Consider the following 1,150,820-nt stretch of genomic DNA (forward strand, 5'->3'; position numbering starts at 1 on the left):
TAATGCATTGTTCCGAAAGGAACTCCTTGGCAGCAAAGCAATGAGGACTTTAGTAAGAATTAGTAAAAGGGCAGAACCTTTTTTCTTCCAGGAAACCAGTTAATGGCAGGACTCTGACTTTAACTGTGGGACTATCTACCTATCTACAAATTAGAAATAAATAATAATTGCCAAGGAACGTATCAACAAGTATATTTGAATTAAAATTTTAAGTTAGATGTTTTTTTCCTGACAAAAGGCAAGGCTGATCCGACTGATTTATTTGAACCTGGGAACCACCTTTGCCAGGGGGGTTTTATGTGAGTGGAAATGTTCTCAAACTGAATGAGTTTCTAAGGTTATGACAAAATATATGTAAAGCACATATGCAATATGCCAGAAATTATAACGTGCAACTATTAAACTTACTAAAAAGTTTTAGACGGTGTGATGGATTGTATTTTTATTTCCAATTGTTTGCTGCCCCATTCTTATAAAAGGGATATACGTGGGTCAGGCTCTGCCCTATGACCTGCTCTGGCCCATGGAACGTGAGCAGAAATGACGTATGCCATAGCTGCACGGCGGCTTTAAAAGTCACCACATGGTTCTACCAGAGCTCTTTTTTTCCCTCTGCCACAAGCATGTCATGTTCCAAACAGCAGGCGCTGCTCCAGCCTGGGTCCTGGAAGGAGAAGACATATGGAACAGATCCATAAACAACCTGCAGCCAACATAGCAGGTAAGCCAGAAATAAGACCTTGTTACAATAAGCCAATAAGATTTGGGTACATTTGTTGTAGCCTCATAGCCTAATAAAAGCTGACTAAATAGAGCTAGCATATGACCCAGCAATCCCACTCCTGGGCATATAGCCAGAGAAAAACATAATTCTAAAAGGTACATGCACCCCTATGTTCGTCGCAGCACTACTTACGATAGCCAAGACATGGAAGCAACCTAAGTGTCCGTCGACATGAATGAATAAAGAAGATGTGGCACATATATACAATGGAATATGACTCAGCCATTAAAAAAGAATGAAATAACACCATTTACAGGAACATGGATGGACCTAGAGATTATCATACTAAGTGAAGTATGTCAGACAGAGAAAGACAAATATCATATAATATCACTTATATATGGAATCTAAAAAATTATACAAATGAATTTATTTACAAAATGGAAACAGACTCACAGACTTAGAGAACAGACTTGTGGCTACCAAAGGGGAAAGGTGGGAGGGGTATAAATTAGGAGGATGGGATTAACATATGCACACTACCATATATAAAATATATATATATATAGAAAATAGATAATCAGCAAGGACCCACTGTATAGCACAGAGAACTCTACTCAGTATTCTGTGATAACCTATATCAGAAAAGAGTCTGAAAAAGAATAGATATATGTATATGTATAACTGAATCACTCTGCTGTACACCTGAAACTAACACATTGTGAATCAACTATACTTCAATTATAAAATAAAAATTTTAAAACATAAAATAAAAAAGGAAGCTGACTAATTATAGATAACAACTCAAAAACATCTGACGGGAAGGGCAAATAACTTTTCAAAATTTATTTATGGAGTATGAGAGTGAAAAGGTTGCCAACCTCCAGTTTAGATCAATGTTCATTTCCCATTAAGTAAACCACTTTTACACATTTTGTGCGACTGTGGCATACATCACTTCTGCTCCAGGTTTATGTTAGATGTGAGCACTGGAAATAAAGAAATGAAGAACACATATTCCCCAATCTTAAAGAAATTAGAGTCTAATACTGCAGAGATATACAAGTAAGGTACCCACTGCCTGATGAGCATGACCACAGATATGGGTCCAGAAAACAGAAATATCACAGAGAAAGGAATGATTCAATTTTTCTAAGATAGAAGACACTGCAGTCAGATACAAATGCATATATAAATTCCTAGAAATGTAAAAGGAGGTGGTATGTTTTTCAGAAGTAGAAACATCTGGCATTGCTGGAGCCCACTTTTCAGAAGCAGTAGAGGGAGCTACAGTCTGCGGCAGACAGACCCTAGATCCCCACCTCCTATTGTTCACACCCTTGTATAATCCTCTCCCTTTGGAAATGGAAAGGTCCTATGACTTACTTCTAACCAATAAAATATGGCAAAAGTGACGGTATTGATTCTAGTCCATTACATAAGACTCCTGGAAAACTTGCCCTGGAGTTTTTCCTTCCCTTGTCAGCTGTGAGAAAGCAAGTGCTCTCTAAATAAGTGGAAGCTCCCATGTCAAGAAACTGTAGGATGTTCCTAATAGCCAAAGGAGACTTCACTCCTGCCACCGTAAGGAAATAAGTCCCGCTAAAAATCAGAGTGAATTTAGAAGTGAATTCTTCCCCATTTGAGCCTCTGATGAGACCACAGCTATAGCTGATAGCCTGATTGCAATTTGGTTGAGGCTCTGAAGCAGAGAACCGAGCTCAGTCAGGCCCAGGCTCCCATATAATAAATATGAGTTGTTTCAAGTTGCTAAGTTCATGGTAACGTGTTACACGTCAGTAGAAAATTAAAACACAGTAAAAGTGTGGGGAGGCACTCTTCAAGGAGTCTAGATTTTATTACATGGTTAGTGAGGAGCCAAGATGATGGCTCAAGGGAGGGAAATGATACAAAAGTAAGTTTTAGGATTGTCACTCTGACAACAGCGATGGAGAAGGACTTCAAGGGACAAGGTTAGAAGCCTCTCATCTTCCACAAAGCCAGGCATACAAATGAGTATGTGACCACAGACCAAGAAATATCAAGAAACGGGTATTTATTGAGCATCTACGGGATGCTGTGTCAGTGAAAAGAATTGTAGGAAGAGTCACAGAGCATGGTCCCCACACTTCAAGATTCTTATGTCAAACAAGGGAACAGGATAGATGTGCAAACAAGGATTTGTTTGCTTTGTTTCATTTTGTCTTCTTAACTGACATTAATCAGTAAGTAGATAGTACTCGAGAGGAGGGATGGATCAAAGTTTCTTCCCACAGGAGTGGTCAGGGAGGGTTCCTGTGAGGGGTGATTCTGAGGTCCATCTTGAAGGATGAGTAGGATTTGGATGAGCCAGGTAGTGTTTCATGGCCAGCAGACAATTTCCTGGTGAGAGAAAATACAAATTGGTTTGGAGAGAAAGCCTGGAACTGGGACTTTTGGAAAGGATTTTAGAGGGAAAGACTGAAGTGAGAGATTAGTCTTTCCCCTTCTTATTTGTTTACAGTGCTGACTATATTTTGTAATTTGTTGAAGGGCCACCCAGGAAGGCTTCATGGAGGAGGTGAGATGTGAACTGGTTCTGAAGGATGGCAGGGCTTAGATGAGCACCTAGAAGTAGAGAGAACCCTCCAGTGAGGAGCAGGGTGTGGCAGTGTAGTGGGGATTCAAGGAACATAAAAAAGACCCATCTGTTTGAGAGAAGGGAAGGAGAATAGAAAGAAATACAGAGAGAGAAGGTTGAGAAAGTTGGTTGGTGTCACATTTTTACCTCAAAAGCTTTAAGATCAATCAATATCCTTTTGAGCTTATACATTCTTAACCCTTCCACGATCATGTTACTCCCTATTCATCACCTTTTAAAACTATTAATAGTTTTCTATTATCACTGGGATAAAGTCAATACTCCCTCCCATGACCTACAAGGCACTGCCCCTTCTGGCCTCTGCCTACCTCTCTGGCCTCAACTCATACCCTCAAGGCCCCTAGCACCTGGCCTCATTTCCTCAGAACACCCAGCTTCTTCTGTCCTCAGGTCATTTACACAGCCAGGGTCAGCAGCCAGGAGGAGGAGGCAGCCATGTTCTAGGCAGTATTTCCCTGGACTCTCCTCACCTCTGTTTGGAGTCCTTCTTTGTCCTAAGTGCTCATGGCACAAGCTTGCTTCGCAGCACTTATCATGCATGTCATTACAACCCTGGTTAAGGAGTGGTTGAGTGTCTGTGGGTCTAGCTAGACTCTAGGAATCTAGTCTGTGTTGTCCACCACCATATTCCCAGGCTGTGTTGTGTCTGGCACAGAGCTGGCACACAATAAATATTGACCCAATGAGTGGGTGGATCCATGGGTCCACCCTTGGCTGGAGTGTAACCCAACATAGATGACAGGAACCAAAGCTTGAAAGCGATGCTTCCACCACTCATGCTCACCCGCCTGGGACAGAAGCACCACTGGACACAAACCACTAACTGGCAGTGAGTAAAATACGTCTACAGCCATCCCTCAAAACACGGAAATAAGAAAGGAAAAAGAAATGAGGTCTGGCTTGGCATCACTGCGTGCCATATCTCCATGGCTGCATAATGCTTCTATTGGCAAATGTTCACCACAAACTTACGGGTTGTTTTTTTTTTAAATCACCCCTCAATAGATAAGAAACCAAGAGATTATGATACACCTCGGGTCACATGGCAAATTGACAGTGGAACTACAGGTTCAAACTCAAAACCACGAGATAGTCAACATATTCAATGAACAGGCATTGTTCAAATGTGAGCTCTTTGGTTTCATCTGGTGATTTCATTCCAATCGTATGTAGACTGAGAGAAACCCCAGTCTGGCAGAGGACTTAATATTCAGAATGTAAGAGGATTTAGGACTTTCTGGGGTTGATGCCAAACTCCGTGCTGAGGACAGACAGTGAGTTAAGAGGAAATGAATGCCTGAGAAGGGTGACCTTTTAGAGAGAGGTTAAGGGGGATAGGAGAGAGTTGATAGGACTCAGGCTGGGATGCTGAGGGTCCCAGGAGGCACCTGTGCAGGGCGTGGGTCAATGTTTGGTGCTTTTAGAAACTCAGAAGGGTGGTTTAAACATGGGGCCACTAGTCTGGGTCTGCATCCTGGCTCTTCCTGTCTTAGTGACCTCAGAAAAGTGACTTAATCTATCTAGTTAACTAGTACCTATCTTATGGGCTTGTTACAAAAATTAAATGGGAAAATTCTTATCAAGCCAGGGTGGCAAAGTTGAGCCACCCTGAGCCTACTGGCTGTTTTTGTAAATAAAGTTTTATTGGAATACAATGACACTCATTTGCTGACACATTGTCTGTGGCTGTTTTCACACTGCAGTGGCAGAGTTAAGTAACCACAGCAGAGAACGTATGGCCTGCAAAGCTGGAAATGTTTGCTGTATGGTCCTTTATAGGAAGAGTTGCTGACGCTCGATGTGAAGCATCTATTACATGTTTAGTGTAATAATTTAGTACTAACTATGTACGCATTTAAATATCTATTACACAGCCTGGCACAAAGTAAGTGCTCAACAATCATTGGCTTTTATTTTGGAGCCCCCTCCTGTCAGATGAAGGCCCAGAGAGAGGGTAAGTTTCCCAGGGCTGCTGAGCTAGCTTGTATTAAAGAAACAGGGTGTAAGAAAGAGAATTAGGTGCCAAACAGGGCAATCAGGAAACTTGCCCCCAGAGGAATGTGTACCCAGGACACAGGAAGTTCAATTCAAGGAATCTGTAGGTCAAATCCAGTGTCTTATGAGTTGAGCTGACTATAGAACCAAAATTGATTAATCGAGAATGAAAAGCTAAGGAGAGTAAGTTTCCTCATGTGTTTTTCCTTATTAAAAAAAATCCAGGAAGACCGGTCTAGAGAGAAAAGCTATTGTAAAGGATGCCTTTGACTCCTGAGTGATGGTTGTGACAATTTACCGAAAAGTGATGAGAACCTGCTAGCAAATCTTCATCTTAACTAAGGTTGGGGGCTGGCTGGTCATTGCAGTCCACAATTTCCCTTTCAGGAAAGTAGACAGAAAAACTTTCCATTTAATTGTGTGTTGTAACCCAGCAAATACAATCCAGAAGGTAAATAATGAAAATAGGCACTTTCGGGTCAATGATGTCTTTGTACAATCAAATAATCATTTGGGTGCATCTGAGGAGAGGTAGTTATTGTATATCAGAAGCCTTTGAGCAAGCACACAGTTTTAACATGAGGCAGCAAAACGGGAGGCAAAAATAAGCTTGTTACTAACGTTTATATTGCTTTTTTTTTTTTTTTTTTGCTTACTCATTAACACACAGATGGCAAATACTGGTACTGTAAAAACTGATCGTATGTGCTTCCATTCCTCTATCCATGGCAGACATTACTAATTGATCTTGGCACATTTTCCCACTGATTTCAGACTGCTTCAGAATTTACTTCAATGCCATGCTCTATGAATCTACCAGGTGGCATGCAAGATGAAATAAAATTGCCCTCCCCAGATGCATGGCACATGGTAGGGGCTTATTAAATTTTTCTTGAATGATTAATTAATTAATTAATTAATGGATGAATAGGTAGATGATTCAATAATGGATCTTTCTAAATGCTGCTAACTGCTGTTTGTTCATATCATTGATCACAAGAGAAACCAATAAGGGGTTGGAGCAGATTGTGGGTTTTGACTGGAGAAAAACAACTCCGGCGCATCCTTGGAGTCTTGAACTAATGGTGACAACTACATTTCTAAAGAATTGAACCTGGGAGGAAATGGCTCTGGAACCAACGTGTTACAATTATCCAGAAGTAAGGCTCACTACAGTGAAGCCTCATTCATTTGTTCATTCAATAAATCTTAATTTCCTTAGTCAGGACCCCAGCAGAATACAGATAATGGTAGAAACAGATAAACTCAAAAGGAGTCATTTTCTGAGTTTAATGAAGAGACTATTACAAGGGATAGTACAGGATCCTGGGAGTAGAAGGAGGGAGGTTTTACCAGCCCTGGGGTGGACAGGGGCTGTGGCTGCAGCCCAGAGACTCAGCCGGCTCGATGCTGATACTCCCTGGTGCTCTCATTGGCTTCCAAAGGGAAGCTGGAGGGCCAGGGAGCCTGTGTCAACCAGGGTTCTCCAGAGAAACAGAATCAATAGGATATATACAGACATGCATGAGATTGATGATAGGCATTGGCTCATGTGGTTATGGAGGCTGAGAAGTTCCACAGTCTGCTATCTGCCAGCTATAGAACAAGGAAAGTCAGTGGTCTAAGAGAACTGGGGGCCACAGTGTAAATCCTGGAGTCCAAAGGCCCAAGAACCAGGATCTCTGATATCTGAAGGCAGGAAGAGGTGGACATACCAGCTCAACAAGAGAGAAAGAGAATTCACTCTTCCTTGGCCTTTTTGTTACAGTTGGGCCCCCAATGAATTGGATGCCCACCCACGTTACTCGGTCTATCAAATCGAATGCTAATCTCTTCTAGAAACACGGTCAGAAACACCCCCGAGAAACAATACTTTACCAGCTCTCTAGGGATCCCTTGACCCAGTCAAGCTGGAGCATAAACTTAACCATCACAGAGCCCATGGACACGGTTCATGGGCATCAGCCCCGGGGCACAGAGTGAGGTGAGCAAAGGCACAGAGTGCATCTGGGGGGCAAACAGAGACACCCAGCTCGAAACCAGCAGCAGCGTTGGCGAGACCTTGCTCTGGAGGCTGCGGACTCAATAGAGAACAAGGCAGACAAGGTCCTGGCTGAAGGTGACAGTCCAATGGTGGGAAGAGAAGCACTGAACTAATGAATAGGTGAAAATAACATGATTTCACATATTTTAGAAAACCCAGAGCTGGTGGTATTTTACCAATATTGCTTTGGCTACTTTTTCCTAAATTAAAAGCAGATAAGGCAAATGCCAACAGAGACCATTCTGCCTGATTGGCTGTCCATTCTTGAAAAAGAAACGAGGCACGATTTTCCTTTTTTGTCTTTTGATCGCATGCTCCCTTCTCAAAGTCATTCACTCTTCGATAGTTTGAGAAAACAGATTTTTGGTTTTGGAATGGGTGCCTTCTTTAATCCTGGTTTCTGCAATCTTGGTAAATCAGGGAGAAAGATATGTCCAGTGGGCAACACAAGAATGTTTTATTTGTGTAAGGAAAAGAAAATAGAGATTTTTTTTCCGAGTTGCAGGAATCAAGTCTTGACCATACTTTGGTGTTTCACATCCATTCATCTCTTTATTTCCAATCTGTTCTGGATTCTATCCAAAGACAACTATGACATTTCTCTTCACCGATACTATTTTAGAGCTTAATACCCTACAGGATCTTTCTTAAATATTGTCAAAGGAGACAGGATTTGGCCAAGGGTTTTGATGGTTTTCTTGGGGGCATCTGAGGGAGGGGTTGGCAAGTGGGAAAGGGGAGAGTTTCTTTTTTTATTCAAATGTGTTGTTTTGTTTTGTTTTTTACCAAGATACCAAGTCCCGATCCCCAAATCAACAAGCCATGCCCAAAGTTATGACAGTAGAGAAGGGCTGGCTGAACTTTCAAAAAACTTGCAAACAAATTCACAGTCCGATGGGTTCACAGTCTTCCGCAATCACAAATCCTACAGCGAATTCCAGAACAATGAAAAAAGAGAGAAGAGACATAAAGACCCCCAAACCAGCTGAGCCAGTATTTAAAGGCTTTTTAATTTAACGGAACTATTTTTTATGGTATCCAGGATATGTTTCTGGCTTTTCAAGCTGTCACATGATCTCTTGTCCAGATGTGCGGGTGTATCTCTGGGACGGGACCGGCCACAAGCTGCAGTGCTTCCCTTCGGCTTGTAGCTTGTTCCTGTAACTCAGCCTAGTCCTGTCAGCTCCAGAAGCCCCGCATTAATCTGTGGTAGAGCAACAGTCACACAGGAGGGGATAAAGTTAACCAAAACACTCGCATGAATCTGGAAAAGCAGAGAGGCAGTGGGTGGGGCTGGAGGGGAAGGAGCGCCAACTCAGAAGAGGTTTATTTGTCGGCTCCACACAACGCTGAAAGTGAAACCTCCAAGTGTGCGGTGGTCTGAAAACTTCCCTTTTTTTCACCTACTGGGAATAGCTTTTACCCGAGGACAAGCCTTCCTGGAGCCTTCCCCAGGAAATTAGCAAATGCCTCTGTTTGGAACGTCAGGTGGCAGGAACCCACAGCAAGGCCAGCAGTGCCTCAAGAACCACAGAGAACAGGGCTTCTCCTTCAAAGAAATTTCTGGAAGCCCAGGCCTTCACCGCAGAGCAGGCGGGAATGGGCAGCCAGGGGGCAGCCGCCTGCCTGGAGCGTCTTTGCCGGTGACCTCTGTGGGGACTAACCCGTCAGGCTGCTTGGAGAGCTTCTGGCAATCAGTTAAATTGGTTAAGCCTTGGTTTCTTCGCGTATGAAGTGGGGTTATTAATAGAACCTGCCTTGAAGGGTATTTTCAGGATTTGATGGAATCGCTGTGAAAGCGCTTAGCACAGCTCCTGTCACAGATGAGGGTTTTGATTCATTCTTGAGTTCAAAAATATTGGTATGCCATCTGTGCTAGAGGCTTGGGGACATCTGTGAACAAAACAAAGATCCTGGCCCCGAGGAACTTACTTTTGGAGGGAAAGGGGGTAAACATCATAAGTAGGCAAACAAATGTGTGTGCAAAGGTGGTAACACGTGCTACAGCAAAGGGAAAAGAAAGCCCGGTAAAGGGGATTGGGTGATAAGGGCAGGCCCTATGAAGAAGGCGAGTTTAAAATTCATTCAAGGGACTTCCCTGGTGGTGCAGTGGTTAAGAATCTGCCTGCCAATGCAGGGCACATGGGTTCAATCCCTTGTCCGGGAAGATCCCACATGCCGTGGAGCAAATAAACCCGTAAGCCACAACTACTGAGCCCACGTGCCTAGAGCCCATGATCCGCAACAAGAGAAGCCACCACAATGAGAAGGCCGCGTACCGCAAGGAAGAGTAGCCCCCGCTTGACGCAACTAGAGAAAGCCCGCGTGCAGCAACGAAGACCCAAGGCAGCCAGAAATAAATAAATGGTCCTTTAAAAAAAATATAAATAAAATTCATTCAATAAAAGAAATGTGATTTACAATCTTATCTTAATTCATAAAGGATGTCTATCAACCCCTTAATTCACAAGGGACATCTATCAATTCCAATGAATTCCTAGCCCTAACAGTTGAGAACAAGGGACTTCCTCCAAATGAATGTGAGCAACCGGAGAGTGTGCGGGTGTCTCAGAGACCCCCCAGCATTTAAGATCCGGCTCCCCAGCCTGCTGGGCCTGTTACCCCAGACCCGGCCTGCGACTGCCCCAGGAGTTGGAGCCATAAGATGTGTCTGGGCCAGTTTGCCTGTGGGTTTTCTCCCCACTGTAAAGCAAGTGAAGCCCAAGGTCCCCTTTATGATTCTCCACTAAAGGGGCAGGAAAGGTAAGAGCCTGATATCCATTAAGGGGGTCTTTATAGTCTTTTCTGCCTTAACTCGCACTCTTACAGTGCCACAGCACAGATGCCAGAAGGGAATTCTCTGCCGGGCTCTCCCCCAACCTATTCCATTTTCAGGACACTTTTCCCTCTTCCTTGGAGTGTCAATCCTTCCAAAGCCTCTGTGCTCTACTCGGTTTGACTTCAGCTCCAGTGGTGAGAGGGAAGATTTATTTCCACAACTTTCTGTGCAGAGTGTTTCACAGAAGATGTATTGTTCCGAGTGAGATTTTCACCGGGGCAGTGGAAGAGGCGAGAAATCTCCCCCCCGAAATACTGTCACATTTCTTCAAAATCATTGACTCTGAAAAAGAAAGAAAAACCTATAATCATTTCAGTTAGGTAGTATGCAGATATCTATATTGTATGTTTAAAAATATGTGGGAGTCTGACATAACCCACATATACACACACTAAATCACATAATCTCTGGGTCAGTAGGGTACGACTAGCAGAAGCCCTTCTCTCGCCGTAATGCGTTCTGAATTACGTCTGCATGAGGTATAACATGGGTTACAGCCAAGGAGAAACATCTACCCCTCTGCAATCTGGCCAGTCTGCTGAAATTCTGCAGGTGGCACTCAACAAAGGTAGGATCTTAATTCACAGGCTGAATTATGATAACTAATTTCAAAACACTTTCATTTAAGGTGAGTTTAAAGGCAAAGAAGTTAATAAAATTACTCTTAATGAGTTTTCACGGTGGTTTTCACCTCTGGGTACACGTTAGAATCACCGGGATCTTGGTGTTTTTAATCCATACCTGTAGAGAATCTGTTGACAGCAAATTCCAGTGTTCACTCTGCTAGGTTTGTTTTTGCAACAGAAAGAAATATTCTGCTTATAATAATGAAAACTTGCAGCAAGAAGGCTCATGTATAATTTCCCTCCAACAATGTTTAAAATATAAATCACTTCCCTCTCCACCCCATAGTCATACCCTGATTTTCACTGGCCTTTGCAAAAGGCCTTTTGACTCTTCTTGTTGCAGTCGTGGGGAGTAGTTGAAAGAAATCGTGGTTTAGGAACCCAGAAACATGGTCTTCCCCTCCTTTGACATCAACTAGCTGTATGATTTTAGGTGAGGCCTTTGTGCCCTCAGCTTGCTCCTCAATAAAATGGGCAGGTTGTACTAGGCGATCTTGAAAATCCCTTCATTTAGAAAGAAAGCATGGAAATTATGGAAGGAGTCAAAGAGATGGGAGTTTGAATCCAGCTCGGTCCCTTCCTAGATCTTGGACTTGTCTCTGTTTCAGAACAGCCATTGGTAAACACGTCCTGGGAAAATGAATCGAGATGGCATGCATGAAGCCTCTTTGCAAAAGACACAATTAACTATTCATTTCCATTCCATTTAGTTCCCTTCCTCCCCTCAGGCTCCTTCCTGAGTTGACAGAAGACTCAAGTAAAATACAAGAAGCGGTTAAGAAACCCACCCAAAGGATGAAGGAATTTCTACTTTGGCACATTTTTTTTTGTCCAGTAAATTACTCTTTTCTCTCCAGGTAGCCCAAAGGAGGCAGGGAGTTGCTCATGCTGTCAGTAGGCCTTCAACATTCAATGTGCTTCCTAGAGTTGATGACCCCCTTGGGGACCCTGATGGTGGGCACTGGGGGCCACGGGAGAGATGGTTTGGAGGCAAGCCCTGGATGGAAACCTCCAAATCACATTCCACAGTCACCCACTGGTTATTCCAGTGTTAAATGAGCCCGACTGGTCTCAGCTACTGCCTTTCATTGCATCAGGGTCAGGCCCTCTGAGTAGCATCTTTGGGTAGATCTGATGCTTCCATCTTTTCATGGGAGGGAAGAGACCATTCAAAGAGGGCAGAAAGGAAAGCAGACATTTTCTTGCCATCTCTGAAAGCGGTATTCCTTCCAATAGCCCGGGTATCCCAGGAATTTGCCCAGCCCTCTATGCAAAGGGCTTTCTACCCTAAAAGGAACGATCCTTCCGATGAGTCCAGCATGGCAAAGCCCGTGGTAGATAAAGCAAGCATAACTCCTTGCCATCTTGAGCCATCGTAACTATAGAATATAAGCTTGGTGTGTCGATGGTGTTTTGAGCCTGGCAGTTGGAAAAACATCTACATCGGACTTGTTCCCTGAATGAATATGATCGGAGGTGTTGGGGTGGATGGGAGAAGAGAAAAATGAACCGGAGCTGTGTGAAATTCATCAGTTTCAGTTCACAGGGCTTTGAGTTAACTTCTTTCAGTTTCCATTCATGCAGGTTTCCCTCCTTTGGAGAGAAACTTTGACTTTCAGGTTGAAAGAAGCTAAACGGAGCTGAAACCACATTATTTGATGTACTTTCAGGTTGAGTCTAGGAGAAGAAAGAGGTGGAAAGGTTGCCCCAGCCTCCTTCCAATTTCTCCTACAAAAACCTGTTACTGGTTCACCTCCACAGTTCTGTGATTCCTGGTCAGCTGTCCTCCCAGCTAGATTCGAGTTGAATTAGGAACCCAAATTCCCATTTATTTAGCTTCTCCTGGAGGCCCAATGCCCGAGCCCAAGCCCACCCCAGAGGGAGCAGAGTCGGTCTGTGAGGGAGGGGCAAGACCTATCCTGAAAGACCCACCTGTCCCCAAATGTCACTCTGTTGACCTTTCTGGAACCCCCCTTGGGGCCTGGGAGGGTGATCAGCAGAGAATCGGGGTTGGAACCTCACCTCCACAATTTACTATCTGTATGACCTTGGCGTGGTGGGGGAGGGGAAAGTTGTTAATCCCCAAACTCTTTTATTTTTTTAAATTAATTAATTTATTTATTTTGGGCTGTGTTGGGTCTTCGTTTCTGTGTGAGGGCTTTCTCTAGTTGTGGCAAGCGGGGGCCACTCTTCATCGCGGTGCGCGGGCCTCTCACTATCGCGGCCTCTCTTGTTGTGGAGCACAGGCTCCAGACACGCAGGCTCAGTAGTTGTGGCTCAGGGGCCTAGTTGCTCCACGGCATGTGGGATCTTCCCAGACCAGGGCTCGAACCCGTGTCCCCTGCATTAGCAGGCAGATTGTCAACCACTGCGCCATCAGGGAAGCCCAATCGCCAAACTCTTGAAGCAAATGTTGATGATTTCTTTAAATTCCTAACATTCGTCTGACTACCTCAAAATCACATTGTTGCTCCAAGTTTGGTTCAGTTATTCAACATGTTTAGTGAGGACTCCTTCATCTATCTCCAATCCAGTACCCTTAAAATGCTAAGTGCTTTGGGGAGAAGTCAGTAATGGAGTAGTTAAGAAACATATGGGAGAATGGGAAACTCTTAGACAACAGAGAGGAAAGAAGATGGGCAGAGTACTCTGAGCGCGGGGAACCCAGGAGGAAGCAGGAGGTTTATGAAGTAGGGCTAGAGGGCGCTGAAGCTAACGCCACTTATTCCACAGTTTGGCCCCAGAGAGGAGTTGCACTCATACAAAGGCACTCAGTTCCTCCGAAAACCAAGCAGACCCTCAGTGGAGACTGTGACCGCAGGAGAGCCTCTCGTGGGTCTGACTGAGGCCATCTTTCTTTCCAAATTACATCCTGTCCCCTCTGAGGGTCCCGCTGAGGAGATGGGTCACAGGGCAGCCAACACCCCTGCCCCACATTCCATGGCATTTCCAAATAGAAAGAAGGAGGGAAGGAGGGAGGGAGAGAGAGAAAAAGAGAGAGATTATCCTCCACGTAGGGGAAATCACTGCTCCCAAGGTTGCTTTGATTTCCAGAAATTAATTAATGTGCATCTTGACAAAATTCCTGCTGCACGTGGAACCACTGTAGACAGGGATCACTTACTGGAATGAGAAAGCAAGATCGGGTACAGAATAAGAGAAGGAACTCTGATGAACACAGGCCCCAGTCAGTAAGAATGGGGTTTGCTCAATGTTTCCGGTAACTAGAAGGTCTACATTACATGGTTAGAAGAGCCTCAAGGAGATTCTATCGGGGATGGTTTTCTCTCTAGAAGAAAAGCAGCTCAAATGTTCAAGGTCTGACCTGGGCTCAGTACTGAGTCAAGCTCATCCTTGACGATGTTAGTTACAGGAGCTGACTCCACAAGCCACCCAGGATACTCAGCTCCTCGTGGGTATGTCTGAGACCCTTGCAAAGTCAACCCAAGGGCCAACGACTGAAGCATACACACCCACTTTGGGAAGTGGGGAGCCCCCACCCTGTGCAACGGCCTGTTGGACGGTGACTCAGAGAGGCAATGGTTTGGGGGTATGGAGGTAGTTTTAATGAAAATCCTTGAGGCATGAATCCAAAATTCTTAGCTTGAACCCAAAGACTCCCTGTTACCAAAGCAAAGGTTGCTGAACAGCGTTTCCCCAGAGTCCAAAAACTCCCTGTGGCATTGATCACTGACAGTCCCCCAATACCTATTCTGTCTTTCCTCTGCAGTCCTTAGATGCGTGACTTTTTGTGGGGCACCTGGCTGCCAGATTAAAGACTGCATTTCCCAGCCTTCCTTGCAGTTGTGTGATTGGGTACCTCAGTCCTGGCCAATGAAGTTAAAGTGGTGTGTGCAACTTGCTGGGAGTGGTTTTAAAAGCAAAGTCACGCCCTTTGTCCCCATCTCTCTCCCCAGCCTTTTTCCGTCCCACTGGCTGGAATGTGGCTATCGTGGTTAGAGCCCCAGCAGCAAACTGGGACCATGACATATTCTAGAGAAGCCAGGTATCACGGAGTATTCAGATTAAAGATGCCTGGATCCCTGTTGCCACGGAGTCCAGGGGTGCTCTGGACTGCCTGCCTCTAAGCTTATTGAATGTAAGGTGTAAAGAAACTTCTACTCGGTTTACACTGTTGCCCACACCCACACTTAATCATGACTGATGCATTCCCTTAACAGGCTGCGTGTTTTCTCACTTCACTTCCTCTTCCAGTTATTCCAAAATTTCCCCTTCTAATCATTTCAATTATTCAGTTAACAAAGTTAAAGTAATCAGAGCTAGCCTTTGTAGAGTGTTTATTATATGCCAGGCACTCTTCTAAGTGCTTTATAGGAATTAATTTATTTGTCACCACAACCTGTGAAGCAGATCCTGCTTCTTTTTTTTTTTTTTTTTTTTTTTCTGTTCAAGGATATTTATCATGAGAATGTTTGCAATGGCAAAAACATAGGAAATAAACTATACCGATGGGGGACTGATTGACTAATTGAGTGTGTGTGTGTGTGTGTGTGTAAGGGTTATGCAGCTCTCTCTCTATTGATATGGGACAATCTCCCAGATGTGTAGCTAGTGAAAAAGGCAAGCTATCCAAGTGTGCTTTTACCAATCAGGAAACTGAGGCATAACTTGATGTTACATTTCTTACGGATGGTTTGATACTTGAATGCAAATTATCTAACTTCAGCTCTGAAAAGTAAGAGAAAGGGATGGATTGGGCCGTGTCTTCAGCTACCAGCTGAGGCTCACCGCGGTGGGGGGAATCTATCCACTGAGCAGAAAGTTGGATCAGATGATTTCCAAGATGCATTCTGGTTCTAAAAGTTCCGTAATTGCATGACGAGGAGACATTGTAAGATCCTTAGGCCACCAGTGAAGATTCACTGATGTGTACCACACCTCTCTTCTTGAGAGAGAGAGAGTGAACTGGAACCTTTTAGATATATTTTCAATGCCTTTGTTACAGGATGATTCTAGATTCATCAGAAACTCAGGCAGAACTTGCATTTTCCCAAGTTTCTGATGAATCAAGCCTCATCTCCATCCAGTCATGTTTCATTCAGTCAAGAACAAACCAACAGAATCCTTTCCATGTTCAAGTCACTATGCTACCTGATGAGAGAGACATAAAATAAAATAAAATAACAAGAACGTGACACTGTCCATGCCCCCAAGCCCTGTGAACTCTTAGCATGAAAGAGTCTGAGGCTTGAATTCAGAAGAACTTGGCTTATTTCCTGGACCTTAAGAAAGTCACTTTTCCTCTTTGAGTATCAATTTCCTCATATTTGAGTTAGGACTGATATGACTTGGATGAAAGATTTGGCATGAAATTAAGTAGCATGATTATACCACGCTGTAGATCAAAAAGCACCAAAACCATGCATAGGGCTTCCCTGGTGGCGCAGTGGTTGAGAGTCTGCCTGCCGATGCAGGGGACACGGGTTTGTGCCCCGGTCCGGGAAGATCCCACATGCCGCGGAGCGGCTGGGCCCGTGAGCCATGGCCGCTGAGCCTGCGTGTCCGGAGCCTGTGCTCCGCAACGGGAGAGGCCACAACGGTGAGAGGCCTGCGTACATCAAAAACAAACAAACAAACAACAACAAAAAAAAACATGTATAATTCTTAACTGCTCTTTATAATCTTCATAAACCTCTTTCACACACATTTCTATCATTTATTCCTTATCACAATCCAGCAGGATGTGTCATGTGAATAATGTCACCCCATTTTACAAAGGAGGAAACTGAGACCCAGGAACATGAATTAACTTGGCCAAGTTCGCAGTCATTCCGTAAAAGAGTCAGGCCTTAGAGCAGACACCTTCAAGCTGAAATCCTGACTGTGCCGTCTCCAGATGGTGAAGCCACAGACAGGACACTTAGCAATTTTAACATGAACTCTGGAGCCAGGCTCCCTAGGTGTGAATCCCAGATCTGCCACTGCATCCTGTGTAACTCTAGAAAAGTGGCTTAACCTCTCTGTGCCTTGGCTTCCTCGTCTGTAAAATGGAGACGGAATAAGGTTAGAAGTGTGATGGAGGTTTAAAGATTCTCTACAATATTTTGTTCACGTACTGAAAGTTTTACTTTCAAATCTCTCCACTGTCTTTCTAAAGGACAGTCCCGTTCTTAGTTTGAAGGAGCTTTCAAGTCTGCTCTTCCTTCAGTTCATGAGGGTCTGGTGTCCACACCTGTTGCAACGGCCCAAAACCTCGAAGGAAAAGGACATCATAAGAGGTACATTGATTCCTCGGCTGGGGGCCAGAACCCCAGGCTGCGAGCTCACCCCGTGCAGAGAATTTACACCTCTGAACAGGGAAGAGTAGACTCTGCTGAGCAACAGAGGAAAAGCAGGAAGGAGGGATCAAATCCTAACTGTCCAGGCTTGACTCTCACCATGTAAACACTCCCTGGCTGCACACGGACACCCACGGCCACACTGGCGTATACATTTACACTGGGACCAAGCAGATGAATTGGCTCAATTCACTAAGACTCTTGTTTAATTTGGAGGCTTGAGCGTCCAACTGCCAAGTGAAATGCCTGTCTTAGAAAGCGCCTGTGTATTTTAAAGGAACATTGAATGCATTTTAACCAGAGATTTCCGCTGTGTGTTTATTTCCAATAGTAGAAGTGCCAAAGGGTGGTAAGTTTGTTGCCTCTCGTCTGTGGTTTTTGGGACAAGATGACTGGCCCGCCTGAGGACATTGAATGATGGGCTACAAGGAGTGAACTGGAAATCGGTGGGGTTCCTCTGTGCTCCATTGTTCAGCAACCAGGGAGAGGAAGGGGCTAGTTTCAGTCCGAAGTCTAGGGTGCTCGCTGATGCTATATTTCATCCAAGCCATCAATGTAATGTTTGAATATTGCTTTGCAGTTAGAATTTTTTCACATGCATTCTGTATGTCCCTGGGCATCAGAAAGGCTACTGGTCTGGTTACATCCTGGGGCATCTCAGGTTATGCACACAGCCTGATGCTAGCAAGAGCCGTCACCCTACTGAAACTGAGGCCACGTCCTGTGTATGTGGTCTTAGATGACTTAACCTCTCTCTGTATCTCTTTCCTCATGTCCCTACATGTGAGGTTGTGAGGATTAAATGAGTTAATGCATGTAAAGCATTTAGCATCCAACCCATAGTGAACGCTCAGTAGGTATTTGTGACAATGTTCCTAAGGATGGTCATGATGATAAGGGTGGAGGTGATGATGGTCACGACAGCAAGGATGCTTCTCTCTCCTTTTTTGGTAAAATAACAATAATAATAGATTCCAGTCACTTGAGGTCTATTGTGAGCCAGGAAACCACCCTGATGGGCGCTTTATAGACATTGTGTCTAATCTTTAACAACCCCTATGTTCTAGCTGGGAAAATGGAGGATCAGACTGGTTAAGTAACTGGCTAACGTCACAGCCCCAGTAAAAGGCAGAGGGTTTGGATCCGTGGATACCTCCCTACCACAGTGCACATTTCTGCTGCATCTCGTGGACACTTCAGTCCTCTTAAATGCTTTCCAGAAAAGGAGGTGTGTAATATAAATAAATGAACTTACAAACAGATCTTTTGAAAGCTGAGTTCTTGACGGTTTCCCCTTCCTCTCTACATTTTGTTTCACTTCTGTCTTGACTTTTCTACCTCCTGACAGCTTCTGTTCCCAAGTTTCCTGTTCATAATACCCCTCGTGAAGAAAGTGTTTTGTGAAACAAGAGTTTTTCCCGAGGCCCCAGGTTATGGCAATACCAGTTTGGAAACCCTGGGTTAAGCGGACAATGTATCGATTGGAAATGACATAGTTGCCTGACTCGTTTCAGTGGGCCTGTGGGGACTGAGCACCCGGCATGTGCCGGCCACAGTCCTATGTGTAGCAACAAAGCCCCTGCTTCCACCGACCTGCATTCTAGAGGATGATACCTACAGCTCCCATACACACAAAAAAATCATCTTATCCTCTGTGTTTCACTAAAGCTGCATTCTCTGCAGGGAAAGCCATGCATTTCAAAGCATTCATGTCTTCCGCCCATTCTGGAGTCAAGCAGAATCCAACCCCAGCTGGGAGAGACAAGGAGTTGGGGACACTGAGATTCAAGTCTTGGTGCTACTTTCTTCATCTGTGACCTCAAGCAAGGATTAGCCCCTCTGACCTTCAGGTTAGTCCTTTGCAAGGGAGGTGACACCCAGTCCCTCGGTAATAATGCTTTGCTTTTGCCCCATACATTTAACCATCACATTTTGCATCAGCATTTCCTTTCATTGTGCCAAGCCCGGCCCCCCAGGTTATGGGAGACATCAGCTCCCTGGATCTCTGTGGAGCGCCATGAACTAGCAGCCACCACTGCACGATGACCATTCAGGGGCTCCACCCCCTTGTGCGGATCGGGACCGAGGATTCCGAGTGAGAAACACAGGCAGCAGCAGATGCAACGGCTGAGCTGAGAATGAGGGGTGGCCAAGGCCTTGAGAGGAGACTGGTCCATCCTAGACAACACAGCATGTGCCCCCCAGACCCTCTTGCCAGCCCACAGTTGCTGCCTAGATTGTTGATGGAAATAAATTAAGTGAAAGCCATTTAAGCGAAGTGGTGTTTGTGCGTGGTTTCTCTTAGTCAATATCCTGTACCTAGGTCCTTGTTTTGACGTTTGGGTGTAGCTCCTCAGAATGAAACCTTGACCCTCCAAAACCACTGAAGTTCTGCCTGTGGTCAGGCTGCTTCCTCACTCAGTCCTGCACCCAGATGCAGCAGATTAACCTAGTCTTTGAGATTAACCTAACCGACACCGAAGGGCCCTGAATTCAAGTCCCACCTTTTCACTCATGAGCTGTGTGACTTTGGGAAAGTTACCTGACTTGTCTGTGCCTTGGTTTCCAAATCTCTAAAATAGGGATAATAATATTGGGGGTTGTTTTAAAGATCCAATTAAATAATGGATGTAAAGAACTCAGGACAGCAAGCACTTAGAAACTGGTGAAAGACCAAAAAAATGCATAATAGTGAATTCTTATCAGGTAGAGTCGGGAGGAAGAAGGGAGGGGGCTCAGGAGAAATAGCTGTGCCCAGCATACCTTAAGCATAAGGGCAAAAAGGCATGGTAATCTAACCTTGTTTCTGAAAAAGAATGGTTATGTATATGCATTGCACGGTGGGAGGCGGCATTTTCTTCCTAGTGGGGAAGCAGGCAGGCCCGGACCCCAGAGCCCCACAAAACAGTGGCATCTAGCCTATCTTTTTAAAAGCCTGAGGGGTTTCATGTCCCAGCGCAGGCCAGAGGGACACAGAAGTAGTTTTGCATATATATATGTATATCTGATTCACTTTGCCGTACACCTGAAACTAACACAGCATTGTAAATCAACTAGGCTCCAATAAAAATTTCAAAAAAAAAATCTAACCTTGTTTCAAGTACCCACCAAGAGCTTGACATCTTCCAGACATCTTGGGATAGATATACATTTCCTGATTTTACAGAGAGATGAACCACCATGGCTCAGACACACTAAGATGCTGCTGTCACACGGGTGGCTAGTGAGTGAGGAAGGGGACCCCTTGGGGTTATTCATCACTGTATCCGCCGTCCCATTACCCGGCACCTTGTTGCTCTGCCTGCTTCGCCTGGCAGCAGGTCCCTCCCAGATGACCCGTGTCTTACAGGCAAGAGATGAGATGATGCCCGAGACTTGGCCATGGCAACTGAGGAAGAGGGAAGTTATTAAAAACCCTACTTACCAGACAACTTCTGTGTCCCTCTGGCCTGCTCTGGAATGTAAAACCCCTCAGGCTTTTAAACTGACAGGCCAGATGCCAGCAGTTTTCTGAGGCTCTGAGGTCTGGGCCTGCCTGCTTCCCCACTAGGAAGAAAGCATTGCCACCCGCTGTGCAATTGTCCACAGAGCTTCCGTCTCGGGCATACGGGCCCCCTCCATCACCCACCAGCAGGAAGGATGCTCCTGTCTCCTACCTCTGACTCATCTCCCACAGTCATCTCAACTCCCATCTGATAACATTCATACTGGGACACTTTTTTGCACGTGGGATTTCCTCCTTCCCCCTTAAATCTCAGGGATTAAGACTGCTGGCCCCAGACCGACACCTCTTCTTGGCCAAAGCTGGCTCCAGGGCTTCCCTGGCGGCGCAGTGGTTGAGAGTCCGCCTGCCGATGCAGGGGACACGGGATTCGTACCCCGGTCTGGGAAGATCGCACTTGCCGTGGAGCGGCTGCGCCCGTGAGCCATGGCCGCTGAGCCTGCGCGTCCGGAGCCTGTGCTCCGAAACGGGAGGGGCCACAGCAGTGAGAGGCCCACATACTGCAAAAACAAAACAAAACAAAACAAAAAAAAAACGAAAACAAAGCTGATTCCACCCCTGAACATTGCTCTCCTCTTCACCACATGCCTCCCCTTTCCTCACCTCTCTGGCCAAGCCCCACCCTGGAGCACTTCCTGAGGGTGGGGCCTAGGTTGGAAGTTGCCTAGCCCAAGCCAAGGCCACGTGGTTCCAGGGCAACTGAGACAACAGCACAGTGGACGACAGTAGAAGGCAACGAGGGAAGATGCACAGATGGGACGGAGCATCCGCAGAAAGGACAGGTGGTCTGGAGAAGGTTTCGTGATGGAGGGGCAAATAGACAGGTAGGATATGGACAGGCCCAGCTGGGTGTGGAGGAGATGCCTGACTGAGAACCCTGGTGCACTGTGCGTGAGGAGATAAACTGGCATAGCCACCGTGGAAAACAGTATGGAGGTTCCTACAAAATTAAAAATAGAGCTACCATATGATCTAGCAATTCCACTTCTGGGTATTTATCAGAGGAAAATGAAAACTCTAACTCAAAAAGATATCTGCACCCTCATGTTCATTGCAGCAATACTGCAATAGCCAAGACATGGAAGCAACCTAAGTGTTCATCAACGGGTGAATAAAAAAATGTGAGATAGATATATATATATGAATATTACTCCACCATAAATAAGAAGGAAATATTGCCACTTGTGACAACATGGATGGAACTTAAGGGCATTATGCTAACTGAAATAACAGACAGAGAAAGACAAATTCCATATATTCTCACTTACATGTGGAATCTGAAAAAACAAAACAAAAAACCAACCCCAAGCTCCTAGGTACAGAGGACAGATAGATTGGTGGTTGCCTGAGGTAGCGAGTGGGGTGAGCAAATGGGTGAAGGGGGTCAAAAGGTACAAACGGTCAGTTGTAAAATAAATGTCCTGGGGGTGTAACGTACAGCATGTGACTGTAGTTAATAATACTGTAGTGCATATCTGAAAGTTACCAAGAGAGCAGATCTAAAAGTTCTCATGACAAGTAAAAAAAATTGTAACTATGTATAGTGCTAGGTGTTAACTAGACTAATTGTGGAGGTCACTTTGCAATATATACAAATACCGAATCATTATGTTATATACCTGAAACTAATATAATAGTATATGTTAATTACCTCTCAATTTTTTTAAAAAAGGAGATGGCCTGCTGAGAAATACTGAACCAACTGTTACATCTGGAAAGGGACCCGTGGGATATTACACCAGCCTGATAATGATGAGACAGAGACCGCAAAGGTGTGACAGCTCCCCAGCCCACCTGGAATCTTGGAAAACACGTAGGTTTTGAGGTCAAATAGTCATGAGTTCTAATCCTGCCTTTGCCCTTCTGACCTATGGCAACTGGAGAAAGTCGCTCAACCTCCAAAGCCTCAGTTTCCTTATCTGCAAAATGGGACTGTCAGTATCTATCTCAAGAGAGTTGATGAGAGGATTAGTGGCTCGATGTGCATTAATCACGGAGCTCTGAGCCTGGCCATATCCTGAGCTACATAAATGATTCTCTACTGTCTTTGGGATCAAGGGCAAACCCCTCACTCCATGCTTATGAACTCTCATACAAACATATCCACTATTGTAATTTAATTTTATATTCAGAAATTGATGTTTTTTATTGTCATAATACACACCACAAGATACAAAGTTCAACAAAACCTTAGCCAGTAGGGATGCAAATTGAAAAAAGGCCCAGATCTGTCCGCAGCAGGAGTCAGGGTTCAGTCAGCATAAAATTGTCATGCTCTCAGTAGAGGGCAAGGGTCTTTAAGATTGAAAATCTTGGACTTGGGGGTCTCCTTAGGGTCCCTCTGGCTACAAGAGTCTAAGTCTGACTTGGGGAAGGCGGGGAGGAGCAAAAGAGAGAATCTTATCCTCCGAGCCTGCATGGGATCGGGGATTGAGGTATGAGTGTCGCACGCAGGACTTGTCTTCCTTGTCGTCCCTGCAGTGGGGTGTAGGAGTGGGGGCCATAGTAGGTTTAGAAACGGAATGCTTTCTGTGAGCCCCTTTACAACAGATGACAAATGCTGGAGTCCAATGACCATCAGTATTCCAGAACTCTCCAGAGTCTTCCTGGAAGTTCTCAAGCCATTAGCCAAGCACTCTCTCAACATTTAGAAGGAAAAAAAAAAAAAATTGGCATCTTTTGCCTCCAGAGTACATGCTATAAAACTCTGTACCCATCTTCTACGTACCTTCCGTCTCCCCTCCCACTTGAGCCAAGCACTCAGAGGATTCTGGGTGGCTTCTGCATCCCTCACACCAAGTTCTAGCTTTCTGGAGAACCAGGGACCAGCCACTACCAATTCCACTGCTTGGACTGCACAGGGGCATCCTAGGCTTGGTTAGGATATGATGTAAATTGTAAAGATTGAGAAGCAGCCAGACCCCAGCCTGTCCTTCCCCTGCCCAGAGGATCCATCTCCTGTCACATCTGCTTAATCAGATGGACCGCAGATCCATTTGTGCAAAAGTAGGTTAAGGTCAGAGCCAAGACAGCTGCAGAAAGAAGCAAATTGCTTGTGGATCCCCACCTGGGCTATCAGCTCACTCTGGTCCTGGAAATGACTAGACCATGGCTGGGCCTCCGTGTTGATCAGCTGGCCTCCAGTGAAATTAGGTCCCAAGGAAATCTGAGCTTCCATCTCCTTGGAGCTGTGTTGACTCTGGGTGCACCTGTCTTATTCACGTTTGTGCCTTGAGAGAACCATGTGGGAATGAAGAAGAGATGCCCCAGGAGGAGCCACGCTTACAAGGCCAAGTGTGGGAATACTGGATAGCCCAAGCAGGTCATACCCTTGAGCCACGGATGCATCCTCCCTTCACCTGCAACTCCAGCCAGCTGTCTTCATAATACCTGTGTGTAGACAACAAACAAGCCAGGTGAGAGTGTGGGTAGCTCAGGGAAACTCGTCGCCACGACCATAGAAGAACCCAAGCAGCCCTGGGGGTAGAGATAGGCTAGCATCGTCTTTAAGTGTGGAAAGGATGACTCTTCTCAGCAGCTCCATCACTGTGAGTAGCAAACACCTTCTCTACCCACTCAAGTGCTGGCCAGGATGATGATCGTTCAGCGTTGGAGAAACTGTATCAGTGAGGGTCCTGATCCCAGACCTGAAAGCAACATAGAGATTTCCCTGAGTATAAGGCTCTCCTCCCCAGGGCCTTTCTCCTCTGGTCCTGAGCTCTGGAGGCGGCAGCCCTGCAGCAGCTCCTGTGATGGCACCGATTAGAAGAGCCTCCTACCTCTGGGCTGGTCGGGGCCCAGGTTTCCACCCATCATGTCATTGCACTGACCGCCTTGCGGAAGTGGATGCTCTCAGAATCAGCTGGCTAAGGTTGGATGATCTAGGTGGAGAAAGCTTTCCTTTTCAAGTCTGGTTGAATTATATTTTTATACCATTTCTGCTATAACTATTATGATCGCACTTACAGTGCAACATAGACAAAGATCCGTGTCGACCACAAACCAGAACCTCATAGAAGACAATGTAGTGACACCCCCCACTACATGATATCTACTTAAAGGACCCCCTGAGGGCTCCTCACCCCCAAAACCTCTCTCCAGCTGGCTTGTCATCATCCAAGGAATTGCCATCTTTACCGTTTCATACCTTTGGGTTAAGGCAGTGATCCCTGTCAAAGTATAAAAATTCCTGGGGGGATAACACACTGAGAATTGGTCTCCAGCATCTTAGAATCCATTCATCATGCTTTCGTCACCCTCACCCAGACCATCGCAGCAGCCCCCTTGCCAGCTGCCCTGGTCTGCTTTTTCCTCCCTCCCACTCACCTTCTCCTCTTCTGCCAGCGATTACTTTTAAAAAACTCAGTCCTTGTTGCATTCCTGCCTAACAACTTCCCCTTCTCCTGTAGAATCCAACTCAAACTCCTTAGGGTTCAAGGTCTCTCATTTTTTAGTCCCTGCATGGAGATGAAGACTCTTCACTTCCGTCACCCACACCCTGAGCATTTGTTTCCCGAACAAACAAGCCTCTTTCACATCTCTCTTCCCCAGGGTGTTCCATTTGCCCTTCCTCTTCCCGTCCTCCTGAGTTGAGATGCACCTGAAATTGTATCCCTACTGGGCTCGGTTTCCACATCCCGCCCCATGCTTCCATGCACTCTCTGTCCTGCCTTTCTCTTCACCCAAAGATTCTTTTTGGATCCCTCTAGAAAGACACTCATCCCAGGGCCCCATGATTATATTTAGGTCTATTGAATATAATATAAAGAATAGATTATATTATATTCTTTCATAAACATATATATATATATATATACACACAATAGGTAGGATAATATTTCTTCCCTCTTTCTACTCTGAGTTCTTTGTGGACAAGGACTTTGTCTCATTCATCTGTTTGCCGCAGATCCCAGCACCGGCTACACAGCCACAGCCAGTTTTCAACAAATACGTGTTCTCTGACACCCGTGACAGTCAGCTAGGAGATTTTTTTTTTTTTTTTTTGCGGTACGTGGGCCTCTCACTGTTGTGGCCTCTCCCGTTGCGGAGCACAGGCTCCGGACGCGCAGGCTCAGCGGCCATGGCTCACGGGCCCAGCCGTTCCACAGCATGTGGGATCTTTCCGGACCGAGGCACGAACCTGCGTCCCCTGCATCGGCAGGCGGACTCTCAACCACTGCGCCACCAGGGAAGCCCAGCTAGGAGACTTTGATATGGAAAAAAGGAGTGATGGGGCAGAATGGGGTAAAAGCAGTAACATACTTTGGTCGGAATACAGCAAGCAGTCACTTGAAGCCTGGATCCAGGAGAAAAATCATAAAAGGTAAGAACTGAGGACCGGCATCATCTTCCAAGTCCAGGTCAGCACAACCTTAGCAAAGACTGCTAGCCACTTACAACTTCTAAAACCTCTCTACCAGAGTTGATGTCATTTTATCTTTTTTTTTTTTTTTTTGGCTTCGTTGGGTCTTCGTTGCTGCGCGCGGGCCTTCTCTAGTTGCCGCGAGCTGAGGCTACTCTAAGTTGTGGTGCACGGGCTTCTCATTGCGGTGGCTTCTCTTGTTGCAGAGCACAGGCTCTAGGCGCACTGGCTTCAGTAGTTGTGGCCTGTGGGCTTCAGTAGTTGTGGCTCACAGGCTCAGTAGTTGCGGCACACGGGCTTAGTTGCTCCACGGCATGTGGGATCTTCCGGGACCAGGGCTGGAACCCTGCAGGGGCCCAGGGCCTGTCCCCTGCATTGGCAGGCGGATTCTTAACCACTGTGCCACCAGGGAAACCCCGTCATTTTATCTTGACTCCCAAATTTAAATTTCCAAATATACGTGTGTTATTTTTCTGTCATCAGTTTCTAATTTAATGGCATTATAGTCAGAAAACGTGGTCTGTGTTTTCCTGGTTTTTTGGAAACTTAGTAACCTTGATTGCATAATATACGGCGAATTTCTATAAACATTTACACAGGAAAGACTATGTAAGCCCCAAGTGTGGGGCATAGGGCTCCCTGTATGTCCACCAAATCGATCTGGTTCTGTGAGCTGTTCAAACCCTCGACAGCTGTACTAACTCATGGTCTGCTTAGTCTAAAGTCCATTGTGTTTAACGTCTGCCCCTGTGATGGTGAGATTCACAGCCTCTCCTCCTAATTCACTCTTTCTCGACAAACATTATCTGCTCTCACTTGCCTCAAAGAGTTGTCAGCTCCAGGGAAGAGAGGGTTTGTGAACTACAAAGCACCCCATGCAGGTTAATTATTACTGCTGAAAATTTTCGCAACACCTCTCACCATCTTGAGAAGAATAAAAGCCTTTTTTAAAAATTTATTTATTTATTTTGGCTGCATTGGGTCTTCGTTGCTGCACATGAGCTTTCTCTAGTTGCAACGAGCAGGGGCTATTCTTTGTTGCGGTGCGAGGGCCTCTCGTCGCAGTGGCTTCCATTGTTGCGGAGCACGGGCTCTAGGAGAGCAGGCTTCAGTAGTTGTGGCTCACGGGCTCCAGAGAACAGGCTCAGTAGTTGTGGCGCACGAGCTTAGTTGCTCCGTGGCATGTGAGCTCTTCCCAGACCAGGGCTCGAACCCGTGTCCCCTGCATTGGCAGGCGGACTCCCAACCACCGCACCACCAGGGAAGTCCCCTAAAAGGCTTTTTAATAGTTCTTTTAGGCCTTCTTCCCATCTTCCTCATCATTGCTTCCATGGCTGAACACCTACTGTGTGTGGGCTCTGCTCACTTCATTCTTGGGTTTCCCCTCCGATGCCCGTGAGGAGGTGTCATTAGTCTCAGAGGGAAGAGCCTTGCCCAGATCCCAAGTTCATAAAGCAGCAGAGTCTGGAGCACAGCCCAGGTTGGCCTGCCTCCAAAACCTATGCTTTTATTATGTTTTGTTTCATTGCTTAAATTGTTTTTCTAATGATGAAATATTTCATATGTATACAGAATCATATACATAACACTGTATAGAAGTATAAAGAATAATCCCTACCACGCAGCCTTAAGCATAGTACATTCTAGATGCTTTTGAATCCACCTGTGTGCCCACCCCATTCTCATTCCCTCCACCCTTTTCTCTGGGGTATCCACTCTCCTTAATTTTATGGGTATTTTTTTCACCTTGCTTTTTTCCCAGTAGTTTTACTATATGTGTATATATTATACATAGATGTGTGTAATAATATATTATTGAGTTGTGCATAACTCTGAACTTCAGTTAAGTGGGTTCATACTACACATATTCTTCTGCAACTTGCGAGATTCATCTTTATTAATTTGACTAGAGGGATATATTCATTTTCACTTCTATATAATTCCACTGTATGAATGTATATCACCGTTTATTTATTTCTCTTACTACTGGTGGATATATAGTTTGTTTCTACTTTTTGCTTAACAATGGTGCTGTAAATATGCTTATCTCTTGGTGTACCTATGCAAAAGTTTCCCTAGAGTGTAAATACTAGGAGTGTGTCTTAGCTTGGGCTGCCATAAGAAAATACCAGAGACTGGGTGGCTTAAACAGCAAAAATTTATTTCTCGCAGTTCTGGAGGCTAAAAGTCCAAAATATAGGTGTCAGCATGGTCATTATCTGGTGAGAATTCTCTTCCTGCTTGTCGACAGCCACCTTCTCACTGTGTCTTCACATGGCAGAAAGAGACAGTAAGCTCTCTTATAAGGACACTAACCCCATCATGAGGACCCCACCCTCATGGCCTCACCTAGACCTAACTATGTCTCAAAGGCCCCATCTCCAAATACCATTCCACTGGGGGGTTAAGGCTTCAACATGTGAATTGAGGAGGGGAGCACAATTTGGTCCAAAGCAGAGTGGAATTCCTGGGTCATAGGTTACACCTATCTTCAAACTTACTAGATACTGCCAAACTGTTGTCTAAAGAAGTCAATTCAAACTCCATGCTCCTGACCTGCTTCCTAACTCAGCCACCTGCCTCCTTCAGTATGCCTCCCATTAACATTCTTCACCCAGATTCAAAATGTTCTCTCTCCAAGAGCTTAAGAATCTTTTATGTGTCATGATCTGTTTCTCTTCCCTGCCCCCTTGCCCGGCCACCCTACCTTGTTTGTCTCCTCCCACCATCACTTCTCCCCACCTTCCTGGTGATGACACTGGCTGACACACACCCACACCCTACCTGTGCTCCAGGAATCCAGTGTGTTTCCAGGGGCAGAGTAGAAACTAACAGTCCTTTCTCAAAGGCATGTGGAGAGATGGTGCCCCAGCCCCCCTACGGTTAACCACCGTGAACAAGCCAAGCAGTGACAGAGTCAGTGGGCGCTGAACATCTTAGAGGTGGAAGAGGTCCAAGCAATCATCGTCTACTCCCCCTTTAACACAGGAGGAAATGAACACCCAGAGGGGAAAGTGTTTTGCCCAAGGTCACCAAGCCAGTGAGGGGCCACTGGGCTGGAACAATAAGTCCTGTGTTGTGAGCAGAAGTCACCATCCCGGCAGTTTGTAGGGACAGGGGTGACATTATTCTAATTCTGGTTTTTGGATACAAACAGCAAGTCTCATCATAGTCTAAAGAAGAAAACTGAGGTTGTCCCCAGTGAATCACCTGTTTGGGGAACTGATTTTTGAGGGCTAATTTTACGTCCAACCAAAGCAGACAATAATCAATACATTATAGCAAGCGGTTTGTTTATAGCATAGGACAATGAATACCTTGTTCATACCATCATTCATTCAAAAAGTATTTCTTGAACAGCTGCTATGTGCCGTATCCTAGGCACTATACCAGGAGAGCGGGGGAGGGAGGGGAGACAGGCGAAAATCCCTGCCTTCTTGGAGCTTACTTTCTAGTGGGTGATAACAGACAATAACAAACAAAAAAACACAAAAAACGAACAAGCACATAAATATCAGTGTGTAGGTAGGTGTCTGTGTGCGTCAAGTGGTAGCGACCACTATGAAGAACAGCAAAGCCAGGTAAGAGAGAGACAGAAAACAAGGGCCAGCAGGGGGCGCTGTTTGTAATAAGGTCTGTGGGAGGGTAGAAGGAAATGAAGTCAGAAAGATGGCAGGACCAGATGATCATTAGGGTTTATCTCTATTCATTGCTCTATAATAAATTGCTGTAGGCAAACTTTGTGGCTTCAAATATTTCAAATGTATCATCCTGCAGTTCTGGAGGTCAGAGTAGGACATGGGTCTCACTGGGGCTGAAATCAAGGTGTCAGTGGGGCTGGGTTCCTTCCTGGAGGCTCCAGGGGAGAAACCCTTGCCTCCTCTTTGCTAGCTTCCAGACGCTGACGTCGCTCCCTGCCTCCTGGCCCCCTTGTCTCTACCTTCAAAGGCAGCAGCAGGGTGTCAGGTCCTTCTCACCTGAAATTCCTCTGACCATCTTTGCATACCCACAAGTCCACCTCTCTGATCTCAGCCTGGCAGGGTTCTTCACTTTTAGGGACTTGTGGGATTAGGGTTGAACCCACTCAGATCGCCCAGGGTACCTTCCCCATGTTAAGGCCCATCCTCTTAATCACATCTGCAGCATCCCTTTCACCACGTGAGGCAACACACAGGCTCCAGGCATCAGGCCATGGACATTTGGGGACCATTAGTCTGCCAACCACCAAAACCACTGGAGGATTTTGGTAGTAGAGTGACCTGATTTCTAAACGGCTGCTTGGCAAGGAACAGACCACGGGAAGCAAAGGTCGGGGACGGGGGGCGGGCGGCAAGGGGACCAGCTAGCAAGCTGCTGCAAGTACCCAGGACAGGGGAGGTGGAGGGGAAAGAGGACGTGGATAGGAGCCATGGAAGTTTCAAGAGGCCTTCTTTCTGTGGGTATATTTTAAAGGTAGAGGCAATAGGATTGCCTGACCCACTGGACGTGGAGGGTGGCAGGAAGAGAAGAGTTGTGTGATTCAAGGATTTTGTTCAGAGAATGGAGTTGCCTGTCATCGGAGGGAAAGACGCTGAAAGAAACAAGGGGTGGGGAGGGATGAAATCAGGTAATACTTCCACCCACCAGAGTTAAGCTAATGCTTCTGCTCTGGCCCCCAGCTTTCAGGATTTTATATTTCAGTTGGGAAATCAAGACACACAAGATAACACACCTGATGACTTCTGATACATCAGAACTTACACTTACAAGTGAACACCACTATCCCCAAAGCTGTCATCTCGGGAAGCCATATACATTTATTCCAAGGCTACTGCCCAAACAGCCACGCAGCCAAAGCATCGTTGGAACTTCTTTCTAGGAACTGGATTGATGTACGGGCTGTAAAGAACGTCAGGCTTGTCATTTCTCCCTCAGAAGTTCAGTTGGAACATTGACTTTATTCACCGGACCTGACTCAACCTCCAAAGAATTAAAACCATTTTCCCAGGATGATAATTGGCCACCGCGGAGGACAGTCACATCTCTAGCTGTGGCCATGTCACTGGAAAAGTCGGCTACCATCTCCAGGGAGGACGAATTTCCTTCTACAGACCAGTACCCCATCCAGTGGAGGTGAGAGCCACCTCCCTCCAGAAGCTCCGGTTATGATGCCATTCATATTGGGCAGAGGTCGTCTTCTTAACAGCCCAGCCCTCATCCGGGTGTATAGATTTGGGTATAATATGGTTTAAAATTGTGCAATTTGGTGATAGTGGATCATTCATACATTTCAGAGAGACATTTTTTCTCTGGTTTCAATGCCAGGCATATTCATGTTTCTCATAAGCTACTGGATTGTCCAGATTGTATTGTCCGAGTGAAGATGTAACTGGTCATATTTCTTCCTTCATTCCACAGACTAGAACATTTTCTGTTTGCCCATTTGTAAAATATGGAAGCTTACTTTCTAGTGGGTGCTAACAGACAAGAACAAAGAAACAAAAAAACACAAAAAAACCAACAAACACAGTGTGCAGGTGTCTGTGTGTGTCAGGTGTATCTTCTTAGGGTAGTTTTGAGGAGGAAATCAGACATTCCATATAAAGCACTTCACGTGATGCCTAAGAAACTCCTGAGAAATTGTATTAACCTCAGTCCACGTGCAAGATCCCGTTTACCAGATCACTGCTCACATTCTACTTTTCCCTGGAAGAACTTACTCCTTTCAGGCTCCAACTGACTGTGTCGCTCGCTTCTGATTCTTGCCTGGTTTTCCCAACATTCCCTTCGAGTACCTTAGCTGTCCAGTGGGTTGTAAGGATCAAGCAGGAGAGCAGGGGTCTTCTTTTCCTCCCTTCACTACCCTTCCCCTTTCTCCTCCGACTGCCAGGCCATCCCAAAGACAGGCGGCGGCCCTGCCAAACCAGTGTCCTATAAATTATCAGCCCTGCCTGCTGCCTTCATGATGGACACGATACAGAGGTAAACTACTGCCTGGACTTCACCTGCAGAGAACAACGAAGACTTCATAGGCTACAGGTAGGAAACTTGGTCTTTGCTGGTACCTGGATGCCCAGAGAGAGAGGTGAGATCTACCTAAGAAAAAACTTTGGGTCTCCATCCCTTTCATTTAAGCCAACACCCACGATTTCCACTAACCTGAGAAATAATTACGTGGCGATGCCAGGTTCATGCGTTCGTGGCGTGCGTGGTTCATACTTCAAATCTGATTCACTAGTGGCCCCGTTGTTTGGAATTTTAGTCCAGTGGGGGAGATAGTTTTGTACAGAATATCCTTTAGAGGCACCCCAAAATGAGAGTGAATGATGCCTCATTTTCCCTGTTTGTCCATGAGTTAGAGTGGCCCTAAGGGCAGCGTGAGGCCCTCTCTACCCCTCCTGCCCTATTTCTCCTCCTCCCCTGTCCCTACCAGGCCCTTTAAGAGGAGTCATGACCCGTGGTTGATGAGATCACTGTCCGCATTAGATGAGAAAATGGATTTTTAAAAACCCCGCTCTGCTCCTGGCACATAATAGGCCCTTTATTAATGTCAGGGTAATTGTCTCTCCCATTCCCCATGTTTGCCCACCAAAACCATGAAGTTCAGACCCCGAAAGACAATCTTCAGAGGCTCTGAACTGGCTGTGAAGATCCCCAGCCTCCAGAACCTTCCCCAGCCCATTTATAACATCACAGTCTCACTACAGCTGCTGATGGACCAGCCATGTCCATCTTTCTTTCTGAGTCTCCAGGACTTTATAGAAACTTCCAACCACTTGATTTGACAAATGACTTTCTGAGTGGAAGGGGGTTATACATTTAATACATATCATAAGAGACATCAGAGCTATGCTCAGGAGATCAAATAGTTTCTTCAGCTAAGAATGTAAGCATGATCCCCATTAATATCTTTCCAACAAAGGCCCTGAGCTCCCCAGCCCCGTTCCTCTATGATCTCAGTTTATTAATGTTGCTGTCCCCTCCCCCTGGTTAAGCGGCCCTCACCGCAGACTCTCATTCCAGTCTGATGTACACCCTCCATAGAACACACCTCCTTGGCAAGCATTTCACGTGAAAAAAAAAAGTCCTTCATCATCAAACAACTGAACACCATCTCCTGGGAAATAAAATCTGAAAAGTTAAGAAGGGAAAAAGAGAGGGCTATGATTATTTTAATCTTATTCCAAATGCTCAAGTACGCTCCCAAACAAAACCCAAATTAAACGTGAGCCTTATTCGAAGGGATGATGACCATGCAAGTGTCTGAAACAAGGTTTGGCAAATAGTAGGTGCTCAGTTAATGTTTATCTAGAAATAAATAAGAGCATCTGTACAAGCTGTCCCATGGACCACGCTCTGTCAAGCCCCAGCCTGAACAGACAAGACGGGTTACTGTTACTGCAGTCCCCACCTGGACCCAGGGTGCTGTGATTCCTCAAAAGCACCTTCATGCTTACTAGCTGCTTTGATTAATGCAGCGTATCGAAGCTCGCACCTGGCCTTGAGAGAAGGGGGCCTCTCCCAGGTCCCTCAAAGACAGGATTAATGCAGACACCCCACCCTGACACACACAAACACTGGGAAAATCTGGTTCTCGCAAGATTTTGGAAGCATCTAAAGATTTTGGAATCTCTGTCAGCACTACAGAAATTGCTGAGATCGGAGCTCTGATTCCTTCTCAAAACTAGAGTGAACAAAAACCTCTTTACCACCAACATCAACACCAAAAGTATGTCAGAAGAGTACCGACATTGTAGGAGGGACACTTTGGCCCCTTTGGTCAAAAGGGCCAATGTACCAGCCAGAAAATTTCCCTTTCACTTAGCCACTTCAACCCTGAAACCAATGTCCAAGTCATGTTGTTCCCTGGGCCTCAGTTTATTGCATCCATAAAATGGGAACAAAGAGGTTTGCATTATCTCCCTGCTGGCATTCTTGGGAGAATAAAATTAGACAGCCTGAGAAAGCTTTTTTTCAAGAATGGAAACTTACACATATAAATTGGCAGCCACCAGTGAAGGACAGATGACGTGGGTACCAAAGAGAGCCAGCGGGAGTTCCTTGCCAATATGGTACTCGGTAACAGGAGTAAGGATGCTCAGATCATCACGGGTTGTGCTCTTCCTTTGAGGGCTCTGTCCTATCACCCAGGTTCAGGTCATTGGCAGTCCTGGATGTGAATCCCAGAGCTGTCATCTACCAGCTAAAAAACTTCATAACCTGAGCTGGCCCCTTGGCCTCCCGGGCCCTTCACCTCCTTCCATACAAGGTGGACTGATATCTCCTCCCTCACAGAGAACAGCCAGATGTAAGGATCCAATGAGGGAACGGAGGCCAGCGCACAGAGGTGCTGCACAGATGTCAGCTCATCCTGTGAGTTTGTCCTTCAAAGAAACCATTCTGCTCTCAGAGACCCTCAGAAGGGAGGAGGAGCTTCCCTACAGCTGCCTGTGGAAATCTGTCTCAAGTTCTGCCTCGTTGCTCTGGGTCTCCTCCCCCCACCCTCTCTGTGGTACTTCCACAAGCCTTGGAGGGTCACATACTGGGAAGCAAATGGCCCTTCGCCTCACGCTCTGTCCCCTGCTGGTAGAGGTGGTGGCTGGAGGGGAGGGAAGATGGCCTGAGGTGGTCGCTGGTGGCAGCTCTGGACCAAAGGCTCTAGCATCTCCTGCAGCCCCCAAGCAGTGCCCTAAACAGAAGGGGGAATTGGAAGAAATCCTCCTGCACGGTGTGCCCATCTGTGTTTCACCACCCTCCCCCCAACAAGGCCTCCAGATCCTCCTGTCAAAGCCGCCTTAGACTCGGAACTCTGGGACCCAGATGGGATTCAGAGAGCATCCTGTCTGGATTCTAACCTGGGTCACTGAGCCCCTTAAACCTCCTGGCAGGCAGTAATGGGGGTACTAGAGACACTCTATTTTAAAAAGCTGTTCATAGAACATACATGTGCCCCATGTGAGACTGGACGGGCTAATTATGTCTCTGTCTTTCTTGGATGGAATTGCATCAATTCAATATGATCATTCTGGTTAGCTGGTGCTGATAAAATTTCTAATAAGTATATAATTTTTAAATGCAGCAATGGCTACTTAATGAATGCTGTTTGTAGCACTGACGAACTTTTCTTTTCTAAACAAGGAGTCTAAGGGGGAAAAATGATGAAAAGGCTCCTTAGTGGCAAAAGGGGCAAAACCCACCAACCTGTCCCATTTTACAGGTGAGGAAATAGAGTCGCAGGAGTTAGGCCTCTCCCAAACCCGAGCAGCTTCTCTGAAGTAGAAGCAAGATTCCATATCACGACCCCAGAGTTTTGCTTCCAGTGCTGTTTGTTCGAGCTGCTTCGTCCCATCCTGGGCCCTGTCCTCTCCACACATACCTGATAATTACCAGGTTACACCGAACAAGGAAACTATACCTTGTTAGCCAAATGATGGCTACATGTCAACAGGCCCTTCTAAAACTACGTTGTCCATTAGGTAAATACATGCGGATAGTTAATTAATTAAAATTAAACTTTACAATTCAGTTTCTCATTCATACTAGCCACATTTCAAGTGCTAGGTAGTCACTTGTGTCTGGTGGCTACCATACTGGACCGTGCAGATATAGACCATTTCTATCATTGCAGGAATTTCTACTGGGGAACGCTGGTCTAGAAGCAGTGACTTTGACAGGAAAGAGTCCAGACCCTGTGAGTGAGCAGGGCTTGGAGGTACTTCACACGTCACCCAGGCTCTGCATGGACTCCGAGTCTGTGGGTCCCCAAGGACCTGGAGACTTTGAGAGAGAAACAGCCTAAAGGACCACCTCCCTCCTAGACTGGTGCTGTGGTTTCTACGACCAGAGCCTCTCTCGAGATTCAGCCACAAGTCACTTTGTCACGAAGAAGCACTAACATGGGCATCAGAAAGGGGGTTTCATCTCCAGGGCTGCCTTTTAAAACTTTTTATTTATTTATTTATTTATTTGCAGTACGCGGGCCTCTCACTGTCGTGGCCTCTCCGGTCGCAGAGCACAGGCTCCAGACGCGCAGGCTCAGCGGCCATGGCTCACGGGCCCACCCGCTCCGCGGCATGTGGGATCCTCCCGGACCAGGGCACGAACCCGTGTCCCCTGCATCGGCAGGCGGACTCTCAACCACTGCGCCACCAGGGAAGCCCCCCAGGGCTGCCTTTTACTAGCTGTGTGTCTTCAGCAAATAACTCCTCTTCTCTGGCCCTCAATCCCCCACTAGGGAAGCCATTCTGTCTTCTGAAGCCCGAAAATTCGTTGCTACCCCATCCTCAATTCATTCATCTCTCGTGGGTCTGTGTCTTATCTTTCTTGGGTGTGTGTGCATTTAGAGAAATGTTCATCTTGATCAAGGGCATGGTGGAGAGGGCAGGGGAGGTTGCCTTGGCCAACATCAGAATATGTTTTAATGTAGAGAAAAACCTCTGAAGAGACTAAGGCAGCAGAGGGCCTTTGGGCTACTGTTTTCCATGCAAGAATCCAGTAGATGGGGCTGCTGCATAGAGGCGACGTCCTGACAGGCTTTGCCTTAAGCTTGTCATAGTGAGTGCCCGAGCTCAGAGGGCAGGAAATGTGTCTTTTTTGTCCTTGCAGGACCCCAAATCTCTCCATATACTCAGACTTAATGAGTCACTGCTAGAAGCCTCAGTACAGGTCCAGGAAAGCCCCTCGTGCCCTTTGTGTGCCTTTAGCCCTGATGAATTTTCCCTTTCCCCTTCCAAATTGTAAAACTGAAGCTATTTTCTCCGGTGCCTTATTTAGCAGCTGTCGAAAGTTGGAACCTGACAAAGATCAACAACTTTTTACCAGCTCAAAATTCACTCCTGTCCCAGGTGGGTTTTTCCCCTGCTCTGCCTTCCCTCTCCTTCCCCAGTGAAAACTTTCAAAGTCCACCGAGGTTGCCTGAGACCCTGGGCGCGTGCCTCTTTGGAAACAGAATGCTTTTAAGGAAATAAAAGTGCATCCCCGCCATTCACTTTTTCCTAACAGCCTCATTTTCCTTCCCAAGTTGACGATGGAACTAAATCCTCCTCCCCAGATGAAGGTTGATTGGCAGCCTCGGTCCACAGTCTCTCACCATCTTCTGAGAACAAGACTCACCCAGCCTCAGCACCACAACTGACAGCAAATAGTTCGTCGGAATTTCCAACTCCTATGATTTCTCCCTTCAGCTCTTCAGAAGTAAAGATGAGAGTAAACTATGTCAGGAAGGCCCCGGGCTGTGCGTGCCCACCGTGGGAGTTTTGGGGGACAGAAGGGTGCACATCCTTTGCAACTTCACGGTGAGACTTCCACAGAAGGGCTCTTTTGCTTGTAAATGGCTCATTTAAGGCTTAAGGCTCAAGGGCGTACCTGGGTCCAGCCTCACTAGCATCACCAGGCCCCAGGCTTTTCAGCACTGGGAGGTGAGGGGGGAGGGCAGCAGAGGACGGCGACCATCTGGCAGGCACCCCTTCTGTTGAAACCAGAGGGACCTGTCCTGGTGAGTGAAGTTGTGTATGGCAGCTCGGCTGCTGTCTTAAAGCGATGGATGAGAACAGGTGCTGTAGGTGGAGGGAGATTTCATTCCCTGAGGTTGGTCTCCAAGCTGAATAGACAAAGGAGCAAGAAATGGGGAAAATTCTCAAGCAAAATAAGGAGTATTTGCTGGTCCATCTGAGTGAGGATTCTCAAAATATTTTCCAAAGCTCCAAGCTGCTTGGGGACTGCGGCCACAGTATAGAGATAATTGCCCCATGTTCATTAGGAGAGCCTGTGTGTGTAAAGGGAAGAAATATTCAAGCTTTGCTGAATATTAGGGAGGGGCCAAATGTTGGTTCAAATCCCAGCCCCATGAGCTTCTGCTTGGATAACTTTAGATAAGTCACCTGGACTCTCTGAATCTTCATTTTCTCATCTTTTATAGATTGATTATTGCCAACAGTCAATGAAATAATCTGTGTAAGGGCACTCAGCACGGTGCCTGGCATGTAGTAAGCGCTCAGATGTTAGCTACTATCTTACTTTGCAAATAAAATAATACCACAACGCCCTTCTAAGTAGAAATAGAGATGTATGAGAAAATTCTCTCTTCCCACAGGCTACGGGAATTTCTTTAGGATTAGCATACTAACACTTGTGGAATTTAAGACTGACACCCAAAGAAAAGTCACGGGGGCGTTTGATACGTGCTCCCTAAAATTTGCTTCCCGTTCTACTTAACAGCCCTTACGAGTTTGGAGTTCTACCGATGACGCCACGTGGTCATTATAAACGGCAGCATAGTCACCAAAAAACAACTATTTCTCAGATCCAGTAAAACCCTGTGAAAACACCACGCCCTTGAACTCTAAATCAAAACCAGACACCGAGAGATTGGGTCCGTCCTTGTTCCAGCCCTGACTATAATAAAATGACCCTACGTTCATGCTATGGAATATTTTGGACCCCACTTAGAAGATCATAGTGGAGTATGGGATCTGTGTGGCGTGTGTGCCGACAGTCCTGAGGTGGGCAGACACTGCCCTGATGGTGTTAAACGGTATGCGCCTCGTTCCCATTCTTGTTTCTCAGTCAAGGTCAAGTAGATGTTCTTGGAGCAGTTCAGGGGCAGCACAATTCCTGAGGGTTCTAACCCCAGCCCAGTTCTAACTCCTGCAAATGAGAGTCACATTATCGTGGGATTAGAACCTTGAGTTTGCACAAATAGTGAAAAGGGAAGGAAGAAAGAGCGTGGTTTCCGAGTTTGAAGACCTCAAGATTTTCCAACAAGAAATTCGCTATGACACGTGTCCCGAGCGATCAATAGCACGTTGCCACTCACAACTGAAAAGCGCGCTGGTTTATTCGTTCATCTCACAAACTTTTATTAAGCACCTGCTCTGTGCCACGCCCTGTGCCAGACCCTGGAGAATCAAGAATGAATTAGGCACAGGCTCAGCCTTCAAAGACCTCACAAGGGTACAGGGGAGGCCGACCATGCAGGGTGACAGGTGCTGTGCAGGGTGACAGGCACCGTGCAGGGTAAGCACAGGGCACTGTGGAGCCCACAGGAGGGAGAGACTGTTAGTTGTAAGCAACTCTGCCTTGAGCCAGGAGGCCAAGGTCCTGAGATGGGAGAGCCAGCACGCAGGGGAGGCCTCCTGGGGACATGGAGCAGGAGACAGGCTCAGGTAAGAGCACCTGAGGCCAGCAAAGGCAAGAAGGATCAAGTGCAAAGGCTCTGAGGTGGGAGCCTGTGATGGGCATCGCAGCCTGTACGGAGGTGGGGGGACGCTAATTCCAAAGCCCACGTTCCTCTCCCACACTCACGATGTCTCTGATAGTTACGCTTATATTCCAAATGCACAGTCAAAGCACAATTAGCACTGAATCTGAAAAAAACGTAATGTAGTTGCTTATTCTGGAATCAGAAAAGACCTTCAGGTTTCCTAGGAAGTTTATGACGCTACCCCTCAAACACTGAAATGAAGGCCACGTGCGAGGTTTCAAAGCTCTCTAACGAAGCACATGCCTCAGCGTTCTTTGATAATAATATCTGACCTCTCTCCTTGAAAATCAGGAAACATTTCTTCACGTGGCCTCTTGTCACATTGTAAGCCAATTGGCTATTAGTCAGGAATAGAGCGTAATATCATTCATTGAATCTGATTTTTTAAAAACCTCATAGAGTGATAGAATGAATAAAATGCCCCAGGCACTGCACTTAACCCCCTCCCTAAGTCAGCAACTCTGAGTGTGAACGCTGGATCTAAGCTGGTTGAGCCAGGCTACGTGCAGTTCCAAAGCCAGCTGAGCCCCGCACGTAGGTAGGATTTGAGAGGCACCGAGAAACCTACCCTCAGTGGCAGAATTCCAATAAGTTATTCATATTTTGAGTGAAGGTAGTGGGAATTGGGGGTTTTGTTTGTTTGTTTTTCTTTTTTTATATATAAAGCAGTAGAAACCTTCCTTCATGGGAAGTCTTGCAGAGCGCCCCCTATAAAGTCATAATAGCAGATTCTTAAATAGTATTTACCACGTGCCAGATGTTTTCACTTATTTAGTCCAACAACAACACTGTAAGACGGATACAGTGTACTGTTACTGTCAAGATTTCCCAGATGACAAAACTGAGGCACAGAGAGGTTAAATGAGCTGCCCAACATCACGCAGCCAGTAGGTGGTGAAGCTGGGGTTCGAATCAGGGTGGTCTGTCTCCAGAGCCCACCCAATACTGACCCCACTGGCTGGTCCCAAAGCAGAAGGCAGCATGGCCCCGGTCGGATCCCACGTGGAGGGCAGGGTTTCCAGGCTCCATGGGGATGGGGTCACCCTCAGGCACATCCACGGAAGAATTCCATGAAACACAACTTTAAAGCCATTGGATTGAGGTGTTATCTACCAAGGGTCACTTTACGATAACACCTTCTTCTTGGAAGGAGTGACATGTCAGTGCATTAGTATGAAACCGTTTTCAAAAACCTGGTTCTAAGTCCAGGGAAGTAGTGATGGGGACATCCCAGCCTCAGGGCAGGGATGCTGGCAAGGGCAGAGCTGGGTCCAGGGAGGGCTGGACTCCAGAGTCTGACTCGTAGGAGGAGAGGGTGATGCGAGAAATGGCGCCTGCAAGACCCCAGGATGCCTGCCTGGCGGGCGAGCGGGAGATCAGGCTAAGAGCAAGGTGCCTGTGAGGCCCACTGGGAAGGGCCTTAGGGCAGGCAGGCTTCTGGTAGCTGAGCACAAAAAGGGGGGGGTAACTCCTGGCAGAAGCATAGCGTGACTAGCGTTGTAGGGGGCGGGTGAGAAGAACAGTCTGACGTGAGAGTGTCAGGGCTCCCCGTGTGGTGACACTCAGAGTTTTTCAGTTTCTATATTGATGAAAAATTTTGCAACTTTCAAAATTGCAGAACAAATAGAACCATGACTCATACTTCACAATTTGCCTGGCAAATTTACTGTAGCATCATGATCCTGACCATTGCATGTTTTTCAGGGGTGATGAGACATCAGGATAGAATATTTGGCACAAGTACGTGACTGTGGGGATGGTGGGACTCACATAGCCCCCACCTCATGTCTTATGTTCAAGATTAGAAACCAGTCATTTATATGGGTTATGAGTCCCAGCGGACCTGGGGGTACAAGTTTTGATGTATCCACGGGTGTCTTTTTGGTCCGCTTTTTAATCAGCTCTGAGCCACATTTTCATCCTCTGTAACTTCATGAGATTAGTTACTTTGGGCCCACCATGAAAAGTATTAAAAGTTTGAACGGATTTGAAATTTGAATGTTTAAATGGTAGGAGTTTGAGTAGAAACTTTCAGGATAATGTAATTTAAGAGCTGATGATATGCACAATTAAATCTTGACACTTTAAAGGAACAATTAAAAAACCAGATTTCTGCCCTTTGGTTTCTAACTGAGGAATCAAGTCAGACTATAGTCTCTTGTGGAAGAAATAGACATGGGGGGGCCACGTCTTGTCACTGTTAGATAGCACCTAGCATCATGTCAGCAACAGAAGACATAATCGATAATTCGCTGAATGAATGATAAATACATATATGCAAACACTCAAATATACAGTCTCTACAAGTTGAAATACAGGCCCCAATCTTACTATACTTAGGGACCATTTTTCTATTTACGATTTTTCTGGTATTTGTTCCTTTTTAAATGTGTTCATTAATCCTAGAAATGAGTTTATACAGAAAGAGAAACTATTTTATATCTTGAATTTGTTCAACACCTTTCACTCAGATCTCATTGACATTGTCCATATTTTCAATTTTCAGAGCACCAATGGGCTGTCCAGGCCCAGGGTAAAGGTCATGGTCTCCAATATCTCACACCATCACGTTTTTCACTCTCTCTCTCTCAGGGGCTTTTGTGAAATAGAAACTATTGTATTAACTAAGAGACTAGTTCTCCTTAGAAGATGATTCATTTGAATAGTCTGAAACTAGTATTTGGTGAATTGCCTACCTCTACAGGCGTTGGGACAGACCCTGAATCTTTATTTCATTTAATCCTCCCACGTGTAATTTTGCCCATTTTTAGGAGATGAGAAATTGGGGTCAGAGAGATTTATCCAAGCCACAAAGATAGGAAGGGGCAGAATTGGGATTCCAAGTCAGGCTGAGTCCAATGCCCATTATCTTTATTTCAAGGACAAACAGCATTTGTTCAAATGGAGGTGGTTGGAAATGAACACCTTAACAGGGCTAGGGGCCAAACCAGGGATTAACCAGGAGGGCTTTGAGGCCAGTGGGTCGGGCTGATATTTGGGGAGACCTTCCTGTTGCACCTCAATTCTCACTGTGTAGCAACTTGGCCAGCTGGATGCTGCAGGGGCCTCCTAACCAGCCAGGAGCCCACTCTGGTCCCCCTCTAGGCCACCTTCCACGCTCAGCCAAAGTGATTGAATGTCAATCAGAGGAGGTCACTGCCCTGTTGAAAGCCCTTTAGCACCACCCATTGCACTCAGAACAAAGACCCCAATCCCCACATGTCAGAGGTCCCATCTGAGCGGCCCCACCCACCTCTTTGGCCTCATCCCCCCCTTCTGCCCATGCTCTCTGCTCTCCAGGCACCGGGCATTCACTTCCTCCTTCCTGCCGCAGGGCCTTTGCACGTGCATCCCCCTCCCTGAGAGCCCCATCCCACCTTGCTCTCCACCAGGCCACCTTCCTCCCCCTTTTCCTGTCTCAGCGTAAATGTCCCTTCTTCGGAGAAGCCACTCTTGATGATGCTCAGCTTCGGCCCCCTGCAGCGCATCCCAGGGCACCTCGCCCTGATCTCTAATTTATCACTGTTAGAGTGAGACAGTTACCTGCGTGATCGTGTATTGAATGTCATCTCACACCCCGCCCAGAGGGAGATTTGGCTTAAGTGACACCCGAGAGGCAGGAAGCCATCAGTCTTGTTCATCACTCTATCCCCAGCCTCTGCTTCAGCACCTGACATACAGGAGATGCTCAAAACATGCTTTTTCCACCCAGGAGGCAGTTCATCACAAAATCGGGCACTTGCCCCTCTAGCTTCAGGCCCAGGAACCCCCAGTCATACTTACTATCTGATTTCCTTGAGTTTTATCGGAACCAGTGTGTGAGGAGTCAGGGGAACCAGCGTGTAGCACCCATGTCACAGGAGACCGTTTACCACTCGGTGATCCTCTCTCGCTGCCACGTTTTAATAAGCATAATAGCGACAGCAGCCAGCATTCGTTAAGTGCTACGTTCTCAGCAGTGTGTTACGAGATTTTCATTCAGCTGGAAGTCCACAAGGCATGATCCCGTTTCACTTACGTCACATCCTGGCCTGGCTCCGTTCACCTTCCAGGGGCTCCGTCTCACAGGAAAAGCCCCCATTCGAGGCCTGGCCTGTGAGGCTCAGAGGCTGGGCTCCTCTCTGACCTCATCCCTGTGACTCTCCGCCCCCTCACTCAGCTCCAGCCACACCGGCCTCCTTGCAGCGTCTAGAACACTCCTGGCAGGGAAACCCCCGGGGCCTGTGCACCTGCTCTTCCACCACCACCACCACCACCACCACCCCCCCAGAGAGCCACGGCTCTGGCATCTGCTTTATATGTCTCCTTCTCTCCCAGCCTCCCCTGACCACGATCCTGCACTCCCTTGGCCCCTTCGTCGCTACATTTCCTCCATCAGGTACCACCATCTAACATACTGTTATGTTAGATGTTATATTAGTTACTATATATCTGTTTATGTATTATGTCTCTCCCCCCCCTTGGAAGGGACGCACCATGTGGGGAGGGCGGTGCCTGCTTGGTTCGCGGCTGTGCCCTCCTGCCTGCCACAGACCAGGAGCTCAGCAAACGGTGACTCCACCAGTGAAGCACCTCCTTTCCTCCCAATGCTCATCCCGAGGGATGCACATGCCACCCCAGCACCTTCCTGGCCACCTGTCTCTGCCGAGGCTGACGCTGCCCCTGCACCCTCTAGAGGAAGAGACCGGGAAACTCAGCCTCCAGAGATTTGGGGTGCACCACGGCCCCCAAAGTCTGATCTGAGACAGGCGCCCTGTTTCAACTTCCCATTTCTTCAGTGAATCCAGAAGATGAGTTTCCTTCCCCATCAGTCGTGCATTTGTCCATTGTTTTAACCCAAGCCATCACTTACTCAGATGGAGGAGGCCCCACCCTTGGGGGACTCAAAGTTAAGACGCCGCCTCCCAACAGCCATGTGAGCTACATTCTGTTGAACGTGTTTTCCTTCTCATTTATTTTTCTAATCTCAGATATAGGTTTTTGTTACCTTTCAAAATATGGGGCATTTAAGAAAAGCAGTCTTTTCAAAAAGTGCTCATGGCCAGAACTGACTGCACTTCTTTCATACCTCCTGGTCCCAACCTCCAGGGGTGAAAGGGCTGCAGCTTGGTCCCACATAGGAAAGCACATTTTTTTTAACCAGGGGAGGGTTGTGTTTCTGCACATAGGACAGGGTCTGAGCCCCGGGACAGCAGAGAACTTGATCATTTTTCATCTCAGACACCACATCTCTGAATTCTTTCCCCGACCCATGACTGCTCAGCATTGCTATTAGTAGCTCCAAATATTTCGCTCGTGTTTAAGGCCTTGTAGTTTTCACACAATAAATACCCCAAACAGTCTCCCCACTTCCTGCCTCCATTCCTTCCACTGGTTTCACAGCTCTGTCCTTTGCAAAGTTGTCCCCTGTACTTAGGATGACCCGTTTCTTCTGCTCTATCAAACCACCCTGCTCTCAAATCGCTCCCTCCCTTTAAATCCCTCTTCACTCTTTTTTATTTATTTATTTTTTTTTTGCGGTACGCGGGCCTCTCACTGTTGTGGCCTCTCCCATTGTGGAGCACAGGCTCCAGACGCGCAGGCTCAGCGGTCATGGTTCACGGGCCCAGCCGCTCTGCTGCATGTGGGATCCTCCCGGACCGGGGCACGAACCCACGTCCCCTGCATCGGCAGGCAGACTCTCAACCACTGCGCCACCAGGGAAGCCCAAAAATCCCTCTTCACTCTTGAGTGAAACCTTCTACTGTGGTCTCACAAGGAGGGCCCCTCCCTCCTGCCACCCGTCCCCGACCATCTGGAGAGGAAGGAGTAATGGTAGAACTGAAATAATATGTCAGTTTCAGCTCACCTGAGCCAGGCACACTTTCACCAAGTGTTTCAGATCTTGGCTCCTAGGGCAGATAGGGATCCAAAAGAGCAAACGCTGAGGACTTTATGTCCCCAACACCACAGCCTAGAGCGTCAGAGTCAGTACCTGCTTTGGAATGGACAGGGTATGGACTTGTCCACACCCTCCGATTAGAGGAATTAGCAGGGCATCGTGCACCCATTAATTCATCTATGTCATCCTTCAGTTATGTAGCAAATAGTGATTGAGAGGTTTAGTTATTTGATTGCTGAAGGTTTTACAATCTAACTTTCAAGGATGCCCTGTTACACTGCAAATCTTCTCACAAGAAATTATGTCTTACTGAATGCAATTGAATTTGATAAAATTCAATTCCTTCATTTGACCCTCCATGGTATTTTTCGATGTAGTAAAAGGGCACCGGGCTAGGACTAAGGAGAACTGGAGAGGAATTCCATCTATCCTACTTAACCGTGGGAAAGTCACATGACCTCTCCCAGCCTCAATCTCCCTTATCCATAAAATGGGTACGATACCAACTGCCCTGCCTACATTACAGGAGTTGCTGTATCTTATTCATCTCAGTGTCCTTGGCCATCAATACAAAGCCTGATCTATAACGACCTTTCCAAAAACATAGATGACACTGAAAAGATGGTAGTTACATTGAGAAAGTAATAACGAAGACCTTTTTGTTGAGTCAAGCATGATACACACAAAAGCCTCAGCTCTAGTTAACAAAATTCGCTGCATCCTTCCAGACCTAATTCAAATGCAATTTTATCCACAAAGTGGCCCATCCCCGCAACCCCAAGACAGAAAAGAGTCAAGGAGGTTGTGTGGCATCTGGGACACTGGGCCATACCTAGGAGGTACCACCCCCTGGAATGGAGCTCTTGAGAGCTGCCATGAGGAGAGACCCAGTGCAGGTTGTGGAGTCTGGAAACGCAGGTCCTGACCAGGAGGAGGGATGAGCGAAGGACCCAGAGCAGAAAAGGACTCTGAGCTATGAGAGCAGGGATGGATCAGATGGAACACCTGAGAACAAAGTTGGGGGTTTCGTGGAGTCAGTAGAGATGGTCTCAAGGGGGAAATGGATAAGGACAGACTCACACTCTGTGTGTCTGGAATGTTCTCTGAATCAGGCTGGATGGAGACCAACTCTCCCTCTGCACTTTCTCAAATCCCATAGCACTTTGCCCTTCTTGGGGCACTGCCCACACTGCCTGTCTTTGTGGTTCTTTGAACATGTGCATCCCTCCCCTAGTATCAACTCTTTGAAGGCAAGTCCAAGCTTTACTCATCTTTGTACCCCTTTCTCAGTCCACACCCAAAGCCTAGCCCAGTGTCTTGCCTATAACCACTCTAATAAATATTTGTCTGATGGATTATGAAAACATTACCGTCTTTGGTTTCCAATAGGATCAAATAAAACATGGTCCAAGATACTACAGAACCTTATAAACTAGTTCACTCATCTAGTTTTATCATTTGCATTTTGCATTTTCTCCCTTATCCTTTAGCATTTTACAGCACACAGGGTTCTCCAAGAAAATCACTCATTGCTCACCGGGCTGTGTGTTTCATACCAAATAACATAAGCATGGCTACCATTTATTGAGCCTTGTGGCAAAATGGCTAGCTGTTGGCCAGAAGCACTTGGCACCCCTTAGAGAGCGCGGAGTTATTGCTCAGAGGGGCTGCTAAGCTGGGACTACATTTCTCAGCTCTCCTTGTACCCAGGTAAGGCCATAGGACTGGTTCTCATCAATGTAACCTGATGAAAGTGGATGCATCTCACCTGTAAGGATTTTAAGGAACAGTAGGGCTTCTCCACTGTCTCTTTCTCCTTTGCCAGCTGAAGTCACAGGACTTGGAGTGTCTAGGAGGTGGGAGAGTCACAGGATGGAAGCCTGGATCCCTGAGTCACCACGTGGAGGAAGGCCTCCTGCTTCCCTGTTGAGTCTATTACAGGGGCAAGAAATAAACTTTAATTATATGAAACCACTGGAATTTGGCACTTAACTGTTACAACAGCTAGCACTATCTTAATTATTTCACTAAACCCTTGTAATGGCCCTGCATGGTAGGTACTCTCACCAACCCTCTTTGTATTTTTTGAATCAGTGAACTAAGACACGGAGGGGCTAAGTTACTTAGACAGGGTATCAGAGCTAATAAGTGCTAGACCTGGAACTTGACCAAGATTTGCCTGTTTCCAAATGCTGTGTTTTTCCCCACTACCTTGTCCTGTCTCCCATCCATCAATGACCTTGGACTCTGTCTTTGACATCATTTTTAAATTAGGGGTTTCTGGGCTTCCCTGGTGGCGCAGTGGTTAAGAATCCACCTGCCAACGCAGGGGACACGGGTCTGACCCCTTGTCCAGGAAGATCCCACATGCCGCAGAGCAACTAAGCCCATGCGCCACAACTACTGAGCCTGCACTCTAGAGCCCGCAAGCCACAACTACTGAAGCCCGCGTGCCTAGAGCCCGTGCTCCGCAACAAGAGAAGCCGCAATGAGAAGCCCGCGCACCGCAAAGAAGAGTAACCTCTGCTTGACGCAACTAGAGAAAGCCTGTGCGCAGCAACGAAGACCCAGCGCAGCCAAAAATAAATAAATAAATAAATATATATATATATATATATATATATATATATATATATATATATATATGGGGTTTCTGACCTACACTCTTAAAAAGAAGTTTAGATATATGTCTCCCCTTTCCTTCACAGAACTCCTTCCATCACCTGGAAGAATTATGAATGCCAAGCCCTGGAGTGTTCTACAAAGAACTTAATTTCTTCCTCACCTGTTCTGACACAATTTCTTTTTTTTTTACTACTGGAATTGAATTATTTCTCTAAGGAAATATTTAAACTTAATACTGCTTGGCTTCTGTATTTTTCACCAGGTATGAAGGGTAAGAAGAGAATTCATTATGGGTTTTGAGTGGGAGACAGGAAAGAGAATGGGGAAAAAAGAGAAATCATACGGATTCATCAAATCCCCCCTGGTCCTTGCTTGCTTCAGTAAAAAGCTCTCCAAACCTTTGTACTGGTTCTCAGGCACTTTGTTGATACAATATGCCACCCACGGTTTTGTCTGTATTAGTTCTGTATCTTTTTCACCTTCTGACTGAGGCATTTAAAAAGTTCAGATGACTTATCCAGAATCATATAGTATCAAGGGACAGAACTGAAAAGCAAATTATATCAGCATGAAAAGGAATAGAAAGAAAGGTCAGTATAAACTCATCTGCAAAAAGGAGCTTTTAAAATGACAGGAGTTTCTTTCTTTCTTTTCTTTCTTTTCTTCCTTCCTTCCTTCCTTCTTTTCTTTCTTTCTTTCCTTTTCTTTCTTTCTTTCTTTCTTTCCTTCTTTCTTTCTATCACCCTTTACATATAAAATTACAGCTACACAACTTAGAAAGAAACAAAAAGGAATAGGCAATCCAGATTTTTTTTCAGTGGATGAGTGTTTTGCTTTCTAATTATTTCATCTCCTCATTTTATATCAAGTCGTGTGTTGTCATCATTTCCTTGGCCCTTAATTTGCTACTCCTAATCTTCTGTGGGTTGGGAAACTAAAAGTCAGATACATAGATAGATACATACATACATGGATAGATAAAAGAAATTGTGATATAACTCAATAGAACTTTGGAACTTTCTACAAAAATGGAAATTTCTCTGTGCACTATCAACTTACCACTATTGAGCCCTTGAAGTATGGGTAGTTCAGCTAAGGAATTGAATTTTACATTTTATCTAACTGTAATTAATTTCAATTAAATTTAAATAGCCATGTGTGCCTAGGGGCTACTGTCCTGGACAACACAGGTCTTGAACAAGGTGCTAAATAAGAGTCAATAAAGACTCGTCTGAAGCTCAAGGGACACATATTTTGAAAACTCAGCAGCATTATTTTTGTTTTAATTTACTTCTGCCCTGATATGAGTGAATAATGAAGCCAGTGGAAAGACCCTCCGGCAAACCCGGGCATGGGAGGGGAGCTGGGCAATGATCTGGCTCAAGAAGGACAGTTCAGCCTTCGTGATCATGGAAGGAGGACAAGGGTGCTGAAGGTGACAAGCAGGGAAGCTCAGTCAGGGCTGCGCCTGAGGCCAGGGGAGCCTGGAGAGCAAAGCTGCTCTTTTCAAGGAGCCCTTCCATCCTGGTCACTCAGGGCAGGGAACAGGGCAGACAGAACCTCCCGAGACACCCAGGACCAGCTCAGGGAGTCCCCTCGAGCACAGCACACACGTGGCACCAGCCTGGATAATGAAAGCATGTGGATGTGGGGTTTGGGCTTTCGTTTAATCCCCAGACTTGCTCACAGTTTTTTTCCAACACGAGGCTTCAAGCGACCAGAATTGTCATCAACACTCTTCTCTATCCCTACCCTAACAGTCAAGGATCATTCTAATGTCGTTGGGAAGGTTCAGGGTCTCTGACCTGACTACCTACCGGGTCTTCCTGAGCGGCTGTGTCCTGTAGGGGATACTTGGTGGCTTTCTGAGAAGCATGGAGCAGCCCTGCTTTCTGAAGGGGGTCCATCCATCCTTTGCAGCTTTGTCCCAGGTATTCCCTGGAGCTACAACAACCTCAGCAAGTTAGACCTCAAGGATCCCACACCAAATTCAAGGTCTATTGTGTTCAGAAATGGCATCTGTCCATCTCTGTGCAGGAAGAGAGAGCCTCAGTTCTGAACACTGACACACACATACATCTTTCCCGGCCAAGGATAACAGTGCTTGTCTGCGACCTGCAGGTACATGCCACTGACTAGCTCGCCCACCTACTCCCTCATGAAAGGGACAGCTTTGGCCTCAACCTCCCATACTTAGGCACCAGGTCCTATTTCAGCAACAAATCTGTACAGTTCTTTTCTTTTTGAAATAAAGATATGCATAGATATAGAGTCATGTGTCTATTTAATAGAATATAAAAGCAATAACTGATCATTGAAGAAAATGTAAAAGAAAATAAGCAAAACATTCCAAAGACCCCCATCCAAAGGCAACCTCAGTTACCATTTGTTTGTCTTGGTTTTTGTTCCATCATGAGCTTTTCTTGTAATCATACAGATTTAGCAAACATCACTTGTAATATCTGCAGAGCATCCCGTTAAGAAGAGCTACTATATCCGCTTACTCATTCCCCTCTTGAAAGACATTTTTTTCTAGCATCGCCCATTTCTAAATTATGATAGCAAATGACTCTGTGTGCAAAGGTTTGCCCCAGACACACACCAGTTTTGGGCAACTCTCCTTAGGATGGAATCATAGAAGAGGAATTTCTGAGTCCAGGGTCTGGAAGACGGGGAGCCAAGGTCCAGGGTGGACCAGAGCCAAGTTTATGAACCAATAATCTTGACCTTCTTGGCATTCCAGCTCCCAAACACAAGACCTACTGCTACAGGATTATCTGGGCATTTATTTAAAACCCAGGCTCCTGACAGTTGCTAGGTGATTGCTTGATAATCACTGCTTCTGATCGACCGGAACTCCAGGCAGGAACACATTTTGGAGAAGGTCTTCCTGAGCTTTCTGTTTATCTGTTGCTATTAAAACTGCAGACAACAGGGACTTCCCTGGCGGTCCAGTGGTTAAGACTCCTCACTTCCACTGCAGGGGGCACGGGTTCGGTCCCTGGTCGGAGAACTAAGATCGCATATGCCGCATGGCAAGGCCAAAAAAAAAAAAAAAAAAGAGAAAGAAAACTGCAGACAATAGGCCTATTCTTAACCCTTGCCTCTTGGCAGGGGGAAAGACTCATAACAGCAATCAGTTCATTTCCTAGTTCCTTTTTTGAAGTATTCACTTAAATTTTTTTTTAAATCGTCCCACATAAAGATGTGGAAATTGAGATCCCACTGATTAAAAGTCCTGCCTTTACCTTACATGACCTTTGAAAGTTAGCCCTTCCCCATGCGGCCTTTTATTCCTTTTATTCAGTATTTCCCTTGCTGAGCCCGTCTACAAGTCCCACTGCCAGCACTCTGGAGTCTTGTTACTGGAAGACACGGAGAGGGTCTCATCAGTTTTAATCATGAACCTCAAGGAGGTAACTGGAATTTTAGTCACAGAACATTACACATCCACCAAAGGAAAAGTGTTTGGGAATCGCTGATGGGATCCTCCAAGGAGGAAAAGTGAACCTGGCTCAAACCCAAGATGTGCAAAGAACACTTAAAACTCTTCCATATCCCTGAACCCAAGCCTGCTCCTTCGGTGTTCTTTTATTAGGAACGATGAATTCACGTAAAACAAAACTGAGAAATAAAGACAGAGACAGAAACCAAGTCAAAAGCAGAGACCAATTTTGGAGCACGCAGGACTTCAGGATGAGCTGGGTGTGGTCCCAGAGGCTGCCACCCAGTGGAGTTCGAGGGAAGCATCTTGCCTGCCGCATCCTAGCCCCGCGTCAAAACGGCTTTCTCAGAGGAGGCGCTGAAAAGGTGTCCGGGTATTAATTTGTCTGTTGCGAGAGGTTTTAGTGCAGCTGTAAATCACTGCAAATCACAAACAGGGGCTCCACGGAGGTGTCCCTGCGCGACTTGTGCTTGGTGAGGCCTGAAAAGAAGAAACTTCCGACCATCGCGGGAGGGGCCGGGCGACAGACTACAGGCCAGTGTTAACCACCTGATGTGGTTAAAAGGCAATGGCCCTGGTCCCACAAAATCACCCCGCAAAAGTGAACCTGGCAGGTGTAGTGTTTCGGTAGTCGAGAGATTTTTAAGGAAGCGTTTCTCAAAAGTTAAGATGTGTTGAGACTCAGAGGCTGTGGTTCAAGGTTAAAAGGTCCGGGTCAGGGGAGGACCATATTCAGTTTTCTGGGAGAGGCTTCCTTTTAATATTAGACAAGCAATCAGCTAAATCCAGAGAGAGAAGTTGAGAGGCTGGCCATTGAGATGGGGACCTGGCCGGGTCACGGGCGTCACTTTAAAGTAAAACAGTTCCCTAGAGTTTGAAGTTGCTTCACACGAGTCTTCAATGATACTCAGGCCGGTGCATGGCCTGGTACGATGAACCCACCCCAGGGTCCCTTCTCTAGCGTTCGCCGATGAAGAGAACGGAGGTCGAGGCGGAACAGCAGGATGCAAGCGCTTGTGATAAAGCTGATTTTCTAACTATTATTAAGATGCCCCTTCTCTTTAGAGTGGGCAAGAAAGGCTGGAAATCCCAGGTCCAATCGTCAATGATCCCGAGGGTGGTCCAGGAGTCTGTGATGTTAACCAGCCCCCTTCCCCATCCCATGATTCTGATATCCGTGGTTGAGGACCTGTTGTGACCAGGACTCCCCAGACAGAGCACCAAGCGTGACTCCACTCGTGGCCCCAACATAACACTTTCAGAGGCGAGCAACCCTCAGATAAGCTCCGTGCTCCTAGGGTGAAAAGGCCATGGTTTCTCGGCCCTTCTTTTGGAATGAATCACAGAAGGAGGACTTTGCATTTATTCTTTGCGCACAAGCCAATGACTCAACTCTGGCAGGAGCATTCTTGTAAGATGGCCTTTGGGGGCCCCATAAGCAAAAGAGATAGTCAAGTGAACTAATTCAGCTAGCTGATCGGGGCCACACCTCCCCCTCAGGGTGAACCTTATCAATCGTATTATCATTCCCAAATACTTACCCTCCCCTCCTCATTCCATCAGAGCTGCAAACAAGTAACGTGACATACCATTGTAAAGCAATTATACTCCAATAAAAAAAAAAAAATTTTTACGTAGTGAAATTTTTAGTATTTAAAAAAATTTTGCTCTGTTTTGTTTCATACTAAGGAAGGCTTAATATGAAGAATAATAAAAAAATTTACTCTAAAAAAAAAAAGAAAGAAGTGTTTATTGTTTTAAACCATTGAGCTGTTGGGGGTGCTTTTTACTGCAGCAAAAGCTGCTTGACACACACAGCTCTGCTCCTTGTTAGACACAGGAATGTAGGATTTTCTTTCACCCAACATACTTCTTTTAGACACCTACTCTGTGCAAGGCATTATTCAAGGATAAATGTACAAACCTTACAAATATAGCATCTGACCACTCCCTGCCATTCAGCGTTAGCCCCTTCTGCTACAGAAACAAATTATGTCATTCCTACTCAGAGCCCTTCAGTGGTTCTCCGGTCAATTTAAAATTAAAACCCAAGTCCTTTATGATGGCCTGGAGGGCCCCACAAGGTCTGGCTCTTGTCTCCTCCGTGACCTCATTTTCTACCACCCCTCCATCAACCACTTCTGCTGCCACCCTGGCTTCCTTGCTGTTCCTGAAACATGCCAAATGTGCCCCTGCCTCAGGGCCTTTGCACTTGCTGTTCTTTCTCACTTGACTCTTGTTCCCCAAGATATCACAGGGCTCACTCCCTCCCCTCCTTTAAGTCTTTGCACAAGTGTCACCTCTTCACTGAAGCCTGCTTTGACCACCCATTTGAATTGAACCTTCCTCCTTTGCTCTCCAGTACCCCTTCCCTGCCATAACTCACTCCTTCGAACAATCCTGAAGGTCTCCAAGACACATTCAAACTATTTTCATGATAATACAAAGGTGCTATTTGCCCTTTTCCCTGTGTTGACATTTGCACCGATGGTACAAAGGCAGTGGGGGTAAAACTGCTGGCACCTTGGTGTGAATTGGGTTAGGCACACCGAACTGTACCTTTGGTCACTGTGTCCTTCACTGCCACACTCACAATAGAAAAGGTGCTAGTTTCACCTAAGAATGTCCCTGAGGAAACGGTGTAGATTATTAATTCTATTAACAATTGGTATTTGCTGCCAAAGATAAAATACTGGCTTTCAAGCAAAAATTAAAATTTTTGGAAGACTTGTATCTGTCACTTCCCAAAACTTAAAGACTTTTCTGATGAGTTTGAAGATGACATGCATAAATGTGATTTTGGTATTGGATCATGAAAGGTATGAACATTAGGAAGAATCTGCATAAGTTGGTGAACCCATTCTTTGCAAATGATCAATTCGTAAGGTGTGGATAAAAGACCCATTCAAAGTCCAAGGTAGACCAACAGATTTTAATGAAATAGAGTATTGATATGGTTTCAGATTCGACATTGCAACCAACATTTAAGAGACTACTACTTGTTGAGTTCTGGTGTAGTATCAGAGAAGAATATCCACAATTAAAAGGCTCTTCAAGGGCTTCCCTGGTGGCGCAGTGGTTGAGAGTCCGCCTGCCGATGCAGGGGACGTGGGTTCGTGCCCCGGTCTGGGAAGATGCCACATGCCGGCTGGGCCCATGAGCCATGGCTGCTGAGCCTGCGCGTCCGGAGCCTGTGCTCCGCAACGGGAGAGGCCACAAGAGTGAGAGGTCCGCGTACCGCAAAAAACAACAACAACAAAAAAGGCTATTCAAATACTCCTCCTTTTTCTAACTACCTATCTGTGTGAGGTCAGATTTTTCTCCGTCTACTTCAGCCAAAGCAACACATCAGCACAGACTGAATGCAGAAGCAGAGATGAGAATCCAGCCGTCTCCCACTTCAATCAGAAAATAGAGATCTGGGACTTCCCTGTTGGTCCAGTGGTTAAGACTTCGCCTTCCATTGCAGGGGGTATGGGTTCAACCCCTGGTCGGGGAGCTAAGATCCCGCATGCCTTGGGGCCAAAAAACCGAAGCATAAAACAGAAGAAATATTGTAACAAATTCAATAAAGACTTAAAGAAAAAGAATGGTCGGCATCAAAAAAATCTTAAAAAAAAAAAAAGAGAGATCTGCCAAAATGTCAAACATGCCACTCTTCCTCTAAATTTCCGTTTTCTAAAAAATAGCAATTTTTCACTAGATATATGTTATTTATCCTCAAATGTCATGAGCATATTGTCACCTTTAAATTTTCATATGTGAATATTTTTGGTTGCTCAGTTTTGGTTTCTAGTATTGTAAATTTCAACAGCGCTAACCTACATAGAGAAAAAGTTCTTTGAGATCCTCAATAATTTCTAAGGATAGATGGGGGTTTTGAGACCAGAAAGTTTGAGAACTGCTGCTATATATAACTTCTTAGTTATTTTTTGTCTTCCTCTTTTATAATGGAAACTACACTAAAGCAGGGGCTGTTTTCTGTCTTGTTCACTGTCCCCAGAGGTTAGAAAAGTGCCTGGTATTAGTAGGCAGTCGGTGAAGATCTGTTGAATGAATGAATGAATGAATGCCCCCCAGCCATCCCTCCACTCCTATGAACACGGCTGTGGCTCAGTCCACAAGGCCTAGCTGAGGCTCCGTACACACCCATCTGCTCTAAGATGTTTTCCAACTGCCGCCCTCTCCAGACAAAACCATTCTCGCCCCACTGAACCATTCTGAACTCCCACTCCACCGACCTGTCTCACTCATCCTGATCCCAAGGCCACCCCTTGCCTTGTCTGTGTGCATCCACTTATCGTCCCACCAGCCTGCAAGATCCCAGAGTATCGTGTCATGATCCCCTATGTCTTCCTCAGCTTGAAGCCCAGAGCCTAGCACTGAAGAAATGCTGTTGAAGTGAAGAGATGCTTTTTAAATGATATACCACATGAGCATCCTTTCACATGAATCAGCACATGTGTACAAACATGCAGAAGATTCAGCAGCCAATCAAAACCTTTCTCCAGTACTGCCTGGATCCCCCACATCTCTGTACCTATAGCTCAACCCTTGACTCTCCTGAAGGTTCTCTGGCTGACCCTCACTGGCCCATGCACCAGAGCCAATATCCAGCCTTCTGCCTTGTGGCCGCAGGTCCAGGCATTGTTCCCTTGCAAGAGTCCTTGGCTTGGTGATAACAGTAGCATTTCTTGAGCATCTACTATGTATCACTCATAGATATACATAATCCCCCCAGACCTTCCAACAACCTAATTAGGAAGAACCAAAAGGAACTAAGGGCCGTGTCTAATTAATTTGTTGCATCCCCAGCCCCCGGCACAGTGCCTGGTACACAGTATGTGCTCAACCAGTATTTAGAGAATAAATGGATTAATGAATGAGTCCCACCCCATTTTACAGATGAGCAAACTGAGCCTCCTCAAGGGTAGGCATCCCATCCATCATGTGATCCTCTCTCCAAATATTCAGGGCTGCCAATGGTATACACCTGGCTTTACCCCCACAAGCCTCTCTACCCAGTTGGACAAACCCAGTCTTCAGGTCACAGACCCTCCTGGTCCTAGCTCATCCCAATGTTCATTCAGGAGCAATCTCTCACTGGCAGCCACCTGAGACAAGGCACCTCAGGCCTCCCAACCCTGCCATCCTTGGCCGAACAAGCAGGTGTGTTTTCAAGGTGCATTAAACCTCTTGCATGAAATCTCTTGATCTCAGCTTGGTCCAGACCAGGGACTAATACCACCAGGACCAGCTTGCAATGCAGAGAGCAGCAAGCCGACCACTTTCAACGAGAATGAGGCTGAGAGCCCTTCTTTCAGCAACTCCTCAGCTTCCGCTGCTGGGGGAAGAAAAGCGAAGAAGGAGGTCGGGGAAAGGCAGGCTGACCTACACACTCAAAACGCACCCAGCCTCCCCACTGTGGCTACCGTTTTTTGCTGGAAGGTAATAGACACGTGACCTGGCCAAGCCTAGGGTGGCTTGCTTTCTGAGAGCTTCTAAGAGCTGCACTTGACCAGACGAAACAGAGCTGGGAAGGAGCTAGGAAGTCCAAGGTTGGCCTCCCTCCCCCGTGCCCAGGTCCCCTGGGGAGCTGGCCATTACCATCCTCTGCTCAGTTATTGCCACTTACAGCACAGGGAGCACGTGTGCCATTGTGAAAGCTGACTGTGCATCAGTGAAGGAGTTCCAGGGTCCCAGGAGGGATTGGAAGGCCAAGTGATACACTTGGGCTTCCCTGGTGGCGCAGTGGTTAAGAATCCACCTGTCAATGCAGGGGACACGGGTTCAAGCCCTGGTCCAGGAAGATCCCACATGCCGTGGGGCAACTAAGCCTGTGCCCCACAACTACTGAGCCTGCGCTCTAGAGCCCACAAGCCACAACTACTGAGCCTGCGTGCCACAACTACTGAAGCCCACGCGCCTAGAGCCTGTGCTCTGCAACAAGAGAAGCCACAACAATGAGAAGCCCGCACACCGCAACGAAGAGTAGCCCCCGCTCGCCGCAACTAGAGAAAGCCCGTGCGCAGCAACGAAGACCCGACACAGCCAAAAATAAATTAATTAATTAATTAAGTTTTTAAAAAAGTGATACATTTTAAAAGTAGAAAATTTGACTAATACGTAAAAGCACTAAGAAAACTAAAATCACCTGTAACCCCACCCACAACCTAGCTTGTGAACATTTTTTACAAATCCTCCAGTTTCTTCTTCTACGTGTATCTTTATTTTGTAACATATTGACCTCATAACGTTCAGACTGTTTTGTAAACGGGTTTTCCACCAAGCACTGTATGGTAAACATTTTCTTCATCACAGTAAATAAGATTTTGCTATCTTAAAAGCCTACAGAGTAGTCCATCATCATCTGGAATTTACTGAGACATTAATTTTTTTTAACTCTGCCCTCTCATTGAACATTTTCACTTTTCTAAACAGTGTGCTGAAGATCTTAAACCTTCAATTATTTCCTTAGGAGGGTGACTAGAAATGGAATTATTGGGTCAAAAGGTGCACACATCTTTACATTTTTAAAACAGACATATTGGGCTTCCCTGGTGGTGCAGTGGTTGAGAGTCCGCCTGCTGATGCAGGGGACACGGGTTCGTTCCCTGGTCCGGGAAGATCCCACATGCCGCGGAGCGGCTGGGCCCGTGAGCCATGGCCGCTGGGCCTGCGCATCTGGAGCCTGTGCTCCGCAACGGGAGAGGCCGCAACAGTGAGAGGCCCACATGCCGTAAAAAAAAAAAAAAAAAAACAGACATATTGAGGTATAACTGACATACAGTAAGTTGCACGTATTTAAAGTTCTGTCATTTTTGACATAGGTCCACACCCATGAAACCATTGCCGTAATCAAGGTAATGAACGTGTCCATCACCCTCGTAAGTTTCTCTGTGCCCCTTTGTCATCTCTTCCTCTCTCCACTCTCCCCCTCCCCAGCACCACTGTTCTGTTTTCTGTCACTGCAGAGTAGTTAGCATTTTCTAGCGATTTATGCAAATGCATCAGACAGTATGGACATTTTTTCCCTCTCCCTTCTTTAATTCACTCACATTGTTGCACATATCAATAGCTCCTTCCTTTTTATTGCTGAGTAGTATTCCACACACGCTTTTAACATTCTTGATACATACCACCAGATGGTCTGTGGGGATCTTCTTGAGGCCCTCCATCATAACAGTACAGTGATTTGGAGCTGATCACCCCTGAAAAGCTAGCACTGAAATGCCACTTGTCCCAAGGACACCATTCTGCCTCCTGAACTGCCTGGCCTCCAACCTGAATTACCAGAAACAAATAAAAAAGGCCAAGAAAACATGCAGGAGCAGAAGGGCTGGGGAGGGCAGCTGTGGGTTTTGGGGGTCCTGATGGTTCACACCTCAGCCCTCCAAGCCCAGAAGGGACTGGTTTCCTGGATACTGCACTGCTGGCAGGAACCTGCACTAAATCAGCCTCTGATTGCTGGCAGTAATGGGCATTCATGAGCAGGGCTCTGGGACAATACAGACCACGCCAACAAGTGCTGGGGGCTGCATCTGCTCTCCCTGTAACCATGCATGAACATTCTATTGATACACACAAATCTAACTATAAAATCGCAAAAAAGCAAACAGCAAACAAACACGGTATTTGCTTTGCTACTAGACTGTGAAACCGCTGGAGGGTAGAATCTATGGCTGACTCATCTTTCTCCACAGCCGCTCACTCTGGTAAATTCTCAATACACTTTCTCAAACGCTGTGGCCTACATGTTCTTTGAAATAGCTCAGCTCCTGCCCGGCACCACAGAGACAGAAATCAGATGACCGCAGGGCAGACCAGCTGGGGGCTGCTACATTCGGGAAGGCTGTGTCCTTGAGTAGCTGTGATGGTTAATTTCATGGGTCACACATCAACGTGTTCATAATAAAAGCAAGAGGGATGCTCATGACAATTTCAGTTTTCATTTCTGTAACTGATCACGTGGTCATAGCTACTGCTTATAATTACCTTCTCCCACTACCCGCTCTGTACTCCCTTTGCCATCTGCAAGCACCTCAGCTGGTTGTGATTCTTTACCTGGTGGGATGACCCAAGCCTTCATTCCTGAAGGGTCTGAGTCATTAGTAGTCCTGCCTGGATTGGGTTCTTGTAGTTTTCCATGGACCTTAATCACAGGACATGGAAATACTAAGAGACTAATTTCATGGGCATGGAATAATCCAGGGCACGGAATACTAAGCCCTAAGGAATCTCCTATATTTCAGACACACTCTTCCTTACCTTCACGATGGAGGAGCAGTCCTATTTCCCCTTGGGAGTCAGGTTCAATCACCCCAACCAACACTATAACTCACTATAACTCTGTACCTGTTGATTCAGAGGAAGGAGGAAGCCAGAGTGGCTGGGTGGCTGTCTTAACTTCCATTTCAGTGGAATCATTATTGTGTCTCCCACTGGAAGCCTTCCTCCTTCTGGAACTAAGACCTCTAAGCCAGCAGAGCATAAAATCACAGGAATGGACAGCAAAAACTTTGATGGTGGGTCACTAGGAGTGTAGCCTTCTCCCCACTCCCCTCCCACAAACTTCTCTGCTTCCTTCAACATACAGCCCCATGTATTCTTTTTAAAGCCACTTTTGACCTCTCCAGCTGGAGTCAGTCACTACCTCTGTCCCCCCTGTTTTCCATTTTATTGAAATTATTTGTTTATTCATTCGAGGAGTTTATTGGGAGTCTCCCATGTGCCAAGCACCCTGGTCCTTCCCCACATGGAGTCCAGAGTCTAGGGAAGCCAAAGACACTGAAGACAACTTATCTGACCATGTGTTAGGAGCAATGATGGAAATGTACCAGGGGTACCACGGGCCCACTGAGGAAAGGTGTCTATCGTGGGGGGGGGGGCAGGGAAATAACAAAGGCTTTCTGGAGGAGCTGGGCCCTAAAATAAGGCTTAAAGAATGACTAGGAGTTATCCTCTTCAGTAGCTCATAATAGCAGTTATCCTGCGTGACAAAGGAGGCTGGGGGCAGGGAGCAAAGGCAGAGAGGTGGTGGGGTGGGGGATGGGTGCAAAAGGAAGGGTCAAGCCCTTACCCAGGGCTTCCCTGGTGGCGCAGTGGTTGAGAGTCCGCCTGCCGATGCAGGGGACGCGGGTTCGTGCCCCGGTCCGGGAAGATCCCACATGCCGAGGAGCGGCTGGGCCCGTGAACCATGGCCGCTGAGCCTGCGCGTCCAGAGCCTGTGCTCCGCAACGGGAGAGGCCACAACAGTGAGAGGCCCGCGTACCGCAAAAAAAACAAAACAAAACAAAAAAACACCCACCGGGAAGACCAGAGGCCAATGCAAAGGGCTGAACGGTCAGTCTGGTGGTCGGGAGCATCTACTAAGGGACAAAGCTGGGGAGGCGGGTACCAGCCAGGGCGCCAAGGACTTTGTACTCCATGGTAAGTGGGCCGAAGGGAGCCATCTGAAAGCTTGGCTAAGTGACTTAGATGCATATTTTAGGCAAATCGCTCATACATCAGGGTGGCAAAGCGATGAAGGCGGATGAGACCAAATCAGACAGACTGGCTACGAGGAAATGGCAATCATCAATGAAAGAGGTATCAAGGACCTAAACTAGGGGAGCCTTGGATGGGATGCGGAAGTAGAGATGAGTATGATGAATGTTTCGAAGGTAAAATGGATAAGACTCCATGTTTGATGGCAGTGTGGAGGCAAAGAAGAGGGAGACTCTCAGGTTTCTAAAGTGGCTCGAGTGTGGATGGTCTGTCGCCTTCAACCAGGACAGATCTGTACCTTATTCGCCTCTCCAACCTCAGAGGCCATTAGAATGTCTGAGACATAGCCAGTGCTTAAAATTATTTCCGAATGAATGAATGCATCAGTCAAGAATAGGGCCATAGTCTTACCTCAGTGTCCAACTCCAAGGGGACATCTACACAGAGTGCAAAGTGAATAGTGCCCTGGAATTGGACGGCTGGAGGCCCTGCCCGGAGACCCTTGGCTTGAGGATGGTCCCCTGTCACAATAGCCTGAGCTTCACAGGGGAAAGTGCCAAATGAGGACTCGCTACAGCAAGGAATGGGAGAAGCCAGATAACCATAAGTAGAGGTGACTTAGATCCTTGTCACTTTCAAGCTATTGACAGCTTATCAGGTCTATGTGAGCAGAATCCCAGGAGCTTGACCTAGAGAGAGAGGAAAGGATTTGGAGAATTTAGTCAGTGAAAGGGACTGAACGTGGACAGGATCCATGTTTACAAAGTCAAGAGGTGGTTCCCCCCTCTTCTTAGTATAAAGAGGTTATTGGAGGTCAACTAAATGGAAACTCTAGTTCCTGTAAAAGGGACCACATAAAATTGTTGAGAGGAGGAAAAATCAAAGACTACAATAGATTTTTTAAAGTGTTCAGTTGATGATGCCTGATAGAGTTACCGGAAGTTATTGGGTACTTGTACAGGATGGGAGAGTTGAGTGTTTTTACCCTCCATCCCTTCCCTTTTTGTCTTGGTTGAGGACTCCTCCATGGGCCTTATGGATTCCCACTGGGAGCCTTCTTAGCCAAGTGTCCTTGAGCAAGCTTTCCATCCCTCCTTCTTCAGATTCCTCCTGGTAGAACAGTCCCAGTAATACCAACCTTGGAGGACTTCTGTAGCGTCGAGTAAGATCCTACACATGGTATGTACTCACTAAATGTCAGAGTTTATTCTTAGAGGCAGAATCCCAGCATTAACTTAGAACAGATCCACCTTTCTGAGTTTTCCCGCAAAAAAGCATGACCATGTTTTGTGAGAATCCAATGAGATAATGGAGCGCTTTGTATCCTGGGAAGAATTTTCTAAAGAATAAAATGGTGACTGTTGAGTGGGAATGAGGAAGGAAATTCAGGCCCCCAATCCTCCTGGAGACAGTGAGGATTTTCACTCAGAGAGTGCAAAGTTTTGTCTTTCATTCAAGACCTGTGATTCAGATCAGGATCTGCACACTGGGTTCCTTGAGGGCTGGGCTTGGAATCTCCCTCCAGGACCACCCAGGAGTCCGAGCAGCCACAGGACGCCTGCAGCTTGTTGACTTAAGAATATGAACCATTGGAATGTACTACACCTGTCTGGACTGGCTACCTAGACTTTTAGTCCTTCAAGGTGTTTAATTTAATCTGCAGAGCTCTATACAGGGGACCCTCATTGCCTCTGAGGTTACTGCTTGCTTTTGTAACATCAGGCTTGGAAGTTATAAAATTGCAGAGTGCGGGAAAAATACCAAGCCCCTTACATTGTTTTCACCACCTACCAAATCTATGGTCCTGAGCAGATCATTTCACTTCTCTAAGCCTCAGTTTCCTGGCCTATAATATGGGACTTCGAATACCTGTTTATCTCGCAAGGTTAGGAGGATCAAGAAAATATTTTGTGCAGTATAAACAATTATATAAAATAAATATATGAAAATTTTCTGTTCATTTCTGCTCTATTAGTTAGGTTAGGGGACACTACGCTCCAAGAATACAACAAAGAGTCATTTCTTGTTTAGTTAAATTTAAATGTGGATTGGGTGGCTCTGGAGGGCAACTTTCCTCCACGCAGTGATTCAGGGATCCAGGCTGCCTCCATCTTGAGATGCTAACACCTCAACATCTGGCTTCCTGTATTGTGGAAGAGGAAGAGATGGATGGTGACCCATCCAGGATGTTATCAAAGGTCATGCTTGGGGTGGTTGTACATCACTTCTGCCCACAGCCTATTGTCAGAAACCAATCATGTGGCCCCAATGTAACTGGAAGCGAGAGTGAGAAATTTAGGGGAACCCATGAACTAATTGGTGAGTACCACTATCTCTGCTACTTCTGCACTAATGACAATGAATGCACATGTTAAGAAAAAGGCAGGACAAAATACAAAGATCTTAGAATCAGGCAAGCCTGGATCCAAATCTAAGCTTTGTTGCTCACTAGCTGTACGAGCTAGTTTGCTCAACTTTTCAGAACCTCAGTTTCCTTACCAGCAAAGTGATTCAGATATATACATATATATTCTTTTTCAGATTCTTTTACACTATATGTTATTACAAGATATTGAATATAGTTCCCTGTGCTATACAGTATGTCCTTGTTGTGATATGTCTTTAGAATGTACTTTCACTCATTTGTTCTAAGCACTTTCTTCAAATGAGGACAAAGTGGGTACTAGAGTGTGCTACTGAGAATTACAGATTCAATATCTTGTGTCATGTGTAGGTAATAACCTACAATGGAAAATAATCTGATATATATGTATATATACACATATATACACACATATATATACCTATGTACAAAACTGAATCATTTTGCTGTACACCTGAAAGTAACCCAATATTGTAAATCAACTATACTTCAATTTTTTAAAAAATTATAGTAAGCTACAAGTAAGAGAAGCCTGAGAAACAGGAACATAAATAACTTAGAAGTCTCATTTTTCCTCATGTAACTAGAAGTCCACAAAGAAGGCTTTCCCAGCATTAGTCCTGTGGCCATACTCTCAGAGACCCAGGCCCTTTCTGTCTTCTCCCTCAGCCATTCTTATATTGTGCTGTCACCTCAGCATCACATTCTCACTCCAGGCAGGAAGAAGGAGTAGGACAAAGGGGGTTCCCACCACCCCTTCAAGGAGTGCCACTCAATGTTTCATCTGTGTCTCATTGGCCAAAGGAGTGTCACATGACAACTGCTCTCTGCGGGGAAGCTGAGAAATGTAGGTTTTTAGCTAGGCACGTGGTTCTGATAGTAAGGAAGAAAGGAGGAATGGCTATTGGATAGACACCTAGCAGTGTAGACCAGATGGTGTCTGTGACCAGCTGATTGACACAAGGGATAAAGGAGTGATAAAAAGTCTAAATCCTCACATCCATCATCTACATCCATAGTAATGCTGCTGCTACTGACCAGGGTCCTTGGACTCCTTAATCAATAGAAATTGATAAGAGGCCAGATGAGGAATTCAGGGAAGGTTTTTATTTTGTTTTGTTTATAAATTTGTAAATTTATTTGTTTGTCTGTTTGTTTTTGGCTGTGTTGGGCCTCCATTGCTGCGCACGGGCTTTCTCTAGTTGCAGCAAGTGGGGGCTACTTTTGGTTGTGGTGTGCGGGCTTCTCTTGCTGCAGAGCATGGGCCCTAGGCATACAGGCTTCAGTAACTGTGGCACGTGGGCTCAGTAGTTGTGGCTTGTGGGCTCTAGAGCACGGGCTCAGTAGTTGTGGCACACAGGCTTAGTTGCTCTGCGGCATGTGGGATCTTCCCAGACCAGGGCTCGAACCCGTTTCCCCTGCATTGGCAGGTGGATTCTTAACCACTGCGCCACCAGGGAAGCCCCAGGCAAGGTTTTACTGGGGCTTGTGCTGCAGCACAAGGGAGTAAAAACAAGTAGCAAGTACCCTTGCTCGCTACCTTGGTGCGGGGGGAGCTGTTCCCTTAAATGAGGTGAGGGTAGGGGTGGATCAGTGGGTCGGGCCAGAGGGGTAGCTGAGGTGATCTGCCCACCCCTTTGGTGGTGCTGTGTGCAGGGACAATGCTCAGTACCCTACTTCTGCTCCAGGCACCTCAGAAGTGACAGCTGGGTTTTGGACTTTTTGTATCTTATTGTTCAAAATTTGCCCCACTTGCACATGCCTGCATTAATTTTTAGTCCTTTATCTGTATTCTGTTGCTTGAGGAGATGTTTATCTAGGTTCAAGCACTGCAGTAAAGAGTCCCAGGTCCCAGCCTGTCTCACTGCCTTGCCTTCACTTACCCTCAGTGACACGCAAGAATAAACATCTAAATATAATAAATATTGCTCATCAGCTGGGGGTCATCAGCTGGGGGTCAGCTAAGAGGCTCTGCTAATCTAGGCTGGGCTAACTCATGTGTCTGGGAGTGACTGTTGGCTGATCTAGACTGGCCTCAGCTGGGACAACTGGGATGATCTGACTCTGCTCCTCAGTGTCTCCTCCTCCAACAGGTTAGCTTGAGCATGTTTCCATGGCAATGAGAGGCACAAGAGAGCAAGAGGAAACATGCAAGGCCTCTTGGGATCCAGGTTTGGAGCCAAGGCACATCACTTCCACTTTATCCTGTTGGCCAAAACAAGTTCATGACAAAGCCCAGATGTAGCCTTGGAGGTCAATGCAAAGTTATATGGCAAAGGCATGGCTACAGGAAGGATGAAGAATTAGGATCATTTTGACAGTCTTCCCCATCCCCCTCCATGGGCCATGGGCCCTCAGACCTAGGGGTTAAAAGTGGAACTAAGTGGCTAAAAAGTATTCTCTAGGCAGTAGTGTTCATCACATTCACACTCATCCACAGGTCTGCTCATAGAAAAGTACATCCAAGCAGCACAATCACTTTATTTCCTAGAGCTCATTTGGGGAGTTAAATGTTTTTCCAGGAAGTAGAGAGAGAATGTCAGAATTTATGAGGGGTGGAAGAGCCAGGACGACAAAAGCGGCATCAGGGTGAGAAGGGGAAATACAAATCCTTTAGCTGCAGAAATGGCCCTTCACCTAAACTTGGAACTGATGGAAAACTAAAGCTGTTTCAGAGCTGCCTTTCTGCACAGAGCAGCTATTGTGCAGTGGGTGGTACAGATTTAGCTAACCCTACAAAATCCATTTCCCTGGACACATCCTGCGAGGTTTCTGTGGCCCCTGGTGGTAAAACACCAACATGGAGCTCATTCGTCAAAGAGCGCTGTCGTTTGGCTCCATTGCTCCTAGGGGCACACACTGGAGGAGAGAACTTCTCCTCGGAAGCCTTGGGCTTGTCTGCTCATGACCTTGTAAGTCTCAGCAAGGAGAGAGAAAAACATGGGAGAAATGAAACTGGCCAAAGGAAACGGCCAATTGTACAGACACGGTGCTTTCAGGAGAACGTGACAAGGACCTTCTTTACCCCCAGGGAGGAGGACAAGAATGTAGTCAGCGTAAGGCTTGCACTAGGATGAAGCGGACTGGGTTGCAAGAGGCCTGAGTTCTACTTTAGATAAGTGAGTACCCCTCTCTGGGTCTCAGTTTCCCCAAACAAGCAGATGAAGCAAGGCGGGACTGAGGTCCCTTCTAGCCCTTGGAGTCTGTGTTTGGGGAAAACCTGGAGGCCATCACTTCAAGGGATGTGTACGGTACCACGCACGTGTCCTCCCCAGAGGGGAGAAGATGGTAGGTAAGCTGGACATTGGCATGACTGGAGAAGAGTAAGAGGTCCCAGCCCAGGAGAGCAGACCCCTTACAGTAAGACCTCAGGAGGGCAGAAGGGGCTGTGTGGTGTGTCCCCCAGGTGGGGACATCAAAGAGAGGGGGCGGTTCGGAAAACAAACTTTGCTTTAGAACTCCAGAGGAACCGAGACGGAATTCTCTCTGCATACGTACGTGTGGGCAGCATTCACAGCAGACAGCCTCAGCTCCCAGATCCAAAAGGGTGACCACATCCTACAGGGATAGCCAGATGGCGTTTCTGAACCAGATGTACAGTTCTAAGGGGAGAGCAGATTATTATATTTAGTAATTCAATGTCGGGGCTCAGAGCCCTTGAATGAATTAGATCTAAACATCCAGTCATTGACCAAACATGACCTGATCACCCACTATGTGCCAGTGACACATGGGGCATCTTGTTCCCTTTCTGCCTCCATGCCACGGATGATAAACGCCGTCACCTCTCAGCCACAGGTGGAGACCCCGGCCAGGGAGACACCATGGAGCTGCAGATCAGTCTTGACCGGAAACACAACAGGACGGCCTCTGTTTCCCCAGCCTCCCTTCTAGACCGAATTTCCTGCCCTGAAATGCTGCCGACAGCCAGGCCAAGGAGCCAAAAAAAAAAAAAAAAAAAAAAACGCTTTTAAAATTAACATACTAGGATATGGAGCTGGTGGGAGGAGGGGATGAAAAGAAGGCTCTTGGAAGAACTCCAGCTATTTTATTCCAACTTTTTCATTCCAGTTTGGAGATCTGGGACACATTGATTCACAACTTTATAGTTCTTATTCAGCATTGATTTATGGGTTGACCAATCTGGGCCTAATCTGTTGGAGAAGGATTGGTTTTTCGGTCCAATAATGTTATATTTATGAGCCCATGAAGTGCACCGGGGCTGCAGCCCAGCCTGGAGTCAATAGAACAGAACTTCTAAGATCTCAGAGAGGGGTGTTCACAGACCATTTTCTGCTCCCAGATCATGCTTAAAGCTCCCCTGTACATTAAAGGCTTCTGGTGTCATCTCATATTTGAACTCCAAACTGCCTGCCCGTAAATCTGTAATGACCGGGAACGGCTCCGACAGTTGGGAACGTTCCTGGTTCCGTTTGCCTGTCACTCTCCTCCCCCGCGCCAACCCCGCCCCCCAGGTCTCTCTCTGATTGTGGAAGTTACTAGCCCGAGCCTGGAGCTGCAGACACCGCTGGGTGCTGGCTGGAGACCTCGCAGCTGCGCGGGCCAGGGCAGGATTTGAATGCGCGCCCGGCCGAGGCCATGCAGAGTTCAACGGGTTATCGTGTGCTTCCGGTTCGACTTGTGGTTATTCTGCTTCAGTAACTATAAAGAAATGAGTGGCCTGGAGAGACAGGAACTCGTGGAGAAGCCTGCCTGCCGTGGTGAAGAGGAAATACAGCTATTCAGAGAGCATGCATTTCTGTGTTCCTCTTTGATGGGAAAGACATTTTTTCCTTGTCACCCTCTGGGCAGTTTTCTGTTCTCAGCCACCACCCGTGGGTCATTCCCAGCCTGGTCATTCTGAGGATGGCTCCGGCAGCAACCCCACAGTGGGTACCAGTAGTCAAAGTCCATGGGCAGCCTTGACCCCCTAATTCACCGTTGGAAGTCTCCAGACAAGGAGGTCATTGCATGGTTTGCCCTTAGAAGAGAAAAATCTAGCAACAGCAAGACACCACTCAGAGAAGGCACCAGCCTCTGAGGGATGAAGAGAGAAGCTGCAAATTCTAAATTTCAGAGTCCAAGCCCTATGAAGATGACCAGATCGACCTATAAAGGGAGTTTTTAGCATCCTGGGAAGATGGTGTACCATCCCTGGATGAGCAGTTAAATGGATTGCCCAGACCAGGAATCAGCAAACTTTTTTTTCTGCACACAGTCAGATAGTAAATATTCTTGGCTTTGTCAGTCACATACGGTCTCTGTCACATATTCTTCTTCTTTTTGCAGGATTTGAAAATGTAAAAATCATTCTCAGTTCCCAAGCTAAACAAGAACAGGTTATGGGCCAGGGTTGCCTGACCCCTGGTTTAGAAAACTAAAAAATGTTGTTTTCATTTAAAAATGCTAACGCGGGGCTTCCCTGGTAGCGCAGTGGTTGAGAGTCCGCCTGCCGATGCAGGGGACGCGGATTCGTGCCCCGGTCCGGGAAGATCCCACATGCCGCAGAGTGGCTGGGTCTGTGAGCCATGGCCGCTGAGCCTGTGCGTCCGGAGCCTGTGCTCCGCAACGGGAGAGGCCACAACAGTGAGAGGCCCGCGTACCGCAAAAAAAAAAAAAAAAAAAAAAAAAAAGCTAATGCATCCTCCGTGTGTGTACACGTGTGTGCTGAGTGTAGGTGTGCCCACTCTGTGCTGGAGGAGGTGGACTGACAGCTCATCCAGCAAATGGAAAGGTTCACTCTGGGGAGCCCGGAAGATTGGCAGTTGAAAGAATATAGGACTCACGAGACATCTGTTCTGCCTGCCACCCCTGAGCAAGTCACTCGACCTTTGTGATGCTTCCTGTACCATCTGCACAGTGACAGGCCAGGTGCCGTCTGAGCTCCCTCCCAAGTGCGACAGTCCATTTGGCCATCTCAAATGCTTCTGGGAACCAAGTGGGATGCAAGAGAAAGGAATGGATAAAATCTGTTAGATCCGTTCACTCCAGCACAAAGCCCAGCTAACTTTGAGGTGACTTAAGGAGACCATCCCCCATCGGAACACCCCGCTTTGGGAGCAGAGCCCCCTGGCACGAGCCCTACCCGGGGAGACCCTGAAGAAATGCTCTGTCCGGGAGTGCCAGCCTTCCCTGCCATGCTCACCACGGAAAAGAGCCACGCGGCCCGCGCACCACGCCAAGAATCCAGGCTGCTGAATGAGCCATGCCATTGTGGGCAGACACCGAGGCTCCCAGAAAACAAGCAAAGGCGAGGCCTGGAAGCTGCAGCGGAGGCAGGTCGTCATGACCTTCCCTCCCGGGCCAGCACCAGACTGGCCGGCCAACAGGTCTTCATCTCCATCCAGGCGGCCCGGGCGGCCCTCGGGATGCAGGAGGTGGCACCCACGGCTGCCAGACTGGATGCCCGGGGACTGCTCCCTCCGTCAACATTTCTGAGCACCAGCTCCGTGCCTCAATGCTGCCAGGCCCCGTGGGGATGGAGAAAACGGGGGAAAATGCCTGCTCCAGAAGAGATGGCTGGGCCAGAGTCAGTGCCCTCCGGAGAGCACGAGGGCAAGAGACACAACCCTTGGCGCATTTTGGAAGAAGCAGCTGGAGCAGAGAGCCTTGGGTGATGTCCCTGGTGGCCCCTCATCAGAGGCTTTGCACGGTCGTTTTACGGAAATGGTTTGAGCTGCCGGTACCCCCCAGCCAGCCTCATCCATGAAAGCCAAGGTTAGAGTCAGCCTGTTTGCTGCCTGCTGGGGCCCTCGCTCTATAGGAGGCTTAACAAATGCCCCCTGGGACTTGGGATTCTGGTGCAGGTGCCACAGTGACCTGCAGAAATCCTTGCATTTTTCTGGCTCTCTACACAGCGTTGGTTGTTGGAAGCCAGGTGGCCCGAGGGGGTAAGGAATGAAGGGAAAAAAATACAGTTACGGCCAAGTCCCCTTGTATGCGTAACATGGCTAATGACATCGACCTTAAAGGACCCGAAGGTTATCAGTATTTCAGAGCCACCGAGGGGGCACAACCCTCCTGGCCTGTCCTCATCCACTCTTTCCTGTGCCTTGTCTCATCCTCCAGTATCTCCTCTGCCTCTCCAGGCCCAGTACGCATGACATCATTGGTACTGTGGCCCGGAGGGTGGGCGGTCCCCTGTTTATTGTTCCGGTTTGCTGACATTTTCTGATTCTTCAGGGACCTGTTACTTCCAGAGAGCAATTCTGCTGTCACCCTGGGGAAGAATCATCAGCCAAAGACAGTTCAACAGTCCTGGGTCCTTGACCTACTTCTGAAAAGAGAACGTCCAGTTTAAGAGGCAGCCCCAGGTGGCGGCACAGCCAGGGCCTTGGAGACAGACAGATCAGGCTCTGTCGGTTACCAGCTATGCGGCCATGAGCAAGTCACATGACCCCCTTTCGCCTCAGTTTCCTGATCAATGAAATGGGCCTTATAGGCGCTAGCTCCCAACTTTGCTTACAGGGATGCTGTGAGAGTTAAACCCAGTCCTGTACATAGCACACAGCACAGGGCCCGACACCTCATAGAGGCCCGATCAGTGTTAGCGCGGACATCCTTTAGATAAAGGAAGATGGCCAAGGGCAAGTCCAGGGTTGGCTTCCTGCTCCCAGAGCGGCAGCACACACCAGTTAGCCTACGATTGTCCAGAGCCTAACAGCCCACCAGGAAGGCTCAGAAACCCAGCCCGTGTGCACCTGGCAGCGAGGCCATCCCCTGGGGACAGTATCTCATTGCCACACTCTGGACTGTTGAGTGGCATCAGATGAGACAGCCAGGGTGCCTTCTGTGAGGCCTTGGCTGGGCCCATAGGGTCAAGCAAGCGCTCAGCTGCTGGCACAGGCACTGCCCACGTGGTCTCCCTGGTACCTGCTCTCAGGTGCTCCCATGGCCGATCCGTTCCGCTCGCGGATGGAGAGCTGCTGTCTACAGATGCACCACTACTTTGACGCGAGTTCCTGCTGGGACTGTCACCTGCTTATTTGTTGTCAGCTGCATTCCTGCTCTTCTTTGCTTTGTCCTGTGTCATAAGGGCTGAAGCCCCACAAACTGCACCTCCCAGACTCCCTCCAATGAGCCCCCAGCTAGGTTCTGGGAAGAGAAGGCGCTGACAGGGAAGGCGGGAGGCGGGGAGAAGCAACTCTCTCCCTTCCTCCCCCGTGGCCCCCGGTGGCGGGTGTCAGGCAGTAGCGACAGCACTAGTGACAGCCGAGGATGACGGTGGCAGGGGCTGCAGCCTGGCAGGGTCGCTCCTGGGTTCCTGCTGAAGCAGCTCAGCTCTACCGCCGGGACCTTGGCATCACACTGGTCCTGAGTCCCCTTGGCATCTCCAGCCCAGGGCTGGTAGCGCTTTCCTGCAGTCACTCCTCTTGGGGTACCCACCTTCCCCTCCACACTCCTCCAGCCTTCCAACACCCTTGCTCCCAGTTCCTGAATGAGTCCCCTCCGTGTGCAGAACCCAGATGGCCTCTGTTTCCTGACCAGACCCAGACTAACTCACTGTTCAAGTGACCATCCAAGATTCACATCTTCAGGGTGGTAGCACACCTCTGTCTGGCCCCCCACGCGCCGACTTTAAAGTTCAACCTTCAGAAGGCAGACTTGTTTCCTTTTCCCCCTTTTTCCAGTGTCCTGGATGGAACCAGCCCAAGGTCCCCATGTTCCTCCTGCCGTCCACTCATTTCCCCTTTTGGAACCTTGATGAAGACACAGCAACAGCCTAAAGCAAGAAGTAAGTCAGAAAGAGAAAGACAAATACCGGATGCGAACACATATATATGGAATTTAAGAAAAAAAAATGTCATGAAGAACCTAGGGGTAAGACAGAAATAAAGACACAGACCTACTAGAGAACGGACTTGAGGATATGGGGAGGGGGAAGGGTTAGCTGTGACAGGGCGAGAGAGAGGCATGGACATATATACACTACCAAACGTAAGGTAGATAGCTAGTGGGAAGCAGCCGCATAGCACAGGGAGATCAGCTCGATGCTTTGTGACCACCTGGAGGGGTGGGATAGGGAGGGTGGGAGGGAGGGAGACGCAAGAGGGAAGAGATATGGGAACCTATGTATATGTATAACTGATTCACTTTGTTATAAAGCAGAAACTAACACACCATTGTAAAGCAATTATACTCCAATAAAGATGTTAAATAATAATAACATCTAAAAAAAGAAAAAGAAGTAGGAACGTATGCCTTTGACTCCACAATTACACCTCCAGGAATTTACATGAACAACATAGTCACAGAAGAGACAAAACATGTATCCCCAGACACGGTCATTACAGGACTGCTTACGATTGTGAAAAATCTGGAAGCACAAATAGAAAATGGGCTAAGTAAATCTTGCTTCGTATATAACGTCTACTTTTTTAAATAGAAAGATTTTCATCATCTATTATCAAGTTAACAAACAAAACAGGCTACAGAGCAGCAGACACACTGTCCATCTGTAGAATTGGACACACATGTATGTGTTTCTATTGAAACACAGATGTTTCATATAGTAGTTGCCAGAATACTGACAGCGGTTATCTCTTGGGGGTGGAATTTGGGGTGAGTTTTATATTCTTCTTTGTTCTCCTCTGTGTTGTCTGAATTGTTACAACAATTGACAGGTCCCTTTTACAAAACACTTTGTTTTTTAAAAGGCAGTGTGCTGGGAAGACAGCAGTGAACAAAACAGACAAAAATTTCTTCCCTCACGGGAAGCTGACATTCTAAGAACAAAAAATAAAGTAAGACATATATCTGGGTAAGGTGGATATTGGTGCGAGGCAAAAAAGGAGAAAAAGAAATGTATCTAGGGAGAGGAGGTTGATGGTTAGGGAGCGGATTACAACTCTTAAAAGGATAGTGATGCTTGAGCCAAGACCTGAAGGAGGTGAGGGAGCAAGCCATGTGATATATCTGGGAAAGAGTGGTCCAGGCTGAAGAAATAGGCAGTGCAAAGGCCCTGAGGTAGGAGTGTGCCTGGTACACGGGAGAAGCAGCAAGGAGGCGTGGGTGACCAGAGTGCAGGAGAGTCATAAGAGATGAGGTCAGGCAGGTAACAGGAGACCAGATTATGTAAAACTTTGGCTTTTACTCTGAGTGAGATGAAAGCCACTGAGAGTCTTGTGCAGAAGAATAATCTAGTCAGAAATATTTTTAAAAGACCACCCTGGCTGCTCTGTGAGAATGGAGAGGGAGCAGGGAGCCCATTTAGGAGCCAATTGCAATAACTCAGGTGAGAAAGGATAGAGTGGTTTGGACCAGGTAATAACAATGGAGGTGGTGAGAAGTGGCTGGATCATGGAACTCTCTAGAAGGTAGAACCAATGTGATGTGCTTTTGGATTGGATATAGGCATGAGAGACAGGGAAGAGCTAAGAATTACTTCAAAGTTAGAGTGAAAGAGTCCTTAAATCACTGCCCCACCGAGTGGACAATCCCTTCTGCTGAAGCACCCATCCAGTCTCTGCTTGGTGCCCTCCTAAAACAGGCCCCTCACTACCTCACACAGTTGAGTCCGGTAACTGCTGGTAAATCCTTCCTTGGCTGAAGCCTGCGATCCTCCGCCATAGGTCTTATGCTTGCCTTCAGCTTGCCACCTTGAACCATCGTGTGCTTGTCTCATGATATGCCCACCCGAACGACACCCTACGCCTTGGGAAAAACAGGTATCAGGACAGGTACCGGAGGGAAGTTTCAATCGAGAATCTACAAAACTAGGGAATTCCCTGGTGGTCCAGTGGTTAGGACTCCACCCTTTCACTGCCAAGGGCCTTGTTTCAATCCCTGGTTGGGGAATTAAGATCGTTCAAGCCACGCGGCAAAAAAAAAAAAAAAAAAAAAAAAATCTACAAAACTAGATTTCCTTTTTTGTGTCCAGCACCTTCCAACTGATATTTTGTTTGAACTCAATTCCATCCCACCCCAGAAACTGTCAAATTTACCCTGGCTGTACCTTCTGCAAGATGAAGGCCATCCTGACCTTCTAACCTCCTTCAGCCTCAGCTTCAAAAACCCTAAAGCAGGCCCAGTCTCTGAGGCCCCACTCACCCAGGACGGGAGCTCAGACTTTCCTCTGGTCTGCCCAGATGGAATCAGTGTTATGTCGGTTCCTTCCTCTGATAGCCTCGATCTCAATCTCATACATAGAAGTATAAATATATAAATATATATGGGGATTCTGATCAAATGATTCAGTCCCTATATCTAAATTTAGGATTCATATGCCAGCCCCTCTTGTTTCCTGAAAGATTCAGTTTTTTGTTGCTGTTTTTAATCTCACACAAAAGAAGTCAGTTAAAATTAAAACAGAAGACTGTTCAAATGAGTAAAAACCAGAAGCTGATGCCCTCAGGTGTGGCACTGGCATTCCAGTTTAGCTGTTTCTTCCGCTAAAGAGCAGAACAAAGCCTGGTCCCTTTGGGCCATAGATTCTCTTCCTGAAAAAGCAAAGGGGTTAGTCCCTCAGAGCCGGAAGGCAACTCAGATCTGAGTGTGTGATTCTCACTCCACCTGGCGCCTCCTGACTTAGGACCCAGGAGAGAGGAAGTAAAAATGCCCGCTGACCATAAAAAGGCATTTGGACTGCACTTCCGGGAGTGCAAAGCCGCCATCGCGTCCATGTCTGATAGGCAGATGCCATCATTCCCGTTTGACACAGATCAGGAGACCGAGGCTCAGAGGGATTAAATAACTCTGCCAAAGACAAACCTCAAGGAGCCTGGCCTCCTGTGACTGCCATTCTCACCACTCCCTGCTGCTTCAAACTGTTTACATGCTGGGATTAATAATCCCTCTCCTTGTGGGACACTGAGCTGGGAACCCCTGGAGGGCAGGGCCTTTATTCTATTCATCTTTGTGTCCCCCAGGGCATCAGCATTGTAGGTATCCAATAAATGCTTGCTGGAATTGCTTTGAACTCCACTGAAGCTTTTTTAGAAGTGGGTGGTTAGACTTAATACACCCTGGCTTTAAAAAGAAAAGTCCCCCACACAGCTGCTTTGAAAGTTTAAAGGTTGAGGAAGCCAGGTCTCTGCAGGGGCAAAGGCAAACAGCAGTTTCTGGGGAACAGTGGCAACGCAACCAGCAGGAATCCCAGAGCAGACGACCCCTACTCACTACTGCGCAGAATGTGTCTTGGGCAAGTGGCATCAGCATCCCCTGGCGCTGATTTGAAATGCAGAGTCCCAGGCCCACCCCGGAGCCGCCGAAGCAGAACCTGCATCATAAGCTCTCCGTGCCAAAGTCTGAGAAGCTCTGGGGGGGTGGCAGAAACTGCAGAAACCAGGCAGCTCACCAGCTGTGCGCCCTGCAAATGCTCGGGGTGGGGTTTTACTCTGTGCAATGTGGTTTCCAACGCTTGGTTTGTTTCTGGAAAAAGAGCAGTAGGTTTGCTTCTGGCAAATGAGCACACTTGATTAAAATTCTAATTCAATCAGGAAGGCGAGAGAAGGGCCCTCTTCCTTATGGGAAGTCAGATCCTGGAGGCCATAGGTTCCTCCAGATTTCTGAAATTCCATCTAGGTCTCCACCAGGGGACACTGGCAAAGTCTGGAGACGTGTTTGTCACAACTGGGAAGGATGGTGTTACCGGCATCTAGGAGGAAAGGCCAGGGGTGCTGGCTTCCACCTCATTGGCCAGTGAATCGGTTTCTGCTCCAATCCAGAGAAAAAGGGTGGATTTACCAAATTTAGGGAGGTCTGGGAGCTTTCGAAAAGAACCATGCCAACCTTCAAAAGCTTATCTTTCACAAGCACGAGAAAAGTTGAAATAAGACTCAAGGAGTAAAGGAAGGCTGGGATAGGTAACTGAGAACAGAAAGAGCAGGGGAAGGAAGAAATGTGGCACCGAAAGGCCAACACCCAGAAAGTACATATAAAAATCTTGTTTATTACACAAAATACTTTCTTATTCGTAAGAAAGACTTAAATACTCCCCTTCTCCAAATACATCAGGTTTTTCTCACTTCTCTGTTTTCCAAACCTCTTGAAATGTGGTTATAATGGGAAAAAATAAACTTCTTTTCCCAAAACTATTTTTTAAAGAAATGTGTAAAAGTCACCAGAGATCAGATACCACATCAACAACTCAAGAAAGGAACACCGGAGCTGCCCTTGAACGACTGATTTTGTAACATGCTTCACACTTGCCTTCCCTCCTCCACAGGACTCAGAAGTCACCAATGTAGGTCGGGAAAGGATGGTTCCCTGAGCATCTTGCCCAGGGTCCCACCGCAATCTTCGGGCACTTGTCCTGCCAGGAGCTCAAGGCCTTCTCCAAAACAAGAGAAGGACACCTGAAGGGCCAGGGGAGCTCCCAGGAGTGGGGCAGGCGGGAGAGAGCTGAGCACGAGCCTGGCACGGCAGAGAGTGTGAAAAGCACCATCATTTCAGATTGAAATGCGAGGGGAGGTCCATTCCTTCCCATAAGTAGGTTGAGCAGAGCAATTCCGTCCTCTGCTGGGTTTGCCAGGCTCAGGGGTGACACAGGCAGGGATGCCTGGTGCATTCAGGATCCCTTTACTGCGCGGCTCGGATACACAGTCCGGGGGCAGCTCCATCAGTTGCCATCCCGGGCATCCGGCTGCGGCTGCGGCTGCGGCCCCAGGGACGAGGCCAGTTTCGTGAGGGCCCTCGCTATGACGTCCAGGTGGCCATTCATCGTCCGCAACTCCACCAGGATGTCCCCGACGCTGGCTTCCAAGGTCGCGGCGGCGGCGGCGGCGGCGGGCCGGGCGCAGGGCGGCGGGGAAGCGCCCGGGTCCTCCGCGCCCTCCTCCCTGCCTGCTGCGCCCGGGCGCGGGGCGCAGGTAGCCGGCCGATCACGCTCATCCCCGCGGACGCCGGGAGGGGTGGTCGAGGGGCAGCCGGGCAGCCAGTCGACGAGGCGCGGAGCTCCCTCCGGGGAGGAGGCGACCACCGAGTAGAGGCCGGCGCGCCGGGGGGCGCCCGAGCCCGAGGCGGGAGGCGCAGGGGCGGCGGGGAGCGGCGGCAGCAGCGGGGGCAGCACCGAGGGCCCCGGGGAGAACGCCTGGGGCTCGCAGGACGACGAGGGAGAAGGAAGCGCGGTGGTGGAGGGGCCTGGGTCCTCGGAGGAGAGGAACAAGGTGGTCGAAGACTGGGAGTCCAAGGTGCTGGGCTCTGAATCTGTCAAGGAGGAAACGAGAAAGGGTCACTCGGGCATTTATTGAGCGCCAGTTGTATGTCCGGCTCCATGCTAGGTATAAAGGAACTGAGTTAGAAGGTGGAAACTTATTTCCTACCCCTAGATCCGATAAGGAAGAGCGGGTCTCAGGAGCACGGGAATCCCTAGGCAGGGGAGACCATGGAGTCCAGCAAGGCATCCTGGTGGGTAAGGCTCTCTCCTGAGGTCTAGAGAGGGGCACTGCTGGGAAGACAGCGAGGGAGTTCCAGGCAGGGGCGGAAGTTCCAGCCTGTTCGCAAGCAGTCTTGCCAAGGACAGTAGGTCAAGGCTGTGAAAGGAGGACCCCTCCACCCCCCTCAGAAGCAGAAGTGTGTTAAGCAGAGGGCTCCCTCCACTGTCCCAGCAAAGCCAAGCTCTCAGGAGGAAGTTGAAAGAGTTTGGGGCCAGGAGCCAGATCTCAGCGCTCTGCCAGAAAAGGCCATGGAACCTCGGGCCAGACCCTTCCCCCCTTGAGGACTTGGTTTCCTATCCCAGTGACCCCTGGGTCCCAACCAGGACTGATCAACCTGCCTTCAAAAGTCTTCAGCTTGGGGCTTCCCTGGTGGCGCAGTGGTTGAGAGTCCGCCTGCCGATGCAGGGGACGCGGGTTCGTGCCCCGGTCCGGGAAGATCTCACATGCCGCGGAGCGGCTGGGCCCGTGAGCCATGGCCGCTGGGCCTGCGCGTCCAGAGCCTGTGCTCCACAGCGGGAGAGGCCACAACAGTGAGAGGCCCGCGTACCGCAAAAAAAAAAAAAGTCTTCAGCTTGAAGCACGGGTCTAAGTTCACAGGGGGCTGCACTCAAAGACTCTATAAGCCTCCTGCTGTGAGTTCTCCCCTAATCCCCTGAGTCCCCACGTAGAAAGTGGGCAGCAGCTCTTTGCAACTGGGTATGGCAGCAAGGTTTACCAACCTCAGATCAAAGGATTCACCTCAATGCCAATGACCTCAGCTGTTTCGGCCGCCCTGTTCCCGCCTTTGGGTAGATGGCTCGTGCTCACCCTGGAAGCGGTTCTGAGTCTTACTGGAGCCCAGTCTCCGAAGGTTGGCTCCCAGTTCCAGCTGGAGTGTCTACTCTTGGCTCTCCTCACTGGCAGTTTGGGTGCCCACCTTTGTGCCCTGCCCTTGAGGGGTTCCAAGCCTTTCAAAGGCAGAGCTTGCTCTATTACCTCGGCCTGTTATCTTGGGGAGGTGTGGGTGGGAGAATGACATGATGACAGAGCCGCTGAGTAAACACGTTCCCCGTTGCCTGTGAACATGTGTGCTCTCGCTGCCCCTCATGGGTGAGCTGTTCCGTCATTTGGGAGTTGAGTCTTGCGGAGACTCAGAGCAATCATCTGGCGAGAGTTTGTTCCCTCATCCTGACTTCAACTCAACCACATTCTCACGGTACTCACAGGTCCCAGATGTTCCAATGTCCGGTCGGTATGGTTGTGAATTTGGTCTGATGGGAGCAGAGAAGCAATGGCTCCTTGGGGACCGCAGTTGAGGAGAGCCACCCGTATGCCCGAAAACTCCTCTGATGGAGATCGCATGGGCACTTTCTGCTATTGGCTTTCACAGAACTGCCTCTCTTCCACCAGAACTTAAGTTCCTCCGGTTTCTGTGAGGCTCTTCTTTTGTTAACCACGCATCTCTGACACTCTGGGCACATCACCCTCGTGAGTTGAAAAGAATCAAAGAGAAATCCTACAAACTGTTGGCTCTGCTTTTGCTTGAGCACGATGTTAATAAGCTTCACACACAGCAGACAAGAGGCTGTTATATATAATCGAATAGAAGTCTAACAAGGAAAATGAGATAGAGGCAGGTACCCAAAATGTTCTAGCGCAGTGAATTTCCATGTGCAGTCCATTCCCCTGGGACATTGTTAAAGGGCAGGTTGTGATTTGGCAGGTCAGGACTGGGGCCAGAGACTCGGCATTTCTAGCCAGCTCCCAGGTCATGTGGGTGCTGCTGGTCTGGGGACCACACCTTGCAGAGCAAAGGTGTAGACCAAATATACAAGGTTGGCAATAAAGCTTAGGGTTCACAATCATAGAAACTAGAGTAACCAGGGGTAGAGGAGCGACCTAGAAGCCTCATATGATCATGAAGATAGTAATAGTAATGATTTGATGACCTCGCCTAGCCATCAGAGGAATAAGAGAGGTGGCCTATTCTACTGTTAGTTTGATGGTTTTCCAGCAAAGCCTTGAACGAGTGAGCACTGGCTTAGGGAGGAGTGAAGGGTTCTTAAAGAGGAAAGCCCTTCACTGCTGTTTAAGCTAAAACTTCAAAGATTTCTGCAGTGACCATGCATGAACATGCCTTGCCTTGTCACTGACCTTTAGCAGAAAGTGACTGCTTCTTTCCATGCCTGTAAGTCAAGGTCTTCTGAGTACTTTCTGTTCAATCCTATTGCTGAGTCAGGCTGAATCATTGCTCGGCTGGTAACTATGTACTTTGAACGGCTGACCTTTTCTATCTTTTTTACACCCACTTGGCATTCCCTATCACCACCACTTAAACCCACCTGCCTGGGCCTAGGCTTTCCCTGGGGGACGCCTGTGGAAGAGGTGAAGTGTGCAGCTGGCTACAGGAACCTGCAATTCGTTTGCAAATAAACCCTTCAGATCATCCCCTAAAACCTGCCCCTCTTGCTACCTTCCCCTTCTCAGTAAGTGACCTTCCCTTTGTTTAGCCAAACACCCAGGACAAACCCTTGACCCATCTCTTTCCCTTACTCCCCACATCCAATCTGCCAGCAGTGGTTATAGCCTCTGCCTTCAAAGTATATCCAGCATCTGATCAATTCTCACTGGCTCAGGCAGTGGTCCAGCTACTGGTGGCTGAGCTGAGACCAGAAAACGGGGCTCCTGAGTTCCAGGCCAGTGCTTCCTCTGCCACACCCAAAAGCTTACTGGATTTGAATGAATCATTTAGAACTCTCCCCTGGCTCTATTGTGTCTCCCCAGCCCTCCTGGCCACCCTCCACCATTTGCCCAGGAAAATTGTTTGCTGAGTCATAGCCTCTTTTTTATATAAGATAATTTATTACATTACATTTACATTTATTCATTAAGTCATTCAATAAATATTTATTGAGCACCTACAATATGCCCAGCAGAATGCTCCACAGTGTACAGAGCCAGACCTAAATCCTGACCTCACTGTGGAGACAGAAATTAATCAAATAATCGCATAAACAAATGTGTAATTGCAACAGTGCTATAAGCATCTAAAAGAAAAGGGAAGGTTTGACCTAATCAAGGCAGATTCCCTGAGGAAATGCTGTTGGAGTGGAGTAAGGATGAGTAGTTAAGTAGGAAGAGGGGAGAATGTTGATGCATAAGCAAGGGCCTGAGGCAGAAGGGAGTGCTGCAAATATGTGGGACTTCCAGAGAAAGCCAGTTTGCTGGGAGTGGAGAGAGCCAGGGGAAGGAAGTGTGAGGTGAGATGAAGCTCAAAAAGGAGAGCAGGGGCCAGGAGATGGAGTGTGTGATAAACACTGCCAGTATTGCTCAATATCCATTTTCTCCCTCTTTTTCAGCTGGTCCATGACCACTTAGAATAAAGATTACATTTTCTAACCTCTCTTCCAACTAGCTCTAGGCTTGTCACTAAATTCTGGGCAGAAAAATGTCAGTAGAAGTGCTATGTACAATTCTTTGTTCCTGTGCCTGGGTTTTGGTTGCGATGGCAGGTGCTCAAGCAGCCTATTTGGACCATGAGGTAGAAACCACATGCTAAGGATTATAGAGCAGAGAACTGAGTCCCTGTGAATTTTGAAGAACTACTATACAAATTCTAGCTGGCTCAACTGTAGCCTTTTTGTATGAGAAAATCAAATCTTATCTATTCAAACTCCTGTTAAATTGGGTTTTCTGTCACTCACAGCCAAACCAAATCCTGATAAACATGGCTTTGCTAAATTTATTAAGGGGTTTTGTCATTATTCTATGAACGATGGAAAGCTTTGAAAAAGTTTTAAACATAAGTGTGTGTGTCTGTATGTGTGTGTGTGTGTGTGTGTGTGTGTGTGTGTGTGTGATATGATCAGTTTTGTATTTTGAAAAGTTCACCTGGCTGCATTGGGCAAGAAGTGGACAGAATAGAAGCCAGGGACACAAGTTAGGAGGTTGCCATTGCAGGTGAGAAATTACAAAATGACAGTGGCTTTTGCTAGGGTGGTAGCTAGAGATGCAGAGAAGTAGACAGCTTCTAGAGACAGCTGGGACCCAGAAACATTAGGATTCACTATCAGCAGGGATGCAGGAGGTGGGGGAAAAGGCATCAGAGAAATGGGTGCACTCCTGGCTGCTGCTTCAGTGCAAGGTTCCAGAAATTCTGGCCGCAGAAGGGGAACTTTCCCTTTCTTATGCTCTGGAGTCTGGGTGGCCCCTTCCCAGCCCACACCCAGCCATGCAGCATAGCTCAGCTCTGACACACCTCAGCAGAGGCAGCCCGTGGGAACATTTTCCCAGGAGCCTGGAGGGAGGAGAAACAGGGTAGCTTTGGGCAGGGAACCAGAGAAGCAGAAGTCTGTGGGAAAAGGATGAAACCTGTCTGGGGGAGAAGCATCATCTCTCAGCAGTGCAGCCAGGCCCTGGCCTTTGATGGTTCAGACGTGGCTGGGCCACTGCCTGCTTCTTTCAGAACCCCCGGCACACAAAAGGGAGGGTGAGTGTCGGATGAACTAAATCCAATAATATTCACTCCTTTTATTTTCCAGAAACGTCATGAGACACACAGGGCAATCTTCTGGTTTTAAGACCTGGTGAGTCACGCCTACAAATACCTCTGACTCAATGTGATCCCAAGCCCTCACCAGGCATCTCCCAGGAACGTGGCTCAGCAGGAGAGCCGGAGCAGAACAGCCTGGCAGGGGAGAGAAGGGCTGGTGTCTCTGGAAGGGGTGAAAAGGGCCGGCTGCAGTACAGACCATGGGATTCCTGACTTGACACTGACTGCTCCCAGTAACAGCCAACATTGACCGAGTGCTATCCCCAAGCCACATGCTAAATTCTCTCTTCTAATCTTCATGGAAGACCATGGTGTGGATTCTGTTTGTAATCCCATTTTCTTGTGTAGGAAACTGAGGCTCTGTTATGTTAAGTACCCTGCTCACTGTCACAGAGCCATGATATGAATCCAGGCAGCTAATGCCAAAGGCTATCGTGTGTGAAGGAGGGCACATGCTTTACGGAGTTTGCAGGGATGAGACAAGGGCTGAGAAGGAGAGCTAACATTTGTGGAGGGTCTGCTACACTCTAGGCTGATGATTTGTCACCCTGACTGCATATTAAAATCACTTGGGGAACTTTATAAACACTACTGTTGCCCCAGCCAATTAAATCACTGTCTCTGGGGAGGGTGCCCGGGCATCTTATATTTCAAAAGCACCCATTTTATAAGATAACACTGATACACAGCTAGGGTTATTCGACAAAAGCAACTTTCATACGTTTTCTTATTTAATCCCAACAGTGGCCTTCTTCCCATTTTCAAACGGAGAAACTGAGGCTCACAGAATTTGGATAGCTTAGACAAAGCCCACAGCCACCGAGACCTGATCGGTACCTGGCTGACCCCCATGCCATTCATGGCGATTCCATTCTCTCTCATATCTGGGCCTCCTCCATTCTGAAAGCGTGTGAACTTTCTTAATGTAAATTTCTTTTGCAATTTGCATCTTTTTTGTTCAAGGGTGAGTACTGTTCAGGCCAGCTGTTGGAGAGTAGCAGTGCAGTCTATAGCTACTGAGTAGAATGGGCTGGCCCAGGGGCCTCTGAAACCATGGCTACGGCTTCATCCAGGCTCTGCTACAGCCAATGGACCAGGACATCTGAAGAGATGCCCAGTAGCCCTGGCCAGGATGTGCCTGCGGACTCTCCCAGAACATCGCCCATTCACTGGAGTCCCTGCCTCTGAGGAGCCACTCTCTGAAGATCAGAAGGCCCAGCCCTGGGGAAATCCTTAGTCTCTGTTTCCAGAAGCATTAGTGACTTCCCAAGGATGACATGGGAAAAGTCATCACCCTTTTACTTCCGTGTGAATTAGCCGAGCCTCTAATTTCCTAGTGGCTGAGGGCTGCGCTAATGAGAAGGGGTGTTCATCATCAATCAACTTAGTAAAAAAGCAGCTGGGAAGGCAGAAGGGCAGCCAGAGACTGATTTGAGCAGCCAAAAGATTCTCCGGCACAAAGAGTACTTTTTTTTTTTTTTTTTGCTGTACGCGGGCCTCTCACTGCTGTGGCCTCTCCCGCGGCGGAGCACAGGCTCCGGACGCGCAGGCCCAGCGGCCACCGCTGACGGGCCCAGCCATTCCGCGGCACGTGGGATCCTCCCGGACCGGGGCACGAACCCGCGTCCCCTGCATCGGCAGGCGGACTCTCAACCACTCCGCCACCAGGGAAGCCCAAAGAGTACTTTTTAAAGAGGGGAGAGAAAGAAGTGACAGCAGGGGTCTATCCACCCATGCTCATGGCAGGATTATTCACATTGGCCAAAAGGTGGAGGCAGCACATGTGGCCATGGATGGTTGGATGAACAAAATGTGATATTGATATAATGGAACATTACGCAACCTCAAAAAGGAAGGAAATTGTGATACTTGCTACATGGATAATGCTTCACAGTATGCTAAGTGAGGCAAGCCGGTCACAAAAGCAGATACACAGAATATTATATGATTTCTCTTGGGGGAGGTTCCTGGGGCAGTCAGAGTCATAGAGGCAGAGAGGAGCATGGGGGTTGCCAGGGCTGAGGGGAGGGCGAGCGGAAAGGTAGTGTTTACTGTGCAGACTTCCAGCTGGGGAAGATGAGGACATTCCAGGAGACGGATGATGGTGAGGGTTACCCAATAATGGGAAGGTACTTAATGCCACAGAACTGTACACTTAAAACCGGGTAAAATAGTGAATGTACACTGTATATATTTTACCACAATAAAAAAAAAAACAGCTGGGGGAGGTGTGAAGGTAATTCGCAATTTTATCCATACACTTGAAGGAAGGTCTATGTACGAACTTTCTGGGATGGTTTGTAAAACAGGAATAAGAAAAACTGATAAAATAAATTACTGTTGAGAACATTATAGGTCAGATGTAAACACCCCGAAGACTCCCCTAAGAATGAGGACCCTTTACCCAGATCTGGACCTAAACATTACTGCATCATTAAAGACTGTTCCATTTGCAGTCAGCAGGGTGAAAAGTTCTAAAATAGTTTTGCTGAGACTGTGGACATAGGTTAGAAGAAAGGAAAGTCTGGAGTCTGACACTTTTAGATCCACTTTTAGACTCATTCTACTTTTGGAAGCAAAGTGATATCAACCCTCCAAGCATTTTGCAGCCAAGCTGCTGGCTCCTCAGGGTCCCCCTTTCTCACTAGCACCACCGGCCACCGAGAAAAAGTGGGGATTGTTTCAGTTCAAGAGCCTCAGGTCCTCAGCCTGGCCCCTAGCTGCCCCACCCCTTCCTCGTTCACCCTGCCCCAACTATTTCTTGAAGGTATCAGACTCATTTCGACCTCAGGGCCTTTGCACTTGCTGCTCTGCCTGGCATGCTTCCCCCCTCGAACATCCCCATGGCTCCGTCTGTTACCGCCTTCAGCCTTTGCTCAAGGTCACCTTCTCCAGCGGTCTTTTCTGGACACCCTAGTTGAAAGGACTACCCTCATTCCCCCACATCAGTTTTCTGTACCCCTCGTCCTGCCCAAAAGATGCTGTCACTGTCCCACTCATACCCTGGGGCTTATTCCAGGTGGAGGGAGTTATATGAGGCTTGGGAATTGTGGCCTGAAAGACAATTTGAAAGAGCTGAAGCGTAGGGTGCCCAGGGCTGGGAGACTTGCATGAAATGACTCACTAGGTAACAAGGACAGAGAGCTGAGCGGCTGGTCTGCTAAGGTAAGGAATTTGAGCTTGAGCAGGCAGAGGGGAGCCACTGAAGGATGGTAGGCAGGAGAGCGATAGATTTGATTTGCATTTTTAAGCGATTACTCTGGCAGCCGGCCTTGTGGAGGCTGAACACAGGGGGTGAGGCTGGAGGCAGGAAGACCAAATGTAAAAGGAACCTCTTGGCTGTTCAAGGAGCTCAAATGATATTACACCAGAAAGAGACACAAGCGTGAAGTCCAGCCAACCAGTATTAGAAGCAAATTTTTTTTTCTAGGAATGGATTGAATTTCAGCAAAAAGAGACTTTCCTGCCACCCTTTATGGACAATACAGTGAGGGCTGCCTTCTGCCCTGGTTCAAGTTGTCCACCCTGGGCCTTTCATGCATCAATATTCAATAAAAGCGAGCGTGGGTTTTATGGGATTGTTTGTTAAGCGCAGAGCCAAGCTTTTCTACTCAGACAGAACGGCTCTGCCAACGTCTAAATTGGCCGTTTTTTGCATATAGGGTGTGAGGGCTATCTCTCTGTGTCTTTACGAGCACACCCACTTGGAAGGAGACATATGTGACTATATATAATATCTTTATGTGATTTTTTGAAGAGATGTTTATACAACCTGTATATTCCTTGGCATGAATATGTTTGTAGCATGCAGAAAGGGAGAGACAGAATGCAAAAGCGATTCCCACACCATAACCGACTTTGGCTCACGAAGAAAAATGCAAAATAGATTATGTTCCCTAGCAATGCCTCCAGGGTTGAAAGATTTCCAAATCCACCCATTTAATCCTTCCTCCTGGAAGGGCACTCACCTTTGAACTTTATTTTTTAAAACTATCATTTAAAAAAATAACAATCGCACAGCCCAGACCAGGCCCTACTGCAATCCAGGCTCCCCGCCCCTATCCCATACCCCAACAAGAGAGCTAAGCAAAGGGGCCATCTTGCTTGCAAAAACAACAAACAAAAAAAAACCCCGCGGGCTGCTTGATGAATTTGATGGAAAGAGCCAGGCTGTAAAAGACGGCATTTTGGCTTTAACAAGGCCAGGAGCCCGGAGCGAGCGCCGCCAGCTGGGTAGTCTGAACCAACCCAAGAATATTAGAACCTGGGGTCACCCGGAGCTGGGACGCCACCAGGAATGCGGGCAGGAGAGACGGTCTGGCGGGGCGGCGTTGGGGGGGCGGGCGGCGCTGGGGATCACTGGGGCCCCGCGCTGCCAGCTCCTTGACGCAAGTCAACAGGCGGACGGAGAGGGCAGGACAGCTGTGCGGGAGCAGCGCTGTGCCCGCAGCGCGGGGCTCGCCTGGGCCCTCTTCACACGACCAGGCTCCAGGACCCCTGGGGTAAGGCAGGTGGACACACACGCGTGTCCACTCACCAGCTCAGCAGGTACAGCACCTCAAGGAGGAAGCCTCCTTGGTTTGTTCCGACGCCTCCTTGCCACGCTGTTGACCTACAGGAAGTAAGGAAGCAGTGGAGCGTCCCACCTGCAGAGGAGGGAGGGGCGATGGTCCCATTTCCCAAAGCCATAAGCAGCGAGGTTCTCAACAAGGGTGTTCCCTGAGTCAATGGCAGAGCAGAGGAAAGGGACCCTTCGCTGTCCTCTGGACCTAAGTGGCAATGTCCAGCTCTGGACACGCTTGGTAAACATCTATTAAGCGGATTACCCTGTTTTTCTCAGCATTCCATGCAGCCCTGGGAGCAGAGCCTTGCTCTTAATGTCTGACGCCTCTGGTGTCTGTCACCTATTTCCACAGTTCCCCCACCCCACCCCCTGCACATAGGAGCAAATGACCCCAAGAAATGGCCCTGTGAGTTCTCTCACTGCCCCATCCGGACACTTTTAATACTTGATCCTTTCTCTTGAGAATTCCCTGGAGATTAGATCACCCAGCCGTGTCACTGTGTCTCTCTTTAGGAAAGCTTTTCTAATTTAGGTCCGAGCTTTCCCTTTCCTTCATTCCATGCCATCCCTCCTAATGATAACCCCTTGTGCCAGGCTCAATTACACACAAAGCTCAAATGAGCAGCCCCAACTCTAAACTTGGCCCTGTCCATTAGAAGGGGAGGTCTTGGGCATCTTACTCTACCCAGAAAGAAAGATGCTGTTCCCCAAGGGGAAACAAAGCCAAGGATGGGGGGATGGAATCTCCTGCAAAAGTCAAGAATGAAGAAACAGGGAATTCCCTGGTGGCGCAGTGGTTAAGAATCCACCTGCCAATGCAGGGGACGTGGGTTCGAGCCCTGGTCCGGGAAGATCCCACATAATGCGAAGCAACTAAGCCTGTGCGCCACAACTATGGAGCCTGTGTTCTAGACCCCGTGAGCCACAACTACTGAGCCCGCGTGCCGCAACTACTGAAGCCCACATGCCTAGAGCCCGTGCTCCGCAACAAGAGAAGCCACCACAATGAGAAACCTGCACACCGCAGTGAAGAGTAACCCCCGCTCACTGCAACTAGAGAAAGCCCATGCGCAGCAACGAAAACCCAATGCAGCCATAAATAAATAAATAAATAAATACATTTCTTTTTTTAAAAAAAGAAGAAACAGACCAGCTCTGCCCCCCCCCAGGGCACTGGGGCTGAAGGCTGATGCTGCATCTTCAGCCAGGCCTGTTAGGACCCTGCCCTGCCCCAGGCATGCAAGAGCAACAGTAGTGCTTTGATTTTTCCCTTTCTAAAAACGTCCTCCAGCCTGACCCTACCTACGCTTTCACTACAGGGTCAGCAGAGGGTGAAATGAGAGCATTCTCTCGGAATTTCCTGACTTCTGTGAATTTTTCTCAAGATCTGGCCATGAGTCAATGTGAGGCACTGTGACACATGGTGTGCCTTGCAGTGGCTCCCCTCCCTTCTGGAACACCGTGCAAAGCATCTCCCAGCTGAGAAACTGAGGACGAAAATCCATAAGGCCCCCCCCACCTTCCCCCCAACTCTCCTTCCATATTGTCTCCAAATGAGAGGAGATATGGAACCATATTTTATCAGGATATTAATATTCTCTAGAAGTACGGAAAGATCTGTATTGATGCAGTTGACTTCCTTTGCAGAATTAAGCTCTCTTGTATGATGTTTGTTGGTCTTTACGTTTCGGGTATTTAGAGAATGGGGCAGGGGGGCGGATGAGAACAGCCGTGGAGGAGAGAAGAGATTGCTCAGATTAACAAAGTCCTGGCAAGATCCTAGAACATCCCCTGAAAGGTCCAGGTGAACCAGACTAGGTAGGCAGGTGGATTTATCGGCTCAAATTTATTGATGTTGACAACCAATCTGAAATAGCCAAACAAAGTAGATTAATTATAATTTTGTATTATATTATCTGAATTATCTGACTGCCAGGACTGGATATCACTTGCCAGTGGAGACCAGCTACAGCCAGTATCTGCTAGTGATGGTTTATAATTCCCCCCCAGAGTTTGGGGGGGAAGTGCTCAGATCAATGACATCTTTCAAAAGATGCTGGAATTAAAATGAAGGGAATACTACACAGCCATTAAAAAGAATGAAATTTTGCCATCTGCAGCAACATGGATGGAGTTGGAGCGTATTATGCTGAGTGAAATAAGTCTGACAGAGAAAGACAAATACTCTGTGATATCACTTCTATGTGGAATCTAAACAATAATACAAATGAGTGTATGTGCAAAATAGAAACAGACTCACAGATATAGTGAACAAACTAGTGGTTATCAAAAGGGAAAGAAAAGGGGGAAGGACAAATTAGGATTAGGGGAATAAGGGATAACAAACTACTATGGATAAGGCAGATAAACAAGGATATATTGTATATCACAGGAAATTACAGCTGTTATCTTGTAATAACTTTTTTTTTTGCGGTACGCGGGTCTCTCACTGTTGTGGCCTCTCCCGTTGCAGAGGCTCCGGACACGCAGGCTCAGCGGCCATGACTCACGGGCCCAGCCACTCCGCGGCACATGGGGTCTTCCCAGACCGGGGCACGAACCCGCGTCCCCTGCATCGGCAGGCGGACTCCCAACCACTGCGCCACCAGGGAAGCCCCTGTAATAACTTTTAATGGAGTATAATCTATGAAAATACTGAATGACTATGCTGTACACCTGAAACTAATGTAATATTGTAAATCAACTACACTTCAATTAATTAATATGAATGGAGTGTTAAAATGAGATTGCTAAATGTTTGTGGAGCCTGGCCTCACTCGGGGTTCTTGGGAATGTGTGTGGAAGCATTTTGCAAACTGTCATATGCTACGCAAACAGCAAGGAATCACCATCCTTAGGGTGTATTAAGACCCCACCTTGGGACCAAAGAAGATTAAGCCTTTTATAAATAGAGCAGAGAATTTCTAACCGTCCTAGTAGGGCCAAGTGCCTCTCTTTCAAATGCAGAAAACGAAGGGCAGACCCTAGGGGAGTTACGCAGACATTGAGGAAAATGAGGCACCTTGTACCCCCTCTGCCTACGTAGCCCCTTTCCCTCCTTAGACCCCCAGGAAGAGCATCCTCGGTTGTAGAAAGTCGAACTTGGGAAGGAAAATCCCAGTTTGAAGCAAAAGCTCTCAGAGCTCCTACACCTCCTGCTATTCTGAGGTAAATGGAAGATAAATATTTTCTGGGGCTCTTTCAACCAAGGTGAAGAAGGTAACTTTCCTCTCCCTGCCCCCCGTTTCTTCTCGTTCCCCCAAACCTCCTCCCTTCTCTTCCTGTCTTCTCACCACCATCCAAAAAGACAACTCTTCGGTTTTCTTCTCGTTCTGGAAAAAACTGTTTTTCTGAATTGCCGTCTTTTCACTGACTAGTGAAGGCAAAACCAGAGAATTAAATGAGGCCATTGGGTAAGAAGGAATCAAATCTTAGTGAACTATGATTTCTAAATTTAAAAAAAAATTTATTATATATTGTAGATTTTTTATAGATTTAAATTATTTTTATTATAACTATATATGTATATATTTATAATTTATTTTTTAAACTAATAGAACCTTTCCTTTTCCTAGCCAACCATCTACCATCTTTTTTGTAGTTTGCTGGCTGAGATGCGGCCCTGGGGTGGGCACTGGGGGAGCCGGGATTTCTCTGAGCCCGGGGCCAGCCTCTCTTACTGGCAGGCCCTGGAAACCTTTTCCTTCCAGCTCTGCCCCATCATGCTGTGGTTCCCCTCTATACAAAATGAGCAAAACAACACTCTTACCTCCCAAGGGCAGGAGATGAGGTGGAATCCTTGCAAATCTGTCAAGTGTTTTAAGGTCCTTGGATTAAAGAATTTACTTAAGAGAAGAAAATACGATTCCAGAGTGGAATTCCACTCGGTGGTCATGTGCTCTGTCCCTCCCGCCACCCAATCTGCCCCCACCCCCGTGTCTTACTTGACTTGGAACAAGGACCGTGAGCTATGAGGGGTTCAGAACGCCTTTAAGTCATCTCTTGGCCTCTGCTCTTCTTTACCTTTTAATAAATTCTAGTTCTACTCCCGCTTTTCTTCTTCACGCAGCCAAAACCTTCTCTCTCCTAATGTGGGTTATCAGACGAAGAGCCAGCTGGTTGGAGACGGGCCCCCTCCCATCTTGCTCTTTCCTCTTTGTCTCTCATCCCTGCCTCTCCTTTGCCTGTGCTTCCCTTCGCACCCCCTGTTTTGTTTTGTTTTGTTTTGTTTGCGCCATACAGGGGCCTCTCACTGTTGTGGCCCCTCCCGTTGCAGAGCACAGGCTCCGGATGCGCAGGCTCAGCGGCCATGGCTCACGGGCCCAGCCGCTCCGCGGCATGTGGGATCTTCCCGGACACGGGCACGAACCCATGTCCCCCGCATCGGCAGGCGGACTCTCGACCACTGCGCCACCAGGGAAGCCCCCGCACCCCCTGTTTTTCACATGCCAGACGTTTCGATAAATTGAAACAAATGTGACTCTGAATTCTTGGCTGTAAAATTTGCTTCGTCCTCCTGGACCGGCACCCTCTGAAATGGAGCCTGGTGCCTCCTGGGGAGTGTGGGCCACTGGGCGGTGATGGAGCAGGGCCCGGCTGTCCCCAAGGAGGCTCTTCCCTACTCAGGGCTTCCCGACGTCAGCATCCCACGTGGAATGTGGGAAAACACCCAGGCAGCTGCTAGGGCGGCCGTGAGACAGCGGCCAAGAATGCCCCCGGCCCTGGCCGCAGCTGTGTCCTCAACAGGTGCTGGCGGGCCGCCGGGCATGCCTGCATGTGTCACCCCCTCTTCTGGACACACAGAAACATCCCGGATCAGGGCCACCGACATGACCTCTCTCCATTCACCCCGCCAGTCCTGAGGCCACAGAGATTCGGGCACAAGACAGTCCCAGGTGACAAAAAGCAGCCCGAGTCACCTTTCCTCTGCTCCACCCTCGCCCTCAGCGTGAGTCCCACTGGACAAATGAGAGCAGCTCCTCCCATGAGAGGCACCTTCCCGGCCTCACTGCAGGGAAGGAGGTGTTTCCAGAGAAGGGCAAGGCTGACCCTTCACTGGCTGGCTCTGATCACAGCTCCAGAGAGGCTGCCACACCACACTTCCTAAGCTTGGGGACAGGACAGAACCAGGCACCTTCCTCCTGCCCCTGGGTCCCCTCTGTCACCCCTCCTGCCTTTCTCTCCTTCACCTGCCCCAGCTTCTCACCTCCCAGAGCCCACCCTCCTCTCAGGGAGAGTTAGTTACCCCGGTGGGGTGCACGCGCGTGTGTGTGTGTGTGTACATGTCTGTGCGTGCGCACGTGTGTGTGTGCGTGTCTGTGCGCGCGCGTGTGCGTGTCTGTGCACGTGTGTGTGCGTGTCTGTGCACGTGTGTGTGCGTGTGTCTGTGCATGTGTGTGTGTGCGTGTCTGTGCGCGTGTCTGTGCACGTGTGTGTGTGCGTGTCTGTGTGTGTGTGCGTGTCTGTGTGTGTGCGTGTCTGTGCGTGTGTGTGCGTGTCTGTGCGTGTGTGTGTGCATGTCTGTGCGTGTGTGTGTGCGTGTCTGTGCGTGTGTGTGTGTGTTGCTTCCTCAACAAGACAAGAGTGGGGACTGTACCGTTACAGCCATACAGCAGCCCCCACAGTGGCTGTCTTGGGGTTTTTAATTGTTTTTGTTGTTGTTGGAGTAGGGTTGATTTAGAATGTTGTGTTAGTTTCAGGTGTACAGCAAAGTGAATCTGTTATACATACACATGTATCTACTCTCTTTTAGGTTCTTTTGCCATATAGGCCATTACACCAACAGTGTTTCACTCATCCCTATGGAAATAAAAACCAAATCAGAAAAACATCACGTGTTAAATCCCGTGTGTATCTGTATATAAAATCTCCTCTCCCAATCCCGTGTGCTTTGGGAAAAATAGTATTTACTTGTGTCTTCCTTATCTATATTTTACTCTCTCTTTTTTTATTTTTGTGGTACGCGGGCCTCTCACTGTTGTGGCCTCTCCCGTCGCGGAGCACAGGCTCCAGACGCATAGGCCCAGCGGCCATGGCTCACGGGCCCGGCCCCTCTGCGGCATCCTCCCTGACCGGGGCACGAACCTGTGTCCCCTGCATCGGCAGGCGGACTCTCAACCACTGCGCCACCAGGGACGCCCTGCTCTCTTTTATTGTGTTTTACTTTACATTTCCCAAGGCCTGTTAAATGGAGTGCCATGAAAATTCAGCTCCATGACGTAGAAATGCTGGAACATTCGGAGCTGAACAAAGTTAAACAGGACTTTTCGGCATCTTAACACAATGAAGGGCATGGCGATCGTCCACAAGAAAGGTAGAATTCAGGGTTTTCCAAACCTGCTTAACCTCAAAACCCCGTCTTTGGAGGAATATTTCAAGGAACCGGCATCGCTTTGGTCAATGCTTCAGTGGACATCAGCTCCTCTCGTGAATGACGTACAGCACCCAGCAAGCATCGTGCACGGGCCAATGCTCATGAAAGACCAACGCCTCTGCCTTCCTTCAAGCCAGAAGAACAGAAATGCCTCATCTCCCAGAACTTTTGACAATTACAAGAGGAAGAAGCCCTTTGGCAAATGAGGGATTTGCTCCGGCCTTTGTGTTTCAGCCTGGCATCATGAGGGAATAGCCAAAGCTCTTCTTTCCACCAGAGGCCCTCATAAAAAGCCAGAGCCCTCAGCTGTTCATCACCGGCAGTACCAGCATCAGGGCAACAGAAGCACTGCAAAGCCTAGAAAAGTCCAGATCTGGCAGTGAGCCGTGATGACTCTTTCAAATACAACTCTTACCCTGGTGCTGGCCGCCTTCTGGACTTGGTCTAACTGCTTTTGAGGCCCCTGGTTAATCAGCTCTCACCTCCTGGCGCCCCAGAGGCTCTCTTTGGTGGCCCATGTGACAAGGTTCTGGGACTTGTGTCCTTCTTCAGGATGCTTCGAACTGCCCTACAGCCTGGACGTGGATCCCTGAGCCAATTTTGTTTTCTTCAAATCCGGGGGAAGAGAGGAGTGGCCTGCTAGCTTCCTGGGAACGTTGGTGATGTCGGAGGGTCGGGGTAGGGACGGGGGAACTGTCGGGGCCAATCCAAGAGACGGGATCAGGGCATTTGGAGAAGCCAGGCCAGTTCCCACAGGGCACCGACCTGGAAGCTTTGTAAACAGAGCTCACTTGGCCACTGCAGCATCGCTGCTGGCAGAGTGTTTACTCCCATCACTTCCTCCTCATTTCCCCCTGACACTGTCCCTACGAAGAAGGATGGGAATTGGGTGAGAATCAGGCAGACGATATCCTCTGGACAACCATCAGGGTTTCTAAGAATCACGCCAAGCCGCTGCCGGCCAGCTCATGTTTCTTCCTCTTCCCCTCCATGGGCATGAGTACCCAGGGAGGCAGCGAAGAAGCACAGCTCAGGAGCTGCCCGGGCTCTGTGAGACGGCGTGGTCGCTTTGCAGCTTGGAGCCTCGGTGTGTCCATCTGGGACATGGGCACAGTGGTTCCCTCCTGGCTTGTCTCACAGGGGCCTCTGAGATGCACGATGGGGAGAGGGGGTTGAGAGAACTAAAGACCAGCCTCCCCTCCATTTCCCCGAAGCTTTCCATTCCTGCACCTCAGCCTCTGTCCCCCATGAAGAGCAAATAGAGACTCCCTCCCAGCCAACACATGAGGCCGCAGGAGACCAAAGGTCCCACCTCGTTAGATTCCAATCACAGAATTACACGGTGAGAGTCCCCTGCGCTGCCTTACCTGGGACTACAGATCATATCATAGAAAAGACAGCCCCCGCCCCCTTACCCGCTCTAACTATGCCTGTCTCGTCTTCTCTGCCAAGCTCTTTCCTGGGAAGCTATCAGGACCGTGGCTGAGCACGTGTGGCTTTGACCCTGACAAGACTGAACCCAAGGCGACCCTACCTCCATCTTCCTAACTGGTCCGTATGGAGTGAGACGACAGGACCCCAGGGAAGAGAGAACAGAATGGGTTCATTTCTGCTCCTTCCCCACTCCCCCAAGCCAGCCTCCAGATCAGTGCTTCCAGTTACAGACGCTCTGAAGCTGGTTCCCAGAATATAAGTCACATGGAAGACGCCCAAGTAGAGAAGGTGCCTTTCCCCAGACAGAGGAGCCCTCCAGGGCACCCACAAAGAGCTCAGGATAAGCCCTTCCTGTTTCTGTGCTGCACCTCCTTTATCCTCCTGACGGTAACTCACAAAGCCTTCTCAGCCCCGTCTCAGACTGCAGCATCTGTAGGAGTCCCAGCCCTTCACACGCCCTCTCTGTCTGCAGGGACCTGACTGTGGTCATTGTTCTCGGCCTCGTACTTCCCTTCCCTGAAGTCCCAGCAAAACCGCCCGAGCTCAGAGCCTTGGGGTGACACAGGGAAGACACCAAGCTGTAATGTGGGAGGGTGAGGACCCAATAACCAAGACATGAGAGAAGTGGCAGGCGGGGGGGGGGGGGGGGGGGGGCGGGGGGGCGGGGGACACACAGGAAAGGGAAGGAAAGGAGAAAAGACAGGAAGGGGTAGGAGAGAAGGGAAGGGAAGGAAGAAGATAGGAAGGGAAAAGATAGGAAAGGAAAGGAAAGGAAAGGAAAAAAAAAAAAGAAAAAGAAAAAGAGAAAGGGAGGAACACTTCACCACAAAACCTTTAAAAATGAACTCTCTTCCCCAACAGAGGGATGTAACGGGGAGGAAGGCCACGAAAGGGAGCACAGACAAGTAAATATAAATACAGTTATTTTAGGGCTTGGTGGGGAATACATGCTGGTGGTCTCCAGCTTCTTCCCGGTGGGTCGGCACTCATCCCAGGGAGGAAACCTGGGCCATGCCAGCCCTGGCCTTGCGGCCCGACCGGGTGGCCGGCGTGGAACCGCAGGGCGGCCGCAGGGGCGGAGGCTCAGCCGCACCTCAGAAAAGCCGGGGTGTAGGTGTGAACAGCACTGTGATATCTGGCCGAGGAAGGGCTAGTTCTCAAAGCCCCCATTCATGGACCCTACGCGCAGGAGCGGCAAACAGGAAAAAAAATGGTTTCCCAGTCGGCCTCGCAAGGTGGGTTCCTGTTTATTAATCAAAGACCACATCAAGAATGCAGGGTTACAAATGTTCCTTCTCAGGAGCACAGAAGCTGTGGCTGGATGTAAGAAAACTAAAAATCCCAACCGGTGGACAAAAAGCTGCCGCTAGGGGGGCGGGGCCACCGTGTTAGTTTCCGAAGGAAAATTCTACAAAAGGATGGGGGGGCCAGCAGCAGGCGTCCGTTGCTGAGGGCAATGTGCTCTCCATGGGGCTGGAAACAGGCCTCCTGTTGCCGGAAGCTCTTGGGTGGTGGGGTTAGCGGCTGCCCCGCACCCCCTTTCTTCCTGCTAGCCCCCTCTTCTTCCTTCTGAGCTGGTAGCAGTGAGAAACGCCCAAGGGGATTTTTTTTTTTTTTAAGATAATTAGCAATTAGTTCCCTGTGGAAATCGGGGAAAATCGAAAGGAGGCCCTTGGAGGAGGTTCAGAGAAATTCATTCACCAGGCAAGGCTGGGCCAGACCAAGAGGGTCCCCCCCCCCCACCCCCACCCCGAGGGTCCCCATTCCGCCCATCGGAGACCAGGCTGCGCTTCCCACCTACAGCAGGGACCGTGGAAAAGGAATTAAAGAAGCAAACTGCAGATAAGAGCGAGGCTCCCGCTCCCCTTTGAAGCTTAATTAAAGCAAACTGATCAGCCTTACACGGGGCCTGCTGCAGACTTCCCAAATGGCAGCGATAATCGCTAACAGGGAGCAGTGTTATTCCAGAATCGGGGATGCACAGGAAGCGGGTTCAGGCCTCCAGTGCGGGCAGAGAAAAATCTGAACTGTGATAATTAAATACAAATCGCGCCTGGGGGCACACAAACAAACAAAAATCCTTGCTCTCTCCAGATAAGGGGAAAAGGGAGCAGCAGAAGAAATGGACTCGGGGCCATCTACATTTAATCTCATTCTCTGGCAGATCTAAACTGATTTCTGGGTGAGGGGGATCAAACAGACCTGTCAGCAGATCACAAAGCCGCCTCGAATACGTGCAGGGTGTACCCCACCCAGCGCCCAGACCACCGGTACCTTTTATGATTTCTTGACGATGCAAATATTTGGCAGTGCTGAAATCGCCCCAATCAGATCAACCTGGGGCTTCACCTGCAGTTCTGAGGTGCTCTCCAAGAGTTTGCTGGAGCCCAGCCCCACATAACCACGGCTCACCTTATTCTAATATGGCAGGAAACTATGTCCTCCTTCCCATGTCAGCTCACCACCCTCTGCAGGGGAAGGGAAGGTCTCCACTTGGTGTATGTGGTTGTTGCTTTTGCTGTTGACTTGGCCCCTCTTGTTTTCCACACACAGGGCAGCCTAGTGGCCTGAGTCAGAAGACCAAGACTCAGACCTTCCCCTCTAGCCCTTCAGCTGCAGGCCCTCCGCCCTCCTGCCTGCAGAAAGAGGCCAAGGCCAAGTTCAGGCTGGGAAGCCATAGGGGAGAGCAGGCGTTTCTGAGACAGGGCCAAAGTCAAGGTTCAGAAGGGTTCACCTGAAGGGGGGCCCCGAGGATGAGCAGGGGAGGGAAACGAAGCAGGAGCAGCTGCAGCTGTGATGCCTCAAGGTGCCCAGGGAACACCAGGCAGGTAGGTGCTACCATCCATGAGGCTGCTGTTCGCTTCTTCCACAGAATAAGATTTCACCTGTGTTAAGACACTGACACGTCTGCCTCATCATTCTCTTTGAAATTAGAAGTTCTTGGAGCATACAATGCGGGTTTCACTCAATGCCATTTTGGCCTTACTTAGAGAAGGTGGTATAATTTTCCCTCTTCACAGGTGAGAAAACAGGTACAGAGAGGTACAGATTCAGGAGGAATCCAGGCAGCCTTCCTGGCCTATAAGGAGGGGCCCTGAAGATCTTTCAGGAAGCCTGGAGAAATCTGTACTTGCTTGCTAAGCACCTGTCTCCAAAAGCCTCAGTGTCAAGGGTTCCCCGTGAACCTAACCCATGAACTTGATGTATAACTTCCTCCATGCGCCCATAAACTTCAATGCCTCACCAACGTGTGGAGGATGAGGTCCTGGACAGCAGCTGAAGGACCATGCATTCCATCCTTACCCCGCTGAGCCAGGCCTATGAACAGAGCAATTTCTATCAGACCCCAGCCCTAGGTGCCCCTGGATCCCAGAGAGTGGAAACATGAAACTCAGCCCTGTTCCTCAACACACAGAGACACCCCCACCCCCCCACCACCCCCCCACCACCCCACCCCCACCCCCGCCAAAAAGTCTCAGACAAGCCCCGTGGCAAAGCCAACAAAATTCAGTGTTTCTCCCCAGGCCACACCATGCTACAAAGTGACTACCAACCCCCTTCTTTTAGTGATTGCCTTGCTTCTTTCCTCCTGCCTGGGAGATTGGTGAGATAGTAAGTTACTAAACGGGCAGCACTTTGTGTGCCCGCAGTCCGGAGTAGACCTCGATTCCCTGGTCTCTCCCTGCCATCATTCAGTCTGAGCCCAGAGCCTATGATAAGCCCCTCCCCAGGCCTTCCTCCTGCGAAGCCCGTGGCTCTTTGGGGCATGTCCCCCTCGCTGCAGCCAGTTAGTGGACCTGGCTTTATGTGGTGACTTGCATTCTCGGTGGTTCTTATCTGTTGGAAAGAGCAATGCTGGGGGAAGTAACTGAGGCTAAGCCTTGGGTCTGACCATAGCCTCTGCAAACCCAGCTTCCACAGGGATGATACTGATACTCTGCTGAGATATCACCTCAGTATCAACACCTAGTCTTCCAGAGGGAGGTCACAGGCCCCAACCGTGGGGTCAATGGCTCTGTATCTCCTTCCTATTTCTCCTGGAGGCCACTTCTCCAGTTTGGGTCCAGGGTTCTGAGAGGGGAAAAGAGCAGAGGCATACCCTCTGAGCTCTGAAATGTACATGTTGACTTTGTCTTATTGTTGCTATTTTTTTAAATTGAAGTATAGTTGATTTACAATGTTGTGTTAATTTCTACTGTACAGCAAAGTGACTCAGTTATACATATCTATTCTTTTTCATATTCTTTTCCATTATGGCTTATCACAGGATATTGAATAGATTTCCCTGTGCTGTACAGTAGGACCTTGTTATTTATCTTATTGTTGCTATTTTTAATTTTTACATTGAAAATAGTCTTTTTTTTTCCGATTCAAAAATAATAAACAGTGCAAAACATTCAAACTCTAGAAAAACATAAGAAACTAAAACTAACCTGAAATCCACTAGCCTGTTAATCACCACTAACCTTTTGGTAATCCATCTCTTTATATCTCTGTCCGTGAACTTACGTATGCTTTCTATATAAGTGGGAGGTCATACGTACTGGTGTCCTTATATGGTGCACACCCTTTTCTCTTTTATGGTCTTTTTTCTTATCTCCCACCTCCCCGTCTTCAACGCTTCCCTGCAGGGCACCAATGCTGCCTAATATGCCCTCTTCCCACCCTGATCTTCACGCTGCTTTCTCCACACAGCAGTGGAGCATGATAAAAGCCCTGCTCCCGGGAAAGTTCTAGATTTTGACAATGGATCCTGGACAAAGAGACCAAGACAGAAATCCACACTTGCAATTAAGGAATCTCTGATAAGAAGTCAGAAGACCTCTAACCCGTAGGTGCTGGATGTGGTGTTATCATTTTAAAGACTGTTCCTAGGCCATCACTGAGTTCTGCTCAAAATATACCGACAGGAAGGACAAACAGAGCAGCCCCAGATGTCCTCCTCTTCCTCCCAAAACCAAGTTGGGTCGGGTGTGGTGGGAGAGGGCATCCTATGTGGATTTCAGCACACCCTGTAGCCCCTTTAGATGGTACTTCCAGTCCGTTCTGTGTGTATGGCAGGGATCTGGTCAGGATGGTACCAAACCGGGGTGTCACTAGCCTCCTTGGTGGCTCCACTGCCCACGCAGGTCTCCCCACAATTGCAAAGAACTCCTCAACCCTACCAAACAGAATTCCCCTCTGCTCCCACAGAGCAGCTTCTTGCTTTCTCTCATTTCTAATTATTTAAGGTCGTTCACCATCTTGTGTAACATCCTTAGGACATCAGCCATGCTCAATGGCCACTTCCTAATGCGCTGCTTTCCACAGCATGTGGTAAAGATGGATGTCATTTTAATCAACTCTATGTTTTGAAAATGCAGATGTACACTAAAGATGAATTTGATAGTGGCTATTTGTTTAAGAATCCATTTATTGCATAAGACAGGGATATCCTAAATGGGGCTACAAAAATACATGATTTGCACCCAACATTTCAGGAGCATATTTGTTGCATTAAAGAGAGATGGGGGCGGGGGCGGGAGCGTATCTGGGTCCCCGTCTGTCTGTGTGTGTTTCTGCATCCATAAGCTTGGGCCTCTGGTCTCTGGCCTTTTAAATCAGGACCAGGTTGCCTGCCACATACCTCCCTTCTGCCTGTCACTCACCAGAAGCGGCCCCCTGCAGGCTGAAACTCTGCTGTGCAAACAGGTGCGGCAGAGTTCATCCAAAAGAGTTGACCAACCCCCCACCCCCACCCCCCGCAAAAAAAAAAACCCAAAACAATAGCTTTCCACTCGGAGCAGGCAAGCTTTACTTTTTTCAAGTAAGTGTTACTTAACAGAAGGCCTTGTAAAGCTCATAAAACCCTGGAACATCTGGTAAACGGTGTCAATTTTACACATTCTCCAGCACAGGGTACATGACTCCTGTTTCCACTGGCGTAACTCAAGGATACTGGTGCGTCTCCGGGCATCCTGCCCATCCTGATTTTCATGGGATGGTCCCAAGCCAACAGGTCATCTCTCCTTCCACCAGCCCAGCAACAGACAACACAAAACCTCAGAACCTAGATCCAAGAGGCAAGGGACATGGTGGGGGAGTGGAGCCAGCCAAGGACATCACTCCTGCTGTGACAGGCGCACACGGCACACTGGGAGACAGGGGAGGGGGCACAGATAGGGTGCTGCCTGTGAGGGGCAGCATGACTCCTCTGGGTGGCTTTAAAATACATGAGAACCCGCGGTTTTAATATTTAGTCATTTATCCCAGTTGTTAAACATACCACCTTTGGCCTGAGTTGGATGCCAGGGATTGAGGGTTACTCAAAAACATTTAAAATCAATATTTCCAAAGTTGTCTGGAAATGAGGTCACAGTCCCATCAGCAGATGCTATTTGCTATACGTGTTTTTATATTCTGACAAGTGAGAACCCCAAAGGCTCCACCGTGGGATTCTGACTTTGCTATCAGAAGAAGGCTTCTTGCTTCCCTGATGGACTGTGTTCCCACTGTGTGACTTTCAACCCTAGCGATGGCCGTAAGAAAATGTCACAGAGACCATCTAAATTTTGAGTTCCCGAGCACACATCTCAGAAAGCAAGACCTCACCCTTTTGCAAACCCTCACACTCTTGCATGTCCCTTCGGGATGTATTTAACTCTCAGGATTGTCCCAAAACCCAGGGATCAGGCAGTGCATGCACGCAGGAATGAGCCGAGGACACCTGGCTGTAGGAGGACTGACTGTGTGTTCTTCGGCAAGTCCCCCACTTAAGCCTCAATGTCCTCATCTGAGAAATTGCTCTGTATTTCTCACAGGCTTGATGGGAGACTCAAATAACTTAATACACATGACTGTGGTCTGTAAGACATTCCACAAGGGTTACTTACAGTTATACCTGCGTAATTGCTGACCATTTTGTCTTTTCTATAGTCTTCCCTAAAAAACCCAGTTCTGGCTAATGAGTTAACAGAAAGTCTGCTGAAAGATTTCTGGGAAAGAATTGTTGCTGCTGATGAAATACTGAGGTTAGAGAAGAGAGCTCTCTGGTATACCCTCTTCCCTGTGCTTCCTGACTTTGAAAGCAGAGCTGCAGCAGCCATTCTGTCATCATGAGACTAGTGGAGCTGCAGCAGCCATTCTGTCATCATGAGACCACAAGCCCAAGAGTAAAAAGTCCATATGTTGAAGAGGGGAGGGAGGAGGCATAGAAAGGGCTTGGATCCTTGAAGACATCACCAAACCAATGCCAACAAATGCCTGCTTTTGGACTTCTTGTTATGTGAAAAGAAATAAACTCTACTTGTATAAGTCACTGTCAGTTTTCTGTTCCTTGCAGCTGAACACATCAGTCCCTCTGTTAGCCACTTTCATATGACCTTGTATTTTCCTCTGTAGAACTTATCACAGTTATAATCACTTAATATATTATTCAATCCTTAGTATAATTATCTGCTCAATGTCTTTATTCCCATCTACACTTTAAGTTCTGTGAAGGCAGGAACCACCTCTGTCTGGTTCACTGCTGAATCCTCAGATCCTCCCTCACTCTCCAACATATAGTAGTTGCTCCGTAAATATTGGTTGGTTAAGTGCATAGCTCTGGTTCTAAACGGACACTGGTCACTTTGTTTCTTACTCCCAGTAGTGTTTAGGTTCTGGGGATGTGGAGAGGCCACTCCACCATTTTACTTCCAACGCTAACTTGACTCAGATTTTTATGCCACTCAAGCCACCCCTCTTGTGGAAGATAACTCCCAACACCGAGCCCTTAGAGGACCCTCAGTAAATACTTGTTGAACAGAATTTGCAGCCTCCCAGAGTGGTTTTCAATAAACAAATGCATTCTGCCTTCTAAAGTCTATTTGCATCCTTTCTTCAGACGTCTGAGCCTCAACCCCAGCTTTGAGAGCAGGAAAACACAGGAAAATAAGTAATACCCGCCCATACGGTTTCTGGATTTTGCTTCAAGAAGAAGGAAGAACATTTTCTCAGTGAAAAATCTTCCTTTTCTTGCAGCTCCCTGGGCTGTGTTACCACTTCTAGCCTCAGCTGGAACTAGCAACCCAAAAGCAGCCCCAGAAAAGAGAAGGAAAAAGAATTAAATCACACCACCCACAAGGGATCAGGAGTTTACAATATAGTTTCCCCGTGGTTGGCTGCGAACACCGTCTGGAGGGTGGTCTCTCCCTCCATCGCTGGTCCCCGCGTCCTCCCTGTGCGCCAGGGGTATATATTACCTTTCCCTCTGTTAAATGCCAACACACAAACTCCTGGAAATGGTCCATCAGCAATTCCAAGACAGGATCCCCCACATAAGGCAGGAGGATCCTGAGTTCCAGCTTCCTGTCTCCATTCATAATGTACCTTCCAAATGGAGAGAGAGACTGAGTCCTGAGGGGCCATAAAGCATAACAGTCAGGAACCAGGATTCCAGACCTGGGAATTCTGCCACTTCCTGGTTATATAATCCTGGCGTTTTATCCAATCTCCATAAAACTCGCTCTCTGCATTGCTCAGATTGGGAAATAAATGAGATAACCCACGTAGAAGTGCAAGCTTGCCACAGAGTAAGCCTCAAAAACACGTCAGATATTTTTATCCAGGCTCAACCAGACCCACACTCACCTATTAAACCATGCTTCGGGAGTCGTTAAATGGCTTTCAAGCTTTTTCTTCCTGATTGGCCAGTTCCCCCAGCCCTCTCTGGTCCTGCCTATGTTGCCTCTGAGTGCACCCCCCTCTCCTAGCTTCACTCTCCGAACGGGCTACTCCAGCTTGAGAGATGCCTTTTAGAGCCTTCGTGGAGCCTGGAAATGGCTATCTCGGTGAATACCTTAGTCACCCTGAACCTTGCTCCCCAGTTCTCTGCCAGGCAGGTTATCTCCCCTCAGCTTGTTTGCACCCTCTGAACATCAGGGGTAATAATTGCTCCCTTGTAGGATTGGTATAAGGTAGAAAAATGAAATAATATTTGCAAAGTGCCAAGCACATACTGGGCACTTAAATTGTACTTAATATTGCTAGTATTAATAAGAATATCATCATGATCAATATTATTATTCAAGCTAATAATTCAATAATATTATTCAATAATAATATTGATATCATTGATATAATATTGATATCATTCAAACAATATTGATATTCAATGATAGTATTAATATTCAATAATATTATATGTTTATTATTATTATTCATATCATTAACATTATTAATATTGTTATTCAGGATTCAAGTTAGCATACGCATGAGTTAACCGAAACAAACAAACACACACACAAACAAACCAGAAGAAAGGGCAAAAAATGTTTTTCTTTTCTTAAAGCTGAGATGCAACTTGGCAGTCGGCTGGGGTCTGGAAAGGGAGCCGGCCAGCCACCCAGCACGCTGCTGCTTCCTGGGAAGATACTGCTTTAAAGCTGAACCCCCCTGGGCAGGGTCCAGAGATGCCTGGCCCGTAATGGTACCACCACACAAACAAAGAAGGATGTGTGCTTGCAGATACCTGTACAGATATGGATGAAATAAAGTCCCCAGATGGACCCCACCAAGCTTATATTTTAGAAGGATTTCTTTCTCTCTCTATCCCTCCATGTGTGTGTCTGTCTCTCTCTGGCAATATTCTGGACTCCTGAAAATAGAGGTTTATTATGGAAATGCTGACAGACCCTTAAATAGAGCACTGTATTTGCAACACTGTAATTATGCCTCCATTGAAACGCTCCAAAGAAAACATGATTTCCTTGAGCAAATAAATCACGCATGGCTCTAAAGGCCCAGATTTAAATCATTTGGACCATAAAGAACAGTCGTGTTCCATATATAAAGGGAATATAAATAATAATGACTGAAAAAAAAAAGAAAAAACAAACTAGGCCTATACCAGGGAAACGTAGACAAACTTTTAAGGTCTTCATAAAATTGGACCCACGTCTTACTACCATCCGACTGCATAAGTAGGCACCAGATTAGCCTTAGGACAGTGTTGATTTGATTGGCCTAGAAATTGCCCCTGAATAAATAAGAGATCCATATCTTCTCCCATGCACACCCGGCACAGGACTCCCGTTTCTCTCTCTTTGTCACCCTCCCTCTCTCCCCCTCTCTTATCCTGACCACACCCTACCTCACCACCCCCGTCCCAGTCCCACCGCTAACATTTGCTCTGAGACATTCCTCAGTGATATGATCTAAGGTTAGACCCTGCAATTAACCGCCTCAAGGCGATGCAGTAGCTCAGATGTGTCCAGTGACTACAGACAGGCTCTCACTCCCCATGGAAAATGACCTGTGCATTTCTCTGTGCTCTCAACACACATCTCATTGAAGACATGAGGCCACCGATCCTTGAGACCAGCACCTTGACAAGCAGCGTGTGTTTGACATGCAACCTGTGTCTGCAGCCTGGGTAAAATTCGCTCCAGATTTCACAGTCACCATACCAAGCGCTGAAAAAGGGGCCCTTCTGTGACTCTGCAGCAGCTCTCAGCAGTAATCAGAGAAGCCCAACACGGTACTGGAGGACAGGCTTTTTTTTTCTTTTCCAGCCAGATTGTGGTTTGCTTATTTTCAAACAGTTATTGATACTTCCAAATGGCAGTCACTAAATGACAGGTTTCATTTAGATGATTATCAAAAATGAAACTCGTAAAGTTTGAGGCTATAATTCCTTTTCTTAATAGCAAAAGAAAACCTGCGTTATAACTATATAGACCTCATGTGCTTCTCCGTACTTATTTATACCTACAAAAACCAAAAGTGTTCTATGGCTTAGTTTTTTCAACAACATAACTATATCCAGATATTTTTCAGATGTAATTTTCATATTTGGGGGTGAATTCACTCCTACGAGGCCTTTCAGATTACAAATGAGAGATTCAATTATGTTCCTTCTGATTTTCTTATCAAGTTTGTTTTATTATATTCTGAGCCTTTGAAAACTGGGTAACAGAGAGTAGCCTAAAGCTATATACAACCCCTATAAACTCAGGGCCCCTGTGACCCCGGCTTGGTACAGGGCTATATTAAAAGCAATTCAATAGAAAACAAATATACTTGAAAGCAATTTAAATCACTTTTGCTTCTTTTTAGAAAAACTAAATTGGGGATGGTGGGGGGAGACACATGTTTAATATAATAAAACAACTTTAAAACCCTTGTATGGACTAAATTGTGTTCCCCCTAAAAATCATATGTTGAAGCCCTAACCCCCAATGTGACTGTGTCTGGGGATGGGGCCTTTAAAGAGGTAATTAAGGTTAAATGAGGTAATAAGGGTGGGCTCTAATCCGATATGACTGGTGTCCTCATAAGAAGAGGAAGAGACACCAGGATGCATGCACACAAAAAAAGGCCATGTGAGGACACAGCAAGGAGACAGCCACGTGCAAGCCAAGGAGACAGGCCTCAAGAGAAACCAACCCTGCCAACACCTTGATCTTGGATGTCCAGCCTCCAGAATTATGAGAAAGTAAATTTTGGTTGCTTAAGCCACCCAGTCCGTGGCATTTTGTTATGGCAACCGTGGCAAACAAATACAAGGCTCTTTAGATGTCTTTCATGCTTATTCTCTCTCATACCTGTCATTGCTTCCCCACAAAAAAAAAAAATCCACTTACTCCCTCTCTCTCTCTATGGCCCTCAAACTCTCCCAAATGCCCATTTCACACCTGCTTTCACTTCTCCCTTCCTGCTCCCCTCTGGGGCTCAGCTCTCTATTATCAACTAGGTCACCCTGGCTGTCTTAGGCTTAACCCATCTTATCCTGTCCAATATCAAAGATCCCAGAAAATTAAAAGCCTTCCTCCGAGAGATGGATGGGGAGAGAGGCTATGAATATTATCACAATCTGCTGTCCTTGTTACAGACTTTAAGATGATAACATAGGAGCAACTAGGACAAGAAAGAAAGGGATGAAGGTCGAAAGGACAGAAGTGCAAACAGTGCAGCAGCACTGCTTACATGATGTCAAACGTTCAGTAGAAAAGACCAATTATTTCTCACCATTAAAAAAAAAAGAATCCAAATGTTTGACTAATGTGTTTGCCATCCTGACAAACTAGACTGAAAGTTTTGACATCCTAGCCACCTGGTATGAAGGTAGCCTGCTTGAAAAGGGTGTGTTCAAGTCTTATCACCAGGCTGGCTCTCTCCAGGTGGAGGCAGAAATGAAGCCAGCCTCATCTGGCCACCCCTAACAGAAGAAAAATGAGGGAGAAAGAAGGGAGCCGTAAATACGCAATGGAATAAGGACCATTTAAAAAGCACCAACAGAAAGTCTGATTTTTGGTTTGGGATGGACTTGTTTACAATTGACAACCGAAATATTTAGAAATGTCGTGGGGAGAAAAGGTCACCACCAACTCTGACAAATTCTACTGTTAGCAGAGTGCCTGTAAATCTGGATTCAGGCATCTGGGTGCAATTATGACAGCATTTCCAACACACCCTTCACCTTTAAAGCCCTTTCGCCAGCATTAACTAATGAATCCTCCCAACACCCTGGGAGGGGAGGTGTGATTATTTCTGTCTTGGAGAGAGAGGTAAGGTGGCCCAAAGAGGGCTCCACCTTCCCCAGGCCTGAGAGAGAGGTGACGCCTCTGTTGTAGGAGCCACCCAGAGAGGAGGCCACCAGCTTACAGCTGCTGTCCCCAAGGACAGACACAGTTCCTCTCTCTCGGGGTAAGGAAAGCTCATTTCTGCACCCAAATGGGGACCTCTCCTCCAACCATTAGTTTTCAGAGTCTTCTTGCAACACACGCTGGCTTTGTCTAGTGTCAACTCAGTTAAACTGTAACTGGGATTCCCAGAATTCCCTTCCCTCTAAGGCTCCAGATTAGGGTTGGCCACCAAAGAACTTGGAGTGGGATTTGGGGGGTGGAAGGCAAGCAGCCTCCATCACACGGGGAAGGTGGTGTAGAGCACAAGCACCTTGGTGGCCTGCACCTGTTGCCACTGGTCCACCAGCCCACTTTGTGGGAGGAGATCCTACAAGATCACCTCCTTCAGCTTCTCTGAGTCCTGGGCCGGGCATGCATGCAGTTCCATGGAGAGACGGGCACCTGCTTCTGCAGGGCATCCATATGGTTGAGGTTAGAGGTGACGAGTGATGCACACAGGTTCCAGGATGTCTTCACGGGCTTCTTGAAGGTGCGTTCCGGTTTGCCCTTGGCCCTCCCCCACTTCAAATCCAAGCTTCTCTTCCCAACTGTCGACACTAACCTGCAGTGACTTCAGGCCACGCTCAGACAGAGGCAACAGCCTTCCACAGATTTCTTCACCAGCTGCAGATGGGTAAGCTATAATCCTTACAGAAAATCTCTTATTGACCATATCACTCATAGTGATTTGGCTTCCTTGATCAAACCCTAACTGACACAGAGTATTTGACTAATTATGCGATCATAGAACCTCCAAACAAAGCGGGGCCCCCACCAGGGATCTCAACCCCAGGAAGCCTACAAGGCACGTACGATGAGGTACACAGATTGGATGGCTCCATTTGTCTCTTGTAGGTAGTCTGCTTGGCCTCCTCCCCCGGGAACCAGGATCAGAAGACCTGTGAATCGGAATTCTAACCCAAAAGCACATTCCCACTCCCCTCTGCTCCCTCATACTCTCTCCCATCACAGTGACCCCAGCCTGTACTCTTACAGGTCAAGTGTTTACTTAATGAGGTGCTGCCTAAAAGATACTCCACCCATGTACATTTCCAGTGTTAAGGGTGAAGCTAATTTGGGGTGCAGTGGACTCACTAAGAAGTTTACGTATTTTCCAAGAAAGGCCAAATCGGGAAGAAAGAGAGAAAAGGTTCAGTACAATCCTCCCAAGGGGCCACCATTTATCTAAGATGAGTGCAGCCGTATTGCCTCAAATCCACACCATAAGGAGAACTGGGGCGTCTATGGATGAATGCTGGCCACTTGCCTATTTGCCCTCAGATCCAGTCCCCACCACTTCCTTGCTCTCTGTATTCAAAGGGGGAGACCCCAGGAAACTACCAAGGCTACCTCGCCCACTGCTACCTGCTTGGTTTGGCCAAAGGGAAGCACAGGCAAGAGATTAGAGGGTGGACTGGGAAGAGAAGCCAAGTGTTCACTTTCACCCCATCCTATACTTCGGGCCGAGTCTTCCCCATTCGGCACAACTGTTGAGCTTCCCATGGAACCAGATTCCAAGAGATAGCCCAGGCTCTTGAGCTCAGGTAATGCCTCTACTCCTCCAGCCCTAGAAAGGAAGAGTAAGCTGTACTTGCTAATGTTGGGGGTGCCTTACCTTCCAAGCTTGCTCTTGCAATTCTTCTAAAAATCTTTGTAACTAATTTCCCATATTAAATTTCTTCTATGATATTACTCTGCATGAGTTTTGTTTTTTCTTGAGAGACCCAGGCTGATACATTTGCTTTCAACCCTGAGGAATAGAATTTGCCAACGCTGACTTCCTTCCAAGATTTCTAAGCTCCCTGGACTAGTATCATCTTGTAAAGTTATTGTAGATAACAACACACAGAGTGCTGCAGAAGAGGAAAACTGAATGATAACCCTGCACCCAGCCTTTCTGGGTGGGGGTGTGCAGAGTTGACTCAAGTCTCCCATCTAACCCAACGAGAGCAGACATGTACTAGAGGAGTTTCTCAAGGGATGGCCATGGGTTTCTACTCATGGTAAGTAATGGGTTTCCTATACTGTCCTACCTGAAGCTCACAGCTTTCATATAATCACCAGCATATGACCGGCTAGGCCCTGGAGAGTTGTGATGGACAACAATGCGACTGACCTCAAGAAACGTCCAGTCAAGTCGTCAAGCGTGATCATGTGTGTGCTCATTCTAGGATCAGCCCTTACCATTAAAACAGAGGGAAGTCAACTGGCCCCACTGGAAGGAGTCTGTAGTTGTGGCTTAGAATGACCTGCTCCAATCAAGTCAATCAGATCAGTTCATTGTAGACTAAAACCTTTGAAGTCACTTGGGTAGGGCTGCTCATAAACAGAAAGCTAGACTCTTCAAGTTCAACCTCACAGCAATGCCCATCGCTAAGGTCATGCAGATAGAAAGGGCAGCGACATGCACCCCCAGGGAGGAAACCATATTCTTCTTCTCAAAGTTCAGAGCCCAGTCTCTTCTGGGATTGGACATTCCAGCCCCTCCTTTCACTGCCCTGTGTGCTCTGATCATGCATCAGTCTAATCAACTAAACCTTCAAGGCTTGCCTTGTCTTACATGTTCAAAAGAGCTTATCTTCCCTCTTTCTCCTTCCCTAAGCCAGATACTGACCCCGCCACTCTTCAAGTCCCTTAGGATCATGCCTCCATCTCTTCCTTCTCAATCAGCTCTGTGTCTTCCCTCAGCACCTGGTAGGCTCTGACACACTGAAGTCCATTAATGAGTCTTTACTTTTTGAATGAATGATTGCGTGGGTGCACGAATGACTGGTTTGGAGTGGGAAGCAACCACTGATGGATTCCCTAGGAGTTGTCTGCAAAGCACTGGTCTAGAAATCCTGCTTTAACTATGGTAACACTTCCACCCTTGATCATCATTAGAGCTGAACGGCAGAAATAAGACTTACAAGGAGGAATGCGGAGTAACGCTGAAACTCCATCCCTGGGCACAGACCAGGACCAGGGTGTGCAGAGGTGACCAGACCTGCAAAACTGTGACCAGACCTGCAAAACTAGTTTCGTCCTAAAATTCAGCCAATTCTAGAAAATCAAGATGTCTAAGGAAAGGTCTGAAGAATTCATTTTGCAGAGTCCCCCCATGAAGCTGGTTGGGTGTGGATCCAATATTTTAAAATCTTCCACTGGCACTTCCAGTTGTAGAAAATATGGCTCACAACAGACTACAGGCAGATGGCTCCTGTGTTTTCCTTTGCCAAAGTGTCCTGCAAACCCAACACCCACAGACAATGCCCTCTCTCTGCAGAGGATAAGTTAGACCCCAGGGAGGTGTCTGTTAGTAGCTGTAAGACTCTCCCTTTTCCCAGACTTTAAACTTTGGTCTCTAGCTTGTTAAAGATAGAAGGTAGATGCCCGTGGGGCCCAGACTTGTGCGCAGCCTACCAGAAATAATCAGGAAGCCAGAGATGACTCAGCGCCTACTTTAGACCCAGGATGACTTTTCTACCAGCCAGCGCTATTGTTCTGAGGTACCCAACCCTCGGGGTTCCTGACCTTGCTTGCCTTGACCTCCAAGACATGTTTGCCCTGTCCTGCCGTGACAAATCTACTAGTTGGGCCTCAGGCCTGACCTCTGAAGACGTCAAGTTCATCATTCTTGGCCTGCAGACCCCTAGTCTCCATTCGTGATCCATCTCTGCATGTCCGGTCCTGACAGGAGCCACCCACACCTCAAACTGTGAGTACCTCTCCCTCAGGAGACAAACAAAACAAGACAGAAACCAGCAAAAGACCTAGATAAAGATTAGACGGCAGATTTGCAGTGGCTTGGGCGCCATGCAGAATTAACACAGAATGCCTCGTGCCATAGATGAGACCACAGCCCCCAAACAAGGCACCTCCAACCGTCCCCCACTTTGCTGCGACAGGGTGGCAAAGGCCTGCCCTCTCTCTGCCTTCTAGGCAGGAAGTCTTATATGGCTCTTGCATTCCATCCAAAAGACAAAAGAGGGGGTGGATTTCTCTGAACCCTCGCCAGGTCACATTGAGGTGGGTGTTGGGTCTTTTGAAACTGTCAGAATGAGTATGCTTCTGATTATGGGGTTCCCAAGACTCTGAGCCGGTTTTTTTTAAAAGCACATACATTTTCTTTCTGGACCACAGCCACATTGCTCTGGCTATGTTAATCCCCCCAGTAGTCACAGTGCTTCCCAGGACATCCAGGGAGTTGCTTGTTTTAGGGAAATCCTGTTAGATTGAACTCTGTTCAAGAATGTGCCCAGTGTGCTTCAGCCCAGAAGCAAAGTGAATTTTGCCTGGAGAGTTCAAAGCACTTGGGTAATTGGGGGCCGGGCAGGGATGTGCATCTGAGGGGTCAGTTAGCTCAGTCCTGCAGCATTCTGACCTGCCATCTTGGGGATGAACTAGCTACTGGAAGGTTCTCAAGATGACCCAATTAATGAAAGAGCCAGCTAGTACTGATGTGGTGTGGGCAGCTGTCAAGTGGGCCTTACGGCACCTTGTGTTCTAAGACCTTCCTCCCCACCGGGTTCTCTGGGCCCTCTCTGTGCCCGGGAATTCTCAGTGCAATCACTTTGCTGACAGGGGAGTATGTTGCCCTTTCCAAACGTTTACCAAAACTTGCCTGACCTGGGTCCCTACACTGATAATAGGGTACGATCATTAATCCCTGTTAATGTATTTTTAAGGGTAACCTTAAAAATAACTGGAAAAGGACATTTGCTTTATGATGGGAATTTAACCACACCAGTTGTTTGCCTCCTTCATCCCAAGAACTCTCCACTTCTGATTCAAGACCACGTAGAGGTTCACCATGATGGATATGAAGAAGCAAATCAGAGAGGCCGTATGCTATAGTGGGGAGAACAACACCACTAGGAATCAGGGACTTCTGTCTCCCGGCTCTGCCATTAGCAAGTTATGAGATCCTGGGTACTCACTTCATCTCTCTCGTCCCTTATGTACATGAAGTCCAGGAAGGTCCCAGGAATAATGGCAATTTGGTGGTTCAATAAAGTCACACAGCCCCGAGGACTGCCTGTAAGGGGGTGCTCTCTAAATATTTGATGAAGAGATGTGCACCGACCGTAGACTAGCCTGCAGGAGAGTTAAGACCTTATGACCACTTACGTACACTTGTATGTTGATCAGATTCTTTCCCAATATTGGGTTTTCTTTAGTTGAGGGAGGGAGAGGGAGAAAATAAAAGAAAGGGGGAGAGACAGAGAGAAAAGTGAGCTGGAACATAAAACAGGCCATCAAGGAAAGAGAAAGAAAGCAGAAAGGGAGAGCAAAGGTAGCAGCACTGAGGAAGAAATGAGGTTCCTTCATAACTTCATTCAACCCTGCTTCCCTTTCTCATCACCAGTTCAAAGACACCACACGGCACGTGGCCCTGGAATTAATCAAGCTGCGAGACAATGTTCTGAATTTGAACTAGACTCTACCTCTTCTTTTAGAAAAGGTGTTTAACCATGATTACTTTCAAGGAAGAGATTCTGGGAATATTATGTTGTGCTCTTTAGAAAATAAGATTTTATAAAATGTGAACATTGGGAAGTTTTAGACATGATCAGGTTTTACTGACTAAATTGCTGCATTTATAAAAGTTAATAAATTTAATAAAAACACACTACTGATATACACGAGGCTCAAATTTGCCAATAGCCTTTTTTTGTTATTAAAAATCTATCCTCCATCTGTGACACTATGAGTGAATTTTATATGTAATATAACATAACATAAAAATGAATTGTATATATATGAAGTACATAAGCTATCTCTATATGACACAGACAATATTACTTATTAAAATACTGGAGCAGGGCTTCCCTGGTGGCGCAGTGGTTGAGAGTCCTCCTGCCGATTCAGGGGACACGGGTTCGTGCCCTGGTCCGGGAGGATCCCGTGTGCCGCGGAGCCGCTGGGCCCGTGAGCCATGGCCGCTGAGCCTGCGCGTCCGGAGCCTGTGCTCCGCAACAGGAGAGGCCACAACAGTGAGAGGCCCATGTATCGCAAAAAAAGAAAAATTCCGTAGAGTTCTTTTCTGAAGAACTAATTGAATAAAATCCATAGTCCTCACAATGGCTTCAATCTTCTACGTGACCCAGCCCCTTTTCTGACTCATCAGTGGTCATGAAATCAGTGTAATAGACTGAAACAAAATTTTTATGCGATAAATGAGAAAAGAATAGAAAATATCAGTATTTCATAAAACTTGTACTTCCATTTTGTGGAGGTGTTTGTAATGTCACGATCTAAAATAAATTTTTCACTCTGGGTCACTGTTAAAAGGGTTGAAAAGTACTGATTTAGAAGACTTTATTATAGTCCTGATTTGGGGTGATTAAGACCTGAATTGAAGTGGAAGCTACGTGAGAAAGAATAACAAAAACGATAATAACTATTATTATTATTTTATATAATCCTCACAGTAACCCTGCTGGGTAGGGTTGATTGTGTTATTCTGATTTTTCAGAGACAGAATAGTAGAGAGTAAGTCACACAGCAAATAAGTGGAAGAGCCAGATTGGAACACAATTTGTGTTCTTGGTTCCTCTGCTTACTCCAGATCCTACGGTCCTACGACTAGGCTATCTGCTTCTTCTCAAAGGGGACTGAGGGAGGCAGAAAGCTAAGAAAATTTATAGTCAATATGGACACTAAGACTTCAGTCCTGAGTGGCTAAGAGAATGCTTGTACAAATGTCCAAAATGGACACGTCAGCAGAGACGATTGATTTGGGAGGAGAGTGGGATAAGCGTGAATTTAAAGTGATGGAGGGACGTCCAAGTGTCTAAGTTTCAAGTCAAAAGAGAACTTCAAGCCCTTGGGAGAGATCACTGGGATTTGGGTTTGCACATCTCTGGGTCAGAGCCAGCACTTGTCCCCTCTGTGCAAAGGAGCACCTCCTATACCCTAGAAGGGCTGGCCGGCCCTTGTGAACTGTGCACTGGCCTCATCATGGTGCCAGTATCCTACTGACACCTTCAAATTCTGAGGAACCATCACCCTTTCCCTGTGAGCACACCTCCTCACCCCCTCTAAACTGTAGTCCTCCACTCAGAGGTCATAGAACATGCTAGAGTCACTTCCTGTTCTGCAGCTTCAGTCTCTGAGGGCATCTCAGACCTCCTCTAACTCCATCCCCCGTCGCACGGAGAAGCATTCATCAAACCTCTCCCTTGCCTCCATGATCAGCCATCCTGCACAGCTCACCCAGTCTCTCTTGCTGCCATGTGAACTGGTTGCTCTCAGAAGATGTGGGCACCAGACAGGCTGTAGCCTTCTGCAAAAAGCAATGACCCAGGGCAGACATATGTTAAGTTAACTGAAAGTTAACTTCACGCCAAAGGCAAAAATTAAGGCTCACGTATGGACCAGGGGTCAACAACGTGTAACAAACGGAGTTTTAAAAATTCTTGCACCAACATCAGTGTGATGCAAACTCAGCTAGTGGATGACTCCTCAGCCCAAGGGGACCTCAGAGGTAAGGCATAGAACTAATGATTAAGGGGCTCTGCAGTTAGAAAAATAAACTACGACAACAAAATATATAAATGGCTAAGCTGTTCACCTAGGCCATTCCTAACATTTATGGCTAGGCTGTGCGGTCAGCTGAATAACGGTCCTCCTAGAGATATCTATGTCCTAGTTCCCAGGAACTGGGAATGTTACCTTATATGGCGAAATTGCCTTTGCAAATGTTAAAGATTCTTCAGATGAAGAAATTATCCTGACTTACCCAAGTGGGTCCTAAATCTAATCACAAGTGTCCTTATAAAGAGAGAGGTTGAGAGAGATTTGACACATGAAGAGGAGAAGGCAATGTGACCACAGAGCAGAGTTTGGAGAGATGTGGTTAAAGCCAAGGAATGTTGGCAGCTGCCAGCAGCTGAAGAGGCAAGAAACAGGTTCTCTCCTCGAGCCTCCAGAGAGAGTATGGCCCCACTCACACCTTAATTTCAGCCCGGCAATATTGATTACAGACCCCTGGCCTCCAGAACTGTGACAGAATACATTTCTGTTGTTTAAGCCACTAAGTTTGTGATAATTCTTTACAGCAGCCATAGGAAACTAACACAGTCTGGAACACAAAGAGATGTGAAAATGCCTGGTGCAAGAAATGGTACATAAAAGACACTCCATAAAGTTTTGTTTCTTATTTGCAAGTCTTTCTCCATCCCTTCCTTCCTTTGTGTGCTTTCTATGTTCTCATCCTCCTTTTAAAAAATATATCCAGTCTCTAGGGCATAGAAAAAGGAACACAGGCTTTGGAACCTTAGCTCAAATTCCACCACTACTCATTAGCTGAGCTTAGGCTAGTCACGTAACCTTCCTCAGTTCTCACATCTGCAAAATGGGGATAACCCCACTTGCTATGCAGGGTTCTTGTGAAAAGCAAGGGAGATAATACACATCAATCTTTATGCAGTTTGTTTGCATCACGTACCCATTTATTATATCTTGCCGTTTCAACTTTCCATATTTGGGGGGAAAAGAAAATGAGAGAAAGATCATAATAGCAGAAAATAACTATTTACATTGTGTTAGTAATTAAGCCTGGTGTTTTTCTCTATAGTCATTTTCTGCAAAGAGCATATAAGATGAAGGATATGAATCTACTCTTCCTTCTGGGACATCCAACCTCAGGTGATTCTGCTGAGTGCATGTTCTGAGTACAAACCCAACATTTAAAGACATATTTTGCTATGGAACATGGTCCCTGAACACACGTGCACTTCTTCATCTGGTGCCCAGCCCCCCAAAAATAGCAGCATAATCCAACATAGAGGAAAAATCACCGGGATGCCTGACACTCTCCAGTGTGTGCCTTTCTATGGGATTTAAACCAACATTATTAAGCACGCATGGTATATACCTTATGGCTGACTTCAGAACATGGACCCAGGAAAGATGTGATTCCGCTGTACTGACTACTCAGTAACCTCCCACACATATATGCACTTGGCTGGCCGGCCCTCTCCTTCCATCCCCCAACTAAACCACCCCTCACTGAACTCCTATAGGCACCAAAGGCTATTAGCTTTCTGGTCTTCTGGTCACACTGTAATTCTGGAACAATTATCCTGCTTATCTCTTATCTCCATCACATAATTTCAATGCAAAGTTGCAAAGAGGCATAAAGATTCCCCAAAGTTGGGGAAATGTAGAAAGCACTAAAAAGTCATGAAACTCATCAAACACCAAGTTACTGCTCCTTGCCCTCAGCAATTCCCTCAAAGAAGACAGACGTATTTATAGAACATTGGTCTTCCTACGGCATCTCCCACTTCAAACATGATTTCTTTTAATTACAGCAGAACTTATTGCTAAACAACCATGTCTGCATCTGATAGCTTTTTGGGAGGTTATATATAATACAGATAAGGAGCTCTACTGGAGTCATAACATAGCAAAAACCTAGTCACACCACTGAAAAAAGGAAACCTGAAATGTGCCCTACCCGCCTTAAAAGGGGAGTCTCTCAGGGAAGAAAAAAAAGTCTCTGGCTTCTTTAAATATCTCTCTGTATTTAATTTCACTGAAAACCACGCTTCTGGTCCCACAGTGCCGGCAGCCTTCTCATTACCTCCAGCAATTTACATTGCATCTTTTTTTTGAACGCTGAGTTCCCGGACAGAGTGTGGTGCAGCAAATTAGTGAATCATAAAAATTTGAGTCGGAAAAGGCCTCTGGGGTCATAGGGTTATTCTCTGCCAATTCTAGATGGTTCTCTGTGGTTTATTCCTGAGTGCTTTGTTCAAACTGGTTTGAAGTCAACAGTACATCTCACAGGGAGGGGAAAAAAGAACAACAATATATCTCTCGCCTCTCCATTCCTCTAGCCAGCCCAAACCAGGAGAGGGAAGCCTGGGCCCCCAGGAAAGGAGGGATGAATCATGGGATGTGAGGGCTGGAAACAACTTTGGGGGGCATCTCATCCAGCATCAAATTTCACAAATAAGGTTCAGGGAGTTTAATGCACAAGCCCCAAGGATGACATGAGACCCATGACAAGGATAGCACATCAAAGGTACTCAACAAACATTGGTTCCATTTCCTTGATCAGTTCATCTTGTCCCTTGTATTTGAGTTGGTTGTATGCACACATTAGACTGTGGCTTGTGAACTCCTTGTGAGTGGAGCCCCTATTTTATTTATTTCTATATCTCCCAGAGTGCCTAAATCACTGCCTTGCACATAAAGGATGGCTTAGTGAGTGCTGGCCATGTTGCATTAAGTTACTACAGAAATAGTTTTTCTTATACAGATCTCACTAGCTTGCATCCATGTGTGTCCCTGTCCCCATCTTGTAGACCTAGGAACAATGGGTGTACATTATAGGATCAATGTGAGCCGACCTTTCTATGGATGACACCCAAAATGGACTGCACTGTCGTGGGAGGTGTGTCAGGCAAAGAAGGAAACTTGACATAGACATAAAGAGGGGACTCAGGAACCCAATCTAGGTTTAGGGTATTGACCTCCGGGGTGCCATCCCACCTTCAGGCTTTTATGATGTAAAAGAGCTTTATTTCCAACTGCACATAAGGTTTCAACTAGTTGAATCCCTTAAAAGTCAAAGCCCTCTCAAGACAGATCCCTCTAGCCTCTCACCCTTATAAATCAAAGACATCGGCATATGGCTCCAACCGTGGGTATAGGGGGAAGGAGTTGTCCCCAAAGTTTTCTCCCAAATGCACCTCTTGATCTAGCTGAGAGACTTCAAAAGTTATCCTCTGATACACTTTTTAAAACCTCATTTAACAAAGTCGAAAGTGGAATTAGTTCCGTGAGTTGGTTTGGCAGAGAGATGAAATCACATCAAATCCATATTCATTATCGACATCCCATATGTCATCTGTGCAGATGAATGGGGGCTCTCGTGTGGGAGAAAGGGTACTTCAACGGAAACACTCCGGAGCTCACAGACACCTGTCTACAGTCTTCCTGTTTTGCCTCCTTTTCTTTTTTTTTAAGAATTTCTTTATATATATATATATATATATATATATATATATATATATATATATATATATATATATATAAAAGTTAGTTAGTTGTGCGGGGTCTTAGTTGTGGCAGGCAGGGTCCTTACTTGCAGCTTGCAGTCTCCTTAGTTGTGGCATGAGAACTCTTAGTTGCGGCATGCATATGGGATCCAGTTCCCTGACCAGGGATTGAAACTGGGCCCCCTGCATTGGGAGTGTGGAGTCAACCACTGAGCCACCAGGGGAGTCCCTGGACTCCTTTTAATGGATTTATCTCAAATACTGGCCAGCCAGGGAGACTCATCCAGTTCAGCTGAAACTCTCTCATGTTTTAATACTTCTCTTCCCACTCTTAGCACCTAAATAGGCCTTTGAAGACATTTAAACCTTCTTATGTGTTGTTTTTAAAATTAACTTAGTTAAAACTGGGAATGTTATTGTAGAAAAATTAGAAAATGCAGGTAAACAAAAGAAAAACTCTCACCTCTTGGAGAAAATTACTATGAATATCTAGTAGGTAGGCTTTCAAGCCTTCTTTCTCTGTCTTAGTCCTTTAGAGTGATGGGAATGAGGGTACTTAGAGAATAACTTTATTACCAAGGCTCCACTGAGAGTCAGCTGTAACTTCTAGGTCAACCTCACTCTTGGACACTTGGAAAAGCCAACAGTAGGCGTGTGTGGAAAAAACTTACAGAAATGATACAGGCTGTTTCAAACCAAACATCCTCTCCCTCTTGGAAATTATTCAGATTTCCAATCATTATCAATAGAGCTACTCCACATGTAGCTTACTGAACATGTATAATGTGCCAAGCATCCTTCATCTCATTGAGTTGACATCTTCTAGAGCCTTCCCAGGGGCGTGATGGTAAAGTTTTAACAACTGGCAAATTTGGGGGTAGAGCCCTGACTTGTAACATTTGCCATTTTATGTGGTGTAAATACTCCTATGGATTTCAAGTTATGACTCAGAGTTGGAAAGGAGAGCACAGCATCATATAGTGTTTCTGCCACTCAGATGTCATAGCCATAAGAGATGATAGCAAAATAGAGGCACATAATTAGGAAGCGGTGAGTGTTGTGTGCTGTATATTTATTACTTATGTATTTGTTTTTGTTTTTCTTGCGGTACGCGGGCCTCTCACTGTTGTGTCCTCTCCCGCTGCAGAGCACAGGCTCTGGACACGCAGGCTCAGCAGCCATGGCTCACGGACCGTTCCGCGGCATGTGGGATCTTCCCGGACTGGGGCACGAACCCGTGTCCCCTGCATCAGCAGGTGGACTCCCAACCACTGCGCCACCAGGGAAGCCCTTACTTATGTTTTTAATATATTCAATTGAAAGTTTATATAGCTTAATTTTCATTAATGGCTGTGTTTAACAACTGGCTTGCAAAATTCCTGAAAAGTAATAGATTGGTTCTCGTGAGCCTGCACACCGTGGAGCCTTCCTAGGTTTTCTTTCTCTATTTTCCATCCTCAAGATATTCTTCTCCTCCCCCTCCTCTTCTGATCTTGTCTTTCGGCAACAGGAGATATTGGGATGGGAAATGGAAGCTGGACTCCAGAGGGAAGAGCTTTTTCTATGGAACAAAGATTTGAAGAAAGGGAGAGCGTTAAAGCCAGAAACGTTAAGGCAAGTTCAAAAGGCATCTCGTCCACATGGTAGCCACTGGATGCATGTGGCTATTGGGCTTTGAAATGTGCATAGTTTGAATTGAGTTGTGCTATAATTGTAAAATACGCACCGGATTTGGAAGACTGAGTTCAAAACAATATAAAATATCTCGTTGATGATTTCATGTTGATTGTATGTTGGATGACGCTTTGTATCTGTTGAGTTAAATCATGTTATAAAATTGGTTTTACCTGATTCTTTTCACTTTTTAAAAGACATCCACTAGAAAATGTTAAGTTACATCTGTGGCTTGCCTTATCTTTCTATTGGACACCACAGCTCTAGACAGTTACCAGGAATCAAGGATAACCTTTGCTGAAGGTTATTTTGGGTTACTTAGCCCTAAGTTTCACAAGCTGGGGGCATGGTCTCTGAAGTCTGCTGGCTTGGTGAGAAGGCAAACCCCAACCCTAATCTTTAGCATCTTTCAGGAACCCAGGCTGACCCTGACTTATTTAGTGCCAACTCTTAGGGACAGTGTGAGCAAGAAAGAGCACCAATAACACACTGCTATTGTCCTACCACCTGACTTCCTTACCGCACTTCTCTCCCCAAGCCCAGCAACATTCCCCTGGATCTACTGAGAAAGCCCTGAAAACACCTGCCATCAAGTTATAGCCCCCCCCCAGCAGTTATTAAACACCTATCATGTGCTAGCCCTGAGCAGGGGCTATGCCAGAGTGGGGGTCAGGAGTATTAAAAGAAGTAGACCCACAGGTATACGGCCAACGGACTTCTGACATAGGCGCAAAGGCATTTCAGGAGAGAAAGGAAATTCTCTTCAATAAATGTTGCTGGAATACATAGATATTCATAGGCCCCAAAAATGAATCTTGAGCCATACTTCACACACCATACAAAAACTAACTCAAAATGGATCCTAGCCCTAAAGCCTAAAACTATAAAACTTTTGAAGAAAACATGGGGGAAAATATTTATAACCTTGAGTTAGGCAAGGTTAACTGTTGCTGCAGTTAATTCTTTGCTAAGAATCCTAGCAAGTAGACCAGATCGATTCCTTTTAAGATCTGGACCTATATGGCCCCAGTCCAGGGCCAGCCACCAGCAGCCCTCCCACCTCTCTCTAGAACCTTCTCCCCCCTCCCACCTGTACTCCCTCCTGCTAGCTGTTCTGAGCGCCCTGTGGGGAGCAATGTTCTCAGCTACTCCCATCCACGGAGGAATTAGTGCCTCAAAAATGTTTGTGTTGTTTCTCTCAATGGGACCTGCATTTTTACAGATCTGTGGAGCAAAAAGACTCAAAAGGATTCATTTCTAGAGGGGACATTTCAGACTCTATTGGGACTTGTGGGACCTTTCCATCACCTGGGCAATGGGCCACAATCCCCTCTCACCTTCTGCGATCACAAGAGACCCTTACTCTCCAGTTGTGGGAGTTGCTGGCAGAGGGAAGTTGAACTTATCTCTTGCTTCCTTTCAAACTGACCCCTCAGGAAAGAGCAGGTGGAAGGAAAGCCCTGGAGCTTTTGCTGCCTGTTGGGAACCCAGTCATGCTGGCCACCACCTAAGTTCCACCTGAGATGGTGAGTTGTGGGCTGAGAAGTGGGGAACAAACCCAAAGTCCTATTGAGACAGGCTGGGAGCTGGGACCCTTTGCTGCAGCGCCTGCACCTGGACAAATGTCTCCTTAAGCAACAAAATACAAAGAAACTATAAGGGACTAAAAATAACTGCATGCACGCGCAGTTGGGGCAAAGTATGGCCAACAAGACACAAAAACGAACAAACAAAAACCAACTACCACTTCTGAAGAGCTGAGGGCAAAAGCAGGGTGTCAGGAGCAAAAGCAGGGTACTGTGCATGCCCCCCGCACACAACAGCAGCAAAGGGGCTGGCAAACCACCTATGTCACCCTTCCAGCCTTACCCCTGAACACGCCGCTACCCTCACCCCATGTGAGAAGCTAGCTCACCACCCCTGCTGGGGAGCGAGCAGGGAAAACTGTTACTTGTTTTTGCTCCCCACCCTGCTGCAGCATGGGCCCCAATAAAGCCTTGACTGAATTTCTTGTCTGGCCTCTTATCAGTTTCTATTGACTGGGGAAGGCCAAGAACCCTGACAGGTATCACTGTGGAGGACAATTCCCTGCGAGGCTATGCCTGCCAAAGAGTGGCTTGGAATCTACCGGAATGGAATCCTTCTTCCCTCTAGGTAATAATGACGGGACAGGTTAGCTCCTGATGGGGCTAGATGATGAGCCAGGACCTTGACTCAGAAGCCCCTGCATTTTGACATGGCCCAGGTCAGCGCTGCAAGCCAGCCCTCTGGCGTCTGAACCACCCAGGGCTGGCTCAGAGCCCCAACTCAGAGCCCAGTGAGAGACAGAAAACAACAATGTTGTTTCTGGAGTTTTTTAAACTGCTCTTTAATCTTTGGACAACTTAACACAGGATCAGGAAATCTCAGTTGGAGGAACAGTAGAAGTATTCTAGCCTGACTACCTCGCTGACACATAATCGCAGCTCCATCATCCCTGTCTGTCCTCTGCCTGAATGCTCCCAGTGACAGCGTTCTATTTTCAAACAAGCCCTAATTGTTAGAAAGTTCTTCCTTATATGCAGCTGTGAAAAAGAACGAGGAAGTTCTTTTTGTACTGATGTGGAAAAATCTCCAAGATATACTATCAAGTGAAAGGAAAGAAAAAAAAAAAAAACCCAAAAAACTGGTGTTGAACTATGTGTACCACATACTAACTTTGGAATTTTTAAAAATGAGAAAAACGAGAAATGACATTCATATCTGCTTATAGTATGTGAATTAAGAAATTCTGAAACAATATACAAGGAACTTGAAAAATAAAGGTTACTTATGGGGGAATGGGAGAATGAAGCCAAGGATAATGAGAGGAATGAGAGCTAACATGTGTTGTGCAATTTACTGCGAGCCAGGAGCTACCCTAAATGCTTCACATGTATGAACCCATTTAATCTTGTCTACAATCCCGCATCATTATTCCTATTTTTCAGATGAGGATACTGAGGCTCAGAGAGGTTAAGTAACTTGCCTAAGGTCACACAGCTAGTAAGCAGCATGGATGGGATGCAAATCCACACAGCATAGCTTCAGAGATCCAGCTCTAAGGACCCTGCCAAACTGTTCCTTCCAGAATACAAGGGTGAGAAGGAGGCTCTTCCCTGTATCTGTATTTGTTTTTATAATTTTTGTTAGTTTGGTTGTTTGGTTAGTTGGTTAGCTGGTTAACTTTTTTAACCACGTGACTATATTAACCACGTACTAAATAAAATTTTCTCTGGTTGCTACGAGGAAGCAATGTTACAAGCTGGGTGGTGGTGGAGCGTGGTGGGGAGTTGGAAAAGAAAGGAAAAAAGAAAAAAAAGAAATGAAAGTTCTTCCTTGAGCTGAGAAAAGCAAAAATAAAACCCTGAAACTTTTTGCTTTTTTGTCCTGGGTTGGTTCTCTGGGCAACTACCAGCTCCTGCTAAATGGACCCTTTCCCAGAAATGGAAAAGGACATTCTCAGTTCTTTCTGCTGATTCCTGGATGCCTTAGACTTCCATACCCTTCACCATGCTGGTCCGTCTTCCCCAAATACACTCCAGGATATCACTGTCCTCTTAAGGGTGAGGCCCCAAACTGAACCCAGGTCTCCAGCACTGGTCTGGCCAATATGATACTCCCTTGTTTTGAGAACTATATTTCTACTAATGCAGCTTATGTTTACACTTGCTTTTTTGAACTCCTCATGTTTCCATTGCAATTAACTAAAATGTCCAACAACTATTCCCACGTGCTTCTGCTTATTCAACTCTTCTCTGTTCCTGCCTGGCTGAGCTATTTTCCGAGCCCGTGTCTAGGATGTTTAATCTCTTCCCATTAAACCTTTTCTTGTTAGTCTGTTTGACCCATTGGTCCAGCCTGCCTCAGTTGGCTCCTGAAATAGTCAAGATCCTTCCCGGCCAGACAGGTTTCCATGTGGCAGGCAAGGAGACTTAGTCCCAGAGAGGGGACTTGCCTAAGATCTCACAAATTGTTGGTGCCGGTGGGGAGGAATGAATCAAGGGCCTTGACCTCCACTCAGTGCCCTTTCCAGGAAGCCCTGCTGTCACACGCCAGTGTCTTCAGAAGACTCCGTCCTACAGGCATGACATAGGCCGCCTCTGACAAGAACCAGGAAAGAGTGCACCGAGGTAGTCCTGCCCATTGAGTGTTGCAGTTAAGAAGGGAAGGCCGGCATGTGCGTGGCACATGTTCATAGTTGGCTGGTGATTATAGCAGCTTAAAACATCATGTTCTAGATTAGCTGCTTGGGGTTTTCTGAAGCTTGTGCCGAAATCAGAGATGCCGTGGGGATGAGATCTTCCTTATCTGTGAAGTGATGCGATGTGGAGTTATTCAACAAGCGGTCCCCAGAGACCACAGACCAAGGAATCGGTCCAGGAATTCCATTCTCATCTGCCCGCCCGCCTGCCAGATGTGCAGGTTGAAGTGTGTTTCGATGTTCCGCCTGTCTTCTCTCCAAGAGATGGGATCAGACAGCTATTTTGAGGATGAGTCCAGAAAAAGGGGGGGGTGCCTACCTAATCCTTATGCTGGTACAATATCCGATTTGGCAAAGTGGGTGGAAAAAGTGAAAACCGGAAAATTCCCTAAGATAAATGAATCCGTGGTCATAAAGACCCCAGGAGACAGAGAAACCTCAGTTGGGCAGATGCAAGTGCTCCAGGACAGTCACCCATGGGAAAAAGTCAGGAAAGTACAAGTAGCAATGAGTGAAAATGCCTTGGAGATGAGGTGACTCCAATCGGACTCGGAGGCCAGCCCTCTGCATAGGTCATGGAGTGTTTGTCTGAGACGTGAGACACACCTCAATATCTCAAATTAAGTCTCAGATGCCATCAGGAAATTTAGCTTTACTGGATCAGGTGGAACTTACAATGAAACTTACTAACCTAGACCCCAAGATTGTGGTCTCCAGTTCTGACCCTGCCCTACTGGAGGGGCTTTCGAACATTACGTAACCAAGGAGCACCTCCATTTCCCCCCTTTGGTGGTGACTCTTGGGAAGGTAAGAGGCCGAATAAGAGAGATGATTAATAATCCCCACTCTACCTGCCTAACTGATGTCCTGTAAATACAGAGACAATAACGTCAGGAAATTCTTCTGAACTACTTCAAGAATGACAGAGAATAAATAGGAGACTTTGTTACTGCCATTAACCATGAAATTCATAAAACTGCCTATGGGGGTATGTTTTCTGAAATCCCAAAACACAATTTTTTTCTCAAGTATGTAACTGACTTCACAATGTCCAAACACTTAACAAAAAGTCCCTGGGACTCCATCATGGGAAATTAAATCTCTGGAAAAGTAGAAAGGCCTCGAAAATATGCCCTTCTGACCCCAAACCAGGAGCAGGTTAGCGCGAGAAGCTGTCTCAAGTACGTTCAGTTGTGAACTGGGTGCAGCTGGCATCTCTTAACGGATAAAACTGGTTCCAAGAATGAGTCATTCTGATTATACCCTTGGGACATCATTCATAAATATCATCTGTCCCCAAAGACTTCCAAAACACAGGAGTGACGGCAAAACACACACACATATATACGTGTAAGCAAGGTTTCTAACAATCGGGCCATTGTTCAGTACAGAGAAACCAGGCACACCCTTTATCTAAGATAAAAAGAAAATGCAAAAGCAATCAAATGAAATCTGTCTTGCCCAACCTGAAAAACGGCAGTTGGATTAGAACATTGTCTACGATCCATTTTCAGCGAGCCAACTTTCCGGGAGCATTTCAGCGAGCAGAACAACTTTTGGGGGGCCAGCCCTCCCCGCCTAATGAAGAAGCGTTCCCTGCCACCTGTACCCAGGTTCCCTTCCATGACTGTCCTCCCCAAATCGGTCCTATCCTCACTCAAGGAGCCCAACACCTGGTTAACTAAACTTTCTTCTTTCCTATAAAATGTGGTCTCAGAAAAACAGCTCTCTTTTTTCATAGGGAATAAAACTTCAGAAATGTTCATTTCAGCCTTTCGGGCTCCTGTAAGCTCTTGGAGATGGGGCGAGGGAAGGCAAAGGGGATGTGTATACTGTCCTCTCCAGCTCCTCAAGGAAGAGCCTGCGGTTCATCTCCGTGAGGGAGTCTCTCCCACCTCCCCCTTCAATCCTGCACAAACAGAAAGTCGGCAGAGGACTAGCCCTACGCAATGGCCACTTGACCCCGCTGTAGCATCTTACCCAGAACAAAGCACCCCAAGGATGTCTTTCTGCAGAAAGACCTGAGAAGAGTCAGCAGGCCACACAGCATAAGGCCAGGTGTAGAATGTATTCATCCTTGCAGAGCCTGCAACCCTGGGGTAGAGGCTGGGAGGCTTCAGACTGTCTCTACCCCCTTGGTGTCCCCGGTAGGGTTCAGGAGCCTTCTGTGTGGTCCCCATAGAGAGACGCACATAGAACTCTGTCCCCACAGCCTTTCCCTCTACTCCTCTCCCCGCTGCATCTCAGGAGTTGGGAACTAACTGGAGTCCTACCCTCTCGCGCGCAAACCCAAGTGTGGCCATGACCCCTACACCCACATGCTGCTAGAGCACCAATTTTAACATAGAAATGACGCCCCCCCCCCATGCCTACCCTTTTGAGGGCATTAGACAACCAACTTCCCACTGGACACACATTTTCTAATTTGCCCCCACCCACCCACCCAGGAGTTTTCGCCCCAAGTAGAAAGAATTCTAGCATTATTCTGCATATTCAAAACACTCAGGCAAAGAGAGAGGCAGAGAGAGGGAGGGAGAGTCTCACAGGCCACCAGGGCTGGGAGACATCTCCTTAGAATAAGCCAGACGCAGCCGCTAATTTTTTTTAAATTTCTTCGATGGTTATAGATCTATTCATTTTTTAAAATTTATTCTGAGTCAGTTTTGGTAATTTAATAGGAAGTTATCTATTTAAATGTTCAAATTTATGGCATAAAATTATTCAAGATAGCCTTGTATGTATAGTTATGTCCCTTTTTTCGTGGTTTGCTCATGCTTTCTGTTCTTTCTTGCTTAATTTTGCCACAGATTTGTCTTTTCGAAGGACCAGCTTTTGACTTTGTCAATCCCCTCTTGAATCTTTGTTTCTGTTCCTTTAATCCCTGTTCATGCTAGTATTTTTCCCTTCCTTCCACCTCACCTTTACGCTTGCATTTCTCCTAACTTCCTAAGTTGGACACTTAGCTCATTAATGTAAGGATTCTTCTGTTTTCTAGTTGTAATGCCCATTCTCACTCAGGTGGTAATTTGCGTCTTCTCTCCCTTCATTTCTTGGTCCATCTAGCTACATGTTTGTCAATTTTATTGATCTTTTCAGAGAACCAACTTTTTGTTTCATTGAATTTCTTTATTGCTTTTCTGTTTTCTCTTTCATTCATTTCCACTCTATTCTTTATTATATTCTTCCCTCTGTTTGTTTTTTGCTTAGTTTACTCTTAATTTTCTAGTTTCTTAAGGTATAAGCTAAGGTTATTAATTTGAGGTCTTTCCTGTTTTCAAATATAGACACTTAAAGGTATAAATTCCCTCTAGAAACATTTATGTAATGATGGAGTAAGAACCTCTGAAAATCAACTCCTCCATAAAAGCAACAAGAACATTGGCAAAAATGCTACAAGCAATTTTTTTTTTGGAATTCATAACAATCCAAGGAGCATTATGACTTTTAAAATCAACTTTTCCATTTCTGCAAGAAAGGCAATTGGGATTTTGAAAGAGATTGCATTGAATCTGTAGATCAATTGGGGAAATATTACAGACATAACAATATTAAGTTTTCCAGTCCACAAACACAGGATATCTTTCCATTTATTTGAGTCTTCTTTAATTTCCTTCAACAATGTTTTGTAGTTTTCAATAGATAATTCTTGCATTTCCTTGGTTAAATTTATTCCTAAGTACTTTCTTCTTTTTGATTCTATTATAAATGAAATTATCTTCTTGGACTGTTCGTGGCTAGTGTTTAGAAATATAATTCATTTTTACATATTGATATTTTTCCTGCAACCTTGTTGGACTAGTTTATTAGCTCTAGAAGATTTTCTGTGGATTCCTTAGGATTTTTTATATATAAGAGCATGTCATCTGCAAATAGAGTTTTATTTCTTCCTTTCCAACTTGGTTGCCTTTTATTTCTTTTTCTTGCCTAATTGTCCTGGCTAGAACATCCAGTACAACAATGATCAGAAGTGGTGAGAGCAGACATCCGCGTCTTTTTCCTGACTTTAGGGGTAAAGCTTTCAGTCTTTCACCAATATGATTTATTTTAGCTCTGGGTTTTCCATAGATGCCCTTTATCACTGGTGGGAATATAAAATGGTAAAGCTGCTTTGGAATACTGTTTGATGGCTCCTAAAAAATTTAAACATAGATCTACTATATAACCCAACTTCCCAATTTGGTATATACCCAAAATAATGGAAAACACATGTCCACACTAAAAAACCTGTACATGAATTTTCATAGCAGGATTACTCATCACAGCCAAAAGGTGGAAACATCCCAATGTCCATTAAGCGATGAATGGATAAACTAAATGTGGTATATCCATACAATGCATTATTCATTCATAAAAAGGAATAAAATACTGATACAAGCTACAACATGGGTGACTCTTAAAAACATGCAAAGTGAAAAAAGGCAAACACAAAAGATCACCTAGCATATAATTCTATGTATAAGCAATGTTCAAAATAGGCAGTCCATAGAGATAGAAATTGCATTAGTGTTTGCCAGGGAATGGGGCAAGGGAATAAAACCGATTGACTGGTAATGGGTATGGGGTTTCTCTCTGGGATGATGAAATGTTCTGAAATTAGTGGTGAGGGTTGCAAATCTCTCAGAGTTACACTGAAAACCACTGAACTGTATACCTTAAAGGGGCAAATTTTATGGTATATGAAGTTTATCTCAGTAAAGCTGTTATTTAAACAAATTTCCTTCTAAGCACATTAGCTGCTTCATATAAATTTGGATGATGTATTTTGGTTTTCATTCAGTTAAAAATATTTTCTAATTTCCCTTGTGATTCCTCATTTGACCCATGGGTTATCGGGACGTGTGTCATTTAATTTTCAAATATTTGGAGGTTACTCATACTTATTTCTGTTGTTAACTTCTAATGTAACTCCACTGTGTCCAGAAAAATACTTTGTATCATTTAAATGCTTTTAAATGTATCGACAGTTTGCTTTAGGACCTGGCATATAACCTGTCCTGGAGAATGTTCCATGTGTGCTTGAAAAGAATGCATTCTGCTGATGTTGAGTGGAATGTTCTCTAGATCAGGTCAAGTTGGTTGGTAGTGTTGTTCAAGTCTTCTTATACCATTGCCAGTTTTCTGTCTGGTTCCCTATCAATTATTGAGAGTGGGATATTAAAGCCTCCAAATATTTTTGTTGAATTATCTATTTCTCCCTTCAGTTTTGTCAGTTTTTATTCATATATTTGGGACTTTGTGCTTAGGTGTGCATAAGTTTATAACTTTTACATCTTATTGATAAGTTGACCAGTTATCACTATGAAATGTCCCTCCATGTCCCTTAATAACATTTTTTGTCTTACAGTCTATTTTGTTCGACATTATAGCTCTCTTATGTTTACTTTTTGTATGGTATATCTTTTCCCATCCTTTTATTTTCAACCTGTGTCTTTGAATCTAAACTGCATCTCTTTGTAGATAGCACATGGTTGGATCTTGTTTTTTAATCAAATCTGACAAACGGCCTTTTGATTGGAGTGTTTAATTCATTTACCTTTAATGCAATTATTGAAATCTTAGATTTATGTCTGCCATGTTCTTTTTCTTTTCTGTATGTCTCATGCTCTTTTTAATTTATTTGTTCCTCCTTTACTACCTTATTTTGTGTCAAATAGATATTTTCTACTGTGCCATTTTAATTCCTTCACTGGATTTTTAAATTATTTTCTTAGTGGTTAGTCTAGGGATTATAGTTTATATCTTAATTTATCACAGTCCACTTTGGATTAATACTAACTTAATTCAAGTACAATATTGAGTTTACTTCAATACAACTGTTACGTAACTCCTTTTTGCTTTTTTGACGTATATATTACATCTTTCTGTAAGTCCCAAAATACAGTTTTAGAAATTTTGTTTTATGCATTGATCTTTTAAACTTGACATGAGAAGAAAAGAGAAAAATATATAATACAGTCTTTTATATTTACCTATGTAATTGTCTTTTGCAATGGTCTTTATTTCTTCATGTGGATTCAAGTTACTCTTCGATGTCATTTCTTGTAAGGTAGTTCTGCTAGCAATGAACATTCTCAGTATTTGTTTGTCTGGCAAAATGTTTCATCACTGTCACTTCTGAAGGACAGTTTTTTGGATATAGTATTTTTGGTTGATTTTTTTTCTTTCAGTGCTTTGAATACGTCATCCATTGCTTTCTGACTTTCAATGTTTCTAATAGAAATTCAACTTTAATCATGTTGTTCCTGAGTATGTATTGCATTATTTTCTCTTACTACTTTTAAGGTTTCTCTTTGTCTCTATCTTTCAATAGTTGTACTGTGATGTGTCTAGATGTCACTACAGTCTTGGTAGTTCAGGTAACTTCACCTATTTTGGTCTTGATCATACAAGATGCAGATACAAATTGTTTTTATTATGTTCAACACATGGTCCAGGAGCCAAGCAATGTGCTATCATATTTCAAATTTAATCTTCATAGCAATGCTGGCAGGGAGGGAAGCCTAGTCATGCCCATTCTGAAGATGTGGAAGCTGAGGCTTAGGAACATCTCAGTTTTTAAGTGGTAGAGATAGGATCTAAACACTGACTTTAGACTCTACGGCTTAGTGTTGAACACAGTTCAATGTTCTCCTTCAACTGGGATGTCATCCAGCTGAAATAAAGTGGGGAACATGGGACGAGCCTTGAGAAAATTGATAAGAATAATGCAAGATTTAGGAATAGAAAACTTAAATATTGGGGATTAATTGGTCTAGAAAGGAGCTGAAATAACAATATTAAATATCTGAAGTGATATCAAGGTTTACTGGTAAGCACTAGATAATTATTTTCACTGAAGGGGAAAAAGCAAAACAAAACAATAGAAAGTGCATTTCTATTGAATATTTCATCGGGAAACTTTTACTCCTTTCAAGGATTCATGAGATGTTAAAGTTTGTTGCCCGAAAGTTTATGTGATCTCATTCTGCAGTAACTCATTGCTTCTCATGTCTCCTTCATATATAGCTTAGGTAAAGGCAAAAGTGGCTTCCCAAGACTCTTTCAGCCCTGCCTGCATTTCTCAAGTTAGAATGACAGGCTCCCCATCCAAGCCCACCAGCGTCTGAGTTCCATATGCTGCTTACCTCCGGTCCGCCACATCGTTCTCTGGTTCACGTAACTAATTAAAGCAAGACTCCTGTATGAAACACCCCTCCAGGCAGGGCCAAACCTCTCTTGAAGAAATAGGCCACCATACGAGTTCTAATACAGAGATGTATAAAAGCCCCACTTGCTCCAGCTAATTTCTCTGACCGAAAATCCCCTATTTGGTTTAATACTTTGAGGTAAGGAATGTGCACCGCTTGGGCACATCTATTTAAGTAGATGTGCACCTCCAACTGGCTAACCATCTCTTGGAAAGAAGGAGTGATTCTGAGATAATACCAGCTTAGATCAGGAGAAATTCAATTGGTGGACAAAAAAAGAAGATAGAGAGGCTGAGATTTTGCTTTAATGGAGAAATGAGTCAATGGGGGCTGAGAAAGGAAAAACTGATGAGAGAGGAGGGCTAGTTGACATTCAGAAAACCCCACTGTAGACCAGGGATGTGATACTTGTCCTTCACAATGGTCCTGCAGCCCAGCACGGACTCAGATCATGCAACATCTATGCCTTGGGGCCAGGAGTCTGAAGCGAAGACCTAAATGCTGTGCGACTTTGATTGCACCTCAACCAGCCAGCTGGAATCACAAGCATATGTTTTTACATTCACTTTTCTATGAACTTCATTTTGCTAGAGATTTCATTAAAACCCACTTCCAGTCTTGATATGTGCAACATGAAATCCTCCAGATGAATTGGGTCTGTAGATGGTGACAACACTCTCCCCACACTCCATGGATCAAATTGCTCCGTATCCACTTAACTTGGCCGGAATGCAAAGGCAAACGCTGAGCAAATGCTATGAAATCAATAGCTACAGAGTGTTGGTTTCTTGGGGTTTTTTTCCCCCCTAGGCAGACCCCAGAGGAGACTGACACGCAGATTAGACAAATCACTTTTCATAATCCTAAGGACTGCTGCATGACACATCCAGGGTATTAATCAAAGGCTAGGACCGAGTAAAATGTGAATTAAATTTCTTAATGGAGAGAGACGTGAACTTTCTATTCTCAGATCTCTGGCTGTGGACGTCTCTAAGGCAATGAAACATTCAGCTACCCAGTTTATAATATTCTGAGAGATATATCACCAAAGTGACACAACTTATCATGGTTACATTTTCTGTTTAGAGGACTTGGTTTCCGATGTGCCCGAAAGGAGCTCGGGGGCTGCTGGCAGAGAGCTTGAGGGTAGTCCGTGAAACACAAGGTCTTATATATTTGGGGTCATTTAAAGATTCCTTTCACCAGTGTCTGGGGGCCTGTCCTGGGGTCTCAACCAGACTCCAGGTTCTCAATACTTTTTATTTAGTCCATGGAATTGCAAAGAAGTGAAATCTTTTGCTTTCTAAGCCAGCAGAGCGAAGATGAGCCTCAAAGAAATTAGGCTGAAAGCAAATGAGATTTAATACTAAAATTGAAAATAAGCCTGTGCTGTGGCCTTTTTTAAAGGTCAAACTCACGCTACCTAAAGTCCCTGCTAGGACCCTGCTTAAGTTACGGAGAAACAGCAAGAAAAAAAAAGTCAGTCATTGTGTTTGTGAGACAAAGGTTTTTTTCTCAGTCCTCACAAAGATATATTTTGGGATATGTGGCAGTGCAAAGTCCATTCAGGACAACTGTCTGTCTTAGAAGGTGTGGGCACAGCAGCAGACGCACAGGATTCCTCCTCGTCTGGGACTGTCTCCTGCTCCCTGTGGATGGATGGGGCTACAAACACACATGGAAGTTTTATAGGATGCAGTGTTTGTCGTGGACAACTTTCTCCTGGGGGGTTAAAAGCCTTTTATGGGCATTATCTGGCTTATCCCCTGCAATCTCCTGGTAGATGGAGGGGGGAGAGAGGAAGCCAGCCGCATAGATTGGAACACCAATCAGAAATCCACAAAACCTGTTTTAAGAAGTATCAGTGATGGGCTTCCCTGGTGGCGCAGTGGTTGAGAGTCCACCTGCCGATTCAGGGGACGCGGGTTCGTGCCCCGGTCCGGGAAGATGCCACATGCCGCGGAACAGCTGGGCCCGTGAGCCATGGCCGCTGAGCCTGTGCTCCGCAACGGGAGAGGCCACAACAGTGAGAGGCCCGCGTACCGCAAAAAAAAAAAAAGTATCAGTGACTTGCCCAGGAAAAAGCAAGCTGGTGGAAAAAGAAATCAGAGGCATTCAGCTTTCCCAAGGAGACAGGGGCTACAGGATTGCACACCTCACACACACACACACACACACACACACACACACACACACACACAATCTGGGCCTCCCTGGGACTCAAGATTACAGTGTACACCTTGCAGGATTTTTGATGAAGATTCAGGGAGATGACCTAAGTAAAAAAATAAATAAAATAAAAATAACTGATCCATAATAAAAGGCAATTCCCTCCTAAAGCCTTCCCTTTCCCTCCTCACTGCCATATCCCTCTAGAAATGGGCCACAGAAGGGGGCAGAACATATGAGGCAGCCAGATCGGCAGCGGGAGGCGTGAAGCTTCCAACAGTCCCTCAAACAAACTGATTATAGATTCTGTATGCTCTGGGCTATACATTGCCCATATCCATGAAAGCTCATCTCAAATGTATTTTGCATTTTGTCAGACTAAGGGTGCACTGAATCACTGGCTGAACCTTTGGCTTCTTCTGCTTCTTCATGCCCGTCTGCTCCTCTTTGCCTGTGGTGGGTGGAGGTAGATTTCACCCCCTCCTCACCCTCCCCAGCTTGGAGACCCAGGGATTTTATCAGCATATGTGCAGTAAATCTTGAAGATCTATCCCCACTTGAATGCAGTGTGCTGTAGCACACCGGGTTACAAGATGCATAATTAGAACTCGTTCAGCTGACAGATTGATGGGGGTGTAGCAGAGACCAGATGGCAGTAAATTAGGCAGCTAAACACAGCAAACTCTGGCATGACATCGGCACCAAGTTGCATGTCTTTTGCAAAGCTTCTTCAAAGTGTATCTGTTTTAGGAGGTGTTTTCTTTTCAAGGTACCTCAGCATAAATACTTTTATGGGGAGTTTGTCCTCCTGGCTTTTACCATTCCACTGCCCCAACTACTTCAGAATCACCTACTTAATACATCTAATATATCACTATGGCCTATTACTGGATGAACGGTCACATGTATACGTGACAACAGTGACTTCTTAGTTGGACTCAGAAATACTCTCCCTAATGAATTGAAAAAAACACCCTAACAAACTCATGATTTTTGGACAAATGTTCTGATGACCTCATTCTCTGAAAGTCAAATTGGTTAAGAAGAAAGTTAAATTCCAGAGTGTTCTGAGGGATAAATAAATAAACCTGGTGCTACGGGTGTTCTCATTCTAGATAGGACAGCTCGCCAAGATCTCATATAAGACAGACAAATTCATGCCCAAGTACAGGCAGCAGGATCTTCTCCCCCAGGGTCTCCTATCTTTTTAACCTTTTTCCATCTCTGCTTAGATTTCTGCAATTTTGAGAGCATTTTTTGAATCCCGGGCTCCTTTCTGTCTATTAATGAGTTTTCCTCCTTGCCTGTGTCTCTCAACTTTCTCTAAACCAGGGGTCTTCAGGAGATTTTGTGTGTGTGTACCCGCAAAAGAAATTTTTAAAACTAAATTTTTCAGATAACATCTACATTTCATCACCGTACATGTAGTTATAAAGGATGTACCATTTGGCAATTGCTGCTCTCTACTTACTTGTACTTTAACTCTATTCCATCAAACCCTTATTGCAACAGATTCAGGTGATTCCACTTATGGGAAATGTCTACCATAGGACCTAAATGACTAAGCAGTTCTCACTGCCAACCCAATTAGCCAAATCAGACTCACTTTCTCACAGAGAAACTCGAACTTCATTTTTCATTTCAAATAAGTGTGTTAATACGTGTCCCCATGGCTACTAACTCATTTCTGAATTGTCATTCTAATAGACAGACGAGTGGGTAGATACTGATGGCAGATACAGACACACATACATGGAGACTTGCCATGAGTTTGTTATGGGGTAGAATAAAGCTCTGTCCCCTTTCAGTATTTCTCCCCAAAGCTCTCTTTGCTTTGTTCTCCTGGGACTTTTCCTGGGGTGAAAGATCTTCACAAATTATCCCTTCATTTAGAGACCCAGAGGATATTTAGACCCTGGGGCAATGCTCTACAGTGACACTAGGGTGGGTGAGAGGATGCCTTATTTTTGTAACATCATTATAAAGGAATGATGTTCTCAGGCTGTTGAGCTATAGAAAAGATGGGAGTGAAGGATCGCAAAACCCATGCTTTGGGCTTCCCTGGTGGCGCAGTGGTTAAGAATCTGCCTGCCAATGCAGGGGACACGGGTTTGAGCCCTGGTCCGGGAAGATCCCACATGCCGTGGAGCAACTAAGCCTGCGCGCCACAACTACTGAGCCTGCGCTCTAGAGCCTGCAAGCCACAGCTACTGAGCCCGAGTGCCACAACTACTGAAGCCCACGCGCCTAGAGCCTGTGCTCTGCAACAAGAGAAGCCACCCAATGAGAAGCCTGCGCACCGCAACAAAGACCCAACGCAACGCGGCCAAAATTAAAATAAATAAATAAATTTATTAAAAAAAAAAAAAACATGCCTTTAAAGCCGTGTGCATCTGCATAACCCCTGGAGAATCCAGGTACCCCCAGAAGGATGCATACTACACTGAAGATGCTGTTCTTGATCAAGCACACAAGATGGGGGTCATTCGGGGGCCAGTAGCGAGAAGCACCTGCTGCACCACCATCTGCCTCTGTTATTCCATCAGTCACGAGCAAGAGGTGTCCCCTCTTTACTCACTCATTAAGTCATTCAACAAACACCTGCTTTATAAAAAAATAAAAAATAAAAAAAAACACCTGCTTTGTATGAACCACAGTGCTCTGTAGGCTCCCTTGACATTGTGTCCCAGGGATCCTCTTGAATGATCATTGCCAACAAAATCTGGACACTCCCATCAGCCCTCATTTGTGATAACTTCAGATCGTAACAAAACCAGGGTGTGTGTAGAGACAGCCACTGGTTACTTGGGTAGAAAAACCTGCTCTCAGTATTTCCAGACACGAGCCATCTAGAATTCCAGATCCCAAATAAAATAAAATAAAATAAAATAAAAGGGGTGGGAGGGGTGCCTGAGGGAAAAAGTCATATCCTAAACTCATTGTTAAATTGCTAGGAAGTGTGAGTGATGAAAATGGCCAGAAAATATGATCCTTTGGTGAATTGGGATCTCACTCATGTTTAATTGGGTCTCCTGTGAGACATTTAAATCTATGGGCAGCTATCAAGGGTGAGAAGTCTGCTCCAGTGGCCCCCAAATGATTTCACCTTCACTTTCATTTTAGTGGTGAAGGAAAGCCAGGACATTTGCTAAAATATCTGAACTGTGGGTGTGTGTTTTAAGGCCTGTATGCGTGTGGCAGTCGCCATGGAGGAAATTCTGAGTCCCATGATCACTTTCAGCGTGTCGCTTACCAAAAGCCAGGGCAGCCACACTGGAGGTGCACTCACCTTGTACATGCCCTGGATTTCTCAGTTTCCCAAAGCAAGGTTTTTGTAAGAAGTATGGCTTAGAAATGACTATACTCAAAATTTCTTCAAGTGCTTCCAAACCCCCTGCAGGCTGAAATCTAGGTGCTTCCAAATAAACAAAAGTAGTTTGCAAAGCACTCCCTAGCTTCTTCACCCCAAACCCATTCAAAATAAACAATAAACGTTGTTTTGTTTGGTTTTTTTTCCTTTTAAATTCCACCTCATCATCACAGGTTTGGGGACTAGAGACAGGGAGGAAAAGCAGTGGCCCAGAAGAAAGGAGACCGAAGGTTTAGTCTCAGCTCTGTGCAGGGACTAAGCAGGCTCTGGACAGAGGCTGTGAATCTCCACCCCCCACACTTCCTTGCCAAGTGATCTTGGATAAGTTACTTAACTCCTCTCTGCCTTGGTCTCCTTATCTGTAGAGTGAGAAGCTTCTGAGTGGGTTGTCAAGAATTAAAGGAGATACGGCATGGGAGTGCTCAGCCTGGTGCCAGCACGTACCACGAGCTGTCATGTTTGCCATTACTGTTGGTGGCAGCGGGCAAGTCACTTAGTTTCTCTTCTTCTGCCGACGTGGGGAGGAAGAAAAGCATATTTTATGGTTTTACCACAGTAAAGTTTTACTGCAAGGTAAATGGATCAAAAAGCAGTTTCTCCCTCCATTAAATTGCAAATGTCTTGAGGTCTAAGACCAGAATCTTGCTTTTACATTCTACCCCAAGCTCCCCTGCCCCCTCCATTGCCCATCAGTACCTTATACATGGTGGGCATCCATCAATACACGTTCGTGGACTTGAAGAATCTCTAAGTTTAACTTTGCCATAAGGGAGTGAAGGAGTGAGGCTGATTTTGGGGGGGGCTGTTAAAGTGCGTCTGGGAGAGTCTGTGTGTTTATCTGTGATTGAGAGAGGGGTGGGGGAGGGGTGGCCACACATGGGTATAAACATTTCTGTAGTTGCTGAGCCTGCTTTCACTGACCCAAAGACTGAATCCACAGTAACGTAAATCTCCAGCTGGCAGATAGAGATGCTGTTATTAAACTTCTAAAAACAATAATAATAATAAAGAGGCACATTTTAGATCTCAAATGAATCAGATTTTGACATTGACCTTCCAAAGATAAGTCCGTGTTGGGGAGAAAATGAGTTGCATGTTTTCCATCTTTGCCCTTCCTTGCCTTGTTTTATTGAAAAAATACCACCTAGGAGAGAGCTTTTTCACTTCAAAACACAACAAAAATCAACCCCTGCTTCTCCACAGGCCTCCCCCCACCTTCCCTGTGAATAATACCAAGTACAGATGAAGCCCTTTGGGACAAGCCTGGGTATCTAAGACTACCTCAGAAACCTGAGGTTAAAAAACACCTCTAAACAGTGGATGTCCATTTCTATGTCTTCTTATTTTGAAATAAAGGAAAGATAAAACAAAACCAAAACACCCAGTGTTTTACCTGGCATGTGTGTTTGTGATGACTCACTTCAAGAACATCCGGTGAGGGGAGAAAAACCCACCTCACTTTTACCTCTAGAAAATTCCCTTTTCATGGGAATGAAAATCCCGGCTCCCACGCGCTCAGATCTGGGGACGTGGGGACGTGGGTCGGTCTTCCTGCCCTGAAGCTACAAGCCCTAGGGCAAGGCAGTGCTTTCTCTCTAACCAGATCATATTTTTCCAACTGAACGGTTTTATGATGGGGGCTTAAGCAACTTCCTACAGTCCCGTTGTTGCTCTTAATTTCTTCAACTTGGAGTGAAACCCCTACAGGGAAGCTGTAAAGAAAATAAAAGAAAGAAAGGAGGAAGAGAATGTTCCTCTTCTCTTTCCTCCCTAACCGCCCCCCCCCCGCCCCGCATAAACATCCCACCCCATGTCGCAAAATGTATGGCGAGGGTTAAGCCTTGGCAGTATTTTGACACGATGCGCGGTCCCTCACTCCCCCTCTATTCCTTTGAGGTTCATCTTGCAGCCCAGGGCTCTGTTCCACTGCCAACTTGGTGGGAGTGTTTAGTGACTGGAAGGCTGTGGCTTGCTCTCCCCAGAACTTCACACTTCATTTTTCCATATCCCTGGGAGCAGCAGCAAATATTTCACCAGCCTGGTTTGCTGGCTACCAACATAAATCAGACTTAGGCCTCAAAAAAATATCCAGGCCTGTCAAGGCATTAAGCTTTTATTTTCTGACTCCATCCAGTGGTAAATGAGAGCTTGTATTTTCCTTGAAAACTGTAAAGGGATTTTTAAGGATTGTCGCTGGACGGCTGCCAGCTCTGAAAGATACAATACGGAGTGTAACTGGTTAGGAAAGATTTGAAAAAGTCTTAAGTATGAAAAATGGCTTTTCTGAAAGGTTTTTCAATGAAATGAGAAACGGGGCTTAAATTTCATATAGATTTTTTTTTCCTTTTTTTTTTTTTTCTTTTTTTTTTCTGGAAAGACCTGAACTATTCATGAGAAAAGCATTAGGAAGAGACGTGTTCTCAGAGAAACGTGAGTTATATTAGTGAGGCGTGCTCTCTCCCTTGCCCCCATTCTTCCTCTCTTTCTCTGTGTACACAGACACTTGGGCTGCTTTACTAGGTCAGTTCCTGCCATCATTACTGATGATATGACAGCAAGAACAAACAGACTGGACAGTTTTATGTGCTGTGTATTAATTGTTTCATAATTGAGGCCAGCAAACCAAGTCTGCTTTGAAAACGCTGGCTTAAAATTCTAAGCAAGTTTGCAAGGTGCAGACCATGCCTCTGAGATCGCTTCTTCATACCTCCCCTGGGTGAGGAATCCAATCTCACACTCCAAATGTCGAGAGCTCTCTTGCACTGGGAAGAGCACCGGAGTTAAATAGGCAGGCATTTGCACCAAAACACCATGCAGGTCTAGGAGATCTGGGAAAAGGTGCAAGGAACTGGGCTGAGATCAGGAACTTGGGGTAGAAAAACAACCCCGCTTAGATTTTGTGATGTGTCATGTTCCATCGGGGTTCATGTTGAATTTCAGTGGAATAGGATGAAATGAGAATAAACGTAATCTGACCCCGGTTTCGCCCAGGTCATTGTATAGACTTGCCACCTGGGGTAGCAAGGAGGTGAGGGAAGGCAAGGAGGAAATAACTAAGGAAATAGTGAGCCTCTAGGTTGGAGGTTTCCATGTAGCATTTAAAGCAGGATGAGACTGATCAGGAAGGTAACAGGCCGTGTGGACGATGCGATTTGATTTTTGAATCAGGGACCCGGGGATGAGCTGAGTGAGACTGATGGAAACACAGTAGCCATGGACCCAAAGGAGGAAATGGCAGGTGTGTAGCAGAGTGTCATAAGGAGAAGAGTGGCGAAGATATACCCCGGGCTGACTTCGCAGGGACCCACAGCCCATCCTTCCTCCTTGTGCAGTGATTGACGTACACGGCTCCCATCCAACCCCAAGTCATTAGTTGTATTAAATCTTGGGTGTTCCCAAGGTGGGACATTGTTTCCCTGAGTGCTTTGTCTTCTTGAGAGAGTACACAAGAACCTGAAAGCAGACTTTCTGGACCAAAGCACTTTGAGCCATGGTTCAGACCTCAGTGCCATCCCAGAATGAACCCCCTTCTACGTTCCTTCCAGCTGATCTGGCGTCACACCTTCAACCCCTTTGGTGGCACCTGGAGCCAAGCTTCCGGCGGCTGAAGCCTCTGCAGCCACAGCCCTCACCTCCGGCTCCCACTCAGTGGCCTGTGACCACCTTCTGTTAGTTCTTTCGATTTGCTGAGCTCTCACCTGCCTCTAGTATTTTCCCTCTGAAAACTGTGAAAAGTGTGTGAAATTCAGAATGGATTCAGATTTACGGACATGGATGTCCATAAATCAAGTTTTATTGGGACACAGCCGTGTTCATCTGTTCATCTCACATGCCGTCTATGGCTGCTTTCACGGTAGAACAGCGCAGCTGGGTCGTTGTGACAGAGATCGTGTGACCCACTGATATTTACACCTGGCTTTTCACAGATCAAGCTTGCTGCCCTCTGCACCACTTCCCTTCGTCAACCACGCACACCCACGCTGAGTCTGGCCAGCCCCTTCCTCCTCCTTCAGAGCTGCCTGCAGACTAGCCCTCGGGCTGGTGGTTCCCGTGGCGTACACTCTGAACTTAGCCTTGCAGAGCGACTATGTTGTAAGTTGAATTCATTTCTAAATGCTTTGTCATTCAAACTACAAAATGGCAAAACTACTAGATGAAAAATTTAAGAGTCATCCAGTGACCATAAAAACAATACCCTACTTGAAAACTGGAATCACATACCCAAAATGTTCATATTGGTTATCCATAAATAGTGATATTCTGGATGGGTTTAATACACTTTTGACTTATTGGCACTTTCTAAATTTTCATAATAAGCATCTTCTAAATTTTCTCTGTAATGCACATGTTCTAAGTTTTCAAGAACATATATTCTATAATGTTTAAATATGACTTTTTTTTTTTTTTTTTTTTTTGCGGTACGCGGGCCTCTCACCGTTGTGACCTCTCCCGTTGCGGAGCACAGGCCCTGGACGCGCAGGCTCAGCGGCCATGGCTCACGGGCCCAGCCGCTCCGCGGCATGTGGGATCTTCCCGGACCGGGGCACGAACCCGTGTCCCCTGCACCGGCAGGCGGACTCTCAACCACTGCACCACCAGGAAAGCCCTAAATATGACTTTTAATGGGACTTCTACAAAAATATATATTGAGCACCTTTTATATGCAAGGCTCTACGTTAAGTGCCATGGAAATAATCCATGCCCTCAAGGAAGTCTAAAATCTGGTAGTTTACAAAAAATGGACATGCATAATGATGCTGACAATATGCCGACTTTGCCTATTTTGTTTGAGTATTCAAGAGAGCAACTATCATTTGCTGAGGAAATAGGTTTAAGTGTTATGAAACAATGTAAATGTGTCTAGGTCTGTCATCCCCTATTTTATGCCCCCCCCCCACCGCCCGCTGCATCCCGCCCCCCGCCTAGGGGCATCCACTTATTTACCAGAAGTCCTTGAGGATGTCTCTATCCTTTTTTAAAATGGAATGCATGTGTTTTCATTTACATTAAAGATATTCTGCTGTAATATCATCCTTTAATTTTTACATTCTTTAAAAGAGTTATTAAAATTTCCCAAAAAGGTTCTGAGCAGTCTTCTGTTAGGTTGATTCCCAGATTTGTGATGGGTTTAGCTGCTACTGTGAATGGGATCTCCTTTCCTATCATCTTTTCTAGTTGGTTATTGCCGGTGGGCCATGAATCTTGAATATGGGCCACCTTGCTGGGGAAGGGGAAAAGTTAGTAAAACACAGAGGAGCCTCTTACAGATCACCGTGCCACAAACTACGGAGTTGGGTCTGCACCTGAGGTCTGAGAGCCTGGGAGGGGGTGGGGTGGGGCAGGGAGTCGTCTCTATCTGTGTCACCCAGCAGCGAGTCCCATGCTCTTCACAGCTGAGACCCCTGCAGGCCTGCTGCATGCACCTGGCATTTCTTGACACCACAGCACCACCACTCTGACTATCCAACCTCACCACATACACATGCCCACCAAGAAACCCATCCTTCCCTTAAAAAACCCCTGCAGTCTCACTGAGGCTCTAAGCCTGTCCTCTCTGCTATAAATCTGTGGGCAAGAAGCAGCGCCGACAGAGCCCTTTTTCTCTTTACACCCTCCCAGCTGTCCTGGTAGATGGAATGGCCTCTAGTATCCAGCAGACCCCACTGGGTGGAGCTCATTATTCTTAGGGCACCCCTACCGGTTTAATAAGATCTGGAGAACTCTGGAATGATCTGAGCACCCGAGGTTTCTAGTCTTGCCTGATCCCTGTTACCACCACCACTACCTGGGCTGAATCTTTTGTTTTTGTTTTTATTTTTGTTTTTTTTTTTGCGGTACACGGGCCTCTCACCGTTGTGGCCTCTCCCGTTGCGGAGCACAGGCTCTGGACACGCAGGCTCAGCGGCCATGGCTCACGGGCCCAGCTGCTCCGTGGCATGTGGGATCTTCCCGGACTGGGGCACGAACCCGTGTCCCCTGCATCGGCAGGCGGACTCTCAACCACTGCGCCACCAGGGAAGCCCTGGGCTGAATCTTTTCATGGGTATCATAATGTCGTAGTTCTCTCATGGGTTTGCTGAGAACAAGCACCATTTTGGCAGGAGTCACACGAGCTGGACAAACAGATGCTCTTTGTCTACATCCGTGAAAAGTTGGGAAGAAGCTTTTGAAAGGCTTGTCAAAGGGCTCTAGATTATCAGACCATCCTTAGCTAGTATTTATGCAGGAATAAGGAATGTTACTTCTTACTAGGGCCGGGCCCAACTTTTCCCAGTGATTTGCCCTCTAAGTGCAGTTAGTCGTCCCAGTTCTTTCCATAACTGGACCAGCGGCTCTCAATCACCTGGGAGCTTTTAACATGTACCAATACTCAGGCCCTACCCCAGAGAAACTGAATCAGAACTTCCCCATCTGTTGGGCCAGCAGTACCATGTCGGGTCTTTGAGCCCGAGCAGGACACGTTTGTCTGTCTGGAGAGGTGGAAGAGTGGATTGGAGAGCCTGTCCTCTGACCCCGCCTCTCTCTGACCACATCTAAGTTAAAAACCACAAAACCAAGTAAACAGGCAAATGAGGGTGATGCCATGAGTCGAAGGAAGGGGGAGTGGTGGAGTGGGGAGGGTGGATATGGGAGAGAGGCCGTGTTGGATGGACAGAGTCCTCTTCAAGGACAGAATGGACACTTCACGGCGGAAGTGATCTTTGAGGGTCAGGGGAAGGACGTTGCCACCAGTGCCCAGCCTGGAGAGGGCTGAATCTCAGCTAAGTCCAGGCCAACCTCAGGAGTTCCTGCCCCTTCCTCCCTGCAGAACCAGGCCACCCTCTGGCTCCTCCTCTGTGCCCCCTGCCTGGCTCACAATCACGTCATCACCGCCTATGCTTCTGGGTGTTCCACCTGCTTCTGGCTGCCGTGTGAGGGAATTCACTTCCTAAAATGCCACAGCAGCCTCGCAGGCAGGTTAGGGAACAGCCAGCAGGGTTGGCCACGTGCCTCAGGAGGCCATGTCTCCACCAACTAGAAGTACCAGAGACTCATTCCAGGGGCCCTCGGGGTGGGACGGTTTGCTCACCAGAGGTGTTTACTAGAAAGGAGGAAATAGCTCTCCCAGGCCTCCTCTGATACTTTCACCAAAGTTACCAAGAAACAGAAAGAACTCTACTTCCATCTCCGTCTTCCTGCTCCAATGACCTCTCTTTCCCAGCCAGGTCCTCTTTGCTTCCTCTCCGTAATAATAAATACCTTCGACTGCATGCTAGCTAGCACTGGCGGCAGCGCGCTGAGGGATTTCTGCGTGCACTCTTCTGTAACATTCCATGCCTAGATGAAGAAACTGGGGCCCAGGGAAATTAGATGGCTTGCCTCACATCACATGGCCAGTAGCTGGCAGAGGACAATTTGGACTCAGGCCCATCTGAGACCAAAGCCAATGCAACCACCACGCCACGCCGAAAGCTTTGTAGACCAGAAACCGGGGTCATCAGTAAAGTCAGAGCTGGTGCTCAAACAGCCCGACTATCTTCCACCAAACTCACCAGAACTCGGAGCCACCTGGCAGCTCTGGAGGGTAACAGTATAAGCTAGAGTTGAAAGCACCCACAGGCTTTGGAGGCAAACACTTACTTGACTAGTCAAGCTTCAATTTCCTCATCTGTAAACTCCACCCATTTTTCAGACCCCAAAGAGACCACTGCCCGTCAGCCATCCCCTTCTTCTAAGAGGTCATGCACCATGACTGTGGTTTCATTCCCTGGAGTTGCCTCCCAGGCTGAGGGATACGGCCCCATCCCCTTGGCAGGATCAAGCAGGTTTTCAAGTCTCCTTAGAAACACAACTACAAACCGTCTCTAGGTGTGGCCTACTTTTGCACGTGGTTCACCTCACTCACAGGCTATCGGGTCCAACTGCTTCCTTCCTTAGATGGCAATGGGGGCCCCTGGCTGGAGTTCCTCACGTTCCAACCACACATCTGAGATAAATGAGCATCTCATAAAGTGGGAGAGACCAAAGCCCCAGGAAGGACTGTGTGTCTATTGTGGCTCTGATTTCTGTCTCTCATGTTAGAGAAAGGGGAACTCTGGGTAGATAGTGCTGGGTAAACAGTGTTCTTTGGCAAAGCTGTGATGGTGGGTCTTAGAAGTCAGTGAACTAGGGGCCCCGGGGGGTGTGGATTGGGAGAGATAAGAATCATAGTATTTGAGATGTCAACGTTCCCTAAAACTACAGCCCCACGATTCTGCTTCACACACAAGGGGAATGAGGCTGAGAGGTTACTTGACCTGCCCAAGGTCATAGGCATCCCAGTCAGAACACTGCCACATTTCCCTTTGGGCCTCTGAACCCAGTTTGACCCTGGGCCTCATTAAAAATTATTGCCATGTCTTCTTTCTTCAATGGATAATTTAAAATAGAAATAATAAATATAACACCTCGTTGTATATGTGTAGCACCTTTCTTCCAATAAATGGTGTTCTTTCAGCTTGCCCACCCATGCTGCATGGAGCGGAAGTGTTTCCACTGTGGACTCTGACACTGGTTATTGACTGAACCTCGCCTCAAGCCCACACACATACCCCTATCAAAGGTATAGCTCACGGGACAGGGCCCAAGTCCTACAGGGAGCTCTGTGATTCGCTACTTCAGGGTGGTGTTAAAAAAATAAATAAATAAATAAAAAACCCAGCTCTCACACATCATATACCTGAGAGACATATTTAGAAAGCTAAAGTTTTAACTGTTTTTCTTCTATCTAATTCCTTGCTTCTCCATGGAATAACAGGCCCTTTTGTGTTCTTAGTAGTTTTTGCTGTAGCACTTGTAGTAGAATAGTAGTGATTACGATCATTTATTAAATGTAATAGTGATCACCGTCATTTATTAAACTTCGACATTGTAGACTTTTATATCCAGTATCTTATTTAATCTTCACAAAAATCTTAATGATATAGGTATTATGCTGCCTTACGAATGAAACAAACTAAAGCTCACAGAAGTAATTGTCTGATACAGAAAAGTAAAGTCTTCTATTTTTGACAATAGGGTCAGCTAGACTTTCAGGGAATTCCTAAGAGTACGACATAAAATATAAAATCTTTTTTTTTAATGCATGACAGATTTGGCTAGAAAGTGAAGTCATTCTTTGTGTTGCAGAAATGACCAGAAAGCCCAAATCCAACGGAGTCATTAGATGCTGGAGTTAGCATTTCCCACATGTGAGGGACAAATCCTGAAGCCCAAGCTGAGTGAAAGGTCAGAGCAGAGACCAAGAATGCTGAAGCGAACCCTCTCAGTAAGTGCACGGGTGAAACCCTGATCCCACAGAACGGGAAGGTGGAGATCTGTGACCACTTGTCCTCAGCTCTGTGTGGAGCAGAGTAAGAAAAAGAAAAAATCCCCCATCCCTTATTTCTAATTACAGACCTGGACTTTCATGAGTTTGGGGCCTGAATATACACAACCACTGTGGCTGGAAGAAAACGTTGAAATGTTAGTTTAAACTGGTTTCAACTTGGTGATACCCTCAGGCACCTGACAGAAGCAAATTCCAATTTTCTGTGGAAGAAAATACCCTTAAATGGGGCCTCCTACACGTTAAGTTACAAGGAAAAGGACCTTTTCTTTTTTTTTTTTTTTTTTGTCACTAAACACACAAGGAAAAAAGCCACACTGAGAGTCAGCTGGAAAAAGAAACTCTAGAATCAGACCTTCAGAGACCACAGATACTGAAACTAATCAAACACAGAATATAAAATTAGTATGATTAACATGTTCAAAAATATGAAAGGAGATTGAAAGTATAGCAAAGGAAAAAAGAGACTATCCTATCTGGCCAGATTTGATAAAAGATGAGATAGAAATTCTAGAAATGAAAAATGTGATCAATAAAATTAGAATTTTAATGACTGGGCTAAAACAGAAAATAGGTGAGCTAAAATACTGAAGAGATTACACATACTCTAGTAGTAGAGGGAAAAAAAGCAATGGGAAATATGAAAATGTTTAAGAACCTTAGAGAATAGTGCAAGGCTATTCTATAGGAAACAATAAAGAGAATGGGAAAAAGCAATATTAAAAGAGATAACGACTGAGAATTCTCCAGAATTAATGGAAAGGTGCCAGTGCATGGATTAAGAAAGCCCAGAGAATCCCAAGCAGGGTAAATAAAAAGAAATCCGTTCCTACACATATCACAATGAACACAACAACAAAAACAAACAGAAGATCTTAAAGCAATCAGAGAGAAGAAGCAGATAATCTGGAAGAGAATGACAAGCTGACAGCTGAATTCTTAAGAACGGCAGGGAAAATTAGATGCATTAATATCAACCAATTCATATCAGATAACCAACAATTTAGAATTCTAAACAAGGGAAGCTATTTCCCAAAGGTGGGGGGAGGAGCAAAAATTTTCAAAGCATCACAAACTGAAAGAATTTACTACCAGAACATTCTCACTGTAGGAACTTCTAAAGGAAATGCATTTTAGAAAGAAGGAAATCGATCCTAGAGTGTAGGTCTAAAATGCACGCAATTCAGTTAGCAAAGTAAAAGGTTGAAATGTGGCAAAATCTTAATAAACATTGATGGTATAAAACAGCAATAATGTCTAACTTATGGGTTTTTTTAAATTAAGAGAGAATTAAAATTCTGGACAACTGGGTGTAAAATTGGAGGAGAGCAATTAGAATTCAAGGGTTCTTTGCTTCTTTTATCTTCTGGAAAGAGCTTAAATATATTAATTTTCAACTTTATTATGTTAAATAGCCATATTGAAATGTCTAGGATAACCTCTGAAAGAACTGGAATATGGAGAAAAGTGAAACTGGGGGGTGGTGAATGAAACCAATCAATTCAAAACAAGGAAGCAAAGGAGAAAAAAGAAAAAGAAATACAGAAAAAACAGGAAAAATATTACTAGAAAGTGCAACATAAGATGATAGAAATGAATACCAAGAGTTCAATTATTACAAATGATTTCAATGGACTAAACTCTCTAGTTGAAAGACAAAGACTATCAGACTAGAGACTGACCTGGAAGGAGTAGTTGGTACAAGTTGAGGAAGGGCAGAAATAAGTTTGAGAAGGTGATGCAAGCACTACCATGTCACACAGGGATATTAAAGCTTAGCATTTGACTTTGATTTAAAAGGGCTTGCTAGTGTGAAGCATGGGACAGGAGATTGTTTTCCATTATAAGATTTTTTCTATTATTATTTGAATAAATTTTTGTTTAACATTTGCATGAATTATAAGGATAAATATTTTAAAATTAAAAAAGACTAAAAGAAAGAATCTCAAAAGACCAATCCTTTGGTTTGATGATAGAAAGATAGATGATGATGATAGATAGATAGATAGATAGATAGATAGATAGATAGATAGGAGATATTTTCTTTTATACACTTCTGTTTGTATTATTTGAATTTGGGACAGTAAGTGTTATTTTTGTGATTTTAAAAAAAACTCAAAAATAGGCAATGGGGTACTGTAGAATTTTGAGTCAGGGGGACTTGAGAATGGGTTATTATTCGGGGAATAGACTAGAAGATGGATTGAGAGATCGGGAGACAAAAGCTAGAATCAGAGAAATAAGTTGGAACAACTAAAACGATTGTCTGGACGAGTATGATCAATGTGGCATGGAAAGAAAGGAAAAATCTAAAAGGAAAGAAGTGATGGTCTTTGTTGACTGTTCTTGTTTCTGCAGGTCAGGGGTAGTGAGAGCAACTGACTTCTTGAAGATGAAGGAAGAGGCAAAAATTAGTTAATGAATGATGATGACAATGGTTGTTCTAGTCTGCCCCTGCAGGAGTCACTTCTACCCTAAGCCAGCTTCAGACTCTCTATTTGGAGAGCAAACGATTTACTTATTGGACATTCTGGAGTGTTTGCAGTGACCCCCAGTTGTACTGTAAACCCCTCCTTGATATCTTTCCTGGAAATAATTTGGCATAACAGAGGACCAAACACTACTGTAGCCTTCAGAGCCTCCAAAACACAAGCCAATTGGATGAGAATGGGAAAAAAAAAATGCTCATTTGCTATTCTCCTGAAACCTCCCCTAATCCCAGCCCACAACACTGGAGGATCTGGAAGGATCTTGGAATTCCAGATAAATTGTCGAAAAGGAGAGGACACTACCTCAACCATGTCACAGGTCCTGGCATAGGACGGGCAGGTCCGCTCTCCATGCCCTAGACCAGGTTCGTCCTAGAGCCACGTTATCCCGTGGTTGGATAGGAGACGCTAAGCCCCAAAAGGCAAGGAACCAATTACCTGAAAATGGAAGCACATTTATCATCATTTCTGGTGCCTCCAGAATGGTATCCAAACTGGCCATTCCCCAGGCCTTCTAGAACTTCACTTGTGTGACCTGAGAAAGTCACTGAGTGTCTCTGAGCCCGAGTTTCCTCATCTGTAAATAAGGATGGCAGTAACAGACATCTAAAGGTTTGTTATAAGGGTTAAATGGCACAATGATATAGAAATCAGGTGGCAGAGGTTTGGCCAAGGTATTAATTTAACACTTATTTTTTTAGTTAGTGGTTTAAAAAGAGATGATAAAGAGAGCCCTTCTATTTCTGGAGAAGTGCTAGGAGAAACGTAAAGGGAAGAGGAGACAGGAAAACTAAAGGGTAGAATCAATAGGACTGAAATAGCGGGAATGAAAGAAACGGAATCTTCATGAACTCAGAAAATATACGCCTAGGCTATTACGGAAAGTGTGCTATCAGTGATCAAAATAAAGACGTCAGGAGGGGAAGTCTTGTCTCTGCAACGGGATCGTAAGATGTTTGAGGCAAGAAACTGTGATTCTTCACCACAGCATTGAGCACAGGTCAAACATTATTTTAGTTCTAAAAAACTCAAAGTGTCTGTTGAGTAAATAATGAATAAGGGAAAGAGTGAACGAATGAGAGGGGAAAGGGGGTCGAGGGAGGGAAGGAAAGAGCACAGACTATAACACAAGGCAGGTGCCCTCTCCTAGGGTTGGGATAGCAGCTCTCGCATGCCAAGGAGGGTGCCGCCGTGTTATCTATTCCAAAACAAGAAGGGATTCTGAACCTCGAGGCAGTTTGGACATTATTAACCAGAATCCTTTCCGAGAAGCTGACACTGTCCCTGAGCTTCGTTCCCTGCTCCCTCACAGCATGTCCAGAGGTCTGAGCCCTAAGAAACGACCCAAGGGCTAGCGATGCACTCAAAGAAGCGTGGCCATCATGGGCCTCACTGGTCACAGGTACAGAGGCACGAGCTAGGCTGAAGCTTTGGTGCCCTCACTGCTCCAGATCTGGCTCCCACCCCAAAGCCAGTGTCCCCCAGAGGCTGAAGCCCGCCCTGGCTCTCATCACTGGTAAGTAAAGTGGTTTCAGGCAACCTTGTGCACGGAGTCAGGACGTGGAAGGAGTTATTTCTTTTCCCTGCAGAGAGCTGGTTCTTCTGATAAACTACAGTTTGATTTTATTTTATTAATGCCGATCGTGGAGTGTGTTTTCTCATGATTAAGCTTCTTTTCCTCCCGCCTCTTTAGACTTTGGCTATAAATAGGAGCGTCTTTGTTCTGTCTCCTCTGGGCAATAATTGGAAACATAAAGTGGGGGAGACACCCTCGTGTCCTTCCGCATCTCTTGGTTGTTCCTCCACAAGTAGGCAGTCGCGCAAACAAACAGGCTGCTATGTTTGTATTTTCTCTGAAGTCACAGTTTCTTCCACTAAATGTTTACACATTCCAGCATTTCGGGGACTTGAGGACCAAGACTGACGGTATTTTAATATTCGTTTGAACACACGCACTTAATGTGCTTGGTTAATTGGAGTAATTAGTAGTCTTTTCATTCCAAAGCCGTTGCTGAAATTAAATCAGGGTTGTTATTTCTTTTAGCGGACTACCTGAAGAATTTTTATTTTGAAAATGAATCAGGACTGACAGACATGAAGTTCAGCTCTGCAACAGAGGAGGAAGGGACAAGGATTCTAGGGACCTGGGGGTCTTTGGGGAGAGTTCCCAGCCTCATTTAGTCCCTCCAGATTTCCATCTGTCACTAATTACAATGCCCAGGGTGATAATGACTTATCACCCAAACCAGGACACTTCTGTGAATGAAATGGGGTCCCATTACTGATTTCAACAGGACCACAGTCCTAAACGGTCCCAGGCAAACCAGGACTGTGGTCTCCCTACCCCACAAATGCATAGCTCTTTACACAGGACATTCACTATTTGATCTCATCTGCTCCTCCCCACGAGGGAGGGATCATTCCCATCTAACAGATGAAGCAACTGAGGCTGCAAAGTTAATAAGCCACTTGCCCCAGGCCCACCAGGCAGTGGATAGAACCACGCTCAACCACAACTCTTCTTCAGAGCCATATTCTTCACCCACCACCCTGACCCACATTCCTTCTGGAAAGCCAGGAACGGCCACAGGGTCGAGTGGTAGCATGTAAACATCTGTGGCAGAACCGGAAGATGGATGGGAAGGTGGCAGAAGGAAGAGCCGCATTAAGGAGCCGGCAGGAGGTCCCAGCCAGGAAGGCGGGTGGACAGCCAGGCTGGGTTTCTGAAAGAGGCTGACCTTCCTCAGGGGCCACGGAGGTGGCTAGTCTGGTGTTCCGGCCCCAGATGCCACCCCCCAGGCATGGATGCGGCTCAGATGAGCTCCAGGGCTCCTGTGCGGCCAAGGGAGCTCTAATTATAATGGCAATGGCTGTCGTGGCAGAATTTTCCAGGAGATAATTTTTGGCAAACTCCTGGACTGCCAGTGCTGGCCATACACAGCTGGGGGCTGTCGCGGTGTCCTCTGTGACTCATCGGCCAGGCAGCACCGCTTCTCTCACGTCTACCTGTTTCTCTCCACCTCCCATCTCTCCTGCTCCCCTCATCCTTCCCACTTGGTGAAGGCAAACGTCCTCTGCTCAGTTTAAGGAATTCCCTCTGATATCAGCGTTTCTATCTTTACAGTTTGGCGTCCCTGTGAAGTTTCCCTTTGTACATTTCCCCGTTCCTGTATTCCCATCATTCAGGTATCATCACTCAATAACCATTCGACAGCAGTAATGCTTTTCATATGGAAAGAATTGGTTTTTTATTGATGGCAAATGTTGTGATGAACGTTCACGCCCACTTGGAGCCAAAGGAGCTTTTTATTGGATGAACCGCACTAAGATGTGGTTCCAAGAAATGTCTTTGGAGTGTGGACGGAGATGTACTTCGGGGAACAGGTCTTGTGGCTGGGGGCGGGGGAAGGAGGGCAGCCTTTCCGTTTATCAAAATCTCATCAATCAAAATGTATAATAGCAACAGTATTAATAACCCCATAGTTGCAGAGCACTTGGTATTTTTCCAAGCACTTCCCTGGACTATTATCATTTCCATGTTACAAGCTAAGCAACATTGTAACAGGATGGACTGGCCTCACGAGCAAGGAGTTAGCTGATAAGTGGGTCAGCATCCCATGAGAAGGATAATTTTTAGCATGTGTGAAAACCCATCTTTGGGTGTCTCTGAAGATCAGAAGTCCTTCCCAAGCTAAACTCTTCTCAAGGTCCCCTTTGCCCGGTCAAAATATAAAATGATGGCCACCATGTCCAGGCATAGTACTCATCTCAATGCCACCTCTGATGCGGTTAAGCATGCTGACACGTAACCCAGATGCAGTGGGAAACCAAGGTTTATTTAGCAACGTACGCCACTGGCATATGGTGTGGCCAACAGAATGTGAGCGCCATGTACTGACCGTCCCAGACTAGAGCCCTTACCATTGGAACTAACAAGAGAATGGCAAGCATTGGATGATGGAGGTGGTGATGCCAGTGTATCCCACCCACATTAGCCAATTGCCCAGTTTGGACTCCAACCCACCCCTGCATTCCTCAGAAGCTAGCCTTAGCACTGGCCTTGGTAAAACAAGGGAATTAGGGGACTAGATAGGAACTTGGAAGTCATATGGGGCTACCAGCATCACCATTTTATTAATATGGAAACTAAAGCCTCAAGACTGTGGAGGGACTTGCCCTAGTTAGCGAGGCGAGCCAGGGCGGAGCAGTACCAAGAACCCGGGACTCTGATGGAGAATGTGGCTCTCTTCACTCAGCCTCCCACATCGAACCAGAGAATTTCCTAACTCACCCTGCCTGCCTTTTCTTCTTTCTTCTCAACCCGTTGGCTTTCCTTTATTACTGGTCTGCAGCTGGGACTCAGGGACTCGCCAGTCTATCTGAGGTAAGAAGAGGGTATCGTTCTACACATTCGGTTTCCCCGTGCTCCACCGCCCATCCCACACCATGTCCACATCCTTCGTTATAAGGGAGCAAAGCTCCCGGATCAGCAGGTTGAAGTAGAGGCACTTGGAGGCGATATGCACCAGCAGGATGCTGAACTCAACAGGGTGTGCGGTTAGCATCCAGCTGCCATGCCTGGAGGGGTGACCTCGGGGATGTGTCCTGAGATCTGGTCCCAGACACACTAGATCACGCAGGAATGCACTGGGAGGAAAGGTGCTTTTGTTTCTGCACCTGCTTCCATTATTCATGGGTGTCCCTCACCAGGTCGGCAGCCTCGTTGCTTGTGTTACTAATTGGCTCATAACAGAACATCCAGACTCTCTGGGGCTCAGATTTTCTGTCCTTTCAGACCTAACCCTCCCTGGCTCGTGTTTCAAGGGATGTTTTCCTGCCTACCCTTTTGGCTTTCTCTAGTTCTTCGTCTGCTCTTTCTGTTTTGCTTGGCTTATGAAATGTCATATTTCATTCTAAGCCAGGAAGCTGCTCCAATAGCAATTCCATTTCAGTCCCAGAGCATCGAAGAGGGGGCCTAGACCACGATTAGCTTCTCTAGACTCTAAGATCATAGGAAATTCCATCCAGTGCATCCGCGGCTAATTACCCGTGCCATGTGCGGGGCTCTTCATTGATATTTTGCTTGGCAAACAAAGCAACTTATGGGGATTTTCCTCCTCAATGTCCCCTCAGAAATCAACCATCTAATGCTACTAACGCCACCACTGAGTTATGGAGGAAGGCAAGGCCACCAGCTGGAGCAGTGGTGACTAATAAGGCCCTGGCTTCATGGTTGTCATGGTCTCTCTGCTCGGTTCCATCGAGTCCTCTGTGCTCCCAGCATCTGTCAGGCTGGGCCTTCCTCAATCCACCTTTTCCAGTCTGGTTCCTCTCAGGTTCCTGGTTGAGGATAAATTAGGGGTTGCTTCCCTGCACATACACGGCCGTTGCTCTTTACATAGGGGGTATCAAGAATGAAGTACTTATTCTGGGCCAGACACTGTGCTAGGCACCTTGTACACATTATGTGCATTATCTCACGTGATCTGCACCATGATCTTACATGGGAGATGTGAGAACTGAACTCAAAGAGAGTGACGATTACCCAAGGTCCAGGAAAGATTTAAATCATAACTGCCTAATTTCAAAGCCTGTGCACACTCCAATATTCCCCCAGGTTTTTTCAGGGAGATGATTTGTGCACGTGGCCCTTCACCAAGAAGGAGAACTTTGACCGTCAGCCAGCTTTCCTCCTTCACCTTTGTATTTAGCTAATTCTCATCACATTGCTGAAGCTGACAACCAGGGCTCTCCCTTCAGGACCGCAGACCCAGTAACCATTTATGATGGCGATGAGCACACACATTCCAATGAACAGATACAGCTTGAGGCGGGATCTACAAATCGAAAACAGGAAGCCCTCCAACTTCAGCAACGTAGTCCCAAAGCACAAGCCATTCCCAGGGGTAGCCTAGAAGATTCATCTGTGGTTTCTATGTGTGCTCAAACATGATAAGAGGCTCCGGGATCTCCAGAGATGCCCTAAAGGAAAGGTTCCCAGGTACTTTGCAGAGGCAGAAAGAAAAGGTGCGCCGGGCCAGTTCACAGCAGCTGGTGAGAGTCAGCTGTGCCCATCACTTCTCAGTTCTGGTTGTAGTGACGTCACATTGGTAGTTTGAACTTGGCCAAGGAGGGAGTATTTACACCACAGAAATCGGCAAGCTACACACAAGGGCTTTTGCTTTTGTTCTGGCGAGCGAGTGGTGAAACATTTACCAACTTTTGGAAGGACGGGTAGCATAACGAGAAACATCTGAGTAGCCAGTTCACATGGTGGGCTTTGAGGGGCTCCCACAAAGCCCCACCTGCTCAAGACTCATTAGCAGTGTTGTCGCTCCACCAACGAGGGCTATACTCCCCGCCTGGATCGCTTCTCAGGACCGGGGACCGGACCACAGAAGCAAGGGCTCTCCTGGAAGTCCTGGTCACCATGCTTACCTAGGACCCCACTTGTAGGCCAGGCTTTCTCTCCTGCCCTCAGATACAGTGGCCAGCACCCCTTGACCCCATAAGGAAACTGCTAGTTGGAAGCACAGGCATGGCTGGCAAGGACCCAGGAGGACCACGGGTCCATGCTGAGGAGGACAGCATCTAAGTCTGAAGCTTTCTTTTTTCTTTTTTTTTTTTTTTTTTTGGTACACGGGCTTCCCACTGCCGTGGCCTCTCCCGTTACGGAGCACAGGCTCCGGACGCGCAGGCCCAGCGGCCATGGCTCATGGGCCCAGCCGCTCCGCGGCATGTGGGATCTTCCCGGACCGGGGCACGAACCCGTGTCCCCTGCATCGGCAGGCGGACTCTCAACCACTGCGCCACCAGGGAAGCCCTAAGTCTGAAGTTTTCTTACTCTCTAGATTCCTGGTTGTAGGAAGGAGCTACAGGAACAGTTGGGGAAAGGAAGGAAGGACTTTGCAGAGCCAGGAAGCTGGGTTAAAACTGCAGACTCCTGTGTTTGGGATTTGCCTTTTCACCCTCCAAGTTCTGGGAAAGAACTGTTCTAATTTGAGAAAATCCAGGCCAGGTGTGCCCCTCCCCCACTGTACCGTGGAGCCTCCTCTTCCTGACAAGGACCCCAAGTGCCCCTGCACTCAGCTGCACAATTTAGGTGAAGCATCTGAAGGCAAGAGTGGCAGAGGGGAGTCAGAAAGGAGGACGCGAGAGGAAGAGAAGCAGAGGATAGAGGTAAAGCCAGAAGCGGAGGAGAGTCAGAGACAGCACCTTTGCTTTGGAAACCAGAGGAAGGAAGGAGGAGAGGGTGGCGCTAAGAGAGGATGAGGATGAAAGCAAATGCCACCTTCTTACTCGTTTCTACCGTGAGGGCTTTCTCAGTGCAAATCCATTCTGCAGCCAGCAGCTGGATGAACCGTTCTAAAATACTGCTTTCAATAGGTCACTGCCACAAACTTTCAATGGCTCCCTCTGGCCCCAAATCACTAGCTTTGCGCCTAAGGTCTCCCTTATCTGGCCCCAATCTCCCTTCTCAAACACACCTCCCACTGAGCTGTTTACAGAGGACAATTCTAAGTTAGAAGAGAAGCAGAGGCATGGCTGCTAATGCAAGATGAAATCCTTGATTGAACCCGATAATTTTTTTTAAGTAGCTGTAAAGAATATCATTGGGACAATTTGAGAAATTTAATATATTCCTATTTGTGATATAGTAATATATTTCAATAATATATTTTAATATTTAAATACTCATATATAATATGATATATCAACATTTCCTGGGTGGGATCATCGTATTTTGGAATATATGATGAAATACTTAGGTGTAAAGTGTCACGATGTCTGCAACTGACTTTAAAATGGTTGAGAAAAAAAAGAAAAAGGGAGTAAATGTGGTGAAATATTAATTAGTGAACGGGCTAGGTGAAGAGTATTTATTTTAAAAAGTCTTTCAACTTTTCTAAAGATCTGAAAATGTTCAAAATTAAAAGTTGGATTAAAATAACAACACCTAAAGCAGCTCATGCCCTCCATCCACCATCACCACCAGCTTCCCCAGTCATCTCAGAATAAAAGCCAAAGTCCATCACAGCCTATGACTTGTAGTCCATGAACTGGTCCTGGCTCCATCTCCTACCACTTCCCAGCTCTCTGACTACCCCCCAAGCTCATGAGCCTCCCCACTGTTTCTAGAACCAAGCATGGGCATTATAACTAGAGAAACAGACAATAATATATAATCTGATAAAGATCGATTATGTGTGAGTGAAAGAAGAAAAACAAAGCATATGCCTGCCTCAGGGCCTTTGCACTTATAGCTCCTGTTGCTTGCAACAGTTCTCCCAGGGGTTATAGCTTACTCGCTCACTTTATTCAGGTTTCTATTCAAGTATGGCCTCTTCAGAAAGATCATTCCTGGTAACCCTACGTGAAACAAAATCCCTGCCTACTCCATTATTCTCTATCCCCTTTCTTTGTTTTTTGTTTATGCAAAGCACTTAGCACAATTTGATATTATGTTATTTGTTTTATTATAGGGTTCCTGTTTACCTGCCCTTGTTATAATCTGCAGTGTCTAGAAAAGCAGATGGCATGTATTTTATATAAATAAATGAGTGAAAAACTGAACTGCTCTTTATATATTAATTTGATACGTATCATGCCTGGCTACATATTGTTGGTTACCTTGTCCATGTATCTTCCCTCACACCTAGTCTGGAAAGCTACTTTTTTTGTTAATTGATTCTTTTTTATTCACCACTTGTCTAAGTGACAGTAAGCATAATCATTCTCACTATAAGCTGATCTGAAAAGGTAATTTTCTAATTAATAAATATATACCAATGTAAACTGTGTTCTTATAATAAAATAATTATAAAAGCTGCTGACAACTTTGGAAAGAAAACAAAGGTATTTGTTAGTGGCAAGACCTCATGAAAAATCTGATGGTCTAAATAAGAAAAATGGACAAGCACAATTCCCCCTACGAGGACACTGGTAAATTACTTTTTGTGTGTGTGTGTGTGCGGTACACGGGCCTCCCAATGCCGTGGCCTCTCCCGTTGCAGAGCACAGGCTCCGGACGCGCAGGCTCAGCGGCCATGGCTCACGGGCCCAGCCGCTCCGCAGCATGTGGGATCTCCCCGGACCGGGGCACGAACCCGTGTCCCCTGCATCGGCAGGCGGACTCTCAACCACTGCGCCACCAGGGAAGCCTGGTAAATTACTTTTGATTTAATAATTTTGCCTAAGGATCATTTCAGGCATCATATACACAGATTCTCTCTGTGGAAAGTGCACAGTAAGAGAACTTCTGTTGACGGCCTACCTCGACCATTTACTGTTGATAGAAACTTGGCCAAGTTGCTTAACCTCTCTGAACCTTTGTTACATTGCTTGTACAATCATTACCTACCATACTTTGCAGATCTATTGCATTAAATAAGATCAAGTATACGCATGCTACTTGTAAACTTTAAAACACTGTAAAAACATAGTCTATTATTTTATCTCTGAGAAAGATCTGGAGAAAATAAACACGTCGAGCACCATTAAAAATATTAATAAAACTAACAATAGTGTTAGTTATAAAAATGTGAATCTTTCTACACTTATTCTCCAAAGCAGCACTGTCCAGTAGAACTTTCTACAATAATGCAAACATTCTATACCTTCACTATCTAATACAGTAGCTATTAGCCACACGTGGTTACTGAGCACTTGAAATGTGGCTGGCGTGACTGGGGAACTGCACGTCAAATTTTAAACTAACTGTATTAATTTTATTTAGACTTAAACAGTCATGTGGCTGGAGACTCCTGTATCAGACAGCATGGCTCTAAAGCATCATTGCTTCAAATATGTTTTGCAGAAAACTCCTACTTGGCCCTAACCATAAAGGGATTAGGTTTTGCAAGCATCAAGACGCCTGGTGATGGAAATCTTGTGGTTTGGAGTAAAGGAAAAAGTGTGGAATGAAGTGAAGACGGGAAGAGAAGGAAAGGAGAGGATGGTTTCTTTGCCCTGTGTCCTTGCTGATTTTGAAAAAGCAAGCAGAATCTACCCCTTTGGAATTCCAGCATCCCTTCTTATGTGCTGTGTGACCTTAGAAAAGATATTTAACCTCTCTGAGCTTCAGTCTTTTAACTATAAAATAGGAATCATAATGCCTACTTTAGAGGCATAAAGAAGCTTCATAGGAGCAAATGAAACAGATAAATGATACAAAGTGCCTAACACAGTGCCCTGTACAAACCAAACTGTGAGCTCTCAAATTCTCCCTTCACACTGGGAACACAGGAGATGGGGGGCAGCACATCAAGTCTCTTGCCCTGGACCACACGGCTGCTGGGCAGCCTGGCCATGAGTGGGCATCCCTCTAGCTGCATCCAGCCTCAAAGCAGCCCGGCTGGCACACACCCAGCCTCCCACCCTCCCTCCATTCACACCTCCTGAATGCCCTGACCTCACCCAGCACTTTGCTCTGAAGATCTCTGAGGGCTTCAAAGACTCCTCTTTGGATTCATTACAAACGATGTTCCTTCTGGGTATGTGTACACACAGGTTGGGGGAAGGCTAGAGAGTGGGGTCCCATCACCCCTCAAAATGAAGCCACAACTCCTTCTGTTCCCTGCGCTGCCGTTTCCTCCGCTGTCAGTGGAAAAAACGCAAAGTCTGTTTCATCCCGGTGAGGGCCTGGGGGTCCACTGGGACAGTCTCACTCCCTAAAAAGCAGGTGGTGGTGGTGACCCCCCTTTTCACAGGTGTGGCAAATGAATATTTCCAGCAAACTGCTTAAAAACCATACTTTCCTCCGGATTGCCCAAGGTAGTCCCATTTTTAATTATTGCCTCCGTAACCCTTCAAAATAGCCCAGAGTTCAAATGTCCAAGTCTCATCTCATAGATTGCCTTTCTCCCCTAGAAGCAGCACCAAAATCCTTTGTTAGATGGTGGACTTTCAGTGTTCAGAAAACATAATCACCGTAGGTCCGTGACGGTTTAACCCCACGAGTGCCAGTCCTCTGACACTCCTCCCTTGAGAGACAGGGTCCCTTCTCCTTGAATGTGGGTGAGCTTGTGACCGCTTGGACCAATAGATGTGGTGAAAGTGACACCGTGTGATTCTGAGGCTCCGGCATTAAAGGCAGCTCCCCCCAGGACGGCTGGGACACTTGTTCTCAGAGCTCAAGCAAGTACAGGAGAAACCCAGCGACCCTGAGGCACCACACGGGGCAGGCCATGCAGAGGGCCCCCAGGAGGCAGTCCCGGCTCAGACTACCCTTTGTCCAGCCCAATCCAGGCACCTAACACAGGAGTGAAGACGCCCCCAGCCTTTCAAGTCTTCCCAGCTGAGGCCACTTGTTTACAGTGGAGACAAGCCTGTTCCAATTCCTGACCCACAGAATCTGTGAGGGTAATTAAATGTCGTCCTCCTGCACCACTATATTTTGGGGTGATTTATTGTTCAGTAACAGATGACGGGGCCCAAGTATCATGTCTCATAGAATCCAGGAGTCTGGAAAACTGAATTCCACAGACTGAATGGCCTGACTGTCAGGGATAGGGTAGGACGGGGACCTATGCAGCTCCCACTGGGACTTGTTGATTGAAGAAGAGGCAAAGCCGGACCTACGTAAGAGTCGTCTGGAGTAGAATTGGTGGCGGAGGGGAAGCAGGCAGAAGAAGACATTTTCTTTTTTGCTTTAGTATAATTCTGGACTTTTTGATCTGTCAAATAATTTTTTTTTTTTTTTTTTGCGGTACGCGGGCCTCTCACTGCTGCGGCCTCTCCTGCTGCGGAGCACAGGCTCTGGAAGCGCAGGCCCAGCAGACATGGCTCACGGGCCCAGCCGCTCCGCGGCATGTGGGATCTTCCCAGACTGGGGCACAAACCCGCGTCCCCTGCATCGGCAGGCGGACTCTCAACCACTGCGCCACAGGGAAGCCCTCAAATATTTTTTTTAAATAAAGAAATCGATAGCAGAACAAAGACTTACTAATGTGATTTCAGTGGATGGCTTTACTCAAAGATTTTCATGTTGGAATTTGCTGGTGGTGGAGATGGTTTTGTATCTTATGTTTTGCTCTCATTTTCTCTCCTGGTCACCCCGGTGTTTTTCGGGGTCCTATGGAGCACGCTCCTCGAGAACGAAGGCCACAAGTGGCCATTCTGAGTGGCAATGTGTCCTTGCAACTCAAATACTTTGTGTCCTTAGAGGGACTCAAACATCTATGGAACAGAAGGAAGAGCCCTGGGCTGAGAGGAGGAAGTTACCAATATGATGCTTAACCTTGGGCAGCTCGTGTTAACAAGCCCAGGCCTCAGTTTGGTTATTCACAAATTGGACTCAGTGATTTCCAAGGTCCATTTTCTAACATGTTGGAGAGAAAGCAGTTAATACTTATTAAGTGCTTGCCCTGTGGCAAGCACCGTGCTAGGCCCTCTATCTAGATTATTTTATTTACTCCTCAAAAAAAAAAAAAAAAAACAAAAGCCTAAGAACCAGTGTCCCCATTTTGCCTGTGAGGAAACCAAGGCCCAGTGGGATGGAGGTTTCAGCCGCTGGGAGGTGGAGGGATGGAATTCTAGAATCAACAGGGCCACCCTCAGGGGACGCTCCCTCCCCTCGCTGCCCCACAGTGGTTCCCATACCTTGTGCCCAGAGGCTCTTCGGTCAGTTCTAATCCTCCACAGTTAAGAGGGAAGGTTCTAACTACATTCCTTTGCGCTATCATCAGCTACTTCAAGTGGCAAGAAACAATAGACTCCTTCTCTGCTTTCCTGGAAGGGTGGCTCTTGGACCCTTGCTGAGTCTCTGAGTGACAGCCAGGGCAGCCAGTTCCAGCCTGACTGCCCCCCAGGTGGCCTGGGCAAGCCTAGAGGAATCCTGCCACCCAGCTCTTCCCTGCAGAACTGTTAAGTGGCGTGAGCTTCTATCTTCCCCTTAACAAGAGTCCCCCAACCCTAGGTTATCTGGCATATACTCGGTCCATCACAAGACTCAACAAAGCATATAATGACGGTTTTTACAAAATACTGGGGACTTCTCTTTCTCTGACAAACACACACCTTCTCCATTGCCAGGATGTTACTTATCCTTGGGTTTTGCTGAAGAGGGTTCTGACTGTGCAGGATGCCTCATGCCCGAGATCTCTTCTCACACACCTGTTACTGATGTCTGAATCCTGAGATAATCACCAAATGCTGACCAAGGGCCACTGCAGTGGGCACTGAGAGGGGTCATTGAGAACTGTGATATCTGAGGGTGTGGCTGCAGAGTGGCTTTGCCTCTCCTCCCATGAAGATTTGTGGGTCCACTTCCCCTCCCCTTGACTCTGGGCTTGCCTCTGTGACTGCCTTTGACAGACAGAACACACTGGAAGTGGCCTTGCCCATCTCCTCTTCCAAGGTGGACCTTAAAAGATGTGCAGCTTCCACTTCTGTGCCTCTTACAAGGCTGGGCTGTGGAAGAATTCTGACTACCCTGGGACCGCCATGCCGTGAGGAAGCCCAAGGTAGTCCTACAGAACTGCCCGGCTGAGCCCTGTCTGCATTCCTGACCCACGGAATCATGAGCAATAAAACAGCTGTTGTTCTAAAGCACTAAATTACGGTGTAGTTGGTTAAGCAGAAACATAGCTAGCCGAAACAGAGTATAAGAGGATTAGAGCACCAAACTCACAGTACAGATGACATAATCGTGTCTGTCATTGAGCAATTGGGTCGGAATGGTAAGGAAGTCTTCATAGAGGAGGGGGACCTGAAGGTTTGTAGGAGGGGATGGAGTTGGATGAGTGCAAGGACAGGATGTGGGGAGAGGAAATTCTACAAGATCCAACTACTCCACAGGCCTCTGGGAAAATGCCCTGAACACCCACCGGACTCCTCATTTATTTCTACTGCAGCCACCTGACTGCAGAGAGCAAACCCTTAACTCTGGGACATCAGCCTGAGTTTGGCCCAAAGCAGCCCATTACAAGTAGAAGATTTCTCCAGAGTCCTGTTTTATCTCTCCAACTCCCATGAATTCTATATTGCCTTCCATACTTTATTCATCCATATCTTAATATAAAAAATGTTTGAAATGCCTTACCAGTTAGATTATTTAACTTCACCCTACCCTAACCAGTTCAAGGAAAATAGATACTCCAGGAAGAGGGGTCAAAATGAGACATGAGACTGTGTAGCCCCAGAACACACGTGCACCCCGAGGCAGGCGTCATAATCACACATCTTCAGCAGACAAATCTAGCCTCTGGCTTCCCCCCTTCCTGTCTCATTCCCAGCTTTAAACTAGCCCTAGGTTCACAAGGGGCCCAAATCAGGAGACACCCGGAGGACTCCCTCCAGATGTGGATTAAAAATTAAAGTCACTTGATGCTTTAGTTCTTCTATCTCTGATCCACCCTCCAGGTCAGCCACCCGTAGAGTGTTTGGAAAGCAACCTAGGGTGATTCTCAGCCTTTCCAACACACTGGAGTGCTCCCCAAATTTCTTTTTCTTAGACAGTTCACACACACACACACACACACACACACACACACACTCTCTCTCTCTCTCTCTCTCTCTCTCTCTCTCTGTCTCACATCTATAGCCTGTGTAGATACGTTGACACTTGGAAGCAAAAGAGAGGAAAGCTTTTATTATTGTTTGCCATTTGAAAATGATTATCTAGCAGGATGATGTGTATTGAAGGAGACGGCCTACAGTTAGCATCCCGGGGAGAGCTCCCTTCCTAGACCTGGGTGAGCCTGCACTACCTCCCGGCTTCTCGACTGGGGACTACCTGGTGCCAGACTTGGACGCCGACCAACACAAATTAAAGGAATACACTGCCTCCTAGACAGGACGGGGACGCAGGAGAGTGAGAATGCTGAGAATTTTAAAGGGATCATCACCTCAGCAGGAGACCAAAAATCAGTCTCAGAAAGAGCAGCTATCCCAACAGATGGTCACCTCTAGTTCAGAAAGTCTTTGGTTCTGGGTTACCGCGTGATTCCAGATGCTGTCTCCCTTGCACCCCACCACCCCCCATCCCAGCCCAGGGCCTCCACCCCTCCCCACAACAACTACTCTCTCCTCTCAGTCCTTTCTGGAAATACAGCCGTGCCTTATTTAAAATCGTGAAGTCCTCACACTGTTGGTGGGAATGTAAATTGTTATAGCCACTATGGAGAACAGTATGGAGGTTCCCTAAAAGAACTAAAAATAGAGCTACCATATGACCCAGCAATTCCACTGCTGGACATATATCCTGAGAAAACCATAATTCAAAAAGACACATACCCCATTGTTCACTGCAGCACTATTTACAATAGCCAGGACATGGAAGCAACCTAAACGTCCATTGACAGATGAATGGATAAAGAAGATGTGTACCTATATACAACGGAGTATTACTCAGCCATAAAAAGGAATGAAATTGGGTCATTTGGAGAGATGTGGATGGACCTTGAGTCTGTCATACAGAGTGAAATAAGTCAGAAAGAGGAAAACAAATATCGTATATTAACACATATATGCGGAACCTAGAAAAATGGTACAGATGAACCTATTTGCAGGGCAGGAACAGAGACTCAGATATGGAGAGCAGACATGTAGATGCAGTGGGGGAAGGGGAGGGTGGGAGGAATTGGGAGATTAGGATTGACATACATACACTGCCATAGATAGCTAGTGGGAACCTGCTGTGTAGCACAGGGAGCTCAGCTCGGTGCTCTGTGATGATCTAGATGTGTAGGATGCGGGGGTGGGAGGGAGGTCCAAGAGGGAGGGGATATATGTGTACATATAGCTGATTCACTTCGTTGTACAACAGAAACTAACACAACATTGTAAAGGAACTATACTCCAATTAAAAAAAAAATTTTTTTTAAAGGAAAGAAGAAAAGGAAATAAGTAAGGCACGCAGGCAGGAAGGAAGAAAGGATTCCTTTCAAGGATTCCTTTCAAGAATTTCAAGGGGGTCAAGAATTGGACCCCCTTTCCCTGGGTTCTATGTTGTCATTTACCTTCATATTTTCTCTCATTTTGCTAAAGCTCATTCTGCAGTAACTAATGTATGTGTATATTAAATCATCACATTGTACATCTTTAAAAAATCACATTGTACAACCTAAATATGTATAACTTTTATTTGTCAATCATACCTCTATAAAGTTGGAGAAAAAATAAAATCGTGAAGCCCTAAAACGACACTCTGCGGGAAGGCAGTTAACCAACTTGTATTCAAAAATGAATCTAGAGGGACTTCCCTGGTGGCACAGTGGTTAAGAATCCACCTGCCAGTGCAGGGGACACGGGTCCGAGCCCTGGTCCGCGAAGATCCCACACGCCTCGGACCAGCTAGGCCCGTGCGCCGCAACTACTGAGCCTGCGCTCTAGAGTCCGTGAGCCACAACTGCTGAGTCCGCACGCCTAGAGCCCGTGCTCCGCAACAAGAGAAGCCACCGCAAAGAGAAGCCCGCGCACCGCAACGAAGAGTAGCCCCCGCTCGCGGAAACTAGAGAAAGCCCGTGCGCAGCAGCGAAGACCCAACGCAGCCAAAACTAAATAAATAAATTAATTAATTAATTTAATAAGTAAAGAATCTAGAGGTGGGAACAGGGAGTCAGGGCTTAATGGGTGCAAGGTGTCTGTTTGGGAGTGACAGGAATGCAGTGGTCGTACAACGTGGAGAGTGTACTAAACGCTACTGAATTGTTCACTTTAATAAATGGTTAATTTCATGCCATGTGAATTTCACCTCAATTTTTCTTTAAAAAAAAAAGGATCTTCCAAGAAAGAGTAAGTCCTTCTAGAATCCTATTTACCAGCCCACATCTGACTGGGCCTCAGTCCCCTGAGGTGCTCATGGGAGGCTGTGCAGAAGAAGCGGGAGCCACATTATCCGATGGTTTCACGTCCTAGCAGGACAAGAGCTTTGGAGGCTCCCAGGACAGAGAGAAAATGAAATCAGCAAGATACCCCGTAGGCTAAAATTAACTGACCCTATCTATGACCTGGACTTGGCAAGGGACTGCACTTCTCTCTTGTTCCTCCTCTGTGAGCCCAAACGTGTCTTATGAGACTACCAAGAGGGGCCCATAAAAGTGATGATAAACTCAGGCCAAATCGGTGGGGGGGCTATATATTTGGCTCCTATAACTTCATTTCTTTCTCTGCCACCAGCAAGCAGTCTCCAGGAAGTCCCCATGTCAGGCAATGCAGAATTTTTCTTAATCTATGATTTTCATCTTCAACAGCCCTGGCCAGTTCAAAATAAAGAGAAGAGAGGATGCTGGGAGCATGTCCCCTACAAATTTTAAAAAGAAAATGAAAAAGGTCTTGTCCTCCAACAAGTCGATGTGATACTTAGAAAAGAATCCTTTTGGCTGAAGAATATTTTTACTTCGTGTGTCTATATAAGTAGGCTTTTTTTTTTTAATAGAAAGCACATCACTAGTGTCTAAAACCAAACGTGGTTTTGATTGAACCAGACTTACGTTTATATCTGAAGCTCATTGGCTAACAATAGAACTGGCTTTCCCATTTGCCAACATCAATGTTGACCTGTTTTCACCTAAATTTTATAGTTGTCAGAAAAAGAAACTGTGCGCTAGTCAGTGGCATACCCTGGCCTTTCTCAGCCACACTTGCTTGCATTTTTTGCAGCTCCTTTAAATTCCCCTTGTCACAAATACTAACAATAAGGTCAAGTATTTCAGTAAGAAATATTGAATTATTATCCAACTTTGTCAAACAGCCAAGAGCCTACGAAAGCTAACCACGAACTGTAGAAGGGCAGATTAACCTCAGGCCTCCCCACCCTGCCTCCATGGCTCGAGGAAAGATTTTTGGAACCAGGGGGGCACCGGGAGGGTTGGGGGGAATGGGAACTGGATGGCTCACAATCACGTCCCAGCCCCCATCCCTCGGGAGTGTCTTGTTGCTCTCGTTTTCTGCTGCAAAGAGCCAGCTTTGATTTTTCTTGGAGAGGGTTCCAGGCACCCTAACATCTCAGTCATGCCAACACCACGAGGCTGCCCAGCTCTCCTGATCCCCTGGCCGTATCCCTGTCCATCAAGGTTAATTTCTATGACAACATAAACTTCATTGCGTAGCCAATAAACTCAAACCTGATGGAACTTGATGTGGCCAGGACGGAGAATGACGAACGGGCAAAATATCAGGGCTGGAAATAGAACTCGCTTCACCAGCCAGTGGTTTGGGAGGCATAGAGATGGATTTATGTGTGTGTGCATGTGTTTTATTTGCTCTAATAACTGTAATAGATTTCCATTAATCAATAAACTGCCTCTCGCAGAGACAGGAATAAAATGCAAGGTTCCTGATGTAAGCTTCAGGTAGAACCAGGACACTCTTCCTCATTTTCACTCTAGCCCATAGCAGCTAAGAGCACGGATCCCCTATCGCCTCAAGGGATCTGGGCGGGGCAGGGTTCTTGGGCAAGAGAGGGAGACAGAAGAATGAGGATTGGCTTTCAACTGGACGAGGAAGAGATTAGCCTGCAGGAAGGCAGCAGCCCCAGGATGAGATGTCAAAAATTTCATCCCAAGGAAATTTCCTGCTCTTTGAGCAGGGTGTGTGGCTTTGGAAGGAAGGTTTTAGTGGTTCCAAAAAACCTTCCTTGAAATGCAAATACACTGACTCCTCAAAGGTGAGGGTCGGGACACTTTTGTTCTATAAAAGAGGACGTCCACAGCGCAGGGGTAACTGGTGTGGGCTCGGAGAGAGATGCGGCGTCCATGGGAGGTCCTTCAGGGGCATGGCGGGCCTCCAAAAGAGGGGTCCAGAGGACTGGGTAGGGAAGACCCCAAAGTACTGTTTTAAAGTATTATGCAGGGTCAGTCATGAGAATAACTCTCGTGAAGTTCTTTGACTGTGTCTCATCCGGAGCATAAACATATCCCAACCATTTATACTTGTCACGCTACTGAATGCTGAAGGGTCCGACGTGCCAAGTCATCCCTCCCTTTCTCACCAAGACTCCGGTTCACTTGGTAGTAGAGGTTGAACAAGTAATCGGATAAAATATATCGATACTTTGTCCTGAAATTTTGATATTTTGTGCTGTCATCCCTCGACATTTTTATAGTGGTACTTTTGTTAAACATTAAGAATCGCACGTTTTTTTCTTCATGTTGTATATTTTGATAACATAGGTATTTCCTCTGGTTTTTGATTATCTGATATGGAATCTGGTTTCTGAAGTAGGACTCGTCTCCCACAGAGATTCTGATACTGCTTATCCCACCCCCCTCACTCTAACCCCTCTGATAATCCCCCTTGCCCATCCTGTCAGTGGAAGTGTGATTTGGAATGCTACCGAGCGCCACGAGCTGGGGGCAGCCGTCTCACCCTCTTTTTCTTTCTGGAGGGCTGTCCGTGGGATCTCCACGGTGGGGATCCATCTGCTGCCAGGTACTACACTGCAGGGTGGACGTGGGGCTGACACGAGCTCAGCTGCAGACCCAGAATGGCAAGGAAGTACTCAGCCTTCCAGATCCAGCTCAAGTGTCACCTTCCTGCTGTGCCCAGGAGCTGCTGCCTGAATGGGGCTCCTCTACCCTTGGTTCACATCACTGTTGTGGCACTTCTATGCCATGTTGTCACTTACAGCTTTATTTTTCTGTCTCTCTGAGCAGATGGTGAGTTTCCTGAGGGCATGGGGTATGTCTCATCCACTGCCATTTCCATCATTTCTAAGAAGTGTTTTTACATCAGTCTTTACTGAATGAATAAAAATGCAGCCCCTCCCTCAAGGTCAGATGAGAATTGGGGATTGTGAAGCAAACAATGACAGCTATTCTCTCAAGCAAGGGATAGGGTAAAGCTACAAATTCTTCCTCTTCTTAGCCCTCCACCTCCTTCCACCCTGTAAATGGCTTTGCACTTGTGTCTGATAATCAAGGGGCACAATAAGGCTGTGTCTATCATTAAACAGGCATCAGATGATTAATTACGTTCTAAGTTTTGTGTGATAGCACTACACCTAGTACCTGTGTCTTCCATCCTTGCCCCATTAGCACAGTTTTCTTCTTGCTTCTTTAAAATTGAAGAGATCTTTGTTATAGGTAACTCAGATAGTAAGTAGATAAAAGGTAAAATTGAGATGGAAAATCTTTTTTCAAGGTTAGCTGTCATGTACCATTTGTTTAGATGGCTAGGATATCGTGTTAATGAAGTCCAGAGTGTGGCCTTGTCTCTATAGCCAGAGCATGAAACAGCGAATAGAAAGACCTTGGACCACGACAAAGTCATGACATCTACCCTTAGCATTGAGGACAAGGGGCCTAGGGACATCAGCTTGAACCATGTTGCCAACAGATAGATCATCTTTATCCAGGAAGGAATGACACTGATGCTCTTAGACTGAAGTTCTCACTAAGTCAGACCTGGGAGCTTTATCTATGATTTTAATGAAGTCATATATAGCAGGTCTTTTTCAATAAGTTGAGCTGGAGTATGGTATGTTGGAAATTCGTATGTTGGAAATTAATTCACATGAGTATAAGAAATTTTTAACAGAATCAGTATGAGTTTATAAAATATGAAATAGGTTCATAAAAAGTACAAAAGTAAATAAGTGCTTAATGAAAAGACAAGACAGAAGAAGCTACTCTTATAAAGGAAGGAAATGTCTCTTCCAGTGAATGAGTAAGAGAACGGCTTGGAAATAGATTCCAACCCTTCAGGTCCCCTCATCTGTCTATAGGATGATCCTGCGTAAGTGATTTGACCTCTCTGGGGTTTCATTTACTAATCTTCTACAAATTGGCCATTTTTGCCAATTCTGTGAGAAACAATGGACCTCGTTCTCTCTCTTAATGCTAGGCAGACTCTACCTGCCTCTTAAAACTCCCCATAATTTCTCCATTCTAAAAGCCACTCCAAATCTATAGGTAAGAGTTGCTGCATGGAACCTTAGCATACCATCTAGAAGGTAATATATCACTGCCCACATTTAAGGGGAAGGTCAAGAGAGGTTAAGTGGCTTGTTCAAGGTCACACGTTTAGTTGGTAGGGATCTGGAACCCAGATCTTTTTGCCACTAACTGCTTTCCCCCTTTCTTTCTTTTCTTTTTTTTTTTTTTTTTTTTTGAATTAATTAATTTATTTTTTGGCCACAATGCATGACATATGGGCTCTTAGTTCCCTGACCAGGGATTGAACCCGTGCCCCCTGCAGTGGAAGCGCAGAGTCCTAACCACTGGACCGCCAGGGAATTCCCTCTGCTTCCCTCTTTCAATATACGACTCAACCCCTTAATGCAGAGTTGGCTGCATGACTGTGACAACAAGAAAGAGAAAATGGAAGACCAGCTTTCCCCCTTTGATTATATGAAAATCACCCACTTTTTCAACACCAAGCCTCCCATATACTGTGATAGAAATGAAAGGCTTGTATGACTAAATATAGATGCCAAGTATCTCACAAATACTTGAGTGTTTCAGGAAATGAGAAATGGGAAATGAAATTGGCTATAATCAGAAATCAAAACTATCCAAATTCTCTCTAGAAACTAATCACTAACTTTTTAATCTCTGTTTTGGGCAACCTGAAACATTCATGAATTCACTTAAATAAAGAATGGCATGACAGACACCTCTTATTGGGATGGATTAAGTTGAATAGAGACGCTTTCCAAGGTGCTTTGTAATGGTGCTTTTTTAAGCCTTCCACCATACTGCTTTGCCTAGAGTAGGTGTTCAATAAATATTTTCAGAAAGAAGAAAGAAAAGAAGGCAGAGAGAGCGAGAGGGAGAGAGGTCATTTCTGTTCTCTTGGGACTTGGGGAAAACGGGATATTAATTCCATATAAAGTAGACGTAAGGAAATAGTCTATAAAATGCTTTAAAACAGTTGGAGAGAAGCCTACTTGTTCAGTTAAAGAGATTTAAATGATTTAGGGCAGAGAACACTGACGCCCCATTCCCAGGCCCCTGCACAAGTACACAAAGCCGTGCACACACCAGGTATCCCATCTCAGGCCTGGGTCCTCCAGGATCAGCTCTCTCCAGTACACAGTACTGCCTCTTAGTGATGCATTTCAGAAATGGGGGATCTGGGTGCTGCCCCTTTATCAGGTGGTAAGAAGGATCTCAGAGCCACTCCTGGAAACGAAAGAGCTGAAGTTGACAGGAATTTCTTGGCTTGGGCCTTCCTCTTCTAAGATGAGGCCAATGCTGCCAAATTAGGTTCATTAATACCTTCTGCAGTAACAAAATTAACATGAAATTCAACACACCTAAATGGAAAACCTTGGAAGAGATTACAGACTGGGGACTGAGGTTGGGGTAGGGTCAACATTTCTGTTCTGAATGTGCCCGTGTATTTTAAATTTATAGTTTATGTGATGTGATGTCTCTGAGTTCCTACAGGGAAGAACCCATGTTAAACCAATTGCCAAACTTAGCCATGATGTTCGGTAGAAAATTAGTTTATAAAATATGTAGAAAAATATTACTTTCAAAGAGCAACATTTTTTTAAGTGTTAAAAGAATATTTTTTAAAAAGCATTCCACTTCGGGCTCCAGCTCTATTGTGATTCAAACTATTTGGAAACCTTGTTGACTCATTTTAAGAGAATCATCTTAGTTATTATGAGTAACGATAATAGGTCCCATCAATTTTATACTTTCTATGCTGTGGATACTTTGCTAGGCTTCCTCGTATCTCATTAACTCATTTACTTTCTCCATTATACAGATGATAAAGGAGATTGTGTCTAAAGTTTTAGCTTAGGAATATAGTCTCTGGAATCAGGCAGATCTAGGCTTGAGTCTTAATGGCTGCGTAACTTGGGCAAGTCTGAGCCTCAGTTTCTTCATCAGTAAAATGGGGATAAAAACAATACTACCTCCTTCATAGGTTGCTGAGAAGATTGAGATAAGTCATGTGAAACATTAAGTCAAGTGCCAAGGGCATAGTCCAGTGTGCCATGAAAATTAAATGTTGTTAAGTATTATTATTATTTGATCACATCACCAAGTACCAAATACAACTTTTCCCCAAGAGGAAATTAAAACAATGGCCATCAGTGCCATCCCAAGAGGGGAAGGAGGTAAATCATCTTCTGTCCCCATTCCTTTCTCCCCGGGATGTTCATATTAGTGAGATGAGGGCCAAGCAAACTTCAAGGACAGCTACAGAGGACGAAAATACTGAGAAAATAGTTGCTGGGGTGTCCTTTGTGCATTGCAGGGGAGGGAGCGGCCAGCAGGAAAAGGAAGGACCAGGGTTTAGGAGGATGATGGGAAGAAGAAAGGCCATAAGGAGGACTTTGGGGACCTGATTACCGGTACGAGCCTCTCTACCTGCTCCTAACGTCCCTTCCTTCTCTCACTCCTGCAAGCCCCGAGGAGAGACTGTCAGGGAGCACCAGGCACCCCTGCTCTCTGGGAAGCAACTTCTGGGTGGCATGAGCCGGCAGCAGTGTGCAGCCTTGCCCCACAGAGCCCCACAGTGGCTCTGGCATCTCCCCGGGAAACAAGAAAGCAGCGTCTTACATGTGTGGCGTATTCTAAAACAAAATAAGAACTGCGAGATTTGATGGACTCTGACAGGGGGAAGAAGGGAGTGAAAAAGATGGAACAAAGATGCCATTTTAGAATTATTGGCTTGGGTTCAGGATTTCACTATTTTCTATGGCAAGGAGCAAGTAAAAAATTCCCTCCTATTGATGAGTACTTTTTTATAGTCGGTGAAAGCCAAAGGGCTCGGGGCTTCCGACTATTCCCTCCCGGGGCACCTGGGAGCCGGTCCTCTGGATAACTCAGAAAAGAGCTGGATGGACAGCAGGCAGGAGACTCAAAGGCCCCCAGCAAGCAGCATGAAGGAGGCACGGGTGCAGGAGGACAGACTGTGTTTTCAGCTAGGATTCTGTGATCTCCCTGCCAAACGGGGGTTTACAAAGCAAAAACCTCCAGAGAATTCTCATACTTTCTGGCTTATTCTCCTGGTGTTCATCTTAACAGGAATCAGCTGTTTGCCTTCTCACTTCTCCAGCATGTTGCCGAGGAGAATTTAGCATCTGGTCTGGCTATTATTAAAAACAAGAACATCCTGCTCCGTTGGGAGAACAGCACCACTGGCAAGAAAAGGACAGAGATGTTTGCATCCAGGATCCCAAAGATGGGTTTCGGTTCAATATCTGCCCTCGCTCCTACTCACGCCCCCTCCCCACCCAGGCTTTCGTTTAAAAATTTCCCAATGCATCTGTCATTTGCATCGTGGTCTCTTTCTGAAACAGAGAGATGGAGTGTACTTTTTCCTTTCACTGGGAGGCAGGAATCACTGGAGTTGTTCAAACACTGACCCGCTCCTGCTGTGTGATAAAGTTGAACTACCAGAGGAAATTTTTTTTTTTTTTTTTTTTTTACAACTGCGGAAATGAAAAAGTAAACAAGACCGGAGCTGCATCGGTATTCAGGCTCCAGCTTTTTTGTTGTTGTTTTTGTCTTTTGCTTTTTTTAAGCATTGGGCTAGGAGCCTGAAGGAACCGTATAATATGAAAAACCCTGAGAGGTTTTATTAGCCAATAAAAAAAAAAGCTGAGTTCCCATTAACCACTTAACTCCTTGCTAACGTTCCGCCCTTTCTTCCCTCCTGGATCCTTCTCTCCCTCTGACGCCCGTGAAGAATGAAATTTGGTCCATCGGTCTCTCCCCGCATGATCTGAGTTCCCAGTGTGTCCCAGAAGTTGTGGTGGAGAATTACATTCAGTAATTGTCTCTGCATTTCTCATCTGTAAAACCACTAATAAGATCTTGATAAGGAGTCAGATTTTCTATGCCCCCAAATCCACACCCAGAAAGACTCCCTGAGCACACCGCTAAAAGGAGAAAGGTCATTGTGATTTTCAAGATTTCAATACTAAATGACTGTTAGAGAAAAACAGAATCGGTCTAAGACATTGCTGGAATATGTCATGATTCCCACAAAACGCTCCTCTCGTTTCAGGGCAGAAGAATAGAGAGAATAGAGAGAAACTCACAGAGAAACAGAAAGTGAAACTGGCCAGAGTTGTTGCACTGTCAGAGACGGATGCAGTTATAAAAAAAATAAATGACCTAATTTAGGAAGGAAAGGATGTCCAAGGAGATTTAAATCATAAAACCGTTGTATTAAGGCTCCCACGATTACACATGTCATGCGGTTTTGTGTGTTTGCTTTTGCTGTTTTTAAATGAGACATTTGCACATTTATATCAATCCATCATCCGATTGCATTTTGGGAGTTCCTGGTACCCTCAGCTCTCAAAGACCCCCTTCAGCTCTGCCACTGTATCCTGTATCTCCTGACTCCACTGATCTCACTCTATCTTCCTTCCATCCCCGCATCCGGGCTACCCCTGGTACTTTGGGTTCTCCAGTAGAAATGTCCCAAGGCAGAAGGAGTACAGGGTCACATGAGACCTTGTTGCAATTTTGTGTTCTGGTCTCATTTAGTGTTGTGAAGACAAAACTAGTTCTTGAAGGGCTTGTGTGGAAGAACTTTTGCTTGTCCCCATTCCCTCCCCCCTCCCATTTTTTTAGCAGTTTGCTAGATGGTCTTGGTTTCTCTATAAGGATGACAGGTTGGGGGGTGGGGGGCAGGGGTGGGATTCTTTCCATCCTATTGGCTGTGGAGTGGCACAGAAAGACCTGGGACAAAAAGACAGCAATCATGACGTGAGCTACCTTTGCCATGCTAAAACATAAAGCAGGTTTTCCAGAAAGCCCCACTGAGTGGTCAGACATCATTGCAACAAGATAATAAGCAAATGAAATTAAAATAAATTTTAGTAAAAGTTCAGTGGGTTTCCAGAAACTTGATCCTTCTGCTTTCCAACTGGTTGAGCATGTCTGTCCAGGACAGCAGGGCCGGGTGAATCACAAAACGCTTGTGAATAAATGCGTTACAAAAATGAGTAATAACCCTTCTCAGATGTCCATGTCACCGTGCTCCTGACATCTCAGGGAGGCATCCAGTGGCCCCTGTCCCTTCTAAATAACCTATTTGAAGAAGAGTAGGTGCTTGTGGGATGGTGTGATTTTTGCAGAATTTGAGGCAAATAAATACTGTGTCAAGGGGTATCTGTGTGTGTGCTGAGCTTCGTCTTTCCCTGAAGGTTGCTCGGGCACCTCTTCCCATGCCTCCACCCTCCTCCCTCCCCGCCTCCCTCCCTTCAGGTGTGCCTGCACCCATCACATACACACACACACACACACACACACACACACACACACACACAAACACCCCTTAGTATACTGCCCTTTACATCTTCAGTAGATCCTTTGCCAAATTTTGATGAATAACTTTTTAAAAAATTTCATTTCCAAGGCCTCCCGACTGAATGCTGTGAAGCCCCCGGGGGAGCCACAAAGAAGCTGGAGGAGGAGGGAGATGCCCTCGCCTTTGCTCAGAGCTCATAATTTAAATGAGAGCCATCCATGTATTGGTTACTACCTGGCCTTACTTAAGCATCTTCTGCAGACCCAAGGAGAGAGCCCAGGAAGGAAGAGCAGAGGTGGTAGAGCAGGGATTGGAGTAGCCCGGTACCCACAGCGCCAGTGAGCAGCCAGTTGTCACCCACATGTTCTCTGCACCAACACCCGGACAGCTCAGGCATCCTTCGAAGGATCCTTCCCGAGCCCTTCAGACCCGATTCGAGGAGCAGATGCGTGTGTTTGCCTGGGGTCTCACAGGAGAGCTGGCCCCCACTCACCGAAACGGAGGAAGTCAGTTGTCCCCAGAAAAACTTAGAGCCTGTAAGATAGCGGTCTTATCATACCACCCGCCCCTCCCCTCCCCCACCAAAAAAAACCCTGTTTCCTAGGGCAGGTCTCTAAAATGGCGTTAAGTGATTAGGTCAGAGATTGAAACTGGATTGCCCACTGTTAACCTGATCATCTAGGTAGGGTTGTTTGCTCACATCAGACCAGCCGGTACCTGCATTTGTACCCTGGCTCTTGGCTGGGTCAGTGCAACGAACCACCCACTTCCAGAGGGGATGAAAACTCAACACGTGCAGATCTGGGGGCCCTGCCCTCCCTGTGAACAAGGGCTTCCTCTACCTCCTCCCTGGCCTTTTCAGACTGTTCTCAAATCCCATAAATATAAACATGTGGCTCTTCAACCGCATCTGTAGATAATAACTTCAGGGGGCTTCCTGTTTACACGGCAATACCCATTTCCCAGCCAAATAAACTCTGCGACGGAGAGCCGAGGTGTTTATGGGGCCAGTCTCGGCCGGGATCGAGTTAACAGGAAACACCCACTCTCCAAGAAATGTCTGATGATTAAATATTTGTGGGGCAGGGGGCACAAAGGGTCAAAAACACTGGAGAAATTGCTTTCTTCTTCCGCCTGTCGTTTCCAGTGAGAAACAGAAGCAGCCATGATAAATACAGCCCAGCCGGCCAGGCCTAGCAAAGCCCCACAGCCGTGCTGTTCGCTGGCTGCAGGGCCTGGGAAGCGGGGAAGATGGAGGAAGTGCAGACTGGAGAGTCAGGAGCCTCTGTCCCGACACATACAGCCCTCGGGGTGCCATGAGGTGGAGGGACGGGACAGGCGGATGGGCCTCCATCCCTGGGGAGTCCCTCAGTCTCCTATCTGGCCGTCCTGTTTCAATGAGCATCGTATTCTCGCACCAGCTCTGTCCAGAAAGCCTAAGAAGTTAGAGCCTTTAGCCCAGTCGTTCTTAATCGGGGCGATTTTGCCCCCCAGGGAGCACCTGGCAACGTCTGGAGACATTTTTCATTGTCACAACTGGGCGGACGCTACAGGCATGTAGCAGGTAGAAGCCAGGGACGCTGCTGAACACCCTACAATGCACAGGACAGTCCTCCCTGCACACACGCCGAAGAATTATCCAGCCTGAAGTGTCGGTAGCGCCAAGGTCTAGCCCAGTGCCTTTCCATAAACCAAGAAACTGAGACCCCGAGGAGGAGAGTGATTTGCTGCTGCGGGAGAAAGCTGGAGAGGCCGAGAAGGCCACCATGCCCACCTCCCGTGCAGTGCCTTTTAAAGCCACACAGATGTTTAATTTAAAAGGATAAATAAATATACATCCTCAAAGAGTTGCAAACAAGTTCCCTGGCCTAAGTTCACCCAAGTGCTTTTAGGATGTCTCCCAGGCTTAGAAATGAGCTGTTTCCAAGGTCTCTCAGAAAACAGTGCCAAAGGGGTAAGAATGAGCAGATCTAAAAGGCAGCCTCTAACTCCTAGCGTGATGTGGGCCCCCCGCCAGTGACTGCGCTTGTCGGCACCGAGGTTTCCCCGTCCCTCTCTAGAGCTGTGATAAGTCAAGGCATACGGACGGACAGCACGGGACAGAAAGCAAGCAACCGCTCTACCCCAGGCCCTCGACCTTCTCGCAGGGGAGGGACTTACCAAAAATAAACAGCGGCCCAGAAAAAAAAGTTTCCAAACTAGAGTTAGCCTCACTAGTAGTAGAATTTTTCTGAGGCTAGAGCTCTCCAGGCCAAGGTCCGTTTTCACTCATCCTTGCCTTTGGTTGACTTTCTTTTTAAGAACCCAAAAGAGATGTCAGAAGGCAAACAGACTACCCCCTACGGCTGGGCTGCCTGAGCTCTTGTGACTACAGTCAAGGGTTCACTTGTCGGCCCTATTCATGTGCCCAGAGATTAGCAGCGTGGAACCATCGAGGCTGCTGTCTTTCTACCCTGACTCGTCCCCCTGGTTGCAATAAGGGGCTTTACCCAAGGATGGGGTGAGCACTCCTTCCTTCAGACAACAGGCTGATAAGGAAGCCAGCGCACTGCTAGATTCTTCACCCACCCCTCTCTCGGGGTAGGCCAAAACAAGAGCCCAGCGCTTACCAGGACGGTTTTCCTCTCACCAGTAATATAGGATCTCTGCTCTCATCCAGCCCAGGCAAGTCCTACGACCAATAAGTGCCCAGGTGTATGCAGGAGTAGGTGTCAGACTAGAGAAGAAACCGCGGATGAGAAAAGACCCAGTGTACACACATGACAAAACCAAAAAAGCCATTTTATTGAAAATTAAATTCAAACTTCAAATTAATATTACAATCATGGAAAAAATGCCAAATAATTCAATTTACAGTTGCAACATACAATACAAATAGTCCCTTTGAAGTTAAGAGTAAACTCATCCACAATCATGACCTGTGGCACAAAGCAGAATTTGTACAATATGTGCACGGAAAGCAAATCTTGGGCAACAGCGACTGGAAAAAAATAAAAATGAAAAGCTTGTATTTACACAAAATGCTACAAATACTTTTGTTCCACAGAAATCTAAGAATGGTAAAGCATATCCAAAAAAAATGGAATTTTATTCAAAATACCTAAGAAATTACTGTAAGTTATGGTTTTGGCTGATATATTTCAAAGTACTGCATGAAGAAGCAAACAGTTATTTGTAAACATGAAGTAAACAAACATCTAAAAAATTCCCACATAGAAAATATGTTTCAAACGTGTTATCTTTTTAAGAACAACAAATTCAAGGTTTGGAAGAGTCGTCTTTTATTTATTTTATTTATTATGGTTCTTTCGAATGTCATAGGTATAATTCTTGTTTTTGCTAATGCTTTGTGTTTCCATGCGTTCACCTAGACTCTGAGTCAGTCCCTTTCCTGGGAATGGAGGGAACTCTTTCAGCCAGCACATACATCTCTTCCCCTCTGAATCTGCAATGGATGGGCCCCAATGGTGTACAGTTCTCTGCTCACTTTTAAAAGGCCCTGGTGGGGGTAAGACGGCCTGAAGAGCGAACCACAGCTGATCTGTTGAGTCTTTCAGTTCCAACCTGGATGTCATTTCACACACACAAAAAAACTAAAGCTTCGGTACCTGTCCTGGAACTCTGACATAGTTTAGAACAGGTTAAAAAAGTGGCTGTATTGGTCACGCTGTAAACCATGCCTTTTTAATCTGAAGGAAGTAGAGTGCTGGCTAGTTCATGGTTCCACAGTAGCAGTAAGGCTTTGCTTTGGTCTTGAAATCACAAATCATACACGTGACCCAGTGCAAATTAAGGATTTGGTTAAAAAAGAAAAAAAAAAAAAGATAGAAAAATTTAAACCCCCGGGCTAAAAAAGGGCTGAATTTGATCTAAGAAATGTAAATTACCCCATTGGAATGGTTTGAGTGAGGGGAGAAGGAAGAAGTGCTTGAATTTTTCCCAAGAAAAAAAAAAAGAAAACCTTTAAAGTGTTTCTGGGTTGCTGCCTGCAGCCACTATACTAACATTTCAACACAAAAGCATCCCTCAAGTCACTTAGTATGTGTACTGTAAACTTAAAAAAGCCCTTTCAACATTAAAAAGAATGTACAGATATAGTACCTTTTTTATTAAATAGGGTACAGCTGGCACTGGCAGTAACATTTTTCTGTCAATTAATTAAGATTGAAATGTGTAACCAGACACTGGCTTTTTTAAGTGCTACTGAAACAAACACACATATTTTACACTTACAAATAAATGGACAGTGGCTTGCTTCAAGCTACCACACACAAATAATAAATAGTATCAATTACTACTTCCATCTTCAGTAATAGGAAAGTGGCTTATTTATCTAAGCATACTTGGTATACAACCTTTAGAAGGCAAAGTGTTTTGTTTTGGTTGGGCTTGGTTTTCCCCTCGATCTTTATTAGGAGGAGTCAGGGTGAATTCCCAGGCGAGGAGCACAGGTCCAATGGCCCACGAGCCGTCCCAAGATGCTTGGTGCTCTATGAGGTGGGCTGGACGATGACCCGGGAGCAAGGGGCCTCTGGGGCCGGAGGCAAATCTCTAAAGGTTCTGCCTGGGGGCGGGCACAAGCTTTAAATGAAAGGGCCCTGACCTGTGGGGGAGGTGGGTGGGGATCTGCCTGGTGGTGTCGTGAAGTGGTCCTGGCTTGGATCAAGGATCCACACTTGAGAATCTGCCACGTGGCCGCCAGGAGTGGTCAAAGTGCATCCGACAGGAGGGCTTCGGCTCAAATTCATACGCAGTAGTAGACACCAAATTCCACCTAGCTTTGCCTTCCCTTCGCCCCCCCATGGTGAGAAACATGAATATCAGAGGCTGTATTATGGGTCCCCACTGCCTGTATGTTCTCAGATCAGCTGCCTGCTGGAACTTGCCTGCTCCTTCAGAGGACCCTGCTCCCAGAAGACAAGGACTTAACTCTGCTCCTTTAAATGCAAATTCTGTGGGAAGCTGCCGGTGGGCCCGGGGCTAAGGCAGATTTGGGTTCCCCTGACTTACTGTTTGGTAAGGCGTTTTGGGTAACACTCCCTGGAGCAGTTCTGCTTTCCTGTACCGTGTGTGTATCACAACTGATCCTTCAGCCACATGTGTGGCTTTAAGCTGACTACGTCTTCACTGGTGATGTCGAGTTTTGCTTTAACTCTGAAACCACAGAACATTGTTCTGCAGTTCAAGGATTCACTTGTGCTTGTCTTTTTAATATGACAAGAGTCATCATTATTTCAAAGAAATTAGGAAACCACATCACTCCAGCATTTTATGCTGACAATGAGCAACATAAGTGATAAAGGACTAAGGGTTGCTTTTTAAATCTCTGATTATTGCTTTTTAAAAGGCAAAGCTGTGTTAGAGGCAATCAAAGATCGGAAAAGAACTAACATAACATTTCCTTCATACATCACAAAAACAAGCTACATCTAAAATATTTGGAGATGGAAGTATTTTTAAAAATCACATTGTGTCTGGATGAACTGAAATTGCTTAGCAATATTTCAGATATGGCTCTAGCCCACTGAAGGAATTTGTTATTTAATAAAGAGCACTTTTAGAGACCGAAGTCAACATATCAATACACTAAGAAATGTTTCAAGGGTCCAAATGTCATTAAATAATTATAAATATATCTTTAAAGTTATATGACCATTCACGTTAGCAAGTTACCTCAGATTTTACACATATTCATAATTTAAAAAAAAAAAAGAAGACAAATAACACACAGCCAAACGCAAACACTATCTCTACCATTATGGCTATAATAAGGTATTGCCATTTTCAGTTTTGCATAAAAGAAGAAGGGGTTAGGTGGGAAGGGGGCAGTTCGGGATCGGATTTCTTTTTGGTTAAATGGGAAAAGGAAAAAAAAAAGTATAAAAAGGTAAAATAAAATAATCTATCCTGATCGGTACTTTTTGAAGTCACTTTCTTAAAGTAGGAAAAAATTAAAATAAAAACAACTGAACCAAACAGTTCAAATGAGTACTTGCAGAAGGTGTGAAAGCCGAAGTTTGGAACAGTTACTCTGAATGGATGGCAAGGGAACGGAAGCTTTCTTTCTGCCCCTTTTCCCTCCGCGGGCACCTGGACCGGCTGTGTAAGTGGGTCTGCCGAGGGCACTGGTCCACACACAGCGGCACCGTGAGGGTGTGTGGTTTCAAAGCACAGGGGACAAGCGTCTTTGCTTTTCCTCCTGAACTTGGAGTCCACCTCTCTGAACTGGCATCTGAACAGGTTACTGAGGATAACAGACCAAATGACAACAGCAACAAAAGTACCTTTTTTTCCTTTGTTTGCTCGCAAAGGTACATGTTTAAAGAGAGAATGATCTGAAATCTGATTAGGATTGTCTCTCTTGGGCCTCTTGCTTCTCAAGAGCTACCCTCTGAGGGTTGCAAGATCATGACAGAGTGAGTGAATGCCAAGACAAAAAAAAAAAAAAAAAAAAACCTTCTAAAAGATAGGCACTTTGTAGATAGGCTAGTTGATATACATATATACGCACTCTCTATATATGTATATGTTGGTACGTTTGGGATGTGGCTCCCAGAGACCGCTGGGCCACTGCTGAGGAAGTTTCAATAGGGTCGCCAAACAGATTCATCCATTCTGCCACTAGAATTCAAAACGGTGGGGGAACTGCTGTGGCTTCCGTCGGCGTCAACGCCATCGTTCTGGTTAGGCAGGTTTGCGTTTAAGAGCGCGCTGCCGTTGGAGGTGGTGGTGCACGGCGGTAGCATTCTGGAAGGAGACCGGTCTCCCCCGGGCACCATGGGGAACTGATAGGATCCTGATGAGGTGCCGTAGTAGAGATATGGAGTGCTGCTGGTCTGGAAGGGTCCGCTCTGGCTTTGGGAGGAGCCGGGGTAGGGTGGTGGCAGGTAGGTGTGGTAGTGAGTGGTGGCGGACATACCGAGGGACATGCCTGAGGTGACTGGCGGGGTATAAGTAAAGGTGGCTGGATAGTGCATTCGTGGGTTGGAGAAGCGGCTCTCAGTGAGGGATGAAATGCTTGAGAACTGCCTGGGGTCTGAAAAAGGGCCCAGTTCTGAAGCACCTAAAAATTACAACAGAAGATGGGGAGGGGGGAGGGAAACATCTGTAAATAGCAGTTAAAATCACGAAAGAATTTATTTTTTTTTTTACAAGAAAAGAAAGAAAACTTCAGCTTTCCCCCAAAGGAACAGCAAGCCACAAACAGACTTTCAAATGCACCGGTCACTACACAGACTTCTGGGGCTTTTCTGTTTGTTTGTTTTTCACTTTACAGTCTTAGCAGCGTTGAGCCTCAAGTTCTTCACCCCCAGAGAATCCCAAAGGGCTTTAAAAGCCCAAATGTGTGCTAGGTCGTGTGTGTAAACCAACCCAACACTCTGATCAGACAGATTCACTCACCAGACTTTAAGACTGAATCCTCATTGATGTTTTTTCCCCTCTCTTTTTGTTCCTTGTTGTACCTCAGATATTTGAAAGTGACCTTTTTACTAAGTCGGACAACGTTTCTTTTCCTCAACCCAATATAAAGAAATTCCAAAGTGATCCGTTTTGTTTTGGGTACTCTTAGCAGGGCCCCTTGTCAATGAAGGAACGTCAAAAAGATACCCTAGCATGGGCCTATCACTTCAACTCTTAAAATAATGTGAAATCCTGTTTTATTCCTCATCTTGGTAACAGATTTCAAAAAAAAATCTAACTAGATTTCAATGTTTTCTGGAACTATCTTACTTATCTGGGGGTGTATAGGGAGTGTCTGACCCTTAGAAATTCTCCCAAGGGTCATAAACTAGCAGGTTTTGAAAGTGGGTGGGGGGAAGGCTTGGTACCTAGGAATCACTGCATTTCAAGTCTTGATGGGAGGAGTAGGACCTGATTAAGGCCACGTGCCAACAGCAGCTTTGGGGAAAGGCTCGCTGGTAGAGGAGATAAAGCAGGAGGGTACCTCACCATCCACCCTCCGGATCCCTGTACCACATCCTACAGAATTAGCTTCAGGCCAGTTTGAACTGGGAACCTGAAGCAAAGACAGCTTTCCTCTAAAATGTAAAGTCCTTTAACTTCTAAAGCTAACAGGGTGCCTCCTTAATAGGTATTTCTGGCACTTAACTTATGAAACCACAGTTAGAAACTACTTCGTGTGGAAATTAGTTTTCGGAAATGCCAAAAACTTATAGTTGTGATCTTTAAAGACAGAGTTGTGAATTTCTAACACTGACAGAACTGTGACAAGCTGTTTATAATACCAGTGTTCTTAAGATTTTGTTCACACCTAAAATCTTCCAATCCTTTGTATCTCACACATTTGCTTTTCCTACCGCTTTTGTCTGTAAGAGAAAAAGCACTCAGTAATTCTTGAAGGTCTTAGTGAGCAGGTACTTCTTCAGCTTCCATTTTCTTAGCCACGTTCTTGGATACTATAATATTTATTAAACGAATCATCCCAATATTTTTCTTTCAAGGTGCTGATCGAGAGTTGTTCATTTTTTGTTAAAATGCACACTGCCTGTGTTCTTTATAAAATGCTCGGGTCAAGTGCCGTGATGTGCACTGATAGCAAGAAGTGACTACTTCAAAGCAATATATCGTTAACAAGGTGTTTCTCACTCACGGACAGTCCCAATCAGACAGCCCCACCCAGCCCAGCCCAGCAATTGTGAAAAGTCTCACCTGCCTGGCTCTTCTTACTGAGAGTGGAAGGCCAGAGGCAGAAGTCAGAGGTGGCAGTGTCATCATCTGTAAAATGAGGGGATGAGCTCTAAGTTCCCTTCCGGCTCTAACGTTCTATCACCGTGAATCCCAAGACAGGAGGAGAAGCAACGGCCTTGGGGGTGGGGAAGGGGAGGCAGAGAAGGTCCCACCCCTCACAGTACCTTCCCAGAATCCACAGGCCCATAAGCAGAGAGTCAAAAGCTGGTGAGCAGCTTCTAATACCAGAAGCAAACACTTTCAAGATGACAAACCAAAACTAGCACAGTCTGGGCAGTTACTCTCTGCTTTTTATAAATTCTTCCATCCTCCGCTGGCCTCTCCCTAACCCCACCCAAATAGGAAATTCTGACAAGCTCAGGTGTGAAAAGGTACAAGAAGTGATTAGGACAGAATCGCCAACGGGGCCAGATGAGATCTGCCATCTCCCTGCCCTGTGCTTCTGTAGTACCTGAACAATGTGAGCAATTTCAAATGGAAAGACGGCACCCTGACAACACCAGCGTTTTCCCCCCACGGGAGCACAGAGCTCACACAGGTAGGCTCAGCAATGTAAAAAATGCTTCTCGTGGGTATTTATACTTAAAATATACTGTGGCCATAATTAAAATTCCAGGTGGGTTCCCTGATTTTGAGGCAGAAGCCTCATTAAAACCCTTTATGTGGGGACCCTGCCAGTAAACTCCAGTGTGGTTTTGAATTTCTCTCTCCACCTCCCACCCCCAACTTCTCGATTGTACCTGATACATTTGTCTGATGTTTTTATTATCCATCACATGCCAGGATCACTCTACCTTTTTGGCTTCTAAATGCCCGCTAATGCAAATGGACATTCGTCTTTCAAGTAATGAGCTCTGGCTGTGGTTTACAGAAAATAATGCAACAAACTTCCGCTGGCTTTACAGAACTCTGACCAATGACTTCTAGTCATTTGAGACTGTCATGTCTTGAGGATTAACTCCTTCTGGGCAAAGAGAGCTCAGGAGGACTTTAAAGGGATGATACGGTAATTTTTATGTTACAAAAAATAAAATTTTCTAGAACTTAGTTATTTCGTGTTACACTGCAATGTGTTCTGTAGGAAGAAATTTTAACAACTTGCTGCAGTATCATGTGAGAGCTCTTATATAATAATCAATGATGGGGAGATGGAAGGAATTCTAAACTTAAAATGAAAGAACTTAAACCCCTTCCTAACCTTCGATTATTTATAATAATTATTATAGAAGCAAAGGATATAACTAAATTTTCTTTCATTGAATGGGGTGGTACCTGTACTTCTAATCTCCATTCTGTACAAGAACTCAGTTTTTCTTTTAGACCATCTTCTCAGGTTATTTCGACCTTGTGTCCTAAACTATTCATACCCATGTCACCAGCCACATTACGTACAGCTACAAACTATCTATAGACCTGGATATTATATCAACTAAAGGAAAGAAAATATAATATCTACTTACTAAAAGGATCAGGATGAAAGCCTGGAGAGTTCTAAAAGTACTCTCACCCCAGTCTAATTTTAGAAATGTAATGCCGAAGCTCAGTAACGGCCCCAGTGATCTGCCTTGTAGCCTTAGAGCCAGTTTAAAACTCCAGATTACAACCTACCGATTAAATAAAGCCAGCACTGCCAGGAGTTACTTGAAGCCCAAGATAAACATGGTGCATCTTCCTGATAGGCTCGTTTTACCCAGCATGGAGACAAGCGTATGCTGTACAGTAAACATGGACGTGATGTGGAGTAGAGTGCAACACTTGGGTGAATTTTCAGACAAACCAAAAATGACTTCAACAAAAGTTTGCACTTGTGAAGCTTTAAACTATGCCCCCCGGATTCCCTAAGGTACCCATTTATCCTCCTCTGCTAGTCTGGGGTACTCCAGTGAAAAACAAATCCAAACCCCTCATTGACTGTTTAGATGATCCTAATCCAACCCGCTGACAAATAGGGAAGCTAAGCGGAGAAGGGAGCCATGTGCTCTACAAAAATCACAACGCTCCAGAGAGGCAGAACTGCAGCTAGACAAGACCTCTTCGACCTCTAACCGCTCTGCAGTCTTAGTCACCCTTAAGGAATTCGGTGGACACAACCACAGATACATTTGCTGTCTTACGAGCCTATCTGCCGAAATGAACTTGCCTAGAAATATTTAAGTAGGTTCTTCTGGTGCCCATGTGTTGCCCAATGAGAGCTACTGTTCTTGGGACACTATTTAAAAACTCTTTCGGGACTTGTTGATCTAATCTGCTCAACAGTGAGCAACTAATTCAGTTGTTCGTGGCATAATGTGAATGAGACCAAGGTCAAGGGCTTGATTCCCTTAGGACCTGCTGGTTCCCTACAGATGCATTTCATTCCACAACTGCTCGCTGCACCCTTAGCCAGTCAGACAGCTGCAGATTTATGTAGTTATCATAAATAGAGCTGCAAGAACCTTGCTCATTGAAACGGCAGCAGCAGCAGTTTTTCACAACCCAGTGTACCTGGGGAAGAATATATTAATAAAATGCCCGGCAGCTCAAATAAAAATAAAATCAATGTTAAAAGTAAAAATTTCTGGGCTTCCCTGGTGGCGCAGTGGTTGAGAGTCCGCCTGCCGATGCAGGGGACACGGGTTCGTGCCCCTGTCTGGGAAGATCCCACATGCCGCGGAGCGGCTGGGCCCGTGAGCCATGGCCGCTGAGCCTGCGCATCCGGAGCCTGTGCTCCGAAACGGGAGGGGCCACAACAGTGAGAGGCCCGCGTACCGCAAAAAAAAAAAAAAAAAAAAAAGTAAAAATTTCTTGCTCCTATCCGCCAAAGTCTATGGGGAAAAACGAAATGGCCTCCCTTCACCCAACCAGGTCTCTTGGGCCTCCCAAGCAAGTGGAAAGTGTAGGGGAAAGGAGTGAAACCAAGATAAGGGAGAATAAAAGAGAAGCTCTGATCTTTTATTCTTGCAGCCTGCAAGCCTCCACTCAGTGCCTTCCACACCCCGATGGCTAAGGAGAGTTATCTTGGGTCATACTTGACTCTTAACTAGAGTGAGCTGCGGAGGGCAGTGATAGTCTAATCCCTGTTCGTTTTCCCCTTTGGGGCTTAATAACAATGATACTTGATGTTTCTAGGCCTTTACCAAGTACTTTCACATGCATTTTCTTATTCAGTAGACCCTCAAGACGTTATGGTTGGCTGAAAATGGGCCAGGAGAGCTATCAAAAGAATGGAAATAGGAGTTTGAAAAGAATAGCAGACCAGGGTACTTGCCATTCGGGGCTGTCAGCTAGGAAACATCGTACCCATGTATCACCCCCTCTCAGCAGTGGAATTTACACGCCCCAGCCAAGGAGGGCAGGTCGGGGCGGAGAAAAGGACAAGGGGCCTTGAATCCAGGTGGAACACAGATGGGCAAATGCAGAGTCCTCTGCCCTTTTTTAATGCAAGGGCAAAAATATACAGAATGAAAAGCCATCATGCTTCTCGGCAATGAGGCGTTAACTTCAAAGCTTCATCGAGGCCTTCCAAATGGTGGGAGTTGTCGCCACACTAAATCTCAAATAACAACGTCCGGGTACTTTTTATTAACCCCCTCGCAGCATCCTTTCTATTGGAACATATAATACATGAGATCTCCACAGAGCCGCTCTCCTCTAAGAATCTTCTTCCCTTCTACATTTTGGCTGCCACCTTCCCAACTGCTCTATTATATAATTTCCTATTTCACTCCTGTTCGAAATAGCATTTATTTTCCATGTCACTCTTTCGGGCCCTCAGCCACTACTTTACTGAATTATTAGCTGTTTCGTAGCCTGTGCTCTCCAACTACAAAGTAAGCTTTGGATGGTAAAGATGATTTATTTTCCTTTCATATCCCTCAGAACTGTCTATATTATAAGAACTTAAATTTTTTTTAAATATAAGTGTATGAAGGGATGGATAAATCAACAAATAAGTAAATTAGTTGGGGGATCAGGAACTCCGCACAACAGCTGGTACATTTTTGACGCATCAAGCAAATAGATATTATAATAAACATTAAGTAATGCTGACATCAAACCTAAAATGTAACTCAAATACGATTCCATACCTATAAAACCTCCTAAAGCTCTCTTTAAAGGGTGTTCAAAGCTCTCCCCGAGCATTGTTACATCAGTTGACCTCACGTTTCAGACAGGGGCCCGCAAATGGCGATTGCCACTAGTGAACGGATTCCTCTGTTTTGCCACCGTGCTGTCCCCAATATCCTGAGAGCCCGTATCTGTGTGTAAGTCTACACTGGGGAGCCACGGGGAGAAGAGAGGAAGGAGAAAGACAGCCAGGCCAGAAAGGTACAGCCTGCGGGAAGGCGAGTCAGCATGCTCCTCTCCCTCTGGACCCCAAGGTAACTGTTGCCACTAAGGTCACGTGGTTTATTTGGAGTGGGCTGGAAAGCTTGCTTCCTGTCTGAATTTCTAGGTAGTATATAGAGCCAGTATGTCAGCATCATCCAGAATTGTGGATGACCTTTATAGATGAAGAGATGGCACCCTGGAGACACGTGGATCTGCGTGACATCCCGAGATGAAAACGTGGTCCTCCTGTCTCAGGCCCGAGTGTGCTACTCCCTGTCTGCATCCCTGACAGTGCGTGCCAGTGGGGAAACGTAGAGCTTCGGCCTTGAGCTTCCAGAGATCTGCATTCTATGAAAACACACACAGAAGGGGAAAATCTTCCACCTTTTCAGGCCACACAGAGGCAGAGCCTTGAAACCACAGGGTGTCATCCCGACCCAGCACAGGTCACAGCCACCCTTCACCAGGCGTGACTGAGCAGCTCTGCAAAGGGGGTGCGGAAAATAAGGGTGAGGCTATTGGCATAGTCAGAGCCCTCTGTTCTACTCTTCCACGGTCACGTCCCACTACTGCTCGGTACGAGCAGTACGCCTGCTCGGTATGCCTCTTTGGGGCGGGGCATGTACTCAGAACCCTCACTACAGCTTTGCTCATCCCCAGACTCACGGCCACCTCTCTTTTCTCTGCCAGAGCCGGGTACGTAAGCACTGCCTTCAAAGCTCACCACTACACAAGGACTTCCCAGGTATACAAATCCCTATCACCTTTTCTTTACCCTATACATCTGCAACGTTTACAGATGTAAATTTACCACTCCATGCATTTTAAAGTATCATCACTGGTTTTAGAGAAGCATTTTCATTTTCCAGCTAAAGGGAAAGCAAATGAAGAAGAGGAACCGTGTATCCTTCTTTGAGATCCTACCTAGCAGGGGCTTCCCTGGCGGTCCAGTGGTTAAGACTCCTCACTTTTACTGTAGGGGGCACGGGTTCGATCCCTGGTCAGGGAACTAAGACCCCGCACACTGTGCAGCCAAAAAAAAAAAAAAAAAAAAAAAAAGCAGCTCCCCTACCTCGTTCACGGTATGGCACTGAAAAAAGACGCGTACTTCCAAAACATCTACTAAACGATCAGTTACTAGCACAGACCCAAGCAAGCAACATGACAGAAGCAGAAATGCTATGTAAACATTACCTAAAAATCAACTTTGGACTCTACGCAGAACATTACTTTGCATTTTCCACATTGAGGTTTTAAGAGATTTTTTACATCGGTTTTCTTACTTTCCCTGAATTTGTCCCCTCACATTAAAATGATCAAGTATCAATCACTAAATTAGTTTTACTTTTAATTTCATTAGACAATGGGTGGAAAAATATACCCGCCGTGGGAGAAATGTAATGGATCACGTTGATGGAGAAGAAAGCAGCAAAATGAGGATCTGAAATCGATTTTTTGAAGATAATGAGAGGTCAGACCAGCAAGCTCCACGGTTTTGCAAAAGAGAGGAAAAGTGCCTCGACTATCCAGTATAAATATTTATTTTCCGTGTTGTAATGAATTGTACTTTTCCACTGCACCCTCACAAATTCTGAAAGACCAGCTGATCCCAAGGCTAAGAAAGTATGCTATGCTGAAGGAAAGAGAGAGAAAAAGGAAAAATAAAAATAAAAATAAAGCCAAAAACGCACAACCTGGCAATTTTCAGAAACTTCAACCATCCCTTAAACCCACCCAAATTTTGAGGATATGGTTGGAATAATACATTTCCTCTCGGTGAGAAGGAGGGAGGCCATAGATGTGCAGTGCGTGTGTGTGTGTGTGTGTGTGTGTGTGTGTGTGTGTGTGTGTGTCCGTGTGTGCATGGGGAGGGAGGGTAAGAGAGAAGGAAGAAACCAAAGGGTGAAGGGGGGACAGAAACGGAGGAAAAACGAGAGAGATCTTCTTGCTAGGCCTTGATTAAGAACTTTTTAAAGGCTACGAAGGGTGGATAGTCTTTGAAACCAGATCCGCCACAGGAAGGAGGCCAGCACCCAGGACACCGTGTCTTTCAGAAGGGGCCACCCACAGTGCCGCGGTGGTCATATGACTGCTCTGTCACATCCTGAAGCCATTTCCAGCCCATGCACACGTCTGTGCTCCCATTTAGAGAGGATGGGATATATGGGGAACACACATATGGAAACACTTTCAGAGAATCAGTTTCCATGAAATTCATAATGAGCCAAGTGGCTTCAGATGTGGTTGCGTTCCTCCGATTAGCCAGAAAAAAAAAAAAAGAAGGAAGAAAAGGAGGAAAAAGGGACAAATCCACCCTTTCAGACCTTATTTCAGTTTCAGAGAAATTAAAAACCACTAATGACTTATGGCTACCAAAACACAGAGCCACAATTAAGACAGGAGGAACTAGGAAAAAGAGGGACAGAGGTTTAGAAGCAACAGCCTTTCCCTCCTAAAAATAACAGCTTCAATATCAGTAATCTTGTCTTAAATCAGGGGGAGGCTTTCCTGTGACGGTATCTGCCTAGGGTGGCATAATTTTCTGACATCCTGGCAACATGCAGTGCGCATGCGCACGTGTGGGGTGGGACCACGCGGACAGAGGCAGAGGCTAGGAGACCGGCTTTTATTCGATAACATATGTGGCCAATTAAGATTATTTTAAAAATTGCAACTAAATGATAAATTGTTCCTAAGTAAATCTTTCCAAAAAGCCTGAATGCAGAAGGGACAGCCTGGTATTTTCCTGTGGCCTGTGCTAATGGTAACTCAGACTATATTAAAAGCAGAAATTTATGAACTGGTTGAGATGTTATATATTAGACAATCAAGCTCAGCTGATAGGAAGGCATGAAATATAAGAAGGGAACAAATGGGGGAGGGACTTTAAAAAGGGACATTGAACTGATATTAGTAAGTTAAGACGTTATTTTTATATTAAAACCAAAGCAGATACACTATGGAGGAAAATTCACATTAATTTTAAGGTATAACAGGAGACAAGAAAATGCTCTCCAGGCAAGAGGTGGGGTTGTTTTGGGTTACGTCAGCAGATTGGGGGGCGCAGAGTGGGGAAGGAGCCGAGTTCCCTCTGCCCTTTGGGGTGCTCCAGTGGGAAAGTCTTTCAAGCTTGGCACGTCGTTTAGGAATGCCCTGAGGATGCGCTGGGTACCAGCACTGGCCGGTGCTTAACAGACCAGTCTCTGCTCCAAGCACAGGAATCCTCCAAGTGATTTTGTAGTCACAGCATCCCACGGTGTCACAGGTTTTACTACGGGGAAAGAGATTCGAAGGTTCCCACCTGCAGAGGATCTGTACTCCACGGGAGATGTCTACTCACATTAAATCCTCACCCCAGCCCTGGGAGGGAGACAGTTATCACTGACCCCACATTATGGATGACAGACTGAAGCCCCAAGAAGCAAAGTGATTTCCTCAAGGTGACAGACCAGTAAATGGTGGCCTGGGACCTGGCCCCAGACCTAGGGGGCTCAGCTGCCACAGTCCCCTCCACGGTTCAGGGATTCTGTGTCACTTTCATGCGAGTTCTAACACACTGGTGGCCATGCCTACCTGGAGGGCAATGATGGAGAGGGTTCTGATCAATTGTCAGTGACAGGCCTGGGGATGGAGGTGGGGATGGGATGTGGAACGGGGTGGGGTAGGGGGGCTGATTCCTGCCACCTATTTTCCGTGTTCGACTCAGCCCCAGAATTCTCATATGGTCCTTACCGTTGATGTTCTGAGTGATCGTAAGCAAGTCACTTTATTTATTCCCCAGGTTCTCTCATTGGGTAAGACTCTTGTAAGTGAGAACGGGCAAAAGTACACAGCAAATAGTAAACACCTCCGTCTCAAAAGGGTATTCCTTCATACGGTGTTATTTGAATTAGTAGAGCCAGAGATGAAGGGAAATTTAAAAATTGGGTCCAAGCTAGGAAAGACGTGAGCTGAGAATTAGAATCCCGAAACTCCTGATTCACTCCACACACCCAGCTCCAGACCCAACCAAACTCTTCTGTTAAAAAAAAAAAAAAAAAAAAAAAGCCTCTTGCAGTGGGAAAAGGAGGCTAGGAGAGCAAATAATTACCATAGCAACCACATTCCACCATCCCCTAAATGCGCAGACTGTTTTCAGATCCAGCTCGATTCTCCCCTTCTTAAAGTAGGAACAGATAGACTACATCCAGCACCAATGCAATTGCAGACTCTCCCTGTGACTGCCTCTGGCGCAGACCCAGGAAGGCTCCAGGCAGCAGCTGCCTTGGAGGTAGCATCGCTCAAAATGTGACAAGCTCGGGGCACCGTGTTTTTCAAATAAAATTCCCTTCAAAGGGCTTAGCGCCCTGGTGTGGTCCCACAGCCCTGAAGCCATCCTGAACCTTAACGCCTGTGTCTCAAACCAGCCGATGTCCCAAGACCCAGCATGTGAACCAGATGACCAAAGTGCTCTGGTTCAGGCTCGACGTCAGCTCCACAAGCTACAGCTCTCCCGGGCCTGATATGACCCACGTTAATCTGGGATCAAAGCCACAGGCTTCAGCCTCAAGCTGTGTCCTGCCGGGACCTGTCCTTACCCAGTGCCCTCTCTCCCTCTCCAGTCAGACGCAACCACTTACCGGGTCCCTCTGCCCATGCCCTGGGAGGGGTTCCTGTCCCAGGGAGACCATGTAAGAGGCTTCCTGGTCGTGACAGAAGGTAGCCTTAGATCCAAGGTCCACTTGTGTGTGTGTTGTATCTGCTGCCCAGATGGCTTATCAATCCTCGTCTCATCCAACTTGCTGGTTCCTCAAGCTTTCCTACCCGTTCTGTGACTTCAGGTCACGCTTTTTACTCGGGTTTGTGTGTATGTTTCTAGATCTCTCTATTAGGAACACAGCAAACATTTGCTGGAGTAACAATCCTGTCCCAACTTCCCTTTCCAGTTTCGTTTCTCACGCTCCTTCTTTGGGAGCTCTACAATCCGTTCAGACTGGACCCCTGTCCATGTTCTGTCCTGTCCACCTTCCATTTTCCCTCCTTCAGGCGCTGGGTTTACGTTATTCCCCTCAGCCCTCAGTGTCCCCACCTCCACTCTATCTCAATCCCTTGAAATTCTAAGCAGCCTGTAAAATCTACCTCACAATCCCCCTCCGCTTCCAAGAGTATTCTCGTGTTCTTGCTTTGGCCCAGAGTGACCTCTCCTCCCTCTGCACCTCGTTCTTCACTTATATTTCTCTTCTAGGCAGGCGTGCACACGCAGAGGACCTACAATCACCTCACCACTTCTACCAGCCTGTAAATTCCTCGAGAACCACAACTCTGGCCTCCATATCTTCAAACGCACTGTAGCTCCTCTCAGAGTGACATTCGGGAAGTTTTTAAATGTGTGAGAGGAGAAAGAGATGGTGATGCCAGGTTTGACCTAAAGCCTTGCCTCTAACTGCATTCTGCCTGTGCCTTCTGATTTCTGCCTGTCCATCTGCAGCCGACGGCTCTTCCTGACCTACGACCCCTGTGGTTTACTTGCACCGAAAGGGCTCAGGTTAGTCCCAGACCCACAGCACTGCTCTGCCCACCGGTTCTGGGGTGCATCTCTCGTTCTAACCTGTCCCCTGGGTTTGCTCCCTTATACTAAGAGCAAAAATTTGTTCTGGCTTTTTCAGTCCCAAGCAAACTGTCTCGTCCCACGTCGACACTGACTCTCAAAAATAATAGTTCAATTAAAAAATCATGTTGCAAATGTGTATGTTGCTTTTTAGGTTGTCACTGTTTTTACATACATCTGGTTTTACCTTCACAAAAAGCCCAGCTGATGTGGAAGCTCAGTCAAGGAAAGGAGGCACCAACTCAAGGACGCAGCCAATTAGCGGCAGAGCCAGGATGGAATTGTTGCGTTTCCTAATTTGTCCCTTTTCCCCACGCAACTTGTCCCTTTAGCATCTACTACTTTTCATCCTAAGAGAAGTCCTGACAGGGAGAAAGATGGTATTTCTTTAACAACGGGGATGATCTCGATTGAATTTTTTTTTTTTTAAGTGATGACCGGCATGCCTTCTCACATTGAAGGTTTATATCCAGTAATATCAGAAACCAAACTACAACCTTTTATTTAACTGAAAAACGGACTCACTTTGAAAAGAATTTCTTTTTCTTTCTTGCTAGGATTCAGCCTAAAACCATGTACAAGTCTTCATACTGTCCTGAGACAATGCTCCTTATGTAACTTCCGAATCCAAACACAGTGTTGCAGTAACTCGTTCCTCTGACATTCTGAGTTTTTCCACTCAGGCCCTGCACACGGAATTAACTCAAAACTTCTGCAAGAAAAACGTCCCTTTTAGAGTTTGATTTGGCATCCATTTCAAAGAGCTGTTTGTATATTTTAGAATATGGAGAATTTTCCTTTGATTGAAACCTCTCTTTTCACAATGGACAAGAGATGATTTCTCTTCTGAGTGATTTAAACAAAAACAAACACATCTTAGTTACATAGAACCTTGTTCTCAAAGTGGGTTTTTTTTGACACAAATCAAACCCTACAGATTGTAAAGCATTTGGCAAAAGCCTTCAAACCGCCAAAGCCAAAGAGTGAAATTTTCCTTGTTGTAGGAGATAAACAAATACTAAGGCAAATGGAAAAAAAAGAAAAAGAGGACCTCCTTTCACTTTCTACTCTGCTCGATAACATTGCCCTCTCAACACACACACCCACCCCTGCAGAGGGGTTTCATCCTCAATGTTTACTCCTGGTGCTAGAGGAATAACCCTGCCGCAAATGGACAATTTCAACATCTGTTTGTGGCTGCTCCCAGACTCCTTGTACGTCTTTAGGACATGAAGACCGCTGTCTCCCAAGTGTAAACAGACACACCTAATTATGTATTAAGGTGTCTGAGAGGAGCTACTTGTTTCGATGACAAAAAAAAAAAAAAAAAAAAAGAGGGCCTGGTCAGCTCCATATCCTTGAGAGAAACACACAAAAACACAACAAATAGTCCAACAGTAGCTCCTCCAACAGTGGAAGTTCTCTGCCTGCCCGAAACCTGAGCCCGATTTTTCCCCAGCCTGGGCATACTGTCCACTGAGTGCACTCTAGATGTGGCCCAAAACAGCTGATGACCGGCCAGGAGAGATGGTGCTGTCACCGACGTGGAGCAGAGTCTACTCGTTCTATTCATAAGGAGTTAATTTGAGGGTGAAAAGAGGAAAGGGGCCAAGGAGATAATTCAGGGATAGCTTTTTTTTTCCCCTTCAGGTCACAATGGCCATGTGCAGCAATAGCAAAATAATGTCAGCGGTCTATTAGATATGTAGCAGGAGAATAGGATTCTAGAGCCTTGGGCTAGCAGTCGGGGTTGGGGAGGGTTCTAGTCACAGCAGTGTCCCTAATGGGAAGGGTGATCATGGTGGAGCCCCCTCCCACCCCATTCTTTGTCAGTAAAATGATGGAACTTGACTCAATCATCTTTATGGGTTTCCAGCTCTAAAATTCGAATTCAGCTACATATTACAAAACCTTGAGAATTCCAAAAGTACCTTTAAAATTCTATTAGAAGTGCTGTTCCTCTAAAGAAAGGTGCCCATTCATTAAAAAACAGTATTACAGTCTTTTTTTAAATGAAGTATATAAATCCACTGTGCGAAAAATACCAGGTTTCCCTCGATATACAAAATGCCGATTAGAAAATTAAGTTCTTCCACAAAATAAAAAAAGTATAACTGTTAATAACAGTTTGCAAGGAGGCCAAAAGAAAATGGGAACACTATTAGCTTTTCAAGAAAGTTTTTCGTCATTAAATTTAGCAGTAAAGGGGGTTAAAATTTGCTTTAGGCTCACACATTCAATGAGAGATACGATGTGAGCTATTTCTCTTTCTTCTTTGTTCTAGACTTTTCCAGCAAATTGTTTTGATCTGACCTATCTGAAATTAATATAAATATTTATATCCACCTTTCCAACTCTTGCAGGATAGGATATATTGTTATGCATAATTTAAGTAGCTTAAGTTTCCTTGCCCCACACACAAAAATACACACTTTCAGGTTTTAAGATTTCATTAATATGTACATTTTTCATCTCAGAATAAAATTCAGGTTTACAAAAATCAGAAGGTGGATTATTTCCACTGTTGTTTCTGGTAGGAATCTGGTGAATTTTACTTTATTTTGGGTTCTCTGACCTGTAAGCATGAACATTGGCTACTTAGGAAGGATTACTGGTGTTATGTCCCCCAAAGATAGCCTGGAAAGACCAATGTGATAAAAATCCCTCTTAGGATGACACCCAACAGGTTTTGTAGCAAAATCTGGCTCTGATGTGGAGACCCCTATGACAACGCATGGTGGGGAAAGCACACTTGGAGCCCAGAGATGTGGGGTTGAGTCTTTCCCTCCCCCGTCTCCCCATGTGACCTAGAGGTCAAGTCTCTGAATGTCCCCGAACCCAAACTCCTACTGGCAAAACAGGGACTATAATAACATCTATACTCTGATGAGCTGCTGTGAGGTCAAATGAGAATGTCTGTGAAAGTCTTTTCTATATATTTAAAACACTATCTAAATATTATTATCATTATTAATCCTGAGTTTTGCTATGCACTTAATTTTACTATCACCTTTGGATATAGTTGCTATTGTATACTCCTTCCCGTTTTCCTCTGCACCTAATCTGTCATAACACGGTGTTCTTCTGCAGGCCTTACGTAACTTCTGCCATCAGAAAAGCCACTGTTATCGATGACGTGAGCGTCCTGGGTCTTTTCAGTTTCCTCTGGGAGTTGCTGAATTAGAGCAGCAGGAGAGCTCCAGCCTCCCCACCAAGAGGACGATTCCTCCTCCCTGGTGGTGTCTTCAGTTTTTCTTCACACGTTCAGGGGCGCCTGCCCGAATCTCCGCGTCTCCTGGCCGACCCAGCCTTCAGACCAGCATCCTGTCGTGCTGCTGGAGGCCCCTTGTCCTCAAACTGCACTGGGCCATGGTCCTTGTCACACCCAGTGTGATGCCACCGGAATCCACAGTCCCAACCCGCAGGTTGTATCTGTACAAATCTCTTTATTCGTCCCGTTTCCCTCAAGGCTAACTTGCCTATTTATTTGTTCTATTTGTTAGAGCTCACTTGCCACATTTTTCAGTAACTGCAGAGCTTTACCTCACTGTGAATGGCTCCAATCTGCCTTCTACATAATCTCAAGTGGTACTTGCTTATTCGATTTTTACAAACTTTCAGGAAGATTTTTTTCTCCAACTTCCAAGCGGAAGTTCTGTTATTTACCATTTGAAATGTTACCTTTGTATTAAAATGTTAGCAGGAAGACCCTTGGGTGGGGTTCTTTGGTGAAATAGTTTTTCTCTTAATTTAGGCACCAGGGAACACGGCAAAGAGCTGGGCAATGCCACGAAGCCACCTGCAGGGACCCAGGGCGTAAGCTGTGGCTTCTAGCTGACACTTCAAATACTAGCTTGGAAGGTCTGCACAGGGGCTGAAACACAACCACATCGCCAGTTTTCTATTTCCACGGTCCCTAAATAGAGGCCTAGTTATCTACCTCCTTGCCCACTTTTGTAGTGATTTTCAACATAATACTGCAAAGTTATAGCAAAAAAGAACAGGACCAAAGCCTTAAAACTGGAAGGGACCATGAGCCTGATCAAGACCACCCCTCGGGCTTCCCTGGTGGCGCAGTGGTTGGGAGTCCACCTGCCGATGCAGGGGACACGGGTTCGTGCCACGCTCCGGGAAGATCCCACATGCCGCGGAGCGGCTGGGCCCGTGAGCCATGGCCGCTGAGCCTGCGCGTCCGGAGCCTGTGCTCTGCAACGGGAGAGGCCACAACAGTGAGAGGCCCGGGTACCGCAAAAAGAACAACACACACACACACACAAAAAAAGACCACCCCTCGTTTGAGGAAGAAGCAAGTCTGACCATCAGGATTCAGACCTGGCTCCTGGGGAGAAAACAGCCCTCCTTCTCAAGCCTGTTGTCTTTAAGTTTTATTCCTTTTAAAAAGTGCCTATTTTTTTTTCCCCAGTAGCCTGTTATTTGGTGTTTCTCAATCTGGTTTTGCACCCTCCTTACACTGAGTCTTTTGGTTTCAATCTTCCTTGACTGCTCTATTCTAAATGACAAAGCCAGAGAGAAAGGTTAAGAATGAGCTTCCACAGCTAAAGAAATGTCCCACCTGTTATCCGGAATTCCAATCCATCAAGTTTTCAGAGCCCCTGGAATTATTCTACATGTCCCATCCCAGGAGATGCTGATGCCCTTTGAATCGTACCTTATTTTGGGTCCTTTGGGCTTCCAAAACTCAGTATAAATCCATCAACTAAATTTTAAGTGGATCAGGTCACCGAGAAATATGCTCCCCAGACTCTGAGTTTACTGCTCTCCTTTCCTTTAAAACAAGCTAACAAATGGTCGTAACGGTTTTCAGGACACACCTCCCTCTGCACCTTGGCACTGCAGGAAGAAGAGGACGCTGGTATCCATGGAGAGCAGGACTTTTGTTACTTTTCAAACAGGCAATGTCAAAAGTGCTCATATCTTCGTAAGATCTGGAAGCTAATTACTAGAACCACAAATGGAAGGTTTGGGGGTGGGGGGAGGGAAGACTCCCTCTTGAAGGCCCGGTTAAAGGATTTGAGAAGGGAGTGATCACTGACTACAGCAGTGACTCTATACAAGAGTCTCAGCTGTTTGAAGATTCCTCCTTTAACCCTAGTTTGTGCTTCTGAGATTCTGCTTAGAACAAGTCCCTCATCCCTTATCAACTCAAGTTCTTCCCAGTTTAAGCCATGTCCCCATTTCTCAGTCCTCTGGGAGGCAGGTGTCCGGGGTTGTTGACTCCATTCCCAGGGAGCACAAGTACTGGTGTCTCACCCAGCTTTCCTTGTCTCAAATGCAGGAGATGAGCTAGCAAGCCTGATGTAAGGAACCCCCAGCCCCTTGCCCAGGGGTCTCCTCCCGTCAGGGCTGTTGCCACACACGCTTCCCTTGTGATCATCCAATAGCCCCTGCACAGCATTTCACTCCATCTTAAAAGCAGTGTATAGCATATAGTATATAAAGGCCATGAAAGACATAAAAACACAATACCTACATTTTAAGAGGAGGACATACAATGCGGGTCAGTCCTCCTAATTAATCTCATCAGTGCACTTCACTTCACTGCACTGTAGTCGGGGTTTGCACGGTGCCAAGGAAGGGGAGCTACTGGAAATAATCAGATTAATGTGTCAATGAAAACAACCAAACCAAACATTTCAGCTCTCACAATGGATTGCTGGCCTGAATTTTCCAGGTGGGTGGTTCTGTATTCACCTAATAAATCAAGCAATTCCTGAATTACCACTTCACTCTGGGGTGTATGAACAGCGTCTAAACATTAACTACGGTTTTATAAGATGCAGGATTATTCCTTTTAAAGTAAACTAATGACTGGGGTGGAGGGAGAACTACTGAAACATTTTGATGATACAGGGGTATTCGCAAATACCGCCTCCAATCCGCAGTCTCCCCATCCCCATCCCTTCCAGGTAAGCATAAAGCACCGTCCTGTCACCAGCATGACTGCCACAGCCTCCCGGCCACACCCTTGCTTTCTCCCTCATCCTCCTACAAAATTCTCCCCCAAACAGCCAGAGTGACCTTTGAAAGACAGAAATTCATTTTTATCATGACCTTTGCTTAAAATCTGCCAGTGGCTCCTCACTGTAGGCACCTGCAAATCCAAACCTCTCATCCTGACCAGCGAGGCCCTGCACGACCTGGATCCCATCCCTCCGACGGCATCTCACCTTCTACACACTCCAGCCACCGGGCATTCTTCTTGCCCACTGCCTGGGGTGATGGGGCAGAGCTACACCTCCTGGCTATTTGGATCTCAGCTTAAATGCTTCTTCCGCATCACATCACCCTATTTTATTTTTTTCACAGCACATATCCCTAGATAATATTTTCTTATTTTCAACTGCCTACCCTTCCCCAGGAAAAGCTAACATGTATTGAGTGCCAGGCATTCTTCTAAGGGCTTTACATATATTAACTACCTTTGAGTCCTCATAACAACCTTTCAACATTGGCGATATTACTATTACTATTATTAGCCCATTTTACAGATAGAAAAATTGTGGTACGGACAAGCTAAGTAATAACCCCAAGATTACACAGCTAGTGAGTGAAGAGGCCTGTATTTAAACCCAGGGAGTCTGGCTCCAAAGACTGAATGTTTAATCACCACGTCATACGCCATTAGAAAAAGCTTTTATTCATCACCGTATTAATAAAGATTTTTATCATGTGGACGTAAAACACTATGATAGCAACGCATCACTAAAAGGAAATTTGTTATAATTCTAGTCATATTTTCTCTAAATATATCTAATTTCTTTAATATAGAAAGTCTGGTCTCTGATCCCATTTATTCTGTTATTTACAAAATTCACCTTTTGTTTTAATAACCTTTAGCTTACAAGGTTCTCATTTCTCCAGTGAGATAAAGTACACTTCATTATGACCATCCTCTGGTAAAGAGTGTGTAACACAGAAAAGTTGCATAAAGCCACGCAAGGGTGTGTAAAATGTCAATGAAATTAAGTTCCTTGATTTAATTTTATTTATTTATTTATTTTTGCGGTACGAGGGCCTCTCACTGTTGTGGCCTCTCCCGTTGCAGAGCACAGGCTCCGGATGCGCAGGCCCAGCGGCCACGGCTCACGGGCCCAGCCGCTCCGCGGCATGTGGGATCTTCCCATACCGGGGCACGAACCCGTGTCCCCTGCATCGGCAGGCGGACTCTCAACCACTGTGCCACCAGGGAAGCCCAAGTTCCTTAATTTTAAATTAAATCTGGGGTTTCAAAATCTGTCTGCAGACCCTGACACACATGCACATCTATGAGGCTTCACCATGTACAGAAGCTCAGCTGTGGTCAAGTGTCAAGTTCTTTGGCATTAATTAACCTGATCTTAGGTTGCTTCTCATCAGAATCAACTGGAGCACAAGCTTTCCTTGACATCTGTAGTAGTTATTCCTACAAATTTAGTTCATAAATCAAATACTATACTAGCCTTTATTCTTATTATGGGTGGCAGTATCCAGTTTTCTGATGTGCTTTCAGGCCTTAATTTAGAATCACAGACATTCAAAGCTTCACGAGTATCTAGCCCAACTAACTCATTTCACACCTGAGGAAACTAAGACCCATGGAAGTTAAGCGACCTGCTCAAGAACTCAGAGGCACATCCAAAATTAGATGCCAGGTTCCTCAATTCCTAGCCAAGCGCTGTTTCCAACACACGTCCAGGGATGCTATGAGAGTTTAATCACTGTGCCCTATGCCTGGGCCTCAGAAGAAATGTTTTTCTGATAAACCAAGTCAATTCAACACAATTTTATTGAACAACTGTTATTTTATCACTGTTGGGTTCTATTCTCTTCGGGGATGCGTGTCCCAAATTTAAATGCTTCCATCATTTGCTGGATTAAAAAGATTATTTAAGACTTTACTAACCCCTCAAAGAGATACTAATCCAACTATATCAATAATCACATGGAATGCCAATGGTCTAAATGCACCATTAAGACAGAGACTGTTGGAGTGGATCAAAAAAAAAGACCCAATTGTATGTTATCTACAAGAAAGGCACTTTAAATACAAAGGCACACAGAGATGATGTAGAGCAACAGGAAATCCCATTCATTGCTGGTGGGAATGCAAAATGCACAACCACTTTGGGAGACAGCGTGGCCGTTTCTTACAAAACTAAGCAGACATTTACCATGCGATGCGGCAACTGAACTCCTCGGCATTTACCCGAAGGAGTTGAAAACTTACGTCCACGCAAAACCTACACACAGATGTTTATATATTGTGAGGTACTCACAATACCCATGAAGTGGTATGGTGTTATTGAAAGACTCGGAATAGTCATAAATGTACGTTGCAAACTCTAGGGCGACCACTAAAAAAAGGTTAAAGAAGAAGTAGAACTGATATGCTGAGAAAGGAGAGAAAAGAGGATCATATAAAACACTCAATTAAAACCACAAAAGGCAGAAGAGAGTGGAAGGCAAAAATCAGATAAAGAACAAGGCAATAAAAAGAAAAGAGTAACAAATATGGTAGATGTTACTCCAACTGTATCAGTCATCACTTTAAATGTCAATGGTCTAAATGCGCCAATTAAAAGAGAGAGTGGATGGAAAACCGAGACCCAGCTAATGCTTCAAAGGTGTGGTACTCTTGACAAACTATAAACTTCTAAGGTCAGAAAAAATGGAACTTGTTCTATTAACTGCCCAGGGGGTCAAACTCTTTCGTTTTTGGAATCTTTTTTTTTTTTTTTTTTTTTTGCGGTACACGGGCCTCTCACTGTTGTGGCCACTCCCACTGCGGAGCACAGGCTCCGGATGCGCAGGCTCAGCGGCCATGGCTCATGGGCCCAGCCGCTCCGCGGCATGTGGGATCTTCCCGGAGCGGGGCACGAACCCGTGTCCCCTGCATCGGCAGGTGGATGCCCAACCACTGCGCCACCAGGGAAGCCCCTCCTTTTTGGAATCTTTAAGGCCAATTCTCCACCACACCTTTAAGCAATACTGAGAATCACTGTTTTCCCAAGGTGTAGGTTGGGAGCTTACAGGTTTGTTATTTTTGATGATGAGGACCACAACAGTATTATCAGACTTTTTCCTCTTTTCCAAACCTGTTTTTATTTCCTCTGTAGTTGTTATATAGAAAGGGTTCTTCTTAATTACATGTGGATTTATTGTATCCACATCAATGGGTTTATTACTGATTATGAATCACTGCTCTCCTTGGCATAGGGTGGAGTGTTTATAACCATCCTTATACTTGTTATTATTATTCCATTAATGATAACATTATTATTAATTACAACAGGGAGCTGGAATGGTGACCGTTGGGGTTGGAGACAGCTGTAGCCAACGTTTGGATACAGAAACATTGGTCTTATCCTGGTCCCCCATGCTTGGCAGTTTCTAAGCTGGTCACTTAAGGTGAAAGTCTCTCTGGAAAAGATATGACACCTTTCTGAGGAAGAAATCCTTTGAGATATTCAGGGACAATGTTGCCTGAGCAGTATTTTAATTTATAGGATGTTCATAGACTTGACATTCATGAATTTCTTGAGAGTCACATCAAAAAAATAATAATTTAGACAGTTTAGTCAAATGGGATCCTAGATTTACCTCAGACCAAGTGACTTATGTTCCAACCCAATTTAATAATATATGCCTTCCTATTTGTTTTATGAAAATGAACTCTTCGAAATAAAATACTACCCAAAAATGACTTGGAACCATTCAAATTTAAGTGCTGTAATCTACATTTTATCATATAGAATTTAAATTATTCAAAAGCTTTTTACTTGTTTAGTTATATCTTTCTAAGTTCTCCCTTATAATTATTTCTACATATTAACAAATGTAAAAACTAACTTAATATAATCATGCAGTTTCTCTTTCCCTTTTTCAACCAGCACTGATCAAGTAATATTTCCTGAGAAAGCAGTGCTCAATAAAGTAAAAAATAATACTAATAATGTATTTTTCCTGAAAAAAAGTAAGTAGTAGCCTGGTTGATATTTAGGATTATCCCAAATAAGAGACCTGTTAAGAATATTCGCATGTATTTTCATTCTAAATGTAGTGAATAGGTAAATACATGCACATAATGCATGTATATGTTAGAGCACATGTCTAACGGTGTTCCTTCACTTTAAAAGAGACAGTGGAAAATTCTGTAACATCATCATGTGCTAGGACCATATCTGTGTATACAGAATATGAAATTAAGGTAAATGACAATTATCCTTAGTCTCCGATACAGCCCCACTTCTAGATCTATTAGCCAATTCCTAATGGTCAGAGCATAGTGAACCCTGAGGCATGCAGCCCGGACTACTGGGTAGACTTTTCTTCTTCAGGCACGGACTTCCCATGAGCATCTACATGCAGAGCAGAGAGAGAGTAACAGAGGTAGCAAAGGATTAGAAGGCCAGGTCCTTGGCCTAAAGGAAGCTTTCAATCTAGCTGGGAAAAGACAAGGTCTTATATATTCTCGTCATATCTTAAGAAACCACACATGTCGACAAGTGTCATTTTTTTTTCAGCTGAAAACGTAATTGTCGAAGCAATTCAGAGTAAAAATATAATCTGAGCAGAATGGAATTGAATTTTAATTTCCTACAGGAGAAGACTTTACGTTTATGCAGGGGCAAAAGAGATTTCCTTTCACTAAAATCCTGAGCAGTTTTTGCATATCCTGGCATCCACACGGGCTGGTATCTTAATGTAACCGTGTCATATTCCCATCATGTCTTCTGAACGAGACTGAAACCTTCCTGAAGGCAGAGATGCTGTCTTCTGTTTTGCTTTTATTCACTGCCTGCCTAAGCACATTTTAAGTCACATACTACGTATCTGTTGACCCGACTTGAAATGGCTGAAATGAATTGAAGAAAGACACTTGAGGTTGGAAAGAAAGCAAGAGACTACTAATATATTGGGTGACATTAATAAAAATCCAAAGTTCTTGACAGGTAGAAACTATTACCTGAATTAAATAAAATAAAACCTAACAGGAAGAACTATAAATTTCTATACTTGGATCTAAAAAACAAACAAAAAAAAACTGCAGAGGTTAGAAATGGGAGAAGCGCAGCTTGACAGGAAGTGGCAAATATGAGAAAACAGTGTAACATGGCCACCAAAGGACCAAGACCACGTTAGCTGGCACCAGCAGGGGCCAAGAATAAAGAAGCCTGGTTCTCGACGCCAGGCATTAAGAGGGCCACTGAGAAAGTGTAGTTTGCCCAGAGACCACGGACCAGGACGGTGAGGTGATGTGTCACCAAACCCCATCATACGGCAAGAGTTTAAAAAGGGGGGGGAAGAATAGGTGAAAACAGGAAAAATTCAGAAGACTTTGTGAGAAATGACAGTTGTCCAAACCAGATCTCTTGCTTTGTTTTGGAGGAATAATTTTGCTTCACTTTATGGCTTAGTTAATATAATTTCTATCGTTTTCTCAGAAAAGATTTTGACACTTTATTACATGACGGCTATAATTAATGTCAGACTCTAAATTAGAAATCAAAAACTCTATTTGATCATTTGGTTTCAAGCTGGATCTAAAGTATGTTTTGGCATGATTACTAACTGTTAGCAGCAAGTACTGGAAACAGATGCAGTCTTGATATGTGTTCTAAATGTGAAACACATTGCAAAGAGACTGGGAAATAAAAATATACACTGCTCATGCACACTCTTACTGTGCTATTTCCTGTCCTTATCAGTCATAAAAGTTTCTCTTGTTTTGTCCTTTATTTGTTTTCCCAGGTGAATAAAATCTTCGTTCTCCTTTTCCCCTTTCTTCTTTCATTTTTTCCTACATGCCAGTCTTCCTTTTTTTTTTTCTATTGTCTTTTCCACTAATAGTTTTTCCATTAAACATTCACTGAGCACCTACTACGCACCAATATCCTGTGCAAGGATGTGTGAGACACAGTCCTGTCCTTGGAGAAGCCTATCTTCTACGAAAGGGGGAAGGCATATAATGAAATTGTTACTAAAGGAAAATACATACACATTAGAGAGTACAGAGTTATAACAAAGTACAGAGACGAGAAATGGAGGAGAGAGTGATTCACTTGGAGGAAAGTGGTGGTTGGGAAAAGGATGCCTGAAGAAGGATCAGTCGGGCCCTGTCCAGCCAATGCAGAGAAATGGGCTGGCCCGTAAGTATGAGGCAGCACAGCATACTTGAGGAATGCCAGGCATTCTTAGAAGAAAAGGAGCATCCTTTACCTGGAAGAGTTGAGTATTTGTGGAGGCAGCTATCAATCCATAACATAAATGGATCGGTATTTTTTAGCTTGGGTCTGTGCTGTACTTGAATTGATGGGAACGACCACCTAAAGGTAAATGTTTCTATGGGCAAAACCAAAGAAAAAAATTTTAATTAAAATATGGGCCAAGGGGCTTCCCTGGTGGCACAGTGGTGGAGAGTCTGCCTGCCGATGCAGGGGACACGGGTTCGTGCCTCGGTCCGGGAAGATCCCACATGCCGCGGGGTGGCTGGGCCCGTGAGCCATGGCCGCTGAGCTTGCGCGTCCGGAGGCTGTGCTCCGCAACGGGAGAGGCCACAAGGGTGAGAGGCCCGCGTATCGCAAAAAATAATACTAAATAAATTTTAAACATAAAATAAAATAAAATATGGGCCAGGGACTTTCCTGGTGGTCCAGTGGTAAAGAATCCACCTTACAATGCAGGGCACGTAGGTTTGATCCCTGGTCAGGGAACTGAGATCCCACATGCCGCGGGGCAACTAAGCTGCCTCAACTAGAGAGCTCATGCGCCCTGGAGCCCTTGTGCCACAACTAGGGAGAGCAAATACGCATGCCACAACTAGAGAGAAGCCCGCGTGCCACAACGAAGAGCCTGAGCAGCGTGCTGCAACCCGATGCAGCAAAAAATATAAATAAATAAAATGACTAAATATTTTTGTTTTTAAATGGGCCAAAGATAAGGAAAACCATAATCTGGACCATTTGGGGACAGTTGCTGAGACAGAGGACTTGTTCCCCCAGGTAGGAATGCATGAAATGCTTTCTAAAAAGAAATATCACTAAGTCAGTAACAAAAGGAAATGGGGTGGTAGTATTCAGAGGTGCAGGGAGAACAGTCTGGATGTTTTTTAAAATTTAATAACATCCTTACAATGGAATACCATTCAGTAGTAAAAAGAAATGAGCTATCTAGCCATGAAAAGATACAGAGGAATCTTAAATGCACACTGCCAAGTGAAAGAATCCAGTCTGAAAAGGCTACATACTGAAAAGGCCAATTATATGATATTCCGGAAAAGGCAAAAATATAGAGACAGGAAAAAGATCAGTGGTTGCCGGGGGCTGGGGGGCAGTTGGGGAAGGAGATGTAGGTGGAGCACAGGAGATTTTTTTAGGGCAATGAAACTCTTCTCTGTGATTCTGTAACGGTGGCTACATGGCACTATGCATTTGGCAAAATCCACAGGAGCACAGAGTGAACCCTACTGTAAACTATGGACTTTAGTTAATGATAACACATCAATATTGGTTCATCAATTGTACCACACAAATGCAAGATGTTAATAATATGAAAAAGTGGCCAGTGGGGATGGTGTGGGGGAGAGAGATAGGAACTCTGCACCTTATGCTCAATTTTTCTGTAAATCTAAAACTGCTCTAAAAAATAGAGCATTCATTTAAAAACAAATATATATGATAGTATGTTCCTACTCTTTTGAAGTTAATGACGTAACTTAGTTCTTCCACTAGCATTTATCAGGTCAGGCAAGCTTTCTTTACCAAAAGTCCTAAGAACAACAAATCCCTGGACGGACATGATCGTACTCCCTGCAGAACCTCTGAGACACGTAGGTGGGCAATTTTGAGTAATTCACTTACACAGGACCATCGAGGCACAATAAATGAACTGACATACCTGAGAACAGTGCAAAGAGTCTTTAGTGACAGTGAAACTAAAACTCAGGTTTCCTTAGTTCAACTGTCTCCACCCTCTTCTCAGATCACAGCGAACCACAGAAGCCACTGTGTCATTCAAAAATTAACTTTAATACTTTTGGTGAAGTTAGGTTCAAGCTCCCAAGCTTTCTTCTATGAAAAGAAAGGGATTAGAGCAAACCTTTCAATAAAATGTGTCACCATGTCTCTGCCATCCCTGCATAAGCATGATTGCTTTCATTACTGAGGCTCTTCTCCATATGTGGGTGGCTGTACATGTATCAAATAAATAAATCGTCATAGAAACAACTGACAAGAACCACGTATAAAGTCAGAGTCGAACCGTGTACACAGGTTTCATTCTGTGCTTCGGTAGCTCAGTCTAGCTACAAGTAGCAGTAACTAGTCATACAACCAAGTGTAGTCAACTTTGTGAGCTGGGCCAACTATCCCCCACTGATGTCGTAGGAATGGAAACCACTTCTTGCATCCTCAAAAGTTATGCTCAACTGAGGTCCAGGGAGGCCCTGGAAAACTGGGCCTACAGCAGTAAGATAAAAAATATCCTCTGCTCATGTCAGAAAATAGCCCATTTCTAAAGAAAGCAAGATGAATTGCAACTTACGGAATGCAAAAAGAACCCAACCGATCACAGTCAATGTTATAGGGAAGAATATTGAATGTTCAATTGGTAACACAGGGCTTGCCTTTGTTTAGGGTCCATTAAATTTAATAACTTCCCCCTCTGTGGCTTTAAACAGAGAACGTCTTCAAAATAAGAGTGGCTCCTATTAAACTTAATTACTTGCCCATGGCTGCGATGGCAGAGGTGTGTCTACCAAATAGGTGGGTCTTAAGAAAGGAAGGGTTCTACAGTAAAAAGAGTGGATGGTCTAGTGTTTTATTATAGTTGCTTTAACTTTCTGGTTTATTAGTATTAATTGCTGGAGTTTTCCTTTTTACCTCTCTTAAGGCATCACTCCCTCTGTGAGTTGAGTGGCCCTGCTAAAATTAATGTCCACATACACTTGAAACATTACTGAAGCTGCTGGTTCCAAACCCTCAACCAGGGGAGCTGACAGAAACTCAGCTATAAGCGACATTTCAAAAATGAACTACATCAAACACCTCCGGCTTTGAAATGACATGAAACAATCCTCCCGATAGACCTTGAGTGAGCAAATGGAGTTTTTCCACTGCAGTTTCTAGATTTTGTGGTAGTAATAAAATAATTTTTAGGAACTTTGTTTATTAGACTCATCCCTACTCTCTGCTGCCCTTTGGAAATATTATAGTTGAGCGACTAAGAGTCATAAAAATTGAGACATCTTTAATAGTCCTGTACAGTTAAGTGGAATTCGTCGATATTTAAATATCTTGAAAGAAGGAATTCAAGACTATTTGCTTAAACAGGAAAAAAAAAACTTCAAAAAGATTACAGTTCTTAGCTCTGTCTCATGTAAAATGATCCTACAATTGCAGAGAAAAATCATCCACACAACCTGTATTGGCCTCTCCCAGGGTACCTGAGGCAGCCAATGTGTATGACCTTGCATCTCTAATTCATGTATCCTACCACACTAAGAGACCTCCAGAAAGGATCAGAGAGGTCCATGGGCACAATGACCAAGACTGCAGAAAACTGCCTGTACAAACCCCTTCCACCTCGTGTATGCCAAAGAGTGGTACAGACGTAGGTTAATCTAAGATACTTCACTCAGATGGGTGGGGCGAGGAGGAGTTTTTTGCAGTGAATAACCAACCCAAGGTACAGTCTCCGCTAGGAGGCTAACAATAGCTCACACTCTTACCCACCAGTCAAAGAGTAAGACTCAATAAACAGCTGTGCTTCTTTTCCTAAGAGTATAATTACATAAACTACATTTTGAAAGTCAGTAATTATTTATCTACGTACTATTTTTTTTTAATGAGCTCCAGAAAAGTAATTATCATCTTTGTGTTAAGCCCCACAAGTGCTTTGAACATCAAAAATGCCATGGGTGATAATATTACAATGATGAAGCCATGCAACGGTTTGGTTTGTTGTCAAGGTTCCTTGCTTGTCTTGCCACACACCTTGCTCTTTAATAGAATCAGTGAGAAATAACTTTGGCTACCTCTGTGTAGTGAATCTTCTTTTAGGATCATATAAGATGAAATGAGATAATGTATAAAATCTCTGGGGATTGGGGGGTGCCACTTAAATACAGATTATTATGTGATAAGGCCGTACTTTACCACAGTAAGTAGGGTGGGGAGGGGAACCAACCCCTACAGGGCTTCTGCTGCACTAGGTATCTCTAGACTGGTTTCTGCTCGATTTTTATAATTCGGCTGGATATGAACTAAACTCAATACAATAAGGTAGACCCTATTAGTCAACCAGACGACAATAATTTACTGTTCAGCCATAACTTATAACCGCCGCTATTGCTCTTGTTATACTATTGAAGGCTACTCAAGGTTAAGGAAATATTTTCTGAGTCTTTGTACTGCCCCCGTGAACTTCAAGATATCTGGGTTTGTATCTTTCTTTGCGATAAAGTAGAGAATGTTAGTGATGTATCTTTATCATCTTATTTTATTTACTCCTTGCTTCCGTAAAGAATTTGAGGGAGACTACAGGAGCTATGTGGGATAATACCACTGTCATTATCATAATTCATTAAGTTTGAGCATTTGTAGCCGCACTTGAAAAATTACTCAGAAGAAAGGATAACAAAAAAAGAAGTTGTAAAAATGGATTCTCTGAAGGCCTTTAAACAGATTAAATCATGGTCTTTCTTTGCAATGGTCTTTTAGGATGAAATGGAATTTCTTTAGGAATATTTCTTTCTGAAAGATCTTTCTGGTCCCCTTTATTCCTGTAACTCCTTGGAAAAGAACCTTAGCATGCCTAGTTACATCTAAGTGTAATTTAACATCTTCTATTTTCTGACACTATAACTGAATAGTTATATTCTCTTAGCGCTTTATTGAGTTTTTGTGAATGGCTCCCAACTGCTTTTAGCTCTATAAAAATTTATAAGTCTATGGAATAATAATAATAATGACAAACATTTATTGAGTACTTCTATGTGTTAGGCACTGTGTTAAGTGCTTTATGAATGTCATATGAGTATTAACTTGTTTAAGTATCTCATGGTGATTTTTGTTTTAAATATACTCTGTAGCCATCCATTTTAGAAAGCAAATAATCCCTCTAAAAGTTTAGATTTTTACCTACTGATTCATTTAAACCAGGACTTGCCTGCAAATTATATACAGACATACAATTTTTACAAAACAATGTTAGCTTCATAATCTCAGCTACAATCTGTTTAGCACATATCGTGTGTCAGGCCTGCCCTAAGCACTTTACACTAAGCATCTCATTTAATCCTCACGGTAACCCCAAGAGATAAATATTATATCCCTGTTTGACAAATAATAAAACTAAGTTTCTGAGATGTAAGCAACTTGCCTGATATATGTGTGAGTTAGAATTCAAACCTGGGTCTGAACCTCCAACCCTACTGTATAAGTGAGGAATTTTATTCTTTCTCACCCAAGATCATATGAGAATGTTTTGTGTATCCCTTCATAGAGCGAGATGAGAACTGATGTCTCTACACAGAGAAACAGGAACTGTTCTGGAAAGCATCTTAAAAAGTGAACACAGAGCTACTTGGAGATGGAGACAGAGGTTAATATTTTAGCTGTCCGTGTTGCAGAGACATAGCATCCTGGAACTTAGGGATACCTTTAGATATTGAGGGGAATAAGAAGAAGAAAGTACACAACTTGGTACCTGAGAACTTATGAGACAGGCTCCTCTCCAAGAAGTGTCCTAGGACCAGTCCCCAGGGCACTGAAAATGGGGCTCACTCCAGATGATTTGGTCCCCTAGTCCACCAGGCAGCGCCCTGGGCTGCAGACACAGGCCCACACCCAAGAGCAAGGTCAGAAAAAGCAAGGCTCCTCTAGTTCCCTTACAGTCCACTTCTAGTTCTTTCTTCCTGATTCCCTACTGCTGACAAGAAGGATTTTCTGTTCTCTTCGCTTTAATGTTTATACAGAACCTCCCACCCTGGCACCATGTTACTTTGCCAGGAACAACTCATAGAGATGTTTGGGGTGGGAGGAAAAAAAACTGGACTAAACTCAGTCTCAAACTAGTTTAAAGCAGAGGCCCGTTCCCACCATTGGCCTCAGATCAATATACGGCTGGGTAATTAACCAGTTTCTGTCTCCTCTGTGAAATGAGGAAAGCTGTGTTGTGTTCGTTTATGGAAATGTTTCAATTAATTATCAGTACATTGCCTCCAAATAATCTGGCTGCTCCGTATCACACATGTAAGTGATAAAATGCCATCTTCAGTGTTACTTTCAACGGTTTTCCCACTGAATTCACATGCGAATACACCTCAGCGAGAAAATGCTGGAGATAAGTGTCTCTAAGGCTGTGACCACTCCCTGAGGTTTTTTTTTTTTTTTTTCCTCCAGGTACTGCCAGAGGACAAACAGCAAAATCTGTTTCAGCCACAGAGGGTGGGACAGACGGAAGCCCCAGAGGACCCTAAACAGAAACCAAGTTTGCACAAATCTGTCCCGGCAACGTGTCACCTTGGCCCCGTGTAAGACAAAACGGACTCAGTCTAAACTACAGAAGGCATGACCAGAACTAACTCAACACCCACCACCCAACACTATACCTACGATCCCGCGTCAGCCCTGGTTACCCGCCCCCGTACCTTCCTCATCCTTTCCTGTGTCGTTAACTGATGTTTGCCAATGGGAGGGAGTCATTCCAGTCAAGGGAAATGATCGCTAAAATTCTATACTCTGCACACTTCCCCAACAAATACCATGTGATTCATGACAATAAGAACAGCGGTCGGAATGAAAAGTGGTCACGTGGTTTTCCAAAGACTCTTGAGGTTTCCCTCCCCCACCCCTTCTTTCCCTACTCACCCCTATGGGAGTCCGTCTGTGGCAGAAAATGTGAAGGCATTAGGACCAGAGAGCCCTTTCCTGCTATTTGCTTGAGAAACAAAGCCTTCCCTCCTCCCAAGTTGAAAGAAATAAAGGAGTCTGAGCTAGTCACAACCTGCAAGCCTGCTGGCGGCCCGTCAGCTTGCCAGTGGTGCAACTCAGCGGAGTGAGTACCGGCTTCGAGCTTTGCAGAAAATGAGAGAGGGAGAGAAAACAGAGACAGAAACACAAAGACAAAGAAAGAAAGGCATTAACCTGGCCAGGAGTCAAACAGGTGCATGGCGCCCGAACGCTGAGAAGAGTGTCTGACAAATAGAGGATCCAACTGTGTGTGTCTCTGGGGGGCTGCTTCTGTACTGATGGGGGCAGGGCTGCAGTCTGGATGTCAAGGGGTGGATGACAGATTTTTTTTTCTTATTCACAGGACTCATATGGTTGGCCAAGAGCCTTTAACTTTCCTCCACTTGTCAGTCTGACATCTTCGTGGATACTCTCTGGCTCCCTGGGATGAATTCTCCATGAGAGAGAGGGGCAGCCAGGATGTTGATCACACACGCTGCCACCATGAGTCACAGAATTTTGTGGTGCCTTTGGAAGAGGGGGTGTGTGAGCCCCGGGGCTGCCACGTTGACAGCAACAGCAGTGAGCTGTGTGATTCGTGGAGAGGCTGCCTCGGTCTTGAGCTGGCCGCTCAGAGGCCATACGTGGCCTTTTAAGACTCTTACAGCCCCCCTGCACTTGGAGTGACACATGTCCGGCAAGGATCTGAAGTTTGCAGGCGCTCTCTCTCAGAACTGGCTACCTGGGACTCCTGGGATTTAAGAGCCTCTAGAAACGGAGGGCTGTGCCCTCAGGCTGTAATTTGGCTTTCAGGCAGATGTTAGGAACAGAAAGGAACACAAGCAGAGGAAGGCCTGGTACAAGACCCTCAGGAGAAGGCCCCAGTTAGGAGACAGAGCCAACCAAAGGGCATGCAATTCAGTGGGACTGAAACTGGGAGGGCACTGAGTGTCATCTTAGACAAGGATGCCATCTCTGGTGGACTTTCAGTCTCTCGACTTCAGTTTAAGTTCAAGCACTCAGTAGCCCCATAATTCAGAAGACCTGGTTTGCAGCTGTCAGACCCTTGTCCACATGCCTCTGATGGAGAGTTACTGTGAGTGTAGCTGAGACAGCTGGGCTCATCCCGCAGTCCCAACCCCACCCCTGCACCGGAGTGGGTTTTGAGTTCAAGTGTGGTCTTTACCTGAAATGCGCCTGGGCACGTCGGTGATGGCAGGCAGCCCGGTGCCCCGGGTGGAGGACAGCGGGGTGGTGGAGTGAATGGACGGGGGCGTCATCTGGCTCAGGTACGAGGGGTAGGACTGGTCGTAGGACCACGGCGGGGAAGACTGCGTCTGCCTGGGATCTGGGCAAAGAAGAAACATCTTTAGCACACCAGCCGCTGTGGCCTTCGAACACACAACCCCAGACTCAGAAAGGATAAAGCAGGGGAAAATCAGAATATACAAGGACGGTCTATTTCCCACAACTCCACCCTTGCAGGCCCCCTAGGGCACAGAGCTTTCTAGACTTCGCGTCTTTATGAAAGTAACAAAATGGATCGTGTGTAAGGACTATTTGTCTCTCTCACACGTAAATATTTCTATTTGGAAAGCCTGTCATTTAAGAAAACAATCTGCTTTGGTTGTCGTCACAAAGTTGAATTCCATTTTATTTATTTTCTGTATTTCCTGTATGTCTTTTAATATTACTCCAATGAATAGGTATTACTTATCTCTTTTTTAAAAAGTTAGAAAATTTGGGAACGATTTATTTGATTAAAGAGCAGTAGACTGTGCCTTTTACTGCTACACATCCAGCCACTATCTTTCAGCCGTGCTTTTTGGTTTGTAAATGATTCCCTGATTTTAGCATGGTTCGCTTTCTTTCCAGGCATATCGAGGGGGTGCCCTTTCCAGTCTGGGGTTTAGGAGGCTGGGGTAGAGATGAGCACAGAAGGGGCAGCATGTAAGGAGAAGAGGAAAGAGGGGAGCCAGTTATGTTATTCTCATGCTAAAGCTACACCAGAAAATAACCGTTAAGAAAAAACAAAACTTAATTTCAAAGCCAACTAAGAACTGAAAAGCTTCATCACCATCCAGTTTCAATGTTAAGCACATGAGCTTCTGACAGTAAGAAAATGATCCAAAACACAACAGGGAAATGTCTTCAATCCTATTGGAATCTGTTTCAAAGATGTCACATGTTTGGAATGTGGCCTAGTGTTACCTACAGTCACTATAACGATAAAAATAATGGGCTACCAACTGGTTAGAGTGACCTGCTGAGAATTAGCAATATCTTTTGACTTATCTTTATGGAGTTTCTTGGAGGTATAAACAGAATCATAAGCAAATTTCTCTTATCATTTTTTTTTTCTAACTTCACATTTAAAAAATTTTAAACACTCTCATATACCAGGCTGTTCTCAAGACAGCTTTGTATATTAGAATAGCCATGGACTTTGGAATGTGCAGAATTAGGTTCAAGTTCTGAGACTTCTATTTTCTAGCTGTGCGATCTTGGGTTAATTACTCAGTGACTCTGAACCTCAGTTTCCTAATCTGTAAAAGGGGGTGGGGGAGTAATAATATACGAATCACAGGGATGTGGGAATTGCATGAGAAAACTATGTGGAGAGGGCTAGCATGGGAAGCACTCAGTAAGTATTAATTCTTGTCTTTTAGAAAAACTCTTGGTGACACGAGGAGAGTTCCATGGTTAAAACACATCTGAACTGGAGTAAATACATTTGGAATAGGTCTAATTTTAAATTATTCCTATATCACCTATGAGCCTCTGAAAAGGAAAAGCTCAATTTTTAAAAACTATAAATATATTTAAGTCAATTCAGGTTTATTGCTACAAATAAAAGTGCGTGCAACAACACATGGGTTTTCCTGAGATGATGCCTCTTTAAAGCCTCTCAGTTTTTCTGTACAAAGCCATTTAGTTTCAGCTATTTCTTGTTTATTTGCTCCATTCAGAAATATTTTATTTAAAGACTATCTAAATAGGACATACTTTCCTTGAGTCAAAATAATTAAATACATCTGGACATTTATCTAATGTTACTGTATCAACAGATGTATAGGAAAATTTCATCCAACTCAATTTTAAGGAATATTTACCTGAGTTTGCAATTTGAATAAAAGTATAGCACTGTAAATGGTTAACAGAAAATTTTCCTTCGGAAATGTAAAGTATGCTTGATCATTAACGTAATGAACTTTTGTGCTTTAAAATGTTCAAGGCTGACATTGTATAGATCGGCAACATTTCAAATCTGAGTGAGTGGTCCTTGTTATATATCTGATATAGCCATACTTCCTTGCTTTAACCATTAATGTAATTCACTATTCAGATAAACGGTAAATGATCTTCAGATGGAAAAAGATGCATTCCTTACAGCACCAGAAAGCAATCTCACAAAAGTAATAAGGCCTTCTCTCAAGCACTATTTTCAATAGACAAAAAGGACAAGAACCACGTAGCAAAATGAGCAGGGCACACGGGACTCAAATTTGGATTTGAGTTCTAATCTAACATCACCAGATGACTCCCTGAGCAAGCAGTCTAACCTCTATCTCCATCCCTCTACTATAACATGTTGCCAGCAGTATTGGGCTCTCTGCCTGCAAGTGGGGGGAAAATACAAAGAAATCTAAATGGCTCATCTGTAAAATGGGAATCATGACACTTATTAGGGCTCTTGTGAGCATTACATGAACTAGGCCTTCTTTAAGGCCGAGTTCTTCTAAGGCCTAACTTCTAAGTTATCTGACACTCTCGGCACATACTGAGTATATAATAAATAGATATGATTATTGCTATCTGTAAAGTGAGTATAATTATAACTACTATCATTTTTGTTTACAGAACTAGGTGAAATAATACAAGTAAAAGCCTTTTGTAAAGTACTATATGAAAATGATTATTATTCTCTCTAGGAGCTCATATCACGTGGCCAAGGCCCTACTGTGTTTCATGGGGTGTTTCTTAATGTTGCTGAGCTTTAATTTCCTCATCTGTAAAATGGGATACTATCTCAGAGCGTGTCGTAAGGATTAAATAACATACAGCAAGTGGCTAATTATCATTATTCAAAAAAATTAAAAATCTGACTCTAAACTATCCAGGGTGGTTGGGTTGTCTCGTGTTAAGTCTCAAAGATTTCCAAGATCAGACTCAGCACAATTCAGTATAATGCCTGGCTCATAGTAGGTGCTCAATAAATAACCATTGCATGAACCTCCCAGGGTGGCTGGAGTGAATAATAGAATTTTATAATGAAGTAGTAATTAGTCCTTCTCTAACTTCCCCTTAGGCTACAAAAGAACTTGTTATTGGTGACGTTTTAGCTTTGACATAAACTTCCTGACTGCTGGAATATATACTAGAACAGTCTATCAAAGGATAGCTTTCCTTTGAGCGGAGGTCCTTCCTGAAGATATCCAAGATTAGCAAAAAGAACTTCTCACTAGCCCTAAACGAGTGAGAAGATCTCGATCTCTCTCTTTTTTTTTTTTCTTTCTCAGAGGACAGGCTGCAGGCCAGCCAATCTCTCTTCCAAGTTCACTGTCCTAAGATTCTATGATAATGACCTACTTAAGGAGAGAGAGTTACTAAAGAAAAATAAAACACAAGAACTGCCATACAGGGCTTCTTTAAAAAATAATAATAATACTGGTCTCCAAGCACCCCAGGGCTTCTCTAATACCCTGTGAATGAGGCCTCAACAATCCCAGCTCCCCAACGTCTGGCCTGTGTGATACTGGACGAATTACATAACCTATCTAACTTCAAGGTGCCTAATGTGTATAATGGGAATAAATAAGAAGAGCTCCCTCTTAAATTTGTTTTGAAGATTAAATGAGGTAATGTAGGAAAGAGCTTAGCACATGGAAAGAACCCAATAAATGTTCACCACTGTTAAAGCATCTACTTTACTGAGCCTTCATTCTGTATTTATGTTTCCAGCCCATAACCTCTTATTTCTAGCAAAGGGCCATTTTTAGAAAGCTTCCTGTAGTTTTGAAGTCTGCCATTTGGAGACCATATCTGCACCGGTCGCTTTGATACCCTTTACAATCATTTAACCTGAATCGTGTTCCTTCTTAGTCTTAAGCTTCTCCCAGACCAAGAAATCCTAATCTGTTTAGTGTGTTTTCTAATACTGTATGCTTCAACTTTTTTCAAACTTTTAGTGGGGGGAAAAGAAAAAAAAAAAGGCTATAAAATAGCAATAAAACGTCCAATCACTAAGAAAATGTAATCCTATCATAAATATATGATTACATCATATTTGCTTTGTTGTGGACAATTATTAATGCTTACAATAGAGAAAAGTCACCTTAACCTGATCTCATAAACGATTTCTGAACTCAACTTCCTGAAGAAACCTGAGACTTCTGAGATTCACTCTGAACTTGGATGAGTCAGAGCAGGTGACAGGTGTTTTTAGGCACCGCCGGTCAATCCTAAGGTTACTAATAGGGAAGAGTGAGTATAGGGCCTAGCTCTGAGACAAACCTACTAATTAACCATTAACAAACAAGAAACCGTCTTCATCAACCTCAGGCCCCACAGCGCTAGTAGAACATATTCCTTTCCTATACCCCATGCAGAGTTGTACTTAATGTTTCGTCCTTTTGAGTCTGCAGAAACATGGAGGGAAGTACCCTGTCCTTCCACTCCAACATAAACAAGAATATCCTTGATTTTTTGGGTCTCAGAGGCTTGAGGTGTCAATCATTGCCTTGATACTACATCCTGGGTGACCAGAGATTACCTATGAGCACCCACAAGTTTTCAGAAAATAACTGAACTCTATTTCACAGACATTCCCAAAAGACAAGAAAACTGCCGTTGAACTTGAAATCGTCTTAGGGTGCTTTAAAAACGATAATTCATTATTTTCCTATGGCAATCTTCGGAAACAGCAACAATATTACTTTTATTACTATATTCTAGAAATTCAAAGCATTGACAGGAGTCTCTATATAGATATGACAATTTAGAAACAAAACCCTGGGTGTTGGTTTTTTTACGGGCTCATACTCTTTTGTGCTTGGGAAACCTGAAATACTAAACAGCACAGGGGCGTTTTAATAGGACTCCACCCCTATTTCTCCCCAAACTTCTCTCCTTTCACCTAACAAAGGGGAGGGGGGAGTTTAAAGGGAAATCATAATCAAGTATGACCTGTAACATAAACTTGAGAGAGAAGATCAGGTCTTCCCTATACAATGGGCTGCTGTGCTCACAGCAGGATGTGACTAATCACAATGACTCAATGCGAGAGAAGAGGAAGAAGCAGAAGACCTAGGGCAGGGCAGAGCTCCTGGAGGCACTGGGGACGACACCGAGGAGAAAAGTCTTCAGTCTAACTGGGAACCCATGATAGGAACTGCCACCAGGCTTCCGAGGTCAGGCTAGTGACTGGACACCTCAGACCTACAGCTGTACAATTCCACAAGAAACTGTAGACCAAATCTAGCTATTAAGAGCTCAGGTTAAATAAAGAGGAGCCAGTCACTTGACAAAAAGAATCCCTTCAGCATTTGTTCCAATTGAGGCAATGTCTGTTGGACAAATTTTAAAAAGACACCAGAGAGGCACAAACTACTGGGTGTAAGACAGGCTCAAGGATGTTTTGTACCACAAGGGGAATACAGCTAATATTCTGTCATAACTGGAAATGGAAAGTAACCTTTAAATATTGTATAAAAGCTTAAAAAAATTTTTTTAATTAAAAAAAAAAAAAGACACCAGAAGTCCAGGGGCCCACATACACTTTGCACTTTCTCTCCCAACGCACTGAAGTTGAGGGCAAGGTTCTTGTTTAGCTATCCCTTTTTCACCTACAAAGTACCAATCGTCATTACTGCCACCTTAACAGGGCTTTTGGGGTGGGGGGGCAGTTTTTACATGCTATTCTGGTGAGTCAGCAAACCATCCATCTTTATGGTGACGAACAGCTTCTGTACGCCTACATGGCAGTGCAATGGCCTAAGGGATAGATAAGTAACAAAAGACATTTCTTGCCGTGCAAAAGCTTATACATGCAGGTGGGGAAAGTAAGACTAACAGATATAAAACAAGTAACTTAAAAATGTTCAAAGTATGTCCCTGTGTTTTTCAAAAAGCTCTAAAGATAGACATGAACCACAGGACACCAATATCAGTGTGAATTTTGTAAGATCTCCTTCTAGGGTGGGGTTCCTTCAGCTTAGGCTACTTGGAGATTGAGCCATCCGCTTTCCATTCTATAGACCCCAAAACATAGAAGTACAGGAGGCAACGTTCCCAGGAGATGCTCAAAAATTGATGCTACTTGGGGGAGAAGTGGTTCACACGTCTTAAGTGGTCTTTGCATCAGGCAAAAAATGGAGACAACCATTTATCTAAACCGTGGATATGAGGAAAGCAAGCTCTCTCCTTTGAGCTGGACCACAGCTTCTGAAGTTCAATAACGGATATGGGGAAAAGGAAGCAGGGCCATGCATTTCCTAAAATGATTTGTAAAGAGTCATGGGCTCTAAGAGTATCCAGGCTTTCAAATGACTGAGAAGCTAAATTTCATGTCTGCCTACTTGAACTCTGAACACTTGGGGTCATAATAAGAGAGGAATAAAGAGACAGATGGTTAGAAAAAAAGGCACCGTAGGAAAAGGAACTGACTCCAGGAGAACAGGGAGAAGTCTCTTAATGAAGAAGTTTGAGTGGGGAGAGCAGAGTGGGCAGACAGCTTTAGAAAAGCCCAGGGAAAGATACACATGGAAACTCAGTGGTTGCTATTAACGAGCCCCCTTTGGTAAACACTCTGGTTAGACGTCTGTGGGTGTGAATGAAGGGCTGCTTTCCTAAGAACCGCTCGCAACAGGGTACACCTTGGACACGGTGCTGAACTTCACGCAGACACGGGAGGAAACAAGTCAACAGGGGCCAAGCCTGAACCAGCACACAAGCGACTGCTTCCTGTCTGTGCTGCCAGTGGGCTGCTGTGTAATGTGGCAGGACAGGGGCCGGTGATTTCTGCCATGTGCGCCCCAGTGAGCACCTGCTGCATCTGGGGAGCCCAGTCCATTCAGAGAGCATCACATTCCCACCCCTTCTCCTCCACCCATTTCCCCCTCCTCAGCACTCATCTCGGGCTGCGCAAACCTCCAATATTTCATGAGAAAACTGGGGTACTTAAAATGAACTGCACAGACAGTTCTCCTCGTTGAAGATTATGCCTCTCCCTTGAAACCAGGGTCAAAGTCAATCATCTCAATGGAGAGAGGCAGCTTTACAATTTCCTATCCTAGACTATTTCTGTCATATTACTGTCATTCATAAGACAAATATACTCACATTCTTAGCTCCGTGAATTCCCATTTCCAAACATTTACACTAAATGCTAAATCTTAAATCTTATATCTTCTCTAATAACCCTGCTAACTAGACTGGAGTTTTAGAATGAGCTTTCCCACTCACTTCCCGTTCTCCTGACCAAGAGGGAACACCGTTGGAAAACAAACAGGCACTTCCAAGTGCAGGGGGAGCGCTGGATGGGGGGCTCTGGCACTAACTGTGCAGCTGTGCACCAGTAGTTCACCTTCTCTGAGTATCGCTGTCATCAGGTGTAGATGAGAATGGATGGGTTATCTCTAAGATGTTTTCCAGCAATAAAATGCTATGATTCTAACTATTCGGAAAATTGGGCTCCCAACCCTCAGTCCTTTCTGGAGTCGGTAGTTGCAACAGCAAGGACCAAAGCCGCCCTGAGCTGATCTGGGGCGGCTGGGAGAGGAACTGATGGGGGCTGACACTCGCGGTGTGTCCCATCACAGAGCGTTGTGGCCCACGTCGGCAGAGAAGGCACCGAGAGCGGGATTTTGACTCCCCTCCCGTCCCCAGCCAGGCGGTCTCTCCAGCTGACTAAGGTGTCACCAGAATCGCTCGGCAGACCACCAGCCCAGCCGATTCCAGAGCTTAAGGCTGAAATCTGAGAAAAAAGCAGCAACCTGTTCGGATAGAACCGGATGCTACGCAGGGTGCACCAGGCATGATGAGTCATGTGTCAGTACAAACAATGGGAGGACGGGGACTTAGTGAATCCTAGGGGACCATGGTGGGGAAGAGAATGAGAAATGACAGGTACAGCCTGAGACGTCACAGCCCCTAACAAAATGTCAAAAGAAAAACCAGAAGGAAGTTAAGACAAGGTAATGAGAAGTGCCTTTTCTCAGTACCACCAATTTGGGACTGGAAGGAACTCATCACTGTCTTACAGAAAATGAGGGAATTTTCTTATTTTCTTTTTAGTTAGGGCTTCTCGCTGACAGAGCAGAGTCTGCAGAGTTCTTCCTTGTATTAAGGAAAACATGTCTCCCTGGAACTCCACTCACTCCTCATTGTAGCTTCGCTGCCTGGGATTCCTTGTCCACATGACAGTTATTACATTATTTGAAGATAATGCCTTTAAAGCTTACTACACGATAGACAATACTTTTACATTCTCTTACTCCATTTACCTAGAAAAATCTAATAGAAGAAACAAAAGGCTATACCATATGTCACACCTAACCTGGCCTCAGCCTCGGCACATCCGGGACCTCAGTGTAAAGGTAGCAGAGGGAAGGGAACTAGCTACGAACAGGTAGGACCAGAATTTGAGAAATAACTGGGATGTGGTGCTGGCCAGGGGAAGTGACCTTAGTTCAAATCACGGTATTGAAGTGGATGCAGGAAATTCAAGTTCAAATCAGGCTATTAACATCTCGTGGGTGAGATGATAGCAGTCGGGATGTTACAGAAGGTCCCCAGACATGGTGAAGCCTGTTGTCGGATGGATGATGGTATTGTCCATGGTTCCAAGAACTAGCTCCCACTCCTTCGTTCAAAAAATATCTATTGAGTACCTCCTCTGGTACTCTGCTAGGTACTAGAGATATTAATGGTGAATAAAGAGTCTGCCTGCCCTCATAGAGTTTACAGTTTTGTGGGAGATGCTGACATTAATCAACTAATCATATAACTGTGATAAGTGCTAAAAAGGAGATGTCCTTGGCATCATAAGAATGTACAGTGGGGGACTCCAGCCAAGGCTGGGGAAGGCTTCTCTAACGATGAGATGATTAGAGAAGGGCAAGCAGAAGTCCAGTGGATATGTAGGTGGGGTTAAGAGGGCTTTAGGTAAAGCGAACAGCATATATCAAGTTCCTGGGACGGAGGCAGCAGAGCTTTTTTGAAGAGTTGAGAAAGCCAGTGTGGTTGGACGACTGACAAAAGGTTCAAGACAGTGTGAGAAGAGACTGGAAAACAGGTAGGGAGGATCCAGGCTATGCAGAACCTGCTGGGTCACGCGAGAGGTTTTGGTCTTTATCCAAAGTGCAACGGAAGGTCACGGGGGTGTTTTTAAGTATGGGGTGATATCATCAGATTCACATTTTTAAAATCTCCCTCTGACAGCATCATAATAGAAACAGGGCAGAGGTCCAGCCCAGGACACACACAGGGAAGGGTGGGTAGGGAAAACAGCAGCTGAAACAGATGCAAGGGTGGAGTCCAGGAGCTGCACTCAGGGAACCAGGAAGCAGCCTGAGGCACTCAGCTGCCTCTGCACATGGTCCAACCAGGGGGCTGAGGTCCTGAGATGCCTCAGCTGGACCAGATTGGCTCTGGGTGGGCAGGGTGAGCCTGCGATCAAGGGCCTTGGGCCTGCAGCTGTGATCTGGGCAGCCTCCACCTCATACTTTCTGGTTCAGGGGTAAAGCCTGGGCATCTGTACATGCAACAAGCTCCCCAGGTGATGCTAATACACGCCAAAGTTTGAGAACAACAGGCATCATTTTTACTGATGATTGTTAGAAAGGAAAATTACCCAACCCTACTCTGAATTAATCTTCCCTATCAGGAAGAACGACCTTCAAATAGAATGAGCAGAACAAACATGCTTAAGAGGAATTTAAGGCCCAAGAGACGTGAGGAGATACGAGAGAGCAACCCACTGCTTTAAATGAATTCAGGTTCTTGCTCCAAGATGAATTACACCCCACCACATTGCAAGAATGTATGGAGACTGGCAGACAAAGGGCTTCTCTTTGACAGAGCAGGGTCTGCAAAGTTCTTCCTTGTATTAAGGAAAACGTGTCTCCCTGGAACTCCACTCACGCCTCATCGTAGCTTCGCTGCCTGGGATTCCTCATCCACACGACAGTTATTATTTGAAGATAGTGACTTTAAAGTTTACTACATGATAGACAGTACTCTTATCTCTTTCCCCATTTACCTTTCCTGAGAATGGCATTGCCTCGGATAAAAATCTAAATTGCAGCTAGTTTTCTGGAGCCATTGATTGCAGACCACTATAAACACCTGAGTCCCTTTCAAAAGCCTGTGTATAATCAACACTTCACACTTGATGCCCAAAGTGACTATCAGAAAGCAGAATGGGTTCACTAAAAACTTGTTTCCTAGGATTACGAGAGCAATAGGTGAAAAGAAAGTTCCTTTGTCTGCTGTGCATCTTGGCCTCAGCAAGATACACACCTTACCTCTAAAGCGATGTACAGGTAGTTAAAAGGCCCACCAGAAAGTGGCTGTTGATACGGGTCATGGTCAGCTTCGAGAGAGGAACACAGTGGCATATTCAAGGGCATGATAATCCTAGTTACGTCCTGCATCTTCAGCAAAGTCTTTAAGAATGAAAAGCAACCTTCCTAAGCTTCAAGATGAGACAAAATTGGGAGAAACAGTCAACATGTTGGATGAGGAACCAGAGCTATAAAATAACCCTACAAGATGGAAGGAGGAGGTGAAAGTGACACAATGAAGTCGACAAAGAACAAGAATACAGCGCTGCATTTGGTCAACTCCAGGACGGCACGGGGGAAGTCTGCCCCAAGAGCAGAGTTTTTCATGGACTGCAAGCCACAGTGTGATGGGATGACAACAAGTCAGCACAATCTTGAGGTGGATTAACAGAGCATGAGTGGACCCCTCCCCACTGGTCAGCGCTGGAGGGTTGTGTTTTCTCGAGGTAGGGTCAGCCCAGAGCCCTGGAGAAGACAGAACAAGGCATGGGACCTCCATCTGTCACACGAGGAATGGTTAAGGGATGGCCAAGAGCTCCCATCTACCCTCAGCCTTTCCATGAGACACCTACTTCCCAGCTGAACTGAAGCTTGGATTTCCCCATGTTCTTCCTCCTAACCTTTCCGCTTAGCTGTTGCTCACTCTCCAAGGTCACAAGATGAGCCAACTCCTCTTCAGAAGTTCTTCTGTCTTTACCCTAACCTACCAACCTCCAGAACATTCTTTCTTCCACATTGGTAAGTGGCTCAACATCTTCCTCGTTTCCCTGACTTGCACTGAGTCCTGCTGAGTCCTAGAGACACTGTCATTCCCACTGACCATCCACCACTGCAGAGCCCACTTCTGTCCACAAGCTGCAACTACTTCAGGAGACAATCACTGCTGACTGGCTCTTCCCAGCATCTCTGTCCTTACCTGGGTCCCCAGTGATGCTCAAAGTCATTTTCCTTTCCCCCCACTCACCTTGCTGACAGCCCCAAAGGTGTACTGTTCTTCTAATCCTTTCCCCTACACCCTCCCCACCTAAAACCACCTTGTCAAACTTCACCTTCCCGGGACACTGATTTCTAATTTCAGCCCTGAGAGTTCCAGAATCTCCTGGTGCCTAAGTTTTCTCTCTCTTTTTTTTTTTTTTTTTGCGGTACGCGGGCCTCTCACTGTTGTGGCCTCTCCCGTTGCAGAGCACAGGCTCCAGATGCACAGGCTCAGCGGCCATGGCTCACGGGCCCAGCCACTCGGCGGCATGTGGGATCCTCCCGGACCAGGGCACAAACCCGCGTCCCCTGCATCGGCAGGCGGACTCTCAACCACTGCGCCACCAGGGAAGCCCGCCTAAGTTTTCTTATTCGCTAAACAGGGTTCACAATACTGACTCTTCTGTGAAATCTGTCCTCTTACTGACTCTTCTGTGAAATCTGTTACAACCAACTGTTTTTAAACAGTTAAAAAGCAAGTCCTTATCAAAATAAACAAAGCCCTGGAAAGAATCTGATGGTCTTAACTGGGAATAGTGCCATACAATTTTATTCCTGGAATACTTCTGCATATATTAAAATGAAAAAAATGGAATGAAAATACTTTTCAAACTGATAACATCTGTAATATAATGTTGCTGCTATTAATACCACATAGTACAATAAACTCCAGCTCTCTGTTTGAAGGCCTGGGTGCCCATCCACAATTCAGCATCAAAATACACCATTAGAGCATCCACTATATCAAACCGCACGCCTGACTCGCCCCTCTCCCGGGGTAGCCCTGGAGGTTGAATATTTCATTCAAAGTTCGACTCCTATTCTGATCATTCTTCCCAGAATCCATAGCAAGAGGTAAAAAGGGGCAAGAAGGGTCCCTAGGCAACTAGTAAAGACACGCATACATATGTGTACACATATACACACATACATCTACGTAAAGCTCAAACTAAATATAAAACTACAAAGAGAAAGATGATGCTTTGGAAAAGGATGAGAGAACGAAACCCAGACTTCCTCTGGGCAGAGTCCTTAAGTCAGGCTAGAAATGGAAGAGTCTTGGGGAAGGACAAGAAGAGGCATCATGAAGGAGATCGATTCTCCTTATCATGATTCGATATTAACTGAGCACCTTGTATTCCAGACAGGAGAACATTACGAAGACAAGATTTTGGAACTCAAGAAATTGATTTTTCTTGGAACATTACCCGTCTTGTGTTTTTCCAAAAGCATAACAAAGTCAGAACATCTTCAGTTAATAGGGAATTCCAACCGACAGAAGTCCAGAGACCTTTAAGGAGCTCATCTACGAATGATGCCAACAGTTACAGTGACCACACAGCACACTGACAGCCAGCCCTTCACAGGGTCATACTGAGCTTTATCCTTCAAAGCAGCCCAGGCCGGACCTGAACTCCACTCTTCCTTAGTAGATGGCTGCCAGAGCTGAAGAGGTGTGAAATTTGTGCTATTTCTTCATAAGAACTGTAACCAGCAACCTCCTCTGAAGAGCTTTCCCGCTCACACGTGTGCGTGGCAGCAGTAAATTTTCCTGGTTATTCTGCCCAAAAGATCTCAAAGGAAGAAGACAGGACAAGACTCTGCAGTAACTTCAGAAATGAAAACACAGCACCACCCAACTGAAAGAACAGAACTTCCAACCACCTGCCTTGAGTGTGGTGATTTCAGTTCCTTAAGACACGAGATGCCTATAGGTGAGTAGGACCACAGTGATCGTAAAGCAGGGGACCTCATTTGACTCCCACTCCCCACATCCTACAATTCTTCTCATGCTGAAGGCACCCGCAGTCATCCTTCCTGCTCAGTAACAGTCACTGTGCCCCTCGTGGGGTCATCCTCCTCACACTCACAGCCACCGCCACCCACCCTCGCCCGCTTCACCTCCCCACTTGTTTTCACCCGAAAGAATTGCGGGGTCACTCGGCACTTGAATAGGACGGTAGTTTGGGACACGGCTGCTCAGCTGTGCTTTCCTATTTCTAGAAGGCTTTGCTGGTAAATGTCTCCGTGCAAGCACAGCGGCCTGAGGGCTAAAACAGCCAAACACATACACAGCTGAAGCCCAGCTGGCCAGGATCCTCTTATTGCTTAAAGGGGCATGTTTGCCAAGGGGACACAGCAGCAGACTGAAGTTGGGCGGAAACGACTTCGCTTCGGGCGAGGTAACCGCTGATAAGATCATCATCATCCTACATGATGCCTGGCAAGTTGATTTTCAAGATATCCCTAAAGAGGTGACCTTGAATATAGGCTAATAGAGAACTGTCCTTTAATTAGCAAAAGCAATTATATTGCATTTTAAAACTTAATTCAGATACTCCTAATACATCCCTTTTATGAACATTTCGTCTCTGAGGATCCTAAATAATATCTGATGGAGAAAGAAAAAGACATTGGTCCATTAGGACACGTGCCACTCAGACAGTCAGCAACATGGCCGACTCAATGGCCATGAGGCTGGTTGCCCACTAAGAGTCTGGAACTCACAGTCAACTATAGTAGCTCAAGAGGCCTTTAGCAGCTCATTCCTCGAAGAGTCCATTTCCTCCACCTATAAAATATGTACTTTACAGAATTGTTTTAAGGCTTTAACGAGAACTTTATGTAAAACTAGTTTGTAAATGGTAAAGAGCTGCACAAATGAAAGTCTGAAATGGGAGGAAACTGGGCCAAGCGGGACGTACGCTGCAGCCTCCTGAGGGTGCCTGGTGGTTGAGTGCACAGGACCCTCCAGCTACATGAATCTGGCCTTAATTCCTATATTTATGACTCACTGGTGTGTAAGTGGGACCTTGAGCAAGTTACTAGCCTCTCGGACCCTCGGTTTTTACAACAACGCTACCCATCTCATAGAACCGTTGTGAGAAATGCCTGCTACACGATACACAGTCCATAAATGGCAGCTAAGAGTAATCCAATCAAATAGGTACTAGAAAAATATTCAGGGTAGGATAATAATGGGTCACACTTCCTGAAGAAGTCAAACACTGGTTCATTCATTCATCACCAAACCGAAAGTCACCAAGCAGTGGGCACCACAGAAGACAACAGGGACACAGAGGTCAGTAAAACATGGCCCTAGACTTTGAAAGTTCAAACTCTGACGGAGGAGACAGACGTGTACACAAATAATTGTCACCACGTGCAACGGGGGTGGGGGAGCCTTAGACTCAGCTTGGGTGGGCTGGAAGAAGCCCGACAGAGGTGACAACATTTGACCTGAGTTCTGAATGCGACCATCCTTCATTCCCTCTGGGGCTACTGCAGTCACTTCCTAAAGGATGACCCTGTTCCTACCACTGCCCCCTTATGATCCATGCTTCACACAGCAGCCAAAGGAGTTCTTAAAAGCATGTGAATAAGATAATGTCATTCTCTTGCTTCACATCCTTCAATAGCGCCCCACTGTGGTCTGGACAAAACCCACACTCCTTACCAGGGCCTTGAAGACTCTCCTTAATCGAGTCCCTGCCCGCTCCCCTTTTTCACTCCGCTCTACCTATCCTGACCTTTCTGTCCCCCGCACACACCGCATCACTGCTCCCTGAGAGCCTTTGCCTGAGTTTCCCCTTGGCCAGAAATGCTGTTCCTCAGAGATCTTCAAAGCTCTTCAAACTTTCCAACCAAAATTAGCTTCTTCCCTCCCTACACTGCTCTCTCTCCCACTACTCTATTTCATTTCCCCAAAGTTTCTATTATTATCTGAAATTACCTTACACGTATGCTTATTGACCCAATCGCTGACTTTATGTCACTAAAATGTGAGCCCCTGGTGAAGAGTAACTATACTATCTTGTTCTCTTACATTAATGCCTGGCAAAAAATAATCACTCAATAAAATCGCAGAATGCCCACCCCTAAGGTTACATGAATTTCCCAATCCACCAAGGGCCTGAGTCAGCTTTTTTATCCTCTAGATGCGGCTCACCCATCCAGAGAGTACTGAGTTCAAAACAGTGCTTATCTTGAGCAACATCTCCTAACACAGTCTCCCTACTCCACTGCTACCACCATGCTCTGAATCAAAAGAAGTGGACATTTGTGACAAGCTAGGTGTTTCCTAGCACCCAGAGACAGGCAACCGATGTCTGAAATATTAAAAAAAAAAAAAAAAAAAAAAGAGGTGCAGAGGAAGCAACTTCCTCAGGAAGCCATGGGGAGGCCCTGGGCCCTCAGGCAGAACGTCGCCATTAAAGACCTCAACAGAGTGACAGGTCAGACCTGCACTGCAAAGAAGCCAGCCCACCATATGGCCAGGACCTTGAGCCCTAGGAACTGTAAGACACACTAATATGAAACACTAAAGGCTTAGGACTTCTTCACTTTACAATTTCTAATTTCATTTCACTTTTCTGGGAGTTCGACTTGCCTTCTATGCTGGCATGTAGGAGAACTCATAGTGACTATACAACCATGATCACTGTCTACAGTTTGGGGGTAAGAGCTTGAGATATCAAGAGAGCCAAGCCGATCGATGAGAGATAACTGGGCCATTTCTGTTACAAATACCTTTAGCCAAAGGATTACGTGAACTAAGATGCAGGTGTGGCATATTGCAAAGAAGTTACAAAATCCAGTCTCTTAAGGAGAATTGAAATTTAATCATGTGAAAATGTAGACCCTAAACTGAAATGATACCAAATGATTTAACCACGTACGTGTTCTACTGAAATGTGATTTCTGCTGTTATTGTTCATCAGAAGGGAACAAAGGCACCCTGGGGTGGGAAATCAGGAAGAACGGTCAACACGAACCAGGCATGATAGTCCAACCCTTCTTGCGATGATTTCTTCTTATCTAAACTTTCATTCATTCGACAATTTAATGAGACGCTAGCTACCACTGTGCTAGGCACAAAAGAAAATAAACGCCCGGAATAAATCCCTCAGAGAATTTCTAATCTAGAGGGGAGATACAGAAGCCATAAAATAAGGCTACCTCAACTGAAGCTTAGAGGATGGACAGGCAGCCTCCAGATGAAGGTTCCAAGACTTTCATGAAGAAGATAACAGTGACCTTGAAGGATGGGTGGACCTTGTCAACAGCAAGAGACCGCCATAGATAGAACGGTGTAAGTCAGGGGGTACAGAGGGAAGACGTGTACATTATAGCCTTGGGATAGAATGTGGCTGTACAAGGGCTGGGAAAGATAACTCTTCACTTAGACTTTAACTCAAGGACAGAACTTTTCTGCTCTCCCCCATGTTCCCTAAGACCCAATTCTCTACATGTGGTTCACTCTAACTTACACTTATTAAATAAATAAGAAAATGAATCCAGGGAGAAAAAAATGATCTATTCAATTCACTTTGAAGTTGCTGCTGCTACGGATGTTTCTGGGTTGTCCTAATAATCCAGGTCATTGTAGAACTCCGCACATCTTTGGTTATGGGTAGATACTTGTATTGTCTCACTGATGACATGCGGCCAACAGTGGGTAGGGGCAGCATGAATGTGTGTGTAAGTCTGCAAATTTGGAAAGCTCAAGGAAGTTGTAGGGCCCAATACCTTGTGGATACTTTAAAAAATGAGGAGATTCATCTATGAATCAGTTCTACTGATGCCATCATCCCAAAACGCAGAGCTAATACTCTTGTACTATAATTCCAGAAAGTGATATTTTCGTTTTTAAGAATACATCCAGTGAATATTGAAATACTGTTTTTAAATGATCATGATGGAATTGCAGCATGATATGGTATAAGACCAAACATACTGCCTTAGGAGTCAAGAGACCGAATTCTGCTCTGTCACTAACGTGCTGTAAAACTGCAGACAAGGGGCTTCCCTGGTGGCGCAGTGGTTGAGAGTCCGCCTGCCGATGCAGGGGACACGGGTTCGTGCCCCGGTCCGGGAAGATCCCACATGCCGCGGAGCGGCTGGGCCCGTGAGCCATGGCCACTGAGCCTGCGCGTCCGGAGCCTGTGCTCTGCAACGGGAGAGGCCACAACAGTGAGAGGTCCACGTACCGCAAAAAAAAAAAAAAAAACAAAACTGCAGACAAGGAGCTTAACCTCCGTGAGCCTCCTGACGGGGAGGAGGCTGATGCCTGGAGGTGAGCATGGTTGGTGGAGGTGGCCAGGCTTTTGCTCGGCTCACATGCTCATCCGGCAGCAACGTGCCCCGGGCCTCCTTGGAGCCTCCCTCTCTGCACTCCTATGTGGGGTCAGGGGTGCTGCTAAAATGTAGATCCTCTTCACAACGTTTACCTAGCTTTCGGTTAATGATATCTAAGGTAGCTTTGGATTCTAAAATGTCCTCTGGGTCCTATTTTCTGGTGTCATCTTTAGGTTTGAGGACAAAGCCTTGAGAAAAGCTTCTTCTTAAATGAATCTAGCAGCACACAGGTTCCGAAGGCCATTTTAAAGGCTTTAGCCATCAGCAAAATATAATTAGTAAACAGTTAAGGATTAAAATATAGAAATCACACATTTAAAGAACCCAGGGGTTGCCAAATCACAGAACATATATTTTTCTTATATATATCTTATTAGCCATCGTAAGACCCTTACAAATCATATATAAACACTTCTATATATGTATACACATACTTCTACACATATACACACACACACACACACACACACAGAATCTAAGGATTACTATAAAGACAAAAGTACAGCTGTTATGAACCTTAATCAATGATCTAAAATCCATCACTTTAACAAACTACTGTATATAAAATAAATAAGCCATAAGGACGTATTGTATAGCATGGCGAATACAGCCAATATTTTATAATAACTATAAACAGAGTATAATCAATAAAAATTTTGAATCACTACGTTGTACATCTGAAACTAATATAATATTGTAAAAACTATATGTCAATAAAAAAATAAAAAAATTCAGTCCATTACTTTAAATGTAGTAGCACGCCGCACAGCGACAAGCTTCAAATTCACAAGTTGGTGTGAATTTCACCCTGGCATTTTCATCAAGGACCCATGTCTAGTGAACACACTAACCTGACTCCTACATTTCAATAACTGGAGATTTATTTAAACCTAACACATGGCTATTCTTCACAGCGTTCTATGTTTCTTCTCTCATGCAGATATCTGGTTCTCTTCAGTGTTTAGATATTTTATTTTTATAGTTCTACATTATTTAAAAAATACATACTCAGGCATATCCATATATTCAGACTAATACCCATAGACCCACAGAAACCTAAGTAAATATCCAAAAAGACATATACCTAATAAGGGCAGGACAGAAGGAGAGGCAGGTAATTTCGTTTATAAACAATTATGCTTATAAACCGTTAAAGACACTCAAAACCTAACGGCTACAGACAAAAACCTAACCATTAGACAAGATCCAAGTTGAGAGTTTATTGTACATTTTGAGTTATTTTCCTTCCCATCTAGTCGCTCTGCCAACAATAGTAACTAGATGACATGTTGAGTTCCTTGCTGCTCTCAGTACTGTGATCTGCAAATGAAAGACCTATGATGATTAGCACACTCTCTTGTCACCATGGCATAAAAGCAAGCAGACTAGTCCTACAGGAAGATCTGCTTTTGCCCAAGTGGGGCAGGAAAAAAAAAAGGGTTGGGAGTCTTAACGCACCAAATGAATGATTGGTCTGTAATGCGATGCTGATATTAATTTTTAAGAAGAAAGGCAAAGCAAGAAGCACACTGGAATGCATAAAGAGAAATGTCACATGGAGAACGGGAGCTCAATGTGAATCAGAGGGGACTTCTGTCTGCCCGATGGGCCGCTCCTTGGTCTTGCCTTATAACCAGCAATTAAGGCTACCTGTTAGCCCAGGGCAATTTTCCAGCCAACTTAATGAAACAGTTATACATGTAGGAAACATTAGCCCAGATCTGAGATGGTAATGCTAATTTTCCAACAGTGAGGGTGTGATGTTATCCCCTGCACCACCTGGACACAATATAGAAACCGACAACAAACATTCTCCCAGACAGCATGGTATTACCGTCCCACCAGTGTGCAGACTGACATCGCTACAGAGGACAGCATCAGTAGAAACTTCCCCCAAATTTTATCCCAACGTTAGTGGATACTGGTATTTGGTTTTTATTAAAAAGAAAAAAAAAGAAGGCCAGTGTCTTCAAGTGTTGATTTCTTTCATCATAAGCCATTTCCCAGCTCCAGAAGCTTTGAAGTGAACGCGTCTCATCTGTCAGGCAGCCCCTCACCCCCAGCCTGCCGGAGTCTGCGAAAGTGAGACCTATGAGTCTGTCTTACCTGTAATCTGACTCTGTCCTTGTGGATTAAAAGGACTTGGTGCAGAGTTCAGGGAGGGCCGTGGGTTCTGAGGCGGGACACCTACTCTCATACTGGGATGAGGAATGCGCCCTAAATCACTGAGGCGGTCAGAGAACAAACTAGGTTTAGAGTCATCAAGCTTCTGTCTGTGCCCTGGAAACAGCAAATCATAAAATAAAAGCATATTAATTAGCTGAACAATTGACCATGCTAAATAGATACGTGAACATACATACTAGGGGTTTAAGCGAAGGAATCGTCAATACTGATCTTTATAATGATGCGTCTATATAATGCCTCCCATTTCAAAGGGCTTTGTGATAAGCATCGTCCGGTGGCAAGCATCCCTGGTTCTGTTCTAGGAATGGAGAGCAGAGGGGCCCAGAGGGTGACTCGGGGCCAAGTATCAGCGGTGAGGCCCAGACACCAGAGCCCAAGAGGGACTTTCTGGGCGCCCCCTCTGGCCTCTCGGGGAGGCTGGGAAAGGTGACTGTGTCTTGGGCTGTGTTTGCTCATTTCATGAAGGAGGAAACCTCCCCTGAAAGTTGAGAATCTGTGCATGGGACACACAGTGGGCCATACTTGGGGCAGAAACAGAGACAAACACGTCTGTTAAAGGGACACTTCCGTGATGACCATAAGTGACTTTTTCTTTTTTATGTTACCACTGTACCTTATGGAGACTCCTTTCTGAAAAATGAAAACTCAAACCGAGAAACCCCTTTAAGAGGAAAACAGAAATACAGGCAAGGAAACTCAAATCCTCGAGAGGAATGTGGACATTTTGTGATACGCCAAAGCCTGAAAGCGCATAATAAACTATGTTAAATCAGAGAGAGTGCTCTTTTTATTTTAAATCTAGTGCTGTGGTTCTGTAAGAGAAACTGAAAAATACCCTTTGGGTTACCCTGTGAATGTGGAGAATCCACTATTTAAAAAAACAAAAACAAAAACCTCACTTGGTCTCTCTTCTAGTTTATTCAAGTGTAAAATCCACAGAAATTCTAGATATTCAAGAACTATGTAAGTTGAAATATAACCAAGGTACTAAGACTTTTTAAAAATCATCCAATCATTCCTAGCAAAGAGCATGGTATTGCCTTGGTGCAGGTATAACTGGAAAACACCTGAAGCTTGATGTGACGTTAGTTAAGTGTGAAGCCGTAGAGTGGGACTATGGTGAACGAGTACAATAATGCCTACCGCCTAAACAGAAGTAGCTTCCATATTCTGTACCAGTGAAGCCCTGGTACGCTGCCCCAACAGTTTAGTAAAACGTTAAGTAACGGAAGCTGATTCAAAGAAGAGCCGTTTCAGATGATGACTAGAGTAAGAATTTGCAGGAAAAGTTAAGGGCATTAGGAGTAGTATCTATAACAGAAGAAACCCTTGAAGGAGGATTATTAAGAGCCTTCGAGAACGGCAAGGTAGATTCTACAAGTAGCAAGAACACCTCATCTCCCACTTAGTACAGGACAAGAGGAATATATCAGGACAGGGTTAAGCTGAACATTAGAATTTCCCAACTATAAGCTGTCTTCCTAAGACAAATTCCTTATTTTACTTGCCCCCAAATGTATTTTCCTGTCTCCTTTTTCATTGCCTACCCAGCCCAAAGAAAACAGACAGGAAGCCAAGGTTTGGTAATAGGAGTGTAGCTGTCTCCCCAGCCAAACATGTTCCAACTAAGGCCCATTAACTGAAATGCACCCACCACCCTATTTCCTGCCAGCGTAAGTCTGGGGCATGTGCTACAAATGAGGGGCTAAGATTGGGAGAAAAATGATCAGGAAAAACTAGGGAAACTCATTGCTTACTGATAGTCGTTTTCCCCACCATTTAGGACTTTTTAATCCATATTACACATAGATTTTAGAAATCTAAAGGAGTATTCCCTAAATCTATTAGGGATTACCCAACACAGCCCCCAGACCCCAGGAAGTGAGGTGTTCATAGATGAAGTGACCAAGGCCTGCAGAGAGAAAACAACTAGCCCATGGGTCTTAGCTATTGACTAGCTCAGTCTGGACCAGGATGCAGCCCAGGTCCTAGTGGACTCAGCCTTCCATACACCATGTGGCACCATCCATGCTGGACCCCAGCTTCTCCCTTCCTCTCCCAGCTGCTACGAAGGACTGAAAATATTCAGATCGCCAAGGTGAGGCACCTGAGGACTAAGCCCTGGGAGGTGTCAGGCTGGTTTTCAAGGCAGGCAGAAGCAGCAGCAAGGATTCAGTTACAAAGTTAACAGCTCACCCATTACCCTAAACAAACTTCCATCACTATACCTCGCTGTGTCTTACAAGGTTCACAATTAGAGAATCGTACAGTACTTGTCACACTTAGACCCATGGATTCTGTTCCTCATACACATATCAAAAAAAATAAAGGATTGCTGTGGTGTTGATACAGCTGTAAACATTAACAAGAAAGCTTATGGAATTGTCCCTGGAAGTTATTTAATAGGCCATATTTTTGGAATGGCAGATTCCCTGAGGGCTGGGGGAGCGGGGAGGGCTACACGATCTTGCATGGTTCCTTTACATACTGAGGCTTTATGTGGGCCATGGGTCACAAGAAAATTTAATAAGCTTTGCCTCTGCTTTCTACAGCCCTTTCGTTAGGTTTTCATGGAGACCGAATGAGATGTGAACTCAGTACACAAATGCGTGAGGACACGTTTATTTTCTCTGAGTCCGGTGCTTCGGGGCAGTGATAGGAGGTCGTAGGCAAGAATAAAGAACCTGGAGGAGTACGGATGTGTGTGAGAAATTTAAGAGCAGGTGAAATTTGAAAAGCCCCAATCACCTTTTGGAAATGATCTTCGAAGGCAAGCTACCGAGTATCTACACACACCCTAGAGTAATTCGGGGAACATCTATCTGCAGCTGCATCTATAAAAAAAAATACCCATTTTTCTTCCTAGAATGTCTGCCCCTTCACAGCCACCACCACGACCACAACAAAATTCTTGCAGGAGAATGAAGAGCAAAAGCCGATCGGGTTCTTCATCTTTCAACCATAACAAATAACTGCTACCGCTGAACCACATCAGGGTGACACAGGAATGACGGGATGAAAGAAGATGTACTTAAATCCTCAGCACCCAAGCCGTCCCTTCGGAAACTGGGGACTCGGAAGACAAAGGGCACACCGACTTCAATCCAGGGCAGGGTACTCTGCCACGGTACAGGGAGAACCAAACCTCATCCAAAGGGCCAAAGAGTGGATCTTCCAAGCAGGAGGAAGCTATAAAGAATGGAGAACTGCTGTCTCCACGTTCCACAGTCTTGCATATCTAAGACTACGCAAAAGCTCGGTCCTGGATCTCCTTTTCTAGTTGCACTGCCTGCCTTGATCAGTGGCTCTCCCATCCAAGCTGAATAAAAATGTTCTCTACGGAGCTTTGAAAAATATAGATGTCCATCAGCTCAATTAAATCGGGAGCTCTGGAAGAGGGTCCTGGGGAAAGTTATTCTTTAAAAGCTCACGACATAGTCCAACGTGCAGCTGAGGTAGAGAGCCACAGCCCAGGACGATCCCACAACCCCACTCACTCGAGGCCACCGACTCACGTCCATGCCTCCCCGATCGCTAGGGTGAGCCCTGACCTCTGTCCTGAGTTCCAGGTTTGTGTGTCCCTCTGCCTACTTGACTTTGACTCTCCCCTGGGACATCTCAAAGGTATCTTAAATTCAGCATATTTAAGACACAATTCTTGCTTCTTCTCTCCAAGAAACCCCGTTCCTCCCTAAGAGTCCCCCATCTCAGTACCAGTCACTCAGTCCCTTAAGCCAAAAACCTTAACACTTCCCTTGATTTCCCCTTATCCCTCACTCCCCACATTCAATCCATTAACAGATTTTGTCATTTCCATCTTGAAATGGGCCTCTGCCATTGTCTCCCTTAGTGTCCCATTCCAGGACTTTTCCATTTTCCTGAAATGCTCTCCCCGGGATTCTCTGTACAGCCCACTCCTTCTCATCCCTTAGACCTCAGGGTGAACACCACCTCCTATGAGAGGTGCCTACCTACTAGACCCAGAATAGGTGCCCTCCCCTCGAGCACACCCTGTTTATTTCCTTGATGGTTGTAACCACAATCTGTAATTATCGCATGCATTGATTTGTCTCCCCTGCAAGACTATGAGTCCAACAAGAACGACTGCTCTGGCATGTTTACAGCTGTAATTCTCACAACCCAGTTCAGTCCCTGCCGTACAGTAGGTGCTCAATAAATGTTTATACAATAAATGAATGAATGTTCTCCTCTTTTAGATAAATGTCTTGGTTGAGAGAAATTTTTCTGGCCCAGGATATCATATTATAGCACTATCCTTCCCAGAAAAACTATTCCCTTCTTATTTGGCAGTCTTGTGAATCCAGCAGGGAAACCCCTTTTTTAGAGACCAGCCTTTATTGATGTTTCCTAAGAAATTTCCCTGAAGAACGTTCATTTAAGTGAAAGCTTTTTTGCTTGCTTTCTGAAAAAGTTGCATTTGCTCTTACTACAATTCTTAAGCATTGCTTCAAGTCATTTAGAATCATAGAGCTGAAAAGGACAAGAGAAATCATTTTGACTCTCAGTTTTAGAGCAGTGTACTTCTTTAACGGAGAGGACTCTGAGTCCCTGAGAGGGGAAGTGACTTGCCCAAAGTCACACAGTTAGTGGCAGGACGAGAACTCAGGTCTTCTGCCTGCTGGTCTGGGACTCTTTTCCCTCCCATTTGCCAACCAGCTTGTTTTAGATTAAAACAGCACATCATCAGTCATTCAGAAAAAATCACAGTCAAAAGTGAATTTCAAGTGGAAAAAAAAGTAGTTTTCAGAACAAATTTCATTCAAAAAGTTCAGTGTGTTTGGCTGAATATGACTTTTGTTGCCACAAATTCAGGGGCACAAGAAGAAAGTGTGATGGAAGGGTCACAGTATTCACACATCCCTAGAGCAAAGACGCATGAGGAACGGTTAAGTCACCAACCAATAGTCTAATGGTCCCATTCTTCCCCACCCAGCTCTTTCAGTCCAAGGGCAACTCACCCACGGTGAAAGTTGGTAATGTTGCCCTTAGAACTTCTGCTTAAAAAATCACGCTTCTGAAACTGGTCCGTGAAGACTCTGAAACCGTGGTATGTGAACTACAAAAACAAACGTGCCACTCTGATGTAACCCATTTCGCCCGTTTTTATAAAAGTCAATTGAGCACCGCTTCACAACTCTGGAGAGGCGGGTGGGCACCCAGCCAGAACCTCACGCTCTGTGCCCTGTATTCACAGCGTGATGCAGTATGCCAATTAGTGAGCCCTCTTGAAGGATGCCCAAGTGCACTTAACAGAAGAGTACGCCTTTCACAACAGGCAGGGCGTGTCACAGCCCCTTCGCTCTCACGTGGCACAGAAGGGTCATTTTGCTGGTCACTAGGGCATGATGTTTGACAGCTCCTCTCTTTACAGTAGTATTTTTAATCAGTTTTAAACACTCACTTATTTTATTAGGTATTTAGCTACTTGTATCCTGGGTATCAGGAAGATACAATGTTTAAATAAAATAAAGTTAAAAGGCAGACCTGCAATAAAGCATCAATCAGGAATCAGTATGGCGTCCAAATTCAGGTCAGTTAGTCTAGCTAGTATGTGCTGGGCATCTACCATGTGAGTCTCGCTAGGCATTTTAAGGAGGAGCGGGGAGAAAATATGTAAGATAACATCGTTGCCCTCAAGCAGTGCACAGTCTAGTAGGGAAGAAAGGCAAGTTAAGTCTAACTGCAAAGGACTGTGTGAGACAATCACTGAAATGCTACAGTTTGGGGATCAATTGAAAAAATATAAATATGGACTATTTCAAAATATTAAGGAAGAGGTGCTTTTGGTGATTATGTAAGAGTAGTATGCCCTTAGGTTTTAGAACGGGTAACTAGAGGTTAAATGTCCTGGTGTCTGGTATTTGCTCTAAAATATTTCGGCAAAATAACAAATACAGCAAAATGCTATTAATTATAAAACAAGGCGATGGGTACCTGGGGTTTTTATGAAATATAATCTCTTTTAATGTATGTCTGAAATTTTTCACAATAAAAAAAAAACTTTAAAAAGTAATAAAATGCCATTGGAAGAACAGGGGAACAACTGATGCTGACTAACAGGGAAGAGGAAACCCTCACCGATGAGATCATTACGTCCTTGAAGGTGGAAGAGGATGCTGATAAGCAGAGAAGGAAGGAGAAAAGCTAGTTGGAGGACAAATGACAGAACCATGGTAATAGACGTCCTGTGAGACAAGATGGTGCTGAACATATATGTGATATTAACCTAACCAGAGGCAAACCATCTTCGAATCACTTGACACTTCTCATTTGACAACATTAATTCTTTTCAACGATGCAATATATATGGAAATCTGTCTTTTAAGACAGATCTTTTCATCCCCTGACCAATAAAACAACACTTTGGCAGACCCTGAGACTCCTGTGCCATGCCCTCAGGCCTACCTGGAGGAGAGGGGGGTCTGGGAAGACATGAGCTAACTTTGCTGCCAGCAAGTCAAGTGACAGAATGAGATCTGGTCCAATACCCTAGGGCTCAAGCCACAGGGTAGAACCATCTCAGAATGTTGTGACGATGACTTAGAGAGTAAAAAAGAAAACGGAAGAGGACTTGAACTAGAATTACCATTTTTCAGAGTAAATTGGTTATATGCAACAGAGATGCTATTCCACAGCAGTTCTGGGGGGACAAAAATGATGCCTTCAATTCTAATCTCTCTACCCTGAAAGTGGCACATGAAAGAGTGTTTGCAGGGAGGGGTTAGGGAACAGGTTGACTAATTTTAAAGTCATAACTCAATTCCAAATGAAATTACTTGGAATTTTACCTCTGAGGATGAGAGTCACTACATTCCCGCAAAAATGGAAGATGACACAGACTCAAGTGAGTTCTTAGGGAAGCCATGCAGAGTTTGGATCCAAATACTTTATTGAGGCTCTAGGTTAAAAACCTTGATTTTCTGCATTCCTACATACATGTGAAAATGAAAATACTATTGAGAAAAGTGAAACTCTTATCTGTTTACATTCAGATGATTACATCTCACTGGTGGTTTGTGAAAGTCTAAAAATCGAAGACCTGTACCCTTGTCATGCACCCAATGTTTAGATAAGTTCTTCGCCTCTCCCTGACACACCTCCCTCTGCCACTACAAACAGTCCCAGCCAGCTTCTCCTCTAATTTCCCTGTTTCCATTAATATAACTGTTTTCTAGTCCCCCAGGCTCAAAATCCAGCCTAGGTCTTTTCCACCTCCCTTTCCTAGACCCCAGCATCCGGTCAAGCCCATGCCTGTAGTTTCTGCAGGTGTAGCCCATCTACAGGGATGAGCCCCTAGTTTCCATTCCCACTAGGACCACTGCTAACCTCTCACTTGTGGTTAAGATACCAGAGCAGCAGGCTGGCATATATGAAAGGGCACCAACCAGCTGTATGACCACAGGAAGGGTTTAATGGAACTCTCTGAGACCTAGCAAACACGAAGAGTTCGTTTCCATAATTTCTAAAGTCCTTTCAGTCCCTAAATCCTAACATTAACGTTATGTACCTGTGCAAACCCTTTCAGTCGTCTTACAGTGTCTATCAAATTAAACAGAGCCCCCTGAACCCAGTAAACAAGAACCTGGAAAAGACGGTCTCAATGGACCTTATCACACTTTCTTCCAACGGCTCCAACCATACTGCTCCCGGCCTATGCCCCACTCACACTGGACTCCCCACAGTTCTTCAGAGTCCCCGTGCCTTTGCCCAAGCCGCCTCCTCCACTCAGAACTGCCTCTCTCCGCAGCACCTCCATTTGGCCAAATCCCTTCCCAGTCTCAACCTGGTCACCACATTTGTTCTGGTCTTTTCTGTCTCTAGGGCCTCGGTGAGCCCTCTGGTTTCTATCACAGCAAACTGAGAGCAGCTACAACTGCTTTTTGTCCACTACATGTGGTTATACTTAAGTGTAGTAGGCATTCAGTAAGCATTAACTCTCTGTGAATTGATATAAAATATTTATATAAAATTTCAAACCCTAATATCTTAGATTCTCCTGGACTTGACTGTGAACCCCCTGAGGATGGGTGTCACGTCCTACATCTTAACACGTAACTTTGAGCCTAGGTACAGAGAAGGCACACAACAAATACTTGTTAAATTAGTAAATAAGAACATTGTTACATTTAGAATTATCTCTCCTTTTGTCCAGTAAAAGTCGGGGGCGGGGGGGGGGGGAAAAGGCTGGTTATTGGGCAACATTTCCCACAGTAAAATTGATGAGTCTCTAATCTTTGCTGGGAAAGGCTGCTGAGTCATCCTTTTTCCTAAGACTATGCTGTCTGGTTCAGGTCAAAAACTATTTCGGGACTAGAATAATGAAATGGACTAAGAAACTATCTTCATGTTTAAGGAAGGCCTGGAGCCCCTCCGAGCCACTGGAAATTAGCAGCCGTGGAATATGATGTGTGCATGGGGCCCCAGAGCTCACACAGGATGGCCTGTGAGACAAGACAGCCCTAGACCACTGTTAGTGTGTGGCTTCAGACAGAGGACCACAGATCATAAACAAATCCCCTTCCAGGAGATTCTTCTCTGATGGCATTTCAAAAATGAACTAACAGATCTTCCCTCTAAGGGCCTTCTTAATATATAAACCAATTTCTAAAGGAAAAAAAAATGATAATCACTACCACATATCTTCAAGAGCTCTCTTTCGAGCCCTTGAACAGTCAGGCATGTAGAATTCAGAGTTTATCAGGAAAGAAGAGAAGAAGAACAATTTCACCCAAGAGAGGTCTGAAGCCTTCCAAGTCTCTTGGGTAAAAACATAATTATGGGAAGAAAAACATAATCTACTCAAGAGACATAATTACATAGTTAAGCCATAGACTCCATAGAAATATTCTAGGAACTCCAGTTCATAGAAAAAAATGTTAAAAGCTTGAATTTGCTTTCTTTTAATAATAAGAGGCGCCAGTTTAGATCAGTGAGTAAAAAGTTCACTCTTCCAAACTCGTATGGAGTCGTTTTTTAAATATAATTAGATGCATGAGAGAGATCATTGAAGGACAGCCTCTTTCAAAATGTAGGCTTCTAAAGGTTAAAGAATTCAAGATCTTTCGATAAATACACAAATGAAAGAATTGTGAGATATTCATTCGCATGTATATAAATGCAAGTTACTCTATAATTTTTAGATTTTAGGCTGTGGCAGATCCCGACAATCAAAGAATAAGTATCTGGAAGAAAGGACAGTCGCTCACCAGGGAATAACCCCTGAAAAACATATGCTTAGAGTACAATCCTGTTTCTTGAAATAATGGAGTCAAGCAACCTGAAATATCTAAAGAAAGAGAAATTCATGGGAGGTAAGGAGAAAAAAGGATTTTAAAAATGTAAAGTGGTCTTCCCTGGTAGCGCAGTGGTTGAGAGTCCGCCTGCCGATGCAGGGGACACGGGTTCGTGTCCCGGTCCGGGAGGATCCCACGTGCCGTGGAGCGGCTGGGCCCGTGAGCCATGGCCGCTGAGCCTGCGCACCCGGAGCCTGTGCTCCGCAACGGGAGAGGCCACAACAGTGAGAGGCCCGCGTGCCGCAAAAAAAAAAAAAAAGAAAAGAAAGTAAAGAAAGACCAGATGAAAGCGTAATGGAAATATACAGGAGGAGATGTAGTATTTTTGCAGGCGGTGGAAAAAGAACTAAACCGGGAAGCTGGCTGACTTCAACTCAGCCCCTCTCCTCTGCCCTAATGCGTCTCTAATCTACTTTTGCCTCTTTACCTCTAAATTCTCTGGCACCTTCTTTCTAGTTCCAATCCTGCTACCCTTGACTTTGCCTGCCTGTTGTTTCCAAGGGATGCTTCTTTCTCCATCTTTACTCGCATTCAAAATAAGATTATATGAATTCGAATTTTTCAGAGCTGGAAGAGAATGTGGATTTCACCAGACCATGTTTTATTTTAGAAAAGGAACTGATGCCCAGAAAACCCCTGTGACCTGTTTGAAGTCACGGAAGTAGGCAGTGACACTGGACACTAGCCCCTGACCAGCCTCTGTCCTCTTTTTCATATGCCAGGCTGCCATACAAGGAAAGAAGGGGAAAAAAGGCTAAGGAAAAGAGACCTAAAAGGAACACAATAAGAAAAAGCCGAGAAGCTGAATTCAGAGATTTTGTTACATTATACCCAGTCTTACCGACTCCGTTTTATCACAACACATCTTGTTCTACTAATTACAACCCAACATCCACAACTGTCCTGGGCCATCAGAATCCGCATCTCTCCCTTCAGTTTCTGGGAAATGAACAAAAGATCTCTTTCTCTATGTCCACACTTCACTCACAAAACTTAGTAAAACTCGAGTGTGTTAGTTCTGAAAACATTTCCTTTGCCTTCTTTGACTATAATATATTCATACACACCACAGTTCTGTGTTACTGGCCTTTACAGAGACCCCACTGAGAGATGTAAAGATTTTTTTTTCTTAACGGTAACGTTTTAGGCAATGGAAATGGTAGTTTCCATAGTCGAACAAAAAGCATCACTGTTTATTTGCCAATAATCCAGCTAAACATGGATGGCATTATTCTTCAAAGAGTCTAGTGACAGCTAGCCTACAGACTGTCACGCAATTCCTGGATCCTGGCTGAGTTTCCTTAGCATGCGATCTTCTCTGTTTCTCTTTCATTATTACGGTTTGGGGCATGTGCTGTGTGACTGTGTGTGTGTTTCGAGCAAAGAAAGAAAAGCACTACATCGAAGCAATTAAAAAGTGCAAAGGGCTCCTCTCTTGACATTTGCTGCTACAGCCGAGGAACATCATTTTCAATTTTCCCCTTTCTGTAACAGGAAGAAAATGTTAAAAAGTAATAACCAAGGAAAAAGTCAGCCAGCTCCCGCAGCCTGGTCTTGCTGTGCTGAATGGCAGTGAAGATCATAGAAGAAGGAAAAAGAAAAAGACAGGGGAGAAAAAAGAGGGGGAGGGGGAGATTTCTTGCTTAAACTGGACCTAGTCCAGCTGGCAAGAAGAGGTGGTTTTCTTAACGCTTGCAAAACCTGATTACTTTTTTAAAGGAATGAAGAAGAAGGAGAGGTAAACACAGCCATTAAGACAGATTTAAGGTACTTAGTTTTAATCTGGTCTAAGGCCTCTCCAATTGTCTGCCGCTCTGCAATTCTCTGCTCGCTAGACAGGAACAGGGGGTATGTCAGTGTCTTCCGAACGGCCAATGCTGTCAGCTGAGCTCTGTGGTTACCCTCTCAGGTCAGGCATGGAAGGAACAGCGGCTTAAGCAATAATGGATGGATGTCTGTTATGTGCTGTGTCTGTCAGAAGTCTGTTCTACTGCATTAAAGGACTATTGTGTTTATATCTACACAACAGGTCTCAAACAGATTGTTTAAACATGCTTAAACAGGAGATGTCTTTGAAATAACCCCCCTAATAAAAGTCAGATGGGTAAGGAACTGAAAAATGCCATCAACAACATTAAAAAAATAACAACCTCATTTCTCTCTAAACTGCAAGGGTAACATGATATAAACTCCAAAATAAAACAGTTTACAAGTTAAACTCAGAAAAATTCCCTCGTGGATCAGCAGCCCTTTCCAATGGAATAGCGCTTATCCGCCCATCCATACACCCTTCCTAAACGCTGCTGCACGATGTACTATAGGCTTGATAGACAGATAATTGCTTTGTTCAGCCATGTGTAATGAAGGGAGTCTATTGTGTTAATCCCGGTACTCTTATCTTCTGCGAACTCTGAATAAAGAACTGAAAACTCTACCCTCTTCATTCCAAAACAACCAGCGTTTACTCACTTTCAGATCTGCTAAAGTGTTCTTACATTCCACTCTGTCACTAAAGGTGCCAAGTATTTTGAGTAGGATCAAGTTATTGTTATATAAAAGGGAATCTAAAGTAGTGTTAAATAGAGTTAGAAGATAGCAAGTTTTACCTTTTTTTTTTTCAAGGCACAACAGACTAGAAAAGTGCATTCTTGTCAAACCCAAGGAAGTGGGTCGGTGGCCACTTTTTCAGAGCTCATAATCAGCGACCCCTCAATGAAAGAACATGATAGAGATACCAGCTCAATATATATATATATATATATATATATATATTTTTTTTTTTTTTTTTTTTTTTTTTTTTTTGCGGTATGCGGGCCTCTCACTGTTGTGGCCTCTCCCGTTGCAGAGCACAGGCTCTGGACGCGCAGGCTCAACGGCCATGGCTCATGGGCCCAGCCGCTCCACTGCATGTGGGATCTTCCCGGACCGGGGCATGAACCCGTGTCCCTTGCATCGGCAAGTGGACTCTCAACCACTGCGCCACCAGGGAAGCCCAATATTTTTTTAAATATTAAAAAAAAGAACCTTCAGGTGATTAAAATTAAACTTTTTCCAAAAGCAGATATAAAGTTTAAAGATTTTTGTCTGCTGGCTTCGTGCTGAATTATCTAATCAGTAATGACAGTTGAAGATCTTTCTTTTGTCTGCGTAAAATGTATAAAGTATTGGCTTTTCCACATACACGTGTATATGGTTATAAATTTACATTATCTCTATTACATGCATACATATATATGTACAGAGAGCGAGAGCCCAGTGGAAGGGACAGAGATACCACCAATGTCAGTTCCATGTCTCTTTCCAGGTAACTGGGACGTTGTCCTCTTGAGGCCCAACATGCTGTATACTCTACTTACACCAGGACACCACAACCCTTCTGACTACTGAACACACCATCAGCCTAATCAGATGCCTTGGTTTTATTTCAAAATGGCACATGCTCAAGAATCCAGGAAGCCCACTGGAAAAGAAGGAATATGGTCTGCAAAGTGGGGTAACCAATGAAACAACGTCATCGTTTTATTCTTTCCCTTCTGGGTTCTATCACTTTCATGGACCTTAATGGTCACAGAAATGATATCCTTTCTGCTCCAAAGGTAGGCTCTTCCCAAGAATTCACTGGCCTAATGGCTCAACAAGTCCTACTAACAACCCATGAGTTCAACCGTAAAACTCTGTCCAATAGAACTGAGGATTGCCCAACATGTAGTAAGAAAGATAACACGTGACTAACCGTCAGGAGATTTGGGTTCTGCCACTAATAGTAGCTTGTGAACTTCTCGGGTACAGAATTTTCTCATCTGTAAGATAACAAACTACCTAACTTACAATTCTAAGAATCAGTGACGCCATGGATGCCTCACCTGTCACCATGGGCTACACACACACACACACACACACACATACACGCACACACAATTAGTGAACTTAATGGAATAGTTAAAAGACCAAACCACCGTCTGACTAAAAGCAGAATCCCATATCGAAATCTGGGCCTGACTTTACAAGGATCAGAAAATCTGGAGTCTGTTCCTGGCTTTGTCACCAACTTGGTTGTGGAGCTATAGGCAAATAATCTATCATCTCTATGACTCAATTTCCTCCTATGACTCAACTTCCTCATCTATCAAATGAGGATCAAAGTATTTGCATCACAGGGACATCATCAGGATGAAATGTAACAGAGGTGAAAATGTCCTACACGGAGGAAACCACGATGCAAATATAATATTCGTTTCTCAATTAAAATTTCCTAAGCACTTATTACGTACCATGAACTATGCTACACCAGGGGCCCCAGCATATACTTGGGGAGGCATCGTATAAACAAATAATGATAGCAATGTGACAAATAGCATAACTGAGGTCTGAACAGGCAAAGGGGAACCGAAGAATAAATGCTTAACTTCCAAGAGCGGACAGGAAGGGCTCACAGAGGAGATGGCATTTGAGTAAACTTAAAGGATGAGTAGAATTCAGTCAAGCAAATGCAGAAGAAAAAGACATTCCAAACAGAAGGAACAGCAGGTGCAAAGACAGAGAGGTTAAAAAAGCATAGAGGGAACAATTTGGCATGGCTGGGGGTGTGGGAGGGAGGGGGTCGGGTAGGTCAGATGCTGAAAGGCCTTGTCCACAATGTCACAGCATCAGAACTTCACCTTGTAAATAACAGGGGATCACTGAGATATTGTAGGCAAGGGCGTGCCATGGGCTGATTTATAGTTTCAGAGGACCACTTTGCTTAAAGGGGAAAACAGATCTAAAAAGCAGTGCAGTTTGAGGCATGAAACCAGTTAGGGGATTATTTTTATATTATAGACCAAGAGACAAACACTGAGAGTGTGAACTCAGCTACAGCCAGGCTAATGGGTATGCAGGAAAGCATTTCAGACACAGAACAGAGATAAACAGGACAGTAGAACAAGAAGATGTAAGAGGTAAGATGGAGGGCTTCCCTGGTGGCGCAGTGGTTGAGAGTCCGCCTGCCGATGCAGGGGACACGGGTTCGTGCCCCGGTCCGGGAAGATCCCACATGCCGCGGAGCGGCTGGGCCCGTGAGCCGTGTCCGGAGCCTGTGCTCCGCAATGGGAGAGGCCACAACGGTGAGAGGCCCGCGTACCGAAAAAAAAAAAAAAAAAAAAAAGAGGTAAGGTGGAGAGGATGAGTCTCCGGTTTCTGGTTTGGTCAAATAGGTGACTGTGGGGCATTCAAAACTGGTGAAACTAGAGGGGGTTCCTATTTGGGTGGAGAACTTTGGTTAAAGTGAAGGTGGGAGGATCCCAAATATTGTAGGGGACATCAGTTGGAAGTACCTATGGGACATACTCAGGTGGAGATGCCCAGGAAGCAAACCAGAATTAAGAGTCTGAGATTCCAAAGAGGACGGAGATGCATTTTCAGTGGTCACAGGAACGTGAAGCCATCGGTGTAAATGACTCGGTCCCTCGGGGAATGGATATAGAGAATGAGTGGAGGAGAATATCTTAAAAGGAGTCTAAAAAGCACAAACACTTAAGGGGTCGGCAAGCAAGAGGAGCCAGAAGAGACGGAGGGACCAGTGGTGCCGTGGAAACCAAGGAGCAGGCAGCCCTCCTCCTGAAAGGACACAAACCAGGAACCACTGCCCCACTGCTACTTCAGGGGCCCGAGGAAGCCTGAGAGACAGCATCCTCTCCTTCTGCTCCGGGACCAAGGGCACAAAGTTAATTCAGCCACAATGGTAAAAAAGGTAACTCTCCTCCACTCCCTCTGTACCCATTCCGCAAGTGACCTCATCCACATCTATGGCTTCAAATGCATCTCCAGCCTCTCCTGAACTTGAGACTCACATTTCTAGTTGCCTCTGGGCATCTTTTTAATAAGAATACCTTCACCAGTGACTGCAAGTGTGCATGGGGTCTTCTGAGTTCAATCTTGGTCATGTGATTTTAAAGGAATATTTTAAAGCCTCCTAACTGCAAAGCGATCAGCCCTCTTTGGGCCAAGTCACAAGTCAGACTGTGACTCTGTACCTGTCACTGGCGAAGTGTGTTCTGGTCTAAATATTACACCGGGAACCCCTAAACCAGTGTCCAAGAGGAGGGGAAGCGAAAGAAAACATGAGGCAACAGCAAAAATCTCTAAAACTAACCATCTTTCGCAGTATAACTTTGGAAAACAATCCTCCAGAATCCTGTGCGGCAGTATATTTGACCACTTCTTAGCCTGCCATTTGCACTCCAATAAGCTTAAGAGAAATACAGAAACAAAATCAAATAAACGCAATCCCTCTTCTGCACCCTCCCCCTTTCTGCAGTCTCACTCCCAGTGTCAATCAGAAAGTAACCAACCCTGAAGAATGTATATGGGGATGGAAGGAAAGAATCCATCTGCTATGGATGGAGACGTGGCAGGGGTCCAGTGCAAATAGTAGGAGTGATAGCATTTAGAGAACTGCAAACTTAACTAATAAACACATATCAAAGGACTTTGAAAAGAAAGTCTGAGCCACCAAGTTGGCCTGAAGATCTTTAGACCTTTTCCTTTCCCCTCCATGAACGCTGAAGTCCAGAGGTTGCTAAAGTCCAGACCGATTTACAATTTCCCTTGAAAGAACATGATTATCACCTCTACTGATTCTGCAGTGGGCTTTTTTTTTTTCCTGTTAATTCAAAATGAGGTCCTAGGCTGGTCAATAATTTTAGGCACCAGGTCACAGCATAAATTTGTATTCCTTAACGCTAATCTGAAAAGACAAATTTCAGTGTGTGTTTTAAAAGTTAATTCAATTACCTGATCTACTTTGTTCCATGGAATTACCCTCAACTGAGTATCTACAAGGGGCAAAATGCTATCTGAACTTAGCCCTGAATGTCTAGGAGGCCCCAGATGAATAGAGAGGAACGCAGAAGAGAGTTAAAACCGAAAAATACCACCCCAGCCAAAGCACCAGGTCATAACTTCCATCAATGGTCTGCAAAGAGTCAAGATGGAGACGTTTTTGCGTTTTGGGTTTTTAGGGGGTCTTTTTGGCAGGGGGTGGTAGGCGTTAATCATAAAAATAAAAGAGGTTTAGTGTTAGTCTTCTGAAAGTCACCATCTATCTACCTAGAATTTCATATTCAAGAACTTCTGCCAGTAAGTTTAACTGCTGATATTCGAGATCCAGCTCACGGGCCTTCACATCCATAAAACCTTCCCTCCACCCCCCAAACTGAAGTAAAGCTGCCCCTGAACTTCCCTGTCACTTCCACTGCCGCTACCTTATGCCCCTTCTCTTTTCCTATCACTTTCTGTTACACAGGCACAGGCATGAATACCCGTGCTTTCTCCCCTCATCTGAGCTGCCTTCCGGGCAATCTCTACGACTAAGTCATCTCTGCATCCCCACGGCCCTCCTTAAAGTACATATAGGTACCCAACAAGTGTCTGTTGAATAAATAAATGGGCCAGTGACTGACAGAATCTATATGCTAACAACCATTCTCTCTAGTAAAAAACAGTTCTCATTACAAAAACACCGAAGGCAACAGGAACGCCTCGTAACCATACCTATCTTGCCTTCTTTTCCTAGGATAAGAAATGCAAAGTTGGACTTAATATCTATGAAGTGCTCCCTGGGAGGCTGACACTTAAGGAGACACTCTAACTTCCTAGTATTTCCAACAGCCAGACGAAGCTCTACAGATTCTGATCGTATTTCAGGCTTATTAACAGAAATGAACAAATATCAACTTATATTCCCTCTACAGCAAACACTAGACAGGAAGACTATCCCCCCCCAAAAAATATGAAATGCACAGTGATTCATCACAAGGTACACATTGTATTGTGTCCTTAAATACTTAAATACATACACATGTATAATATGAAAATATTGTATCCTTTAATATATTTACCAAACCTAATTCTCCCTCAAATATTCCCTTAGCCATTATACAAACTGTACTCTTATTCACTTTACCCTTCCCTCTAAGATAGCTATATCTAGAGCACGCCAGTACTGTGACAAGTAGTTCAGAGGAAAATTTTACAGCCACTGATGCTGGACAAGGGGAAAACACAGCAATGCAACTGCATCTGCATTAAGGGTTTGGGCAGACAGAATATGATTATCCTGACCTTAAGATGTGCTTTCGGTGTTGACAAATCGCATGTTCCACTGGATCAAGGGCAATATTTCTTTGCTTTTAAGAACAAAATCGCTTGGCCCAGATAATAATTCAAAGTGTGTATACCTGAGATGGCTGGACCACTGCAACTCCACCAGCCCCGTCCCAAGACCTTATACCTGTTGCCCGAGGTGGTATTTGTGAAAAAGGCAAGAGAACGAACATCTGACTTTCGCAACTAAGCAGGAGGCAGAAAACGTTCTCAGACATATGTGACTCCTTTCAAGAACTCCTGACTCAAAATTTTAGAGGGAAGTGGCCCTGTAATAACATCTCTTCTGAGAATAGTGCCATATGGTTTTAACAGAGGTTTATTTCCTGAACCCAAAGAGGGCTGCTGATTCTCAATCCAAGGAAAATAATTATGCAGACAATTTCACTCTATTACTCTCAGTGAAACCCATTCTGTGTGGTCCACACATGCCTGCTGACACCTTCAAAGAGACATTAAGCCATTTTTATGTACCGTACCCTTAATGGGTAGAATGCAAGGGAAATTTCCCTTTAGATTAGCACCTGTCGCCATGCATAAGGGTCCCACACTTTGACTCTCACATGTTAATGCTCTGAGCAGGTCAGGAAAGAGGAGGGAGATGAACACAGCTTGCAAGTAACAACTAATTATCAGTCAGACAGTAGGGCAAACACACACACACACACACACACACACACACACACACACACACACACACACACACACACACTGAGAACCTGAAATACTGCATCTCCCAAAGTCAACAGCACTGCTGTGAAATTACTTCAGACACAATTGGCAGGTAGGAGGGCTGGGGGAGGGCAGCGGGGGGGCGGGGGGGGGTATGGGGGAGGGTACTGGAGAACCACTCCCTTATGTAAATTTTAGCAACATTCAACTGCTAACTTTAAAAAAAAAAAATCAAGAGAATAGGAAAATAAAATCCCTCCAGTGCCAAAGCCGAACAACACAAATGCTGTAAAAATAAAGATTTCAACCAAAGAACACAACCATTAAATAGGCTTTCAAAGAAGACCACCCTTTAAGCCTAAGAATATTCCCTTAAGAGCAGAATACGCTGAGCTGCGCCAGGTTGCCCCTGAATCTGAATTTTATTATAGTGGTTGGCTAGGAAATGAACTAGTTTCTCCCTTTCAGACGATTAAAGATCACCGAGTTTGAACATGAACCCAGGAAAACTATTTTTTATTTTGCTAGCGTACTTGGCACCTTGCAGAAAGTCTCTTTTCCCCACATTAGATCTTTGCCTTCCAATACCTACCCACCTCTCTTTGAATCAGCAGAGAAACAACCAAAAAAAAGAAAAGTAAAATTTCTGGAGATGTCCACAGGAATTTCACAAAATCGAACCAAAATCACAAATATTCCCTGAGAGAGAGAGACAGAGAGACAGACAGCCTTGTAGGGCAAGCAGTGTCCAGGCCCAGGGAGGAGGAACCAGATACAAGCGGTACAGTATTCACTACGAGGCAGGCCAGGACTGTTTTCTTTAGACTGCCTCAAAGTCTTGCCAAGAAACAGACGGATGCTGCTGAAAGAATATCTTCCACAGCTGGGCATCTGGGTTCTGTGACAGACAGCCCTGCTCCTGTGTGTGTGGCCTGTAGAACGTCTCAAAGCTTGGGAGGGAGTTCTTAGCACAACAGGAGAAAACCCAAGGATGTTCTTTTTGGGGGGCGAGGGAATGAAATTCCAACATCATACACATCGGAGTGAAACTCTGCCTCTGTTGCCGACACCCCAGACTTAAATTTTGTTTCTCACTTGCGACCCTGTGTCTGCTGTCTGCTGACTGATCGGGCGAAGAAATCTCTCTGCTCGCTTTCATTTCCAGTAAGACTCTTACATCTCGTTATTGTGCCAGCCGACACTAAGGCATTTTTGTTTGGAACAATCCAGGAGAATGTTTAAATAAAAAACAAACTGGAAATCTTGAAATTTCTTAAAGACAGAAACAACTGGAAACGGCCTAGCCATACCTGAGAACTATGCTGCCAAACAGGTTTTGGTTGAATTTTCTTAAATTAAAAAAACAATGCGACTTACCTTCCTTGATCAGATTTCTCAAAACACTTAGCAGTACCAAAGTTTTACTTTGACAGTATACCGGCTAAAACAGTAAAACAAAAACAGAGCCCTGATAAATTAAAAAAGTCAGCCTCTATTGTGTGTCCTTCAGAGTAAAAAGTCAGAGCTAATAGAGAAAAGGAGGGAAAGCCTGGAAAATTAACTGTTAATAGAAGGTAGCAGCCAGCTTCCAATCTCAATGGAATAATAGGACACCACCTTCTTGCTTATTCCATTCAATTTAAATAGCTTTGAAGATGCCTGGGGTGAGGCATACAGGTATCGCTTGAGTTCCTCAGAGAAAAAAAAAACACATGCACAGAACACAGACCCTGCTTTTTAGAAATTTAAAAATAGAACAATTCTCTGATTTATATCCATAAACATCACCCAAACAGTAGCATTTTGCACGAAAGCCATACAGACTCATAGTCAGGAATTCCTCTGGTCTGGACGTGTAACAAATCTGGTGAAGCCAATGACTGGGAACCACTCTACCCAATTTAAAAGTTGAGGCACTTTTGCTAAAAAGAACGGGAAGACACGCAGTAATCTTCCACCTCCACTCCCAACACCCCAGCGTCGCCCCATCTTAAGACGGCTCCTGGGTTGGTTTTCTGTTTTCCTTGGTTCTAACTGGCGAGACTGAACAGCTATACCGTTTTAATTACCGCAATACCATTATTATGTAAGTTTTTGTTAAATCTCAAATTTGGGGACTTGAATCCACAAAACCTGCAAAAATTTCCCTGGGTGGTGGAGGGAGGAAAGTTAAAATGAATCCGTTTCATTCCTATGGAAACTTTTTGCCTTCCCAGAAGCCACAGTACCTGCCAGAGTCCTGAGCTAACAAACGTAAGAACTACGGACAGTTTGGGGCAGGTCTTCAAAGAGGTGTTTTATGAAAAGGAACAGGCCTGGGAGTGACCCATTTTTAATGCCCTACCTCGGTGTTACAGAAGACACAGTGTCTGAGCCCCAACGGAAGCTCATAGTCACCGAGAGAAGTATTCCAGGTATCAAAGAAGGACAATCTGATCAAAGAGCCATTGTCGACTCAGAAAGAGGCCACGATGCTTGTTCTGAGTATTGGGGTCCACAGTGATCTCGTCCTAGTAATCTGCAGAACTCTGGTCTCTATCACTCCTCTGACGTGTGTCATATACTTCTTTTCTTCGTAATCTCCCCTGGAGAGTATTTCTCAACTTCCCAGCTCTACATGAGGTCCCTGAAGACAGAGCCCATCTGTAGTCTCCATTATATCTCCCAAACTACAAGAAGAGCTGGTTTTTAATTGACTCATGTGGCCAAAGTCTGAGCTTTTTCTAACAAGATGGGGTCTGAACAAGGCTCAAAGGCACATGAGTCAAGAGATGGAAAGAAAATAATGAAAATTGAGGATGTCATTTGGCTGTATCACTTTCTTAGATCACTTTACATGGCCTTCACATTCAAAGACAAATACTTCCTACTTCAAAAAAATGATGTGAACCAAGAGCTGTTAATTTTCTCGTCATCCTCAACAGTAACAATGCCTTTCTTGATGAGCACCTATGGCCTGACTCATTATTTAATACGTGAAAACACAACCATCAGAACTACAATTTGCCAGAGTACTGCAGTTGGATTGACAGAAAAAATAATATCTACTTTTCCAGTGGCAGTGGTGGTGTGCAGTAGCTTAAATGTGGTTTTCATTGTCGAAGGGGTCTGATTTCTTTCATACGGATATTGTTAGGAAGCTGAGGATTGGTGATGGAGTTAAGATGACAGAAAATGAAGCCGTGGCAGGAGAGACTGCACAAATGCTTCATGCGCCTCTAGTTAGAGATGAAAGGTGTGTGTGGAGTGAGCCCTGGGCTCATGTCCTTGGAGAGAGATGCTCGAACATGGAGTATAAAGTGGAAAAGTTGAAAGCACTGAGTTCTTGGAAATCTTGCGTATGCTTTTAGACCCTATGTGTTAGAAGTAGATCTTGAGGGAATTACCCATAGTGGTTTTGAGGTTTCGGAGTAAAGAGGGAAAACAAGGGAAATTGCACAGGCATCCTGACTGACTTCAAAAGTTGATTTTATCTGTACATTTCAGAACTGAATGAAAAAGAAGCACTTTATCCACATTTTCCCTACAATGTTTGAACGCTGGTTTAATTCTGCTCCAAACTCTTGCTCTGGATAAAGAATTGTCTTATCTTTAATAATAATTCCAACAAACACATATCATAAAATATAAATATTTAGACAGACCAAACCTGTAGACACATTGGCTTGTTATATGCTTTTCCGATACCGATTTGTACTATAAGAAATTTGTGACGTGAAGGTAAAATGTAAATATCACTTAAAAAGTAAGTTTTAAATGCTAAAATCAGAACCAATCTTTCCTTTTCTTTTTCTCTACGATATTCTTTACAAACTATCCATTCATTTACCTAATAAACATTAATTGGGTATGTACTATGCATAAGGCCCTTTGCTACAAACACTGAAGAAATAACCTCCCATAATAGGTGGTCTATATCCTCAAGGATCTTATAAGCTGGTAAGTGAGATAATACCTATACATAAGTAACTAACACAAAGCAATATGTTTTAAGAATGGTAGTGTTGCAGTCAAGAATGCCGCAAGATTTTAGATGCCAGGCATTCCTCCTAAAGGAAAGCTTAATGGATTACGTAGCATTTGAGCTAGAGAGGTGGGTGAGGTTTCAAAAGATGGAAATTGAAGAAGCATATTCAAAGCAAAAGGCACAGCATGAAAAGAAACCTGTGACTGGGGAAGGGCAAGGCACATTCAGGGAGCAGTGAGAACAGTTTGGCTACAGCCATGGTTCTCAACACGGAGAGTGCCAGCCCCTGGGGGAGCTTCAGAAATTCGTGGAGGTGGTTTTGATGGTCACATGGCTGAAGATGCACTACTGGATTTTGGTGGGCAGAGGCCAAAGATGCTAGCTGTCCTTCAACGCACGGGATAGTCCTACACAAAGTAGCTTTCCCACAACCCTCAGGACTTTTGGAAAACCCATCAGGCATTCATGTAGGTGGAAAAAAATCTGGTTATAATTACCTGACCCTACAACCTAATTCTACTTAAATATAAACATAAAGGTTTTTTTTTTTCCCTAAAGTTTTAACACACTGGATTTTCTAGGAATAAAACTACCTAAAAGTCAAAGGAAGAGCATACTTTTTGGTTAGGAATTTTACCTAGAGTTGTACAACATTTCAGAAAATCTTCACCAACAGTCACGTCATTCTGGGTGTCTGAGCCCCTAACACACACCTGGATCAATCTCAATTTGTAGCTGTCACATGTGAGATGGTTCTACACACGTTCAAGCAGTTGGTTAGTTCATTATGTTTTCTAGCCTATTCTTCTCCAAGTATTTAGATACTAAAATATATAATTTTGTTTTAAATTAAGTTCCTTGATTTTTCCTTTATACTGCAATCCTGGCATTATGTTGCTCTTTTGGAAATTACTATCTAGATAGATATAGAAAACCTACGATTTCTTTTCAGGATAAGTAAAGGGAGACTATTGAGTTTTTGTTATAAAAAGAGGGCGCTGGCTCTAATACATTTGAGAACTACTGGACTAGAAAGTGTGTAGGAAAGTGATGGGAGATGTAAAGGTAAGACAGGGCCAGGTGATTGTGGCTTTGAGAAGCCTGTAGGTGACTGGGTAACAACTAGAGCCCCACGAGGGTGACACAATAGAAAGCCCTCACGTTGACATGATCAAAGCTGAGCCTTAGGAGGACTGAGCTGCAACTCTGGGTAAAGAGAACTTTAAGAGGAAAGAGTCTGGTGGTGACAACAACAGTTAGTAACCCTGGCTTGTCACTACAGATCTCTATGTTAAAGTAAGGAAGGGATAGTTTTCACAGGGATGTATTATTTAAAGATCATAGGTCAAAAGGATTTAAAAATCAAAGATCAAAAGGATTTTGTGGCATTCGTTTTAGGGATAAGGGAAATGGGGCAACTGAAGATGGTTAGGATGAAAGATAAAGATTTGGAGGGGTGTTCATAAAATCAAGGTGACTGCTCATGTGACACGTGCCTTAAATGAGCAGGCAAGGAAACAGAGAGAGGACAGCCAAGTTCAGAACTCTGGGTGACGTCCACTTGTAGGAGGAGGTGGGCGTTTAAAAGCCATAGCAAAAATAGAAAGAGGAGCAGTCAGACAGGCAGGAGGAAAGCGGAGTACGATCCAGCAGAAGCCAAGGACAGAGGCGGAGGACGTAATCGGCAGGGTTAGTGCGCAGAGAGGTCGAGGCTGGAGACCAGGAGGACGGCTGCCAGCGGCTCAGGCCTTCCTAGCAGCCGTCAGAACAGTCTCAGTCCAGCCCAGGGAGCGGAAGCCTGCCTGCAGGAGGCCAGGGGCCAGTGGGCGTGAGGAAGCGGAGGCGGCAAGTCTCAGTGACTCTTTCAAGAAGTTTGGTGGTTAGAAAGAAGAGAAATCAGATATTAGCTCAAAGGAGGAGGAAAGACAAGGGACGTCTTAGGATGATGAATCTGACCAGATAACAACAAAATGTTGCAGGGACTGGTTTTCAGTTTCTTTATCTGTCAAGTAAATGAACTGAGCTCCAGGGGCCTTTGGTACAACCCTAAGATGCTCTGATGAGTGGCTCGGTACAGATCACATTGGTTAGGAAAGAAAGTATCGTAACGAAAGTCTTGTGTCATGGAAACAGGGTTTATTTCTCCATGAGATTTAAAGAGGGAAAAACAAATGTCCCACTCCTATGAGGCTCCTTCTACAGACTACAAAGCATTATAATACTTGAAGGGCTCACCACGCCCACCATTGAAGAGGTGTCAAAAGCCAGACCGCCTCCTTGCTTGGGGACCTGAGAGCCCACTGCACGACCGTCGCAGCCTGGCAGGAGCTCAGGCCCTGACGTCGGTGCTGGATTCCAATCGTGGCTTTGCAGCCCACTGGGTCTGAGGACTTGGACGTGTTCCTTAACTTCTCCAAGCCCTTTCCTTTTCTTTCACATTTAAAGTGAGATCCTACCAGCATCTAGTCGTAGGGCTGTCATGTATATTATAGAATGTAAGGTATTATTATTGGTATTCTTAACATCTCAAGATTAGAGATGAACTAGGAACTGAGGCATGGAAAGATGAAGTGGCTTTCCTAAGTTGCCACAGATGCAGAACGGAAGGCAAATTTCTAAGCTAGCATCACAGTGACCATACCAGCTAGCCCAGGCTCCTTCTTAATTGACTGAATAGTTTGTACCAGCTCAGATCAACAAAGTATTGACAGTGATCCACAAGGTAGATGTGGTAACAAAATTAGAGTCTTTGAAGAATAAGACTCTTGTGACCAGCGATGTTTACCTCTTTCTGAATGCATCAGGCAAAACCCGCAAATGCTATATAATTAACCATGAGAGATGAATATTTCAAAAGAACGGATTCAAAGCTGTAATGTTTCCATTCCACCGCCATCTTCTGATCTCGGAAGCCCGACCCACCTTACCCACAGGCCAGAGCAGGGTATGGGAGAGAAGGACATCTGGGATCTGGTGACCAGGGGAGCCCAACTGGCTGGCACTAGGCCCACCTGAAGGTGTCCCGGACGTTTGGCTAGTGTGTTCTTCTCAGGACTAAGACCCCCTGGGATCACTACAGGAAACTGCAGTTTTCAGAGTATCTATGGAATGCCCACAAACAGCGGCCTGGCCAAGGCTTATAAATATGCCACAACACAGGTGACCTGGTTTCAGAAACAGGCCCCAAAGCTACTGGGTGAATTACAAGAAACTACAGTAGAGACAAAAGAAAGAGGGTCACACGTAAACTCTAAAACATTTCCCTTGGTTTATAAACATGATTTGCTATAAAAGATAGCAAATCACGTACACTCAAGTATCAGTGAAGCTCTCCTGAGAGTTCCCTTGTGTTTGAAAGCACTGATGCAGCCACATTACAGACAAACGTCCCAGATACACAAGACGCTGCCGTGGTCTCACTGTGCACTGAGAGAGATCGTGCTTCACGCCCAGCAGAGGCCTTGCCCAGACAACTTAAAAATTGTAAATCCAACTGAGACACAGCCAGGTGCCTATAGCTATCGAAACGACAATGTCTGCTGTAACTAATGATAAGAGGATATTCATTCGCGTAAAATGAGCAAAGTGAATGAACAGGTTATGTATATCTGCTCAATCCTATACAGAGTCTAAAGAAGAAAATCCCTCCATTTCCTGTAAGAAAGCAAGTACTGTATAATGCTGTGACACGGGTCTCAGCTGGTTTTTCCAGCTCTGTAAAGAGCAAAGAAAAGGACACAGGAATCTGGTTCGAGGCAGCTCACGCCAACCAAGGACCACTGAAGACGCAGCTTCGGAAGGCTGACACTGCTCAAAATGAAATAAAGGATTTGCATTTCATGTTACATTATTCTCATGTCACCATCTTAGTCCGCTAAAGAGAAAAAAAAACATGCTTATAGTTAGGGTGCTTTCTTGGGTTTAGCCATCACTTAACAGTTCATTTACTCATTCTAAACATTAGAGTTAACTAGTGCCTGATGTACTGAGCCAGGTACCTGGACATTAGGATAAAAAGAGACATGGTCCCTGATAAAGAACCTATAAATGTTTGTTTAGGAGCTCAACTATCTCAGTTGTTGAGACATTTTTCTAATTTTCAACACAATCTACAATGAGTCCAACTCACTGTCTAGTTGGTCTTATCCCACAAATTAATAAAGGTAAAAACATTTCCGTTAATTAATTTATTTCCAGGATACAATAAAGACCTGGATGCAAATATTTCACTGTATTCTTCTAGTTAAAGAAGAAAAACAAATAAACTGAGCTACCCTCTTCTTGCCAGGGAAAGCTAAACTGAAAGAAAAAAAACAAAAAATAAGAGAAGAATTAATGTTTTAATAAAAAGCACTTAGGGCTTCCCTGGTGGCGCAGTGGTTGGGAGTCCGCCTGCCGATGCAGGGGACGCGGGTTCATGCCCCGCTCCGGGAAGATCCCACATGCCGCAGAGCCGCTGGGCCCGTGAGCCATGGCCGCTGAGCCTGCGCTTCCGGAGCCTGTGCTCCACGACGGGAGGGGCCACAACAGTGAGAGGGCCGCGTACCACAAAAAATAAAAATAAAAAGCACTTAAATATATGTGAGCATCACTGTATCAGTTTCTTTGGTTTATGACTATGACACTCATGCTGAAGGAATCCATCAGTTTTAACTCTACTGGCAAGACAAAAGGAAAAAACAATACCCAACATGCACCAAATGAAATAAAGACTAATGTGGGAAAGGTTTTTTTTCTCCCCAGCTAAAAAGGAAATATCTCCATCCTTTCGGAATAATAAGGGAACTTAAAATGCCTTAATGTCAACCCGTTCAGCATATAACCCACCTTATAGTGTTTACTATTTACTTAGTCAATTCACTCAATTTTTAACATGCCTGAGGATGATATAAATGCTTTCTTGTATAGACTTTTCCTCTTGCTTCTGTATGGAAAGATTTTATTTCTATTGGAGAACAATGGAATGCGTTTTATTTCCATTAGAAGGTATCAGAATGTCTCGTTTCCTGTACTCATAAAACCAAAAAGGAAGACAAAGAAGTGACCAGCAACAAAACGATTTGGTAAAGACTCCTCCCCTTTAAAAAGTCGCTGATCAATATTTGGTGGAAAGAGAAACTGGCTGTGACACGCTCCTGTTTCAGCTCAGACACACAGCGGCTGTGGTTCTGAGAGGCTGCCTGCTTCAGTGCCTCATTCACACGGGTCCAGATGGGTTCTGACCTCGGGTTCTGACCAGTGTGTACAAGCATGGGCTCAAGCAAGTAACTTGTCTTTCCTGACATAAGTGCAGAGAGACAATATTACACTATGGCTCATAAAAAGTATGCAAATGGGTGACGCTTTCCGGACATCAGTGTCAAAATTAACTAGTAGTTGATGCCTACTTGCTTACGTTTCCTTCGTTTGAGTTCAAATTCTTTTGCTCCGAAGGGGAAATGTTTACTCTTGTACACATTTTGGTTTCAACCTCTGAAACCATTGCTAGAAATTAATCTGAACCACTGAACATCTGCTGTAAAACCCAAACCCAAATCCATCATTTTAATGACATCGATTACAAGTACACTGTTTATAAAATTCTACTGTGAATAGCTGTGCGTTGTCACCACACAAGCCGATACATTAAAGCCAGAGCCTTAGTCCTGATGAATTGCTCAAAACTATAGTTCACAAATTAGCGGGTGCTCCTGACCTCATGCTGGAAGCTAGTTTTCAGCCAGTAAAGAGTTCTCTTATTCACGTATATGTCCATTCTCACCTAAATCTCCAGGTGCATTGCTATGCGGTCTTCTTCTACATATATGCACAGACCTATCAGCTCACCAATATCAAGGAAGAACAATGACAGAACTGCCACACCCATCCGTTTAACACTGAAGGAGTGACAGCGGATCAGCCCCCACCCCCCATTCCTATTCCCTTGGTAAGGATCAAACCAGCACTTCCCACTGGATTAGAAATAGAAAACAGTTTACTTCACTGATGTAAATAACTCTGCAGTGCCCTTCGTTGAGTCTAAAACCTTTCATGTATTTAAACCGATTTCCTTAAGACAGACTGTCAGAAATGGAATCTTTTTTTCCCCTTTATTCTGAATCAATGTTTCTCTGTATGTTTTCTGAATCTTAGTTAATATCTTCTATTTTTAGTGTTTACTTGTGTGAGTGTCAAATGAATGGTGACGGGGTGGGGGGGCTTGAATTTGATAGTATTCTAGTTGGACAAGCCAACTGTGGTCATGCGTCCTAACCACAGCTGCCCTGGGAACATTTTTAAGGCTAGTAATTAATGTCTACTGACAAATCATGTTTTTTAAAAAACTGCGGCAGCAGATTAACATGGCTAATTCATTTAACAGGTATTACAGATTCATGTAGCAAACTGTATGATAGGCACAGAAGAATATACAGAATCCTGGTAAGATGTAATCCCTCACAAAACAAAAAGACGAAAAGAAAAGGAAACTTCAGCCCATTTTTGTCACAGTTTGGCTTCCTCCCACACATTTCCTGCCATCGAGGGTATGTAGTCCATGCTCAGATGGCACTGGGAAGAGGGCCCAGAGGAGGGCCAAGAACTGCAATGGCACATAGTAGGTGCTCAGTAAATACTTGTTGACTGTATGGAGACACACCTGCCTTCTGCACCGTCCTCTCCACGGTGTTAACACTGACTTCAATGGCACAGAAACTCCCAAACAATAAGGTTCAGTCAACCCTGATTCTCACCACATTTGGGTCGTGGAAGAACCTTTCCAGCTGGCCTCCTTGCCCCCGTATGCTCCTTACCTCCTGTTTCCTCCTTGTTTTTGGTTCCTCCTGCTTCCCCCACCAAATTAAAACATTCCAGTCACAACCCACCGCTGGAGCTCTTCCACAGACGGAGGCCGAATTTGCTGCAGTTCCTGCAATTCCACATGATGTAGAAATCCAAAGCCTTCCACTCCCACCTCTCCTGCTGGCAAACCCACTGAGCCGCCCTCCGGCTGCCCCATCAACTCAGGCTCTTCCGTACGGCCTTCCAGCCCTGCATCCTTCACCCAGGTCTACCATCAGCTGGATTTTCCTCTCCTCCCCTCCATGCATGCTCTGCCCCGCTCTGGCCTTGCTGCTGACTCCCTCTTCACACCGCACGGTCCCTCCCTTCCCTGTGCCTTTAATGAATGTCTTCAATTCACCCAGTAATTCATCTCCACTTTCTTCAGGACTCAGCTTCCTCCAAATGATCACATCTTTCTTTAGAATTTCTACCACACATTAAAGATGCTAAGACTTTGACATTTATGTTGCAGTTTACAACTGACAAACTTACTATACATGATCACCATTAGAGGTGGGTTTCAACATTCCCATTTTTCCATTGACGATGCCAAGGCCCCAAGAGACAGACAGAGCAGTTTGTCAAGGACACTCCCTCCTGAAGGATCGGCCCTGGGGCTCCAGGTGTGTAACAAAGTCCAAATGGTCCTCCTTTTGTGCCACCTCCCCCTGCAGGTCCTCTCCGCTTCCGCAATCCCCTTACAGCGAACACACTCAAAGGCTGTGAACTTTCTAAATTCCTTTCCCACTTCCTGTCGTCCGTTTCCTCTTAAACTTTACCAAACCATCTTCTGAACCTGTCCTTCCACGGACACTTCCTGGCCAAGATCACCGATAGTTTCTGTATGGCCAAACCCAATCAACAGAATCTGACATGGTTGGTGACGTTATTCTGGAACTGAGTCCCTGGCTTTCTGGCCACCACACTCCTTGGGGCCCCAACTAACTCATTGACTGTACCCTCTCAGTTTCCCTCACTGGTCCCTTCTCCCAATTCCAATTTTCAAATGTTGGGAATCACCCCAGGGCTTTGTCCTTGGCCCTCTTCCCTTCTCTATCTAAAAATATTTCGGGACTTCCCTGGTGGCACAGGGGTTAAGGATCCACCTGCCAATACAGGGGACACGGGTTCGAGCCCTGGTCTAGGAAGATCCCACACGCCGCAGAGCAACTAAGAGCCCGTGTGCCACAATTACTGAGCCTGTGCTTGGGAGCCCGTGAGCCACAACTACTGAGCCCGTGTGCTGCAACTACTGAAGCCCACGTGCCTAGAGCCCATGCTCTGCAACAAGACAAGCCACCCCGATGAGAAGCCCGTACACCACAACGAAGAGTAGCCCCCGCTCGCCACAACTAGAGAAAGCCCGCACACAGCAACCCAACGCACCCAACAACAAATAAATAAATAAATACATTAAAAATAAGTAAATAAAAAATAAATAAAAATACTCCTTTCAGTCCCATGGCTCTAAACACCACTCTAGACCTGTTCTATAGCCTGAACTCCAGCCCCACAGTGTAGATCTATTGGGTTGGCCAAAATGTTCATACAATGAACATATATGAACGTATATGGTCTAGCCTTCCAGCACCGGCCTCTGCCCCCGACTCACTCTGCGGCCTCCTCGCCTACCACTTCCCCCTTCACTCTGCTACAGCACACAGGCCTCCTTGCCACTCCTTGAACATGTCAAGGAGCTTAGCCTCAATGCCTTTGCTCTTGACATTCCACTGCCTGGATCCTTCCCCAGATATGTAATTTAATTCAGGTCTCTGCTCAAATGCCACCCCATCAGCAAGGCATGCCTGACCTTCATGAAAGAGCACCCACCTCCCGTCCGTGACCTCTATCCCCTTACCATGATGCCTCCTTTTCCTTTAAACCACTTATCACCACCCTGCATATTTGCATCTTATATATGTATGTGTTCGTTTATGCCTCTTCCAATAGAATGCAAGCTCCATGAGGGAAAGAAACTTGTCTCTTTTGTGAAAGACTATCTCCCTAACACCTAGAAAAGTGTCTGACATATTGTAGGACTCAATAAATACTAGTTGAAGGAATGAACATATGATAACATCACACAAATGAATAAGTATGTATCATCTAATTGTTCAGTAATTGTAAATGCTATCACCTGAACCATATTTTAATTCCTTAAGGGGAGAACCTTGTGCCTTACCTTCCAAATGTGTATGTAGTTGGCATAGTTGTGGGCACGCGGTAGGTGTTCAATAAAGACTGTGGCTGCCTCACCGATTTGAGCAATGCAGAGAAAAGCAGGACCAGAATTTCAAGGATATTCAGCAAGTCGTTATTTTTAGGTAACTCTATGTGTGCAGATTTTTACAAAGAAAATGAACTGATAAGAGTCCCTGCCCTGTGAGAATATGGTTGTATGACACTGAAAATGGAAAATCATAACGTATGTGGAATTTTAAAAAGTGTATAAATAACTAAAAATAGGTCAAACACTTATGGCAAGAGCCCACGCTGAAAGAAATTCAACTAGAAGATAGAATAGGGGTTAAGGCTAAAGGGGGAATATGGGATTTTAACTCAAGAAATCTAGATAAAAATAACTGAAGAATGTTCCATACAAAGAGAGGGGAATTAATCCGGAGAGAGGAAAGAAGAAGGTAGCAGTACAAAGCTACAGGTGCCTGTCAGGTTTTAGGACCAAAGAACACAGCCCCACATCCCTGTGGACAAGTTTGTTCTCAGAGGAAGGAATGTGAGGTTTTGCATCAGTGGCACCACTGACTTGAGAATCAGAATCATTAATAAAAGAGCAGCAGCTCTGGAATTTCAGGGCGCTGGGAGGTTCTGTAATGTTTCCAGATCATGCTTCAAACCAGTCCCTCTGTCCTGCCACAGATCACTCCCAATCAGTTGTATTTACAAAATGAACATGCGAAACTTGACAAGTTCGTTGAGCTAACTACTAGATGATTCCTTTAGCAGTCTGCTATTCACATACTTTTAATAGAATGTTTTATACCCGAGAGGAAAAATAATCAAGAAATTATTTTTGTTGACTTAATTTTCATGGCAAAAAGGATTAGAAACTGAAGAAGAGCATACTGTATTTGCCATTGAACACATTGTTGGCACTGAATAAAGGTATAATCGGTGGAGGTTATCGTAGCTGGTTCCCTAGTAACCCGGTATTTCTTTGTGATTTTTCAAGGTTACAAAAGTGAAATAAGAACTCTAGGTAGTTCCATCGAGAATTTAAGGTGCTTAACAAACACTCTGCATTGCCTCTGAGTTAGCACTGCCTTGTTTTTATTGTTTTTTTTGTTTGTTTTGTTTTGTTTTGTTTTTGGCTGCCCACGGCATGTGGGATCTTAGTTCCCTGACCAGGAATCAAACCCTCACCCCCTGCCTTGGAAGTTCGGAGTCTTAACCACTGGACCTCCAGGGAAGTCCTCGGATTGTTTTTAATTTCCTACCCCAGAACACATCACTGCCTCTGTCATTGGATCAGAGCACCTTTATTCGTCCTGGTCCAGGCCCATAAGCTTCCTTGTCTTATTAACAGGGAAAACGACTTCAGAACGACCTCTGCAACTTTTCCCAGAGCTTTGGACCACGAAGACTGACTGAGCCTCTCATTTTTTCCCCTCAGTCACAGGCCCTCCTCAGCCCAGTCATTATCGTCCTGGCTTATTTCTTCCACCTGGTTCTGTGGGGCAGACTCCCCAACCCAGCCTCCCGACGTAAGAAGTCTGACAGTAGAAGGGCTGGTTTCGTTTTCACAAGCTTTGAATAAAAAATAATAATAATTCAAATGACATTTCCAGGTCGATGAAGTAGCTTAACACAAAGCTTCTGCCAAACAGGACGCTTCTTTCTTTTCCAGACGTCTTCATGAACTGAGCAAGTTTTAGATTTTAGGGATTTCTAAGAAGTTTGAATATACGCTGTATCATCTTTCACGCTTCTAGAACTTCAGAAATAGGTAAAGCCACTGTCTGACGTTGGATCTTCCTTTCACTTGCCCTCCACCAGACACCCTTGCTCCCAAGGAGACAGGCCAACTGGTCTACCCACTGACTCTCCCTATAGCCTTCTGTTGGGAATGATAAACCACTATCTTTCCCTTCTGTTCCTGATAACGTGTGAGCTGCTACACTGAAGAGACCATCTTTTTTCCTATATCTATTTACCTCCATGAATTGATTTAAATTGGTTTTTTTACTTGCATTTGATCCCTACTTACTTTTGAAAAAAAAAAAGCCATATAAAAAGGATTAATTTTTCTAGATAGAATAACCTAAAGTCATTCTGACTGTAGTAATGTTTTCTGCACTTTGCTTTAAATTCTCAGCAGGAAACTTTTCTTGAATTTGTTTTGAGTCATACTAAACTGTTTTTAAACATGTTCAATCAAGATGTGTGACCCTGGGTAAGTCCCTTAACTTCTCAAGCTTCTTCCTCACCTGCAAAACGACATCTTCTCTGCCTGCTTCACAGGGTTATTGAGAAATCAAAAGAGTTAACGTAAACTTTGGAAACTACACAAATATAGCATATGATATCCTAAGTGAAGGCACACAGAACCACTCCGAAAGAGGACGTATGGAGATGGAGCCTGTAAGAGGCTTGAGAAGAGACCCTCAAAGCATGATTATGGCACCCAGCATAGCATATTCTTGGTCATTTAGCATACCAGACATCACGTGAGCACCTATAAAACAGAATAAAGGTGAAAGGAAAAAGAGACAAGAAAAGCAAGGAGGAGAAAGTATAATTAATGTAAGTTATATTCTGAGACAGGCAACTATAGCAGGAACTAAATAATCCCAGGAGCTATAATATTTTTAAAGGAACCAAAATAGGAAATTTTTTTTTTTTTTTGGTGGTACGCGGGCCTCTCACTGCCGTGGCCTCCCCTGTTGCGGAGCACAGGCTCCGGACGCGCAGGCTCAGCGGCCATGGCCCACGGGCCCAGCCGCTCCGCGGCATATGGGATCCTCCCGGACCGGGGCACGAGCCCGTGTCTCCTGCATCGGCAGGCAGACTCTCAACCACTGCGCCACCAGGGAAGCCCAAAATAGGAAATATTTGATGCCAATTTTTATAAGCTAATTTTCACAATGTTTATCTTTACCAAACAGAAGATTTACCATTTTGAGATTAAGAATCGGGATGCAGCCCAATTCCTTCCAATAAGTAAAAAATAAAATCAGCTTAGAAGATATGAGCAAAATTTTGTCAAATAAAATGTGTGAACATATATGCATACCCACAAATATGCATTAGGAAAAATATTAAAAGTAAATACATGAAAATACTAACGGGTTATATTCGGTGCTGAATTTCAAGTGACTTTTACTTTCTTCTTCATATTGTCTGCATTTTCTGAAATTTCACAGCAAATGTTTTCTTATGTAGTAATTAAATTAAAACAAATGTTACTGTGAGTGGATAAATAAGTTGTGGTATATCCAGACAATGGAATTCAGCGTTATAAGAAATGAGCTATCAAGCCATGAAAATGCAGGGAGGAATCTTAAATGCATATTACTAAGTGAAAGAAGCCAATCTGAAAAGGTTACATACTGTATGATTCCAACTATACGACATTATGAAAAAGGCAAAACTATGGAGACGGTGAAAAGATCAGGGATTTTCCAGGGTTTGAAGTGGGGTGGGTAGGGGTGAATAGGCAGAGCACAGATGATTTTTAGGGCAGTGAAACTACTCGGTATGATACTATAATGGTGGACACGTGTCATTACACATTTGTGAAAACCTACAGAACGAACAATACCAAGAGCAATCCCTAATGTAAAATAAGGATTTGGGGTGATAACGATGTGTTAATCAATGTAGGATCATCAATTGTATCGAGTACCACTCTGGCGGGGGGTATTGATGATGGGGGATCTGTGCGTGTGTGGAGCAGGGGGTATACAGGAAATCTCTGTATCTTCCTCTCAATTTTGTTGTGAACCTAAAACTGCTCTAAAAAATTAAACCTTAAAAATAAACATTATTTGAGCTGGGGGTTTTTGAGCACAAGCCAACTGTTCTCCTTGCTTGGCCCTGCAATAAACCTTGCCCTGTTCAAAAAAAAAAAAAAAAATTCTACTTAAAATGTAAGAAGAAACAAGTGGGCAGCACTGAACATCATATATGTTTTTCTTACTATTCCCACAAATGTTGTATTTTCACCAAAACAACATATTTTCCACATAATCTAAACTACCGAAAAATAAAAGTATTATTACTTCTCTACCATGGCAGAGCATTTATCCACGATGACATTAAAGACTAACAGGAAAAAACAAATCCTGTTTAGTAGGTGAGATTATTTGTCTCCTGTGACTAATAACAATTCTAATTTCGCTAAGAAGAAAAGATGGCTACATAAAGTTAAGCAAGGCTCAGAGGAGTCCAAAGTGGTATCACTGGTTGTCACACGAGACTCTTTACCTGGTCCCCCACCTTGCATCCTAGTCCTTCACAGGTCACACTGAACAAAGGACACATCAAACGACTACAAAAATATATGTGAGTCTAAGCTAGCTTTGTCTTAACCCCTGACAGAGATCTCTATAAAGCTTCCCCCTCAAAATACTCACAGATATTCAAAGCCTTTGTTATCAAACAGCAGAAAAGGGGACTTCCCTGGCTATCCAGTGGTTAGGACTCGGTGCTTTCACTGCTGGGGCCTGGGTTCAGTCCCTGGTCAGGGAACTAAGATCCAGTAAGCTGCATGGCTTGGCCAAAAAAAAAAGCAAAGCAGCAGAAAAAGTACGGACCTGAAGTGAGAAAACAGAGTCGACTTTCCTAGTGTGAAGGACTAGGAAATGCAACCCCATGAGGTCTGTTTCCTCATTTGTAAAAAAGAAGTTAATAGACATAAGGCATCCAGCCCAGAGCCTCGTGAACTAATGAACATTAATTTTTGTCCTCCCCAAGCCACCCCCCAGCACAGACACACTTTAAATTGGATGAATTTTGTTACACTCCATTCGGCTTTGGAACCCTTTCTTAGAGTCAAAATGTCCTTGGAAGGCCGTTTTGTAAGGCAGAACCCCGCTCCTGTGGAAGAGAGTGGTGAAGCTCAAAGGTGCCGGGAAGGAAGCGGGTCTGGTGAGGGACAAAGAAGTGAAGAGAATGGAGCGACAGGATAAGCTGAGATAAAGTGGGAGGTGGTGGGACTGAGTTCTCAATGAGGGCACTGAAGGCTGTAAGGAAATGCGGATGTGGCCACAGAGAGGGGACAGCTGACGATAAAGTATGACAAGTAAACCGTAAAGTTCCAAGTTACTAAAATAAAAGCTGGGACCCCGCTCGTTCTCCCTACAAATTAAGCGCTTTACATCCTGATGTGTTCAAAATAATACTGTGCACTACCTTTGGCTCTTTCAAGTTAGATTCTCAGTTATTCCATCAGCACCCAGCATTCAGAGGCTCTGACACAGAGCAGGCTTGCTAGAAATGTTTGCCCAATTAATATAGATACAGGCTGACTTTTCTTCCTAAGGTTATTTTAACCACCAAAGTCATCATGAACAGAAGGGTCGAAGTATCAACATTGGGATTTCACTGCATTGCTACAGGTTCTTTGTAAGTGTGCAGAGGTCTTGGGATTTCAGATCCTAATGTACAAATAAGAATATTTTTTAAAGCAGTTATTTTTAATAATTTACAAACCATGAGTCATCCAATAGTCTGGCTAAATGTGGAAGAGACTAGTATGACTACATTTTCCTGAGGTGAAGACTATCAAAATCCATTCCCAGAACTGGCCAAATAGTACCAGGGATAGAACTAGGAATAGAGCTCAGCTATGTTTCGCCTTCAGAAGCTCTTTGTAGTAGCAAAAGTTTTTTTTTCAGTTGTCTTCCAATAGATTTTTTTTAGTGCAATTTATTCCTATTTTGAAAAGAATGAAAGGAGACATATATAAATGAGCCAGAAATGCCACCTACTCCTTCCAACACAAGGATCTCCCCATTCCCCCATAAAAGCCTATATTTACAGCTGAATTTGGCTCATCCTGTTGAGTGCCCAGCCTAGAGGCACACAACAAAAGTGGTAACAACCAGAGGCATCTATCTAGATCATCAGATTTCCTTCCTCTGGTCAGTGTGTGCCACAAATCTCACGCTGCAAAAGCTGCAACTCATCCTTCACTGTCAGATTTCTTCCAATTCAGTTGCAAATGTTTATTTACTTTTATTTCAGTTCCCCCAACAACAGAGAATGCAGAAGTGGTCGCCTCCACACCACATAAGGGCTTCTCCTGAGGCGATGGTGGAAGGTGGACCCGCAGCAAAGAACAGGTGGCCGGTACCGCTGTATCTCGTCCCGTTCTATTACTAACTTCAATTCCCAAGCCACCACTGGGCCAGTATGTGACAGACAAACTACAGTCAAACCGAATCCTCAGTACAACTCCTAGACAGCCTGGATGCAAGCAAAGGGAAAAGGCACGTGTCCAGCTTGGGTTATTCCAGCTACTTGGCTCTACCAAGGAACACTGGAATCGGAGCTTACAATATAGAGAACCAACATAGAACAGATTAAAAAGGGGCCAAAATATGTTCTGTAAATAATAAAATGGGTATATATCCTACATTTTGGTCCATCTATGTTTTCCTAATTATAGACTCCAAAAACTCCTGTATCCCTGGCCCCAGCAAATTTCCTCGCTATGTCTGATCTGTGCCAGCAATGTCTAAAAATACCCACGGAGACCCCATGCGGGAACCCCCTGAGAGGTGATCAAAGCACAGGACCTTCCGCCAACACGCTATGCAAATCACCCACCTTTGCTCCCTTTGGACCTTTATAAAAACCTTCGTCCTTCGTGATTACGCTTTAGACATTACCACGGCCATGTGCCCAACCTTCTTTGAAGTCCTGACCACTGAAAGCTCTCACTCTGTCTCTATCACAGTTTTCCTAAAGGAAAGGGAGGTTGGTTCACGAGTCTTAAGTCCTCAGGGAAGAAAGGAGCTCAGAGAAGAACAGACAACCGGACAGTTTCTTGTGGACACACCAGCGGGTTTTCTGTTGCTTCAGATAAACCAATGCATGATCAGTTTCACGGCTCATTCCTCGGGGAAACATAGCCAGACTCGGTTCACAGTATTTCAAAAGTATCACAGAAAATAAGGAATAAATTCCCTTCCACTGCCCACCTATGTATAATGAAGAGACTTTTCCCATCACAAAGAAGGATTCAGAAGACGGCTCCTTTCTATAATAGGAGTAAACCACATCTCTTGTCAGTTGTTTTTCCTTCCCACTATCAATCTCTTGGCCTCAAGAGCAGAAAAGAAGGGCCACTGATTCCCTTTAGGTCACCTTTTCCAGTGGAAAAGGCAGCTGTAGGTTTTAAGAATCCTTAGGATGGGGTTTTGAAAATAAATTATCTGAGGGTGAGGGATACCCAAATGTAGAAATCACAAAAATAACTCAATAAAGTCCCAGAGTGCCAAGGCCATTAAGAAAATACCACAGTCAAGGAAGAAAGGAGGCCCGTAAAAGGAAGCAGGTTGTGACTTCTCACCCAACCGCGGGCTGTGGGTGGCTCTCCAATGGTCAGCGATGCCTTGGAAAGGTCAAGTGTAGTGGCTCAAGGGTCTAAATGTGCTTAATGAAGCAAGGAGCCCAAGTTATTTTGGGAGGAAAGAAAAATATGTTTTCTGAGTATTTTTCCTTTCCCCTAGCTTAGCACCACACCCACCTAGCCTTTCCAGTCATGTCACCTGTTTCAAAGTCTGTTTCTTTGGTCTCTTTCATTATTTCTTTTCCTTTAGAGAAAATTATATCCACTTAGTTCAAAACAAAGAACCCATCTGAGAACACTACATATGTGTGTGCTTTGTTTTCTGCAGTGCTTCAAGCAAACCATCTGCTGGCATGCTAATTTATGATTACACAAGTTGCTCAGACAGGTATTTAATCAGTGAACGAGTGGATTAAGGCATAAATTTTAAAATAGAAACTCTGACACTTGGCTTCAGGAGAAAGGTTAACCCAGGAAGCTGGGCTCTTTGCTTCCCTGCGGCTCCAGCTCCATGGTGGAAAGGAACAGTGGATAACGTCAGCCCTTCTCAGATTCGCTCTGCTCAACTTCTCCCCTGCTGTGCCAGCTTTTAAATGCATGAAGGTTTGTTTTCAGAAATAAATCCTGCCTATTTCCCCTCTCCTTCCTTCTCCGTGCCGATACATTCCTTGAGGGTGATTTTTGGATTGCGTCTCTCAAGCTCCAGGTTACATGAACTTTGGTGTCACCTGGAAATGTTTTTAATTTCTCCCAGTATGGAGGGAACAGAGAAAAATGAATCGACTTCCTAAAACTTTACCTTTTGAATAGGGCATACCCAAATCAAATAGACCTGAGTCCTTCTAAGGATAAAACGGTCTCACCCTCACTCGGCCCCACGTTCTTAATAATGCATCTCTTCTGATTATCAATAACAATTTTTTTTGGACCATGTGGCAGATCCGTTTCTCTTGTTCGTCATATTTTTTCTCAATTAAAGATTCTAATGGCCATTGAAGCAAGACAAATTACCCTCATCATTTATGTCTATAAACCTCTGTGACTCTGAGCTTCAGAATTATAATGGGAAACAGAAATCGTGCCTTTGATTTTAAAAGCAGAAAGGTGGCACTGTGTTGCACTTCATAAACACACAGAGAATCGAGAAGACGGAAGAGACTCGAATGAAAAGCCCTCCAGTCAAAACCTCAGCCTTCAGCCACCCGTTCTATTTCAGAATTCTTAGAGTCAAGAAGTTCTTCTTTAAATCTAACCTACATCTATCATGCTTCAGTGAAAACCTACTCTGTCTGTGCCAGAAACAAACAGCTGGTCACCATACCCAGCTTAATAACTCCTCATAATTCTGAAGTCTGTTATTAAGTCATTTCTTAGTCTCCTCTTCTTGAGGCTAAATAATCCCAAGTCTTTCAACTTATCCTTATAGGTTCAATTTTACAATCCTTTAATCATCATCAATGCTCTTTGCTAAACATTCTTAAGTTTTCCACATTGCTCTTATGTTTTGAAACCCAGCTCACCTTTGGAATTGCTTCTCGTTGTCTATAAAAACCCAGGCCTTTAGTGCATTACACACAACCCACAGAATGTACTCGAATAGGAAACCTACTGCTTTGTTTGGGTTCTTTTTGGTACAAACCTACTCCGGCGGCTCCTTCTCTAAGGAAAACATGTTCTTTGGGAACCAGCGTTCTCACTCCTATGCGTTCTTGCCCACCAGAGCTCTTCACGGCCTTTCTCAACCCACGTTCCCCAAACGATCCTGTTATACAATGAGTATCTAGCTAATCTGATCCACTTATTTAAACCAAGTTGTTAACCAAAAAAAGTCTTAAAATATGCTATGCCTTGCAGATAACATCTATGAAGGTCCTGTCCTCAAAGCCTTAACTCAAAGAAGAATCTCCGGCACCTTCTCTGGTGAGAATCACACGAGGGAGGTTGGGGTCAGTCGGGATGGACGTGGAGACCCCTTCTGTGCTGCTCAAACTGCACCACACCAGCCGTGCGTAGAACTGTGGGCAGCTTTGGGGTGTGTGATTCTAGTCAACTCTCTCTGCAACCTTCTCCAACCATATAGGCATCCCCTATGGCCTCTCTTCTATCGAATGAAATATTAGATTCTGACACTGACCGTGCCCTTCTCCTTGAAGCCTCTTCCCCACTCTTCCTAGAGCTGGCTCTGTCTCACCCTCAGGTCTCTGCTCTAATGGAACCTCCTTCCCTTCACACTCTAGAATAGGTTCCCAGCTGTCCCCCAATGCCCCATCCTTCTTTATTACTACATCAGTTCCCCTTACAACACTTGTCACAACTTGCAGTTAGATGCAATTATAGAGAAAGGTTCGTTTGCCCACTTCTTGACTGTCTTGCCCACTGAATGGCTCCTCAAAGGCGGGGTCATGTCTGCTCTGCTTTGTATAACTGGCACTGGCTCACAGCACACACTTAATTTTTGAAGGAATAAATGTCTCCACTGCTGGAAATATTTACATTTTAAAACATATCTAGGGGACGGGTGGGGGGAGAGGGAATGGGATGAAGGCCATCAAAAGGTAGAGACTTCCGGTTATAAGATAAGTAAGTACTAGGGATGTCATATACAACATGAGTGATCTAATTAACACTGCTGTCTATGATATATGAAAGCGGTTAAGAGTAAATCCTAAGAGTTCTCATCACAAGGAAAAAATATTTTTCCTATTTCTTTAATGTTGTACCTATAGGAGATGATGGATGTTGCCTAAACTTCCTGCGGTGATCATTTCATGATGTAGGTAAGCCAAACCATTATGCTGTACACCTTAAACACATTCAGTGCTATGAGTCTGTGATATCTCAATAAAACTGGAAGGGAAAAAACATCTCTAACTGTCTTATAAAGGGCTCTGTCAGCTATTACAAATGGGGTTGGTATTTTGGCGGGTGGTTTTTTTTTTTTTTTGCGGTAGACAGGCCTCTCACTGCTGTGGCCTCTCCCGCTGCAGAGCACAGGCTCCGGACGCGCAGGCTCCGGACGCGCAGGCTCCGGACGCGCAGGCTCCGGACGCGCAGGCTCAGCGGCCATGGCTCACGAGCCCAGCCACTCCGCGGCATGTGGGATCTTCCCGGACCGGGGCACGAACCCGTGTCCCCTGCATCGGCAGGCGGACTCTCAACCACTGCGCCACCAGGGAAGCCCCTGGGGGAGTGGTATTTTTAGCAGTGGGACAGGGTGGTGGGAGGGAGGGAGGGAGGGATCCCACCCAGATCCGTCTGGTTTAATCATTCAGACAGGGCCAGGGCCACGCCCTGCCCTACCCCGCCCCCCATCACAGAGACAGCTGCTGCCTCTTCCAAGGCTTTAACTGGAAACTGGTCGGTCCCATCGTCTTGCTTCTGCTCCTTAAAACAATTAATCTCGTGTCCAGTTATTCTCTCTCCTTTCGGCTTCAACATAGTCACGCCTCTTGTAGCATTCCCATCATCTTGCTGATGCTATGTCCTCATGGCTGAGTCCTTCACAGAAGAGCCGGCATTTAATTTCTATGATAATTTAATGAGTAATGAATATTATTTATTAATATCCAGGATGTATCACTGGAGGTGGAAATCTTCGGAGATGCGATTATGGACCTTTTTAAAATTTTCTTCTTTTGATTAATTTTTATTCTCTAGTTTTTCCACCATGTACTTGTCTGCATTTTCTACTTGAGTGATTTTTTTTAAGGTTAACCAGCTTTATTTCAATGGTATTCAAAGTGAGATTCTACTGAGGGTTAACTTACAAAACTTGTGTTCGTCACACAAAATTCGGTGTTTTCAGCTCTGTTCAACTTTCATCTTAATGAATTCAAGACTCATTCAACAAACATATAGATATTCACACACACACACACACACACACACACACACACACACACACATTTACCTATATATATATATGTCTTCTGTGTGTGAGGCCTTATACCTTCGGACTTGTTTCCTATACAGCAAGGCTACCACATCACCAGGCTTGCCTCTCAGGTAATACTACTTCATAACATCAACCAAGAATACCCTGGGCACGATACCAGGAGCTCCCACAACTTTAATGACGAAGCATCAGGGAGTCCGAGCAGTGAATAACTGAACAGGAAGAGACCTGGGCTCCTTGCCCACCTCCATAAATCATCTGCTGACTTGCAGACCAACATGCAGCAAATGAGTTTTCAAGTGCCCATGCCTCAGTTTACCCACCCATAAAATGCATAATGCATCCCTCAAAGGGATGTAAAGAGAATCAGTGAGGTAACAGTCTAAGCCTTTGGAACTCCTTGGCAGGAAGGCGCTACATAATTACTATTTGGTACTTAAGTTGCCCTTCATGTGTGCCGAGTACTTTATGATCATTCCTTAGGAGTTACTCCCAGATATTCTGAAGTTGTCTTCATGTCTATTTCCACTAAAAGGATGAAGAAATTGAACTGGAGAGAAGTGTAGCGATTTGCTCAGTGTCACTAAGATGGCATTAAGGTCTCAGAAGAGGACTTTCCAGGTCCTCCAATACCCTCAACCACAGCTGAACCCACATCTTCAACACAAACTACCAATACAGATGAAATCCCCGTTAAACTGCTCTAAAATAGCCCTCATGGTACAAAAAAAATTGTAACTTGTTTTTGTAGAATAGAGTGAATGGCAAGGAGGTGAAACAGAAACCAAAGCTCTAGAATTAGTAACCCAGACTTCACAATCAGCCTTTTTTTTTAAACACATCTATATTTCTCCTCACTTCCGGTATAATAGTGTTTCAGCACCTTCATAATCTCTCTGAAGGGCCCATATTTTTCTACGAATAATTTCCAGGACCAACCCTAAGGAGGCATAGAGCCCAGGTTAAATCACCCTGAGTTTTGCCCAGCAAAATACATACTGGCATTTTCACCCAAGTTGTATCTCGTGAAAATTAGTGTCAAGAAGGTAAAGAATGAGAAGATGCACATCACACAGGGTGCATATACAGTCCGAGGAGCCATGAAAAGGTGGAAAGTACCAGCTTGCTTGAGAGTCAGCTGGCCTCTTCCCACCAGCCACTTCCTGCATAACTCCAAGGAGGCGTGCACAGAGCCAACGCTGGAGTCACCCCATCTACTTTGCTTACAGACAGTACTACCCAAGACCATGGCCCTGGTTCTCCTGAACCATGCTCCTCTAGTCCACACATCTGTTTTCTCCCCCTGCTTCATCCAGTGACTCATGGACCTTCTTTCGCTAAATGAAGCATCTTTTGGCTCTGAGTCCTGTACTCTCACTAAAATGACAGAAGACGTGCGGACACAACATCTAAGAAGTGCCGCTCTGGTTGTTCAATGAGCAGCAGCCAGATGACCTCAGAGAGTCAAGTGCAGTGATGGAGTTCTTTACCATAAATTTGGATAGAAAGTTCCAGAGCACCACGGGCCCTGCCGAAGGCAAAACAGTGAAGTTGGGGGTTGAATTTCCTCTCCCTAAATGTCCCTTCCATTGACTCTGTCTGTGGGAACATTCCCTCCCACCACCTCTCCACCCACTGGCTCTGGACTTTTCAGAGCCCCTATTTCCCTTCATCCATCGTTCATGAAAGTATACCTGTCCTGGATTCCATTCCCTTAACTACTACTCCACTAACCTGATCATAATGGCCTGAAAGTCTCAGCCCAGAGAATGGCTAGGAGTGTGGCTCCCAGACTCCCTGTAGGGTGCCTCTCACACCATGTCACGCTGGCAGCCAGCAGCCACAACTGCTAACGTTTTCAGGAAAAAAAAAACGGAGTTTACGACAAACAGGTTCTCGCTGAAGGAGCTACCAAAGGACCTACATCAAGAAAACTGAATCCAGAAGGAAGAACTGAGGTGCAAGAAGGAATGGTGAGCGAATAAATCGATAAACATACAGGTAAATATGAAATAAACAATTTAAATACTGATGATGACTAATTCGGGGAGCATAAAACAGATAAAAATATCAGACGGGGGGCTTCCCTGGTGGCACAGTGGTTGGAAGTCTGCCTGCCGATGCAGGGGACACGGGTTCGTGCCCCGGTCCGGGAAGATCCCACATGCCGCGGAGCAGCTGGGCCCGTGAGCCATGGCCGCTGAGCCTGCGCGTCCGGAGCCTGTGCTACGCAACGGGAGACGCCACAACAGTGAGAGGCCCGCGTACCGCAAAAAAAAAAAAAAAAAAAAAAATCAGACAGGGACTTCCCTGGTGGTCCAGTGGCTAAGACTCCACGCTTCCACTGCAGGGGGCACAGGTTTAATCTTTGGTTGGAGAACTAGGATCCCGCATTTCACGCCGCGTGGCCACAGGGAAAAAGAATCAGACAGCGACATTAGGAGAGACAGAGTCAAACTTACAGTTACCAAAGGGGAAAGGGGGGGATAAATTAGGAGTTTGGGATTAACTAATACACACCACTATATATAAAATAGATTACACAACAAGGACCCACTGTATAGCACAGGGAACTATACTCAATATCTTGCAGTAACCTGTAATGGAAAAGAATCTGAAAAAGAATATATATATATACATAACTGAATCACTTTGCTGTACACCAGAAACACTGTAAATCAACTATACTTCAATTAAAAAGGGAGAAAAATAAAACAAGATCTCTCTGACTCCAAAAAAAAAAAGAGAGAGAGAGAGAGTGACTGCAGTTAAAAGTATGCTAAGGTTCTTCTATTATCCAAGAGGTAGACAGAGATTGTGGTGAGTTTTATTAAGACAGATATACACTTTAGAATAGTAATGATAATTACTAAAAGAAAAGAAAGAAATTGAATGATAATTTGCAAACCAGGAGAGGAAAAAAGCCGGCACATATCTAGAACAAAACTAGATGAGAAATACTCTTATTAAAGGGAAATGTTTGCAAAAGGGGGAAATATGGAAATATAAAAACCCAAACTCACAGCTTGAAATTATAAAATCCTGCACTCTTAGTAATACACCAGACCTGAAAAGCATCAGGAATCCACACTGCAACAGCTGACCTGCAGCAAAATTGCAACACTTGAACTTGGCAATGACTGCCTTCAAGGCTGGCCAAGGCCCTGCCTGCCCACCTGACTCTCTGTTTACTTCTAGTACACAGGACTTGGCTGATAACTCTCCCTTTATCTCCCCAAGACCGCTGCCAATAAAGGATTCAAGATGACTTGTTTTCTATCTTAATACAAATTTAAGTCTGAGTTACCTTTCTCAGAGGTGTCTGGATATAAGCCGTAATCCTGAATTTTAATGAAGTCCTTCTGTCTGCTAGCAAAGAGTCTCACTGCCAGTGCACAGCAGCAGAGAAATTTGGAGGGGAACGGGGAGCCCTTCCTTTGCTACGTAAGTACCACATCCCAAATACAGTCTCCTGCATATGACCTTGAATTAATATTTTCAATTTACGTGCTTTTTTATGCACTCCCTTAATTTCCAAGAGTTTCTCGAAAAACGTGAGCAATTATTTTCCATGCCTGCCTAAATAAAAACTGCTGAGATTTTATGTGAAGACCAAAGATAGGCTTTAGCTGACACCATAAAGTTGGGCTATAACATGCGAGGTAGGGACAAGTATGAATATGAAGAGCAACATATCTTTTTTCTCTGTTATTTTTAAGTATTTCCCATTCTCCTCTGGTCCATCCCTTCCTGAAGCAAATGCTAGAGTACAAACAAAATAGAAGTAAGGTAGTTCTGTGATCTATTGGGAATTCTCTCTCTTGGGAAGGAAAATTCATCTTTTATGAAATAAACAAAGCCAAAAAATTTTGTCCTCTCTCTCAAGTCCCTAACACTGTTTTAAGAATGAATGATTTCTGACTTACAGTGAGATATAAACCGGTGACACACTTGGAACCAGTCTGTGTGTGTTTTGAGAGCATATATCGCTTGAAAACCTGCCATGCTATATTTAGTTACAAGTAAATATATCAACTGGAACTGTGTCTGTGGACAAGGTGTTCTTACTGGGAAAGCCACACTCCTTGTGAACACACGTCCGATACACTGAGACAGCACTTTTGGAACTGGGAAGCCAGGGGAGAGAGTGCAAAGGAGGGACACGAGCATGTTTTAACGGCTGCGACAATTTGCCATGAAAGGATGTGAAGGCCCGGCTCCTTGCTGCAGCATGCCATGTGCTGCTGAATTCAATTACTGCCATGCCGTCTGCGAGCAAAGGAATGTGTAAACAGGCCATATAGCCTTGCATCAGTTCCACAGAATGTTGCACAACCCAAAATGCCTCTCGATGTGTCATTTCCTTCTTGGCCATCTTCCCAGCCCCTGACAGTCAGTCAACAGAAAAAAATAGTACTGAAAGAGATTTAAAAAGGCTCTTCTCAAGAATACATTCCACCAACCACCAGACTTAACCTCCACCAGCGCTTCTGACTCTCCCTCACCACCCTCCTTAAGGAAAGGGGGAAAGGGAACAGTTTTTTAAAACTGTGATTATTCTCTTAAGTCAAAGATGTTCAACAAGACTTCCCTGGTGGCGCAGTGGTTAAGAATCCACCTGCCAATGCAGGGGACATGGGTTCGAGCCCTGGTCCAGGAAGATTCCCACAGGCCGCGGAGCAACTAAGCCCGTGCACTACAACTACTGAGCCTGTGCTCTAGAGCCCACGAGCCACAACTACTGAACCCGCATGCCACAACTACTGAAGCCCGTGCACCTAGAGCCCATGCTCCACAACAAGAGAAGCCACTGCAGCGAGAAGCCCACGCACCCCAGGGAAGAGTGGCCCCGGCTCGATGCAACCAGAGAAAGCCCGCATGCAGCAACAAAGATCCAACACAGCCAAAAATAAATAAATAAATAAATAAATTTATTTTTAAAAAAATGTTCAACGATGTTTTGTATACTAGTGACTAAAGGATGAATATTTATGACCATCAAACTGCTGCTTGTGTTTGCTGACTTGTAAATATCAAACATGACATGTACCCATCATGTCCATTCCTTGGGCACTTCAGAGACAGGGAAGAACCACTGGAAGTCTGCAAGTCAAGAAGTGAAGGGCTTTTTTGCAGCAACATGGATGAACTTGGAGGGCATTATGCAAAATGAAATAAGTCAGACAGAGAAAGACAAATACTGTATGATATCACTTATATGTGGAATCTAAAAAATACAACAAACTAGTGAATAAAACAAAAAAGAAGCCGACTCACAGATATACAAGACAAACTAATGGTTACCAGTGGGAAAAGGGAAGAGGGGAGGGACAATATAGGGGTAGGGGAAAAAGAAAAGGGTTATTATGGGATTATATGAAATCATGTGTGTGAAACTTTTGAAAACTGTAAAGCACTATAGAATTTAAAGAATCTTTCATTAAAAAAAAAAATTGGGGCTTCCCTGGTGGCGCAGTAGTTGAGAGTCCGCCTGCCGATGCAGGGGACACGGGTTCGTGCCCCGGTCCGGGAGGATCCCACATGCCGCGGAGCGGCTGGGCCCGTGAGCCATGGCCGCTGAGCCTGCGCGTCCGGAGCCTGTGCTCCGCAACAGGAGAGGCCCGCGTACCGGAAAAAAAAAAAAAAATTGTTTCCCCGTTAAAAAAGAGTTAAAGGCTTTTCTACTAATACTTTCCACCAAAGACTAAAATTCAGGTCTGTGGCCTCAGGAATATGTTACGAGGCTTAGCAATAGCAAGGGTATCTCAAATTGTCTCCACAGACAGCAAGGATGTGAACGCAAGAACTGTGTCCAGATGTATCAAATAGCTTTAAAACAATTCGGCTGTCCCTCCATCCAACACACTTTACATGCCCCCCATTTTCTTTCACAGGTGACCAAGCTTTATATCAGCATCCACCATGGATAAATAAGGACAGGTCATGGACCAGCCATCATCAAAAGCCTATTCCTTCACCCAACTAGGATGAAGAGTAGCGGAGGATAAAAGCCGGCTGCCGCTGACACCATCTGCAATCAGGCAGAGAAAATGCCAGGCTCGCCATTCTCGCCACCCTTCACGGGACTGGAGGTGATCCAGTCTCAGAACTGGGTGGAACAGCACAGGAGAAAAATGAGACGATTCTGTGCCCAGACCACTGTTTTGATTACATCTGTTACCTTCAGTTTATAAGGTAAAATGTCTGCAACTGGAAGTGCCCAAGAAGATGGAAAAATAAAATGTTCTCTAAAGAATTAAAAATGTGCTGATGAACTGGACACAGGTGAGAAGGAACAAGCAGGGAAAAGAAAACAGTTTGGCTGCAGGACACAAGCCTGACAAGCTGGGTGAAGCAGGGTGCTGACGCAGCTCTAGAAACACACATATACCCTGCACGTCCAGAGAAGCTCTCACTCACCTAAGCGCCAGCCCTACTGAAATCACAAGCGGAGCCAAGCAGAGCACTGCTGCAGCCATTCGCTCCAAGCCTACAGGAAGGGAGCCGGATGTTGGGAAAGAAAAGGTGGGGCTTCCCCCTTCGCCCACCAGGTCAGGACAGGTAGCTGGCCAGCAGTGACCGGGAGTGTCCCAGCAGTAAGGACACAGGTGATGGCTCTGGCCTCTCCCTGAGAGAAACTATTAACTATGATTTACTTCCCTGGGGCACAACACACAAAAGCTATTAGAAACCCATCCATGTGTGTTAGGTATCAGGTTTGCAGGTGTGCTGGCAAGTGAGACTTTTCAGTGCTGGGTGATGTGGAATACAAAGCCTCCAGGCTTGCTTATTGGAAGAGTCATAAGACACTCTGGCTACAGACTTGCCATGTTGCCAAGCAAGGCTAATAACCTCTTTATGTTCAAAGATCTAATGTTCTTCTCAAATAAGAGTATTGATCTGGCTTGGCTTGCTACTGACCTGTTAATACCAAGCACCACAAGGTAACACCCACCCTTAATTCATCTGGTAATTACCAAACTGGTCCAATTCAGAGTGAAGCTACTATCACTGAAACTTGGAGTCACCTTGTAGAACTTTAAATGTCTCCCAGATTAAAAAGTCAAGAGATCGGGCTTCCCCGATGGCGCAGTGGTTGAGAGTCCGCCTGCCGATGCAGGGGACACGGGTTCGTGCCCTGGTCCGGGAGGATCCCACGTGCCGCACAGCGGCTGGGCCTGTGAGCCATGGCCACTGAGCCTGCGCATCCGGAGCCTGTGCTCCGCAGCGGGAGAGGCCACAGCGGTGGGAGGCCCGTGTGCCACAAAAGACAAAAGAAACAAACAAACAAACAAAAACCCCCAAAAAGTCAAGAGATCTTTTCAGGAGATGGTACCTCAAAAAGTTATTTCTCCTGTTGCAACCATGACATTTCCCATCTAAGCACTGATGGAAGTTGGTGATATTGGTGGTCCAGTGAACCACTGCCCCCATCATTAATATCCTTGTGGGGTTACCCACCCCACCTTGAGGCTGGGCTGCACCTGTATGTTGCTTTAACCAACAGAATGTGGAGGAAGTAACTGCATAGTAGTTCTGAGCCTTAAGAAGCCTTACAAAGACCTGAAAGCTCACACTTTTGCACCTGAGGGAGACCTGAGCTGCCATATAGGAAGTCAGACTCTGCTAGAGAAGCCGCATGGAGAGGGCGAGGCCCTGGGACTACAGGAGAGAGAGAAAGGCCCAGCTGTCCCCTTATTCCGCCAGGCCCAACCTTCCAGCCATCCCACCAAGGCACCAGACATAGCAATGAGGCCATCATGCACGTTCCAGCACTAGCCACCATGTTACTGCAGACACAAGAAAGACGCCAAACAAGACCACAGGAAACCCATCCAGATGAACCCCAGTCAACCCATAGAGTCGTGAGAAATAATAAACTGGTTGCTGTTTTAAGCCATTATGGGGACTTCCCTGGCGGTCCAATGGTTAGGACTCCGTGCTTTCATTGCCGAGGGCCCAGGTTCGATCCCTGGTCGGGGAACTAAGACCCCACAGGCGGCACGGTGCAGACAAAAAAAAAAAGTAAGAACCATTATGTTTGGGGATGGTTTGTTATTTAGCAATAGATAACTGACAAAGCAGCAAGAGAATGAAAAGGCTTCTGACGGTGTAAGGTGATTTACTTTTTCCATCCTCTGCACAGCCAATAATACCCTTCCCATCAGTCCTCTTCCCTAACTCAGAACCACTGCAATAGAACATGACACTGCTGAGCAAGACTTCACCTTCCTGGAGACATTCTTTCAATCAGACTGCAGCTGGAACCAAGTGCATACAAGGAACAAAGGATCCTAATAGAAACTGATGCTTAAAAGAGGTATCCAAACGCATTACTGTTGCCGCTGCGCTCCACTGACTTCTGCTGGCGAACATACGGCAGTACCTCTTCAGAGCTAACTTGCCAACAGGAGGTCAAAACGCCTTGCCTAAACACAAGACTTACAAATTTGGGATCTTAAGTATGATGTCATGTCTTAAAATGATAAGCTGGCAAAGAAAATCAATGGCATTTTGTAAAGATGTGCACCTTCTCATGTTTACGCTACTTAAGATGAAGGTTCTAATAAGTCATCGGCTATGTTCCTTTAAAGGGAAGTTTTATAACTGAGATGAATCACAACTGCAAAAGATCAAAGTTAAAAAACATCAATGATGCCATGGGGTACTTTTTAATCTTGTAATGAGTGATGATCATGTGCTCTTATGAAGTTAGTCCAACTGCCAACGCCAGATGTGTATATTAAGAAAAGGAGTTGTTTGTGATGTGACAGCACCAGTTCAGCTGCCAGAGACAGAAAACATAGAAGGATGAAACCTTTCTGATTTTTGAGTGAAAAGCAAGTCTTGGCAGATGTGCTGATAAGCAGGGCCTCCGAGGAGGGGTACTAGTGCCAGAGCATCCTCTCTTGGACTTCGCTGCAAATAAATTGTTTATCATCAGTTCTGTACAGCTGTCCTCAGGCAGCACGAATACCTGCTCAAGCACAATTTATGGCACTTATTAGTGTTATTTACTGATGAGCAGAAATTAGTAAAGCCATCCGCAAGAAAAAAAAATGTTCCCCTAGAGAACAGAATCTAGATGGTATCTATTTCCTGGAAGCGTACGCTAAGCAAAACTACAGCAAACTTCTGACACTGAAATTGATGTAATAACAGCTCATGCTTAATTAGCACTTACTACACGATAGTCACTGGGCTGTGCATTTTACATACATGACATCACTGAACATCTCTGCAGCAACTGACGAGAAAGATACTATTATTCTTCTTCTCACTAACTATTATGATTATTCTCACTTTAACAGAGGAAACTGAAGCAAAGAGAACTTAGGTAACTTGCCTACCACCACACAACTGGTAAACAGCGAAGCTGGGCTTTCAGTCCAGACAGCCTGACACAAGAGCCCACACCCTTAATCACTATGTTATTGCTGAGTAAAGACCCAACCACTTAACGCACAACTTGTCCTTGTTCAAACAGCTCATCTACCAGAAGTAGCCTGTTCAATATATACTATGGTCTTCCAAAGAAGGACTGAAATTCCATTAACAGAAATCAAGAGCACGAAACACTCAACCCCTTCAAATCACTGCAGCAATACACAGGTGTACATTCTTTCGATGACAACCACTACTTAAAGAATTAAAATTTTGTGGGAGAAGATGCTAAAACAATTGCATTCATTGTCTTTTTTTCTCCCCTGAGGAAAGCCTTTTTCTGAAGTCCTTCTCTGTTAACGGTCGAAAAAATAAGCCACTTTGAAGTCTAGAGCAGTGATTGGCAAACCACAACTTGTGTGTCAAATCTCACCCACCACCTGTTTTTGTAAGTAAAGTTTTATTGAAACACAGCCATAACCATCTATGTATTGGTGAAGGCTGCTTTTTTTTTTTTTTTTTCCTGCGGTACGTGGGCCTTTCACTGTTGTGGCCTCTCCCGTTGCAGAGCACAGGCCCCGGATGCACAGGCTCAGCGGCCACGGCTCACGGGTCCAGCCGCTCCGCGGCATGTGGGATCTTCCCGGACCGGGGCACGAACCCGTGTCCCCTGCATCGGCAGGCGGACTCTCAACCACTGCGCCACCAGGGAAGCCCGAAGGCTGCTTTTGAGTTACATTGGCAGAGCTGAATACCTGTGACAGAGATCGTATGGCCCAAAGGGTTGAAATCATTTACTATCTGGCACTTTACAGAAAAAGTTTGCCAACCCATGTTCTAGAGGATTCTCCATTTACCATCACATACACGAAAACCAGTCAAAATCCTATCATACTCACAGTTGAAGGAAGTTGAAAATCCTGGGCATTTTTCACACCTGGGAGTCTCAAAATTAAAGAACAATATTGAGATGAGAGCTATACTTACAAACATTCAGTGCCCAGATGGCCAAGAGCAGGGCAGAAGGAAATAATCCAGTACAGAGAACCCAGGTTGTAGGATTAAAATGTTACTGATGCCAGACCCTTCGTTACATCCAGACACTGAGTTTGACCAGTCACCTTGTGACGTCAGACAAATGACATCACATTTCCACAGATATTTCTGGATCATGAGCAATGTTACTCAGGCTGACCTAGGGTGGTGGTCTGCCACTCGACCTCTGTATCTGCTTCCCCCTCCTACCCTCAGCAGCACCCAGGTCACACAAGTACCAGCCGCCCCCTCCACCCGTGACCCTCATTGCTTTCAGAGCACTTCTCTGCCTTCACAGGGCAGTGAACCTAGCAACTATTAATTCTTCCAACAACCTCTTGGGAATGAGGTAATACTACCCTCGCTTGAAAGAGAAGTGACTTTCCCAGAGCTATTGTTCCTCCCTTTTGTCACCACTTTCAGAATGAGGCAGCACCCACCTTTCCCCGCTTCCTCTCCCAACCATCAACTCTGAGCACCAACCCGTGAACATCTGGACGCACACACGCACACAAACATATACACACACACAATGATGGTTTTTCCAAGAACTGAGAAAAGCAGCTGAGATCAGCAGGAAACATCTTTACAAGACAAGTATTAGTCGTGTTAAATGTTAAAAGACTACCATCCTGCTTTATGCATTACTAAGAGGGATGTCCCTGCCTTTCCAGGAACGCAGGGGCTAATTAGATTAAATGCTAGAAGATGTCTTCCATCCTAAGGCATCGTCCCAGATGGATGGCAGTCCAGAAAAGTCAGACAAAACCCCAAACCAGGCCAGACGGCCCTGCGCTGATCGATTCACCTGCACTGCATTGACCACTAGCCCTGACAACCAGAGACTTGGGGCGACCAGAGACGTGTGTGTGGCCACAGCCTAACGGGACATTCTCAAACTGAGCAGACAGGTCCAGCACTCCCAACGTTGGAAAATCTAGAAGAACGCCGTACACATGAAAGGCGGAGAAAAGAAAAACCTCAAAGACTGGTTTTTGAGGCAGGAAACCTCCCTAGTTCAGGCAAGCAGTCAGCCTTCGTGAGATGAAACAGCGGCCAGAGGAGCGGAAGGCAACACGTGTTCCCGCCGCTCAAGGACAGGCTGCCAGGGGTAGAGGCAAAACTTCACCAGCCCTTTGCTCTCGGTTTTAGGGGAAGAAGAGCTATGCCACTCTCACTGCCCAGGTAGGTGTATTGTTATATAACAAATATTTCTGCCAGCTGTCCCTCCACCACAAACCAAATTAAACTCTCCAAACACAATGGCTAGGCCTCCAATGAATTCACTCATCAAAGGCAGAGTTCTGTATGATGTTTCCACTGGCATAGAATTTTTAATGTTGTATATATCAAATAGTCTTTAATCCTTAAATATATTTAAATACTGCTCTGGTGAGTATGTTCAAATTAGTTATGGGGGCGGGGCAGGGAAGGCAAACCTGTTTTAATTTAGGTTCAGGAGGAAAATGATATTAGCCCAAATGGATCGTGTGCACTGCCTTAAAATGATGCTGGTTCAACCTTCTAGATGTCTCAGGAGACAAATAAATCAAGGTGGATTTAAACCTGGCCTGACTCTGTTAAAGAAACTACCTGTGGCAATTACTAGAACAAGACCAAACAACAGTGTTGTAACAATCAAGCAAGTTATCCTTTGCAAATAAATTCTTTGTAATTAAGCGGTGTGCTCTTTATAAAGGGAACTGAGTGTAAAAAGTTAAAACACATTCTTAGACCATGGGAAACACACGCAAATGCTTTTTGACTAAGCTCAGGATTTTTCAATGTATTGTTTTCTTCCTCAGCTCTCGTGGATCTGTTCTGCCTTGTCTATTGTGCCCAGTGGATGAACAGAATTTTTAGTAAAAAATTACAGCGACGGAAAGTCACAGTTATGTAGGGCTTAGCAATTTTGCGGCAAAGGTGAAAAGTGTAATTTGATTTTCTGCTAACTGTGAAGTTCTCCTAATTGTCCCTCATAAAAAGATATGCAGATAGCAAACTTGGCAAAGAAACTATATGAAAGTAGCACTAACTTATTTGGGATAAATTCCTCGCAGGGTCTCTGTAAACTCTATTCCCATTTCCAGTAGGAAGGCAAGCACTTACTTCTGGGTTCCCGGGGTCCATCCACTGTAACTTTAATAGCTCTGTGGTAGGTGGCGACTTGAGGAGGATTTGTGAAGACAGTTATGGTCAAGGTGAAACTCTTGCCTGCAGATAGAAAAGGGTAAAATCAACAGTGAATATAAAAAGACAGTACTGATGACAAAAATAGCAGTACAGATGTCCAAACTGCATTTAAGCATCGCTGAAGAGGGAACAAAACAACAAGGGTCAGGACTCCTTATTCTAATGAGAAACCCTCTGATGGCCACCTCAGGGAGTTGCCAGGCTCACTGAGTGCTAAGATCATCATCTTCACGGCAGTCCTGTGCAAGGAGGCTCCAATTCCAAACAGCGGTTCAGTAGCGAGAGCCGTAATGAAAACAAAAACTGGACCTCTTGAAGAGGGTTCTCTTTCCCTTCAGTTTTCTCCAACATCAGGAACACATCCAAGCAGAAAATTTTAGAAGTCTTTATTTAGGATTAGGTCATGACCCCGTGAGAGAACAATAGTAAATCACTGTTGATTATGCTATTGACTTCACATGGCTTTAGCATTTCATTTGCTTAACTGCACTACAGTGAGAAGATGAAAGAGGAAGGTTCTTATGGGAATCATTTTAACAGGAGCCAGTGTCTCCCGTCCTGGCCTTAATGTGCCTGTGGTATGATGATTTCATCATTACTGGAACAAAGTTTTTTTCCTCCCTGCCCACCCCTTCCTTAACATACATCCTCACTCAGCAGCAATCTTGAAATGACTCCCTGACAGTGACTTATTTTTGGCTAAATATACATGACACCTCCCAATGTAAATATGAATACTTGCTTTTAGAGGAGGGTGTACTTCATCGAAATATTACATCTGATGTTTCAAATTAATGAACTAAAGGTGATGAACAGAGGTTGGGGGGAAGACGGCGCGGGGTGGGGGGGGTGATGGGGGGGGAGTTTAGGAGCAGATTTGGATGTTTGCTTTCTCCAGAAGAAGATACCAGACTCTGTTACCCAGACTCACTGACAGTTGTAATCAGTTAGATTTGCAACGGTTAGTCATGTCAGATAGTCAAAACTGCAAACTGTTACAAGACAGGAAGAGGTGGGCGTGAAGCAGTGACTCAATAAAACATTCAGCAATCTCAGGCCAGAGCATTCATTTAGCCTGCTCCTGGGACAGATCTTTAAAAAGCTCATTTCGTTTTGCTTTGTTTTTTGGTCAGAGACTGTTTTTCCCTTTACTGAAAGCAGAGGCTATGAAATCAAAACACAAATCTTAAACAATATGTAGCAATGCAAAGTTTAATGCAATCTTTTCAAAGCTTAATATGGAACAGGTTATATACAAGGCTTAATGTGGAACAGGTCTTTGGCTGTCAAGTCTAGTGAATGGGTTTTCTTTTCAACCCAGACCACGTAAGTTCCTAAAAAATGTTTAAGACACATATCATTTGTTACTCTGTATATATAGCTTTAAGTCTCTTTGGCTATACTTTGGCCGAGAAAAAAAAAAAATAGGAAAGAGAGAGATGCAGGGGGAGGGGGTACAGGGAAAATGAATATTGATTAGAAACCTATTAAGTGCCAGTCGCTTCATAGACATTATCTCATTTAATACTACCCAGTAAGGTTTATCACCCCCACTTCACAAATGAGGAAACCGAAGCCCAGAGAGAGTATTGGTAATTTAACCACACAACTAATAAGTGGAAAAAATCAGAACCTGAACCCAGGTCTTCCAGACCCTAAAATTAATGCTCTTCCTTTTAACTTTGTCAGAGAACATTTTTAGAAATTAATAGGTAATTTATTGTGACATGTGTCCCAAATAGCTCTATCAGACCAAGAAGCAAATATAAATCCACTAATGTAGTATGTCAGGCAGAATGATGAAATCATCTATTCTTAAAGTGTCACTGATATATCGTATTTCATTATTATATATTGAATGTTACATGGATTTAAGTAATTTAATTGTCTGGTTGGGGAACAGAGGATTTATTATAAACATTAAGACTAACCAGAAGAATAAGGCAGCCAGGAGTCTAAACTAGTCACAGAAAACTGAAAGTCTACAGAAATGGAGATTAGAACATTGAATAGGAGGCCACTGGATTCAGATCAGGACCTTAAAACAATGGGAAGTTCTGGAGGAGTGAATGGGCTGAACCCCTAGATTGAAAGTTAATTTGCATTAAACCGTAAAAAGATCCCTTCTGGGTTGGATCAACCGTCTGTGAGTCAGGATCGCATTTCTAACAGTGGCTTTGAGGGCAGTGCTTGGAAGACACTTGTCATCTGCGGCACAAATCTTCATAAATCAAGGATGTACGCATCTCAATTGTCCTTAATGACCCTAAATAACCTGCTAGAGACACTGCCCATGAGTTTATATAAACCGGTTCTAACAGTATTGCTGTTTGAGACTTTTACAACGCACTTAGGATATTAAAAGGCATCGATGCTTCTCCCAAATTCAGAGGAACACCTTAGGTAGGAACAAAAGCCAAATATAAAATTCACCCTCCAAGATAAAGCATCTAAATGTTCAAAACAGAACCAGTTTTCTATAAAGACCTCTTTTAAAAAGAGGTGGGTTTGGGGGAAAGGAAACAAGTATTTGAGTCCGACGGCAGTCTCCTAAAATCCAATCCTAAGGATCAAGATGTACTTTAACAACTAAAACAAAAACCAAGGAGGTTCCTTCCACTTCTCATTGCCCCTTCAGAAGGAACATGAACGTAACGTTCAAGAAACTTCCACCCAACTAGGTAATTTGTTCTTCCCCCTATAAACAGTGATACATTTCGTAAGTCAAATGTTTATATGTATATTCATGACTTCCTTAAATTAAAAAAAAAATTCCAAATCCCATTGTTTATTACTTTCCATAATAAGCGATAAAAATGCAGGCTCTTAAGGAGCTAGCGCTCATTAGACAACTAATTGTAGCATCCTTGGCTTCATCTAGGAACTAGTTCTGCAGTGTGTCCTCAAGTCATATATTTTCTGAGATACACATAGGAACTGTCATTGAAAGACAATTCCAACCTAGCCCAAGGGGCTGTCAGAAATTGTCGGGAAAGTTAAGATTATAAGCAGGGATTGTATCCTAAATTGACAAGTACTATGCTCTGTACACTGCAGGTGCTTAGAAGTGCTTGTAAATTAAAAGCAACATGCTTGATGTCAAAAGCGAGGAAACACACCAAGAAAACGTAAGGACCAAAGTCACTTTAAATACTTCTGTTTAAAATATAAAGGAGAAAAAAGGAAAAGACAATTTAAAAATATAAGCCACTCCTCACTTAATGCAAGTTTCACCGATGCTCTACTTTTATTCCAAAGTACTTCATAAAAGTTGTGGTCACTGGATAACCCATAATGCCAGAGTAAATAGTGATGTGACTCCCTTATAAATCAAAAACTGCTTTGCAATTTCTGAGAGTTTATATTTCTACCAGTGAAAAAAATTGTACCATTTGAGGAACTTGGTGTTTTTTTATTTTTTAATGCTACTGAAATAGAAAATTTAAATAGCTGGGGGAAAAATACAATGGTAGCAGCACGTTGACCCACGCTTAAAAACCTGAGAGAAATGTAGAAGTGTGAAAATCAAAGAGGAAGCTGGAAAAAGTCTGTTAGAAAGCAGGTCAGGTACACGGGCAGGTTAAAGGGTTTCCTGCCACTGAAGAACTGACCCATTTTTTTTTCAAAGAGTGGTATCTCTTGTCAGTATTCTCTGTCCTTTTTTCCTCTTCATTTCAGCTTGATATTACTGTTTCCTTTCATATAATGTTAATGTCATGATATAAAAATCTATTATTAGTGATAAATCAATTTTTCTTTCTCTCTCCACCCGCTCCCCCCACCCCCAATCTAAGTCTCGAAGACAAGTCTGGACCAATTTCTCCATCCTGCCTCTGGCAGCAAACTGTAGCATTTCAGATCCTCCACCAAGTCCCGGCTGCTTCAAAGGAAAAATCCTACTTTCTTCAGTTAAGATCATAAGAAATATAGGGGGAGGGGGTCAGCTCTGTTTGGACATAATTACACTTCATCAAAAGAAGCTTTCTTCATCTTCCATGCGTGAAAAGTCTGCAAGCAGTTAAGTCTGTCTTTTTTTTTTAAATATAAAAATTGCTATTTGGGAAACCAGCCAAAACTCAGAAAGCCAATATAGTAAAACAGTGCACACCCTTTGTTTCTCTTTGAAGTTTCTTAAATAAATATGTTGAGGGTTTACAAAGTACACTATCACTTTGCCATAGTTTCTACTCAAATTGATCAGAGAAAAGTTATAGAGCATCTATATAATACAAAAGCAAGAAAAATGAAAACACTAGTTTTTATCTGTAAAATGAAGTATAGCGCCCAGTCTTTTAAATACTAAAATGCATTACTCTAGTTCAAAACAAAGTAATATTACATAAGGAGAAAGATGCAACTCAGAGCATACAGGTACATCATCGTGTTCAAATTTTTCTTGATTCTTACTAGAAAAAAGAAATTTTAATTGTACTGTGGACCTGCACCAGTAACTGAGAAAAAAAAATGAATACACACACATACACACTTCACACCTCATCAGTCAACAGTGAGACAGAATGCGTCTTTTTTTTTCTTTTAATGAAAGTGAACTAAACCTGATGCTGAGATAACCCCTTGAGTTTTGATTCTACCAGAGGTTCTGAGCCTCATTTTATTTCAAACCTTTCAGTAACAGTATCTCATTAGCATGCATCATTTTTTTTTAAGTTAAAAAGTACAACTTCTTGGCCCTGTTCCTAGAAAGTACACTAAAACTACTCATCGGAAACAGCCTTGCCTGAACTTCCCTTATCAAGTTTTTACAATGGTAATAGTTTGACATCTGATCCAAACTAAAGGCCAATTATTGGACATGGTTTAAAAATTGATGCTTCTTATTTCCTAATTCAAACCTGGGTTGAAGTCACCCCATAGGTCTTTATAATTTATTTCACCCCAGTCCTAAAGTGGTCTATTTTCTCTCTTCTCATCGAAATACTTAACATGGAAATATTAGATTCAATCAATAAATAAAGGAACATAATGCTTCTAATGAATGACGATTAAAAGTCTCTCTATAGAATAAGTAAATAAAAGCCAAATACTGGTTTTCTCTGAGACTTTTTTAAGAACATTAACCGCATTTATAAAACAGCTATAAAAACCCTAAAAGGGATTATTTTCTGTTTTATGATCTTTTGATGGATTCCTAATAGTTGAATGGGGGTGTGGATGGTGGAAACTCTTAAATAATGTACGAATATTTAGAGTCCTGATCTTTCATCTACACAGTCATACTAACATAAGTAACACCTTATTCACTTATTCGAATGAAAAGCCTTCTGTAAAAAACCATGATTTTTAAATAGGTTCTTATAGAAGTAAATTAAATCCTACAGAGGAAACATATGTGATAAGTGAAGAACATTATGCTTGCTGTCCTTGCTACAACTTCGAGCAAAACTGATATTATCAGGAAATTGATCCAATGCATTCCCTTTTCTTTGCCCTTTGCCACTGAATGTACTGTTACTTGGCTCCTGTAACTCAGAACTTGAACCTCCAACTGTTCCTCCCTCCACCTTATATGCTCACACCCAGTGAAATTAGGAACTGGTTCTTCTGAAAACACTGTTTGAATTTTCAATATCATAAAACAAATGAAAAAGGCCTGAGTACTCACTAAAACACTCAACCTCATCTGGACGTATTTAAAGAAAACCTTTAGTAATTCTATTCGGTAGAAGGTACTGATTTGAATACAGACAGGCCTACATTTCATCAGAGGATCCTAATGTGTTTATTCCATTATCCATATTAAAAATCAGAGACCTACCTCGTCCACTCCGGCCCACAAATCTCAGATCGTTGAACCTTGCTACTTGGTTTTTCATAACAGCAGAGGCATTTCGGAGCTCAGCAGAATAATTTTCATCATTACCCGCCATGACGGTAACCACAGTCCCATCTGGTACCTCTCCGAGGGCTACCACCTACGTAAAACAGGAAACACAGCAACAATAATGGCACATCAGAAAAGCTTAAAAACTGAGACTATAGTCGCATGGTAAATGATGCATCTTATCAGGACTTAGTGCTCTAGTCCCGTAATGGCAGACAGGAATGAGGCATCCGCATATGCGTTCGGATGCCACTTCAAAGAGACCAGTGTTTCAGGGTCCACCCATTCCAAAGGCAGGCAAAAGTTTCCTTCATTTGTTGTTGGATTCTTCACAGAATGCATGTACATTTTTATTAAATCCCCATGTTAAGTTGTCCATAGGAATTATGCCACAGAAGGAAAGCTGATGGCCCATCTGCAGATTGCATCGTACATAGTAAGGCACCGCCTGTCTGCAGCCTGGAGCGCCCTGAGGTGTGGTCTCATCCAGATCACAGGCCAAAAAAAAAAAAAAAAGGAAGTCTGGTCAGCTTTATGGGAGAAGATATTTAGGGGAAACCTTACAGTTACTGACTACAGGGAAGACTAAATGTAGTGTGGTATCCAGAACTACATTTCATCTCCTTACTTTGAGCTAGATATTCAGCTTTCAATCACACTGCAAAGAACTACGGAATGCCCACTCTGCAGTGGGACCCATGGAATATACAAAGCCATCAAGAAGCCTAAAGTCTAGGTACAGGATAAAGATATATAAGAGGCTGAAAATGACCACCGACAAATGACTGGTATAGACAGAAAATACACCCGTAGCCAAACTTCTGTCTTGTCCCATCTGCCATCTTGGAATGACACGCTTGCCTCCTTAATCTTCAACAATTAACCTGCAGCCGATTAACTTGGGCAAGTCAGGATCCAGAATAATCAGTCTTTCAGTCTAATAAACATTTTCACTGCTGCAAGGCATGGATCACACTCCAGGGTCGGCTAACTTGCAAACTGGTGCCTCTGATTAACATGGAGCCCGGAAGGGAAGGCCGGCGCAGAGTCTTTGCTGTCATATATAAAACACACTATTCTCAATCCATGAATTAAGGCCTTGCTCCTTGATAACATCCTTTCTCTCAACTAACTTCCAGGATCCTATAGTATTCAGATGAGTTCCATCTCTTGCTCGTTCGGCTTCCAGATGCCCATGTGGTGACTAAGCCACAGCTCTGGCTACAGTAGCCCCACTACCCTCCAATGACAATATCCATGTGTGCTTGCCTGTCTGGCAAATATTACCCTCATCCTTCTGCTACTCCCTCTTTTGTCAAGATGTCCACAAGGCAAACCAAAGCATTTAATTCCATGCTCCCAATACAATTTGTACGTAACTCTCATTAAAGCAGATTCTTTACAATGCGATGAAACAGACATTATCACTACGCTTTGGAGCTGCATTTCCCTCACCCTTGAACCCTACCCTAGCACCCCTCCACTATACCCTCTGCTCAAGCCAGGGAAACAACCAAACAAACAAACGTGTCAATATTTTTTTCACCCTTACTGTTCTCTTAGGCTGTTCCATTCCTTCTTTAGCACTTTGTTATTCAGTTTAAAACCTTAAAGCCGTCCTTAAATTACAGAAACCACTTCCTGAGCATCCCACTGGACTCAAATGATCCTCATTTCAAAGTATGTATAGGAATGACCCATCTGCTCCTTGATAGGCTAGCCCAAAGCTATGAGACTCCCTCTTAGGAGCCCAGATTATATTAGACTAGAAATTACACAAGGCAAGGGCCTTCATCTGTCTTGTTCACCACTATACACCCAGCTCCCAAAACAGTGCCTGGCACAGAGTAAGTGTTTGATAAATATTTTTGAAATAAATAAATGAAAGAGCTCCACAAAGAGCACCACTTCCCACTGCCAACAGTCCATGAGAGAACCAGTTAAAGGTTGAGTCAGCATCCCCAGCTAGCAGCAATATGCCCTTGCTCCAAACCAGTTTTCTGACAACTTTTTCCATCCCAGAAGAGAGGGACTCATGCCCACTATCCTTTACCCGGAATATACGGTTACTCTATTCAATCTGAGAAGTCTCCCAGGTCAAGGGTAAATCCCTTGAGAACATGACTTCCTTCCTGCATACTTGACCTAGGGCCTCAAGTGGCTGCTGACCACAGGTAACGCTGTACACCCCTGATAGGGGCAATGTACTTTTCAACTTTTTGAATTCACAAGGCCAAAACTGTGCACATTTGAAAAATACTGAAATACTGAAAAAACTGACTGTCTGCCAGTATTCATCTGAATGTTTGACATTTTTTACGCTCAGCATATTGTGTTTTAACACCTGCTGTGAGGCTTTCTGTGTCAAAGTAAATATGGAACCAGTAAGTGCACTAATGAAGGTAGAAAAGTTGTACTGTTTAGAAGAGAATTAATGCACCAAAAATCAAGAGGCCCCACTTCTCCCCCACCTCTGTTACACATCTGCTATGATCTCAAGTAACTTCATCTCCTGAAACTACCGTTTTCCAATATAAATTGGAAATCGTTTTCTTAAAGTCTGTAAAATGTAGAAGATACTATATAAGTATAGAGTACGATTATAATCATGTACTTTTTGTAAGATGAGCAGGCTAACTTCTGTTCCAAGTCAGCTGTGTGCTAAACACAGGCTTTTACTTATAAGCTTCCTTAAAGGGTTCAATTGAATATGTAATTCTTTACTTCATGTCCTGAGATGTTTTTTGGTGTTGTTGAGAGATACAGGAGGACTGCTGATGGGTTTCACTCCAGGCTGGCTAAACTTCATCTAAAAAAAGTGAAGAAATCTGTCCCAATATAAAGATTTTTAAGAGCTCTGGGACATTATTATTTTACTGCATATTTTTAACATAATGGATTTTTTTTAGTTAGAAGAAAAGGAAAATTGATTCAATATGGGAAAATACAAAAGAAAAGATCCCTAAGCGTGAGATACATAAATCCATTTTTCTTTGCTTAAGCAGTATAATTAAATATTAAATATTGGTATGTTTTATGCATTACATTTAATAACAAAACAAATAGGTCATCACAAAATGTGTGAGTCTTCTATGAGGCTTACAACTTGGCCCGGAAAAAAAAAATTGCTAACTAACAAGATATAGTGACAACTTTTCCTGTTATGGCTGAATTCTATTTTAATGGCTAAATATATTGGTTCTTTCTGCTATTCACTCTACCAAAGCAGATTGCCTAATGTTTTTCTGAGGAAAAAAGGGGGGTAAGAAGTAATGTATGTGACTTTATATCAATCAGAAGTGTAATTATATGTCTGAGGGTTTAAACAAAAAGTAGATCTCTGAAGCTAAAAAGTTTCCCTTGGAGATTCTCGACTGTGTTTATCTAAAAGAAAACCAAAAGAATCAAGAAATTTTTACACATTTCATCTGTACCAAACCCAAGCAATGGAAAACACTTTAAGGGGTAGAGAGTAGTCAAAAATCGCCCTTTAACTAGTTAGGAGTTAGCACGCATTAAAATTTGTTTCCACACTACCCAATACAAAAAGTTGTTCTGCAAAGAATAATTTGTGACGAAAACTTGACAGTTACTTTTCTAGGTGCTTTTAACATATAAAATCTACAAATTCAAGAAACTTCATGGGGAAGAGGGAAGTAATTTTGTGTCCTGACATTTCAGAATAGAGAAAGAAGTTCCTTTATTTAGCACACCTCATTATAACTAGCATTTAAATCACATGATACGGAGCTTGTGCAAAATAAAGTAAAAGAATATTTAACTCTAGAAACGCTATTGAAAATTTTTATGAGACTCCCTACGACTAAATCTGTGAGTTACTCTGAAAGAGGAACAACAGAGAATTAACTCAGGCCCTTAAAATTGTTTTTGTGGTCTTATTATATGGAAATTTAAATTGCCTATGACATTTCCACGTACAGAAGTCTAGTCTTCGCTAATCAATTACTCTTACAGACCAATATCACTGGGCACATTGCACTTGCAGCAAAACTGAAATATAATTATTTTTCAAGATAGAATCTTATCAAATCTTTCTTCGGAATACAAAGAGAGGTAAGGGAGTAATTGCAAAAAGGAAAAGTTTTATTTCTATGATAATTATTTAAAGATAACTTTAACTATCAAAAAGTTTCACAAATATTACAGTTACTTCTTAGAATCTAACTTAGAATTTAGAAAAACCTGGTTGAATTGTAGAGAAAAGAGGAAATACAATATAAAATATCATTTCATAATTTTTAAAATACATGTCAAAGAGAAATTTGACGGAAATTACTTCAATTTAAGCCAGAAACTTATGAGCCATGTATCAAGCTGGTTTAGATCATCTAACAATGGATATTCTGGAATTTTGAAAGGATACAAACAGCAATGCCAATGGGGAGAAAATAATGAACGATATTTTACCATGCCTGTTTTCAAATATAAGTTTTCTAAAATTTCTGAGTGTTTATTTTCCATCTAAAATTATTTGTTTCCATTACCTTACCAGTAAGTTTTATATACTCAATCCTAAAATTTTTAACTTTATTTTTATTGCATTTAAAGGCATAACACAAAAACGTGTCTGTCTTTACATAACTTGAGATCTATTACGATTTACATAATTTTGCACAGCAACTCACAGTAGGTTTAGCAAAGTTTTAACAGGTTTAATAACCTGTTTGTTTAGGTAAAATTACATTCAAAAAGACACAAACATAAAATCTGATCATTAAACATGTAAGGAACTACAACTCATTATGTCAAATAGTTATTAGCTGCATACTTGCTTATGAAGAGAAAAATGGCCAATGACGTTGAAAAATTATTTTCAAATAGGAATTGCTCCATCATTTTGAAACCCTACTTATGACAAATACTGAAAGGTATCATTAAACATGCAGAATTAACTATGAGCAATAGATCATATATCTAAAACTGTGTTTTTTTTCTTTAACATTGCCAGAAAAACATATGATACTGGTAAATAGATAGTCCAGCGTTTGCTAACTTAAAACAGTGCAATAGTCTTACACTACTTTTAGCTTTAAAATATACATCTGGACTTAAATTTTCTGCATAGTGTTTCAGCTTGAAACTATTTAAAGCAGCTGAGTTATGAACCCTGAACACCAGGCTTCAGGGTGGAAATGCTGACAGACCCCTAACTTACAAGGGTGCTACTGGATACAGGGCTAACATGTTCTCTCCACTATTTCTACCTGACCATTAACTAATGAGCTGAATTTGCGTATTGCTTTTTCATCACTACAATTACCTAGGACAGAAAGGGCCTAGGATCTTCTAATAGTATGCCTTAACTATTTTAAGCTTTCAGTGAGATACACCTGAGAGAAAGGTTAAAAATATTTATTTCCATTTCCTTGACACCTGGGAGCACTGAACATTTCAAAACTGCAGAACTTTGTTAAAAATATAACGCTAATAAACAGCTTGGTGTATTTTAAAGTATACAAGTTGTTTTTGCACTTTTACATGTCAGAGTATAAATGAATTAACTACTTTCGTATAATCCTAAAACAAGATCAGATGAACAGCTCTAATACATGACATGTCTTAATACAATACATTGCCAATATCATTCTGAAGTGCTGTTTTAAGTTAACGTATCACAACACAGTCTACTGAATGCATTTCTGATTCTCTACCTTGCCGAGCTCAGTGTCACGGACATAAAATATGAGCTCAATAAATATTATATTGATTCGAATACCAGACTTCTCAACAATTAAGTCCTGTGTTAAATATATTTACCTGTCTGCTATCTACCCAACAACACTATAATTTACTGTGTACATAGCTCTAAATATGACAGCCAAATTGCTGTCACCACTTTTAAAACTGAGACTTCTTCATATTACTTCTTCTTTGCACATGTATTTGATTATGTTGCAAGAGTCTAGAAAGTCTACAGCTCACAGGCTTTTATCTTGAAAGTAAGGTAAAAAGAGGTTGTTTTTACTAACATTCAGATGAAAACAAAAAAATTATTGTCAAAATCTGGATGTTCCAAATACCTACACGTGTTTTCAACAGAGACAAAACTTCTATACTGAGTGGCTCTCAGCTGTCGCCCGCTATTTGAATTTTGTTAAACACAGGTAGTGGGGTGGGAAAACATGAAAGTCAAGTTTTTGGTTAACTCAATTTAACTTTCAATTAATATGAATTAAAACATTCAGTTTAATATGGCTGTGTGTTATCTATGGTCTTGTTTACTGGTTAAAAGTAAACAATCTGTAATTAAAAATAAATATGATGAATGGCAGAGAAAGCAATTTATTTTTAAAATAATTTTAAAAGGGTGGTAGTGAGAAAACCTGAAGATAGCCAGATTATCTGAGAATAGCTTTAACTAAATTGTATTCTATCTTTATGCCAAAAACATCCTTTCTATCCAAAATATTAATGCTCAGAATCAATTCAGCACCATATATGTAAGAGCATAGTTCAAGACAGTTATACCTTAAACATGTTTAGCAGGACAAACGGAATGTAGAACATCAGACATCTAAATGACATCTTTTAAAAATGTAGGCACCTATCCTTAATTTTTTCATACCCTAACTTGTGGCACTTTATATATAAAATATCTATTTATTTGTATTATTTGCTGTTTTCATCCAGTGTTTTTTTTGTTTGTTTGTTTGTGTCTTAAGGGTTTGAGGGGGGGCGTGGAAGCAAATTTCCGCTCTCACATAAGGCCAATTAGAAAATTCTGGGCCCTTGAAGGATGAATTGTAAAAGATATCTCTCATGTGAAAATCCGAATTCTACGATTCGCCTATACTCTGAGTTTTTCATATTTCAAGGAAGAAAAGCTTAACCTACAAAATGGGTGGTTTATAAAAGGAGAAATGGGACGGTTAAAACACACACATTTCTTGAGCCAGCTACAAAATGAAACTTGCCCCAGAATGCAACATCCCCTTTCCATAACAATTCGTTCGATTTCTGTTCTGATACAAGACATAGCGAGATAACCAGCTCTAACTGACCTGGACTCCTCTTTCTTTCCACGCCACCCACGCACGGAATCTGAATTGGTGCGCGTGGGGAGGGGGTGGTCAACAACCGGGAACTGCCAGTGGCCCGTGGGAGTTTGGCCCCAGGGTCCACAAGGGAGGAACTGGCAGGATTCCTCTCTTCCCCCCCTCCCCCCAAGGCCTGGCTAACCCTGCTCTCCACAATCCCAGAACCCAGGGGACCCAGGCCCACCTTCGCGGGTTCAGAGGCTAAACAGGGCCGGAAGCATCTTCCTGGGAGCGCTCTCGTCCCTGTCTGGCTCACCGCCCCCTCCATCCCAGGCGCCTAGTCCAGAGAGGGAGCACGGCCCGGGACCCCATCTCCCCAGCAACCTGGGACGCTCCCGGCCCTGCGGGCTCCGCGAGGGGACGAGGGCTGCCCGAGGGATCCCGATTGCCTTACGGAGAGACTCCGGACCCTACACCCTCAACCTGCGGAGCCGCTGCCCGCGACTCCGGCTGCTGAGACCCGCCCTCAAACTAACGGGCCGGGAGGGCGGAGGAGGCCGCGAGGAGCGCGCAGGGCGCTCTCCAGCCCGGGAGTCACTCCCTCGGCGCCCAGGCCACGGGCCCGAGCCTCCCACGACCTCTCAGAAACGGGAGGGACCTTTGGGGTCTGAGTCCTTAAAAGTAAGAATAAGGCGAATCGCACAATATCACCTCAGTTTTCAAGGCGGGCGAGCCGAAGGCATTTCACAGGTTTCCCTTCTCCCTCCCGGGCGCAGCGAGGCGGGGAGCGGGTCCGGGTGGAAGAGTCGGCCGGAGCCCCCGCCCCCTCCACTGGCCCGCGCCGCCTTGCACTTGAGGGTCCGGCGCCGGGGACTCCCGGACTCCCCCGCCTCCGGGCGCGCGGCGACCCCTGCAGCCCCGCCTTCCTCCCGGTAGCGGGAAGGGGCGCGGGTCTGCAGACGGAGAAAACGCCCCCGTCCTGTCTGCCCCTCACTGGCTCCCTGAGTCCCTAGGTTCGCCCGGGACCCTCTCGGATACTGATAATGCGGCCCACGCGCCGCAGCCAGCAGCCGGCACGCGGCGCCCCGCCCCGGGCGCAAACGCCCGGCGCCGGCACCCCACCAACACCGGCCCCCGAGTCCGGGAGGGGCCGGAGCCGCCGAGGCGCAAGCGGGTCAGAGAAGGGGGCGCCGAGACGGGCGGAGGGCGTTCGGTTGGGAAGGGAAGAGCGCGGAATTCAGGGGAGGGGCGGCGCGGCGGCCCGCGGTGCGGGCCCGGCCGGGATGCCGGGGAAGGGGACGCGGGAGTCTCGGGGGAGAACGCCGGGGATCCTCGCTCCTGGGGAGTGGGGGCGGGGTGGAGCACGTCCCGGCGGCGCCGCCGAGAGTGGGCACCTGGGGGCTCCTGGGGGAGGGGAGACCGCTCAGAGGAGTGGGTCGGGAAGTTGGCCGGAAGGCTCCAGGGGTGATGAACGGATAAAGGGGACAAGGGCTGAAGTGGTGGCTACGGGCACAGGTGGGAGAGGGAAGGATCTGCGCGGGGTCACTAAGCCCCGAGCCCGCTGTGGGATCCGGAGGAAGAGGGCCACACGGGGGTCCCTCGGGTCAGAGCCACCGAGGTAGGAGCCTTGGAGGCCGTCCGAGTCAGGGGCCCGGCCCCTGTGGGCTTGGAAACGCCGGCGGGCAGGTCCAGCGGCGCCCGGCCGGGGGCGGGGAGCAGGGGGCGGCCGCAGCTTCTTACCTTGAAGGCCACGGGCAGGGTCTTGTTGCAACGCCAGTGCGAGGGCAGCACGGAGCACAGGAAGTTGGGGCTGTCGGTGCGGACGAGTTCAGCCGGGTGGTCAGCGATGATCTCCACCATGGTGCGGTTGTCGTGCGGCGGCCGCAACCGGGGCACCGCGGCCGCCGCCGCCGCCGCCGCCGCCGCTGCCGCCGCCGCCGCCTCCTGCTGCTGCTGCTGCTGCTGTTGCTGCTGCTGCTGCTGTTGCTGCTGCTGCTGTTGCTGCTGCTGCTGCTGTTGCGCAGCCACCACCGGGCTCACGTCGCTCATCTTGCCGGGCTGCAGGCTGCTGGAGGGGGGGCTGAAGCGCCGGCTGGTGCTCGGATCTACGGGAATACGCATCACAACAGCCACAAGTTAGCGAAGTGGCCGGGGGAGGGGGAGGAGGGTGGAAATGAGGGGCGAGGAGGAGGAAATTGGGGGGGTGGAGGCGAGACGGGGGAAAGGGGCTGGAGGTGATGGGGCTGAGGAGGTGAGAAATCAAGTTCGATGAAGCCGACTGCCGGGCGGAGTCTGACGGGAGCCAGAGGTGGCGGTGCGGAGCAATCGGGTTGGCGGGTGGGGAGACCCGGGAGGCGCAGATCTTGCCGGAGCCTTTGGAACACCCGGGGTGGCAGCTGCGAACGGGCACCGGGATGTGTTTGGCCCGGGGAGGCGGGAGGCTTCAGTTTGCAGCAGCTTGTAGTGGGGTCCCGTGGGGCACCGCGTCCTGGGTGCGCTGGCGCCCCCTCCCAGTTCGAGTCCGGCGGTGGGGCCGAGTGGGTTCAGCAGTCCAGCCCCGAGGCCAGCATCGCCGCGCGCTGCCCGCCACCGCCGCTCCGCGCCGCGCGCTGCTGCCCAGCTGCAGGCGTCCGCGCCGCCGCCCGCCCGCCCGCGCCGCTGCCGCCGCCGCCGCCTCCTCCGCGGCGGCCGCCGCTCCCCCCGCGCCGGCTGCACACTCAGATTCCTCCCGCGGCGGCTGCCAGCCCGGCTCCCCGGCTCGGCTCCTTCCTTTCCCTTCTCCTCTTCTCGCCCTCTCACCGCCACCTCCTCGCATCCACTCTCTCCTGCTCTTTGCAAAGCACCCCTGACCCTTGTGCTTCGAGGTGCCAGGAGGTAAGTCGCGGGCAGCGGATCTCGGGGCAACGGATCTCGAGCCTGCGAATCGCAGCCGCTGCCGCCGCCCGCCGGCCGCGAGAAGGAGCCCCCGGGGCGCCGCGCGCAGCTTCGGAAGCCGAGAGAGGCGGCCCCGGTCTACGGGGATCTCGCCTGGTCGCGTCCTCTTGCTTCTCGCCTCCTCCCCCCAAGACAAGGAACCCCCTCTTGGTCGGAGGAGGTTGAAGCTGAGACGCCAGAGAGCCGCCGGCTGATCTGACTGTCGTTATTTTTCGTTGTAACTTCAGGAGAGGAGGAAGGAAAATTCTTGAGCGTCTGTGCTGACTTCTCAGCTCTCTTCACCCTTCCCCCACCCTACCCCCCCTCCACCTCTGCCGGAGCGGCTCCCGAGGGAAAAAAAGATTTTGCAGGGTTTGGGTGGGGTTTTTTTGTTTTGTTTTGTTTTTGTTTTAGACTTAAGTGACACAAAAAATTGGGATGGAGGGGACACTTGTCAAAATACTTTTCAGAAACTCAAGTGGGTGGCTGGACACTTTTCTTCTATATTCAGACTTGTCGTTCCTAGAGAACAAGGGTGAGTTTTTTAAGGACTGGAAAACTGTCAGCTTGATGATTAAAGTAAGTTGCAAAAACCCTCGCTGGGGGAAAACCCCAGCAGTTTTCCATGAATCTCAATCTTTTATTGTCTATTTTGCATCTAAAACTAGGTCTAATGTCTTAACTTTCTCCCCCACCACTCCCGGGGAAAAAAAATAAAACTACAAAATAAAATATTCAAAATGCTTCAATGGCTATTTATTTATGTATTTATTTCCCAATGTGGGTTTAAAAAGCGACTTTGGATCCCCAAAAAAGTTGTGGTCCAGAGGATGAAGGAGCGCAGGAAAAAACGGCAGTTTTACCTAAAATGTGGTTTTTGGAGGCTGGGATTTCTAATGATTAGGTTTTTGTGGTTTATATAGACACGACTCTGGCTAAGGCGATCATTACGCTGATGAGAGTCAGAAGCACGTGGGTGTCTCCGACCAGCCTCAAACTCTGAGCCTTCAAAACAAAACAATGTGGGGCGCCCGCAGAAGCCGGGAAATCCGCTTGAGGCTATTGCACCCCTAAGAAGGGGGCACCGGGCCGTTTCCCCTCCTCGTAGTGTACTGCTACGTTCCTTGCTGTCAATCTCCTTTAAACCTCGCAAAGCTTCAAAACTTGTCTGCAAAAAGAATCATCAGTTGCCAAAGTTTCAAAGATTACTAACAGCGTAGCTGACACTAGACAGTAATAAGTGATTTTATAAAAGAAATGAAGTTACAGTGCCTCCTCTTCGGAGTATTCAGGAAGAAACATAGTTGAGTCATCACTCATCGCCCCCCCCCCATCTTACTTAAATCAATCCACGTACCCATTAATCGGCATTTTTATTGCTCAGCGCAAACGCCTCTCTCACCCCGGTAGCGACCTGCCACGACTCTCCCGCTTTTTAAAGCGTCGCTTCCTCTAGCCCAGCGGGCACTTGGGGGTCTGCGCCTTTGAAGGGGCCTGGAGAGCGTGGGGGGCGCGGAAGAGGAGACCTGGTGTCTGTCAAGGTCTCTGGAGCCTATTTCAAGCGCAAGATGAACTTGGAGAGCTGTAGTTGAGTGGCTTGGGGACCAGGATTGCCCTCTAAATAGATGCTCCCTCGACTGAGGGGCCTCCAGCCGTGCGAGCGGAGGTGGGGCGGGGTGGCTCGGCGAGCGCCCTCGCGGGGGTAAGGATGCGGTCCAGGGGACATTGCTCTTTCCTCTTTGGGGCTTTAGTTTTACCTTCCCTTTCCCCATCCACAACTCCACGCGTCCCTCGTCCGGCTTTCCCTTCCCCAGTTTTCTCCCCCACGTTCCCGCCTCTCCCCAGAAATCCCCCCGCAGACGCGAGCCTCCTCGCCGCGCCCCTCCCGCCTCCTCGGCCTTCCCACGACCGCCTGCCACCCTGGATGACTCATTCTGCATCACCCGCTGGGACACCCCCTGCCCAACCTACTCCTCGCCGCGGCCCACTGGCCTCGGAGCCCGGGCGCCCCCGGCATGCGAGGAGGACCCACTTATCCCGACGGACTTGATGCGCAGCGAGGAACGGAGCTGTCTCCTGCGCCTGTGATTTTTAATTATCTTTTCGGTCACAGGGGAGAGCTCTAACCCCGGGCACTGCCGCGCTGCCGGCGCGCGCCAGGGTCGCGTCTTCCCAACCTCACGCGGCCGACCAGCCAAGGGAAGCCAGGCTTACCCTTCCAAAAAAAAAAAAAAGAGAGAGAGAGACCAGACTGCCTGCGTTAGTTTCCTACCTTACACCCCCGCCCCCCCACTTAGTCACATGCACCGGAGCACACACGCCTCACACATCCCCACACTGACACATAAATACACATACACAACTCACACATAAGGCTTTTTTTTTTTTTTTTTGCCTTTTAACGAGACAGTTTTATTACGGGCGCATTGCACCTCAGTCTATCAAAGATCTCTGACTTTTTTTGTTGCGTTTTTGAACGTGTAGGGGCTGCAAAGGAGGAGAGAAGTTACCGGAAGCTGATTATTTCTGTGGTCAAAGGGAGATAAAAATTCAGTAACTACCATAAGTCGGTGTTATGCCGCCTTCTTTGGAGTTGTCCTTCTCCCTGGAAATCCACAGAACCGGGAATTACCAGAAAATGTGTTGCTCAGTAACAGTCAATATTTCAAATATGGGCGACCAGACGGGCTTTTTTGAATAAGAACTTCTAGGGCAGTTGAACTTAAGTAACCATCATGGGGGCTTTTCCTTCCTCTTTCTTTCTCCATTGCTGTTTTGTCCGTTCTTTGTTTTACTTGGTGGATAGCAAAATATGCAGGCCTCAGTGTTTGGGTGCTTTGACTGGGGATTTTAAGGGCTATTTAATCAATGGTGAATTATTTATTTTAATTAATCATATCCGGTAATTCAAATTTATAGCCATCCTTGGACATCCTCCCTCCATTTCACATTTCAGTGGAGCTAATATAAGCAACTCTTGGAAGTTACTAGTCTTGGATTCCTTAAAATATCCTACAGTTATTTATAATGGGGAAATGAAATTTTCCACCGAATACCCTAACAACGTTTCAGGTACCTGGCACAGCGGATTTTCAGTCTCCTTTCAAAAATATCCTCTTGCTGAACATTCACACTTTCAGCTGGAGCTGACTGAGCCTGGAACTGATGATGTCTTGGCTCAGAGTGTTATACTTAAAGGAAGAAAACATTTTTACAGACCCCTAAACTGAACCTCTCCTGGTAATAGTAGGCACAGAGGGAAACTGTGAAATTTTACATGTGTGTATTTTGTGCTATAGTTTGTATGATCTCACTCTTGGGCTTAGATTTTTTTTTTCTACCCTGAAATGTTCAGAACAAATCACCCAAAAGATTTCTCTTCAGAAGCATGCCTCTTTTCTGTTGTATGTTATGACATTAAAACACGCACACGCACACACACGTTTTTCTGAACATGTGCCTATTCCGGAAAGTATAAGCATTAATTTTCCCCTCCATCTCCTTTAACGTTTAATATAACTGTTTAGTAACAACACCTGGAAATTCTGACTTTCCAGACAAAGAAAATGAGATGTGAGACGGTCAAGTTATTTATCGAGTCAAAGAACTGAACTCCCAAAACCAAGACCAGAATCCGTGCTTCTTTCATTCAGGTTTCATCTTCTAACCACTAAATTATTTTATATATACTTTTTTCTTCATGAAAAGTGAAAAAGTCACTGTGAAACTGTAAAACAGATTTCGATGGGCCAGCTAATAAAGTGGGACAACCTTTCAGACGTGCAGTAAAATATAATGGACATATCGATGATTGCTAAAGTTTTGAATGGTTGTATGGGAAAACTTTATAAATAGAACCATCTTTAGAGAGTTTTCCTTTGAACCGTAATTGAGTGGAAGTCACCCAGCCCTTGTAGAAGTAGCACTGCCAGTAGACCAGGTGTTGTCACACTACAGCCCACAGGCCGAATCTCGCCTGATGCCTATTTTTGTATAACCCACAAGTTAAGGATGGTTTTTGCATTTTCAAATAGTTGGGAAAAAATTAAGAGAAGAATAATATTCATGACACATGAATCTGATGTAAATTCAAATGTCAGTGTCCACAAAGTTCTATTGGAACACGGCTTTATTTATTTAATTATGCATTGTCTGTAGCTGCCTTTGCCTAAGACAGCAGAATTGTGTAGTTGTGAAAAGGACTGCATGGTCTGCAAAGCCTAAAATATTTAATATCTGGGTTTTTTCTAAACAGAAAAAGTTTGCCAATCCCTGCCCTGAAGAGAAAATGATGCAGGATTCTGGTGGAATGGATCAGCAGAAAGAAGTAGCTATTTCAGAAGATGGAAGGATGGAGTGTTTATAAGGTCCAAATTGGTTCTTTAAAAGTGAAAATTTTTTCCTTTAACTTATTCTTTTCTGTATAAAATGTTAATCAGTTAGACTAGTATTTTTCACTTAATCATTTTAGATGGACCAAAATGAAAATCAGAGAATGAGAAGTTAGTGCGTTTGCATGAGCTCTTTAAGTACTGTTGTCTTACACATCTCTATATGTCAGCATCTTCCATTATCCTTCACAGTGAGAGCACATTAACTGCATAGATGAGAAAAGAGTAAAGAAACTTCCATGTAGTCTGAACATGAAAAAAAATACGTATGGCTTGCACAGGTTTATTCCATGTGCTCTACAAATGATTACACAAGAAACGTAAATGAGCTTACCAAGAATTTTCTGGTATACAAGATTTTCACAAGTCCTATATATACTTTTAAGATGGTTAGCTTAATAACTTAAGTGATCCCAAAACTTTCTGACGTATTTTTTTCATTTTAATTTTTTATACAGTTCAATACTGTATGATTTGTTGTAAGCTCTCTCAATGTTTCCCTTTGTCAATGGACCTATAATAATTTGCATGGCTGTAACAAAAGATGAATGTTTGTAGTTAGAGGGCTTAGCATCATAAACCTTTCCTTGTTGTTCCAGTTAGCATTCCCATGGACCATTTTCAGGTATTTATAAGAGAGTACAGCACTGTCATAAAAAGGCTGACGCTCGCCATATCATTTCCACATTGATGGAGCACCTGTCTAATTGTACTTCAGGAACAACGCTGACTAGAGTGGCACATGTGTTTGACGGTAATATCAACTTACTACATGACACCGTTTTTACCTCAGGCGACCAATATAATTTCTAAAAATCTCATTTATTACCCAGGAGTCAGAGAAATAAAACTCATCTTCTTAAATCAGCCCTTTGGTATTTTGGTGTTGGTAATTGTCCTATGTGGGTGGCAGTGATCTGCGAGAAGTAGTGCAATATTATATGTAAAAGTTTACAAATGTCTGTGATGAAGCATCTAAGAACACCCTAAAAGGAAGTAATAATTTAACTTCTGTAGTAATTTAACCATTCTTTATTGATGTTCTTGCATTTTACTTTCAAGGCACCAAGGCAGGTTGCTATCCAATTCTAATCCCACTGCCCACGGTTCTACAGTTTCACTCTAGACTTTGGGACGGTGGCCTGAACCATTTGTCTGCTCTCTCCAACTTGCCTTCAGGGTGAGAAACATAAATCATAGTAGTCTTAGTCCAAATAACAAAGTACAAAACCAGCATTTGCTCAGTCTGAGAAATTTGAATTACCAACTAGAAAGGCAGAAAAAATAGAAGAGGGAAAAAAAAACAGAACAGCAGTAATCCAACCTGGTTCTCTTAGCTGCAATCCTAGGGGATGCCAGTTCTGGGTCACCATCCTAAGTGTTTTATTCCTCTGTATTTCATATTCAGAAACTCTTCCTCCAGTGTTTGCCCCCAGGATTTCCTGAACTAGACTTTTCTCAGAGAAAGCACTTTCTTTTTCCCATCTAGCCATAATCGAGTTCTATACACAATGTTTCTTTTATCTTTTTTAACTTCAGATGAATTATCTGATTTATCTTTTTGTCAGGCAAGATCTGTTAATCACACTCCTATAAGTCACAATTTTTCCCCAGATCATTTTTCTTCCCTAGAGGAGCCAGTTATCAACTTATTACCTCTCATGTCCATATTCATCTTTTTACCTGCTCTGTGAAAATGGATCTGGGCCCTTTAAATATTTCTCCTTACCAGCTGGCATTGATATTTTGTCAGTAGGGGGCATTGGAGAAACGTTACAGAGGGAAAAGGGTTTGCTTCCTGGTTCCCTTGTGCTCAACAGGGCAGGTTGCTACAGCCCTTCAAGTGTAGCTTCTCTAGCTCCTAATTTTTGCGGCACACACTCCAGCAGTTTCCCCAGGGCCCAGCTGCTGCAGCAAAGTTGGTTTCTCCAGTGCCAGGCTCCTGCTGTGCACAGCCAGCCGCCACCGGCACCCAGCATTTTCCCCCAGTACCCTCCACCTTTGACTGTTTTATAGCAATGTGTCTCTGGTAAGTCACCTACTTGGGAACAGCTTTCCCTAGCAGCCTAGAGCGCAGATTGCCAGCAAGTTCCACCAGTGCGACTTCTCTACCATCCAGGCAGGGAGTCAAAGCTGTGCTCTCCCAATAAGATCTGTATCTCAGCCCAGGGGGAGGAAAGAAGGGGACTCTTTCTTGGTTGCTCTGTTTCAGTCCTGAGGATAGTGGATGCTCTTATTCTTAGTCTTTAGTGTTCTCTTGACTTCTTTCTAGCCAATTCTTTGTTACTCCAATCCATTTTTATAGGCCACAATTATATTAAACTTTCCTTGTTCAAATTACTGTGTGGTCTGTCTTTCCTCATTGTTCCCAGACTGATATTACAAGGGTTTAAAATTTTCTGGCCCCCATGATGTCCTTGTTCACAGTGTTTTCCATTTGTGGTCACACCTTTTGGGTCATTATAAGATGAGCATTTCCAACATTACATCACATCTATTTGACTTATCTCTACCTGAGAAGTATGATAAATATATACTTAGAAGACATTGGGAATTCCCCTGGCAGTCCAGTGGTTAGGACTCAAGGCGCTTTCATTGCCAGGGCCTGGGTTCGAACCCTGGCTGGGGAACTAAGATCCCACAAGCCGCATGGCACAGCCAAAAAATAAAAAAAGAGGACAGCGAGTAGAGGTAAAAAGGGTCAATATTCTCCCGCCCAGAGTCTCTTGACATCTGTCATGAAATCCCATAGTCCACACTTCAATTAAAATATACATAAATAAAATCACACACAAAAATTCCAGAGCTGCTCCATGCCTAGATCCAATAAAAAGCCAGAATCAGGGAAGGTGGATAGATATCTTGCAGGATCTGGAGAGCAAAATGCTACTGCCCAGGAAAGACAGGGAGCCGGATTAAATGATGCTGCCTTATTGTACTTGAAGTCAGAGACTAGGCGATGCTATGTTTCTACAGTAAAATAAACCAGAGAAACGCTGAATGAAACAAAATAAATAGACTTAGTACTGCCAGTTTTCTCCCAGCTTTTAATATGCTATAGGTATCTTGAATCTCCACGGAAGAAACTAGAATATAGCATTTCCCAAATTTACTTAATTATTTCTTCTGAGCAGATTTAAAGTTCTTTGAAGTATTTTTAGAAAATCCACAGCTAAATCAAAGTGGAAAAAAATTGTTGGAACATTAAAGGGACTATCCTATCTAGAAGGGAATATTGTAATGTAGTGGGGAAATAAAGTTGGCTAAGCTACTTATAGCTAGGTCACGGGGACCTTGGTACCATGATTCCTACCTTTGTACACATTTACAGGAGGGAGAATGTTTAGGCTGCTTCTAGAAGCCTTGATCTTGGTGCTCATCCCACCATCCCAGCCCATTCACCCTTCTTGATCTGAACAGAAGAGTTGAACGGAAGCTTTTCTGGGCAGGGCCAGTAGGAGGGTGAGGCAAAGATCCTGCAAGGGCGGGGTCCCATCCTATCTTATTTTATTTTATTTTTTATTTTTTGGCCACACTACAGGGCATGTGGGATCTTAGTTCCCTGACCAGGGATCGAACCTGTGCCCCCTGCAGTGGGAGCATGGACTCTTAACCACTGGACCGCCAGGGAAGTTCCCATCCTATCTTTATTTAAAGTTTTGATACTTTGCTAATCGTGGATCTTTTGGTATTAAATTTGATTTTTAAGAATACTGCATGAAAATATTATCTTGAATAATGGGTTTCTTGGAACACCCTTAAATTTTGCACTCAAGGCCAGTGCCTCAATTCATTTCATCCTAATCCTGGCCCAGCTCTGTGGGAATGTGGAACTTACAGAGCAATTCCTGACCTCCCTGCTTTGTCACCATCTTTCCTTTTTTTAATATATTACTAAATGTAAATACAAATTGCAATAATTCCATATTCTCCCACAAAAGAACATACCTTATGACTTTCAGTACCTAACTGAGGTTTCAATAGCAGATATAACAGAAGAGTTTGACCTTCAATAATATAATAAATAATATGTAAGGGTAACTCTGTGTATGTGTTTACCTGGTTATCACTCTTTGGCAACAAAAATACAAATCATCTGTTTTTAATTATGCAAGTTTTTGGCCACTTGGTTGTGGGATCTTAGTTCCCCGATCAGGGATTGAACCTGGGGCCTCGGCAGTGAAAGCGTAGAGTTCAACCACTGGACTGATAGGGAATTCCCTATTATGCAATTTAAAAAAGGCAAAAATGTGTCTTCTTTGTAGTTTAACTCTGTTTTAGAAAAATTATCTTCAATTTTATTTAAATTAAATACGTTGCAAACACGATACACTTAGAGCCTGTTACTTTTCATTTCTGTAAGTGTAGTATTGGTGTTAAATTCATTAGATTCTTTTAATAAATTAAATGGATTCCATTATCAAATCTTTATAGGAGTTTCATAAGAGACGATTCCTACTGGTGTCAATGTGGTGGAAATAAACTTTCACCAGAGTGGGGAAAAAAAAGTAAGTTATTTAAAAAAAAAAAAAAGTTACTTGGCCACTGTCCTTTCTTCTGTCAATACAGTTCTTTTTCTGTTAATTCAAATCTTTGCCCAGAGAATATATTTATTTCTCTTTCCTAAGTAAAATCTCTAACTTTCTATAGTTTTTGATGACCAGGTTTGAGGCTTAACTGTGACGTGTTGATTCTTAGGCATTTTGAAAGATGGATTTTTCACATGCCTTAAAGTCAAACTTTTTACTTGACTCTTCCTAGCAAGTCTTAATTAGGATTTTGACTTCAACATTTAGGTCAGACTTATATGTATATGGCTAATGAACAGATCTAAAATCTTATTTGACGCTATTCTCATTATTGTCAAGTAAAAAAGAAACTGATGAAACGTTCCAGATCTTCATCTGATATGCTTAGTTTAAAGCTTATTTTCTCTAAGATTACTGAAAATGTGGGTTGCCTCTAGTAGTTTCATTGAACATAGCTGTTTTTTCCTGTTTTTAACTTGCTTCACTGTTTATCCTTATTGAAGGGTATTATTATGGTGTGCCCATAACTGTAACATGGAAACTAGTTGAGGTGTTACAATTTATTACATGTTGTCATTCAAGATTTAATCATGGCTTCTTTGATGCTAACAGTATTGTTGACACAAAAATAAATATCTTTTTTCAAAGGTATCTGTGATAAAACTTGAACTATGGAAAATATATTAATAAGCCGAGAATTACTAGAAGTATGATACATAGAGCCCTAACGTAGAGTCAGCTTTGCAATTTGAAAGTTTTTCAATTCTCAACTTTGTTTTACAAACTTTTATAAACTCAACAATAAAATTTCCCTCTGGCAAAAATATTTCTATTCAGAACCAAACTTTCTATAGAAGATTTCCTACTGTCAGTGTTAAAAATTTAAAAACTGGGGGAAAATTTGTTGGAAAGTTGCATTGCACTTGTCACTGAAAAAAGGGGAGGGTGGCTTATATCTAAATAAAGTCTAAACAGTCCATCAGCAATTTTTATTACACAAGTATGAAAAGAAAAAGAAATTCGCTTTAATTCATTCACTTCACCCTTGAAATCATTGTATTATGTGAAAATCTTATGTGGCCTTGATAATTTTAATACAAGTTGCTCAACTTTCTTTTCTTCCCTGTCAGAGAGCATGCAATTTGAAGCCACTGAAAGAAAAAAAAAACTTTCAGAAGGTTTATATTGGAGTGGAGTCTTGGTCTCTTCCCTCTGAACTCCCTTCCAGGAGCACAGCAACATGACCACATGTGAACTATAGCTCTTCTCGGCACGTTTTAGAAGAGAGGGTAGAGGTGCAAAATGGGAAGTGTACTGGTACATCTTTTTTTTTTTTTTTTTTTGCGGTACGCGGGCCTCTCACTGTTGTGGCCTCTCCCGATGCGGAGCACAGGCTCCAGACGCGCAGGCCCAGCGGCCGTGGCTCACGGGCCCAGCCGCTCCGCGGCATGTGGGATCTTCCCGGACCGGGGCACGAACCCGTGTCCCCTGCATCGGCAGGCGGACTCTCAACCACTGCGCCACCAGGGGAGCCCCTGGCACATCTTTTTAACTAACTCACCATAAAACCTGGAACAAGGGCTCCAGACCAACATGTCCTATGACCTCACAGAAATTTCCATCTGAAGATTCATTCCATAAACCAGTCAAGGTCAATATGTCCAATATACCTAGCTCATTGTTCCAAGCAGAAAGGGAAACAAGGGACAACATTTATACTGCAAAGGCCCACTGTACACAGTCCTTATTTCCCCCCATCTTTATTAATACTCCTACTGAACACAGGATTGTGAACTCCCTAATGGTAGGGACTATACTTGTTTGGCTCACAAATAATCTGGAACCATACCACAGAAGAAGTCCAGGGAATTCCATTCCCACTATGTTCCACATGTACACAATGTGAATAATGTTCCCTGGAGTGGTGTAACATGGTAGCCCTAGGTAGCCCTGGCAGCTAGCGTAAGGCCTGGCTTATAGTATGTGACCAATAGATATCAGTTGACTGAATGAATGAATGTTCCCTGTTAGGCAGAAACTTGGGTATCAAGATAAACTAAGAAACTTGAGTATTAAGATAAACTAGTCTTCATCATTTTCCACTTCTAGTCTATCACCTAATTCTATTAATGCTACTTCCTGAATATCATTCATATCTGTTTTCTTTCTATCTCCATTACCACTGTGTTAGTTCAAGCCTCTATCATCTTGAATCTCAACTGCAAGAGACTTCCAGCTTACCTCCCTGACACCATTCATGCCTGCCTCAATCCCAAATCATCCTCCATGCTCCCATCAGAGGTCTCTTTTTATAACACAATGTCAACCATGTCATTACATGGCTTGAAACTCTTCAGTGGTTCTATATCATCTGTCTCATGGGCCAGGGGATAAAACACTTCACGATCCGGCCTTCTCACGTTATCATCACAGAGCCACAAGTACAGGGGTTAAAAGGTGAAACCCAAATTTGAAAACAAACATATCTTATGAAAAACCCCAACCTACACATCTCCTACTATCCCTTGCCCCCATGTCAGCCACATTTTCTCTCTCTCTCTTTCATCAATGCTATTGCAATTTGCATTTACTTCCATTATTGCACTCGTCTCCTGAATTCTCTGTTCACGTACATGTCTCTCAAAGAGAGTGTAAATTCCTTGAGGGCAGGGATTGGTTTCATTCATCCTCAGCACTTAGTGTAATGTCTAGAATACAATAAGTGCCTATAAATATTTGTTTAAATGAGTCAATGTATAAATAAACTTACTTAAAATTCTGTTTCGACCTGAATTGTCTGTCCTTTAAAATAGGAACTTTTCGTGTTGTTAAATCCTATAGTTCTGTCCGAAATGATCAAATACTGATGAGGATGTGGACCAATGGGAAGTTTCTTACATTTTATTGAGACTGTGAATTGCGGGGAAAGACTTGGGATCACAGCTTGGTAATATCTAGCAAAGGTGAAGCTGCACATATGCTCTGTGCCTTTGCAGTTCCACACCTAAGTATCTACCCTGGACGGGGAACACATAGAAAATGACGATAGGTTACATGTTTTACTGGAGTAAAGAAATGAGGGGCTTGTGCTTGCGGGCAAGGAAGTGCGGCTTCCACTACTTCAGCCCACCCTGTGTCCTGAGTGCTCAGGGGTCAATACTTTTTGCTGTATCAGTGGTCTTCAAACCCGGTGTAATGTGGTTTGCTGTATTATTTAAGAATACTCACTCTGCTTTAGAAAATCAGAGAAGCAAATGAGGATAAATGAAACTAAATATAGAAGCTAGTCGTTTGTAAGACACATTAGACATAAAGGAAATAGAACGTATGTGTACTTAACGTCAATCGAAAGGGTTAGAAGAACCAAGAGCATCAAATAATCACGACACACTACGTAAATATGAGGCACTCAGTATTCCCAGGGTCTTAAATGGGCATCCCATTGATGACGTCCATTCTGGCCCATGTGTCCTCTGCCCAATAAACTCAATAGCTGCTCGTCAATCTAATGGGTAAGCCACAACTATGACCAGGTGTACCACAAGCAAGTGTGTACTTGCTCTAGGAACCTTCCTTCTGCAGAACACTGTTGCATAAACCTCCATTCTGGTTTGTAACCACACCATCAGGAGAATATTAAAGCATCAGAGAAAGAAATGAAATATACAAACTTTGCATAATTTGGAAATATGCACCCTCTTTGCACCTTATCCTAAGTGTATCAATCTATACCATCTCTATCCTCTTGCTTCTTCCTCTGATTTCAGTTAATTTCAATCAATTGCACGATTCAAGATTCTTAATGTGGTCTGTATGCCTTTAGTTCAGTGACAAATAGCTTGCCTTAGTGTTCTTAGAAGCTACCGTTGATTGCATCAAGATAATTTCCCACATAATGCTGGGTTACATGTACCCCTACAGGACATGAGAACTTTCCAGGAACACAGATTGTTTTAAGAATTAATTTTAAAATCCTCAAAGCCATATATACTTAAAAGTGATCTTCCTGGGAACTTGCCTGTGCTTCTCATTTTCTCTCTTTATATTTCCCTTTTCCCACTTCACAAAAGAAAGGATACCTCCTGGCCACCTTCCCTTCGTATTACGCATTGCCCCACGGCAAATTAAAAATCTCCTGGCTGCCATACAGAACGTCCATTAATCAAGACACCAAAAGCACCATTTCAGTGTACTCCTTAAGAGATGCAGTTCCAAAAGAAGTTTGACTTTCATGTTCAGTAATTATTTATAAAAGAATATAATGCATTTATGTTGTTTTCATCGGTTGTATACTATGGGAACACTAATAATATAATAACTCAAACCAGAAGTATTTTAACAATTAGAAACGTATGGACCTAGGAAGCTAACAATTTCTAATTTACGTACCTGTTAATTTATGTACCTATTTTTGCTGCTGAAAAATAGTCCAGCATTACTGGTTGAAGATTTTAAAGCATAAAAATATATTACATTAAGACACTTTCTGTGCAGGATGTATGATAGAAGTGGGATGAAAGGAAACAATGTAAAACTTTTGATTGACAAGGATCTTGTTTATATATTATTACATAATGGCCTCAAATCACAATGAGATACTGCTTCATATCCACTAGGATGGCTATAACAAAAAAGATGAACAATAAGTGTTGGAGAAGATGTGGAGAGATTAGAACATTAATGGTGGGAGTGTAAAATAGTGTAGCCACTGTGGAAAATAGCTTGGCAGTTTCTTAAAAAGTCAAACATAGGGCTTCCCTGGTGGCGCAGTGGTTGAGAATCTTCCTGCTAATGCAGGGGACACGGGTTCAAGTCCTGGTCTGGGAAGATCCCACATGCCGCGGAGCAACTAGGCCCATGAGCCACAACTACTGAGCCTGCACGTCTGGAGCCTGTGCTCCACAACAAGAGAGGCCGTGATAGTGAGAGGCCCGCGCACCACAAAGAAGAGTGGCCCCCGCTTGCCACAGCTAGAGAAAGCCCTCGCACGGAAACAAAGACCCAACACAGCCAAAAATAAATAAATTAAAAAAAAAAAGTTAAACACAAAATTACCATAAAACACAGCAATTACACTCAAGAGAAAAGAAAATATACATTCACACGAAAACTTGTACACAGGTATTCATAGCAGCATTGGTCATAATAGCCAAAATGTGGAAACTACTTAAACGTCTATTGACTGGTGAATGAATAAATAAATATGGTATATCCATTCAATGGAATATTATTCAGTCATAAAAAGGAATGAAGTACTGATCCATGCTCCAGCATGGATGAACATTGAAAACATTCTGCTAAGTGAAAGAAGCCAGACACAAAAGACCACATATTGTGTGCTTCTGTTTATAAGAAATGTCCAGAATACAGAAAGTACATTAGTGGTTGCCAGGGGCTGGTGGGAAGGAGTAAAGGGAAGCAACTGTTAATGAGTATGACATTTCTTTATAGAGTGATAAAAATATTTTAGAATTAGATAGTAGTGATCATGGCACAACCTTGTAAATATATTTAAAAACTACTGAATTGTGTGCTTCAAAGGGTGAATTTTATATAATGGGAATTATATCTCAATTTTTAATTAAATTAAATTTTTTAAAAAATGAATGATTGAGACTAGAAATATATTGGGGGAAAGGAGCTATAGCACTTCAGCTGGGATATTATTCCAGAAAGAAACCTGTACATATGTGCTCTAGGAGAATATATGAATATTCATAGCAACACTAGAAACATCAACAGTAAAGGATAAACATACAGTGGAATACTTATGCCATAGAACTATCTACAGTGAAAATGAATAGACAACAGCTACCACAGTATCATAGATGAATCTCAGGAAACCAGTATTGAACTAAAACAACACGTTGCTTCAGTATAAAGACATATAGGAGAATGATCATATCCATGCTCTTCATAATAAACAGAAAGGAAACTACCCAACCAACATGCACAGTAGAATGGATAAATTACGATATATTGACACAATGGAATACTATGAGCAAAGAGAATGAATTAAGTTCAATCTACATGTAACAATAAGGATGAATCTCATAAAAATAATATTGAATGGGAAAACCAGAAGTGACAGAGTGCATACTGTATATTTCTCTTTATAAAAAACTCAAAACCAGGCAAAACTAATCTACAAGGTTAAAAGTCAGGATACAGCATACCCCAGGCAGAAAGGAGGGTAGTGACTGGCAGGTGGCCAACAGGGGCTTCTGGGATGCTGATAATGCTGTTTCTCTATCTCAGTGAAGGTTAAATGGGTATATTCACTTGCAGAAATTCATCAAGCAGCACACATATGAGGTGTACACTTTTCTGTAGGTATGTCATGTATCAAATTAAAGTTCAAAAAGAAAACAACAATCACTTGCTAAAGAATTATTAGCTAAATATGATACCATTTATGTGAAATTCAATAACATACAAAATTAAATAATATATTGGAGAAACTAATATTTGGTAAAATTATAAAGATAAGAAAACAATAACCCCCAAATTCAAGCTTGTGTTTACCTCCAAAGTGGATCAGAGACCAGATCAGGGTTTCACAGATATAAGTAATATTTTATCTCATATGCGGGGTGGTAGGTACACAACTTTTCATTGTATTGCTATTCCTTACACTCACCAATATTTTATAAAATCCTCTTGATACTACTCAATATTTAATAAAAGCTATTTTAAAAAACTCTATGGTTCTGAGAGCCAAAGTCTATAACTTAAAGCACATATGCTTCCCAGTTTGGGGTTGGGCTGGAGATTGGTTTGGAAAACCTGTCATTATTTTTCCTATCTTTACATACTGTTAATTATTCTATTGGTTGGTTCAAGATCTTAGGGAAGAAAAAGTTTTTAGTCAAATCCTGTGTGAATCAGTTAACCCAGAAAAATCAACCTATTCATTAATTTCCAAGTATACAATTCAGAAGAATTGTATTCTTAAATTTTGTTTGCAAAAGGATTTTGGGGAGTTGGGAATACTTTTCCCCATAAAACAGTATTATAAATATTGGTCAAATTCCCACCTGGCCCAGGAGAGCCTATTTAACCTGCAGTATAACTAAATATAATACCGAGTCTTATATTCTTCCATTGATTCTGTGGAAAATGAGGTTTAACTTTTGCCTGTGAAGTCAGGATGCTAGAACATACCAGCTACTGCTATAGCCCCAATCTCTCAGCCAGTGACCCTTCTCCTGTAAATATCCAGAGAGAGAGATTTTCATCCTGTGGTCAGCTTCCCTTATCATATGGGTAGGTGAAGAAGAATTCACTGAGGCAGCAGAGAATGTGTCCTACTCTATACAGCTGAGGCATTGTGGGAGACGATGTTGCAAAAATCAAGCATGGTTATATTGTGGACTTCCTTGAAAGCTTCACAGAGTAGCTGAGAACTTATGAGATAGGTAGATGGATGATCTAATAAAAATTAAGCTATCAGTTATTGAATATTTACTGTGTACCATGGATTTTTTCCAAGTAGTGTACATGCACAAACTCATATACTACTCACAACAGCTTTATGAAATATGTAGATAATTCAATATCCTTATCTTCAGATGAAGAAACTGAGAGGCAGAGTAGTATCAGATGACTAAGAAGCAGAGTGATAGTTCACCCGATGTCACACAACTAGTAAATGGTAAAGCCATATGCAAACCCAGGCCATTGATTTGTAGCATCTGCCAATTTCTATCGTGTAAATACTTCCATCACAATTGACCTTAAGCTACCAACATGATGTCACCAACACTGGGTTGGAAAGGGATATGCACAATTGGCTCTAGCAAAATGACATGAGCCAGCTCTAGTGCAAAACTGAACAATGATTTATCAGTGCTTATTGTATACAAGAAGTACCATGCTAAAGCAAAACAATTGTTCAGGCTCCAATTCCTGCCCTTCTGGTAGTGACAGGATGAACGGAGAGACCATATTTACGTTAATGAAATATCGAATAAAACATATATATGTAACTTTATAAGAGGAATGAGAGTTCACATTTAATTGTCAAATAAATGTTATAGTTCAGAAGTGGAAAAAAATAGCAGTGGCCTCTATGGACAAGTAAGGTTTTATGGAGAATTAATGTTATTAAATCATTGCAGAATTTGCGTGGGTGAAGAGGAAAGCATTCTAAACAGGGGTAAGAACATGAACAAAAAGCGCTATTTAAGTGAATTAATGTTTTTTGAAATCAGTTCAATTCATTAAATCAGACTACAAAAGGAAATTGTAGACCCTCTCTCAATGGAAATTTTTTTCAGTGACCTAGATCAGCTTCAACATTGATTTGCCAAGAGGCAGGGGGATGAACCGGATGACATTTTGAAATCTTTTCCAAGTTTTCTAATTCCTATAGCTGTAACTCTTTAGCCTTTCTGATCTTAAAATACGTTAATGAAGAGAGCATTTAAATCTAATCTTTCAAAATGCAATGTTCTGGTTCTGGAATGCTGAGAATCTTCCTCTGGCTAAAATACGAATTTCACATCCTTTTTTTGGTTAAACTGTGAGTAATCAATCAAGTTCGTTTGTTATGTTGGTACCTAGTGTGTAGCTGACAGATATCCTAAGAATTGGAAATTCTATTCAATTGCATGGATATTTTAAAGAATGAATTAATAAATGTCAATTGACAACAACGCTATCAAAAAGAATGAATGAGCGCTTATAGGGAGAGGAGCAGAAACCGGTTTCTACACAGGCTGCTTTTTTTTTGTTTATTTTGTTTTTTTGCGGTGTGCGGGCCCCTCACCGTTGTGGCCTCTCCCGTTGCGGAGCACAGGCTCCGGACGCGCAGGCTCCGGACGCGTAGGCTCAGCGGCCGTGGCTCACGGGCCCAGGCGCTCCGCGGCGGCATGTGGGATCCTCCCGGAGGGGGGCACGAACCCGTGTCCCCTGCATCGGCAGGCGGACTCTCAACCACTGCGCCACCACTGAAGCCCCGCACAGGCTGTTTTTCTAAGCAGGGAGAAGGAGAAACACCACGGAAGGGAACAGAGGAGATGGAGAGGCAGGGATTGAGGATGGAGACCTCAGAGTAAGAGACCATCTCAAGAAGGTGGGTCCTTTGCACTTGCATTTCTTTATGCGTGGAGCACTTTTCTCCAGGATATCTATATAGTTCACTCCCTCATCCTTTGTTTTTTTGTTTGTTTGTTTTTCTTTTGGCCTTGCCAGGCAGCTTGCAGGATCTTCGTTCCCTGACCAGGGATTGAACCTGAGCCCTTGGCAGTGAAAGTACAGAGTCCTAACCTCTGGACCGCCAGGGAATTCCCTCCCTCATCCTTTAAATGTCACCTTCTCTGAGAGGCCTCCCTAGACTGTATATGTTAAACAGCAATTCTGGCCCCACCCCACATCTCACCAGCTGGCTCCCTTATGTCCCTTCCCCTGTGTTGTTTTTATCCCTGTCTCTAATAGTTCACCATTTGGTATACCTGTTTATTTCCTTATAATCTGTCTTCCCTCTTCCGCCAACCCACACATGTATTAGAACGTCAGCTCCATGAGAGAGTCTCTGTTTTTTTTACAGCTGAATCCACAGCATCTGTTACAGTGCCTTAAGACACACAATACGTACCCAATAAATACTCATGTGAATACAAGTAAATGAAGATGGGGTGATCAAATGAGCCAGAGATGTTCTGATTCCTCAAATAGACTACACCTCTAACACTGGTCAGCTAGATTAAACACACCTCTATCGATTATAAGGAAAATCAAAATGATTAAGTATGGAAGAAGACAGCTTGAGCCCGCTGCCAACCGCTGAAGATAAAACAAAAGAAATCCTTCAATCCTATTTTTGTGTTAATGCCACAGATAGTACAATGAACTTGGATCCTTACTCTAAGGTTGTCGTGATTATATCCTTGTAAGTGTTTTATAATCCTAAGAAGAAAAATGTCCTGTGAGTGTGGGTTACTTTTTAAAATCACATAGTTCTGCCAAAATGTTTTGCAGACATTGTGGTAAAGGTACTTTAAGAAAACAATCTACGTTTCTGCCTTTCCAAAAGAACCTCTTAAATAGATACTTAAGTATTGATTTTTAGGTCCAAGATTTTTTGAAACATGCTCTATATAACTGATTATTATCTTTTGGCATTTTATAAGAAGCTTTATAATTCCTAAAATATTCACTAAGAAATATAGAAAATATTAATATGTATTTAACTAACTTGGGTGAAACCGTTTCAGGGCCCTTTGAAATCTTTTGTATTCTTCTTTTTAAATGTTGGTTTCAGATGACTTTCTCTGGGAAGACATCCTGATATAGACTGGTCTTTCATAATTCAGCTTGTGATATATAATTTCTGCAACTCCAAGATCTGTAAGAGGCCATCTGCAAAATTTGCCAGTTGCTGAGGGAACAATTATTTTTAAATTCCCGTTAATACAATCTTCAGCTAAGGAAGTAGGCAAGTTAGAAGAGGATGAGGGATGCTTACACTGTTTTCACTTTAACCAACACCTTGCATTACCTAATTTATTTCTCATAGCGTTTGAAAAGGTTGAATCGGACATTTTTTGATGCTGCAGAAATAACTGCTAGAACCCAAGGCACTAGGACCTAAAGCTAAAAAAGAGAAGTTGGGTATCCCCATTACCACTGTTTGGATTGACACGGATGCGTGAGATTTGTTTGTGCCAAGTGGGCACTGCAGACAGTAACAGTACTAGAACCATCTGGACAGTAGCTCATGGAAGAGGGCTGCCACTAGTCTTAGAAATGGGAAAGGAGAAGGAATGCCACTGGAAGAGGCTGAGCGGCCACATGAGGAAAATGTATTGGCTTTTGAATTCCTGTTGCTCGTTAGCCAGAAAGGCAGGGACCCCCAACAGTCAGTCACATAAACAGGTTCTGCTCTCTTTTCATTATCCAATAGTTCAATTACTGGTTCTAGTTTTTAAAAGCTCACATTATCCAATTTAATTCTTAGGGCAATTCTGTGAGGTAGGCATTTAAAAAAAATCATACCTCTTTTTCAGATTCGAAACTTGGAAATGCACTCAGAGAAGTTATACAGTAAGTCCAAGGTCACACAGTTAGTGAGAGAGCCAGGACTTAAACTTTTTTTAGGCTTTGCCCTCATTTAATGTGTTCAGTATCTCTTTTGGGCAAGGCACCATTAAATGCATTAAAGATTATATAAATATCTAAGATGGTTCTTGCTCTTAAAGAATTCTTAAGGAATTGTTGAGGAGAAGATCTTAAGTAGCTGGGTGAAAAGACAATAAAAGTACGATTAGTAGGAGATAATGCAACAAAGAAAGCTGAACTGCTTTCCATTAGAAATAAACAGAAATTTTGGCAGCGTTTCCCCGCTATAGAGACAATCCAGAATTGGAGAGAGAGAGAGTGGGATGAATGGCTGAATGACTTGGCAAAGAGACAGAAGGGATTTTTTTGGTTTTGTTTTTTCCAAACTTTTATTACGAAAAAATTTTAAACAAACAGCAAAGTTGAAAGAAGTTTTACAGCCAACACCCCATTTTCTTACCCACCTGTATTCTACATTAATATTTTATTACATGTGTTTTATCACACATCTGTACATCTATCATCCCTCTATCTCTCCAGCAATTCATCTTTCTAAAAAAAAAAAAAAAGGATTTCAAAGTAAATCGTGGACATTAGTATAGCTGCAGGCATTTTAAAAACAGGGATGTATTGTATTCCATTTAAAGTTATCTGTGTCGCTGCACTGTAATTCTTCATGTCTCCTTACCTTCAGTAACGCTCACTCTACACAAAGAGGCCTTGTAAGAATGGTATTTTTAGTGTAAGTAGATGTAGAATTTGAGATAAAAGAATATACAAGACAAAGGGGAGAAGCCAAATTTCGTAGAATCAGGAAGTCAGCACTAGAGGTGAACACAAAATTATCAGCTCCCTGTACTGTGGAGGAGTCTTAGGGAGAGCATCCGACTTTGCACAAGGCGGAATTAGGGATCTGAGGCTGTCTTACACAGATCCTTGAAAGGCCAAGCAAATACCAGTTGACAAGTAGATTACCACCTCTTTCTCAGTCACCACTAACTAGAACTAGAGGTGTTCCATCACTGGAGGCAACACCTGTGATTAGAAGGAAGGGGCAAGGCAGAGAGGCAAGAAAACCTTGACTTGAACCCCAAGACCCAGCCACTGCCCTGGGTCTCCCCTGTTTTCCCTACCCACCCCCTACACCTCCTAATTTTTCTTCCTTCCTTTCCTCCTTCCTTCCTTCCTCTCTCCCTGTCTCTCCTTGTCTCTCTCTCTCCTTCCCTCTCTACTTCTCTTACTCCTTCTTTTCTTTCTCTGTAGGGTGAAAGAAAGAGAGAAATAGGGGAAGATAGAAGAAAGAAAAAATTAGGAAGAAGAGAAAGAGAAAAAGAAAAGAAAAGAAAAAAGGAAGTCACTTTGGAATCTGGGCCCTTCTCTCTGCCTCCAAGCTGATCAGGCTCAATTTCTGCTCCTACTTTAGGACATTGATTATCACAGGTAAGACAAAGAGAGGAGGAAACAAACTACTCCTGGTGGGGGGATGAGGTGATGAGCCAGTAGAAAAATGGGAGAGAAGAGGAGGAAAAACTTGTATAAGAGAAATCACTAATTCTTCTAAGCATTATTCCTACCCACATAAACCCAAACTCAGTCCCAGAAAGTCAGTCTTACAGTCACAGGTACCTCAGTGACTTTTTATCCCTAATTAGAAATTTCTTTACAGTTTGCTTTTGTAAACAAAACTTCAAACACCTCTTCTCAAGTCACATGAGAGTCACACAAACACTGGATTAAATTCAAGCTCTTTATTTACTTGTTACGTGCCTGAAGAAAATTATACAACTGCCTTGAGTCTCAATTTCCTTGCACCTAAAATAGGGCCAATAATACCTCCTTTCCTAGGTGGTTGTGAGGATTAGAGATAAAAGGGCATTAAAGTACATGCCACATAGCAAGCCCTCAATAAAAGACAGCTGTTACTGTTACAAGGTGGTAAGCCCTAAATTGGAACTCTAGGTGACAAACTGGTGTTCAGGTTTGAGGAGCTCTTTTGAGGGACTGCCTGATTTCAAAATAAAGAGTTAAGGTGAATTAGAAAAGAAAATGCTTTATATAAACCCAGGGAATGATGACAGACTGTGGTAAAGTAATATTTGCTAATATTTAAGGTTTAGTAATAAAGCTACCATATTGTATCTAGTTGCCAATCTCTTTGAAACTTTGCTGTTCACATGTCACCTTTTGAATATTGAGAGTGTTGTTATGTGTTTTGGTTTCAAAAGAAAGTATACACATATAAGTATATTTTAGGGGAAAACTGAGGGGGAAAAGCAGCTGACCTACCTCTCTGTTAATCAAACCTATAGCTGAAGTCTGGCTGTTCAGACTCTAACAACCGGTTAGAGTAGTAACAGCTAATCTGTATTGAGCACTTATTTTGACCAGGCATTGTGCTAAGAGCTTTACGTGGGTAGCCTCATCTCCTTCTCACGACAACTCTATTCAGCAAGTAGAGTTAATAGGTGACGAGCCTGGGGACTGATATAAGAAACGAAGTCACTTTCCCAAGTGTACACAGAAAGTCGCAACGCCAGGCAATGTGACTCTATAGCTCGCACACTTAACTACTGCATTATACTGGCATGTGTCCAAGAGCCAAGGAGGCAGCGCAGTGGAACCCCTGACAAAGTTCCACGGAGAAAAATAACTTCACACGTTCTGAATTTCCAAACCGAAGTGTAAAGTATTTAATAACCATCCACTGAACCCACAGAGTGTTTTAGGCACAGTGCTGGGCTCAATGTTAGATGCAGGAAATACTAAGATTCCTGCCTTTGAGGACTTCAGCAGGTCAATATTGATATTCTGTTGTTGTTCTTATTTAATGTTACAAGGTTAAAGATAATTAATTGTACTACAATTATATTTATGTATATTTGTAATTCCTGAATAAAAAAATCAAACTGAATCTAAATGGTGTATCTGTAATTCTTTAATTTGGGTTCCTTAGAATATTATGTAACTAGCAAAAGATTTGGATATACATTTCACTAGAGAAGGTATACAAATGGCCAATATGCCTTTCTTGGAATATTAACAAGTATCACAAATCTGGCAGCATTAGTCATTGGGGAGATGCAAATTAAATCTACTATGAGATACAATTTCACACCTACTAGAATGCCCATAATCAGAAAGACAGTAACAAATGGTGGCAAGGATGTGGAGAAATCAGAACCCTCAAACATTGCTGGTAGGAAAATGATAAATGGTGCAGCCACTTTGGAAAATAGTTTGACTATTTCTTAAAAAGTTAAACGTAAGAGTTACCATTAAACGCAGCAAGTCTTATCCTAGGTTTATCCCTATGAGTAGAATTGGGAAATGAAAATATACATCTACACAAAAATGTTGTACTCCAATATGTATAAGTATTATTCATAGCATTATTTGTAACAGCCAAAAAATAGAAATGACTCAAATGGTCATCAACTGGTAGATGGATAAACAAAATACGGTACATCTATTCAATGATTTCTGTTATTCAGCAATAAAAAGGAACGAAATACTGATACATGTTACAAGATGGATGAGCCCTGAAAACATTATGCTAAATGAAAGAAGCCAGACCCCAATGGCCACATATCATACGATTCTATTTTTATGAAATGCCCAGAAAAAGCAAATCTGTAGAGACAGAAAATAAATTAGCTGTTGTCTAGGGCTGGGAAGGATTAACTGTAAATGCACGTAAAGGATTTTACTGGGGTGATGAAATGTTCTAAAACTGGATTACGGTGATAGTTGCACAACTTGGTAAGCTTACTTAAAACTATTGAATTATACAATAAACATAAGTGTATTTTATGATATGCAAATTGTGCCTCAATAAAGCTTATTTTTAAATCCTAGACAAAATAAAATAAAACAAATTTAAAAAAAAAAATCCTAAGCAAGTATGGAACTGAAAATCTCTGGTATTTTAGTTATTAATAGGAACTATTTTTGTTTTATATAATATTTATTTTAACAAATATATTCAATAATATATATAATAATTATATATTATTAAAATATATACATAATTACATAATAGATTACATAATAGAATAGAATATGGGGGTTTTCTGTACTAAAGCTTTATAATTGCCTGTCACTTGATCATGTATATTCAGGTTTAAACTCTATCTCAATTTTAAAGCAATTACTCAATTAAGAAATAATTTCATAAAGCAAATAATCTTTTTATAATTAATATAGTGGTTTAAAAATGTCTTGGATTAAATAGTGCATGACTTTTGAAATGTTTACTTTTACAGGCTATAGTATAAAGTAAAGAACCATAGTAATTGCCTCCTTTTTCATTGAATTTTTGCGACATTTCTTTCTTGTCCAAATGTTTTCTTATATAGTCTTAGTTTACCCTCCAGTAAGCCTATGATTTAGGAAGAATGGATATTACTCCCATTTTACAGTTGAGTAAATATGGGCTCAAGTGGGTTGGGTGACTCAGCGTCCAGGGGAGTTAACAATTATATCTGAGCAAAAAACAGTGTGTCCTTCAATGATTGGTACTAGAGTGACTTCTACTGATAGAAATTAGGATTCTAATATTCACAGATTATTTCTATATATGAAATTAGAGTGGACTTCCAGTCTCCGGTCCGACATATAAAGAGCTTGGAAGTTGTCGTTCTCCCATCCCCACAACAACAGAAAAAACCTGAACATATTGAAAATCAACCATTCTTCTTAGATCTATCAGAGAATTGAGGTTGCAGGGCAAACCACTGCCCCAAACACTGGAGAGACAGATGCCTTTGCTTGCCCTCAAGATAAACTATTTTATCAGAATCTAACTGACCTGAGGGAAAGGAAATATCTAATTCCAGCCCCCTCTAGCCTTATACCTGGAGGAAGAGAAATACCAAATTCCAAACCCCTCTAGCCTTCCTCTCCTACTTAATAGCAGGGAGTTGGGGAGGAAAAGATGAGCTCTCAGGAAAGTCATAGCCCAGGGACACAGGACTCACTGAAAACCTGAAAGGTAATCATAGGCTATGGAACACACCTCCTGTCCCATACTTCACCACCATGTCACTCAGATTCCTGTATAAAAACAAACAATTACAGCTAAAAGAACTGCAAGCCTCAGACCCTACTACAGAAGGACTCTCTCAGGGAGACAAAAATAAGGACATTAGAGGAATTTTAGCCTCTGACACTATGGCTGCAGCAACAGTAAACACAACCTAACTCCTAGCCAGATAAACACAAAACTTCACATTGAATGCCCTCACTTACTTTTACCCAATACATCATGTCCGGCTTTCAACAAAAAATTCCAAGGAGTGCTAAAAGGCTAAAAACTCAAGCTGAAGAGGCAAAGCAAGGATCAGAACCAGACTAAGATATGGCAGAGTTTTGGGAATTATCAGACTGGGAATTTAAAATAACTATGATTAATACGTAAAGGGCTCTAATGGAAAACGTGGACTAAAATGCAAGAGCAGACGGATAATGTAAGCAGGAAGATGGAAATGCTAAGAAAGAATCAAAAAGAAATGCTAGAGGACTTCCCTGGTGGCGCAGTGGTTAAGAATCCGCCTGCCAATGCAGGGGACATGGGTTCAAGCCCTGGTCTGGGAAGATCCCACACGCTGTGGAGCAACTAAGCCTGTGCACAACAACTACTGAGCCTGCGCTCTAGAGCCCACAAGCCACAGCTGCTGAGCCCGTGTGCCACATCTACTGAAGCCCACGTGCCTAGAGCCCGTGAGAGAAGCCACCACAGTGAGAAGCCCGCGCACTGCAACAAAGAGTAGCCCCTGCTTGCCACAACCGGAGAAAAGCCCACGTGCAGCAACGAAGACCCAACGCAGCCAAAAAAAAAGAAAAAAAAAATGCTAGAGATTAAAAAAACACTGTAATCAAAATGAAAAATGCCTTTAATGGGCTCATCAGCAGAAATGATACAGACAAAGAAAGATTTCAGTAAGCTTGAAAATATGTCAATAGAAACTTCCAAAAACAAAAAACAAAAAGAAAAAAAGAGGGAAAAAATCAGGACAGAGTACCCAAGAACTGTGGGACAATGAGAAAAGGTGTAACATAACTGTAATGGGAATACCAGAAAAAGAGGGAAGAGACAAAAGAAATATTTGAATAATGACTGAGCATTTTCCAAAATTAATGACAACACCAATCCATAGACTGGGAATCCCAGAGGACACGAAGAAGAAGAAATACCAAAAAAAATCGACACCTAGGCATGTGGTATTCAAACTGCAGAAAATGAAAGGGAACTTGGAGCATGGATCCAAAGTTTAAAGGGTTTTTTGTTTTGTTTTTTCCAATTAACATGACAACTAGGGCTTCCCTGGTGGTGCAGTGGTTAAGAATCCGCCTGACAATTCAAGGGACACAGGTTCGAGCCCTGGCCCGGGAAGATCCCACATGCCACGGAGCAACTAAGCCCATGCGCCACAACTACTGAGCCTGAGCTCTAGAGCCCACGAGCCACAACTACTGAGCCCACGTGCCACAACTACTGAAGCCCACGTGCCTAGAGCCCGTGCTCCACAACAAGAGAAGCCACTGCAATGAGAAGCCCGCACACCACAACGAAGAGTGGCCCCCACTTGCCGCAACTAGAGAAAGCCCGCGCACAGCAACGAAGACCCAATGCAGCCAAAAATAAATAAATTAATTAATTTATTTTAAAAAAATGACAACTACTTGGTCTCCCTTCTTTTTCTTTTTCTTTTTTTCCCCCTTCTTCTTCTTCTGACTTCCCCCCACCACCTAAAGTCTCCTGTCTGGGGAATATGGTAGAATTTTGTTACAGGGGCTGTGTAACTTAATTATTTCCCTCTTTAATAAGGAAATTATTTAAATATAAAGAACAAAAAATAGAATGTTCTATTAGCTTTGTCTCTCCAAATGAACTGCAGATTTCTCGAAGGCAGGGATTATATACTGCATAATTCTGAATCCCTTAGAGAGTGTAGTGCCATCTATAGTGTTGAAGCAAATGACATCCTGTTGTTTTAACTGGTTGGAAGACACTGTAAAAGCCTAACTACACTGGGACCTGCAGGTTGGGACTGGAGCCTGGTGAAGAGGAAAGCTATTCATCAAGTGAATTAAATAGTTTTGAAGTATTCTTTAAATATTTAAAAAGTAAAACTCATTCTCTCTATGGTCCCATAGTACGTTGTGCCTTTATAAGACCGGCAATGACTTGTTTACAAGTCCATTTAGCCTCTTAGAGTGTAAGCTCCTCTGGGATGGGGTCACATTTTTTTCCTCTTTTAATTGTGAGAGGCACTTAATTCACGTTTGGTAAATAAAAAGTTGAGAGATTACTGATGAGAGGAAAGAGAGTCTAAAGCCATTCTATAGTCATAAAGCTATGCATTTAAAAGAAGTACCTAAATGTTATATTTCAGAGGAATTTGTGTGTGTGTGTGTGTGTGTGTGGCCTCTCCCGTTGCGGAGCACAGGCTCTGGACGCACAGGCTCAGCGGCCATGGCTCACGGGCCCAGCCGCTCCGCGGCATGTGGGATCTTCCCGGACCGGGGCACGAACCCGTGTCCCCTGCATCGGCAGGCGGACTCTCAAACAATGCACCACCAGGGAAGCCCTCAGAGGAATTTTAAAGGAGTTTTTCCCAGAGATGCGATGTGACCCCTTTGCCCCCCGAAGTCAGTCTTCTTAGGGAGCCTGGATTCCACTCAGCCCCTCTTCTTCTACCCAATGACTTTCATATCTCTGTTTCTATTGGCTCCTTCTCTCTTTTTTCCTGATCTAACATCCTTTTCATGGGGGTGGGGGGAGAACTCAACAACAAAAGAACCAAACCTCTTTGCATTTGCACCATTATCCTTTCCACCTCCGATCTTGCTTCCTTCCTTTCTTTAATGGCTAAACCTCTCAAATGCACGATCTTCAAGACATTCACATTTCCAACCCCACCACAGCATCAAGACTAGTTATGTTAAGGTTAAAGGATTTCTAACTGAACTCAGAAGTCATTTCTCAGTTTCTCATCCACTTTAAGTTCCCTGTGCTTCAAAATACTTTCATAAAGTAAATGATCCTTTTATGAAGTGAATAATCACATGCTCGTTTATCTGTTTCCTGGAGTTCAGAAAGGAAGGCAGGTTTCCAGGTTGGGGTGTTGCCAAGGAGGGCTGTCTTAGTCGCTCCCAGTGGAGCTGGCGTTTGGGGTTTGGCTCCCTAGTGCTCACCAGGCAATATTATCCCTGTTTCAGAGCTGACTCACCCTGACTCATAAGAGACCCAGCATAAAAACCGAAATGCTGAGTTATTGATTGGTAATGAGGAAATATAACTGTTGGGTGGAATGAACCATCCTATCAGCCTGGTCATCCTACTTCTTGGAAAGCTTCATGGAAGCCAAAATAGCTAAAGATTGCTGGTCACAACAGAATCAGGATAAGAAGAGTTAGCTACCTAATTTGAATTCTTGAATATTAGGACTCTGATAGCCTGACTCATTTATCATTTCCCACTCGTCTCCACCATACAGGAATGTGTTATGCCAATTTGTTCTAATTCTGCTTTTTCTGTGCTTTGTAACTAACCTCTCTTCTTATTTACATACTATTTTAATCAGGTTATAATTAAGGCTTGTTTTGTTGATCTATATCCCTTACTGCGATCCATTTCTTGTTTATTGTACAAATTGACTTTCAGAGGTTGGTCTTATTGCTAATTAGAAAAATGTCTCACTGTCATCTGCACCTATAGATTGTAAATATGGATTTCCACATATTATGTCATATTTCTTAAAGCAAGGTACACCAGGATAAATCAGCCTGATCACCCACCTGCCTACTGGCTGTAAGATACGTCTTTAAGATCCTTCTAGATTGTGACTGTTGGCTTTTCCATTGTTTAAGGTATTCAAAAGAACATCTCCCCAGATCCTGAAAGCAGTCCTAAGTTAGGTTCCAAATATTTGAGCAAAGGCAACATTGTTGGAACAATGGTAGTAGAAACTGACTATATTTTTGGTATGTAGTATAAAAATCACAGTCACAAACGTGTCCAATTATAGAGAAAATATTGAACTAAGAATGACTGGCTAACTTCAAGTTTCATTAACATTTACTATTCGTTCACTTCTTTTGTAATCTATTAGCTTTTTTTTTTTTTTGCAAGATAAGCAGTTACAAGGGCCAAAGTTTTAAGAAAAATTTATGGGAGAATAACTTAAAATTGAGAAAATTCAATTCATAAACTTTCTCCCCATGAATTGAGAAGTGATCACTATTATTAATTAGAATGGAATGATACTAATGCAGGAGGATAATTTGAGAACTGCTACTATATGGTGAGTTATTGAATACTTTTGATGGAGTAAATAACAATTTTATTATTTCTATTATAAATGTAGAAATCGGATCGGGCCTGCCGATGCAGGGGACATGGGTTCGTGCCCCGGTCCAGGAAGATCCCACATGCCGCGGAGCGGCTGGGCCCATGAGCCATGGCCCGCTGAGCCTGCGCGTCCAGAGCCTGTGCTCCGCAACAGGACAGGCCACAACAGTGAGAGGCCCGCGTACTGCAAAAAAAAAAAAAAAAAAAAAAAAAAAAAAATGTTTTACAGTATTTGCTTGGTAGAACTTAGAAGAAAGGATTCTCTTGGTTCTGATTTTTAATCTTATATGACATCCATTTCCAGAGAGAAACCAGCAGAGTTTTTAAAATCCTTAACAATATTGTTCTGAATAAATATGTTTTACTATGATATGAAAAATGTTACTAAAAAATAACTAGAATATGGTCGAGTAGCCTAGTTTGTGCTTTATTATTTGCTTGCTAGTTGGGGGAAGTCACAAGTTCTGAACAAGTTATTTTCAAACATTAGGGAAACTCAAAATCCTTTGGAGGGCTTGTGAAAGCAGATTGTTGAGCTCTATCTCAGAGTTCCTGATTCTGTAGGTGTAGGGTGGGGCCCAAATTTGTATTTCCAACAAGATGTACCAGATTTTAGGAGCACTGCTCTATATACCCTGGGCTATCTTCCATTTAACAAGCTCTTGTTTATCTTTCTCCCATTCCTCACAGTGGTTTAACCAAACTTTAGCACCTCACACCCATTTTACTCTATCATCCTCACTTTTGCAGCATCCCTACTTTCCGACATTTCAGGAAGAAATTGGGGTCATTGGGTATGAACTGCCTCAAGTTCTTATTCTTTTCTTCCAGTTAGTCCTTTTCCATTTTAAGGTTCATCCCACTTCCTGGACTCTTGATCAAAAACCTTCCCATTTCTTCCAGGATCGAATTCCATCTTTATGTCCTAAAGATTTTGCCATTGGCCCTCCTTTATATCAAGTGTTCAACCTCTTTGCCAGCTTCTTCTCCAAAGCTCGTGGACAAGCTCAAGGCCATAATCTTAAAAAATCTATCCTGTGACCTTGAATATTTCTCTAGATATTCTCTTTCTTCTTCACAGACCAAGTTCTTGGAAAGAATAACACACTTGATTTCTCAACTTCCTTATCTACTCTTCCTTTTTTAAGTTACTACAACCAAGTTTCTAATCCTACCACTTTATGCTGCTTTGGAAAAGGTCACTTTGAACTGGCTAAATCCAATTAACTCTGATTCTTATTTTAGTACCTCTAATTTCTCTTTGAAACTCCTTGCTCTCCTGGTTTCCATGACAACACTGCTTCCTCAGTGTCCTTCATAGGCTCTTCCTCTCCCTCTCCCACTGAACGTGGGCATCTAGAATTCAATCTTTGACTCACTTCTCTTTGTTCTATGCATGCTCTCTTGGCCATTTCATTGTCTCTCTTGGCTTCAGTTGTGCCCACAGATCCTCATGAGAATGTTTTCTGGCCAAAGCTGGGAACAGGGCTAAATGCTACATCCAAGTGACGTGTGTGGAAGGCTGTACGCTACTGGTTCCCAAACCTAAATGTCCATCTACTCTCTTGAACTCCAAACTTTATTCTGGCTTCTCTCACCACCATTCTGTCTGGATAGTCCAGTTGGCTACTGGTTTATAGCCACCTGCAATTTCGTTATGGTCAACTTAAACTTACCAAGACTAACTTGCCTCTCAGTAAGTTGAGAAAACTTGGAATCATCCTGTTTCCTCTTTGCCTTACGTCCATCCTGATATCTTACCAGTTAGTTACTGGTCCTATAAATTCCACTCCCTTAGTATTTCTTCCCTCTGTCATCTTTTATCATTTCCTAGTCCACTGACGTAGCTCAAGCCCGTATCAGCTCTTTCCTGAATTGTTAACTTCTTCCAGTTTTTCACCCTTCCAATATTTCTTGCACATGACTGCCAACTTACTCACAGGCAAATTTAATCATGTCCTTAAAAAAACATATTTCCAAGTTTCCCCATTTTTTATTAGATAAAGTCCAAATTCCATAAAGTAATACACAAGACGTTCTATGATCTGGCCCTTCCCAAGTTTCTGGCTTCCTTTCTTACACCCTGTGATCCCATCATACTGGACAACTTGCAACTCCCTCTAACACACTGTGGCTTTGCTCATGTTACTCCCTCTGCCTAAATAATCCTTCCTCATTTTGTTCCACTATTACTTTTCAAGACTGAGTTTTTGAGTCATTGTCTCAATAGGAATAATACTAATAAAAAACAAGATGCATTCAGTGCATGTTATGTGCCAGACACCTTACATACATTCTCACTTTACACGCAATCCTCACAACAAAACTCTGAAGTTTATAACAGCCTTGTCATAAATTATGCTAATAAGTGGCATGAAAGCCCATATTTTTTGGGTTAATGAAGTTGTTTTAAGTGTATTCTGGAAAGAGAAAATATACCTTATGCTGCATCTATGAAATACTAAAAATAAAGATAAAGTAACTTGGTCAAAATTTTTGGTATAAATCCCTGATCACTAGCAATTGATCTGAGCATTCCTTAGTCGATACAGTTTATTGCATCCAACTTCAGAGTATGAACTAGGAATAGCAGGCTGCATTAGCTATACTGTGGTTTATTTCACTTATGGTACTGATTCATTTTGGGCCCTGTTTCCATGTATCATAGAAAAATAAATGTATATGCATAATATAAAATGGAGGCCGTTATTCAAATAATTCACTGAATTAGATCCAGTTTTACATCTAAGTTTTTCAATGAAAGTACTTTGGGGAATTGAATGTTTCTGTATATTTGTCTCAACTGAATTCTCGACTTTATTTTCAGGTATTGATAGACCACCTGCCAAAAAAAAAAAACAACCCCAAAACAGTTATTCTTTTCTTTTCTTTTCTTTCTTTTTTCTTTGTAAACAAGGGAATGTTTAGCTTTCCTCACCTCTTCTTAAAGCAAAAATAAAATATTCCTTGACCTATGTTAGGTCTAGATGGACCTCTATTATGTGAGCAGGATTAGAAATTAAATTATTATTAAAAGAGTTACAAATACAAACTTTCCTTCATTTCCGTAAGAACTTACTTATGATGGCAAAAACATTAAAGATAATACAAACACTGTACTTAATTACTTATTTATGCCTAAAACTGGATTCTTGATCTCTTACACTTGGATTTTTTTTTTTTTTTTTTGGCCGCGGCCACATAGCATACGGGATCTTAGTTCCCTGACTAGGGATGGAACCTGCGGTCCTTGCATTGGAAGTGCAGAGTCTTAACCACTGGACTGCCAGGGAAGTCTCTGGATTCTTGATCTCTTATACCCACCCAACATACTCCATCCCCAGTCCTTTCCATCTCAGTTCATGGCAAATTCATTTTTCCACTTAGAACCCTTGAGAGTCATCCTTGATTCCTCTCATTCTCTAGAATCTCAAATCCAATCTGTCAGTAAATCACAATGAGTTTCAAACTATATCCAGAATCCATCCACGTCTCATGGAATCTACTGTAACAACCCTAATACAAGCTACCGTCATCTCTTGCCTGGTTACTCTCTGTGCCTGTACAGACTATTTCCAGCCCAGCAGCCAGAGTAATCATTTTAAACCCTTAACCACATCATGTCAATTCTCTGCTAACAGCCTCCTAGTCCCAGGCACACAGACCTTCCACCATCTGGTCTCCTAGTTCTTCTGTGACCTCTTCTATCTTCTTTCTGGGTCACTATTCTTCAGCTAAAATGGCCTCTTGGTCACTCCTGCAACTTACCAGCCCCGTTCCCACTACAGGGCCTTGGCACGGGTTGTTCTCATTGTCTGGAAGGCTCTTTCTTTAGATATCTACAACTACCTTCTTCCTCAAGTCATTATTCAAATGCCACTTCCTCAGTGAGCCCTACCCTGCTTGCCCATTACAAATATCACAGTTCTCCTATTCCTCCTGCTTAATCCCTTCCCTGTTGTATAAAATTTTCCCCCTCTAACACTCATAGCCTTTTAACATATTACACAATTTGGATATTTATTTTATTGTGCAACTCCTCCTTCTAGAATGTGAGTTTGATGATGGCGTGGAGTTTTGTTTTGTTCACTGCTATACCTGCAGCTCCTAGAATAGTGTCAGGCACATGGTAGGCCCATCATAATAATTGTCGAATGAATGAAATAATTAGCACCTATCACTAACACTCAGCAAATAGACCTTATTTTCAAGGGGAGAAATGTAAAAGTTGTTCGTTTCTAGTACAAGAGGTATTATATATTGGATTCTATAGGAAAGGGAGCAACTAAGTTTCCATATGTCTAGAGAGTTCAGGGGCCCCATGAAACCCTGATATTCTATGATTCCCTTCCCATCTAAGTCTAAAACATGATCATTTTCTAGCAGCCAAGCACTAATTTTAAAAGATCCTGGAGTGTTAAACCTGCAATGAGAGATTCCTAAGAGGATGGTTCATGATTATAGCTGCTCAGTGCTGCAATTCTTAGCATTTCTTCTCTCACCACTGTGTTGCTCTTCCTACTTCAAAACATATGAATATAATTGGAAGGTATGGGAAGCCAATTTGATTACACTCTGAACAGTTATGTGATACACCCTCCCTCCAGTGTGTCAATAAATTTGATTAATATATATCTTTTCATGTTGGGCTTTCTTTTGAAATACATAACATCAGTTGATCCAAGTTGGCCTAAAGCAAGAGTCCTGCATAGTCACATAATTTTTGGTAGCATAAATATAAATGCTGAAATTATTCTGTACACCTTTAAGATTCATCTTTTGGTTATTCCTACTTTAAAGGAGCATAGAGTTTTAGGGTTACAGGTTTTACTTCATTTGGTTTGATGACCTCATTTTACAGATATGAGAACTTGAGGATCCATGATATAAAATGACTTGCCCAGGTACCACAGAGCTGAATAATTGTTTTGGTCAGAACTCCTCGTTCTAAAGATAAAACAAGATACCCCGAGATTGCAATTGAAAAAGAGTTCTTACTATTAGGAAATTAACTGAATATAGCAACAATTTCAATATGCAATTCTAAACCATATTCAGTTCTACCTGGTTTATTTCCATGGTGACTATTTAAACATTAGAATAGCAAATATAGCAAAGGGTGAAATAATTGATAAATAGGAAAAGAAAAAGCCTCCACAAGCATCCTAATACATGACAGTCACGGGTCACAAAAGAGTAGGTCACCTGGAGTAAACTGTCTGCATGGCGTCCACAGGAGAAGAAACCACTTTATCACAGAGATGGCGCCATACTAGGCATGGCTTCTGCTATTATTTGGAGGATTAAGCCTTCTTTCATTATCTAATCTAGTCATCCTCTAAGATGCCAAGAGGCATTTTTGCTTAGATATGTACCCTTTCTGTTTTCATTAGTCAGTCTATATGAAGGTTATTATACCAGAGGAATGTAAAAATCTACAGTAACAATGCTTCATTTTCCTTTAATGGCTTTGTTCAAGGGATGAAGACATTTTTGTGGTGTGATGAATTCACTTGGTCTCCTGATGTGTTTTTTCCACATGCCTTGGAAATCACGTGTTTTTCTGAGAGGTGGTAGTCATCAATGTCTTAATTTCAGCACCATTGCTTTAGCTTTGTTACAATGAAGATATCTTAGTAGCATTGATAATTTAGGATCTTTGATATTAATCGAATGGAGAATATTTTTGACCCATTGTGGGCAGGAGTGCTCTCAAACTACAAACAAAATTATGACTAAATCAAATTTTTAAAATAGATTTTAACAGATTCCAAGAGGTAGGAACACTAAGATAACTCATGGGACTGCAAAGCTAAGATCTCCGCCAACAGCAAGTCACAATTTCCTAAGAGTGAAATTTTGAGCTCCCTCTACCAGGGCCTGTTTAACTCAGTTTCCCTTCTCCATGGCACACTTTGATTAACTCCTGCTGTGTGTGATTATATGTAGGTTAGACACCAGTGGCTTGAGAGTAAGGTCTGGGTTCTGTCCCGAAAAACTAGGTCAAATCTGGCCTCCATGTGATGCAGGTAAAAGTCCCATGAAAATATCAGTACGGCAACACTGACTGAACACAATTTTACTTGAAAGGATCTCCTTCCAGTTATATTTCCTTAGACGTACTATTAATATTTTTCTTAATTTTCTTCTATTTCCTTGCTAATGTACCTGAAAGGGCTTTTCAACTATTCAACTATTGTATAAACCAGTCTTCCTTCATAAGAAATTATGACGATTCTCTCTGTTACTTTCTTCCCCTATACACTTTGCCCATCAGTGGATTGAGCCCTAATTTACACATTATGGTGAGCTTTTACAGCCTAAACAAATTTATTCTTTTGGAACTTTATTTGGCAAGTATTTAAGTGGTGGGGAGATTAAAGGAGAGCTAAAAGCAAAATTAACAAGAGACTCAACTACAACCCACAGACGAAATAACCAAATAAGTTGCTATTTTAAACAATGTAAGCGAATAGGAAGGGATTATTTCAGAACACAAATATTCATAGAGGCAAGAAAATAACTGAAGTAATAATGCTTAAAAAAGACTTGATGAGGGTTAGTAGTTGAATCTCTGAAATATAATATTTGACGTCATAGGCATGGACTTAAGCGGGTAATAGTTTTCTTTCCTGAGCAGCTGAAAAGAATGTTAAAAATAGAAATAACAAGACCACGTAAAATAATGAAAGCAACTGAAATCACTGTCTTATGATTGTATTATTTAAAGAAATACATCTGTATCAATCAATTCTGAGAGGACAGGATGTACAGCTCAAAAGTGGGAGTGCAAGATTTTAAAATAAGGAGAAGCAGGCTAAAATTCTAAGGAAAAATAAATATAGAATCATCCATTCAGAAGCCTTGAAATAGCAAATAGTTTTCAATAAAAACGTGGTCATTAAATGCTTGAGCTTGGTAAAATGAATAGGAGGGGAAAATTCGCTGCAGACTATCATCTCCCACTGCCTCTGGAATGACTTTGCGCAGGGGAAGGATGGGGAGCGGTGATGTGCGAGGGCCGGCGTAAGAGGGGGTGTTTCACGGTCCCAGAAAGGGTCGCATATCCATACCCCAGCACCGCGGTCCTTTGGGGGAGGAGGGCCTTTCTGATGTCTCCGTTTCCCCGCATCGTCCGGGTAAGATCCCGGTTCACCCCTACTGCGGACAAGATTTACAGAGGTCAATCTCTGCCCTGAAGCTGAAAACAAACTTCCAGCCTCGGTCACTAAATCCCTCGAAAACCCTAGTCCTCTCAGCTCATTCTTAAGGAGTCCAAGAATGGCCTTCAACACACTCCGATTCTCAGCTCATCCCCACTCATCTCCCAGCAGCCTCCGCTCTAAGGGCCGCCGCGTGGCTCAAGGTCGCCCGCCCCCGGCTCCGCGCAGCCCTCACCGCCCGCAACGCCCGCACCAACGCCGCAAGGCAAGCGGCGACGGGCGCGCTCCGCGACGCCCCGCCCCCAGCGAGAGTGGCGGAAGTGGCTGCCTAGAGAAAAGAGGCCGCGCGCCACCTGGCCAAGCGCGCATGCGCCAGCGTCCGCGTCGGGAGTGGCGGGGGTGTTTGTAGCTCTCCCTCCTCCACCTCCGCCACCCCCGCCCCACAGAGAATCGGGCTCACGCCATCTTGCCCCCCCGTCCGCGCCCAGCCACCCTTTCCCTTTAGACTCTCTCAGCCCCCTACCCCGCCCCTTTCCAAGCGTGTCCCGGGCCGCCGCCGCAGAAACCGCACCATCTCTATCCCCACATTCTCCACGCGGGACGCGCAGCCGGGTCTACAAGTGTTCTTAGAACAGAGGTTGTAGGGGGACCGGGGGAGGCGCGGGGGCGGGCGGGGGAGAGGGCTGGGGGCCGGGAGAGGCGCCGAGCCCTGCGTGTCTGGGCCCCGCCCCCCTGCCCCCGGGAGCTGCCGTCGGGGGTCCCGGTCGTTAGCGCGGGAGGCTGAGGGACACACAGAAGCAGCGTCTCCGGAGGCGCTGGCCCCGCGAGTCGGCCGGGTTCTCCCGCGGCGTGTGGAGTTGGCCTTGACTCCTCCCCGTAGGCGGGTGGGCGTGGGGCCAGGGGAGCTGGGCGGGCGAGCGGGAGCGGGCGTCGCTGGGTGTGTTCAGAAGCACCTTCCGCGTGTCATCTAGGTCGTGTTTTGGGGGGAAGAATTCTTAAACAAGGAAATTGTAGCTTTATGGGCGAGGTGGAAGAAGAGTTAGGTAGCGTTAGTAGAAGTGTAGCGTCCAGGAAAAGGAAAAGATCGACTCCCTTCTCTCTGGGGTGAGCCCACATCTGTGACCCCTGGGGAAATTATTTAGCGTGTCTTTGGCTGGGTGTTCTGGTCTGTAAAATGGGGATAGTAATAACCTAGATCAGAATTGTGAGGATTAAATGAGGTAATACAGGTTAATGCTTATAACAAGCTCCAGGCACTGATCAATTAGCTGTCAATTACCTGTCATTTTTATCTCCCTGTTTAAGGAATTCAGAATGACTGTGACCTGGCTTTCTAAGTGGAAAAATCAAGAAACTGGTGTGGATTTTTATAGGGGCGGTGGAATGTAATATCTGACACTCAGAGGCGATCCTGGAAATGTGTTGTTAACGTACACGTGGATAAACGAGCTTAACTCCGTGAGGCTTTAGAAACTTTAAACTCTTTCGTTCCAGAGAAATGAGGATGTATTTATCTAGGAGGAGAGGACGTAGGGTTTTACTATATGTGAGGACAGAACTTTGGAAACAGAATTAAATTACCTCTGTAAAGATTTACTTGAAGACCAAATTGAGGATGGAACTTGTGGAATTTCTGGTGGATGTTTTAGAGAGGCTGGATTTCACTGAATGTTATAAATAATTTCCTGATAGTTACTACTTTGCAAAAATAAAGTGCACTTCATTGTGTTATTGCAAGTTTCTTATCTCTGGGAATATTCAAGAAAAGATTTAGAGCAGCCTAGGTCTAGAGCAGCCCTGTCCAATGGAACTTTCTATCTTTGTGGAAATATTCTGTAATCTGTGCTGTCCTAATATGGTATCCACTAGACACAAGTGGCTCTTGAGCCTTGAAATGTGGCTAGTAGTGCATTGAGGTATTTAATTTTATTTTAATTAACTTAAATATAAATAGCCGCATGTGGCTAGTGGCTGCCTTATTGGACAGCATAGGTCTAGAATCGAGCCTTTGAGACCTTTTCCAGTTCTTGATTTTGTTGAGTTTTAAGTCAGAGAAGCCAACTCTTAGAACATTTGTTGCTTTAGGGAATTATAATTATATTCAAATAATGCCTTTCATTCACATACTGTAGTTCAAAGCTTGGGTCTGTTAATACTTACTTACAGCTTGAAAATTAAAGCAAAGCATTCTTTTGACTCCTAGGTTGTACGGCTAACGGCAGATTTGTTTGGAGAGTCATAATAATACTAAGTGGAGTTTCCTTTAATCATTGTACTGTTTCGTGACTGTGGGTTTCCACTATCTTTTATCACTTTAGTCAGTTTTCAGTGAAAACCTTTCAACTCTTTTACTCCTGAGTTTTTTCAGTTTGAAAGATGGTGCTTTTTCCTTAACTTTTTGTATAAAAAACAATTTGATAAATTATAGAAAACTGAGCATTGGGCCATTTCAGAAGTAGTTTTGTGGTTATTGGTATTCAAAACTTTTGAAGAGATAAGTCTGAAATTTGGCGATATTTTGCAAGATTGCTTTCTTTGAAATACATAGAGTGGTTTTTTTTCAAGCAAATGTTTATAAAGTTAAGTTTGAAAGAAAAACTAAAAAAAAAAAACCCCTTTGTTTATAGATAACACACCCTTAACTCTGGCCTGATGTTTGTGAAGTGGTACCCTTGGTCTCAAGGCTGATGATAACCCTTGGATCTGGAACAAAAACTTAAAGCTCACGAATTAAGCATATACAAAGAGCAACCCATAACACACAAATCACAATGGGTTGCTCTTATGTATACCTTGCTTTTTCTGGGGCAGTCATGGTTTAGAGTCTGTTTGTCTCAGGATAATTCTTAATAGAACTTCCATTTTCAAAAATGTTCCAGTTGGGTCTACTTAATAATATGGTCACCCTCCTTTCAGGCTTGTTGAAATTTGGAATATATGATTTTAGGAGGATTAAATGTACTGCAACCTGAGAAATGTACTTGCTTTAAAGTAGTGACAACTTTATTGCTTATGTGCTTAAATAACAGACGAGCTATCTGGAATAAGGGCAGCAAGTGACCTGTCCATTTAAGCCACAGGTAATTAAAATTTTCTACTTTTCTCCATATAATTGGATAGAAATCTTGGGCACCTTGATTTTTGGTTCTCTCTTGATTTTTGGTGTAGGAATCTGCAAAGAAAGTTAGGCCATGCCAGTTAAATCAGAACATTGAGTATTCTTGTTGAAAATAATACCCGTTTTACTTTATGGTGAGGTTGAATAGTGAAATTAGTTAGAAATCTACTTATTATATTAAAGACTGGTTTTGCTGATGGCTCACCTAAATAGTAAAGAAAAATAATTCAACTTAATGTTTTATTGTATTAATTGAATTTATACTGTAGTGGATAAAATATTTTATTGAGTCAAACACATTTGGTTTGATTCCTTACTGCTGAGGGTTAAATGAAGTAACCCATGTGATGTGTGTTGGGTGCAGCGAAGCACATAAGAATTATGTACTCAATAAATATTGGCTGCTCTAGCCTTAAGTTTATTGAATAATGGATCTGGAGAGATATTAATGTTCTGAGATGCATTGTGGATAGGTGCAAAGAGCACTTAAAACTAATTTCAGAATCTAGATGTAGCCCTTTTCTGCCCTAATTCTCTCTGTGTGATTTCAATTAAGGTATTTAACTTTTCTGAGTCTCAATTTCCTCATCAGTAAAACAGAATTAGCACCTAACCTTATCCCACCTCCTCCCAGGATCGCTGGAGGCTTCACATGAGAATTACATAAATTGTGTTGTTTTACAGACATTTAACTATTTAATTGATTTCCTCTCAACCTGTCTACCAACTACCACCAGTAAATCTGCAAAAACTGTTTACACATATTTTAATTTGTGAAACAGCATAGAGTGTAATAGACACTGTTACCTAAGATCATTCTCTTTGACAAATAATACTGTATGCCCCAGTAATGGTGCTATATTGATCTGGTTACAGTATATTCCCTGTACAAAACAACACCATACTACTGCTAAGGGAGAACCAACGTTTCCATGGGCACTTGATGTGTTCCAGACTAATGCTCCATCTCATTTATCCAAACGTGTCATTCCCACTTAATAGGTGATACTGATGAGTCTCTTACTTTTCTGGAATGGATCTGTAAGTTTTTCTTGCATTATACTACTGCCTCTGATAGAATCTGACTGATAGTGGATATTGAAGGTTAAATAAGGTTATGAATATTAAAATAACGTGCTAACTGGCTTATAGTATATACTAGTTGCTGAAAAACTGCTGTGTTCATTGAATTCATAGGGCAGTAAATATAAAATATTATATAAATATAAACTATTTAAAAATCTTGAAGTGTACTTTTGCTATTTCAAATGCTATAGCAGTTTTATGACTGAATCCTTTATATTTTACTTTATTCATATTATTTGTTTCTGAATCTTTAAAAGACTATTCCTAATCATAATATTCTTCCCCTGAGAGTATATGTGTTTAATAATAATATTTGTGATATGTTTTCAAGAAGCTATACTTTTGCTTGGATTCCTCATCATCATCGTCATCATCATGAACTGAGTGCGTTCTAGGTACCAGGCACTGTCCTAAGTGCTTTGTATACATTACTTGATGTCACCTATGAGAGGAGTATTTTTAATCTCCTTTTTAAAGATGAGGGAACTGAGGCAGGGAGGTGATGTGACTTGCCCAAGGTCACCTGGTAAGTGTTAGAGCCTGTGTTTGAATTCCAGAGCCCAGCTCTTTACAGCTAAACTGTGAGTCGGCATAGACAGATACTTCACAACAAAGTTCACTATGACAGACACATTGTGGAGGTCTTGTGAGTTAATTATAATCAACTTTTATTTGTGTGTTCCTTGTGGGATAGTAGAAAGAACTCTGGACCAGGAGTCAGGGGACCTCAGTTTTAGTCCCAGCTGTGTCACTAAATAGTGATGTGTCCTTGGGCAGTTCAAGAAACCCCTCTGGACTTCAGTATCCTCACCTGAAAAATGAGGGATTTGGATGAAATTAGTGATTTTCAAACTGTAGTTCTGAACGTCAGATGTCTTTGGTCCCTCCCCCCGCCAATTTCCATAGTTATACTTTGTTATAGTTGTTTATCCGTCTGCCTAAGATTTACTTTTAAGCAAAGAATTCCTGAACTTAACTTTTAAAGTCATCAGTCTCCAAGAAAACTTAATGACAAGTCCCCTGGCTACTATGTGTACAACTTCTCAGTAATTCCATATTATTTTAGTGTGTTAAAACTATGGCACTAAAATGGTAGGTGAATTTTTTTAAAAGTATGTATGTAGATGGACTGAGTATTTCAGGTTACCTGGGATCAAAGCCTGTTTTTTGTGTTAGATCTGTTACCTTCACCCAGTGTTTTTACTCTTACCTTCTTCATGAATAGGGGGGAGATACATGCCTAAGAGGGTGGTTGTGAAATATGTGAGCCAATACAGGTGAAAGACCCCTTATAAACTCTGAAATGCTTATACAAATTCACTTCTTTTTTACATGCTTCCCGTAAATCTCCCACTCCTTTTTAGTCACATGAACTGTGTTTTTAACCACATGAGATCTTTTATTGAATTGTTTATATTTAATATGGACTTCTCATAAGGTTTAATATTTCTAAAATGTGAATCTAGACTGGAAGAGAATCTTGATGTTTAAGAGAGCTCCTTTTTTGACATCCTTGTCAAATACACTTACTTCTTACTATTAGAAGTATAATTGATTCCAAATTTTTGCATATATCTGGAACGTTAACCATTATCACTCAATTATATAATATTTTATGTAAAAACAACAGTGTTTTCAATATTGGAAAAGTAAGCTTGCCATTTTTTCAGGGTTTGGATGTCACGTATTTTAGGATGATCTGATAGGCATGTTGGCAGTGCACTTTAAGAACCATTTTTGCAAAGAATAAGATTTTTTTTGAAACTCAGTGTTTCTTTGAGAGTACTGGATATGAAAGCACATGGAGTAGAAACCTACATTAATATCAGTCTAAAGAAGAAAAATATAATGATAGAACTTTACATGTCTCTGAGCAGTGTGTCACGGCTTCTATGTCTATAGGTTTAAAAAAATAATCGCTCATGTAGACAACTGAGATAAGGAAACTCAGTTTACAATCCGTCTGTCTAGGGAATTTTCATAATTTACAGGTGTTTTGATGTTTTCAATTCACGTATATTTTTTGAGCACACATTATGTTGCAGCCACTGTCTTCTTTAAAACACTCCTCTGAGACAGGTAGAAACTATTCTTGACGGATGGAGAAACTGAACTTGAGAGATTAGTTGATCATTATTACCAGGTTCTACTATGTTGATTAACTTGAATTGGGGCATATATAAATATATTGGAATTATCATTGTGTTATACCAAAACTAGGTGTAGAAGTTTTAAAATTTTGCAGATTTTAATTTGTTTTTTTTTATTTTTTGCATTCTCAGTGATTGAATGATCGTTTGGTATTACTTTTGCACAGCAGGAGAAATTTAGATCATGATGTAACTTGAGTTTTTTTTTTTTTTAAACAACAAAACTAAAATGTAGTGTCTTAATAGTGTTGGCTTAACCATAATCGCTTCCTGCCCTTGGAGTTCTATGAAAATGAAAATGTTCTGGTTATAATAGTTTTCTATTAATTTATATTATGTGGGATGCTCAGATTATGAGTGATTGAAATTGAGACTCTGTAGATGTGCAGAATCAGTACATAGGTCTGCTGAATTAATATTTCTCAGGAGTGAAACAATTTAAAATTTCCACTGTCTTTTAGTAAATGGGTAGACTGATGGATTTCACAATCCAGATTTTTGACACTGTTTTGAGGGTGTTGTAACTAGTTGTAACTAGTAATAACGTTTTCAACTCTGAGGTATTTTAAGCTGAAGATGTTTCATGGTATTTCTTCTTTGGTCATTTAGTCACTAAAAATATGAGCTATAGGGCTTCTCTGGTGGCGCAGTGGTTGAGAGTCCGCCTGCCGATGCAGGGGACACAGGTTCGTGCCCCGGTCTGGGAAGATCCCACATGCCACGGAGCGGCTGGGCCCGTGAGCCATGGCCGCTGAGCCTGCGCGTCCGGAGCCTGTGCTCCGCAACAGGAGAGGCCACAGCAGTGACAGGCCAGCGTACAGCAAAAAAAAAAAAAAAAAAAAAAGAGCTATAAATAGAAATGCAGTAACATGTTCATTACATTTTTGTTTAATTCACATTTGTGATGTATAACTTTACTACAGTTAAAATTTTTTTGTCGTGGTATTTTCTGAGAAAAGGGGTATATCCTTAAATTTCATTATTGTTATTCAACGATGTCAGTTTTTCTACTCTGGAACAGAATTTTACAGGTGTGACATAGTATTGGCTACTGGCTTAATAATCAGGTTTAAATATAAGTATTAATCAGAGATGAACTTATTCCTTGAGTTCACATTTAAACTGTGGCATGTTGAAATAATCTGGGTCTCCATCTGCACATCTGAATTCATTTTGTAAAATATGGCAAACAGCTGCATTTCAATTGAAAGCTAAAACAACTGCAGGACATTAACCCATTGAGAAGATTACAGTAGGTTTTCAGTTCCATGTTAACTGTATTTATTAGAGAAAATTGACTTGAGTGCTTCTGCTTTTAAGCGACATTTTTTTTTTAAATGTCCGGGAGATAGGAAATAAAGCATTGGAATGATAGGACTTTGATGTGTAAAGAAGTTAATGTCTAAAGAAGTTAATTATCTAAAACATGAAACAAAATGTGTGCACAGGAAATAATTATTTTAAAGATTCTAATGCACTGTCAGCTCATGATGTCAAGAAAAATGTTATTCACCTGTTTGATTTAAGAAGTAAATAACTTGACTGAAAGGATGATCGTGGTTATAATAAACGAGGATTGGGATTTTTTCACTCTTACCAATAAACACTCTTGATACGAAACATTTGCAGTAGGGGCACAACCTAAGAAAGCTGGGGTTTTAGTATGCATTTACTTTCTGAAATGTCTCTTCTTCAGAGAGTGTTAAAGCAAGGTGACTGGATTTGCAGAATGAAAGAGGGCAATAACTCCAGCAGTGTCTCAGGATAATCCCAAGAATGGCATGCCTTCAAATCTGACATGAGTCAACTTAAATCATAGACTAAGGGTAATACATAATCTTTGAGTTTAACATCTTCTCCAGGATGTCATATCTCTGTCAGTCTTCTCTTGGGACAAGTGAACCATTTTCTAAGGTCACTGGAAAGCCAAGTTCCTTTTTGAACTTGCTTTCCTGTTTTATTATTCCCCAATCTTGGACTGATGATGCGATTTTTTTTTTTAACCTGAGTTCCAAATGGTGTTGCTTCTTTTCCTCTATTATTTGTAGAAAAAAAGTACTTATTCCAAAAAAGTCTTTGTGAACAAATAGGACAAATTTACGCTTAAAAAGACCGATGGTCTTTCATAGCACTAGCTTCTTTATGTGTTTTAGAACTTTGGTTTTCAGGTTCAGTTTGAGTGAAACTTTCTTCCTTCTCTTTCTCTGCGTTTGCAGTCTCTGTCTAGTGGTTTTCGCCTGGCTCCTAGGGACCTTAGGTTAGACCAGGGCTTATATTGGCAGAGAATTGGTCCTGCCACAGAATGATATTGGGACATTCCAGATCTAGCCACCCAGCTAGTGTGCTGCTTGTCTTAGGTCTCTGTCCTTTTGCCTTCTCAAAAGCTTCATATGTGGCCCATCTCAGGCAGTGGTTTGTAGTAGTTAATTTTTTCAGCTTTCATTCATGGGACCCAGCCTTTGCATCTCAGCCATCAGTGAATGACCCTGGTTCAAGTTTCCTTTATCAATTTTAAGCCTCCATTGCCCACAGAAGTGGTCAGTTTAGAGGATGTATTAAGAAGATAAATTTGATAGCAGTGTGGAGAATGAACTGAGCTGCAAAGAGAGAAGCTATAAATAGAGCTCAACAAGAAAGGGAGGAGGTAAAAACATAAAGTAGAATTTATTTGGCTTCTTACAAATTATAGGGTGCAGGAGAAGGAGTCAAAGATGATGACTGATGTTTTAAGCCAGGCTGACTAGTAGCAGTAGTGATGTCAGTGTGAAAACAGAACTTATTTTATAGGGAAACTAATTAATATTTGTTGAATTATATTGAGGTCTTGTAGTGAAAATATTCAAGTTTCTTAAAGTTTGTGATTATGAAATAGGGATAATCAAATTTGTCACATAAAAGCTTTTAGCAGACCAAGAAAGGGAAAATTCTTGAGTTCTTTCTGTTTATAATAGTTAACATTGTGTACTGACTGTGTGCTAAGAACTATTCTGAATGCTTTGTTTATGTTAGTTCATTTAATCCTCACAACAACCCTAAGAGTGTGCGATTATCATTCCTGTTTTACAGATGAGGAAACTGAGGCACAGAGACGTTAAGGAACTTGCCCCGAGCCCTAGTAAAGTAGTAGAGCTGGGATTCTAACCTAGGCAGTCTGACTTCTGACTCTTAATTACTTTACTGTACTTAAAGTTCTCAGTACTGCTTTACTTTATTATATATTTTAAATCTGTTTAAATATATTTTAAATCTGTTAATTCTTCTTTAATCAGCAAAGTATTTTTTAAAGAAAATCGTAGTATTACAAAATTTATATAAACATGAAATAAAAACTAACATTTATTGAGCACTTACTGTGTCCTTGAGGTAAAAGCGTGAGGCTTTTATCTACTTCTGTTACCTTAATGTTATTTTCACTAATTCTTGTCTGTGGGACTGCCACATGTAATAAATAAAATGGCGTATATTAGGATTAGCATCTAGTTTTCCCATTATGCGCCAGCTTAATTTTATTGGGACAAAAGTCACATTTTATTTTTTATTTTTTTAAAAGTCACATTTTAAATTGATGAGTAATTTAACCATAAGATTATAAAATATCACAGTGCTTACTTCTGATCTACTGATTGGCTTTATTTGTATTATTTGTATTTTAGGCTATGGTTCAAATGGGAATTAGATTATGTTTTGGGTTTCTAATTCTGTATCTTACAGCTGTGCAGCTCTTTCTTTAAATGAAATCTTACTTGGAGCCCCAATATATGAAATAGAAAAATCAGAGTTCTTGTGTTCTGGATGGGACTGGGCCACTGGGAGCTCAATGAAATATTGCTGGGGAATCTTTGGGCTCCATGGAATGGATTTTGAAAACCACTGAACTTTATTAAAATATTTTAATGAGTATTTTTCTTCCAATACTTATTACAAAATATGTAATGAAAAGTTTATCACCCAAGTGAGTAATTTTTTTACATCATATTTGACTAAGCAGTTTTCTACCTTACAATTTCATTTTAATGAAGAACAAGTATGGACAAATCAGATTTACGTAAAACAAATCAGAATTTTAAAAATTTCTATACTTTTTGAAGTAACTTATAATTGCTTCCGTTTTCCATGCATTTACTTATAGCTAGATACATTTTTGTAAGCTGAGTTCTCTTTTTTATTTAGATGAATAACACTGCAGCCAGCCCAATGTCTACTGCCACTTCAAGTAGTGGAAGAAGTACAGGGAAGTCTGTAAGCTTTGCAGCAGAATTGCAGAGTATGATGTAAGTATGGCTCTGTATCTCAGTTATTACTATTTTAAGTTTATTCATGTTGATAAAAGACAATAGAAATAACGAGATTTATAAAACTTAACTTGGAAATTTGTACTTAAGTAAAAATGAAATAGTCTGATAACATTTTAAATAGCCGTATACGGAAGGGACAAATTGGTTAAAAATGCTACAGTGATACTGTATTCAAAAAGTAAGTATTGGTTCATCTTCATAAAAGAATGAATACTCATGCAGACATTTGTGCTCTGATTATTTGCCCAAATCTGTGTTATGGATTGCTTATTGCTATTTTAGTTTTAGATTTAGAAAATTTTGACATTGATTATATTCTTGGATAGTTGGAAATATTTTCACAGAGTTCTCAGTTTTTCTCAAGTGTCAGTCATAATAATTCTGTGAGCCTAATGTAGTTTTCAGTTTTGATAATATTTGAAATCACTGTGTTTCAGAACTTTAGAAAAAACTTAGGACATTTAAAAAACACATTTCTTTAGTTTTTGAGATATTGCATAGTCATTAACATTTCTTTGCTAAAGCTCTTTTCAGCTTGCTTTCTGGCTTCTTTCATTGAGTGAGACTGCATATCTTGATTTGATGAGAGGTAGCATATTTATTAGAAATGTCTGCTGGTGCATATTAGTTTTTCTTTATTATTGGTCCAGGAGACAATTTTCTGCATAAGGGGGACAACACATTAGAGCTCTTCTTTTCCTATGGATACATTATTCATGACATACCCAGCAATTTTAAAAGAATGTTTCTGTTGAAGGTTTAAATGGCTGTATATTGATAGCCTTCATAGTGGATTAACTCCACTTTGTGATGATTATTGTTCAAAGGAAAAATGAGTTTGAGCATGTATCTAATGGTTGCTTGGTAAACATACTTTAAACAGCATCAAAAACGTTCAGGTCACAGGTTCTCAAACTTTGGCCTCAGGATCCCTTTATGCTCTTAATTATTGAAGACTTTAAACAACGTTTGTTTATGTGAATTGTTTCTATTCATATTTATTGCTTAGAGTTTAAAACTGAGAAATAAAAATTATTTACTAATTTATTTGAAAAAATAATAAACCTATGATATGTTAAGTGATATATACCCTATAAAATAATTATATTCTAAAACCAAAAATTGGTAACACATTTTGTTAGCTAAGATGAGACTAATAAAATGTGTCAATTTAGGAGTTGTATGAGGTGAGGCTGTCTGTTAAATTATGGAAAATGTTAAGGGTTTATGCTTGTATACACTTTTGTACGTTTAAATTTTTTAGCTATGGTTTAGTAGCTTTATGTTAAACTTTTATGTTGTACTATGTTGATTATGTTTAAAAATACTAGATATGTTTTAGAATGTTTGTAGTAAAGTGAGGAAATTAATTTTCCTGTAGAGCCAATTCATTGATCTACCTTGTATTTTTAAAAACTTTTAATTTTGAAAATTTCAAACTCGTAAAATTATTGTAATAGTATAATGAACTCCATGCATTCATCATTAGACTAACGCTAATTGTGTTTTGCCAGTCTTTTTTTTTTTTTTAATTTATTTACTTTATTTTATTTTATTTTTGGCTGCGCTGGGTCTTCGTTGCTGCGCGCGGGCTTTCTCAAGTTGCGTCGAGCAGGGACTACTCTTCGTAGCAGTGTGTGGGCTTCTCATTGCGGTGGCTTATCTTGTTGGGAGCACGGGCTCTAGGTGCACAGGCTTCAGTAGTTGTGGTGAGCGGGCTTCAGTAGTTGTGGCCCGTGGGCTCTAGAGCGCAGGCTCAGTAGTTGCGGTGCATGGGCTTAGTTGCTCTGTGGCATGTGGGATCTTCCTGGACCAGGGCTCGAACCTGTGTCCCCTGCATTGGCAGGCAGATTCTTAACCACTGTGCCACCAGGGAAGCCCCTTGCCAGTCTTCTTTAACCTTTCTCTCTGCTCTTCACTTTTTTTTTAATGAAATATTTTAAAGCAAACCCCAGAGATCATCTTTCAAATTTGGTGTTATTTATTAAAATAACGTATTTATTAGTAGGTAAAAAAACATGCTTTATAGCAGAGGTCAGCAAACTGTGGCCATAGACTGGCTGCTTGTTTCTGAAAATAAGATTTTATTGGACCACAGTCACACTCATTATTTATCTGTTATCTATTGCTGCTTTCATGCTACATGGCAGAGTTGAGTTTTTGTGACTGACACCATATTGGCCTGTAAAGCTGAAAATATTTACTATATGGCCCTTTACAGAAAGTTTGATGACCCCTGATCTGTAGAAACAGTTCTCTGTAAGAAGAAAGCTGTATTTCCTTTTGTCATTTATACTTAGGAGAGGTTCTACTTAGCGCATTGGATAGACTGCAGGCCACTTAAGAAAACAGAAAAAAATAAAATAAAAGCTAAATTCAGCACTTTCTTATGAAATACTTTTGCAAACATCTTCCCAACTAATGTGCTTAAGCTAGATTCAGAATGCGAAAGTTATTGTTGGCCACAGCTTTGGAAGAAATGTACATTTTCCTTCTATTTCAGACCTCATAGAGAGGCCACTCCTAATAGTTATACATTCATCATTTATAGTCTGAAGTTATTTTTTCTTCTTATGAATTGCTTCATAGAACAGGAAAACAGGGCCAAGATTAGGGGAGTCCTTTTTTTATTTACCAATATTTTCTATTGGCATGAGGTTTTCAGGCTTTTATGTAAAATTAGAATCAATATGCATTTGATCCTTGCTTATGTGATTTTAAATGAGAAAGTGCAGACTTAAGTCTCTGTTAATTTTGTGTTGTAGGAATTTCATTCTGTGGATCTCTACTTTTTTTCTCCTGCATTTTCACAGTTCTTCTAAGCCTGTTTGTGTGGTATATTGCTGTTTTTTAATCCTCTGGCTACTGTCTTCCCTACTCATTCACCACTGATGAGCTGGTTTTTCTTGGCTCCATGCCCGCTAAATAAGTAACAGTATTGTAGTGTCATTTCCAGGGAATGGCTTCACTGAAAGGCATCTAGTTGTCAAGCACAAATGGAATTGTCAGGATCTGCTATTAAATATAGAACTGGCAGCCGGTTTGTTCTCCTATTAGAGCCTCGATGGGACTGACCACATTTTAAGTTTGGGTGACAAATACTACAACTGCAGCATTCTCTAGGAAACGCTTCTACAAATTTTAAACTAAAGGATTGGTGGTCAGACAGTTGCTGGTGGGTTGCGGATGACAGCATCTTTCCCTTACCTAGTGCGTGTAACTGAGCACGTTTGCTACATGCTCCTTATCATAGCTCTTAGAATAACATGTGCTGGAAGGGTCCAGAGGCCTTTCATTTTTAAGTTATTGAACTCAAGTAGCCTGTAAATTAGAAAGTGAAATCTTTTCAATCTACATTGCAGGTATTTTGACAGACGTCTTAAGAATTTAAATTAATTTAAACTCACTTCAAGGAATCTTCACTGGACTTTCTTTTCCTTATTTTACTCATTTATAAATTTCTTTGCCTCGTTATATTGTACTTTTGCAGATTTATAGGCCTGGTGATAATGTCAGGTTTCACTGCTTGGTAGCATTTAGTAATTCTCATGTGACCAAATGTAAAAAAAAAAAAGGATTTTGTTTGTATGCTACTTATATTTTATAAGAATACTTCCAAATGAAAATTTCATCCTTATTTAAAATCCACAGATTGAAAAAAAAATTTCTAAATCAGAGTTTATTATAAACAATAAAATTCACTCTCTTAGTTGTACTATTCTGCAAGTTTTGCATTTTTTTAAAAAAAAATCAACATTATTAAGCCCTTATATAGCAGGACCTAAATGCCTTCAAGATAGTTTAGCAGTAGAGAATGGTTGTGGAGACTAAAAATTGTCATGTAATAGGATGTGAAAAATTCCATGGTAATACAGAGGAGGGAGTGATGAACTTCTGAGTGTAAGCTTCCTAACTTTAGGTCTGTACTTTTGACTGCTTCCCGAACGTCCGTTAAGTATTCTGTTAGCACCTCAAACTTAGTATATCCATAACTGAACTAATAATTTTCTCAGTAAGATTCACTTCTCTTGGGAGTTTTTGAGATAAATAGCAACAACCATTTATTCATTGCTACACTAGAGTAGGACATAGTTGTATATGTGAAATGGTATCATTTGGCTGTTATTTAACATTATGAAGTTATGTGCTGTGAAAGAATGTATTTCCAGTTCTATCCTTACCTTAATCTGACTTTAAAGGGACCTAATATATAAATGAATCAATTAGTAATAGATGTTTATTAAACTGCCGCAGGGTTCCTTCAAACATTGAGTTTCCCTGGTGCATTTAAGGTTTTCAGGAAACTGGAGGAAAGAAATTCTTCATGGTAAAAAGTGCTAACATTAATATATTATAGTTTCGGAGATGCTTTAATAATGCCATTGATAATAGCGAATGCTCTTATGTGTACCAGGCATTCTCCTGAGTACTTCCACATACCATTTCATTTACTCCCCCCACAGCCCTGTGAGGATACTGTTAGTCCCTTTTATAGATGGGGAAACTGAGACCCAGAGGTTCCTAACACCAAAAATTGCCATTACAGCAAATGGTAAAACCTTGATTTGAACCAGGAAGCCTAACTCCGGAGTCCATGCTCTTGACAAATTACGCTAAACTACATTTCAACCAATAAAACTTATTTTGATTGATAAAACTTAGTTTACAAATGAACTTTTACCAACTTATGTGTGACTAGTGTGGTGTAATGAGGTAATAATGGGAAAGATGAATAATTGTTCAGTTAATTACTGTTATTTGTGATGAAGTCTAATTTTTATAATAAATATTGGATTAAGTTGCTATTTTCATATTATCATAGCATTTATTTCAATTTCCTATTCCTAACCACCAAATCTTTTTAAGCAAGGCCATATCGGTAACCAAGAGAAAGTATGATTTCATAGAAATTGAATACTAATATACTCCTTATTGGATGCTTATATTTGTGATGGTTCATAATTTTGGATATAAACATAGCCATATTGTTGAATATTTTAAATGTCTATCCTACTTTTATATTTTGTCACTATTAAATAATTATCTTAATTCCTGACATTTAAATTACATTAAAATATGTGGATAAACTTACCCTTGTACTTTTTGTGAACTGTATCTATTTGGAATGTTTTAAGATATGCACTGGTTTATAAGTATAATAATAATGAAGATTTCCAAATTGTAAAATTGGTCACAATCTTTCCTGAAAGTGAGAAAATGTGCAAAAGTTAATTGAGAACATAAAAGCACTGTGTCACTGAAGGTTGTTTATACTTTTTTTCCTTTCAGAAATGAAACTAGGTAATGTTTAAGTTGCTAGATCCAACTGAATTAAGTGCTTGCATTGAAAGAATGTATCATTTTATAAATGTGACAAAATATAATTTTGAATTTATATTAAATATCTCTATCAATTGTTTCATGAAAAGAAAATACCTAGGCCTTTTATTTTAGGATATGTAATTACAAGAGGAAAGAACATTTTGTTTAGTCTTAGAAATGAATTCTTGAAATTCAGGGAGAGTCATTTTAATAATTCTGTGTTGAAAATCCTTAGTTATTTGGGGAAAAATAGGTAAAAATTCATGGATTTGTAATTCTAAAATTCTAGTATTGTATAAATGCAAGTTATTACACTGGTCAATGGGAATATCTGTTCTGAACTAGTTTGATGGCAGAACCAGGACCTAACTGATATGTGGTTATTTATTAACTTCACTTATCTTTGATGTTAATATTCATACATTCTTCTGTTTCTGATTGCTTCCCTAGACCCTGCTGAGGGTGTTATGTAGCATATGGTTTTTGTGTAGTATTAACTTTCTTTTTTTCAAAAAAATAAATTTATTTATTTATTTATTTATTTATGTGAAAGAATGTATTCCCAGTTCTATCTATGGCTGCGTTGGGTCTTCGTTGCTCTGCACAGGCTTTCTCTAGTTGTGGTGAATGGGGGCTACTCTTTGCTGCAGTGCGTGGGCTTCTTATTGGGTGGCTTCTCTTGCTGTGGAGCACAGGCTCTAGGCACACGGGCTACAGTAGTTGTGGCACACAGGCTCAGTAGTTGTGGCACACGGGCTTAGTTGCTCTGTAGCATGTGGGATCTTCCCGGACCACGGCTCAAATCCATGTCCCCTGCATTGGCAGGCGGATTCTTAATCACTGCGCCACCAGGGAAGTTCCTAGTATTAACTTTCTAAATCTGAAAACTTCCGAATTGTGAAATACATGTTTCAGATAAGGCATTGTGGACTTGTATCTACCTTATAGGGTTTATATGAAGATGAAGTGAGGTATAGAGTCAAAGCACATAGTATTGTTCCTGGCACATAGTAGACACTGTCCTGTTAGCATTTATCATTGTATTTAAAATAATAATTATAATCATCAACATACTGACTTAGGAAGTTATAAAAATGTTTCAGGTGCAGGGAGAAATGTTTGCAGTTTTATGGGAAGAATTTTTATAATTACAGAGAAAAAATTGATTTGTCTATTACAGCATGCTGCCCGGTAGAACTTTCTATAGTAATGGAAATTTCTATCTCTGTGCTCTTCAGTGTGATAGCCATGAACCACATGTACCTTTTGAATACATTAAATGAGCTAGGTAACTGAGCAACTGAATTTTGCATTTTATTTTAATCAATTTAAATAGCTACATGTAGCAATGGCTACCATATTGGACAACACAGAAGAAATATGGAAAGTACACAGAATACTTCTTTTCTGGTACGCTTACATTTTTATTGAAATTGGGAAAATACATTTTACATGTTACATGATTTTATTCTGTATTTACTCTTAACACTGTCGTCCATTTACTTTTTACTTCTTCCTCTTATTTTGGATTGTCATTGTCTCGCAGTTCTTTAGTGATTGGGGCTGTTAATTTTTGGTTACTTTGGCAGATCAGATTTGATTGGGAGGTTTAAGATTACATTCGTGTTCCATTTTGTAGGCAGTCTGGATAATATTGAAGTGTGTTTCTTAAAAATGTTCTTTTGTGAATTTAATATATTTATACTTAGTCCTTCTGAAAATCCTGTGACTATAGCTCTGGGTATATTGTATTGCACTTGATTATCATGCCAGTTGTGTAACTGAGTATGTACCAGCGTTGTAAGTTTTGGGCACTCGTTTTCATGTAGCTACATTTGCAAAATTTACTGGTAGCTGTAAGTTAGCTACCAGTATGTTATGTAGCATTTTGTCAATTCATTGTTTTTAATATGCTGAGATTTTGAAAACTTATTTTTAAATGTATATAGGTCAAAATTAATCTTTGAAAAAGTTACTCGATAAAAATGGATTCTTCAGTACTGAAAATATATCAGAAAGTGGTTAGTAATTTTGGGTAGGAAATTAAAATTCATTATCTATGATTATGTGCTTTCCTCCTTACAATAAATTCTGTTGAAACAGAATGTAAACTCTTAAAATTAAAAAGGTGTGATTTTATAAAAGAATAGTAGATTCTTAATATAGAGGAATGGATCTTTTTGATCTTGACTCTGTTGAGTCAGGATCCATGGCTGTTTTTAAGTTTACAGAGGCACAGTTCTGATTCTCTCTAGATGTGAGACATGTGCAGTTTTATATTACCTCCAAAGAAATGGGAATTGACTTATTCTGTGGTGTGTTTTAATATGTCATATGAATATGTGTGTGCATATTTTTAGCATATTTAAAATACATCACAAAAGTATATATTGGTATGAGTATGTCACCTTTTGCAATTTTTTCTTTTTTTTTGACATCTCTGCACAGACATTTAAACAATCTCAAGTAAAACACCATATGCCTTTTTAAAAAATACTGTAGTCATTAGGTTTTCTAACTGGCATAACATTTTTTCCCAGGACAGAATAAATAGAGTCACAAACCCCGGTTCTGGGGAAGAGTAGTGAGAAATAATCCTTAACCTGTTATCTTTGAATAACTGTTTTCTTCCTGTTTCTCTGTCTTGAAAGAACCAGGTTATGACCAGTTTTTGAGTGTTACTAACCTTTTGTGGCTTTCTACCTATTCCTAGATTACGTGGGTTGGTAATGTGTATTTAATAGGGATAACAATATACTAGTAATATGTTTCTGCCAGTTGTGGGTTAAACTTTTTGGGCTGGCCTGGCAGTCAATTAATACTTATTTCTACAACAAAAATAACATTCTTTTTGTGTGGAATTACTTCCAAACAGTCGAACTTGGAGTACAACCCATTTCTAAGTCAAATACTGTTTGTATTTTTTAATTTTGCCTCTTCCAACCTAGAATTTGGGATTATCAGCATCCTTTATGTCTCTAATCCTTTAGAAGGATGTGAGCAGAGATAACATTTGTTTTAAGTATACAATAAAACTTCACTTATCTGGAATTTGTAATAAAATATAAATATTTTAAAGGATAAATTAAGGACAGCAATACCACATATAAGTGAGTGATTAAGATAACATGGTACAGTGGAAAGGATTGTAGATTTGGAGCCAGAAGATTTGGTTCACTTTTGTATTGGTGGATTTCATAATGTTAAGAACAAAATACCAGGCTTCCCTGGTGGCACAGTGGTTAAGAATCTGCCTGCCAATGCAGGGGACCTGGGTTCGAGCCCTGGTCTGGGAAGATCCCACATGCTGCGGAGCAACTAAGCACATGCGCCACAAGTACTGAGCCCGTGTGTCACAAGTACTGAAGCCCGCACCTAGAGCCCGTGCTCCACAACGAGAGAAGCCACCACAGTGAGAAGCCTGCGCACTGCAACGAAGAGAAGCCCCTGCTCGCCGCAGCTGGAGAAAGCCCGCGTGCAGCAAAGACCCAATGCAGCTAAAAAAAACACAAAAGAACAAAATACCTGTCCCCTCTAAAAAAAAAAAAAAAAAAAAAAAATCACAAACCATGCAAATTTTATGGGTAGGGGAATTATTATATCAATATTTTTTTCAAAATGAAGTATTTTTTTATATTTTAGAAGCAGTTCATGTTATTTTCTGAAAAGAAATTACAGAAAGATAATAAAGAGCACTTAAAACTCCGCTGAATTAAAGCACTGTTAATGCTTTGCTATTTATCTTTCCACTTCCTTTCTAATGCACATAAAAAATAAATGCCAAGATCCCATATTATAGCTGCTGTTGTGTAACTTGGGTTTTTACTTATTATATAATATCATAGGCCCTTTCCATGTTGATAAATATATGGCATTGTCTTTGTAGCTGCAGTAGTTTGTATTCCATTATGATGTCTTTAAGCAGTCTTGTTAAGTATTGATACATTAGGTTATTTCTGATTTTTCAGTTTTATAGATAAGATTGTAATGAACTTCCTTTACTTACAGGTATAGATCTCTCTTCTCCCTTCCCTTCCCCTTCTCTTTCCTTCCTGCCCTCCTCTCCGCACCCCCCTTTCTCTTCCTCTGTATCTATATCTTTGAGCATGTGACTGGATATTTCATTAGGAATAATTCCTTTAAGTTTCTTTTTTTAAAAAATATTTATTTATTTATTTTATTTTTGGCTGCGTTGGGTCTTAGTCCTGGCACGTGGGATCTTTGTTGCGGCATGTGGGATCCTCCGCAGCTGCTTGCGGGCTTAGTTGCCCCTCTGGATTTTGGATCTTAGTTCCCCGACCAGGGATCGAACCCAAGTCCCCTGCCTGGGAAGGCGGAGTTTTAACCACTGGACCACCAGGGAAGTCCCTCCTTTAAGGTTTTTGGTGACCTTCCATAAAGGCTTTAATGGATTATAATCCTACCAATAGTGTATGTATGCCTTGCTAATATTGAGTAATGTGACATGTATATGATATGTATTATTTATATATAAATAAATTTATATATAATCTTTTAATTCATAGATATTTAAAATATGTATTATCATGAAAGAATTGTTTTAATTTAGTTTTTAATTGGTAGTAATTTAAGAATTGTTATACAGTAAAAAGTTTTCCTATTCCTGTTGCCTGATTTCTTCCCTTTAAGTAACAACTTTTATTCTTCCTTGGGTATTCTTGCTGACTTTCATTATCCACATTATAAGCACATAATGAATATACACTTATTTTTTCCTTTTTACACATGGAGTGCCATTCTGTAGACATTCTTTTATGTTTGGTGTAAAAAAATAATGCACCAGGAGATCTCTGCATAGCAACATGTGAGGGAGGGGGAGGGAAGGAGGAAGGGAGGGAGGATGTATTTAAAGTTTTTCTAGCATTTTTTGGGGGGGTTCACTCTTTTTTTATGTTTTTTAATATTGGTAAAAGTCACATAATATAAAACATACTATTTTAAGCATATTTAACTGTATAGTTCAGTGGCACTAAGTACATCCACATTGTTGTGCAGCACTCACCATCATCCATCTCCCAAATTTTTCACCTTCCTAAACTGAAACTTTGTCCCCTTTAAACACTAGCTCCCCATTCCCCCCACACCCCCCATCCCTGGCCCCTGGCATCTACCAGTGTACTTTCTGACTCTATGAATTTGACTATTCTAAGTACCTTGTATAAGTGAAATCAAACAGTATTTCTCTACACCCAAGAATATGAGTGACTAGTTTTTTAAAGACTTTATCAGGAATAGATATTTTATCAAGTGCCATTTTAGCATCAACTTTTTCTAGCGTTTTGTAGATGAGTTACTGTTTGATGAACTCTGGAGCCTAAATAAAGAAGGGAGACCTTTATTTTTCAAGGAAACTGAGGCAACTTCTAAATGAGTTACTTAAGTCAGAAGAGGTAATAAGGTTCTCACACAGATAAGCAAAAAGAAGAAAATAAAAGCTATCTGTAATCTTTTACCAAGAGATGCTTATATTTTGGCTGTGTGTGCATGTGAATTACTGAAGTCTAAGAGTCTAAAAGCTTTTTTGATAGTAACTTCCTAATTTTTCCTCCAAGAAAGTTGGATTTTTTACATTCCCATCAATAGTTATGAGAGTACCCCCCTCCACCTCTCTCTGACATTTAAACAGTAGAAATATTGTGCTTTTCTCTAACTATTTTACATTACAGCTTTCCTTTGACTAATGAGTTTGAAAATATTTTGGCCATTTATATTTCTTCATTTGTGGGTGTATGTTCATATTCTTAGCACAATTTTACTGAGTTCTTGTTTTTTTCCCATTGTTTATTAAGGGCTTTTAATATATTAAAGGCACTGAGCCTTTATCGATCATATATGGCAGTCTCCCCGCAGTCCCCCATACCCTTCATCATTTGGTTTCCTTAAGGTTTATTTCTTTTTTAATATGTTTGTTTTCATTTTTAACGTAGTTAAATCAGCCTTGTACTTTATTACTTCCACTTTGACAGAAAGTCCTACCCTCAACTTTTGTACAAATCATCATGTACTTCTTATATTTCAGGCTTTTAGTTTCTACAGTTTAATATTTAATCCATTATTTTGTTGTATTGTGCCAGGGAGGGTTCTAAGTTAAAACAATTTTACTTTAAGTTGGTTTGCCAGTGGTCTCACCACCACAAATTATATAAACCTCCCTTTTCTCTCAGAATTGAAATGCTACCTTTATCAGATAATAAATTATTATTTTTGAGTTTTCTGCTTTGTCCACTGAATTGTCTATTCCTTTGCCAGTACTACATTACTTTAGTTATTATAGCTTCTTAATATGTTTTAATATTTGGTATTACAGTTCAGGGTCACCTGCATAACTTTTCTTTTTAAAATATTTCTTGTCTCTTTTCCTATTTTTATTCTTCCAGATGAATTTTAAGGAATCATTTTATCAAGTTCCAAAGCAAATTCTAAGTGCAAATTTTAAGCAGTTTCATTTTCTTTTCTTTTTATGCTTTCTGCTGTATACTCAAATTTCAGACATTGGTCTATGTGATTCATTTTACTTTTAAAGTTGATTAATAAAATAATTTTACTTTTAGAAAGTTTATTTGACAACACTGGATAGAAACTGACTAATGAGTGACTTGGTTAACTAGTGTGTGATTAGAGATGCTGAAGAACTTCTCAGTTTTCTTTAGTATTTGTTTTTCTTGCTTGAATGTAGAATTGTGCTGTGCCTGCAGTATGTAAAAATCAGCCAAACTATCTCCTCAGTTTTTAAATCGTGCAGTTATTGTCTTATTTTTGAATGGAGAGCGTGACTAGTAGCAAAAGACTAGCTTAATTTTTTTATAGGGATGTAAATCTGTATTCTGACTAATAGAATTAAATACAAGGGCATCCATGCCATATATATCATAGAGAATAAACATTCAATATATTTATTTTATAAATACATGAGTTAATCTAAGTGATGAAATGGATCTTATTTTGACCATTTTAATGAAAATATTTCTATAGTAAGTTTATTATAGCACATTTATGACTATGTATAAATGGAATACCAGGTACAGTTTAATCTTTTTTTAACTGAAATTTGATTGTAAATATCAGGTGTTGCAATCTACTTGTACTATAGTGATGCCCTAGGGTACCATAGAGCCATAAAGTGTAGTTTGTTTCTATGATAAATAGTCCTACTTTGCTATGCTCTTTGAATTTATAAATTTTTTTGGTAGAGTTTTATGTTTTCTCTCTCGTTTGCATCTGCTAATTTTGTTGCTGTTCTTGTGCCATGCTCTGGCAGTGTTTCACCTCCCCCACCTTTTGCATGCTGCTTCCAGCCTACTATAGACTAGAAATTAAATTTATTAGATTTGTATCTAAAATAAGAAGTCATATTCTAGGAAAGCCTGATACACTTTCTCTTCTGAGAAAAGTTACTTGATCTTTGGTGCATAAACTTAATATCAATTTTGAGAGTTGAGTTTACTTATTACTTTTGGTTTTTGGCTGTATTTTTAGTAGCTGAAATTGTCAGGTAGCAGGTCAGAGTTTATTTTTAAGTCCTTTGTCTGGGACTGAATCTGTTTTCACAATGAAACCATGTTAAGCATGTTAGGTTTCTGGGTTAGTTCAGTACACACACATTTTTTTTTTTACCCACAAAAAATAGTCTGAAGTAATATTTTCAGCTATGCATAATTATCATTCATACCGTTTTGAAGAAGCAGGCAAGGCCACTGGCTGGGGTTGGCAAGGATGGGAGGTAGGGAAGCTTGAGAGTGGTGAAGGTTTGTAATGGCAACAGTGGAGTTAGGGAGAGAAAGCTAATTAGGAATATGCTTAATGTTACCTAATTTGTCAAGGACTCTGCAAAGCTTATAAAAGGGCTCTAACAGCAAGGTTGTATAATTTTCTATAGCTGTGATCAACTGCTGGGCATAGGACTGGAAAAGAAAGATGATTGGGTTTATTTAGGGATTTGAAGGGCAGATGTAACAGAAGAATATTGAAATTCTAGATGTTTGAGTCTCTGATCACTGAGCCTAGGCTGGTGGGGAGGGATGGAATAGAAAGGTATGAAGGATTTGACCAATTTGTAGATAAATGGGAGAAGGAGAAGGGTTTGGAGGGTTCAGTGAAATATGAAATTAAGTAAAATAGAAGATTAATTAAGAGAACTGGAGGTATAGAAAATACAACAAAATGGAAAACATCAGCTTGGATGTTTCATCTTCCAAGAAGACGTCCTTGGCCTGTCCAGTCTTGTTAATTCCTTTCTGTGTGCCGTGGCACCTTGTAGTATACTCTTATAAAAGTCCTTATTTTACTGTATTCCAGGGATCTATTTACTTGTGTATTTCTGTTCCCCACTGTAAGCTTCATGAGTACAGAGCTTGTTTTAATTTTCCTGTTTTACACTACATGGTACCTGTTAGGTACCTAGTAGGTGTTGAATTTAATAGAATGAATAGGAAGTTGTGTTCAGAATGGGATAGTATAATTTAGGAGGATAATTTCCATGGGAGTTGCTAAAGCTGAAAAGAGGTTAGAACATTTCTATGTCACTCATCACCTATCTATTTTGCTTTCTTTCTTTTTAAAATTTATTTATTTATTTATTTTTGGCTGCATTGGGTCTTCGTTGCTGCGCGCAGGCTTTCTCTGCTTGCGGCGAGCAGGGGCTACTCTTTGTTGCGGTGCGTGGGCTTCTCATCACATTGGCTTCTCTTGTTGTGGAGCACGGGCTCTAGGAGCGCGGGCTGCAGTAGTTGTGGCATACGGGCTCAGTAGTTGTGGCACACGGGCTTAGTTGCTCTGCGGCATGTGGGATCTTCCTGGTCCAGGGCTCAAACCCGTGTCCCCTGCATTGGCAGGCGGATTTTTAACCACTGCGCCACCAGGGAAGTCCTTAACATTCTGTATTTTGAGTGTCTTTGATTTATTTGAAACCTCTACTGCTTCCTTAGAAAATTGTAGCTATATGTCATGGCTGGTTTGTAGAAGGAAGGATGGTCTTGTGCAGTCATACAAATCTGAGTGAGTGCCATTAGTTCTCTTTTTTATATTGCTGGGAATTCTATTTGTAAAATTCAGATAAACATATACATCTCTCAGATTTCTTATGTGGATTGAATCAGATTGTGTAAATCATTTATATAGAAAATAGAAAGGTGTTCATTGTAGATCTCTATATAAATGTCTATACCTTTTAATTAGTTTGACTTTACAGGGTTATAGATAGAATTGAACCTCAGCATATTTTTGTAGGACCACCTATCTGCCTTTATTCAGAAACAGAGGAATCCGGGTAGTATTAGTTACTTTGACTGAATAGAAAATCTGAGAGTCTTTTTATTAACTCCCGAGGAAACTGAAGAACAGTGAGATGAGGTGATTTGCCCTAGAATGTGTTTTGGGTTAGTTTTGGGTTCAAGGGCTATATACCTGGTTTTCTGAATATCAGCCCAGTTACTTTCGCAGAGCCTGTCTGCTATAAATTAGTGTTAATTTGACTATTCCTCACTTGTTCCTCATTTTTTAAACCGCCAGCACTGGCTCAGTTCTTTGTTTTACTTTTACATTTGAGATGACACTACGGTATTGGACCCACTTTAAAGTAACGAATGAAGTATATACTTGAAGTGTTTATGTTAACTTAGAGCATAACTTCTTTATGTGCCTTAATTCCTGTGATTATCTATTATAATCTGCTCTGAAAGTATAAAGACTTCATTCATTTAGACGCTACTGGGATGTCTGAATTTCCTGATTAGAACCTGCCATTCGGTTGACAAAAAGAATTTATCCTTAAATTTTTTGTTGCTTTCATGTTTCATAAGCTTCCTTTAAAAGACACAGTGACCTAATTATGACCACATTTCAGCAGCCAGACATTATTTTTACAAATTATTCTTTGGTTTGAAGTTAGTTTCTTTTTGTTTTTCCCTCTCATTTCAACTCCCAACATTTAGTCTAAAGAGGTGCCACCCAGTGTAGCCAGTATGTGAACTATTTCTCATTGTCTTTTATGAGATAAGTAGCTTGAGCCGGATTGTAAAAGTCCTCTGCTTCCTTCGTTGAGATAGTTTTCCTGTGTTACAAGAGGAATTAAATGATGTGCACAGTGATGCACATTCTGGTGCAAACTCTTTAACTCATTGTGGACTTGTAATAGACAGTCTGAGACTGTCACTTGTAGGCAGACCACATTTGACATAAAGGATTATTAAATGCTAGTGCTTTTCATTTATTCATTCAACAAATGCCTGTTGAGTGCCTACTGTTTGCTAGGCAATATACCAGTGAATAAAACAACAACCCCCCCCCCAGATCTCATGAAGTTTACATTCTAGTTCTGTTAGAAATACCATTATTATTTCTCTTTTCTCAGAAGTTCTGTTGTTTTTGTATTAAAGCTGTATTTTTGCAGTTTACAGTCTTATGCATTTGAAGCTGTGACTTAAGTCTGTATATGTTTACATATAGTGGTAATACTACTATAAAAAATTAAATTTTAAAAATTTAATCAGCTTAATTTTTTAGTGGATTCTTCTGAGCTTTCTAGGTAGAGAATTGTATTGTCCACAAATAATGCTTCTCTTTTAAGTCAGAACTTACAGAACATTAATAACTAGGAGTGAGGATAATGGATCTTTTTATTCCTGATTTTAATGGAAATGTTTTTCGTATTCACTAGTAAGCATGATGTTGACTTTTGGTTTACAGTGGTTTAAATCACTTTGAGGAAGTAGTTTTATATTTCTGGATTTAAAAAAAATGAAGGGGAGTTGAGTTTTATCAAATGCCAAAAAGGATATCTTTGAGATGATTGCTTTTTTCACACTTGACCTACTGATGTGTTATATTATGTTAATAAGTTTCCTATCATTAAGCCACGTTTGCAATCTTGTTGTGGAAGTTTACTATCATTTATTAATGAGTTATATCTCTGAAATAGAGATTAATCTAGAACGCTTTTATATCTCTAAAGATTAATCTAGAACCCACTTGAATCTTTGACTTAATTGTGTATATCTTTACATGTAGTGGTAACACTTTTAATTACATTTTTGGCTTAGATCATTTTCTCTTTCCTGTGACTTACAAAACCTTTGAAAACAGTGTTTGTATTTTTTGTCACCTTCTAGCTTTACTCGAAGTTAGTGGTTCTGAAGCAAGGACCTTTTTAGGAGGAGATGTAGAGGGAGTTAATTTATAATAAAAGAAAACAGACATCATGAATTGACTACACAGCATATCTGGATAGAACAGTGTATTAAACAGTCATTCTTTGGTTGTCTGTCTTATGTTTCTGACACATGTCCTATTTCTGATTTTAGAGTATTTTAGAGATTATACTCCAATATTAGAAGTTTAATGATGAACTATAAAGCCTGGCAAATTGATGAAAACCGATGAAACAGCCTATTGCTTACAAAGACTAAATCCACTAATGTGATGGTTCTCAAACTTCAATGTGCATTAGAATCACCCCAGAGCCTTGCTAAACCCTAAGACTGCTGGACTTCACCTCCAGGCTCTTGATTCAGTAAATCTAGGGTGAGCCCAATAATTTGCATTTCTAGTAAATTCTCAGTTGATTCTGGTATTGATGGTCCAGGGACCACACTTTGAGAGCCAGCACACTAATGTTATCTAGCAGCGCTCCCTGACTTATCAGTAAATAGCTGATTTAATCACAGTTCTAGCAGGTGGTGATTAAAAGAAAACTCAGTGGGTAAGCTAAAAGCCAACAAAGAAACTTGAAATTTTTTTTAACCTTCATTTTTAGTAGACTTATTAATGGAAGATCAAAGGACAAAATGTAGTTACTGTGATTCTGTCATTGTGACTAATTATGTAGAGGTAGACTGAAGTACCAGGGATGGGATGTTCTTTTCTTTCCCTCATGCAGTTGCCCCCAGAAGTACTGAACTCAAATTTAGATAACCCATTCATATCACAGTCAATAACATTTATAATCAAGATCCCACTGATTATATGGAGACAAAATTTTAATGATATCAGTGGGAAGATTACAAATTGAAACATCTTTCTTCATAAATTAATTAATTTATAATTTACTAAGTGTGTATGGTATGCTATGCACTGTGGATGCATTTGTATAAATAAATAATTATAAATTCTGATGATTATTAAAGGAAATGTACAGGCCACTATGAAATAGTGGAATATAGGAACTTAATTTAGGGAAAGCCTCTCTAAGGAAGTTCATTTAAGCTGCAGCTTGGCGCCACAAAGAGTTACAGGAAGAGGAAATACTACTACCATCACTAAATAGGCATTATGCACTAACATCTTTCCATGATTTCATTTACTAGCCCTGTTAGTTGGATAATATTATTCCCAAATTTTAGATGAAGAAACTGAAGGTTAAAGAAGTTAAATAACTTTTCCAAAGTTACCCAGCTATTAAGTGGTGGAGCTGGGATTTCATTAGGTCTTCCTGACTCTACATCCAAACTTTTAACTGCCATGTTACATTAGGGAGATTTGAGAATATTTTCTAAATTATCAAATTATATGAGTTAACTTCATATTTTACTTTTTCTCATTTTTACACCAGGGCCCTGCTGTTTCTATAAATTAGGCTAGAGTAGGCCATTTACAAACATACATATTCAGATATACACATCTATACATACATACGTATTTATATTTCTGTAACGTTAACTTTTTCTCATTGTAAAGGTAACACTTTTGAGAGATTTTGAAATCTCTAGAAGAAAAAAGAAGGAAATAATTTCATCATTCAGAGATAATCATTTTGACATTTTGTTATGTTTGATTATTTCTGTATTTAGGCATTCATTATTTTTAAAAAATTGTAATCATACCTTGTATACAAAATTATTTACTGATAAATAGACCTACAATGTTCACATGAGATATACATCTGTTTTTGGAATGCTAGTAATTTTGTAATAGTTTCATTTCATAATGTATTGACTTTAGCCTTCATGTAGTTAGTGAGAAGGGGAAGGGATTTCACATATTTCATGAAGTCAGATTAAAAGCATTCTGTTATAGTCATCTTTGGGAGTCAAATTTGGTAAATCATTCTTTAACCTTGTTGCTCTGATGGAGTGAAGTTTTTAAAAGAGATATTTGTAATCTAGTTTCTGAGCTGTTTCTCTCATTTTTAAAGAAGTATAAATAACTTTAAGAATGAGATATAATCTTGACTTGTAGTTTACCATTCAAGAGTATTGTGCTAATAATGTCACTAATTTTTTTATGCTGTTACTTTTCTTTTATTGATTTTTATCCATTGCATGAAGTTTTGTGTGTTTGTTTTGGGAATACAGAAAAATCATTTAGATTTCAGCCCTCTATTTAAACTACAGTCCAATGGGATCATGTTTATTTGCCTTTTTTTTTTTTTGTCTCTAGCATGTATATACTCCTTTGCTTTTGTAGACAGACCCCCAAGGATGCCAGAAGAGTTTAAAAATCTGTGGACTGTAAGCCTTGCCACATTTTATGTTTATTAACTAATTTTCAAAAATATTAAAGGTCAGATTTTGTTTTATCAAACTTAACATCTTGTCTTTAGTGATATATGCCTATTCCTTTTGGGTTCATTATATGTCATAGTGATTTGTGTTGAGGTATTTCTTTTGTGTACATCTACCTCCAAAAGATTTTAAATACAATTGCAGGACTTTACATTTGTAACTTGAGAAACAAGGAAACACATTTAAAAAAAACAGAACACCATTCCATAACAGTCATACATAAATCAGTGAAATAAAATTCATTTAAAAAAGCATGCTGATCGTTCACTATAATTTAGTTTAACTCTTATCTTTAAGCTGTTGGATGTAAATTGAATTTAGATATTAGCCAGATAATCGTATTATTCACACATAAGCCTTAAAATGATGTGTGTAAATAATTCTTTCATGTTAGCTTCTTTCTTTGGTAGTAAACTTTTACTGAAAAGTCTCCAGTTTTTAAATATATAAAGTACCACTTTTTTCTTTTCTAACCATAAAAGTTCTGTGTAAGGTATTTTCCTTTTTTCTAATATAGTATTTCTCTACCATGTCTTTTTTCTGTACTTGTTATCAAATCCCTTTTCTAAGTCTTTTTATGTTTTGTTTAGACAACTGTTCATTCAGCTGTTCATCCACTTATTAATTCATTCAAGAAATGATTATTTAATTCCTATCATATGCTAGGCATTTGACTACATGATGTGGAAAGGAAGTACGGGGAGGAAAAAGGGAATGGGAATTCTTTTGTACTGATGCATGTCTTAGGTATGAAGTATGACTTTTATGTGTCTTATCTCATGTGGTCATCACATGAGATAGATTTTACCATTTCCATTTTACAGATGAGGATTTAGGTTCAGAGAGATTAGGGGTTTTGCATAGAGAACACAGTTTATAAGCAGCAGAGCTATGATTTGACTCCAGGACTATCTGATTTTACACAGTATTGCCTTCCTACATGGGAGATAGGTGAATAAAGTGAGTATACTGCTTGTCTTCACAGACGGTGTGGTTTGGTGTGCTGTATCTCTGTGCTTTGTGAAGATGTCTGCAGAGGGCGTGAAGTTCTAGCTGTGTTCTCAGCCCTTCTCCCTTGCAACCAGAAAAGCTCCTTTAAAAGTTCATCTTCCTTACTGGGCTTTCTCATTGCATCTTATGTGAAAAATGGATTTTACAGCTAAAAAACAAAAAAGGCTTCAGAGTCACTGGTCTAGGAGAATTGTATATGTTTACATATATGTGTAAGTAGAGAGATAAATAGTCTTATACACAGATAGAGAATGATAGGAGATGAGTATGTGAAAAATTAGATATACTGGTTTCGGAATACAGAGGTAGGTTAAGGGGATTTTCAGTTTGGAGTTTGAAAGCTTGTTAAAATAATGCCATTTGAGCTCTGTCTTCAAGGATGGCTAGTATTTGGCGTTGTAGAAATCTGGAGGTAGTGTGGCAGCGAGGGTAGGTAGGGAACACTGCAAGTAATGGGAACAGCATGATCCAAGACCCAGAGAGAGAGATGAGGCATATGCGACAGAAAGTTTAATGTGTCCAGAGAGAAACTTGATTGTAGGAAAAATGGACAAAACTGTTGATTGGTATCAGAATATGGCAAGCTTTGAATGCCAGACTAAGGAGTGTAGTCTTTTCTAGTGGGAAACCTTTAATAGGTGTTTGAAAAGATAAAGGTGTGATATGTGGTGATAATGATTAAGAAAGATTGATTGTAAGCAGCATGTAAAATGGATTGGCTGTGGGAAGACCTGTTGTACTATAATAGTCGAGGTGAATGGTAATGGCAGTGGGAATGAAGAATAGGAAATGATTATAAGTGATAAAGCAGAGGCTAGATTGTTAGGTAGTGGGGGCTGATGGAATTAGTGCATTAGTTACCACAGATAATTCCGAGGTTTCCCTCCTGGAGGAATGGGAAGCTGATGGTGCCAAGTGGCAGGTTTGAGTGTTGAGTTTTATCGTTTGTATCTTAACTGATTCCAAAAAGATTTGAGGAGTTTGTCATAATTGTTTATAATAGAATAGGATAGAAAAAATGAGAATCAAGATTAAACCTAAAAGGAGTGGAGATGCAAAATTAATACAAGTGGTAAAAATGCACTGAGATGCATATAATAAAGTCCCTCTCTGATTGCCTAGTTGGGACAAAAGTTTTACTGTTAAGCTTCCTAGAAAATAAGAAAGATAACATTGTATACTATACTGCCTCAAAAGAAACTAGATTCACAGTCCATGATATAACACATAGTTATTAGGAGTTTAACATTTATTGGTACTGAGGCCTGAGAAAATTTTCTTCCCTGGAAGCCTGCAGAGGGACACTTTATTATATAGTCAACAGTATCCTTAACTGTGTATCGGCAGTAAATATAGTCCTGAGTATTCAGCTGATTCTTATAACATCTTTGACTTCCAGCTAAGGAAACAGCACTACTGAGTAAAAGCACATTTCTTTATTTTTTGTACTTTTTTTTGAATTTTTGAACTTTATTTTTTTATACAGCAGGTTCTTATTAGTTATACATTTTACACACATCAGTGTATACGTGTCAATCCCAATCTCCCAATTCATCATCCCCCCCCCAGACACCCCCCCTCGCCGCTTCCCCACCCTGGTGTCCATATGTTTGTTCGTTCTCTACATCTGTGTCTCAATTTCTACCCTGCAAACTGGTTCACCTGTACCATTTTTCTAGGTTCCACATATATGCATTAATATATATTTGTTTTTCTCTTTCTGACTTACTTCACTCTGTATGACAGTCTCTAGATCCATCCACATTTATTTATTTTTAAAGAGGTTAATGGAAAGTCTGATCTCAAGATTAGTTGTTTCAAATTGTGCTTTCTGGAACCGTAAGTGTTTCATCACAGACCTCCAGGTTCTGGTTCCCTTATTCCCACTTTAATCAGAGCAGCTCTGTATTTGTTTTATAGATTTGGTTTGCATTTTAAAATTTGGTGTTGGAACAGAGCGTTCCATAGCTTAAAAAAGTTTGAAACCACTGGCTTATAGCAGTGGTGTCAAAGTAGAGTTCAGGGAAAAAATATTAATACTTATATTTATATATTTTTTCATGCCTTAAATTTTCTGTTTTCATGAATAATTTATAAGGTAAATAATGTGTTAGAAAGGTAATATATATATATATAAAATTTATAAACAAATGTACAGTGGTGGTCATTACATGTATATTTTATTGATGGGTTACATTATATAAAAGTGGGTCTCAGAGGAGACCCACTGAGCTAGAGGAATGTATAGACAGAGTAACTCTGAGATAATTTGTAATGAATATTGTATCACAAAGTTTAGTCTTCAAAACTACTTGGTTTGCTGAAAATTTTAAAGTTTTATTCTTTGGTAAAAAACTGGCCAGCCCATATCCCCTATTGCCATTTAAAGGCACAAGCATTTTTTTGGGCATATTCAAGTTTGAACTTTTTTTTTTTTTTTTAACAGTACTAAATTGTAATGACTTCATATGATATACGTGAGATGTTTTTTTGAGCTTTGACATATTTTATCTCATTTAAATCTCAAAACATCCATGCAAGACAGGGCAGGCGGGTGGATTTTTCCTCCTATTTCACAGATGGGGAAACTAAGGCATGAGGAGGTGGTTATTTTTCTAAAAGCCATGCAGGAAAGTAAAAGGGCTCTAGAATGAAGTTCTTCCTTCTGTCTATCTTTTTCATTACCTTTCTGCTTCTAATCACTGCCCTGCTAATGCCTCCTTAAAGCATGCATCTAGGGCTGCAGAAGCAAAAACTCAGAATAAAAGATTGATGTCAGGATTCAGTAGAAATGAGCATGGTTAGATGAAAGTCAGGAAGAAGAAACTGAATTTTAAATGGAAAGATAAACCCTCAGGCATGTAATGGTAAAAAACTTCTGCAAATTCCTATTGTTTATTAGTGGCTCCCTGAAGACCAGAATTGAGAAGGATTGTGGTTATGCAGGGTCTCAGTGGGAAAAAATGCCTTCTACCATGATATCTGCTGTGGATGGCCTTCTGCTAGCCAGGAAGTACGATTAGAAATAATCTTCTATCCTGAATGTAATAAGTATGGCAGAGACAGAGAATTTGGAAAAGCCATAGAGAGTTTTATATAGTTCAGTACTGGTAAGCGATGAAACTGAAGCTCAGAAAAACTGTTTTGTCTTATATCATCGTAACTCTGTAACTAGATCTTAATTCTCTGACTTGCAGCTTAGTCCTTTAAAAATCCTATCATACGAAAAAAGTTGGGATGAGGTGGGAAGCTTGGAAAAAAACAAGAAAACTAAACCATGTAAAGAAATCAAAAGGAATAATTTACTAAGACTATGTCCTGTGACTATAATTAATCTTTCATTTTGACTTTCTGATATCCTGGCTGGCTATCATACTTTGTATTTTTAAGTTTGTTTCCTTTCTATTAGATATTCATGTGCTGAGAAAGTAGATACTGGTCATGAGGAACATTTTAATATACAGCCCTTTTGTTAGCATAAATCAGTTTGTTTGATTTTGATTCAATTAGGTTCAATGGAGACATTTCTAGACTCATAAGAGTGAAGCCAGCTTTAGAGAATAGTATATAGCAACTACTAAACCACCCTGCTTATAAATAGTCCCTTGCACATCAGATTTAAAAATTCTCAACTTCCACTTGTTTTATTGTCTCCCTTGTCTAACTCATCACATTCTTTATTTCTTAAATGAGCTTCCTTTCTCCATCCACTAAGTATATTCTTCTTGTTGTCTTTAAGGCCAATTCACCTTTCATATTCAGGTTTCTTTTTCTCTAAGACTTCCTAGCCAAGAGTAAAATGCTGATTCATACACAACTTCCTTACCCAAAAAGTTGACATGATTTTATCTGTTCTTAATTTTTAATGAATTTTAAATTTGTGGTAAGCCTGTCTTTCTGTGGGCTTTTAATCATTATAGGTGTGCCCATCCTAAATTTTACTATTCTAGGTAATTTTCAAAGGGAAACCTACACATAGGGACCCTTCCCTGGAAGTTTGGAATCTAAGGCAGTGCTCATGTGGACATGAATGAAAAGAAAGTTCAGGTAGGAGAACGGAAAGAAGGCAGTACCTGAATGGGCAACTAAGGGTATGTCCTTTATAAGAGTAGAGACAAAGAATAAGTATATAGGTAAGGGGAAGTTTAGGCTGAGTAAGTGAGGGAGTTCTCAACTGTAGAAGAAGTAAAAGAAAGTTGAAAGTTCTGATCAAAGCAGTCTAAGAAATCCTTCAGAGGAGATCAACATCTAGGAGCTCTGTAATAGTCTGAATCATATTAGTGTACCGCTGAATCTAGTGGATGTTCTTTTTCTTTGTGATACTACTTCATGCCACTTTTTATTACTCTAAGTTAGGAAATTTGAATTGATATTTTGTCTGACAATTTTTCATATATACAGTTGTCTTCTGTGTTTCCTGTTTCATTCAGTTAGTTGTCATGGAATGGAAAAAAGACAAGACTGGGCACCTGCAAATGTAAAATACTTAACAGTAAATAGTATAAAATATCAAAGAGAGGAATTAGTTTTCAAAATGAAAGTCTGAATACCTCTCAGCTTGAGGCCTCTGAGATTCTAGAATAGGTTCTTAAAGACATGATTTGTGAGCCACCTAGAAGGTGAGTATTGGAAGCCAGAAGGTTGTACTCAGCAGTAGCCATGCCTCACAAGCTCTGTGCCGCCAGGGATACTGGGGAGCCGTCTCAGGAACATGGGCCACATAGAGTGTTTTTAACTTTCAGTAAGGAATTGAGAAGTTTGCGGTGAGACTTCGTGGACAAAATGGGTAAATATAGCCTGGTACCTAGTTAATACAGTTGTGCAGCCTAATAATTTTTAAAGTGTAATTATCCAATTATTAAAAAATTTGAATTTATTGAATTCTTAAAGACATTGTTTCACGAGAGAGAGTTATGTACCACAGGACCTGCTTGGTGGATTAATTGAGGGGTGAACATGAGAGTTCTCTTTAGGTTTGAAAAGTATGTTTTGGAAGTGGAAGTAGATTAGACTTTCCATCGGTTTCTTGCTAGTCTCTCAGAATTAGGAATTAAGAGTGAACTATAAGGTACTCTTCACTCAGCATCAGAAAGAACTCTGGGACAGAGATGGAGTGGACAAGTTCAGGGAGCTGGTAATCCTTAATTGAGTGTTATTTGGAACAGGGCTTCTCAAATTTTGTTTTTCCCGGGGATCTTGTGAAAATACAGATTCTGATTCAGAAAGTTTGGGGTGGAGCCTGAGGTTGTGCATTTTTATACAAACTTTCAGGTGATGCTGTTGCTGCTGGTCTGTGGACCACACTCTGAGTAGTCAAATTTAGTCTTTTAAGAGGATTTAAGAATTGGAAAGTTGATTATGTGTAATAACTGCAGTGATTTTTTTCTGACTGGGTATGAGTGCTTTACACGTGTTATCTTACTTTTCACAGAAAACATTCAAGGTAGGTGGTAATATTTTTACGGATGAAGAAATTGAGACACAGGGAGCTTAAGTAGCTTGCTCATGGTTTGTAATTGGTGTGACTGGGATTTAAACTTAAAAGACACCAAAACCCTTCCTAGGTCTGTCATATTTCCATGAGATTCTGTGGTTTTCGTGAAACTGATTTTCACGCTTAAAAATAGTTTCTAATTGTGGGAATTTACTCTATTTCATGCATGGGGGGAAAATAACAACCCAACATTGTTTCCAGTACCAAATTTGTTGTATGGGTTCAGGAAAAATGAGCTTTTTAAACATTAAAGCATACTGTCAACTAAATTTTAAAAATTATAAAATTCATTCATTCTTTAGTGGAAAAGTATTGGCAAGTATAAAAAAAGTTTTTCATAATTCTTCTGAATTATCTAAACATAATGATTGCCACTGTTTTGAGTTTTTCTGATACACATGCATACCCCTGTATAATTTTTTAAAAATTAAAATTGTGTTGTGTACACCTGTTTTTTCCCACTAAGCACAACTTAAATAAAGACATAACAAAACTCTACTTTACCCTTTCCTGTTTTTCTCTTAATCATTGGCAACCTCACCATTCTCTCCTAGGCTGCAATCAAATTTTCCTTATTCTTCGTCTCTCCCAGTAATTGTGCCAAATTCTGCTATTTCTTTGTATTCTCTTTGTAGCTTGCTTGTGTTTTTCACATCCAGGCTAGATTGTTTTTCTACTGGTTAATGGTGACTAAATCACCATATAATTCTGAAATTCATTCTCTGCTTCATTGGTTGACTATTTTGGCTGGGCACAAAACCTTTAGTCTTTCTTTTCTCACATCTTTTCAGTGACTTTGATGAAATCAGTGTGAATACTTGCAGAGTTTAAAGCCGGTGAAGTACCTGACCCTATTAGCTTTTATTTCTAACCAAAAATTTTTTTTAACTTCTTGCCTCCATTGCCAGATAGGGCACTGGTTTGCATATTTCCTTTTCTAAAATGTAGTATCTATGGTTTTATACTTGCATGTGTGTTTATTTAATTTTAATAAATAACTCTACCTTATTGAGGCTTTCTCAAGTTGTTGGTTTGTTCATTAAAACTTTACTTATCAAATTAAATATGGGTGCAGAATGACTGGAGAAGTCTGTTGATGTTTGTAGATGCTCAAACAGTTTTCTCTTCTCCTCAGTTCTTTATTCTTTGAAAAAATATCTCATCTACTTATCACCTGTGGCTTCTGGTCAGTGCATCTTCTCTCAGTGGATCCATGTAGATTGAGAAATGTAATCTCACAGCTTTATTCCTACCCTCTGCCAGAAAAAAAAAAAAAAGCAGCTAGAGCTCTTTTGTGGCTTTTCTAAGACTTTTGTTTTGAATAATAATGGAGAAATGGTTGTGGATGAAATTGGGATGAACAGTGCATGTCAAAAGATATACTTCCTAAAATCATATATATAATCTCTTCGGTAGGTAAAGAAAAATGTACCCTTATCCATGGATCTTTGGCAACATCAAAGATTTAAGTGAGTAAGAATTTAGGAAAGTATAGTTAGAAATTAATATTTAGAAATTAAAGTTGTCTCGGTCACTTAGCATAAGTATGTGCATATAGGCCTTAAATTTTAGGTAGGACAGTGAGACCGTGGTAAAGGGAATATTGTGGATAATTACAGGAACTAGGATTGACTCCAGATCTGATTGACACCAAAGCCTGTGATCGAAATGATTATCATTTTAATTTTATAAATAAGGAGGATTATAAATTCCTTATGTTCAATTTAAGAGATTAATTTTTAACTCCTAAAATGGTATTTTCATCTCATGTTAAGTATATACTGTGTGGTGTGGACATTAAATAAGATTATTGATTATAATGATTGGTTAAGAATTATTTATTTCCTTGGAACTTGCATTTTCTGATTAAACCTGACCCAAATCTTATCCCTTGGTGTCTTCTTGTTTCATTTTTTCTTAATCTTTTTGATTCTGACTGATCAGTATTACTAAAAGTTATACTTTGGGAGTCTTTGGAGATGCAAAGATTCTCTCTTTTTTTGTATTTGTCAATTTAATAAAACTTTATGTTTCTGAGAACTAATACCTTTACAGATGAAATTGGGGATTAGGAAGTCACTTCATTAAGGTTAGGTTTAACACTATAAGGTAGTAATTAAGAGTGAGAAGGCTTGGGTTTGAATCCCAGCTCTTTAACTGTGTGACCTTGGGCAGATTTTATTACCTCATTTTCAGTTTCCTCATCTGTAAATAATTATAATGCCCATCTCATATAAAAGAGTTGTGAGAATTAAAGGAAATAATGTTTATAAAGGGTTTAGTGTAGTGCCTGGCACAATAAACAGTCAAGAAAGAAAAGCTAACATAAAAACAAAGTACAGTTTCAAGGTATTTTAGGCACATATATTTTCTTAAGATATGTTAATGTAAACTTAATTAAATGAATTTAAAGTTTAAAATACTAGGTTTGTAGAATAGATTGAGATGATATACTTAGAATAGCTATTTAAACCTAAAATAAAAATATTAATTTGGGCGGCTCTATTCATCTCATTGAATTGTCTATGCTTCTGATTTTATTTTCCTTATTAATATTACTTGTTGGACACATCACCATTGACTAACCTCTACTTGAAGAAGGGGAAGTAAAGTAACAAACTGAAATTTTAATGGTTTCTATTTTGTGAACAAGCTTTACAAATGTTTAGGGAGGAGACAATTTGGAAATTTATACAATTAATATGTATAAGTTGTCTTAATAAGTTTATTATAAGTTGACTATTGGCTCTCAAACTTGGCTGATTTACCTGGAGAGCTTTGCTTAAAAAAATTCCCAAGACCGCCTCTTCTCCCTTCCCCTCCCCAAGACCTGTTCCTCAAGTGATTCTGTTGATCAGTCAGATCTGGATGTCACTGGGCTACAACAACTCAAGTGTAGCTCTGTGAACCCTATAATGGAAAATACTCAATTCTTTTTTTTTTTAAAACAATAAGGCAACTTAGTTTACTTTGAAAGGTATTTATGGCAAATATAAGTCTCCTTTAAAGAAAGTTTGTGCAGTCTCAGAACTCTTAACTACTCATTATAATATACAATGATTATTTAAAAAATATTTACATTTAAGTTGGAGTGGTTCCTTTTTTCTTTTTTTAGAAAAATGTAAATCAAAGATAAAAACTTATTTTTAATTTTCTTATTCTTATATTATCATATTTCTGTTTATGATACCTTGTTTAGAATATGTCTCATGAAATGCTTTACGCCAGTGTGCCTCCAGAGGAGAACCTGGCCCTAGAGTGAGGCAAACAGAGTGTCCAGGGCACAGCGTTTAAGGAGGCACTCACTGTCAGGGCAGTTGCCTGAGGATCTCCTTAAATTTTGAACCATAGGCGCCTGCTTGCTTGCCTCACTCTTCTTCCAGCCTTGCTCCAGAGAAGTAGGCTGCATATAAATTATTTTAATTTTAGTTTAGCATAATCTTATGCATGCTTGTATGTTTCATAAAAAATAATGACAATGAAAATAATGTAGCCGAACCCGAATTTATATTACCCAGAAAAAAAATAGGTTAACTATTTGAAAAAGATAATATTATGATTTTATTCTTGCATGTTCAGTAGTTGTCAGAGTGTCAGAAATTCCAGTTCAGTAGAATCTTGTCTCACTCTGAAATGTGCTTGTTTTATCTACTGGCAGCTGTCTGAAATCATTAGTGCTCTATCATAAGTTTCTTAATTTGATAAATAGTACATTCAGTTCTTGAACTTATGGATGATCATTGAAGCAATAAGTGGTAACTCCAGTTTTACCATACTTTTATTAATAATTTTAGAATTCTTTGAGAATTTGCCTATGATTTTTCTTTTTTTTTTTGAGTGCCACATCTGGAAATGCTCAAAACTTGTTTGCCTTTTTAAGAGAACATTTTGCAGTGAAAGTATAACTTCTTCAGAGGTGAGGTTCAAGTTAACGAATGATGAACCATAATGTGAGGAAGCATAATATTGTGAATTATTATTTGGCAGACATAACTAATGCAGGCGTTAGCTGCTGAAGCCATTAATAAAGTACCACTTGCAGAAAGCTAGAGAGATAGGCAACACAGAACTTTCTCTGTAAACTCTCAGAATGTAAACTACAGTACAACCTAGTTTATTCAATAAGGACTAAATTCTTTAAGTTTGATATGTTTGTAGGTTCCATGATTAATGTGTAACTAGAGTATAAAAGGAGTATTTAGAATCTGTTAAAATTTGTAGATGTGACATCATTGTCAAGTCAGGCATTTTATTTCTTAAAGTTAGAATTTATTTAAATGCACTTTTTTTTTCCAAAATAAATTTTTAATTTCTACTTACAGTGGTGCCAAAATAAGTTTTCCTAAATAAAATTATTTAATATTTAGGTCTGTTGATAGTGTTTAAAGTAAACAAAAATAAACCCATAACAACCAAGGGTGGAGGAGTATCTAGATTTGTTTTTAGCTTTCTTTTTCATGGTTTCTCAGAAGTGTATCATATTATAAATACATTCAAAATGTTTTGCTCTGAGGATATGTAGCATTCCTATAAAGGTTAAATCAATAAAAATGATTTGGACACATTCCTAAGCATGGCTAGAACAGGTAGCCCGTTGTTTTAGGTACCCTTGAGTTTTTGGAGCAGATCATTATGGCGTAGCAAAAGAACTTACTAAAAGTTGCTTTCTATGTGTAGATGCGTCAGCTTAAAAAAAGCAAGATTTTCTGGCCTTCTAGAAATGAATATTTTTACAGTAGCCTGTGAATATTGATTTAATGATATGTTTTAAACTTTGTTAAAGTTCGAAGCTTTTTTTTTTCTCTTCTCCGAATGCTGAAGATACACCATAATTGATAAGGAAGAGGTACGTACAGGAAAAATGCAATGGGCAAGCCTTTCCAGCCAGTTTAGAATAAATGGTAGTCTTATGATTAAAGAAAGTATCAGACATTGTAATTGCAAAATTAGGAATTAGATGTGATTCTTTTTAGTCTTGCCAGTTTAGAAGAAAATTCTGTAATCACTGGAATGTTATCTGTTCAAAATGTTCAAATGCAAGTTTGCATTTGAACGTTTATTTAAAAAAGCATATGTGTTTCTCCTGTGCTCAGGGTTGACTTCTTAGTGTGGTATTGTTGCTAGGTAGAGTTTTATTTTATGCCATTTGTTTGCTGTTTTCTTGTTCATTTCATATGTTTGAGTATGTAAGTTTTAAGTTCATATGTAAGTTTTCAGATCACACACTTTTCACAGCTACTTTTCAAAAAATTCCTTTCTGTCAGCTTACAATAATAAGATAATTTTTCTTAAAGTTTCCTTTAAAACAGCATTCAGGGTATTAGATGTTTTTTGATCATGGAAACACAATGAATTGACCATGTATTTGGCTGAATAAGGTTTAAATCAAAGTGGAGAATTTGAGTTACATGCATTAGTTTCATTATAGAAAATCGCTTATCATTTTGTACATGTAATATATATTTACTTTGTACGTAAATATTTTATCAAAAATACTATGGTATTTGTTGGAGCACATGATTTCATTTCATAGCCAAGAAAATAGTTTGAACATGTCTGAGTAAAAATGATTTTTACACATATAAACATATATAGAATGGTTTAACCATTTAATAATGGAATAATTTAGCAATTTAAGCCAAATATTTTGCTCTCTTAAAAAATAGTTATAGTATCTCTTGATATATTCCGATTTATCATTACATTAAAAAGAAAGAACATTTATAAAAATAAGCGAAAAATCAGCATATGTCTCAGTTTTCTTTCTAGATACTTGTGAATGATGATTAAAAATAAATCTCCGTATGTGTTTTCTTTGATCCTATTGGTGCACTAAAATATTCTGCAATCTGCTTATACATAGTATATGGGAAATATATTGTTAGATCTTTATTACTAAATCAAGAGTGATGTTCTGACAATACCGATTGTCTTGATCTAGCTTAGATAATAGTATTTTTAAAATAAAGTGGATACTTGTGGTAAAAAGTTTTTAAAATGTTATAAGTTTTCCTCCTAAAATAGAATATATTCTGTGTGTTTAGTTTTAACAACTGAGGGAATGTAAAGAATTCTGTGTAACGCTGGAGTTTTAATAATATGAAAAAGAGGAGTTTCTACTATGAAGAGAAGGTTGGATTAATGATCAAAGGTTTGGATTACATTGACTTTCACGTTTATATTGCTTTACGAACATACTGTGTAGTACATTGTCTTTGTAAGTATATCTGTTTTATGGATTATCTTCTTAAATATTTTAATTTTTGTTTTGAACTCTGTAAGAGCAGTAGCAGTTTTTTCTGCATTTTGTCAAAAGACGAATTACCTGAAAGCTTTACAAGTTTCGTGAGAAGTAAAAATTAATCTTGCTAGATTACCTTTTGTAACCAGTTATCTTGCCTGATATTAGGATGGTACTGTCTTGATGGAAGTTTTCTCGTAGATATCTTCTTATAGTGTCTTAATATTTTTGAATCGGGTGCTAAGGTCCTTAGTATGAAATGCTTGTATATTTTTACATTTATACATTTTATGGAAAACACAGTGATTGATAATAATGTAGACTATTAGCATAAAAAAGTTTTCTTTCTGTGGTAGTATAATATTGCAGATTTCTGTAATCTGACAGAAGTTTACAAAATAAAGTGAGAATTCACTTTTCTTCAAAAAATAGGTTTTCTTTAAGGTGTGTTTACAAAACTTATAAAAAAGTTATTATTGATTAAAGGGAACACGTACCCTGTAACTTTTGCATACTCTTGTGTCTAATTCTGGGATCAAATTACACTAATACTGTAAAACCAATGAGATAAATATTAATTGTAAAATACAGCACTTTTTTCTTTTCAGGTTCATAGTGAATTCACTTTGTTTAGATCCATTTAAGTAATTCTTAATCATTTGGTAGAAATGATGATACCTTTCCACTTAAAGATTATCTGGAAATTTGAAGTTTAAATTGGGAACTTCAGTAGAAAAATTTAAAAATAAAATTAATTATAATTATTACTATCAAAATGAAATAACCGAATTAAAAATCACAATGCCTAATTTAACTTGTTTACCTAGGTTATATGGGCAATGAGTAAATATGCAGAAAATATACCTGTTTAGCTTCAAGCCGGAGTTGTTCTTTGAGATAATGTATGTAAATAGGTATCTGTTAGCAGATTAATTACATTCATATTTTCCCTTGTGAACTGTAATAATTTGTTTAACTGATACCAGTTTTTAATTTAAGTTTATAACTGGAAAATAGTGTCCTTGTGTTTTACAAGTATAGTTTTTGATTATTTTAATCTTGTATACCCTAACAGATGCCTAATCTCTGTTGTTGGTTTTACAGATTAACATTTCTCTGTTAGTATACATGCAAAAAGTAATTGATTATCTTTCCAATAGAACTGCAAACGATACCTCAGTTAACTAATTTACAGTTGTTTTCTTCCTGGTTTACAGTTATTATCCCAAGTTTCTCTAGTCACTTGTGTGTATGCATTCATATGCACTGGTAAATTCATATACTACATATTAAAATTTTCATAATTGAAAGAAATTGAAGTTGTATTTATGTGGCAAATATTTAGCTTCTGTATAAAAATACGTCCATGTCCATAGAAAGTTCTGTTGAATACCGCAACATCATTATTCGAATTTTTCCAAAGAAAGACATTGCATATACATGCCTTAGAACCTTACTGATTGTTATTGTGATTTGGCTAGCATTTTTCCTTTATTTCCCTTTTTTTTTTGGCTTTTGCTTTTAACTGAACCACAAAATGGATTTAGTTGTAAGATATCTGACTACAAGGAATATCTAACAATAAGGAATGTATAAACAAAGTCTGGCCCACTCATGGTTCATATGATTTTTGTGAACCTGAAAATGTGTATTTAAATGTTTGAGTTTTTAGCTAAGTCTTTTATGTAAATATATTTTTATAGTTGAGGGTATAATGATTTCAGTAGACACCATTGATATAAAGACTGAAAAGTATAAAATAAAATTAATTTATTTGATTTTGTGGTAAAAATTATTGGCCTTGCACAGGATACTTGGATGTACCTTGTTAGACTCTCACTTCTCTAATGTAACTCTTATGTATAATTTCTTAAGGGATGGGAGTAGAAGTAGTGCAGATAACAGTCTTTAATTGCCACCATAATCTTAAATACATGTCTGAGAATAATGTAACTTGGTAAATTTTCTGACATCAATATAATAATTTTAAAATATCTTAAACCTCATTAAAATTGCATTTACTTAATATATGTCTGTATGGTGCAGAATTCCTTGTTTTGTGGGCAGTTGATTTAAAAATTGAAAATCACTTAATTAGAGGCAAAATCACACTCAGTATGATTTTTAGTCCTGGACTACATATTGGATGTTGGATTTATGAGTATTAACAAGAATAAAGAGTACTTATAGGAGGTGTATCAATAATGAATTTTTGCTTTACTGCAAGTATTAAATGCTTATCTGGACTCAATTCTATGGCTCATTTTATTTGGGAATTATCTTAACATATAATGGTGAATGATTAGGTTTTTATTCGTATAAGACAGCATATTTATGAAAAAATATACTTTAGAGTTAACATCCTGTTCAACAACAACAATAAACACCCGAAATGATTGGTATGGTATTGCTTACATTCAGCACTGTCCAAAGTTGAATCCTACATCCTTAATAAATAATACAAAGGGGAGAAATTCCTAAGAATTCAACGTAAGATGAAGATTTTGTATACAATGTAATAAAAGAGCATTTAATCTCAGTTGCTCTACAGATCTGTAAAAAATTATGTGGGAGTGTACGTGTGCTTGTTGTTAAATGGACAAAAGCTGGTGGTCAACTGTGGTTAAAATTGTAAGTAAAGTCCCTTTGAAGAAGGTGTAGAATTTCCCCATTATTTTTTTGAATTGTAATACATTAATCAAAATACATATCCACCGAATTCCTTAAACTTTGAAATGGCAATAGATTGTATCAAGGTGTATGTTTTCATCATGTGAGACTTCCTTTTCTAAAGATTTGTTTTAAAAGATTAAATATTTCATATTTCATGAAGAATTTCCATATACTTTAGACAGCTTAGAATATTTTGCTCTTTAGAAAATACTGAATATGGAGTTTATTGTTATCCTTATTATGGGAGGCTAATGACAGGTTTTTTTTTTTTGGATGAAGTTTTATCTTCAGTGGAATTCATTGGTATAGGAGAAAAAGGTAGTGCATTTGGGTAACCTAGTGGGAATATTGCTTAAATTAGCATTGGTTTTGTTAGCACCCATTTACTAATAAATCTTGCATGGCAGATGACTAGAAAAAATAGTCACGCTTTGTCACGTTTACAGGTTTATTGTTTGTAGGAAGGATTCTTTCATATTGAAGGTATTTGTCTGTTTGACCATATGTGTATTATTTTTACAGAGACACACTGTAGAGGTAGACTGTTCCAGTGAATCCCTTATGTAAAAATATCTCTGTAGACTTTTGTTACATAATTAATTGCATTTGCAATGAATGCTTTTGAGGAGATTTGCATGACCTCACTATTAGAGTTGTCACATTTTAGTATCTTGCAACGGGTTAGAACAGTATGGAAGGTTGGTATTTGTATGCTTTGGAGAGGAGTTTGAGATGTTACCCTGTTTTGCCATCAGTTTTCGAGTATGCATGGGTGCATCATTAATCATAGGAAATGCAAAAATAAATAATCCAGTCCCATTGGATTTTTTTATATGAATACTTACCTTTTCCCTTTTTCGTATATACAGTTGAGGTATTTAGGTAACCCCTAACCTTTTGCTTCAACAAAGAAGTACAGTATAAAAATATTACCACAGTTTTCATGTGAGCAGCTCTTGAGAGGAAAAAAAAAAGCCCTCTAGATGAATATTTGTTGAAAAAAAAGTTGTGATACAGAATGTCTTAACTCAGCCCCAATACAGTACTTGAGGACCACCAGTGTATAAAATTGAAAGCACATGAGTTTTGAAGCACTAGAAAAGGTTTGTAATTGATTAGCGCTGCTTGAAAGTACTGAAGTACAGTGAGTTTTGATTTGTGAATGGTTCTATTCAATAAAGATTAATTCTGTGTGTTTGATAAAATCTTAGTGCCTTCAATGAGTTAGTTTTTTCCCCCCTCTGCAGTTTATTTAACCATCAAATATTTCAGTGTTCTTTTAACAAACTGGAACATTTCTATCTTACTGAATTTAACTTTAGCATGACTGATTTAAACAAGTCAAACTATCAGTGATTAGTTTGAAGGGTGTAATTGAAGAGATTAATTTTTTCTTCTTTTAAAATAACTAAAGTATATCATAATGTAACCATGTATATTTCATGCTTTCTTGTGATTTAGAGACTATCAAGAGATTTATATAGACTAACAATATTTTTCTGTGATTTGTTTTAAATCTTCTACATTCTAAAATATTTTTAATGTTTAAAAGTGAAATCTTTACCAGTTTTCATGTAAAATTATGATTGTTAAATAATACATAATAAGAGTCTTTGGAAATTGCACGGACATTGTTAGCTTTTAATAGGAGTGGTCTTCTATATATGCTCTTTTTAAATCATCTCCCTGGATTTTGGAATTTAGCTCTCTTATTTTAGAAGCAAGTTGTGACACTTTGTCGCTGTTAAATCTTGAAACTATAAAATCACTATCATTGATATGGACCACAACTATTGTTTTGGAAATCAGTCTTCACACATCACGTTCAGTCGGGTACTACAGTCAGTTACAAAGGTTTTATGTAGAAATTTAGTCTGTCAGCTGATATATTTTCGTAAATAAGTTCTTAATGGTAAGATACTCCATGAGTTACATCTATTCATTTTAACAGACTTCATTTATGATAAATAATGGACATATTTTGAGTAGTGCACATTGAAAATTCACAGACACACACACACGCACACACTCTTTCCACTTATTATTTTGAGGTGAGGCAGTTGGTCAACGTGTGCTTTTGTCCCTCACCTAGGAAGAGCCTGAACTTTTAAAACTATTTTACAAAATTGGAGCACATACTTTTGACATTTCATTAGGTTGTTTTGATAATCAATTACTTAAGAATTTAAAGCCTGAAGTGAGGTTTCAGACTTCAGATAGATTCCAGAAGGGGGAAATGTTTGTAGTGTGATGATAACCTATACATTATGTCCACCACCCACCTGTAATTAGTCCCATGTAGTGGGTTCATCTTATGTTCTCTATCCAGGCTCTCAAATACTATTTGGGAGTGGGAGAGGGTAAATTCCACTTTTCAGAAGAGGAAGACTTAGTTATGATGTATAAAAATATGTGATGTGATAGATTATTTAATTCATTATCATGCCTGTTTGAAACTGGGTCAAGTTTTGAAAATTTTACCGTAGAAACAGTTACTAAGGATGTCACAGAAATGTAACACTCCCTCATATGACAGAATAAAGAACATTTTAACATATTCTTTGTGACTATATTAGTAACTTTACATCTAATGCTGAAATAGCCCTTGAAATTTGTGTTCCCAATCTGGTTTGAAAAATTCTTATTTTTTAAAAAATAGAGTAACATTGTGAAGAGTAACTTAACTGCTTGAGATGCTGTTTCAAGTTATCCCTCCATATAACAGTAGTTTTAAGCATTTTTTTCCCCTCTTCTCTTGGGTGGGAACAGCAAAAGTTTCCATGTATGAGCTATAATTATAATAGGGGTTGTTAATGCAGTCTAGTTGTGTATATGTTCTGCTTCCTTAATGCAGAAATTTTTACAGTAATGCTTATTATCTTCCATTAAATTAAAAAAAATAATCTGTGATTATTGTATTGTATGTGTTATAACTGAGGGGGCCCACTTAGAACTATTGAGGGAGTCACTACAGCAATTTTACATTTTTTTGTAAAATACATAGTATATTTTCTCACCCTTTAAAGAGAAACCTTTTTTCTCCTTCAGGTTTAATTATTTCTCTTTGACTGAAACTAAGACTGATCCTCTGGTAGCCAGTTAAAATGTGTGAAGTAGGAGGAGTAAAAGAAACTCCAATCGTTAGTTGTAAGTTATAAAGCAAAGTTAATACAGGTATACACAGCAAAAGGATTTATTTTAAAGGATAAAAGAAAATTTTATAAACTTGCCTTGTAGAACATGTTGGACAGCATAAAGAAAATCTTGTAAGTGTTTAGATATTTTACTATAATACCATCTTAGCTGATGAATGTTGAAGTAGTTTACTTTTGTGTATTAACACTAACTTGAAATTAAATATTAATACTATATTATGCCTGTTTTCTTTTAAAGTCCAGCATGACTTAATTGGTATGGCTCTTTTAAATCATGCAGAGTATCCTTACAGAGTTTTCTTTTTTATGAGACTAAATGATACTTATTTTGGTAGGTCAAAGAATATGATTAAAATAATCCTAGACGTTTTAATGTTTGCTATGTTTATAACAATTTCTACTTATGGATAATAGTGTGTAGATGTAAACTAAAATTGTATAGAAACTTATGATTGCATGTAAGTTTTTGACGACTTCTGTGAGCTTTTTAATATCCTGGATATCCTGGGCAACTCTAAAGATCTTTTAAAAATGGCTATTACATACTTATCATAATTTTGTTTCAGTTGAATATATGCTTCAATTATGTAAAGTTGCCTAGAAACAAACTTGTGCAGATATCTATGATGCAGTCTAAAATTGTAAGTAGATTTCTTGTAGTTGAGCTGGTTAAAATGTAAGTTATACTGCAGGTTTATTTCTCTGTTTTACATAGTAGAGTATAATGTCAAGATAATTCTGTGGTCTGTTATTTTGTAAAATTGCTTCCTTTTAAAAGTTTGCTCAAATATTGGGAGCTGCCGGGGTGAATACTTCACAATACTTTGATTAATGTAGTGTCTAATTTTATTTCAGTGAAGGTTAATGAGAATATTAAACTTTCCTTTACTGTTTCAACTACCTCATTTCTATAGCTCTAGAAAACATTTAGACTAATGTGAGATAATTTAATTTTTTCTATTTCAAGTCATTAGTCCGAGAAGTAGATAAGTTACAGATGCCAAAAGCAAATTTGTACAGCAATTTCATTTTTCAACTTTTAGTGCAACAAAACAGCATCATTATGATCTTTAATATAATGTTAGCTGGCAAAGCTAGCAAGTTTATCCGAGAAACATACCTTTATGTTTAACAGGTTCATCTCTTATAGGATTTTAAAATACGATAACACTTACCCCAAAAGAAGTTTTGCTGACATGGTGTCACTGTGCTGAAGAGGCTGTTTGATGCCATAGTCCCTCCTTTTATTTTCAGATAGAACTTGTACCCTCTGTTGTAAATTCTGCTTGCAGCCTTAAACTGAAAACACAAACCATACCCAAACCTTGTTTTAGTTTTACAGTATGCCTGCAGTACATAGACTTGATATTTATTTTTTTCTGTCAAGAAATTATGTAGCTGGTAACATGTGAAAAGCAAGGAAACAAAACAAAAAGAGAATGAGCAAATATTGGAAGGACCTACTATTACTGCATAGACTGTGGTTAGAGAGCACTCACTGACTCTGTTGGTCTCGGTGGCTGGTAGTGACCTGCGGAGATTAACCATTTAAAAACCAGAGACTTCTTGCTGTCCTCCTGGAGAAAGTTTGCACCGCACTTGTGGTTCTGTGGTTGTTTGTGAGGCGAATGAAGCATTCACACAATCCAAAAAAGCAAAAGCTTTCAAACTCCTTTTTTTTGCAAAAGCACTATTACTGGAGAGACAGAATCATGTGGTTTGTGACCTCATAGTACTCACAGTCAAGTGGGACTGCCTACCACTGTGGCTTTCCCCCCTTGCTCATGCTCTCTCTTTCTCTCTCTCTCTCTCTCTCTCTCTCTCTCTCTCTCTGACAAAAGGCTTGTGGTAAGGCCCTTCCTGGCATCCAGAAGGATATAGCTTTTTAATTTTTGTGACTCATGAGGATTTGGATAGAATACAAATGCTGAAGGAGCCCAAACTCCTGTAAGGTTAAGCGTTTGTAGAGCAGAACTCTGCTGTTGTGGGCTTTCCTTTCTATCCCCCCACCCCTACTTTTTGTGCCTCCTCCTTTTATTTAGTTCATTATTGTGTCTGTGGAAAAGTGAGCAAAATTGGCTCAAGAGGCTGTGTGTGAAATCCTGAACAACAGTGATGATTTACAATAATTTACATCTTTGGATTGTATCACATTCTGGGGTCTGCTTCATATTTGCTGAGTGATTGGAGTCCTTCTGTTTTCCTTTTTCTTGTCTTCTTAAACTCATGAATCTGTAACTCATTGTAAAAAAGTTTACCTTTCTTAAGGTCTGGTTGCAAACTGCTTGCTGGGCTTGACTGTAATTGGCCGTCATGAAAGTGTTAGTCTGGGGATTCCTTTACAAATATTAAATCACGTCTGTCTAGTTTATGTATGATCAATATTAGATGCCGGCTCCTACAGTAAAGATTAAATATAATTAGTATCTTTTGTATTATGTTTACCTTTATCTCATGGCTAGTTTGAGTATCTTATAAAAATGAATAGCAAAACTTGTGGCATAGTTTATTGGATGAATCTTAGTTTTCTTTATGTGTGTAATAATTTTTATTTTTCAAGGAAATATACTCATTTTGTATACTCATTTTGTATCGTTTACTTGGATATTAACCTTAACAGAACCTTTGATAGCAAGTCTTATACAAATATAAAGTAAAATTCTTATGTTGTAACTTAGATTGTTCAATGTTATTGATTTTTGTAAGCTCAGAATGGAGTGGGTTAACAGAAGCTGTATTTTTTGTTTATAATAGAAGCTTTTGAAATAAATTACAAAATGCTGTGTGTAGTACGGAATAATGCACACAGAGTATGTTAGTCGTCTCGATTTGCTAATTCTGATTCAGAAGAAAATTGGAAACATCTTTGGGAAACTATCTCCTTTTTTGCCCCTTTGGACATGTATGTATAGAACTCATTTTCTTATTAGGATGATTATATATCATAGGCAGAGAATTTCATATTTATGAATAGAGCTTCCTGTTTTCATCAGTTGAGAGAAATGGGGTATTTTTCAGCAAAAATTATAAAGCTGAACAGACCAATTTTCTAGGCATTTTTTTGCCATTTATCCACGCCACTCTGAATTTGCATGTTAGACTTCTTCCTAGTGTGATAGTAACCAGGAGTGGCATGAAGTAAATGAGTGGGAGGGTGGGCGGAGACAGTGATTACAAAACATTATTTGGGGTGTATAATGGGGTAAGGACTGGGAAATACTGAGGAGGATGTTAGAGCCAAAGTACCCCTTCGTATGGTCATCCTAGCACAGTTCATTATCTGTTTTTGGTTTATATTTGATAAAGATAAATGTACTAATGTGTTCATAAGTTTCTTACAAAAAAATAATTTGCCCAAAATACACTGGGAGGATATGGGAATGACTTTAATCCTTTATTATTCAAATATCTAGAACTTTTCCATAATAAATTTTTAGTGATTAAAAAACCAGAAATAACGTTTTAGTGTTTTATTTAAAATACATATTTATCATGCCTCATTGTGTATGTAAACAGGTTTTACATTGAAAAGTAAAAGCTTTCATTTAACATGCAGTTATTCATGCAAAAGGGAAAATTTATTCATTGATTCTGTTTCATAAATAAGGCGTACAGTGGGATCTGTAGCTCTAATTAATATCTAACGTAAGTTAAAGGAGGGCTTTGTCTATATAATTCGTGGAATTTTCAAACATAGTTCCATATGCACATACAATAGCAGCAGAATCAGGCAATTGAAAAAATTTAGTAGTCTGCTAAGTAAATGCTTTTCTTTTTTCAGAATGAGTTTTCAGTTTCTGCGTTTGGGTTTGCTGACATCTTAAAACTTTTTGCTAAATATTTTCTCCCTTAAAATTTTTTGTTTTTATTAAGTGTACTTTGGCCCTCCAAATTAACTGTATATGTATTTGAATAATTTTTAACATCTATATGTCTCTTAACTGCTTGTTCTGTTTTTGCAGGTAACCCTCCTGCACATAATTTTTGGGTCAGGGTAATCACTCTTACTGCTTAAGAGTTTAATAGATATTGTTGAATATGCCCTTTCTGTTCTGTGTGAGGCCCATCAAATTCTGGCAGGAGAAAGTAGTGAAGTCTTGTGCTTTAAAGTCTGTATGTTCATTATCCGTACACACACAAACACATGCATACGTACATACATACATATACTTTTTTTCTTTTTATAAATTGAAAATCTATCCTCTTCGGAGCAAATATTACTTTGTGGTAAAAATTTTAAAACAACAGTGATAACTGGTACACATTTGATAATTGACAGTCTGTTTCATTAGAATTAGCTTACCACATGTGTTGAAGAGAGACTGACTCAGAAAAGTCACTGCAGATAAAGCAAGCTCTTGATTATGCTTAAAATCAGAAATGCAAACCACAGGGTTTTTTTGGTTTTTTAAAGACCCTCAAAACTTCATTCTTTTAGGGGATATATTAGTATTTGCTATGTTGAAGTAAGTATCGAGTTTAAGTCTGCTGTATAGATTATGTATTATAATGCCATGGAAATGAAATATAGCTTTGAACTTGAAAACAGTTTCACGAAAAGTAAAGAAGTTAGTTATTTGTTTTCCCATTGCCTTGTATTTAATAAGTTTGTCAACATTGGTCGAATTTTTTACATTGTATATTGTTATATAAGACTGTAATGTTTCAAATGCTACATATATATCTTCATTGTTACCTTTTGAATCATTTTTAATTTTCTGAATTAATGATCCTATTATAATACAGTAGTTTTATCAATACCAGTCTTGTGCCCATTTCTATTTTTTTTTGATTGTTTTAAACTTATTTTTGTTGCTGTTCTATTTTTCTTTTAATTGAAAACAATAGAAGCAAAATAGGTTTGATGTAGGAATTTTATAAATTGTAGAAATCCTATTTTGGCTTAAAATGTTCTCATTGATTATGAGGTTTCAGCAAGGAATTTTCTTAATTTATTGTTTCAACTTGTGTGACAATTTTATTTGGATTTGATGTATAGCTATTGAGACTTACATAGCATTTATTGGGCCTTTTATTGATGCTTTGAAAAATTTTTACATTAGTAAAATATGTATAATTTTATTGCTATTATAAATTATGATTATGAGAGATTTAATTACACTTCCTTATTTCAATGGGGTATATATCCGTGTTCACACCTGCACACACATGTGTGGTTGTATGTGTGTACAAGGTATTATTTTTTGGTACTTAAAAAAATTTACATATATATGTGTGTGTATGTATATATATACTAAAAAAAGTGGTATTTTTTGTAATCAGAGTATTCTTTGTTTTTCTCCTCAGTTTCTTTAAATTTTGTAAAAACCCAAAGCACTACCATATCCATGATTGTTTGAACAACTTCATTTGGTTAGTATTAGCAGCTCTCTGTCTAATGTGAGATAATGTGGAAGTTGGATGCCAAAAGAGAAAGTAGTTAACTTTTGTGTCTCTCTCTCTCCCCTTCTGTCTCCCCTTCCACTCCTCCCCCTTTCTTCCCTCTCTCCTCCAGGCTTTTTTGGTTTCTCTTTCTCTGTTTTGACATTTATAAAATCTCAAAGTAGATTCTTAAGGTTCTAGTAGGGGATATTGACATTAATCTTCACTAATGAATACGTTACAGGTTTGAAGCTTCTAACATTCAAGGCAAATCGTTGATATATCTTGTTATAGTACACCTCATTTGTTAGATGGTATTGGCATCTGATTACAGAGATTTCTTTTAACATTTTTTAATTCCTTCCTCTGTGTTAATTTACTTTTACATTGTTTCACATGAATTTAGCCCTTTAATTATGAGGATTACTTTTTTCTCCCTTTGACTGTTTTTCAAAGTACACAGTGATCCATACTTGTTTAATGTAACTGTATAAATAATTCATGTTTCTTATAATTATTAGAACAATTCATCTTCTGCTGTCATTTTTCTAAGAAGAAAAAAAAGTCGAGAACTTGCAGAAAATATGCGAAACATGCTCAATATGACAGCTGAGGATGTGGCTAGGGTAAAGCAGGAAACTACTACCCACAATGCAATGTTACATATACTACCACTTAATAAAATTTATATCAGACATGCTACTGACAAAACCAAAGGAAAATAATATCCCAACTATACTAGTTAACATACTAAATATATCTAGGGAAAAGTGAAACTAATCTTTTTGGAACCTTTGTACTTAGAGAATATAGTAAATGAAAGTGTGGGACATCATAGTACATTGGAGCCTTTGTGCTATGGGACTTGTTTGTAGGTGAAGCTCTCTTATAATGAGAACTTTTTGGATATTCACTTTCCTGGAAAGGGTACAAAAAGGCACCCTTTTTCTTTTTTGATTGAATTGTTGCAGTATTATATAGGGTTCGAGGACATTGTCATCTAGTAGGAAAAATAAGTTAAATTATGAGATGTTCATCACGATTATTTATACTTTTCACCCAGCCAGGTATATTTCTTTACATTTTGCTTTAAGTTGTTTTTTATTGCCAGGTTTGAGATGGGGCTTGAATTGTTCACTGAAGCATTTTTCTTTTCAAAGTAATTGTTTTTCTTGCTCTTTCGTTTTATTTATCTTAACCTACCTGTAGCTTACCTGACCAGTTTATATACTTTACTAAAGGGGGGGGGGGTTAATCTAAAGCAGAAAACTGCTTTTATAACGTGGTTGAAAAAGATACAAAGATATCTTCTAAAAAAAAAAATCAGGTTTTAATATATTTAGGGTTTCTGTTTTTAAGTCTTAATCTTCTGTGCTCTTAACTGTCAGACTTTAGTAATTTTGATGAATTTAGTACCTTAGTAATTTAGATGAATTTTGAGGTTTTAAAATATTTAAATAAGGGAAACATAATAGTTCTTTTGAATTGGTAAATAATGTATAGAAATTGTATTAGATAAAGAATAGAAAAGACTATTAAGTTAGTGTTACTTATGAAAGATTCCTTAGTATTCCAGTATATAAGTTGTCACTGTTTCTGACCTGGCATGGTATTTGTCATCTCACCATTTAAACATTAATATATTGTCTATCTGTCTATATCTCTGTTAAGGCTGATTTGCTTAATTGTTTGAAGTATTTTCTCCTTAAGAGACTGCTTATCAATAACAGCTGTAGCATTGTGGCTTTTCTCCATGGACTCATGGTGGTCTTTGGAACAACGTTCTTCAACTTTGACAGGTGAGACAGAGGCTCTCCAGTGCCACTGCATTTGGATGAATCTAGCTGTGGTTGGAGAAAGTGCATCTTGCCAAAATATATGGGTGAGACCACACACAGCCTTTAAAATAGTTATTGTAGGCTTATTTTTAGGGATACATATCTTGACAGTTCTTTTATTTGCATGCCAATTTCATTGCTGTGTATAGATTTTTCATTGGTTTCTGTAAAGGCAATTGCAGATTTAGGTCACTATTTGTTAAGCCTTGTGTATAATTTACACTGGAAAATACTCTGAGTTCAGCCATAATTAACAATATAGAGAATATATTGGAAATGAATCACTAGAATACTGATCTTTTTGTTTTTATAAATTTGACAGTATTCCCATTGGAAATCTCAATTTCCCAGACAGCTTAGTAGTCAAAAATTGCTCCAATTTGAACTTTAAGATTAAATAAATTATGAAAGAATTTGAAAATATTTATATACTTTAATTATATTAATAATAAAAAATTTGTGGTTCATGTTATTCAGAAGTACATATTTTTATAATGGTATAATAAAGCATTGTTCAAAATATAAGTTTTACACTTTAGTAAAAGCTTGAAAATTTTGAAACAAATTGCCAAAGAAGTCGGTTTCTTAGTGCATGGGCATAATATGCAAGCTATTCAGTCTTTTTATGGGATGATTAAAGCTTTATTTAACTTAGTGAACTATAAAAATTGACTACATTTTTTTTTAAAAAGTATGTTTTGTCTTCTAAAACTGGCTTTTTCAGTGACCAGTAAAGAGCACGCTTTAGACTTTTAGAAAATATTGTTTCTTTTTATAAGATACAGTATTTGGATAGTTATTCATGATTCTTATTAAGTTATTAGTGATAACAGTATTAAAGCTTAATTTCTTAAGTCCTGGCATGTCCTAGTCACAAGACTTTTCACATGATGATCAATGAATGTTGGCTAGGTATATATTTATAAAAAATGAAATCAGCTATGATAAGATTGCAATTTCATTCTAGATATTTTCATAGTAAAAACAGAATCTACTGAGATAATTGGAAATTCAATTTACTCCCCACCATTATCCCAGTACCTTTCCATTGCTGAATGGTTCTGGCAGGAAAGTACTGGGGAAATTGTGTTCCTACAGCTTTTCCAGAGAACAAGTTTTCGGAAAGAAGAGAGAAGATAGTATACACAAAAAGACTGTTTAAAGAAAAACTTGGCCCTTGTCTCTCAGAAATTGGTCATGTATGTGAACCTTGACTGGATGCTAGATTTTTTAAAAAGCTTCGTAAGTCATTTTTAGGATATTTGAGGAAACTTGAATATGGACTTGATATTGATGATACTATGGAATATTTATTAAGTGTGATAATGCTGTTGCACATATATAGGAAAATATCCTTACTCTTAAAAGAGGTGCATGATGAGTTATTTTCATGAAGTCAGTACTAAAATTCGTACATAAGACAGATGTGGCAAAATGTTAACTATTGGTGAGTCCAGGTGAAGGGACTTTTTTTTTTTTACTATTTATTTTAGGCATTCTGCTATTTTTCATCTTAAACAATAACTTCTTTTTTTTTAACATCTTTATTGGAGTATAATTGCTTTACAATGATGTGTTAGTTTCTGCTTTATAACAACGTGAATCAGCTATACATATAGATATAACAATAACTTCTTAAAGGTGAAACATGTTTTGGAAAAGGTGTATGGGGATTTGATTTCAAAATGAAATCAGGTAGATGGGGAAAATTCATTTATTTTTATAAATAGTAAGTTTTTTTTTTTTGTAAAGAAGTGAATATGGATAGCCTGGGCTATACATAGCAATTTTAGGTTTTAGTTTATAGTTTTATTTTTTACATTGAAATTCCATTCACATTAAAAGAACTAATTTTCACAAATTTATACGTGGCAAATATAAATTGAAAATGGTAAAATATTTTTGAAAATAGCAATATAAAAATTTTTACCTTTTTATTATAGTAACTCAAGTCTAGACCAATAAGCTAGAGGTTTTTAGAGGATCAAAATAAGCATCTGTTATTACTATGTCCTTGTTTATTAACTGGATGCTTCTAAGATATGTAAAAATGCCTATAAAAGTTCATTCACATTAAATAAATACTACTGAATTGTACTACCGCTACTAAATTGTTTATACTATTAAATTATACTCTTTGAAGAAGTATTTTAATGAGCAGAAGCCTATATTTCTGTATTTAAATTATTCTGAATTTGTGTTTTTTTATTAACACCCTACCAGAGATGTTTACATTTTTTCTGTAGAGGGCTACATAGTAAAGATTTTTGGCTTTGTGTGCTGTAAGGGCCCTGTTTACTACTCAACTCTGCCATTGTAGTCTGAAAGAGAGACAGTAAGTAAATTAGACAATGGGTAAATGAATGGGCATGGCTGTGTTTCAGTAAAACCATATATGCATGAACGGGCAGCTGGTGTGCCATAGTCTGCCCACTCCTGCTACCTCTGTACTTTTATATGTATAGAACTTGTGGCCTAGTGGATAGCCTCTTTTATAGAAGAGGCAAGAACAGTTTGAAATAATGATCAAACTTTTAATTTACTTATTATAATGAAAATCTTTTCTTAAAGTATTTTAAAAATCTGGGATTTTTTTTGTTTGTTTTAATTGATTGTTATGTGAAAGATCATATCTGTGGGGCTTTACAACTGCCTTTTGAATTGAGCAGTGTAATTTCATCTTGATCGTATAATTGTATTGTGAATAGTTTTATAAGACACACTAAAATTCTTTTAGGAATAGGGTTGGAATCCAAATAAGTAATCTTGATTTTAATGTATCCCCAAATTATCATAAATCTCAGTATTTATATTAGTCATTCATTATTACTAGTAAGAAGGATGGTAAGATTCCTATGCCTTTTATCCACAGAAATGTTTTCTTTTCAGAATTCACAGGATTTAATGCCCAAGCATAAAATATTTAACAGAAATCTTATCAGATTATGAGCTATTTTCTCTCTTTTTCATTTATATTTGAATTTAAATCTGAGTAGATAAAGGAATTAATTATTTTTGGTATTAATCTCTAAAACATTCATTGCACCCATCACTGCACATATTATCCAAAGTAAACTAGCTTTCTGAGGGTTCACCTACATTAGCTCGACTGACTATCATTTATTGGGTGATGATGATGATTACAACAACTGAGCAGGAAAAGAACACATTTTTTTCAATTGATAAAGAGCAAATGAACCCATATTTTGGTCTGAATTTGAGACCTTTAGTGTATCATTACTACTATATAAATCTCATAAAATTTTATCGTAAAGTCTCCCTCCCTTCTTGCTCTCCTGCAAGCTCTGGTCATTGCCTGCTTGCCCTCATTTATGATAAAGTTCTAACATGATTGTTTTTACGCCACACCCCTTTCCCCAATATTTAATTATAAAACAGACACATAAATCATTGCAAGTAATGAGAATAGCCTGTCTGGGGACTAAACACACAAAAGTACTAATAAACCAAACCTCAAAAAGCATCCTCCAAGGTCATTTAATGTGGATTCAGACTACCCTATCTACCTTAATAGATTTTTTAAAAAGGTAGCACTGTGCTGAAAGCAGTTTAACAAACAGGAGGAACATTTTATTAAACATACTTTGTGTAAAAAAGTTAAGGAAATATTTAATATGTAAGCAAGATTTTTATAAATTAATTCAAAAGAGTTTTGGCATTTAAAGTTTTAATGTTCATTTATTAGGAAGATGAACCTTTGAGGAATAAAACCTGGCCTAAAAGTTAATGGTTAAATACAGATTTATTTATTATGTTTTGCCTTCTGTTTGTACAATTTTAAATTTCCAGGGTTCTTGTCCTTTTAGCTATCAGTTCAGTTTTTAAAAAATTAAGAATCCTAAAGTTTGCATATTTCTGGAAGAGCTTATGGATTATTCCATATAATTGATACATATGACAGCACTGCTCTTTAGTTAGTTACTGTCTGAAATCGTTATAAAGCTTAATACTGGAAGTGTCAAAAAGAACCATTTAAAAACTTAATAGGTTTTATTTTTTAGAGCCATTTTAATTTTACAGAAATTTGAGTGGGAAGTACTGACTTCTATATACTTCCCCCAGCCCTCAGTTTCCCCTACTATTAACATCTTCCATTGGGGCCTGTGTTTGCTACAATTGATGAACCAATATTGGTATGTTATCTCCTGAAGTCAGTAGTTTATATTAGGCATCATTCTTTGTTGTGCAGTTCTGTAGGCTTGATCAAATGCATAATGTTATATACCCATTATTATAGTATCATACAGAATATTTTTTTCTAGAAATCGCCATAAAATTTTGGTTAAATACGCATAACAAAATTCAGTGTCTTAACCATTTTAGCAACTGGTGTTTTTACTCTCTCTATAGTACTGTCTGTTTCAGAATGTCATATAGTTGGAATCATACAAAATGTAGGCTTTTCAGACTGAATTCTTTCACTCAGCAGTGTTCATTTAAGGTTCTTTTGTGTCTTTTTTGTGGCTTAAAAGCTGATTTCTTTTTACTGCTGAGAAATATTTCATTATATGGATGTACCACAGTTCGTTTATCCATTCACCTATTGAAGGAAATCTTGGTTGCTTCCAGTTTCTGGCAGTTATGAATAAAGCTGCTATAAATATAAGTGCTGGTTTTTGTGTGGACATGTTTTCAACTCACTTGGGTAAATATCGGGTTTTCAACTCATTTGGGTAAATATCAGTACTTAGGAGTGCAATTTCTAGATTGTTTGTTAAGACTGTGTTTAACTTTGTAAGAAACTGCCAAACTGTCGTCCAAAGTAGCTTTTACCATTTTGTATTCAGAGCAGTAAAGAATGAGAGCTCCCATTGCTCCACCCTTGTCAGCTTTTGCGGTTCTCAGTGTTTTGGATTTTAGCTATTCTGATAGGTGTGTAATAGTACCTCATCATTGTTTTAATTTGTATATTCCTTAATGGCAAATGGTGTTGAGCAACTTTTCATATGCTTATTTGCCATCTGTATATCTTAGGGAGGTATCTGTTCAGATCTATCCCCCGTTTTAAATTAAATTTTTTTAAATTGAGTTTTAAGAGTTCGTTGTACATACCACATTTGGTTTGTACATTCCAAATGTGAATGTGACACTTGAATTATTGATGGACACTTGAATTATTTCCACCTTTTGGTTATTGTGAATAATGCTGTAATTGAACATTGATGTTTAAGTATCTGTTCAAGTTCCTGTATTCAGTTCTTTTGAGTGTATACCTAGGAGTGGAATTGCTGGGTCATATAGTACTTCTGTGTTTAGCTTTTTGAGGAGCTGCCAAATGAGATGTGTGTTTTGCAAATATTTTCTCCTAATCTGTGGCTTGTCTTTTCATTCTCTTTACGGTATCTTTCGCACAGTGGAAGTTTTTCATTTTAATGAAGTCTAGCTTATCAGTTTTTTCTCTCATACTTTTGGTGTTTGTGTCTAAAAAGTCTTTCCAAATTCAAGTCATCTAGATTTTCTCCCATCTTCTCTTCTAGAAATTTCATAGTTTTGAACTTTACATTTGGTTTGTGGACTATTTTGAGTTAATCTTTGTGAAAGATGTAGGGTCAGTGTCTAGATTCATTTCTTTTACATTTGGATGTTTAGTTATTCCAGCACCATTTGGTGACAAGAGTATCTGTTGGATTGCCCTGCTCATTTGTGTGCGTCTGTTTCTGGGCTGTCTATTCTGTTCCATTGATTTAGATGTCTCTTCTTTTGCCAATACTGTGCTGTCTTGATTACTGTAGCTTTATTAATGGTGCAGTGACATATCAGTTTGTTGATATTCACAAAGTAACTTGCTGGGATTTTCTTTGGGATTGCATTGAATCTATAGATCCAGTTGGAAAAAACTGATATCTTAACAATTTTGAGTGGGAAAGCTGTGTCAGTGAACACAGAATGTCTTTCCATTTTATTTCAGTCTTCATTGATCTCTTTAATTAGAGTTTTGTAGTTTACCTCATATAGATCTACATAGTTTATTAGATTAATATTATATATAAGTATTCATTTTTTTAATGTCAAGGTAAATGGTACATATTTTTAAAATTTCAAATTCCAATCATTGATTCCTGGTATGCAGGCAAGTAATTTGGCTTTCATATATTTACCTTATATTCTACAACCTTGCTATTATTAATTGTCTATTGTTTCTAGGAGTTTTTTTATTGATTCTTTGTAATTTTATACATAGACAGTCACGTCACCTGTGAACAAAGATAGTTTTATTTCTTCATTTCCAATCTTTATACCTTTTATGTCCTTTCCTTAGCTTATTGCATTAGCTAGAACTTCTAGTATGATGTTGAATAGTAGTGGTGGTGAAAAGGGAATATCCTTGCCTTGTTACTGATCTTAGAGAGGAAAGCATCTAGTTTCTCACCATCAAGTATGACATTAGCTGTAGGGTTTTCGCATATGTTCATTATCAAGTTGAAGAATTTTAATTTGCTGAGAATGTTTTATTATGAAGGGGTGTTGGATCTTGTCAAATTTTGTCTATTGATAGGAGCATATGGTCTTTCTTTTTTAGCCTGTTGGTATGATGGATTAGATCAGTTGATTTTCAAATAAATCCCACTTGGTTGTTGTGAACACTTCTTTTTATACAATATTGAATTTTATTTGCTAATAATTTGTGGAGGATTTTTTTGCATCTGTGTTCATGGAAGATATTGTTCTGTATCTTTCCTTACTTACAGTGTCTTTGTCTGGTAATAGAGGAATGGTAGCCTTATAGAATGAGTTAGGAAGTGTTCCCTCTGGATCAGATTGTAGAGAATTGAAGATAATTGCTTCCTTATATTTGCTAGGATTCACCAACGAAGCCATCTGGGCCTGGCGCTTTCTGTTTTAGAAGATTATTATCTATTGACTCAATTTTTAAAATAGATATAGGCCTATTCAGATGATTTATTTGTCATTGTGTGAGTATTGGTAGCCTGTGTCTTTCAAGGAATTGGTCCATTTTATCTGAGTTATCAAATTTGTGAGCATAGAGTTGTTAACAGTATTCCTTTATTATCTTATAAATGTCCATGGGATAAGTAGTAATGTTCCCTCTTTCTCATATTAGTAATTTGTGTCTTTTTTTCTTAAACTGGCTAGAGGTTTATAAGTTTCATTTTTTTCAAAGAATCAGCTTTTGGTTTCATCAGTTTTCTCTATAGATTTTGTTTTCAATATCTTTAATTTCAGCTCTAGATTTTATTATTTCTTTTGCCTACCTTGGTTTTAATTTGTCTTTTTTCTATTTTCCTAAGGTGGAAGCTTAAATTACTGGTTTTAGATCTTTTCTAATATTAATGTATGCATATAATGCTGTAAATCTCTCTCTAAGCACTTCTTTTTCTGAATCCACAAGTTTTGGTGTGTTGTATTTTACTTTTCATTTAGTTTGAAATATTTTGAAATATTTTCAAACTTATCTTGAGACTCTTTCTTTGACCCATGTGTTTATTGATATAGTTGGTTTAATATCTACATATTTGTAACTCTTGTCTATCACTGATCTTGTTCTTTGTTTCTCTCTCTCTCTTTCTCTTCTTGGCTTCCACTCTTTTTATGACTTTCCTGGTTGGTGTTAATTGAGCATTTTATATTGTTCCATTTTCTTTCCTCTCAATATATCAATTATACTTTCCTTTCTTTAAAAAGTTATTTTGTGGTTATTCTGCAGTTTGAAATATATGCTTAAAACTATTCTGAGTCCACCGTGAAATAACGCTATATGGCTTCATGGGTAGTGCAAGTACCTTTTTTTTTTAAATAAATAAATAAATTTATTTATCTATGTATCTATGTATCTATCTCTCTGTTTTTGGCTGTGTTGGGTTTTCATTGCTGTGCGCGGGCTTTCTCTAGTTGTGGCGAGTGGGGGCTACTCTTTGTTGTTGTGAGTGGGCTTCTCATTGTGGTGGCTTCTCTTGTTGTGGAGCACGAGCTGTAGGCGTGCGGGCTTCAGTAGTTGTGGCATGCGGGCTCTAGAGCTCAGGTTCAGTAGTTATGGTGCGCGGGCTTAGTTGCTCCATGGCATGTGGGATCTTCTTGGACCAGGGCTCGAACCTGTGTCCCCTGCAGATTCTTAACCACTGTGCCACCAGGGAGATCCAGTGCAAGTACCTTATAAAAGAGTATTCCCTCCTTTATAGCATTGTTGTCATTCATTTCCCTTCTCTATAAGCTAATCACGGAATACATTGTTGCTATTATTATTTTGAACAAACTAATATTTGTTAGATCAATTAAGTATAAATAAAATTTTAAAAAGTTTTATTTTACCTTTTTTATTCCCTGTATAATGCTGTTTCTTTCTCTGTATAGATCTATGTTTCTGACTTAATCATTTTCTTTCTCTTTGAAGGATGTCTTTTAGCATTTCTTGCAAGGCAGGTTTGCTGGTAATGAACTCCCTTAAGTTTTTCTTTGTGTGTGTGAGAAAGTCTTTATTTCTTTTTCAGTTTTGAAGAATAATTTTGATGGACACAGAATTCTAAGTTGGTGGCTTCTTTCTTTCAGCACTTTAAATATTTCATTCATCTCTCTTCTTACTTGCATAGTTTCTGAAGAGAAGTCCAATATAATTATTATCCAAGATTATCCTTGACCTCTTTAGGTAAGGTCACCCCCCCGCCCCTCTCCCCCAACCCCGCCGTGAAATGGCTGCTTTCACCAGAATTTGCCATTGTTAGGCTTTGTTGCAAATCATGTTTATATACCAATTTAGAAAAATGGCAAAAGGTTGCATAATATAAAGAACAGAAAGCACTCATAATTCTTTTTCTTAGAGATAAAACTTTTAAATCAGTGTTTTTTCTTTTTGTATATATTTGAGACATCTATATTTATACATATATATGTGACTTTTTTAACTTAATTTTTAAGTTAACATTATGGTATGTTTTCTAAATATATTAAGAATCTCTATAATACCATTTTAGTTACTAAATAGTATTCCTCCTTGTGGGTATTATAGCATTTTCACATGGTTGAACTTTTAGTTCTCTGTTTTTCTCTAATGTGCATGTGTGTATTTAAAACCTGTTTTTGTATTTGGGATCTTCAATTATTTTAAGATTTCTTTTGTTTCAGAGGCTGCTTGTTCTAGAGCCTGTTACTGCTTTTGTTTTTAAATAGTCATCATGTAGTTCTATTGAATACAAAACATTTTTACTTATTTTGATGCTTTTTAAACTTTCAACTTCCGTGGTTTTATGACTTTGTGCCAGGGATAATCAAAAGCCACAAGATGAAAATGACCCATATTTTTGAAGCATCAATTTTAATTTCTGGTAAGTAATTTTTAAAATATAATTATAAACATGGATGTATTGTGAGATCAAGGTAAAGTTAACAGGAAATTTAAATATAAAACTGGAGATTTCAAAAAATTTTGATAAATTCTAGTATTTTGGTGGAGAGTTTTGAGAAATAAATTGGTTTAATTTGCAACGTGATATTTTCAAATTTTATCACTTACTTCATGAAATAATGATTATGTTGCTCATCGTCAGTCATTTACTTTTCTCATTTGAGCAGACCTAATAGCTGTGTATGTTTTACAATGTATTGTTATGGACTTTTGAGTTATTTGTCATTAAGAATTAGGTAACATTGTAATAAATATTCTTTACATTTGTTAGACATATCTTGTAAGATTTGTTCCTGGTTTTTGTGAATGATTGTTTTGATATGTTACAGGTAGATCAAGACACAGATGTCTGGGAATTAACTGTGAAACATCTTTAATTCTCTTCTTCAGTCCCTTCTTCTTCCTTCATTTAAGCAATTAAATTAAAATTAAATGAAAAAGAATATTATCAGTAGTTTTTCCTGTTATGAAGTTTATACCTGTATTTTGTTGAAATGTAGAAAACAAAATTTCTTAATGACACCATCATTCTTCCAGTCACTGGATTTGCTATTTTGTTCTTTGACTCCTTTATTTTAGTTGATTCTTATCACTTGTTTCCCTATAGCCTTTCTTTCCCTCTGTTTTTCCAACTTGGTTTATACTCTAAACTTCCTGACCCTTGCCTTATGAATTATGACCTCATTTCTCTGTCTCGAAATTTATCCACTCTAGTACTTTTTTGTTTTTACTTTTGTTACTACAAACCTCTTATATACGTATGTATAGTTAGGTAGGTTAAATGCTTGTTCTAGGTCACGGTGCTAAACGTCATTTTCCAAACTTGTTTCTTGCTGTCTTCACTTCTCTTTATTCCTGTGTCTGTAATGGCTTGCTTGTCTCCACTTTCTGAAGTCCTGGTCATCCTCCAAGTTATCACAAGCCCTGCCTTTCCTTAAAACTTTTTAGTGAACTTCAGAGTGAGAACAACGTGAGGTTCTAGAAAGAAAACAGCTCTGGAGTTTGTCAAAACTGTGTTCCATCCCTGGCTCTGCAAATGATCGACTCTGTGATTCAACCTCTGGAATTTTCTGCTTCTTCATCTCTAAAGTGGGCACAATCATTTTATGAATATTATGAAAATTAGATAATGTTTGTAAAGTGCCTGATACGAGGAGCTGATAAGCAAATTATGTTGAATCATTCATTCAGTACATATGGGATGTCTACTCTGTGCTGGGTTTTCTCTAGGTGATGAGCTGCACGGGGAAGTAGATGTTGAAGTTTTAAAATTTTACATACCATTAGTAATTTAGGGGAGGGGAATTATGAAGGTGAGAGAAAGTAAGATTGTCTTTTATGTTTTCAGTAGCAAAAGCAAAAGTCCCTATGCTTGAATGTCAGAAAGACCTACTCCTACTGCAGCTTAAGAGACTATGTACAGAATGTTTATCAACATATCTTTAGGTGTTTTGGAACCAGGGCAGCTTTAGGATGGTGTGATTTGAGGTAAACCTCAACCTCAGTGTTTTCATCTATAAGATAGGGTTAAGAGTGTACTCCCCCATCCTTGGACTTCTGTAAGGATGTGATTAGATAATGTATGTAAACAAATTAGCACAGTGCTACAGTGCTGTTGTAAGTCCTCACAGTAACACTATGAGAGATGAGGAAATGGAAGTACATGAATTCTAAGTGACTTATCCACAGTCTTGCAGCTGCCATTGCCACCTACCTCTCTCACTGCCTTCTGTGAGTTTGTAGTTTCTGGTCTCACCGAAGTTTTGTCCATGTTGTTTTTAATGCAGATCTGTGTTACACAGGGGAATAGGTGAGGGGAGAGAATCACAGTGGCTTTTCCTTGGCAGTTATGGTTGATAGGAAGTTGCATATCAATGATATTTGCTGATGGTCAAGAGTCTAGAGAGTCTGGAGAAATACTGTATGTCCAGAATTACTATTAGATTGCTGAAAGGTCATAGGATTGATAATCTCATTGTGGTTCAGATTAACTTCTAAGAGAACTCTTCGTTCTACTTGGTGATACCATTGATATAAGAGGAAAGCTGTGTTATCTTTGAATTTTGAAGGGTATAATTTAAACTTTTCTTCTATCACTTAATAACTGTGACTTTGGATAAACCACATAACCTCTGAAATGCTATCCTAAATCATTAAAACTGATGATAATGCATCTTGAAAGATTATTGTAAGGTTAAAATGAGATAAAGTTTAACTCCCTCTGACATAATGCTTAGCTCATAGTAGATGTGGCATTCATGAGTTATCTCATTCCTTTGTCAGCTGTGAAGATTCTTTTTATCTCCATTTTGCAAATGAGGAAGCAGAAGCTCAGAGAAAGGTTGTGTGAATTGACCAAGGTCACACAGCCAATAGGTAGTGGATCTAAGATTGGAACCCAGATCTGTCTGCCTCCATTGCTAACTAGAATTCTGTATAGAAGAGTTATGTTTTAGGTGGGGTTTAGACCGGAAAATGTTTGTGAGATCTCTGTTAGATTTTATTTTCTCAAGGCCAGCCTTCTCAGTTTCTCTCTTTTGCTTGCAGTGTAGTGGTTGAGGGAGACTTCTTGGGGAAACCTGGCTTTCCCATTTATTTGCTGTGTGACTGGATGCGAGGTACTTCACTTCCCTGACCCTCTGTTTCCTCATTTGTCAACTGGGAGTAGCACGGTATCTCTCTCAATGGGATTTTGTGATGTCTTACTGTGGAATGCTTCAGTATATAGAATAAAGCCTCAGTTGGCATTAGCTGCTGTTATTATTTGACATTAGAATCAATAGTGTGGAAAGAGTTTGGAATTGGATAGACCTGAAATCTGGTATAACTCTTCACACTTTTTAGCTTTGAGTGAGTTAATTGTTTGGAAACTTAATTTTTTTCTTATCTTTAAAAAGAGATAATAAGACCTACCGTACAGGATTTTTGTTGTTGTTTAAAGGATAACATATTAAAAACAGTGCCCAGAAGAGTATATACAAAATAAATGTTAGCTTTTTCTCCCATTCTGCTCCCCACTCCTGCCATGTTTTGAAATCTTCAGCGTCCTGGTCCTTCTCCAGAAGGGATTCATTTGGTCCTAGGACAGTGCAGTTCAGAACTGACTGCAGCGCTGCAGGTGTAGTGCAGCCTGTGTCTGGCAGACAGTCTCAGTCTCAGGTCTTCTGGGATAATTATAGGCCACATTAGCTTAGTAGTTGTCTTCCTTTTTGTCTCCAAGTGAAAGCAAGAGACCTTTTTACTTCGCAGATAATTTTAAAATTTAGACTGAATTTGTCCAAAGAAAGATAATTGTATTGTAATATTTAAATAAGAAGTTGTTACTGTTAAAAAAACATTCATACTTCAGTCTTCTCTGTACTGGTGTTAACAGCTGACTATTACGATTTTTCTTTAAAATCTTTCAGCAAGCATATTTAGTAATTATCTCACCCTTAGCTGTCAGACTCACCACACATGACATAATGCAGGTATTACTGATGGATATTTTCTTATAGTTACCTCTTTTTTAGGAACTGAGGATAAGAAAGGTAATTATGCATAAATATTTTCTTAAAAGTCTATGTATTAGTCTATCAGTTAATATATTATCTGACTTCTCAATAAATTATTATGATATCTTTTGAATATAATACCACTAATGATTAGATAGTGTTTCACAGATTACTTTCTTAAAATTTACATGGTCATTGTGGGAGTAAAATATTACATTTGATGAGACCCTTGAGGCTCACCCCCTTCGACTAAGTGACTCAAGTCCCATTGTGTATTTAATTCCCAGAGCCAGATCTCAGATTTTAATTGATATTTTCATGAAAACATCATTGTTTATTTATAACCTTCCTTGTTCCAAAAAGAACTTAAAATGACTTTTAAAAGTGGGAACAGCATTGCAAGATAGAATACATTAAGAATGAGGCAAAAGGAATATAAAGTCAGAAAATAGGATGGTGTTCAGGAGTCAGGTTTGTATGTGAAATGCCTACAGAACATAAAAGTTTAACTCTTGTTAAAGTTTGAAGCAGCAATAAACCTGAGAACCTCTCACATAGGACCGGAAACTGAGCACAAATAAATATGTATAAAGTATTCATTGCAGCATTGCTTGTAAAATCAAAAATAAAAACCAATCCAAATATCAAATAGGGGAATGGATTAGTAAGTAGAAACAAATACATAGCATGGTTGTTGTTGGACAGTTTAAATGAACTAAGTCAATAGGTACTAACATGAATGGATACATTTTAAAAACAAAGGAGTGCAAAAAGTAGACTTATAGAGGGACATGTACAATAATGACATTACTGATGCAGATTTTTAAAACAACACCATACCATGTTTTATGCATAAGAATAGTATTCCAAAACATGGTGAGAAGGATACATACCAACTATAGATTAGTGGTTATTTCTGAGAAGGGAAGGAGAGAGAGTGAGGGAATATAGTATAAAATGGATATCAGTTATAGCAAACAATGTATTTAAAAAACTGGTGGTGACTTCTTAGTATATTCTCAGTAATGTTCTATCTTTAATTCATAATTTAAAAAACGTTAGCTTGAGAAGTTTTAACAAAAAGCAGGTAGCAGTGTATCATTAGAATTTAATAACATGTTCTTATTTTTACAGTTGTCTTTATAGTAAATGATTCTGGATTTTTATTTATGGTAGTGAGTAAAAAGATTCCCGTTAAAATTGAAGTAAAAAAAAAGGGTTGATATTTGAAGAAATTATTAAGTAAATAAGAATGTAATAGTATGTTGGTATGCAGAATTGTTGAAGATGGAATATGAAAAACACATTGGGAAACACCAAGTTTTAAGATTCAGTTTCTTACAAGGTTAAAAGAAGTTTGTTGCTCATTCTTTCCTGATGCTGAGACTAGAAATTTTTCTATGGCTCCTATAGGGAGGACAGTATATAATTTAATGTGTGTGACTTGTATCATAAATGCAGGACGCACTCGTAGGTACGCGTCTCCTACAGTGCCTTGCTATCGACTGACATCACTCCAAAGTGCGGTTAAGTTGAGGAGAGGAATGTTAGGTGGGAAGATGGGTTGATGGACAGCGAATGGGCAAAAAGTTGCGTTCTTTCCAATGATTTGTCTTTATCAAGGGATAGGTTTTAAGAGTATCTTAAAGTAGCCCATAGCTCGATTATTGCAAGGAATAGTTGGATTTATAAATAGTACTCAGAGAATGTTGAGTGTAGACTTTAATATGTTATGCCAAATATGCATGCTGCTGTACCTCTGTTACATGTAAAATTTACATGTAAAGTACAAGTACGTTTTAAAACATTACTGGATGTGTAGTAGCTTTTGTCGTCTGTATTCTTCATAAGTGTGACATAGCTATTATGTTTGAACATGTGATTTTTTTAATGTTAAAAAAGCAATATGCTGACTTAAAATGGTTGGAAATCACTATTGTTGAACTGCCAAACTGCATATGCTTAAGTCTCTTTTTAAGTGTTGTTACTTTCAGTTCTCAGTGATGATTCTTGAAAGGTACGTAGATTGCAGCCCTTCTTGGTTGCTGATTAAGTAGTGACTTATGCCTCGAGGTTAAGGTGGAACAGATTTGACATCATATTGTGAAAGTTGAGGAGCTGAAGGTAGATGTGCCAGATAAGGGAGGTGAGCTCAGGAATCACCTGATGGCAGCACTGGGGTTTTCTTTAGAAAATAGTATTAGGTAAATTTTAGTAGGAAGTGAGTACTTGAGGCCCCACAATTTCATATAATAAAAGTGTGACCATAGTAATGTTAACCTGGAAACGTTTTAAGGCAGATAGAACAATTAGTCTTTCTCAGCCATAAAAAGATAAAATTATAGGAAAGCAGTGTGCAACATATCTAACTCTGAGTAATGTATTATTTTAGTATACAAAATTAATGCTTAATATTTTTAAAAAGTTACAAGATACACAAGTAATAACTAAGTGTGGTGGTTTGCCACAAGTAATAGGGTAAATCAGTTAAAGTTGGGAAGATGCAGTTTAGTTTTGGAAACAAGAAAAATTTGATTTAAATTTATTAATGTTCATACACATTTAAAAATTGTGATAACAGACATCTATATGTATATACATAAATTTTGCCATTTTTACCATTTAAAAATGTACAGTACAGTGGTCTTAAGTATATGGAATGGTTGTCTAACCATCACGACCATCTATCTCCAGAACTTTTTCATCTTCTCAAATTGAAATGCAGTACCCATTAAAGAGTAACTTCTCATTCTTCCCTTCCCCAACCCTGGCAGCCACCATTCTGTTTTTTCTCTCTGTGGATTTGACTGTTCTAGACACTTTATATAAGTAAAATCATACAATATTTGCCCTTTTGTGACTGGCTTATTTCCCTTAGCATAATGTCTTCAAGATTCATTCATGTTGTAGTGTGTTTCAGAATTTCTCTCTTTTTTTTTAAAGCTGAATTCTGTTGTATGTGTATACTACATTTTGTTTATCTATTCATCCTTTCTGTGAATTAGGATAGGTGTCCTTTCTGGGCAAATCAGTTAGAGTTCCATTCTGGGCTAAAAACTCTTGACGATACAGACTGGTGAGAAGATGACACCTTTGGAGTAAAAAGCAAAAAACAACCACCACTCCCTTCTTCTGGTGTACTTTGCCTTGCACCAGGGTGCACCCCTGGATGGTTCAGCTTGTACCTACTCGCTCAGCCAGGTGCTTTTGTGCAGGGTATAAATCCTCTAACCATGCTTGATAGTTCTGCTCGTTTATGTATTTCATATCTTTAAAACCATGTGCCTTATCCTTTAGTACTTCATTTTTTTTCATTCATTCCTTGTACTGGTTAAGTATATATAGTACGTGTGCTTAGTGCTGGAGATATAGAATGAATAAAAGGCATTAGAATGTATTAGGTGGTAAATGGATGAGCAAAACAACGTTATAAGGATGGCAGAGGAGGGGTACATAACTTAGCCTCAGGGGATAACAGTTGGGCTGGATGTGATACTTAAACTGAATTTTTTTTTAACATTTTTATTGGAGTATAATTGTTTTAGAATGGTGTGTTAGTTTCCGCTTTATAACAAAGTGAATCAGTTATACATATACATATGTTCCCATATCTCTTCCCTCTTGCATCTCCCTCCCTCCCACCCTCCCTTCCCACCCCTCTAGGTGGTCACAAAGCACCGAGCTGATCTCCCTGTGCTATGCGGCTGCTTCCCACTAGCTATCTACCTTACGTTTGGTAGTGTATGTATGTCCATGCCACTCTCTCACTTTGTCACAGCTTACCCTTCCCCCTCCCCATATCCTCAAGTCCATTCTCTAGTAGGTCTGTGTCTTTGTTCCCGTCTTACCCCTAGGTTCTTCATGACATTTCTTTGTTCTTAGATTCCATATATATGTGTTAGCATATGGTATTTGTCTTTCTCTTTCTGACTTACTTCACTCTGTATGACAGACTCTAGGTCCATGCATCTCACTACAAATAACTCAATTTCGTTTCTTTTTATGGCTGAGTAATATTCCATTGTATATATGTGCCACATCTTCTTTATCCATTCATCCGATAAACTGAATTTTAAGAGAGTAATTATAGCTAACACTTGAAGTGTATCTTGCATGGCTTATACTCGTTAAGGCTTTATATACATTACCTCATTTACATCGCAACCTTACATGATAGCTACCATTATTGTCAAGGTTTACATATAAAGAAGCTGTGACACAGAGAGATAAGGACTTTGCCAAGATGATACAGGATTTAGTTTAATTTGGAATAAGGATTCAAATTCAGGTAGTTGGCCCCAAAATCTGTGCTCTTAAACATTTTGCTGCAGTGTATCTCAGGACTCGTGGAGTCCCAGGGTTGGGATAAGAGAGAGGGTTGTGACACAAGTGGTGGTCATTGTGGGGTCTTTAAGGGAGATAAGTTTGGGAATTCCAAAGAGATGGACTATCTAGATGGAACACCATGTGTAATGTCATAGAGGCTTGAGAGAGCACAGCCATTCTGAGGGAACTGCAGGTTCTATGCTTGGCCCTTGGCTGATATTTGTGAAGGGTTGGTGGGCGATGAGACTGGGAAGTAGATGGATTCAGATAATGAAGGACTTTATATACCATTATGCTGAAATCCTCCACTGCTTTGAGAATGTCAGTCTGTATGTTAGTTCCCTTGGTCTATGTTTAAGTCAGAATTTATCCCCACGTCTACCTTCATTTATCAGTACATCTCTCTGAGTGGAGGGAGTAGAGGTGGGTCAGGGCATGTCGTGGAAGATGAGATTACAGACATATTAGGGGCTCCATTATGACAGGCTTTTGAATAATACAAGTGAAGAACAGGATTCCACACAATCTTAATTAGTGATAGTTTTCTCATTGTACTTGGGATCTAGAAGTTTTAAATTTCATGAATTATTTGAATATTTTTTCCAGAAAGATTATTCAAATATTCATCTTGTTTTACTTATGAAATAAGCTAGTTATCAAAAATTTATATCACAACTCCTCTGTCAGTTAAATTATTTTTATATTGCTTAAAGGTCAAAAGAAGCACTTTCTGTGTTTACTGTCTTATTCATGAATGATTTATAGTTCTCCTCAATATGTCTGCTTGTTGTCCAAGAATGCCACAGTCAAGTGTTTTTTAACTGATTGTTCTGTCATTCTTTATAATCATCTTTACTGAACAAGTCACAGACTTATCATTGTACTCTCCTCAATGTAATTCTTGCTCATAAATTATAGGGCTTTGAAGAAATCATTCAGTTCTTTTCAAATGACATTTAAAATGAAATCAACTTTTAGTTGTTAGAAAAAGTAACAGCTGTGACTTTGTAAGCTACTGTTAGTGGCTTTGGAAGCTAGTTGGTTAGCTAGTTGTCATAATGAGGTCATTTTCCAAAAGAAGATGAAGTCATTTGCCATCTTGTTTTAGTCATACTGGGCTTTTTCTTTGACCAAATATTTTCAAATTACACACTCCCACCCACTTATTTTCATAGTTACTAATACCTTCATGGAATAAGATAATGATGGAACTTTCAAAAGGCAACAGTTTATACTTAAATTAACATGGTCAGTATGTGATTTGTGTTTTATATCAGAGTTAGAAAAAGGCCTCTATAGACTTGAAATATTATTAATTTATATTTCCTAATGGAAGAGCCGGGTAGTGTGCGGTATTGTGTGGATAAATCTCAGCACACAGAATTTGAATTCTACCAAGAATTTTGTTCTCCCAAGTCCCTGTAAGTTGATGATCTAATCAGATCCATGTAATCTCTACCTGCTTGAATTCCTGTTTTTTTCTTTTTAATTAGCAATGGTAAACTTTTTAATTAATTAATTAATTCGATTAATTTTTGTTTTTTTTGTTTTTTTTAACATCTTTATTGGAGTATAATTGCTTTACAATGGTGTGTTAGTTTCTGCTTTACAACAAAATGAATCAGTTATATATATACATATGTTCCCATATCTCTTCCTTCTTGTGTCTCCCTCCCTCCCACCCTCCCTATCCCACCCCTCCAGGCGGTCACAAAGCACCAAGCTGATCTCCCTGTGCTATGCGGTTGCTTCCCACTAGCTATCTACCGTACGTTTGGTAGTGTATATATGTCCATGCCTCTCTCGCTTTGTCACAGCTTACCCTTCCCCCTCCCCACATCTTCAAGTCCATTCTCTAGTAGGTCTGTGTCTTTATTCCTGTCTTACCCCTAGGTTCTTCATGACATTTTTTTTTTCTTAGATTCCATATATATGTGTTAGCATACGGTATTTGTCTCTCTCTTTCTGACTTACTTCACTCTGTATGACAGACTCTAGGTCTATCCACCTCATTACAAATAGCTCAATTTCGTTTCTTTTTATGGCTGAGTAATATTCCATTGTATATATGTGCCACATCTTCTTTATCCATTCATCTGATGATGGACACTTAGGTTGTTTCCATCTCCGGGCTATTGTAAATGGAGCTGCAATGAACATCTTGGTACATGACTCTTTCTGAATTATGGTTTTCTCAGGGTATATGCCCAGTAGTGGGATTGCTGGGTCATATGGTAGTTCTATTTGTAGTTTTTTAAGGAACCTCTATACTATTCTCCATACTGGCTGTACATATTCACATTCCCACCAGCAGTGCAAGAGTGTTCCCTTTTCTCCACACCCTCTCCAGCATTTATTGTTTCTAGATTTTTTGATGATGGCCATTCTGATTGGTGTGAGATGATATCTCACTTAATTTTGATTTGCATTTCTCTAATGATTAATGATGTTGAGCATTCTTTCATGTGTTTGTTGGCAATCTGTGTATCTTCTTTGGAGAAATGTCTATTTTGGTCTTCTGCCCATTTTTGGATTGGCTTGTTTATTTTTTTGTTATTGAGCTGCATGAGCTGCATGTAAATTTTGGAGATTAATCCTTTGTCAGTTGCTTCATTTGCAAATATTTTCTCCCATTCTGAGGGATGTCTTTTGGTCTTGTTTATGGTGTCCGTTGCTGTGCAAAAGCTTTTAAGTTTCATTAGGTCCCATTTGTTTATTTTTTTATTTCCATTTCTCTAGGAGGTGGGTCAAAAAGGATCTTGCTGTGCTTTATGTCACAGAGTGTTCTGCCTATGTTTTCCTCTAAGAGTTTTATAGTGTCTGGCCTTACATTTAGGTCTTTAATCCATTTTGAGCTTATTTTTGTGTATGGTATTAGGGAGTGTTCTAATCTCATACTTTTACATGTACGTGTCCAGTTTTCCCAGCACCACTTATTGAAGAGGCTGTCCTTTCTCCACTGTACATTCCTGCTTCCTTTATCAAAGATAAGGTGACCATATGTGCGTGGGTTTATCTCTGGGCTTTCTGTCCTGTTCTATTGATCTATATTTCTGTTTTTGTGCCAGTACCATACTATCTTGATTACTGTAGCTTTGTAGTATAGTCTCAAGTCAGGGAGCCTGATTCTTCCAGTTCCATTTTTTGTTCTCAAGATTGCTTTGGCTATTCGGGGTCTTTTGTGTTTCCATACAAATTGTGAAATTTTTTGTTCTAGTTTTGTGAAAAATGCCAGCGGTAGTTTGATAGGGTTTGCATTGAGTCTGTAGATTGCTTTGGGTAGTAGAGTCATTTTCACAATGTTGATTCTTCCAATCCAAGAACATGGTATATCTCTCCATCTATTTGTATCGTCTTTAATTTCTTTCATCAGTGTCTTATAATTTTCTGCATACAGGTCTTTTGTTCCTTAGGTAGGTTTATTCCTAGATATTTTATTCTTCTTGTTGCAGTGGTAAATGGGAGTGTTTTCTTGATTTCACTTTCAGATTTTTCATCATTAGTGTATAGGAATGCCAGAGATTTCTGTGCATTAATTTTGTATCCTGCTACTTTACCCAATTCATTGATTAGCTCTAGTAGTTTTCTGGTAGCATCTTTAGGATTCTCTATGTATAGTATCATGTCATCTGCAAACAGTGACAGCTTTACTTCTTCTTTTCCGATTTGGATTCCTTTTATTCTCTGATTGGTGTGGCTAAAACTTCCAAAACTATGTTGAATAGGAGTGGTGAGAGTGGGCAACCTTCTCCTGTTCCTGATCTTAGTGGAAATGCTTTCAGTTTTTCACCATTGAGGATGATGTTGCGGGTGGGTTTGTCATATATGGCCTTTATTATGTTGAGGAAAGTTCCCTCTATGCCTACTTTCTGCAGGTTTTTTATCATAAATGGGTGTTGAATTTTGTCTAAAGCTTTCTCTGCATCTATTGAGATGATCATATGGTTTTTCTCCTTCAATTTGTTAATATGGTGTATCACGTTGATTGATTTGCGTATATTGAAGAATCCTTGCATTCCTGGAATAAACCCCACTTGATCATGGTGTATGATCCTTTGAATGTGCTTTTGGAATTTGTTTGCTAGTATTTTATTGAGGATTTTTGCATCTATGTTCATCAGTGATATTGGCCTGTAGTTTTCTTTCTTTGTGACATTCTTGTCTGGTTTTGGTATCAGGGTGATTGTGGCCTTGTAGAATGAGTTTGGGAGTGTTCCTCCCTCTGCTATATTTTGGAAGAGTTTGAGAAGGATAGGTGTTACCTCTTCTCTAAATGTTTGATAGAATTCGCCTGTGAAGCCACCTGGTCCTGGGATTTTGTTTGTTGGAAGACTTTTAATCACAGTTTCAATTTCAGTGCTTGTGATTGGTCTGTTCGTATTTTCTATTTCTTCCTGATTCAGTCTTGGCAGGTTGTACATTTCTGAGAATTTGTCCGTTTCTTCCAGATTGTCCATTTTATTGGCATAGAGTTACTTGTAGTAATCTCTCATGATCTTTTGTATTTCTGCAGTGTCAATTGTTACTTCTCCTTTTTCATTTCTAATTCTATTGATTTGAGTCTTCTCCCTTTTTTTCTTGATGAGTCTGGCTAATGGTTTATCAATTTTGTTTATCTTCTCAAAGAACCAGCTTTTAGTTTTATTGATCTTTGCTATTGTTTCCTTCATTTCTTTTTCATTTATTTCTAATCTGATCTTTATGATTTCTTTCCTTCTGCTAACTTTGGGGTTTTTTTGTTTTTCTTTATATCTAATTGCTTTAGGTGCAAGATTAGGTTGTTTATTTGAGATGTTTCCTGTTTCTTAAGGTAGGATTGTATTGCTATAAACTTCCCTCTTAGAACTGCTTTTGCTGCATCCCATAGGTTTTGGGTCATCGTGTCTCCATTGTCGTTTGTTTCTAGGTAGTTTTTGATTTCCTCTTTGATTTCTTCAGTGATCACTTCGTTATTAAGTAGTGTATTGTTTAGCCTCGATGTGTTTGTATTTTTTACAGATCTTTTCCTGTAATTGATATCTAGTCTCATAGCGTTGTGGTCAGAAAAGATACTTGATACAATTTCAATTTTCTTAAATTTACCAAGGCTTGATTTGTGACCCAAGATATGATCTATCCTGGAGAATGTTCCATGAGCACTTGAGAAAAATGTGTATTCTGTTGTTTTTGGATGGAATGTCCTATAAATATCAATTAAGTGCATCTTGTTTAATGTATCATTTAAAGCTTGTGTTTCCTATTTATTTTCCTTTTGGATGATCTGTCCATTGGTGAAAGTGGGGTGTTAAAGTGCCCTACTATGAATGTGTTACTGTTGATATCCCCTTTTATGGCTGTTAGTATCTGCCTTATGTATTGAGGTGCTCCTATGTTGGGTGCATATATATTTACAATTGTTATATCTTCTTCTTGGATTGATCCCTTGATCATTATGTAGTGTCCTTCTTTGTCTCTTGTAATAGTCTTTATTTTAAAGTCTATTTTGTCTGATATGAGAATTGCTACTCCAGCTTTCTTTTGGTTTCCATTTGCATGGAATATCTTTTTCCATCCCCTTATTTTCAGTCTGTATGTGTCTCTAGGTCTGAAGTGGGTCTCTTGTAGACAGCATATATATGGGTTTTGTTTTTGTATCCATTCAGCCAATCTGTGTCTTTTGGTGGGAGCATTTAGTCCATTTACATTTAAGGTAATTATCGATATGTATGTTCCTATTCCCATTTTCTTAATTGTTTTCAGTTTGTTATTGTAGGTCTTTTCCTTCTTTTGTGTTTCTTGCCTAGAGAAGTTCCTTTAGCATTTGTTGTAAAGCTGGTTTGGTGGTGCTGAACTCTCTCAGCTTTTGCTTGTCTGTAAAGGTTTTAATTTCTCCATCAAATCTGAATGAGATCCTTGCTGGGTAGAGTAATCTTGGTTGTAGGTTTTTCTCCTTCATCACTTTAAAAATGTCCTGCCAGTCCCTTCTGGCTTGCAGAGTTTCTGCTGGAAGATCAGTTGTTAACCTTATGGGGATTCCCTTGTGTGTTATTTGTTGTTTTTCCCTTGCTGCTTTTAATATGTTTTCTGTATTTAATTTTTGACAGTTTGATTAATATGTGTCTTGGCGTGTTTCTCCTTGGATTTATCCTGTATGGGACTCTGTGCTTCCTGGACTTGATTAACTATTTCCTTGCCCATATTAGGGAAGTTTTCAACTATAATCTCTTCAAATATTTTCTCAGTCCCTTTCTTTTTCCCTTCTTCTGGGACCCCTATAAGTGTAATATTGGTGCGTTTAATGTTGTCCCAGTGGTCTCTGAGACTGTCCTCAGTTCTTTTCATTCTTTTTTCTTTATTCTACGCTGCAGTAGTTATTTCCTAATTTATCTTCCAGGTCATTTATCTGTTCTTCTGCCTCAGTTATTCTGCTATTAATCCCTTCTAGAGTATTTTTAATTTCATTTATTGTGTTGTTCATTGTTGCTTGTTTCCTCTTTAGTTCTTCTAGGTCCTTGTTAAATGTTTCTTGAATTTCCTCTATTCTATTTCCAAGATATGGATCATCTTTATTATCATTATTCTGAATTCTTTTTCAGGTAGACTGCCTATTTCCTCTTCATTTGTTCGGTCTGGTGGGTTTTTATCTTGCTCCTTCATCTGCTGTGTATTTTTCTGTCTTCTCATTTTGCTTATCTTACTGTGTTTGGGGTCTCCTTTTTGCAGGCTGCAGGTTCGTAGTTCCCATTGTTTTTGGTGTCTGTCCCCAGTGGCTAAAGTTGGTTCAGTGGGTTGTGTAGGCTTCCTGGTGGAGGAGACTAGTGCCTGTGTTCTGGTGGATGAGGCTGGATCTTGCCTTTCTGGTGGGCAGGTCCATGTCTGGTGGTGTGTTTTGGGGTGTCTGTGGACTTATTATGATTTTAGGCAGCCTGTCTGCTAATGGGTGGGGTTGTGTTCCTGTCTTGCTAGTTGTTTGGCATAGGGTGTCCAGCACTGTAGCTTGCTGGTCATTGAGTGAAGCTGGGTGTTGGTGTTGAGATGGAGATCTCTGGAAAATTTTCACCGTTGATATTATGTGCAGCTGGGAGGTCTCTTGTGGACCAGTGTCCTGAAGTTGGCTCTCCCACCTCAGAGGCACAGCACTGACTCCTGGCTGCAACACCAAGAGCCTTTCATCCACATGGCTCAGAATAAAAGGGAGAAAAAGTAGAAAGAAAGAAAGAAAGAGCATAAAATAAAATGAAGTAAGATAAAATAAAATAAAGTCATTAAAATAAAAAAAAATTAAGAAAAAAAATTCTTTAAAACGTAAAAAAAAAAAAAAAAAAAAGGACAGCCAGAACCCTACGACAAATGGTGAAAGCAAAGCTCTATAGACAAAATGTCACACAGAAGCATACACATACACACTCACAAAAAGAGGAAAAGGGGAAAAAATCATAAATCTTGCTCTCAAAGTCCACCTCCTCAATTTGGGATGATTCGTTGTCTCTTCAGGTATTCCACAGATGCAGGTATATCAAGTTGACTGTGGAGATTTAATCTGGTGCTCCTGAGGCTGCTGGGAGAGATTTCCCTTTCTCTTCTTTGTTTGCACAGGTCCTGGGGTTCAGCTTTGGGTTTGGCCCCGCCTCTGCGTGTAGGTCACTGGAGGGCGTCTATTATTCGCTCAGACAGGACGGGGTTAAAGGAGCCACTGATTCGGGGGCTCTGGCTCACTCAGGCCGGGGGGAGGGAGGGGCACGATGCAGGGCAAGCCTGCGGCGGCAGAGGCTGGCGGGAAGTTGCACCAGCCTGAGGCGCGCTGTGCGTTCTCCCGGGGGAGTTGTCCCTGGATCCCGGGACCCTGGCAGTGGCGGGCTGCACAGGCTCCCCAGGAGGGGAGGTGTGGATAGTGACCTGTGCTCGCACACGGGCTTCTTGGTGGTGGTGGCAGCAGCAGCCTAGTGTCTCATGCCCATCTCTGGGGTCCGCGCTGATAGCCGCAGCTTGCGCCTGTCTCTGGAACTCCTTTAAGCAGCGCTGTTAATCCCCTCTCCTCACGCACCAGGAAACAAAGGGGGAAGAAAAAGTCTTGCCTCTTCAGCAGCTCCAGACTTTTTCCCGGACTCCCTCCCAGCTAGCCGTGGCACACTAGCCCCTTCAGGCTGTGGTCACGCCGCCAACCCCAGTCCTTTCCCTGCGATCCGACCGAAGCCTGAGCCTCAGCTCCCATCCCCGCCCGCCCTGGCGGGTGAGCAGACAAGCCTCTCGAGCTGGTGAGTGCCGGTCGGCACCGATCCTCTGTGCGGGAATCTCTCCGCTTTGCCCTCTGCACCCCGTTTGCTGCGCTGTGCTCCGCGGCTCTGAAGCTTCTCCCCTCCGCCCCCCGCAGTCTCCGCCCGTGAAGGGGCTTCTAATGTGTGGAAACCTTTTCTCCTTCACAGCTCCCTCCCACTTGGGCAGGTCCCGTCCCTATTCTTTTGTCTCTATTCTATTTTCTTTTGCCCTACCCAGGTACTTGGGGAGTTTCTTGCCTTTTGGGAGGTCTGAGGTCTTCTGCCAGCGTTCAGTGGGTGATCTGTGGGAGTTGTTCCACATGTAGATGTATTTCTGATGTACCTGTGGGGAGGAAGGTGATCTCCGCGTCTTACTCTTCTGCCATCTTCCCCCTCTTCCGTCAGGCGGATTCTTAGCCACTGCACCACCAGGGAAGCCCTTTTCTCACCATTTTTATCAAGCATTATACTGGAGATTCTAGGCAGAACAATGAGGCAAGAAAGAAGGAGAAAGAAGTAAAACTCTTTCAGTTCTTTCAGATGACATGACCTCCTAGAAAGAAGATCCTAAGACATCCACAAAACAACTGTTAAATCTAATAAATGAGCTCAGCAAGGTTGCAGGATGCAAGATTAATATACAAAAATCAGTTGTATTTCTGTGCACTAGATTGAATAATCTGAAAATGAAATTAAGAAAATAATACCTTTTATGATAGCATCAAAAAGAGTAAAATACTCAGGAATAAATGTAACCAAAGACCTGTAAGATTGGTACCCTGAAAACTACAAAACACTGTTGAAAAAAACAAGACTCAAATAAATGAGAAGACATCCTGTGCTCCTAGTTTGGAAAACTCGGTGAGGTGGCAGTATACTCCCCAACCTGATCTATAGATTCAATGCAGTTGCTATCAAAATTCTACCTGCTTTTTTAAAATAGAAATGGACGGGCTGATTCTGGAATTTTTATGTTAATGCTAGATTCTAGCATGGAAATGGCCTGTATTCTGGGTCATATGGGGCACAGATTAGCCAAGACAGTCTTGACAATAACAGTTGGAGGGCTCATGCTTATCGATTTGAAAACTTAGTATAAAGCTGTTAGTAATCAAGGCAGTGTGGTATTGGCATCAGGACAGACACTTAGTTTAGGCCAATGGAATAGAATTGAGAATCCAGAAATAAAGCCCTCACATTTATGACCAATTGATTGTTGACAAGAGTTCTGAAACAGTTCAGTAAGGAAAGAAGTGCTGTTTCAATGAATGATACTGAGACAATATGCAGGTGGAAGAATTTAGACCCCTTATTACACCATATACAAAAATTAATTGAAAATGGAGTATATAGATCTAAATGTAAGAACTCAAGCTATAAGCTTCTTAGAAATCAGTATAAAAATAAATGTTTTTGACCTTGGGTTAGGCAAAGCTTTCTTAGATATGACACCAAAATCACAAGCAACCAAAAAAATAATTTAAAAAAACCCCAAAGTCAGCCCAATTAAAAAATGGGCCAAGGATCTGAATAGATGGCTCTCCAAAGAAGATTTGCAAATCACCAATATACACATGAAAAGATACCAGTCAGTATTGCTGGCTATCAGGAAAATGCAAATCAAAACCAGGGTGATAGGCTACTCCACACCCAGTAGGTTGTCTGTGACTAAAAAGACATTAACAACATTGATGATTTGGAGAAATTGGGAAATGGAACCATTTTGCGTTGTTGATGAGAATATGAAATGGTGTAGCTGCTTTGGAAAACATTTTAGCATTTCCTCAAAAGGATAAATAATTTTACCATGTGACCCATCAGTTTACTCCCAGTGAAGGGGGGAATGAAGAGAAATGAATACCATCCAAAAATTTGTACACACATGTTCATAACAGCATTGTTCATAATTGTAAAAAACAACAAAAATGTCCATAAACTGATGAATTGATAGATAAATGTGGATTATTCATATAATGGAATGTTATTTGGCAATAAAAACAATGAATTACTGATATTTGCTAAAACGTGCATGAACCTTGAAAATGTTAAGCTAAGTTAAAGACACTAATTACCATAGACCACATATTGTATGATTCCCATATCGTCTAGATACTTCTATTCTGAAGTATCTAGATTAGGTAAATCAATAGGAACAAAATACATTGGTGGTTGCCTAGGGCTGTAGGCAAGGGTCATAATAGGGTTGGGATGGGGGAGTAACTACTAATGGGTATAGAGTTTATTTTGGGGTAATGAAAATGTTCTAGATTTAGATTGTGGTGATGGTCGCAAAACTATAAATTACTAAAAACCATTGAATGGTGCGATTTAAATATGTGAGGTGTATGGTTTATGAATTATATCTCTATAAAATTGTTAAAAATGATCAGTAGCCTTTGCCCTTTAAACATCTGTCTTGTATGGGAAACAAATGTGTAAAGCAATTAAATTTATAATGTGATGAGTTAAATAAAGTGACGGTATTGTGAAGCTTGAAGTTTGACTAGTTGCCTATCTGAGAGACCTGGGAAAGGGTTCCCTGTAGACAGAATTGTCTCTGCTAAGCATACAAGTGTGAGAGGAGACGATACTTTTAAGGATTGACAGATAGTCCTGTTTAAGTAGGAATAATGTATGTGAATAATATTCAACACTTAGTGACTCTCAAATTGTACCTGTCATCATAGTTACGATGACACAACAATACTAGTGATGTTAATAATTTTTTTTAACATCTTTATTGGAGTATAATTGCTTTACAATGGTGTGTTAGTTTCTGCTTTATAACAGAGTGATGACGTTAATAATTAAAGTGGCATAGTCTTCAGAACTAGTCCTTCCTCAACATTAGCCTTTTCTTAAATGCCCTGAGTCGGGCATCCCTTTAGGTGCTTCTTGAAGAAAAGCTGCTAAGGTTAAATAAGTTTGAGGAAAGTGGTATTTTTGGTGCTTCACACTGTGTGTACTCTATTTAAGGCTCTGAGTAGTCCTGCAGTAAAGAAACTGTTGTTTTAAATCTAGGTTTCCCAAACTTAGTTTATCCACCGTTCTTTTGTTTTCACCACACCTATTAAGATGTTTTGCAGTTTGTGTTCCCTGAAACACATTTTAGTAAATGCTACTCTAATTTCTTTATCTTTTTCCCACGTATGTTGATGGTAGTATGACATACCCAGGCTTTACTTATTTGGGTCCTTAGATGAGTGACTTTACAGAACAATACCTTCAGTTACAATGCTCCCGTTTCCCTATCAAAAAGCCCTGCATGACCCTGTCCTTTTGAAGATTTGAAAAAAAGTTATATTTTCCTGACAGACGCTTGTGCTTCATTTTATTAGGTAAAACAATGGCAGCCACATAACCAATATGCTTTTCTTTTAAGTTTAATTGGCATGATGTTCAAAACAAAGATCTGTGTTGTTTTTTAACTCAGACTAGGTTGTCTGAAATAATTTTCCTTCCGAAACTATCACAACTATCTTCTTAGTTATCTAGCCTTTTAGATTTGTTGAATAGTGTCGGTTTTTGTTTATCTGTTCCTTTCTTATAGTTTACTTTAAATACTTCTTTGAAAATAGGTGAACTATACATTTGTATAATAGCTCAGAATGAGAAAAAATTCATATGTTGATTTATACAAGAAAGTGTTGTGGTTATGTTAGGGAGATTATATTTTAAATGATCTCCAGTTTACCTTAATCATTCATTTAAAAATATTCTAAGGCATTTCAACTGTACTTTTACGTTGGATGAGGTGTCTTTTTCTTTACCGTGTTAGGAGATATACAAACCATGTGTTTACTTAGATGCTAAGCCATGGAAAAACACATCATTTATCATTAAAATTTGTTTGAATTGTCATAGTTTGGATGATTTACAGTTATTAATTGCAGTGTTCCTCACATGCCTGTGATTTTTTTCCTAAATGTGTTTATTGGAGTTATCAGATATAAATTGTTTGGGTTTCTGAGTCTGTCATTTGTCACAGCAGCAGGATTATGACTTCATACAATTATGGAGATAGTGAAAGGAAAAATCTAATATTTTTCAGTGGTGTGTTTACTTTAACAGTTTTATTCCCATTTGGTTGTATGTTTGGAAATCAAGGTATTTGATTCTATGGAAAGAGAATAATTTTATATTGTTGATGTTTCAGTTGGTGCCAAAGAGAATAGTCTACCTATAATTCGTTTTGCTATTGCAACAATGTCCCCAAACACAGCCTATTTGTTTATCAGTTGACTGGGCTTACTCAGTCAGCTCTGCTTCTGACTGCACACGTGTGGGTAGGCGGGGGCAGCTCTACTCCCCTTGACTTTCCTCTTTATTTCATGGGGTACGAAGGGAATGTTCTTGTTTTGGTGATGGCAGAGTCTCAAGAGGGCCTCTTCAGGCCTTGGTTTATAACTGGCACATTTTGTCACTTCTGCCCATTTGTCATTCGCAAAAAAATTTCACATGGCCAATTTGAAGTCAAGAGGCAGAGAAGTACACTCCACCCACAGTGAGGCCGTGGCAGTGTTGTGGCTGGAGACATGGAGCCCATTATGTAAACTACCACAGTTTGAGAGTTCAAAGGAGATAAATTAATTAGACACTTAAATGATTTGAATATTAACTAAATTCTCCTAATCACCATCCCCTAATATCTTTTTTTATTTATATATTTTTAATTGAATAAATATCAATTAACTGCCCTAACATACTCTAATGTTAGGATCATTTTAAAGCTTAAAATAAAAACAGTACACTTAATGCATGTGCAAGAGTGTGTGCATATATGTATTTATGTATGAATGTGGTAGAGAGAGAATTAAAGAAAATATTTTGTTTTCACTCTAGACCTATTTTATAAATTAGAATCTGAGATATGTATGGCATAGTCAGCCTTTTTAAAAATATTTATTTATTTTTGGCTGCGTTGGGTCTTCGTTGCTGCAAGCGGGCTTTCTCTAGTTGCGGCAAGCCGGGGCTACTCTTTGTTGCGGTGCGCCGGCTTCTCATTGCCGTGGCTTCTCTTGTTGCCAGGCATGGGCTCTAGGCACACGGGCTTCAGTAGTTGTGGCACTCAGGCTCAGTAGTTGTGGCTCACGGGCTCTAGAGCTCAGGCTCAGTAGTTGTGGCGCACTGGCTTAGTTGCTCTGCGGCATGTGGGATCTTCCCAGACCAGGGCTCGAATCCGTGTTCCCTGCATTGGCAGGCAAATTCTTAACCACTGAGCCACGAGGGAAGCCTTAGTCAGCCTTTTCATTAATACTATTGTATTAAATTTGTCAACAGTTTTAGTAAAGAAGAATTTCCATGATGGCTATCTCTGTTAATGTTTGAAAATATAGTTTTCATCTTATGCTTTTAAGTTGGTATATATACCTGAGTATAGTGTCCCTGAATATAAGGCAAATTCCTTTGTACTGGATGAGAAGATTGAAGAATTTTTACCAACTTAAGTGTGAAAACTACGAGGGATATAGATGTCCTAAAATTTCTGTGCATGATAATTTCATTGTACACATTTAAATTATTATATAAATAAAAGTAATTTAGAAATGTGATTTTCCCATTTAAATTTTGTGAATCTTCAAATTGTTCACATGCACCTGACTTTAATATCTTCATCTGTGCTAGAGCTGTGTTTAAGATTCTTGATCGAGGTACAGCATAATTTAATGTAATAATTAGAAACTTTTACCAAATCCTAAGTAACTATTTATTCTTTGTGGTATCTACATGATAAGTACTTTGATCTATTTCTTTTTTAGCATTAAAAAAATTTTTTTTACAGTAACATCTAGCATTTCTAATTTTGAAGTAATTCTCCCAGGAATAACAATTAAACTTGTATTGAATTACCTTGTTGCTTCTCTCTCTCTCTCTTTCTCTCTCTATTTTTTAAATCTTAATTTTGTTCGGTGACTTTTATAAGCTTCCAGAACTAGTATTGAGTGAGGTTGATTCAGGCTCCTGTATGTTTCCCAAATTATACTTTTTTGATTCTAAATAAAATATCGTGGTAGAGTGCCCTGTAACAGGAGAACCTTTGTTAGAATTCTAAGATGAGACAACTCTTTTTCTGAAAGATAATTTTGGGAAGAAAAGAAGTTTGATTTATATTTTGGCAAAAGGCATACAAAAGTTCATTTTTAATCACCTTAAGTAGACAAATTTTAACATATTGATATTTCTATCTTCTTCACATATGCATTGTTTTTTTCCTTTAGTGTAGTCTTGTTTTTAACTATTTTCAAGAGATTAATTGATCAAACATAATATTCTTGCATGCATAATATATTCAGAACCTCCACTAAAAGAAATGGTGTAATTTTCATTGGATTGCTGCAAGGACCACACAAATTTTATGTGGTTTTTCATGGCCATGTGACATCATTTGTACTTTTTCTGAAGAATTATTTCCAAAGACAGGAGGTAGAAACCCTAATTTGGTGTGCTTTGCATATTTAAGGATTTTTAAAAATTACTTGACTTTAACCTTAATGTGTTTAAAGGTATTATCAGTATTGCTCAATGTGCAGTCCTTTCTTGCTTACTTGAAAGCTGTGATTGCTAAGAAGACTTACATCCTAGGAGATAGAAAGGTTAAAAAATTATAAAAAATATTTTAAGACCTCATCTACTGAAGTCATGCTAGATGTTACTAAATTAGCCACAACAATTGTTAGTTGCTTATATTCGACAGGACAAAGTTCAATTTAAGCATTCTCCGTCCATCAACAATTTAGAAAAACTCTACATAGGGCTTCCCTGGTGGCACAGTGGTTGAGAGTACGCCTGCCGATGCACGGGACGCAGGTTCATGCCCTGGTCCGGGAAGATCACACATGCCGCGGAGCGGCTGGGCCCGTGAGCCATGGCCGCTGAGCCTGCACGTCCAGAGCCTATGCTTCGCAGCGGGAGGGGCCACAACGGTGAGAGGCCCGCGTACGGCAAAAAAAAAACAAAAAACAAAACAAAACTCTACATAAACAGTGGAATGCACATGTTTATTTTTGTGACACCATAAAATGGAATTGAAATTTAATATGGAATGAAACAGATATAAGGTCTTAAGAAAATCTCTAAATGTAATTAGTCATTTAGTATGGTTTTATTAAAATTTATGATCATTTACAGTAAACTGATAATGTTAGGTGTCTATTGTGTGCTTTTTTGTACTGTATGTATTCAGTTCACTTAAAAATTACTGCATTAATCAAAAGAATAAAAATTCTCTTGAGGAAATATACTGGTCTTGAAATAATTGTATGTATGCCAAGGAACACTTTAATTATAGCTATTGTCTTCTCAGCCAAACACTTCATAGGGGAAATTTCAATTCAAATTAATGTAATTAAGATTTTTTTTTTCTTTCAATAGGTAAGTTTGCCCTGTTTACATTTATTGTTCTGATATAAACGTATCAGGTCTTCTCTCACTTAAAAATACTTTTTCGTTTTCTTTTTAAACTGGTTCCTGTATTTTCTGTTTCCCCCCTTTTTTCTTTTCTTCCTTTTAAAATTTTGCCTGGAGAACATTTCTTGCAGGGTAGTCTGCTGGTGATGAAATTTCTTAGTTTTTCTTTGTCTGTGAAAGTCCTTAGTATTTCTTCTTTACTTTTAAAGGATAATTTCTCCAGATATAGAATTCTAGGTTGGTTGGTTTTTTCCTTTCAACACTTTAAATATTTCACTTCGTTCTCTTGTTGCTTGCATGGTTTCTGATAAGAAAACTGTTAATTCCTATCCTTGTACCTCTCTATTTTTTTTCTTCTTGCTTTTATCAAGATTTTCTCTGTTTTTTGTTGTTTTGATTTTTGTGTTGTTTCAGTGTGATACACACACACACACACACACACACACACACACACACACCCCCACCCTTCTAGGTGTATTTTATTCTAGATATCCTCTGAGCTTCCTGGATCTGTAGCTTGTCTGTTACTAGTTTGGGAAGATGTTGGCCATTATTATTTGAACTATTTCTCTATTCTCTCTCCACCTTCTGGTGTTCCAATAATGTGTGTGTTATACCTTTTGATATTATTTCACATTTCTTGGATGAACTGTCTGTTTTTGTTTTGTTTTCATGCTTATTTTTTGCTCCTTGCATATCAATTTAGGAAATTTCCATAGACCAATCTTCAATTTCACTGATTCCTTTTTTGTCTCTGTTGAGTCTACTGATGAGAGCCCATCAGAGGATTCTTCATTTCCTTTACTGTGATTTCAGTTTCCTTCTTTATCATTTCATTTTGATTCTTTCGTAGAATTTACAGGTCTGCTTATATTACCCATCTGTTCTTACAAGTTGTCTACCTTTTCCGTTCGTCATAGTTATTTTATTTTATTTATTTATTTATTTTATTTTTGCTGTATGCGGGGCCTCTCACTTTTGTGGCCTCTCCCATTGCGGAGCACAGGCTCTGGACGCGCAGGCTCACCGGCCCAGCCGCTCCACGGCATGTGGGATCTTCCCGGACCGGGGCACAAACCCGCGTCCCCTGCATTGGCAGGCGGACTCTCAACCACTGCGCCACCAGGGAAGCCCAAATATTGAGTTTTCATTTTTATTCATATCAAGATATTTTCTAATTTCTCTTGTAGTTTCTTCTTTGACCGTTTAGGGGCGTGTTGATTAGTTTTGACATATTTATAAATTTTCCAAATTTCTGTCTTTTATTAATTTTACTGACTTCTAATTTTACTTCATTGTGGTTGTGTATGATGTCACCTGTTTAAAATTTGTTTACACTTGTTTGTGTGGTGCTAGGATATTATCTCTTTTGGAGAATGTTCTATGCAGTCTTGAGAAGAACAAAGTGCATTCTCTTGTTGGTTGGATTGGTCTATAGATGCCTGTAGGTCTAGTTGGTTTATAATGTTGTTAAAGTCTTATATTTTCTTCTCTCTAATTGTTCTATCCACTATTGTAAGAGGAATTTTTTAAGCCATTTTTTTAATTGAAGTATAGTTAATTTACAATGTTGTGTTAGCTTCATGTGTACAGCAAAGTGATTTAGTTATATATATATATATATATATATATATATATATATATATATATATTCCTTTTCAGATTCTTTTTCATTATAGATTATTACAAGACATTAAATATAGTTCCCTGTGTTATGCAGTAGGTCCTGGTTGTTTATCTGTTTTATACATAGTAGGGTATACATGGAGAAAGTAAAAATGTCTTGGATCTTTACAAGTTTGCAGCAGTTAGATTGAATTTTTGCTGAAATTTAGACATTTCTAGGCCCCTGGTTTAGAATTAATAATGTCTTAATACTTTGAGCTTAATAATAAAATTTTAGTTATCAAATATAATGTTAATATAGTGGGAAACTTTCCCAGTAAAAGGATCCGTGCAATGATTTTGAAGAAACTGTTTAGTCCCACTTATTACTATTCTTATGTCATTTATTGAGAAGATAATTTGTTTTTCCTTCCTTAACATAGGCTTAATTTTCTTGAGAAAGTTAGCAAATGAAAGAAAAAATGTTGGCTGATGAACTTTTCCCCGTTTTCCTTCACCACAACAGTTTAAAAATGTGTATAAATACACTTTAAATAAAAGCTGGCTCATTTAGTGATGCAGGTAATATAATGGTGGATAATTTCATTTGTTTAGATGAGGAATTTATTGCAAGGAATTGGACTAGGACTGACATGGCTGGGTTAAGTCTTTCCCTCTAATTCTTATCTTGGTGACTTCCCTTGTAGCCCAGTTAAGCCTTTCACGTATTTCTTACTGGGAGAGCAGGTGTCTGATTGTGATGTTTTGTTTGGCTATTTAGTCAGCTTGATAAGAAATTCTTCTGTTGTTCAGATGAGCTTTTATATTGGTAATCGACGTAAGGATTTTCAAGGGTTTTCTATTTTTCATAAAATAATGAGGTTTCTATGAACATCTTTGTACCACTGCTTCCCAAGAAGTTAGCAAAAGCTATTACATATTCTTATGCAGTTAATGTTAATTCATTGTTTTATTCGTTCAATTAAAATATAGGGACAAAAGACAAATGATCTGTATTATGAAAGACCTAAATAATAAAAATTGACTTACTGTTCAATATACTTATAGGTTTTATAATGATATATTGCCATTCAGTCAACAATACTACTAGAATACTGTCATTTAGCTTAACTTTTTTCTAAATAGGTTTTTTTTAAAAATACATTTGTTTATTTTATTTTTATTTTTGGCTGTGTTGGCTCTTTGTTGCTACGTGCGGGCTTTCTCCATTTGCGGCTAGTGGGGGCCACCCTTTGTTGTCGTGCGCGGGCTTCTCACTGCGGTGGCTTCTCTTGTTGTGGAGCACGGGCTCTAGGCATGCGGGCTCCGTAGTTGTGGCTCGCGGGCTTTAGAGCACAGGCTCAGTAGTTGTGGCTCACGGGCTTAGTTGCTCTGCAGCATGTGGGATCTTCCCCGACCAGGGATCGAACCCATGTCCCTTGCATTGGCAGGCGGATTCTTAATCACTGTGCCACCAGGGAAGTCCCTAGGTTAAGTTTTTTTTTAAGACACATTGATTTCTGATAGGAATAAATTGAACGTGCAGTGACTGTGATGGCTCTGGCCATAATTTTTTTAGGTAAACCACAACTAATTCATAAAGGGCTGTGGACCCTTTAATACCTACCAGAAGTGGGCAGGCTGTCAATTTGGAAGATTCCATCTAAAACGTATTCCTTTACTTGGCCCTTGAAAAACTCTCCTGCAGTACACTGCATAGAATGTAGTTTATTTATTGAGAAGAAGGAATGGTTGAGTCAACTCACAGGAGATAAATCTGTGGTAGGTGTTACAGGCTGATTTTTAAGCCACACACCATCTCCCTCTTTTAGTTTATTTTACTTGCTAATATGTAAATTTTATTAACGAAGCCAGGAGGGCTCATTCAGAGATATTTTAGACTTCTTTTCAGTGAAGGAAAACGGTACTTTTGTTAGGCATGACAAATTAGTTTTGTCACTGAGTAAGTGCAGAGCTTTTAGGAGGGGATTAAGTTCTTTATATAATCTCTGTTAAAACAGGAGAAAAGTAACTATCCAGTGTTAATTTATATTTTTAATAGTTAATTTACAGTGTCAAATGGTTATATCCAGTGTTACCTTCCTTTAGATTAACCAGTAGAAATGAACCTGTTATTTTCAATATCAGTTTTGAGCATCAGTATTAAGCTGCCTTCAATGGAGGGGATCATTGTGTATAACAACATCTATGTTCCAGCCAAGGCCCAGACCAGGCACCAGAGTAACTGGTTTTTACATGGCTTGATTAAAAAAGAGGAGGCTCCTATGCACTGAAATTTTCTCTTTTAAAATGGGCACATTTCCCAGCATAAATATGATACTTCTATACTAATCAGGATGGAGTCTTATCCTGCAATGGGACTTACATTTTGGGCTTTTCACCACATCATTGCTGTTTTCTATGTGGTCAAAAATAGATATAGAGTAAACCAACCCCAAAAGTCAATTACAGGGTTTTATAGTGATGTACTGTGAAAAATTTGGTCGTGTTTTTCATTATACAGAATGTTCTTTCCAAAGACATAAACAGAAAAAGCACATATGTTTGATTTTAAAAATAACTCTGCTTAGCTCTTTAAAATGCTGGAGACATTTTGGATACTTTTAAATGATCAGCATTATAATTACATGATAAACCCTCTTTCTAAAGGCAGGCCTGGCTTGTAATTATTTATTCAATTTCTCCCCCAACCTTAATTTTTTTTTTTTTGTGAGGGATCAACATAGATGCTTCGAAAGTATTTCCAATATACATTTGAATGATCTGGTAAACTCATCTTATTTTCTAATCTCTTCCCAAGAAGCAAATGCTTATATGTATTATATCATTTTTGGAGCATATATGCTAATTTACAAGTAATATACTATAAAATGTATGCAAAATGAAAACCATTTGTTGATTATGAATTAGTGCTTTATTTAAAATATGATTTATGAAATCTGTTTGCTAATATAGTTGCTAAAGTAATATAAAATAGTACTTAAAGTTGTTTTAAGTTAAACCGTACATTCTTAAGGAAAGCTTATCTAAGCCTCACAGAACCTTAAAGTGAATGAAAAATTTTGTTATAATGTTATTTTATTGGAAGAGAGACTTTGAAGCCTTATATTTAAAATGTTATTTTTTTTATTAATGATTATTTGTCATTTTCCAGCTTTAAACTGCAGTTAATTTGTGTTTTGGCTGTTTGAAAATGTACAAATAAGTGTTTCATATTTAATGCTTTGGTTCTATAGTTAAGGCTTAATTTTCCATAGCCAGATTTCAGCCTAATGCAAGTCTTGGTTTCTTTGCTTTATTGAAATGGTTGCTTTCTTTGTTATCTAAGTCTTTTACTCACTGACTGACATTATAATTATCCATTTACTCATACAAGTAACACTAGCACAGTAGTAACTGAGTGGTAACTCTTTTTAAACCTGTTAAATTCACTCATTTCTGAGATGGTATAAACAAGAAAATCAGGAGTTTTGTTTCTTTACGTATATGTTTGTAGTAGACATTTTTGATTCAACTGATTAAGAGTCATTCTTACCTTCTTTCTTTCTGGAAGAGTCCTGATTTTACAAAAAAAATCCTGAATAGTCTAAACCAATAATGATGACCCTATTCTTATCAGTAATTGGTTTAGGAAGAGTCATGTGACCCAAACATGGTCTGTGAGATATGAGAAGTCTGAATGGCTCCTTGGGAAGGTTCCCTCACTGTTAAAACAAATTACCTGGAAAAGGCTGCTCCTCTTCCCCTGGATGGAAAACATTGGAACTGCTGCACCATTATAATGTAAGACATTGAGCTGTGAAACCACCCTGCCTGTGTTAGAACCATAGCTTTTCCCTTACTAGCTTTGTGACTGTGGGCACTTTATTTCACCTCTCTGTATCTCAGTTTTTCTTATTGTAAAAATGGGGCTAATACAGTTGGAACATCAGTCATTAGAGAAAAATCACTATCATCACTAGTAATTAGAGAAATCAAAACCACAGTGAGATACCACTTCATTACCCAGTAGGATGGCTGGAGTCAGAAAGTCAGACAACAGCAAGTATTGGTGAAGTTGTAGAGAAGCCAGAACCCTCATACACTGAGGGTGGGAATGTAAAATGGGTCAGATGCTTTGGGAAACAGTATGGCAATTCCTTACATGATTAAACATAGAGTTAACCATATGACCTAGCAATTCCACTCCTAGATATATACCCAAGAGAACTGAAAACATATGTCAAAACAGAAACCTGTACACAAATGTTTATAGTAGCATTATTCATAATGACAAAAAGGTAGAAACAACTTGAATGTCCCATCAGTGGATGAATGGGTAAATGAAACACAGTGTATCAATACAATGTATTATTTGGCCACAAAAAGGACCTAAGTACCTTTGATACATGCTGCAACATAGATGAACCTTGAAAACATTATGGTAAGTGAAAGAAGCCAGTCACCAAAGACCACATACTACATTATTCCGCTCATATGAAGATCTGGAGTAGGGAAATTTAGAGAGATGGAAAATAGATTAGTGGTTGCTTAGAGTTGTGGGTGGCAGTAGGACAGGGGATGGGAAGTGATAGCTAAAGGTTACAGGGTTTCTATTTCAGGTGATAAAATTGTTCTAAAATTGACTATAATGATGGCTGCCATTGAATTGTACACTTTAAATAAGTGAATTAAGTGATATGTGAGTTATATTTCAATAAAGCTGTTAAACATGGGGCTACCTTATAGCTGTTGTAAGAAATAAGTTAATGAGCATAAAGTTCTTTGAATAGTGCTTGGCTCATAGCAGTAACTCAAATAATGATAAGTATACTAAAAATTAATTAAAGCCCTGAGAAAAGCTAGTCAGGAAACAGTATACAGAAGAGAGAAGGTCGTAGAGTTGGAAAGGACTCAGGCTGCCTTGCTTTGGGGCTACTTATGTGATAAAATAAGTTGTGTGATTCAGGTCTGCTTCTTGAAGCTGAAGGCATCTTACTGATACAACACCTTCATTTACTCTATCTCAGTGCATGTTAGCTGTCCCCTTCTCGTTATACTTAGAGGCTTTACCACCTTTGGCCTTTGTATATGCTAATATCTGTATTTTTATTTTGAGTTTGTAAGTCATCAATGAATTAAAAATTCTTTGCTTATAGCATGGGCTATGTTTTAAATTTTAATGTCCTTTATATTGCTGAGCACAAGACTGTGGCTGCTAATAGTTTGTGGTTAATCATTTGTTAGTAAGAGAAAAGGAAGTGACTTCTAGGTTTTCTTGGCATAATCGTAACTGACTTTTTATTTTTGTAGAGTAATATACTTTATTATGAAAGCCATCTTTCTCATATTTTTTAGTTAGTGGAAAATAATCAGTTTCAGTTGCAACAGAATGACCTATATTTAAACTAAGCAGTAAATCAGCATCAAAAAACTGTATATAACAGCTTATAGACACCAAATCATGATTCTTCTCTAGGATGTATCTGTAGTCATGATTTTATGGTTAATATGCAACTACAGTAACCGCCATAAAGTTGACTTATTTTTGGATGCTCATTTCCTCTGCTTCTGTCTTGCGCTTGTCAGCACTTCATGATTGAAGCCTCTCTTTGCAGATTTAATACAACCTGAATTCCTATTTAGATTATGATTGAAGTAGAAAAATGTTTTAAATGCTAGCAGTTACCTGCCCCAGCCCTTTACCTCAGTTGCTATATAGAGAGGAAGTTGTTGTTGTTGGTTCCTAATCATAAAAGTAGTACATACTCATTTACAGAAAAAAATGCAGATGTATTTTTTAAAGGTACAAAATACTAGTAAACTCAGCATTTCAAAATAATTTCTATTGTTTTGTATATATTGCTCAAATATTGATATAGGTATAGGTATAAATGTGTGTGTGCATACACAGAGAGAAAGAGAGAGAGAGAGTTTCAGTGCTTACATTTAGTTTTTTTGTTTTTTTTTTGGTTTTTTTTTTTTTTGCGGTACGCGGGCCTCTCACTGCCGCGGCCTCTCCTGTTGCAGAGCACAGGCTCCGGACGCGCAGGCTCAGCGGCCATGGCTCACGGGCCCAGCCGCTACGCGGCATGTGGGATCTTCCCGGACCAGGGCACGAACCTGCAGCCCCTGCATCGGCAGGCGGACTCTCAACCACTGCGCCACCAGGGAAGCCCTACATTTAGTCTTGATTGTGAGTTGGGGATGGCATGGGGGCAGATGAAAAAGTGGATTAACTAAAATTTAAAACTTGACTGCTCATTTATGCTCTTTTCTAGGAGTTTACTTCAAACTGCCCAGTAGTGCTTGGTAATTAGGTAGTCAGCAAATTATCCCTGAGTACAAAATGTTTGTGACTTCTAGATCCCGACACTTGCTACAAACAGACTAATTTCTTTGTGAATTATTTATTTCTTACTCATTTTAAAAAGATAGAGATGTTTATATTCCCTTATTGAGTTATAAGAACTCCATGTATTAAGGGAAGGTCTTTAAACCTTCATAGTTTGTAATCCAAAGCTTTATTAGTTTATTATTTGAAATAATAAATTTGCATGTTTATCATATGATTTTCATTCAGAAGTTTTAAAATCTATATGTCAGTATAACATTTTTTTAAATTAATTTAGTTTTGGCTGTGTTGGGTCTTCGTTGCTGCGCGTGCGGGCTTTCTCCAGTTTCAGCGAGCGGGGACCACTCTTTGTTGCAGTACGCGGGCTTCTCACTGCGGTGGCTTCTCTTGTTGTGGAGCACAGGCTCTAGGTGCGCGGGCTTCAGTAGTTGTGGCACACGGGATCAGCAGTTGTGGCTTGCGGGCTTAGTTGCTCCGTGGCATGTGTGATCTTCCCGGACCAGGGCTCGAACCCGTGTCCCCTGAATTAGCAGGCGGATTCTTAACCACTGTGCCACCAGGGAAGTCCCACATATAACATTCTTATCTGTGGTTTTCTGACTTTGGCTCATGGTTGGTGAATACTCTCGATAGCATTAGTATTTAAAGTCACCTCATAGCTGATATGAATATCTCATTGAAGATGGTAGGCTTACATGTTGGCATTTTTGGTCTTTCTTAATGCTCATTAGACCTTGAACCAGTTCTCCCAGGAATAATCTATAGGATTTAGAATATTTGGTTTCTTGGCTTGTTTTCCTGTGTTCTGATACATTATCCCTAATTTTCTTCTCTTCTTCATAACCCCAATCCTGGTTACTTACTAATGTCCGTCCTGTTACTTGCCACTAAATATGACTGGCATACAATAGAATGGTAGGAAATTTTTTTTTTTTTTTTTTTTTTTTTTTTTTTGCGGTACGCGGGCCTCTCACTGTTGTGGCCTCTCCCGTTGCGGAGCACAGGCTCCGGATGCGCAGGCTCTAGACGCGCAGGCTCAGCGGCCATGGCTCATGGGCCTAGCCTCTCCGCAGCATGTGGGATCTTCCCGGACCGGGGCACGAACCCGTGTCCCCTGCATCGGCAGGCGGACTCTCAAACACTGCGCCACCAGGGAAGCCCGGTAGGAAATATTTTTGAATGGACAAATAAACTTCCTGAACTGGTTTAAGAGTCACCTCTTCCGGTATACCTTTTCTGAGAGCGCCCCCCTTTTTTGGTGCCTATTTGTATTATACCTTAGAACTTTTAATCCTTTCTAATTTATATGGTTAAGTGTCTACTCTGCCATTTCCAGATCTGAAATTCCACTGGAGAGAACTTTGAGCACCAGAACAGTGCTTGCCATATAGTAGAAAATGACAAATATTGAACTGAACTGATAAGCAAATTGAGCAGAAAGACATCACAGAGACAACTGGCAAATACCATTTTTCCTTGAATCTGTGTTGTTTCATTATTTCAGTAGAAGTATATGAACACATAGAAGCTGAACACATATTCAGATGAAAGTATAAAATTTCATTTTAAAATTGTGTGTAAATGAGTTTTGGACCAGAACAACATCAACTGTAGAATTAAATCAGAAGCTTCTTCTCCTTATTAACTGTAATCTTGGACAAGTTAATTAACCTGTCTCATGATAATTTCCTGTCTAAAATAGACCTAACACCTGTTGATGAGGATTGAGCGAGATGTCTATAGTACAATATATGGCACACAGTTGAGAGTAAGTAAAATTTTGCGTGTTGTTGTGATCCAGTTTCCTTTTGGACCTAGAGCTAAATTTGGGCATGTCCCTTCATCTTCCAGTCAGTTGACGTTTTTTTTTTTCTTCATTTCCACTCCTTACCTCCCTCCCCCATATGATATTTCTTTATTTAAACATAATTTATTAAAATAGAATATTTGAGATAATGGTCTGATTATGTTCTCTTTTAGATAATCTTTATTATCTCAAAGTCCTGTCTTTTACACTTAAGAAAAGTTAATATCTAAATCTTTGGAGACCAATATAGCCTAGTGGAAGTAACACTATAGTTTATCATCGTGGTAATTCATTCGATTAACCTGGCGTTTGTCAGTGGTAAAATGAAGCCTTCTGCCTTGACATACCTGTGTGAGGTATGTGGAAGTACTTTGAACTTCTTAGAGAAATAATTATTAAGTTTTATGAATATCAGATGGTGATATTTTATTGAAGCATATCATTTTCTACTTGAAAAGTTCATCTTTTCTATCAAATCTATCCATTTAAATTTCCCAATTTCAGCGTACTGTATTATAAAGAGGATTTTTTGGGACTTGAAAATTCTGTCACTGGCTTGCTGTTCTGATGGAAACTGACAGGCATAAATTTCTGTATAGTGAACTGTACATGGGGATTACCCACAGCAAATTTTTAATCTTACTCTGGCTTTCTGCTGGCATTGAGCACTTTTCTTGGCAGCTTTCCTTCATAGTCATTTAGTATCCACTTAAAGAAGAGACTAATTTCAGCATTCGTTTTAGAAAAACATAATTTAGATGTTAACTATTGTTGAAAGATAAACATGAATTCTAAAGCCAAGTGAGAATGGAATACATACCATACATTTCAGATCATTTGTGTATACTTTTCAAATCATTTGACATAGGTTTTGAGTTGCAAATCATTCTCTCTTAAAAGTCTGAGGCCTTTCTCCCACTATTTTCTAGCTATTATTGTTGCTATTGACAAGTCTCATGTCATTCAGCTCTAGGAGCCTTTATATGTGACCATTTTTTCCCCCCAACTCTTGACACTTTTAGGATCTTTTCTTTATCTTTTGTATTCTGATATTTTATGATAATGTTGGTATGATATGGGTCTTTTTTCATCCACTTTGCTGGGTACTCTTATCTTTCAGGTTTTAAAAATTTTCTTGAATTATTGTTTTCAAGAAAATTTAGAAATAATAGAAAATATTTAGAAATAATAGAAAACTATTGTTTTCTACAGAGCAAAATTTCTTATTTCGATTAAGTCCAATTTATCGATTTTTCCTTTTATGTATTATGCCTTTGGTATTGTATCCAAGAACTCTGCCTATCTGAAGATCACAAACATTTTTTCCTGTTTTGTTCTAAGAGTTTGAAAGAGTTCTTGTTTTACGTTTAAGTGTATTTTGAATTAATTTTATATGAGTTGTGAAGTATGGGTTAAGATTGACTTTTTTCCTGCTTACAGACGTTCAGTTGTTCGAACACTATTTGTTGACAAGTCTGTCATTTCTCTATCGGATTGCCTTTACACCTTTCTGAGTAATCAATTGACCATACTTGTGTGGGTCTATTTCTGGACCCTTTTTTTCTGTTTCATTGATATTTGAGCCTAGCCTTTCTCCATTACTGTACCATCTTGATTACCATAGCTTTATAATAAGTTCAAAAATCTCTTAAGATGAATTCTCCAGTGTTCTTCTTTTACAAATTTTTTTTGGCTATTCTAGTTTCCTTACCTTTCTCTATGACATTTAAAAGTGGCTTGTCTATTTCTATAAAAATTTCTGCTGAGATTTTGATTGAGTTTGCCTTAAAACTATAGATCAATTTGGTGATAATTGTTATCTTAACTGTACTGAATCTTCCAACCCCAACTGATACTTAAATGTTGAACCAGCCTTGCATTCCTGGGATGAATCATACTTGGTTGTGATGTACTGTTGTTTTTATATATTGCTTGCTGGATTCAATTTGCTAATATGTTGTTGAGGATTTTTTTGTGTGTGTGTGGTATGCAGGCCTCTCACTGTTGTAGCCTCTCCTGTTGCGGAGCGCAGGCTCCGGACGCGCAGGCTCAACGGCCATGGCCTAGCCACTCCACAGCATGTGGGATCTTCCCGGATCGGAGCAGGAACCTGTGTCCCCTGCATCGGCAGGCGGACTCTCAACCACTGCGCCACCAGGGAAGCCCCCTGTTGAGGATTTTTGATCTATGTTCATGAGGGATACTGATCTGTAATTTTCTTTTCTGTATTGCTCTTTTCTGGTTTTGGTATCAGGGTAATGCTGGCTCCGTAAATGAATTGGGAAATGTTTCTCCTCTTTTGTTATTTGGGAGAGAAATTGTGTGGATTCAATGTTATGTCTTCCTTACATGTTGGGTAGAGTTCCCCATTGAAACTATGGCATGTGAGATCTTCCCAGACCAGGGCTCAAACCCGTGTCCCCTCCATTGGCAGGTGGATTCTTAACCACTGCGCCACCAGGAAAGCCCTAATGTATGCATTTAATGCTATACATTTCCCTCTTAGTAGTGCTTTGTTGTGTCCCACAAATTTTGTTTTGTTTTATTTACATTTTCATTTAGGTAAAAGAATTTCTTAATTTCCTTAAGACATCATTTTTGACCCATGAATTGTTTAGAAGTTTGTTTCATAATATCTGATTATTTGAGAAGATTTTCCAGTTATCTTTCTTTTACTGATTTCTAGTTTAATTTACTTGTGGTCAGAGAATATATGTTGTAAGATTCAATTCTTTTATATCTGTTAATATTTGTTTTATGACCTTGAATATGGTCTGTATGGGTGAGTTTCCACGTGCATTTGGAAAAAAAATGTGTATTTTAGGTCATGTTGTTTGGTGGTGGTCTTCAGGTCATACATATCCTGCTAATTTTGTATCATCTTGTTTTATTGGCTACTTGAGAAGAGTGTGTTGAATTGCTCATCTGTATGAATGGATTTGTCTGTTTCTCCTGTGAGTTTAATCAGTATTTGCTTTATGTGTTTTAATGCTCTGTTATTAGGTACATACATATTTAGGATTGTTATGTCTTTATGATGAAGTACTGTTCTTATTTATTCCTTGTAATTTTTCTTGTTTTGAAGTCTATTTTGTATGATATTAATTCAGTCACTCATTTCTCTTGATTGCTGTTTACATTTTAGGTCTTTTTTCATCCTTTTACTTTAACCCATCCATATCACTTTATTCAAGCTGGGTTAAGCCTTCCTTTTTTTCTTTTTGATGCCTTCATCTATTTAATGGATTAGGAAGAAACTTGTCTTTTTGTACCCATAAATGAAGTAAAAGAGATGTTTGGGGATTAACAAGGAATTGAGGTTATTATGGATTTTATTTTATTTTTATTTTATTTTATTTTACAGCCACTAGATATGGTTGTAATTAGATTGCACCACTGGACCACAGTCCAGTAAAGTAGTAAAAAGAATGAGAAAGTTCCTTCTAAGAGCAGTTACCAGGTTTTCTATTCTGAGGCTTGGTTGTAGGCTTTTTAGCACTCTCCATCCCTAGGATCCCTAAGCAAAGTAAGCAGTGTCAGTTCTCACTGACAATTTGAAGTGCAGGCAGAGGGCTAAGAGCATTATGAGTAATATCTAGATGTTTTGGGCATATGGTTTTGGTGTTAAATAAAGTTTGCAGGAACTCTATAACCTTTTCTTTCTCTCCTGGTGCTCTGTAATTTCTTTTACATTAGCATTAAAATAATCACATTAGGTTCAGCTTAGAGCCTGTGTCTGCCTTTATATCTGTTCTCTTTCATCTGCACCCCCATATATTTTGTACAGCTTTGTGGAATTAATTTTTCTGGGAATATACACACAAATCACAAAAATATGTTATAATAACATATTCTTCTGTGTTTTTGGAAATGGAACTTTAGATTTTCAAATGCAAATCTCAGTGCTTATATACTAATTGTATAGGGAAATAATTTCCCTGGTCTTTACTTTGTCTAGAATCTTTATCAAGGGTATCTACAAAGTAAATTATCCATAATCTTTCTCTAGATTATCTCAACTTTTCAATTTAATTAATAACATTGATATTCTCATGACAAATTTATGTCTTTGCTCTATACTTCTTTCCTGATTTACAGGTTGTTATATCTGACTGCCTACTTGATATCTTCATTTGGATGTTTAATAGTTTAAAACAACATCCTTGATTCTTTCTACCAAACATTTTTCTTTTGTACTTTTTTCATCTCAGTTTGATGTCAAACTCCTTAGCATAATTCTTAATTGTTCTCTTTCCCTTATTCTCTAAATCTACTTAAAAACAAGTCCTCTCACCTGTATCTTCAAGATATGCTTAAATCAGACTACTATTCCCTAACTCTAGAACTTTCTACATATAAATATTTCCACTTCTTTTAAGATTCAGCAGAGGATAGTGGTTAAGATCATAGACAAGGGAGTCAGACTACGTGCAGTTACAGTTCTAGTTTTATGATATCCTAGTTGTGATCTTTGGCATGTTTTTTTAATCTGTCTGTAATCCTTAGTGCTTAGAACAGTGTTGGCACATAGTAGAAGGAAATTAAATATTTTTTGAACGATTGACTGATTCAGTGAATGAAACAAAATAAAACAAATTCTGTACAGTCATTTTCTAGACAGTACAGGCTTGGAATCTGGGAAGTTTTTACTCATTGTTTCCTTAAATATATTTATAATTGGACGGGAAATGTGAGACTCTCACATTTTATTACTTTCTCTTAAAATTAAAGAGAATGAATGAAGACAGAGTTAGGAAAAGAACTCACATCTTTTGACTGTTTGTTCTTTTCACTATTACACATTTCTTTCCTGAAGTATGTGGTGATGGTGGTGGTGGAGGCTGAGATCCCAGTACAGTGTTTTGGTTTCATACAACATAATAGCATCATGTTTTTCTATTTTATTTTATTTTTGGCCACACCGCACAGCTTGTGGGAGTTTAGTTCCCCGACCAGGGATCTAACGTGGGCCCTCGGCACTGAGAGTGTGGAATCCTAACCACTGGACCGCCAGGGGATTCCCATGTGTTCCTATTTTAAATTCACATTACTTTTTATTTTTACATCCTGGTAGGAGTTAAAGTAAATGTTTTTTCTTTATTCTAAAGAGTAAATGCTTTTTGTAATTTGGAGAAAATTAACCAGGGAACTGATAACTTTAACTTAGTTGCAGAGTTATACTCTATTTTCTGTTTTGATCATATATATAAATATATATAAATAAATACATATAAATATATAAATATATATAGCACTTATTTAGATAATATTTTCATGTCAACTTAATCACTGTAAAACATTGCCCTTTCCTTCGTGATAAAATAGTTGTCTTTTTGGAAAAGATTTTTGAATTTCTCAAACAGAAAAATTTACATTTTTGCTGAATGTTATATATTGAAAATCTGTCTTACCCTATCTTAGTTGTCATACTTCATGATCAGGAGAAGTCACGATATGAGTACCATGCTTTTGGACCTCCCGTATAAGATGGTGCTTTGGAGTCATTGTACTATACAGATTGACGGTTGATGAGAAGCGTAAATTTAGATTTTGTCATGACCTGTATTCTTGCCTGATCCTTATCCTTATTGTTTTCCGAAGGGTTAATATCTCCTTTTTCTAGCCTTGGCCTCACAATGAAATACTTTATGCTATAACAAAGTCTGTTATAATGGGGTTCAGTGTAGATCACTGTATAGTTAAGGTTAATGTAAAAACTCTTCATTAGTTTGGAATTTAATGATAGTTTTCTACTTTTGAGTAGTTATATTTCAGAAGTTCACTTGTAATGATCAGGGACTTAAATGTAAGAGCTAAAACTGTTAAGACTGTTGGAAGAAAACACAGGGGAGCACCCTCACGACACTGAATTTGACAGTGATTTCTTGGATATGACACCAAAAGCAACAAAAGAAAAAATAGGCAAGGTGGACTTCATCAAAATTAAAACCTTTTGTACACCAAGGGACACTATCAAGAGAGTGAAAAGGCAACCCACAGAGTGGAAGAAAATATTTGCAAGTCATATATTTGATAAGAAGTAAATATGCAGAATATGTCAAGAATTCCTAGAGCTCAGCAACATAGAAGCAACCCAATTAAAAAATGGGCAAAGGACTTGAATAGACATTTCTCTCAAGAAGATATACAGATTACCAACAAGAATATGAAAAAATGCTCAACATCACTAATCATCAGAGAAATGTAAATCAAAACCACAACGAGATACTACCTCACAACCATTAGGACGGCTATTAACAGCAACAACAGCAACCACAAAAAAAGAGAGAGAGAAAAGAAAAGAAGCCTTGGCAAGGCTGTGAAGCAGTTGGAATGCTTGTGCACTGCTGGTAGGAATGTAAAATGGTACAGTTGCTGTGGAAAACAGCATGATGGTTCCTCAAAAACTAAAAATAAATTACTGTTTCTAAGAAGTTACTTCTTTTCCCTAATAATATTTGGATTAGTATCTACAAACTTTTTTCTCAGAGTGATGCTCCTTGAGCCTTGCAGGTTTCAGAAGAGTTTATTCTGGATTTTGGTAATGTTGGGTGAAAAGACATAATTGTATAGAGGATGTGAAGTAGTTTGTCCTTTACCAGTAATTTAAACTTTTCAAACATTACTACTGTTGATAAGTATTTATAAGGAGAAATTTTTAGTTTTTAGCCATTTAGTTGATCACTGTTATGTTTTTTTCCCCAGGGTCTTTCTTTCCTTTCTGTCTTTCTAATCTAATTTCTGTGTCCTTTTTTTAAATCTGAAGAAAATTCCCAAGGGAGATATTTTCCTGTTGGGGAGGTTAGGGAAGAATTTTGCAAGATGTCTGGTTTATTTGGCTGTTATATTTTATTAAGAAGACCTTTGTATTATATTGAACTGTTTTTAGGGGTTTTAAGAACATGAAACTATTCAGTTTTATACAGATTTGTTGTAATCTAGAGAAGCCTCCAATCAGCGGAGATGTCCTTGGAAAACTTATCATTTAAATGAAGAATATTATAAATTGGTTAGAAAGGTAGTAACTTGATATCTAGCTATAATTTGTTTACACTTTCAAAGTCTTTAAGTATAATAATTTTAAATTGTTATGCTGTAGAGGTAGTGATTAAGCTAGGTAAACAAAGAGAACAAAATATATAGTATTTCTACCAAAGATTAAGAAAGTCCCAGTAATTGTTTAATTTGAAAATAAGTATTCAGTCCAGTAAAAAATAAGAAACTTGGGCTTCCCTGGTGGCGCAGTGGTTGAGAGTCCGCCTACCGATGCAGGGGACACGGGTTCATGTCCCGGTCCAGGAAGATCCCACATGCTGCGGAGCGGCTGGGCCCGTGAGCCATGGCCGCTGAGCCTGCGCGTCCGGGAAGAAAAAAAAAAAAGAAACTTGAAGTAATATACCTGCTTTTATTCAACAACTTTGATGTAGCTTACCAAAAGATTAAAGTATTTTAAACAGTTGAACAAAACATCACCATTTACTCAGTAATGTATTTTATGCAAGAGTTGAGTATACATAGGTAGCATTTTAAAAGAAAGTGTTTGGAGTTTTTATAGGTTCACGAAGAGAATACTTGCTATAACTTCATAGCTTTTTTAGAATTTGGTACATATGTAGAGAATATCTTTCAAGGTGTGCCCAGCCATTTTTTTAAACAATAAGAAATATTTGAGATTATGTCTTTTTTTTTTTTTAAGTGATGTCTCTGAGTCTCAGAATAAAGGGCAACTATTTTGAATGTAACTTATGGTTTCAGCCATACTGTTAGATTTACTGGAAAGTAACACATTTCTCCCTAGGGTAACTGTTGGTATAGTGTAGTGTGAAGAATGTGGGCTTAGAGTCAATCTGGAATTTGAATGAAGTTTTAGCTAGTTATTAGTTGTGTATTTTTGGAATAGTTGAGGTGTTCAGCTTCAATTTTTTCATATTCAGAGTGTGGCTGATGATGTTATCAAGGTTGGAGGCTGTTTAGGAAGAATAAATGACATAATACGTATGAAGTATTTAGAACACCATCTATGCCTGGAACATAGTAAGTGCTCAGTACATGTCAAATATTGTTATTTTGTTGTAACCAAATACATGGCTCATATTTATATATTTCTCATTCTGTGTATTATCTGATTAGGAGGCCATATCACCTCTCAGAATGAAAAATTCACCTAAGTCAGAAAACTGCTCTTTCAGTGTAAGTTGATTTATACTTCTCCTAGGAGAAATAATGATTTCTAAAGGCTTTTAGCCCCTCCTCTGATACATACAGAGTCCCAAGAAGTTCATTAAATAAGTAGTTACTTCAATGAAAATACTTATTACAATAATAATAAGTAAAAGTTAAAAAAAAATCAGTAATATTTTTTAAAACTTACTCTTTTTAAAATTCATGACTTTCATACAACAGGATGCTATAATATATATATATATATTTTTTTTTTTTTGTGGTACGCGGGCCTCTCACTGCTGTGGCCTCTCCCGTTGCGGAGCACAGGCTCCGGACGCGCAGGCTCAGTGGCCATGGCTCACGGGCCCAGCCACTCCGTGGCATGTGGGATCTTCCTGGACTGGGGCACGAACCTGTGTCCCCTGCATCAGCAGGCGGACTCTCAACCACTGCACCACCAGGGAAGCCCAGGATGCTATAATTTTGATTTTACATATTTTTTTAAATGTGAGTATTCATCCTAATACATTTTAGAGTGTTTGTTAATTCACTGATTCAAATAAAATACTTTTGTGCAGGATTATTTCTTTTCAGTGTCATAAGCTTCAATAATCCTGTTGATAAATTGATTGTAAAGAATTTATTTTTGCAAGATGTATTAGTTAGGGTTCTCTAGAGAAATGGAACCAATGGGGGGGGGGTGTGTGTGTGTGTGTGTGTGTGTGTGTGTGTGTGTGTGTGTGTGTGTGTGTGTGTGTGTGTGTGTGTGTAGAGATTCATTGTAAGGAATTGGCTTATGCAATGGAGGCTGACAAGTAAGGCTGGAAGCTTCCGGACAACTAGGAACAGCTGATGTTTCAGTTTGAAGGCTGTCTGGCAGGAAGAGCCTCTGTCCCAGTCAAAGGCCATCAGGTGGGAGAATTTTTTGTTATTTGTAGGAGGGTCAGCCATTTGTTCTGTTGAGACCTTCGCCTGATTGCATGAAACCCACCTGCATTATGGAGGACGTTCTGCTTTTTACAGTCTACCGATTTATATGTTAATCTCATCACAGTACCCTCATAGAAACACCCAGAATAATGTTTAATTAAATATCTGGGCACCCCCGGCACATTCAAATTGACACATAAAATTAACCATCATAGAAGATAAGCAGAAAATAATAAAAGCAAACTCCATTGACTTGACTTACTGATTTTACTTGAGGAACAGCTGGAAGGTGATTTATTTGTAGAGGTCACTCCTTCATATGTGCTTTTGCCATGGCGTTGCTCTTACTGTGTGTTTTCAAATTGTCAGAGGCTTAATATGTACTTTGAATGTAGATACTTTGTTTTGCTGTAGCTTTTCTTCCCCATCCACCTTATTTTGATTAAAAAAAATAGAAAAGATTTTTTACTTTTTGGAATATCTTCTTTACGCCCACCAAGTCTCCACCATCCTATCTGAAAACATTAGCCATTCTAAAGTGCTCTGTAATGTCTGTGTGTTTTTAAAAAATTTGTCCGGGCAGACAAAATGGTAAATTAAGGAATAGTTACTGTTAAGTTACTTGGTGACTTACCCAGTACCTGTATCTTTGTCTTTCTTTTATTTCTTACCTTTGTCTCTCACTGTTCGTAGCATAAATCTACCAGGTGGCTCTTGGTATCTTATCTCTCTAGAAAACCAGTTGTGATCTGGGAATGCAACAGGTGTCTGGTCCATCTTTCCATTACCTAATTTTATATATAAGTTTCAAATCTGAAGGACAAAATGGAAACTGAAAGCAAAATATAAATATTCTTTTTCTTGGAATCAGTCTAAAACTAACAGAAAAACCTAGTGATTGAAATTCCATAAATTTTATTTTTTTAATGAGTAGTATCTTGTTTTCTGGTAATCATTTGTGTATTTTAAAGGCTGAGATCTAGAGCTGAGTTAAATAACTTAAGCATAGTTCTGAAGGGATAAGCACATGAACTTCATAGGGTTAAGGAATTTATCAAATTAACATCTTACAAATACTGACTTTCTGAGAGGAAAGAGAATTTTTTCCCTAGGATATCTAATACAAGTAATTTTTTGTAACTTTTCTAGAAATTCTTCTGCCATGAAGACATGATTGTAGTCTCCTTCAATCACTGAATTGCCTTTTAAATGTGACTAGAATATGAACCTATTTTTATGATGTAAGAATTTTGGTTTCTTGGAATAATTGTATGGATATAGAATGTGGAACTGTCCTTGGATTGCTTTACTTTGAATGGATATTTTCTTTCACTATTCCCTTTTCAGTTAATTAAATAGGCTTTATGATAGTGTAAGTGGAGAGTATTTTCAGTATTCTTTAATTTCATAGACTACAAATCATTAAAGAGATCAAAAATTTGAAAATGTATTAAGCCTCTTTTACCAGCACATTGAATCATTATGCACACTTTGTTCTTTTTTCCTGTATATGAGTAAACAAAGTTTTATATATATATAAACTCATATATACATATATATATATATATATATATATATATATGAGTCATAGTGTATCCTTGATGGTAGAAAACTAAAACAATTTAGCTGCCTTAAAACAGGAACATTTTCTGCAACAGAATTTACAGTTTTAATACATTCAACTCAAAGATGTTATTATTTCCTGGATTTGATATATCTGTTGTGAAATTGTAGCAGTAGTATGTAGGACTATTGAGAGGATAAGGTTAGTTAATACATGTAAAAGGCATGGTTCTTGGTAGTTTTAAGTGCTCAGTAAATCTCGTACTTACTGTCACATATCTGAAGAGTACTTTGATATATTGAAGTCTTATGAGGATGATAGTATTTAGGTTAGTTTTCTTTCCTGTAATGGATTTATGCTCCCTCTCCAATTGTGCTAAACAGTTTGCTTCACGCTAGTCATCTATTATGTAAAATAGGGAGTTTTTTAGTTGTGTATTTTAGTTTCACTAATAAACCACTATAGCCATGTGGAAAGGGGGAGGGAAAGCTGTATGTCTGTGTGTCTTTTGGGAATGTGTCTGATATGTGGGTATAGTAAGGTTTTCATACATATTTAAAAGTATGATGAGGATCAAATATATTAAAATTGTTGCAGTTTCTGTGAAAAAATGGAGTTGTAGTATGCATTCTTAATGAATGACCTGAGATAAACTTTCAAGATATCATCAGGGTTGGAAAAAAGTATACTAGCTAAGCACTTATTTAGTGATGAGGAAGAGGGTGGTAGGGGAAAAAAGATAGTGGTAAATTCCAACCAGCTAATCTCTCTTCATATTTGAAATGGATACAAACATTTTTACGTTTTAATTTTAATAAATGGTAAAACACTTAGTGACTGCAGCTGGGGTTGGTATTGACAATATGATTGAATAGGTCTTAGTGTGCTTTGATGTTGAACCTCAGCCTTGAAAATTAAGGCATATAAGAAATTCCATAATATGTAGACTAAATCAGGTAGCTATTTTTGCCTAAATGTCCTTTTGGCTTTGTAGTAAAGAACATAAAAATCCCTTTTCAGTTGATTATTAAAAAGTGTTTAAAAATAAACTGAACAGTTGGGAAGTTGTATATGTTCAAAAAGATACATAATTATGAATAACTTTTTGTTCTTTCCTCATTCAAAATTTACTGTAATGTTAATGATAGACATTATAATAAGTAAATTTTGTTGCCTGTATTAATACTCTGTAAAATTTGGTATACTTTTAATTGTTATATCCCTATTTGTCCTTTCATGAAATGATGATAACATATAGAGATTTAATTTATTTGAGATTAATTGGTGCCAAGATGCTATATAGTGTGAAGTGTCAGTACTTTTTTCGTTTTTTGATAGTAAACTCTGTATGTGGGTGGTGGCAGAACCACACAGGGAGAAACATTTTTTTCACTGTGTCATAGTTGGTTCTGCTCAAACCATGAGATACTGTAGATCCTTTAATAATCCCATTGAGAGAATTTCATGCTGTTTAGGGGGAGTACTTACATATGGGTAATGACAGCATTTTAAATTAGGCTATACAATGGGAATGGGAAAGCTTCAGAAATAGTGGATGGTAAGAATGATGTTGATTAATTTTAAGAGGACATATTTACATTTTATATGACTACATATTATGTTTGATTTTGAATCCTATAATGAATTTTAACTGAAAAGATACTACCTTTGATTCTTTGTGGAACTTGGTTCAAGAAATGTGTTTTTGGTGGATTATCAGTTATGTGTCCTAAACTTAGTATATACATATTATATATTTTTCAACTCAAATATTTTGGCATATTTTATTATGATTTTTTCATGTAATTTAATCTTGATAAGTATATCATATTTATAAGATTGTAACTTGTAATTTAACATCATTAAATTAAAGTTATGGGGACTTCCCTGGCAGTCCAGTGGTTAAGACTCTGTGCTTCCAATGCAGGGGGCACGGGTTCCATCCCTGGTCAGGGAACTAAGATCCGACAAGCTGCGCAGTGCAGCCAAAAAACTAAAAAAAAAAAATATATGTGTGTGTGTGTGTGTGTGTGTGTGTGTGTGTGTATAAATTAAAGTTACAGTAATGTTTTTGATTAAGAAATTTAAAATAAACTTGGAATTTTGAGCTTCACAGTAAGTTCTTAAATAGAATTCTGAATTTGATTTTATTAATATGTTTGTGCAGTAAGTATAGTAAATACATTCTTAAAGTTAAAATATTTGCTACTTTGAGACTTCATTGATTCAGAATTTCCTGGAATTTGATATAGCATACAGCTTAGCTTTAGTTTATTTGTTATATAACAAGGTTCTTTTTCTTTCATTTGTTTTTTAAATTATCTTTTAACTTTGAGATGTTTGTAGATTCAAATTTAGTTGTAAAAAATAGTACAGAGAGATGCTGTTTATATTTTACCCAGTTTCCCTCAGTAGCTACATCTTGCAAAAGTGTAGTACACTGTCACAATCAGAATATTGACATTGATAAAATCCACTTATCTTATTCAGATTTCTGCAGTTTTACTTGTACTCATTTGTGTGTGTGTGTATTTTTATTGCATATAGTTCACTTGTGTGTGCATTTCATTACGCATAGTTCCGTATATCTAATACTACAGTCAAGATACAGAACAGTTCCATTACCACATGATTCCTTTTATTACCTTTCTATAGCTGCTTCCCATGTCTGCCATCCCCATCCTTATCTCCTGGCAACTACGAATCTGTTCTTTATTTCTTTAATTTTACCATTTAAAGAAAGTTAAGTGGATTTCTACAGTATGTTATCTTTGGTATCAGGTTTTTCATGCAGCATAATTCCACGGACATTCATTCAAGTTGTCGCATGTATCAATAATTCATAGCTCTTTATTGCTGAGTAGTATTCCATGGTATGGCTGTACCACAGTTTGTTTAATATTCACCCATTGAAGGATATCTGGGTTTTTGGTTTGTTTTGGGTTTTTTTTTTTTTTGCAGTTTTTGGCTATTACAAATAAAGCTTCTGTGAACATTTTTTTATAGGATTTTGTGTGAAAATTAGTTTTAAATTTCTCTGGAATAAATACCCAAAAGCATGATTGCTAGATCATATGGTAACTGCATATTTAGCTTTTTAAGAAACCGCTAAGCTATTTTCCAGAGTATCTGTACTATTTTACATTACCATCAACAATGTGTGAGTGACCTGTTTTCTCTGTATCCTTGCCAGCCTTTGGTATTGCTGCTGTTTTTTATTTTAGTGATTCTGATAGGCACTTAGTGATAATTTTGGGGTTTTCATTTGTGTTTTCCTAATGGTTAATGTGTTGGACATCTTTTCGTGTGCTGATTTGCCATCTGTATATCGTCTTCTGTGAAGTGTTACCTTTTGCTGTTTTCTAATTGGATTATTTGTGGTTTTACTGTTGAGCTTTGAGAGTTCCTTTTAGATGTACGTACTAGTCCTTTGTCAGATATGTGGTTCACAAATATTTTCCTCCCATTTTTTTTCTTGTTGTTGCTTGTCTTTTCATCCTGTTAACAGGGTCTTTTATAGAGCAAAAGATCTAATTTTTATGAAGTCCAATTTATAATGTTTCCTTTTGTGGATCATACTTTGGGTATCAAGTCTAGCCTTTACATCCCAAAGATTTTCTCCTGTTTTTTTTTTTCCTAAAATTCTGATATTCTCCATTTAGTACTGTGATCCATTTTGAGTTAATTTTTGTATAAGGCATGAAGTTTAGGTTGAGATATATTTCTTTGCCTATTGTGTGCAAATGCTCCCTCACCATTTGTTGAAATGACTATAATTTCTCCATTGTACTGATTTGTATTTGTGAATCAGTAGACTATATTTGTGTCTTTATCTGTGTTCTCTGTTTCATTCCATTCCACTGTTCTGTGTCTCTATCCATGCAGCAGTATCACAGTGTCTTGATTACTGTACCTAAATATAGTCCTTGATATCATGTAGAGTGAGTCTTCCTACAATTTGTTTCTTCCTTTTTTTAAAATTTATTTATTTATGGCTGTGTTGGGTCTTCGTTGCTGTACGCAGGCTTTCCCTAGTTGCGGCGAGCGGGGGTTACTCTTCGTTGCGGTGCACGGGCTTCTCACTGTGGTGGCTCCTCTTGTTGCAGAGCACGGGCTCTAGGCGTGTGGGCTTCAGTAGTTATGGCACGTGGGCTCAGTAGTTTTGGCTCGCGGGCTCTAGGGCACAGGCTCAATAGTTGTGGCACACAGGCTTAGTTGCTCCGCGGCATATGGGATCTTCCTGGACCAGGGCATGAACCTGTGTCCCCTGCATTGGCAGGCGGATTCCCAACCACTGCGCCACCAGAGAAGTCCTGTTTCTTCTTTTTAAAGATCATTTTATCTATTCTAGTGCTACAGTGTGGAATAAGATTCCTCATGTCTACAAACAACCTTGCTTTCATTTCAATAGGTATTGCATTAAACCTGAAATTTTGGGATAACTGGCATTTTTTATTATGTTTATTATCTTTCAGTCCATGAAAACAGTGTCTCTCCATTTATCTGGGTCTTCCTTGGTTTCATTCATCAACATTTTATACTTTTCAGTATATGGCTCCTGTTCATATTTTATTAAACTTATATCTAAGTATTTCATTTTCTTTGGAATTATTATAATTTGGCGTATTTAAAATTATTTTCACATGTTCATTTTTAGTGGTTAGAAAAACTTGATATTTGTGTGTTGATCTTGTAGTCTGTAACCTTAGTGAACTCATTTATTAGTTCTAGGAGGTTTCTTGGTAGACTCTGTGGAATTTTCTTTGTAGAAAATAGTATTTTCTAAAAACAGCTACATTTCTTCCTTTTCAATCTATATGCCGCTTGTTTCTTTTGCTTGCCTTATTGAAATATCTAGAAGTTCTAGTAGTATGTTGAGTAAGAGTGATGAAATGGACATGTATGCCTTGTTCCCAGTCTTTGGGAGAAAGAATTTAGTCTTTTACCATTAGGTCCAACGTTAGCTCTAAGTTTTGTGCAGATACTCTCTATCATGTTGAGGAAGCTTCCCTGTATTCCTAACTTGCTGAGAGTTTTTAATCACAAAATGATGATTGATTTTGTCAAATGTCTTTTTCTGCCTCAATTGATAGGATCATATTATTTTTCTTTGTTAGCCTGTTAGTATGATGGATTACATTAGTTTCTTAAACTGATGAACCATCCTTGCATACCTGGAATAAATCTCACTTGACCATGACGTATATGTAGTTAGGTTTGATTTACTAATATTTTTTTTTTTTTAACATCTACATTCATGAGAGAAAATGAACTGTGGTTATCTTTTTCTGTTAATACTTTGTCTGGTTTTAGTATCAGGATAATATTAGTCTTATAAAATGAGAATCAGTTTCTCTATTCTTTTTCTTGAACAGATTGTGAAAATTGATGTTATTTCTTTTCCACATGTTTGCTTGAATTCTCTACTGAAAACATTTCGGCTTGGTGATTTTGGAGGTAGCTTTTAAATTATGAGTTAAATTTTTTTAGTTATTATAGGACAATTCATATTATCTATTTCATCTTGGTTATGTTTTGGTAGTGTTTGATTTTTAAGGAATTAGTCTCTTTCTAAATTGTCAAATTTATAGCATGAAGTTGTTTGTAGTATTCCCTTATTATCCTTTTAATGGCTGCATTGTCTGTAGTGATGTCCTCCTTTTCATTCCAGATGTTTGTGATTTGTCTTTTATCTATTTTGTCAGTCTTCCTAGAAGTTTATCAATTTCATGCATTTTTTTCCCCTAAGAACCAGCTTTTATTGATTTTCTCTATTTTCTTACTTTCAATTTTTTTGTCTTTATTTTTTCCTTTCTTTTGCCTGCTTTGGGTTTATTTCCTCTTCTTTTTTCTAGCTTTTTGAGATAAGAACTTAGATCATTCACTTTATACCATACTTTTTTCTGATGCTATTAGCATGTAATGCGCTCAGATTCTTTCTCTACACTGCTTTTGTCACATCGAACAAAAATAGATGTGTTCTGTTTTTATGTTGTTTCAGTTTTATGTATTTTAAATTTTTTGTTGTGACTTTCTCTTTGACCCATGGATTATTTGGAAGTGTACTATTTAATTTCTATGTGTTTAGAGATTTTTTTTCATTATCTTTCTGTTATTGAATGCTAGTTTGATTCCATTATGTTTGGATGACATGATCTGTATGACCTTTAAATATATTGAGATTTACTTTATAGCCTAGGGTATAGTCTGTTTTGGTGGATGTTCCACAGGCACCATTGTTGGGTGGAGTATTGTATATGTTTCAGTTTGATCCTGTTGGTTGTGCTGTTCAGATTTTCTATATCCTTTATAATTTTCTGATGAATACTTCTGTCATTTGCTGAGAAGGGGTTGTTGAGCCCCCAGTCATAATTGTGAATTTGTCTCTTTTTGCAGCTCTATTTTTCCCTTACGTATTTGGAGACTCTTGTTTATTGTTGTGTGAACTTTTGTAGGATTGTTATGTCTTCCTTGCGGATTGATCCTTTCATCATTATGTAGTATCTTCCTTTGCCTCTTGCAATTTTCTTTGTTCTGGAATCTAGTTTATCTGATATTAATATAGTCACTCCTGCTTTTTATTAACTAATGTCTACTTGGTATGTCTTTCTTCAAGCTTTTGCTTTCAAAGAATTATTTTCATGTGTTTTTAACCACTCTGCCAAACTGTGCTATTTTAATTGGTGAATTGTTACCATTTCCGTTTAAGTTACTTATTAATATGTGATGGCTTATCTTTCACTTTATTTTTTGTTGTTATTTTCCTTCTTCTCATTTCTCTGTTTCTCTTTTCTGGCTTTCCTATGTGTACTTGAACATTTTTTGGGATTAAATCTTGGTATTTTTATAGTATTTTTGAGTGTATTTTCTATAATTCTGTATAATTTTCATAGTGGTTGGTTGCTTTGAGTATTAAAATATACATATATGAGCTATCTTAATTTACTGGTATCAACTATTTTTTACTTCAAGTGACATGTAGAAGCCTTATTTCTGTTTAGGTCCCTTTACCTTCCTCCCTTTTACATATCATGTTTAGTATCAGATGGTGTTATAGATTTTGTTCTAATCATCAAATACGATTTATAAAACTTGGGGAAGTGATAGTCTACTGTACATACCCATAGTTCTGCTTTTTCCTTGCTTGCACTCTGAGGTTCCTTGTTTTTCATTTGTTTTTTATTTTATTGTATTGTATTATTATTTTTTTTTGCGGTACGTGGGCCTCTCACTGCTGTGGCCTCTACCGTTGCGGAGCACAGGCTCTGGACGCACAGGCTCAGTGGCCATGGCTCACGGGCCCAGCCGCTCCGCGGCATGTGGGATCTTCCCAGACTGGGGCATGAACTCGTGTCCCCTGCATCGGCAGGCGGACTCTCAACCACTGCACCACCAGGGAAGCCCATTTCTTTTATTTTTGACAGACTTTTTTTAGCCAGTTATCAAGGACAAACTCCTTCATTTTGTTTTTAAATACAAGATTATGTTTTCAAAGTAAATGTAAATGTACTATATACTAAAGACATTGTATGTTTTAGTGGTATGAGGAACATTAAAACATTTTCTTATACAAATGAGATATTTTGTACTTGGTGAGAATGAATAAAAATATTTTTGGACTGTAAGAAAGTGCTGTAAGAACATGTCTGATTACACTGTCCTAGCTTTGAAATAATGATGATAAGAATGAGTAAGAGCTATTTTCCATACTTTTTGTTATTAACATTAAGCGAAGATCAAAGTGTTGTAATTAGGCTGCTGATTAGTATGTTCATCTGTGCTGATTTCTACTGTACTAATAGTGTCTTATTAATAATACACACAGTTTGTACTTAATCTGTAATGTTCCCCACCAATTCATATTATAAGTGAAAGAGAGTAAGATTTTCACGTTGAGATGTCAAAAAATAGTGTGATTTTTAAAGGTCTTTCTTGTTTTGGGGTTTCTTAAATTAACTGGAGCTCTGTTTCTTTGACAGTATATCTATATAAGGTGATGGCTGTTAACTTTGTAAATAGTTACATGTGAATTTTGGTACCTTGTAGTAAGTTATGATTATAAAAATTGTTGATACTTATGTTTTATGTGAAAGCATTTGACTTCTGTTCAGTTATATAAACAGATGCTATTGACTGTCCTTAATGTTGTCACAAATGTGTTTTTTCTGAATTTTCACAAATGTCTGGAATGGGATAACATTTTTTCTCTATTTCAAAACAGTCTATACTTTATGATCAAAATTTATGTATTTTTAGTGTAAAATTCATCTCTAGACAAAATTTTCTGTATTTCTTTCAGATAATGATGATTTCCTTTTATTAGTTTTTTATTATTGTCAGTTTTTTGATTGCTGTCCATCAAATCACTCTCGCATTTGGCATAATTTATACTTTTCTTCATTTTTATATCATTTTTCCTGTTATTTTTTTCCTGTTATTTTCACTCCTCTGTAACTACATGGATTGGGAATGTGTGTGGTCAGATATTTAAATTTTTTTCATAACGTGTTGTGGAAAACCCATTTCTTTCTTCTGAGCTGTTATGTACTTGGGTGGTCACTGAATCGTTTGATACCATAGCTGTGAGCTATGTTTGCTCATTTATATATTGCTTTATTGTTTAAAATCTCTTCCTGGAGTTAATTGCTTTCAGTCTATTGACTTTTTTTTTTTTTTTTTAAGTTTCCCAATCTTAAAAGTCTTTTGAATGCTGTTGTGTTGGCATAGTTGTTCACATTATTGATGTGGATTTTTATCTTTGAGTGGTAAATTTTGTAAATTTACACAAATTTTAGAAACTTCGAAATAAATCCTAGTACCAACTTTCAAGTTGGTACTAACTTTCAATAGTACCAACTTTCAAGGTTCTCCATAGTATAGTAATTCCTGTATGAGAATTTAAGAGATCTTTAGGTTAAAATGATAGTGATTTTGTACTGAAGACTATTATCTTAATTCTCAATTTGGAGTAATTTTTTATGACTTAGACTAAAAATCTTCCTAGTGACCCAAGAAGATTATTTGCTAAACAAATTCAGGATGATTTTTCTTCTTTTGATCTTTTCTGTATTACACACATATTCAAAATTATCTTTATAATCAGAAAGATGAATAAAACTTTTAATTTTGGAAACAAAGACATAAAACCTTTTTAAACCTTGTGATAGGTTGTGGACATCTTTCCTTGTCATTACTTACAAGTCTCCTTTGTTATTTTTATATCTGCATAGTTATCTATTCTTGGCAGTCTCTATTGGACATTTGGATTGTTTCCAGCTTTTAAATATTTTAGCCAACACTTAATGGACTTCTTTGTTCCTGATAATTTGTTCAATTTATTATTACAGGATATATACCTGGAAGTGAAACCACTGTTTCGACAAGGTTGGTCATTTAAAGTTGTGATGAGTTTTACCAAATTGCTTTATGAATGTATTGATTTATACTCTTATTAAAACAGTGGCTATGAAAACTTGTTTCTCCAACAGCTTTACCAACACTAGTGTTTATCTGTTTTATTATTACCAATATAGAATTATAGTGTATTTAGTTTACAATTTTTTTTTAGTAAACATAAACGTTTTTTCAAAGGTTTGGGCTATTTATAGTTGCTCTTCTGTGAGTTACAAACAGTTCATTCTTCTTTTGAGGCATTGATCTTTCTCATATTAAATTTAAATGGCTTTTTATGTGTTATAGTAGGTGTTGTAGATAGTAATCCACTTCGTAATATGCATTTGTCGTATTCTTCATCCAGCAGTTTGCTTTAGATTCAGTTGAACACCAGAATGCTTGTGTTGAGGGGTCTTGTTGTTTCAAAATCATACTCAGTCTCTCTAGACACATTGTGTGGTGACGTGCTCAAGCTAAATGAGTCTGAACATACACTGAATCTGAACGTACACTGACAGGGCATATACATAGTTGAGTTGTGTGGCAAACAGAATTATTTTCTTTTTCTGACTCTTGTTTTACAGCATTGAGGAGAATGGCACTTGTATGGCTAAACTGGTGTGTGTGTGTGTGTGTGTGTGTATTTTTTGAAAAATTTTTCTCCAATTTTTTTATTGTGACAAAATACGCATAGCATAAAATTTCATCATAATCATCTTTAAGTGTACAGTTCAGTGTTATTAAATACATTCATAATGTTTCTCAAGTATTGCTACCATCTATCTTCCTAACTCTGTCTTGTAAAACTGAAACTCGAGAGCCATTAAACAATAATTCCCAATCGCCTCCCTCCTTCAGCACGTGGCAGCCACTGTTCTATTTTCTGTCTCTATGATTTTGACTTCTTTAAGTACTTTATATAAGTGGAGTCATACAGCATTTGTCTTTTTGTGACTGAATTATTTAACTTAGCATAATGGACTCCAAGTTCACCTCTGTTGTAGCATGTGTCAAAATTTCTTTCCTTTTTAAGTTTGAATGATATTCCATTGTTATATTCCACACTTTGCTTATCCAGTTATCCTTAGATGGATACTTGGGTTGCTTCCATGATTTACCTATTATGAACAACGCAGCTATGAACGTGGGTGTTCAGATGTCTCTTTGAGACTCTGCTTTCAGTCATTTTGCCTGTATACCCAGAAGTGAAATCCTGGGTCGTATGATAATTCTATTTTAAATTTTTAGGAACTGCCATACTGTTTTCCACAGCACTGTACCACAGGAAGCTTTAGAATCTGTAAAAGGCACCTCAAGCCTCTGGAAGGAATGCAAGCCTATTGACAACTTTGTTTTTCGCCCATTGAAACCCATTTCCAACCTCTGATCTCTAGAGCTATAAGATAGTACATTTGTGTTGTTTTAAGCCTCCTAGTTTGTGTCATCAGCAGTAGGAAAATAATGTAGCCATTAAGCCAATATCAGCAATCACTTACCTCTGGGCTTCTCGTTATATGAAAGCAAACCAACCAAAACCCTTATGTGTTTAGGTCTTCCTTATAAACAGCCATGAACAATTCTAGCAGAGAGGAGAAATTTCCCCATTTAATGCCTCTTTAGAACCATTGATATCAGGTTAAGATTATGTGTTTGCAGACGGTTTTATTTAACTCAGCTATGAAACTGTCTAGGCCTGTTGTGTGTGTGTCTGTATGTTTGTGTGTTTGTAGAGGGGTAAGGGTTTGGTTTGCTTTTTTACCTGCAGATTGAGTTTCTTTAACAGCCATGGGTCTATTTAGGTTTACTGTTTCTTTTTTATTCATTTTATTAAATTACAATTTTCTAGGAAACTGTCCAGTTCATCTTGTTTTCAGATATATTTTACTAAAGGTATATATAGTATTTTCTCTGTGTATGGCAGTGTTGTCCTTTTCATTCCTAATACGGTGTCTTCCTTTTGCTTGTGTAAGCTATTTTCAGGGAAGTAACTTTTAGTTTTGATGATACTAATTTTTTTCATTGTTTTCTATTTCATTGTTTTTGCCCTCATAGCTGTTTCTTTTCTTTGCCTTTCTTCGGACTCACTCCCTACCTCTGCAGCATCTTGAGTTAGAACACAGATCACTTCGATATTTCATCTTCTAAAGTATGCCTTTTTGCCTTTTTTCTATAGTTTTAGTTGTATCCCACATTTTGGTATGATTCTAACATCAATTCCAATGTGTGTGTTTTTTTTCCACACCACCAAGCCATATCCCACAGGTTAATGGCTCAGTCCTTCAAGACTCCCCACTCCCTCCACTTCACATGTCAGTCACAAGTCCAGGTTGTTACCAGTGCTTCTGACTGACCAGCCACACATCGTGCCATTAGTCCCCTCTCGTGAGTTCAATTAATTTGCTTGAGCGGCTCACAGAACTCAGAGAAACATTTTACTTACTAGGTCACCAGTTTATTATAAAAGGATATAACTCAGGAACAGCCAGATGCATAGGGCCTAGCATGTGGGAAGGGGCACAGGAACTCCATGTTCTCTGAGTGCACCATTCACCTGGACTCTCCATGTGTTCAGAGCCCTGAAGCTCTCTGAATCTAGTCCTCTTGGGTTTTTATGGAGGCATCAATACGTAGGTATGATTGATTAAAGCATTAGCCATTGGTGATAGCACTCAATTTCTAGGCCTCTCCCCTCCCCAGTGGAGGTAGAGAGAGAGGAGTGCTGGACTGAAAGTTCTGACCTTGGCAACCAGCCTCATCTTTAGGTTACCTAGGGGCTTTCCAAGTCACCTCTTTAACACAAAAAAAGAAACCTTTGTTACTCTAAACACTTAGGATGTCACAGAGTTTTAGGAGGTCTGCCAGGAACTGGGGTGAAGATCAAATACATATTTTTTTATTATAAATCACAGTATCACATTTGGTACATGAGTTTCATTGTCAGCCAATTCTAAATATTTTCTAATACCTGTTATAATTTCTTTTTTGAGACATTTATTTGACATTGTATTTTTAAATTTCTCAACATTTGAGAGTTTGGGTTACATTTTTATTTGTTTCAAATTTAATTGCATTTTAATGGGAAAATGAGATCATTATATTATCCTCTTACATCTGTGACCTTATCAAATTACCTAACTTCCCTGAACTTTACCTTCTCTACTCATAAGATAATAATTTTTCCCTTTTGGGTTTTAAAGTCTTGTGAGGTTAAAATCTCTGTAGAGTTGATTAATATGTAAATGGATATGTGTAGTAATGGATACTTTCTGGATCCAAACATCTTGTCTTTCACCTTACTTTAGTTACTAATTTCCCTGGTCCCATTTTTAATCTTGTTATTATCAATATTGGCAACGATTTTATAAATTCAGTTTCAAGACTTCTCCTCTTTGATCACTTCTGTTTCTCTTTATAGCATACCTCTTTAGTATTCCAATTTAACAAACCCATTGATTTGGCCACTTCTTTATTCTCTTGTCCTTGAATTCTTACCTTCCTCCTTTACCTATCTATAGACTATAGTTTGTCATTATAATCATCACAATGCAGATGCTCTCAACTCTTCAGTCTCTTTTGCTCTTTCTCCTTCCTCCCTCCTCAGTTCTTTTGCTCCTCTCTCCCTCCTTCCTTGGATTAAATTCACCTTTCTGCCTTCTCTGTGCTTACATAGGCACAAGTCAGTGTGTCTGAAGAAAACACACAATACTGATGTTCTGATTTAAATCATGACCACTAATCTCAACTTGTACTTCTTTGCAAACTCTCATTCTCCTAGTCCATTCCCTATTCCATTTTTTAAAATAACAATTTCATACATTCTCCTTTCTTCGTAAACCTTCAACACCTCTTCCCTTATCCTTACTCTCAGTTGCTAACTTTGCTAGTTCATTGAGAGGATGAAACTGTTTACTAGAAAATTTAAGTAAGTTCCCAGCACCAAATATACATACCCATTTGTATCTGTCTATGCCCACTTCCTAGCTCTTACTGTGGATGAACTATCTGTACTCCTATCTAAGGCCAGCCCCTGCACATATGCATTTGATTCTATTTTCTCTCACCTCCTCAAAGACATTACACCAGCATTTCTTTTTGTTTCTTATTTTACTGATCAACAGCATACGAAGTTGCATAAGTTTCCTCTTAAACAGTAAACAGCAGCAACAACCACAGCATACTGATCGTACATCACTCTCACCATCCCCAATACTCTGCTCCCTTTTTAACAGAACTCTTCAAAAGAGTTGTCTGTTCTCACATCTCCAGTTACCTTCCCTTTCCCTTGAATTCACTTCATTCAGATTTTTGCTGCCATCACTCCACCAAAAGTGCACTGCTCAGGGTCACCAGTGACCTCTGTATTGCTAAATCTAGTGGGCGTTTTTCAGTGCTTACCTTCCTTGACCTATTAATAGCATTTGACGCAGTTGATCACCTTTCTTGTTGAAAGTCATTATTCATTTGCATTTGAGAATCTCACTCTTCTATTTACCTATTTAGTCACTTCTACTCATCTCTTGGATGTTGGTTGCTTCTCATCTCCTGGTCCCCTGAACGCTGTAAATATTTAACTTGTTCATTCATTCATTCTTTCATATTTTATCACTTTCCCCTACTAAAGTGTTTTTTTCATGAAGGTGGATATTTTAGTCAGTTTTGTTCCCTGCTCTATCCCTGGTGCTCAGTAAATATTTGTTAAGTGAATGTTACCATTCTGCACAGGTAGGAAGGCAAATAGCTAAAAATTACTGTAACCAGGTTTTTTTTTTCCAGTAAGCTTTATGACCTATATTCAAACTCCTGCAGTCTGAGTGTAGAGCCCTGTCATAAGCCCTTGTACACTGTAAGGTCTCCTCTGAAGATAGTTGGAATAGAGCTGGACTAGAAAGAAAAGGGGTGTGCTGAGCTGCTAGTGGTCTAGTTCCTGGCCTACCACTAACTTTGATGTGTGACCTTGAACAAGTTGCTTACTTTTTTGAGTTTCATTTCCTCGTCTGTAAAATGCAGGTTGTAGGGTATATGTTATCTAATGTCTTTCATAACCTCAGTAATTTTATGTTGTGTAATTGTGAGATTTTATGCCAAGATTTAATGTACCTAAGAAGTACAGAGAATGCGTCAGATATAAAGATGGCTCCTGTAGTTTACACTTGTCAAACTAAGAACACGAAGTTCTACTCTACTGTGTCTGATGTGCCTCGGGAACTTAGGCCATGCAGCTTTGGACCTCTGGTTTAGATAGGCAGAGAGGAGAGGTGTAGAGCATGCTGCTTGAATGATGATGTACTTTTGAGAAAACTGATCAAAGAAGAAGGAAGTCTACTAGGTTGAATAGGTGTTTGGGGCAGGCTGTAGAAGGAGGATTTTAAAAACCAGGGAGGGGAATTTGGTTTTGTTATGATATTAAACTGGAATCCATCAAAAATTTCTGTTACGGATACAACAAAAGTACTACGTGAAAGAGAGTTCAATGTGGGTGTTTTTAAGGGAGGGGAGATTGGAGTTAAGTAAGCTGCATAGGATTAATTACAGTAGTAGTAGTAATTACTACAGTAGCTGCTGTAGTAATTCCAGGAACAAAAAGGATCTAGATCTGTTTTAGCCTGGCAGCAGTGGAAATGGGGATAAGGGAGGGAGGAATACCAGGATCTGGTGACTGATTAGATGTGGAGGAAAAAAGGAAGCAGAGAATTAAGATGATTTGAGGTTTTAGCCAGGGTTACCAGGGTGGTTTCTATTAGTATGTTAGGATGTTAGAAGTGATGGCTGGAGGAAGGGATCCAATATGAATGGATGGCCTACAGGTCAGAATTTGGAAATTATTTAGCACAGAGGTTTTCAGGGTTTTTTTTTCCCAAATGAAATGTTGTGTGAAGACACAACATGTAAAAATGCATAAAAGTGAAGCTGATTTGGTTGGATCCAGGGCAGAAGTTTGTGGTAAATGGGACCGACATCTTGCTGGCTGGCCCTCCTCCTGTCCTTTGAGGCACCTTGTTGAATCTGAGGGCTCTGATGAGTATAGTCAGAAACTACTGAAGTAAATCATCTGTAAATGCTCCTCTAGATTGAATGTTTGGTGACCTGAGAGTCTGTTACATCCTCTGAGTTTTCTGGGCGACAACATCTTCTTGTGTCTCCTTGCCTTAGCATTTAGCAAATATTTATTATTTCAGACGCTTGTCTAGGCCCTGGGGAATGGTAGAATACAAAAAAGATATAGTCCCTCCCCAATAGAACTTACAGTTTATTATTATAGAAAGCCACCACTTAAAAGATAATAAAAGGCCATCAAATAACTATAATCCGTAAAGTGCTGTGACAGTGAAGTAGTAGTTGATCTGAGCTTTTAAGAGCACCTTGTTTAGGGCTTCCCTGGTGGCGCAGTGGTTGAGAGTCCGCCTGCCCATGCAGGGGACACGGGTTCGTGCCCCGATCCGGGAAGATCCCACATGCCGCGGAGCGGCTGGGCCCGTGACCATGGCCGCTGAGCCTGCGCGTCCGGAGCCTGTGCTCTGCAACGGGAGAGGCCACAGCAGTGAGAGGCCCGCGTACCACAAGAACACCTTGCTTAGTCTGAGGGATTGAGGAGGGATGATCAAGGAGGACTTCTTTGTGAATGTTACAGTTGGGCTTGTTGGAGATAAAGAGATACAGAGAGCAGGTTGTATCTGCTGCTAGTGTGTAAGACTTTATGAAGTTAGCTATTAAGAAAGGCTTATGGACAAAATTGTTTAAGCAGTCTTCCTAAACTGGACATTTGACTGCTTTATGCAAGAGATTATTGGTTAAAACCAATCCATTAATGTTGTAAATGCTTTTGAATTTACTGTTAGATAAATAATAACCTTAAATTTTCATTATTGTAGATTTTTGCTTTTTAAATATGTTTCATCAAGAAGTGCATAAGGCCTTCACTCTTTTCCTTTCTTCTCTTTGTCCTCTCTTCATCCTTTCTCTTATAATAATTACTTTGATTTGAATACACCCTCAATCTGAAACTTCTTTGAACTCATTCATAATTATCTGAAATATAATTTGTAGACATTCCAGTGAGAGTATCATTGTTAATTCAAAGATCCCTAGGTCATATTTTAATACTGCATATTTATTTTCAATTTATAATTCTTGAGTAGATCAAAATAAAAGTAAAATTTTGAAAATTGATAGGATTCATTTTAGCATCTGAATTTGCGAACTTTGTATCGGAGAAGATATATTCAAAGTGAAATTAAAAGTGAATTCACATTGATTCTAAAATATAATGTATCCCATTTTAGGAAGTTGCCTGAAGGTCAGTTAAAATCAAGTGGAGTTTCAGAAACGTTGGAAATAACTGATGTAAAATGTTGATTAGGTATGCATATGATACTATTTTTTAACATGTTAACATAATTTGAAAATTTGAACTATATTTTATGAGCTTAACTAGTTGTAAATTAAAACAAAATAAAACTACAATATTTTAAAAACTAAGCATAAGGCATTTTGGTAAAGTTTAAGAACATGAATGTTTTAGTTGGAACAGATGTGAAAGACATATTATTTTAAAGGAAAATGAGGTCCACAGCTATCTGTTTGGAAATGTCTTTCAATTACAGTGGCGTCCATGAATGTTGGATTTGAATGAAGATTTGGCTAGAACTTTTCTATATCCTATCCTGTATTTCCTTTTGAATAAGAAATAGCATGTGTGAAATACATTTACGATAATCCATTCCATACTGTGTAATAAAAATTTTGTGAAGAGTGATTATGTACGGTATGAAATTATCCCGATTATATGTTCTTTTCACTTTTAGCTAGCTAGTATTTTAAAGTTTATATAAATGTTATAGAGTGTGTTGATATATTAATTTATTTTTCAAAATGGGAATATGGAATAACGTACTCTCATTATAGATAATCACATTCCATTGGTGGTGTAACTTCCTATATTTAGCCAAACATGAAACATTGTTCACTGCAAAAGAAATAAGAGATTTACCTGAGTGAACAACAACCCAGCAATTAGAAATGAATTCTTGCTGAATGAGACATTCAGGGGAATTGCTGAACAATATTATTTGCATTTAACAATTCTTGTATTAAATTCTTGTATTAAATGGCCTTCAGTTTTTTTAAATGCAGGGTAGTTGAGTCAGTTGAACAGGGTAACTTTCAGTTCACAGTAAAAGTAAAGTGAATGATTGCTATATTATCTATATTATTATTCATTTAAACTTACATATTAAAATTTCAGTAAATAAAATGTGGTTTAATATATATTGAATTATTTTATTATTTAGGTTACTAATCATCAGAAAATATTTTTATGCTTGATTTTAACGAGTTAGTTATATTGAAATCCTCATGTTGTTCCCATAAGGAAGTTGTGTACATGTGCTTGTGTGTATGTGTGCACATATGACTGTTTAATTTAGATCAAGTCTATTCAAACTTTAGAATAGGTAAACACTTGATTTTATTCCTTTGAACGTAGAAGATACATAATATATAGAATGGCCATTTGTTACAAGTACTGTACAATAACTTTATATAAGGCTTAAGGTATGTATATATGCTTATATAATCCTCTTTTACATATTTGATGCAGGCATTATGTTAATGAATATCACATTTTTCTTCAAATTTTAAAAAGTCATGTTTTACTATGATGCTTACTTACAAGGACAGACCTCAAGAGCATGGACTTAGGAACCAAACAGTCTGCTGATTAATAACTGTGGGACTTTTAGTAAGTTACTCACTCCTAGTAAGTTACTTTTCATCATCTATAAAGTGAAGGGGTGCTTTGACTATTAAGTTCAAAAATATAAAGTCTTTAACATCTGTACCTTGCATGTAATAAGTGCTATCAGCATAAAATATATGTGAGATGATTATACTAGCTGCACTTAAATATGTGATTTTGGAATCTTGAAAGTCTGCTAATTTTAAAAAATGTGAGTCAAAATTAGATCTGCTTTAGCTATTTTACTGGACATTTTGATTGTGGGCTCGTTTTTCATTAATGTATTAATTTATACTTGTTTTCATTTAACATTGGGCAATTTAACTGTCATTTAATATTGGTAACTTTTTAGAAATAGACAATAAAATATACCTGATAATTATATGGACAATATTTTCTACAGTAATCCAATTAGAGAACAAATTTCAAGATGCTTATTATGGAGACCCATAGCATTTGATCAAACATGGAACTCATTATGTTCACATATTAGTTTCATTAATATTTGCTGAGTTAAATAGAAAATGTTACATAAATGTATTATATAAATGTATAGATGTGTTATTGCTAATTAATTTTTAAAATTATAAATATTTTATTTTCTCCATCAATTTGCTTTTCTTTTATCTCTTATCTGTTGCATAGAGTAATGTTTGTTACAGTCTATGATTTCATCGAAGGGTGATGCAGCATTTGATTGTCTCCCTTTGCACATATCTATATGGATTGAAGCTAGATGGTGTTTAAGATGCAAACTGACTGACTTTCCTTGGAACAGAAAAATTTTTGTCAGTTAAGCCACAGACTCAAATAAGGCTCTGGTCTTAAAGAAACATAATTTTTTTTTTAATGTTTAACTGATCTTTGAGAAATCTTGAGTTTAAAGTCATGCATTGCAAAAAAGGAAAACATTTCTGAATTATGAATGCTTTTTGTACTGTAGACAGATAAAAGATATTCCTTTTAGAGTTAAAGATAGAAAAAAAAACACCCATAGCGAAACAGAAAATGTGTTATAGGTTTAACAGTGGTTTCAAGTAATGTGAAAAATTATGCTACTGTGAAACTACTGAAGAATCATCATCTAACTATTGAATTACCTACAAATGTCAATCTTCAATATTTGGTGGGGTTTGTTGCCTGACCATAATGTAGGAAAAATAGTCTATTGGATTACCAAGTATTTTTGGTATATACTTTGTTCCAAAACAAGTGACTTTTTTTCACTATAAGCCCATGAAATGTTTTTCATGTGGTTAAAGAGTAAATGTGCAAATAATATTTTTTTCGTAAAATTATTTTAAGTGCTGCTGAACTGTGAAGATTCATGCTTTAATTGGTAATTTCTCAGATGATCAGAGTAGGTCTCAGGTTACATTATTTGTACATGATTTAAGTTTGTAATGGTGTGATAAAATATTTTAAAATTAAGCTGAATTTTTTTTTTCTGGCAAGGAAAAATAGACTTAACTCTGTATTAGAGGTATTCATTAACTATATACATACTTTACTCCAACATAACAACATTTAAAATAGTTTTTTAAAATACATCCATCTTATTATCCTTGGGTAAATAAATTCTGAAATATAAAATTATTTATATTTCTAATTTTAAGGAGACTCCATCCCTAAAGATGACAGCAGTCTTAATAAGCACTTAGTATTTCTTTTCTTATGATTTTAACATGTTATAAAATAGCACAAATATTTGTAAAAGAAGTAACAGTGCAGGAAATAAAGTGTTATAATCAGTCTGTTGTGCTTTTCTTGCATTTTTCTGTAATTGAATTCCATATTTTTCAGAGCTTAGAATAAAAGATATGATTAGAAATTAATGTGTCTACTCAAAAAGAATAGGTAACTGTTTCAATAACTAAGACATTAGTGTTCCAAATGTTATAATTTCAGGTAGTGTGACTTAACTCGGAGTAACTCAAGGACTATGTATATAGAATTAACAAGTTATATCTCTTTACATGGTCAAAAACTATTCATGTAGGCTATTGTAATTAACTTAGGATCAAACGAATTTTCTTCAAAATCTAAGTTATTTTACAACTTAAGAATGAAAGTTCTTTTCAGTATATCACTGTTATTATAGATGACACATTGATTCATTGTATGGTTATTCCCAAGTTCTGAAATTTGATTCACAAATGAAATATTCAGCAAATTATTGTAATGTATTAAAGACTGATTCTTTTTTTCTCTCCATTTACTTACGGTTAATTTTTTAAAGTGTATTTTAATCAAAAGCTGTTATATTAGGAGACTTTATACTCTTAAATTGCAAGGTTTGTATGTTCCAAAAGCTGCTAGTGTTTAATTCTTAACTTCTTTCCACCTCAGAACTTGTGATTATAGCAAATGAGGTAGACATTTATACTTTTACTCTCTTTTTTCTGCTGTTGATGAATAAAAAATGACATTCGATTTTTGTGAAAGTGATCCCATTTCAAATCAGAAAACTGCATCACTAGAATATATATTCCTATTTTGAAAAGCTATTTTTAAAAATATTATTTTCTTTGTAGCTTTCATATTGATTCGACCATCTCTTACTTTAGGAAAATATGATTAAGTATCATTAATGGGCAATTCAAAGCAGCTAACCTTTCAAATGATATCTTATTCAGCAGAAAAGATAAAAGATAAGTTGGGAACTTTGAGAGGTTTCTAGATAATTTCTAGAAATGTAATGGTGCAGTATTATCAAGTTTGTATTAAACAGCATTCAAAGTAAGAAATTAAGTCTGCATGCTTTTAAAGGTTCACAATCTGAATAGATGCTGACTGTAGATGAGAAAAATATATTGTTTCTTAATTTGTGATGTAATTTGGTTGCTTTTTAGATTTTGGTTAGCAGTTAGGTTCACTTTCCAGTGTGTAAATTCAAAGGAAAGCAATTGTCTCGCAAAAATCAGATGCCTCTTACAAGACATGGGGAAAGAGCAATGTTTACATAACATATACGGACTTAAAAATACAAAGCATAATAGTTTTATAGCTTGACTTTATTTTTTTTTTCAGTAAACTAAAAATTATAACTAGTTTATTTTTCTGCAAGTACCCCAGAACTTTTGTCTTTCTCATTCAGTTTGTAATTTTCTTACATTGCATATTTTAATCTGAATTTTTCCTTACATATATTTTTTACTTTATAAAACATATAAGGGAGATATAAAAGTTTTCATTGAATCTGATAAGCATGTACTTAGTGAATCTTTGAAAATATTTCATAGGTAAGTATTTTTGGTAGAAACGCATATAAAGAGGAACCACCATGAAAATTAGGAGCCATTTAAAAATTGCTTGGTAGTTTTATTTTCCTTTCAAATCTTTTAAGTAATTAGAAGAAAGTGTAGACTAATTGTTCATCAACTTTTGAATTATTCATTAAAAAAAACTCATTAAAAGCAAAAATTATCTGAAATAACCAAGTGCCATTTTCTCCCCCATTTAATCATTTGTTCACTTAGTATTTATTCAGCTTTTTAAAAATTTTATCAAAAGATTAACAAATAATCCTCCAATATTCCTAGCACTGGTATTTAAAAACCAGTGTAAATATGTAGCGGCAGGAATTTTATTGCTGTGAGGAGAAATAGAGTATTGAAGAATTATTCCTAATAACACAACTCTTTCTCCATTGTTAAGTTTAACAGTTATTTCAACCTTTGGCACCAGGTTGTTTTTCTTTTCTTCCTCTGCCTCAGAAGCTGAGGATATTTTATGTTAGATAAACCGTATCAGGGAAGAGACACTGAATCCATGTTGTTCTTTTTTTACATATTTTCTAAAACAGGCTTTTTTCTCTTGTGCTTTATAACATCACAGTAAATCAGTCCTCTCTATGTTTCCCTGACTCACTTTCATATTCTCATCGTTTAGCAGTAGTTTTCACAATATTTTTGTGGGACCAAATGCCTAATAATTGTAACACACACGTAATCTTCTAAGAAGTTATGAAAACACAATTCTTCTGCTTAACGATATCCAGAAAGCATAATATTCTGAAAAAAGAAATCCCCTTTAGTCAATTTAAAATTAAACACCCTAATGCAAAAGGATATCTAAGGTGAAAGATGTTTGTGTAATGCTAAACATAACCAAAGAAACTGTGGTTTTAGCAAAGGTACTATTGCTCTATTTTATCAAGTGCCAGAAGTTGCATAATGAAAGTCTTTCAGTTAGTGAAAATATAAGTAAAAAAACATAAAAATACCACCCAGCTGGTAGAGATCTTCCTAATTTTTACCTGATTGTATTTCTGAAGAAATATGGCAGGGCTGTCATAAATTTTCAACATGAACTGCATTTTTGTTGCCAATTTCCATATCCTTTAAAAAGTGCTGAAGCGTGCATTTGCTATTTATGTTTGCAGTAGACTGAGTACACTTTTACTATTTGTGGTTTTAGAAATTGGAAACAACCAAACAGTGGTGCTATGGTCTAAAAAAATAAATTTTAAACAGCTGTGGGGACAGTATTTTTAGAATGGTAGGAGTCCTTCTAAAGCAGTATTACTGTCCCCCACCCCCTTTAAAGATGGAATATGGTCGCATAGATAAAGTCAGGGTTCCATTGTATTTTATCTAGGATAGATAAATGAGATGAAGAGTCTGTTTTTGTTCTATGTGAAGCATACTTTTAGCATCCTAGAGTCAGCTGTCTTTGCTAACCAGCAGATGTTTGTTAATAATATACCAGGCTAATCACTTTATAGACTTGAATCCTCGCAAAAGACCCTTCTGTGGCTAAGAATTATTATCCTTATCTTACAAATGGGGAAACCGAGGCTTAAAGAGAAGGTAAATAACTTGCCCAGAATCACAAAGTTTGTAAGTGGTAGACCTGAGCTTCAAGCGAGTACTCTTCAGCTCCAGACGCACTAATCCAAGTGCTTTTCAACCTTGTGTTTTGTCGAGATCCCATTAAAAGGGGAAAAGAAATCCTCATCGACCCCAGTATTAACGTAAAATATTTTTGTGCTAACATTACTAGAATATGTACAAACATAAAAATATAGATAGCATCTTCTTATTGCATTTAAATCTAATGAAACTATAAATTTAAAAGAAATTTAGAAATTACAACTAAATCCATAATAACAATAACAAACAAATTAATGGTCTTAATTTAATGTGACAGACTTTTCACTCCTGGATAAATCCCCTTCCTCAGTGTGACTGCTGTGGAATAAGAGTTATGTTTTTTCAGTAGTTTACAGTGTTTTTTGTACATCATGGCACAAGTAAAAATGATAGTAGTATTCATAAGGCCATGGAATGTACAAGCACAAGGTTGCTCCTGACAGGAGACAGCAGGCCAGGGGAATCCTGAGTACCGCTGGCCCCAGCCAACCATTCCACAGGCTGAGGGCATTGAAATCTATGCACTTATACCCAGTTGCACCGGAGATGCAAAGGACCTGGGTTGGAAAGCTCTGCTCATCGCTGTCTTTTCCCTTGTGATAACTCAATTTCCTGTGACTTTATTCTTGTTATTATGAAATCTGTCTGTAGTGTATCCTCACATTGTTTGACCACTGTTTGCATATTAAGGTAGCATCATTCCATGTTCTCTTTTCCCTGACTCCCCATTGTTGTGCCACAATTAAAGAGGCTTTGGCTGCCACTTCATTATTTTTTATTGACACAAAAATTTAATCATGCAGGAAAATTACTGGAAACTTGTAAATTCCCAAGAATTAGGTCCACAGTCTTCAATTAAGAGACACTATTCTGCTATTTACAGGTCTTTTCACAGTAGTTTAAACATTTTACTGTGAATCTTTTGTGACTTGGTATCATGGACACATAAATTTGCTAAATGAGTAGTCAACCTCTTTTGGAGTAAAAATTACTAAGCAGTGTGAGATTACATGAATACTACTTGGGATGATATTGGGTTTAAATGGGGCTGACTTAAGTCACTGTAATAAAAACATCACAGCAGATTCAGCTTAACTTTCTACTGCAAAACTCGTTAGTTTTGTTGCATACAACCATAGTATATTTTCTCCAAATATGTATTTATAGTAGCTTTGATGCCAATTTGGAGAGCTGATTTTGATTGTGTATATATGTGTGTATTTAACTAAAATGTTTTGCTGCATGTACCTATAAAGGCATTAGAAAATAAACCAATTTTACTGTAACAATTTAATTATAGAGATTTGAATAAAAATTTTACTCTTTTTTTGGTGATAAACAGTCATCACCAATACAATAAGCACTTGGATGATTTTCTTTAAACTTATGCTTTTTAAATAAACAACTGGTTAAGTAAAATAAGTAAATTTATATATATGGTTGAATACATAATAGAGGTGTGTTTTTTTCCTCCCTGCACCACTGACAAAACTTTTAGATACCATTCGGAGTGTTGATTTTTTTTCTTGTTAAGCAAGGCCGTAAAGCATTGTTCTCCTGAAGAGAGGGGCATATGTGTATGTAGTTTGCAAAATATAGTTAAATATCAGAAGGTGGTTTGTATATTTGGAAGATGGAAAAATTGTATATATTTGTAATACAAACTACAAAATATAAAGTTTGACAGTATATTTTTGATCGCTAAGTCATGTCAGTTGTGAAACACTAACACAGTCTATGTAAAGACCTACGAATGATCAGTAAGAATTTGTTCTTAATTTCTAATGCATGAATGAACTGGTAAAGGAAGGTGAAGACCCTGATGCATGACATTTCATTTTTTTGTAGGGCTGGTTAATATTCCATTGTGTATATATGTACCACAATTTCTTTATCCATCTATCAATGGATACTTAGGTTGTTTTCATATCTTGGCTATTGTAAATAGTACTGCAGTGAACGTGGGGGTGTGGATGTCTTTTCCAGTCAGTGTTTTCATTTTCCTTGGATAAATACCTCTAAGTGGAATTGTTGGATCATATAGTAGTTCTTTTTGATTTTTGGAGGAACCTCCATACTGTGTACTGTAGTGGCTGCACCAATTTACATTCCCACCAGAGTTGCAGTAGAGTTTCCTTTTCTTCACATCCTTGCTAGCATTTGTTGTTTTTTGTCTTTTTGATAATAGTCATTCCAACAGGTATGAGGTGATACCATATTACAGTTTTGATTTTCATTCCCCTGGTAATTATTGATATTGGACATTTTTTCATGTACTTTTGTCCATCTATATGTCTTTTTTGGAAAGATGTCTATTCAGGTCTACTGCCTATTTTTATCTCACAGGTTTTGTTTGTTTTGTTTTGCTATTAAGTTGTATGAGTTCTTTATATATTTTGGATACTAACCCCTTATCAGATATATGATTACATATATTTTCTCCCATTCAGTAGGTTGCCTTTTCATTTTGTTAATGGTTTCCTTCATTGTGCAAAAACTTTTTAGTTTGATGTCGTCCCACTTTTTAATTTTTGCTTGTGTTGTTTTTACATTTGGCATCAGATTCAAAAAATATCTTCAAAACCTATGTCAGAGAGCTTATTGCCTGTGTTTTCTTCTAGGAGTTTTATGGTTTCAGGTCTTACGTTTAAGTCTTTAATCCATTTTGAGTTATTTTTTTTTTTTTTACGGTGTAAGATAGTGGTCCAGTTTCATTCTTTTGCATATGGCTATCCAGTTTTCCCAACAATTTTTATAAGATAGACTGTTCTTTTCCCATTGTACATTCTTGGCTCCTTTGTTGTAAATTAATTGACCATATAAGCATGGGTATATTTCTAGGCTCTCTATTCTGTTACATTGATCTGTGTGTCTGTTTTTTTTTTTGTTTGTTTTGCGGTACATGGGCCTCTCACTGTTGTGGCCTCTCCCGTGGCGGAGCACAGGCTCCGGATGCGCAGGCTCAGCGGCCATGGCTCACGGGCCCAGCCGCTCCGCGACATGCGAGTTCTTCCTGGACCGGGGCACGAACCCGTGTCCCCTGCATCGGCAGGTGGACTCTCAACCACTGCGCCCCCCAGGGAAGCCCTGTGTGTCTGTTTTAATGCCAGTACCATACTGATTAAATTACTACAGATGTGTAATATAGTTTGAAATCAGAGAGCGTGTTGCCTCCAGCTTTGTTCTTTCTCAAGATTGCTTTGGCTACTCAGGGTCTTTTGTGGTTCTATACAAAGTTTAGGATCATTTTTTCTATTTCTGTGAAAAAATGCCATTGGAAATTTGATAGGGATTGCATTGAATCTGTAGATTGCTTTGGGTTGTATGGACATTTTAATTATATTATTCTAATCCATTAACATGGACTCTTTCTCCATTTTTTTTTGAGTGTCTTCAGTTTCTTTCCTTAAGGTCTTGTAGTTTTTAGTGTACAGTTTTTTCACCTCCCTTGTTGAATTTTTTCTTAGATATTTTATTTGTTGTGATGCAATTGTAAATGGGATTGTGTTCTGATAGTTGGTTATTAATGTATAGAATTGCAATTGGTAAAAACAACCAACCCAATCCAAAGATGGGCAGAAGACCTAAATAGACATTTATCCAAAGACGATACACAGATTGCCAACAAACACGTGAAAGAATGCTCAACATCATTAATCATTAGAGAAATGCAAATCAAAACTACAGTGAGATATCATCTCACACCGGTCAGAATGGCCATCATCAAAAAATCTACAAACAGTAAATGCTGGAGAGGGTGTGGAGAAAAGGGAACCCTCCTGCATTGTTGGTAGGAATGTAAATTGATACAGCCACTATGGAGAACAGTATGGAGGTTCCTTAAAAAATTAAAAATAGAGCTACCGTATGACCCAGCAGTCCCACTACTGGGCACATACCCTGAGTAAACCATAATTCAAAAAGAGTCAAGTACCACAATGTTTATTGCAGCTCTGTTTACAAAAGCCAGGACATGGAAGCAACCTAAGCGTCCATTGACAGATGAATGGATAAAGAAGATGTGGCACATATATATAATGGACTATTAGCCATAAAAAGAAATGAAATTGAGTTACTTGTAGTGAGGTGGATGGGCCTAGAATCTGTCATACAGAGTGAAGTAAGTAGAAAGAGAAAAACAAATACCATATGCAAACACATGTATATGGAATCTAAAAAAAAAGGTCATGAAGAACCTAGGGGCAGGACGGGAATAAAGACGCAGACCTACTAGAGAATGGATTTGAGGACACGGTGGGGGGAAGGGTAAGCTGGGACAAAGTGAGAGAGTGGCATGGACATATATATGCTACCAAATGTAAAATAGATAGCTAGTGGGAAGCAGTCACAGAGCACAAGGATATCAGCTCAGTGCTTTATGACCACCTAGAGGGGTGTGATTGGGAGGTAGGGAGACACAAGAGGGAAGAGATATGGGGACATATGTATATGTATAGCTGATTCACTTTGTTATAAAGCAGAAACTAACACACCATTGTAAAGCAATTATACTCCAACAAAGATGTTAAAAAAATGCAATGTTTTTTTAAATATTGATTTTCTATCCTGCAACATTGCTGAATTTATTAGTTGTAACTGTGTTTTGTTGGATTCTTTAGGGTTTTCTATATATGATATCATTTCATCTGCAAATAATGACAGTTTTACTTCTACCTTTCCAATTTGGGTGCCTTTTACTTCTTTTTCTTGCCAGGTTGCTCTTGCTAGGATTTCTAATACTATGTTGAATGAAACTGATAAGAATGGTTGTATTGTCTTGTTTTAATCTTAGATGAAAAACTTTCAGCTTTTCACCTTTAAGTATGTTAGCTGTGGGCTTGTCATATATGGCCTTTATTATATTGAGATACATTTCCTCTATACGTGCTTTGTTGAGAGTTTCTGTCGTAAATGGATGCTAAATTTTTCAATTTTGAATTATTTCAAATTATTTTTCTGCATCTGTTGGGGTGACTATATTATTTTTATCCTAGATTTTGTTCATGTGATACCACATTGGCTGAATTGTGGCTGTTGAACCATCTGTGCATTCCTGTAATAAGTTCCAGTTGATCACGGTGTATGATTCTTTTAATATATTATTGAATTCAGTTTGCTAATATTTTGTTGAGAATTTTTTTTTTTGTCTCTGTTCATCTGGGATATTTGCCTGTAATTTTTTTTTCTTGTGGCATCCTTGACTGTTTTTGGTATCATGGTAATGCTGACCTCATAAATTGAGTTTGGAAGAGTTCCCTCCTCTTCCATTTTTTTTTTTTTTTTTTTTTTGTGGTACATGGGCCTCTCACTGCTGCGGCCTCTTCCGTTGCAGAGCACAGGCTCCGGATGTGCAGGCTCAGCGGCCGTGGCTTACGTGCCTAGCCGCTCCATGGCATGTGGGATCTTCCCGGACTGGGGCACGAACCTGTGTCCCCTGCATCGGCAGGTGGATTCTCAACCACTGCGCCACCAGGGAAGCCCATCCTCTTGTATTTTTTGCAAAAGTTTGAGAAGGATTAGTATTAATTCTTCTTTGAATGTTTGGTAGAATTCACCAGTGAAGCCATCTGGTCATGGACTTTTGTTTGTTGCGAAGTTTTTGATTACTAGTTCAATCTCCTTAATAATAATCAGTCTATTCAGATTTTCTATATCATGATTCAGCCTTGGTAGGTTGTATGTTTCCAGGTATTTATCCATTTCACATAGGTTATCCAATTTGTGGGCGTTGTAATTGTACATAGTGGTCTCTTATGATCCTTTTTATTTTTGTGTTATCAGTTGTAATATCTCCTCTTTTATTTCTGATTTCATTTATTAGAGTCCTCTGTCTTTTTTTCTTGGTGAGTCAAGCTAAAGGTTTGTCAACTTCATTTATCTTTTCAAAGAACCAGGTCTTACTTTTCTTCTTTTTTTCTATTGTCCTTTTATTCGCTCTTTCACTTCTACGCTAATCTTTGTTTTTTTCTTCCTTCTGTTGACTTTGGGCTTTGTTTGTTCTTTTTCTAGTTCCTTCCTGTGTAACGATATGTTGTTTGAGATGTTTATTGTTTCTTGAAGTAGACCTCTGTTAATGATCAAATTCCCTCTTTGAACTACTTTGGCTACATCCCATTAATTCTGGTAGTTTATGTTTCCATTTTCATTTGTCTTAAGGTTAATTTTTGATTTCTCTTTTGATTTTTGTTTTGATCCATTGGTTGTACAGTTTTATGTTGCTTTTAATCTCCACATTTTTTAATTTTCCAGTGTCCTTTGTGTAATTGATTTTTTGTTTCATGTTGTTTTGGTTAGAAAAGGTGCTTGATAAGATTTCAGTCCTCTTAAATTCATTAATATTTGTTTTGTGGCCTAATATATGATCTATCCTAAAGAATATTCCATGTGCACTTGAGAAGAATGTGTGTTCTGTGCTTTTGGATTAAATGTTCTTTACATATCGTTTAAATCTATCTGGTCTAACATGTCGTTTAAGGCCAATGTTTCCTTATTGATTTTTTCCTCTGGATGATCTATCCATTGATGTAAGTGGGATATTATAGCTCCCTCCTATTATTGTATTGCTGTCTGTTTCTCCATTTAGGTCTGTTACTATTTGTTTTATATATATAGGTGCTCCTATATTGGGTGCATAATACTTACAAATGTTATATCCTCTTGGTGGATTGATCCCTTTATCATTATATAACACTGTTCTTTGTCTCTTAATACATTGTTTTTTAAAGTTGATTTGTCTGGTATAAGTAGCACTGTCCCAGCTTTCTTTTGGTTTCCATTTGCATGGGATATCTTTTTCCATCCCTATACTTTCAGTCTGTGTTTGTCCTTATATCTAAAATGAGTTCTCTTGTAGGCAGCATATAGATGAGTCTTGTTTTTTAATCCATTTAGTTTATTAGGGACCAGTGTTCATATATTTATACATAAACGTATGTAGGTATCTTTCTTATGTGTTTGTGTGTGTGTGTGTTTATGAATTTGAATCAAAAGTTTCAAAGAGCAACATTTATTCTTAACTACACATACATTGAACTTGATATTTCACTTTTGAAAAACTGATGATCATGATCCCCTAATGATTCATAACCTTCAGTGTTTGAGAAACACTGTCAAAGAGTATTCTTTGGGACCCTATCAGTATTATTTCTGTTTTTGTCCTGATTTGTACGATAAACACCCTCATCAAATCTAGAATATTTGAGCTGGTTCACCATGTCTTTTTATGTGGCCTAAAGAGTAAAATAGTGGGATACGTTCTCTTGGAATTTTACATTGCTCATGTTTGCCTGTATTCTAGAACACTGGAAGTTAGAGTTTGTATTTTTTGGTCTGTTTTAAACTTTATGGAATTTTATATTTCAGAGTTAACATGTACATTTTAGCTAAAATTTCTCTAGTAGATATCTAACATAATGTGAAGTGGTGAGTCATAATCAACAAGCTATTAAGTGCATTGTACCTTTTATTCTCGGGGGTAGATAACCATTTTGCTCTGACTAGAAATATTAATTCAGAAACATTTTGTATTTTGCTTTCTTATGTGATCAATCTTATAAAATGTCTAAAATATTTCTTTCCTAAGACCCAGGATTAAGAACACTTATTTAAGCAGTTTTAATTTATTAATAACTATATGAGAAACAAAAAAATTGCCTAATTATTCACCATCATTAGGCTGACTTATTTGAAATATAGTTAAATATACTCCTTTAAAATTAAAGATCAAATAAACTTATTCTTTGAAGTAATTAAAACTGACTCAGTTTTAATTTTAAAATGATCTCAATTCCCCATTCTTATTTCAAAGCACATACTTCTTACATTTAGTCAGATTTTTGCTTTTCAAATCCTTTTGTATTAATAAAAACGCTATGTAAATGAAGAGGGTTTTTTCCCCTAAAACCCTGATTTTTTTCCTCACAAAATTAATATTAGAACCAGGATCTGTTATGTCATAATTAGAACATAGACTTTTCCTTTTATCAAAAAACTAAGAGAATTCAATTGACTAATTTAATTTGAGTAAGAGTTCAAATGTCTGCTGCAAAAGTTATTAGAAATGTCCTGGGAGTAACATTTCTAAAAAATCTAAATAGAAGACATTTAGAGAATGGGAGTGGTGGACTAAGATAGGTGATGCTATTACTGTGTCGTAGCTTTCCTGTGAACTAATGTTACCCTTTTGGATGCAGCAGTCTCTCTGACATCAGTTTACTCAGTAAATTAAGTGAATATGAGGCAACTGCGATAAAAAGTGTCAGACACATAGAGCAGGCGTACAATTTGATGACATCAAGTAAGACACTAGGTTTTAAAATATTTTTTACTCTCATGACCTGAGTTGTTTTAAGCCTTGGACACTGGGAGTCCTGGGATAATATTCTTTCCTATTCTGCTAGGGTAGACAACATAAATATTTAAAAATTAGCCTTATTGTGGAATTTGTGATTTATTAAAAATAATTATTTCATAAAATTTGAGTGTAGATAACGTTTTTCTTCCTTGAAATGCTTGCTTTTATTTTATTGTGTTATTTAAAATTTTATAGTCTATTTTTTAAGAGCAGTTTTAGTTTTAGAGAAAAATTGAGCTGAAAGTACAGTTCCCATATACTCCTTCTGCCACTACTGCTTCCCCCCATTTCAATTAAAATTGAATAGCCAATATTGATACATTATTCTTTTTATAGATTTATTTATTTTATTTATTTATTTTTGGCTGTGTTGGGTCTTCATTTCTGCGTGTGGGCTTTCTCTAGTTGCGGCGAGCAGGGGCTACTCTTCGTTGCAGTGTGTGGGCTTCTCATTGTGGTGGCTTTTCTTGTTGCAGAGCACGAGCTCTAGGCACGCGGACTTCATTAGTTGTGGCACGCAGGCTCAGTAGTTGTGGCTCACGGGCTCTAGAGCACAGGCTCAGTAGTTGTGGCACACGGGCTTAGTTGCTCTGCAGCATGTGGGATCTTCCCGGACCAGGGCTGGAACCCGTGTCCCCTGCCTTGGCAGGCGGATACTTAACGACTGTGCCACCAGGGAAGTCCCGATACATTATTTTTAACTAAAGTCCTTAACTTAAATTAGCCACTCATTCTTGGTGCTGTATATTCTATGGGTATTGACAAATGTATGACAGGTATCTACCATTGTAGTATCATGCAGAGTAGTTTCACTGCCCTAAAAATCTTCTGTGTGTGTTCTAACTGTTCATCCCTCCACTTCTCCTGAACCCCTGGAAACCACTGACCTTTTTGCTGTTTCCATAGCTTTAACCTTTTCCAAGATATCATATACTTGGAATTATACAGTATATAGCCTTTCTGGTTGGCTTCCTTCACTTAGTAATACGCATTTAAGGTTCTTCCATGTGTTTTTGTGGCTCTATAACTCATTCTTTTTATTTTACTGAATAATATCCCATTCTCTGGATGTACCACAGTTTGTTTATCCAGTCACTTAACGAAGAACACTTTAGTTATCTTGAAGTTTTGACAATTATGAATAAAGTTTCTATAAGCATTCATGTGTGGGTTTTTGTGTGGATGTAAGTATTCAACTCATTGGTTAAATACTGAGAAACATGATTGCTAGAACATATGGTAGGAGTATTTTAGTTTCGTGAGAAACTGTCAAATTGTCATCCCATGTGGCTGTGTCATTTTGCATTCCCACCAGCAATGAATGAGAATTCTCATTGCTCATCCTCAACAGCATTTGGTGTTTGACAACAGTAGTGTGTTGGGATTTTGGCCATTCTAATAGGTGTATAGTGGTATCTCGTTTTAATTTGCATTTCCCTGATAACATATGCTGATTTGACATCTAGATGTCTTTTTTGTTGAGTTCTCTGTATAGATCTTTTGGTTCATTTTTGCATTGAATTCTTTGTTTTCTTATTGTTGAGTTCTAAGAATTCTTTGTATAGTGTGTTTACCAGTCCTTTATCACATATGTGTTTTTCAAAGATTTTCTCCCACAATGTGGCTTGTCTGTTTGTTGTCTTTAAACATTTATTTTAAAAATTTTCACTCATAGACTCTCCATATTTTTTAAATCTCTATTTTCTTTCTTACCTAAAGTATCTACTCTTAATTTATTGAGAATGACCCAAGAAAGTCTACTACTTAACTAAATAGTGAAGTATATTTTCACAAAGTTTAGCACAAATAATTGGCCTGTTTACAGAGTTTATATATGTAAAAACATTCATAAAAGTTTAACATCTGATTTGAAAGCACAGGGCATTTGTTGTGTCTTGCTTTGGGAAGCTTTACATTGAACCCACTGATTTCTGTGGGCCAGTTAGAATTTTTCATCCCCCTTAGTTTGCACTTCTAATAGCATTTCTCAAACTATATTCCATGGAATTTGAATATTTTTCAAGGTGTATATAGATTTTTACACACTAAGTTTTTATTCCTTAGTCATATATTTTGGGAAATATTCATACTTTATCTCAGCATTTGAAGACTTGCAATGCATATTAAATCTTTAAAAGAAAGTCTGTATAGTAAAGAAATGTATTTTATTTGTTTAATGCAGTGGTCCCAGAAGTCTTTGATGATGGAAGCTTTTTGGGGTGAACACTTACTGTAGCTTTCACAATGCTGTTCTGCAGAAAAGTAGTGAGGAAAATGATGCCCTGAAGTTGCATCCACTGGGAAATTCCCTTCACCTAGTGCCAAAGGGAAGATAAAAAGTTAAAATATGTAATTTTTAGTATGAGAATAAAGGGATTTTAAAAATTCTGTTATTATTGATAGTGTCCAGTTGTGTTACACATAGCTTTTGATATCAAGGAACATGGAGTTACTACTTAATGGCTTTCCAATCAAAATAAAATCATTTTGCTCTTGTGTAAAAAAGGGGTTTGAAACTTAAGGGTTTTGATTTGTCTCACAAATAAATTCTCCTTGAAGGAGTATTGTTTTCTTTGGTGGTGAGGACTTCCTCTTTGATTTTATTAGATTTTTCCAGTGAAAATGTCTTTGGGTGGTCTTTTAGGCTGGGGGGTTGATACAAAATATTAATTTACCTTTTCTGATAAGTAGTTACTGCAGTTCTCTTATTTAAACCCCATCTTATGGTTTCCTCTGTAGATCTGGTGAAATGAGTAGAAGTGACAGATGTGCTTTTCTGAGGGTTGCTTTTGAAAAATGTAACCATGTTTCTCTGAAGTCTTGGATTGATGAGAACCTTAGCATTTTTCATTAGTTGAACTGAAATGAACCTGAAATATAATTGCATTAAAATTTGTATTTGTCACTTTAGAGACTGATATTTCAAAGGTTTTCTTTCTGATTGAAGACTCTGAGCCTTTAATGCCAAGTTATGATTTATGAACATGGCATGGAAAAAATAGAACATCTTCCTTTTGGTTTTTCATTATTCCTTAAAGTATTTTATGCTTTTGAAACTTACAGATTAAATTTATACCTAGTGTTCTCTGCGTTTCCTCGTATGCTTATTCTCTTTCTTTGAATAGTTTGCTTTTGCTGCATCATTAAATATTTTCAGAACATACATTATGTGGTTAATTATTTTCATGTTGTAGGAGATAGTTGAGGATGGTTTGTAACTGATTGACTTTTAAAAATGATTTCTTAAAGAAAGGAGGAAATGGGGAAAACTTGTTTATTTCAACCTTTTATCAAATAATGGGTATTAGAATAACTAGGTAAGAGCCCTGAGTGATACAGTAATTATCTAAAGGATTTTATTTTTCTTCCCAGTGTTTTTAACATACAAACTTTGCTTTTGATTAATATAATTTATTTTGTTTGGGCAATAAGGCAAATTAAATGACCTTTGACCTTTTTTTCAAGTTCTTTCTAAGAAAGTGCCAACGTTATTAGCCACTTTAAAGAGGATTTATTATACAATGAATGATTTTTTTCCACCCATAAAAAGACTGCTGTAAGGTGAATTCAAATTACTTGTAAGAATGAGTACCATGGTTTAATGGTGGTAAACTCTGAGGTATATGCTGTGCTACAGAGGAAAAGGGATATGAACCAGAATGCAAGGAAACTGGTTTTTAGATCCTGAAATACATCTAGCGTACACCCCCCAAAGACCTTTGTACTTGCTGCTTCCTTCTCCTGGAATTCTCTTCTTAGTTGACCCCTCCCAATGTATGCAGTATTTTACTCAGGTTTCTCCTAATGTTTCCCCTTCTGAGATTACTACACTAGCCACTACCTTATTTAATATAATACTCATCACTTTTTTTTTTTTTTTTGCGGTACGCGGGCCTCTCACTGTTGTGGCCTCTCCCGTTGCGGAGCATAGGCTCCGGACACGCAGGCTCAGCGGCCATGGCTCACGGGCGCAGCCGCTCCGCGGCATGTGGTATCTTCCCGGACCAGGGCACGAACCCGTGTCCCCTGCGTCGGCAGGCGGACTCTCAACCACTGCGCCACCAGGGAAGCCCTACTCATCACTTTTTATTCTCATTTTAACTCTATTTTGTTTTACTTCATTGCTCTTACTCCTGTCATTATATTATACATTTATTTGTTTTTCACTTTTTTTGTTATCTCTGTTAAAATGGAAGTTAAGAGTGCAGGGCCAGTGCTTTTGTTCTTTGCTTTATCTCTTAATCGTTTTTGTATCTACCATAGGTTTTTGCTTACAGGTTAAAGACTTAAATATAAGACCTGAAACCATAAAACTCCTGTAAGAATAGGTGGTAAGCTCCTTGACATCATTCTTGGCAGTCTGGTAAAAAGAACTCACAAGAGCAGATATTCTAGATCATTTAATAGAACTTATAGACACTAAGAATATATTCTAGTAAATACTTTAAGACATTGGTTCAACCATTTTAAAGATGTACCTTTAAAAGTATTTATTTCATACAAAAAACTTTTCCATTGGACTCTAGGAGTCAAGAGCCTTGGGTTCTAATTTCTAATTGATTTGTGATTGTAACTGGGCAGATTGCCTAACCTATTTGAGACTTGTGTTTCACATTTGACTAGAATAAAGAACACTATAATTTTTTTCAGCCCCACAATTACAGGATTCTGTGAAATATCATATGTCCTTGATTCTAAGATATGTGTTTTAACTTACTGAAGGTAGTATGACTCTTAAAATGACAAGTATCTTTAAAGTGATATTTGTTCTTATTTTACATATGTAGCTTTTATTAATCAGTGGTTTCATATTTATAATCAGCAGTGTCTCAGATTTAAGGAGAAATGTCAGTTATCTATTTTAGTGGTGTGTATTTAAAAGTAACATTTAATATTCTCAGATTAAAATTTAGTTGCAGAGTTCCACATTTTGCATGCACATATATTTTCTGTAATGTTTATACATGTCTTTACATGGAGAACATGATGGTAATACAAATCATACACTATTTTTTTATGAATTAACTATTAACAAAATATAAACTTGAAACTGTATTTTATGGAACCATACTATCCCTGAATTATGACTAAGAAATTGAGGTGGTAGAAAAAAATACTAGAAATAGACTTGTTTGTAAACTTTGAATCTAATTTTCGCTTTGCCACCAAATTGTTATGTTGGCCAAGTTGCTTAACTTTTCTGTTAATTTTTTTGATTAGAATTAAATTATCTGCCCTCTAATTTTAAGACCCAAATGTTGTAATAAAGCTCTTCAAAGATGATATGTTTTCAAGACCTTTGAAAATTTTGAAGCCTTATACAAATGCATTATTTTGCCCCGTTTGTAGGTCTAAAGTTTTCTGTTTTTTCCCTCCTTCTCTTAGTGAAAAAAGAAAAAAAAGAATAAGAATACTCTCCTACCTGAAATAACACTGAGCTTCCCTTTTCGTGAATATCTTCTAACAAAGCTAAGGAAAAAAATAATGGAACATTATATGTTAAGTTCTTATGGCTTTAAAACTTACACTGGATTTTTAAAATTAAACTTTTACTTTTGAGATAATAGATTCACGTGCAGTTTTAAGAAATAGTACAGAGAGATCCTTGGCACCCTTTGCTCATTTTCCCCAGTGGTAAATCTTACAAAATTATACTTCAGCATCACAGTCAGCATATTGACATTAATAAAGTCAAGGTCCAGAACAATTTGTTTACTACAAAGAGACCTCTAGTTGCCCTTTCATACGCATACCCACTGCCTCTGCCCCCAGCCCCCATCTGCTCTTACACCCAGCAACCACTAGTCTCTTCCATTTCTACAATTTTGTCAATGCAAGAATTTTATATAAAGGGAAACATACAATATGTGACCTTTGGGGATTTTTTTTTTCTCTCATGGTAATTTCCTAGTGTAGTTGCATGTACCAGTATTTGTTCATTTTAATTCCAGAGTAGTAGTTCGTTGTACTGTACCAGTTAATTTAATCACTCCTCTGATGAAAAACATCTGGGTTGCTTCCGGTTTGGGGCTGTTATATAAAGCTGCTATGAATATTTGTGTACAGATTTTTGTGTGTGAACATAAGTTTTCATTTCTCTGAGGTAAATGCCTAAGAGTGCAGTTGCTGAGTCATATGATAATTGAATGATTAGTTTTATGAGGTACTGCCAAATTGTTTTCTGGAGTGGTTGTACCACTCTACACTCCAATCAGTAATATATGAGTGATCCAGACATTGATGAGTGATCTAGTTTCTCTGCCTCTTTTCCTGCATTTGGTGCTGCTATCGTTTTGTTTGAGGCATTCTAATAGGTGTGTAATGGCATCTCTTTATGACTTCCATTTGCATTTCACTAATGACTGATGATGCAGAACATTTTTCATGTGCTTGTTTTCCATGTATTTCCTCTTTGGTGAAATGATTGTTCATGCCTTTGCCCATTTTATCATTAGATTATTTATTGTTTCCTGTTGAATTTTAAGAGTTCTTTATAGATACTCATCCTTTATTAGATATGTGCTTCACAAATATTTTTCTCACAGTACTGTAACTTGTCTTTTCATCCTTTTACTAGGGTCTTTTGCAGAAAAAAGTTTTAAATTTTGAACGAAGTCCAGTTTATCAAAATTTCCCTTTATGGATTGTGCTTTTGGTGTGAAGTTTAAGAACTCTTTGACTAGCCCTTTATTCTGAAGATTTTCTCCTATATTTATTTTTCTAAAAGTTTCATAGTTTTAGGTTTTACACTAAGGTCCATGGCCCATTTTGAGTTAAGTTTTGTGTAGGGTATGAGGTTTAGTTTGAAATTCTTTTTTTTTGTTTTTTTGCCAATGGATTCTGTATTGCTCCTGTACCATTTGTTGATAATGCTGTTTGTCCGTCCTCCATTAGATTGTATTTGCAACATTTTCAAAAATTAGTTGGGCATATTTTTGTGTGTATACTTCTGGGTTTAGATTCTGTCATTGCCCAATGTGTGTATTTCTTTGCCAATTCCATACTGTTTTGTTCATGTAGTAGGCCTGAAGAGTAGAGAGATTGATTTTTTCCACTGTATTATTTTTTTAAGATTGTTTATTCTAGGGCCTGTTCCTTTCTATATAGATTTTAGAATTAGCTTATATGTATTTAAAAGTAACATTTAATAATCTCAGATTAAAATTTAGTTGCAGAGTTCCACATTTTGCATGCACATATATTTTCTGTAATGTTTATACATGTCTTTACATGGAGAACATGATGGTAATACAAATCATACACTATTTTTTTATGAATTAACTATTAACAAAATATAAACTTGAAACTGTATTTTATGGAACCATACTATCCCTGAATTATGACTAAGAAATTGTGACTAATAACATTGCTGGGATTTTGAAGGAAATTGCATTGAACTTGATTTGGGAATTGACGTCTTTACTTCATTGTGCCTTATAATACATGAAAATGAGGTGTTTCTCCATTTCATTTAAATATTCTTTGATTTCTTTCCTTAGCATTTTCTAATTTTCTGCATATAGATGCTGTACTTGTTTTGTTAACTTTGTAGCTAAATAGTTCATTTTCTTTGTGTGATTATACATAATATTTTAATTTTGGTTTCCACATGTTCCTTTTTGGCATATAGAAATTTAATTTTCTGTGTTAGTCTTGTATCCTATGACTTTGCTGAACTAACTGAACAGTTTTAAGAGTTTTTTTGGCAAATCTGTTGGAATTTTCCATGTAGAGAAGCATTCATCTCCAAATAGAGATACTTTTATTTCTTTTTACTGTCCTATTGCAGTGGCTAGAACTTTCAGTGCTGTGTTGAATAAGAGTAGTAAGAGCAGACAGCCTTGCCTTGTTCACATCTTAGGAGGAAAGCATTTGATGAGAATTGTTATCATGAAATGTTGTTGGATTATGTCAGATGATTTGTCTACATCAATTTACATGATCTTATGATTTCTCTTGTTTAGTCTGTTGATATGGTAGATTACATTGATTGATTTATAAATATTGAACAGGCCTGTGTACTTGGAATAAATTCCAGTGGTCATTGTATATAATTCTTTTTATATTCATATATTGCTGGATTTGATTTGCTAATATTCTGTTGAGAAGTTTTACATCTAAATTTCTGAGAGGTACTGGTCTATAGTTCCTCCCCCCTTTGTTGTACTGTGCTGTGGATTTGTTGTGCTTTGGACTCCTTTTGTTTTGGTATCAGAGTAATAGTCCTGAAATAAGTGGGCACATTTTTCCTCCCTTTTGATTTTCTGGAACAGATGGTGTAAAATCTATATTAATTCTGCTTTCAATGTTTGATAGAATTCTCCTGTGAAACCATCTGGGCTTGAAGATTTTCTCTGTCATCTTAACTATAGCCTTGAGTTCATCCAATGAGTTTATTTCGTTTATAATATTTTTTCAGTTCTATGCTTTCTATTTGATTATTTTAAAAAAACGTATTAATTTGTGTTAACAAAACTTTAATGGCTTGTTGAAGCATGTGTTGCAGCTGCTTTAAAATCCTTGTCATCTGTTTCATCTTGGCTTGACATTTGTTGTTTTTTTCCTCATTCATGTTGTGCTTTCCTGGTTCTTGGTATGGCAGTGATTTTTTTCAATTATATCCTGATATTATGAGACTCTTGATCCCATTGAATTTTATATATATATATATTTTTAAATCAGCTAGGCCTCCTGTTGAAGTGTAACCCAAGGGTTGGGTGTTTGTGTATGTTCAGATTCCCACTAGGTTCCTCGCCAAACCCTACTCCAGGACCCCTGGAGCAAAAGTAGGACACTGACTCCCACTGCCTCGTTGCAGATGGTAGGTTGGATATTCACCTTCCCGTCTTGGGGTTTTGGGTTATAGTGTCAGTTTCCTGCTGAGCCTGCCACCATCAGGGTCGGGATGGAAGGAGTGGAGTGCCAACTAGCTCTGCATCCCACTACCTCCGTTGGCCTTGTGAGTTCAGAGTTGGGACTCTGCTTCCCCCTGAGCACTGCTGACACCAGGGGAGTGGGGAATAGGAGTGTTGACCAGCCCTGCTTGGCACTGCAGGGTGGGTATGGAGATTCAGCTCCCCACTGGGCCTCAGTGACACTAAGGGAAGAGGGAAAGTGAAGCAGGGGCTAGTTTCCCCTTGTGCAGTCTTGGTCAGTCTCATTGATTGTGAGGGAGTTGAGGCTCAGCTCCTTCGTGGACTGCACTGACAGTAGGAATCATGGTGACTCGCTCTGCCTTGGACTGCCTTCTTAGTACATCTCATTGCTGCTGGGTAGGGGAGGAGGCTCAGCTTTTTGCTCTGCCTTACAGATGCTACTTCACTGGAGGCATTCTAGCAACTGAGGAGAATGAGCAACAGAGGGGAATCTAAGATCAGCTTCCCTCTCGGCCCACTGACAGTTTCGCAGCAGGGGAGTTAGTGCACCCCTTGGTTTTCCCTGGTGGAGGATGGAAGATCAGCCTGCCCGCCCAACTTCCTGATTGATTGCTGGTGGGTGAATGAGGCTGACTGCTTCTGTGTGTGAAGGATAGGGTGGGGAGCGGGGTGAGGCTGGAACTTTAACTTCTCATTTGGCCTGCTGAAAGTGGAGCATGGTTTTTCCATTAGTGATTGGCTGGAGGGGGATAAGTATTGCCAAAAATATTTTCTGTTGTTGGTCTACCCTTTTCCTGGTCCTTGGTTGGGGGGCGGGGGGGAGGCTTTTCTTGGAGGTCCTGCAGTCAGTCTTCTGCAGAGTACCCTGCCTGGGACACATGGGGGGCAGTAGGAAACCCAGGGCACGCACTGCCATGTTATTCCTCCAGAGGTGAGGTCTCTAGGCAGCCAGCCTTCTTTTTCTGCCTTTCAGAAACTTCCTATGCTTCTTTGTTGTGTTACATCTAGGGTTTTTTAGTTGTGAGAAGAAAGACTTGGGACATATGGGGCTTTCCATCATGACAGAACCAGAAGTCCCTCAAGATACTGCTTTTGTCAACATGGAGCACTTAACAGTAAAATTAAATATTCTTATTATAGTGGAATAGTATCTCATGAAAATTTTTTCCATGAAGATTTTCACTGATTTCTACATTGGATTGTGATTCATTATTAGCATTTTTTCCCTAGAATCACAGAATTATTTTCTTATCAAACAAGGAGTGTATCAGATCCTTTTTATTGTGGTAAAATATATGTAACATAAAATTTTCCATTTTAGCCATTTTTAAGAGTACAATTTGGTGGCATTAATTATATTCACAGTGTTGCACAACCATCACCATTATATATTTCCAAAACTGTTTTGTTAATTAATAAACTTAAAAAAAAAACTGTTTTAGGGGCTTCCCTGGTGGCGCAGTGGTTGAGTGTCCGTCTGCTGATGCAGGGGACACGGGTTCGTGCCCCGGTCCGAGAAGATCCCACATGCCTCGGAGCGGCTGGGCCCGTGAGCCATGGCCGCTGAGCCTGCGCGGCTGGAGGCTGTGCTCCACAACAGGAGAGGACACAACAGTGAGAGGCCCGCATACCACAAAAACAAAACAAAACAAAACAAAACTGTTTTAGGTTTATAGGAACACGAGTGGAAGGTACAGAAAGTTCTCACTACCCTCTTCCTTCTCCCCTCTCCCCACCCTTCCTCTATTATTAGCATGTTGCGTTAGTGTGCTACATCTGTTACAACTAATGATGTGACATATACATTCTGTGGGTTTTGACAAATGTATAATAACATGTGTCCACCTTTACAGTGTCATACAGAATAGTTTCACTGTCCTAAATATGCCCTGGGCACTACTTATTCATCCTTCCTCCTTCCCTGCCCCACATTTCCTAGGAAAAACTTATCTTTTTACTGTACCTAGTTCAGTACCCTAAAATATCCATATATATTTTTAAAGTTTGTTCATCAAAACATTTGGAGAATATAATTCAGTTTCAGAACATTAAGAAGGTGAAATGTAATGTAAAAACCATTTTTATAAATGTTCATTTTAAACAGAGTCTGTTACTACAGACTATTCATGTGTTGTTCTGTTAGTGTTTTGCAAAGGTGGTATTTTGATTGATAGCTCATAAAAGTGAAAGCCCATTTAAGCAGTTAGCATTGTGCACCATTATGGCCGTCGATGTTAATGTTTGCTCAGTTTTCCACTTACTCACCTCACTTTTTGTGCCTGGTGATTCTTAAAATGCCTCATGGTCTATGTCTTCTTAGGTTTGGAGCATGTGTTATAGATTAGCAAGAAAGGGGTCAGACTCTGAGATAATATGATTAAAATATCCTATGTTATAAAGGAGGAACCAAACTCCAAAGATGTAAAAGGTCAATTTTTTATTTTATTCATTTAGAGAAAAGCAAAACCTAACATACATTAGACACTTATTTTGTGACTGTAATATGTTTTCATGTATTTCGTGTATTGACAAACCAGAGGATTAGAAAAATGGGTAATCTTGCCCACGATGGTGGAGGGAATTCATGAGCAATTAAAACTGTGGGCTCTCAACGACTGTCGGATACTTCAGCCAGGAAGGTCTGATACAGGTGTTCTATTTTCTAGTAAATTTTGAGGGTATGGGAGGCACAAAGAGAAAAAGGCAGAAGGCAGTAGTTTGAGTAGAACAATAAAGTAGATAGTGACAGTACAGTGCGATTGGCGCTGTGATGGAAATACTTTTGGGTATACAAGGTAGGACATGAGGGATATCGTCCCCTAAAAAAGAGACAGCCAAGCTGAATTTTGCTCTTAGCATCGTTAAAGACATGTTACTGTCTCTGAAGCATCTATCTATAGGACTTTTGAAATGTATTTGTGGTCCTTCCTGGCTCTGTGCTGACAACAGTCCTCCCCAACCTGCTAAGATTCTCAGCCCCAATTGAGAAAGCATGGTTTGCAGTTGTTGGTTTAGAACCATTAAAAAGAATCATACACTACAGGGGAAGGATGTTTGTGACAGTGCCATTTAATGAAAAATAGCTTGTTTTGTGGTAGTGAGAGTTCAACTCTGGAGTTAAGTAGAACTGATCTGATCGAATCTGGATCCTGCAATTATGTGACCACGGATAAAGTGGCTAACCTTTGTAAAACAGGGACACTACTGTTTTGTAGATTAAATGAGATTATGCTTATAAAGCTCTTAGCACAGTGCTGGTGTATACTGAGTACTGCATTAGCTGCTTTTATTAATAAATGAGCCTTACCTAACTGTGTTTGTAATTATAAAAATATAATATTAGTACATGTTACTTCAGCGCTAAATTTGTGCTTAAAATAGTTGGGAAAATGTTTTATTTAAGTTTATGTAGACTTATAATAATATTTCCAGTAGTAACCGTAAATATAAACACGTGTGAAGAAATGAGAATTAAGAGCAGTCCTATTTTGGTAAATAGATATTATATAGTGTTTTTCTAAGAAAACCACTAAGGATTTACCCATAGAGTTCTTCAGCGTGTGGCATCAGGATGTTTAACGTGCGATTGTTTATGTGTGCCCTCTCCAATGGTTGGAAGTCTATATGCTTTGTGTACATTTTTATTTCATCACATCTTTGGACCCAAAAGTTTTTGATAAAGAAACTTCTTCTTTTATCAGGGTTGAAGGATCCTAGTACAATTGCTCAACAGCTAAATTTTTTAATGTCTTCAGACTTGTTTTTCTTTTTTTTTTTTGAGTATATTGGGTCCATTGTTAATCATAAGAAAGTGTTGATTCCTGGCTTAAAAGAGTTTGAAATCTGAGATGAGGAAGATTGATACAAATATATACAGAGTAACTTAAGGGTAATATTTCACAAATAATACGAATAAGAAAATAAATAAATGACCATATTCTACTGGAATCCCATCCCATCACTTTAAAAAAAAAGCAAGTGGAAATTTGGTGAATGCCTTACTAGAAAAGGATAATTTCAAAGAGCTGTCTACACTTTAAAGGAGCAATGTGTTGGTCTTACCCTAGATTGTGATCTTAACTTTTATCAGTCTTGAAGTGACTCACTGTTTGAGTTGGGGGCACTGGTTTGAAAGGTCCTCTTCAGTTATAAACCGTAAAAATGCCATGGTGGTTTGGGGTTTTGATTAAAAATAGAGTGTACTGATTTCTGTGTAGGCGTGCTTGCCATATTTGTTTACATTTATTCGGTGTTGGTATTGCTTTTATTTCTAGCAAATATTTCTGAAGGGTATTTTTGTCTTGTTTGTGTTAAAAACAGAAAAAGCAAAACTAGAGGTGTAAATTCATACACACTTTGTAACATGTTAAATAAGGTATTTGTTTTTGCAGATAGTATCAGAGAAGTTGCCCTTTTTTTTGCCTCTTTTTGTACTTTTGATTAATAGAGCCCTGAGATTAATTAAAATCTGTTGCAGTTTTGATCATTTTAAAGCTGATGCTTAAAACTAGTATAGGCACAAAAAGTGATTATTTTTTAGAAATTTAGTTATTATGCACATGAACTGTTCTGCTGGAGAGCATAATACTCAGGATTCATAATCAGTGAAATCAGATGTGACAGAAGTGGGCTTAGTTGGGTATCTTTGAAGCAAGTCTGTAAGAACCTTTTGGTCATAGTCTTCATTGGCCAGAGACAGAGACTTTAATAGATTCACTTCAAAATACAAATTAAGAGGGCTTCCCTGGTGGCGCAGTGGTTGAGAGTCCGCCTGCTGATGCAGGGGACATGGGTTCGTGCCCCGGTCCGGGAAGATCCCACATGCCGCGGAGCAGCTGGGCCCGTGAGCCATGGCCGCTGGGCCTGCGCGTCCGGAGCCTGTGCTCCGCAACGGGAGAGGCCACAACAGTGAGAGGCCCGCGTACCACACACACACACAAAATATATATATATAAATTAAGAAGCACAAGCAGCTAACATGTATGTAATAGTTTACTATTTATAGAGCCTTGTATGTACAGGATGTCCTGTTGATCCTACCATCAATTTGATGAAGCAGTATTATTATCCCAGTTAAATTGATTTGCCCATGATCATAACACCTAGTAAGTGACACTACCAAGATGTTAGGCTAGAAATTCCATGTTCTTTTCTACATTCTCCAAGAACATGTCTTGATTTTAAAATTAATCTTACTGAATATTGGACTCATGATATCTCAGAATGATTTTGTTTGATCTTCCATTGCATTTTGGAAAAAATAATTAACAAAAGGTACCCCAGCATTCTTCTGTTACTAGTCAGAAGTGACAAGTATGGAGGTGCTGGGGAAGTGTTAGGCCCTACGGAAATGTAAGTAATTGTAGGATCCAAGTTAAGTAAAAGAAAATTATTTTTACATTCTCAACACAGAACCAAGCAAGAATTTCAAATTCAGTATTTTAAAGGAAAATAAAATAAAAACAAAAGGAAAACTAACCAAAACACCAGTTTTCCATGTAGTGATGCTGTACTAATATGCCTTTTAAAGGTAGTGATGATGTACTAATACATCTTTTAAAGATGATGATAAACTGCACAGATGTACTTTAACTCCCTTAAACAGGATTTCCTTGAACTCATTTCACCTACAAGTGAATCGTGGACTTAGTCAACAGTCAGTAAACATAAACATTTCATTTGGCTGGAGAGGTCAGACAGGTTTTTCTGTAGGAGAGAGCGGAGAAATGCTCTACATATGGAAAATTTCATATGCTATGATTTTGTTTTAGTCAGAAAAAACTTTAAGGAAACACAGGTCCTACCTAAAGTCCTCCATTGCTATTCCATAAAGCTCACATCTGCGCCCAGTGTAGGACTACACTTACAGAATTGTTCAAAAATGATTTTTTTTCTTTTTCCACCAACCCACGAATAATAATTCCATCTCTGTAGCAAATATGTTATTGCCAGTATGCCCTTTAAAAGGGTAAATTTCTTCCCTAGAAGTCTACCAAGAGTTGTTTTCCAAATCATAGCCTTTCCTAAATCAAAGTGAGGCAACTTGGTAATACTTCCTGTGTTGAAAGATAGGAGTGGGAAGTATCAAAGCAAGCTGCAGGGGGCAGTTTCCTATTCCCACCTCCTGGGACTGTATCCTAGGGATGTTTTTTGAGTTGCCAGACTCAAAGTAAATAATTTTATTTAGCATCTTCTTTATATAATGGCTTGTAGCTTAACTTTATAAATTAAAAATATATTACAGGGCTTCCCTGGTGGCGCAGTGGTTGAGAGTCCGCCTGCCGATGCAGGGGACACGGGTTCGTGCCCCGGTCCGGGAGGATCCCACGTGCCGCGGAGCGGCTAGGCCTGTGAGCCATGGCCGCTGGGCCTGCGTGTCTGGAGCCTGTGCTCCGCAACGGGAGAGGTCACAACAGTGAGAGGCCCGCGTACCGGGGAAAAAAAAAAAAAAAATATATATATATATATATATATATATATATATATATACACACACACACACACACACACACACACACACACACATACATACATATATATATATATTACATTGCAGGGCGATTATCCTTCTTACATGATTTTTGTCACTTTTCATATATTTTGACTGCAGTTCTTGAAATACTAGGATGAGTCTTATGTACTGTAAAAGAAATAAAGAGATTTTAAATATATTATTGTTCTAGCTAGAAAATATTAAAACTACATTTCACAGACTGAGTCTGTTAGAGGTTAGAAAGAACCATACTGACCAGGGAGCCATAGAAGAAGAATCTGAAGAACTTTTCCACGGATTTCCCCAGCTCATTTGATTGAATGGCTTTGAGGTGGCTCCTGTACATGGCACATTTTTATAAAGCTTCTGAGGAGGTGATTCTGACTGACATTCACAGTGAAGAGCTGCTTCATTTGACTGTTTCAAGCGATGCCCAGAGACGTGAACTGGTTTGCCTGGAGACTGCTGATGGCAGAGCCCAGAAGAGATTCTGGTCTCCTGCCTCAGGTCCCATGTGGGTTTTTTTTTTCTACTTTATCAAAGTCACTTCCCAATTTGGCTGTTTACACGAATACTGGAAAATCCTCTTTTCTTTTCTCACTTGTTTCAAAATTGTGGTTATGTGAAACGCATAAAGAGTCTAGTGCATTTTTTTTAATACATTTATTTTTTAAAATTTATTTTTGGTTGGTTGGGTCTTCGTTGCTGCACGCGGGCTTTCTCTAGTTGCAACGAGTGGGGGTTACTCCTCGTTGCGGTGCGCGGGCTTCTCATTGCAGTGGCTTCTCCTGTTGTGGAGCGCAGGCTCTAGGCGCGCGGGCTTCAGTAGTTGTGGTAAGTGGGCTCAGTAGTTGTGGCTTGCGGGCTCCAGAGCACAGGCTCAGTAGTTGTGGTGCACAGGCTCTAGAGAGCAGGCTCAGTAGTTGTGGTGCACAGGCTTAGTTGCTCTGCGGCATGTGGGATCTTCCTGGACCAGGGTTCGAACCTGTGTCCCCTGCATTGGCAGGTCGATTCTTAACCACTGCACCACCAGGGAAGTCCCAAGATTCTAGCTATGATATCAAACTTTAAGTAACTTCAAGATGAGGGCCGAAGGTACTAACTTCTTTGTTTTGACCTCTCACCAATGTTTTACATAGTTCTTATATTGTAAGCACTTGATAAGTGCCTATTCAATGAGTAGTGATTCCTTTAATTAATTATAAATGAGTAGTCTTTGGAATAATGTAACATCTAGTGCAATACACATTTGGTTCTTGGCCGGTGTTCAGGAATATTTATTGAATAAAAATCAGTCTTCAGGGAGTCTTCTTACAATAATAGCTATAAATTTCCTTTTCCACATAATTTCTGTGTAATTTAGAATAATTTTTATGATTTAGAATGATGTTTATCTTCCCAAAATAATTGTTTTGTTTTGCTTTTTGTGTAACAGTAGCATAGTTGTTGCTTCTGATAATAAGATCCCATTTGAGTAGTTAAAAGAGTAATGGATTTAATGTTAGATCAGATTACATCACTATCTTGGGCTTAATTTTCCTCTATCTGTAAATGAATGAATTAGGCTAGATTTCAGGTCTAAAATTATGTAAATATATTTTGTTGGCTCTGTTTCTCTCTCTATATATAAAGACATATCCTGTTGTCTCTGTTTCTCCGGAGAACCTAATATGATCTCTGTCTTTCTTTTTTGTAAAAAAAGATCTAATATGGCTAATATGATCTCTGTCTTTCTTTTTTGTAAAAAGTATAATGTAGATGGTGGTAATCCTAAGCACTTTGAAGGACTAAAACAGGAGATAGGGGACCAGAGAGTGATGGGAAGTGCCATTTCAAATAGAGTAGGTCAGAGAAGACCTTTCTGAACAGATGACATTAGAGCAGAGTCTTGAGAAAAAGTAAGGGAGTGAGACATAAGGATATCCTAGGGGTAGGGGTAAGTGTATGTTTGTAACAGCTTCATTCATAATTAGTCAAAACCGGAAACAGTTCAGTGTTCATCAACTGATAAACCAATAAACAACTTATGGTACCTCTGTACAATGGAATCTAGCCAGCAATAAATAGCAACAAATTATGGATAACCACAGCATGAATATATCTCAAAAGTATTATACTACATGAAAAAATTAAGCCATAAAAGAATACATACTGTCTGATTTTATTTTTACAACATCTAAAGGCAAAACTATAGGAACAGAGAACAGATCAGTGGTTGGCAGAGATGGGGGCAAGAATTTTCTATAAAAGACACAAGACTTCTGGGAGTGATGGAAATATTTTATCTTGATTGTGGTGGCAGTTACACATCTATATTCATTTGGCAAAACTTAAACTGTACATTCAAAAAGGGTGAATTTTACTGCATGGAAATTATATCTCACTAAATCTGCCTTTAAAAAATTATTTGTAAATTACATAATATGAAGTAAACCTGATGCCCACTGAAGGCATGCCATTTGTGTTTTATGACCTTCTGTTGTCCTTGGAGATGGAAATACACCTTGTTCCAGTTTGAGAAGCATGGGGCGAAGAAAATTCTCACAGATAGTTAATCATGCTACTTATGTTAGCTAATTTATGAACAATTTCCACTGTAATGAAGTACTTCTTAGCATGAATTATGGAAGTCTCAGAAAGCAGTAGTTTCTTGAGGAACACAGGTAAACAATGCTCTAATCACAAACTAAAACCAAAACATATTGTTAACAGCATGATCAGGGATACAGTTCCATATGATCTGAGAAGGGAGCTTTAATTGCCAGTGTCAGAATCAAGACCTGAATCAGGCTATTGCCATGTTTCATCAAAAGTTCAGTAAATATTTCTCTCAGTGTTTTCATCATCTTCTAAATTTTCCTTATTCCAGGCAGAAAGGAAAAAAATCAGCCCAAATCACCAGTCTCTTCCTTCCTAGGGTTTTAAATTATATGCCAAAATCCCTAAAGAAATAAATGTTGAGTCTCACCAAAAGATGCAGATGATTACGACTTGAGAAATGTAAAGCAGCTAATTTAGCACTTGAGCAAAGATAGAAAAGATTAGTGAAACAGAATTCATCAAGCACCCCCCACTCCCCAGCCCCCACTTTTGTTGGTCACACCAACAAAACTTACCCTTAAAAAGTTTCTTAACATGACTGCCTCCCAGTCGCTCAGAGTTATGGATTCTAGCAGCTTTACAGGGAAGACAAATGCTTAGTTATCACTTAGCAAGCCCGTTGAGAGCAGTGGGGCCAGACGTAAAGGTCCAAGGGAAATTCCAAGAGAGCATCGGACTTTGGTATACCTGAAATACACACTTTTTGTTGTCATCACTTCTTTCCCTCTTCCTTCTAGCCATAGCATTAGTTTAAAGGTGGAAAGAAAATAATGACTTTGGCTAGGCTTCAGAGTGCCTATAATTACTATTCATTCAAAGCATTTAACCCATTTGGAGAATCCTGCCCAGGAGCAGTCTTAGGCAACAGGGTTGTATCGTCTCAGAGATCCAAGATACTCCTGACAGTTCAAATATAAGGCTATTTTTTTTTTAACCATTTGGTTACCCTATTGGGTAAATAACCTAGGAGTGGAATGGCTTGGTCATATAGCATGTGTTCAGCTATATAAAAAAATCTGCCAACGTAGTTTCCAGAGGGGTCGTGCAATTTGACTTCCCCACCAGCAGTGCATGAGAGTTCTTGTTACTTCGTATCCTTGCCAACGCTTGGTATTGTGTCTTTTAAATTTTAGCCATTCTAGTGGGTATGTAATGGTATGTAAGTGTGGTTTTCATTTGCATTTCCCTAATGACTAATGATGATGTGCATTGTTTCATGTGCTTATTTGCCATATGAATATCTTTTTTTGTGAAGTGTCTATTCAAATCCTTTGCTCAGTTTTTATTGGTTTTCTTTTTATTTGTGTATGTGTGTTCGGGGAAGTGGTCTTTTTATTATTGAGTCGTGAGATTTCTTTATATATTCCAGATACAACTGTTTTATCATGTATATGTTTTATAACTATTTCCCCCCAGTATCAGACTTTCTTCTCCTTCTGACATTCCAATTTTATGTATGTTAGACCATTTAATATTATCCCACTGCTCTTGGATCCTGTGTTCTCTTTCTTTCGGGTTTTTTTTTTCCCTTTGTATTCCAGCTTGGATAATTTCTGTTCACCTTTTCAAGTTTACTGATTCTTCCCTTAGCTGTGTCCTTACTGCTGATGAGCCCATCTAAGGAGTTAATCTGTGATATTCTAGTTTTTATTTTTAGCTCTTCCATTTGACATTTTTGGTAGGTTCCATCTCTCTGCTGCAATTCCCCATCTGTTTGTGCATGTTGTGCCTTTTCCCACTAGACCTTTAATATATTGCTAATAGTTATCTTAAATTTCCTATATAGCATTTCCCACATCTGGATCATCTCTGATCCTGGATTTGTTGTCCGCTTTATCTTTTGACAATTGGTTGCTGTTTAATTGCTTTTATTGTGTGTTTCATAACTGTGATTGAATGCTGTATATTGCTTGTAGAAGAACACTATGTATTTTGCTAAATAGTATTTACTCCTGGAGATGGGCACACCTCTTCTACTGTTAAGCATGGGTGATTGAGTCAACCAGCAGTTGAGCAGAGTTTGGATTTTTTTGTTGCTGCAGTCACCTTTAGGGCACCAGACTTTGATTTTCTCCAGTAGGAGCTGATGTTACCTTGTGCTTATTGTGGGGTCTGTGGTGCTGGTGGGTTTTTCTTTCAACACAGACACGCCTGCATCACAGAGAGGGCATCTCTCTCTGTGCTCCTGCTTTTCTCCCAGCAGTAGAATGCTGTTTCTTGTGTTGTTTCTTCAATGTGGGGCTTGTGGTGAGGACAGGATGGAAGTTTCTCAGTTCTTCTTGTGCAGCCTTAATCTTAGGTGGCCCTGTGCACATGGGCCTTGGGAGTGTGGCCTTCTCTGTGTACTGGCTCATCCTCCTGTGGAATCACACTTTGCCTTGTATCTGTGCGGTCTTGGGCTTTAGCAGACTTACACCAAATCTGGGCAAGAGGGTTTTCTGCTTCTCCCCTAGTAGCATAAGCTTTTGTTTAGTATAAGATAATGTTCTGAGGAGGTGGATGGGGTTTTATATATGTGCCACTGAGGCCCATGCTCACCCTTTAAGATTCATTAAAATTTTACCTGTTTTCTTCTTACCCACTTTTATAGGGGCCACCTCTTTCTCCATTGCTCCGTCAGTGGTGAGATGGTTTGTGTGTCCAGTCTCTCCTGAGAGGCTTTTGTTACTGTGGAATTTGTTTACTTGGTGCCTTGTAACCCCAGCTCTCTGATGGGCTCAAGAAAAGTTATGATTTTATAGGTTATCTGGAGTTTTCTCATTCTTCAGTTTGGAGCAACATTCTCTTGTGGTTTTCTACATCCTAAAGCAGAAGCAGAACTCCAAAATAATTTTTATATATTGGGATGAGTTTTTATGGTAAAATATGAGTCTGTAAAGGAACAATCTGTTGATGGCATGCTGTTTTGTGGCACATTCCTCAAACTGTCTGGCACGTATGTTCTTCTCCTCTGACACTGGGGGAACGTTTGTGGAAAGTTTGAGAAGTACTGAATCTTAGGCCAAGGAAACAAAGGCAGAAAAATTCACCTTAAAGCATTGGTGTGTCATCAGTGACGTAGACACTTGTAGGTTGGCCACTCATTTCCAAACCCCTTCCATGTCTACCTCTGTAGAGAGATGCCTGGAAAAGGTAAATATGGTTGATTCTTGTTATTGGCAAAAGGTAGGTTCTGTAAAGTTGCCAGGAATCCTGAACCATTGCTCCTATGGGAAATATGTGCACGTGCGCACACACACACACACACACACACACTCCACTCACACGGGCTATAAATGTAAATCCTAAAAACAACTCATCTTAGTAGAGTCTAATTTCTTTATTTTATAAAAGAGAAAACGAGGCTCAGAGTGTTAACTCACTCACTGAGGCTTCCCCACCGACAGGTCCCAGACTTAAGATTCATACCCCATCCAGCTGGCCCTAGAGTAGGAGCTTCTTGCACTGCATTCCTCCGCCTCCTCCGTCCCCATCCTCTGGCCACCTCTGTATGAGAGCTGAAAAGAGAAGGCACACTGTCACCTTGTTAGACCTCAGCTGGGATTTCGTATGTCGGCAACTCAGATTTTTCAGCACATGTCGTGAATGATTGTGAAAACACTACAAGTATTGATTTGGGGATTATAAACAGATTTTAGTGAGTAGCTGAATTTGCAAATATGGAATCCGTGAAATAGGATTAATTGTATCTTTTCCAATCATCCTAATAGTTAGAGGTGGGTAAGCTGATGAGTAGTAAGTAAAAGACTGCTGTAGGGCTTTTGCTTTTTTTAATAGCGGTTGCAAAGTGACTGGGACTGCATCACCCTTTTCCTTCTGAGATGAATGTTGATATAGGTTGCAAAGTGTGGGAGTAGTCCTCTGACATCTAGGTGACAAGCATGAGGATGAAGAGCAGAGCTGTAAGGTGGAAAGATCATGATCCTTGGTTGTACCTGGTGAGCAGCTAACCCCATTCTCACAATGGAGAGATTTCACTGGTGTCTGTGCTCTTAGAAACTTCTCTTATAGAAAAGTATTGCCCTGAATAGGAGTCAGGTCTCCTGAGGTGAGTGGAGTCAACCCAAAACTTAGAATGTGGCTATGAACTAATGTTCCTTATTCTCTGGCCCAAGAGTCATGTTTATAACCAGGCCCAGGTAATGCTTCCTTCTAAACACCATAATTTATCAGTTAAACAGAGTAATGTTTCAGAGGCAGGAAAATTTGTGGGCAGGTTAAAAGATTTTGTAGAAGGAGTTTCTTATCAAGACCTAGAGTAGAATCTTTGAGTATCTAGATTTTTCCTTGTATAACAAAAGCATTGTATCTCCTACAAATTACACCTCCTTTGCTTCTGTGAGCAGTCTTACTGTGTTCTTTTTTTTTCTTTGTACTTACTTTAATTTCTTATTGTACTCATTTAAACATAGAAATTTTGCAAAATTTTTTTTTTTTGTTTCAATTCAGTATTCATTTCAAGCAGTTAGGAAACTCACCATAATTCACTTACATGTAAAAAATGTTTTTACCAGCTAAAACAATATTTTTAGTTTCAGATTTTGCTATGCTTGCAGAATCTGTGTGTTGTGCTCATTCATTTTTATGGAAAATCTTTATATCTCTAGACTGTAGACATAGTACTTATATTTTTGGTCATCTAATTTTAGATTAATTTTCAAGAAAATATTTGGTCATGCATTTAAAATGTTTTCTACTGCAAAGCCCTACTCTTGTGCTACTCCTCCAAATACTTGCAATAGATCTTTTTGTAAAGGCCCTTTTAACATTCCAGAAAGTTTTAACTGCCTTGTTTGGAGACCTACCTCATACTAACAATTTTTCAAAATAAACAATTAGTGAGTTTGTATCTTAATTGAGAAGAACATAAATGACTTACATCTTTGCCTGCCAGATGGCTGTTTAAGAGAAACACATTGGTATCTTTGTTAATGATCTTGGTTTTAACCGTTTGAGAAGTACATGCCATGCTTTATAATACCGTTATGGTCCCTACATTTCAAATGATATTTTCAAGTTCTATTTCATTTCTCTGATGACTAGACCATAAAGGACCCAAATTTCTTTTGTTATTTATAACCTATAACTAATTTGGGGGATGTTGGGACCATCTTGTTGTTACTTCTGTGTTTTTAAATTGTGGCTTCTGTTTCTACTTCAGGAAACAGGCTTAGACTAATAATTGTTTTTGAAAAATTCCTGACATTACTGAACTAAGCTGAAATGTATTAATATTTCAATCTTACATTTCTGAAGCCAACAGAAAATAAAATATTTCAAGAGCAAGACCCACCAACCAACAAAAAATGTAATAGGGAGAAGCTAACTAAATATGGATCTCAGTGTTCATAGCTAAACAAAGAAAATAATTAAAATACTTTAATTTAAAGATCATAAATTTGTGAAAGAGTTGTGTAGAAACTAAAAATTTGTAATCTATTTAAACTAACACGGAATTGATGACTCTTCAGAAACAGTGTAGTTGAATTGTGGGTTATGGGAGAATCTGCATGGTTCTAGCTCGTATGACACCTGTCTCTGAAGAAAGGTGGATGTCCAGGTATTGGGTGAGGCTGTAGATGACAGTAGATCCAATGATGGTAACTGCCTATCAGTAGATTCCTTCCCTGGGATGCCAATTTTGATCTGCACCTCAGATAATCTGAAAGGTCTCACTGACTGTGAGACTTTAGATGCCCCGCTGGCAGCCAGTTAAGTATTTGGGTTGTGATCTCATGAGAAGTAATCTGAGCAGGTACATTCAAACATGCCCAGTAATCTTTCACCAGAAGGAAAGGTGGCTTTACCAAATTCAGTATTGCCATGCATCGTAGGAAAATGGGCCTGTTGCATTGCCAAAGAGCTTGAGCAAATCTGGCATACTGTCATATTTGATGGCATACTGACCATGAATTGTAGAGGCTTGGCCACCCGCAAAGATGACTGGAGAACTGGATAGCTTGGTCATGCCCTTCAGTGGGCGTGGGAGGGTAAGGATGTGAGGCAGGATTTCAACACAGTTGCACAGATTTGTTGACGTACTCCATTATGGATTGTGGAATGCAGCAATGAGGTGGATACTCAGTCAAGTCAAGAGCCGTATTCGTTACCACTTGGATTTGAACCCCTTTGCTGTCTGTTATTTCTTTGATATTGCAACCACTTTCCCCAGTGAGAGACCCCCAGTGCCTAGAAGGGACCAGCTGCCTCAGGGTGACTGGTAGTGGTGGGGTGTGTGTTGTTGTTGTTTTCTCACTGTCTACATAGTCTGGGTGCCAGGAGCTCTACCATGTGTTTACATCACGGTATGACTTCTGGCTTTGCCCCTTCATAGCATAAAACAGATGAGTCAATACAGTGGGAAATAGGACTATTTCTGGAAGCCATTCCTATATGCTGACAACTGGCAATAACCATACAAGGACTGTTAACCACTAAATATATCACACTAACCCCAAAGAAAAGGTATCCCCATTTCATCCTTCCCTTAGCTGGATTCTAAAACTGCCTGTGACCACTTCAAAGTCACCTAGCAAGAGGAAACTGTGATGGATGGAAGTTAGTATGGAAAGAGACAGCTTTCTTAACTGACTATAGTGAAATTACTTTACTTTTGTTGATTTTTTAAATAAAATCATATGACCATGTATCTTAGATCTCACCAGGCCCAGGGAAATAGTTGATACAAACGAGGAGACCTGAAGCTTAATTTCGTAACCTTCATGGTAAATCTACTCATGTATGTTTGTTAAGTGTGTTTGTAAGATAAACTTGAAAATTATTACGGGATCAAGAAGACACAATGCAGATAGACAAAACAATATGAGTTTATTAATATGGCATTGTGAAGTAGTAAGAGCTTTTTTTCACTATTTACATATCTATATATATACATATATATAGTTTGCTGAATAAGCTATGTTAAGACCTCTGACTTGATTTTTTAATTTAAATCAAGTATTTATTTTAGGTCTAGTCTTTACTCAGCCTTAGGTTGGAGTTCTGTGGGATTACCAATATAATTCTTGTCTTTAGGGAGTTTATAAGTCCTATTGGACTAATATACTCATGTGGAATAATTTAAGAGTAATTTACAACATTATGATAATTATACCTAATAACTGTGTGTATTGTTTATGAGAATCATGTTATCCTCACAACTCTCTGAGCTACCCTGAGAAAAGAAAGTTGTTTTATAGCTGCAGAAACAGAATCAACAAGTAAATCTTGGAGCTAGGATCAGGATCCATATTATTTGCCTCTTTGTCTTTTTTTCTTAATTAAAAAAATCTTTTCCCTCTTTGTAAATAATGAAACACTTCTTATAGTACTCTGTTTCATAAAGTATAATTGTACTGTGTTCATTTCCTAGGGCTGCTGGCAACAAAGTATCACAAACTGGGTGGCTTAAAAGAAGATACATTTAGGGCTTCCCTGGTGGCGCAGTGGTTGAGAGTCTGCCTGCCGATGCAGGGGACACACGGGTTCGTGCCCCGGTCCGGGAAGATCCCACATGCCGCGGAGCGGCTGGGCCCGTGAGCCATGGCCGCTGAGCCTGCGCGTCCGGAGCCTGTGCTCCACAATGGGAGAGGCCACAACAGTGAGAGGCCCGCATACTGCAAAAAAAGAAAAAAAAAAAAGAAGATACATTTATTGTCTCATAGTTCTGGAGGCTAGAAGTCTTAAATCAAGGTGTCAGTAGGCTTGGTTTTTTTTTGAAAGCTCTGAGGGAGAATCTGTCCCATGCTTCTCTTCTGGTTTCTGGTGATTCTAGCTGGCAACCGTTGGGACTTGTGGGTTTTAGATGAATCACATCACCTCTGCCCCCATCTTCACATGGTGTTCTCTCCATGTCTCTGTGTGGTCATTGTTTTAGTAGGACAATAGTCATATTGGATTTGGGGCCCACCCTACTGCATTATGACCTCATCTTCACTAATAACATGGATAATGACCCTATTTCCAAATAAGGTCACATTACACGGTACAGGGGATTAGGACTTCATCTTATCTTTGCACAATGCAATATACCTGGACAGATTATTTTTGTTTGAAGAATCTCATTTCCCTGTTTGAAATTCTGTCGATAGAAAATTAAAACAATTCTGAATTTGGCCATAGAAGCCACATTACTTTAAGCGAACCCTTAACCTCTTGCTGTACAGGGATAAAACCCTGTTGTGTCTGACTTACATGTGCCTTTGAGAATTAAGTGAGATGATACTTTAAAAATGATACTACTTGAGGGCTTCCCTGGTGGTGCAGTGATTAAGAATCCACCTGCCAGCGCAGGGGACACGGGTTCCAGCCCTGGTCCGGAAAGATCCCACATGCCACGGAGCAGCTAAGCCCGCATGCCACAACTACTAAAGCCTGCGCACCTAGAGTCCGTGCTTCGCAACAAGAGAAGCCACCACAATGAGAAGCTGGCACCACAACGAAGAGTAGCCCCTGCTCGCCATAACTAGCGAAAGCCCGTGTGCAGCAACAAACATCCAACACAGCCAAAAATAAATCAATAAATTTATTTAAAGAAAATGATACTACATGATTTTTCCAAGGAAATATTAAGCACCTTTTATTTTATTGAGGCTTTAGCTTTAAACATTGATATGTAGTTATCGAAAAGCTAGTTTCTACATAAAGCCCTTTTCAAAGTGTTCCTTGTAGGTTAGGATTAGAGTTATTAATGAGGAACATTGGGGTGCATGTATCTTTTTGAATTAGTTTTCATCTTTTCTGGTTGTATGCCTAGGAGTGGGATTGCTGGATAATATGGTAGTTCTATTCTTAGTTTTTTAAGGAACCTCCTTACTCTTCTCCATAGTGGCTGCACCAATTTGCATTCCCACCAACAGTGCAAGAGGGTTCCCTTTTCTCCACACCCTCTCCAGCATTTATTGTTTGTAGACTTTTTAATGATGGCCATTCTGACTGGTGTGAAGTGATACCTCATTGTGGTCTTGATTTGCATTTCTCTAATAATTAGTGATGCTGAGCATCTTTTCATGTGCCTGTTGGCCATCTGTGTGTCTCCTTTGGAAAAATATCTATTTAGGTCTTTTGCCACTATTTATAATTGCCAAGACATGGAAACAATGGAAGTCCAACAACAGACAATTGGTTTAAGAAGTTGTGAGACACACACACACACACACACACACACAATGTTATTCAGCCATAAAAAAGAATGAAATATTGCCATTTGCAGGAACATGGATGGACTTAGAAAATATCATACTAAGTCAGTCAGACAGAGAAATACAAATGTTATATGATAGTTCTTACAGGTGGAATCTAAAAAGTAATACAAATGAATTTACATACAAAACAGAAATAGTCTCACAGATATAGAAAACAAACTTATTGTTACCCAAGGGGAAGTGAAGGGGGAGAGCTAAATTAGGAGTATGGGATTAACAAACTACTGTACATGAAATAGGTAAGCAACAAGGATTTACTGTATAGCACAGGGAAATATATTCAACATCTTGTAATTACCTATAATGGAAAATAATCTGAAAATAAATATATTTATAACTGAATCGCTTAGCTGTACACCTGAGACTAACACAATATTGTAAGTCAAAACTATACTTCAATTTAAAAAGGAAGAATTAGTAATGAAAGTTTTAGTGGTATTATGACTTGACAGTTTTTGAAAGAATTTTGCATAACTACTTTAGATACATAAATGTGTACACTGTATAAAGTAATCAAAAAAGGATGTTTGGAGGATTCCTTATTAAATAATCCATTTTATTTTATTTGATAAAGAAGAATGCAGAGGTTAGAAAATAAATGTAGATCAGAGTTTCGGAAAAGTGACTGTTAGGGCTTGAAATTATAAAATAATTAAATAGTTTTCAAAAGTTATAATTTTAGATATCTAAGTTTTAGAATGCTGGTCTTGACCTAGAACAGTGATTCTCATCCTTGACTAAATATTAGATTCACCTAAAAAGCTTTTTAAAAATATCGATGCCTGGGCCCTACCCAGACCAACTGAATCAGAACATCCTGGGGATGGAGTTCTGGTATTGGTAGGTTTTTCAGATCTTTAGGTAATTCTAACGTGCAGCCAGGTTTGAGGATGACTAATCCGGAATGAGGGAATTTCACTTATAATACATTATAAGTAAAATGTTAAAATTGTATGTTTATTTTTGGAAACTGATTTTAATTACTGCATTTTAAAATAATATGACATTTTAAAATATAAATTGACATTACTTTTTCTGAGTCATATGTTGCTAAGCCTTTTAAATTATTACGACATTATTAAAACTCCTTTCTGAAAACAATGTTATATATAAACATAATAGAATTGAATAATAATCCTTTGAAGGGGAAAGAAGGAAAAATGAAGGTTTCATCATTGTTTATAACAGAAAAAAATTTACTTTTGCCAGCTAATTGCATTTTCATTGAAAATTATTAGAAGTGGAATTCCATTTACTTATTAGTGTTCTCTGATCAAATCAGCAGAGATCAAGGATATATGGTGATGGCTGTTAAATTCTTTGCACTTGTATCTTGATTTCAACATATTTTTCAGAATCCTGTGTTATTTTTTCACTAGTACTGTAGAAATTATGGTATTAAAAAGTCACAAAGGGGAGTTCCCTGGCAGTCCAGTGGTTAGGACTCGGTGCTTTCACTGCCGTGGGCCAGGGTTCAGTCCCTGACATCTTGCAAGCCGTGTGGAGTGGTCAAAACAAAGTCACAGAATTACTTATTACATTTTTTAATCAAAAAAATTACAAATTATTCTTTCAAGTTAGTTATTCCAAAAGTCTTTCTGATCAAAAGTCAAAAAATTCATTATTCTAATATATATAGTAGTGAAGTCCTAGATACTTTTTTATGATATGTATTTTTTTTTTCTCACACTTGTTTGTAACGCTGTCATGGAATTGGAGCACTAAAAAAAAAAAACTTGCTTCTTGTCATGCTCATAAAATTGTTAATATTTTATTTGGATTGATGTATGGATACTGCAAAGCTGCATTGATTTAAACATTTCTAGAAGCAGAGATCCCAGAAACTTTCTTTTTTTAATAAATTTATTTTATTTACTTTATTTTTGGCTGCGTTGGGTCTTCGTTGCTGCATGGGGGCTTTCTCTAGTTGTTGTGAGGGGGGCTGCTGTTCTTTGTGGTGCGCGGGCTTCTCATTGCAGTGGCTTCTCTTGTTGTGGAGCACAGGCTCTAGGCACACAGGCTCAGTAGTTGTGGCACACGGGCTTCAGTAGTTGTGGCTCGTGGGCTTCAGTAGTTGTGGCTCACGGGCTCTAGAGCTCAGGCTCAGTAGTTGTGGCGCATGGGCTTAGTTGCTTTGCAGCATGTGGGATCTTCCCGGACCAGGGCTCGAACCCGTGTCCCCTGCATTGGCAGGCGGATTCCTAACCACTGCGCCACCAGGGAAGCCCCCAGAAACTTTTTGAAATCAATCTTTATCATGTGAGTAGCAGAACAGAAAAGGGAAAGGAAAGGGAGATAGCATTTTGAAATGTGTGTCAGTCATTGAGCCTGTGCCTTTAAATGTGGTAATAAAGGTTGTCCAGAGAAGTGTTTGCATTGAGCCTTTTGACCATTCTTGAACTCAGGAAGGATACAACAGTTTTGTTAGTTAAAAAACACTATACAAATGTTGAGGATGTCTGCATGACATTAGGGGATTGAAATCATTTTGTCATCCTGTGATAAGAGCAAGACCAGGTGGCTCTATTCTGTGGCTTAGGATGTGGGTTTCTTTGGCTGTGCTAGTCTCAGACACTGAGGGAAACAAGTTACATATGCAAAAGGAGCTGTTTTTTTATGGTCCATGTAGCTTGGTAATATAATTATTGGCCATGGGATCTGTTTTATTGACCATTTCATGACAAACTATGTTCTATTTTTGGCTACAGTGTAGATAGGTCATGCTGAGGAATTACGAATATATTGTTTAAGATAGAAGAACTGAGTTTGGCTTTATTCTTATTGTATTTGAATGTCAGATGAATTATTTGCTATAATGTATATTTTGAAAATGAAGATTGCCCAGTTGAGGGTAGAATGGCCTCTGATGTTTAAGGCAACTGTTTTTGATGCTCTTCAGCAGAATGCCTCATACTGGCCTCTAGCTGACCTCATTGCCCCAATTCACAGTGACCCTAGGATCTCAGTCTTGTCCCTTAGTCTTTCTTTGTTTTAACTTGCTTTTATTCATTGAAAAACAACATTCTCAATCACTCATTTGTAATGCAAAATCTACTTACTATTTATGAGAAATTTATGGTTCAACCTATATATTAACTCCTGCAGTCATCTTTGAACCTCCATTTCCTTATCTTACTATAAACTAGCATGTGGACTGGAAGAGGCATTTTTCCCCTTTGGAGTTTTTCCCCTTTGGAGTAAGTGAGATGGATATTGAATCCTAGGGGAATAAACAGTGAAGATTTCAAAGTCCCTCTTCTTTCCAGACTCATCCTTTTCCCTCCATCCCTGTGCCTAAAATATATCCATTTAAATTTGACCTGTTGGGCTTTGATGTAAGATTTCAGTTAAGGACAAGATTCCAGCTGCTTAAAAAAGAAAAGTAGTTTCAACTCACTGGGCTTGGTCTTTTCTTTTCCTCCCTTCTTCACTATTTTCTCAAAATAAGTCTGTTATTCTAAGATTATTCTAAATATGAGGACGAAATCAAATTGAATTTTCTAGAAATTTAACTTATGTGATGGATACACTCTTCCATATCGTGTTAACAACAAGTAGATGAATTATATAGAGGATTTTTATGTTTACAAGTCATTGTCTGAGTACAGTTTGTATGGTGAAGGATGATTCATGGAAGTACATGGTTAGACAGGGTGGGGTTATAGAAAAATCCCCATCTCGTGTTAGTACAAAAAACTAGACCTAATGGAATGAGTGAACTTTTAAAACCTATTTTAATTATAGAACTATGGACTTGGCAAGTCAAACAATATAGTACTTCATGAATGTTTAGCAATAATTTTTGACCTGTCTCTGGTAACACAAATATACACAGTTGTTTTCCATTTAATATTGAACAATGTATTATAGTTCCTACGAAGGTTTAGTCATCAGTTTTCTCTTTATTATTCCATTACTTATTATACTTTATTATCTAAAGTTGTTTAATGAACAACTTTAATGAGAAATATAGTCTAATGTCTATCTCTTGTCCCTATTAAAGTGACTAATTCTTTTGTCCCGATTAATGTCCTTATTAAGAGGTAATTCATTCAACAAATTTTATTGTATACCTACCATGCCTGAGGCAGTGTTCTAGCCACTGGGGCTGCAGTTGTGAACAAGACAAAGTTTCTGTTTTCATGAAGCTCACATTCTAGTTGCAGAGATAGACAGCAAGTAAGTAGCTATATGATATATCTGATACTGATAACTCCTAGAAAGAATAATTAAAGCAGGCTAAGGGAATACCATATAATAGAAGTGAATATTTTCAATATGATGGCCAAGAAAGGCCAATCTGAAAGATGATATTTGAGCAGAGATATGAATGGAGTTATGCCAATATTTGGGGAAGGAGCAATTCCCATCTTAGGGAATAGTGAAGGTAAGAGCTTTTAAGTGGGAACATATTTTGACTCTTCAGGGAACAGTGAGAGGGCTGTTTGGTAAGAGCAGAAGGAATTTGGTGGATAAGGGCAAAGAAGCCAGACCTTGCAGGCCATGGCCAGGAGTAATGATTTTATTTAAATATATGTTTTTTAATTGGAGGACTTTGATTAGGGGAGGGATGTGTTTGTTTTTAAAAGACTCAGTCTAACTGTGGAGGAAGGACATTAGGTGGGACAAAGGTGTAAGCAGAAAAGCCAGGTAGGAGGCTATTGTAGTAACCCAGGCTGGAGATGATGGTAGCTTGAAATAGGGCAGTAGCATTTGGAGATGTGAAAAGTGGTCAATTTCTAGAAATATTTTGAAGGTAGTTGGCAAGATATACTAATAGATCAGATGTGGGATGTAAGAAAAAAAGAGTTGATTCTAAGACTGAAGAATTGGGTGAATGAATATCTATAGTCACAGTAGTACATGTGAAAGAGAATTGGAAGTTTAAGATGTTCAGAAAGCACGTCGTGTGCTAACAGTTTGGGGTGAGTACATAAATAAAGGTGGGAGACCCCTTTAACTTAAGAGCATTGACTCTGACATGGGCAAACTCAGATATCACTCCAAAAGAGTGAGTTCTGCTCTAATGCACCATAACATATATGGTGCTAAAAGAATCATCATGCTCTGCAAAGTCACACAGCGAGAGCCACAGGACTTACGAGAAAATGAGATTATGGCACCGTATTCAAAGCCTTGTCAGTGATATATTTAAAAATTTTAAAATGTTAAATGGTTAACAACTAAATACTGCAATACATTTGACACTTTTCATTGCTAAATACGTTATTCCCTCGTGGGAGTGGCTGTGGAAAGGGTTGCAAGATTGTGAGTTTCTTGGAGTGATGGAAGGAAGCTTACTGAAATCTAAAGGGAAGTTGTGACACCAGATGTGAACGGATGTGACTCACACCTCACATGGTGAACTGGTAGCTGGTAGATAAACGTTTGAGGCATGTGCTTTCGGCGTATTCCTCCGTGGCCTTGTGTAATGGGGTGCAGTTTTCTGCATTTACCTTACGTTTCTTGTGGATGCACTTGCTCATAAGCAAACACAAAATGTGAGTTATATTCACACTGTTCCCTACTATATCAATTGCATTGGAATCAATTTACATTTTCAAAATTAAGTGTTACAGCAGAACTAACTGTACCATCTAGTGACCTTTGGCACCTTGCATAACCTCTCAGAGCCTTGATTTCCTCATATGTAAAACAGGGATAATACTATTGAACTTTAGTAGGGTTTGGGAGAGGGTTAAATGAACGTATACTTGTAAGTTTAGAGTAGAATATGGTATATATTTGTTAAAAATGAAGCACTTTCCTAAAACCTCTGAGTAGAAATTGCGCTATCTGAGGAAACTAAAAATGTAAAAAGATATGTTTTTGTGATTTTTATTTCTCTAGTTAGGCAAAGATGTAGGAGTATAGATTTAGCTATTTATAGGTGGTTTAAGCCTATGCCGGTAATTCAGTTGCTATCAGTAATAATGCCATGCTTTACTATGGGACTACATGGTAGAAAGTTAGTGTGTGATTATTGCTTAATTTTCTCTATAATGATAAATTTCTTCATTAAAATAGCATATTTGTTTAACTGCTAACTAACTGACACGATTTCTTTCATCTTCTTTTCTTTTTCCCTTTACTTCCAGTGTCTCAGTTGAGGACTTAATCTTTCATCTTTAGTGTTATCATAATGGAATTGGATTCTTCTGTCTTCTGCCTCTTTCCCTGTTCCTGGTACTAAGATGTACCTTCTTCCTCCATTGCCCCAATTCATCTGTCCTCCATACTGCTGATAAAGTGACAAAATGATAAGGCCACTGCCTTGCTCAGAATGCTCTCCTCACCTTCAAGCCATCTCTTCCTGTGACACCATACGCTGCAGCCATCCTGGAGGATCTAGTCCTTGGCCTGTGTTGCTGGAGATGTCTGGAGTGTATCTGTCTGTTCCAGTCCCATCCACCCTTATGTACATCTCTCATACAACAATTACACTATATAATAATTCTTTTCCAATTTATGGCCTCATAGAAGTCTAAGCCTTTTGTTTTCAGAGATTCTGATTTCTTGTTATCTCTTGGGTCTAGCACATAGTAGATGTTTGATAAATATTAGGGAATTAAGTGAAGGAAAGAAGGAACAAACATGTAGCCAAATGTAAATTAAGATTTTAAAACTTGAACACCTGGGTTCAATGTTAGTAAGTTATTCACATCAGCTTTTATTGTTCATTGTCTAACTTAACTTCAGATTCCTTTATTTTCTACAACCACGACAAAGTATTTTAAATATCTTAGCAGTATAATGTAGTGGTTAAGAAAATAGTCTCTGGCCAGACTGCCTTGGGTAGATTCCTAGCTCAGCCACTTACTAGCTTGATGACTTTAGGCAATTTACCAAACTTCTCAGTGCCATAGTTTCTTGATCTGTAAAATGAGAATAATAATAGCATTTACCTCATAGGCTTATTGTGATGATTAAATGAGCTGCGAGTTGAAAAGTGTTTAGAATTGTAGCTGTTTAGAATGTAAGTCATTCCTACTGTTCTCAGTTATTATGAACTGTCCTGAGAAGAGATGCTCCTTTGCCTTTCCTCTCTAGGTACTAGGTTCCTCAAGACATTTTATTTTCTGGCTTTTCCAAGGCTTCAAGGCAAACTCTGGCAGGCTTTTCACCAGCTCTTGTCTCAGCCAAGGGTTCCAGATGGTATAATTTGCTGTTAAGATTCAAGGACTTTTTCCCTTCTTTCACTGGAGAGCATCTTTCCTCCTGCCCTTCTTTTGTTTTGATACATTTATATGTTGGGATTTGATTATCACTGTAGTGTTGGCTAACACCTCTCTCACCTTGAATAATTATTATTATTTTGTGTGTGTGGTGAGAACAGTTAAGGTCTGAGTTCTTAGCAAGTTTGAGGTCTGTAATACAGTATTGTTGCCTGTAATCACTATGCAGTGCATTTGATGCTATCTACTGATTGAAAGTTTGTACCCTTAAACACTATCTCCCCAGTTCCCCTACCCTATACTCTTAAAGTACATCTCCCCAATTCCCCCACCCAAAGCCCCTGGGAATCATCTTCTACTCTATTTTTACAAGTTTAACCTTTTTACATTCCACGTATTGAGAATATTATGTAATATTTGTCTCTGTGTCAGACTTACTTCACTTAGCCTAATACCCTCAAGGTCCATCCAGAACCACCAACGACAGGAATTCTTTCTTTCTCACAGCTGGATAATATTCCATTGTAATATATGCACCACATCTTCTTTATTCATTCATCCATTGAAGGGCACTTGGTTTGTTTCCATATCTTGGCTATTGTGAATAATACTGCAATAAACACAGGAGAGTAGATACCTCTTCAAGATCCTGTTTTTGTTTTCTTTGGTTACATATCCAAAAATGGGATTACTGGATCATATAGATGATGGTTCTATTTTTAATTTTTGGAGGAACCTCTATACTGTATTCCATAGTGGCTGCACCAGTTTACATTCTCACCAACAGTGTACTAGGATTCCCTTTACTCTGCACCCTTGCCAACACTTTTTATCTCTTGTCTTCTTGATGATGCCATTCTAACAGGTGTGAGGTGCTATCTCATTGTGGTTTTGATTTGCATTTCTATGATGATTACTAATGTTGAGCATCCTTGCATGTACCTGTTGGCCATTTGCATGTCTTCTTTGGGACTAAATGTTTATTAAGTTTCTCTGTTCTTTTAAAAATTAGATTGTTTCTGTTTGTTATTGGATTGTACACATTCTTTGTATATTTGCATAGTAACCCCTTATCTGATATATGATTTGTAAATATTTTCTCCCATTCTGTAGGTTGCCTTTTCATTTTATTGCTTTTAGTATTTCTTATAAGGCAGATCTACTAGCAACACATTTCTCAGTCTTTGTTTATCTGGAGACGTCTTTATGAAAAATAGTTTTACTGGCTATAGAATTCTTGGTTGATGTTTTTTTTCTTTTAGCACTTTGAACATGGCATTCCATTGCTTCTTGGCTTCATTGCTTTTTTATGAGAAGTCAGCTGTTAATATTGTATGGAACTACTCATTTCTCTTTTGGTGCTTCTAAGATTTTCTCTGTCTTTGGCATATAAAATGTATAGCTATGAATCTCTTTGAGTTTATTCTGTGTGGAGTTTGTTAAGATTGGATGTATTGGTTAATGTTTTTTTATCATTTGGTTTTCAGGCATTATTATTTTAAATACTTTTGTCTTCTGCGTTTTCTCTAACAACTTATGGTACTCTTTTTATAGTTATATTGGTATACTTAATGTGTTCTGAGGTTCTGTTAATTTTTTTTTCAATCATTTTTCCTTTTTTTTTCAGAATGGATAGGTGTAATTCACATTCACTGAATCTTTCTTTTGAGAGCTCAGATCTGCTGTTGAATCCCTCTGGTGAATTATTCATTTCAATTATTGTACTTATCAACACCAGAATTTCCACTGTTTATTAAGTAATATTGCCTTGTAATATTCTATTTAGTAGATCATTGTTGTCATACTTTAGTTCTTTAAACATGGTGAAGCATATGTAGTTCTTTGAATGTATTTATAATAGGTCTTTTGACATCTTTTATCTGTTAAATCCAACATTCAGAGGTAGCTTCAATTGATTACTTTTTTCCTGCGTCAGTAGGTTACACTTCCTTGTTTCTTTGTATGTCTCATAATTTCTTTTTGTTGAATACTGGACATGTTAGATAATATTGCATAGCAATTTCAGATTCTGAGTTTTTTCCCCTGAGGTTTGTTCTCTTTGTTTGTGTGTTTGGTAATTATCTAGACTAAATCTTCACCCAAACTGTATGGCCACTGATCTCTCTGTTTAACTTTTTTTTTTTTAAACTCTGTTTTCAAGCCTGGCTCCCTAGGTGTTTTCCTCTGTTTCTACTTAGCTTCATCATCTTCAGTCAGCTATTGGTCAGAGACTGTGAGCAAATAGTTTGAGCCAGTAGGGCTTCGTCTGTCTACTTATTGATCTTTTCGTGGTTTGGGGGGTACAACTTTCATGCTGTTTTAAAGTTTCTCCTGGCTCTTATTTTCTGTTGGGCTCCCTTGTGTCTCCTCTGTGTGTTATTCTAGGTTCTGTCTTCTAAGGATGTATGAGTGGCTTGCGCCACTCCGTTTTCTGCTGTGCATATATCACCCTCAGTCAGTAACACACTTGTTGATCTCATCTAGCCCCATGGCTGTCTCACCTTCCAGAATTACCTATTAAATTCCTTGCTTGCGGGCTTCCCTGGTGGCGCAGTGGTTGAGAGTTTGCCTGCCGATGCAGGGGACACGGGTTCGTGCCCCGGTCGGGGAGGATCCCACATGCCGCATAGCGGCTGGGCCCGTGAGCCATGGCCGCTGAGCCTACGCGTCCGGAGCTGTGCTCCGCAACGGGAGAGGCCACAACAGTGAGAGGCCCGCGTACCGCAAAAAAAAAAAAAAAAAAAAATTCCTTGCTTGCCTGACAGTCTGTTGCTTGCCTGAAAAAGAACAATACTTCAAACTAGTGGAGGCAGTGGCCTTCCCTCTTCATGTGCCACTAAAAGCGCCGTTTTCACTGACAGCAGTTTAAATCAGGTGAGCTCCGCTTCAGCAGCAGCAGGTGAACTTCCAGTTACTCATCTTGTCTTGCCCTAATTGAACTACTGCGTATACAGAGCTGAGAGCTTGTCAGAACCCTCAGGAAAATCACCCCAGGCTTGTGCTTTTCTTACTCGTAGTTCAGTGATTTTTATGAACAACCACTTCTCAGTTTGTTGTGAGCCTGTGGTCAGTGTTCCGAGTGCTGAAATGGTTGTTTTCGACACTTCTGTTAAGCGGTATAATTTGTTCGGGAATGGCAGAAGACTTGTCCTCCCATCACGCAGGAGTGAATCTGCGTTAGCTTTTTAACCAAGTATGTGGTGCAATTTATTTTCAGACCTAAAATGATTCAAATATGATAGATAATCTGAAATTCAGGTTTGTGGGTCTGTCCTCTCCTGCTCTCTGAATATTCTATATTGGAAAGAAAATTTCCACTAGGGAAGAAAAGAGTCTATTAATTCACATTTCAAAACACTTTTTCAAGTTAGGACTGCAAGAGACTAAATATCTGTGTTGACGATCTGAACAAGTTGTATGGAGTATTAGCAAGAAGAAAAGATGTTTGTGTCAAATCATTTGTTCCTCAAATTTAGAACGTTTATACTGCCTCCTCAATCTAAGTGAGTCCTGCAGGCTGAACAATTAAGTAGACTTGAGCTGAAAGTAAACAGATGAAGATTCTAACTACTAATTGTGTATGTGTGTGTACTTTTTTTTTTAACACCTTTATTGGAGTATAATTGCTTTACAATGGTGTGTTAGTTTCTGCTGTATAACAGAGTGAATCAGCTATACATAAACATATATCCCCATTTCCCCTCCCTCTTTCATCTCCCTCCCACCCTCCCTATCCGACCGCTCTAGGTGGTCACAAAGCACTGAGCTGATCTCCCTATGCTATGTGGCTGCTTCCCACTAGATATCTATTTTACATTTGGTAGTGTATATATATCCATGCCACTCCCGCACTTCATCCCAGCTTACCCTTCCCCCTCCCCATATCCTCAAGTCCATTCTCTACGTCTGTGTCTTTATTCCTATCCTGCCCCTAGGTTCTTCAGAACCTTTTTTTTTTATTTTTAGATTCCATATATGTATGTTAGCATGCAGTATTTGTTTTTCTCTTTCTGACTTACTTCACTCTGTATGACACTTTCTAGGTCCATCTACTTCACTACAAATAACTCAATTTCATTTCTTTTTATGGCTGAGTAATATTCTGTTGTATATATGTGCCAATCTTCTTTATCCATTCATCTGTTGATGGACACTTACGTCGCTTCCGTGTCTTGGCTATTGTAAATAGGGCTGCAGTGAACATTGCGGTACATGACTCTTTCTGAATTATGGTTTTCTCAGGGTATATGCCCAGTAGTGGGACTGCTGGGTCAATGGTAGCTCTATTTTTAGTTTTTTTAAGGAACCTCCATATTGTTCTCCATACTGGCTGTAACAATTTACATTCCCACCAACAGTGCAAAAGGGTCCCCTTTTCTCCACACCCTCTCCAGCATTTATTGTTTGTAGATTTTTTGATGATGGCCATTCTGACCAGTGTGAGGTGATACCTCATTGTAGTTTTGATTTGCATTTCTCTCATGATTACTGATGTTGAGCATCCTTTCATGTGTTTTTTGGCAATCTGTATATCTTCTTTGGAGAAATGTCTATTTAGATGTGCCCATTTTTGGACTGGGTTGTTTGTTTTTTTGATATTGAGCTGCATGAGTTGTTTATATGTTTTAGAGATTAATCCTTTGTCAGTTGCTTCATTTGCAAATATTTTCTTCCATTCTGAGGGTTGTCTTTTCATCTTGTTTATGGTTTCCTTTGCTGTGCAAAAGCTTTTAAGCTTCATTAGATCCCATTTGTTTATTTTTGTTTTCATTTCCATTTCTCTAGGAGGTGGGTCAAAAACGATCTTGCTGTGATGTATGCCATAGAGTGTTCTGCCTATGTTTTCCTCTAAGAGTTTTATAGTGTCTGGCCTTACATTTAGGTCCTTAATCCATTTTGAGTTTATTTTTCTGTATGGTGTTAGGGAGTGTTCTAATTTCATTCTTTTACAAGTAACTGTCCAGTTTTCCCAGCACCACTTATTGAAGAGGTTGTCTTTTCTCCATTGTATGTTCTTGCCTCCTTTGTCATAAATTAGGTGACCATATGTGCATGGATTTATCTCTGGGCTTTCTATCCTGTTCCATTGATCTGTATTTCTGTTTTTGTGCCAGTACCATACTATCTTGATTACTGTAGCTTTGTAGTATAGTCTGAAATCAGGGAGCCTGATTCTTCCAGCTCCATTTTTCGTTCTCAAGATTACCTTGGCTATGGGGGGTCTTTTGTGTTTCTATACAAATTGTGAAATTTTTTGTTCTAGTTCTGTGAAAAATGCTATTGGTAGTTTGATAGGGATTGCATTGAATCTGTAGATTGCTTTGGGTAGTATAGTCATTTTCACAATGTTGATTCTTCCGATCCAAGAACATGGTATATCTCTCCATCTGTTTGTATTGTCTTTAATTTCTTTCATCAGTGTCTCATAGTTTTCTGCATACAGGTCTTTTGTCTCCTTAGGTAGGTTTACTCCTAGATATTTTATTCTTTTTGTTGCAATGGTAAATGGGAGTTTATTAATTTCTCTTTCAGATTTTTCATCATTAGTGTATAGGAATGCAAGAGATTTCTGTGCATTTTGTATCCTGCTACTTTACCAAATTCATTGATTAGCTCTAGTAGTTTTCTCGTAGCATCTTTGGGATTCTCTATGTATAGTTTCATGTCATCTGCAAACCGTGACAGTTTTAACTTGTTCTTTTCCTATTTGGATTCCTTTTATTTCTTTTTCTTCTCTGATTGCTGTGGCTAAAACTTCCAAAACTCTGTTGAATAATAGTGGTGAAAGTGGACAACCTTTTCTTGTTCCTGATCTTAGTGGAAATGGTTTCAGTTTTTCACCATTGAGAATGATGTTGGCTGTGGGCTTTTCATATATGGCCTTTATTATCCTGAGGTTAGTTCCCTCTCTGCCTACTTTCTGGAGTGTTTTTATCATAAATGGGCGTTGAATTTTGTCAAAAGCTTTTTCTGCATCTATTGAGAGGATCATATGGTTTTTCTCCTTCAGTTTGTTAATGTGGTGTATCATGTTGATTGATTCGCGTATATTGAAGAATCCTTGCATTCCTGGGATAAACCCCACTTGTTCATGGTGTCTGATCCTTTTAATGTGCTGTTGGATTCTGTTTGCTAGTATTTTGTTGAGGATTTTTGCATCTATGTTCATCAGTGATATTGGCCTGTAGTTTTCTTTCTTTGTGACATCTTTGTCTGGTTTTGGTATCAGGGTGATGGTGGCCTCTTAGAATGAGTTTGGGAGTGTTCCTCCCTCTGCTGTATATTGGAAGAGTTTGAGAAGGATGTGTTAGCTCTTCTCTAAATGTTTGATAGAATTCGCCTGTGAAGCCATCTGGTCCTGGGCTTTTCTTGTTGGAAGATTTTTAATCACAGTCTTAATTTCAGTGCTTGTGATTGGTCTGTTGATATTTTCTATTTCTTCCTGGTTCATGCTCGGAAGGTTGTGCTTTTCTAAGAATTTTTCCATTTCTTCCAGGTTGTCCATTTTATTGGCATAGAGTTGCTTGTAGTAATCTCCCTTGATCCTTTGTATTTCTGCAGTGTCAGTTGTTACTTCTCCTTTTTCATTTCTAAGTCTATTGATTTGAGTCTTCTCCCTTTTTTTCTTGATGAGTCTGGCTAGTGGTTTATCAATTTTGTTTATCTTCTCAAAGAACCAGCTTTTAGTTTTATTGATCTTTGCTATTGTTTCCTTCATTTCTTTTTCATTTATTTCTGATCTGATCTTTATGATTTCTTTCCTCCTGCTAACTTTGGGGTTTTTTTGTTCTGCTTTCTCTGATTGCTTTAGGTTTAAGGTTAGGTTGTTTATTTGAGATGTTTCTTGTTTCTTGCGATAGGATTGTATTGCTATAAACTTCCCTCTTGGAACTGCTTTTGATGCATCCCATAGGTTTTGGGTCATCATGTTTTCGTTGTCATACGTTTCCAGATATTTTGTGATTTTCTGTTTGATTTCTTCAGTGATCTCTTGGTTATTTAGTAGTGTATTGTTTAGCCTCCATGCGTTTGTATTTTTTACAGATTTTTTTCTTTAATTGATATCTAGTGTCATAGTGTTGTGGTCAGAAAAGATACTTGATATGATTTCATTTTCTGAAATTTGCCAAGGCTTGATTTGTGACCCAAGATATGATCTATCCTGTAGAATGTTCCATGAGCACTTGAGAAGAAAGTGTATTCTGTTGTTTTTGGATGGAATGTCCTATATATATCCATTAAGTCCATGTTGTTTAATGTATCATTTAAAGCTTGTGTTTCCTTATTTATTTTCCTTTTGGATGATCTGTCCATTGGTGAAAATGGATTGTTAAAGTCCCCTACTATGAATGTGTTACTGTTGATATCCCCTTTTATGGCTGTTAGCGTTTGCTTTAAGTATTGAGGTGCTCCTATGTTGGGTGTATAAATATTTACAATTGTTATATCTTCTTCTTGGATCTATCTGTTGATCATTATATAGTGTCTTTCTTTGTCTCTTATAATAGTCTTTATTTTAAAGTCTATTTTGTCTGATATGAGAATTGCTACTCAGTTTTCTTTTGATTTCCATTTTCATGGAATATCTTTTTCCATTCCCTCACTTTCAGGCTGTGTGTGTCCCTAGGTCTGAAATGGGTCTCTTGTAGACATCATATATATGGGTCTTGTTTCTGTATCCATTCAGCCAGTCTGTGTCTTTTGGTTGGAGCATTTAGTCCATTTACGTTTAAGGTAGTTATCAATATATGTGTTCCTATTACCATTTTCTTAATTGTTTTGGGTTTGTTATTGTAGGTCTTTTCCTTCTCTTGTGTTTCCTGCCTAGAGAAGTTCTTTTAGGATTTGTTGTAAAGCTGGTTTGGTGGTGCTGAATTCTCTTAGCTTTTAATTTTTCTGTCGATTCTGAATGAGATCCTTGCTGGGTAGAGTAATCTTGGTTGTAGGTTTTTCTCTTTCATCGGTTTAAGTATGTTCTGCCACTCCCTTCTGGCTTGCAGAGTTTCTGTTGAAAGATCAGATGTTAACCTTATGGGGATTCCCTTGTACGTTAGTTGTTGCTTTTCCCTTGCTGCTTTTAATATGTCTTCTTTGTACTTAATTTTTTATAGTTTGATTACTATGTGTCTTGGTGTGTTTCGCCTTGGATTTATCCTGTATGGGACTCTCAGTGCTTTCTGGAGTTGATTCACTCTTTCCTTTATCATATTAGAGGAGTTTTCAACTATAATCTCTTCAAATATTTTCTCAGTCCCTTTCTTTTTCTCTTCTTCTTCTGGGACCCCAATTTGAATGTTGGTGCGTCTAATGTTGTCCCAGAGGTCTCTGAGACTGTCGTCATTTCTTTTCGTTCTTTTTTCTTTATTCTGTTCTCCAGTAGTGATTTCCACTATTTTATCTTCAAGGTTACTTATCCGTTCTTCTGCCTCAGTTTTTCTGCTGTTGATTCCTTGTGGAGAATTTTTAATTTCATTTATTGTGTTGTTTGTCATTGTTTGTTTGCTCTTTAGTTCTTCTAGGTCCTTGTTAAATGTTTCCTGTATTTTCTCCATTCTATTTCCAATATTTTGTATCATCCTTACTATCATTACTCTGAATTCTTTTTCAGGTAGACTGCCTATTTCCTCTTCATTTGTTTGGTCTGGTGGGTTTTTACCTTGCTCCTTCATCTGCTGTGTATTTTTCTGTCTTCTCATTTTGCTTAACTTACTGTGTTTGGGGTCTCCTTTCTGCAGGCTACACTTTCGTAGTTCCCGTTGTTTTTGGTGTCTGTCCCCAGTGAGTAAGGTTGGTTCAATGGGTTGTGTGGGCTTCCTGGTGGAGGGGACTGGTGCCCGTGTTCTGATGGCTGAGGCTGGATCTTGTCATTCTGGTGGGCAGGACCGTGTCCGGTGTTGTGTTTTGGGATGTCTGTGAACTTATTATGATTATAGGCAGCCTCTCTGCTAATGGGTAGGGTTGTGCTCCTGTCTTGCTAGTTGTTTGGCATAGGGTGTCTAACACTGTAGCTTGCTGGTTGTTGAGTGAAGCTGGATCTTAGCAAGCACATGTAGATCTCTGAGAGGGCTTTCACCGTTTAATATTACGTGGGGCCAGGAGGTCTCTGGTGGACCAATGTCCTGAACTTGTCTCTCCCACCTCAGTGGCTCAGGCCTGACACCCGGCTGGAGCACCAGGACTATGACTGTGGAGGCTTGGTGAATCCAAAATTTGATGTAGTAGGCCAGCGGGCCGGAGACTCTGGGAAGAATTGCAGCCCAAACGAAAGCTGCTGGCAGAATCCCCTGTGTGTTTACTTTTAAGAGACTACTCTCCCTCTCCCCTTTATTATCCATGAGACTTATAAGTCTCACTTTTCTTTTTTGTAAAGGGATGATGATAGTAATATCATTTTCATATTATCTGAGGATTGAAGTACATTGTTTCTATTATTGTTATAGTTTTATTAATTTCTGGGCTGACACTTCTCTAGGCAAAGTGTTGAATAATGTTGAAAAACAAAGAAAATTTCTGTGAGAAAATAATTACTTCCTAAATTTACTTTTGTCAATTCAGGTGCATTGTTTTACATTCTATCTGAAAGTTTATTTTTGTGAATTCAGATGAGTCGCTCTCCATTAGGTTGTTCCAAAGCATAGTGTGCTAGTATATTTGGAGTTGGGTTTTTTTCCTATGAACAGTCACCAATGAAAAATGAAATGCTAATTTGATAAATCTTTTGTAGAATTATAACAATTTTCAGTCAATGTTTAACACACTTTATTTCAGATAATTTAATATGTAAAATGCATTGGTCTCAGGAGAGGTCCAGAGGTCAAAGAGAAATGTAAGGATGTGAAAAAAAAAAAAAAAAGGAGGATTCTTTTTCTATTCTGTTCTGTCCTTTATTTCCTTGGCTGGACTTTGGAGTAGGCTATCAGGTATACCTTTAAAGTAGGTGAAATCCATGGCTTTATTTTCTGCTTTTGTTACTGGTTTAATATAGAGACAGCCATGGAGCCATTTGAAGTCATCTTTTGCAGCAATTTTGAATGGGAAAATAGAATTGAAAAAGGCCTCACTATTATCTGACAGCCTGTTTGTGTATCAAAGTTAATGAGAGGTTTGCAAATAGTCTGAAGAGGCAAAACTTCCTACCTCTCAGTTTGGACTGCTTCCACAGAATACAGTGATCCAATTTTAGAGGAGATTTGGAATTGCCAGTACCTAGGACTGGAAAATAAATCCAACATTGTTCCAACCAGCCTGAAACGTCTGGTCACTATAATTACACTGAAATAATACTTAACTAAAGCTGTAATTTACTTGTTCTTCTCTATTTCACATTGCTTCTTGGGAATAATATTTATTCTGTATGCTTAGCTAAATTACAATTGTTAAAAAGTAATGAGTTAAGAATGGTATTTGATTTTGTTCTTTGCTCATATTTTTACATTGACATTTAGATCTTCCAGCAATCTGAAAATATTTTTATAAATGATGTAAGGTTGTAGGCTAAGTTTTCTTTCTCCCAGATTGCTAGTCAGTTTATTAGTAACACTAACTGAATAATCCATTCTTTCCTCATTGACTTGAGAATACATGTGTTGTTCTTACATATAAATGGTGATATTGCTGCATTCTGTTTTGTTTCATTTATTTATTCATTCATTAAGCAAATAGGTCTTGAGTACCTACTGTGTATCAGGTGATATGTTACAAAGTAGGAATACATTAGTAGTTGAGACAGCCATTTAGTAAATGTTTTATATATAATGTACAATCGCTAATAAGTGCCACAAAGGAGAAAGGTGTTTAATGCTACGAGAGCTTACTACAAGACATTTATCTATTTCTGAATGTTACACTGTTTTAAGTATACTATATTTTGATATAAGATAGTACCTTCCTCATTAATCTATTTCGAAGTCTTTTATGTAGTTTTATGTATTTTACTTAGATCAGTTTTAAAGTTTATATTAATTCCTTTTGAAATTGTATTGAATTTATGGACTAACTTTGTGAAAATCAACATCTTTATAATAGTGACCCTTTATATCCAAAAGTATATGTTTTCCATTTCTTCTATTTTCCTGTATATGTATCTTTAAAATAATTTTTTACTGTGGTAAAATACATATAACATAAAGTTTACCATCTTAACCATTCTTAAGTATACAGTTCAGTGGTATTAAATACATTCACATTATTGTGTAACTATCTCCACCATCTACCCACATAACTTTTCATCTTGTAAAACCGAAACCCTGTACCCACTAAGTGATGTCTCCATTCTCCCCTCCTCTAGCCCTACCATCCACCATTATACTTTGTGTCTTTATGATGATTTTGACTAGTCTAAGTTCCTCATGTAAGTGGAATCATACAGTATTTGTCTTTTTATGACTGGCTTATTTCAGTAGCGTAATATTCTCAAAGTTTATTCATGTTAGTGTCTTGTAGAATTTCCTGTCTCTTTAAAGTTGAATGACATTCCATTGTATGTATATACCATATCTCACTTAGCCATTGATCATATAGTAATTCTATGTTTAATTTTTTGAGGAACATGATACTGTTTTCTGTAGTGGCTGTACCATTTTACATTTCCACCAGTGGAGCACAGGGTTCAGTTTTTCTACATCTTCAGCAGCACTTGGGGTGTGGTGTGTGTGTGTGTGTATGTTTGATTTTTGGATAGTAGCCATCCTAAATGGTATGAAGTAGTGTCTTTTCATACTTCTGATTTGCATTTCCCTAATAATTAGTGATATTGAGCATCCTTTCATGTGCTTACTACTCATTTGTATGTCTTCTTTGGAGAAATGTCAATTTAAGTCTTTTGCACATTTCTTAATTGGTTCATTTCCTTTTTGTTGTTGAGTGTTAGGAGTTTTCTGTATATTCTGGATGTTAATCTTTTATCAGATGTATGACTTACAAATATTTGGTCTTATACTGTGGGTTGCCTTTTTATTCTGTTGATAGTGTCCTTGAATGCACAGCATTTAAAAATTTTTATGAAATCCAGTTTTTCCTGTGTTTCCTTTTTGTTATTTGCACCTTTCCTGTCATATCCAAGAAATATTGCCAAATCCAATTTTGTGAATCTTATGAGCTGTTTCTTCTTGTAAGTGTATAATTGTTTTAGATCTTATATTTAGGTTCTTAATCCATTTTTGAGTTAATTTTTGTGTATGGTTTCAGGTAATGATCCACCTTCATGCTTTTGCATGTGAATATCTAGCTTTTCCAGTATCATTTGTTGAAAAGACTACTTTTTTCCCATGGAGTGGCCTTGGTACCCTTGTTGAATTGAGCGTATATGTGAGGGTTTATTTCTGGGCTCTGTAGTCTATTCCATTGGTCTAATGTGTTTTTTCCTCATGCCCATACCACACAGTTTTGATTTCTGTAGCTTTGTAATAAGTTTTGAAATTAGGAGTCCTCCACTGTTTTCTTTTTCAAGATTGTTTTGGCTGTTCAGGGTCCCTTGAGATTCCATATGATTTTTAGAATGGGTTTTTCTGTTTCTACATGAAACAATATTAGAATTTTGATAGGGATTGCATTTGAAGTAGATCACTTTAGGTAGTATTGACATTTTAATAATGTTAAGTTTTCCTATCCATGAACATGGGATACGAGTCCATTTATTTGTATCTTTTAAAATTTCTTTCAGTAACGTTTTGTAGTTCTCACTGTGTAAGCCTTTAACTTGTTTGGTTGAGATAATTCCTAAGCATTTTATTCTTTTTGATGCTTTTATAAATGGAAATGATTTTATAATTTCCTTTTCATATTATTTTTCTTTGTGTATAGAAATGCACCTGATTTTCGTGTATTGACTTCATGTTTTGCTACTTCACTGAATTCATTTATTAGTTCTAACAGTTTCTTTTTGGAATCTTTAGTGTTTTCTACACATTAGGTCATATCATTTGCAAAAAAGATAATTTTACTTCTTCTTTTCCAGTTTGGATGCCTTTTGTGTCTTTTTCTTGCATAGTAGCTCTGGCTAGAACTTCTAGTATTATGTTGAATAAAAATGATGAAAGTGGGCATCCTTGCCTTCTTGATCTTTGATTAAATGTTTTCAGTCTTTCACTATTGAGTATGATGCTCGCTGTGTGTTTTTTGTATTGGATTTTATTATGTTGAGGTGTTTTCTTTCTATTCCTGTTGAGTGTTTTTATCATGTAAGTGTGTTGAATTTGTCAAATGCTTTTTTTCTTTTTTGCATCAATTGAGATGCTGATGTGTGGTTTTTTTTTTCCATGCTGTTGATGTGGCATATACACTGATTGATTTTTCTTTGTTGAACTTTCTTGCATTCCAGGAATAAATCCCACTTGGTCATGATGCATAATCCTTTATATGCTGCTGAAATTTGTTTGCTACTATTTTTTTTTTTGAGGATTTTTGTAACAATGTTCATAAGGAATATTGGTCTGTAGTTTCCTTTTTTTTATAGTGTCTTTGTATGGCTTTGGTATCAGGGTAATGCTGGCCTCATAAAACAAGTTAGGAAGTATTTCTTTCTCTATTTAAAGTTTTGAAGAAGTTTACTAAGGTTTGGTATTAGTTCTTCTTTGTATGTTTGGTAGAATTCATCAGGGGTTTTCTTTGTTGGGAGATTTTTGATTAATTATTCAATGTCCTTACTAGTTATAGGTCTATTCATATTTTCTTTTTCATTATGATTTACTCTTGATAGGTTTTATGTTTTTAGGAATTTTTCCATTTCATCTACGTTATCGTAATTTATTGGCATACTGTTCTTTTAGTACTTTCTTGTAATCCTTTTTACTTCCTTTCAATTTGTAGCAATGTCCCCACTTTTTTTTCTGATGGTAGTAATTTCAGTCCTCTCTCTCTCTCTCTCTCTCTCTCTCTCTCTTTCTCTCTTTTCTGAGTCTGTCTAGCTACAGGGCTTTCAATTTTCTTGACTTTATTTTAAGAAACAGCTTTTGGTTTCATTGACTTTTTAAAATTCCTTTTGTATTCTCTTTTTTGTTTATCTCTGCTTTAATTTTTATGATTTCCCTCTTTCTGGTAGTTTTAGGTTTAGTCTGGTCTTCTTTTTCTAGTTACTTAAGTTGTAAAGGGAGGTTGTTGATTTGAGATCTTTCTTGTTTTTAGGTGTTGATTTGAGATCTTTCTTATTTTTAGTATAAGCATTTATAGCTATAAGTTAGCCTCTCAGAATTGTTTTTGTTGCATACCCCATTATCCTGATACTGAAACCAAAATATTTTAGGAAAGCGACAAATCATTGTCTCTCGTGAACATAAGATGCAAAAATTCTTAGGTAAATCTCAGCAGGTCTAATCCAGCAATATATATAAAGTAAAGACTATGAAGAATTTATCCCAACAATACAGATTTGTTGCAACATAAAGAAAATCCATCAGTATATTTCTCCACATTAACAGTATCTAGGGTAAAAACCATAATCATCTTAATAGATATACAAAAGATACTATAAATGGAAATATGCTTAAACTGATTAGGATCATGTATGAAAACCTGCGTATAATATCATAATTACTATATTAGATAGAACATTTTCCCTGTAAGATCAAGAACAAGGTGTGATGTTTGCGCTTACCACTTCTATTTGATATAATACTGAAAGTCTTAGTGCAGGAAGGCAACTGAAGAGAAAAGAAACATTCTAATTGAGAAGGAAGTAAAATTGTCTTTATTCACAAATTACATAATCTTGTATATAGAAAATACTAAAGAATGATTGAAACAATAATAGTTTAAAGACTACTGGACCTGGCACTTCCCTGGCTGTCCAGTGGTTAAGGCTCCACGTTTCTATGCAGGGGGCCCGCGTTTGATCCCTGGTCAGGGAACTAAGATACCACATGCTGCATGGTGCGGCCAAGCAAAATAAAGACTACCGGACCTCATAAAAGAATGTATTAAGATCACAGGATATAAAGTTAATAAACAAAAATTCATGTATTTCTATAACTAAGCAGTGAAGAATTAGTAAATGAAATTTATTATTCACAGTAGCCAAAACATGGAAGAAACCTGAATGACCATCGATGGGTGAATGGATAAAGAAAATGTGGTACATATATACGGTGATACTATTATTCAGTCTTAAAGGAAATCCTGCCATTTGTGACAATAAGGATGAACCTGGAGGACATTATGCTAAGTGAAATAATTCAGGCACAGAAGGACAAATACTACATGATACTACTTACATGAAGAATCTAAAACAGTCAAACTCATAGACGTAGAAAGTAGAATGGTGATTGCCAGGGACTGGCAGGAGGGAAAAACAGGGAGGTGTTATCAGAGGGTACAAAATTTCAGTTATAAATAATTTCTAGAGATGTATATAGCATAGCATATATAGCATGTATATAGCATAGCATAGCATAATACTGCATTGTATACTTAAAATTTTTCTAAGAGGGTAGTTTTTTAAAATTTTTTTAAGGAGTATGATTTTATTTCCTTCTCATTTATATTCAGATGCTTTTAACAGAAGTTTGAAACTATCTTTCTCTGATTTCATCTCATTAGTTTCAAGTGATCTTAGTGCCACCCTAAATACATATACACATGCATATATATGTATGTTTCTAATAAGCATACCTCATAATTATTTCTCTATTCATTTGTACATTTTTGATTGTACTAGATAGTCATATGAAAATGAAAAATTCTTTCAAAAACTACCAAATTCAAGCATCTGCATTAAAATTTGGGACTTAACCCATGGCCTAGAACTCTGTATTTAGTACCTTTGACTCAGTCAACTGAACAAGTTCTTGCTGCACATTTTGTGGCTTTTTTCTTAGGCCAGCTGCAAGTGCCTGTTTGCTTTGATATTGGTCTTTTACAGTTGGTGACTTCTAAATATCACAAAATTGGCTGGTATGGATAAGGATAAAATAGCCCAATCATTTAAAATATACATACATGAGATCCATTATGATGCTCATTTGGGAATTTTGTCTGCACTTTACTTAAAGTTAATAGATCTGAGGCTTCCTTATTCCTTGTTCCTAAAATAACTCTACAAGTCAGATCTGCAGATCATTAAATGTAATTTAAGTGGGCTTTATTTTAAATTATACTTGTTTTTTAAAACACTTCATTGAGGTATGACTGATATAAAAAATCTATACATATTTAATGCATACAACTTGATGAATTTGGAGGTGAGTATGTATCCATTTCAGTGAAACCGTCCCCACAATCTATGCCATAAACATCTACATCATCTCCAAAAGTTTCCTCCTGTCCTCTTTATTTACTTCTTTTGTGTGTGATAGGAACATTTAAAATAAGATCTAGCCACTATGGGTTTAAAAACCAAGTGTAATTAAAATAATAACAAGAGGCTTCCCTGGTGGCGCTGTGGTTAAGAATCTGCCTGCCAATTCAGGGGACACGGGTTTGAGCCCTGGTCTGGGAAGATCCCACATGCCGAGGAGCAGCTAAGCCCGTGCACCGCAACGAAGTGTAGCCCCCACTCGCCACAACTAGAGAAAGCCCGTGTGCAGCAACGAAGACCCAATGCAGCCAAAAAAAATAAATTTATTTAAAAAATAATGGCAATTATAATTAAATGATAACAAGTATAATAATTAAATAATAAGTATAATTAAAATAAAAACAAGTATAATTTAAAATAAAGCCCATTTATAATAGCATTAAAAATCATACAGTAGGAATAAACTTAAAATATGACAGAACTATAGAGTTAAAATTACAAAATATTTCTGAGTAAAAACAAAAGTAAATGGAGACTTATACCACTTGAATTTGTCAGTTCTCTCCAAATTGATTTACAGTTGAGTGTTATCCCAATCAAAATCACAGTAGGCTTTTTTAAAAATAGAAATTGACATGGCTATTCTAAAATTTATATGTATGCAGAAAATAGCCAGAACAGTTTTTAAAAAGAATAATGTTGGAGGCTTTACATTATCCAATTTCAAGACTCATTAAAAAGTACAGTGCTACAGTAATCCAGACATTGTAGTGGCAGAACGATAGACCTATATATTAGTGGAACAGAATGGAGAGTCCAGAAATAGAGGCACATAGATGGCCAATTGATTTTCTACAAAGATGCCAGGGTAATTCAACCGTGAAAGGATAGGCTTTTAACAAATTGTGCTGGATCTACTGAAAACACATATTGAAGAAAATGAATAGGTAGGCCACAGACTGGGAGAAAATGTTTGCAGTACCTATGTCTGACAAACGAATTGTATCCAGAGAATCTGTGTAACTCACACTTCAATAAAAAGTTAAGCAAACCAATTAAAAAAATTGGCGAAAGACTTGGCATTTTACAATGGAAGGCATACAAAATGCAAATTAGCACATGAAAACTACTGAACATCATTAGTCTTCAGGAAAATGTAAATTAAAACTATAATGCGATACCATTACATACACCCTGTAGCAGTTTACTATTCTTGAGATTCTTATCTCTGGTTCTCTATGTACTTGTGGCTTCTTTCTCTTTTGCTATATTCCTCCTCTTTACTGTCCTGTTTTCTGTCTTGCGGTTTTTGATTACTTGGGCTGCTTTTCTTCTTGTGTTTCCTTACTTTGCCTATTCTACTTCCTGTTGACTTAGTCAGTTTTCCAAAAGAATAAATATAGTTGGGCAATACTTTATTGTATGGCACAACTGATATGTTTGTCCACCTCATTATCCGCTGGCTTGTCGATAGATATGTGCCTTTAAGGTTAAGCATTTGTCCCAATCAGGTACAACCTGAGTACTCTTGAGATTATCAGGGTAAGTGCCTATTTCATTCCTTGCTTTATGCCCAGTGCCCAGACCAACAGTTGTCCCTAATAGGATGTTCAATAAATAATTTGTTGAATGAATGAGCTACCTCTGAGGATGAGATTGAATGTGGCTCCTTCCCTTGTAAGGGGACATGATACGTCATGTTCAGAATATAATTCTTCCAAAATGATACTTTCAAGGAACTATGCAACTTCTTGTTCTTTTTGAAGATCTGGAATAGCCTAATACTTAGGAGCACTGACCCTGGAACCCGAGTCTCAGTTTGAATCATAACAGGCAGTTTTACTATGTTTGTGACTTTGAGCAAATTACTTAATCTCTTAGTGTTTCACTTCCCTTACGTGTCAATGGAGATAACAGTATCAACCTCATAGCATGTATTGTTGTAGGGATCAAATAATTTAGTGATGTCAGGTGCCTAGGAAGAGTACTTGGCACTTAGTATAATGGGAGGGTTCATAGTTATTATTATTACCATTATTATTATTGATTTGGAGGGGAAAAGCATTACTAAAAACAGGTACAGAATGTAAGTCGGAGTCTTCAGAGCCCACAACTTCTTTTATCAATGTAATTTTTTTTCAGGCAAGCCTTTTCTCCTCTCACTCCCCCTTTTAAGAGAAGAAGTTAAATTATAGAGGTATTTAAACATTAGAAATCACTGTGGAACCTTACAAAAACACTTTGAAGTCAGTAGAGAAAAGATATACAATAAAGCTTTTTTCCATGTCTATTTCATCCTAACTTCCCTTTGTGGCACCTACTGTGTATTTTTTTATTCTCAATTCCAGGCCCCTCCCTTAGAGGACAGGCATGCTCAGTGCCTTAACCCTCACATCTCTGATGCTGTCATTCATATCTGTTTGGGGGAACCTTTAATTATCAACCCTAGAACATTCTATAAATCTTCATTAGGAAATTCCTTTTGAACTTTTGCTGAAAAGTAGTTACTGTGCACTGTATGTGTAGCAGCTGTTTGCCTAAGTTAAAAAAAGTTGACCGTTTTAATTTGCTTTAAAAATATCCACTGGCACTGGTTCTCATTACAGATGTGTGGTTGTAACATTTCATTTTTAAAATGTGTATCCATCTTTTTTCAGTTCTAAAGGAGTCCAAAGAAACCATCTAAAACCTTAAAAATAACCACTAAACCTACAGTGTTTTTGGTTTTTAAAAATTCTCAAGGGAGGACATTTTTTGTCTTGGACTTAAGCTTCATACAGGGTGGCCCATTTAAAAGAGGCCCGGTACACAGCCACATTATTAAATAGGAACTGCTTTAAATGGGCCACCCTGTAAATCAGGATTTTTTTTCCAACGGATATTTACTTCTTTGCACACTTGTGAGTTTAGTTCAAGTTTTCAGTTACTATGCTTGATAAGCATCCCTGAAATTTGAATTTGGGCACCTCAGTGACATTGAAATGCACAAATCTGAGTTCAGAGACATTAAGAAACTTGTAAATTTGTGTTTTGAGAGATCGTGTTTGGATCTCTTTGAAAATTTGGCCAACATTCTATGCGAATCTCCTTTTTCAAAACATTTTTTTAAATGGATGAAATACAAATAAACTGAAAATGGAAACTTTAACATAAACAGTAATACAGCTTTGGACTTTCTTTTACTGGAAATCTTTAAAAACAGGAAAGATGTCCACTTTTTTTGGAATAGGTTAGGGTCAGTAGTTCTTAATATTTTTAATCCAGAATTTCTAAGCATACTCTATTCTTTTTACTTACCAAAAGTTAAATCTGTGCTAGAAATGAGATAGAAATAATACCTCATTTGAACCATAATGTATCTGTTTCAGGTTTTGCTCAAACCCGCTCCCCAGAACGTGTAGGGCAAAGAGTAAGAATTTAAATGAAGGCACACATACCATGTGTCATCATAAATATACCTGAAATCACAAATCAGAACAGGAAGAGAAGCAAGAAAATGAATCCTTGGCACTATTTGAAAATGGTGCTTTGTAATGCAAGAATCTTTTGCATTCATGCTATCTCAGAGAAAGATTTGAGAACTTCAGCATTTCTACCACTTAATCCTCCCAACTCCCAAGAGCGGTGTGCATTTCCCATGTCAGTAGTAACACGACCCACAAACTTTCGTGGCATTCTGATGCAGTAGCCTTGTGTTTTGAGAAATGTGGAGACATTTTTCCCTAGAGGCTGAATGGTGTCATTCATGAGAATGGATGATCTTGGTTATGTGCCAGTGATGAGTATTGATGTAGTTGTGTTCGTGACATTTAGTCTCAGGTAGAGTTCTCGCTTACTACATCTTAACGTAGTACTGTTAAACTCAAGTATGAGTTTTAATGATTGTAGAAATCTTAACATTTACTTTAAATATAAATAGAATCTGTGTCTCCAAATTTGTATGCCTCTACTAATTTACTACCACAGGGGTCTTTCTGTACATTTCCTGGACTCTAATGTTTGCCCAAAGAAGTTTTTCTTATCTTAGTACATTATAGGTCATTGTCATCTTCGGACCATGGTTAATGGCTTGGATGGAACCTACCACCTTGTTTTAATTCTACACATTATAGAAAACAGTACATTGGGAAAACAGATTAGAAAAACTTCCAGATAAAGTGTTTGTATAAATTGGAAACCTGAGAAGGAAAAACAAAATGAGGAGTTATAACAGCTAAATCTGGCCTAGATCCATCAGCTTTCTCTTTAACATTCCTAGTAAACTCACATTTTCAGAGATGTTCTGTTAAAACATAGGACGAAGATAACAAGTGGTATCTTATAATTTGAGTTCTTCTTAACTCTTAAAATATTCTGCATTGTACAAGCCAAAGTTAAATGATTGATGTATACTCTTAAAATAACAAAAAGGCAATCTAACAACTCTGTGGTAGCCTTGATGTTGCTGACTGACTTTATTTTTACTGAGTGGCCTCAATCCAAGACAATGTCCTGATTATTATTTTTTTTCCTAAAGAAGTATGGCTTGTGCTCAGATTTAAAGCATTAACAGACCATTTAAAGAAAATGTTATAGCATAACTACTGCAAGAAAGAGCTCCTGGGCAAGGTAGCTATGCTTTTATTTGCTTGAGGAGAAGGTTTCTTTTATTCTTTAATGTGAAGCTCCATCTTGAAAAAAGTATTGACGTGGATCCAAATGAATTTCCTGGTTGCTTATGTTACCCCCATTGGGAGAGAAGGTGGTCTCGGTGGTCATTTCTTACATTACTCAGGAGCACACTGTGCCTAATGAGCAGAAATATGCCGTTTGGACATTGAGGACACCTGGACCCCTAACTGCAGCAACTTAATACTCAGCTGCTTCATTCAGGAAACTTTCACCTGACATCAAGAGGCAACAAGATAAATAAGTATGACTGATTTTCTGTCTGCTTGTTAGATGTCCACCTTAGCCAAAGAACATCTGGTTTGAGGTATTGAAGAAAAACAAAAAAACAAGGAATGACTTGTTTGGTAGCCGTATCATGCAAAGAAAGTCCATTTAATTTTAACACAACAATTTTAATGCACAGTTTATTTTATTTCAGACTTAATATTTGTTCATTAAATGATGACGTGTTATTTGAGTACTGTAATGATAGTCTTACAAAGCGAAAAATGGCCTTAATACTTTGTTATGTTTGTGTATTAGTTTCCTAGAGCTTCTATAACAAAGTATCAAAAACTGGGTGGCTGAAAACCCCAGAAATTCGTTGTTCCATGGTTCTGGAGGCTAAAATTCCAAAATCAAGGTGTCAACTGGACCGTGCTCTCTCTGAAGGTTCTAAGGGAGAATGCTTCCTTGTCCCTTCTAGCTTCTGGTGTTTGCCAGCAGTCCCCGACGTTCCTTAGGATGGAGATGCGTCTCTCCAGTCACGTTGCTGTCTTTTCCCTTTGTGTCTGCAGCTGGTCCTCCCTCTGTGTATCTGTCTCTGTGTCCAAATTCCTCCTTTTTATAAGGATATTGAATTAGGGCTCACCCTATTGAGCTTGCTTTAACTTCATTACCTCTGTAAAGACCCTATTTCCAAATAAGGTCATATTCTGAGGCACTGGGATTCAGGACTTACACATATCTTTTTTATTTTTGTTTATTTTCTTTTTCTCCACATATCTTTTTTGATAATCCATGACCGTTTGTTTTTTATTATTTAAAATGTGAATATACAATATTTCAAAAATTGGTAAGCTGTACATACAGCTTAAACAGCAGTAAGATGCTTAATCGCTTGTTGTTTACTACATGTTTTGACAAAATAATGATTTTTTTCCACAGAGTGGAACAACTTTCTCGTGTATACTAACTAGATAGAAGCGGCAATAAATGAGTTCTCATTGTCCTTAGATAAACTCAGGCTCTAGCTCAAGTTCTTCTTACTCAAAGAAGTATTTGACTGTTTGATCTTATTCCTTTCTCTTCTCTGAACACCAGTAGCAGCTATGGTCAGTACCTTCTAGAATCACTCTAAACTCATGTATTATTTGGTATTGGTGCTTGATCACACCAAGAGTTGGCAAACTATGGCCCAAGGGCCAAATCTTGACAGCTGCTCGTTTTTGTACAGCATGTGTAACTAAGAATGCTTTCTACCTTTTTAAATGGTTGGAAAAAAATCAGAGGAATAATAATATTTTGTGACATGTAACAATTACGTGAAATTCACATTTTACCGATCATTAATAAAGTTTTACTGGAATATAGCCGTGCTTCTTCATTCATTAATGGATTGCCAGTGGCTACTTCGTTGCTACAGTGGCAGTGGTGTAATTGCGAGAGAGACCTCATGGCTCACAAAGGTGAAAATATTTACAGTCTGGCCTCTCATAGAAAAAGTTTACCAATAATTTATTCCCAACCTGTTAGTCTACCTCACGTATGAAAAAAAAAAGTAGGTAACCAATATAATTTTATGTTCGACTATAAAAAGGACAGTTGTACTCGTTTATTTGTATGCTTGTTTACCAGTTGCTACATATTATTTTTAGATAATATAACACAAGGACTTGGTGTTATTCATGTTTGTGTTTCTCAGCCTTTAGTGGAGGACTGGTTATGGGTCAATGAATATTGGTAAACAATTAAATTTATATGTAATTTAAGATGTGTAAGTGTGTTGGACAACTAAGTAGCATACCTAGAATATTTAGCTGACGTAAAGAAATTTACCCCAGGTCCTCCAACATACTGATGATAAAGCTGAAGGCAGAGCACATATAGACTCTTAAATGTCCACCTTTCATCTATAATACACAATCCAAAATGAAAGAATTTAGTGAGCTGCAGATGATTATTATTCTTGTTAACTGGATCTGGGAGTTTAGTATTCAATGTGATTTAATCTTAGAAAGAAAATACACACAAACTCTCCTCCTTGTTTAATTTGAAAAACACCTCCTTCTGATGTGACTCCTCTCCAACAGTACTCCCATTTTGTTTCTTTTTCACAAAAATTAAAAACAAAACTCTTTTATGGGGATAAGAGCAACGCTCTCTTCTATCTTGGCTCTTTTAATTATCTGTGTGGTGATTTAGCCTTAAGACATTAGGATGAAGTTAGTTGCCAGAATAAAATTAATGATGGCCGGTTTTGTACCCTTTCAAAATCTGCTGTTTTGTTTTCTTAGCAAATAGATTAAAAAGAGACATTTTAACTATCAATATTTTATACATTTAAAAATGTAAATATTTTTATAAATATAAATATTATTTTTATTCCAGAGGTGCTGCCAAATTGTTCTTAAATTAAGTTTTTTAGAGAGAAAATGTGTAAGGGCTTTAACTATAAAGCGTATGTGAGTTTAAGAAAATTGAGGTAGTTATACTAAATTGAACCATGGTTTTTCTGTTATGTGTTATTCCTATAACATTTACTAAAAGTGCTACAGACAACCTTGTTAGTTTTCTACTTCCTCACCAATCCCCTTCTCTCACCCCAATCTGGAATAGATTGTTGTAGACTATTGCATTTTAACAGCATAATAAAGCTGTGAAATATAGCGAATATACCTATGTGAAAATATAATAAGGGTAAACAGATTAATTTGACACTTTCTTTTTTAAAGTTAAAGCTTATGTATATAGAAAATTAGTGTTTCCTTACTCTGGCACTGTTTATTTTCCTCTCTGGTTTTTAAAAAATGAAACATCTCTTTCACTTAACTTTTTTTCACTTAGGATTTTAAGAACACATCTATAAGTAGAAACAAGCTCTCTGAACTTAATGAGGAATTGAATAGTACAATATGAACAATATAATTTGAAATGTTAAATGTTATTTCGATTCATCCACCTGTGAAAGATCTATTTTGACAATCACCTGAACATAATTTCTTAGCCTTGTGAATCTTTCGAATGAGGCGGAGCTCCCTGAAGCTGGGAGAACTCAGATTGTGTTATCTCATATTCTGGTTCCTTATTAATACTGAGGGAGACAAATCGTTACACTTGTTTGAATCTTGGGAACCTCTGGGCTCCAGGGCGTGGAGCATTACACTTTCCCCTTTTCCCTCTCAGAGTGGCCTAAGGATTCTGTCTATAAAGGCTAAGCAGAAATTCGCCAACGGGTTTGAGATGTGAAATTTGTTCACAACAAAACAAGCTCGAATTCTTCTGTGGGAACCTGGAGTTATTTGGGGAAGCCAAATTCTTATGGGCTGAGATTCTTCTGGGATTTTTCTCTGTTTATCAAACACTCTGTGTTTGTTATATGAATGGTATTGGTATCTTTAAGCTACAAGGAAAATTTCACTATGAATATAATAATAATCACATACCTAATTAATCAACCTGTCTCTAAGTATCAATTTTAATCTCTGTAATCTTTATTATAACACATCTAGTATGATGAAATTAACCCTACACTTACTGTTTTAGTATTTCTGTATTAAATCATAATTTTTACCAAGTTTTAGTTCGGGAAAATTTTACATTAATTAGTAGGGTGATTTCTGAACTTTGTTCCAGAACCCCAATGATTTATACATATGCATCTGTGATTTATGTGTAAGGGTGCCATGGATTTTCCCAGGTATGCATTTTTAATATTTACAATAATTCTTGAGACTTAAAAGATGAATTTCGTGTCATAAGCGATTTGAATAAATAGAGAGGAAGCCATTGATTTGCATTTGACTTGGAAGATTTTTTTGTTTAACCTTCCAGTAGATTTCTTTTTCTGGGTCTTGATATGAAAAGCATTTGATGTTCCAATTCTCCATTTTTTTTCCTCTTAATCCTATAAACTTAACTATTGTAGCTTGTTATACATTTGTTTATTTTTCCATGTGTTCCACACTTAATTGTCAAAAAGTCATTCATAATTTATCTGTCGTCCAACAACCTAGTGCAAGCACCCGAACTGGATATATGCTTACATCGTTTTAAATTTTTTTTTTTTTTTTTTTTTTTTTTTTTTTTTTGCGGTACGCGAGCCTCTCACTATTGTGGCCTGTCCCGTTGCGGAGCACAGGCTCCGAGGGCCCAGCCGCTCCACATCATGTGGCATCTTCCCGGACCGGGGCACGAACCCATGTCCCCTGCATTGGCAGGCGGACTCTCAACCACTGCGTCACCAGGGAAGCCCCATTTTAAATTTTTTATTTTATTTTTTATTGTTTTAGAAACTGAAGTAAATGATGTATGAGGTCCTTTCAGTTCCTATGAAAGACAGTATTACAGAGTAATCAGGGGGTTGATTTTTAAAGTTTGCAGTTAGACTGGTGAGAGTTAGAATCCTATTTCTGCCACTCATTAAATGTGTGACCTTGGATAATCTAGTTAATTTCTTCAAGCATAAAAATGGAAATAATAATACCTACCTTATGGGCCATTTTGACATTTAAATCAGTTCAATACTGTCTAGCAAATAGTAAATTCTCAATACGTATTATAAATATCATTTGCTGTTACTTTCCTCATTGCTGTTATTATGGTGACTATAAATCTTATGCCCTTTCAGATTCATTGATTTTTTCTTTTCTTTTTTATATACGCTCCTGTGAAAAAAATATATCATAATCTGACACTTTTTTGAATAATTTTTACCTGTTCCCCAAAGCATACCAACTATAATAAAATTTTTAACATTTTTTCCTTGTGCTGTTGTTTTATTCAGTAAACATTTATTGAGTTTCCACTATGTGCTGTTTCATTTCATGATGAAAAAGATCAAGTCTCTACCATCATGTAATTACCACTAATGTAGTATTCTTATGCTATAAATATGTGTGTACAGATTTCAAAGGGTATAATTAGTTCTTCTTTGGATAGGTGTTAGAGATGACTTCATAGAAGGGGAAACGTTTGATCAAGACCTTAAAAGATATAATGGTATTAAACAGGTGATAAAAGGTGGTGGCATGTTGAGGGAGTACAGCCAGGCCTTCTAGGTAGAGGCAGACTTGTAGAAGCAGTGGCATATGTGTATGGGTTTACAGGAGAAAAAAAATGGGGGCTCTTTTCCTTTGGCATCTTTGCAGTTCTGCCTGCTACGTCTACATGTGAAAATGTGAAGATTTCGAACGTACACCCTTTGATTCTCTGCCCTGGTATCTTCTACTGCATAATATAATGCCACCCCATGCTGTTGGCCAGAGTACTACAGTTACTGGCTCTTTCCTGCTAACACCGTATTCACAAGTCACATGAGTTGTAGGTATTTTTTCTAATCTAAGAGACAGCTATCTATGTGCTTTAAGGTTTTGATCTTCTCTAACAGTATTTAGTGTGTGTGCCCCACAGGGCAGAAGACTCCTTGGAACCTGAGATCCAGTGAAATCAGATGGGAGGTAAATCCCATCGAAATAGCTGTCCTTCATCGCCTGTATGTTTTTCCTTAAGAATGTTTTCTTCTTCAACACGACAGTCCTTTTGATTCTTTCTTTCTCACCTCTTTCCCTCCCTCTTGCCTTCTTTACTTCCTTCCCTCCCTCTGCCTTTCCCCCCTTATTTTCACAAACATATATTTCATGCAACTGGCATTGTGTTAAATGCTGAGGATACAAATTTAAATAATACATGCTCTCTCCTCTACAGTCTAGGGGAGAAGAGATAAATGAGTCACTATAAACGTGCGATGTAATATGTGCTCTAAGTGCTGTGGAAGCATCTAGGAGGGTGGATCTGTTGTTTACTCCCACAATAGTGCTGCATAACAAAAAGCCATAAAACGTCAGTGGTAAAACCTCAGCATTTGTGTTTATGTGTCTGCGATAGTAGATTAGGCAGCTCTACCAGACTTGACTGGGTTCTGTCATCTGACTGATCGATCTAGGGTGTCTCGACTGAGAGAACTGGAGTGACTCATCTCTACTCCGTGTGTCTTTAGTCGGCCAGCGTACTAGCCTGGGCACATTTTCGTGGCAGTGGCAGAGTGCAGGAGCACAACTTGAAATGCTTCAGTGCTTCTTAGCCTCTCCTCTGCTTGCTAGCATCCTATTGGCCAAAGCATACAACATGATTGAGTTCAGAGTTATAGCGTGAAGACACTTGAAGTTACTTAGCAATGGAAATGGATATAGTGTGTGGTAAAGAGTTAGGGCTATCAATGCAATATACCACAGAGAAGCATCTAAATTAAACTAGGGATTAGGGAAAACTTTCCAAGGGTGGTACCCCTTGAACTAAATTTTGGAGGAATTAGTTGAGTGAAAGAAGAAACAAAGGCCAGAGAGAACATCACATACAAAGGCCAGAAGATATGAAGCTCATTGTATCGTCAGCTATCTTCAGGTAGTTTTTGATATGTCAAATGGGAACAAAGGATGCATGGCTGGAAATAAGGCCAGAACTGAAGGCAGAAGCCAGATTTCTAAGGTTTTTATATACAAAGCAAAGGAGTTTGAAAGTTGTAGGATTCTATGATGGTTCTAAGCCTAGGTGTTAACTTCTATTTTATTGATATTAATTATTATTACTATTTTTATTTGCTACTATGGAGCTAGTCCTTATGCAGATAATATATAGACTGGTAGTTGGTACATGACATATGTTTTAATATTGTTAACACGTTTAGAAGACTGCATGTTATTTGTTGTAAGCAACTAGAAATACAGACTAAGAATTTCATAATGTTATTAATTTAAAGATTAACACATGACTTTCACTGATAATGTGTGTAAATATCTATGAAAGAGTCTTATTTATACATGCCAAAATTTTAAATTAAAGCCAAGAGGTCATTTATTATATCCTATAAGTTTATTCTCGGTAGAATTGTTATATATAATTGTCTTAACATCTTTTATCACTTTTTTATCCATGTTCTTAAGAAAGACTTAAAATGCATTTTTTCTGGGCATACTAAATTTTATTTTGATTTGAGGAAAATTGTGGAAACTAGAGATAAACTTTTTCATCGTTTTCTCGGAACGAAAGTGACCTATCATTGTCCAGTTTACATATTCTAGAAAGATAATTGTCTTGTACACCTCCTGATTGAAACTGAAGCCCTTTGTGAAGGAGCAACTGGAATATATTATGTATTTTCCTGTTGGCAGGCATGAATATTTGTACAATTAATTTCTGAGTTGCTTAATTGGTAATATAACAGTTTTGTACTGTTTTCCATATATTTTAATTTACAGATTTATTTAGTCAGTATTACAGTATATGAGACTGAAACCATTGTTTTGGGTGATAAATTAAATCCTGGAAATAAAAGTACATTAGGAGAGAGATTATTTACAACAGTGGTATTAATTATTACCAGGTGGTTTTTCTAGAATGCTATTTAAGGAAGTGTAATTAAGTTATAGTTTTGGCACAAGTTTGCTTCAGTTAAAAAAATGACAGGGGAAGGGAGGTTTCTAGTCATTACACCCTTATGAATTTGACATCAATCTCAGTAAAAATTCTGAGATCTGTAATGAATGAGTAGGAACCTACATGAATTCACAATTCATACTTGAGTAAAATAATTTCCCGTCCTGATTGAGTATGGCAGTAGAGTACAAAATTTCAACAAGATGTTCTTATGGGTGAGATGGAGAATTATAGTCCAGACAAAGGCAGCTTTGATAGTTGGTTCAGCTCTTCCCGGCCCACAAAGCGTTGATTGGTGAATCTTTCGTCTCAAGGATATCTCTCAGCTTACAGGATTTTATATTTGGCTTATGACTTATTAAACACTTAAATTATAGGTTTTCATTTCTTTTGTTTATTTAAAAATTTTGGAACCTTTTTTCATCAAATGAAATCTTGGGCAGGACCCCAATATCTAGGCCAAGTAAATGCCGAACTGCTCAGATTCAAGCGAGGATTGGAAGTGGTGGTCATTGGAAAAGGATACGCCCCTTTAGAGAGAGGGTGCATGGTTTCTTCAAGTAGATTAATGGTTGCCTGGGGATAGGGGTGAGAATGGGGATTAACTGTAAATGGGCATGAGGCGTCTTTTTGGAAGTGTTCCATAATCCAAACTGGATTATGGTGATGGTGGTACAGTTCTTTAAATTTACTAAAAATCATTGCATTGTACACTTTAAATCTGAATTTTATGGTATATAAATACCTCAAACTGTTTAAAAAAGATCCTATTTAGCCGAAAAAAAATTTAAGAAAACTTTTGTCACATTTTTGAAGACCCATCATGTAAAAGATAGATTTGATATTTTATCTAGTTCTAGGTGGCAAAACTAAGCCCAGTGTATGGAAGTTAGCAAACAGAACTTCACTTACTGTAAGGAATGTCTCTCCAAGAGGGGCAGGGGTAGGCATAGTGATAGTGGGTTATGGGGTCTTTAAGAGGTTTAAATGACATAATTCATGTCAGGCACATATAAAGCACTCAATAGACATTTACTGTTCAAAGAAAAATAGAGGTGAAGATCCAAGTATATATGTATGTAGTGTGTAATATGTTTTTGTATGCACTTATATAAATATGTGTGAGAAAGCAAATGTGCTAAAATGTTAACAGTTGGTGATACTAGCTGAAGGATATATAGGTGTTCATTGTGCCATAATTTCAATTTTTCTGTTGATTTGAAATCTTTCAAAATAAAAAGTGGGAGAAAAGAGAGGAGGAGGGGTTAGGCTGACAGGGTTGTGAAAGCAGTCTTTCTCAAACACTGTGTGAAAGTGTAATGAGACCATCATTCAGCATTCAATATCTGAAATAGAGAAAACTAGATTTATTTTTTATTACCGTAAAGGAAAGATATATGCTGGTCAAGCACGATCTCGCAGCAGGGAAGATTGCTGATCTTACATAGAGTTTTCAGGAAGCATGGAGTTCAGGGATTGATTGGTGTTTTCTGGAGGCTGACATCATCTGTAGATGAGAGGTTACTCAGATGAGACTGATGTGCATTGGTTGATACTCAGAGGCAAGTTGAGTCCGTTCCTAATTGACTTTCAGAAGTGAGGAGCTGCCACTGTTAGGTGATCCAGATGAGCTTTAGTCAGGTTCTGGCGGCTGCTTACTGGAGCTACAGAAAAATCCTTAGTTTGTAATAACTTTAAAAATTCTCAGCTGGTGTAAATTTCTTTTAAATAAATTTATTGATTTTATTTATTTATTCTTGGATGTGTTCCGTCTTCGTTGCTGCGCGTGGGCTTTCTCTAGTTGCGGCGAGCGGGGGCTACTCTTCATTGTGGTGCGCAGTCTTCTCATTGCGGTGGCTTCTCTTGTTGCGGAGCACGGGCTCTAAGCATGCGGGCTTCAGTAGTTGTGGCACACGGGCTTACTTGCTCTGCGGCATGTGGGATCTTCCCGGAGCAGGGCTCAAATCCGTGTCCCCTGCGTTGTCAGGTAGATTCTCAACCACTGCGCCACCAGGGAAGCCCCAGCTGGTGTAAATTTCAGTGCCTAACGTATAGAACCACAATGAGTATCTATAGAATGAGTAAGGGAGAAATCAGACAAACCAGCTGCTTGTTATTATCACAACCATCATCTCATTGTTTAAAACTGAAGAACCTTGGGACTTCTCTGGCAGTCCAGTGGTTAAGACTCCGTACTTCCACTGCAGGGGGCATAGGTTTGATCCCTGGTCAGGGAATTAAGATCCCACATGCCACGTGGTGTGGCCAAAAAAAATCAAAAACAAAAAACTGAAGAACCTTGACCTTCTAGCACCTTAGGCTGCAGTGTATTTGGAATCCCATTACTAATGTTTTTAAGTCATATTGGACTCTCTTTGCTTATGTCGGTGTTGCCTAAATTGATTTTCAGTGCTTCATAACTAAGTGGGCTTAGAAAAATGATTATATATACAGTAAATACCTTGAAAACCAAAAGTTTCTTTCCTCCAGAACTTTTCAGAGTGTCTAAAATAGTAACATGCATTGCAAATCTAGAGAATAAAATATATTTCCTAAATTTATTTAACTACGGAGTAGTATTTTTCTGGGTAACAGTTTGGGAAGTGCTGTTATAGTATGCTCACAATTATCTATTTTGCTAATTTTCTAAATATCTGTATAGTGCAAAATTCTCCTCTCTCTAAGTGATCATCTCACAGCATGTAATTCTGAAGTTTACTATGGCTAACGCCATGGGCAAATCTCTTTAACTTTCTTGAATCTCTGATTCCCAGTCCATGAAATGTGCTTGAAAATTTGGGTTAAATTTGTGATTATACTGTGTCTATATCCAATGTTATAGAAAGTTAATTTTTGACTGTTAAATTTCAGCAATAATAAGATAGTTAAATCCTTGTGTTTTTTAATGTTTTGAGGGCCTAAGGGACTAAAAATAACTTTCTTGAAGTTATTACGTATCTCTCTACAAGCTTTAAAAAATTATTTAGTTATACAAATTGAACCGAGTTTCCTTTATATTATTTTGTTAATCGTAATCTTAGATAAATGAGCATTTAAGGTTAATTTGTCTAATTTGTTACAGTTTTTGCACATTTAACATGGTATTGCAGAAAAAGAATTATGGATGAAATAACTTCTGATTTGTGACCCTGAGATGGTTATTTAACCTCTCCGACCTTTATTTTCAGTCTGTTTAAAGCAAGATGGACTAAATCTTTTAGGTTCTTCCCTGATCTAACAAGCAGTGATTGGTATACTTCTCATTCATTCTCTTTTCTGTCCTCAAATAAGGAGTGTTTATAACCATTTGCTTTATGCTGCTGTTCATTAGAGTTTGAATATGGGGCTATTTGCTTCTTAGGAATGTAGGATATGTGAGAAAAATTGCCCTAGAATTGTTAGAAGAAATTCATATACATATTAGGCTAATTTTGTAAAATTCCTCAGATGCATATTTCCATGCCTTGTGCTCTGTTAATTCTCAATGAGCTTTCCTAGGTGAGTATTTGGTTTTTACCAAGTTTTCTGATGTTTTTCTCTTTCCTATTTCTTAAAAGCCATTTCTTTCACACATAAAAATTAGTAAATGTCCATTTTAATATTCACACTGCCTCCCTTCCCCTATCCCACACTTCCCATTTCCTGATCCTGTTCTATGTTTTCTTTTTTCCTCTGTCATCTTTTTATCATATAAATCATTTATTTAGTAATTTATCATGTATATTGTTTGTTTTATCCTTTCCTCATTGGAATGCAAACTCCACTCATTTTTTTAACCTGTTTTGTTCATTGATGTATCCTAAGCAACTTAGCAAGCACCTGTTGCATACAAGGTACTCAGTAAATATTTGTTGACTGAGTATTAATACCTATAGTAATGAATATTGATAGGTTATTTCAATGCTTTTTCAAAGTTTTACCCTGTGTTAACTTTTGTTTTACTTTAAACAAATGTATTTATTAATATATCTCTTTTTTCCCCATCAGTATTGTAAATTTTGCATTGTGATGATAATTTCATAATCTTGCTTTTCTTTTTTTTAAACTTTTTTTTTTTAACATCTCTTTGGAGTATAATTGCTTTACAATGGTGTGTTAGTTTCTGCATTATAACAAAGTGAATCAGTTATACATATGTCCCCATATCTCTTCCCTCTTGCATCTTCCTTCCTCCCACCCTCCCTATCCCACCCCTCTAGGTGGTCACAGAGCACCGAGCTGATCTCCCTGTGCTATGTGGCTGCTTCCCACTAGCTATCTATTTTACATTTGGTAGTGTGTATATGTCCATGACACTGTCTCATTTTGTCCCAGCTAACCCTTCCCCCTCCCCGTATCCTCAAGTCCATTCTCTAGTAGGTCTGCATCTTTATTCCTGTCTTGCCCCTAGGTTCTTCTGATCTTTTTCTTTTCTTTTTTCTTTTAGATTCCATATATATGTGTTAGCATACATTATTTGTTTTTGTCTTTCTGACTTACTTCACTCTGTATGACAGTCTCTAGGTCCATCCACCTCACTACAAATAACTCAGTTTCGATCCTTTTTATGGCTGAGTAATATTCCATTGTATATATGTGCCACATCTTCTTTATCCATTCATCTGTTGATGGACACTTAGGTTGCTTCCATGTCCTGGCTATTGTAAAAAGAGCTGCAATGAACATTTTGGTACATGACTCTTTTTGAATTATGGTTTTCTCAGGGTATATGCCCAGTAGTGGGATTGCTGGGTCATATGGTAGTCCTACTTTTAGTTTTTTAAGGAACCTCCCTACTGTTCTCCATAGTGGCTGTATCAATTTACATTCCCACCAACAGTGCAAGAGGGTTCCCTTTTCTCCACACCCTCTCCAGCATTTATTGTTTGTAGATTTTTTGATGATGGCCATTCTGACCGGTGTGAGATGATATCTCATTGTAGTTTTGATTTGCATTTCTCTAATGATTAATGATATTGAGCATTCTTTCATGCGTCTGTTGGCAATCTGTATATCTTCTTTGGAGAAATGTCTATTTAGGTCTTCTGCCCATTTTTGGATTGGGTTGTTTGTTTTTTTGATATTGAGCTGCATGAGTTGCTTGTATGTTTTGGAGATTAATCCTTTTGAAGTTGCTGCATTTGCAAATATTTTCTCCCATTCTGAGGGTTGTCTTTTCGTCTTGTTTATGGTTTCCTTTGCTGTGCAAAAGCTTTTAAGTTTCTTTAGGTCCCATTTGTTTATTTTTGTTTTTATTTCCATTTCTCTAGGAGATGTGTCAAAAAGGATCTTGCTGTGATTTATGTCATAGAGTGTTCTGCCTATGTTTTCCTCTAAGAGTTTTATAGTGTCCGGTCTTACATTTAGGTCCTTAATCCATTTTGAGTTTATTTTTGTGCATGGTGTTAGGAAGTGTTCTAATTTCATTCTTTTACATGTACCTGTCCAGTTTTCCCAGCACCACTTATTGAAGAGGCTGTCTTTTCTCCACTGTACATTCTTGCCTCCTTTATCAAAGATAAGGTGACCGTGTGTGCATGGGTTTATCTCTTGGCTTTCTACCCTGTTCCATTGACCTATATTTCTGTTTTTGTGCCAGTACCATACTGTCTTGATTACTGTAGCTTTGTAGTATAGTCTGAAGTCAGGGAGCCTGATTCCTCCAGCTCTGTTTTTCTTTCTCAAGATTGCTTTGGCTATTCGGGGTCTTTTGTGTTTCCCTACAAATTGTGAATTTTTTTGTTCTAGTTCTGTGAAAAATGCCAGTGGTAGTTTGATAGGGATTGCATTGAATCTGTAGATTGCTTTGCGTAATAGAGTCATTTTCACAATGATTCTATTGATTGGATTGATTCTTCCAATCCAAGAACATGGTATATCTCTCCATCTATTTGTATCATCTTTAATTTCTTTCATTAGTGTCTTATAATTTTCTGCACACAGGTCTTTTGTCTCCTTAGGTAGGTTTATTCCTAGGTATTTTATTCTTTTTGTTGCAGTGGTAAATGGGAGTGTTTTCTTAATTTCTCTTTCAGATTTTTCATCATTAGTGTATAGGAATCATAATCTTGCTTTTCTTATGTCTTAAGATATTTATACTTATTTCATAAAGGGTTATAAAATTCTAAAAATATTGTCAAAGTTCATTTTAATAAGATATGAATATATACTAAAGTAAAGGACGGGGATGGATGTTGAAAAATCAAGCAAGCAATGAGATAAATGATCATATCTAGAAAAACTGTTGGCTTAGGGGTTTTTTTTTAACATCTTTATTGGAGTATAATTGCTTTACAATGTTGTGTTAGTTTCTGCTGTATAACAAAGTGAATCAGCTGTATGCATATGTATATCCCCATATCCCCTCCCTCTTGCATCTGCCTCCCACCCTCCCTATCCCACCCCTCTAGGTGTTCACAAAGCACCAAGCTGATCTCCCTGTGCTGTGCAGCTGCTTCCCACTGGCTATCTATTTAACATTTGGTAGTGTATATATGGCAATGCTACTCTCTCACTTCGTCCCAGCTTACTCTTCCCCTTCCCTGTGTCCTCAAGTCCATTCTCTACGTCTGTGTCTTTATTCCTGTCCTGCCCCTAGGTTCATCAGAACCATTTTTTTTTAGATACCATATATATGTTAGCATATGGTGTTTGTTTTTCTCTTTTTGACTTACTTCACTCTGTATGACAGACTCTAGGTCCATCCACCTCACTTTAAATAACTCAATTTCGGGTTTTTTTTAATGGCTGAGCAATATTCCATTGTATATATGTGCCACATCTTCTTTATCCGTTCATCTGTCGATGGACACTTAGCTTGTTTCCATGTCCTGGCTATGGTCTTAGGTATTTATTTAATTATTTTAAGTTACTTGTCACTTTGGCTTTCTCAGAGCCATTGCTAATTGAATTCATTTCTTCCTTTGGAAAACAGGTAGATAAAATCATAGAGTTAAAAAGGTTAGTGGTATTAAAAATTGAAGAGTAAGGAGAATTTGCATGTGTTTATGACTGTCTGATTACCTTAAATGACTGCTCATGGTCAAACTTCTGTACTTTTTTTCCCCTTTGGACAGAGGGTAAATCAGTCTCAACAAATATTGGGTAAGAATGACATAAACAGTATGATGTCTGTGTTTGCGTGTGCTGTCTAGTACCAGGTTAGCTGACTGGAGTGTATGCTAGGACTCCAGCCTGCTATTCACTCTAATTCCAGTTAGGAGAAATTCCTGGGTATTATAGTAATACCTAGCCTATAAAAGTATAATCAAATAAGTGGTTTTAAGAGAATAAGGAAACTTTCTTTTGGGGACAGAAAGTCACCCAGGGCCTTCTTACATCAAGCAGTAGTCACAGTGTCCATTCCAAAGTAATATCAATTACCTGAGGTAGAAAATGTTCAGAAAACCAGAAGTAAAAAAAAAAAAATCAGTTACTAGCTCCCAAGACCACAGCAATTACTTAACCACAGTATCCAGAATAATTTAACCACATTAGAGTTTATAGCCAGTGGTAAGTACTGAAAGCAACTCAGCATCCAAGAAGACGCACACAAGGTAGTAAAGAAACGTCTCTTTGTCCTTTTATGTTTAGTTCCTGGATCTTCATGAGCAGATCTGCTTGTGGGCCTTGTGTTCTTCAGGACTGTTCTAGCACGCTCTCTGTCATGGATTTTTACTAAACTTACTTCCTTGGCTTCTTTTTCAGACTCTGTCCCCACACCCCAGCTTTACTGAAGTGTTATTGACAAATTGTTAAGTTATTTAAAGTGTACAATGTGATGCCTTGATATACATTGTGAAAGGATCTCTTTAATTGAAGAATCCCTTTAATTAAAACTTATTCAGTCCTTCCACTGTGTTCTTAATCAGGGCTTGAAAATGTGAAAACAAGTATTTTAGACTCAAAAGCTGACCCTGTCAAATATACTAAAGAAGAATAATATAGAATTCTGTGATACATTCCCCAAGTACAGGCACTATCTTGTTTTGTTTTGTTTTTAATGTCTTTTAGAGGGCAATGGAATGTTTCTTGGAAATTATTTCCACATATAGGACAGGAATAAATTTAGCTTTATTGCTCTTCCTCTAATTGTTTTTATTTGTTTATTTTATTCTGCGTTACCCATTAAATTTTTTTTCTTTTTTCTTAATTTCATGACTGTTGCCCAATTTACTCAGTTTAATAAGATTTAATTTTCTTACAAGAGTTATAAAAGTGATTTTCTTAAAATATAATTTTCTTATAATTCTTGAAGACAGAAGTTTTGGGGATTTAAGGATTATAGCTGCTTGCATACCCAGAATAAATATCTGAAAACACATCTTTAAAATCACTGAATCCAGTCCCCTCCTTTCATTGTGGAGGAACTGAGGTACCCAGAAATGCTACTTGCCCGAGGTTACAGTACTACTTAGTCACAGAGTAGGAACCAGAACCAGGTCATCTAACTTTCAGTCTAATTTCTTTTCATCATAGCTGATTGCCTCTTCTTTGTAGCTGATGACCAGGATGCAGTGAGACTTGGCGCTGCATTATTGTAATCTTCCTAATTGGATACTGGCCATGTGAATTGTATCTGTTTATTCTCAGCTCCCATCTCTGGCCCCTCATTCAGCTGGTGCCGTTTCTTCTTTGAGTGGAGGCAGTGACTACAAGGAGACTCAGCTGGATTGCTAATCCTCCTGCACTGAGTACCCTGCCTTAGTCCTCAACTGAACAGCATGGAAAGGCATTATCTCCAAATGAAGGGTCGAATTCCCCAGGTGCTTTTCTGGGACTCTAGAACAAAAATAATAGGGTATTTGTTTGAAAATAAATAGTATACACATTTTATGTATTATTCATTCATTCCCTTAAAAAAAGAAAATTTTCTGGCTTTTTTTTTTTTGATAAAAAAATATGTCATGACCTTTTAGTATTAATTAGGCTGATTTCTTTGGTAGAAAATAATTTGGAAAATCTCTGTCTCAGGCAAACTGGGAGTGTTGGTAATGCTAATAATTTATATATATGTATTTAATCAGATCAAAAAAGTTTTCTCATTTCAATAAAGAAAATCATACTTATTTAAAAATATTGTTTGATACATTTTTATCTCCTTTGAAATTTCTCTTTTGTTTTATACTGTGTTTTTGTACTAATATCACACGTATGTTTGTATGACTTAAAAAGAGAAAAATATACACGTGTTGTATATGCTTACTGGAAAAGTTTGTTCTTCTTACAGTTACAGCCATTAAAAGAATTTGGGGTTGACGCTCAACATCATACATCATTAAGGAATTAATTGCAACTTAAACCAGCAATGAAATAGCACTACACAGGGCTTCCCTGGTGGCACAGTGGTTGAGAGTCCGCCTGCCGACGCAGGGGATACAGGTTCGTGCCCCGGTCTGGGAGGATCCCACATGCCGCGGAGCGGCTGCACCCGTGAGCCATGGCTGCTGAGCCTGCGCGTCCGGAGCCTGTGCTCCGCAACGGGAGAGGCCACGACAGTGAGAGGCCCGCGTACCGCAAAAAAAAAAAAAAAAAAAAAATAGCACTACACAGCCATTAGAATGACTAAAATCGCAAACACCCAGTGTTGGAGAGGATGCGGAGCAACAGCAGCTCTCCTTCATTACTGATGGGAATGCAGAGTGGTACAGACACTTTGGAAGGCAGCTTGGCAGTTTCTTACAAAACTAAACATACTCTTATTATATGATACAGTAAACACACTCTTTGGTGGTTACCCACATGACTTGAAAAGTTACGTCCACACAAAACTTGCATGAATGTTTATAGTCACTTTATTCAGAATTGCTAAAACTGGGAAGCAACTAGTATGTCCTTCAGTAGTCAAATGGATAAACAAACCGTGGTATATCCATACAGTGAAATATTATTTAGTAATAAGAAAGAGTTATCAGGCCATGAAGACATGAAGGAATCTTAAATACATAATGCTAAGTGAAAGAAGCCAGTCTGAAAAGGCTACATACCATATGTTTGCAACTCTATGACATTTTGGAAACGACAAAACTATGGAGACAGTAAAGAGATGAGTTATTGCCAGGGATTGCAAAGGAGGAAGGGCTGAATAGGCAGAGCACAGAGGATTTGTAGTGAAACCATTTGTATGATACTGTAATAGTGTATACATATCATTATACATCTGTCAAAACCAATAGAGAAACTCATGCAGAGTTACCCTTAATGTAAACTCTGGACTTTAGTTAATAATAACGTATCAATCAATACTGGCTCACTAATGCAAAATGTTAATAATAGGAAACTGGGCATGGAGGGAGATGAGGGGATATATGAAACCTCTCCGTACTTTCCACTCACTTTTTCTATAACTGCTTTAAAAAATGAAGTCTATTATAATTATTTTAAAAAATAGAATTTGGGATTGATTTCTTTTCAACAGTTGGTGATAAGTGGATGTATGAAGAATGGGTCTGTGGGTAGATACATCATGAGATATATACATTTACATAGGATCTGGAGGTTAGCAAAAGATTCTGATAAAGAATAATGTGTCAGAATTTCCAGAGACATTGAAAGTGTATCACCATACTCAGGAAGCATCTAGGCATAAATTACTAACTAAAGATGTCAAATAGGGGTTCAACAGAGAGTAAGATAGCAAATATCTAGCATCTTCCTTCCTTTTTTAAAAAAAACTTTATTTTCTTTTTTAACTGAGGTTAGAAACTATTGAAGTGAAGTTTTGTTGTTTTCTGGAAACGCATAATGACTAGTAATATTAAGTGTGTATTTTTAAAAATTTGTTTTCTGTGTTTTGGAAATGTTTCTGTAACTAGGTCTTACTCTGTTTTACTCTGTACTTTCTATTAATAGATTTTTCTTTTTACTTTAACAGATGTCTATGTAAAGGCTATCTCCCAATTTTAGACTGTTAGGCTTACACATAGCACCCAAAAATACTGAAAGGCTTAGTGGTAAGTTCAGCAGAATTTTTGGAACAGTATCCCATGGTTTCGTTCAGCATACATCCTCTTCTAAGTGTACAGAATAAGAAGTATAACTTCACCTCATGAATAGTCTTGCTTATTTCATACTTTCATTATGCACTTGACAAGGGAATTGCAGAGTCAGCTGCCCTAGTGATCACTGAAACATTTGATCCTGGAATTGAATAAAACCAATCCTGTTTGGGTGAGAGGATAGGGTATAAGTAGCTGTGCCACTGTCTTGATTAAGTGGAGTCCAGCAAGAATGCTCTGGACTTACTTGTTGTGACCATAGTTATCAAAGTTACATGATAACTAAAATAGAGTCTTGTGTGTTATAGCAATGAAGCTACTGCAGAAGACCAGGGGAGGGACAACTTTTTCAGGAACGTTTCCTGAAAGACCTTTAGTGGAAGCTGGTCCAGCAGTACTGGTGTTGTTACAGGCATCTAGGCAGTATGTGAAGGATTTGAGCATCAGACCTTTTTGGTTGGGAATAGACCCAAGACAAATCAGTCAAGGCATCAGTGAGTAATAAGATAGGTGTTTAATGGGGGGAGGGGAAATCAAAAGATATGTATAAGTACCAATTACCTGGATTTTGTCTTTAAGTGACTTAAAAATATTATATACATTGCAGAGCAAAAAGAGGTGACTATGGCTAGGTACAGTGGCTTTCATTTCTATTTTCCAGAAACCATTAAGACAATATCTAGCTTTCTGCATTTGGGAAAATAAACTTAGCAGAAGTAATATGAGAAAAAATGCAAATTTAAGCTGAAGAACTAACAATCCTGAAAATTAAAATAATATACTAATCAAAATCCCATCCGTATTTATATCTTTAGCTGGTTTTAAGTACTTTACATGTTTATGTTAATGATTATTTTTAATAGAAAAGTATATAAAAGCTTGAGGTAAAACTTGGTAATTATTTGTACATTTTATATAAGAAGTATTTTAAAGTATTCTTTTTACTAGAGATGTGGATTGCATTCATTGTTTTATCTTTGAGTCAATTATTTCTCTTTGATAACTTTGTACTTCTTCTTTGGTGCGATTTAAATTAACTTAAAATAATGGAAGAGAAACTTTGTTCCGGCAGCCCAAAGAATTAAATATTGAATATGTCAGTGAACATAACAGAAGATTTTTGCCATTGTGGAGTTTACTCTCTGATGGGGACTTTTTCTTCTCTTTCTGTTCTGTTGGTTTATTTGTTTGTCCTTGCACCAGTAGCACACTACCTTAATTACTATGGCTTTATAATAAGTCTTGTAGGAAATCTCCTTCTACTTTGTACTTCAAAAGTGTCTTGACTATTCTTGGGTCTTGACTCTCTCACATAAAGTTTAGAGCCAATTTATATATTTTTAATTGCATTTTCTATCTTTGTGTGCTGTTTTCCCCAACTTTATTGAGATATGATTGATATTGTATAAGTTTAAGGAGTGCACATGTTGATTTGATATACTTGTTTATTACAAAATGATTACCACCATAGCTTTAGCTCACACCTTTATCACGTCACACAGTTACCATTTCATTGTTGTGGTGAGAACATTTATGACTTACTCTCTCATCACCTTTTAAGTGTATAATATAGTACTGTTAACTGTGATCACTGTGCTGTATGTAACATTCCCAGAACTTATTCATCTTCTAACTGGAAGTTTGTACCCTTTAAGCATCACCTCCCTGTTTCCCCCACTCCCAGCCCCTGGTAACGACCCCTCTGCTGTCTGTTTCAATGAGTTCTGCCTTTGTGTTGATGATATTTAAATTGCTCTTATAGCTGAAAAACGTGCTGGCTTCCTTTATTAGTTGAAATAATTTGTCTCCCCATTATTTTGAGTTTTCTGTGTAGATACTCAGATTATATGTGAATAAGAACAGTTTAGTTTTTTCTTTTCAATACTTATACAGTTTAAACCTTTTCTTGCCTTATGTTGTCGCTGTAATCTTAAGTATTATATTGATTAAAAGTGGTGATAGTGGGAATCCTTATATTGGTCTGAATTTCAAAAGGTTTGAATGCTTCTGAGTATGTTGTTTCCTATATGGTTTTTGGTAGATTCTCTTCATCAGATTAAAGAAAATCTTTTTAGTCGTACTTTGCTAAAATTTTTGTCGTGAATGGTTGTTTAGTGATTTTCCTACGTCTATTGATATGATCATATAGTTTTCCTATTTTCATATTTTATGGAGTTAATTATATTAATAGATCTATGGGGGTTTTTTTGTTGTTTGTTTGTTTTTTGTGGTACGCGGGCCTCTCACTGTTGTGGCCTCTCCCGTTGTGGAGTACAGGCTCCGGACACGCAGGCTCAGCAGCCATGGCTCACGGGCCCAGCCGCTCCGCGGCATGTGGGACCCTCCCGGACCGGGGCACAAACCCGTGTCCCCTGCATCGGCAGGCAGACTCTCAACCACTGCGCCACCAGGGAAGCCCTAATAGAGTTATGTTTTGCTCTTGCTTTCCTGGCAGCCAAAAAAAGTATACCCAGCAAAGCTATCCTTCAGAATTGAAAGAGAGAGAAAGAATTTTCCAGACAAGTGAAAGTTGAAGGAGTTCATAAGCACTAGACTAGCCTATAAGAAAAGTTAAAGGGACTTCTTTGAACTGAAATGAAAGGATGCTAGTCAGTAATAGTAAAATGTATAAAAGTACAAATTCCACTGCTTAAATTCAGAATACACAAATGTTTTAATGGTGGGTAAATCAGTTATACATCTAGTATGAAGGTTATAAGACCAAAGTAGTAAAAATAATCATAACTACAATACTTTGTTAATGATACACAAGCTAAAAGATGTACATTGTGAAATCAACAACATAAAATGTGATGAGGGGAGGGTAAAACTACAGTATGAAAATCTGAGAAGCAGTAGAGCTGATGGTGTCCCAAAATGAGTTCAAAGGCAGGCAAAGACCAATGTCCCAGCTTGAAGATAGGCAGAGGGTGCATTCTCCCTTACTCCTCCTCTTGTTCTGTTCAGGCCTTCAATAGATTGGATGAGGCACACCCACATTGGAGAGCGTAATCTGCCTTACCCAGTTTACGGATTCAAATGTTAATCTCACGCATAAATACCTGCAAATACATATCAAACTAATGTTAACTACCCCATGGCCCAGTCAAACTGAGCCATAAAATTAACCATACCCATATCAATTTGGGCACCCATATCTCCTTAAACTATACTTAGTCTCCAAATAAAGACAATAACAAGGTCATAGTTCTGCCTAACGTGATAGTTATCCAGCACACAACTGAAAATGTGCTAACCCCTTCCCCAGAAGATGAGGTTAAGTCCTTGAGTGATGTTTATACTTCTCCTTGGTGTTCCTAGCTTAAATACTATGATATAAAATGAATAACAGATACTGTAAGGCCAATACATTTTATGTTACATGAGGAGGGAATATTAGAGAGGGAAGGAAACAGATATTTCCCCGACATTCACATTCACACACACACACAAACGTATTCATAACAAAATAAGGGAATACTCATGACCGTTACAGTCCTCTTTCTATAACTCGTCATATGGTTGTAGCTGGTATTAATAACTACCTTCTTCCACTACCTAATCTGTATTCCCCTGCCTTCAGCAAGCACCTCAGCTGGTTGTGATTCTTTAACTGGTGGAGTGACCCAAACCTTCATTCTTGAAGGATCTGAGCTATTAGTAGTCCTTCCTGGATTGGGTTGTAGTTTTCCATTGACCTTAATCACAGGGCATGGTAGTACTATGAGACGTCCTAAGGGATCTCCTATATTCCAGAAATACTCTTTCTTACCTCCACTGTGGAGTACCAGTCTATTTTCCACTGGGTAGTCACTATCACTCACCCCAGCCAACACAGTAACTCCTTCTTTGCTTGTTGATTCAGAAGCATGTGGAATCCACAGTGACTCAGCTGCAGTCTTAAGTTGCATTTCAATGGAATAATTGTGTCAATGGCATAAATGTGAAAGCATTTCTCCCTCTGGAATTAAGACCTCTAGGCCAGTAAATCATAAGGCCATGGGAACGGAAAGCAACAATTTTGCTAGTGGGTCTCTAGGAGTAATAATGAGTGGTGCCTCTCCCATTCTATCCTTTGATTCCTAGACCTGTGAATTCTATGTGTGGGAGAAGCAGCACCATATTAGATGCTGGTTCTAGACTGTATAGTCTTCTGGAAAACCTTGCTCCAGATCTACAAGGTATTGCCAACTTGCTGGCACTGTAACTCAGTCTTCAAAAGGCCATTTCATCATTCCATCAAACCAGCTGCTTCATGATGGTGGGGAACATGTTAAGAATAGTGGATTCTGTAAGTGTGGGCCCAGTGTAGCCCTTCTCTTGCTGTTAAGTGAGTTTCTTGATCAGAATCAGTGCTGTATAGAATACTATGACAGTGGATAGGCATTCTCTAAGTCCACAGATGGTAATTTTTGCAGAAGCATTGCATGCAGGGATGCCAGTTCCATATCCAGAGTGTCTATTCCAGTAGGAATAATACACTTCCACTGCCATGATGGAAGTGGTCTAATGGCATCAGCCTGTTACCAGGTAGCTGACTGATCACCCTGGGGAATGATACCATATAGGGAACTCAGTGTTGATCTCTGCTGCTGACAGATGGACACTCAGCAGTGACCTTGGTGAGTGGAAGCCCATCCTTCCCACCACAGCCACCTTGTTCATAGCCCATTGGGCAATGACGGGGTGATTTGGGAAAAGCTGATGGTATCCACTTGATTGTTAAAATCTTCCTTTGCTGAGGTCACCTATGAGCATTCACACAAGACACAGATATCTTCACTTTTTTTTTAGTTTTTTTAAATTGAAATATAGTTGACGTCTTCACGTTGTTGTTGTTGTTTTGCCTATTTAGAGACATCTGTCAACCTCTTCCCCAAATTTCCCAACTTCCCAAACATACTCCTTCCATGTCCCTTACCATTAGCCACTCATTGGTCATAGCCCATGAATCAGTATAAAATTACACATCTAACTATTTCTTCTTTCAAGTAAACAATTCAGTGCACTGCTGTTAAGTTCTGTGCACTGGGAGGATTTCCCTTTACCACTGTCTTTCAGGGATGTTCCAGAAGGGGACTATAACACTACAGCTGTTCAGTTTCGGGTGGTGTCTATGTATCATGCACATTTCCACAGTGGCTGCACCATTTTGCATTCCCACCAGCAAGGTACAGCATTTGCAATTTCTCCATATCCTAGCCAACACTTACTGTTTTCCATTTTGTTGATAATAGCCATTCTTATGGGTTTGAAGTGGTATCTTCATGTTTTTTTTATTTGCATTTCCCTAATGGCTAATGATTTTGAGCATCTTTTCATTTGAAATTGGCCGTTTGTTTATTTTCATTGGAGAAATATCTATTCAAGTCTATAGCCCATTTTTAAGTTGGGTTGTTTGTTGTTTTTTTTTGCGCTGTGGGCGTTCTTTGTATATGCTGGTTATTTATCTGATATATGAGTTTCAAACATTTTTTTTCCCATTCTGTGGGTTATCTTTTCTCTCTCTTAATAGTGTTCTTTGATTTATAAAAGGTTTTAATTTTGATGGAGTCCAATTTATTTTTTTCTTTTGTTGCCTGTGCTTTTGGTGTCACACTTAAGAAACCTTCACCAAATCCAAAGTCATGAAGATCTCCCCTTCTGTTTTATTCTAAGAGTTTTATAGTTTTAGGTCTTTGATCTATTTTGAGTTTATTTTAATATGTGGTACAAGGTAAGAGTCCAACTTCATTCTTTTGCATGTGGACATCTTGTTTCCCTGCACCAATTGTTGAAAAGACTGTCCTTTCCAGATTGGGTGCTCTTGCCACCCTTATTGAAAATCAGTTGACCATTATATGTTTATTACTAGGCTCTCTGTTCTTTTCCTATAGTCTGTTTGTGCCAATACCACATTTTTTTTTCTCTTTCACTCAGCCTGGGCTAAGACAGGCAAAGTGCCTTCCTTGGAGTGGTATTTTCCTAGTTCACACACTGAAAGTGTCACCATCTGGGCATTGCTTTTCTCAACTTCAGAGTAGTTTCCTCAAACCTCTCTTGAGGTCCCAGCGTTCTTTCCTATACCTTGAAAACTCTGCTGGTTGAAATCCAAGCTATAGGCTACTATAAAGAAGTAGATGCTTTCAGAATAAATTTTGGCTCCAGGGCTCTCTTATCCTGTGGAGCTGTGTTTTCTCATTTTCTCTGACTTCTTTTTTGTTCTCTCTAGTGCTGGTTAAAGTATGCTTTAAATATAAGTTTTTAATATATTACTGTATATTTTCAAATGTTCTTTACCAGGACCATCTAGTCCACGTATGAAAATTGAGAAGAGGACTTTTAAGATCAGCTTTGTCATCCATTCTTGATAATCTGCTTGTATATAGTTTGAAATAATAGTTTACACCACTTACATGCATTTTTCTTAGCAGTTTTCATTTTAATTACATCACATGCTTTTTTTAGTTTTCTATGTGGCTATTATTGTGTTACTGTACAGTTGTCCCTCAGTGTCTGAGGGGGATTGGTTCTACGAACCCCCTGCAGATACCCAAATCGTCAGATGTTCAAGTCCCTTATATAAAATGACATAGCATTTACTATATAACCTATGCACATCTTTCCATATACTTTTTTATACTTTAATAAACAGAATTATTATTTGTAATATTTACACACATAGTCTTCCATGGTAATGTTAAACTTAGCATTTTCTTCAAATGCCCCTCAAAATAACCCACTTTGCCTTCCTAAGTGAATCTTGGACAAGGAAATTCAGTGAAAGTGATCTATTTATGACTATCCCATATCTCTTTTTCTTTAACATCTTTATTGGAGTATAATGCTTTACAATGGTGTGTTAGTTTCTGCTGTATAACAAAGTGAATCAGCTTTATGTGTACATATATCCCCATATCTCCTCCCTCTTGTGTCTCCCTCCCACCCTCCCTATCCCACTCCTCTAGGTGGACACAAAGCACGGAGCTGATCTCCCTGTGCTATGCGGCTGCTTCCCACTAGCTGCCTATTTTACATTTGGTAGTGTATGTGTGTCCATGCCACTCTCTCACTTCGTCCCAGCTTACCCTTCCCCCTCCCCATGTCCTCAAATCCATTCTCTACATCTGCGTCTTTACTCCTATCCTGCCCCTAGGTTCTTCATAACCATTTTTTTTTCTTTTTAGATTCCATATATATGTGTTAGCATGTGGTATTTGTTTTTCTCTTTCTGACTTACTTCACTTTGTATGACAGTTTCTAGGTCCATCCACTTCACTACAAATAACTCTATTTCATTTCTTTTTATGACTGAGTAATATTTCATTGTATATATGTGCCACATCTTCTTTATCCATTCATTTGTTGATGGACACTTAGGTTGCTTCCATGTCCTGGCTATTGTAAATAGAGCTGCAATGAACATTGTGGTATATGACTCTTTTTGAATTATGGTTTTCTCAGAGTGTATGCCCAGCAGTGGGATTGCTGGGTCATATGGTAGTTCTATGTTTTGTTTTTTAAGGAACCTCCCTACTGTTCTCCATAGTGGCTGTATCAATTTACATTCCCACAGTGCAAGAGGGTTCCCTTTTCTCCACACCCTCTTCAGCATTTATTGTTTGTAGATTTTTTGATGATGGCCATTCTGACCGGTGTGAGGTGATACCTAATTGTAGTTTTGATTTGCATTTCTCTAATGATTAGTGATGTTGAGCATCCTTTCATGTGTTTATTGTCAATCTGTATATCTTCTTTGGAGAAATTTTCATATACTTTAAATTGTCCCTAGATTACTTATAATACCTCATACAAAGTAAATGCCATGTAAATAATTGTAAATACAATGTAAATGATATGTGAATTGTTGCCACCACGTGGCAAAATCAAGTTTTGCTATTCAGAACTTTGTGGATTTTTTTTTTATTTCGAATATTTTCAATTGGTGGTTGGTTGAATCCGAGGAACCTGCAGAACCTGAAGATATGAAGGGCCAGCTGTATTGGTTATTTGGATATGGTAACAGTTTTCTGGTTGCCAATATTATGAAGTGGTTGTCTTTAAAATTTTGCATTTTGAAATAGTAAATGCCCTCAAAAATGCCTACACAAGTCAAGAAATAACTTTGATGACACTGCACTTTTCTCTGGAAGTTTCAGCTTATGTAGGAAAGATGCAATTCTTTGTCCATAGAAAATTGTATACGTACTCTGTCATTTGAGAGGACAATTTGTACTTTATTAAACAGTATCATGATAAATATTTTTCACTTTTGCCTTTCTTAGTTTTACAGTCCTTAATATTGGTATGTTTGATTTTCTTTGCAGGTTTTCTCTAGGTGATTCTAGGAGACCTCTTCATGAAACAGCAGTTTTGGTAGAAGATGTAGTACACACTCAGTTAATTAACCTGGTAAGAGCATATAATCTTATTTGGTATCTCTTCTCTGCATTCCACTTATATTGGCATCACAATCCAAGATATTTTTAAGACTTTTTTTTTTTTACATTTAGAATTCTTTTTTTGTCAACTGTATTAAAGTATAATTTTCATGTAACAAAATTTCACCAGTGCATGACTTTTGACAGATGAATATTGTCATGTGACTAGCAACGCAATCATTATATAGAAATATTTCCATCATCCAAAAACATCCCTTTGTAACCCTGTGTAATCAGTCTTTTCTCCCACTCCTGACCTCGGATAACACTGATCTGTTTTTTTTGTTTTTTGTTTTTTGCGGTACGCGGGCCTCTCACTGTTGTGGCCTCTCCCGTTGCGGAGCACAGGCTCCAGACGCACAGGCTGAGCGGCCATGGCTCACGGGCCCAGCCGCTCCGCGGCATGTGGGATTCTCCTGGACCCAGGCATGAACCCATGTCCCCTGCATTGGCAGGTGGACTCTCAACCACCGCGCCGCCAGGGAAGCCCCACTGATCTGTTTTTTATCATTATGTATCAGTATAGTTTTTTCAGAACTTTTTAAAAAACTTTTATTCTGAATTTTAGATGTCTGGAAAGAGAATTGCACAAATATTACAGAGAATTCTCAGATACAATTCACATTCCTATGTTAACATCTTGCATAACCATAGTACAATTATCAAAACCAGGAATAACATTGGTACAGTACTGTTAATAATATTACCAACCTTATATGAATTTCATCAGTTTTCCCATTAGTGTCCCTTTTCTGTTCCAGGAGCTAATCCAGGATAACACACTGTAGTGAGCTGTCATGTCTTTGTGGTCTTCTATCTGTGATAGTTCCTCAGTCTTTCTTTAAAGTCTTTCATGACCTTGACATTTTTGAAAAGTACTAGACAATTATTCTGTAGAATGCTCTTCTTTGTCAATTGGTCTAATGTTTTCTTATGGTTAGAATGTGGCTATGCCTTTTTGTCAAGAATACCACAGAAGTGATGGGCTTTTCTCACTGTATCATGTCAGTGGGTTCATGTTGTTGATGTGTTGTTTGTGATCTTAAATTAACCTTGATAACTCGGGTAAAGTGGTATATGTTGAATTTTTCCACTATAGTGAAGTTTTTTTTTTTTCATTTTGTTGTTAATAAATGTCTTGTGGGAGATATTTTGTTACTATGTAAATACTGTTTCTCTGAAAAATTTTGCCTATTAATTTTAACATTCATCAGTGGGTGTAGTCTGAGACCGTTATTACTGTGGTATTTGCATAGTAATGATTTTCTATTTTCTTCTTTCCTTTTATCTTTTAATTGCAGTTATTCTGAAAGAAATAGCTATTCTTTATCACCATTTATTTATTAAATTTTTAATGTACGTATGTATGGACTAATGTGTATTTAAATTTTATTCTTTTGTTCATTATGCAGTAATATTATTATTTATTTTTATTTCTCAAGTTGTTTCAGTGTTGGCCACTAGGAATGCTTTCATGTCCTTTCCTCATTTTTCTATCAAGTTTTTGGTCCTGTGTCTCATAAATATTAGGTATATCAGTCCTTTGTTTGTGGCGTATGATACAAATATATTCTTCTTCTGTGTCGGTTACAGTTATCTTTTGACTTTTGTTTTTATGAGCTTTGGGGAGGCATACAAGTATTTTTATTTTAATGTAGTCAAATGCATCAATCTTTTATTTCCTTTGGATTTTGAGTTATAGTTAGGAACACTTTTCTTATACTGAGTTTAAAGAGAAGTTCATCCATATTGTTTTCTAGTACCTGTATGGTTTCATTTTTAACATTTAGATTCCTAACCATTTGTGGTTTATTCTTGTTATTGTGTGAGATATGGATCTAACTATAGATTTTTCCAAATGACTACCCAGTTATACCATCATCATTTATTAAAAAGTATCTACTTTCCCTAATGATTTGAGATGCCTCCTTTATCATTACTAAATTAGCATATGTATTGGGGTCTATTTCTGATTTTATATTCTATACCAGTGGTTTATTTGTCTACGCATGTGCTAATACAACATTTTAAATTATATTGGTTTTATGGTATATCTTAAAGATTGTTACAGCTAGACGCCCCTTCTAATTTTTCTCAGTGTGTTCCTGATTATTCTTATATGTTTATTTTTCCATGTGAACATTAGTATTGAATTTTCTAGCTCCATAAAATAACTTGCTGGTATTTTTATGGGGATTGTGTGAATTTATAAATCAATTTAAAGAGAACTGCATCTTAATGTTGAGTCAGCCTAAGAAAAAGGAATGTCTACATTTTTTCAAGACTATTTTCGTGTCTTACATGAGTGTTTTAACATTTCTTTTTATAGGTTTCACGTATTTCTTGTTAGATACATTCCTAAGTATTTAACCTTCTTATTTGCTATTGCAAATAGGCTTTCTGTATAATTACGTAATGGCTGAAAACGTCTGGAATTTACTAAAATACATAAATCTATAGATTTAAGAAGCTGAGCAAACTCCAAAAAGGATGAGCCCAAAGAAATGCATGTTCAAACTGCTGACTATGAACGGCATAATATAAATTTTAAAAGCACCCAGATTTATTACCATAGGGGAACAATGATTTGAAAGACAGCAGAATTTTCATGAAAATATGGAGACTAGAAGGAAATAGCACAACAGTTTTAAAGTACTGGATTCCCTTTTCTCTGCATCCTCACCAGCACTTGTTATCTCATGTCTTTTTCATAATAGCCATTCTAACAAGTGTTGGCCTAAAGCATACACATAGATCAGTGGAACAGAATAAGAGCCCTGAAATAACCCACATATATGGTCAATTAATTTATGAGAAAGCAGTCAAAATTGGAGAGCCACATGCAAAAGAATAGAACTAGATGTTCTTTTACACTGTACACAAAAATTAACTCAAAATGGATTAAAGACTTAAATGTAAGGCCTACAACCATGAAATGCCTAGAAGAAAACATAAGCACTAAGCTCCTTGACATAGGTCTTGGTGATGATTTTTTGAATCTGACCCCAAAAACAAAAGCAAAAATAAACAAGTGAGACTACATCAAACTAAAAAGCTTGTGCACAGCAAAGGAAACCATCAACAAAATGAAAAGGTAACCTACTGAATGGAGGAAAATGTCTGCAAATCATATATCTGATAAGGGGCTAATATTCAAAATATATGAAGAAGTCGTACAACTCAATAGCAAAAAATAAACAATTAATAAATGGGCAGACGATCTGAATAGACACTTTTCCAAAGAAGACAGACAGCTGGCCAACATGTACCTGAAAAGATGCTCACCATCATTAGCCATCAGGGAAATGCAAATCAAAACCAAATGAGATATCACCTCACACTTGTCAGAATGACTGTCATCAAAAAGACTAAAAATAGCAAGTGATGGTGAGGATGTGGAGTAAGGGAGCCCTTGTGCGTTGTTGGATTGTGCATTTGTGCAGCCACTATGGAAAGCAGTATGGAGGTTTCTCAGAAAATTAAAGACAGAACTACCATATCATCCAGCAAGTCCAATTCTGGGTATTTATCCAAAGAAATGAAAATACTAACTCAAAAAGATGTATGCATGCCCATGTTCGTGGCAGCATTATTTGTAGTAGCCAAGATAAGGAAACAACCTAAGTATCCATCTCTGGATGAATGGGTAAAGAGATTGTGGTATGACTATGCAGTGGAATATTACTGAGCCATAAGAAATAATGAAACATTGCCATTTGCAATACCGTGAGTGGACCTCAAGGATATTATGCCAAGTGAAGCAAGACAGACATAGAAAGACAAATACCATATGAGCCCTTTTATATGTGGAATCTAAAAGAAAAACAAATCAACTTCATAGAAACAGAGACACAGATTGGTGGTTGCCAGAGGCAGGGGGTGGAGTGGGATGAACTGTTTTTTAGTTTAAATAAATTGAATTAAAATTTTTTTTAAAATAAATTAATTTTTAAACTTTATGGTAACTGGTAATGCTGATATTCACAGGGAGAGATGGGGGTTTTGACAAGAGGTATCTAGCCTGGAATTCTTGTTTTTGTATATACATGTCTATATAAAAATATATGTTAAATCTTTCATAGGATTCAAATAAATATATTTAATATATTTATTAAATTTAATTGAGGAAAGTAAGCATCAGAATAAAGGTAAAAAACTCTTGGAGTATGCATAGATGTAGCATAGAATCTGGTTTTACTTGCACTATATTAAGATACAAATTTAGTTGCCAACATTTTAAAATTAGATCACTTTTACATAAAAACTTAGGATTTCTGTCTATTCCTGAAAGATTAAAATTGGAATGTTTGACAGCGTAGGTATGTCTTTTAATATGGAAATCTGAGCTCAGGAGCCACTTCTACCTGGTTTTTACCAGGCCGGCTTCATTTGCTTAACCAGGAAAGTATTCAGTGTTAATGGATTTATATAGCATATTGTTGCTGTATTTCCCATATCCATCTTCAATTTCAATTTTTCAAGAAAACGTACTTTTTAATTTTGGAAGAAAATGATGTTTTTTAAAGGAATTTTAGTTTTCCTCAAATGCTGTGGAAACAGTGTTATGTATGTCACAGAAGTTCATAGACAAATATAATAAGGAAGTTGTTTTTATGTGATATACTTTTTTCCCCTGTGACTTTGCTCTGTTAATGCCAGAGTGATCTGTCAAAGTGCTTTGATAGTGTACTGTCAAAGGGAATGCACAACTTATGGAAGAAATAAAAAGCATTTAGATTCTTGCTACAGCCTGTTTAGAAGGGAAGAAAGTGATTCCACTCTTACGACCTCTGTGGTGCTGTGTCTCCTGTTCAAAAAGCACCTTTAAGTACTGGGGTAGTGAGCTAGAACTTCAGTTAACTCGTTCTTTCCTCAACTGCCGGCCCTTAATACCTTAATCTAAAACTTTAAAGGGGAAGAAAATCCATTCTTCAGTCTCTTGGATCATTTTGCCAGCGGTTGCGTGTTGTTTCATTTGGGAAGAGGTTTTCTTTAAATCTTTTGTCTCTTGTTTCTTGGACCTATGATTCCCATTTGAGACCTGTGTCCTCTCATCCTACCCCTGATTCTTTCTCAGTTCTTCAGCCAGGCCTGCCTTCCATTCTGAGTGATTCCACCTAACTCTACTCTGTTCCACTTGCTAGGTTGTGACCAGCTCAGGCCCCAGTTAACTGTTCTTCACTGGAGTTCTGCGTGAAGATTATAGAATATGTTAAATCATGAAAACATATAGTTTAAAATCTATATAAAGCTTTTCACTTTATTCAAGAACAAGTTAGAATATTAAAGTCATAGGATTTTAAAGTTGAATTATACTTCAGAAATTATTTGTTATATAATAGTTTGAACCAAATGAAATTGCCTTTTTTATAAGTCATGAATGGTTGAATATCAGCAGTTTTATGATTCAGTGCAATACTAATTAGTTGTCACTAGAGAGAGTTTTCAAAACTTTTAATTTTCTCATTTTGTAAAATAACAATACTAATATTTACTTTTTACAGTGGTTATAGAGGGTCATAAAAATTAGATATATTGTATATTAAAGACTTAGTGAAGTTTCTGAGGCATAGTACCCTTTCTCTAAGTTAGTAGTAGTAAATGGTTACTAGCGTGATTAATTCTAAGATAACAGGGCTATTTAATGGCATGATTTAGATTAGAATTGGATTGAAAAAAATCCATTGAAATGCTCTTTCAAATTTTCCAGAAAGATGCAAACATTTTCATATCCTAAGCTTCCCACTCCACAGGGTGAGCTACATCTATTTGAAATAGGTAAAGATTTATGCCAACTTGAAATTGTGTGATAGAGTTGCTTTATGATACTGTCAATAATAATATCCTTTCAGGTTCCAAAACTGTCATGACATCTGATGGCTGTATAGCTGCTTTCATTTTTTTATTCATTCAAAATTAAATATCAGAGGACCCTCGTCATTGTATGCACGAAGTGTAACTATCTACCATTCCATTTCAGAACATATTGGATTTTCACTATATAATCTACCAGGCAACTAGTAAGCTCCTCAATTTGTTGTACTGTTTTCACATCAGAACCACTTTCTCAGGGTTATTCTAATAGTCTTTAGTTATGAAAATTAATAACATATTTATATGTGTCAAAAGTGATTGCTTAAGTCTCCCATCTGGATTAGCATACACTGAGTCATCCCTTCCTCCACCCCACTTACTTGTAATGCTTTTTAATTCGACAGTTTATCTCCCTGGTAGAAGGATCTCATGCAAGGCAATGTTCAGTCCTCATCACCACTTCTGTGGGGCTGTCACTTATGTCACCTCAGTAATGGTTTATGAATATGTTTTAAAATAGCAATAGAATTTCCTGTGCAGAACTTCAGTTATAAGGGTTATAAAAATAGGACAAACTAATATAATTTGTGATTGCATAAAGTAAAGGAAGTAGAGGTACCATGGGGACCTAATGAATCACAGAATGGAAACAGTCTTTTAGCTGACTAAACATTCAGACTTTGTACTAAGTCAGAGCGTGGATATGTAACTCAGCAAACCGGAACACACCACTCTGTGTTTACATGGATGGGACAGAGAAATTCACAAATACCATCTGGGAAAAAATTCTTGGCTTATTTGTCTGTTTCTACTGTAGAGTAAATGAAGTACCACATATTTAGCATAAACAGACTGAAAGCACACCTGCTTTGTGGAATATACACACACATGTGCACACATATACACACACAGCATTGTTCAAAATGTAGAACATTGTATGTCTTGAAAAGTGATTCCTTTCCTTCTTTTTTGCTTCTTTTTAAAGAGTGTATTGTGGAAAATTTACTAATTGCTTTGAATGGCACTTGTTTCTGATCGATTGCTCTTAATATTTTCTGTTACTTAGCTGGATTTTCCCTCATATTACTACCTCATACCTCAAGAAATAGTATTGTATCTTCTCTTTTTTAAGAAATAATGTTTGTATTGCAGATGACAGATATTTAGTTTTTAATCTGTGACACAAAATGGGCATATTCTAAGTAGATCGCCTCTTTAGCTACGTTTTCCCCGCCCATTCTCCTGGGTAATTTGCTACAGGCATAACCTAGAGGACCAACCAGGAAAGAATTTCCAGTCCTTTCCCAACTCTCAGCATGTCTTCTTTTTCTTCCTGTAGTATATTCTACTAATAGTCAATTGTTCAACTCTTCAAGGTAAGAGAATCTCAGAGTACAAATTGTTTATAGTTCCAAGTAACTTAAAAGCACTGTTTCATATTATTATACATGGTTTTCTTAGCAGAGGTATAGAACAGTGTCTTCCCTCCTTTCCATGTGTGTCAAGGCTTTTCCTTTAGTGTTCTTCATTTATTGCTGCCGGTCAGCTAGTATCCTGTTACCTAACTTAAGCTAAGCTCTGCTGGCTACTTGGATCCTATGCCAAGTTTGGATTTCTGACCTGTGCTGAAACTCAGTTCTGGCTGCAGCTCCTATTAAATGCCTAATGTGTAGTTTCCAAGAATTTCAGATTTACCAAAGACATGCAGACCATTCATAAAATACCCTCTCTGCAGACTGAGTTGCATCAGTTAATTAAAATAGGTACAGATTTGTGCCAACTGGAAATTGTGTGACTGAATTGATATTTTATGCTGTCAATAATATGCTTTTGATAATGCCCATTTTTGCAGTTCAAAAAATAATATAATTTTTGATGGCTGTATAGCTACTTTTATTTCTCTATTTACTCACAGTTAAATATCAGAAAAATCACTTTGTTTTATACACAGAATATAATTATCTACCATTCTACTTAAAAGTCATACTGGGTTTTCACTATATGAATTTATCAGCCAAGTAGTAAACCATGCAATCTGTTGAATTCTGTGTATATGAATTGGTTGTCAAAGTTATTCTCATAATCTTTATGAAAACTAGTAAAGAATAAACTTAATATGTGTGAGGAGTAACGCTCTAACCTCCCATCTGGATTAGCAGGCATTGAGTTTCTCCTCCCCTATCTGTTTGTTCTTCTAATGCCTTTTACTTTGGCAAGTATCTCCCAACTACTGTATTCTCCTTCATCACATTTTGTGTTCTGTTCTGTATCTGAACCAAGAGACTTGTTTTCAGACTCCTGTTCTTCAGTACCTTTTCCAAGGTCTTTGAAAGTCTTTTATTTATTCATAGCCCTGTATCTTCTTTTCCGAGAGATGCTGTTTCTCTTGATTAGTGTGGAGATTATGTAGAGAAGAAGGAAATAAAAGTTAGTTCATATCTACTATGTGCCAACCAGTCTCCTAAACATTTTTTATATATTATTTTATTGTAGATACATAGGCCATTTTCCAGGTTTAAAAAAATAACAGCTATTATTTCTATGTAGCTTTCTAACGTAGTTTAACCCAATTTGACATGGCCTTATGTGTTATATAGATATCATTAGACAGCTTTATTTATTTCCCAGATCCAAGTATTATATATTAGTCTACACTTGAAGAATACGTAACAGTTTTTTTTAAGTATGTTTTTTATCCCTTCAGATATTCACATTCATCCTGATGTTTTATTAGGGGTTTTATTTTACTGACTGTGATAGGGAACCATTTGTTTATGCTTATAATTTCAAACGTTCTAGTCATTTTTATATCTCTCGATGAATTTATAAATCACATTCTGTTTTCTAAGAATGCACTAACTCTCCTTAGATACTTCTCTAGAGTAAGTGGTTCTGAAATTCTAAGTGATGTAGATAATCTGAAATTCAAAAGATATTATTTATGTTTGAAGACTGATATAAAATTGACTTCAGATTTTTAAAGTGAATGGAAAGAGGAATAAGGTCCATCAAATAAATGTGTCAATTAGAAAAGGCTTAAGAGAACATGTTAAGAATGTTTTGAGACTAACTTTGAAAGTAATGTTTTATTATTAGTAGAGTCTTACTGACTTTGCACTTCTAATCCAGCTAAGAATCTGACAGTAAGCCACAGAAAGGCAATAGACACTACTGTAATCATGCTCATTACTCAGAGTGGGTTTAATCTAAAAGTTTATATATTTTTCTTTTTCACAGTAGAGTAGATGCAGGAGAATGGTGTGGAGGCAGGTGCTGATAAGAAGCAGCAAGAAGTTGGGAGAGTGTAGGAGCTAAGAGGGAAATGATTGCTAAAAAACACAACTACACAAAATTATAGGTATCTAATTGGTCTAGGAGTACAATTTATAAATTATATTCCAGAAAATATGCATTTAAATACCTAACGTCTCCTAATACATTTCTTTGGTTGTAGAGACCATCACTCTTATATACAACCAGTATATTGATTGATATTCATTTTGAAGGCTTGAAACAATTAGAAAAAATTGATACATTCAGGATACTCTTTGATAGTAAAGATAGTGTGTGATACACTTAGAAAGATGTCTCTCAATAATAAAGTTTATTTTTTTTAATCTGGAAATTTAGTTATATATAATATAGCATATATTTCTTAAAAGACCAAAAAACTTTTTTCCCTAAAACTTTGTATAAAGATTCCTTGATTTAGTAATGTCCTTAAGAAATTTTTAAAAGTATATTTTCTTTTTAAACTTTCAATTGTGCATACTTTGAGAATGACATCTCTTATAATAAGCATTTTACTTAATATTTGCGATAAACCTGGATAGTTAGAAAATATTTTGTAGTATGTGGAAACTGTAGAACAGAAAGATTAAGCAATTTGGCAAAAGTCGCACAGTTTATAAAATAGGAGATGTGAAATTCAAGTAGTTTCTTTTTCAGAGAGTTTGAGGAGTCTTTAGGATGAAAAATTCTGATTCTTTTATTCTGGTACTTACTGACTGAATTTACTGTGTATCTCTAAGGTCCCTTCTACTTTTGAGTATTCTGTGGTTCTCTGTAGTGAAAGTATTGATTTCAGAATAGATTCATATTTTGCAGAGGGTTTATGGAGAATAGTGAACACAAAGAAATGGTTAGAAAAGAGAAGCCCCAAGAAAAGTAAGTAGAACCTTCTTTTGGTGTGGAAAATACAAATTCAATATCAAGTATCTTATAAAGATAAACTGTATTTTAAGTCTGTAAAGAGAAAAAGTAACATTCTTCAATGTGAGAAATGGTCGTAATAGCCAGCAAAACATTTTGGGCATAATGAATAATTTTATAACATTAAAGTAGGCATCATTTGATAGATCTCTGGACAAAGGTAATTAAATGTTAAGAAAGAAGAGATTAAAGCATACTCAAAAAAGATACTTAAGATATTGTGAACTTTTCTGGAAATTTACCATTTGCTGCTTGCGTTGGTCATTGGCTTCAAGAAGAAAAGTTTTAGATGCTGTCGGGAGTAGAATTCCTATTTTTAAATATCATATAAATTGCCCAGAGCTTGCATTTTATGCCAAGAAATCAAATTTAGCCATTGGTTTATATGAAATCGCCTTGATCAAGCCATGTGGATTTCCCACTGGAATATAATTGTTTCTTAAATGTATTCTGTAGAAAGGGATGAAGAAGAAGGTTGGGACTAGATATTCAAGGTCATTGAATTTCAAACTGAGGAATTTTTATGTAATTCTGTAGATTGCTGGGGATATTGAAGATTTTAGAAAGTGGCACAGTCAGGAAAGTGAATAAAATAACCTGGCTGTTTTATATAAGGTAGTGAAAGACTCAAGATGCCACTTCCAGAGAGGTCTGTTTGAAGAAGGATGTTGAAGTATTTAGGCGAGAGATCTTACTACCTCTGAGTTGGATGGTGACAGGTTTCTGAACTGCATTTGCCATCTGTAAACAGTAATCCACTATGGCTGTAAATTAAATCCTGTATCTGTAAGAATAAACAAATTCAACACAATATATCAATCAAATCCATTATGACGGACATCAGTGTTTGAGTAAAAAACAGGTAGAAGTTCTGAGTTCTGAGTACATTTAGATGTACCAATTTGGCATATTCTCACTTACTAGTCATTGTTCTAAATGTGACTCTCCTGGTTACTTTTGCAAAACCCACAAGAGCTTTTGAACCTTCAGCTGGGAAATGCTGGTAGAGTGGAAAGCTTTTGGAGACAGATATCCCTGGGTTTGAATTTTGGCTTCCTTCATAACTTGCTAGTTATGCATTATTGAGCATTACTTCTTAATCCCTTTGAGTCCTGGTTTACTCATCTGTAGGAATTTACCTACCTCGTAGGCATTATATAAGATGATGTACATAAATGGCTTAGCACTCATCGACACTGTTGATGAAAACATGATTTAATTAATGTCAGCCAAAATTCTAATCAAAAAACTATACAATTGGAGTGACACAGTGTTAAGGGCAAAGACACTAAAGAGCCAGAAGAGAGCTTGAAGAATCATATGCTGTATGTATTTCTGGGGCCACTTTCCTGGCTTTGAATGTCACACTATATACAGTTCTGTCTTGATTTCTCCTACTTCTACTTCTCACTCCTGGTATGCTTTAGATGTCTTAAAATTCTTAGATCTCAGTTTAGATCATTTGTTACATGTGAATTTCCCTGTTCTTCCTTGTCTGTTCCCATCTAACTTTATGTCCCTGAGAAGAAACCATCAGATACAGAGTGGTTTAAATTGCCTTTGTTTGAATCCTGGGACCTAGAAGGCTTTTCCATAAGCTTCATGCTTTCTCCTCTTATGACTGCAGTTCAAATAGAACTTAACTGTCAGTGAAACAAGAGTTTCTCCATCAAATACTTGAATGTTCTCCTAAATGATTTTTTGAGTCCCAACATTTTGTATTTTAGTGATGACTACTATGTTTAGTTTTTTCCTTTCCCCCAAATGAATGACTTTTAGAATATTGTATGAAAAAGTTTCCCAACATGCTTGAAAAACACATGGAAAGATTTACTAAGTAGATAGTAACGTGGAGTTTGAGAGATAAAACAGAGAAATGGATAAATGGGTAGGTGAGAGAGGGTTCAGAGGACAGAAAAGAGAGTTCAAGCCCCCAAAATGACCAGTGTGCTAATGAGTATAGATTTATTATATAATTATTTTGGGGCCTAAATCAGGTATTTACTATGAATATACTTTATAAAATATGAGACACTATATTTTATGATTATTGCTAATAATAATATTTTCAAAACCTATTTTGAAAATCTTTACCCTGAAGAGTCTATAGAGAAAGCTTTTTATCTGAAATATTGTTATAGTTAATAGATGCAGTTTTTATTATCAGTATTAGCATTCATTGTTAAGTTACAACCTCTAGGTACCAAAATTTGGGGAGAGTCAATCATCCTTCCTGTGTTCTTTTCTCTGTGAATTGACCCTTTAAGCATCTTAACTTGTAATGCCTTGGTATTTATGTAGGAGACTTCGGGGAAAAAGTTAAAATTCAGTATTTTCAAATTAATCATCCAGCATTGTTTTTTTAAATAATTGTTTTCTACCAACTAAAGTCATGCAACATAATACTTCCATACTTATACCTGTATTTAACACCATTCTTCAAAATATGTATTCTTAAAAGTAAAAGTACTTTCTGTGCTTTATGTAACTGAAGTTACAAAAGACTTGTAACTTCTAATAATCAGCTTAATCTGATCTTAAACTCTTGATGGTTTTGGAACAGGAATTTTTGTTTTAAAGAGCTTGTTAAATGAATTATGCAATTATAAGTAAATGTGGTCACAGCTGTTTTTGATTTCTTTGTTATACACCTGATTGGAAACAAGTTTTTAAAAATATTTTTCCATTTCTTACACTGACACCTAGTGTTCACTATTCCTGATATCTTGAATATCGAAATTTAGTTATTAATAGCTCTGGAACTAGAATTACATTAAAACTTCTTTTTTTTTTTTAGCAGTGCACCTGTTCACAGACCAGTAACTCCTATTTTCAACATCAGTGAGACAGAATTTTTTCTAGTTATATATGTGACACCATTATGAATCAATTGCTGAGGCTATTTTGAACACAGCAAAACTCAGAGAAGCATGGAGTTTTAGAGGCGAAAGGAACTTGAGGGGGTTTTTAAAACCAAGATTCTTAAGACCCCAGTGCTTTGTTACGTACACAATTCCTTCAAGTCCAAGTGGATGGTTTTGTTTCTGTGAGTTTTGTTCCTTGGTGATAGAGGTAACAAATCACATTTAATCATGTAAGCATTTAAGATTTGATATTAGTAGTTGACCAGGAAGTAAGACTGAGTTGTTTTTGATTTTTTTTTATTGAGGTATGATTGACATAGAACATTATATTAGGTGTACAACATAATGATTCAATATTTGTGTATATAGCAAAATGATCACCACAGTAAGTCTAGTTAACATTCGTCACCATACATAGTTAAAAAAAATTTTTTTTCTTGTGATGAGGACTTTTAAGATATACTCTCTTAGCAACTTTCCAATTTGCGACACAGTATTATTAACTATGGTCACCATGCTGTACAGTTTCTAATTTTTGTAATGGGTGACCTTGTGATGTTATGTGTTTACTATTTCCTGTGACTTCCTAAGGATGATTTAAGTACTCCAGCCTTTCTGGTAATACACTTTAAAGATCTAGAAGGTTAGTATCAGATTATCTGCAATTAAATGAAAATGTATATATAAGTTGGAGAAAATTTATTTATGCAGTAAGCATAAACCAGAAATCCAGGTGACCAGTGCACATAGTGAAATTTGTTCATTTCATTTTTTATATTTTTTATTAAAGTAGGGAATGATATTGGTAAAATGAAAATTTTAAAGAAGCTTGAACATTTAATTTGCTTAAGTATTTACAAAGTCAATGACAAGAGTAAATTTCTAGTCATTTCTAATTTAATTTGCTACAAACTTCAGAGTATTTGAATATAGAAATGTATCTTTCAATGGAGTATATAATTTTCTCATAAGTAAAAGTCAAACATTTTAAATATAGGAGATAATCATAATTGAATTAGATTTATTGTTAGTAATAGTTATGATGTTTCTAGGTAATCTAAGAACTTTGAGAGGGGAACTCTGTCACATAAGCTGTTGTTTTATATATAATTTATATTTATTATGTAATTAATATTTATAATTTATATTTATCATCTGCTATTTGATAGATACTGTTTTTGATGCTTGAGATAAGTGTCTAATGAGGTCTTCATTCATATTGTTTTGGTTAACAGAAATGATAAGAATAAAGAAATGTAGAAAGAAATTACAAAAGAATTTTGATTACCATTTCTTCATTTTTAATAATTTCCAATATATTTCTCACATTATTTGGGGGGTTGGATTTCAATACATTTCTGAATTAGTGTTTTCAGGATCATCAAGTTCACCCCCAAATCAACCACGTTCTTGGAAAAGAGGTGCCCGGTCCCTTTAACTATGTGACGTGAAAGGACCTTGTCAGATATAACAAAAATGAGTAATGAAGTAGGTAGCAGTTGTGGAGTACATGGTTTTTCCTTGGCTTAAATGTGTTGAAGTTTTTAATTTGGAATATCAGCATCCATTAATGTTGCATGAAGATTGGAGCAGTAGTAGATAATGTACATAAATACAGTGATTCTCTGTGTATAGATACTTCAGAATATTTAGTAAAATATTTAAGTCTTTCTGTTGTAAGTCAGGGCAGTAGGATTCCAAATCACATTTTCCCAGGCACTTAATTAAAATGCATAATGTGGCACTTTTAAAATTTATAAGTTCACTGGCTCCCATTTTATTCAAGTTGCTTATTTCATTTAGAAGCCCAAATAAAATTAAAGAAAGGCATCACACTCACATGTAAGTGAGTAGAAGTTCACCTGGCTCTTTCCCCTTTCTGTTCCAGCCGCAAAAATTGGTCGAAACTGCTGGGACAGGCAGTTATTTTAGCATAGTTTCTGGTTTAATGTTTTATCAGGCCCAATAGTAAAATATTCTGCAACTACTGCAATTTTATATTGCTACTCTCAAGGCAGAACTCTGTTAAAAATAGTGTATAATTATGTGGATTCTGATATAAGTAAAATCCTGTCTCCTCAATATACTGTATATACAAGAGGTTGAGTTAGACTGGATGGGATTGTTAGCCTCACATGGGTTCCATCATTCATTGGTTCATCAAAGATTTTTACTGATGAATGTGCCAAAGCGTTGTTTCAGGCGTTAGGGATGTCATGGTACATAAAGCCCCTACCCCCATAGAGCTTATCTTTTGGTGTGCAAGAAAGATAATGAATAAATGAATAAATAATATCAGATAATGTGAACTGCTATGAAGAAGATAATGCAGGATAAGGAAAGGGAGAGGTAAAGTTAGATTACTTCAGAGGAGATGGTATTTGAGTAAAAAATTAAATAATGTTGAATAGAATACCATACAAAGATCTAGGGGAAGAGCATTCTAGACTGAGTGACAGGAGGTATAAAGGTCCTGAGACTGGAATGTGCTTCAAGAACAGAAATATCAGGGCATTTGGAGTGAAGTGAGTGGGGTCAGATGGTAGGAGATGATGTGTAAAAGGGAGGCAGGGGCCAGATTATGCATGCATTGTGTTTCTCTGTGTCACTTTCACTGTTTGACTTTGTACGGACAGAAGTTTTTGGGATTTTTTTGCGGTACGCGGGCCTCTCACTGTTGTGGCCTCTCCCGTTACGGAGCACAGGCTCCGGACGGGCAGGCTCAGCGGCCATGGCTCACGGGCCCAGCCGCTCTGCGGCATGTGGGATCTTCCCGGACCGGGGCACGAACCCGTGTCCCCTGCATCGGCAGGCGGACTCTCAACCACTGCGCCACCAGGGAAGCCCCGGACAGAAGTTTTTAAAAGGTTTAATTTACATTGATAAATCTTGCTAAGGAGTTGCATTTTGTTCAAAGTCTGATAGGAAACTGCTAAAGTTTATAAGTAGGGGAGTGATTTGTGCTCTCATTTAAGGGTATTTTTTTTTCTTTTTAGAATTTATTTGACTTTGAAACAAAAGCACTTGAGTTTCAAAAATATTTTTGTCCAAGTGAAGTAAGTTCACTAATTCTTTTTTCACCATTCCAGCATTTTCTAAATGGGCAGTACAGTATTTTCCCACATGTACATTGTTGGGCAGCAGATCCCCAGAACCGTCTGGATGATTTAAGATTTTTAAAAGATCACTCCAGCTGGCTGTAGGTGTTTCGGAGTGGAAGCAGGGAGACTAACTGGTTAAGAGACTTCAGTAGTGGTTTCTGGTAGCTCACTCACTGTAGTGGTGAGTGGTTTCTGGTCGCTCACTCACTGTAGTGGTGAGAAGTAGTCCAGTATGGCTTTAGTTTGAAGGTGGTATCAACAGGACTTGCTAATAACAGAGTGGATATTAGATGTGAAGATACAGAAGAAATCAAGGATGACCTCTAGAATGTTTATCTGAACAGCTGGATGAATAGCGGTTTGGGGCCAAATTTTAGCATTTATGTGTTAAATGCATTTATCATATTAAAGTTGAGAAACCTGTAAGACAGCTAAGTGGAGGAGTAGAGTAAGCAGTTTAATATATGACTTGAATTCATGAGAGAGGTTGGTGCTAAAGATAAAAATTTTGTAGTCATTGGCATTATTAATGGGATTTAAAGTCATATAAGGTAGTATGAGGTCTCTTAGGAAGAGAAGAGAGAAGACTGGAGAGCAGCCCCAGGAGGTATCCCAACACACACAAGTTGAAGAAATGAAGACACAGGCCAGGAGATGAGTGACACCAACTGTATGGTATCCTGGTAGCCAAATGAAGAGAGTGTTTCAGATCCTGTTGAGAAGTTGACTAAAATGAGGACAGTGGGTCGATTATTGCATTTGATAAGTTGTGGCAAGAATAGTTCCAATTCAGTGGTGGGAACAAAAAGTCTTTTTAGAATTAATTACCAAGAGCACTGGAGATGAGAAAGTGAAGGCAGAAGTAATAGTCAATCTTGAAGGGATTTTTTGCTCTAAAACTAGTATAAACGCATCCTGGCTTGCTCAGGGAGTCCTGCTTGGTGCCTATCATCCTAGCATAATTATTATCAGCACTCCGTTTACCGTCAAAGACTGAGAGGGGCTGTGGTATCAAGGGAGGATTTTAGTGAACCTGATTATTATTCTAATGGATCTAATAATATAAATGAAATCTTACAGTGTATATTCTTCTGAATCTAGCTTCTTTTACTCAACATCATGTTCGTGAGATTCATCATGTTGCTATTCTCGTGCAAGATGGCATTCCATTGTATAAATTTGACACAATTTATATATCAGTTTTGATAAATACTTGGGTTAATCCAATTTAGAGCTATTATTAGAAGTGCTCCCGTGAATATTCTTGTACAGGTATTTTGATAAACACATTTTTGTTGGTTATACTTAGGGGAAGAATTTTAATATAGTAGGATTTGCTTTTCTAATATATAATGTGAGGTAGGTTGGTATTCTACAAAATGATTAAGGTACTATTTTATAATTTAGACATTCTCAAAAAGCAAAGCAAAACCTGATTTTAAGTCATTCCTTTGGCTCAGCTCTATTGAGGTCTTCTGAATGTCTTATATTGTACTTTAGGGGTACAATGAGGGCTAAAACCTTCAACAGGTACCATATAGGATGACTTCTATGGATACCTTACCGGAGAGGTTATATATAGTCCAGCAGAGGATATGATAAATTATTAAATGAATATACTACTGACGAAGATGCAGTATATGAGATGTTACCGTGGGTGAGAGAGAAATTAGTTCTTCCTCTAAGAATCAGGAAAAACCTTATGAAGGAAATAATTTTTGTGCTGGGCTTAGGAATTAATGTTGTCTGATCTCGTAGAGACTAGAAATAATCTGGGAGCTAGATAGTGGAAGGTATAGATAGGAGAATAGTTCGAGAAAAAGGGGTAGTTCATTTTGAGGGGAGTATAGCATCCGTTAAGAGAAACGAAAGGAAATAGAAATTTTAAAACCCTGAGACCATATTTAATAGAAATTGAGAGTCTCTTGAAGTTTTGACCTTATTTTTTTCAGTTGCTGTTTTTAGATGACAACCTAATATCAGTACATGGAATAATTTGGGGCAGAGACTCTTGCTGGGGACCCTGCTAGGATACTGGGCATTAGACTCCCAGGGCTTGACCTTAAGTTAGATGGTTACAAGATATGGTGTGGGAGCATGGCGTATGCAGTGGAGAGCGAACCTTTTGTTCTGAGCTGATTGTAAGCAAACGTTAATGTTACTCAATAGGCTGCAACTTAATCACTTTGACAGGAAGGAAGAGCTAATAATTAAAAGTGTTCATGTAAATTTTTTAAACGTTTGGCCATGTATGCTGATTGTAACCTTATTTCACTCTATTATAAAAGTACAAAAGCCTTCTGACGCTAAAGAATCTTTGACTTTGCTGGCCAGTGTTAGGTGGGGAGAGCCTATCTGTACCACAGAAAACATCAGAATCTCTGCCCAAGTTGTTTTTTTCCCTTCATATAGCGTATGCTCTATGATGTCAGACATAGTAACAGGAAGAACATCTCCATCTGGTAGTCATTACCTGTAGCTTGTATGTGTCTTCTGGAAGTTAACTTTTAATGTTAAACAAAGGAAGCTGATCAAAACCAGCTGTAAAACCTTTACATAGTTCATATTTTATACAGTCAGCATTAGGTTACCATTCACATAACTGCATGTCTGAAGTTTAAAAAAAATAATAAGGTAAATCTTTTCCTTTTATTAAAATAAATGTAATCCTGACTTTATAGTTGACACAACTTTAATTGTTTTCCTGTTTGGCAGGAAAATTTAATGCAGTTGGCATCATTATGTATGTATTTTACACACCTTGGAGAAATAATGGCTCATTTATTAACTATATGTGCCACAATTAATATATTTTGGATCTAATCAAAATAAAAACAGTAGGTTGAAATATAATTTTCTAATATAAAATTATGGGGTTAGTAAATGTAGAAACTCGCCAGCTAAACACGTAACAGACCATTAAATGTATTATGTGAACTAATTCTATAGATAATGAAAATTACTCTAGTAATACCTCCTTTGACACATGGCATTTATAATAATTCTAGATACATGCAAAAACAGTAATTTTAGATCATTATTGGTTATGATAAGAAATGACTCAGAGAATTTTAAATCAAGATGACTTGTTTTCTTTAATTGAATTTAGAAGAACTAAGGAATTTGGAGAAATCGGAACATTCTGGGCCGTGTTTTGCCTACTGTTGGTACATTGTGTATGTTTAATAACAGTTTCTTCTGCCTGGAACTTGCAGTTGTTATATATATAGAAATTTTGAAATCACAAAGAAGCACATGAATTTGTGATAGCACATACTTTTGAAATATCTGTAACAACAGTATTGAGGATTTGCTATCATGAAATGGAATTTCCTATCAAGAAAATGCAGCAGATAATGTAATGACTCAGGCATGACAATCTAGGCGGAAGACAGTAAACATTTCTCTACCAAAGAAATATTTTGAAATTCAGTGGTTCTTTTGCAAGTGATTAGCACTGTTTTGTTGGAAATGTTCTAGTCTGTAGCAACCTAAGTATTGCTCACAAATACCATTTAGGCAGAGAAGCCAAGGACAGTTCTGACCATCCAAGTATAGCACCATATCAAGTGTGACCAAGATTTGACAATCTGTTGTATAGGTGCTTTTCTGAGGCCTTGGTTAACTATCTAGCTTTAGAAAGGTATTCTAAAATGTATAAGCACATAAATAGAAAGTAATTGACAGCAAACATTAATAATTATTAAAATAAAGTAATTGTAGTTTTCATTTCTGCAAATAGGGACGTATTCTATTTTTAAAAGATATAGGATATCTTGTACGCAGAAGAAGTACTGAACAATGTTACCATCAGAGAATTGAGAAGTTACCATTCCTTAGGAGGGAGATTTAAAGAGTGTTTTACTTTAATCATAGTATTTGTATTGGAACATTTAAACCAATTTAAGATATGTTCATTTCTAACACAAAAACAAGTAATTTAGCACATGCTAGGAACTCAGTATATGTATGTCTATTAAGTTACTCATTGTGTAAAGAAGGCTTAGCTAAACTCAGTACTTTTTCTTAGACTACATATATATATATATGTTTTATATACAGAGAAAGAATATATATAAATATGTACATGTATGTAATATAAGTAAATATACAAATTTGTACATTTAAAATTAGCACAAGAAAATGCACATTTTAGTTGCTCAGTTCAGGGAGCTTTTACAATTCTATATTACCGTGTAACCATCACCCCAAACTAGGACTAACATTTCCATTCCTTAAGGAAATTCTCCTTTCCAGTCACAACCTGCCTGCTGCCCCCAGGTGATTGCTCTCACCATAGATTAGCTTGTCTGCTCTTAGATTTCATGTAAATGGAATTGTATAGGATGTACTTTTTTGTATCTAGCTACCTTGGGTTTGTTAGTCTTTTTATTTCATACATTCTAGTGGGTATGTATTGTTATCTCAGTGTGATATTTCCTTAATGATGAATGACATTCAGTACCTTTATTTCTGTTTCCTTAATGATGAATTATATTCACTACCTTTAAATATGTTTGTTGGCCATTCATACATCTCACCTTGTGATATATCTGTTCAGTTTTTTTGTCTGTTTTTTTCATGTTATTTGTACTTCCCGTGCTTTGTCCAATGAATCTTTGTGTACACCAAGATCATGAAAATTCTCTCTCAGGTTTTTTTCTGGTATTTTTATGGTTATTGATTTTATGCTTAAGTCTGTGATCTACATTGAATTAATTTTTACTTGTGGAATAAGATAAATATTGGAGCTTATTTTTCCCATCCAGTAGTTACAACCACATTTGTTACCCATGTTTCAGCAACATTTTGGATAAAAGACCATATGACTTTTAAATTATTTGTACAATTCATCAACATTTCAATTCTCTTAGGTCCTTTTAATTTAATTACAGTTTGTCCACTAGTGAATTCACTAAACAATACCTGCCCACAGCATTTCAACGAGTTGGTGTCATCATGCATTCTAGTTCCCTGTTCTCTTCCATTTGTATACTCATAGACCAATTACTTCTGTTTGTCAGTATGGAGTGACTTTTGGTGAATTTGTATCTAACTTCTATCTTAAAGTTCTCCTCAGAACCTCAGTTAATCTGTTTTTCCCACTCTTCTCAAAGCTAAGTGTAAAGACGATCCCCACAAGCCGTAAGATCTTAAGTGTTTTCTAAAACTATTCAGCTGAATTTTTAGAACGTGATGCCCCTGACGTGTTTTAGGTGTGGTGTAATGTAATGGTTGTGTAATGTAATGTTGTGTAGTGTAATGTAATGGTTGAAGCCCAGTTGCTCATCTATATAAGATTTCTTAGGTTTCTGTGTTCATTTTAGAAACATTTTGATGACTCCCATAAGTGAAGTTATCAAAACACTGATTTGCAGTTTTTCAAATTAAATAATCTTATTTAATTTAGTCTATTTTCACCCTAGACTTAACTTATTAACTGATTATAATTAATTTGATCTTTGGATTAAAGCTGATTTTTATCTTTATTATTCTTCTCTATAGTTTCCAAGCTTTCCTTGATAAACATGTATTGCTTTTATAACCAGGAAAGAAAGAGTAGCCATTAACAATGTCCAAGAGTGGAATATGTTCTCTAAACTTCTATCAATGCCTAATTAACTAACAGGGCATATTTAGATATCAGAGTATTTTGGCTAATGAATTTTCAAATTAATGTAAATAGAAGATGGAGAAAATTGGGCTTCTAGAATGCTTTGAGTTGGTGTGTTTAATTATATTGTTTGGGCTATATAGATCTGTATATTTAAATAATACTGCTTGTGGACTACCCATACATCTTCTATGTAGATAATGAAGACTGTCTGCTGAAGTATCAGCCAAAATGTTGCTTATGAGGGACGAAAAACAGACTACAGGGGGAAAAGTAATTTTTTTCAAACTTTTATTTGGGTAAATAAACAGTTGAGAGCATGAAGAAATTTTAGAAATGACAGGGGAACAAATGATACCATTGTTTTATGAACTCTGAGCTGATTTTTTTTTTACCCTGGAACTTTCAGATGTTTGAATGTGTAGTGACACAGTTCTCACTGCCTGAGTCCTTCTTGTAAGATAAAGAGGGGATCCAAGTTTGAAGAGTGCTTGTCTGTCTGGGCTTAAAACCCAGGAGCTGACTGTGGAGCAGCCTTGGTAACAGAGGAACATGAGTACAGATGACTCTGCATCAGAAACAGATTCGGAAGAGTCAAAATTCTAAGTCAGTGCTTCTTAAACTATTTGAAGTAAAAGTCCAGTTTTTATTGTTATTGTTGGTATTTTTTACGTTTACCACATTTATAAAATATAATAAAAAATCATAGTGATGTCAAAATATTATAAAAGTTTCTAAACATTCATTTTCTGTTCTTGTCTTGCTGAAGACTGACAACAGTTTGTGGTGTGGTGCTAGTCAGGCCCGTATTATTATTATTATTATTATTATTATTATTATTATTATTATTATTTTTGTGGTACGCGGGCCTCTCACTGCTGTGGCCTCTCCCGTTGCGGAGCACAGGCTCCGGACGCGCAGGCTCAGCAGCCATGGCTCATGGGCCCAGCCGCTCCACTGCATGTGGGACCCTCCCGGACCGGGGCACGAACCCGTGTTCCCTGCATCGGCAGGCGGACTCTCAACCACTGCCCCACCAGGGAAGCCCAGGGCCCGTATTTTGAGTGGCGCTGATAAGAAAGCATTGTATCAGTTTAATTGGCAGTGTATTTTTTTTCTTAGTGCTAAAATAATGGTGATCTTAACACTTGATGGTAATAGAGGTTTGATGAAATATTTGGTATATATGGCATAATTTCTCTGAAACCAGAGTTTCTGGGGTCAGACTGCCTCATTAATTTGGGGGCAAGTCCTGTATCCTCAATCTCCTTGTTGTAAAGTGGGGATATTATCATTCCTAACCTCATTGCATTGTTTTGATGATTAAATAAGAAAATTCATGGTAGTTGCTTGGCATGACATAGTAGGAGTGTTACATATATTAAGCTGTATTGTGACTCTCACCCAGACTTTTTATCCTAGGAACTCAATGACAGGCCACTTTAGAGGAGTGGTTAGCATGCTAGGTCCAGTTGGGAAAAGTCACAGGAGATTACCTCTCTTTGTAGAGCTGGCTATCAAGCACCAGTAAAGTCAGGTTTAATTCAGGGAATACCAACAGCCTGTGAGTTTCTTCTGGTAGGTCTGCGCATCAGGTATCTGTGTCAGATTTAAGAAGGGTATCTATACGGGCTGAAGTAGGTCTTTAGGAAGCAATTAATACAAAGTCAAGATCTGCCTTTCCAGGGAAAGGGATCCAATAAAAGCTAAGATGGGTCACCAGGACTCAGTTTCAAGAGACTGATGTTCATGACAAGACTCTAGCCCTAGAATAAAACTGGAGTGCATGCTAATAACCAGAAGAGGTACCTGGTCAGGAGGTATGGTATACATGACAGAGTTCTGGGAAAGCTGTGTCTTGGTTGACATGTGAACATATAAGAACTTATTGTGCACACTGGTGATCAAGCTAAAACAAGAGACTCTCTTTTGCCTTTTTTTGGCTGATGACTCGTTCTCATTGGCTCCATACCTAGGAAGATCTGAGTTTGCAGGTTACTGGTCTTTAATAGATATAATGGGCAAGGCAAAGATAGGCAACTAATGAAGAGTTATTTGGTTAGGTAGTTTCGTCACCTGTGACTTTTGCAGCCTTTTCTAAATGTTTTCTGAACAATAATTTTAAAATGTAGATTGGAGCTTCTTGATGTTGACCTTAAGGAATCCTCAGTTCACTGTCCTACGGAATGAATAAAAATGTGGGTTTCCCAGATGTCTTTTAACCATGGCTTCGTTATTCCTGTCACTCAATAAACTTGAAACTCTTACCAAATAGAAACCTGCCTGAAAAGAAGATACATATCTTTCTATTACTTTATCCATTTTTCTTCATCTTACATTTTCCAGAAGCGTAGGCAGAAATAAAATACTGAAAAACTTCTTTTTCAATCAAGGGTTTATTACTCTTTATCACATTTATTTTAAGTATAGTGAACGTACTGATTATGTTAAGAATAAATGGCAAGAGAAGACGTAAAGGAATGTGAAGTTTGTTTTGTGGCTCAGATGTTTGTTGTTTATACATCTGCTTCATTTCCTGTGATTTCATTGGTGGTTTTGAACTCGTGGGCGTCTTGCTGTATACTGGTAGTGGCAGTTGCTTCCATGTCATCACTCCAGTTTGTAAAAAGAAATTGCTTCCATTTTGAGATGAAAGGATTTCGTTTTCCCAGCTGTTGTCCATGCATGCAACCCCTTCAGCAGAAACTTATGTCTCTGAACACTGAATAAGAATAGATTGATCCTATAGTTTACAGACTGGCTTTGGGGTGGTCTGAAAAATTCAGAAATCTACTTTTGATCTAAAAGCTCTATAAATTCTCATAAATTTCAACATGTTTTAACTCCCATCTAGATAGTGACTGTTCCTTGGATAACATGGGTTTGTTGGGTAAGCAATGATCTTTTTCCCCTTAAATTTCCAGATTATATGAAATAAATAATGATATGCTATTTACTAGATTCATAGCCAATGAAAATGAGCAGATTTTCTTCAATGCATTCGGTAACTTCAGAGCAGGCTCTGTTAGAAGTCCTTTCTTGGAAACAACTGGCCAAACATAGTGTATTGATACATGACATTGATCTGTGGTCTCTTCTACATGTGGCCACTTTGTTGCATAACTTTGCTGAAGTGAGCGGAGCCATTTCCCTCTCCCAGCAGTTAACAAATGCTGCTACCAGTAGCTACTGGTGGTCTCCTCTCTAGGCATAATTGAAGATGTGGAACAGAGTTACTGTGTTTTTCCTTTGTGTCAGAGTAGTTACCTAAGACCTGAAGAGGAGAAGGTAGCTCAATATTACCAACTATTTTTCAAAAAATAAAACCAATTCAGTTACTTTAAGGGTTCTCTACAAAATATAATTTTGTTAAACTGTGTATTTTTTGGTGGTTTCCTCCCACTCTACTCATATATCTCAGATTCTTTTGGTATAGTGCTGAAGCAGTTACTCTCTAAAAAAAACTCTGAACAGGAACTTTCTAGGAACTATGGAGGCGACTATTAGTACACTGTTTCCTTCCATTAGTTTACACGTACTTATATGAATCATACGTACATTCTTTCCCTCCCAAACTTCCTAAACCAGGCCAAATACGCTGTGCCAATTTATAAGGGCCTATAAATCTGAGCAGTATCAGGACCGCAGATCCATCCTTTTTTCTCGCTCTTCCTACGACTGTAAAATTAGTCCATGCGGTGATCTCTGGATATCAGTTCTAGCTCCCCTTCTGATACATGCTGTTAATCCGTAAACACAACTTTTATCATGTCACCCTCCCCCCAGCACACTCGAGCCCCCCACCTCCCACTCAGAATGCTATACTGTTGTTTAACACCTTCTGCTTTGGTTCGTTTAATACCTTTGTTTGTATTGATACTATCATGGTGGTATTCACAATTTGCTGCCTTGTTTTACTATCTTTGTAATGTTTTTGGTGACAGCATCCATAATTCTCTTTATCTCCCCAACTTCTAATTCAGCATTTTGTAGTCACATATTCTATATTTATTGACCCTCTGCTGTGCTCTGGGCACTGTAAAGTACATTGAGGACTCACAGACAAAAGCTGTAAAATACACTCCTAAGAAGCTTGAACTGCTGTGATGCTCCATATAATGTTTGTTGGCTGTAATGTTGGTGAGTATCTCATAATGCTAAGGGATTTGTCTAAGAATAATAACTTTATGATAGTTACCAGCATGTTCTGATTTATGCTTTTAAAAATTGAATTTGGGCTTCCCTGGTGGCTCAGTGGTTGAGAGTCCGCCTGCCGATGCAGGGGACACGGGTTCGTGCCCCGGTCCGGGAAGATCCCACGTGCCGCGGAGCGGCTGGGCCCGTGAGCCATGGCCGCTGAGCCTGCGCGTCGGGAGCCTGTGCTCTGCAACGGGAGAGGCCGCAACAGTGAGAGGCCGCAACAGTGAGAGGCCCGCGTACGAAAAAAAAAAAAATTGAATTTATTACAGTATACTAATTTTTATTATTTTAATTTTTGCAGTGTTGTATGTGTTACTTTATTTCATAAGTACTTTATAAATTACTTTGTAAGATACATGGTTCAACTTTTGAAAAAAGTGCTACAACAGCCTTGAGTTTATCATGGGCTGGATTGAATGATTAGCTTAAAAGACGCATCTGTATCCTTTACCGTATCAGACTCCAGTGTAAACACTAGGTAAGGTGTATATTCATATGAAAATTTGTGTACTCTGTACTTGGAAGTAGATTGATTTTGGGTGTTTTCAAATTGTTTAAGAAAATTTGGTATGGAATAACTCTTTCATTTTAACAGTGTGTAGATGTTCATACAACACATTATCACTCAGTTGAATCCCCTTCAGTTAGAATTTGGGCTCTTGCCAAAAAAGCACCTCAGGGATAAAAAGCTTTAGACATGAATGTTATTTAAAATATATTAGTCTAATGTTGATTTATATACTCATATATAATGGAGTTTTAAACTATTATACACATATAACATTGCAGAAGTTTAAAATAATAAAAATTATGGATATACATTGTAGTAAATTCTAGTTTTAAAAGTATCAACAATTGATAATTTCTGAATAGGATATGTTCTTATGCAGTCTACCAAAAATTGTGCTAAATGTTGAAGGAAAGCAAAAAACAGATGAGCAAAACACAGATCCTACCCTCCTGATGCCTCCTGTCTCATTTCTATGAAACATTGTAAGTACCATAGAAGAATACAAGGCGCTTAGATATTCAACCAAGGGAGAGATCAGATCTACTTAAAAGATCAAAAACATCTTTATAATGCATAGGGGATTTTGGGGTGAGTTTTGAATCGGATTTCAAGTGGAAAGATGGATAAATGAAGAGGGCAGACATTCAAGGCCAAGAGGAATAGATAAGTGTGAACATGTGCATTTGAACAACTTCACTAATTAGTAAATAGTGAATAATGAGTTTGGCTAGAGCTAAAAACGATGAGGGGAAAAGGGTAATGAAACTGGAGAGTAGCTGGAGTCATACTATTAGACTTCTCAATGTTTCTCAATGACAATTATGCCCTCCTTTTAGTGGGAAGGGTTAGAACCTTAGGATAAAAGAAAATCAATGTGTATGTGAGGTTTTAAAGAGCCCCACAGGTACATCTAATATGGCCTTTCAGGTGTGTGTGCTCCCTAAAATTGAGAATCACTCTGTAGACTCTAACGCGTCATGTCAGACACTACTCTAAGTACTTTGCTCTCGTTGTTAGTACCATCTGTATTATGATGGGCCTGAGCCTGTCTCCCTAGTCTTAGACACTTATGAGCACTTCACGTGTGCATCTGAAACAAAATTCCTTAGCTTCCCTTCAGATTCCTCTTTGCCAGCAAATGTTTAATTTCTCATGTGGGGATACTGCCTTTTACCGAGTTAATAAAACTAAAAACCATAAAGTCATCCTTGACTTCTTATTTTCTCTCCTTCTGTCTCCCCTCACTCTCTCCCCGTCTCCCTCCTACTCCCCACTCTCTCTGCCTGCGCCTCACACACACACACACACACACACACACACACACACACACACATACACCTTTTTCTTGCCTTCTGCCTTGCTTATACTTTCTAATGCCTAGAGCACTCTTTTTCTTTTTCATACTCTTCTCCCATCCCTCCTTTTCTGGTCTGTCTTGCCCATCAAAATATGACCTCCCTGAGGATGAGGACCACATTTTAGTCATCTTTGCATTCCCAACCTCTGGTGTAGCGTCCAGTACACTGGAGATCCTCTCAGGAGCGTGAGGTAAGGTACAGTCAGTCTGTGGATTTGCTTCTCCTGACAGTAGGACTAAGGTAATGTCTGTTAGTAATAATGGGGCATTTTCTAAGAGCTGTATTTATGTAGAGGTTTTGTTTTGCTATTGCTTTAAACTTGGTTAAATAAGAGTGTCTGCATCCAAGGTGTTTAATTATATTGACAATCATCATCTACTGAGAAATGCAGTCTGTACAAAATTCTACCATTGGTATGACTGAATTTTTGCAAAGCTATTAAAACATATTCATGCCATAATTTGGAAATTATATTCAGCACATTCCTAGAGAAGCTTTGAGTGAAATTTGGTATGAATGTGTATCTGTTTAACAATCTTTCTTAGTTAGCTCTTAACACCTCTGAGAAACAAAATCTTATGCCCTTCTGCAATGTTAATTTAAATTTCTGAATGAATCAAATACGGCAAAACAAACTGTAACAATCTTATTTTAAATATGCTTTTTCAAACTTACAACTCCATAATGGCATAATTCTTCCACCCCATTAATTATCCCATTTCAGAAAATGTGTTTTAAGTCTTCTATCACTGACTCATCTCAAAAAACCTTTTTGTTCACCTCCCTATTATAACTAAAAATATTATTCCATCAATAATACCTAGATCATTCCCTCTGATTTCTTAAAAGATGTGGTTCATTTTCCTGTCCATCATACTCCTCTTGGTCAGTTCAGTAGTTACATACATGATCTTTCCAATACCCTGGCCTTTCACTTTCATTTCTTTTTCTCCAGTGATACGGTCATCCAGCCTGCTTCAGCCAGAATTCCCATGGTCATACCTGGGACCTTGTCAACAATAACTGCACTCCCTCTACAATTTCACTTTAAAGTATTCTGCTCTCCAGTCACCACCTCCCGTTATCCCTCACTTATTTTTAGATTTCATGGTCAATAATTATAATCATTCCCTTGCATGTGTGTTAATTCCCCTTTGTGTTCTACCTAAGAAATTCCCCTCTGTGTTTAAACAAATACAAACAATCCAATGAAAAATGGACCAAAAAACTCATGAAAACCAAAATGTGATATTGCTATATCTCCATTATAATGGCTAAAAATAAAAAGGTTGAAAATGGTTATCGTTGGTGGGGATGAAGAGCTGATGGGAATGTAAAATGGTACAAACACTTTGGAAATCAGTTTTGCATTTTCTTATAAACATATTCTTACCATAAGGCCCTGCAGTTCTACTGTATATTTACCTAAGAGAAACGAAAAACCAAGTGAAAAGAAAAAGGCCTGCACAATTACTTCTACATGATGGTTTTAAATAGCTTATTCATAATAGTCCGAAATTGGAAACAACTCAAGTATCTATCAAAAGTGCAATGGATAAACAAATTGTGGAATATTCATACAATGGAATACTACTCAAGAATAAAACGAATGGACTAAAGATACCACAAATAACAAGGATGAATCTCAAAAAACATTATTCTGAATGAAAAACTCCATACAAGGATGCATATGGTACAATTCCATTCGTATGAAGCTCTAAAACAGAGAAATCTAATCTACGGTAATGGAAGATCTATCAGTAGTTGACTGGGGGGTAGGAGTGATTGACCACAGAGGGGCATTGTGAGGTTTGGGGCTTATAGAAGTGCCCTAGATATTGATTGTGGTGGTTAGGGCAAGGGTGTATATATTTTTCAACACATCAAATTTTCACTTAAAAACGGGCATTTTATTAGATGTAAATTATACCTTAGTAAAGTTGACTTTTAAAAAACATATTTGGGTATTTTTTCCTTTTGACTGTTATCAGTGAATATCAGTTTAGTTCATTTCTGCCCCTCCTCATCCCAGCCACACACATCTCATTGATTCAGTGTCATTTTTTGAATATAATAAAACACTAAGATGATTCAGAAGTCAAAAACATATTAAAGAGTTTTCCCAGTAAAGTCCCACGCTTTTTATATTTATGTATATACTCACATACATATACACATATTCAGACATATTTACATATATGCATACATGTGCATATATATTATATAAATAATGTAGATATCTTCACAAAGATAGTATTCTTTATTAATTTTTTTGCCCCTTTTTGTTGTTGTTTTTTAACATTTAGCAGTATATCCGGAGGATGACTCCATATCAATTCTCTATAAGTTGAGAATTCATTCTTTTTTTCCATAGCCAAATAGTGCTACATTATGTAACTGTACCACAGTTTATTCAGCCAGTCTCTATTGTATGGGCATTTAGGTGGTTTCCATTATTTTGATATTTTAGTATTTACAATATTTTGTATACAAAATAAGCGATGGCGAATAATTTGAGCATACGTTTCTTGCATACTATTGGAGTTGTATCTTTAGGGTCTGTTTTCAAAGTGGGTTTGCCTGGTAAATCAATGTGTTAGTCCTGTTAGATGTTGCCAAATTTCCCTCCACAGGACTTGTACCATTTTACTCTCTTACCAGCAATGGCTGAGAGTTCCTATTTCTCTATCCTGGATAGTAAAGTCAAGCTTTTGAATTTTTGTTCATCTTGTAGGCAAGAAGTGGTATCTCAGTGCAATGTTAATTTGTTTTTCTCTGATTTCAAGTCAGGTTGAAATCAATGTTTAAAGGCTTTTTGTAGATCCATTTCTATGAACTGTCAGTATCTTTTGCCTATTTTTCGAGTAGCTTCTTTTTTTTTCTTGGATTTTTACTAGTTCTCTACAAATTAGGTGTATTAGTTCTTCGTTCATATGTTGCAAGTATTTTTTCCCCAGTTTGTCATTTGTCTTGGTTTTTCTTACAGTGATTTTTGCGTGTAAAAGCTTTTTGTGTTTGTAGTCAAATGTACCATCTTTTCCTTTATTGCATCCACATTTTAAAATCACAGTTTGGAAGCATTTCTCCATACCAGATTGTAAAAGTTTACTCATATTTTCTTAAGGTATTGTATGACTTAAATTCTTTTTACATTCATTTCTGTGATCCATTTGGAGGTTATGCTTGTATATGATGTGAAATATTGATCCAATTTTTTTTTTCCAAATGGCTGTCCTGTTGTCCCAACTTCATTTATCAAATGGAGTTTAATAATTTCTACCTTTACCGCAGTGATTTGAAATACCATTTAAAAATGTAACATACTGTATTTCCATATGTACTTGGAGCCATTTCGGGACTTTCTGTTTTGTTATGCTAGTCTTTCTGGCTGTTCATATGCTAATACCACACTTTCTTAGTTATAGAGACTTTATAGTATATTTTAATAATTTGGGTAGGGCTAGTCCTCCTTCATTGTTCTTCTCTTTCAAGTTTTTATTGTTATTTTTGCATGTTTATTTTTCTCCATGAGTTGTAGAATAAATTTGGCTCCAGATAAAAACACGTAGGTGTTTCTATAGGGATTTCCTTGACTTGATAAATTATGTTAGGTAAACTGACATCTTTATACTATTGACTCATCCTATCTATAAATAAGGAATGTTTTTTTCATATGTTCAAGTCTATAATAGTTTCTAGGAGTTTTAAAAATGTTTTCCTTCTATAAGTTTTGCACATTTTTTTATGATGTTTCGTCCTAAAGTGGTTTCTTTTCACCGAAAAAAGGTGTTTTCTTCCATTATCTCTTTATAGTTATTGTTTGTACATCACAGAGCTATTGATTTTTGTATCTTAATGTTATATATCTGTGTTGCCTTGTTGAATCATTTTGTTGTTTGAATCCAATTTTTATTAGACTCTCTCAGTCAGATTTCACCCTCCCCCACCTCCTCTGAAACTGCTCTTATTGAGACAAGAGACCTCCATGCTGCTGAGGCTTGTGCTGATTCTCAGTCCTCATCTCACTTATCAGTCATATTTGATACAGTTATACATTCTCTCCTCTGTGAAACAGTTTTTAAATTTGCTTCTGGGGCACTACACCCTTTTATTTTCCTTTGCCTCACTTTCCTCAGGCTCCTTTGCTGGCTGTTCTTCTCAGTCTGGAGTTTCCCAGATATCGGTCTTAGCACTTTTTTGCTTTGTCTTTACTCTCCCTCCTGGCTATCCTTTTCTAGGATACTGCTTTAAATACCAGATATATGCTGGTAAGTCCCAAATTTGTATCTCTAGCCCAGACCTCTTAACTGGTCTCCAGACTTGTATATCCAGTTTACAGTAGGCTTTACAACTAGTCTCTCTGCTTCTCGTGTGTCCTCCCTAGAGTTTAATCTCAACAGAGCAGACAGAATGATCTTTTTTAGATGTACGTCAGATAGTGTCACTCTTCTGCTCAAAACCCTCCACTGTTTTCTCATCTCACTCAGTATAAAAACCAGAATCTCACAGTCACCTGTGAGGCCCTACAAGATCTAGTTTCCCGCCACATTTCCTCATCCTTTACGACTTTTACTCTGCATTCCTGCCTCGTGGGCCTCCTTACTGTTCCTTGCCTTTGGGCCTTTGTATTTGCTTTGCCTAGAACATTCTTTCCCTAGGTACCTGCCTGTCTTGTTCCCTCACTTCCTACAAATCACCTTCTCAGTGAATTCTTCCGACTACTCTGTTGACAGCAACAGTATCCGTCTTCCTTCCCAGTGGCGCTTCTTACGATCACCTGTCATACTGCTTTTCCTTATTTATTTACCTCTTTTTCCTTACTAGAATATAAGTTCTAAGGTGAGAAAATGATTTTAGACTGTTTTCTTTTCTCTTCCCACTGTTGTATCTTCGGCTCCTTAAATATTCCTGGCACGTAACCAGTGACTGATAAATATTTGGGTTCTTACTGCAGAGTATCAAGACTGCTTTCCTGTGGCTCATAAACCTTTAGAGAAGGCAGTGCTCTCAGTGATGACAGCCTTATAGACTAAGAATATAACCATCTAGACAGGCTGCTTTAAGTGACACACTGGTTTGGTTTTATTTTGTTTAGATACTGACATTAGGAATATCTGATAAAATTCATTTATTAAGTCCTATTTTTCCAGAATGACTGGTGGTTCCACTGCTAAAAAAGAAAGAAATTTAAAAAGCTAAATATGACCTACGTTTATGTGTACATATTCTATACAGATATCGATGTTCACACATATTAGAAGTTCAGTGCCTTATTAATTACAACTGTATAACTACTTCCCATAAACAAGGTAGTTTGGGGTTATGACAGTATTTTAGAAGAATTTAAAGGTCTTTAATACTTTGGTGTTTTTGGCTTAAGAGGACAGTGTGTTCCCCCAAGGGGGTGGGGAATTGAGTTCCTGAATTACTGAGGAGGAAGCAGTTGCGTTTCTTATAACAGTGATTCTCAAAGTGTGGTCCCCACAGACCGCTGACGGGCTCCTTGGGGTCTCTGGGTGGTCTCCCAGCTGGTTTCCTCTAAGGTTTATAATATGACAGTGTCTGTAGTCTGGTTTATGGCCTGGATTAGTAATTTACTTACTGACATTTCTAAAGTATTTTCTCAGATGCCATTCTTCCCATGAGTAATGATGAGGTTTCTTTTCAGTAGCAAGTGAGTATAGATGGGGTTGGTGGTCCACTCATTCTTTTTGCGTCTCATGAAATAATCCACAGGGTGAAATTGAGAACGGCTACCTTAGAGATAGCAAACTGTTTATATGATTATTAAAGCTTTGAGAAGTCTTCACTGGCAATTTGAAACACTAAAATAATTTTTTTATAAGTGAAATGCCAGTTTGCATGATTTAAAATGACTCTTCATCTGGCTAGAGGGTGGTGGCTCTATTTTCATACTGGAAGAAATCGTGTCTAAGAATCTAAGATCATACTTTCAGTTGGCAGCATAGGGTCACCTGGCCTGAAACCCAGCAGGCCTAGATTTATTCCTGATTCCATCACCTAGTAACTATGAGACCTTAATCAAGTTATTTTCCATCTCTGAAATTACTCATAAAATGTTGAAGTATTTATTATGCCACATTGAAATTCCTAGAATAGTGCCTGACACATTCATTCATTCAACAAAAATATTTTGAATGTGTATTCTAATGCTAGATGCTGGATAAGATGTGATTCCTGACCTCAAGGAATTTTGCAGATAAGTGGTACAGATAGAAATGGAAATCTACCCTTCTGGTTCAGAGCCATCATTTATTCAGCAGTGCTCCAGGCATTCTGAGAACAGAGGATTAGGAGGGGTTTCCTAGAGGACATGAAGTCTGAGCTGAGTTTTGAAGATTGAGTAGAAGTCAGCTAGACACAATTGGAAAGGTTATTCAAGCCTGCTGGAACAAGAGATTCAAAGGCATAGCAGCAGGACTTATGTGGAGAGCTTTTGGCCTGGTAGCAGTGAACAGTGGCTGGGGAGAGGGGTAGGCGATGAAGATAGAGATTGGATTTGGACAGGGGCTTCAGAAATCAATAACTAGATACTACACTGCCACTACTATTTTAGTATTATCATTTCAGATGGCTAGATGAACGAGAGGGAACTGTCGCAGCTCTACCTGAATGAAATCATTTAGCTCACTTTGTTGCAAGTACAAGTAGAGGAAAAAATGTCTTTTCCTTGACTCACATACCTGAAATCGTTAGATTCTCTTCCTAAGTTACATATTTCTGAGTTTCTCATTTTTTAGAAAGGCAATGAATGAGTGGTTCCTGAAAGCCCTTCCACCTTGGAAGGCTGGCTTGTTTGTAACTTCAGTACATTTAGTAGTCAGTTTTCTTCAGTGAGTAAAAGCTGAATTTCCATGACCAGCGTGTCCCAACAGTTACAAATTTGAAATTAGTGAAAGCTAAATTAATGTGATTTTATCAAATAATAGTTATGCAGAGCTATAATCAGGTCATATTTATTTATGAATTTCTGTATGTTTATTTTCAGCTTCTGAGACGTATGTATGGGCTCTCACGATGGGATAGGTTCCCTGAAGGCAGGCTGGGGCTTTATGCTTTGCAGTTTTCCACTCTTTTTTATTCTTAACTCTAAATAGCATGTAACATAGTGCTCTGCAAGGAGAATAAAGCAAATGTTCAGAATTCTGTCAGAAAGTCTTTTTTAACTTAACGTGTAAGTCTGATTATTGCTCCCTGTGGGAATTTTGCCTAAGGAGGAGAGGGCCTTTTTAAAAAGAACTAACAACATTAAAATACTTATTTCTACTTGTGTGTGTGTGTGTGTGTGTGTGTGCGCTTATGTGTATGGGTGGTGTTGTTTATCTTATTTTCATGGATGGAGAATAAAAGGCAATTAAATGGGGATTCATTGAGTTAAGGATTTTAAATTCTCTTTGTAGTCAGTCTTGGTTTTTTGTTTGTTTGTTTTTTAGATATGTCTCCCAGAACAGAATGCATTTTACGTGATAGTCCAAATAACCAAGGAGATAGAAAAGATCCTTTTTACATATGTAGGTCAGATACTACACTGTTTTAAATATTTAGAAAAGGAAGATAATGCCATTTTGTAAAGTCCTTTTTAGGACAAAATGTTAAGAAAGGGATACTTCTTTAATAAAAATAATTACATGTAGATAACTTAGTACTAGTAGTTTCTTAAGCACTAAGGCAGTTTTCCCTAATAATACCTTACCTGGTGTGCCCTCCCTGTTCCAGGCAGATAGTAAGCAGTCTTAAACCATGTTCTAGGCATTTTGCATACATTTACCACTATAAGGGGGAATTAGACTAAATGGATTCTTAAGTAAGTTTGACTTTTTAAACATCTTTTAATAATGAAATTTAATTCTGTACCATAATGTAATGTATTCTGTACTTACTATCTAATACAGTTGACACTTCTGGAAGATGTGCTGCATGTTTCTTAATCTTTAGCTTTTTTTACCTTATTGCATAGGTCTCTGGAGTACCTTTGTACCCTTATAGGAGAAGCCCATAATCATCTTCTAATAACCTAAGGAGAAGTAATTATTATTATCTCACATTTCAAATGAGGAAACTGAGGCCCAGAAAGACAAAGTCACTGATTCCTAAGAATATGCAAATACCTTTGTAAGGTCCTGTTGGCACAAGACAGTTTTACCTGGTTTCAGGACTTGTGACTAGTAGTGAGGAGATGTTTAGACTTCTTTTTTTATCAATCAATGCAGGATAAGAATAAGGGCACATTCTCTCTTTTCATTTTGTGTTCCTTGAAATTTCCGTTTCATAAGCAATTTTCTGATTTGGAAAGTTTGCCATTTACAATTTATTAATTTTGAAGGTTTATAAAGAAATGCATCTGAGTTAAACTTTGAACTTACAGACTTGTAAATTAATGAAATATTGCAAATCTATGAAAACCTTATGTTATTGATTATATTGGTCTTTGTAAACTAAGGAAGTAGATATCCAGAAATCTGAGTTTAGCTTTACATATCTATCTCCTTGAAGGCAGAGACCATGGCTGTTTTTTTCAATATGGTAACCTAGCTCCTAGCACAGTGTGTGTAGTGTATAGTCGGCACTCAATAAATACTTGTTGAATAAATGAATGAATGAAGACAAATGGAAAGCCAAAGCTTGCTTTAGTCTTGCTTCTATAAGACATGACACAAAACTGCCACCTGTTCTCAGTCGAGATTTCTTGGCTAAAATCAATACTAACTCACTTTTGAAATGGAAGAAATAAATGACACATCAAGATCTTGACATCCAACTTTTTGAACACACATACAAAGGAGGAAAAATCTCTCAAGAGAGAGGAGATTGGGACTTCCCTGGAGGTCCAGTGGTTAAGTCTTCTCCTTCCTATGCAGGGGGTGCAAACTCGATCCCTGGTCGGGGAGCTAAGATCCCACACGCCTCGCGGCCAAAAAACCAAAACATAAAACAGAAGCAATATTGTAACAAATTCAGTAAAGACTTAAAAAATGGTCCACATCAAAACAATTTTTAAATCTTTAAAGAAAAAAAAGAGAGAGAGGGGATAATTAATTTAAATGTAACAAACCCAAAGCTGTTGGCCCATTGGGGGGTTGTATTCTGGATTCCTTATCACTGGCAATATATTTAATCAATTATGCATCTTAACGTTGTGGTGATTCTCTGTCATTCAGCAGAATTATTGATAATCAGTATCAGGAGAATATAGTAGAAGTACAATATTTAGTGTGTCGCTCAAGAGTACAAATTTCTATTTGGAAAAGGTTTTTGTTTCTGTTTTCGGTGCTATAGTCTGTGTAAGAGTAAAAGCATTCAGAGGAAATAGGACTTGGCAAGTATACACTTTGCAAATAAAGTTCAAAAGTTCTGAATGCTATTTTAATAAAATAGTTTATAAGATCATATCAAAACTTCTGAACAGCTAATATAACTAATCATGTGTTTTTCCGACTATTCTGTATCTGCGTGTACATACATGGATTACATATTTAAACTCTTACGTTTGTGTTGGGTTTTGAGTGCTTTTTTTAAATTTTGTTTTACTTTACAGAATAGCATTGTTTTCCTAACACAATAGATTTTTATATTTTCCCCATGATACTTTAGACCGGGGGCCAGCAAACTATGGCCGGTGGGCCAAATCTGACCCTTTGCCTATTTTTGTAAATAGAGTTTTACTGGAACACAGCCATGCTCATTCATTTATATATTGTGCATGGCTAGATGTGTGCTACAGTGGCAGAGTTGAGTAGATGTGACAGAGAGTATGGCCTGCAGAGCTGAAAATATTTACTCTTTGGCCCTTTACACAAAGAGCTTGCTGGCCTCTGCTGCAGATCATATGAAGGCTGTGACCGCGTCTGGTCTGTCCATCACTGCTCATCTGCTTAGTGCCCTGCTAGAGTCTGGCCAACTCCAAAATCCTCTTGCAGGTTAGAAAAACTGAAAGCCTTTATTCTTATTTCCATAACCATTGTCCTGAACTTGGTACATCTTGTAAATTTTATCCAAGCATGGCAAAGATAAATCCTACTTGTCTAATAAAATTTTCTTAGCTGTGTTATGTCAGAGTTTTTTTGTTTGTTTGTTTTTTAAGTAAACTGATGGAAACATTTCAGAGCAAAACCTAAATTCTTTAATACTACAGAAATACACATAAATCAATCCTAACAAGCAGTTTTTTATTTCTTCCTTCAGTTTTGACATTGCTATTTTATGGTTGATTTTTGTTGAAAGCCTTTCACACCTTAGGAAAGTAGATTTGAAATGTTTAGGCAATGCCTATCCACATAGTAAAACACTTTTCTTCCCAGAGGAAGTATAGTAATTTATTCTTTTAGGGGTGTTGTGACTTAAATGCATCTTTTTCTTCCTGTTTCTTGATCCAATGTAATTAAATAATAGATTTTATTTCATAACTTTTCAGAAGGAATAAAGGGGAAATTATGTTCAGCAGACTTGTTTATTTTTTTCTGTGCCCTTCTAAAGTTTAAATGGGATCCTTTCTCTCTGCACTAAAGGGAAGTAAAATAGCCCTTTCAAATCAGTGTTCTTGGAAAATGAATGTTAATTAAAACACACTTGAAGAACAGAAACGTAATTTTTTTCTGAAATATCTAATGGTTAAATCTAAGTTAAATGCTATACTGAAAATAATGCTAAGATTTTTAATAACATTTAAAAATCAGTGCCATAATATATACACAGTGAGGTGTAATTTCACTAGTTGCCAACTTAATCCTTATCAAGTCAGTCTTAGTTTTTATACCAAGAGAAGCAGGTACTTAAAGCATCTAAAAATCATGCCTTCTCTTCAAATTGTATTTTTTATCTAATATGCTACATTCACTTATTTATGTTATATATGTATATTATAACATAATATACTTAGGTTATGTATGTATAAATATACAGAGACATCAACACATATAAGGTTTTCCCCCATTGTTACTTTTTTTTATAAAAATGGGACAATATTATATACACTTTTCTGCATCTTGATTTTCTTGCTAAAAAATTCTTCATAGCAATTCCTTTCAGTCAACTAGTGAAACTATTTCATTGTTTTTTGATGACTGCAGGATGTACCATGACATAGGGACGCCATAATTTATTTACCTTTCCTCTGTTGATAAGCATTCTTTTTTCATCATTAGTTCATTTGATTAATCTTAATATATAGTCAGATTCTTTTCCTCATATTCCTGTTAGCAATAGAAGTTGTAACTCCTTTTCATTTTTGCCTGAATACTAACTGGAAGAAATAGCTCATTTTACTTGAATTTGCAATCTGATCACTGGTAACTCTGAGCGTCTTTGTATTGGTTGACATTTGGATTTGATCCTCTTTAAATTGCCTGTTCCTATTCTTTGTCCATTTATCTATTGGATTATTTTCTTATAAATTTCTAAAAACTTTTATTACATATATTACATGTCTTTAATTTACATTGCAATTTTTTTCAAATATTCCATGAAAGTGTTTTAAATTTTTATATAATCAATTGTGTTTATATTTTCCTTTTTGAACTTCCAGCTTTCAGTAAGGATGTCTTTCTAAAACTTAGATTGCATACGTTGTGTCCTAGACCATCTTGTAAGATTTTATTGTTTTGTTTCTTGCTGTGTAACAAACTACCTCAAAACATGGTGGGATTAAAATCAGAATTTATTTTATTGTTTCTCATGGTTCAATGACTTGCCTTGACTGGGTGTTCCACTCATCTTGCTTGTGGTCTCTCACATGGTTGTGCTCTGGTGGCACCTGGAGCTAAGCCATCTGGAGTCTTGGCCAGTATTCTTAGGAAGGCTGGACCTCTCTGCTTCACTGTGTAGACTCACAGCCTTTCCTCTCCATCTCATCTGGTCTCTTTATATGGTCTGTCAAAAGAGTCTTACATGGTATCACCAAACTCCCAAAAGTTTGAAAGTAGAAGCTTCCGCAGCTACCTGCTTACCTAGGCAGGTAAGTCCTGGAGCATCGCTTCCTCTACACTCTGTCCATTAGTACGCGTTGCAGGCAGCCCAGATTCAGTGCTGGAGAGAAGTACACGAGGGCATGTGGGCATGAGGGACTTCTTTGGAGACCAGCCACCACGATATCTACATTTTCTATGTGAGTTTCTAGCCACGCCTACAAATGTCTTCCATACTTTTGGATTGTATATATAGTTCCTTAGATAATCTTTCATGATTTTTATCATTTTGTCTTTTACATTTTAAGTTTTTCTTTTTTTTTAAGGTAGTAATTAAAACTGCCCAAGCAGCAAAATTTATTGGTATTGCACTACTAAGAGTAAATTTAACACGATAATGTTTTTACAGAAAGCCAGTATTTGAACAATCAACCGTAAAAATGTTTTAAAATACAAAGGAAACCTTCCATCATTCAAACCATATTTAAGGTAAAAGGTTTCTCATTTCTCAACTGGTGTTACTTACATCAGAAGCTTTCAAAAAGAGCATAGCTGTTAAGACACAGGACTTTGTTCATTTTCTCAGTGGAGAGTACAGATGGCATTTCTAGTCGACTTTGGAAGTGCAGTAATCCTGCAAACATTTGAACTCCTGGTTCATAGACATGAGTCACTGGAAATCCTTTACTTATGATAGACACACTCAATATAAGTGAAAATCAATGTAAGTAAAATCCTTATCCTTTCATTAACACTGAGGGGAAAAGAGAAAGCTATTCAGTCAGAATGTAATAAACCCTGAAACACAAAAAGTAATACCACTCTAAAGGTTATCAATTCATTTAACTGTAAGGTGCACCAACAAGGTTGGTTTTGGGGTTCCTTTTCTGCTTTTCCTAAATGTTTGACAATCAAAACAAGCACCAAAAACTTCATTACTACCATAGACAGAATCACTCCAATGGTTTACTTACACAGTCTTTCTCTAAACATTAAAATGCCCTAGAAGGTAAAGTAATAAAACGCTGCTATAATTAAGGTAAAAATTAAATGTTAAATCATTTTACATGAGACAAAAATTATTACTGAATAAAGTTTTCAAACCTATTTAGTTATCACATTTACTCTAAAGTTCAGTTTTCTCAAGTGGAATATCATGTTTAGCAAAACCATTTCATTAATTTTTTTCTGCCAGATTTTGTAGGTCCCAAATTACTTGTTTAACATGACTCAGCATAAATATCTTCACCTTTTTCAGACTAAAACCTACTCCCAAGAAAACTGTTTTAAGACTACATATCTTCCATGAACATTACCTAGTCTCCACAGCATCAAAGACACTTCAAATCTTGTTTTGGAAATAGGCGGGAAATATAAAGAAATCAATTCTTATTCCCTTTCCCATCCAAACTAAACTGTATGCCCTTATTTTGATGGTCACTTAAGCCAGTTAATATATGAACCATAATTCCATTTGATTAGATTAATCATTTTATTCTGAAATAAGACTTTTAAATTTTCATTAAACAGGTAAAATTAAAAATCTGAGTTGTATGAATCAATAGTTAGCAAAGACAAATTTTTTATAAAGTATTAAGCTAATAAGCAAACGTCAAAAACAATTAGAAAAAATATGTATATTGTGTGTATATATATACACAAATATATGTATATGCAAAATAGTTCATGGTTTTATTTTCCTTCCCTATTTATTACTGAAGAAAAACAGTTTATAATATTTATAAAATGGAAGTCAGGTTAGCTGTCTCCTGTCCTAACTTTGGGATGAAATTAGCAAAAAAGTAAAATTAAAGAATCAGTTCTTTGGACTCTCACATTTGAAATTAAAAGGTACTTGTACAAGATCCAAACACAAACCTAAAACGACCACTAGAGACAGCAGTGCCCTGGGACAGTAGTGAAATGTACAAAAAAACTCTGCCATATGTCTTTTGTGCTTTTCTATCAGTGCATGTCCTGTGTGTTAAGACCTGAAGAGCACTGCTACTCTTTTGTTCCAAAAGTATTCAATATTAACACATCTAGCTAATCAAACTGCCGAGGAATAGTTACTACCTTTCTCAATTTCATTCACAGTTGAGAACCTTTGCTTCCATTTCCTGCCATTTTAAGTTTTTAATTCATCTGAAATTTATGTTTTGTATTGAAAAAGATAAAATCATTTTTCTCTTCAGATAGTTAGCTGTTTTTCAAACCATTGATGAAAAATTCTGTTTTCTCACTGAAATAAACTGTCCCTTTCCTTCTGTCTTAAATCCTCATCTGTTTCTTGTTCTGTTCTACTTTCACACATAACCTCTTCCTTTTTATTCCTTTGCCTTTCCTTTTCTCCCTCCATCTATCACCCCTCTTTCACTGCAGCCACTTCGACTCCAAGTGGGAGGCGTTCTCCTCCAAATAAACTGTGTGATCCAGCGATAGAAATTGTAATTACAGATTACAATTATAAGTTTTTTAGTCATTGTTTACATTGTTTTGACTCTCAGATCACCTGACTTCTTAGCTGAGTTGTGTAGTATACCATATTTGCATTTTCTTACTTGTAATTTTTGTTTTAGTTTCCTTGAAACAATCATCTTAACTTCTTTTTAGTTTTATATTTATCTACCAGTAATTCCTACCCAGATCTCCTCAAGTGTGTATCTCCTTTCAGTATAAATAAAAAAGGTGTGTGTCCCATAATTCCATCTTTGTTAAGGAACACCTTTCCCAGCTCCCTCCAGTCTGGAGAGGTTGCTCTTTCGGCTCCTTATACGTCTGCCAGCCTGGGTAGATCTACTTTCACATCATGGGAACGTCCTTCATTCTCTGTGGGATCACTTATGTCTTACATTACTTCCTACAAGACAGTAAATCAAGGAAAATTCTTCTTGTTTCTTGGTTTATTCCCGTGTTTTGTTGGAGCACATTGTCCGTTAGCTTCCTAAGAAAGAGTCCACGGAAGGTGAATGTTTATATAGTTTGCGTGTCTTAAATTACTTTATTCTACCTTCACAGATTTTCGACGGTTTGCCTATGTGTGAAAACTTATAGGTTAGAAATTATTTTATCTCAGGATTTTGAAGGCATTTCTCCATTACTTTCTGGTGTTAAAAGTTGTTGTAATGACACATTCTTATTTAACCTTTACATGTAACCTCGTTTTTTCCTTTCTTCTGTAAGTTTTTAGTATCTACTCTTTGTCCTCAGAATTCTGAAATTTCATAATGATACATCTAGAATGTTTTACATGACATGCACCACTCCCCCTTGGCCACTTCTCTGATTTTAACCCTGACTGTTCTCCTCTCCACAGCTAGACTAGCCTCCTTTCTCTTCCTCCAGCATGATCATGCATGGTCTTGTCTCAGAGCCTCTGTGCTTCTGGTTCCCCCTGCATGGAATGTTCTCCCACATATCCATGTGGCTCACCCCCTTATTTCTGCTCAAATGTTACACTAATAATGAGTCCTTCTCTGATCACCATGATAAAATAACAACCCACAGCCACCCCTCCAGTACACTTTATCCTACTCACTCTTTTTATTTTGGCAAAGGGATTATTATGACATCTTAATTTATTTATTATTCGTCTCCTGACCACTAAAATTTAAGCTCCATGACAGTGTGGACTTTGTCTATTTCGTTCAATGTTGTATTGCTTAGAATCGTGCCTGGTTCTCAGTAGAAATTTGTGAATGAATAAGTGAATGTGACTTGGTGTGCCCTTTTACATCCATTGTGTTGAGCAATTAGTAGATTCCGTTTGGAATCTTATGTTCTTCAGTTCTGGGAAGTTCTCTTGAATTATTTCTTCACCTCCTTTTTCTCTTCCAGACTTCTGTTTCAGGATGGTAGACCTGGATTAATCCTCTAATTTTTCATTTCTTGTCTTAGTTAATTACTTATACTATATACTAGGTTAAGCGTGTTGGAGAAGTAAAAATGCAAAATGAGTTTTCTACTTACGATTATTTTTTAATCTATAGTAATTACTTATATTTATTTACCAACTGGCATTATCACAGAAGTAAATCGTTTGGGGTGGTTTTTCGTTTCTAATTCATAGCTATGGCTGTGGCAATACATATGTAAAAAAATTATTTAAACAAATACATGTCGTAAATATTGATGGGGCAGGGAAATCTATAAGTATATAACACCTGAATCCAATTAGTTGGTGAAAATTCCCCTTCCGCCCTCCACCCTTACCTATAAGGGGGCAGAGAGAAGAGCTTCTAGTCAGGTTCTGTGCTAGTAGTTTTCACATTAACTCCTACATACATCCTTTTGGGAAGAAAGTGACTAAGGTACAGTAGGAATGAATATTTCTTGAGAATTTGATATGAGAAATGGTACCAGCCACTTTGCATATATAATTTAATATGGTCCTTACACAATCCTGAAATACAAATGTCATCACATCCATATTAAAAATGGGAAATTGCAGGTAAGACACATTAATGACTGAGCACGAGGTCACACAGTCAGTATCAGATCTGAAGCATCAACTGGTAACTTTGAGTTTAAAGTTTTTTATTTTATTGAAGTGTAGTTGACATACGATATTATATTATTAGTTTTAGGTATACAACATAGTAATTTGATATTTTTATAGATTATGTGCCATACAAAGTTATTATAAAATATTGACTCTATTCCCTGTGCTGTACATTACATTCTTGTAACTTTGAATTTTATATCTAGTAGTTTGTATCACTTAATCCCCTTCACCTATTTTGCCCCTCCCCCCAACACTCTCCCCTCTGGTAACCACTAGTTTGACCTCTGTATTTGTGAGTCTGTTTCTGTTTCGTTATAATTGTCTTAATAGCATGTTAAGACTTCTAAAATAATTGCTATGTGTCTAAGACTAGATCTGTATGGGCCATATGAAGAATTCTTTTTCTACTCCAAAAAACAAAACACACACAAAAATATTTACAGAAACTTATCAGAGACTTTAAAAACTCCATTAAATCTATATTGAACTGCTAATTCTAAGTCCTGGAAAGTGCTACATGTTGACTGGTCGAGTTACTGAATTTTATGTATTTAAATATTATTTTATATAAGGATACTATTAAGTATAGTTTACATGAGGAAAATGGAAAAGTTAGCTGTCTACTAGCTGTGGGATACAGTGGAAACAGAGAGATATTGTCTGACAGACTTGGTCTAATCCCATCTTAGTCATTTTAATGCTCTGAGCTGCTGATTCCTTATCTATAACAAATCTACAAAATACTAATATCGCTTAACCTGTAAGATTTTTGTGAAGATTAGAAAAACTAACAATTTTTAAAATATGTAAAAAATGTCAGACATCTTGTAGTGTATTCAATAAATGCTAGTTTATGTTCTTGTTACTCTTAGTATTGGTGCTATCCTTTCTAAAATTAAGTATTGAAATCTGTAATTACAATTTCTATCGCTGGATCACATAGTTTATTTGGAGGAGAACACCTCCCACCCATTTCTATATTTAAATTGTCTGAACAGAAATATTTTTGGAATGGGATGAAAAACATTCTGCTTTAGGTATTTGGGGGAAAAGTGGCCCTAGTAAGGTGATCCTTGATAAATCTGAAGGCTCACGTGATAGTGGATATCTCATGTTTGTCCCTCCAGACCCGCTATTCACCCTTCCTCCTTTTCTGTAACCTGGGAGGCTCATCTCTTTTAATCTGCTTGCCCTCTCACTTCTGGTTCAGTGTGGCCAGTGGGAGACGCCAGCAGGAGACCTGAGAGTGGTATGAATGTAAGGCCAAGGTTGCTTGTGTCCCTGTCAGGTGACTTTTCCAGCTTCTAGGTTCATAGGACAACTGCCTTTCCCTTAACTCTCTAAGCCTAATTTAACAGTGGTTTCCTGTTGTTGTTAGATCCAGGAGGATACCACACTATCCCTGGAATTTCCCAAAACCCTGCTCTCATCTTTGTAAATAGTTTCTGTTTCAGCTCTTCCTCCAGCTACCCGGTTTAACTATGCTTTTTCCTTCCAAGCCCCTGACTGATAAACATCAAATAACTATCAACAATCCCATGTGGGTCATCCCCAAAGATGCCCCAGACACACATACATACATTAGCTGAGACTCAGCCAGATAAATTCTAAAAATTGAGGTTTTCTCTAAATCCTGATTAGAGACTAGTAGGCACAATTTGATTTGCCTTTAGGCTGGAGATTGATCGTGGCTGATATTTTAACTGAACTAACTCCAATGGAGTCAGGATATTTTTTTTAGACATTTTAGAGAATTTGTAGCAATGTCTTGGGACTCTTCAGATTAATAACCTTAATGTAGTGTGTGGCTTCCTTGTGGAACATTTGCAAAGGTGTTAGCTGATTGTACTCTTCAACACAGTGTACAAGTTATGGTACTTATTTCCTAATTCTTTGATTTTCAGCATTACTTGTTTAACTTATTTTAAATAAAATTTTTGTAATATGTGCTATTATTTATTATGCATCTTTACTAAAAAATAAGCACAGTCTATAAAATCTATGAGATTAGGAGCCATGTTTTGATTTTTTTTTCTTGTTGTTTGCTTGCTTGCTTTGCTTCTGACCGGTTCCAAGCCCAGTGGTTGGCCTATGCTAGGTGCTCAATAAATACGTATTGAACAAACCAAGGGCCAGTGTTCAATTAAAAGTGATAGATTTTTAACCTCCATGCTTACTTATTTCATTTTCACTTCACCTACAAGACTACAGTTTGAAAGGCTCCCCTTCCGTGGCTTCTCTTTTTGTAATATCGCTGTCCTGCAAATCCACAGAAGGAAATAAAAGACTAATATTTGTGGGGCAGAGAATTATGTTTTAGGCATTATCTTTTCTGTGTTCATTTTTTCTTCCTCACTTGTTCTTTTTAACATCCCTGTTAAAGGATGTTAAAAGTTAACTGTTATTTTTCCTGGATTTGTTTGTTTGTTTTGGTTAGCACAGTCTCAGTTATGTTTAGTTATTGGCCACATTCACACAGAGCTCATACTAGGATCAGCAGTCCTCAGCCTTCTTCCTCTAGTCCCTGTGCCAATTTCCACGCACCAGTCATGCCGCTTCTTGTTTTACGTGGCTTTTGCCAAATTGCTTAACTACCGTTTCACTTTTCTCTAACACGTTTTAATGGAGAGTTTGCATTCTGGAAGGGAAGCCTTTATCTCGTAAAAAGATCTTTACAAAATACGGTGATAATAGTAAGCTGACTGAAGTCATACAAGGTCCCCGGGAAGCACAATGGAAAGGGGATGATTAGGTCTGTGCTTGAGTTAGAGGAGATCTCAGAGGCTGTGGCAACTACCTTGCATTTTTTTTTTAACATCTTTATTGGAGTATAATTGCTTTACTGTGGTGTGTTAGTTTCTGCTTTATAACAAAGTGAATCAGCTATACATATACACATATCCCCATATCTCCTCCTTCTTGCGTATCCCTCCCTCCCACCCTCCCTATCTCACCCCTCTAGGTGGTCACAAAGCACCGAGCTGATCTCCCTGTGCTATGCGGCTGCTTCCCACTAGCTATCTGTTTTATGTTTGGTAGTGTATATATGTCCATGCCACTCTCTCACTTCGTCCCAGCTTACCCTTCCCCCTCCCTGTGTCCTCAAGTCCATTCTCTACATCTGTGTCTTTATTCCTGCCCCTAGATTCTTCATAACCATTTTTTTTTTTAGGTTCCATATATATGTGTTAGCATACGGTATTTGTTTTTCCCTCTGACTTACTTCACTATGTGTGACAGACTCTAGGTCCATCCACCTCATCCGAATAACTCAATTTCGTTCCTTTTTATGGCTGAGTAATATTCCATTGGATATACGTGCCACACCTTCTTTATCCATTCATCTTTCAGTGGACACTTAGGTCGCTCCCATGTCCTGGCTATTGTAAATAAAGCTGCAATGAACATTGTGGTACCTGACTCTTTTTGAATTATGGTTTTCTCAGGGTATATGTCCAGTAGTGGAACTGCTGGGTCGTATCTACCTTGCATTTTTGAAGGACGTAGGGTTCCATCTTCTCTATGCTGTCTGCTTTCTTAGGATGTACTGTATGAATATTGTTGGAAAGTTGTACCTTTTTATGTCTGATGTGAATGAATCTTTTAAGAATATCCTGGTTTGGGTTTTAATAGCAAACCTAAAATTTTCTCTGCCTACCAAATTATCGGTAAATTTTTTTTCTTTTCTTATGTCGACTGCTATTCCACCTTATTCATCCCCACACAGTATCTTATGCTGGCAGAGTGCTTGGTAGCTCCCCAAGTGCCTGCCCCACATCATTTCATCTCATCTTCACAGTGACCTATGAGTGTAACAAGATCTGTACTATATCACCTTCTTGAGCCCATTTTAATAAATAACCTTTTTAATTCTTGAGTGGAATATGGGGCTGACGTCTGAGCCCGGAAACCTGATTCTCATTTAGTTTTACATATACTACAGCAAATTTGATAAGTACTGTGTACAACATTGATTGGTTTGCCTGTGTAAGCAGTGTTTGGATACAAAATTTGAATAAGGGCTACTTTCTCTGACAGACTAAGGGGGAAGTATATACAAATTACCTCTGCTCATCATATGATAAAAGCATAGGGCACAGTGGAAATGGATAGAGATCAGTCTCTTCTATGCATTAGTAACCGCATTGCTTTAATCCCACTTTGCAACTCTCTTTGGCTTTCAAATGTATCTGGAACTATTGGATAGGATCCTGGAATAGTTAACTGTATCACCTGTGCCACACTCTTACAGATAGTTGGATTGGTTGCCATTTCCACTGGTATAACTAAGAGGATTTTCCTTTGAAAATCGACTCTCATCTGCCTCTCACCAAGTTGTACTATTTCTCCTTGCATTCTTCTTTTTTATTTCTTCTCTCATTGATGCAAGTGCTTAATTATGGATCCAAAAGTAAAGTACACCTAGGTTTAAATACTAGAATCAGAAAGGGAAAGCCAAAAGCCTTTTCATTGTTCACATCTGTTCAGTTCCCACTTGAAGAACTTGAGGATCAGAAAGATCAGCTATTCTGTTCAAAAGTATAGTTTCAAAAATGTATGCACACTAACACATGCATTGTATTTCATGGTGAGTTGATTCCACAAGAGAATTTATTAGAGAAGCTATTAGTTCTCTATCAAAAGAAGTCCATATAGTTTTCCCCGTTAAATTTAGGTAGAGTTACTTTCTTAAAACTTGTAAGAAAGTGGTTCTAGTGATATATACACATGTGTATATGAGTGTGTATATACATACAAATAATATATGTATGTATATATGTGTGTGTGTGTATATATATATATACACACACACACATATAACTTATCCACACAAATTATTTACATTCTAAATTTGTTTATGGTAAAATCATAAGTGCTAAGTAATAGTCCAATAGTAGCCTAGAAGTTATAAACTTTTTTATGATGAACCTGAAATTTAATTTCTCATTTCTAAATAAATGTAGATAGCCTTTATTCAGGGCTTACTATATGCCGCATGATATAATCTCCCTTAAACATCAAACTGTAGGCATTTTAAAAAATTTTATGAGAGGAAAGAAGTTAAGATGGTTTGGGAAAATTTTTTAAAGTAATGATTTTTTAAAGCTTCTTTATTAAACTACTTGTGAAATCAATTTGTATAGTGCCTTACATGGAGATAATCTGTTGAGTTAGTTAGATCTTAAAATGGAGGCAATAATCTAAATTCTCTGGAACTCTCTTCAGCATACACAGTACTGACAGAGATAACCAAACTTTAACTGAGTTTCATAGCAGACCCTTGCCCTCCTTGTGCATGGATGAGGTTCTGAGACCCAGCATGGGTGCAGTTCTAAAATTCTAAAGTTGGCACTTTATCCATATATTTTCTCAACAAAAAGACAAAATTATAAAATTGCTTTTGTCAAAGTAAGGGTGATAGTAACAGAGATAAAATTAGAAATCAGTTTTCCTCATTCCTCATGATTATTCTTTAACATTATTCTTTCCATTTGGTAATTTTTCCAGTCATTACATTGGTCTGTGTGTGGTCTGGTGTAATTCAGTGCTTTTAATACCCTGATCTAAACATGAAGATTTAGAACAAGACCTGTGTTTATTCCTAAACATTCTAGGGTGAAATGAAACCAGGTTATCATGTGAAAAATTAGGTAGCATTCTGAAGAAAAGGAATTTTGAATTCTGAATCTTATATTTGTTATTTTTTTGTCCTTTGGAGAAATAAGTAATGGCTGCAGTTCTTTTGGTAGATGCCTTTTTAGAAGTGTGAACAGAAGGGAACATGGAAGGAGACACAAAGATGCCAAGAAATAAGCAGAGAAAAAAAAGAGACATTATTAATTGTAGATAAAGAAAGTATACATTTTGTAGGCTACCAGAAATTATGCTTCTCAAATTTTAAGAAATGCAAATGAAATGTACATACTTGTACATGTAAACTATTGTTTTTCAGTTATTGACTAATGGAAAGATAGCTGTATATAACATGAACAAATTGAAGATCTGCTACCATCTTTGTACAATTTTAATTGTATTTTAGTTTAAATAAGTAGCAGTTTAAATAGTTAAATAGTAAATAAATTTTAATTAGTATTAACTGTAGTTAGTTAATAGCATAGTATTTATAGTATAGTATAGTATTTAAGGTATAGTATAGTATAATATTTAAATTATAGTCTAGTTTATTATTTTAATTTCAGCCTTAAAAAATTTTCAAAATATCCTTTTGCTTTCAAAACTTGATGTGTTTAGACTTGAAAATTGCTTATGAATAACTTATATGCAAAATAGTTTAAAAGAAAACTTTCAAATGGCTGTTGTTCTCCCACTTTCACATTTAAATAAGAATAACCAAAGAATTAGTTTCTTCTCAGGGGTGCTGTTCTCATTGGACATTTTTTAAGCATTGCAGGCTTATATTGATTGTGTCTTGGTCATTGTTTAAAATGCATATATAAATAAATATGAATTATTTGAGTCATGAGATACTGATAATTATAGCCTTATCATATTTTTAAAAACTTGACTAACTGTGTTTGACTTACGATTCTAAAAAGAAGAGTTAAAATGAAATTCTCAAAAGTTAGGCACATCTTTTATCAATTTATATACTTGTTTATGTTTCAAATGTCTAAGACAGTGGAAGACTAGTCACCAAAAAGAATAAGGAGATCATATGATAGGAAAAGACTAAGTCAAATATCTTACATTTATAGTATTCTGAATGTTGACTGTATTTAGTTACAAATCCCTTTCCTTTCAAACATTTGCTGAGTTCTCAATCCTTAAGCTGTGTCTGCATGAAGCAACTGACTTGAATGTTTTGATCCAAACCTTTTTTTTGGCAACCATTTATTTGCCAGCAATGAAAATGTTTTGAAAGGCAAATAAATGTTTTTGTGGGTAGATTTTCTATGCAATGTAAAACTTCATTAAGCCTTACATACCTTCCTGTATTCCGAATAAGAAATTAATCTTGGAGAGAAAGATGAATGGCTTGATGTTAAGCATTTATTAATTAGTACCAGTTTTGTGTACCTGGACATCTCTCACAGGTTTGTTGTGAGGGTTAAATGAGATGATGTATAGGAGGCAGGAAGCACAGGATAGTACATTCAGTAAATGTCAGCACACAAAAAGGAGCAACAGCTTCTGTTTAAACATAGGTGATTCACTGCTTATCTCCAAACCTTCTCAAAACCCTACTAAATGACAGCAAAATAATTTTTAAAAGCATAAATCTATGAAGATCAAGAAAATGGGAGATTAAATAGCAGATGAGACATATCAAATAATTATGGAAGTTTAAAAGTGGGTAGAAACGTTTAAAGGTTTAACAGATTTGAGAAAAATGAAACCTTGGAACCTAGAAAAAAATCAGCATTCAGGATACCTCTGAAGAAACAGGAGCACTGGTAGAAAGTAAAGGAGCAGTTTTACTCCAGTGCCCTATCACAGCCACATAGGCAGTCAACTACGTCTTTGCCATTCTGACAAAACAATGTAGGTTTACCTCTGGAGAGGTTGAATAGAAAGAACTCCGGTATTAGAGATCCCAGGCACAAAAGATCACTGGCATTTGATTAATAGATATTCTGAAAAAAATCCAGAAAACAGAAGGAAGGAAATTTTCAGAGTAATCCCAGAAAATTTCCCAGACTTACAGGACAAGAATATATAGGTTGCAGTGTCCGTGTGAGTACCAGGAAAATATATGAAGAAAGAGCCTCACCAAGGCATAGCACTGTGAAATTTTAAAATTTCAGGTATAAAGAGAACAGTAGCAAAAGTTTCTCATGGGGGGCGGCGGGGTGGGCAGTGGGGGGGAAGTCACCTAAAGGCTTAGGAATCAAAAAAAAAAAAGACACCTGTCTTCTTAACAGCAACATTTTTAGCTAGAAGACAATGGAGCAATGTCTTTAAATTTCTGAAGGAAAATTATTTCTAATCTCAAATCCTATATCTAGGTAGATTATAAATTGAATATAAGGGTGGCATAAATGAATTTTCAGACATAGGATCTTTAAAACTTTATTTTCCATGCACCCTTTCTCAGGAACCTGTCAGAGGTATTTTTCAGGCTGCAGCCCACCACTGGAGGAAGGAGATAGATAACTGCAGTTTGAATTCATTTTACTTATCTGCCTGTTTAAAAAAATTGATCAATATTCGTCAGAGGAGCATAGCAGAATCCAGAGTCCTTACAATGTATCATTTATAATATCTCAGATAAAATCACAGATTATCCTTAAAATACGAAGTAGCAGGGAAGCATGACTCACAGCCAAGAGAAAAGACAAACTGGTGATTGACTCTAAGATGACCCAGGTATTGAAATAGCAGACAGGGACTTTATAAAGCAAATATTATAGCTACGCTCGAAAACAAAAAAAAGAAACATCCAGGGAATGTGCTCTACCAAAATAAAGGAAGTAAATTAAGAACAAAATGGGATCAAGAAGACAAAAATCCAAAATGTAATTGTTGAAGAGAGTCTGGCAGACTCCGGATGAGTCTCTGGGGAAAAACAAAAACAATGAAATTGAAAGAAATCCTTACATGTTTCAAATCTTTTAAATAATGTAGATGAAATAGTGTTAGATTCACAATAAATAAAGCAAAAAAGAAAAGGAAATTCTGAACTACAAAAAAATTTTTTTTAATTTATAAAAAGAAATTTGATCATGGTGGCCAAGCTGTAACAGTGTTTATGCAGTCATAATAATGTAAACACTAGATACTAATTTAACAAAAAATTACATTTTTAAAATAATATCAAGAGGGGAGGAAGGAAATGGTAAATATGAGACATCTGTGAACACTAAATCTTCATCTTCCGTAGTAAAAAGTCAATCGATAGTATTTAAAGCTGAAAAATAAAATAGCCTTGTAAGCGTATTTCAAATGTGGAGGTAAATAACAGAAGAACAAGCTAGAAAAGTTGAAAGTATTTTCCTTCGGAAGTAGAATTACAGATTGGAAAGAAGTATGGCTAGGTATTTCTGTCTGTCATTATAAAACTTAGAGTATTGTTTGACTTTTTATTGTTATATACATTTTAACTTAGATAATAATTTTTTTTTTTTTTTTTTTTTTGCGGTACGCGGGCCTCTCACGGTTGTGGCGGAGCACAGGCTCCGGATGCGCAGGCTCAGCGGCCATGGCTCACAGGCCCAGCCGCTCGGCGGCATGTGGGATCTTCCCGGACCGGGGCATAAGCCCGCGTCCCCTGCATCAGCAGGCGGACTCTCAACCACTGCACCACCAGGGAAGCCCTCTTTTTTTTTAATAAATTTATTTATTTATTTATTTATTTATTTATGGCTGCACTGGGTCTTCGTTGCTGTGCGCGGGTTCTCACTGTGGTGGCTTCTGTTGTTGCAGAGCACGGGCTCTAGGCGCATGGGCTTCAGTAGCTGTGGCTCGAAGGCTCTAGGGCACAGGCTCAGTAGTTGTGGCGCACGGGCTTAGTTGCTGCACGGCATGTGGGATCTTCCTGGACCAGGGATCGAACCTGTGTCTCCTGCATTGGCAGGCGGATTCTTAACCACTGCGCCACCAGGGAAGCCCTTAACTTAGATAATAATTTTAAAATTAGAATTAAATGTTTATAATGCACATAGCACAGTTCCTGTACTGCCTAAGAATAAATTAGGTACTTAATAAATTATTACTACTAAGACTTTTTATTAACTCTCCTTCTAGTCATTAAAATCATTGCTTATCCATTTCAAATGGAAAAGAATACATAAGGCTACAAATCTAGGGAAGTTATTTGAAGTATCTGAAGTTATGTAGTTACTTAGTGGCCAGAACTGGAGTCCAGATTTCCTGTCTCTTAATTCTTTCAGTCACAACATGGAGGATTCAGAGAGGGTCTTTGAGGTTATCCGTGGCTGACAAATATGGTTGCAAGCAGAGCTGTTCTTTCCTAGCCTAACCTCATATCTGGCCCGATAACTAGTGTGTGATAGACAAATGGATAGAAAGACAAATAAATCTTAGGCCAAGTGATAACCTACCCTAAGATTTTGCCTCTTCATCACATAGCTTTTAACAATTCCTATATGTACTATGTATTCATTTACTATTTATTCTCAGAAAGGAAGGATCCAGAGATTTAGCCAGAATCCAAAACAAAGAGGTGCAATAGAGGTGTGGTTAAAATGAAACACCTTCAGGATGCTAATGATTGGGAAATCATTGAATTGATTTTGCTGTACTTTTGAAACCTTTTAGAACTTTAGAGAACTCTTTCTGCTGAATTTACATGGGCCCCAGCCAATTTGCAGGGGTTATTGACTTCATCTAGCTCAATTTATTTATATTATAGATGGGAAAACTGAAAACAGTCAAGGGGAAGTGGATTGCCAACATTTACCAAACATTTATAAACTGCCTGTTGGGGGAATGGTGGTCCTGGACCTAGAGATATTATTCAGACGGAAGTTGGGAGGCAAGAGCATTAGGTATCTAACTGGTTGAGGAAGATAAAGACCCATAGGATACGTGTGTGTGTGTGTGTGTGTGTGTGTGTGTGTATGTGTGTGTGTGTGTGTGTGTGTACAGATAGATAGATTTATTATAAGGAACTGGCTCGCATGGCTTTGGATGCTGAGAATCCCGAGTTCTGTAGTTGGCAAGCCAGAGACTCAGGAGAGACAGAAGGTAGTTCGAGCCCAAATCCAAAAACCTGAAAACTAAGAGACGGTTTAGTCCAAGTCAAAAGGCTGGAAAGGTCTATGTCCCAGTTCAAGGCAGTCAGGCAGAAGGGCTTCCCTCTTATTCAGCCTTTTTGTTCCATTCACCTCTTCAGTTGATTGGTTGAGGCCCGCTAACATTAGCAGGGGCTGGCGGTGGGGAGTGGCAATCTGCTTTACCCAGCCTAGGGATTCAAATCTTAATCTCATCCAGAAATACCTTCACAGTCACACTCAGAATTAACATTTGACCAAATGTCTGGGCACCCTGTAACCCAGTCAAGTTGACATATAAAATTAACTGTCACAAGTACACAAAGGCTTAAGATAGAACTGAAATTATTGGAGCTTAAATGTAGAATAATGACAGAAAAACAAGACATATAATGAAGAGAATGAAGGTATACGGAAAAAAATCTTTGAGTCAGTCTTTAAAGACCACGCTGAAGTCAGTACACTGAATTATCATAGATCCTGGACAAGAATTGTGGCCATTTATATTTGAAGAAGATCATGTTAACACTTAATCTAGGGTACATCACCATTTGGAGACATTGAAATTTAGAAAGCAGTAAGCAAAACGCCCCAGAGGCCTACATCCAGATGAATACTGTGGAAGTAGCAAATTCAAGACCCTGAGCCAATTAAACCAACAAAATCAACAGAAGTTGGTGAAAATAAAATAGAGAAAAAAACTTGTTCAATTTTTAGTGTCATTGATAGAAATGAGAAATTGAGAAGAGATTTATTTGTGGGCTCAAAGATATAAAGTTTAAAGTGTACCTTTTATGCTCAACCTGCAAATAAAGCATCATAAAATATTTAAAATGCAAACATGATGAGTGTTAATATGCTAGGGGAAATTTTTTTCTTTGAAACAGTTGTTACAAGTATAATATTTTTAATTTACTTTGAAAAATAGAAATAATATTTATCAGAAACAAATCAATGCTGTAAAAGTGTTCCTGTTGTATAATAATGCTTTTAGCAAAATATTTTACTAAGTTACAAATAAATCTCTATAAAGTTACTATCATCATACCTTTATCCATATAGTTAAGAAAATTTGTATACCCATTCAACCAGTAATTGGTCTTAAAGGATTCCTCTGCTATGTCAATTCTTGCATACTTTATAAATGCAATTAAATGTATACTACTTTCACTGTAATAAAAAAATTATAAAATCTACTATCATTTCATGTCATTTTAGTTACTGCCAGAAATACTTGACTTGCTGCAGTGAATAATGAAGTACAACTTCCGTTTATTTTCAGGGATTAAAAACATTGAGGGGTTTCTTGCAATATATTGATAGAATCAACTTTTTTTTTTTGAACACTGAAGGTATTAGAAATATTTCTTGATTTTGGTTTCCTGGTTCTAGTATTGTTTTCACGCTGAGTGCACTGGTCCTGAGCTCAGCCTCCTGTGGAATTGGACTGCCAAGCTGCTAACTTGCTTTTTAAGCTTACGTTGTTAAAGAGAAGTTTCTTTAGTCTCTTTGGTAATTGTAGACAAAAGTTCTAGAAGTTAGCCAGTGGGCAATACACACTTTAGTGTGATCACTGTAATTAGTTAAGAAGCTCGCCCTCCTCACTTTGTAGAGAAGAGGAGGTGAGAGTGTGGAGGAGATGATTTTGGAGTGTGGGACACGTCGGGGCCAGATGGGCTTGCGGTGCAGTAACACAATGATAACTTTCAGCCCTGAGGACTCACTACGTGGGAGTCCAAGGCATCCTGGAGAGTGCCAGCAGTGCCAGTGCTAGTGAGGGCACTAGGTTGGGTGAGGGAAATTAGTAAATAAGGTAGATGAAAGCTAAAGATAAAGTTTTCCTGCTAATTATGACAACTTAACTGTGATCCAGATCTCTACAATAGTTGTGTACTGGTTTCGAAAAGGTGTTTTAAAATGGCTAACTCTTCTATGTGTTTATTTTCCATTTTCTTCTTTTTTTTCCGACTGAATGTGTTTATACACTGACATTTTGGAGAGTGTTATAAATACAGATTATTCACATGTGTTGTGGATAAACAGTTGATCTATTGGGAAGACAATTTAGGGAGGTACACTTATCCTGGTCCTTTCTTAACATGAGTAAAATTACTTGTATCTGTATAGTATTTTAGAGTTTTCAAATCATCACCATCCTCCATTTAAGAAAATAAAAAGTTACTTGACAGTGCGGCCTCCTGGTTCTCTGTGTCCAGACAAATGGATACTGAGCCCATATTCTTCTCCACATTGATTATGTGTATTTTATTCTGTCATAGAAATGTTTTTGTTTGAAAAAACACATGTACACATATTTCCCTGACATTCTTCGAGTTTTTAGAAAAATATGTTCACATTTTTCCCACTGAAAACTTAGTTTCTTTCTGGGTAGATATATCATCTTTTGAAAAACCTTTCCCCCAAGATTTCTTTTTAAATGGTTCACAGTTAAATTTAAATTTCTATATTTAGGTAGAATTATGTTTATATACCAACCACCAGTATCCAGGAAATTCAGTGGTAAGGCTGACACATAGGGAGTTTATAGTCTATTTTGTAGTCTGTGTATTTAGACAAGGTTTGAAGCTTACTTAGCAAAATCTCTTGACCATTCAGAATTTCTTTAGTACAAATGCACTATTTGATTTCTTATACTTGCTAAGATAACAGTGTGTCATTTTTTAAAGATTAGTTCTTAGGAATATGTGTTAGATTTATTCCTTTCAAAGAAAGATGCATTCAAGAACAGCTTTTATATGTAAATATTTTTATAATATTGGATAGAGTTGGTTTGGTGCAATCACCATGGTTTGATCAAATTTGGAAGAAGTTACAGGCACATTTTTGCAGTGTTTTCTCCAGCATCTTTATTTTTTTCAGCTGGATGTATTTTATGTTCCTTCTAACTAATCAAAATAAGAAACTGATTTTGCCTGTGCCAAAAAATAGAACTATCATTTTTCACATTCTTTTATTTTCCAGGTCATTTTCAAGTAAGATTGTGTTTCTAGGACTTCTGAATCCCAGAAAACTCTCAACTTTGTAGATATAAGTGCCCAGATGAACATTTCAGGGGGAATCTAACTTTTCATGCAGTATGTTTTGTGTTGTGCATTCCAGATACAGTTAACTTTTTGTGTGTATGTGATTAGTGTGGAAAGAAATTAATGCAGTCCAGTATTATGATTTATGGACTGAATCCTTTGCCCACTGAAGACTTGCCAAAACTAAAACTATTTTTTTTCCTTTGGATATTAGAAACAGCTACTGTTTTTGTTGATCTTTTAAAGTTCTGAATGGGCCTATTTCAAATCATACCAGCATGGGAGCTCAGATTAATAATATACTTATTCAACTAGTGATACTGAGTGAAACCATTGCTCACATGGATATGAGGATAAAATTTCATAAAATTATTTTCAGGTGCATTAATGCATTTCTGGAAGCTGCATATGATTTTTCTTTTGCATGAAAGAAATCAAGGATTTCTCTTTATTGTATCAGTTACAGGTAGGCGTATAAGTTAATTTAATTGCAGTTTTTTTATACCTTAAAACATAAGACATTTTGCTTTCAAAAGCAGTACTGTGATTGCTGGATTATTCCCAAAGGTTTTTAACTCTTAGAATGTTTATCTCTCTTGAGACATCGTGACTGTAGTATATTTAATTTAGATTATTGAGAAAAATTTCCTTTGTTGTTAGTTGCAGCAAGCTGCTGAAGTCTCTCAGCTCCGGGGAGCAAGGGTAATCTCTGCTGAAGATCTTCTGTTTTTGATACGCAAAGATAAGGTAATATAAAATAATTTCATCATATTGAAATGCCAAGCTTGGTGATTAATTACACTTATGTAAGGAAGCTACCCTTGTCTTATAGCTTTCACATTGGAATCATAACTGTTGAACTAATATTTGAGTCCTCATAGTTTGCATAAGAAAATGGTTTACTACAAAAGAATTTATTTTTACATGGACAAGGGCACTTATATAAAAGTATGCTGACAACGAATTCTCACTTATCCTTAAATATATATTTAGACATTTTCACTGCTACATAATGTTCACTAGATATTGACCAGGTGCTTTGTTTTGGTAACTGGGATATAACTAAGTGGCATATTTATTTTTCTTCTAATTTTATACAGGCTTTCATAGAATAGTTTTTTCACTTGAAATACAAAGTTTTTTCTGTGACACTGGTTAAAAGGAAAAAAGCAAATCAATCAAGATGAATATTGTATAAGATAAATATACACCATAATATCTAGGTTTTTTAATAAAGATCTATCTTTCTTACTCTTTGAACTCTGGCATTAAAATATTTATGCTGGTATTTACACGTATAATTTTGTCATAACTATCTTCCAAGAGTAGCTAGTTTGAAAATATTTTGTGACATTTTGCATGTTTTTAATAAAATTTTCATCTGAAAGTTACATGTGGAAAAACTAACTGAATAACCACAGCATGTTATGGTAGACTCTAACCCAAGTGAGCACGCGGTGCTTAGTTCCTAATGTTCCATCTTTCATTTCTCCATTGTTTTCCCCTGGCATTTTAATTACATTTACCCATTTTTGTATGTTTGTGGCTCTGGTTTTTATCAGAAGGCATCCCATCTGACCTTCTGGATATCCTGGTTAACATTCTTTCTGTGATACCCAGTTACTTTATATCTGTGAAAGCTTTCCTTCTGACTGACTGAAGATTGACTAAACTTGGATGCCTAAACTTCTCTTCCTTCTGCAGTGGGATTCAGAGATCTACAAATTGCACCTCGACCAGTCTACCATTAAATTTTATAAATGTTTAGTTCATTAACTCTTATATGGTATGAGGACTATAAAGAGAAAAGAAATGTATTCACTATCAAGAAGCTATAATCTGGTTTAGGAAATCTGTATGATTTAGTTGAAGAAGCATTTTGAGACTCACAGCATTTTAAGGTTGTGTGATTAGATTGGAGAGGCTGTAGGATTTGTTGAAGTGGAGGTTTCTGCCTAGGGTGAGACTCATGCAGCTGTATGCAGCTATATGTAGAATGGAACTAACCAGGAGGCAGGCTCAGTAATCAAGGCAAACTGTGATTAGTATGATGGCTCTGAAAGTGGATGGGAAGGAAGAATTCAGAGAGATGGTGAAGAGTAAGAATGTTCAGGATTTAGTGACTTCATTAGGAAGACGGGGAAGTAGGCACCATATAGCAGTGGTGCTGTGAGCAAAGAGCCTGAAGGTGCCGTTGGCAGCAACAGGGACCTTGAGCCAAGATCCTTTACGAAGGCAGCTGGAGGGCAGTGGAGTTCGCATCAGTACTTTACAGAATATGTCCAGTCAATTTTTCTTTTCCATCGACAGAGGTAAACAAGCCAGCACAAAAAATAGTCCACATTGACACTTTTTCCTGCCTTTCGGGGAAGTCAAAGTTTTAAATCCTATGGAAACTTCAGGAATACACACTGATTGTCAAAACCCTTCTACTGTCTAGAAGGACTGTTAATCAGAACCTTTTTAGCAACCAAGAGCCTAGCTATAATATGATAGTTGCCAGTATTCTCATCTTTCTCCTCAAAATAATAATTTTATTTATATGCTGGTGTGTTCCAAACAGAATTTAAAGTAGTTTACATGACTGTAATATAAGACAAAATAAAATCTAAAGTACTGAATTTTCAGGAATCAGAGGAAAGAGAAAAAAAGGATGGCAAACACCTATATACAGGTATATGTTTTTTCTCTTAATAATGCTGGTTTATATTCAAGCAGAAGTCATTGACTGCCTATTGTGTTTTCCATACTGCACTAGGCAGCTTCACTCATTTTCTCATTTATTCCTCACAATAGTCCTCTAAGGTAAGTACTTTACTTACTTTGTAAATAAGGAAACTGGGGTTCAGAGGTCATGTTCTACTTCTGGTCCTGCTATAAGCTCCAGTTGTGAGACTATCTTTAACCTCGGTTTCCCTATATATAAAAAGGAGATGATTATATTTGTCTGTATCTCAGGGCTATTGAAAATTTCAAATAGAATGCATGTAAAAGAGCTTTGTAAAATACAATTTATTTCAGCTGTCATTAGGAATCTTAAACATGAAGACCAGGAACCAGTAATAATCCATTCTAAATGTAAGCATACAACAGATGACGAAGTATTATCAGTTACTTTTAAAGTTAACCAGTATTACAGTCTTCTAATAAACCTAAAGAAAGCCATCATTAAGACTCAACTATCATTCATCAGCTTTGAGTTTCATAAAAATATGTTTCTCAGATTACAGAATGTTTTCCAGAAATATAAAACATAAACCAACTCTTCTAAATAAAAGAAAAGATTCTCAGAGAATAAAAAAACAATAAAAAGGAGAGTGCTTGGCTTTTTAAAGCAGTTGTTACAAACACCTTGTCTAGCTGTTTGTAAATCATTTTAAAAAATAAAATTTGGGTCTGAATGTGTACAAAATTCCATAAAGTCAGTATTTGCAGCATAGTGTGGAAAGTTTATCACAATCTTCAGAAGGAATTTAACCAAAAAAACCCCAAAAACAAAAATCATTGTGATTCTGGAGTATCTGGATACTTGCAAATGAAAAGTGCTTTTAAAAATGCTAGCGTTGGGGCTTCCCTGGTGGCGCAGTGGTTGACAGTCCACCTGCCGATGCAGGGGACACGGGTTCGTGCCCCGCTCCGGGAAGATCCCACATGCTGCAGAGCGGCTGGGCCCGTGAGCCATGGCCACTGAACCTGCGCGTCCGGAGCCTGTGCTCCGCAACGGGAGAGGCCACAACAGTGAGAGGCCCACGTACCGCAAAAAAAAATAAAATAAAATAAAAAAATGCTAGTGTTGTAGCTTTTATGTTTAATTTGATGACTAAATTTTGTATTCACAGTACTATGCTGAGAATTGCTATATCCCCCCCACAGTGATCCTGGGGTACACGTTATTAAATTTAGTTATCATAATAGTCTTTAATCAATAAAGCGAATGTATGTGTAAGGTTTTTTATTTACTTATTTCATATTTTTAATAGAAAAAACTTAGAAGACTGCTAAAATACATGTTTTTCCGAGACTACAAATCAAAGATCGTCAAAGGCATCGACGAGGATGATCTTCTGGAAGGTAACTTAAAGCACTAAACTAAAACCAGTACAACAACACATGTATGCTGATGACACATTTACACAATGTCAATGTAGATATTCCCATCAGAGTAGAATATATGTACTTCTGTTAAATAATGTAGTTTAGAAACTGTGCAGATATTTATATAGTTGGCAGTTAAATCTTGTATTTTCCAATTATGTGACTTCAGAGTAATCTGGCATTTTAATTCTTTTTTTAATAAAATGACCTGCTTTACACCAGAATGTCATGAAACTAAGAAAATTGTGTTGATTTAAAACATAATTGATTTTAGCAAGCATAATTTTTCTGTCCTGAATGGAGGGAGCCAGAACTATTATATTTTTGAAATTGGCATGTATGTTTTTTTGTTAATTTATTATACAAAGTATCTGATATGTTTTATAATGTAAAGTCACCTCATTTTAATGTGTTATTTCTGTGCTGTTTGAAATCTAACAAAACGTCTGACACAGAATGGGAAATTTTCCTTAGCTGATTTTCCAACTCAATTCCCCATTTTCGGATATTTAAAGAAAATATTTATGTTGCGAAATCAAATAGTGATAAGCTGAAAATAGATAATTATTAAATAATACTTATTAATCAAAATAAATATGTTGTATTTTTGAAGTAATTCATCTATTTTGTATTGAATATAGTCACTGCATGGTAGTATCCTTTAAAGATTAGTAGTATCCTGTTAAAGATTATATAGTCTAAAGAACAAATAGAAAAAAGAATGAAGAAAAATTAATAGTGTTTCAGAAAAATATGAGCCACCATTAAGTGAACCAGTGTATGCAATGGGACTACAGAAGGGAAGAAAAAAAAGAGCAGAAAAAATATTCAAGGAAATAACGATGGAAAACTTCTCAACTTTGGTGAAAATTATTAATCACATCCAAACAGCTCAGCAAGCTCCAAGTAGGATAAACATATAGCAATCCATACTCAGACACATTCTAGTAGAAATGCTGAAAGACAAAGACAAAAAGAAAATCGTGAAAGGCAAGAGAAAATCACCTCATCAAATAAAGTGGAACCTCAACAATATTAACAGCCGACTTCTCATTAACAATGCAGGTCAGATAGCAGTGGGATGACGTATTCCAAATGCTGAAAAGAAAAACTGTCAACAACAAATATGTCAAGAAACATGTTCAGCAAAACTGTGTTTCAAAAATGAAGGCAAAATAAAGATATTCTCAGATACACAAAAACTGGAGAATTTTTTTGCTAGCAGACCCATATAAAAAATACTAAAGGAAGTTATTCTGGATGAAAGCAAGTTGTACCAGACAATAATTTGAATCCACACCTACACACATCACACACACACACACACACGCACACGCACACACACACACACACACAACAAAGAGTATCTATAAAGGTAATTATGTAGGTAAATATAAGAGAATATAGAATTGTGTTATTTATTTTCCTTTCTTAATAGATTTAAAAGCAATTGTATAAAACAAGATATATAATTGTAATATTGTGTCTATAATATATAGATGTATAATATATTTGATAGTAGCAACATAATTTAGGTGGGTGGTAACAAAGCTGTATTGGAGTAGGGAGTGACAGGCTTTTTTTCACTCTAAGATGTTTGGGTTGTCTTTATTTGGTATAGGAACACACAATTTGTCACATTAAAAAATAATGTAGCTCTTCCTCACTAATTCACACTGATACTTTTGTGTATTAAACTGTATTAATTACCTTTTGCAACATTACATTCCTTCCTGACTTTTTGCAGTAACTTTCTCAGAGTTATGTTTTGCTTTTAAATAAGTATGGTAGTTTTATCTCTTATGAGAAAAAGAGTAAGATCTCATCCCATAGGTTTCAAATATATTGCCACAGTAGTGTACCTAGTATTTTCTTCTTTTAATTTCATGTCTCAATCCTGATGTTTTTTATTTATGTCTTTGTTTTTATTTACTTTCTTAATTAGGCTTGCTGTAGCAGGATTCTTTTTCCAAATCTGAGAGCCTTTCCTTTTGTTTTTTTTTTTTGTAAGGAATTTTAATCCATTCACACTTATTGTGCTAATTGATCATTTGGTTTTATTCTCTCAATCTTATTCATGACATAAATAGATGATTTAATTCTGCATGACTTATGCTTTTGTTTTGGATACAAGGATTCTCCTTACGAAGATTATTATGAGAGAATTCCAGTTCTGAATTTTATATGCAGTATTCAATACATATGATTGAGGCAGATGTAAACCTATTTAAGAACATTTCTTTTTTCCTTCCCTTATCTTCATGAAGACAAATTGAGTGGCAGTAATAATGCGAACAAAAGACAAAAAATCGCTCAAGACTTTCTCAACTCCATTGACCAAACAGGAGAACTCTTGGCAATGTTTGAAGATGATGAAATTGATGAAGTTAAACAAGAAAGAATGGAGGTATAGTACATGCTTCCCTTTTTAGGGTAATAGAATAACTGCAGTGCATATACTATTTGGTTCTATTCTTATGTTCTTTAAATGTGGTCTGAAATGTCCAAATCAGTGGCTTCATGTCTGAAGGCAGCATTGTGTAGTGGAGTAACCCTGGAAAGGATGTTAAACTCTGCCTTCATAGCTGACTTTGGGAAACAACTTCAGTTTTCTGTTTCTTTGTTTCCTCCTTTGAATATGAGTAGGTTTCCCTAAGCTTCCTTCTGGATCTTACTTTTACTGAAACTATTTTATTCCAAAAAAGCTAGTTTATAGTTAAATATTTACTTAGTTTTTGTACCAAACCATCCAGTTATCTTTGTGGACAAAGGTAATCCTTACTGCTTTTGCGTTGGCATATAGTGTGAAGAGCTATTTTTCCAGCTGTAGTTGCAGCCTCTGGTTGGACTCACCAGATAAGGTAGGATCCAGGGCAATTCCATGCTTTATATCACTGTAAAACACAGTTAGTGACATGTGTTTGGATTCCCTGGGTATGTTTTAACAATGAATATGAAAATTGTATGCCTTCTATTTACCCTAGCTTTCTATTCATAAAATGGTTTCCTTAAATACTTGTGGAAAAATAAAAGTAGTGATTGATTTCATCTGAGTGCCTTCTAAAATATAAGGCATTATTCTTATCATTCTTATTCTTATAATACTTTTACATGTAAAGAAACAAATCTCCATTTTTCCCCTTCTCTTTAAATTGGTCAAGAGAGGTAATTCCAGAGCTCCGAAAGATCGTGCTAAGTGCTGACTTTATCATAGTCTCTGTGCATGCTAAAAATATAATTATTTCATGTTAAATTTTGGAGGAAGTCCAATAGACATATATGCTTTATAAAATTTAACCACCTTCTTTAAAGAATTAGTATGCTTAGATCATGAACTGTGATCTAAAGGCAATGTTCTTCTTAGGTATCAATTACCTTAGAAATGTGTGGTTATCTTGGTTTGAGGCAACTGCAAATGATTTTAGTTCGCCCTGGGCCAAAAACATGCTAAGTTGTCCAAAGCAGATGATAAACATGTATTTCTGATGTCATTATGGCCTAAACAGGATATGATTGTTTCGTGGCATGGTTTCACTTATGATGCATTACACAGAGAGCAAATATTGTTTATGCTTTATTTTTTAAACATTTTTATAGTATACAAACGGGCATTAAGAAAAATTTATTAAGGAAGGACTCTACAGAAAACAGTAGTAAAATTGAACAAGTAGCTTTTCAGTTTTGACAGGAAGATCTCTGTCAACCACGCCTGTTGCCCGGAAGGGCATTTCACAGTCAAGGAGAAGAGAAGAAATGGAGCATGTTGTAACACTGAGCTCATAATAGCAGGCTACTGTAGGCCTGGAAGAGTGATGAGCCAGTAAGGTACAAGTTCAAGTAAATAAAATATTTGGAAGTGCAGGATAGAAAAAGCTTGGGAGCTTATGTGGTTTATATTTCTCTCCCCTGTAGTTATATTGTATATTACATAGTGGTAACCAGGATAATAAAATATCAATAGTTGATAAAAATAGTTACAAGAAAGTCAGCTTCACCTATACAATAAAAATTAGATTGGCAGTTTCTCTAAGCTTTGTATCATAACTAAAATCTCTAACCAAGATAACAAAGAGTAGTTTTGAGATTCTGTTCATCCAAATAACAGAGTTTAAACTGGATAAAAAAATGCTGAACTTGTAGACATAACTATAGACAGTAAAAAGTGGAACCGTTAAGAGCATAGGCCTTGCCTGCTTCTAATTTGACAGGTTATAGTTTCAAGCGTAAACCACAACTGTGGCAGTCCATATGAAACCACTTTGGACTCACAGACTGCAATCCCTTGCTTTTAAAGTGCAGTAGAATAATCAGTCCTGGCATCACTCAGTGATTTAATTTTCCTCTAAGCATCACTTACAGTTGTAGAAACTTTGTTTACTACCTTCTCCCCTAGAATGTATGAAAATGGTATAGACCTACCAACAAAGCTTGTTATTGGTTTTTTTTCCTTTTTTCTTTTTTTTTATTTAAATGTAATTTAGAAGAGAAAAAAATTTATAGACACAAGCTCGCTTGGGACCCTAGATTTTTCTCAGAATATTGAGCAAGCATATGAAAAACTGAGTTCTTTCCCGTTGTTTTCAGCTGATTTCTGTGTGTGCCTGGCTTTGTGTTTTACTCATAATTTACTTCATTAAGTATTATGTGATTTGAAATATAAAAAATGTCTGAATTTTTATATCCATTTCTACTTGCTAGTCCATTATCATATTAAGTTAACTAACGCTTACCCCATTTGTTTTTCTCCAGCACCAAATTTTTAACACTTTGGTGTGTGTGTAGTAGAGATCTGTGATCCATGACCTCTGAAGACCCTTCTAAATTATCAAGTAAAGATTAAATAATGTTCAGAATTGCTTCAGTGTATTTGAGGGACTGGGAAAGAGAAGCAGGAGAATGATAAGCATAATACATATAAATACTCACAACTCCCCTCCAACCACCCCTCAGACCCCCTAAACCCACCCCAGAGTGACCCACGTGTGTTTGCTGTTGATCCTGTTTCTCACATTCTAAGTTTTTGAGATCTAATCAACTAAATGTGACTGTGTCAACCAAAGGCCAAGGAAGGGTCACTAAAGCCTGCAGGTAGCTTTGTGTTTTCTTACCAGAGGACCTGTGGTCACTCACAGAAGAGCTTGCCTAAAACCCTACTGCTCTCCTGTGAAGGAACTTGGAGAAGCTCAAGTTTGTCATTAATCAAGTAAAATGTCTGGTCTACTGAACTGCTAGGTTTTGTGAAGAAGATGTAAATAAGGAACGCCTAACAAATTGGGTGAGCTCTCTACCTTCTGACTAACCCTCAAACTGGTAAAATAAACAGGAGAACAAAGATTAGAGTTCACCAAAGAGCAGCCTTTAAACAGCATAGGGGGCTGAAAATCCCCAGTGACTGTTTATCTTGTGTTTTCAAGTTAGAGGCCTAATCCTTGAATCTAGAGAAAAAGCAGAATGGAATACATAAAATGTAAGGCAGCCTAAAAATTGTTTAATTGAAAGTTGAGTAAGATCCCAGGTGGTCATCTGAATTTAACCTGAAGTGACTAGTCATAGATTTTTAAATACAAAGTTTCTCGTAAAGGTTGAATGATCACAGAAATCAGGTATACCATTCAGTTAGGCTCCAAGTGTAACAAGCTTATGATCCCTGGGGGTTTTGAGTCCTAGCGTTATAGCTTTTGGAGCTAGGTAGACTGGAACCTCGTTGAGAGAGGTGGCTGACTATAGAAGTTCTCCATCTTCTCCTGTTTATGAAATGTTTCAGCACTTCCCCTTTTCTATCTGTCATGGTTTTTATAGTTATAAAGTAAAGTAAAATAAAATGCCTTCAAGACTGAGTTGAAATATAATATCTTAGATAAGATTTATCACAAAAAGGCTAATCCCAATAAGATAAATGTTTACAAATACCAAAAACATTGAAAAGATTGAGTTAAAAAACTGAAACCCAAAACAAAGTTTAAAATGTACATATATATGGGATTAAGAAATGCAGAATTTATATACTAGAGAGATATAGTTTATATACATATGTACATTCATGATGTATATAAATATGCATATATATTTACACACATGCATATACTATGCCTACATGTGTATATATGCCTACATGTGTACATGTGTACGTATGTATCTTCCAAAACCCATCCCACCCACGGCAGCTGATAGAATGACATGCCCTGATTGGCTTAGCCTAAGTCATATGCTCCATCTCCAAAGAGGGTACAGTTAACCTCTGTAAAAGCGTGGATCCCTGAAGCTTTCGCAAGAAGGAATAGATGCTGGAAAGGCAGCCACGAGGGTTCTTAAGTGTAAAGTACCTCTATGTTATGTGTAAGAATTGAGAGTGGTGCATCACAATCTTGACTCTCTGCTCAGATCTCTGGGAAGTTTTCCCGAAGAGACAGCATGTTAGAATGAGTGGAAATCATTTTCTTTGGATTCAGGCAAACCATCCATCCATCCTTTCACTCTTTAATTCATTCAGCATTTATTAGAGCTTCTTTTGTAAATCAGTCACTATTTCTAGGTCCTGAGGTTATGACTGTAAAAAAACAAAATATGGTTTCTGCCCTCACAATCCTTTAGTAGTAACTGGCAAATCAAAAGGTAACTAAGTACTCTGGTGAGGGGAATACAAGCCCAATAAATGGTTGCCATTTTTATTATTATTACTCTATTTGATCTTGAATTTTGAACCTCTAGGTGGGTTATTGGTTGTGTGATGGAGCCATGTATATTCTATTTCACTTGATATTTTATTTGAAATTTTGTTTATCCTGAAGTAAAGCACATTACATCTTCAAGAAATTTTTGATCATTAACTTCAGACAGGTCCATAGAATTAACTTCAGTGTGGTTTGCTGAAGAGGGCACAGAACAGAAAAATGAGAAGTAGGCTCCATTTTAAAACCTGAAATAGTGTAATATGTCAGGATTAGTTTCTGAAAGAGATTCAAGAGAACACATCAGTATGTCTTTTATTCTTTTGAAAGTAACTTCTGTTCAGATAATTTAAAAATACTCTATGAAATCATTCTTCAGGGAATATTAATAGAAATACCACCCAAAACCTTTGGTAATTCTGGCTACACAGAGCAGAATTAATGTAATTTAGTATATGTTTTTCTGGCCTAGAAACTGCAGAACAGGGAGTATTACGTGACTTTAGGAGAACCCAAAGTTTGGTGTAATGTGTAGCTCTGAAACTGATTTCCAACTCTATCAAACTACTTTTTATCCACACCTTCTGATTATGTAATGGTAGAGATCTGTATATTCATTGCCATAAAACATCTGGAGAAAACATTTTTCAATTAATGACATGAAAAGTAAGTTACAGATCTTATAAAAATAGAACTAACTAACTCTTACCCAGGTACTTATCGTTCTATAGCTTAACACATCAGATTTGACAGATGGTCCTCAAGGGATTCTTTTAGGCTTTTCTTAACCATGTGAACTCTGGGCTCTTAACCATGTGAACTGAGGGTAGAGTCAGACTTCCGCTTTGCTCAGAGTGCCCCACATACCAGGTGTGAAGCTAGAAGTGCTTGGGTGGTGGTGGTAGTAGTTTAATCAGTCTCTTGGGTTATGCTTTGCTATAGAAAAATTTTAGAACAAGATCAGTCAAATAACTACCATCTTTATGATAAAATATTTAGCATCACTTCCATTTTTGTCTTCCACCCTCAGACCCATTTAGAATTTTTTACTATTTAGTGTGGGTGAAATTTAAAAGATTCTTCTCCCTGCCCTTTCCCTAGTCTATTGAGGAGTAAAATACATTGTAACAGCATTGAAGCAGTACTCATAGTAGTCATATTTCCTTTAATCCAAATCAGGGCTTATGATCCGATGTCCACAAGTATCTTTTGTTATGGAGACAGCATATTTTAAACCAGGCCTTGGTAGTAAAACATAGGAACAGTGATTGCCATTCACTTCCACCTTCCCCACCGAGGAGTTTCAGCTTCAGTAAAGTAGAGAATCCTTTCCAGGGTGAAGATATGCACCAGTACTGCACACTGATCATCCGTGTCTCCCAGCGCTGATGTGCCGGCGTGGGCCTTACTGCGCTGCACTGTTCAGTCTTGCTAAGTGGATATTCGAGTAGCACATCTGAATATACTGTCCAGTTAAGTTTTTAATAGAATCAATCAATATTTTCTTTCTCAAATAATTTCAGTTTGTCCTCTTGAAAATGAAACCGTTCTCTTTTAAAAGATACATTTCAAGGGGTTTTCGCAGAGATCACTCCACCAGCTTGTTTATAAAACACCTTGGCGGGGAAGAGTTTTAAAATATCATCGAATTTCAGAACGCCACAGGATTTACCACTAATTTACATTTAATGTTTGTAGTTCTCGAGTTGTGGCTGTTGTAATAACCAAAATGTTTTTTCCCTGAATATTTTGTAGATTATGTTTCCCGATTCTTTCTCCTTCACCCACATTCCCCACAGTAGGCGGGCAGATTGTTGTTACATAGTCTGGCCTTTTTTTATCTTATTGGTTTAATCACAACAAGTTAGTCCTTCTAAATATGAAAATAAATTTATTCTGTGGAAAGAGTTTTGTCTTTTTAACGCTGTCACTTCTTTTGTGGCATTAACAGATCATTAGTTGTTTGGTATAGATAATTACCCTCTATCCCTTCATTTATTTGCTGCCTTAACATCAGCTCTTATTGTTCACCACTGTATGGTAAATCATGCAAATCAGGCTGCTTAATGCAATTAGACTTATTCTTAGCTCATTGTATTCCTCATTTAGAATTCTGGAGTAAGCTGTAAATATTTAGTGATCCGTGTAATCTGTTGCATGTGGATGTCTTTTGGGAACTCTCCTTTTCACAAGCATTGGTCCGAAGGACAGATCAGGTGCTGCCAGGCTTCTGCTTTCCATGACTCCATTTTCTACAGTAGAAACTTAAGTCCTTAACACATTATTCATGCATCTTTCATGATCTGGCCCCAACAGACTTTTTCATCTTCATCTCCCACCATTCCTGCTCCCCCCGCTTTTCCCATATTACCTCCCAAAATGCACATGTACACACACACACACACACACACACACACACACACACACACACACACACACACACACACACAACCACCACCAGCACACACGATTTAAGGAACCCCCTCGGACTTATAGTTCCCTAAATAGGCATTCAGCTTTTCTTCCCTTCCCCTGAGCTTTCTCTATCTGGCAGCATCTCAGTTCTGATATTTTAGTATGTGATAGATTGTAACTAGTAGTTTTTTTCTTAGTTTGACTTACTGAATAAGGTCCTTGAAAGCATGGACTTATTTTATTTACTTTCATATCTTCTGTACCCAGCACAGTGCCTTGAACATTACAAACTTTCATTAAATATTTGTCCAAATATGGTGAATAAAATAGGTGATATATGCAAATATTATTAATCTATCCTTTGGATGATCTGAATTTTTTTTCTCTTTTGCTTAAAGAATGCAGTTTCTGGGTGTATAAAGTTAGTCTTTTCTTCTGATTCACGTAGGATTACAAAGAAAGCTATAGATCTTTATGAAATTTTTGTGTCAGGAGCTCTTCAACACATCTTTTACAGGTGCTTTCCAGTTGCTAATAGTTTTCATTGCTTGAATAACTTCCTGCTCAAATTAGAGTAGTGGCTTTTCCACAGTTCTAGCTGCAGAAGTTCTCCTAACCACACTGCTTCAGTATTGACCTGCAGTGTTCAGGATCTGTCTACAGGCTGATACTGAGCATCAGTTCTAAGTTCAATTAGCAGACTTTTTTTTCAAATGGATCAATACCATATGTGACTATTGGTTCATTCTCTCTAGTTACCGATTCAGAACATTTGGCAGTAAATGGTATACACTTTTCCTTGTGTATTTGCTATTATAAGATCTTATGATTTAGCATCTTCAAATAATAACATATGCTTATTCACTTCTCTGATCCATTAAATATCTCCTCTGGACAATTCTTTTAGTTATCGGTTGATTTCTACTTAGAAAATATCAATAGTTTGAATTTGCATATGCCTTAGGTTACTGTTGAATTTTTTGTGGCATGGAAATTTTGCATTTCCGTTCATTCTCCTTCATACAATAGGAAACTTGTTTCACTCAGTCCTTCTAACACTAAGGAACAATTGACCAACAAATCACCAGATTCACAAAAGTTACTTTTGCATTTATCTGCCTCATCTACTATATTGATAAGACTGTGGGCTTGAATTTAATATTCAATTCAAATTAATATTACATTCATCATTCATTTTTACCATCACGACTTTGGCTATTATATTCAGTTACAAAGGGAAGTGTTTTGTCATACTCCCACAGTTAACAACATAGCCATGTAATGAACTTTTTAAAGTGTGGTATTTAATTTTAAAGTGACCAAGTAATAACAATTTGGGCATTTTATCCTACTCTTTAAAAATATTTATTAAATCTTATTTTAAACGCCCTTTTTAAATATTTTATTCTTTTGGTTTCCATTCTTTTGAAAATTTTAATATATCTTAGACACTCATCATTATACAAATCAACCAACAGATTATGTTAATTCTATTAAAATTTTGTAAAAAATCTCAACCAGAATAGGTCTTTATCATTCCTCATGTTGAGTATGGTTAACTGCTGCATCTCTCAGATGAGTCTAATATCATTTGCTTAGATCAGTGGTTCCCAGTCACATGGGGAGTTGTTTTTTTTCATTGGAGTATAGTTGATTTACAATGTTGTGTTAGTTTCAGGTGTACAGCAAAGTAGATCTGTTATACATGTACATATATCCACTCTTTTGGGATTGACATATACACACTACTGTATATAAAATAACTAATAAGGACCTACTGTATAGCACAGGGAACTCTTCACAATACTTTGTAATGGCCTATATGGGAAAAGAATTTAAATTTTAAAAGTCCTTTAAAAGTCTTTGAAGAAAAGACATCTATTTCTTGTAGTAATTCTGCACCTTAAATAGAAGACAGCCATTAATAGTGGGTTTATTGACCTGCTCTCAAATATGGAGAAGCTGTAAGTACAGAAGTGACCACCTTTGGGAAGACACACTGTGGAAAAATCCAAAATCACTGAGGTAATTGTTTTAATTTTGAAAAAAATATCTTATTATATAAAAGCTCTATCAGAGCTTTTAAGTAATTTAAAATTAGACTTTATTTACCAAAATTCAGTATGTACACAAATATCTCAAAATACTTCTGTATTCCTTTGTTATATCTGTAGAAATTATCCAAGTGAGGGAGAGACTGAAAGAGGACTAAGAAGAGAGGGAGGGAGGGAGGGAGGGAGATGGAGATGGAGACAGAGAGAGAGAAAGAGAGAGTGAGAGAGAGAGAAGGAAAGAGGAAGAAAGAAAGAATTGAAGCCTTTTTCCCTAGACGGTAGCTCTGTGTAAAGTTCTATTATCCATCTAGGTTTAGCAGGGAAGATTTCTGAATCTTGGAAGACTTGTAGCCCTACAATAAGTTCATTAAAATCAATAAAATAAAATAGCCTAATGTAAGACAGTTATCACTCTTAGTTTAAAAAAAACAAAAAGTCTTCAAGTGAAATTTTTGGGAATTTCCCCCATCCTCTTAAACAGTTCTTTTTGGGGGGGGCGGCTGGGAATGTGGGTTCTTAGTTCTTCCACCAGGGATTGAACCCGTGCCCCCTGCATTGACAGCACAGAGTCTTAACCACTGGACTGCCAGGGAAGTCCCTTAAGCAGTTCTTATTGATGATCCATCATATGTTTTTTGTTTGTTTGTTTGTTTTTTATTTATTTTTGGCTGCATTGGGTCTTCGTTGCTGCATGCTGGCTTTCTCTAGTTGCGGCGAGTGGGGGCTACTCTTCATTGCGGTGTACGGGCTTCTCATTGCGGTGGCTTCTTTTTTTGCGGAGCACGTGCTCTAGGGCACGCAGGCTTCAGTAAGTTGTGGCGCGCGGGCTCCAGAGCATAGGCTCAGTAGTTGTGACTCATGGGCTTAGTTGTTCTGCGGCATGTGAGATCTTCCTGGACCAGGTCTCAAACCCGTGTCCCCTGCATTGGCAGGCGGATTCTTAACCACTGCGCCACCAGGGAAGCCCCATCATATAGTTTTGAAGTAGAAAATGTAGTACATCATTGGTATAATTAAATATTGCTTAAACTTTTCCTGTGACTCATAGAAACTCATCATTTAATTTATTGTAACCAAAGAGTGATGAGGTATCTTGATGGCCTGGATATTATTTCTTTGGGCTATCGGTCATCTCAAACTCATCAACTCTTCTAAAAAATTCCTCTACTAGTACCCCTTGGTATTATTTTAAATCCTTCCATCCACTTGTGTGGGACTTGGGTACTTTCATATATAATGACTGTAGGCCAGCTGGTTATATTCAGGAGTTATTCAAAGAATTGTGGATTCTCTGAGGCAAGAAAATTTATAACTCATTTTAATACACTTTAATAATCTTGAACCTCATCTCTCAATCTACCCCCTTCCTTCCCAGAAACCAAACCAAAGTTGTGGGGGGGGTGCAGAAATCACATTTTATTTAACCTAGAAAATGTTTTTGTTTAAATTGTACCTAGGATTATTTAATGTTCACTTGGGTGTGGAGAAATAGACTATACTAGTGGGAACATAAGTTGATACATAGCTTTCTGGAGAAAAGTGTAGCAATCTCTATCAAACGCATTAATTAAAAAAACCCTATATGCCTTTGATCCAGAAATTGCCTTTCTAGGTACTGTACTAAGGATATCATTGAACAGAGACTTTTTTGAAAAATCAAATGTATTCATTGTTTATTTATAGAAAAATTTGTTTAACAGTGGAAATATTAAAGTTGTAAAGTTTCTTCTTAGCATAGCTTTTGCTATAGCCCATAGATTTTAACAATATATAATACTTCTATGATTTTAATACTGTTTTGTAAATATCCTCTAGAATTGCCCTTTAGCCTAATTTATGTAGGAGAATATTTGACATATATGGGTATATATTTTCCAGGCTGGATGTTTTGTCTGTTTCAGCCTCTATTGGGTGTTTTAGTTGCTTTATTGCATAGTAGTCAGATTGTTAGCTATATTCTTTTTAGTGTTAGGAATTCATTAGAACTTACTAGGTATCTTATCCTAATATTTTGCGACTTTTTGTAAATGACTTATGGACAGGCTAGAGAGATGTTTATGTATCTATTAGATCATTATTATTAATAGTATTCCCTTGCTTTTCATCTTCTTTCTTAAAAGTAAGCCTTTTATTGCTGTGATGTATTTGTAAATATCTCCTTTAATGTCCCACCATTTTTCTTGTATATAGTCCAGTTCTCCTACATTAGGAGGGAGAAGTTCAAGAGTTTTTCTTCATTGTTGATAGACTCTTCATCAGTAGAAACTGGTTCTCTTGGTCCAGTGAATACCAGGCTTGCTATATCTTTGCCTGTCTTTACTGTTAATCTTTCTGAACCAATTAGTTTGGATGTAACTGTCGTTAATAGTATATTAAGATTATTTCCTTTAATTTCTTTCAATTGATGACATTACCCTATTTACCTTTATTTACATAGCACATATGTTTTTTCTTTTTACTTTTTTTTAATTTAATTTTTATTTTATATTGGAATATAGTTGATTTAAAATGTTGTGTTAGTTTCAGCAAAGTGATTCAGTTATACATATACATATATCCATTCTTTTTCAGATTCTTTTTTTTTACTTCTTTTTCTTTTCCCTATAATTTTTTTTTCACACACACACACCGTATTTTATTTTTACAAGAGATAAGTAAACTGACACCAAGCATTGTAAATGGATGACCACAACAAAAGCAACAATGATTGAAATTACCAAACACGAAACACACTCATACTATGTCATAATATTGACATTCAGTCCAGTAATCCTCCACTGTAACAGCTCCTTTACTTTGCAGTGAAAATTGATTTGTATACTTTTTGCCTCTGAGTCCTTGTGGGATTTTTTTTTTTTATTCAAAGTCACAAAAATTATAATCATTCTCATCAGTTCACTCAGTCCCATGTAATTAATTTTTTTTCATCTTGATCTTTGTTAGCACTTTTATGAATTCATCAGTTTTCCATTAGAGTTCTGAAAATGCTTGTTACTTCAGTTCAGCAGTGTAGTCAGTTACCAGAAACCTGTACTTGTCAGAGTCTTTTCCATGAATTCCTTGAAGATGAAACCCTTCTATAGGAACATTTTTGCAAAAGCATCAGAGTACACCCAGAACTGTCTGTAAATGACAAAAGACTTAAAAATGACCATGATTAATGATTTGATGAAAGTTCATAATAATGCAGTTGACGAGGAAATTTAGTTATTTCTGAGATATACATTTTAAAGTAATAACTAGAATTATGACTTATAACATTATACCAGAACATATAAGATTTTTAGAAATTTCATGTAATGTCTGAAACATTTATATTAACATATTTCCATACAAATAACCCAAAGAAAGTTCAGTATTAGTTGTTTTTTTGTTTGTTTGTATTGCAGGTTCTTATCAGTCATCAATTTTATACACATCAGTGTATACATGTCAATCCCAATTGCCCAATTCAGCACACCACCATCCCCACCCCACCGTGATTTTCCCCCGTTGGTGTCCATACATTTGTTCTCTACATCTGTGTCTCATCTTCTGCCCTGCAAACTGGTTCATCTGTACCTTTTCTCTAGGTTCCACATACATGCATTAATATACGATATTTGTTTTTCTCTTTCTGACTTACTTCACTCTGTATGACAGTCTCTAGATCCATCCACATCTCAACAAATGACTCAATTTCGTTCCTTTTTAGGGCTGAGTAATATTCCATTGTATATATGTACCACAACTTCTTTGTCTGTTCGTCTGTCGATGGGTATTTAGGTTGCTTCCATGACCTGGCTATTGTAAATAGTGCTGCAATGAACATTGGGGTGCATGTGTCTTTTTGAATTATGGTTTACTCTGGGTATATGCCCAGTAGTGGGATTGCTGGATCATATGGTAATTCTATTTTTAGTTTGTTTTTATCTTACTGTGTTCCTCTGCTTTTTTTGCTTCCTTGCCCGTTGCCTTTCATTTTTTTTAAACTGTAGTTTCAGAATTAACTTGTAGTTAAATCTTTCAATGGTTATTTTTAAATTCTGAGGAATCATAAATCTATATGTCTTAGTTTATGAACCTTAAAAATGAATTCGGTTTTTGTTTTGTTTTGTTTGGTTTGGCTATACTGCACTGCATGTGGGTTCTTAGTTCCCTGACCAGGGATTAAACCCATGCCCCCTGCAGTGGGAGTGCGGCGTCTTAGCCACTGGACTGCCAGGGAAGTCCCTATTTTATTTTTTTATGCCAGCTACTGTACTAGATCGTGGGGACATAAAGTAGTGTTCACAATACTGTTGTTTTCTTGACAGAACTTGTAATATACCAGAGAAGTAGACATAGTAGTAATAACAACAGAGTCCTATGTGGTACCTGCCACACAGTGCCAGACACTGTTCTAAATCCTAACACAGACATCACCTCACGTCACAGTCTACTCATGAGGTCGATTCTGTTATTATTCCCCTTTTGCAATGAGGACCCTAAAGCACTTGCCGAAGATCACAGTTACAAAGCAAACGTGCTGGGAAGGAAAATTCATGGGTACCAGCACTATCTGGAAAAGGAAAATAGCAGGAAAGTGTCCTATTTCTTCCAACCTGGAAAAATGTATCTGGAAGACATTGAGTTATATTGTATATGATTACTAGCCTCCCTAGCTTCAAGGCAAAGAAAGTTATTTGTTTTACTTTTGCTTTTCTTTGGCCATTTCAGGTAATGTCTGAACAGAATCACACATTTTAAAAGATAACAGATTTTTTCATATTTGTTTTAAAAATGTGAAACCTCATTATCTTAAATCCACAATTTTCAAAGCCATAGTTGATAAGAGATTACTGTTTCTTCTTTCAAAATTTTAAAAAACACATGCAGGGCCAAGGACACTCAGTTATTTACATACTGACGTGAATCAGATTGCTTACCTCTTAATCATTAGCTGAAAGGGTCTTTCTTTAAAGACATTTAAAGGTCAGCAAAGAGAATAGGTAAAGTAGTTTTGAACTTTAGAGAAATTTAAAGAGTAGAAAACATTAAGCAATGTGCTATATTGTATGTTTGCAGGAAAGAGAAAATTCAAGAGAGATATGCTAGGAAGTTGAGATTTCAGAAGTAAAGTGAGAAGACGTCAAACGCCAACTTTGTGTTTTTATAATTTTGCATAATACTGGACATGGACAGAATTCTCAATTAATTATGCCTCTTCTGATCCTTCACAAAAACTGGATATAGTCCAGATGCATGTGGGTGTTAAAGAGGTTTTTGTAAGATTACTTGGGAATCTACCCACCATTTAAGACAATATTTCTATGAGAAGATACAGTCCGAATTTAAAACAAACTTTCAGGATATAAGTTGGAGGATTTTGTATTTTAGTTTTCAAAGTGAATTTTTACATGTTCCACATTTTCAGTGCAACAGGATGCTTATCATCTCTAGAAACTGTTTTATCTGGCTTGTTTTCTCTGGAAACAGAAAACTACTGGTATTAGAGACCAGTAAAAAAAATTGGCACCTCCACCTGACATTTTGTAAGGTTATTTAGGATGATCATATTTCCTACTGAGTGAAGGATTTCATGATTGCATTTAGGATTTTATATAATTTATGTCCAAGCTACTGGCAATGTCCTGATGGTGAATTAAAGAGGTATATTAATTCAGTGTGCTATTAAATTTAAAAAGTGTTGGTTACATATAGGAAAGAGGTCAGTTTTTTTCAGGGTAATGATGCAAAGTTGTCATGGGAGTTACACTTCAGTAAGAGTTACCACTGTTCTTTCTGTGATTGGTGTACAGACTGTACAAACATCATGGATTCATTTAGAGGCTAGGGATGACAAGCTAAATTTGTTCATTCACTTATAACCCATTTGATATGTTGTTTAGAAAAATATTTAGCTCTGCACATAGACAAATTTATTGTGTAAGGATCTATATCTTCTAAGCAACCCAAAAATGGAAATACAGATGAGCCTCAGGAACTGCAACTCAGACACCAATGAAATCAATGTTTTGTTCACTGTTTCTGATCTCTTGCTTCTCTCTATCTGCATAGGCTTAATTTTTCTCTTCCTGTCAACTTACTACTTGTATAATATTCCACCAGCAGGTGCTCCCAACTTAGCTTCCTCACCTAGAGAGAGGCAGACCCAGCTCTCTGGGATAACAATCTCAAATCTCAGCAAATGACATCTGATTGACCCAGTTTGTGTTGGGTGTCCAGGCTGGGGCCTGGCAGCGTGCGTGGAAGCCAGGACCATGCTGTAACCTCTCTGCTGTGGCGGTTTGTAGGGCAGCCTTGTAGTGATGGAGGCAGCAACACTTGGCAGCCAGTATGTTAGGTGCTTACTGCACCCAGCCTTCCCTCCATTCATCCGCTCATCATTTACAGCGTGCCCACACATATGGTAGAGTTGACCTTGAGACTATGAGCATTTCACTTCAAAAATGATTATCTTAATCTAAATCTAATTTCATTTTAAAAGCTACAGGGGATACTATCCAGTTATCTTAGACTTAAAAGAAAATGGCTAATGAAAGAGTAAATATAAAACTCCCGCTAAAGTTCACAGAATGACAAAGAAAGTAAAATATTCTTCAGTCAAGCCTTTTCTCATAAAAAATCTCCTCACTTAAAACTGTAAAACATTTCAACAAAAACATTTCTTCAAATATGTTATTTTAAATACTATATTACTTAAGCAAATATTTAAATACTATATTAGTTTCTCTGAATACTTGACTTGAATTTAATTCTACCTGTCTGCCAAATATGTTGAAACTCCAAATCCATTTTCATTTGCCAGGTTAAATGTTTATTTTGTTTTCCCACATAATATGTTCTTTAAAGTGTCACAGGCATACCAAATCTGATTTCTTTTTAATAGGGACTTGGTAAGGATTTTTTTCTTTCTTCAGTTAATGGTAAAGGATATGCTTCTCTTAAGGAATATGCAAAGGTATATTCACATTTCCTACCTACAGAAGGTATCTACTCTGTTAGCTGTTGGAAAATAGACATTAACTTTCTTAAAGGAAGTTTAAAACGTGTCCACTACATTTGCCTACATTTTTGAAGCCTCACTGTTATTTCGTTACAATCAAAATACCAAAGACTTTTCTCATATTGTAGAGTGTCTAGTTTTATCTAACAAGTGACTCCGTATAGACTAGTACAATGAAAAAGTATTAGGCTACAGTAATTTATTTGATTACAGGGTTTCCCTTTCCTTCTGCTCATCTATGTTTATGTGATCAAATATCCATTTGAAAATTTTGTTCTTATTTTCAAAGAACATTTGTATACCTTTGAATATTGTAGTCTCCTAGATATACTTCTCTAAAAAGAACTAATAACTTTCAACATATATCTTATTTATTTTAAAAAGATAGATTTACTATTTAGCCTTCATATGAATTGCATAGTGGTTTGTACTTTTTGCAAAGCTTATTAGTACATCTTAGGTTTCTTATATTGGACCTGACTCACTACAGTAAGAGCATCTTGAGGGGGAGGTATTTGAAACCATAAGTGGTAGTGATCTCCCTAACCTTTAACTTGCCGGAAAAAGTGTACCTAGAATTCCTTTTCCTTTCTCCATCTATAATGAAAGTACAGATTCTTATGAATGCCACAGTCTCTCTTCAATTATCAGTATTACAAGGCCTCCTGACTTCCTAAATCCAGTGCCCTTCTGTGTGAGAGAAGGGAAGCATAACAAAAGTTGGTGCAGTAGTTAAATAGCTGTCTCATTGCTACAGGTGAAGTGGTTCACACACGTTTTCAGTTTTGAAATATGTAGCCGTTTCCCAGAAGTTAGGAACCTGATGGCTTCTCCCAGTGATATTTCTTCTATATAAGAATCACTGCAAATCGACTGAGGCTGTTTTCCTGTGTGGACTTGAATAGTTTGTCTGATCTCTTAAATCTTAGGAACTATGGCTCTGAAGTATTTCTAAAGATTTCAGGACTTCCCTAAGTACAGGATACACATAGAACCACACAACATCAGCTCTACACAAAGAAGAGAGAGCTCAGTCACAGGAAGATGAAGCAACTTAACCTAGAGATTCCCATTTTATGTTAGAGGCAAAACAAGACCTAAAGTACAGGTCTTCTGCTTCCCAGGTCAGCATTCTCTTCAGTGGTCACTTTAGTATTTTTCTGATGGAATAGAATGAATCTCAGTATTATATAAGAATATATATCAGAGCTTTAGATTATGATTAAAACTCAGTAGTTACTATTAAGAACTGTTGATTTAGAATATATAGAGATTGAATTGGAATTGTATTAACCCTATAATGTACCCTATCCATTCCTTTTCACATATATCTTGAATGCCATCTTATTTGCTTTCTGTTTGTATCTTTTATCATCAAAATAAAACTGCATAAAAGGAGAACTTCTTGAGAAGTATACAGTGTTTGCCCTTCTTTTCTTTTTTGGCAATTTTAAGTTTTTCATTAAGAAACGAAGCAGTATTTTTCAGTCATTATGGCCTGCATCTTCATTAAAATCCATCCTGCATTTATTTATATCCATCTCTCAAGATATCCTTTATTACTTTCAAGTTCTGTTGTTCTCAGGATCACTTCAGCCCTCACCACTCCCAGTCTGTCTGCTTCAGTCATCTTTTCTCTCATTGATGAAGTTTGAGATGGGTGGCTTTTCATTGGCTATATCTAGGATGCCAGTAAAGCATTAAAATAGGACAGGTCAAAAGCAGTGTCCGGGCTTCCCTGGTGGCGCGGTGGTTAAGAGTCCGCCTGCCGATGCAGGCGACACGGGTTCGTGCCCTGGTCCGGGAAGATCCCACATGCCACGTAGCGCCTGGGCCCGTGAGCCATGGCCGCTGAGCCTGCGCGTCCGGAGCCTGTGCTCCGCAACGGGAGAGGCCACAGCAGTGAGAGGCCCGCGTACCACAAAAAAAAAAAAAAAAAGGCATTTAAGTACCCGTTGGAGGGAATTGTTTGTCAAGCCCCTTGTCAAGTCACTCACCTTTGCTGAATTGTTTTATGCTATCCCTAATTGTGAATAGGTAAATGGAAGTAAATCTATTTCTTTTTAAACTAGAGCATCTCAGTCTTTCTGGAGTTAGGATAACATTATTGGTTATTTGTTTGACTTAATGTTGTCCCGTCCTTATCCCCTGAACGCACTCCCTGAAGTTAAAAAATATATAAAATAAGTTGCATTTTTAAAAAATGTTGGTGAGTATTGTGAGAAGAGAGGATCCTCACTCTTAAGCTCATTCACGATCCCTCTGACTACTAAAAATCAGGTCTAGAAATCAATATAATCACATAAATGTGTAATGACTTTTATACTTCCGTCTTACACCAACATGATGGAGACAGCTGCTTGTCACCCAATGTCCATCCTCTCCATCTTTCTTTGTAACAAAACTCTGATTTGTAGCTGAATATATTGCCATCCTAAGTATAACATCCCTCTTCTTACCTTGCAGCTAGGTTTAATCGTACCACTGAGTTGTGGCCAATAAAATATAAGTATAAATATTCTATTGGACTTCTGTTAGTTTTCTTTAAAGGGAAGGGGCACACTTTTTTCTTATCTTCCTATATTTGATTACTTTATACAGATGTGATATCTGGAGCTTTAGAAGCCATTCTGCATAATGAAAGGAAAGCTACAGCCTATACAATTTTTTACATCAAATGTATCTCAGTAAAGCAGGGGAGGGGGTGACGGGGAATGAATGAATGAATGCATAAATACATAAATAAATAAAAGGTGAAAAAAAAGCCACAGCTTAGAAATGACCGAACATATGCTGGAAGTGACTGAAGTTCTCACGATGTCAGCAAGCAGTTATGTTAAGCCTGAACTACTTGCCTCCAGAATTCATATATATGAGGAAAAATAAACTTCTGTCTTGATTAAGAAGCTATAATTTGTAATCATATTGTATTCAGCCAAAAATGTTTAACTAGTAAAACCTGTGAATGAGACCCCTAGGTTGATAAAATTGAGAATATACTTCTAGAAAGGAATTCGTTTCTTAGGGTAGACCTGGTCTGGGTCTTTTACTGAGGGCATTGATTTTTTCCCCTTTGTTAATTCCAATATAATTGACAAGTTAAGTCTATATTTCATATTGAAGGAATATTCTGTCATGTGGCCTGTGATTTTCAAAGAACTGTCATAGCCACAGGACAAGCATTAATATCTTGATGTGTTTCAGCCTAAGTCTCGTATTAATTACAAGAGTTTTGTTTATCAAAACTTACCAACATCAAAAGGTTGAAGAAATCACTCACCATTTATTAATATGTTTCCTGCTTAAATTCCAGAGGAAAATACAGGAAAGGATTTGATTTTAGATTTTTTTGTTTGTTATTCAAAATATCCATCCTGCTACTTAAGAAATTAATATACTGAGCTGTAGAAAATAAGTACCATCTGGCCTGTGTGTTTTTCTACCTTCTCTAAAGAACACTATGCAAAGGAGGGTGCGCAACGTAACAAGGCATATGCTTCATTTAACTATACTTATGGGATACCTGATGTGGTAAATAGGAGTATTACTTAAAAATTGTATATAAATTTATAAATAGCGAGGTTCTGTTGTATAGCACCAGGAACTGTATTCAGTATCCTGTGACAAACCATAATGGAAAAGAGTATGTAAAAGAATATATATATATATATATATATGTGTGTGTGTATATATATATGTGTGTGTGTGTGTGTGTGTGTGTATATATATGTATGTGTGTGTGTATATATATATATGTTTGAGTCATTTTGCTGTACAGAAAGAATTAACACAACATTGTAAATCAACTATACTTCAATAAAATTAAAAAAGAAAAAAGTTGTATATAAATCAAATTGTTGTTTATTTCATCATATTGTAAATGTACAAGGAAAGCACCAATATAAAACAACTCTAGAGGACTGCTTTTGTGCTATGAAGAATGTTAATGTGTTATTTTGTTAAGGTCATCATTAACAAATGTCATCATTCATTTCAATGTTGTCTATGTGTTGTTTTTTTTTTAAATTCACCTCTAACATTTGGGCAATCTGGTTATGAAACCTGTAATATGAAACCTGTAATATGAAACCCCAGTAATCATAAGCATTACTGGACTTCTCTAACTGGCTAACTAAATTCTGCTCTCCCCACCTCACTTTCACCCTGATCCTCCCACGTGGAGCCTTCTTGTTGCTTCTTACTCTTTGCAAGAGAATCATCCAAGACAGATGAGAACATGCTTATGTCACTACAGTGCATTCCCCACTTAAAACCTACAAACTGGACTTCCTTGGTGGCGCAGTGGTTAGGAATCCGCCTGCCAATGCAGGGGACACGGGTTCGAGGCCTGGTCTGGGAAGATCCCACATGCCACAGAGCAACTAAGCCCGTGCGTCACAACTACTGAGCCTGCACTCTAGAGCCCATGAGCCACAACTGCTGAGCCCGCGTGCCACGTACCACAACTACTGAAGCCCACGCACCTAGAGCCCGTGCTCTGCAACGAGAGAAGCCACCACAGTGAGAAGCCCGCGCACTGCAATGAAGAGTAGCCCCCGCTCACCCCAACTAGAGAAAAGCCTGTGTGCAGCGACGAAGACCCAAAGCAGCCAAAAATTCAATAAATAAATAAATAAATTTATTAAAACAAAAAAACCCCTACAAACTAACAACACACACACACACACACACACACACACACACACACACACACACTCTACATGTTCTCGAAGTATTTAGCCAATGTATTTGTTTCCTTGGCATCATTTTCCTAATCAAGGATGTCAGTCATCACAAAAGAGTACAAAGTCTTTATTATAGAATGACAGTTTTTTCAAATCTGTTACCAAGCTATTACCAAGCATGGTATTATGATCAGAGCATCAGCTTTGGGGTCAGACAGACCTAAGTACTCAAATCATGGTTCCATCCCTTATCTTGTCTAGGGTATCCTTGTTAGTACCCTAGACAAGTTACTTAACGTTTCTGATTCTCAGATTATTTAACTGGAGGCACATCTCAGAACTGTTGGGAAGGATTTGTGGAAACGTATGTAATGTACCTAGTTCAGTGCCCGGCACATGTGAGCTTAAGAAACAGTATCTGTCTTCGACAAAACCTTCTTTATAAAAATGTATAACACAGCTACATTCCCGTGGATATACATACAAATGGAATATAGTTTAGGTACCGTCTTCCTTTCATAGTGACTACAATCAGAACCGGTCAAAGAATTTACAACATATATGAAAGATCAAGTTATTGGGATATCTTTCTCACTTTGACTGCTATCTCTCAGTAAAATGACTCAGAAGATGTACCGTGTATCTTCAGAAGGCACTATGTAAGATAATTCCGTAACATTTGTCCACTAATATCTTGTTAAATATCTTATGTTAGAATGCATTTCTAAATCTTATCAAAGCCACACATAGCTCAAATTTTAGGGTTTTCGGAGCCACTAAAGTGGATTTCGGGTAGAATTTTTTCGATTATTGCACATCTTATAGGTGTCTAGAGTTATAACATGTAGTAGCAATCTCCAGTTGAATTCTTTGGATAATTTTACTTGGGCAAAATTTACTTGGCTAATTCTATCTGTATTCAGGCAGAAAATTTTAGATCTGAGCAAGGAATTTTGTTCTAGAAGTCAAGATGTAGTGGAAAGAGCACTGGTTTTGAAGAAGCAGTCTTAATTCTTTCTAGCAATATGCCTTACCTTAAGGAAAAGCCACAGAAACTCATCCAAGAACGGAACGCACCTGGCCCTGCTTGGCTTTTGAGATCAGAAGGGACAAGAAGTCTTTGGGCTGGTGAGGCTGGGGGAAGAGTACACAGGAACTCTCTGTACTGTTTTTGTAAATTTTCTGTAAATTTGAATTATTTCAAAATTAGAAGTTGTTTTTTAAAAGCCACAGAGGGTCAGTGACATCAGCGTCTTCATCTGTACAATGGTGATAATAGTAATAGCTGAGCTTCCCACCTCACACAGTTGAAAGAATCAGCAAGTAAAGCAATACCTAAAACTCAACAATGCTGCTCTTCTGTGCTGAGTCTTCCTCACTTGAGGTCACCCGTTGTACCACCTCTGATCTTCCATTTTTCTTGCTGCCCAAGTGGTCTTTGTTTCTTTAAAACTTTTGTAGTTACTTCATGTAAGGTGAAGCACTGCCTAACACCACCAGTGACTAAAACAATTCTCCTTTCTTCCTCTCTTTGTAATCCATTCCACACCCTCTGTGGCATGCCTTCTTTAAGCCTTCTTACTGAAAAACCCAGCCTAATGGTCACTGACATTTAATCAAATAACAGTTATGATACATTTACTCATGAGTAAAGGCTGATTTAAATTTGGGCACCGACATCTGAGGATGGGAATTTCATCATCAAATATCTTAATAGAAACCATTTTGTTAAATAACCATAATTATAGGTTTTACATTTATGATTCTAGGGGATTTTGCTGTTCTGCATTCTTTGAAGCCCAAGAGGCTGTCATAGCATTCAGGCTGCTTGAAATACTGAATCTAAGTACATCCAGGGCTTCTTCAGGAGATAAGGCCCTACAGGATTTCATCTTTCCAAGGTTTTGAACCCATAATTATCTTAAAGATGATTTCTGGTTTTGTTTTTTTTTTTTTTAATTAGGTACATTTTTTTAAGGTAAGAAGTGAAAATAGACATTAATTTTTTTAGTGTGTAGACATTTCTGCTTTTTCCTGTTAATAATTTAGGAATTTTCGTTTATTGCATTTGAAACAAAAGCAATTTGGATAGCTATGATTTCTCTTGTATTCTCATTATAGTCATATTTGGTCAAGTCTGTTTCTGGGTTTTTTTCAGTGATCACATCTTGGCATAGTCAGGAAATCCTTTTCTTTTTGTTTGGGGTTAACTCATGCTTGCAGCTACATCAGTCTCTGTGGCAGGTTTCTGTTGATGAACTTGCTCATTTCTGACTCATGAAAACAGCTCAGCCAGTTATGAGAAAAGAAACGTCAGCTTTAAAATGATTAAGAGCATTCTCTTCAGGGGAATAAACAATTTAATTTGGTTTTGTTTCTAACTCAGATGGTGTCCAGTCATAAAAGCATATTTTTCCTCTATAACATATTCCCTTGAGAATTTTTCCTACATTGGTGACTTTGTTTCTTCACTGGTGCATAATGTAATAGACTTCATTATTCCTCTTTTCATAATTTCGTCTTTGTTCTTTTTTAATTTTTAAAGCATGTGTGATTCAGATTTATCATTAAACATGGTTTTTTGTATCCCTGTTTATCTCACAGTTTGTTTACAGCAGTATTTTCCTTCAGTTGAAAATTCCTAAATGAAGAATTTAACCATCTTACTAGAATACCTTCTTACCTAGAGTACTTAAGGTTTACTATATGAAGTGCCAATTTTCTTTTTTGGCTGCGTTGGGTCTTCGTTGCTGCGCATGGGCTTTCTCTAGTTGTGGCGAGTGGGGGCTACTCTTCGTTGCGGTGTGTGGGCTTCTCATTGCGGTGGCTTCTCTTGTTGCAGAGCACGGGCTCTAGGCGCGTGGGCTTCGGTAGTTGTGGCACGTGGGCTCAGTAGTTGTGGCGCACGGGCTTAATGCTCTGCAGCATGTGGGATCTTACTGGACCAGGACTCTAACACATGTCCCCTGCATTGGCAGGCGGATTCTTAACCACTGCGCCACCAGGGAAGTCCTGAAGTGCCAAGTTTTTAATTGTGTTATAAACTAAGAGATTGAAACTATCAACATAAATTATAGGAAGCAGAGACTGTGAACTGGTTATCCTAATCCATCACTGAGCCAGTTATCTCTGCTACTTCTCAACTTTTCTGGCAGCAGTAGTGTAGCTTTGAGATAGGGAGTAAGATTCTGATGAGAGGCGAAGGCAGGTCCTGGTGTATTGGTTCAGAAGGGTTGAAAGAAGCAGCCTTTGTTGTGGTCCCTGTTTTCGGAGCTCTCTTTCGTCCGTGCTCCACAGATAAGCGTGTTGTTTTTGCAACAGACCATGATGTCAGAACCAAGGAGGGATTTGATAGAAATGACACATGATTCCATTTTTAAAAGGTCACTCTGACTGGCATGTGGGGATGAGTTGTTCCTTCAGTATCGTGGTCATCCCGTGAATCTCACAGGTGAAGTGGCCTCTGTTTTGAAACCAGATGTAGAGGCGCAGTGCTTGTTCCTTGAAGGGCAGGCAGCATAGGATAGCACAGTGCTTTTCAAGTTCTGCCCTGCAATTTTTGGAGTTACATGAGAAATATCTTGCAGAGGAGAAGGAAAATTGGAGGCTCTAAGACTCCTTCCCTCCCTGCTATCACCTCTGTTTTAACAGTTTCATTAATGAGGATTCACTGTAAAAAGAGCATAGACTTGGGAGTGAGACAGACCTGGTTTCAGAATGCACGTGCCTTACCTGCTTAGCAAACTTAGGTAAGTTACCTAACGTATCTGAGCCATAGATGCTTCATTTTAAAAACAGGGATTATATCTGCCCATTGAGATTATTGGAAGAATTGAAAGAGAAAATGAGAGGATGAAGTGTGGCACCCACACATAGTAGTGAGTCAACCAATGTTAGTCCCCTTCGCCTTAGACTAGTGGCTCTTAACGGGGTGTGATTTTTGCCCCCAGTGGGACATTTGGCGATGTTTAGAGACATTTTTGGTTTCCACAGCCCACGAAGTGGTGGGCAAATGCTATTGGCATCTAGTGGGTAGAGGTCAGGGTTGCTGCTAAACATCCTACAGGGCATAGGGCAGACCCACAACAAAGAATTATTCAGCACGAAATGTCAATAGTGCCAAGATTGAGAAACCCTGCCTTAGAGGTATTAATTTTTATATATAAAACATACAGAAAAAAGTATTAGTGGAACAAATATTTGTTCCACTAATATTTATGAAACACTACTATGTGTCAAGCTCTGTAGAGCCTGTGAGGATTTAGCACTGAATAAAATAGACATAGTCTGTGCTGTCAGGGAACTTACATTCTAGTTGAGGAGAAATAGACAATAAACAAATAAGTATATAATGTTATTGTGGCAGATGGTAGTAAGAGCTATGAAGAAAAATGAAGCAAAGTCATGGATAGAGAGTGACCTGGGGGAGCTGCTAACTTATATTATTAAGTGGCCATAAACTGCTTCTCTGATAAGGTGACTTTTGAACAGAGACCTGATGGAAGTGAGGGAGCAAGCCAGACAGTGATGTGGGGTTAAGATATTCTGGACAGAGTATGATAAATGCAAAGGCCCTGGTGTGGGAATGTATTTGGCATTTTCAAGAAAGTTCAGGATAGGCCAGTGTGGCTAGAGTGGAGTGAGAAGGGGAGTGGTAGGAGGTGAGATCTGAGAGTAATAGGGAACCAGATGACGTTGGGATTTATAGGCCGTTCTGAGGATTTGGGCTTTTCTTCTATGTGTGATGAGACGCTCTTGGAAGTTTTTGTTTGTTTGTTTGTTTGAATTTTTATTTTATATTGGAAGGAATAGATACGTGGAAGTTTTGATCATAAATAGCATGATCTGATTTTCATTTTTTAAAAGATCACTCTGGCCATTGCTTGGTGAATAGATGGCCAGGGGTGGGGATAGGAGAGGAGGAAGAGTGGAAGCAGGAAGACCCATTAGGAGATTATCGCAGTAATCCAGGGGAGAGATGATGATGATGATGGCTTGGACCAGAGGAGTGGCAGTGACAGTGGAAGGGCATGAAAAGTAGTCTATTCCAGATATATTTTTAAAGGTAGAGCTCATGGAAAACCATAATTCAAAAAGAGTCATGTACCACAGTGTTCGTTGCAGCTCTATTTACAGTAGCCAGGACATGGTAGCAACCTAAGTGTCCATCGACAGGTGAATGGATAAAGAAGATGTGGCACATATACACAATGGAATATTACTCAGCCATAAAAAGAAATGAAATTGAGTTATTTGTAGTGAGGAGGGTGGGCCTAGAGTCTGTCATACAGAGTGAAGTAAGCCAGAAAGAGAAAAACAAATACTGTATGCTAACACATATATATGAAATTTTAAAAAAAATGGTTCTGATGAACCTAGGGATAGGACAGGAATAAAGACACAGATGTAGAGAATGGACTTGTGGACGCAGGGACGGGGAAGGGTAAGCTGGGAGGACGAAGTGAGAGAGTGGCATGGACATATACACACTACCAAATGTAAAATAGATAGCTAGTGGGAAGCAGCTGCATCACACAGGGAGATCAGCTCGGTGCTTTGTGACCACCTAGAGGCGTGGGATAGGGAGGGTGGGAGGGAGATGCAAGAGGGAGGAGATGTGGGGATATATGTATACGTATAGCTGATTCACTTTGTTGTAAAGCAGAAACTAACACACCACTGTAAAGCAATTATACTCCAGTGAAGATGTTAAAAAGTAATCATATAAATAAAAATAAAGGTAGAGCTCATGGAACTTGCTTAGAGGGAATTAATCAATGACGTGAACTAAGATAAAAAGTGTTATTTTCACATATAAAAAAAAAATCCTTGGTGAAAACACTCAGATGTATCACATAGTAGCAACAAAGGGAAGTTCCAAGGGGGACCCTCCCTTGTTCTGTGCAGAGTTCCATGGATCCTTGAAGAGGATGGTGAGGGCCATGCTGCACCGACAGGCTCCCTGCTTCACAGGATTTTATTCTAAAGGTGCCAGACTTTCCCACTATATAAGTGAAGCCAGCCTGCGTTCAGTATGTGTGTTGGACTGCTTGAGAATTTGATTTTGACTAAATCAAAGTGGAAAGGTCTGCAGCTCTCACTCAAGGTTAAAGAGAAAGTATGAATTAAATTTTGTGCAATAGTTGCTTTATATACATATTTTCCAGTTGTAAAGTTTTACCCTAAATGACCAAAATATTTAACTGTATCCTTGTACATTTGCTAGACTCCAAAGTTATGTCGACTCATCTGGATATTACATAAACCTATGAGAATTTTTAGGACTATTATTCAGAATACCTAAAGAGCCTACATACATTAACCTGATATGTTCACTTTTTGGATATACAGCCAAATAGAAACCACAAAAAAGGGTTATAGCATCCTCAGTCAGGAACATAAAAAAGAAGTCAGTCTTCTATCACTTTAAAGAACTAGTTTGGGCAGAAACACATAACTTTTTATAGTATTTGCCAACTTAGTTATTACAGAGCATGTTTACAATTTCAGAAAAACATCAGTAAAAATTAGTACTAATACTATGTGAGGGTTTACAACTAAACATGGGATTAGGTTGTTTGGTACTAAGTTATTGGAAAAAAGTGATACTTTTCTTAGCACACATTTTATCCCAAGACAGGAAATATTTTATTGGGAACAATTCTCCCCACTACTAGCTTAATAAATTCAGATTAAAAAATTTGAAGCAGGCATTACCCCAATTTGAAGTGTAGTATTTTGATTTTTAATAACAACTGTATTTTCCTTATATAACCAATCATGCTCATTCTTCATAGTTTAAAATATATAGAAAAGAAAAAAACTCCTGTGTTAACATTAATATATTTAGACCCAAAGAGTAGTATAGACCCAAAAAAATCCAATATTTTGAAACAACTCTATTATGAACTAATGTCACAAATATCCTTTTGTGTATTTCTCAATCACTGATGCTTTGTACTTGCTGAGAATTACTCACTTATTTTTAGCACAAAATTCCTTTCAAATCCCTTGAATGTTCTCCTAGAGTCTACAGCTATTTCCTTGGGAAACTTCATATAGCTATTACAATACATCCTTAATACCTTGGACACATAAAACTGGGGGATTCTAAAAATCCCTCTGGGGGAGCAAATCAACACCAACGGAAACCTTTATTTTTAGGCTAGGAAATATATTGTATTTTTATTCAGTTAGAAAATTCTGGATCAAACCTAAATGAACTTTTGATTTCAAGATTACATCAGTCAGAATTCCGAGTTGGCTCCCTTAACATTGCAGTAACATTCTCCTTTCTCTCCCTCTTTCACTATATCTCACTGAGAACATATATCCAAGACTCTGCTATCTCTCTGTGATTTTCTGCCTCTTGAGTAACCACTTTGATTATTTTACTGCATATGGACATTTATTTAATGACCTTCTGTAAGTCAAACAAGATTTCTTTACTTTCAAAAATCTTTTCTTTCCTGATTGTAATTCAGTTAAGAAAAAAAATTTTAATTACTGCAATGTGTACCTGAAAAAGTAAAAGTTCCCTATAATGTTACCCCCGAGATTAATCCTATTAAAAGCATAATGTATATACTTCCAGATGTTTGCATACGTGTATGTATGTCTCATGTGCACGCTTGTGTGTTTAAACGTAAATGGGATCAAGGTACCTACATTCTGATTCTCAACTTGCTTTTTTCAGTTAATAATGCATTCTCGCAGCTATAATCTCTGAGGGGAGACAGAAGTAGGACACACAGAAAAGTGCAGGGGTATGATATTATCTAGAAGAACATGTATGATTCGGAAGAGAGGAATCAATGTGACCTGGAGTCTTGAGGGAAAAGTTGCTAGAGGAGGTGGTACTTATGCTGAAAGGGAACGAGTTAAATTACCATGGGGATGGAAGTGGGGGTGTCCAGCACAATCATGAGGGAGGGGCAGGGGACAGCAAAATATGGCAGATGTGACAAAGAGTAACCTTTGTGCCAAGGTCTTTTCTCTTTGTTTTTACTTAAAGTAATTGTACCCAGATGGGTTGGGAGAGTTCAGATATTTGGAAGGAACCAGCAGAAACCTGTTGCAGTACTCCAGGCCCAAAATGGTGAGCACTGCAGTGGGCATTAAAAGCAGGGGAAGCTACCACATGTTTTGAGGGAGACTCACCTAGCTCTTGGGTAGGGGAATCTAGTAAATTACAAACTGACCCAGCAAGCCGAGCCGACACTCACCTGCGTACCGGGTTGCCTCTGCGATGATCCAGATAAACCCTAAAACTTTTTGGACCTCAGCTTCCTTATCTACAGTGAGTCGGAGGTGTATGAGGGTTCCAGGGTGCTTCAGCATTCTGTCGCGTTTACTCATCTGTGAGTATCCTTCTGCTGTGGACCACAGCATACATGAACATACATAAACATTCCACAGTTCACATGTTGTCACGTTGCTGGATGCTGCTGCAGCCACTCTGTATGAAGTTTTCAAGTTCAGCAACCATTTCCTGCCTCACGTGAGGTATTTGGTAGATTACCATTGACATTTGGCCTTTTCCATGCAGAAAAGACTTTGCATTTCAATTGTAAGGCTTCTAGGTGTAATCAAAATAAGATTTTTTTTAAAATTCAAGGTGGAAGTGAAAGCAGATGAAAACTTCCATCTTGGTTTCAAAGTTATGTTCTATGATTCTGTGTTGCTGAAGAAAGTCATGTGTCTTGAGAAGCTGCCAAGAGATACGCCAGCACATAGTTTCTATAACCTCTACGTATGCTGCAGTGAAAGCATGCAGAGAATTTAAATGAAACTGCATGCTGCAGAAGTAATCCAGCCTCATACCTCAAACTGATATAGGCAGGGCAAATGGTGATTGTCACTGCTGTCCTTGAAAGTATTTTTCAAAGACACGGCAATTTCACATCCACTGACATAAAAACTTATCACTAAAAATTTAAATTAACAGTTATATACTGACAGACTGTTGTGTTCAGGTATTGAACAAACAAATTATACTACATACTGCATTTGTAGGGATATTTGCTCCCCTGGTTTCATTTAGGTAAGACCAAGAAAGTAAGTTTATCTGACACAGAATTGTGCCTTCTGTTTTTCAATAACCAGAAAGACCTGTAACCTTGATAATGAGATGAATGACTATAGCATAACTATTCTCTATTACCTTTTTTTGGAAGTTATTTCAATTAAATTTTGAAATATTGTTGGGTATTTGGAAAATGTTAGGAATAATTCTTTCATCCATGTATGCCACTACATGGTAATACTTTGCTATGTTGTAGTATCAGTAAGGTTCAATTTCAGAGACGCCTCTGAGTTATTAGCATATTCTTAGGAGCGTTCAGAAGCACTGCTGATACCTAAAGAAAGCCACGAGTGGGTAGAAGCACCAGATTAAGCAGAAGACGAACTGGACTTGCAGATGCAAAAGCATGAGTAATCCAGAGATGACCTGACATTTATGTGGCAGTCTGAGATCATCCTCATGTGAGGATGTTCAGGAAGAATAAAAGCTGTGATTAACCTGATATGATTATTTAGTGATACACCTCAGAATAGGTCATTCAAGAGCAACCCAAGTTTTACTTCTCACTTTGCCTCTTTATTAACTATATACTTTAAATTTTTTTTCTTTTTTTTACTTCTCTACATCTGAGTGTGCTCAAGCTCAACTTCTAAAATGGAGCTATGGAAAAAAACTGTTTATCTTAAAGGTTATTGTGCTGCTCTATGTAAAGAGTAGACATTGTTATTCTGGTCATGCTATTTTATTAGGCTTATGATTTTTTTCCCGCTTGAATCTTTTTCCAGAGATTTCTTAAAGTTCCAGGAATAGAAAAGGATGGCCACTGTGTACTTTAGTGTGAATTACAGAGGGTGATCTGAAGAGAGGCAGAAGGGAGGTGGATTTAGGACAACACAGAAAATAAGAGCCAGCCTCAGTTCATTGTTGGCCAGTGTCTTGTTTTTTATGGGTCTTTGGCTTAAAAAACTGTCTCCCCTCTCTGGAATTTGTACAGTTTGATTACAAATATTACAGTTCCTGTTTTGAGATCAGCCATCAAGGATTTATATGCATTTCTTCTGCCTCAGTCTACCCATCCATCTACCCCAGTCATCAGCCGGCCAGCAGATGTTTACCGAGGCCCAGGTAAATCCAAGCTAAGAAATCTCAGCCAGCACTGACATTATAGAAGCAAAATATAGTTACTATCTTTGAAGAATACATAGTCCATGAAGATTAGGTATTTTCTGACTTTCCCGGTATTTAAGGTGATAGTGTAAGATCAGGAGAGAATGTAATCAGATGCTGAATGATTTGGATGCTTTTATGAGACCAAATTTGTCCCATTTTTTTGGTTATTTGAAACAAGTCCTGGGGAAGAGAGAGGAGTAAACAAAAATTAGCATGAGGAGCGGATCTGAACCATCCTCCTCATCATCAAGTCCCAGTTAGTGTCTCTGATTGCCTGTTGAGCGCACTTGACCGTGCTGTGAATAGCATGCATGGCCGGTGACATGCAGTGTATATTCTGAGGACATTAGTAGGAGTGCTTCCCAACCTCTTTTATGTCATGGCACGCATAGAAACTGATAACATTTACCAGCCTGGGGTTTCTGCTGCCTCAGCCTTGTGAGGCACCCAGAAGGTTGAGGGGAAACAGCATCCCACCTGTGACGTGTTTGCAGCACCCCAGTGTACTGTCAGGTACATTACAGTTTGTACACTCTGTACCAGGCTATCCCCAGATCTGCCTTCTTTGCTGATCCAGGGCCTCACTAATTTCATTTTCTCGTGAACAGTTTGGGCATGTTAATTACAGCGGCTCCATAATACCTCTTAGTAAGATAATGTAGCGTTTAGAGGATCCCAAAGAAAAATATTGGAGTGAACAATTACTGTATGTTCGAGACAGCGCTTTATATTGAAAACAGGCTTCCTCAAGGAATTGAGAGTCCAGGCTTCACTTCTAACTTGGTCACCTTTCACAGATCATTTCCCTCCGAACCTTCATTTCCTTATCTTTAAAAGAGAGAGATTGAACAAGATGAACGTTATGCTGCTCTCTAGCCGTGATTTTGTGCTGCCTATAAATCTTTGCTGTTGAGTCAACTGCTTCACATTGTGTGTTTGCTGTATGCTAGGCGCTTGGTGAATAATTTCTACGCATACCCTAGTAGCTTCACGGGGCTCCCGAGATCAAAGGTTACCGCGTAGAGGCTAGAGGACTTAAAATACATCAACTTACCATAACGATGGATACATGTCATATATTTGTCCAAACTCATAGAGTGTACAACACCAAGGGTGAACCACAATGTAACCTGTGGATTTGGGGTGATAATGATGTGGCAGTGTAGGTTCATCAGTTGTAACAAGCGCACCACTCTGCGGGGGGTGTTGATAATGGGGGGGCTGTGCGCGTGGGGGAGCATGGGGTATTTGGGAGCTGTCTGTACCTCCTTCTTAATTTTACTGTGAACCTAAAACTACTCTAAAAAATAAATCTTTAAATATGAAAAAATAAATAAATAAAATAAAATACATCAACCATCTAAGCTATCTAAGAATGTATACAGAAGCCAAATCTTGAATGTCCGTTTTTTGGAGGAAAGTTAGTATTAAGAATCTCCTTAGGAACCTTCTTTTTCCGTAGTCTTCTGGTTCCTTTCTGTCTAGCATGTGTTTGGTGCATGAGGCTGCCTAGCTGGAGAGTAGCAGAGAAGACCTGGAGGAACGCATGGATAATGAAGGATTTGGCTGCACTATAGCCATTTGCCTGCATCATAGACCAAGATGGTAGCATTCGTTTATTCCACAAATGTTTCCTTGCTCATTTACTATGTGTCAGATATTTTTTAGGAGCTAGAAATTCAAACCTGAGAGATTCCTGCTATAGTCAGACACAGACAGTCAGATGCACATACAGACATGCATACGTAATATGTACATACATTAAAGATATCAGTCTCAGAGGTTTTTTGTTTTAATAAACACACTAGTAACTGATTTGTCATGTTCAAAACACATAAATTATCCCTTCCTTACTTCCTGTTTTCCATTAGCAAACATTTATTGAGTCAAGTATCAGATACATTAAAAAGGACAAAACTAAATCATGCATTCATATATCAAAAAATACTTCTGAGTACATAAAAATTTATCCAGTAATATACCCTTAAGGAAACATGATGTTTCAGATACACACACAACAGGATGCAGGTACACATACAGCACATACCTATACCTGCACGTGTGTGGGAGTAATATTTACTTGTACGTGTTCGAAAAGGATACTTGAACCTAGAGAATAAATAAACAAGAGAAGTCTGGGTTTGTGTCAACACATATATGTGTTTGTGAATATGTGTGGAGGAGGTTAGGAGGGAAAAGGTGGAGGGGAGAGAAGGAAGGGAAAAAATAATCAGTGGTCTTAGAATGAACCACAGTAGTTAGTAAGTTTTGCCTTAATTCCCACCCCCCATCTATCTTTTCTCTATGGAACTGCAGCTAGTGTGCCATTATTCATTCAACTGATAGATCATTGGAATTAAATTGTCTACTCACCCAAATCAAACAAGATGAAAAAGAATAATTTCAGTTTTAAAAAAATACAAAAAGATCCGTAGACGTTAGAAGTGGTACTTATGTGTTCCACCAACTGTGATAAAGAAAACTTGCTGAAAGTCCTTCCAAAGCAGGAAAAAAATTTAAATCTCAGGGAATTTTTTTTCCTTTGCTGGCCAGAAACTCATTCCAAGAAGTACCAGCCTGTCTCATTTCAAAATGCTTCCCTTGCCAAGGAAGCGGAAGCGGTCATATTCTTTCCCACCAAACTATGGGTGAATTATAATTATCCTACCTCTTGTGGGACAATGAAGCAGCAAACATCTGCTATACTGAATCCAAAAACCCACGAATGAAACTATACCAAACTGTGAATCATACCTGGACTCAGATTAAAGGATTTGTTGTGTTTACCTTTTTCTTTATTTTCTTTGCAATTTAAAGTATGGATTTGTTCGCTCTGGCTCTGTGTTCTAACTGAGGGGAAATATATGGATTCCGTTCGTTGACTCCTATTTTAATATTGAAAAATCCCAGCTTTAAGGCAGATAGGCAATAAGAGTTCATAACAAATTTTCTGTTTGATTTGTTACACCTCACAGTTTTCTTTTTCTTCAAGAGTGTGGTACAGTTAAAGAAAATTTAGAAGTGCACAGTCTTAAGAGGTGAGGTCCTTTAGTTTTTTCTTCCACTGTAATAAAAATAACAGAGGACTGGAAAATGGTTTTAAAACTTTATTTCCAAGAGAAACAAGCTTCAAAACTACTGTTATCACAATTTTATGTATCATGGTATTTATGGTGGTACTAAACTCTTCACCTAGAGTAAGAAAAGGAAATGGAACTTCAGTTCTGGGTTTTAGCTGTGAAAACATAAAAGTCTACTTGCTTTAAAAATTGTGTGTCTTTTTATTTTTATCTATTAGAGAGCAGAAAGACAAACTCGAATTATGGATTCAGCTCAATATGCAGAATTCTGTGAAAGTCGACAGTTAAGTTTCTGTAAGTAAGCATTTAACTTTGCTTCATTATACTTTTGAGATTATGTGTTACAGATACACTAAAGTACAGCAACATCTGTGTTCCTTAGAAATTGGCGAGTTTAATACGTATATGCATAGTTATAACTATTATGGAAACAGCCTCTGCATTGTAGGGGAGCCTATAAAAGGTTTTACCCCACTCTGCTGTTCTGCAGTTAATAGTGTTAAGAGGTTTTTAAGGGTGCTGGTAATACACAGAGAGCCATGTTAATTATTCACGTTACTTTTAGTCAGAAAAATTCCAATTTTTGTAATATTCCCATTTAAATTTCTTTTTTGGTTTCTTAGTCATTTTTACACTAGCATTGCTGATTGTACTTGACCCATAATGGACTGTAGTAGTACAGTCATGACATTTAAAAGCCCCTAATAGTAATAAATACCAAACTTTCCCTTCATGTGTACATTCTCATATTACCACAATAGAACATATCAACATAAACAGTCTCTTCCATCTTTGTCTGTAAGCTCCTGCTGTGGCGTGCATTCCACGTTAGCAAATTCATTAGTCCACGCTCTTGTACCTATGGCAAAATGAGTGCTGTCCCACCCCTGCACACAGCTTACTAAGAATAAAGGCTCTTGATAAATAGTGGGCTAGATTGTGTACAAAACATCCTTACAGCAACAGTTCAGTGATGACTAAGACTCTCGGGGTGATGGTCAAAGCGTAAGTGTGATGAAAAGTCCAGTTAAAAATATGACAAACTAGCACATGACCCTAATCTGGGGGATCATGGACACAATGGTGTCTTTAAACGAAAAGCTATTATGTGGTCACAATAACAATGTATTTGATTTGGAAAAAGAAAATGAGAGCTTCATTTATAGATCATAAAGTGCAAATAAATGACACATTTCAAGTACTGCCTCATGTAAATGTCAGTAAAATATAGGAAAACATGTTTGGGAAGATTTTTTTTCCTAACTAAATATACTTTGCAGCCTGACTAACAATTTGGCATCATACATCTGTGAAGCATTAAGTAAATGACACTTCAGATCATGGCAATTTCAGCAAATGAGAGGTTTTTGTATTGTAAATTTTAGGTTTAAAAATGGCATTCAAGTCTTTTATAAGCATAAATCTCCATTTTATAAAGTAACATTTGGTGCTATTGAACTATTTTTTTAAATCATATTTTAAATTTAATTTATTTAAAGGAACAGAAGTGCTATTTCACACTAAAACGTAGTCATTGACGCGTCCTAATACATCTTTTGTTTAAAAATCTGATTTTTATAACAATTTTTTAATTCATAACTTAGTAGATTAAAAATTAATACATTCCATTTCTGTATAAAATAATTGTAGTATAAAGAGTATCTTATGCTTAGTTTTTTTTTTCTTTAAAGAAGAGGAATTTGTGCGTTTAAGAATATTTCTTTATATGGTACCCATAAGTGCTTCATCATGAAACCTTCGTGGAAGAATCTGTTTTATTATATGCCACAATACTGTCGTTGGGAATGCTCAGTCCAAGGGGGTCAACAATTCCAGAACCAGACTCTGCATTCCTTACCTGATAGATTACCAAGATACAGGAATTGTGATCCAGCCATTTGTGTCTTTTTAAATATCTGATCATAGCACTCACTAGTTGAGACTACTGGTGCACTTTAAAATAACATGTCTATAACTTTATAGGCTGAGGGTAAGTTGTAAAACCAGGACACTGATCATGTTCACCAGTGTTTTGTTTTTACATTTACGTAAGTCAGATAGTCATTTCCCTTAAAGTCTTTTAAAATCTGATATTAATTCACAAAGCTTTAATTTAGTTATAATTTGATAAACCTGTTTCCAGTCCTTTCAACCTGTTGTTTTATGTGCGGATTTTGTAAACAAATACCTAAATTTTCTTTTTAGTTAATCTGAGAGTCTCTTTGTATTTTAATTGATGAGTTTAATTTATATATATTTAATTACTTATACATTTGGGTTTATATATGCTGTCTTATTTTGTTTTCAATTTACTGTGATTTTTTATTTGGTTTTCCTCCTTTTCTTTGGATTGATTGGGTTTTCTTCATTCCATTTTTCATCAACCAGTTTGTATATTATATATTCTGTTGCTGTAGTTGCTATCCTTAATTTTTCTAAAGTACACCCTGACTTAAAATTTTTTAAGTTGGTAACTACAGACATACCTCGTTTTATTGCTCTTTGCTTTATTGTGCTTCACAGATAGTGTGTTTTTTTAGGAATTGAAGGTTTGTGGCAGCCCTGCATCAAGCAAGTCTATTGGTGCCATTTTTCAAACAGGATTATTTTTAATTAAGCTATTTTTTTAGACATAATGTTATTTTACACTTAGTAGACTACAGTATAGTGTATATATAGCTTTTATATGCACTGGAAAACCAAAAAATATGTGTAACTCACTTTATTGCAATATTTGATTTATTGTGGTGGTCTGGAACCAAACCCACAGTATCTCTGAGGTATGCCTGTATCTAAACTTCCCTTCTCAGCCTAATTTTGTTTTTCCCAAGCCTCCGTAAGTGCTTAAAGCACTCATTTTTGTCTTAAAAATGGCTTTATTTTGCCCTCATACTTAAATGATAGTTTAGTTAAGTAGGAAATTGTAGACTAATAGTTATTGGTTAAAACATGATTCCATTGTCTTTTAGCCTCTGTCGTTGGTTAGAAATCTGATGTCTACTTGTTTTATGTTTTCCCTGTGGGAGAAAGAAAGAGAATGAAGATATACCCTCAGGTATATGGGGAAATGAACAGGCTGGCAATCAGTAGCCAATCAATAAATATGTATAAAAGAAAAGAAAGAAGGAACCCCTACTATAGAAGTTTCCAGGGAAAACCATGCCCTCTGAGGAAGGTTATTTTCAATTTATTCAAAGAACAGTGATTGTGAAGAGATAGAAGTTGCAGAAGGTTTTCTTCGAAGTGGAATGAGCATTACAGAGGGCTTTGCGGGAAGGATCAGGAATGGAAAGGCTGGCGAGAAGGGATGTGGTAGAAATAATTAAATAGTGTGCAGGGGTGAGAGGATGGAATATTGAGAGGAACCTGAATTTTTCCATTGATCACTGATGAGAAAGATAAAGTGTATGAGAATTGACAACCTTAAATTTCCATATGAAATTATTAAGTAAAGTAGTTTTATTTCCAGCACAGGCTGAAAACTCAGGTTGTGTCAGAAAGAGGATAATCCCAGGAATTTTTGACCTTTGGTCAGGATTCTATTTAGACTGTTGATCAATTTCCAGGATTACCCTTTCTCCTGATATATTGAGAAGAGGGGTGAAGGAAAAGGAACTCATTCAGTTTCATGCCCCCTTACTTCTGGTGAAAACAAACTATCATAACTAAGAGTATCTGTGCCTCTTTTTTTTGGAACCAGCGTCACCCTGGAAAGGTCCATCTTTGAAACAGTCCTCCACGTGACAGGGAGGGAATTAGCTCAGAGAACCCTCACCTGGAAGATTGCTGGCATAGTAGTAACCCAAGTGGTCTTATGCATCTTTTTTGATGTATGGAAAAGTTTGGACCCTACCCTTTTATTAAAGGAATATCTTTCATTTATTCATTCATTTCTTCCTTCTAGAAATATTTATGGTGAGTGTGCTAATGTCAGGCACTATTCTGGGTGCTGGGATACCATGGTGGACTCATGGTCCTCACCTCTGCATTCTCAGTACGTAAGATCTAGTGAGAAAGCTGACGATTCTGTTGCTTAGGTAGGCAGATCTGACAGAATACCAAGAACTCTTCTTTCCCTTACTTTTAAAATAAAGTGTTTAGAGCACAGTCACAAAATACCTGTTTCCATGTTGCTGTCTGCAAAGGGAGAAGTGATCAGAAGTTTTACTGATCTTGCCAAATTGCTGCCTGTTGACTTGAACTTCAGAAGTATCCCACAGATGTTAACCAAGTGTTTGTGAGCTATTGCAGCTTACTAGTTAGATGGAATGTTGCATGTCAGAGAGCATTGGGAAGATTGGTTACTTTAGGGAGATAGCTTTAAGCGGGATTATCATAATTCTGCCACAGCTGACAGCTTTGGATATGTGCTTCGATAGCAGGACTTAATGTCTCCTGTGATTTATTTCACAGAAAACTCTTCTGTGTGTGGAATCCATGAAGACTTTATCTATAAGGATCAAAACATCATGCTTGGAGTTACTGTTAAGTGTTTTATAGACCTGTGGGACCAGATTAATCAAAAGAATAATCATTGGATTTTTAAAAAGATGATTATGTTATAGATATGATAAAATCTTCACCATCAATCTTTTCCCTCTGGGTCACTAGTTAAATTAGTAATATCTAATGAAGGACCTATGTCAAGTTAGATTCTGCTTAGCACTGTGGTGGTTTAGAGATATTCACCAGAAGGTTCCATATGTGCTTGGTACTGTTAGGTATGCAGAGAGACGTGACGCATGGTGTTGGTCCACAAAAAACTTGTAATTTGGCTTGAGAAATTATAAGCAGACTCAAAAGGATCTCTGATGATATAAGTGTTCAATAAATGACTAGAGTTGAGGATGTATACCTTTGGCTTGTATGGGCAGGATTCATATGAATGAAACAGAGTGATAGAGAATCCCATGCAGGGGTGAACACAGAGGATTATACTCAAGGCCAGTGACATTTTAATAGGGAATAATATAAAGGCAGGTTGGAATCAGTCTGGGTGGTTGTGAGAGTCAGGCTGAAGAATTTGGACATCTTTGCAATCAGGAAAATGTAACCAGGGATTTAGATCAGGCCAGATATCAGTTTATTCTATTTAAGTCTAAATTCACAACTTTGAGCCTATTCAAGTAATAGACACATTTTGAAAGGTATTAAAAATACAATTTCTATATGTTCCTTTTTTATCACAGGTTCTTTCTTGCAGGATTTTCTTTCCACAAGAATAAATTAAAGTTACATCAAGCAAGTAATTCTCTGACTACTGTTATAACATAAGCTATGGCCAATGATAACTTATTCTGACACATTGTAAGAAGTGCTAAACATTAAGTGATTTAGTATACAGTGTTATGTAGCAGAGATACTAAAGACGCAAATGTATAAGGGATTTTGGGGGGGCTAGAATATAAGTTCAAAAACGTTGCATATTATATGCATTGTTTTTCATATGCAATTTTCAATAGAAATGTTTTTCATTCTGTGATAATAATATGCAGTATTAAAACACTTCCAAAGCTAAATTTTCTATACTTTTTTTTTTAATGGCTAGCCAAAAAAGCCTCCAAATTTCGAGACTGGTTGGACTGCAGCAGTTTGGAGATAAAGCCCAATGTTGTCGCTATGGAAATTTTAGCATATTTAGCGTACGAAACTGTGGCACAGGTAAGAATTCTAATCTGTCGTATCAGGCCATATATAGCTCCTTTCTCCCTATCCCTGTCCATCATCAATTCTTCTTCCACCTGTTGCTCTACCAGGAATGAGAACAGCCATGAGTTCTCTCCTATGATAATCTCATCATTTTCTAAAATTTAGTTCAGTTATGTTTCTTTGCATCCTCAGCCCCGGTGGGTGTTAGGCTAAAAGTGACTGTTTCTTGCAACTTTAGCCAAACCAGAAATGGAATACTTGCATACTTTTCCTCAACACTGAATTCTAAGTACACATCTCTCTTGTTTAGAGATTATTTTTGAGCTTTGAAAAGCAGCTTTCTAGAAATGTACAGTCTACTGAGTGCTTACCAAAATCTGAGTCTGGAATCACTGCCCTCTAGTTTCTCAGAGCATGGTTCTTAGACTACAAGCATCAGCATCTCCTTGGTTCTTGTTTAAAATGTAAATTTCTCAGCTACACCCCAGAGCAGACCTACTGAATTAGAATCTTGGAGCTTGGAACCCAGAAATATGTATTTTAAAATGTTTCCCAGGTTTTCCCTGGTGGTCCAGTGGTTAAGAATCTGCCTTCCAGTGCAGGGGACACAGGTTCGATCCCTGGTTGGGGAACTAAGATCCCACATGCCACGGGGCAACTAAGCACCTGTGCCACAACTACAGAGCCCATGTACTCTGGAGCCCACACACCACAACTAGAGAGCCCTGGCACCACAACTAGAGAGAAGCCCCCGCCGCAGTGAAAGATCCCACGGGCTGCAACTAAGACCTGACTAAGCCAAAAATAAATAAATTAATTAATTAAAAAAATTAAATAAAATGTTTCCCTAGTGATTACAAACTTTGAGAACCACTCCACTAGGAGGTCAGAATATATCATTTATGTTCATGGGTAGGTCCATTTGCCAGCCAATGAAAGCATATGTTCATGTCCACAATACAGATTTTTAGGCAGACAGTATTATCAATAACGTTTGGGATATATTGCTTTTAGCTTTACCATTTCAGTGACACTGATGATTATTTCCATTTGTGTGACTTTAGTTTCATTGCTCTGATCTTCTAGTTAGTGGATCTGGCTCTTCTTGTGAGGCAGGACATGGTAACCAAGGCAGGAGACCCCTTCAGCCATGCCATTTCTGCCACCTTCATTCAGTATCACAGCTCTGCTGAGGTAAGTATTAAAAAAATCCGTCTTTGACCCATCTGTGGATTTTTTTCTCACGTCTGGTATTTACATGTAGTTCTAAGAAAAAGATTGTGTAGGAATATATAGCCTTCAGTCAAAGAATCTTAATACATTCAGCATTCAAACAAATACGTACTATGTACCAGGCCCTAACAATCTGGCCCTAAAACACCTGGTTTAGGTAATTGAATAACATTGAGAAAAGTTATTTCTTTTTGCTTCAAAGATGAGAGAATCATTATTATTCGTGTAATAATAATTCCTGGCATTTATTGATAGTTTTACTTTCCAGTTATTGATTTATCTCTAAACATGATTTAAAGAAGCATGGCTCCGTTTATCCTTTGTGTTTCAATTGGCCCTATCATATGATAATCACATCCTTTCTGATGCCATTTATGTTGCTGGGATCCCCACCTGTGGGGACTATAAATTCATCTTGCCAACTTTAAGACTTTGTGTAATAACTGTGTATCATTTTGGGCATAAAAAATATTCTCTTTAAGCAGCATGTGCCTAAAAACCAGAAATGTAATATCTATTTAATGAATTTGCCAATAATTTGACTTTTTTTTACTAACATAAACATCAGTTTCATATAATTCAACCTAATAACCATAGAGAAGGAAGCAAGGAGGTTAGGTTAACATCTGCATGTATAATTGTGAAGTGAACTTTGGATCAAGTTGGGTGAAACATATAACCTGAAAATGGCTAAGCCATTCAAAGAATCTGAAGAAAACTGTAAATCCTTTCTCCGTAAAGACATTTGCAAATTTTGTACACAGTTTCAGGGTGTTGAGAGACCTTCTGAAACCATTCTGCAGATATAAGGGATCTGTGAACCCAGTAAACTCCAAATTTAGGTATATCTCTGCTCTAGGATACATATAAAATATATAAAGATATATGCCTATATCTTATTACATGCCAAAAGTTTGACGTCTTTTTATGCCCCTTGTAGAACCAGATTGGCTTAGAACTAAAGTAAGAATTAAAATGTTTATGCTCATTAAAAATCCATTTTTGTCTTGGAAAAGGTCATACATTATTATCAGCGAATATACTTTAAAAGTCCCTAAAGCTTACCCAGTTGATTAAACACTATTTGTTTTCTTTATGTTACAAACCCAAATTATGATGTCAAAGAACACCCTTTAAACTGTCTTTGATACATGTTCACTTTATGAATATGTGTATAAGTATGCTTTTCATTAACATCAGACAAATTCGTTGTAACATTTCTAATTGAAGAAATTAAGAGTGAACATAACAAGCCTAGTTTTCCCTTAACGTTCAAGGGATTGCTTACGGGGCTAGGAAAACTCTTTATGTCCCTCCCACTTTCTCGGTTCTCCAGGGTGGCCAAGCTGCCCTGGGCAACTGCTCAGCAACCACAGCTGCTATTCCCAGCTACCCGGCCGTTAAGAAAGATGGCTTATGTGTGCTGAATTTCCTGGGCTCTCTGGGAGGTGGGAGCATGAGTGTCCGGAAGTATCCTGGCTAAATATGTTAGTACAAGCCTCAAGCTTTTCCCTGACTTGCCAGACACCCCTCCTTCAACGTGACTGGTGGTCAGAATGAACATTCGGAGAGACTGGAAGTCTTTCTGCCCTTTATTACCTGACATGACACAAAAAGAATGGCCACTCTAGAGAAGGAATCATACACATCAACATTGCAAATCAGCCACCACTATCAAAGGCCTGCTTTAAGGACTTTACCAAATTAGGTACAAATGGGGGCTCTGAGACTAATATGATCTGTATTTAGGGAGATAGAACATTCTGTAAAACAACCAAGGAAGTAAATTAACGAGCAAACAAACAAACAATTCAAGATTGCATGTACTAATTTCCAAATGAGTGGCATAGACAGAAATTTCAGAGATTAAAAACAACTCCCTAATTATCATGAAAGAAGACTTCAGAGAGGAAGTTGGGTGTTGAAGGAAAAATAAGACTTTTATGAGATGGTAAAAGTGGGGAAAGTACTCTAGGCCTCAGAGGCAGCGTAAGTGTAATTGTACTGGGGGGAAGAAACTGTGATTAAAATATTCAAGCCAAGAATTCATTGAGAAGGGGTAGTGGGGAGTTAGATTAGAAAATAAAGGCCTTAGACGCTTAGAGTTATTAAGGAAGAATTGAAAGTTTCTTGGCTAAAGGTTGATGAGTTCAAAAGGGTATTTTAAGAAGATCCAGATGGAGGTGCTATGTACAGTAGCTTGGAATTGGAAGCTCAAGGCATGGGGTTCACACAGTGTATTCTATTTTAATAATTATCGTTCTTGAATACTAACTATATAAGGAACTGAGCTAGCTAAGCTTGGGTTTCTCAGATTATCAAGGTTAATTTGAGTTAATTTTCTAGATTTTGTTTTCTAATATATGATTCATATACTGGAAGCAATGATCTCTAGGAGTTACCTTGTTTTTTCTAAGAACAACTCATGCCACATTAGGTTTATTCCTTCTTGTTTGATGTTTCTAGGCAAGAAGATCAAAGAAATACTATTGAAAACAATATCTGAATTTCAGCAAAACATTTTACCAAGCCTAACATAATTTTTAAAATACATTACAGAGAATTGTAGGCCAGTAGATAATAAGAGGATAATGTAGAATTAACAATACCATACATGAAAAAGACTTAGAAACTTTTATTTGCCTATACACTTCTTAGGAGCCAATATTGTGATGTTACTGAAAAGAAAATGTTTTTTATTTTGTTTCAGTGTTTAGGCACCATCCTGTAGGATGGATATTGACAAAGTGAAGGATCTCTAAAGGAGAGTAATGGGCGGGAGGAGGAACCTGAAAGCATGTCTCATAATAAGTGGTGAAAGGAACTTGAGGTGTTTGACCTATAGAAGAGAAGAGGCTGTGAAATAAACAGTCTTCAGTATTTGAAGTGCTTCCACATGGAAGAGAGAACAGACTTGCAGTCATAACCAAAGAAAGCAGATAGATAGGAGGCATATTCTGAATGAAGGAAGGAACTAGGTGTTGGAGGAGCTAGAGATCTATCTACAGTGACCCTAAAGCACTGAGTTTGAGTTACTAGGCGAAGGCTGGTCACCATGTTACAAAGAATGTCTAGAAGGCATCCTGTTTGGGGAGAAAGTTTAGAACTTCCTTTTGAGTAAGTTTGAAACACTGACAAAACTTCTCAGTAAAAATATCTCTGTTTGACAAAATCAGCAGAAATTTTGGAAGCTGTATCTGAGGAATCCTGATTTTTATCTAAATGATCAGACAGGTTAAAAATTAATATATTTAGACCCTTAGGGGTAAGATGGTGGCATCATTTCTGTGGACTGGATAATAATAAACTGTGTTTTTATAACTTTCAAATATTACTGAATTCATGAGATGTTAAACAAACTCAAATGTTAGTAGAAGTTCTGGTTGCTTGATTTCAAAGCCACATCTCTTTGGACAGGGGTCTTGCCTAAGGTCCTACCCAGACTCTCCTGAGAACACACCTCCTCCTACACCGAGCACTCCATCATCTGGATCACAGCTCTCAGGGAGAACCACATCAGGATCCCTAGGGAATGGGAGTGCTGGACAAGACTCAGCTAAAACCAAACAAAGGAAGAGAAAAAAGGTCAGTGATATTTTTTCTTTTTCTTTTTTTTTTTCCTTTCTTTTTTGGTGCAGAATGGAGAGGTCTTATTGAGTATGGAAAATGTGTTCTATTTTTCTCATAAATCTAATTTTTAGAAGCAGCCAGTTTACAGCAAGATAATTGAGTTTTTCTAATATAAAAATTTTCAAACACAAAATAGTTAAAAGAATTGTAGAGCGAATACCATATATCTGCCATCTAGATTCTACAATTAACATTTTTTAAGGTATTTTTTTTTGAGTAGTCGTATCTCAATGTGTTTTTTTGGTTTTGTTTTGTTTGTTTTTTTATTTACTTTTGGCTGTGTTGGGTCTTCGCTGCTGCACTCGGGCTTCCTCTAGTTGCGGCGAGTGGGGGGCTACTCTTCGTTGCAGTGCGCGGGCTTCTCATTGCGGTGTCTTCTCTTATTGCGGAGCACGGGCTCTAGGTGCACAGGCTTCAGTAGTTGTGGCACGTGGGCTCAGTAGTTGTGGCTCACAGGCTCTAGAGTACAGGCTCAGTAGTTGTGGCGCACGGACTTAGTTGCTCCATGGCATGTGGGATCTTCCCGGACCATGGCTCAAACCCATGTCCCCTGCATTGGCAGGCGGATTCTTAATCCCTGTGCCACCAGGGAAGCCTACAGTTAACATTTTACTATATTTAATATATTAACTATATATTTACTATATTTGCATTTACTATATATATGCATCCAGTTGTTCTTTAATCCATCCATCTGTTCATTTTTTTTAATACATTGAAAAAAGTAAGCTGCATACATCAGCTTACTTTTCATTCCTAAACACTTCATTATGTATAATTTGTTTATGGTTCCTTTTTTTTAAAGGTAACATTTATATTCAGTATACCACTCAATTCTTAAGTATACCATTTGATGAATTTTGACAAATGTATAAATTTGTTGTTTTCTAATCCCCTCTCAAGATAAAAAACATTACCATCAGTTCAGAAAGTTCCTTCATACCTCCTCCAGACAATCCTGTCACCATCCTCAGAAAGGCAAACACTGTTCTGTTTTTTTCATCATACATTAGTTTTTTCCATTCTAGAACCTCATATAAAGAGAATATAGTATGTATACTCTTATGTGTGAAATTTCTTTCAGGACACTTTTGAAGTTTATGTTTTTCAGTATAAGTATAATTTATTCTTTTTTATTGAAGAGTAAGTTGCTTGTATATATCTGTTTACTCATTCTCATTTTTGGTGGACACCTAGGCTATTTCCAGTTTTTGAGGTATTATGAATAAACCTGTTATGAGCATTATTGTACAAGTCTTTATGGACACATGCTTTCATTTCTCTTAGGTAGATAGCTAGGAATGAAATTACCGGGTGATAGAGTAGCTACGTGTTCAGTTTTTAAAGAAACTGCAAGAACTTTTTTCCCAAATGGTTGTATCATTTTATACTTTCTTAGCAATATATGAGAATTTCAGTTGCTCCACACGCTCATCAACATTTGGTGTTGTCATTGTTTTTACTTTTAACCATTCTGATGGGTATTTAATAATAATTCACTATAGTTTGAGTTTGTATTTTCCTGGTGACTGATAATGCTGAGCATTTTTTCATGTGCCAATTGGCCATTCATATATCTTCCTCAAGAAGGAGTCTCTTCAAATATTTTACACAACATTTTTGAGGTAGGGTTGTCTCTTGTTACAATTTGTAGGAGTTCTTTATATATTCTGTATAACAATCCTATGTCAAATATATGTTTTTCACATATTTTCTCTCTGTTTGTAGTTCACCTGTTCATTGTCTTAATGGTGTATTTTGTTGAGCAGAAGTTTTGAACTTCTAATGAAGTCTAATTTATCCAATTTTCTCTTTTGTTTATTGTTTTCTGTGTTCTGTCTAAGAAAGCTTTGGCTACTCCCAATTCATGATGATGTTCTCCTGTGTTTTCTTCTGGAAGCTTTTTAGCTTTACCTTTTATGTTAAGTTCCATTAACCGAGTCAGATTAAGTTTTGTGTCTTTTATGAGTTGAGGCCATGTTCACTTTTTTACATATATCTAGTTATCGCAGAACCATTTGTTGAAGACTCTTTTCTCCCATTGGATTGCTTTGGTGGCTTTGTTGAAATTCAAATGACCGTATATCTGTGTTGATTTATTTCTAGGATTTCAATTTTGTTTTATTGACTTGTCAGTTCTTTTGTCATTGTCATCTGCCTTGATTACTGTAGCTTATAGTAGGTCTCAAAGTCAGGTAGTGTAGGTCCTCAAACTTTATTTTTCAGGTTTAATATGGATATGTTGTATCCTTGCATTTCTATGTAAATTTTAGAATTAAAATTTAGTTTCTACCCAGAAAAAGAAAGAAAGAGAGGGAGATATAGAAAGAGAGAAAGAAAAACGAAAAGCCTAGTGAGATTTTGAAGGGGTTTGGATTGAAATCTTACATCAATTTGAGGATATAAATGTCTTCACAATACCAAGTCTTATAATCCATGAACATGGCATATCTCTCCATTTACTTATCTTTATGAAATCTCTCTTTTCATCACTGGAATACTATCCATCTTGAACTGTTTTATCTGATTAATATAGCTATTCCAGCCTTCTTATGCTATTTAAATGATATATGTTTTTCTCTCCATTTCCTTTCAGTATATCTGTATGTTTAATATTTAAAGTACATCTCTTGTAAACAAAAAATTGTTGGCTCTTCTTTTTCCTTTCTTTCTGTATCTTTTAATTTTAGTCTTTAAATCTGTGATGCTTAATGTGTGTATTGACATGGTTCAGATACAGGTCAGTTATTTTGCTACTTGTTTTCTCTATTTTTTTTCTGTTTTTCTTTCCTATTTTCCTTTAGGTTTAATTATACACTCCTTTAGAAATCCATTTTAATGTATCTACTGATTTCTTAGTGATATCTCTTTGCATCATTTTTTAGTGGCTATGCTAAGGACTACAATATAGATCCTTAAATTTTCAATGTACTTAGAGTTGTTATTGTACTGTTTTACTCACATGAAATGTAAGACTTTTATATTTATATAGGTTTATCTACTTTAGTCTTGTTCTTTATGCTATAGTTGATATACATCTTACGTTGACATGTTATAAACCATAACACTGTTTTTGCCTTAAGTAATCAAATGACTTTAACATTTACCGTTTCCACTGTCCCTCTATTTCTTTTCGATGATCAGACTTTCCTTCTGGTATCATTTTCCTTTTTTGTTCTACTAAATTTTATTTAGCACTCGTTATAGCACATGCTGGCTGGTGGTGGTTTCTCTTAATTTTCATTTTTCTGAAAATATCTTTACTTTTCCTTCATTTCTGGAAGATATTTTCTCTGGCTATAGAATTCTGGATTGGCAGTTTCATTTTCAGTACTTTAATTATATCATTCCACTGTTTTCTAGCATCCTTTTTCTTTTAATCACGTCAGTAGATTTTGTAGTTTTGTTTCTATGTATGTAATGTATTATTTTTCTCTGGATGCTTTCAAAATTGTATCTTTATTTTTGGTTTTCAGCAGTTTGGCCATGATATCCATAGAAATGGTTTTCTTTTGTATTTATTCTGCTTAGGATTCACTGAGCTTCTTGAAAATGAAATATTTTTAAATTTGGGGGGGATTATCAGCAATTATTTCTTAAGATATTTTGTCTGCCTCATGCTCCCTCTTCTCCCCTTCTGAGACTCCAAGTACATATTCGTTAGTTACTCGGATATTGTTCCACATATCCCTGAAGCTCTGTTTAATTTCTCTTTCAATCTTTTCTCTCTGTTCTTCAGATTGGATGACTTCTATTGATCTTCCTTTATGTTCCAAACTCTATCTACTGTCAGCTTCAATCTTAACACTCATCCAGTAATGTATTAGTTCTGATATTTTATTTTATAGTTGTATAATTTCCTTTTGATTTCTTTTTGTAGTTTACATTTTTCTACTATTTATTTTTTTAACATCTTTATTGGGGTATAATTGCTTTACAATGGTGTGTTAGTTTCTACTTTATAACAAAGTGAATCAGTTATACATATACATCTGTTCCCTCTTGCATCTCCCACCCTCCCTATCCCACCCCTCCAGGTGGTCACAAAGCATCGAGCTGATCTCCCTGTGCTATTATTTTTTATCATTTATTACAAGTTTATTTTATTTCATAATAGCTGCTTTAAAATCCTTGTATGATAAATTAAATACCTGGATTATTTTAGTCTCCATTGAGTATAAGTCACAGTTTCTTGTATTGTTGCATGTCTAGTAATTTTAAGTTATATCCTGGACATTGTGAGTAATATATTGTAGAGATTTCAGATTCTGTTATATTCCTATGAAGAGAGTTGGTGGTGGTGGTGGTGTGTGCATATGTGTGCTAAGCAGGCAGTTTACTTTTCTAGATTGAACTCTAAAGTCCAAACTCAAATTCCTCTTCAGCAGCTAGATTCTCTCTTCACTTCACTTAACTTTACCTGATTACCTGGGTTTTTTGGATTTGGTACCACAAAGGAATAGTTAAGAAGTTACCCAAAGACTGGGTAAAATTTATACACTGAATTTGGAACTTCCCTTCTTTGATTCTGTCCTTTTTGGGATTTTCTTTTCCACTTTACACATACTGTGGTTGCCCTGAACTCTGGCCTATAGTTCTTCATGCCTCTAAGGTCATGTCCTCCCTATACTGACTGGAGCCTACCCTTGGGCTAAAACAGTAAAAACGGAAAACTCAACCCACAGCCATTCCCTTCTTCTAAATATGGGTACGCCGCCTTTCAGTTTCTGCCTGTGTTAGATCAGTCTCTTTTGCTTTCAGATACTTGTTTTTTATAATTTGTCCAAACTTTATACTTTTATCTACAAGTTCGTTGGCACAATAGGAACCATTTGCCATTACTAGTAGTGGAGCTATGCCAAGATATAATTTTATAACTGATAGTAAGCAGATTTAAATTTCATCCTCACATCTGAACTCCCCCTTTTGTTTTCGAAATGACAGAGCTCACTGATTATTTATAAAGGGAAACTCTGAACTATAAGGAACTTCTATATTATAAAGTAGTTTTAAAGATTTTCAGCTGTAGTGCTCTCCAACTCATTCAATAAATAAAACTAGGCTAATAAAATGTTACCTAAAAGACCTCTTCAGTGGATTTTCTTTACAAAGTATGTAGGAAGTTGTAATTAACCTGGTTATTATGCATACATAAAATAAATAATTTTTTCTCTATTTACTCATCCACATCTTTCTACGTTCAAACTCTTGCTATATTTTGATTTTTACTCACTGGAAACCTCAGCTATGTTGGTAACATGGTACAGTTCATTCTACGTAAAATAATAAAGCCTCTATTATATACTAGCTATGCGTACTAGAAGCCAAGGAATTTGATGTATAACCATATCTTAATACTATCATTTTAATCATGGGAGTGTCCCTTATCTTCACTCTGTCATCTATAACGTAGGGAAGGAGTTGGGGAAGTTTAGAATAGATAATATAGTGTGTTTTTTTCTAAATTTTATAATTATGAATCCTTGAATTTGGTGATTCTTTCTTGTCTTCAATACCTTTTTTAGTTTTAATTTCCTTAGTTAAAAAAAAATCTCTTCCTAGTTATATAGAATGACAAATTTAACATCTCAATTAAGTTTTGAAATGAGAAAATTAATTGTATTATACTATAGCCTTTGGCCAAAGAATGGCCCAACTTCATCTGAAAAGAAATCCTCTATAGACACAAAGCACTGAGAGAGCTCTATGTACAAGAGTGAGGAGAAAGAAGTCATACATCAACCCATGTGGTCGGTGAGTGACAGAAGTCAGTAATAGTGCTACTAACCTTTCACTTGCTCTAACCTGAGATACGTATTACTCCTCTGTAAAATCTAATGTTTCGGGCTTCCCTGGTGGCGCAGTGGTTGAGAGTCCGCCTGCCAATGAAGGGGACGCAGGTTCGTGCCCCGGTCCGGGAAGATCCCACATGCCACAGAGCGGCTGGGCCCGTGAGCCATGGCTGCTGAGCCTGCGCGTCCGGAGCCTGTGCTCTGCAACAGGAGAGGCCACGACAGTGAGAGGCCCGCATATCGCCAAAAAAAAAAAAAAAAAATCTAATGTTTCAAGTTTAACAAAAGATCTAGTCTACCATTATGGATGTGAAAAGAATAAGAGGCAATTATCTGAGATTCCAGGTCCTTCTTAAATATTAGATTACCGGCAAGGGGAAGGCTGAGAAAGGATAAAATTTCTTTAAAAGCTGTTTCTTCCCAACAACTCTTAAGTTCAGAAGAAAAGAGTCAGGAGAGGTACAGACTTTTGTAAGAGATCCTGGGGCAACCAAAGTTTCAATGTAACTTCTTGTACCACAGTTGAGAGTTCAAGCTGTTGGGGAATTTTATTCAATACAAGCCAGCAAGTACAAGCAGAGGGACAATACTCAAATGTGGGAAGCATGGAGGACTCTATATGATACTTGAGCTTCCAATACCCAGCAACAGTTTCTGAATAAAAAGACATAAATAAAAATGAAATGGAAGAATACAAGAATGGAGTATGAATGCAGCCAAGAGGAAGAGTACCTGACATATGAAGAACTTTATGAAGCACCTTGTACTTTACTTTAGGAAATAAAGAGTTTAGTCGCCACAGAGATTTTGACAAACACACTATAGACAACAGCACTCAGTATTTTATCAAACATGTGGGTTTCATTTTTGAAAACTTAAAGAATATTCTATAATGTGGGCACAAGCAGAATGAGAAAGCTGAATTGGTACATAAATATAATATTCTTTATATGTATTTATAACATATAATATTTTTATATTAGGTAGCAAATACACAAATTTAATGCTAATCCTGTAACAATTTTGAAGACTATTACAAGATTTATGAAGTCACTGCTGAAGTAAAAATTCTAAACTTAATATGAATTTTGAATTTAAACAGATTTCGAGTACCTTGGTGAGGGACTAGATATTTACAGAAACGAGAAGATACTTATTGCGGTAGAAACCATACCGCGAATACAACATTTCAGATTTAAAGGTTTCCTTCCAAAGAACTCAATAGGCAAATCAGGAAAGTGTAGAAGTGCACATAGTAACTTATGCTGATGTTTGCAGTTGCTTAATGATAGCAGGTAAACCTGAAACTGGCAAGATAGAAATTTTAATGACATTTTTCACAAAAGTGAATATTTTTATTTTTATGTAGGTTAGCTTCGTTTTAGCAGTGATAACATGATTCAAACAGGCCTGGCTTACGTGTTACCACATCTTACAAATAGCAACCACAAGTAGTTTCTAACTTATGCTTCCTACTTCAGTGTGCTCAAGTCCCATTGGATCGCCATGCCAGAGGTTCTGAGAGATTTTGACCAAAATGTTCTATACCAGAACCAAATTTATTGGGGAAAGTAGAGGAAGAGTAGACTCTCCACTGGCCATGGAGAAAAGAAATGAAAAATAAATCCAATTTTCAAGCAGAAAGGAGCTTCCACAGAAGAATGCGCTGGAAGGACGCCCCACCCACTTAGTCTGCAGGTTATTGACCCTCTTGATGTCCCCCTTTTGTGTTTCCACTTGAGTTTCCACTGGAAAACTTAACTTTAGATTCCAAATCCAGCTAATTATTTGCATTCATTTCCACAAATGAGTAGAATGCCTCGACTTCACAAGTACTTGTTATCCCTAGCAGATCATGAGTCTGTATTAGTCATGTTCACATCTTGGAGCCAAGTGGACTTCACAGAAGAGTCTTTAGCCTTACTGGGTACCTGATAATTGCATTTATTCTAATATATTCCAACTGAAACAAAGTATTTGGAATGAGAATCAGGAAAGCACAATTTAAAAAAAAAGAAAGAGAGGAAAAGAAAAAACTCTGTGTGTGTACTTCTATATGAGTGCCAAAGTGAGGGGTTAAGATAACTTAATCCTTGTTATTGTGGGCATAGCTGATATGTTATTTAGGGTATTGTTGGAATGAAATTGAGAAAGATAGCCTAGAGTAAATTCCTATCTGGCTTATTTCAAATCTTGTTAAAATAATAAAAATAATCAAGATCTGTTTTGTTTTATATTTTAAGTCTTATTTCAGGTTCAGCTTGGATAATTAGCTGATGCTCTTCATAGGAATTTTTACAATTATTTTACTAGTTTATAATAGAAGAAGCACAAAAAGTATATTTCAAAGGTACAGAAGGATATACAGTGAAAAATATTTCCTCTAACCCATGTCCTCCAGACACCCACCTATACTACAAGAGATAAGCACTGTTACTGATTTTTGGGGTACCTTTGTGGAAATATTCTAAGCTTAAATGAGCATATAATGTTCAGCTTTTTTTTAAAAAACAGCTGGTTAACATAGTTATCCAGTTGGTCACCTAGTATTTTTTCAAACAGTGTATCTTAGAGATAGCTCCACAGGAATGTGTATGGAACTGTTTCATGCTTTTTGGTGTTGCTGTGGTTTCTGTTGCACTGAATGAATGTATCATAATTGACTTCATTGTTCTCTCGTTGATGAACATTTGCTTCATGAATTCAGGTAGCACAGCGGTGAATATCTACCTATCTATCTATCTATCTATTATTTTGTACCGTGTAATGTGTCCGTAGGATAAATTCTTAGAGGTGAAATTATTGGGTCAAAAAGGGTTGTGTTTTTTCATTTTGATAAGATTTGCCAAATTGCTATCCCTAGAGGTTGTACTAGATATACTCCTATAAGGAATTCTGAGAGTGGTACCTCTAGACCAGAGTTACAGTAACACACAGGCTACTATTTCTTTCTCTTGATTCTTTAATGTTGATGACCTGGCATCTGGTATCCACTGCACTTTTAAGTAAATTAGCTTATCATTTCAAGAACATGGAGGTTCCATTTTTAATGTAAATAATAGCCTAATGTTGTTAATAGCTAACGTGTCAGGCACCGTTCTAAGTGGTTTACACATATCAACTCATTTAATTTTCACAGCAACCCTATAGAGCAATTATAATTATTATCCAGTTTACAGATGAGGAAACTAAAGTGCAGAGATATTACATAACTTGACAGAACTGGTAACTGATATGGCTGGGATCTGGACCCAGGTATTTGGGAAGCCAGAGCCTACAACTGAATCATGAGACTATAATGCCCCTATTTTATTTTTTTTAAATCATGTTGCACACATTTCTTGAGTTGATATCCATAGTCTTATTGCAAATAATCTTTCTGTTTCTTGTGTTTCTTTGTACTTTCAAACCTGCCTTTTGCAGATGAGGCAGATTAAAATAGAAAGTTTTTGTTTTATTTTGTTTCTGCATGGAGGATACCTAGAAAACTAGGAACCAAGTTGAAATGATCTTTTATGACGGTCCACAGTATTATAAATAAATATATAGCAATTTTACATTTTTAATTTTAAAATTGATGACCCTCAAGTTATTTCAGAAATATGTCCAACAGGCTCCCAAGAAACATTTATAATAATAAATGTTTAAATGTTTTTTAAAAAAATAGTTTCCTGTGGTTCTTTCAGCAAGCCCCTATGACACTTTTCATCTGCACGCAAGTGGCTGTATTCTTCTGTACCTTGACATGTAGGCCTAGGTGAAATATTGGGGGCATAAAAATTGCATTTGGTTGGTCTGCTAGGAAGGGGTCATGTAAAAGTCATCTTTGATTTGTTAATGGAATTTTTTTTTAGATGTAGTATATGGCAGCAATGATGTGCATCCTAAGGGAAAAAACCGTCCATTTTATGAAAGTTTATTTTCATATTTTATACACTGTAGTTCTGTTGTGTGTTTTTGATTTAGTAACAATTTATGTGTTTTTCTGTCGCAGAGCACTGCGGCCTGTGGTGTTGAGGCTCACAGCGATGCCATCCAGCCCTGCCACATCAGAGAGGCCGTTCGACGCTACGGCCACAAGATTGGCCCCCTTTCCCCATTCACAGTACGTAATAACAGAGTTATAAAAAGTTATATTTATAATCTGAAAGAATTTTGATTTTCAAGTGGTCAAATGAAGCAGCAGTGGAATTGTTGAAAGCAATTTGTGGTGACTGTAATTTTGTTGTATAAAAGTGGCATAATTCTCTTGGGAAATAAAAGTTAGTCATTTTTGTCTCTTTTTGGAAGGACAACTTTTTTTCTACAAAATATTATTTTCTTTCAATTACAAATTATGCTTTTTTTGTTGGGGCTTATATTTTCTATTTTTTAAAGCTTAGGTTTATAAAACTTTTTTTGTCAAATTATATGTATCCAAATATTGCTAGAAACACTTTATATTTTAAAATTGGTTAGATTGGCAATACCACTTCTATCAGATGTTCTGCTCCTAAACATACTTTGAGTTGGAAGAAGAAGAAATGATTTCTTTACTGGCTTTGAAGTAGGCTGAAAGGCAGACAGTCTTCCACATCTTCAAATGGTTTTAAAGCTTATAATCAAGGTTTGTTTTGTTTTTTTTTTAATGGAGAATTAAAGACTTTATATTTCAACAGCCTAAAGAAAGTGTGTGTATCCATGTGTGTGTGTCTGTGTGTGTTTGTGTTTTAATTAAGTGCTCATCTTGTGGCCCTTTTTAAAAAAATCTTTATTCATGTCAGTATAACTTTCTCCAAGTCCTTCTCTGTTTATAAGGAATTGGTTTGATTTTCAGAAAGTTAGGTTTGATTTATGACTAACGAACAGTAGAATTTACCATTTGTTTGTTTTTTTGTTATTTTTTTAATTTTTTTGTCTGCATTGGGTCTCAGTTGCTGCACACGGGCTTTCTCTAGTTGCAGCGAACGGGGGCTACTCTTCGTTGTGGTGTGCGGGCTTCTCATTGCAGTGGCTTCTCTTGTTGTGGAGCATGGGCTCTAGGCACACGGACTTCCTTAGTTGTGGCTCACGGGCTCTAGAGCGCAGGCTCAGTAATTGTGGCACATGGGCTTAGTTGCTCCGCGGCATGTGGGATCTTCCCGGACCAGGGCTCGAACCCGTGTTCCCTGCGTTGGCAGGCGGATTCTCAACCACTGCGCCACCAGGGAAGCCCTGTTAGGTTTTTTTTTGGACTCACATCTGCTTTAACATACTAAAGCAGAATATATATGTATAATATTACACATACATATGTACATAAAATAATATGTGTTTTTTCCTAAGAGTGGATTTTACTATTATCTGTTGATAGGAGTCATGAGTTCTTCTAAATTATAACATCTCCTTTTTTCTTATGTTTCAGTTAAAGAGAATGCTTTCTTACCATTCTTTGTTTTCATTGTTATTGTTAATTGTATGCATTCTCCGTGTGACAGCAAGAATGTGTCAAAGCTTTTTATATATGTCTCTAGAAGCTTTTTGTAATGGTGACAATTATTTTTACTTCTGACTAATATCTTAAATTTGTCATATATTATAAGAACGTGATTTATCTTATTTATATTAATCATATGTTGCTGATTAAGCAATATATCCTTTTGCATGAATGGTTTTAGATTATTACAATTGAAAACAATGAAATCAATATCTCTTGTTTTATTTTTTCCTACATGACAGGTGAGGCTATTTAAAGCAATAAGCCAAAAGAGATGAAATTTAGAAAAATATGAGATGATTGGAAGAATTTAAGAACCAACTGAAGTTGAAAGAACCAATTTATAACAAAGGATTAAAAATATCAAATCCATAGATACGAGCCAAATAATGACTAATAGGCTGAGGCAGTGGAGCAGAGAGAGAAGAAAAAGACAGAGTCGATAATATCTAGACGTAATTAAAGGGTAGCAAGGGGAAACAGGATTTTTGAGAAATAACCTAAAATGGTAACTAAAAGTAATGGATAAAATTAAATAAAGGAAAATATATCTAATATAAGGGGAAAATCTAATCATGAAGTCTGTGATGTTTCCTCAAAAGGAAGTGGTGGCAGTGGTAGCTGTTTAATTCTTCAAGTTTTTTTATTTTTAAAAAGACTGGACAGATCACTTGAGAACCATCTTGGTTGATGACGTGTGTGTATGTGTGTGTGTGTGTGTGTGTGTGTGTGTGTGTGTGTGTGTGTGTGTGTACATGTGTATTCATTCTTCCATGTCTAACCTGATGCTCTATTACTCATGTATTATTGCTTTTATAATCTAAGATTGTAGTATATGGTCAGGAAATATACTTGAAATATTCAGAATATATATATTCAGATATAGTTTAAGCTAATTTTTGTCTAACAAACATATAACCAATATGGTTTTTAAAACTAATAATGCAATTTTAAAATGCTTAGTTTAAATAGATCTGGAAAATAGAACAAATAAGCCATGGTCTTGAAGCTTCACTTAGCTGCTACCAGAACAGACGAGCAAAATCAACAGCAGATGAGAAAGAACTCCACCACAGAAGGACACTGAGTTTTCATCACTCCTAGGAAAGGACCCACCTTGAAAGGTCTACTCCATTACCTGGAGTTATAAGAATTTGCCCAGCCTACAGGGCTGAATATACCTATTCCATTTTATGTCATGAGTAGTAGGATGAGGCAGACACAGTTTCTTGGTATATATTACAATACTTAAATCTGCCTTTTAAAGTTAAAAATTCTCTTTAAAGTAGAATAGATTTGCAGACTGTGTATGTTAACAGTGTGAACACCTGTCCTGGATCCCTCCTACCTTCAGTGCTAAAAGGAGGTGCTCCTGATGCTGGGGAGATGCTGATGCTGAGTTCCCTGGTGCCCACTCCCTGAGACGATACTTTATGCTGCACTGGGGACACTTTGCTTCCTAGGCTTTGAGCTGCGGCTCCTGAGAGGAGGCATGTGGGCTGTGTCTATAGCAATCATAGACTGAGACTGAATTTTTATACAGAAAGGCTGAACTAACTAACCTCCAGTATAAAATTTCCTTTGTAAACTAAAATGGCCATGAATAACTAGTTTACATTTTTGAAACAGAGATTTTGTCTTTGCAGTATTTCATTCTAAATCTCAAGTGCTTGTCTAATGTATATATAAATGAGATGTCTAATTTAGAATATCTGTAACTTGATTGATATATAGCTAATTCCCAATAATTTGAAATTGATTTGGAGAATTAAAATGACTGAATCAGTAGGTTACATGGCAGCTGAATTCCAACATCAATCAATAAGCCAAGAAAAATTTGCTTTTGGTGAGGCATCATTCTGTCTTCTACTGTATGACTTTCGATGATCAAATTCAGGAATACAATTGTATAAAGAATTGTAAGTGAGTTCTTCCCCTTGGGAATTAGTTGAAATGATAGAAGAAAGGAATAATTAAAGCCACATTAGGTGGAGGGGAGAAAAGAGTACAAACAATGCTTTGCACTGAGTAGCTGCTGGAGTGGAGAGAGAAGGGACCTCATGGCGGAAACATCAGTTTCCTGCCACTCATATGAGGACTATGGGGACACTTATAAACTACCCATCCCCACTCAACCAATTATAACTATGCTGTCTTTGGCATGTTGGTTTTAATCGATGACTTATTTCTTTTCTGTGTTCTTATTTATTCTTAATCCTATGCAGAAGATCAGAAGAGAGTATCATACCTAGAAGATTAAAGTAATTTTCCTGACATTAAGCTCTTCATTAGATTTTTTTGCAACTGTTCCCACCCCTATATTCCTGATCTTCCATATACACATGCTAAAGAACATTTAAAGAGACTAGTTTATCTTTTGCTTATTATTTATTTTTTCCTAAATAATTCTGAAAATCGCTTCAGTCTGTAATGTGTAGTCATTACTTTAGAGTACTTATGCAAACTGGGGGTGTCCTAAGTCATTTTGATGCTTGTCATCTTATCTTGTCCTTTTACTCATCGTAGTTGCGTTACGTGAGGTTATATTGTGTGGTGATTAAGACTGTTGATTCTAGAGCCAAATTGCCCAGATTCAGATCCCAGCTCTGCACCTACTAGCAAAGTAGCGTAAGGAAGTTTCTTAACCTGTCTCTGGTAGAATAGAACCTACCTCATGATAGAATCCAACGAGTACTATGAACTTGAGTGGTAAGCTCTTAATGTATTATATTAATAATAGTGGAAGTCATCATAGCACTAGAAGCTGTAGTATATTTTCTAAAAGGTTTCAGATAAGGATACAAACGGACTAAAGTAGAAACCATTCCCCCCACCACCAACCACACAGACATACAAACACACACAGAGGCCTCACTTTGTAATGCTAGAAGAAACTAAAATTCGAATTATAATGTGATTTCTTTACAGACTTACAATTTATACCATTAAAACTTAAGTACTATTTAAAGATTATTGTTCCTGAGAATAAATTAATGTTCATTTTCACTTTTTGAATTAATCGTGGTTGAGGAACTTTCATGGATTTTTTTAATCACCACTGTCATGTTAAAAAATAAGGTCTCAGTAACTGAGTGTACATAGTTTCCACTGGATTTTTGCACACTAGCTCCTGTGAAATAGAAATCTAAGGAACAGACAGCACGGCCTCAGATTTATAAAGCTGCATCACATTCAGTTTATATGAATTTATATATTTGTGTAAGTTACCAAAAAAGGTTTTCAGAGACTGATGTGTATATCAAAGTTGGTGATAATTTTTTAAACGTTAATTATTACTGGCCTCATTTTTCTCAGTTTTTAAAATTTCCTCATTTTACTGATTATGAAAGTAATGCTAGGATGTTAGAAAATTAAGAAAATATAGAAAAATAAAGGATAAAATAAAACTTACATTAAAAAGAGCTTCAGGGCCTAAAAAAAAAGTTTAGCGAAAGCTTTAAATGAATTGTCCTATCAGACAGTTAACTCGTATTTAATTGTTTTAATTGAATTTAATTATTTAACTGAAGAGTATTTTCTTGCAGCCTAAAAATTCAAATGCTTTTGGTAATGGTTTTTTTAAAAAAATTCTTATAATTATGTGGGTCTAGAAGGAAGAAGCATTTAAAAATTTTGAGAATGAAGTAGACTTTTATAGTTAGAGCATTTTGTTTTTTTCTCTCAGAGAAAATACCCCCAAAGAGTAACCCAGTGGACTGTGTTGTCTATCATGAAAAAGATGGTCAGACATGTGTTTTATCTGGATCCTTGCTGTGTACAAGCAGTGGGTGGTGCCCATGGTTACCTACTCTGAAGCCCAATCCCCGCGCTCAGCGAGAAGTGCTGGAAATGGCTGATAGAAAACCAGGTCTATAATTTTGAAAGCCAGAGAAAGCAAACTGTGTACAGCAAATGGGATGACATAATCCCGTGTGTAATGCCTAAATATATTTTAGTTTCTCCTGAGTGATATTCACAGTAGAAAAATATCTCACCCCCCCCCCAAGCTTACATATTATCAGGTGTCTTTCTATTGAAGTAGAATAGCAAAACAATAAAATATCTCATTTAAGCATGGTCATTCATCTAAATGGTACCTTAAATGCATCCCTAGAAGTGAGTGGCTTCAAAATCCACTCAACTGTATTAAATTGTGAGACAGCTGGCTAAGACTTGAGAAAATCAGTTAAACTCAGTCTCAGAGATGCTTTGCCTTGTACCCAGTGGCACCTTGTAAGTGAATGCCGGGGCTGACCCTGGAATCCAGCCTCCTGACTCTCAGCTGACTGCTCTTCCACTGTGGCCATTTAGCTTGATGTATATATGTCTATGAGGGGTGCTAGGGATGCTCTCATATCATTGGTCCTTCAGAAGTGTTCACAATAGACAAATAAGGATCAAAATAAAAAATTTCCTTTAAGAATCCCTCACATTAAACTTTTCAAAACAAAAATGGCATAGCAGATTGCTTTGACTATTTTGATCTAGAATTTCACATTCATGAATAATTCTTATGTCTTGAGTGTATTAGATTTTGTCTGCATTTTATGTGTTCAACCTGGAAAATTAAATGTCACAAAATATTAGAGTACTTTTCAAATGTAAATACCAAGTAGAAACTGGGTACGAATTCTTAAATATTTTTTAAGAATTTTGTTTTTTACTGGAAGTAAGAATTTCTCAATAAATTTTTTGGAAGTACTAAGTCTATCGTTATAGGTTGGAACCGAGTACTTTTTCATAGTTATGGGCCACTGGTTCTCAGAAAAAAATTAACGTGGTATATTTATCATATAAGAATACCCTAAAAGTGGGCCTTCTCTAGAAAAAAATGTAAATATTGTAATTTAGTTGTTTTTAATTTTAAAATAAGATGGGGCGGAAATTACAGTTACAAAACTTATTCTGTCAAATTATATAAAATAACAGTTTCCCTAGGTCATAAACAGTTGAGTATCAAAAATTTTATATGGTTCAACTAACACAGTGTTCAATCTAGAATTAGGGATAGAATGTTTGAAATGTGGTAATAAAAACATTAGAAGAATTTGGGAGAGAAAATCATTAGAATACGAGAAAAGTGTTGGGTGATCAAATAATAACTTATATAATATTTTTAAAGAAACTTTTCACTTGCATTGTGTTATTCTTATAACACAGCAAGATGAGTGTTGTTATCCCCACTTTGTAGATGAGAAAACGGATATTTAGAGAAAAATCAAGTAACCAGCTGAAGGTTACATTGTAAGTACCAGAGCTCTATCTGTGGACAGGAGCTAAATACTCTCTGGTTAACTGGGACCACAGGCTTCAATGAATTCTCACTAATCCTCCTCATTAAACTCCATCTTTGCAGACTGGCCTCTATTCTTAATTGTTTAAGAAATCTTATCCTGAAAATGTGAGATAGCATTTCCTAAACTGCATTGCGTAGAAGACAAGTGTTGCAAGAGGTATTAAACCTCCATAAGAGAGGTGTTTCTTTATCAAATATTCCAGCAACTCTGTACATAGAAGATCCACTCTTAAAATCTCATTCAATACGAATAGTGAAGGTGTTTGAAAATCAAAGTTATGATGTAATGTTATATTCATCACAGTATCTACTTTATTTCCATATTTTATTTTATTTACACACTTCTCTTTATTTGAGAAGTTTTCATTCACAGATATAGCAGTTTTTAATAACGATCTACACAGACCTCCAATAATCTTGGCTCAAAAGAGAAATAGTAAGAATTTTTTGCTCAAAAGTTGTTTCACTAACAGTATCTAACAAGTGCTCACATTTTTAAACTGATAATGTTTAAAGGGAGTCAATATATGGATTTCTTATCCAGTATATAACTCTTCATGGTTTTCTGGAAATATTTTTAAGTATCTTAAAAACACTATAAGCTATTCAAAGGTGTCATAAAGAAAATCTCAGTCACCTGAAAATCCTTCCCTGAAAAATACTTGTTTAAAGTTTCAGGGTCATGTTTATTTTGCTTTGCCTGTGGAATCCAAATTTGCTGAATTCATTACTGATACTTTTTTCTGCTGTTGTAAGCACAGCATCATAATTCTGTGTTGGCATAATCATGTTGCATTGTAAAACTGTTTAGTTAATGCTTTTTAATCATCAGGCAGAATGCAGGGAGAAGGCGAGAGAGATCTTATGTCATGTGAACTTTCTGCAGCAACACCTTAAATTGGGACAGTGAATTTGTTTACAAAGAGTTATCCAGTTCCATTTTTAAAAATTATGATGTTATTAACAGCTGGTTTGTCTCTTCAGTAAACAGGGACTATTCAAACACATTTTGCTTTTTTCTGCCTTCACTTTTATATCAGCAGTAAAGACCTCACATTCAGTTCAGCATGGGCTATACACTCTAAGGTGACGTACTCACTTGCACAGTTTTACATAGAGGATTTATTTGGGCTGCTTTAAATACCAAACAACAAAACTAACAGGCCAGAATTCCAAGACATAATTTCCTAAACAACAAAACATTTACAGGAAGTTCAATATAAAACAGAAGATGACAGAACCTTTATTTCGAGTAGCACAAAAAATTGGAAATGGACATTCTCGTCAAACATCTATGAGGCCCCTAAAAGTCCTGCAGAGAATCCTAGAATTTTCAGGAATATAATTTGAAAAGGAGACAATCAATGTTCTCTAATGGGGGACATGAATTTGAAGTTGTTCAAGAAGGTAACATATCTCTATGCATTGTAAACGGCAGGCTGTATCATGGAGAACAGAGGAATTTGAACATGAGTACAAGGAAAGGAGTAGTTGACAACTAAGAGAAACTTTTTGAGCAAAATATTCTAAAAGGACCACATCTTGAGATTTGAATGTGTTATTATGGTTTCTAGGTTTTTGCAGTCTTCTGAGGGAATGAAGATAGAATAGAAAAATATTTTGAGTGACTCCCGAAAGGAAATTGTTTTTTCTTTAAAAAAAAAAAAAAAATCACAGGACTCTTTTAACTCACAAATTCATGAAAGCAGCAAGAAGATTAGTTGGGAGGAACTAAACTAAGCTGAGATATTTCCAAACTTAAAAATTATGCTCTGCAAATGGCAAGAAATTTTCCTTTTAAGTCTATAAATAAGATTGTAAACACTGAGTTAGACATAAACTCAATACATTACATTGGTCAGGTTCACCTAGCAAAAATACCATTTAAATTTTTCAATTAACATTTTATATCTAAACTAGATGAATATTAGAAAAGAACACAATGGTTTTATTGGGATAGATTCTTTATTAACCATTGCGAGAAACATCTAACAGTCATAAGCATGTTTTGTTTAAGTGAAACATTTGGGTACTGTTTTATTGATGGTGTGACAAAAAGTCCCTCCAAACAGCCATGATGAGAGCCTGTTGAACTGGAGATGATTTACTTTTTGATGATTTCTTAAATAGCGTTATACACTTTAGTCACACAAATATAATCATTGAACTGTCATTTAATTTACTGATGTAGTTGCAGAGTTAATCCTACAACATAATAAGTGGATTGTTTTAAGTGGAAAGTTTACACCTTCCAAAAACGAAATTGATACCTAGCTGTTATTGTGCCCAACATATATTTAAGGCTGTATCCAAGGTAGGAAAAAAAACGCAGGAAAAAAATAATTATGCCTTGTTTTCCTGACGGGTGTTTTAATTATGATTTGATTTAAACCAAATCCCCTTGGCTCTGTACGTGCAGATCAAATATTCCACTCCCACACACCACCTCTGCATGACCCCAAGCTGTGAGAGGAGAAAATTCATAGCCCATATGTCAGTCAGATGTTAATTCTTGCCCTGGCACCTGGATAGGCTCTCCCACCTGACTGGAGTGCATTTGCAGTTCTGGGCATACACCCAAAATGCGGAGTAGGCGCTCCAGATCTGGAAATATTTTGGCTGATTAGTTGGCAGAGGTCACGAGGGCAGAGCCCAGTGTCAGTGTCTGAATTTGCCCAGGTGCATTCAAGGTGACAGTTGGGCAGCTGTGCCGCTGCTGGAAATACCAGGGAAGGAGTACCTGAGTTGCCTCTCAGGCTCCTGAAACTCACAGCCTGGCCCACAGGTTCCTGTCGATTTCAATGCAAACACTTGTGCAGGTTTTATAGTTTCCAGGAGAGAAGTTAGAGACTATATTTCTGGCTGCGATTTAATTCTACATTCCTGATCTAACCTAAAACACCCACGCCCGTATTCTGGACTAATTAGGTAAGAGCCTAATAAGTAAATAAGTTATAGTTGACAACGTTGCTCATTGAAGCAAACTTTTGGTGTTTAAAAAAGGGGGGGAGGGGATGGTGGGGGAGAAGAGGAGAAAAAAGAGAGGAGAGGAGAGGAGGAAGAAAACCAGCCTAGGCTCCACACTGTGCTTTTCTCTGAAGCCTCTGTCTAAAGAAGACAGCATTAGGGATTGATCCTCATGTGGGTAAACTAACTACACTTCCGTTTTTGGTGGCAGCAGTATCTTTCACCCACACAACCAGCTCACAAATGATTAAGAGAAAAAATGAATAAGGAGGCAAGGCAAGACCATACTGCTCCAAGTCAGCCTGTCCCCTGCAGCTGCCGAAAAACAGTGCAAAGTACCTGCCTTCCTGAGAGATGGAGACACCCTTCACATACAAAGGACAGCACTTGCTTTCTGAGTTTGGACTAGGTAATGACAGTCCATGTGGCCGAATCCTCATTGGTAAGATTGAAGTAGACATGATTTAGAAGTGGAAGGACGGTGGTGACATCCCTACGTGGCCTAAGATCCTTATAGCTCTGGTATCTCCGTTTATTAATTCAATGAACAATTGCCAAGCGTTGTTTTAGAAATCTGTTGAAAGGGGGCTATGGGATATGGAGATGAGTAGCTGGCTGCTCCGGTCTAGTGAAGGAGATGTGTATATAAGCACTGCCGTGTGGTTGGCACTGTAACTGCGGGGGGGCGGGGGGGGGCGGGACACAGTGCCTCTGGCGCAGGGGAGACCGAGATCTGCCTGAGGAAGTCAAGGAAGCTTCCTCAGATCACTGCCGTTTGAACTGAGTTTATGAGACAGAGGTGAGGGAAATGAGTGAGAATTGCGAAAAAATAATTCAGGCAGAAAGAAGAGGGGGGGTAATGCAGGAAAGCAGAATGGCTGTTTGGGCCAAGGTGAGGAACCGAGGAGTCCACTGAGGGGAGGTGAAGCATCAAAGGGAGGCTGATGACAATGTGAGCGGGACTTGGAGTCACGTGGCCTTCATGACGCAGGCCAGCAGTTATCTAACCGTGCTCCGCAGAAACCCTGACTTATTTTACAGGTATTCTGCAAAATAATAAAGAGTTTTCCCTAATTAATACAGATCAATTTTTATCTCTGATAAATATTGAGTTTTCAGTAAGATTTAGTTTGGAAAATTTCTTTTTAAACAACGGATACAGTCATCAAGGAGTGATTTTAGAGTTTTTGAACAAGGGATTGACATGAACAAATTTGTATTCTAAAAAAATAACTCAGCTGATGGGATGGAGGAGGGACTGGAGTTAGGAGATGTAATTGGCAGAGCGATCAGTCGGGTGGCCGCTGCAGTATTGCAGGCAAGAGGGCAGAAAAGCCTCTGTTGAGGCGGTGATGTTGAGACCAGAGAAGATGGAATGTATTCAAGTGATACTTGGCATAAAGAATAAGTAGAACAAGATCCTGAACGAAAGATGAATAGTAGATGACAAGTTGGTAATTTGGGTCAATGCATAAAACAGATAATTAGAAGTAGTCTCAAGAATAAATTCATTACTCAGATGCTTACAGAGAATTTGCATGAAGTTTAAAGATTCAACAAGAGAACTAATTGCAAGAGGACTTCCTTGGGGGAAGGGGGGAAGCTCAATGCATAGTTCAGCTGAACCTAAAAAAGGAAACAAACACAGACATTCTAGCTTTCTGTTTGAACTTCTGGGAGTGTTTAGATATATGACCAGAAAGTCCCACAAATTATTATGCTGTTTGGATGAGCAAATTGACTTTCTAATCCATTAATGAATTTGGTCACGCATTCCTGAAAGATGACGATAAGCTGGGCAGATTTTGAAAGTATTTTCATCATTAAAGCCATGCCTCCAATAGCTTTGTGCTGGTGTAAGTTCCAAAGCATCATTTTCCTAAACTTTGATTAGTGGCTTTCATCTCTGTGTGAACCCAGTATCTCTTCCCCACCCCACCCCCAAAAAAAGAAACTCTAAGGGAAGTAATGGGAGCAACGCTGACTCAGTCACCAGATTTCGGAGGACTGATGAAATGATATGTCATTAGCATTTTCCCCTTGTTCTAACAGAAATCCAGTCTTACGGATGGTCGTGATGCTTCCAAATGGAGACGCGCTATGCGCAGTTCATCCTCACCCTACACTCCCTCCTCAACAACACGTCCATCTGTAAGAAGCACAGTCTCAATTTCAGACTTTCTGCCCTTCCCTGCTATGACTCCCTCCTTCAGATTTATGAAAGAAAACATTTCTTTCTGTGAAAGGTTTTTGTACACCCGCATCTGGAAGTGTTTATTTCAGTGGCATGTAAGCTATCTGTGGATTTAGTTAGCACCAGACCCCCTTTTGTGTACTCCTGACTTAAAAATTTTATAAATGATCTTATTGAATTTGCGCCAGTGTGCACGTGGTTTGGCTGATTGCTGCGTATATCCTTTACCTGCCAGTCACCTTTGATTTATGCTCCTTCTGCTAAGCTTTTACTTTCCAAAAATGGTGCCACTGAACTGTCCTCTAAATCATCTTACTGGTTAAATTACTCCAAGACGAGCTGGTATGTTTGGGGTTGCCTACAGACAGATGAATTTATGTTTTTCTGCCCTTACCCACTTCTAGTAAAGCCACTTATAGAGGAGGATTGGGCATGGTATGTCATCGATCTCTTTATTCCAAATGAATACCATCTGAAACACTGTGCCAAGACCGAAGTGACAAAGAAGTGTTCTTTAGCATCCCCTTCTGTTCTGAGACCTTCTTTTACACATAAGTCTGTGCCTTGAACGGAATCTGATGTGAGGACTTTTCGTTGCTCAGAGAAGGGGAAATAAAGTCTCTCAAACAAAATAAGTAAACTTCATCAGAAAGACTGAGACTTTGTAAAGTCTTTTGTTAACTTGTGAGTTTTATGATGTTTCCTGGAGAAAAGCAGGTGGCTTGGCAGTTATTTTAAATGTTGGCTATTTGTGGTAGTGGTTTCGAGGGGTTTCGTGTTTCTGAAGAGACATCCTGAAAAGCTAATTCTTAAGAGTGTTTGACAAAATGATGCATCCTTTTGAACTAATTTTCCAGGAGTTCTTCGGTCACTGAACATGCCGTTTAACTTGATCTTGCAGGTTACCAGCTATCACCACAGGGGGTAACCTTAATACTTACGGTGAATTTGCTGACTAGGAAGCCAGTACTGTGCTGACAGAGCAAAGCAATACTGATAGAATTTTTAAAATAGCTTTTAGACATGCAAATATCTCACTTAAAAAAGCTTTGCAAAGAGCTGCTCTTTTTCTGTTCCATGTGGTGATAGGGGAGTATTTTTAAATTTCATGATTGTACTTGAAATGATGTGGAAGCATTTCAAATACTTGGATTACACAGATCTCAGTGTCATAGTTCACAAACTACTGGAAGCAAAGGGTAGAGCTTCTAGGCTACTTTGCTGTGGTCCCACCAAGCCTGGAGGTATTTATCCCAAAACACTCAGGAGTCTTCATTTATACTTCTAAAACTTTGGGCGGGCTCCCTGTGTTCTGCCAAGGTGAAAGATGTCTCAGGAGCATGTCAGTCACATTTGCACAGCTTAGTCAGTCATCCTCCTGGCGTGCTTTTCAGAGACGTGGGGGACTGCGGTTGTTAGGAAATCAGCACCAGATATGTGAGCAATGTATTTCCATTAACATGTCACTTTGATTAAAAAATATACATGTGTGTATATATAGTGTTTTAGGTAGGTATAATTTATATATGTATGTGTATGTATACACATACACATATATGTAGTCTCATTTAAAAAGATTGTCTTGGGACTTCCCTGGTGGTGCAGTGGTTAAGATTCACCCTGCCAGTGCAGGGGACACGGGTTCGAGCCCTAGTCCGGGAAGATCTCACATGCCGCAGAGCAACTTAAGCCTGTGCACAACTACTGAGCCTGGTCTCTAGAGCCTGCGAGCCACAACTACTGAAGCCCGCGCACCTAGAGCCTGTGCTCTGCAACAAGAGAAGGCACAGCAATGAGAAGCCTGCGCACCGCAACGAAGAGTAGCCCCCGCTCGCCACAGCTAGAGAGAGCCCACGCACAGCAGCGAAGACCCAATGCAGCCAAACGTAAATAAATAAATTTATTTTAAAAATATAAACAAAAAGATTGTCTTCTAAGGGTGTTAAATGTATGATATCATTTAATCGTTACAACAACCTAGAAGATAGCATGATTATTAGTATCCTAAATAAATAAATATTAAAAGATTGTTTTAAATGAACCGAACATTTCACTGATGCTGTTTCATGTAAATCACTGTTTAACATTCTACTGTCTTTGATGGTTAGAGTCAGATGACTTGCCTGAGCCTCAGTTTAATCATTTGTAAAATATAAGCGATTTTTAGCAAATATCAATATTTAGTAATAACACTTGAAAGCTCCTAGCACTGTGCCTAAAATATAGAACATGAAAATGCAAACACAGTGTTTTCTTTTAAAATGATTATCATCTGAACAAAACTCGAGTAGAGATGACAAGGCTAGTTTCCCAACAATGCCCTTCTGAGAACTGCAGAGGGAGGCCCAGTCTGATATGTGAGTTTGGGGTGGAGACCCACACCCACTGATTGGCTTTCTTTGTAGCCTTCAGAGAATTCCTACTGTTTTTGTGTCCAGTTTCACATGTATAAAATGGGTAATAACGTGTTCTTTATAGTTTCAGAGTACCTTGAGATTCATGACCGCTGGACTCCTTTCCTGCCCCATATTTCTGCCCTTGTGTGGGCAAACAGGCCCATGCTGAGGACCATTTTACTTCCGGTGGTGGTGGCATTACTGACCACATATGGGAAGTGAGGCTTAGATGCAGAAAGAGTATGGTAAAAAGATGAAAAGCTACAGAAATTGTGGGTTGCAAAAAGTGACTGCCAAAAGCTTTTCCAGGAATGAGAGCTTAGAGAGGTTGGAAGATTTAGATTGAAAGGAAAGAATCAAATGTATAGTACATTGCAAACTGATTTTAATTATGTTTCCAACTTGAGGATCAGGGAAGGACCCTTACCTAGAAAAGTTCCTACTCCTGCTTTCACTGATTCCTAAACTTCTACTAGGAAGAGTCATTGACTTCTCTTAAAAATATATTTTGTATCCATGTGAAGATTTAACTTCAGATATCTAGGTGAAAGGATTCATAATTCAACAAAATTGTTTGGTGATGATACTTTAGGTTTAGTAACCAGTATGGTCTTGGTGCGTTCTCTCAGTCCATTTCAGTAGGATCTTACTTAAGTTATTCAAGATAAATGAGAATTTATACTGTTTCCAAAACCCTCCTAAATATTTAGCTGTGAAATCTCTATTCTCAGGTTATCCAGTATCTAATGCTTACACACTTTTCTTCCAACTTGAATTGAAAATTTTTCTTTGTTTCTCCTTCGTGGAAAGAGAAATACTATAATATTATATGAACAAACTCTCTGAGGCCCTTTCTAATTTTGGTAGCAGTATTTCTCACACTTGCTTGGAAGAATTTTGTCACTGTCTCCACTTTAATCTCGAGACAGCTTCTGTACACCCATACTTTTAGGGGTTGGGGTCTAGAGGAGGAAACCTTTCCAGACTTGCAAAGATCTAAGCCCAGGGAGCCCCTGGTGATTCAGGGCGTGGTAGAAAGAGTCAAGTCCCATCTCTTTCTTATTTCCTTGACTCTCTCTGAAATGTTTTCTCCTTTAGAGCCAAATTCTAAACTTTGACCCACTTTCCTCCAAGATACTTTGTATTTCCCAGTCTGATCAAAACCTACTGAGGACCTATCCGCAGTAGACCAAGCGACCATGTTTTAACCATCTTGTATCTCCCTCAGTAAAGTACAATGCTTTCTGCTTAATTGGAGCTCAACATAAAAGAAGGATGTATGGATGGACAGATGGACGAAATGATGGTCTGAAGAGAGAACAACCTTCCAATGGACAAAGTCCAATCTTAATCTCCCTGATCAGTTTTAGGCCCCCTGAACTTGGTATAGCCTGTAAATGTGGATACTCCACTACCTTTGATTAAACAGTTTATAGATCACTGCAGGGCAGTAAAAAGAATAATATGGTTGCTTCATTATTACTATCCAGCATTAGTCATTGATTCCTCTGGAATCTAAGGCAAAATAATGCCCAACTTGTCTCATCAGCAGTATCTATTTTAAAATTAATTTGTTCGATGGGTAGTTATGTACCAGTCATATTGAAGAATTCTTAGGTATTGGGAAAGTATGAAGCTCAGCTCCTAGCATCATGTTGGAGCCATAATCAGAGCTAACATATACCTGTTTAATTGATTGACCTTTGCACTCTGCACCTTGATCAGCAATGAGGAACAAAGCCCCACATAACCAATAAGAAGGAATTTTGCTATCGGTCGTAAGGCTGCAAGGATTTTCTTTTAACATCACTCTTCAATCATTTTGCAGAGTGGTTTTAGGAAATTAGATAATATATATAAAACATCCAATCCTCACAGTTGTTATTTTTTATCACAGAAACTAATCTTGTTTACATAATTGTTATTTTTTTTAATTTATTTACTATTTTTGGCTGCATTGGGTCTTCGTTGCTGCGCGCGGGCTTTCTCTAGTTGTGGAGAGCGGGGGCTGCTGTTTGTTGCTGTGTGTAGGCTTCTCATTGCAGTGGCTTCTCTTTGTTGTGGAGCAGGGGCTCTAGAGCACAGGCTCGGCAGCCGTGACACACAGGCCCAGTCGCTCCGTGGCATGTGGGATCCTCCCGGACCAGGGCTCAAACCCGTGTCCCCTGCATTGGCAGGCGGATTCTTAACCACTGCACCACCAGGGAAGCCCTACATAATTGTTCTTGATGGCAAGATTTTTATATATATATATGTGTATATATATATATATATATATATATATATATATATATATATATATATATCTCCAGGAAAGCAATGCCCAATTATTGGGCTCTAGAAGTAGCCTTGTTATAGAAAATTCTTCTTTGTAGATGAAGTCAGATTTTACTGGTATGGCTATTTTATGAGCTATTAAACTGATAACATTTAAGGAGGACTAAAGTTGATAGTTAATAGGTTGGTTTTTTTTTAATAACAATTATAAATATGGAACTATACCCTGGTAGAGGTGGCATGAAACATCGCTATCCATTCAGGAAGCTTTTGGCTGAAAAATTATAGGCACCAGAAATAACCACTCAGAAAATAAGATGTGAAGAACCCAAAAATAACAGAGTTATTTGGATATTAAGATACATCTGTTTGTTAGATGATTATGAATTCCCATAGACACAGCCTAACGTTTTTGATAAAAGTGCCTTTGTTAGTGGTATGCTCCTGTACAGTTTCAGACACATTTTTATGATACATTTTTATGCATGGCCATCAATTAGGAAAAGAGTCTAGACATCTTGTTTTCAAATTTGGAAGAACTGTTTTCTCATTGGATAACAGCTTCGCATGCTACCATGAAATATGTCAGGTTCCCACACAGACTGTAGTTGTCTGCATTCTTAGTGATCAGCTTTTCTCTCGCCCCATTAAGAAATACATTCCCAGCAGATAATATTTTGTGCTAGAAGACTAAAGAAAATCACTGGACAGCTACAGTTTGAAGATGAAGCTTCACATTTCCTCACTGGAGAATTCATCTTTCTTTTTATGCCAAAGAAAAGCAGACATCCACAGGGATGCTGCGATTCTGCTTTGGGAGAAATCGAATTCTCAGGATTGTAACAAAGGAAGAATAGCGCAAAGGAGTATATGTCCTGATGTACACTGTCAGCTGGAAGGATGGTGATTCTGTTCCAAAGGCAGATGGAGATAAGACTTGGGAAGGAAAAGAAATCACCCCTCCTGCATATAATTAGGAAACCCAGTTCTCTGCGCCCTCTGTCTTTTCCCTGACGGGTATGTTTGTTCGACTTTTCTCACCGGGCAGGGAAATCAGTTCCCCTGATAGGCAGGGAAGAATAAACGTCATGAGTAATTCACATATTTTGTTAGGAAGAAATCATTTTCCATTTAATTGATTCATCAGCTATAGTTTTGAATTCCTGGTAATGTGGTTAGTGCCGTGTTAGACACTGGTGAAGAGAGGAAGGAAAAAAATGAACATCTCCTGAGAGCCATCACCTAGTGCGGGAACGGGCAGGCTGAGAGCCAGTCTTCACTTCCTTCTCTGTTAACTACCAGCACCAACGCCTGGGAATAGAAAGAGAGCTTGAAGTTCAGCTGGGGGTGGGGAGGGGCAACAGTAACTCTGTAGATAAATATTACACTTTACTTCACTGATTGCAGGTGCTTTAGGAATTCAGAGGGAAACATACAGCTGGATTAATCAAGAATCTCCATCGGTGATTTTTGTGGGGTAGCAGTACTCTCCCTGAACCCTGGTGGGAAGGCCTCCTGCCTTAGACCCCACATTGTGTGGAGAACCTCCTATCACAAACACTGCTCAGGCCCCCTTCTCCATACCATGCCCTTAATCAAAAGGCAAGCGCTAATGGATGAGTAAACAAATGTGGTGTATGCATACAGTGGACTATCATTCAGCCGTGAACCTTGGAAACATGCTAAGTGAAATAAACCAGACACAAAAGGACATATCTTACATGGTTTCATTTATGTGAGATATCTAGAAAAGGCAAATTCATAGAGACAGAAGGTAGATTAGAAGTTTCCAGGGGTGGAGGAGAGGGAGAATTATTGTTTAATGGGTACAGAGCTTTTGTTTGGAGTGATGAAAAATTTGGGGAAATAGTGGTGATAGTTGTACAATGCTGTAAATATAATTAATGCCACTGAATTATGCACTTAAAACTGGTTAAAAAGGCAATTTTTTTGTTATATCTATTTTTCACTCTCCCCACCCCCAAAAACGGCAGCCGCTGCTGAATGCCATGAAGGTCTGGATTGTGCTGCTGCCAGAGTCTTGGGGGGATGTTGCTTAAGTCAGAGTAAGAGGAGGGTTTGAGCTGCAGAAGCTTTTAATAAGAGAAAAGGCAAATTAACTCATCAAATCCTTCTTCTCTTCATGTTCTAGTTCAAGATTCAGTATATACTCATAAATTAAAACAGTATCCACAGTGGTTGCGTGTGTTGGCTGAAAAACAGTATGACTCATGTTACTCTTAAATTCGTTGTTATATTTGTAGGTCTAGATAATAAGTGCATGAAGTTTAGTAGTCATTCTTTATACTGGCAACTAGATGGGCATTAAACATTCACATTGCAAATATATTTATCTTAATAACAATATATAATGATTCCATTAAATTTTCAAAAAATTAAAACAGAAATTTTAATTTTATTTAAATAATTTAAAAACATATCAAGGGCAAGGCCATCACAATGGTATTAACACAGCTAGTAAAGGAAAAAGGTATACATGACAGAATTTTGGAAAAATGCCCATAGTATTTTTTTATGCTTTGCGCAATGCATAGTCTTTTGAATTTGTTACTGGAAGTTGTGGTCACGACTCTGCAAGTAACAGTGACATTCTTTGGAACAATTTGAAGGTTACTTATGATATTTTCTGGATCTACCCAAAGAAAGAACATCTTGATGAAATAGATATCAAATTTGACCTCGCAATCACCATCGAACACATGGTGGGAATGCTGACTAAAAACAGTTAAAATGATTCTATTTAATGATCGAATGATAATGAGAAGATACAAGATGAACCAAAAAGAGAATGACAGAAGTTTCTCAAATCAAGAATAAACCAAGGTCTTTGGAGGAAAAAGAAATCCATTTTAAATTGTGCTATCCACAAGTTACTTGGTATGAACTATTGATTATTGTGAATAATGGTAGCAAAGCTTACCAAAAAATTATATCTAAGTTTGGCTAATTCACTTATAAAAGAAGTTAACTTTTTTTTTAATTTAAAAGAAAATAGTTTTCTAAATCAAAGGTAAATTCAAACAAGGAAATGAAGATATTTGCCTAATTATGAAGGAGAATTTTCACAAACAAATAATCTTACAATTAATTTCTGTAGAAAATATTTTCTGTTTATTATAGATCAAGGTATATTATTCTAAGAAAATCATTTCAATGAATCTCTTATCACTTTATTTGTTTTGTTGTTACTTCTGGAAAAGTTACTTAAATTCTATGGGGTGAGTAAGGGGATAGGCATCGTTTGAAAAAGTTTATCATTTAATTTTAATTTGGAGAACAATATTAATTTTGAAGTATAAACTATATGAAATAAACAGTTGTCTCCAGCAGAATATGTGGTGGAGAAGCTTTGGAAGATAACCAGATTGGGAAAGGGGTAGAGGCACGTAAGAATGAGAAGCTAATGCGAAAGGTTGGGAAACAGGGGAGGTGGGAATTCAGTGAGGCCTTCACAGCCCTAGGATTCAGAGTCTGAGGGAAAAGAGGCAGGAAGGAGAAGGAAGAGGCAGGGAGATTCTGCACATAGGGGAGAGATGAGCCATGGCTCCAGGCACTCAGAAGACAGGGAGGAAACAGGCCCAACTGCAGCAAAGGATCTGAGGTCACAGTGGAGGGAAGTGTAGCCTGTGGCCCAGAAATCCCAGTAGCAGTTTTCTTTTTCCTCTAAAACATTTTAAGACCTCTGGTATGTATCGCCCAAATGCATTCTAAAAGGGCTATGCCAGTTTACTCTCCCACCAGCAATTTGTGAGAGTTCAAATTTCACTGTGTTCATGCCAGTATTATTATAAGTTTTAAACTTCATTAAAAGTTTAATAATTTGATAGTCTGCCAACATTTCTAAAATGTAGCATGACACTAAAACTAAAACCATCCCTGTCTGTAAAATGTTCCTTGGAGAATCACAGTGCACACTGCCTATGGTATGGGGGGAAGAACCCTCGCCCCCCAGCCATGAGGACAAGTCCATGAGCGTCTCTCTCCATCTGTAATGTGAGTCATAATATAAGTCCTGCTGAGTCCCAGAGTGGTTAAGAAGATTAAAGGACATGATAAAAGTGAATATTCGTAAATAGTAAAATGCTAGATAAATGTAAATTTTAAGATAATTGGTATATATTATATTAGCATAGCATATGGTAAAACTTAACCTGAGTACCTACTTTATAGGATTGTGTGAGACATAAATAAAGATACATCACTTCTGACCCCAATTTTTAAAATCCAAGTTTGAAGTGGGGGATGGACTAAATAGGCAATCCTAAAGTTCATATAGAAAATCAAATAGGTAAGAATAGCCGGGAAAATCCTCAAAAAATATAATCGGGGGAGGGAGTATTAATTAGCCAGGCCAAATATTAAAACATAGTACAAAGCTATAGTAATTCAAAGTTTGATGTTGGTGCATATATAGATTAATTGAGAAGCCTGGAAAGACCAAAAATATACCCAAATATGGATGGTGAATTTAACACATGATAAAGATAGAAAAATCATCTCCAAAAGTATGTTTGTAACTGAACCAAAACAACCACCAAAAAAACCTAAGATATAAAGCAACAGAAAGGTATATTCTGTTATTATTTATATTAAGAGGAGTAATTGAGGAGGATATCTGTCTATACGAATATGTCTTTGTCTATACACATATGCTTGTATATGCAAAGAATTATCTGGAAGGTAAAAGTGGTTGTCAATGAGTGAGTTCAGAGATGAGAGGGAGGCGTACTATTTAATGTTACCCTTTGCTATAGTTCGAAGTTTTTAAACCAATTTCAAGTATTACCTATTTTTAAATATTTTAAAGAAAATAGTAGCTCAGAGTAAGGCAGAGCCAATGGGAACTTTTACAAAGGAAATATCTTGATGATTTTTTCACTTTTCCTCGGGTATTTTAGTGTACTGGTATTTAATGTATCAGGAGTTGTATAAGCCTACCTTTCTGCAATTCTTTGCATAGTCCCGGGCACAGAGTTGGCGTGTAGTGAAGAGTTTCTGGAGTGTGAAGGTAACTTTCCTTTACTATGGAATGGGTCTAATTTAAGAAGCAGGGTTGCAGAGTTGGCAGTCCTCTTAAATACTTTCCCCATAGTACCAGTGTGAAATATCAAACTTTTGGCAGGCAGGCGAGTTCCATGAATTCATGTATAGCATTTCTTTTCTGTTTAGCATTGAGATCCAATGCCCAGTGCTTAGTTTTTAAATTATCTTTCTGAAAACCTTGCTACATTTTTGCACTGGTTGAAATGAAGCCCTTTGAACACATGGGAAGTTGTTAAAATTTCTTCCTTTGGGAAGTCACTTCTGACTGGATTTCTGCGGAGGGAGTTGTTTCTTGCCGCTCTTTCAAATTCTCCTTGTTGTTTTTGGTCCTTCCTCACTCCCCTACAGTCAGAGCCACGACATCACAACTTATCTTCAAAAAGTAAACTCAGCATTTTCTCTTTTTTAAAACTTAACATTGGAGAAAATACAGATAAACATATATTACCAGTAACTGTATCAAATTGGGAATTTTGCAAGCCCATGCAGTCAGCATCTCAGAAAATGGAGACAGCCTTGTTGTATATATGATCATCTTGAAAAATACCACTTCCCAAAATAATAATGCCTATAACAACCAAATATAAATCAGGATGTAATGATGTAACTGCTGACTTTTTGGCCAACTGTGATCATTAACAGTAGTAGGGTCTGTAATAACTGAAGGAATGATGGTGGTTTATGGGTGATAAGAGAATCACAGGAAGCTGTTGCATGCTCTCAAGGTTGGCAACAGTATTCGTTATCTGCTGTATCATATCTGTAATATCTGTAACAACCCCAGAACTTAGTGTCTTAAAACAACAGTGATCATTTAATATCACATAATTATTGTGGGCTAGGAATTTGGGAGCAGCATGGTTGAGCAGTTCTGGCTTGTGGTTTCCCATGAGATTGCAGTCAGGTGTCAGCCAGGTGCTTGCTGAGGCCAGACCGTCCACTTCTAAGGTGACTCACTTACATGGCTAACATGGTTAGTGCTGCCCATTGGCTGAGACCGCAGTTCTCCATGAGACTAATTAAGTGTCCTCATTGCATAGCAGCTGGCTTATTCAAGAGCTGGCAACCCAAGGGAGCATGGTGGGAATCACAGGGCCTTCTGCGACCTAGTCCAAAGGTCACATACTGTTACTTTCACCAACCCTGATTCAGTGTGGGAGGGAGCTACACAAGGGCAGGAATGCCAGGGGGCAAGAATTACCCAGCGCTGTCTTGGAAGACGGCTACCATAGCAACCCAAGCAGGATATAGTCTTTAGGAAAAGAGCAATTTGGGCTCAGTTTAAAAAACAACAACAACAACAAAAAACGCGACACAAAGTCAGAAGCTTCATCTCATCACCAGAAGTACAAGTGCTGAAGATTAGGCCATATTACATCCAATAACTAGTGATTTTTAAAGGAGGACATTTCTATTGAGTGAAGGACCACAGCCAAGAATTGCTGAATGGGTTCAGTTTTCCCCCCACTAAATTTTAAGTGAACATTTTTCTATCATTAGATTTCTGTAGGATGACTAATGGACTGTAGGGTAATTCAGCCATTGTTTTTAAAAATCCATCTTGGCAAAGAAAGCTGACATTCTGCTGAAAGAGTTGAGGCTAACCCCCACTCTTTGAAAAGTACTGAAGGGCCTGTGTGTCTTCTCCACAGAGAAAAGGCTCCGTTCTCCATGACTAGCCCAAACCCCACACTACCTAATCTGCCTGGCCTTCAGTTTCTCCTGTTTCGTAGGACCTTGGGCTGAGTCAACACAACTGGGATTTGGAATCTTGACGCCAGAAAGTCTGCATTTTTTAAACCTCAGGCTCAGCCATTCTCTGATTTTAAAGCTAATAACATTTTAAGTTCTATATTCTAAGGTAGATTTAGCATTAAATGAGATAGTGTACATAAGATGCTTTGACACAGTGACCTAAAGAGAATCAGGTTGTGATAAATAAGGTGGTGTCAGAGTCATCCTAGTTGTGTTGTCGTTATCACTATCATACACTTGACCGTGACCTTCTGTCCAGCTGTACTACATGCTGACTTCGAGGTATCCTGAGTTTTCTAACCTGTTTTTTAAAAAGTAGAAGACAGCTCTTTGGACTTTTTTACTCTAGAGAAATGTAAGTGAAAGACTATTATGAAAATTACTTAGAGAAAAGCAAAATTGGAAAGAGGTGCTTTTAAAAGTCCACTAGAATAAGATGTAGGAAGGTTCAGTGGTTTCGGTTAACAAGCTCTTTTGTGAACCTTAGATGCCTCGTATTTACAGTCAGAGTTTAAGACTAGACGATCATAAAGATCCCTTTCATCCCTCATCATCTGATTGATTTTGTATTTGATCTCACAGCAACCCTATGGAATAAGAGTTATCTTTGAGCAGATTACTCCATGACTCAGTTTCCTTATGTAGAAAATGTGACTAATAATAGTACCTTCTCATGGGCTTGTTAAGGATTAAGTGAGTTAAAATGTGTAAAGCCCTTAGAACAGTGCCTGGAATGTAGTAAGAACTCCATAAGTCTTAGCAATGGTGATGCTGATGATGTTATGCTTTTGCAGATGAGGAAGCTGAGATTCATGAAAGTTAATTTTTTCTGAGCTCACACAGTAGTAGAGCTGGAACTTGAATTCAGGTCTTTTTTTTTTTTTGCAGTACGCGGGCCTCTCACTGTTGTGGCCTCTCCCGTTGCGGAGCACAGGCTCCAAACGTGTAGGCCCAGCGGCCATGGCTCACAGGCCCAGCCCCTCTGCGGCATGTGGGATCCTCCCTGACCGGGGCACGAACCCGTGTCCCCTGCATCGGCAGGCGGACTCTCAACCATTGTGCCACCAGGGAAGCCCCAGGTCTTCTTTTAAACCACATTACTTGTGCATGTATCTTTCAGACCTTGTTGTCTATTTTTTAAATATAGAATTGATTCTCACAGCATCTAAACAGCTCCGCCAAGATTGTCTTACAGAAGAAGGTAAGGAATGAGAAGATGGGGTGTTTTTTGTCCCTAGGATTCTGAGTCTGTGGGACATATGGCAATGCCTCCTTTAAAACTAAGTCCCACCAGGGCATCGCCACCTAGGAAGGTGGAAGAGAATCCTACTTAGTTTCCAAGGACTATTTGAGCTGCCTCAGTTGCACTAACACTGCCTGTGAGGTAATCACTCATTTTACCCTACCTCAGTTACGTCTTCACATTTCTCACTTATTTGGATAAGGAGGATGCGTTTCATTGTAGACTGTACAGCCCATTAAAGCAGTAAATAATGGTTTGGTTTTAAAATAGATTCTTTGTTCTCCAATTCTCCAGTCTTTTCCACTAACCGTGATTCTGCTTTGGGTGAATGCTTGAAAAGCAAGATCTCATTGTCTTCAATGCAGTTATTGCCTTAGGAGTGGACCACAGCCCCAGACAATGCAAACATCATTCTAGCCACGTGAAAAAGGCAGGGGAGGGAGGCTAGAAGCAATCTGACTAGTTTTATTATTCTTGTTGTTTGTTTTGTTTTCAAATATAACCAGAGCATTATTGCTCAGAGGCTGTGTCTTTCAAAACTCAATGTCCTTGAATAGCTCTCCAGTTCCAAACAGTGCTGCCTTTACTCAAAATAGTTTTGAAATTACTCTTTGGTAATTATCTTCAGAGCTTGCAACACATTCTTTTGAAAAGATTCAGTGGTGACGAATCAGTTATTTTATTAGCACACCATATAGTTGTAGATTCAAACTACTGCTGACAGAAATATGAAAAGAAAAATTATGGAATGGATTGCCTTGTGGCTCAATTCAGTAGCTGTGTATAGTGAAACTAAGTTGATGCAGAAAATTAAAAAAACGTTAAAGAAAAAATTTTAAATATCAACCGGTAATAATAGATTATTACCATTTCTGGACGTCACTGGCATATTTCCACAGTATCCACATCATTAAGAATATTTATCTTCACACACTCCAGTTTACCTAGTGGAAAAGTTAAATAAAATGTTCTGTAAGAACTTTTTTTAAAAAAATAATGTTCAAATATTATACTGTTCAATTTTTATATTTTATATTATTTTTAAAAGTTATAAAAACGTATTCTTTTATTGCCCTATAAAACACACAAGCTCATTAACCTGGTTTTCTTGGTCTGTTTATGAGAGTGTTTTATCAAATGGATATTTTAAATGTTGTAAAGATGTAATACTGTGCTAAATTAGACTATAAATGATTAATTTGGAAAACGAATACATTGTTATTATTTTTCTAGAATGCCTTTGTATGTTATGTAGGCGACTATTGGGAAGTAAGATGCCTTCCAATGTACACGCATGCTATCTTTGGGCACACAGGCCTCTGCTGCCAATGAATAATTGAGTCACCATTTGTCCAAATTTAAATGTTTTTGCATGTATACTTATCTTTTGTGTACTCACTTTTATTTGTTCAGAAGACTTTGCTCTAGTTTTCGTTCTGTGTGAGTAAATTGATTTGTAATAAAAAAAATAAGAGTAGAGAGAAAAGTACAAAGTCAGAAAAATGGAGCTAAATTCTTGAAATAGATTTCAGTAAAAGGAAAGAAATTAGATTTTTGGCTGCTAACACTTGGCTCAAGGGGTTTGATTTACTGAAGCTGTGTGGTGTGGTGAAAAGAGCAGAAGTCAAGAGGCTTGGGCTTAAAATCCTTGGCTCTGCCACTAATCTTTCAGAAGGATCTCAGATGAATCACTTGACCTTTTTGAGCTTCTGTTTCCTCGTCTGTAAAATGAGAGTTTTGACGACATGGTTGCTGAAACCTCTTCCAGCTACAACATTCCATCATTCTAATTCTGAATGTACTGATTCAGATCTTCTCCCTCTGTGTTAATTGCATGCAGACTACTTAAATATCCACAGATGGTTAAGTTCCAGGCTTTGTATTAGTCAGCTCAGGCTGCCATTACAGAATACCATAGACTGAGTGGCTTAAACAACAGATGTTTATTTTCTTACAGTTCTGGAGTCCAAGATCCAGGTGCTGGCCAATTTGGTCCCTGATGATAGCTCTCTTTCTGGCTTGCAAATGGCCAGTTTCTTGTTATCACCTCACATGGTCTTTTCTCAGTGGGAGAAATCCCCCTCTTCCTCTTATAAAGCCACCAATCCTATGAGGTTAGGACCCCACCCTTCTGACTTCATTTAACCTTAATTACTTCCTAAAAGTTCTGCCTCCAAGTAGAGTCACACTGGGCTTAGGGCTTCAACATAGGAATTTTGAGGGGGAAACACAGTTTAATCGATAGCAGTTCCTCTCGATATTTCCCTCTAGACCTTCTCTGCATTCCAGGTGGTTTGTACTCACCATCCTCCTTTTTAGGTTAAGAAGAAAAAACATAAAATTTCACTAGCTTCCAAAATCAGAGAAATAATGAATATACCATCAACAAATGTGTAAAAGAAATAGAAGTGGAAATGACTTTTTGATGAACCTGTTCCCCAACATCACTATGGAAACTTTGTAACATAAAACACACAGGCTTACAGAAAAGTTGATAGAATTTTATGGTAAGCACCCATATACCCACCGCCTGTATCCACAGTTAATATTTTACTCTTCTTGTTTTGTTGCAAATCTGTCCGTCTTCCATTCATTCGTCAACCATCTCTTTATTTTAAGCATTTCAAAATAAGTTCCAGACATCAGTACTTAAGCATGCATATTATTTGCTAATGTTCAATTTTTTTTCTTTTAGATCACCATTTTAAATCGTGCTATGTTGTATATACATGTTAACTGAAAGAGTTAATGTTATGAGGAAAGAGACACTGCTCCATTAGTAGAAGCTATTTATAACTTATACTAGTCTTTGAAAGCATCATTATTTCAATCACCAAAAAGGACCAAGCTGGGAAGTAGGAGAATGAAAAATGTCAAAATTATTTTTTAAATAAAAGGCAAATTTGGCAGGTGATTAGGAAAAAACAGGTTACAGGCATTTGAGTGCTTTTTACATACATATATAAATAATTTGCTTTCTGCCTTTGCTTTGATTTGTAAATGTGAAGATAGGGAAATGGAAAAAAGATGTTGTTTCTCCTTGTACTCTTATCCCTAGAAATTCTTTCTCAACCAAGAGAGAATCTCAAATGTTTCCTAACACGTGGCTGTCACCTTGTAAAGATGGATAGATGAATGAGTGAAAATGAATGAGTGACCGTCGTGAGCAGTCAGAGAGTCCTTTCTAGGGACTCCTTAACTGATGGCTGTGAGATAATTATGATTATCTTCTGATGGATCGTGCACTGCCCTTTCTAAAACTGTGAGAGTAAGGGATTCCAGGCAGGTTAGAAAAGGGCTTTATCATTCATAGGCATGCATAATTGGCTTAGCTTTGTTGCTTTTATATACAGTAATACATATACCATAAATAATACAGCTATATGTAACATACATAGATTTGTAGTTATATACAGACACACGTTGTCTGAGCATACTAGGAGTAGTCATCAACGGGCCTCTTTTGCTAGTCCCTGAATTAGTTGTAGATTCCTCAGAACAGTTGCAGTTTAAAGTCTGTCTGAATCTGCTGGCGTCTTAGTTGCTCTTAGTGGTTTATATCTCAGCTCTTTGTTCACCACTCAGAGCTCACCACTGTCTTAATGAGTCATCCCAGCATTTAGCAGCATCCAGGGCTATTTTTCTGCAAAGTCACTTGAAGTGAACTCCAAAGCACTGGAAGGAGTTGTTTGTATAGGCGACAGTTGGTAAAGGACTTTTTTGGAATTGCCACAGTCCTTGGGGTGTGATATGCTATTCCAAGCAGGCACTCTTAGAGGGGAGGAAAAAAGACAAACCAGCATATTCTCAATGTGGAGAATTGTTTACTTCTGATGTTTGGACAAGAGCTGGCACTGCTAGAGAGGGTCTGCCTTTTTAAGCACTGCTCATGCCATCCACAGGGACACGAAGTCTCATCAACACTCTCATCCTACTGCTGATGGCTTCACATTGTAGAAGTGGGTAATGGAAATGTCGGTGACATTTGGTTCTTTTATTCAGAGCAATCCAGAGTGACAGAGAGAAGCCAGAGTCAGCAAGTAGGTCCGCCATCTGGGGTGGTATAGACAGTTACCAAGGAAGTCGTCATCACAGAAGCCTTGCCTTGAGGCCAAAGCACGGGGATCAAGGATTGCACCAATCGGTCTGCAGTTGTGGACCTCAGACAAAAAGCAGCACTGGGGATCTATGACTGGGTGACAAGGAATCTATCCTATCAGGAGGTTGGGGCACAGGAAGCTGTGGCTGGGGTGAAGTGCAAGAACTAAGGAGCTCCAAAGATAGGGACACAGGCAGGGGTCAGTAGGTATGGGAATGCCCATGGCAGAAAGGACAGCTAACAGGATGCCAGCAGTGGAGTCCCAGTGGGAATGGTGGAGCAGGGTGGGTGGCCCAGCAGCTGCACAGTCAGTGGAGTGGCAAAGTGCACAGGGCAGGGGCCGAGCAGAGAAAGTCACCTACTCACAAATGATTTTCTTGTCATCCTGCAAGACAGAAGCATTGTGGGACGCAGCCTCATCTAGGCAGGCAGGTGGTGACATCATCCTTAAAAGGCTGAAATGGATGGTTCCATGCTTAAGAGTTTTTTCTTTAAAAAGTATAATTACTGGGGCAAGAAAAAAACGTTTTGAACTTGGTTTTTAAATTTTACTTTACATTTTCTTGGGGTTTAGTTCTATTTGCTTCCAGCACGATCCAAATACCTACTTCAAAGCAAGCATTCTAACAAGAACTTGTTAAAAGGAAGGGAAACCAGCTCCTGTGGCTTCTTGTACACCAGCTATGGAGGCGCTCACAGAACCACGTTTGTGAGTTGAGTGTAAATGAATCCGAAACCTACAAATTAGATTTCCCTTGAAATACACATGGGTTTAAAACCTTAACGGGAAAAGAACTTGGCAAGTCAAACCTGACCATATTCAGTGAAACCTCACTAATTTGCACTAATGACCAGGAGATCCATTGAGAATTACTGATTTTTTGTATGTTAGCATGGGAACAAATACCAAAACAGGGGTGCGGGGATGAGGGGGTATGGAGCATGGAGCAAGCGTGGGAGGGGGAGAATCAAAGTTGCAGCATCAAACAAATACACTTTCTGGTACAATGAAGAATGTATTTGAACAGTTCCTGGAATGAAACTCACTAGCTTAATGAGGGCCTGGCTGTGGTGAGTCTGCCAGCTGCAGGGGCAGCCGTGTCATCCAGCCTGCCTGAGCAGTTAACGTGCACTTAGGTTAAGAGGCTTCTGCTTTCTCGCAGGTTGGGGGGTTGTGGTTTTTGCAGGGGTGTGAACCAATGAGATTCTGCCACGTGTCACACACGTGTGTGACACGGGCTTGCACAGACAAGCTGTGATTGCAAATCGGCATTGGGGTGGGATTGCTTATCACCACTTAAAAGCAAAACAAAACAAAACAAAACACCAAGAGGTTGCCAGAAGAGATAGCAAGGGTGGTTGGAATTCTGACTAGCTGAATCTTCCTTAGATGTTAGTGAACCATACTTGTAGTGGAAGATATTTAATTTCAATTTTTCTGAGTTGAAGATTGACTATTTAGTAGACGTTTATCTTGATGTGTTTTTATTTCACTAAAAATAAAAGTTGTGTCTTCCTTTATAAGCAACTATCTAAAAAGTTCTTTGAAGATTTAATTATCTGTGGCCCTAATTTCAGTAATTATAGTGACTTTTTAATTCATTTCATTTGAGGAATAGAATACTTTCTTCCAGTTGTAACTATTTAACAATTACAGTTAAAGGACAGTGATGATGCTTCCTTTGACTTTCCTCTCCATAGTATCTAAGAATATATAGGGTTTGGGTATTCTTTGCAACTGAGGAATTTCTCTTAACTAAATGTTCTATTCCTCTGACTTAAGAGCAGCCCAGGTAATGATTTGTGTTTGTACTGATTTCAATCGCTCCTTCCTACTTGCCTGACTGGGAGCTAATGTTTTACCAGCTGAAGAATAATTTAGAACTTCCACTCAAGCAGCCATGGAAGGCTGTGGGGAATAATAAATACATGTAGCCAGAGCTTTCTTTAGGACCTATGTTGAGCAAATAGTTTCAAGTCTTCTCGTGCTTCCCTTGGACCAGAAAAGGAGTTGTCACCCCAGCTGGTACAGAAAAAGACTGAACCTCACTTAACTTACACTAAAACCTTCTGCTTTCATCATTTTTAATCTTTTCCTTCTTCCCAACTACCCAGTTCAACAATAAAACACGATTCATGCAGACCTTTTGTGCCATCTCCCCTTAAGTCAGGGGCGGGGAAGTATGGACACTTGAAGAGTTTATATGTCATTAGCATCCGCAATAGGAACTATACCAAACTGACAACTCTTCCCAAGCCCCCAGGTTTGCCCCCGTGACTCTCAGGCGGGTGATTTGCTTTGCTTTAAAAAAAAAAAAAGGAAACCCAAGGCCAAATGTAGGCTTCCTAAATTACTTTCTTCTCCACCTCAAAATTTCTGTAGTTTAATTTCTTTTTTCTTTCTTGGACCTGTTTCTGAGGAAGAAGTACTCATTGCTTTGTCAAGCAGGAAGCCTGAACTCCCCTCCCCCTGTCTTGAGTTCTGTTTTTGACATTTCAGTTTACTATTACTATGACTGCCCTTTTCCAACAGAACTCCTTAGAAGGTTGGAGAACATTCTACTTCATGTGTGTGATGTGCTCCAGGTCTTCCCTCTAATGCCCTACATGAACTTGCCCCTGACAACCTCTCCTCACTCATCTCCCATCCCCACCCTCCTGCTCATTCTGCTGCAGCCATGCCAGCCTGTCTCCTATGCCTCAGATGCTCCACTTTGTCTCCTACCTCAGGGTCTTTTCACCTGTAATTCTCTCTACCTAGATTGCTCTTTCGTCCTATATGTGCATGGCTTACTCCCTCATTTCCTTTTGGTCTCCGATCAAATGTTAGCTGAGCTGACAGGCCTTTCCTTAGTCACATGTAAGAGTAACTCCATCCCCTCTTCAGGGTCCCCATTGCCTTTTCCCAACTTAACATTTTCCCATAGCGCTTATCACCCTATCATACCATGTGTGTATTGTTTGTGTGTTGTGTATTTCTTCCACTGTAATATGTTGCATAAGGGCATGGACTTTGCCTATATTACTCACAGATGCATTCCCAACACCAAGCAGAGTGCTGGTGACTAGTGGGTACTTGATAAATAATTAACGAATGGTTGGCTACAAGATATAATAGAGATACATTATAAATACTCTACAAATACATACTGACCCTTTCTCTGGTTAACTTTTATTATTTTGGTTTTGGTTTTTAATTAATGATTTTTTTTCCAGTTTTTTTCTTTGAGGAAAGACTTTAAAACAGTTTTTAAATAGAGTGCTGTTCTCTCTGACTGAACCTTCCTACTGCTTCATAACAAACAGATAAAATAATAGTCAAATCCTTGTCGAGACTCATTTCTTCATTAGCTTGGAAATAGGATTTTCACAACAAGAGAATAAGCTGTGCATTTTCAAGGGCTTTTTCAGAATTTTTTTTTTTGGCTGCATTGGGTCTTCTTTGCTGCACGGGAGGTTTCTTTATTTTTAGTTGCGGGGAGCAGGAGCTACTCTTTTTTTTTCACTTTATTTTATTTTTTTATACAGCAGGTTCTTATTAGTCATCCATTTTATACACATCAGTGTATACATGTCAATCCCAATTGCCCAATTCATCACACCGCCACCCCCACCCACCGCGGCTTTCCCCCTTTGGTGTCCATACGTTTGTTCTCTACATCTGTGTTTCAATTTCTGCCCTGCAATCCGGTTCATCTGTACCATTTTTCTAGGTTCCACATACATGCATTAATACATGTTATTTGTTTTTCTCTTCCTGATTTACTTCACTCTGTATGACAGTCTCTAGATGCATCCACATCTCTACAAATGACCCAATTTTGTTCGTTTTTATGACTGAGTAATATTCCATTGTATATATGTACCACATCTTCTTTATCCATTCGTCTGTCGATGGACACTTAGGTTGCTTCCATGACCTGGCTGTTGTAAATAGTGCTGCAGTGAACATTGGGGAGCATGTGTCTTTATGAATCCTGGTTTTCTCTGGGTATATGCCCAGTAGTGGGATTCCTGGGTCATATGGTAATTCTATTTTTAGTTTTTTAAGGAACCTCCATACTGTTCTCCGTAGTGGTTGTATCAATTTACATTCCCACCAACAGTGCAAGAGGGTTCCCTTTTCTCCACACCCTCTCCAGCATTTGTTGTTTGTAGATTTTCTGATGATACCCATTCTAACCAGTGTGAGGTGATACCTCATTGTAGTTTTGATTTGCATTTCTCTAACTATGAGTGATGTTGAAGAGCTTTTCATGTGCTTCTTGGCCATCTGTATGTCTTCTTTGGAGAAATGTCTATTTAAGTCTTCTGCCCATTTTTGGATTGGGTTGTTTTTTTAATATTGAGCTGCATGAGCTGTTTATATATTTTGGAGATAAATCCTTTGTCCGTTGATTTCTTTGCAAATACTTTCTCCCATTCTGAGGGTTGTCTTTTCTTCTTGCTTATGTTTTCCTTTGCTGTGCAAAAACTTTTAAGTTTCATTAGGTCCAATTTGTTTATTTTTGTTTTTATTTCCATTACTCTAGGAGATAGATCAGAAAATATCTTGCTGTGATTTATGTCAAAGAGTGTTCTTCCTATGTTTTCCTCTAAGAGTTTTATAGTGTCCGCTCTTACATTTAGGTCTCTAATCCATTTTGAGTTTATTTTTGTGTATGATGTTAGGGAGTGTTCTAACTTCATTCTTTTACATGTAGCTGTCTTGTTTTCCCAGCACCACTTATTGAAGAGACTGTCTTTTCTCCATGATATATCATTGGCTCCTTTGTCATAGATTAGTTGACCATAGGTGCGAGGGTTTGTCTCTGGGCTTTCTATCCTGTTCCATTGATCTATATCTCTGTTTTGGTACCAATACCGTATTGTCTTGATTACTATAGCTTTGTAGTATAGTCTGAAGTCAGGGAGTCTGATTTCTCCAGCTCCGTATTTTTCCCTCAAGACTGCTGTGGCTATTCGGGGTCTTTTGTGTCTCCATACAAATTTTAAGATGTTTTGTTCTAGCTCTGTAAAAAATGCCATTGGTAGTTTGATGGGATTGCATTGAATCTGTAGATTGCTTTGGGTAGTATAGTCATTTTCACAGTATTGATTCTTCTAATCCAAGAACATGGTATATCTCTCCATCTGTTGGTATCATCTTTAATTTCTTTCATCAGTGTCTTATAGTTTTCTGCATACAGGTCTTTTGTCTCCCTAGGTAGGTTTATTCCTAGGTATTTATTCTTTTTGTTGCAATGGTAAATGGGAGTGTTTCCTTACTTTCTCTTTCACATTTTTCATCATTAGTGTATAGGAATGCAAGAGAATTCCGTGCATTAATTTTGTATCCTGCAACTTTACCAGATTCACTGATTAGCTCTAGTAGTTTTCTGGTGGCATCTTTAGGATTCTTTATGTATAGTATCATGTCACCTGCAAACAGTGACAGTTTTACTTCTTCTTTTCCAGTTTGTATTCCTTTCATTTCTTATTCTTCTCTGATTGCCGTGGCTAAGATTTCCAAAACTATGTTGAATAATAGGTGTGAGAGTGGACATCCTTGTCTTGTTCCTGATCTTAGAGGAAATGCTTTCAGTTTTTCACCATTGAGAACGATGTTTGCTGGGGGTTTGTCATATATGGCCTTTATTATGTTGAGGTAGGTTCCCTCTATGCCCACTTTCTGGAGAGTTTTTATCATAAATGGGTGTTGAATTTTGTCCAAAGCTTTTTCTGCATCTATTGAGATGATCATGTGGTTTTTATTCTTCAGTTTGTTAATATGCTGTAACACATTGATTGATTTGCATCTGTTGAAGAATCCTTGCATCCCTGGGATAAATCCCACTTGATCATGGTGTATGATCCTTTTAATGTGTTGTTGGATTCTGTTTGCTAGTATTTTGTTGAGGATTTTTTGCATCTATATTCATCAGTGATATTGGTCTGTAATTTTCTTTTTTTGTAGTATCTTTGTCTGGTTTTGGCATCAGGGTGATGGTGGCCTCATAGAATGAGATTGGGAGTGTTCCTTCCTCTGCAATTTTTTGGAAGAGGTTGAGAAGGATGGGTGTTAGCTCTTCTCTAAATGTTTGATAGAATTCACCTGTGAAGCCATCTGGTCCTGGACTTTTGAGTGTTGGAAGATTTTTAATCACAGTTTCAATTTCATTACTTGTGATTGGTCTGTTCATATTTTCTATTTCTTCCTGGTTCAGTCTTGGAACGTTATACCTTTCTAAGAATTTGTCCATTTCTTCCAGGTTGTCCATTTTATTGGCATAGAGTTGCTTGTAGTTGTCTCTTAGGATGCTTTGTATTTGTGCGGTGCCTGTTGTAACTTCTCCTTTTTCATTTCTAATTTTATTGATTTGAGTTCTCTCCCTCTTTTTCTTGATCAGTCTGGCTAATGGTTTATCGATTTTGTTTATCTTCTCAAAGAACCAGCTTTTAGTTTTATTGATCTTTGCTATTGTTTTCTTTGTGTCTAGTTCATTTTTTTCTGCTCTGATCTTGATGATTTCTTTCCTTCTGCTGACTTTGGGTTTTGTTTGTTCTTCTTTCTCTAGTTCCTTTAGGTGTAACGTTAGATTGTTTGTTTGAGATTTTTCTTGTTTCTTGAGGTAGGCTTCTATAGCTGTAAACTTCCCTCTTAAGCCTGCATTTGCTGCATCCCATAGATTTTGGACTGTTGTGTTTTCATCGTCATTCGTCTCTAGGTATTTTTTTATTTCCTCTTTGATCTCTTTAGTGATCTCTTGGTTATTTAGTAATGTATTGTTTAGCCTCCATGTGTTTATGTTTTTTACATTTTTTCCCTGTAATTGATTTCTAATCTCATAGCGTTGTGGTCAGAAAAGATGCTTGATATGATTTCAGTTTTCTTAAATTTACTGAGGCTTGATTTGTGACCCAAGATGTGACCTGTCCTGGGGAATGTTCTGTGCACAATTGAGAAGAAAGCGTAATCTGCTGTTTTTGGATGGAATGTCCTATAAATATCAATTAAATCTCTCCGGTCTATTGTGTCATTTAAAGTTTGTGTTTCCTTATTAATCTTCTGTTTGGTTGATCTGTCCATTGGTGGAAGTGTGGTGTTAAAGTCCCCCACTCTTATTGTGTTACTGTCGATTTCCTCTTTTAGAGCTGTTAGCAGTTGCCTTATGTATTGAGGTGCTCCTACGTTGGGTGCATATATATTTATAATTGTTATATCTTCTCCTTGGATTGATCCCTTGATCATTATGTAGTGTCCTTCCTTGTCTCCTGTAACATTCTTTATTTTAAAGTCTATTTTATCTGATACGAGTTTTGCTACTCCAGCTTTCTTCTGATTTCCATTTGCATGGAATATCTTTTTCCATCCCCTCACTTTCAGTCTGTATGTGTCCCTAGGTCTGAAGTGGGCCTCTTGTAGGCAGCATATATATGAGTCTTGTTTTTGTTTCCATTCAGCAAGCCTGTGTCTTTGGTTGGAGCATTTAATCCATTCACATTTAAGGTAATTATCAATATGTATGTTCCTATTACCATTTTCTTAATTGTTTTGGGTTTGCTTTTGTAGGTCCTTTTCTTCTCTTGTGTTTCCCACTTAGAGAAGTTTCTTTAGCATTGATAGTAGAGCTGGTTTGGTGGTGCTGAATTCTCTTAGCTTTTGCTTGTGTGTAAAGCTTTTGATTTCTCCATCGAATCTGAATGAGATTCTTGATGGGTAGAGTAATCTTGGTTGTAGGTTCTCCCTTTCATCACTTTAAGTATATCATGCCACTCCCTTCTGGCTTGTAGAGTTTCTGCTGAGAAACTGTTAACCTTATGGGAGTTCCTTTGTATGTTATTTGTCGTTTTTCCCTTGCTGCTTTCAATAATTTTTCTTTGTCTTTAATTTTTGCAAATTTGATTACTATGTGTCTCGGCATGTTCCTCCTTGGGTTTATCCTGTGTGGGACTCTCTGCGCTTCATGGACTTGGGTAGCTATTTCCTTTCCTGTGTTAGGGAAGTTTTCAACTATAATCTCTTCAAATATTTTCTCGGGCCTTTTCTCTCTCTCTTCTCCTTCTGGGACCCCTGTAACGCGAATGTTGTTGTGTTTAATGTTGTCCCAGAGGTCTCTTAGGCTGTCTTCATTTCTTTTCATTCTTTTTTCTTTATTCTGTTCCGCGGCAGTGAATTCCACCATTCTGTCTTCCAGGTCACTTATCCATTCTTCTGCCTCAGTTATTCTGCTGTTGATTCCTTCTAGTGTATTTTTCCTTTTAGTTATTGTATCGTTCATCTCCGTTTCTTTGTTCTTTAATTCTCCTAGATCTTTGTTAAACATTTTTTGCATCTTCTCGATCTTTGCCTCCATTCTTTTTCCGAGGTTCTGGATCATCTTCACTATCATTATTCTGAATTCTTTTTCTGGAAGATTGCCTATCTCTGTTTCATTTAGTTGTTTTTCTGGGGTTTTATCTTGTTCCTTCATCTGGTGCATAGCCCTCTGCCTTTTCATCTTGTCTATCTTTCTGTGAATGTGGTTTTTGTTCCACAGGCTGCAGGATTGTAGTTCATCTTGCTTCTGCTCAAGCAGGGGCTACTCTTCGTTGTGGTGTGTGGGCTTCTCATTGTGGTGGCTTCTCTTGTTGTGGAGCAAAGGCTCTAGGCATGCGGGCTTCAGTAGTTGTGTCACATGAGCTTCAGTAGTTGTGGCTTGAGGGCTCTTGAGCACAGGCTTAGTAGTTTTGGTGCGTGGGCTTAGTTGCTCTGCGGCATGTGGGATCTTTCCAGACCAGGGTTCGAACCCATGTCCTCTGTATTGGTAGGCAGATTCTCAACCACTGTGCCACCAGGGAAGCCCCAGCATTTTTGAAATTAAAATTTTTTGTTCAAGTTCAGGATTTTTTTTTATTCCCTTTCAATGACTTTATTGAACTTTTAGGCACTAATAATTTAACAAATGTAGAAGAGAAAGGCTTTTCTCAGAAGATGTTTATAGCCCAGTTGAAAGAGACAGTGTAGAATTACATGATTTCATTATAATGTTTAATTACTGTGATAATCCATCATGGGACCAAATGGGAGCAAGTTTGGCTGTTCAGAGAAGGCTTCATAGAGGAAGGATCGCCTGAGCTGAAGTTTGAAGAGTAAGAGGAGTTTAGCCAAGCAGAGGGACGAGATGCAGAGGGAACATGAGCAAAAGTAGAGATCCAAGGAGGTATGAAACAGCATTGCATGGTCAGGAAATGACCAACAGTTTGAAAATATTAGCACATGGAATACATGGTGGGAATGGCTGGAGATGAGGAAAAGAGGGGAGATGGGGGCTGAGGCATGGAGAATGCTGTATTTAGGAGCTTGGACTATATCCTTGATGGGGTGTAGTTGCAGGACCTTTAAGCTGGGGAGTGAATATCAAAGTTAGAAGGAATATCGTAGTGCTTTAACTTTTTGGTGGTTTTGAAACTTTACCACATAACTTGTTTTTCAAACAAAATCTTACATATTAACTTAATATCAAAATCAGATCAAAGCGGAGCTGCGCAGTTGAGGTTGGGGTGGAAAACGCAGAGCTTCCTAGCTTGGTCCCCCCTCACTCTTCTCCTGGCCCCTTTGCCAGCTCCTAGGGCACCGTCATAGAACCTCCATGGCTTTTCTGAGCACACTTTAAAACAAAAAACCTTTCAGTTTATAGACTAGAAAACTGGGGCTCAGGATGTTAGAGTATCTAAACTATTGATAATTCATGGAAGAGCCCAGAATAGAACCATGGCTCTTGATTCCAAATTTAGTGGGGTTTTTTCAGTACAACATACTATCATTGGAGAAAAATTTACTATTTCATATAACAGAAATTCCTCGCTCCTGTTATGCAGATGCAATATATGAGACAAAGAAAAATATCAATAATTGTCCAAGTTAGAGTTAATTTTCTACATTTAGTACATGCTTATTAATTTTATGCAGGTTTTTTTAAAACATTTTAGATTGTTTTAGAACTGGATCCAGTTTATACAGTTCCCTTTGCCTTTTCATGCTGAGAAAGTACCAAGTTATCCGTCAACTTGAATTTGTAGGAATTAGATACAGGGAGTTTACTGTTAAGGCCTCTTGTTATTGGAATCCCCCCCCATTAAGTGTTGATAGTGCCTGGGTTTACCAACCTTGTCTAAATAGTATGTCATGGCTGAAGCCTGTTCTAATGGCAAAAGCAGTGGAATAAGAGTCAGGAGACCTGGTTACTCCCAGTCCAGCTATTAACTGGCTGAATAACATTTGGAAAAGTCACTCAAGCTCAACTGTACAATGGGAAGATTGAACTAAATTACCTCAAAGGCCCATTGCAGCTCCTGCAGTCTGTGATTCTAATTACGGCACATGTTGTGTTTTATCTTTGAGAGTGCTAATGTTTTATAGACTGCCATAAGCTGTCATTTTTGGTGGTCCTAAAGACTCAAGACAGTTGGGTACATGAAGCAGCTGATTATGAATATCTTGTAAAAGAAGTGGGCATCTACTCATTCACTCATCAGGCAAAGGATATATGCTAATGAAATGAGTTAATTTTATCTGCAACTATATTCCCAATCTGGGAATTTGAGTGGCTTCACTGAAATTCTAGTAATACATTCCCCGTGACCTTATCAATGGACAACTCAGCCTTGGACAGCCCACATAGCAGGTAGGAGGATGTTTACGAAAAGCTCTGCTTATCTCTGTGAAAATCATGGTATATAAACTCTTTCAGGACTCAGAATTGTAGAAGTCCTTCAGAGTCCTTCTCTGAACTGCCCCTTCTGTTTTTGATTCCCCAATCTCATTTTTCTGCATGAGCCCTTCCTCAGTGTGCTATTTAAAGTCCTTTCACATCAAGCCCTACTACTTTAAGAATAAGTGTGATGTAACAAACAATGACATTATTATAGTGTAAGGACAAGAAATAGGGGGTGAGTTATAAAGCAGAACATTTTTATTTACACAGCAGTGTTTTAATAACCAGTAAAATTTTGGAAGAGAACTAGAAAAATAGTTAAAAGATAAATGGACTTATGTTTCAATGTTATGATTTTTCACATACACTAAAGTTCATTTTTACTTTCTTTTTTTAAATCCCTGAATTTCGGACAGGACCCTGGGAGAGTTGTTGGCATCCTTTGGTCAACATATTTGTCAGGGTATTTTTTTTCAATGTCCTTCTATGGTCCTATTAAGCAATAACCTCATTAGCAACACATTCTGAGTGGTATAGTGTGATAGCTTTACTACAAAGGGGTTCTGTATTTCAGTTGCCAGGATATAACACTCTTATGACAGGGGAGAAAAAGAAAACTTGCTATGAAGGGGAAGCTTAGACATTATTTACTCTAAATATCGAAGCTTTCCATTTGAAAGTTTACAGAGGCTGAAGAATTGTTGAATTTGGAGATTTCGAAGTAAAAATCTCCAGCGAACTTTGAAAATGTTTCCACCTTGAAAACAAATTCTATTCCCTCCTGTGAGCGTTTGCCTTACAGAGTTTGGGACTAGCCTATAAATTATTTTCATCACAAATACCTTTCACTAAGAGACACAGTATCACCCTCTTCTGGAGTGAAACAAATAAAACATTCCTATTCAGGGCTGGGCAACTTGAGAACAGACTGTCAGTTGTGCTGAGTTACACAGAACTCAAAAAAAGGTAGACTTTTTTTTTTTTTTAACCTCTTTATATCAAGTCCATTTTTTAGGCCACACCAGGTTGGAGCAATGCAGGCTCCACAAGGCCCAATCCAAATTACCCCTGGCAGTATTCCAGAAGTGCTGGAAATGAGCAGATTTAAATAATTTTCAACTCCAGATTCTTTTTGTTCTTTTACCTTTGGCTCTATGTCATCGTATATGAGTTAAAACTATGGAAAAACATGTTGTTACTGATTTTACGCCTTTTTTGGGCCCTTGGCTTGGTCTACATGGGCAGAATGTATCATGACCAATGTCATTGTTCACAGAGAGTTATTTATGGCAAAGAGATCATTAAGTCTCAGACAACCGCAGAAACAAGGCTCTGTTGACACAGTTTAAAAGAATCCTATGCATAAATGCTTTCTGTGGTCCCTATCATGTACCTGTCACTCTCCAGCATGACAGTACATAGGACTGTGGTGTTTCCCCAGCTGTGGGTGAATGGGGTGGCGCCCATGGATGAAGACTAAGCTATAGCTGAACTCCATACGTGAGGTCAGAGCATATGAAATTGCCATATTTGTAAGTCAAACCCAATTGAAAGTCAACAGTTTCATGTGGTTCAACCTAATAATTATTTTGATCTGTTTCGTTTCAACTTTGTTCCCAGCCTATTAGCTAAATTCACCTCAATTGCCAAGGATTTCCAAAACAAAGCAACTCAGAAAGATGCAGAAAGTTCTCTGTTTCTTCATCTATAAAATGGGGATGGTCATGATACCTGCCTTGGAGGATCACTGTGAACATTGAATGGAAAGGGCTTAGGAGAACAGTGCCTGGCACACGATAAGCGCTCAATAAATTTAGCCTTTATAAAGCGTTGTCGTCATTCTCAGCATCTTACTGATGTATCTGTTCAACAGATATTTATTGGTATTTGACTGCATGGGAGGCTGAGTGTCTGGTGCTGGGACCAAATTTCTGAAGAGGCTGTATTCCCTACCCTAAGGAGCTTACAAGCATGTCTGTGGCAATTATAATGGAGTGTGGTAAATGCCTACTGTAGGGTCAGCATGTGCTGGGGACACACGTAGGTGAATCCTATCTCTGTCATAACGGTCAGGGAAGATTCTGAAACCCAAAGGACTAGTGGAAGTTAGTCAAGGAAAACCAGAAAGATCAGTCTCATCAGCATGAGTAAAAAGTATAGAGGCCTGAGGAAGAGGAAGCATCATGTGTTCGGAGACCCGCAAGTCGTTAAATGTGGCCCCGAGCAGGGAACGAAAGGTGAGGTCACTAATTCCCTCCTGCTTCGCTCTCGTTACCCCATCCATCAGCAGGTTTCATCTGTTGCCACCGCAACAGAAACGTATATGATTTCTACCCATCTGATCAAGAGCTTATTGCCAGTTGCCAATTCGGATAGCTTGAGAGCTCTTACCAAGGGATTCTAACTATAATGTTTTTGTCCTATACAGAAGTGGCTACGTGTATAAAGGTGTTTTTATATAGCAAAGGTCCTAGGTAGGAAAAATAGACTAAAAAAAACTGACCTCTGGAGTAAAAAAAGGACTTTGAAAGAAAATCTGTTCAGAATGCCACATAATAATAGCAATAGTAGTAAGATTGTAGAAGCTGGATGACCCATTTATCTGAATAATCAACAGGCACATTATTTTAAAAACAAAGCCAGTTAACATTGAGCTAAACGTGGCCTTTAAAAACACGGACATCAACCTGACTGATCTGGATTTTTTCTTCTCTTGAACAGAGTAAACCAGTGAATGCAAAAGATTGCTGTAGTCAGGTCCCTTCCAGTGAGACTGTTCCCCCAAACAGACCATCCCTTTCCTTCACCAAACCCATCTGTGTTCAGAGGATATGTTTTTCTTTCTCCTTTTGTCCACTTACTGAGGTAGAACTTGAATGTGCATTATGGTACTTTATGTTTGATACTGATATTATAAGTGATGTCTTACTTTTCTATTCTATTTTCAGAATATCTATTTTAGAAAGATTAAAAAGGTAATTAGTGTGGAAGAAGCAAAACATAGACAATAAAAATGAAAAAGGTAATTTACCCATCCGTATTCCATTGAGCACCTGAATATTTAAGAGAGGGATGTATTTCTTTCAATCTAAAAAGACTGCTTACCGTTCAGCCTAAATGTTTTAGGTTAGTTTATGATATAGAAAATTGATTGAATTGAAATGTATATCTTTCCCCCATATAATAACATTCCTGACTCTATACTCATAAATGCTACAGTCCCCAAGATTTCTTTATTACAGATTTTATTCTCATTCATGAGCTCCATGTTAAACTGTTAAATTAACAGAATCATCACCTTAGCCTTAAATTAGCATAGCACATCATTAGGGAAAGCAATGCTGTACATTTAATTGCTGTTTTTAAAAGTTATATCATGTTGTCGTGCCCTGCGTTTGTGTTCATATGTTACCGTGTTTAATTTACAAGGAGTTTGTTTAATTTACAACAAGCTTCTGGGCTGCTTCCTGTTGTTTGCTAGCTCCCTCCAAGTGCAGCTATTTGGTAATAACTGTGGCTATTGCTACGTGAATATTTGAAATATAGTGAAACTCAAGTGATACAGGATAAGAGGACAAATGTTAGAGAATTGGAAAAATAGAAAAACAGTGCAGCATGAAATGTCAAACCACATTTTAGGGCACTTTTACTCTGTTTCCATAAATGCATGCGGGAATTATGTTGCAAATACTTGAAACTGTTTGTTTTCATTTTTGGCCTGATTTTCTAGCATTGAAGAAACCATGTCTAATGATCTTGAGTGTTCTTAAAGAAAAAGAAATTATATTTTACATAATGGTTTGCATGTGTGAGTTCCCTCTGGCAGCAGCACTATAATTAGGGTGTCGTCTCTCCGAGGAGAGACTCTCTGTCTTAAAGATGCCATGGCCACATCTGACTGCCGGAGCTGAGTGCAGAACATCATGATTTTGTTAAAAGATAAACACCGTCTCTTTTCGCTTATTCATTCCTTCTCCTTCCTGCTTCTTTGGCTCAAGCTGAAGAAGCAAAGGACAGCTGAGTACAAACCGTTTTCTTCCTTCCTCATTCAGCAAACCATGGAGAAAGATCTTGGCTTCTTGACATTAATAACTTTGCTTCAACTCTACTTAGAACTATTTGGGCAGCTTTTCAAAAATGAAAAAGGTACAATAAAAGAGGACTGAACTTCCTGTTTTACTCCTAAAGTAGCAGATTCAGCGAAGTCTCACTGTCTTATGGGACTGACCATATTCTTCCCTGGGGACCCACGATTGTAGAATATTATTTCCTTGCACAACTTCCATTGAAACTATTAAAAGGCAATCAGCTTGAGTAGGCCTAGTGGCAGACAGTAGGAAACTTTTCAGTCTTGTTATTAAATAAGTGTAACGGCCATATAAATGTCGGACTGCCTTTTAGACAGTCAGAAATGTCCCTGATCATAGGAAGGAGGGGGAAACCTAAAGGCTGTTCTTGAACCTAAATAGAAAAAAAAATGCGAACACTTATATAAGGGGTGTGTATAATGTATGAATATATTTGACATCTATCTGCCTTATATACACATGCTCACAAGATCGTGCACACACCATCTCTGTCACAGTGACCATTGCTGTATATTAATTTTTGATTCCCTGCAGTATTTGAGAAACTGGAATTGTCCAGGGGTCAAATACAGCACATTTCAGGTCAATACCTGTGGCTGCACAGTAGGAGGAATGGCAAGATGTGAAGAAGCCATTCTATGACTAAAAATGACAGTTTCATTAGGAGAGCAAAATAAGAAAAACTGTGCCTTCTGATTCTGTTTTGCATTAGTTTGCATTTGTTTCTGAGCGCCCTAGAGACAGGATGTCTGCTACCCCTTATCTGTTACAGTGTGGGCCATCAAGCCGGGAGATGAAAAACTGCTGTCTCAGTGGAAGCATCCGCCAGTCAAAACTGGCCAACCCAAGAGATGGGGCTCAAGCCCATCAGCAGCCCCCTCCTCCACGGTAGAGAGATCCAGGTGGAGGCGGGCAGAGTTCAGCGAGCAGTGTCCTATGACCCTCTCAAGAAAGCGCAACGTGTTTAGATGCAATTCCGTGTGATGGAAAGAGCCTAAGCTTTGAAATCAGAAAACATGAGTTCCTCCTTCAGGCCTGACTGTTCTGTGAAAGCCCAAGAACTGCAAGTCGCAGAACTGAGTGGAAAAGAACGAACTCTATGGTTGTTTTCATTCTAACATGTACCTCATCAGGAATACATTTTGTGCTTCCTCCTTTACATTTTTATCTTTCAGATAAGGAAATACTGTTTCTATCTCTGGGGGGTTTCTTGAAACTTAAGGGATACAGCTAATCCTGTTTCATAAGCTAGATCTTCAGGTATTTGAAGACAGCTATCCTGTTCCCAGATTCTGTTCGAAAATCTTTAGAAGATAAAAGAATTATCTAAATGGTAAATGAGTTTCTTTTTATCTTTTCTATGAATAATATTTTTAAATCACCCTTTAGATATATTTTAAATGCTTGCACTTTTGCTTTAGTGTGTTTTTGGTCATGAGCAGAGACAGGAACAGGGCGCAGAGAGAGGCTGGCAAAAGCAGGTTGGAGCCAGGTCTACAGAGGCATAAAGAGAAGAAAGGGGGACTCTAGCTGGGGGGAGGTAGCACATGGGGACAGGGGAGGAACCTCTGCAGAGGGAAGCTATTCAGTGATGTCGACCCCACTACGCAGTCCCACTACGTAGGAGCCAGGTTCAACCAAGGACCAAATGACTCACAGTATCTACTGTTCGGTATTCGTTTTTCCTGACTGACTGATTGCTTCTTTTCAAAGTAGATGATACAGGGTCACTGACTGCTGTGAAGACAGTGTCCCATAGGCCAGAAGAAAAGCAGGGAGACGAGTTCAGAGGTTATTGTAAGAGTCCACAGAGAGATGTTGGTACAGTGTATTTTGCTCTGGGAAAGTTGATTTCAGCCAGTTCTTTTTTTGCCTGTTACTGCCATTTCTGCATTCACTTTTATTCCCCTACTTGGGGCCACCTCTGTCTTTACTTTTGTAATTTGCCCTACGTGCATTTCCCAGCTCCAGGCATTGTGTAACTATTCACTTGTTGAAATGACCACATGCCATGCCAGTGATGTCTGTGCCTCGTTCAGTCATTCTTCTATCTCTAGTGCGCAGCCCAAGGTTAGGGATAGATTCAACGCTCGGCATGCGTTTATTACATGCATGCATTCAGTGAGTGCGTGTTCCTGAGATGATTTTAGAGCTTCCTGAGGGTGTCAGTGATTCAAGGCCAGTATGAAATACAGCTTGAGAACATGGGCTCTGGAGCAACTGCCTAGGTTCACATCATGGCTCCACCACTTAGTGGCTGTGGGACCTTGGGCACGTTATATAGCCTTCCTAACAGCACCCACCTCCTAGAGTTGTTGTCAGAATTACGTGTGTTAATATGACTAAAGTACTTAGGACAGTGCCTGGCACAAAGGAGACACAGTATGTTAGCCTTTATAATTATCATAAAGAAACAAAAGCTTATTTCTCTTTTATCTCCAGAAGAGCAAGGCAGCCACTAGGTGAAATACTTCGACAGCCACTAGGACATTGTTTAGAAATGTTTAAGATATCACTTTAAACCTTTCTGTTTAGAACAGTTTTGAACTGGGTAGTGGAATGGAAGCTCCCTAAGACAAAGGGTGAAACTCCATTGTTGGGCAGTGAGATGATGCTCCAGCACCCCTTCCCTCTGCCTCTCCTAAGGTCAGCTCACAAAGAAAAATACTTAAGATGCAGCATTCACTTTACGCAAATTAACTACGAGTTTTGTGGGGGAACAGGACTCTATGTGTGCTGATGGTCACTAATAAAACACTAAAAGGTAAAAAATATAGAGAATTTATCATAACCGTTCTTCTGTGAAAATAATCTCCAAATGAGAAGAATAGGTAAACATAGCGTAACTTTTAAAATGTTTTCATTCTGTTCTGATGTTCATGAGTACTGTTTATTGTGGAGTGGTTGGAAGGGGGCATAGTGAGAGGAAGAGGCATAAGAGAAGAGAGGGTTCCTTCTCCACTCAGTTTTTCAAAAGATTCAATAGCCTTACAATCAGAAGTTTAAGTAAAAATGCAACATGGAAGCCTTGCTAAAACTCGACCTCTAAAGCTGTTTTAAGGTGGGTGCCGTATTATAGCCTCACAGCTCCATGGTGTAGCTTTCAGGATAGTTAATGAAGCTGACCAAAGTCTAAGCATGTCACAGCCAAGCACAGTGCATAACTAGGGGAAAAATAGAAGAGTGGAATTAGTTGAAAGGTGAAAGAAAGCAAAATGGAAAAAGTGACTGTAGTGGGGCGTTTGTCTAGTGTCATCAATAATTACTTTTCCTCAGGTGCCCATTTTCCTATTCTGGCTTAACGACTTCTAAATAGTTGGTTCTGAGCCTCTTCCTTCCTCACTAGAATACAATAAAAATTAGAAGCAAAGGTCTTTCGAGTTTCCCTAGGCTGGAAAATAGGAGATATGGTATCATTACCATGAATTGGTCTTCAGATGTCAGAGGATGATGGATTTTCCATTTCCTTTGGCATCCAAATTTATAGGAAATGCCTGTGGGCCCCTCTTCTTTAAACAAGGAGTCAATCTTCATCCCTTTGGCAGGTTAAGTTCCCGGAAAAGACCTGACAAGTCAAAATGGTATGAGTCAATCTTAAAATTTCCCATAGAAAGTGTTCAGTAGGAGTTTATATTCTTCACCAAGGGCTTGATGCCCAGCTTTTTATAGAAGTAACTCCAGACACCAAGATTTCATCAACTAAATCAATTAAAGAAGGGGCTCTGGTGTTCCAAAACTTAAGACTTTTATGTATTTTTACTGTAAGGTCATAGTAGACCATATGGAATCTTTTAAAACATTATTTCTATCACATTTTTATTTTAAGGAACTAGAAGGCGACAATATGTCTACCGTAGTATGGAAATTTAAAAGGCTGTTTGGAGAATATTTTGACAAGTTTCTTCAAGGAGATGTAGGGCCACTGAATGATGGCTCTTTGATAAAGAAGTCACACTCTCCTCATTGCTAATTCCATTATAACCAGCACAGGTTTTAGAAAATGAGTGCTTTGGTGGAGGAATTTGAGGTCCGATTCATTTCCTCATAATTGCCTTATAAGTCTATCTGTACTGCCAGCCGTAACTGCTGCGGATACTAACACAGGCCTGCTCATTGCCCTGAGTCACATCTGTGTCCCTCCAAGATTTCCTGTTTACCAATGAAAGAGAATCTCTTGTATCCCCTCGTTCCACTCATCCCAGCCAGTTTGGGAAGCTCTCTTTATTCCTTAGATATTAGTGTGGCTTTATCCTACTCTTGTATTTAGGTAAATTTTATATGTAAATTCTTCAAAAAATATATCTATTGATAAAAAGCCTCATGGAAAGATGTCATTCAGAATGATTGGAACCATTCCAGTGAGGAAAGCTAACAGCTGTTCCCTTCCTATGGTCTCTGCACGTGGACAAGTCTTCACGTCTTGATGCTCATATCTAGAATTCCATCCCATAAACAACATTCGGGGTTCATTTTATATCACCTGCCAGTGGTCACAGACTCCTCATTAAATCTTGATCTCCCAAAAAGGGGAAGACTTATTCTATGGGTGTGAGCCCTTCGCTAGCAAATCTTGAACGTAATCTGAATCTGTAACGCTAGATGAATCAGTAGCTTATTATGAACATGTGATTATTCAAGAGGTAACTGAAAACCATGATAAGTGGTGATTCCACAGCACCTGTACGTGTGTTGTATATACACACCAATACAGATGCATTTAGATAGATAGATGGATAGTATATTAAACCAATAACAAAATAAGCCCAGCTTCCCCAGACTCTGACAAAGAACAAGATAATTGAAAAAAGAGAGTTCAGTATTTCAGTCGTAAATTTCCAAGACTCATTTCTATTTGAGAATGTTTTTGTCTTGCTAACCACAGAGAACAGTTGGAGTGAGTGGGTCATTTTCTTTCGATTGCTTCTCCAGCACTGACCCTGGGGGGACAGATCTGATGATCTAATAGGTCATTTCCACCCCTAATAGCTATCATTTTGGCTACTCTGTGGCAGCTTCTTATTGCTTTAAATAAGCCATCTTAATTCAAAAAACATACATCTGGATTTGACCTGCCTAATATATGTCAAGAAGTGTGTGTCCCACCAAAGCCCCACCAGGAACTCTCTGAGAGACTAAAGAAACTGAAAAGAAGCAAAAAAAATGAGCAGGGAGAAGTGGGGAGACTGAGTCAAACAACTTTCTGTTTATTTTATGTAAGTTTTTATTTTTCAAGAATGAGATCGACCCTTAGGCCTCTTTAAATCTTTTTTTTGTTCTGTTAAAATCTAATCTGAACATTCATACATCTTATTTTAGTAATTTTTAAAAACAGTTGATTCATTTTCTTAGAAGTTGTCCTATCACAAACTAGCATTTTGATGCTCAGATCATCTCTGGCCAATTCTTGGCCTCATATCCACTTTGCAACTTCTCAGACTGAAATGCCTGAAGAGGAAGTGGCATCTGTGCACGGCTCTAGATGTCAGCCAGTTGTGGTCCTCTGGCCAGGTGTGTTGGGAGCTTTATTACAAATACATAATAACTATCTTCTCCCCAGCTAAATACATCACCAACACTATGAATTAGCTTTTATGAATGTATGAATACGCAGCCTCTATAGTTGTACTTCAGGTCATAGATCTGGTTGACCGGCCAGAATAGCTATCCTTTATTCTTCCTGCACAGTGATTTTCATTTAATATGTAGCTTTTTATAAGCTGTTGTCAGTTAATATTTTCTCCTGCACACATTTAGTTACTTCCTGTAGAGAACAGTGTCTGTGTGTCTTATTGTCCATTAGTCTGCCTCTGTCTTCCTGCAAGATTAATTCAGCCTCAGTGCTGAATTACTTTTTCTGACCCTTTCTCCAGATCATTAGGGTTATAGGCAGATCAAACCAAGATGAAAATTGGGATTCATTTGGAGTGCTTATCTCTACAGCTGTTCTCTATAGAAAGGTCATATCCATTGCCAGAAGGAAGTAGGATTTTGCACATTTATTCAGTCAACAAATATTTGTTGACCTCATACTATATTCCAGGAACCTCATTAAATTACATTAAACTGATTCCATATACGGCACCCAGTGCTTCAGCTATAACCTATCCTCTAATATCCATTTGAAATGAAATGAGTCACAAGATAACAAGAAAGTCATCTCTCACTCACCTCTATTCTTCTTCAAAGGAAGGTCGGGTGGAATGAAATCACGGAACTTGTGCTGGGTTGGGAGTTAGATGTCCTGGCTTCTAGTCCTGCCTGTGTCTGTGCCCTAGTCCTTCCTGAACTCTGAGATTTAGACAAGTCATTTAATTTCCCTGAGCCAGTTTTCTGATGTAAAATGGGCATAATAATCCTGCCTGCTTTCCAGAATTATGGTGAGGTGCACATGAGCTAATTCTTATAGAAGGACCTTGTCAACCATAAACCATTGTGCAAACATGGACATAAAACGTTGGTGCCAGCTGAAACTAAACGATGAAGATAAATCAAGGAAAATGTCTCAAAAGCAAGCAGTTTGGACTTCTTTAACATCTAATGGAAAAAGTTCACTTATAAGCCAACCGACAGGAGAACCCTGATGAGTAGAGGCCAATTGCAGATATTCACACAACAGTGTACACGGAATATAACTGTAATATTATTTGTGTTTAATCACAAGGAATTCAGGCAGCAGGGAATTAATACTCAGAATGAGCCTGAAAGACAAAAGAGGATTTAATTGTTTTTCCCCTATGTCAGTGGTTCTCCACCCTGAGTGAATGTTGGAATTGATGCCCCTGCCCCACTTCCAGAAATCCATGATCTGGGGTGCTGTCTGGGCCTTAGGATTTTTATAAGATTCCAAGGTGGTTCTAATGTAGAGTCAGCTGGTAGTGAGAAAAATCACTGTGCTAGAGAGAGTTAAAAAAAAAAAAAATCTCTAAAAGTCTAGTTATAAAGATGAAATTTATGGACACAAAGAGGTAACTGTCAGCAGTAGAAGAATATATGTGTCTTATGACTGTAGAGAAAATTGCTGGGACCCATAGGCCTCCAACAGTAGTCTTACAGGAGCTTAGCTGGCATCTCCCCTGGTGGAAATAAGGGCAGGAGAAGAAAAGACAGAGGGAGTTATAAAAAATCTTCTCAGAATTGTTCAAGTTTCCATTTGAAAAATGAGTTTCCAGCCAGTAATATGATAGCTATAGAGTAAGTCAAGTGGCAATAGGTATACGTAAACATGAGCATTAAGTGTTATTTTCACAATTCTTGTTTCCTCTAGTAAATATTTATGTAACGGCTAATCTGAGTTGTTATAACTAATCATGGCCGGTTCCCTTTAATGCACAGACACTTTGCTTGTGACCAGACTTGTAGTCTCAGGGCATTTACAGAAATGCCAAAAAAGAGTCTTTCCGCAAGAAAGACAGCGGCATTTTATGCTTAGCAAAGTAACTGTATCAGCATTTGGAAAAGTATATAGTAGTTAGCACAGTCCCAAAATAAAATGCAAGAAACAAAGTATTAGCCTTTCATTGTGGTGCTCACAGGCCAGTTCCCAGAGCATTGTCCTGATTTATGCCCAAGGGTTCAATCTGATCCTTAACGTCAGTTACCGGGAAAAAGTTACATTTATGTGTTTTCAAGTCCTGTTTTTAAACACAGAAAAAGCCAATAAAATCAAAGAAATTGTAATGCTTAAAACTGCATTCCTTTAAAAAAATATTTTCATTTGGGAAAAGACAAAAATATTCGGAAGGGCCAGGCTTCCCATGTTCTCTGCAAAGACCCTTCTCAGTTTCCCTGTAGTATATACACGCCTGTCTCCATCTTACCTCCTTTCCCCAGTTTTCCCGAATTCTAAAAGCTCTCTTTGTTTCTTTTGCTGTCTGCTCCACGTGGTTTATTGTTGGGCACTGAAGTTCCTCCCCAAGGCTTTTGGTGTCTATACTACTCCGGAGCCAGCCTCTTGTCACTGTCATCTGTGGTTCGCTTGTTGGGATATTTGGAAGTCTAGCTCTTGAAGAGATCAGAGAACCCAACTGCTTGTATTTTTAACTAGCCTTTTGCATTAAGTTGAGGAAAAGCTCATGATTGTCAAGTCAAAAATTATAGTGCAGAAAGGAGCAAAGTCGGAGAGCCAATTGGTGAAAAGCACCAAGGGTCAGAGATGGTCCAAAACAATTCTTCAAAGCCTGCTGCTTCATGCACTTTCTATCAAAGGACAGTTCTCCAGAATTAGATTTCAGGCACTCCACCAAGCAGTACCATTTCAGGGCATTTTACTGATTGCTAATAATTTCCACTGATAGGGTGTGAATGGATGGCTTAGATCTGCCACATGTGAGTCCCTGGAGATGCTTTTTATGCCTCATCTGTTTTCCTCCCACATGGTGCCTCAGCTAGTGCCTGATACGTAGTAGGCATTCAATTAATGTTTGCCAAAATGAATTGATTTTATAAATATATACACATTTAACTTTGGTTTTAACAAAGTAATTGTAGCCACGTATTTTTTCTATTCAACTAGACCTTTCTAATGAAAACATACAATGCTGCCTTGGAAACTTACTAAGTGTCGTCTTTCATTTCCTAACACTGTTCAAGTCCGAATATTCTTCGTGCCTGTGTTGTAGATATCCTGACCATCCCCAGAAAAGCATATTTATTTGTTTTTTGTTGTTGTTGTTTTACTGAAGTATAATTTACATACAATAAAATTCACTCTTTAAAAGTATATAGTTTGATGTGCTTTGACAACTGTACATGGTCATATAACCACCATCACAATTAAGATACAAAGAATTTCCACTGCTGGGGAAAAAAAAAAATCTTCATGCCCCTTTAAAATCAGTCTTCTCCCCTCCCATCCCTAGCCTTGTCAACTACTGATCTGTTTTCTGACCCTATAGTTTTGCCTTTAGAACGTCGTATAAATATGGAATCATACATTTGTACCCATTTGAGTCTGACTTCTTTCATTTAGCATAATGCATTCAAAACCCATCCATTCTCTACCTATGTATTAATAGACATTTTGAGTTATTTCCAATTTAGGGCAATTATGAATAAAGTTTACATTAAAATATGTAAACGTTCACACATAAGTCTTTATGTGGGCATGTTTTCATTTCCCTTGAATCTGTAAGTTTTGAAGAAGTCCAAGTTGTCAGTTTTTCTCTTTGTGTATAAGTATTAGCTAAGAAATCTTTGCTTATCGTAAGGTCACAAAGATTTTCCCCTTTGTTCTTCTAGACGTTTTATAGTTTCTAATGTTTGGGTCTGTGATTCATTTCTAGTTAATACAGTTGACCTTTAAACAATAGGGTTTTGAACTGTGTGGGTCCATTTATATGCAGTTTTTTCAATAAATATACAGTGGCCCTCTATATTTTCCAGTTTCGCATCTGAGGACTCAACACACCAAAGATCAAAATTTCCATCTGAGGTTGGTTGAATCCACTGATGTGGAACCCGTGGATACAAAGGGTCAACTATGGAACTTGAGTGTCTGGATTTTGGTATGCTCAGGGGCTCCTGGTACAATCCCCAACAGATACCAAGGAATGACTATTTGTATAGGGTGTGAGGTAAGGATCAAGGGTTTGTGGGGGGGGGCTGCATATGGATGTTCAATTGTTTGAGTTTTATCTTTTGAAAAGATTATTCTTTCCTCCGCTGAATTATCTTGGCACCTTTGTTGAAAATAAGTGCACCATATACATGTGACTCTGACACTCTCGCATCTGTTCCATCTACATCTTTATGTGTATGCTGTTACCACACTGACTTGATTACTTTAGCTTTCTACTAAGTTTTGAGATCAGGTAGTGTATGTCCTCCGACTTCATTCTTTTTCAGGGTTTTTTGACTGTTTAAAGTCCTTTGCCTTTTCATTTAGAATCAGCTTGTCACTTTCTACAGAAAAGCCTGGTGGGATTTAGAAAGGAATTGCACTGAATCTATAGATAAGTTTGTGGAGAAGAATATCTTAGCAATACTGCTTTGTGATCCACGAACATGGTATAGCTCTTCATTTATTTAGATCTTTTTAAATTTTTCTCATTAACGTTTGGTAATTTTCATTGTACAGGTCTTAGATGTATTTTGTTAAAATTTTCCCTAAGTATATCATGTTTTTTCATGCTGTTGTAATTTCTTAATTTCATTTTCTACTTGTTCATAGCTAGAATACGTAAATAAAATTGATTTTTACATTGACCTCATTCTGAAACCTTGCTAAACTCATTAGTTCTACTATCTATTTTTTAGGTTCTTTGTTGTTTTCTGTGTAGACAATTGTATTGTCTGTAAATAGAGGCAGTTTTATTGCAGTATTTCTAATTTGTTTATTTCTGTTTTATTAACTTATTTCACTGGTATTGATAGTGAATAGGAATGATGAGAGTAGATATCTTGCTTTATTTCTGATCTTATGAGGAATGTGTTCAAATTTTCACAATTAAAATTGATGTTAGCTGTGGATTTTTCATAGATGTTCTTTATCAGATTAAGAAACACTGTTGTTTTTAGTCTGTCTTTTTCTGTGTATATGTGTATGCCTCATTTGGAATTTCTAAGTCTTTTTTATGTATGTCATTAGGGTGCTAGTACAAAACAGCTTGTAATTCTACCACCAAGGAGCCTTTTGTTATCATGCCAAAGTGTATCTGTCCTGAAACTAGACTTTTAGTTGTTAATATTTCTAAAATGTCTGTCAGTATTGGATACTTTCTTATCTAATCCATCTTGTTATCTAGGTGGCCACAGTGTGCCCAGGTAACAGTATCCTTCCACGTAGCAATTTGTTTCTTTTCAAAAGTCAGTGGACTTGAGTCTTTTTCATCGAGCAATGTCTCTTTGTTCCCACCAAAAGCAAGTGACATCATTGAACATTTGAAATGATTCATTCTGATGTGAGCATTTATTCACAGCCACTACCATAACCTTTGCTGATATACGGTAATATGATACATGGTCCCCTCGTATCTTACAGGAAACTGGATAGGCAAGCCTGTCTGTTAGCACACAGTAATCATATCTCCTTGTGTGAAAGCACTGACCATCAAACTGCTCTTATTATATCAGTATCATTTAAAAAAATTTTCTTATCTTTGTATATCTTCTTATATATTTTTCTAATATATATATATATATATATATGATTTTTAAATAGGTATATGAAAGCATGGGAAGCCTTTGAATGATTTATGGCTGGTAATATCTGTCTCTTTCTAGTCATTTCCTTATATTGAAATAATCCCAATTGGGCAGCACTGAGCAGCCTCATGATCTCGTGTTCTCACAGATTTCTTACTAAACTGATACCAGTTACCCATTTTTCTATAGGACGCAGAACTTTCACATTTATTTGTAAGCCCAAGGTACTTTAGATAGGACTTCAACTATCCATGCCCTAGCATCCTCAACAGTTACTAAAACCCCCAGTGTCTCCTATTGAAAGAGTTTGTATTAGTTGCTGTGGATCAATGAGCTCTCTATGAGACCTCAAAATTAAAGAAATGGCAGGTCATGCGTAATGTATGATGTACTTTGAGTTCCTCGTAAAAGTGATATTTGTAGGCTGGTCTATCTGGGTCAGAGCTGTAAGTAAGTGCCCCAGATATACACCATCTCTTCCTCCCAGATGACTTCACAGTGGAGATGAGATCAGGGCACATTTTCCTTCTTGGCATGTTGATGTTCCCATGCTGTGTGGCACTGGTTGGTTTAAAGGACTTTGTGAGGGAAAGGTATCACTAAAAATCTAACCATCTCTGGGGAAAGATATGTTAACTGCTTGAATTGTATTGAGAGATTTTTTTCATTAAAAATTATTTGGAAGGTGGTTTCTTTCTCATTTGCAAATATGTTACTAGAGAGCTCACACTCAGCCCTTGCCAATGAGCATTAGAACAAACTCTGAAAAACAACCAGTTTGTTTTTGTTTTTTTAAATTTGAACCTATGACTCTGTCACTCACATGGGACTGAGCCAGGCTGTAACCAACCTTCTAGAAAAGGTTGTGTCTCATAGTTTATTTGCGCGAGTGCATGTGCATACACACACAGGCATACACATATACATCTAAGTGACTTCCCCCCTCTCCTTTCCCCCTGACCCAGAGCAGGATCCTAGTAAGAAGAGCCATGATTGGATCACTGCTTCAAATCCTCAGAGCCTACCAGGTGCCTTTCACGCAGGATATACACAAGAAAATGCTGAAAGGAAGATATTTTCAGCGTTACCATTGTCATACGAAGGTTTCCCTTTCAAATGTGATTTCTCTTATGCCCCCCACACACTGCTGCTATGATTCATAGGCCATCTGCGCTTTGGTGTCTGCACGGCTTCCCTCCCTTACTTCATTCGGGCCTCTGAATGTCGCCTTATCAAAGAGGCAACACTTCCACCCCATCTCTGTCTGTCCCCTCCCCCTACCTTATTTGTTTTCAAAGCACTTATCACCACTGTCATAGTATGTATGTATGTATGTATGTATTTATTGACTTACCTACTAGAAAGTCAGATTTAGTATATTCATGGCGTGCCTCACAGCACTTAGAACTCTACATGACATGTCGTAGGCACTCAGTAAATACTTGTAAATGAATAAATAAACAAATGTAAGCCGGGGGGACCATTTTCAAACCTGTGAACCTGAGTTCCCCAAGAGCCTTATAGTTAGAATGGGATATCCCCAGACCCAAAGGCGTAAGTGCTGTCTATAAAGTGGCTACCTGAAATACAACTCCCATGTGTGTTTTAAATTTTTTTAAGTGTTTCCCCATACACAAATTTTTTCACCATAATATATGTTTTTAATATTCTCTTATATGTTATAAAGATGGGAATTACTGATCCTAGGCTTCACTAGGTCAAAAATAAAGTAACTTGGGGGCTTCCCTGGTGGCGCAGTGGTTGAGAGTCCGCCTGCCGATGCAGGGGACGTGGGTTCGTGCCCTGGTCCGGGAGGATCCCACATGCCGCGGAGCGGCTGGGCCCGTGAGCCATGGCCGCTGAGACTGCGTGTCCGGAGCCTGTGCTCCGCAACAGGAGAGGCCACAACAGTGAGAGGCACGCGTACCGCAAAAAAAAAATAAATATAATAAAATAAATAATAAAAATAAATAAATAAAGTCACTCGATCTTAGTTATTAGGTTAGCCTTGAAGCAGAGGACTATGGTACAGTGGCCATAATCAGGAACTTAGCTTTAAAAATATCTCAGACTTCTTTCTTTAAAGGCCAATACCTTGATATTCTCTTTTCTTATACTTTTACACAGTGTTTGAGATGAAAATGCCACAGTTTTGAAGATATCACTTTAAGTTCTTTCCCCCCCAGATTTATTATTTAGGAAAGGCTTGCTTAAAAATACATTTTGTTTCAAGTGGCCGTGGCACCCCTTTACCTGCTGTGAAAGCCAAAGATAAAAGTCTGGCCAAGTGGAAGCAGAGCTGATCTCATTTGACCCTCTCAGCCCAGAAAAGTAGTGGTTTGTTTTTTTTTTCTTGCAAAAGCAGCTGTTTCTACTTCTTAGACGGAAAGGATTTCAGCAATGGTCTTAGTTTCCAGACTGTTTGTTTAAAACCATACTGATCTATAAAAGAAAATAGTGGATGTACGTGAGTTACCTTAGTTTCTTAAGACTGCTGTATAACAAAGTACTACAAACTGGGTGGCTTGAAACAACAGAAATTTATCATCTCAGAGCCCTAGAGGCTAGAAGTCCGAAATCAAGGTGTCAGCAGGGCTGGTTCCTTCTGAGGGCTCTGAGGGAGAATGTGTTCCGGGCCTCTCCTAGCTTTGGGTGATGACCAGTAATTCTTGGTGTGTTTTGGTTTGTAGATGCACCTCTCCGATCTCTGCTTCTGTCTTCACATGGTGTCCTCTCTGTGTGTCTATCTCTTCTTTAAAGGTCACCATGTTGGATTAAGGAACACCTTAATGATCTCATCTTAACCTGATTACATCTGCAAAGACCCTATTTCAAGTAAGGTCACAATCACTGTTGCTGGGAGTTAGGACTTCAACTTTTCTTTTTGGAGGATGCAATCTAACCAGTAACACCTTCTCCTTACTATTATATCAAGATGGTAATTGTAAACAAAATTAGTCTCATCATAAAAGCCATAGAAATGGCTTTGCTGATTTTATTATGGTGAAACAAATAATGAGAAGAAGAAGGAGAAGAAATTTAACATGGAACATTAAACTGAGGGGTAAACAAATTTACCATCATTACCTCTCCATTGTTAATAAGAATTTTCAAAATGAGTGAAACAATATCAGTACAACCTAACTCTAGAACAATGCAATCATGGAATACCTTCCCTCCACCTGCTCATTTATAGTCGAGAATAGTCTTTGATATTGATATCCTCTCATCACACCTTTCAGCCTCAGCACAGAACACACTCAGGTGGCCTTAGGATCTGAGTCCAGATTGGAGGTTTTAGGGGCTGGTCACTCAGCCTCATCAAGGAACCAGCTCTCCCAAGTTCCCTCTGCCCTTGAATGCCAGGACCCTGCCATTTCTTGCCATACCCTACCTGGATGGCCCATCCATGCTCTGGGGCAAGACCACTGATTCCCAACTATTTGTAGTATTAGGACTTCACATAAATATATTTTACGGATACCTACCTCCTTCCCCATAATAGCAGTTGTACAACCCTTTATTTAGGAAAATTTACTCTGCATTTTGTTTTATTAATCACAAATATAAAGTAGTATATGTTTGAGAAGTTAAAATTTTCAGTTTATGAACTAAATCATTTTGCAAATACAAGTGTCCACCTATATTGGTTTTCTTTACATGAGGACTACCCAAGTTTAAATAGGCTTTTTCTTATTTACCAAATATTTATTGAGCATGCAAATGTAAGGCATTATGAGATCTATAATAATGGCCAAAACGGAGCTCGAAAGGTAGAAGTTATTAATTAATTAATATATTGAATTAACATTTTCATGTAGAAATATGTATTATTAGAGAATTATAATCAAAGTGCTTCCAGAGTTGAGAATATGCATTTCAGTGAATACGCATTTGTTTAAAAAATTCTCCAAGCTTGTGATTTGATTATATATCATTATAACTATAACTGAGATAGTAATACATACTGTATACAAATCCAAACGCCCTACCCTTATACAGGGCCTCGCATTTTATCGAATACTTGCATGTGCCTTATCATAGCCAAAACTTCCAAATCTCTCTTCTCCAAAGTTAGATTGCAACATCATATTTTAAGGCATTGCAACCTTACTTGACTTTTTTTCATTATAAGTTTGACTCTTTAATATCACCATATAATTATGTTTACATGAAGAATTGGAAAGAAGGCATAGAGCCTCCATATGTTCATTTCAGCCTGGGTGGCTAAATGGCTTATAACAGTCAATGCATGAAAATGGTCTAGATTGAATAAATTAGCGAAATCACAAAAGGAAACCACTGTAGGAAATAGTTTTACACATGTAATTGCTCAAATCCTCTAGTGAATGTGTCAATCTGTACTAACTAAATAAATTTGTTTATAGACATGTTCTGTATTAGCTTCCACTCTTTCACAGCCCTTTGCCAAACAAAATCCCACTAGAAGTAGGATGTTCACACCCGAGTAGGAGTTTCTTGGATAAATATTTTTACTATATTGAGACCAAAACCACTTCTACAAATTTCAGACTTTGATTGAAATACTATATTTCTTTAGCTTTTTTTCCCTTCCGTCTTTTCTGCTGGCAGCCATTCATGCCTTAGCTTACCTCCCCTCACCTCCCACGGCTGTGGTGTACAAGAAGAGGCGGGCTGCATGCGCAGGGGGCCAGTGGACCCTGGGAATGACGGGACCTGCCCATTCAATCGCTTCTACCACCACATGGACTAGACAGACAGAGAGAGACTCGTGCACAAAAGAGCTTTCCCTTCCCTTTCCTAAAACCTGGTTGAAATGATTCATTGAATTAATTTCAAAGTAAAGATTACACATCCTGAGGCTATGCTTTATAGAATGCCTGCTTACATTCCATCTGAGTTCTCCATGAATAGAATACATAAAGGTAGAATTCACGCAGCCCTTCCTAAAGAAATCAGGGTAAGAGTTCTTGAAATATAACAGCCACATTCTTTCAGAAGGATGTCTCTGATCTCAACTTTCACCAACAAGAATCTCAACTGATTTCTTAGTTCCCTGGTCCATGATTGGTGCTGAATTTTTCACAGGCCTTTTGAAGATCTATTTTTTAATTTTTCTGGTGACTAATAAAATATTTCAAAAGAAAGTATTTTTAATAGTAATAACTCTGTTAAAAGTGAAATTAAGAACATTGCTTTTTAACGTGCTAAATCTAAACCTTCTCAGTGTTTTTGAGAGACAGAATAACCAGTAAACAGTAGACTCAAACAACAGTGGAATAGGGGTGATCTGAGCCAGTGCAGTATCCTAGTTACCATGACCTGAATAGCCCAACTTTTAGGGTTAATTAGCATAATGCCCAATAACATGAGCACTGTCACTGCTGTAGAAATAATATATCTGATGTGGAGTGATTCCATACTTCAGGAGATTTAGTCATTTAATATGATACCTCTGTTCAAATTAATCTTTCACACTGGAGAACACACTTTGGTTATTTACGATACTTGCAGGTAAATTTTTTTAATGGCTAAGGCAGATTGTAAAATGTCTGTGGCAAATTCCATTAAAGCAACTCTGTCACAGAAATAGAGGTGTATAATATGTACAAAAATGTGTTCATAGTGCCTCAAGAACACTTAATTAGGGAAGGAGACACAAAGGCATGGAGGAGGCATGCCTGTCATTGTCAGTCAGTACACAGCAGTTTAGTTTTTTTATACTTTTTTAATTGACGTATAGTTGATTTACAGTGTTTTTCAGGTACACAGCAAAGTGATCCAGTTACATTCTTTTTCAGATTCTTTTCCGTTATAGGTTATTACAAGATATTGAATGTAGTTCCCTGTACTGTACAATAAATCCTTGTTGTTTATCTATTTTATATTTAGTGGTGTGTATCTGTTAATCTCAGATTCCTAATTTAACTCTCTCCTCTTTTGCCTTTGGTAACCGTAAGTTTGTTTTCTATGTCTGTGAGTCTAGTTCTGTTTTGTAAATAAGTTCATTTGTATCATTTTTTTTAGGTTCCACATATAAGTGATATCATATGACAGTTGTCTTTCTCTGTCTGACTTACCTCACTTAGTATGATAATCTGTGGGTCCATCCATGTTGCTGCAAATGACATGATTTCATTCTTTTTTATGGCTGAGTAGTATTCCATTGTATATATGTGCCACATCTTCTTTATCCATTCATCTGTCAGTGGACCTTCAGGTTGCTTCCATGTCTTGGCTACTGTAAACAGTGCTGCTGTGAACATTGGGGTGCATGTATCTTTTCCATTAAAGTTTTCTCCTTTTCCAGATGTATACCCAGGAGTGGGATTTCTGGATCATATAGCAACTCTATTTTTAGTTTTTTTTGTTTGTTTTTTTTTTTTGCGGTACGCGGGCCTCTCCCCGCTGTGGCCTCTCCCGTCACAGAGCACAGGCTCCGGACGTGCAGGCTCAGCGGCCACAGCTCACGGGCCCAGCTGCTCTGCAGCACGTGGGATCATCCCAGACCAGGGCACGAACCTGCACCCCCTGCATCGGCAGGCGGACTCCCAACCACTGTGCCACCAGGGAAGCCCTATTTTTAGTTTTTTAAGGAACCTCTATACTGTTCTTCATGGTGGCTACACCAATTTACATTCCCACCAACAATGTAGGAGGATTTCCTTTTCTCCACACCCCTTCCAGCATTTATCATTTGTAGACTTTTTGATGATGGCCATTCTGACTGGTGTAAGTTTTGATTGTAGTTTTGATTTGCATTTCTCTAATAATTAGCAGTGTTGAGCATCTTTTCATATGCCTGTTGGCCATCTCTATGTCTTCTTTGGAAAAATATCTATTTAGATCTGCCCATTTTTTGACTGGATTGTTTGTTTTTTTTGATAATGAGCTGTATAAGCTGTTTGTGTATTTTGGAAATTAATCTCTTGTTGGTCACATCATTTCTCAAATATTTTCTCGCATTCCATAGGTTGTCTTTTTGTTTTGTGTATGGTTTCCTTTGCTGTGCAAAAACTTTTAAGTTTAATTAGGTCCCATTTGTTTATTTTTTATTTTGTCTCCATTACTCTAGGAGATGAATCCAGAAAAATATGTTGCTGCAATTTATGTCAGAGTGTTTTGCCTTTATTTTCTTCTAGGAGTATCCAGTCTTACATTTAGGTCTTTAACCCATTTTGAGTTTGTTTCTGTATATGGTGTTAGAGAATGTTCTAATTTCATTCTTTCACATGTAGCTGTCCAGTTTTCCCAGCACCACTCACTGAAGAGACTGTCTTTTCTCCATTGCATATCCTTGCCTCCTTTAGCATAGCTTAATTGACCATACGTGCTTGGATTTATTTCTGGGCTTTCTATTCTGTTCCATTGATCTGTGTCTTTTTTTGTGCCAGTACCATACTGTTTTGATTATGGTATAGCTTTGTAGTATAGTCTGAAGTCAGGGAGCATGATTCCTCCAGCTCCGTTCTTTCTCAAGATTGTTTTGGCTATTCAGGGTCTTTTGTGTTTCCATACAAATTTTAAATTTTTAGTTCCTGTTCTGTGAAAAATGCCATTGGTAATTTGATAGGGATTGCATTGAATCTGTAGATTGCCTTGGGTGGTATGGTCATTTTAACAATATTTAGGTCCAATCCAAGAACACAGGATATCTTGCCATCTGTTTTGGTGGTCTTCAGTTTCTTTCATCAGTGTCTTATAGTTTTCAGAGTACAAGTCTTTTGACTCCTTAGGTAGGGTTATTCCTAGGTATTTTATCCTTTTTGGTGTGATAGTAAATGGGATTGTTTCCTTAATTTCTCATTCTGATATTTTGTTGTTAGTGTATAGAAATGCAACAGATTTCTGTATATTAATTTTGTATCCTGCAACTTTACCGAATTCATTGGTGAGCTCTACTAGTTTTCTCTTGGCGTCTTTAGGATTTTCTCTGTATAGTATCATGTTATCTGCAAACAGTGACAGTTTTACTACTTCCTTTCCAATTTGGATTCCTTTTATTTCTTTTTCTTCTCTGATTGCTGTGGCTAAGACTTCCAAAACTATGTTGAATAAAAGTGGAGAGAGTGGGCATCCTTGTCTTGTTCCTGATCTTAGAGGGAATGCTTTCAGCTTTTCGCTGTTCAGTATGATGTTAGCTGTGGGTTTGTCACATATGGCCTTTATTATGTTGAGGTATGTTCCCTGTATGCCCATTTTCTGGAGCGTTTTTATCATAAATGAATGTTGAATTTTATCAAAAGCTTTTCCTACATCTATTGAGATGATCATATGGTTTTTATTCTTCAATTTGTTAATGTGATGAATCACACTGATTGATTTGCAGATACTGAAAAATCCTTGTATCCCTGGGATAAATCCCACTTGATCATGGTGTAATCATGTATTTTAATGTATTGTTGGATTCAGTTTTCTAGTAATTTATTGAGGTTTTCTGCATCTTATTATTTCTATTCTTAATTTGCTCTTTTTTTTCTTGTTTCCTAGTGTGGAAGCTTAAATGAATGACTTTAGATCTTCCTTATTTTCTAATATGTGCATTCAGTGCTTTAAATTTTCTTCTAGACATTGCTTTTGCTGCATGCCACAATGTTATGAGGTGTTATGTTTTCAGTTTTACTTAGTTCAAAATATTTTAAAATTTCTCTTAAGATTGCTTCTTTGACCCATATGTTGTTTAGAAGTGTGTTGTTTAACTTACAAATACCTTGGGATTTTCCAGCTATCTTTCCAGTATTGATTTCTGGTTTAATTCCATTATGGTCTGACATTGTATGATTTTCATTCTTTTAAATTTGTTAGGATATGTCTTATGCCCTCAAATGTGGTCTATTTTGATGAATGTCCCATGTGAGCTTGAGAAGAATTTATAATCTATGATTGTTCGATGAATAGTCTAAAGACGTCCATTATGTCCACTTAATTGGTGATTTTGTAGAGTTCCATGTCTTTAGTGATTTTGTGCCTGCTGGACCTGTTTGTTTCTCAGAGGGGTGTTGAAGTCTCCAGGTACAATAGTGGGTTCATCTCTTCTCCATGAAGTTCTGTCACTTCTTGCTTCATGTATTTTGATGCTGTATTGTTAGCCATATATCTGTTGAGGATTGTTACATCATCTTGGGAAATTGACCCCTTATCATTATGTGATGGCCTTCTGTCTCTGATATCTTTCTTGCTGTAAAGTTGGCTCTGTCTGAGTTTAATATAGCTACTCCAGCTTTCTTTTGATTAGTGTTAGCATGGCACATCTTTCTCCATTTGCTTTTAATCTATATGTGTCTTTATATTTAAAGTGGGTTTCTTTTTTTTTACAAAGCAGGTTCTTATTAGTTATCCATTTTATACATATTAGTGTATATATGTCAATCCCAATCTCCCAATTCATCACAGCACCACCACCACTACCCCCTCTGCTTTCCCCCCTTGGTGTCCATACATTTGTTCTCTGAATCTGTGTCTCGATTTCTGTCCTTCAAACAGGTTCATCTGTACCATTTTTCTAGGTTCCACATATATGCATTAATATATGATATTTGTTTTTCTCTTTCTGCCTTACTTCACTCTCTATGAAAGTCTCTAGATTCATCCACATCTCTACAAATGACCCAATTGTGTTCCTTTTTGTGGCTGAGTAATATACCATTTTATATATATATATATATATATATATATATATATATATATATATATATATATATATATATATACATATATACCACATCTTCTTTATCCATTCCTCTGTCATTGGGCATTTAGGTTGCTTCCATGACCTGGCTATTGTAAATAGTGCTGCAGTGAACATTGGGGTGCATGTGTCTTTTTGAATTATGGTTTTCTCTGGGTATATGCCCAGTAGTGGGATTGCTGGGTCATCTGGTAATGCTATTTTTAGTTTTCTAAGGAACCTCCCTACTGTTCTCCATAGTGGCTGTATCAATTTACATTGACCTCTAATCAAAGTCCACTTTCCAGTAATACTTTACCACTTCCCAGGTACTATTAGTACCTTATAAGAACAAAATAATATTGATTCCTTCCTCCTGTCCCTTCTATTGTTACTGCAATTCGTTTCACTTATACATAAATATACAGAAACATGGGTATATATGCAATGTAATTGAATACATTATTACTATTATTTTGAACAAACCATTATCTATTAGATCAATTAAGAATAAAAGTTTTTATTTTACCTTCACTTATTCCTCCTCCAGTGGTCTTCCTTTTTTTATGTATATCCAGGTTTCTGAACTATATCTAATGAACTTCCTTTAACATTTTCCTGCAAGCAGGGCTACTAGCAAAAAAAAAAACTTCCCTCAATTTTTGTTTGTCTGAGAAAATCTTTATTTCTCCTTCACCTTTAAATGATTACATCACAGAGTACAGAATTCTGGGTTGGTGGATTTTTTCTCTCAGCACTTTAAATATTTCACGCCACTTTTTGCTTGCTTACATGGTTTCGGAGAAGTTAGGTGTGATTTTTGTCTTTGCTCCTTTATAGGTAAGGTGTTATTTTTCTCTGGCATCTTTTAATTTTTTTCATTTTTCTGTAGTTTGAATATGATATGCCTAGGTGTAGTTTGGTTTTTGTATTTATTCTGTTTGGTGTCTCGGAGCTCCCTGGATCTGTGGTTTGGTGTCTGACATTAATTTGGGAAAATTCTCAGATGTTGTTTTTTAAAATATTTCTTCTGTTCCTTTCTCTTTTTCTTCTTCTGGTATTCCCATTTTACATATGTTATACTATTTGTAGCTATCTTACAGTTTGGGGATATTTTATTCCATCTTTTCTGGTTTTTTCACTCTTTGCTTTTCAGTTTTGGAGGTTCCTAGAGAAGAATTCTTGGATATTCTGTTCTTTTTTTCCAGTCTTTTTACTCTTTGCTTTTCAGTTTTGGAGGTTTATAGTGCAGTATCCTCAAGCTCAGAGTTTATTTCCTCAGCCATATCCAGTCTACTAACAAACCCAAAACCCATCAGAGGCATTCTTCATTTCTGTTACAGTGGTTTTTTATCTCTAGCATTTCTTTTTGATTTTTTCTTAAAATTTCCATCTCTTTGCTTACATTGCCCATCTGTTCTTGCATGCTGTTTACTGTATCCATTAGAGCCTTTAGCATCCTAATCATAGTTGTTATAAATTCCCAATCTGTTAATTCCAACATACCTGTCATAAATGGGTCTGGTTCTGATGCTTGCTGTGTCTTTTCAAACTGTTTTTTGCCTTATAATATACCTTGTAATTTTGTCTTAATACCCAGACATGATATACTGGGTAAAAGGAACAACTATAAATAGGTCTTTATTAATATGGTGGTAAGATGTGGGAGGAGGGGACGCATTCTATACAACTATGATTAGGTCTTAGTCTTTCAGTGAGCCTGTGCCTCTGAACTGTGACCTTCACAAGTGCTTCTTAGTGTCCCACCCACCAGCCTGTTAGTCAAGGTGGCTACAGTGGACTGAAGTTGGGTATTTGCCTTTTCCCAGGTCAGGTAGGCTCTTAGAAAACCTCTGCAGGTTAAGCTCTGGTTAAACAGTTCCTCCTGTAGGTAGACCTTGTTAAGATAACAGTATGCTTTGGTGTATTTCAAAATGCTTTTTACCCCTCTCCCTGCCCAAAGCATGAGGAGAGTTTTCTGTGATACTCACTTTGAGAACCTGGTAGAGCTCCAGAAGGTAAAACTCCGAAGAGTGTGGTCCCCTTCCCCATCCGCCATGATTGAGTCCCCCGGGAGTTTTATCTCCCAGGTTTGTCCACACTACAGACCTAGCAGTTTGTCAGTTACAGTTCAGTTTTCCCTACCCCAGCACTGGTCCCCATAGAGGTTTTTGCTTATAGATTTGTGCTCCATTACGTTGTGACTCTCTGTATTTGCCTGTCTGTCTCTCTGATTTTAAGGGCATTGGTTTTCCCTGTCATTTCGCTTCCCCTTTGGATCTAAGAAGAATTTTTGATTTTTCTGTTTGTTCAACTTTTACTTGTTAGGACAGAGCGGCACCTTCCAAGCCTCTTACGTGCTACCTCAGAAATGAGAAGTCCTCCGGTTATTCTAATTTAATATAAGGAGTTTATATCAGGCTCTAAAGTAATGATTCAAAAGAACCGGTTGAATGTTTATATAACATGAGCATTTCTTGCCTGAATTTTGATAAACCCTTCAGTGGTAAATGATGTGGGTTGGTGTCTTGGATTTAATATTTATTGTGACAAGCATAGCCTGTAGACTGGCATTTGGGAATAGAATAAGTCAGGCTCTCTCTCCTCTGGGTCTTACCTAGAACATTTTTCTGTCCTGCTACGCATTCCCCTCCCATCCCCAACTCGGGCCTCAGCTGAGTGTCTTTTCCTTCAAGAAGCCTCCTTGATCACCACCACCCACCTCAACTATCCCCTTATATGGTCCCATTACACTCTATTCTCACTTTGTAATTCCCATTACTTTTGTCATTTCTTATTCAGTATGTCTCCCCCACTAGACTGTTCAACATATGAAGGGTAGGAACCGCTTCTGTGATCACTGCTGTGATCACCACTGCACCTCACAGCCTATATTATTAAATGAATGAATGAATGACAGTAGCTTCATACAGAAATACACCTTCTCAGGTGGCTACCTCAGTGACTGATATTAACTACTGTGTCCTGATAGTTCTGTGTCATAATTTTATTATTCACTGTCTTCCAAAAATTCTTAAATATCTTAATTATAATTTATTTACTCTTCTAAATTGGTGTCTTGACCATGGGTAAACAGCTGTTGCTATTCGTGTTCTTATTCTCATGTTGTATTTTTTGACGTGGCAAAGGCCATTGAGGCAGTATTTTCTTTTAATTTTTATTGTATCATTGTTGACAACTTTGAAAATAGGAAATACAATTGAGTAACATTGCCACCCAACCACGATTGTTAAAAAATTATTTTATACTACTATAAACTTTTCAGTAACAGAATATTGGAACTTAAAATGTTTAGATGCCACAAAACAATTTAACAGTGTTGTTTTAGATGACTTGGATTTTTTTTTTCTGGCAAACAATGCAGTTGGCTCCATAGATGCAGAAGTTTTTACTCTTGGCAGAAAAGAGTAATGAGAAGCCCAGAAATGCTCCCATTGGGAGCTGTGAACTAACATCAGAGTAACCCTTTGCTTTGCTGCATTGCTTATGATTGAATTATTAAGGTCACTAATTTATTTTTCTTAACAATTGCTGCTGACGGTTATCTGGTGAAATGATAAGTGTGTGGTCTAAACCTAATTTTTCAAAGCTGAGAATACCCCAGCTCCTGCTCTCATGGTGAACACATGTTAGCATTTCTCGTTGTCCGGAGGGAACTAAGGTACTTGCAAGTCAAATGCATTCATTCGTTAGATGTTTGTTTATTGAGCACCTACTTAGGTGCTGTGCATTGGGTTGCACCCTGGACATACAGAGATAAATAAAATAGCAACTTCCCGGGGCTTCCCTGGTGGCGCAGTGGTTGAGAGTCCGCCTGCCGATGCAGGGGACACGGGTTCATGCCCCGGTCTGGGAAGATCCCACATGCCGCGGAGTGGCTGGGCCCGTGAGCCGTGGCCGCTGAGCCTGCGCGTCCGGAGCCTGTGCTCCGCAACGGGAGAGGCCACAACAGTGAGGGGCCCGCATACCGCAAAAAAATAATAATAATAATAGCAACTTTCTGCCTTCTGGAGAGCTTTGGGTCAAACAAGAAAAATGAGAATTAACTGTTGTTATACTAAACTGCCCCCCCAAAAATGGAGATTTTGATTACTAACTCCTGCCAGTTTGGCACTGTTTATACATATACTTATATGTGCTTGCAGCTTGGAACAGTTCGGACATCTGTGTTGTTTACAGTATAGGTAGCTGAAGAAAAGTTTAATATTATTGCCATTAAATTATTATTACCACAGATGTATTTAAGTGCATACAATATCATGGAAAGAATAGTTTAAACATAGAAATGGCACACTTTTAGTTAGACTCATGTAAAGTTGCTAAAAATGACATTCACAAAAACCTTTTCTCTAAAATGCAATGCTATTTGTATCAACCACATAATTATTTTTCTCAGCAACAACAAGAAGTTAATACATCTCTCATATAATTTGATTGCAATGACTTGGGCAATTAGAAATGGTAATTTTTAATAATTAAATTTTCATTTAGAGATGTTTATATTCAGAATCCTGAAATAACTTATAAGAAGAATATGATACAGACTTAGAGAAAAGCATGCATAAAATGACACGTTCCTCAAGATTTATAGGCTCCAGTTACTTGGAATAGAACGGGAGTTAATGCTATGTCTTTTTCCTATTCTGCCAGCCAGAGAAGACCTCTTATTAAAGGGCAGGGCTCCCTCCACTGTCTTAAATCAAGGCTCTGCTGTCTGACAAGCTGCCCTCCATGATTTTCACTGGATATTTATAACATGCGGAAGTACACAAAAAAGGAAAATGTTTAATGAAGAGCTTTGCATGTTACAATGCTATACATCATATGGTTCAATTTAGATTCTCTGAAATATCAGAGTTAGAATGAAATTATCAAAAAGGGGAAAGTCACATGGCATTGGTACAAACAAGATGTGCCTATTTGTATTTATGTTTGCTAATGAATTTCAGCCATGATCCCCACTTTGATTTTAAGAGTCTCAGACCACCATTCGGTTTTATTCATTGTAATTAAATCTCTTGCCCACACGCAGACACAAGGGCAGCAAGAAAAGGGGGCATATTTTATCTTTTCAAAAGCTATTACGTAGCTTTGATATGAAGCTCCAGAGGTCCAAAGATTTATAGTATTAAAGCAAAACAGTATGTCTCTCAGGGCACTGTCACCTCCTTCAGCAAATGGAGGAGCCGAGAGAGGGCTTGGACTCTGAATCCAGTGACCCCACAGAGGGCAGGGCTGAATTTGTGCTTACGGGAGCAGTGGAATTTGAGGCAACTTGGTGTAGTCTCCGATGTTGCTACCGAAAGAGAGGTAGAAAAAGGCCAGATAAAAGCACAGCTGGTTTCACGTAACTTGGGAGTGAGTTGGGGCAGAGAGGAGGGCTAATTCATCTGCCTTGTGGAACAGCATTTATACGTGAGATGCAGAGATGTACATACCTTCCCAACCCCAGCCAACCGAGTGTTCCAACAAATAGAACACTTAGGCTAACTTCATTAGTAAGGACTAGGGAAAGACTGTTGCTTTTGGTTACTCTCCAACCTCCCTCACCTTTTCCTTCCAGCAAAGCCAAGCCAGTAGCTGTAGAACCTCTGCCCTCTGTGCCCTCTTCATCCCTGTGGAGTGGAAAAGAGCTTTTGGGAAACCACCAGGCCCTTGGTAACCAGGGCGGCTCCTGTGGCCCACAAATCATCCAAAATGCAGAGAGTCTACCCTACACTTAGTTAATTGGGAGTTAACGGTAGTTTGGGACAGGGTGAATGTATGCTCCAAATCTTTTCCTTGTCCTTCTTCTACTGGATTTAACCCAAATTCGGCAACTCCAGACAGACCTAGGCAGGCCACATTATTTGCTTGGACCTAAATCAGACACTGAGCACAGCCTTAGTAAGACTTCAGCATGAACAAATGGTACGTCGTTCCCTTGAAGGTTCTAAAGGTGCATACTTTTGCCACAGAACCTTTCAGCCAAGTTTATCTTAATTAGTTTGCTGTTTCATCCATTTATCAAAATTATAATTTGGGGCACTCAGGGATATTAGGTGATTCTCTAAGGGAGAGCTAATCATATAGCAGAAGAGGCAGAAGTAGAACTAAAAGCTCATGATCGCTGCCTTGTTCTAACTACTCAGCTGTCCTGTTTTGGACATCATGAAGTCCCTCCCTTCGCCCAGTCTCTTCACTTTTGTTCTGCTCCCAAGGGTACTTTATCTGGAAAAATGATTTTTTTCCCCTACATCTGTTTTCCCCATTAAGGTCAGAGAAGCTGAACACACAGCTTTGGGCAGAATGAGAACCATCCTGGGTTCTCTCCACATGACCATGGATGTGTCTCTCTTTCTCCCTGGGCAATGGTTTTTTCATTTGTTAAATTAGGAATTGGGCTAGAGGAGTTCACAAAGATACTTTCCAATTCCGAAATTTTATTGTTCCTTGATTTTAGATGTAAGCAAAAGGTTTGTTCAACTTGGTTTAGTAGGCTCAATTTCCAAATCCCTTTGTCATTATGGAATTAAACGCGGTGTGGCGGTCTGAAGGACCGTGCTGCCTAACAGCAGCATCCCAGCATCTGGGAAGGAGAAAAACAATGGCTAGTGTACAGATGACCCACAAGTAAGAAACGTGAGAGGTAACAGGTAACCCGTCTGCTGTCTGCGTAAAAGGCACGGTCCAAAAACCTAATTTCTGTTTCTTCTGTATTAAATTAAATGGTAAGATTAGGATTCCATTATGAAATATTGTTCACTGTATAATCATGACAGACTCTGAGAGGGTTCCATTTATTGATCAAACCATGTTGGGATCCTGTTAATGGTGTACTCACCTATTCCACCACCATTCCCAGCCCTCACCTGCATCCAGGTCACTGGGATTGCTTCTCAAACATTCCAAACTCGAACTCCACTCAGACCAATTGACTTTAAAGAAGTGAAGCCAGAGGATCTGTTATTTTTGTAAAGCGCCCCAAGTTATTTGGGTGCACAGTGTTTTTTATTATACACTATTCTTTAAATTAGTCTGGAAAATAAGCGCCAGTTGAGAGTGCCTCCAAACTGAAGATGACTTAGATTCAGGTCCCGTCTTTGCACTCTGAAGGATTGTGCCAGACTAATCTAGTTCATTTTAACTACTTCAAGTGATCTTTAGCAAGAATTGAGTTTATGAGGACTAGGAGAATATGTATATCTATAGTAATCAGGATGGAAGAAATTAGGTCAGATTTCAGGGGGTTTTTTGTTTTCTTTTGTTTAATGTAAGACAGTGTGGTATAATAAAAAGAGTACCGGCCCTGGGTTTTGAATCATAAATCTACTCATCACCCACTAGACATGTCACTTTAAAAAGGAGAATAACAAGACCTTTTTTTTTTTTTGCTAGTCGTGGTAAGGCTAAATTAGATATGGACATGAAAGTATTGTACTTCATAAACCATTTTTTTTAAATTGTAGTATTTTTTAATATTTGCCCCCCGCTTTAAGAAATATACAATCTCATGCCCTTTTAAATGTTATTCGAAATTAAATATTATGATTAAAAGGAAAAGAGAAAACAAAAAGGCTGTCTTATTTTTTCTCTTTCCCACCCTTGAAAATGACCTCTCAATGCATTTTACTTGTGGTGGTTAAACCATTAGCATTAAATTGGAAGCTTTAGTGACTGTAGGGACTGTGTTACTTATCCTTGTGTCCTTTGCACCTCCAAGCACAAGTGCTAGTGCAAGCAAGCACCACCAAGCACCAAGCTGGAACTCTAAATAAAGAGTTGCTAAAATCCAGTTCTGCAAATTTATAGGAATTCAGACAATAGAACCCAAATCTTCTGTCTTAGGCCTTTGAGGAATGAAGTATTTGTAAGTGAATTTGAGGCCTGCTATAATGAAATTTTCCCCCTTTTTTTCCAGCTTTATTGAGGGATAATTGAAATATATAAGGTTATATAATATATAAGGTTTGGTTTATTTAAAATCTTCCGTTTTTAAAAAAATTTTTATTGGCGTATAGTTGATTTACAATGTGGTGTTAGTTTCAGGTGTACAGCAAAGTGGTTCAGTTATACATATACATATATCCACTCTTTTTTTTTTAAGATTCTTTTCCCATATAGGTCATTACAGAGTATTGAGTGTTACCTGTGCTAGACAGCATGTTCTTATTAGTTATCTATTTTAGTAGTAGTGTGTATATGTGTGTGTATACGCCAGTCCCAGTCTCCCAATCTATCCCTCCCTCTGCTTATCCCCTGGTAACCATAAGTTTGTTTTCTACATCCATGACTCTATTTCTGTTTTGTAAATAAGTTCATTTGTACCCTTTTCTTTTAGATTCCACATATAAGCGATATCATATGGTATTTGTCTTTCTGTGTCTGACTTACTTCACTCAGTATATAATCGCTAGGTCCATCCATGTTGCTGCAAATGGCATTATTTTCTTCTTTTTTCTGGCTGAGCAATCTTCCATTCTATATATGTGCCACATCCTCTTTATCCATTCCTCTGTTGATGGACATTTAGGCTGCTTCCATGTCCTGGCTATTGTAAATAGTGCTGCAGTGAACACTGGGGTGCATGTATCTTTTTGAAGCATGGTTTTCTCAGGGTATATGCCCAGGAGCAGGATTGCTGGATCATATGGTAATTCTATTTTTAGTTTTTTAAGGAACCTTCATACTGTTCTCCATAGTGGCTGTACCAATTTACATTCCCACCAACAGTGTAGGAGGGTTCCCTTTTCTCCACACCCTCTCCAGCATTTATTGTTTATAGATTTTTTTGGTGATGGTTATTCTGACCAGTGTGAGGTGATACCACATTGTAGTTTTATTTTGCATTTCTCTAATAATTATTGATGTTGAGCATCTTTTCATGTGCTTTTCGGCTATGTGCATGTCTTCTTTGGAGAAATGTCTATTTAGATCTTCCGCCCATTTTTTGTTCGGATTGTTTGGGGTTTTCTTTATATTGAGCTGCATGAGCTGTTTTGTATATTTTGGAGATTAATCCCTTGTCAGTTGTTCCATTTGCAAATATTTTCTCCCATTCTGAGGGTTGTCTTTTTGTTTTGTTCATGGTTTCCTTTGCTGTGCAAAAGCTTTTAAGTTTAATTAGGTCCCATTTGTTTATTTTTCTTTTTATCTCTAAGAGGTGGATCAAAAAGGATCTTGCTGTGATGTATGTCACAGAGTGTTCTGCCTATGTTTTCCTCTAAGAGTTTTATAGTGTCCAGCCTTACAATTAGGTCTTTAATCCATTTTGAGTTTATTTTTGTGTATGGTGTTAGGGAGTCTTCTAATTTCATTCTTTTAGGTGTAGCTGTCCAGTTTTCCCAGCACCACTTATTGAAGAGACTGTCTTTTCACCATTGTATATTCTTGCCTCCTTTGTCATAGGTTAGGTGACCATAGGTGCGTAAAATCTTCGTTTTTTCTTAACGTAGGCATTTATCACTATAAACTTGCCTCTTAGAACTGCTTTTGCTGTATCCTTTTGTTTCATCTTGAAGAACTCCAGTTAGCATTTCTTGTAAGGCAGGTCTAGTGGTGATAAATTCCCTCAGCTTCTGTTTGTCTGGGAAAGTCTTTATCTCTACACAGGAACTACTTTCCTGGGTAAAGTGTTCTTGATTGGCAGGTTTTTTTCTTTGAACACTTTGAATATATCATCCCTTTCTCTCCTGGCCTGCAAGGTTTCTTCTGAGAAATCTGCTGATAACCTTATCTGGGTTTGCTTGTATGTGATGACTCTTTTTAAACTCTTGCTGCTTTCAAAATTCTCTTTTTGTCAGTGATTTTTAAGAGTTTGACTATAATATGTCTCAGCGAATAGCTCTTTGGGCTAAATCTATATGGGAATTCCTGAGCTTCATGTTTCTGGATGGTCATATCTCTCCCCAGATATCAGAACTTATTTCTTCACATGAGTTTTCTGACCCTTTCTCGCTCTTCTACTTCTAGGACTCCCATAAATCAAATACAGTCATCCCTCAGTATCTGTGGGGGATTAGTTCCAGGACCCGCCATGGATACCAAAATTTGCAGATGTTCAAATCTCTTATACAAAATGACATAGTTTTTGCATGTGACCTCTGTAAATCCTCCCATATATATTTTAAATCATCTCTAGTTTACATATAATAACTAAATCAATGTAAATGCTATGCAAATAGTTGTAAATACAATGTAAATGCTATGTAAATAGTTGCCAGCTCACAGCAAATTCAAGTTTTGCTTTTTGGAACTTTCTGGAATTTTTTTTCCAAGTATTTTTGGTTGGTTGAATCTGCAGGTGTGGAATCAGTAGATACAGAGGGCTGACTGCATTATTTCACTTAATGGTGTCCCCTAATTTTACACAGACTTTTTTCACCCTTTTCTCATTCTTATTTCTTTTCTCCTCTTAATGGGTAATATCAAGAAATCTGTCTTCAAGTTTGCACATTCTTTCTTCTGCTTGATTCTGTTTTTGAAGCTCTCTCTTGCATTTTAGTTCCAAAATTTTTGTTTAGTTCTTTTTTATGACTTCTGTCTCTTTGCTGAATTCCTCATTTTGTTCATGCATTGTTTTCTTGAGTTCATTGAGTTGTCTGTCAGTTATCTTAATCTCACTGTGCTTTCTTAAAATAATTATTTTGAATTCTTTTCCAGGTAACTCACAGATATCCATTTCTTTATGGTTAGTTACTGGAAAATTATTGAGTTCCTTTGGTGGTGATACGTTTCCTTGCTTTTCCACGTTTCCAGTAGCTTTGCACATTTGAGGGAGCAGTCAACTCTTCCAGCCTTTTCAGACTGACTCTGGAGGGGAAAGACTTTCACCTGAAGGTGTCTGTGAGGGCTCTGGCAGGGTGGGGTTCAGCAGCTCTGATTCTGGGGAAAGCACAGTGGCATAATCTCTGTGCAGCTCCATCAGCTGAGGTCAACTTGGGCCAAGACTGCAGGGGCCCAGACTGCAGAGGTCCTGCAAGTGGCAGTGATACCTAGGGCTGTTGGGGTCCCCGATGGCAGAGGCTGCTGCTGGGGTCTTTCTTTTTTGCCTGTGAAAGGAAGTTCTAGCCAAGGGGATCCATTTTGGTACAAGGTTTAGTGAGCTGGCACTCAGTGGCAGTGGAGCTGGGGTTCTAGGATCAGGCACGTGTGGAACTACCTTGGTCCTGGGGCACAGGTGCACTTGCAGTGATGGTAGTGCCAGTGTCTGAGGTGCAGGCATGTGCATATCTTCCAAGGACCCAGGGTCTGAGTTCTTGGGGCTTACCACAGTGATTTGGGCCCCAGGGTGGGGAGAACAGCAGTGGCACAAGCTGGGGGGTGACAGGGTACAGTAGTGGCTTGAGCTCAGGGTGCAGCAACAGTACATCCTGGGGATGGTGGGCCAAAGTCCTAACTCTGGTCCTAACAGCTCAGCCTCAGTGATGCCAAAATTAATCAGGAAATGTGGTAGTAAGAATAAAATACAGGTCTGAACTGAGGGGCGTGGTTTTATCTATAATTAAAGCCTTACTAATTAGGCTAATGGCATAAATAACGCATATATAATTATATTCAAACTGCAGGATATGTTTTATAGCATATTTATCTTCTTTTGCTTAAGATAAGTATTAACCTTTTGCTTTTTAATATTAATTTGCATTCCTTAAAATGTGTAATTTATGATGCACCATAAAAAAGCAGAAGTAAACCAGTTTGGGATTTAAATGTTTTCTCTAGCTTGTTCATTGTCCATATGATTTTTTTAAGCCATATTTTTAAAGTACACCCTTAATTAGTTAATTTCCCCACCAGTGCCCAGTGCAGCAAGTAGAATCTATGTCTGTTTATCCAGGTAGGTTGAGATTCCAGTAAAAGGTCATAATTTTGAACTGAATGAATAAAAGAATGTCAAAAATGGGGAGCTAGCTTGATACTCAATTTAAAAAAAAAGCCTAAGAACTACAATTGGCCCTTTAAATATATATATATATATATCATCTTTGCTGGTAACTTTGGGAGATGCTAAAATATCTGAGCTGTTCAATGCATTTACATAGGAGCCAACAGTAGTTGAGAACAGAGCTCTATTAAGTAAGAAGTAAAGCTTAAGTGGTATATAGCAGTAAGAGCTGGTTTGGGGGGGGCGAGGTCTGTGTTATTGATTAATTTATACTTTTCAGTAGTTGGGGAGGTCCTGGCTTTTGCTGGTCAAGGTCTGGGTTTTACTAACTAGGGGTGTCTGTGAATCGTTCATAGGCTCTGACAGTAGAGAGTGAGTTGAATACAGAATGTTTCATGAGAACGTGGCCTCTGGAAGGCCCTCACACCAAGCAATGTTTAAATTTAGTTTCAGCATTCGCAACACAAATAGAGAGAAATTCACAGTTGACACAAAGATGAGTTGTCTTCATCCATCTTCCTTTCAAGTTGCTTACTCTGGAAGGGATGCCAAATTTGGGACATTCCCATAATTACCCTACACAGACAGACAACATACATCCTTTATACATAAAAAGGAAAAAGCAGTGACTCAGGGTGGAGGACCCTAGGGGATTGGTTTGCTGAAATTGCTCTTCACTAATTACACATGCTCGTTTGTTTCTTCTTTACTTTAGAATTAGAAGAACTTATTCCAGAAATCTGGGTCAGCTCTAAACTTTGGTTTTCTCATTAAACTTGGCTACTTGAGTGTCTGTGTTATTAAATAAGCCTGTCATCTTTTACTTGTTTGCAAACAATGGTAATCAGTTATCTGTGAAGGTGACTAGATTTTTGAAAAGCGACCTTTTCAATACTGGAGCAAACCATTTCATATCGCCCACCCTGGAAAGATTTAATGTAATTTCTCAGGTGAGTTCAGCCAGGTCTCAGTCTTCTCCCGAGCCAAGACTGCTGTTTCAAGGAAGGCTCACCTCAGCCATTTACCTTTAAGAGGAACCCAGCTTTATTCCTAGGTCCATTTATCTCCATGTAAACCATCCCTGTGCTTTCAATATTATGTTATGTTAAAGGTTGTCACTGTGGTTGTAAACTGTAAAATATCAAGGTTAAGAAGCTGAAAGTATTACTTTGGCGTGAGCCTCTCGAAGGCGGCTGTGGTGGAAGGGGCTGTTTCAAGGCCTGAGGCTCCCCTGCCTGTAGTTGTGGGAAGACACCTTATCCGTTCCTGCAACTTATTTGTGGCTCTCCAAGGAGCTCACTTAACCACTGTTCTCCGGTGCACGATCTTAGGAGCTAGAGCTGGAATTTTCTAGCCCTTGTTAGAATGTTTGCTTCAATCTGAAAGTGCCCTGTGGCACAAAGAGTCCAATGGTGAGGTGGAGCTCCCAGAGATCCCTGAGAAAGGAAACTTGGAATCTGCCACTGTTTTCTCATCCTTGCTATGCTGATCTGGAGTGAACTGTGTAACAGCATAACCCACCGATGAAATTTCAGCCAGGGCGCCGAAGCCTGACAACCATAGTAAATCCTGTGTAAGCAGGAGATTTGAAGGGAAGGGTTTTGAAGTTAATTGAATTTTATGATTAACAGAAAGTTATCTGGAAAACCATTTTTGTTTCACCTCATAGTGGTAGAAGTCTTTCTAAAAAGCTTGGGTCCACTTCCCTTTTTTTTTTTTTTTTTTGTATAATTAAAAATAATCATGGTTTTAGAATAAAACTCTCAGCACCTTCATAACATTATCTTAACCATAAAAGCTTATTCTGTATTTCCTATAATATGGCTACTGAAGGTAAATTTATTGGACCGAAAGTTTACAGACTCCAGAACAGCCCAGAGTTACTAGCTTAAAGGAAAAAAAGATCCCTGATATGAGATTTTGTCATTTTTTCCATTTTTCTGAAAACAGATTATAGAAAAATTCCATTTAATTGAGGGTTATGAATTCTCTGAACGTTGCTGTTCCTAGTTTAAATAATGAAAACTATGGTGGTGAAAAGGGGTGTTTTATTCCTAAATCCCGGATTTTAATTCTGCTTCACTCTGGGTCTCATTGTGAGAATCAGGACGAGTCACAGAGGCCCTGTATGGCCCAACTCTTCCGACTCTGAAATGCAGAATATATCTCTTGGGGTGAGAAATCACACCATTTTACTTTCTTTACTGGAATATATTGCATTATTGCAATTAGTATCTATTTTCCCATTTTTCTTTTATGAGAGTATTTTTAGCCCATCATGAATATCCATTTATACATCTATATGTACATGAATGTATATAAAATTATGTAAGATTCAGGTTTTCTGTAATGTCTGTAATGTACAGAACTGCTTAGAGATCACCATATTTGGGGGGGGGGGGCTCTGTTAGTATCTGTTCCCATAGCTTTTCGCTGAGACTGTAAATTAGGCCTGGGAAGGATATAATGAGTCAGTAATTTACAGACTATTAAGAGACTTAGTTAGAAGTGATTCTTGGGCATGTCCAATAGAGAGCACATGTTTATAAAGGACAAACAGATTCAACACAACATGTCTCTGGCCTAACCAAGCCCAATCAATTAACAAAATGGGATGTCTTATTTTAGGTATCTCCCACTCCCCCAAAATAGAATCACTAACCACTTGTTAACCACACTGACTTTTTAACAAAGTGGCTGCTAGAGCTTTGCCACCAGAAATGTTCAGATTAAGCACCCTATTAGATTGCAGCCAGCAGAGTCTACAAAACAGGAAGAAAGTTCTGTTTGCTCTTTTGCTTCCTTTCCTGGTTTGACTTCATGTGATAATTCACTGCAGATTTCTTTTTCTTTGACAGAGTGCCTACCGCAGGAATGGGATGGCTTTTCTGGCCTGCTGATGTGACTGTGACTGAGACAACAGGAAAGGCAGTGTTATATTAAGGTGATTTCTGTTCCCCTCCTTGGGCAAAATAAAAGACAAGTTTACCTTCTCCGCATCCTTGGGAGTGGGTTGGTTTGTTGTGACTATCAACTGGCTGACTCCAGCCCTTTTCCAGCCCCCTCAACGCTTAGTCTTGTTTACTAGATGGGCCATTTAGCCAATTAATGGCAGGATGTTTGGGATGGTGTGTAGGTGGACAAGAATGCACATCACACAGTTTTGAGCTTTTAATTTGAATAGATTTACTGCTCTCAGCTCACATAACTTAAAAGCAGTGACTTTTTTTTTTCTCAGTGTTTAGTCTATGTTTTATTTGATGCATTTTGTAATCCAGGTTTAGGACAAAGGAAACAAAATTAAAAGAACAGTCAGTTTTCCCCTTGGACTGTCCCACCAACTCTGCCTTCTGACATTTGATGTCTAGATCTACATGTATTTTACAGACAAATGTCCATCTTATAAACTCACACTAATCAAAGACCTAATTGGCCTGATGAACTAACTGTCTGTTCCCATCTTCTCTTCCCTTCACCCCACGTGTAGTATATGTGTCACTTTCATGGCCTCTTCCCAACTTCCTGAGTATCTACCTATCGTGTGTTTTTCCCCTCGTAGGCCCTCTTCCCCATCTTCATTTTTCTCCCTCCCCTGTCCCTCCGATCCCCAGGCCCAGCCCTCACACACACGCTGTACCCATTTAGAAGCAAAGCGTTTAGAATCAATGGATGGGGAGCCAAGTGATCTGCTTCCTCCCTCCAAAGCACTAACACCTAGACTGAAATGTGGGCTGGGCAGTTTCTTGCTGGTAGCAGCTGAGTTAACCTTCTGGCATCTGTACTTTCTCCAGTAAACGAGGAACTGTAACGAAGCGAACCAAAATATAGCAGTTATATACAGTTCTTGATTGAACTTGAATTGCAAAGGAGGAAGTTGTTTCTTTAATTCTTTAGGAGTTTTGTATAATTTTACTTTTATCATGGTTGCTACACACACTGAGATAGCCTTTGTAAAGAATTAATAAAAACAGAAATGAGAAGCATGCAAGGTTTTCCTCCTGTGACCAAATCGTAGTGAGCCTCAGTTAGTGTGATTGTGCCATATTTTCACATTTGTTAACTATCACTTACCTGTTCTATGTTAGTCCTTCTGGAAAAAATCTTCATGTCAAGAACGAAAAAACGCAGATATATAATATCAAAAAATTGCCAAAGGGTTTTGATGTTCCATCTGCGCTTGGTGAAATGTATGATTAAACTTTTCTTTTTATCATCATTCTTATTTTTCTTGGCATCCCTAATCATGGAAAATTACAAGCTTGCAGTAAACATCCTAACTTGTAAAACGACAGCGTTTATTGTATTTGGTTTCTATGCCAGGCTTATAGATGTGTAAAATTTTCAGGAGCCGATTTTTCACATCGAAATTCCTCCTCTCCCACATTATACATTTTAAAGTATGCACAAGGCAGAAAATATAGGGTTTAGATTTTTTTCCCTTCATTTTATTCTACCTGATCTCCTTATAGTCCCAGAGAAGGAAGACTCAACGTACATTTCTCTCAGAAATATGACAGGTCTGTGTTTTTGTTGGTCTGGCGTATGTTTGTCTATCTTGAACAGTCTGACAGGTAATTATTTATAAAATCTGGTTTTGCCCAGTAAGTCCATATAATAACCTTTCACTTTTCATCATAAGCCAGTGAGCTGAATTTAGAATAAAACAAGGTCATTTATGTCTGTCCCGAACCAGCCTAGATGTCCCCGTAATGGCTCAATATTAATATTTGTAATTCTTTTTTTTTTTTCTTTTCTATACTTAGGTTCTTTTTCTGACTCTTTCCACAACACTAAATTTGAAGTGAAATAAAATTTCCTTAAGCAGTGAGTATAGGGAGAAAAAAAATTTATAAAGGCAACGTTTCAGAAAATGTGACTTAAATAAATTTCTTTAAAGATTAAATTGTTATGTAGAATCATAAACCGTCAGAGTGGAAGATGGTCTTAAAGATCATTGGAAACAAAAAAAAAAAAAAAAAAAAAGATCATTGGAAACAACCACTCATTTTACAGATGGAAAATGATGGCCTGGAGAGGGAAACTGACTTTACCAACGTCACTCAGCAATGCTATGACAGACCAGAGACCAGACCATGGTCCCTAATTATCAGTCTGTCTAGTCTTATACTCCACCATACTGGGTTTGCATTAGATATTATCAAGACACGTCAGGGTTTTATGGCATGTTTATCTTAGACAATAACCTAGATTTATTTTTTAAATGATTCTAATTATGGACACATCCTGAAGCATAAGCGTTATATTAAAATCTTCTTCAGAGGGACTGTGATGTTAATTAAATAATGTGTTATATGCCAGTTATACATCAATTTTAAAAAAGAGGTCTGTAAGCAGGGGAGAGAGGAATTAACATACTTTGAGCACCTACTTTGTGTCAGGAACCTTACCTTTGGTAGTTCATTTATCTTCCCAATGACTTCGTGATGTTGATGCTAGAACAATGAAAATAAAAACAAAAATAAACAAATGGGACCTAACTAAACTTAAAAGCTTTTGCACAGCAAAGGAAACCATAAACAAAACAGAAATACAACCCACAGAATGGGAGAAACTGTTTGCAAACAAAGCTACTGACAAGGGATTAATCTCCAAAATATACAAACAGCTCTTGCAGCTCAATATAAAAAAAAAACCCAAATAACCTAATCAAAAAATGGACAGAAGATCTAAATAGACATTTCGCCAAAGAAGACATACAGATGGCCAAAAAGCAAGTGAAAAGATGCTCAACATCAATAATTGTTAGAGAAATGCAAATCAAAACTACAATCACCTCACACCGGTCAGAATGGCCATCATCAAAAAGTCTATGAACAATAAATGCTAGAGGGGGTATGGAGAAAAGGGAACCCTCCTACATTGTTGGTGGGAATGTAAATTGGTACAACCACTATGGAGAACAGTATGGAGGTTCCTTAAAAAACTAAAAGTAGGGACATCCCTGGAGGTCCAGTGGTTAAGACTCCGCACTGCCAATGCAGGGGGCGCAGTTTTGATCCTTGGTCGGGGAGCTAAGATCCCACCAGCTGCACAGCGCAGCCAAAAATTGAAAAAAATCCAAAAAATTTTAAAAATTAAAAGTAGAGCTATCATATGATCCAGCAATCCCACTCCAGGGCATATATCTGGAGAAAACCATACTTCAAAAAGATACATGCAACCCCAGTGTTCATTGCAGCACTATTTATAATAGCCAAGACATGGAAGCATCCTAAATGTCCATCGATACATGAATGGATAAAGAAGATGTGGTACTTATATACCACATAAAAATATATGGAATATTACTCAGCCATAAAAAACAATGAAATAATGCCATTTGAGGCAACATGGATGGACCTAGAGATTATCACACTAAGTGAAGTCAAAGACCAATATTATATGATATCACTTATATGTGGAATCTAAAAAATGATACAAATGAACTTATTTACAAAACAGAACAGACTCGCAGGCTTAGAAAACAAACTTATGGTTACCAAAGGGGAAAGGTGGGGGAGGGGTGGTAAATTAGGAGGATGGGATTAACATACACACATTACTGTATATAAAATCAACAAGGACCTACTGCATAGCACAGGGAACTCTACCCAATACTCTGTGATAACCTATATGGGAAAAGAATCTGAAAGAGAATAGGTATATGTGTAGGTATAACTAAAACTGTAGTTTTAGTTTTGCTGTACACCTGAAACTAACACAACATTGTAAATCAACTATACTTCAATATAAAATTAAAATTTTAAATAAATAAACAAAACAAAAATAAAAAGTCAGGCTTAATTGTAAATCAAATGTGAATGCACAAAATAGTTTCTATTTCCGTAGGCCTGTGTTTGGGAGATGGAATTTGAAAATAAATAAGTAAATAAATAACTTCTCTTATGGGAAATTGGCACTGCCTTATAGACTTGAGGATAAAGGAAACAAATATATTTCTCCCTTCACCTGAATTTGGAAATGCAACTTTCTAAACATGCCATTTTGAGGATATGTCATTAACCTTCTGCCTTCACATATTGCAATAGTTGAGATTCAAAAATAATGTTCCAGTTTCAGAACCAAGAGTTGTTATTTAAAAACCATCAGAAGCACAGATATTTTTTAATGGTGTATATACTTCCTGTATCCGGGGAGGATTCTTCAATTATTACTGCATGTTCTTTGTTCCTATAAAATAATAAGCAATCCACGTTTAATGCTTTTACCACGTAGAAGACAAATAAACATAACTTGTGATTCTTGGTCTGAAAGAAAACAATTTTACTTGCCTATAAATTATAAAATTTAATTTTATGAAAAAAATTGTGTATAGTTCCCAAATCAGGTATTTCTTTCCAGTTCATATAACCCTTTATGTAAAACTGAGTCACTACAGAGAAAGTATTTCCTCATCTGCCCTCCTGGAATTTAGATAGAACCTTCCCAAGTTGCATTTAAAATTCTACCATCAACCATGTATACATCTCATAAAATATTTTATAGTCTCCTGTACGCTCTGGCTGAACATTTCATAGTACATAAACACTTCTGCAAATAATATAAGGGCATCAAGTTGAATATGTCATAGCAGTGGCAGCCACATAAAGCTGATTCTCCCTCGATTTATTTTCTTACTTTTATCTTCTTATTTGAAATGCAAGGTGAAACTTTCTGTGCTCTTCTTGTACAGTTGGTTGGGGGCAGGGAAGGGGGGCAGACCAGGGGACTCCAGCAGTTTCAGTGGGGTCGTGTTCATTAAAGCAAAGGCTCTCTGCAGAGGGCATCAAGCCAAGCTTAAACAGCAAAACCATGCCTGCAGAAATTGGATGTAAATGTGATGGTTAAATAAGGGCCAGATGCCTTTAAAAACTCAAATATTAAAAAGTCATATCTCTTAAAGTAAGTTTCTAGTGTCGTGACTAGTATAGTGATACTATAGCACTTTAGAAAAAGAAGAAGAAGAAGAAGAAACAAAGAAAGAGACTTACATTTGTCTTCTGGAAGAAAATATCAAATATTCAGCCTGTCATAAGTCATGGGAATTTTGGCAATTGAAGCATATTTTAAAACAATCAATTCCTACAAAGTCATGAGAAACCCAGATACAGTATTTCATTGTTGGAAACCACTGTAACTCTGTATACAGTATTATATTCATGTTCCCTTTTCTGCTCATCACCACCACTCATTCACTGTTGCCTTTTATTCAAAGGAAGATAAAAATAGAAAAAGGTATAGGAAAAATCAAGAAGCAAGAGGATTACTTATATAATATAACTGTAACTTATAACTGTTTAAGTAACAATTTACTTGCGATCAAAAATGATGATTTATTGTATCAGTATTTTAATAATAAGTTTTACATAATAATTGTAGGACACCGTGTGCCACCCTTTATACTAAGCACTTTGTGTGGCTATCTCATTAAATCCTCACAACCCCACTATGAGACATGCATGGGCATTCTCCCTGTTGCCCAGAGGTGATAGAACGCAAACTTAAGAACAGAAGCTTCACTGCCTTATGCAGAGGTGCCCAAGATGGCGCTAGCATTTGTACCCAGCACTTTGACCCCAGAGCTCGTGCTCTTAACCACAGTTGTGCAGCACAGATTGTACTAAAGAGTTCTGATAACATATTAAAGAGAATTGCTGCCCTGAACCTAGAAGCACTTCTCTACTAAAAAAACTTGATTACAAGAAAATTTCATTTTAACTTAACATTCCTTCCCTAAGGCCAAGTATTATGTATATAATAGAATATCATGTAATGTATAATAGACTATAATTATATAGAATGATGCCAAGTCCTCTGTAATATCTTAAACCTTAAGATAAATACATATGATCAATGCACATACTGAGAATCCCTGTACAACTTATGAGAAAAACTTCCTCAAAAATCCATGTGTACAAAGCCTCTCCTTTGTGGAGACCAGATTTCTCCAGAAGGCTCTTATTACATAGGCTACTATTTTATGCTTTCATACAAGGTATTTATCTCATGTTATAAAGTAATCCCCAACTTGTGTACATGTGTTTGCAGTGGCAGATACAGAAGTACGTATGGCAACCCCTTGCGACTTTATACAGATGTCCCTTTTAGATGTTTGCTTGTTAGTTGTGACATAGTCATTGTTTCTTCTAGCCCAGGATGTGTGTGTGCTTGGTGGGAGTGGTGGACAGAGAAAGGAAGAAAGTGGAAAGAAAGTTGCTGAAAACAATTTGAATTAGAAATGATGGTTTTCATAATTCAAAAAGACACATGCACCCCAGTGTTCATTGCAGCACTGTTTACAATAGCCAGGTCATGAAAGCAACCTAAATGCCCATCGACAGACAAGTGGATAAAGAAGATGTGGTACATATATACGATGGAATATTACTTAGCCATAAAAAGGAACAAAACTGGGTCCTTTGTAGAGACGTGGATGGACCTAGAGACTTTCATACAGAGTGAAGTAAGTCAGAAAGAGAAAAACAAATATCGTGTAGAAAAATGGTACAGATGAACCAGTTTGCAAGGCAGAAATAGAAACACAGATGTAGAGGACAAACGTATGGACACCAAGGGGGGAGGGGAGGTGGGATAAATTGGAAGATTGGGATTGACATGTATCCACTAATATGTATGAAATAGATAACTAATGAGAACCTGCTGTATAGCACAGGGGACTCTACTTCACTTTGCTGTACAGTAGAAACTAACACAACATTGTAAAACAACTATACCCCAATAAAAAGAAAGAAAGAAAGAAAGAAATGATGGTTTTCCTCCCTCATCAGTGATTAGCAGCTTCTTTAATTCAACCCTAGGTCTGTTCTGCCTCAGAACAAGTCGCTTTCTGATTTTTGTTTGTTAAGATGCCAACTAGCAGTACTGCAGCCTGTTGTACTACGTACCTGTAGCTTTCTCCTCTGAATGGCGTTGATTTACTTCTTCCATACACTTTACTTGGGAAAAGTTAATCACTCCTTCCAGACCTGTATGTGCCAATCCATCGAGCAGTCTCTAAGCAGCAGTGACTCCTGCACGTTGGCCAGCCACACTTCCATAGGTTTGGCCTGGGAGGAAACAGTGAGCCCAGATGGTGCAGGGAGTTTGTGACTTACAGGGCAGCCTAAGCAAGATCAGCATGGTGTCAACTTTCCATGGTCCTAATCCCAAAGGAATGTACCAGATCTAGGGTCCAGATGACAGAAGACCAGAGTGATGGGTCACTGTGTCATGGAGGCACCAACGCTAAACCACAGTCAAGCAGTTTTCCAGCTTTCGTCCATACCTAAAAGGAGGTCGAGGTGGAGAATCCCATGTCTGTCCAGAGCCAGGGAGGCAGATGGTCCTCGTGGCAGCTCCTCCCAAGACTGGCTGTCTTGCTGCATCCCTCGGATGATCACAGAGTGAAGTGGAACCTTGCCTACGTGATCCAGATGGAGACATGCAAGGTCACTTAGGGTGCCTTTCCCCTGCAATATACAGAGTCATGTGTCTCTGTGAACCATACGAAAAATCCATCTGCCTCTTCCTCCCTAGCTTTTCAAGGTGCTCTCCTTCTCTAGCTCTTTTCCATAAAGCTTCCTGCCTATCAGGGCAGAGTGCCTTCTGCATCCTCTGAATTTTTAATGCCCCTGTTGGTCTCTATACTTCCTATTTTCTGTCCCTAATCATCTCTCCGTGTGCTTTGTAGCCTGCCTCAAGAAATTAAGAATTTCTTGAGGGCAAGTCTTAAATCTGTACCTCTTTGTAATCGCCACGTGCACATATTAGGTGTTCAATAAACATTTTTTGGTTGTTTAACAAACATGAGCACAAAATTCTTTCTTTTTCTTTCTTTCTGGTTTTTTTTTTTTTTTTTGGTTAAGTCTTTGTTTAATCTCTTATTGATGCTTGTTTGACTTATTTGGCTGCAAATCTCAAGAACTATAGATGATCACAGCCTTTTTCTTAAAGACAATAATACAGTGTCTCAGAGAAAGCAATTCAAAGCAGGCCATGAGTCAGATTTCTTGTGGCCTTTATGAGTAGGTCGCTCTGACTACAGTCTTATTTGAAGGGGTTAATGACCTCAGGGAGGGAGGTGACCTTAGTCACATTGGTACACTACTAAAGACCTAAGAACCTTTGTGTCCTACTTGAATCTATACAAACTTGAAAAAGACTTAGAGACATACTCCATTTTTGTTTATAGCAGCATCTTTGAAAGCCTGCTAGGCCTCCACTAGTCTACTTTAAAGACAACAAGCTATTTTAGGATGAGATTTCCCTAAAGGTAATGGAAATAACATGTTCACTGAACTTAGAGCAAATATGAAGATCTATTTAGACTGAAAATAATGAGATTTTGTGAACCAGAAGCAACAGTTTTTCACCCAACAGTAGCTTGCAGCTAAAACGTCTGCTTTCTTTATCTCTGTTCATTCATTCAAAACAAATTTTCTTAGCACCTATGAAAGCCAAACAATCAACATGGTGTTGACAGTTCCCAAACAGTGAAGCAAGGGGTTCCGCTAGGGGGAACCGTAGAGTTCCATAAAAGGGCTCAAGAAGCCACCTACATTAAATTATCTATAGATTAAAGATGTTACATGTTTTGCCCATATGGGTGCCACTCTAAATATTTACATACATGCCATTGTAATTTATAAAATACAAACATAAATTTATTTAAAAATGACACTGAAATCCTTGTAGCTTTTTGACATTACATTTTTTTTTTTCATTCAAGAGGTAGCAAAAGTACAAGTTATAGAATGCATGCGTCAGGGAATTTGTTAAGGTTAAAAAGTGATTCTCAAGCTCAAAAAAAAAAAAAAAGAGAGAGATACCTCTTGTCTTCTGTGCTTTTGCAGTAACTGCCATTGTCTCCGCAGCCCTTCAGTGGTGAGTAAGTTGTGCCCTCTGAAGGTTTTAAGCTTCTTTAGCTTAAACTTAAGGGTATTTTTTTCTTTTGACATTAAGTATCACCCGAACTTTTTTCATATGTCTTATTTTGGGGAAAATTTATGATCTTTTTAACATTAGGAAGTTTTGCTTTTCCTGACATTTTATTCCTTTGCATATTTGAAACATTTCAATCCCAGACAATAAATATTATGTGATTATTATTTTCATATGGATAGGCTATTTCCTCCTGTTTTTTCTAACCCCCTTTCCTAGCTAATACTCAAAAATTTATTAAACTGTTCCATTCAGCTTTTCAGAATCATGTAGAATGAAAATTGAAAGAAGGGCAGGTTTGAGAGAGGAGAGGTAGTAGTAGTTGAAAATAAATTGAAGTGTGTGGTTTTCTTTCAGTTGGATTTCTAATATTTCTTGTTTGGTTGAAATGAAGATTATATTTATTCTGTAAATCATTTTTATAAATTGACATAACCAGTTATCACATTAAGTGGTATCTTTTTATATCATTATTATGGAAGCTAAATGGGTCTCAGCAAAGTGGACGGATGTTAGCTGAGTACACCATGAGAACTCAGTTTTAAAAGCACCCACCTTTAAAAGCTCTCCTCATGGCTCCCTCACCTGCATCAGTTCTTTTCTCAAGTACCTGTTCTTCAATAAGGCCTTCTCTAACCCCCCTTTTAAATATTGAAGCCCCAGCCTCTGCCTTACCTACAATATCCCGCTTCCTTGTTTTCCTTTTTATCACTAACACTTCCGTACCATTTCTTAGACTTATTTATTTTGTTTATTATCTCCTTCCTCTAGAATGTATAGACTGTCTGAGATTCAGGATTATGGTCTGTTTTGTCCACTGTTGTGTCCCCAGCGCTTAGAGCAGGGCCTGACACTAGTGCATGTTCCGTCAGTATTTTCCAACATAAATGAATGATTGATCAGTCCTTATTTCTGCAAATTCTTGCAACATTATACCCATGTCATTGTTCTCTGGTTCTTCTCCAGCCTTTAACTGTTTCTTCTCACTTCTGTCCTGGCTTGTTGTCTGACTCCATGCCTCAACTATTTGCTTTCCCTTGACTTTCCAAAGTCCTCTGAATTTCTTCAACTGTGTTCTTCAATATAACTCTTTTTTTACATTTTAGTACTTCCAAATTCACAATACATCTTCAACAGAATGAGAAATTTGGCCACCACAAGCAAGAGTTATTATGATGTACTTGGTTTTTCATTAACATTATTTCAAAGTTTTTGATATATTTCACTACTTATTAAATTTTTTTCACAACTCCAAGTTAGCAATTTTTTTTGGCCACGCCGCACGGCTTGCAGGATCTTAGTTCCCCAACCAGAGATCAAACCTAGGCCCCAACCGTGAAAGAGCCGAGTCCTAACCACTGGACCACCAAGGAATTCCTGGGTTAGCAGTTTTTTAAGTGCATTTATTTATTACCTCTTACGTTGCAGTCGTTTTCTTTTAGACACAGCACATATATTTATTTCTTTTTAAAAAATTAGCTTAATGTGGTATAGTTTACATACAGTAATAACCCCTTTTTAGATGTATGGTTCAATTCAGTGACTTCTGACAAATAAGCACAGTTGTGTGACTGCCACCATAATCAAGATACATGAGTGCCAGAAAGTTCTCTCATGTTCCTTTGTAATTGATCTGCCACTCATCACTATCCCCTGGCAACCACTGGTCTGATTTCTGTCTCTGTAACTTTACCTTTTCCAGAATATCACATAAAATGGAATAATTCTATATAAATTTAGATGTAAAGTTTTTGTGCCTTCTTTCACTGAGTGTAATGCTTTTGAGAGTCATCCCTGTGGTTGTGTGTATCAGTAATTCATTTCCTTTTCTTGCTGAGTAATATTCCTTGGTGTGGGTGCACCACAGTTTATTCATTATTAAGTGTACCTTTTGATTGTTTCTGGCTATTAAGAATAAAGCTTCTATGAACATGGGTGGACAGAGCTTTGTGTAGATTTATGTATTCATTGGTAATGGGTAAACACTTAGGATTGGGATCACTGGGTCATATGGTAAGTGAATATTTAATTTTATAAGAAACAGACAGTGTTTTCCCAAAGTGCCGTACCATTTGGCACTACCATCAGAAATATGAGATTTCTAGTTGCTCTGTATCTTTGCCAGCATTTGGTATGATCTATTCTGTTGTTTGTTTCGTCTTGTTTTAATTTTAGCCATCCTGATAAGCAAATAGTTGTATCTCACTGGGGCTTTACTTTGCTTTTCTCTGGTGACTAATGATACTAAGCACTTGCATGTATTGGTTTACCATCCATATATTTTCTTCGTTGGTTCAAATCTTTTGTCTATTTTAAGAAATCGGTTGTTTGTCTTCTTATTACAATATAAGAGTTCTTCATGTATTCTAGATACAGAAATGTGTTTTTCACATATTTTCTCTGAGTCTGGGGCTTGACTTTTCTTAAAGAGTCTTTGGAAGAGCTGAAGGTTTTAATTTTGAAGAAGTTTGATTTATCAATTTTTATTCTTTTATGGATCATACTTTTTTGTGTCTTATCTGAGAAATCGTGATCTAACCCAAGCTCACAAAGGTTTTCTCCAATGTTTTCTTCTTGATACTTTAAATTTCAACTTTTACTTTTAGGTATTTGATTCATTTTGAGTTTATTTTTGTATATGGTGCAAAGTAAGGTTTAAGATCCCTTTTTTTTCTTCCCCTGCACATGGATGTCTGTTCCAACACCATTTTCTTGAAGATTATTCTTTCCTCATTGAATTACCTTGACACCTTTGTCTAAAACCAATTGACCATATATGTGTGGGTCCATATTGGACTCTGTTTTGTTCCATTGATCTATATGCTCATCCTTAGACAGCACCTCACTGTCTTGATTACTAAGTCATAAAATCAGGTCTTATGAATCCTTCAGCTTTTCCTTTTCAAAATCTTTTTTTATTCTAGGTTCTTTGATTTTCCATATTTCTACAAAACACTTGCTAGGATTTTGACTGGAATTGTTTTGAATCTATAGCTCAATTTAGGGAGAATTGATACCTTAACTGTATTAGACCTTCTAATCAATGAATGTGGAATAGCTTTTCATTTACTTAGGTCTTTTCTGATTTCCTCCATCAATGTTTTATAGTTTTTAGAATGTAAATCCAGTACATATTTTATTAGATTTATCCATAGATATTTCAATTTCTGGTTCATTGCTAATATATAGAAATAAAATCAATATTTGTATATGAACCTTTTTTTCCTGTAACCTTGCTGATCTCACTTACTAGCTATAATAGTTCTCAGGGATTTTTGTTTTGTTTTCTTTTTGTGTATTCTTTGGAATTTTCTACATAGATGATTGTTATTTGCAAATAAAAACAGTTTTTTTTTTCTTTCTTTCTAATCTGTATACTTCTTATTTCTTCTTCTTGCCTTATTGCAGTGACTAGCATCTCCAGTACACTATTGAACAGTCATGGTGAAAACAGACATCCTTGCCTTTTTCCTGAATTTATGGGGAAAACATTCAGTCTTTCATCATTAAATTAGCTGCAAGATTTTCTTAGATGTTCTTTATCATATTGAGGGAAGTTCCTTTCTTTTTTTTTTTTTAATAAGTTTACTTATTTATTTATTTTTGGCTGTGTTGGGTCTTCATTGCCGCACACAAGCTTTTTCTAGTTGTGCAAGCGGGGGCTACTCTTCGTTGTGGTGCGCAGGCTTCTCATTGCACTGGCTTCTCGTTGCGGCGCATGGGCTCTAGGCGTGCAGGCTTCAGTAGTTGTGGCACGTGAGCTTCAGTAGTGGTGGCTCACAGGCTCTAGAGCGCAGGCTCAGTAGTTGTAGTGCACAGGCTTAGTTGCTCCACGGCATGTGGGAGCTTCCCAGACCAGGGCTCAAACCCGTGTCCCCTGCACTGGCAGGCAGATTCTTAACCACTGTGCCACCAGGGAAGTTCCTTTCTATTCTTAGTTTGCTGAGTGTTTTTATAATGAATGGATGTTGAATTTTATCAAATGGTTTTTCTGCATCCTTGGAGATGATAATATAGTTTCTCTTTTTTTGGTGGTACATTGCATTGATTGATTTTTTTATTTGAGTATAAATGACTTACAACATTATATTTGTTTCAGGTATACAACATAGTTATTTGATATTTATTTACATTACAAAATGATCATTGGGATGCATGTATTTTTTTGAATTAGCATTTTCGTTTCCTTCAGATATATCTGAGTTATCTTTTTTGGAGTTTATAGAATTTCTTGAATCTGAGGCTCAATGTCTTTCATCAATTTTTTTTAACATTCTCAGCCACTATTCTTCAAATATTCTTCTAGGATTCTAATTACATGTATGTCAGACTTTTCACGATGTGCAAGATGTCTCCTATGCTTTTTTTGAAATTTCCCATCTCTTTTTCTCTCTTCTTTATTAATCTGGATATTTTCTACTGACTGACCCATCTTTATTAATCTTCTCTTTTGCTGCATCCAAAATTCTATTAAGCCCATCTAGTGAACTCTTAATTTCAGGGTTTGGTTTTTTTTTCAGTTATGCAATCTCCATTTGATTCTTTTTTTTTTTAATTTATTTATTTATTTTGGCTACGTTGGGTCTTCGTTGCTGCACACGGGCTTTCTCTAGTTGTGGCAAGCTGGGGCTACTCTTCTCGTTGCGGCACATGGCCTTCTCATTGAGTTGGCTTCTCCAGTGGAGCACAGGCCACCAGGGAAGTCCCCATTTGATTCTTTTTTAAAAAATGTCATTTTAAAGTCCCTTTCTGATTACCCCAGTGTCTGGGTTGCTTATAGACCTGCTTTTGTACTCTGGGATTTTTTCCTCTTAGTTTTCAATCACTTTGTTCTGTATCCCACTATGCCTAGGATTTTTTCTGCTGGATACCAGACCTTGTATGTGAAAAAATGTAGAAGCTCTGGATGATGATTTCTTCCAGAGAGGATTTAATTTTCTGGCAAGCGGACAGGGATGTAGTCAGATCAAGGTTGATCTTTTTCTACTTTGCCCGTATTCATAGAAGGTATACCTAGGGTCTCAGCTGAGAGCCTGTGGTGTTTACCAGACCCTTCAACCTTGGTGAGCACTGAAATCCAGCCCCTGACTCCCTGGACCCATAAGATGGATGAAATTTCTGCTCACCTCATTCTCCTCCCAGCTTCTACTCTTACCCCATACATGTGCAGCTTTGGAGTTGACGTATATTTCAAGGAGAAATTTCATGTAGAATTATAGGCTCACTTCTCTGCAGTTACCTCCTGTCTGAGATTGTGGTCCCTCATTACCTCTGTACCTCAGCCCCAAGCTCCAACCTCTGCCTCTCCAGCCCAGTGAGACTGCCGCAAGCCCTAGACCACTGCTTCCCATGCAGCTTCTCTTACTCTCACATTTAATTGGCAAATTCCCTGAAGGAAAAAATGAACTTTCCTCTTCTTCAATTTCTAGTGCCTCAAACCCTGACTGCCTTGGCTTTTTACTGATGCCTCAAGTAAAGTGTGCTTTCCAAAGGTGTCCACATTCACATCCCTAGAACCTGTGAAGATGTCACATAACAAAAGGGAATTAAAGTTGCAGGACTGGAATTAAGGTTGCTGATCAACTGGTAATCAAGGAAGATTATCCTAGGTGATCCAGGTAGGCCCAATCTAATCACATGAGCTCTTAAAAACAGAAGAGGGAGGCAGAAAAGTGGGGAAGATAGTGTGACATCAGAAGGACTTGACACTGCTGGCTTTGAAGATGGAGTAAGGGTGTCATGAGCCAGTGAATGTGGTGGGCTCTAAAATGGCTCTTGTAGCCAGTAAGCAAACCGGGACTTTGGTCCTACGGCCAAGAACTGAAAACTCCCGACAATCTGAGCAGGAAGTGGGTCTCTCCTACAACCTCCAGAAAGTAACATACCTACCAACACCTTGATTTTAGTCCACGAGACCCATAGCAGACTTCTGACCTATAGAACTGTAAGGTGATGCATGTGTGTTTAAGCCGCTAAATGTGTGGTAATTTGTAACAGCAGCATAGAAAACTGTTACACAATTGTTTTGCATTTTGTCCAGTTTTTCTAATTGTTCTCAGGTCAACAATTAGTCTCGATGTATCAGTCAGAGTACAGTCAGAGTCAGAACCACTGTGCTTATGGGATAAAGGTTTTATTATAGGAATCAGATCTTCCAGAGCTGTGGGAGGATTTGGGAAAGCGAAACCCTAGGAAGGAAGTTGGAGGATCAGAGAAAAAGTCCACAACCCATCAATTTGGGAAGCAAAGCACAACCACCTGAGAAAGTAGTTGCAAAGTGACAGCTTACAGAAAGGTCTGTAGGAAGCCATGCTTCTGTAGAACTGCTCCCTCTGTGGGTCTACCACCAAGTGTCTGGTAGTGAGCTTGGAGCCTTTGTTGGGAAATAGGATCCTCAGTCAGGAGGAAGAGCTGGATGGAGAGTGGAGGAAAGGGAGGATAAGCTAGAACCACCAGCACTTCTGTGGCAGTAACTGCATCTAACCACAGTGAACTTCAAAGGTTAATAACTGCTTCACTGCCATCTTCCAAATCTTGCATAAATTTCTCTTTTGGCCAACTCTACTCAGAACCATATAGGGAAGGGAATTCTGGAAATGTAGTTTCAGTTTCACCAAGTTGACACAGTACCAAATAGTCTACCCTTTGTCAACTTGGTATCCATACACCATACACTTTTTTTTCTTTCTTTCTTTTTTTTTTTGCGGTACGCGGGCCTCTCACTGTTGTGGCCTCTCCCGTTGCGGAGCACAGGCTCCGGACGCGCAGGCTCAGCGGCCATGGCTCACGGGCCCAGCCGCTCCACGGCACGTGGGATCCTCCTGGACCGGGGCACGAACCCGTGTCCCCTGCATCGGCAGGCGGACTCTCAACCACTAATACAGTTAAAAGTGTATGGTGTAGGGCTTCCCTGGTGGCGCAGTGGTTGAGAGTCCGCCACCAATTCCACCCCTGGGTATATATCTGGAAAAAATGAAAGCACTAATTTGAAAAGATAATGTGCCTGTCAACAGATGATTGGTTTAAGAAGATGTGGTATACACATACAATGGAACACTAATCATCCGTAAAAAAGAAGGAAATATTGCCATTTGCAGCAACATGAATGGACCTAAAGAATATCATACTAAGAGGGTGTAGGCATGGCTTCTCCTACTCCCAGTGTCCTCCCGTGTGAGGAGGGGTCCTCAGTGCCCCTAGAGGCACTCCATCTGTGGCCCAGGAAGCACTAACTTCAGGGCAAGAATGTTCTAGGCATTTGTCCAAATGCCCAGCTGGTCAGGTGTGATGCTGGTGGTGTTCCCTCTGCACCACAGCTCTCACACTTTTATGACCACAATCATTTATAAAGCACATGGGGAAGTGTGTGTGTGTGTGTCTCTAGGCTCATCCCTCAGAGATTCACATCCAGTAGTTGGGAGAGACCAGAAATGTACATTTTTAAAAAATGAGTCCTTCCAAGCAACATGGATGGACCTAGAGATTAACACACTAAGCGAAGTAAGTCAGACAGATAAAGACAAATATCATATGATATCACTTATATGTGGAATCTAAAAAACAATACACATGAACTTACTTACAAACAAACTCAAAGACATAGAAAACAAACTTATGGTTACCAAAATGAAAGGGAGGGAGGGGATGGATAAATTAGGAGTTTGGGATTAACAGATACAAACTACTATACATAAAATAGATAAGCAACAAGGATTTTCTGTATAGCACAGGGAATTATATTCAATATCTTATAATAATCTATAATGGAAAATAATCTGAAATATATTACTAAATATATATATAACTGGATCACTTTGCTGAACACCTGAAACTAACACAATATTGTTAATCAACTATACTTCAATTAAAAAGAAAGGCAGTCGTCTTCCAAGAGGGATGAAATGAAAACTGTGATTCTTCTTCAGGTGTGGCTCTGAAGTTCCACAGCATCACTTCTATATTTTGCAGTCAAAGCTGGTCACAAACCCAGTCCAGGTTAGAGAGGAAGGGAAATAGGCTCTATCTCTTGGTAAGAAGAGCAGCAAAGAATTTGTGCCCGGTTGTAATCCACTAAACTGGTTGTGGAAATCTCTTTTTATCTTCTTTAAGGCAAATTCTCAGAATTCGAATTGCTCCATGGAAGGTATGCCTCATTTTAAAAGCTTGAGACTTACCCAAATGGCCCTCCAGTTGGGTTTTTCCAGTTTTCATTCTCATTAACAACGTTTGAAAGTCAGTTTCCCTGTGCCTTCACCAACACTAGGTATCATTACCTTTTTTAATCTTTTCCAGTTTAAAGAAGGGGAAGGTCTGACCACTGCATTTATTTGCATTTTTGAATACCATTGAGGTTGAATATTTTGAATGTGTTTATGGCCATGTGTCGCCGTTCTTTTTTGAATTGCCTAATCTTGTACTTTGCCCATTCCTCTCTTGGGGTATTCCTGGGTTGAGTGCTGATGTTGGTCCGAAAACTGGGTTACTAAAGTTTAATTGACCTAAAACAACCCAACTAGGTTTCTAAATGTTATGAATTACTCTCACCCAAAAAAAATCTATCTCCATTTCCATTTGTTTATTCTCTACTTCCCTAGATCATATCACCTTTTTCAGTTCTTTCTTTTCTCAGATTCACAATATTAGAACTGCAGAATCACCTCATTTTTCAGTTAAGGCTTTTGACAACAAAAGAGGAAAGGGTCTTGTCCTTTCTAAAGGTGGGGAGTCTATTCAGTTTGAATGCATGGTACCTCTCTTTTGGTGTAGTCAAAACTACACCAACAATGCATTTAGCCCCTTTACCAAAAGGGTTGTGTCCTTGTGTCTGGCACTAAGAAGTTCAGTCTATCCATAACTTTTGCCTCATGAATAACTCAGATCCTAAATTCCCCCTGCCCCTACTTAGCTGTGTGACATTTTATAAATTGCTTTAACTTTGGGGCCTTGGATTACCCATCTGTTAAGTGGGAGCACTGAACTTCTACTCAGTGATTCTGAGACACTCTTTTTACTCTTGAAGTCTGTTGTTTAAGAGGGCATTAGAGAGAATGGATTAGGGGAAACCAGCATAGGTGAAAGTTGACCTTTAAGAAATTTATTTCGGCCTACAATGTCTATTTTTGAAGGTAACCTAATCAAAGCTTTTTAAAAATAGTTTTTAATTATAGGTTTGAAACTTCGTGTTATTTGTAATGCCTTTTTAGAAGCATGAAAATAGCATTTCTCTCTGTACCAGCTTTGTGCTTTCCCATTTGGTAAACACTGATTTTATTTCTATCATCTGTTGCCTGTAGGAGTAGACCAAGCCAACTCAGTACTTCCTGTTTACCTCCTGGTCTTACATATGGTAGATTGCCACAGACCTGCTCTCAAAATAAGCTTCCTTGGTTTAATTCTGCATTTTCTGGTTGGGCAACTGGCCTGTCAATACTTGAACAATGAAACAGTTTGGCTACTGAAGACTTGTTCTGACATTCCCCCTTCAAATTGTCAGTGGAAAGGAAAGTCACTTAATGTAATGGCAGGGATAATATAATAGTAGGATTTACATTTAAATGGGGGCATCACACAGTACCTTTCATTTGAGAATATCAAAGCATTTCCAACTCTTAAACTTGGAATGTGTGACATGGGCGAACACAAAGATAGATAGTAAATAACCTGATTTCCTCTGGAGATTCTCAGTGCTCTAAATATCTATTTTTTAAGGAGGAAGATTGAATGTTATGTGTATTGAGTGAATAGAGTGTAAGCTTAGAAATATTTTATGTTCCCATCATAGTTTATTCTGTTTAGCATAAATCATCAGCGCCAACTATAACTTACCATTTACTGGAGCTTTTCCGGTTGTATTACACTCTTCAGTTGTATTACACTCATGTCAGACACACCTTCGTACAAGTCCCTCCAAGGTCAATAGTTGAGAAATTCTGCCTCTTCCATCCCCTTCTCCACTCAACACTTATAGAAATATATGCTAATTGGAACAGAAGCAGCCTACCCAACTAACAGAGTTAGACCACTCTTAACACAAGATTAATGAAATAGAAGTTTAGGGTAAAAATAACATTTTTCAAGCCCTAAGAGTGTAGATGCCAAGTAAAAGCCAGCAGCTCTCCAGGATCAGTCAAATCCCACGCTTTGCCCTCCTTCAACTTCGCTCAACGGAGTTGAAGAAGAGGAAATCCTGTACGCCCACCGTTGCTCTTGGCCACCGTTGCCACCCTGTGGCCCTCCCACCTTCCCTGAAGCCACAGCTCAGCAGTCACCATTGTGGAAAACAGGACCGCAGACTCAAGGTGCAGAATGAGACTCTACACGTTGCTTACTGAGGTGACACACAAGCAGGAATGATGAGGCACTTGTGCACAGGTAGCTACCTGTATTCATGGCCGGCCTCTGTAGGTGTGAGATTCATGTCCATAAGAGGGCATTTAGAGACCACAGATATTTAAAGTGACAGATATTGGCAAGAAGTTGAGTTTGTGAAGTATTCTACATTGCTGATTTGTGACTGAACCATGGGTTAAGAGACATTTAGAGCTATCAGAGGTGTAGAGAACAGTATTTGCTCAGAGGGAGAAAAGCCTAAGGATCTTATCAGTTTGCTGAGACTGGAATTGGCATCCTGTGTGACAGACCTGTAATACTGGGGGTGAGGGGCTGATTTCCTTTTAAATTTCCAGGATCTTTCAGGATCCAAAGGCAGCCTTCACCTCTGGATACTCAGCTCTTTATAGACACCCTGAACTCTTCCAAACTGACCAATCACACTGGAAATAAATTTTGCACACTTAAAAAGTGATACTCTTTCGCATCTAGTACCCAGATCTTAGTTTCTAAGTATTCTCCACTGATATTCAGGCTCCTTGGAAAAACGGCTGATTCCAGGACTGGGGCAGGGAAAGAGGCCTTGAAAAATTAGCCTGGAACATCCTAATTCACCAGAAAATAAAGAGTTGCTCAAAGAACCCCAGGGAAATATCACAAATGGGAGCCTGAAGAGGCTCCCACTGGCTAAATCTGGGAAAATGTGATTATAGTAATGGGTCATCATGCATAGAATAAGATAAATAATTTTGAGTTCATACAATATAAATAAGTAAATAAATAAGGGAGAAAATGAAAGCTCTTCTTTGCCATAGAATGCCAACTAATAAATATAGCTGGAGTTATGGCATTAAAAGATCATCAGTGGGGGAGAAAGACTGATAAGGAGTAGAAATTTACATAGTCTCAAATTATCTCCCCACAAATTACCTGTTAGTTACAAAGGAAAACTAGTAACAACAACAAATCTGATGTTCTTTCGGTTGTTCCTTGTAAATATTGTTAAATTTTTTTATTATTTTGGATCACAAGTGTTAAGCATTTCTTTTGCTTGAATTTTGTCTTTCTTGAGGTCATGCTATTAAATAAGAAATGCAGACAGAAATTCATATATAACAGTTCAAAGAATACCTCCAATGATGACAAATCCTTTGATAAGATACACTTTGGGTAAACGCCTAATTCCACTCTTTTTGTTCAGACCTAATGAAATTGTTCTCCCCTCCGAAAGCCAGATCAGGCTAACCCCGCAGCACATCAGAGACATGAGGAAGCAGAACCCACCCGCCTCCCTCATCCCCCGCACTTGGGAGGGAGCCCGAGAGCTACAGCACTGGGTGGGCAGAGAGGTGGCCCTTCCAGGTTGGCCACTGAACTACATCTGGTGCCTCCCCTAGGGAGGATTCTGACCTTCTTTACTTCTCCTTTTGTTGTCTGTATAAGACCAGAAACACTGTTTCCAGTTACTGTGGTGGTTAGGTATCTGTGGCAGGCAGGATGCTGGTGTCCAGAGAGGGCAGGTGGGGTAAACAGAGCCCCTAGATATTGCTAGCTCAGCTGGGCTCCTGGCTACCTGGTTACGTGATGAACTGCACCAGCATTCCAGGGAGACAGGACAGGCACCTTGAAGACTACATTCAGACACTGAAATACACACCCACCAAACAGCCATCCCAGACCTCTAATCTTACTTTATGACCAAACTATAATTACATTACAGCAATTACTTGAATATTACATTTTTATTACTGTTATGTCATTATGTCTACTAGGAAAAGATATGCCTACTTTAAGCAGTAAAATTCTTAATGACTCATTTAAGCTCTTTAAGCTCATTTTAGCTGCCTGAAACCCCTGACTTAAACATTTTGGCCAAAATAATTTTTAGAGCCTGGTGGGAAGAACAGGGTTAATCTCCATCTATATTGTTGCCCAAAAAGCAAGAAAACTTCCACTGGTGGGTGTACTTCTAGAGGTTAAAAAGTTCCAGTCAAGGCTGATCCGAAAGTTGTGTTACATTTAAGAACTGTGTTTATAAAGCCATCAATTCTTTATCATCTATTGATCAGTTCCAACTACTGACAAAAAGTAGAGAACTCAGGAAACATCCATGTCTCCATCCTCCAAGTGTGTGGAGGCATATTTCCCATACTTCCAATGTGAAGCAGGAAGATTCTTTGAGGCCAGCTTGGCCCATTTTTCAGCCCTTTCTCCGGAAGCCAGCGGTTTACTTGGAACTCACAAAGGACACTCCTCAAATAGTTACTAATGTAAGTACATTTTCTAATCATTATATTTTACTTCGTTACCTCTTTTTAGGTAGTGTCTCATTAGGCCTGATCTTGCTGAAAGATTCCAAGCTGTCAGACTCAGTATATTTTCTCAGCAGGGGGTCCTTTGACCCTAACCACTTTGCAACTTAACTGTGTCCCTTTCCCAAGCAGTGCAGGCCCAGACAAGCATATGATGCCTCTTGTCTCAAAAATAATTCTATACTTTGAGAGCCAGGATTCAGACCCTTGAATTTGGGGAACTTACCATATGAGCTGATGAGTCAAAATATCTAGTTTTAACCACTTTTGAATTTTTTTACACATACAGTTACCCCAAAATACTCTGTGCGTTGAACAAGCACTTTCCTACAAGAAAATGAAGCAGCTAACAGGTTTTGCTTCCCTTAGGTCAACCTAAGCCCAAGGTTTGTTTTTTGCTTCATTTTTTAAAAAGTCCTTTTGGCAAATATATGTCCCTCTATGTTACTGTGTAAAATTCAGTGCCTAATTCTACAGTTATGTACATCTGCCGGACATATACGCTGTTAGACATTCGTGGCTGCCTACCAATGTGAACGGTATTACCAGGTCTATTTTTAACATTGTTTTGGCAAGGCTGTTGCTGTGGAAGAAAAAAAATTCCTATAGAATTCTTAATGAGAAAACTGAATGATTCTTTGAAATGTGGTTGTGATTCCCTGACTTATTCAGCGGTGATGTCACAGGTGCTGAGAAGCAAGAAACAGTAGACTCGCTCATTTGCCAGCGCGCTCTCAAGATGCGCCAGAGGGGAAATGAAACTCATCTCGCATGTGGTTGTGCTGAGCTGCGCTTCCCGCCACTGCTCCGCAGGCCCCTGCTCGGGACATGTCTCACACACTCGGTTTGTCATCCCTGTGAGCCTGTGTCATGGAAGGGTGCGCTGTTTGCATGTGTTTCTTATAGAACTTGATCGGCCCGCTGGCCTTCCTTCTGTTCATTACCCACATTTGTCTTAGAAAACAGCCACCTTGTTCTAGCTGTTGGAGAAAGACAGGGCTTTCCTCCAGCTCACCTGAGTCCCTTCGGTCGCTTCATTAGCAAGTGGCGAGAAGTTCAGAGAAGTCTGTCAGGACAGGAGAATGTGCTCCGGCCTCCTCGTCACCTAATTTGAATCCTGGGCCACACTCTTGGGCAGAGGACACAGTGGCTCATCGGGTGGTGTCCTGGTCAGGTCTCAGGTGGGTCTGTAATATTAAAAGAATAATATAATATTAGTGAATGCAAGGCAGTATCTGAAAGGAAAGCCAACGTTCCCCTGACGTTTATAAAAACATTATTGTAACAAGTGAATTCTTTCTGTGGAATCTGTTAAACTAATATGCAGTAAATATAATGGTTCAAAGTCAAAATCCCATTCTTGATTTATGGATTTACCAAATTAACCTGCCAGACTCTCATCCTTCTTGCATAGGCGAAACTACAGAACCTTTCCACAGTCGCGCTTCAATCTTCGGCTATGCATTCCAATCCCAGACCTGTCGCTGGTACCGCGAACGTTTTCCCCCTTCTCCTGATGTCGTCTCAACATCTCAGGGTCGTTGGCGTTTTCTCAAGACTGTAACCCTTACGCAGTCGTTTATGGGACCAGCTGGTGACCTCACACACTCCCCAACTGTGCTGCAAACCGTTTCAACACAACCCCATGCCTCGGAGTTTTGATAACTTGACCTAGAGCTCCTGGGTCTGTAGCAACTTGGGGGCAGCTCAGTACCTGCTAAGGTATTGCTTCCCCTGCCCCCGGCCCCCCAAAAGGGCTGTAAAAGGTTAGGGTTCTGAGAGGTGGGCAGAGGCTGTGGCACAAACACTCCTGGAAGGCCTCCTTTCTCCTCCTCCCTGGCACATGTTCGTTCTGACGCCTCCTTCGCTAAGGGCCACGTGCTCCAGCAGCCACAGCAAGAGGGCCCAGCTCTGGGGTGAAGAAAAGAGATGCTGAGGCATCCTCAGAAGGACGCTGTCCTTCCCCTCACATGTCATCCGCTGCCCGCAGCCCAGCTCCCCTGAAGCCCTGGAGGGGCGGCCACGGGCAGAGTGAGGCTGACTCAGAAATGCCCCCTTGGTGCCTCTTTTGCCAGTAGCAGAACTTCAGTAGCAGAACTTGATCTCGCAGGAGTCTCTTTGGGAATCTCTGGGTCTTCTGCTTTTAACAGCTAAGTGAAGCAGTATCCCCTTATAAAAGGAAAAATGCCGCTTCAAGATTTGCTCAAGACAGAATGATGACACTTGGCAAGTCCAAAAAGAAGAATACTTCGCTGCCCGCTCTCTGCTCCCAGATGTTCGGATCACTGAGAAATGGTACAGCCAGGGTGAGGGGGTGCGAACTGCTTGTTTATTTGGCGTCTCCTTGGGGGGGGGGGGGTTATAAAAAACAAACAACAAAAACACACACAGAAAAGCTCGACACAATAAATAAACCATTGACAGTAACCTAAGACGAAGCGCTCCTGCAAGCTTCTGAGCCTGTTTGTTGCTGTTCTGCAATTAGCCGAGGATGCTCGTGGATTGTGCTAACGCAGCACTGAGCCCCGGGCCAAACACCTTCTCAGGTTTTTTTCCCCTCTGTGTTTTGCTAATCCCTGGATGAAACATAATCGCAGAGCAATGTTCAAGGTTGGACGCAACAGGGAGGAACTCGGCGTTGGCTCCCACCCAGTGGAAATAACATGCCATTGGACTTGACAAGGCAGGAGGAAGGATGTTAAACAAATACACTCCCTCCAGCCTCCCTAGCAATGGCTCGCTGCTCTCCACAGAAGCCCCAAGTTTTCCCAAGCTGCTCACTCAGCTCCCAGGTTTCATCACCTGAGATATGTTGTATAAGATAAATAGGCAGGGAGGCCAACGAGCAAAAATTCCAATCAGGAAAAGAATGGAAAGAGAATTAAGTCATTTATATCCATCCCTCTAGGGCAAAATTAAAGTAACAAAAGTATCTGTATATAATAAATATATAATTATACATAATAATTAAACTCCAGCCCCTTGCAGTCATCATTCTTTTTCCCTTTCTCTCAAACCAGAGGAAAACATTTCTCCTTATTGTGATTTCAAGTGCAGACTTCTGAATCAGAAGTTCCAGGTACCACCTGACTTCCTGTCATTTTGTGTTCTGATGACAGCATGGGAAAGGGAATCAGAGAATGGGACAGAATTTTCTCCAGTGAACAGAGAAGGCTCTCTAAAAGTACTCATCTGTTCCACATAAAGTTATCTAAAATATACACCCTTGCAAGTGTATGTATTTGTAACTAATTTAATCTTTTTTTTAATACATTTATTTTATTTATTTTTGGCTGCATTGGGTCTTTGTTCCTCCTCGCGGGCTTTCTCTGGTTGTGGCCAGCGGGGGGCTACTCTTCGTTGCGGTGCGCGGGCTTCTCATTGCGGTGGCTTCTCTTGTTGCGGAGCACGGGCTCTAGGCGCACAGGCTTCAGTAGTTACGACGTGTGGGCTCAGTAGTGGCTCGCAGGCTCTAGAGTGCAGGCTCGGTAGTTGTGGTGCACAGGCTTAGTTGCTCCGCGGCATGTGGGATCTTCCCAGACCAGGGCTCAAACCCGTGTCCTGCGTTGGCAGGTGGATTCTTAACCACTGCGCCACCAGGGAAGCCCTCTCAGTTAAGGTTTACAACAACGCTCTGAGATTGATAGTGTTATTTTTACTTTACAGGTGGAAGTCTGGGGTGCAGAGGGGTTTAAGACCACACAGATTCAACCATGGAACGAACTGGAGATCTCCATGTGGTTCCAGACAGAAAAGCGGGCTCCGAGGAGTCAGGGAGGCAAAGCTAGAGGTTAAAGACAGTAACAACAGCAAATCCCCCTACTGTCAGGAGACTAACAAGCAAATAAATAATAAATAATAGAGCCTGGCCTCAGTGCTCAACCTTTTCCTAAGGAGCTTAGAAAGTGCTCAGATGGATATGGGGAGGGGGAAGGGTAAGCTGTGACAAAGCGCGAGAGAGGCATGGACATACATACACTACCAAACGTAAGGTAGATAGCTAGTGGGAAGCAGCTGCATAGCACAGGGAGATCAGCTCGGTGCTTTGTGACCGCCTGGAGGGGTGGGATAGGGAGGGTGGGAGGGAGGGAGACGCAAGAGGGAAGAGATATGGGAACATATGTATATGTATAACTGATTCACTTTGTTATACAGCAGAAACTAACACACCATTGTAAAGCAATTATACTCCAATAAAGATGTAAAAATAAAAAAAAAAGAAAGTGCTCAGAGGTGATCTTGCGTCTTGTCCAGTTATAGTTGAGTTGCGTTGTAGGTTTGCCGAGGGCATTGTCATAAATCTGTGCTGAAACCAAACCTGGAGCAGGTCTCCCCTCTCCTGTCGGTCCAGCTCTCATGAAATCAGACGTGATGGAACCAGGAGGAGCAGCGTCAGCATTTTTACCTGATCCTGGGATGGAGAAGGTAAAATGACAGCCTTCGTTACCGCACCTCCCGGAGTGGATCCATGTGGCCTTTCACTGACTCCCTCTGGGCTTCTCTCCTTTCCTCTGAAACCATGAATCCTCTTTGACCTCAAGGCCATGAAGCCAAATATGACTGCTGGCCCCGGACGAGCTCCTATGGCTGTTACCAGTGTCTGCAAGCATGGGTATCACTCCATCTTCCTGCGGATCATCCAGGACCCTCTGAAACAGCCTTTTCTCTTGTATTCCGCGAGCCCTCAATGTGTCAAGCACTGTGCCACGTGGCACAGGAAGGATGCAGCTTCTGCAGTGTTTGCTCAGCCAAGTAAAGTGAAGCTCGTCTCAGTGTAGACTATTCACTATGTGATTCTCTCAGCCCTACTGCCTACCAGAGTTTGCTGCACTTTCCTGGACATGGCGACGAGGTGAAGGAGTGAGAACTTCCCTCCAGGCTTTGAGTTCTGGCTCTGGTCCTGGTCAGCTCTGCACCCTTGGGCATGTCTCCTGACCTCTTGGAGCTTCAGTTCCCTCATCCATAAAAGGGAGGAGATAATTCCTACCTCACAGGAGTTGAGTGGTGCCACTGTGACCCCACCTCCAGCTTTCATCAGATTCTCTAACTTTCTGGTTTATTCTGAAGATTCTTTTAAGTAATCAGCAAAAGCCAAATGTTCCATCTACTCCCTGTTTTTTGTTTTTGTTTTTCATTTGATGATTTCCTCCAGAAAAGTGTTTTGCCTGTCTCCTGGGTGAACGTATCCCTTGCCAACTTCTTTGAAAGCCTTTGACAGAGGAGAACACGCTTCTACTAAATACCACCGGGAAAGAGAATGGAGGGAGGGATAGTACCCCCCTTCTACCTAGAGAGCCTTTCACAGACGCAGTACTTCCTCACCTGCAGCCTCAGCTCATCCCACAGCAGCCCTGGGTAGTGCTCAGAGCTGGGACCATCAGCCCATCTTCCAAATGAGGAAACGGAGGTTCGCAGAGATTGCGTGGCTTGTCTGGGGCACACAGCTGACACGTGAAGCCAGATCTCTAAAGCAGGTCTCCGACTCCACATCAGTGCTCCTTCCACCACAAAGAACCTCTTCGGGGAGAAGTCCTTTTCCCTGTTGCAAATCCAAGAGGGAAAGTTTTTGACTATGGCCTAGGTTATGAGAGTTGGGTGGCAAGGTGACCCAGGCCTGCCTTGCCTCCTGCATTTGCTGGAAGACTCTTGCTATAGCTTCCTTTTCCAGGAACACAGAGAATTAGGGCCTCTGTTTCTGTAAGTGATGGAATTAATCCAAATCTGGAATCACTGTAAGTCCCGGATCTCATCCACCAGCCCAACCTCACCCAAGTCTCCACTTGTTACTTCATGTGAGGGCTTGCATGAGTAATTATTCTGTTTGAGCCTTAATTTCCTCATCTTTTAACTGGGGATAATAATACCTACTTCTCATGGTTGGGATGACGTATTCTCATATGTCAACAGTTACCATATTGTAGACATCTTATGTGGGTGTGTTATGTGCCAGGAATTATTCTAGGTACTGCAGGTAAACAGTGAACAAGATAGAAAGGGACCTTCCTCTTGTGCAGCTTACCTGCTAAAGGGGGAAGGTCAATAATAACCTGACTAACGATGAACAAGGTAAGTCCCAAAGAGTAATAACTGCTGAGGAGATGTATGATTGAACATATAAATGAACATTTAAAAGTACTCAAACTGTGGCTTCCCTGGTGGCGCAGTGGTTGAGAGTCCGCCTGCCGATGCAGGGGACACAGGTTCGTGCCCCGGTCCGGGAAGATCCCACATGCCGTGGAGCGGCTGGGCCCGTGAGCCATGGCCGCTGAGCCTGCGTGTCCGGAGCCTGGGCTCTGCAACGGGAGAGGCCACAACAGTGAGAGGCCCGCGTACCACAAAAAAAATAAATAATTAAAAAAAAAATAAAAGTACTCAAACTGAAAGAAATAATCTTAATTGAATATTGTATGGTGAAACAGCCACATAGAGAAAACAATATTTCAGGTCATTTTTTAAATACAGTATTCTGATTACACATCCCTAGTAAGATATATTCCCAGGACAAAAAGAACCGTAAAGAAATCTTAATGTTTATTCAGTAGCCTTCTTATAATTTAAAATTACATTGGAAAATTAATATGAGTTCATAATTCTTTTTTCTCTTAAAAAATAACATATTTCCTAGCTCTCTCTAGCCATTGAAAAGGCTTAGAAGCTGACAACCCAGTAGCAATAAGTTCCTAGTTTTGTGGTCTCTAAATCTGATTTAGTGACCACAATAAAGGAGCCAAAGATTCATGGTGAAATGGTTGATTCCAGGTCTAAGGCAAGAGATATACAAGATGAGCCTTGGATATCTTGCACAAGAAAGCAAGGAAACAACCAAAGACTAATTTTAATGCATCTATTCAATAGAACCGAGGACATTAAAGAGTCTTCTTGAAGGGGCTTCTCTTGGCCTAAGGATAATTTGAACATCACAAAGATCAAAACACATCAAGTCTATATATACATTTCAGCCACAAGCTTAAAACAATTCTAAAACAAAAAATCACACGTTACCTCTTTGCAGGTTACTGAGCCACCAACTCCGAAATTTCCTTTTAAATTTGCTTTTAAAAATTGGGAGGAATTAACCATTTATCCCATCTTTTCTGCATTTTGGTATAACCGAGTTGTTGTTAGGGGAAAGTTTTCCTTTGTAGAAGAATTCCAGGTAATAAATGCAAGAAAGACTTATAGAAGTCTAAAAATCACCATTTTGAAACTCAGTGAAATAACGTATCTAGCAACAATCACTGAAGGCTGCTGAAATCATTCGGTAAAAGGTTGGTGGGGAGCTTTGTGATGGAAGAGTCAGGCTGGCACTACTTCAACCCCCCAGTCAATCATAGCATCACTAAAGGTGGGACAGCTGAACACGGTGTGTTTCATGATGTGATGTACCCCTATGAAGTATCACCAAACAAACTTGAATCTGAGTCTGTAGATCTAACTACCGGTGTACAGGAAGTCCAGCGGACAGAGGAAAAAATCAGGGAAAACAATCAACCAAATTGAAAGTGTGGGACCTCCTTCAGGTCAAACAACCTGATTTCTCCACCAAATACATGACGTTAAAAAGGTAGGGAAGGAAACAACCTAACTGTCCATCGATGAATGAATGGATAAAGAAACCGTGGCGTGTAGAGAGAGAACGGAATATTAGTCAGCCATAAAAAATACAAAATCTTGCCATTTGCAACAACATGGATGGACCTCAAGGGCCTTTTTATACTAAGTGAAATAAGCATAATAATAAGTCAGACAGAGAAAGACAAATAATAAAAATACCATATGATCTCTCTTATAGCTATATGGAACCTTTAAAATAAAAAAGCTTATTGAGGGACTTCCTTGGCAGTCCAGTGGTTAAGACTCTGCACTTCCACTGCAGGGGGCACGAGTTCAATCCCTGGTCAGGGAACTAAGACCCCACGTGCAGTGTGGCATGGCCAAAAAAAAAAAGTTTACAGATATCAAAGATACAGATGACAAATTTGTGGTTGCCAGAGGTGGGGTGTGGGGCTGGGAGAAAGAGGGGAACTGTTTTTATTTTTCAGTTTAAATAAATTGAATCAAAATAGAAAGAAAAAAAATGAAGAGGTGAATAGAATATCCATGGACTGGGGGACAACTTCAAGAGGTGTAACATATCCATAATTGGAATACAAGAAGGAGAAAAAAAGCAAGAACAGAAATATGTTTGAAGTAATAATGGCCAAAGTTTTTGAAAAATCAATGACAACACAAAACCACAGATCCAGGAAGCCCAGAGAATACAGTTTAAGGTAAATACTAAAAATTCTACACCAAGTATGTCATGTGTGTATTATTAGTCAGGGTTGTCCAGAGAAACAAAATCAATAGGATACGTTGGATTGACCAAAAAGTTCGTGTCATAGGATCTTACGGAAAAATCTGAACGAACTTTTTGGCCAACCCAGTACATGTAGCTGTGTAAGAGGAAATTTATTATGAGAATTGGCTCACATGATTATGGGTGAAGTCCCACCCATAATTATATTAATAATTATAAAATATAAAATAAAATTAAAAGGTGGGGGTGGTAGGTAGGGGAGGTTTTAAAGAATGGAAAATAAAAAAAACTTGGGAGATATAGAAACCAAGTGCCATGTGTCAACCTTGGTTGGATTTGAACAAACCAACTGTAACAAATCAGGAAGCTTTGAACATGGACTGGCTATTACTGATCTTAAAGATATAATTTTAAACTTTTAAAACATGATGTCACAGAGATATACCTTAAGCGTTAGAGATGGACACTGAATTATTCAGGGTGAAATTAAATGATGTCCCTGTGTGACAGGCAGAATAATAACCCCCCAAAATGTCCACATTCTAATCCCTGGAGCCCGTGAATATGTTACTTTACAAGGCGAAGCGGATTTTGCAGATATGACTGAGTTAAGGATCTGTAGATGGAAGGATAGCCTGAATGGGTCCAGTCTTAAGCACATAAGTGATGGAGGAAGGAGGCCACAACTCAAGAATGTGGGAAGCTTCTAGGAGCTGGAAAAGGCAAGGAAACAGATTTCCCCCGAGAGCCTCCAGAAAGAAACACAGCCCTGCCAACACCTATAAAATAATCAATTTGTATTGTTTTAAGCCACTAAGGTTTTGGTAATTTGTTACAGCAGTAAATGAAAACAATGCATATGGGATCTGTTTTAAAATGCTTTAGAAAAAAAAGTGAAAAATAGATGAAAGATTAGAAAAATATCAATAACTGTTGAAATTGGAAGATGGGTACTTTGAGATTCATTATACTATTCTGTCTACTTCTACATTTGAAAATTTCCACAATAAAAGGGTTTTGAAAAATGACTGGAGGGTGGGGAGTAGTTGAGGGGAGAAGGAGAGGGTTTGAAGGACAGGATGGTTTCATGGTACAGCATGAGATTAGAGGTCTCAGACCAAAGACCACCAAGAGTGACACGTTACGTGGATTAGAGAGCCGGCTCCTAGTCACCAGTGTGCTGCTGAATGCTCTCTGTATGGACCAAACCAGGAGTAAAGGACTCTCTCCAGAAAGCACAATAAATCACTCATTTACTGAACGTTTCTTGAGCACCTACTGTGGCATTGATCGCTAGACGTAGCCTTTGTGCTCTAAGATCTTGACCTCATGAAAGAAACAGAAATGTAAACCAGAAAGATGGCGGAATTCAAGGCCTGCTCATTGAAATCACACACTCCTTTGGCGGAAGAGGTAGGAGTGAGGTCTCATTTGTGTCTGAGAGGGAGAATAATTTGTGTCCATCCAGCCCTGGCCACACCCCACCCCATGAAAAGTATTTGTGGGCTCACCAGCCTGGTTGGCACCCATTCCAGCCACATGAGCTCCTGGACCCTTCACACTACCTCAGGTGGGGAAAAAGTAAACATTCTCCCAAACTGGCTGAAGGAAAAGGGGGTTTGGTAATGAGGGGTCAGGGCAGTAGCTAGGGCAGACCTTACGAGGGACGGCCACTGGGACCGAGTTGGCTGTAGAAACACAACAACTTCTCTCTGCCAGCTCTGCCCACCAGTGCTCTCTCCCTTGTATGGCGGGATAACATGCTGAACAATTTGCTTTCCTTGGACCAGATCCTATTCAGTCAGTGGCATCCATTGTCTCGGAGTATTGGGGCTGTTAAGCTAAAAGGAAGGGAAACAGACAGAAACCATCAATGCCCGGTTTTGGAAAACAGACTTCTGACATTAATAGCAAAAACATTAGTGCTGAAAGCCAGGGTTTTTGATTGGCAAGAGCCAGGCTATTGTGGGAGCAAAAGAGTCTGTTGCACTCTAAAAACCAGATTCAGGAAACACAAACGGCAAAATCCTGAAGAGCTCTTATGCCATGGGCTAGACTGATGGCCTCGATGACCAGGAGAGGAAAGAGACCACCAGGTCCCAGAGACTAACTGATCCACAGGCTGGGAAACAGACGGGACAGACAAAGGGACATCGGCAGGGTCCAGGGTGAGAGGATGGAAGTGGGCTCATTACCTAGAGGCGGCCAAGCCAGTGCCTGAAGACTCCTGGGTCCTATCGCCTGCCCGGAATCCCAGTGGGGAGTCTCATTTTAAGTCAAGTACCTCCATTGGTAGCAGCCTTCCAGCCCGAGTAACGCCCCAAGACGCTGCTCAGCCCATCCTAACTGCATCCACTGTAATGGCGCAGGACACACATGAGCTCCCCAAACGGAAGTGACACACAGAAGGGGGTAGAGTATGGAAGTGAAGGCTCCCAGCACCTTCCTTTACATGGGACTGAGCAGCCCAGGACCCTTCCCTAAGCGAAGAGAATGGTGAAACACTGCCCTCTTAGACAAAACCAGCCACCCCAGACACAGAGGCACCGATCCATCAGCTGGAATCACTGCGTTGAGTCCTCAGGCTCCGGACGGACAGTCCAGTTGGCTCAACTTGGGTCAAGAGCCTCCTGTACCCCCCGTCTGTGGTTGGCCTACAGCTTCCTCCCCAACGGCACGCGCTCTGGCTCCCCCCATGTCAAAACCTGTTGTCCAAGCCTCACCCCTTGCCGTTGCGGTCATCAGTGACCCCACACTGCCAAGTTCAGTGCCACTCCTCTCCTTAGCCTCTCAGCAGCTTGCGGCCCAGCTGACCACTCCCCACTTTTCCATACTCTCTTCTCTTGACGTCAGCGATGCCATCCTTGCCTGGCTTTCCCCCGACCCCGGGAGCTATTCCTTCTCAGTCTCCTGGCTGGTTTCTCCTCCTCCGATCACACGTTTACTGTTGGCAAGCCCAAAACTTGGTCCTGATCTTTTCCATCCACAGTGTCTCCCTAGAGATCACACCTACAGATCTTCCTGGACTTACGATGGGGTTACATCCCAATAAACCCATTATTAAGTTGAAAGTACCATAAGTCAAAAATACATTTAATACACCTAACCTACCAAACACCATAGCTTAGCCTAACCTACCTTAAACGTGCTAAGAATGCTTATGTTAGTCCACAGTTGAGCAGACTCATCTAACGCAAAGCCAGTGTTATAATAAAGGGTCGAACATCTCATGTAATGTATTGAATACTGTACCAAAAGTGAAAAACAGAATGGTTGTCTGGGTATAGAATGGTTGTATCGGCTGTTTACCCTTATGACTGAGTGGCTGACTGGGAGCTGTGGCTCAAAGCCGCTGCCCAGCATCAACAGAGAGGATCATACCACATATCCCTGGCCTGGAAAAAGATCAAAATTCAAAGTACAGTTTCTACTGGATGCGTATTGCTTTCGCACCGTCTTAAAGTCAAGCCATCGTAAGTCGAGCCATTGTAAGTCGAGGACCATCTGTGGTCTTATGGCTTTGAACACCATCTCTTTGCCAGCAACTCCCACACTGATATCCTCCAGTGAGGATATATTCTCCAATGAGCATCAAACTGATATATCCACTGCCTACATGACATCTTCATTTGAATATCCGATTCAAACTCCACGTGGTCCGTGATAACTCTTTACCAAATTTATGCCAGAAACTTGTTCTTCCCAGTTTCAGCAAATGTCCCCAACATCCACCCAGGTGCTTGAATTCAAAATGTAAGACGTCATCCTCAGTCATCCTCTATCCCCAAACCTCATAGCCAATACATCAAGCCAAAAAAGTCCCCTTATTCATCTACTTCTCTCCATCTTCACAGCAACATCCCTAACCGAAGACCCCGCTACTTCTGAACTGAGCTCCTGGAATCGTCTCAGTAACTCCCTGCTGCTGCGCCTACTTCCCTACAGACAGGACGTGGTCGCTCCCTCCTGTCTTCATATCTCAGCTCAGTGTCCCCTCCTCAGCGTCCCTCCCTGACTGCCTGAGGCTCCCCTCCACTCAGCCTCTGCCACATCACACTCTTTTCCTTTCTTTATATCATTCAACGACTATCTTGTTAATTGACTGTTTTATAGTCTCCTCTCACCAAAAACAACTTTTATGAAAGCAGGGACCTTGTGTCCCCAACACCAGGCATTCAACGAATATTTATTGAATGAAGGAATCCACAAACTCATATGTAGCTGGAGTCAGTCTTTCTTTTCTCAAAGAAAGTCTGGTTTACGAGCACAAGACAAGAATGGGTGGGGGTCAGAGGGAACCTAGTCCAGGCTGGGTATACACAGAAGGAAAGCTGGCTGTGAGGCTCTGGGAGAGAGGACAAAAGCAGCAGTGCCTTGCGCTTTGTAGCACTTTCCCAGGTGTCATCTTATTTGGCTGTCACAAACCGCCTCCCGAGGGAGAACAAGGGTCATCCCTCATTTTTTTCACTAATGAGGGGATCAGGAGGGGTGAAGTGATTCCTAAGGTCACACAGCCAGTTGATAGGACGGGGGTCTGGAGCCCAGATCTTCAGACTCCCAGTTCAGTGCTCCGTCATGACCACACACAACACATGTCCTACCTATGGGCCTCTGGGAAGGCTGAGCAATAAACCACCTGAGTGCTGTGAGTTCTGTCCTCCATCCCCTGGGAAGGTCCCCAGTTTGAGGACCTGGACAGGACAGGAAGGCACCAGATGCTTCTTTGCTGCAGACGGCACTCTGCACAGACCCCCTTCCTCGGTCCCACTGGACACCTGCTCAGAATCTCATCACGTAATTACCCCCAAGCTTCCATCAGGCCTTTGAGCCACAAAAGGGACATTAGATGATTTGGTCCAAACCTCTCATTCTACAAATGAGGCACCCAAGACCCAAAGAAGGGCTTGACTTGCCCCAAGTCACATGGGGAATTAGTCACAGAGCTGGGGGACACCCAGTGACCTGCAGACAGAAAAGTATAGTGAATAATATACCTGCGTCCCAGCTCTGTTGAATTCTTACATTTTGCAAAAATTGGCTACAGTTTCTGTTTTTAAATAAAACACTGTGACACAGTAGAGGGTCCCTGGGTGCCCTCCCCAATTCCATTCCTCTCTCCTCTTGCCAGAGGTTACCACCATCCTGAATTTGGTGGTTCTCATTCCCACATGTTTTTATACTTTTGCAACGCATGTATAGATCTCTGAACAGTACGTAGAATCATTCTGTATGCTTTTAAACTTGATGTAAACGGCATTACACTGCACAGGTTCTTCTGCAGCTTGCTATTATGGTCTCGAGATTGAACCATGATGATAAATGCAGGGCTGGTTCAATCATTTTAACTACTCAGATACCATGATTTATTTATCTTCCCGTTGATGGACATTTAAGCGCTATTTCTCCACCGTTACAAATAATGTTGCAATAAGCATTCGGGGGACAAAATTTTTCCATTCTCCTGTCCATGGATGCATTCTTACCAGCGTGTTGCTATCCCCGCCAGTGCTGCAGTATCTCCTGGACATGTGGCCCCAAGATTCTCCCGGGACTTCTCCTGAGAGGAATCGCTGGGCTCCAGGACAGGCATGGCTTCAGCTCTACTAGTTATTGCCAGTTTGCTCCCCAAAAGTGGTTGTACCACTTTACACTCAGCTCAGCAATCTTTCCATTATGCCAAGCTGCTGCCTTATTCTGCTTTCAATTCTTTCTAATTTATGAAAGGAAAATATAAAAGAGGTGCTATTACCTTATTTAAAAATCCAGCTTCCTTTCCCTGCAGAAAGGAGAGGAGGAGAGATGGGGAATTGCTTGTTGGATGAGGGCCTGGCATGCATTCATCAACTTTATAGTAGCGCCGGCTTGGAATTCAGGTCTCCTTAGGGGGGAGAGCGGGGCCACTGGAAACAAGAGATACTTTCACCGTGGCCTCCTCCAGGAACGCAGATAGAATTTACTCTAAGGTACAAAAACGTTTGCACTTACAGCCTCCCTGGTTCCAATCAGGACATGAAGGGAAGGTGCCAAGACACCAGAGAATAAGCCAGTTCTCATAAACTTTCCAGCCGAACGGCAGACTCTGGAAGGTAGAACTGAGACTGGTAATGAACTCGAGCGCTCAGTCCAGGGCAGCTCTAGGCAAGGGTCCTCACTTCTCCCCCGGAACCATGCCACCCTCATGCCCCGCCAACCTCCCTGACTCCAGCTGTGTGTCTGCCCCAGGCCAGCACCCTCTCCCCCTACAGGAAACCCCTGGGCTCTTGGTCTCCTTCTCACCCTCACCCCCCCACCCCGTGCTCATCTCTGTCACGGTGGTTAGAGCTTCGTCGACTGCCTTGATCCAGACTTGTGAGTGGATCTGTGGTCCCCAAAGCCTGTGGCCCCCTGAAGGCAGACACTGCGTCTTCCTCACCCTGGTACCCTGCCTGGCGAGCACCCACTGGTTTGCTGTGGGAGGGAAAAAGGAAAAGAAAGACAAAACCACCAAACAACAGTTACCGGGCCCTCTTCCCTCTCCCTCTGTTCCTTTTCATCCTGCACTGTGGCTCTAATCTCTCCAGTTGTGATTATCTGCTACAGTTTTTTGTAGCAAATAAAAAAGGATAGTCAAGTTTCCCTACTAGGCTGTGCATCACTGGAGAGCAGGGGCCTTGCTGTGGGTAAGTGTCAAGTGCGGACCAAATGGCACTTAGTAGGTGTGCATTGAACTGGGCGGCGTTGATGTTGTCAGTTTCAGATTCGACCCCGTTCCCCCGTGTCTAATTAGCCACAGGTACCTCTTTACTGGTGGAAAGAGAACGGAAGACTGCGTTCATTAGAGTTTGGGGTAGAAGGAAAGAAATACGAGCCATGATGATGCCCTGAGCTAGACTGAAGATGAGAGAGCGCCTGAGGGGAGGGAGGGAGAGACCCGTTTTAATTGGAAAGCTCTTTCTCATTTTCCTTTTCTTCTTCTTGTTTTTAAGTTCCAGTCTTGGATCCTAGAAATTACAGGCTCTTTCAGCATTGCCTCTGTGGTTGGAAAAAATGCTCATTTCACTTTTAAAACAAACAATGGAAAGTTCCTTTCAGAGGAAAAATCTTATTAGCCCAAGTCCAAAGAAATCTGCGAGAGTTTCACTCAGATGTGCAGGGCTGGTCCACAGGGCAGGGGTGGCCCCCCAGGAGGCAGCCCCAGGGAGGGTCTGTCTGACCTCCTCACCCTCGAGGGCTCCCTTCCCCGGAGAAGCACCCATCCAGCCCTCCCTGCGGGGCCAGGAGTACAGAAGACCTCACAAGGAACACAAGCAGGAGGAAACCACTCAGACATGAAAGGGCGGAGAATATCCTTTACCCAAATAAACAGCCAGACGAAGATGCAGAGGGAAGCAAATCCCATCAGACAAAGCCACAAATTAAGATCACAGAGACCGGGCTTGGGAGTCGGGCTCTGTCTTTAAAACATCTTCCAGGAAGTTGCCCCTGGGGCAGCCCTGTCATCCTGCCTGTCCCTCTGCTCATGCCAGACCTCTAGTGGTCCTACAGTGGGTATCTGGGCATGTGCTGAGTCATCAGTGATGTTGGGAAGCTGGAGGGGGCTTGAGCGGGGTGGGGGTGAGATGGGTCAGTCTAGGTCAGTGATGCATAAGGGGACGGTGGTTGGGGGGATGTGGCCCTTCACAAAACCCTGGATGGCGCCAGACAAGAGGAAGGTGGCCTGGGCCCTGAGCTCCCTCTCCGCTCCTGACAAGCACCCCCCCCCCCCCACGCACAAGCAAGGCTGCAGGCATCTGCAGAGACTCACATGTGGCCACACACCTGGATTCACCATTTTGAAACTGGCTCTGCTCAAGCGGCTCATCCCTTCCCCCATCACAGCCTTGGACGTGGGCCAGCAGTCAACGTTGGGGCAAGTCCCAGGATCAGCCTGTCTCCGCTGAGACGCCACCACTTGTGTAGTGGAAAGAGTGTGAAGGCATTCTAATGCCACCTGAAGGCTCACTGGTCTTGTTTAAGAAGGAAAAATAGAACATACCTGCAGATACTGTAGAGATTAAACAGATAAGAGGATATCAGGAACAACTTTATGTCAGCAAATTTAAAAATTCAGATGAAATAGATACATTTTAGAAAACTTAACCAAAACTGACTTAAGCACAAATAAAGAATCTGGGTAAACCTATAACTATTAAAGAAATTGAATCGCTAGTTTAATTTTCAAAAAGGAAACATCAGTCCAGAAGGCTTTATGGTGAGTTCAGTAAGTCATTTAAAGAATCAATCATTCCAATACAAACCAAGGAATAAAGTAAGAGAAAATTATCCCCTCCTCTTCAATTCATTGAGGAGGCTAAGAGGATGAATTCCTTACAAAGCATTAGGTAAAATTCAAAAATTCGTGCGAAAACAACGGTTCTTAAGAATAGAACTAAGAATAGAACTCTTAAGTCTGACACAGAACATCTACAAAGAATTTGCAGAAATCCCAGGTGCCCTTTGAAATTCCAGAAGCCCTCCCTTTCAGATCAGAAAGACAAACATATTTAAGGATATTCATCCAACTCATTAGAGTGAGTACCTATTGGAAATAAATGAGAATGTGAGTCAAAGAAAACGTGGACATGGAATAAAATAGAATGAGAGAAGGGTCTTGCTGGGGCTGGTGAAGATGGTGCACAGTGAAGTAGGGCACATGATTATCTCTATCCCGCTCCTGAAGTCTAACAGGGAAAACAAAACAAACAAAAGCTGCCAATGTTACCTCAATGAGAAATCCCTGAACTTGACATTCAAGGCTGTTTCATTCTTGTTCTTGGTATCCATGATGATTTTCCTAAATGTCCCAAAATTCCATCATAGAGTGAACATATCTTGAATGAGCACCATTTTATAATTATTAGGTGTTTTAGGTTGGATTTCCTAGAAGCGAAACCTGAGACAAGGATCCTATGTGTAAGTGTTTTCTTGGGGGAGTGAAGAATACAGGATAGGACAGGGGATGAAATTCAGCAAAAGATAGGTTCAGCTGAAGTCTAGACTTCCTCTGATCCCATGGGGTGCTCTGCAGTATGGGTGATACCAAAAGTTTACTTATGCCTCTTACAGTCAAAGAGATCATTTTTCTGTATCCCAGTATCAGCCAGGTGTACTGCGAGTCACACCAGGGGCAGGTGTAACATCCCAGGTATTTCCAGACAAGGTGACTCCTAATGGGGGTCATCTATGAGACCGGCTACCACAGTCTTCCCTTTGCCCTCCCCTAGATCCATATCCCCTCCACATGCAAAACACTCTCACCCCCTCCCAAGATTCCCAAACGTCTCATCCCAGTACAGCATCAGCTCAAAGTCCAGAATCTCATCATCTAAATGAGGTCCAGGCAGGCATAAAGACACAGACCTACTAGAGAATGGACTTGAGGATATAGGGAGGGGGAAGGGTAAGCTGTGACAAAGTGAGAGTGGCATGGACATATATACACTACCAAACGTAAGGTAGATAGCTAGCGGGAAGCAGCCGCATAGCACAGGGAGATCAGCTCGGTGCTTTGTGACCGCCTGGAGGGGTGGGATAGGGAGGGTGGGAGGGAGGGAGACGCAAGAGGGAAGAGATATGGGAACATATGTATATGTATAACTGATTCACTTTGTTATAAAGCAGAAAATAACACACCACTGTAAAGCAATTATACTCCAATAAAGATGTAAAAAAATAAAATAAAATAATAAATGAGGTCTAGGTATAAACATAGTTCCTTAGGTAAGCTCCTTGAATACAGTACCTTTCTATTTTAAGACCTCCAAACAAGAGAGACAACTTATTCCCCCAACAGATCATGTGGGAACATGGTAGGATAACTATAGGTGTTCCAGTTCAAAAAGGCAGGGAATGGGAGGTACAAAGGAGTCACTGGCCCATAGCAATTCTGAAATCCAGTAGAGAAAATGTTGAAAGTTCCTTGATAAGGACTCAGTCCTATTTCTTCCAGGAAAAAATTCTCCATGCCTCTTGACTCTACCTTCTGGGGTCTTAGTTCTACTCTCTGGGGCTCTCGGCTTCATCCTCTGAGTCATCCTTTACCTTTTGCTTTTTCTTTCTTGCCGGTAGAACTTTAGAGTTCAAACCTCTATTTTATATTGTCTCTGTCCCTTTCAGTCCAACCTGAAGATATTTTTGTGAATATAATTGTCTTTAAAAATGTGTGGTTTTCCTATGAATGATCTGGGGGGTTTCTCCATTAGACAAAAGCCACACACACAAATCTCTTTGAGATAAGCTCTTCTCTACCTTGGGCTTCACCTTCAATGACTAAGCTTACCTGTAAGCTTCTTAGAAGCCCTATGTTTGATTGAGAGGATCTGAATCAAACGTCAGAGCACCTTTTGTCTAGCTGAATGGTACTCTAAGGCACTCTCTTCGGTCTTTCTGAGGTCTTAACAAAGGATTTAATAGCCACATCCACAGCTTTATGTTTCGACCATGTTTTTCTGGCATAATTTGCTCTTCGGTTGAAAGATATTTCTTAACCTTACAACCATTTGGCTGCTGGAGTTTCTTGGAAATTTCTAAATCAGCAAGTCTTTGTTCCCTTTTGTTTAGATAATCTTTCCTTTCATGCATCTGCCTCCTGTTGCATTTTAGCACAAGGAGCAAGAATCAGGGAAACTTTTATCACTTTGGCTAGAAATATCTTAGCTAGCTCACCCAGCTCATTGGGTGCATCTCCTATTGCCACATAACTACAGGTGACACTGTTGCTAACCTTTCTGCCACTACATATCAGGAACTCTCCTTTACCCAGTTTCTAATAGTATGCTCTTCATTTCCTGTTAAGCCCACACCAGGAGCCTTCTCCACACCCAGATTTTTCAAGGCACTTTAGGCTTTCATTTACACTCTCATCAATGTCCTTCTAGCTTCTACTCACTTCCTGGTTCCAGAGCCACTCCCAGATTTGTAGGTATTGGTTATGGCAGATCCCCCCTCTTCCAGGTACCAAAAGTCTGTATTAGTTACGGATTACTGTGCAACACTCATTACCACACATTTTCTGGGGTTCGGGAATTCAGGAGCAGTTTAGCTGAGAGGTTCTGGCTCAGGACCTCTCACAGAGTTATTGTCAGGATATTAGCAGAAGTCGAAGTCGTTAGAAGGTTTGCCTGGGACTGGAGGACCTGTTTCCAAGATGACTCACCCACATGGGTGTTGGCAGGCGGCCTCCATTCCTCACCCCATGGCCCTTGCCTAAGGCTGCTTAAGTGTCATCACGACATGGCAGCTGGCTTCCCCCAGAGCAAGTGATACAAGAGAGAGTCTAACTTGACATTTTAACTGGGATCGTTCTCACTGTTGTGTGGGGAGCCAAGGGCAGAAATGGGGGACTTATTAAGAAACTAATAAAATGATGCAAGCAAGCGATGGTGGTGGCTTGGACCAGAAAGGAAGCAGTGGACACGTTGGAGAATGCTCAGATCCTGGCTATATTTGGATATTTTGCAGACAGAGCTGATAAGATGTGCCGATAAATTGGATAAGGAATCTGAGACAAGGGTCAAGAAGATCAATGAGGTTTTGATCTAAGCAAACTGGAGGAATGAAATTACCCACTGACCAATATGGCCACCCTGCATGTAATTTGAGAGTCTTTACTATCGATATTTTACGAGTGAGCAAAGCGAGATTTTGAAAGTTTCAGTCCCTTGCTGAAAGGCTCCCAGGTAGTAAGTGATGGAGCTGGTTCTTAACTAGTGTACACTATCGTCCACTGAGCCAGGAATATTACTAGATGGAATCACTTGTCAACATCCTGCACTAAAAGCAGCTGGCAGGTGCCTGTGTGGCTTCCAGGTGGCCGGCTGAGCCGTCGGGCGGTGGCAGAGAGGGAGAGTCACGGCTCCATTAACACGCCTGTGTCCCTGCTATCCTGGAGCCCTGCAGGGTCCGGTGCTGCATGTGAGTCATACTGACGGGGAAGCTTCCAAAGAGGCATGCCCCAGAGAGAAGGCGAAGGTCAAGGGAGACCTGTCCCCCTCGTGCCACCAGGCTGCCTGCTTTCCAGCTGGAGGATGTTAGCACCACTTTAGGAATCCACCACCAGGGCCAGCTCTGCCCTAGAAGACACCAAGGGCAGGAGCCTGAACCATTCCGCCACGGCCCCTGAGACTGTCACTTCTGCAGCTGCCCACAGCGGGACTGCCAAGGGAGGCGGAGTCTAGCATTTCCTGCTCAAACTCAGCTTCCACCCTCACCTCCTAAGCCACAGTCCAGTTCCTGAGGAGGCGGGGGAGGAGGAAAATTCCGAGTAGCCTCCCTAGGGAGTAAGGGATCTTGTTTCCGAAGGTTCCCCATTCACTTTGTCTGTGCTTGAGAATCCCTTACAGTTTCAGGGGTGAAACGTTTTCCCTTTTCTTTCTTTTCCTCATCCTTTCCTATAGGAGAGTATGTAATGGATGCTTTATATACCTGATGAAATTTGTGGATAAGCCCCAAAACAAACAGTGGATTTGTTTCATCCTGTATTAAAGAAAAAAAAAAAAAAACCTCAAAGGGGCCAAGCAAAGAACATTTCAGTGGTTCCACCTGGGGCCTAATTAGGAGAGTTTCCTGGGGGTATCTAGAGTATCTACAGGACCTCGGAGTCTCCTGTGGACCCGGGAAGGGGTCTGGTGTCACCACTTTTTCATTTCCAGTAGAAAACACAGAGACTCAGAGGGAAACCAGCAGTGAGGACCACAGGTCTCTGGGACCCTGTCCAGCCTCACTGGGAGTGGAAGAGACACAGTTAAAAAACAATTAACCGGGCTTCCCTGGTCGCGCAGTGGTTGAGAGTCCGCCTGTCGATGCAGGGGACACGGGTTCGTGCCCCGGTCCGGGAAGATCCCACATGCCGCGGAGCGGCTGCGCCCGTGAGCCATGGCCGCTGAGCCTGCGCGTCCGGAGCCTGTGCTCCGCAACGGGAGAGGCCACAACAGTGAGAGGCCCGCGTACCGCCCAAAAAAAAAACCAAACCAAAACAACAACCGCTTTTCACCCATCAAATCAGCGAGGATGTTTTGAAATATAAATCCAGCATCACCAAGGATGTTGTAAGACAGCTGTTCCTGCGGCTAACTTGTCACAACTCTCGGTAGGCAGTTTGGCCGTTTGTATCAAAAGTCTTCCGAACACACCTGCCCCTTGAAGCCTTAATTCCTAAACTACAGGTGTGCTGTAAACAAATTGTCCCGGAGGTGCACAGGGCTTTGGCTAAAGGAGGGTTTGCAGCAGCTTCACTTACATGAGAAAATAGTTGGAAACAATTACAGGAAATTGGTTAATAAATCATGCATCCAAATGCTGACATAAAAACTTGTGTGGTCGAAGAATATTTACTGACACAGGAAAACAGACATCTCGTATTGTCAAATGAGAAAGCAAGATACAAAAAGGGGGGCACATAAGATACAGATCATATACTGCTCACAGACCTACATCATCTCTGACCAACAACAGCCTATCAAAATGACTAAGGACTCAAAGTCCATAACCTGGGCAGTCTAACTGACTCTCTCAAAGCCTCAGCTTCCCCACCTTTGAAATGGGGATCAAAGGCCCTTCCTCATGCCCAAGCTCAGAGGGCTTCAGGCCGCCCACCCCCGGCCATAGCTCTGGTCAGCAGTGGGTCGGGAGATCACGTCCCCTCGGTTCCTGTTCTAACTGTACAGGGCCAGGCCCGGTCCCCTCCATGCACACCGTTAATTCAGGCAGTGCCAGAGCACCCACGGGCAGTGCCGGGGCTGTTACCGCACAGGTGGTAAGTGCCCACCGGAACCGGAAGTTTCCCACTGAGCCAGGACCACCACCTTCACCCGCTGGGCTCCCCTGCCCTGAGCATCACTCTCCATCCTCTTCTCCCCCACCCCCCGCCCTGGTCCTCCCCAGCCTTCCAGGCCACACTCCAGCCTCACTGCCTTCCGGAAGTCTCCTGGGGCCCGCCTTAGGGCCCAGCGTGTCCTCCACTGAACACAGCCCCACCCCTCCCTTAGCACACTCTTCCACCCCTCAGCCTTCATCCCCAGAAACGGACCTGGCTGCAGGCTTCCTACACGTGTGCCCGCAACAGGTCACCTGATCCCGCAGGGGCTCCATTTCTCATCTGTAAAATGGGGATAATCCCGCCGCCTCACCAGTGCGTCAGGCATGAGAAACAGAACTTGCAAAGCAGTGCCGCTGGGTGCAGCCACTCGGTGAAGGGTAGCTTTTGCGATGCGAAGCCCAGGGTTCCTCTCCTGGTGGCATTTGCTCTCCCATCTACGGAAGAGTGAGCAGGCTGTGGCCGGAGGCCTGAGGGGCTCAACCGCGGAGGGAGGCGCACGGATCTCTCGGCGGCTTGGGTGTTCTGCCTCTTCCCCAAGTCTCAGCTGAGAGTAGTTGAGGGAGTTCCCAGCGTGTTGCGTGATTTAACCATTTCGTACAGGTTTCTGTTACCCCTTTGGAAAGTGTGTTTCACCTGCAATGCCACATGCCCTGAATTTGAGTAAAACTCTCCAGGACTTTCCAGGTTTTGAAAAAACTGCTCTGTGACAGAATTTCCCACCCTGGTGAGTCAGTTGAGGAAGCGGCATTGGCTAAGACCACCTGTATTTCAGACATAAATAAGGAGCCGGTGTGTGTCTTGGAAGGACTCACCTAGGAGACCACAGGCATGCAAACCACCATCCAAGCCACAGTCCGAGGGGTGGCAGGGCACCGCTCCAGCGGGAGGAGAGGGCAGTCACAGGTGGCTTCCAAGGTCAGGGCCTGGTGACACAAGGAACATAGGCTAAGCTAAGAGAGTATGCAGTGGGGTCCACTTGGAGGCCTAATGGTCTCCCAACCTGGGTTTCACCATGTCTGAAATTCCCCCAGAAGAGCTGCATTCCCCTGGGTTCCTCTCTCTCTTTGACATGAACATAGCCTGGGTGAGGAATCACTCAGCTACCCATACTTACCTGGACTGAGATGTTGCCAAGAAGGACCAAAAACTAACTGAAACGTGGCCAAAGGGTATGAACAGTGAATTCACAGAAAAGAGAATATAAAGGACCCCTACATAGAGAGAGAAGTGGTCAGTGTCACTCAGCGTTAAGAGAAATGTCCACTGAGGTACCATTTCTCACCTATCAGGTTGGCAAAAATGCAAACGTTTGACAACACACTTTGAGGTGTGCCAGTTATGAAGTTATTCACTCAGCTCCAAACTCCCCCCCTCTCTTCGGCTTTGTGTCGCTGAGGCCGAGACTCTGCAAACCTCACCTCGGCTTTGCCAGCGGCTCTCTCTCAATCTCTGCCATTAGGGGGCACTAGAAGGGGCCTGCAAGGTCGGAGGAGGGAGGAGGAACTAGCTCCTTCCTACCTACTTTGCTTCCTGCCTGCTTCCTGCTTGTTTACTGTTCTTGAGAGGATCACCCCAGCCCTTGACTGATAAAATTGGTAAAGCTGGTGAAAGCCCAAAATGGTACAACTCCTACGTAGAGCAATTTAACAATATCTGTATTACAATCCAGTGACCGTTTGGCCCAATAATCAACCCTTCTTCATTCTAAATGGCACATGTTCAAGGTAATCAATTGCAGCATGTTTTGAAATAGCAAAACAATGTCCATTTATAGGGGACTGGCTAAGTGATATTCACACAATGGCTACTCTACAGCAGTAAAAAAGAATGAGAAAAACTTAGATTACTAACTAAAAAAGGCAAAATGCATAATGATGAGTGCAGGTTCTGCTTTTAGCAGCAACAGGTGAAGATTGGAAAACATATTTATATTTGCTTACAGTTGCCTACAGAAGCCCTGGGCAGATACTCAAGAAACTAGGAAAAGCCGTTACCCGGATGACTGGAGTCGGGGTGTTGAGAGACAAATCTCTGCACATCTTCTGATCAGAGGCCCGACACTGTTTTGCTGTGAATTATCTTTTCAAAGACGTTTGTGTAGAAACAGCCTTAGAAGATAGAGATAGTGTCTCCCTCCAGAGCAGAAAACAAGTTTGTTTGCTATCTGATAAAATGAAGTTAATATCTGCCTGCAGGGCAAAGATGGGGCAGGTTTGTTTTTCTCAGCCCAGTGTCAGAGATTGGGGGTTCCTAAGCTCGGTGCTCCTCAGCTGTGAGGCAAAACCGCTGCGTGTGCGGCATCTACCTGGGCCTCTCCACGTGGCCCCCCTGGAACCTGGGGGGTGTCGAGGACCGGTGTGAGCAGTGGGTTTGCTGCCTGCTGGGCCACGGGTAGTGAAATTCCTGTCTCTCCCTAATTGTCACGTGTCTCCTGCCATGAAAAAGTGGCAGGGTTACTTGTTAGCTCACAAGGAGGGTAGAATCTAAGACCCTCCACAGTTCTAGATGGGGAAGGGGGGAATGTGATATCTGGGGGTGGAGTCAGATGAGACTTCTTATGGTATATCTGTTCATAGTATTCTGTTTTGAACCACACGATTGTATTACCTGCTCAATCGTAAGTAACATTTAATTTGAACTAAAAACATTACTCTTATATGAGTCACAAAACTTTAGACTTCTGCCCATGAGAGGGCATCAGTTATGACCCTGGACTCCCACAGAGGAGGAGGGCAAGGTCAAGGGTCATGACGTGACACCCAGCTCGTTGCTGGTGGATCCTGGAGGAACCCAGACTCCTTGACCTCCCATCCAGTGTCCTTTCTAGCATCCAGGCTGGATCGGGGAGACCATCAGATATAAGTGAGATAAGGATGTGGAAAATAGGGTTGAAGACCGTGATGATGACTTCACAATTTAGCCCAGAACCAGTCCCACCTGAAATTATCCTACCAGCCTCTCAAAAAGCTCTCAACATTTTGTTCTTACTGTAACACCTACTGCAGAACATACTCTTATGGTGAATGGCCTCGAACTGTGTTCAGAAGCAAACAAAACATTTAAAAGTTGCATGCTGATGTGCTAGTCCGACCTAAAAGACTCACCCATCCTGTCATGAGCAACTATGGAGAGAAGACAGATTCAAGGCTTCCTGGAATTGCCCCAAATTCCTAAAAGTCAGTGGTGGCATGAAATGGAAAAGATAAATGTGGGATATAGGGGTTTGGGGGTGGGAGTTCTTGTAGGAAGATGTTCAGAGGCCAAGAATGAGGTCCATCTGTTCAAGAATCATTCCTGGCCCTTCAAAGGCACAGTGGCTATAGAATGTGCCTAATAAAGGTCTGTCGAATGAATAAGTGAGAGAAGTAAGTATTGCTATCACTCGGGTAAATTTCTAGAATCAATAACATCAGGCTTGCTAATACCTGAGAGCCCGAGAAGGACCACACCACTGTTCCTATTGCCGTGGAACTTGATATAGTGTAGAGAAAGGATACAGGATGGGCCCTGGGAAGATGCCTCTTCAATCGGACCAGCTCCACCTGATTCCATCCACCCATATAGCCATCCATCCAGGTATCCATCCATCCATCCATCCATGTATCCATCCATCATCTATCTATACATCCTCTAACCAATCCTGGTCCTCCAGGAGCTTTGAGTCTGGGTGGAGGGGAGATGTGCAGATATCACTAGAATACAGTCAGAAAAGTGCTGAAGAGTGGTAATATCTAACCATATATGTATGAGATAGAAGGATAATGGAAAATGTTGTCTATTGCCCTGTCTGTCTTCTTTACCAAATGGTGAGCTCCTGAAAGGCAGTAGACAGAGCTTTATTAATTTCTGTCTCCTCTGGGTTCAGGATGGCACATAGTAAGTCAACACTTGTTCAATAAAACAATGCATGTACGTGTTAGTATTAGTCAGAATGAATTAGGTCATCCTGTGGTAACCAATAAAACCAGAATCCCAGTGGCTTAGAACAGACACTAAAGGTTGCCTTCTTGCTCATGAAACATGTCCTTCAATGGACCTGGAGCTCTAAACTGCCGTCACACTGGACTCGGGGGGATGGAGCATCATCTAGACCAATGCCTGCCATCATGGCAGAGGGAGAGCTGGAGAATACTGAGCTGTTCGTTGCCCAGAAGTGCCCCTCCTTACCTCTGTTCACATGTCCTTGAGCAAAGCAAGTCACCAGGCTGCACCACCAGGAGAGAACAATCCCCTGTGTGCTCAGAGGGAGGTCAGGAAGTCCTCATCGTGGCATAGTCTGCCCTTCTGTTCACAGAATATGTGACTCACCCTCCCTGGGGGAGACAGTTGGAAAGTCCCCTCAGACGTCTGGTGGAGGTCCAGCGGCTCTGGGTGATGCACAGTAGCTCCTCGCCAGGTCTAGGTGTGGCTCTTCCCGAGAACTTGATGTCAGTTATCTGCCCCACACCCCCAAGGTACCAGGGGGCCCGGGGCAGAATGACACTGCAACCCTGATCGGGAGCAAAGGGAGACCTGTGCAGATGCTAAGGTCCCAGCTTAAGGACGCCCATCCTCCGACAAGTTGTTTCCTCTTTAGGCCCTGATTTCACTCTCTGGAGAAGCTCCCGTTGCTTTCTGAGACCTCTGGATCAGCTCTCTGGAAGATTCTTTGTCTCTCATTATCCTCTTTGACCAAGTCAGAAGTGAGCTTTGGAGACTATGTCCCCCTGGGGGGCTGAGCAGCTTTCCTGAGCCTCCACTCTCATGGCAGAGGGGACGCTCGGGCGTGGAAATCACATGCTAGCTCTTAACACCTCCACCACGAAGCGACACGGGCTTCTTGGATTCACATATTTCCGGTCAGAGCATGTCACCCGGACAAGCCTGGCTCCACAGGGGTGAGAAATGTAATCCTCCCAGGTGCCTGGATGGAGAACTGGGAATCCTGGCGAGTGAGTAACCTTTGTGCTGAGTAACTTTCACCTGGTTCCGGAGGTCAGGCCAACCCTCCAAGAACTGGCCTGTGGTTAATTTTGAGAATGTGCAGAGAAGGGCAGCTTTGACCAAAAAGAAGTGAGAGGAGAGGAAAGGAAGCCTGAGCCTGGGGCCCGTTCCCTCAAGACCTGAAGCTGAGTGGGGTGAGGTCCAAGGAGAGCAGACAGACACCAGCATCCACCCCACTCCGACCCCATGAGTCTAATATGAAAGGTTCTGCTGTGGGGGCCATGGAGTTGAGCTCCAGAAAATCAAAGGAAGGTCATGTCCTCCATGGGGAGGTGGGGACGTGTTCTCCCAGCTGGGGATTCACGGAAGACCCACATCATCTCTTAGGTGACGCATGGGGGCCCGAGAGTCAGGAAGCTATATATGCTCGGAAATGTCCCTCACCTCTTGAAGGCGGTGTCACCACATCTTCCAGCCACGTCCCCCTCACCCTGCCTCTGGCGCTGGAAATCAGAGGGGACCTGGGGACAGCTGGATGGCAATCATTATAGGCCTACTGCCTGTGAACTCACTGGAAATAAATGGACTTCATAAAAACTCAATTACAGGGCTTCCCTGGTGGTGCAGTGGTTGAGAGTCCGCCTGCCGACGCAGGGGACACGGGTTCGTGCCCTGGTCCGGGAAGATCCCACATGCCGCGGAGTGGCTGGGCTCGTCAGCCATGGCCGCTGAACCTGCGCGTCCGGAGCCTGTGCTCCGCAACAGGAGAGGCCACAACAGTGAGAGGCCCGCTACCGCAAAAAAAAAAAAAAAAAAAAAAAAAAAAAAAAAAAACCTCTCAATTACAGACTGTTCTTAAGGCAATCAAACACTGTCTAAAGAAATACAGCTTATTCCTTCTAAGGACAGAAAGCAGCCTGACACAGGTTATTGGCCAGGAGAGAGCCGTGGTGCTGCCTCTGGTGCAACAGTGAAGAATGAAGTGGAATTAGCACCTCAATTGGTCGCGTGTAAACAATGTGTCTAAAGTACTTAAAAGCTATTTGTTCTCTTAAGGGCGTTAAACAGCTCTCCTCCATCTTTCTTTTTTCCCCCTTACATCTTTCTGCAGTCAGTGAAACAGGCAGCCCTGGCCCAATCTCCCCCCTTCCCTGCCACCCCTGGGTTCTCACCAGTTGTGATGTTACCCTGCTAACACGCATCCTTTTCTCTAGGCTGGCTTCTGCACCTTGCCCAGAACTGTCTTAAATCGTAGACTATTTCTCCAATCAGTAGCAAACACAGGTGTCTGAGGTTCCTGGTCTTGATTTTGAGTAACTTTAGCACTGTGTGCATGTGGAGGAAACCCTTCCAGTCAGGAAGGGTGCAGGGAGTGAGCAAACACCCTTTGCAGGCGGAGGTGCTCAGCGAGGAGGCTGGGGTCCCCTGAGGTTACATTTTTGCAGCGAAGGGCCTTCTCTAAGCCCTGGGTTCAAGGAGCTGTGCTCCCAGAGGTCCCAGGAAAACCCTTCTTGTGGCAACCCAAACTTGCAGCCGCCCTCCTATGTCCCATGTCTGAGCCATTTGAAGCGATTTATTGGGGGAGAAGCCATTGCGACATTCACGCGTGCTGTGTTTGTCTCTCTCTGTGGCACGTAGGCAGCCTCTGTGCCCTGCTCCTCTGGAGAGGCTGGCAGTGCATGCTGGGGGGTAAAGGCTGCTTGGGGACAATCCATCTTCCAGGCCTTTGCCTTCCAGAAACCGGAGAAGTTTAAGGAGATCAGGCAGTGGGAGGGAGGGCAAGAAGCAGGGAGGCGAGGTGGCCTGTGGACTTCCCCTAGTCAGTAGGACCTTCAGTCTCCCACCTCCCCCGCCACGGGGGTGACAGGACGTCCCAGAGATATGGTCACCCAGGGCACCTGGGTGACGGAGGGGGGCAGAGGGTGACCCACCGTTCCAGTTTGCCCAGAACTGAAGGGATTCCCCGGACAAAGGACTCTCAGCTCTAAAACTGGGAAAGTCTTGGGTAAACCAGGACCAGTTGGTCACCCTGGGTGGGGCAGGTGTCCCCGCTTACCCTAATGTGAGGGCCTCCAACTCTGAGCCACAACCAAGAGGAGCTAAAAGTGACCCTGCCCCAGTTTTCTGCCCCACAGACTCCCTGATTCTTGTGTCAGCCCAATAGAGGAGCTCCCCAAGTGGCAATGGGGACTCAAGGTCAGGCTTAAATTGATTTACAGCAAATAATGAAGTGTGACCGTCCTTCTACGCCAAGAGCTGTCTGCTTCTCTCTTTCTATCTCTATGTCGTCTCCCTCCCCTGCCTCCTGTCCCCACGTTAGACCAGATGACATCTCCCGTTGGTTCAGGGCCACCAGGGTGACCAAGGATGGGCCCGAACATCTGGCTTCCCTCTTAGCCCCAAGCCTAGAACCAAGACTTTTGTGTCAAAGAGATGCTGCCCCCCAACCTCCCCAGCCCATCGTCGACACAGCCATTGGGGCTGGAGGACTCAGCTCGCTCTCAGAAGCTGGCTGCGTCACCCCCTCTGAGGGGCCCCACCTCACAAACACTTGGACAGGAGGGAATTCCTTGGCAACTCTCATTGCTCAGATAACCGGCAGGTCCCGGAGCGTGCCAGCCCTCAGCAGAAATGAGCAGAAATCACTTCAGTGTGTGCCATTTGCTCTCCAAGGCTCGGCCTGACACTCGCAGGCTGCAGCGGGGGCCCTGAGCTGTCAGGAGGCATTAAGGCGCCAGCCAGCGTCAGCACGCTCCGGGGAAGATGCCGACACGGCTCTCGCTCATGGAAATCGCCAGAACGCCTCGATCCGGCAGAGGCCAGGTGAGGGAGACCAGGATGGGGCTCCAGCCCCAGAACCCCAGCTGGGAAGATGGCTGTGCAGTTAAATACAAATTCCCATAGAAGCCATCAAACCTCCCCCAAGACTTGCAAGGTGACATAACCCTGCTGCCCCTTACGATACAGACCTGACAGGCTCGTCCAGGGCCACCCCCCCGCCCCGCCCCACCCCACCCCACCCAAGCCTTTGGGACTTCTTGGAGATTCACCTTTATTCTGGCCTCCTCTGGCTCTGATTCCAGGCTTCTGCTGCAATGGCCTCCTCTCTGGGTTTTGTCGCTCTTCCTGTGATGCCTCCCCAGCACTGACCCAGAAATGGGAGGAGACTTTTCCCCGAACCCCAAGCCTCTGCATACAGTCAGGCATGGAAGTTGGGTGTAGAGATTTTTCTGAAGATTCAGGGGCAACAGCAAGAGGCATCCATCTCACTCCAAGCTGCAGAGAAAATAAATAGCGGAATTGGAAGTTCTTAAAAAGTCCCTGGAATTCTTTCCCTCCCCGCTGCTCCAGCCCTCTCTCCCCTACGCCCATGATCACCTCCTGGTCCTTTCTTATATAGACTGGGATGTTCTCTATTCTTCCTCTTCCTCCAGCCTCCCTTGGGGAGCCCCTCCCACCCCTAAATGTCCTGTCTGTGCACTTTCCTAAACTAAGATTGTTCCTTTCCTAAGTGAAACTGATGCAGGTTGTGGTGAAATGGTCATTTTCTTCCTCTCAGAATACCATTCTTTACGGATAAGGACATTTGGGCTCAGACAGGCTAAGTAACTTAGTCAAGGTCACACTGCAGGTAAGGAGCAGAGCTGGGATCCCACTGGGATCTGTCTTCACACAAAGTTGCATTTCCTTCTGGGCTCACCCTGGGCCTGGCTAAGGCCTTGACCTGTAAGAGGGGGGACAGCAGGAGGAACCGGTGGTTCTGAGAGGGGGTCTGCACGGCCCAAGCAGCAAGCAGAGGTGCCTGGAGTCCCGAGGGAACAGGCAATCCTGAGATCTAGAGAGCCCATTGTAGGCGCTGGGCCAAGACCACCAGGCCAGGGCCCCGGGGGGAGAGGCTGGCAGAAGGCAAGGCTGTGGCTCCCAGGCAACAGGATTCAGGGAGGAGGAAAGCAGGCAGGCCTGGGAGGGCTGGGGGGAGCCCTTAGTTCTACACAAGCTACCCATCCCCTGGGCTCCTTTACCTGCCCTGCAGGGAGGCGGGGGACCGATGAAAATACAAAACTGGAAGCACTTGTGCATCTCAGATGAAAAGCGCCACGGTGAGAGAGACAGTCACAGCCGCATTGCTGTCCCCTGCAGGTCACATTGCTTCGGGCGATTTCTATGTGGGTGTGAGGTTTAGGGTTTGAAGGGAAAACGCAGCCCATTTCATAGAGCTATTATGGGATTTTCTCTGTAGGAGCAGACGGTCTGCGCAGCCCTGAAATGTTTTGACAGCTCAGGCAAATCCTCAGGGAAACCGGAGGCCAGAGCATGCCAAGGAGATGCTTATCACTCACTCTCCGCCGCCCCAGCGTGGTCCCAGCATGGTCCCGGGAGCTTCCCCTGCTGGCGCCCCGCCCACACAGTCGCCACCCTGTCCGCTGGGACCCACGCACAACGCCCCGTTATGAATCAAGCTTGTCCTCCCGTTCCGATGCGGGAAAATGGGATGATGAATTCATTTCCATCACCACGCTGCCCATAAGTCACAGCTCCAAAAGCTTTTTTTTTTCTTTCGGAGTTTCCAATGACAAAGATTTCATTATCCGAAGCAATAATTTTTAACCAGAGCAATGCAAGGCTTCGCTCTACCTGAATTAGGCCCATATGTGAGAGGGAAGCCCAAACGTCAGTGTCTGGAGGAGCAGAGGAAGGGGTGGGGGAGGGTTAAGCCTCCTTCTGGGTTCTCGCCCCTCCACCCTATTCTCTTCCTTTTTCTCTCCCTGTGTCCTGCACCCTCCACGGTCTTCTCCCCCAGGCCATAACCCCCTGTCCCAGTGACAGCCCCATTCCCCGGGTCCACCTTCTCTGTCCCCTCTGCCTGCTGGCTCTCTCCTCCCGCATTCCAAACCCCTTCCCCCCACCCCCCCCCCCGGCCCCGACATCAGAGCCAAAGAAGGACAGAGTTGCATGTCTTAACCTAAACTGACTGTTTGCAGATGACATGATACTATACATAGAAAATCCTAAAGATGCCACCAGAAAAGTACTAGAGCTAATCAACGAATTTAGTAAAATCGCAGGATACAAAATTAATGTGCAGAAATCTGTTGCATTCCAATACACTAGCAACGAAAAATCAGAAAGAGAAATTAAGGAAACAATCCCATTTACCACTGCAACAAAAAGAATAAAATACCTAGGAATAAACCTACCTAAGGAAGCAAAAGACCTGTACTCAGAAAACTGTAAGATACTGATGAAAGAAATCAAAGATGATACAAACAGATGGAGAGATATACCATGTTCTTGGATTGGAAGAGTCAACATTGTGAAAATGACTATACTACCCGAAGCAATCTACAGATTCAATGCCATTCCTGTTAAATTACCAATGGCATTTTTCACAAAACTAGAACAAAAAATTTTGCACTTTGTATGGAGACACAAAAGACCCCAAATAGCCAAAGCAATCTGGAGAAAGAAAAACAGAGCTGGAGGAATCAGGCTCCCTGACTTCAGACTATACTACTAAGCTACAGTAATCAAGAAAGTATGGTACTGGCAAAAAAACACAAATATAGATCAATGGAACAGGATAGAAAGCCTAGAGATAAACCCATGCACCTATGGTCACCTTATCTTTGACAAAGGAGGCAAGAATATACAATGGAGAAAAGACAGCCTCTTCAATAAGTGGTGCTGGGAAAACTGGACAGCTACATGTAAAAGAATGAAATTAGAACACTCCCTAACACCATACACAAAAATAAACTCAAAATGGATTAAGGACCTAAATGTAAGACTGGACACTATAAAACTCTTAGAGGCAAACATAGGCAGAACACTCTATGACATAAATCACAGCAAGATCCTTTTTGACCCACCTCCTAGAGAAATGAAAATAAAAACAAAAATAAATAAATGGGACCTAATGAAACTCCCCATGAGATGAATCCTCTGCAATATTTTCAAATGGAGCCAAAGGACTTTTTCCTTCTAAATGGAAAACCAATTTCAAAACCACTACAAGAGAGAAGATAGCCAAGGGGCTGGCTCTTTCTGAAGCTCTGGGTGTGCCACCTTCTGCCAGGCCCTATCTGCCTCCTTGTTCATTTTCACGCTGAGGCCTTCTTTTTCCAAATCCAAAGTCTGACGTCATAGAAAGGATAACTAGGAATCTAAAGAGGGAAATATGGGGACCTTCCACAGCAGCTCAGGAGGAGCTAGGACACCGCCCTCTGCCCTCCTGGGAAACAGTACTTTTCTTTTGGGGTTTTTTTTGGGGAGACTGGGAGCCCTGCCAAGAGGGGCTCACCCTTGGGTGGGATTGGGGGGCCTCTGGCATCCCCCACTGTCCACATCCCCAGCCCCACGGAGCCTCCCTGCTCCATCTTTCTTGCCATCATGGCCCTGCAGGGAAATGCTTTCCCCTTAAAGATGTTGCCTCCACCAGTCCAGGCACGACGGGCCCAGGTCACATCGCCCATTTGAGAAGCCCAACCTGAAACCCTGGTGTCGGAGGAGGGAGCCACACGCTGCAGGTCTGCATTTAAACAGCAATTATTGGTACTGAATACCGACCAAGCGCCAAAGAAATCATAAATGCATAACATGCAGTTCACTTTCTCAAAGACCAAACGCAAAGCGTGTTTGATGCTGGAGTTTTTTTAACCAGATGACCAACCTCCATCCACACCTGGGTAGAGTAAATACCAAGGAGGAGGTCCAGACAGTTACCTCACAGGCTGGAGGGGGGTCTTCCTGGAAGAGGCGGTGCTATGTAAAACAGGGAGCGGGCCTGCTGGGGGCGCCATGGGAGCCTAGGTGTGGCAGTAGTAACGACCCTGGGAAGTTCAGGGGAGGGACAGTGTGTCCTCCTGAAGGAGGTGGGTGATATTAGGGAGTGATGGGACCCAGCAGTTGAGCTTGGAAGCCCAAGCCGAAGATTTGGCCTCAAATAGTTCCCAGTGAGCCACAGCGTATGTGCCTCAGGACTTCTCTGTTCCCCCAGTTCTCAGCCACCACTAATGCATATGCTAACTCCCCCCTCAAAACGCAGTGCCAATGTGCCTGGGGACAAGGAGAGAAGAGAAGCTGGGAGGGGCAGGGCCTGCCCCGGGCCGGCTTCTGTGCCCTCATTGGCTAAGAGCAGCCCTTGTGGGCCCGCCCCCTGCCTCCTGCTGGCCCTGTCACAGGCCAGTCCCAAACTCCTGCCTTGACAACCTCCCAGCCACCTCCTGTCACGAATCTGGAGTTCTGGGTGAGGAGTTGGAGGCGTGCACGACGTACGTGTATGCCAAGGCACGTGAGATTTGTAGGCAGTGGGGAAAGTTTTTTGATTAAAAATTTCTTAAGGTGAAATTCACACAACATAAAATTAACCATTTTAAAATGGACAGTTCAGGGGCACTTAGTACATTCACAATGTTCTGCATCTACTACTTCTATCTAGTTCCAAAACGTTTTCATCACCAGAAAGGAAACCCCGCGCACCCATTAAGCAGTCACTGTCTGGCCCCCTCCCCCCAGCCCCTCTGCTTTCTCTACGGATTTACGTATTCTGGACGTTTCATATCAATGTAATCCTACAACATGTGGCCTTTAGTGTCTGTCTTCTTTCACTTAGCGTAACGTTTTTGAGGTTCGTCCGTGTGGTAGCTCATGTCAGTACTTCGTTCCTTTTTATGACTGAATCATATTCCATTGTATGTAGATGCCGCCTTTTTTTATCCATTCGTCTGTTGGACGTTTTTTTTCCACCTTCGGCTGCTGTGAATTATGCCGCGATGAGCATGCGTGTACAAGTGTTTGTCTGAGTCTCTGCTTTCAATTCTTATATACCTGGGAGAGGAATTGCTGGGTGATGTAACAATTCTATGTTTAACTTTTTGAGCAAGTGCTGAAACGTTTTCCACAGGGGCTGAGTCATTTATGTCTCCACTGTGGAAATGTCCTGAGGATCCTCAGACAGGTAGCAAGTGGTGGAGGGTTCCTTTGGGGGGGAGATTGAGATGGGACCCCTACCTGGTGTTCCCAGGGCCCCCAAGTTCCCTGCCTTTGGTGCCCAGAACCATGTGGGCTCAGAGGCCCTCAGAGTCCAAAGTGAGAAGGAAGGGGAGGTGGGAGGGGGGCTGTAGGGAGGCAGTCATGATAGGGGTTCTGGGACACAGAGTTTTGAGACACAACAGAGCCACGCTGAACGTCAAGGCCAAGTGCCCGAGACTGGGCAGACTTCCCCACTTGGGCTTCTCCCGTAGACAGTGGTCTGGGGAGCCGGACACCTCCGCAGATCCCATTACTGGGGATTGGGCTGCAACATGAAATGATGAAAATGTAAAACATGAGGGAACAGGCTGTAAATCACTTATTGGCAGCCCGCTCTCCTCCCAGCTACGCCCGATCCAAGGGCGATGCTGCGGCCGCTGAGGATTTCCTAGCCGCCTGGACCAGGCTCTCCCCTCGGCCGCCAAGGTCCTGACCTGAGAACTGAAACCGTGTGAGGAAAACACCTCAGGGCCTGACTCATCCCGCCCTCCAGCCGGGAGCATCACCCGCCAGGCTCCTCCCGGCAGGAAGGCCACCAGCCCCAAGCCTTGAGAAAACCCTGCCCTGCCACCTGTACTTCCCCGGCTTGTGACATGGTGACGGTTGGCTTCACAGCCTCTCAGGCCCTCCAGCATATTCCAGATGCGTCTTGGATTCACAGGATTGCCTGCCATCCTGGCTCTCCTCACTTGGTCCCAGGGAGGAAATTGGGAAACAGAGAAAAGAAGTGACCGGTTCAGGGAGGACGTGTGGGACCAGTGTCTGCAGTGAGGTCCCCGAAGCCAGGTGTCCACCACCCCTGCTGTGCTTGGCTCGGCCAGGTGGGAAACGGGGCCGCCCGGGAACACGTAGGGGTCCGAGCACAACGCACATTTCCTTGAATGTGTGCGGAAGGTAAGGCTCCCTGGAAGCCACACCCAGGTTAAAAATCAATTAAGAAAGAGAGTAAAGGACAGGCTGCCTGCTTTCTGAAAGGACTCCTCTCACTATGCCTTTCCACTGTTTGCTTCAAGTGGGATCGTGTGTCCACACTCACGCAGCACCCTGTGCATCGTCTGACGCAGAGATTAATGTATATAGCATTGCTTCAACTGGGTGCACTTTTCCAGTCCTGCTTGGAGCTGTCCCCTTCCATCCAGCTTGGCTTGGCCACCAAAGCAACCCTGAGCTGGAGCCAGGGACAGGAAGAGAGCAAGGTGGGAGCTGGGGCCGATAGGCCCTCGGACCCCAGCTGAGCTGAGTGATGGAGGCGTTTGGAAACCCACGTGCCCTCCAGGGAGCCCTTCTTGGCTCTGGGCCTCAGAGTCCTTCTCTCTACAGTGAGGACATCAGCCCCAGGATCCGCTGGTCTCTCAGCTCCATGTTCCAGGCTGTGGGTCTTCAAGGAGCAGCTGCGTATTCATGAAACTCTGGGCAGGCCAGTCCCAGCCGGAGCCAAGAAGCACCAGCGAGTCCCCCTCCCGCCCCCTAAAGAATGAGGGTGGTGTTGCAGTCCACACGCAGCAGAGCCCACTGCTCAGTCCCCCATCTCAGCCGCTCTCTTTGTTCTACGGGCCCATGTACATGGTTCCCTTTTAAGCTCACGGGGAATCAAGTGTCCTGCCACCTGAATATCATTTAGCAAAGCGGGTGTATGGCTAAATGAAGTAACAGGTCAATGTGTCCAACTGCTCCATCCTTGTTTACCAAACACATCAGCTAGAACAGCTTTGCTGTGTGGTGACACGTTGGGGAAATCAGCTGTCTTTCCTCCCCATGCAGTGAGTTTACTGTGGTGCTTCTCCAGTCTGACTGCGTGCAGCCGTCTCGGCTCCCCAGATTCATCCTTCCTCGTCAGAGTCCTGTCATTATCAGCCCCCAGTGCTGGGCACATAGCGGGTGCTTCATCAATGCGTGTGGATTCGTTTCCAAGAGCTGCCCCAGAAAGGAAGACAGTATTCCAGTTACCTGTGGCTGCTACACAAACCACCCACAACTTAGTGGCTTAAAACAACTAGGATTTATTCTTTCTCATGAATCTGTGGGTTGGCTGGGCTCCCTCAGCAGCTGCATTCACCTAGGAGCTGGACTGGGTCTCTGTGGTCTCATCTGGACTTCCTAACAACATGGTGGCGCGGTTCCCAGAGGGATCATCCTGAGAAGACAAGTCCCACGTACAAGCCCTTATTAAGCCCCTGCTTGCTTCCCATTCGCTCATGTCCCTTCTGCCAAAGCAAGCCAGATGGCCAACCCCAGGGTCTATATGGGAGGGACCACACAAAAGTGTGAATTCTGGGAGACGTGGCCCATTGGAGGCCATCAATGCAATCATTCGCCACAGCCTGTGAGTCTCCCCCCTGGTGGGGGCAAAGCCATGATACCCTGCCCCATCCTCCCTTCTTCCCAAGGAGGCAGAGCACAGGGCAGGTTTCTCAGCAGACAGAGACTGTCCCTAGAGTTACCCACTCTCGAGGTGGGGGAAGGTTCTTCCAGTCTTTATCACGGTCATGCTCAAATCTTGCATAAAGCATGCCGGGATCTCTTTTCGGATCCTGGAGAATAAGCGGGGCCTGTCACTTGCGTGCATGCCTCCGTTCTTTAGTTACTTCATTCGTTCACTGAATACAGTGCCTGAGCACTGCTGTCACAGGGCACTCAGGGGATCAAGGGGTCACAAGGCCACGCCTGCTACCACTAGCAGCCCATGCTGGTCCTCCCACACCCTGTGGTCCGTGGGGAACAAGAATGTCATGCAGAGGTTAAGAGCATGGACCCCGGGCTTCCCTGGTGGCGCAGTGGTTGAGAGTCCGCCTGCCGACGCAGGGGACATGGGTTCGTGCCCCGGTCCGGGAGGATCCCACATACCGCGGAGCAGCTGGGCCCGTGAGCCATGGCCGCTGAGCCTGCACGTCAGGAGCCTGTGCCCCGCAACGGGAGAGGCCACAACAGTGAGAGGCCCGCGTACCGAAAAAAAAAAAAGAGAGAGCATGGACCCCGCTGTCTGATGGCTTGGCTTCACACTCCAGCTCTGCGCACACCAGCTCTGTGAAACTGGGCCACCTGCCCGACCTTCCTGCGCCTCATGTGCCCCGTCTGAATTCTCTGGAGGGTTCAATCCCCGTACAGCACTGGCAGGAAACAAGCACCACACAAGCGTTTGTTAATATTACCCATGATGAATCCTCACAGAAAGAACTTTCTTCCAACTTACAAAAATAATATAGACTAGATGTGAAAAAGAAACAAACCAACCTTGCAATATCTGATAAAGAAAAAAGGCACCCTCACTATCCCAGCATCCAAAGAAAAGCCCAGTGACCTGGCAAGGGCGCTGAAATACCACACGTGTCCATTCTCTTCTTTACAAAACATTGTCTCAGGCTGTTCATACTGTTCGCAGCCTGTCAAATAAAACTCAATGATACGTCGAAAATGTTGATCATAAATATTCCTCAATTTGACCTTACTGGCTACATGTATGCGTTTCCTCGTTTGACGGATCCCTTAGTGTGAGACGTTTATACGATTTGGGATTTTTCACGCACATATTCTGTTGCGTTGAGTATCCTCACCCCGTGTCCCTGGTTATGTCCTCCGAGCGCACTCCTAGAAGTGGAAGTTCCAGGTGCAGCAGGCAGGCCTAGATTTAGGGTTGTTTGGTTCGGATATTGCTGGACTGGCCTGGAAAGAACGAGCAGCCCTCAGAGGCACAGCAGCAGAGGGACAGGTGCACGTCCTCCCATGTCTTTGCGGGCCGTGGGGATCGCCTTTTCCTTACTGGAGGGCAATCGTGTCAGCCTTGAGAGCCATGACACCCTGAGCAGGGACGTCCTCAGGGTGTGGCCTTCTCCTCTCCCCCAAAAAGTGAGCAAGGCCAAAGCCACCTTCAAAGCCCCAGGAGCCTTCTGCCTGCCCGTGACCACTGATGTGCCCCAGGTTCCCACCTGACCCTCCAGCAGCCCTCTCTACACACCGGATTTCCTCGGCTTTGATAGCCACTGCCCAGCAGGTAACCCCAAATCCACACATCCTGCTCTGATGCCCACCTCCCGCCTGGACCTTCATCTCTGCCAGACCGTCCTACAAGGGCCTCGCACTCACCGGTCTAACCTGACCTCACCTTTCTTGCAGGCTGCGTGAGCCGAGGCCCAGGCGTCGGGGTCAGGCCACCTGGGTTGGACTCCTGTCTCTGCCACTTTCCAGCTAGGTGACTGTGGGAAAGTGACTTCCGGTTTTTCCCAGCTGCAGAATAGGGATCGTAATCCCGGCCTCTCAGGGCTGTGAGGATTCAGTGAGGTGACTTCTGACCCTAATGCAGAGTCAATGCTTAACACGTGGTAACAGGAGCAAGGTTTATTATCATTCTTGTCATTACTACCCACTGCTCCAGTTGGAAACCTGCTGGTCACTCTCCCTCCTCCCAGGGTCTCTGCTCCTCCACAAACCTTGGAAGTAAACTCAGAAGTAGCCCTGCTGGGGACTTCCCTGGTGGCGCAGTGGTTAAGAATCCGCCTGCCAATGCAGGGGACACGGGTTCGAGTCCGGGTCTGGGAAGATCCCACATGCCGCAGAGCAACTAAGCCCATGCACCGCAACTACTGCAGCCCACGCACCTAGAGCCTGTGCTCCGCAACAAGAGAAGCCACTGCAATGAGCAGCCGGCGCACCACAACGAAGAGTAGCCCCTGCTCGCCGCAATCAGAGGAAGCCCGTGCGCAGCAATGAAGACCCAACACAGCCAAAAGTAAATCAATAAGATAAATAAATTTATAAAAAAAGAAATAGCCCTGCTGCCCTTCTCCATGCACGTGTGACCAGAGGGCTCCCTGCCAGCACACAGCAGATGCCTGGAAAGCTGCTTGAGGGAAGTCCTCTGGTCCCAGCTCTAACGAACCGTGTGACTCGGCAGATCACTTCCACCACATCTCTCTCTGGACACTGCTTCCTCGTTTGTAAAGTTATCTCCCTGCGCTCCAGCCCCAGGGAACTCAGGAACCTCGTCCCATCACTCAGGCGGGCAGATTCTGAGTGGGAGTGGATGAGATGACAGCTGCGGAGATAACTTCTCCTTTCATCTCCTAAACCATCAACCCTCCCCAGGATTTCTGGACTACTGTCCCTTGGCTGGCTCAGACATTTATTAGCTCTACCGATATTTTCTTTTGTAGTTCTGTAAAGCAAGCTCAAACTCGGCGAGTGCTGCCTATGCAAAGACCTTAAACCGCATGTTTATTTTCCTAAGCTATAAAAAGTTTATAGGGGGAGCTGGACTCCTTGTCTGACACCAGGCTCAGAATCGCTACTGCATTCCACAGGAAGACAGAGGGCTCTGTGTCAGCCCCGGGGGCAGTGGGAAGGGCTGGAGGAAGGCTGTCCACGCCCCGTGGAAAGCGCACAGGGCGTGGGGCTGGACAAGGGAGTTGCAAACTCGTGGGGTGGAGGGGGAGGTAAGGAGGAAGGAGGGGAGAGGATGGAGCGTGGACCAGCGTGGCGCGAGCTGACACAGTCCGAATGCAGAAGGCATGCTTTCTCCCAGTGTCTTTCTCCTGTCCAGGCAGCTCTGGGGACACTGAGTCAGCAGAACACTGGGCTGGCCCTGGCGGAAGCTCACCTTCTGATATAGTCCCTTTATCCTAGAATGTGGAGCCAGAGATGCTTGACTCTGGAATAAACCACCAAGAATAGACACCTTCGCTCAGTTGCTCTCCAGTTGGCACTGACCTTAGCCCATCTCCACGCAGCCCAGTGCTTCCTGAGAATCAGACTCCCGGTGTCATTCGGAACTCAGGCACTGAGTTCCTGCGCTGAGACACAGTGTTTTTATCCACCAGCTTGGAGTTCTGGGATCCCTGATATGGACTGAGCATTTGAGAGTAGAGTATTTCCACTTCGCAGGCAGGCCTGGGTTTTGCCACTGAGCTGGTGCCTGGAGCTTTCAGTGGACATCTTAAGTGGCTCTTGGACCCCCAACATCTATAACATCTCCTGCCGAGACCCGTAAGACTCGTGGAGTTTGAGTCCTTGGTCCTCCAGGCTCATCTCGGGCTCTGCCCCATCCTGGCTGCATCACAGGGGTCACATCACAGGAGAAAGGAAGCAGACGGGGGTGTGAAGACCCCCAGTCCTCACTCCTACAGCACGGATTTGAGCCCTGGATGGAGGCAGGGGCAGGACCGGGTGCCTTTCAAGGTCTCTTCCCACCCTGAAATCCTATGATTCTTAGGAAAAGAAGGAAACTTCCCTTTACTCAGAGGAGGGATTCTCAGCCTTCTCAAATGCAATGCCTCTCCTCTATTACGAATAGTTCATAATGCTCCTTTACTGCCCAGAAAGGAAAGGAAAAAGTAATATGCTTCTACGTACAAAATTTCAAAACGACAACATCTTGACTCTAAAAAAAAAGAAAGCAATTTATGATAAATTAATATGCGTTGCCACATGCGAATGCCCGGGCATGACTCTTCTGGAAGCCCCAATGAAACTTGGTGGTACCTGGGACTGGTTCCCCTCCCGCACCCTCCCCACCGAACCAGCTACACCACTGATGCACAGCGATGCAGGTGGGTCATCCTGGGACGCAACAGCTACCAGCTGCATTTCTATCAGGGAAAAAATTTAACTAAATCCTGAACCTTGTTGAAGTACAATTTTAGGTACTGGTTGCATTCCTGGGATGTACTGTAAAACCATGCGAAAGTAATTTCTTGGGTTCTGGTATAAGATGAGAAAAGCAGGCTTTCCGCCTCCCGGAATGACTGTCCAAGCTGGGCATTTGACAGTTGTTCAGGCCAACGGACAGTTCCTTCTGTGGGACAGTCTCAGGAATGGCAGGCGTCAGGCATCCTTTGGCCACCTGCTAAATGCCAGTCCTGGCCCGCTGGCTGGTGGTACCATCCTGTTCAGGACGACCGAAGCGGAGTCTCCTCTGTGCCCTTGAATTGAGAGGTAGGAGGTGGGGACACGGGGCAGCACAGGGTTAAGGACCTGCAGGATGGGCCAGGACATCACTCTGATTAGCTGGAGCAAACATGGCAGTAGCCAACCACGCCCCTGCCCCCAGCTTTGTCTCCCAGGTGGTCCTCTGCCTCTACCCCAGCACCCCAACATCTCAGGTCTCATGTAGCTTTAGACCCATTTATAAACCAGGCTGATCCCACGAGTGGCCTTCCCTTATATGGGATGCTTTCAGAAGAAACTGGACACCCTCACTTTTAGACCAGACGTCCTCGGGGTTGTAATATACAGCCTAGTGACTATAGTTAATAATACTATATTGCATATTTGAAAGTTGCTAAGAGAGCAGATCTTAAAAGTTCTCACTGGGCTTCCCTGGTGGTGCAGTGGTTGAGACTCTGCCTGCCGATGCAGGGGACATGGGTTCGAGCCCTGGTCTGGGAGGGTCCCACATGCTGCAGAGCAACTAGGCCCGTGAGCCACAACTACTGAGCCTGTGCATCTGGAGCTTGTGCTCCACAACAAGAGAGGCCGCGACAGTGAGAGGCCCGTGCACCGCGATGAAGAGTGGCCCCGGCTCGCCACAACTAGAGAAAGCCCTCACACAGAAACGAAGACCCAACACAGCCAAAAATAAAATAAATAAATAAATAAAATTAAAAAAAAAAATTCTCATTCACAAGGAAAACAATTTTGCATCTGTGTGTGGTGACGGATGTTAACTAGTCTTATTGTGGTGATCATTTCATTATATGTACAAATATGGAATTATCATGTTGTACACCTGAAACTAATATAATGTTAAGTGTCAATTATATCTCAATTTTTAAAAAGAGGAGTGCTAAATTTCAATTTGAGGAGACAAAAATAAAAATGTACTTTTTTTCTTATCCAAATTGGGGACCCCTTGAAATCTCAACCCCTGATTCGGAAGACCTGTGCTGGAGGGACATCCCTGGGGGAGAATCTTAGAAATTTGACAGGTTGAAGCTAAAGGAAAAGGTCTGACAGATGTGTGAGTCCATCTTCCAACCATGCTGGTGACAAGGCAGAGAGACCTGGCAGGTGAATGTCCTCCCCGTTACCCCAAGTCCATCTTTGGTCATTGGATGAACTCAACCCATGATGAAATACACCGGCCAGGATTTGCAGAACGTTGTGCACTCTGCCCTCTGCAGTCCCTTGCTGCCTATCCCACCTCGCTGAGCTTTGACCTCCAAGTGCTCTGGAGAACATCACCCCCCAGGTCACATGGTCCTTTCTGGGAACCCCTCACTGCAGAGGAGGTGAGGAATTGCTCTTCCGGAGGCCCAACCGTGGGTACCACGCCACGGTGAGAAATGAGGCTGAGACCAGGAAGGGCCTTTCGCAGCCCCAGAAGTCAACAAGCCAGTCCTCCCAGCCACATCTTGAAGCATTTTTACTATCAAGAAGGATCTGCATGCAAATTTCAGAACCTGCCTGCCGGTTCCCTTCGCAAAGAGTGTGGGAACCGTGGCATGAAAGGAAATCCAGAGAGACAGGGTAATGGGTGTGGGTGACTGCTAATGGGACCCTCAAGCCACTGGGCTGTCAGCCCTGTCTCCCTTAAGCATACATTTGGAGTTCAAGTTCAGCAAGGTGGAGGTGTGCTCTGATTTGTTGAGTTTTGCGGGGGAGAAAAGGAAAGAAGAGAAAAATCACTCATCTTATTGGAGTCTTTGTTTTTAAAAAATTGAATATTTTAACCATTCACGTATCCATTGAGGGCAAGAGCTTACTTTCAAACATTAGGTCGTGGGACTATTATGAACAATTTTGCTCATATGCTAAAAATTATTTCTTTGTGTTCTGCTCCACACACACTATGTATTTGGGAAGAAAGAGTGGCATTGCTTGGGAACGGGAGGATATTTCTTTATAACTTCTGTTACTGGTGTTTATTTTTTTTTTCCCAACAGCTTTTTCCTCTTCAAGATGAAATATCTGAAGATGGAAAATTCACCTGAAAATTGTCATAGGAATACACTTGGGATGTCTAATTTCACAGTTTGGGAGTCAAAATATAACCCCCCAGGATCGCCTCAAAGGCAGTGCTTGAAACTGTGGTGTGTTAAGTCTCTCTCTCAAGCCCGTCCCTCTCTTCACCCTCTTTCCTTGTATGTCAAGGAAACTCCAAAATGTCAGTCTGGCTGTGCCCAGTGGATCCTAGCTATGTAGGGAGTGAGAGACTCCCTCTCTGCTTACGGCCACTGCCTTAGTGTAGGAGGCACTGCGGCCATTAATGAGAGTCCTGAGCCCTGATCACAGGACTCCTCACTGGTTTTATTTCAGGAGGTTATGCACTCCCGCATCCCTGGATTATAGCCTGGGGTTTAGCTCCATCCTGACTAATGTCCACAACTTGACATCTCTGGGAAGAGGGACTGAGGTTACATTCTGGTTTCTCCCAGCAGGGTCCTGGGTTCCTTATGCAAATTTAGTCACATCTTCCCAGTAAGTTTCAAGTTAAGTCATAGGCAAGCTGCCAGGGCAGTCAGCCTGCTATAGACGGTCTATCAGTTATCTTTTGCTATGTAACAAGCTACCCCAAAACTTAGTGGCTTAAAACAAGAACCACTTATTTGCTCATGATTCTATAGTCTGGAGGCTGCACTGAGGCTGAAAAAATCAGGAAAGCCTCACTCGCACGCCTGGCCCTTCAGTTGCTGCGGCTGGAACAGCCCAGGGCTGATGGAACCTTTCTCTCTGGAAGGCAGTCTGACTTCCATGGGGTGGCTCAGAGTTTCAGACAGTGGAAGCCACCAGGCTTCTCAAAGCCTCGGTTCAGAAGTCCCAGAATGTCACTTCCACAAAGTCAGCCCAGATTCAAGGGAGAAGGAATAGACCCTCCCTCTCGATGCCCATAGGGATGGGAAGAGTTGTTATTGATTGTATTTGCAGACAATCTACCCCAATAAGAATGTCTTTTTTTTAAAAAAGCAATACAGAGGGAAAAGAAATCTAATATTCAAATACTTGCAGATCCCATACGCATTAGCTTTAATATCCTCATACTAATACGCTTCAGGACCACTTCTGAAGATTATAGTCTTACAAGACCACGTGTGCCCCAGGACCAGATTCATTCATAACTCAGACTGACACTACATAGACATGCTTTGTAATCATTTTCAATTGAAAATCTCGAAGTCCTTGTAAAACAAATACGTATTTAAATATCGGTATTCGTATTTTCTTATGCAATTAAACAGCTGAAAAAAAAAAAGAATAAGCCTTACCCCTGGACAATTTTCCAGAAATGACAAGTGCACTCCAAGCTGGCAGGATCCGTGACAGTCTCCGTGGGAGACTTTGAAGGCTGCGCCCAGGTGTGTGTGAGGGCGAGACACAGGCGCAGTCGTGGTGCAAGGTGTGGCAGGGGAGGACACCTCTGCTGTTCTGAAAGGCGGGATCTCTGGAACCCCTCTCCCATAGGCCAGCTCAGAAAACCTTAGCAAAACTAGAAGTGAAAACAAGGAAAACCCTTCAAAGCTGCGGAAACCATTTCACGCAACGTTCATTACTGACAACATAATAAGTAGTTAATAGAAACGCAATTTTGGTTAGTAGGTAATTCAGCCTGATCAAAGGCAGGAGGGGGCCACAGATCCTCCAACACCTTCCAAATGAGGACTGCAGAGAGATGGGAAACACCGGCAAGCAGAGTATGTGGCAATTGAATTTTGGCCAATCAGTCTTTTATTGGCAGAGCACTTGAAGTTCGCCGTGTGCTTTGCCGTTACTTATTTAATATGCCTGATTTAAATCCATCTCAGAAGCTGATAGCTCAGGCTCTAAGTTCATGATATTTTTATTTACCCACAACCACTGTCTATCTTCATCAGGACACACAGAAGAGGCCTCAGATGCAATTTGGAGTCATCTGGGTGTGTCTGGGAAGCTCACGGGCAGGGTCACGAGAAGCAGATATGACCAGAGCAACAGGGAACACCTGAAGGAACACAGCCCAAGAAACAAGGCAGCTACATGGGACCAACTTGACCCAGTTAAGAAAACACCCACCGGAGTCAGAGGGAAGCCAGGGTTCTGAAGAGTTTGTGCCTAAAATCTGTGACCCTTGTTTGTCACCTCTGAAACACACATCGATTTGTTTTGGGGACCTAAGAAGATAGAAGGCTGAGGGCAAACAAAAGATGTTTCACTAACAAAATCTGGAAGCAGAACAGCGGGGGGAGGCTTCGACAGTCCCAAATAAGAGGGGGCCACTGGGGCTTCCCTGGTGGTGCGGTGGTTGAGAGTCCGCAGGGCAGGGCAGAGGGATCCTTCCTGAGCAAACAGAGGTGACAGCCAGTGAGAGAGATGTGGGTTCTTACCATTTGTGGGCCTCCCTCCCTCCGTGCTTGTAGCCTGGGGACACGGGGATCCCTGGGGAAAAGAATTAGCCCTGGAAAAGTGATGTAAATAAAATCACAGGATGTTCAATTACTAATGGTTGTTCTGTTAGGGACCTAAATCTCTGTTCAGTTTTTGAGATACGCTAAAGGAAAGTTCGAAAACACACTCCTGGCTGATGGATCACCAGGGTCTTACCAGGGAACTAAGGGATCCTATTAAGACATGTATCCACCCTCCTGAAGACAAGAAAATGGTGGCGGTTGGAGCAGACACCAGACAGCAGGAGTCCCGTTGGTATTTCTCGTGCCCTCACGTGACGTGGGGTGACTTGGAAATTCACTTAACCTCTCTGGTTCAAAGTAGTTGGGAAAATATGTCTAAATGCGACTTTTTAGTGGATGGTGCCAACATTTTCTATAAATTCAGCAGTTTTCACATAGGGTGAAGCTGGAAATTAAAATACATCAATGGGCATGAATTTAGGGCAGATATCTGCTGAGCTTTCAGGTTAAGACCTGGTTCTGCCTCAGACTCTCCCAGGTGCCTGTGGGTTTGGAGGTAAAACTCTTACGCTGCTTATTACAAAAAAAAAAAAAAAAAAAAAGGCAAAACCAAAACTGTCTCTGCTGTGGTCCCTCCATGGGGGAGACACATGGTTCTGAGGCCTCTAAGGCTGTCGTGTTTCGAGACGCACAGGAGCCATGCTTTTCAAGGAACTTTTTGATGAAAAGCCTGGGACCCCGGAACTTGCAGGCTCGCAGATGCGCTGACCTCTCGCGAGAGCCTCACTTTGCTCTCTTCTTGGGCGTGCTCTGGTGAGCAGCAGAGAAAGAGTATTAAAATCCCACTTCGAGCCAAGCTGTGCGCCCCCCAAATCAGCCCAAGCTTCTCCCTTCAGCTAAGAGCCAAACCAAACCCAAAGGCTAGTTTGCAAAGTTTGCCACTCACCAAACCAAAGATTTTCCAACAGCCCAGCAAACCTACTTTGCAAAAAATAATTGGACCTGTCTACATTTTAAAAAATGAAAATAAAAACCTGAACTGGAACAAAAACAAAGCCTCAAAGTGCTCTCCACATCAGACAGTTATTTTTCTTGGTTCAGGTGTCTGGTAAGTATAAGGTCATAGTCTGTGTTAAGCTGTAGGATTCAGTCAGAGAAAGCCTGTTTCTTATAATAAGAGTCGTCTTCCTAGGAGTTAGGTGACTTCTCATGATTTTATTCATTCAATTTCCCTATATCTATGAGACCGTTTCCATTTTTATCCCCATCTTTTAGAAGAGGAAACTAGGACACAGGGAGGTGAGGAAGTCACCCTCGACTAGCTGAGCCACCAGAGCCACGCTTGACGGCTTTGCTGTACCTCCCGGGTGACAGAGGCAGCCCGTGAAACTGTACAAGTGGGACAGAGCAAGAGGCTCCTTAGCGGAAACATTGGCACTGAGGAAGCTTTCATCATGTGTGGAATATGAAATGATATTTTTATTACCCTGTCATTGATGTGGGTTTTTAAATGAGACAGCTCAGGAAATAGCAGCTTATAATTTTGTGGCACATGTTTAAACAGATTTGACACCTTGGAAGACCCCTCCGCTCCCATGAGCAAGGCCCCAGGCCCCGCTCTGGAGCTCCTGGGCATCTCGAGGATGCTGCCCTTCCCCCTTCCTCTGCTCATCCTGCTTCCTCAGCTGCTGTCTCTGGCTGCTCGTTGCCTCCCCCACCCACCTCTCAGTAAAGAGGCTCAAGGCGGCCTAGCGTTTGGTCATCCTTGCCTTTGCTTTGGGCAATGCCATTCGGAACTTCCCTGGCTCCATCCAGCAACCCAGGGGTCCTTCCTGGGCCCATGGGCCCCTCCCAGGGGACGGCTCAGGGGAGGGGCCTAAACCTTTGGCCAAGTGGAGCCTCCAACAGTACTCATCCCTGAGGAACTCAAAGCATGTCCCTCTAACCCTCTCGACTCCAAGGCCACACACACCCCTGGGTGGTGGATAACAGCCGTGCTTTACCGACCTGCAGAAGGAGAGAGGATTTCTTGGAGAGGCAGGTGGATGAGGATGTGCAGAACCGTTCCTGTGCCTGAGCCCAGGACCTCCAGAAGTACCTGGGTGAGGAGGACAAGGTCCTCCACTCGTGCTGATAGGGACCTGGAGCCATTGAACGTTGGATATTAACGTTGGTGGGGCTTCACTTGCACCCTGTATTCGTGAGTGTGGGCTAAAGCGTTGTAACAAATAGACCCAAGCCGTCCTGTCTCAACACAATACAAGCTTATTTCTTGCTCACACAGGTAGCTCTGGACAGCTGTTCAGAAAGGTAGGGTGAGTCTCTTCCATTTCATTCAGGGACTCAGGCTCCTTCTGTCTCATGGAAGGAGGAAACTATGGTGGATCACACATGGGAGACTTTATGATCAGGCCTGGAAGTGGGACGCCTCACTTCCTCTGAATTCCCTTGGCTCAAACTCAACCGCGTGACACGTCTTCCCAGAGAGGGAAGCCTGGAGATGGGGCCGGTCATGTCCCAGGAAGAAGGAGAGAAAGGATTTTGCTGAGCAGCTACAGATCCCTGAGACCTCCTGAAACCATTTGGAAGTCACTTTATAAAGAATTTAAGGGAAAAGAAAGGAAATCAAGAGAGAAAGAGACATAAAAATGATTCCTGACCACAATGAACTAAATAAATGTGAAGTTACAGGTTAAAATAACTAGCCCAACCTAAAGAATCCATCTATCCTGAGAAAGTCATTCTAAATCTTTTATGCAAAATATGTTAATCACTGCTTTACTGTTTTATGTGTAATAATTGACTATGAGACATAAATTCCCATTCACAGGGGAAAGATAAACTGAATCTTGAGTATATCCATCCCTTTAATAATTATATATATATATATTTTTTCTTTTTTGGTTGCACACCAGGCATGTGTGATCTTAGTTCCCCGACCAGGGATGGAACCTGTACCCCCTGCATTGGAAGCTCGGAGTCTTAACCACTGGACGGCCAGTGAAGTCCCAATACTGATATTCTTGGTGACAAAGTAATAACCTAAAAAATGTTGAGGTTTAAATGAAAAAAGCAGGACAGAAAGTTATATATACAATATGATGTCTGCTGTGTAACACTTTCAAAAACCTGCAGAGAAAAGGCTGGAATAAATGCATCAAAATAATAGCAATTGTTGGCTTTGGATAAGAGCTCTAGGAGAGTTGCTCCCCACAGATCTTAATTTTCTGTAATGTTTAAAAGTTTCCAAGACAGCATGCATTGTTTGGTAACGGGGATCGGGTATAGAAGAAAATGTCAAATGCCCTGCCTGAGAGGCACCCCCGCCCCTCGTCTGTCCCAGGTCCGCCTTCCTCCCGCCCTCTCTTTCTCCCCTTCATGCTCCAGAGTGTTGATCTGGATTTGACAACACTGTCCTGTTTCCCCCTGTACAATGGAATGTTCATGCTTCCCAATTCATTTACCAGTGACAGCCGGTGTCCCAGGATCCCATCTTCCACTGCCAGGAAAGAGGAGAGAGGCCCTTGCTCACAGGACCACCATGGCCAGGGGTTCCTGAGCTGGGAGGGTCCAGGGTTACAGTTGGTGTTTTCATTGTGAGTACTTGTTCATGGACCCCCAACACTGCTCCCGTCAGCCCCTCTTCACCAGCGCAGTCCTCACCGGGGTCAGGAGTTAATGTACGTGTCATGTGTTGATGTTGTGTGTTTGTGTACGTGCAGGCAAACGTACATCCGTGTGCTAACATGTATCAAAGGCTAAACAGAAATTAAGATTGGTGCCAGAAAACTTTTCTATTTTCAACTCTTATCAATAGCTGAGTTCCATAAGAGGTCTCGGGGCTTTGGGTCATTATTATTAACTATGAACAAAAAGGAGAAGGCTTTTAAGCTGAGACTTGAAGGAAGCAGGAGGAAGAACCAGTGATGTGTGTCTGTGAAGGGCTTGAGATGGAAGGACGGGGCGTAGGTGATCCCCGGGAAGCTGGGATGGAGTGCAGAGGAAGACAGGGAAGCAGGGGTTGGGTGGTGCAAGGTTTAACCGTCACAGTGAGAAGTTTAGATTTAATTCTAACTACAGTGGGAAGCCACTAAGCAGTTTTATTCAGAGAAATGCATAAAATGCATCATGATCTGAATTATGTTTTGAGAAGAAAGACGGCCCCTGGGGCAGTTTTGTGGAGGATGAATTGGCGGAAAGGCAGGCAGAACAGCAGGTGGAGACGGTGGAGGCCATGTTGGAGGGGATTGAGGTTATCCAGGCAGAAGATGCTGGTGGCCTGGACGATTCAAGAATATTGGGGGCCTGGGAGTTACACTTCCGGGGCTTCCTGATAGACTGGATCTGAGGAATGAGCAAGAGAGAACAATCAAGGAGGAATCTGAGATAAAATGTAAGACAGTAACAGAAACAACGAGTCACAGTTTAGATGGGCTCAGTGGGAACTAATCAATGAATGAATGTTTTTGACTTTCATGGAAGGACCACAGTTAGGCCTGCGGTGGAGTGTCTAAAATTTTCAGTAGAAGGGTAAATCCAGGACAGACTTGGAGTGATCTCCAAGCACTTTTCATTCTGCTGTCCTTTGCAAAATATCACGTCCCAAACTGGAAAGCAGGCTTGGCCTTTGACGGATGAAGAAAGCTGTGTGGAGGTGGTAATCACAGACTTGGGTCAGTTTTAGAGAGAGTCACCCTGCAGAGCAGACTGGAGAACCAGGGGGGCAGTAGCTTCTCTTGAGAACCCTGCAGATATGGAACAAGTGCGGCCACGTGTGTAGGAAGAGCAAAGACGAGCCCAGGGGCCACTGCTGGGACGAGTCATCGTGTCCAACTCCACTCCCACTTTTGAGCTCAACAGAACCCCATATGCATTTGGGCCCCAAACGCCCTTTCTTCTGCACAGAAGTCCCTACATATTTCAGGGAAATCTGTAACCGATTTGTGAGCAATCTGCCTACCCTGGAGCAACTTTGTCACAAAATATAGTATTTTCGCATTCTTGTTGAAACCACTGATGTGTCCGCCCCCGCCCCCGCTCCCCCAGCGCACTCCCAACCCCACCAATCAGGGCCTCCTTCCACACATGTAACGGTTGCAGATCGGATGCCAGACCCAGCAACTGGCTATCTCCAAAATGCTTTCCATCTCCCATGGGGCCATGTACTGCAGGGGCGTCGTTAAGAGAAGGTATACTGTAAATTAGAACAGCTTATTTTCAGAAGCCACGTCTTAGAAACTTGATAGCAGCTCAGGTTCTTGATAACCACGCTTCTGGAGGGCCGCGCACACGTCCCCTGCGGACGCTGGGCTGGAGACTCCCAGATGAGCTGGTCTCACCAGTCAAGTGGCTCAAGCCCCTTGTCTTGTATTTGGGTTCATGGAAACCCCAAACACTCCCCCTCCCCACGCCCTCCCTCTGGGTTGAAATTCTGTGTATTTCAGATAAATTTTATCCATCTGTTTCTGATTCATTTACCCCAACTCATCATGATATTTGTTTTGCAAGAGATATTCAACAACTAAAAAGTTACTTTCAGATTCTTCATAGGCAAAGAAGAGTGTCTGATCTTGTCAAAGTACCCGAATCCCTAAAACAGAGTCAGCAGAGGAGCTGAGATGGTGAGAATAGAGGTTCAGAATCTGACTGCATGCCTAACCCCCATTTTTGCCAAGTCCCAGTTGTGGAGGAATCAGAAGGGGACCAGCTCACGTGGGGTTCCAGGCTTCATTCCTGGGACGCAGGGTCAGGGAGGGGGGAGCAGACACGTCCCAAGTGATCACCCTAGAGTCACATGCTAAAGCCAGCGGTGGTGCAGGGGGTGGCAGCATGGGGTGAGGGGCTCCTAGCGGATGGGGCAGCGATGCCAGCTGAGGGCAATCCGTGGAGACCCCCAGCTCCGACCCCACAGGACCAAAGATGATATGGGATGGTTCCTCTAATTATGACAAACACCCTGCCTTATTTCAGAAAGGGTTTAAGGCTGCTTATAATAACGGGTCCAGAGGCCACAATACAGGCAGTACACTGGAAGGGCAGAGTCCTCCCAAGTCAGGAGAGGACTCTGCCCAGCCAGGCCCCTCCTCGGTGGCCGGACTTGGTGGGCCCCAAGAGCGTGGCCATGAGCAAGTGAGAAAGGGGACCCTCAGAGGAAGGAGGCACATAGCCCCTCGGAGGACCAGACGCAGGAGCCCAGCCGCTCTTAAGGGCACTGGCTCGGTGGCTGGCCATTTCCATGATGGTGGTGGGGTTTTTGTGGCCATCCGCCCCTCTTGCCAATGGTCTCGACCTTCTGCTGCCCCTGTGCATCTGGCTGTGGCCACAGCCGAGGGGACGAGGGTCCGGCTCCTGTCACCACCAGCGTGTCTGCCAGGCTGGGGCTGGGGCTCGGGGAAACACCGAAGCCCGGGCAGAGGCAGGCGCCATCTGGGAACAATTAGAGTCTGACTTTTATCCCGAGGCCTCTATAAACCATCCATCAGGGAGGCCAGGAGAAAAAAAAGACACAAGCTTCTTTCCCTTTTTATTTATTTATTCTCTGTTTTGTTTATAGTGACAGTGGTCAGTTTCCCTGAAAGGAAATCACTGAAAATTACAGGGTGTTTGGTTGGACTTTTTAAAAATTAATTTCCTCTATTTTTGCATGAATTTGATTTGCTCTCATTCCCTTCCCCTAACTCACGCTTAGTGAAAAATCTCTTTTGATTTGTTCTTAATGTGGAAAACGTTGGTAGTTCCACATGGCAATTGGAAAAACTCCGAGGAGCACAAACCAGGTAGAGCTTTCGTCTGGCTTCCCAGGGCGAGGGGACGGTCTCCCTGAGACCTTTGCCCAGCTCGACCCGCAGGTCCTCCAGGTCCAGCCTCTCACCCAAAGGCCTGCTGTGTTTCTCCCGCTCTCACGGCTCCCTTCTCTTTCCAAAAGAATTTACCCTGTTAAAGACCCACTTCTCCTGCAAGGTGTCCCCGGACTGGAAATTCACTCTTCTGAACTTAGCTCAAGATGCTGCCTCCTGAGCTGGGATGGCTGCTATAAGCCCAAAGTAAAAAGTGTTGAGGGTTCAAAAAAGGTCCTGCGTCTTACTGCATCACAAAGATGAAACTCCCAGACACTGGGCATCAAAGGACGCAGTGACCTCCAAGGCAAGTGCCAGGATTGGGGCAAGAGCTCCCAAGGGAGATTCAGAAAACCTGGTTCCAGACCCAGTTCTACCATTTCCTGACTGAGTGACCTTGGACGGGTCACTTTACCTCCCAAAGCTTCAGTTTCCTTAAGGACCGTCATCGTGATCATTGTTATTATTATACCTTCTGTGCATGCAGGCCGTCCTGTGCCAACTCAGAGCTACGCTCTTTACTCACCTTGACTGTCTTCATCTTCATAACAACCCCAAGGGGTAGGAGTTTTTAATCCCCATTTTACAGGTGAGGAAAAACGGAGGGTCTGAGAGATTAGATTGTTTTTTGAGGATTAAAACCTGGGACTCAAACCCGGATGGCCTGATTCTAAAGCAAATGCTCATAACCATCACTGTTTTCTTCTGCCTACCTTCTGGTAATAAAAGGGAATAGTTCTTGGGCATGTACCCCATTCTATGTGTCTTCTATGGCTTAAGTCCGTTAGCCCTCACCAAGCCTATTGAGATAGACCACCAGGAGGGGATGGGGCCTGGACCTGAATGTGAGCGGTGAGTCCAGGATGAACACGCCAACCACGGCACAGGGAGGGACGGATGGAAAATGTGTCACTAGGATTGTTATTTGAAAAACAAGGATGGTCAAGCCTGAGCAGCACCCAAGGGTCCAATTCTGCAGGCACCAAAGGGCCCTGTAAAAGGCTCTTCTACAGACGGCAGTTTAAACCAGGTACTTACGTGACCCCGGTTCTCAACTCCTGTGTGGAAGCTCCATTCTTGGTACCCACACCATGGTACCATGCATACCATGACCCCCACTGTCCAGCATTGTCCAGCCCAGGGGTAGGTCTTGTTTAGGTCCCAGGTTTTACTAGGGTGTCTGGATCATGTCCCTGAAACTGACCAGAGTTCCAAGCAAGCTAGATAAAAATAAATCCGCCACCCAGAACACCAAAGTCAATGAAAATATAACAAAAGCAACTAGAAAGGAAATACCTTTAAAAGAATAACAGACTGACGGTAGACTTCCTTAAGCAATAATAAAGGCGGGAGTTCCCTGGCGGTCCAGTGGTTACAACTGCATGTTCTCACTGCTGAGGGCCTGGGTTCAATCCCTGGTCAGGGAACTAAGACCCCACAAGCTGCGTGATGGCCAAATAAATAAATAAAGGCCAGTAAACATGCAATAATAGCCTAAATGTGTTGATGGGCAATAACTCCATCTAAAATTTTATGTGTAGAAAAACTATCATTCAAGGAAGTAAAATAGAGATTTTTCCAGTAATACAGAGATTAAGAGAATTTATAACTCACAGACCCTCACTCAAAGATCAAAAGAACAGGACTTCCCTGGTGGCGCAGTGGTTGAGGGTCTGTCTGCCGATGCAGAGGACGCGGGTTCGTGCCCCGGTCCGGGAGTATCCCACATGCCGCAGAGTGGCTGCGCCCGTGGGCCATGGCCGCCGGGCCTGTGCGTCCGGAGCCTGTTGCTACGCGGCGGGAGAGGCCGCAACAGTGAGAGGCCCGCGTACCGCAAAAAAAAAAAAAAAAAAGTAAAAAAAGAACAAAAATATTTCTAGAACTTATTACAGACCCCAAGTGCAGAGCATCATGCCCAGTTCACAGCACCTGTCACCGGCCGATCTGCAAGGTCTAGCCCTTGATCCACTGAGTCCCCATGGCCTGCTCCCAGCCCGCCGTCCCTGTAGGCAACCCTCTAGCGTGTTTATAGGCATCCTTGAATTTGTATACACACTTTTAAATGTGCAATGTTGTATTTAAACATGCAAATATTTACTTTGTATAAATGATACGGTCCCATGAACTTCATTCTGTTTCTTAGATGTCACCCCCACTAAACACCATGTTGTTAAGACATACTCACGTCAGGCCACGCTTCCCTGCTATGCCGTACTCCGTAGCGTGCGTTCACCAATTTTACTCGTTTACATCAAGGTTACCTCCACCTCCTGCTTCCACAACAATCTGACGTGAACATGCTCGTACGTATTCCCTTATGGACCTGGAGGATGAATTCACTGGGCGACCTGTGCAGGAGTGGGGCTGCTGAGACATAACACGTAAACACACCTCACTGACTGTTTCCGGTGGTTTTCCAGCATGAGTACCCCTATCTGCACTTCTCCCAGGAGTCCACAAATTTCCTATTTCCCCAGATCCATGCAACTTTGGCATTATCCAGCTTTTCAATTTTGACATCCTAGGGTGTGTAAAGTGTTACACTATTGCTGATTCAGTTTGACTTTCTCTGATTTCTAATGTGTTCGAGCACTCCCCACCTGCCATGCTTCTTCAGCCATTTGGGTCTCCCTTTTCTGTAAATTGCCCATTCACATCCTTTGCCTATTTTTTTTTTCTATTTGGGTTTCCTTTGTAATATATATTAATATCAGGTAAGGTAAGTCTCTCCTTTTTGTTCATCTTTTGTTGATATAATTATCTGTGGACTTCTCTGTCTCCATAAAAATTTTAGAATAAATATATTGAGTTTCTCAAAAAATGCAACAGATTTTTATACATTAAGGTCATATTGAATTTGTAGATCATTTGGGAGAGATATTTCAACCTTATAAGGTTATGCCATCCCAACTAAGTGTATGGAGTATCTTTCCCAGTTATTAAGAGTACATTCCCACCAACAGTGCAAAAGGGTTCCCTTTTCTCCACACCCTCTCCAGCATTTATTGTTTCTAGATTTTTTTGATGATGGCCATTCTGACTGGTGTGAGATGATATCTCATTGTAGTTTTGATTTGCATTTCTCTAATGATTAATGATGTTGAGCATTCTTTCATGTGTTTGTTGGCAATCTGTATATCTTCTTTGGAGAAATGTCTATTTAGGTCTTCTGCCCGTTTCTGGATTGGGTTGTTTTTTTGTTATTGAGCTGCATGAGCTGCTTGTAAATTTCAGAGATTAACCCTTTGTCAGTTGCTTCATCTGCAAACATTTTCTCCCATGCTGATTTTTTTTTCTTTTTTGCAAGTAAGGATAGCTATTTCTTCTCTGCTAATCTTTATGCCTTTTCTTATTGTTGACTTGTGCCATTGTGTCTACTGGGCGGGGGAAGGGGAAGGGAGGATACTTACAGTTTTGTTTCCAGGACTAGTACTTTGCTAAGTCACAGCAGAAATAGTGAAATCCCTGTTTTATTCCAATATTAAAGGGGATGTCTAATGTTTCTCCATTAAATATGTTGTTTACTATAGCTTTTTGACGTATATGACCTTTACCAGGTTGAGGGAGCACCCATCTATTTCTAGTTGATAAAAAGGTTGTCTTGGGCTTCCCTGGTGGCGCAGTGGTTGAGGGTCCGCCTGCTGATGCAGGGGACACGGGTTCGTGCCCCGTTCTGGGAAGATCCCACATGCCGCGGAGCGGCTGGGCCCGTGGGCCATGGCCGCTGAGCCTGTGCGTCCGGAGCCTGTGATCCGCAATGGGAGAGGCCACAACAGTGAGGGGCCCGCGTATCGCAAAAAAAAAAAGGTTGTCTTCATCCTTTCAGGCTGCTATAACCAAAGAGCATAGACTGGGTGGCTGATAAACAACAGAAATGTGTTTCTCACGGTTCTGGAGGCTGGCAGTTCAGCGTCAGGTTGCACACATGACCGTGCCGGTGAAGGCCTTCTTCTGGGTTGCAGACTTTGTCCTCAGATGGTGGAAGGGGCAGGTGGTCTCCACCATGTCCTGTACCCGCCCTGATCTTCGATGCCCCTCGGACCATGTTGAATCCTCTCTGGTCCCCGGTCAGTCGGGGAAGATGGAGAGAGCACAGCAGGAAGCTTTCCTTTCTCGTGAAAGCAACGCTTTTCTCTGGAGGAGGAAGACCTCCCTGGCCACTGCCTGCTGCTCTACACAGTATATCCTCGAGCTGGTGGGGGAGAGACGCAAACTGCTTCCTGCGAGAGGCCAAGGACCTTGAACGGGAGGTGAGCACATTATCCTGCACATCTACGCTACTATAAAGAAAAGGGAGGCCCCTAAGTCTAAGGTCTTGTTTTCATTGGAATATAAATGAGACCTTCAGGAATTCCCTGGTGGTCCAGTGGTTAGGACTCGGTGCTTTCACTGTCTTGGGCCCAGGTTCAATCCCTGGTCAGGGAACTAAGATCCCCCAAGTTACATGGCATGGCCAAAAAAATAATAAATTAAAAAAAAATAAATGAGACCTTCATCACCTCTTGGTGGAAAGTAACATATTTTTTCTCCTGAATTTCTCTGATCCCCCTGTGTCCCCAGGGCTGGGTTCCCTGACCCTGTAGAGGCCACTGCTTAGAAATGATGGGAAGTACTTCGGAAGCTGGAGGGGGTCACAGCATGAAAACCAACTTGCAGTACATCCCCTCCCACGTGGAGAAGCTGCAGAGGTCTCCCTCAGCAAAAGCAGCCACATATAGTGACACTTGTAATAGGTCCACTGTCGGGGGCCACTAAGTGTCATGAGCTCATGTAAAACTGACCAACCTGATAGGCAGGCCTATGATCCCCATTTTATAGATGGTGCAAGCACGGTTCATAGAGGTTAAATAACTCGCCGAGGGTCGTACTGCTTGCTGTGCATGGAAGGGCCCGGATGTAAACCAGCCTGTTTTACTCCCTCCCTGAAGCTTTTAAGTGACATGACAGAACTGTGCAGACATCTCAGAAGAGAGAACACGATAAAGGAAGTCCAGAAACCCAGTCTCCTCCCACCTCTGCCCCCTACCAGCTGTGGGCCTCTCTGAACCGCTGTTTCTTCATCTATCCAGTAAGCAGGCTGAAGAGATGACTTTGAAAGGCCCTTCCAGCCATACTTTTAGGGCCAAGAAAACATCACACGCTATTTCACACTAAATTCCTCACGCCCAGAACCAAGCGGCTCACATGGAAGAGCCTCCAATTAACAGCTTTGTGGGTCTGGGGTGTGGACGAGCGACCTCTCAAGCAAACAAGCCAAAACCATCCCACAGGCAGAGACCACCAACGTGCTTTCCAAACCTGTGTTCTGAGCGGCTGGCCCTGATGGAAATCTGCAATTAGCTGTTTTAATGCCTAAAATAGCTTTGCTACTGTTGCACATAGTCACGTAAGAAAAGGAAAAACCAGGGGCCACCACGGTCAGGTCAGGGGGAGTTGGAGGCTCAGGGCTCCGAGCGCCAACCTTCTATTGGAGTCGTGTGTGGTTGCAGATAATGTTCTGATTTCCAGCGAGCTGACAGCTGGGATGAACGGCTGTTCAACCCGATTAGATATGCCTAGGCCACAGACTCTGGGGCCACAGACAACTGCTCATTTGAAATGCATGCCACTGGCACCCGACGGAAAGAATAAAGGCCGGCCTCAAACAGACAACACATTCTTGGATGCAAACCTTATGGTTTCAACACAGCTAAAAGGGTTTATAACCGCCTGGGGTTCCTTTTCACTGAATATTCTTTGTCGAATAGTGTTTAGATCAACTTGTAACTTTAGCACTTTCCTGTAATTGTAGCTTGTCATTTAGGACCTGGTGGTATGTGAGGAACCCAGGAGGCGAGGGGGTCGGGGGTGGGGGGACCAAGAGCTACTGAGTTCCCACGTTTAATCCTCTCTGTGTCCCCTCAGACCCTGGGGGCAGCTCCTGACCTTCCCCATCAGGACCCTGGGGGAGCCAAGCAGCCCTGTTGTCTTCCTGCTGTTGTCAGGATGGCATGGCATCTGTTTTACCACCAACTGGAATCGCTGCCCAGAGGCTATCTCCTCGTTGATGCGCCAGCCCCCTGCCCTGTCCTGGTTCTTAGAAGCACAAGCCTCTGGAGGCATCTCCGGGAGCTGTTGCAGCATCCAAGGTAGCCCTGTGGATGGTGGGAGGGGTCGGAGGGACTTCTCTGAGTACTTTTACGGTCCTTAAATGCAAGCACAAGACATTACGGTCTGAGCACACACTATCGGCCTGGTATCGAGGACTACACCTCTCTAGAGCTCCCCCTGGAAGGTCCAGCTTTTCCTTCTGCCCGTCTCTCCAGGGAGCCCTGGGGCCCGTGTGTACAATGGAGGTGCACATCACACCCACAGGAGCAGCAGGGAATCCGCTCCTTCACAAACCACATGTCAGAGACGAGTATACACACTGAGGTATATCAGTCATCCTTCTACACTTGGAAATGTTTTTTTCAAAAACTGGAGCCTACTCGAATGCTAACTGTAAACTGTGAATCTTAAATCTTCCTGTTTTCTTGTCTCCAACTGATGGACTTTTGCAAAAGTCCTTTAATAGGACCTCCCTGCCTTCCCTTTCACCATAGTAGTTTGAATCTACCTCTACCTTGGGTTTGAATCTCTCTCAGTCTGAACTTCCGTTTCCTCATCGGCTAATTGGAGATAATATGAGTATCTGCTCACAGGATTGCTGTGTGTGTAAAGCAGGTGGCAGAGGACCTGACTCACATGATAGGCTGAGTGAACCTGAACTATCATTATTGTCATCAATAATCCATCCTCCACCCAATCATCAACTTTGACTTTGCTTGAACCCCCCCTTTGACTACTTTCCTAACTTAAGTTGCCCCCAGGGGGGCAGTATTCTGCCCTGTCCGGTCATTGTTTGGGTACTTGTCTTATTCACTTCATTAGAGTCATAAGCTCCTGGCTGGCAGGAATTGGGTCTAATTCACCTGTGAATCCTGTGCCAGGCTTCTCACACAGTGGGCTAGTTATAAGTTAGCCCTGGCTCCAAAACCCTCCACGGTGCTCCAGAGCCGTCTGAGAGAGGTCCAGGCTCCTATCTTGATGTCTGAGGGTCTTCACTTAGAGCTCCAACCATGCCTTGAATTCCTACTCCCTCACACATTTGCTCATGCTGTTCATTTTGCTTAGAACCCCCTTCCCACCTCTACTTCTTGAACTCTTATTCATCCCTCAAAGCCCAGATTAAATCTCACACTCTCGGGACAAAGGTCAGATGGGCTTCCTTCTGCCTCTCATCTCAGATAAAATTTGACTCTAGTCCAAGGGTCAGCAAATTGCTTCTGTAAAGGACCAGATAATAAATATCTTTGGCTGTGTGTGTTACAGTTATGCAAATTTGCAAAAGCAGCCGTAAAGGATATATACATAAATGGGCATGGCTGTGTTTCAGTGAAAAATTATTAAAACAGGTGGCAGACCAAATTTGGCCTTCAGGATGAAGTTTGCCGATCTCTGCCCTAGTCTTTTATGGTGTTCATCACAGTCTGCCTTTATATTATGCTTATCTGAGGTCACATTTCCTCTCAACTTCTAGAATAAAAATTCCTTGAGGGCAAGAACAGTATTCTTCTGTTGCCATCACTCATAATAAGCACATAGAAATTACGTACCAGATTTTTGAAAACAGGCAAGAGAGCTCCCAGCAGAATCTTCCCAGTGCAAAGATATAGAGAGATTAAGAACAGAGTATTGGGACTTCCCTGGTGGCCCAGTGGTTAAGACTTCGCCTTCCAATGCAGGTTCTTTCCCTGATCGGGGAGCTAAGATCCCACATGCCTGATGGCCAAAAAAAACCCAAAACATAAAACAGAAGCAATATTTTAACAAATTCAATAAAGACTTTAAAAATGGTCCACATCAAAAAAAAAAATCTTAAAAAAAAAAAGAACAGAGTATTATCGGCTGAATCATGTCCCCCTGAGTTCATGTGTTGAAGTCCTAACCCCCAGTGCCTCAGCCTGTGACTATATTTGAAGATGGGACCTTTAAAGAAGTAATTAAGTTAAAATGAGGCTGTTAGGATGGGCCCTAGTCCAATCTGACTGGTATCATTATAAGAAGAGGAAATTTGGACACACAAAGAAACTCCAGGGATGAGCATACACAGAAAGATGACCAGGTGTGAACACAGGAAGAAGGCAGCTGTCTGCAAGCCAAGGAGAGAGGCCTCAGGAGAAACCAGACCTGCCAACACCTTGATCTTGGACTTCCGGCCTCCAGAACTGTGAGAAAATAAATAAATTTCTGTTGTTTAAGCCGCCCCAGTCTGTGGTATTTTGTTATGGCAACCCTAGCAAACGACACAGAGAAAGGCCAATTAGAAAAACAGAGAGGGAAAGCCCCAGTAAATATTAATGATTTCAAATACTTTGCCTGTTATTTCTCAACAATTATAGGTTTCTGAGGACACTGGGATTTTATTCTGTTGGGAGGTGAGGATAGGGGGCAGTTAAGAATGGATTCAGTTTCCAAGTCCTGGGTTTCAAGTTTGTAGCTCCAGGCTTGCATTTCTAATACTGTCAAACCCTGATGTTTCTGACGAGGGCTGTCCCGCCCGCTTCCCCACAGTTTTCCAGAAACAGTTCTTACATATCCACTCAAACTTAATCACTGAAATACCTGCCATTTCTCATGGACTTTTGAAGGGTTGTGTTTGCTTTGTGGAGTTTAAGGAAAGCATTTGATTTTTCTCCCCTTGTATAAACTCCAGTTGGAAGAAATCATTTTATTTTCCCCTCTAGGTTTATTTTGTTTAGCTAAAGCCATTAGAAATAGCTTCAGTTTTACATTTTTCTTGTCTGCTTGCAAAGTGCGTTGCCACGGTGGTTGAATTTCAGTGGTTTGGATTGTTTTAAATGACTTCTGTGTTTTTGTTCCCAGTTCCTCAAATACTGGTTGCTATCTAGGTGACCAGGTGAATGAGTTAATTAGTAATAGGCATTTTCACTAAGTATAGGTTTATATGTGTATTTTGAAGTTGAAAATCTGATGTTCCCATAGATACAAGACAATTTGTGTGCCAAGAGACCCAGAAGCCAGTATTTCCTCTCTGGAGCAATTGACTCTGAGACCTCACAAAGACAGATCTTTAGGGCGCGGGCTGTGGCCTCCATCCCTGGGGGGCACATCCTCTGCTAGATCAATATAGGTCAGTAACCAAAACCACCTGGAAGGTTGTGCTTCCCTGGATCCCATTTTCTGGAAAATGGTGCCAGTAGGAAGTTTCCACTTGACTAGTATAATGTTGAGGTGCTCATGCAGATTTCTGGACTTCATTACATTTTCTTGACAATCCTCTGGAGTTAGGTCCTGTTTTTGTTATCATCATCCCCATTCTATAGATAAAGAAACTAAGGATCAAAGAGGTTGTCAAAGCTGCCTTAGATTTCAGTTCTCTTTTGTGACTCTGCCTTGCCAATCAAAAGCTTGCTGGTGGGGGTCCAGGACCTGGTTTCTTTCACTCCTGGGTGTCCCCTCTTGGTACCTTGTAATACTAGAAACAGCATAGTGAGTTACGATTTTCACTAGTACTTGCAATTTACCAAAATTAACAAAATCTTAGGCTGAGGGATTTCAGGGATCCGTGAAAAAAGGCAAGATGGGAGAAATTTTTTTGACCTTAAACTTTCCTAAAGGCATTCCTAAAATCACACTACAACGGTGGCAGCTAATCCTGCCCCCCCCCACCCGCACCAACCCATCCCATAAAACTGTTTCTTTGTCAGACAAACATGCCCTGAGCTGCACTCACTTCGCTAATAAAATTCTGAGATGGATGAGGAGGGAGGGTCCCTAGAGGGAGGCCCTCCTTCCTAAGTGGAGATGCTCTCTCCTTGTGGCCAAACAAGAAGGCTGTCTCCTGAAGTGGGTGTGCAGGAAACAGCAGTTGGGATTGGTCCCTATGAGGGAGGTCAAGTGTTTTTTTTGGGGTTTTTTTTGCGGTACGCGGGCTTCTCACTGCCGTGGCCTCTCCCGTTGCGGAGCACAGGCTCCGGACGCGCAGGCTCAGCGGCCATGGCTCACGGGCCCAGCCGCTCCGCGGCATGTGGGATCCTCCCGGACCGGGGCATGAACCCGCGTCCCCTGCATCGGCAGGCGGACCCCCAACCACCACGCCACCAGGGAAGCCCTGGAAGGTTAAGTTTTGAAGGATGAACGTCAGGCCTGGGAGAAGTATGAACTCCTACCCACCAGGAGATTTTTTATCCCCCCTTTCTGCCAGTTTTGGGGTATCGGGAGTTCAATTTTGCTGAGGAAACCAAGCATTTATGCACACACATCAGATTAAGAGAACAGCCTCTGACTTCTTGCCGTGAAAAGAGACTTCTGCCTTAAGCATTCATTCCGAATTGGCACTGTTCCCTTATCAACTTGGAAGGCTGCCCCATCCTGACAAGGTCCCTCAACTGACAGCGCCCCAGTGCTCTGGCCCAGATTACAGCCCTCGCCCCCAGCGGCCTTCACACCTGCAGCGCCCTGATTTAATGAGGGCTGTCGGGGATTATCAAGTCATGAACTCGCTTGCATCCGCCAGACTCTCATGAATGAGGCATTTTGTTCGGCTACCTCTCATTTCGTGTTTCTTGGAGCCAACGCAAAAGGAAAAGGCAGTAAGTGAGCAGCTATTTTGGGCCAGCGTCTAATAGTTGAATATGGCATGATGAAACGGTGGACCTATCAAGTCTGTTATTTTTGTGACTTTCTTTTCTCTCTTCCTCCCACCCTCAGCCCGGCCTTAGCCCTGCGATGCCCTTGGCCGGGGGGCTGGTAACTCTGCAGCCAGTGAGTCCCAGCTCGGGTAACTGAAATGGAGAACATCTGCCCTGCAAATCCTGTGATGAACAGTCACCGGAAGTGGACCTAGGGAGAGGAGGCCGTGGGCCAACATCTGAGCTCCCTGAGCCGGGCGGATTTCAAGTCCGACCCACACCGAATCCTTCTTGATCCAAGTTAATTTTCTACGGGAAATCCGACAGGGAAAGGCTTTCTAATTTAGTGGTGTTTTGAGACTTAAACAACACTGGTCAATAACAGAAGAGAAAATGGTGGTTTGGATATTCAATGGCTTTTGGTTGACAACATTTTGATCACGAGGAGTTAGGGGAATTTTCAGTGTGAGGCCCTCCTCCTCGGAGAAGGCTGAGAGCACAGCAGGGCCAGCCTTTGGCCTCAGGCAGGATTCTCCTTATTACAGTAATAATTGCCGTTATTAACAATTATAAGCAATTATTCTTCGCCTGTTGTCTAGCCATCAACCCGTGGCTGCCATTGGAGAAGAGACGACGGTGATGGTTCTCATTACCCTTCAACACCTCCTTGCTGCCAGCCCGAAACTGCCTTGAGTGGGAGCTTACAGTTCATAGGATTCTTTCCCCTATATTCCAGGCAGAAGGAAAATCCTATCTTGGTTTCAAATTTTTCTCCAGCTTTAACATTATTTTTCCATCTACACTGAGGAAGTAGTTCTTTCTTAAAATACACCAGCCCCTGGAACCTCAGAGAGTCTGTAGACAGAAAGGCGAAGATGGAAAACAAAAGGTAATGTGCCTGGAGGTTCATAGGTGAGAGGTCAGGGGGCAAGGAACCATTGTGGCGTTGGTGATTATTAACACAGGATGGGAGCAAGAAAGTAGCTCTTTGTGGCTACTGGGCTGGCTCTGCCACAAACCATTGGAACACGCAGCTTTGAAGGATGAAAACACCAGCTTGGACTTTGGTGTCGTCCTCCGACCAGCAGAGGCTGTTGGCTAGACACGTGTCACGTCACGTCTGACGCTTGATGGGCACAAGGGAGCTGCCCCACCCCCATGCCCGCTCTCCATCCAGCGGGGACCTTGGCACTCGGCTCCATGGCCGGGGCCCTACGGCCGGGGTAAGGATGAGTGCGGCCGTGCACAGCTGCGCGTTGTGGCTGATTGCTGTGGACGGAGTGGCGTTGACTGTGGTGTCCTGTAACCAAGATTAGTCGGCAATTCCGGAAATCGGAGGGTAAAAATAACTGCAGAGCCGCCAGGCCCCGGCCGGTGCCACCACTGGAGAGAGGAATGGTGTCTGGAAAGTGCTGAGTGTCATGATCTTTGCTTCCTTCCGGTGGTGGGAGGTTCTCAGAATAAGAGCTGGGCTTTGGATTTCCCCCAAAGTGTTTCTCAGTGCTCCACGGCCTGCTGAGTCAGTGGAGTTGGGCCCGGGTGAACTTTCAAGGAGGGATGTTGGGTTTTGAGAGAGGGGGTGAACAGAGCAGCCAACTGGGGCTGAGCCCAGGGAGGTAACCGCTGAGGGCGCCCACTGGTCGTGTGGACCTCCTGTGGCTCCAGTGTCTGTCACCGAGGGTTCGTGGCCTCCCAACCACCTTCCGAAGTAGATGCCTCAGACCCAAAGCCCCTTCCCGCTCCGTTGTTCTTGCCTCTTCGCCAACTCTGCTTCCAGACATTGACATCTATTGACTTAACATCCTCACCCAGGTTCTTCCTCTTCTGTTGCCCCAGGAAATCTGGTTAAATGCCAAGTTCATGGTCCAGTTCCCATCCCTTTGGTACCATCACACGTGCTCTGCATTTGGTCTTAACCCTGAATCCCTCTGTACCACATTCTCCATGTTTTTCTGGGAAATGTTCATTGCAAAAAACCGCCCTGGGACCCCCCGAGAAATAGAAAACAGAAGATTTCTACTCATGGCCCACAGAGAAGCTGGACTAACTTGGACTAGGGGAACGTACGTTTGAACTGAATGTGCATCTAAATTCTAGAACATCCCGAGGAGGGGGCAAGTCTTATTATTTAAAAGCTCACATAATAATTTCAACTAGGCTTACTAAAGTTGAGGTGGTATCAGCCTTTTGATCTCTTGCTTTGATATCCAACTTGATGGGAATAATTCTAATCACTAAGTTAATCTTTCAAATTAAAAGTGTTTCTGAAGGAAATGTGTTTCTAAAATTGGTGATTGTGACTTAAGCTTTTCTGGACCTTGCCAAACCCAATTCATTCCTCTGGTCACTGTGTTCATGCAGAACTTGATTTTTTGATTAAAAAATTTAAATGTTGTGTGTATGTGTGTGTGTGTGTGTGTGTGTGTGTGTGTGTACACTTAGATGCTTGTCTCTGGGCTGGACTGTGAGCTCCCTTTGAAAGGGAAAGATTCATTCATTTCTGTATCTTCAACGCACTTATGAAATGTTTATTGAATTGTAAAGGATTACATGGGTTAAAGGTTCTTCTGGGAAATCCTATTGACATTATTAATTTGCTTGGCAAGTTCGTTCTTTCTAGATAGCAACAAGACACAATTCATTACCAGCCTCTGTCCAAATTTAAAATTCTACCTTAGTGAAGCACCATCATCTTTCTGTGGGTCTGTGGATGGATGTCGCCAGTCAGGTCTTTATTTCTTCTCCAAGTGTTCCTGGGAGGACTCTAGCCTGCAGTCTGGCTCCGTTGCCTGGAGCGTGAGGTCCACGTGGCCAGAATCAGGTGTTTGGCCTGCTGTGTCCCCTCAAACCCATAGGCCCCATCCTGTGCCCTTGGCCCAAGTCAGCCCCTGTGCACTTGGTCTCAGAGGATGGAGTGAAGTTGGAAGGGCCCATCTGGTACCCATGGGGGTGGGGGATGGTGTTCTGTGGGCTTTGGCACCAGACCCAACTGGTACAAATCTTGGCTCCCGCACTTTCTCTGTGCGTGGCCTTGGTCAGTTCAATTATTCTCACTGAGTCTCAGTCTCCTTCTCTGTAAAATGAAGAAACTAATGCCTTACCTGTGAGAATGCTGAAAGAATTGGAAATAAGGATGCAAAGTGGCTATTGCAGTGCTGGGTAGCTATTGATGGGAGGGAAATCTTTTAAGGATGTGTGACACCATCTTTACCAAGGTCAACACTGCGCTGCAGAGTCAGAGGCCAGGGAGACGCTGAAGAATCCAGAGGCCAGGTCTGGTTGGCAGGAAGCAGTCTTGGCCCAGTAAGAAGTCAGAAAAAAGAGCAGTAGTAGTGCTCAACCAAGCACTATGCGATGCATATTATGTGGAACATTCTAGTTAATTCTCACAATGCCCATTTTTTCAGCTTTACTGAGGTATAATTGATAAATGAAATCATGACATATTTAAAGTGTACATCATGATGATTTGATACATGTATACATTTTGAAAGGATTCCTCCCATCTAGTTAATTAACACATTCATCACTACCTTTATTTTTTAAATTTAGTGGGATGAGAACATTTAAGTTCTACTTTCTTAGCAAATTTCAATTATGTAATCAGCGTTATCAACTGTTGTCACCCTGTTACACACTAAACACTCAGGCCTTATTTTCGTATAGCTGAAAGTTTGTACCCTTTTACCAGCCTCTCCCTATTTCCCTCACCCCCATCCCCTGGCGATCACTTTTCTATTTTCTGTTTCTATGAGTTTGATTTGTTTTAATTCCACATGTAAATGACCCCTTGCAGTATTTGTCTTTCTCTGTCTGACTTATCTCACTTAGCATGGTGCCCTGAAGGTCCATCCACGTTGCTCTAAATGTTAATACTCACAACTCCTCAGTAACATGTCCAAGTTCACCCAGCCAGATGAGGTCAGGTCAACTCCAGATAAGAGCCAGGTGTTGCTCATGCAACTTTTGGCCTCAGAGCCTCAGCGGCACCCCTGACCTCCTGAGATCGCCCCTTCTGTGGGCCCCATAGCTGGGGTCCAGCTCAGGGCAGGCACACAGGTAAAAGGAAAAACAAGCCAACGGGGATGGTAAGAGGTGAATGGAACCACCCTTTCCATGAGGAGGCAGAGGCCTACAGAGGTGAAAGGAAACCTTTGTCCCTTCCTGTGACTGGTTAGGACAGAGCGAGGACCAACCCAGCCCTTCCGTGTGGGGATCAGCTAAGCGGGAGTGACCCAGCCCGTTTCCGTAGATCCTGGGCATCCCCTTCCTGACTCACGCCTTACACGCCTGCGGGCCCGGGGGTGGGAGGAGGAAAACTGACAAACCCAGTGATAGAAAAAACCCGGATTGGAACATTTAGCTTCGTTCAGGACCAACTCTAACCGCACCTCTGCCTGCCAAGCCCTAATCGTCATCCCATGTCAGAGTCCCTTCTTAGTCACTGTCTGCCCCTCCAGAGGGACTTGTAAGACAATTACAAGAATTCAGCGATAATCTCTCTGCCTATTTACATCTTTCAGTTTGTATTTCCCGGCTTTTCCAGAATTTGCTCTCATTAAACATCCAAACCCAAAGCCAGCCAAAAAGGCTTTTCAGCGTATGTTACTGTCTCCCTCTGCCTGATTCTATGACTCAGATCGAAGTCCCATCACAGTCCTGGGGTTTTCTGTCAACTTCAGAAAGATCAAAAAGGAAGGAATAGGCCCTTGGAAGGGAACAGGTGGGAGGACCTGTGAGCGAGCTGGGCTACCAGTTCCGTGGCCTTGTATGTTGGTGTTGGAGGTGGAAGGTCCTAGCCAAGAAGGGGCTGCCTGCTGGGCCCAGGGGACCTGCGCCCTGAGGGGCATCACCCAGTGATGCTGTCCCCTGAGGTCTGGGGAAAAAGCCAAGTCTGGTGTGAGAGCCACAATCTATCACAGCTGGGTGATGGACACAGAGAATGAAAGTTAGAACATGCCTTCTGTAGGGGCACTGCTTAGATCCTGTACCTCAGCCCTCTCTAGCTAGCCCTCACAGCACCACCCATGCATGCACGCACACACACACACACACACACACACACACACACACACTCTCTGCATCAAGAGGGGATGTCTGGAAATGCTTTCAGAGGGGAGTCCTGGGATGACAAGGACTTAAAGACACTGCTTCTTTGAAAGGCTGCTCCCACCCTTCTGAGGTTAGAACTTGGTTGGGACTCAGGTGAGAGCGGTCAGAGCTATGGGTTATGGAAAGCCTGTGAGACCCCTGCAGTATCGTTCCTCCAAATCCCTGAGAACCACCCCCTCTTCTGCTGGTGTCTCACCACCTTGGTCCTTTCTACATGTCCCTGAAAGGTTGGATCCTGGTGAGAGGGATCTAACTTTTCCTCTTGGATTCCACATACCACACCCTGACCTTGACCTTTTATAGTTTTAGCAAAATACAACCTCTGCAAAAAGGAACTGAGGAGTACCTCCCAGACTGGGGTAGTAGTTATGACGGAGGCTGTGTAAGCTGCTGAAACCAAGAGCCCAATTAGACTGAAGACTATTTCTCTGTCTCATGACAGCCTGGACGTGAGGGGCCCAGGCCAGCTGGGAAGCTCTGCTCCACATGTTCACTCGGGCCCCTGGCTCCTTCTGTCTCGTTGCTCTGCCATCCTCCAGAGAGTTGTCTTCATCCATACTGTCAGAGCTTTTGCTCATGGGAAACAAGGCAATTTATTTTCATAGTAGAAGTGGAGGGCAATTTATTTTCATGTACAAGTGATGCAGAAATTACACACCTCAGTTCTGCTCATATTCCACCAGAGAACTTAGTTACGTGGCCACACCTAGCTGCAAGGGAGGCTGAGCAATGTGGTTTCTAGTAAGGTGAAGGTCTGTCACTGCAGGAGTTAAGGTTTTGTATAAAAATGTGGATGTGAGCTCTTCACTGACAGCGCTAGACAATGAGAGTTCATTCTTCCAAGGATGACTTTGAGACACTCCTAGATCCCTATCTATCTGTCTGTCTATCTATCATCATTCATCTATCATCAATCAATCATCTCTCATCTATCTATCATCTATCTACCTATCATCTATCAATCTACCTGTCATCTATTTATCTATCAATCAATTATCTATCTATCTATCATCTGTCTATCTACCATCTATCTATATCATCATCTTCACTGAGAATATGGTGGAAAGTTGGGCAGAAAGATAGACTCAAGTTTAAAACATCAAGTAAACTGACCATCTGTTCATTCATTCAACAAACATTTATCAGGTTTCAGGTGCTGTGCTGGGCACTGAGAGATACAGATGTGGAAAGCATGTTCATGACTCTGAGTAACCTCATCTGTGGTTTCTAAACTTGCCAGTCCACCCAAACTCCCAAAGGGACAGGCGAATTTGTTTTTAAATGGACCTCAAATGATGCTTCTTAGCTCTCTCTGTTTAATTGAAGGGTAACCTAAGATTGAAGCTAATTAAAAACAATTACCATTTGCAGCTACTTACCTTCTTAATGACCTGCAACAACAGCAGTTGCAGATTAAATTGAATGCTGATGTCAATGGGATTATAACCGTCAGCCCTAATCCCGAATTTTCCATTTTGAGTCCCATCAAAACAGCACCCCTGTGCTCATTTATAGGCTGTATAATACACCAATGTTATAAGACTGAACTTTAAAAAGTACCACTTTTGGTGATTTCACTTTCTTTTGACAAAACTACTGGAAAGATTTAAAGACCAGTGGAATCAAGCTTCTAGATTCTTCCAGTGCAGAGGCTCTGTGGCCCCCTGATTCTCTGTGATGCCTTGTGGGGCTGGGATGCGATGTGGGACTACTGAGAGGCAAAACAGCATGAAACAGCAGGGAGAGGTCGGAAAGATGGGTAACTTGCTGGTTTGTCAAGAGCCCCAGTCGAGAACCGCGAGTGGGTGAATCAGAAGGTTGCCCTCGCTGCATCTCTGGTGCAGAAACACACTGGGTAGGAGTCAGAAGTCTGACCAGGCTTGGAAAACCCCTGGGCCAGGGACCTACATCTCCTGCAGCTGCCAGACTTTGTGTTGAAGACCAATTATGTTCCTCTCAAATACGTGCTTGCAATCTCCACTGGTGCCTTGCATGTGGGCTGCGGCAAGCGCTTAGACAGCCCTCCCCAGGCACCCCCAGGGTGACCGCCAAGAAAGGCTGGCCTAAAGCAACCAACGAGTGTGATGCCAACAGACTGTCACTCCAAAGCGTCTGGAGCTGCAGTCGATTTGGAGGGTTTCAACATTGTCAACCTCCAAATCCCAGAGGGACATGACAATGACCTGGCACAGCCTCTGGGTTCCAAGAGTAGGAGAGGAGATGCCCAAGGTCACATGGCGAGTCAGTAGCTGTTTCAACATCCTGTCCCCTGTTCTCTCCAACACGTCAGCCGTCTTGGTCAACACAAACGTGCAAGTGGTTTAATAAGGAGCAATAAGGATCACAGTGACAGCCCCCACTGCCAAAGCTTTCTGAGCCCTCTGTGTCATTGTAATCGTGCGTGTTCGATGCTCTGTTCCCTGCCGGCAGCCTTACAGAGTAGACAGGGCAGGGATGACGCACGGCTTCAGAGGAGGCAGGGGTGGGTGTTGGGAGTGTGAAAGCCTGAGCACCAGCACACTGGTGATCCACGTAGTATCTGTGATTTGCACCAGATCTCCCACCCCGTCCAGCACGCTCCCTGCTCCACTACTTGGCAAGTTGCCACCTCCTTGGGTCCTGATTGGCTCGTCTGCTAACAAAAGGGAGAAGAAGAAAACAAAGAAACAGTGACAGTGTCTGAAGACATCTACCGTCCTAAGGCTCATAACCAGGGCTGCAAGGTGCAGCGAGATCCCCCAGCACAAGGCACAGGGATGATTCCTCTGTCCCAACTCATTACCAGGCAGCGTCTGGACCTCACCCAGTCTCTGCGGGGTGCTCTCTGCGTGCTAGGTGCTGCCGGTACTTGGGGACGCACAGCGAGGCCTCTACCTTCGAGGAAGGGAAAGAGAACTGAGGAAGAAAAGTTAGAGTGGTTGCCAACTGTGCTAAGAACCCCACAAGTATCATTTCACTTAATTCTCCCAACTGCATCCTAAGGCATGTGTGACTGTCCCCCTTTTACGAAATCAGAGGCTCAGGGAAGTCAGGCAACGCCTGAAGATCATACAACTAGTAAGCGGCCAAACTGGAATCTGGACCTAAATCCACCTGAATTCATGAGCTTCCCAGGCTTAGCGCTGGGTCTGGTATGCAGTAGGTGCTCAATAAGTGTGTTGAATACATGAGTGGGTGGAGTGAGAGCAGGCCAGGCCGAGTAGGGAGATGTGAACTGGTGGTTCCTGGTGCAGTGGATAGAGGCTGTTGTCCTCACTACCAGGAAAAGGATACTGTGGTCCCAGGGAAGATGGGGGGGTAACAGCACAGCCACCGCTAGGGGGGGCGAGCCCTCCCGAACAGAGGACACAGCTGAGGAAGGCGGCTGCTTTTCTCTGCTTCCGTCCTCCATGCCCACTGGGCCAGGCAGCCACGTTCATGTGCACGATCATCCCCCAGGAGTGGAGGTGGTGCCCGCCTTGTCCCCGCTACCTTCCCTCCCCTGAGAGAGAGAAGTCACGCGTGCCCGGCCGAGTCACGCCCGGGAGCTCACTGCCTCGCCGCTCACGCCTTTCTTTCCAGAGGTGATGTAAGAATTAGCAGCCTGAGAAGAGGAGCCCCAGGGCCAAGGCCCACCTCCGAGATAGTTTGATGCTCAGGGCTGGGCGCCGACAGCCGGCTCAGCAGAGACACATCTCCAAACCGCGGGCGTGGGCCGCTCTTCGTGAACTGTCTCTGAGCCTCCTCGTGGGGCATCGTGGCCTGACACTGTGGTTCCTAAAGAGCTGACAGATTCTTCTGTGTGCTCTGAGAGTCACAGGAGGATTACGACTGTCTGCCCCATCCTATTACCCCCTCCAGCTGCCTGCGTCCCTGAAGAATCCCTTTCCAGTGTGTAAGGATGTCACCATCACAGCCACATTAAAACCATTTGTAAGTGACATTCTCAAAACGGGAGCGTGACTGATGTGTGTGGGTGTGTGTGCGCGCGCGCGTGCACACGCACACCACTCTAAGCCATGAACATTTGACATACATCCCTCTGGCCTCCCGGGGTAGGAGAAAGGGTTGAAGCAATACATAAATGGTCCTTAGGGTCCTGTCCAGGTCTTGGTCCTGACTGTGATAAGCTTTTCCTCTCTCAAGACCCCCTGTCCCCAATCTTCCAGCATGAAGGGAATCCATGTTCCAGGAGGGGCCATCTGAAAAGGCACATCTGGAGACCAGCCTTGCAGGCGCAGCACGGCAGCACGCCGGCCTCTCCTCCTGTTCTGCACCCCAGCACGCCGCCCTCCCTTCCCTTGAGCCCCCTCCCCAGCCCACACCTCCTGCACTGGATGTGTGTCAGAAGTTTCCATGGGAGCCCCCCCTCACTCAGGAACTTCATCAGACCTGGCAGGTCTGGTTGAGCCTCATGCAGTCGTTGCAGACAAGACTCTGGTGTGCGCTGTCCCCGGCGAGGCCAGAACAGGCCTGTGTCCGTGTTGGTCTCGCTCCAGGATTGTGGGATGTCCCCCGTGAGCTGGTGGGGCTCAGAGCCAACAAGAAGCTGGAGGGAGACTCCTGTCTGAATGAAGCAGGCAGCATCCCCATGACGGGTGACACCCCACATCACTGGAGAAGAGCCTGCACCTTCCAGACTTGGAGCTCGGGTCTCCCAGGAGGAGCAAGGTGGTGAAGCAGATTATCGCCGATTTGGAGCAATTTTCTTTTGCGGAGACCTAGGGAGCAGGCTCTCTCTGGGGGGTCCTGTCTCTGCCATCCCAGGAGGCCTGCTGTCCCTACAGCTGTGCACAACATCCTGGGCTTGAAGTCAGGGGTCTCCATTCCCAGCAAAGATGGGGAGTCCATTTCTATCCCCTGAGACCTATGCCTGGAAACAATCACGGATCCTGTTCCCTCAACTATTTCCTAAGTTTTATGAAAAACTGTGGTTATGATTCAACACCAGACAATGACCAAAAGAAATCGGAATATTGCTTTGTTGAAAAACAATAAAGTGTGGGTTGTGTTATTTTAAGTTCTCCTGTACTTAAATTGGTTTCTACCATCTATCACTTATTATTATATTAGGAGCACCCTCTGTTATGGTAGATGTGTGGGCACTAATAAAAATATACAACCACTCATTATATATTATAAATTTAATGCTGTTATACACTCTACATCTCCCTTATTGAAGGAGTCATACAAAATCATTTATTGGAATGTCATATTTAATTAATCAGCCTCGCTTTATTAACTTTGTTCACTTTTAACCCAAATTTTATTTAGTCATACTTCAGAATTCAATAAATCAAAAGAAATAAACATTCATTATCTTTTTCTTTTTTTTGTTGTTAAACAATAGATATTTTTCTTCCTTAAGAAAAAAAGTCTAACAGTTTTTCTTAAAAAAAAAAAAACTAACACAAATAACAAATGTTGGCAAGGATGTGGAGAAAAGGCAACCCCTGTACTCTACCAGTGGAAATGTAAATTGATACAGCCACTGTGGAAAACAGTATGCAGGTTTCTCAAAAAACTAAAACTAGACCTACCAAATGACCCAGCAATTTCACTCCTGGGTATGTATCTGAAAGAAACAAAAACACTAATTCAAAAAGATACATGCACCCTGTTGTTCATAGCAGCATTATTTATAATTGCCAAGATATGGAAACAACCTAAGTGTCCATCAACAGATGAATGGATAAAGATGTAGTGTATACACACACACACACACACACACACACACACACACACACACACACACACAATGGAATACTACTCAGACATGAAAAAGAATGAAATTTTGCCATTTGCAGCAACATGGATGGATTCAGAGGGCATTTTGCTAAGTGAAATAAGTCAGACAGAGAAAGACAAATACAGTATGCTGTCATTTATATGTGGAATCTAAAAAATACAGCAAACTAAAAAATACAACAAACTAGAGAATATAACTAAAAAGAAGCAGACTCACAGAGAACAAACTAGTGGTTATCGGTGGTGGTGGGGAGCAATATAGGAGTAGGGGAGTAGGAGGTACAAAGTATGGGGTATAAGATAGGCTCAAGGATGTATTGTACAATATGGAGAATAGAACCAATACTTGGTAATAACTATAAAAGGAAAGTAACCTTTCAAATGGTATAAAAATTTTAGCAAATAAATAATTTTTAAAAATCTAATCGTTTTTCTTCCCCCCTTGGAATAAATACTCTTTTTTTTATTGTTTCAAATGGATATAAATCAGTCAGGGTCTCAGCAGGAAACAGACCTCACACTCAAACTGCGTGATTGGAGTAGCATTTAGCAAAGGGACTCAGAAGGGTGGCCAGGAAGCGTGTGGCACCCAACAGCTGGTAGCAGTGGGGAGACCTCACTCAGCCCAGGCCTGAGGGAGAGTGAGCTGGGTGGGAAGGGCGGCCGCTGGCCCTTAGTCAGACTGCCCCAGGGAAGGGAAGCTGCTATGATCACTCTGACTTCAGACCTCTTCCTTTCTTAAACCTCTTGCTGATCCTCCCATTTGCCGAATCCCATGGGCAGGCTGAGTGCCTGGGAGCCCGATGAGCCCCATCAGATCAGCTTTGCCAGGACAGAGAGCAGAGCAGAGAAGAAAGGAGAGAAGATCTCTGGGGACAAATAAGAGCGTCACCTGCTTTGTCTCTGTGACATCTTCTGCTTCTCTTTCCTAGTTTCCCGTATTTACTTGTATATACTGTCCCCAAATTAACCATCACAGAAACTTTTTCTTTTTTATAAAGCTCAAGAAAGAATCGGTACTTTTGTTAGGATACCACTTATTAAAGCTGAATCTCTACAAAATTATTTTCAAAATGTTCAACTATTGCTATCCATGATTTCTCTAAAAATATCCAAACGTTGACACAATTTTCAACCTGCTTTTGTAGCTCTTAAGCTGTAAGAGGTCTCTCAAGCCCTCAATATTCTTCCAGCTTTTATTGCTTAAATTCTGAGCTCTTCGTATTATTCAACCCCTAATCACGTTTTATTTGTAGAATAAAAGTTTATGGAAGAAACGTTTAAAGTGACTTACTTTATTTACATCTTCCATTGCATCTTTCAAAGATATCTGAACACAGTGACTTACCAAGTTAAAACAGCCTGGAAATTTCTCTAAAACCTTGGTTGAAATCTCAGATATTCTGCATAGCATTATACTGGTACTCTGTACAAAATCCAATGAGATTTTCATATAATTATTGCTCAGTGAAAAATTATTCTTCTTAAGCACTGATGATGTTTAGATATATTATTTCAAATGATACTACTTCCAGTTCCGTAAGATAAACAAAATCTATTAAACTAATTTCAAAGTCTTAAATTTCACATATCAGTAAATGTTTAACAACACTTCGATGTGACGTAGCTGAAGCTTTGTCAGCGATGGATGACCTTTTATTGCTTTGATACGTGTTTTCCAAAAACAATTTCATGTTTTAGTAGGTAAATGTTTTATAACAATCAGGACCATAAATCTAGACTATAATAATATGCCCATATTGAAATGACTGGTTTTTGAAGTCTATTAGATATTTTATATCTGAAAATACTGTTTTTTTGAACTAACCACTTGATATTGTTACAAAGTCTAATTAATCGTAATTTCCAAATTTTTTATTTCTTTATTGACAGTCACTGATAAACTTTTTTTCACAAATTTTGATGATTTCAAATGCTGTTTTATATAAAATTGATTCCCGGTAATCTTTTACTTCCGTCCTCCCTGATGATTGCAAACTTTCTTTATCGGGACCGTGAGCTTCACTGGAAGAGAATTACCATTCTGGTTATAAAGCTTTTAGCACTTTCAACTTTTAACGGTGCAGTTTTTGAGCCCTGTTTGCCTCCCACATTTCCATTACTAGCAAAATAAGCTAGTCACCTTCTTGTTGAAATAATCAAGGTGTAAATTGGTTTTCATTCCAGCAATATAAATGATCTGGTTTATTTTGTACCAATACTTCAACAATATTAACAAGACATTCTGTTTGGGTTTGTGGCATGGTGTTGGGAGATGTTCCAGGCTACAGTTGATGATTAATATCCTATCTTCTTTGTTTTCCTGCAGAGTCAGAAGATTCGCATGTATATTTTCAAAGGAACGTTAAGAAACTTATCACAAATTTGATGTGTTTTCATTCTGAGTGTTCAGGGTTTTGTTTGCTTTTAAGTGAACACGTATCATTAGTGGAACGAGCAAGATGGTAAGACTGATTCAAAGAAAACGGGAGTGAGCAAACTATTTATACCGACTAATTTAGAAACATAACTGGTTAATATCCCACAGAGCAAAAACACTGTAATCGTTGGAGTTATCTTTTCTACCAGACAGAATTAGCTGTATCTCCTCTGAACCAGACTCATTTACATTGTTATTGGACAAAAGTCATTTGTGTCACTCTTAGTTTTCTAAGGGTTAACACTTATCTTTATGGATCTATAAAATATCCTAAATCAAAAGGAAGTAGTCTTTTTCCTATTGTCTTGCTCTATTTCCCAGAAAACCTTAGCCAGCTTTGGCAAAATTTCACATTTTACATTTCATTGCCTTTTTTGAGACATTATTTGTAGGTATTATAATTCAAGGCAAATAAAATTCTCTTTTCACAAAGCTTCTACTACTTCCTCTGTTCATAGAGGTTTTATCCCTCCCAAAGCAAGAAGTCCAGAAGAGGAAGTTCCTAGTATTAGTTCAGGGGTTACGGATTCCAAGGTTGAGGTCTCAGCAATTTCGTTGGCCTTTCCCTCCTAGTCACAATATGGCTGCTGAACCTCCAGCCACTAAGTCCAAATCCTAATCAGAAAGTAGAAAATAGGAATAAAGAACAAGGAAAAGGGGGCAATACTGGTATCGGAAAAGCAAAATGTTTCCCCCAAATCTCCAGTAGACTTTTGCCGTGGTTTATTGGTCAGAATAGTGCTTGGACATGGCTGCCCTGATAAAATCAGGATTCTATTCATAAGGAAGAAGGTATGAGGTATGAAGGGTATTGAATATGTGTATCTGTCAGAAAACCAGAACCCAATTTATGTAGTTCAAGGAGAAAAAGAATTGATACAGGGAATTGAGTGTTTACAAGACTGCTGAAAGGACCAAAGGAGGGAAAGGAAGGCTGATGCTGGCTCTCACATCCACTGCTAGCTTTCAGGACATCAGGAAGTTACTACCACAGGAAACCACTACTAATTCTAGAGCTCCAGCTACTAGAACTACCCATAGCACTGACGCAGGTGATTCACAGGGGAAAAACCAGAGGTGGCTGCAAAACCCCACATCTGCCCAAACCAATGTGTCTGCCCACCACTGCGGGAAGAAAAATGTGGTCAGTGTCTCCCCTCTGCCTTCCAGTTCTCAGATGAGTGTCCTTCACTGGGGAATCTAAACGGGAAGCCAGCTGGAAATGGATTCTGGGAAATGTAGTTCCCAGGCTCCCAGCCCCTGCCTTCCAGAGGAGATGGGGGCCCGAATGGTGCTGAGTACCAAGAGTCCATTTGCCTCGGAGACAATACCAGTGTTTCCTACACCCATGCAGAGTGCAGGGGTCAGACTCTGCAAGCGTGGAAGGGTTGGAAATTCCCCCGGGTGCTCCTACTACAGGATCACTTTTGAGAATCACTTCTCCAAGGGAAGTGAGGTACAAATGCATATGCTTGGTGAGAGGACAATGGGTTATGTCCAGAGGAGCAGGGAAATTCTTAAAATAATTCGAACGTGTGTAACTCAGATCATCCTCTCTTTTTCACGCTCCTTTACCCAAAGTCTTCCAACATGAGTTACCTGGACCTGGCCCAGAGTTCCACAGAAAAGAGGTTGGGAGAGAAAAAGGATTGTGTCACAGGGTCACAGCTGATCACCTTGGGGCTGTCAAGGGGTGGAAGCATGTTTGTTCACTGTAGTCCATCGGCACTCAGCACAGAGGCAGGACTGGAACAGAGGTAGCAATCTGGGAGCTCCCGGCCGATGTCAGGGGGAGAAGAACCCTGAGTGAAAGAGCCACTGAGTCACCCAAGCCTCTCTGTGGAGCAGCAGCCTTGGAGCCAGAGACCCACGAGGCTAAGACACAGGAAGATGTCACAGAATGGCCAGGATGACTGTGATCGCGGAGCTGGGGGAGGACCTGAGACAGGGTTGTCACAGTTCTGAGCTACAGAAATACTGTTTTCTTACTGTTACTGTGGCCTTACTGGCCCCCTCCCCAAAGATAAGGATCAAACCTCACCATCCAAGTACCCGATCTTATGAAGCTTATTACACAAACTGCAATGAGCGGCTCCGGGCAGAAAACTAGATCCTGCAATAGGAGGGATGAAAGTGGCGAGGGTTGAGTTCTGCCTCTCTCCTCCTGGTGTAGCCTGCGAGCAGCCAAGCTCCTCTGTTGCTTTCTATGTTTTGAAAATACGAACATATTTAAAGGGGATTTGAGAAATACTTGGTTGGTGGTTGCAGGGATTTCCGCAGAAGGACTCCAAGGAGCCAAAAGCATCACGGGCCTCTGTCCTTTCCCTCAGAACGTTGGAATGGTCGTTACATGAGCTGCAGTTGACCTCAGCGGCTGGGGAGGTTTGCAGAACTTAAGTAGCTCTTTTTAGGTAATATGGAGTAAGTAAGACCAGTGGCTTTGGAGCCAAACCCTAAAGTGGATGTGAACTCGTCAGAGGAGCCAAAGCGGAGGTTTTTAGAACAAGGGTGATGTCACAACTGACTGGAGTTCACCTCAGTTGCTTGGCCCTCCGGTCACAAGTCTGAGTTATGGCTGGAGTCCAGCCTCGGCTTTGCAAGCCAGAGGGTGGGAGGGAGGGAGGGAGCGAGCGACAAGAAAGCAGAGGGGAAGGAAGTGACACACAGGAGCCTGGATAGAGCTTGGGACTGACGTCTGGGCTTCCATCCCTGGAGCCACTATTGAGGGGCTTAGAGGGGTGACGACCATCCCACGGAGAGGAAAGCCCAGATCCTCAGTGAGTCTGAAGACTGTGGGTCGGGGGGTGGGGGGTGCTTGCTGACTTCTGGCCGAGGAGCTCTGGAGGTCATCTCCCCAGCATGGACAGAGCTGGCGGTCGCCACCAAGGATGCTGCCGTGGAGTTTGCGAGGAAAGGACCACCTACCTCTGCGGAAGGCTCCCCTTTCCCTTCTGGGGAACCAGAAGGTGCCCCCTATGACTCTTTCCGGAAAGACGTGGGACCCCCCCCCCCAATGGATCCAGGTCTGCTGGCCCAGACTCCCTCTCCTGAATCACGATATCGGCTGGGACACAGTTGAGCTGAAGCATAAGAAATAAGAGGAGAGGGACCCCTTCCACGCTGGGTGCCTCTTGGGTATGTGGGTGGGGTGGGGTGGGCCCCAGTTGGAGGAAGGCACCAGCGCTCCGGGCGGGACCCAGCACCGGTGCCCTTCGCGAGGACTCTCAGCTGGTAGCATTTGGATTCTGCTTAAGAAAATGTAGACTCCTCCAGGGTTGACCTTCAGCAAACCACAGGGTGACCCAGCGACCACAGGGCTGGGATCAGAGCACAGGGACAAGCTGGGTCAGAGAATGTGCATTGACTTATAAGAGCAGCCTGCCCGGTGGAGTTGGCGTGGGGGTGGGGAGGCAGGCAGGGGGTGCTTAAACCGCAGCCAGAGATGCCCCGGAGCTCCTGGGTCATGGGGGTCAGAGCCCACACTGGAGAATGAATGAGGGGCCCCAGCAGGATGAGCGGCCGCAGGTGCAGGGAGGGAGTGGAACAGGCCCCCAGAAAGCTCTCCGCTTGTGTGATAGGAAGTAACTGCTCTCTGACAGCTGGATGCACCGCAGGTCTCTCCATTCAACAAACATTAAGCACCTACTGTATGCAGAGCTTGGTCTCCATGTTGGGGAAACAACCATGAGCAAAACAAAGTCCAAGAACAAACACTGCAACATCGTGTGGAGGCGAGGAGACACGGCCACAGGCACAGCCACGGAGCAGCTGTGTGCCTCTCGTGTGTCACCCCTGTGTGCTCTCATTTAACTGAGATGGCCTCAGTCTCCTCATCTGGGGATGAGAAAAGCGAGGCTCAGAGAAAGAGAGAGGCCGATTAGGATAAAATTCCCAAGGCCACACAGCAGCAGGTCAGTGGAAGACCTGGGAAGCCAGTGCTTGACCTGAGTTTAGTAACTCCATCCCCAGCATCCTCACTTCAGATAGGGAAGTGAAAAACCCAGCTTCACACCACCCCTCTTCTGCCTTCTCACCTCCTTTCTAGAACTCACTGTCACATCTTTACAATAATTGACTAAGGCTTTGGGTCTTGTCACCAAGTGCCCAGCCTCACTGTAGCCTTTTTAGGAGCTACAAATAATAATGATAATAATAACGGTAATATTGAGATGTACTCTCTGACCTTGGGGAGCTTCTACTCTACTGGCAAGTCTGATTGCACACCTCTGAATTAGCCTGAGGCTGCTTACAGAGCAGCCAACACCACAAGTGGAAAACAAAAAGCCCCCTTGCTAATGGACACCAAATAATAGGGCATCAGGGTAGAGCTGGGGCAATAGGGAAGGCTTCCTGGAGGAGGTGGGTTTTAAAAGGGCATTTTAGCAGATACAATACACCTAATTGTTAAAGAAGCGAGAAGCCTGCGTTCTGAGAAGGTGTGAACTAATCACAAAAGTAGGAAGGATCTGGGAAGCAGGGGAACAGGACTTTGGCCGTTATGACCTTCACTCTTGATGTTAACACATGTGAATATGTTATGTCACGTGGCAAAAGGAACCTAGCAGATGTAATTATGGCCAGGGACCTTAAAACAGAGAGATGAGTCTGGATTATCTAACCATGTAGGAGAACTACACTACCCGCTCTCCATTCTGTGCTCCCATGGCTGGGAATCATAAACTAACGACTACTAATCTGCAAAGGGCAGTGACGCAGCTGTGTTCCGGCTGAGGCTCTGGAGCAGGTTGGGTAGGAGACTTGCCGGCGGCGTTTGCAGGAATCAGGGCGGGGGTGCGAGCCAAGCCATCCGAGCTGACCCCTGTCCCAACCCCACCTCTGCTTATAGATCTCACGTCTGCATCACTCCGGAGAGATCCAGTCACCGGAAGTCGCCTGCAGGCTGAGTGACGCATCCTTTCCGCTGACTCAGCTGGGTCTTATGGGATTTGAACCCCAGGCTCCGGGGTGTTTAGGACTGGGGCAGGAGACCACAAAGCCAGCATCCCCATCGGATCCAGCCAGGGCTGACCTGCCAGTAAATGCCTCCTTATGCTAAGTGGTGACTGCCTTTGTTTCCCGGAAGTTTTCTCATCAAAGCTTCTAATCATCTCTTCCTCCTGGGAGACGACCAATTTGAAAGACAAAGATCTACACGGCCCACTGGTTCTCCATCTGCCTGTGCTGGCTCATAGGCACAGCCACACCACTCCATCCAAGCTACTAACTAAAATGCTCATTGGGACAGAGTTGAGGACAGCTTTGCCGGAATGCTTGGTTCCAACGTTCTAGAATGTGGTTCTCCTCTAGAATGTGCCCTCCAGGTTGCCACCCATCCAGTCTCTGCATCCCCATAAATAGAGCTGTTCAACCCGTTACCCTCCCCCGCAACTGCAGCACATGGGCAGAGTTCTCAGTCTTGGCCAGAAACAAAGCGATTTCTACTCTTACTGATGTGCTCGTCCTGAAACCCAGTCGAGGAACGCAACGTAGATGGACTGACATACTTGCTCCTAGAAGGTCAAGCTCCTCTCCAAGAGGCACTCACGGGGAAGAAAGTTTGGTGCAGTGGTTAGGGCCCAGGCCCTGCCGCTGGGCCCCCCGATGTGAGTCGGGCTATGTGTCCATGTGTCCTAACTGCTCACCGGGCAAGCTGTTTAACCACCCTCTGCCCCACTACTCTCATCTGCAGAGTCGAGGTAAGCACGGTACCCATTTCATAGGTGGCTGTGAGGACTGAAGGAGCATAGAAAGCCCAAGTATTAGCTATTATTTTTACTACTTGCTTCTCTAGGTATAGGCAAAGCTCTCCCTTAATAGTCCATTCTAGAAACCTGGCCACAGGGTCTTGAGTTCAGGGTTGATATCTTCTTTGGCTGCGTATTCTAAGAGCGTCCCTTATTCCTGCTGGGTGGCTATCGTTATACTCAGGGACAGTACTGCTCATTTTAAACATAAAAAGGCACCTTTCCTCAAGGCTGGGAACAGTGACAGGGACACATCTGACCAGCACGCGGAAGTTTTCAGACCTTGGGCAGAGAGGCTGTTTGGTTTCAACGTACTAGGTTGCAAATCCACGGGGGTGGCAATCCTGCTCTCTTCATTTTCCCTTTGTCTCCAGCACGCTGCCCAGCAGATGCTTGGTGCTCGATTGAAGTTTTCTGAATGATTGAGTGAATGCATGAGCAGATAAATGAACTGAGAAATACCACACAATAAAAGGCAAGTATTTTGGACTCTTTCATTGAAAAGCCTACATCTCACTGTCATTCTTTTCGAGAGATTGAACTTGTTGGTAAAGCGTGACTCTGACAATTGGAGACTTTTTTCCCAGATGTGGCAGAGTGCAGGCCATTTTGGAAATATCATCCATTGGGTTATCTAGTATCCTGAAGGCCCCTCACCCCTGAGCCCAGCTTTTAGGCTTGAGTCTGCATCTCCACAGCAGAGCTTTGGAGAGAGAGGTGCTCAGAGGTCCAGCCATCGTCCAGGAGAAGGTGGCCTGTTTGCGTGGGTCCCAGGCAGCGGTTCTCCATCAAAGCTTGTGGTGGAGAAGCGGAGCGGTTGATCTGTGTGGGACCTTTGTCCTCGGAGGTACCAGCTCCACCCTGGGTCATTTCTGTGGAGCAGAACTACATTTGGAAGCCAGGAGACATGGGTGACTAATGGCCCCAAGGTGAAGGGTGGAGACTTGCATCCAGGTAGGGTGCGCCTCTGTGGGCTGGATTAAGGCCAATTTAGGAGTCTAATAATAGACTTTCTAACAAGTAAACTCCTGAGGCTGGTTCAATCCTCCCAGACTCTGGTGCCTGGGATTGACTCATCTGACCTGGTGCCTGGGATTGACTCATCTGACCAGCCCTGGGCAGGTTTCTATAAAGGCACCTTCCTTTGGGGAATTCAGATGCTGGGTTTGCTATCATCTGTGGGCGAGGATCACTGCTCAGTTTGAGGCTGTCAGCACAGCTCATGACAGAGGCAAGGCCTTGACCTCCTTGAGATCATAGCATCTTTCTGAGCAGGGCTGTTGGGCTGGGGTTCTGCCCCCTAGCCTCCTTCCCTACCCTGTCCGGTCTGCTCCCCCGTTAGAGCTCAGCTCTTACAGCTGCATGGAAATATAAGGATCACCATAAAGGCCTTCACAGATGCGTATTAGGAAGTCTGGAGCGTTCATGGGCTTCCTCTCAGGTTCCTTCTCTCAGAAAAACTCACCAGCCTCCATCAAGTCCTCCCTCTTTCCACTCCAGCACTTAACTCTTGAATTTGTCCCTCCTTTCTGTTTTTCCTGCCACCCTAGTCCGAGTCATGACCATTTCTCTCCCATAAAAACCTCATGGAGGATTCTATTTCTGCACTTTCCCCTCTAATCCATTCTCTCCATGGCAGCCAGCGGGTATTTTTAAAATGCAAATCTGATCGTGTTGCTTCCCTTTAAAAATCCTCCAGTGGTTTCTCACTGCTTCAGGAATAAAAATTCAAATCTTTAACCCCGCCGATAAGGTCCTGCATGGTTTGACCCTCACTCCAAGCCCTCCTTTGATAAAAATCTCATCGTACTCCTTACTTTTTCTTCATTGCATGAATCTGAGTCTTCAATTATATAGTGGTGGGTGTTTTGCATAGAGGGTGTGTAGAGCACTTTGTGTGGCTGTACAGGTTGTGCTAGGGGGTCATTTACTTAGATTAGGATGTGACTGGACACCTGGAATTGTGCAGTACACAACCTGTACAACCATACATGGCAGCTCATGGTGTTTTCAGCTCCTGCCAAAGTACCTGGCGCTTGCTAGGTGCTCAGCAAATATTGGTTGAATGAATACCTGTTGATGCAACTTCAACAACCTGAGAGGATGGTATGAGCATCCTATAAATCTTAGTGAACCCCAAAAAAAAGATCTTAGAATATTATAGCTGTAATGAAGAGAGGCCCTTCAAATACAAATATTTTGTTGGCATTTGACCATAATAAAAATAATATTTATCTATAATCCGTTACTCCTTGACACAGTCCTAGGTTGATTGCATGCCTAGGTTGCATGCGTGCCTAGGTTGATTGCAAGACTGATTGTACTCAGTCTTCACAACAAACCCATGAAGTGAGCCCCATTATTATTTCCTTATTGCAAATGAAGAAATTATTCCTTGGGCAAAACCATGCAGCTCTTCAATGGCAGCACAGGAATTGGAACCAGGGCTGTCTGACCCCAAAGCCATCTCATCTCCTGAAGCATGACATCCATGTCCAGGATCAGCACTGCTCCTTTATTTCTTCCCAGAATCTCTCTTCGTACTTTGGAAGCAAACAAGGTTTTCAAAGCCTCGTGCCCGCCAGTTTTGAGTATGTCACCTGGAACCACCTCTCCCAGGGTGCCCTGGGGTAGCGGATGTGGGGATCAGCTGTATCTCCATGGTCCCTGACTCACCAAATGCCAGAAGGACTGGAAAAGGCTCAGCAGGTCACCTCAGGCTTTTGAATTGGCCTCTGTCTCAGATGCAGCCCACAGGGCTTTTTCCTTCCAGTGGGGGGCAGTGGTGGGGTGGGCAAGGGACAGACAGAGGCTGCCACTGAGCTCAGGAGTTTAAAACTTCTCATATCACAATTACTGTTACCACCTATCAGGTGCCCTTGGTGTCCAGGCATCACACAGATCTGCATGTATTACTTGTCTGGAAGGCAGATAGAATTATGCCCATTTTACAACTGAAAAAACTGAGGCCCATTGAGTTTAAGTGACTTTTTAAAGCTTCCTTAACCTGAGAGTAACTGACCAAATGTTTCAAGCTCCAATGATTTGAGCTCCAAATCGGGTCTGTCAGGACCTATAGCCTATGCCCTCCAGCTCAGATTATATCTAAGACCAAAGACCAGCTCCCTGGGGAGGTGGACAGTGTGGTGGCCTTCCAGCACCCGCTCCAGCCCTCTCCCACGTGGGGCAGCCATGTTTGTTTGGGGAAACTAATCCCTCTTCCAGATCCATAAACCAATCAGCACAGTCTCATCCTTCTCGCCACAGTGATTTGTTCAGGGATGGGAAGGAACCCAGGCCTAAGCCAATGAGACCTCAACGTTCTCCAGGCCACAGTGACTGGCTCAGGCTGGCCCGGTCAGAGTGAAGTATGGGACTCTTGTTGAATATCTGGGCATGAGATGGGGCAGGAGAGCTCTCTCTCTCTCCTTTTTTTTTTTTTTTTTTTTTTTGCCGTACGCGGGCCTCTCACTGTTGTGGCCTCTCCCGCTGCGGAGCACAGGCTCCGGACGCACAGGCTCAGCAGCCATGGCTCACGGGCCCAGCCATTCCGCGGCATGTGGGATCTTCCCGGACCGGGGCAAAAACTCGTGTCCTCTAGCATCGGCAGGCGGACTCTCAACCACTGCGCCACCAGGGAAGCTCTCTCTCTCTCTCTCTCTCTTGCTTTCTGTGGTGTGGTATGGGGATGTGAAGCCTGGAACTGTTGCAGCTGTTTTGCCACCATCTGGGAAATCCCTGATAAAGCCACGCCTGAAGGTTGAACCACTCCTGGACTTCCATTCCTTAATGTACTATTTCCTCACTGTTCAGGTCATTTTTTGAGCTGGGTTTTCTAATAATTGCAGTAGAAATGATCACACCCAGAATCTCCAAGAAGTTGGCTGGGTTTGTCACTTCTAACAGAAGATTGCAGATGGAGGGGATCGAGAGTCCTATGGAGGACCCAAGGTACAGGGGAACAAAGGGAGCTGGCGTGAGCAGGTGAGGGATGAAGGAGGTGATGGGTGAGGGATGAGAGAAGGCAGTGAAGGGTGAAGAGGCTGAGGGGGTGAAGGGTGAGAAGTAAGGGGGTAGGAGCCTGAGAAGGGTAAGGGATGTGATGGGGTGAGAGCGTTTGGGAGGGAAGGACAAGAGGATGGAGCTAAAGAGTTGCACAAAGTGAGGGGTGAGAGAATAAGGGGGTGAGGGAGATAAAGCCCACGAAGGAGGCAAGGGGGCATGGGAGGGAAGGGGGTGAGGAATTGAAGAAGGTGAGGAATTGGGGGAGGCGGCCTCCCAAGGGCTGCCCCAGGCCAGCCGGCTTTGGGAAGAGCCCCTCTGGCTGCCGGCCAACCCCACACCTGCTGGGCAGGGGTTGGGGGGGGGGGCGACCGGGAGTGAGAACACGGAGCCTTTGACGCAAATCTTTGCTTTCCATATTTTCAGTTCCTCTTTGCTTAATCAGAGGAAGCAAGCCCTGGGTTTTCAAGACCCTTGTTCCAGAAACATAAGAATTCACCTGCTTCAGGGACAAGGCAATGGAATGAAAATGCTCCCACACCTCCTGCCTCAGCCTTTTGTCCAGAGAGTGAAGGGAAGAACTTCAGTGAGACTCCAGAGGATGAAAGGGGCCCCATGTACATAGACACTGGCTGTGAAAGTCTGGAATTACAAAGAAGAACTGAGGGACCAGCATGATTACATAAGGCTTTCTGTGACAAAGAGAGGTTGTATAGTTGTCCTGTGAATAGTGAGCTATCCAAGGGTCTTCAAAATAGGTCTCAGTTTACAGGAATCTGGTCCCCTTTCTTACAAAATCGATCGCTGATTAGAAAGCAAGGCACACCCAAAGATAGAGCACATCTAATGACATCTCCAGGAGAATGGCCTCAATTAGCCTCCTCTCCAGTCCCTCCCTCAGCAGCTCAGCCTCTAATCCTTCTACAAGTTGTGCAGCCAGGGTCCCTCAAATGCCCCCAGACTGTCATACTGGACCTCCTCTCTCTAAAAGACACATATACCTCCATCCAGGTATACACATATACCTTCACCAGTCCACCCTTCTTTCAAAACTACCCTGCAAGTTTTAGGTCACGGAGTGGTAGGCAAATTAAAAATCTTGTCCACATCTAGCTGTGTGACCTGAGTTATGTTTCTTAACCTCTCTGAGCTTCAGTTTGTTTCTCTCTAAGTGGGAGTAATTATGTCACAAGGTACTTGTCATATTAAATAAGAAAAATGTGCATCAAAGCACAAATTCTGACACCAGTAGATGCTGAATGAATTGAAGAAAAGAATCTGTCTGGGCCATGAACAGATACATTGACCTGAGTCAGTGGATGGATCGACCTGAGCTAGTCTTAGTTGCAGACAACAGAGTCCAGTTTAACTGGTCCACAGAAAAAGGATTTATTAGAGAGTATTGGGGAGTCTGTAAAATGTCTTGCAAGGCCAAGGAGTCAAGCTAGGAACAATTCAGACCGAGGAAACACCCAACCACACCGTAGGACAATTTCAGTAGAAACTCCACACCTGTGATGTTGGGGACCAGTCAGGACGGTTGCAGAAAAAGACAAATTGCCTACTCCAGGGAATCTGACGTCCCCACACCCAGCAGCCGCCTCATCTCGCTCACTGCTGCCTTCCATGCCTTATGTGGGACCATCATTTGGCATTCCTGGGCCATCATTAGAACTCTGGCTACAACAGGTTAGATTCTAGGACTCAGGAAGGCTGGTGGGGCAGATGTTTCGTGAGCCAGCCTGTGGGGTTGGCATCCAGGTCCAGATGAAAGAGGTAGGCTACAGGACCTGCGTGGTCCCCAACACTGGTCTATAGCCAGTAGCTACAGCGTCAGCGTCGGCCGTGCTCATTGATCTGCTCCAAAGGCCTCCCAGAAGCCTGCCCAACCTGCTCCCTCGGCCTGGCCTTCTACCTCTTCTCTGTAGGAATCCTCTCCTCCAGGCAGCCGAGCTGACCAGCTTCTGCCTCCTGAGATGCTGTGGGAGATAGGGGAACGGTGGGTGCTGTGCAGGCAGGTACACAAAGCTTGATTTCAAGTCCCGACTCTGTTGCTTCTTTGCTAGCTGTGTAACTGGGACACGTGATTTCCTTTGGGATTGAAATTCCTCATCTATAATCGGGTGACCATCATGACACCTGCCCTGGTTGTGAGACTCCAAAGAAAGAATGGGTGAGAAAAGCACTTGGTAAATTGTAGAGGGTTTGTATCATCATTCAGAGCTTTCCTGCCCTTCAAGCCTCAGCTCAGTGCTGGCCTCGCCCTCCAACCCCACCGGGATCTCAATTCTTCTGGAATGGCTCCCAGAGCCTGCTCAGCATTCTTGGAAATGTCCTCCAAAGATTGCTAGTTCTCATTATTGGAGGGTTGATCTGATCTTTAGAAGCAATTGAAAGCCATTTGAGTCCAATCCCGGGGAATTAGGTGAGTAATCAAACTGGGTAATAGAATGTTTCGGTCAATAACGAGGTGAGGCAGAGTGGTTTATTTTTTTTCCATGTGGCCCACACAAATGGACTCCGAAGGCAATTCCGAAAGAGATGCCGCACAGTACTTGAGCAATGGCAGCCTCCCTGGAATAGGACGGAGCTTTCCAGTGGAATGTCTTTGGAGTCCTAGTCTGTTTGCTGAAAAAACACAGTCATTATTTTATAATCACAACTTGCATAAACATCAGCTTTTCTCTCCTGGCTCTGAAACTGGCAAATACAAACAGCGTTCCCTCAATTTATTTTGAGCCAATGACCATACTCAACAAGCAAGAACCTATAAAATCAGAATAGATGTATGTAGAATTGCAGTGTTGTAATCAAATCAAACTTACAGTGTGTGAACCTGATACATATTTAATCATTTACGTAGTTGTTGCTAGGCGTCTTGGTAATAAGGCATCAATGATCTTCGTAAATGCTGGGCATAACACCTTGAAGCGTTTTGGACATCGGCTGGGATAGGGCGGGGGCTGGGGCGGGGAGGGTTTGGGGCCTCCCCGAGCCCTCTCCCAGGACATCCCTCCCCAGCGGGTCTGATCCTGGCACCGGAGGCTGCCTCGCCTTAAGCTAACATTGAAACTGAGCAGGACCCTGCGGGGATCTCTTCTACTTCACCCAAAACTCTGTCTCTGACATTCAATTCGGTACCGGTATACGGAGGCCGAATTCCGGCTCCAAGATGTGCTTCTGGGGCAGAGTCTGTGGGCCGGGCCTCCGAGGACAGTGGGCCCTGGATGCCCAGTCCTGTCTTCTGAAGAAGAAGAATGAGTCGGAGCTTGGGAAGATGCTTCTGAGGCCTCAGGAGACAGGTGGTTCCTGCCCTGTAGGCTGACGAGGCCAGGTGTGGACCAGGCACGTGACCTCGAGCACCCTAGCAACCTCCACGAGGCTCAGGGGCCCCCGTGATGCGACCTCAGGATCTGTGGGGCATAAAGATGTCAATCTGGGCGCACAGAATAAGTCTGTCATGCCCTCTCCCTTCTCTCCCCAGAGAAGCTAAGAGGCCACAGAAGCCCATCAGCAAGGTCAGGGGCACAGGACGGGAGGCAGGCCCCGGACGTCGTCGGCAGAAACTACACAGGGCTTTGGGGAAGCTCTGCTGAGGAGTCCTCTGTGGGGGTGTTCAGATGTGAGACCTGCCTCTTCCCCTCCGGTTACTTATCGGAGTAATTCCTAGCGCCAGCAGTAAGGGAAGAGGCGTTTTTATGGGGGTAGAAGAAGGAAGAGGCTCCCTCCAGAAGTAATTATGGGATGTGGAGTATTTCTGAAGTGCCCAATGGCTGAGTGATGCCTGGGGGCAGAGAGGCAGCGGGGCAGGCCTGGTAGCAGGGAGAAGGGGCTTGGAGAGTGGGCTCGGATGGGGCGGGGAGAGGGTGGTCTTTAAGGTATAGGAGTGAAGCTGGGGGAGCAAGACGGAGGTCTTCTGCACTTTCTAGAAGCTAAGGGATTGTTCTTTAACCCTCTGATGGAGTAGGGCCAGTCCTCCTCCCCCAGAGTGGGTGCCCTTGGTTTGGGGAGCCGATAGAAGGCAGACGCTAGGGGATAAATCAGAGGTGGTGGTGAGAAGCCGGACTCCAACAAGACCCTCCACGGTGAGGTATGGGGTTGGCCTGGCCTCCCAGATTCTGGGAGAAGCCGGCTACACATCCCTGTAACTTGGCTGGATGTTATCCAAGGTGGGCGGTCTCGTCCTGGGGCCAGGAGGAGGGAGGAGAAAGGTACTCAAGTCGTGTTCCTTATTAATGGGAAAGAGCCCTTCTCAGGAGACAGAGACAAAGAGGAAGAGAGAAACAGCAGCGGATCTGAAGAGTCGGAGAAGCCAGAGAAAATGAGATCGTCAGCTCTCCAGCCCTCCCCAACTCTCCTTTCTGGAGCATTTTAAAGGCCTAAAGACGACCGTGACTCATTCATTAATTTGAAGAGAAAACAAGAGAAGAAAACAACAGAATAGTCCAGACACAAGCATTCTTTTAATGCCTTCCATTCCCCAAACACACATTTTCAACCAGATTCCTTTGGCTTCCCAGAATGTCTTAATTTTATGCTTTCATGAGTCATTAGAGAGAAGAATTTTGAACCCTCTCTAGAAGGGGCAGCAGTCAGCAGTGAGTGATATTTAAGGACCGAGGCTTGGAGGCTTGCATGAGAGAGGCCCAGCCTGTGGGCCTATCCTGCAGGTGGGGGGCCTGAGACCTGCACCCACTCTCACCCTTGCCCCCTCCTCCTTTACCTTCCCCTCTCCTTCTCTTCCCTCCCTCCTAGTACTTCCCTTACACACTCTCTTGCCATTTCTCTCCCTCTGGATGTCTCTTAAGGGACGGGTCACCTGGGGTCACCGGACACAGCCCCTTCCCTTGTCTTACAAAGCTCTGGTTCAGGTCTGCCCAGGCTCCTTTGCAATGCAGAACAGACTTACCTGGCTTTATGCACGGCTTAACCAATTATTTTAAAAAGAAACAGCCCACTTGGAACACTATATGAAGGGACTTTTCTTTCTGCTTTTGCTTTTTCCTTTTCTTTTTTTCCTTTTTTTTTTTTCACCAGCATCTTCTCTTACCGTCCCTAGCTCCTGCTGGACCCTTCCTCCCCCAAATGCTTGCTTTGGCTTGGGGAAAAGGTTTTCGATATCTGACACCTCTTGAAAGTGCAGTTTGGCAAAGGAGAATTGAAATCCACTCCGGCCGGCCAGGCCTGCACGGGGGGCTGCATGAAAACACCTGGGCACCTCCTCACGTCCAACGAAAACCAGGCCTCCTGTCTACAAACACAGCACCCTGGTCTTTCCACCGTTCCGGCCCGCTCCATGCTCAGCTGAAGCCCTGCTCTCTGGAAACTGAAATGAATTGAAAACAAAAACAGGTGGTAGAAGCCAGCCAGAGGAGGCCTGGGCAGATTTGGGTGGTGGCAGGGGTGGGGGGCATCTTGCAAGGGGTCAGACAGGGGACGTTTGGGGCTGGGCCACTGAGTTTGTTCCCTCCCCTCCCCCTCCTCCCCACACCCCCCTCCCCAGGGTCCAGCCTCCCCCCAGACCCTGCCACGACCATCCTCAAAGCCCGGCAGATGTTCAAACTGATTTAAGACGTTCCGGGAAATGACAGGGGAAATTGTCAAGGTGTCTTTAGCAGGCCTCACCAGAGAAGCCCCACTCTCCCTTGACCGCTGGGAGAGCTGTTACAGCTGCTCCACCTCTCTCTCCCTGGGAACCAAAACTATTTTCCAAGGCCTGGATGTGGGCTGGTGTCGATTGCCCTATGTAAGATAGCAAACAGCCCGTCTGAGGGAGACAGTTTTTAAGGTTCAGCAGAACACACCATAATGGAGAAAATTCTGGACAGGCAAGTCATGGAGGGGCAGATGGAGACCCGTGCTAGAGGTGTGAACTGTTAAACCAACAGGACGGTTCACACGTCGTAGTGCTGGGCAGAAGGGGGACCCACTTGCAGACACACACACACGCACACACACGCACACACACACACACACACACACACACACACACACACACACAACGTGCGCACGTGCACATGCAAACATTCCCCTGCCATGACAACAAAGGAATTTTGCATCATGCGATCTGTACTTTCATTGTACCCATTATATACCTCATATTTAAAACCTTTTTCTTCTGGGTGTAAATGATTAGGGGAGAAAAAGAGCATGAATTCCAGTTTCTCATTTGAAGTGTGTTCCCAGAACAGAGCCATGTTGCCGAGAACCGTTTTCAACACCCCCAGCCTTGCTCTGAGGGCAGCACGGGTCCTGCAGAGGCACCAGCACTGGGGCCCCGGTGCCTGGGTTCTGTCTCAGCTTCCCCCACCAGCCAGCTGGGTGGCCTGAGCAAGTCCATTGTCTCTGGACCTCAGTTTCCTGCTCTGCTCTAAAGTGAAATTTTAAAGCTCTTTCAGCATTGGGTGGTGGCTTAAAACCAAAAAATGCAAGCTTCAGCTCCTTTGCAATTTACACTTTTGCCCCCATGCCCTTCCAGCCCAGCCCGCTGCCTTTTCTTATTAGGCTTTCCATCTGGGACAGGCTGTGAGCATTTCTCTGGGGAGGGCTGTCCTGGTGGCTCTGAAGGGAGCCGGAGAAGGGTGGCTAGGCAGCCTCGGGGGCGCTGCAGCCTGTGTGAAGGCCACGCCAGGCCAAGCGCCAGAGCCCCTCAGTCCCCCGGGTCACTGGGCCGGCGCAGGCAACAGTCTCAGAGCCAAACTGTTCATCTGGACAGCTTCAAGGCCGGCCCATCTAGACTGTACCTGGGATTTCTTATTTATCGAACTCAAATATCTCCATGTACAGGGCTGGGGGAAAAAAGAAAAAAAGCCATGAGCTCAGCTCAGTCCCTCTCGGGCTAGGCGCTTAACTTTTCTTTGGCCCCAGACGCATGTTCCAAATGCGAGGGTTTACATATAGACATATCTATTTGCAGATAATTTGTCTGAGCCCTTATTATCCTGTAATTGGGTTAAATACTGCTGTGTAGGCAGCAGCATACCAAAGCCATTGCCGAATCCTTGCAAGGCATGAGACCTGCCCCCCTCGTCCCCCTTTCCTTCTGCAGGCCTATTGGAAGGAAAAGGTAGAAACATAAATTAAGGCAAGGAGAGCATATTTCTTTCTTGGAATGAGCTATTTAAAGAACAAGCCAGATGGTGCAAAGAGACATTTTCCCCTTGCTCTTTACATTTTCAAAGATTGTGTGTGTTTGTGTGTGTGTGTGTGTGTGTGTGTGTGTGGCTGAAATATACCATTCTCCTCTGCCCACAGCACCACCGTGCTTTCCAATAAGCGCCCCTTGGGGGGGTGGGTCTGATGGCGGCAGGTTCGGCCGGGAAGCCCCTTGCTGCAGCAGTAGCACCGGGTCTGTGCTCTCCACAAAGGCCACCCACACAGGCCTTCTCTCCCAAAGACTTTTCTGCTTTCCATGAGTCTCTAGGTCAGACACAGGCCTTCTAGGGGATCAACTCACGGCCCTGGCAACTCCCCTTCTCCTGCCAGGAAGGACAGGGCCTCTCCGGGAGCCCGTGCTCCCAGTGGCTGGAACACGGCTTTTACAGTCCCCACTGAGCCTGGGAACACCAGCTCCTGAGTGACCAGGTTTTCCCCAGACAATGCCCTTGGATACTTTGTTTTATGGAAATCTTTCTAAAACATATTGTGCCTTTCTGCCTTGTTTCCTGCATATTGATTGTGTTGAGCATAATGTAACTGAAGACGTAAAATGAAGGATGACCCTGGTGGCCTGCAGCAGGCTTAGGGCTGGGCGTCAGAGCTGGGTTCAGATCCAGACGGTATCACTTACTATCTATGACCTTGACAGTTCCAGGAGGCTGTCTCCTCACAAAGAGAAGGTTTTGACCCACAGGGGTGTGGGGAGGATTAAACGACATAATCCTGTCATCCCCTTTCCCTCCTCTGTGTCTCTTCTGCCTGCACACACACTCTCCCTTGCTTACCTGGATTACCGCCAACAGCTAAGTTAACCTCTGCTTTTGTCCCTCTCCTCTCCCTGATGCTTTCGTCCAAAATAACCTTTCCAAAATGTAAATCACACGATGTCCCTCCCCTGCTTAAAATCTTCAGAATTCCCTCTGGCTCTGAGAACAAGTTTTGAATGCTTGGTGTGTTGCACAGAGCATCCTGGCTCGGCCTCCCCTCCCTCCCTCCACCCCACCCCTCCAGCCTGTGTGCAGTACTCCAGACCACACTCCTTGCTGGTAAGAGTGACTGGGTCCTCCTGTCCCCCTTCTACTTGGCTACTCCTCTTCAACCTCCTCCAGGAAGCTTTCCAAGATTGCATTTTGTCCACCTGGTTTGGGGGCTTCCTCAGTTAGGGAATTCATCTCACCCCACTAAAATCCTGCCTGTGTGCCCACTTGAACCTCTCAAGGGCCGGGGCTGTCCTTTCCCTGTGCTCCTCAGCGCTCAGAGCAGTGATGACCAACCAGTCAGCCCTCCAACCTCTCAGCACCACCTTCCTTCCTTTCTGATGCCTTAAACGGCGCCCTCAGTTCTGATGACCGAGGTGGTAATTACAGCCCTGGGGCTACATGAGTAAGGCTATTTATCACCACCCTAAACAGACTCAGATCACCGGGGTTTTAAAATAGTCCTGTTTGTTCTTCTGCTGTCAATTCTCACCTCTGGCTGTTGACCTGTGTCTTATTTCATGCCCAATTATTGGAGAGCCTCTCCCGTCTTAAAAACTAACTTGCAGAGCCCTGAGCTGTTTTCCTCCCAATGCAGGAGCCTTGTTCTCTACCTTTGTCTCTGTGGCTTTGTCCTCAACTGTTGGGGTGGCAGGAATCTGGCTTTTGGACAACTGGTGGGGGACGCTGGGTGGGCTGTGTGTGAAATACCTCCTGTAGATCTGGGGACAGACAGCGTGCCCACTGCAGAAACCAGAGCTTCCAGGTTGTTCTAAGGGCTAATTTGATTAAGAATAACTTTAATTCCTGGAACCTGCTTTGAAAGCCTGCATCTGTGTAAATGTCAAGTTTCTTAGTGTCAAATTCAAAACCACAAAAGGACAGATGTTTTGCTTAAGTTGGAGGATGACTCGCCCTCTTGGGAGATGGATGCATAGGGAGGCCAAATGGGGCCACCGGGAGAGTCCCTGCCCTCCGCCAGTGCCTCTCCTGTGACCCGAGGGCTCCCGCGGCGGTTCCCACAGGCGGGCCCTGACTGCAAGGCAGGTCGGCCAACAGCACAGGGACCCAGCTGAAGGCGAGCAGGGGGTGCAACCACTGAGGACCATGCCCATGTGTGTGAGGGGCCCAGGCACAGGACCCACCTTGAGGAAACGTGGGCCGATTGAATCACCAAGTTGTAGAACATTCCGAGTTCAGAAGGATGTGTCGAAGTACATCACAGAGGTACACAGAGCACATCCAGAGCAGGGGGACTCTGCAGGGCCTCTACAAACTGGTTTCCTCAACCAAGAAACTGCAAGGAAAAAAGAGAGAGAGGTGGAACCTCCAGGTCAGGGTTTCTCAATGTCAACACTCTTGACGTGGGGGTAGGATAATTCTTTGTTGTGAGGGCTGTCCTGAGCATTGTAGGATGTAAGCAGCATCCCTGGCCCCCATCCACTAGATGCCAGTAGCATCCCCCCCACCAAACCGACGGCAACAACCAAAAATGTCTCCAGACATTGCCAAGTGCCCCTTGGAAGCGAAATTGTCCTTAGTTAAGAACTACTGCTATAAACTAAAAGAGACTTAAAAAACATACTGACTAGTCACAATGCATGGATCTTATTTGGATACTGAGTCAAGCAAGTAAAAATTCAACTGTTTAAAAATAAAAAGGAAACATTCATGAGACTCTACAGAACTATATATTTGAGTTTATTAAGGAATTGTCATTCATTTTTACATGTAATGGCATTACGGGTATCTTTAATAGTCCTTTTCTTTTATCAATACACATTGAAACATATGAATGAAATGCTATGGTGTCCAGGCCTTGCTTCAAAGTAATCCAGAGTGGGGGACGGAGAGTAAGACAAAGATGAAATAGGATTGGTCAAGAGTCTGACCAGTCATTAATGTCTGGTGGGGTCATGGGGTTCATTACACCCTTCTCTCTACTCTTGTGTGTGTGTGTAAAATTTTTCACATAAAAATATGTAAAAGAAAGAAAAAGAATAAAAGAAGGGAAATAGTAGCCGGGATTCCGAAGCTGGAGATACCTTTTTCTCCTCAAAGAACTGCTGTCACTTCTCCCCAGCTTTTCCAAATCTGCCCTTTAATCAGATCCCTCTGGGCTCCTGTGCTGATGCACTCACCACCCTGAAAGGCATCACGCTACGCAAAGAGAAATCACATTCCGCGGAGTCCTTGCCTCATGAGAATTTTAACAGTCAACGGTATCTGCATGGCCCATCTCATCCCCGCAGTGCTCTCCATAATGGGTCCTGGCAGTGCAAGGTAGACACACCACAGATGGTTTTTGCATGCGGGCATCCGTGAATGAATGAACTCGTGAATGGGCAGAGTTCAAGGTAGTCTGCTGGGCTGTGGGAGAGACACGGTAATAAATAAGTCAAGGTCCCTGCCCTTGAGAAGTTCACTGTCCACTTGGGGCCAGAGATGTTTAGACAACTGTCGTGAAAATAATTCAGAATGAAGCCAATGCTAAGTAGACTCTAGGCGATGGCTGATTTCGAGGAATGAAGAGAGCAAAATCCCAGCTGAAACCTTGGGGACTGATCTCAGTGAAAGCATCACAAATTCTTATGACATCTAGTTGCTTTTTTTTCACGTCTTTGAGTTGTGAAGTCATAAAAGCCGCCATACTCGAACAGATTCACTGAGGGCACTTGGCTGGCTGCAGAGGGGAAAGTCTGTTTACACTAAAAAGAAAAAAATATCAGTTCAACTACTGCAAGAAAACCAAAAATCAGAAAAAGCTGTCGATGGCTTAATATGCTCTTTAGCGGCTTCAGAAGATCTGAGTCATGCCTTTTCCTAATATGTCTTCCCGTGTCAAAATCCACCACCTCAAAGGGGAGCGGAAGACAGTCTTAGGGAGACCGCGCTCAAGACAGCCGCGTGTGAATGGTGCCAATGTGTTAGCTCATCGCCCGGAACGCAAAGTCCTTTTAGGAAATTGATTTTCCTTGGATAAAGTCACTTCCCCTCTCTGCACCTCCGTCTCTTCCACTGTAAGATGAAGCAGTTGGATGAGATCAAGCATGGCAAATTTGTGGCATACTTGCTACTCCCTACCGCTCTGTGCCCACAGCAGACATTGCTAATTGATCTCAGCATCCTCCCCCACGGAGCCCAGCCACACTGGGTGGACTCAACAGAGGGTCCCAGGCCCCCACAATCCGGCAGAGGGAACTCAAACCTCCTTACTATCTCTGGCCTTCAATTTCCCGGAATGCTGAATTTAAAAGCCCTGATCAGAAATATATCACCGGAGAAACCCCAATCACACCATTATTTCGCACTGTCGTTATCAACAACTCTGTGGCTTGCTGAGGGCTGTGATAGGAGCTGAGGTACCGGCAAAAGATGTGGCCCACTCACCCCCCTCCTCCTCCTACTTAAGGGGCTTACTATTTGGGAAGGGAGAAAGGAAACACAGAGGCAAGACAAACCATAGTGCAACTCCAAGGGCCCAGTGAGCGGCCATGGATAGCCAGGCTGCAGGAGGTGGAGGTGACACAGAGGGAGGGGGCAGTTGGAGCAGGTTTCCTAGGAAACAGAGATGATTTAAACCTTGAAGGATGAGCAGAGTAGACAAAACAGCAAGCAGAGCCAAGGTCACCAAGAGATCGGGCCCTGCTCTGGGCTCTCCCTCTTCATTCCAGAAATAGGACTGGCCAAGGCAAAATCTGCAGATGAAAAGTCTGCTTTAGCTGTGCAGCTAATGAGACAGACCGTGTAACAGGAAAAGGCACAATTTCATATATGGAAAGAGAAATATATTTTGAGGTACTACTGATTTCTAAAGTGGGATAATTTGAGAACACACCTCAGCCACACTGTAAAGGGATGTACTGGAGGTTGCCTTCTGCGTCTCCCTGGGTCTGGCCAAGGCCAAATGGACAACGGACTCACAGCATGTCTTCGCTGCACGGTGGCCAGGTTTGGGTGAGAGCTGGAGCTTACCACATCCTAGGACTGTAAGCCCTGAGCAAACCAGGATTCGTAACACACTGCCTTGAGCAGCCCCCAGATCACCAATTATCCAGTTGGTCAGACCTTCTCCCCACTGTGCACTGAGCTCTCTGTCCCTTAGCATGACTTAGATTGCAGAGGACAAGACAGCCACGTGGGCCTGGAGGTGTGCCCTTGTGGGCAGAGGAAGCAGCTGTCCGTTTGGGGTCCAAAATGGCGGGGAGAACAGGTGACTGAAACTTGGGAGCTGGTCTGGGCTTTTCTAACTCTGACCCTTTACCCATAAAGGTCCCCAGTTCATTTAGGAAGAGGATGCTGAGAGGTGCCTTGCTTCTCTCACTGTGCGTCAAATCATAGTGTGTCTGAGCCATGGAAATTTCAGGGATCATTTAATCCAACCTCCTCCACCAACATGTCCCCACCCCCTCTATTTCGATGCTTTTCATCTGCTATTGTCTGAGAAATCCACTCAACACGTTATTAGACTTGAAGGTCAATTAAAAATACATAGCTTGGGGCTTCCCTGGTGGCGCAGTGGTTGAGAGTCCGCCTGCCGATGCAGGGGACATGGGTTCGTGCCCCGGTCCAGGAAGATCCCACATGCCGTGGAGCAGCTGGGCCCGTGAGCCGTGGCCGCTGCGCGTCTGGAGCCTGTGCTCCGCAACGGGAGAGGCCACAACAGTGAGAGGCCCGCGTACCGCAAAAACAAACAAACAAACAAAAAAACATAGCTTGGAAGCTGGAAAGTACCCAAATGTTCATCAGCAGTTGAATGGATCTATAAATCCTGGTGTAGGCACACAATGGAATACTACACAGCCATGAAGATGGACAGGCTACAACCACACACAACAGTACAGAAACAGGTAAGAGTAATCCAGGACACAGAAGTCGGGAGGGTGGTTCTTTATGAGGAGCAGGGCTGAGAAGTAGAATGAAGGGCTTCTGGGGGCTGGTAATGTTCTGTTTCTCGATTTGTGTGTGGGTTAGTTGGGGGGGGTCTATTTATGAAAATCTGTCAAGCTATACAGTTAGGATCCGTGACTGTATGCATATTATACATCAATAAAAGTTTTTAAAGTCTGTATCTTACATAAGAAGTTACACAGCGTATGATTCCATTTGTATGAAACATCCTGAATAGGTAAATCCAAAAAGACAGAAAGCAGACCACAGGTTGTCAGGGGCTGGGGCAGGGTGGTGGGAGGGAGTAACTGCTTAATGGGTAAGAGGTTTCCTTTTGGGGTGATGAAAATGTCTTGGAACTAGACACAGGTGATGGTTGCACAACATTTTGAATGTACTAAATGCCACTGAATTGTTCACTTTAAAATGGTTAATGATTAATTTTATGCTATGTGAATTTTAGCTCAAAAAAATAATCTCTATCTAGGATGGGCCACCTGATAAAAGCCATCTTTGTTGCTGTAATCCCTGCAGCTTGACACTCTCTCCATCCCTCCCAGCTCTTGCTGTGATCACAGATGGCTGAGCTCAAGGCGGCTCTGATCTGAGCTCCAAATAGCTGCGGGTTCCAGGGTGATGCCTGGTCATCACAGTGAGCCGGCTCACAAGACTTCAAAAGCCCGTCACACCTTCCGGGGGCCCTTGGGTGATGGAGCCTGGGCTCGCAGAGGGCCAAGCTTCATCCTACTGTCGTGTCAACGCCACTCCAAGGCCAAGGCCTTCCCAGGCGGTCAGCAGCGTCCTCGCCCCTGTCCTGAGCCGAGCTGGGCCTGGTGGGTTCCCTTCAGCCTCGCGTGGAAACTCACAAATGCAGCAGTGAGCGAGCCCCGGCTGGAGAGAGATGGCCGCTCACACTATTATCCCTTTCTTAGCAATAATGTTTAGGTTCGGGAAAGAGTTCCAAGATATATATAATCCCTCGTGCTGAGTAAGGGCTCCAGCCCTGACTCCACCGCTGCCCCGGCAACTGCTCTATCCAGGAATGTTATTACACCAGCCGTTGGCCCCGGTGCCGTGGATGGGTGTCTCTCAATGTCCTCATTATGTGCTCTGTATTTCAGGTCATGTAATGTGCCCCTGGCTACACCTGGCATAAGAGTGGCACAGAGGGGTGTGTTTATTTTTTTAAGGTGCTGTTAAAAATAAATTTAATAAGAGAAAGAGAGAGGAAGAGAGCAAGCAAGGGATGGAGACCGTGTTTAATTTGAACGATGGAGGAAAAGACATGAGCAGAAGGTCTGAGATTCCCATGCTTTGGCCATGTGTGTGTGTGTGTGTGTGTGTGTGTGTGTGTGTGTGTGTGAGTGAAAGAGAGAGAGAGAGAGAGAGAGAGAGAGAGAGACCAGGCACGGGTGTTTCTCCTGAGTAACTCAAAGCCAGCTTTGTTTATTAAACGGAGATTTTCCAGATCGTTAGGTTGTGATGTGGCTTAGTTTATACTGTGCAACATCCCATCTTAAATACACACAGGTAGGTGAGTGAAAACCAACAGAGCTACTTCAATTAGTAAGAGTATGGGCAGTAATTAACGTTAAATGAACATTTTCATGAGTTTTTTTCCTTCCCCTTCCTTCCCTTGGCCATGCAATTAATGAGTCTCTGAATGAACTCAGTCTCTATGAGACTAGAAGATCTTTGGCTTGGGAATCCACAACATGAAGATGGAGAGCAACGTAAGGGTCTCCAGGCTGAAAGCTTAGGTGGCAGGGGACGTGTCCTTCTGGGCACGCCATGGGTGAAAGAGTGCCACCTCCCCTGCCCCACAGCTCCCAGCCCTTAGGAAGATAACACGCGCCTTGGGAGACCTTACCATCTAAACCAAACCCCAGAACATTTAGGCTGACGGAAGAGTTCTATTCTACTTCTGGCTGAGAGAAGTTTTTTGGGAACTACCATGTTGAATATTGGGCTTTCTAGACTATTTTCAGTGATTTATGAGAAAAGCTGGGACGTCTGAAATTAACATGTCCCGGAAGGGCTGAGGTAGTGCCAGTAATGGGGTGACGGGGAAGGGAGGGGGGATATTGACACATCAAGTTATCCTTTCTCCACTCGAGCTACGTTGCTACGTTATGGGGGCTGTCATGTTCCCTGGACCCGAGATGTCCATGTTTGCACCCAAACGTGGTACCACACTGGAATCAAGGCTCTGTGGACAGTGGGAGAGGGGAGGGGGCCATGGATGGAAAAGCCTCGTTTCTGAGGGGCAGCCCCCATGTCAGAGTCCTCTCCTGCCCTCCCTGGACTGAGATTAGAAGCTTGGGGTCCAAGCTTGGCCTCTCGGATGTAACTGCATGCATCTGCTGGTATCCAACAAGGGCACCGTGGGGGCCACCCAGAGCCAAGGAAGGGCTGGGAACGGGGCGTCCCAGATAAAGCGAAGGAGCGCTCCCTTCACACACACCTTCCGCGTCCTGTGCCCCTCACCTGGCTGGCAGGACCCTGCGGCCACAACCCCTGCCTGGTCCCTCTGCCTGGGGCAGCCGGAGAGTGGCCTCGGGGGCTTAATGCTGAGACAGGACACCCTCACGTAGTTGCTCACCGAAGTGTCACCCGACCGGAGCTGGGACACCTCTCTTTGGCTGTCGGTCACCTTAATCCACTCCGTCTGACAGTGTGTGGGTCGTTCTTTCCCCTCAGAAAGAGCCTCCCCTGAAGCTCCCCATTTGGCCTTACTTGGGCGCCACCTGGTGTCCAAGAGTGTCACTGCCGGTGGGTTCCAGCCAAGTGGAAAGAACAGGAGGTTTTTGCTTTTGTCTTTGTTTTTCCTGCTCTTCTTTTAGGCTCTGTGGTGAAAGGTGGGGCTGGTCTGGATTACAGTCGGGAAGCAGGCACAGCTAACTTGGGACATTCCCTGCCCTAAAGGACACGCTGTGCTCTGCGTTGGTTCTCACACGGCACAAGGAGCTTTCAGAGGCCCCCAGTCTGTGTTTTATTTTGTTTTGTTTTTAATAAACAGACATATATATATATATATATATATATAGAGAGAGAGAGAGAGAGAGAGAGAGAGAGAGAGAGAGAGAGAGAGGAAATTTGGGGTTAAAGGATCAGTTAGGAGCCAGGCTGGGTTTATGTCTTATCTCAGCCACTTACTAGCTACGTGATCGTGGGCAAGTTACTTTCATCACTCTGAACCTCAGTTTCTTTCTCTGAGAAAAAGGAACCATACCCACTTCAGAGGGTCCATGAGATTTAAAATGAGAAGTCCTGCCAAGTTCTTGACCACTGAGGGTGTTCAATAATTGTTAGTTCCTTCTTTCCTCAGCAGACGTAGGGAGATGGAGACAATGACCCAGGTAATAATTAAAGTTTAGTGACCCAGTGAAAGTAGGATTTGTTTTTCTTGGTGTGTGTGAGGGGGACGGGCAGAGCAATGGTGGGGAGGGTAATGGAGGGAATGTCTTCATTCTCACTTCCTCCAAGCTTCTCAGTCTTTGCAGGTCTGGGAACAGGAGTCTGCACTGTGTGCAGTGACTCTGACCACACCTCCACGGGAGAGATTAAAGGCACACGTCACTCCAAACTTTACACCGACTGGTTAATAAGTAATAAGTCAAGCCACTGAGGACTAAGCTTTGTTTGGAAAGTTCTCCAGAGACTGGTGTGCCCAGCTCAGATCATCTTTCACCCCATAATGCTCATCGCTATTTACTGAGCCCCTATATAGGGGAGGCACAGTTAAGAATGTGACAAGTGTTGCTCCTGTACTCTTGTAACAACCATTCCCAGGTCAGTATTACTGTCCCCATTACATAGATCAGGAAATTGGGGCTTGGGGTGATCAAGTCACTTGCCAAAGGTCACGCATCTAGGAAGCAGTGAGGTCCACACAGCTCTAGATCCAGCTTGTCCCCTTCTTGCTTCTCCCAATGTCCCTCGGAGTCCAGGGGTCTCCTGGAGCAGCAGCCTGTCTCTGAACCAACCAGCAGCAGCCTTCTGTCCCAGCCCTTGGCATAAATCACGTCTCGGTTCCTGCCCATGGGTCATTGGTTGGGCTCCCAGCTGTCTTCCGCCTATTTCCAGGAGTGCGGCTATATTAAGAATGTGAACCGTAACATTAACGCTTTAAAAAAGTCCCAAAGAGAAAGGCAGAAAGAAAGAAATACCCCTAAAGAGTCTAATGTCAGGTCCAGCCAAGGGTCATAAATCAATGTCGGTAAATTTATAAACAGTTCATAAATGTAAGTGCTTTTTACAGGGCTGTTTGTTATTGTGGCAGGGCTGGGATGGGGCGGGGCCGTCCATCCATCTGTTTTCCAGTCGGGAGCCGCTCGGATGGCTCCAGCACCTCCAGCAGCAGAAGCGATAAGAACTGGGCCAGCACGGCCAGGTGATCTCGGCACGACGGACACTTGCGGGAAGGTGGGAGAACCAGCCTGGATGATGCGTGAGCTGAGCCCTGAACTTGAACTGAGGTTTTGAGGACATTTATAGCAACAACATCACAAAGATGAAGTTTTCTCCTGGTTCTCTTCTTGATTTTTCAAATTGATTTTTCTAAGTCTTCTGCTTTTAGAAGCTCTGGTGTGTCCTGAACGGAGGTGCATGGCCAAAAGGGAATACTCCAAAGCAGAGAACCAGATTCTTCACATGGAGTTCCCCCTGCGCACCTTAATGGCATGCCACCTCACCTTCACTCGGCTCATTCCAGGACCCAAAACCCAGAGACTGGGTTTAAAGACAGGCTTGGCCGGGACATACCCTCTGCCACCACAGGAGAGGATCTGGCTAGAAATTCCTGGTTTTTTAAATGAAAGGGGGGAATGGTGACCCCCGCCTCCTCCCATTCTGTCACCGTGTTGAGAAGCAGCAGTGCTTGGGCTCTGGGAGCTCACAGAGCAGGTCTTAAAAAGAGCTTCTTGGCTTCTCCCCATCAAGACTAGGAAACACACAATATTCCCTCCACCATCTTTATTTTTCTCTCCTCCTTTAAACTGACCACAATCCACTTCCCCACCAGCCCCAAACCAAGACCCTATGCAAATGAGCTCTTGCCAATGGGTCCTGGGGGTGGAGGACAGAGAGTGGGGTTGCCTCCCTCTTCTCCCCAAAAGCTCCAGTTTCTAGAGCTCTGGCGCTGGCCCAGCCCAAACACCCTGTGGTACGTCTACCTCGACACCTGCTAGCCAGGTAGCCGGTTGGTAAAGGTGGAATGAGTGTGAGTGTTGACCTCTAGCCTCGGCCACCCACTTCCAAGCCCTGGTCCCCTGAGCTAAGTCATTGATGATCAGCTCAGAACAGTCATGAAGACCTGAAGGATTAATCCAAGCTGAGTCAATATGACTTTACTATTATACTCCACCAACTTAAGATCTTGTCTCTGTGGATCTTGAAGGTAGGTGATAATGAAAGGAGGTGCATAGATCCAGTGCCTTCTAGAAACTTCTCCCACAGCAATTCTGAAACACATACATTTCTATTTAGCGATGATATTTCTGACACAAAGCAGCTCTTCTTATAGTGAGACTTTTAAGAAATGCATTTGCCCATAACAGTTGTTTCATTATTCTATAACCTGGCCCCCCAATTTCCAGGAGACTCTGGTCACTCTTCAAGAGGCCGCTGGGTCTGGGAGAACCATCTCGTACAGACAGAACTGCCCGCGAAAAATCCCTTAACCAACTGTACCTTTCCAGGCCAGTGCTAAACAGGGATTTCATTTATTTGAAAAGTAGGTATTAAATATGTCAGAGATAGGAAGTTAAATGTAATGGGCCCAATTCCACACTCGGTTCCATATGCGTAAATCCCACTGATGGAGAACAGAGTGTGGCTGGCGCAGCAGAAGCGAGGTGCCTGGTCTGTGGGAGGAAATCGCGCTCTGGATGGATCTCAGCTGACATTCTCATGGACTTGGAGCCGAGGCTCTTAAAGCTGGAAGGGGCCCTGAAGTTCCTGGTTGGGTTGCTTGGTTTTTGTTTTTGTTTTTGTTTTGTTTTAATCTTTAGGAGTTGTCACATTCCTGCCTTATTCCTCGGTTTTATTTTCTAACTCTCGGTAAACATTTGCCATTTCTCCTCAGTTTTGTTCCAGTTCAGCTGTGCTTGGGCGCAGTTTTCCAAGAGGGTGGCCAGGTGCTTGGCCAAGGAACAGGCAAACATTTCAGAGCCTAAGTTTGGGGAGCAGTCTGAAGGCCCCCAGCCACTGAAACTACATGTAAAGTCTTGCTACTCCAAGTGTGGGCCCTGGACCAGTAACATCAGCATCCCCTGGGAACTTGTTAGAAATGCAGGGTCTCGGGACTTCCCTGGTGGTCCAGTGGGTAAGACTGCGGGCTCCCAATGCAGGGGGCCGGGTTCGATCCCTGGTCGGGGAACTAGATCCCCCGTGCATGCCACAACTAAGAAGCCCACATGCCGCAAATAAGAAGCCTGCATGCTGCAACTAAAGGATCCTGCATTCCTCAGCTAAAGATCCCATGTGACGCAACTAAGACCTGGTACAGCTTAAATAAATAAATAAATATTTTTTTAAAAAGAGAAAGAAATGCAGGGTCTCAGGCCCCACCCCAGACTTACTAAATCCAAGTCTGCATTTTAACACAATACCAAGTGATTCATGGGCAGATTACAATTTGAGAAGTCCTGGATTAGAGAACAGAAACTGGGCATGACCCCGTCTTCCACACGAATTTATCACCAGGCATTATCTTAAGCACTGCAAGAATCCGGTTCAGATGTTTGTGATAACTCTGCAGTGGTGACTCACCAGCCCAGTGGCTGTCTTCAGTGGCTGTGCCTTAGAATCACCAAGGGAACTTTTTAAAAATGGGGATGTGCAGACCCAACCCAAGAGACGGTGATTCAGCTGGTGGCTGGGAAGGGGCTTGGACGTCTGTATTTACTTAGAGCTCCAGGTGATTCTACTGTGGAGTCAGGGCTGGAGGTCCTGGGATAAAATATCACCTTGCATAGTGAGACTTCTTTAGGAAGGGGAGTGATGGAATTTTCTGATTCTCCCAACATTCATAGCACGCTGGACCCCATGCGTGATACAGAAATGGATACCGTGACTGTTCTCCAAGAGGCTGCAGTTCAGTTGAGGATAAAGTGAGATGCAGAGCAAGAGGTGCGTGGTTTTGAGAAGCGCTAATGTTCTGTGAGGAGGGTTGAGGGGGTGAGTTTATGGCAGGAAAGGATGCAACAGGACGGAGCAGAAAGAGCTGGAGTGCTGGATCTGAGAGGAGATGCATTCACATGGCATGTGAGAGCTGGGAGGACCTGAGGAATTTTCCGGTTTTGCCACAGAATACCATAGAGCAGGGCTTTTCAACCTCAGCACCATCAACATTTGGGGCCCGATAATTCTGGACCAAAATAACAATGTGGGGATGGTCCTGTGCATTACAGGATGTTCAACAGCATCCCTGGCCTCTACATGCCAGGAGCATCCATGCCCCAGAATGTCTCCAGACTTTGCCAGGTGAGCCCTGGGGGCAAAATTGCCCCTGGCTGAAAAGCACTCCCGTAGAGCAATCAGGGAAGATGGTGGTAGGTCCAGACACTGACTCGGAAGGTGCGCTGGGATCTGTTGTTAAGAATAAAAAATAAGTTGCCCACAATATGGATGTTAGTCCCAACAACAAGGGGTGTGTTTGTGTGTGTGTGTGCACGCTTGTGTGTATGTCCAAGGGTTGGGTGCAAACAGTGGAAGTGGTATCTCCTCTCTAAGTGGTTAAAGCATGGATGCTGGCACTCAATTACCCGGGCTCCAATCCCAGCTCTATCACCTATTACCTACCCTGACCAATGTCCTCAATTTCCATGTGCCTCCGTTTCTCCATCTTTAAAATGGGACTAGCAGTGCCTGCCTCAATGGATTTGTTATAAAGATTAAGTTCAATCGTGCCACGGAGATAAAGTACGCGGTAAAGCAGTTCCCAGGTTTGAGCCCTGACTGACAGCATCAGCTCTGAAGACACGAGTGGGAGACAGGGACAGAGGACACAGGGAGACTTTCAAGTTTTGCTCTGCAAACTTCTGTTTGAATCCTGTCTAATGAGATTTCTATACTAATTGTGTAATAAAGCACACACACGCAAAAGAAAGAAATGTTCTCGTTCCGCCCACCTCGTCTTTGTAAATAAACTTTTTATTTTGGAATTATTTTAGATTTACCCAAAAAGTTGCAAAATAGCACAGAATGTTCCCTCACGCTTCTCACCCGGTGTCGGTTTCCCCTCATGTTATCGTCTTACATTTCCATGGCACAATTGTCAAAACTGGGAAATATTGGTACATCGCTATTAACCAAATTCCAGACTTCACTTGGATTTCACCAGATATTTTACGAATGTCCTCCTTCTGTTCCAGGAGCCCATCCAAGACACCACAACGCATTCAGTCATCCTGTCTCCTTAGGCTCATCTGGGCTGCGCCGGTTGCTCTATCTTTTGTGTGTGTTTCATGACCTTCACACTTTGGAGGAGCATTGGCCAAGCATTTTGTAGAACGCCCCCCAGTTTAGGTTTGTCTGTTGTTTTCTCACGGCTAGACTGGGGCTATGGGTTTGGGAGAAAACCACAGAGGTGAGGTGGCCTCCTCGTCCCGTCATGCTGGGGCCACATGTTGCCACCACGACTGTCACTGGTGAGGTGGACCTTGACCTCACCTTGACCACCGTGGTGTCTGCCAGGTTCTCCACCGTAAAGTTGCCCCCTCCCCCTTCCCACACTCTACCCTCTGGAATCGAGTCACTGCGCAGTCTACACTCCAGGAGGGGACAGCTTAAGCTGAGGAGGGAGTGTCTAGGTTTTATTTGGAGTTCTTCTGTAGGAAGATTGGTCTCTCCTCCCCCATTTATTTACTTACTCAGTCATTTATTTATACAAGTATGGACTCATGGATATTTATTTTAGACTTGGGCTTATAATCCAATACAGTGATATTTATTTTGTTGTTCAAATACCCACTTCATTTTCATCAGTGGAGAAGCCCTGAATTGGGTTGGGGGCTGGGGTGGGGGGCAGCTGATTTGTAGATCAGGGTCTCCAACAGGGAGATGGATCACAAGTTACAGACACAGAGCGGGGTCTTTGGTTTGGGTTGGTCTCTGTGAAGGGCCAGCGGGGAAGCAGGAAGAGCGAAGTCCATATGGCCTGTGGCAAAGCTGCTGCCAGTGCGGTTAGGGGATGGGGGGAGCTTCAAGGGTGAGCCGTGTAGACAAGGGGACCTAAATGTGCCATTTCAAGGCATGTCCCATCTGTAAAATCTTGGGGAAGCCAAGGCCATGGTGCGGTTGAGAAAGAGACACTGTGGAAACCCAGGACTTTCTCAAGGATCAAAGAACAAAGTCTGTCAGAGCTGTAGGCTCTGTGTTCTGCGGGGGAAGGGGACGCAGGCCTGCTGGAATCCCCAGGGTGGGAGTGGGGAACACAATGTGGTGTGACAAACACGGAATCACGGGCTCTGACGTTCAAGGGGGCGTATCAGCCTTGCTGCCATTAGTCAAGCTCGAGCAGGGAGCCCCACTGGACCCAACAGTCTTGACTCCAAGGTTGAGTCCTATCTCCTGCCCCATCAAGAGTCCACAGAGATGTGGGAGGCCCTCTTTGCTCCGCCTGCGGCTTCCCAGTGCCTGGACCTTTTGCTCCCTCCCCCAGGGTCCCGCCTCTCCCTTCTCCTGGCCTCCCATGTGGGCTCTCAGGCCCTCTCTGGTCATCCTGGCCGCACTGGTCTGAGAGCACGGCGAAGGAGGGGAGAGGAGGGAGAAGGACTCAGATCCTGCGAGCTGACCTCTTGCCAGAGCTCGGCCTTCCAGAGCCAAGCTGGCCCCTGGGGCTCCTCCCTGCCCGGAGTTCCCTCTCCCGGACTCTCTCCCCCCTCAACTCCTCCGTGCATTTCTCCAGGAGGGAGAGAGGACCACCCGTCTTGTCTCAAATTCTTGTCAGACATGCTATGGGAAGAGTAAGAGACTCTATTGTTTTCACAGAGGAAGAGACAGAAAGGGCAGCTCTGCAGCGTCTTCTGGGCTGGTTGGCCTGTGCCTAGAGGGAGCCCACCCGCAGGGTCAAAGGAAGCAGTGTATGTAAGATAATCACCATTCTTAACTGGAGCCGTCACACTATCCTTTGGTGGCAGGCGGAGAAGTCGTGGGGTTTTAACATTTATCAGGAGGAGAAATGGGTCACAGATCAAGTGTGGAAGCTCAGGCCTAGTCCAAACCCCCGGTTTGGGCAGGTGAGTGGACAGGCCTGGGATGGAGGGAGTCTTGAGGGGTCCCCTTGAGGGGTCTTTTCAGCTGACTAGAAGCCGCGGACTTCTTCAAGACTTCGTCCCATGGGGTCTGGCTGGTCAAGGCAAATATAAGTCACACTGGAAGGAGAGGTGAGTCAAAGAGGACGGCTTCCAGGAGAGGGGAGAGCAGACTGACCACAGACAGGCCCCCCAGGCAGCTTTCGACTCCCACACATCATGCGAGAGCCTTCCTGGAAGCTGGAATCCTCTGGCCAGGAAATGGTTTTTTTCAATACCAAAGTGAACCATATGTAGGTCCTGGGACCATCAAAGAGGAAGAGGAGGAGGGATGAGAAAGCCCTCGAAGAGGATGGGATGCAATTGCACTGCCCACAGATGGGCTCCCAGAAACCACCAAGGAGGTGCCATGGAAACGGGAGGACACGCCCCCGAGTGCAGGAGGGGCTTAGCGTGGCTCAGCCAGGCGTGGCCACCTCCCCTGACCACTGCCCTCCAGGAAGGAACCCAGCCTGGCCGCCCCCAGCTGGAGGGGCTCCCACTGCCCAGCAGCCTTATTTCTAGAAGGAGCAGGTTTCTGTGAAGGTGGAGAGGCTGCCGGCCATCCTCTATGGCAGGAGCACAGGAAACACACGTGGCTGATTCTGTTTCCAACAGGAGGTGGTAACGGGGCTGCACAGGACATGGGAGACACCGTCCCTGCCCTCAAGGAACTGACCGTCTTCTTGAAGAGACAAGTCTGGTCTGGGAAATAGCACAGCCTGGGGGTCCAAGTGTGAATTGGAGCCTCAGTGAGGCCCTGGGGGTCAGCACCTGCATAGATGGTGTCATGATTACCTTCCTCATGTTACAAATTAAGAAACAGCCCAAGAGCGATGCACATTACACGTCAAGAGAATCAACTGAGGGTCTTGGAGGTGGGCGGGACATGAGGGATGGAAAGAGGACAAAGACAACCCCATGAATAACTTTCTAGATGGACTGCAGGGGGCCAGCTCGCCATGGACACAAATCCGGTTGTGACGTCAGAGATTCCTTCTGCAAAGCAAGCAGTTATCGCCCCCTTGGTAACATGCCCTGGTAGTCCCTTCAGCCTGAGGGCAGGTGTCTTGGCATTCCCGCTCACCTCTGCTTTTCAGGCCATCATTGCCCTAGGACACCAGCAGTCAGTGTCTGGGTGGGAGACTTCATTACGCAGGAAGCCTACAGTCTCACTGCCACCATTCCTCCGGAAAGTGCCCTGAGGCTGGATCTATCATGGAGCCCGTAGCTTCAGCCCCAGGCCCACATCGCCTTCCTTCTCTCCTGTCCCAGGGAGGAGAAACAGGCCCGCTTCAGGACCTGCAGCTCCTGCCCAGCTTCTCATCCAACCTCTCCTGACACCAGGAAGCCTGGCTTGGAAGACCCTAGGTGACTCCCACTGCCCCCAGACTCAGCCCAGGGAGGAGAGTGACCTTCAGGGTTCCTCCAGTGTCTCTGAAACAGGAACGTGCTGGAAACCCCGGAGGCTCCAGGAGCAGCAGGCTTGGGCAGAAATGTCTCCACAAATACTTCCCAGGGGGTTTGATCTGATGTTGCTACACCAATCTTGGAAGCCCTGGGACAATCCGTAACTGAGAGATTCAGGGAAACCGTGTCCCATGTTTCTGCACAACTCCATCTTTTTTTCTCTTTCATGCTTAATTTTTTGACTCTGGCCCTGGTGGAAGTTTGGGTAGAATTCTCCAGCAATAGTAACCACATCAATGATGATGCCTACTGCACTAAACACTGGCCTGTATGAACCAACTCCTGGACTAAGTGCTTTATAGGTGTTATTTCTCTTCTTTTTTTTTTTTTGGCCCCTCCACGCAGCATGTGGGACCTTAGTTCCCTGACTGGGGATCGAACCCATGTCCCCTGCAGTGGAAGCGTGGAGTCTTAACCACTGGATCAGCAGAGAAGTCCCTACAGGTATTATTTTTAATCCTTATAAGAAACATGCAAAATAGGTGATAGTCCCATTTTACAGATGTGGAAACTGAGGCCAAGAAAAGCTAAATAACTTGCTCAAGCTCACACAGTACATCGGTGGCTGAGCAGGGACGGAACCTAAGTCTATATGACACAGAATTCTTATTTTTTTCACTAGATCATTCTGCCAATCTCGACCAAACCCAATGGTACAGATACTCCAACTCAGGACCTCCCAATCTTTTTCACGTGATGACACACACAGGCAGCACAACACTTGTGTGGCACAGGGCAGCAAACAGGTGAGGCTGCTTGTGGAGGCGGTGACACACTTGGGGGCTCTGGCGGTCCCACACCTGGCTTTGCAGTGAGGATGAGTGGACGAGGAACTTGCAGGCTGTGACCCATTCCCAGGACCCCTTCTTGGAAATTCTGTCCTAAATTATTGATTCAAGCAGTAGTTTCCGACTTTGGCTAGTCACTAGAATCACCTGGGGAGCTTTAAACATTGCCTAAGCCTGGGCTACCCATACTCTCTGGAAGTGGGGCCTGGTTTAGGTATTTTTGAGAAGGCATTGGCTCTGTGCTGTTCTTGCTGATGACTCAGCCACACTTCCCCACTCACCCCCTACCCTTGTCCAGTCTCATGTTCCAACTCCTTTCAGGTACATATGCACATACACTGCATGCCCTACAAGGGCAAAGCCATGTGTGTTTTGTTCACCACTGGGCTCCGTGACTAACATAGTGTCTGGCACGTAGTAGGTGCACAATGGATTCTTTTTTAATGAATAAATGTTGAAGATCTTGGAGAGATTTCAGGCAAGGGTCTTCCATGTTTCTAATCGAATGGCAACTTTTTACATAACACAGTAGTTCATGTCACATAGAGGGCTAAGATTCGTTCAGTTAACTTTTCTTTCTCCACATTTAGAATTTGAAACATTGGTTTGTACTTTAACACAGAGGTCTACATACTGATCACAATTCTCATCACGTGTGTATATAAATATACTACCCACATTGATTGATTTGCAGATCTTGAACCATCCTTGCATCCATGGGGTAAATTCCACTTGATCATGTTGTATGATCCTTTTAATGTACTGTTGGATTCTGTTTGCTAGTATTTTGTTGAGAATTTTTGCATCTATGTTCATCAGTGATATTGGCCTGTAATTTTTGTGCGTGTGATACCTCTGTCTGGGTTTGGTATCAGGGTGATGTTGGCCTCATAGAATGAGTTTAGAAGTGTTCATTCCTCTGCAATATTTTGGAATAATTTCAGAAGGGTAAATGTTAACTCTTCTTTCAATGTTTGGTGACAAGAACGTATTGTACAACATGGGAAATATAGCTATTATTTTGTAATAACCGCAAACGGAGTGTAACCTTTAAAAATTATATTAAAAATTTCAAAATAAAAAGTAAAAATAAATAAATATGCTACCCAGACCAAGTGTTTTTATTCAGTTAAGAAAAATGAGCTATTTTTCTCCCCTGGCTCATGAGAAAGTATTTTGTTGACATTCAAATAAAGTAGAGGGAGTGACGTTTGCCCAGTGATAGTCATAATGTTCACTTACTTAGGAGGAGAGAAAACAGGGAGGAACCAAAGTAATGGGGGGAATGTAAAATATGGCACATGAGGAAAAAGGGAGAGCAGGAAGCTTACCATCCTATGTAAATGGGTCAGCTCTGGGTCTTGGATAGGCTAGAAAGTAAAAAAAAAAAACAAAAAACCCAGGCTCAGATGGTCTCCCAGCTGGGACCATCCATCACCCACTGATTAAGAGTCAGCTGCCTCCAATACCAAATGACTAACTTGGTTAAATCCAGTTGAGGCTCTGAGGAGGAAGAAACCCTATAGGATGAAGAGGTTGTGGAATGCTTCCTAGAAAAGGTAGGATTTAAACTGAGACCTCTGCTTCTGGCAATAAGGTAGACCAGGTGTCCAGGCTAGACTTCCTGCTCGAAATACTAAAGATGCAGGGGAAAATATTGGGGTTTTTTCACTATTTTCAAATGCCTCCATGAGTTAGCAAGAAAGTATGGAATACTCTGGCTAAAAAAATAAGTAAATAAATGAAGGCAGAATCAGAAGCTGAGAAGGGGACTGAAGCCGGCATCTGCCTTGAAGGAATTTTCTGGATCTACTGAACTTGAAAACTGATGTTTGGAATCTTATGAGGTTTGGTGGACAGGAGACCAAACCCAGGTCTGCCCAAGGTAGATGGTCTAATAGGAGATGTCCCATAGAATTAGAACTTCCAAGGGCCGTACATTTAGTGTAAGGAAGGACTGGAAATAAACCCAACATCCTTCCCAGATTTGGGGAGCAGGTAATACCTGCTAGGAAAATTGCTTATCTTGAATCGTGGCACTGGAGCAAAGGGGGAAATATCTGTCCTGAGAACTACAAGCCAGAAACCTTGTGTATTTGTAGCCTAAATTCACTAAACATGGGTCATCTGAAAAAAAACAAAACAAACAAAAAAGCAACAAAAAAAAGAAACAGGCAGAATGTTTAAAGCGTTCCCAGACTAGACAACTAAGGAAAAAGCAAACAGAAATTTTATTTGAAGGTGTTCACCTTTTCCCTAGGCCTCCAAGAATTCCCAGCAATTTCTTTTCTTTTTTTTTTTTTTCTCGGTACGCGGGCCTCTCACTGTTGCGGCCTCTCCCGTTGCGGAGCACAGGCTCCGGACGCGCAGGCTCAGCGGCCATGGCTCACTGGCCCAGCCGCTCCACGGCATGTGGGATCTTCCTGGACCGGGGCACGAACCCGTGTCCCCTGCAATCAGCAGGTGGACTCTTAATCACTGCGCCACCAGGGAAGCCCCTTCCCAGCAATTTCTAAGGAAGATGAGAAACTTGCAGCTAGAAATCACTACAAATATAAGGAAACAAGGCACCAAGATCAAGAGCCAGCAGAAATGACAGCAGAATCAGCCTGCAAAGACTTCTGGTTTGGGAATTATCAAATGGAATATAACCTATTTTCAATAAATGGCAGAGACTCTTTTAAATATGAGTGAAGGGTCCTCAGATTTATAAATGAATAAAAAAAGAACTTCTATAAAATAAAAGTCTGGAAATAAAATAAAATAGAAATTAAAAACTCAACGGAGACAATTGAGCAGCAAACCAGCACACAAAGAGAGACTTTGTGACCTGGAAGATAGTACTGGAGAAATGATACAGAAGGCAGCCCTATGCGATAAAGAGGTGGAAAATGTAAAAGAAGTTAAAGGCCATAGAAGACAGAGTGAAAAGGTCCAAGATATGTCTAATCAGAGTTTCAAAAGTTAAGGAAGAAATAGGACAGAGGCATAAGAGCTGAGAGTGGCCCAGAGCTTAGGACTGACCCCAAGCTTCAGATTCAGGATTTGAGCTGAGGTGCAAAGATAGAAAGGGTGGAATTTGGATGCTTGGAGATGAAGCATGTGAAAAGCAGCAGGACCTCAGAGTGTGCCGATGGGGCCAACCACCTGGGCACTAGCCTGCTGGGACCAACAAGTTTCGGAGCCTCTGCGAGGCGTTGAAGCGCGGAACCTCGCCGTTCCTCCTGACGGAGCATCAATGGGAAACATGCCCTGCTCCCAGATGACATAGCAAAAACAGCAGGGGTAGTTCTGTTTTGTCCTTGGGGGTCAATATCTTTCTGAGAAAGGGAGAGAAGAGATAGTATTGATCCTGATCCGTCGTATGGATTGGGGAACCGAAGCACAGAAAACAGAGATTCTGAAAACAGAGTTCTAAAAAAGTTAAGTGGCAGCCCCGGGATCAGGGCTCTTTCTGTTCATCCCTGAGGCAGGCACCTCTGGGTAACTCACCCAGACACTCTGATTCACTATGTGTTTGGTAGATCAGCTGCAGAGTTGGATGGAGCCCCTGGCATCCTTTTCAGCCCTGATGAGACTTTCAAAAGTAAAAGTAAAGCAAAAAGCACTCCAGGACCCAGGTCTGGATGCCTTCCCTACAGACTAAGTCCTAATTACCCATGACTGCCTACACCTGATGACTTGGACCCGGCCGATTTTGATGCAGTGTTGACATCTATGTGAGTGACGTGCACATGAGTACATCTGGACCTAACAGCTGTCACTGGGATCTGAAAATGGGTGTGACACATATGGTTCTACATGCAGCATGGTGGAACAGCAGACAGAAACTCAGCAGTGCCGAATTGCGTGGGTGTGTCTGGTTCCTCGTCCACCTCTATCATAACTTTCTCCTTGGTCATTCCAAGATGATTTTGTTTGTTTGTGTTGCTAGTGGTTATGTTCTCCAGTTCATCTGAACTCTAATTCCAAGCCTATGACTGTCACAAGTTACTTTACATCTTTAAGCCTCAGTTTTCTCACCTGTATGATGGGCTCTGTACTATGTCTTGGAATTAAGCAAGACTATATACATTTTGGTACATTTATCAATAAATAACATCAGGCTTATTTCCCATATTATGATTAAGTGAAACAGCCAAAGGATTCAATTCGCCTGTAATTAGACATGGTTAATTTTGGGTTAAAGTTTAGAAGGAAGACTTAGAAAATTGTCGTTGAATTTCAAAATGAAGTAGCAAGAATGTGAAAAGAAAGAATAAAAATGCCTAAGGGGGAAAATTAAGTGAGTTAGAGTTTCACTTTCTTTAGGTTCATATTTGACAGTGATTCTTAGCTGGCACAGCCTAACCTTTTTCTGGGTCTCAAAGACATTCTTCCTGTTTTGCCACATTCTGCATTTTCTTCCTCCACCATTCTAAATTTGGCTCAGAGATTGAGAGTAGGGCTGTGGGACCCTGGCACAAAGAGGTAATGTTTGTATGTGTACATATTAGAGAATCAACAGTGTGGTCAGACAGATGGCTGTACCTGGAGCATGTCTGAGTCTAAGGGATGGGACGGACCCCAGTGCCACAGGCATAACTGCTGACAATTCAGAAAGTGTGTCAGAGACCAAATAATGTTGGGAAATTCCAGTCTACGCGTTTGATGAGCAGGCACAGTGGGTGGTCCTAAGGGATCCAGCAAGCACATGACAGTAGGAAAAGAAGGAGAGGAAAATTAGATTCAATCAAAGGGAAAAAAAAATTCCAAATGGTAAGTTCGTTCTATTTGGCTACGGTATAACCCCTCCAGGGAACATGGTGGAACTTGAGTCATTGAAACCTTGGCTGGGAAAAGTCATGGAGGATGTACGATAGACAAAGCTGGAGTTTGGATTAGTCTGGTGGTGAGAGCAAGAGACCCAATAGGTGATTTGCATCCGCGTTGCTCTGATTCAGCAGACATGCCCCCTGCCGACAGAGTCTGCTGAGAGGCTGAGCTGGGCCAGGAGGATGGGCTGAGCCTGGACGCGTGTGAATGGCTGTGTGTGTAAAGGGAAGTGTTTTCCAAGTCATCATTGCCTCGTTTCCTCAGGCTGACTAGGATGTTTGGATAGTTAGCACGTTCCCTCTCATAATAAATTTCACATTTCTTGCAGAGAGTTTGTTTCACAGAAAAAAAAAAAACATAGAAGCAGGAGAAGGATATTCCATCTGAGTTTGCAGGAAATAATCTTTTTAATTAGAAAGCTGCCATACATTTCGGATTTTTCAATAGTGCTTAAGTTCACTGCCATCACGCATATGTGTGTTTTTTAGAAAAGCACACTACGTATTAACTATTTGTTTTTCCTAGAAAGTACTGGTGGAGATGTGATTTCTCTGAGATTAGACCATTTTAGGTGATCCATGGGATCAATACAGAATAGCATGTTCCGTGGAGTTGGGTTCATAAAGGTATTTGAAGCCAGGAACCATCACTGTAAATACGGTATAAACCAAGATTTTACGTCCAGTATCATCCACACCTAGCACCAAGCTGAGTCAACAGACAGCGGTCCATAATTACATGTTGATTGATGGATTGATTTGGTAAGTTGCCCAAAGTCATATTTCCTCCAGGGTCTCTGTAGCAAGCAAATCCACGATAACTAGCTTTTTCAAAACTAGCTTGCTTTTCATTTCAGAAATACACAGGAATCCAAATGGGGGGTGGGATCTAGATTTTACACCGAGACCTGGATTTGAATGCCACCCTTTTCATGATTCATCAAAGGACTTAAGCAAGAGCCCACCAGCCCACCCTGCCTTGGTTTCTGAACCTATGAGATCAGGGAGCTAGTTCCGGTACTTTCTGCTGTTCCCCTAACCTTGCGACACTTTGCCCTGCCTGGCGACAGCCAGAGCCACGCTGCCAGTTGTTATCCGGTCTGCAGCTGCCCAGGAGTCAGCGATGGGCACCACAGCTGCTATTGAGGGAAGACGCAATGAGAATATTCTCATAAAGGAGTAGACGGTTTACCCTGGGGGGTTGCCAACACAGCAAAGCAAAGAGAAATCAACAATAAAATTTAAAAAAAAAAAGAATAAGGACCCCCGGGGTTCTGGCTCTAATTCTGTTTCTGACCTGACTTGCTATCCGATCTTAAACAAGCCATTCAGTGTGGGTCTAGACCAAGTGTTACACAAATATAAAGGGGCATGAGCACAATTATTACTAGCAGTGATTCATTAAGGGTATGTTTGTCTGCTGTTTGTTTAAGCAGCTTAAAAATGAGGTAACACCCTAAAGAAAATCCAAATCAGACCTCCTTCTCTGGCTCTCTCTCAGTACTTTAATGCTGGTTGTTAAAAAGACAATGAGCCAGTGGTTGTCCTGTTCCTATCCAGGTCCCGCTCACTGACCCATTAGTCATATAACTAGGGGAAATCACTTCACTTTCTGGAACTTGGAGTCTGCGGTGGTTCTAAAACATATCCTCAAATTCTTTACTCCCTTCCCGTAAAGATATGATGCCTCACTCACCTCCGTCTGAATACAGCCAGCTCCGTAACTCACTTCTAACTCACTGAAGTACAAACTGCAGTGGAGGTGATGTTAACGCGACTCTAGGGCTAGGACTGGCACGTTCTCGCAGAACACACACCTTTGGACCCCCGAGCTGCCCTAAAGCCACCTTGCTGGAAAAACTGCAAAGAGACAGAGATAGAGAGAGATGCCTGTGCCCCCAGCCATTCCAGTTTCCCAGTTGAGAACCAGGCATATTCACAAAGGAGGTTTCAAGATGATCCCAGCCACTGGCATCCTGTGACTGCCCCCAAATTCCTGACCCACAGAAACTGTGAGATAATAAGTGCCCGGGGTCGTTTTAAAACACAAGCTTTGGAGAGATGTGTTAGCAGCAATGGGTACCTAAAACAGGGACTTTCCATCCTCCCCTCTCCAAGGAACACCTAAGGACTCAGCATTATTCAGGGGGTGGGTCTCAGGCGGCAGTCTCAAACACTTCTTGGGTTTCCATTATAGGAACCCACATCCTATGGTTTTCCTGAAACAGACTTGGGAATCCAAGGAGCTGGAGACTTCTAACTGATACTGATCTTGGGCAAATCAGTTCCTTCGGACCTCAGTTTTCCCTGCTGGAAACAGAAGAGCGTTTCTCTTCTCTTTGTACTTCCCAGGAATATAAGTTATACAATCTGGAACTCACAGGTCCATGAAGCATTTTGAACTCCTCTGAAGGTCCTGTTTAAATTCAAGTACGGCCATGACGCGTCTTCCCCATAAATTCCCCATGCGGGCTCAGCATCCTTCCAGGAGGCGACAGGGGAAAAGGCCTGGCTCTAGTTCTCCTGCTTCTGCTCTTTCCAGCCCTTGGCAAGTCACTCCACTGGTCACTGCTCTGAGCCCCATCTTGCCTGTAAGTTGGGTGGATTGGCCAATATCCTCTCAATCCCTTTCCGGCTATGAGATGCTACAAACGAGACAATTGAAAAGATAGGCTCACTGCTTCTAGATGTTTCCAACCAGTGAAGAGGCAGCCCAACTACTGCAAACACCAGGAAACGATAGGCAATTTAATATGAGACGGGGTGGCACTGAAGACAGGCACATCTGCAGAACCCAAGGCTCCGGACAGGGTCATAGAAGTTTCTTCAGCTGCTCTTGAAGGATGGTGCTACGGATGGAATGTTTGTGTCCCCCACAAAATTCATAGGTTGAAGCCCATTCCCCAATGTGATGGCATTAGATGGGGGGCCTTTGGCCAGTGATTAGGTTAGAGGGTGGGGACCTCATGAATGGCATTAGTGCCCTTACGAGAGGAGAGATGATACCCCTCTCCACCATGTGAGGTTACAAGAAGATGGCCATCTGCAAGCCAGGAAGAGGGCCCTCCCCAGCACCAGATCTGCTGGCACCCTGATCTTGGACTTCCCAGCCTCCAGAACTGCGAGAAATAAATGTCTGTTGTTTACACCACCCAGTCTGTGGTATCATGTTATAGCCGCCCCAAATGACTAAGACAGATGGAGTAATAGCCACAATCCTTAGTTGCAAACAACAGAATCCATTCTTGTTCATTTAAGGGGAAAAAGGAGTTTAATCAAGACGATTAGAGAACTGGCAAAATGTCCAGGAGGGCCTGACTCTGAAGCCATCAGCCATAAAGTACCCAACCACGAAAAGGAGTTTCTTAGAGAAGACCCCACAGCCACTCTGGACCTAGGACCCTCTGCCCTGGAAATCAGGAGCTCAACCCTACACCCTCCAGAATCAAGAGTCTCTGCTGCCCCCTTGTGGTTCCCCTGATGGGGGTACCACCTCAAACCCAATTCTCATGTGGACGCGTCAGGTACAATTCAAGGCACAGAGGTCTAGAGATGTTTTCTAGCTTCTCCCTTGACAACGCAGGATTTGTAATGTGGGAGATACCCCCAATGTAGGGACGGTGTGCAGAGAGATGTGCCCCAGGCAACAAATGCCCGCAAAGATGGGTAGAGTGTGAGTTAGGAGAGGATGGAAGAGAGGCAGCCCTTCTGAGGGAGGGGCCGGGCCAGAAATAATGCGGGGACAGAACGCCCCCTGGGCTGGTGCGGAAAGGCAGGCCGAGTGGCTGAGGGCACAGCCGAATGGAGTGGGGCTGACAAGCCATGAGCCCCACACTCGAGATGCCTGTCGCCTGGCTGTCTGCGCCCCTTCCTCCTGGCTCGCCCCAGTCCCGCGCGGTCGTTTGGAAGCAGCCGTTCTTCCCAGAGCTGGCGTTTGGCAGTTGGCAAGGAGCACCCCACCTTCTCTCAGCAGCCGTCCGTCTTGTCTTCCCCTTTCCATCGGGGTGAACACATTTCTCTTCTGCTGCACATGCCAACATACCTCGAATTTGCTGGCAGCAGGTACTTCTCATGTGTTGGTTTTGGAACCTTTTAGCAGTTTGTCCTATTTCTCTTCCATCTGGACTAGAAACATGCCAACCAGGATTTCTCTGGATTTTTTTTCTTAATCCCGGGCTGCAACCCAAGGGAATGAGCATGCAGGACCCCCTGGGTCTCAGGGTCCATCACCGCCTGGTACCTGCCTCCCCTCCCCAGCTGTCGCTGGGCACCATGGCCCTCGGTCCCCCAGGCGTAGTCCCAACTTGTGGTGACCTCTCAAACTTAGTGCCTGGAGGCCAGGTTATTACAAAGGGACATTTGAGCTTCCACTGGAAATTGGCAATATATATTCTTGGCAGCAGTAAGGACAGGCTGTGAAAATTCTTTTGGTGTTGGACTTCTTTTAAGGAGTGGAGTTTGGTTTTAGCATACTCCCAGGCAGTGAAATGGGAAAACCAGGCTAAAGATGGAGATGTACGAGAGTGGCAGGTGGAACCCAGAGTCCGGGGTCCAGAGAACATCAGTGCCCGCCACCTGGTAGGGGCTCAATAATCATCTGCCGCTTGGGTGACTGGATAAGGTGTCGCAGCAACACACGGTGACATTTCAGCTTCACTTATTAGACCGACTGATCCCGTCAGGTCTACCTCCTAACCTTCTAGGTCTGTATCGCCCCTCCCTGCTCCCCTTCGGCACCAGCTGGAATGCCTGACCTCAACCCCTCCCACCAGGCTCCTGACCAACTTCGTCCCAGGTCCCCTGGCCCCCAGACCCCAGCCTCTCCAGTCCACCCTGCAGACCATGGCTACTGTTTCTCTTCCTAAAAACAGAACTTCTAAATGTGGGATCCTGGATGGGACCCTGGTACAGAAGAAGAGCATCGGTAGCAAAACTGGGGAAATCTGAACAGAGCCTGAGATTTAGTTAATAGTAATGTATCGATGTGAATCTCCTAGTGTTGACAAATGTATCTAAGACATTAGCAATAGGAGGAACTGGGGGGATGGGTAAACTGAACTCTCTGTCCTATCTTTGCCAACTTTTCTCTGAATCTAAAATTATTCTTACAACACAAAGTTATACCAAAAAAGCAAATCGGACCATATCACTCGCCTGCTTAAAATTAGGGTGACCAATAAGCTTATCTACGAAACAGAAACAGACTCACAGACATAGAGAACAGACTTGTGGTTGCCAAGGGGGAGGGGCGTGGGGGAGGGACGGACTGGGAGTTCCAGTTCTAGAATCCCACTCCACAGAAATACATATGCCTCAAGATGTATGAACAGGATATTCTGCTATAGTGAAATATTGGGAATAATCTGCCTGTCCATCGATAAGGAAATAGCTATATAAATTGAGGTAAATTCAGGTGCCGGGCCGGGGGAGGGAGGGGGTGGCAAGGGAGGCGTGGGTGTAGACCCCAAGGGTCCCTTAGCCCTGGGTTCTGGGCCGCGGGGCGGAGACGATCCGTTGGTGGGGTCGGGGTCTGGGGACAAGGTGGACGCGGGCCTGGCCTTCCCGGAAGCGCACCGACTGCCCTGCGGGGTGAGGACCCGTGGGGTGGGGGCTCCGCAGGGTGAGGCTCCATGGGGTGGGTGCCCCGTGCTGGAGCTGGGAGGAGCTGGCCGGTGGTTCCCTCCCGCAGACCCGTCGGCCCCAAGATGTCGTACATACTCCCGCACCTGTACAATGGCTGGCAAGCGGATCAGGCCATCCTCTCGGAAGAAGACCGCGTGGTCGTCATTCGGTTTGGACACGACTGGGACCCGACTTGTATGAAGATGGACGAGGTTCTGTACAGCATACCTGAAAGGAAACGGCAGATAACGGGGGATCTTCCTCATCTTGCTGCGAGCCCTGTTTGGATACCCCAGCTGTTTTAAAAGTTAAAAATTCCTCAGTTATTTATCTTGGGGATATTACAGAAGTACCTGACTTCAACAAAATGTATGAGTTATACGATCCATGCACTGTCACGTTTTTCTTCAGGAACAAACACATCGTGATCGACCTGGGTACTGGCAACAACAACAAGATCAACTGGGCCATGGAAGACAAGCAGGAGATGATCGACATCATCGAGACGGCGTACGGGGGTGGGGGGGCCCGGAAGGGTCGCGGCCTGGTCATGTCTCTGAAGGACTACTCCACCAAGTACAGATACTGAGCCCTCGTCCAGTCCTGGTGCATACAGTGCCGTGGAGTCATTGTCACGTGGAAATACTTTCAACTATTTAAAGCCTTCGAGAAAGCGTTTGGGAAAGTACACATAGCTCAAGGAGCTGGAGGGTTTTGCAGTGAGGGTGGCATTGCCTCCACTTTCAGTCTGCCTGGTCCTTGTATTTTTGTATCAGCAAATATCTGTAAATATCTAGCTGATATAAATAAAACACATGGTGACGGGAAAAATTAAAAAAAATTTTTTAAATAAATTGAGGTAAATTCATACAATGGAATACTGGGTAGCCATTAAAACAATGAGGTAGATCTCCATGTATTAACAGGAAGAGATCTCCAACATATAATCTACATCAGGGGTCGGTAAACTAAGTGCCACAGGCCAAATCCAACCCCTGTCTGTGAATGTACTGCCCACGAGCTAAGAATCGTTTTCACATTTTTAAATGGTTGAAATGCAATCAAAAGAAGAGTAGTATTTTGCAATATTGAAAATTACATGAAATTCAAACTTCAGTTTCCATAAATAAAGTTTTATTGGAACATAGCTACCCCCATTCATTTACATATTGTCTATGGCTGATTTTTAAAAAAATAAATTTATATATTTATTTATTTTTGGCTGTGTTAGGTCTTTGTTGCTGCACATTGGCTTCCTCTAGTTGTGGCAAACGGGGGCTACTCTTCGTTGCGGTGCGCGGGCTTCTCATTGCCGTGGCTTCTCTTGATGCAGAGCACCGGCTCTAGGCACGTGGGCTACAGTAGTTGTGGCATGCGGGCTTGGTAGTTGTGGCTCGTGGGCTCTAGAGTACAGGCTCAGTAGTTGTGGTGCACGGGCTTAGTTGCTCCACGGCACGTGGGATCTTCCCAGACAAGGGATAGAATCTGTGACCCCTGCATTGGCAGGCGGATTTTTAACCACTGCACCACCAGGGAAGTCCCTAGGCTGATTTCTTGATGCGGCGGCAGAATTGAGTACAGGTGACAGGGACCGTATGGTTCCCAAAGCCAAAAATATTTATTATCTGGCCTTTTACAGAAAAGAAATTGCTGACCCTAATCTAAGTGATAAAGGGCAAATCACATATTGTATATGTATAAAATTCCCTTCATAAATATGCTCATAAAAATTATATATATACATATATGTATTTAAGAATGTAAATTAATAGAAGAAGGTATGGGAGGACCCACCCTAAATGGTTAACAATGGTTCCTTATGAAAGAGGACCAGGATTAGAGAAGGAAAATGGATAAAGGGAGATTACATGTTTTATTACTTTATATTTATATACGTATTTATAGTCTTTCAATTTTATACTGAAAAAGTATATATATATATCTCCAGTCAATTCTTGTCATTTGCAGTAGTTATGTTCTATAAAGTCAATGAAAACACTGAAATACAGAACACTGAGCCGTTGCTTCTAGGGGAAATATGAGGTCAGGTTCCTGAGAGTCTCTGGTCAAAATATTTTCATTAGCCAATCAATCCATGACCTTGTTTTATGTGTGATTCTGTATAAAGACACCTGATTTAACATATTTTGTTGATCCATTAACACTGAACTCACAGCCAACAGCTCTGTAACTCAGACCTGAATGAAGCTTACCTAACACGTGTATTTTTTCTGTAACGCACAGCACAGCCTTCTTTGATTTGGCAACACTAGACAGATTTTTCAGCACTACGCTTGGGGGCCATTTTAAACAACAAAATCACCAACAAAAAGCACAAAAATGCAAAAAACGTGGCACTCGTGAGATGGGGGAAAGGATCCTTGTTGACAGTATGAGAGCTGAAACAGCATCACTTTGTTTGACCTCAGCTGGGGCTGTGCTCATGGGTGACTCAAATCTTTTGTCCCTCTGCCCATGTCCACAAATGGCTGCAAAAGCACCATGGCTATTGATTCGTGGGTCACAAATAAATTTTAGTGAGTAGAAAAATCCACATAATGGAACTGGTGAATAAGGAAGACTGGAGACATATATATATACACACATATGCATTGCTTTTGTAGTTAATCAACAAAAAATATGTTTACTATTTGCCCTTGACCAGAGTTGTCTGCAAAGTCTTTCTTTTGGGCAGCAAGCAGAGGGTCCTGAGCCATGCCTCTGATGGGTAGAGATGTTCATTTTTACATTAAGACAGCCCACCTTTCACCAGGACCCCCAACAGGACACAGACAGCACAAAGCAGAGGACGTGTTAAGGCTTCCTCATGGCTGTTTCCCAAGTTGCAGGGTTGACTTCTTGGGTATCTGTGAACAGCTGTGTCCTGGACACACACGGTTGGGCCAGCCAGAGGCGTGCAGTGAGGGGTTTGCCCCTCCTCACCCAACTTCCATTTCTTCATTCATTGATTTACTCACACCATTCATTCATGCAGTCAACACATTCATGAAAGACAAAGTATCATATGACATCCCTTATATGCAGAATCTTTCAAAAATGATAAAAATGAACTTATTTACAAAACAGAAACAGACTCACAGGCTTAGAAAACAGACTTATGGTCCTGGGGGGAAGAGTGAGAGGAAGGGATAGATTGGGAGTTTGGGACTGACATATACACGCTGCTATATTTAAAACAGATAACCAGGGCTTCCCTGGTGGCGCAGTGGTTGGGAGTCTGCCTGCCGGTGCAGGGGACACGGGTTCGTAACCTGGTCTGGGAGAATCCTGCATGCCGCGGAGCGGCTGGGAGCGTGAGTCATGGCCGCTGAGCCTGTGCGTCTGGAGCCTGTGCTCCACGGCAGGAGAGACCACGGCAGTGAGAGGCCCGTGTACCACAAAAAAAAAAAAACAAAAAACAGATAACCAACAAGGACCTACTGTATAGCACAGGGAACTCTGCTCAACACTCTGCAATAACTTAAATGAGAAAAGAATAAATATATGTGTATGTATAACTGAATCACTTTGCTGTACACCTGAAACTAACACAACATTGTTAATCAACTATACTCCAATATAACATAAAATTTTAAAAAATTAACTAATAACTAGTAAAAAAGCGCAGGGGCAAAAGGGTGCTGCTGTAGAGAAGGTGCCCGAGTCAAGTAATATTGTTTCCAGGTGGAAAAGCTGCTTTCAACTCTTCTCCTAAAATGAACAATGTAACTTCAGCAGCACACAGGGCACTAACTTACATGTATTCATCTGTCGTCTGATGGGGTTTTGATCTCTGGCTCATCTTCCCACTGGCCTTTTGAGAGTCCCGTGAGTAGAACTCTGTCCTCCTGTCCTCCACACTCCCACAGAGCTTATGGAAGAGCTGAAGGGAGGCGGGGGGAAATCAGAACTGGTCAGCAGGTGCAAGTCAGACCGAGTTAAGGCAATCAGACAGGAGAGAGAGGCACACCCAGGCCCACATGAAACGAAGTCTCAGCCTCACCTGAAGACATTAAAGGAATACCAGACCATCGGGGCTCTGGAGGTGAGGTCCGGCCCTTAGCGCTGGACGCCACCCCTCAAGCTGGGGCTCCTACAAAGCGCTGTTGCCACCTTGTGGTGAGCAGAGGTGGGCCTCGGAGCTTGCTGACTTCTCCTGCTGGTTCTTCTCAGGTAACAAGCTCCGGAGGCTGACACACATTCCTGGAAACGCATCCCTCCCTAGGGCTTCGGCTACCCTACATCCCACCCCCCAGACTGTGCCCCAGACCAGGCTCCAGGGGATGGGCCATGTGGCCAGAGGTGACTCCTCTCTGGGCCCTGTCCCTCCTCTGTGAAGCTGCAAGTCGTCCTGGCATCACAAGCCCCCAGGATCCCTTCTAGTTTGTAGAGTGAGGACCCGGAAGCTCTGGGAGCTGCCCCTCAAAGCACTCAGCCTCGGGCTGGGGTTGCCCAGAGACTGTGCCCTGAACCAGCCTGAGGCGTCAGGGCCCTACTGCTCTTCCTTTGAGAATTTCCAGTCAGTGTCTCTTTGTAAGTAGGGAAGGTGAACATGTCTCTTTTGTGTCTGCACTCCACACCCAAAGTGGAATGCACTCTCTCCACATGTGGTGGCCAGAGTGACAGAGCAGGTAAGACCTGGGAGAGGGCGTGCAGGTGTCTGTGTGTGTGTGTGTGTGTGTGTGTGTGTGTGTGTGTGTGTGTGTGTGTGTATGTGTGTGTGTGTTCCGGTGCCTGTTTCCCTATGAGAAGAGACCAGACCTGGAGGAAGAGGGAGGTAACAGAGGAGCTGGCCTGCTGGCATCTGTGGAATCGAAAAAAGTCTGCTGGCTTTTCTCCCATGAAAATCGAGGCTGCGCCTGAGGAAGCAGACAGTTCCAGTTCCCAGGGGTGGCCCTCAGGACTGGAAGCAGCAGCCTCTGTGGCCATTGTTTCAGCTGCGGGTGAGACTTGTATTGCTCGTGACAACAGTAGCAGAGTGTCCTACTGCAGGGCAGGGACCCCAACCGGCGTCTTCCCTGTCCCCCCCAGCAGATCCTGTACCTCACACTCTAGAACGCCCCTCTTCCATCCCTCTGTCTGTCACCTGCACTGCTCTGTCCTGGGACCCAGCTGGCGGGTTCCACCCATGTCCCGTCCACGCCATCTCGGGCTCACAGCCAGGCTCCATCTCTGTCATGGTCCCTGAGCAGCCCTGCCAGAGTTCCTGGGAAGAGGTGGGTCCTCCCTGTGAATCCAAGAGCAGTGATTGGAAACTCTGGGAAGTTTGGCTTTCATACGTTCCAGAGCGAATGTTGCTGAACCCCGCCCGGGTTGGATGGAATGGGGAGACAGGGAGAGAGTACCAGGGGGCTGGGGTGGTCACCATTCCACTGTGAGGGAAAACAAGCCCGGGTCTGGGGAGTCTCACATGTCCCTAGGAGCACCGGAATTAATACATGAAACTTCTATACCCTTTGCAAAAGACGATGTCAGTATTACTGTGTCCATTTCACAGGAGAGAAAACTGAGGTGTGAGTCCATTCATCCATGAGGTTCACGGTTTCAGTAGTAATACTATTTATATACATATATTTTATACTTTACTATATTATATCTATCTATATATATACACACACATGCACACTTTTTACCTCTGTTTCACATTTTTACTTTCCCATCATCATTCTTGATCCCAACAGCTCTGTGAGACAGAAAGGTCAGACTGACAGTCTCTCAGCCCATGACAGAGCTCTGCTAGAACAGGTCTCCTGCATTTCTGGTTGGGAACACAGTTGATTGCTTAACTGCTTTCATTTCCAACTCACTGTCCCCCTGCCTTCCTTACAGAGTCCAGTTAAAGCTTCCCCCTGTCCCCCACCCCCGCCCTCATGTCATGCCTGGGTCCCAGGGGAATCTGATCCCAGCAGTTAGGGTGACTCAAGTCTCTTTGCTTGTGTTGGGTTCAGAAGCCTGGGTTAGGCCAATCAACCCAGGATATCAGCCTAGTGGCTGCTATTATCCAGGTAGTGGCTTAAACTGACCAGTTCAAACTGAAAGGAACTGAAAGTCTCCTCTCCTTCTCTCTGGACGTGACCGAAGAAGCAAGTGCTAGAGCTGCTTCTGGCAGCCATCTTGCAGCCATGAGGCGAGTCAGCCTAAGGAAAAGAATTAGAAGAGGGCAGAGTAAGCAGGATTACAGGAAAACAGAATTAGCACCCTGATAAAACCCTACCTGAAGCCCTAGCTCTGGGCTACTTGTTAGATCCTATAGTAAACTCCTTATTGTTTAAGGCAGTTTGCATTGACTTTTCTCTTCCTTGTATCCAAAACCACCTTAATGGGCAGGTCTGGACGGACACACTTTCTCCCGCTTCTGCTGTCAGACTTCTCCTTGCTTTCCTCTGGCTCCTGTCAGAGCCAAGTCAGCACACATTGAAAGGGCCAGGGCGGACTAAATGCGTCTCCTGGACGCCACAAATGTCTTTGTGGTATCTTAAGACTTTAAAAACTGTGCAGGGAGCTGCGGCCTAGCTCGGTCCTGCTTCCCATTAGGATAAACACATCCCTCAGCAGAGCGACCCATGCCCAGCTCCAGAAATAGCCTGCCCACCAGAGAAAATGCACTTTATTTGACAGGCTTCCACAGCCATATCATTATCATATAATCTCTTTTATCCACCCCTTTCCCCTGCCCTGGAACTCAAATTGCATCTTTAAAATGTCTAAATAGCAGTTTGGTGATGTTCAGTGATGCTATACTTGATACTGAGCTGGGAAAATCAATGTCAAATGCCCGACTTCAGAGACGTTTGGGTGAGGGGTGAGAGGGAGGTTTTACATCCAATTACTTCTCTGTGAAGAAATATGGGTTGAAAATACTTGACAAGGGACTAAGTTTCAACGTCCACAAGTCCAGCTTTTGACTTCCTAATCACCAACATCAACCCCACAGACCTCGCCTGAGCGCCTGTGGGCGACTTTCCACCCTCATTTCCTCCTACAAAAGTAGGAGTAGGTGGGGACTCCTTCTTTTGGCTTCCTCCTCCCAGGCTAGCACAGCCCTGCCTGGGTGCCGACGCCCCAAGGGCTCCAGGAGGAATCAGGCAAGATGCAAAGAGGCAGCCCCAGGAACAAATGGTGACGGTGTCCAAAAATGCCCACTGGTAAGGGACAGCGTCAGGACTGTGTCCCTAGGGGCTGCTCAGGGCAGTCACAGTATCAGAGTGAAACACAGGAAGCTCTCCACAGGAAGAGGGAGTCTGCCCGGGGGGTGTGGAGGGCTGATGACGCCTGTTTCTGGAGGTGGGTGAACTCCGTTTACCCAGGGCTGGCTCTGAGCAACACTCTGGGAAGTGGGCGGGAGTCTGTGTCCCGCCAGGTGGAGCTTTCACGTTCCTCTTCCTGTTACTGAACACCTACTCCAGATCCTTCCTGGACCTGAGTGACAGACTCCAGCTCCCAGGGCTGAGCGAAAGGCCAGGGAGGCAGCCAGGATATAGGAGGGTGGCTTCCTAGAAGGGAATTAAGCCTTCCTTCTGCCAAATCCATTTCCAGCAGCAGCCTGGAGGACTTGTTGGGAGAGGAGAATGTGGGGCTTCTAATCCCCTGAGCACCCACTCCGTACCTGACACTGTGCTTTACAAGAATTGCATATCATGGAGATCACTGGGACAATTTACAGATGAGAAAACTGAGGCTGAGAGAGGTCAAGGAACATTCCCAGGATCACACTAGCAAGTAAAGTGGCTGGTGAGATTCAAGTCTAGGTCTTTCTGCCCCTTGAGGCCTGGCTTGTTGTACTACCTACCCTGCTTGCCTGCTTAGGTGAGGTGAGCTCTGACTTTCCTAACTGCCTCTTAAACTGACCTGGGGAAGCAAATAACAACTCCCTTCATTGGAGCCCACAGTATGCAGAATGGGGCAGGGGCTGGTAGTTACAGACCTAAAAACCAACCCTTTCCTCTTCCTGCAAGTTGCTCCTGATCAATGCTGGGCACCCCAGGCCATCGCAGGAGAAAGGGCAATATGGAACTTCCTGGAAGTTCTCAGGATCCCCACCGTCCCAACGCACACACATATACACACGCCTGCACACACAGACACACACAGAGATGCACACACAGACATACACATACAACAATCAATTTTTCTTGAGACCAAAATAAATGAGCGATATAATCGTATTTTCTTCAAGATTTCTGGAGTATCAAAAATAAAATTAAAAAAAAAGACCATTATCCCTACACTTTTGGTTGAGGAAAAATTCAATCATCAAAATGAAGTACAGAGAGGCAGAGCAGATCTGTTTCTCATGAAGAAGGTTTGGGGAGAGGCAGCTCTGCTGCGGGCACGCGTGTGTCCCAAGTGCCTTCCGTTGGTGCACGTGCTGTGGGTAGGGTGTTGTCCTGCTTGATCGTGACCCCTCATGCAACCCCACGGGCCTGAGCGTGTGTGCCGAAAGATCCAGAAGCACCAGAGCCCCTCAGCCGGTCAGAATCAGGCAGCAGAAAATCTGCATTGAATTGCAAATGTTGTAAAAATAATCATGCAGAAGACCGAGCTAGCATTGCAACTATGTGTCCTCGACTTAGTGCCTGAGTGTGGGACGTCTTTCTGCGGAAATGCTTATAGAGCTGTAAACTCTAAGCCGAGATTTCTTCAAGAACATGTCTTCTCTCGTTAGGATGATTTTACTTTGGAGGGTGTTCCCAGCCTTTTCCAGGAAAAGAATATGGTGGGGGACTTGTAGGGTGAAGAAGGGGGACAGGGAGGCCGACTCAGATGTGTCTTAAAGATGTCTTTGTTTTTAATTATCCGTGTCCTGGGCTACGGCGCAATCAGCCTCTCTCCAGAGTTTCAACTCAGATCAAATGCTCTGTGCTGCAGTCTTACTCTCCACCTCCCAGACGGCGGCCTTTCCCCATTTGAAGATTATTTATTGCTTCTCAACCACCTTTCATGCTGCTAAATGTTTCTCCATGCTCAGTGAAGAAAACAGCCCAGCGGGATTTTATTTTATTTCCCTGAGTGCCGGCCTGTCCTCCCACTTCATCCCAGGGAGCATTTTAGGCTCGACAGTCTGCACACACCCCCTCGCCTCCTAGGGCAGCTCCTCGGCCTGGGCCTGGCCAGGGAAAGGTCCCCAGGGTCCACTGGTCACACGGCTGCCTCTGGGCCTGCACGACTCTACTTTCAAAAGAGGGGGAGAAAGCAAACTGCTTCTAGAAGCTTGCTGAGAAGCAGCTCAGTCCGAAACGCTTTCCTTCCAACTCCTCCACCCCCCAGGATATCCAGTAGGTGGGCACCCCTCCTGGACTTGAAAATGCAGATTTAGCCTAAGTGGGGTGAGGCCAGCCACCACCCTGACTCCCCACCCAGGTCCGAAATAAATTTACACCTCCTCATTTCTGTCCTATTAATCAGTCAGTCTGAGGAAAAACAAGCCAGCCAAGCTGGGCCAGTTGGACGAGTCACAGAATATATGTTTTCAGATATTTTAAAATTAATTTTATTTCCTGCTCATATTTAAAATTTTGCTTCCATTACCAGAATGCAACTGTGCTGCACCTCTTGTAAGGAAAACTGCAAATTCTATAGTTAGATTTCCCTCACCCACCCGCTGAGACTCCGTGCAGCGCATCCTCATAGGCTGTAACCCTGGGGGGTGGGCGGATCCCAGCCCCTTCCTCCTTCAGGTTCTGATTTCCAGCTCTGGCCCTCCTCCCTTGCCGGGCCTTAAGTCTCACTTCCTGGCCCGGCTTGGATGGCGTCTAGGGGGCCCTGAGAGCACCACCCACTCCCTGGCCTCGGGGGTCGAGGTGCCCCCATGTCAGCCTTGTCCCCCAGCTGCCCTGCTCTCCCCACCTTGCTCCTCCTCTTTGCAGCCCTTGCCCTTGAATGGTCCTCCTTCTTCCACTCCTGGGTCTCTTTAAAAAAACAAGAAGCCTGGGCTTCCCTGGTGGCGCAGTGGTTGAGAGTCAGCCTACCGATGCAGGGGACGCGGGTTCGTGCCCCGGTCCGGGAAGATCCCACATGCTGCGGAGCGGCTGGGCCCGCATGGCCGCTGAGCCTGCGCGTCCGGAGCCTGTGCTCCGCAACGGGAGAGGCCACAACAGTGAGAGGCCCGCGTACTGCAAAAAAATAAAAAAATAAAAAAAAAAACAAGAAGCCTAAAGAGCCAGTGGGAAAAAATTCTTAAATATATATTCTTTTAATATATGAATACAAACAATAAGTGAAATAACAACTACCTTCAAAAGTATCTTTTCTGTAAATTAGTCTATCTCAATTTTTAAGTACAGAAAATGCTGGCATATGTCACAATATGCTAGGAAGAAATGATTCTTGTTTTATGACTTTAGGTTTGTTTTTTTAAATTTTGTTTATCTGTTTTAAATATAGCAGTGTGTACATGTCAATCCCAAACTCCCAATTTATCCTTCCTCCCCCCGCTTCTCCACTGGTAACCCTAAGTTTGTTGTCTAAGTCTGTGAGTCTGTTTCTGTGTTGTAAATAAGTTCATTTGTACCTTTTTTTTTTTAGATTCTGCATATAAGCCATATCATATGTCTGTCTTTCTCTGTCTGACTTACTTCATTTAGCACAATAATCTCCAGGTCCATCTATGTTGCTGCAGTTGGCGTTATTTCATTCTTTTTAATGGCTGAGCAATATTCCATTGTACATATGTACCACATCTTTTGCATCCACTCATCTGTCGATGGACATTTAGGTTGCTTCCATGTGTTGGCTATTGTACACAGTGCTGCAATGAACATTGGGATTAAAGACCTAAATGCAAGACCAGAAATGTTTACAAGAAACTTTAAAATGCTCTCTACAGACAGAGACCATAATAACAGCAAACACTCACTAGAGTTTACCGAGCTCCAGGCATTCTCCGAAGCACCTTACATGGATTAGTTCATTTACCACCCAGAACCCTGTGAGGTGGATACTGTTATCATCCCGTATGAGGGGAGCCGAGGAAGAGAGAAACCAAAACTTGCTTGAGGTCACCCAGCCAGGATGCGAGAGGGCCGGGCTTTGGACACAGGCAGCTCTTAACAATTGCATTATTCTATCTCTCTAAGGAGAATTTTCTCTAAAGGGAGAAAGGCTGATTTTTAGCCTTCTTACTAGTACAGTGATATTCCATTTGTAAATGGGTCAATTACTTGATAATCTCAACCACACAGGCCTCGATCAAGAACTGAAAACATAAGTAAGGGAGACCTTTGAGACACTAAAGAATGTGTCACAAAATTCAAATCCAAAGTTTCCTGAGGAGAGCCGTTCAGGCCTTCCCACAGGATCTCCAGATGACAACTCTTACCTTACATACAGTCCTAACAGGCCTGGAGGGTGTTTGCCCAGCCTCAGCCTATTAGAAACAACGAATGACAAAGAAGGTAAAATCAACCTTAAAGGGAAGCATGTTAAACCATAGCATGGTGCCCAGTCAATTGGCTGTATTTATAGCCAATAGAGATGACATTTGTGATGAATTTTAAATTAATACAGGGAAATGCTTATATTCTAATTGTATCTAAAAATAAGCTGGAGGCAAAGTTACATCTACAATATGACTTCAACATGTAAAACAAGCAAACAAAACTCAAAACGATGGAAAAAGAGAAAGTAGGAATATACCAAAATGCATTTTTCTCTAGATGCCATGGGTGATTTCTTTTTCTTAATTTCTACTTTTTTTGATGTTTTTGTTTCAAATTCTGTGTAGTGTGTGTGTGGTCTTTTACGAGTGCAAAAACTCCCAATAAACTTTAAGAAAGAGAAATAAGGAAAGAGGAAGAGAGAAAGTCCAGGGAGGTTGGGGGGAGGATGGAGGGGAGAAGGCCACCCCCAATCAGGTGCAAGCCCTACCACGGGTGATTAACCAGAGGAAGAGAAACTATTGCATTCACATCCAAGAAATCAGAACGCCTGATGGTCTAGGTGCCACTTCCTGGAAGGGCAAATTGCTCTCCATAAATCAATCACCTTGAAAATATCACGATATAATCAACTGGCAATTAGAAAAATAACTACTGTTGACTAAGCACTTACCTCTTTCCATGCAAGCGCTTTACTTACAAAACCACTGGGCCTCAAATCGGGCCTTGTGAGGACCTATGCCTTTCCTCAATTTACCCCTGAAAACCTGAGGCATGACAATTAATATCCATTAGAGTGAAGGTTTGATTCTGTTCATGAGATCCAGCTAAGAAGGCCTAGAAGCAAGAAACCCAAAGTAGACAGATTCTCATTTAAAATATCAAAAATGAATGAGAGCCTTTTATTCGTTAAAAGGTGAGTTTCAAGTGTGAGAACCACTTACCTAGCACACCTTGTGGTGCTAGGTCACGGATACCTGGGGATTCCAGGTGAAGTTCCCTAGAAACCCTCCAGCCCCTACGTCCTGCTGGAAATGGGTCCTGCCTTCTAGCACCTTGAAGGGGTGCATTCCCTTCTGCGAGGGTTATGCCTAACACTGGGCTTCATGCAAAGGAAGCTCTCAATGCAAGGGCCCCTGAAAGGAACGAAGGGGCAAGGGAGGGAGGGAAGAGGGGAGAGAGGAGAGAGAAAGGTTCTGTGACCGGGGGGCCTGCCTGCAACTCTATTGCACAGCCCTAGCTACTCAGGGAGCCTCGGATAATGACATCCAAGTAATCCATTAAAATAGAAATGGGATCCAGGAAGCCTGCTTAAGCCATTAGGTCAGCTCTCTAATGAGCATCGTGTTAGAGAGCAGTACACAGGAGGGATCAATTTTGATGAAGGAAGAACTCGGTGTGCCTGGGGAAGGGAGATTTTGAGTCTTTTCCTTAGAGTCATAGTTAATTTAAAATAAAGTTGTTTTCATAGCATCATAAATTTTAGCTCTGAAGGATACCTCAGCCATCATCTGGTTTCTAGTCCAATTTCCTTCTTTTACACATAAGGAAACTGAGTCCCAGAGAGGGGACTTGATCTACCCGGGGGCACACTGCGAATCTGTGGCCAAGCCTGAAGCAGAAATCACTTTCCTAACTTCTTGCTACACCAAATTCATTTTGACGGTGGGAACCTGAAACTGTAGTTTCTCTTCAAACCCAGCTTGCTGCTCCTCTGCTCTTCAAATTCTCTGTGAAGTGGGTTCCTCGGCCACATCCTCCTGCCCTTTCCATCTGGGATGGCTTGAGATAAGGGTCTTGCAAATGACCACCCTGTAAAACCCAAACCAGAAGGGGCCTCCGCCCTGGCCTAACCCTAACCTGCACCCAACCCAAATACCAAGCTTTTTGCTGAACCACAAAAGGAACTAAAGTCTTTCAGAGAAACTCCCAGGGAAGTGTTATGAACCAGAACCAAAAGGATAGGCTTTCAACGCAGCTAGAGCAGAACAGAACCTGGCATGTCAAAATGTCCTCTGACACTGAGAAATTCCAGCTCCGGGCCATTAGTGGGATGTGGATAAAGAAGAGAGGAGGTAGGGGTAGGAAGAAAATTCTCTCCCGGTAGAGAGAAACGGAAGGTAGTGGTCAGCTACCCGCTGACATGCTCTTTCCAGGTCCAAGCCCTCTTAGGGCATCTGAGACTCCTGTTTATGGGGAGGAACAGAAAGCTGAGCTCTGTGCCTCCGTGGCATTGATCCTGGGGGATCAGACACCAGACACTCCCTCCTGACAGAGGTGAAGCCCGAAGACAGAAGGAACATCAATGTTGTGTGTGTTTTGTGCAAGTGGTTGACCTGTGCTCTTGGTTATAGAGGTGATGCTGAGTTAGAAGACCGTACTCAAAGAACCCAGTGTGAATTGTATCTGGCTTCCCATCAGAGGGGCAGCATTTTAGGAATCTAGCAACTCGTTACATTGAGGTGAAAGTGCACCTACGTAACAACACACGTGCACTTCTGTGAACCGCCGGAGCTTGTACCTTGGGAATGTCAACGTATCATCTGAGGCCAAACTCTCATTCTTCTTTCACTTTCCAAATCAGTGTCCTTCCTCCACTGAATACACCTGATTATTCCACACACCCCCACGGTGGAAACAAATTCTCTCCTCTGAACACAGACGTAAGTACAGCTATATTTCTCCTAAAAGGGTGAATCTCTTCTAGTTCTGATTATGGTTCTAGATGTCTGTGAGCAACTTGGGGAAAGGTCCCCTGCCTGCCCTTTCTCCCCTCACACAGCACCCAGTGTGTGACAGCCACACCGTGAACGTTTACCAAATGAACAAATGGATTTTTAAGGTTGCTACCTCTTGAGTGTGGATTCTTAGCCTCCAAAGATGGGCTAAAGAGGAGTCATAAACCCTCTGAAATCATATGCAAATTTATGCAGACAGTCCATGCATATGTGCTGTGTGGGGAAGAGAGTCCAGAGCTTTAATCAGATTCTCAGGGGTATCCAGTTTCCAAAACGGTAAGAATCATAGCTCCAGGATTGCTGTGAGGACAGACCAAATGACATGGTGCCTGTGAGAGAGCTTGGAATTCCACCTGGGGAATGTCTCGTGTTGAGCTCCTGGAAGTCGGCAGACAGGCCACGCTTCCACTCTCTCCCTCTGTCCACACCTCACTCGACAGTAATAACGTTAATAACTACCACCATTTTTCAAGGGCCTATTGGGCGCCAGGCTCTGCTCTAGTGTTTGCTGCATTACAAATGAAGAAACCAAGGCTCAAAGAGGAGGAGGTCACTGAGGGTCACAGCTGGTGAGTGCAGGGCTGTGTTCTGAACCTGAACCTTACTCCTCTGAGGTTGCTAAGAGGACACATGCAAACAGGACTCCAAATAGTGCTCCTGGGATGGCAGGGAACTCCAATTAGAAACTCCCAAAGTCCCAGCTATATAAAGTATGTGTGTGTGTGTGTGTGTGTGTGTTTTGTGTAACAAGAGATGGATAGATGGATGGGTGTGTGGATGGATGGATGGATGGATGGATCACTGGATGGATGGATGGGTGGATGGATGGAGGGACTGGGGAGAGAAAGGAACCCACCTTTAGCTTCTTCTAGATGTTTATCATCCAGATTCATAGGTGTGGCACAGACTCAATCAAATTGACACACCTTGATTTGGAGAACCATAAAGTCAAACAAGAATACAATAGTCTATGTTATGGGCTGAACTGTACCCTCCCCACCAAAAAAATTCATGTGTGAAGTCCTAACCCCCATACCTCAGAATGTGACTTTATTTGGAAATAGGCTTGCCATGGACATGATCAGTTAAGATGAGCTCATAGTAGGCTACGGTGGGCCTCTAATCCAATATGACTGGTGTCCTTATAAAAAGGGGAAATGTGGACACAAGCAAGGAGGACATCACATGAAGGTGAATGTGCCCTGCAAGCCAAGAAACACCAAAGATCACCAACAAACCTCCAGAAGCGAGAGGAGAGGCAGGGGACAGATGTTCCCTCCCAGCCCTCAGAAGTCCCGGCCCTGCGGACACCTGTGTCCGACTCCAGCCTCCAGGGACTGTAAGACAATCGGTGTCTGTTGTTGAAGCCCCGCCCCCCCACGCTCTGTGCTGCTTTGTGATGGCAGCCCTAGGAAACACATACCCTCTCTTTCTTCCAAAGCAGAGTGAAGGTGTGAAAAGGTCCATGTGCGCTGAACTCTAGTCCTGCCCCACATGCCAAATTCTAACCTTTGAGTCCACTACCCCCCACAACATGGAGACAAACAAGCCAACCAGCACCAGCGTGGCAGGACTGAGGGAAAGCTTTTCTGAATGGATTGCATTTTAGCTTGGTTTTCATCAAACTTGTGTTAGATTGTGTAAACTTCTTCATTCAAAACACTGTTCTCCAGAGGTTGGCATTGCTTATGTACTTGTACGCTTTCAATGAATTAACTAACCAAGGTTCCGGAAATCTGGTTGGAGCACACCTTGTCCCGGTGTCTAGCTTTACGATGGGAAAACCCTCCAGCCTTGACTGGGACCACAATGTGCTGGACCCTGGGCATGTTTCACCGAGGGGGAAGGAAAGAGGCCTGAGGACAGCCCCTGCCCACAGGGGTCTGCAGCCCGGCCAAGGAGACAAGACTGAAGGGTGACACACAGCACAAGGTCTGAGTCATGACAACAGGAAATAATTCGAGAGACATCACAGCAACAGCCAAATGGAAGATGCAATAACGAAGGTGATGAGTTTGGAAAAGGGAGCAAGAAGTTTAGGGACATCAAGAAGATGAGAACAGATAAATTAAAACGTGCAATAGCTTGAAATTCAGGCTTTGCCCAATGCAAGGGGAACTTGAAACTCAAGTTTCCAGATCGCATCTAAATTTAGAGCCAGAGTTTTCAGTGGGTTTGAAACCTGGCCAGATTGCCTATCTTTCAGGTTCTCTTGATATATTTGAAGCCACAGACGTGGCATTTCTAAACAGAGGAACTAAAAGTTAAAGGGAGTCAGCTGGGGTGGGTCCCTTAAGTATCATTAATGTCCCCGAGTCCCAAAGGAACAAGTCCTTCACCCATTGTAGGGGAAAGACCAGGCCTATTGTGTTCCAGATGGGTTTTCGACCTGCTATCACTCCCCTGGGCTGGGGTTTATCAAGCACTTCCTGTGTGCCTGACAAGGCTTACCAGCCATCAGCTGAGGACCTTTGTTCTTCCACAGGCTTCCCAATCACCCCAATGGGTAAGCCACAAATCACTCGAGAGGACCAATGATTTCATTCCAACCTCGTTCTAGAAAACTGTGAAATGCTATTGGTATGAGAAGGGCTGATGGGAGCATCCTGCAAAGAGGAAAGGCACAGGCCACAGAGCAAAGAACCCAAGATAAGAGAACATCTGTATTTTTCTGATCAGCTACTGGCTGTTGAGGCAGCGGTGGGCTTCCATGACCCCCCCAAGAAGTAGGGGCTCCCAACTTTCAAGTAGGAGGGCCTCTTTCTAGTGTAGAAGTTGAGAGTAGTTATGTTTTTTCCATCTGTGGTAGAGAAAATTCCTACCGATGAAAAACTACTAAAATTCAGTAACATTTTTCAACTGATTTGCGTCTGGCTCCTTTCAAAGGACCCACATCTGTCATGTACTTACGTGCAATGTCAATGATTCTCTAAGACTAGATCAAGACATTGGCTTGCTTACCGCATGGACTTATTTGGTGAACTCACTGGCACGGCTTTATAGCTTTTGTCAATTTGAAGTTTGGTTGAAAGAATGCAAGTTTCTACCCTAATCTGGCCACACATCCAGTGTGTTTTAGAATTTAAAATGTGGTGCCATGTGTTTAAAACAAGAGTGTCGCTTTACAATGTGAAGCCCAGCAGAAGCTCAGAAATGCCCAAATGGTACAGAACAGGTGGGCTATCTCACTGCAGAGATAAAAGAGAAAAGTCATCATTTCATTTCCAAAAGCCAGAAAAGAAATCGTTTCCATCAGGCACAAATGAAGTACTAACAATTAAAAAAAAAAAAAAAACCAACACCAAATCTATTATTCATGTGTGTCAGTTGGGAAGCAGGAGCAGTTAAACATTCAGATTTGGAGACAGACCTTCGTTGGAATACCTCCTCTGCCTCTTATTAGCACTCTGACCTTGGCAAGTTTCTTAGATTCTCTGAGCTTTGGTTCTCGCAAATTGAGATGTGTTCGTTCTATATCAGTGCATAACGAATTACCACAAACGGTGGCCTTAAACAAACACTCCTTATCTCACAGTTTCTGCAGGTCAGAATGCAGGGGGAGTCCTCTGCTAGGGAGTCTCAAGACTGGAATCAAGGTGTTGACCAGTCTGCGCCCTCCTCTGGAGGCTCTGAGGGAGAAAGTTCTTCCAAGCTCATTCAGGTGTTGGCAGACCCAGCTCCTAGCAGCTGTGTGCTTGAGGTCCCCGTGTTCTTGCTGGCTCTTGGGCCTGACCTCTCTTGGCTCCTGGAAGGTGCCCTCAGCTCCTGGCCATGTGGCCTCCCCCACTGGCCCTTCACAACATGACAGCTCATTGCTTCAAGGCCAGCCAGAGAGTCTCTCTCCCTGCCTGTTAAAATAAAGTCTTATATAACCTAATCATGGCATCAACAATCCCATCCCCTTGGCCTTATTATGTGACCTAATCAGGAGTGACATCTTGTCATGTTCACAGTTCTGCCCACACCTAAGGAGAGGGAATTAAGCAGGACGTGTACACCAGGAGGCAGATCTCTGGGGCCATCTTAGAATTCCACCTACCAAAGCGTTGTGGGTTTAAATAAGACACTTTATGTAAAGTGCTTAGCTCTGCACCTGGCCCACAGAAAGCTTCCCCAAGTGGTAGCCGTAGTCACCACCATCAATATGTATAGTAGGCAAAATAATGACACCCCCCGCCCTCCGGCAAAAGATAAGATGTCCTTGGAAACTGTGAATATATTATGCTACATGGTAAAGAGAATGAAGGTTGCAGACAGAATCAAGGTTGCTAATCAGCTGACCTTAAAATGGGAAGATTATCCTGGATTAGCTCCTTATGTTATCACAAGGGTCCTTCCAGGTAGCGAGAGAGGCAGAAGAGTCAGAACCAGAGAGATGGCAGCATGAAAAGACTTGGCCCAACGTTGCTGACCTTGAAGATGGAAGAATGAACCACAAGCCAAGGAATGTCGGCAGCAAGGGACGTGGTCAAAGCTGGAAGGGGCAAGGAATAAATTTTCCCCTGGAGCCTCCAGAACACAGTCCTGCTGTCACCTTGATCTTAGCCCAGTGAGACCCATGTCAGACTTCAAACCTCCAGACCTGTAAGAGTATAAATTTGTCTTGTCTTAAGCCACATTTATAGTAATTTGTTACAGCATCCGTAGAAAACTAATACAATATTATATATTTTATGGGGGCTAAAGAAAAAGATTAAAATGATAGCTTTCAGGGTGCATATTGATTCGCTGACCATTTATAAAAGCTGGTTGGGAAACTGTGAAATGGAGAATCTAAAGCGGGGTAGGTGACGGTCTCCCTGGGTCCACCCTGCTTAGCCTGAGTGTATGTGTTATGGAGCGTGAAGACCAACAACGTGCTTCCAACGGAGACTGACGTGTCCCAGAGATAACAGTGAAGAAACTAGGGCTGAAAAGACAGCAGTGATGTGGGGATTGGATGGGATTGCTGGGAAATAGTGGATGACCTGTCTTTTGGAAGAGAACTTAGAAATGTCATGTACGTTCCCAAGGGGAGATCTACCGGATGGAAGCTACCAGAACTCAGCACTCAGCTCAGTCTGAGTCATTGCTTCCTGGAAGTCAATGATCAGTAACTACAGAGACCAGAACTAACAATGGCTTAAACAGAAGAGAAGTGTCTTTCTGCTATGGTAAATGCCTTCTGGAGGTGAGTGGTCCAGGACTGGTTTGATGATTCCATGATGTCATGGATCCAGGCTCCCTGATGCACTGCTTCCCCAAGGTTGATGCTCTCACCCACAAGGTCCAAGACGGAGAAGCACATCCACATTCCCAGCAGCAGGAAGGGGGAAGACCACACCCTTTAAGTTCACATCCCAGAAGTTGCATACCTCACTTTTACTCTCATTCCAATGTCAACAACGTAGTCATATGCCCTCCCTTGGCTGCAAAGGAAACTGGGAAACTCATCCTTATTCTGGGTGGCCATGCAACCTGCTGAAAAATTGGAGATTCTATGACCATGGGAGAAGAGGGGAGAACTGATATTGGGGGAAGGGGAACTAGCTAGCTCTGCACAATGATGACAGGGTTATTTTAGATTATCCTCCCTGTGATATGGCCCCTCACTGGTTTGGCACTCTGGTAGCATCCTGATTCCCTTTTTGGAAATGAACTTCTCTCCCATGGTAATGAACTGTGTGAAGGGACTATTAACAGAGGTGCTTCCCTGCTATAGCCAAGAGTTCCATCATTCACTCTACCTCCAGCCTCAGGGAGAGACTGATTCCTGGTACTCCTGCCCCGAACTGCCTAGTACCTGCCCTAACTCAGACCAGGTCTCAAACCTTTCCTTACCCGTCCAAAAAATATCCTTCCAGCTTTGATCAGTTAGAGGGGGTTTCTGTCACTTGCCACCTACGACTCCTCACAGATAACACCTGTTCCTGGGTCTTCCAGCAGAAGCTTGCAACATCTTGGCAAATCCAGAAGCAATCCTGTGGGAGGGCAGTGCACTTTCTCCTATTGCATCAGAGAGTCAGAAAGCAAAATACCCACTAAATTAAATGATTCATGTAGGGATTTATATTGCCATCGGTAAGACACTCAGGGAAGCAATCCAGCGTTGGCACAAGTTTAATCCCCTGTTGGCCATTAAACAGGGGTCGGCAAACTTTTTCTGAAAAAGTCAGACCATCAATAGTTTAGGCTTTGCTGGCCACACAGACTCTGTCACCACTACTCCATTCTGCCACTGTAATGTGAAAGCAGCCACAGATAATACATAAGGGAATGGGCATGGCAGTGTTTCAATAAAGCTTTATTGACAAAAACAGATGGCAGGTCAGGTTTGACCTATGGGTCCTACTTGGCCAACTCTGCTGTTAAGGGCCCAATTCCTTCTCTCTCTTCCTGCTCTGCTTTAGCATGTGGCTTTTGTCATCATGCTCGTCCCATCATTGTCACAGGTGGCTACGCCACCTCTAGCATCATCTCCTTTTAAAGAATCTTGCTAGATCCCACCCAGTGACTCCCACCTACATCTCACATGACCACCTCTAGCAGCCAATAAAAAAATTGAAACATAGTGGTTTTTAGAGGGACACTTTCCACCCTGAATAAACCAGGGTCCATCATGGAAGGAAGAAAGGGAGGGAGGAAGGGAGAGGGGAGGGAGGGAGGAAGGCAGAGGACAGGGAAGGAGAGAAGAGAGAAAGGGAGAAAGATTGGGTAAAGAGCAGGCACTGGGCAGTGTTTACCGCACGTCCTGTTCACCCTGGTGCCTCCACCTTCAGCACAGCGCCGGGCACACGGCGGCAAGGAGGAAGAGGATGGTAACCGCTATAGAATCAGGTGCTGGGCTAACCCATTTCCATTCATTTGTTTGTTTAGCCCTAAAACCAACCCTGCAGCATAGGTGTCATTATTCTTTCAGGTTTACACACTGTGGAGCTGGAAGTTAAGCATCCTGCCCAAGGTCACAGTTAGGAAGTAGCACAGCCAGGGTGCAACCCCGCCTCTGCCTGACTTGGAGCCAGCGCTCAAAGCCACCAGGACATGTTTATGGAAAGACTGAGGCTGAACCAGACGACCTTGATGTTGACAGCCCCTCCACCCTGATAGGCTGTGATAGCTACCATTGCTTAAGCAAACTGAAACAGAGACTCTCTGTGGTTTCCACCTCATGCCCAGGACCAGGCTCCAATTACTGTTCTTTCCAATTTCTCTCTCCCCAGTTATGCTGACCATATTTTCTGAAACAAAAATCAGGACACATTCATCTGGCCCTGGCCTGACACGTGGCCTCCCAACATGGCAGACTGTTTGAAATCAAGACTTCTTGGAAATTCTGGGACACAGAGTGGCTGCCCCGAGGCCCCTCTGAATCGGGGATGAAGGCTTCACCCAGCCAAGACACAAGGACCAGAGCCACCACCTGTGACTTTCATTTTCATTCAGGAAAGATGGAGGGTGGCTGTGGACATTTGGAAAATGATGGAACCCAAAGGTTTTCTTGCCTCAGAGCAGAGATCAGGCGATCAGAAATCTGCTGGAAACGTTGGGTCTCTGGAGTATGAGATTCTGCTTCACTGAGGCAAATATTCTCAGAGAATCGGAAAGTAAGAGCATCATAATGACCATGCGGGTTCTCCCTGGCGAGCCAGGAAGGAAACCACAGAGGTGAGTTCAAACAGGAGCTAGCCAGATGGACTCACTCAACTTATGGACTCTCAGAACAGGAGTGAAGAGGGAGCCGTGACCACCTGCATTTGTCTGCCAGCATCCCCCTCCCCTTCAGAGACAAGCCCTCTTCTGCCTCTGCGTGTCTCCAGGCACCTCCATGCTGCCCCCCAGGCAGCCCAGCCTCCTCCCAGAAGGTACCTGGATATAACACCCCCTCCCAAGAAGCCCTTCCCCATCTCAGCTGCCTGCTCACCAAACAGGTACATCTACCTTCACGCCCTCACCTATTTTATAGCTGAGGACACAGTGTCACTAGAGATGGAGTGACATCTCACTGTAGTCCAGAAGAGGGGCTGGAAGATAAGGCCTAGAAACCCCCATCCCGACTCATGGGCTTGCTGGTCTCTCTAACCCACCCTGAATGCAGACCCAGAGGTGAATCGGAAGACTTTGTAAGCAGGGCAGGTGCGTGAGGTACTGTTGGGAAGCTGGTGTGAGGACAGACAACCCTCCGGGCTTGAGCTGAGCAAAGAGCCCAGGCCAGGCCCCTAGTCCTCTTCTGACCATGCGCCAACCACGCAACACCTGCAGATTCCCCAAAGGGCCAGGATGCCTCAGAGCTTCTGTCCACACTGCTCTCTGACCTGGGATATTCTCTCCCCCGCCCCGAGCCCCCTGCCAGAAAACAGGACCCTTGAGGAAGGGAGGCCGTGTTGTGTGATCCAGAAAGCACTACCGTAGAGCTCGGGGAGCTCTGCTCAATGTTATGTAGCAGCCTGGGTGGGAGGGGCGTCTGGGGGAGAATGGATACGTGTCTATGTACGGCTGAGTCACTTTGCTGTGCACCTGAAACTATCACAATATTGTCAATCGGCTATACTCCAATATAAAATAAAAAGGTAAAAAAAAAAAAAAAAAAAAACCCGAAAAACCAAAAGAACTATCTCCCATCTGTAAATTGAGAGAGGAGGGTCGCCGTCATGAGCTACCAGGAAGATCTGATAAGAGGATGTAATCAGAGTACCTTGAACCACACCAGCCATACTGGAGCCAAGGGCAGAAATATGGAGAAGTGAAGGGTTCTGGGTATCTGGACCATCACAAAAGGAAAGGGACAGCCCAGGGGGAGAGGATGGGGACTCCACAGCAAACTGTGTCAATGTCACAAGTTGTCCCAGGACAAGGGAGGACAAGGTTCTTTTCTAGCCCTGATATAAACTGTATCTTCAGACAGAGGCAAAGCGTGGACTACGGAGCCTGCCGGCCTGCGTTCAAATCCCAGCTCTGCCACACTACCACTTGAAGAGAGCAACAGAGACACATCCCACCCATCCCTTCTCCAGAGCAGAGGCCCTGCGCCCCTCATCAGCAACTCCTAGCATCACAACCTGCCCCAACAGAAGCCCTACAGCCTGGATTTACTCTCTGTACCAGAGTCAGCACCTCAGAAGAGAACCAGCAAATAGGCTGTGAGAGCCATCAGTGGGGAGCTGGCCCTCAGGAGGTTCTGACCTCCCGTGACCACCCTATATCAGGACCCCACACATGCCAGCCCTCACCACCCAGTTGCTGATACCATACACCTGTGAAGGGCTCAGACACACGCATCTTTTTAAAATTGAAGTATAGCTTATTTATAATATTATATCAGTTTCAGATGTACAACATAGTGATTCAATTTTTTTTTCTTTTTTTTAACATCTTTATTGGAGCATAATTGCTGACAATGTTGTGTTAGTTTCTGCTGTATAACGAAGTGAATCAGCTATACATATACACATATCCCCATATCCCCTCCCTCTTGCATCTCCCTCCCACCCTCCCTATCCCACCCCTCTAGGTGGTCACAAAGCACCGAGCTGATCTCCCTGTGCTATGCGGCTGCTTCCCACTAGCTATCTATTTACATTTGGCAGTGTATATATGTCCATGCCACTCTCTCACATCGTCCCAGCTTACCCTTCCCCCTCCCCGTGTCCTCAAGTCCATTCTCTACGTCTGCATCTTTATTCCTGTCCTGCCCCTAGGTTCTTCAGAACCATTTTATTTTAGTTTCCATATATATGTGTTAGCATACAGTATTTGTTTTTCTCTTATATTTTTATAGATTATACTTTATAAGGTTATTATAAAATATAGGTTATAGTCCCTGTGCTGTACAGTATGTCCTCATAGCTTATTTATTTTTTATATGCAGTAGTTTGTGCCTCTTACTCCCCTACCCCTATCTTGCCCCTCCCCATTTCCCTCTTCCCACTGGTAACCACTAGTTTGTTCTCTCTCTCTCTAAGTCTGTTTCTGTTTTGTTATATTCGTTTGTTGTATTTTTTAGATTCCACATATAAGTGGCAACATACAGTATTTGTCTTTCTCTGACATATTTCACTAAGCATAATATTCTCTAGGTCCATCCATGTTGTTGCAAATGGCAAGATTTCATTCTCTTTTTATGGCTGAGTCGTATTCCATTGTAGATGATAGATAGATAGATATAGATAGATAGATATCACATCTGCAAATGATATGACCAATAAGGGGTTAATATCCAAAATATATAAACAGCTCATATAACTCAATATAAAAATAAAAGGCACATGAGTCATCTTAATGTCTCCCCAGCCATGGTTGAGAACCATTGGGTCAGACCACCTTCAGTGAAGGTCTTTGAAGGGCTCATGTTAGGGGTTGATGATTAAATATGGCTCCATTCAACCCTCATTTCTTGGAGAACTGCTCTGTTGCATGAACTTGTGCCAGGACCTATGAAGATGCACAAGGCAGGCTCCCAGCTGAGAGTGAACAGCTGGAACAAGACGACGACCTCTAAGCATTTTCTAAACCCAAGATCCAGGGCGCCGTGAGGCACAACTCTAGGGGGCACCCTTCACACCACAGACATGAGAGATGTCTCCAGAGGGTGCTCCCAACATGGAACGGATGCTTATGGTGCCCGGCAGCTGTGCTACCTGGAGCTCCCGCAGGAACCTGAGTAGCTAATGAAGGCAGAATGCTGGTTCCCTCTTTGGACAGGGATCCCAGTAAGGCACTGGCCACCTGCAGTCCAGCTTTATCTCCCTTCACTCATTCCAGAAACATGAGCTCACTACGCTGTGAGCTCCTGGCAGCATTTTTACACTGAAGATGAACATATAATGTATGGTGCATATAATGTAAGAATTATATGCGTATAAGAATTACATCAGATTCTATTACATGTTTTCCTCCTTTTCCTGTTCACTTCCTGTATTAGTTATCTACTGCTATATGACAGATTATCCCAAAACACAGACGCTTAAAACAGGAAAAAAAAAAAAAAAATTACATCAGAACAACAGATATAAGCTAGGACCGCCCCAAGCAATGGAAAGTGTGCCCCTCCCACCCCCTCCCACTCACAACTTCTATTCCTCCTGTATCCCCCTTGGGGCTGGCAGAGAACTTTGCATATAGGAAATATTGAGAATATTAAATATTTCTTGCTTGATGGATTTACTTCCTTCTTAGCAGCTGACCCAAGTACAATCTTCGTTTGAGACCGTCCAGCTTTATAGCACCAAAGAAGCAGTAGCCTGCTCAGGGTCTCTGCGTTGAATTAACTTCCCTGGTAGACAGAGCAAAACCAGGTTGCAGGTTGCTTCCACACTCAGACAGCACAACGAAAGGGCACACGCCCAACTCGCCCCACCCCCCAGGGGTGGTCAAGGGGCAAAGTCATTGCCCCGCCCTCCAACATGGAGCCTTGAGAGGGGATTAGTTCCTGATGTTTAGGTCGAACTGGGGTAGACGGGAGGGGGAGTTCCACTTCCCTTGCAGAACATAGTAGAATAACAGGAGAGCACTGGCAGAGTCGCCAATTAATTTCTAGTTCCATGAACTTTTGGACCAACGAGTGGCCCTGAATCCACAGTCAGTCGACCAAGACAGTGAAGCCGGTGAAATCGAGACTTATTACCTCTCTGTACTTCTCAATACAATTTTGCTAGTTGCCAGGTCCCCAAGCGGCTCCTCCCACTAGAAACTTCCTCCACTGGCCGCAGGGCTTTTCCTGCACTCACCTCCGTATCAAAAGGTGCCTGTCCTACGTACGTATGTTAATACCCTTTACCGTGGACCCTCCCCCTTCAAAATATAAAAGCCTGCTCGGATGTTGATGCCTGCTTATGGTAAAGCAGGCTGCCCCTCTCTGGTTAGCTGTTTCTTTTTGATGGGAGCCTCCTTGACCTGAAGGCATGTCTCCCAGGAGGAGAATTTCTATTTCAGGCCAAAGGGTAGTTGGACATCTTTGAGCTCTTTAAAATTACATCCTATGTAAGTGGACACTTCTCGCCCGACCCACAAAAACACGGAGGACCGAGGCCAAACCCATCAGTAGCTGGAAAGTGGTGCTCTGGGGCAATGGGCCGTGTTCTCTGGTTTTGTTTGCGACTTGCTCACAGCCCAATCTCTTGAAAATAGACCCGCTGCCATCTCTGTGGCTCACGTCTGTGTGACTGGTCCGGCCACAAAGCCCATCTGAAATGACAGACACTCGTACAGAGCAATGCAGGGGATCGGCCCCAATCGGGAACGCAGAGGGCTTCTTGGGGGTCAGGGGATGAGAGCACAGGCCTGTTGGCAGGTATTATGTTCCCTGGCAAGTCTAGAAGAGAAGTGAGGAGAGGGCAAGAAGCCCAAATGGCCAAGCGTCTCCAAAAGCTGGAGGGTTGAAAGGCAAGGAAGAGAGCTCTCTTGTCTTTTTTTCCTGGCTCTCCTCACATCTGTTTTTATTTTGCCAAATGTACTGAAATTAAAATGCTGATTAGAATTAGAGTCTCAGTTTGAGGCTTCAAACAGGACTCTCTCTCTCTACTTAGGGGACTGCATCTCATCAGCTACTCAGCAAGGAACACATGGTTCCCACTTGTGGGAACTGCAGCGCCCCTCACCCGTCGCAAATGCATCCAGGGACTCCGCCTACCTGCCCCAAGTTGATGCTTCCGGGGACCAGAAAATAACTGTCCCCTGCACCCGCCGAGAGCCCCGATTCCCTGAACTGTTGAAGATCGCCCCGTCGACCCCAGCACAAGACACCCTCAGCCCATCTTTCAGCGCCTCCTCGTCCCTGCTTCAGTGCCCTCCCCCAGGGCCTCCCGGGACACTGTCCCTCCCTCAGACCTTTTAGGGAGAAGGAACATTTGTTGAGTAGCAGGTACTCCACTCAGCACCTAACACTCACCATCACATTTCCTCTCCATGACCCAGATGCAAAGACAGAAGTACCTTTCTGATCACCCAGATGTCCCCGCGGGAGTGAAAATATGAAATAATCTTGATAGCTCCAAAGCCCATGGTCATCTTAAATCCCTATTTCCTACTCCCCACCCCCAGCCACTCAAAACTTAACTGTCAGCCTTTCTAAACCCTTGGCATCTAGCTTTCTGATAAATAAAAGGCAGTAAGTGCTCAATTGTTCACAGCTGCTAATGGTTTCAAATGGTTTAAACACCTGCCCCTTTCTTCCTAGCTTTGTCCAAGATTGCTGACTTTCAGTTCTGGATACCCAGGTGGTGCCTCTCTCCCCACCTCCATCGCCCCCTCCCTTGTCTCTCTATCTGTTGGTGACAGACCCTCCGCTCTTCCCCAAAACCCAAACCCAACACCACGTGAGGGAGAAGCCAGTGAACTTCGGTCCAGAGGGAGATGAGTGGAGACCAAGCAGGGCCCTTAGCTATTGCTGTCATGATGAACAGATCAACCATACTGTGGATTCAGGGATGTTTCCACCTCCCAAAGGCCTTCTCTCTGTAAAGAGCAGTCTGACCTGTGGGTTACGGGCCCTTGGTGCCCTCAGACTTACTGCCAACAGTTTGTGAATCCATATATATGTCCAGCAGTGTTGGTATGTCACATAAATGGATATAAACAGAGAATATAACATACCACTTCTCAAATGTATATAGATTAATACAGCACAAATTCATTTAAAAGCACTTTGTACTTTCCAAGTATAGCTACTATTATACATGTATCTGTGAAATGTTTTGAGCTTAAAAGAAGCCTACTGAAAAAGGTTAGGAGTCGTGGATTAAAATATTACACAAGCTTCATCCCAACCTCAGCATCGTCAGTTTATCGACCTTCAGTTCATTCAGCAGAGGTTTGCTCGGTGCCCACTACATGCCAAATACCTTTCTAGGTGCTGGGGTGGTATCCATGAACATGGTAGACAAAACCTCTGGCTTCGTGGAGCATACATTCTGGTAGGAGGAGATGGAAAATAAACAGGCAAAGGGTATTGTATGTTAAGTAAAAGTGCATAAAAACAAAATAGGGCAGGATAAGGGGAACTGGAAGTTTAGGGTGGCAGGACCGCAGTTTTGAACCTGGCAGTCAGGTGGACCTCACTGAGGTGTGGCTTTGACTGCAGGACTCATTGATTATGGGCTTTCCAGCAACATTGTCAAGCCAAAGACTTCCCTTTGGGTAGGCATTTCCAGATATCAAAAGGGTGCTAGGGAGATGTTATGGGGCCCAGGGGGGGCTTTTAGAACCCCACAAAGATTCCTCACAGACCACCACATAGGCACAGTCTGTCCTCCGTGCCTGGCCTCACAGAACATGAAGGGACTGAATAACTTTGGTCTTTCCATTACCTGAAAGGAAACAACAGAGCTCCTTCCTAAATACCCTTGTAGAGGAGAGCATAAGCCCCAACCTTATTCCCTGTGGTTCCTTTAGGCCAAGAGGCCAGACGCCTCACCATGGGGCCAGCCACACACAGGCAGGCCACCCACCCCAGCACACTCTTGTTCCAGAGCCACCTGCCCATCGCCCACTCCGTTCTCAGCATCCTCAGTCTGTCTGCATTGCCTTGACCTTGACCAGCCTGGCACCACTTCCCAGCTTCCCACTGCTCTAAGTCTAATGTGGGCCACACCCCTTTTTGCTCCTGACTGGTCAAGCGCGGATGCAAATGCTCCAACTCCCAAAAGCAAAGATGTCTTTACGGGCCCCAGGCATTGAGAATCATGCGTTTTCTGCACCTATTTTCCACTCCCAGGCCACCATCTTGTAGATTACCAGTAACACTTTCTCTTTGGAAGGTCTTCCCTCACCAAGAAACAAAGTCCCAAGGTGCACCCATGAGAGGAGAACAGGGGTGCTGGCTGTCATGTGACCTCCTCCCCCATGCTCCCCACGGCAACAGCAATTCAAACTGAGCCTCAGTAAATTTCCCAGTTACCTCCTGGGACCAATCAAACTCCGGAACTACCGAGGCTCTGCCCTCGAACACCAGGGGCCCAGCCTCTTGCCTTATGACCTTCGTGTCGGATAATTTGCCAAAAGCCCTACTCATGGTCCCCTCCTCATGAATCAGGTGGGCTCTCTGGGCCCGGGGGCACCTCTCGGTGGCCCGGGGTGGGACCCATGTAGGGGGAGCTCTCAGATTTCTCCCTTTGGGGAATGGAGTCAAGGCATGGAGTGCATAAGGGATCAGGAGCTCGAAAAAAGTCCTGGAACAGAAACAGCATCCCTTCTTAGCCTAGGTTCCAATCCCCTCTCTGGCACATTTCAGTCCTGGTCTTGAATTTTTCAACGCTTTTTTCCTTTATCATAATAACTGTCATCGTCTGGTCATAAAGCATCAGGGCAGTGGTCACCTCTTGGAGACACACAATAGGGAGGTTCCGGGGTGCTGGTGAACATTCTGTTTCTTGACCTTGTGGTGGTTGAAAGGAAGTTGACTTCATAACCATTCAGTAAACAGAACATATATGTTTTATACTTTTATATATATTGTATTTATTACATATTAAAAAGATGCTGACATGAAGACATCACCTGGTCCTTGAAGGGCTGTGGTCTCCTTAGGGCCTCACTGGCATGTGCTCCTGACTAGACGCCCTCTCCTCCCTCTCCTCCCCCTCCCCCTCCCTCACCTCTCCCTCCCCGCACTCCTCCTCATCTTCCCTCTCCTCCTCCTCACCCATCCTTTGCTGTTGCCTGCCCTTCTGGTTTCTCTTCCTCCCCACCTTCCTGCAGACATCACCGGTAGCCCGCAGTCAATCCACTCCTGACCTTTCTTTCTATCTTTGTCTGAGATTGCTGACTTTCAGTTCTGGGTACCCAGATGGTGTCTCTCTCCCCACCTCCATGGCCCCCTCTCTCATGTCTTTTTCTATCTCTGTTGGTGACAGATCTTCCCCTCTCCCCCCAAACCCCAAACCAACATCACATAAGGGAGAAGCAAATAAGCTTTGGTCCAGCGGGAGATGAGTGGAGACCAAGCCGGGCCCTTACCTATTGCTGTCATGATGAACACATCAAACCTACTCGTGGACTTGGAAATGTTTCCATCTCCCAAAAGCCATACCTCTGTAGACAAGACTAGAACTGATAGAGAGGCAAAAGGAAGACTCAAACAAATGAAAGTCACAGCACAATCTTGGAGAGGAAGATTCAATGTCAAAATAAAATGTCAATCTCTCCTCAATTACTGTTTTAATTAAATGAATTCCAAAAAAAAATGCTAGCATGTATCTTTCGAACCAGAGTATATGGTTCTAAATTTCACGTGGAGATAAAAACAAGTAAGAATAACAGACAACACTGAAAAGGAAGAGAAATGAGAAGGTCTTACGCTACCAGATATTAAAACATGTTCAGTGTTTTAAAGAACTGAAATACTGGCGCATAAATAGATACACCGATGGAACAGAATAGAAAGACCAGAAAGGTCAAAATAACATAAGATTTGTTATGATAAAGGTGGCATTTCAAATCATTGATAAAGAAACTAGATTATTCAATAAGTGGCATTGGAATGTCTTGCTAGCAAGCTAGATAAAAATAAACTTGGGCTCACTCAATTAGAAAATTCAAAATTGGTCAAGGACTTAAAAGATAATAAAACTATAAAAGTGCAAGAAAAAGACATGGGAGAATTCTTTAAAAAGCTTGGAGTAGAGAAGGCCTTTCTAACTCTATCAGAATATCCATATTATAAAGAGAAAGTATGATTTGATTATGTGAAAATCAAAGCTTCTGCATGGCAAAAAAAAACCAAACAAACTAATCCTAAGCAAAAAAACAAAAAAAATTTAAGTCAAACCAGGAAGAAACCAGGAAGAAACGTTCACAACTTATCTCATTGACAAACAGCTAATGTCCATAATAAGTAAAGAGCTCCTGCAAATTAATAAGAAAAAGATCAACGGAGGGGGTGGTGGTGTGATGAATTGGGAGATTGGATTGACATACATATACTAATATGTATAAAATGATAACTAATAAGAACCTGCTCTATAAATAAATAAATAAAATAAAATTCAAAAGAAAAAGACCAACAACACAGCACAAAAACAAGTAAATGAGAGAAACATAATTTTTTTAAGAAAAGAACTACAAGTCTCTCTTAAGCATTTGAAAATACATTATAACCTCACTCATAAAAAGAGAAATGTAAATTAACACTATTTCACTTTTTTCCTATCAGAATGACAAAAATCTGAAAGTTTGAACACACATTCTGTTGGTGGAACTGTGCAGAAAGTGGCACTCTCACATATTGCTGATAGGAATAAAAATTGTCACAATAAACCCCTATAGAGGGCAATTTCGTATCTATCAAAATATAAAATACCTATATGCTTTGACACAGCGATTCCTCTTTTAGGGATTTACCCTTCAGGTATATTGAATACCTGCAAACTGTCATATGTGGAAGATATTCACTGCATGATGATTTTTAATAGCAAAAGGTTAGAAAAAACCTAAATGTATATCAGTGGGGAACTAGTTAAACAAATCGTGGCATTCTTACAATCTATACATCTGTTGAAAAGAGAGAGAGCAATCTTTATGCTCTTTATTATTGTACGGAAATACTTCCAAGATGTGGTAAGTGAAAAAAGCAGGATGCAGTATAGTGTCACACTGTTCACAAGAAAAGCAAGGATAAAAATAACGCGTATTTCAATTATCTCATAAACTTACAAAATAAAATCTGCATGGGAATAATGAACTAACAGCAACAGTTACCTGTCAGATGGAAGGGTGGGGACATGGGTGGAAGAGTGCCTTTTTATGCTATACTTTTAAATATTTTTTAATGTTTGAACCCTATATACGTTATCTATTCAAAAAATAAACTTAAAACAGTACAGAAAGAGAAAAACAGAACCAGCACTTACGTGGCTTAGCTATAAAGGATGTGGCTGGCAAACAGGCACACCCCAAAGAGGGCCCCCAAAGCAGGTTGAGCAATGACAGTCTGGTTAGAACGAGGGGCAGCTTTGGGGCAGAGGGTTCATTGGACACCTCATTCCGCCATGTTTAATTTTTTGCAAAGTCACAGTGGTTTTATTGCCACTCACCTTCCTAACCAGAGCACACCTAGAACCAGGCACTTGAGTCCCCAGAGACACATTTCCATGGTCTTACCTCCCTGGTGCTGGGTGTCTTACCCAGGGACCCCTTGCCTTCCAAGGGTCCCAAGTTGGCCATGAGGCTAAGGATATGGAAGAAGGAGCCAAGATTTTCCTTGAAACTCTCCCTTCTTTCCTTCCTTCTACCCCACTGTCAGCCTGGCCCTCTACCTGGGTCTCTAAACCAGGTGGGCGGTCTCTTCATTTAGCTCTTATCGCCCTCTCTGTGCTTCTCCTTAACTTTCAACCGTCCTGCTGCTTATTTTCTAGTGGCATGACCTTGGGCAGTTCACTGCTATAGTTTGCTTATCTGTAAAATGGGAAGAATGGAAACCAAACCACTTCCTAGGGTTGTTATGAAAAGCAAGTGATAGTATATAATTGAAGGGGCTATTTTGATGTAAAGGGTTACATTCAACAAAGCAATTAATGCTAGCAACCAACTAGTAAGCCTCCAAATCTCGGTGACTTAGCACAATAAAGGCTTATTTCTCACTCAGGAAAGTTCCAGTGCCAGTTGGGCGGCCTTTCTCCATCTCGCAGTTAGCCCACCTGGACCACGTGGTCTCCAGGGTTGCCGTAGCCTTTGGAGAAGCCCAAAGAAATCTCATCTTTGTCCTATTCGCTAACCCGCAGGATGTCAACACATCATCTGTTTTCCCTCCACCCTCTCCCACACAGGAGCCGGGCAGCCTTGCTGGGCCAGGAGGGAGGGGACAGCAGCCAAGATTCCCACCTGAGCGTGGCGCCAGGTGAGCCCCTTAATTGGCTCTACCTGGCGTAAGGCACTGCCGGGGAGGACAGAAAAGCGGACAGGTGCGTGGCACCGAGAACCAGATCAGTAGGGACGATGTTGTAAGGACCAGAGTGAAATGGAGCCACTGGGTCTCTTGGCGTTTTGCCCCTGACTCCTCGGCTGCCGTCGAGCCCAGCGCCCCCGGTGACTGTACCAGGCGTCCAGCTGTTGGAGATACCTTGCCACTTGGCACTTGTGTAGGACCGTGGGGTCCATGAGGGGCTGTCACACATCTCATTCTCTTTGCCTCAAAACTCCCGTTGTAGGTGGCCTCCTGCATCCTTTAGTGAGAACCCAGCCAGAGGAGCCAGGAGAGGTTTGGGGGTCAGGGAGTGTTTCTTTGGGGTGTCCCTGCCTTTCTCTGGGAAGGTCACTTTTCCATTTTGAGGCCAACATGGCAGTGAGGGTGAAAAGCAGGAAGACAGCATATCAGGGAGATGAAGCAGAGAAAAACCAAAGCAAATTCTGTCCCCGCCCCCAGCTCCAGTCCTCACATCCCTACCTTCCCAGAAGAGCCTTGCGGAGGAGGAAAGACATGGGCAGAGAAGGGCGTCCTCCCCGGGGCTCCCTGCAGCTGCTAGCTGCCCCCTGCACAGCCAGCTGCGAGGGCTGCTTCCTCTCCTGTGGGCACGTCCTCGCCATGCTTCCCGGGAGGGTGGTACTTTCAGTCAGCCACGCCGGGGAGGAGCCCCCTCCACATGCCAGATGGCCCTCGCCAACTTCCTGGGGCCTGGACCACCCCAGCCCTCCCCTAATAGCCAAACAGAGGGCTCCAGTCTCATCCCGTGTGAATGTCGGAGAGCAGCTCTGCCCCCTGATCCAGAGACTCCTAGGAGGTGTCCATCCCCAGGGTCGCCCCTCCCGTGGCTGCTGTCCTCCTTCTGTGCCCCGACGTGACCCCCACGGCTCGTCCTCCCTTCCTCAGGGTACCACGAATCCACACCTGCTCTTGTGGAAAAGATCAAGCCAGGAGCCCACATAAGCAGCCAGGGTGAGACCTCATCGCTCTGGAGGGCCCAGTGCCCAGCCAGCCACCAGCACAGACACACACACTCACGCACACTCAAAGCAGACTCACTCGGGAGCTGTCTTCCTCCTCGGGCCTCGCTCCATCTGTCCTCCCTCCTGTCAGGGCCCTGTCTCTGTGGCCAAATCTTCTCTCCTTTCTAGGACCCCTAACACACCTCCCCCACCTGCCAAGGACAGGTTACAAATGCATAATTTCTTTATCACCTGGAGTGTTTTCTCTTGCAAACATCACAAGGAGGCAGAATCATGCGGTGGAGAGGAGAAGGGAGAGCCTGGGCCCCGCTCTGGGTTTCATACCCCAGCTCTGCCACTGGCGTGCCGTAGAACTCTGACAGTCACAGACCTCTCTCAGCTTCTTCATCTGTAAAACCAGGACAACGCTATTACTTACCCCACGGGGGTGACCACCGTTTGAGGACTGAATGGTGTAATGCATGTAAAACACTGCAATGGTTTGAATGGTGGCCCGCAAGAGACGTGCTTACATACTAATCCCCAGAATCTGTAAACACGGATTTATCTAGAAAATGGGTCTCTGCAGATGAAATTAAGGATCTCGAAACAAGATCATCCTGAATTACCCGAGTAGACCCTAAACCCAATGACAAGTGTGGACTTACAGCTGGTTCTCTTCCAGGCAATTCTTAATGCTCCTGGGATCGGTTTTTTCATGGGTGGTGGTGCTGTAACTGCCTCAGCCCTGCAGAGTCCCAGGAGAATAAGAGAGACAAAAACCTGAGCTTTCATTCCGCAGGGAATGAGCACTGGGACTCTGAGCAAGTCTCAGTTTTCTCATCTCTAAAATGGGAATTTAACCTCTCCTATTCACTTCATAGAGTACTGTGTGGTTGGGTAGAAATGAGCCCATGTCCGTAACTATGACTCATTAAACTCGTTGTTTGAATAACGATTAAAAAAAAAAAAAAAGACAAAGGGCATCTATTGTAATGACATCACTCTTTCTATCTCTGCTGCCATAAGAGTGTCCAAGGATGAATTTGCCTCTTACAAAGGCTTCAAGATTCAGGTGTCTCAGCCCCCAGGGAGAGCAGGAACTGGCTCCAGGAGCTGGAGGAGGGCACAGGGTGGAGCAGTGAGGTTTGCATGTGGCTTTGATTTCAAGAAGTTTGCAGCTGAGAAGATGATCCTTGCAAAGGCAGTGGCCTTACGAAAGGCTTAAGGGGCAGGATGCTGGGACTCGAGATGGAATTCAGCATTCCTGAAGTTCTGAAGCCTGACACTTTTTATGTTTTAAACCCTCTCCCTTATTTCCTGTTACTCTTTTCTTCCTGGCTGTAATCTTACCTATTAACTTGGGAGCAACATGATTTAAAGACGACACGGGGTTTCAAATAGTTTCAAGGTGCTCAGAGTTTTAAATAAACCACTCAATTCTCCCTCCTTTTTTTTAAACTTTATTTTGCAGCTCAGAAAAAAATCTGGTTTTTTTTCCTTTCAGCACTTTTTGATCAAAGTCAGATTGATAGAGTTTTTTAAAGTAATCTTTTAAAAGACAGGCTGAATGGACTTCCCTGGTGGCACAGTGGTTAAGAATCCGCCTGCCAATGCAGGGGGCACGGGTTCGAGCCCTGGTCCAGGAAAATCCCACATGCCGCGGAGCAACTAAGCCCGTGCACCACAACTGCTGAGCGTGTGCTCTAGAGCCTGCAAGCCACAACTACTAAAGCCCTCACGCCTAGAGCCCGTGCTCCACAACAAGAGAAGCCACTGCAATGAGAAGCCTGCTCACCACAACCAAGAGTGGCCCCTGCTCGCCGCAACTAGAGAAAGCCAGTGTGCAGCAACAAAGACCCAACGCAGCCAAAAATTAATTAATTAATTAAAAAATAAAGCTATAAAAGACAGGCGGAATAATATAGGTTAACTTTATTTTTCCAAAACTGATGTACAGATTATTTTCTGTGTTTCCTGTGTCTAATGGTTACAGCCATCATTTAATGTTGTTTTGCTAACAATAATTGTACCCAACATTTGGTAAGGACTTTCACCTTCATTACTCAATTATTTTTCACTACCACATCATTCCCATTTTACAAATAAGGAAACTAAGGCTCAGAGCCCAGGGCTTCACAGCCAGTAGAGTCACATGTCAAACTCTAAGTTGCTGTTCAGAGGTAGCTCTCAGTCCCTCAGAATTCCAAGGCATGCCCTTGGATTGTATTTCTGGAACCTGGAATGCAGCCAAACAGGGCTGGCTTGAAAAGCCCAGCTAGAGGAGCCAAGAGGTTGAGTTCCCATGACACAGGTAAGCCCCTGGGCTGGAAAGATCATTAAGGTGAAGGTGCAATCCAAAGGAAGCCTGCTGAGGCAAATGGAGCAGAGTACTGTATCCTTCAAGGGCTGACAGAGCAAAAATGAGTGTGCCCTGGTCCAATGCTCTCATCTGGCTCCTAAGAGGTCACATACGTAAGATTCAGGCTAGGGTACAACTTAAGAGCATAAATTAATGGGCCTGTACCAATGGGGTATTTATTGAGCACTTACTATATCAAGCACTGAGCCAAGTGTCATGGGAACACAAATGGCACATAAGACAGGTTCACCATCCTCAAGGGACTTCTGGTCTAGTTAGGCAGGCAAGACTAAAACATGCAATGGCAGAAGAAATGATGTCGGTATTCAGTTTCATAGCATAAACCAGAAGTTGCGTAGGAATCTAGAGCAGAGGAAGACCTGTGGGGACCAGAGGCCATTAAGAGACCTGGAGGATAGGATGAAGAGGGCTAACATTTCTAATCAGAGCTCCAGAAGGAAAGAAGAAGGAAGATGGAAGAGGAAATTGTCAAAGAGATATATGGCCCTGAATGGGATGTCAGGACCATTTTCTACTTGGTTTCTCTAAAGGAAGGTCTTTTCAGTGGGTATTTGGGGTTCAGGTGGCCACTGCAGTATATTCAGCCGGTAAATTCTCCTGAACGCCACATCCTCTAATGCAGCCAAGGGTAGGGTGTCGGGGAGAAGGCCATGCCAGAGGAGGTTGAGTTTATCAGTACATCTTTAAAGCTGGTCTTGGTCATGTCTACACCTGGCTTTTGCCTTCTTAGTTCTACGGCAACCCACTCTAAATTCTCTCCACCTCCACCATTCCAACTCTTCAATATAATAAAACCTCAAGGAGCCAAAAATCAAGACGATACGACAACTACCCTCTTAAGAGAAATGGTCTGCATTTTCTTTAAAAGCTCAACTTCCAGAATAAACCCTGGGATCAGTTCACATCCAGCCCAAATTCAACAGTTCCTTTAAGTGATTATTTATGCTCATAATTCTATCTCTGAGTAACTCTGTCATTAGACAAAGACTCAATTGTATTCACTATCAGAGGCTACACCCTCTGTAAGGTGACAAGGCAACTGCAGACCTCAGGCCTCGGTAAACCAGGTCCCAGCTCTCCCAGCACAGGGATGGGGGCTACCCCGCCATCAGGCGCATCATCGTCCACATCATTCACAAAGGGCAGTTTGCACGGACTACACAATCTACGTATCCTTTATATATTTTTTTTCTTTTTTTTTTTTGCGTACATGGGCCTCTCACTGTTGTGGCCCCTCCCGTTGCGGAGCACAGGCTCCGGACGTGCAGACCCAGCGGCCATGGCTCACGGGCCCAGCCATTCCGCAGCATGTGGGATATTCCCGGACCAGGGCACGAACCCATGTCCCCTGCATCGGCAGGCGGACTCTCAACCACTGCACCACCAGGGAAGCCCCATCCTTTATATTTTTGTCTTCTTTCAAGGAGAGACATTGTGTCTTGGGGAATGTCCAAGTGCAGAATCTATTGAACCAGACATTTTTGGCTATGTGCTTAGAACAATTTTAAACGCTTCTCTACGCTATGTAAAAGATAAATTAAACGCAGCTTTACTTCCCTTCTGGAGCTGTTGCCCAACAATACGCTGCCTTGAATGTGTGAGGCTGACAGACATTTGCCCCATCAGGTCACAGCCAGATTTCAGCCAATCAGGATTCAGCAGAGACTGGCCCTCTCGCTCTTCACTTCACTCCTCCCCACAGAGTCACTCCTCATTAGTCAGCCATGAAAATAAACGCAGAGCAAAGCTAGAGCAACAGCAGACGTAGCCCTTTAGAAGCATCAGGGATCCACTGAAAAAGTGAACTCCTTGTGTCTAGTAACTAATGATAATAAAGTTTTACCTTTTACAAAGATGTCAAGAAGTAGTAGAGAAGATGACAAAGGTGGACCTTATTGGACCAGGTTGTGTAAAAAATAGACAAGAGATGAATTTCAGAAAGAGCCAACAGCTTTATACCTGATTTCTGCCTAAGACCTTGCTGCTTCCAGAGCTGCCTCTCCGTCGAAGTCCTCTTACGAGATGGGGAAAGGGGCTGATAAATTCTGCTGGGATTTTCAGCCCTAAGATATATATATAAAAAAAAGGTTGCTTGTTAGTCAATCAGCTATTCAGAAGATTCAGTCAAACAAAGCCGTTTCCTGGACTTCCCTGGTGGCGCAGTGGTTAAGGATCCACCTGCCAATGGGGACAGGGGTTCGATCCCTGTTCCGGGAAGATCCCACATGCCGTGGAGCAACTAAGTCCGTGTGCCACAACTACTGAGCCTGCACTCTAGAGCCCGTGTGCCACGCTACTGAGCCCACATGCCACAACTACTGAAGCCCACGTGCTCTAGGGCTCGTGTGCCACAACTACTGAGCCCACATGCTGCAACTACTGAAGCCCACACGCATAGATTCCGTGCTCCGCAACAAGAGAAGCCACTGCAAAGAGAAGCCCGTGCGCCACAATAAAGACTGGCCCCCACTCGCTGCAACTAGAGAAAGCCCGCGCACAGCAATGAAGACCCAACCCAGCCAAAAATAAATAAATTTTTTTAAAGTCTACTGTAAAAAAAAAAAAGAAGCTCAACTATACATTAAAAAAAAAAAACAACAACCCTTTTCTTAAGCCTGGAAGGGACTCAACAATTAGGTCTATAGGAGTGCAAAATAAATAACTTTCAGGTCCTGAAGCTATGTTTCCATTAGCAAGCTTTAAATACTAACAGTAATAATAACAACAGTAACAACAACAGGCGTGGGCCAAAGTCTGAGGCTCACAGTTTAGACAACAATGCTGTTATTTTCTAAAAGAGTCTGTCATCAAGCTAGAACTTTCGATTTAATGAGCTTGAGTTTCAAGGACCAGGAAGTGGACTTGGGTTTCTGCTCTTTTCCAGGTGACAAGTATGAATTGGCCCCTCTCCATGGGACAATGGGTATTAAAGTGTTCCTCCTCCTAGGAAACACATGTAGGGGGACCTCTCTTCAAGCAAATCCTGTTTGTTCCACTTCGGACCCATTTTCCTTCCATATTACCACACAGGAGGGATAAGAAGATAAAACCTGGAGAGAGAGAGTGGAGGTCACACAAATCATTTGCTGCCTGGCCCACAGTGACTTGCCGTGGTTATGTCTATGCTCCCCACCAGCTTCTTCAAAGGCCCTGCCCCTCCTTTCTCACCCTTCACACCTTCAAGACTCCAAAGCCCCCAGACACGGTAGTTTATCAACCTCAGCCAATCACAGTTGACTAGCTTCAGTGATTGGCCCAAAGGGTGGATCACATGACCAAAGACCTTTCCTGGTGCTTTTAAAGCTAGAGCTAAAGAAAGAAGCCCTTCCCTTTTCAGTGATAAATCTGGGGAAAGTGAGTCCAGAGCAGGCAGCAGCTATGGCTCCACTGTGTAGAGAAATCCCATCTGAGGTAGGTAAAAGTAGAGGAAGGCCACAGAGAGACTTCTAGCAACTCCAAGTTCCCGGTTGCCACCTCCCCCAGCCCCACCCCTTCCTTTCCAGATTGCATGAGTGATTGAAGTCCCTCTTTGCCAAGGTTCGTTAGTTGGGTTTCTGTCACTTATAGCCTGGAGTCCTAACTAGTGCAGGAAGTGCCCTGTCGAGGGTCCTCAGCTTGTTGATGGCTGGGCTGAAGTGAGAATCCAGAGCTCCTGATTCCACCTCATCAGGTCACAAGGGGCTTCAGCTGGCTGAGTGACCTCAGACAAAACACAGCCCCACTCTGGGCTGGATACGGGGTTCAACTCCATAATCTCAAAGATTTCTCAAGAAATAAATTCTGTGGGTTCTTTTTTTTTTTTGGTTTTAAAGCATTGAAGAAGGAGAAAGAAAAAGAGTAAGAGATAGTAGACCTGTGTGTGTGTGTGTGTGTGTGTGTGTGTGTGTGTGTGTCTGTAGAGAGAGAGAGAGAGAAAGAGAGAAAGAAAGCAGCTGCTTGGGAAAAAAACAAAAAAAAGGCACAATCAATCCTTGATCCCTATTAGAGGGTGGAGAAGTGAGAGGATTATTAGGTGCTCTAAGACAAGCTACATCAATCAGTTGTATAGAAAAATTGATTTTTTTCATTAGAGGACGTGCCACCCCAAACCAAGCTTGTGGAGAATCAAATGACCTATAGCTTAAGAAGACCCAATGTTGGTAACTCAAGTTGGTGTGGCAGAAATAGCAGGGGGCTTTTAGGCCTTTATAACTTGGTGAACAAGGTGATGCCTAGAATAGATGGGTCACCAGCCAAGTGCAGAAACTTCTGTGGCTCAGGGATTTCCGCTGTTACTGGTGTGAGTGATGGCAGAAGTGAAGTAATTCCAGGTCACCTGTGAGGGAAGAAGCTTCCAGATAGGGTCAGTTCTACAGCACAGTTCTCGGGAGTGTTCCTGGAAGCTTACTCTTGAGTGTGTTTCTCCAGTTCTCCCAACGGGTCTTGGAGTTAGTCAATATCTCTTAATCCAAATCTTTTCTGGTTAAACTAGCCAGAGTAGATTCTGTTGCTTGCAACTGAGAACCATAATATGCAGGTATCTGTATGGTAGAATGGAGTTTGGTGAGGAAGGGAGTACCGACCATATGCTGGGAATCGTAGGTAGCACAAACATGACCGTGTGTATCATCTCCTAAGAGGCCCAAGAGATAGGTACTGCTGCCTTCATTGTACGAGTGAGAGAAACTCCAATCAGAGAAGTACGGTAGCCTGCCCAAAGTTACCCAGCAATTAGCAGAGTCCAGATTCATATCCAAAACTGAATCTAAAGGGCCCTTCCATGACCGGCTGGCACCCTGATATCATACTTTGAGCCTCTAGACCTCTGAGAAATAAAAGCTTGTTGTTTATCAGCCACCTGGTCTGTGGTATTTTGTTGTAGAAGCCCAAACAAATGGACTAATATAATCCTCACACTGGCCTTCTTTCATCTCCTAGAATATTCTAAGACCCTCCCTGGCCATTGGTTCAGCATTGTATCTCCAGGGATAGCACCCAACTTGGCACTTAGTAAGTAAATGTTCAATAAATATTTATGGATTGAATGAATGGATGATTCCTCTAAGGGGGTTGCTATGTTGAGTCTTACCATATGGCAGAAGGGGTTTGGAAGAACTCAAGTTCTACTCCCCAGAGCCCCATGACTGAAGTGTTATGAGGTATAAGATCTAGGCCATTTCCCCTTAGTTTTGGGGAAAGAGACAGAGGAATGCAAAAAATCTAAGACCCTCTGGGACTTTTCTAAAGGATCTCAATGATCCTATCCATTGGGTTCATTCCTTTCCACTCCCCAGTAGACTCAAGCTGGGGGCATGGTTGGGGAGCTTGGAATTGCTGGAGAAGGGGGTCTCGAGACACCCTCACGGGAGAAATTCATTAGAAGAACATTCAACTCTACCCAACAACTATGTATACACATGTGTGCACGTGAATATACAACCTGCGTAGTTGATCCACAAATCTGGGTAGATTAACAAACGTCAGGAAAGGGAAGAAGAGATGAACAGGTAGAGAACTATTACTGGAAAGATGAGTAAAAGTTACATAACACTTCTCAAGGAAACTTCGATGGAGGCTTGTCCCCAACCAGCAAACATTTGTGTCTGGTCCCAGAGACCTGGTTTGGGTATCCCAGGCTGGTCTCTCTGGATCCACCCTTATGCCTTTTCACTCCCATACTTCCTGGCAGTGGTGATGTGAAACAAGCAGCATCATAATCGTTTAACCCATCTTGGTTCTTTTGTGGTCACTGCATCTAAAAAATCACAGATTCTTTGGAGGTTAACAAATGATTTATTTGCTTTCTTCTTAAGTAATAGAACAAATCAGTCTAAAACTCACAAAATACCTTGGAGACCACTGAATGTGGTCCCTCCTAATTTTAAAGCATGGGGAAACTATATCCCAGAGAAGGGAAATAGTCTGCCCTGAGTCACACTGCTGGCAGAGGCAAGCCTCAAGCCCAGGTCTCCCAACACCCAATCTAGGTCTCTTGTCACAGCACCACACGTCCAGCCACCCAGGACCACAGGCTTGATTTACACCGCAACCTGTGAGCTCTTACAGTCTCTAGCTGGGGCTCCCCACCATGCCATGGGGGTCTGGATATGCCTCTGACCTCACACGTTGACTTCAGCAACACCACCCGATTGGTTGCTCTGCCGTACAGCCCAAGTCTCCCATTGTTAATCATCTTTTAAAAGAGTTTAACATCTGCTGCAGGGAAATTTACTGGCCTCAAGTTACCGGCTATAATTTTGGTCATTTGGGGGAAATAATGATGCTATAGTCGTCACTTTCCAAATGTTGCAGGAACCCGACCCAGATCAAGAAACCTCTCAATAAATCAGCTCAAAAACGGCATCAATTTCTAGCCCTGCTATTTAGAATGTTGCGGCTCTGAATCAGTGTCTGGGCTGAAGAAAGCATCCAACTCAAAGTCTCTAGATTTTAATAATAGCTACCATTGTTCAAAGAGGGATTCATAACTCTCAATGGATTCCAGCCAAAAATCTGGAGCCAGACTCTGTATTTATGTATGTTTGGATGTACTGAGTGCTCTACAAGTTTCATGAGTGGCTCTTTCAACATGGGAGATACCCAGATCTCCAGGCCTTGGTCCTGCTTGTGGACATCACCCTGGACTGAGCCCTTCCTGCTGACAAGTCTTCTTTGGCTCTTGATTTATGTACAGATGAGCAGCATCATTGTACACAAGGACATAGGTCATTATTAATAAAAATAACAGCTAACCCTTACGGAGTGTTTGCTCTGAGCCAGGAGTCATTGCATTAATTCATGTAACCCTCACAACCCTATCAGGCAGGTACTATTATCTTCATTTTACACATGAGGAAAGTGAGGCACAGAATGGGTAAATGGTCATACGTATGGTAATCACAGGAGCTAGGGTTTGAACTCAAGCCGTCTGGCTACAGAGACCTCTCCCCTCTCTCTTTCCTAAACAGCTTTACTGAAATACAATTTACATACCATAAAATTAACCCTCTTACAGTGTATAATTCAGTGTCTTTTTTAGTATATTCACAGAGTTGTCTAATTATCATCAATATCTATTTCTAGAACATTTTTATCACCCCAAAAGAAACCCTAGACTCATTAGCAGACATTTCCCAATTTCTTTCATCTTCCACCCCTTGCAGTCATCAATCTACTTTGTGTCTCAATGGATTTGCCAGTTCTGGATATTTTATTTAAATGGAAGCATGAAATATGACCTTTTATGACTGGCTTTTTTCACTTAGCATGTTTTCAAGATTCATCCATGTTTTAGCATGTATCAGTACTTTGTTCCTTTTTTATGACCAAATAATATCCCATTGTATAGATATACCATTTTTGTTTATCAGTTCACCAGTTGATGGACTTTTGGATTGTTTCCATTTGGGGGCTGTTATGAATAATGTTGCTATAGACATTTGTGTACAGGTTTTTGTGTGGACCTATGTTTTCTTTTCTCTTGGGTATACCTAGGAATGGAATCACGGAGTCACATGTTAACTCTGTGTCAGGTTTTTGGTTTTTTTTTTGAGGAAGTGCAAAACTGTTTTCCAAAGTATCTACACCATTTTACATTTTTACTAGCAATGTATCAAGAGTACAATTTCTCCATATCCTCACCGACACTTATTGTTTTCCGTTGTTTTGATTATAGCCCTCATAGTGGATGTGAAATGGTGTATCATTGTGGTTTTGATTTGAATTTCCCTAATGATTAATGATGTTGAGCATCTTTTCCTGTGCTTATCGGTCATTTATATATTTTTTTTTCTTTGGAGAAATGTCTATTCAAATTCTTTGCCCACTAAAAAATGGTTATGTTCTCATTGTTGTAAGAGTTCTCTGTACATTCTGGATACAAGTCCCTTATCAGATAAATGATTTGAAAATATTTTCTCCCATTCCGTGCGTTTTCTTTTTACTTTCTTGATGGTGTGCTTTGAAGTTTTAGTTTTCACAAGGTCCAATTTATCTATTGTTTTCTTTTGTTGCTTGTGTACTTTATAGAGTATCTAAGAAGGCTTTGCCCAGCCCAAGTTCATACAGATTTGCTTCTATCTTTTTGTTCAAGAGTTTTAAAGTTTTAGGTTTTATATTTAGGTCTTGATACGGTGTGAAGTAGAGGTCCAACTTTATTCTTTGCGCATGGATATCCAGTTGTCCCAGCATCATTTGTTTAAAAGACTATTTCTTCTCCCATTGAATGGTTATAGCATCCCAGAGGGCTCTCTTGACTACTACACTCAACTGTCTTGAAAGCTTTTGGAGGATGAACACCCGTGTGTGTGTGTGTGTGTGTGTGTGTGTGTAACAAAAAGCAGCTGGAACTAACTAAAGCAGTAACCTAAAATACTAGCCTCTCCTGAACGTAAATCATCTAATGGCTGAAAGTCTAAAGGGTAAAGATGATGAAATAAGACCAAGACCAGAGTATCCATCTGTCCTCCAAAAGCTGAAACATCATTGGAAAGGACATAGGGTCTTAGTAAAAGTCTGAAAAATGAAACTCACCCAAGGAAGGAAGAAGGAAGACAACTCCATGAGAAGATGCTGCCTATACTAGCAGGCATCCTCTCACCTCTTAAGTGGAATCTAGTGTTCTCTGCCCAACACAGCTGAATGAACATATAGAGTCAGATGATGAGACTGGAGTTTCAGATCTGTGATGATTTCTATCAGTCCTTCTTCTGAGATCTTAGCATTATTCCCTTCTTTGTCACAATTCTTAATATAATAACTTCCTAACTGAGTCACTCTGCTGTACAGCAGAGATTGGCGCAACATTGTAAATCAACTACACTTCAATTAAAAAAAGATGGAAAAAATATGTATAGTAACTTCCTGCCCATCATTCGGGCCAAATTCTGCCTCATCAGTGACTTAGGGTCCCCAACTCTTAGCCGCTCCTAGAGTGAGAGGTCATGATTTTATTACCCTGCCCCTTTTACAAACATCTCTTCAGCCTCAGAAGGAGCCCTGACATTATCCAGTTAGTGATTCATTACCTCTTCTCTAAAGACAGCACCTCATACATAAGGGGTGTTCAGATAACTCAGAAAGCCATGACTTTCAGAAGTGATTCCTTTGGGGTAGGGGTGATACTAAATTGAGAAAGACATCATACTACATGGGACTTAGAAGTGGTCAAGGCCCAATCATTTTGCCTTGAAGAACTTTTGTAGGGTTTGCTTTCCTTTCCTCCACTTTCATCATGAGCCACTTCCTCACTCCCTGAAGTGTTACATAAGTCAGGGTAAATAACACTAGTTGCTGTAACAAATAATCCCCCAATGTAAAGTGGTTTAACTCAATAAAAGATCATTTCCCTCTTCCACAAAGTCCAATGCAAATGTTCCTAGCCAGTGGGAAGCCTTCTATGCAGCCACCCAGTACTCCAGGGTCCTTCCATCTTGTGTCTCTGCCACACTCTGAGCCCTCTGCTGGACCCTTTCCATCCAGCCAGCAGATGGGAACCAGAGGATATGGAATACTCAGTGGTGTTTATGGGCTAGGCATGAGTGACATGCTTTAGCCACATTCCATTGGCCAGAACTCAGTCACAGGGACACACCTAACTCAAAAGAGCCTGGAGGAACAAGATCTCCTGTGGCCAGGAGACAAGGGAAGTGTTTTTGGTGAACACCTGGTAGTCTCTGTTGGCTACTATGAAGATGCAGAAATCACCTGCCACGATGACAAAATCTTTATGCGGCATCCTGGCTGTCCTAGTGTGTTCCTTCCTCTGAGCTCAGAAAGGTCTCCCTGGCCACCTGCCTTCATTAAGTGTGACCAGATCCATGTGAAGAAGGCTCACAGGCAAATCTGCAAGCCAGACAGTGAGATGAGTCTGGTCAGAAGCCTTCCTTTCCCTAATAGTTCAAGGCTATCAAATAAGAATTTTACAAATACCCAGAAATGGTCAAAAGTCAAAAAGAGATTTTAAAAGCCTGAGCTTAGATTCCATCTAAGAATGACCAGAGGATGTCTGCCAGTTTAGACAGCATCTTCTCCTCATAGAGTTGTCTCCCTTCCTTCTTCCTTGGGGAAGTTTCATTTCTCAGACTTTTCCTGACCTGGACTGGGTCTCCTGGACAGGAGACTAAGGTTGGACATGTAGGCTGAAAGGGCACGGCTTAGGGAGATCAGGAAAAGCCATGTCACTCCAGAGGGCTGAGCACAGAGGCAAAGCCAGATGCAAGGCCACGGAGCAGAGCCTGGACATCAGAACAAAGCACGAATGAACGAATCAGTCTAGGCATTGAGGATCCACAGCTACTAACATCACAAAAAAGAGAGACAACCAGGCATTTTGAAGCTCCTGATGAAAGAGCACACAACCACCTGTCATCTAGGGAGAAAATCAAACCAGCATGTGATCAAGCCTCTAGGTTCAATTACTAATTTGCCAGAAATACACAGGGTGGAAGAACATGCTAAATGACACCATGAGGATGCAACCAACAAGATCCAGGCTGTGCATAAAAAAGAACAAGATAATTCCATTTGCAGTGACATGGGTGGACCTAGAGATTGTCATACTGAGTGAAGTCAAAGACAAATGTATGATATCACTTATATGTGGAATCTTAAAAAATGGTACAAATGAACTTATTTTCAAAACAGAAATAGAGTCACAGATGTAGAAAACAAATGTATGGTTACCAAGGGGGAAAGGTAGGGAGGGATAAATTGGGTGATTGGGATGAACAGATACACACTACTATATATAAAATAGATAACTAATAAGAACCTGCTGTATAGCACAGGGAACTCTACTCAGTACGCTGTAATGACCTATATGGGAAAAGAATCTGAAAAAACAATGGATATATGTATATGTATAACTGATTCACTTTGCTGTACAGCAGAAACTAGCACAACATAATAAATCAACTATACTCCAATAAAAGTTAATTTAAAAAAAAGATCCAGGCTGTGGGAAGCCCTACAGAGCAAATGACTCTGGTTCTTCAACAAATATATGATGAGGGAAAAAAGGGGATCATGGAGGAATGTTTAAATTAAAAGAGACTTAAAAAGATATATCAAAGATGTAGGTAAAACTAAGCCTTAGTGCTTAGGGATGCAGGCTTGTGCGATAAGCTATAAAAAATTGTTTACCACGGGCTTCCCTGGTGGCGCAGTGGTTGAGAATCTGCCTGCCGATGCAGGGGACACGGGTTCGAACCCTGGTCTGGGAAGATCCCACATGCCGCAGAGCAACTAGGCCCGTGAGCCACAACTACTGAGCCTGCACATCTGGAGCCTGTGCTCCGCAACACGAGAGGCCACGAGAGTGAGAGGCCCGCACACTGCAATGAAGAGTTGCCCCCGCTTGCTGCAACTAGAGAAAGCCCTCGCACAGAAACAAAGACCCAACACAGCCAAAAATAAATAAATAAATATTAAAAAGAAAAATTGTTTACCACAAAAGCCTGTCACCTTCACGTAGGAGGACAGTCTCTGTGTCCCATAGTAGCTGAAGAAGTGACCTGAGCTCGAGAGAATCGGGTTCAGTTCCCTTTGCTATTTCTGGTTATCTGTCTCTCTCTAAAGCTCCTTTTCTTCAATAACAAAAATGAGGTCACCTATTCCAATTCTGCCAAACTTCCAGGGCTGTCCTGAGACCAAAGTGATCCTGTGCCGCCCACCTACTCCTTGTCCCCCAGTGAGCCGATCACCCTTCAACGTCTGCATTCAACCCCACCTGATCCAAGAGATGCAAACCCTCCCTTCCTGCAGCCATCAGCTCATCACTCTGCCATTACAGCAGCAGTGTCACCAGCACCCAGAAAGGAACTTGGACACAGCAGATAAAGTTTGTTGTAGACAAAGTCAATAAAGTCTGGTGAATGAATCAGATGAAGAAAAGTCTCTGTAATGATTTAAATGTAGTTACAAATGTAAATTATTATAGTTATTTGTTACCTTCACTAAGCTGTAGGATTAGGACACTAGAGGGAAAATGTCATATTACTAAGACTGGGTGTTTTGTCAACTTGTTGCCTTTCAGGTAAAGGAGACATTTTGATTAAAAAAAAGGGGAGGGAGGACTTCCCTGGTGGTGCAGTGGTTAAGAATCCACCTGCCAATGCAGGGGACATGGGTTCAATCCCTGGGCCGGGAAGATCCCACATGCCACAGAGCAACTAAGCCCGTGTGCCACAACTACTGAGCCTGCACACCACAACTACTGAGGCTGCACACCACAACTACTGAGCCTGAGTGCCACAACTACTGAAGCCCGTGCATTCTAGGGCCTGCGTGTTATTTCCTCTTCCTAAACGAGGAACTCGAGTGTACTGCAATGGCCCAGTGATTCCCAGACAGCCAGGCAGTGTAATAGGCCTGCCCACTCCAAGGCTAGACCCCAGAGGTATCTCAGACACATGTGGGAGCTGTACAACCCAGGAGTGGCAAGAATTGTTCTGGGGTAATTTCTCAATCCAATGGCATCACTTTCCAGAGGCCAAAAGGCACATATAAGAGAAGTAGCATTTCAGATGCATCCCCAGCCACAAACCCTCTTGCCTGTGAGGCAGGCTGTCTGTGGCAGTGTCTGCAAGATGATATCAGAATTTCCTGAGAGTCCTCCGCTCTGTCCCCAAGACTTAAGAATAACATCCCAGGGACTTCCCTGGTGGCGAAGTCATTAAGAACCCGCCTGCCAATGCAGGGAACGTGGGTTCGAGCCTTGGTCCAGGAAGATCCCACATGCCACGGAGCAACTAAGCCCATGAGCCACAACTACTGAGCCCGAGCACCACAAATACTGAAGCCCGTGCGCCTAGAGCCCGTGCTTTGCAGCAAGAGAAGCCACCGCAGTGAGAAGCTCGCACACTGCAACGAAGAGCGGCCCCTCTCGCCGCAACTAGAGAAAGCCAACGCGCAGCAACAAAGATGCAACACAGCCAAAAATAAATAAATAAAAAATAAATTTAATTTAATTTAAAAAAAGGAATAACATCGCAGCCCTCTCTCGGTGACAAGCTTTGGAAAAAGTGAACTGAGAGTGGGCTGGAAGAAGGTCCATGAGCCACGTCCCAAGGCCAGGTCTGTGAGGGAGAGGGAACAGCCAGTACCAGCTCCTCCGCCTGCTGCTGCCGGGATCCTGTTTTCTCAGCCACCGCCAGCAGTCCCTCCTTTCAGCTGTGGCTTGAGTGAGAATTATGGAATTGCTATTATTACCCCAGCCCGGTGTCCAGGGTTTGAAGGCTGCTGCCCTGGCAGCTCCCACCCAGAGGGGAGCCAACTGCAGTGACAATAAAACAAAGTCCTTGGCAGTTGAAGCCCTCTCCTCTGTGTAGCTGGGGCTGACGAACGGGATGGGGAGCCAACTCTGACTCGCTCCTTGGGAAGTCTTGGAGCTGGAGTCTTGCTCTCTGGCATCTGATTCCAAAGGCATTTTTCAGCCCAGCTGGGAAGGCTGTGACACGCTCAACAAGGCTCCCTCTATCAACCTTGAGAAATGAGCATCTGCAAGCCTCGGCTATCTGTCCAGGGCCTCTTCTAGAAGAGGAGCTGGATTTGCCCTGACTTGGCTGGCTTTACCAATCAACCCACCACCCAACCAAATGCACAGCATTTAGAGAGCACCACTGCATGCAAGGGGCCACTCAAGATGCATTCATCCAACACGTCTTCCTGCAGCACCTACTTTGTGTGAGGTATCGTGCCAGGTCCTGGGGTTACATCCAAGCACAGAGGAGGTGGAAAGCCCCACCCTCCTGGAAGCTTATACACGATCGTCAGGAAAGAGAGGAGGAACAGAATAAATGTGTGATTTAGTAACACGGAAGGTAGTAAGTGCTATGCAGGAATTTTAGCAGAGTCAGTGAGATTGGGTGTGTAAGATGCAGGCGTGAGGTTAGATGTGTGGCTAGGGAAGGCCTCGCTAAGAAGGTGACATTTGAACCAAGACTTGAAGGAGGTAAAGGGTTAAAAAATTAAACCCCCAATGGATCTGCCTTCCAGGAGTTTACGAGCTTTGTGGGAGAGCAGACTATTTCATAAACACCATACAGCAGAAGCCTCGGGAAGCACCAGACAGAGGGGTGGTGGGCTTTCCGAGGAGGAAATGATTATAACCCACTGTCACCCAAGGAGGAGAGTGACTCCACCCTTGGAACTGCTCCCTAAAAGCACTTCATTGCTTGAAACTTGGGTGCGATGCCTAAGACTGGTGGGTGTGACCAGAAATATGAGGAAAGGATGTGAGTGGAGCACAAGAGAGCAGAGTAAGGGACGTCCAAGGGAAACGGCAGGGCCAGAGGCCCATCCCAAGGCTGAGGCAGTCCAGGGAAGAGAAATAGGCAGGGAGGTTTAGCAAGCTGAGCCCGTGGGACATGTGCCTTTTTCCCACTCAGAACAATCTGATTATTGTTCTCCTAAAACCAAACTCACTACACCAGAGGGCCTCAAACCTGCCTACCTGTCGGTATTACCTGGTTTTTAAAAATACAGGTTCCTGGGCTCCATTTTGGACCCATAAATCAGAATCTGAGTATTTAAATTTTTTAAGTTTTTTGGTTGCGTTGGGTCCTCATTGCTGCACACAGGCTTTCTCTAGTGGCGGCGAGCAGGGGCTACTCTTTGTTGTGGTACGCAGGCTTCTCATTGTGGTGGCTTCTCTTGTTGCAGAGCACGGGCTCTAGGGAGTTTGGGCTTCAGTAGTTGAGGCGCGCAGGCTCAGTAGTTGTGGCTCATGGGCTTAGTTGCTCCACGGCATGTGGGATCTTCCCAGGCCAGGGATCGAACCCGTGTTCCCTGCATTGGCAGGCAGATTCTTAACCACTGTGCCACCAGGGAAGTCCAGAATCTGAGTTTTTTAACAGATCGTTTCAAAGGTCCATCAGGTTTGAGGTCCACTACTCTGGCCTGACACTGTCTGTTTTTACTGCCTGAATCCGGTCAGAGGCAGCTCGTGGGATAAGAAAAGGGTATCAGGGGATTTCCCCACTGAGAGGGAATGATCTGTTCAAGCATCAGTCTCCACCATGAGACTGTGAGCCCCTGAGGGCAAAGACTTCTTACTCCTCTGTGTGAAAACTCAGGCCCTGAACCATGATAAATCTGCTCTGAACTGAACTAAGCCCGGTTCCACTAGCCATCTGGCTGTGGTCATGACATTTAAACTCCCTGGGCCTCAGCCTGCATCTATAAAATGGGTACAATGATTCCTGACCTTCCTGTCTCACAGGATTTCTGAGAGGCAACGGATATACTTGCAAGAACAGCTGAACGGTTTCCCAGTGGAGGGGAAGCTAGGCACAGATGATTTAAAATAGATCATCTTAAAGCCTTGTTTGACCTTGGAATCCATCCTATGAGTAGGTTGACCTTCCTGAACTTTTTCTTTTGCTTTACCTAAAACTCACTCATTCATACTGAACAAAGAGTTAAATAAGAATCGACTACGTGTCACACACCGTGTTTGGCAATAACTCACAAATGAATAAGACATAACCTGACTGCTGCAGAGCAGAAATTTGAACTGGAAGGAGCGAACACATGGACAAAGAATGCTGATATAAGCAAGTGGGAGGGAGGATTATGTCCAAAAGCTTTACTTCTGGGCATGAAGTAATGAGCAGAAGAAGTCTCCCAGAGTCCAAGGCAGAAAGTGCACAGTGGCCAAACAAAGGCAATGAGATAGGAAACAGCGAAAACAGCCCTTTTAGGACCAGCAAGTCAGGTGACACGACCAGAGTGAGGAGTGTGTGTGGAAGATGCAGGGGAGTGGCTGAGAGGGGTACAGAGCCTGAAAGACAGCACCTGCTGATCCCTGCCTCCTGGTGTTCATGCCTTTGTATAATCCCCTCCCCTGGAGTGTGGACTGGATCTAGTGACTCACGTCTAACAAGTAGCATATGGCAAACATGATGAGATGTCAATTTCAAGACAGTTTGCAAAAGAGACTATGGCTTCCTTTGTGGATGCTATATCTTGCTCTCTAGCTGGCTCGCTCTGAGGGCTGCCCTATGGAGAGACCCACGTAGCAAAGAATGGATGTCTCTGGCCAATAGTCAGCAAGGAACGGAATCCTGCCATTGACCACGTGAGTGAGCCTTGTCCTCCTCCATTTAAGCCTTCAGATGAGACCACATCCTGGCTGCCACCTTGATGGCAGACTTATGTTACCCTGAGATGGAGACCCACCTGAACTGCGACCAGATTCCTGCTCCATGGACACAGGGAGACAATAACCGATTGTTGTTTTAAGCTGCTAGGTTTGGGGGCCATTTTTTACACAGCAGGAAATAACTCATACAGGTGGGTCTCGGACATTTCAAGCAAGAACGTGAACTAGTCAAACATGGTCTTTAACTATTGGGTTGACTAGCAGTGAGGGGCCTCTGCAGGAGCCCCAGAGAGGAGTGATGTGGCAGAGGGAACAGAGGGGGACGAAGGGGAGATCTGGTAAGGTAGGGTTTGGTTCCAGGAGGCCACACTGCCCATTCATCTGGTTACTCAGACTGAAAGACCCGAAGCCATCATTGATTGCTCCTTTCCTCACAGCCCATGCTCAACCAACTGTAAATTCCATCTTCACCTTTCCCTCCCTCTCCCAGGACTGTGCTCCCCACGGCAGCCAGATCATGCCACATTCTCAGTCAAAAGCCACCGATGACTCCTAACTGCACTTGGAATAAGACCCAAAGTCCTCCCCATGGTCCAGAGCCCCTATGCGGCCCAGCCTGCGGCCACTCACTAAGATATCTCCTCATTCTCCCACTCACTCAGCCCCAGCCAGACAGTCCCTCGCTAGCCTCTCTGTCTGGAATTCTCTTCCTGCGGTTGCTCAGTTTGCTCCACCCTCTCCTTCAGTCTCTTCAGAAAAGGCTTCCTGATGAGAAGGGATTAACGCTGAGATCCTAAAGAAAGACCATGGACGCTGCCACCTCGGATGGCTTCGGGAAGTTGGCCTCACTGCTTTTGAATCGTGTCGCCTGTGGCAGGATTAGTAGTGTTAGATGCAGCAAAAGCTTTCCTGGATGACGCCAGGACTGTGGGGCTGGGGGCCTGATGACCAGAGAGAATGGGAGGCCATTGCCCGTGCGGGACGTCTCAGCAGGAGCCCCTCTATTCTAACTGCCTCAGACCCTTCCCCTCGGCCGATGGGCCTGATCCACAGACCAGGCTGCAGGTGTGGCTGCGCGGTCGGGCGATAGGGGCACAGGGAGGTGAAGTGACTCCTCCAAGGCTTTCTTGTTCTCAGTTCAAGTGCACTCATCACCCTTGGGTGTTTAAAACAATGAGCACTGGACAGGGAAAAGTAAATAAATCTTAATAAGAACTGATATGTACACAGTGCTCTGTCCATTGCTATTCAGTTATAACTACTTTAACTTATTATGTTGTGGGTTTGAAGCAGTCATTCATCAAGTGGACCTTCACTGGCCACCTACACAGCATGTGGTCAGGCGCCGCGCTAGGCAGCAGCTACTCACTGTGCATGCTCAGGATGTGCCCGGGCACGGCCCGTGGGGCTCAGGGTGGGGCTTCTCAGTCTGCAGGGCTGGGGTGGTGGGGCAGTGGGCCTGGAGAAAGGAGGGCTTTCTGGGCTAGCTGCCTGGAGCTGGTGAGAACCACAGCCCCTGTGGAGCTCTTCATCATCTGCTAGATGAAGGGTCTTCACAGCCCGTCTCCATCCACTCACAGCCAGCATCGCACTGAGCTCTCGGGAGGCCTCCTGCAGGATGCTGGACCCAGCCAGCTGGCAGCCAGGCCGCAGCAAGTATGGCGACAGTCCCTTGGCAGTGGGCAGGGCCGTGGTGGTGTGAAACAGCTCCACGGAGCAACCCGTGAGTCACCAGTGTGCCCCTCCCCCCACCCCAGTCTTCCACCTCATCATCCCCCTTACAGGCCACCCACGATGTCCTAGAAATGCCAGCTCTTCTATTTTCACTTTTTCCCTAAAGACAGAAGAAAAAAGACAAGAAGTTGGAAAAGCAAAGGGTCAGGTAGTAAGCAGGGAGGCACCATCGGGAGGAGCCAGACAGGGTGGGAGCAGAAGGCTTCAGGGACAAGGGACCTTCAGCCCCACCTGTGCTGACAGGAACCCCCCAGAACCCCCAGGCCAGACCCGGAAGGGGCTTTAAACACCATCTCACCCAACCTTGGTTTTGAGTCAACTGATGTTCAAAGAGGTTAAACAAATTGCCCGTGTTGGTAATTAAGTCAGATTTGTTCTGGCCTTAGAGAATGGAAGAGAAAGTTGAAAAAATAGTTACCTTGGACAGAAAGCCTGCGTTTTAAGGCACTCAACCATATAATGACACCTAATCATTGACCTATGATCGGTCTCCGTCTGGTTTCCTCTAAGCAAGTCTAAGTGCCTTAAAGGCAGGCTGTTTCCAAGAATCTCTTGTGTCACAGACACCCAGGAAGCACTGGCTCACACAGGTGAACAGAGGGAAAAAAGAAGAGAAGAGGAAGCCCAATCAATGGACAGAATAAATGATGAGCAAAGAGACACCTCCTAAGGTGCCTGCAGCTCACTCCTGCTGAGAACTCAAAGCAAAATCAAAAAGCAGTGTGGTTTACAGATAGAGAGAACAAACTAGTGGCTACCAGTGGGGAGAGAGAAGCAGGGAGGAGTCATATAGGGGTAGGGGATTAAGAGGTAGAAACTCTTAGGCATAAAATAAGCTACAAGGACATATTATACAACACGGGGAATATAGCCAATATTTTACAATAACTATAAATGGAATATAACCTGTAAAAATTGTGAATTACTATATTGTACACCTGTAACATATATGATATTGTACATCAGCTATACTTCAATAAAATTTTTTAAAAACAATTTTTTAAAAAATTGTTTTAAAAAGCAGCATGGTTTAGTGGAAAAACACAGAATCATAAAGAATGACAGTCACATTATTAATAATATCAAGAAATGTACGCACACAGTTTAGTCACAGAGCCTCTCCATCACGACCAAGGACTGCCGGCCGGGGCAAGTTGCAGGCAATGCCCAACAAACTCAATTTCCACACCTGCCTTGAATGAAAAATAGCATTTTTCAGTGCCTGCTTCGTGTTCATCAGACTCTCCAGGGGACGTGAGAAGCTTGGAAAAAGCAGGATCTAAAATTACCACTGATTTTTTTTTTTTGAAGTCCCTATTTCATTTATTCTGAAATTTCAGGAGAGGGCACAAGACTTTTTTAACGCTCATCAGGAGGGGGCCCAAGTTGGAGAGGCTGAGACATCCCACAAATGTGTCTGCTTCTGCTGGGGGCACGCTCCCCACTCCCTCATGTCCCCAAAAAGAATGCAGAAGGGGTGAGCTGGGGTTTCCTTTCCTCACCGTTCTCCTTGCGAGGGTAACAAATAGTCCTCCAGCTGTGTGAGAAAATCACTTTCATCTTCCTCATTTTATTTGATACTTGTAAGAGCTCTGTGAGCCAGGCAGGAGCCCAACTTAATTCTACAAATACTCCTTGAGGGTGACCATGAGAGGCATGGCGCTCAACAGACAAGAAAACTGGGCCCTAAGAGTTTAACAGTTCTAACTCGGAGTCTGAAAGGTGTTACTGAGGCCACTCCCTTCCCAGATGAAGAAATGAGGCCCAGATAGGGAAACAGGTTGTTCTCTGTCACCCAGTTGATGCTGAAGCTGAGACCAGAATCCCCCAAAGCTTCACAATCCAGTGTTCTGTCACCACATCACACGGCACCTCCGTGGGTCCCCTGCCCTAGAGGGGAAGAGGGAGGAAACTAACATGGACTGAGCACTGGATCTGCCATTTACTGGAGACGGCTTCTAACCCCAGCCTTTGCACTTCTGTACTGACTCGGAACTTCCCTGTGAGTCATTTCACCCCACCTTCTAAGCACTGTGAGTCTCAGAACCCCAGGAGGTCCTGGCTCTTCATCTGTAAATGGCCATAACCCCACGTGCTGCCCAGGGTTGTAGCGAGGATCAGTGACCTCAGGTCTTAAACACCCACCCTCCCCTTGTGGGCTGCCAGATGTCTCCTTGCCCTTATCTTGCAACCGAATTACAGAGATGGGGCGTGCCACTGCTGACGGTAACATCAAGGTCCCTGGCTCCCAGCAGAGGGCCCTCATCCCGAGCTGCTGGGGGACCAGACTGCAGTGAGCCGGGTTTTCCCTGTGTGAGAGCACAGGGGAATTCTAACAAGGAACAGAGCCGCACTGTCCCCACACAAGCCGACTTGGAAAGCAACCGCTGCCCAATTAGGCCAGGCATTTTATTTTCAACTGCAGATTTTATTTGTGAGGTTTGCTTCTCTCTCCATCGTCGAGGTCCGTCTCAGGCGCTTGTGACTGCTTTTAGGACTTGGGCTTTCTGCTGAGGCCCCAGAGTAACAGGAGCGAGCGCCCTGCGGGCACAGCAGTTCAGGCTCTGATACCAGCCCTGGGGCCATTTCTCACTTGCGCACCTCATTCCCCAGCCCACTGATACAAGAGTGTTCCCCGGCTTGCTGGTTTGGAGATCGTATTCTCTCCTTAAACCACCCTCTTTACGCTTCCTTCTAGATCTGCTGGGTGGGAACTTGGTGCAGTTCATTGCAAACAGCAAGTTTCCAGATGTCACAAAATTGTTCTCGCTTCACTGTCTTCTTAGAATATGGGTGAGGGGGATCCAGATGGCCATAGGGCAGCTGGGCAGTACAGCCTGGAGGGTACTGGCCATAGGGTCTGGCCGTTGGGCTCTAATCCCCAGCCTTGCCACTTTGCTGTGTGGCCTTGGGCAAGTTACTTCTCCTCTCTGGGCTTCAGTTTCCTAGTTTATAGCCTAACCTGCTTGTTGGAGGTGAAGTCTGGGGGGCCTGTCTGCTCCGAGTTCGTAAGACTCCAGGGTCCCCGAGAGCCAGGAACCGGGGACATCTTGCACGAGCCGCTTCACCTCTCAGTGTCTGGGTAACACTGAAATGGTGATAATAAAATGCCTGCTTCTTTGGGGGTTGAGAGGAGTAAGTGAATTAATCCATGCACAGGGCTTAGAACGGTGCTTGGCACACGAGAGGTACTAAGGATTAGCTTGTACTTTGGTGACTTTGACAAGGGTTGTGTCTAACTCAGCTTTGTGTCCTCAGCACCTGGTGAAAGGAGCACTGAACGAGAGAAGAAACCAAATATATGAAAGGGGAGGGGAGGTTCAAGGGGGGGGCAGCTGTTCTGTGGAGCGGCAAACAGATTCCCTGCCCCTGGCCCTTTGAAGTGTCTGTGTCCGCATGGTTGGGGGTGGAATGTAATGTCCCAGCCCCTCCCCACTTCTGGAGCCCCAGGAAAGCCTGGCCCCTGACTCCCAGTCTGTGGTAGCCGCAGCACAAGCCCGCCCCCCCCAACTCAGCCCACCTCAGTTGCCCCTCCGTCTCCTTTCATCCCATACATAGTTCATCTTCAAACTCAAGGGAAACAGTAGTCAAAAAAGAAACAGTCCTCCGCCCCTCAGCCCCCGGCCAGTAATCTGAGCTGCAGAAGGAAAGGGGCAATTATGGTTTGGGATTTCTCCCCCTCCTTTTCCAGCTTGACTCAACTTTTCATCTTTCTTCTGCCTTTGGAGAGCTCAGCATTGAGCTCGAAGGGGCTGCATTCTAGGGGTGGCTGGACGTGGGGACACAGCAAGGCCCTCGATCCACCACCTCCTGCAAAGATGGGGCGCAAGAACGGCAGCCCCGGGGGCCCTAGTGCCCCTCTGCTGATCCACCGCCGGACCACTCTCGCCAAGCACCTGGCAGGCTCAGCCCTCTCGCAGAAGGAAATTTATTAGCCGAGGCTGCAGGGAGGGCTGGGGTTACTAAGACTTCATTACTCTTACAAAATATACTGTGGGACGTTTACTAGTGTCCCGTGAAGTGTGCCCATAAATTAGGGGCTCCGCAGCGTTTGTCATAAGAAATGAGGAAAGTGCGTTTGCTCGCGCTCACCGTGGCCTTCTCGTTGACCCCGGCCCTGAGCAAGGCCACGGCATTGGGTACAGCCCCGCCACTGGTCGCCCTCAAGGGCATCCTCCCGGCCTCAGGGCCGGACACAGGTCTGTCCCAGCTCGCACGGTCTGAATGAAAACTCCGTCCAGTTTCAAATTCACACATATCACACGTTGAATCTCTCCTGGAAATAATATTTCCTCTGCCAATTTTATTCCCCCGGCCCTAGGGACCTACAAAACTTCTGTGCAGCATGATCCTGTTTCTAATATACACATATATGAAGGAAATACACCCGAAGGTTAACAGTGATTCTCTCTGGACAGAACAATTGCGGGTGATTTTTATTAACTTCTTTCCCGGATTTTCCACATTTAAAAAAAATAAATACGTGCGACTTTCATGATCAGAAAAATGTTACTTTTTTTAAAAGTAAATTTAAGAACAAATCATGGGGAAATATGAATATGTTCATGTTATTTACCAAAAAATAAGGTAAAATTATAAACAACCTACGTGTGTAACCATTATTTCACATTACCAGGACAGAACATCACACAGCCACTTAAAATACTGGTTTTGAAGAAGTGAGGAAATGCTTATGATTTAATGCTTAAAGGGGAAAAAAAGGCAAAAAACAGGCCATTTTTGTATGCATGTGCTGATGAGTAGTATATAAAAATTGTACATAAGAAAAATGCCTAGAAAAAAATATGACTGTTGTATTAAGGTGTGGGCTTCTGAAATATTTTCTTTTTCTCTTCTCTGTTTTCCAAATTTTGTGTAATGTGGTTATACTTCTTCTGTAATGTGTAAGTGTTTGAAAAGAGAAAAGAAAATGCAATTCGGGTCTGGGGCCCCTGCTCCCCCCTCCCTCCCACGGCTCAGTACCACACACGTGCTCTCACCCCACATTAAAACGTGAGGCCCGGGGTGCCGAGATGGGTTCAGTTCCGTTGCAACAATCTGGGACGGTCAGCTCCACCAATGAACTTTTTATGGAGTTTCTGACTTTGAAGCTAAGTAATGAGACTTGGCCCCTGACCAGGCCTTGACATGTTCAAAGTGGTCTCCCCCCATCAATTAGCTAATCCGAGGCACCCGAGGTGGGCAGGCACGCAGGGCAGGCGGGCAGCACAGTGAGACCCCGGTTTCTGGTAGGTGTCCCTGCCAGAGGCCGGGCCAGGAGTTCGACGGTCCCACTCTAGCCTACGGCCAGACGCCCTCCCCCAGCTCAGCAGCCTGCGTGCACAGACCCCTTCCTCCTGTCTTAGATTAGAGGGCAACTCCAGAGGGGGAGGGAATTCTCAGGGCTCTGAGCTGGTCTCTATCAGAGAAGTGCTCCGTTTGGAAAGGAAACGTCTGTTTGAAGAAAACAGGCTGGTCTCGAGCGCCCCCTGGCTTCCCGGGATGTCCACTGTGGCAAACCACCATCCCACACCTTAGCACAGGCAAGAGGGGCCAGCACTGGTCTCTCCTCAAAGCCCCTGGGAGTTTTCTAGATGCTGGGTACCAAGGAGTTCTCCCTCACTCCCACCCCAAGTATTTAAAAGTAAATCGACCTTCTTCAGTGAAGAGATTCCTCGACCCCAAGAGAGGGGTGTGTTTTGCCAGGTCTGGCTTTTTGGTGGTCGTCCCCACCTTAGTTCTTTGTAAGTAGTCACTCTCTCCAGACCTGATGGGCGTGGGGCAGGTGAACCTCTGGCCCACCCCAGTCATCTCCCTTCACTCCACATTTTGAATGGATCTCACAGCATTTGGAATCTCAATGGCATTTGGTTTTGATTTTTAACAGGAGGGGGAAAAAAAAAAAACACTTTGCCTTGAAGCAATGCATTCTCTTGGCAGCTCTAGGGAGCCTGGCAATGTTGAGACCTTTCCTGGCAGCGCTAAGAAGATGAGCTGGTTGGTTGTGGTGGTGTGTTTAGAAGTTTAGAAGCAAAAAGAGCACGAGTTTGCGGGAGGTGGGTCTGGACTGGGTTGGCGGGGGGAGGGGGGTGACAGGACCTCCAGATAGGTTCTCTTCTCTACTGTAAATTACAAGCCTGCTTTTTTAAATTTCCTTTCCCAGAACAATGTTATTCATTCAATTCCAAAGTAAACATTGGGCTTAGATACTCAACAGTTTGGGAGAACAAACTGTCCTCGTTGTTAAGGTCTCTACCTGTCAGGGGCTGATTAAACCCATATATCTTCATGGCAGCCATCGGCAGCCGTCGGGGGCTGTGAGGAAGGACCAGGCACCAGCCCCTCTTTCCCCCACGGGTCAGGGCAGCCCCTCGGTGCCAGCCCTGGGCTCGGGGCTTCCCCTTTCTCCCGAGAGGCTACAGTAGGGTGTCTGTTCAGGGCTCCGGCCTGACCCTGAACCTTTGGGATAAGGGGACAGATCAGAGGAAGTGCTGAGGCCCAGAGGGCACCGGGAAAGAGAGAGGAGGAGGGGAGAGTGGTGTTTGAACCGCCTTCAAAGTGATAGATGTTTGTACTATAGAAAAGCTGATTTGGGGAGAAATGCAAGCCTTGGGTGGTAAATCATGCGATCCGACATTGGAGCTGAGAATATGGAAGCCCATTTCCTTTCTCCTAGGCGAAGGCTGCTTAATTAAGAGATCTCCGGGTACGCGACTTCCTCATAAATTTTAGAGAGCTGTAAAACTCGTGTGTGTGTGTGTGTGTGTGTGTGTGTGTGTGTGTGTGTGTGTGCGCTCACGTGTGAGCAGGGTAGGCAAAGAAGAGCACGTTTGGAGCTCTGTTCGGAATGGCAGGCACACCACTGCTCGCCCTTTGGTGCCTCAGTTTCCCCACGTGGGGAATGACAGTCACGTGCTGCGTCTCACACCCTAGCTCTCAGTAAGCATCAAGGTACTAGGCTGGAAAGCTCCTGGCGCTCTGATTGCTGAGTGAACGGATGGGAGGGGGCCGGCGCCCACAGGGAGAGAAGGGAAGGAGGGTTTGACCCCACTGCCTGTGTTGGGTGGGGTGGACCCCGAGCCTGGCCCCAGGCCCCAGATGACAGTTTCAGATGGCAGGGAGCAAGGCTTCCCTCCTCCCCAGCCCTGATCCCAGGGATGCCACCGGCTCTCGGGTGAGCCTTCCTCGGAAACCCGTGGCTGGAATCTTAGGTTTCCTGCTCTCTTCTAAGGTTAATTTCCCAAGTACAGTCCATTTCTCTTCCAGAAGAACTTGCTTCCCCCCTTGGTTTATCTGATGGTGGGAATCTCAGGGAGCAGCCTGTCACCTGTCATCTTCCGAAGTGAAGGTTAACAGCTGGGGAGCTGCGAGGGGGTATCCTGAGGGGCCAGTGATGCCACCCATGGTAGGGGCAATGCAAGCGAGATATGGGAGGCCAGGAAGGGAAGAAAAGCCATCTCTCCTTGAACAACTCAAGCTAAGTCAAGCTTGTGCTGACATGGAAAGAAAATCCTCTTATGTGGCATGTTCCCTCCACAGCGCACTTCAACTCTCATTACCTTGGATCCCACGGCGTCCCAGAGGACGGAACACGGAAGGCCAGAGTATTGTCCCACACTGCAGAGGGACAGCTGAGCTGAGGAAACGGAAAGTAGCGGCCTGTTGTAGATCATGCTGACAAGTTGGTAAATCCAGTCCCCTGACCCGCTTCCGCCAGGCCCTTGTCACACGTTGGGTCAGCCAGTGTCAGCACAGCATCAGCTTGCAAGGGCTGGGGCGATGCTTTGCTTCCGGACCGCTCATTAATGACACTGGAAGACAGGATGCGATAAACGCATGGAAGCTGCTGACTTCCGTGGCTCCGATGCCCTTGACGTAGGGCGGATCCCCGGCAGTGATTCCCAGTGTCTGGGATGGTTTGGGTGCCCCCTGGACTCCCAGCCGACCTGCTTAGTTCCTTTAAGCCCTAGATTCCATTTAGTGGGGAGCGCTGGTGAGGATCACATTAGGCATGTCTGTGAGCATGCCAGGCGGGGTTGGTCTCCCAGGACACACTGGTTTCACTCTTCCAGAAAATGGGAACGCACATCTGAGCCAAACAACTGGCCTGCTGCGGCCCTACCCTAAGCCTTACTTGTTGAGGAAACAAGATAAGAATGCTGGCGCTTGGTTTGCTCGTGGCGCTCCTTCCTTCAAAGAAAATAATGCCAAGGAGACAGAGAATGGGGATCCAGACACTGAAGTGAGGTCTGGTGCCACAGGAAGAGAGTTGAGGTTTCCAAATTATTCCAGCCCGAAGCGTGCTCTCCTTACGTCCACAGTCCCATCACATTATTGTTGATTTTTTTTTTGCCTATTTGGTTTTTTCTACAATAAATATGCATTATATTTATTACACACAAATATGTATAATGCACGATACAATAAAATGTTTTTAAAAGGAAACTCACATATAGAGCACATAAGACCCCTGGTTCTTTTCCTTTCCTGGCACTCAGGTGCCTTATAAAGCAGGTTAAAGTTATGACAACTTTGTTTAGACCTTTTGGAAGCATTATACGGTTTAATTGACGAATGTATACTGACCATCTCGCCTGCGTTGAGCACTGCACCATCTTGTGGTGACACAGAGGTGAATAAGTCACCCTCCCTGATCAACACCACACCACTTAAAACAAAGCCCTGCATGTTCTTTACACCTTCTACCTCTAGAATGTGTTGGAGACCTAAAGACCCACCCCAGACTTCTGCCTGGTCAGTAAAATGTACTGGATCTAGGCCTGGACCAGGAGTCAGATAGGAGGACTACAGTGCTGGCTGCGTGACTCTCTGTGTGACTTTGGGCAAATCGCTTCCCCGCTCTGGGCTTCAGTTTCCCCATCTGCACCACAACAGGTTGGCCTATAGGATTCCCAAGTTTCCCTCCAGCTGTGTGGTCCTGGGATCTGAACCCCTTCTGGCCCAGGTCTGTCCTGGAGTCCTCCATCCCCTGTCGTGTGCTGTCTGGGCTTAGGGCTCACCTCAATGTCGTCCCCCCCACCCCCGCTTGTCCACGCCGGGGACCCGGGTGGTGTGGCTGGCTTTCCTGCTGCTCTGCGTCCAGAGCACACAGCCTTCCAGAAGGTGAGGGATGGCCTGTCCTCCTCCCCTGGCCTCCTTGCTGTCTCCAGCCCTTCGTGCAGAACGACGAAGGTGAAATGCAGTACAAAGAAGACCCCAAACACACACATTTGAAGGAAATATGCATCAAAGGCAGAGAAGGATGGGTGTCCAACTACAACACACTTTGCTGAATTATGGGCCAAAGTTTCAACTAGACATAGGCCCCCATTTTCCATATCTGCATGACAAATAAGAGATGCCTGCTCCGAGCTGGTATGTGCCCCTAACATTTAGCAGCGTGTCCCTCTGAATGTACACACCTACCCAAATTCACTGTATCTACATATCGACGTCAGTGGAAAGTTCTCTGACCTAGAAAACCTGCTCAGGTCCCTCTACTGACCAACTGGTGACTTTGAGCCCATCACCACCACTCTCAGGGCCTCAGGTTCTCCTTTACACACTGGAGGAGCCCCACTACATCCTCCCTACATGGATCTCCAAGGCCCTTCCAGCCCTGACTGCTGGGATGCACAGGGCTGCAGGTGAGCCTGGCTCTGGCGGCACCACAGCCCCAGGGCATGGAGCAATGGCCCCAGCTGGCCTCCGAGGTGGTGACCAGTCACCGCTGGGTGGCATGGTGACATGATTCAGGGCTCTGCTGTCCTCTGTTCTGCATATTTCGGAGGCCTCCCTGAAGATCTTTGGGATAGCCAGCATTGCCCCATACCTTCCTCTGATCCCTGCGGAAACAACGTGGCCACATCGCAAGGCCTTTGAGAGAGATCTAAGGCTCCATGTGGGCCCCGCCAGTATCCCAGAAGCCCAGCTGACCTCCCACAGCTCGATTTGCCATAGACGAGCCCAGGGTATGCCTTCTGTTTCCACACAACTATTAGCACTGCCTCAGCTCACACTGAAGTGGGATCCACACTGAAGTGGGATCCCACACTGAAGTGGGATCCACCAGATAAATATCTGGTGACCCTGCCCTTGAGGTAGAGTGGCCTTCCCGGAAGCAAGAGTCTGGATCTCAGCTCACCAAGTGTGGGTGTACAGACCCACTCTAGGCCAAAACGTGAGGAGCGCTATAGGGCTTAGGGTCTTCTCGTGTCCCCCACCTAATCTGCAGCAGCCCAGTCTGAGGCACTGCTCCACACCCTTCCCAGTCATCCGCGTCTCAGATTTACACATTCTCCTAGAACCGGTTCTCAAAGTATGGTTCCCGGACCAGCATCGTCACCATCACCTGGGAACTTGCTAGAAATTCAGGGTCCCCAGATCTATCAGATGAGGAACTCAGGGGGTGGGGCCCAGCAATCTGTGTTTCAACAGACCCTCCAGGGGATGCAGACACCTATAGGAGAATGAGAACTGCTGCCCTAGACAATGTGAGAACTGACCTCGAAATTCCCCAGGCCTGTGCTTCCTCCACTTCCTGTTACAGATGGAGATGCTGGGAGCAGTGGAAGCGACGCTGCAGCCTGAATTCCCACACAATGCTCCCTACACCTCACCTGGATTGCAACCGACCGCCTGTGTTTCAGTCCCTCAGGAATAAGGTGTCAGGTTGGTCCTCTGGGCTGTCACCCCAGCGAGATCCTTTCTCCTCTGGGCCTCAGATTCCTCATCAAAACAACTGAGGGATTTGCTCAGATGATCTTTAAGGTCCCTTCCAGGTGTGACATTCTTTCTTTGTTCATAAATCTTCCTCCAGATGACGTCCACACTTCATGGGAGCCTCAGGGCTCAGGCTGTGATGAGATGATTACAGATAATATTTCAAGGCAGAGGGGCTTCTGGTGACCCTCAAATCCATCTTAGAATCAGATGGATTTCAGAAACTTGAAAGAGGCTCAAGGGCAGACCCTCAACCTTGGCACTACTGGAAATTTTGCACCGATAATTCTTTGTTGAGGGACCATCCTGTGCACAGTAGGATATTTCGAAGCATCCCTGGCCTCCACCCACTAGATGCCAGTAGCACCCCCAAGTTGTGACAGCTGAAGCTGTCTTCAGGCATTGCCGCATGTGCCCCGGTTGGGGGATGTGGTGCGGGGGCAGTCACTCTCGGACGAGAATCCTGCCCCACAGCCTCTCTGGGCTGCGAGCACTCCTACTCTGCTCCCCAAATTTCCCCTCATCCTCTCCCAGGGCAGGAATTTCCCACAAGGTTGGCTCAGCTTACAGGTGTCAGCAGGGATGCTAAATGATTTGGGAGCCCTACCAGCGCTGCTTCCACACCAGCCCTACCCAGGCAAGAACGTTCATCCAGTCCATTCACAGTTGAGGGCTGCATTCTCCTGTCATCACCACTTCCTAATTATGCAACCTTGTACAAGTTCCCCAACCTCTCAGAGGCCCACTTTTCTCATCTGCAAAATAGGAACAATCCTCTCTACCTAGTTGGTACTATGATATGGCTTAAATGGGATGTACATAGAGCATCTGTCTGCTTGGACTCAACGATGGTATTATAGATGAGAAATGGGAGTCAGTCTTTCTTTCTGCATCCAAATTGCAATTTTGTCTTCAATCCACAAAGGTAGATTTGCCCCAGGAGACCTTCTGTTGGTTTTGTTTGGATTTTCTTCCCCAGCGATTGTAGCTGCCTGACACCGTTGACAGATAAAGCTGGAAGGACACTTCTCAGCAGCTTTGGGGGATGAAGAGAACTTAGTTATGTGGATCTATGCCCGGCCCAGCCTGAGGGAACAGAGGAACCCAAACCATAGACTCGAGGCCTCAGGGCCAGACAGGACATGAAGGAAGGATAAGATGGGAGGGCCTGGGGGCCTGGGCAGGCACCGGGCATCCTTTTTAAGGGGAACCACCTCTAATCAGCTCCAGACAGTTGTTCCACATGGGAACGTGGACAGAGGTTGTCATGGCTTCCTCTTATTCATGGGAAACTGAAAATCTGCTTTTTTTTTTTTTTTTTTCAGTACGCAGGCCTCTCACTGTTGTGGCCTCTCCCATTGTGGAGCACAGGCTCCAGACGCGCAGGCCCAGCAGCCATGGCTCACGGGCCCAGCCGCTCCGCGGCATGTGGGATCCTCCCGGACGGGGGCACGAACCCGCGTCCCCTGCACTGGCAGGCGGACTCTCAACCACTGCGCCACCAGGGAAGCCCGAAAATCTGCATTTTTCTATGAAATTTCCAGATTTTGAAAAAAAACCAATGTGTCAGTTTAAAGCCTCTGGTCGAGAGAGATCCTAAAATAACTCAGTAACTTAACAGTCACTCAAAACAATCCTATGAAATATGTGCTGTGATTATCCCAATTTTATATTGAGGAAACTGAGGCACAGAAAGGTTAACTCACTGGCCCGAGGTCACACAGTTAGAAGTAGGTCGGGGGAGAGCCCTGCACAGGAGAGGTGAAGGGAGGCCCTGTGTTGAATAAAAGGAGACAGAGCCAATTTTTCTACCATAACAGTAAATTGGCCCCAAATTAAGCCAATACCCAGTTCTTATTGCTTCTGCAAGGAATTAATAAACCATGACATCTCCTGAAATGGGGGAAGGCCAGCTGCTCAGAGAATGTCAGAAAGCCCTTTACGGGCCTGGAGCTGTTCTGCCTTAGCAAGTAAAACGATTATGCCACAAACATGCAGAGAGGGGAACACAGCGGGGCCTGCTGACGCCTGTGCCCGCTCCTGGCTCGGCTCAAAAGCGTGCCCACCGCTAGGAGACAAGGCTTCGCAGTAGCCAGCTCCCGGGCGTTAATGGATGCGGCCTCCCCGAGAACATTCTGGAATATGTTAGGTTCATATTTTGCAGGTAGTGTGCCAAGTCATTCCCTTATTCTGCCTATTAGATGGTTAGTTTCCTTTTTCCAGTTAAAGGATTAACTAGAATTACCAGTAATCATGAGCTTCCCCCAAGGACAGGTCAAAGGAAATTAATGGAAACTGCAGGAGTGGGGACATGGGTTTGCTCCACAAGAGGAATTCCTGACTGGGAGGATTGTCCCTGGCATGGGTTACCAGGCGGTGGAATTAGAACCCATCACGGAATCCGGGCAGAGCTGGAAATTCCTACAGGCCCTGGCTTGGAGAGGAAGTTATAGGCAAATAAGAGAGCGGAAGGGAGGCTGGTTCGAAACTTTACTGTGAAAAGTTTTAGAAACTTGGAGGTGAAGGGAGCCTTTGAAATATTCCAGCCTGACCCCTTAACCTATAGAGGAGAAAACTGTGTCCAGAGTTGGACAGGGACTTGCTAAGATCACACATGTAAGTAACCAGTAAAGCTGGAACTCGGGGCCCTGGTCCAGCCATAGCTTCCCAACTTTGAGCTGATAAAGTTCACCAGAGATGAGACTACAGGCTCCCAATATCCTCAGTTTGTCCATCTATGAAATGGATTGCTAGACTTAGCATCATAATGCAGTTGTCTCCTTACATGTCTCTTCCCTCTCTAGGCTGAAGATGAATGCCTCAAGGATGGAGACCAAGACTTCCTCACCTAAAAAGGATGGGTGTCCTCCATGCGGCCCGGCATATAATGGGCCCTCAGTAAGTCTTGCGGAATTGGGTGAATAGTCACCTTTGAAGGTGCTGAGGCTTATCTCACATGTGTACATGATCTCTCTGAAGTGCTGGACAAGATGGATCATTGCTGCCATTGGAGCAGATAAGAGACCTGGGTTCTGGGAGCTACATCAAACAGAGCAAATGCTATTGATATTTGTTAAATCTAGGCAACGGGTATAGGAGTGTTCATTACACTATTCATTGTATTCAAAAGGATTCATTTTACTTTTCTGTTAGTTTGAACATTTTCCTAAAAATAGTCCAAAAAAATTAATAGCAACCTAAAGCTTATTCCTAAAAAAGCACATGCCCATGAAGCTTGGTTCTAGAAAATAGCTACCTCATTCATTCAGTAGATGTCTATTGTTGCTAATGGGATGAATGTTCCCGGTTCTTTTTTTTTTCTTTTTTCTGCTGCACTGCACAGCCTGCAGGATCTTAGTTCCCCAACCGAGGATTGAACCCACGCACCTTGCAGTGGAAGCGTGGAGTCTTAACCACTGCACCGCCAGGAAGTCCTGTTCCTGATTCTTTGGTGATGCAAAAGTGAAGTAGACTCAGTCCCTGCCCTCAAGGAATCTGATAGGAAATGAGACTCAGGCGACACTGCCACAGAACAAGGCAGATGTGAGGGCAGGGGAGACATGTGGAGAGCTGGGGCAGCCAAGGTCCAGCCACGGACCCACATCCTGACCAGCACCACTGACTCTAACCCATCGCACACGCACAGTCACACCACAAGCAGGTGTGGAGGCAACCAAAGGCTGACCAGGATGCCCCGCAACGAGGAGAGCTTGGGACCCTTCACCACCACCACCCTCATTTCCTGCTCTAGAATATTTGCACAGATGATCCATGAGGTTTAAGTGAAACAAAGAGGGAAATGAGCCCCAAAATGACACACGCGTGTGGATGGGGGAGAGCAGGGTCACCGCTGTGGGGTGGTGTTTTGGAAGGGGGAGGGGAGCCGTGTTTATGGGTTTATGATATGGTTAAGAATGCCACTACCACAGCAGGGCACCCCGGGTCCGGGGTCACGATTGATGGGCATATTTGTAAGCTCTGGGCTGCAGCATGAGAGCATAGGAAAGCACCAGATTTAGAGTCAGGCGGCACTAGATTCAAATGTGAGCGCTACCACTTACTGGCAGTGTCCAGCAAGTTGCTTAGCTTCACTTTTCCCACCTGTAAAATGGGGTTAACAATGAGTATCTGCTTCACAAGGCTTGGGCAGGTGGCTGCCTAACTCAGCCTCGCATAGAGTGGGTGCTCGGTAAACGTTCCCTAACCCACCCACTCTTGCCCCTCGACAAGGGCACCTTTTAGTTTCTTCAACTATAATATCAAGAGAGTTGCAATGATGGCCTCAGAGTTCCTGCTCCATGATTTTTACGCTGTCTGCTACCAACCCGAGCCCCTGGCAGGCATTCCCAGAGGTTGATGGACTAAACAGACATGCACTACCCCAAGCCAGAAGCTGTATCCACTCCTCTGTCTGGTGGAACAAGAGACCCAGCTGTCCTCCCAGAGAGCAGCCGAGGACTAGAGGGCAAGGGGGCAGCCAACAGAAGCTTAACAGCAGAGAAGTGAACTCAGGGGAAGGAAGCTGAGGGCAGAAATGGCAAAGCCAGATCTGTGTGGATAGAACCCCCAGAGATCACAAAATCCATCCCACTTAAGACCGCATTATGCCCTTCAGAGAACACAGGCTACTTTTAAAGACCTACAAAAACTAGACAACCCCTGACCCTGTCACTGTAAATTACCAACCATGCTGTCCTTAAAAGTCAGAGACAGAGAGAGGGAAAAAAAAGTAATTGGTCTATAGTTTCAAGCTAAAATATCCAAGCCTCAGGTAAATGGACAGCTCAGGGTTTCAGCCAGGACCCTCCAGGAGCTGCCTGCCCTCCCCATGAAGGGCCACGAGTTACTCAGAGGACCCTTTGCTTAGTCTCCCTCCTCTGGCTCCAGGCTCACTAGAGATGGTGAACAGCTGTTTGCTATTCTGAGTGGAGAAGCCTTTTATATACTTGACGACATATTAAATCATATCTTAATGATGACTGGGAAGACTTCTTGTTACAGCTACCGCATGGATAAAACGTGATGGGCCGTCCAGCACTGATGTTAATTTCATCTGGGCTGTGGACATGCGGGCACATGGCAGAAATTGAACAAGTAAAATCATTTGGTTTTTAACTTTGTCTTTAGGCAGAGAGACTGTTAAAAAAAAATGTACATTTCTTGAAAAGACTAAAATATTAGAAGCAGCCTAGTTTGGGGTAGTGGAAAGGTAGGTGGATTTCATTTCTACGTATTTTCTAAATTATCTACCATTGAGCATGAATAATTTTTACAACCTGGAAAAGAGAAATGATGTATTCTTCCAAACCCATGTGGGTTTTTTGAGCAGGCCGTTTATACCTGCTGAGATTTTAATTCAGGGCTGTTTTTGAGATGGTGGTGAGACAGAAGTAGCAGAGAAGCTAAAGGAGAAAAGTCCAGAAGGAAAGGTAGCAAATTCCCCAGCAAGCACATAGTGGGCACACAACAATGATTTGCAGGAAGCTATTACTTGCCCAGTATGTCTTAAACTCAAAAAGCTTCCCTTTATCTCAAGAAAATAGTAGTTGGCAGACAGACACAGCGTCACCTGAGGAAGCTTTAGAAGGAGCGATGTGTGTTAGAAGGCCTCTGACTATTCCTTTTATTTAGTTATTTAGTTACTTAGTTCCATGGGGTCTTAGTTGCGGCAGGCAGGCTCCTTAGTTGTGGCACATAGGTTCCTTAGTTGTGGCACGTGAACTCTTAGCTGCGGCATGGGAACTCTTAGTTGCGGCATGCGAACTCTCAGTTATGGCATGCGTGTGGGATCTAGTTCCCTAACCAGGGACCAAACCCGGGCCCCCCGCATTGGGAGCGCGGAGTTTTACCCACTGCGCCACCAGGGAAGTCCCAAGGCCTCTGACTATTCTTACCATTGAGTTAAAAAGTGTCTCTAGCTTCTGGAGTATGACTCAGGTTTACGGGGATACCCACATTTGCATGGGATAGAGGAATCCCCCAGACATGAATGCACTCTCCAAAAAAACACGAGCTAGAGAAATGTTGATAATAAAATGTTAAATGAAGAAAGCAAGTCATAAAATTCTATGTATACTAGGATCACAACTATGGAAACATTATATTCATAGAGACAAGGTCTCAAAAAAGTCAAAATAGTTGCTATTTGGGGGTAGTTGAATAATAGGTAAGATTTTTTTTAAGTTCTTAGTGTAACTGTTAGCCATTCAGGGGTTTCAGCCAACACTTTATGAAACATTTCAAGCTTATAGCAAAGTTGAGAGGATTCTACAGCGACTCCCCATTTACCTGCCACATAGATTCTGCCTTTAATGCTGCTTAGTTTTTAAACTATTTAAATTGTTTTACATTGTTTTCCATTGTGTGATATTTGGCATTTACATTAACATGTGTACGTTATAAAGCCTAATTATAAAATGAACACCTAAGAACCCATCACCCGACTTAGGAACCAAAACATCACCTTCTGTTTTGCATCTCCCCGTGTGCTCTTTCCTGTTCCCAATCCACTTGCCTTCCCCCGGGAGCAGACATGTCCTCAACTGTGGGTTGATCGTCATCCTTGCCTTTCTCACAGCTGTTGCGTGCATCTGCGCTGGCCAGGGCGGGCCGGGTCACGCTGCAATAACGAAGCAGAGTAACATCTCAACTGCTTAACTCGTCAGCCAAGGTTTGTTTCTGGCTCAAGCAGAATCCACTGCAGGCACAGCTGGCTCTCCAGGACAACTGTCCCGCATCCTTCACAGTCCAGGATGCTTGAATTTTCAGTGCCACCATCTAAATAGGAGGCTCTCCCAGGATCACCTCAGCAGCAAGTAAATGCTTCAGCCCAGGGGGGCATGTGCGTCTTTGACTCACAGCCTATTGACAGAACTAGTCACATGGGCTGAGTCCACTGCAAGGGGATGTTCCCATGTGCCTGGGAGGAGAGGATAACAGGACAGGGGTCAGCTCTAGAAATCTCCATAGTACCCCCAAGGAACATATGGTTTACTTTTTGCTTGGGTTCTCTTAGTTTTTGAGCTTTACCCCTCAAAAAAAAGAAAAAATATATTTATATATTTACATTTATATTTATATATAATAAATTATATATATTTATATATATATATGGTATACAGTGCTCTGCGATCTGCTTTTCTCATTCACTACCATGTCTCTAAGATTTCTCCATGTTATTGTTGGTAGTTATATTGTCATTCATTTTCATTGGTGTATAATATTCCATGGTGTGAATACTATATCTCAATGTTTTGTCCATCCTCCTATAGGAACACTGGAGTTTCCAGTCTCTTCCTATTACAACAATACTGTCAGGGGCAGGGTTTCCGGTGCTCATCATGCTCAGGAGTTTCTCTGGGGCACAGGTTTTTGGGTTTTTTTACAGCTAAATTTTTTTTTCTTTTTTTAAGCAGAGGTCTTCTTAGAAGCCCATACGATTTAAATTTATTTATTTATGGCTGTGTTGGGTCTTCGTTTCTGTGCGAGGGCTTTCTCTAGTTATGGCAAGCGGGGGCCACTCTTCATCGCGGTGCGCAGGCCTCTCACTATCGCGGCCTTTCTTGTTGCGGAGCACAGGCTCCAGACGCGCAGGCTCAGCGGCCATGGCTCACGGGCCTAGTTGCTCCGCAGCATGTGGGATCCTCCCAGACCAGGGCTCGAACCCGTGTCCCCTGCATTGGCAGGCAGATTCTCAACCACTGCGCCACCAGGGAAGCCCAACAGCTAAATTTTTTAACATGAAGGAAAAGAAAACAAAGAAACAAAATGTCGGACATGTTGCATTGGAATTTTTCCATTTTGCAAGGGAGGTTGCGACACAGGATTATTTAAAGGGAGAAAAAAGGAAAGGCAGGCAATGCCAGGGTGCAGAAAGATCACAGCTTTTTATTTCCTCTTTAACAGGCACAGGTTGGACTGAGGAAGAGTAAGTCAGAGATTAAATCCACGTCTGCATAAAACTGCAATTTACAAAGAAGAAATAAATGATGAACCCACGCAGCTTTCTTTCACACAATTTGGAATTTTTAAGGCAGTGTTTCTCAATGTCAGGATGTCACCATTTCAAGAGACAACCTGAGTTCCCAGAAGATTTCAACATGAGGTTAATTTTCATTTGCTTCCATTTTGAAAATGAATGCCATACTGTGATATTTTTTTTCCTTTTTTTACTGGAGGGAGGCATGTCTTGGAATCAAAGAAATAATGACAAGGTATTTCAACTCTCCAAAGATTGGTAATCACCAGCATATGGCCCTGGAAGGAAATAAATGAAGCAGGGGAAATAAGGCTATTGGTGACCAATTTTGACATGGGCTAAGGAACAACGCTAATCACATAAATTATCCTACCAGGTTCCTAGTAGGATCCCTCATGTTGGCAAGAGACTATGCCCTTGATGAAATTTGTTTGATGTTCAATTCTGGGGGGTAGCAGGAAGAATCTGGCAACCCACCTCTTGACAAGTCAAGAAAGAAACTGAGAGTAGTCCTAAACAGCTTTGGAGTAGATGGTCGATGGACAAATTGGATGAATGTTAGCAGAAGTCTGGGAATCTGTCACCCTTGGTTTTGCTGACAAGAAAGAAGATGGGCTGGGTCTTAGCACTAACCTTAGAAGACCAGGACACAGAGTTGGCCTCTGACCGAGGGCAGAGGAAGAGCTTCCCGAGAGCTTTCTATGGGAAAGGAAAGATGATCAGCTGCCTGTGAATTAGTAGCCGCCATAGCTTGTCATTCAATGATCAAGCAATGGGGCTCTATCAAGATGAAACAAAAGTAGACATATTGTTCATTGTTGCTGCTACTAATGGGGCATTTCTAAGGGTCATCTGCTGTGCACTGTTTCCTCATTTCTCAGGGCAAGCCAGTAAGGTAAGTGGAGTTATCACTCAGGCTTCTTGGTAGCAAGTGACGGAAACCAGCTCCGGGTGGTTTCAGCAGAAAAAGCAGTTTACCGAGAGGATATTGGGCATCTCAGACAATTTCAGGGAATGTTCGGAAAATGGGAAGGAGCCAGCAGAAGCCAGGAGCTGAGTTCAAATCATGAGCAGCTAATGCCATTGCTGGATGGGTATGCCTGGTGCTGCAGCCCTACCCCCATCCGGAATAGTAAATGTGGCCGCTGCCACTGTCTCTGCAGCTGATGCTGCTAAACTATCCTCCACCTTCCCCGCCTCTGCCTCACATGTCCCAGATTCAGAGTTCTGGGGGGAAGGGTGGGCTTAGTTGAGCCTGGGGTACATGCCGATGTCCTGAGCCAGCAGGTGGAGGGGCAGGCTGGCAGCCAGCAGGGAGAGGCAAGGGGCTGCCTTTTAAACTTTCTTTCTTTGAAGCCCCCTGCTTCCCACCCAGACCCATATGGGGAGAAATTCCCCAATTGTAGGAAGGATGTTCAGATGCTGGGCAAAGGCAAAAAACTGGCAAGTGTCCCCCAAAGTAGGAGTTACTGTTATCCCCATTTACAGATGAGGTGTCCTGACATTTCCTGCCGATGCGTCATGACTGTGGTGATTCCTCACATCCGTATCTGCATCAGGCAAAGGAAGAAGTAAGATGCCGCCAAATTAAAATGAGGCAGTGTGTAAATTGTAATGGCTAACATTTTATGGTGCTTTACCAAGTGTATTCATCTATTTGGTTCACTTAAACTTTATCTCCCAAAATCCTTGCATCGATCCTGATAGGTGCAGAGGGTGGGCGTGCTGGTCCTCCCATTTGGTACATCAACACCGAGGCCAGGTGAACTCAATGACTTACTGTGAGTAGAGGCTAAAACTAGATATTTTGACCACAATCTTGTTGCATGTGATTATTTAAGTACTTGGTTGATTTTTGTTTGGTATCTTGCTCCATTTAATGTTTTTAATGGTTATGAAAGCAGGACTTCTCAAACTTTAATGTGCACAGGAATCACCCAGGGATCCTTTTAAAATGCAGATTCTGATTCAGTAGGTCTGAAGTGGAGCAGAACATGCATTTCTGACCAGCTTCCAGAGAATGCTGATGTCGCTGGTCCAAGGACCACATTTTGAATAGTGAAGACTTTTAGAGGGGCTTCCCTGGTGGCACAGTGGTTGCGAGTCCGCCTGCTGATGCGGGGGACGCGGGTTCGTGCCCTGGTCCGGGAGGATCCCACATGCCGCGGAGCGGCTGTGCCCGTGGGCCACGGCCGCTGGGCCTGCATGTCCAGAGCCTGCGCTCCGCAACGGGAGAGGCCACAGCAGTGAGAGGCCCGCGTACCGCAAAAAAAAAAAAAAAAAGACTTTTAGAGGGTTAGTAATAAGGATGACAAGGAATACATGTTGAAATCTGTATCACACAACTGCTATATTTTAATAACTTAATGAAGAATTATTTGTGGTGTAGGTGAGAATTTTATTTCTTCCAGGTTTTGATCTTTTGTGTTATTTCTTGATTCATTTTTAAAATGGAGGTTTGACAGTGCAAGGTATTGCACAGATGAAGTGCTTCTTGTTTCATTAATGTTCTGGTCTAGAAAGAGGTGCAAGCAGAGGGTGACACAACAGCTGGTGGGGCCGGCCATGTTTGGAAATGCAGCGCTACTGCTCAGAAATCTGCCGGTCATCAGAGCGGGAATTTCACAGATAATGTAACTCAGCATGCAGCCTGAGAAATTCAGAAGCAATTCTCTCATCTCAAAAGTAAGCACTCCTGAAAAGTTTATAAACACTCAGTATCCCTGCATGGAGAAACACAAATAGAAGAGAGGAATAACAAAACAGATTAAAAAAACCTTCCCAGGGAGAAACAAAAGCCACACAACTCTGAGGGCCTCCATCAAGCTTGAAGAAACAGCTGGACAAAACCCAGCTGCCTTACTGGAGCCAGGTAGGTCACCGATAGCCCCGCAGGATGAAGGTAAGTGAACGGACGGAGACAGTTGAACAGGAGATGAAAACAATGCAAACATAAAGAAAGCAGAGGAGGGTTAATAAAAGTGACGTCTCCTCGTGAAAGTAAACAAAGACAAAGAGGGAAAGAAGAAAAGAGCAACCAGATGCAAGGTTTGCCTGAAACCGCAGCAGCGGTGGCAGAGCCGGGAACATCAGCTGGGGGCGGGAGGAAGGGCTGCAGCTTAGGAAAGGGGAGGTGACACCACCCAACCCTCAACAGCTGTGTTTGGGGACAGGGGACAATTATTAGAAAGTTATTTTTGTGTTTTCCTTTGTCTCTCGGAGCCACCAGCCGAAGCTCCACATATGTTCATCTGTTTGGGGGCCTGAGAAAACAATGCTGATTTCACCAAAACCCTTGAGTTTTTAAAAATAAGAAAAGAAAACAGCCTTCTAAAGCTTCCACGAGTTTCAGTCCTTTTCCAAAATACATATTTCTTTGCAAAAGGATATTACTCCGCAGTGTGGTTTGTTTTTCTCCTCTCTCTGACTAGATTGCCGCGTGTTTACACATCCAAGTAAGAAAACACGGGTGGAATATTTTTACATCCCTAAGTTGTAGCCTTTGAGGGTGGGGAGCATGCCAGGTCTCACCGTTCGGAACAGTGCCGTCCATCACAGAAAGGCTATCCTTCCCCCACAGACTCCAGCCATCCTCAAAGCGCCCCTTCCCACTGCATGACCCACACCCTCCCCGACTCCGCGAGGTGTGACCCGGGCTCTCTGGATGGCCCTGCACTCAGTCCTAAAGAACCAGCCACCTTCCCTCTCACCCTGGGCCATTCTCTTCCCTCCCATTCCCCGTCCTCCTTCTGTGATGTTCTCATCACCCTTCTTGGTCTGCATTTAGAAACGGTAGATTTTTGCCCCTACCAACTCATCCGCAAGTCCTGTAAACCCCACTCATGTTCTCTTTTTTGGCTGCATTGGGTCTTCATTTGCTGCACGCGTGCTTTCTCTAGTTGTGGTGAGCGGGGGCTACTCTTCGTTGTGGTGGTGAGCTTCTCATTGCAGTGGCTTCTCTAGTTGCGGAGCACAGGCTCTAGGCGCGGGCTTCAGTAGTTGCAGCACGCGGGCTCAGTAGTTGCACTGCGCAGGCTCTAGGGCACGCGGGCTTCAGTATTTGTGGCTCGCGGGCTCAGTAGTTGTGATGCACGGGCTTAGTTGTTCCACGGCATGTGGGATCTTCCCGGACCAGGGATCGAACCCGTGTCCTCTGCATTCGCAGGCAGATTCTTAACCACTGTGCCACCAGGGAAGTCCCCCCCTGCCACTGATGTTCTTCAGATTTAATTGCTCCCAGTCTCTGCCTGTAGGTCAATACTGATGGATGTTGTTGTCTAGATACTTCCTCATGGGAAACTTCAGGCTCTTGTCTCAAGGTGTCGGGGGGAAGAGCTCCCCAGTGTGGCATATGAGGGTGTCATCCATGAGCATCCTATGGGGTGTCATCCTATGCGGTAGGGGAATGTCCTCACACACCATGGGGGGTCCCCTCCAAGTCTCTGCTCAAAGCATTATTCCCACCTGCCCATGCTTACCTGCCTCTTATTCAAATCCTACCCATCCTCAAGGTCCCCCTTAGGAGGTAGCTCTCTGAGCCAGCCATCGAAGCTTAGTCTCCCCAAGACACTATCCCCCGAAGGTGAGTTCCAGAAGCTTCTAACTCTGGGAAAGTCCAGAGCTCACCTCATGCAAGATCCATGCGTAACTGGACACTGTGGCCTCAACACTCTGAACTGAAGAGTCTCACATCTGCACTGCGGGGGCTACCTGCTCTGTGCTAGACCCACCTTTGGCCCTGCAGGTAGGAGGCAGACCTGGGAGGGAGTCTCTCCGTGTGTGGCCCCAGATATTTCATCTTTTCTTGGCTGACCACTGGGGAGTGGGAGGAGAGGGACTACAGACTCGGCTTGATCTCCAGGGAGATGGTCAGGTGTGGTTATGTTAGACACTCTGGTTTTTCCTTTCTGAAATCCCATCAGACTGTAGAATAGCATGGTCTACTGCTGACCCATGTCCACGCTGTCTATCCAGCACCCACAGCCTCCACGAATCATCCCATGACCCTAATCCCTACAGATGTCTCCTGTCTATGAAACCCTAGAGCAGGAGTAGGCAAACCGTAGCCCACAGGCCAAACATGGCCTGCCATCTGTTCTTTTAAATAAAGTTTTATTGTAACACAGCTACACTCATTCATAGCCATTGCCTGTGGCTGCTTTTGTGCAACAGTGGCAGAGCTGAGTAGTCACAGCAGAGCCCATGTGGCCCACGAAGATCAAATATCAAAATATTTTCTATCTGACCTTTATGGGAAGAGTTGTCCAAGCCCCGCCTGGGAGTATCTTCCATCACAATTTAACACTAAATACTTTGTGGTTTTCTGTGTAGTTATCTCATGTCTCCAATAAACACTTAAGAGCTCTGAAAAGCAGGGATGACATATACCATGTGCTCCGTTGTTTCTCTATCCTAAGGGCTTGGCATAGTGATGGTAATAACAAATACACAATTATTAAATAGCTGTGTCAGAATGCTTTCCCCTTCAGGTCAGAGAAACACTCTCTCAGACTCACTTAAATAATCATGGTACTTCAGAACCATTTTTTTTTTTAGATTCCATATATATGTGTTAGCATACGGTATTTGTTTTTCTCTTTCTGACTTACTTCACTCTGTATGACAGTAAAGCAATTATACTCCGATAAAGATGTTAAAAAGATAATAATCATCATGGTATTTATTGTCTCACAGAACAAGAAGTCCAGAGGGAGGAAAGAGGTCAGTGGTGACAGATTCAGCCCCTCAACCCAAGTTCTTTTCATTTCTCTGCTCTTTCAGCAGCAGTGCTGGATGCATCCCAATACTATTTCCCCTCATGGTCTCAAAATGGTTGCCAACAGCACCTGGAGCAACATGCTTCCCTGTTCACATCCAGTAAGGTGGAAGGAGAGGGCCGGTGGGACAGGCTGCTATTTCCCAGAAGCCCAGAGCTTCTCCCCTGGAGTCTCATTGACCCCAATTGGCTCACACCTGCCAAGTGGAGTGGAATTAGCATGACTGACTTAGGCTGCCTGATCATCTGGGTGCAGTGGATGTTGGGGAGTCAACCACAGAGTTCCCACAACTGAAACGACAAAAATCATCTTGTCACATCTTCACGTCCCAGTGTACAATGTTTTGAAATATTTCAAAACCAAAGCCAGATTGGAATTTAATCACGAAAATGGTGGTGTATTTTGTGTGTCACCTGTTCCTCGTGGCATCATTAAAACTGTTGTGAACATTCACTTAGTCCTGTGATTCCCCAACACACGCAGGCTCTACCTTCTGGAATTTCACCTAAGATGACCCCAGAACATATACTCTCCACATATTACACATTTATATTTCAAACCCAAAACACCTAATGCCAATATAGTCTATTAGTAAACTTTTAATTTACTAAGCCACAGAGATTTCCCCCCAAGACTTTCATTTCTAGAACATTGAAACAGGAGCCTTTTCCACACCCCAACCCTGCAGCTAACTGGGATTCCAAAGGACCCTGACAACCATTTAAGGTCAAAGGAATATACCTGATACATCTATGAATGAAATGTTCAGCCTGCTTTAACATTCTGCTAACTAGCTCAGATGTTTTCCAGAAGTTGCCGGAATGTTATTTCATCAGAGAAAAAAAGAAAAGAAACAAACAAAAAATAAAATAAAACTAATAATTCCTTCCAGAAAAGAGCAAAAAGGGCAAGCCCACTATCACTTTGCCCCCCCTGCATAAAAACACGAAGAAACATGGGGCCATAGCTTTAATTACACTGCTGCCCTGATTTCAAATTCATGCCAAGGAGGCTGTGGATTGGATGACTGTGAATATTCTGTCCATAAATGGTCAGTGAGGCCATGACCAAGCATTCATTCCCCTCAGGGAAGAACAAGGACCCACAGATAACAAGCCTGCGGTGAGTAAACGGGAAGCCCTTGCCAGAATGTGTTACACAAGATGCTAAAAATCTACCTAGAGGCAGCCGTCTTGCCATCAGACACAGGCCCGGACTGAGCTTGAATTTCCTCCTTAAAACAGGCAGAGCTGACATGTGCAAAAAGAGGGGAGCAGAGCTGTGCTGCTACACGTAGTAACATGTCAGTGGCTGGGCCGGATGAATTACAGGCTGGGGACCTGACAGTGGTCTTCTCACAGGGGAAGGGCATGAACCTACCTCTGAGGGTCGTTCCCCCTCTCCCAGGGAAGCCGTATGTCTACCACCCCCAGTGAGGCCCCACTCTGATGAGGGGGGAGAGTGCTATTAAATTATGTCACGTTGATATAAGGGTCTCTGTCTAGAAATTCAGTGTTGAATCATGGCGGGCTTGGCTTGAACAGTATTGAGAGGGGCCGCCTAAGTCCCGTGGGTAGGTCAGCCCAGGTCTGGACTCCCGTGCAATGATGACATTGCCGCTGACGTGAATAATAAGTGTGATTTATTTGTTCAAGTTCCCTATTCCAGGCGGGAATGGCTTGTGGGGCTGATGACCTGCAAATTGCAAAGCGGAAAGTTCAGGGGCTGATTTATGGAGAAAGTGAAGAACCACCTTTCTACACAGAAAACAACTAAGGGCCTCCAAGGCAAGGTCTTATTCTTATCAGGCCAGCTTGCATCTCCCAGAGCCTGTCCTACCTGTAAAGGAAGGAGGCAGGTGACCACAGAATCACTTTAGACTCTTATTGGTGCACAGCGCTCGCCATGATTCCCTCCGAACTGGTGCTAATATTCCGACTGGGGACATCCCCATCAGTGTCACCATCACCCACCGCCATCATTGCCTCTGGCACTCCTGTCGCCACTCTGATGACCACCAGCATTGTCCTCACCTTCACCATGACCCTGCCACCACCATCATCCTTCCTGTCCATCTCCCATGACCACTGGCAATACCACTGTCTTTTCAAAACCTCCACCACAGCTTCACCGCCACCTTCACAATTCCCTCAGTCCCTCTGGAGGGTCGTAAATCATCTGACTTTCTCCAGTATGACTGAGCTGAGAACGGGCCATTCCAAAGAATGCAGCCCAGAAGAAGCAAATACATGTGTTTCCACTTCATTTCTTAATGGGTTCACAAGCCTTCATAGCATTCCCTACTAGGCTACAACTCACCATAGCAGGAATCGTATGGTTGTGGAAATGATACTCTTTTTATTACATTCATGTTGATAGAGGCTCCAGGAAACAAGACTATACACCCTCCATGGGTCTCTCATGTTGCTAAGGCCTTCTATTGGCTCTGGGCCCATCGACCTCCCTGGGTTGTAGAGATGGAGTCCTGACCTTTTCTGGTACCATCTCCTTCTGCTAGCGCAGGTCATTAACTCTGCAAAGCCTAATGGTGTCATTCATATACAGGAGACCTCTCTGAGTTGGGAGCCCTTTCTCCCTAGGGATTTACTAAAGTTATACCTAACTACCCACGCAAATTACCAATGTCCTTCCCACCATATCCATGACCGGTATCCTCATCTTCACCACCGTCACGTCACCATCAACACTGATATCACCCTGACCAACAGCATCCGCAGGAAGGTTAAGTTTGAAGCCGCACCAGGCACTCTGCTAGGTACCTCGCGGAAAACTTGAGAATCCTAGTTTCTAGAAGAGTGGTCCCCAAAGAGTATTCTTCAGAAAATAATCCCAGGAGACCATATGTAAGATGGAAAAAAATTCCAGTACCAATTGAGTTTGGGAAACACTGCATATTGACAAGGGACTTTTGCATATTAAAGGCTCTGAAAAGTCCTTCAAGACAGATATCTATTTAAGGCTGTTCGACCCAATATTTCTCAAGTATATTTTACCACTAAATCATGTTTTCCACCTAACGTCTATTAACGTCACACTGAACCTTTGCTCCACCAAACACACTTTGAGAAGTGCAGCTCTAAAAGCTTAAAACTGGGGACTTCCCTGGTAGCGCAGTGGGGACATGGGTTCAAGCCCTGGTCCGGAAAGATCCCACATGCCGCGTAGCAACTAAGCCCGTGTGCCACAACTACGGAGCCTGCACTCTAGAGCCCATGCTCTGCAGCAAGAGAAGCCACCGTGATGAGAAGCCCACGCACCGCAATGAAGAGTAGCCCCCGCTTGCCGCAACTAGAGAAAGCCCACGCGCAGCAACAAAGACCCAACGCAGCCTAAATAAATAAATAAAAAGCTTACACCTGTGCAGGCAGTGGTGACACGGACACAGATGTACTCATGGGCCACCAGTGTGAATCCTTCTCAGGTGCACATTCCAGCTCCCAGTCACAAAACCTACTCTTCCATCCTATTCCAAAAGGGTAACCTTCCCTTAGACACTGGGAGACGGGGGTCGTTGTCATCTCGGCCTCCACAATATTCACTGTGTCCTCTGAGTCTCTTATGGGTACAAGCATTATTCATCTGCCCTCAATACATCCAATTTCCCCTCCCAGATTTAGGACATCCCATACCTCTGTATGTGAATTTTCTGGGGCAAGAAGTAACTAAGGAACATTTCACTGACAGCTGAACCTCCACACAGCCATCCCCAAGTGCAAATCCCCCCAGCCTCCAAGTCAGGAGGGACCGAGGAGAGTTCACAGTCCAACCCTCAAGGACCTAGAGGCCCGAAGAGGGGTGAGGACCCACAGGAGTCACAGTGGCTGCCACCCTCCCCCATGTCCTTCTGACACAGCAGTGGCACCCCCAGCCCCAGTCCAGAGTAGGGGCTAGTCTGGGATGGTTTTCCATTGGCCCAGGATGAAAAGGAGAGAAAAATACCCCTTTAGTAGATCTGGCATAAAGTTACATGCATTCAACGCAAAGGGTGTCTTGAGATTGTCTATCCTACCTTGAGGGTTAAAACATCTGTAAATAAGGGAGATATTAGATGATGGGTATATTAGTTTCCCAGGGCTGCCATAACAAAGTACCACAAACTGGGCGGCTTAAACTACAGAAACATCATCTCACCGTTCTGGAGGCCAGGAGTCCAAAATCAAGATGCCGGTAGGGCCGGGCTCCCTCTGAGGCTCTGGGTAGAATCCTTCCTTGCCTCTTCCCAGCCTCTGCTGGAGGCCGGCAATCCTTGGCGATCTTAACTTGCAACTGCATCAGGCCAGTCTCTGCTCTGTCCGGTGTCTCTGTCTTCACATGGCCTTTCCTTTCCTCTGAGTCCAAATTTCCCCTTTTTATAAGGACACCCGTCATATTGGATTAGGGGCCCATTCTACTCCAGCATGACTTCACCTTACACTTAACCACTTATATCTGCAACGACCCTATTTCCAAAAAAGGTCATATTTGCAGGTACCAAGAGTTAAGACTTCAACATACTGGGGGCGGGGTGAGGGGGGTTCACAATTCAGTCCATAACAGTGGGGTTTTTTCCTAGTGTCCTTACTGGGCAAAAGAAAACACTGGCAGGTCCTTCAACTGAATCAAGATGTTTGTTTGCTTTCTATTTCTTTTTCTTGTCTTACAGGTGAGTGAAATCCCACCACCTGGAAGATACAGGAGGGAACACTGTCCTCAGTATCCAGTCTCCCACCTCCTCACCCCACTTTGGCTGGGCCCCCGCCCAGGCCTCACCCTGGGCAGGTTGATGCTTGAGGTCTTGTCGGCCAGGTGAGGGAGGGAGCCCTCTCGTCCACTCTGGGCCTCGCTGGGCTGATAGCTGCCTGGCATATTGTAGGTGCTCAAGAAAAACTTGTGGAATTGAACGGAATGGAGCTGAATTTCATTTTCCCCGTTTGCATTTCATTTATTTGAGAGGTCCTCCGGCTCCCTCAAGCCAAGCCGCTCTGCCCACCTTCCCTGTGAGGCCTCCTCAGCTCCATCTCCCATCACTTTGCTCATTGTACCTGGTGCTTAGAACCTTCTCCCTTCCTCTGTCTGGGCAAATTCCAGGCACATCTGAAAGATCCGTGTAATGCCTATACTTCCTCCACAACCCTGCCAGCCTCCAGAGTCGAGAAGCTCTGTCCCGGGCTTTCGGGTCCAGTCCCTGGCTTGTGCTGGCAGCTATCTGCTTATCAAAACAAAGGTTCTCTCCCCTTTGCATACGAAACACGCCGATGGACAACCCTAGAAACAAATGTTAGCAGCAACATGGATGCAACTAGAGATTATCATACTAAGTGAAGTAAGTCAGTAAGAGAAAGACAAATACCATATGATATCACTTATATGTGGAATCTAAAATATGGCACAAATGAACTTATCTACAAAACAGAAACAGAGTCACAGACATAGAGATCAGACTTGTGGTTGCCAAGGGGGAGGGGAGGTGGGGGAGGGATGGACTGGGAGTTTGGCGTTAGCAGATGCAAACTATTACATATAGGATGGATAAACAACAAGGTCTTACTGTATAGCACAACTATATTCCATATCCGGAGATAAACCATAATGGAAAAGAATATTAAAAAGAATGTATATATTTGTATAACTGAGTCACTTTGCTGTACAGCAGAAATTAACACAACATTGTAAATCAACTATACTTCAAAAAAATAATAAATTAAAAAAAGGAAACAAATGTCAAACACCACTATATTCTCCTTACTCCTCCCCCAGGCCCTGGGGCACAATATCATGGGAAAAAGCAGGAGGCGTGGCTTCAAACAGCCTTGAGCTCAAATCCAGCCTCTGCTTCTGACTAGCTGTGTGATCTTGGTGAATGTCATGCCGTCTATGAGCCTTATTTGTAAAATAAGGCTATGAAGACTGCCTTGTACATTGCAGACACAAAGATGCAACTCTCAGCTCCCCCGTCAAGGACACATTACTGCCCCTGGTTCTGGGAGTGCAATTAGCAGACAGCCCCTAGCTGTTGGCACCTCAGAAGCTGGCTCCCCAGAGAGCTCGCCCCCTTCCCCAAGGTCACACCCTTCCCAGGACAGCCTGCATCCAATTACAAAGCCAGATGGGGAGATACAGGCCCAGCCACTTCGGCCCAGCGCTGGACACTCTTAGGGGGCAAATCTTGCTCTGTGCTCCCACCAGGCCTGTGTCATAATTCACCTACTTCTTCTGCACATCCTGCTTCCCTGCCCCTTAATCCTAATCCCTCATAAACATCTTGTTCCCCAAACTCCTTCTCTACATCCGCTTCTGAGAAACCAACCTGTTACAGAGTTTGTGAACTACAATTTATAATCCAGAAGCACCCATCACCCTGCCTGACACATAGTTGGCGCTCAGAAACATCACTCCGCCGCTTGCCCACCCCCCATTCCCCCAGTCCCCACCCCCACCAGTGAAGAAGAAACAGAAGGCTCTCCGGAGGCAGTTTGAGTTGAATCTCTCTAGCGGAATAGGAGAGCCTCAAGAACGCCACATGCCAAGTTCCCGGGGAGGCTGGGCAGGCAGGGCCCAAAGACATGCAGGGCCCTGTGATTAAAGAGACAGAAGTGGATTCAGATGGCCAGGAAATATCGAAACTCACCACCACAAGGAGTAGCCAGGGAGAAGTGGAAATCTATACGCGGAGTTAATGTTTTCCAGCTCCTGCAGACACTGCTGCCCTGCAGACTTCTGCTGTCTGCCCGGGAGTGGAGGGCTGCTCCACTTTGAGGAGTTTTTCCTATAAAAAGAGCCCCCTGGCTATTATTCTTTGCAGTGTGAAATGGAAAATTAACTGGATGGGTTTCACGTGAAGCAGCAAGTTGTTAGAAAGAGTTGGAGGAACATCTGAGCTGAGAACAAGGTATGAAGCAAGTTCTTGGGGCTGCAGAGCTAAAGGGAAGAGAGGGAAAAAAGGAGGAGCGTGTGGATCTGACCTCATGTGCCTGGTGCCCGAGTCTCCTTGGCATGAGAAGCTGAGATCTGATTGGTAACAAGCCCTTCTGCCCCACTTTTAAGATTCCCTTTGTCTGCCCTCACATCAACTCTCCAACCTGAACAACGTGTAGGGTGGTTTCTATCAGGGACCCAAAGGAGTGTGAGTGACCCAGGCAGAAGGCACAGCTGATATGAGCACAGTCTTCAGAGCCGGGCAGCCCCAATCCAGCCTTGTCTCTGCCACTTTGTAGCTGTGTGACCTTAAGCAAGTTATTTAACCTCTCTGGGCCTCGACTAGCTATTATTGTCTTTATTATCATGGTATTCTTGCATCAAGAGTTACAATCTCTAGGCAAAAGGATGAACATGGCTGGAAACAAGGGCAAATAGTGTGCTCTGCCAAAACCAGTACAGGCCAGGCTGCAGCAGTCTAGGTGGACTTCATGAAGGAGGTGGCATTTGAGTGGGACCTTGAAGGGCAGGCTTTGGATGGACGTGGGAAACAGAGAGGAAGCAGGGGGCATAAAATATTCAGATGAAACCATAAAGGCAGGAATGGGTGTGAGAATCTTGTGAGACAGAGAAGATCCTGGGGAAACACAGATGCAGCATCTTCTCACTGGTTCTGAGGATTCAAAAGCGAGTGATACAAGTCTGAGGGGCAAGAGAAGTGAACCTTCTGGGTGAATCAAGGTTCAGTCAGGGAAACAGAGACCCGCAGAGGACAGAGAGGTAACCTGGATTAGCAACATCCAGGAACCAGAGCCAGCCAGCGGGGGCCGAGGCCACGGAGGAAAGGCAGACCCTGCCAAAGGCTCCACCAGAAGAGAGTAAGAAATACCCCGGCTTCCTCCCTCCTCGTCCTCCAACCTCCTGCCATTGCCTCCCATTGAGGAGACCTGACAGAAGCCATAACTAGGGAGGGAGCCTGGGAAACGTGATTTGCAGAGGTCAACCCCCTGTGGGGTGCAGCGGAGCAGAGGAAGGCACAGACAATATGGTGACGACCCTGACAGAAACATTCACAATTGCCACAGGAGTGCTTGGCAGGGTGACCACCCAGGGCTGAGGGCTTCTCAGAGGAGCCAACACCTGAGACCAAGCTGCCAGAGAAGACATCAACAAGAAGAAGACAGGGAGTCTCTGTGTCGGGCCAGGAGCAGCAAGTGGGCAGCCTAGAGGTGAGCAGCCATGGCGCCCAACACGTCAGGTGGGGCATGGTCCCAGGGAGGCGGGGAGGTGGGTGGAGGCCAGAGGCCAGAGATCTTCCTGCGGCCCCTGGGCCCAACCCTGAAGCCTCCTGGGAGCCCTAGAAGGTCTGAAGCAAGAGTGGCCCAGTCGTGCCTGTGTGAGCATCACGCGCTGGCCACACTGAGAGGCCGGGGAGTGAAAGGCTGGGGGCCCCGGGCTGCACTAAGATGCTGAGGTGGGCATGGAAGGGAAAGGAGCTCTCAGAGATATTGCCGAGGAGAGAGCACCGGGGCTTGAGGGGCAATTGGATGGCGGGTGAGACAGGGTTCACGTCAGGGTGACACCCAGGTTTCTTACCTGAGCACCCAGAAGCCAGGGTCTCTTCACACAGCACCTCACCTAACCTTCACATGCCTCTGAGTTGGTCGGTACTGTGATTCCCCACGTCCCAGGTGAGAAAATGAGACTCAGAAGCGGGGATTTACCTGTTGGGTTCACCAGCCAGTAACATACATGAGGCCCTAGAACAGGGGCTCTGAACCTGGGCTTCGCGCATGTGGAAAAGTACACCCTTCTTCTAATTTCCACCCGAAGTTTAGCATTTCCTTCCATTACGGATGTGACCACAGACACTGAACGGCACCTGGACTTCGTCGCCGTAGCCATCTTCCTGTTTGCACACCACACAGCAGTCCTCACAGACTCTCAGACACTGTCCATGCCCCTCACGTCTTCAACACTCAGCCCTTGCGACCTACCGCTGGATCTGGTCATTGGATGACGATGAAGCACAGACCGTCTCAGCACCACGTTTATAGATATTTCAATACAATTGGTTTCCTCTGTAATCCTTTGCTTTTATCTTACGCTTTTGAAAATAGTGTTCTGAGAAGCACCCATGGGATCCTCGCTTCACCAAACAAAGAGGAACCTGACCTAAAACATGGGCTCTTTGCACAGCTCCACCGTTCCTTAGCTAACGGCCCATCAAGGTACCTACAGGGTTAATGTATGGGGGAGAGGGCTGCCCTAATGTCCGTAAGGTGCTCAGGAAAGAATGGAGAACTTTCTTATTTTATTTCAATTGACACCATGTGGATATGTCAGCTTCATCCCCTGCTTTTTCAGCACGGCCCGTATTTGTCTTTGTCAGGCCCTGGGTCCCAGACCGGGGCTTAGGCGCCAGGGCCACAGAGCCCAGGAACCCCTCAGGTGTATGGCCAAACTCCTACAGCAGCCGGTGGGCAGGGGAGGCAGAGGAAACGGGAGGCCGGAGAGGCTTTGAAACTCAGAGCCTGGGGGACCCCATCCCAGGGCTCTGCCAGCAAGCTGGGCTCCCCCTGACTTAGGGTACTCAGGTCACCACCCGGTGCTTCCACAGCTGCCCACGAGGACCCAGTGCCTCTCCAGGTGCCCGCCCTGAACCGCCTGCACCCGCCACGGCTCTCACTGTCGCTCTTCAGGACCAAAGGCATCCCACGTGGCAGCCAGCTCGCGCTTTCCCCTGGCAGAGGCCAAGGGGCTGCGAAGGGAGCCTTTGCCTCACGTCTGACTCCCCCAGAACAATGCATCTCTGTCCACAGCACACGTCCCTGCAGAAGGGAACACTGATGAAGGCTGAGCTCCCCACCGTGTCACCACGACTCCAGCCCCCTGTGGCCTGGTGCCACCCAGCCCCATCCCCCTTCTCCAGATCACTTCCAGAGCCCCGAGGGGTTCCCTGCGATCCAAGACCCAGCAAAGGGGCCCAGAAAGGAAACTGATCTTGACGTTGCAGGGTCAGAGGCCCAAACGAAGGCAGACAAAATGTGAGTGCCCAGTGGAGAGCGGCCCTGGGCAGGAACCTGAGGAGGAAGCTAGAGTCCGTGGGTGTGATGGGGCAGCCCCGGGGGTTCACGAGGGCTGCGGGCACCTGGATAGACCATGCTGCATCTACCGACCCTCTTCTGTGCTCCATGCTAGAGGCACTCACATCACTGTGTCATCACCATCTCTGTCCCAGCAATGGCTGCAGGCCCCCAACCCCATGCCACACATGCTTTCATCCAAGCCCGTGAAAAGGATGGAGGAGCAGAGAGTGGTTCATGCTCCTGGGGGAGCTGGGACACTGTCATGCACCATTCAGATCCCCCTTTGAGGAAAGACTTGCATCCTCAGCTGCTGGGAGCTGTCTCCTCCAGGTTGTGCCCTTTCCAGGCAGCCCACATCCATGACTGATCCATCTGGGGTCCTGGGAAGAGCCACTTCAGCCGAAAGCAGGTCTACCGAAACCAGGCCATGTGGCTGCAGGGCCCCCCTGAGGGGTCACTTGCTTTCTCTCTCTGCCCATGCCTGCTTCCCCCTCCTGCCCGGTCCCAGGCACCCAGGGTCCTCCTTACTCAACATCCTGCACACAAACTTCTTCTCAGAGTCTGCTTCCCAGGGAACGCAGCCTGCAGCATCTTTCCCCAAAGAGATGGCGGCAATCTGCATGGCGTGCAGGGACCAAGGTGGCAAATATACACCTCGGTGGCTGCTTCCACTAGCAGCTGGCATCCCCGTGCTGAACGAGAAGTGGTCCCCGCTTTCTCAAAGCTGTGTTTAGTGGGCAGCCACTGCTTAAAGGTCAACAGTAGGCCCGTTCTGGGGAGCGCCAAGGGGTTCCCAAAGGGGTGAGGGGTGGCTTCCGTAGGAGCTGACGTTGAACTCGGCCTTGAAGGAGGAGAAGAGTCCACAGGCAGAGCAGAGAGGGAGGCACAGGGTGGGGTCTCCCACCCCAAATATTTGCATCATCACAGATGCGAAGAGAAAGGAGGCCTGTTCGGGAAATTGTGAGATGATCAGGGAGATGCTTCTAGAAAGGCAGGCAGAGACCAGACCATGAGGGTCTTATTCAGACTTGACTTTCTGGACACTAGGGAGGCTTTTAGAAGTTTCAAGCAGCGGAACATCAACATCAGGTTTGTCTTCAGGGAGAATAACGAAGGTGGCAGAGACACCTGGAAGGTGAGAACCCCGTCATCAGAGGGCTTGAGGGAGAACCAAGGTGGCTGAACTCAGCAGTGGGGGAGGGGTGTGGGGTTTCGCAGTGACTGCTGATCGGCAGAGTTTAGAAACGGAAAGCCTGGGTAGGAGCCCTGCCCCTTTTTACTAGTTCTGTGAACTTTGACATCTTATGACCACACTGATTTCTACGTTCTTTCCCTCCTCAGTGAATGTCCACCTCGCAGCACTGCGGTAAGAAGCAAACTCAAGGATATATGCAATAATAATATATGCGATAATATACGGCTTGCAGGAAATCCTCAATGCCTTTCATTTTCTATTTCTTTACTTTCCAAACAGGATTTTTTTCATCCCAGGCTACTGATGAGGAAACTGAGATGAGTTTATAATCTAGAGACTGAGTAACCAGGCTCCTGGCCTGCCCACGCCTGCCATGCCCCACTCTGCCCACTGGGCCCCCATCCTCACTGCCCGGGCCAGAGGTTAGGGTCCAGCAGACTCCAGAACACACTCAGTTCAGTTAGGAAACAGTCACACCCCAGGAAGTGCCTTCTGGTCTGGTCTGTAGCCCCAGAGGGTGCAAAGATGGGTTTATGGGCGCAGGTATTCAGAGGGTGGAGGGGAAGTAGGGGAGGGCGGCTCCTGCCACTGCCTATCACCAAGTCTGGGAGTTAAGGGACAGGAAGGCCCCACAATGAGAAAGAAAAAGGGGAGAAATTAGAGGCAAAATGTGAAGTTAATAAAAATACTTTATTCAATCAAACTCCAAAAGCAGCTGCAGCCCTGTAACGGCAGCCAAAGCCGGGCACTCTGATTTTTCACTTTGGTTAATTACCTAATGGTTTGCAGGGCTCCCTGCTACTTTATGACTCCCACATTTTTCTCTTTCTTCTCTCCTCCCTCCCCCACCTTCCTGCTCTGTTCTTCCTTCTCCGGAGTCTACCTTCCCTGGAAACCAGCTTTACCCCGTCTCCTCTTTGTCAAGGGGATGCTGAGTCATCAATGGGAATTTTCTGGACCTCAATCTATTCTGATTGAGCAGGTGTCTCCGGGGAGCACAGAGAATTACGGATCTGGGCCCTGTCTCTCCAGAGTTGGTGTCAAGATGAGACAGTCTCTCACGCGCACACCAGGTACAGAGAGTGAATACATCTCCGTAACCAGCCATGCGGTGAGGGCTCAATGCATTCTGAGGGGCAAAAGGGCATCTTCAACTCTGACTGCAGCAATGGACACCATCCTGGAAGAGCTGCTGGCCGTGCTGGGTGCTGTGGGATGTGCTGGCCAATGGAGGAGAGGGCGGGGGTAATGTTCTGGGAGGACCGAGCAGCTCTCATAAAGAGGCCAGGTAACAAGATTGCATGTTGATGGGGGCAAGTGGGAGCCGGCACTAATTACAGGCTGGTGGTCAGAGGGGAGGCCAGAGCAAAGAGATCTTTAGCCAGTTCACCCTTGCAGAAGGAGCCAAACCACCAGGCTGGAAATGGAGCTGTGCCGTGCAAAGCATTTGGGTCTCGATCTTATGGGCAACAAGAATAAGATATTGTCTTGGGCTGGGTTCTTCTAGAAGCAGAGCTTGAGATGAGGATTTTGGTGCAAGTGGTTTACTTGGGAAGTGATCCCAGGAAACATCGGTAAGGGAGTAGGGAAGTAAGACAGGGAAGGGAAGGGGTATATTAATGAGCAGGTGGCCGCTGAGGGTATCTGGGGCTCAATGCCACGGGGACCTCTGAGATGCTGAGTAGGACATGTCTCAGAGTTGTCCCACCTGAGGGGCAAGGGAGCTGGGGTATTTATATACCACTGGCATCAATGGACGGCTGCTGCCTGGAGTACAAATACCCCAGCGTTTCCAGCCCAACCCTCAAGCAGCAAGTCACGAGTGAGTGCTGCAGCCAGCTGCCGCCAGCACGTGGGAATGGTGAGTGCCAGGTGCTGTGGGCAGAGCACCAACTGTGTCCCTACAGATGCCCCCAAAGGGAAATTCAGCTCTCCTTAAGGCCCATGATACCAACACGGTCCTGTGAGAGGGCTGGGGGGTGGGGGCCGGGAATCCGAGCTGAATGGAGAAATGCAGACTCCAGAGATATGGGAAGGAAGAGAGGAAATTCCTTAACAAGAGTGACAGTCATCTTTTAAAAGGCCTGAACCATTGGTGGAATGTGCAAGATTGTCACGGAAAAGACAATTTGTGATCGGTTCAAAGAGCCTAGGTTCACCCCTCCCGTTTCTACTCAGTGGATAAACTGAGGTTCCCCCTTCTATGCGCCAGGTGCCATAATGAATACAGAGATGCAGCGACAGGATGCAGAGCAGGAAGGGGGTGAAGATAAGCTGCCACCAAACCAGAGAGGACACATGTGAGGGACCATGAAGCTTCCTGGAGCTTCCCCACCGATGAGCTAGGAGGGTGGTCCACACCCAGCACCTGCAGCTCAGACATGGGAGCAGTGGGCGTGGTGGTAGGAGCAGGGTTCAGGGCACATTCAGGAATCAGCAAGGGGTCTCGAAGCAGTGGTGGGAGCAGAGGCCACATGGAAGGGTGGAGGAGGGAGAGGTTGGTGGAGTAGGTGGGACCAGCTTGCAAAGAGTCTGGAATTCCAGATCGAGCATCGCACATTTAATTCAGAAAACAGGAAGAAGTTGAAGGTCAATTTGGGGGGGGGGGGTTTGTTAAAACAGAGAAGAGACAGGCTCAGCTAGAGACATAGGGAATTGCTTAGGGAGTTCTAGACTGCAAATGGCTTCACCTCCCACTCATCTGGTCAATGTGGGTAAGTAGGGATTTATCTCCAGTGGAAGCCAGGCCAGGGCAGGGAGGAGGGCATGGGCAGAGATGGAGATGGCCACACGCTGGGGCCACACGCCAGGGAGGGTTGACCTACAGGGGAAGGTCTTTGCCCCCTCGGAAAGTCCAGGTGGGAGTGGACACCATGGTAGCGGAGAATGAGGGCGGGGGGGTTGGGGTGGGGAGCGTGCTGGGGAGAGGGCGGGGAGCGGCCTCCAGGGAGAGCTCATCAGGCCCCCAGTGTAAGGAAGTCAAAGTGTGCAAGACCTAGCGAAGGGTTTCAGGAGCAAAGACACCAGGCCGGGCAGGAAGGACGGACTGAACCAGCCCGGGAGAGATGTGTGAGTGACACCTCCCACTCCCTGGAGGGAACTATTTCTCTAAATCCAGCTGTCGGCCTGAATACCAGCTCCCTCTAGCCCTCCCCATCGCGCACCTCTGGGCAAGGCCTGCCCCAGGGGCTCTGGCTGGGCCAACAGCCAGGCTCCAACTAGCACATCAAAAACCCACCAAAGATGATTAGAATCTGGATTTCACATGACATTCCTCCCCATTTACTCCTTCAGGTAACCCTAAACCTTAAGATGTCTACATTATTATGCTGAAAGCGAAATCCAGTCCTTTCTAGCAGCAGGCGGATGCTTCCCAGGGAGCGCATAGGCCGGCGAGCAAGGTAATGGTTACCAGATGCAGGTACAAAACTTCTGCCTACCCAGGTCAGCAGCCCCCAGACCCCATCTGCACTGATGTCCACCTGCACATACCTAGAGGCGCTTAATTCACATGAGGAAAGCTGGGGCCTAAGGAGCACCCAGTTTACTACATGATGAAGTCATGTTTAGCTGTTGCTATAGTCCTTCAAGGCCCTGATGTGGCCAGAGGATCCACAAATGTGACCTCTGGAAAAAACTACCTCTAAAGTATATAGTGTCATCCACTGGTTTAAAGAGTCTTGTTTTTTTTGTTTGTTTGTTTGTTTGTTTGTTTGCAGTACGCAGGCCTCTCCCTGTTGTGGCCTCTCCTGTTGCGGAGCACAGGCTCCGGACGCGCAGGCTCAGCGGCCATGGCTCACGGGCCTAGCTGCTCTGCGGCAAGTGGGATCTTCCCGGACCGGGGCACGAACCTGCGTCCCCTGCATCGGTAGGCGGACTCTCAACCACTGTGCCACCAGGGAAGCCCCCTCATTGTAGTTTTGATTTGCATTTCTCTAATAATTAGTGATGTTGAGCATCTTTCCACGTGCTTTTTGGCCATTTGTGTGTCTTCTTTGGAGAAACGTCTATTTAGATCTTCTGCCCATTTCTTTTGATTGGGTTTTTTTTTTTTTGATATTGAGCTGCATGAGCTGTTTGTATATTTTGGAGATTAATCTCTTGTTGGTTGCTTTGTTTGCAAAACCTTCTGTGGGTTTTATTTTCTTTTTGTTTATGGTTTCTGGACAATTTTAACACAGATGTGAGAGTAAATGTTGAGAACTTACTGTCTTGACAAGACATTTAGGCTGGAAGCAGGCGATAGTTCCAAGAAGGCTTGGTTGAGATAACCATGAATGGGCTATAAAGGGCATCCTGGGCATACATCCAGAGAAAACCATAATTTGAAAAGATTCATGCACCCCAGTGTTCACTGCAGAACTGTTAACAATAACCAGGACATGGAAGCAACCTAAATGTTCATTGACAGAGGAATGGATAAAGAAGATGTGGTACATATATACAATGGAATATTACTCAGCCATAAAAAAGAATGAAATAATGTCATTTGCAGCAACATGGATGGACCTAGACATTGTCATACTGAGTGAAGTAAGTCAGACTAAGACAAATATGTGATATCGCTTATATGTAGAATCTAAAAAAAATGGTACAAATGAACTTATTTACAAAACAGAAATAGAGTCACAGATGTAGAAAACAAACTTATGGTTACCAGGGGGGAAAGGGGGTGGAGGGATAAATTGGAAGATTGGGATTGACATATACACACTACTATATATAAAATATGTAACTCATAAGGACTTACTGTATAACCCAGGGATCCCTTCTCAATTCTCTGTAATGACCTATATGGGAAAAGAATCTAAAAAAGAGTGGACATATGTATATGTATAACTGATTCACTTTGCTGTACAGCAGAAACTAGCACAACATTTTAACTCAACTATACGCCAATAAAAATCTAAAAATAAAAAAAAATTTTTTTTTAATTGTCCAAACCCACCTTCTCTGAGGTTTAGGCAATGCAGGGTCTGGGTGTAGTTGAAGGTCCTTAACTCCAGTGAACAAGTTCACAGCCCCTTATCCATTCCCTTCATGATTGTTTCCACATCTGTAAAATGGAGATAAGTAGTAGCTACCTCTTAGGATGACTGTGGGGCTAAATGAGAGTAGGCATTCTAAGCGCCAAGCACGATGCCTGGCTCAGGGCAAGTGCTCAATAAATGTTGGCTTAAAGAAACAGCACTCTGGATGCCTGTAAGACCAAAAAGGAAAGAATATGAATATTTCTTGAGCTTCCCTACTGGCAAGGCATGGTGGCAGGTGTTCTCATAAGTTATGTCAGTTCATCGGCTCAGCTACCCCTACGAACATTTTTATCCCAGTTTTTACCATTTCATAAACCAGGAAACTGAAGAACTGTGAGGTTTCTTGCTCAGAATTTCTAAATGAGTCAGACTTCTTTGGGTTGCAAATGATTAAAGCCAACTTGACCAACCTTACACACAAATGGACTCAATGCTTCCGAAAATACAGCTTCCCCCCACTGTCTGAAAGTAGTGCTAAAGCAAAGAGGCAATTACCTTAGGACTCTTCTTGCTAAGGGATGCACAAAATAAATCAAGATAAAACACAGATGCTCACAGACAGTTCAAAGTTATGGCGGCTTGATGCTTAGATGCTGAGTGTAGTGTCCGGGGCAGGAGCTTGGTAGTGCCACTACCACTGCTTGGGGCGCATGCTGCCTCTACAATGCTGGCTGCAAAACAAACACTGTACACTATTTTTGCTTTTCCCTTTTTTCATAATAGCAAAAATCCTCTTCAGATTTCTCTCGGTTAGCAAAAACAGGTACTAATGCTTTGCTTTCATAAAAGCAAAGTCGTGTAAAGTGAACTTTCAAAAAGCAAGGGATACCTATACAATCAAGTGTTTAAGAAGCAAACCACGCATGGAGTGGCAAGGGACAGCAGCCTGAGAGCAACCAGAAGCAGTGGCTCAGATACCCCAGGCCTCTCTCCCCACCTCCAGTCTTTGCTCTCACTGCATGTGGCAGGAAGTGTGTCTGCCTACATTCCCTCATGGCTGTCAACCACAGCCTTGGCCAGCAGAGGACTGACTCCATTCCTCAGCTCCAGTTTCAGAAATCCCAGGGAAAGACTCTGATTGGCTCAGCTTGGGCTAGATTCCCACCCCTTAGCCAATCAGCTGTGGCCAGGCAGGGTGTGGTCATGTGAGATGTGCTGCTTCCCCAGAACCACCTGACCAGCCTCCAGAAAGGGAGTGTGCAGCTCCCAAAGGACAGGGGCATGGGGCGGGCCACAAAATAGTAGCACATTCTAGTTTCATCGCCAATAAGTGGAAGAGTCTGGATTTATGCCCAGGTTTGTTGGGCTCCAAAGCCCACATTCATTCTCTGACGCATGCTGCCTCTCTGAGACTCTAAATGTCTACTTCTGTATTAGGAAATCAGAGTTGGTCAGTCAGCCTCTCCAGAAAGTTAAAACAAATTTACTGACTAGGCAATAATAGCCATGGATACTTCTGGCATCCAAAGTCAGATGAAGGATGACTCTAGACTGGGAGCCATATTGTCCATCTTCTATTTCATAGCCATTGTTATCACCACCTCTATGACCACTTTTCTTAATCATTTTTTTACTAAACTCTGTCCTCAGCCTGGCTGGAAAGTGCGGGTTTCTGGCTAATAGAGAATTTCTTTAGGTATTATATTTAGGTTCCCAATTTTCTAAGTATGGACATCATAGATTGCTAGTGATAAGAAGAGATCTCAAAACTATCGAATATCTCCTTCCTTCTCATTTTACAGATGAAGGAATGATGAAAACAATGTTCCCACAGCTAGTTGGTGGAGAGCTGGACTGCTATCCAGGTCTCCTTGTTCCTGGTCCAGTGCCCAGCCCCTCTCTCACTCTGTCTTTTTTGGAACACACTACAACACAATGTTGTATTGTATTATAATTTTGATACCAAATTTTATTTTTAATGATCCAATAAGCACTTCTGCTTTTAATGGTGGAACAAATCCCATAAATTCCTAAATTTCTCGTAGAAGTTCATAACATTCTTCACCTCCTGGCCTTACCTGAAACCCTGCTGGCCTCTGAAAACATCACTTCCTTTGAGTCCTGTCAAGTAAAAACCATTCATCCTCATACCTGGTGGGCCAGAGGCTTGTAAGTGTTGACAGTTCTCCATGGGTCCTCATCTTATAGCACGTCTTGCCAGCAGAGGCATTGACTCCCTTTATTCTGGACTTTCTTTTCAAGAGTTTGTATAGAGACCAAGCTTGGAAGATATAGATAGTGTCTCCCTCCAGAGCAGAGGGCAGGCCAACTTACTGCTCTTTATAAAAGAGTCAGTCTTTAAGCTCAGGGTTCCCATAACCCACTTCATGTGCACGTATCACTTGACGCTCTTTGCATCACCCTGTAGGAACTGGGGCTCAAAGAATCAATGCAAGTGATAATCCTCTGGCTACTGATATTGCTGGGAGTAATAAACTGTCCTTTGTCTCTGACCCAGGAGTTTCAAGTCTTCTGCCAGCATCCATGAAGCTGTGTCAGTCCAACTTAGCTTGTAAGTGGTGTAAAATCCCAGACCCTACATAGTTCTTGACACAGAGGTGAAATCCATCTCCTCACTCCCCAGTGCCACTTCCAGATCACTTCTTCTCCGCTCCTGTTAGAATTCCTTGCTCCATTATGTATCAATCTCATTTGGCAAGACTACTCTAACTCTCTTCACCTCTGTCATCTAATAAACTTCCTCTCATCCAGTGGCCTCCCCACCCCAAGTCCTGCCATAATTCTGGATGAGTTCACAGGTCACATGAACAACCTATCCAACCTCCAGCCCTCTCGGTTCCTTCATCACCTCAGCTCCTTTGAATGACTCCTGCACTCCACCTGAGCCACATGCTCCCACTGGCCACACTCTGGACAATGTCAACACTAGTAACTGCTCTGCCTCAGAAGGCAGATCATTCTCTATTTTGATTATTCTCTATTTCGATCAAACAGATCATTCTCTAATTTGATTACTGTATTTTTGAATTCTAAGAATTCTATTTGATTTTCAAATCTGTGTCATTTTTATGGTTTCCTGTTCCCTGCAGATATTTTTCAGCTAATTTTTTTTATTTCTTTAAACAAAATAAGCATACTTTTAATAATCTGTGTCTGATAATGATAATATCTGAAATCTGTGCGTCTGTTACAGCTATGGGTTGCTCATGGTATCTTATTTTTATGTTATTTAGTTATCTTTGACTGTGTGCTAGTCATTATATTTGAAAATTTATTTATAGAGAATACATATCTGGTAACCTTAGTCTAGAACCAACATTTAATCCAAAGTCAAGGTTTGAGTTTCCCTGGACCACCCGTGTAGTACAAATCTGAGCTGCAAGACCACGTTAGAGTTGGTTTAATTCAGTTCACCTGCCTTAAGGCTTCTTAGGAGGCCCAGCTCATAATGGGGAGAGATTCCTATTAGACTCTGCACTTTGTGCTGCCTTTGACTTCAGTTTTGTCAGATAAAACAAAGGTTCAGATTTGCTAAAATGTCAAATTCCCTCAGGGCAAGAGCAGATTCTGTGCTCACCTCTCTGGCTTCTTATTTTCCTTAAATGTTGGCCTGGTAATTCCTTACAATCTTGTCTTTTCTTGTTACTTTTAAGAAGATGTTTTTATATTTTATCCAGCATTCTTGGTTGTTTTCAGCAGGCAGGATAGTCCAAAAAACCTAACTCACTGTTACCTGGAACCAAAGTTCTAATAGCCCATTCTCTATCAACAATCACCTATTTCTTCTAGTACTTTTCCTCTACTAATTTCGTAGCATCTGTTTTTAACTTCATTGAGGCCTCTAGACCTTTGGCTACTTCATTTCTTCTAATATATCAGACCCTCTGTCTCCATTCCCTTCTTTATACCATGATTCATCACTTCAGCCTCTGTCTTACAAAAACTGTTAATCCCTTTGCCCCATTTTCCTTCCTTTAGATCTACCTGGAAAAAACTAATCCCAGATTGAGGCAAGCTTCTCTGCGTTTATACTCATGCTGCTGAATACTTCTGGGGAAACCCACCCAACCACTCGTTTTGGTGCTACTCTTCTCTCCTGGTCCCTGACAACAGCTGGGCCCCCATCACCGCCCAGTAGACATCCTCTATGACACAGTCGGACACTATGTCCAGCAGCTTTGTTAAACTTTCCCCTCCCAGAAAGCCCTTCACCTTCTCCTCACCCCCCACACTCTCAGAAGATGCTCACACCTCCTGGTTCACCCAAAGCAGTCGCATCTTCCCATTCCTCCACCTCTGGTTTCTTGTCTGCCAGCTCATCTGCATCTGTGTCCACCCTTGTCTCTTTCTCATCTGCTTCACAGGCAAGGTTCTCCTTCCTCCTAAGCCTCTTCCTTCCACCTGGCTCCATCCCCTTCCACCTTCTAAGGAACCTCAGACCAATAACTGCTCTCAATCCTTTCTCTTTTCCAGTGGCTCCTTCCCACCATCTTGTAAACACTCTCAACTTCTTCCTATTTTAAAAAGGAGCTCTTTCCTTCAACTCTACAGTCTGTCCAAGGATGTATTCTTGGCTCTGCTCTCCCAATACAGAGTAGTTATTACCAGTTCCCACTGCACCCCAGAATTATAGTCTGTTTCCTTGTATTGCAATTTCTCCCTGAAAGATGAGTTCCTTGAGGGCTGGGACTTTGTCTTAACCACTGTCGAATCTCCAACATCTAGCATAGAATTTGTGGGAGGAGCTGAAGCATAAGCTGGGGTCATTGTTAGGCCCAGCAGCCCACATTAATCTCTGTGTACTAGTTACCAGGGAATTCTGCTTTGATGGGAGGCCAATTGGCCGAGTGCTAAATTTATAGCATTACTGATGCTATGTAATTCTTTTCAGTCTATGGAAATTCTGGCTTTATTTAGTTAGTATCTAATTTGCGGGTTAATAAGTCTTTGTCTGAAGGTCTTGGTGCACAGTGCAGGACTAGGATCACCTTTCTCAGACTCCCCTGGGGCTTGGGGTGGGGGGATAAACGTGTTTTGAGGCACTGACTCTTTGTATAACTTACAGGATCTCAGTCTGGGTATATTACTCATTAGGGTTTATTTACCTTTTGTGGTGGCCTACAAAAAGCCAAGCTTAATGAAGTGGTTAACAAAAGCCTTTAACATCATATTTTCCACAGAGTTCATAAAAATATTGACAGTGGACTTTGCTGGCACATTGGGTCTTTCAAAGAGATGAATAAAAATGATAGTAAGTATACCGAGTTGGTTTTTTTATAAAGCCTTCATAGCAAGAAGGCTGGTGGGCTTTACTCTTCATGACAGCAAGTAAGCCCTTCCAATGGATGACGAGTAAGTTGGCCACATGGCCTTGGCTGTGCCACTGTCCGTCTCTGGGTCTCAGTTTCCTCACTATACAATAAGAATCTTGGATAAAATGAGCTTTAAAGTTGTGTGTGTTTCAGAATGGAATGATACTATTCTTTCTAAATTCATTCCTAGGACAACAACTGCCTTCGCTTTAAAGGGAGGGACAATGAGGAATATTATTTTTGTCTCTAAGATGCCCCACAATCAGCAGAGATGGCCATAAAGTTGAGGGAAATGGTGATGGTCCTCAAGACCCAAGTCCCATGCTCTCAGTAGGCTTTCTTGGCTCCAGCCTTCCTGGTTTACAGCCTGGCTTGCCCCAGGGCTGGCTTACATTGAACCTTTTCAGATCCCCTCACTTCCTGCTAAGGTGTCCTTGAGAGCCTTCCCTACAGACTCCTTGGTAGGGAGAAGAGAGAATGATCAGAGATGCCTTGAACCTCAGTGCTGGGTACACCTTAGTGATCATCTGGACTGTGGTTTTCAAAATCACCTGAATAAAAGGTCCTCAGATGATGATGATGATGATGATGATGATGACAATGATGATGATTATGATGGAGAAGGAAGAGAAGGGAAAGGAAGAAAAGGAGAAGTAAGAGGAAGAAGAAAAGAATGAAAAGAAGGAGGAGGAGACAAAGAAGCTGGTGTCAGCGATGATAATGTTGGTGATGATGATGACGATAATGATGATGATGAAGGAGGAGGGGAATGGTAAGATGATATCAGTGATTATGATGATGTGGATAATGATGATGTTGGTGATGACAAAGATAGTGATGTTGATGCTGATGCTGACGATGGTGATAAAGACAGACCACTACGAAATGACGTAAAAAGTAATAGCTGTTAGGCATGTGTATCAATTAGTATGTATTTGGCTGCAAGTAATAGAAGTCCTAATTGTTGATGGTTTAAATAATAAAGATTTTAATGATCTCACATCATAACAGCAAACCTTTATGCAGTACTTACTGCCTGCCAGCCTTTGTTCTATGTTTTCTTCAAGGGAAGTGCTGTATGGTCTCCATATTACAGATGAGGAAACTGAGCCTCAGAAAAGTTAAGCGCCTTGCCCAAGGTCAAGTGAGTGGTAGAGCCAGGACTTGACTGGTTCCAAGGTGGTGTGGCCTCGGGGTCTACTGTCTCCTGCTGCTTTCTCATTGCAGGGCTTGAGGTATGGGTTCTTGGTTAGATAGGAGCTCGGTGACGTCAGGGTGCTGAGTCAGTGTCTCTGTGATTCCCTTGGCCTTCCCCTCAAGGCTACCATAGCTCCGTGCCTCCCCCCACTACACGACAGCTTCAAGAGCAGAAAGATTGGGGTGGAGGACACAAGACTTTTCCTCACACTACCCTCACCTTTTACCAAGAAGAAAAATCTCTTCCCAAATCACCCAGAGAGTTCCCCTTACATCTCATTGACCAGAACGGGGTCTCACAGCAGCCCCACACCAACCCCGGCAAAGGGAAATGGGGCAGCCATGTATAGCTGGTTTCAACTGAACCATTTTTGTCTCTGAGGACTAAACATGCTGTCACCTGAATAAAATTGGGCTCTGTCTTCTGGGGGAAATGGGGATGGATGGTGGGTAGATCCCACTAGGACTGGCACAGCATGGGAAAAATGGCAAGATAATAGCAAATTGCACTGAATGCTACGGAGGACCCATACAGGATGGGGTGGTAGATACTTTAAGAAGGGATCCCATTTAGAAGAGTCAAGCAAGACCACCAAGAGGAGGTCACATTTAAACTGAGACCTGGAAGGTGAGAAGGAATTAGCCGATGACCAAGTGGGGAGAATATTGCAGGCACAAGGGACCGTTTGTGTAAAGGTTCTGAAGCAGGAAAAATGATTCAATTATTTAAAGAATCCAGAGAAAGCCAGTGTGCCTGGAGCATAGGGAAGAAGAGAGAAAGCTGAGGGCCAGAGCAGGCAGGCCCTGTGGGCCACGGTGAGGAGTTTAGCTTTTCTCCCAGGAGCAGTAAGAATCTACTAGTGGGCTTATGAGGGCGGTAACAGCCAGTCCTTGGGTAGAAAGGAGAAGAGGTTGCCTTTCAGAAGGCAAAGGTGCCAAGTAAGAAAACAAAGGCTGAAAGTCTACGTGGGATGGTGTCTGAATGCTAACCAAGGAATTATTCACAACATGCTTAAACCCTCCAAAGGACACAGGAACTGTCATGTGGGCTATTTTTAAGCTGTGTGTGTGTGTCTGTGTCTGTTCCACAAAATCCTTGGAATTTTTAAGCACTCATAAAAAGAAAAGATACTGAGGAACTTTAGGAGATTTTAAACAGCTTTCACAATTAAAAACCACCCTCAAATCCAACACCCACACGCTTCCGGATAAATGTCAACTGCAAAGCAATTCATACTGAAGCCACACCCAGGTAAGAGGAGGAGGGGGTCAGTTGAGTTTGCATAGCCATTCACAGACACCCCGACAAGGCAAGTGACAGGGGCTGGGTGCCCAGAGAGTAGCACAGGAAAGAGACTGCCTCTCCCCAGCAAACAAGAGTACTAAGTCCTCCACCCCATTACGTATGAAAAGTTCAGTGAGAGTTTGACGGTATTACGCCAGGATTTCTGGAAGCCAAGTGAAAACGACCTTGAAAATAAACCACATGCTGCTGCTAATTAATCTTAGTTCCTGGCTCTTTCCAATCAGACCCTGAACTATAATCCATCTTCATTACACTTCTTTTAAAGCAAAACTGGTGCATTTCCGAAAGTCTAATTAAGGAAGGAACATTATAAGGCCTTGGGTCATAACTCTCTTTCTGTCACACGTGCACACGTCTGCTACACACACACACACACACACACACAAACACACAAAGAAATGTTTTTTAAAATCCTATATGGCCCGTTTATTTCCATCCCAAGCAAGCCACCCCAGAGCTGAGGGATGAATGAGATATTAGCCAAGCCGGGTACCATCATAGTCGTGTCAGCCAGTGGCCCTCCCTACTCATGTCCCCACCTTGCACACATCCACCACCATATTGCTGCATACACACCTAGCGGGCAGCCATGGGCTCAGGAAAGGAATGCCTGCCCCCAGCCCCAGGGGATGAAACAGGGTTAGTCTGAGCTGGGAGTGGCAATCCAGTGCTCTTTGACAGTGGCTGGTTTTAAGGTGACATTTGATCAACTTCTTCTGATAAAAGGAAAGGTCTTTTGGAGGTTTCTGGGAAAGATTCTCCTCCGTGAGAAAAATGATGAACCCTGAATGTGGTTGGGTGTATGAGGGTGAGATGCTTGTCTCTGTAGCAGCCAATAGAGAGAAAAACTAGTGACCACAGAGAGGAAAGTTTCCTACTTGTGTGGACCTCCCAAAGACATGACTTTGGGAGCTTGGAGAACTTGGGGGAAAAATGTTGGGATCAAGTCATGCTGTCTTTGAGGATTTGTCTGGTTATCATTGTCTAAATCCAAGATTTTGACCTGGGATCCCAAGGAAAGGTTAGAATGGTTCAAGACTCATCTTTGGGTTGGACTTCACATCGTGGGTGGGGACCAAGGTCATGTTTGAGAGTCTAGTGATAGGTGTTTTCCCAGCTTGGGATGGGTCCTTTCCACTGACATATTCCTCACCCCCATTTCCATCACCACCCTCGCAGCCCTAGATGAATCATAAGGTAGATTTGCATTTTCCCAATTGTTTAGGATTAGAGGGTTCCTACAAGCCCCTCACAGATTTTATTCATCTAAGTCCATGTACCTACTGACCCTTAAGGAGCCTCTGAGATTTACTGAAGTCTGACTCTCATTCACTCATGCCCTCTCCACCTGAAACCCAACTACCCCTTCCTATCCCCTACTTATTGCTGCAGTTCCTATACATCAAACCCTGGAAGAACCCCCGATTCCAGTCCTAGTGTAAATTACACCAACAATTACACATCATGAAGAGAGATACACCAACCCTTGAATTTCCTGCCTGGAAAAGTTAACAATCCAACCAGATGATTCTCCCTCATCACATGACCAGCTCAGCCCAGAGCTGGTTTATTCACATTAAAAGAATATACACCATGGCAGTTTAGAAGATGTCGAAGATATCTTCTTAGAGACCATATTCACACACATATATTTGTGTGTATTCACATGCATAGTGTGGGAATCTTCAAAGCCAGGCAGGAGAAGGGGGCTGTTGAGCTGTCAGCAGGTTATATTACAACTTAAAAGAACAACCCCTCACTATACAGATGAGAAGCTAAGCCCCTCGCTATACAGCGGAGAAGCTAAATCCCAAGAAGGAAAAAGTCTTGGCCAGCATCCCAAAGCCCCATGCTTAAAATAAGTGAAAACAAGTGAGTTAATAGTGGTGTTAAGGATGCTGGTTTCCTGCGTAATAAAGTGGTAGGAATGACTCCGTACACTACCCAAGGTCAAGCCTGGCTGTTGTGGTGGAATTTCACGGAGCACCATAGACACCTCTTGGGTGGCTCCCTGGAATGCCCCCTTCAGTAGTGGACACCGCCAGACATTTCAAGGTGGTGCCCAAAGGTCATGCTGTGTTACATGATCTGGCCACAGCTGACTGTCCATGGGAGGATGCATGACCCATAGTGGATCAGAGACATTCTGCTTCCCAAGAATTTGACATCTGTATCAGCACACATGGGCTGGCGATCTTTGGGACTGGATGGTGTTAATGGGAGCCCACCAACAGGATCCAGGAACTCCAGCTGCTGAGCCATCGGGGGCGGCCGCATTTCGTTCCAGATCTTAGTTGTTCAAGTCTTCCTTTGATTTGAGAGGTATCCCATAGTCCCTCTAACAAATTATTGTTTTTCTTTGCTTAAGCTAGTCAGAGGGGATTTCTGTGGCATGCAACCAAAATAGAAAACAAAACAAGAGGAAAAAGAAGCTTAACTAACAGAACGACAAGCCTGGTGTTCCACAGCTGTCCCAGTTTGCTGCTCCATGGACAGCATGTCTGAGAGTTCCATGAAGCTGAACTAAATAGAGTCACATGGCTTTAAATCCCTCAGAGCTATTTACTGGGGCAAAATTAATTAATTAAATGAATAAGGCTACAAAGCATCACCAACCCAATGTTTTAAAGAATATGTTGGGTTTTACTGAGAATATTTAACACTGTACATAAACATTGTCCCAAATGGATGACATTTTTGTCTAGACAATGATTAAGCTTAGGAGGCAGACACTGGGGAATGGCTCATCTATTCAGAGACCTCAGGCCAAACGTCTGGACTCCAAATCCAGGGTTCTGTCCCTGTCCCAAGCACTGCAGACCCCCGAGTTAGGAGACTGGATCTCTGATCTTTATTCCATCACAAACTCACTCTCTAGCCAGAAACAAGCCATTTTGTCTCTCTGGAAACAATTTCCTCCTCTGTAAAATGGGAGTGTAGAAATCAATTACTTCTAAATTCCCTCATAACTACAAAATCCCCCAGTTCTGTTAAACCAGTCATCAGAAATCTGTTTATTCACATTTAGGCACTGATTCCAAAAGTGGTCCTTCTAGAGCTCATTGAATGGGCTATGTCTCAAAATGTAATGATCTTAGGTTAGGTCTCTGTGGTCACCAGCCTCCAAGATGGCCCACAGTGATCTCTGCCTCCTACTATTCATGCCCTGTGTGGTTTCCTCCCTCACTGAATCACGGTGATGTGTATGACTATGGCGTATTGTGGAGGGGATGGGGTGTGACTTCTGAAGCTAGGTTATCCAAGGCATTGTGGTTTCCTCATTGGCCTCTTGGATTGCTCATGCTGAAGAAAGTCTGCCGCCATTTTGTGAGGGTGCTCAAGCAGCCCTGTGGAAAGGCTTCTGTGGAGAACTGAGACCTCTTGCCAACAGCCAGCACCAAACGGTCAACTGTGTGAGTGAGCCACCCTATCAACAGCTTCTTTAGGTGGCTGCAGCCCGATCAACACCCTGAGTGCAGCCTCATGAGAGACTCCAAGTCAGAACCAGCCAGCTCAACCACTCTCACTTTCTTGACCCACAGAAACGATAGGAGATAATAAATGTTTATTGTCGGTTTATGCCACTTAGCTTTGGGGTAATTTGTTGCCCAGCCAAAGTAACAAGTTTCATCTCTAAAAATTTATATCTGATTCATTTGATGTGAAAATAAGAAATTCTGATAAAGGTAACAATAATGATCGGATGGTTATGGTATTTTTTTTCTTCTAAAGGTCTGAAATGTTTACAAATATCTGTCAAAATTTTCCCTGAAAGATTGTGTGAGGCAGTAGGTACCCTCCCTCTTGCTACCTGAGAAATCTGTATATTGCTTTTAAATTGTAGTAGGTTTGGTCAAACATCGATAAGCTGATGGGTACCTCAGGGTTCATTATGTTACTCTCTTTTCTTCTGCATACAATGAAAGAATGCTACGCTCAGAGAGATTGCTAAACTTTTACTAAAGTGAGTGGGAGAGGGAGAAGCCCCTGGCAGTAGGCCTTGCCTGCCTCCCCATCTTCATCTTCTCCCCTCTCTGCTCCAGTCTCACGCTTCTCCAGCTGCACTGGCTTCCTCACTATTCCTTGAACACAGCAAACTCACTCCCTGATCTTTGCACTGACTGTTCCCCCTGCCTCTGGCAGAGACCACTAGCTGTCCACCAAAATCCATCATCCCCTCATTCCAGGGCACATGACTACATTTCCTAGGCTCCCTTGCGGTTGGGGTGACCATGTGACCAAATTCACTGTGGTGGAACATGAGCATAAGTGATGTCTGTCATGGTCAGATTGGCCCATAGAGATATCCCATGATGCTCCTCCAAGTTCTTTGACCTTCCAGCCAATCAGGATGGTGATGCCTTAGAAGTCAAAATTTGTAGCTGATAGAGCAGTCTGGGTCCCTGAATGACTCTATAGAGGACAGCCATCCCATCAGCCTGAACACTCATCCTGCAGAGTTATGTGAGAAATAAAGAAACTTATTCTTTAAACTGTTTGACTTTGAGGGTCTATTTGTTATATCAGCTCAGCCTATAACTAACATTATATGATTATAATTATATAGTTATTATTACAATATTATGTAACTAACATTATAACTATTCACATTGCTCATTCGTTTATATCATTCAGACCTGCTCAAATGCACTTGCTCAGGAAGCCTTCCCTCTCAACCCATCTAAATTGGCCCCTTCTCTAAAACTAAAAATAGAGCTACCATATGATCCAGCAATCCCACTCCTGGGCATATATCCAGAGAAAACCATGGTTTGAAAGGACACATGCACCCCAATGTTCATTGCAGCACTGTTTACAATAGCCAAGACACGGAAGCAACCTAAATGTCCATCGACAGATGAATAGATAAAGGAGATGTGCTACATAGATACAATGTAATATTACTCAGCCATTAAAAAGAGTGAAATAATGTCATTTGTAGCAACATGGATGGACCTAGAGATTATCATACTAAGTGAAGTAAGTCAGACAGAGAAAGACAAATAACATATGATATCCCTTATATGTGGAATCTAAAAAAAATGATACAAATGAACTTATTTACAAAATAGAAACAGACTCACAGACTTAGAAAACAAACTTATGGTTACCAAAAGGGAAAGGTGAGGGGAGGGATAAACTGGGAGTTTGGGATCGACATATACACACTACTATATATAAAATAGATAACTAACAAGGACCTACTGTATAGCACAGGGAACACTGCTCAATATTCGGTAATAACCTAAGTGGAAAAGAATTTGAAAGAGAATAGATACATATATAGGTACAACTGAGTCATTTTGCTGTACACGTAAAACTAACACAACATTGCTAATCAACTACACCCCAATAAAAAATTAAAATTTTAAAAAATAGAAAATAAAATAAACTGGCCCCTCTCCAGCCTCTATCACATTACCTGGTTTTCTTTTGCTAAACAGCATGTACCCCTACCTGAAATTACACATGTATGTGTTTAGCTGTTCATTGTCTGTCTGCTCTACTAGAAGGTAAACTCCCTGAAGGCAGAGACTCTGCCTGTATCCCCACAGGGCCCAGCACAGAACAGGTGCTTGCTCAGTACATATTTGTTGAATAAATACAGTGGGCCACGTTGGGAACCTAAGCTGGGAGGTCCTGAAGCATAAATAAACTTAAGCAGTTGGTTTCCAAATCTTGGGGCCATGTCACCTTGGGATACTGTTCTTATTAAAAGCACAGTTCCTGGGTCCCACGCCCAAAGGCTCTAACCTGTCAGCTTCAGGCATGGGGTAGGGACCAAACCTCTGTGTGTTAATGTGTGACCAGGTTTGAGAGTCGCTGCTCTGGCTCGGGTCAGGATCTGGACGTGCCCCTCAGAAAGGAACTCAGAGCATCCACACAGTGGAAAGGAGACAGCCTCCGTCGGACCTCCAACGGCTGGGGGAGACTGAAGATGACCACCTCCCAGGAAAAAGTGCTCTTCACGGGCAAGTGGGCATGTTATTTAGGATACAGACTTGGCTATGATGGACAGAGGCCTCACCTAGCAGCGCTAAACATCATGGTCAATGGTGACACCATTTCTCTCTGAAGGAGAAGTCTGAGCTGGGATGGCGGCCGTACTCATCAGGGCCCAGCCTCCTCCCATCTTGTTGTTCTGCCATCTGTAGAGTGTGGCTACCACTCACAGGGTCAGGAAAGCTCTCCACCATGCCCACCGTGTCCATCGGAAAGGCGGAGGGGTATGCCCTCCCTTCCATCTAAGGACATGATTCAGAAATTGCTTTTCCCATATTGCATTGGCCAAAACCTGGTATACGGATGCACCTGGCAGGGAAATACCATCTTTGTTCTGGGCACCACAAGCCCAGCCAAAACTTCTCTAACAGCAGAAGGAGGGAGTGGAGATTAGGGAGCAATTAGCCTCCTCTGCCACAGAAGCCACGTGGCTACTAGAGGGAAGCCAAGCGAAGGTAGGCGCACAGTTACAGGCCTAGGAGTCAGACTGCCCATCCAGCCTTAGCCTCTGCCCTCGGGTCTCAGAGGCCATCGGGGTGACAGACAAGCAAACAGTGAAACACCTGAGTGCAACATAAATGAACTGAAAGGCCTCTGGAAGCACAGAGGACCGTAGACTGACTTACACTGGGGGTAGGGAAGGCTGCTCCCAAAAAAGACGTTTCTACCGGTCCCAAACGGGTGCGTGGAAATTTGTAGGGGAGGGGGCCAAGCAAGCAAGAACCCCACAGGGGAGAGGCCAAAACAGACAAACGTCAAGAAGTCTAGAAAAGCCTGGGATCTTCAGGAAAGAGAAATAAATTCTGGGTTTAGATCCTAGGGAGCTTCGGGGAACAGGAGATGAGGCTGGAAAAGTAGGTGGGCCCAAACTTGATAGAGGCCACATTCAGGTGCCGGGCTGCCTGGGTTCAAATCCCAGCTCCCCATTTACTAGCTGTGTGATGTTGGCCATGTTGACATAACCTCTCTGAGCCTCAGTTTCCCCGTCTACAAAACGGAAATAAATAATAATCCTTCATCCTAGGCTTTCATGAAGATTCAGTGAGTTAATACTGGTGGAAAGCTTAGGAGAACGTCTGCAGGTGCCGACGGCTTTTATTATCGCCCTCCAAAGGGATCTGCTTCATCCTCAGTTTCTTAGTAAATTCCCAGAAGCGAGTCTCAGAGATTTTGGCTGAACTGGGAAGAAAACAGAGAAGGGACTTTTTCCTCATGCTTATGTCCAGAGCATTAAAGAGGGTGGTCAACAATATGACTCAGAGTGAGGAGATCTGGAGAAACCCAAAAGGAGGGAAGTGGGGACAGTCTCCCCCTTTATCCCCAGAGAACTGGGTGACTTCTTAGAGGCTGGTTTCCTCACCACTTCAAGCTGCTTGTGCCTGTTTTGTGAAAGAAAGACTATCGGCCCAAACAGAGTGTGGCCCCAACACCCAGCAAGAGGAATCCTGGAGGGTTCTGCTGCTAATTGTACAACGTGAGGAAGACTCCACAAGGACGGACAGTGGGTGTCTCTTCACCTGTCTGCTTGATTTTTCTGCTCACACTTGACCAAACCTGAAAGGCTGGGAGCCCTGGCTTTTGGTACCTTTGCAGGGAGAGAGACAAACCGGACAAACTGGCGGCTCTGAGGTGGGCATGGCGGAGGGCAGTGCCCTCCCCGCTTTCTGGTGCAGAAAAGAGCCGGCTCTGAATCCCACCTCCCTGATGCACAAGTATTGACTGAGCCCACGCAATGAGTTGGCGCCGCGCTTCAGGGCCTCATGGGTTCTCGTGAGAGACAGAATGGGATGAGGCAGCCAGCAGGTAATCAGGGAAGGGAAGCTCTTTCGCATTCAGCACCCAGCAAGGTGATTGTCCCATCACTCAGAAAAAGGGAGCTGTAGCTGGACGCATCTTCTTCTTCTGAGGTGGCCGTCCTGGTCACCTGTCCACGGGGAACCAGCCTACCAACCCACGAGTCGGCTGACCAGAGACAGCCTCAAAGGCCATTTCCTACAGAGGCCAGCCTGAATGGCACAGAGGATGGGCAGTCCCAGGGCACACAAATCCCCACAAGGCCATCGAGTGCCAGCTCCAGCGCTTTTCAGAAAGACCTCCCGCCTGCTCCAGGGTGGGCAAGGGTTCATCCCCCTGAGAGATCGTAGCACTCCATTGCACTCCATCACTGAGTTTTACAACAGGCCAGGGAGCAGGCCTTCCACGTGTAGCTCTCCCTGACGAGCCATAAAAAACGTCCACACACAAGAGTCGGATGTGCTGTACGTTAGGAGTTTTCTGTCTGCCCTCAGCCTCTGAGTGTCCGCCAAGTCCCATAAATTAGGCAAACGTCTCAGGAGCCACAGAAGGAGACTTCCCAGCAGCCAGAGCAGCAAATCCAGGGAACAGGAAGAATAAAAGCAACGTCAGCCTGGCCTCGGGGGAGGAGAGCTGCCCATCCCTGAATTTCCCGAGCCTCCCTCAAGGGGATTTGGCGCCGCTTCAAAATTCTCCAGGACAGTGATTCTCAAAGTGTGGTCCCCGGACCAGCAGCTGGAAATGCACATTCCCAGGCCTCCTGCATCAGTGACTCTGGGGCTCAGACTGGCAATTTACGTTTAACAAGCCCCTTTAACCAGCCCTCCTGGTGACTCTGACGCCCAAGTGAGTTTGAGAACCAGCGCTTCAGAGGTTTTCCTGTGTAACTGAAATCAGCGGGAGGCCAGGAGGAGGGCGAGCAAGAGAGATGGGAAACGCTAAGGAGGAGCTCCTTTTCAAGGCCCTGAGAGCGAGCGTGTCATCATCCCGGCTCTGGGTGGCGATGGTATATGGATGGCCGGAGCTCGTAGGGATGGTCGCCGGAGCTGAGTGGGGGCATTTGGAGCCTGGGAGAGGTGGTGATCTCTGGAACCAGACGGCTCACAGCCCGGAGAAGTGGGGAGGCTAAGCGGGAAGGTTACTACATAGGGACGGCTGGTGAGGCCGGGAGCAGGGGGGCCACCTGGGGAAGGTCAGGGACGCGGCGGGGCAAAGACTCATCACCTGTGAACATCCACGGGGCAGCCTACCCGGGCCAGGCACTTCGCCCGTTCTCCCACTGGATGCCCAGTGGGGAGGACAGCAACTATCGCCCCACTTAGCCAAGGAGGAACCCAAGGCCCTCAGAGGCCCGTCATTCACCTAAACTCATCCAGAGGTGAGTGCCATTGCCAGTTCTCCATCATCCTTGCCCACTGCCCCCCGGGGTGACGGCTGTGGGGAAGGGGCGGAGAGAGAGTGCCTGTGCCGGGCAGAGAGAAGGTGCAGGAAGGAAAGAGGGAGCCTCCCAGGCTGTCATTAAGGCAAAAGCTCCAGGTCTTTCTCGTGATGGTTTTCAAGAGCCTTTCCTTCTCTCCACAAAACCCTGCCAGCAAATCTCATGTTATGGCTTTTACAACTCTTGTTTCGGACGTTGAACGCCTGCACAACAACTGTTTCCCTTCCCTTTGCTTCCTGTTCAATCAGTCCTCATCCCCACAAGGCCATGTGGACTCCACTGAGGCCCCGGGGGAGGGAAGCACAGAGCTGGAAGGAACCTTAGCGACGACCCTGTCTAACCCCCTCATTTTATACACAGAGAGGGAAAGTGACTAGCTCAGGGTCACACAGCAGATTGGTGATGAACTCGGGCTGGAGTCTGGACCAAGCTCTGTCCTGCAGTGAGGGACACATCCGACCTGGCACTGCTGCCCATGGCTGTCTCCATGGACCAGACGGGGTTTAGCACTCCTCTTCTGGGTCTTTTTATTATTTTTTCTCTTATCTCACTTGTGTTGCGTTGTTGTCGACATCTTTTCTTCTGAAACATGAGCTATGTATTAGTCGGCATGGGCTTATTCTGTGGTACCAAGTAGCCCCAGAATCTCAGGGCCTTCGTACATGTAAGCTTGTCCCTCCCTTTGCCATCCCTCCCCAGTGGGAAGTGGGTGTTTCATCAGCCCAGAAGGAGAGAAGAACCAGACACGATGGAGTCCTATTAACTGAACCAGAAATCACTCACTCGCTGCTGGAATGTGTGAATGAATGAACAAATGAGACAAAATAAGAAAGGGACTGAGAGGACAAGGGAAGGATGGGCCTGACTCTCCTCTGTCTCTGATGTCATTTAGTCCCTTCTCTGCTCCTGGTTCCTGGCACAGAGCTCCTAAAACCCTGGTAATTTTCTGAGGGATGGGAGCATCTTTTGTTCTCATGAGGGGACTCTTAGCGCTCTCCTGGGTGCAGGCTGAACCAGAAGGACCAAGCTGTTTGAAGCTTGGAAATTTCAGCCCCACTCCTCGTCGTCTGGCGTGGGGAGAGGGGCTGGAAATTGAGTTAATAATCAATCATGCCAATGAGACAAAGCCTCCACTAAAATCCCAAAAGTACAGGATTCAGAGAGCTTCCGGGTTGCTGAACGCATGAAGGTGCAGGAGGGTGGTACACCTGCCTGGGAGAGGGCGTGGAAGCTCTGAGCCCCCTCCCATACCTCGCCCTATGTATCTCTTCATCTGGAACCTTTATCATATCCTCTATTATATGATAAACTGAGAAACATAACTAAGTGTTTCCCTGAGTTCTGTGAGCTGTTCTATGACTGAACCCAAGGAGGGGGCCGTAGGAACCCTGATTTATGGTAGATTGGTCAGAAGCACAGGTGACGTCCTGGACTCCTGGTTGGCATCTGAAGTCAGGGCAATCCTGTGGGACTGAGCCCTTGCTTGTGGGATTGGATGCTAACTTCAGGTAGATGGTATCAGACCTGAATTGAATGGTGGGACACCCAGCTGGTGTCAGAGAACTGGAGGGTGGGGAAACATCCACACATATGGTGAGCAGAAGTGTGAGTACGGCAGTAGCAGAGAGTAAAGGAAGAAGCCTTTTTCTTTACAATAGGTCATTTCCCTTCCCTGGGCTTCCATTTTCTTACCAGTAGACTGATACAGCCGGACCATCAGAAAACAAGCCCTAACGCTCTGAAGGTTCACAGCCATCCATGACCAGGAAGAAGCCGCGGGGTGGACTCCTGCCAGATGAGTGTGCAGTTGGGTTTTTACAGGAGCAAGTATAAGGATCTGCACTGGGGGAAAATGACCCAAACTCTGTGTATTGCAGATTCTGTATTAATCATCAGTTATGATTCAAGAATTCCTAATGATAATGGCCAATATATTCTTTGCCCCAAAGGCAGAGGTTATTCGAAGGGGCGCCAGAAATTGGAGCCTCTCCTGACCCAAGTCCCCAGGGCAGTCGGGTCTGGAATGCCTACTGTGCACGGAGAGAGCTGGAGAGAGTGCAGGGGAGGGCACCGTGCCTTCGTTTACTGCAACCCGTGCACTCTCTGCCCTTCCCCCTGCTCCAGGACCCAGGGAACAACCCGTGGGCTACGTCCATGCCCACGTGTCCTCTGGCCTCTGGTTGGGTTCAGCCCGTGCGAGGCCCCAGCAGGAGCTCAGAGGACAAGAGAGAGTGAGGCTTGGTCCCTGTTCAGTTTCCCTCCCTGGGCCATTGCCCTGGGCTGGTGATGTCACGCTGCTTCTCCAGACAGCTCCCCTTCCCGGTATCAGTAACTGCTCCTTCCCCTTGGGCCTCAGAGTGGTAACAGCTGGCCTGTACTAACACAATCCCTATGGCTCCTCTACACCCACATCTTTGCACAGAAACCCTCCTCCAATGTCCTATTTTTAGCGTGCCACCGGTTTCCTGTGGGAATGTAGGGAAGGGTCACTGATGATGCAGGTGTACTAAAGAGTGGGCCTGCCAGCCTGGAGGGGGAAGTGGTGAGGAGACAGCATGAGGGTCTGCCGAGCTAGAAAGGGCTGATCCTGGGGCTCACAGACTTGCTCCCCAGACCCTGGACCATGAGATCAGGGGGAAGGCTGCCATCAGCAGAACACAGTCCTGTGACAAATATGAGAAGGTATCATGCAGACAGCCCCCTTCCCTCAGAGTCGCCCCTCCCCATAACATCAGCTACAGATGGTCTAAGGGGCCATGTCTGGCCGTACAACCCAGCCCTCCCAACCTCACGGCCAGCCCTGGACCAGGCACGGACAACTGGCACAAGGGGGCCAATCATATTTACTCCATCTCAAACTAGGAATTACAGACCCAGCCACTGAGTCAGGCAGTAACCGACAGGTCTGATAGGATACACTCTATCACCTGGCTTGTAAACCTATAAAAGTGATCACTCCAGAAGGTGATAAAGGCCAAAACCATAGAGGAAGGGATGGATTTGGAGTCTGGGATGAGCAGATGCAAACTATTATATAGAGAATGGATAAACAACAAGGTCCTACTGTTTAGCACAGGGAACTATATTCGATATCCTGTGGTAAACCATAATGGAAAATGATATGAAAAAGACTGTATACATATGTATAACTGAAGCACTGTGCTGTACAGCAAAAATTAACACAACATGGTAAATCAACTATACTTCAATAAAATAAAATTTTAAAACTAAAAGTATAAATAAATAAATAACTTAAATTTTAAAAAAAGACGAAAAACATAATGCAAGACAAAACGTTAGATATATCCAGGACCATTTACTAGAAACAGATTTGGCTTTCACCCATGTCCTTTTATATACACAATAAAAATATATATAATATTTTAATATTATTTTGTATATTAATATAATTCTATTAATGTACATAACTACATATATAATTTCTCCCCAGCCTTTCCAGAATAGATTCTTCAAGCAGCCGGTTGTTGGAAGTGAATGGGAGTGTGGGAACAGGCCCTCAGGTTTACCAAGCACTGTTCTGCACCAGGTTCAATGCCATGTGCTGTACATAAATGTTATTATTTAGTCCTCACAACCCCCTGAAAGTGACAATAATGTCCCTCATTCTGGAGTTCAGAGACTGAGGCTCAGGCCCTGGGCAAATGGTTTTTGAGCTCCTACTATGTGCCCAGTGCAGGTCCATGTGTCTGTGAACAGAGCTGACCAAGGCCACCCCCACGGAGCCCACATCGCAGTGAAAGAGGGACAAGAGCTAAATACCTGGACCGTGTGGCCCCTCGGTTGACACACGTCAGGAGAAAGCATGTGGAGTGGCAGAGAAGGGGCATGGGGTGTCTGTGATGGGGGCGGGCACAGCAAGAGAAGGGCTTCAGTGGTGCCAAATGAATCCGGATTGTACGGAGGTGAGCGTGTGAGCCACACAGTCCTCTGGGCAAGAGTGTCCCAGCAAAAAGGAGCTGTAAATGCAGGGCCTGAGGCCGGTGGAGGAGCAACAGGGAGGCCAGTGCCTCTGGGCCAGAGTTAGCGACGGAGGGAACTAGGAAACGATGTCACAGGTACAGGGGCCAGAGGGAAGTGGCTGCCATTGGAGGATCCCAGCAGAGGAGCGACAAGGTCTAACAAGGTCTAAGTTGGGTTTTGCAGGATCCCTGGGGTGGCTGTGTAGACAGATCCCTGGGGTGGCTGTGTAGACAGTAGACTGAAGGAGGCAGTTAGGAGGCTGCTGCAATAACCCAGGGGAGAAATGAAGGTGCTGGCTTGGGCTAGAGTGACGGCAGCGGAAGTAATGAAAAGCGGTCAGATGCTGGATGCAGTTTGAAGACAGATGCAACAAGATTTGCATACAGACTGGATGTAACTGTGAGAGAAAGAGAAAACTCAAGAATGACCCTCAGGAGGTTTTGGTATGGCAACTGGGAAGAGGGTGGTGCCTCAGCTACCCACTGCTATGTAACGAACTACCCCAAATCTTGGTGGCATGAAACAACCATTTGTGTTGCTCATGATTTTGTGAGTCAGGAGTCAGGGATAAGCTGGCTGGCTAGTTTGCCTCTGCTCCATGAGGTCCACTGGGCGGCTGGGGATGCGGCTGCACCACTCAGATGGCTTCCTCACTCATGCTGACCGCTGTCTGTCTGTCTGTCTGTCTCTCTCTCTCTCTCTCTCTCACACACACACACACACACACACACACTGTGAACTAGACTAGGCTAGTAAAGGGGTATGCCCCAAACTGACACAGTGTCACTCCCACCCTATTCTATTACTCAAAGTGGTCACAGGGCCTGGTCCATTTCAAGGGGGTGAAACGTTAACTCTACTTCTTGATGAAGGTCACATTGCAGAAGAGCACATGGGATGGTAGATATTATCGTGACCATCTTTGGAAAATACGATCTGGCACGGATGGCATTAGCATTTTCTAAGATGGGGAGGGCAGCACGGATGGATGGAGCCCCTGCTGCCCTCCCCACACCTGCCTTTATCCATCCACCGGCCCATCCATCTGCAAGTCCTTTAGGGAACAACCAGGACTCGGTAGTTGGCCTTTCAGTGGCTGAGCAGTTTCAGAGACCTTTCATAGCTTTCTGTTGGGGAGGACAGGAGACAGAGATGAGAAGGGAGACCAAGACTGCTTCCTCCCAGGCAATGTCAGGCGCTTTGTACTACAGTTATAATAGACCCTCTGCTGGCTCCATCCAAGGCCCCAGCACCAAGGTGTTGTAAAAAAAAAGGCTCTGAGTCAATGAGAGGCAGCTGGCTGAAGCGTTTCCCAGTTTCTCATATGACTCATAAACTTGTTACATGGTGAGGAAATTCCCTGAAAGCTTTTTGGCAGTCTCGTCCAGTCTGACCAGTAGCTAAGAAACACATAACCTTCCAGTTGAGAAAAGGAAAGAAAACACACAAGGCTTTGACACAGGGCTTAAATGGAGGGTCACTTTTAAAAGCTTTCCTTCCACCGAGTTCACAACACCTTTCTGGGACAGATCGGAGATTTATTAGGAAGTTTGCAGTTAAAACCATACTTGAAGCGGTAGACGGATCATGGGGAGAGGCATGCGTGAGCGTGTGTAAGTATCCACATGCCTTAAAGACTAAGGCCTGGCTGAGGCAGATAAAAAGAGAATTAGTGCCCTGAAAGGCCTTTCTCCATTTGCTGAGAATGCGTGACCTTCGCCCCAGACACACAGATGTCCAGCCTACCCCTCCTAAAGTCAGGGCCGGGACAGAGCCAGATTATGAAGTCAGCCCCACCTTTCCTGTCACTGCCCTCACAGGAGCACTGCCCACTCTGGGGGCTCACATTCCAGCTGGTAGAGAAGGCACCAGTCCCTTTACCCAGGGCGTAACTTCAGGCAAACTGCCTCACCCATTTGTTAGAAGCCAGGATGAAGGTTACCTCGGGGAAGGAGGGTAGTGCCCAGGAGGGACACAAGGGGGCGTTCCTGGGGCACGGGTGACGTTCTACGTCTTGTTCTGGGTGGTGGTCATCAGATGTGTTCACTTTGTGCTAAACCATCAAGATTTTCAATCAAACCTAGTGACTCTTTTAATGGTTTTTTTACGCAAGTCGCATGCTACTTGACATCTTAACAGCACGTGGGTCTGTCAACCAATCTCTGCTCCCAGCTTCTGGGACAGAGCTTTCTCCATGTGTATACCTCCATTAAAAGTTTATTTTTTTCAATTACCTTTTCTACCTGCTCCTCAATTTCCTCATCTGCAAACTAGAGATAGTCATAAACACCTCTTGCCTCATGGGGGTGTGGCGAGGATTAGAGATGGAAAGTGTCCAGCACAATACCATCACATAGTAGACACTCAGTGCCTGGTGAAGCTACAGGTGACAAAAGGTGTTCACGTGTTGATCTCCTGTGATAGGACAGGATTGTCACAATAAACCATGGCGTCCACTGCCCTACCCTCTCATCCACTCCCAACCATTAACCCCAAGGTGTCTGCTGGTTGTTTGGCATTGGTATTATTTTCAGGGTTAGATTTTCAGAATTAAAATTAGTAGGACAATTAATAGGAATGAAGAAAAATTAAGGGTTTGAATATATTGGCTACTTAAATTGTATTTAAAAAAAAATGGGAACCATTGAAAACCCAGTGGGTGTTGCTAATGTTGAATAAGAAGCAGTGAGGATATTCTAGTGGAAAGAATTCCTTGTACAAAGGCTTGGAGATAAGGAGGCAAGGAAGGGCCTGGAACACACACAGACAGAGGGAGAACATTAGTCAGAGCATCAGCTGATGGGCACGAGGGTAAACAGGTAACCCTACCTTTCCTGGTACAGAATTGGATTTCCCCTGAAGGCAGTGGGAGAGACTCTGGGTTTTAAAATAAGTGTCAGGGTTGGAGTTGCACCTCAGAAAGAAAGCAGGGTGGTGGGTGAAGATCGCGAGGAAGGGGCAGGATCAGGAGATGCTTAAATCACTTTGTTTAAATTGTGATAACATAGGCATATAAAATTTACTATCAGGTGTGCAGTTCAGTAGTATTAGGTATATTCACATTGTTGTACAACCCATCTTTAGAACCTTTTCATCTTGCAAAACCAAAACTCTATACCCATGGAAAAACAACTCTCCATTCCTCCCTCAGATCACTTTGATAGGACTTGTTGACTTGCCGGATGTGGGGATAAGAAGGAGGGAGGAGCGAGGGGTGACTCCCAGATATGGGGGTTAGAAGACTGGTGAAGTGGTGGTGCCACTAACCACTTCCGGGGATACAGGATACTTCAGTTACCTGTTGATCATAAACCACCCCAAAACTTAGTGACTTAAAACAACAAAGATTTATTATTGCTCAGGATTTGGAGGGTTAGCTGGAGGCTTCCTTTGCTGGATTGGTCTGGGCTCACTCGCTGGGCTGCATTCAGCAGGAGGGTCGGTTAGGCTGGTTAGCTGGCCTCACTCGTGAGCCTGGCAGTTGGCACTGGCTGTCAGTTAGGGCACCTCAGTTCTCATCCCCCCCTCATCCTCCAACAGGCTAGACTGGCTTCCTTCCATGGCAGCTGGATTCTCTTAAAGTCTAGGCTTCAGAACTTTCGCGTGCCACTTCTATCACATTCTATCCATCAAAGCAAGTCACAAAGCCAGCTCAGATTCAGGGGGAAGGGAGCTAGATTCCCCTTTTGGATAAGAAGCTGCAAAGAAGGTGTGGCCATATTTAATCTGCCATATAAGAGGAGGACCAAGTTTAGCAAAGAAAATAAGTTTATGGTCATAGGGATAGAAGAGAAAGTTAAAATTAACTCAAAGGAAGAGATTTCCCAACCCAAAGGGAACCATAACACTTAAAGGAATTTAAAAGATAGATGGAAAAGATGGACCCAAGGAGACGCGACGAGATGGCCAGAGGAGTAGAAAGAACCATGGGAAAGCTCTGCCCTAGAAGCTGAGAGGAGAGAGTTGTTGACAGAATCATATGCTACCAAGATATTAAGTTGCATGCAGTTTGCCTTTAAAAAAAGAAAAAAGAATTATTAGACATGGTGATTGCAAAGACCTTAATGATCATGTTGAGAGACTTTGGGCAGAGTGTGAAGAACAGACGCAAAACTGCTCTGGCTGGTGAGTCTGAAGGCGCCGAACTGTTCTTTGTATAAGTACCCAGGACACATCACACCCGTAAGTGGAGATGCTGGGCTAGAATCTTCTGGTAATAGGATTCTTCTTCTCCACCCCATTGACATCAGGCTTGTGACCAGCTTTGGCCAATAGGATGTAAAGAGTCATGTGTGCCACATCTATGCAGAAGTGTGAAGAACCACACGGGGTGCCCCCATTGCTCTTTCCCCCCCCACCTTGAGAACAGCGCCTCCCAGATGGAGGCTGCTCCTTCAGCATGGATCCCAGAAGGAACAGGCAGTGTGACAACCAGCCTGCAGCTGACATGAAGGCTATTACTGTAAACCACCAAGATGGTGAGGTGGTTTGCTAACACAGTATAACCCAGCAAAAACTGACTGATACGATACCCAGTAAATGTTCATGGAATCCTGTCAACTCAAGAGAAACTGATGAGAGCCCAGAATTGGGGGTACTTAAGTAGAAATGATGTGATGATCAGAGAGGGACCCCAGAGAAGGGAACATTTGTTCCAAACCTTGAGGTCTGGCCAGAATTTAAAGAAGAGGCACGGGGGATGTGGTGTGATAATGTCCTAATAATCAAGAACACGGATGACTTTTTTTTTTTTAATGTTGTAACTCCTGCAGAAAAATTTTCTAGTTCCTACGATTCCTTGTTTTATAGCATGCTTTGGTTCTCTCTTGAAATACGCTTCAAAATCCTGTCACAGCAAACAGGGGCTGCGTAAGAACGGCTTGACCCAGCCACTCAGGGGAAGGAGGTCCAAGTAAAAGTGGAGTTTCAGAGCAGAGAACATAAAGAGGGATCTGAAAAGAGCTCCAGATTGTTGCCTGCAAAGCTATGCTCCTTTTTAAAAAACAGACATCTGACACCCACAAGACACTCATCCGTAGAAACTAAGCCCCCTTCAGAATGTGGGCAATTAGGGCCTTGGGAGGATGGGAGGGTTGGTTGACAGGGCTTCCCATGGCCCGGCTGACAGTTTCCCTCTCCCTCCTCAGCGCCTAGATGGCTTCAAAACGTAGCAGGAAAAGGCAAGCTGTGCACAGGTTGGGGATAAACCGTCTGGAATTCTGAGGCTGAACCAAACCCTTGGAACAGAGAGTATGTTCCAAGGCCTTGGGTGAGCAGGCTTGGTGGGGGTGACTGTGAGTGTGTGTGTGTGTGTGTGTGCGTGTGTGTGTCCGTGCGCACATGCACACACATTCAATTTAGCAGAGGAAGTCAAGGCAAATAGTTTAATCACGACCATCCCTCGGGGCAATTTGGAATAATTTTCTCATTAGAGAATATAACGTGCAGCATGACTAATGTTCAATCAGACAGTAGCTTCCAGCCCCCTCGCTCACTGCCATTACGCGGTCGGCTCTGATTAATGGGGGAGGGGTGTCTGTCTTTCCTCTTCGGGGCTGGGATGGTGGCTAGAGTCCAGTGATGGGGAGGGGAGAGGGGAGGGAAGGGGAGATCTTTTTTCAAATATAAACATGAGAAATAAAATAATGGGACCTCTCAGGGCTTGAAGCAGACCTGATTAAAGCTGGAAGCAGCGTCACCCCTGGGGGACCAGGACGCCGGGGCAGGGCTCCATCTGCAAACTCCGCCCCGATGGAAGCAGAGCTGGGACCCTCCCCTTCTCCCTTTGCCCCCGCTCTTCCTCTCCCCTGCCCACGCTCTCCCCTGGCCGTCTCCCTGCCTCCCTCACTGTTCCCAGGCCTCTCCTCCTGTCTTTTTCCTATCCACAGCATCCCTTGCAATGTCTACTCCTGGCCACATGGTGCCCACTGTCTGTTTTCCGGTCTTTCTTTCTGTCTCTGCCTCCCCTGGTGGAGTGTGTGTGTGTGTGTGTGTGTGTGTGTGTGTGTGTAACCTCTGGGCCCAAGGCTGTTTGAGGAAGCCCAGCTTCTGTGCTCTCACTTCAGAACTGCAGCCCAGGACGTTCTCATTAAAAGAGCTCTTGGGGATTTTCTAGAGCTTTGCTCCCCCAGGTGTGGTCTGTGAACCAGCAGCATCGGCATCACCTGTTGCTGGTCAGAAAAGCAGATGCTGGAGCCCCTCCTCGGATCTGGTGAATCGAACGGGCATTTTGTCAAGACCCCCCTGGAATTCGTGTATACAGTAAAATCTGAGCTGTGGCAGCCCCACTGCCTCACTTCACAGGAGATGCCTGAGGCCCAGAGTGACACAGCTCACCGGAGTTAAAGACTGTCACAGCCCCGAACCCAGGACGCCTGATTCACTGTAGTCCACGCCTCCACCGCCACAAAATAAGCAGCTCTGTTATTGTCGAGGTGCCTCTCATTTAAGATGACCAGTTTTCAAGTGTCTCCTTCAGAGATCACTTTAGAGAAGGTTTACCCCCTAATACAAAAGGGTCCCTCACTTTGCAGGGGCACCTCGGAGGTTTGGAGTTGGGGAGAGTCTCTAAAATATTTACACTCTGCAAACATCCCTGTTCTCCAAGAGCACTAAGTTCTGGGCATTCAGAAAACCAAATAACGCACACATGTTTTGACGCACCTATGGGGTACAGCAAATGCACCCATTTTTAGGCCATGACAGAGACCCACAGAAAAACTCAGAGCTTGGTTCTTGCCCCGAAGAAACATTCATTCCCAAGGTCTATCACCTGCCCCAAGGTACACCAATGCCGCAAGTCAGGTGGGGGATTCCCCAGGTGCCACACACACTTGTGTGCATAATTAAGCCCATTTACACACACACACACACACACACACACACACACACACACACACACACACAGTCAAATAAATCAAATAGAGCCAGAATGGAATTCCTAGGGCAGATACACAGTCAGGCAGGCAAGACTTCCATGAAGCTAGAACCTTTCAAAATCTGGAAGTTGCTTTGGGGCAAATTGCCTCCTTCCAGCCCCAGTTTTCCCAGTGTCAAAAGGCAGCAGGAGGGAGTCATTCATGACAGTGTCCTCTTTTCTTCCTCCCAGGGGTAGGTTTGCCGAAGCACCGGTGAGACAGCAGCAGAGATGGAGCCCAGTCACCCCATCTCGGCTTTTCCCCTTCTCCCTCCTTGGCCCAAATGATTGACAGGTGATGGAATCTCAGTTTATACCAAAGAGCTGCCAAGCCCAGCACAGAGCCAGGCCCAGTGCCTCACCTCAATCCTACAAAGTCAAAGCGGAGGAAGCCGAGCTCTGGGGTCAGGCAGACCTGCCGGATCCCCGTCGGCCTCTTCCAACATGGAACCACGCATGTTCCTTGGCCTCCCCTGGCCTCACCAGCCTCATCTGTGAAAGAGCAGCATCAAAGGGTGGGTGAAGGCCATAGCACGTGCGTGTGTGCACGGACCCCAGGAGGTGCTCCCAGGGGGTTGTTGGCAAAGCGGAAATACTTCAGAGCCCCTCTACAACTCCAGAGCCCCAAGGCACCAGGCCCAGAGGTGCGGGTAGACGCTGGGGTCTGCTGAGTGTTGATTTCCGTTAAATACTGCATGAGGCCTCAAAGGTCCGCCAGGCCTCCCCCGCAGCTGGAGCCTCACCTCCCAAGAGTCAGGGGCACACAGGAACTATCAGTGCCACCCCAGCTCCTGCAGGTTGGGGTGGGAGGTGGGGCATCAACACCAATGAAACCACTCCTGCCCACTGGCTCCCACCGAAGCCGCTGGACAAGGCCCCAAGTTCAAGGTGCAAAGGTCATGGGGAGCACCCATGAGGTGAGTGAGGTTGGCTCCGGTGCTCCCACTCCCTTCACGTCCACATCTTTTGGGCAGACACCACCCACTGCCAACACCTCACACTCTATCTGCAGCTGCCCTCCCCTCAACATCCCCACCCAGAGCCTCCAGGCCCCGCAGGTGCCCAGATGCCCACCTGCACTTCCCAGGGTGCTCAGTAGCGCTCAAAAATCATCAGCGACTAGAGTAACCCCCAGCTTAGTGAGGGACTGACCTTCTACCCGCCTCACTTAAGATTATTACCCCGAAGTCACAACTTAAAAAAGCAGTTCAGCCCTAAATCGAGAGCAGGTGCAGTGGGAGGCCAGCGGGAAAGGCGGGCGGAGCAGGCAGGGTCCATCAGGGACGTCAAGTCCGCAGCTGGAGGTCGCTACTCAGGCTCTGAACAGGGCAGGGAAATAGTCCTCAGGGAGAAAGTGGGCCCTGGCCCCAGCCCCGGCCCCAGCCCTGCCCCCACGGGCGGCATGACTTTGAGCAAATCCCTCCCCTGTGTGAGCCTTGGGCTCCTTTCCGTGCCCCGGGGAGGGACTAGCAGGTCACTGAGAGGCCACTCCCCCACCAGCCCTTCACTCCTTGCATCCTGAATCAGCTGGGCTATGAGCTTCCCCCGACGGTGAACCCCTGCACGGGAGCTCTGACGTGGCTTCCAGGGTCCCTTTGTCCCTCCTCCCTCTGAGGTCCCCATCCACACAGTGCCTTCAGCATCTCCCCTCACAGACCGCTCCCAGGAAATGATGGTGGGGAGCACAGCCATCACCTGGACGTGGGTGGCTTGGTTCAACCACCATCCCTCCCAAGGGTCCAATCTCTGATTTTGAAGACTAGATGAAATGGACGATGTGAGCGTGACTGACATCTTGAGTTACCTCCCCCTCTCCAGGGCATGGACCCTGATTCCTTCATCTTTGCATCCCCCTACAGCTTCTAGGGCCATTCCTGGCACATGATAGGAGAGCAAAAGACATTTGCTGGCTGGATGGCTGGCTGGCTGGATGGATGGATGGGTGGGTGGGTGGGTGGGTAAGTGGGTGGATGGATGGATGGATGGATGGATGGATGGATGGGTGGGTGGGTGGATGGATGTGTGGTCCCACGGCTGGGAGGCTGCAGCAGGCAGGCTGGCAGGCAGAAGACAAAGAAGCATTGGCTGCCAAACCCAGTGAGTGGTCAGCCCCCCTGCGGACAAAGCCTGGCAGTTGGGTCCAGTTAAAAGCTTTGAACAGCATTCTGTTCAGAAATCAATATGGAATACTTGCCATTAAATCCATATCAATCATTTTTGAAAAGGCCTCTTTGCACAGTTAGGGGCACCTTTGCTGTCTGAGGCCCTAGGCATCTTCCCTGGTTCAGCTCTTCAAATCAAGCTCTGCAGGCACAATGGTGAGACACAGGAAGACATAGGAAGAAGGAACTCGGACAGGGGATGGGGACCGGGGTCCAGCAGCCACCGGCCTCCTGGGCCCACCCACGTGGAGAGGCCCGAGTGGGATGCAGAGTTGCAGCATCTGGCTCAGCCCTGGTTCCCCACTCTGGGGAACCTCAGTGTTCTGAACTTGCTGGCCTCTTGGGTCCCTCCTAGCTCTGACGTTGGGTGTGCCATGGGTATGTCTGGTCTTTTGGTGCTTACAGTGATTATGGTCAAAGTGCCCACCAGCCTGGAGGCCGATGACGGCCCACACACCACAACTGTGTCCCCTCGACTCCTCCTTTCCCCCTTAAAAAGCCTCTGGACACTTGTGATGCTAACTAAACAAAGCCTTGCTGCTCAGGTATGGTCCAGACCATAGCATGGGCACCACCTGGGAGCTCGTTAGAAATGCAGAATCTCAGGCCCTCACCCCAGACCAACTGGATCGGACTCCCCATTTTAACACAATTCCCGCGGCGTGCACACACAAAGAGAAGCGGGGCTCTAAGGCTCTCTGAGCCCTGGAGGAGATGGCCACGAGGATGTTTATTTGAAATACAAATTTAGGGGCTTCCCTGGTGCCCAGCAGTTAAGACTCTGCGCTTCCACTGAAAGGGACGCGGGTTCAGTCCCTGGTCAGGGAACTGACATCCCACATGCCATGTGGCACGTCGAAAAAAAAAAAGAAATACAAATTTAAGTAGGCATGCTGCTTGGTTTTATGTTATTTTGTTGTTTTGTTTGTCTCCTTGCTAAATCTGGCTAATCTAATCCCAGAACAATCTTTGGATGAGCAGGTAGTGAATATGTCATTATTCCTGCACCGCTGAGAGGAAAGACAGGTGCAGGACTGTCCACTGTACTCACACTCCCACAGCTGGTGAGTGGTGGGGCTGGGATGGGACCTCAGGTTTCAGATTCCAGCCTGTCCTTTCCCCACACCGATAGCTCCCCATCTGCCCCTGCACAGAACTTACGAGAAGTAAGAATGAGACGGAAGAGAAAGGGATGCACCCAAACTGTTGGTGGGTCCTTGAAGGGAAACAGGAAGGCTGTGCTTTTGTCTCACGCACCTTCATAGGAGATTGGTTCTCCTTGGTCATGCGCTGCTTTTGTGATTCTTAAAACGAAGGGAAAAAATGAGCAAATGTGCTCCGTATTGGTCAGGGGCAGGAGGTGGGTGCGTTGGGGGAATGGAACCCAGCACAAGGGAATGAGCTAAGTATTTCAAAGTCTCCTCTGGAGCTTTCTCACACACCCGGGAACTCAGCTCAAGGAAGCAATCAGACATGCAGACAAAGATTCCTTTATGCGCAGCCTGTACAAACCACGCTTTCAAAAAATATTGAATGTCACGGGAAAATACTCATGATGTTCAAAAGGAAAAGGACACCGAAGTGAGTGCGTGGTACTCCAGGCAGAAGTGTATGTATAATGCTAAAGACTGGAAGTTTGCAGAAATGTTCAATGTGATTTTTGGAGGAAGGAAACACTTATGGTGATATTTTCTTTCTTTTTTTTTTTTTTTTTTTTTTTTTGCGGTATGCGGGCCTCTCACTGTTGTGGCCTCTCCCGTTGCGGAGCACAGGCTCTGGACGCGCAGGCTCAGCGGCCATGGCTCACGGGCCCAGCCACTCCGCAGCATGTGGGATCTTCCCGGACCGGGGCACGAACCCGTGTCCCCTGCATCGGCAGGCGGACTCTCAACCACTGCGCCACCAGGGAAGCCCTATGGTGATATTTTCTTCATTCTCTAAATGTTCTGAATGAACATAGAGCCTTCAAGATTTTTTGAAATAAAAATAAAGATACTTGAGTCCCACCTCAGATAGACTAAACCAGAATCGCTGAAGGCTGTGAATCCCAGAAATCTGGACTTTTAAAGCACTTGGGTGTCCTCCATGTCTCCACCACGCCAGTGCTTTAACTTGTCACTAATAATCAAAGGCCGGAAGAGGTCCAGCTCCTGCCTGTGCAAGATTCAGGCCACCCGCCTCATTCTGCCCCTCCAGAAGGAAAAGCTGGGTGGAGAGGGGAGCCCATGGGCGGGGAAGGTCACCTCCCAAGCAAATGCTCGCCAGCAGGTGACTTCCTCTGACTTGAAAGAAAACAGAGCTCTTTGGCCCTATGGAAATCACTCTGCAAATGCAATGGAAAACAGGGCCTTGGAGACTGCCGCACAGCACAGCCCTAGAGTCCCTCGCTTGGAAACATAGTTAGAGCCAAACAGGTGGCAACACCCCGTGTAACTCAGAATCTTCTCTACGATTCACACATCGTTCTGCCACGGGGCCGCCATTCTGTATTTTCAGTCCAGGAGGCCCTTGTGCTTCAAAAGAGGAAAGGCATTTGCACATCTTCAAACTGAGTCAATGATTAGATGGTCTGGAATCACTTGAGCCAGGGGTCTAGCGGCACCTGGACAGAACAGGAGGCGGAACAGGCCAGCCTGGATGGCTGAGAGCAGGTTGACCTCGGAGGTCTCCTCCCACCTTGGCATCTCTTTCCCCTCCCCTGCCCCAAAGTGCCCAGAACCCGGCTGCCGGTTCCACCACACCTGGGCCCCATTGAACGTCTGTTTAGCCACAATTCCCTCTTTTTTTTTTTTTCCTTTTTGGCCATGCTGCGAGGCTTGCAGGATCTTAGTTCTCTGACAAGGGACTGAACCCAGGCCCTCGGCAGTGAAAACGCAGAGTCCTAACCACTAGGCCCCCAGGAAATTCCCCCAAATTCCCTCTTCCTTAATCAATCTTGTCATCCAAACTTCCAGCCCCTCAACAGGCAGAGAGAAAATGATCAGATCAATTCACGTGAAGGTGACAGACCAATGGACTGACCCCTACGAGCCACAGGAAATGGATGAGCCACGGAGAGAGGCTTGGCTCCCAACCCTCGGGGACGGCTGTGTCTCCCGGAGAGGTTGGGAAGAGAGCAAGGTTCTCCAGGATAACTTCCTCCATCTAGAAAGGATGCTTCTTCCCTGGCCGCCTCTGTGAGCATCAGCAGACCTGGAGCCCTGAGGAGAGACTCATGGGGCAATTACATCAGCACAGGACGCCTTTGTTTTGAGCTGAGGCTGATTTTCCCACAAGCGACTGAAATAAATTAGAGCGTTTTCAACGAGGGCGGTTGAAAGCGGCACTCTTGGAAAAATCTCAGCAGCTGCTCTTTATTGGATTATAACTAGGAGCAAAACACCCCAAACCACACAATCGCCTGCAAAGGGGGGAAAAATCAAATCAAATGCAACATTGTTGTAGGCTCTGGAAAATGTTTCCCCAGGAAAACCAGCTTGGGAACCTGGTCAATGTTCTCTAGCTGTGCTGTTTGGGGAGACAGACACTGCTCCTCGGGGGTCAGACGCAGTTTGTCTACACGTAGGCGGCCAGAGACACCGACAGACAGCCACACACAGGCGGGCTGGAGACAGCGGACAGGCGCCCCAGTGCAGGCTGCCACCACGGGGTGCACAGAGGCCCCAGGAGAGGGTCCCCCCTGCAGGGGCAGCCCAGCCCGAGACCCAGACACACCCTCTTTGCCAAGAGGTCTTTAAAAATAGGTGCAATCACCCTGCTTGTGGGGTGAGCGAATCCCATCGGGCCCTGGAAGCCAGAGGTGGGTACATACCCTATGAAAACCCGTGGAGGTATTAAATCCACTGTTGAACAGATGGCTGGAGATGGAAAGAGGGAACACTCGTCTGGAAGACCAGAAAGCTGGGTCGTTCTAACCCTGAGACTACCTAGCTCTATGAGTTCAAGGAAGTCATTTGCGTTTCTCTGATCCTCAGTTCTCCCATCCAGAAGATGGGTATTATCATATTTGTCCTCCTTCTTCCAGGGTGGGGGAGGAGGGTTGTTCATAGCCTCAAACAAGAAGCAAAAGGGGATAGAAATGAGAACAGTGGTTGTCTGGGGGCGGGACGGGGGAGGAGGGGATGGGCTGGGGTGGGACAGAGGGAACTCGAGGGGCTGAGACAAATGTCCTGTATCTTAACGGGTGGGGGAAGCATTCCTTGAGTACATGCATTTGTTAAAATTGGTCAAAGTGTACATTTAAGATCTGTGCATCCCACTACATGTAAATTATACCCCAATTTTTGAAGATGAGAAGTAAAACTGAATACACAAAAGCTACCATAAAGGAAGCTCTATTGGCCTGCTGTGAATAGGACAATCTCAAGCAAATAAAGTCTCACTTCGCCCTCGGATAGGAGATTATTTTGAAGTTCAGGTTCAATAGTTTCAGAAAACACATGTGTTTGTGTCTAGTTCCAACTGGCTTGGTTGGTATTTGAGAAAAAAACATTAGCTCAATTCAGAGTTCAGTCGAAAAATAATAATATTTGGATTCGGTTTTGGGTTCGGTGAATCAGGGCAGTGTTTTTCCAATTTGGGGGTCACGGTTCGGTTCAGTTCAAGTTCTTGTTAGAACAGCCCAGCATGGGGCTCGGCCCCTGGGACACGGCCAGCCTGGCCCCCTAGCCATTGTCCGCACAATTTCAGCCTTTCCGGATCAGCATCAGTCAAGTGAGCTCTTTCCAGTCTCCTCCCTGCGTCTTCCAAAAAGTGAAACCAGAACCGAAGAGGAAAAGAAAAGAGCTAAATTTCTTGGCTATGTAAAATCAAACTTGGTCCACACTCTGGCGCACATGCACACATGGGCAAGAGGCGGGAGCTGGCCCCTGAGATGCTGCCACCCACCAGGAAAAAGCAAAAGTAATCAGGACATCCGGGCAGTTTATGCCCTGGCCACTAGCTGGGCGGGAGCTGCTGTGCCTTTTTGCAGGTGGCAGAAGAACCCGGGGGAGGGGTGTGTGACTCCCACAGTGCCCTAGGCAGGTCTACACAAGCAGTGGGCAGGCATGAGAAGTCTGTCCAGATCACCCCAACCACAGGGACTGGCTCCTTCCAAGCCCCCATTGCACCCTCTGTCCCCTGTAAGTCCCAGCAGGCACACATGCGGGGTCAGGAGCTTCTTCTTCAGACTTGACATTTCTGCTTGAGAGGAAGGCTCCCAACAACTATTTCCAAGACTCCCAGCAGGAACAGACACGATGGGCAGAAGACAGAGCTCAGGACATTGACAGAGGTCTCTCGGGATGCCCTGTATGTGGTATGGGAATAAATATCAGGGGAGCCTACAAAGGGCTACCTCCCCACCTGGCCTCTCTTGCTGCCCCCTTCTCTCCAGCCTGGCTCATCCCATCCACGTCTCAACCACAGAACAATGTCCAGAAGCCCAGGCCCCTGCCCACCTCGTCCCCCACTGTCTCCACCTTGCTCCCTACTCTCCAGGCAGCCTGGAGATTTCATGCCTCCGTGCGGTATTCCTTTGTCCAGGAGACCCTTCCTCCTCATCTTCCCGAATAACTTCTCCTGAGTGCTTCCCAGGCAGAGTTGACCACTTTGTGCACAGAGGGGAGACAGGTGGAGAGAGCATCGCCCAAGTCTCAGACAACCCCGGCTTCACTCCTATGCCCACTCATGCCCGGCACTCTCTTCCTTTCTGATGAATTCTCTCCCAGAGGGCTTTTCAGTCCCTGACACAAACAGGCTTCTGTCAGCAAGACCGCCATGTACAGTTGTGCAGTTTGTACACTGCACAAAGGCATCCAGCGGCGGGGGCTAGTGGGGACTGAACTCCACTTGCAAACTGTGCTGCTGAGAGCTGTGCCCACCCAGGCGGGACCCTTTTCTCTAATTCTCACCTGCAAAGGCAGTAAGTAGCAGCCACATGCAGATTCCAGGAGCAGAGGGTTGACACCTTGGCCAGCTGCCTTGATAAACCTGTCACTCATCCTGGTTGCGGTGACTTGCTGAGGGGACGGGAGAACTGGGGCTTATCTCTGTAACACTAGTCCTGAGCACCGCACCCAGTCTGGGCAACTGCCGGCTGACAAGAGCTGGTTCTCGGAATGAATCCAGGACCGTGTGAATCACTTCATTTGGGTTTCCATACTCAGGCTGAGTGTTTTTCCAGCTTCTCTGTCAGAACCTGATACCATTTCATGACAGGCTGTGAAGGTGGCCGATGCTGCCCCTGCCTGCCCGCAAGGGAGACCACAGCGAGCTTCCATCAGGATCTGCTCCTTCCTGCCCACTCCAACCCCACCCAGCTCAGCCAGACAAACTCTCTTCCCTGCGCTCCCATACCCGGGGCCTGAGCTCACCGGGCTTGGGGCTTTTATTCTTGTACTAGAAGGTACTCCAGATAAATGTCTGGGCTCTAGGGAAGGTAGATGAAATCACCAGGGCCTTCTTGGTGGTGTGGTCTGGACTCTCTCCACCTGATGGTATCAGGCCTGTCAGCCCAAACGTGCTCCCTTGGCCTGGCCTCCTGTGTGCTTTTCTGCTGCCTGTGCCCTGACTGCCAGATCTACCCAAGTCCCATCTCCCGCCAGTTGCCAACGGGCTGCTTCCCCCAGAACTCCAAAGCCTTGAGGAGCTCCTGGGCTGCTGCCCCCACTCAGGCAACCACCACCGCACGCGTTGTAATTATCTGTGCCCACGACCCACAGCTGCCTACCGTCTGGGCCTCACGGATTGGCCTGGGAAAGCCACTGCTCAGCTCCCAACCTCAGATGCATCAGGAGACAGCGGCAGGGGGGCGCGCGGTGCAGCAGACAAACACACATCAAGTGGACCTGCGTTCAAACGTCAGCTCCTCCCTCCCCATCTGAGGCTTTGGGCAGCTTGTTGGGCCCCTTGGACACTCAGTTTCTTCTTCTGTACAATGGGGATGATAATACGACCACCGATGTGGAGTAAAAGAAATAATGTCTAAAAAGTCGCTGGTACCCAATGAGGATGACCAAGTTTTTCCTGCTGCCCTGGGGTTTCTGGGGTTTAGCACCAAAGTGTTGCATCCTAGGAACCCCTGAGGTGCTGGGCAAATGGGACAAGTGGCCACCCTATAACCCTATTCAGGTGAGCTGCTTCCTTTTCTCCTAATATTCAGAGGAATTGCTGAGAACCTCAGCAAGACCCTTGGTGCAGCCTCTGGAGTAAAGAAAACCCGGCTGTGGGGGAGACGGACTCAGCTCACTAGGCCTAGGCTGGGCGCCCTCTTTGGTACACTTGCTAACTCCCCTTCAAGTTATCCCATCTGCCTGCGGGATCATCAAGTCCAGAAGAGTGGTGCCCCCCACGGCCCTTCATCCGTGCACCCCAACGGCTCCCCAGGGCAGAGCAGGCAGTGGGGCCCTGGGAGCCAACTCCTGAGTGATGATGCCACACGTGCCGGCCAGCCTGAGTGAAGTCCTCCTCCACCTGCAGCTCCCCAGCCTTTTGGGGGAAGGAGGAGAGAACGTTTCACTCTTTTTCTTAGGCAGAAATTGTGGAGAGTGGGGCTGGGAATGGTGGGGACAGGTTTCTAACTCTGTCATTTTAGAAGCAAACCCTGCGAGGCTGGCACAGAGCAGCTTGATCCTGCGCGCCCGGCCCTCCGCTGGGGCGGCAGTGACACCTGCTGGCCGGGGCCGCGGTGGCTGCGGGCTCCGTTGGCCTAATGCAGACGCTCGGCAATTCCTGGGGGCCACCGTTCACTGCCCCAGTGAGCCTCCCCTGGACCCTCGCTGGCCACAGAGGGGAGGCCGGGCCTGCCTAACCTCCAGCCCTGTGGCAGAAGCGGGGCCGCAGGCCCTGGGGTGAGGATGCCCCAGCCAGGCAACTGGGCTGGAGATGCTCGCGGAGCCATGGCCTCGCGGCCTTGGGGAGGGAAGGACCACTGGCCGAGAGGTCCAGCTCTAGGGGGTGGGGCCTCCCACAGCCTTGAGGAGAGGCTGAAGCAGCGGACCCACCTGCCAGCCTTGCAGCCACAAACACCCTCCTCCCAGTTCACCCATTTCCTCTTCAAAGTTCCCCCAGTGCCCCTAGAGCACACCATGTCTCCCAGGACACTTCTTCGTTGTGATGAAGAATCTGCACGGTCTCTGAATCTTCATTATCTCTTTGTCTCACTTCTAGCGCTCATAGCTGGTTTTCTCTCCAGGGCTTCCTCCAGAAATTAATATTTTGGCCAATCATGAGCAAGCTGGGAGGGTGTCTCCCCAGGTGCAACCACAAAACTGTGTGGAGGTGGGGACACCCACCATCCGCTGCCTCCCGGGTGGCTAGGTGACCACTGCCCACACTCCAGCCCCTCGACAGCAGCTGTTCAAAGATGAGGCCTCAGCGAAATCACAGGCCATCCCGTGTCTCGGGGTGAATGATTGATACAGTGTGCTGTTCCCATTGGACAGATGGGGAAACTGAAGCTTGGGGCAGTGAAGTGCGTGGCCCAGCATCTCACAGCTCACTTCCACTGCTCTATGCCAGGCTCCAGGCTTCTGCAAGAAGTCATAGACGTGTCTGGGAATGCCATGATATCAAAAAGAAAAACTGAACACAACCCTAAATGTTTACCAGTAGGGGGATTGGTTACATAAATAATGCGTATCCACTCAATGGGATACTGTAGGATACTATGCTACATGTATGATACTATGATACATGTAGGATACTGTAAGATACTATCTTAAAAAGCAGATCTAGGGCTTCCCTGGTGGCGCAGTGGTTGGGAGTCCGCCTGCCAATGCAGGGGACATGGGTTCGAGCCCTGGTCTGGGAGGATCCCACATGCCATGGAACAACAAAGCCCGTGCGCCACAACAAATGAGCCTGCGCTCTGGAGCCTGCGAGCCACAACTACTGAAGCCCGTGCACCTAGAGCCCGTGCTCCGCAACAAGAGAAGCCACTGTAATGGGAAGCCCATGCACCACAACGAAGAGCAGATACTGCTCACTGCAACTAGAGAAAACTGCGCCGCAACGAAGACCCAATGCAGCCAAAAATAAAAATTAAATTAAAAAAAAAAAAAGTAAATCTAGGGAATTCCCTGGCGGACCAGTAGTTAGGACTCGGCACTTTCACTGCTGTGGCCGGGGTTCAATCCCTGGTTGGGGAACTAAGATCCCACAGTAGATTTATATATACATTTATGCTACTTTCTACACACACACATATATACACATATATATGCAGATTACAAAGCAATATATTATCAGTCAAGGTCCTGCAAAAGGAGGGGGGTGATTTGAGGAGAGTTTAATAAAAGGGTTTCTTTATGGGGTTTAAGGGATGAGGAAGCACACAGGGGCCAGCAGCCATCCCTGAGGATGAAGGGTGAGGGAGGAAGCGGTTATGGGAATCCGGGAGGGGAAGCTGCCTGACAGGAGTTCTGCCCCACAGAGCAGCTAACCTGGCAGAGAGGGGGCCGGCCAGGGAATAAATATTCCAGCGGCCATGCCCGTCCCCTGCAGAGGCAGAGCAGGGGGGCAGGGTGGGTGGGCCTGGAGGAGTGCTCAGGAAGAGACCCACGCAGGTTGCATACATGTGAAAATGACCAAAAGGATACCCACCGACGAGATGAAGTGTTAAAGAGTGTTCATCGTGGGGGGAGGAGGCAGAACTGCAGGAAGTAGGGGAAGTGACATTTTGACCTTTTACTTCCTATGTCGCTGTATCTGAATTTATAACAACTGCCATATATGAAATGTATAATCGCCAACGATAATTAAAATATTGCATTTGGGGAACAGCACATAGACCCACCGGAGAAGGAGGGTAGAGGTCCCACCTGTCTTCCCACTCCGACCACCCTCATCCTCCCTGCTCAGAGCTCCAGTAGGGAGGACTGGAGCTCAGGTTGGGCTGTTCTGGACGGTTCCACTTCACCCAGGCACGTGTATCCACGGCCAGAGAGCAGGCACCACAATGTCCCTGCCAACAGCCCAGCGCTGGGCACAAAGGGGTGCCTGGTAAATACGCAGTCATGACAGACGGAACGTGCCAGCTCTCTGTCACCGTAGGAGTGACCTGGGCTGTGTGTCATTAACTTCGGAGCCCTCCCCTCTCGGGTGCAAAGATTGATGGAGGTCTTGCTCACCTCCTGGGGCTGCCGTGAATTGGAAACATTCTGAAAAGGCAAAAGCACGTGTAAACCCAACGTGTCAGGAGTAACACACTTGGATTCATGCACCTTTGCGAATGCTTTTCTTTTCATTATTTTTTTTTAAAGTGTGTTTAAGAAGAGTGATCACCTCTCCTCATTTCCTGCCCTCTCCCCTTCACAGGGGCAGAGACGTTTCATTCAGGGTTGCAGATTCTGTTTCCGTCTGGGGGAGGCAGGCCTCCGGGGAATGACCCCCTTTAGGAATTTATACCGGCTGGGAAATATAATCCAGTGTTTTCCAGCCATCATTTAGCAAATAGTTGTCATCGGAGTGGTTCCCTCCTGCCTTCCCCGCCCTCCCACCTTACCCCCTCCCAGACCCCGAAGGACCGACTTGGTGACTTCGTAGTTATGAACAAGCAAATCTGCGAAAACTTAGGAGGCCTCGGCTGAACCGAAACGTTTTTCAAAGAAACACTTTCCAGCCCAAGAAAGGTAATATCCTGGAGGGCTGCCCGCCTTCCTGCAATTAACTAGAATACCACCCAACGGCGCTTTTGTTGGCTACCATTTCCCATGGAAATACCTCAAATGCTTTTCCTCCTGGTGGTTGAGCAACTAGAGACATGGAAACAGACAGCGGCCCTAAAATGGGACCTTTGTCTCTTTCCTGTTCAAGCCGCAGAACGGCAGCCGGGACTAGCAAGCCCTTCTTCCACCACCCGCCGCAGCCCAGGCGCCTGGGCAAGGGGCGAGGGGCCTGGCTCCCGGGTGGGCTCTGGAGGCCAGGGGCACCTGGGAGGGGAAGGAGGGGAGTGGAAGGGGCACTGTCTTGAGAAAAGGCCGAGGGTTGAGACTCTACCCAATGTGCATTCAAGTGCAGCCCCACCAGAGAGCTACCAGCCCTGTGACCTTGACCAAGTAACTGCACCTTCTAAGCCCCCAAACCTCCACTTCTCCATCTGTTAGTTAAGTGGGGTTGCTGTGGAGATTAAATGAGGCGACGCTTGGCAAGTTCCTGACACGCTGTAGGTGCTAATTACACCCTAGTTTTTATTGCATTCTCTGGGTTAGAGCATTGCCCTCTCCTGCTGCCCTACTGTCTCCTTTGAAAATACAAATGCTCCAGGAAGGGATAACCTCGGAGAGTTTCCAGCAGCCTATCAGGAAAAGTAAAGGTGATGGTGGTGCCTGTCAGGGGAACCAAAGGCGACGTGTCTGAGAACCAAGCTGCAAAGCAGCCTATCTCCTGCATTAGCGCCAGTGGCGGAGAGGTCCCCCGGGCAAGCTTTGGGGCACCTGAGCCCCCTGGACACCTACAAAATGCCCTCTCTGGTGCAAGGGCTGCAGGAGCCTGCTTGTCCCTTGGCCCAGGTGTCTGCACGTGCCATCGGAGTTCTACCAGTAATGAGGTCCAGAAGGGGAGCTGGTGTGGAGGTCATGTCCCTTCAACTTCACACCTGCCCTGCACCTCCTTCCAGGACCCCAACACCTGCCCACTGCCTCCCTCCCAGACTGTCCCCTCCACTGGTCTGCAACAGCCCTGACGCTGTGTTATGGGCTCCAGGCCTCTCACTTCCACCAGGCCGGCCCTTGTCCACCCAGTGCAGCCTGACCAGTCCAGTGAGGAGCCCTGCCCAAGTGATCTAACTGCAATGTCCGTACCTGAAATGACAGCACTAGCTGTTTATTTCCTTAAGCAGGAAATACACAATTTTTTTTGAAGGATAGTTGATTTACAGTATTATATTAGTTTCAGGTATACAGCATAGTAATTCAGTATTTTTACAGATTATACTCCATTAAGAGTTATTACCAGATAATGACTATAATTCCCTGTGCTGTACAATACATCCTTATTGCTTATTTATTTTGTACATAGTAGTTTGTACCTCTTAATCCCCTATCCTATCTTGCCCCTCCCCACTGCCCTCTCCCCACTGGTAACCACTAGTTTATTTTCTGTATCTGTGAGTCTGTTTCTGTTTTGCTATATACATTCATTTGTATTATTTTTTAGATTCCACATATAAGTGATATCATATAGTATTTGTCTTTCTCTGACTTATTTCACTAAGCATAATGATCTCTAGGTTCATTCATGTTGCTGCAAATGGCAGAATTTCACTCTTCTTTATGGCTGAGTAATATTCCATTGTGTATATATACCGCAACTTCTTTATCCATTTGTCTCTTTCAGGTACACATAATAGTGATTCGATATTTATATACATTACAAAATGATCACCATGATAAGTCTAGTTACCATCTGGCACCACACAAAGTTACTATAATATTATTGACTATATTCCCTATGCTGTATATTACATCCCTGCAACTTATTTATTTTATAACTGGAAGTTTGTACCTCTTAATCCCTTCGCCTATTTCACCCAACCCCCTACCCGTCTCCTCTCTGGCAACCACTAGTTTGTTTTCTGTATCCATGAATCTGTTTCTGTTTTTAAAAGTACAATTTGGTCAGAAAATAACAGATTTACTAACTGAACTGTATTTTTTATTCTGTGTGTGTGTGTGTGTGTGTGCGTGGGTGAAACCAGGCTATAAACTGCTAACCTTTATAAATCCAGCTTCTGGACTTTTGTCAGTTTCTGAAAAGCAAGTTAAAATTGGAATAAAAGAAGAAATGTTTGCTATTACAAAGCAAAACTTTGGATATTCATGTCCTTCGGACATCTTCAAGGAAGGAACAATTCTGAGCCCCAAAGAGAAAATAAAACAGCTGGGGGCTGAATGAAAAAGGAAGAACATCGCACACCCGTCAATCACCTGTCTTGTTGTACAGAAAGTCAAGCATAGTCAAGTTCAGACAATGGGGAGCAGAAGCGGCCACAGAGATAGTGGTAACAAGGGAGTTGGGGGACACAGGAAACAGAAACTGGAGTGAGGAATTTTGAAGATAAAATTACCTAATTTGCAATTTTAGCAAATTGGTTAAGAATGCTGCTGGTGCCAAATGACACCTTAGTAGATTTGTTTATGGTGATTTTTGTTTAAAGGTGTTGCACAATTGAGGCTTTCAAGAATGGTTTGGATGATCCAAGCTTTCTCTTTCTGGGAATTTTTTAACTCAATACAAACAAGTACGTATAAAGAATAATAACAATCACTCAAATTCACACCACCCTGAATTAAGAGTTGTCCATTTTCACAGGGAGAATAAATATGAGGTATGATCATGCCTACTCTGCTTTCATTATGGATCCATGACAAGGGAGCTGTATTTAATAGTGCCCAGCTATACGGGTTGGAAAAAAGCTGAAGTTCTTACATACTGGTTGGTGAATAGCCTTCGCCCTGGGCCCTTCCCTAAAACTCCTGCACCTGTCTACAACCCAGCACCTAAAGAGCTAGCACCTGGCACAGGCCGGGGCCCCAGGACCTAGGTTACTGTCCCATTGGCCCTTTGAAGCTCCTGAGTGTAAGATTCCGTCCCTACGTACCTCCTTGGCCACAGCAGCCTGGACTCCTTAGCAGTGATGTTGACATCCTGCATGGAAAAGACCATCCTTCCACCCCAACTCCCAAAGGCTGTAGAGGCCCCTGCCCACTGCTGCTCCCCTGGAGTCGCCCTCCCGTGGCCACATGTAGGCACTGCAGCCTCTGCAGGACTGACACTCAAAAGTCAGGAAAACAGGTGGGCAGCCAGCAACAGGGACCATTGGTCAAATGCTGCCATTTCCGAGATGGGTCACCTATGTGACAGGAGGAAGGGATACAGGATGGCCCGGACCTGTAGAGGCAGTTCAGGGCCAGAAGCCACTCGGAGTATAGGTCCCTCTTTCTTTTTTTTTTTGCGGTACGCGGGCCTCTCACTGCCGTGGCCTCTCCCATTGCGGAGCACAGGCTCCGGACGCACAGGCTCAGCGGCCATGGCTTACGGGTCCAGCCGCTCCGCGGCATGTGGGATCTTCCCGGGCCGGGGCACGAACCCGTGTCCCCTGCATCGGCAGGCGGACTCTCAACCACTGCGCCACCAGGGAAGCCCCAGGTCCCTCTTTCTGTAATCCCTGTTGAATTTCACCTCTTTTTGATGGGACACCTGTTCATCCACTGGCATTAACAATCTTAATTTAATTAATAAAAATGAGAGCTGACACTTACATATTACTGTTTCACTGACAGGCACCATATTAAATGTATTGTACTTTATTGAGAACAAGCCACATCATCGTTATCATCATCCCATTTTTACAGATGAGGAATCTGATGACAGAGATGAGTGGCAGAGCCCAGGAATCAAAACCAGGTGATCTAGCAACAGAGCCCATGCACCAGGCGAGCGTGCACCCCCTCTCAGCCACCTGAGAGATTAGCCTTGACCTAACTAGACATGACATTTCAAGGACCGACTTTCAGTGATTTAGTCAACAATAGAGATACGGAATGTGCGGAAAGCTCGGATAGCTTTATAAGGCCTAGAAGATGTTTAATTGCTGTTAGTTTAGCAGAATCTGAGACGAGATCAACGCCATTTATAATATCGTTGATATTCGGAAAGACTTTCCACTTACTGAGGCTACAAGTTACCTAATGACTATAATTTAAGAGGGAAATTGTTGGAAGAGTTTGATGCCATTTCCTGTATCAAATCATGGCCCAGACCCTTGCATCATTTCAGTAGGTCAACCACACCAAACAAAAGCTCACACCAACAATTCCTATACATGAACAAATCATCTAGAAATTATCTGATTTATTTGACGAATCACCATTTGTGCTACCACTTAGAGAATAAAAGAGAATATATTTTTAACTTTTGATGTGTGTGTATACATATGTATGCCTGGTTTACATTATCATTCCAGTTAAATATTTGTGTATCAGCTCCTAGTCCTACCTAATGAACAAATGGGTTAGATTTTCACAAATGCTGTCCTGCTAAGTGTATGACTCTGCATCCCATTTTTCTCGGTAACTTCTTTCAATTGCTGCACAGCAATTCCTCTTGAGACATTTCCACATCCCATGTATCCTTTCCCCACTCACGGATGTTCAGGTTGCTTCCAACCCTGTACACTTCTCCCTGTGCACAAGCTGGAGAGCTTCTCTTGGGTATAAATGCTGACATAGAATTGCTGGGCCACAAGATACACACGTTTTCTATTTTACCAGGTTCTGTGGAGTCACTCTCTCCCACCTTCAGTGTCTGGAAATTACCATTTTTCTTTTTATCCTCATCAATACTTGATATTGTTAGACTTTAACTTTTTCAGTCTGATGAGTGAAAATGGTATCCCAATGTTGTTTTTTTGCTTTTTTTGTTTTTTGGGGTTTTTTTTTGCGGTACGCGGGCCTCTCACTGTTGTGGCCTCTCCCGTTGCGGGGCACAGGCTCCGGACGCACAAGCTCAGCGGCCATGGCTCAGGGGCCCAGCCGCTCCGCGGCATGTGGGATCTTCCCGGACCGGGGCACGAACCCGTGTCCCCTGCATCGGCAGGCGGACTCTCAACCGCTGCACCACCAGGGAAGCCCCCCAATGTTGTTTTAATTTTAATTTCCCTGATTACTGGTTGGGCACCTTTCCTGTGTATTAGCCATTGAGATGTCCTCTTCTATAAATTGCCCATTCATATTTTTTTCCCATTGAGTCATTTGCCTTTTTCTTTAATTTGATTGGAGGAGTTCTTTATGAAGTCTAGTTACCCATCCTTTGCCTTCTATATATTGTAGATTACAAATTTGTTCCTTGTCTTTTCATTTTTATGTGATATCTCTGGCCATTCTGAAAATGACATCAAATTGTTCTTTCCCTTCGTGGTTAGAGAGTGGGGTGGTAATCTTATTTAACAGCACCTTCCCTTCCTAAGTTCTTAAAGATAGTTTTCTATTTTTTTCTAATAGTTTCAAAACTTATTTTTCCTGTTAATTTCTTATGGCATCTGGAATTTATTTTTGTGTATGGTATGGGGTAGGGAGATAAGGCAAGGAGACCCAGAAGGGAATTCTGGAGACAAGGTGGCAGCCACAAAAAATAATAGTATGAATTTGATTTCTGCTGATTCCCAGTTCCCTGGAGACTGGAGCACTGGGTGTCAACAGCTCTGTGGGCCCAGGACACAGTGAGGATCAGCAGGGCCAGAGTGGGGTTCCCTGCTGAAGCCTCCACCTGCTTTCTACTCTCCCACTGTTTCTTACTTCTCTCCAAGTATTGTCTCGGAGACAACTATTTCTGCCTTCCCACGCCTCAGGGTGATAGAGGTCCTGGAGTACTTCTTTTACTCATCGGCTTCCAATTCTCCCCAAATCATCCTGCTTTGAGCATCTTCGATGGGCCCCAGGATTCAGGATGGAGTAAACTCCCTTGGGTACCACAGGTCTCTGGCCCACGTATGCTACAGAACCAGGGATGGAGCCCAGGACCGGCAGAGCTGGGGCAGTGCCGTCACTCCCATGGGCGTCCCTCATCCTCCAGACCCTGGTCCCCCACCCTGCCTCTAGAATCTCCTGCGCTTTTCTTTTCTCTTCCCCAAATTCCTCTTGTTAAACACCAGCTCCTCTTTGGGGACACATTTTGGACCACCTAACCCCCCTCTCATCCTCTTCTGTCCCCTGTCCTCTTCCTTCTACCCCCACCCTTGCATCTGTCCAAAGCTGTTCTTAATACAAATAAAACCCACAATAGTCCATAAAAAAATAAATAAATAAAAATAAAAGTAAATAATAGTACAGAAAAAAAGTAATGACATGAAAAGCTTTACCATATTATACATTTTTTAAGCCAATTACAAAACTGTATGTATATTATTACTGCACTTTTATTAAACTATACGCATTGAAGGATAGATCAGGTCATCCTTGGACTCGTCCTCCCTCCTGGTGGTCCTCATCTCCCCTCAGTGTTTCCTCTCCCGCAACCTTCTCCCAGGATTGGTCCTTTCTAGTCTCTGTGAAAAGAAGAACTGCTCCCCTAAGAATCATCCTTTGACCTTCTGAATAATGGGATAGCCAGTTTGCCTGGGACAGTCAAGTTTCCCCTGATTTCTCAACTATTACAAGCACCCCTCCTCACTCAGCATATTTGATACCCACAGTCATCATAGTTTAACACATCTCACTTTTTACACATTAAAACACTGATTGATCTAAAATTTGCACTTATCAAATTTTGCACTTATCAAAATTTGCACTTATCAAACAGTGCAAATGGTGAGCTGTAAAAATATTACAACTCACCCTCTGCACTGTTTGACTGTTTAATTTTTGAATACGAATAAAAATTCCAACTGGTCACAGTGTCAGAACTGAGCTGGATTGTAGGACACCCAGTGGGTGTCTGGAGAATTGGAGAACAGGCTGGTGTTGGGGGGCAAACTACACATTTGATGCCAGAAATGTAAGTAAAAACAGTGCAGAAAGAGGGAAGGGCACCCCCTCTCATTTTAAGAACACATCTCTGACATTTCTGCTTCCGCCCCTCTGGCCAGAACTGAGACACACAACTTTTTTATATGGGCTTGGAAAACTGGCTCTTAAAAGTGCCGAGAATGTTCGCTGAGAGAACGGTAGTTATTTTGGAAAAATACAAAACAGGCTTAGAGGCTAGGCCATGTGTAGGAAGTTTGGGGCTTGTAACTTTGGATTCCTTTCCTAAGAGACGTGGAGAATTTATTCGTAAAGCAAGCGCATTAGCCAGGATTAAGTTCAGCTGTAACAGAAAACCCCAAAGTAACAGTGGTTTGGTTCTGTATCCCGTTCCTGACTGTATGAAAGTGATAGTTAAACCTCCCTTGACTGGAGGGCCACTGTGTACCGGGCGAGGTCCCAGATGCTTTACATTTAATCTTCACAAGACCCTATAAAGGAGCACCCCACTTTACAGGTGAGAGACTGAAGCTCAGAGAAGGTAGGTAACTTGCCCAAGGTCACACAGCTCCTTTGTGGTCGAGCCTTCATGAATCCAGAGCTCTTTCCACTCAGGGGACAACAGGTGCCGCCCTCACGTCTCCCCCATTAGCGCTAAGGAGGGAGGGACAACACCCAGCTTCCATGCAGTTGACAAAAGCGCATTTTCCCAGACTGGCTTTTCGAACATATGTGTTAATGGTTGAAAACTAAAACTGAAATGTCTTTCCACAGTCATTACCACACTGCTCTGTTCATTTTTTTAAATCCCACAGAGCAACATATTTTGGTTGTGCCTCTGGTTCACCAAGTACAACTAATCAGCGCATCCACTCACTCAGACAGAAACCAATGCCAAGGACATGGCGGGTCAAGACACCAGGGATGGTGAGACTGCAGGCGCTCCCAGCCTCCCCAGCCAGCCCCCTTCTCCTCCACAGACCACGCTGCGGCTCCCAATCTGGTGTGAGGCTCTCTCTAGGTTCTTTCTCTGTGAGCTCCAGTCAAGAGGTCATGAAGAGCCCAGGAGGCAGGGAAGCCTTGCAGGTGTGGGCACTCGGCGTTTCACCGACCACACCAACCTGACTCTCGAAACGGTCCTTCAGGAGAGCAGACACAGCCGCATTTCACACAGAGAAGTTCAGAGACATCAAGTAACTTGCCATAAGTCACACAGCCTAAAAATAACAGAGGCAGGACTCAAACCCAGGACTTCTGACTCTGAGAACAGAGCTTGATTCTGTTCCCAGGAAGTTCCTCCTCAGTGCTTCCCCTTTTCCCACTCCCTGTTGTGAACTGATAATTTCCAGAGTGAAGGCTCATCCTGCTGGTATGGGTACCAGAGGTGGGGATCTGGTATTTGTAGACCAGAGGCACCTAGAGACAAGAAGAGGAACAGAGAAACACACAGAGACACAGAGAGAGAAGCAGAGACAGACAGATTGAGGGAGCAGTCTTCATTCTGGGCAGAAGACACAGTTTAAGAAGCTTATGATCTAGCTAAAGAGCAAAGACACAACACAGGAAGGAGGACTAAAATACAAGAGACCAAGCACACGTTGGCACCATGGGTGACAGAGGAGGGCTGAGTTGGTGAGGGTGGGCTGGAACTGGCCTGGCTGGGTTTGGACAGAGCCCAGTAGGAGGATGGAGGGAAGACCAGCCCAGAGCAGGGTGAGCGGGGGAGGCCCCTCTGCCGGAGGGTGCAAGGCTGCACAGTACTTCTCAGTATGGGTGTTGCCAGGATGCATGGAATCAACTGATGGACATCTAGGTGTTCCCAGCTTTTCACTTACACAATGTGTAATGGATTTCCCTTATGTTGTAGGATAAATCCCCCAGGAAGACAGGGATTTTCCTGTAGGAAGGCAGCCCCAGGGCTGCTCTTCTGTTTCTTCCCAGCTCAGGGACATGGTAATTTGTGCCCTGATCACGTATTTGAGGAAATGTAGGGAAATTAAGGTTTACAGACATATTCTAACCTTTTCAAATGTACCGGGTCTGTAAACTCCACATTGACTCAAATATAGTAGACAATCACTCTGTCTTTTATGTGCTTTGGGAAAATGTCCAAGTTTTCAGATGGATTGGTATTTGCAGGGCTTGTTTAAAAGGGTGTGAGGACGGCTTCCCTGGTGGCGCAGTGGTTGAGAGTTCGGCTTCCGATGCAGGGGACGTGGGTTCGTGCCCCGGTCCGGGAAGATCCCACATGCCGCAGAGCGGCTGGGCCCGTGAGCCATGGCCGCTGAGCCTGCGCGTCTGGAGCCTGTGCTCCACAACGGGAGAGGCCACAACAGTGAGAGGCCCGAGTACCACAAAAAAAAAAAAAAAAAAAAAGGGTGTGGGGAGGACATTGTCCTCTCGCGGTGACCTCCACAACCCCAGGCTCAAGATGGTAAAGCAGGTGCAAGACTGGGAACTGGGTGGTCACAGATCAGGGCTGGACCATGTCGGCCTCTTAGACTGTGTCACAATCCCAACCTTGTCTTTCACTGTCGATCCTGACTTGGACATCCCTTCTCTCATCCACTTCAGTGTCACTTAGAAGTGTGTACCTGTTTTCACAGCATCTACAAGATGTGATCTCAGGTGAGTTTGAAACATGTTGAGATATGCTATGAAAGACCAATGTACATTAATTTAAAAAAGGACCAGATGTAAGACCACAAAAACAAACAAAAAATACATTTCAAAAAGCAGGACGAGTACAGATAACTCTCTAATCACAATGCATGAAAGTAGAAAGTAACAGCGGAAACAGGAAACTGAAAAGCAATACAAAGTTCAAAATTAAACAAAAAGAAACAAACAAAAAACTATACCTGGGTGGAATATTATTCAGCCTTGAAAAATGAAGGAAATTCTGACAACATGCTATGACATGCATGAACCTTGAAGACATTATGCAAAGAGAAATTAGCCAGGCACAAAAAGGCAAATACTATAGGATTCCACTTGCACGAGGCATCTAAGTGGTCAGATTAATAGAGACAGAATGTGGAATCACTGTTTCCAAGGGCTGGGAGGAGGAGGGGATGGGGAGTTGTTTAATGGGCTTAGAGTTTCAATTTTGCAAAATGAAAAAGTTCATCCTGCATACTGCACAACGTGAATATACTAAACACTACTGAACTATACACTTGAAATGATTGAAATGATACATTTTGTGTTATGTGTATTACAAAAAAAAAAAAAAAGACCAGAACACAGACATAGGATTATTTCTTAGACGCTGTCTTACTTATACACAGGGAGAAAAGAAAAAAAAGCTTCCCCTTAGTGACAGAGAAAAAAATGCAGGACAAGGTGCCCTGAATTTTAGGTAGGAAATGTATAGACACATTTTACATGAACAAACTCTTACCTACCTAAAACGCTGAGCTGTATAAGAATGCAAATACCTTTGTGTTTTAAAATATCATTTTGCTGAACTGCCAAACTAAGATTTTGTGATGCAAAACAGCCAGCATCAGGGTTTGGTTCAGACCCGTTAAAACTGAATCACAAAAGCAACACTAAACTTCTACAATGTCATATTTTAATACAGTTTAAGAAGCTCACTGATGCCATGTTCACCCCTGAGTTTTCTTCTAGAGAGAATAATACGCACATTATGGGAAGTGCAGGGAGGCAGGAGTGTATGTTTTGTTGTTGACGTTGTTTAATTTTGTTGTTGCTGCTTTCTTTAACTAAATGAGGATTCATGAAGGTTTTCATCTTCTCAGCCCATGTGCAATTCAGAATTGCACAGTCGCTCTCTCCAGCACACAAGCACATGGCCAGTCAGGGACAGACACAGTCCCTGTATAAGGAGATCACTAGTGTTACCATCTGTCCAGCGTGACACAAGGCAGACAGCAACACTGGTCTTCTGGCTCTGGGCTCCGTATGTGGCCCGTGGCTCCTTGTCATTCCAAGAGGAAATGGGCACAGATGCCCCTTTTACTTCCTGCCTTCAAAGCACCAGAGTCAAAAGGCACACTTACCCACCCAGGCCTAGCGAAAACCAAGCAGACTCTCAGGCCCCTTCTTGTGCAGTTCAATTTTGTATTAGAAATAAATTACTACATCTTAGCAGCCAACATGCCTTACCACCCGACATGACTTTCTAGAATAGCACTGCCCGACAGAACTTCCTTGAGGGTGGAAATGTGGCTACTGAACCCTTGATATGCAGCTAGCGTGAGTGAATGTAAATTTCTTTAGACTTATGTAAATTTGATTAATTAAAATGTTCGTTGTAACAGCTGCATGCAGCTCTTGTCCATATCAGACAGCACAGTTCTAGAAGCAGCAGCACCTTTCTGAACCCTTATTTTTCCTTGGATTTGTCTGCGTCTTTGTCAAAGTACAAACACAGGAACTATGGATACAGCAAGAGCCCTTGTCTTCTCCATCCTCGCCCCCAACTCCCCCTGCCCTTTCTACCATTCCCCCTTCCACCCAAGTTCTCTAGAGGTTTCCAGGACCAAATATTATTTCTAATAACAGAGTTTTCTCACTCCAGTTATAATCACAAATCCCTCTGGGGAGAAAGTCTTATAGCGAAACAAACGGCCTATCCAAAGGTTTCAGAAAATTACTTTTTAAGAACTCTTTGGAGTGGACTATGCAGGGAAATGAAGTAAGTATCAGGTTGGTTTGAGTAAGTTATCACATATGCCCCATGAGCTTCAGGGCATGTTTTGAGAAGGTTTTTCTCCCTGCTCCCAAATAACGGACAAATTGTTGATATAACGAGTGATCGAAGGAAGGGCCAGTTGGCAGCCTTTGGAGCAGGAAGGCCTCTGCAGGGAGGAGAATATTAATCAAGGTTTCCCGAGCACGGGGGCAACCCGGAGAAAAACAAGCTTCTCCTTCATGTACAAGGCAGCTCCTGGGGACAGTTCCAACAGAGCTTCCCAACTTCACTGTGCACGCACGCCACCCGGAGAGTCGTGTTATAACGCAGATTCGCATTCAGCAGGGCCAGGTGGTGCCAAAGATGTGGGTGCAGAGACCACACTTTACATAGTGAGCCTCTAGGCCTCGATGCTCCTGAAGTCCACTCAGGACATCTGGCAGGCGGCTGCCAGGGCCCTGACTCCCAGCCCACCCCTGCCTGCCGAGGGCTAGTTTCTCTTGAAATGATCATCTTGGAGCCTGTCTCCTAGGAATTCAGCCCCACTTTATAAACTCACCTGCTGCAACCAGAGATCAACAGACCTTTTCAAAGTTGACCAAACATATAGGACCAAAGCCCTGAGAGACCAGTGGGAGGCAGCAGTCTTGAGTGAATGCGTCTGCTCCACAAATTCAGACTAGCCCACAGGGGGTCTGCTCTGAGGCCTGAGGGTCAAGGGGGTACCTGTTAGCACAAACCTAAGCTCCATCCTCCATTCTAGTTTCATTGATAATAACATTGGTGTTTTCCCTTATTTCTTCTTGTTCCCTACTACTGCTCACTTAATTCAGCCTTAATTCGGGATGAAATTGGTATAATCTGCCCTTTCAAACCATTTTATCTCCATCTACAAAAGGAGGAAAATAGGGCACCTATACCTCTCAATTTTGTGAGGATTAAGCTAGTGCACAGAGGGGTTTAGCACTGTCCAAGTATGACAGATGCTTACTAAATGCAAGGTGTTATTATAGGTTATTTTATGATGTTTGTTCCATGAGTAAGTACAGACTGGGGGGCTTCCCTGGTGGCACAGTGGTTAAGAATCCGCCTGCCAATGCAGGGGACACGGGTTCGAGCCCTGGTCCGGGAAGATCCCACATGCCGCGGAGCAACTAAGCCCATGCGCCACAACTACTGAGCCTGTGCTCTAGAGCCCGCAAGCCACAACTACTGAGCCCGTGTGCCGCAACTACTGAAGCCCGCGTCCCCTAGGGCCCACGTGCCGCAACTACTGAGCCCACGTGCTGCAACTACTGAAGTTCACACGCATAGAGCCCGTGTTCCGCAGCAAGAGAAGCCGCTACAATGAGAAGCCCACGCAGCACAACAACGAGTAGGCCCAGCCTGCTGCAACTAGAGAAAGCCCGTGCGCAGCAATGAAGACCCAACACAGCCATAAATAAATAAATAATTTTTTTAATTATTAAAAAAAAAAAAAAGTACAGATTGGTCTCCAATAACAATCTCTCTCTTCACCTCCAGACCCAATGCCCGCTCGGTATTTCCACCAGAAGCAAACGTTTCATCTTTTCTCCAAAAATCAGTCTCCCTCGCCTTCCTGTCAGAGGTGCCATCAATGTCCCTCTCAGAGGCAACTAACCCACAGCCATCTTCTGCCTCCATATCCAAGTACAACACTTCTCAGTTCTGCCTTCACAAAGCCTCTTGAATCCACCCTCTTCTGTCTCCACTGCTCACACCTTGTCACCTGTTCTTGGACTCCTGCAATCAATACCTTCTCACCAGTCTTCCTGCCTTTGCCTCTCTCCTTTCCAGCCCCATTACAGGAACTGCCTCCAGGTCAATCTTTCCCAAGCACCACTGGAGGTTTCAAAACAATCCCGATACGTAGTTCCAAAGACTTTTTTTTTTTTTTTAAAGCAATGGAAGCATAGTTGCAATAAGTGCCTGACTACTTGGGAAAGGGCCACACACATGTATCCTGATGCTTATGAAATTGCTCCACAATCACTGTGGTACCTTACAGCCACGTCGCAGGCACAGTTAGAGAGACGCAGATCTTCACTGCCGCACCCATACTCAGGGAGTTCCCTATAGTAGCTCAGTCTATTGAGGGAGACTTAAGTCTCAGGTTGGATGAAGCTGTTTCTCAGAGAGCACTGGTTTTGTTTGGGTGTTTCCCTTTACATATCTGCTGTGGTTTTGTCATCAAGCAAAATCACTGCTATTATTTCCTCATTAACTGCTAGGGATTTTAGGACCTAGTATTATTTTGGAATTCATCTAGTTCACAGTAAGTATTTCCGAAAGAGCAAGTTCACGTGAAGATAGTGATGACATTTGAGAATGAACATGCTCTATTTTTCAAATTTGAAGGGCCAGTTGTTGGTCCCTCAGTTAAAAGCAACTCCTCCATTCAACCACTAGATGGCATTTGAGCCCTGGTGACAGAGGAGTCAGTGGGAATTTGGAAGAGGTAGGCCACGACTTCCTTCACCAACCATAACAGGCTTGTCACTTCAGAACTAATTCTTATTAAAGGCAAGAACAAAATACTTGATTACCATCAAAGCAAGAGCGGAAAATAAAACCAGACAGGCGACGGGGAAAATAATTCCACACAAGAGTCTGTAAGTCATGAGGCTCCCTAGTCCCACCCTCTAGTTCCATTCCCCCTCCTTCTGAAAATGACAGATTCTGCCGGGTAAATGCCCCCCAAATCCCTCTAGTTTAGTGCCTACTCCCATCTGCAGCCTCATCACTGCTAAGATCCCCACCTTCCCTCTGAGCTCAATCCCGTAAGTACTCAAAGGCAGTTCATTCACACGGGCTCCTAACTCACCAAGCAGAGAAGCAGCTTGCTCCTGCCACCCCAGTGGCTGTCATTCCCCTTCCACAAGATCTTATGAACCAAGTCTGAACTCTGGGGGCAGACACTGGACACGTCTATGGAGATTAAAAACTTCTAGAAAGAAAAGCACACAAATCCTAAATCTAAACAGGTTTTCTTGACCTCTGCTTCCTCAGGTAAAGAGGTTTTTTTGTTTTGTTTTGTTCTGAATTCGGCCGCGCAGCTTTCGGGATCTTAGTTCCCCAACCAGGGATCAAACCCGGGGCCCAGCAGTGAAAGCAACGAGTACTAACCAGTGGACCGCCAGGGAATTCCCTCAGGTAAAGAGTTTTAAACACAAAACTACAGTTGGCAAACCTGACCTTTTTTTATTGGTGAGCAGGAAGTTCTCCTTGGAGTAATCAAATAACCATCACAACCACATATTTTGAACAGTTCTGCTCTCACTCAGATATTAAGTTTCTTTGCAAGGGCTACTCTGGAAGCAGAGAGTAAATTATACATTTAATCTTCCAATTAACCCATCATACACCTCCTAGAAGCAAGCCACATGCATCGTTTTTAAAATCTGGTCCAACTTCTGTTTTTTAGCCACTTCGTTACAGCAGGACAATCTTTGAGCACATTCAGCCAAATGTTCTCAGTGGCGGAGAGGGGCAGGGGCAGAACATCAAGTGATGTTTGGTGGAAAAGGATGACAACTGCTTTTCCATGAATTCAAAGGTTACCAGTACAAGATATACTCCCAAGATGTAGAAAGAACCTCCATGATTATTCATGAATCAAAAAGGTGGATTCATGTGTTCCAATAAAATTTTATTTACAAAAACAGGCACGGGCCATAGTCTGCTTCAAAACAAGCCTCAAAGGATTGTTTTAAAGTAAATTAAACGTAAATTAAGTAAATTAATTTCACCTTATTAATTTTACTTTAAGTAAATTAATTTTACTTTAAGTAATTTTACTTTATTAATTTTAAGTAATTAATTTTACTTAAATCTGCAAGTAAATTAACTACCTGCTAGAATAAAGCCCAATACAAAGAACACAAAAGCCAGCAATGTAACATTAACAATGTATACCATCCTTTGTAGGTACTAGACCTACAAAGAACTGGAAAATGACCTGCTGAGAGAAAAATCAGTCAATAGAAATAGACCCAGAAATGACAAATGATGGAATTAGCAGATAAGGACATTTAAAAAGCTATTATAGGGCTTCACTGGTGGCGCAGTGGTTGAGAGTTTGCCTGCTGATGCAGGGGACGTGGGTTCCTGCCCCGGTCTGGGAAGATCCCACATGCCGCGGAGCGGCTGGGCCCATGAGCCATGGCTGCTGAGCCTGCACGTCGGGAGCCTGTGCTCCGCAACGGGAGAGGCACAACAGTGAGAGGCCCGCGTACCGCAAAAAAAAAAAAAAAAAAAAACTATTATAGCAAACTATTACATATAAAAGGGATGGAAACAAGGTCCTACTGTATGGCACAGGGACATTCAACGTCTTCGGATAAACCATAAAGGAAAAGAATTTTAAAAAAAGTGTGTGTGTATACATATATGTACATGTATAACTGAGTCACTTTGTTGTACAGCAGAAATCAACATAACATTGTAAATCAACTATACTCCAATAAAAAAATAAAAAATAATAAACTAATGATGCATTTTCCAATCCAAAAAAAGAGCTATTATAAACTTTAAATGGAGTATAAACTACAATAATATTGAATCACTATGCTGTACACCTGAAACTAATATTGTAAATCAACTATACTTCAATAAGAATTATATATATTAAAAAATTAAAAATAAAAAGCTATTGTAAACATAGCTCTTTATGCTCAAGAATGTAAAGGAAAATACGAATACTGTTAGAGAAATGATGTAAAAAAGAACACAGTGGGGGCTTCCCTGGTGACGCAGTGGCTGGGAGTCCGCCTGCCAATGCAGGGGACATGGGTTCGAGCCCTGGTCCGGGAAGATCCCACATGCTGCAGAGCAACTAAGCCCGTGCACCACAACTACTGAGCCTGCGCTCTAGAGCCCAGGAGCCACAACTACTGAGCCCGTGTGCCACAACTACTGAAGGCTGCGTGCCTAGAGCTCGTGCTCCGCAACAAGAGAAGCCACCGCAATGAGAAGACCACGCACTGCAACGAAGAGTAGCCCCTGCTAGCCGCAACTAGAGAAAGCCCCCATGCATCAATGAAGACCCAATACAACCAAAAATAAATAAATAAAATTTAAAAAAAAAAAGAACACACTGGAACTGCTAAAGACAAATGAAATATCTGAAATGAAAATTTCACTGGAAAGGAATAATAAAAAATAGATACTGCAGAAGAAAAAGATCAGTGAACTTGAAAGACTGCAGTAGGATTTATACAAGATGTGGAACAGAGGAGAAAAGGATAAGTTTTTAAAAGAACAGAGCCTCAGTGACCTGTGGAATATCAAGCAGTCTTAAGAGACATGCCTACCACAACATGATAAAACCCATCGTAATTGTAAGGATAGAGAGGTCAAAAGTAAAAGGACAGAAAAAGATGCCTATTGACATAGTATCAGATAAAGCAGGCTTCAGGACAAAAAATGTTGCCAGATATAAAGGACATTTCACAATGACAAAAGGGACAATTCAACAAGAAGACATAATAATCCTAAATGTGAGTGCAGAAAATAACAAAACTCCTGAACGGAAAAAGCAAAAACCGACAACTTGTAAAGCAGAAACTAACACACCAGTGTAAAGCCATTATACTCCAATAAAGATGTAAAAAAAAAAAACAAAGCTGACAGAACTAAAAGGAGACATATATGCAAATCCACAACTGTAGTTGGTGATTTTACCGGTATCTCTCTCAGCAACTCACAGAACTAGTGGAGAGAAAAAAGCAACTAAGTATATAGGAAACTTGAGCTCTACCAATCAATGTGACCTAACTGGCATTTACAGAACATTACAGCCTGCAAAATACACATTATTTTCAAGTGAACAAGGAGCATTCACCCAAACAGACCATATGGTAGACCATAAAACAAATTTCAATAGATCTAAAAGGACTGAAATCATCCAGAGTATATTCTCAAACCACAATGGAATTAAATTATAAATCAATAACAAAAAAATTACAACAGTGTTTGGCAGTAGAAATATAATGCAAGCCACACACGTGATTTTAAATTTTCTACTAGCTGCATTTTAAAAAGTAAAAACAGGTGAACTTAATTCTAATAATGTTTTATTTAACCCACTATATCAAAAATATTCTCATTTCAACCTGTAAGCAATATTTAAAAATTGAGATATTTTACGTTTTTTCCATACTAAGTCTTCAAAATCCAGAAAGTTACTTAGGGCACAACTCGATTTAAACCAGGCACATCTCAAGTACTCAACAGTCACATGTGGCTAGTGGCTACTAGACAGTGCAACTCTACATAGTTTAACAAATATGTTAGAGCTGGTAATTTTAACACCCATCTATAATAAGTTATTGCATTTTTCCCCCGCAAGGAAAAAATCTTGCCTTGAGACAGACTTTTGAAATATTTAGACCTATATTAAAAAATGTTAACACATCAATCATCAAGGTTACCAATTTGTCTTCAGACTTTTACTCCCCTTTTTCACTCACCCACTATCCCAGTGGGCAGAACACTTCCCAATTTTATCCATCGTTCTCAAACTTAGCTACCACCCATTCCATGAATACCGGCTGGCTACTTTGGGGTTCTCCTGTTCTTACGTCTGTCAGATGCCCCACTGCCTCCCTTTTATTTTTCCTGCACAGACACGAGAGCACGCAGGTCCTGTGCATGTTGGTGGTTTATCCCCACCCCCTCATATTTTAGAGTCCATGCGGATAGCTTGTCGTCTAGTTCTTAAAAGTGTTGTCCAGGGGTTTTTAGTTGTTACATTTTTATGTAGGGAGTAAGAAAATTCAAAAATCTAAAAGATATTCCAGCCATCACCATCATTCCAGAATTTGATTTTCTAAACATATGCATGTATGACTGATAAAACTAAAAATTTGAAAGAGAGAATACTGTCTGCACTCCCCTCCTTGGCTTTATTTCTGACTCCGAATGTGGAATAAAGGGGACATAAAGAACGATACTGCCGTGTGATACTGGAGTTGTGACCTATAAACACTCCTCCTTTACCAGTGACACGTTATTAGGCGCTCTCAGCAGAAGGGCACTGGAGGGGCACTACAAGTGGAAGGGGCTTCACTCCCGGTGCTGGTGCTTCTCCTTCTTGCTCCTAATGCATCCTTGTCAGCATGTGGCTTTCTTGCCAGCGGGAGGTTCTCCGCCAGCAGCACACACTCTCCGGAATTTTGCTGGCACCTCATGAAGCACCTTTCCTCCGAGGGTCACAGGCACCCCAGCAAGTGACTTCCTAGCGAGTTTTCCTGACACGCTGCCTGCCACCTTAAACTGTGGCACCTCAGCAAACTTCTCCATCCAGTGGGCCACACCACAGTCTTCAATGAGACCTGAGTATCAGCCTTGGGGGGAGAGGAGAAAGGGCTCTTTCAAGTTTGTTCCTTCCTTGGGGACTCTCTCAGTCTACAAGTAGTGGCTGCTCCCTACATCTGCTATTCAGGTATTCTTTAAAGATGTCTGCCCCTTAGTGGTTAATCCCCTGCTACCTAGTTAATAATTCTTCATATTGAAACTTCCCTGTTCAAATTACTGGTATTTCTTTCTCCTGAATGGATCCTGAACCTTAAATGATAACACAAATCATTTGTAAAATTTACAAGAGGATGTATTTTTTTTTTGAGGATGTATATTTTCTAAATCACTAAGAAAATTAAAACCAGGAAATTACAGTCCATTTAGGAAATGAGAGAAATCAGTGAGAAAGCATAAAACATAATCACAGAAGACCAAAGTCAGTAATTAACATAAAAGCAAATGGATTAGCTCCCTATTAAAATGCAAAGACCCTCCAAATGGGTTGAAATATAAAATCCAACACGACACACTGTTTAAGAGACAACTAGAAATTATATGAAAGTTAAAAATAAGAGGATAATTTATCAAGCAAATACAAACAAAAAAGAGGAGAAATATTCTAATATCAAAAACAGTAAAATTCAAGGCAAAAAGCATAAATAGCAGATAAAGAATAACTTTAGACTAATAAGTCTTTGTTATGAATTGTACCTAACAGACACAAGTATTTATATACTAAGTAACAGCATCAAAATATACAAAGCAAAAGCTACACGGACAAGATGAAATTGAGAGAAATAACTATAATAGGAGACTCTAAGACAATACTATTACTCTATGGTAGTTTATTAAAAAAAAAGAAAACAAAAATTGAATTAAAGTGGTTGAATAGATACACATTCACCTCTATCCCACACAAATTGAGTAAACTTTCATTTAAAATACCCATAGAACACTCTTAAAAAATGCTAGGCCCCCAAACCGCAATAAATTCTTAAAAACAGAAACCACATAAGCCATATTTTCTTTCAAGGTAAAAATCCTACAAGTAGCAAAAAATGAAAAAAAAAAAGGCCAACCACACAGGAATTCTTAAATACTCTTAGTTACTGAACCAAAAACTTAAGACACAAAAATAAACTACTAGAACAAGACATATTAACATAGCTCGGATGTGAACATATTTGAAATTAGAAATAACCAAAAACCTTCAATGTATTCAACTGTATACAAACAAAAAGTATCAGACTCAAAAAGGTACAGGGAAAAAAATCTAGAGCAAACAAAGGAAATAATAAACATAAAATGAGAAAGTAATACATTTTAGAACAAAATCACAATTGATAAATCCACAGTTTTCTTTTTTTTAAGGGAAAAAAAGATACCTTTAGCAAGTCTAATCAAGGGGAAAAAATGGTAGAACTAAGATAAATTTCTTACAACTTAGAAGTAGCAAGCTTAATAGAAAAGAGACTTTTTTATTCTCTATTAAAATTATCCAATGTTAAATTTCAACAAAATGAGAAGTTTTCTGGAAAAGTATAAATTTAGTAAATAATAAACACAAAAGGAGATATACATTTTAAAACAAAAAATTTTAAAGTTACTTAAACTTAAAAAGACATAACATACTAATAATAGCCACAAAAGAAACTAGTAGTTATCAAAAAGTTATTTCCTAAAAGGAGTCTGAACTCAGAAGTTTTATAAGCATGGTCCTTCAATTCTTCATGGAACAAATCACTCCCATGCTATAATTGCTATATTAACTGTTATATATAACTACAGAAAAATATATACAGTTATCCTATTCACTTTATAGAGCTAGCAAAATCCCTATGTCAAAACTTGGATGATAGCCCAGAAGACCAAACTCACTGATGTAAAAAAGCAATTTTCCTAAATAAAATATTAGCAAATCAAATTCTATAGTAGCAATAGGGCAGTCACATTTTAGGAGAAATGGATTCCAAAGGACATCCCATATTTCAAAACTAATTTTCCCAGGAAAATAAATGTAAAGATAGAGGATGCATGGTTGGAGAGCATAAGTCTACAGTCACTGTAGTGTATTTTTTTTCTTTGAGGCTACTTTTTCTTATCCCACCGTTATTTCTAATATTGATAATCTCAAAGAGAGCTCTCACTCATAGTGGTGGTTTCTTTTGGCTCTTTATCACATTTAATTTCTGCCCCAAATTTACTGAAACTTGAACGTGCTTTTGAACACTAGTTTGTATACCACCACTGAATGAACGCCTGTAAGAGAATACAATAAAGGTGAATGTTACAACAGCCACCCAAATTGCTCTCAGAGGGTGTTGGTAAAGAACCCCGAGGCATTACAGGACACTGACAAAGGATGGCACATCTGTTTAGCAGTTAAAGCTGCACTGCTAAAAGGCAAAATCATGAGTTTACAATTGCAGAAAGACTGCCAGGTTCAAACGATGAAATTCTTGGTCATTTTTTAGGATATGGGTATGTGCATTACTTCAAATTTCAAAAACAAAGTGACTCTTTATTAATATTATTTGATTGGCTATTTTTAAACCTTATAACTCAAGTCTACATACGAAGCAAGTAAACTGTAAATCTTTAAAAAAAAATGTTTTTAACTAACTGACCTGATTCCAGGAGTTCAAAGATGGTTTGATGTTGGAAAATTTATTAAAGCATCATTAACAAATCAAATGAAGAAAAAAACACACACAAAAAATAAGATCATCTTAACGGATACCCAAAAAGTATATCTGACAAAGTTCCAGAGCCATTTCTAATTCAAATTCTTTAAAATCTAAAAATAGAGGGTATTTCCTCTCTAGATAAAGAATACCTGACTCAAAACAGCCAACCTATAGGTAAAACACTACTGACACACCCATTAAAATGAGAAATAAAACAAGAAATGTCCACTATCACCATCGTCATTATTTAACATTTCAGCCAACAAAACATGCAATAAAAATTAAATAAAACTATTAGAAGAAACATTATCATTAACCATAGATCAAAGTATTTCCTAAAAATACATGTGAAATTATTGAAAAAAGTACTAGAATTAAGTGACTAGATACCTGGAAAACGTAAATTTATAAAGACTACAGATGAGACCACAGAATTATTACTGCTCAAATTCTTCCAACCTGTCTCCATCAGGACTGGCTCTATCCTAGTTTGAGTCGCTCTTGTTGTTTGCCTGGATTACTGCATCAGGCTCCTACATTAACTGGCTTCCCTACCTTCAGCCTGGTGAGACATAACAGTAAAGCCACAGGATAAATCTGATAGTGTCATTCCTTTGCTAAAATCTTCTCACAGCTTGCCATCATAGTTAGAATAAGACCCAAATTCCTTAGGACAGCTTCCTATATGGCCCTATCCAACCAGGACTCATACAAATGCCATTGTTGACACTCTAATCACACTGTCTTCCTTTCTGCTCCTCAAATACACCAAAGTGGCTTTGTACTAGTTCTTCACTCTGTCGGCACTGCTCTTCCCTGAAGCTCACAAGGATGGCTCCTTCTAAGATGCCAACTACATCTCCTCAGAGAGCTCTTTGATCATCCAACCTACAGCAGCCACCCAGGCACTATCTCTCATCACCCTATTTTAATTCCCTCCACTAAATCTGAAGTTCACGATCTGATACTTTTCCCTGTATGTTTGGTATTCCTCCCACTAATGTCACCTACATGGGAGCAAGAACTTTGTCTTAATAACTGTTCATCTCCAAAACTTAAATAAACGCCTGGTGCGTAAGAAGAGTTGCTCGTCTTCCCTGAATTTTCATTGTCTATCATTCTCAAGAGACTGTAAACTCCACAAAACAGGAACTCTGCCTATTTTAGTCACTGTTCTATCTCCAGGACTCAGACACTGGCTATATAATCAATAAATATCTGACGAATCAATGAGTCCCTCCATCCCCTCCCCGTAATTCCTAGCAGTCTAAGATTAAGCAAACTTTCTGGTGAGTCCAACATATTACTGGCTTATATTGAACTGCAGCCAACTAACGATTCCATATGAATTGTTATAAAGTTAGATCTTCCCACCTCTATGCATTCCCCAAATTCTACACTTGTGTGACTGACTTGTTTAGATAAACAAGGAGCTTTAATAAAGTTTGATAGTACTGTTGAAATTAATCTTTAAAATGCCTTTGTCAAAAAAGTATTTACAAGAAAATAACAGGTCAAGAAAAATTAAATCTTTTGAGTCCTAATCCATGAACTGTGTAAGTAGCTGGGAAGAGAAGAGAACTCCCTAAAGTTACACTGAAAAAAACACTGAGGTATTAAAAAGATAATCTATCTTGTCAAGGTATAGAGAAATGACCATCCTATGCAAAAATGGTCAAAACTAACAAAGCCACAAAAAGACTGCCTCTTAAGGATTTAAATTAAGATACTGAATCGTCATTTTGATCACCCGAGAGTTACTCATTAAATATGACACAGAGTACATATTTCCTGGTTTGTGGGCACTCTAAGTATCTAATTACTTCAAACAAAAGGCTACATTCTCAATTTTTTATATTTTGTTTTTATTCGAGAGTTTACTCACAGGCAGCAGTTTAAAATCAGGCTTTTAAAATTAAAGGCCAAAACTAAAAAAAATCTGCAAATATGACACTTTTAAAAGAATGATCGTCTTAATAATTTAAACCCTAAAATGTCCTGTGGAGTTAGTCTTTATACATAAATGTGTAAGATCGATATCATTTAAAATAAACAACTGAAAAACCACAGATGGTGGGCAAATTTGTCAATGAAGATAAACATCAGTATCAGCCTTCCAGGGTATGAACACCAGCAATTAATTCATCTTGTGAGAGAATATGCTTCAGAATTTGGCCTTTAAAGTCTCTTTCTCCAGCAGCAAATCAGCATATCTATGCTGAAGTTCCTTTTCTCTTTCCTGTTGTCGCTGAACATCTTCTTTCAGACACTTGAAGAAACAAAACCATTAAATTATTTTTTCATATGTAAGCACACTGAAAATTAAAAATATCTTATGGTACTTTATCATCTTACAAACAGCTGAGTTAAGTCAACACTTTCAAGAGGTAAGTATTCCCCAAAGAGAAACAAAAATAGTAACTACTTCTGCTATAAAACCAGTCCTGGGGCTTCCCCAGTGGTGCAGTGGTTGAGAGTCCGCCTGCCGATGCAGGGGACACGGGTTCGTGGCCCCGGTCTGGGAAGATCCCACATACCGCGGAGCGGCTGGGCCCGTGAGCCATGGCCGCTGAGCCTGCGCGTCCGGAGCCTGTGCTCCGCAACGGGAGAGGCCACAGCAGTGAGAGGCCTGCGTACCGCAAAAAAAAAAAAAAAAACTCCTCCCCGATAAAACCAGTCCTGTGGCCATTCTTTGATTTGGTCATACAACTACCATCTTGTTATAAAACCTCTGCTGCTATCTCAAATAAACAAGCTATTATTGTCCTATCAATACCCACAAATGCACTTAAATAAGCCCTGGCTGCCCTTTATCTGGGCAGGGGCTATCATGCACACTTGGCAAATAAAGTTAAACCAAATCTGGCCAAAGGAACTTGATGCTCTGGGATTACTGATATATTCCCAGCATCCTAAATTACAAAACAAAAAGACACTGGTTTAATGTACCTCAGAGAGCTATATGAATGGGATGCAATTAAATTTCGGGGGAAAAGAATCACAAGGGTTACTTATTCCATTTCACAGTGCATCTATATACAAGACAAAAAATTGGTACAGGAAAAGCCTGTGTATCCAAAACTGGCCTGGTCTATCCACCTACACACAGGCAATTCTAGACTAGAAAGTCAAAAACTTTAGGCTCTCATTGAAAAAAAGCCAGTCAATGTCAACTGCAAAAGACAGCCTGCACAGGAAAGGAAAAGAGGAAAGCCCTGATTATTCTTTGGAGCTCTCTTTCTAAGCAATGCTGCAAGCCAATAACGTTACCTCTAGCCTCCGGGGAATAGCAGAATCTTCATGTTTCTTGAGTTCTTCAAAAGTGCGTAACTCCAAGTAAGCCTGCTCAATTTGGTCCCATAAGTCATTCAACTGTTTCATGAGCCCCATTGCACGAGACTGGTAACCCCCAAGCAAAATTTTCATCTTCTTTTCCATCTTTGCAGCTCTCTTGGCTTCTGTCGTCATGTGACCCCTGTTTATCTGGGGGTCGGGGAAGATTCACATCAGCACACAAGAGAAAAGCAGGCTAAATAACAGGACTAAAAAGGCACAACTGGTCATCTACTACCTCAAAACAAAAGTACATTAGATGCAATCTCTATCAAATTACCCATGACATTTTTCACAGAACTAGAACAAATAATCCTAAAATTTATATGGAACCATAAAAGACCCAAAATTGCCAAAGCAACCCTGAGGAAAAAGAACAAAGCAGGAGGCATAACCCTCTCAGACTTTGGACAATACTACAAAGCTACAGTAATCAAAACAGCATGGGGGCTTCCCTGGTGGCACCATGGTTAAGAATCCACCTGCCAATGAAGGGGACATGGGTTCAAGCCCTGATCTGGGAAGATTCCCACATGCCGCAGAGCAACTAAGCCTGTGCACCACAACTACTGAGCCTGCACTCTAGAGCCCACAAGCCACAGCTACTGAAGCCCACGTGCCTAGAGCCTGTGCTCCGCAACAAGAGAAGCCACCGCAAGAAGCCCGTGCACCACAACGAAGAGTAGCCTCCACTCGTAGCAACTAGAGAAAAGCCTGCATGCAGCAATGAAGACCCAACGCAGCCAAAAATAAATAAATAAATAAATAAATAAATAACAGCATGGTACTGGCACAAAAACACACATATGGATCAGTGGAACAGAAAAGAGCCCAGAAATAAACCCACACACTCACGGTCAATTAATCTTTGACAAAGGAGGCAAGAACATACAACGGGGAAAAGATAGTCTCTTCAGCAAGTGGTGTTGGGAAAGTTGGACAGCCGCATGTAAATGAATGAAGTTAGAACACACACTCACACCATAATAAATTCAAAATGGCTTAAAGACTTAAATATAAGACATGACACCATAAAACTCATGGAAGAGAACATAGGCGAAACATTCTCTGACATAAATTATACCAATGTTTTCTTAGGTCAGTCTCCCAAGGCAATAGAAACAAAAGCAAAAATAAACAAATGGGACCAAATCAAACTTATAAGCTTTTGCTCAGCAAAGGAAACCATAAACGAAATGAAAAGACAACCTACTTGCAAATGATGCTACTGACAAGGGCTTAATTTCCAAAAATATACAAACGCTCATATAACTCAATAACAAAAAAACAAACAACCCAATCAAAAAATGGGCAGAAGATCTAAATAGACATTTCTCCAAAGAAGACATAGAGATGGCCAATAGGCACATGAAAAGATGCTCATCATCACTAATTATCAGAGAAATGCAAAGCAAAACTCCACCTCACACGGGTCAAAATGGCCATCATTAAAAAGTCTACAAATAACAAATGCTGAAGAGGGTGTAGAGAAAAGAGAACCCTCCTACTGTTGGTGGGAATATAAACTGGTGCAGGCACTATGGAAAACAGTATGGAGATTCTTCAAAAATCTAAAAATAGTTTCCATATGATCCAGCAATCCCACTCATGGGCATATATCCAGACAAAACTATAATTCAAAAATATGCATGCACCCCTATGTTCACAGCCGCACAATCCACAAAAGCTAAGACATGCAAACGACCTAAATGTCCACGGACAGATGAATGCATAAAGAAGATGTGGTACATATATATAATGGAATACTACTCAGCCATAAAAAGGAGTGAAATAATGCCATCTGCGCAACATGGATGGACCTAGAGATTATCATGTTAGGTGAAGTAAGTCAGAAAGAGAAAGACAGATACCATATGAGATCACGTACATATATATGTAATCTAAAATATGACACAAGTGAACTTACCTACGAAACAGACTCACAGACATAAATAACAGACTTGTGGTTGCCAAGGGTGGGCGGCGGGGGAGGGAGGGATGGACTGCAAGTTTGGGATTAGATAAACAACAATGTCCTACTGTATATCACAAGGAACTATATTCAGTATCCTATGATAAATCATAATGGGAAAGAAAAAAAATACATTAGAGTTTCTTATACTTCAACTACCTTAATGCAAAATTAGGCTTAAGGGCTTCCCTGGTGGTACAGTAGTTAAGAGTCTGCCTGCCAATGCAGGGGACACGGGTTCGAGCGCTGGTCAGGGAAGATCCCACATGTTGCGGAGCAACTAAGCCCGTGTGCCACAACTACTGAAGCCCGCGCACCTAGAGTTCCTCAACGAGAAGCCACCACAATGAGAAGCCCGCGCACCGCAAGGAAGAGTAGCCCCCGCGCACCGCAAGGAAGAGCAGCCCCCGCTCACCGCAACTACAGAAAGCCCATGCGCAGCAACAAAGACCCAACACAACCAAAACTAAATAAATAAATTTTAACAAAACAAAACAAAATTAGGCTTAAGAAGGGCTTCTCCTGCACTTGAACAGTTTTTACAGGTTAGTCCCAAATAAATTATTCATAATAACATCACCGATGATTCAATCTCAAAGAAGGCTTGAATTTCACAGTATGGGGAAAACTAACCTTTACCTCCAAAAATAACGTTTGCCATCATTAATCTGCAACAACTCTGGGACTGACAGCAATGTATCTTCACCATCTATATCTCAAAAATGCACTTCTATATATTACACATCGACCACATTTTTAATAACTGAGTAATATCCAATCAATGCACCAAAGCTGTGATCAAAACATAACCCCTTCAGGGGCTTCCCTGGTGGCGCAGTGGTTGAGAGTCCGCCTGCTGATGCAGGGGATACGGGTTCGTGCCCCGGTCCGGGAAGATCCCACATGCCGCGGAGCGGCTGGGCCCGTGAGCCATGGCCGCTGAGCCTGTGCGTCCGGAGCCTGTGCTCCGCAACGGGAGAGGCCACAACAGTGAGAGGCCCGCGTACCGCAAAAACAAACAAAAAATAAAAATAAAAAATAAAATTAGGTGGAAAGAATTTAAAACGTATAAACTCAAAAGAGAACTGGAGAGGGACAATTAGCAGAAGGTTTCAAAAAAACTCTAGAGCTGATGCAGAAGGGCAGAGAAAGCCCCAGCTTAGAGGGTCCAAGGAGAGACGGCTGAGAAGGGAGATGTGGGATGCAGAATCCCATTAGCATAACGCCTTCTCTAGGTGTACATTCTACGTCCCACAATGTTATCACTTCATCATGATCTGCAAATGCTTGTTTCCAACATACAACACTTAAAATTGTGAGGTCAAAGCCTTAGGGATAATTATTAAATGTGTTAATTTCTTTGTATTTATCTGTTCCTCCCCCACCCCCCTCCAAACTGATTCCATCAAGTGACTTCTATAAGCAATCAAAACTAAGTAGTTTCAGGATAATATATACCCAAATGATACTCTGTAATTCATAATAATGTAACTGAGAGCACCCTGTAACAAGGGAGACAGTGTGACAATATTTTTTCTGAAATACTAAATGTGGCGGTGGGGGGGAGATAAGCAGAAATGGTCCCACGGGAAAATACTGTCAAATACAAAATATTGATAAGAAAGCTGTTCATAGGATGTTTTTCTAAATATTTAGGAACAACATAATCACCAAAAGAAATATACAGCTTTCCAAGATAACAACTTTGAAACATGCACTTCAATGCATTACGTCTGATTTAAAAACAAACATGTCAATCTCAATGCCTTTTTTTTTTTTTAGAATATGTAAGAACACCAAGAAACACAGTGTTCCCCAAAATATAAAGTACACTTCTACTAGAAAAGTAGTACTTCATACCTATCCATCTCCAGCTTACTTTATTGAAGTCAAAGTCAAATAAGTCTAGGGCAGAGGCGATGGCAGGGAAGGGACACGTTGCATGTGCGCCTTAAGAACATAAGATGGATCTAAAATTAATTTACATGAAGCTCTTTTAAAACAATTCCTATCTTCAGCATTTTATAAAAGTTAATAAGCTTTTATTCCTCTGCAAAGCACTTGAAGACTAAATCCATGAATAAATAATGTCCTTTACAAAAGAGCCATTTTCCTCTCACAGATAACAAATCAAAGTGAGTTCCACAGCAATGATCTGTCTTCTAAGAGTCAGGAAATACTGGGCCAAGTCAGCAGCACAGTGGAGTGGAGAAGTGAGTCACTCTTTCTACCCAGCACGGCCACCCAGCTGTTTTGAGTTGACGTAGGTTATTTAACCTCTGCATTTCCTTTTCCCCATCAGTAAAATGGCAGTCATTGCTAAAAGTTACTATGAACCCTAAGATAATGTACAGAAAAGCCCTTAGCCGCCCAGTAAGTGACATAAAGTAAGCAGTCAACAAATGTCAGCTCTGATTACAATTATTATAGGTACTACGAGTTTAACCATTTTGCTCTCCTCTCTAACGGACCAAGGGACTATGGATGACACTTTAAAACCCTCCTTTAAATTCCGACTTTAATTTTAAAAATGATGGAGATCCCCTTCCTGGGACTAAAGCAAGGAAAAACAGCTGTTTCTTCTTGTAAGTGAGCCGTTTGCCTCTTGAGGACCACCACACCAAGTAACCGGTACTGGAGCACATCTTTTTAAGCTAATGCTATTCAACCCCAGCTAAACTTTAAAATTAACCATACAGCTTTTAAAGTCTACCGCTGCTATAAACCCAGAGACCCTTATTTCAATGGTCTCAGACTACTGTATTTTTAAAGCCCCCAGATGATTCTAATAGGCAATAAGGATGGAGAATCCTGTTTCAGCCACTGTCATTACAGAAGCTAGGTGTCAGCTGTTTTAACTAGACCTACCAAAAAGTCCTCATTCCCAGTAAAAAGTGAACAACTAAATCCATAAGTTAGTTGCATCAAGTTCCTTACACTATAATTCAACATGTTCCAAGAATACCAACATTAGATATTCTAATCACATGTGGATGCGAATACACATTCCAAAAACCTTAACAGCACAGAATTTCAAATTAATACATACTTTTTTAAATTAGTCATACAAATTATCATTTTTATTGGTTAAGATAATTCAGTTAGCTATACACTGCACTCCATGGAAATCCAATTTCCAATTTGGTATAACAGCATAATACGCTCAGAAATTGTTTAATTAGTCATCAAGGCACATTTATCTGGGAGTTACCTCACCTCACACAGTTGAGTCATTTATTACTCCCAAAACACCAAAGATTTTAAAACTGCAAAGTTGCTAATGTCAACAATTTTATTAATGCCAACAATTTTATTGCATTTAGCTCAAGCTTTATTAACGTCTTCTGGCTCAAATACTGTGCTAAGATTCCAAGCAAATATGGAAATAGATTATACCAAAAAATTAAAGTGCAGAAAAAAATCAAATAGCTATATAAGTTAGTATAAAAATATAAAGAAGAAATGGAATACAGCTTTTAATATTCAATTTTAGCTTACTTATCTTACATCTGCCATCTGATCGTTAAAACGTAAAGGAAGATAATCTGCACACAGAACTTTGTAAAATGCTCAACCTATGACCGCTCGATACATTTTAGGAGGAAAAAAACTAACCTATAACGTCTGGCCTTTTCCTAGCCAATAAATCTCAAGCACGAAACGCACATGCATGTATGGAACAGAACTACCTTAAATCAGCCCCAACTGCCCCGCCCCACATTCATACACAGAAACAACATTAAAGTCCAACAGAGTATAAAAACTTATTGTTTAAAATATGCAGGATTGAGAAGAACCAGACTCAGGTTTAACCAGATTAATATTTCTAAGCCCTTTTAAAAACTACAATTAAGCATTAGCAACTGCCCTGCGGGACAACTTATTTTGTACAAAACAGGCTTAAGGAGCTTGCACTGCCTCTTACAGCTGATTTACCAAAAGTTCTTCCAAAAAATGATTTTCAAACCACTGCATTTATAGCTGATTTACCAAAAGTTGTCAAAATCATTTTTTTCAAATCCTTAACTGCACTTAGAGATGATATACTTTAAAGTCTTCTTAAAACATCTAACGAAGTTAATAATGGAATTAGGATTAAATACTCTGTTCACGTGTCACCAGACAAGTCTCCCAAATATGATTATAATGGAAGTTTGTGCTTAAATATGTATCAGCACAAAATTTCCAATAATCTTAAATGAAGTTCACTATAACTACTAGGATTTTAAAGCAGGACAACACTTGGTATAATTAAAGCTGACTACATCCAAAATGAAAGCATAAAGTTCAAGAGGGGATGAATGAGAATAGATCTAATACAAATGTGCAGGGGGACCAAGTTGACGAATTTCATGCATCATAATTCTGCTTTACAATATGATGTCTGGAATTTGTTTCAAATAGTGGGAGAGGGAGAATAACATGAAATAAGAGTGGCTGTCACAGCTGGGTGATAACACGTGAGGACTCATTACACCAGTCGACTTTGGCGTGTATTTGACAATTCCCATAATAAAAGGTTTTTTAAAATTCAAATTCAATATCTATTCTAAAGGATAACTATTTTGTTAAGACCATACACCACAAACCATGAAACATCAGTACAATGAAACATAATGGAGACATTAAAATTTATAAGTATGTCAACTACTTCAACATACCAAAATGTACATATGAAATGTTAAAATGCACAATTATGTAAAATTCATTTATATTAAACAAAATCTGAGCCTTTAAGTATTACTCAAACCTCTCTCCTAAAATTGACCCATGTCTCATATTTCAGACATTCATCAAAATTCAGAGAACAGAAAACTTACCCAGCCTGTTATTCAAGGTGAATAACTTGATAAATATCAATTTAATCTAATTTAGCTAACACTAAGAATGATATGAACCTAAGAAAAATGGGAGAGAACTCCTATTCACTAAAACTTGCCAACTGCCAGGCACACAGTATCTCATTTAATCTTACATTCTCTCAAACTCTCATTTCCATGAGACTAAAAAACTATTACACACCCAAATTTTACAGGTAAGAAAATTTGAGACCCAGAGAGGTTAAGTAACTTGCTCTAGGCCACAGAGTCACTAAGAGATGAAGCTATGCAGTTGTGTCCCACTTGAAAGTCCAACACATTAGGCTACACCACAGCTAATAAACCAGATGTCCTCCCTGCCTCAGCCCCTGAAATGCAAACATGCCTGAAGAAAGTCAAGCTGTGGGGCTAAATGGCTTAATGTCACCAGACAGTTCACTGAAAAACAAATTATTCTAGACACACATAAACAAGATCTCAATTAATGAATCTGCCCATCATTCCTTCCCTGATTTAGACATTAACCTGAACGTAGGCCACTTGTAAGAATTTTGTTTGACACTGGAGAAAAGCATTTCCCCCGCTTATATTTTTTAATTCCTAATTCTTTTATTCATAACAAGCTATAAAACTATAGGAAAACAAACATCTCAGAAATTTTTATGGGCAAAAAAGGTTATTTAACAACTCTTTAAGAAGTTGGGCAGAATATAACTAGAATAATTATTTACAGATTTCACCAAAGCTAATCCTTTGCAACAGACTTTAAAAGAGAGCAAGTGATTCTTTTTTTGAATGATACTTACAATATTATACTATTAAATGATCCCAATTTAGTTTTAAAGGCCTTCCATCTTTCACTCACACATAGATATGTGTAGATGTTCATATATTCATCTTTTTCTATCATATTTAATCTTATACGTACACACACCGCAAGATGTTTAAGGTGATTACATTTGAATGGTAGGCTTTTCTCTTTATTTTTTTATTTAAAATTCTCTACAAAGTACAGTTATTATTTTTAGAAAGAAAAAAAGCCTACAAATGTTATTTTTTAAATGCATAGAAGAGAAACTGTCTAAAAAAGACTGGCCAGAGACCAATGGAAAACTGATGGTCCCCAGGAGATGAATCAGTGGAACCATAAGTGTTTCCTCGGGTCATTACAAAAGGGGGCTGTATGGGACTTATAAAAGTGTAATTGTTACTTTCAAACTCACTAAGTTTGTTAAGGTTACTAAGCTTAAGTAATTCCAAAGTAAACACATTATCCTTGGGTCTCCAATACTGTCTTCAGTTAAAGTCTGTTACACTGAGGTTCAGAAACATTAAGAGCATCCCTTACTGAAATTCTTGCTTGGGGACCCAGAATATAACCTTATACCACTAGAAAAACAGGTTTCAGGATACCTAAAATAAATATAGTTAATGGCAGCTCCACTTCCTAGTCCATCATTCCACAATATGATCCTATAGCAGTAAAGATGTGGTTCAGCCACCGAAATGTTTGCAAACAAGAGACCACGAGCGACTCTCCTTTAATCTCTATACTGTTCACTAGCATTAAGTTTTAGCAGTGAACCATCTCTGTATTGATGAGATGCAGGTCCAATTCAGTGATTATTGTCAGCATCTATCAGTTAGCAACCATCAGACTGCATCCCTGAAAAGCAAGCTAAGCAATAAGGCAAAACCTTACTAAACACATCTCCAAGGACAGTAATGTATCAATAAAGCAATGCCGAGAGCATTTTACATTTGCCTAAGTTAGGAAATGAAACTCAAAAACTGCACGAAACAAATTCAACTCGACGTTGAGGCATAACAAAAGCAACATGGTTGTATCACAGGAGATCTCTGGTCCAGCTCCCAGAGTTCTTGCTAGAAACAACCAAGAAATCTGTTAATGCCTTTAAGGGTCATGGCAGAGGGCAGAACTTAAGGATGAGAGCGTTCCAGAGTACTGGGGACTTGTCTCCTGCTACAGCATCCACCCCCCCACACACATACACTCACCCACAAGGGAACATAAGCGCAAACCTGCTGAGATACAACATATAATCCCTCCACCCCGAACTGCCCACCAACTTAATCCTTACCCTAAGTTTTCACTCTTTAAAGTATTAAGGGAATTTTTTTCCTGTGTAAAAATATCTAACTTTATAATGAAAATCACTGAGAAAATGAGAGCCATTGTGCAGCCAATTTTGCTGAAATATAACCATTCAGTAAAGTCAGGGGTCCCCAAAAGAGTTCTACAAATACACTGAGAAGGATTTTAAATGTGTTATCTGTGTTCTTTAAGTTACTTTATTTCCAAGAAGTCAACGTTACATAGTATTTCTTGACTAAATTGACTGTGCCAGTAAACAGGGAGAAGTATTACCTCTGGACCTAGTTTCCACCTCTAAGGAAAGCCTTTCCATTTTTACAGCTAACATGACAAAATCTACTTTTCAGCCAAACTTCCTCAACACAGCCGTTTAGATACTATTTCAAATACTATTAAATTTAATGGCAGGCCTAAATTCAGACTTCTCATTTCACTTTTGCACCTACTGGAAATTATTTCACTCAAAATAATTATGTCTTCAGACAATTTCCTATTTCCACTTTAAGTGGAAACAAATTAGAACACTTCAAATTCTATTTGCACTTCCCAAATACAGTAATGACTCATTTATCTGGCATCGGAAAATGAGGTTCTTCTCCATTTATCTGGAAAACGCTTAACGTGAAGTCCACAAGAGCACAGAGCTCATCTGCCTCGTTCCCTGCTATATCCCCAGGGCCTAGCACAGGGGCTGGCACAGAGTAGATGCTCAGTAACATTCACTAAATGTGTGATTAAATAAAGTACTGAAGCTTTTTACTTTTAACCACTTGATGAAAATTTTTCTACAGTTATAGCCATCCCTCTTTTTCTGTTTTTTAAAAACATAACACTGAACAGAAATTAAGCTTTTCTTATTAACTGCGGTATCACTATAAAGAGCAATCACTCTACCCCCCTACCATATACCCATAACACCCTCAAAGCTATTCAAATAACAGGGCTTTTTGCCGCCATATTTAAATGGCCTCAACATGCTATGTTTTTATAACTTTTCCTTTTCTGATATTAGGTGTCATTTCTGTTTGCAACTGCTGCCTTATTTTACACACAAATGTCTGGTAAGGTCCTGAAATTAATTCTACCTCCTAAGCAGAATAAAATACATGGACTTGGTTACAATTCAGAAGTCTTTCCCACTTACTTCTGACCTGCAACTACACTGATTCTATTTATTTAACAGACTCCTTGTACCACCCACAACATTCTACATAAAGTCTGAGATGGTTCTACTAGTTTTAAATGAGTATCTTAAGGATTTTCGGTTAAGTTCTAAGTTTCAAATATTAATCAGGAGTAATGGCTCGAAGACTAGCTACAATATAAACCTCGGGGCGTATTTTTTAAATCCATTTAGGAGACACCAACCACGACAAAGCTGGATTTCATCTTGCTTGATATGCTGCGATAGGGCCATAATTTAGATTCACTGTTCCAGAGTTCATGGCAGCAAAACTCAAACACACTGGCAGCCATGGTGTACTGTGCTTGCACAGCAAGGCATATCTCCCTGAACCTAAGAGTGGAAGGATAATTTAAGTACAGCCTTTAGTTTATATAATACAACTGGAGTTCCTTCCCCACAACAAACTTTGAATAATGTTTATAATTTAGCAATCAACTGAAATGATGAAAGAATTACCACAATTGAAATAAAATATTTATGTATTTCAAACCAGGAGAATTGTGTCTTCAAAAACTAAAATAAGCTAAGACAAACCTAGTTCTGAATTAGGGAATGAATACAAATAAAATGGGGGATTTGTTTATTTGGGTTTTTGAGTCTCTTTTCTTCTTTTTAAAGACTTAATGAACTTTCATTTGAAATAAGCATAGTTCACTAAATTAAAGGATTTGATTACATGTTCTTTAAAAGTAACTAGTTGGGTAAACATTAAAGCAAGTTATCCAGGAGTCAAGAAAAGAAAAATTACTTCAGACTGTTTTATGAATATTCTTCCAAAATCACCAATCCTTCAGCAAAAATAATTCAACAGAAGATTTCAGTTCCTGGTACTGAACTGAACAAAGAGAACCACATGTTTTTAATGGTTGCTCATAAACGACCCAAATAAATCTCCAAAAGAACAGCAGTGGTTCTCTCTGTATTTTTCCCTTCAAAACTCACAAGACCAATTCAACACAGAAATAAAAATTACTGTACTTTATGGCACCACTCACTTTGTGACACATTTATTTGCTGTCATGAAAGTTAGGGCCTCAACAAAGTAAGTGAGATTTAGGGAAAAACTTTTTTTTATATTTTAAACAGCACAAAATGTCCTTACCACTTGAGGAAGAAAGAGTTTACCCACCTCAAATGAGATTTTCAAACTAAGTGAGAGACCTAAGTATTTATGTATAAGTGTTACAGGAAGCTTTCCAAATAGCTTTCCAATCAATTATGATGCTGACCTTAGATCAGAATTACACTGCTAACTACCACTTATAAGAAATGAAGCCTACATAACAGAAAATATAACTTAAATTTAACCACTGATGTTCTTTTTTAGTTTCCCTGTGAATTAAAACACAGAGCAACAGCACACCCTGCTGGAAGTTAATAACACAGCTAGAGTAACCAGCAGCACTGGATTGCTAAAATTTCACCCAAGATGAGAATTACTTCAGAAAGTCTGATTTCCCACTAAATGATAAAAGATGTGCACAGTCATTACCATTAGTGTCTATACATGTGACCTTGAAGGTAAAATCAAAAACGTTAATTTTAACAGGATATCGCTTTTTCCAGTTCATTTCCCTGGCCCCACACAGCCCCAAACACCCCTAAGTGATTTTACTATTTTTTTATTTTAACCCCAAATAAAAATATTTCCAAATCTACTTTCTGCAGAGAAACTGGTAATCACATAAGCGGAATCTGAGGCCACTTTGATTGCCTGAAGCACCCCTTTCTCCTTCCCATCCCAAGATATCCTGGCCTCAGAAACATCCCTGAAGACCACAATTAAGAATTCACAAGGCAGCCTAGCGGTCTGTGAACCACAATTTACATACCATTGGCAAAATGCATACACAGATTCTGGAATTCAAAACATGCAGACTATATTAAGAAACCACATGCCATGAAACTCCCATCTAGTATGTTTCAACATTTTCATAGACATGAAAAAATCACAGAAGCCATTGTCTGGATAATCCAGCTCAGTGCTCTCTCTGTAACAAACTGACAGGAATCCGAGGATGAGCAGAAAGGTACCAAAGTTCCGTAAGTGTGCCCTTCTGGCTACAGAAAGAAAGCTCCCTGGTACACTGAGAGCCCCCCTAGAGAAAACTGCATTGCTCTTGTAGCACTGCTCTGCACTCTTCTGAGTGACCAGTGTTCACTTCTTGGCTCTTTGCCCCCACATCTAAAAGGTTCTGATTGACCTGTGGTCAACTTGGAGGGCACTCTTCATCACAAAGGCCAGCAGCTCTGAAAACCCAATGAAGAAGGCCAAGGAAGATCAAACACTTCAGTGTAGTTTTTCCTCAAGAAATTCGAAAACAATTACCTTAGATCTATTTTTCTGAAGTTGTCTCCAGTGGTATTATCTGGTTCATTATTTCAATCAAAGTACATTTAAATTAGAATTTTAAAAGGATACCAACCTCAAGCCTCTTTTCCAGTGACTCAATTCTGTCCTTTTTGCTAGCTAGGTTGGCCCGTGTGTAGCGGCTCTGCCCAGGAAGATATAAAACTTGACTGTAGCATTCTTCCCACACCTGGTTATAAGCTTCACTTGAGAGTTCTCCGTGGCTCATACCTTGTTTTACCACTTCCATCTCCTGTACCAGAACATCCTGGGCCTGTTCACAATAATAATAACAATAAGCTTGAGTACTAGAGATACCTGCCATCAACAGAAATAAAAGACTAGTTTTTACTCCTCTGGGCAAAGACAATGAGCTCTGGTTAACTGTTTGTTTTGGAAGGGGGTTATAATACCTAAGCAAAATTAATTAAGAAGCCTAGAAGTCAATGCAGGTTGATCTGAAAAGCCAAGCATCCCTGTATCATCCCTGATAATGTAAACGTCCTTTGCCTTCACTCATTATAATAGCAGCTACCATTTCTCAGATACCTACTATGTGCCAGGAACTGAACTGAAAAGTTTTACCTACTTTATCTCCAAACAGCACACCACCCTTACAAAGCAGTCAACGTTAACCTCACTTCAAAGCTGATGAAACTAAGGCTTAGCGAGGTTAAACCACTTGTTCAAAAATACAACACTTGTAAGCGGACAAGGCAAGGTCACACCCAAGCCAATGCTTGGGCACCAACGCGTGCGGGTGCTCCTCCCTCTCTACCATCCCCCGCTATACTCTGGACTTCCCAGTATGGTGAAGCGGAAGTAGGCGTTTTTTTGACACCTGCCTTTTTTCTCATCTGAAAGAATGCCCCTGCCATTGTCAGAGAATAAGACTGGAGGCACAAATCAAATAATGATGGATCACAGACCAGCTTCTGTTCAGTAGAAAAGATACGGTTTAAGATGACAGAATGGGGATGGAGTTGGACAAGCCTGGGCTCCAATCACAGATTTAGCATTTAAGTAGCTATCTGAACTTGCTGAACTTCTGTGAGCCCATTTCTCATCTGTAGAGTGGAGATAGTACCTAACATGTTTATTATGAGAATTAAGTGACACAGTATACACAAAGAGCCAGCCCAACACCAGACACACAGACTCCATGAACATACCACATGAACTTTTTCCAGCCCTTTGCTTCATGGCTCATGAAAAACTGACAATTACTTTTTGTGCTTTATAGAAAGCTTTCAATCACTCCAGGAACATCAGAAAATAAACACAGGCCAAAATACATAAAGTCAAGATAAATAACCAGCATATGAAAAAATGTAAACAAAAAAATGGAAAATCAAGTCTCTAGAAGATAAAGAATGGATACTTTTAAACAATACCTCTTAGGGGAAATAATGGAAACAAACCAATTTTAACACACTTAATGAAAATCGGGCACTGTACCATCAGAGAAATGGTATTTCACTCTGAAACTGTACACAGTAAAAATTTACAAATTCACCTCTTATAATAACTAGGAGAGAGTACAGCTAAGTTCTACTTAAACCATCCCTAAAGAATCTGCTAAGTAAATAGCTGCTTCAAATTCTTCGGAACAAAGAGGACTGTAGATAGATAAATAAAATATGGGAGGATATTTAAACTACTGTGTAATCGTTTCAAATAATTCCAAAGCACTACTTACATTATTATCAAAATATTTATTAGAATCTGTCCCTTATAGAATCTCTATTAGCAACAACGTGATCTTTATTTCAGGTTTCCATATATACAATAAATTTAGGAAAATTTATTTCCTAAATTCCATCTTCCCCTCATATTTTCACTCTAAAAAGAGGAAACTGTTCAAGCATCAAGTTCATTGTCTAATTCTCACCCGGTTCAGTGACTGAACGTGCCTGCCAAAGTGCAGGCGGCTCAACAGAGGACAGCTTCCATGGTACTTACTGAAAGGCAGCAAGTCAAAATTACTCGTGAACCAGGGGCAAACAAACACAAATCTAAACCCTCCTTCCTTTCTCTATCTTCTTTTTAAAAGTCCTATAATAAACATGTATCACGTATGCAATAAGAAAAAGAGAAAGTAAGAAAAAGAGAGGAGAGAGGGAAAGTGCAGGAGAGAAGACAGACAAAGGAACCTTACCGGTTTTCTCCCAAGTTAGCCCATTCTAATGGATGAATCCATCTCTGCCCCTCAGGGCGAAAGACTAAAGAAAAAAGACTTTTAAGCTAATGACCACTCTGCTTCCAACCATGAAACTAACTCTATTATCTTATGCCACTGTACAGATTTCTAGTCAAAATCACAGCTGTTTGCTCTGTCAAAGCAGAAAGAATAAAATGCATATGGAGGAAGAGGCAGGACAGACTTTAGACAAGAAAACATTTCTTTATTTCCTTATCCAAAAGGGTAGGGGGAAATCATGTCAGGGGAATGAATTCAGTGAATATTTCCTTTCTGTGAATAGGTGAAAGATTGAATCTGTAAATATTTTTAATATATTCTTGTTTCTTCATAGTATTCTAAATAAGTGAGGTTTAAGTATTAAAGGCATTCCACCCTATTCAGAGACAGCAGAGTTAAACACAGAAAATAGCAACTGTAGCAACTATCAATGAGGCATACACCCATGAGACAAGAACACCGTGCCATCACAGCCAGTGTTCATCTGATAAAGGCCTGCCCCTGAACACAGGAAGGGGTGGGGGGGTGGTATGTCCTTTGCATAACACTTAATATGAATATTTATCTCTTAACCATATATTTCAGTTGCTTATGAACATCAATAAGGGAAAATGTTAATGTCTGTCCATGATACATGGGATCTAACAAATACTTAAGTCTTGAGACAGAAATATTCCATGATACCTTTTTCAGGTCTTCTTTGGAAAACTTTTCGTAAGTGTTATGTTCCAGATAGGCAATGTGCTCTGCATTATTGGTACCAAATCCTATAGTTTTTCCTTTTTTATTTCCAGATGGTTCATAAGGGTGATGCAGGAGGTCATAATGAAGCATTGTGATCATTTCTTTTTTGATTAGTTCTTCACTTTTCTGTAAATCTGTCAGAGGTGGTTCTACATTTAAGGGTCTTAGAATAGTTTCGTTTACCTAAAATTTTAAAACAAGTACAATTATTAAACATGTCGCTGCAACATGCTAATGTTATTAGTTCTACCAGCATGAATTAAACACAGGCACACCTTATCTGACTGGGCTTCACTTTACTGTGATTTGCAGGCAGTGTGTTTTTTTACAAACTGTAAGGCTGTGGCAGCGCTGCGTTGAGCAAGTCTATTGGCACCATTTTTCCAACAGCATTTGCTCATTTTGTGTCTGTGTCACATTTTGGTAATTCTTGCAATATTTCAAACTTTTTCATTACTATTCTATTTGTTATGGTGAGCTGTGATCTTTAATGTTACTACTGGAAAAAGATTACGACTCAGACTCAGAAACTTAGATGATAATTAGCATTTTTTAGCTATCAAGTACTTTATAAGTTACGTACTTTTTTTTTAGACACACTACTACTACACACTTAAAAGACTACAGTTTAGTGTAAACATAACTTTTACATGCACAAGGAAACCAAACAATTCGTGTGACTCGCTTTATTGCATGACATTCTCTTTACTACAGCGGCCTGGAACCAAACCTGCAATATCTCCGATGTATGCCTAAAGCAGTTTTACATTTTCAAAAGAAATTATTTTCCTTTTTTCTTCAAAATTCTTATTTGGGGACTTCCCTGGTGGCTCAGTGGTTAAGAATCCGCCTGCCAATGTAGGGGACACGGGTTTGAGCCCTGGTCCAGGGAAATCCCACAGGCCACAGAGCAACTAAGCCCATGCACAACTCCTGAGCCTGTGCTCTAGAGCCTGCAAGCCACAACTACTGAAGCCCGTGCACCTAGAGCCCATGCTCCGCAACAAGAGAAGCCACCACAATGAGAAGCCGGCGCACCACAACGAAGAGTAGCCCCCGCTAGCTGCAGCTAGAGAAAGCCCACATGCAGCAGCGAAGACCCAATGCAGCCAATCAATCAATCAATCAATCAATTTATTTTTAAAATTCGTATTTGTACCAGTGAAGCATTTCAAAGATTGGATCTGGGAACTGCTTTACTATATTCCAGAAAGTAGATGAAATGTCGTTTTATAGATTTTATAATATAAAAAACATCAATCACATAAAAAGAAACTTAAAACTTCCTAAGCCAGAAATTCTAATACTTACTTCTGATGGTCTTGGCAGATCTTTCTGGACAGCTTTGTGCATTCGTTTCATTTCCTTTACACGCTCTGCATCTCGTATGGCCTAAAAAATTATTTTAAAAACCATTTTTGCAGCTATACAGTATTTGACACATTTCAGTAAAGCTGAAAACACTTTAGTCTATAAGAATATGTTATGTTCAAGAGCTAAAGCTGTAGGAATCTGTGTTAAGTTTGTAGAAAGGCAATATAAGGCCACTAAAATTAATCAGCCTATTCATTCTCCTATTACAGTAGAAACTAAGAACTTCCAACGTCTACCAGGAGCATTCTCCAGATTTCCATGGCTCCCTCCATCAGATAATCATTCTTTTCTTGTCTAAATCAAATCCTAAATGTAGAGGGGATGCTTCCAATTATCCCTCCTGCAACACAACCTTTCCCTTCCACCTCAAAAGCTACTGATTTTTAATTTAAAAAGCCAGCCAATGAATGTGTTGTTTCCTGATTCTTAAATTATGAATAATGTGGGTTAACACATTAGAACTTCAAACCAGTTCTGAGAGTAAATGTAACTCAAAATAGCTAAGAGAACTAAACACATAAAGTATTATCATCTATTCCCCACCAAAAAGCACATTCACGTGGTTTCCCTCTAAAACGATTTCCATTGATGCCATTCTCACTCCAACCCCGGGAAATTATTCAATTTCTAAAACCATCCTGAAATGGACTGCAGCAAGAATGTCTGAAGTGGGTCACATGATCTCAGTTTTAGTTCAAGTTTCACCAGTTTCCAGCCACAAGACCTGAGAAAGTTAACTTAATTCACCTGAGCCTGTTTCCTCATTTCTAAAACGAAGCTGACACCTATCCTACTTACATCACCTGATTGTTACGCACAAATGAGAAAGTAATTAACTAGAAGATATATTAGTACAAGGTGTTACTAATTTTATTCTGACCCAGGCTACATAGCCAAAGCCACATTTTTTATTAGTTTACACTGATGAAAAACCATTTACTCAACCAATCCAAGATGTACTAGTTTTTAAGACTGATAATAACATCTTTTCTTGGCTAGTGTGAAAGCAATGTCTAAAAGACTACTTATATGTATTTTAAAGAAGCATAATGAATTTGACAGAGGATATTTAAATGGCTATCCATATAATTATACATTTTAAGAATACCTATCAAGATATTCTAAGTATATTATGAACTATGTGAGCAAATATTATTAATGATATAAGTAATTTTCTGCAGTGTAATTTTTTTTTAATACTGAAAAAACTTTTAAGTAGAGATCTTGAGACATGTAACAGTCATCACCCACCTGCTTCCGTGCATCCACATCAGCAGCATCTTCAATGTAAGTATCATCTATTTCACGGTCTTCCAGTTCCTTCTCGGCATTTTCTGGTAGAACAATTTCAAAGTCATTCTTGGGGGCAGGAAGGCCCAACAACCCTAAACGGAGGTGTTCACGAGATTCTCTTTCCTGTAGAAAAAAATTGGTCCTTCTCAATTCATACACATTAAAATATGCAACTAATATTGTGTAAGAGTTTCTAAAAAGTAATTAGCTTAATTTTAATTCTAGAAGAATGACCCCTAACTTCAGAGTTGAAACAAGATTTCGTTTAATTTCTATCTCCATTTCTTCCCTACCTTAAGACCAACCATAGGGCTTCCCTGGTGCCGCAGTGGTTAAGAATCCGCCTGCCGATGCAGGGGGCACGGGTTCGAGCCCTGGTCTGGGAAGATCCCACATGCCACAGAGCAACTAAGCCCGTGTGCCACAACTACTGAGCCTGCGCTCTAGAGCCCACAAGCCACAGCTACTGAAACCCGTGCGCCTAGAGCCTGGGCTCTGCAACGAGAAGCCACTGCAATGAGAAGCCTGTGCACCACAACGAAGAGTAGCCCCTGCTAACCGCAACTAGAGAAAGGCCCGCGTGCAGTAACGAAGACCCAACGCAGCCAAAATAAATTAATTAAATAAATAAATTTATGGGAAAAAAAATGAAACCTTTAAAACAAAAAAAAGGACGGCTCATAAACTTTGATTTGTGGTCAACAAATTTACTCTGGGATAATCTAACAGAAGGTTTGAGAATTATCTCTGAAGGAGCAAAAAAAAAAAAAAGTCCTTTAGGATTTCCATTTAAGGATTTCTGAAATTTAACAGCAAATGAAAAGAACAAGTTCAAAGGTAAATTTGTCCTTGGACTAATAAAACCTAACCTGAAAAGATGCCTGAATTTGTGTGTGTGTTTCTTTTCCATGCAAATACTAGATAATATGAAAGCCAAAGAAAACAGTTCATACTTCCCAAGAGAAAGTGCCTGGTACCCAAGTTTTCCCCAGTCCATTCTCAGCTCACTTCTCTCATTCCCCACTGCTCCATACACGTATGCTAGGTGGAAGGACCAGATGAGCTGCTATGACGCAAACATGCTCCAGGTTCACTCATGTTAACGGCCTCCATCTGGGACAGCCCCCAACCCTCCTCTGAGCATACCTCCTCAATGAAGGTTTTCCTAGTACCCACCCAACAAATGTGATTATTTCTCTGGCCAGCCAAAGCATGTTGGTTTTCCTCAAAGGGCTTATTTTATTCATATATTACAATTATTTTTGGACTTGGTTTAGTACTGCCAATCTCTCCAGAGCATAAACTTCTTGAAGACAAAGGACATCTTTACTCAACTTTAGATTCCCTGAAGTGTCCAGATCCGTGCTTTGCACACATTAGATTCTTCATTTGTTTAATTCTTATGTAGCCACTCAGAGTTGGCATTACCTGATATCAATTTGGGCACTAAAAAAAATTCTCAACTAACCAAATCTATACATGAAGGTAGAATTAATTTGTAAACCAGAAGCAGACCATCATTGGAACTCATTTTTTAAAAAAATCTCACAATGATCTTCTGTGGCATAAATAAGAAGGCTCAACAGTGACGTAATGAAAGCAATAACGAGCAGAAACAAAACTATAACTTGTATAATTAGCTTTCTACATCACCTTGCAAAACATACAAAAGAAAACTTCACTAAGGTTAGCAACAAACATCAAATTAACGTGGCTTTGAGATCTAGACTGTCCTAAAAGTGTAATGAAAACAGAGGAATCAACGTTCAAAATCTAATTTATGAGGCATTCGAAACTCAAAACATTTTACAGAACTAGGAAAAAAAATTAAATGTACCATTCAAGAAGGTAAAGTATTAATTAGTAAATGATGAAAATTAAAAATCACAAAAGATATAAGGAGCATTACTATCAGCATAATCATTTCTGAAAAATATATTAAGAATAAGAAAAAGTAAGCAATAAGACCGTAAGATTTCCCTTCTCAAACCCTACAAACCATGTTGCTGTTCTGGTGTCCGCAGGTGTACAGAATCATAAGGTATATGCGATATGCACTGACAAGGGGAAAAATTTTAATTTGGTACCCATGAGATATTTTTTTTAAAACTTTTTTTAAAGAATACTAAAAGGGAATTGACATGTACCATCTGCTTCACATAAGAGGGATCACTGTAGTCTGCCATTCCATCCTCAGGATTAATGTTTAACTTGTCTCGAAGAGGCGTTCTACCCGGGGTAGAGTTAATAACTGGTTTGGGAGTTGTCCCACTCCGGGGAGTCAGCCCTTCAGATCCATGAGAAGGAGTTCTATAAAGACAGAAATTCCAATTAATGAAAGTGCCAATTTTATTTGGATCATGCTTTCAAATGTTTTTCACATAAATTATTTTACAAGGAAAACAGAAAAGAAATAAAGATTCCAGAAATTCCATCTCCCTACCTGGTTTTTAGTTAGACCTCTAGGTTAAAATAAAGCTTTGGTTCAGCTAACTCAGTATTTACACACAGTATATTTATTTTAATGACTTCAAATAAAGGCATTACATCTGATATTTTCTTACCTTATTAATAACTAGGTCCACCAAACATTTTTCAACCTTTTTTTAAATATATTTATTTATTTTTATTTATTTATTTTTGGTTGCATTGGGTCTTCGTTGCTGTGTGCGAGCTTCCTCTAGTTGTGGTGGCTTCTCCTGTTGTAGAGCACGGGCTCTAGGCATGCAGGCTTCAGTAGTTCTGGCACGTGGGCTCAGTAGTTGTGGCTCGTGGGCTCTAGAGCGCTGGCTCAGTAGTTGTGGCGCACGGGCTTAGTTGCTCTGCGGCTTGTGGGATCTTCCTGGACCAGGGATCGAATCCATGTCCCCTGCACTGGCAGGCGGATTCTTAACCACTGTGCCACCAGGGAAGTCCCACAACCTTTTCTTGACACATCAGGGTGGCTGAGAACACACAGTGGGCAGAGAGGTTGGCCACCACACTCAAGATCCCTAATGACTCCTTTTGAGTTCAGTATCTTCAACTTATCATTTGTCTCCTCCCTGCCTGTAGCTGTTGGCTATCACATCATCATCATCATCATAGATGTGCATACCTGAAGTACTTCCTCCCTCTACAGTTTGGAAACCAAACACCAGGCTTTTAGAATCACATCTAAATATGAATAGCTCTGAGTTAGGTCTAAGAAACTCTCTTAGGAATAAAAGCCATAGACTTTGCACCTTATAGTTTAAATGTTCAAAGCCTTTTTTATTTTTTTGGTTGATTACTTCCTGTATCTTGGCTGTGTTCCAGACAGGTGGTGCTGCCAGAGAGTTGTTCCCAGAGGTGAGGTGAGGTGTTACCATATAACACATGGTCCCTGCCCTCAATGAGCTTACAATCTAGTTGAGAAATGAGACACCCACGGGGAAAAGAGGGATTAGGTTCTCTTGCAAGCCTTGCAATTAAATATTATATAAGGTTTTAGGGGCCAATGTTTCTTGATCCTGCTGTCATGTGCAACTATAACAGTCTTCATATACTTAACAACCAGTAGGAGGACATATTTGAAAATTAAAAGTAAACCCTAAATATTTCTAACCTTAAAAGCTCAAATTCCATTTTAATACAAATTGCTTCTATAATGTTTGTATCTTAAAAATTCTTCTTTAAAAACAGTAGCTTAAAACAAAAGAAGTATAAACAAATACTGAATTCTGAACTCTAGTTAATGACATACACAACTAGGAAGCGTTTACGGTGAAATGGACTAATACCTGCAACTTGGAAATTATTAAAAATAAGATAGATTGATGGACGGATATGTGATTAAAGCAAACACTGTAAAATATTAACTGGAGAACTGGGTGGTGAGTATATGGATGCTTGCTTTACCATTCTTTCAACCTCTCTGAATGTTAGAAATTTTCATAATAAAATGTTGGGGGAAAAGCAACAGTAATACATACATAAAAAGGCTTTTAGAATTTTTATAAAATTCACCAAATCATCATTAACAATGGATTGATCTGCTCTTTTAAATCAGATTAAAAGTATTGAGAAACGAGGTGATAGCACCAGAAACCCTGAAAAAAAAAAAGAAGCTCCATTTGGTATTTGACTATTTCCTGGATACTATAATGTTATTTGCTACTATGAGGAGAAATTAAAAAGCAAGTTAAACACTTATTTCCATTCTCTGCCAGCATTTCTAAAGCAAACATGTTGTCCAAGTCCTCAGATTCAAGTTTTTCTAAAACAGAAAACAGTTATTTATTTACAATACCTGAATGGGGTAGAAAGAACTGTGTTTGGAGTCTGTACAACCTGCCGCTGTGGAGTCACACCTGAGAAGTCGCTCTCGTGCAAAGGGGTGTTAAGTCCACCTTTTAATGGGGTGTCCACGTTGGTCAGAGCCATGAGGTTTTGGGCTTCCTGATTAACAAGAAGGTAAAGAAGCATGTTTTAACAGTTTAGACAGGAGAGCAAATTCCTCTCTTCTTGTCCTACTACACAAATCTTGAAACAGGCAGAATTCTTATACATTTTTCTCAATGAAAACCAAGAGAGAAAATGAATACTGAGCTGTGGCAGAGTTCAATACTTCCATTCCTTCTGTCGACCTAACATTAGCATGCCAGACGTTCTGGAATAGGGCTTCCCTGGTAGTGCAGTGGTTAAGAATCTGCCTGCCAATGCAGGGGATACGGGTTCGAGCCCTGGCCCGGGAAGATCCCACATGCCGCAGAGCAACTAAGCCCATGCGCCACAACTACTGAGCCTGCGCCCTAGAGCCCGCGAGCCACAACTACTGAGCCCATGTGCCACAACTACTGAAGCCCGCGCACCTAGAGCCCATGCTCCACAACAAGAGAAGCCACCGCAATGAGAAGCCCGTGCACCACCATGAAGAGTAGCCCCCCACTTGCTGCAACTAGAGAAAGCCCGCACGCAGCAACGAAGACCAATGCAACAAATAAATAAATAAATAAATAAGAATTCCCTAATAAATAAGTTATAGGGATGTAATGTATAACACAGGGAATAGAGCCAATATTTTACAGAAACTTTATATGGAGTATAACTATAAAAATATCAAATCACTATGTTGTACACCTGAAACCTATTCAATATTGTAAGTCAGCTATACTTCAATAAATAAATAAATACATTTTAAAAGAAAAACAATTTAAAAAGAAATCTCCCCAATAAAACATCCCAGCCAGTTCAGCCCACAGGAAAGTCTGGAGTCAAGGGGTCCTACCCACACCCAAGGAGTGTCTAGTCAGCTTTTAATTGCCCTACCCTTATTCCCTAGATATAGGCAAAGAACAAGATCGAAAGATATTTGAAGGGCTTCCCTGGTGGTGCAGTGGTTGAGAGTCTGCCTGCCAGTGCAGGGGACACGGGATCGAGCCCTGGTCTGCGAGGATCCCACATGCCGCGGAGCAACTGGGCCCGTGAGCCACAGCTGCTGAGCCTGCACGTCTGGAGCCTGTGCTCCACAAGAGAGGCTGTGATAGTGAGAGGCCCGCATACCGCAAAAAAAAAAAAAAAGACTGTGCAGGAAAAAGAAAACTTGTAAAAACAAAAGAAAACCATCATTAATAGCCTCAGAGGAATAAAAAGATATTAATTAAATGAGACATTTAAAAATTGAACACATTTAAAAAAGCGCTCTTAGAAATTAAAAATATGACAGTAGAAATTTTAAAAAAAGATAAAATTCAGAAAATCTCCTAGCAATCAAATCAAAGTCAATTAAGACAGAAAACCAGAGAGTAATAAGTAGCAAAATAAATTAATGAAAGGGACGAAATTTTTTAATTTTCAAAATAACTTCCCAGAATTGAAGGCCATGAGTCTATAGAATTAAAAGACCCACCAAGTACCTAGCACAGTGGTTAAAAATAGACCCACATCAAGAAACACGCATGTGAAAAAGAGAAGATCATATAAGCTTCCAGAGAAAGAAAAAACCAGGTTTCCTATTAACAACCTGAATGGCACAGGACGTATCAATAGCAACAATGAAAGCCAGAAGACACTGGAGCACTGCCTTCAAAACTGTGAACAAAAACTCTTTCAATCTGGAATTCTATACCCTGTTGTACTATCAATCAGATAAGAGGGTAGGACAGTTATTTACAGATATTCAAGGTCTTAAAAATTCCATCTCCCATGAAACCTTCCTCAGAAAGCCACTGACAGATACACTTCACCAACAAGGGAGTCAACCAAAAAAGCCAGAGACATGGGAGCCAAGAAAGAGGAGACACAAGGGACTTTCTAGGGTGACAGTGAAGGGAAAGCAAGAGAACAAGCTGTAACAAGATCTAAAGAGTAATCAGTCCAGACTAGAAAATTCAGAAGTTCTGGGAACGACTTCAAGTGTTGAAAAAGGTAAGAATACCTAAAATGTGACCAGATTACAGGAGATTTACAGTTAGTATAAAGTCCAGAACTGAATTTGTGCTAAGTAATCAGAAAATTTAGCGACTAAATAAAACAAGTATTAATTCAAAGAAAAACACAATACTGTACAGTAGAGTAATTATAAGGCATTTTGTGGGTCAAGTGCAGTTTGACCCACAGTTTACATAGTGAATGAATGCAGCTTACGTAGTCATAAGGTAAACCATAAATATGGAGCTGGCCAAAATTATGATTAACTATAATGGAAGATGGGAAAATGGAAAGCATGTGTATGCACAGTAGAGGCAGAAGGTGTGAGAAAGCCAGATGTTCAAATCCTTGGTGGAAAAATGCCTAAAACTGAAGAAAAACCAAAATGTAACAAGTGTCTTAGTAGTAAGGTGGTAAAAACAAAGAGCTATCACTGGTACCTCTAGAGAGCAAGCAATGAGGGGCACTGTTTTTCTTACAAAGTCTTGCAGGACTACTTGACTCCTGAATCAGTAGTCAAATTATATTTGACTATCAGAAAATTGAGATGTAAGAATGCTAAAAGACTCAGTAGTATTCCGTTAGGTTTGTCTATTCTCTGGCATGCAGACACCCTAAAGAACACACAGGGCTTCCCTGGTGGCGCAGTGGTTGAGGTCCGCCTGCTGATGCAGGGGACACGGGTTCGTGCCCTAGTCCGGGAAGATCCCACATGCCGCGGAGCGGCTAGGCCCGTGAGCCATGGCCACTGAGCCTGCACGTCCAGAGCCTGTGCTCCGCAACGGGAGAGGCCACAGTAGTGAGAGGCCCGCGTACCGCAAAAAAAAAAAAAAAAAAAAAAAAATAGAACACACACAGCTGTACACCCTATGTGCTACGGAGAGAGAGGGAAATAGTACTGAAGGCAGTCTATGCCAAGCTAAGTACAGAATCACAAGGAAGTTTTAAAAATTACTGACTACACGTGTTTGATTTTTTTTCCAGGACTGCTAGGCAATGTGAAATTTTTAAATGCTATGCTTTATTGACAGGATTTAGCTTCCCTACTACAGAAATCTCTAGCAGCTATGCATTCAGGACTGTTTCAAACTGCTTACCCTAAAACACACAAAACCCTAAAACACACAAATCCTTTATAATACTTTTAAGGATAATAAACAAAGTGAAAGGCTCACTCTACCATATGGCAGCCTACCTGCAGAATTCTGTCCTGGGAAGCTGGTGTTCGTGGTGTTCTCAAAGCGATGCTGTTGTTGGTGACATTGTACTCAGACAAGAGAGTACTGGAAGCCGAGTTTGTTATGCCAGATTCCTCAGCAGTTTGACGTGCAATTTCACTTGCTTGGCCTACTTTTACAACTTCCTGGAGTTCTGCATCTGAAATCTAAAGACACAGTTATCACAGTAGCAATATTTTAACCAAGAATAACACAGCTTAAAACTTCCACATTCCAGAAGATGAATTGCTGAAGCTGTGTGATGAGTACACAGGGGCTCGTTGTAGCACTCTCTTTACTTTTTGTGGGTTTGAAAATTTCCATAATAAAGTTTTTAAAAGTCTTCCCTATTTAATGGGGGGGAGGGAGGCAGAATTCCATATGTGACATAGAATCAAGCTGCAAATACGGAAATTCCTTTTCAGTATTTCCATACTGAAATTCTTTCAAACCAAAATATTTATAAATCAAGAACATAAAATAATAGTGTTTATACAAAGCCATTTATCAATTAGGGGGAGGGTGGGCACTAAAAACCAATTAAAATATCACACAGAGTCCACAAAGCCACCAGATCCCTAAGAAAATCAAAAGGTGTTATCCTTGTAATTTTACCAAACTAAATACCCTAAGAACTAAAACTAAATTACAGGCAAAATCTCAGTTTAAGAACTATAACTACTATGAATAACAGCATCTAACAAAATTATTTTATGTTTATGCCCAAGGATTTTGTACTGATGCAGCCAGGGCACTCATCTGCAGAAAGAAGCTGTTCAAGCCTCCTAAATCCATCCCTCTGCTCCATTTAACTGTCCAATTCTACAAAGCTGTACTCGTCAAAACAAAACAAGAGCTTATTCAAAATCCCCATGTTTCTGACCAACTATAATTCAAAGGAACAGAGCCTATGATGAGCTGAATGAATTTTCTCTTCTCCACAACTCCCATGTTGATTTTCACAGCTACTGTCTCAAAAAGAGAAGGAGGTGTGACACAACAAAACATTCCCTAAAAGAAAGTGGCCTGAAGTCCACAAGGCCAAATACCACCTTTATCAGCTACGAAAAAGAGGTCTGGAGCCCTAGCCTACTGAAAAATTGCTAAGAGCTGACAATTACTTACTAAACCATCATATGAGCAGTTCAAGGCCTGATATTTCTTAAAGGTACCAAGCACCCAGCAAAAGCCTGGCACATAGGCCTGCAAACATTAGCTGGATAAATGGTAAGCATATGAGTTCATACAATGAAAAACCTGCTTTTATCAGATTACCTGAGGGGCAGGTAGTACTAGTTTGCTTCTCTTTTTAGTGAATTCAGAAACACCACTAGTTTGAAGAATTGCTGACGGTAAATCAGATTCTTTTTTCCTTTTCAAATGCTGCTTGTCTTTTTTTCTATCTCGTCCTTCTTTTTCACTGTCATGGATCAAGGTGGAGAACAGATTTTTTAAAGTTACATATAGGCAGCAACATTAAACGCCATATAAATAGTCATATGCTCTGAACGAAATAATCCCATTCCTAATAAAATTATGACAAAAAAGACAAAACAATATACATTAAGTTGTTCCCTACACCATTACCTACCCACTATACTCAAGAGGAATGCAGACTTAGAATATCAATAGAATTACTAAGAAAATAAGATATACTAAGTAATTTAAGCACTAAATATTAAAACTATGTAACTATAGGGCTTCCCTGGTGGCGCAGTGGTTGGGAGTCCGCCTGCCGACGCAGGGGACACGGGTTCGTGCCCCGGTCCAGGGGGATCCCACATGCCACAGAGCGGCTGGGCCCGTGAGCCATGGCCGCTGAGCCTGTGCGTCCGGAGCCTGTGCTCCGCAATGGGAGAGGCCACAACAGTGAGAGGCCCGCGAACCACAAAAAATAAATAAATAAAATAAACACCTATGTAGCTATAAAGACTATGATAAGCAAAATGTTACATATAACATGAAAAGAAAAACATAAAACTACTCCTATATTGTGACTATGTTCATGTAAAAATATGTGTGTGCACATAGGAAAATGATGAAGTATACAAAAACGGAAACAATTAAATGAAGGGAACAGAATTAAAACGTGAGTTTTAAAAGTTTTCCTTTAAAACTATTCTTCAATTGTTTGCTATGATTTTTTTTAATTCATTAATTTTTTTAAAGGATATCTAAGTCCTGACAAATGACACCAAAAAGTTGTTAAGGTCTAAAGCCAGGCTCAAGGCCATCTTTTAAAGGACCAGGAATGCCTTCTCCCCCTCTGCATGTCATCCTCTTCTTCCATCTAGTCTACTCCTTCCAAATGACTATTTTTTCTTCAATCTCTTTATTTGTAGAGGCTACCTAAAGCAAGGTCCTAATTTGAAAAATAAATACAATGGAGTACATCCAAGAAAATCCTGTTTCACAGTGACTGACATCTGTTGTTTACTAACAATTCATGTCAACAGAAATGGAAAGCCATTGGGGGAGTACTAAAAATCTCTGACAATCCTAAAAGGTTCTCCCCACAACATTCAGATATAACAATTTAAAAACTCTAAAAATCCCTAGAAATAAACAAAATCCTCTGTATTCTAAGACATTTTAAAAATATACCTACTAATCGCCATTAAGTGAAAAGACTTAAAAATGCATTGGTAATGTTTTTCCTTTTAATTTCATTTTATGAAAAACAAGAGGGAATTCCCTGGCAGTCCGGTGGTTAGAACTCACCACTTTCACCGCCGGGGCCCAGGTGTGATCTCTAGTCAGGGAACTAAGATTCCACAAAGTCTCATGGCACAGGCAAAAAAAACCCAGAAAAACAAGATAAAATTTTCACTAGAAAAAAAACTAAGAAGCAGCAGATCGGATTTTGACAGCCTCCTTCAGGCCATTAGTAAAATAACTAACCTCTTCCCAAAGGTACATTTCGTAAATGTTAAGACTGTGATTCTGAGTAGACAGTTCACTAAGAGCCAAGCGCTGACATTTCGAGAGCTTCGAACAGTGTTCTGTGCTAAAAGCATTACAGCCAGGGTCACTGGTTTTCTCAGAAAGCTGAATCCATTAAATAAGTAAAAGCATTATGTAAACCACATTGTGCTAACTGAGAAATATCTGGCTCTGACCAGGATAATACTTGGCCCTCCATAAAATTACTACTATACTTTTCCATTTATAAAAACAGAAAGGCAACTTACGATCTCAGCTCCCCATCAAGATCCTGTTGTCTTAACTTTCTGAAATCGGCATCAAGAGCCTGGTAGTTTTCCTCAGAAGTATCATAGAAACCAAGAGCAGGCTTTTTTTCAAATGGGATTTCAGCGTTATAATCAACTCCTCTCTTCTTTTTTCTTTTCTTCTGAATTTCTATGCCAGCTGCTCGAAGTTCTCTTCTCTTTTGGAGGGCAGCAAGACGCCTGAAGAAAGAGAACACAAATCACCTTCAAAATCATACACCACTGGGAAAGGATGGATCATCCATCAGAGTTAAGAAAACTACCCGGTCACTTGGGGAAGAAATATTTATTTAAATCCTCACCTCACACCGTTCACCAAAATCAATTCCAGTTTTGATTTAAAGGTACACACATACACTAGAGCAAAGAGAAAAGCCAGAAGGAACTATAAGTAAATATGTATCCAATCTCTGGATGGGAATATACTCACTTAATATAAATTAAATAAAGGGTGAAAAAAACAATCAACAGCTTTGAATTTTAAAATTTATATCCCTGTAGCACCATTTTTTAATCATAAAACAATATTAAAAGGCAAATAATAGGAAAAAATTTTGCACTTAGTATTAGGAATGGTTAGATATAAAGAATATAATCAAGTTTTTAAAAAATGTACCCAAGGGAAAGGAAGAAAAAAAGGAAATAAACAGTTCACTAAGGGAAAAAAATGCAAATAGCTAAAATGACAGAGTGTACTTTAATAATTAAAGAATCACAAATTAAATCAAGTACCATTTCTACATATCAATCAACAGCCTTCAATTTTTGCTTTGTTTTAATGGCAAGGGTGCAAACAGTGGACAGTCTCTCACAATGGTAATGAGAAAGTACAGTGGTATAGCTTTCCCCAAAGAGAATTTGGAAATACACATTAATACCCCTAACTTTTTTACATTTTTAACCCAGCAATTTCACTCTTCAGTCTTAGCCTAAGGAAATAAATAGGGACATGTACAAGGCCTTAGCTACAAGACTGGTTACCAAGCACTGTTCAGAAAAGCAGATAAACAGACACAACCTAAACATCCAACAATAACAAATCAGTTAAAATAATTTATAACACAGCTATAAGATAAGATATTATATGGCCATCTAAATAACCTTTAAGAAATCTGTAGGGCCTTACCTTGTGGCACAGTGGTTAAGAATCCGCCTGCCAATGCAGGGGACACGGGTTCGAGCCCTGGCCTGGGAAGATCCCACATGCCGCGGAGCAACTAAGCCCATGTACCACAACTACTGAGCCTGTGCTCTAGAGCCCACGAGCCACAACTACTGAGCCCACGTACCACAACTACTGAAGCCCGCACGCCTAGAGTCCGTGCTCTGCAACAAGAAAAGCCACTGCAATGAGAAGCCCGCGCACCGCAACGAAGAGTAGCCCCCGCTCGCCGCAACTAGAGAAAGCCCACGTGCAGCAACAAAGACCCAAAGCAGCCAAAAATAATAAATAAATAAATAGATATAGATAGATAAATAGAAAGAAATCTATAGATAGATAGATAAATAGAAAGAAATCTGTAAATCTACTCTGACATGGATAGATGCTCAAGACACACTGCTGTTTAAAACAATGTTACAAAGTTTACATGTTATGGAGCAACATGTAAAATTATATGCATATCTATCAGTGAATACGTGCATGGGGAGATGTGAAGGATGTTCACCCGAACAGTAACAGTGATAATCATAGGAGGCTGGAATTTCATTTTTTACTTTTTCCTTTGTACTTTCCCAAGATGCTATAACGTTAATGATTCAATGATTAGAAAAGCTATTCAGAATATTAAAGAGGGGAAAAATCAAATTATAAAACAGTATATAGGAGCAATTTCACAAACCCACTCCCCAGCAAAACTGACAAAAATTATTTAAAAAAAAAAGTTAAGTCTCTGGAAGGGATCCTAAATAAAGGAGATACAGCAAATGAAGAAACGTTTATTCAAGAAAATCTACAAAAATTCGATAAGAAAAGTGAGAGCCTGCAGTATTCAAATCAAGACCCACTCCCTCTTCTCTTCCCCCGTCCCAGCTCAGGGAGACAGAAACTCCACTCCACACTTGGTGCAGCCAAGAACACAGGGCTCTCTCTGCCCTCCAGCTCCCTGGCTTTCATTCCAGTAGGGGCAGGACAGCAGCATTTCTCATCCTGCCTCCAGGAAGCCACTGCAGAGGCTAAGTTCAGACAAGAGTGACTGAGGAGGGGCTTCCTTCTTCTGCCCAGGGTCTCTACCTTGGGCACAGTGCTACTGAGAATACTGGAGCCCAACCTGGGCCTGTGGGATGAGGGTCAGGGTTAGGGTCAGGGTTAGGGTCAGGGTTAGGGGACCTGGGGCTGCTGCCTACCCCCACCCCCAACACTGAACACTCAGCTCCTAAAGTGGGTGTGTCACTCAACGAGAAGTACATCAGTGCCCCTGGATAGAACAGAGAATTCCAAACTCTCCCCAAAGAAACTGACTTCATTTGCAAAAGGAAATGGAGACGTTCAGGCCTCAGGGCACTCTCAAAAACAGTGGAAGTCTCGGTGAAAGGCAACTGTGAAGAAACCGACAGATTCTTTGGAGATGCAGCTAAACTGCAGGCCCACTAGTTTGCCAGAGAGAATCTCTTTCAAAAAGTGGGAGAAGCCCTCCTGGGATGAGAACAACTGCCAAACACTGACCTCAGAAATTATCCCTTCAAAGGAGCCAAAGTTTGATTGGAACACTCTGTGGAGCAATTTATGCCTCAAGCCATCGTTGAAAACAATACAGCAATAAACTGGCAATTAGTAGAGTTTAACCGCTGGGTGTAGCCAGGGAAGAAGATGTCAAAGAAAGTCCTGTCAAAACCACCTCATCCCAAGGCGACTGTGGGCACACCCAAGACTGTGTCCCCATGAGGAGCAACATCAGAAGCTTCACATTTCTGGGTGAGGAATGGGGAGAACAGACTTCACTAAAATAATCCAGCTAGTCACTAAAGGAGTAAGTAAGCAAGCAACAGTAACAAGGAGTGGATGGGAGCAACACAGTACCAAGAACTGCTACAATATATCATCCAAAGTGTCCAGTTCTTAACAAAAAAAGGTGAGACATGCAAAGAAACAGGAAAGCATGACCCACACCAGAAAATAAGCAGGCAACAGAAACTGCCTGTGAGAGCAACCAGATGTCAGCTTTGACAGACTTGTCAAAGGAGACATTACAAGTATGTTCAAAGAACAAAAGGTAAGCACGATTAAAGAAGGAAGGTAGGATGAAAATGTTCATCAAATAGAGAAAATTAACAAAAAGAAATAATTAAAAAGAACCAAATGGGGCTTCCCTGGTGGCGCAGTGGTTGAGAGTCCGCCTGCCGATGCAGGGGACACGGGTTCGTGCCCCGGTCCGGGAGGATCCCACATGCCGCGGAGCAGCTGGGCCGGTAAGCCGTGGCCGCTGAGCCTGCGCCTCCGGAGCCTGTGCTCCGCAACGGGAAAGCTGAAACGAAAACTTCACTAGAACAGATTCGAAGTAAAGAATTAGCCAAGATGAAGACAGATGGATAGAGATTATGCAATCCAAAGGAAAGGGGAAAAAAAAAAAAAAAGAATGAAGAAATACGAACAGAGCCTCACAAAAAGGTGGAACACCATTAAGTGCACAACATATGCACAGTAGGAATATCAAAAGGAAAGAGAAAAAGGAGAATAAAACATTAGAAAAAGGAGAACAAAACATTGGCTGAAAATTTCGCAAATTTATTGAAAATCATTAACCTACACATCCAGGAAGCTCAAGGAACTGCAAGTAAGACAAACATTAAGAAATGCACAAACAGAAACATTATATTAAAAATGCTGAAAGCCAAAGACAAGGAGAAAATCTTGTAAACAGAGAGAGAAAAACGATTTATCACTTACAAGGGAACCCCAGTAAGATTAACTTCTCATCGAAACAGTCTATACAGTATGATCTAATTTTACACAAATGTTACTGTATGTGTAGTACACATAAATGTATGTCTATACTGAGAAGAGAAAGGTTTGAAGGGACACATTTCATAAGTAATTTTATTCTTTAAATAAAACAAAGACTTCAAACGACATTAGAAAACCTTTACAATATAATACTAAGTGAATATAACCAAGCTATATAGCATTGTATCAACCATGCCCCAAAAAGAAAATAGTACAATACTAGTATTTTGTAGGAAAAGTGTTATTACTTTTATAATCAATAAAAAGCTTTAAGTTATAAAACAGATCTGTAATTTAACATTTAAAGTAAATAGTCCTGCAGTACATTCTCCATACACACCAATCTAGTTAACTACAAGATATATGCACAAGTTATAAAGATGTTCTAAAAGAAAATCTACAAGAAAGTGTAGGGTAAATTTAAATCTGGAAAAATGTATTTGTTAAAGCAAGCAATACCAACCATACTTGGAGATTTTCATATATATACCTGTCATATCCCTGGGCCAATCCACATGGTTAAAAGGCTCAAACAATTTGGTCCCCAAACAACCATGGACAAAAATGGAAAAATGAATTTTTTTACCTTACTCACATTACTTAACCCTAAATAGTATACGGAACAGAAAGGTGACTAAGACCCAGCAGAAAATTTAGAACCTCCTCTTAGCTTGTTTACTGTCCCAGGCCAGTCATACTCCCATCACAAGCAACTATTCTGGGCTAGTGGTTGTCCAGCTATGCCAAAAAGCATCCTCTGGCATAAAAGAATCCTCCATCCCAGGATCTGGCACTTCACAGCCATTACTGGGGAAACCACCAACACAATGCTAGTTATTAGGTCAGGAAGTATCAATACTTCCCAGCTTAGGGACCAAAAAAGGTAGCTGTGGAGGCTGGGGAGGCTATTCCAATGCCTGAATTCCAAAAGCTAATAAGCTCTTATAAAGTTCAAGTTTTCCCTTTAACCACTTCATCTTGGTTTCTAGGCCATTAGAAATGATGTCAACCATGGATCTAACCAAAAGGGAGGGGAAAGTAGAGAAAACCTTGAGCAGAGGGCAATACTCAATTCCACTCACTTTTTAAATACAAATTTCTATGACAGCCTAAAATGTGGTTCAAGGCTCATTAACTCCCTCCATGTTCAGCTGAGTCTCCTGTTTCACAGCCGTTGCCTGCCCAACGCTAATCAAGGAGAGTAACTAATTGGCAGTCACACCACAGTCCCAGAGCCCCGTGTGTCCTCCAGCCATCTGACGCCAAGATGGCTACAACAAATGAAGCTTCCCCATGCTAACAGAACAAATCCAACACACCAAGACATACATGTATGTCTATACCCGGGCATTACTTCTGCCATGTTGGAATTAGACAACTCTAGTTATCATTCACCCAACAGGGTTGATAAATCACAGTTTTACTGGGCCTAAGGATGCACAGACTAATTTGTTCAACTATAGATGGAAAACAACCATACCTTGCTTCTTCCAACTGTTTCTCCCTCGCTTTCCTCTTGGCTTTCTTTCCCTGAGTATTAGCCAGGCGGGCTCTAGCTTCAGAAAGCATCTCCAATTCATCTGCAAAAATAAAGAGAACAAAAACTAACTTCTCCAACAGAAGCAAGGTGAGAGACATACCCTAGTGCTTAAGATGAGAAAACCCATCAATATAATCATTACATGGTGCAGCATAAAGGAAACAGCTTGGGTTTTTAAGTCAGAGAAACCTAAGTTAAAAATCATGCCCACCACTGGACAGTTATGTGACTCTGGATAATAACGTTTCACCACTTATAAAATGGGAATAACAATTCCTACTTCACAGGGATGTTGAGAAGAACTAAGGAAAAAGAAATAGGTAAAGCATCTAGCAAATACTCATTAAACAGTGGCTATAATTATCATATCCTTCATTATCATCAACTATCTGGCACAGCACAAATTGTGAAATATTGTAAAAACTACTGTTTAATTATAAGGGGACTGACAATCTTCATTACCATTTTTCCTTCATTTTTTTCCTCAGAACTATTTCTCTCCTCCAGTATATTTTCCATAGCTCCCCAGAGTAGAACAAATTTCATTACTGATACCTTAGAGCAATTCCTACACAAGGGTGTCCAATGAAATCACAAGGGAACTTTAAAAAACAAAAAAACCCTCAGATTCCAGGATTACCCTCCATTCCCCCCCCACCCCCAATTTACTGACGCAGACCTCCTGGGGAAGCCCTGGTACCTTTATTTTTTAAAGTTTGCCATGTGACAGTGATGCAGCCAGCCTAGCCACAGTCTGCCTTTGGGAACAACTACCTTCAAACTTTTAAATTAAAAACTCAACAAATATTCACTGAATGCTTCACGACAACCCTGTGAAGTAAGATAGATATTATTACTCTCCATCTGACAGGAAAGAGAACCAAAGTTCAGAGAGATTATATGACTCACCTAAAGTCAAATAGCTAATAAGTGGCAGACATGGCACTAAACTAGATTAAAATCTAGTTCCTCTGATTCCTGATTCAATGTCTCAAAAAGGCATCATAAGTCTCCCTCATGGTATTGTAGTGTTGCCCTTTCAAGAAGATCAAAATTCCTGTCTGAAGTCAAAAAAGTAGTTAGTAGGAGCACTGGATCCCCAAATCCTGACTTGTCGCCTCTCCTCGGAATAGAAATGAGAACACAGAATCCTAAAGAGCTTACCTCTAGCCATCAGGAAATGTCCAGTCACATCACACTGCTTAACTTACTAAATGAATTGAAACATCAAAAGGTAAAGGGACATTATACAAAAAGAGCAATTACTCTATGATAGAAGGTTGGACACACTTGGAAAGATACTTAGAGTAACAACTACAGACAGAACCGCAATTTGAAAAAGTCAGAGGAGTTTAGAAAAGAACTAAGAGAGTTAAAAGAAGGCCTGAGAAGTCTATGGTTACCAAAGAAATAAAGTCCTCACAAAAATACACTTACCCTCATCCATATCAATCGGATCAGGCCGTGCTGGTTTTGTTTCTGGATTTGGATCTATTTCTCCAGGTTTAAGTTTTCGTGGATCATCTGTTGTTTCCTCTTCATTGTCTCTCTGGGCAGCTTTATCCCTAGGAATGAGCCCAGAGTAATCAGTCACACTATCACCCGTTTAGTCTTAGAAATACCAGGTTCCCTAGTGCTGGCACCCTTTTCTTTGAAAAAACCAACGGATGGGCATTAACAAAAATAAAGCATTTCTACTATTGCTTCACCTGAAAAGAGATGATTTTAAATTTCTCTCTAATTTCAGTGTTTCCATTCACCATGAAACAGGATCCAAGCAGCTCCCCAAATCACAAATGCAGCAGAGCCACACAAAAAAGCTTTTAGAGCAGAATCAAGATGTTCCAATGGTTAACTCTCAGCAGTATGACTATGGGTGATTTTTATTTGCTTTTTCACTATTTTTTCCCCAGATTTTCTATGATGAACATGTATGATTTGTATAACTTTTTTTTTAGTATTTATTTATTTATTTGACTGCGCTGGGTCTTAGTTGGGGCACGCAGGATCTTCGTTGCAGCATGCGGGATCTTTCAGTTGCAGCATGTGGGCTCTCAATTGCAACATGCGGGATCTAGTTCCCTGACGAGGGATCAAACCCAGGCCCCCTACACTGGGAGCGTGGAGTTTTAACCACTGGACCACCAGGGAAGTCCCTGTATAATACTTTTTAATTATTTCTTTAAAAAGTATGTAAAAGGAGACATAATCTTGATCAACCACACGAGACTTGGAATATACAATCCAATAGCTTTAGCTCATCTGGCTTTATTCAGATCTGTAACTAATGTTTAAGGACACAAAATGCTAAAAGTGTATTCAGCCTCATTCAGAAGATATACACACATTTTAATACTGCTTTTGGAGATTCACTTACAGAAGAAATTCATAGTGTTCCAAACACTGGGCAGCTGTTCTTCCAATGATTGGAGCAATGGTCCTCCACTGAGTTGGCATCAACTTGGCCAAGTGCAAGAGTTTTTCCTCTTCTTCTCTGGACCATTCTGTTTTCTTAATGCTGGGATCCAGCCACTCATACCTATTAAAAAGACATCATTTTATACCTTAATCAGTCACCCAGCATGAATAATATCCTCCTTACGTATTAGACATACTGGCTTCTAATATCTGAAAAATGCAAGCTAACTCTCATCCTTCAATCACAAAAGCTGGGGGTTTCTTTACAACAGAATATTCCCTATTTGGTTAAACTTACCCCATTCCAAATACCCTCTCACTAAATTCTACTGTATTTTAATTATGCAAGGTTAGTAATGCTTAAGAAAGGTAACATCACTGAAACATGATCATATGCCTTCCTTCTCAACTACCAATTGTTTCCATTCATCTTACACTTTATTAGAGGTTTTGCATTTATAAATAAGACAAAACCACCTCATATTTTCATAGTGTTCCTAGTTTTCATAGTACTTTCTGGTGCTTTGATTTCATTCTTACAACATCTTGGCTTACTTCTTTAAGCATTTGACTTACACTCACTAAATGCTTTTCAAAACTGTATTTGTTTGGTGAGTTTTTTAATTTAAGTAAAACTACTATGTCATCTCTGTCTTTCCCCATGCTCCACCTGACCCACCTTTTCCATCCAGTCTACTTAGCTGGAGGAGAGGCCTGCAAACCATATATAAACCTTACCAAACAAAGCGGTAGGAGCTTAGCTCCACTAACAGAACCAGAAATCAGAGCCACTTATGCAGGCTGAGGACCATCTTCCTCTTTGTGGGCCAATCTCTACATTCTGATCCTTTCCCCTACCCAGGTGCCCAGGAAATTAGGTCACTCTTATACAATCCAAAATATGATCCTAGTACCACATGGGTCAGGGCTGGGGCCAGATCACTCATGCCAAAAATACATGTGAAGAACTTACTATGTCCACTACCCTGTGACTTAAAAGGGGGCACCACAGATGTAATGTTGGGTTATATTATATTCTGGGGAAGCAAATATACAATGTTTCAACGATTCATGAGGAAACTCAACTACTGTAAGCTAGCTTAGAAAATTAACCATTATTTATCATTTATTTCTTTGGGAAAGTAAGTTCTAAAACAATCCACTTATAAACTTTTGGAATACAATCCATTTGTAAGCTAGGGTCCATCTGTACCTAAAAGTAGTTATACTTCATGCTTCACAAAGCACTCTCAAACAACATTAACTCATTTGAGCCTCACATCTCCATCAGTTAGGGCCAAGTATTATCCCCAGTTGGGAGAAGGTAGTGGTAGGAAAGAGGGGCTAGAAAATGGCTTGCCTAAGATCACATAGGAAGCAAATGACAGCTAATTCTTAAATCTAAATTCCCATCTCCCACTCCATATTTTGTTATATCACAATGCCTGCTTTCTTTGGTAAGGTTCAAAGAAATGACATTTTCCTCATCATAATTAAGGTCATTTTGTGTTTTCCACTCATTAACTGGTACATACCATCTGGCTTTGCACTGCTTTGCTGATTTTCTATGCAGCAGTGAGGCAATCCTAGACCACTGGTTTTTCCCATATTTCATTACCGCTGCCTTCAAAATTTCATCCTAAAAATTGTTGAAGAAAAACAGTGTATTCAATCACAAAACTCCAAGTGAGAAAAGACAAAATTAAAATTAACTCTAACAGAGTTGTGCTATGGAGAAAGAGAGATATCAACACACACATATATCCTAGATTTAAAAAGAAAGTACAAAACTTCATTACAATAATTTAAAAAAAGCAAGCCAGAATCAGTGAAATGCAAGAAATTAAGAACTCCCTTAGAGGGACTTCCCCAGTGGTGCAGTGGTTAGGAATTCACCTGCCAATGCAGGGTACACGGGTTCGAGCCCTGGTCTGGGAAGATCCCACATGCCATGGAGCAACTAAGCCCGTGCACCACAACTACTGAGCCTGCGAGCCACAAATACTGAGCCCATGTGCCGCAACTACTGAAGGCCGTGCGCCTAGAGCCCGTGTTCCGCAACAAGAGAAGCCACCGCAATGAGAAGTCCGCTCAATGCAACGAAGAGAAGCCTGTGCAATGCCATGAAGAGTAGCCCCCGCTCGCCGCAGCTAGAGAAAGCCCACGCGCGGCAACGAAGACCCAACGCAGCCAAACTAAATTAATAAAATTAATTAATTTTTAAAAAAAGAACTCCCTTAGAAGGACATCCTACCCTCCCTTACACACAACCCCTTCCCTATCCCGTCCAGTAACTGGGAATGGGTACAGTGTGTGGCTGTTATTCTCTTCAAAGGAATATGGCTTATTCATTTATTCATTCATTGAAAAAACATTCCCTGAACATCAACCTTGTACCAGGTCTTGTGTACTTAGGGAAAGAGAATCAAATAGGACACATCCAGCCCTCAAGAAGCAAGTCAAGACTCAGGTGAATCCAATCTCTAACCCAGGCTTCCTGCCTCCAGCTTACGAATAGCATTTTCTCTTCAGTCCCATAACCCCAACTCTGACCCAAGAATCCACATCTCAGGTCTAACCTAAGAATTAAGTATTTCCCCCGAAGTCACCAGTCAACTCTGTCTCCAGACTCCCCCAGTCTCTAGACACTATTTCACCAGGGCACCCACTGCAATATGGAATTCACCAATCCCAAGAGAGCCCGGCAAGCTAAATCACAGACACCAGGGATATTAGAGACATAGATGAATGCTCTTGGGGCATCTTACTTTTAGGCTTTTTTCCACATTGAACTAGAGCTACATGCCTCATACATGAGCCACTCCACACCACTCCACACCGTATCATCACAGACTCAAAGACTGCGGGGCTTGGGCCACATCATAGGAATCCTGCTGTTACTTGATTTTTGTACATGTCTCTCCCACAGAAGTCGTCTCTTCTCCAACTTAAACAGCCTGGTTCCCTCTGTGCAAGTTGAGGCAAGGTTCTCACTGACTTTATGTGTAACTTTGTTGCAGTACTGCTATACTTAATCACATCTTCAAGGAAGTATATACAACAATTATCTATCCTACTAGATCCACTCAGAAAAATTTCCCAAGCAAATTTTGTTTGGTACTGTCCTAGTTTCTAAAGATACCAAGATCTGGTCCTGCCCTCTTGCAGTGCTGTCTACTGAGGAAAAGAAATAGCAACTAGCACTTACTGCAAGATTACTATGTGACAGACCCTGTTCTAAATGTTCCAAATGTAGTGACTCACCTAGTCCCCAAGACAGGTAGGTATTATTATCATCCCCATTAGAAAACTGAGGCTCTCAGAGGTTAAGAAACCCTCCCAGCATCACATAGAAGGATGTGATGCTTGCAAAAAGACAAAGCAAACTATAACAAGTGGATGAAAGAGTTGTCATGGGACCACTGGGGGTGCAACTACTTTTTACAGGATGAACAGGCAAAAATTCCAGAAGAGTTTCTGGACTGGTTTTTGAAGGAAGGTCAGAAAAGATGCCAAGCAGTAGGAGGATATTCCAAGAAGGCATAAGATGTAAAAAGACACAGAGCATGAAAAAATATGGTGTTCTCGGGAAACTGACAAATTCAGTGCACTATGAACACCAACTCCACTAAAACCTCGTTTCTGTTTTACTCATTCTCTACTGTTCTCTGGCTCACCAGTGGCACGATCCACTACATTTCTGGAAGCAAAGAGACTACTGAAGGCCTATCTGGCTTCTATCCAAGCTGAAGCGGAGTGACAGGAAGACACAGGCCTTGGGATCTGACGGGAGAGCGGACAAGTTATGCCTTGATCACAGATGACCGCAGGGATGCGGGCATAAACGGGCACTTTGAACCTGGCACTCAAACTGCTTCCCGTCTGCGAGGAAGTCAAGAAAAAAACAAAGTTGTCGCCACAGCACTTCTTCATTTTTGAATATCAGAGAGAGGCACGATGCCTGGGCCGAGGAACGGGGGTGCCCCAAAGACCGACTCTAGCGGTTATCCTAGCTCTCCCACCACAGTGAGTTCCACCAGGGCAGAGGGCGCGTCCTCAATTCAACAAATGTTCACTGAGGGCCTAACGAGTGCCCGGTAGATAATCAAGTGGTTAAATCACAGTCCCCGTCCTTCAGGTGCTCAGATAACGTAGGACCGGGCACAAGATAAAGGCCCCGAGGGTCGGCCCCGCACCGACCCCCACGCAGACCCCGCAAGCAACCTCTCCGCCTCCCCGACCTCCGCGCGCCTGCGCACCAGCAGCCGGAGGGGCGGAGGGCAGCGGACGGCGGGAAAAGGGAACTTACCTCAGTATTCCTCCACACGCCCCCCTTGATCATAATTCGAGGCATCTTAGCGGCGGGGTGTCTCGGCAACCGGCCGAGTGGAGCTTCTGAGAAGTAGTAACGGCGCTGCGGCCACGGTACCCAAAGCCGTCACTTCCTCCAAGCGCAACCTTCTGCTTTTGAAGAGCTCTGCGCAGGCGCAAGGCGGGGTTTGGGGTTGGGGGAGAAGAGTAGCAAGTCTCGCGAGAACTCGAGTGACTAAAAGCAAATAAGCGCTTTGTTGTTAAAGCTCTACTCTAGGAAGACTGACAGAAAGTCATCAAACCACTCTAAGCCAAAGCGCCCTACGCCGCACGCATGCCCAAAATAGATTGGAAGAAGCCATGGCTCTCGCGAGATATCGGCAGTGGCTCTTGGCAGAGAATGTAGTGCTGGGGTTGGTTGTGACGTCACCTGGTGGCAGAGAATAGGAACGTGGCGCGTGTAGAGTTTAAGCCCAGCTGGTCTAAAAAGGACTTTGTTAATTTATTAATTTAGCACTTTATTAGGCATTTAACTGATAGGAATTTATTCCCAGAATACTCAGGAAAACTCAATAGCTTATTTAAGCCTAAATTTCCTAACCTGGAGGTAATAATAGTACCAACTTCGTAGGGTCGTCTTAAGGATTAAATGAGATCGTAAACCTAGCATAGTATCTGATACATAATAAGTGATCACAAAAGTGGCAACTGTTACTACAAAGAAGCGCAACCCCAAGTGATCAGTGGTTGTCCCAGAAATCCACAGAAATGTCATGTCAGAGTTTTTCATTCATTGCTATTCAGTCTGTGTGGATTAATAGTAGAGAGTTACCATCGATAGGTACTGGTATTAGACAGACTCGGTCTGGGTTGAAATCTTGGCTCTCTCATCAGCTTGGGTAATAACCTTGCTGAATCTCAGCATCCTCATCTGAAAAGTGGAGTTAACAATTCATACCTCATACATTTGAGGGACAAATTAGTTGAAAGATACCTAAAACCCAGTGAGGTAGGGATTGCCGAACTGCCATTCCACCTCCCCATTACTCACTTGGTCTCCTTCACCATTCAAAAACATCTCTTTGGAGCCAGCCCTGGAAGGCATGAAAATGTTTAGTGGACCGGGAAACATCCTAAGAATTTAAATAATGCCTTTCTCTTTATAGTTCTTCATTTCTCCATTTGCCTCTTCTGAGAGAGCTACAGAACTTTCCGGTTATATATATATATATATATATATATATATATATATATATATATATATATATATATATATACTGTTTTTCCTTGAAATGGGAAATTGTAGCAATAAAATCACTAGTTTGTTGAGAGGACAGTGTTAGATTATGAAGAACACACAGATGTGTGTGTTCTGGTGACAAGCCATATTTTCTGTCTCTGGACGCAGGTCCAGAGATAATGCTTCTCTGTAGAATGTGTGACCATTACTTCCTGCCAACCCCACCCCCAACATGCACTCAGCTACAGTGGTTACAAGTGTCTCTCTCTCTGTCTCTCTGTCTCTCTCTCTCTCTCTCTCTCTCTCTCTCTCTCTCTCACACACACACACACACACACACACACACACATGCCATTTGATTGATCTGATCAAAGTTGAACCAATTAAGTCTCCTCCCCAGGAATTTTGACACTGAAACCTAGAAGAAGCCAGTCTCTCTGCTGGCCAATGAATCTCTAACATGTGAAGCCCAGGAGTTGCCTGCCACCATGTTTTGTACAACGTAGACTAAGAAGGGAAGAAAGAAGGTCCCAGGTGCATTGAGAGGAGCAGAGAGAAGAGTACAGAAAGACAGAGGTAGGTCTTGGCTGCACCACTGTCCCTGGATCCAATATGTTCCTCTGTCCTTGGTGCGAGTTGTTGTTGTTTTTTTAATATTATTTTACAATCTACTGTTTTCTTAATTTTTTAAATTTATTTATTTATTTTTGGCTGCATTGGGTCTTCGTTGCTGCGCACAGGCTTTCTCTAGCTAAGAGTGGGGGCTACTTTTTTTTTTTTTTTGGCTGCGTTGGGTCTTCATTGCTGCGCATGGGCTTTCTCTCATTGCGGGGAGCAGGGGCTACTCTTCATCGCGGTGCGCAGGCTTCTCATTGCGGTGGCTTCTCTCATTGCAGAGCATGGGCTCTAGAGCGCAGGCTCAGTAGTTGTGGCGCACGGGCTTAGTTGCTCTGTGGCATGTGGGATCTTCCTGGACCAGGGCTCGAACCTGTGTCCCCTGCATTGGCAGGAGGATTCTTAACCACTGTACCACCAGGGAAGCCTCCTGTCCTTGAGTTCCAATGATTAGTTCCCCTTTTGGCTTCAGTCAGTTGGAATTGGGTATCTGTTATTTGTAAGCCAGATTCCTAACACATCCAGAGTTGAACCGGTCCTCTCTGAAGAGCCATTTCAGATCTAACATTCCAAGAGCCCACGATGATGGCTTCTCCTTCCCACTCAGCACCACCTTTACACCCCCTCCATGTCACCTTTTCACCAAATAGAAAAAGTGCCCCTTCCTCAAGACACTTTATTGACACCTGCTGGAAAATTGTCACAAAATACTGATGTTTTGAGAACAAGACACTTACTACAAGAAAATTAGATCTCCCATGCCTATGATACAAATTGCACCCCCTTAGGGGCATGCGTTTTACAACCTGCCCATTAGGACAGAGCAGCCCTGTCAAAAGTCCCCCAAGGCACCCTTGAACACGCAGACTGCATGTCTAATCGAAATTCTAGTTTCCATCTTCTCCAGTTTTTTACCATCAAGAAACTGTGCAGGGGACTTCCCTGATGGTCCAGTGGTTAAGAATCCGCCTTCCAATGCAGGGAATGCGGGTTCGATCCCTAGTCGGGGAACTAAGATGCCATATGCCATGGGGCAACTAAGCCCACGCACTGCAACTACTGAACCCGCGCACTCTGAAGCCCGTGTGCCACAACTAGAGAGAAGCCCTTGTGCTGCAACTAAGACCTGACATGGCCAAATAAATAAATAAATAAAAGGAAACTGTGCAAGAAAGGGCTAACATTAGAGTCAAAAGCCTGTGACAACACCAAGGGATGGAGAGGAGCTGGGGCTAGCCACCCTCATCATCTTCATCATCTCCCCAAATAAGGATATGGAATTTAAGTAGAAATATTGCGCTGCTTTGCAAGTACAATTTCAAGACAGGTCCTCCAGCCCTGCCCGCATCCACCAGATTGCCACCCATAAGGCCCTCTCCCATTTAGAAACTCCTCAGCTAGTGTTAGGAAAAACTAATATCCCGGTGTCCAGTTACTACAAAATGGAATTCCATGCACCCTAAATGCTGGTAATTCATACCGTAATGCTAACCATGGTTTATCATCTAAATTGGCTTGAGTCTCACCTACTGATACTCCCTTGTGGTGAGTCCAGTTGTAATTTTTTTCTCAGGTACTCATCTTCATGGTTGTTATTTCTGGGGAGTCCCCTGTGCCCTGGGGTGGGGAAGTGTTCCCAAAGAGACTATGCTTATTGTCAGGCCCCAGAGATTCAAGAGTGTTTGTGAGCTCATTTCTCAGTTTAGGATCAATATTCCAATCAAGTCGTTTACAACTAACCCTGCATCCACAGGGCACAGGCTTGGGATTTACATTGAGCCCTCAGGAATTCCCTGGCTGTCCAGTGGTTAGGACTCCACGCTTTCACTGCCCAGGGCCCGGGGTTCAATCCCTGGTTGGGGAACTAAGATTCCACAAGCCTCGCAGTGCTGCCAAAAAAAAAAAAAAAAAAAGAGCTCCCCCTAGAAAACCTATACTTCTCCAGCATTCCTTATTTCAAGGGATAGCACAGGACTGGCGTGTATGGCTGTGCAAAGGGTTCATTGCATAAGGGAAAAGTGGGGGCTGAAATCTAGCTTGCACACTGCTCACCAGGCAATGCGTCCACGGGACTGTGTCCACCAAGAAAGCATCTTTCTCTAGGTGTATGAAGCCACCACATGGGCTAGACACTGTATGTTGCCCTGGCAACAGCACCACCATCCACCTATTGCCACTCTTCCTTCCCCCATAACTTCCTCCCACCCACATCCAAGTCATTCCAGAGTCTTGCCAATTTTATCTCCTAGGTAGCCCTCCAATCCATCTCCTTTGTCCACCTCTGCTGTAAGTTTCCAGATCGAGCAAATTAAAATCCCAGTTAAATCCCAGTTAAATTTGAATTTCAAATAAACAGCAAGTGAATTTTAGTATAATTGTGACTCATGCATTCCTTTTGTCCTCCCTTTCCTAGAGAACCCTGGTTTCTCCTCCAGCCCACACTGCGCTCAGCCAATAGAACACATTTCTAGCCAGATGATCACTCCCATGCTCACACCATCACCACTGGAAGGTGCCCTCACACCCTCTCCATACTTGGTAGAAACATACACATTTCCTCGGAAAACAAGCCATTGGGATTTTTGACTTCTTTTGATATGAGGCAGGGTCCCTCCATGTGCACCAAGAAATGATTAATTTGCATGTATTTCTTACAAAGTCCAGGTTTGGGAGCCTCAGTGTTGACTCTTCAAGTCAGTAGTGGCCGCCCCATCCCCCAGGGAGGCTCAGGCCACAACCCCTCCTGGAGTTCCCCAGTGTTGGAAGGACAGAAGGCATCTCAAATGGGCTCCCAGTCCTTCCCCAGAGTCCACTGGGAACTTGGCCAGTAGATGTGCTAAATCAGGGTCAGAGCTCCTTACTGCAAGGGATGGGGGCTGTTCAGTGCGTTTCAGGCCCAGACGGGAAGAAAAGTCACAGGGCATAAAGATGTGAGAGGGGCCAAGGCAGGGGGCAATGTGTGGCCAAACCAGCCAAGGTCAAGGCTGGTCAAGGGAGAGGGAATGAGTCCAAAGACCCCGTGGAGGCAGCAGGCCTGGTCTCATCAGGGGCTGGGCAGGACCAAGTGGTGCCCTGCACTCAGATGGGCACTCCTAAATGTCCCAGATGTCAGCCCCGCACAGCTATCAGGTTCTCAGTGAACCACAAGATTACCCTTGACCTTAGGAGATACCTACTGAAGTATATAGGTATGTAGGAGTAAAGGGTTATGATGTCTGCCACTCACTCTCAAATAATTGAGAAGGGACTTCCCTGGTGGCGCAGTGGTTAAGAATCCGCCTGCCAATGCAGGGGACACGGGTTTGAGCCCTGGTCTGGGAAGATCCCACATGCCGCAGAGCAACTAAGCCCGTGCGCCACAACTACTGAGCCTGCGCTCTAGAGCCCATGAGCCACAACTACTGCAGCCCGCGCGCCTAGAGCCCATGCTCCGCAACAAAAGAAGCCACTGCAATGAGAAGCCCGCGCACCGCAACGAGGAGTAGCCCCTGCTCGCCACAACTAGAGAAAGCCCATGCACAGCAACAAAGACCCGACGCACCCAAAAATAAATAAATATATTTATCAAAATTGATAGTAATATTGAGCAAAATAATAATATGAGAAAAAGAGAATGTGTACAACTCTAGACAAATGTTAATTGTAGACTCTAGGTGAAGACTATGTAGGTGTCTGTTTGTTGTATGATTCTCGCAACTTTTCTATCAGTTTGACAGTTTTCAAAATATAAACTTAAGGGAATTCCCTGGCAGTCCAGTGGTTAGGACTCTGCACTTTCACTGCGGAGGGCCCGGGTTCAATCCCTGGTCGGGGAACTAAGATCCCACAAGCCGTGCAGCGCCGCCAAAACAAAAAAGTTAAAAGAGGCAAAACACAGTGATTCTGCATCCAAGTCAAACATTTGATTTAGAACAGTCGCACCAACAGAAGCAATTAACAGGAAAAGGCTCTCCAGAGGACAGTCAGTGCTTGCTTCCTGGACCTGTTCCTGTTCAAGATTGTCTTGGAAAGTCCAAAGAACCTGTGGATAGAGGCACGGAGTTAAAGGCTGTGCTCCATTACAAGACTAACAGTTCTCAACCACACACGGTGACACATGGCCATGACATCTGCCCAAGGGCCATCTCAGGGAAAAGGTCACCATCCACTCTGGGAGAGGCTCTCTGCCTCTCTCGTCTCCATTGTGAAGCCTCTCAAAAGCCTGCTCTTCTGGGCTTGCCTCCAGTTTTTATGCTACTTTTTTTTTTTTTGGCGGTACATGGGCCTCTCGCTGTTGTGGCCTCTCCCGTTGCGGAGCACAGCCTCCGGACGCACACGCCCAGCGGCCACGGCTCATGGGCCCAGCCGCTCCGTGGCATGTGGGATCCCCCCGGACTGGGGCACAAACCCGTGTCCCCTGCATCGGCAGGCGGACTCTCAACCACTGCGCCACCAGGGAAGCCCCCTATGTTACTTTTTGAAGGTTCTTTGACCCACCAACAGGTAGCAAACTCTGTAGCAAGGGGACCGCTGGCTGCCAACTGTCAAGCTCTTCAACTTCTCTTATCTCATTCTTCAGCTTGTTGGCCTTCTCCTTCACCCAGAAAGGCAAGCTGTGGGAAGAAAACAATACCCTGAGTTGAGTTTGTCTGATGCAAAATTTACAAACACCTTCAGCAGACAAGGCACTACATCCTCCAAAAGTAAGAAGGCCTCCCATGCTGCAAAAAATCAAAATCAAACACCGTGTTAGTCTTCACCATTTGCCCCCGCCCCAAACCCAGATCTCTTTTGTATCCCTCTCTACCCAAGAAGTTGACCCCAGTAGCCTGCATCACCTTGACTCCTCCCTGCCCCCACCTTTGAGCTGGGCTTGGCTAATGGGAGGCACCAACAGGAGATCAGAAGGTGGAAAGACAAAGGTTGGGGTATGTCTTATTGAGCTCCCACCCTATCTCCTGAGGTACCCCAATTCTGGAGCCGCTGTATTCTCCTCTGCCGTAGGTCCTTTCAGACAGCCCTTCTCCATCTCCTGCTGCTCTATGAACCATGGGCCCTCCTCCTGCTGTTCAGATCTAGGAGTAGTAAGAGTTTCCCACTGGTGGGAGCCCCTGGGTGCTCCGCCCTCCCATGTGAGTTTCCTCAACCTGCCCACACACTGGTAAACAGTCCTTTCATTAAACTGTCTTCAGAATCCCACCTGAGTGTGTCTCTGCTTTCTGCCGGGACCTCAGCTAATACAGACACCCAGCGTCCTCCCAGGTCTGTTGAGATTTGAAAGGGCATATGCTGGGCTGCAGCGTGTGGGTTCTGAGAGGTACCAGGAAGTAAGGTTCCTGGGATGAGTCAGAGCAGGAAGACGAAGAATGTTTTCACCTTTTGGCAGCTAAAATTTTCATGTTTTTAGGGAGAAGTGCATCATGATTGAGAAAATACCCTGATAAACCTGCTGGAGTATTACCACACATAGCAATAGGTGGGAGTAATGGTTATCATTTAAAGCTGACAACCCAATAGTAGAAGCCCAAGTAAGAAAAGCAGGACGACAGACTTCCCTGGCGGTCTAGTGATTAAGACTCTGTGCGCAGTGGTTAAGAATCCGCCTGCCAATTCAGGGGACATGGGTTTGAACCCTGGTCCGGGAGGATCCCACATGCCATGGAGCATCCAAGCTCATGCGCCACAACTGCTGAGCCGGCACTCTGGAGCCCGCGAGCCACAACTACTGAAGCCTGAGCGCCTAGAGCCCATGATCCGCAACAAGAGAGGCCACCTCAATAAGAAGCCCGTGCATTGCAACGAGGAGTAGTCCCCGCTCACCGCAACTAGAGAAAAGTCCATGCACAGCAATGAAGACTCAACACAGCCAAAAATAAATAAATAAAATTAAAATTAAAAAAATAATAATAATAAAGTATAAAAAAAAAAGAGACTCTGTGCTTTTACTGCAGGGGGCACAGGTTCAATCCCTGGTCAGGGAACTAAGGATCCTGCATGCCGTGAGGCAGTGGCCAGAAAGAAAAGCAGGACGAACAGCAATATAGAAAGATATTAGCATAAAGAACCAGCAGGATAAGAACACAAGCATTCCTAAACATCAGAAGAAACAATTTTTTAACTTTTGTTGAAATAATCAAAGAAAACAGTGAAAGACTCAGGGTAAATATAATACACATAATACATATAACATAAACTATTATGATAGAATTGAAATCAAATCTGTCAAATCAATAAATGCAAATGGCCCTAATTCACCTCTTAAAGAAAAGAAATTTTCAAATTGGCTCACAAAGCAAAATCCAATTCTTTGTCTGAGAGAAAGACCTAAAACAAAGTGATTTGAAAGTCTAAGAATGGGCAAAGAAATATTAGTCAAATGCAAACAAAACAAAGTAAGAGTTGTAATCTTAATATCTGGCTAGGTATAACATAGGACAAATGCATTAAATGAGAAAAAGAAAGATATTTTTATAATGCTAATGGCTACAATTAACAATAAAGATAGGGCTTCCTTGGTGGCACAGTGTTTGGGAGTCCGCTTGCCAATGCAAGGGACACAGGTTCGAGCCCTATTCTGGGAAGATCCAACATGCCGCGGAGCAGCTAAGCCGGTGCACCACAACTAGTGAGTCTGCGCTCTCGAGCCCGTGAGCCACAACTACTGAAGCCCGCACGCCTAGAGCCCGTGCTCCGCAACAAGAAGCCTGCGCACTGCAACAAAGATTAGCCCCCGCTCTCTGCAACTAGAGAAAGCCCGCATGCATCAGCGAAGACCCAGCGCAGCCAAAAATAAATAAATAAATTTATTTTTTTTTTAAAAAAAAGAAATCTATTAAAAAAAACAATAAAGATAGAAACACACTAATATTGGGACATTATAACACAACAACTCTTGGTCCAAGTGGACAAAATGAGTGGACAAAAATGAGTAAGAAAATATAGGGACTAAACAGAATAATCAATAAGATAAATCTTCTGGGTATGTATCTAACTTCGAATCCTGATGAAATAGAATGTACTTTCAGATGCATGCGGAGAGAGTCCCAAAATCGAACGTATATTAGATCACAGGGAAAATTTTGATAAGTTCCATAAAGTAAAAATAATAAAAACAATATTTTCTGATCACAAGGTGATAAAAGTAAAAATGAATTACAAAATAAAAACCAAAAAGCTCTCTTACCTGGAAATTCAAAATCTATCTATTAAGGAATTCTTTAACCAAAAGGAAAGTACCAATGCGAACTGCAGAATTCTTCAAAAAATAAGGATAACCTGCATATCAAAATGTATAAGGTTCAGAATGGAGCTGAGCTAACATATAAGATCAGAGGAGTGATACTTCCCTCAAATACAGAAATACTCCAATAGCTTGCTCTCTACCTCTTCAAACTCTAACCGTCCTCCCTGGCTGCACTCATTTAAGCATATGCCTTTCTTTTCTTCTTTTTTTTAAAAATAAATTTATTTATTTATTTATTTATTTTTGGCTGCATTAGGTCTTCATTGCTGTGTGCGGGCTTTCTCTAATTGCGGTGAGAAGGGGCTACTCTTCATCGCAGTGTGCGGGCTTCTCATTGCGGTGGCTTCTCTTGTTGTAGAGCACGGCCTCTAGGTGCGTGGACTTCAGTAGTTGTGGTTCTCGGGCTAGAGCACAGACTCAGTAGTTGTGGCACATGGGCTTAGCTGCTCTGTGGCATGTGGGATCTTCCCGGACCAGAGCTTGAACCCGTGTCCCCTGCATGGGCAGGCGGACTCTCAACCACTGCCCCACCAGGGAAAGCCCTGTCTTTTCTAACAAAGTCTTATGTTTTGGAAAGCAGGGACCCTGACTTTTTGCTCCACATCAAACCCCTCACAGTGCACACCTAGGACTACACATGGCATCTGGTATTTGTCAATCATACCCGTTGAAGATGTGAGCAGCCCAGCTGCCAGACTCCACAGACACTTGACCTTCGAAACCAAAAACCCTCCATTCAAACTGCCTCACCCACCTGCTGGGATTCAAAAGGTCCCTATGTGTTAGGTGTCTATGAGCTCCTCCATAGGAGAAAATAAACAATTGATATTTTCATAAAGATAGGATAATATGAAACATGCTGAGAGAACTCACTTGGGAATTTGTGGAAGAGGCTCAAGTGGAATAAATGTATCAAATTTCTTTTCATAAGGCATTCTGAAAAACAGAAAAGGCAACCATAAGATTGGTGTGGTTTCTACGGCAAAGAGATCAATACATCATTGTGTTCAATAAAATGTCTTATTTTCTGGTTTTAATTGTTACGTATGGGCTTCAAAACTGTTAAGGGCCATAATTCTTATTATTTTTTTACCATTTTTAGTAAACATCATTAAAACAAACATGATTAATTTTTATTGAGGTATAGTTGATTTACAATATGTTTAAGGTGTATACATAGTGATTCACAATTTTTAAGGGTTATACTCCATTTATAGTTCTTATTAAATGTCAGTTATATTCCCTGTACTGTACAATATGTCCTTGTTGCTTATTTATTTATTTTTTGCTTATTTATTTTATACATAGTAGTTTGTACCTCTTAGTCCCCACCTCTGTCTTGCCCCTCTCCCTCCCACTAGTAACTACTAGTTTTTTCTCTATATCTGTGAGTCTGTTTCTGTTTTGTTATATTTACTAGTTTGTTTTACTTTTTAGATTCCACATATAAGTGATATCATACAGTATTTGTCTTTCTCTGTCTGACTTATTTCACTAAGCATAATACCCTCCAAGTTCATCCATGTTGTTGCAAATGGCAAAAATTTCGTTCTTTTTTACCGCCGAGTAATATTCCATTGTGTACATATACCACATCTTCTTTATCCATTCATCTGCTGATGGACACTTAGGTTGCTTCCATATCTTGGCTATTGGAAATAATGCTGCTATGAACATTGGGGTGCACGTATCTTTTCAAATTAGTGGTTTTGTTTTCTTTGGATCATGATTGATTTTTTTAAAATATTTTTAATGTACTATATCAACTGTTTTCTCTTTTAATTTAATGACCCTCCATTTCTCCTCAATGCTTAGTTGCAAGTACAAGTCAATCCAAATAGTAGTCGCTAATCAACAATCTGATTCAGTATGAAAATTGAAGTCTTCATAGTTGTTGATAATAACAGGAACAAAATTAACAACCACCTTTTTGTAGTCAAGATCCTGTGTATGATTTCAATTACACACATGTACATGTGCATACACTAAGGAACTAGGTACAGATTTTTTTAGAAATTCTCACCAAATATGTCTTGTTGAGATTCACCCCTTGTAAAATATAATTTATATGTAGTAGAAAGAAATACAATTCCTTTAAAGTTAACTAAATAACCCTAGTATTAACATACACTTACATTGAAAAATTCCCTGGCGGGAGAGTTGATCCTGCTTTGTGGAAGCCTTTACTCTGTTCTGGACACATATATGGATTATCTCCTGGAGTTACCTTTGGGATTCCATTCCTGGGATCAATAACTGTGAATGGAGTTTGAAAACAAAATCATAAAAAGGGCTGAAGATGATCCACAGATTTGCCATAAGAATTGACATGACAATGGAAACAGGATAATTTAGTGTTTTGTTATGAGGTACATATAGGTATCTTAATGTTCTGTTTGTGATTGTCTCACCTTGAAGAGATGAAAATTGTGAGCCTAAAATAAAATAAAATTAAAATTAAAAATAAATTGTAAAAAAACAGATTAAAAAAAACAAATAAAGTACGAGCCTATGTTTGAGACGTTTTTTAAAAGGTGTTGTTGGGCTTCCCTGGTGACGCAGTGGTTGAGAATCTGCCTGCCAATGCAGGGGACACGGGTTCAAGCCCTGGTCTGGGAGGATCCCACATGCCGCGGAGCAACTAGGCCCGTGAGCCACAACTACTGAGCCTGCGCGTCTGGAACCTGTGCTCCACAACAAGAGAGGCCATGAGAGTGAGAGGCCCGTGCACCATGATGAAGAGTGGCCCCCACTTGCCACAACTAGAGAAAGCCCTCGCACAGAAACGAAGACCCAACACAGCAAAAATAAATTAATTAATTAATAAAAGGTGTTGTTATGATTACCTCACCCTGGGAAAGAAGAATAGCTTAGGTTTGGATGGGATGTTTTGGTTTAAAATGAATGGTGAATCAAAAGTATCTGAAATGATTAACATGAACTCTGACTTGAAATCTTTTCATTCCTGAACATTAGTGCACTTTGAATCCCTGAATCCCTCCGGGATTAGCAGCTCTAACTGGGGCTCTGCCTCTCCGACTGGGTCTCAGGAGGAAATCAACTAATAAGGGCTCTGCTACTCCTTCTGACTCAAAGACTAGGGTAGTGTAGCAGTAGGAGGTGGCCTTCCTGGTGAAGAGGAGTCACGAAAAAGTCTACTGATGCTGAGCAAACACTGCTTCCTCAGCCCATGCTCTGACACCCAACCCAGCCGCTTCCAACGCCCCAGGAATAAGTAACTAACCACATGGAGTCAGCCTGGTACAGGATGGTCGTTTAAACCTGCACCTCTTACACCAGATGCATCTCCTAAGGGAATAATCCTGGACTGCAAGACTAACCACCTTGGGATCAGAAGCAAGGATGCATGGCTGGAAGCACAACCTCCTTCTTTGCTCACACACCCAATGAACAGGACCCTCTTTTTAATTTTTAAATGCTTGTTTTGATATTGCTCCAGTCACCTGTATTCACAAGATACAAGCCAAAGGGAGAGCTGGGGAAGATTTTTAATAAGCTGTTTCCTACCTGCCCAAATTTCTCTAGCTAACTCAGAAAAGCCATTTGCACAATTGGTGGAAGTACTTGAGTTACTGGAGTACTTGATTTTTTAATTTTCTATTTTTTACTCTTTCAAAACCCTTTTCAATAGCTAAGACTCTTCAGCTAAACTTTTTATTAGCTCTTAAGTGCAGGGAAATAACATCAACCACATCTGTACATTGAGTGCTTCCTGAGGATGAAATGCTGAGGATTCAAAGCAAGGAGAGCGGAGTGACCCTATCTTTTGAAACCCAAACCAGGTTACTGACAAGTAAAGGTCAGGTGACAACAAGAAGTGGTGAGAAGGGCTTGAACTGTGAAATCAGTCACGCCTGAGTCCAAATTCAGTTCTGCAATTTCTAGTTCTGTGCCCTTGGGCAGTTTAACTTCCCTAAGCCTTAGAATCCTCATTTATAAACTGTTTATTTCAAATGTCTACTTTGCATAGCTATCATGAGTACTGAATGAGAATAATCTGTATACATAATCAGCACTCAAGAAATGGTAGCACCCTGTTTGGGGAAAGTATCCTAGGAACTTGTTTGGAAAACCAGAGCTTTTTGAAGAATGCACTAACCATTCTGTCTCTAGACTGCTCTTCTAATCTACAGATCCTGGACTTGGGCTGCAGCATTTCCAGCATCCAGCCAACCCTTCAGACTGGTCCCCACAATCCGAATTAGCAAGAGCCAATTCCTTAGCATCTACCCAGTGGCTACTGTTTGTCCTGAATTCAGTGGTTTTTGTATATTGACAGACTCCTTGGTTTGTCTCAAGTCTGAAGTCAAGGGGAGATTCTGTCAGCAACCAAGGACCTCTCTGTTCAGTCCTGAACAGGTTTTTCCTTCAACTGCATGGCTTATCCCTATACTTGTGCTACTAAATGTATAAAGGTATAATCTAAGTTGTTTAATATATATTGTGCAATGTTTAGTATGTTGCACCCTTAAAGCTATCTATCCATTTATCTTTATTTCAAAAATCTAAACATAGGGCCAGCACATACTTCTGTTCCATATTTAATGGTGAAATTTAAACGTCAATAAATAAAAATAGTATACCCACGTAATGCTTAAAAAAAAGAAATGGGGACTTTCCTGGCAGTCCAGTGGTTAGTTAAGACTGCGTTTCCACTGCAGGGGGCTCAGGTTCGATCCCTGGTCAGGTAACTAATATCCCACATGCCACATGGCATGGCCAAAAAAAAAAAAAAAGAAATGGTAGCAGTTGTTATTATTATTTGAAATTAGGACTAGGCTAATACCACCCGCATCCCAATTTTTTTTTTTTTTTTTTTTTTTTTAGGTACGCGGGCCTCTCACTGTTGTGGCCTCTCCTATTGCAGAGCATAGGCTCCGTACGCGCAGGCTCAGCAGCCATGGCTCACGAGCCCAGCCACTCCGCGGCATGTGGGATCTTCCCGAACCGGGGCACGAACCCGTGTCCCCTGCATCGGCAGGTGGACTCTCAACCACAGCGCCACCAGGGAAGCCCCCAATTTTTTTTTTTTAATCTGGAAAATTCAAGGTTAGAGAATAGGGAATCTTATCTAGTTGGGAAGACAAGACAATAAAAACAGTAAAGGGAAGGAAGGAAGGAAGGGAGGGAGGGAGGGAGGGAGGGAGGAAAAGGAATAATAAACACAAAATTCAGGACAATGTTTACTTTCGAGTTAGGAGGGAAGTGATGGGTTAGGGTTAGGATCTGGATCATCATGATAATCTCATTTACTTTTGATACGTACTTGCAGTTGGCCCAGTTCTGGCCAGTGAGACACGAGTGGAAGGAAGTTTCCCAAGGACCATATGGGAAAACTTTTCCTTCCTTCTAAAAGGGGAAGGCAACAAGAGATTTTCCTCTTTTTCATGTCTTGAATATAAAAATGATTCTTGGAACTGCGACAGTTATCTTGTGACCATAAGGTGACAAGCATCAAGACAAGAAAATCCAACACTACAAAGAATGGTAACACACACACAAAAAGAAACAAAACGAGCCTACATCTTTGATGACATCACTGGGCAACCAGACTATATAGGTCACCTAGCTGTCGAAGCTTCTTGTTAATTACATAATAAACATCTTATGATTTAAGTCTGTGATAATTTGATTTTTCTCTTACTTGTAGCCAAGAGCATGCCTAAGCAACAGAAAGCTAAACTTAATCCCTTCTTGATTTTTCTCAGTTGTTTTCATACATAAACCAGTTAAATAAATCCTTCCTGAGAATTCCCTGGCGGTCCGGTAGTTAGGACTCTGTGCTTTCACTGCTGTGGCCCGGGGTTCAATCCCTAGCTGGGGAACTAAGATCCCACAAGCTGCGCAGTGTGGCCAAAATAAATAAATAAATAAAAATTAAAAAATAAATCCTTCCTGTTCCACCCTATGGCTGCATCTCAATTAGGAGCGGGAAGTCAGCCCTGGTCCGGGAAGATCCCACATGCCACAGAGCAATGAAGCCCGTGTGCCACAACTACTGAGCCTGAGCTCTAAAGCCTGTGAGCCACAACTACTGAGCACACGTGCCACAACTACTGAGCCCACGTGCCACAACTACTGAGCCCACGTGCTGCAACTACTGAAGCCTTGGTGCCCGGCGCTCATGCTCCGCAACAAGAGATACCACTGCAATGAGAAGCCCGCATACCACAACGAAGACCCAACGCAGCCGAAATATAAATTAACTAATTAATATTTTTAAAAAAGAATGCACTTTTAAAAAAAAGAAAATCTAAAGTACGATTTAAATGCATATGACAGGCAGCATTTAATTAAAACCTGAATTATTTTCCTCGGACTTCAGTGGAGGTTTCTATTAATAAGTATCTGAGAGAACTTATCTGATGACTTAAATGTCACATTAGCATTTTATGAAATCCAGAGAAAAACAAAAATGTAGATCAGCATATGTTGTGAGTTCTATGCCAAAAAGTGCAATCTGCCAACCATCCCCTTCACTTTCCTATCTTCCTGGCTGCACTTGGGTGACCTGGTGACCCCGCAGGGCTGCCCCCAGCCACGTGATGCTGGGCCTGCAGAATCATGACTCAGGAGTATTTTTGAACATTGCATAGTTAAGGTCCAGGAGGAAAACATTACCATATTTCTTCCTCCCAAAGCACTTGTCCATCGTCCTCTCTGATAGAGACCTCCTGTTGCCGAGGAAGACCCCGTTGAAGAAACACTGCTTTCCAACATGGTAGGTGTGGATGTTGCTGCTAAGCCTTGGGTAAAATGTCCACTCAGGACGCTGCCCATCTTCTGCAAGACATCAGAAATCCTTCCATCAGCACTGCTCCCAGCGTCACAATGTAGCTGGATGACTAAACACTGTGAACCGCCCCCCAGGCACTATCTGGCTATAATGTGTATAATTCTATCTGGCTATAATGTGTGTAACGTGTATAATTCCCTGGTTCTACATCGAGGGCAGTGTCAGACTCTGTGGAACTAGGCACAAAAGGCAAGGAAGTAGGAAGAAAGCTATCTAAGAGGGCTCTCTTTTTTTCCCTTTTTACCCTCCCCTTCAAAAATAAAGCCAGTTTTATGGTTGGAAGTGATGTATGGGTTAGGAAGCTCAGAGACAGTTTTACAACCACCTACAATCCAACCTTTCTCTAATAAGTGTGTAGGAAGAACAGAATGCCCATCAACCAGGGAAGGGCTGGAACACCCATGGCATCTTAACCGGATGATACATGGCGTTGGCAGCAAGAGTGGCACATGCATACACTACAGTGACACAGGGAAATGTGTACATACGATTATGACCAAGGAGAAAGGCTGCTGTGAGACCTTAGGCTAGTTACTGGACCTCTCAGTGTCTCTGTTTCCTCATTTGACCCTTTTCCTGTAAAACGGCTAAAGTGATTTTAAACAATAAAAGATCTCCTGACAGCTCTAGGGTTGCTTAAGAAACTCTTGTGCTCTTTGGTGGCCGAGAAGGAACACAGGCTTTGGAAGCAAGCAAGTTTGGGTTCTAATCCCATCCCTTCATTTCCTAGGTTCGTGTACTCATATGGGGGACTGAATCTCTCCAAGCCCCAGTTTCCTTCTGTGTAAAATGGGTAGGTCTGTATTAGCCACATAGGTCTACATGTTTTTTGTTTTTTGTGGGTTTTTTTGCAGTACGCGGGCCTCTCACTGTTGTGGCCTCTCCCGTTGCGGAGCACAGCCTCCGGATGCACAGGCCCAGCAGCCATGGCTCATGGGCCTAGCCACTCCGCGGCCTGTGGGATCTTCCTGGACCAGGGCACGAACCCGTGTCCCCTGCATCTGCAGGCAGACTCTCAACCACTGCGCCACCAGGGAAGCCCCGGTCTATACGTATTGACAAAGAAAGAGGTCCATGATCTATTTACTTTGAGTGAAAATAATTTGCATACTATTTTCTACTAGTGAAAATAATTTGTGTATTATTTTCTACTAGTGAAAATATGGTGGTATATTACAAGCAATAAATATATATATATACAAACATACATATATATAAACGTATACATACATATATACATTTCAAAATTCTCAAAGAATATATATCAAACTCTTCACAGCTATGGGGCAGAATGGGAAGATTATTGGAGAATATTGGGGTATGGGTTTTTATACTCTACATACTTATTAATTGTTTTAGTATTTTGCTACAGTACATTTATAGTTTTTACATAAAAGCATTTTATTTTTGCAAAACACATAAAAATAGTTGCCCAGCAGAGTTGTTGTGAGAATCAGAGGTGAAGTGTGTTGAATGCCTGGCACCTAATGGGCCTTCAGTGAATGGCACCCAACAGTATGGCAGCCTTCTGCAAAGACCCTGGGAGTGGAGGAGGACCTATGACTTACTCACTTGTCTGCAACTTAAGCAGGCTGAATTCCTGGCGATATTTATCCTTTCGGGCTTCAGGCAGTGAGGTTTCAGAGGAGTGATCAGAATGTGAGGAGGAGGATTTCAGATCCGAATCTGCAGCAGGGCTGGAAAGGAAGCAGAAGGATTAGATTCTTCAATGTGCTTAAATTGGAAGTTAGAAGCTGATCTTACGCTAGAATTCCCCTCATGTATGAGAACTTAGACTACTCCTCGATAAAAGTCCATGAGCATATAATTTATATGTTCACAATTTGAGGGGACTGAAATATATTCAAAAGGTGCATGCTTAAACAGTTTAGTGTCCAAAAGTTAAATATAGAATTATTGGGGAACTTCCCTGGTGGTCCAGTGGTTAAAAATCCACCTTCCAACGCAGACGACGTGGGTTCGATCCCTGATGAGGGAACTAAGATCCCACATGCTGTGGGGCAACTAAGCCCACATGACGCAACTAGAGAAGCGCATGCGCCGCAACAAAGAGCCCATGCGCTGCAACGAAAAAAAAGATCCTGCATGCTGCAACAAAGATCCCACATGCTGCAACTAAGACCCAATGCAGCCAAATAAATAAATATTTTTAAAAAATTATCATATAACCCAGCAATTCCACCCCTGGCATATACCCAAAAGAACTGAAAACAGACCCTCAAACAGATACTTATATCTCCATTGCACCATTGCACCATTACTCATAATAGCCAAAAGGTGGAAATAACCCAAATGTCCATTGATAGATGAATGGATAAATAAAATGTAGCATATACATGCAATGGGATATTATTCAGACATAAAAAGGAATGAAGTTCTGATATATTCTACGACATGGAAGAATCTTGAAAACATTATGCTAAGTGAAATAAGCCAAACACAAAAGGACAAATATTGTATTATTCCACTTATATGAAATATCTAGAATAGGTAAATTCATAGAGACAGAAAGTAGATTAGATTAGAGTAGAGTACCAGGAAATGGGGAGAGGGGAGAATGGAGAATCATTGCTTAATGGGCACAGAGTTTTCTGTTTGGGGTGATGAAAATGTTTTGAAAATAGTTAGTAGTGATAGTTGCACAACAGTGTGAGTATAACATAATGCCACTGAATTGTACACTTAAAGTGGATAAAGTGGCAAACGTCCTGTTACATAATTTTTACCACAATTTTTAAAAAAAATGAATGATGCGAATTCCGTGGCAGTCCAGTGGTTTGGACTCTGTGCTCTCACTGCCGAGGGCCTGGGTTCGATCTCTGGTCAGGGAACTAAGATCCCACAAGCCATGCGGTGTGGCCAAATAAATAAATATAAAAATAAAAATTAAAACATAAATAAATAAATTAAATAAAAATTAAAAATGCGTGATATACTGATACATGTTACAACATGAATGAACCTTGAAAACATTAGGCTGAATAAAAGAAGCCAGACACCAAAGACCAGATACCGGTGATTCCATTTATATGAAACACCCGGAACAGGTACATCCATAGAGATAAAATAGAGGTTAGTGGTTTCCAGGGCTGGGGGGATAGGGGACATGGGGGTGCCTGCTAAAGGGTACAGGATGCTTTTGGGGGCTGACAAAAATGTTCTAAAATTGACTGCGGTAATGATTGCACAACTCTGTGAATACACTAAAAACCACTGACTTGTACACTTTAAACCGGTAAATTATATGGTATGTGAATTATGCTTCAAATAAAACTGTTACCGAAAAAGATACGTTTTCAATTAAACCATTGACTGGAAAGAAAAAAATCAGTCAGTATAAAGAGAAGAGGCAGAAATAATCAAAAACAAACCTAGACTGAAATGGCTGTAATAACAGAGCATTATGTTTAGTGCCTAACTTCTTGGCAGTTAAAAAGGCCTACAGCAAACTATTGTGAGTGTCAACAGAAAAAGCAATCACTTCTGGTCTAAGTGGCCTTGCATTTGATAGATGGCCTTGGACAATGCTTTCAGATGTAGTTAACTGTTATCAAGTCATAGGATCTTTTTTCATAATATTACATCACCCTGATATTTGAATCGTTTCAAACCAACTTCATACTGATAGTCTTGTTTGCTCCCTACAAACATCCTGTGATATAGGTGGGGCCAATAGAATCATTTCCATTTGCAAGGGAAATGGGCCCTCAAGGCAGCTAACGATAAAACACACCCCAGACAGAGGCAGAGCTGGATCTCCAGGTTAAGTCTAGACTATGTTGCCTAAAAGTCATAAAGAACCCGAGTTCCATAACTCACAAGTCTTGTATAGCTCGATCTCTACTTTGTTTTTTTTTAATCTATTTTATTATTCACATTATTATTTTTAATTTATTTTTGGCTGCGTTGGGTCATCGTTGCTGCACACGGGCTTTCTCTAGTTGCGGCGAGCGGGGGCTACTCTTCGTTGCGGTGCGCGGGCTTCTCATTGCGGTAGCTTCTCTTGTTGCGAAGCACGGGCTCTAGGCACACCGGCTTCAGTAGTTGTGGCGCGTGGGCTCAGTAGTTGCAGCTTGCCGGCTCTAGAGCGCAGGCTCAGTAGTTGTGGCACACGGGCTTAGCTGCTCCGCGGCATGTGGGATCTTCCCGAACCAGGACTCGAACCCGTGTCTCCTGCATTGGCAGGCGGATTCTTTTTTTTTTTTTAACATCTTTATTGGAGTATAATTACTTTACAATGGTGTGTTAGTTTCTGCTTTATAACAAAGTGAATCAGTTATACATATACATATATCCCCATATCTCTTCCCTCTTGCGTCTCCCTCCCACCCTCCCTATCCCACCCCTCTAGGTGGTCACAAAGCCCCGAGCTGATCTCCCTGTGCTATGCGGGGCTGCTTTCCACTAGCTATCTATTTTACATTTGGTAGTATATATAAGTCCATGCAGGCGGGTTCTTAACTACTGCGCCACCAGGGAAGTCCTCGATCTCTAGTTTTTAATAAACATATCTACACTAATAACTTTGAACTTTTGAAGTGTGCAGATAGAGCAAAAATGCAACAACTCAGAGTCCCCCTCCCAGTTCAAAGCGTATGATAATTTTGACACTGGGGTGAAATATGTCTCTTCTAAATATTTTTTATGTATTTGTGTTTGCCAAACAAACTGTGTAGAAAAGATTGCAAGGATAAAGGAAACTTTCCGAAAGAACTTTAGAAATATCCACCTACTTTGTTTTACTCAACAAACATTTAGCTTAGTACATTTTGTGGCAGGCATTGCTCTAGACACTGGGGATCCAAACAGTCCCTGCTCTCGGGAGCTTAGGCTCAAGGGGAAGAGGACATGGACAGATAAACAGATGATTGTGGAAGAGTGAGTAAATGCAGAGTTGGAGAAAGCAGGTTTTGCAAAAAAGTAGTATAATATGATATTAATTGTGAAAAATAAATACATATTTCTATGCATAAGAAAGAAATCAATTTTTTCTCATGCATATAAAAAAATAAAATGTTAACATTGATTCCCTAAGAGATAAGATTATTGTGACTGTTATTTTTAATACTGTTTTTCATATTTTCAAAATTTCTACAACAAACTTAAATTACTTTCTTTATAACAAAAATTGTTAGAAAAAGGTTTTCAAAACATTTGACCATAAAAGAAATATAAACAAAGTACAGAATACTTTTTTTCTAAATACAGTTTTACAAATAATTTTAAGGCCAACATCCACGAGAAGAAATAAAGCATGGCCAGCCCTTTCCTCCCACTCCCCAAAAACCATCTGTGTGTTCCTTTCCCAGAGAGGTAACCACTGTCCTGACTCTGACTGTTATGGTAATCATTTCTTTGATTTTCTTTAAGATTTACCACCTGTGTATGTATGTATTCCCAAAAAATATGTAGTTTAATTTCACCTTCATAATAGCCAGTACTTGCACAGCCTGTATTGTATGCCAGGGAGTCTTCTAATCTCTTTACAGTGTATGTATTACCTCATTTAATCTTCACAACTGTGAAGTATTACCCCCATTTTGCAGATAAGAAAGCTTCACCAGGGAGGTGAAGTAATTTGCCCAAATTCACTCAGATGCCAAGTGACAGAGTAAGATTTGAACCCAGTCTGGCTCCAGAATCCATGCTCTTGCCAAATATGTCACACTACCCCTCAGACTGTTGGCCTCCTGGTCAGAATTGACCCCAGCGTTTACAGCTCTTCCCTGGACCCTTACTTACTCTGGGTGAACAGACCCTCTGCCGGGGCTGAAAGGCTCACTGACGCTTAGGCCTGTTTCAATAGAAGATGAGGGGCTGACACTTCTGCCAGAGGACATTATGTTGGCAAAGCATCCCTTAGGTTCCAGAAAATAATTGAGTTTAGTACCTGCAACACATAGATATCACCATTTGATTACATTCATGAAAATACCTCCCACTTTATCTTGTTTCCTAGATGATAAATAATTTCTTTTTAAAAAATAACATTTGTGGGAGTTCCCTGACAGTCCAGTGGTTAGGACTCACACTTTTACCACCATGGCCCAGGGTCAATCCCTGGTCAGGGAACTAAGATCCCACAGGCTGCATGGCGTAGCCAAAAAAAAAAAAGTTTGAGCATTTACTGTATACTTGAGATTGTGTTAACATCTTCACACATTATCTCATTTAATTCTCATAACAACGCACAGACAGAAGTATTACTTATCCTTCCATTTCACAGATGAGAAAACTGAGGCTCAGAATGTTGAGCAACCAAGACCACATAGAAAATAAACATGTTGGCCCAGGTTGGATCACAGCTCCTATAACACTAAAGTCTAAAAAGGCTAACTTCTGTGTTAGATTGCTTGCCCCCCGGCCACATAGTTCACCTACTCTAACTAAACTAAGTGGACGAAAGAAGGTCTGAATTGAGCTATATATCACTGTACATTGTATTGAGCATCTCAAGAAAATTCCCCAAAGGATTTATTCATAGAAAGACTAGCGAGTATAGCTGGTGATCACAATCCAAAGAACTGTCTTCAGAACTTCTACGGGTTCCCCTCCCACCGCAGTGTCATCATTCTTTTATATCACATCTTCCCCCACCAGACTGTATCTTATTCATCTTAGTAGCACTCAGAGCAGTGCTTGGCACAAATAGATACTCAATAAATGTTTGAGTGAATAAATGGCAAAGCATTATAACTCCCCAACCACCCACGATTACAAGTCCTGAAACCCAAGGACAGTCAGATAGAGAAGCACACCCACCGTCTTCACTCTGCTGTACAATGACTCCTATGCGAAAGTCAATCTGTTCTCTCATCATTTTATATAGGTGTGTGCGTTGTCCAGTCACTGAAAAAAAAATCAGATGACTGGATATTGCACTTCTTTATGCACACCTTCAGAGAGCACAGATGCTCCACAGATAAAATGTAAGCTCTCGGTTATAGGAGAATTTTAAGAAACAAGAGTCGGACTTCTCTGACTCTGGAGTACATTTTTAGACTGACTGCTGTTCCACCTACACAGTATCATGATTCACATGTATGTGGCATATGCCAGGCACCTGGGCAAATTCCCACCATCTGTCAGAGGAATTGACCCTTAGCCAATTCTTTATTCGTTTCCTATCAACGCCCTCTCAAATTCATCTATCAAGCGAATCATATTTTTTCCACCTTTGTCAAGTCCCAACCCTACCACCAAACCCTGTACTCTTAAGAGGACTTTGCCTGTGGCTCTACAAAGTTTAAAGGCCAGCTGAGCTACTTCCTCCCCTCACAATACCCCCATCCTGGGGTTTCTCAGGGTAAGGACTGTTGCATACAGAGTTAACAAAAAAAAAAGACGTGGGTGGGGCAAGGAAGATAAAAACAAAAACAAAATAACAAAAAATATAATAAGTAATTTAAAAATACAGATTCCCAAATCCCATTACAGACCCATCAAACTGGAATCTCGTGTGGTGAAGACTGGGAACCCACATTTTTAATAAGTCTCCCTCTACCTCTTAGGCTCATGCTTGGCAGTGAACTTCCTCCTCTTCAAGCCCAGTTCCATCACTGCCCTGCATTCTATCCTGTCCCTCTTCCTGACTCCCTATATGTGTCCAGTCATGAAAATCACCTTGAGGCACTTGTTCAGCATGCAGATTCCAGGGCTCTGACACAGACCTACAGGGGACAACCCGAGAATCAGTATGTTTAAGAAGCACCTCAGGGGACTTCACTGGTGGCACAGTGGATAAGACTCTGTGCTCCCAATGCAGGGGGTCCAGGTTCAATCCCTGGTCAGGGAACTAGATCCCGCATGCGTCCCGCAACTAAGAGTTCACATGCCACAACTAAGGAGCCTGCGTGGCCCAACCAAGACCCGGTGCAACCAAATAAATAAATAAATATTTAAAAAAATAAAAAGAAGCACCTCAGGTGATTCTCAGAGTCAGCCAAGTGTGGGAAGAGCTGCTCTGGAACATGGCACAGAGCCTAGAGCAGCCCTCGGTACATGAGGGCCAACTGGTTGCTTGAGGGGTGAGTAGCTGGGATGCAGGGGAGCCCAGTGGAGGGCAAAGCTGTGAAGAGAGAGCACAGGTCCGCAGCAGCCCCGGACACGGAACCACAAATGTGGTGTCAACGAATACAACACAGACCACACTCTCTGACCACAATGCAATACTATTAGAAATCCATAATAAAAAGACAGCCAAAAAACATCCATAAGCTTGGAAACTCAAACCACACCTCTAAATATTTCATATGATAGAAGAAAACATAACGGAACTCATGAGGTACTTAATGATCAATGACATATGTACAATATATCAAAACTGTGGGATTCAACTAAAGCAGTAATTAGAACCTAGAACCTTAAATGCATCAACTGTATTTTACTGAATGTAAGACACTGTAATAATATTACTATTCTATGTACCACAAAGAACAGAGGCTGCCAATTAAATTATGACACATGCTTTATCACTTAGGACTTTTACTTAATACGTATTGAAGCACCATTTCAGACTTACTTAGATATAGATTTTAATCACATATCACTCGTGTGCATATTTAAAGAAGGAAAATATAAGCAAAATCAATTGGTTAAGGGGCTTCCCTGGTGGCGCAGTGGTTGAGAGTCCACCTGCCGATGCAGGGGTCACGGGTTCGTGCCCCGGTCCGGGAAGATCCCACATGCCGCGGAGCGGCTGGGCCCGTGAGCCATGGCCGCTGAGCCTGCGCGTCCGGAGCCTGTGCTCCGCGGCGGGAGAGGCCACGGCAGTGAGAGGCCCGCGTACCACAAAATAAATAAATAAATAAATTGGTGAAGGCATTCTTAAACCTTACATTCAAAAGTCTGATTACTGAATCACTTTTCAACTCAACCCCCTAAAGGTCACATTTTCCACCTAAATTGACCTCACGCCTCCATTATTCAGTGCTCATCCAGCAAAGTTTATGACAGTTACTTCACATGGGCTACTGGGCCCACAGCACTGGTAAGACCAATCCAATTTCAGAGACACAAACTGTGAAAAATATCTATCTTACAAGTAACAGGTTATAGTGTTAAAAAACAAAGATTCCAAAATTAATGACCTAAGCTTTCAATTCAAGGAATAAGGGGGGAAAAGGCAAACACCTCAAAATGATAAGGAAAGAAATCATAAAATAAAAGCAGAAATGAATGAAATAAAGAAGATTATCAGAATTATGGCTTCATGGAAAAACTAATAATGTAGATAAAGTTCAAGAAAAAAATCTTAATACAGGTAAACAGTATAAGAAATGAAAGAGAAGCCATAATTACAAATAAAATAGAAATAACTTTACCCATAAAGAAATTGAGTACGAGAAATATCAAATAACTTGCTCAAGGTTACAGAGCAATGGAGTATAATTTATAAAATGTAGTTTAATGTTACTGACACACACCCTGACAGATAAATCAATAGAATAGCAAATGTAGATAGAATAAAATTTTATGTGATAACAGTGGCATCTTATCTCAGTGAAGAAAGGATAGATCATTCAAAAAAGATTGCTGGAACAACTAATTAATCATTTGGCATGAAAATAAAATGAAATCTCTCTTATCCCAACATAAATTCCAAATGAATTATAAATTTGAATGTAAAAATTAAAAGATATACCTGAAAAATGATAAGCGAATGTTTACATAATGTCAGAGTGGGGAAGTTATTTCTAAGAAAGATATCAAATACAGGCAAAATAAAAGAAAGGTGCATAGATTAAATACATATACATTTAAAACTTCCATAGCAAACTCTAAACTGGGAGGAAATTTATAACATACACGATAAGAAAAAGAGTTAATAATCATGACAAAGTATGAGTTTTTTAACATTTGTAAGATGAAAATAAATACCCAAGAGAAAAAAATGGGCAAAAGACATTATTAGGTAATTCATTAAACACACACACCCAAATAGCCTATGTACGTTTGGAAAAAAAAGTTCATCCTTACATTAGTAAAAGAGCTGAACTTAAAATGAGATACTATTATTCACTATCACTTTGCAAATACCCACAGCTGGCACAGCTTGGAGAAATGGCATTCTTGTACATTGCTGCTGAAAATATCTCCATCTCACTGAAGAACAAATTGGCCATTTACGTCCTCCAAAGCCTATGAGAAGTGCCCTTTTCATCCAAGGTTCTACTTCTAGAAACACATCTATGAAAAAAGGTGTGAAATGTATGTATAAGGATGCAGAAGGGACCCACACATGTAGAGAAAAAATAAGATCAAGGGCAGAGATGTCTTCTAGGTTGAGACCTGTATGTCAGTTCTGAGTTACTTATCATAGCATCTACTTATGATAGTATTTGCCCAGAGGTTTTAACAGGGGCTGCCTTTTCATAGCCCGGAAATATTTTATATTGTATATTGTATCGGCCACTAGAGGACAGGAGAGCTCATCAAAGCAGGGATTGGCTGCTAGGGATGGTATCAGAGGGAGCCCCTCACAAGATTTTGGGGTTTGTTTTTTTAATTTGAGGGGCAAAATGTAAATGTATTATGCGACCTTGAGTAGCATGCATTGAAATCACATCTACAAGTGTAGCCTATTTCTTTATTTGCTTAGAAGTTTCATGCTGGCAACACTCTAGAAAGTGGCCTATGGTTGCTGTAAGAGCAGACTTGTCTGACCGGCCAGGGCAGGAAGAGCAATGGCTCTGCTCAAATGACACATTCTCCAGAGCCAGCTGACTTCCAGGTCTTCCTAGTAGTAATTCAGCCTCAAACATGACCTAGAGACACTTAAGCATGACCTCAGGCTGCCCCTCCACATCTCCTCAGGTAGGAGAAGAGGACTGGAAATGCAAGTCTGAACCCACCCATTCTGAAACTGATGTTCCCACTGTGTAGAGTAACATTGAGTTACTTTCAGCAAGTCAATGACCTGTCGTGCCCAGCTCCCATTGCGTATCCCACCTCTCTATCTAGCACTGTAGGCTGGGGTGAGGCACTGTAACCTAAGGAACGTCCTTCTCGAAAGGGTCACCATTCATCTTGAGAATTGTTACTCAAATGCAATTAAAATCCAGTGAGTCATAAGATAGAAAATCCTAACAAGTCGCTAAAACTCTACGAAATATGAAAAGATGGTCCAACCTTAAGGACCAAGAGAAGGTTCTGATGACTAGAAAGGAATCAGAAAAGAAAAAGCAGTTTAGAAGAAAGTCTGTTTCTGGGACTTCCCTGGTGGTGCAGTGGTTAAGAATCCGCCTGCCAATGCAGGGGACACAGGTTCAAGCTCCGCTCCGGGAAGATCCCACATGCCGTGGAGCAACTAAACCTGTGTGCCATATCTACTGAAGCCCGCGTGCCTAGAGCCCGTGCTCCTCAACAAGGGAAGCCACTGCAATGAGAAGCCCGCACATCGCAACAAAGAGTAGCCCCCGCTCACGGCAACTAGAGAAAGCCCACGCGCAGCAAGGAAGACCAAACACAGCCAAAAATTAATTAATTAATTTTTTAAAAAAAGATAGAAAGTCTGTTTCTTCGGTAACAGCTGTGGAATTCACGATAATTATTTCCATTTCTTTAGGCAGGAATAACACCTTACATAACCAAGGCTCTTTCACACAATTGTCATCTCAGCAGATTTACACCATAGCGCTGTCTGGTGGGGAGAAAATAATACAGCAAGCCAAGTTAGCTTAATGTGGGTACTCTTTAACCAAACACTCAGTTTCCCATCCCTGCTTATCTGCTCAACAAACAAACTAAAGATCTAGGATGGTGGTTTTTAACCCTTTTTTGGATCACAGATTCCCCCAAGAATTAATGAAAGCAGTGGGCCCTCTCTGCTGGAAAAATGCATATATCCCCACAGTTATGCTCAGCTGGTTCATGGAGCTCCTTTCCTTCCTGAAACCCGTGGGCTCCACGTGAAGCTGAGCTCAGATGTGGTCTCCTGAGTAGACACACCTACCCGGCAGAAAAAGAAGCCATGGGTCTTTGGTTAATGTGGTCTGGAGATCTCAGACGCTGGTGCTCTTCCAGTACCCCTAACTCAGAAACCTGAAGCCCCTCCACCCACCCTTAAAACAGCAGGTCCCTCCTTTATCCCCCTGGTCAACCTGAAAACTGCAGAAAGGTCTGGAGCTTAAAGCTAGAATCCCAGAACCTTTTTCTCCTTGCTGAACTAGCCACGTTGGGCAATGAATGGCTCAAACTCCTACCGCTCTACTGGCGCCCGCTTGTAGGTGGGTAGTAAATCATACCTCCATCCTCTCCCAGCACTTACAAATTAAGAGATTACAGACCTGGAACACAGGAGACCAGAGACCAAGCTCAGATCTGATGGGGCAGACACAGAGCATTCTACAATCCCTTTTTGCAGCATGAAGGCCACCCACCTGCATGTACTCACTCAGAGGTTTTCTGAGAGACTGTGGCTGCTCTGCTCCATGGCACTGTTCTCTGAAGGCAAATACGCTCCCTAACATCCTCCTCAGCCTTAAGAACCAATCATGCCATCCATTATTTAATTTAAAACTTTCATTAAAGTGTTCATAATTTCCACCTGAGTTGTCCCAGCCAATACACAATGCCACAAATCTAATATATGAGCAAAGAAAAGAAAGAAGAAGAAGAAGAAGAAGAAGAAGAAGAAGAAAGGGCCTGGGCTTTGTAGACCGTAAGACTCATGTCAAATCCCAGTTTCATCGTTTATTGACTAAAGCACTGGGCAGGTCAAACCTCTGGCCCCCATTACTCTTTGTAATATACCTCTTGGCTGTTAGGAGATCCGGGGAGGTCATTTATGAAAGCTCTGCTTTGATGCCGCTCTCTGCCTTATCAGATCTTGGGTCTGATGCTGCTCTCTGCCTTATCAGATCTTCGGTTAATACAGACAGTATTAATACAAGTAGTTCTTTTTACATGCTCCCAAACTAGCCTCCTTTTAAACTTTAACAATGCCTTCTTGGGCTTCCCTGGTGGCGCAGTGGTTAAGAATCCACCTGCCAATGCAGGGGACATGGGTTCAAGCCCTGGTCCAGGAATGATCCCACATGCCACAGAGCGACTAAGCCTGTGCGCCACAACTACTGAAGCCCGCGGGCCTAGAGCCTGTGCTCCGCAACAAGAGAAGCCACCGCAATGAGAAGCCCGCGCACTGCAACGAAGAGGAGGCCCCGCTCACCACAACTAGAGAAAGCCCACGCAGCAACGAAGACCCAACGCAGCCAAAAATCAATAAGTAAAATAAGTTAATTAATTTTTTAAAAATGCCTTCTCACTCTAGTGTACTTGGATAGGGCAACCAAATCCCACCCAGCCCTCCTGATTTCTTAAACTCAACTGTATCTCCACTCTCCTGTGGTCATGCCAGAGTCTCCTTTCTCTTGAACCTTCTCCAGCTCACTGCTGCAGATCGCTGTGTAGATGGGGGGGAGTCGACAGCCCCGTGGACAGTTTCCAGTGTCCATGGACGGAGCTATGCATGTGTCGGTTTTAAATATTAAAAGCAACCTGGAGACAACGAAAAGACCTTTGTAAGAAAGGCATCAGTCAAAACAAACAGAAACTCCACGGGCCATTGAAAGTCAGGCGGGCAGGGTTGGCCTCTTAATAAGAGCTTCCCTCCTTCCCCCTGATTGGGCGTTTCCCGGTTTGGATGCCCGCCGAGCTCCCCTGGGCTCTCGCCCCGCCCACCGGGACGGGCCTTCCACCGCTTCCCCCAGGGGAGGCCTGGCTCTACGCTCGGAGACCTCCAAGGAGGATGCGGCCGACATCAACGCACCAACCCCAACCGGCAGCCGAACTGTCGAACGCCAGGCCGAGGAACCAAGAGCCAAGGGCAAGAGGGACGCCGCCGCCACCTGCTCCTCCAGCGGCGGCGCGTTCTGGAGTTGCCAGGACACCTGCCCAGCAACGCGAGGCCGCCGCTTCCGGCCAGGCTGGGCTTCCCGGTCCTCCTCCCTCTGTATCCCGGGGCTCTTTGGGCCTCCGCACGTGATGGAGTCATTTGAAGGGGTTAGAACTAGAGTCTCCAGCCTTGGTGGGGCGTCGTGGGCAAGGACCGCTGGAAAAGCGGCTTGGTGTTTCTGGATTTTTTTTCTTTTAAGAGTTGTGGTTCTTCTCCAGGCAATTTTCATTATCGGGACTGTAGCCCCCGGTGGCAGTGAAGGATAAGCCCTCCACAGAGCTTGCAGATGCCCGCTTATAATTGGCTTGGATTAGACAAGATCACCTGCCACTTCAGAGCGCCTTTTCTGGGCCAGGCTCCCTGGTGGATGTTATCTTCCTTAAGCAGCCAGCTGCATTTTTCAAAATAGAAAGCTGAATTTGAGCAAGGGCTTGCTCAAGGTCAGCCAGAAAACTGAGATTCATTTCCAAGTTTTCTTATTCCAAATCTACCACTCTCTCCATCATACCAATTTAAACTTATCTTACTAATACTTACCAGCATGTAATCACGTGCAGGCAAAGCTTTTCTCCAAGTCTGGTTTAAGTCCCTCAATTCAAATTCTGGCCTAATTTCTCCCCTGGTGAAGTGAAAAAAAAAAAAAAATTAGACTGTGTTTTTATTTTTAATAATCTTTTTAGTGACTATAAGAAAATTTTTTTTTTACTGATTATTACACAAAAGTGGTCATTGTAGAAATCTTGAAAAATATTAAAAAATATTGTTAATACTCATAATCCCACAATCTAGATAAAACACTTTTTTCTGGATATCTATTTCTGTATAACAAATTGCCCCGAAATTGCTTTAAACAACAACAATCATTATTATCTCTTGATTCTGGGGGTTGGCTAGGCTAAGCTAGGCTATTTCCATTTGGGGTCATGTGGATGCAGTCAGAAGGTGGCTGGACCTTTCTCACTCATATGTCTGGTAACTTGTGTTGACCATAAACTGGGACCTCAGCTGGGGCTTTAGCCATATCTCCTACTCATGGCTTTTCCATGTACTTCTTCACAGCATGGCGTCTGGGTTCCAAATAGGAGCATCCCAGGAGAATCAGGCAGAAGCGTCCACAGCCATGGATGTAAGGAGAGGGAACTCTGACTACACCTCTCACTGGGAGAATCCAGGTCACATTGTATGAAGAGCCTAGGAGGTGGGGGACCTTGTTGTAACCATCTTAGAAAATACAACCTGCCACACCACTACTAATATTTAAGAGTTATTTTCTCCCTGTCCTTTTTTCTACGCACATAAGTGTTTCTGTTTTTGGTTTTGTTTTTGTTGGGGTTTTTTGTGTGTTTGTTTGTTTTTGGCTACGACACGCGGCTTGCAGGATCTTAATCCCCCGACCTGGGTTGGAACCAGGGCTGGGGCAGTGAAAGCTCAGAGTCCTACTGGGCCGCCAGGGAATTCCCAACATATATGTTAACATAAGTGGAAATTAACTACATATACAACTTTCTAGAATGCTTTTTAAAATTTCACATTATATCCTGATGATTTCCTCTTATTAAAGTGTCTTTTAAAACCACATTTTATCTGTTTAATTATCCCATGGTAGAAGAGGTAACATTTCTAATAGAAGTGTTAGCTGGGCAACAGCGTAGTTATTAAAATGTTGTAATGCCAAGAAGGCAGAGATTTTTGTCTCTTTTGTTCCCTGCTACATACCAAGCACCTAGCACAGTGCCTAGCACATATAGACGCTCAATAACCATTTGTTTAATGAATGTATAAATGGGTGGATGGATTGTTGATTTAAATGGCCTGAGCTGAGCCCCTCTCCTATTTGCATCCTCCTGCAAAGAAAGAGACCAGGCCTCTAACCTGCATCACCTGGTTTCAAAACATCAAGCCCTGTTGGTCCGGGGATCGTGGGGCAGCCGGGTAGATCGCAGAGCCGAAACTCTCTCATCCTAGGTGTACTGCGGGCTCGTAAACCTTCCGTTACTCTGCAGATTTAAAGCCTCCCGGGCCACTATGCATTCATCCCTTGGGCAAGTTTTGGATGCTTCCTGCGCCTGGTCGAGGTCTGGCAGGGCACGGGAGTCACCTAAGGGGTTCTCCGGGCGGCGGAGCCCCGGAAGCCTCCCACTTACGCAGCTGGACTGCCCGGGTTCGGCAGCAGAGGTGAGGGTTTGGGGTGCTCGATGCGTCCAGAAGCCCGAGACCTCCTGAAGCTCCCGGAAAAGCCTGCTGGTACAGCCTGGAGGGCGAGCGCCATCCGGCAAGACGGGCTTCTCCAGGGTCTCCCACTGGTGTCTCCTCTTTTGGCTGCGCCTCCCAAACCAAGCACGGCGTGGAGATCACCGCGGGGCCCGCGTGGGAACAGAGGGTTGACGCAGGAAGTGGGGCCGATCCCGGGCCCCCGAAATCAACTCGACCTTCTTTCGGGCTGTAGGGCCCTCCTTGCTGCTCTGCAATCTGGGATCCTTCCGTGCCGTGAGCTGGGTCTGAATGAGCCGCGGGAACTTGGGACTCCGCGGCCACCACCAGCACAAGTAGGGTTTATGTGTCTAAGTACGATGTTTTTCTGTTCTTGTTTTTGTTTTGAAATTGCTGTTTTTGAAGGTCACAAGTGGTTGCATATCGGCAGTTTCAGGATCCAACCTAATCGTAAAAGGCAAACGCTTCTAGCAGGTTCCATGGCGAGGTGAGAGCAAGGTGAGCTGGACCTTAGCCCCACCGACCCCTCTGCCCTGCGGAACCCCCCTTCTTGTTTACTAATTGGGGGCTCAGCTCTGAGAAGGGACAGCAGAGTGAGGCAGGTGGTGGAAGCCGGTGGACCCCCGCGGGTGTTGCAGGCACCGAATCGGGAGGGTCCGGACGTTCTCGTTCTTGCTTGGCCTGCTGCGATTCCAGACCCTTTAGAGCACAGGGTGAGGCAGCTGTAAGAACTAGGTGTCCGGGGATTAGAGGAAACCAGGCAGCAGAGGGGGAGTGATATCAAATAAACTCTACTCCTGTTCCTTCCGGGTCTTAGCGGAACAGCGGCGAGAAACTTTGAGCCTAGAAGGATGGCATTGTTTGATAGCCGGCAGTCAGGGACACCGGTAAAAAGCCTCTTGTGTCTGGTAAACCTCAAGAGTTTCAACCTAAATTGTGTGTGTGTGGGGGGGGGGGGTCTTAAACATCACCTCTCCCCCCCAGCTGCACTGCAAACAGCTCAAGTATGGGAGCCTCTCTTCCCCAAAGTGAAGAGTCACCACAAACCCTCATTTGACATGCTGTCCCATAAACACACACCAGAGGGCAGTGTAATCCAGGACATGGGAAATAAAATGTGATGGGAGATTCTTTGCTGATGCCTTCAAGCGGAGGCATCACAAGCCTCCTACAAGGCGGGCGCTGGGGAAATGGGTGTTGAGTGGATTACTGATGCACCATCGTCTTTGAAAACCTCCCGTGGTAGGCAGAGGGGGCCTGGCAAAGATGGACGAGAGGGAGCCTCAGAACCTGTTACCACCACCAGCTCCCAAATGCTCAAAGGGCCGCACCACCAGTTCAGGTCAGGAAACAGTTACCAAGCACCTCCTATGTGCCAGGCACTGTGCTAAGGGCAGGGATTCAAAGGTGAGTAAAACCCAGTCCCTTCCCCAGTTGAGCGCCTATGATGTGCTAATCTCTTTACATTCATTATCCCATTTAACTCTTACAATGGTAAAGTGTTGTAAGAAACATCCCCATTTTACAGATGATGAAAAACAGACTCAGAGGGGTAAAGTACTAGTCCCATTAGTAACTGACAAAGATGGAGTTTAAACCAGCTCTCTCTAGATTCAGAGGCAGGGCCCTCACTACTGTGAGCATTCTTTTTTTTTTTTTTTTTTCAGTACGCAGGCCCCTCACTGCTATGGCCTCTCCCGTTGCGGAGCACAGGCTCGGGACGCGCAGGCTCAGCGGCCATGGCTCACGGGCCCAGCCGCTCCGCGGCATGTGGGATCTTCCCAGCCCGGGGCACGAACCCACGTCCCCTGCCTCGGCAAGAGGACTCTCAACCACTGCGCCACCAGGGAAGCCCTGTGAGCATTCTTAGTATGTGCTCTTATAAGGTTATTGAAAGGATTAATGAATAAACACACATAAAGCGCTTAGCATGACATGTACACACTAAGAAGCCAGTAAGTATGCACTTTAGTTAAGAGCATTTCCTTCTATAACTGATTTCTCTAACTATGAAGTACCAGCTCAAATCTGATGCAAGAGGAGCTGAACAGCATCCGGCCTGTTCTGTTGGGGAAGGCGTGAGGAGAGAAAACAGTAGATGCAATTTTCACTTCTGCAAGTTGTTTTAGAGCCAGAGGCCTTTGGGAAGGGGTCAGGTCATCCCCCCTACCCTGCTCACCCTGCACTCTGTGAGGAGGACTGCTAAACCCCCTCATGTCCCACTCCCACTCAGGTGTTGAACCAGGACCAGGGACAAAGAGCCTTCTGAAGCACCAGCTTTAGTTAGCAAATGGGGAAGACTTCCTCCTGGGGTGGATGGGCTCCGCCACACAAACTCAAAGAAAAATGTAAAAATGCCTGGGTTAGGGAAGCCAGGCAAATCTAGGAAATTCTCCCCAGGAAAAGGAGGGTGCAAGACAGAAATGGAGCAAATGTACACAGTAAACTCGGAAAAAAAATTCGAGTTAGTGTTCAGAGGGACTTCCCTGGTGGTCCAGTGGTAAAGAATCCACCTTCCAAGGCAGGGGACGCAGGTTCGATCCCTGGTTGGGGAACTACGATCCCACGTGCTGCAGGGCAACTATCCCGTGTACCACAACTACTGAGCTTGCACACCTCAACGAGAGAGCCCGCGTGCCGCAAACTACAGAGCCCATGTGCCACAAGTAGAGAGAGAAAACCTGCACGCCACAACTAGAAGCCCGCGCGCGGCAACAAAGAGACCGCGTGCCACAACTAAAACCCGACACAGCCAAAAACAAAATAAAGATGAAAATAAAGTAAATATTTTTTTAAAGAATTTAGAAGAGAAAAATCTTAAAAAAAAAAAAAAGTTAGTGTTCAGAGACCAGTGTGAGGAAAAATACCCCAGCTGATGTTGTGATAAAGGTCATGTGATCCATTTTATAAAACATTAGGTGTGACAGAGAGGTCACCTAGCTCATGGTGGAAAAGCCAACTAGAAAATGGTACGGCCACAGCCCAAGCTGGTGGTGAGATGGGGTGTCCTGCTCAGCTCTGCCCTCTTCCCCTTCAGGTCCACCTCCATGCTTTTTTTCCCTACAAGCGTAAGAATAAACAGACTTCCCCGAGAAAAAGAGAAAACATGAAAACAAAAGCTGGGAGATGGGCTGACGTGGTATGAGGACCAAGGTAACCAAAGGTGGGAGGGTTGCTTTCTGCCTAGAGGATTGCCAGGGAGAGTCCAGGGCTTGGTCAGGTATCATAGTCCATTTGGTGGGACTCCTACCTTTACTAAACATCTGGGCTCAAGGAAAACAAGATATGTCCATTTCTTACTCAACACCAGATATCCGTTCTCCTTTCAAAATGGCAGCACGGTTACTGGTATTGATTTATGGAGGGCTTACCCTGCGCCAGGCATTGTGTCAGATTTTCACTCTCGCTTACCCACATGACAGTCCTGTGGGATGGGTAATATTCTTCTTTCCATTATCTCCAAATCTCAGCCCAGAGAAGTTAATTAACTTCCTCAAGGTCATAAGACCTTACAGAACCCAGCTCATACCAGGCATCTGCGTTTTGGAGGGCTGGTTCCCTGCGTTAATAACTGGTTAGAGTTAGGGAGCATCCCAGCTAATGGAGCCAAGACACACTCAGCAGAGTTCTGTCCTTAGAGCACTCATTTTTTTCTTATTCTTTTTTTTTTTTTGCTGGTTTTATTTTTATTTTTTATACAATTTTTAAAGGTTACACTCCATTCACAGTTATTACAAAATATTGGCTATATTCCCCGTGTTGTACAATATGTCCTTGTAGCCTATCTTACACCCAATAGTTTGTACCTCTCACTCCCCGTCCCTATATTGCCCCCGCACACTGATAACCACTAGTTTGTTCTCTGTATCTGTGAGTCTGCTTTTTTGTTGTATTCACTATTGTCATATTTTTTAGATTCTTTTATTGCTCCATTGACACAATGTGACCATAAGCCCAGGGAGACCCCAAAACTGGACATCTAGACCCTGTTAGGAATCAAACTTATACTCCCTGGAAACCTCTCGGACATTGGCAACACTGAACAAAGACAGCAGAAAGGCCCAGTGCTCACCAGAGGCGTAGGGGGTGTGTGTGTGTGTGTGTGTGTGTGTGTGTGTGTGTGTGTGTGTGAGCGCACGTGCACGCACTGCTCCTTTCCCACCACCCGTCTGAGGGAGCTGCAGCTGCAGTATTCCTTTCCTCTCGTCCACCTCATTCTTCTTCTTGGAGGCCTTTCCCCACTTGCTCTATCCTCAGATCCCACCACCAACCACTTCCTTCCTTACTCATACGTCAGCCACCTACTTCACTTACCCTTTTTCTCTCTGCTTCTGCATTTTGGTCTTTGTATGAGTCAGCTATTGCCACAATAATGCTCCGTAACAAACTTCCCCCAAACTCAGTGAGCTACAACAAGCATACATTCTTATCACTCATGGGTCTAGAAGTCAGCTAAGATCAATCTACTTCAGGTTCAGGTCAGCCTGGCTCCAGGGTGTCCCTTAGATTCAGCTTCACTCCACAGGATTTGTCTCATTCTCCTGAAATCAGCAGGAGGCATCCTGCTGAACATCCCCAAGGCATGTTCTTCTCATGTCAAATGGCATAAGCACAAGAGGGGTTGAGTGAATTGGCACACCGTCCCTTCCACCCATATTCTGTTGGCCAAAGCAAATTATAATACATGGGAAAACTCAAAACCATTGAAGTGGGGACATGTACTCCATCCACACCAGCGGGGGATAATGCAAAGTCCCATGGTACAGGGTGTGGACGTATAATTCAAGCACAGGGAGGGTCTGATGAATTGAGAATGGTCATTTCATCCAGTGAATTTCACGTCCATCCTCAAGAGTTCCACCAAAACAGCCATGGGGTTAGGAGGCTGCTGGTCCTTGTTACCGTACAAGTGAAGGGAAACACATCTTCCTCTCCAGTCATCTCCAACGCCTATAACAAACTGTGGTCCACTTTTCTGACACCTGTATTGCTCACTGGTTCACTCTATGGGGCTTTGGAAAGAGCAAGGCCTTGGCTGCAGGACTGCCCACTTCCTCCAAACCAACATTCTCGTGATGCTCACACTCTGAAGTAAGGAATGGACATGTCCTCTCATCACACTTCCATCTTTTCAAATTCCTATCCCGCTTTTTTGTTTTCCAGAAACATTCTAAACCAGATGTGCCTTTCTCCCGGATGAAACAGGCCTTGAAGAGTTCCAGATGTTCCTTCCTCAGCTAAACGGGATTCAGATTTAGGGAAGGGGTCAGGCCAGGAAAGAGGTAGAGCTGCATACTTAACACATTTTTCTTTTAAACAGACACTCTTGGATACAAAGCCCTCAGATTCAGAAAGCAAGTCTTTCAGAGCAGAGGAAGAAACATTCAGAAATCATCATTGTTGGAAGGCAGCATCCTTCAAACATGACTTAGATTTATTCTAAAAGTATCACCGATGAGCACGTAACGAAATCCACTTATTACTGAGGCGGGCAAGGGAAATTAACTGTGAAGTTGGCAGCTCCTATTACACGGAGGCCGTGATCTGACACTGAGACATCAGCTGCATAGCAGTTTCTCATGGTGATGACAGAAAATCAGAGAAAAATCCATGAGAACAGTCTTCGAGGCACCATTGCTGGCTGGGGACTGTCATCACACAGGTGGACATTAATAAACTTACACCAAATGAAAAGAAATGGGAGACAGATGGTGTCTGGTCTCAAGGCCACAGCCAGTCCGCTTCATATTGAAAGTCCACGGACATATAGGAAGTCCCTGGAGTGGTCAAATTTATAGAGAAAGAAAGTAGAATGGTGGTAACGGGGGCTGGGGGTCGGGGGATGGGGTGCTGTTCTTTAATGGGTATAGAGTTTCAGCATGGGATGGTGAAAAAGTTCTGCAGACAGATGGTGGTGATGGTTGCACAACAATGTAACTGTACTTGAGAATGGTTAAAATGGTAGATGTTACGTAATGTATATTTTACAATAAAAATAAATGTTTTTAAAGTCCACGACCACTGGAAAATCCATCTAGCAGTTCACCTAAGTGCACCTTTCTGCACCTATGTTATACTGCAGTGACTTTTAAATTTTTTTTAATTTTTTACACAATTTTTAAAGATTACTTTATAGTTACTACAAAATATGGGCCATATTCTCTGTGTTGTACAGTGCATCCTTGAGCCTATCTTATACCCAATAGTTTGTACCTTCCACTGCCCCACCCCTATATTGCCCCCCCACCTCCCCACTGCTAACCACTAGTTTATGGTCTATATCGTCAATGACTTTTATATATACGTATATATGTGTTTGTGTGTGTGTGTGTGTGTATATATTATATATATACATATTTTTTTTGGTTGGTTTGTTTGTTTTTAAATTTTGGCCACACCGCCTGGCTTGTGGGATCTTAGTTCCCTGACCACGGCAGTGAAAACGCCAAGTCCTAACCACCGGACCACCAAGGAACTCCCTTCAATGACTTTTTTAAACAGCAGAGAAATACGAGAAGGAGAGAGAGAAATACGCGCAGTGAAGACAATGAAATCAGTTAAAACAACGGAGAATGAAGCAGAGAGAGGCAGGGCTCAGGACACAGGGCTTGCTAAGGCTATGCAATGGATTTCATTCTCTCTCCTAAGAACATCAGGAAGCAATTTTATACTTTTCTTTTTTTTTTCTGGGAGAAATTAGATTGAAATTCAAGTACTTAGTGCAGCATGCCAAACAGTATATCAAAGAGGACAATATTAACTCATCCAGGATAAATCAAAGCCTTCTCATTTATAATTGAAATTCCATTTCAGCAAAATTCAAGGGCTTTTTGCTTAGGTATTTTATTTATTCCATTTTTAGTAGCTTTTTGAAAAATCTGGTTTTGTCTGTTTTTTGCGGGGGATGGTTTGGCCACACCACTTGGCTTGCGGGATCCTTGTTCCCCGACCAGGGATCAAATCCAGGCCCTTGACAGTGAAAGTGCTGAGTCCTAACCACTGGTCTGCCAGGGAGGGAATTCCCTAAAAAATCTGGTCACAAAGTTCTGCATGAAAAACAAATGTGATCAATCTTTGTTAAAAGTTAACTTAAAATATTGACATATGTATACGTGTCTACAGATGTGTGTATATACATTTATACATGTCTATGTATGTGTATGTACGTGTGTGTGTGAAAGAAAACAATTTTCCTTAAAATAAAATTATAGGCAATTTTTTTTAAGTTCATGAGCGTAAACTGCTGGATTTTGGCTTTGACTTAGGGCTCAGCTAAAATCAGGCCCAGGTCTTAACTTTGGGGACCGGAAAGGTCAGCAAAAAGTTTGGAGTGAGACCCCAAGGAAGCCAGCCTTGAACCACCATTCAGGGAAAGACAGTTCTCATGACCGCCCTACTCCAAGTTTCCTTGCTTCTCCTCTGTGTTCTGCAACTCACCCCTCTGCCCTAACTATCATAATCTGGACTATTTTCCTGAGTTAATACTGTCTGGGGAAAAGAAAACATCAAGTGTCTCTCAGGCATCAATATTTCTGCAAGACTGCTCTGAAGTCATTAATTACTGACTTTCAGTCTGCCAAGTGCCTTCTAATACCTTTAATTTATCATCTCCAAAGTCCCCTGCTCGGGGAGGGGTAATATCATCACCCGCGGAACTGACAGCCAGACTGAGATAATTGGTCCATCGTCTATCAGCCTATCAGCCTGTCATTGAGGACAAGAAGGAGAGACAGAGAGAAAGAAAGAGAGAGAGAGAGAGAGAGAGAGAGAGAAAGAGAGAACGAGCGCTGACCATGCTTCTGTGGACACTGTTTTAATTCCTCAGGCTCCTGGCTGCTCCTTCCACTTTTACCACTATTTAAAGATGAAAGAAAAGATACTCAGCTGAAGACCCTTCTGATTCCTGGACGGTATATCCTCGGGAGTATCTTTTAACCCACATCCCAAGAGGGCACCATAACACCCTAAAGTTGCTAGAATCTGGGAGGGATAAATTAGGAATTTGGGATTAACAGATACACACTACTATATATAAAATAAACAAGGACCTACCGTATAGCACAGGGAACTATATTCAGTTATCTTGTGATAACCTATAATGGAAAAGAATCTGAAAAAGGATAGATATATGTATATATATAACTGAATCACTCTGTTGCACACCTGAAACATTGTAAATCGACTATACTTTAATAAATAATAATAAAGTAGAATTTAAAAGTTTGCTGGAATCTGTCCCATGGATGAGGGGAGCTTGGAAGAAGAAGGAAAGAAGAAAGGGGGAAACTCAAGGTGTCAGTCTCATGGGTCACATTTCTCAAGGCCTCTGGATGAGCTTTGCAGCCCTAACTTCCATAAAACACAAGTACTTGTCTCTTTAAGGAAAACCTAACCCTGCCAAGAGGTGGAACAGCGGCCAGCAAAGCTTCCGAATGAAGAGTCTTCCTTGATGTCCCAACTCGGGACGGGGTGTGTGCCCACCAGCGTTGATCAATTTTTATATCCATGTGCTCATCTGTCTGTGTTCCTGCACCCCCCAACCCCCAACCCTGACTGTCAGCTCCCTGAAGACAAGGACTCTATTGGCCTTGCCTGGCATGAAGTAGCTGTTCTATAAATATCTGTGGAACTGAACTGAATTTACATATTCTCCTTATCACATCAACCAAGTCGAGTATGCTCTTTTTTTGCCAGCATTTCGAAAGTTTCTGGGGATGTTTCCAAATAATTAAAGTTGCTCCCACTAGGCCTCAAAACTTGTTATCGTAACACTTTCTAAAATGCTTTGAATATTTCCTTGATTTGTTACCAAAATACAGCAAACGTTAACGTAACCTTTCCTTGATGCCCTGGGTGTATCCATCGGCTTGGGAGTTTGGCTGCTCTAAGAGAGATTTAAAACAGCTTCAACAAGAGAGCTAGTTTCTCTCGCATGTAACAATGCAGCAATGAACAGTCCATGGTACCCGTGGTGACTCCACAGAGTTGGAGACCCAAGCTCTTTACATCTTTTGCTATAATCCCTGGGTGTTTCCCTGTCCCCTGAGACCGCATCCCAGCCCATGGAGAGGAAAGGCAGAAGGGCAGAGCTTCTATGACCTGGTACATCTCACTTCTGCTCCTGGCCCAAGGGCTACACGGCCACACCTAGCAGTATAAGACCCAGCAGCATGGTCCATGGAAAAGCTGAGGGTTCTCTTACTAAGACAGAGAAGGGGAAATTGAATAGCAGGGACAGCTTAGAGTGTCTGCCACAGTCATCTTTATAAATTGAATCATGCTACTCTACTGTGTCTGGTGGTTCCTGCAAGGACAGCTGAAATGTGCAGGACTGACTGCTAGTAAGGACCAGACCGCTTGAGGTTACTGGTTCTCTGTTCCTCAGTCACCACCAGCCCACGAGTCTGCCTCCTGAGGTTATGCATGTGTTTGCTTCTAGTGGCCCCACTCCCTAGTCTGCAGAGAATTAGAAAACCAAATCCAAATATCAGAGCTTTGTAGAATTATATGTGCTAAACACACACACACACACACACATACACACACACACACACACTCAGATGGGAGGTGAGTAGAGGTGGTTAATAAGCTAGGCCCTGGAGCCTGGTTGCGTGGGTTCAAATTCCTGCTCTACCACTCACTGTCTGTGTGACCTTAACCAAGTCACTTAACCTCTCTCAGTTTCTTCATCTGTAAAATGGGAATACTAATAGTTACTTATTTCGCTGGGTTGTCATGAGGATTAAATAAGTTACTACACAGAAAGCATGTTACCTGGCATACAGTAAATGCCCGGTAAGGGAGAGCTATCATTATTAATATAAAATAAGTTACTGATTCCACAGACCAAGTGCGTGTGGCAAAGACCCTCCTTTGAATTGAGCCTTTTGAGCTTTACGGCAGCACCTTCACTGCTCAGAGGCTCTCTCCCCTCACTCCCAGGCTCCGGCCTGTGTCCCAGATGGCTAAAGCCGCTGGAAGCCAGAGGACCAGAGAAATGGAGTGTCAGTGTGAATTGGAATCAGCTTGAATTTTGATATGTTTTATCTCACTCACATCCTGCATGCATTTTTAATGGCATCTCAAAGACGAGGGCAGTAAGCTGATAGCAAGTGCAAATTGCATTAATGTTGGGATTCCTAATTCTGTGTTTACTTTTCCACTCTCCAGACATCCTTACAGACAGACAGTGGCCCCATTTCAGGAAGGGATAATGGAAATCTGTGTTAATTTATTAAATACTTATTGCGGAAAGGGCTTCTCATGTGTCTCTAGACCAAAGCCAGAGTGACTATCTCCATCCCTAAAAGCCCAAACGACAAGAAAGAAGGAAGCCGCAGGGAATTCTGATGCTCTCACGAGTAAGCTGACTTGATTCCCAGGAGGCACAGCCATCACAGGATGCCGGCCTTTGCAGCATGTGTTCTAGAAGCCAACACACTTCCGCATCTCCAAATCGCACATATAGGCAGGGGTCTGCCCATATACCTTTGCGAAAGGGTAAGGGGGTGATGACAAACTTACCTGTAGAATACACGCACAAAATACAAAACAAAGCAAAGAGGGGAGTTTCCTGGTGATCTAGTGTCTAGGACTCAGTGCTTTCACTGCCAAGGCCTCTGTTCAATCCCTGGTCGGGGAACTGAGATGCTGCAAGCCATGTGGCGTAGCCAAAATAAAAAAATAAAAATAAATAAAAAAGCAAAGAGAAGTAAAACCAATATCAAAATAATGCACCTTGAAGGCAGAGCCATGTGCACAATACTTAGTAAGACACAGAGTCCCTGATTCTCACAGTGTAGTGCTGGTCTTTATAACTGAAATTCTGATTAATCAGGGAATGCCAAAGCCTTAACATTTCCCATTTTGATGTGTTCCAAGGCACTGGAGAGCATTGTCTCATGTTATCCTATATCCTCTCTTTTTACATTTTACTTACACATTTTTCAATAGGAAATGCATTTATATAGCTTGCAAAATCAAAAACTCTAAAAAAGTGTACGAGGAAAGCCTCCCTCCCACTGCATCCCTGGTTGGAACAGACCCCACCTCCATCCACTCCTGGCAGAAACCACTGTTCTTCCTTACGTATATCCCTTCCAGAGCACTACAAGCAAATATGGATGTGTGGTTTTTTTCCATCCTTTGTACACAGTAGTAGCATACAATCACACTATTCTTTTCACTTTTGGAGATGTTTTCATAGCATTACATATAGAATTTCTTTAGTCCAGACTCTCTCAAGGAAGGAAAAAACACTCCACAGGAACCACTGCCCTTGGTCAATTCTGATACGAGAATGGATTCTTTCTCTTTTTAATTGAAGTATAATTGACTTACAATATTGTGTTAGTTTCAGGTATACAGCAAAGTGCTTCAGTTATACATATATTTTTTCAGATTATTTTCCATTATAGATTATTATAAGATACTGAATAGAGTTCCCTGTGCTATACAGTAAATCCTTGTTGCTTTTAGGTATTTTAGGTATAAGTTTGTTAATCCCATACTCCTAATTTATCCCTCCCCCCTTTCCCCTTGGGTAACCATAAGTTTGTTTTCTATATCTGTGAATCTGTTTCTGTTTTGTATATAGACTAATTTGTATTATTTTTTGGATTCCACATATAAGTGGTATCATATAATACTTGTCTTTCTCTATCTGACTTACTTCACCAAGTATATTCTCTAGGTCCACCCATGTTGCTGCAAATGGCAATGTTTCATTCTTTTTTATGGCTGAGTAATATTCCATTGTCTACATACCACATCTTCTAAAAGACAAAAACTCTAATTCAAAAAGATACATGCACCCCAATGTTCATAGCAGCAGTATTTACAATAGCCAAGACGTGGAAGCAACCCAAGTGCCCATCAACAGATGATTGGCTTGAGAATGGATTCTTAATTGTGCAGCCCCTGGGAAAGCTACCCAGACACTTCCCCCAGTGAGCACTGTTGGCTAGTCAAGCACAGTGCCGAGCCACAGGGCTGGGCTCCTTGACACACTCTCCATACGTCTTACCTGCCCTTCCCTCCCCTCACAGCACCAAATCATCTCAGGCCCATGACACAACCCCATCACTCACAACCACGCTTAAATGAAACTACTTAATCTTCAGCTTTTTTACAATACACATGCTCTTCTTCTGAAATTAGAAAAATGTGTAATAAATACTACTTAAAAAAAAAATCAGTATCTAAATGACGGTGCTCTGTTATACATGGCCTGCAAGTTTTGAGTCCTTCTCCCCACTGTCTAAAATGAATACCTCTAAATTCAGCCTATTTCTGATGCATTTCACAGCCAGTTGCAAATATCAGAACGCTTTAGCCCTAAACAGTTCAGCATGCGTATCATCAACTAGATTCAATATTGCTTTAGTTTTTTTTAAATTATACACCATAAAATGTTTTTAATTGAAGTATAGTTGATTTACAATGTTGTGTTAATTTCTGCTATACAGCAAGGTGATTCAATTATATATATATATACACTTTTTCATATTCTTTTCCATTATGGTTTATTACAGGATACTGAATATAGTTCCCTGTGCTATACAATAGGACCTTGTTGTTTATCCATTCTACGTATACTAGTTTGCATCTGCTAATCCCAAACTCCCAATCTATCCCTCCCCCACTCCTCTCCCCCTTGGCAACCACAAGTCTGTTTTCTACGTCTGTGAGTCTGTTTCAGTTCACCATGAAATGTTTTGACATGAGTTTTGACAAACACCTACAATACCTCGGTTAGCCAAGGTAGTGATGTTGTACACTTTTCTATCTGCCAATCAGGTAAAGAATGCTCTGCTAGGGGCTGCAGCTGAGATGATGAGAGAAGATCCCATCAGATTCAAC

The 1,150,820-nt window shown here is 41.9% G+C and overlaps 5 protein-coding genes across 11 annotated transcripts; 2 read left to right on the top strand and 3 right to left on the bottom strand.

Moving 5' to 3' along the window:
* Nucleotides 1-181,124: 181,124 nt before the first annotated feature.
* On the bottom strand, nt 181,125-389,569 carry RUNX2 (RUNX family transcription factor 2). 4 transcript variants are annotated; one of them, XM_060021723.1, is made up of 8 exons: nt 389,497-389,569; nt 302,591-302,955; nt 293,787-293,943; nt 287,927-288,031; nt 232,971-233,144; nt 213,374-213,535; nt 183,301-183,366; nt 181,125-181,693 (listed from the first exon to the last, which is right to left on the bottom strand). In XM_060021723.1, the coding sequence occupies exons 1-8, from the start codon at nt 389,552-389,554 to the stop codon at nt 181,215-181,217; spliced, it is 1,566 nt and encodes a 521-aa protein (XP_059877706.1). In that variant the 5' UTR covers nt 389,555-389,569; the 3' UTR covers nt 181,125-181,214. The 4 variants fall into 4 exon arrangements, with proteins under 4 accessions (XP_059877706.1, XP_059877707.1, XP_059877708.1 ...); XM_060021724.1 differs by lacking the exon at nt 183,301-183,366 and having other exon boundaries at nt 389,497-389,554; XM_060021725.1 differs by lacking the exons at nt 183,301-183,366; nt 389,497-389,569 and having other exon boundaries at nt 302,591-302,791; nt 302,879-302,971.
* On the top strand, nt 340,765-761,153 carry SUPT3H (SPT3 homolog, SAGA and STAGA complex component). 2 transcript variants are annotated; one of them, XM_060021727.1, is made up of 12 exons: nt 340,765-340,896; nt 350,784-350,884; nt 562,321-562,405; nt 620,932-621,018; nt 624,252-624,342; nt 626,634-626,773; nt 660,670-660,745; nt 666,000-666,112; nt 667,187-667,294; nt 670,751-670,918; nt 680,750-680,860; nt 759,799-761,153. In XM_060021727.1, the coding sequence occupies exons 2-12, from the start codon at nt 350,784-350,786 to the stop codon at nt 759,838-759,840; spliced, it is 1,122 nt and encodes a 373-aa protein (XP_059877710.1). In that variant the 5' UTR covers nt 340,765-340,896; the 3' UTR covers nt 759,841-761,153. The 2 variants fall into 2 exon arrangements, with proteins under 2 accessions (XP_059877710.1, XP_059877711.1); XM_060021728.1 differs by lacking the exon at nt 340,765-340,896 and adding an exon at nt 341,277-341,363.
* A 143,401-nt stretch (nt 761,154-904,554) lies between these two features.
* On the top strand, nt 904,555-905,060 carry LOC132431510 (thioredoxin-like protein 4A). Of its 2 annotated transcripts, none has more exons than XM_060021260.1 (2): nt 904,555-904,703; nt 904,775-905,060. In XM_060021260.1, exons 1-2 carry the CDS (start codon nt 904,555-904,557, stop codon nt 905,058-905,060), a joined length of 435 nt encoding a protein of 144 aa, XP_059877243.1. The 2 variants fall into 2 exon arrangements, with proteins under 2 accessions (XP_059877243.1, XP_059877245.1); XM_060021262.1 differs by having other exon boundaries at nt 904,555-904,693; nt 904,780-905,060.
* Nucleotides 905,061-1,059,122: 154,062 nt separating this feature from the next.
* Nucleotides 1,059,123-1,106,088, bottom strand: CDC5L (cell division cycle 5 like). Its single transcript, XM_060021729.1, has 16 exons — nt 1,105,938-1,106,088; nt 1,103,164-1,103,267; nt 1,101,588-1,101,749; nt 1,100,648-1,100,775; nt 1,099,151-1,099,250; nt 1,093,689-1,093,907; nt 1,091,773-1,091,917; nt 1,090,476-1,090,664; nt 1,087,161-1,087,309; nt 1,085,038-1,085,200; nt 1,082,849-1,083,013; nt 1,081,535-1,081,615; nt 1,080,164-1,080,406; nt 1,077,356-1,077,553; nt 1,064,773-1,064,985; nt 1,059,123-1,063,771 (listed from the first exon to the last, which is right to left on the bottom strand). Exons 1-16 carry the CDS (start codon nt 1,105,980-1,105,982, stop codon nt 1,063,667-1,063,669), a joined length of 2,409 nt encoding a protein of 802 aa, XP_059877712.1. The 5' UTR covers nt 1,105,983-1,106,088; the 3' UTR covers nt 1,059,123-1,063,666.
* A 5,304-nt stretch (nt 1,106,089-1,111,392) lies between these two features.
* SPATS1 (spermatogenesis associated serine rich 1) lies at nt 1,111,393-1,134,177 on the bottom strand. Of its 2 annotated transcripts, none has more exons than XM_060021733.1 (8): nt 1,134,142-1,134,177; nt 1,127,597-1,127,744; nt 1,123,406-1,123,530; nt 1,121,659-1,121,820; nt 1,117,152-1,117,272; nt 1,115,890-1,115,952; nt 1,112,271-1,112,386; nt 1,111,393-1,111,815 (listed from the first exon to the last, which is right to left on the bottom strand). In XM_060021733.1, the coding sequence occupies exons 2-8, from the start codon at nt 1,127,692-1,127,694 to the stop codon at nt 1,111,787-1,111,789; spliced, it is 714 nt and encodes a 237-aa protein (XP_059877716.1). In that variant the 5' UTR covers nt 1,127,695-1,127,744; nt 1,134,142-1,134,177; the 3' UTR covers nt 1,111,393-1,111,786. The 2 variants fall into 2 exon arrangements, with proteins under 2 accessions (XP_059877716.1, XP_059877715.1); XM_060021732.1 differs by lacking the exon at nt 1,134,142-1,134,177 and adding an exon at nt 1,128,617-1,128,686.
* Between the last annotated feature and the right edge of the window lie 16,643 nt (nt 1,134,178-1,150,820).

The sequence above is a fragment of the Delphinus delphis genome, chromosome 10 (assembly GCF_949987515.2).
Source record: "Delphinus delphis chromosome 10, mDelDel1.2, whole genome shotgun sequence".
In the NCBI taxonomy this organism is placed as follows: Eukaryota; Metazoa; Chordata; class Mammalia; order Artiodactyla; family Delphinidae; genus Delphinus; species Delphinus delphis.

Excerpts from the sequence above, each read along its gene's own strand:
- SUPT3H (XM_060021727.1), top strand. The coding sequence starts at position 350,784 with ATGAATAACACTGCAGCCAGCCCAATGTCTACTGCCACTTCAAGTAGT. Across the intron at positions 350,885-562,320 it reads GCAGAATTGCAGAGTATGAT|GTTTTCTCTAGGTGATTCTA; the intron begins GTAAGTATGGCT and ends TTTTCTTTGCAG. Across the intron at positions 667,295-670,750 it reads AGTATCACAGCTCTGCTGAG|GGGTCTTGCCTAAGGTCCTA; the intron begins GTAAGTATTAAA and ends CTCTTTGGACAG.
- RUNX2 (XM_060021723.1), bottom strand. The coding sequence starts at position 389,554 with ATGGCATCAAACAGCCTCTTCAGCACAGTGACACCATGTCAGCAAAAC. Across the intron at positions 233,145-287,926 it reads TGGACCCCGGGAACCCAGAA|GGCACAGACAGAAGCTTGAT; the intron begins GTAAGTGCTTGC and ends TGCTGTTTCCAG. Across the intron at positions 183,367-213,373 it reads CGTGCCCAGGCGCATTTCAG|ATGATGACACTGCCACCTCT; the intron begins GTAAAGACCACA and ends CTCATTTTACAG.
- LOC132431510 (XM_060021260.1), top strand. The coding sequence starts at position 904,555 with ATGTCGTACATACTCCCGCACCTGTACAATGGCTGGCAAGCGGATCAG. Across the intron at positions 904,704-904,774 it reads GTTCTGTACAGCATACCTGA|AAAAGTTAAAAATTCCTCAG; the intron begins AAGGAAACGGCA and ends CCCAGCTGTTTT.
- CDC5L (XM_060021729.1), bottom strand. The coding sequence starts at position 1,105,982 with ATGCCTCGAATTATGATCAAGGGGGGCGTGTGGAGGAATACTGAG. Across the intron at positions 1,103,268-1,105,937 it reads GCGTGTGGAGGAATACTGAG|GATGAAATTTTGAAGGCAGC; the intron begins GTAAGTTCCCTT and ends AACAATTTTTAG. Across the intron at positions 1,064,986-1,077,355 it reads CACTGGAAAAGAGGCTTGAG|ATAAACAGGGGTCACATGAC; the intron begins GTTGGTATCCTT and ends CCCGACCCCCAG.
- SPATS1 (XM_060021732.1), bottom strand. The coding sequence starts at position 1,128,674 with ATGATGAGAGAACAGATTGACTTTCGCATAGGAGTCATTGTACAGCAG. Across the intron at positions 1,123,531-1,127,596 it reads AGAGGGTCTGTTCACCCAGA|CCCTGCTGCAGATTCGGATC; the intron begins GTAAGTAAGGGT and ends CTTCCTTTCCAG. Across the intron at positions 1,121,821-1,123,405 it reads CCTGCTTAAGTTGCAGACAA|AAGATGGGCAGCGTCCTGAG; the intron begins GTGAGTAAGTCA and ends GATGTCTTGCAG.